Below are 1,153,433 nucleotides of genomic sequence, written 5' to 3' on the forward strand. Positions count from 1 at the left end.
TTTAGATTCTTTTCCATTATAGGTTATTACAAGATATTGAATATAGTTCCCTGTGGTAATCAGTAGGTTTTTGTTGCTTATTTTATATATAGTAGCACATATCTGTAAATCCCCAATTCCTAATTTATCCCTTCCCCTCTTTCCTCTTTGGTAACCGTAAGTTTGTTTTGTATGTCTGTGAGTCGATTTTTGTTTTGTAAATAGTTCATTTGCGTCTCTTTTTAAGACTCTGTATTTGTTTTTCCCTATCTGACTTACTTCACTTAGTATGGTAATCTTTAAGTCCATCCATCTTGCTGCAAATGGCATTATTTCATTCCTTTTTTAAGGCTTAGTAATATTCCATCATATATGCATTATAGGTACACACACACACCACACCTTCTTTATCCATTCATGTGTCAATGGACACTTAGGTTGCTTTCACATCCTGGCTATTGTAAACAGTGTTGCTATGAACATTGGAGTGTTTGTGTCTTTTTGAATTAGAGTTTTTGTCTTTTATGAATATATAGCCAGGAGTGGGATTGCTGGATCATATGGTATCTCCATGTTTAGTTTTTTAAGGGACCTCCATGCGATTTCCCATAGTGACTGTATGAATTTACATTCTCAACAACAGTATAGGAGGGTTCCCTTTTCTGGACAGGGGTTGGTTTATTTTCCCTTGAACTTTTTGTGTGGCTATAGTCTTCACATTTAACATTCTGAACTGAAACTGAAATCTTAGTCTCCCTCAGAACTGCATTTCTTAGCTGACATCTTATAACAAAAATATTTCATTTGGTCACTTTTTCCCCTGTCAAAATTGCTCTCAGAATGTGCTTCCCTTTATATATGTTATGTTTGCTTTACCTGTCTAAGAACAGCAACAATTTGTATTTTTTATGTCAAGTTTTCTTAGTTTTTACTTTTCTAGGAACTCTGTCTGATTTGTATTTGTACATTTAATAAAAAATGATACATTTAATTTGGCAATTAGAGCTTTTACTTAACAATTAGACAATAATATGGATTATTTTTATGTAATATTAGAAAGTCACTGTGATCTAACAAAGTCTTATCATCTCAGTTCTGTAGATTAACTCAGTTTATTCTAAAAACAGTATGTGGTAAATATATATTTATAGATAATATATATTTTTTATATATATAGTAAAAATATATATATATATATTTACTACTGCTTGAGTTTAAACTCCACAGAGGAAGGATTTTGGTTAGCTTTGTCCATTGTATATCTCAAGGTTGTAGAAAAACATCTGGCACATAGTAGGTGCTCAATAAATATTTGTTTAATACAGATGACCCTTGAACAACATTGGGAATGGGATACCGACCATCCAAGCCGTCAGAAATCCACATATAACCTTATAGTTGGCCCTCCAATTCATGGTTCATATCTGTGGACTCATCCAACTGCAGATCATATAAAACTATAGTATGTATTTAGTGAAAAAACATCCACATATAAGTGGACCTACACAGTCCAAACCCATGTTGTTCAAGGGTCCACTGTAATTGACAAGCGTGTGTGAGGAATACAGATAAAGGGGTCAGAGGAACAGCAGCATCTTTGCTCCATCTATTCTTCCAAATCGGTGAGCATCTTTATGACCATTACTTTGTTATGTGTGTGTGTGCATGTACTGTAACACCACTGGTTGTTTTATTTATTTATTTTTAACTTTTTGTTTTGTATTAGGGTATAGCCGATTAACAACGTTGTGATAGTTTCAGGCTGACAATGAAGGGACTCAGTCATACATGTACATATATACATCTTCCCCAAATTCTCCTCCCATCCAGGCTGCCACATAACATTGAGCAGAGTTCCCTGTGCTGCTCAGTAGGACCTTCTTGGTTATCCATTTTAAATATAGCGGAGTGTACATGTCAATCCCAACTCCCTATCTCTTTCCCCCATTCTTCCCTGCTGGCAATGATGAGTTATGACCATTACTTTGAACTCTCAGCCAGCACCTAGATCAGCACCTGACTGAATACCGGACTCTCACGTAGCAGTTCTTAAACTATGCAATAATAGACAGTTCTGTGGGACCACAAGCACAACCCACTTGGCTACCAGACCAGGTGGTTTGGAGGTGTCCCCTGGGTGATAGTTACAGAAATCAGTGCTCTGGAAGAGCATATAACCTCCTTTCTGGGAGACCCTGGTGAGCTGTTGTTCAGTTGTTAAGTGGTGTCTGATTCTTTGTGACCCCATGGACTGCAGCACCCTAGGCCTCCCTGTCCTTCACCATCTCCTGGAGAGTGCTCAAACTCCTGTCCATTGAGTCGGTGATGCTAACCATCTCATCTTCTGCTGCCCCCTTCTCCTCCTGTCCTCAGTCTTTCCCAGCATCAGGGTCTTTTCCAATGAGTTGGCTCTTTGCAGCAGGTGGTCAAAGTATTGGAGCTTCAGCACTGGAAGGCATCAGCCCTTCCAATGAATATTCAGAGTTGATTTCCCTTAGGATTGACTGGTTTGATCTCCTTGCAGTCCAAGGGACTCTCAAGAGTTTTCTCCAATACCACAGTTCAAAAGCATCAGTTCTTTGGTGTTCACCCTTCTTAATGGTCCAACTCTCACATCCACCTACTGGAAAAACCATAACTTTGACTATATGGACCTTTGCCGGCAAAGTGATGTCTCTGCTTTTTAATATGCTGTCTCATAGTGAGACAGATGGAGAGTGAAAAGATGGGGTCCCCCAGATTACATTCCTGAGCGCCCCTCTGTAGCCTCCAGGTGTGTGCCAACCTGAAACCCGCCTTTCAGGCTGAAGCTCCACAACAAGCAAATAGGTCTCTCACAGAGAGACTTGGGAGAGGGGATATATTTTGATCTGCTGTCTGTGTGGTGTCCTGGGTGGGCAGTCTGCCAAGAACCGTCTCTCTGATTGTTATAGTCCCATAGGATCATCGAGCACAGCCTCCCGGGTCACTAGAGTGAGGTGTTCCAGGGATTCCCCTGGATGGCAGCTGCAAAAATCGGGACACTTGGTGTAAAAGCTGGGACACTGGACATAAAAATCAGGGCACCAGACATGTGTAAAAGCTCCTCTCTGGGAGGCAGTGGTGCTGTGGAGTGGTGGAGAGTGCAAGAATGACACCCTTCAAGGAAAAAGAAAAATATCAATATGGCACCTGCTGGCTTTACCGAGAGGGAGAGTGCTGAAATGGTGCCCACCAGCACCTCTGTTCTGGCCCTAGAGAGGATCCCAACAGGCCCCAGCCCCGCAGGCTGATGCTATAAGATTTGCAAATGAATCTCTTTGACATAAAGTCTGCTTGCTTCTTGAATAGTTGCTTCTGCGCTAGACCCTGGTGAGTGAGTCTGTGCCCTTAGAGAGGCCTTTCTCAGTTCGCTATAGCCCTTCAAGTCTTATGGATGTGAGCGCCGTTGATTTTCAAAGCCAGATGTTTTGGAGGCTTCTCTCTCAGCAGTAGGTCTTAAATATGGGGTATGAACCCCTCTCTCGTCAGGGGGACGCTCTGGCTTTGTGAGTTCCCTCACGACTGCAGGTCGCTGCCCTGGGGTGGGGTTTATGGAAGTGCCACGGCTCAGCCTCTCCTGCTCACTTTGATGTGGCTCCTTTCTTGTTTGTAGACATGAAGCAGCTGCACAGCTGGTTTTAAGGTATTTTTTCCAGAGGAAATCGTTCTATATGTAGCTGTAGATTCAGTGTGTACAGCGGAGGAGGTAAGTTCACGATCTTCCTACGTCGCCGTCTTGGCTGGCCTCCCCTCCGTATTATACTTGCTTCAGTCAGGAAATTCTCCTTGCTGTGGCACTGGGGGACTAGTGTTGACTGACTTTTATACTTTTTTTTTTGTTGTTAAGAGTGTTTGGTTTGTTTTTGCTTTCTGATCCTTGTGGAGTTGCTACTCTATTGATTTATTTATTCAATTAGCCTGTCCTAAATTGCTTCAGTTGTGTCCGACTCTAGGTGACCCTATGGACTATAGCCCACCAGGTTCCTCTATCCATGGGATTCTCCAGGCAAGAATACTGGAGTGGGTTGCCATGCCCTCCTCCGGGGGTTCTTCCTGACTAAAGGAGCAGGTAGAAATCTCAGCCTAAAAATTTAGATATGTAAGAAATAATACATGTTTATTTTAAAAGTTGAATTAAATTTGACTTGCAGATCTCATCTTCTGAGTGCAATCTCAGTCATTCTTGAGGCTCCTTTCCTTCTCAGGGTTGCATTGGAACTGAGGAGGCTTATGGCTAAAGCACTTTGGAATACAGGCAGAAAGTATCTAATTATAAAACAGTGGAACCTGGACCTGGGTACAGGGTCCAGACTTCCAAGCTGTACTGTACATATGCTTAATCACATCCTCAGGGCATTGTCACCTGGGGGTAGCCAGGTCCTCCTCTCTCTGTGTCTCCCAGCCCTGCCTAACTTGTGTTAACCATGGTGGACAACTCTTGAAGCACCCAACCAGTGAACCTCAGTGCTTGACATAATAAATGGTTAGACTGGTTGGATCTCCTTGCAGTCCAAGGGACTCTCAAGAGTCTTCTCCAACACCACAGTTCAAAAGCATCAGTTCTTCAGTGCTCAGCTTTTTTTATAGTCCAACTCTCACATCCATACATGACCACTGGAAAAACCATAGCTTTGATTAGATGGACTTTTGTTGGTAAAGTAATGTCTCTGCTTTTTAATATGCTGTCTAGGTTGGCCATAGCTTTTCTTCCAAGGAGCAAGCATCTTTTAATTTCTTGGCTGCAGTCACCATCTGCAGTGAGTTTGGAGCCCCCCAAAATAAAGTCTCTCATTGTTTCCATTATTTCCGCATCTATTTGCCATGAACTGATGGGACCAGATAGCATGATTTTAGTTTTCTGAATGTTGACTTTTAAGCCAACTTTTTCACTCTTCTCTTTCACTTTCATCAAGAGGCTCTTTAGTTCTTCTTCACTTTCTGCCATAAGGGTGGTGTCATCTGCATATCTGAGGTTATTGATATTTCTTCCGGCAATCTTGATTCCAACTTGTGCTTCATCCAGCTTGGTATTTCTCTGTACTCTGCATATCAGTTAAATAAACAGGGTGACAGTATATAGCCTTGATGTAATCCTTTCCCAGTTTGGAACCAGTCTGTTGTTCCATGTCCAGTTCTAACTGTTGCTTCTTGACCTGCATATAGATTTCTGAGGAGGCAGGTAAGGTGGTCTGGTATTCCCATCTCTTTCAGAATTTTCCACAGTTTATTGTGATCCACACAGTCAAAGGCTTTGGCATAATCAATAACGCAGAAGTAGATGTTTTGCTGGAACTCTTGTGCTTTTTTTGATGATCCAATGGATATTGGCAATTTGATTTCTGGTCCCTCTGCCTTTTCTAAATCCAGCTTGAACATCTGGAAGTTCATGGTTCACGTACTGTTGAAGCCTGGCTTGGAGAATTTTGAGCATTACTTTACTAGCATGTGAGATGAGTGCAATTGTGCGGTAGTTTGAGCATTCTTTGGCATTGCCTTTCTTTGGGATTGGAGTGAAAACATTTTCTAGTCCTGTGGCCACTGCTGAGTTTTCCAAATTTGCTGGCATATTGAGTGCAGCCCTTTCACAGCATCATCTTTTAGGATTTGAAATAGCTCAACTGGAATTCCATCACCTCCACTAGCTTTGTTTGTAGTGATGCTTCTCAAGGCCCACTTGATTTCACACGCCAAGATATCTGGCTCTAAGTGAGTGATCACACCATTATGGTTATCTGGGTCATGAAGATCTTTTTTATATAGTTCTTCTGTGTATTCTTGCCACCTCTTCTTAATATCTTCTGCTTCTGTTAGGTCCATACCATTTCTGTCCTTTATTGAGCCCATCTTTGCATGAAATTTTCCCTTGGTATCTCTAATTTTCTTGAAGAGATCTCTAGTCTTTCCCATTCTATTGTTTCCCTCTATTTCTTTGCACTGATCGATGAGGAAGGCTTTCTTATCTCTCCTTGCTATTCTTTGTAACTCTGCATTCAAATGGGTATCTTTCCTTTTTTCCTTTGCCTTTTACTTCTCTGCTTGTCTCAGCTGTTTGTAAGGCCTCCTCAGACAACCATTTTTCCTTTTTTGCATTTCTTTTTCTTGGGGATGGTCTTGATCACTGCTTCCTGTGTAATGTCATGAACCTCTGTCCATGTTTCTTCAGGACTCTGTTTATCAGATCTAATCCCTTGAATCTATTTGTCTCTTCAACTGTAATCATAAGGGATTTGATGTAGGTCATACTTGAATGGTCTAGTGGTTTCCCCCACTTTCTTCAATTTAAGTCTGAATTTGGCAATAAGAAGTTCATGATCTGAGCCACAGTCAGCTCCCAGTCTTGTTTTTGCTTACTGTATAGAGCTTCTCCATCTTTGGCTGCAAAGAATATAATCAATCTGATTTTGGTTTGACCATCTGGTGATGTCCATGTGTAGAGTCTTCTCTTGTGTTGTTGGAAGAGGGTGTTTGATATGATCAGCGTGTTCTCTTGGCAGAACTCTTTTAACCTTTGCCCTGCTTTGTTTTGTATTCCAAGGCCAGATTTGCCTGTTATTCCAGGTATCTCTTGACTTCCTACTTTTGCATTCCAGTCCCCTATAATTAAAATGATATCTTTATTTGGGTGTTAGTTCTAGAAGGTCTTGTAGGTCTTCATAGAACCATTCAACTTCAGCCTCTTCAGCATTACTGGTCAGGGCATAGACTTGGATTACCATGATATTGAATGGTTTGCCTTGGAAACGAACAGAGATCATTCTGTCGTTTTTGAGGCTGCATCCAAGTACTGCATTTCGGACTCTTTTGTGGACTATGATGGCTACTCCATTTCTTCTAAGGGATTCCTGCCCACAGTAGTAGATATAATGGTCATCTGAATTAAATTCACCCATTCCAGTCTGTTTTAGTTCACTAATTCCTAAAATGTTGATGTTCACTCTTGCCATCTCCTGTTTGACCACTTCCAATTTGCCTTGATTCATGGACCTAATATTCCAGGTTCCAATGCAGTAATGCTCTTTACAGCATCGGACTTTACTTCCATCACCAGTCACATCCATAACTGGGTGTTGTTTTTGCTTTGGCTCTGTCTCTTCATTCTTTCTGGAGTTATTTCTCCACTGATCTCCAGTAGCATATTGGGCACCTACCAACCTGGGGAATTTATCTTTCAGTGTCCTATCTTTTTGCCTTCTCATACTGTTCATGGGGTACATGGTAGACCACAAAATTAGTTCCCAGGTGAGTCTGTGGGTAAAACTGGAAGATAACGCCAATTGTGTAGAACAAGAGTGATAATACTGGAAGACTGGAAATGTAACTGTAATTCAAAAGAATGGAGCAAATGTGGAGCATGCGATGAAAAGGATTCTGGCATTGGGAAGCCAGATGGAAAACAGTGTTATTAGACGATGAAAGATAGAAGGAAAAACAGGCCTCATGTAATATGAAAGGGGACGTCTGTTTGCTAGCCGTGATTTGGTTCTGTTCTCTATTCTGTGCTCCCTCTTTCATTGGGCCCCTGCTTCCTGCTGCGGGATTGTGAGGAGTCGTAAGACAACAATATCTGGAAGGAGGTCTTGAGCTACAAAGTTCTCAATAAAGAGAATGTACAACTGATACTGCCTAGTTTGCTTAAAAGGTGCATGTTTAACTTTTTGAATATGGTTTGTATTATTTCAAAATTGAAAAATATCCGTGTTCTGTGGTATCAGGAGGCAGTTGTGATGATTTAGAAAGATAACCCCTACTGGTACTTTACTAGATTCTCTTCCTGGAAATTATGTCAAGGTCATAAACGGACAATTGGTATCTGTGTGTGTGTGTTTGAGTTGATTTAGTATCACTTAAAAGTACACAGTTGAAGGATAAGAAAAAGTCATAGTAGAGTTAAATGTTTGAATTCCATGATATTTTTCTTTCAGTGATACCTGATATGAATTTATCCTGACATGGTCTGCAGATTTAGATTTAGATTTATTTTTTGTTTTAAAATGGCTTCATGTGTTTTCCTGTCATTTTAGGTGCCCCAGAATCAGTGTGCTGGAAAGAAGCAGAAATAGAAATAGGTAATGACCCAGGGTTTGCACAGTTGAGGGGAAAACACGGGGTGAGCTCATTTCTTGATGTGGGTTAGGACCGGGCAGCAGTTTGGGGGAGGTTTGATGGGTTCAGAAAACAATATCATTTTATCATTTTAGTTTCTAGAATCAGAAAGATTTCTTTCAGTCACAAAAGTCCTCCTTTAAAATGCAAGTAATGCAGAGCCAGGCCATGACCACCCAATACGTACATTGTAGGTTAGCTTTTCCTTGCCTGGCAAATCCCATGGATGGAGGAGCCTGGTAGGCTGTAGTCCATGGGGTCGCTAAGAGTTGGACACGACTGAGTGACTTCACTTTCACTTTTCACTTTCCTGCGTTGGAGAAGGAAATGGCAACCCGCTCCAGTGTTCTTGCCTGGAGAATCCCAGGGACGGGGGAGCCTGGTGGGCTGCTGTCTATGGGGTCGCACAGAGTTGGACACGACTGAAGCGACTTAGCAGCAGTAGCAGGTTAGCTTTTCTGCTGGAACTAGTGGAAGTGGGCTAAAGGGTGGGTGTCCAGGGGCAGATGGACGGGGGTAAGGCTTGCAGGAGGTCTGAGCGGGATGGGACACGGTGCTGACAGGACTGAGGGAAGGACATCAAAGACAAGCATTAGGCCGAATGCCTGCTTGATAACTTGACTTCCTTTGTGAAATGTTGTGCTTCGGTTGAAGAATTTCCTCCACTGTTTTAACATAAATTTGTGTGTTTTGCACTGGTGACTTGGGGTGCAAAAGCTCATGTTGCTTTCTCAGAGTCTGAGAAAAAAATGAGGTGGCAGATTGCTTTTCAGAGATGGCCCACGTCTGAGGTTAACCTGTGGACATCTGCCTTTCTCAATGCTGTTTTTGCCTCTTCTCCCTAACCATTTCTTGAAAGGAAGTGGTGTTTTGTTCAAACTATTTCACACTTGCAATGAAATGGCTATTTATGTAATTAATGGCTGCCTCCTAGGCTGTGCCCCAGGCCTCACAAGCCAGACCTCTGTCTTGTTTGTGGTGTGTCCTGCAGGTCCAGCACCACGCCACTCACAGAGTAGGGGCACCATGAAGGTTCTGGAGCCACTGAACAAAGCTCTGATTAGCTGCGAAGTGTTAGTAGAGACACAAAATTTCTCTTACCTTAGGTAGAAAATTTCAATTGGTCTTTTTTTTTTTTTTTAAAGTATTTATTTATTTGACTGCATTGGGTCTTAGTTGCGGAATGTGGGGTCTTTAGTTGTGGCATATGAACTCTCAGTTGCAGCATGTGGGATCTAGTTCCCTGACCAGGGATGGAACCTGGGCTCTCTGCATTGGGTGCACAGAGTCTTAGCCACTGGACCACCAGGGAACTTTCTGCTTCGATTGATCTTCTAAATAAATAAGGTCCTAGGAATCAAGAATCCAATACATAAAATACATTTTAGGAAGAGTAAGTGAAGAGGGAGCTGTCCTTGGGGGGAGAATTTTTTCTGGTTCAGTGTCTTCATGATACTCTAATTCCAGGACACATAAGCTGCCATGTTTTGGACTTCTGTGGGCAGCCTGCATTTTAATCATTTCAGTATTTATTGTCTTCATGGTCAGAGGGAAAGGAAGTGTGAAGAAAACCGACTCATTTTACTACTTGTTAGCAACTGTATGTTGGGTCAGGAACGTGAAACTAAGAGCTCAAAGAATTTGGGTGGGTTTTTGAAGGACATGTTTGTCTTCTCTTAAATTATTGAAAGTCATGTGTAGTTATAAAATTGTATATAGTTATGAAATTGTTATTAAAAACTGCCAAGAAAACTCCCCAAATCCTAGTTATGAAATTGTTATTAAAAACTGCCAAGAAAACTCCCCAAATCCTATCTGTTTAGAAATGTGTTAGGGTATAAATGTGCTAGATTTTTGAGGGGGTCGGGAGGGCAGTGGTGATATTCATATTAGTGCTACCATAGGTAATTCCCATAGCGCAAGAAGAGTTTAATGTTGGAGATTAGGTCCTGGAAGGGAAGATGCAGGTGATGGGTGTAAAAAGCTGAACATTACTGGTAGGACTATAAATTGGAACAGCCACTTTGGAGAACACTATGGAGGTTCCCTAAAAAACTAAAAATAGAGCTACCATGTGATCAAGCCATGCCACTCCGGGGCATATACCTGGAGAAAACCGTAATTGAAAACATGCATGCACCCTAATATTCATTGCAGCACTATTTACTATAGCCAGGACATGGAAACAATCTAAATGTTCCTCAACAGAGGAATGGATAAAGAAGATTTGATACATATGTACAATGGAATACTACTCAGCCCTAAATAAAGAATAAAAGAATGCTATTTGAAGCAACATAGATGGACCTGGAGATTGTCATATTGAATGAAGCAAGTCAGACAGAGAAGGACAAATATCATGTGATATCGCTTATACATGGAATCTAAAAAAACAATGGTGCAAATGAACTTATTTATCAACAAAATAGAGTCACAGGTGTAGAAAACAATCTTATGGCTATCAAGGGGGAAGAGGAGGAGGGATAAATTGGGAGACTGTGATTGACATGGGCACGCAACTAAAATAGATAACTTTAAAATAAATAACTAATAAGGACCTACTATATAGCATAAGGGTACTCTACTCAGTACTCTGTAATGACCTATATGGAAAAAGAAAAGGGGTGTATATACAGTATATGTATAATTGATTCACTTTGTGTACATCAGAAAGTAAAACAACATTGTAAATCAACTACACGCCAATAAAAATGTTAAAAACCCCAAAACAAAATACGAAAGGCTCATTGCCTCTGCCTTTGGCGCTACCCTTTTGATGGCAGTAAAGGCCTCAGTTTTATATTTATGCCTTTGAAATGGAGGAGTAGCCTCTCAAAGGTTTGATGGGAACATTCCTCGGGGATCTGCCAGTAGCTGGAACAGGGGCTTGAGTGGTTCCTGGAACCGTTCACATCCCCACCCCACCCACCGTCACTCTGTCCCTACTCCCTCACGTCCCGGAGGAAATAGGAAGCTGCAGATGGGCTTTCTGGGAGGTGGTGCCTGTGGATGGGGCGGTGGAAATACAGGGACGGATATGAAAAAAAAAAAAAAAAAAAGCCTCACTGATTCACATCAGGACAAAGTAATGTGACTTTTCAGATTAGCAGATTGAAATCTGTTGCCTCTGCTCAGCATTTCTATTTTGGGTCTGGAGTACATCTTTCCAACTGTTTCTTTCTTCTTTTTCCACTCCCCCTTTCAGGCCTCAAAGCCCCTTCTGCTTTTTAGCTTTTTCATTTTTCCAGTGCTGTGGAGTTTCTTGCCTGGGGTTTCTCAGTTGCCTGGGATGAGAAGAATGGTTGAATCTGATATATATATATATATATTTTTTTTTTTTTTTTGAATCTGATATTTTATCATAGGCTGGACTCCATTACAGGAATCTCAAATTGGAGCAGGCTGGGTTCTCCATATCGAGTGAATGCAAGACTAGATAAGGATACACATACCAAAAAGAACAAAGCACCAAAGAATAAAGCATGAAATTCTATTAAGAGACTAATTCCGTTGTGGGCACTTTGCGAGAGCACCTCCCACTGACACCACATAACTTTGCACATTGGCTCAAACATCCATGACAGGAAGTTTGTGTTCCCATGTGGTATATAATTTTTGTGCATTTCATATCATCAATACAGCAGAAACTCAGTTTAGTTGCTATAGACAATGATTATCTGTATCATATATATACATGTATATATATGCACACACATATATGTATATCACATGTGTGATATACATACATACATAAATACATGTATACACACACATATGTACATACATACACACACACATTCATAAATATATTTTCCACTCTCTGTGCCTCTGCTGGCTTGAGCAGCTGTGCAGATGTTTGGCAATTTACTGGGATGGGACAACTGAGAGAAATGAAATCCAAGAATTGTTGAATTGTATCTCATGATCAATGAAGTATTGGCTCTTTCTAGTATTTCAAGTAAGGGGTAAAGAAATTGGATATTTAGAATTGTTTTTAATTTTGATATTTTATTTCTAAGGAACACTAATATTTACAAAACTTCTTATCTTTTCCTTTTCTTTCCTTTTGCCCTTAAGGGACAACTTTGCTAACTTTGCCAAGTTAAAATACTGTAGGGTTAATCTCTTAAATATCTCTGTTTATTAACTTGTACTGAGTGCTTTTTGATTTAGTTTTTCCTTTAATTGGTTAGTTACAGTATTACTGACTTAAGCAATGTTGAAGTTTCTATTTCAGTTCCCATCTTTAAGTCACAATTAATGAAAAGCCTTTTCTCTTCAAATGCATCATGATCTAGTAGGAGGGTGTTTATACATTCTCCCTTTTATCTATTTTTAGACATAAAATTGAAAATAATAAATATTCTCATGTCATCCAGAAGTAAGAAGGTAACTTCAGTGTTGTCTTAATATCTATTACATTTTATTGTGTCTCTCAGTGATAGATTCTTGGAACAGTACTTGGCACAGAGGAGTTGCTATATCAATGTTTGTGGTGGTGATGATGATGATATTCCAGAAGTGTCTGTGTATATCCTGGGATTGATCGAGTAATTGATTCAAACATCTAGCATCATGAACAGGTTCACTGAGCAAGTACTACATGTAGGCACTGTGCTTGACCCAGAGGTTTTGGAGGTCAATAAGATTTAGTCCCTATCCCGAAGTGTTAGTTGCACAGTTGTGTCCGACTCTTTGTGACCCCGTGGACTTTAGCCCACCAGGCTCCTCTATCCATGGGATTCTCCAGGCAAGCATACTGTGTGGGCAGCCATTCTCTTCTCCAGGGGATCTTCCTGACCCAGGGATTGAACCCGGGTCTCCTGCACTGAAGGCAGATTCTTTGCCACCAGGGAAGTCCATCCATATCCCGAAGGGGCCCTCTGTTGGTGGAATGCTGTTTTTGACCTGCATCAACTGTAGAAGTAGAAATGGCTTGACAGATGAAGAGAGAACAGTGTTCACAGAAAGAGTGGAAGAATATAAGTGGTTCAGCAGATGTTATTTGTATTTGGAAGACTTGAACCTAGTTGTTCCATGGAGACGTGGGAGCCGTTCACTGGTTCTCCCTCCTTGTCCTCCTTGTCCCAGGGGCACATGTTTGAGGGGTCTGGGTTTGGGTTAAAGGAACATAAGCCTGTCTCATATGAGCATCTAGGGATTTGCCCTGCATCCTGGCAGTGTGGGGGAGTGACCTTCGTTAGTCTCCTTTCCTCTTGATTTGAGATGCTCAGAGCTCTGGAGTTGGAGGTTGGAAGAGGAAGGGTTAACCCCGGGATTGCAGCAGCTGAATATACAGCATAAAAGCATTTGAGGATGAGATCACTTCTGTTTTGGGAACCTAAAGGCAAACACAGTTGCATTTGTTCTTGTAATCATGGCCTTGTTTGAGATTGTTTATGTTTAGAAAGTCATGTTGGAATATTTATCAGTTGGGGTACAGAAACGAACTCTGGCTACTTTGGCCAGAAAGGATTCCACTGGAAGGCTATTGGGCAGCTCTTAGAATTGAAGGAAAGGGATGAATCGTACGTGACCTGGCCTCGGAAAGGAAGTTGGACAGTTCTGAGGTTCTAAATATTGGGGAACTAAGGGATGGTCTTTTCAGGACTTGCATTGGGATGAATCAGCAGCAGTCATTTTCCATCCTGACATTCTTTCCCTGGAGATTCAAATTCCTGGAAGAGCGAGTTGGCTGGGTCATTCTGCCCGTCCATTTACCAGAAGGTTGAGACTGCAAGGAGCTAGGGGGGTCATCTTGGTGGATGCAGGGAAGGCAGACACTGACAGATATCCACTCCTGCCATGAAACGATGGCATATTTCTCAGGCCTCCCAATTCCCAATATTTCTGGCCTATTTAGTCATAGGTAGTCTATCAAGAAAACTTTTGATCTTTTAGTGCATGGCTTGGGCATGCTGGTAACTCTGAATGAGCAACAGGAGGTGAAGGGTGGACCCACTCAAGTGGCTTCATGATGCACTATGGTTCAGAAGCCATAGAGGGGAGACGGTGGGCAGGCTCAGTGTTTCTCTAATGGAGGTCTGCATTTCTCTGGAGAACTCTCAAAGAGAACTTCAAAAATGAGAAGTTTCATTTCAATAATAATTTTAAAAATTGGTCCCTTTATCTACTTATTCTGGATCAGCTGGTGATACTTAACACCACAAGTGCTGAGTTCCTTCTGTATTCATTTTTGGGGCATTGGGTTTTCTGAAACTCTGGCTCTGGTAGAAATTCATTAACTGTCATGGTCTAACGAGAGAAAAATAGAAGCAGGCTTAATATAAAAATAATCTTTGCGTCAAGTGCAGACCAAATGATACCACAGAATGCTGTTTTTAGAAGAGAGAGAAATGTTTGGGGAATGGTGTTTTCATACGGCAAGTAGCAGCACAGGCATGATGAATGCAAGGGAAATTGGGCCGTAGCCGTTAGCACCGTGGGCAAATTGAAAGCAACAATTTAGTTTCAACAAAACAACATAATCCTTTACATGCACTAATGGTATTTTGAATTTTATTGCCTTCGCAGTTTTGTCTGAGTTTAATTTGTCCATTTATTTTTATAGTGGTATGAGACTACCAGCCCAAGATATAGATCTACACATATAAATGTAAAGTCCTTTTATATATTTAAGTTTATCTATTTAAGTGAATTAAAGTAAAAAATAGCTTTGGTCAACTCTGGAGGTCCTAGAGGAATTTCATTTCTTTAAAAGGAAAAGTCTCTTATTCAGGTTTTGGAAATACTGGTCTGTGGGGGACACTTGCCCCCCAACCCATCCCATCTCCATGGGAGATGTACACTTCCCCACCCCAGGGGTGCTGGGTGTGGTCATGTCCCTTGCTTTAGCCAGAAAGCAGAGTCTTGAAAGGAGCGGATGGTTCAGTTTGGCCTCTCCTTTTCCTATTGTTCTCTGGGAGAAGATAAGGACTTAGGTGCTGTCGGTCCGAAGAGAATGGAAGACATGTGGAGCTGACCGGAATTCAGCTGAGCCCAGCCTAGATTAGCTGAACTCTAGCCAACCAACAGATGTGTAAGCAAAAGAGAAATTGCTGCTTATTGCTTATTGAGAGAATAATTGCTTATTACTGTATGATATTCCGAGGTGGTTTGCGACACAATTTTATAGTAGTAATAACTGATTGATATGGTCTAGCACATTAGTTAGTTAGCACTAGAGTGTATATATTTGGATTTTTAAAAGAATTATTTATTTGTTTTAATTGGAGGATAATTATTTCACAATATTGTGATGGTCTCTGCCATACATCAACATGAATTGGCCACAGGCATACACGTGTCCCCTCCCCTCTACGCCCCTCTCTCACCTCCCTCCCCGTTGTCACAGAGCACTGGCTTTGGGTTCCCTGCATCATACATCAAACTCTAACTGGCTATCTATTTTACACATGGTAATGTATATGTTTCAATGCTATTGTTTCAAATCATCCCACCCTCTCCTTCTCCCACTGTGTCCAAAAGTCTGTTCTTTATGTCTGTGTCTCCTTTGCTGCCCTGCACGTAGGATTGTTGTCAGTACTGTCTTTCTAGATTCCATATATATAATACTCTTGGATTTTAATGAACAGTATGTGCCAGTTATTGCCGTGGGTACTGTGGCTATGGAAGTCTTCAAAACAGACCAAGTCTCAGCCCTTAGGGAGTGCATATTCTAGTGGATGTTCAATCATTTTTCTCAACGATTTATGGATCTGATAAATGCTTTGTTTTTTCCCTTTTCCAGCAAGGCAAACTAACATTGCACTGACACGTTTGCAAAGTGACCATTATCTGGATAGAGAGGATTTTGTCTACACGTGTGGTCTTATTTGCATATGTATGTCATATACTGAACAGAAAAGTCAGGGAATAACTTGACTACTTGATGTTGCCACCATTATCATCAAAACTGCCTGTGTTAAGGCATTTAGTTCTCTTGACTCATGGCCAGAAATGTCTAGAAAAGAATATAAAAATAGATAGAAAAATAAGAGCATCATCACTTTGTCTACCAATTTTGCTCTTGCTTGATTTTGCTTCATACAGTTTTGACTGGGTTCCATAACTAAAAATAATCTCCCTGCGTACGTGAAATTTCACCAGGGTAAATGGCTGTGTGTGCTTATATTTATGCATGTCTGAAAATTCTGCCGACTGCGGAGGTCTGTGGTGACTGGTCTGGAATGAAAACATCATCCTGGGAAGGGAATTTGAATGTAATGTTGAATACATTTAAAAATATTATTCAAATGATGGAAAAGTTCAGTTTTATGACTTTGGAGACTATTGGGAATCAGTAGCAAAAATTCACATTTCTTGTTTCATGGAGAGCAGAGCTGAAATGCAGCTGTATGTATTAAATTCGCAGAGGCCTTAAAGCTGAAAGGCCTGTTTCGGGTGGGTTTAACTCTAGAAATGTAAAGCTTGTCTGTCCAGGTTAGTCCTTGATTTTGTTGTTGCTGTTGTTCAGTTGCTAAGTCATGTCCAACTCTTTTGTGACCCCATGGACTGCAGCACACCATGTCTCCCTGTCCTCCGCTATCTCCTGGACTTTGCTCAAGTTCGTGTCCATTAAGTCGGTGATGCTATCTAACTATCTCATCCTCTGCCACCTAGATAGATAGTAGCAAATACCAGGCAGTTTGAAAAATAATTTATTCCACTTGGAATGTGGTGAAGTTTGATATTTTTTGCTTTGATGTCCAGTTCACTCTTGTGTAGGTCTCAAATGTCAGTTGTCTAGGGTGGGGTAACCCTATTGACAGACATGGAGTACTTGGATGTCCATCAGAGCATAAAAGGTCTTTCTCCCTCCATCCTGGGGATCCATTGGTAGGTGAAAGTCTAGTTTACTGAGAGAAGCTGGCTTCCCTCCCTGTCCATTCTATAGGTAGTCATACACTTGGCTAAACTTAACTCACCATAATCTTTGGGGTGATGTTCCTTGCACTTTCTTAGAACCTCTGTTTTGTCTTTCTGGAGGAAGTGAGGAGGGAATGGTTTGCAAGCATGTGGGGTATATTACTGGGATATTTTTTTCAGCCACTTAGATATAATGCTTTATTTCTAGGTAAAGACATGAATGATTTCCTCCTGATTGAGTTAAGCCAAGTACTCAGGACATAGATGTCTAATTGTAACATGATCTCATAGGATCTGCTCTCAAGGCTGTTGAGTTTCCCTGGCTCTCTGGCAACCTGCTGCTTCCCAGGGCCTTGGACACTTTGACTGGTTTGTGTTAATGATCAGGCTCTGGATTTCCATCAAGGTGTTGCAATGACTGGAGGAAAGAATTAAGTGCTAAAGTAACTGAACCTGAATTGAGAGTCTGCTTTCCTAAGAATGACCTCCATGTGCTTGGCTGGGAGGATAATTATTTACCTAAACTCCCCTCCGACAAGGCCTAGGCCAAGTGATACTAGCCAGTGCCTGGACTTGGAAGTGAGGTCTCCTAAGACTGACTGTCAGAGAAAGGGTTGGAGCCAGAGGTCTGGGGTGAGCCTTGGCCTAGAGCAGTGGTTCTCAAGGTGTGTTCTCTGACCAGCATCTTCTGTATTGCTGGGAACTTATTAGCAACATCATGGCCCAACTCCAGACCTGCTGATTCAGACACCCTGGGGATGGAGCTCCAGACAGATTGTTCTAACAAGCCCTCTGGGGATCCTAAATTGAAGAATCACAGCCCTGAAAAGAGCATCGGGGATCCCAAATCTGTCACCCAGGGTTGGAGGGTGGCCATCCAGGGCTCATCATGAAAAAGATTTCCTCTGATATCAGTTAACACATTTAGCAGAATAGTCACTTTTTAAAATATGGAAATTTTATTTTTTTTAAATATGGAAATTTAAAAAAAGTTACTTCTCTATTGGCTGTGCTGGGTTTTCATTGCTTTGCGCAATGAAGGCTTTCTCTAGGTGTGGTGCATGGGCTTCTCATTGTGGTGACTCCTCTTGTTCCAGAGCATGGGCTCTAGGGAGCATGGGCTTCAGTAGTTGTGGCTTGCGGGTTCTAGAGTGCAGGCTCAGGAGTTGTGGAGCACATGCTTAGTTGCTGTGAGGCATGTGGCAGACCAGGGATTGAACCCATGTCTCCTGCATTGGCAGGTAGATTCGTAGCCAATGGATCATCAGGGAAGTCCCAGAATGGTCACTTCTTTTTTTTTTTTTTTTAGTTCTACCAGTTTATTGCTACCAACCCATCTCCCTCCACCCTCGTGCACACATGCTCCGTCATGTAATCCCATGGACTTCAGCCCACCAGACTCCTCTGTCCATGGGTTTTTCCAGGCAAGAATACTGGAGTGGGTTGCCATTTCCTTCTCCATAGAATGGTCACTTCTAAGAGATCACTTAATACTCATTCATTTATTTCCCCAAGTGTTACACTAGCATGTCAGTGATTCATGGCACATTGCAAACTTAGAAAAATTGGTGCTTAGACCATATTTTTATATTTTACTTGTAGTTTTACACATTTTTGTAGCCTGATTTCTTTTCATGTTTGCCCTAAATTCTTTTAGAACTCAAGTCTATGACTTCAGTTTTTTAAACACTTGTTCAATCATTCATCCATTCATTCAAATATCATGAAGCACCTGTTATATACTTGAACTCATGTTCTGTTGTTGAGAATAGGTGATGTGGGGATGTGATGTCTAACATAAATCACAACATGCCCAGTTGAGGTGAATATGAAGAAACTCGGGAGCAAAGGATGGAGTGGCCCACAGGATCTGAAGGGAGGATGGCCTTTGGGAAGTTCAGGGAAATACAGGGAAAGCAGTATTTGAACAGAGACCTAAAGGAACAAAACATTTACCAGGGAGTCAAGACAGGTAAGAATATTCTGGGTGGAGAGAATACACATGGGTCTGTGTCTGCTATAAGAAATTACCAGAAAGTTGGTAGCTTAAGCCATGCAAAATGGTTTATTATGCTGTAGATCAGAAGTCTGACATGGGCTAAAATCAAGGTATTGGCAGTGTCCACTTCCCTCTGGAGGCTCCTAGGGGACAATGTGTATCTGTGTCTTCTCTGCTTGTATTTACTGGGGTGTGGCATCCTTCTTCCATCTTCAGAGACAGGTATGGTAGATGGTATCCTTCCCATGTTGCCACCTATCTGTGTGTTTGCACTCATATAATTAAATTGGACCTGCCTGAAAAATCTAGGATCAGATACCCAGCTCAAGGTCACTAACCTTATCACATCTGCAAGATCCCTTTGCCATGTCAAGTAACATAGTCTCATGTCTCTAGGATTAGAGCATCTTCAGAGTCCATTATTCTGCCTACCTAGTGGACAGCATGGATGCCTGAGTGTGGAGGCTATTTTAGAAAGAATAAGAAAACCCAGTGTAGCTGCTCTATGTCCAGGAGTGAGGGAGAAAGTGCTATTGAGAATGGAAATGGAAATATGTATATGGCAGGATGAACCAGAGATGCTTTCAGCAGAGGTTCGAGTTTAAAAAGTTTTAGTGACTGAGTTAATTCAGTCACTACTATTTTACAAAAAGAATTCCTTTCTTTGTAAAAGAAAAAATGGATATTGGCTACACGATCAAAAAGAAGTAGGTAGACAAATTCCATTTCTTCTTTTTCTAATTTTTCTTACTTATCTGTCTCACCCACTAGAAATTTATTAGGTAAGCCACTGTGAATCTCAGGAGTTTTGGTACAATATATTTGCTCTCCAGTGAAAACTCGCATTATGTTGCTGGCTATAGTTTTTAAAAAAATCAAATTTTATATTCACAGTTCCTGAGGGGTACATCCAGACTGGACAGAGTGTCCCTCTGCAGTGAAGTAACAGTAAATCTTGCTCTCCTTGCTTTCTAGCCACATTTGACCTGTGTCCTTTTTCTTTTAGCTGCTTTCCTGGGTTAAGATGGTACATCACAAAAGGAGACCTTGCTGACTGTATTAAAGTCCCTAATACTTAAGTCCCTTAGCTAGGAAATCCTCTTCCTTAGTTTGCTCTAGATTGCATTTTCAGGTCATCATTGCCAATATTTATTGAATACTTAGGAGCAATAATGGACGTTAGGTTGGCCATAAACTCCACACGCTCTTCCATTCCAGTCTCCATCAAATGTTTTATTGTATTAAAACTCAGATTTTAAAAGCTTGGTCTTCAAGTTCTTCATGTGGCAAAACTGTCCTGAATGTAAGTCACTTATTATTATTAAAATTTTTTCCCTTAATACTTCACCATTGGGAAGAGATAAAAGAGAATAAAATCTGACAGGGAATGTTAAATCTGAGAAATAAATGTAGATGGTGTGGATTCAGAAGAAATAATTTTCACCCAAACTGAGAAGAATAGTTGGTCAGGGTAGGGAGAAACTCATTACTACAAGAGTGTGGGCTTGGAGACTTGAATTTAAATCCTGGCTCATCAAGACATGTGGAAATGTAAAATGTAACAGCTACTTTTTTTTTTTAAACAACTGCTTTAATAACCCGAGTTTGAAAATTTTAGCAATACATGTTTCTAACAGGAAAACCTTAACATATAGTCAAACTTACTTACACAGAGATAACTTTTATTAAATATCTAGTTGTACTTTCTTGCAAACCTTCTTCAGTGTACTCACAGCCACTGAGGTCTGAAATTGAGGAATTCTATAAATAGCATTCTTTCCTGCTTGAGTTTGGAGATAATTAAGAGAGAGACACAGGAGGCAGACAGATGAAAATAATTAGCCTCACATCTAAACCAGCTTAACCTCAAGTCTAAAGCCAGATTCTTCAATCTAATTTTTGCATGCTCAGTTGCTGAGTCGTGTCCTAACTCTTTGCGACCCCATGGACTGTAGCTCGCCAGGCTCCTCTGTGCATGGAATTTTCCAGGCAAGAATACTGGAGTGGGTTGCATTTCCTTCTCTAGAGGATCTTCCTGACACAGGTATCAAACCTGGGCCTCAGTTGGCAGGAGGATTCTTTACCACTGAGCCCCCAGGGAAACTCGCTACACTTTCATCAGGCTTTAAACATGAGGCTCTGCGGGTTTGTGGATTCCTTCTTCTGAATCCATCTCAGGCAGAGCTAGAATATGAGATGTGTCCACCTCACGGGCAGAGGAAAGAGGACCAGGGAACACACACTGTCTGAGGATACAGGCACATCGGTGGAGACGAGAGAGCAGAGACTGCTGCCCGCCACTGGCGAGCTATCAGTCAGATACTTCACCGCTTTTTTCAGCAAAGAAGAAACCGTTCCTGCTGGGATCCCAGGGCTGGCCCCGTCTTGTCTCATGCCACCCGTGAAGCTAGCCTTGGCATGTCTTTGCATTACCTCCACAGAGCCCACTTAGATTTTATTGAAGATTTCATGATGCAGTCCAGGGATGGGGTGGGAAATTACATCACATACCCTGTAGTTTTTTTTTTCCATTAAAAAAAAAAATCCTCTTAGTACACCTTAGTCTCAGATTTTAGCACATCAGTAACTAAATCTCAGAGCTTCCCTGGTGGCTCAGTGGTAAAGAAACCTGCCTGCCAATGCAGGAGATGAAAGAGATGCAGGTTTGATCCCTTGGTTGTGAAGATTCCCTGGAGGAGGGCATGGCAACCCACTCTAGTATTCTTGTCTGGAGAATCTGCGTGGACAGAGGAGCCTGGAGGGCTATAGTCCATGAAGTCGCAAAGAGTCAGACATGACTCAGCACACAGGCATTTATAAACAACAAATAACTTTTTCATATGCGTGATTGTGGAATATTGAACTTTTAAGGAAAAAGCATAAAATTAAAGCTTTTAAAGCTTAGTCTTCATTTTGCTGTGGTTTGGATAAAACTGGCAAAGGAGTCACAAAGTTCTATACACTGTAGAATTGCCCAGCATCACCTGGGTTCATGCTTTGTTTCATCTTAAGAAAAATGGTCTCTGGGGTTGTCTTGACTAAATGCAGATGCTCATGGATCCTGGAGTGGCTTAAATACTGCCCAGATGATGCTTCATATCTCGGACAATCCTTATTTGTTTCTTATTTTACATGTAATCAGGAGGGGTGACTTACATATAGTAAGTGACTTACTTTTGGAAGAAGAAATTGATGTACCAGGCTGCCGTGTACCAGGCACGTTTGACAGGCGTTTCCACGCTGAGTGTTTTGAGCCATGTTGTACCTCCCTCTTTGAGGCCGAGGAGATTTCTGTGAGCTCCCGAGCTGCTGAAGGTCTCAGAGCTCTTATGTGCTGTTTCTTTCTCTTGTTTGCAGCAGGTTACCGTGTTCTATTCTTTCAACAAGTGCTTCATTTCCGTTACTATGTGTGGAGGGTCGACCCTGTGCCAGGCAGGATGCTGTGAGAGGCATCGGGGGCCAGTATGAAAGAGCCTCCATCACTTCGCTGCTGCCTGTGGCAACTGCCTCCGAATGATCTGCCCGCTTTCACCCTAGCCTTCTTCCAGGCTGTCCCTTGCATTGCTGCCACAAGGATGCTCTTGTCCCCCGTGACCCATGCAGCCCCAGCCCTCGCCACTGCTCCCACCGCTTTTAGGGGCAGTTAGGTTCCTGAACACGGTCTACAGATGACAGCCCATGTTCACCCCAGGTGCTTCCTCCTGCCTCTTCTCCCGCCGTGACCCTCTCCCGGGGCTTCTGTTCTCCTTCCCATGGTCGCCCTTCAGTTTGTCCAATGCGGCCTTTCCCCTCCATCTCAGAACTTGGGGTATGCGGTTTTTCTGCTGGGAGGATGAGGGGGCTCCTTCCTGCCTCTCCTTTTCCTCTGGGTAACTGCTACAGTTTCCACTTCAGCCTCATTCAAAGTGATCACCTCTCAGGACTCTTACTGGGAAAAATGCATCACAAAGCCTGTGTGTGCAGTTGTAGTTTTATTCATTTGAGAGATGCTTATCTCCTCTACTAGGCTGTGAGCTGTCCAAAGATGGAGTTTTGACTATGGTCGTCATTGTATTCCCAGTGCTCAGTACAGTGTAGGCTCTCAATAAACCCTTGTCAAATGGTTGGATGAATATAGACAGATTCTTACCCTCTAGGAATTTACAGTCTGGTGGAAGAAAGAATGACTAAAACAGAAAATTAAAATATGATGTAAGTGCTGTCTATGACAGAGGAACTCTAGGATCACATGGCTACTACCGTAGACAGGGATGGGAAAGAAGAGGTGGAAGAATATATATAGTGTGGTGGTTAAAAAGCACTGGCTCTGGACTCAGGCAAAGTTATGTTCAAATCCTAGTTTTATCCTTCTTAGTTGGGTAGCCATTAGGAAGGTCATTTGACCTCATTGTACCTCAGTGTCATTATCTGTAAGATGGGTCCAATAATAATACTGAAGTCTGAAGACTTGTTCTACTTGTAATGGTATATTAGTTATCTATTGCTGTGTAACAAATTATCCCAGGAATTAGAAGCTTCATACAACAAATACTTATCTTACACAGTTTCTGAGGTCAAGAATCCAGGAGTGGCTTAGTTGGGTGCTCCTGGCTCAGAATCCCTCATGAGGTTGTTATACTGTTGGGTAGGGCTGAAGTCTTGAGTGGGGTTGCAGGACCCACTTCCAAGCTCACTTACATGTCTACAAATAGGTGGCTTCAGTTCCTTCCCTGATGAGCCTTTTCACAGGGCTGCTTATGACATGGCTTCCTCCAGAATGAATCCAAGAGAAGACAGGTCCAAATGGAAGGTGCAGTCCTTCATAATCTAACCCCAGAAGGGAGATAGCATCACTTCTGCATATCCTAGTGGTCACAGAGGCAGCCCTGGACTAATGTGGTAGAGAACTTCACAGAGGCAGGAATATGAGGAGATGGGGGCCATCTTAGAGGCTGGTTACCCAGATGGTCAGATCTTAAGGACATGTGGGTTTGGTCTTTGCTTTGACCTGCTGAGGTTGCCCTGAAATGTAAGTGCTCAGGCTCATGCTCACTGGTGAATATTTTCAAGATAAGGTGCACTGACAACTCTCTGATGGTGTTGATTTAGAGTTTTGACAGTTTTCACTATTCCCTATTGATCTGTCCTCACTAGCACTGACCAGCCCCACGTAGAGCCTCTGGGATTGTTTGTTCAGTTGTTCACTCACTCATCCATCCCTTCTTTCAAAAGTACACATACTGCATTTATTGATAGTGAAATGTAGGTGTGTGAGGCTCTATAAGGAACTTTATCTCTCTGGACTGATGCAAAATCCTTTTTGAGGGAGGTGTACATTATCCCTGTTTTCACAGATCTCCAGGCTGGCACTCAAGAAGCTAGGTGACTTCGTGAAGGTCGTGGAGCTATTAAGGGGGCAGTTTCCGAGTCTGACTCAGGGCTATTTCATCCCAAAACTTATCCTCTTAAAAACAAGCATAAACCCCACTGTTCTCACTAGGGGAGTAACACAAAGTCTTTGTAAAAATTTCAGAAGATGAACAGCATAGTTACATCTTTTCACATATCTTATGATGTTATTTTTCCTTTTGGATAATTTCTGAGAAGTGTAAGTGCTTAAAAGGTGTACACAATGTTAAGGCTTTAAAGATGTATCTGGCGTACGGAGCTCCTGGAAGAGTGCTGAGCTACTCCACCAAATATATGTTCTTTATACAAATCTGTATCTAAAGATAATTAAGGATATAATGAAGCTTATATCTGAGTGTTTGTCTTGTCTCCCATGTGCTCAGGCGCTCTGTTTCGTTCTGCAACAAGAGGAGGTGGGGAAAATGAGGTTCTAATAAGAGTTTGGTTTACCAAGATCTATCCAGAAATAAAAAAAAGAGCAGCAAAAAGGTGAGAGTGATTAGATTTAGGTTTACTTTTGTTCTATCAGCTGTTTATTGTGAAATTTCAGACAATGGTGTGTTGTGTGTTTAAGAGTAAAGTGGTGTTGTTCAGACCAGCTGACTGACAGATGACTAATCATTTCCTGATCTTCGTTAATTTACTGAAAAGAGAATCAATCCAGCCATATCTTCAGTTCAGTTCAGTTCAGTCGCTCAGTTGTGTCCAACTCTTTGCGACTCCATGGACTGCAGCACGCCAGGCCTCCCTGTCCATCACCAACTCCCGGAGTTTACTAAAACTCATGTCCATTGAGTCAGTGATGCCATCCAACCATCTCATCCTCTGTTATCCCCTTCTCCTCCTGCCTTCAATCTTTCCCAGCATCAGGGTCTTTTCCAATGAGTCAGCTCTTTGCATCAGGTGGCCAAAGTATTGGAGTTTCAGCTTCAGCATCAGTCCTTCCAATGAATATTCAGGACTGATTTCCTTTAGGATGGACTGGTTGGATCTCCTTGCTGTCCAAGGGATTCTCAATCTTCTTCAACACCACAGTTCAAAAGCATCAATTCTTAGGCACTCAGCTTTCTTTATAGTCCACCTCTCACATCCATACATGACTATTGGAAAACCCATAGCCTTGACTAGATGGACCTTTGTTGGTAAAGTAATGTCTCTGCTTTTTAATATGCTGTCTAGGTTAGTCATAACTTTCCTTCCAAGGAGTAAGCGTCTTTTAATTTCATGGCTGCAATCACCATCTGCAGTGATTTTGGAGCCCCCCCAAATAAAGTCTGCCACTAGTAAACTGATTATTCAACAGAAAGGGATGATTCTATCAACAGGGTTTATCTGGTACCACCATATACAGAGTAGGGCTTCCCAGGTGGCGCTAGTGGAAAAGAATCCACCTGCAATGCAGGAGATGCAGGAGACATGGGTTTGATCCCTGGGTTGGGGGACTCCCCTGGAGGAGGGCATGGCAACCCACTCCAGTATTCTTGCCTGGAGATCCCCATGGACAGAGGAGCCTGGAGGGCTACAGTCCACAGAGTTGCAAAGAATTGGACATGACTGAAGTGACTGAGTACGCATATACAGAGTTGAAGTGCCAGGGAGAAGGCAGGCATTTTGTTTAGCAAGTCACCTAAAGGAAAACAAGTAAATGTGTATTTTTATATCCTTAATATTGGCTAATGTTTAGCAAGCGCTTGTTATATGCAGACACTGCTCCAGGGCCTTCTCTTTCTGTCATTAATACAGGCTTTTCACTTTGGGGTATGGGAACAACAGGCCATTTGTAGATGGCTGGTAAGTGTGAGAAGCTGCTACTACTGTTTGGGAAGCGTGTGGGGTCCAAATGTGTTAGACATGGTTCCACTGACTTTCTTTTTTTCATTTATTTTTATTAGTTGGAGGCTAATTACTTTACAATATTGTAGTGGTTTTTGCCATACATTGACATGAATCAGCCATGGATTTACATGTGTTCCCCATCCCGATCCCCCTTCCCTCTCCCTCTCTATCCCATCCCTCTGGGTCTTCCCAGTACACCAGCCCTGAGCACTTGTCTCATGCATCCAACCTGGGCTGGTGGTCTGTTTCACCCTTGATAGTATACTTGTTTCAATGCTGTTCTCTCAGAACATCCCACCCTCGCCTTCTCCCACAGAGTCCAAAAGTCTGTTCTGTACATCTGTGTCTCTTTTTCTGTTTTGCATATTGGGTTATCATTACCATCTTTTTAAATTCCATATATATGTGTTAGTATACTGTACTGGTCTTTATCTTTCCGGCTTACTTCACTCTGTATAATGGGCTCCAGTTTCATCCATCTCATTAGAACTGATTCAAATGAATTCTTTTTAATGGCTGAGTAATATTCCATTGTGTATATGTACCATAGCTTCCTTATCCATTCGTCTGCTGATGGGCATCTAGGTTGCTTCCATGTCCTGGCTATTATAAACAGTGCTGCGATGAACACTGGGGTGCACGTGTCTCTTTCAGATCTGGTTTCCTCGGTGTGTATGCCCAGAAGTGGGATTGCTGGGTCATATGGCAGTTCTATTTCCAGTTTTTTAAGGAATCTCCACACTGTTCTCCATAGTGGCTGTACTAGTTTGCATTCCCACCAACAGTGTAAGAGGGTTCCCTTTTCTCCACACCCTCTCCAGCATTTATTGCTTGTAGACTTTTGGATAGCAGCCATCCTGACTGGTGTGTAATGGTACCTTGTTGTGGTTTTGATTTGCATTTCTCTGATAATGAGTGATGTTGAGAATCTTTTCATGTGTTTGTTAGCCATCTGTATGTCTTCTTTGGAGAAATGTCTGTTTAGTTCTCTGGCCCATTTTTTGATTGGGTCATTTATTTTTCTGGAATTGAGCTTCAGGAGTTGCTTGTATATTTTTGAGATTAATCCTTTGTCTGTTGCTTCATTTGCTATTATTTTCTCCCATTCTGAGGGCTGTCTTTTCACCTTGCTTATAGTTTCCTTTGTTGTGCAAAAGCTTTCAAGTTTCATTAGGTCCCATTTGTTTATTTTTGCTTTTATTTCCAATATTCTGGGAGGTGGGTCATAGAGGATCTTGCTGTGATTTATGTCGGAGAGTGTTTTGCCTATGTTCTCCTCTAGGAGTTTTATAGTTTCTGGTCTTTATTTAGATCTTTAATCCATTTTGAGTTTATTTTTGTGTATGGTGTTAGAAGGTGTTCTAGTTTCATTCTTTTGCAAATGGTTGACCAGTTTTCCCAGCACCACTTGTTAAAGAGGTTGTCCATTGACTTTTTTCAGCTTATTGTGGATGAATGTGACTTAGGTTTCTCTTCAATGATTTGAGATAGTTTCGAAACTATCACACTAAGTACAGTTTTTCTTTATAAACTTGACAGTTATTTTAGTCAACTAAGCAATGATCCCAGGGAGCCTGGGTGGCGATGCTACATGGTTGTTCTTCTGGGGCTGGGTCATAGGATGAGGGCACCTTTATCCTTGCTAGATGCAACTGACTGTACCCCACTGTGGTCATACAGTTTATACTCCCATTAGCAGCATGGGAGGGCTCCCTTTGTCCACAGATCATCAACTCTTGGTGAACTTTTGTTTCTGCCCCCTCCCCCTACCCCCGTTTGATGGATCTAAGGGGATGTGTATTAACCAGGGTTCTCTAGAGAAATGGAACCAATAGGATGTTTATATACATATACATTTACATAGTATATAAATTCATGCTATATAGATAGATATAGATACACATTGATATATATATATATAACTATCAGTCTCAGTTCAGTTCAGTTCAGTCGCTCAGTCATGTCTGACTCTTTGCAACCCCATGTACTGCAGCACGCCAGGCCTCCCTGTCCATCACCAACTCCCAGAGTCCACCCAAACCCATGTCCATTGAGTCGATGATGCCATCCAACCCTCTCATCCTCTGTTGTCCCCTTTCTCCTCCTGCCCCCAATCCCTCCCAGCATCAGGGTCTTTTCCAATGAGTCAGCTCTTCACATGAGGTGGCCAAAGTATTGGAGGTTCAGCTTCAGCCATCAGTCCTTCCAATGAACACCCAGGACTCATCTCCTTTAGGATGGACTGGTTGGATCTCCTTGCAGTCCAAGGGACTCTCAAGAGTCTTCTCCAACACCACAGTTCAAAAGCATCAATTCTTCAGTGCTCAGCTTTCTTCACAGTCCAACTCTCATATCCATACATGACTATTGGGAAAACCATAGCCTTGACTAGATGGACCTTTGTTGGCAAAGTAATGTCTCTGCTTTTTAATATGCTGTCTAGGTTGGTCATAACTTTCCTTCCAAGGAGTAAGCGTCTTTTAATTTCGTGGCTGCAATCACCATTTGCAGTGATTTTGGAGCCCAGAAAAATAAAGTCAGCCACTGTTTCTACTGTTTCCCCATCTATCTGCCATGAAGTGATGGGACCGGATGCCATGATCTTAGTTTTCTGAATGTTGAGCTTTAAGGCAAATTTTCACTCTCTTTCACTTTCATCAAGAGGCTCTTTACTTCCTCTTCACTTTCTGCCCTAAGGGTGGTGTCATCTGCATATCTGTCTAGCATCTATCTATCTATCTATTGAGCTTGATTTATTTTATGGAACCAGCTCAATTTGTGGAGCTGGCAAGTCTGAAAATTTGCATGGCTGGTTGGCAGACTAGAGACCCATAGCAATGTTGGTATTGCAATTGGAGTCCAAAGGCAGTCTGAAAGCAGAATGCTTCCTGTTTCTGGGAGGATCTCAATTTGTTTCTCTTAAGGCCTTCAACTGATTAGATGAGACACACCCTCAAAGGAGGGTAATCTGCTTTGCTTAAAGTCTACTGATTGAAATGTTAATCTCATCTAAAAATGCCTTCACAGTGACCTCTAGACTGATGTTTGACCAAATATATGAGTGCTGTGCCCTAACCAAATTGACACATAAAATTAGCCATTACCAGATGTTTTTAAACATCTCTGTTCCTGGGACAATGCCTTGCACATAGTAAGCATGTTCAGTGGAAGTGTTTCTGAATGAATGTTTGAAGGAATGACTGAAAGAAAGATGTATCAGTTCATTATCTATAGGAGATGCCATAAAGATGGATGAGAAAATGATAGTTACCATGTTCTAATATCTTTGAAAGCAAGATGTTAAAGAATCTCAATTTGTGTAATAATTGCATACTGATAGAACTTGAAAGAATACAATTTTTATGTGGATTGATAGTTAAACTTCTGTGAATGCTTGGGTGGAGTTCTTATCTATATTTTTTCTTCATTGGTGAATCCACGACTTTACAATTGAGGGGCCTTTAAAAATAGGCATTTATGTATCAGTGAAAGTAAAACATAAATGCCTAAAAGAATGAGAAGCCATTTAAACCCTAAGATATTACTGAATCAAAGTGAAATAACATCTAACCAACCTGACATGTGTTAGTATTTCCAGGCATTCAGTGATGCCATCTTCAGAGTTAGACTGCCTTGGTTTGGATCCTGGCTCCACTGTTATTAATTTTGTGCCTCAGTTTTCCCCACTATAAAATGGAATAACAGTGATCAATCTCTACAGTTTCTGTGAAGATTAAATGAATTACATATGGAAAATAGTTAATCTAGAGCCTGGTGTAGGGTAAGAGGTCAAGCAGCTTTACTTATTAGCACTTTCTTCATATTTATCTTTTAATATCCTGCTTTAAATAGCCAGTTAAGGGTAGAGATAATATGTTTAAATATCCCAGTTTTAAGTGTTTAATATTTAAAATCAATATTTAAAAAATTAATGTTCCTTATTAGTATTTAAATACTTACTATTTTACCAACTTTTAAATAAGGAGGATGTTGTAAATTAGATTTTAAAGAAATCAAGATTTCTTCATTGGATTTGAATTTTGTAGCACATACGAAATGAGATTATAGCATCTATGATGACTTTTTAAAATGTACATATCCCAAATTTCTGAGGCATATTGATCTATATATTGTCATTTGGAAGCTTGTCTCCTCATAGGATTCCTCAGGTTGTTCTAATATAAGGGCCTGGCTCCTGTTTGTTTTGTGGCTATCATATTTTCTGAGATTTCTTTTAAGGCAAATTATGACTTGTGAGCTAAATCTGGCCTGATGCTTGTTTTTGTATAACCTTTGAGCTGAGAATGGTTTTTACATTTGGAAATCAAAAGAAGCGTAATATTTCATGACATGTGAAAATTATATTAAATTCCAATTTCAGTGTCCGTGGATAGAGTTTTATTGAAATAAAATCCACAGCTACATGGATTCCTTTTCAGCTTGGCCATGGCTGCTTTTGTGGTGCAGCTACAGAACTGAGGAATAGCAACAGGGACTGTATGGCCCATGAAACCTAAAAGATTAACTACCTAACCCTTTATGAGAAAAGTTTGCTGGCACCTGTCCAGTTCCAAATGTAGTAAAACAGAGAGGTCAGATTCAGCTTTGCCAATTTTGGAGCTTGTTAGCAGGTGAGGCCAGAGGCAGAAGCTGTTAGGTTAAATAAGCTTCCTGAATTATATGTGGATTTAACTCCTTTAAGCTGTCCTTACCTTCTGAGGTAGTGCCAAGTGAGAATGTTTAGAGTCAGCAGAGTGCTGGATGAGAGAAAGGTAAATGCCTTCAGGGCTGAAATCAGAAGGTTGTTGTGGCAGGTGGGCCCAATCCTTAGGCAATCAAGAGAGAGCCTGTGAATAGAGGTCTGTAATTTGTAATTTTTTTAGGTCCAAATGCATTAGATAAAAAGGGCACAACCCAGTGGGAGTGTTTTTCCTTTTCTGTCCTGATATTCTTAGGCTATAATCTTCTCAACTGCTTCATCAGGGTTTATCTGCTGTAATTACTGAGATCTGTGGTACATGTTATCAGCATGTCAAAAGAACTAAGAAATTTTTCCCTTAAAAATATGAAAAATTATCTTAAGCTGCCAACCATGAAATGCTTGAGACTTACTTCTTTGTAGAACTTCACAAAAGTGCTTCTGAGTGATTCTTCCTGTTTACCTTGCTGCTGATAAAAATCCAAAGAACATTAAATTCGGTTACTTTCTAGACAGAAAAATTCTGGTAGATATTCATTCTCTGTGGCAAGTTAGAAAGTTTATTCTTCTACCCTTTTGAAGACCTTCTTTAATTAAATTTTTGTTGAAATTTCTTTTTTGACATAGCTCCTCATTATTGTTTGGAATGAACTCACTAGAGTAATGATACCTTCAGGATGTCTCATGTTTTAAAAATACTGAAATAATGGAGCATTGTGTTAACCTAACACACTGCAGTTTGGATTCTGCGTGGTGCATTGTGGTTTTTGACCCCTTTGTTCTGATGGCTTGGTCATGGGCTGAGACTGTTCAAGGCATTGTTGAGATGATTCCCTTATTTCTTCCAGTTGTCCTATCCCTGTAGCCCTGTGGAGTACAGGGTGTTGAATAAGAGTTTTAACTCTGATGTTGACATAGAACTTGGTGACATTGGAAAAGCAGCAGTTAAGATCCAGGATCTAGTTGACAAAATCAAGAAGAAAATTATAGAGCAGAGAGCAAGGCTTTATGTTTTTTAACAGTGAAAAATGATCGTAAGTTCTTAAAACTCAACAATAAGAAAACAAAGAAGTAAAAAATGGATAGAAGAGCTAACAGACACTTCAACCAAGAAGAGATACAGATGACAGTAGGCTTTGGAAAGTATGTTCAACATCATATGCCATAAGAGATTGCAAGCGAAAATACAGTGAGATACCACTACACACCTAAAATCCAAAACCCTAACAATATCAAATGTTGGTAAGAATGTGAACCAATAGGACTTCCTGTTCATTGCTCTTGGGATACAAAATGGTACAGGTATTTGGGAAAACAGTTTGGCATGTTTAACATATTCTTACCATACAATCCAACAATCACGTTCCTTATTATTTATCCAAATAAATTAGAAACATATGTCCCTCCAAATGTTTATAGCAGCTTTATTTTATAGTTGTCCAAACTTGAAAGTAACCAAAATGTTCTTCAGTAGGTGAATGGATAAACTGGTACATTCATACAATGGAATAGTATTCAACAATAAGTGCATATTCCTAAATGGAAGAAGCCAATCTGAAAGAGCTATCTACTGTATGATACCAACTATATTGACATTCTGGAAAATTGTCTCCCAACTATGGAGACAATAAAATGGTCAGTGATTTTCAGGGGTTAAGATAGAGGGAAGGGTGAATAGGTGGAGCACAGAGGATTTTCTGGGCAGTGAAGCTATTCTGTTTGATACTGTGGTGCTGGATATATATCATTATACATTTGTCAAAACCCATAGAATGTATAACACAGACAGTGAACCCTAATGGAAACCATGTGATCTTGTGAAGTCATTCAGTCGTGTCTGACTCTTTGCGACCCCATGGACTGTAGCCTACCAGGCTCCACCCTCCATGGGATTCTCCAGGCAAGATACTGGAGTGGGTTGCCATTTCTTTCTCCAGGGGATCTTCCCGACCCAGGGATCGAACCCGGGTCTCCCACATTGTGGGCAGATGCTTTAACCTCTTGAGCCACCAGGGAAGAGCTTTAGTTAAAAATAATTTATCAAAAAAAATAATAATTTATCAGTATCAACCCATCAATTGTAATAAATGCACAACATCAACACTGGATTTAATAATAGGGGAAATTGATTGTGTGGAGTGGAGCAGGAGAGAAGTATATGGGAATTTCTTACAATTTATCAGTAAACCTAAAGCTACTCTGAGAAAGTCTATTAATTAAAAACAAATAGGTAGTGTATGATTGCAACATCTAGGCCTTAATCTATTTCCATTCTTGTTAACATTCATTAATTTTTTGAAACTCAGTCCTGTTTTTGGAAGAACAGTATTTCGGCCACTTTTATATAACCTAGAGACATAATTCTTAGAATGTATATTCCCGTGATTGCTTACATTGTACTGAAATATTTGTTGACTGGATAAAAATAGTATAGAAGAATGAATAGATTGATGGATCCCTTTATCCTTAGAATAAAGAAGACTCTTGAAAGGAGGAAGTGAAAAAAAAAAAAAAAGAAAGGAGGAAGTGATAGTTTAGCAATAATTGGAAGATTTTTTGGAATTTCTATTCCTTTCAAGTTACCAATTTAGAGCGCAGCTGTGATGTAACCAAACAGAAGCAGGGGTAAGGAACACTCAGCTGGTCAGTCTGCCAGTAGTGGCTGAATGCTACTGCGTGCTGGGCCCAGTACACAGGTGTTCAATGTAGTCAGGGTCCCTTCTGTCAGGGACTAACAGTTTAAAGACTTTGATCATATTTGGGATGGACCATCTTGGTTTTGATTCTAGCTGCGACACATATACGCTGTGAAATCTTGGGTGATTTACCTGTGTTTTTCATTTCTAATATGGCAATAAGGATCATACCTACCATTGAGAGACTCGTGAGGATTAAATTTAGCCATATAAAGCACAACAGAAATTATAGATGAAGTTTTCCTTTTACTTCTCTATGGAATTGAGAGTACAGTGAAGCTGTCAAAGGCTTTGCATTTCTTTTTTTTAATTTTTAGTTTTTCAGGCTTTGCATTTCTTTATCCTCTTTAACTTAATTCTCTATGACCAGCTCAAGGAAAATAGGAAGGAAAAAGTGGGTTAGAGGCAGCTGTGAACTGAGGGGTCAGAGACAACCAACTTCTTTAACTGTTTGATCTGATAAAGACAAATCATCACTCTTTAGAAAATCCCCATAGATGTTATGGTTTCAAATTAGACAGTGTTTGTGTGTGATTATTATGATTATTTTTCTTCTTCAAATAATGAGACAAAACCACAAATTCAAAACACTTAAACCTTTACACACACACACACACATGCACAAATTCAGTTCAACTGCAAGTAAGTGACAACAGGCAGTTCTTCATTTATAAAGATTTCCCATGTTGACATGAAAGAACGTATTTGTAGAGCCAAGTGGCCACATTTCTCATCCTTTATGGCAGTGGAGGGGCCTATTAACCCTCAGTCCAGTTTTAAGTGGTCATCAGCAACAATGGATAGAAGAGGCCATTCAGAGAGGACCCGGCAGGCAAGCCATGTCTGGGTCAGTGCTGGATGGGCAGAGCAGAAGGACACTCACGTACTCTCAAACAATGAGCTTCTGAGCTATGTGGCTTCTCTCCTCAGAGAACTGCCTTTATTGAGTTATATTTTCCTGCAATATTATCTATTTTTTTGTTTGTTTGTTTTGAGAAAGAGAGGTGAAAATTGCATGAGCAACCTGTGTCTTTAATGAAAACCATACACCAATTTGATTGATTTCATTGTCTGGAAAAAAACAAAGAACAACAGGTCCTGTGCATAACCTAATGCCTCCACATTTTTATTAAGTAGTTGTTAATAATAATATAAATTAACTGCCTTAGCTGGAAAGCTTTTGTCAATCCTCTGTCTCAGAAATCAGGTGCTTAAAATCTTTAGCCCACTAATTTTTTTTCAAGTGACCTCTGCTCTTTATGATCTTCGAATGTCTTAATCTATAATCCTCCTCAAATCCTCTCAGAAGCAGGCAAGTAAAAAGCCTAAAGTAATTGTAAAAATAGTGTCATAGCTTCAGATGGGCCACAGAGACATTTGCTTTTAAAACTGGAGGAGCCCTCACTCAGAATTTTTCTTTTTTTAGATGCCAGTCTGGGGCACTAAGCAGAGGAAATTTTTTAAAAGCTAGAGAAAAAGTCATTTATTCTCAAGTCTTTCACACAGCTCTTTTTCCTACCCACTGAAATTAAAAACAGACACACACACACATTGCCGGTGGATATTGTTGTGGGAAGGAATACAGTTCAGCTTTGTGCTCTGGGGGCAGACCTGGGTTTGAACCTCAACTTCATGACGTACTAGCTGTGATCTCAGTTTCTTCAATCAAAAACAGGAAAGAATAATGGTACTTCCCAGGTTGAATTGTCATGAGAAGTAAATCACATAATGCATATAAAAAGGGCTTAGACTAATGCCTGACCCCTGATAAATGTTCAAGTAATGGCACCTTTTATTATCATTTTCTTTACATTAAAGTCATTAAGATGGACATTGATAAGTTCTCAGTATACACTAGTAGAGTAGCTACTTTCCACATGTGACTTTTAATTTAATTAAAATAAAAGTCAACATTCAATTCTTTAGTTGCATTAGCCACATTTCAGGGGCTCAGTACCACATGTGGCTAGTATTTTTTTTCCCTCCACGGGTTTTGATGAGAGGAAATTGAAAAGTCAGTGGTGTAGAGGAAATTCAAGTATCAGTTGGGTAGCTGAACCCTGTCGTTGATGATGATGACAAGATCAGGTAAAATCTGAAGGTTTACCATGTGCTTTTATTTTTCTACACAAATCACACTTTATTTGTTAAGCATTACATATAATTCAGTTACATAACAAAGAATAAAATGTAAGAATTTTTAATGTTAGTCTCACATGCACTCATTCAGGTGGGCACATAATACTCCTAGGCCATGTTTCAGGGAGGTTAAAGTGCCTTTTCAGGGTCACAGGGCTGCCATAGAAATTGAGCTGAGATTTGAGCCAAGACTCTCTGTCTCCAGGGTCAGTGGACTAGAATCACTGTGTTTTCTTTCACGATGCCTTTGAATGAGGCAGTTCTCAACATTTTGGTCATTACTCAATGACCTTCCCTCAGAGTATAGCCCATAGAAGCAAAAGGAGGTGAAGCTAGACTTGATCGCTTTTAGTTATGGTGCTGGACAATAAAGAAGGCAGAGCACCAAAGAACTGATGCTTTCAAACTGTGGTGCTGGAGAAGACACTTCAGAGTCCCTTGGAGAGCAAGGAGATCAAACCAGTCAATCCTATAGCAAATCAATCCTGAACATTCATTGGAAGCACAGATGCTGAAGCTGAAGCTCCAATACTTGGGCCACCCAATGCAAAGAGCCAACTCATTGGAAAAGACCCTGATGCTGGGAAAGATTGAGGGCAAGAGGAAAAGGGGGCAACAGAGGATGAGATGGTTGGATGGCATCACTGACTCAATGGACATGGGTTTGGGTGGACTCCGGGAGATAGTGAAGGACAGGGAAGCCTCGTGTGCTGCAGACCATGGGGTCGCAGAGTCGGACATGACTGAGCGACTGAACGGCAGCAACCACCTTGCTTTCATGGCAGCAGTGCATTATGGTGGGAAGCCCTGAGTTTAGAAATAGAGACTCAAGAGTTAAGTTTGATCTTAAACAGTTGCTAACCTTTGTGAGCCTTGGTTTTCTCCTCTGTTTTCTTCATCCATTTTTTGGTAGAGCTGTTGTCTCCTGAAACTTGTTCACTTCAGTGCACCCACTCTGTGCAAGGCCTTGTTCTAAGCACTGCTCATGTACTAATACATTGACATCTCACAGCACCTTACCTAGTAGATTCTGTTAGCATCTCTCTTTTACTAGTATCAAAATTGAAGGCCTGAGAAGACCAGTAACTTGCCTAGACTCACACAGCTACTAACTGACATTGCGACAATCCAACTCATGTAGACTTGCTCCAAGGCTAGGCACTTGATAGTAAAGATCCTCTCCAAATGCTAAAGGAATCCATCTTAAATTTCCCCCATTCAACTCTTTGGGTGCCTTTGGAGTCCCTTCTGATTGGTCACAAAAATTCTTTCTAATTTATAGAGACGTGTTCAATATGTCAACCATCCCTCTTCTCCCTGCTAACTCCATTTGTGGGATGAGGTGTGGTCCTTTCCTTCCCATGCCTGTAGAAGTTATGCTAAGCTTTTTCCTCAGCCCAGGGGAGCAGTTTCCCAAGTGTTCTTCTCTTCCTGAACCCACTTCTCTGAGTCCTCAAATTCCCTAGCAAGGATTAACTCCTTTTTGGGGGGGTCACTTTATTCATTATTTAAAGTTGTAAATAACAACTCTCCAGCCTCTCCAGCTATCTTCCCAAATTCCTCTTCTCGCTCTCTTCTAGTATTTTGTCAGACTTAATTAGACTTAAATTCCTTAAAAAAAGAATTACTTTAAAATAACTCACATAGCAATTTTCCATATGTTGTTTTAACATGTTCTGCTTAAAATGAAGGCCATAGCTGACTGCAAGTAACTGAAAATATATTGCGATTCTAACATACTTCTGAGTGTTAACTCAGAGATTCTGGTAGTATTTTACCATCAGTCATTTGAGGCAAATTAGAGTCCTTGCACCAGTGATAGAATAATTTTTCCTCCCAGTAGAGATGCAGCCAGAATCTTAGAATTTAGGAGTAGCAGCTGGGTGTCGTCTTTCTAGCTTGGCCTTTCAGGAAGGGACAAGGAAGCAAAGAAAATGAGCAGCTACAAAACATTCCCCTTCCAACCCCTCCTTCTACCTCCAACCTGATTTAGTACAACATAGGTAACTGCATTTTTTTTTTTATTAAAAAAAAGAATTCTATCTGTGATAGAAATGGAGAACAGCTGCTTGCTAACCTCCTGACATTTTGCCTTTTACACTTTAATTCCAATTTCAGGTCACTTAATTTTCCACACTTATTTGACTTTTCCTTGTCCAAGCCTCCAATCCTTGGACTTTAATTATTTTTACAGCAATTTGCTCACACCCAGGTTTTCAATCTATGATAGCCTAGGAATGTTGAATCAATAGTACAGATACTTGCTGCTAGATTAAGGATGAGATAACTGTCAACTCTATGGGAACAATTAGAAATATAGAAAAGAAGCAGGAAGAACATCAAAAAACAAAACTAAACCCACCAACCAAACAAGCCCACCAAACCCTCTAAATTCTTTCTCATTAAAGATTTTCCAAAGCTTAAACTTCAGCAAAATATTATCCTCAAATGGAAATGAGTAAAGGACTCACATGGGTCGTATGCTAATTGAGGAATCCAGTTCAGCTCAGTTCAGTTCAGTTCAGTCGCTCAGTCGTGTCCGACTCTTTGTGTCCCTGTGAATTGCAGCACGCCAGGCCTCCCTGTCCGTCACCAACTCCTGGAGTTTACTCAAACTCATGTCCATCGAGTCGGTGATGCCATCCAGCCATCTGATCCTCTGTCATCCCCTTCTCCTCCTTCCCCCAATCCCTCCCAGCATCAGGGTCTTTTCCAATGAGTCAGCTCTTCATATGAGGTGGCCAAAGTATTGGAGTTTCAGCTTCAGCATCAGTCCTTCCAATGAACACCCAGGACTGATCTCCTTTAGGATGGACTGGCTGGATCTCTGTGCAGTCCAAGGGACTCTCAAGAATCTTCTCCAACACCACAGTTCAAAAGCATCAATTTTTTGGCACTCAGCTTTCTTCACAGTCCAATTCTCACAACCATACATGACCACTGGAAAAACCATAGCCTTGACCAGATGGACCTTTGTCAGCAAAGTAATGTCTCTGCTTTTTAATATGCTGTCTAGGTTGGTCATAACTTTCCTTCCAAGGAGTAAGTGTCTTTTAATTTCATGGCTGCAATCACCATCTGCAGTGATTTTGCAGCCCCCCAAAATAAAGTCTGTTTCCCCATCTATTTGCCATGAAGTGATGGGACCGGATGCCATGATCTTAGTTTTCTGAATGTTGAGCTTTAAGCCAACTTATTCACTCTCCTCTTCCACTTTCATCAAGAGGCTTTTTAGTTCCTCTTCACTTTCTGCCATAAGGGTGGTGTCATTTGCATATCTGAGGTTATTGATATTTCTCCCGGCGATCTTGATCCCAGCTTGTGCTTCTTCCAGCCCAGCGTTTCTCATGATGTACTCTGCATGTAAGTTAAATAAGCAGGGTGACAATATACAACCTTGATGTACTCCTTTTCCTATTTGGAACCAGTCTGTTGTTCCATGTCCAGTTCTGTTGCTTCCTGACCTGCAAACAGGTTTCTCAAGAGGCAGGTCAGGTGGTCTGGTATTCCCATCTCTTTCAGAATTTTCCACAGTTTATTGTGATCCACACAGTCAAAGGCTTTGGCCTAGTCAAGAAAGCAGAAATAGATGTTTTTCTGGAACTCTCTTGCTTTTTCGATGATCCAGTGGATGTTGCCAATTTGATCTCTGGTTCCTCTGACTTTTCTAAATCCAGCTTGAACATCTGCAAGTTCACGGTTCACGCATTGCTGAAGCCTGGCTTGGAGAATTTTGAGCATTACTTTACTAGCATGTGAGATGAGTGCAATTGTGTAGTAGTTTGAGCATTCTTTGAGGTTGCCTTTCTTAGGGATTGGAATGAATGCGGACCTTTTCCAGTCCTGTGGCCACTGCTGAGTTTTCCAAATTTGCTGGCATATTGAGTGCAGCACTTTCACAGCATCATCTTTCAGGATTTGAAACAGCTCAACTGGAATTCCATCACCTCCACTAGCTTTGTTCATAGTGATGCTTTCTAAGGCCCACCTGACTTCACATTCTAGGATGTCTGGCTCTAGGTGAGTGATCACACCATTGTGATTATCTGGGTCATGAAGATCTTTTTTGTACAGTTCTTCTGTGTATTCTTGCCACCTCTTCTTAATATCTTCTGCTTCTGTTAGGTCCATACCATTTCTGTCCTTTATCGAACCCATCTTTGTGTGAAATGTTCCCTTGGTATCTCTAATTTTCTTGAAGAGATCTCTAGTCTTTCCCATTCTGTTGTTTTCCTCTGTTTCTTTGCACTGATCGATGAGGAAGGCTTTCTTATCTCTCCTTGCTATTCTTTGGAACTCTGCATTCAAACGGGAATATCTTTCCTTTTCTCCTTTGCTTTTCACTTCTCATCTTTTCACAGCTATTTGTAAGGCCTCCTCAGACAACCATTTTTCCTTTTTGCATTTCTTTTCCATGGGGATGGTCTTGATCCCTGTCTCCTGTACAATGTCACGAACTTCTGTCCATAGTTCATCAGGCTCTCTGTCTATCAGATCTAGTCCCTCAAATCTATTTCTCACTTCCACTGTATAGTCATAAGGGATTTGATTTAGGTCATACCTGAATGGTCTAGTGGTTTACCCTACTTTCTTCAGTTTAAGTCTGAATTTGGCAATAAGGAGGAATCCAGTTAGATGCCCATAATTATGTAATGAAAAGTTTAAACAAGAATAAGCAGGTGTGACCAAAATGACTTCCTTGTGTGAGAGGTGAGTTTATACTTCGCTTTTAATACCTTGATGACAGTGAATCTAAGACAAGTCTCAGGGGATCTCTTCGTTGGCAGGGCATTTTGCCGTGGTGGGGCCTCTCCTGGCACACACAGAGAAGGGGTGTTCTTCATTCCTTCACATGTGTTCCCTTTTTCCTCCCTTCCCAGCGGCTGCTCAAATCCTCCTTGTCAGAATGGAAAGATAAGGGGAGCCAGAAAGTTCTGACTTGACGTCATTGCTGTCACACAGCTTTATAGTCTCTGGACCTGGCAGGTATTTAAGGCTGACGTTTTTCCTTCTGGGTGTTTATTATAGACTTTTCAGAGACGACCCACTTCCCCAACCCCACATTCCCACCTCCACCCCTGCTTGCGGCTCTAATCACTGGCGCCCTTTCCCCAGTGTAGTTCTCTTTATGCAGATGATGCACTGTCTCTTCTTTGGTTCTTCATTTACTCCCTCTTCATCCCAAGGAATCTACAGTCACCTCTAGCTTTCATCAAGCATCTAGGAGACCCTACTAGAAGGCCCTCACGTGACCTCACACCAGCCCTCACACAACCCCATGTCCACTTTATCACCGGAAATATGCAAGCATTCTTTGCGCTGATGAGCTCTGGGAGTGCAGGCCCATCTGATTCCAATACGTCCTTGAACTCAGGCCGGCCACTCAAGTCCACTTCCCACCTTGTAGGATTTTCAATCCAAGGTGACTTCTGTAATGCAGGGGTAAACTGCCCTTCATCAGGCTTGAAGTGGAAATAGCCTTGAAGTGGAAATAGCCTTGAAGTAGAAAAATGGGCTTCACCTCTTTCCCAGGAGTTAAAAGTACAGCTCTCTCCAAATGAATCCTTCTCACAAATTCTTTTCTCAAGTGTCTCCCTCTCATCTTTCTCTTTGATATTCTTGTTGAAGGTGAGGGGTCTGCTTTCTGTCACTAGTTATTGGACACTAAAAGTTTGCCATGGGTTTATCATCTCTAAACTGAGAGAAAAGTTTTCACTTTGACACGTTGCCACACACGTAATCCGCAGACTACACTCACTGACTGTGTGTACTGTTAGGCCTAGACCAAGCTCTGCTAGGGCGAAATGTGCTCTCAAAGGGACTTTAGCAGGGAGTTCTTCCCAGGAAAAAGACCTCTACTCAATGGGTAATGCCCTGATTAGAGGAGCTAAATGGCTTGAAACCCACTCTACCATAGTAGTGATTGGATTTTTTTTTTTTTTTTTATTAGAAAGAGGAAATGTTTTTCTTTGATCAAAATCTCAAGGGTAATTGGGTTCCAGCAGGGAGGCATTTGCTCTTGATTGCGGCCCTCTGTGTTTAGACTGGCGTGTCATTGCAGCCTGCCCCTAGGCTTCCAGGCCATGCCAAGTGGAGAATTCTGAGTTCGCCCATCAGCTGGGCTGGCAGTTTTCAGAGAGCAGTTCCAGTTGCTTTGACTTTCTCTTTTGAGCTCCTCCTGTCTTTGCTTGGGGGTCTGCATTCCTCGTGTCAAACTGGCTTTTGAAAGAACTTCCCACTGTCTAGTTCAGGGGCCGTTACAAAAGTGGCCCCAAGCCGCCCGTGGCCCACTGGTGAGATTTTTGTTTGGTTGTAGGTCTGCACAGTGTTTTAAAAGCCGAGTCATCTAGGCTTGTTCCTTTCAACCTAGATCACACAGTTGCTGTCGGCTAACTGTGCATACCTGCGGGCATTGAAGCTTTACTACCTCCTTTTGGATCTTTTGGGAGAGCTTCCTGTGTGAATTAAGGTAAATGCTCTGAAACAAATCAATATGTCTTCGAGTGATTAGGAGGTAAGGTAAAGTTCCTTTTTGTAGTTTTCCATTTCCTTTGTCCTTGACTGATTGTTTAGTGGGAAGAGGCGTGGTGCGTGCTAAGTCGCTTCAGTCTTGTCCGACACTTTGCGACCCCCGTTTGCAACCCCATGGGCTGTAGCCCACCAGGCTCCTCTGTCCATGGGTTTCTGCAGGCAAGAATACTGGAGTGGATTGTCATGCTCCTCCAGGGGATCTTCCCGACCCAGGGTTGGAACCTGTGTCTCTTACGTCTCCTGCATTGGCAGGCGGGTTCTTTACCACTAGCGCCACCTGGGAAGCCCTGAGAGGAGTGATGGGAAAGTATCAGAAAGAAGGGGCCTCGTCTCTGTGGCATGAAGGCTGCTCAGGTGAGGACTGTGCATAGGTAGAGACAAAAGAGGGGCGTTTATTACACACACAGAAGGATACACTCACATTCCCGCTCCACACTGACAAGAGTTCTTTAACGCTTAAATCAAGAAGATGAGGGATGACTCAGTAGGCCTTTGGTCAGTGATACTTTAATGGGACCAAAACACATTGGGAAAATCAGCCTTTATCCCTTAAACTTCTCCAGAGTGTAACCAAAGCGGTGCCCACAAACAAAGCACCCTCTTGTCCACAGCAGCCCTGACCTGTGGCACAGCTTGGCGGGGTACTCTTTGAACTAGAAAGTGGCCTGTCTCCATATTATGAAGGTGGATACTCTGGCAGCTCGCCTTGTACAATCCCAGTGACAAGACCACTGTTGTCTTTGTCACATATGGATTTGGCAGCCCCTTGGGAGGCGTTGCCAACCCTCCCCCAGCTGGTTGTGTAATGGATTTGCTGTGACTGCGTTTACCTGGGAGGAATGCCTATTGCAGCTAGTCCACATGGCAGCCTGTCTGTGCTCCAGAGTGTGTGTGATGTGGGCTGGGTGAGTCTAATTATAGCATCATGAACCCACTTGCACCTGTCGTTTCATCTCAAATCCAGAATTCTGTTGGAACCAGGGTTTGATTTACCTGGTCACACTCCTGCTTGCTCCTGGAGCTGTGGTCTTTTCTAGGGAGTGCAGAAAGCTCATTCTTTCTTGCCTGTGATCATCACCCCCAGCCCCCACCCCCCAATTTTACTCAGGACAACAGGTAAATGGTGGAAATCTATTCTTTCCCTGCTGTGCGTTACTTTTCTCCAGGAAAACGCACTCCAGTATTCTGGAGTTCATTCAGAATACTCCAGGATTCTGGCCTGGAGAATTCCGTGGACTGTATAGTTCATGGACTCGCAAAGAGTCAGACACAACTGAGTGACTTTCACTCAGTTTGTAGAACCTGCTAAAACCAAAGGCTTTAATTCTTGCAACATAGTATAGTGGGAAACCAACACAGTTAGCTGTGGTTTTGTGGTATATTTAGATTCCAGCATTGATTCCAAGAACAATAAATACTGGTCCAGTGCTTAATAGGAGCTAGGCTTTTATCATATTGTTGTTTTACAGGTGAGGAAACTGAGGCACAGAGAAGTCAAGGAATTGGCTTGAGCTCATCTGGTGAGTAAGTGGGGGAGAAGAGGGAGTCGAATTCAGGCAGTGTGGCTCCTGAATCTTTGTTCCTAATCATCACTGCCTGGACTCCTTCAGATTAATGATGAAAAATTCAAATGAGATTGCATGTGAAGGTTCAATGAGTTCCGAAGTATTAAACAGATATCGATTATCCCTCTCTGTGTTCCTTAGGGGTGAGTGTTATGGACAGGCATTCCTTCTGAAGAGAGTAGAAGTATGAGAAAGAACTTCAGCAGCACATGTACTGATAATGTCACCAGCATGGTCATTGCATTAGTTTTCTATTGCTGGGGGCTTGGACTTCAAATAACACAAGTTTATTATCTACTAGTTCCTGGGGGTCAGGAGTCCAGCATAGGCCAGCTGGATCCTGCTCAAGGTCATCTCAGGCTGAAATCCAGTGGCAGCTGGGGCTGTCATCTGAGGCTCAGGGTTGTCTTCCAAGATCACTGCTTGTTGGCTAGATTCATTTCCTTGAGGTTGTAGGACTGACATCCCTTTCTCCTTGCTAGCCTTTGGCAGGGACCACCCTCAGCTCTCGAGGACTCCTGAGGTTCCTTGCCAGTTGTATCTCCCATAGGCAGTTTGCAGCACAGATGTCTGCTTTCTTCCAGGCCAGGAGGAGCTCGCCTCTCTCTAGCTGGCTGGGATGGAGTGGCTGTCCCATCACTATTTGTCATATGAAAGGAAGTGAAAGTGTTAGTCGCTCAGTCATGTCCAGCTCTTTGCAACCCCTAGGACTGTAGCCTGCCAGGCTCCTCTGTCCTTGGGATTCTTCAGGCAAGAATACTGGAGTGGGTAGCCATTCCCTTCTCCAGGGGATCTTCCTGACCCAGTGGTCGAACCTGCGTCTCCCACATTGCAGGCAGATTCTTCACCATCTGAGCCACCGGGGAAGCATATAATGTAACCTAATTGAGGAAGTGGCCATCCCACCACAGTTCCAGATTCTACCCCCACTTGACTGGAGGGATTATACAGGTGGATACAACCTGGGCTATGGAGTCTTGGGGGTATCTTAGAATTCTACCCACTCGGTTGCAGTTTTGGAGCCCAGAGGGATCTCAGCAACACTGCCAAAGTGGGTGTTAGAAAATGGTGAAATGGGTTACTAGTGCACAAGGATACGTCTCCTAAACATATTTATGTGCTATTCTGGTTAATGCTGTAGAATCTTGAGCCTTCTGCTTAGGTCTTCTAGGGGCTTTTCTGCCACGGGAATAATCAAGGCCACCAAAGGCCAGGTGGGGAGAATTGCCAGGGAGTTTGTGGACTTGATTCTGATGAAAGTTGATGCAGCAACCTTTGCAGGCGCGCAGGCTCACCCTGTTTCTTACATGCTTTGCAAACCCTGTGTGTAGTACTATGTGATGGGCGTCCAGAGCAAGGATTGCTCTTTGACAGAATGTAATGATTGCCTCTGTCCCACTGGCCCACAGGCAATTGTTTTCTTTCCACATGGTGTGGACAGAGTCTGTGTGGGTGGTGCTGGTTTGGTTTCTGTCATATTTTATTTGCCCATTTCCTGAAGGCAATTTAAATCCCCAAATTGGTTCAGTTGAGAATTACCATGGAGGAGCCCCAGGATCAGTTTAGTACTGTAAAGCAATGGCCATTAGGAAATTTCAAGGAGTCAGAGACCTTAGGAGACCCCATAAGAAGCACCAGTATCCTCACCAGCTGGAAACTGTGTTGCTAAAGTTAAGTATATGCACACTGGTAAACTCAGATGGCTCAGGGGTGAAGGCAGGGCATAGAGAGACTTTATCTGGGCACAGGTTGAGTGCTTTGAAACTTCAGGTGTTGAAATCATGAAAATATTTATTGGTAAAAGATGTATATACAAAGTGCTATCAGTTCAGGTCAAGATCCTTTGTTGGTTTTCTTGAAGATTTAAAAACAACAGCATGGTCAAGAAAGAAGGAGGTAAACTGATGTGAAGCACTTCAGCTTGTTCCAATGGTCATGCTAAGAACCGGGTCCCTTCCAGTTGTAGGCTGAGGGCAGTGGCCATCAGGAACATCTCAGTGATGCTACTGAGAGCATTCTTTTATTTTGAAAATTATGAACGTAACACAGTCATCCCTTGGCATCTGTGGGAGATTGGTTCCAAAATCCAGAGATGTTCAAGTCCCTTGTATAAAATTGCCTAGAATAGCAGGCTCTTGTATCTGTGGGTTTCACCGATGGGTTTTTGTGGATGGGTAGGTTTCTGTGGGTCTGCGGTTGGTTGAATCCATGGATGTGGAACCCGTGGCTACAGAAGGCCAACTGCGTGTGTTCATGGCAAACAAATAAAATTAGAAAAATAGAAGAAAGAAAAAAGTTTAAAAAATTGTGTATAATTTCAATAACAGTTGATATTTTGCCACACATGTGGATATATGTTATACACATATGAGAGGGAAACAGGTGGGAAGGCCAGAGGTCCCCAGGCGGTAGGAGGAAATAAACTGCAAGTGGCGGATGTCTTTTTTTCTTCTCTACACTAAATTAAAAGAGGCTTCTTTTAATTCTGTGTTGACGACACCTGGCTCTGCCTTGAGCTAACCAATGTGTTTTTTCTTAGGTTAATGAAACTGTGTATTTGCTTTGGAATTTGCCTTTCCTCAAAATGGTTCTGCCTAAGACTAACTTTTCTTTTCTCAAACCTTGGGCTGATAATGGCTCAACAAACCAGTCTTCCTGTCAATTGTTTTATGGCTGGGGGATGACACACCTCGAGCCATCCTATCTCAAAAGTGCATGTTGTGGGAGAGGGGCCTGGTGAAACTCCCTCAGCCTTGAGGTGCCTCTCTTATCTGGTTAATAGCTTTCTGACAGACAAAATACCTTGCTGCAAACTAACTCTCTCTGTCCCCTTCTGATATCTATGTCAGAAGTTTTCCCTGTCTCTGTTATACTTTAGTAAAACTTTGCTACACAAAAAGCTCCAAGCCTCGTCTCTGACCCCAGATCAAAATCCTCTCCTCTGGAGGTCACAAATTCTGGTGTAGGACTTGGCTCACAGCAGCAACCTTTCACACACACACACCCAATATAATTTCATTTAAAACATTTTTACAAGTATATTTTGAGATTTTTAACATGAAATTAGATATTCTTCTATAGTATAATGGTGTGATGGTTAAGAGTACAGAATTCTGGAATCAGAACAGACTTCCTGAGTTTGAATAGCTCAGCACCATCTAATTCAGTGTTCTTGGGCAAGTTACTTAACTTCGTTGCCTTAGTTTTCTCTGTAAAATGGGGGCAATAATAGTACTTACATCATAGAATTATAGTAAAGATTAAATGTGTTATATATTTACAAATTGCTTAGAATAGAACCTGCTGCATGCTAAGTGCTATGTAATGTTTGTTTTTATTAATGGTTGCATAGAATTCCATCTTCTGAGTGAGTCATAACTTATTTATCATCCATTGCTTGCTATTTGGATGTTTTTGATTTTTGATGATTACAAATTGTGAAACCCAGGTACACATTTTTTGTGTGCCCATTTAAAAAGTTATTTCCTTATTTCAGGAAATAAAGTTTCTGGATGAAGATATATTAATATTTTTAAGGTTTCTGTTACATATTAGCAAATTAATCCTCTGAAACATACCAGTTTTCATGTCTACAGTACTGTCTGTTGTTCTCAGTGTTGAGACAAAAACAGTATCTTATATTGTTTCCATTGGCATTTCTTTAATTACAAGAGATTTTCCCATGTGTTTATTTGCAATTTACATTTATACTTTATAAATTATTGCTTCCTGGCCTTTACCGATTTTTACCTTTCTCTCTTAAACTGACATTAAGTGCTTCTAGTACATACAAGGCATACTGAGTGCATTTAACAGTAATGATGATGAAGATGATGAAGACAGTTGCCCAAGGCATACATCACATCTCAGAGGCAGTAACCTCCTGTGGTCAACTTCTCATGCAAGGATCACCCAACTCCTGATCTTCCATCAGAGGCATTTCATTATAGCCTCCGTGTTCTTCAAATTTGTTATTATTATTATTTGGTTATATTTCTATGGGGCTTCCCAGGTGGTGCTAGTGCTAAAGGATCCGTCTACCAGTGCAGGAGACTCAAGAGGCCCAGGTTCGATCTCTGGGTCAGGAAGATCCCCTGGAGAAGGGAATGGCCACCCACTCCAGTGTTCCTGCCTGCAGAATCCCATGGACAGAGGAGCCTGGCGGGCTACAGTCCATGGGGTCGCAAAGAGTTGGGCACAACTAGCGACTGAGCACACACAGCAACAGTATAAATTTGTGGTATAAAGAGCCTATGGTTCGGTTATTTGAGGAAGAGGTTGCCATGAATGTTGCTTGAAACACTGCAAGAACAGGATCATATCCTGCCTCTGTAACTTCAGAAATCATCTTGAGGTGGTGGACTTTTCTGAATGAGATTTCATTAGCGACAGTTTTCGTCTTTGCATCGCAGTAAATATTGTGACTACCTGGGAGAGAATCTCTTGGTTTACTAAAGAGCTAAGTAGGCATTGAATGAGAAACTGTCAGTAATTCTGTGAACATGTGGAGGAAGATTTATTTTTAAAGGCCTGGGTGTGCAGTGGGTCTCAGGAACAAGAATTTATTCATTGTTTAAATTAGCTCCTGAATTTTGCCTTCCCTTTGGCTATGGAGACCTCTGGCTACATAGTATGCTGTTACTGAGTGTTGAATATCAGCAGCAGTTGATGGTCTTAACTTGGGTTCCTGATTTTCTCCGTGCAAATCTTGCAGGCTAAAACACATGATAAAATCATGTTTTTAAAATACCATGAAAACATGTAAACTTCAGTGAAGTGAAACTTGTTCTGTTCTGGAAAATAGACCACGATCAATGGGGACAAATTCAACATTTCCTGTTAATGTAAGAAAGAACTGTTTTTTGTTTTGTTGTTGTTGTTTTTTTTAATCTCAGGAAGTGTCTCCTCATAGTATGGCTCACTTTTTTGAAGCAGTCACTGGGATTTTTCCAGCATAGATCAGATGATTAAAAAGTAATACTTACTGGATTTAAGATGGAAAAGGAGGGACCCATGCACTAGGTAACTTCTAGACTAGATTACTTCTAAGGTTTTTTTCCAACTCGGAGATTCTACAATTATGTTAATTAAAAGAAATCATCTGCCTATTTTTCTAAAGTGGTAAAACTAATAGAAACTGAAGGTGGAGTGGTTGGAAGGAGGAGGAAAGGGGACTTGTTATTTAACGGGTATAGAGATGTGCTAGGTGAAAAGTTCTGGACATCTGTTTCAACAAAGTGAGCATACTTAACATGACTGTACAGCTAAAAATGGTCCAGAAGGTAATTTTTATGTATATTTGTTTTACCAAAATAAAAACAGAATAAAACAGCCATGAGACTGCTATGAGTTTTGCTCTAGGCCAGGCACTGGAGGGGACCTGTAAGTCCAAGACAGTCCCTGCCCTCAGCTGGTTCACTTCTCCGTTTCTGTGAGAAGTGAGGTGCCTGGGCAGGAGCCCAGGGTCCTCAATAGCCAGTTATGATGGCATCACTGCCCTTGCTCCTGTGGGCACCGCCAGTAATCCAAAGAAACAGAACGCCTTCTCCCTTCTGCTGTCTTCCAATTTCCTGCTAGTGCCCCAGATGATAGAACCCAATAGGAAGCCAGCTGGTGAGTTAGTCTGAAAAAGGTGGTGTGCATAGAATGTCCATAGAAAGGAAGAATGTACGTAGAACACAGTGTGGGGTTGGGCGAGGAAGGCGCTGTTAGGCACAGTCCACCTCTTTGTCTCTTCTGCATCCACTCACAGCCTTCTACCCACACATAAACTTGATGAAACAACCCCAGCAGCATTGCAGTGCTTCTCTTGACACAACTATCCCTTTAACAAATGAAGGCATGCTCCCCTTTTCCCCAATAAGGGAGATAACAAAGCTTCATCAGTCAGTATTTCCATGTTTGAATGATCTTAGTGACTCTCACAGGTTAGTCAAAATCCCACTGTATAACCCACAAGACTAAATTGGAAAGTTAAACTATCAACCAGCATCGCTTATATGACAGAGCAGGGGAAAGGAAAAAGGAGGAAGTGATTTCTATATACAAATATGTACATGAAAAAAACAAAGGAAGAAAATACACATAGTTGCTGCAATTCTCACTTCTCTAGCTGATCACAAGGCCATAACTGATATATAGTGATAGGTAGATAGATATAGGATCTGCATATGAACATGAATTTGGGCAAACTCCAGGAGATGGTGAAGGAGAGGGAGGCCTGGTGTGCTGCAGTCCACGGGGTTGCAGAGTTAACACAACTTATCGACTGAACAACAACAACAATATCTGAAACTGAATCTATAGCTATATGCTTTCCTCCTTCTCTTATCCACTTTGATGTTCGTCTTCCTTTTAAGTAGTCCTTTGGTTTGTGAGGATTCTTTCTCTGCTGGGTTGTGGCTTCATTCCTGAAGAGTCTGTGTCCCTAGTTGTTCTTTCTTTACTGGGCTGGTGAAATCCTCTATCAACTTTACTACTGACCATGGAAGTTATAAACAGAACCCCAGAGAATCCTCTGAATTACAGATGTCCCTCTTCAGGCCGCTATTGTTCAGCAGCAGCCCTATTTTCATCTTTACATTTGGGACCAATCAACTTAACATGGACAGCAAAACCTTTCTTTGTCCATTAGTTTAATGGCACAAGGAGTCTAAAATGACAAGGAGGAAGCCTCAAATTTGAGTATGGTAGAACCATTTTTTTGTGCCCATAATGGAACCAGCAGAGCCCCAAATCTCAGGAGTGGGAAGCAAAATTTTTGTTTAAGTGTAATAACAAAAGCAGACCCTGTAACTTTAATCCTTGGTTTCCAGATCCAAGTGTCCTAGTTATGGAAGAAATAACACTCTATATGGGTTGTTGACTCAAAGCATATACCTCACTCTATAAGATAGTGCCATACATTTTCAAGGTGTTATCTCCCAGTGGGTGATATTACTGAGCCTTCAATTGGTGATTCCACCATTATGTCAGGCCAGCTGCTTCTGGATGATGGAGTGTGTGGCAAGACCAGAGAATTTCATGGTCATAAGCCAGTTGCTATACTTCTTTTGCTGAGAAATTAGTGCCTTGGTCAGAAGAAATGTTGTGATGGGTACTATGATGATCAATAAGTATGTGGATGGTGGTGTTTGCAAAAGGCAAATCCATATCCAGAATGTATTTATTCCAGGGAGGACAAATCTTTGCCTCCTTCTTTCTGGAAGGAGATCAAGGTAATCAACCCAAGGTAATCAGATTGGCTAGCTGGTTTGCCAGGGCTCATTGTTGGCTCCTACTGTTGGGAAGTTGAGAACTCAGCAATGGTGATAGCAAGATTTGCCTTGGTGGGCCTTTGCACAACCAGCTTGATGCTGCCATAGATACTCTGAAGACAAGTCTTTGGAGAAAGCACTGGAAAAGACAAAAGCACAGGGAAGGCACTGGGGAAAAAGAGCTGACTGTCATCTGACATCCTCAGAATGTTATCTTGTCCACATTATCATTGAGAGCCTCTGCAGTGGTGCTCTTTTGTGGGTATTCACATGGGATACAAATATTTCATGGAGCTTCCCTGATGGCTCAGTGGTAAAGAAACTGCTTGCAATGCAGGAGGCATAGGAGATGCAAGTTTGATCCTTGGGTAGGGAAGATCCCCTGGAGGAGAAAATGGCAACCCACTCCAGTATTCTTGCCTAGAAAATCCCATGGATAGAGGAGCCTGGTGGGCTACAGTCCACGGGGTCGCAAAGAGTAGGACACGACTGAGTGACTGAGTGCAAACACACACCCACAAATATTTCATACCCTTTCCCCATTCCAAAAGATCATCCATTTACCTGTTTCACAGCCCTCCTTTTAACCAAATTTCCAATTCCATCCTTTCTAATTCTTTGACCATCTGGTTAAATCATTCGTTACTACTTATGAGTTGGTATAGATTTGTACTTCTGACTATTTTTCAGCCTAGACAAAGTGGATATTCAGATGTACTGTAAAGTTCTACCAACAGGGAGGATTTTCTTTCTCCACTATTTTTCAGGGCCACTCTGAATGAATATGCACCAGTCTGTTTCCAGCTACTGCTGGTAATATAATGAACATACCCGAGTCTTTTTTTGACCATTAACTGGTTACAGGGAGCTCCTTATGGAGTCATGGGCATGGGCTGAGAAAGGGAAAGCAATGTAGCATAAGTAGTGGCCATAGGAAGCTGAGTCACCTAATTATATAACTTACTGTACCTTCCAGACCTGCTGTAGACCTATCATATATATATATCTTGGTGACAGAGTGTGACTGCACTTAACTGATTCTATGGTGTGGGGGATCAAATGACACAGTTAATTTATGGTGGGTAGCTTAGGTCATGTGGTCATCAAGTGTCCAAGGCCAGGAGTTCAAGAGCCTAGGAATGTACTTTCAAGGGGAAAAATCAGCAGCTGTTTCTCTGAGGGAGAAAATCAGTAGAAAAGCCTGGTGTTTTTACAAAACATTAGTATTCTAAGTTTTGATTTTTATATAGGGCTTGCCCCATGATTGTTAAATCATCCCCTTTTTTGGCGGGGGGTGGGCGGATGAGCTATAACACTTCTAGGGAGTCACGATGAGATTTATTGGGAATGGAGGCCATAGTCAGTCAGCATCTTTCCTTTCATGTTTTCTTCATTGAATTATATTTCTTCCTAGCTGACTTATTCTAGTATTGATTATAGAAGTGTATTGAATATATTTTAACTCTCCTTCCTGAAATATGAATCACTGTTGTGTTATTTACCTATCATGCTTCCCCTAAACTTGGAAAATATCAGAAGCTTCTTTAGATCCTTTTTCATGCTTCTAAGGAGTTGGCTAGAAGTATCTTCTTTTTTAAAAAATCAAGTTACTTTGTTGTAAAACAAAACACAGATCCCCTCTTCCAAGTGAAATACATAGCTTAGTCAATTAGAAAGTGAAAGTGAAAGTTGCTCAGTTGTGTCCGACTCTTTGCGACCCCATGGACTGTATAGTCCATGGAATTCTCCAGGCCAGAATACTGGAGTGGGTAGCCTTTCCCTTCTCCAGGGGATCTTCCCAAACCAGGGATAGAACGCAGGCCTCCTGCATTGCAGGCGGATTCTTTACCAGTTGAGCCACAAGGGAAGCCCAAGAATACTGGAGTGGGTAGCCTATCTCTTCTCCAGCAGATCTCCCCAACCCAGGAACTGAACCGGGGTCTCCTGCATTGCAGGCGGATTCTTTACCAACTGAGCTATGAGGGAAGTCCAGCTTAGTCAATTACCATAAGGCAGAAGCATTTGTAACTACAACCAAAGTTCAGCAAGTAAAAATTACCACCCACTCCAGAAGCCCCTTCCATGTACCCTGTATCAATCACAACCCTTTACTTCCCTTCGCAAGTAACCATTACCTACGCTTTAACAGTGATCACCCAAATATGCATCCTTAGGTCCTACAGTTTAGCAACTTTAAAAAAATGAGTGTGCTTATTTTTTAAAAAAATTGCTACAGCTTTCTTTTAATCTATAGGTTCCTGCTCCATCTCTTTCTTTTCCTTATAGTTTATCTCTGGATGAACCCAGTCTGCTGACCCGTAGAGTTTCTCACGGTCATGACACATTCCACTGTTCCTCTGTCTTCTGTAGCCCTGTAATGTGGTAGCTGGATTTGGAGTCTTGATCAGACTCAGATATAATTCCTTTGGCAACATTCTAAGAGTGTTCTTCCATCAGGAAGCATGTAATGTCTGTCTCGTCCTTTTTGTGATGTTAACTCTTGCTGATGCTCAGTGCTTAGATTCCTTTATTCATTGGGGCTGGCAGAATGGTTATATTCTATTTTAGTCTTATTTTTTCATTTATCAGATGGAATACGTTCATAAAGAATTGCTTCCCCTCATCTACTTTTTGATTACCCAGTGGTGCTATTCACATAGGAGAGACATGATAAATATTTGACTCTTTTATTTACCAAGCATCAAAATCATGAATCTGATTCCCTTTCATCTTCCAATAGTATGCATATATATATATATATATATATATATATATATATATATAGACTTAAGCATATTTGATGTGTTCCATTTAATTGCAGTTATCTTTTTGAAACCTTAAAGACTGATAGAAGCCTCTTAAAGTTGTCTCCTGTTTATTTTTCCCGGATGTCCTTTGTAGATATAAACTCCATGGACTGAAAACTCAAGAACCACTTCTCTATCTCAGCCTTTTCTCCATTCATTTATGGCCTTAACTGACCGGGGAATATGTTTGAAGAGCGGGCACACCCTCTATAGAAAGAGAATATGTGCTTTCTGTTTACAAATATTCCTGGCTTTGTATTGAGAGCCTAGAGCACTGGCTTCCTGTTGGGCCATTCTCCTCTGAAAAGGAGATTGCTTTGCCAGTGTTGTCCACCTTTTCCGGAAAGATTTGATATTTATAGTTTTTCTCCAGAATGACTTGTTCTTCTATGAGGCATGTGCTCTTGCCTAGTCACATTTACCTACCATAGAATTAAAAACAGCTGAAAAACTGTCTTTTACTATTCTCCCCCTGAAATTTCCTATGTAATCCAATAAATATCTGTAAATTAACCTTTGGGAAAGATAAATTAATCTTATTAAATGTGAGAGTGCCTCAGGCTTCTTGGTGTGGGGTAGAAGGACTTGCTTTCAAAATGTGCTGTGCCTTGAAAATGTAATTTCCCATGCCCAATGGAAATTTATCACATCCCTCGCCTCTGGGTAACTTGCTTTTTTCCTTTAGTTGAAATGCTGTGTTTTCTGTTTTCATCCTCTCAAGCTTGGACATTCTGAACTTTTTAATTCTCTCAGTTCTATTTCTGTGACAGTGGTTTTCGGGCAACAGAAGTGAGAAGTTGATGATGGAACATTGATGGAAGAAGTGATACTTGACCCAGCATACGAAACAGAACCTCCCATAGGAGAGAGCTAAGGTGGTTTTGAGAAGCTTATGGCATCAACACCTATGACAGTTTTCTTTTGGTTTATATCATTCATATTTTTAGGCTAGATAATAAGGATTTACAAAATGGGTATTTTTATTGTGTAAGACTCTTCTGGAAAATGTCTCTTCGCTTCAGTTCTGTCTGACTCTGTGTGACCCCAGGGACTGTAGCCCACCAGGCTCTTCTGTCCCTGGGATTCTCTAGGCAAGAATACTGGAGTGACTTGCCATTTCTTACTCCAGGGCATCTTCCTGACCCAGGGATCAAGCCCAAGTCTCTTATATCTCCTGCATTGGCAGGTGGGTTCTTTACCACTTTTGCTTTATATCATGTTTTTAGGCTAGAGAGTATGGATTTACACTTATGGGTATTTTTATTGTATAAGACTCTTCTGGAAAAGGTCTGTCTGATTCTCTGGGGTTAATTAAGTTCTTAGCCTGATAGTCAAGGCCATTCACAGTCTTACTACCATCTTCCCTCTGAACACTCAGTGACTCCCTATTGCCTGTTGGACAGAGCATGCAGTTTTCCTACAATTCCTATTCACCTCCCCAGGCTCATCTCCTTGGCTTTTCTGTGGGCACCTCTTTAGATCAGCTATTATTAGATGGTTCCCATTTCCCTAGCATACCCCATGCTTTCCTACTTTGGCTTTTGCTCACATAATTCCATTTGGAATGACCTTGCCTCCCATCTCTAACTGCAGAAATCTTACTATATCTTACCACCAACTTGAAATTCCTTCTTTCCCAGGATTCTCTTCCTGATTCCTCCCAAGGAATTACTTCATTCCTCCTTTGAATTCCCAAGCAATCTGTTTATGCAGTTGCTTCGTATTGTTTTGTTTTATGGTTAAAGGTTGCTATTGTCCTCCTTTACATATTTGCCTGATACATGTTCTTATGGGATATAAGTAGGATGAACATATACCCAAATGTTATTGAGAGTTCCAGTTTTCCTGGGATAGTCTCAGAGTATGCGCTGTCCCAGGACCCTGTCTGCTTAACTGCCTGTTGCCTTCTCCTTAGGCTTCCCAGGTGATACTAGTGGTAAAGAACCTGCCTGCCAATGCAGGAGACAGAAGAGGTTTGGGTTCGATCCGTGGGTTAGGAAGATCCTCTGGAGAAGGGAATGGCTACCCACTCCAGTATTCTTGTCTGGAGGATCCCATAGACAGAGGAGTCTGTCAGTCCACAGGGTTCCAAAGAGTCAGACATGAATGTATCTTGATGTGAATGATGAATTAAGTAGTCACCCATGGAATAAGTCACTGGGGGATTGGGGCTGCCTCATATTCTTTCTTGAATTGCTGGTCATTTATCAGGAGGGGTGATGGAACTCACATATGGTGGGCAAAGGGGCAACAAAGTTCACAGAAAGGAGACTGCCTTCTGCTGGGGCAGGGCCCACACTGCAGAGGCCATCAGGAAATGTTAAAGAGATCAGTTTTGACTCCTCCCAGAGCTAGTCCTCCTCATGGCACTGCCCGGAGCTATTACTTTCCCATCAGAAAGTTAGATTCCCCAAGGATTTAATAAACAATCTCTCCCAACATGAAAAGCTGTGGGCATTGTTTCCTCCTTGGGTCATTGCGGTTGGAGCTTCAAAGAATACTCGGGTATTGTGTGGAATATTGAATATGCACGTGAAAAGGACTTTGTTTATTTACTTATTATTTCTTTATTTTCCATTCCTTTTCATTTTTAAAATTAGCCTACAGAAAAGTCAACAGAACTGTACAAGTCCCTTCATTTTGCTACATACACTTTTCCTTTCTCGCTTAGTTCATATTTATACACGTTGGATTAAGTTTGTGTTTAAGTACGATGTATGTATAAATGTCCACATTCTCTTTTTGCGTCATTTGCATATGGTTTGAGTACATCATGGTACTTCACCCCTAAATACTTCCACATGTTTCTTCTAAGGATATGGACATTCTTCTAGGTAACTGCAATGTCATTATTACACCCAAGACAATTAACAGTAATTCTACAAAGTCATCTAATATACAGTCCGTACTCAAATGTCTTCAGACAAGTTTTGGATCTTGAATCCATTTGATCCATTATGTCTCTTTCGTCTCTTTTAATCTTCTATAGTCTCTGTGTGTAACTTGTTTTTGACATACAGTGTTTGAGATCCTTCCCCCCTCACCCTTTAAAGAACTTTGCCTAAAAACAAACAAACAAACAAACAAAAAACATGTAAATCCATGGCTGATTCATGTCAATGTATGGTAAAAACCACTACAATATTGTAAAGCAATTAGCCTCCAACTAATAAAAATAAATGAAAAAAAAAAAAAAGAGTTTTGCCTTTACTCAGATTCTTCCTCCTCCTCTCTCTTCTAAAGGAAGTTGCCAGATCTGTTCTCTGCTTTTTAGAATTCCCTGATGAAGACTTGAAAGATAGGCTAGTGGGCTGGAGTAAGTGAGAGGCGGAAGGAGTTTGGTCCTGAGGGTTTAGAAAGGCCCAAGCTCCTCTCCGATGGCCCACCCCCACCCTGTAGCCCTGAAGTGTGGGGCCTTGGAGAGGAGTGGAAGGAAATTGGAAGAAATATTGCTGTGAGCTATGTATCAGATTCTTTTTAGTATATTTCCAGAACCAGGAAAGATTATATTTATTAGTTGCTTTTGGACTATGTTTTCCTTGAATATGACATTCCCCTCAGAATGAGGCTTCAGGGGAAGTCAGTATTTATTCTGCTCATACACAATCTTTTCTCTTCAAAGGAGAAAGCATTAACACCCAGAGAGAGAGAAAGCTTTCTTATGGCTGTGGTCATAAGCCTTAGAATGTCTTAAGAGGATTTTAGCAGACTGCAGAGTTTTATCATCCAAATTGGGACATGTTTGAGAGTGAAACATTTATAGTGAATATGAAATAATTATTGATAATGAAAATATTTATTTCAGGCCATGTGCTTAAATCAGGTTGGTGTCGGGCAAACCAAAATATATGGCTAACCTGGTTATACACACCTGCTGTTTGCACCACAATTTATCTTGTCCAAATGGATAAGAGTTAAAAATAAGCATGGAAAAATGAAAAAATGAATGCAGGTACACTACTATGCATAAGTATTAGATTAAACCATATGAAACTCTTATAAAAGCAGCAATTTTATGAGATATCTATAATGATTTCAAGATTTGGGCATATCTGCTGTTTATTTCTTTAAGTAGTAAATTCTTTGAGGATAAGAATTGTTCATTTTTCATTCTGTTATTTGTTTTTTGTTCATTTTTCATCATTTATTAGTACCTACAGCATGCAAGCACTGCTAGATGCTGGGGATAGATCAATGACACTGAGTGGGATACCTGGTACCTAAGAGCAGTATAATATTTAGTTAGACTTCAGCATAAAGGAAAAGCATAGTAAGTTCACGTTTGTTATTTGGTGTTGCAAAAAAAATCAATTAAATGCCAATTGAAGTACGAAATTATCTTGATGCCATTCTTTTGGCACCCTCACAATTGATATCGGAAAACACATGTCCCCCCGTATACCCTCTTTATTCTGCCTTAAGGAAGAATTGCCTCAAAGACATGACACGATTTTTGCAAGGAGCACTACAAGGAGCTTGCAGTAGAAGAACGACGTGGAAGTGCATTAGGCATCATGGATGCTCTGACTTAAGTTTTTTCAGGGACCTGTCTGAGCTGCAAGAGAGGAAGTGATCCTTAACTGCTTGGTGGTAATGAGTGGAAAATTATTCATAGAAGCAATGAGGCCAGAGATACCATGCATTGGCTTAAAATTTTTATTGAGTGCTAGGCCTCTGGGGATTAACTTTGGATCTCAACTATTCCTAATTCACAGAGGTAAGTGTCCACTGAGGATGGTGAACTTTGAACTAACCTACCATAAAAATAAGCATACAGCTGTCAGTTGTGATAAATGCAATAAGGAAAAGGAATAGCAGGTTGCAAAGTACATCAGAGAGGGATAAAATTTTCTTTTAGGGGTCAAGGAAGATCTCTCTGAGGGAATCATCTTGAATTTGAGACCCAAAGAAGGGCAACAGACCCTACAGGGATCTGGCTGGAGCTAAGCAATGGAGGAGGAGGGTAGTACCGGGTGAGGTCAAGGAATTTTCATCTTGAAAGAAGTAGAATTGTTAGATGGGCCCTTTAGAAGATGAAATGAGAAGGTGTTGATCAGTTAGGACGTGGAGACCTGAATATCACAATGGAAACCAATCAGTGGAGAACTGTATACAGTTTGACAAGGCTGGAGTGTGGAGTGTGAAGCCAGACACCATCTTGAATATTGAGTCTTTCCTCTAAGTCACAGGGAGTCATTGAAGAGTGGTATGAGTAAGGGAATGACATATCAAGCGTGTATTTGAGAAAGAGAAATCTCAAGGAGGGATGAAATCATGGAAGACATCAAAGGCTGGAAAACCTTGCAGTTGTTCAGCAGATTGGGGATGAAGGTTTGATCTGAGATAGTGGTGGTAAAGAGAGAGTAAGAGATAAAGATACTCTGTAAGCACAGTCTGTAGGATTTGGTTATTGATGAGAAGAAAAAGTGGACTATGTTCAGGTTCCTCGTTTGTGTGATTAATAAAAAGGGATAGCAGGATGGCAGGAGAGGGACTGGTTTGGGTAACACATGATGAATTAGGTTTGTTCCTGACAAGTGCTGGGGCTTCCCAGGTGGTGCTAGTGGTAAAGAACCTGCCTGCCAATGCAGGCGATGTAGGAGACTCAGGTTCAGTCCCTGGGTTGGGAAGAGCCCCTGGAGAAGGGCATGGCAGCCCACTCCAGTATTCTTGCCTGGAGAATCCCATGGACAGAGGATCCTGGCGGGCAATAGTCCATAGAGTCACAAAGAGTCAGACGTGACTGAGCGACTTAGCATGCACTCTGATAAGGGCTAAGTACCTGTAGGAGATCCAGCCTGATGTTAACTAAGTAACTGTTTAGTTAATATTTTCTGAAGTTGATGGAATTCTCTGAATATTTTTCATATGTTAATATGGTATCTATTGAAGAGAGTTGGATGCATTCAAACTATTTATGAAAGGGTTCTTGAATTTTACAACTGACAGATTGCTTTATTTTGAATTACTCATGACAGGCTTTGTGTGTGTGTGTGTGTGTTTGTGTGTGTGTTTGAAAGACATTTGACTTTGTCACAGTTCTGAAAATATGTTACTTCTGGTATATTTAGATGGTGGGTTTTCAAAAACAGTTAAACATTACAACTAGGCTTGCTGCATTTTGTGTTTTTCCCCATTCAGTTTCTCATTAAATATACAAGCATAACATCTGGTACTCTTACTTTTAAGGACTCTGGGAAAAGAATAGCAGTATTAGACTGAGCACTTGACAATCATCCAGTTGTAATATTTTCGTCTAGAGTCGAGTTCGAGGCTGACTGAAATGTCCATGTCAGGAGCAACACTGTGTAATGTTGCAGAGAAGCCACTTAGCAGAATTCCTAATATGGTTGGGGCATTCTTGAGATGCATGGAATAGCCCATTTGTGCGGTATCATCTGAGATGGGAATGCAGCCCGAATGCATCCAGGCCGGAATGACAGAATCCGCAGAGCATGACTTTTCTGTTATTTGTCAGGCGACAGCCCTGTTGGCTGATGATAACAATTCTTCCTTCTTTGCTTCATTTGTCGATGGCAAATCCTTGGACCCTGAGCTGGAAAGTCCCTTTCCTAGTTTGAAAGTCGTGTATTGTACGAGATGGAAGGGGCCTCGATAATTATCTTCATGGCAACCCACTCCAGTATTCTTGCCTGGAAAATCCTGTGGATAAAGGAGTCTGGAGGGCTGTAGTTCATGGGGTTGCTAAGAGTCGGACATGATTGAGCATCTGAGCGGAGACCCCTGGCATTTTTACAGATGAGAAAAACGAGACGCAGAGAGGTTAAGCAATTTGGCTGCAGCCGTCCAGCTCACTGGGCTTCCCCAGGGGCTCAGCAGTAAAGAATCTGCCTGCAAAGCAGGAGACGCAGGAGGTGTGGGTTTGATCCCCGGGTCGGGAAGATCCCCTGGAGAAGGAAATGACAAACCACTCCAGTATTCTTGCCTAGAGAATCCGTGGACAGAGGAGCCCGGTGGGCTACAACCCATCGGGTTGCAAAGAGTCAGACACGAGTTAACAACTGAGCACATCCAGGTAATTACTGAACCCTCCGCTCAGCTCCACTCCTCGTTCAGAATGGGCGGGAGGGCAGCCTCACTATTGCTTTTAGTTTGTTATTTGCCAGAACTTTGAGTCTTCCTTCACTTTATAAAGCCTCCGGGAAATAGTCTTAACTCCTTTGAAAGAGGAAAAAATATGTTTACTCAGAAAGCTTATTTTTGTTTTTCTCCAAATGGATGTTTGTTCCAAGGCAGTGTGACACCCCTGTATTCTGAGAGAGCTTTCACCACACCGCGTGACATCTCTCTAATGGCCAGGGCTGCCCAGCTGGACATCTGTGCAACAGTTGCAGCAAAAGCTCGTACATTTTGGGGACATGGCAGTGTCTCTAAACTCTGGAAAGGACGGATGCTACAATATGGTTAGCCCGTGGCCTGGATCTTTAGGCTGAGTGATCTTGGGAACTTCCTTAGAAGCAACTGTTTATCAAGCCTTCAAAGGGATCCTTGATTCTTAAAATTAAAAATCTCAGCGCGCCATCCTGGGACTGAGCACCCCCGGGAGTCCTGAGCACCCCTGGGACTTGGCTGCCGCTGCAGGGCAGATGGGCGGTACTTGGAGCTCAGTGCAGCCAAGGGAGGGGGGACGGGAGGTTTGAAGATGAGTTGTGAGTGAGGAGAGGAAAAGAGCTCGTGCGGTGCTGACCATCTACTGTCTCAGCGTGGTGGGGGAAGGACTCGCGGGCCCTTTCCTCAGGCGCATCAACGTCTGCTCGGTCCCAGCTCTCTCTCCAGACTTTCAGGCCTGGGTGTGGTGGGGTGGTGGGCGGGAGCAGGTGGTCAGCATTGCTGTGGCTCGTTCGTGTTGTGTGTGCTCTGAGATGCCAGGTGCTTAGGTTTCTAAAGCCTTTATTTTGCTCCTGCTGGAATGTCTCTTCTGTGAGGCAGTGGACGTTGCGGGGGCCTCCTTCTGGAAAGAAGGAAGGATCTCAGGGGATAAGACAAGGAGGGAGAAAGATCAATTACTAGCTCAAAACACAATTCAACCACGTTTGTAAGAGCTCAGTGAAAGAGAAACAGAGGCCATTGAGTGTGACCTTCTCAACCTGAGCTGTTTCCAAAAGTGGCAAATGAGTGCTGCTCTCTGAGCTAAGAGAATGATGAGAAAATGCATCCTGGTGGATTTCTATCCAATCTTTAGAGTAAATAGAATTTTTCTTGCTATGGCAAACTTAATTCTGTAAGAAAAAGACCATAGGATACTGCAGCTCTGTGGGAACTCAGAGATGATCCGAGATGGACATGCTCTGTCCTTCCAGATCCCTTCTCCCCTCCTCTCCACGCTGTTCTGGGTCCTGGTAGGCTAGTGTCCATGGACCACATCAATCATGTATTTGACCAGTAAGAGGTCTTGCTTTACCATCGCTTGGTGGTTTCTTGAATCCTGTCTACATCTTTTAAATAATCCCCTTCATAAAAGCTCCCATTTGAGTATGTGATCTCTTTCTTGCTAGGACCCTGAACGGCTATATTGTTTAATCCTATGTGACCATTTACAGATGAGGAAACTGAGGCGCAGAGAGGCCGACTGGCTTTTCACATGGTGTCCCTTTCCTTATCCTTTTCCCAGCCATGACTGAGTATTCACAAGCTGAGATCCTGAGGCCCTGGAATGCTGGGCTGAGGATGAGAAAACCTCTGACACCAGAGTCTGCTCTGCTCTAATGTGATGACACTTTTCTAAGAAACTTCCATTTATTTAAATCTATGTCCTTTTAAGTGTTATTTTATGTGGTATATGGGGCTTCCCAGGTGGCTCAGTGGGGAAAAAGTTCGCCTGCAATACAGTAAACATGGGCGATGTTCATTTGATCCCCAGGTTGGGAAGATACCCTTGAGGAGGGCATGGCAACCCACTCCAGTATTCATGCCTGAAGAATCCCATGGACAGAGGAGCCTGGCGAGTTATAGTTCATAGGACTGCAAGCTGCTGCTGCTAAGTCGCTTCAGTCGTGTCCGACTCTGTGCCACCCCATAGATGGCAGCCCACCAGGCTCCCCCATCCCTGGGATTTTCCAGGCAAGAACACTGGAGTGGATTGCCATTTCCTTCTCCAATGCATGAAAGTGAAAAGTGAAAGTGAAGTCGCTCAGTCGTGTCCGACTCTTAGCGACCTCATGAACTGCAGCCTACCAGGCTCCTCTGTCCATGGGATTTTCCAGGCACGAGTACTGGAGTGGGGTGCCATTGCCTTCTCCATAGGATCGCAAGAGGCAGACATAACTGAAGTGACTGAGCATGCACGCACACATGTGGTGTACACACATAATGGGACATTATTCAGCCTTCAAAAAAAGGTGATCCTGTCAGATGCGATAGCATGGATGATCCTTGAGGATGTTATGCCAAGTGAAATCAGCCAGTACTGCATGATTCTACTTACCCAAGCTATCAAAACGTTCAAACTCATAGAAGCAGAAGGCAGAGTGCTGGGTACCAGGGGCTGGGGGAGAAGGAAAAGGGGAGCTGCTCTTCAATGGGCATGAGATTTCAGTTATGCAAGATGAATGAGCTCTAGAGATCTCTGTACGGCATCATGCCAGTGATTAACCAGACTATATTACACAGTTAAAATTGTAAGAAGGTCGATTTCATGTTATTATTTTTTTAACCAGAAAAAATAAGCACGAAAGGTATTTGAATAGGTTAAAAAGTAGTTAGAGAACGGAGTCCCTCTGGGAGGACACTGTCCATGGGGGCGCAGCTGGGTTGGCAGAAAGGAAGGAAACACCTCCTTCCTCCAGCAGGGAAGCACCTGCTTCAGGGCGGGGCTGGGGGTGAGGGTGGGCTCCGCCCGACCCTCTGTCGGCTCATGCCTTCTGCACCCTCCCCGCCCCAGCAGGCGAGGAATCAGAGCTGCTGGTCGTGCCTCTGACCATGAGTGAGTGTTGAGTGGTGTGTGTGAGAGAGAGAGAGAGAGGGAAGGAGAGGGAAAGAATGAATTCACATTCTTCCTTTTAGTAACTTTCCCAGGTTCTCTTGAAGAGTTTTTTTTTGACCTCTCATATTTCATTGCTTCTAAGACATGCTTTATTTTTCTCACATTTTAATACTCTGATGCCCGGATGTCTCTGACACCAAAAGCATCTTTTATTGCAACTGGTCAGGCGATGGCTGTGCTGCAGCTGCATTTCCCGTGCGTGCGCGAACTTGGTAGTTCTGGGGGCACAAGATGAGTGAAACCGCTCATTGTTTCAGTCCACGGTTTGTTCTGTGATCACCGGAGAGAGGAATGTGGTCCTAGGTGCTGACTGAAGTCTTCTGCTGGCACTTCTTAGTAAGATTTTCTTGCCAGCATCAACACTGTGGAAAGGCATCAGAAACTTAGAAGGAAATTCCAAATGCTATACTCTTTTAAGACATGCTGCATCACTAAGTTCCCTGGTGGCAAAGAAGACAATACTGTGTGGAAAGACACAGTCATTGGACCCTGTGACAAAAGTGATTCAGGAGGATGGGTTTTGAATGTGATGTCTAAATCAAATTAAATTGGAGCACCTAACCGATTTATTTCACTAACATTTTTACATTTTCCTTTTTTTATGAGTATAATAAAACCCACTTACTCTATTAGTAAGCCTAATAGAACCTTTTCAGTAAATACAAGATAAAAATTCTTAATCTTACTTTTGTATCACAGTTTAATTTGCAACCATTTTTTTCTTTCCTAATGTTACATAAAATAGCATTGTCTCTCATAACCAGTGAATCTTAATCAATGAAATATGGTAAGGAAGTAGGAAGTTGATTAAATTATCATTATGAATCAAAAGATGAATTGGAAAGCTAAGAACTGAGGAATAAGTTTAGTAATTCTTTGACTCAGTAAATATTTATTAAATGTCTACTGTGAGACCAGTACTGGGATTGGCATGAGGGCACAGCCGTGAACAAAGCAGATATGATCGCTGGGCTCACAGGGAAGACAAGATATATTGAATAAGTAGTTGCATGTATGATATGATAGAGAAGACTTGCAGGTTTCTTTGAAAGTATAAATGGAGGAGCTTAACATGGTCAAGGGGAGCAGATGGCCCGAGCGAGGAAGTGACACTTAAGCGGAGGATGGAAAGATGAGTAGGAGTTAGCCAGGTGGAGGTGAGCTGGGGAAGGGGAGGGTAGTCCTGGCAGAGGGAACCATCTGTGAAAGCTGGGACCTGGCAAGGAGAGGCTGAAGCAAGTCCAGCGTAGCAGGAGCCCAGACCATGGGATGGGGGTGAGAGACAGGCTAGAGAAGTAGGCAGGCCTCAGACGACCAAGGGCCAAGTCATGCCAGGGGACGTGGGCTTCATCCCATGGATAAGAGGGGCTTATGGGAGGGGTTTCAGGAGGGGTGTGGTGTGTCCTGCTCAAGTTTTAGAACTTCACTCTGGTTGCTTCAAAATGGAGTGCTGTAGATCAAGGGCAGATGAAGGGAATGTGGTAGTAGTCATCTTCACTGGATAAGAGATGTCGTAGCTGGGAGGGGGAGAAGATATCAAATGATGCAAGAGAATCCTGTACCAAACAGTAGTCCCCATCACTGACAGCCTTCCTCAGATATTATATCCTCAGTTGCTGATAACCTATAACAATAACTTTCTTTCTTTTTGACAGAGTGACTTCTGACTTGAGCTTGCAGTGTGCTTTGAGAGATCCTCTGCCAGGTAAATGCAGAACAGATTTCCTCAGATTTATAAACCATGACTTTCCCCAAGATTTCCTGAGACCAAAATCCAACATCTTATTTAATCCCTGCAACAACCCTGTAAGTTAGGTTAATTTCTGTGTTATATAGGAGGAAATTGAAACATAGAGAAGTTAGACAACTTGTACAGAAAAGTTAGATCAACATGCACAAAGGTGTTCATCACACCATAAACTATACTTGCCAGATAAAGCAAAACGAGAGAGAACTGAAATGTCCAACAGTAGGCAAACTGTTAAATTATTTGATGAAGTTACTTTAACAATAGTCTATATGAGTTTAAGAAGTTTTTTTTCTATTCCTCATTTGCTAAAAGCAAATTAATTATTTCAGGTATTGAATTTTATTGAATGCTTTTCTAATCCACTAAGCTGATAAAATGATTTTTATTCTTTATCTGTTCATGGTAATTTCTATTAATTGACTTTCTAATATCAAATACCTTGCATTGCTAAGATAAAACCAACTTGGTCATGATGCATTATCCTTTCTATATTTAGCTAAGATTTAGTTTTAGTCCTGAGATTGGATACAATTTTCTTTTCTGGTTTTTCCTTGCCAGGAATAGTTTTCAAAATGGTGATAAAGGGAGTAAAACATTTGAGTCCTGTTGTTTTCTTTGAAAGGAGAATTTTTACCTGCTCATTTAATTTCTGACTTATTTACGTTTTCTGATTTCTTCTTGAGTCAGTTTTGACAAATTTTGTTTTTGGTTATATATTCACTCTCTGTTGGATATGTACACAGCAACGGAATCTCTGGATTGGGGGGTAAGTATACATTCTGTTTTAGCAGATAATATCAGTTTTTCAAAATGATTGTATTAATTTAAAAATTTATACACTAACCGGGAGTATATGAGAGTTCTGATTGCTCTGTATCCTTTTCAATACAAGGTATTTTCTGTTTTGTTTGATTATTTAGTTTGTACTAATGGGTGTGAAGTATTACAGTGTCATTGTAGTTCTGTATTTGCTTGTAGACTAATGAAGTTGGGTACTTTCTCATATGTTAATTGACTATTTGAATGTCTTGTTTTGTGAAAAGCCCTTCCTAGTCTTAAAAAGGAGAAGTGCTTATTCAGGTCTTCTGAAAAAAAAAAATTGGGTTGCTTTGTTGATGTATCTTATTGAATTACAGATATTTTTAATAATATGTGTTCTGGATTTGAGGTCTTGGTAGAATATATATGTTGTAAATATCTTACTTTTTTTTCCCTGTGGTTTACCTTTTCACTCTTTTTCTGGATAGAAATTCCTTTAAAATAGTGTAAATTATCCATTTTTCCCCTTTGTGGTTGGCACTATTGTACTTATTTAAGAAACCTTGGCCTTATTCTAAAATCACAAAAAAGTTGTATGTTTTCATCTGAAAGTTATATTATTTTTCTTTTACATTTGAGCCACAGTACATCTGGAATTGGTTTTATTGTGTGTGCGATGAAAGGTAGAGGGTCAAGATTGATTTTTTCCATATGAACATGAACTTGATCAGGAGCCATCCTTTGGTCATAGCTCTGTTTATCTATTTGTTTATTTTGGTTAAGCCTACTAAGGTACAATGAACACACAGTAAAATTCATTCTTTTGAAATTGATGCTTTGATAAGCTTGAACAGTTCTATAACCACCATCACAATCAAGATGCAGAACATACCCAACCTCTGAGAGTAACAATCACTCATCTGGTTTTTGTCCCTAGATTTTTTTCTTTTTTTAGAATATATAAATGAAGCCATAGAGTATGTAGACTTTTGTTTCAGATTTCTTTTTAAAAAAATCTGAAAGAATCTCAAAAATTCATCCCTGTGTTGCAGTACCAGTTGTTTGTTCTTTTTTTTAGAGTAGAATTCCATTGTGTGGATGGACCACAATTTGTTTATCCATTCACCAATTGATGAACATTTGGATTATTTATAGTTTTTGGCTCTTATGAATAAAGTTATTATAATTGCTCACTTTGTAAGTCTTTGTATGGGTATATGTTTTTATTTTTCTTGGGTAAATTACTAGGTGTAGGTTTATTGGGTCATATACTGTGTAGCAAGTATATGTTTAACATTATACAAAAAAAGCCCTCCAGCTATTCCCAAAGTGATTGTGCCATTTTGCATTCCATTCAGCAATATATGATATTTTAGTTGCCCCATGGCCTATCCCCAGATGGCGCTAGTGGTAAAGAACTATGCAGAAGATACAAGAGACTCGTGTTCTATCCCTGGGTTGGGAAGATCCTCAGAGGAGGAAATGGCACTCCACTCCAGTATTCTTGCCTGGAGAATCCCATGAACAGAGGAGCCTGGCAGGCTATAGTCCATAGAGTTGCAAAGAGTCAAACACAACTGAGTGACTTAGTACACACACTGTCTCTCCAGAACTTGTTATAATCAGTCTCCATAATTTGGGCAATATGAATTGATGTGTAGTTTTATCTCATAACTCTAGTTCTTGTTTCCCTAATCATTAATGATGTTGAACATCTTTTCATGTGCTTCTTTGCCATCTGCATGTCTTTTTTGGTGGAGTGTCTGCTCAAATCAGTCACCCAGTTTAAAAATTAAGTCATCTAACTTTTCATTTTTGAGCTATAATAAAATACATTCCAGGTACAAATCCTTTATCAAATGTGTGCTTTTCAAATACTTTTCCCCAGCCTGTGGATTGCATCATTCAAAGAGCAGAATTTTTTAATTTTCATGAAGTTCAGCTTATCAATTTTTTTCTTTGCAGGACAGCAGTTTTGTGTCCTAAGGAATCCTTGCTAAACCAAAAATACAAAGATGTTCTTTTTTTTTTTTTCTAGAAATTTTATAGCTTTTAAAAAAGCTTTCAGTTAATTTTCAATTGGAGGATAATTGCTTTACAATCCCCAGGTGACGCTAGTGGTAAAGAACCTCAGCCAATGCAAGAGATGTTAAGACATGCAGGTTTGATCCCTGGGTTGGGAAAATCCCCTGGAGGAGGAACTAGCAACCTACTCCAGTATTCTTGCTTGGAGAATCCCATGGACAGAGGAGCCTGCTGGGCTATAGTCCATAGGGTCGCAAACAGCTGGATATGACTGAACTGACTTAGCACAGCACATTGTGTTGGTTTCTGGCACGTATCAACATGAATCAGCCATAGATGTATGCATGTCCCCTCCCTCTTGAACCTCCCTCCTACCTCCCACCCCTTCCCACCACTCTAGGTTGTCACAGAGCACCGGATCTGAGTTCTCTGTGTCATATAGCAAATTTCCACTGGCTATCTAATCTTACCTATGATAATGTTTATGTTTCAATGCTACTCTTTCAATTCATCCCACCCTCTCCTTCCCACACTGTGTCCACAAGTCTGTGTCTCCATTGCTGTCCTACAGATAGGTTCATCAGTACCATCTAGATTTCATATATATGCATTAATATATGATATTTGTTTTTCCCTTTCTGACTTCCTTCACTCTGTATAATAGGCTAGGTTCATCTACTGTATTAGAACTGAGTCAAATGGTTGAGTAATATTCTGCTGTGTATATGTACATTTTTATGGCTGAGTAATATTCCATTGTGTATAGGTACCACAACTTCCTTATCTACTCTTCTGTCTATGGACATCTAGATTGCTTCCATGTCCTCAGTTCAGTTCAGTCACTCAGTCATGTCCGACTCTTTGCGACCCCACGGATTACAGCACGCCAGGTTTCCATGTCCTAGCTATTGTAAATGATGTAGTGATAAACACTGGCGTACGTGTGTTTTTTCATCATGGTTTCCTCAGGGCATGTGCCCAGTAGTGGGACTGTCGGGTCATATGGTCGTTTTATTCCTCGGTTTTAAGGAATCTCCATACTGTTCTCCATAGTGATTGCATCAGTTTGCATTCCCACCAACAGTGCGAGAGGGGAATGCAAATTTCTCCATACCTTCTCCAGCATTTATTCTTTGTAGATTTTTTGATGATGGCCATTCACACCAGTGTGAGGTGATACCTCAATGTAGTTTTGATTTGCATTTCTCTAGTACTGAGGGATGCTGAGATCTTTTCATGGGTTTATTGGCCATCTGTGTATCTTTTTTGGAGAAGACATTTTTATTTTATTTTTTATTTTTTGGCCCTGGCATGCAGAATCTTAGCTCCCTGACCAGGGGTCAAGCCCCCTGCAGTGGAAGCTCAGAGTCTTAACCACTGGACCACCAGAGAAGTCCCAATCAAAGCTATTTTAAAGTCTCTGATTATTCTAGTATCTGGGTCATCTCTCTGTCTAGTTCCATTGATGGCTTTATTTTAACAAAGGGTTGCTTTATCTTGGTCTTTTGAATGTCTTCTTAATTTTGATTGGGTGTTGTTGGAAGAAGAGCAGTAGGTAATAAAATTTATAATATTGCCACCCAGAAATGGGCACACTTCTTTTGCAAGATGGTTAATGTAACAATGGTTTAGTCCTTTGTTGGCAGTTGATAAGATTAGTAGTAGGGAATTTGGGTGCGGTTGGACTCCTGATTGTTGTCACTTTCTCTCGCCCACCAGACTGCAAAGTTTTCCAGTCATGGACTGAAGTCACCTCATGCTTAGTGTGTGGCCTGGTGTGCCAGAGAGTTTTTCTCACTGTCTAGACTCTGTCCTCAGCTTTCAGCGGACCCTCCACACTCAGGGCAAAGCTCAGGGCAAAGCTGTGGCCATGTTGGGGGCTCCCCTGTTCTTCTGGCGCAGCCTCAGTCTTGGGCAGGCCTTGGGGCTCTGCCCGTGTTCCTGTTCCTCTTCGTGGCCTTCAGTTCCTGCTGCTTCTGTAGGTGGCTTGGCTGGGAGCGCTCCCTGCAGTGGTAGCAGAGTTCTTCTTCGTGTCAGCGCAGGATGTTAGGCCCGAGAGTCCCTTGTTCTGCCATCAGAGCAGGACCAGCAGCTCCAGTATCACCTAAGAGCTTGTTAGAAGTGCAGAATCGCAGGTCCCACGCTCAGACCTAATGAATCAGAATCTGCATTTTGACGAGATCCCTGAGAGAATCATGTGCACTTTGAGAAGGGGTGTTTCACACAATCACTGTTTCTTTACTTTCTTTCTGCTGCTTCTTTTTTTTGGCCAATTGTGTTTTTCATAATGAGATTAAGATCCTTCAAAGTCAAAATAAATATTGTGAAAGTAACCCTACTTTAAGAATATACCGGGTTATGGCACATACATATTTAAATTAGAACATATAAATTTTTTTTTCTAGTTAAATTATTGAATTTAATTGAACAATTACCACTGATATGCATATTTAAAGCTTCTTAGTTTCAAATACTTTTTTGAGCTTTGCGTTGCTAGCACTCAGCAACCTTGAGTCTTTCTTGTAGCAGGGATTTTTCTGTTGCTTCCTCTTAAAAAAAAGGGGTTTCTTAGATTTTTGAAGCCTGCCTCCTCGGGTCAGTTCTGTCTTCCTCTCCACCTTGGGTTCAGCTCAAACAACAGGTTGCTCCATGAAATTTCTATTGATGCTTCACAGCCTGGCCTAAAGGGTTCTAGCAAGGACCCAGCCCTCTGACAAAGTTCTTGCCAAGAGACCCTTAGCTTTTGAATCTTTCCAACTTTGAGTATTTTATTGAGGCAGTGATGGGGCTGTGCTGCCAGAATTTTAGTTTTCTCTATTTTTTTCTTAACTTGCAATAAAATTTGCATTTAATTGATTTAAACTTAATTAAATGTAAATTTAAAATTTACATTTAATTTATCCTATTTCTTAATTTGTTGTCTTTCCTTTGATTTCATCAGGAATATTGACCAAAATGACCAGATTATACCATCTGCTTTCCTTTTGTCTTTACCTTTGCTTTTGTATCCCAGTATTTTGAGGCCTTCCCCTTCCCCTCCCCTTGCCTCTTCCCTACGACCCCAACCCCACATGCCTTCGTGAGAGACATAAAGTCAAAGAGTTCTGGCTATATTATTAACTTCTTTTAACATATCTCGGAAGTATTCCAAGCAGATGGACAGAGAGGGGCCCAAGGTCATGCCTCTTAGCTGAGTGAGCCCAAGTGAAGAGTTGCCGGGGTTTCCCAGGACCAGTGAATTATGCTTTAATCTCAGTGGTCACCCTTAGCTGCAGGGAAGCCTAGGAAATATGTCTTAGAGTTGAGCATACTGTTGGTGCAAAAGAAATCAGGGCTGGGTTTGCTATGGGTAGAGAACTAGATGCAGATATCAGACAGGGAGCTAAATATCAGCTTCATTTCCGATGATCCTAGATTGGAGGATGAGCTTAAATTATGGACAAGATCAACTAGAACCAGGTATCCTATTACTTTTATTGCTGAAGATTTCTTTCATGGGAAAGAAAAATACATGCTGCTGAGGCCAGAAATAGAGAGATGGGAAGACGTCCAGACCTCCATGCACTTTCCCTCACTCAGTCTGAGCAATTCAAGGAGTCACTCCCTTGAGGAGGAGTGAAGGGATGTTGTGAAGGGTAGAGGTTACCTTCCAACAGTTTTAAGAAGACAAATGATTTTGTTTTATGTGCCCAGGCAGGAATGCTGGGATGGAGAGAGTGATGCCCCTCCTAATAATTGTTAAATATACATGTGTGTCACACACACACACACACACACACACAATGTCTTATTGAATATTATGACAATTGTGTTATATTTATTTCTTTATATATTGGGTTGGTCAAAAGGTTTGTTTGGGTTTTTCCATAAGATGTTATGGATACATCTTATGGAAACACCTTTTTTCATAACATGTTTTCCACAAGATGGTCTGAACCCAAACGAACCTTTTGTCCAACCCAGTATTTCCCCCAACTTCTATTTCTAATGACCTTGTAAAATCGATAGTAATCTCTTGCAATAGTTGAGAAAAGGGAGAATTCACATGTGTTGAAGTTGTGAAACTCTTGAAAAGGAGATGGGGTGAACCTCTTATAGATCTGAAAGGTTTTTAGAATTGTTTCAGGTTGAGAAGATGAAGGGTGATTCAGGGCAAGTAAACAGCATCGGGCTGCAGCCAGCAGACTTCTAGCTGCTTGGGCAGCTTGCTGCAGGATTCTTTATGATGGCCCCTTTACTGCTGCACAAAAACCAACCAACAAATTGCTGCCTCCACCCCCACACCCCTCGCCCCACCTCTGCTCCCAGCGTGAGGGTTTTGCCGCAGAAGCCCTCAGCGTGCAGCAGGGTCCCTTCGGGCCTCTCTTCTCGAAACCACCAGCCCTGCTCCCTCCGCAAAGCTCAGCTCAGGACTGCGCTGACGGCTAATTGTTGCTGCTGATTGCTTTGCTGACAGTGCTTTGTGGCTATTTTGGTTTTTCTCGAGTGTTCCTTAATTAGAGGAAGTGACATCGTGTGCTGTCCAATCAGCCTCTTGCCAGATATTATTACATCTGTGGGATCATCGGGTGACATTAGGGCTTGGTCCTGCCAAGCAGGTGTGAGGATTGTGGCCTGTGGTGCAGCTGGCTTGGTAGAGCAATGGTCCCCGCTAGGCTCTGAGACAGCGCTGCTGCTGGTGGGAGGGAAGGGCGTTCTGCATTCCAGTGAGGCCTCAGAGACCCCGGGGTTCACGTTCAGGCAGCAACATCCCACTGAAATCTGACACCTCACAGGGAACCTCATAGGATGCTGTCTTCTCTTTGAAACATGCTGTTTCGGGATTCCTTTGATATTTGCCTTTCTGGCTAATGTGGAGACACCCTTTCATTTTCCCCTGGGAAAAATACAGATACGACCTGAGGAAGGCTGCTGCTTGGTGAAGTTTAGAGGTGGTTTGCCATGCAGTGTAGTGAGATCTCACTATGTTGCTTTAATTACCAGAAAGAACCATCTTCAGTTGTAACAATTCTGAATTATAAAAGAGGTTTGAAGAGATTTACAGCTCTGAACTCCACCAGATTTAACTTTTGGCAGCTATTTTTTTAAGGCTCTTTGGTTGAATGCTTTATTTTGGAATAACTGTGTTTATTTGCACATAAACCATGTGCGAAAGTTTAAAAAACTCTATTTGTGTGAGTATGAGTACGGACCCTTCTTTTCTGATTTTTTTGTTTTTGGTATCAATTCATTGCAGCAAGGATTTATTGAGCCTGCTGAGGTGTTCTTGAACTTAACAAAGCAGCGTGAGACACAGTCCCTCCTTCAAGGAACTTACATTCTAATTAAGGAATCAACATTCTCCAGTGGTCCTTTCATCATTGTTTCATTGAAGGCATCTTCACGGTTACATGGCTTTTCTCTAAGAGTGTTAGAGCACAGAACACGGAATACAGGATTATCCAGGAGTGGGATGGAAAGAGAACAGAGATATTGAGGGGTCTATGGAGAGAGCATAATCATTTCCTGTTGGGTACAGGAGGAAGGGAGGCCAAGGTGTGTCCGTGGGGTCGGACAGGGGTATCATGAAGATGGAGAAAGTGGTTCATGGACATGATGGGTGGAAGCTGAGGCCAAGAGGACTCCATTAGGCCAATAAAGAAATGGGGAGTGGCTAAGAGGCAAGAGAAAGAGAACAAAATGCTACCTGACTCTTTCCAGTGAGTCTGTCTTGTCTCCTCCACCAGAGGGTATAAAAGGGCAGGTATGACGTTTCTTTTGTTTCTCCTTCAGTTCCTGGTTCACCATGTTTCTCAGAGCATGTGTTTCCTAAATATTTCCTGAAGAAGTCCAGCTTACTCATGGGCTTTCTTTGGAGTCATAGATCAAATTTCTTTCACATATATAGAAATGATTTGGGGGGGGGGTGTAGTCATTGGTTCATGCAAATGGCAAGCTCCAAAGTGACTCCTGATACAATCTGACAACAGTGTAAACACGCACGTGTATACTAACCACAGTGAAGGGGAAGTCTACGTCATCTGACACTTGTTCAGTACTTCCGGGTGAAGGGAAAGGATCATCTTTAGGGAGATGGCCTGAGGAGACTTTCGAGAGTCCTCTGTGCTGGATGTGATTCTGCCTTACCCAGAAAGCCAAACGCTCCTCCTTCTCATAGGCCGACAGTTCTCTTTTCACTCTTCGTGATTTCGCAGGTGATGTACATTTGAAGACCCAAACGAACAGCTTAAACTTCTTTCTGATCCCATTACTGTCCCCATGGTCAACTGTCGACTTTTTCTTGTATCTATATTTAGCTGAAGTAATCTTTGTGAAGGACTTCCACACTTGAAGTCACAATATAAACTAGATGATAAAATTTAAATTTTGAAATAAAAACTAAAACTTCCATGTTACTCTCTCCATTTGTCCCACCCTCTCTTTCCTACCCAGCCCCACCCGCCCGTGTCCATAAGTCTGTTCTCTATATCTGCGTCTCCACTGTTGCCTGTAAGGAGGTACATCAGTACCATCTTTCTAGATTCCGTATATATGCGTTAATATGTGATATTTGATTTTCTCTTTCTGACTTACTTCACTCTGGGTAATAGGTCTAGGGTCATCCGCCTCATTAGAACTGGCTCAAGTTGATGTACGGCAGAGGCTAACACAATATTGTGAAGCAATTTTCCTTCAATTAAAAATAAGTTTTAAAAAAACAAAGCTAAAACTTGCCTATATCACTCCTATATAGTCTTGTGGCTCCCTGGGCATCGCACCCACTGAGAGTTGTTGGCAATGTGTCTTCTAGTCACTCGGTTGCCCCAGTACTGTCCCGGTCAAGGCTTGCAAGGGTGTGTGTCCCTGAAGAGCTTGTGTTGTGCGTCCAGTTCAAGCATACCAACAGGGCTCTCCTGCGAATGTTCTTAGGCAGCATTTTGAAGCTCCTTAAGCTGTACCCCAGACACAATAGACTTGTCCAGAATTGTGCCGTTACCATGGCATCTGAAGAGAGCCCTTAGAAGGCCATCGACTTCTCCAGACAGGAAGATGGTGAAACTGCTCCAGGAGGCCATTTTCTACCTAGAAACTCAGAATAGACACTGTGTGTATCTGAAACAGCAAATCTCATTTCCAAAACTTCTCTCCAAGCATCATCTTCTCAAAGACATTCACGGAAAACTCTTCACCGGTTTATATGCTCTAGCACTGAGTTGGAGAAGCTTTTCTTTCATCTCTGATCTGGAAGCTTCTCTTCGAATAAAATAGAAATGTTGAATGGCTCTGGCTAAGAAATCCCTTTGAATTTCAGACGAGAGTTGCAGTAACTGAGTCCAGTTTATTCAAGAAGAGTGGAGCCAGAATGGGTCTGCTGTGAATAAAATGACAGGCCTGCTTTCTTCATAGGCGACTTCTTCCCTCTGACCGAGTTATTTGATGTTAATGTAATTCTGATTAATTGCTAACACCAAAGCAACAGAGCTTCGTTCTTTGAAAGGACTGCCTTTTATAAATTCTTATTGTCTGAGATTTCTGCTTAATGGAAAGACCACTGAACCACTAGCTTTTTGCTTCAGAGTTAGTAAGCAGGGACTGTTTAAGTCATTACTTTCTATTGCTTGACATTTGTATAACACTTTACAGTCTTCAAAACACTTTCACATCCATTGTTATTTGAGTGTTTTAATGACCCCCGGAAGGTAGTTTTTTTTTTTTTTAATTACCATTTTTTGAAATGAGTGTATTGAAGGTCAGAAAGATGTAAGTTGTGTGTGCTAAGTCACTTCAGTCGTGTCCGACTCTTTGCCACCCTATGGACCATAGCCCACCAGGCAACTCTGTCCGTGCAATTCTCCAGGCAAGAATACTGGAGTGGGTCCACATGCCCTCCTCCAGGGGACCTTCCCAACCAGGGGATTGAACCCGGGTCTCCTGAATTGCAGGCAGATTCTTTACCATTGGAGCTACCAAGGAAGCCCCCAGAAAGATGTGTGCCTCCTTTAAAATCAGTTCTTACGAGAGGTAGACCAGGAACTAGAAGCTACCCTCCTCTTCCTAGTTCCTCTTCAGGTTGCTATCGTGATAAGCGAAGTGTGAGGATGGCAAGGGAAAACTGATAGCTTGTCTGGCAATTATCTGCTTAATAGTCTATCTCCCTGGTCTGACTTTAAGCTGCCTAAAGTGGAGATTAAAAAAAATTTTTTTTTTAGCTAAGCTGCATGGTATGTGAGATCTTAGTTTGCCAATCAGGAATCAGACCCATGCCCTGTGAGTTGGAAGTGTGGGGTCTTAACCACTGGACCACTAGGGCAGTCCTGAGATCATTTTATTCACTGCTAGATCCCCAGTGCCTAGAATAGTGCCTAGCATGTAGTAGATTCTCAGTAAACATTTTTGTTGAGTAGGCAGATAATAATAATGGCTTCCCAGGTGGCACTAGTGGTAAAGAATCTACCTGCCAATGCAGGAGATGGGGGTTCTATTCCTGGGCCCAGAAAATCCCCTGGAGAAGGAAATGGCAACCCACTCCAGTATTTTTTTCCTGGAGAATCCCATGGACAGAGGAGCCTGGCAGTCTATAGTCCATGGGGTTGCAAAGAGTTGGACATGACTGAAGAGACTTAGCATGCAATAATGCCAACATTTTCATTTCCACCCATCCCCTTCTTATACGTTCCAATGGCATAATAATAATTATATCTAAAATAATTAGGCAAAGATACGAGAACAGTGGGGAAGTGCAGCTTGTCAATCCATCAAACAGTGGATGAAGAACCCTCAGTAGAGCTGTAGAGAAACACAGAAGAAACTGAAAATAGAGTCCCTGCCTTCAGGGAGCTTAAAGCTTAGAGAAACAGAGTAACCCACTGTGAAAAAGATGCAGAAAATCACCATCCAGCAGTCTATTTGGTTGGCCCTGCTCTTTTGGAAACCCAAAGTTGGGGAAAATAGAAAGGATGCACACTGCCAAAAAAAAAAACACACACCACAATCTCAGAGGGAGGAGGAAGTGAAAGGGCTTTACTGTCACACTTTTTGTTTGGTCCTATAAATTACCTGTACCTTTTCAAGTGTTTTTAAGCAGGAAACTAAACAGGGAGACTGGTCGAGGGATGAATCATTCTAATTAACAGGAATAGAAGGTGAACTTTGACAAAGCTTTGATTGGCTCTTTTCTTTAAATAGTCAAGTAATTATGCTGCAATTTGGCATCGTAAACAATTGTTTCCATCCTTATCTCAACCTGAGATAATAGTTTCCAAGTCTTTTTGGGGCAGTGATTTTCAAAGTTTAGTCCTCAAGCCATCTGGTTTAAATATCCACTGCCAAAATTCTGATTCATGGGGTCTGGGGCAGGGTCTGGAAGTCTACTTTTTTTTTTTTTTTTTTAAATAAGCATTTTATTGATATTTTGGAATAATTTTATATGTATAGAAAAGTAAAATAGTACAGAAACTTCCTGTGTTTCTTGCACCTGGCTTCCCCGAATGTTAACTCCTTACATAACCAGAACATATTTGATAAATTAACAACAAAGCTACAGACTTTTTTCAAATTTCATCAGTTTTGTCATTGTTGTCCTTTTTCTCTTTAATCCAGGATATCACATTACATGTAGTTATCCGGTCTTCTTAATCCTGTCTTATCTGTGGTGGTTTCTTAGTCTTTCCTGCGTTTTTAATAAGCTCCCAGGTGGTTCTCAGACACTAGAAAGTGAAACCCACTGTTCTTCTAAAGCCAGGGATGAACCCTAGGCACACCTAACAAGTGCTCAGAAACCTGGGGAACCTCCCCTTGCCTGAGGGGGGACCTTGTGCTTTTCATCCTGTCAGTCAGGGACAGAGCCCAAAGCCGAAGGCACATTCTGGAGGAGCCTGGGAAGAATTTAGCCAAAGTGCTATTTACGGAGATGTGGGAAGGGTGAAGGAAACAAATAAGAGATATTAAGGCAGCCGGGAGCTTTTGGCAGTGAAAAGCTGTCCTCTCTTTGGGACGGGTGAGCTGGTGCAGTAGTAATCATGGATGTGTAGCTGGAAAACCAGTCACTGCCAGAACGTTAGCCCCCAGTGTGCGGAGGACATGTGTCTTTGTCTTCGCCTTGGAGCTCCTGATGGTTGCCTCCCATTGGCGAGACTTCACCGGAAGCCAGAGGGCAGGGGATGGACAATACAGTTGCTGGGCAGAGAAGTGAAGGATGCAGAATGGATCTGGAGAATGGATATAGTGAGGGGGTGAGGTGAGAATAACCAGTCCTGTGTTAAAGCAAAATGCAGGAGAGAGAGTCTGATTAGTTAATTATGCCTGGGTTAGAACATGTGCTCTGCTTATTATTTCACAGCTCCTACGTTAGTAGGGCCCTGTAGCTTAATAAATTAAAAAAAAAAAAAGGATGCAACAAAGACATTGCGTTTAGACTCAGAAACTGTACAATTGATCAATATGTTGCAAATTCCACAAACATTCTTTAGGTAGGTTAATGAAAATAAAAGAACTGTAGCCTCCAGCTAAATAAATAAATATCTAGACTAAAGAAAAAGAACTACCATCTGAGATATAGCCTTCTACAATTTGGATAAGACAGTGCTTTTATTCCACCCCACCCATTTTGTTATACTTGGCTCTAGTTTGTGAAAGGCCATATCATCACCCTTTCTGCAGTACAGAGAATTAAATTCTGGGCACCAAAGAAAAAGACTCAGAAAATGGTCCTCTTCTTTTTGCAATTGCAAAAGGATAAGAATGGGAAAAAAAAACCTCATCTTTCTTAAGCATCCATGGGACTTCTGGAGAATCACTAGTCTTTAGGAGGAGGCTTTCCTGGGGTTTATCCAGTGGAGGTTGTTTTTGATGATGGAAGTGAATGGGTGAGATTTTTTTCTCCCTTCATTTCAGAAAAGGAGTATAAGTTAGCATGGAGGAATAAGTCAAATTGTGTTGTTTTTGACATTAAGTGTGACATTAAATACATCAAGTTTGCCAAAACAGAAAGCTTGGTGGAGGTTTGTTTTGCTTATGTGCTTTTCTCATACATACTGGTCTTTGGTGTTTGCTCACCATCTTCAGTGAGAAAACAAGCACTTCTGTATTTATTTTGCAGAGTGGGATTTATTTTGCATTGGGATCTTGGCAGGAAACAGAATTCATCTCAGAGGGTTTGGATGAAGAGAGTTTAATGAAGGGACTATTGCAAACCCATGGGCAGGGTTATAACAGACAAGGGGTGGCCTAGCTTCCAGGAACCAGTAGCAATGGGAAGCCCTTGCCATCTCCAGGGCAAGATTCAAAAGGGGCAACCAGTGGAGTGGTGAGGGTTGGCAACAGGGTCTTTAGACGGGAAACCCAGCTGTAAAGACACTGAAGTGAAACCGGCAGAGAGAAGGGAAAACGACACCTCATTGCTCTCGCTGCAGCTCTCCCATCTTTGTCTGGTGCCCCCATTAGTTAAACCCAACAGGAAGACAACAGTATAGATGACACGGGGGCAGGAGGGGGGGGGGTAGGGTTGTGGGTGTTTAAAGGGGGCTGGGGAATAACTGGCAAGTGTTTTTTTGCTATTTGAGCCCCTGAAATGATTACTTGTGCATTATATTCAGAGGAAATTCAATGTAGGTACATGAAATTTATGAGCAAATCCATTTTCTATAGAGCCATATTTTTAATTAAAAATTTATTTTATATTGGAGTATAGTTGTTTATGTCATGTTAGTTTCAGGGGTACAGCAAAGGGATTCAGTTATACATAGACATGTATCTCTTTTTCACATTCTTTTCCCATTTAGGTTATTACAGTGTATTGAGCAGAGCCGATTTTATTGTTTTAAAAACTTGCTACTCCCTTAGCCTGTTCTGAAGTTTCTTAGTGCATAGACCCAGATTTTCTCCAGTTCTCTTAGCCTCACTGTGTGGTGAGCAAGGCATTGCCTTTACCATGACATGAGGCCTGAATTTGACCTCCGCAGCTTGAAGGAGGACAGTGGCCAGCATAGCCTGCCTTGTTGATTGTCCAAACTGGCATTTTCAGAGTTAAAGATGGCCACCATAATGTGTATGCTCTTATTGTCTTAACAGGCTGTTTCTGTTGGAGCTAAATGTAATTACTAAACAATCATTTCCAGTTGTTCATTGATTATTTGTGTATGATTATTTAATGAAAATAGACCCAGATGACCAAGAGGTAGTGAGGCCTGCTTCTGGGAAAGAATTCACTCTGGCTGGGTACCCTCAGTTGCAGATTATTTGAAAATGAAAGCAAAGCAACAAGACCATCTTAAATGCACCTGGCAACTTTTAACCAGACTTGGCCCCCGGATCATTTCAGAGTTTCTGCTGTGAGACTCAGAGGAACAGAGCTGAAAATAGATCGGTTGCAGCAATTTCAGCAAAGGGACCTGAAAATGTTTTCTTTGGCTGAGGGCTTTTAGTGAGTGATGAATTGGCAGTGCCCAGAAGATTGCATTCTTGGTAAAATAAATTCATATTTGATTTTTCCTGTTCCTGGTGGACTATCTCTGTGAAACACTTTATATCAAATCTTTAAATGTGATGCAGTGGAGGCTGTCAGTCTCCTGTTTGCTGTGATCTTTTGTCCTATTTCATTAGCTCCCCTTTTCCTCTCCATATTTGTGATGGATTCTTGGGCAAAGTTACCTTCATCTAAAAGGCTCCAGAAAAAAATAAAATAAAATCATGCTCTTTAAAGGTTTTATTTATATCAGTTAATTAGTTTTCCCTGTTATCAGCCTCGACTGTATTCCCTTTTTCCCTAGCTTGGAAAAATGTCTGGCCTGGCTTTGTCTTCAGTCACATTGGCTGTTCTCTTTATAATCGTGAAAATGCTAAATAAAAAAGTAAAAAACAAAAAACAAACAAACAAAATGATCCTAAGCTATTCATTCTGTGACCAGTTGGCTTAAAGTTCAAAAGTCTTTGACTCTCCTAGCGTAAATGAGTTTTGTTGCAATTTTGAGCAAAGCTAGAGGAAAAAAAAATCTGTTGATTATGCCTTATGAAGTAATGTCATGGCTTTGAGAAGCTAGGATCTATAAGCTGCTTTCAATCAGTGACTTTCAGTGGATACAAAGACCTTTTTGCCCTACTGATCTAACTTGTGCACAGTGTGAGGGCAGGTAGGTAGTGGTTAATGCAACACTATGCTAGCTTGCTTTAACCTAAGAACCTGGACCCTGTGCTAATAGGCATTAACACTGATGGAAAGATCATCTCTGTCCTTGGCAGCTATTCTTGTCTGTGTCAGGATTATCTTCCAAACGGCTATGGTGGTGAACATGGCTGCATCCTTAACTCTGGGGCCCTCCACACTCCCTAAAGTTCAATTAGTCAACGGCTCTGCAAGATAGATCTGTTTCCTTTCCCGCTGTCACCCCCATAGGCAAGGACCTTTCTAATGGTCTGGTTATTGAGACAGCCTCGCACAAGCCTGCCTGCTCAGAAAGGAGCAGGAAAGCAAAGAGCTTTCCTTGCTCTTGCCACGTGAGCTTCTTAGATTCTCACATTTATCAGGATCTGCCTCTGCTCAAAAACCCTCAGCCAGTTATTACCGACAGAGTAAAACTTCTATCACTAACCAGTGATTAAGTTTCTGTGAGCAACTGCTGTGGGTAAGACTGTCTAGTACATCTAGTGCAGAGGCAGTCTGGACACGTGTTAGGACCATATGAGATCTTCTCAGTTGCCCCTCACATTTGACTGGAAGGATGCTTTTCTTCGTGACACTGTGCTTGGCTCTGAATGATCATTCTGGTCATAATGTATCCCCAAACAAAGAGATTGGTCATCACCAAAGATGCTCCTGCTGGAGGCAGTTCCCAAGGGAATCGCCAGAAACGTACTAAGCAAAGGAAGCTGTAGGGGAAAAAATGCTGCCTAGACATATTCTTAAGGTAATTACTTTGGAGAGCCTAATGCACATTCCTTGTAAACTAAAGAAAAAACTATGTCACCACTTTCAATCAATCCAGAGTCTTGGATAGCAGCTTTCATTTATGGAAGTTCTGGAAGCTGACGTGCTTCTAATCTTTGATCAGTCCCATTAGATAGATATTATTTATGTTCCAAATATATAGATGAGGAAACCGAGGCTCAGAAGACTCTTGGGGTGTGGCAGGTCACAGAGTGGCAGGTGGTAGAGCCAAGATTTCAACCCAGTTGGACTGATTCCAAGCCCATTTGCATCCTCAAGAAGTCTGTCCTTTTAGCCGTCAAAGTGCAGCTTGTCCCCGGTGCCACAGGCAGCCAAATGCCGTGAAGAGCTGGTAGTCAGGAGAGGGAAGGACCGAGGTGAGACCAAGAGCGCTGTTGGCACTTCATCCATGCCTCCTCCACTCTGAACTGTCAGCCCTGCTTCTCTTTGATTGCATCACTGGAACTTGCTGGTTTAAAATAGCATCCTCACTGGTGTTGCTTCTTGGACAGCAAGAGTCCAAAAAGCTGACACCTGAAATTGTCATCTTCCTTGTGCAGTGAAATTGCCTCCAGTTTGCTGGGACAGAGGCATATCAGCCGACTAGCAGATATAATTGTGTTGACCTTTCTATTATTATCAACATAATGGTCTGCTTATTTAACTAACGGCATGTGCCCTTGTTAGGAGCTGTGGACAGAGAAAAATCTTTGTCATTTCTGGACAAGTGATGATCTTTGTTAATTTCGGGTATGTCCGTCCAATCCATAGCATGGGGAAAAGGTGGTGGCAGGAGCTAATGTTGCCTGGACTGCACATTCTGGAGATGAAGGGAGTAGCACATTTCCTCTATAGAGTATGTTTGTGGAGGATGCATAAACTAGCTGATTTAATCTAAGAACGACCTGACCCCTTCCCTGCCTCGTCAGGAGGTGTAGTCAGAGAGCCTGAGTTCTAGTTAGTCCCCTAGGATTTGAATCCTGGTATCTTTAGCTTATGGGCTTCCCTGTTGGCTCAGATGGTAAAAAAACCTGCCTTCAATGCGGGTGACCTGGGTTCGATCCCTGGGTCAGGAAGAACCCCTAGAGAGAGCATGGCAACCCACTCCAGTATTATTACCTGGAGAATCCCATGGACAGAGAAGCCTGGTGGGCTACAGTCCATAGGGTTGCAAAGAGTCAGACACGACTGCATAACTAACACACAAACACCTTAGTTTATGGGGTTCCCTGGTAACTCAGCGGTAAAGAATCTGCCTGCAATGCAGGAGACGCAGTAGACTTGGGTTCGATCCCTGGGTCAGGAAGATCCCCTGGAATAGGAAATGGCAACACACTCCAGGATTCTTGCCTGGAAAATTTCCTGGACAGAGGAGCCTAGCAGGATGTAGTCCACAGGGTCACAAAGAGTCAGATAGGACTTGGCAACTGAGCACACCTTATAGGGTTATTCTGAAGACTAAGCAAGAAAATCCTTGAAAATTGCTTGGCACATTATTCAGTACATAGTGAAAACCCAGTAATGAGAAGAATAGCAAATACTGAATGAGCAGTTGTTCTGTGCCAGGCCTGGGCATGGGCTGTGCATTGCACAGCTCCTAGGGGCACCTGCCTCACAGACAGCCCCGTGAATGTTACCTAGGTGTGCAAGGTGTGTAAGGCAGCGACCCTGTGCCAGGAGCTGCTCCAAAGGCTTCATGTGTTTTAACTCTTTAATCCTCCCAACAATCTATTGTTACTCCTGCTCACAACTTAGACACAATTGTTAGTTACATTGCCTAAGTTGCACCAGCTGGCAAGTGGCAAGGCTAGGATGTTGGCCATTTGTTTTCTTATGGTGTAGAGTCTTTCCTGTCAATCACAAGATGGAGGGAAGATCTCCTTGAGAGTTTGATGTTCTTTATCAACCCATAATGCATTCAGTGTCCTTACCTATTTTAATATTTTTGAAGCACTTTATATTTTCTTCCTTTATAGATAGTATGTGTTAGCTTAATAATGGAAATTCATGAATTCGGTTGACCTTGGGAGAAAGTGACATACACTCTCTTATTATAATTGAGTTCTCTGTGATTAGGATCGAGGGAAGGAGGGAAGGAGGAAGAGGGGGAGAAAGAGGATAAGCCCACTGGACATTTGAATAACACCAGCACTTTTGGACCTCCCTGATGGTATAGTGTATAAGAATCCATCTGCCAGTGCAGGGGACCTGGGTTCGATCTCAGGTTCAGGAGGATTCCACCTGGTCTAGGCCTTAGTTGCCTTGGAACAGCTAAGCCCATGTACCACAACTACCGAGCCTGATGCTCTAGGGCCTGTGAGCTGCATCTTCTGGAGTCTCTGAGCCTAGAGCCCATGCACCAAAACAAGAGAAGCCACTGCAATGAGAAGCCACGCACACTGCAACTAGAGAGTAGCCCTTGCTTCCTAGAGAAAGCCTGTGCACAGAAACAAAGACCCAGCACAAACAGAAAGCAAATAAATAAGCAAATAACTTTAAAAAATTCCCCAAATAACACCAGCACTTCTCCCAGCCCTTTCATCAGGGGGTCCTCACCCACTTTCTTTGCTCAGATGGCTTCGCCGCTCACATGACTTACACGATGTGAGCATCTTGCCTCGTGGAGGTTTAATAACACACTTTTTCATCCCACATGGCTCATAAATGAGGCCACTAGTTCAGTTGGTGCTCAAGCAAAGATTTACTCCACATCAGAGCCCAAACTAGCGCTGCTGGAATTGTTGACAAAAGTGACACAACAAGACCCCAGTGAGACATCTTCCTGAGGGACTTTTCCTGAGGGACTGCCTCTTCAAGAGACCTTTTTGCCCTGGATGGTGGGCAGTGAGCTGTCGGGAGGAGCTTAGCAAGGGTTTTAGTTGTATTGCCTGTGCCTTCTGAGATGGCTCTGGGTCCTCCCCGGCTCCTGCCTGCCTCACAGACACCCTGTAATGCGCGTCTCCAGGTTTGCGCCCTTCTCCTTCGTTCTCTCTTATTCTCTACCTGCACCTCCCTTTTATCGAGCTCTTTGCGTCTGATGGTTGGCTGGATTCTTTCTTTTTTCTTTGATTTTTAAGTGAGTGATGATTGCTTTACAATGTTGTGTTAAGTTTCTGCTGCATAACAGTGTGAATCAGCTATAAGTGTATATAAATATATCCCCTCGCTCTTGAGCCTCCTTCCAGCCCCCCCTCCACCATCCCACCCCTCTGGGTCATCACAGATCACCAAGCAGAGCAACCTGTGCTCCATAGCACTTTCCCACTAGCCATCTGGCTTACACACGGTAGTGTATATGCCAGGGCTACTCCCTTAATTTGTCCCACTCTTTTCTTCCCCCATTGTGTCCACATGTTCATTATGTCTACATCTCCATTCCTACCCTGCAAATAGGCTCATCAGTACCAGTTTTCTATGACTGGATTCTTTCTTTCCCTGTCTCCTCAGTCGTGTCTTTTCTCTCTGTTGCCCATCTTGAAAGTGAACGTGAAGTCGCTCAGTCGTGTCCGGCTCTTTGCAACCCTGTGGACTATAGCCTATCAGGCTCCTCCCTCCATGGGATTCTCCAGGCCAGAATACTGGAGTGGGTTGCCATTTCCTTCTCCAGGGGAATCTTCCCGACCCAGGGATTGAACCCGGGTCTCCTGCATTGTGGCAGATGCTTTACCCTCTGAGTCACCAAGGAAGCCTGTCTTGGGCCTCCCTAAACTCCCCCTGTACCCCCTCTGCCTGGGGGTAGAATTCAGGCACACGAGTTGGTACTATTTATGTGACGTAGATAATTTTACAAACTTCTGCATGTTTCAGAATTGCTTTTTTCTCCTGAAATTTTATTGGAGAGGCTAAAGTCAGATTTCAAGGCTATGGTTTTTGTATTAATGGGATGACGATGGAGGTGGATTAGCGCTGACTCCCTTTCTTCTCAAATTCCCATCCTCCACGAAGCTGGAAGCGCCTCAGCCTCAGGAGAACAAACAGCATTGGTGGGTTTCTCCAGGCGAGGTGAGGGGCACCTGATAATTTATTGTGTGACACAGACAAGCCTGTGTCAGTGTGTGGTGTCTCAGACTGTCACACCCAGGCTGCTCAGGACACCATCAGGATTAGAGAAGATGAATCTTTTCTGTAAAAATAGCATGTTGTCTATATGATGCCAGGCAAAAGAAGATGATTCAGCGTGCCCTTTGCCACTCTTAAAAAACAACAAAATATGTCTTCCTTTCTACTTAAGACCAGAATAAACTACTTCCTTCCACCGTCATTCATGGAGCTAAATTAAAACCGTACCAGAAAGGAGAGAGGGAATATTTTCATCCAGGACAGAGAAGATCAAAATGGCAGGACTGGCTGTTGGATGAGGGCCTGGCCCATGGTGGGCTGTAGATATTAGCTCACCTGCTGTTTGCTGAGGAGAATTTGCTCTTCAGATTATTCATGGCGTCTGCTTTCGAAGGGAGAGTTGGAGGCAGTGTTCAGGAGGATGTTACTTGCCCTAAGGACAGGACAATGTGAAAAAACATGGCTTAGAAACAGTCTAAATATTGAATAGAGAGTCTGAATGTTGGGTCTGTTTCCTCATTTTTTCCCCACATGATTGATTTGAAAGCTTCAGGATTGAATTAAGGGAGGATGTTATTGTCACTTGCCTATCTTCCTGTAGCTGGGTTAGTTGTGTCTCCTCAGTCTCCCTTGAGAGTCTCCCTCCTCTCAAGGCCCCCATCACATTTTATGAGAATTCTCTGTTCTGTGCATCTTCTGCAACTTGGGACTGGGACATAATCTGTACCCCCGATGGTGTCTGGCAGGCACGTTGTTGATGCTCATTTGTGGAAAGAAACAGTGAAAGAATGAATGGCGTTCATATGTTATGTTTCTCTTCTTTTCTGCAAGTTCCTTAAATAAAAAACCAGGTCTGATTCTCCAGGTAATATGGCAGAGATCACAGGTTCTCAGCAAGAGCCTTCTTCCCAGGACACTACTTACTGTTCCAGGCATGCTGGGACTGTTATTTAAAGCAATGTGTTATCGGAGGCTTTATTAACCCTCTGAATCCAATCATCAGAGAATGTGAAACCTGAAAAGCTTCAAAGTCAGAAGAATAAATGCAAAAGCTTTTGCTTGTTATTCTTGTTCTAGAACTAAAGAGAATGAGAGGGGGGCCACGTCCAGGTCTCTTTAAACTGGAAGGGCAGTTGCAGATGCTGTGTTCGTTCCGTGAGGGATAATCTCCTAAAGTCATTTCATCTGAGGAAAATAAAGGAGTTTTGAAAGCCTGGAGAAGCCTGAGTTAGCCAGAAAGAATCACCAAACAGGGCTCTAGCCCATAATTCAAAGGACAGTGCTATGTTCTGTGTCCTTAAAGCTGGAAGCAGACAGTTCCAGGATCAGCATTAGTATTCCGGGTTTTTAAAAAATTTTCTAAGTTTCAACATTATCATAATTTTTTTTTTATTAGTTGGAGGCTAATTACTTCACAACATTTCAGTGGGTTTTGTCATACATTGATATGAATCAGCCATAGAGAACATTATCATTTTAAATCAAGACATATTATTCTATTAAATCAATGCACTCTATTTTGGTGGATTGTTTCCTTTTTTTTTTTTTACCTATTATAAATAATGTTGCCATGAGCATCTTGGGTACAACATTTGTTTCCCTTTAGGATGGATTAGTACTATACTGAGGGGGATGCATGCTTTTATGGCTCTGGATACCTATGGCAAAAATATTCTCTAAAGGGCTGTAATGAATACATCTAGAGAGTGTTTTAGCTTCTTTTGAAAGCTGTGTGCTCTGCTCAGTGATGTTTACCACTCTGTGATAGGCTGTCCTTGTAAATGTGAAACTGTGGGCTGCACATGTCTCTGTCTAACTCATCTACACCCATGTATCGTGGAGGCTCAGTCTCAGGATAGCCTCACCTTCAAGGGAACAACGTCCAACAGTCCAAGGCAATTACAAAAATATTGAAAATTGTTGTGGAAGTGAAAGTGTTTAGTTGCTCAGTCATATCTGACTCTTGGCAACCCCATGGACTGTAGCCCGCCAGATTCCTCTGTCCATGGCATTCTCCAGGCAAGAATACTGGAGTGGATAGCCATTCTCCAGGGAATCTTTCCGACCTAGGGATCAAACCCGGGTATCCCGCCTTGCAGACAGATTCTTTACCATCTGAGCTACTAATTCCTATCTTTATAGTAATTCTCAAAGAACACGATATGAACATGTTCATGTTCTTAAATCTACCTCTTCTTTTTAATACTATTTCATGCTGCAGTTGCTTGGTGTCCTCTGTCTTCATATTGCCATCTCATTTCTAAATGGCTGTTCTATTTCTTTTCTGCTGACACATACTGTCAAACTCATACATTTAGCCATCTTCCCTCAAGCCCACACACTGGACCCATGACTCTTTTCGTATATAGAACCTCCCCTGGGAGATATGGTCTGAATGTTTTCTGGTGAATTTTCTTACACCCAGACTCAGACTTAATGCAACAAGACAAAACCCTGGAGCTGACCTGACAAGCTGGAGGGGATGAGGAAAGACCATGCCTAGTTACATATTAATATTTTTGTCCCTGTCCCAGGTAATAATAACAGCTAACATTTACAAGTGTTTACTAAGTACTTTTCTAAGTGCCTTGCATGTATTGTCATTGATTCCTCATTAGAACCTTTTGAATCAACTAATAATATCAAAGCCATGTTTTAGATCAAGACACTGAACTAGAAAATGTTTTAAGTGACTTTCTCAGTGTCACAAAGGAAGTAACAGAGCTAGAATTTGAAATAGCTGGTTGGCTTTAAAGGGTTGGAGAAGGAAATGGCAGCATTCTTGCCTGGAGAATCCAATGGACAGAGGAGCCTGGCGGGCTACAGTCCATGGGGTTGCAAAGAGTCGGACATGACTGAGTGGCTGAGTACACATGCATGCTTTAGAGAGTGGAATCTTATCTACTGTGCTATATTCCTTAAATTTCTATTTTAACATATATATAGACAAATATGTAAACTATACATATATATATAGTTATAGATAAATTATGTTTCCTTATTTAATCAAAATATAGAGCTAGAATTTGAAAACAAAGTGGAGTATTCATTTCTTATGAGTTAGTTTTTTTAAATTAAAAACCACTTGGGGACTTTATGCTGCTGTCTCAATCTACCTGTCTGATCTTATTGATCCGGGCCATGGTGTTGCTTTTATTACTTCTTATGAGAAAGGCCTATTTTGACAAGGTCAGTGGAAAGATTTAATCCATCTTAGAATCTGGAAGATAAATCTAGTTAAAAAAAAGGATTTGCTAGTATACCAACAGGGAGTGATTGCTGAGCCTCTTAAAGAAAAGGGTTTGTAATTTAAGTTGCTTTTTATAAATTTCTCAAGTAAATGCGTGCATCCTGCCTATGTTCTGGGTTTGCTTTTAATGCATCAGCTTTCATCTTTTATATTTTCCTCTTATCCATGCCAATTACCTGGTCTGGTTCACTGTTTTCATCCCAGAGATGCTGTATGTTGCAGTGCTCAGATAAGAGTCCCCTTCTCCTTTGGAAAAAATTGCTTGCAAGTTAGATGCATGAATGTATCTTTCTCAGTCAGAGGAATAAAAAAGCGGATTTTTTTTTCTTGAGAAGAAAATGTTTAGCAATTTAGGTCACTCTTTACGGTCAAAATTGACTTTAAAAAGATCATTCAAATGTTCAATTTGAAACTGTCTATAGTCTGCTCTTCAAAGAGGAGTGTTCACTGAGAAACACAACAGTCCTCCAGTTTTCTGGACTGGAAAGAATGCTGGAACATTCAGGAGACTTGAAATCAATGTCAATTCTGCTGATAACCAGCTGCTTTGAGACTTATTACTTATCCTCTCTGCATCTTACTGTCTTCATCTGTAAATTGAAGGTTATACTAGATAATTTTTGCACCTTTCTTCATGCATAAATTTCCCTGGTCAGCTCTAACACAGGCAGCCACCTCCACATCTGAGTGTTTCCCAACCCCTCTCCCCCAAATGCTTACCAACCCTCATTGGCTGGCTGAGGCTCAAAATTGCCCAGTTAAAGCTTCATTCCTTAAGATTGCATGCATACATGCTAAGCTGCTTCAGTCATGTCTTTGTGACGCTATGGACTGTAGCCCGCCATGGACGCTCCTCTGTCCATGGGATTCTCCAGGTAAGAATACTGGAGTGGGTTGCCACTTCCTTTTAAGATTAGGCACTAGTTGAAATAAAAGTATTATTAAATGGAACTTTGTAACCTATTTGCCATATTATTTAGTTCATTTAACTAGTCCAATAAGCAATAAGTGAGCACGTAAGATATTCAAGATACTGAGTGGGGCACTGGGTGTGTTTGGAATGATGGAGAGGAATGTAAAGATGAATAACATATGGTCTTGGAGTTGAAGGGCTCAAAGTGAGTGGCGAGGAATGGGAAGATCTGTATAAATATCAGATGAGGCCTGTGGCTTTTGAGTGCTGTAAGATTTCAAATGGAGAGAGAGATTGCTTTCAGCTGCATTGCTGTCATTTTTTTAAAAATTAAGATTAGGCTTGAGTATGACTTTGGAAGACAATAGACTGGTTAAAAAAAGACAAAGATAGGGGGCTATGACTTGGCGTGAATCAAAGTTTTGAGGTGGGAATAACCGAGGCAGACTGGGAAATACAGTTCAATATATGAGGTGAAGCCATGATACTGGTAAAAGATAGGCAAAGAACATGAGACTTAATACAGTAAGTCAAAGGGAGCAGTCGTCATTCTTGAATGGGAGAGTGACAAGCTGCTGGGCAAATTTCAGGAACTTCATGTGATGGAGTGTGCAGGAAAGTTTTCAGGAAAAAAAACACACCCTAAGGCTTCAGAGCTTCAACCCTCACCCCGTGAATGTTATTGAATGAGTGTTTTTGGAATTTGATTTGATGTCCTTCTAGGAAGAAGGGTTGACTATAAATAATCTTGCCAGCAAAAATAAACAGCTTGGGAAGAAAAAGGAAGTATATGAGGGATTTTAAAGTGAAGGGACAGAGATTGGCATGCCCACTCACCTCTGGTTCTGCAGCCCCAGCATCATTAGCATTTATCCTCTTTCCTCTTCTAATTATTCTACCCCTTAAAAGTGAGTAAAATGTCAACTGTAAAAAGTCAGAGGTGCCTTTTGGGGGACGTTATATTTAGCTTCTCACAGTTTTTAAGAAATATTGAAGCTATAGAACCTGCCTTTTCTCTCACTTCTCTGTCTTCTCACTGGAGGACATATTTAATAGGTTCTATATTGGAATTGGGCTTCCCTCATAGCTCAGTTGGTAAAGAATCCACCTGCAAGGCAGGAGACCCCGGTTCGATTCCTGGGTCGGGAAGATCCACTGGAGAAGGAATAGGTTACCCACTCCAGTATTCTTGGGCTTCCTTTGTGTTGTGGCTCAGCTGGTAAAGAATCCGCCTACAATGCGGGATACCTGGGTTTGATCCCTGTGTTGGGAAGACCCCTTGGAGAAGGGAAAGGCTACCCACTCCAGTAAAAGTTTTAGAGTCTTAGCATCTATTCTGATATTGCTGCATAACAAGTCACCCCCAAACCTAGGGGCCCAGCAATCATTGACATGCATCACTGATCTAATCTGAGCTGGGCTGGTGGGGAAGGTGTGTCTCTGCTCCATGGCATCAGCTGGGACAGATCAAGGGGAGGTGGGAGGACTCACTGCTAAGATGGCACTCTCTCCTGGCCGCAGGTTGGCTCTGGTTTTTGGCTTGGAGCTTGAGGCGAGGGGTTTGCCAGAAGGCTGGGATGGAGAACCCTGGCTGCTTGGCTCTCATGTGGCTTGATGGCCGAATTCCAAAAGTAAAAATCCTGAATGAGAAAAAGAGAGAGAGAGACAGACAGACAGACAGACAGACAGAAGCTCTTTTGCTCTTTTGACCTAGAGTTGCAAGTTACCAGCACAGCTCTCACCACATTTTGTTTGGTAGGTGGGAGTAAGTCATCCCAAATTCAAGAGGAGGGGAATTTGACTCCACCTCTGAGAAATATCCCAGGATTTGCCAACAACAGTTAAAACCACTGCAGTATCCATAGGATTCTCCCTCCCTACCCCACTACCCCCACCAGTTCATCTTCCCCTCTCTTTAACTGTATCTTAAAAAAATTGTTTTTATTTTTTAAATTTTTGGCTGTGCTGGGTCTTCATTGCTCTGTGGGCTTTTTCTCTAGTTACGGTGAGCAGGGGCTACTCTAGTTGGAGTGCGTGAGTTTCTCATTGTGTTGGCTTCCCTTGCTGTGGAGCAAGGCTCTGAGTGCAGGCTCAGTAGTTGTGGTACTCAGGCTTAGTTGCTCCGTGACATGTGGGATCTTCCGGGACCAGGGATTGAACCCGTGTCTCCCGCTTTGGGAGGCAGATTCTTTGCCAATGAGCCAGCAGGAAAGCCCTAACTATATCTTGAAATGTTCAAAGGAGTGAGCCTTGGACACATCTACGACAGGGCCAGATAGGCCATGTTTGTGAGCGAGGCAGCGTATGGGGTTGGTGATGTAAAGGAGAGAAATTTCCTCCCGTAAAGCAGACAAACCCACCCTCCCAAGCCACCAGTCTGGAACTTCTGGCTGGATGGAGAGGCAGAAGTAAACTTCATTCTGTCCTGCTAGACTCTTTTTTGTTGTTGTTCAGTGAGTCTTCTTGATTGTTTCTTAAGGGCAGGAAAGGGGATGATATAACACATATGGGTCAGAAGTAGAAACATGCCTTTAGAGGGATGTCCTTCATCCTTGAAGTTGGTGTTTCAATGACAGTTCTCAACGTGGAGCAGGTGCTGGCTTAAAGGAACATTAGACTAACCTTGTTTAGGTATTTTATGCTCTAACAGAGGAGATAATCTTTGGATAGGCCCTTCAGCTACATGGTTCCATAGAATCCATGTCCCTGACTCTGGGCTCTGCTCCCACAGGGTACTTAGAAAGCTGGAGTCTCTGTGTAACTCCAGCCCCCAAAGTACGTGGGATGCCTAAACTCCCAGAACAGATGAGAAACCGAGCCCCAAAGACCTGATTCGAGGTGGAAACTCTCTGGGTAGAGTTATCTTAGCAAGTCACAGATTCAGTCTTGAAATACCATTCCCCATGATTTGAAAAAGTGGTGGTTTTTCACCATTCCTTTAACCTTGTTCTTAAAGAAACAAAGGAGAGTGTTAACTGTATTCTCTTTTCTTTAGATGGGTTCTGCATGGCTAAAGTTACACTCAATAGCTTCTGGCTTGTCTTTGGTTTCAAATACAGGAGAGAGTGGATGTTATTTGGAGAGTCCTTTAAGCCCTTTCCACTGATGGAAAGAGCATGCTTCGGTGCTTGTTGATCTCCTAGGTTTCCAAGAGTTGTTTTTGAGTCATTTCGAAATAGCTGAGCAATTTTGGTATTAAATTGCAAACTCCTTTCACTTAAGAGCTCCAACATTTATTAGTCAGCTGTCCTACAGAGCAGATTTTTCACTCTTATTCTTAAAGGCTCTGCCCATTTCTCCTATAAATAATGCCATCTGATGTCATAATCATATATTTTGTTGTACTGATATTTATTAAAGTTCTTTGAGTCATGGAAAACCATATGCTGGAAGAGGGCTGTGTCTATACCATTGATTTTGGAAGCAGAAATTTGTTCCATTGGATGCAGAGCCTGGAATGATGGTAGAAGATGTTTTAATTAAGCAAAGCTTTTTGTTTCTTTTGTTTTGCTTGCTTTAAAACCTTTAGAAAGGTTAAAAGACTTCGAGAACTGTCCAAAGAATGAGTCATTTTTATAAACAATGTGTAATTAGCTGGTTTCTTTCCTCATTATTTCTTAGATGTTCATGGTTTAGAAACTGCAGGTGGAGGCATTTCTGGAGAATGTGAAATTAAAATACTGCTAGAGTCCAGGTGGAAAACAGAGGCACACTCAACCAAGTGGTTCCAAAGAGTTTGGGAGCAGCTCAACTGGTAAAAAATCCGCCTGCAACGCAGGAGACCCCGGTTCAATTCCTGGGTGGGAAAGATCCGCTGGAGAAGAGATAGGCTACCCACTCCAGTATTCTTGGGCATCCCTTGTGGCTCAGCTGGTCAAGAATCCACCTGCAATGCGGGAAACCTGGGTTCGATCCCTGGGTTGGGAAGATCCCCTGGAGAAGCGATAGGCTACCCACTCCAGTATTCTAGCCTGGAGAATTCCACGGACTGTAAAGTCCACGGGGTCGCAGAGAGTTGGACACGACTGAGATCTATTTCCAGAAGTGTAGCCATGGTGAAGGGGAACCAGTAAAGAACAGTGAAAGCACCCTGAGGGGCCATCACCACACCTGGGATGGAGCGGGCAGAAAGGGGGAACGAACTGCAGGCGGGAGAGGCCGCTGGGTGGCGCTGTGCTTTGGGAAGAGGAGCACATCCACCCCGACTCCCAAACCCTCCTCCCCGCAGAAGACTGAACAGCAAACCCTCCAGCCTCTCTCCCTTCTGCCCACCGACTGAGGCCTTCCATTGCGGACCCCAGCCCGAACCCAGGGAGACAGCAAGAAGCCCAGGGCTGCATTCCGTAAAAGGTCGCCTCCTGGGGTTCCGAGCAGGGTGAAGGATAGAGAGTGAACTTGAAGGGGCCAATGGAAAGTGGCCATCACAGCAGATAAACGCAACCCTGCAGCTCTGGTTTGTCAGATGTGTTTACAAAAATATGCTCATCGGGTGGGCCTGGTTGCCTAATGAATTTAATACAATTCAATATTAATACAATATAATATATGAATATACAATAATATGAACTTAATACAATGCAATTATTTCCCTCTAATAGGATAAGGGTGAAAATTCAGATGCATAAACCCCTCCCCCCACCCCCCCCCATCCCCATTTCATTAGCTTGGGGCCATGGGGAAATTTGAGGCTTGCTATTTCTGGTTTTCTTCAGACCCTGTTGTGGAGGTGGAGTTCTGAGGGTCGTTAGCAGAGGTGGGCTAAGGTATTTGGAACTAAACTTTCTCAAAGAAAAGGAGATTCTGGTTCTGGACTAGTGCGATAACTCCTTGGCAGAGCCCCTGAGAGGACTAGGGATGGGGAATTAGAAAACGAGTCGGTCGGTTAGATTTGCAAACCCCTGACTGCCTGCTGGCAGAGGCGCGGGACCTCAGAGGTGGGGGGATGTCTGTGGTAAATGTGCTCAGAAGGGACAGCAAGTTCCAAGAAGGTTCAGCCTCTGTCTCAGAGATGTATTTATCTGGTAGCATCTGGCCATTTGGGGGTTTAGAACTGTTCACACTATGGTTTATTTCTCTTTCAAAAATAGAATTGTCTAACTCTGCAAACCCAGCGGAGTCTTGTCTGTTAGTGTGGAAACTGGCCGGAAGTAGAAGGGCAGAGAGACCTTGACAGTTTCCAGTGTATGTTAATTTATGTGATGTTGTGGAAAATCCATTACATGAAAACATGTGCAACTTTTTATGTAGAGGACATCATAGGGGTTTTCAAGGCTATAACCTTTTACAAGAAGCCTAACTGCATGCACAGTGGCTCTCAACATAGAAAGTGGGTCTGTGATGTTTCTCAATCTGCCCCAGTCTCAAAGTATCAAAGGGCTTGGTGTAAGGCAAACTCACAGTGCTTACTCAAAAGCAGCATCTTGGGGTTGATTTCAGCTTCTGAGGCTTTGGCTTCTTCTCCAAAGAAAAGTTCATTCCAAGATATTGATGTGAACTACCCTCAGATCCTGGAAACATGTATACATCAAAGGCTGTGTTTAAAAAAAACAGAAATGATCCACTAAATAGGTTATGGAAGGAGCTACATTCAGCAGCAGGGTAGCCGGGTAAAGACTCAAAGGGGCGGAAAAGTTCCTGCAGTCATTAAGTTCAAAAGTCACCTTAATTTGTTAATTGATCTTTTTGTTTGTTTGTGGTATGAGTTGGTAATCTACCTCTTTTCCAATGGATACCCCAGTTGTCTCAACATCATTTATGAAGGAGTCATTTTTTTCCCCATTGGTTTTATTGATTGATTTTTGACTGTGCCCTGTGGAATCTTAGTTCCCCAACCAGGGATTGAATCTGTTCCCCCAGCAATGGAAGTGTGAAGTCCTAACCACCGGACTGCCAGGGAATTCCCTGCTATTGTTCTCAAATTCAAATACTCACAAAGACAACCTCTGTGTGGGAGAATAAATCAGTAGTGTTAATTGTTCTTGTTTAATTCAACCATGAGAAAAATTAAGCTTTTCATAATTGGCTGGTTTTCTGGATGACATTTTCTGCTTCAAAACCATTCCTTTTATTTTGTGATGGAAAGAAAAGTTTAAAATGTTTTCAATTAGAAGTTTCATTCTTTTTCTCCCTGTTCTCTAAAAATATGCTCTGGAAGAATATTGTTTTAATTGGAAGAAATATTTAGTTCAATAAAATTAAAATATAACTGAGTATAATTAGGAAATGAAATAATCAGGATCAGACATTTGAAAGAACCTACACATTTTCTTGTATGGATGCACATAAGAAATTTATCCTGAGACCTGAATTTTTACATGGTAGGCACTGAGGAGTCTTGGTAATAGACCAACAGGCTGGGCATTTGCTATGTGCAAGGTTCAAGACTTGTTCTGTAAATATAAGATGAGAGTATTGCCTTCCAGAAGCTGTTGTCTAATTGCAGAGATAAAACCCATAAAAACTAACTGATATACAAGAAATACATAACTGTTTAGTTGAAGCAATGCCATAAAGCTGTACATGCTTATTTCCCAGATAAATGGTACAAGTAATAAGTGTCTTACTCAGAAAAGTGAAAGATGATTAGGGAAAGGCCTGGAGTGACTTGGAGATGGAACTTGAGTTGGGTTTTTCAGGGCAGCTTTGAATCGATAGACTTAGAATGGCCTTGGGCATTGAAGGAGGAAATCATGAAATAATAGAGCATAAAATGGACAGAGATCTTCATGGTCACATAGCCTGGACTCTACTTGAACACCACCGGTGAGTCATAGCCTTCAAGGGTAATCTGCTCTATTTTTGCTTAGCATTAGTCATCAGAAAGTTCTTCTGTTTGGTTTCAGGTGGAATCTATATCCCTTCCACATTCCAACTCTTCAACTTCCATTAGAGTTCTTTCAGGGAACTCTGAATCCCTCTTCCATATGAGAGTCTTTATAAGTATTAAGGATTCTTTTATATCCACTAGGTCTTCCCCCTCCCCGCCTCCTCAGGTTCTCATTTATCATCATTTCCAGATACTTTGTCATCCTGGTCATTTTTCTCTAGGCTTCTTGAGACGCTTCCTTCACCAATCCATCTTTCTCCTGTAGACCATGGATCTACAGGAGATCTACATGGATCACTCCACTGTTGAAAACCTTCAGTGACTGTCCAGTCTGCACAGAATGAAAATACCAGCTCCTGGTTTATCCAGCAGCTGTGACATAGTTTCCCACTGGGAGCCCAAAATGTTTGTACCTTGCTCCTCCTCCTGTAAAATGCCTCCTTAACCAGAAGACACAGCATCTGATGTGTTCCCACCTCCACTTCTCCTGGGAGTGGATTCCGCTAAGCCCCGTTGAGGTTCCTGGTGCAGGAAGTGAGGGAGGGGGGTAAGGTTTTGTCCTTGGAGTATTTCTCCTTTGGTGAAGGATCGAGGCCATTGGCTGAGAACTGTAAGATCTTGGCATCACATATGGCTTCCAGGGATGCCAAAGCTGACTTGCAGTTGCCAGGTCTTCCTTTTGCTCTGGCCTCATTCCAGTGCTGTGTGTTGCTCCTCATGACTACCAAGCCTTTGACCAAGCCGTTGCCACCACCACCCCTGTCCTGAGCGTGAGCTTGTGAGGGCTCTCAGGCCCTGGTATAACACAAAGGCTATGCTGGCTGAGTTTCTGATTTTCACCGCTCTGTGAAGCTAGCAGGTCTTTTGTGGCATTTACACTGGCTGGGAAAGGAGGTTAGTTCCCAGAAAGAAAGATAAACTGGGGCTTGCAAAATCCATCCCTTCCTCTCTATGGACTGAGTTCCATTTACTTCTTTCTATTTGCTGTTCTCGCTCTGTCTAAGTAATGATTTGAGCTGTTATGGTCCAACTCACTACCCTTATCCCAGTATCTTGGAAGAAAAAGTCTGTTTAGAAATTCAGAGAGGAGTAGGTGTAGCTCTTGACTTTATTGAGAAAACTCAGAATGACTTCGTGTTTCCATTCTGTGTCATTTTAAAGTTGATCGCATGGTTTCTCTGCAAGAGCCCTTATCCTGTACTGATATTTCTCATAGTCAGCTGCTGACTTGTGGTAAGCACCGTTAACATCCTCCAGCATCCATTGTAGTTCTCTGCAGAGCACTTATCACTTCCTAGTACTTCTCTTGTAAGCTGCAGGACAGTAGTTTATTAGCAAAAAGAGGAAAATTTTCCAGAATGAGTGCTATCTGAAAGACACCCTCCTGGTTACTTACCGTTCCCTTATGGCTGCTCCTAGTGTCTCACGGTCAGCTGTCATCTGCCCGTCCCCACTGGAATCTTCAGGAATGAAAAGCTGCCCACTGCATTGTACTTCTCTGGGGTTTTGCTCTCTGAGTAGTTTTTTTGCACATTCATATGTGGCTTAAGCCAATTGGTCTGAGTGCCTTATTTATCGTATGACAAATGTTTTGCTGCCAGTCTTTGTTCATTCCTCTTCTATCTCCCTGAACACCTGGAAAACTATCTCCTTATTTCTCAAGGGGCCATGGCATTCTGATCCAGAAACTGAGCTACAGACCCTTATACGTTTCTATCTACTTTACCAAACACATGCTGTTTTCTTTGAGAGTCAACCCTTCTTCTTTCCGACCTTTCTTCCTTCCTTCCTTCACTTCCTCCCACCTTCCCCCTCTACCTCCATCCCTTCTTTTCTTCAACCGGCTTTTGTTGTCAACCTTGTATGTGCCAAGTCTTATACTAGGTTCTGAAATACCATGGAAAATAAGACAAACAGGAAGTCTGCCCTCTCAGAGTGTACAGTCATGAAGGTTTATGAGAATTAGCCAATAAAATCAATGCTCCTCTTACCCCCCTGCTCCATCACACACACAGAAGACATGCTTCAGTCGAAGGGTTAAGTTCTATTTTAACAAAGATCATTATGAAATAGAGACTGGATTGTGGAATTAGGTAAGTCTGGGTTGACCTCCTATTTATTACTTGGGTGACTTTGCCCAAAACACTTAATCTGTCTTTAGCTTCCTCATTGGTAAAATGGGGAGTATACTATTATTCACTTTACAGAATTCGTGGAAGGTGAAATGAAATACAGCTGATTTAAAGCACTTCGGACAGGATCTAACTCTTAATAAATGATAGTCATGAGAATGAAGAGGGTGATTATAGCTGGAGCCTGGATGGAGCATTTGGAAATAGTTTGACATTGGCTCTGATACATATGCTCTTTTTTAAAGATTTTTTTATATGAACAATTTTTTTAAAGTCTTTATTGAATTTGCTACAATATTGTTTCTATTTTTTATGTTTTGTTTTTTTTGGCCGTGAGGCACACAGCTCCCGGACCAGGGATCGAACCTGCACTCCTTGCTTTGGAAGGTGAAGGCTTAACCACCAGGAAGTCCCCTGATACACATACTCTTAATCTCTATCTTCTTGACCAAGATAACAGGATCCATTTAAATTAACAGAAAGGAAAATGAGGTTAGCATAATTGGGATATATATGAGTATAGTAATCATGTTTTCTGAGCTCAAAAGATCAGCCCATGTTGATTGACAAGCATGCATATGCTTTTCTCTGGGGAGGGGGCGGCATATTCGTTTCTGGGTCACTGGTCACTGTGTATGTGGCTGCCATCTCCTATAACAAAAAGGCTCCTGAGAAAAGACAAGGGGCTTGTTGGGGAGGGGCTGTGGAGAAGAGGGAGAAGGAAGAGAGGACAAAGCCCAGGGGCTTTCTCATTTCCTGCTCTATTTACTGTGACTTGCCTGTAGCTTTTCTAGCCTGGTCTTTAAATAATTGAAGACCATCTTAAGCACCAGAACCTTCCATAAATGACATGAAAGTAAGTAACATGCCCTTTGGCTCTCTGTGCTGGACTGGGAAGGAAATTCTACGTATCTCACTCTGAGAGGACCTCAGTCAGTGACAGAGAGGGAGTTCATGGCCAGAAAGGAAGGCCAGGGTCTGCCTGTGAGAAGCCCCAGAGGGAAGGCACCTGCTGTGAAATTGGTGTCTAAGGGGCTATATTGCAATCCTCCCATTAACACCAAGTTTGTTGCTTGAAAAATTCAGCTTCTGTGAAAATTCGTTCATTATTCTTTTAGTGCCTTTTAGCATTTTGAGCACTTGGAATGAATGACTCTTTGGGAAACCACAATTCTGACAAGAATAAAAGCCTCCTAATTCTCTTAGAATACTTGTTTTTCAGCAGAGGTATCTAAACATAGTAGAGTGTGAATATTGAATAAAAATAGTTAGAGACAAAAATAGAAAATAGAGACTTGTTCTCCTGGTGTGAAAACACGTGTAAATCCCAACATTTTTGTTGTTTTCCATCTTAACCGTTTCTGAGTACATGTCACGCTGGGCAAACAGTTGTTTCTCCTTTTTGCCATCTTCTAATTCCCTCCCTCAGCTCTTCAAGGGACTTTTGTGTGTCTTTGTTTCTTCTTTCATTGTATATTTCCATTAGGAGAAGACTCAGAAAAGACTGTAGTGAAATGAGGTATATCTATGTAAACCTGTTATTTCCTCAGCTTGGTCAGGCTGCTGCTGCTGCTGCTAAGTCGCCTCAGTCGTGTCCAACTCTGTGCGACCCCTTAGATGGCAGCCCACCACGCTCCCCCATCCCTGGGATTCTCCAGGCAAGCACACTGGAGTGGGTTGCCATTTTCTTCTCCAGTGCCTGAAAGTGAAAAGTGAGAGTGAAGTCGCTCAGTCATGCCTGACTCTTAGCGACCCCATGGACTGCAGCCCACCAGGCTCCTCCATCCATGGGATTTTCCAGGCACGAGTACTGGAGTGGGGTGCCATTGCCTTCCCTCAATTTGCCAACCCTCCCCTCCCCCACAATCCCCTCCCCTATCCTGCACCTTTGCCTCCTATACTGTTAGCATTGGCATTTCTCCTGCATAGCATTTATCATAGTAATAATCTAAGAATAAATATTGTAATTCGTTTTAGAGTAGCTCCCTTTTTTGCTAGACAGGAATCTCCATGAAGGCAAGAGAGGAGACTGCCCTGTTCCCCTTGGTGTTCACTGGGCCTGGCCCAGTGACTGGCATATTGCAGAAGCTCAGTTTATATTCTGAGTGGTAGCTAACATTTACTGAATAATTGTCTTCCTGCTAATGAAAGAATCAACCTCAAAATACTTGTAACTATTAAATAGCATTGCTCCTTGGAAGGAAACTATGACATACCTAGACAATGTATTAACAAGCAGAGCCATCACTTTGCCGACAAAAGGTGTATATAGTCAAAGCTGTGGTTTTTCCAGTAGTCATGTACATCTCTGAGAGCTGGACCATAAAGAAGTCTGAGCAATGAAGAATTGATGCTATTGAACTGTGGTGCTGGAGAAGACTCTTGAGAATCCCTTGGACAGCAAGCCAATCAAACCAGTCAATCCTAAAGGAAATCAACCCTGCACATTCATTAGAAGAATTGATGCTGCAGCTGAAACTCCAATACTTTGGCCACCTGATGCAAAGAACTGACTCATTGGAAAAGACCCAGATGCTGGAAAAGATTGAGGGCAGGAGGAGAAGGGGATGACAGAGGATGAGATTGTTGGATGGCATCACTGACTCAATGGACATGAGTTTGGGCAGACTCTGGGAGATAGTGAAGGACAGGTAAACCTGGCATGCTGCAGTCCATGGGGTCACAAAGAGTCAGACACAATTTAGCAACTGAACAACAAGAAAAACAGCGAAGTCTAAAAAATTCATGTGAGACTTATGTTGTATATGGCTTTGAATTTTTAAGCCATGATGTATATCAAATGCTACAACTAAGTTGGACATGAACATTTGAGTTTCTGAAAGTCTGCATTGATTTCAAATAAATTATTGTATCTTCTCATCCCTACGTGAGACAGACAAGGGGTAGATAGTTTTACTGAATTACAACCAGCAAGTCATGGATGAGGGTGGGGCCCCAAGTCCTGGTCTTCCATGACAGCAGTCAAAGAAACATCATTATATACTAGTCGGGGTCCCATCAGGATGTGAAGGCAACTTTGACCTGGCAATTTGAGCAGAATTTAACAAAATGAAAGTAAGGTGAGAGCTTTTTAGAAACTATTCAGAGATAGGGCAGTATGTCCAGGATGAGCTATAACTCAGAGACTTTACTCCCACTAGTCCTTCAAGGTCAGGACCCACAGAGGGTGTCTGGAAGGAGAGGGACCCCCAACAGGAGCTGTGCCCTTTGTGGGAGCACTGCCAGCCCGTGGCATCTTGGCAGGAAGGAAGCTGGGGCAAACAACATCCTCATCTTCTCCCACTTCCTAACCTCCTGCCAGCGCCATCTATGGATATAACCCAACAGGAAGTCAAGGGATAAAGGAGTCAGTCCATAAGGATCAGGTGAAGCAGGTTGGAGAATGAATGTGAGGTGCAAAGAGAAGATAAAAGGTAAAGGAGATGGAAGACACAGCTGCATTCTCTTCACTGAAACCCGCCAGAGGAGACAGAAACCCTGAAATGAAATGAGGTTACTTATGTGAGGTCTTTGGAGTGTCATCCTGTTCCAATGAGAAGAAGTGTTATATCCAGTGCCATGGAACTGTTCAGTACAGCAACTGACTTTACACCCTAGCCATCTCACTGGCTGGTCATCCGTTCAGCAAGTATTCACAAGCACCTTGTTGTATTGTACATAAGAGCTTGTAAGGGAGGTTTTAGGTGCCTTCGTTTTCCAATAGTGCAAGGCTGTATCTGTGGGCTGTCCTTGAATGCAGGTACTCAAGATGAGGTTCCCAGACCAGCAGCAATAGCAGCACTTTGAGAATGGTTAGAAAGGCAAATCCAATTTACATTCCCACTACGGGCAATAGTGTGGAGAGTCCTTAGAAAACTAAAAACAGAGCTACCATACAACCTTGCAATCCCAGGCATATATCCTAAGAAAATCATGATTTGAAAGGGTACATGCACCCCAATGCTCACTGCAGCACTGTTTATGATACCCAAGACATGGAAGCAACCTAATGTCCATGGACAGAGGAATGGATAAAGAAGATGAGGTACATATATACAATGGAATGTTACCCAGCCATTGAAAAGAATGAAATAACGCCATTTGCAGCAACATGGATGGACCCAGAGATTGTCATACTGAGTCAGAGAAGGAGAATTAATCGTATGACGTCCCTTGTATGTGGAATCTAAAAAGAAATGATACAAATGAACTTACAAAACAGAAAGAGACTCACAGACTTGGAGAACAAACTTATGGTTGCTGGGGTGATGGATGGGGGCAAGGGATAGGTGGGGAGTTGGGATGGCCTTGTACATACTGCTATTTTAAAATGGGTAACCGACAAGGACCTACTGTATAGCGCTTGGAACTCTGCTCAATGTTGTGTGGTGGCCTGAATGGGAGGGGAGTTTGGGGAAGAATGGATACACATGTATATGTCTGGGTCCCTTCACTGTTCACCTGAAGCTATCATAACATTGTTTGTTAATTGACTATATCCCAGTACAAAATGAAAATTAAAAAAAAAAATAAAGAAATGCAAATCCATGACCACACCCTGATCTTTGGAATCAGTGTCTCTGGGTTAGGTTTCAGAAAGCTGTGTTTTAGCAACTCTCCAGGTGATTCCTAGCAGGCTTAAGCTTGAGAAACTTTGGCAGGTATGTATTGTAAACTTTTGGGACATGAAGAAATAAGCTCAGGGCTGTGAGTAAGATACACACATGCATAAAAATACACACACCCATGCATACTCACTACTGCAGTTCACATAGTTTTATCTTAATCTCGGCATATTTTCAAACAGCCCTGTAAAATAAGGAAATTGGATTAAAGAAGCTTTTTTCAAGCACTGTTTATCTGATCCTCTTCAGAGCCAAGAGTGTCAGAGGGCCAATCCATTCAACTAAAATATTTATTTTTATAATATTTCATTTGAACACAGAGTTCTAAGACTAAAGAAGCACCAAAAACCCCTATTTGAGATAATCTAAGATTATTCCCTCTTGTTCAAATGTACCGTGATGCTGTGTATCAATGCAATGTCTATTGCATTGATGTTGTGTGGAATCTATATTTATAACTTATATAGATGCATATTTTATTTCAAAATATTAGCATTGACTTATGACTAGAGGTGCTTCTTTCCATTTCCTGCCCTTTGTGGTTCAGCTACAGGGGTGTGCCCATATGCCTTGCTACCCTGAATGCATGTGTGATTTCCAGAATGGCGGTTACTTCTTGGCAACCCGTCCTTCGCTGTTTTGTTGCATATTGCTGTTTTGAAAACAAAGAATTTGCAGAAGGTGTTACTGCACTTCTGCTTGCATCAACTCTTGTGTCTGAGCTGTCCATGTTAGCTTCAGGCTATTAAATATTTAAAAATGGAAAGTGGTATGTTTCAGCAGGCAGGCTCAGAGTTGTTCTAATCTTGGTTCTGTATTTGGCCTACAGATGCAAAAGATTGGGCAATCATCCATCATTTCTATGCTTGCATTTTCTTATTTGTCAAAAAGCCATAATAATATATATTGCCTGCCTATATTACATGTGGTGGGTCCAGAATTTCTATGTAGAAGAGTTGGGGCAGTAACCATATTGCTGGGAGTAGGGAGTAGAATAAGGACTTATTTTTCTTGAGGACAAATTTGTAAAGCAAGCACACACTATTTTCTTAGTTTGTATATCAAAATTCATAAAATGAAAAAATGTCCCCAAATGCTGTTATTTACACTATGTGGAAAAATTAGTAAAATGGCAATTAGTTATATCAAACAACACTCTTTAAAATTAGATTGACTTTTTTTGTATTTAAACTTTTTGTTGATATTGCAAATTGTTGTCCAAGCTTGTTGCAGTAATTTATACTCTCACCCACTGTACTTAAGAGAGTGTATTCAGTTCAGTTCAGTCGCTCAGAGAGTGTATTGCACACCTCCTATTACCAAACTTTTTCGTCTTTACCAGTATAAATTATCTTGTTTTTATTTTTAATTTTGTGTGGGGTATTTAGCATTTTTCTAGATTGACTTTTGAGGAGAAATTATTGGGGCAGAAAGGACTAAAATTTTGCCCCCAGCCATTTTATTAATTGAATATAGTTTATGTACAATATTCTATTAGTTTCGGGTGAACAGTGTAGTGATTTGACATTTAAATACATTACAAAATGATCGCCATGATAAGTCTAATAGCCATCTGTCTCCATACAAAGTTATTTTTGAACATATTCCTTATGTTGTATGCTATTTATTTTAAAACCAGAAGTTCAGTTCAGTTCAGTTCAGTCGCTCAGTTGGGTCTGACTCTTTGCGACCCCATGAATTGCAGCACGCCAGGCCTCCCTATCCATCACCAACTCCCGGAGCTTACTCAAACTCATGTCCATTGAGTCAGTGATGCCATCCAGCCATCTCATCCTCTTTTGTCCCCTTCTCCTCCTTCCCCCAATCCCTCCCAGCATCAGAGTCTTTTCCAATGAGTCAACTCTTCGCATGAGGTGGCCAGAGCATTGGAGTTTCAGCGTCAGCATCAGTCCTTCTGATGAACACCCAGGACTGATCTCCTTTAGGATGGACTGGTTGGATCTCCTTGCAGTCCAAGGGACCCTCAAGAGTCTTCTCCAACACCACAGTTCAAAAGCATCAATTCTTTGGTGCTCAGCTTTCTTCACAGTCCAACTCTCACATCCATACATGACCAGTGGAGAAACCATAGCCTTGACTAGACGGACCTTTGTTGGCAAAGTAATGTCTCTGCTTTTTTTTAATTTAATTTTATTTTTTTTATTAGTTGGAGGCTAATTACTTCACAACATTTCAGTGGGTTTTGTCATACATTGATATGAATCAGCCATAGATTTACACGTATTCCCCATCCCGATCCCCCCTCCCACCTCCCTCTCCACCCGATTCCTCTGGGTCTTCCCAGTGCACCAGGCCCGAGCACTTGTCTCATGCATCCAACCTGGGCTGGTGGTCTGTTTCACCATAGATAGTATACATGCTGTTCTTTTGAAACATCCCACCCTCACCTTCTCCCACAGAGTTCAAAAGTCTGTTCTGTATTTCTGTGTCTCTTTTTCTGTTTTGCATATAGGGTTATCGTTACCATCTTTCTAAATTCCATATATATGTGTTAGTATGCTGTAATGGTCTTTATCTTTCTGGCTTACTTCACTCTGTATAATGGGCTCCAGTTTCATCCATCTCATTAGGACTGATTCAAATGAATTCTTTTTAACGGCTGAGTAATATTCCATGGTGTATATGTACCACAGCTTCCTTATCCATTCATCTGCTGATGGGCATCTAGGTTGCTTCCATGTCCTGGCTATTATAAACAGTGCTGCGATGAACATTGGGGTGCACGTGTCTCTTTCAGATCTGGTTTCCTCAGTGTGTATGCCCAGGAGTGGGATTGCTGGGTCATATGGCAGTTCTATTTCCAGTTTTTTAAGAAATCTCCACACTGTTTTCCATAGTGGCTGTACTAGTTTGCATTCCCACCAACAGTGTAAGAGGGTTCCCTTTTCTCCACACCCTCTCCAGCATTTATTGCTTGTAGACTTTTGGATAGCAGCCATCCTGACTGGCGTGTACCTCATTGTGGTTTTGATTTGCATTTCTCTAATAATGAGTGATGTTGAGCATCTTTTCATGTGTTTGTTAGCCATCTGTATGTCTTCTTTGGAGAAATGTCTGTTTAGTTCTTTGGCCCATTTTTTGATTGGGTCATTTATTTTTCTGGAATTGAGCTTCAGGAGTTGCTTGTATATTTTTGAGATTAATCCTTTGTCTGTTTCTTCATTTGCTATTATTTTCTCCCAATCTGAGGGCTGTCTTTTCATCTGTCTCTGCTTTTTAATATGCTATCTAGGTTGGTCATAACTTTCCTTCCAAGGAGTAAGTGTTTTTTAATTTCATGGCTGCAGTCACCATCTGCAGTGATTTTTGGTTAGTACGTCTTAATCCCCTTCACCTGTTCCACCCAACTCCCCACTCCCCACCCCTTTGGCAGCCACTCATTATTTTTGTATCTATGTTTGTCTTTGTTCACTTGTTCTGGGTTTTCTTTTTTTTTTGGCCATGCCCCGCAGCATGTGGAATCTTAATTCCCCGACCAGTGACTGAACTGATGACCCTTGCAGTGGAAGCATGGAGTCTTAACCACTGGACTGCCAGGGAAGTCCCTGCTTCCTGTTCTGTTTTTCAGGTTGCACATATAAACGAGATCATACAGTATTTGTGTTGTTCTCGCTGACTTTTTTCACTTAGCATGATACTCTCTGGATCCATCCATGCTGTTATAAATGGCAAAATTTCATTTTTTATGGTTGAGTAATAGTACATTGTTTATATATACCACATTTTCTTATCCATTCATTTACTGATGGACCCTTAGGTTGCTCTCAATCTTGGCTATTGTAAAAGTGCTGCAATGATCATAGAGATACACATATCTTTTCAAATAAGTGTTTTGTTTTCATTGGGTGAACACTCAGAAATAAAATTGCTGGATCATAGTGTAATTCTGTTTTTAATTTTTTTGAGGAAATTTTATGCTGTTTTCCATAGTGACTATACCAACAAACAATCCCACAAACAGTATACTAGGATTCCCTTTTCTCCACATCTCTGTGCCAACACTTGTTATTGGTTGTCTTTTTGATTATAGCTATTCTTACAGGTATGAGGTGGTTTCTCATTGTGGTTTTGATTTGCATTTCTGCAATGATTAGTGATGTTGAGCATCTTTCATGTGTCTATTGATAATTTGTATATCTTCTTTGGATAAATGTCTATTCAGGTCCTCTACCCCTTTTAAAATTGATTTGTTTCTTTGATACTGAGTTGTATGAGTTCTTGATTTTTTTTGAATATTAAACCCTTATTGGATACACTGTTTGCAAATATCTTCTTCTATTCAGTAGACTGCCTTTTTGTTTTGTTGATGGTTTCCTTCAGTTTGCAAAAGGTTTTAGCTTTATGTGGTCCAATTTATTTATTTTTGCTTTTGTTTCCCCTGCAAAAAGAAAAGATAGATCCCCTAAAATATTGCTAAGACCAATGTTAAGGAGCAAATACTTCCTAGGTTTTCTTCTGTGAGGTTTTATGGTTTCAAGTCGGAAAGTCTTTAATCCATTTTGAGTTTATTTTTGTGTGTGGTGTGAGAAAGTGGTTCAGCATCACTCTTTTGCATGTAGCTGTCCAGTTTTCCTGTTACCATACATCAAAAAGGCTGTATATTCCCCACTGTATGTTCTTGGCTACTATGTCATGGATTAATTGGCCACATAAGCACTGGTTTATTTCTGGGATCTCTATTTTGTTTCACTGATCTTTGTGTCTGTTTTTATGCCAGTGCCATACTTTTTTGATGACTGTAGCTTTGTTTCAACATCAGGGAGTTTAAATCAGGGAGCATGATATCTCCAGTTTTGTTCTTCATTCTTTCTGAAGATTGCTTTGGCTAATTGGAGTCTTTTGTGATTTCATACAAATTTTAAAATTATTTGTTCTAGTTCTGTGGAAAATGCCAGTGGTATTTTGAGAGAGACTGCATTGAATCTGTAGATTGCCTTGAGTCATAAGATCATTCTAATTCTTCTGATCCATAAGCATGGCATATCTTTCCATCTGTTAATGTCATCTTCAGTTTCTTTCACCAGTGTCTCATGGTTTTCAAAATATAGTTTCTTACCTCCTTGGTGAGACTTACTCTTAGGTGTTTTATTCTTTTAGACAATTGTGAATGGGATTGTTTTCTTTTTTCTCTTCCTGATAATATACATTACTAGTATATAGAAAAACAATAGATTTCTGTATGTTAATTTTGTATGCTGCAACTTTATACATTCATTTATTGGTTCTAATAAATTTTTAGTGGAGTCTTTGGGTTTCTATATATAGTATCATGTCATCTGTAAACAGATGTAAAACAGAAGTTTTACTCCTTCCTTTTCAATTTGGATTACATATATGTGTGTGAATGTGTGCCTGATTGCTGTGGCTAGGACTTCCAACACTATGTTGAATTAAATTTGTGAGAGTGAGCGTTCTTGTTTTGTTCCTGATCATAGAGGAAATGCTTTCAGTTTTTCACCACTGAGTATGATGTTGGTTATATATTTGTCATATATGGCCTTTATTATGTTGACTATGTCGGCCCTGGGGTGGGCAGTGGCAGCGGAGAGGCTGGGGTGCCCTCCTCTCCTGGGTGTCCTCTGATACCAGCTCCAGCCTTCCCCAGACCCCCTTCCTGGCACCTCCAGCAGGGCCTCTGCCTTGGCCCCTGGGCGGCATGTTGACCAACATCCAATGGCCAGTGAAGGTTTACACATTCAATGAGGACCAGCAGTGGGACAACCAGGGTGCCGGGCATCTCATCCAGCTATGTGGAGTGGCTGAAGGGCATGTCTCTGCTAGTCAGGGCCTGACAAAACATGGTCTACTGGAGAAAGGAATGGCAAACCACTTCAGTATTATTGCCTTGAGAACCCCATGAACAGTATGAAAAGGCAAAAAGATATGACACTGAAAGATGAGACCCCCTGGTTGGTAGGTGTCCAATATGCTACTGGGGAAGAGCAGAGAAATAGCTCCAGAAAGAATGAAGAGGCTGAGCCAAAGCAGAAAGGATGCCCAGTTGTGGATGTGCCTGGTGGTGACAGTAAAGTCTGATGCTGTAAAGAACAATACTGCATAGGAACCGGAAATGTTAGGTCCATGAATCAAAGTAAATTGGATGTGGTTACACAGGAGATGGTAAGAGTGAACATCGACATCTTAGGAATCTGTGAACTAAAATGGATGAGAATGGACAAATTTAATTCAAATGATGATTATATCTACTGTGGGCAAGAATCCCTTAGAAGGAGTGCAGTAGCCATCATAATCAATGAAAGAGTCTGAAATGCAGTACTTGGGTTCAATCTCAAAAATGACAGGATGATCTCTGTTCGTTTCCAAGGCAAACCATTCACTATCACAATATTCAATATCTTTGGGTTCATCTTGTTTAGGACTCTTTGTGCTTCCTGGACCTGGATGTCTGATTCCTTTTTCAGGCTAGGGGAGTTTTTAGCTGTTTTTTCTTCAAAGACATCCTCTCTCTCTTTTCTCCTTCTGGGACTCATAGTGCAGCTGTTAGTGCACTTAATATTGTCCCAGAGGTCTCTTAAACTATCCTCATTTTTTAAATTCTTTTTTTTTCTTTCCTGTTCAGTGTGGGTGATTTCCCCTACTCCGTCTTCCAGATGGACAATCCATTTCTGTGTATCATCTAATTTACTGTTGATTCCTTCTAGGGTATTTTTCATTTCAGTTATTATATTCTTCATCTCTCATTGATTCTTTCTTTTAAAAAATATTTTAACTTTTCATTGAAATCCTCACTGTATTCATTTGTTCTTCTCCTGAGTTCAGCAAGCACCTTTATTACCATTACCTTAAACTATTCACTGGGTAGATTGCATACTTCCATTTTGCTTAGCTCTTTTTCTGAGGTTCTGGTCTTGTTCCTTTGGAATGTATTCTTTGGTCTCTTGAGAGAAAGTGAAAAGAAATCTCTTTGTTTGTTTCTGTCCATTAGGTAGGCCTGTTACATCTCCCATCTTGGGGAAATGACCTACATAGGAGATGTCCTATGGGGCCCAGCAGTGTTCTCCCCTCTGGCCGCCAGAGCTTGAGGCTCTAGGGGTGTCCCTTTTGTGGGCTGCATCGTGCTTCTGTTGTGAGGGGGCTGATTACTGTGAGTGTGCGGGTAAGCTGGCTGGCTGAGAAGCTGTCTCATGCAGTTGTTGTCGTCTGTGCCCTGGTAGGCAGGACAGGCCTCCAGCATGACTTGTTTGGATGCCTGGTGAGGTGCCACTGCTGAGGGCCTGAAGGCAGGCGCTGCTGGGGGCAACGCCCTAGTGCTAATTGGCTAGAAGCAGGATTCCAAAATGGCGCATGCCAGCCCCGTTGCTAGCTCGGTCGATCGAGATCCTCAAAATGGCTGCTGCCACTCTCTCTGTGGCCAGGGAGAGTCCCAGCTGCCTTCTGCCTCTTTGGGAACGTCTCCAAAGGCAACAGGAGGTTTGTCAAACTACCTGCTTTGTCAAAGAACTGCTACTGAACTGGGAGTCAGAGCACGTGAGATTTTGTGCATGACCTTTAAGAGCAGAGTCTCTGTTCCCTATAGCCTTCCAGCTCTGTTGAACAACAAGCCCACTGGTTTCCAAGCCAAGCCTCCTGGGGGCCCATCTTCACAGTGGCAGACCCTTGGGCTGAGAAGCCTGATGTGGAATGGGGACCCCTTCACTCCTCAGGAAGGGCTTCTGTGTTTGTGATATCCCTCCTGTTTGTGGGTCGCTGGCTCAGGTGGACCAGACTAGACCAAGTTTCCTTCATCCTTCCTACTTGTCTCATGGAGGCTCATGGAAGATGTTTTCCTCTAGGCTTCAGGTCATTCTCATAGGTGGTCACCCCATAAGTAGTTGTAGTTTTCTTGTGCCTGTGGGAGGAGGTGAGCCCAGGGTCTTCTTTCTATTCCACCATCTCAAACTGTCTCCCCTACCCATTTCTGGGTGTAGCTCTTGGGATATTGTCAAGGTAAAAAACAAACAAACAAACAAACAAAAAAACAATGAAAGGACTGAGCACATACAAGGATGTAAGGATTATCAAGTTAATAGTATTTAAATGTCCTGAAGTTTCTTTAAAGAAGAAACAGTGTTCAGTTCATCTTGGTGTCTTCCCCTAGCAAGTCTGTACCTAGTACAATGCCCGCCTTTTAGTGTAGATAAATGTGTAACTCAGCTTTTACCTTGGTCACCTGGTTCTGTGAAATGTATATAAAATGGACTTGAACTCCACCCTAGGTGCGCTGAAGTCCTGGTGGTTTATAGTCTCAGGGCCCTGTTTTGCTCTGGTTTTTGGTTGCTTCTGAGCTCTTGGTCACATATGTGGCTCATCTGTGACTGTTTTGTCTCTGCCCCGTGTGGACCCACATGTAGCTACCAGCCCCCTCTTCTTGGTTTCCCCTAAGTAAGTTTCATAGCTGGCATTGGTGTGCTGCAGACTTCTAACTATTCAGAAATACTAGTTGGGGGAGAGCAGCACATAGATAATTTAGGATTAAATATTAGTTTTGTTCTAAAAAGTTCTCCTGGGGTGCATCACTTCTACTTTCTTAATTTCATGTTGTGACTTCTTTCTAAAAAGGACAGTATGGCAAATGTGGGGAGAGGATGACTACAGTGGAGAAATCTGACAAGTGATCAAGGTCAACATTAACAGCCAAACCTCCCCAAATCTCATAACCCCATTCTAATCATGGGGAAAACATCATACAAATCCTAATAGAGGGGCATCCTATAATACGCCTGATCAGTCCTCCTCAAAACTCTCAAGGTCATCAAAGACAAGGAAAGTCCAGAATATCATCAAAGCCAAGAACGGTCTATGGAAACATAACACCTAAATGTAACAAGGTACCTGGAACAGAAAAAGGACATTAGGTGAAAACTATGGAAATCTAAATAATCTATGGACTTTATTTAATAACAATGTATTAATACTGGTTTATTAACTGTAACAAAGGTACCCTATTAATGTAATTAATATGTTAATAATGGAAAACTATATGGGGATGGGATGTGGTACATGGAACTCTCTTTACCATTTGCTCAATTTTTCCAAAAATCTAAAATTGTTCTAAAAAGTAAAGTCTGGTAGTCAAAAAAAGTTCACTTGGTCGTTTACCTGGAACAGAAGATTTCTCTCTGCCAATCTTCCCCCTTGCATTCCTTATCAAGGCACTGCCCCCAGCATCCTTCGTATCCACATCCATGCCTTTCTCCTCCTCACGCCCTTCCTGGTTTGTGGCATCTCTAAATGCCTCCCTCACTGATCCCCACTCATCCTTTCACAGAGCATATTGGGGGTTCTTTGTCTCACTGTAGTTCCTCCAGATGCTCTTGCATTTATAATTAGTTTCTTTTTGCTGCAAATGAACAAACAAACTGACTCGGTTGAGTGCTGTCCCCCAGCCCAGATCCTGCTCACTCTACACAGTCCTTGGGGGTTCTGGGGTCCCAGTCTGTCAATGGGACCTAGCTCAGGACAGATAAATTGCACCCAGGGGAGCAATGTTCATGTGGAGAGATGGGTTTGCTTTTTTCAAAATGTTATCTCAGTATTAATTACATGATTCCCTCAGCAAAGCTCTCATTGAAATGTTTCTGAACTATTTTAGCAGGTTGGGAAAAAGTAATTTTCCATGCAGTCAGACACTGAGGATACTTTAAAAATGTGCTTGTTGCTGAACTCTCTGGGTTTAAGGTACAATCACTGAATGACAGATTTCCCTTTAGCTTCCAGGCGTCATTGTTTTTGTAGAGATTCTCCTCAGATTGCGAAGTAGATTTTGTTAGCTTCCTCATGGCCATTCTAAGAAAAATAAGGGGGGAAAAGGGAAATGATACTTACCCACATTTTACTGGAGCAGAGCTCAGATGATCTCTTTCCATCTCTACATTTTGAACTAAGTATTTTTTAGCCCGGGAAGCTGAGATGAGTGAACTTGTGTGATGGTGCAACCTGTGAGTGGCCCAGCCAAGTCTGGAGCCCAGAACTGCCTGCCCTCCAAGCCAACGTTCTTCTCATGGGGCCGCCTCCTTACCCAGTCCCCCCAGAGGTGCTGCCTAGGCCACTGGAAGCCCTGGATTTTGTCCACGTGCTTGGCTTGAGCTTTAACTCGTTGCCAGTGCTATCCGGAGGTAGAAACTTTTATTTGCACACCAGTCTTCACCCTCATCAGCATTATCATTCTCTCCCTCCTCACATACCCCTACTGAATTGGTTGACTCCTGCTGGGGATTTTGTAAAAATACATAGAAAGACTATTTGGACATGATTCTCTTCCCACCCAAGACAAATTTAAGAGTCCATTTTCTCAGCTGCAGAAGATGGCCAGGCTTTCTTTTGATCCATTAAATATTTTTTTCACACCTTTTCCAGCTTTCTCATGTGTAGTCACTATAAGATGAAGGGTGAAGGGAGCATGACTGGGATCAGGTGGGAAAAAATCGAGTCGGGGGCCAGGTGAGTCCTTCCTGGGCCTCCATCTGTTATTAAGCCATTTCAGTAAACAGCAGAGGCAAAACTGATCGGTGGCCACGTGGGTCCAGTTCCACTTTGGACTATCGCCTAACCTTGGGACTCTGACGGAAAGGGTGATGCTGCAAAGACAGGAGAAATTAAGTTGAAAACCATGAAGAACACTGAAGCCTTATGCTTCCTTCCTTTAGAAACCTTCAGGGAAATGATCTCAGCAGTTGGGAAAAATTTAAACAACGTTGAAACAGGCACAGATGGGTTTATGGACTTCTTCTGAATTATTATTATTTTTTTTTTAAAGCAAGCCTGATACAACCCTGGTAGAAATTGAATTCTATAATATGCTTTCTTAAAAACTGCCTAGTTTTTCTTAAACCATATGTCAAGTTTGAGCCCTGAAACTTAACAAGTATATAGAGGAACAAGCTGCTAGAATATGGTTATTTCACACAGCTTGTAAAACTATTTGGGGGGCAGATAGAGCTTTATTGGTTGGGGTCCCACAAGTTCTGCAAAATGTCCAGACTCTGAGTGGTAGAAGTCTGTCTTGTGGGAAGAGGTAAGCGGTAGCAGTGATGGGAAATTAGCATGGAGTGATTTTATTATTACAACACTATTACAATGTAATACATAATACAATTAAAATGTCCAAGAGGTTGTAAGGAAAAGTAGAAATCAGCAGTTTAAGTGAATAAGCCTCCATAGTTTTCTTGTTAAGAATAAGAAATAAAAGGCCTAAAGGAAGTTATTATTTATTGCATTCTGAGTATCTGGTGGTGGGCTTGGAAATGGTTTGTGTTAGCTAAGTACCTGTAGGGATAAGTCCTTGATTAGAAAAATGGATTTAGTAAGAGGCAAGTTTGAGGTGGGCTGAATGAAGCACAAGCTGGAATCAAGATTGCTGGGAGAAATATCAATAACCTCAGATATGCAGATGACACCACTCTTATGGCAGCAAGTGAAGAAGAACTAAAGAGCCTCTTGATAAAAAAGTGAAAGAGGAGAGTGAAAAAGTTGGCTTAAAGCTCAACATTCAGAAAACAAAGATCATGGCATCCGGTCCCATCACTTCATGGCAAATAGATGGGGAACTGTGGAAACAGTGTCAGACTTTATTTTTTTGGGCTCCAAAATCACTGCAGATGGTGACTGCAGCTGTGAAATTAAAAGACGCTTACTCCTTGGAAGGAAAGTTATGACCAAGCTTGACAGCATATTAAAAAGCAGAGACGTTACTTTGCCAACAAACGTCCATCTAGTCAAGGCTATGGTTTTTCCAGTGGTCATGTATGGATGTGAGAGTTGGACTGTGAAGAAAGCTGAGCACCGAAGAATTGATGCTTTTGAACTGTGGTGTTGGAGAAGACTCTTGAGAGTCCTTTGGACTGCAAGGAGATCCAACCAGTCCATCCTAAAGGAGATCAATCCTGAATATTCATTGGAAGGACTGACGTTGAAGCTGAAGCTCCAATACTTTGGCCACCTGATGCAAAGAGCTGACTCAATGGAAAAGACCCTGATGCTGGGAAAGATTGAGGGCAGGAGGAGAAGGGGACGGCAGAGGATAAGGTGGTTGGATGGCATCACCGACTCAATGGATATGCGTTTGGGTAAACTCTGGGAGTTGGTGATGGACAGGGAGGCCTGGTGTGCTGCAGTTCATGGAGTTGCAAAGAGTCAGACATGACTGAGCGACTGAACTGAACTGAACTGAAGTTTGAGGTAAGGTACTTAATATTTATAGTTTCTTATTTATTTATATTCTGAGAGCACTTTGGAAATTATACCTAAATGGCCAAGTCAAATGATTTATGCTTTATTATCTATAAACACACACATATAATTAGATTGACTCCTGGTGTTTACATTTCCCAGACCTGAAATAAAACTAACAGCTTGGACCTATTTATGCTACAGAAGATTGAAAGTTGTAAAGTACTAGGTCAAATCATATGGAATTGCTTTTATAAATCAAAAACACCCAAATATTGGCAGTTTCACATGACTCAATCTAATATGCAAAAGTGATCGGTAAATTCTAGGTGGGTCACAAAATGTAATGAAATATCATCCATTTTCTGATGGTAGCTATGAAGGATGAAACTGCATATTGGAAGAAATCTAGAAGTCCTCCCAAGGTTTGTCCTGACGCTTTCTTTGCCAGCAGAAGCCATCCTGATCTCTCATAGCAAGTCAGCCCACCTAGGAGTTGGCAAACCTCAGCTCTTCTTGTATCTTTGTTAAAAGAGATGATAATTAATGTAATTAAAACCTTCCCCAGCCTGTCTTTTTCATATTTCTTTTGGGGCCAAAGGAAATAAGCATTGAAGGGCTTTGAAAAGTTAAAAATTATATTGGATAACATAGTATCATTATCATCATGGCTAATTGTCGGGGAATCCGACTGAGACAGTTCAAACAGGAGAATGTAATCTTGAATAAGACAAACCACCCAGACTCCTCTGTCTATTCTGGGCAGTATATCCATCAGCTCATGCAGGCGGGAGATTTCTCCCCTTAATGTGATAATGGGTTAGAAGAGCTAGGTTTAGATAAAATGGAGACATCGTTTGGATGGCATCTTATTTTTTTTAATTAAAAATATCTTCAGCTGTGTGCTGAGAACAGCAAGGAACAAATGGTTCTGTATGTCACCAGAGCTAGCGAGACAGGTGGTGTATTCCGCTTCACCCTGGGTGCTTTTTCTCACGTGCAGAGAAAGCCCATGTTGGCAGATTCCAAGGTGGTTAAGTGAATGAGCCAATGGAGCCTCCAACCTGCTGTCCCGCCTGTGAACACAATAGAAATCAGTCACAGTTCATCCAGGACTGTATTCCCAAGAAAGCTGGGGGCCCAGAGATGCTTCAGTTGCATGTTGCTATCAGGTCTTTTTCATCAGGTTGTAGAGCATCAAGCCAGCTGCTTCAGGAACATGTTCACCAGTTCTCTCTGTTTACACTTTGGGGGTTTGCTGAAATTTTACGTGGTGGGGAAAATCACTGATTTCTACCATGTAGAAAGAATGTGTCGGTTGGGCCTTTTTGGTTGGTTGTTTTACATAAAAGTGTGTGGAGGGTTTGGGGGTGAATCTTCACAGCATCCCATGATGCAGGTTGCCTTATGACTCACCTCACAGATAAAGAGACTGAGCCTCAACAGCACAGCAGTGTTTTGGTCCCAACTACTGACGTCAAAGAGATGACCTTCAATTACCATGATTTAGTCCTAGGTGGCTAAAACTCTTGCATGGAAAATTCTATTTCTCCCCAAAATTATGTATTGATCTCCTTGCTATATCCAGAAGAGTTTGCTTTAAGCAACAGGGGGCCTGCTGAAGGGGGAACTCAAATCTATTCTTCTTCTTTTAAGCAAGACAAACTTGTCCTTTAAAGTTGCTGGCTGTTTCTGTTCCCAGGTTTTGTGATTCTTCACCTGGAAAGAAAACTTTCTGATTCTGCAAAGACTCACTTGAGTAGCCCCCTTCAGCTGTGTAGCTATAAACCAAATACCAACCTACTCTTCTGAGACTGTAGCAGGAGAGTTTGGGGCTTGGAGAAAAACTGGAGTCAGATGAAAAGAGGTGGTCATAGATTCTCCAAAACTCATTGTCATGTGGAGCAGAGAGGTTTCTGGGTGGAGTGATGGGCAGATTTGCATAAAGCCTCTTAAAGAGTCACCGTCTATATTCTAGTTCCTTTTGAGGATCTAGGGCTTCCCTGGTAGCTCAGATGGTAAAAGAATATGCCGGCAATGCGGGAGACCTGGGTTTGATCCCTGGGTTGGGAAGAAACCCTGGAGAGGGGCATGACAACCCACTCCAGTATTCCTGCTTAAAGAATTCCATGGACAGAGGCACCCGGCAGGCTACAGTCCATGGGGTCGCAAAGAGTCAGACAAGACTGAGCAACTAACCCTTTCACTTTGAGGATTTAACTTGTTTTCTCGGCTAGCAATCTGGATTCCATACTAATCTGGAGTTGTTAGAGGGGAGTTTCTGATGCTAGAACCTGAAAATGGTTCTCTGTGTGTGTGTGTATAAATTGCAAGAGCTCTATCAATAAGCTGCAGTAATACTGGGAGATCAGGCCTGCTTTGGAGGGGAGTATCTAAGAAAGTGACGCTGGGAGAGAATCCTCACCCTCAGCTGTCTTACTGGCCTCAGTTCCCATGGCTGTTACTTGCATAGCTGAACTCTTAGGCCCTTAGGTTCCCAGCCACTTTCTGGTCGACAGGCCCTAGCAAGGGCACTAGATTCTGCTTTAGCAATGGGTTGTCTACAGTGGCAGAGACTGGGCATTTCAACCAATGGATCCAACTGTCTATCTCCTCCTTCACAAAGGAACAGTAACTACATCTGACTGCATGGATTGAATAGGCGTCCTCAGGATTCTTGTCCTGTCCAGATGAGGGTTCCCCAGGGAGAAAGACCTCCTTACCATAATAAGAATGATCCTGGAATTGTTTTGTTTTCACACCAATATGTGGTGAAGAAGCACTTTCAGTGTTCCCCAATAAACGCCTTTCAATTCCTTGATTCTATATGCTCCCCTCTTGGAGAAAGGAGAATTCAGCACACATCCTTAGCACCTTCTGTTGTGGTTTATAACACTGTTGAAGGCCCAGTGGTAAAATTTTAAGATTTTAAGATCAAAGTAAGCACTGTTATCACTAATAGGTAAGAAGTGGAAATAATTAGAATTTAGTTTGTTCCAGAAAATTTCAGCAGTTATTTTTGAAAGCACTAGTTCTTTCTCTTCATCAAGCATTCCAACTACTTGTTATATAGATGTTATCATATACTACTGACCATACTCATATATTCCATAAAATTAGGATCCTGCAATGTATATTATTTTGCTTCCTAATTTATTTTTTCTGCATAACAGTATCTTGTGTTATTAAATATTTTTCAGAAGTACAACCTTTAATGGGTGCTTTTATTTTTCTTATATAGATGTCCCATAATTTATTTCAGCAATGGATATTTTCATTTTCACTACTAGAAATAATGCTATGATGAATATCCCAACAGAGAGAATTCTGTGATTTTCTCTGATTATCCCTTTAAACTAGACTCCCAAATACGAACTTTGTGGATCAGAAAGCGATTTTAAGCTTGTTCATGCCTGTGGTAAACAGTTCTAGATGAGAATGCTAGGTTTAGAACATTGTTGTCAACACAGATACTAATCTTTAAAAAATCAGTTAAAAATGAGTAACTTTTTCCAGTTTTTTTGGTTTAATTGCTATTCAGTCATATATATTATAATGATAGCTCATATTTTGTGAATTGTCTAATCATGTTCTTTATTTCGTTTGTTTAAATACATCAAAGTAATACTTTTCTTTATTTCCTTATTTGCAAGAATTCTTTATATTTTAGGAATGTTAGCTCTTTGTCACAATTACTGCACATATTTTCTTAATTTTAAACTGTTTGTTGATATACCAAAGGTTAATTTTTACATAGCCATATCTATCAATTTACTCTTTATGATTTTCTACTTCATATTGTTAATTAATGAAAAAATATGAATAATGTTGTGAGAATAACATAGCACTGCATTGTTGTTCCTTATAAGTAATTCAGGCAACAGAAAATATTTTCTAAAAATAATATAAATGTTTTTACTTCTGATTTGCTACTGTTCCTTTATTATGCTTTGGAGGAAATGAGTTTCCCTAATGCACTCTTTAGGAAGCCTTTGGGAAGCACTCTTTTTAAGATGTTTCCCATTCCATGCCAAAATATTTTCTATTTTTATGAAATAAGCAGAATATGCTGTCATACCTATTTTCCTGTGGGACTCCACTTTTTGTCTTTCCGAGTTAGGCAAATCCTTGTCTGTCTCTATGGATAATTTGGATTTCTGTAAATATTTAGACATGTAGACAGATGTTTTCATATGGTATTTGTGGCAGAAATTGACAGGCTGTTTACTAAGTTTGTGTCCTCTTCCTCCTGGTCACATAGCTAAATATGTTTTTCAGGCCTGTGTTTTGAGTGACATGTGGCATCTCACTGGGTTATGGCCAGTGGAATGTGAGTAGAAATTACATACACCACTTCCAGACTTGGACATAACCACACCTTTTACTGCATCCTCTTTGCTCTTTCTGCTTCCACTTTTGCTTTGGAAGCTGGTGTTGAGGTTGGTGGAGCCACAAGAGATAAAGATCCTGAGACTCTGAATCCTGAAGAGATCAGTGAGAACTTTGCTTTTGAGTTTTTGTGAAGGAGAAATAAACTTGTATTGGAGTAAGCCACTGTAATCTAGTTACACCGACTGGTGTAACCTTGGCTAATACTATATTCTTGTAGTCAAGTTAGAGAGAATTCAGATTTGTTATGGACTGAAGCATCATATGCAAAGAAAATAGATTGCTGTGGGATGATGTCAGTGTGTAGGGATCTGTCTAGAGGCATGCCATTGGACTCTGTCCTACCATGGATAAGGGGTGGTGAGAGGTCTGAAAAGTGGAGAATAAAGATACTTAGAAGAGATAAGCCATACTCAATAGCCTCATATATCTCAAGGTCTTTTTGTGTGTGATTCAAGAGATGAGAATTGTGGCTAGTGACTAGAAATTACAGCAAGGCATATTTTAGCTTGTCACACAGAATTTAGAATAATAAATAGAATAAATAATAAAAATAGAATATACTGCCTTGGAAGAATATGAACCCACATTCATTTTAAAAGGGTGATACTATGGAATATTACTCAGCCATTAAAAAGAATTCATTTGAATCAGTTCTAATGAGATGGATGAAACTGGAGCCCGTTATACAGAGTGAAGTCAGCCAGAAAGATAAAGACCAATACAGTATACTAACACATATATATATGGAATTTAAAAAGATGGTAACGATAACCCTATATGCAAAACAGAAAAAGAGACACAGATGTACAGAACAGACTTTGGGACTCTGTGGGAGAAGGCAAGGGTGGGATGTTCAGAGAGAAGAGCATTGAAACAAGTATACTATCAAGGGTGAAACAGATCACCAGCCCAGGTTGGATGCATGAGACAAGTGCTCAGGGCTGGTGCACTGGGAAGACCCAGAGGGATGGGATGGGGAGGGAGGTGGGAGGGGGGATCGGGATGAGGAACACATGTAAATCTATGGCTGATTCATGTCAATGTATGGCAAAAACCACTACAATATTGTTAAGTAATTAGCCTCCAACTAATAAAAATAAATGAAAAATAAATAAATAAATAAAAGGGTGATAATAGCCTGTCATGGATTCCTTTGGTGGGGAGAAAAATTATAAAACCTTTAAGATCCTTTCCATATCTAAGATTCGGTGAGATTGTGAACTGCTCTAACATGTTGTTGTCATGATCAGCTCCTCACTGGTATATTTCAGATAGTTTCTCTCTTCCTCAGATCACAACGCTGGCAGGAACCACTGCAGGCTGTGTTGGTGACGGCCTCAATTTGGGTTCATAGTGATGTGGCTTGTTATTCAGTCAATGAGCTTTATCTCTCAGCACACTGTTAGGTTTGCTTTCAGTTGCAGGTGTAGAATCTAGATGTTTATTCATTCCTGTAACGGAAAGTCTGTAAGAAGGGTGAGTTCAGGGAAACTTGATTCAGCAGCTCAAAGATGTTATCAACACTCAGATCCTTCCACTTCTCCATCTGCCATTTGCTGTGCTAGTTCCACCCTGTTGCAGTCCTGCCCCTCGTTGTTGGAAGTTAGATGCTGACAATAGCTGGGGTTATGTGCTTCCTCAATCATGACCTCAAAAACTGATGGGTTGAAGGAAACAGAAGTGGGAAGTATGTAGTATGTTCAAGAGAACTAGAAAACGAAGTGGGATAAATAGAGTATGAGGAATGAGAAGGGGTTTTTGAAAAACAGAAAAAGAGGTTAGATGTGTGCACTCAGTGAACGATAGGGAACCTTCTTCAGTTCTGGAGCAGGGGCATGAATGATGTAAGGAAGAGGATGTTTAGGAAGTCTAGCCTGACATCATCTCATAGGTTCAGGCAAGGAGTGGCCATAATTTGAAAAGAGATTTCCATTTCGAGGATCTTTCAGTTGTATTGGAGTAGTTCATAACAATTTGTAAAAGCCAATTATTAAATTTTCTAGAATTTTGTGTGGCAGTTGTTAAAATCATTGGTAGCTTTAGATTGATCATAAATGAGCAATTTACACCATGGAAATTGACAAATGGTACAAATCAGGGATTTTCCCTCCAGAAAACCAGTTTACTAGCACACCTCGGGGTATTGCTTAATACATCTGGTTTTCTTACCCTGCTCCAGGATTATGAGAAATCCTATTACATAAAAAGGGAAAACAAATTCTAAGACCAAAATAATATTACAAAAAGCCCCCATAGTGTGAGTTATCAGTTATTGCTGTAAGGCAAACAAGCCTAATAATTTATTCCACTTCTTCCCAAATGAATGGGGACTGATTGGGAATGTTTATTCCATTTGAAATAAATATCTCAAATACCATTATTCTAACTTAATGGTTCTCAGACTTTAATGTGCATGTCAATTACCTGGGGATCCTGTGGATGTAAATTCTAATTCAATACCTCTGGATAAGTGTCTAAGATTTCAATTTTCTAATAAGTTCAAAGGTATTGGTCTAGGGTAACAAGTCCTCAACCCTTAACTTTTATAATATGATACAAGAGAAAAGGTGACAGTGGGACTGGTAGTATGCAACAGAAGTGTTAAATCAGAGAGATCCTTTCTCCTGATGACATTTTGACAGGGAGACATGCTTTTCAAGAGAAGGAAATGGCAGCCCACTCCAGTGTTCTTGCCTGGAGAACCCCACGGACTGGGGAGCCTGGTGGGCTGCCGTCTATGGGGTCGCACAGAGTCGGACACGACTGAAGCGACTTAGCAGCAGCAGCAGCAGCATGTTTCATGTCTGGTCTTGCTGGGGAAACTGACTTTGGTTAAGTCAGTTAAATGGAAGGTTTTCCAGGTGCTAACCATAGAGGCAAACTACTGGAAGCACTAAAAGTGATTTGATTGAAGCCAGTTACCAAACAGAACAGCAGCCAAACTGGCTTGATTGACATAAGCAATCAAGGAATGAGAGCAAGCTGAATGGAAAGAGATATTTATCCTTTTTCTTTTGGGTCCATTGTTTGCAGAGAAATCATATATTCTATTGAGCTTCTCAGGTGGCATGAGTGGTAAAGAACACGCCTACCAATGTAGGAGAGATGAGACTCAGGTTCTCTGGGATGGGAAGGTCCCCAGGAGAAGGGAATGGCTACCCACTCCAGTATTCTTGCCTGGAGAATCCCATGGACAGAGGAGCCTGGCAGGCTGTGGTCCACAGGGACACAAAGAGTCAGACACAACCGAAGCAACTTAGCAGCACACACACATGTATTCTATCAGACTATGAAGGTAAAAGATGAATGTGGCTGCAAACTTAGTGACTCTGACAGGACACAGCTTTGTCTATGAGACACATTGCTTTGTTTTTAGCCTGTTGCCCAGGAATCATTTTTCAAGGGTGGATGAACTAAATTACTTAGTTCAGAGTCACTGAGGAGATCATCATGGACTTTTGAGTAGGTAGTAAAGGCTACCGCATTTTTTCTTGGAAATAACAAAATGAATGATTCACAGTTGGTTTTTGGCTTTAATAATGCTTCTAGGCGCTCTCTCTTTGGATATAAACTGATGTCTCCAAGACTGTTAATTTCTTCCCAGAGTCCAGAAATTCCACTAGAAATATCTGGATGAAACACCAGCATTTACTACTCTTTTTGAAAATTTCCAGAGTTCTGTTTTGATAAATCTTTCATTATAGTCCAGGTCAGATGACTGTTAAACTAAAGCCATCTTCTGTTTAGTGCCTGGAAGTTAGGATAGGAAAAAAAGTTGAGGTGCAGTGGAAAATGCAAGAACTTTGCAGAGTTGCCTAGAAACTCCTTGTAAACTTGAGCTAAAAGTAATGTTAGCAAATGGAAACTGAAATACTAAAGCAATGCCACAATTAGCCTTTTTGAGTTGCTATTAAGGCAATAGTAGTTCAGTTACCATTGAGCAAGGCTGGAAACTTTGACCATTAGAAATTCAGTGCTGTGGAACTTTAAATTCTGGAAGAGACCTCAGAGATGCTCTAATCCATCACACAAGATTTAAGATGAGAAGCTAAGGTTCAGAGAATGTATGGCTTGCCCCAAATCATCCTGATAGTTGAAGAAAGAGCTGAGACTAGAACTTGGGGCCCCTGATAGCTTAATTATACCACAGATTATTGATTTAGTATATACCAGATTCTATGATAAATATTTTATTTTTATTTCATTTAATACTCATAAAGTCATATAAAAAGCTGCCATTCACTCATTTATGTCATCCATATTTATTAAACACCTACTATGTGTCAGCCACTGTCCTAGATGCAGGGGTTTCTATTCCTGTTCAATCACTAAGTCGTGTCCAACTCTTTGAGACACCATGGGTTGCATGCAGCTTGCCAGGCTTCCTTCACTATCTCTGGGAGTTTGCTCAAATTCATGTCCACTGAGTTGGTGATGCTATCTAACCATCTCATCCTCTGCCACCCCCTTCTCCTCTCGCCTTCAATCTTTCCCAGCATCAGGGTCTTTTCCAATGAGTCAGCTCTTTGCATCAGGTGGCCAAAGTACTGGAGCTCCAGCTTCAGCATCAGTCCTTCCAAAGAAAATTCAGGGTTGATTTCCTTTAGGATTGACTTGTTTTATCTCCTTACAGTCCAGTGGACTCTCAAGAGTCTTCTCCAGCACCATAGTTTGAATGCATCAATTCTTCTGTGCTCAGCCTTCTTTTTGGTCCAACGCTCACATCCATACATGACTACTGGAAAAACCATAGCTTTGACTATATGGACCTTTGTTGGCCAAGTAATGTCTCTGCTTTTTAATACACTGTCAATGTTTATCATAATTTTGCTTCCATAGAGCAAGTGCCTTTAATTTTATGATTGCAGTCACCATCCACAGTGATTTTGGAGCCCAAGAAAATAATGTTTGTCACTGTTTCCATTTTTTCTCCATCTATTTGCCATGAAGTGATAGGACTGGATGCCATGATCTTAGTTTTTTGAATGTTGAGTTTGAAGCCAGCTTTTTCACTCTCCTCTTTCACCTTTATCAAGAGACTTTCTGCCATTAGGGTGGTATCATCTGCATATCTGAGGTTATTGGTATTTCTCTTGACAATCTTGATTCCAGCTTGTAAGTCATTTAGCCTGGCATTTCCCATGATGTACTCTGCATATAAGTTAAATAAGCAGGGTGACAATATACAGCCTTGATGCACTCCTTTCCTGATTTTGAACCAGTCAGGTGTTCCATGTCTGCTTCTAATTGTTGCTTCTTGACCTTCATACAGGTTTCTCAGGAGGCAGATAAGGTGGTCTGGTATTCCCATCTCTTTAAGAATTTTCCACAGTTTATTGTGATCCACACACTCAAAGGTTTTAGTGTTGTCAATAAAGCAGAGGTAGATGTTTTTCTGGAACTCACTTGCTTTTTCTATGATCCAATAGATCATTTTGAAATCTTGTTCCTCTGCCTTTTCTAAACCTAGCTTGAACATCTGGAAGTTCTCGGTTCACGTATGGTTGAAGCCTAGCTCGAACAGGTCCTAGCATAAGGTAAACAGTCAACAAATGCTAGCTACTGTTCTTATTATTCCTTAAGGTGTTAAGGTATCTATGTAATTTATTCTTCTCAATCCTTTGTAATATAACTTCCTTGAATAAGCTTCAAGAAGGTCCTTTTTTGTACTGAACTGCTCCCTGTGTTCAGTGGTGTCATAAGTGAACCCCAGTTTTTATGACCAATTAAGCTCTAAAAGTAAATATCCACAAGCATTCTGAGATTGTGGTGACAGGGTTATAGCTCCCTCAGAGCTGTTGGGGAGACTTATGGCGCATCTTTGGCCAACAGGGCATACTTGGGAGATTTGGCCAGATAAAAATAGGTTGATTGCTAGCACCCACATCCAAGACTGTGGAGGGTCCCAAATTAATTTCTCTGGGTTTGAAATTTAGAATGGAACATTGTAACTCCATTTTTAGAACTGCAATGGCCTTTGAAGATCATTGGACCCAACCCTCTCATTGTATAGGTGAGTGGTCGGAGGTCCAGAAAAGTGACATTTGCCCCATGTAGGATCACATCACTGGAGCTTGGTGATGCCCTGACAGAGAGGTTAACATAGTTTGGGCAATGGTGGGATCCCATGACAGAAGGAAGAAAGTGTTTCTGGTGGAAAAAGGCGCATCTTTCAAGTGACAGTGGAGGAATTTGCCAGATTCTAAGTGGGACCTCTCCTGGGAGGATGCCCTGACCTAGTAGATTCCAGGCTGGGGGATCCATTCTGACAACCTAGTAAGGTATTAGCTCTGGAACCCCAACTTTTTCTCAGTATAACGTATCATGTGCCTTACAGACCATGAGACAAAGGGCGGCCTCGTTGTCTGATTGTCAGCACTGTGGCCAGCAGGTTTCTCTAAGGAGTCAGGCTCTCAGCGTTGAACCCCTGGCCGATCTTTCTGATTCAATGGTTGAGACAGATTCCTCAAGTGCTCTGATCACTTTATGTCCATTCCGCAGTTTAGGAGACTCCAACTATTTTTGGTAGGAAAACTAATATCCTCCAGCTGCTAGTGAGTTTTCCAAGATACATCTTGTTTCATACAACCACCAAGATACAAAGCATTAAAAACAGGGAACTTGCTTTAATGTTTTGTTTGGCATCAGAATACTAAGTTCATGTTAACTGCAGTCAGTATTGAGACTGATTTCACTTGATTTCCTGGGTAGGATGCTCTTTGGCTGTGAAGGGCAGCTTCTTGTTTATCTTTATCTCTGCTTGGCTTCAGATTAAGGCTTTTTGCATAAAAAAAAAACTTTTCTTTTCACCACCCATCTGTTTAATAATTATTTTGCCTTCTCTTTTTTTAACTTGCTTGTTATGCTAGCATTATTGTGTCTAAATAGAATGTCTATATCTGATTGCATTGTTCATTTTAGAACTTTTTTCCCTTGTTTGTTTAATTAGAATTTAGAGTATGCCAGAACTAGATCCCTTTCAATAATTCAAGAATCAAAATTACTTTCACAAATCCCAGTGGGTTAGTGATAGTGTCTATGTTTATCTCTGAGACTCTTTAAGGAGGAAATCTTTCCTGTTTTCATTTCTTTCTTTGGGGGAAAAGAGCACTGAATTTATATTTAAATATGGCTTGTTCAGAATTTAGCTTTTCCCCAATTGGTATTTCTTTATTTTATTAAGCTGCACAATGAATTCTGGGTAAATTGTATTTTGAGAATGAAGTGTAATTGTTACATGTTACATGATTATATCCTCCCAGATGGGGATGAAGGAGTGGGTTAGGTAAAAAGGTTTTCAACCTTATGAAGAATGTTCTTCAGCTGTTTTTCTCGTTCAGTCCTATGAAGTAGAAGCCTACAAAGTTTAACTGTTTGTCTATATTATTTCTTGGCTGTCATCTAAGTAAGCATTATCTTATAGTCCATAGTAGTAGGTGTTTCTTTCTCTCTCCCCCTCTCTTTTTCTCTCTTTCCCTCCTCCCCACAACCTGTATATTCTATGTATGCATATACATACCCACATTGCTATAATATTTCAAAGACGATGCATTTAGTGTATGTTTGCTGCAGTAGCTGTAGCTTAAGGACAATCGGGGGTTAACAATTTCTGTGACTTGGACAGTCCCCCTCTGATTAAGGTGTCTCTTTCTACCTGTTCTGTTTGGATACACTCTTTGAAAAGTAGGTTTGAGTTGGTTCATTTAAACATAGTCACTTAACTATGTTCTAAAACATGTCACCTATCCATGTTTGAGTGCAACCAGCCTGAGACTTCCCTGTGTTTTTGTTGCACAAGATGGAAAAACCGTGTTTCAGGCCTAGCACTGGCCAGAAGGAGCCTCTTTGGTGTTAGGTGATGCTCCATCAGTATCTGTGGTTTATCCAGTCATTTTCAAGGATAGTATGTATGTGTGTGTGTGTGTGTGTGTGTGTGTGCATGTGCACCCAGTTGTGTTTGACCCTTTGCAACCCCATGAACTGTAGCCTGCCAGGTTCCTTTGTCCATGGAATTTTCCAGGCAAGGATACTAGAGCAGATTGCCATTTTCTTCTCCAAGGAATCTACCAGATCCAGTGATTGAACTCACGTCTCTTCCATCTACTGCATTGGCAGGCAGATTATTCACCAGCTGAACCATTTTTCAGCCCAAGTATAGTACAAGTAATTGTAATTCTATTACATATTTTCTACATATTTTTTTTCTTTCTTGTTTTTTTTTTTTCACATATGTTTACATTTTGGATTGTTGGCTTTGTCTCTTTCTCTTCCCATTTTCCGTACGTGTGTGTGTGTGTGTGTGTGTGTGTATTTTTCTCTGAACTGTTTGACAGTAACTGGGAAACATCACACCCCATTACCCTTAAATACTTGAGTGTGTATTTTCTAAGATTAAACACAGTCTCTTTCATAACCACATTACAAAAGTAGGAAATTTAACATTAATACAGGACTACTATCTAATCCACAGTCTAGATATAAATTTTGTCAGTTGTCTCAACATCTTCTCTAATTATTTTAAAAATCAATTGTGTTTTAAAACACAGACTTTTGATTTTGCTACCTCTGTATTTGACCATTTCTCTCTCATTATCATATTTAATTAAATTGAAACTATAATAAGACTTGTTTGATTTCTAAAGCATAGCTTTACATTTTACTAGAAATTTTTATAAGTATGTGAGCCCAAGTTTCTTAAGGGCAGAGCCTATTGTGTTATTAAACTTTATATTGCCTAGACCCTTAACTCATTGCCTGTATCTGCTAAATGAACAAATGGATAAAGTCCAATTTTAGATCCTAGATGTCTCAGCTTTCTAATTATTGATCACTGTGACTATTTTTTTCATGAAGGTAACTTCTTGTGCCTCAGTTTACCTCTTGTTCTGTGTGGCCTCTGACGTAGTCCCAATAAGTCTAAACTTTTTGTGAGGCTGTATGTACTCAATTTGCCTTCTCTACAAAAGGGAATAGGTTGGGGATCCATGGAAAGCATTTCCCTAATATTTCCCCAAATCCATATCTTCTTTTCCATTAAAAACATGAAAGTAGGTCTGGGGATTGTATTGGTCCATCTCTAAATTCCCATTTAGCTAACTATATGAGGCATCTGGGCCACCTTTTCTTTAAAGTTTTTCTTCTCTCTCATGACACTTATTGTTCCTGCCATTTAGCCACTTGGCAAAAGACAGCAGTGATTCGAAAGAGGGCAGAGGGAGCTGCAGCGTGGATGAGAGGTGTCTGGGTTCAGAGTCACAGGACCTCAGCCACGTCCTGGCTCCTTCTCTGGCTGTGTGATCTTGGAACATGGGTCTAAGCTCCATTTTGCTGATAAAGAACTGAGGCTCAGCGGGGATCAGGACTTGGATGAAGCTGTAGACAGGCTATTTCAGAGACAGGCCTTCTTGTCCTAGCTTTGCCACTTACTGGGGCAAGGGTTAATCTTTCTGGAATAATCATTTATGAAAACGTTAATTGTTACTCTAGAACCATGCCTAGCATTCAGTTGAGACTCGCTGTTTAGATTTATGGTGATGATGACGAGTCTAATTTCTACACTATCCATAGTACAACTTCCAGTCTACATATACCACCAGAAGTGGTGAAGGCGGGCTTCATTTCGGGTGCTACAGGGGTCACTTTGCAGAGCTTGCCTGGAGGACTATGTGGGGAGAATACTGGTCCCTGTTCTCTCTTCTCTTCCTATCACTATGATTGTTAGTGCAGAACAATGTAGCCATTCCTGAGACTGAAGGAGGTGGAGAATTGCTGCTCCTCTAAGTGAGATTGTTTTCTCTGATCAAAGAGCCAGAGCAAGACAGTGACACACACACAGAGAGTGAGAATGAATGAAGGAAAAGGGGAAGTGGGGGGGATGGGTTGAGAAGGAAAAGGAAAACAGAGGGCAGGGAATTCCCTGGTGGTCCAGTGGTTAGGGCTTGATGCTTTCTTTGCTGGGGCCTGGGCTTGATCCCTGGTCAGGGAACTAAGATTCCACAAGTTGTGTGATGTGGCCAAATTAAAAAAGAAAGAAAGAAAAATAGAGGGCAGACAAGCCAAGAGAAATCAGGAAAAACAAGGAGGCTGTCAGGGGTGGGGATATTTTTGTGTGGCATGATCCATCTGGGCAAGTGAGAAAGGGGTCACTCACCTAAGAGTTTTCTAAGTAGAAACTGTTCTATCCTGAACAAAATGTTGCGTTATTACATTGATGTTAGGAATAATTCATTGAATACCTGTGAAGGCCAAGTCATCTTTCTAATTTTTACAAACTGTAAATGAATAAGAGACAGTTCCACTGCTATGTACCAAGGTAGGTGCCAGGGGCTCCTTCTGCCACAGACCCCACCATGCTCTATAATTTGCTTCAAACAAGGTTTCCCCACATGAGTTGCTTATTCTATGTCTGGCATCTTGGCTAGGCTGTGAGCCCCATGAGGGCCAGAGTCTGTGCCTGTCTTTCTTAAAATGTGTCTACAGAGTTGCAATGTAATTCTGACATAATTACCTGGGGCTATATCAAATATCACAGGTGAAGGGTTTAGTCTTCCACGAGACTCCCCTCACTTCAGACACTAGCCATAAGCTCTGCAGTTCCCAGGCCACCTGCACTTTTGACCAACTGGTTGCGAATTCTGGGCTTTGCACCATGCCCTGAAGTTCAGGAATAAGCTTGAATGACTCAGAGGCCTCAGGAAAGCTCTACATTTATGATCATGGTTTACTTATAAAAGACATAGATCAGGACAAGCTCAGTACAGAGATGCATCAAGTAGGGTCTGGGAAGGTCCCCCAAACAGAGCTTTCTCATCCTCAGGATGCATCACCCTCTTGGCACATCAGTGTGCATCACCAACCAGGAAACTCAGCCAAGCTTTGGTGTCCAGAGTTTTTACTGGACATCAGTATGCAAGATGATTGATTAAATTGTTGGTCATGTGATTAAGCTCTTTTTCCGACTTCCTTTTCCTCCCTGGAGGTCACGTGAAAATTGTGTGGCTCAAAGGCCGAAACTTCCAATCACATAGTTGGTTTTCCAGCCTGGCCCATCCCTTCCTAAAACCACCCAGGGGCCCACCATGAGCCACCTCATCAGCATAAACTCAGGCATGGTCTGAGAAGCCATCAAAAGTGACATAATCAAAGTTTCAGGTGAGCATGAGAGTCGATTATGTGAATCCAAGTCTCAAACAAAAGCTAAGTTTGAAATGATACAAATGAAACCCTGCCTTAACCTCTATCAGTAAGCACAAGTATCTTAAGAGCAGATAGATACGAGGGTCTCGTGGTTGTGATGTACAATACTGAACTGAAAGCCGCAGTTAATTTTCTCTGTCTGGTCAGTTTGGGGAGCCCGTTCTTCTTTCTTTGCTTTTATAAACCACTTTGTTGAGCTCTGATAGACATACAAAAAAGCTGTGCATTTTTAATGTATTCAGAATTTAGAGTGGATACTTTTCCTACATGTATTTAGTAAATGAGGACATGAATCAATTTCCTATTAATACGAGCTCTTTAGCCCCTTCCTTTATGTTTTAGTCCATATGTCAACTGACACTTCTCCCTTCCTCTGGTCTCCAAAATTCTACCTCCACAGCTTGTAGCAACCTGGAAGCAACAGAGGGTGGACAGAAAAGGCAGAACAAGTTGGTGTTGGACATGGAGACTAGAGGAGTCTAGACCTGGACCTGACTCCATTATGTACTATTGTGTGACCTTGGACAAGCCACTCAACCCTTCTGTGCCTCAGTTTCTTCATCAGTAAAGTGGGGATAACGATAGTATTTATCTGATATGTTTGTTATGTGAATCAAACAAGTTTATATAGACAGATCACAACACTGCCTTGGCACATAGTCTACGTCATATAGTGTTACCTGGTGTCATCGTTACTCACCATTTCAAAGAGGAGCAGGAGGGACAAATTTAAATCCTTCAACTTGAAATTGCTTGGCTGTTCCCTCAAGCCTTGCTTCTCCACCTTGCAGCTGCTGAGTTACCTCTCCATTTTCCCCTCCCACATGCAGCCTTCCCCTTTCCTACCTTCCCTTCTCAGATCTTCCTTCCCCAGGCCTCTCAGTCTTTTGCTCCAAGCTTGTAGACCTCCAGTCTCTGCCGTGTCCTGTCTTGTCGAACGCCAAGGCTTTTTACGAAGAGTGAAGACATTGCATGGATTCATTTACATTCTTTTGTGTACCTTTTACAGACTGGATATGTAGCTGACCTGCCCCTTAATATAGCTCTGAGCATGGGAGAGAAAAGGGAACATAAGGAGATAGACAGCCAAGAGCCAATGGAGTCAATGGATTATGGAACACTTGAGTTGACAGTACTTAATCCCTACTTTCTTTGGCAGTAGGGAGCCATGGAAAGGTTTTGACCAGAAGTGCAGGCACAAAGCAAGTATTTCACAAACCTTCTTCCAGGTGTGATTATTCCAAAACCCTCTGCATCCTAACAAAAGGTAAATCAACCACAAGGCTAGAAGACAAAGAGGCTGTGCCCTCCAAAATTCACATGGTCATTTCATAAAAAGCACCACAACCTGAGTTACCCTCCTTCCATCTCATCGAATGCAGCGTGTGTCTTTCATGCAAAAGGCGCTGGACCAGGCCTGTTTCTCCGCGTGAATGGTTCCTTGAAACTGTTTTTATTGTAGGAACTCCTTGAGGCCTCTGATCCTTCATTTCAAAACAGCAAGATGTCTTCAGCTCTTGAAGAGAGCAGAGTGTTAACTGCCCTGATGTCTTTATTTTACAAACCGCTTAGCACAAAGCAGATTTTTACCCGATTCTCAATAGATGCTGACAGAGGTGGTTGGATTAAGGCCGGGTTCCTAATAGCCACCAGTGGACCCTTAGTGTCTTTGATGAAAACTTCAGAGGGTCTGCCGTAACCTTGCACTTCCTCTGATGTTCTTCAAGTTGGGGCAAGAGCCCAGCAGCCAGATACACCCACATGCCCATCAGCAGAGGCTGTTCCTCTCCAGTGACAGATGAAGTGGGTGACAGAGGGGCAGCCGTGGCCCCACGCCTCCCTCAGGTTGGAGGAGACGCTGCAGCTCTTTCAAACATGAACACGTGATTGTCCTGACAGCTCCTCTCCCCTTAGTGAGAAGTCGGTGTCCTGGGCCAGCAGCAGAAGGCTTCCTGAGAGAAATCCAGGCTCATTAGAGAGATCTGGCACTGTGCAGTCACCCAAGTCACCCCACGGAAACCATGGGGATGGAGGAGAGAAGGAAGGCAGAAGGGAAGTTGGGAAAGACCAGGTGTGACTTCTAGAGAGAAGAGTCTCGCTGCTGTCTGCTGACAGCCGGCTCTGTCAGACACATCTGCCTGAGTGGTGGGTGCAGCCTGTGTGGAGACCTGGTTTGATATGGTGGAGATCTCTTTGCTCCCTGGGGAAGACTTGGCCCTAGGAAACTTCTCCGGGCCATCCACACTGAAATCTCTCTTATCATCGCAGCACGCATGCCCAGCGTGTCCCTGCCTTCCTGCCTGCCTCCCCTCCTCCTGTGAGGTCCCACACTATACCTGCAGCCTCCACGTGCTTCTGGAGCTCGTGAGGAGCCAGTCAGGAACCCACTGATAACACGTGGGCTTGCAGCTGTGCTCAGAGATGGGCCATGGGAGGTGGCACCGGGGAGTGGACGTTTGGAACGTTTCCCCTGGAATGAGGGCCGAAGGGTGCCTAGTCAGTGCCGCCTGCAAGGCCTTGCCTGGTGTCTGTGGCCGGGAGACCAGTGGGCCAGAGGAGGTGTGGTCCTGCCAGCACTGGCCTTGTGGAAGATGAGGTCCTGGGGCGAGGGAGATGTTAGAGGAGAAGGAGGTACCTGAGCTTGGCAGAGAGAGGCAGTGGGTAAGCCTGATCGACTTTCAGTTGTTTCACTGTGAGGTGAGCCTTTGAAGATGTGAGCTGTGTAGTGGTTTTCTCGAGTCTCAAAGAACTGACATTTGCACTCTTTGCACGGGCAACACCTGACTCTCTCAGTTGCCTGAGGAACAGAGGACGGTGAGGGGTGACTTTCTCCCAGATCCATGCAGCGACTGGTTCTCACTTGCCTCCTGCCCAGATCTTCCAGAGATGCTAAAAAGTGCTTTGGTCCAACACTGCCCTCTGAAGAACTTGCTCCTTTTTTAAATGAAATGACCAAAAATATTCTCGGTAGCTGGAATAGACCCGAGGCCTTTAATAACACATAATTATCCTTCTCTCTCTCTTAGTCAAGCTTGGCTGTGGTGCCCTGACTTTAGTAGAAGCAGAGGCCCAGCATGGAGGGGATTGACTGCTTGGTTCCTGCCAGCAAATGCCTGAGGGCCCGTCAAAAGCCAACCAATGGCTCCCAGCAGTCCCCAGGCCTCCCTATAGCTTGAGGATTAGAAGAAATATCCATTGTGGGATCTTAGCACTGGAAGAAACCAAGGAAACTAAAGGTGGGGTGGGGGGTGTTCATGACTTTTGAAGAGCATTTATTTGTTCAAGAAACATGTGTTGAATACTAGGCACTGGCAGGGGTGTTCAGATATGATACCCATAGAGTGTTTTGGAGACAGCAGTTCCAGCATGTTCTGGTCATGCTCAGTGGCTGGCACAGGAGTCTTTTCAAACAAGATGCTTCTGTTGAGAGCTGGAAACATCATCGAAGCCCCAAGCAAGGGAAGTGGGAGTTTGGGGTCTGCACTGTCTTATTCCTTGAGTCCAGCCCTCCTCTGCCCCACTGTGTCACCTGCCACACATCCACGGACCTGCCCACCTGCAAATCCTTGCATGCTTGTCTGCTCCTTCTGTGCTTTGGCCCAACATTGCTGAGGATGCTCCAGTCACCTCTGTCAACATTCTGCCTAGAAGCCTCCTTGCTCGAGACTTTGAGTTCGTTACGTATTTTTTGTCTTCCAAGCTACTTTGCTGTTGTTCAGTCACTTAGTTGTGTCCAACTTTCTGTGATGCCGTGGTCTGTAACCCGCCAGGCTCCTCTGTCCATGGGATTTTCCAGTTGGAGTGGGTAAACGTTCCCTTCTCCAGGGGTTCTTTCTGGATCAGGGATTGAATCTATATCTCCTCCATTGGCAGGTGGCTTCTTTACCATTGAACCACCAGGGAAACCCCTTCCAAGTTACTTTAGGTAACAATTATACCAGTGTTTTGCCTTTACAGAACATGGGGCACCATTTTCCCAGTTCCTACAATATTTTCCTTATTAATTTTTAGCTCTCAAAATATATATATTGCAATATATAAAAACATATTGCAATATATAAAATACATGTATTGCAATGTATTTTATATATATTAGATATATATTATCTAATATATATCTAATAATATATATAATATATATTATATATCTTACCTATATCTAATATATATAAAATATATATATTATATGTATTATAAAATATATATATGTGTGTGTGTGTGTATATATATATCTATCTATCTCACACCACCTGTGACCTGTCCCCAAAGCCAATACCTCATACTTTAGTTTTACTATCACACATCTGCTTGCATGGAGCTATCATGGATTCAGCCAACTGTGTTGAGGAACAGATCACTGCTGAGTATCGGTGGCGTGTTACAGCAACAAGCACTGTCTCTACTCCCATGACTGCAGGTTATCTGGCTTGACTGGCCTGGGATCCAGGCTGAGCGCTTACATCAGCTCTGTTCCGATCCATGCCTCTTGTTTTTCTTGGACCAGCAGGCTCCTGGGGACGTAGCCTCTCACGGCCACCACCAAACTAGGGACAAGCAGAAACGCACAGTGCTGTGGGCTCGGCTCAGCGCTCGTTCACAGTCACCTCTGCCCACCCTCCGTTGGCCAACACAACATCAGTGAGGCGGAGATCCATGCTCTCTTTCTAGCAGCAGCAACTACACAATCACGGGGCAGAGGGAGGAAGGAAGACTCGAGGAGATAAACCTGCTCCAGCTAACCTGCTGTGTAGGAGGGATGTCTGGGCATCTGACCGCCTCTTGAGAAGACTTTCAGTTAATCCTCTTGCTTTTAGCCCCAGCATCATCCCCTTCTTCCAGAAACCCCTGGTCCTGCCAATTCCTGAGCCATGTGCAGGTTACATGATGTAAATCTGGCTGCTTCTTCCCTTTCCCACCACCTCCTTAGGAGTCATATTTTCAGATTTGTTAAGTCAGCTACCACTTGCCCATCTGCTTTCCAGCTTCCAAAATTTCATTGCTTTTGTCTCTTTTCGTGTTTTCTTTGTCCTTGTGGGTTTATGCCTGTAATAAAATCCTTTTACTGTCATTTTCATGGGGTTTGGGGAGAGAGTAAGGCTAAATGTGTGTTTTCAATCCATCATTCCCACCTGGCTCCTTCTTGACACGTTAATGATCAACCTTCCCTCCTCTTCAGCTCCTCTGGCTTTAATTATGTGCAGCTCAGAGCCCCTTGTTTCCCGGAGACAACCTAGCAGAGGAACTTTGATGGAGTGTCTGATGGGGCGATGACTCACTTCTCAGTCTGGCTGGTTGTTGGAACACAATGTCAGCTCTGGAGTAACCCTTTCTGACTCAATGTTATGTCTGTAAACACAGATACATTTCAAGAAATCATCTAACTTTGAAGAGTCCTTAAATATATAGCAGCACTATTTTTGGTCTGAACCAGAGGTACAGATGGACCTGTTTGCAGGACAGGAATAGGGATTAAGATGTTGAGAGTGGATATGTGGACACAGTGGGTTAAGGCAGGGTAGGATGAACTGGGAGACTGGGATTAGCATACATATGCTGCATATGTGTGAATATACATTACCATCTGTAAAATGGATAGCTAGTGTGAAGCTGCTGTATAGTGGAGGGAGCTCAGCTTGGTGCCCTGTGATGACCCAGAAGGGTGGGACGTGGGCATGGGAGGGAAGGAGGTCGAAGAGAGAGGGGATATATGTATACACATAGCTGATTCACTTCCTTGTATAGCAGAAGCCAACACCACATCATAAAGCAACTATGTGTGTCTGCATATGTATGTTAGTCGCTCAGTCATGTCTGATTCTTTGTGACCCCATGAACTGTAGCCTGCCAGGCTCCTCTGTCCATGGAATTCTCCAGGCAGGAATACTGGAGTGGGTAACTGTTGCCTTCTCCAAGGGATCTTCCCAACCCAGAGATTGAACCCAGGTCTCCTGCATCACTGAAGAACTGATGCGTTTGAACTGTGGTGTTGGAGAAGACGCTTGAGAGTCCCTTGGACTGCAAGGAGATCAAACCAGTCCATTCTGAAGGAAATCAGTCCTGAATGTTCACTGGAAGGACTGATGTTGAAGCTGAAACTCCAATACTTTGTCCACCTGATGCGAAGAACCGACTCAGTGGAAAAGACCCTGATGCTGGGAAAGATTGAAGGTGGGAGGAGAAGGGGATGACAGAGGATGAGATGGTTGGATGGCATCACCAACTCAATGGACATGAGTTTGAGTAAACTCCGGGAGTTGGTGATGGACAGGGAGGCCTGGCGTGCTGCAGTCCATGGGGGTGCAAAGAGTCGGACACGACCGAGCAACTGAACTGAACCGAACTCCTGCATTGCAGGCAGATTCTTTACTGTCTGAGCCACCAAAAGCAACTATATGTCATTAAAAAAAAAAAAAAGAATCATTCAATTGAACATGCACACAAACATACACACACCAGTGCGTATATAACACATAGTAGCAAGCTGGATTTTCTTATACTAAGTTACAGTGCAAAAGAGTACCTAATACAACTACCTGGTCTATTTTTACTGCTTTCATTCTTTTCCTATCTGTTGCTGGGAAATAGTAGGGGTGGGAAAGATACTCTGTAACTCATGGTTTGATTAACTCTTTCATGTTTTCCAAATGTTGGTTTACCGTTAGCGCTTCCCAGCAGATGGATGGGAGGACGAAAGACAAGAGTGCTCTGACAGTCACAACATTTACATCCTAAACTGTTAGCCCACAACCTCTCTGCCAGCACTGGGTGTGGACATCCAGAGTTGCAGAAAAACTTATCGCAGGTGAAAATCATCTCAAAACTGAAAGGAAATACTTTGGAGTACTATCCAGATATGGATCTACAAATGCATTTCCAAGCAGGGGAAGAAGGGAGAAAAATGATCTGTAACAATTAGCAAACCTTAAATCAGAAAACTGGAGTTCAACTCCTGATCCCACTTCTTACATTCTGTGTGTGCATTCATGCTAAGTTGCTACAGTCCTGTCCGACTCTGTGTGACCCTATGCCAGGCTCCTCTGTCCGTGGGATTCTCCAGGCAAGAATACTGGAGTGGGTTGCCCTGCTCTCCTCCAGGGGATCTTCCCCATCCAGGGATCAAACCTGAGTCTCTTCTCTCTCCTACATTGGCAGGTGGGTTCTTTACAACTAACACCACCTAGGAAGCCTTACATTCTATATAACCTTAGAAAACTTTCTGGATCTCTTGGATGAGAAAACAAGTCTCCTTGCTCTTGGAATTGTTAGAATAATGACAGGAGACAATGAAAGCTCTTTGCTAAATAAAGGTTCTATTCAATACAAGTTTTGTTTGGGGATAGTTATGAATATAAGTAGTTTGCACAGGGTGAATGGGTAATAAGAAATCTATTTCTACGTATCTTTCATTACTTGGAACACATTAGTCCTGAAAAGCTGGATGAACTCTGCAAATGTTCACTATAGGGTACACTTGATGAAAATTAACACCTGATGGGTACTTGGTAAATACCATGCTCTGTTCTAAGCACTTTACATATAGGTCATCTAATCCTCAGAACAACTCAATGAAGTCTATTCTATAGATGTTATTATCACCCACTTAAAATAGGAGAAACTGAGGCCCAGAGAAGTTAAGCAAGTTGCTTCAGATCATGTCATTTGCTGGGGGAGCCGGGACCCACCCACGGACAGCTTGGTTCTATGGTCTGCAGGGTAAGAGCTGCACTACATTTGGGGTGGGGGTGGAATGGCCTCAGGCACACTGCCCATTCTCTCTAGCCTTTCCTTTTTGGGGTCTTCTTCCTCTGGTGGCCCACAAAATGTTCTTCAGACTTCTCTCTCAGGCTGTATTATTATCTCACTCATTACTCTCTCCCTGAACCATCTCTATGTGTCCATGGCCTTAATTTCTATCTGTATGCTAAAGACTTCCATCTCTGTGTCCAATCAGATCTCTCTCGGCACCCAGAAAGATTTATTCAACTGCTTACAAAGTGTCTTCCCTTGAATACCTTGAAATGACCACCAACTCTCCATGCCAGAAGTTTTACCGATGATTTTTCCTTCTTATCCACAAGTCTGTTTCTTCTCAGTCGGGCAGGTCTATTCACCAGGGTGGGCAATCACCCTAGGCAAACCGTGAGATGATGAGGAGAGGCATGGCATCATCCTTGCGTTTCCTCATTCACCCTCCATATCCATCTATACCATCACAAAGCCCTGCCAACTCAGCCATATAGATAGCGCATCCATGTGTGTGACTTACTGGGTGGATCATTACCTTCATTGAGGTCAGCATCATCTTTCATCTAGATTATTTTGTAACATCCTCCCTAAATATTCTCCCTGCTTTTAGTCTTCCATCCTCCAGTCCTAATCTCACGTCAACAGTCCTCGTGGTCTTTCTGAAACATATATTATTCCCCTTAGAACTCTTCAAGGGACTCCTGGTGATCTTAAGATAAAGGCCAGCATCCTTAACTTGGTTCCCAAGGCTAGTCATTCCTGTGATTCCAGTGCCAGTCCCCATCTCTCTTTTTCTTGTGTCCTTTCCTACAGCTGAACATCCTTCAGCATCTCTACACACCTCTTGCTCACCATGGTGCCTTTGTACGTGAAGTATCTTCTGCCTAGGTCAGTCTCAATCCATTACCCACTATACTTTTCTGCCCAGCTCCTATTCATCTTTTGGGTACTAACTTAAAGTAAGAACATTATCTGGGAAGCCTTTCTTGACTTTTCTAGTCTATATTAAATGCCTTCTAAGTATCCTGTGTAACACTGTGATTTATTGCAATTGCTTGTTTATTTGTCTGTCTCTCTGGCTACACCAGAAATCCCTTAAGTGCAAGGGTCATGTAGGTCTAGCTCATAAACTGTATCCCCTGAGATTAGTATAATGACTGGCACACAATAGGAACTCAGTTATTATTCATTAAATATCAGCAAATATTATATAAAACATCAAAGATTATAAATTACTCCACTCCCAAAATAGGACTGCCTCCCCACCAGTTTAATGCTCCTTTGTCCCTCATGGATCACCATGTAGGAAGGCAGACTGAAGACATATCTTTGCTCCTAGTTGTTCAAGACGTTGGGGGATAAATGAAAGTAAGACTTTCCTTCTCTTTTTTTTCCCTAGAAATTCTGTTGCCTTTTTAACTCAGATTACTTCTCCCCCGGGGAAGCTGTGAGATGATGAGGAGAAAATAGTGGGTGAGGTAGGAGGGGTTCTGGAGAGTGTTTCTAAATGCTTTGTGCCCTCAGAGAAAGGAGAATGAACTTTTCCCCAAACTGAATAAAGGAAGCTTGAATAAACTGAATAAACTAGGCTTTGCCCTGGTTCACGCTTCTTCAATTACTAAATTCCTTTCCTCTTCAGAGACAGGTTCTCTGGAAACAGGAAGGTTTGAAAGCAGGAATTGGGGACAGTGCCTGGACTAACCTCGACCATCATAAAACCTGTCCTAAAACAAAACAAAACAAAAGAAAAACCTGTCCTCCATGGAGCATAGTTATCAAGCCCCAGCATCATCTGTTTTCAGGAACAGAAGATACGCTCACGGAGCTGAGGTGGCTTTGTAGAATCAGCCCAGGCATTTTTACCTAAGCATGCCATCTCATACTCCTCTCCATATTCCCGTGGCTAGATTTCCTTTTTATCAATCTCTTCATCCATAAGATGGCCAATTTGGCCAATAGCAATGTCAGTCATTAAACAGAGTCCAGGTTCTAAATGAGATCCCCTGTTAATCTCTTAGCTCCTTCCAGTTTTTCTCTGAATCACTACTCAGGGTTAGTAATTCTCTGCTTATCTGCATGGTTGTATGTTTGCTGTCTGCTCCCTTCCCTACTTCAGCCCCTATCCATCCCCCAACCATCATGAGGTTCATGGGGGCAGAGACTGTTTGTCACCTGGGTCCCCCAGCCCAGCATGCTGCCTAGCAAACACTAGGGCTCAGCAAGTGAGTGAGTGAGATTGCTCGGTCATGCCTGACTCTTTGCAACCCCATGGACTATAGCCTGCTGGGCTGCTCTGTCCATGGAATTCTCCAGGCAAGATTCCTGGAGTGGGTTGCCATTTCAGTGAATGCTTGTGTAAAACTTCACTGGTTGAGTGACCATCGTAACAAGAGAGGCCTGTGGGCAACCCCTTGACTTCCCCAAAGGAACACGAGGCTCAGCAGGGGAATCTGCTCTGCTTATCTCAGGTGAAGAGGTTTCTCAAATCAGAAGAGCGGGGAGAGTTCGAAGGCCTCTGAGCAGAACTGGTGGAAAGCAGGAACCTCGCCCGAGAGTCCCACGGTCATTTCACTCGTTTTGGGTTCCGTTGTCCTCTGCTGTGTGTTCTCTCACACCTCAGCCCCAACTGAAAGAAGAGGCTCCAAGGCTTGGATTTGAAAGATTTTCTGAAAAGGATTGTTTATAGGTGTGCGCAGGAGCAGGGGGACCAATAGGCGTCTGGAGCTTCTGAGGACCAGTGACAGCGGGAGGCTGTTACCATCCTTGACCTGGAGATAAAAGCTAGAGCTGGTGAGGCCCAGGGTGTAGCCATGGCTGGAGGCACGCTTGTAGAAGAAGGCTGAGGTCACTATCTGGAGACAATGTGAGACGGGAGGGGAAGAAGATGAGACGTCTAAACTCTCCTCCTTCCCTTTCGGCTACTGCTGGGTCTCCACGGGGCATAGCCCCATGGAGAGCCAGGAAGCAAGGGACCTGTGGAACCAGCCTCCTGCAGCTCAGAAGGCAGGGGATGGACTGGGGGCAGGAGAAAAGCTAGTGCACACGTTATTTTTGGTGAGTGATTCCCTTTAAATAGAGAGTGGTTGCTTATAACGAGCTTTATTCTGCACGCCCCCTTGCTAGTCTATTACACACCCGATGTTTCTTGACTTCGGTTTATGGCATCTGTCTGTCTGCTTCTCTGCTACTCTGTGGCCTACACTTCTTTTATTAGTCTTGCACTTAAACTCCTCCAGAGAATATCTAATGGTGTTACCCTCTAATATTGGACAGGGCACTCACAGGGCAGCCTGTGAAGGTTGTGCTTGGGTCACACACATGCCTCTGGTTCAGTTAGCTGCAAAGCAGGAGGGCTTGTGATGAAAAATCTCTCAAAACTGGTTATGGGGTGCAGATCCCTCAGAAGACACAGTCTGACTGGAGCCCAACTTGCACATCTAGTACTTTGTCACCCCTAAGATGACCATCCTCACTTGTAGTGTGTGTGTGTGTTAGTTGCTCAGTCGTGTCTGACTCTTTGCAACCCATGGACTGTAGCCCACCAGATTCCTCTGTCTATAGAATTTTCCAGGCAAGAATCCTGGAGTAGGTTGCCATTCCCTTCTCCAGGGGATCTCCCCAACCCAGGGATCAAACCCAGGTCTCCTGCATTGCAGGCAGAGTCTTTACCATCTGAGCCACCTATGAAGGCTAATAATATCAGTGTTGGGCTGCTGGGTGGGACCAGCTCATGCTCACTGTAGAGTCTGTGAACAGGGGACCAGTTGCCTGTGTCAGCTGGGTCCATCATGTGTGCCTCGGCCCCTCTTGGTGATGAAGCTTCAGCTCCCTCCATGGCTCTGGGATTGTCCTGCCCTAGATGTTGTGCTCAGAGTCCAGTTCTTGTTCTGCTTCTAATCAAAATAACCATATTCATCTGTCTTCATAAAGAGTAAATGACTCTGTCAATGAGGTTCCTGATAAAAGAAACAGGGCATGATGCCTTTTAGTCATAATCAGCTCTGCAAAACCTCCTGCAAATAGGAAATGAGTGTTTTCTGGCATTTTGGATTACGTTGAAAGTCACATTTATGAAAAATGACAGCAACTGTTTGTTGGTAAAGTTCCAGGAGGGCAGCCTTGATTGGCGGCCAGGACGCTGTTCTCTTTGAATGCTCATGTCTCCCCAGTGTGGATTGTCTTCTGAGCTGCCCTGTTGAAGAAGAGAACCAGCTGGGCACCCTGGTTACTTATTGAGCCATTCCAGACCATCTATCAATGCCAGGACTCTCCACGCTGCTTGCTTCTCTGCACACACTCTTCCCTGTCCCTGAGAACACCCTTGCCCTTGACCTCCATCTAGTGAAAATCTTGTCTTTCAAGTTTCTGCTCCAGCGCCTCTTAGGGTGGCATAGTAGTGCCCACGAAGGGAGACTCTGCAGTCAGACCACTTGTAGTTTGTATCTAGTCAGTCTCTCATCAGGGCCCTGATTTCTTCTTTCATAAACATGGGATGGTAAATGGGTGAGGCTGCCTATTACAGTGGTTCAGCATAAAGGCATCAGAGCCAGACTGCCTGGCTTCAAATGCTGGGTCAACCCCTTACCAGCTCTATAACTTTGAGAAAGTTAATGGACCACTCAGTACCTCCGTTTCTTCATCTGTAAAATGGAGATGATCAGATCTGTATCGATATGTTGTAAGGATTAAATGAGTTCATTAAAGAAAAAGTCCTTAGAACATTGCCTCATTTGTGGCAACCCTTAATGACTGTTGTAGTTTATTATTTTTCTATCTTGTTTTTAAGGATAAAGATTAATTGTGGTGAATTATTCTTATTATTCTCAAACATGTCAGGGAGAGACTGTCCATTTCTTGTGTTCCCACAGTACACTGTTCAGTTCAGTTCAGTCACTCAGTCATGTCTGACTCTCTGCAACCCCATGGACTGCAGCAGCCAGGCTTCCCTGTCCACCACCAACTCCTGGAGCTCGCTCAAACTCATGTCCATCAAGTCAGTGATGCCATCCAACCATCTCATCCTCTGTTGTCCCCTTCTCCTCCTGCCTTCAATTTTTCCCAGCATCAGGGTCTTTCCCAACGAGTCAGCTCTTTGCATCAGGTGGCCAAAGTATTGGAGATTCAGCTTCAACATCAGTCCTTCCAATGAATGTTCAGGACCGATTTCCTTCAGGATGGACTGGTTGGATCTCCTTGCAGTCCAAGAGATTTTCAAGAGTCTTCTCCAACACCACAGTTCACAAGCATCAATTTTTTGGTGTGGGTCATACCTCTATTAGAATTTTTTGCACTGTGTTCTCATTGTTTGCATTCTATCTTATCTTTTGGGCTTTGAGGTTCTTACAGGCTAGAGCAGGTAATTGATAAATGTTTGAGATTGGTTAAAAGGAAAAATGACCAGAGTTTGGTGAGGGTTTTTGGCTCAAGATTGATGCGAATAGATTGTCAGTGAAGTTCTTTATTCAGTAAGAGGCCAGTCGCAGATGGGTTAAGGCTTCTGGTTGTGACTTCATCTGCCTCCCCTCACACAACTTACCAAGTGCAGAGTCAGAGCGTGAATTCTAGTGCTGAGACAGGTCTTCCCCTAGTCTGTAGGTGAGCTCTAGACAGTGTTTGAAATGAATGATATATAGTGAGACTTGGCACCTCTCCTGACGCCTCTCCCTTTCACTCGCCTTTATATAAAACATTTGCTTGGTTTCAAATGTGCTTTTATACCCTTGATTCAAACTGGAGTTCTACCACCATGAAGAAGTGTTTGCTGTGAAAGCAGCCACGTCCAAAAGATGACTCATTCCGATGATGGCTAACTACGTTCCCTACCCAAGCTGATGACTTGAGATGTTGGGGAATAAAAGAAAAAGACAAGACATAACAATTTACTGCTTCCTGTTTTTGGCTTCCCCTAAGTGAAAAGAAGTAGATCTTTTTTCTAACTTGACATTGCTTCATCTATGCTTGTGATATATTAATGACTGTAAAAGAATTGACATCAAACAATGATTTACTGCAGAAATCGCTGCAGCTGAGGCTTAGCGTGTGCGATCAGTCAACACCCCATGTCAGCCTGTCATCCTGCCCCTTCGTAAGCATCTTTGCAGGTGCAGGTTCACACGCTTGACAAGTGCACCACAGACACCCAATGTGAGTTCCTGCTTGTCACATGAATTGGAAAGATGCTCGGATGTTACTTTTGCAGTGTGATTCAGAAGTTTATGTTGTGGCGCTAGTGGTAAAGAATCCACCTGCCAATGCAGGAGACAGGAGAGATGCAGGTTTGATCCCTGGGTCAGGAAGATCCCCGAGAGGAGGGTAGGGCAACACACTCCAGTATTCTTGCTTGGAGAATCCCATGGACAGAGGAGCCTGGTGGACTGCAGTCCATGGGGTCATAAACAGTCTTTAGACATGACTGAGGAGACTTAGAACACAATCATAAATGTTAGCTTGTATAGATAGGGAATGAATGAATGTTATGTTAGATTTCCGATTAAAGAAGCCTAGACTGCTTTTGCGGTTTAAAATGTTATATAACTTAGACTGCAGAGCGAAATTTATCTAATAGAGTTTCTCCATTTTATTTGTTATCTGAGACTAAATTAAACTCTTAAATGTGTTTGTCTTGTTTGTTGGCGTAAAGTTGGCATTGCCCCTCTTTAAAAAAAAAAATTGGTAAGCTCTTGTAAATAAGTGTTGTAATATTTTCTCTCCAAATACTTTATAGGTTTGGAGGTGGGTTCTGTGCAGAAACCTCTGGATCTGTCCCGATGTATTCTCTGGCCGTGAGGATTTGGCTGTTTTGCATGGTGTGCCTTTAGCCGACAGACCTTTCAGCTTCCGTCTGTGTTTTCCTTCCTGCAGCCAACTGATTAGTTTCAGTGAAGTTTATCCAATGTATTGTAATGCTTGAGAGTATCTTTTGTCCAAGCCTGGAGCTTGTCTCATTCAGGATTTGGATTGTCTGTTGGTTTAACAGCTGTGTTCATCACACAGTGTTTGCCCTCCGAGTTCCCCAAACCAGCTGTGCCTACTGCTGTTTGCACAGGCTCAGTGGGGGAGGCGGAGGCTGTCACACGGAAGGTTAAGCAGATCCTGGAGCTCTATCCAGATTCAAACATCGAGTGCTTTTTGGTATATTTGTGTATGGTTTATATTTTTATTTTCTGTATCTTATGATGGTTTTACACCTTAAATCCTTTCTGACTGGGGAGTGGCTGCCTCTCCCTGGACCAGCCAATTCTTAGAGATAGCAAAGGGCTCTGTGGGATCATACTTTTGATATGAAAACTAACCAGTCAGAAGTGGCAACCCACTCCAGTATTCTTGCCTGGAAAATTCCACGGACAGAGGAGCCTGGCAGGCTACAGTCCATGGGGTTGCAAAGAGTCAGACACGACTGAGCACAAACACACACACACAACTTATCCAACGTCTTACTTCCTCCAACAGTCAAAATCACCCCAGGTCCTGAAAGAGACCACCTCTATACAGAGCTAAAGCCCAGCCTGCAGGAATTATTCAAACTAGCCAGTCTTAAAACTGTTTACTCTGCCCTGCCTTGACTTTCTGTGGAAACCCCTATAAAGGTTCTGGCCAAATGTCCTTCTTTCTCTTGCTTTCTGCCTCCTGACCACCCCGAGACTTCCCCATGCGGCCCTTGTGACCTGGTCTGCCTCCTGTTTTTAGGGCCTGTGAATATAATACACTTTTGTTTTCCTCGGCCTCCACTATGTCTCCTCTTGTGGCCACACCTGACTGACCGTCACATAAAAGAACACAGGACAATTTGTATTTTAACTGTTAGTGTCAACATTTGATAAGGGCACGTAGGGGTCATTTCAAATGGATCATCCTTTTGCTCCCATACACATTTCCTCTGACAGATGATGGATCACTGATTGTTTCATATTTTCATCCAGGCGCGTCACTAAATTTCTCAGCGTTTATCTTGTCTTATTGTCAGGAAGAGCTCCTTGATATCCAACCCAATATTTTCCTACTGCTACCCAAGGCAACCGATTGTCCCTGGATCTCTGCCTTAATAATGAATTTTCTAAAAGTATTTGAGGTTCGTCTCAACATGTCAAGTCCAGAATATTCTTCCAGGTACTCCTCTCAAAATTGCAAATGAAAGGAAATCCAGTGCCCTTAAGATATGTGTTAAGAGTTCAGAGTACAACTTCAACTTTGAAAAGAATGTTGTGATGAAAAATAGCAATAAATGCATGCTGACTGCCACTCTCCTAAGCCCCTTTTATACACTGAGTCAGCTCCCAGAGAATCAGATCTTATTTTACAATGTGATGAGGAATGCATGCATGCTAAGTTGCTTCAGTCATGTTTGACTCTTTGTGACCCCATGGACTGTAGCCCACCAGGCTCCTCCATCCATGGGTTCTCCAGGCAAAAATAGTGGAGTGGATTGCCAGGTCCTCCTCTATGGCTCTTCCTGACCCAGGGATTGAACCCTGGTCTCTTACATCTTATGCATTGACAGGAGGGTTCTTTACCACTACTGCCACCTGGAATGAACCCCATAGAGTTTGAAGTAAGACTGACTTAGAGTCATGTTGGTTGCTGCCACTTACTAGCTGTCTCATCATAAGGCTATCATTTCAAGACTCTAAATCTCAATTTCAGCATCAGTAAAATGGGGATAATAGGTGCCTCATGGAATTGTCATGAGGATCAAATTACATCATCAAGTGGAAACTACCTTGAAAATGGCAGGCATTCCACGATGTTAATTTCTCTTGACCATGTTTGTTGATACAATGAAACTGCCAGGTTACATGTTGATAAGCATACAAAATTTGATCATTACAAAAAATCATTAAGTGAATCAGAATGTGTAGCTGTTTAGACAAGGCTAAGCAGAATTTATTTATTTATTTTTCTTTTTTACTAAGAAGAGGGGATTTGCTAAGTAATTTTTCTTTGAACCAGAATGGTGATGAGGGAAAAAGTCAAGCTACTTAAAACTTTTAGAAACTCTTATTTGCAAATAAAGGGAAAGAATTAATTAAAAACAATCATTATCTAAGTCATTTGAAAGGGTTGGGGAGACAACCTACTTAGTAATGCTTGCCACTGGTTCCTGTGCAATTACCTTCTGCATGATTTACAAATGCATACCTCCTTTAAAACTTATCTGCATTTCAGACATCTCATCAATTAAGATGTGCTTTCCTTTCAATTAATCTGAATCTATACATTTCTCTAACACTGAAAAAGTGGAACATTAAGTAAAGTGCTGTCCATCTTCACCAAGATTGTAGGAAAGCCCTTTATTGGCTTATACTAACATGTGCTATGGTTGCATTGCTCTTTCCTATGCCTTCATTAATTCACTGAATAATTATTAACAGCCAGTCAATGACCTGGTTTGCAATTACAGCAGAATTTTTTTTCTGGGATCAGGGTACAAACTTGTCTAGTGGTGAAAATGCGCTTTCTCCTTTTACTTGGGAATCCTGTCAGATCCCAGCACTGGTAGATACCAGATTTAACCAGGTGTATAATGATGTCATCACCTGCATGTTGTACTCCATCCTTTGAGTGAGTAAGGAAAAGGCAAGAGTTAATTATTGCACACTGGTCAGGATGGCCATCATCAAATGGCCTGCAAATAATAAATGCTAGAGAGGGTGTGGAGAAAAGGGAACTGTTGGTGGGAATGTAAATTGGTGCACCCACTATGGGAAACAGGGTAGCGGTTTTTTTAAATACATGTAACTCCATGGCTGATTCATGTCAATGTATGACAAAACCCACTGCAATGTTGTGAAGTAATTAGCCTCCAACTAATAAAAATAAATGAAAAAAAAAAATAAAACCAAAAACTTTGACTAAAAAAAAAAACAAACTAAAGCTAGAGTTACCATATGATCTGACCCAACAATCCCACCTGTGGACATATATTCTGATTTGAAAAGGCACATGCACATCAGTGTTCATAGCAGCACTGTTTAAAATAGCCACAACATGGAAGCAACCTACTTGTCCATTAGCGGATGAATGGGTAAAGAAGATATGTGGCGGTTTAGTCTCTAAGTTGTGTCTGACTCTTTGTAACCCCACAGATTGTAGCCTCCAGGCTCCTCTGTCTCTGGGATTTCCCAGGCAAGAATCCTGGAGTGGGTTGCCATTTCCTCCTCTAGGACATCTGCATTGCAGGCAGTAAAGAATCTGCCTGCAATGCATGGGACCTGGGTTTGAGAGATAATAAAGAATATTAATCTTTATTATAAGTTATAAAAATATTATTCAACCATAAAAAAAATGAAATAGTGCCATTTGCAGCAACATGGATGGGCTTAGAGATTATCAGACTAAGTGAAGTAAGTCAGAGAAAGATGAATAGCATATGATATCACTTATATGTTGGATTCTACATATACAAATGAACTTATTTAGAAAGCAGAAATAGACTCACAGACTTGCAAAACAAACTTATCAAAGGAGGAGGGGGAGACAGGGAGGGGTAAATTAGGAGTTTGAGATGAACAGATGTATACTACTACATATGAAAATCTACAAGGACCTACTGTATAGCACAGGGAGCTATGTTTAGTATCTTGTAACAACTTATAATGGAAACGAATCTGAAAAAGTATACATACGTATACATTGGTAACAGAATCACTTTGCTGTACATCGAAAAATAACACAGCATTATAAATCAACTCTACTTCAGTAAAAAATAAATTTTTGAAGAAGATTTATTTATTTGACTTTCAGTAGTGAATACAAGGATGACCCAGCCCTTTAGCAAGGCCAGACAGACATGGGCGATCACAGGTAATTACCAGGGATCGGTGGGGTCATGTGCCTATGCTCAGCCCAAGTTGAAGGTCTGACCTCCATGTCAGGCTTGAGGATACACCGTGGGTCATTATCATTATTTAGACATTTTCATGATGCAGTTACTTGTTGCATGTTTCTATTGCCACTTGCAAATTTGACTATTATTTCTTTGTTATTTGGCCAAGAAATTACTATCAGGAAATGATTAGAAATGACAAGACTGAGTTGGATCATTCTGTTTGCCTGCACATCCTGATGCTATAAATTTGATGTTTTCGTCCCAAGATTTTCCAAATATGTGTAGCCAGAAAGCTACCAAAACCTTTTGTCAAGGTCCCCAGCAACCTCTGTCCTACTCACTGAGATGGTTAGTTCTCAGTGTTCATTGTACTGGGCTTGTCAACAGCATTTGACACCACAAATGACTCCTTTCCTCTTGTTCTTTATTTTCCTTGACCATTTTAGTCACTTGTTTTCTGTTGTGGATTTTAAACTCTTTACTTTTATACTAGATCCATCAACATCTTATCAGGCCACTTAGTTGCATGAAGAGAGCATTTTAACATCCTTAAATTCAATTTTCCATTCTTTGTTTATTGCTATTAAGTTACATTATTATATAAATGTTATTCTGTCCTAGGTCAGTCCTTAGGAAATGCTTGCTAAATGTGAAAGTGTGCTAAGAAATTGTGCTAAGTTGCTTCAGTCATGTCTCTTTGTGACCCCATGGACTGTAGCTTGCCAGGCTCCTCTGTTTATGGGATTCTCCAAGCAAGAATATTGGAGTGGGTTGTCATGCCTTCCTCCGGGAGATCTTCCCAGCACAGGGATCAAACCTGTGTCTCTTATGTCTCCGGCATTGGCAGAAAGATTGTTTACCGTTAGGGATTTTTAAAAATATTCCTCTGTCTTCTGCACTGTCATTGTGTCTTAATTCTTCAGAACTAAGAACCTTAGTAAGTCACCACTGCTGTGTGATTTATAAAAGCGTGCCTCGTTAAAACTAGTCTGCATTCCAGACATATTATCAATTAAGATGTGATTTTCTTCTATTACTTTTATATTTTTTACCCTGTAGTTTTCATAATATTTTGTTTAACTTATCAATTTCCCCCCTTTGATGTAGAATCCACTTCTTTGTCTTCACCTTCCTAACCTAGTCCCACTTTTTTCTCTAGTTCATCTACTTCCAGATCTCCTTATTTCTTCTTGGGATCTTTAATTTGAGGCTTCTTTGACAGGTTTTTAAATATATAGTCTCATACTAAATGTTTTTCTTCTCCCCAGCCAGCTTGTCCCACTGTTCTTGTGGTGATATTTCCACTTATTTTAGCTTTGCCCAAACCTGAGGAGGATCATCCAAGTTGATTCTTATCTTCTCATTGTGTATTTAAATCTTATCTGTTCTTTTTTAGCGGCAGCTTATAAAGCCTATTTTGGTCTCCAAAGTTTAAAACTCTGACAAGTGGGCATAGTTCTCATTCCTGTCTCAACCAAGATACTGGAAATTGTAGGCTGAGCATGCTGCGTCGACTTCTACTTTGTTACTTCCATTTACCCAAAAGCCCCCTTGCAATCTGGTGTTTACACTCAGCATCTAATGAACCTGCTCTCCTGGCCTCCTCTGGTCCCTTTAGCACTCATCTTCCTCAACTCCCGCCCACCCAGAGCTCTCTATCCTCAGCAATTTCCCCCCAGACTTCCCTCCTACCCCTCTTTTTCTTTTTCAACTAATTCGTGGGCTTCTTTTCCTCTGCCTTCCCTCTAACCCTTCCTCCTCTCCAAGGCTCTGTCTTTGCTTCTTTTTTTTTTTTTTTTTGGTCATTGTGCAGTATCTTCCTGGGGGATCTCACCTACTCATTTAACTACCTTCACATCACTTCCACTCTTTTGTGCTGTTTCCTCCACCCTGAATGTCCCCCTCTTTCTCCCTGTCCTTTTCATCCTTCAAAATTCCTCTTAGTTATTACTTCCTCCAGTAGGGTGTTCTTCAGTCTGTACATTGGACCAACTGTGCCCCCCGCTGCCATAACACTTGGTGACACCATTGTCATGTCATTAATTACATTATAATGAAATGATCTCTGATCTCCTTGACGGTAGGAACTATGACCGCACTTTTATCTTTGTGACCGCTACAGAACTCAAGAGCTTTCTTTGAGGCTTGCTTTTCTCCAAATGAGACATAATCCTCTTCATTAGCTATCTGAGATTGCATTTTAGCTCAAGAAAAATTTGCGAAAATTATACTCCAGACCACATTTTCTCTTGTTAACTTTCTGTGGATCTCTGGTAGACATTTGCAGACTAAACCTCCAACCCACTTCCTGTTTCTACCAAGGACACTATCATATGTTTATATGGTCCAGCTGTGGTTTGACTTCAGTCATCATCTATGTGCCCATGACGCCTAAATCCTTTTTTGTAGCCCCTACTGCTATCCTAGGGCTTCCCTGATGGCTCAGCGGGTAAAGAATCCACCTGCAATTCAGGAGACATGGGTTCAATCTCTGGGTTGGGAAGATTCCCCTAGAGAAGGAAATGGCAACCTACTTCAGTATAAGAATGCCTGGGAAATCTCATGGACAGAGGAGGCTGGCAGGCTACAGTGCTTGGGGTCACAAAGAGTCAGACACAACTTAGCAACTAAACAACAATTGCTGTCCTAACTGAATTGTTCCTGTATATCTTAGCCTCTGTATGCAAGTGTTTCTTGTCCTCATAGTGCAGGGTTAGGTCTCCAACACCCAGGACATGTCTTTCAGGGTTGACTGAGGAAGAAATACTCTCTAATTCCTCACTTGGATGTAGTATGCAGGTTAAGGGAGGGGAGCAAAAGGATACTGGTGAGGTCGGTATAGAAAAGCAGTGGCAGAATGAAAAGGCAGTTCTATCATTTTCCTGTGGCTGCTATAACAAAACACCACCATCTTGGAGACTCAAAACAACACGTTGATTCTTTGCTAGTTCTGGAGGTCAGAAGTCTGAAATCAGGATCAGTGGGCTGAAGTCAAAATGTCAGCAGGGTCAGTTTCTTCTGGAGACTCTGAGTGGGGAATCCATTTCCTTGCTGTTTTCGGCTCCTGGAGACAGCTGGCTTTCTCTTGGCTCCTGACAGCATCACTCCAGTCTCTGCTTTCACTGCCTTCTCCCTTGACTCTGACCCTCCTGCTTCCTCTTATAAGGACCCTTGTAATTACACGGGGCCCATCTGGATGATGCAGGCTAATCTCCCCATCTTTAGAACCTTAGTTTACTCTTATCAACAATGCTCCTTCTGCCATAAAAGGTGACACGGGTGCTGGAATTAGGACCTATTTGAAGGGACATTGGGCTTCCCCAGTGGCTCAGTGGTAAAGAATCTGCCTGCAGTGCAGCAACTGCAGGAGATGTGGGTTCCATCCCTGGGTGGGGAGGATCCCCTGGAGGAGGGCATGGCAACCCACTCCAGTATTCTTGCCTGGAGATGCCATGGACAAGCAGCCTGGCGGGCTACAGTCCAGAGGGTCGCGCAGAGTTGGACATGACTAAAGCAACTTAGCACACATGAAGGGTCGTTATTCAGTCGACAACAGTGGTTCAGGATCAGAGGGGAGACACAAACAAAAGTCTCTCCACTTTAATGGGAGGAGCTCCAGAATCATTGAGTTTCAGCAGGTATGAAGGTCGGGTGTGTGTGTGTGTGTGTGTGTGTGTGTGTGTGTGTGATGGAAGGAAAACTGGTGCTATTGATGCTGTTTCTAAGTAACAGAAAATTAACAATGCCAAAGGGGAACATTCTAAAGTTTTTTTTTTTAATGTGTAAAAGCAATAAATCTTAGAAGAGTCATTTATATGAACTGCCTCTGATTTATGCCTAAATATCTGAGAGCAAAATTATATTTTCTAAGTAATTAACTTGTCAGATTATCATCATTTAAGTTTTGTTTTATTACTGTATGTTCAGGTGTCTGCTTCCCACCTGGACAGAGCAGAAGGTATTGTCAGTAGCTCTGATGAGCTCTGCTCCTAATGGGACTTTGAGACTGGGCTTCAGGACTCTGAAAGGAAGAGAGAAATGTTACGACGTGCTTGTTTCTCTTGCATCCTTTTTTTTCAGAGGATTTGTGGTTAAGGGAAATGACTGGTTAATGAAAAAAAATGGGAAGAAATGCCTTCATTTGAGAAGCTTGACAGCCATATAAAATGCATGTATATTGAATCAGAGGGTCTGCTAACAAGGCAAATGTAATTAAGAGGATCACTGGAAGATATCTTAGTTTGGTTTTGCCCCAGGAGCAAATTTTGAGGCAGGATTTTGAGCAGGCAAGTGGGGATGTGATTACTGTAGAATGTCTCCCAGGGTTGTATAAAGAGGACCGCAGGGGGTTCAGCCACCCACTCTTACTCTTCCCTAGCTGAGAACTGTCCTGGGGCGGGGGGCTCCTCTCCAGTGCTTCCTGGCTGCACCTACAGATTGTAGGTCCCCAGCACCAGGAAAGGACTGGAGACAGAAAGTCAGCAGATGCCCAGGGAGAAGCCTGGGAGGGCACTGCTAGCCCTAGAAGAGCCTGCATCTCTACCACTTGCCCTCCAGCTACGGCTGAAAGCAGAGGGGTGGGCAGGATGTGATGCATGGTTGCCAAGGAAAGACCCTCCACTCCATCCTGTGATGCCTCTGTCTATCAAGAAAAAGATGCCAAATGTTCTATAAAGAACAGGCCTGGGCTGTGGTGAGTAAGGCAGGTATGGGGTCATCCTCGTCAATACAGCTGTCAGCTCCCAAAGCCTCTGTTCCCTAATGTGTAAAATAAGAACACCGGTTCCTCCTTTTTAGGACTTTGTGAAAGTCACTCAGTCATGTCCAACTCTTTGCGACCCCATGGACTATACAGTCCATGGAATTCTCCAGGCCAGAATACTGGAGTGGGTAGCGTTTCCCTTCTCCAGGGGATCTTCCCAACCCAAGGATGGAAGCCAGATCCTCCTGCATTGCGGGTGATTCTTTACTAGCTGAGCCACAAGGGAAGCCCTAGTGACTTTTAGGACTTTATGTGAAGTAAAAGAGACAGTGTATTGATATGTGAGGTACTCTGCAAGTTGTTGGTGTTGTTCAGTAGCTCACTCGTGCCCGACTCTTTGTGACCCCATGGACTACAGCATGCCAGGCTTCCCTGTACTTCACCATCTCCCAGAGTTTGCTCAGACTCATGTCCAGCGAGTCGATGATGCCATCCAACCATTTCATCCTCTGTTACCCCCTTCTCCTCCTGCCCTCAATCTCTCCCAGCATCAGGGTCTTTTCCAATGAGCTGGCTCTTCACATCACATGGCCAAAATACTGGAGCTGTAGTTTCAGCATCAGTCCTTCCAATGAGTATTTAGGGGTGATTTCCCTTAGGATTGACTGGTTTGATTTCCTTGCTGCCCAAGGGACTCTCAAGGGTCTTCTCCAGCACCACAATTCTAAAGCATCAATTCTTTGGTGCTCTGCCTTCTTTATGGCCCAACTCTCACATCTGTACATGACTACTGGAAAAACCATAGCTTTGGGGTCATGCCTATATCCACAAATGAGAGGAGTTGTACTAAAAAGGAAAAAGAGAGAGTGAGCAAAAACCAATCAAGCCAACAAAAATAGAAGAGAAGAGAAATAGGAAGAAAAGGAAGGTTATGGTCATGTGAGGCATCTGTTATGAGATACAGTCATGCATATTCCTGTTTCTTGCCAAATAATGTTTGTGACTATTTCACAGCTCAGGATATGTAGTCACACACATTTCACTCAAGTCCCTGACCCAAAGTTCTTTCTGCTCCCTGACCCCACTTCCTTGGTATTTCTCTGGTAGAGGTTCTGACTTTAGATGCACACAGGGTGCTTTAACCAGCATGACCTGACCAGCCTAAGAGAGGAGTCCTGGCTTCTTAGCCAGACCTCAGACACTCCAGGTCATCAACCAGGTTCTCATGTAAAATCCAAATCACCACTGGAGAGTTAATGGCCTTTTCACCTTGGGGTGGACATTCGCTTGTTCACTGATCCTTGGAATACAGATAATACCGAATCTGCTGTGGGCCGGCTAACCCCTGAGGCCCATAAAGAAAGTCGATGGAATGGCCCAGGCTGGTTTCAGGTTCAGTGATGCCAGAAACAGTGATGCTGGGGACACAGCCTGCTCCTGATTATATGACACTGAGAAGGAGCTTCTAGTTCAGAAGGCAAAGTCATGGGCGAAACCCCCCAAAAAGGAGTTGCACAAGCTTTGCAGTAGAAACAAATAGAGGCTGCCAGAGTAGCCCTGTCACCACTTCCCAGGAACAGGAAAAGTTGAAGTCACGGCCAGAGCGCTTGATGTCCTGGTTGTGGAGGGATACTCACCCGCACCCCCCGCAGGCACACACTGGTGCTGAGAAAGATGATTCAGTGGTGGCTATGTTGATGACTATCTCAGAGAAGTGACGTCGAGTCCAGGCTCCAGAAAACTCCAGCGGGATCCACGTTGCTAACCATCCTAAAGCATGGCTTCCCATGTGTGTCTTGTGGGAGGTGGCAGTTTTGATGAGTCTGGATCAGGGGACCCGAGCACTTCTGACTTATTAAACCAGGAACATGGGCTCTTTTCTGCTTCCTCTTTGTGCTGATGCGGGAGGCAGAGGACCCTCTGATCACTGGAATAGGGCAGACTTGGAGGAGGGCAAACGCGGCAGGATCCACCCTGAACTCAGATGCTTGAGGTACGCTTGCACTGGGCTCGCGTAGTTGTATGTTTCTGTAAGACTTTTCCAGAAGAAAGAGATTTTGACTACAGCAGTTAGTTAGGAACACTGCCTCTTTCCACTGAGATTGCCTTTACTCTCACTTGAAGAGGTGCTGGCATAGCCAGAGGCATTTTGGGGATCAGTCTAAGGGGAAACTGAGTTAGGGATACATTTTGTTTGGGCTTAGTCAGAATTATTTGTGTGATTTACAGTCACTTCCATATATAAATGTGTCTGGTAGTTGCTTCCTAAACATATATTATGTACTAAGCAATTTTTCAGTTATTAAAATTTGTAACTTCCATAAAGACTTTTCTCATTCTAAAAAATATTCCCGATTATGTTTAATTTTATATTCATCATTTGTATTTTTTTAAAAAGGGCTTCTAACACCACAAACCCGGATCTACCTTCCTTTCCTTCCCCTCCATCTTTGCTTTCCTCCCCCATCCCTTTCCTTCCTTCCTCCTTGCCTCCTTCCCTTCTTTCCTCCTGTTTCTTTTTCTCCTCCTCCTCCTCCTTCTTTTAGAGGCTATGACTTTACAATATATACCTGACTTTCTTATTTCTTGCTCCTGTTTCACTTCCTCAGGTAATCAAGGGGGAAATATTTCATGTATGTAATAGATTGTTAGATTTTATAGAATGGTTTGACAACCAAACCACCATGTAAAATGCTATCCCCATAGAAGATTGTGCCCTGAGTTAAAAACTACCATCTTGGAAAGACCTTCTGGATAATCTGTGTCCTACACGGCCTGGCCTCTACTCACAGTTATAGCTCTTTCTGTGGCCTCCTCTGAGGATACCCTTTACACCTGCCTTTTGAAGTCAGGCCCCCAGGACACATCATCTTCCACAGTGCTGTGTTTTTGAGTTTAATATTCCTCCCTTGGCTTCTCTTTACTCTTCTTTTACTAAGAATTAAGTTGTCAGGTTTCTGAATCCCAAGTAAGTAACAAATAGCATGTTAATATTCAGGGAAAAGTTTCAAGAGGCAGCCACACTGAAAATTGCAAGAAATAAAGTCTCAAAAGTGAATAAAGAGAGGAAAATAATAAAACACAGAAAACTAAAATAATAACACAGAGTCCTGAAACTGTAATACAAGCCCATTTCCTGTAGGAGCAAATAGGTGTTTGCATTTCAAAGTGCATGAGAGCAGCAACATGAAATCACTGATGTTCACGTGGTTAACATGAGCATTTGATAATACAAAGTACAGAAAATGTGAAAAATTCTCACCCAACAAAATATGTATTTTAAGTTGTTTTTGTTTTTAACAGAATCTGGTAAAAATCTCCTGTGGTACAGGAGGCTTACATCATTCTTCAGTATTGTTGATCAAACATCATGGTATTTTATTAAAGTGATGGAATTTGGAGGAAGTGTGACACGATGGTTAAGACTGAAGTTGGGGACCAGACAAGCCTGGTCATACATCCTGGTTCTTCCACCTAATTAGCTATCAGACCCTTCTGAGCTTCATTTGCCTCATATAAAATGAGGAAATATGTGAGGACGTGAAGGTAGATCCAAGATCTACCTCGTAAGATCTTGGCGAGGTTGTCTATTTCTTAATTCATTTCTGTTAAGGATTCCTAGAGCAGCTGCTATGTGAGGCTTTTTCAGGGTCATTTTCCAGTCGGTTTCAGGCTTCGATTTGCAGCCCAGTGTCGCAGGAGTGCAGCAGTTTGCCAGCTGCTTTGGCATTAAGTAGACAAGAAAATATTTATTAAAATATTTCCCTCTTTTAAAGGTTTATTTTCTTTGATATATTTTCTTATGGGGGGATCCATTACTTGTGGGAGTGGTCGGAGAATAAGTTGCACTCAGAATAAAATCCAGGCTTCCATCGAGCCCTGATTCCCTCAGTTGGCTCCCCTATGCCCCTCTGCCTCTTACTCACTGCTCAGACCCTGGAACGTGCCAACCCTTGCCCAACTCTGGGCCTGTGCATGAGCTGTTCCTCTGCTTAGACTGCCCCTGTTCTAACCCTTGGTCCGGTTGTCTCCTTTCTAGCCTTTGCTTCTCCATTCAGCAGACACGTCCTCTGATGTTGGCCCTTCTCTGTGAGACTCTGACTACAGAGACCCAGCGTCTCTGCCCGTCACACTTACACAGTGCACTTGTTAGATGATGCTTATGTTAGCTCACGTCTGTCCATTTCCCCCTCTAACTGGGTGTTCCATGAGGGGCTCTGTCTTACTTATTGGACACTCTCTGTGTCTGGTAAAGAGCCTGAAGACTTAAGATCCTCACATATTTTCTGAATGACTGATGATAAATTGGTAAAAAGGCAAAATGATGTGGGAGGCAGAGCACGGGTGGGTGACAGAGGTTGGCAGGGTGAGAACCGACAGTTGGGGGTAAATACACTGGCTAGGATCTGACCCTTGGTGGGCAAGGACTGAAAACCAGCAATGGCTGGAAGGGAAGGGGAAGCCAGAGGGGAGAAGAGGGCCAGTGTCTGTTATGTGAAGAGAGAGTGGAACCACCTGTTCCAGGCGCCTGTTTTAGCAGCTCTCGGTGGGAAACCAGCTGTTCTGATTTCCTTGCATGATAAGGATAAAAAACCCATAGCATGATTTGGAATGTGGAGGAGAGCGGCCCAGCATCACAACTGTGGAAACCAGTCATACTTTCCTTAAGTCCATGCCTTCCCTGAGAACACCCACCACCACCCGATCCCGGGCCCTGGTCCTCCCCAAACCATCATGAATCACTGGGCATCTCCAGTTCTTTCTCACGCACTGAAATCTGTGTTTCTCAGGAGGACAGAGGGAGGAATGATTAAGGTTTTAGTCTTTGGAGTCAAATGATGGCTCTGTCATTGGTAGAGTAGGAGCTAAGACACTACTTGACATCTGTAAACCTCGTGTGTGCTAAGTTGCTTCAGTCATGTCCAACTGTTTGAGACTGTACGGACTATAGCCCGCCAGACTCCTCTGTCCAAGGGATTCTCCAGGCAGGAATACTGGAGTGGGTTGCCATGCCCTCCTCCAGGCGATCTTCCCAACCCAGGGATCGAACTCAAGTCTCTTATGTCTCCTGCACTGGCAGGTGGGTTCTTTAGCGCTCATGCCACCTAGAAAGCCTGTAAACCTCAGTGTTCCCACTTTTAAAATGGGAATAGGCATTCATAGAGATATGTCTAGTGATTAAGTTGGATAACTCCTATAAAGAGCTCAGCTCAATGCCTGCACTGGATGACTGTTCAATGAAAATTCTTTACTGAGAAGCCTGCAAACCACATTTATCTTTAATCAGACCCTGTGGTCATAGAGAGTTTTGGATGTAATCAACAGAAATAAACAGAGATTACTGGAGCCTGAAAAAAAAAAGTTTATTGGAAGGATATAAATAGCTGATAGAATTTAGGGAAGAGGCCTTGGGGAATGCAGGAACCAGGGCAACGGAGGGTCTTCAAAACAAAAACAAGTAAACCATCTTTCGAGGTGCTGCTTCTAGTGGCACAGCCTCTGAATGCCCAGGAAGGGGGAATCCAGTGGCCCTGCTTGGGTCTAGCCCTCCCCTGGGGTAAGAAGAGTGGAAGTCTGGGGGTGGGCTGCCCCATCAAAGCCATGAAGACAGGACACGGGGCAGACAAAACTCCTGTTCTCCTTAGATCTATTATGGGTATTTCTGAGGACCTGCTAAGCCAATTTCTCCCAACTGACTTTTCAACTTCTTATTTGCCAAAATTTAATTGCCTTTTATAAGAACTCAACCTCATTTCCTCTCATCTTTCTAGACAATCATTCCCTGTTCTTTTTTTTTTTTTTTTGAGTTAACTTCTGCAGTGTTTATTCACTCATACATTCATTTAGTAAACAAATATTTATTGAATACCTGCTGGTGTCAGGTTTTGTTCTGGGGGCTGCTTTACTTCATTAAGCCACAGAAATCCCACGCCCTCAAGGCCTTATTTGAACTGGCTTGGGGGGAGGCAGACAACCAAACATAAGCAGCAGATAGATGACATCAGTGGCAATAGAGCTAGCAACAAATCACTAATGAGAACAACCGTAAGACAGGGAAAGGAAGGAGTGAGGTGTGTGCCAAAGCGTGGCTCTGATGGGTTAGCCAAGTTTATACGAGTCTGTCATTCTGCTCACATCTTGACTATTTTATTTGCTTACTTGTCTGTCATAAGTGACTAGCTGGCTTCGCCACCTAGCAGCAAGCACCTCAGGGGTGAAGGCATGTCATTCATTTATAGGGCTAGCCTCAGCCTCACTGTAGGTGCTGAGTTAGAGCTTGTTGAATGAATGGATAAGCACATCCCTTATAGTGTGGCTGTCTGATGACTGTGTGTGTCTGCTGTGACCCAGCCAACCAGCCAGCCATCCTCCCAAGTGGGGCATTGCAGGTGACCTGGAATTCCTGTTCTTGTCAGTTCTCTGTTGTTGACTGACCAAACTTTTCTTTTTTTTTTTTGGCTGTTCCGGGTCTTTGTTGCTGTGTGTGGCCTTAGTTGCATGTGGGATCTTAGTTCCCCAACCAGGGATTGAACCCACATCCCCAGCACTGGAAGGGAGGTTCTCAACCGTTGGACCACCAGGGAAGTCCCTGAATAAGACATTTCTTTCATCCCTATTTTGTGGATCTCTCTTCTTTGGAATCAGGTTGGTTTCTTTGTGTTATAGTTTTTATTTTCTCAAAACATGCTTTCTGAATGTAAGACCCGGTCTGAGAACGAAAGGAGAGAAACATCCGTTCCTCACAACTCGAGTCCCAGAGTCATGGCGTCCGAGTGAAGCGTGGTGTTTGAAGGCAGCTCAGGAGAGCAGCCAGTCCAAGGGAGGCTGTGCCGTGAGACACAGGGGTGATGGCAATGGTCCTCTAGGGGAAACTGGATTCCTATTAAATCTGCTCCTTCCGTACTTAATGTCCTAACATGGAAAGAACTAAATTAATCCTCAGTTAAGTACCCGGTCTAAAAGCAGAGGACAAGGCAATGAAGTGCTTTAAAATATTTTTATTAAACATTTGTATGAAGTAGAGCAGTGTTAATGCAAGATGTTCCGACGTGGCCTCCACTCTAGCAGGGTTCATGCCTTTGTACTCTGGACCAGTGGATGGACTGCCACTTACAGCTCACTGGTTGCGATGGTAGCTGTGTTTATAAACGGTCAGCTGTGCTGTGAATATATTTAGCTTATGCTAAATGCCCCTGAGAGGATGAATATCATCTGTTTCCAGTTTAATTATGTTTTGGAGCATGGTACGCTTTTTTCCAGATGAATAAATACTAAGTCTTTGTCACGTCCAGAGGAAAGTCAGGGTTGGATTCTGAAATTCAAGTTACCAGACTTATTAAGTCAAATTAAAATGAAATATAAAAAGCTGTTTGATTCTATTTATAAATACTTGTCAGAATACCACTCAATGAAAATGTGATGTCTTGGGTAAAAAATTAGATACAAAAACTGACACCAGAAACCATATCTTTCATCATTCGCATGGATAGATGGTATGATCAGGTAGTTAGAAATAATGCTTAAATGGTGTTGGTAACTGTATTTATATAACATTAAAAACTTTCAAAGCATTTTTTATCCAAATGTTCTCAGACTTTTCATATCATAGACCTTGAAGTTTGTGTATGCATGCCAAAATATATACAGTGACTATTTTAAGCACTATCACCATTAAAAAAAGATTCACTTTGGCCTTCCGAAAAAGCTAATTTGGCTGGCTCTATTTATTTGTTCATAAGCCATAAACTTCCTGATAGAGATCTTGAAGGAAAAGAACCAACTTGAAATGGATATCAAAAGGGATTTTATTGTGATTATACAAATTCCCCAAGTATCGTGATCTCGTGATAGCAGATGAGTGCTCCAAAGTTAGCCCCCTGCTAACTAACGGTCACACTGGGGTTAGACCCTAGTATTCCTGACTCCTACACCTGTGTTCTTTCTACCTTCTCCCCTTGTCTCCCTGACATGATCATTTGAATTAGCAAGATATGCATGTAATCTACAAACTTTCTCTTCCGTCTCAGTTTCAATGAAAGTAGCTGTTATATAAATAACAGTGTGTGTGTATATATATATATCCTGTGGATTATTTACACCTGCTTCCCCATGTGTCCTCCCTCCTCCCCCCACCTCCATCTATTTTTTTTTTTTATTAAATAAATCTCTGAGAAAAGGTAGGTGAGGTAGGCTGTTTCAGTATGCTTCTGTGAGCAGATCAGTGAAACTGGTCCAGGGGCACAGAGAACAGACAGAGCTTTGATGCCTCTCGGGTGCTGTGCTCCTATCCTGGCCTCATCCCCTTGCCTTGGATGCCAGCGATAGGCTTGGTTTTCAAAGGCCTGTCCACTCTGAGACTAGAGAGAGCCTTAGGGGTCCTATTTCTGGGGCAAGCTGCTTATTTATTCATCTTGCTACTTTAACTCAGCATCTGTGTTTTGTTTCGTTTGCAGTAAAAGTTAAAGCTTTGAAAGAGAGTTAGCTATGTATTGGGTTGGCCAAAAAGTTTGTTTCAGTAAAACCCAAACAAACTCTTTGGCCAACCCGATATATTTTAACATGTAAAAACCCTGTGAATTCACTTGACTTAATTCCACATCTTAACAACGAAAAAGCCAAAAATATCACTTCTCAAATTGTAATGTGCTTATATGTCAACAAAATAACTGTGAGATAAAGGAAAATATACAGAAACCATTTCATAGATTTTTTTTTGTTTCAGTTTTCAAAAAGTCATGCTTGGAAAAATTGCATGATATTAAGTCAAAGTATCTTTTGTGCTGTGTTTAGTCTTCAGTCATGTCCAACTCTTTGCGACCCCATGGACTGTAGCCCGCCAGGCTTCTCTGTCCATGGGGATTCTCCAGGCAAGAGTACTGGAGTGGGTAGCCATTCCCTTCTCCAGGGGATCTTCCCAACTCAGGGACAGAACCCAGGTCTGCTGCATTGCAGGCAGATTCTTTACCGTCTGAGCCACCAGGGAATCCCATCTTTTATATAATAATTTGTATTGTTAAAATGTACAGGTTATTATGGGTAAGAAAAAAATTAAGAATCTGTCTTAGATCAGAATTCTTATATTGCCAGAACTAAGAATAGCATAATAACTATTGTTTGTGTGATATCCAGAGGTTCAGTATTTCCTTACCAGTGAAATATATTGCTTCTACCTGTATTCAAAGGGGCAAATCTATTAATTCTTTGGTAAAGTTCCTAGTTCTGCTCTAACTGTATTCAGTTCCCTGGTAAATGCTTAGAAGAATATGCGTCCTTGGTTTATTGACTGAGATACCTTTTGAGATGATTAGTACATCATCAGATACACAGAAGTCAGTGAAATATTACATTTTTTCCTAACATGTCCATTGGAACACCTTTTCTTCTTGAATTACTACAATTGTTTTTTTTTTAATAAAAAGGAGGATTCTTAAAACCCCAAAATTGTGCATTTCTTAGTATTTATTTCTAATGAAAGTAGCATTCTGATATTTAAGAATTAAATGATTTGAGTTGGGATATTTTTTTCTTTCTTTTGACCCTGTTGATCATTTTGAAACTGTAGTAGTAGGCTAATTAGATTGTTTGGACCATTGCTCACAGAGGTTCTAAAATCTACTTTTTCTCAAAGAGAGGCTATATATGTGAGAAACAAAATCTGAGAGCCCACCCCTCTCTTGTGTCCATTGGCGACGGGGTTCACTAGACCACACACCACCACCCCCCCTTACTCCAAGCCTTCTCAATCAGGCTCTTTCTGCTTCAATCTCCTCCAGGCTAACTAACACCTTTGGTCATTCCTTCTTCTGAACTATGAATCTAACCAATACACTATTGGTTAGATAGTTGGGACAATAGTCTGAATTGTTGTCTACTTATTGTGATTTCTTTTTGTTACATGATGACACTGTGTCTGCTAATTCTTTTTGGAATGTCCCTGAACTTTGGTACCTCTAAAAGGAGGCTCATTTGGTGCTTGCTCTGAACTGAATGAAAAGGGAAGACCCATGTCCCTGACTGTCCCTTCCCTTGGATTTGTATTCTCTGCCAAGGGGCTTATAAATGTCAAGGGGTCAGTGACAGACTCCCCATTGTGTTAGCCTCTGCTGCCTTTTCTAGGCAAGTCCCTTCTGGAGATCCCCACCTCTACGTGCACTCCCTTCCCCATGGACCGTAGCCCACCAGGCTCCTCTGTCCACGGGATTCTCCAGGCAAGGATACTGGAGCCGTTTGCCATTTCCTTCTCCAAGGGATCTTCCCCACCCAGGATTCAAACTGGAGTCTCCTGCTTTGGCGGGTGATTCTTTACCACTGAGCCACCTGGGAAGCCTCTTCTACTAAATACATGGGGATAAACCACCTTTAAAAAAAATCCTTTAAGGTTTTTTTTTCAATCAACCTAGTTATTTTGTGTGTTTTCTTTTTGATCACCTCAAGCTTTGGTCCCCTGGAACCACCCATTAGTGACAGTCATAAAGTAAGTGTACATTTTAAACTGTGTTTCAATCAGTTGTTGATGGAAATATCAGTTTTGTTCAGTGGTTTTCACCAGAAACAGTTTCATTCAAATGTTTTATCAGTGAATAGTAGTATAATAAATGGGAGTTTCATATATAGGAAAGATAATAAACCTCCTCTGTAAACTTTGTGAGTAGGATAGAAATGGATAGAAATTAAATTACAAAAAGTATTGCTTATCACCCTTGACTATTGCCTGTAGCATAATAAAGAATATTTGCAGCCACCAAGTGGAGTGGTTTTTATGTACCATCTTCATCACAGGCAGCTGCCAGAATCCTCTCAAGGGGCACATTACAACAGCCTCTTCTTCCTTTTTAAATTGGGCCATAGCCCAAGAAGTGTCTCAAATGGTTTTCAGCACCAATTAACATCTAGCAGAGAGTTTAGCACCTAATGGGCACATGATAGAAACTGGCAGGAGAATGGACTGATGGATTAATTAATTCATCACCTTTTATGCTCTGTGAGGTCCTCGGTGGTGTGAGGCAGTGTGGTGCACTGGTTAGTGCCTTAAAGCTGGAGCCAGATGCTGGGTTCGGATCCTGTCCCTGCTGCTTGCTAGCTGTGTGACGTTGGGCACAAGTCCAAACTGTTCAGGGCCTGGGGTTTTCCATTCTCAAAGTGGGGTTTATAATACGACCTCTTTTGTTGTTGTTATGAGGTTATTACAAGAACCTCAAGGTTTTTATAAATATTACAAGGTTTTTATAAATATTTATAAAGTGCTTAAATTAATACCTGGCATAATAGTAATCTTTATAAAATGTTTGTTGAATAAATTAAAATATATTAAGCATATAGGGATATTCCGAGGTTCCAGATTTAGAGACTGAAAAACTGATTTGACCTTAGAAGCAATGATGCCCTAGGAGCAATAAATATACCTGCCACTCAAATCTTTGTTTCAGTATTATTTTCCCATAAAAATAATCAGAGAAATGACTGAGGGCTGGGGCAAGAAATATGCAAAAAGAGCCTGGGTTGTCTTATAATGCCAGAAAGTAAGGAAGTGCTAAAAGAAAAAAGATAAGAACAAAACCAAAATCTCATAAAGGTGACTGTGACACAGTGTGTGTGGGAAGGTTATAGGAGCCAACTTGAAGCACTTCCATCGGCCAAAACGGGAACAGTCTGAACCAGAAAATAAATAAGCAGTGTTGAGGTATAACCCAACTCGGATAACTATCTATTCTGGTATAAATAAATGATTGGATAAATATATGAGGAAAATAGACAAATCTCTCCAAATAGTGTATGTAGATACTCTGTTTTCTAAATAACTCGGAATGGAGCTACACATAGTTTTTTCCTTCCAAAGAGTACAGTATAGAAACAGTAAGTTTCTTAAAAAAGAGTAACTTACAGTAGAGGCTTCCCAGGTAGCTCAGGGTAAAGAATCTGCCTACCAGTGCAGGAGACACAAGAGATGCAGGTTCAGTCCCTGGGTTGGGAAGATCCCCTGGGTAGGATATGGCAACCCACACCAGTATTTTTGCCTGGGAAGTCTCATGGACAGAGAAACCTGGAAGGCTACAAGTTCATGGGGTCACAAAAGAGTCAGACATGACTTAGCAACTAAACAACAACAACAGTTTACAATAGAGAAACTTGACAAACACTACCTCAAGCCAGGAAATCAAGGTAACATTAACAGTGATATAGTATATTAACAGGAGGTATCCTTCACATGATGTGATGTGAATGGCACTTGACCTCTGTGATCTTCCTCTCAAGACATATTACCCCCCAGTCTAATCATGAGAAAAACACAAGACAATTTTCAATAGAGGTGCATCCTACAAAACATTTGGCCAGTCTCCTTCAAAATTGCCAAGCTCATCAAAAACAAACAAAGTCTGAGAAACTGTCACAGCCAAGTCTAAGGAAACTGGAAAGCTAACTTAAGATGGTATCTTAGATGGAATCCAGGAACAGAGAAAGAACATTAGGCAAAGACTAAGGAAATGTGAATAAAGTTTAGTTAATAATGAAAGTGGAAGAAGGTGAAGTTGCTCAGTCATGTCCGACTCTTTGTGACCCCATGGACTGTAGCCTACCAGGCTTCTCTCTCCATGGGATTTTCCAGGCAAGAGTACTGAAGTGGGTTGCCATTTCCTTCTCCAGGGCATCTTCCCAACCCAGGGATCAAACCTGGGTCTCCCGCATTGCAGGCAGATGCTTTACCATCTGAGCCACCAGGGAAGCTATTATTAGTTAATAATAATTTTCAATATTTATTCACTAATTGTGAAAAATGTACCATCCCAATATAAGATATAATAACAGTGGAAACTAGGAGTGGGGTATACAGTAATTCTCTATTAGCTTCACAATAATTTTGCACTTCTGAACTTTTAAAAATAAAATCTTTATTAAAAAAAATAATGAAGTGATTTGGGAGGGCATACTCTTCAATTTTCAAGTACCAAGATAATGGTATTTTTTTAAATGTTGAATTCAACTAATTTATGTTTTGAGACTCATACATGGAGAATTATTTTCTGCATTAAAGTTCTGAATTAAAATAGAGATGTACACATCTATAAGGCATTCAGTTATATTTTCTCCTCTAATGGAGAAAGAAAATAGCACTAGCAACACAAACCTTTTTTGCGAGATTATTGGAGTTTGAAGTAGATTATCATGTGCCTTAGTTATATATTGTAGCATGAGAAATTACCATAAATGTAGTGGTTTGAAACAATATATAATTCTTATACCACAGTATCTATGGATCTAGAATCCGAGTGTATCTTAGCTGGGTCATCTGCTTAGGGTCTCCTATGGTTACAATCAAGATGTTGGCCATGAGACAAGAAGGGGGCAGGGCGCAACCATTAAAGGAACGACATAACCCAAGAACACAGCATAAGCTGATTAGAACCAAATAGATCCAAGATGGCGGACGAGTCAACTTCCACTGTTAACACGTCAGCGGGCTAGATGACCCACTCGCAGGCGCCATGCTCATTCCAAGGCCCACCATAAAGGTAAAAAAGTGGGCAGTGGCCCAATTTTTGGAAAGCCCCACCCCTTCCCCCAAATAGCTGGAATACTCCTCCCACCCATTAGCCTAAGAAATACCCGCCCCTATAGAAACAGATAACCCCACACCTTGCCATCTCTTGCCTTATGAGATGGCCTGCGTGAAGCCAAGAACTCACACTTGGCAGCCCTCCCGGGGACTCAGATGTGACCTGGGAAGTGACCATCCTCTCGTACCCTACTCTCTTTCCCGCAACAAGTAGGCTGTGTTCCTTTTAGAAGCTTTTTTTTTTTCTTTTCTTTTCTTCTTTCTTCTTGGTTCATGTGGTTGTTGGTGGGATTCACTTGAGGTTGTAGGATTGAGGTCCCTTGTTTTCTTGCTGGCTGGCACCTGGGGTGCTTTCATCTCCCAGGTATTGCTCAAGGTTCCTGGCCATGTGGCCATTTGCCTCTCACTGGCCCTGTCACAACAGGGCTACTCACTTCAAAACCTGCAGGAGGATCTTGGACTCCAGTCTGCTAGGACAGAGGTTTGCATAATGTAACCTAATCAGGGGGTGACTAGCCCCTGTGGCTTTGCAGCGTTCTATTGGCTGGGAGCAAGTCAGGCTGGGAGTATAGGTTGTGCCTGTACTCAAGGGAAAAGGATTATCCTAGTGACTGCACTCACTGGGCCGTCACTTTAGGGTGTGTCCACTACAACAGGAGAGTTCTGAAACAGACACAGGCAGCTGGGCATATATGACCAAACTAAATAAGAGAACAAATCAGAAATGCTTGCTTCTTGCCTTCAAGTAAACTACAACTTGAGGTAACTAAATAAATTTCGCTTCCCCCCACAAATACACATTATGTTTAACTTGGAGGAATATTTCTAAGTTTTGAGAAGTATTTGGAGATGAAGGAGTCAGAGAAAAATATTTGGAGATAGCTCATAAATACATCACTATTTTCCTAATTGGGGTAGTTTTTTTTTTTTTTTTCTCCTTAGCAGTGAAGAAATTTGCATTAAAATATGTTCTCAGTGGCAACAACATTTATGTACTTTGAGAACTCTCATTATGAAAGTCCAAAAATATGATCTCATTTTCAACATTTCATGACTTAATTTTCTTCATTTTTGTGACTATTTAGTTTCTTAATACTTACATTTTTAAGTTCTGCCTACTAATAATTATTAATAGGATTGTACTGTATAATTTACCATATGAAAAAATGAAAACTATCCCAATCAGGAGAAGAGGAGAAGGACATCAGAGGATAAGATGGTTGGATGGCATCACTGATGCAATGGGCATGAACTTGGGCAAACTTTGGGAGATGGTGAGGGACAGGGAGGCCTGGTGTGTTGCAGTTCATGGGGTTGCAAAAAGTTGGACACCACTGAGTGACTGAACAGCAACTCTTTAATTTATAGTTTTTACATTTTACATGATGCTTAAACATTTGTATATTTTAAATGTATTAAATATCCATTTTCACTGATTTCTTTTTATGGGTTCTGAATCCTTCTCTTATAAAACATTAAATACAGAAATTCTGCTATTGTCATTTGGCTTCAGCTTTTTAATCACCACCCAGATTTTCAGGAACTCAATTTTTTTTTTCCCCCTGATGTCTCCTTGTAACACCAAAATGTCCCAGAAATCCTAACATTTAGCCATTGGAACTACATTGGCCAAGCTGCTGCTTGCATCTGGAAATAAAACACAAGCATCCTTTGTTAGACCCTGCATCCAAATTGTGGGTTTGGATAATAGGATGACTGTGCACCTCCACTGAGGTTAATGCAAATCTATTAGCGGACTGAACCAGAGACCTTTGCTGTTTATGTCTTAGATATGCAGCTACCTTGAAGAAAACAGGCAACGAAGCTCATTAGCAGCCAAGTTGACATGAAAATATGTATTGCAATAATTTAGCTAAGAAACTCAAAAGAGAAATGATTTCCTGTAACCCCTCCCCCACCTTTCACCTCCTTTTCAAGTCTTTTTCTGCCTGTGTTTTTTTCTGCTCACTCACAACCACGCCTTAGGCTGTAGCTGTTGGTTCTCCTATGCCAAGGTGTACAAAGAGTTGTTATTCAGAATGATGAGAACAAAATCACTTGTAGCTATTGGGAAAATAACCCGTTCAGCAAATAAAGGTCAAAGTGTGCTTGCCTTCTTCCTTCTTTTCTCCCTTGGAGTTGTTTTCTTTGTAGGAATTAAATAAAGGGACCTTTTTAAAAAATACTATACAAAATAAGGAAGTATTAACGGAAAGCCCAGAAGAAGAACATTTGTCTTTGACTGGAAGGTCACAGGATAAAGCATTCTTATCAGAGCTGAAGCTAGGGGAAGGCCTTGGTATTTGCCAATGTTGTTAGCCTGTGGTGATCATCAGATCTCTTTCTCCCAGTTTTAGAGGGATTTAGTCTTGCCTTATGATTTCAGATTTATTCACCATTTATCATAACATAAATCTGGTACTTTCACCTATTACTGAAATTCTGGATTTTTTAGTAATATGATCGGAGCAACCATTAGATCTTTTTATCAAAGGACCTGAGTTTTGAAGTAGTATATTTTCTAAATAAGATCTCTGCACTTTATATCTGTTTTGTTTCTAGACCATCTTAACATCATTTTGCATTACAGTGATCAAATACAAGCTGGATTTCCTTGTTCGGGGGAACCGAGGTAGCAGTTGGTTATGGTCATCTGGGTCTTCTTTTGGCATCAGACAGGCATTCACCAGCTCATTCATTGTATCTCTTTATTTAGTACTGTCCTTGGGGCCTTGTGTGGTGCTCACATCACCCCTCCCACACCGAGCTCTCCTTTCCCTGAGTTTCTTATCACACGTGGATTCTGTTCTTGATCATTCTTGTCTTGTCTTATTTACCCATTCTTTGCTATGGATACTTTTTCTCTCCAAAAGAGACTGTTAGCTCTTTGAGGGCAAGGATTCTGCCTCCTTGTCTTTTGTGTCTCACAGTGCTCTGGGTCGTGAGTGCTTGATGACCACTTGCCACCATACCCCATGCCTCCACCTCTTACAGCTGCTCAGAACAGTGTTTCCTCAAATCAGGAGACTTAACCTATGTTCTATTTGCCTCTTTCTGTGCTAGGGGCTGCAGAGGTGGGGTCAACCAAGCAAAACAATAACCCCAAACTTTGGGACCCCTCATTCTCCTCTCAGGACCACTTTGCCATTCTCAGATCCCAGGCTCCTTTCTAGGCATCTTTCCTGTGGCTCATTTTCTGAGGCCCTGAGGTCTCAGCTGAATATGAGACTTCCTAGGGCCATCTTGCCTAATAGAGAAATCCTGAAAACCAGAAAGATGTCAAGACCCAAAGTAATGTATCTCCAGTGGTGAAATTCCAGGCACTGTGATAAGCAACAGTGAAGATATTTTTAACCCATCCTTATCTGGCCTCCCTTAAGTAACACCACACAGGGAGATGTCTACTCTGCTTGTTTATAGGTATACCCAGACTAGGGACTGTTAAAAGAACAGAAATGTTGATCTCTGTTCTTAAAGTGCAAACAACCTAGCAGGGCAGTTGGACCACATGTACCTATGGAGCACACCAGTGTATTGTTTAAGAGTCTTTCTGATCACACAGTCTGGCTTATAATCTCAGTTTTTCTACTTTTCAGGTGTGTAGCCTTGCACAAGTTTCTGAAATTTTCTGGAGATCATTTTCTTCATTTATAACTCCAGGATAACAAAGCCCAAGGAGGTCATGAAAATTCAATGAGTTAATGTATGGGCCATTTGGGGCACATAGTATATATGTATGGCATGGGTGACAGTAATAATAATAATTAAAGATAGGGAGGAGTGTAAGTCCAAGCAAGGCATCTGAGGCTGAGAAGAGGTATGTTGATCCAGGCAATGATGGAGGTGGAGGAGGATGGAGGAGAACTTCCTGGGAAGGACCTCCTTGCATCATAGGAGAACGTGAGTGTCTAGTATCTGTGCTTGCTTGGCCACTGATACCTAATCCACTGATCGGTTGGCCTGGAAGCAATGTGCTAGGGAGTAGACAAAAGTATGAGTGGAACCCAGGCCCAATATCATTATAGAGTGGAAGTGCAGGTGTCTTCACCCCTTCTCTTAACTGTCTGCTTCTGAGTCTCCCTCCTCCATCGGACTGTGTGGTCCTCAAAGCCAGGTTCCGACAGTTCATCCCTGTTATCCCCAGGTCACTGTTGAGCGCACATGCTTAGTCATTGGTAGAAAGATTAAAAGGCTAGGAGATGCTGGCGTTTTGCTATGCTACCTCGTCTAGCAACACAAGACTCAGTACAAGTGTGAGAATATATTTCCCCTGCATGTAAGGATGACTCGGTCAAATGAAAGATGGAAATATTGTGGTTTGTGGTTCTTTCTCTGAAGCAGCATTGTTTTTGGGGTCAGAGACCAAGAGAGATGTGACTTAGGAAAGTTGCAACAGCCTTAAAAATGATGGTTGTGGTGCAGGAAAGAAAGGGAAAAAACAAACAAACAAACAAAAAACCCAAGCATATAAAACTGGAAGGGAGTCTGTTACATCAAGTCTGCTGCCAAAAGGGTTGAGTCAGCAGATTGGAATGGATCATTGCGAGTTCCTGCAGCCACATAGCTTGTGATTTAACACTTCTCTGAGCTTTTATTCCAGATATCTGAGGCTGAATTTATTCCCATCTTATTGTCCTTGTCAAAAACAATTTAAAAAAAAAAAGCTCTATGTTTTCTTTTCCTTCTTATTTTTACCTTGCCGTCCCGCTGTTTACAAGATTAGTCTCTCACACTCTTTCTGGGGTGTTTTCTATTCCTGTGTAGTTAAAACTGCCAGAGGATTCTTAGAGCAGCTCTGTTTTGAAGAATGGGGAAGCCATGCTGCCCTGTGGAATCCCAGCGTGGTGTGGCGGCTCCCCAGTGAAAGAGGCACATAGCTGTTATGAACTTGTGACCAACTGTGAAGCTTTGCACATTCAAGCACTTTAAATGCTTGAAAGTGCCCATTGTACATCTCATTACAGAGATACAGTACCAGATGTGACTTTTCAGGAGGGTTGATGCCTCCCTGGAAGTTGCCTGGAGTAACATGAAATGTGATTTCTTTCCAAAATGGAGCTCCTGCTACTTTTCTCCCCAGCATTGGGTTGGAAATAATGTCCCTGTGTCTCCTGTTCTTCTCCTCTGCTCCTGCATCCTATCTTCACTTTGGTCCAATCCCTCTCTCCCATCTTAATGGTTTCCTTCGTGCCCTGTGTTCAGATGATGTTCCTTCTGATCACAAAATCATGTTGACACCTGTGACAAATGGGAACTGGAAGCTGTTCTTTTGCTTCCTTGATCCATGGAATCCAGAAAGGCTGGGGAGTTTGAGCAGAAGTTGCTTTAATTACAATTATAACAGTTTTTAGCACCAAGAGGATGACCCTTTGTGAAGTGGCAAAGCAGGCCAAAGTTGGCCTTGTCCTTTTGAGCCTTTTCTTGCCTCCATCTTCTGTTGTTGTTCAGTCACTAAGTTGTGTCTGACTCTCTGTGACTTCATGGACTGCAGTATGCCAGGCTTCCCCGTCCTTCACTATCTCCCAGAGTTTGCTCAAGTTCATGTCCATTGAGTCAGTGATGCCATCCAAATATCTCATCCTCTTTTTCCCCCCTTCTCCTCCTGCCTTCAGTCTTTCCAGCATCAGGGTCTTTTCCAGAGTCGGCTTTTTGCATTAAGCAGCCAAAGCATTGGAGCTTCAGCTTTGGTGGTAGTGGTTTAGTTGTTAAATCGTGTCCGACTCTTGAGACCCCATGGACTGTAGTCCACCGGGCTCCTCTGTCCATGGAATTCTCCAGGCAAGAATACTGGAGTGGGTTGCCATTTCCTTCTCCAGGGGATCTTCTTGACCCAGGGATTGAACCCAGGTCTCCTGCACTGCAGGCGGATTCTTTACCAACTGAGCTACCATCAGTCCTTCCAGTGAATATTCAAGGTTGATTTTCTTTAGGATGGACTGGTTTCATCTTCTTGTTGCCCAAGGGGCTCTCAAGAGTCTTCTCCAGCACCACAATTCAAAAGCATCATTTCTTCGGCGCTTAGCCTTCTTTATGGTCCACCTCTCACATCCGTACATGACTACTGGAAAAAGCATATCTTTTACTATATGCACCTTTGTTGACAAAGTGATGTGTCTGCTTTTTAACATGCTATCTATGTCAAGGCTTTTCTTCCAAGAGGCAATCATCTTTTAATTTTATGGCTGCAGTTACCATCCACAGTGATTTTGGAGCCCAAGAAAATAAAATCTGTCACTGCTTCCACTTTTTCCTCATCTATTTGCCATGAAGTGATGGGACCAGATGTCATGATCTTAGTTTTTTGAATGTTGAGTTTTAAGCCAGTTTTTTCATTCTCCTCTTTCACTTTCATCAAGAGGCTTTTTAGTTCTTTTTCACTTTCTGCCATTAGAGTGGCATCTCATATCTGAGGTTATTGATATTTCTCCCAGAAATCTTGATTCCAGCTTGTGATTGATCCAGCCCATCATTTCCCATGAGGTATTCTGTATAGAAGTTAAATAAACAGGGTGACAATACACAGCCTTGATGTACTCCTTTCCCAATTTTGAACCAGTCTGTTGTTCCATGTCTGGTTCTAGCTGTGGTTTCTTGATCTAATCCCCTATTTATCTCAGGACTTCCTTATCAGGGTAGATAGCACTCAACACTTAGGCTCCTTCCCTTACGTACAAGTTTCCTTCTATGAAAATTTCTAGTCCCAGATATTATTCCTTTTGGGTTCTCTCTGTGATATAAATACGGGTGGTATTGGGTCAAAGATACGTATACTGGATGTGCTTCTCTACAGTGGGGGAAATGTAATGAAACTCATGAGGCCTCAGATGACCTGAGTTTATAATTCTAGTTTTGCCACTTATTAGCTGGTGACCTTGGGTTATGTCACTTAACCTTTCTGAATATGCCCAATACAATACAATTGGTGAGTCTGTACTAGCATGTCTTAAATATGAAACTTTTACTTCCCAGGATTATCATGAAGCTCAAATGAGATGAAGCACGGGAACTCTCTCTATACATGAGAGAGGTTCTGTGCAAATGTAAGGCTGGAAGGCAAGAAAGTGCTTTAACCATGCCCACAGTGTTAGCGTCTTGATGAGACCCATGGGGTCTCAAGAGTCGGACATGACTTAAGCTTCCTACTGTAGCAGGAAGCTTCTACCTGGCTTTAATATTTTCAATAATCTCGGTTTATTGAACCTCCATTTCCTCACTCATACAAAAGAATGTCTACAAAACCACATTGACTTGCTATGAACAATTATAATGTTCCTTACGCTAGTGTCACTTGGGACTTAGTGTGTGTTTTATAAAACATCAATCCCCCTTTCACCTTAACATTTTCCTCAAGAAGTGACTCTAACAAGTCTCTCCATATGCTTCAAATCTGTATCTGAGGCAGGTCCAGTAACCAAAGTGGTGTCAAAGCTGCTCAGAGGAATGATCTGGTCCAAAGATAACATTGAATAGATGTACATTGTTCTCTGAAAGGAGGAGGGTGCTGATAATACATCCACAGGGTGACATGGAGCTGGTTCTAAGGCATGGGGAAGAAGATGAGTAGGGCACCCACTTTGGCACCAAATTAAAGAGGACATCATATACCCATGAAATTTCATAATTGAGATAAATAATGCCTAATACAATATATGTGTGTGTGTGTATTTTTTTTATCTGGCTGTGCCAGATCTTAGCTGCAGCATGTGGGATCTGGTTTCCTTACCAGGGATTGAACCCAGGCCCCTTGCATTGAGAGTGTGGAGTCTTAACCACTGGACCACCAGGGAAATCCCGATGCAATATTTTTAAAAAATCAAAACTAATGCAAAAAAAAGAAAAAAAATCTATGATAAACAAAACATCAATTGAAAATAATGTTGACTTTTTAAAATATTGCATTATAATATTTATTTTGATTACCAAGCTTTTTGGTGCCCCCTGAAAATTTGTGCCCAAGGAGAGTGAGTTCCTTAGTCCATTGGCCTTGTCCTGCCCCCACCCTGGGGTAGTGTCCACAGGGCTTGGGGGAGAGTCTCAAAGAGGGCTTCCAGCGCCCACTTCTTATGTCCCCTCACTCACTCAGGGTCCTGAATTTGGTGTAATTATAACCCTTGTGAAAAAAAGAAGACCATATCAAGTGAAATTCTTGCATTCTTTCTAATCAAGTGACCACAATGAAAGAGTTTGGAAAGAAAATATGAAGTCAGTTGTTCACCAGAAGCTTGATTTAGGTTGGGAGTTGGCAGACAATGACCCACATGCTGGCTGCCTGTTTTGGTAGGTAAAGTTTTATTGTGTTTTTGTGTGAACGAGGCTGCCTTTCTGACACAATAGCAAATTGAGTAGTTGCAGCAGAGACTGCAAAGCTGAAAATGTTTATTATCTGGCTCATAGAAGACCCCTGATTTAGATTATTAAAATGCTCAGATGTTTTTGAATCAGCATGTGGGGTTGGCAGCAATTTAGAATATATAGCTATTTGGAGATTTATGTATTAGAAGTCAAGGACGTTTACAGAGAATATTATAACTTTCCATGTGTAAAAAAAGAGAGAAATGGGGAAGAATTCAGTTTATAAAGTAAATCAAGAGAAGCTGCTGAGAGCGAGAGTGGGTGGGGTCTGTGTCAGTCTCTGCCCTTGGAGCCCTATCAAAATCCAGCTGTGACTTGACATCAAAGGATATGAGATGCTTATGAGATCTTGATATCACCCATATTTAGAGTAAGCAAGCAATGGGTTTGTGGGAAAGTACATCCACTCACATTATCATATAAGTGATTTGTAGATTTAATTACTTCATCCTGTTCATGTGTATAATTTAGAACTGACTTCACAAATTCAATGCAGGACACCCGGGTTCAATCCCTGGGTCAGGAAGATTCCCTGGAGAAGGGAATGGCTACCCACTCCAGTATCCTTGCCTGGAGAGTCCCATGGACAGAGGAGCCTGGCGGACTACAGTCCATGGTGTCGCAAAGAGTCAGACATGACAGAGTGACTAACACTTCACAAATTCAACAAGCAAGTGAGCATGTATTTATGCAGAAACTGCAAGAGTCACCCTCAAAGCAGTCTACAGTGTAAGCTAACTGATAGGAAGGCCCTAACAATGGGTTCTGATATGCCTTGAGCTCAGAGTGCATAGAGGTGACCATAGGAGGTAAAAGGAGAAAAGTCAACTCAGATGTCCCTAAATGCTGGCTAGGGAACTTGAACTTTAACCAGGAACCAGCAGGAAGCTTCCTTGACCAAGAAGGTGGCGTATTCATATTGGCACTTTAATTAGGGTGTTAACTGAGTGACAGTTTGTAGAGGGATGAAGGGTGGGGGAGAATAGAAATAGGGGGCTAATCTGAAGGTGATTTCAGTAACCTGGATGGCCTGGGTGATTTGTAGTCACACTGAAATGACGAAGACTTCAAGTTAGCAGTATCCATGGAAACGGGAAGAAAGATCTAAGAAAGCTGGTGAGGATAAAATTCTAAGATTTTAAAATTCTTAAAAAAACTAAGATTCATCCAGTTGATTAGGAAGGCTACTAGATTTAGGCCTGAGGTGATTAGAAGGCTGGAGAAGATATTACTGGAGATAGAGAAGCCAGGTAGAGAAGTAGATTTGAGGTCCAAAATAATAAGTTCAGTGTTATATATAATGAATTGAAAATGCTATATAATATCAAAGGCAAAACAGAGAAACATATCAGATGAAGAGAGAGAGAGGGAATCAGGGGAGGGGGGATTGGTGCTAGAGATGAAGGGTTAGAAATGATCTGAGATAAGATAATCATGAAGACAAGGGCATAGAAAGCATTAATGAGGGAGGAAGTTTGTGGAGACGAGCATTAAAGAAATACTGTGGAGTTGTCTGTAAAATACAGGATGCTTAGTTAAAGGAATAATGTTTTAGTATAAGACTATCCCATGAAATATTTAGGACATATTTATTCACTGCTGATCTGAAATTCATATTTAACTGGGCAGTCTATATTTTTATTTATTAAATCTGGCAACCTTAGACTATGGGAATTGCCCATGTTTATGGATGGTCAGGAGAGGAGATAGCGGAAGAGTCTAATAATGGACAGATGGGTCCTAGGAAAGCTAGGATGTTGTACCATCATGGCATCAGAGCACAGATTCCACAGAGTGGGATTCATGAGAGCTAAGCAGAAAGATCAAGGTCATTGCATTTGGCAACCTGGAAGTCATTAGGCACTTTGAAGAAGGCAGATGAAGGTCTGATTTTGTGGGCTAAGCAGTAAATAAAGGAGTGGATTTGGAAATAATCAGTGTAGACCCTTCTCTTAGGAAGCATGATAAAGAAGAGGAGGAGAGAAATGGGTTGATAGAGGGTAACAAACCAGAAGGCAGATTTATAGGATTAGAGAGGTTGAAGCTTTTTCAGCTTCAGAGAAGAAGATGAAGGAAGTAGCATCTTGAAGATATAAGAGGAGTGAAGGGGATTAAGGGATGGATCAAACTGTGGATGATGCTGGGAGGTGGGGAGAGAATGTGGACGTAAGTAGAGAGATCAACCTCTGCATGGAGGAGGCTCCTTCTCCATGCAAGTCATGACGGAAGGAGGGGTTGATGGATAAAGAGGTGGAAAATTTGAGAGCAGGGAAGAGAAAGAAACACTTTTTATTTCTTTTTTGCTGTCCAACTGTGCTATTGAGAGTGTGTGGTATGAAGGAGGGGTTAGGGGAGCAGTAGGGGAAAAACTCAGGCTTGAGATACTAACTTTTTTGCTGGCTGCACAGGACAGATATGATGCAGAGCTCAAAACTACATGTAATTCATCTAAGCAGGAACCATTTATTTCCCTCACATTGTGTTTTCCTCCAGCTCTAGTGATCCATATTGATTCATAACATAATTGAATTTCTCACTAGGGAAGGGAAAAATGACAGAAACAGAACTGAACGGACTTGCTCTCCTCTGTTTTGTTAAATCATGAGATCTTAGCCATGGAATGAATGATCAGGGTCATTTATCCATGGCACAGTCTTAGAAGTGACATTGGCTGCCATTTCTGGGGACACATAAAATTCCTAGTCTGTGATTTTCTGTCTCCACCATGCAGATTGTGTCATGTGGGGTTAATGACTTTGCCATGTCACACCTTGCATACCGGGACTTGCTGATATGTAGGCAACTCACTCTGATTCCAATCACCCTCTCCTCTCCAGGAGCCAAAGTCAAAAGATGGCCAGGATAGTCTGCAATTGGGAGATGGTGAGGCTGAGGAGCGAAGCAGCCTGCAATCTCTTAGCTGCTTTTCCTCTCTGCTGGCAAGAGCAAGGATGCTTGTTTGCTGCACAGGGAGGGAGCCATTTGCAGAGCTGCAGAAGCCTGAGAAAGCTGAGAAAGAGAAGGAACTATTTTGGGGAGAGGGTTGGGTAGTACTGTCTGCCTAAGGAAGCTCCTAGTGCCTCCTCCTCCAAAGCATTAATATCCCCAGCCCCTTTTCCACAGCACTGTCTCTCCCCCTCCTCCTCGCTCCCAACACAAAGGCACAAATGAAATTCCTAAAAGTAGACTACTTCTGCCTAGTTATTTTTAGTGTTTGCTGTTAGTATTTATCAAGCTTTTCAGTGTTAATTTGTCCTCCCACCCATTTCTCTTCCTGCCTCTAGTTGTGGGGCTTGGGATGGAACAGGCATGTATCAGAAGCAGCTGGTGATCTCATAGAACAATCTCCTAGAGAGAGGAGACTATGGGGTTTTAAAATCAGCCTCCATGTAAAGTAATTAGTCCCAACTAATAAAAATAAATGGTAATAATAATAATAATAATAATAATAAAAATTTAAAAATTAAGTCAGCCTCCTTTGCCCCCAACTTGAAGAGAAGAAAGAAAGATCCGGATTCCATTAGCTTTGGAGAGCAACATAAGTGCTGATAAAAGTAAACCCATTGAAATGTGTAGGTGGTGCTTAGCTAGGTCAAGAGCACCAGTCAAGGAGCTGGGTCAGGGAACCCACACATGCATGAAATGTCATAATGCAAGCAAAAGTGGATAAGAGGCCAGGTAAACAAGCAGATGCCAGAGGAAAAGTATGCCAGAGGAGAGAAAAGCATAAAAATCCACACAGAGTGTAGGATCTGAGGGAGCTGAAGACTGAAGTAACATGAGGTGGGGTTGGACTGAAAAGGTCAGAAGAAAACTTCAGAGCTCTGGCAAATACTGCTGAAATACTGCTTGTTCCTACCTCAGCTGCCTGTCCTGTCTCCTGGAGGTAGTCATGCCCAGAACAGCTACTTTGCTCTGGAGAGAAAACCCCAGAGCATGTTCTAACAGAGGGCTATTGAATGAAAGCAAGACCCCTTACCTACTGATCAAAGTGTTCACTACTTAGGAAGTGGAAGACAGCTGTTTCCTTTTGCAACTTCAAAAAAACAATTTTTGGGGGGCTTGATTTTTTCTGTTCTTTTTGAAACTTTATTATCATTTTCCAGTTTCCTAGAAACTGAAAAATGTAATAAATGAAGTAAAAAAAATTAAATTCATGGGCTTAACAGTAGACTGGAAGGGACAGAGGAAAGAGTCAGTGAATTTACAGATAAAATGTTGGAAATTATTTGGGGGGAACCCCCCCAAACAGAAAATTATTCAGCAAATGTACCATCAGAACCTGGAAGGAGAGAAAGAGAACAAGGCTAAAAATGTATTTTTTTAGGCTGAAAGTTTGCTCAATTTGGCAGAAAACACAGACCTATAGTGTCAAGAAGTTGAGTGAAATCCCACCAAGATTAACCCAAAGAAATCAACACTGAGATATTATAGCCAAACTTCTGAAAAATAAAGTCAAAGAAAAGATCTTGAAAATAGCGAGAGAGAAATGGAATCTTATCTATCGGGGGAAACAATTAGAAGGACAGTGGATTTGTCTTTAGAAATTATGAAGGCCAGAAGGAAGTGGCAGAATATTTTTCAAATGCTGAAAGAGAACTGTCAATCCAGAATTCTATATCCAGTGAAAATATCCTTCAGAAATGAAGAGGAAATTAAAACAGTCTTAGTTGAAGAAAAGTATAGAAATTTGTCACCAACAGGCTTATCTTTAAAAAATAGCTAAAGAAAATTCTCCAAACAAAGAGGAAGTGATAAAAGAGGGTCTCTTGGAATAAGAAGAAGGAAGAAAAAATAATACAAAGAATAAAAATAGGAATGAGTATAATAAACTTTCCTTCTCTTAAGTTTTTAAAATTAGGTTTGATGATTGAAGCAAAAATTATAACACTGCCTGATATGATTTTCAATGCAAGGAGATTTTTTTAAAAAATTATTTTAGAAAGAGGGAGAGTAAAGGGATGTAGAGGGAGGTAAGAGGTTTACTTGAACTGATATAACATCAACAATAATGCATTGTTCACTTATGTATATTTAATGTAATATGGAGAGCAATTTGTGTGTGTGTGTATGTGAATTTTATTTAAAATGCATTGGTTAGACTGGAGTGAAAATGGAACTGGGAAGGCAGTAGAAAGGGAAAGGTTAAAAGGCTTTTTTCCTCTTTTATGCTGGTATCTTAATTTCCTTGTTATATATCCATTTATCTTTTCTTTTTTTAATTTATTTTTAATTGGTGGATAATTGTTTTATAATGCTGTGTTGGCTTCTTCTGTACAACAACATGGATCAGCCAGAAGTATACATACCTCCCTTCCCTCCTGAACCTCTCTCCCACCCCTCTTGGTTGTCACAGAGCCCCAGGTTAAGCTGCCTGTGTTATACAGAAACTTCCCACTAGTTATCTGTTCAGCATATGGTAATGTATATGCTTCCATGCTACTCTCTCAGTTCGTCCCACCCTCTTCTTCCCCCACTGTGTCCACAAATCTTTTGGAGAGCAGCTATTAAATAAGCTATACAAAGAGTTATACTGAAAGAAACACTATGGTTGGAACTCTGGAAAATGTCCAAGTATCCACAATAATATTGGAAAATGAAAATAAAGAAAAAGAAAATAGAGAACAAACAGAAAACAAAAAATATAATGACATACTTTAGCTCAAGAATATCATTGAATATAGATAGTCTAAATAAATAATTTATTAGATGGAGATTAACACAGTTGACTAAAAAAAAGACTCAATTGTATGATATCTACAAGAAACTACCTTCAAATATAATAGTATAGAGGGTGAAAGTAAAATGATGGATATACCCTGCAAACATTAATCAAAAGAAAGAAGGAGTGATTATACTAAAATCAGATAAAGAAGATTTCAAAGCAAAGAAAATGACCAAGGACAGAGAGAGACATTACACAATGACAAAAGAGTCAAAATGACAGCAAAGATACATATTTTGTATGCAAATCCTAAACGTGTGCCAAACAACAGAACAAAATATGTAAAACAAAATTGCAAAAGCTGCTAGAACAGACAAATCCACAATTAGAATTGGAAGCCTCAATATACCCCTCTCAGCAATTAATAGAACAAATAGAAAACTAGCAGTCATGGAGATGAACACAACACTACCAATCAACTAGGTCTAATTTACATTTATAGAATCTAATCAACAACAGCAGAAAAGATGCTCTTTTCAAGCACCACAAAATATATGCCAAGATACACCATAAACCATAAAACAAACTTCAACAAATTTTAAAAACTAAGAGTGAAGAGTGTATTATTCTCTGAAAACAGTGGAATCAAAATGGAAATCAGTAACAGAGAGATGACAGGAAATTCTCTAAACAATGAGGAAAAAACCCCAACAAATTTCCAAGTAATCTGTGGGTCAAAGAGGAAATAGCAAAGAAATTTAAAAGCAAATACATTTGAAGTAAATGAAAATACAGTATATCAAAATTTGTGAGACTCAGCTAAAGCAGTTCTGAGAAGAAATCTATAGCACTAAATATTTACTTTAAAAAGAGGAAAGTCTCAAATCAGTACTCTAAGCTACCATTTCCAGAAATGAATTTTTTAAAGAAACTATAGGGGGAAAAAAGCAAAATGAACCCAAAACAAGCAAGATAAAACCAGAAATCAATGAAACTGAAAAGGGAAAAATAATAAGGAAAATATATCAAGCAAAAAACTGCTTCTTTGAAAAGGATGGCAAAATTGATCAATCTTTAGCAACACTATCAGAGAAAGAGAAGACACATTACCAGTATGCATGCTTGTGCGCTCAGTCATGTCCAGTTGTTTGCAACCCCATTGCAGCCCGCCAGGCTCTGCTGTCCATGGAATTCTCCAGGCAAGAATGCTGGAGTGGGTTGCCATTTTCTCCTTCAGGTGATCTTCCCAATCCATGGATAGAATCCTCTGAGTCTCCAGTGTCTCCTGCATTGGCAGGCAGATTCTTTACCACTGTACCATCTGGGAAGCCCCAAATTACCAATATCTGGTATCAAAAAGGAGATATCACCATAGACCTCCTGACATCGAAAGAATAGTAAAAGAATATTTCAGACAAATAAGTCTACACATACAAGTTTCATAACTTAGGTAAAATGGACCAATTCCTGAAATGCACAATCGCAAATTGTTACACAGTAGAAGATAGATAATTTAAATAGCCTTATAACTAAGGAAATTGAATTAGTTTAGAAACAGAAAGCTCCAGAAGATTTCACTGGAAAAAGTCTACCAAATATTTAAAGAACAAACATTAATTCTATAAATCTCTTCCAGAAAATGTCAGAGAAGGGAACACTTCTCAATTCATTATAAGAACAATTCTAATAAGTAAACTTGAAAAAAGACAGTACAACAAGACAACTAGAGACTAATGACTCTCATGAAGATGGATGCAAAATCCCTTAACAAAATATTGGCAAATAGCATTCAGCAGTATATAAAAATAATTACATATTGTGATCAAGTGATGTTTATTCTAGCAATGTAAAGATCATTCAGTATGAAAAGCAGTCAATGTAATCTACATTATAAACAGTCTTAAGAAAAAGTGTCACAATTACAACAAATGAAGCAGAAAAATCATTTGACAATATTCAGCACCCATTCATGATAAAAAAAAAGAAAATCTTTCAGAAAAATTTGAATAGAAGGAAACTTTCTAAAATTGATTTTTTTTAAATCTATGAAACACTTGCAGCTAACAGCACACTTAACAGTGGAAGACTAAATCCTTTTCTCCTAAGATTAGGAGCAAGGTAAGAATGCCCTCTTTCACAGCTCCTAATCAACATAGTACTAGAAGTTCTAAACAATGCGATAAAGAAAGAAGAGAAAATAAAAGTCTGATCAGAAAGGAAGAAAGAAAACCATTCATTCACCATTCATATTATTCTCTTCTGGGATCGTATGTCAGATCTGTTGATCATTTTCCTATTGTATTGTCTTTTTCTTACTGCTTTGTAACATGTCTTTATATAATCTGAATACTGGTCTTTTGTTGTTTTCATGTGTTGCAAACTTGTCTCATATACTGGCATGTCTTCTGCTTTCTTTATTATACCTTTAGATAAACAGAAAATCTTGATAGTAGAGCAGGCAAATTTATCAGTCTGTCCTTTGGTGATTAGCTCTTTTGTGCCTTAAGAACTCTTTCCCCGTTTGGAGGTCAGAAAGATGTTCTCCCGTATTTTCTTCTACAAGTTTTAACACTTTGCTTTTCACAGCTAAATCCTTAATCCCTCTGGAATTGATCTTTAAGTGTGGCTCCTCCTTGACTTTTGGCTCGGTAAATTATTCCAACCTTCGTGAGAGCTCTGTTATCTTTTAGTTCCAACTTCCTAGCCATGCTGGTTCTGATGCTCTGTCTCTAAAAATTGTGTGGGCTTTTTTTTTTTGGCAAGCCTTGTAATTTTTTCTTGATAGCCAGACATGTTGTAGTGAGTAAAAGAAACTGCTGTAGATAGATTTTCAGTAATGTGGTCATGAGTTTTCAGGAAAAAGAAGTATTCTATGCATCCTATGATTAGGTCTCAGTGTATTGGTGAGCCTGTGCCTTTAGACTGCGATCTTCATGAGTGTTTCTCAGCTTTTTCTCCTCACGTAGGTCGTACAGGATGGCTAGAGTGGGTTGCAATCAAGTAGTCCCTTCTCCCATAGTGGACGCCTGGAGGAGCCTGAAGCTGAGTATTTCCCTTCTCCAGGTCAGTTGGGCTCTGAGGATGCACTCGCAGGCTAGACTCTGGTTAACTAGTTTCCCCTGAGGGCAAGAACGGAGTGCTCTGGAATATTTCAAAATACTCTTTTCCCCGCTCTATTCCAGAAGCCCGAGCAGACTTTTCTCTTGTATTTACTGTGGGAATCTGGTAGAGCTCCTTGAAGTAAATCTCACAGCATTGTAAGGACTGCCCTCCATCATGACTGTGTCCCCCTGGAGTGTTGAACTCTCAGAGCTGTCCTCATGGAGACTCCAGCAGTTGGTCAGTTACAGTTTAGGTTTTCCCTTCCTGGTACGGGGCTTCCTGTGGCGATTTCTGCTGGCAAGTCTCTGAGACTTCCTGTATTCCCCTGCTGGTCTCTCCAGTCTTGGGTGCAGTGGTTTATGAATCCAAGAAGAGTTGTTGATTTCTATTTGTTGTTAAGAGAGAGCGGTGACTTCCGAGCTCCTTATACGTGGAGCCAGACACCAGAACGCTTCCGTTGTTTGTTAATAACTAAGTCAGTGAGAAAGTCTAGGGGAAAAACTCATCCATGGCTAAATCTGGGAGGATGGTCACCTCTCCCTTAGGTAGTCTTGAAAGAAATTTTGGTCAAATGACCCTAGACTTGTTTTTCTGCAGCCAAGGCATTCTCGTCTTAGAAATTTTGCAAGTGCTTGAGTGTTACATGTTAAAAAGCTAAAGAAATCAAAAACAGAAGGATGGTGAGAGAATCCCCTCTTGGCATCATAGCTATGACTCAAATCATTTAAATGAGCTATTTGTTAAAAAGAAACCATAAATTTAAAATGCCTGTTTGTACAGTATTCAGAGTATTGATTCTGCTTATGGAGAGGCAACACAGAGAGTCAAGAAACCTGAGGTTAAGCCTTGATCTGTCACAACCAGATTGTTAAGCCTTTTTGTATAAGGTGTATGTTTAGCTGCACGGAACAAGAATCGTTCTGTGGTGGCTTAACAATATAGAGGTTTTTCTCATCTAATAGCCCAGGAGGAGGCAGACAAGGCCCAGTATAGTGGCTTCTCCTTTCAATTTAGTCTTCCCAGCATGTGGTATACTTGTCACTCCATGGCTGCAAGATATGACTCCACCTCTGGCATTTTATTGGTGTTTCAGGCATTGGAAGGGGAAGGGCGAAAAGCAATCACCAGAGCCCGTTAATAGAGCTGTTCCAGACACTCTACCTAGTACCTTCAGCCTACACGTCCAGGGCCCAAAGTGTTCCACCTGCCCATCCTTAGCTGTAGTTTAAACAGGGCAAGTTGCTGCCCTGAGCAAAATCAAGTTCCGGTTAGAACAAAGAGTAGGCTGGGTGTTGGAGAGTCAAGAGCAGTATCTACCCTGCTCTCTAAGCTCCTGCCAAGGTTATCTATCTACCTAGCAGAGATGTTTGAATAACAAGGTGGAAGATCGTATGCAAGCACACTTTATACAGTATTTATGTGTTTCATAAACAAAGTGGAAAAATTCTGAACTATTTTCTTAGCAAACATAAAAACATAATGTTAATAGAAAATCTTACTAAATGCAAAGACTTGGGTAATCAATATCTCTTGAACCTCAGCTCATTCTCTTTCAGATATCTTTAGATAACCCATGATCCAGTATTTTCATAGATACACATCCTCAAATACCAGTCTTTGGATTATTGCCAAACATTGTCAGGGTGGACATTTGTTGATTTCCTCCAATATTCCTTTCCCCCTTGTCCCTTTCTCTTGGTAACCTGAATGCCCTTCCATGTGATTTTTCTCTGGGTTTCCCAGGTGGAACCACTGGTAAAGAACCTGCCTGTCAATGCAGGAGACTCAAGAGACTCAGGGGAAGATCCCCTGGAGTAGGATGGCTACCCACTCCAGTATTCTTGCTTGGAAAATTCCATGGACAGAAGAGTCTGGCCGGCTACAGTCCATGGGGTCAAAAAGAGTCAGACATGACTGAGTGACTGAGAGAGAGAGAGAGAGAGAAGCTGTCACCTCTCACAAGGATAAGGCTTGATTAAAGCCATTCAGCAAAGTACAGTGACTGATTCAGTGATGGGCAATCAGAATGACTTCAGAGCTTGAGACTGGCAGCACGCTAACACTGCCCTCTTGGAAGATGGATGTGTGATCTTGAACTGCTGAAGTTATTTGTTTGCACCAAGAGGAAAGGCAGACAGAAGGTGAAGTAACTCTACAGAAAATACCATGCTAACAGACTTGCAGAGAATCAAGAGATATACATAGTGAAACTCTGTTTTCCTAAAACCAGCCCTACATCCAGGTTTTTCTTCCCCAACTCAAAAAACCAAAATATTTTCTTGTCTTGTTATTTATTTGTTTAAGTGATTTTGAGCTGGATTTTCTGTTATGTGTAGACAAAAGATTCCTAAATGACAGTTTCCATATATATTCCAGGAAAAAAGAACTCTGTGGAAAATTATATATATTATTTTAATATGCTTATTGTTTTAAATAATCTATATTTAAATAATATATTGCTTAATGTTTTATATATGTATACTTATATATACACATATATGTGTTGATAGGTATATATTTATAAATATTATATATATATATATATTCTGAAATTTATAGTCCTTCCAGGATTAAGGTCGTAAGGCCTGAATGTTACTAGAATGCTTGTAATAAATTGCCCGCATGGCATCTGTCTAAAGGATTTTAAACTCTGCAATAGAAGGATCTGAGTATTTCTCTTTTAGGGACATATCATGTCTGTGGTACAAGACTCTCCACTGAGTACTTTGAGAAAAGACCAATTAGGCTGAGGTCTGTCAGTGTTCTTGTAGGTGTGTTTCCTGTTTCCTGTTTGCAAAGGCAACTACAGAAGAAGTAAAAGTAACAGCCTTACATAAACCACTTACTGAGCTGTCAAGCGTTTAAGTAAATTATTCATTAATTATGAGTGATCTCAGTTGCAGGGCCAGAGAACTGCCGGCGATCAATCTGTCCTTACAGCTGTGGAAGGCTCTGAGACCCAGGACGCCGTGTGACTGCATATTGTGAGTTACTTTTTTAACCTCTCAAATGCCTGGGTTTTGAACTGTGTAAATTATGATTCAGAACGCAAAGATGTTGCATCCTGGTTAAGTTGTTGTGTGTTAAATGTTTTTGGTATTTGGTAAATAGGAAATGCTAGCTTATATCTGCCATTAAAGCTTTGTCATGAAGTACGCATTTCCACTTTTAACTCTAGATAAATTTCTGTTACCAAAAACTATTCTACCGTTTTACTTTTAAAAAATTCTTTTCTGTAGTGACTCTGATTAAGTAGAAATTTACTTAATTAAAAAACAAACAAACAAACAAGTAGGAGAAGGGGTAATGAAATAAAAAACCTGACTTGCTTCCTGGAGAAAAGGACAATAAATATGTGCCCCTCCTTACTTTCCATATCTATCATTTAGTACGAAAGATTGAAGAAGATATTGTGCAGCAAATAGATGGAACATTTTTTAATTCAGAAAAGATTCTTTTGAAATTCTATTTTAGTATAACGAGGGCAGCAGTGCCCATAATCCTGAGTTTCCTGTTAAGATAGGAATACTATTACTTTCCTATTTAGTTGGTGTGGGTCTCAAAAGCCATCTCATTGAATGTTTAGGAAATTGGCTTTTCAGGAAGGGAAATCTATTGATTTATGAATTTCTTGGACAATTTTCAAAATATGTTAATTGCTCCAGATGTGAGCCAGCCAAGGTTTGTAGACAAGGTAATTTGGCTTAAGCCCTGGTAATACTTTCTGTAACTGTTTGTGAAGAAGGCATGAATACTTACTTGGCCAAATAGCTCTGTATGAAGACCAAATGGTAAAAATACTAAAGTGAACGTGGGCCAGAACAGAACCTTAGTTTGTATTTTGCTTATATTTCAGGGAAGGGAGATAAGTCAATATAAAATGAAACTTATATGTACTTAGCTCTTTTTCATCCCGCTTCCTTCATCCCCCATTAACTCTCTATGATTTAATTAATAGATGAGTAACATAGATCATCTGGATATAATGAGAAAGTGAAAGTGAAAAGCCTTTCACTTTCAATTTGTATTCCAAATTGAATAAAGCCAGTTCTTTTAATGAAAGACAGTAATAAAATATTTGAAGTCAAGCTAGTCAATATCTATTATTTTTTTTCTCATAACATTGATAACTAAGCCTCAATGTCAACACATTTCTCCTGAAGGCCAGGAAAGAATTATGCATTTAAGTTGGCAGTAATCAGGTGGCTTGAGATACTCTGAAGTACTTATGGATCACAACCCTAAACATGGCAGTACCCATTGCATTAATTCCTCGGATCTTTGTGATATCAAACTAAAGAATAGTAGAGAAATGTGTATTCTTGCCCCCAAAGACAGTAAAGCATGCATATGATCCAACATAAGGACCCTTCCCCTTAATGTGAAGGTGTGGAGAATCAATATGTCTGCTATTGGCCCTTCTCAAGCATCCAAGTCTCTCTCTCGTTTTTAAAAAATTTATTTATTTACTTATTTATGGCTGCACTGGGTCTTGGTTGCAGTGCTGGGGCTTTCTCTAATTGCAGCAAGTAGGGGTTCCTCTTTGGCTGTGGCGCATGGGCTTCTCATTGCAGTGGCTTCTCTTGTTGTGGAGCATGGTCTCTAGAGCTCCGGCTCAAGAGTTATGATACATGGGCTTAGTTGCCCCGTGGCATGTGGAATCTTCCCGGATCAGGGATCGAACTTGTGTCCTCTGCATTGCAAGGAGGATTCTTAACCACTGCACTGCCAGGGAAGTCCAAGTCTCTCTTCTGGGTCTGTGATCTTAGGGCCAGGTGATTTCTCACTGCACATTTCCTTCTTGAAAGGGCTAGTCACTCAGTCATGTCCAACTCTTTGTGACCCCATCGACTGTAGCCAGCAGGCTCCTCTGTCCATGAAATTCTCCAGACGAGAATACTGGAGTGGGTTGCCATTCCCTTCTCCAGAAGATCTTCCTGACCCAGGAATCGAACCCAGGTCTCCTGCATTGCAGGCAGATTCTTTACCATCTGAGCCACCAGGGAAGCCCTTTCCTTCTTGACTGATCCTCAAATATACTCTACTCCATCTCGGATTTTTGCCGAACAACGAGAGGCTGAGTGTGTGCCAGAGGTTTGAGGCATCTGCCAGACCCAAAGGAGGAGGATTTGAATAAGAAACTAACTGGAAAGTTCTTGAGGCAGTGAAGGAACCACTTCCCGCTCAACTACTGTTGGCTTGAGAGAAGGCAAGGCAAGGGTGAGGATGACCCTTGAACAGAGATTGAACTTTCTAGGCTTTCCGAAAGAATGGCCTAAAGTAGCAAACACTGCCCCAATTTCCTGGGGTTTCTGGAATTTTGTTCAAGAATTCCAGACTCTTGTAAAAGTCACCTAGTGACAGAGTTCCTGACAACAGTAGATAGGAAAGATAAATGTAAAAAACTGTCTGAAAGTGAAGCATATGAATAGACTCTAGGTTTACAGTCATTTTTGATTTGCTGTTGTCTGGGTATCTCTCTTTATCTCCCTTAGCTAGAATTATTTTGTCTGGATCCCCAAGAAGTTCATACTCTTCCCCAAGGCTTCCTATATGACTAACTTCTCAGTTACATGGATTTTTATTTTTCTACAGTTTTCTGCACTAAAGACCTCTTTTCTCTTCCTCTTAAAAAATGGTATTTTAATCCTCTTAGCCTAGGAGCTTACTACTTTTTATTTTCAATGTCTCAGAAATCCTCTTTTATTAAAAAAAAAAAACCTACTTCATCAATAGCATATCTTTTGTTCAGGAGTAGTAATGGGGAGAGATTATCTCAGAGCTGAGAGCACAGAATACCACATATCTAGGGGATAATTAAAGTATCCATCCAGATGTTTTCAAATAGAGACAAATACTGATCATTCAGATAATTGATTCCCTGCAATGACTTTCCATTCAGTCATGTTTTTAAGGCAAAAACATCTGATAAAGTCAATGCTTTTTTTTTTTTAAGAAAAAAGAATAGAGTGTAGATGACTTCTCGGCAATTTTGCAGTAAGTTCTTTGAGTATCATGTAGACTTCGGAGAATGTTGTTTGTAGTAGATAACTGATGATTCCAATTAACCAAGAAGTACAGGTGGCGCTAGTGGTAAAGAACATGCCTGCAATGCAGGAGATGTAAGAGACTTTGGTTCAATCCCTGGGTCAGGAGATCCCCTGGAGCAGGGCATGGCAACCCACTCCAGTATTCTTGCCTGGAGAATCCCATGGACAGAGGAGCCTGGCAGGCTACAGTCCATAGGATCTCAGAGTTGAACACGACAGAAGCAACTTAGAACGCACATATGCACGGATTAAGCATCTACTAACTTGAGCCCTGGGCTTCCCTGGTAGCTCAGATGGTAAAGCGTCTGCCTACAATGCGGGAGACCTGCGTTCGATCCCTGGGTCAGGAAGATCCCCTGGAGAAGGAAATAGCAACCCACTCCAGTGTTCTTGCCTGGAAAATCCCGTGGACTGAGGAGCCTGGTAGGCTACAGTCCATGGGGTTGCAAAGAGTCGGACACGACTGAGCGACTTCACCTCATCTGGGCCCTAGTGGAGAATGATATAGTATAACATAACTCATATATTTAATAAGAGATCATGCTCCTAGAAACCTAATTCATTTACCCATTCAGTAAATGTTGAGTGCTTGCTGTATTTTAATAATAGGCATTGTGTTAAATGATGAGGATTTGAATGGGGAACAAGGCAGGGATGGTTTCTGTCTCCAGCTGAGTGGTGTGGGGATGTTAATCAAATAATTATGGAAATATTCTTTACAAATGTAATCAATACCATGATGGGGGGAAAAGCACAAAGAAACATGGGCAATCAAGACTATAAAATAGAGGCACCACATCTAGTTGAAATGGTGATAGGGAAGGCTTCCCTGAAGAAATCTGAAGAGGTTGGCAGTGGGGAGGAGGGTATTCTAGGCCAAGGCCCTGAGGTAGGAGGGAGCTTGGAGCTTACTGGGAACTGAACCAAGGTCAGTGTTGCTAGAGAGCAGAGGGAGCAAGGTGTGAGGGAAAGCAGAGAGGTGGCAGGGGCAGATCATGAAAGACTTGGTAGAGAATGAATGAATGCATGCACAGACAAATGAACATACCATGAATTAGCCCTGTTGTCTCGTGTCATTAGAGTGAAAATAAAAAGGAGTTTGCAACTGTATAATGACTCTGCTCTTTGGGAGAAGGTATTCATTGATTCATTCACCCATTCGGCCAGTAAACACAAGACAAAATTCCGTGTTCACATGGATCTTAAATTCTAGTTGAACAAGCAGACAACATGCCAGGAAGCAAATATGTAGGTTTTATAGTGATGTTTTGTCTATGAATAAATGGTGTAGGTGGTCTTTAGATGGAACTTTAAAAATCATTTCAAATATATATTGAATTGCGTCTATGTATGGTTATTCCCCTGTTTAGTTAAATAAAGTTATGTCCTCTGGCAGAGCTCGGACCGTGCTCAGCACAGGTGTCCTTCACAGTACTCAATTCACAGTCAAAGACTTTGGAGAAATTCCAAGAAAATAAAATAAGAGAAGGAGGGCTTCCCTGGTGGCTCAGTAGTAAAGAATCAGTCTGCCAATGCAGGAGATATGGATTCAATCTCTGGTCTTTAGGAAGATCTCACACACTGTGGAGTAACTAAGTCTGTGCATCACAGCTACTGAGCCTGAGCTCTAGATTCCAGGAGCCACAGCTACTGAAGCCGGAGTGCCTTAGAGCCTGTGCTCCGCAACAAGAGAAACCACTGCAGTGAGAAGCCCAAGCACTGCAACTAGAGAGTGGCCCACACAGCAGTGAAGAGCCTGCACAGCCAAAAATAAATAAATAAAAATTAAAGACACCTCTGACTTAAAAAAAAAAATAAGAGAGGGAAGCTGAGAGATTTGTATTTGCTCTTGTTTCTGAGAAGCTAGTGATAGCACTGGCCACAGGCACCTTACCACCTCTTCCTGGAGTGGTAGGGGCAGGAGGAGGGGAACAAGGAAAAGATTTAAATAAAAATAACTGAATTGACACCAATGGGAAGGGATTTAAGAGGGAGAGTACTCCAGAGTCTATTTCTTTTTACAAAAAGAGAGCAACATATATCTTATTATACACTCAAAATACTTTGTAGATTTTGCACACATTATCTCAATAAAAGGTTCACAACATAAAATCAACGTACACATTTAAGGAGAGATGGTTCTTTGCCACATTCCTCAAAGCTGTTATTTAACTGATAGTGCATGTTACAATCATCAGTGACTTACATTCAGAAAATAATACTTTCCTGGAACCTTGTTTGCATTTTCAGTCATGCCTGTCTTTTCTGCTTGAAGATTTCCATGTGGTACTATTTGCATATCTGCATATAAATTATTACCATTGATGGAATTAATAAACCAGAGCACCGGTGGGGTCACCTTCAGGTCTTGCTTGCCAAGTAGTTCATGGATCAAAGGGAGGCATAATGCGTATCTGTTTTAATTTTCAGGAATTTCCTGCTTTCTGATTTCCAGGTTACATGAATCAAAGTGGTTATTTCTATATAAGACATGAGGAATAATAGAAATGTTGTTAGTGTGATCCTTTAGTACAGGATTTCTTAGCTGCAGCACTGTTAACATTTTGGACTAGATAATTCTTTTGTGACGGGCTGTTCTATGTAAGGTAGAAGGATGCTTAGTGGCCTCATGGTGCCAGTAGTATCTCCCAAGTATGACAACCACCTCTAGACATTGCCAGATGTCTTCTTGGGGGAGCAAAATCACTCTCATTGAGAGCCACTTCTTCGGTACATCATCATCAGGGGCTTGCAGTGCTGTTTTAGCTTTGTGTTGTATTGCAAACACATCCAACTCTAAGTGGATAGCTTTCAGTTTAACAGCATGGTTTCTTTCTAATTCTTTAGTTCTTACATCACAATTAAAAATTATATTATGAAACCAGAATTAGATTTTTATTCAGCTGAATGTGTGCAATCCTGACATGGTAATGTGTTTTGTAGGGAGGGAGAGGGGCGGGACTGGTTTACACTTCGAGGGCCTTGTTTCAATCATTAAAAGCCTTACAAAATTTTATCCTCAACTTAAAATACTTAGCCGCTCAACTATTTTTTTTAAAGAGACATATATGGGAATCTTAAGCTCTAGCATGTGAGATGAGTGAAACTGTGTGGTAGTTTGAGCATTCTTTGGCATTGCCTTTCTTTGGGATTAGAGTGAAAACTGACCTTTTCCAGTTCTGTGGCCACTGCTGAGTTTTCCAAATTTGCTGGCATATTGAGTACAGCACTTTCACAGCATCATCTTTTAGGATTTGAAATAGCTCAACTGGAATTCCATCACCTCCACTAGCTTTGTTCATAGTGACCTGCCTCCTGAGAAATCTGTACACAGGTCAGGAAGCAACAGTTACAACTGGACATGAAACAACTGGACATGGAACAAACAGACCTGGTTCCAAATCGGGAAATGAGTATGTCAGGGCTGTATATTGTCACCCTGCTTATTTAACTTATATGCAGAGTACATCATGAGAAACACTGGGCTGGATGAAGCACAAGCTGGAATCAAGATTGCTGGGAGAAATATCAATAACTTCAAATATGCAGATGGTACCACCCTTATGGCAGAAAGTGAAGAAAAACTAAAGAACTTTTTGATGAAAGTGAAAGAGGAAAGTGAAAAAGCTGGCTTAAAACTCAACATTCAGAAAACTAAGATCATGGTATTTGGTCCCATCACGTCATGGCAAATAGTTGGGGAAACAATGGAAACAGTGAGACTTTATTTTTTTGCACTCCAAAATCACTGCAGATGGTGACTGCAGCCAAGAAATGAAAAAACGCTTGCTCCTTGAAAGAAAAGTTATGACCAACCTAGACAGCATGTTAAATAGTAGAGACATTACTTTGCCAACAAAGGTCCACTAGTCAAAGCTATGGTTTTTCCAATGGTCATGTATGGATGTGAGAGTTGGACTATAAAGAAAGCTGAGCACCGTAAAATTGATGCTTTTGAACTATGGTGTTGGAGAAGACTCTTGAGATTCCCCTGGACTGCAAGGAGATCCAACCAGTCCATCCTAAAGGAAATCAGTCCTGAATATTCATTGAAAGGACTGATGCTGAAGCTGAAACTCCAGTACTTTGGCCACCTGATGCAAAGAGCTGACTCATTGGAAAAGACCCTGATGCTGGGAAAGATTGAAGGCGGGAGGAAAAGGGGACGACAGAGGATGAGATGGTTGGATGGCATCACCGACTCAATGGACAAGAGTTTGAGTAGGCTCCGGGAGTTGGTGATGGACAGGGAAGCCTGGTGTGCTGCAGTCCTTGGGGTCACAAAGAGTTGGACATGATTGAGCGACTGAACTCAACTGAACTGGTGATACATAGAACCTTACATGAGGCACATTCAACAAGTTCATTTCTGGGTTTATAGGAAGCTTAAAACAGCAGAGAGAAAAAAGATGCCACCCTGGTATCCTTTGGTGATGGTTCTTGACATTTTAGTGTAAGTTATTACAATAGTATATTGGTTTAATGTTCCCTTAACATCTGTGGTTTACTCAAAGTTTCTGAAAATGGGAAAAATGTGTGTTCTGTAGTTGTTCAGCTAAGAAATGGCATTTCCAGATCACTTTAATCATATATGATTGAATCTTCTAAAGTGGATTTTACTGTGCTGTGGTGCCTGGGGAGACATAGATTGCATAAATTCACTTAGATGTATGACTAATATATGACATCACTAAGAGAATTTTATTTTGAATTCCTTTTTACTGTTATTATTTACTTTGCCTAAAAGCGTGTTGACTCAAAGTGTTTCAGAGAGCTCAAATGAGACTCATGTTATTTTGTTAAATAGAACTTTCTTTCATGTTGCTGTTATGTTCAGGAATATTTAAGAGCTTCCAACTGTCAAAAATAAAGTTCTAACTCTTTTCCATGGCACTTAAAGCCTTTCCTAGCTGGGCGACAATCCATCTTTTCAGATTTGTCACCTTTACCTCCATTTGCTCATATCACACTTCAGCAGCAATGAACTCAGTTGCCCAGGGCATCCTTGCATTTTTCTGCCTTTACAGCTTTTCTCATGTTATGATCTCTACCTCCTCAGATTCCAGTCCTTGTTTCAGAATCATTTCTTCCATGAAATTTTCCCAAATTTTCTCAGTTGGAATTAATCTCTCTGTGTGTCCTATAATATTTGGAAAGCACTACACTAGTGCTTTTCAAACTATCTATGAGAAGGACTAGATTTTTTTAAATTTCTTATTTATTACAGGCCTGTATGTATCCTCCTGTCTATGACCAGTACTGGGATAGCACCATGTAAAATTCACATATCTGAGCTGTCTAGACCCCATTCAATGAGCCACGTCTGCTTGATCAAACATTTGAGTGGTGCAGCTATGTCCAATGCTGTAAATGTGTCTAAACAATTACTCGCAATCTCTGTACTGGTTCTTTTGCTATCTGATGAGAAATAGTTCATGAGGTGGTGCTGGTTCAGAGACTACACTTTAAATAGCTCTGCCCTAGATGATAAGCTCTGCAAGACAGGGCCCCGGTCTGCTTTCTTCATCGTTATTACCCTAGCACCTGGCATCGCCATCACGTGGTAAGCACACTTATTTCACATAGAAGTGTCATATTACAGATATAAGTACCAAAATAGCTTGGATCAGATCTTTATCACTCTTTAGCATTTACAGGATGATCATGTCTAACCTGTATCAATAATAAACATCAGACTGAATATAGAAATGAATGAGAATATCAGACTGTTTTCTTTTAAACATACATTCTCTTTAGTATAAAATCTATTGAAATGGAACACCCAACCTGCTAGTGCTGGTATAACATTTAAGAACGAAGCTCACTTAATGATTTCATTTTCTTTCCCTAAATAGTTGCAAAAACTCACTGTATTCAACTTAATTTAAGTGAAATAAATGGAGATAAAAGAAATCTAAAACACTTTGCCTGTTAAATAACAGTGTTGAAAACCTAAGAGAAATGTATTTATTGTAGGAAGAAAACCCACAAAAAGAAAATTATATTTGAAATCAAAATGGCACCTCAAGGGGATACTAAAAGTCCAAAATTTTAGTTTTGAAAATGAGAATCACATGGAGTTAGTTTATCTACCACTGTAATTTTCTACTGGGGAAAACACCTGGCATATGAGTCATATTTTCAAGATTTAAAACGTAAGAGATATAGAATACTTGACAATGATGTTTTTGAACGTAGATTTCTAACTTTTAGTAGTTCAAGAGTGTCTTTCTGAAGTGGTAAGTAGTTGTAATTGAATGTTCATATTTTTCATTGACTATTTCATTGTATTAAAACTGACAGTCAAGAAAAACAAGAACACTTACTATATGTTTTCCCCACCCTTGTTAGCCACCGAGTTTTTCATGGAGTGTTTCTTATTTCTGGGAAATATGTGGCATATGACCAGAACCATAATTAGTAACAATTTGATGTTATAGGAATTCAGATTTTGGCAATTTCTAACTTTTTCCTTTGAAATACAAAAGCAGTGAATACAGATCCTAAGGGTGCATTCTGGAGTCAGTTTTTCCCTCCTTTACAAACTGTGATATTGTTTTTTGAAGACTCACACTTTTATAGCTCCGCCCTAGACCCAGAAGGTGCCAGAAGGAGGTGCTATTCTAAGCACTTTACACACATCAACTTATCTAATCATTGCAGTAACGGGGGAGAAAACAACAGCGTGAAGACATTAATTTGCCAAAATCACTTCCATGAGAAATTGTGTAGTTGAGATTCACCTCAGGGAGTCTGGTTCCAGATTCTGTGCTCTGACTTTCATAGAGCAGTGTCTTGTGCTGCATTGCTCCTGTGAGTAGAGATTGCATTGGTAGAATCCTGCTGAAGAGTTTATTTTCCTGCTGACTGTCTCTGGGAAATGCTCGATGACTATGAATGATGGGTAACTGGGAATTCTGGGTAACCAAGGAATCCTGGGTGACCAGGGAATGCTGGGTAACTGGGGGAAAGGGGTGCAAAGCCCTTAGTTATCTGCTTACTCTGAGCAACTTTCCAGCATCTGAAAACCAAAGAATTGTCATCAATACAAGGTTGGGGACTGTCCTACAGAGTCTGTTACTCTCACATAGGATCCCTAAAAATAGTGTTATCTTTGAATCAGAAGGATGAATATTTGTAGTAATCACTTCTGCTTTATGTTGGAAGCCTTGGCTGCTGAGGCTAATTATTCATAGAAGTAAGGCATCCCGTGTTACTAATGGAGTAACTGAGGGCTGAAGCTGAGACATTGCTTAGCAACAGGCATCATAGTATTTACTCTTTTGAGCAGAAACAGCAAAAGCAACTGGTATATGTCTTATCAGTGTCCTGGCAGGTATTCTTATTTTCCTTTCCAACCAACACTGCTTGTATCCATTGTCCTGGTATTAGCAAAGTGCTTAGACTGCGGCTTGGTGGGGCTCAGTTTAGGAAAATTCGCTTAAGTACAGAGATCAACCCTGAAAGCTGGCGTTAAACCAATAGAACCAAAAAGAAATTAGGCTGCAGGTAAGAACAAGTAACAGAAGATTCCTACAACTCTGATGTTCTGAGTGCTGTCTCCCAGTCATGTCCAACTCTTTTGTGACCCCATGGATTCCAGGCTGTTCTGTCCATGGGATTTTCCAGGCAAGAATACTAGAGTGGGTTGCCATTTCCTACTCCAGGTTAATGTTCCATATAAGGCTCCTAATTTTTACTCCTGGCAAGTATGTGATGGTAAGTGATATCACTCCCGTAAGATGTGGGAACTTGCTGAAATACTCTTCTGGCTTATTGTTTTGTTGGCCTTGATCTTCCAGGCACTGACAGAATCCATATAACTAAAAGCAGACATAATCCACGTTTCCTCCTAATAAAAATGCAGTGCTTTCACTAATAACAGTGCTAGCACTCCCCTCTCATTTACCCAAGCCTTCCTTTTGTCTTCAAATTAAGAGTAACTATACATCTGAGAATCCTGGCATTCTTCTACTATCTTTTCTTTCTCTGCCCTCAAAGTCATCCTAGCTTGGTATCTTAAATTATGGTGTTCTAACTTGACTTCTGCTCTCTGATGATGAGCAAGAAATTCCATGGATTGAAGCCATCTTAAAGGAAAGACTCTCTAAAGTGGCTTGAACAGTTGTGGGAGGAAAGAGGAACTAATGTTACTACATGAAGACAGTGGGGAAAGAATCAGTTCACCCCTGGAACAGAAGCAGCTGTTCATCCCAGAGCGGGGAGATGTTCCACTTGGATTGTCATCCATTGATTAATGACTGCTTGGTCCCAAGATAGATGGAGAAGTTTGGAACTCGAGTGAGCATATTGTTCAATTCTCTGTCCCTCTTGGGGAAGGGTCCTGGAATGTGTAATTTTTCCTCTTGTTTCAGTTTGCAGGGCTTTCCACGCGCTTGGCCTTGCTTTTGTTATGTTGTGTCCTAGAATCACTAATTAATTATGGACCCACTTCCTTCTGTGCACTTTGCTAATTGGATGTCTTGAAAATTGCTCCATGCTGGCCTAAATAATGATGAGAGAATTAGAAGGCTGAGAGGTGCTGGGAAAGAGAGAGAGACCATGACCCCTGGAAATTCAGCGAGTATCACAGCTGATATCTGTTACCCCAGTGAACAGGGGAGACAGCACTGGGACCACGGGGCTGTAAAAAGTACAGACAATGAAGCGATGAAAGGTGACAGGGTCAGCAAGAACATCCATGGTTGAGAAAAACATTTTTGCGGATGGAAATCCTGTCTGAAGATTGTACGGTCTGTGTGGCTCTGGTCAGTTAATGCCTCCTGTTGGGTAAGTAGAAGGGAGAATGTTCCCTGAGAACAGGGAAAGAGCCAGGACTTCGGAGTCCAACATCCTGACATCTGTGTCTGTACTCTGCCATTTGCTAGCTGTGGGATTTGGAGCAAATGACTTTACCTCTCTAAGCATCCAGCTCTTCATCTGTGAAGTGAAAAATGATGGTACTTGTCTCAGAATTGTGGTGAGGAGTAAGTGGGAGCAAATTGGTTAGTGTCTAGACCACTTCCTGGCACACAGCAAACTCTCACTAGTGGCTTGCCATTATTATTATGCAGTTATGTTCTCAACATAATGATTTAATAACAGTAAAAATATTAATAACAGGTAAGGTGCTTAGCCTGGCACAGCTCAGGAAGGGTTGGCTTTAAAATGCATTATAGGAGAATCATTATTCCCATTCTGTCTTCTCCACTCTCCTTCTGGCCAGTTTGGTTTTCCCTCTTAGCCCCCGTCCCCACCTCACCCTCACCTCACTCTTCCTCTTAGGGAAGAAGAGGAATTTAAAAACTGGATGAGCAAAGTACAGCTGTTCAGATGTGGCCTTTGGTTATTGCAAAGGAGGCCCCCAGACCACAACTGGCCAAATAACCCCGAAACCACTCCCAAAGTACATTCTGTTAGCCTCTGCTACTACTTATGTTGTTTAGACATAGATGATTTGCAACTTTAGATTCCAGATTTTTCTTCCCCATTAGAATGAAAGTCTTCAAGATGGCAAGGATTTTTGGCTATTTTGTTCACTGCTATTTCCCTAGTGTTTTGTTTGGTGTTATTTCTCTAGTGTTTAGAACTATGCTAGGCACATGTACGTGTCCAGTGAATATTTGTTGGAGGGAGAAGGGAAGGAAGGAAGGAAAGAAGGAAGGACAGATAAACTTCACCCAGCAGATCTTGAAGCCAAAAATAAAATGCCTTAGAAAGGAGATCTCCTGGCTAGTCTAGTCTAATAGGTTGACAGAGAAGGCCTGTAGGTGTTCAAGTCAACAAACATTTAGTGAGCACCTACTCTATATCTGGCAATGCACCAGATAGTAGGGATACAACAAATAAGATACAGTCTTTGCCACCAATGACAGAGGTCTGGGAGGGATCCAGGCAGTCTTAAATGTGATGTGCCCGAGGCACCTTTTGGAGGAAAGTGGCTAATTTGTGTATTAGCAGTATATACAGGGTAAAAACAGAACAACTTGATAGGTGCTGTATTGGTGATGGACAGGGAGGCCTGGCGTGCTGCAGTTCATGGGGTCCCAAAGAGTCAGACATGACTGAGCGACTGAACTGAACTGCAGAGATGCCATAACAAAGTATCACAAACTGGCAGCTTAAAACAACAGAGAATTATTCTCTCACAGTTCTGGAGGCTAGAAGTTTGTAATCAAGGTGTTGTCGGGACCATATTCCCCCCAGAGGATCTAGAGAAGAAGCCTGCCCTGTTTCTTCCGAGTTCTGGTAGCCCAGGTACCAGGTGCTGGTTTGTGGCAGCATACCTCGAATCTCTGGTTCTGTCTTCACGTGGCAGTCTTCCTTTTGTGTCTCTGTCTTCTCTTAGGGGATTCCCACCATATTGGATTAAGAATTCATCCTGCTCCAGTATGACTTTATCTTAACTAATTAAATCTGCAGCTACCCTATTTTCAAATCAGGTCATTCTGAGATGCTGAGGATTAAGACTTCAGCATATCTTTTTGAGAAGACACAATGCTGACTAGGATTTTATTTATTCTCACTAGGATTTTAGACACAAGGTAGAGGCTTTAAGGTGACCCTGGGTGTCAACATTAGGCGAGTTGATTCAAAGTCGCTGAGTCATATCTGAGGATATCAGTAAATCTTATATTTATACTTATATATAGATTAATAGTCATATATGTATGTATATATACATAGCTATGTTCTTATATGTAGATATGTGTATATATATCACAAACATCTACATATACTTATATACATATTTATATACACATGCAGATAAATAGATACAGAAATTAATATTGATATGTGTGTATTGATGGGTTCATGTACATACACGTATTTTCTAGCTCTATCTACTGAACGAGTCTAGAAGCAATGATGCCCAGTAACAAGGAACACACCCAGGTCCCACATCTTGGTATCTAAATACCATTCTCCAATCAAAGACACCAAGGCTCTTTGAAGGAATGGCTGATTTTAGAGCTGAGGCAGGGAAAAATACAAGATGAATTTGGGGTACCCTGTAGTGCTAGAGGAGAAGGCAATGGCAACCCACTCCAGTACTCTTGCCTGGAAAATCCCATGGACGGAGGAGCCTGGTAGGCTGCTATCTATGGGGTCGCGCAGAGTCAGACACGACTGAGCAACTTCACTTTCACTTTTCACTTTCATGCATTGGAGAAGGAAATGGCAACCCACTCCAGTGTTCTTGCCTGGAGAATCCCAGGGACGGGGGAGCCTGGTGGGCTGTCAATGGGGTTGCACAGAGTCAGACACGACTGAAGTGACTTAGCAGCAGCAGCAGAAGTAGTGCTAGAATGTTTAAAAGTGATATTTTTTAAGGATAGAGCATGTCAAAAGGCACAGGAGTCAACCTGAAAGCTCCCTATAGCCAAAGCTGGATTGGTTTAAGAAAAAGAAGAAAAGTAGAAATTCCCTGATGGTCCAGTGGTTAGGATTCTGAGGTCCCACTGCAGGCGGCACAGTTCGATCCCTGGTTAGGGAACTAAGATCCTGCAAGCTGCATGGCATGGATGAAAAAAGGAAAGAAAGAAAGATAATGACAGTATTAGTATAGGTTATGGCCAAAAGAATGAAATATACCCATGTGTCTCTACTGGTATAAAGAAATGATAGAATGAACAGATAAATAAACAGAAGCAAATCTTTCTTAGAGAAGAATTCAAACTACAAATGTAGAAGATATGAGGGCAAAAAAAATTTATCCTTAGAACACTGAAGCAGACAATTTGCTGCAGACAAGATCCACTGATGAATCCTAAGATTAATGGGCAAATCTTTAGGAGAAAAAGGATGTTTGCATAGTCTCAGAGTCTCTCTCCCAAAAGATTTACTGTGGTAGTTTCCATCTAATGTCACAGATTATTTGATAGTTCTCCATCCAGGAGGTGGAGCTTATTTTTCTTTGGGTTTACACTGGACTTAGTGACATATTTCTAATATAGAGAGTATGAAAGAAGAACTTTCCAGTGGTAAACTTCACAGATATTACTTAAGCAAGGGGTCCAGATGAATATCACTGTTGACAAGCAATAGCATCTCATCCTTGAAATAAAGGGCACTTTACCTTGGTAGTATCCTTCCTCCAATTCCCTAAACCTAATCACGAGAAAATACCAGACAAACTCAAACTGACAGAAAGTACATAACACCTGACCTCTTCTAAACTGTTAAAGTCATGAAAAACAAGGAAAAGTCCAGAAACTGTCGCAGATTGGAGGAGACTAAGGAGACATGCTGACAGATGCACTGTGGTGTCCTCGGTTACATCCTGGAACAACAACAAAATAATGGGAAACTGGGGCAATCAAGAGAAAGCCTGTCATTTACTTAACAGTATTGTACCAATGTTAATGTCTTAGTTTTGATGAATATGCCATGACTATAAAAGGTGTTAGAAATAGGGGAAGCTGGGAAATTCTCTGTACTACCTTTGCAGCTTTTTTGTATGTCTAAAATTATTCAAAAATAAAAAGTTAAAAAAAGAAGACTCTAAGAGGAGGATCCCGTAGCAGTAATATCAGATTGTTCCAGGGACCATTCTCTGAGTGCTTACATCAATTACACCACTCTGGCTGTGTGGTCTAGGTGAGATGCAGCTATCAGCTCCCGCTTTGGGCTAGACCCCACAAAGTCCTCACACTGCCCTGAAGTCCTGACAGTGTCTCCCTCCCAATATTCATGTTATCTTTCTGATTTTATCTCCTACTACTCTCTTAAATGTTGTTGTGTTAGCCATTAAGTCATGTCCAACTCTCTGTGACACTGTCAACTGTAGCCTGCCAGGCTCCTCTGTCCGTGGGACTTCCCAGGCAAGAATACTGGAGTGGGTTTCCATTTCCTTCTCCAAGGGAACTTCCCAAACCAGGCATCAAATCCTTGTCTTCTGCATTGCAGGTAGATTCTTTACCACTGAGCCACCAGGGAAGCCCTATGTTTAATATAACTAGATACAGTTAGGAATAGATAAGACTTTCAGGGCATTGGAAAGACTCATCTAGCAGAAGTAATGTAGTAGAAGGATTTAGAATGAGCAAACTTTGGGGTTTGAGTTCTAATTCTGCTGCTTTTCACTGGGGGAAGATACCGACCAAGTCCTGTGATTTTTCTGGCTGTTTAGCCTCTAAACGGAAAGAGTTGAGCCAGAATGCTTCTAATTGTAAATTCAATGGCAATGTTATCCTTGGTTTCAGAAGGATATGAATTTGATTTATCCATTCAGAAAAAATTCTGCATAGTTTGGTCCCTAGCGTGAAATTGTGAATCCTCGCCTGGGTAACAGCTGTGTTCCCACTCTCTGCCCCAAGCTCAGGGCTTTGTAAGTAAGAAGGAAGCATATCCAGAAGCTGACTTCATGCCCCATTCTCTCTGGTTACAAGTCATTTTCATCAAATGGTTCTTCTCATGCTTTAATCATTCATGTTCCATCTTCATGATTTTTATTATATCCATATACACTACTATTTTTCACTTAATATCTTTTTAAACCACTTTATCTTTTAACTTACGTTTGCTTACATTTTAACTTGCATTCACAGTAATAGCTGTGAAATTGCAGACGATATGCCATCTATATTTTTTCTAATGTACATTTTATAATTACACAATACAAATCCACCCTAACTAGGCTCTACCCCAGATGCTCTCTCCACTTTGGGAAACCCCTCCATGAAGGGAAGGGAAGAGCCCTAGAGGTCTTAGTGCCATCTCTGACCTTCTTCCCAAGATCTTAGAACTTGGGAGGATTTAAAAAGCTTTTCCAGGAAATAAGAATTTTATTTCATCACAGCAAAAATCTCTTATGATCTGAACATATCAAATAAAGAAAATTAAAATTAAAAAAAAAAAGCTTTTCCGATCAGTGAGAATATTGGGGATCCCATTCTAGGACACTAGGGACTCCTCGTTTTATTTTGGTTTGGAATGAAATATAGGAGTGACTAAGCCTTCCCTTTGAGAGAAAAGTCCAAAAGGAGCTGGAAGGAGGGGAAAACGGGTATTTTTTTGGTTTAAAAAATAGAAGTCAATGGCAGAAGAAAGGGCTGGAGAGAAAGAGCAACTAACTGGAATAAGACAATGTAGCAGGGAAACAAGGGGATGGTGAGGGAAAACTCTGGAGGGAAAAGCAGTTGCTCAAAGAGTTGTTGTTCAGTTGCTAAGTTGTGTCCAATTCTTTGCAACCCCATGGACTGCAGCATGCCAGGCTTCCCTGTCCTTCACTATCTCCTGGAGTTTGCTCAGATTCATGTTAATTGAGTTGGTGACTCCATCCAACCGTCTCATTCTCTGTCTCCCTCTTCTCCTTTGCCTTCAATTTTTCCCAGCATCAGGGTCTTTTTCAATGGGTCAACTCTTCACATCAGGTGGCCAAAGTACTGGAGCTTCAGATTCAATACTTCAAAGAGGCAGAGTGTAAAATGAAAGATGAGAGACTTTGTAGAGGTCCTGACGTCTTTCATCCTTTTTAACTTTTAGACTGTCATTCATGGTGTGAGAACTGATTAGATACACCAGAGGGCCAGCTTGAAGGGCCAAAGGGATCATATTGTCCAAGAAACTTCCTGATAATGGAATCATGCTCTGTACAGGTTAGTTTCTCCTTGACATATGACCTTGGCATAAGAGATAGATTTAATACTGTCATACAGAAGGGGTTAGCAAAGAGTCTAGATTTTCCCTAGCATCCTTTCATACTTCAGAAAAAAAGGAGAGGACCTTAGCCTGTATCACAATACAGATCTGATTGATTCAAACACACACCTCTGGAAGGTCAGTTAGATTTAGAGTAAAATTTTTTTTTTTAATCTAAATTCCAGAGGATTAAAATATCTCTGTTTGGGAACACCTTCCCTGGCACACAGCTGAAGTGTCTTCAGATGGTCATAGCCCTGATAGGTGGAGGCATAGTACTGGGGTACAGCATGCATCGGACTGGACTCCAGTAGAAGCTGATGATCCTTGTAGCAGGGAATTTTAATTGAGGATGGAGCCGGGGGTCAGGGGTATGTTAGGAGCCAAGTCAGCTGCCCAAGGGCCAATTAGGAAAAATTTCCATGTTATTTTGTGTCTTTCCAGATTTTTTTGTTTTAGAATTGTGCTATCTGAGAGGGAGTGCTGATATGGTTTCCATCCTTTCCAAAAGAGGACAGGAACTGGGAGGCTCTGAGAAGACTGGGTATGGTCTATACATCCCAAAGAACAGATCCAGTTAAAAGACAAGACACTCTTTGTCAAGCTATGCCAAGAATGCTATTGATTACCCCTTCCATAGATGAATTTAGGAAAAGCCCCCAAATTAAATTGCACTCAAAACACACGACATGCAGTCTCATATACTGTCCTTCTAAAACCTCAGTTGGGATATTCATAATAAGGTTTCGGTTTCTTTCCAGACTTAGGAGAACATTCATCCAAAGTCACATTTTCAGGTCAATTTCTGCCAGATGTTATTAATACTTCAGATAATGTATGACAACTTTTTCCCCTTCCTTCCTCTTTTTTTTTTTTTTGCTCAGAATATTGTCCCTTGAAGGTCCCCTTGTCTCTTTCCCTTATTTTCTCTTCTCCATTTTATAGTGGGTTCTCCTTAGAGGTAGACCCATGGATATCATCTTACTTCTCCAGGACTTTCACCTCCAAAAAAAGAGAAAAAGAGAGGCCATTTTTGTATATACCTTGACAGCTCAGAATTTTCAAGACTGTGTCAATGTTTGGACAAGTCAAACCTTCCTCATGGGCTTCCCTGATAGCTCAGTTGGTAAAGAATCCACCTGCAATGCAGGAGACCCTGGTTGGATTCCTGGGTTGGGAAGATCCATTGGAGAAGGGATAGGCTACCCACTCCAGTATTCTTGGGTTTCCCTGGTGGCTCAGCTGGTAAAGAATCCACCTGCAATTCAGAAGGCCTGGGTTTGATCCCTGGGTTGGGAAGATCCCCTGGAGAAGGGAAAGGCTACCCACTCCAGTATTCTGGCTTGGAGAATTCCATGTATAGTCCATGGGATCCCAAAAAGTTGGACACAACTGAGCAACTTTAACTTCACAAACCTTCCTCAGCAACAGCCATGGTGAGTTGGCTTCTTCCAGAAGAACATTCAGCCTGTGGCATGGGCCTCTGAGTTCCTGTGCATCAGCTTAGCTCACTGCCCTTGGCTGGCTCTTGCAATGATTCAAGCAAAATAACAGCTTAGATTATTGGACCAGAAAACTAAAAGCAGATTCTTTCATGTGTTTTTGATTGTTTGTTTCGTATGAACTTTATGTGAACAAAGTGACTTGTGGTGATTATATATACAATCAAGTCAAAACTTAAGAGAATCCCCTAAGATAAAATAGAAACTGTGGGAAAATGTTTATTTTATTAGGTATTTGTTTTGCCTATCCTCCAAACACTCATTTCTAGCACTTCTTTCTGGTTGGGAAGAGTTATTGTTCTGTAGATCTAAGCCACTGTAGCAATCACATTTTTGATAGGGAAAATTTTTTAAGTGTATGAATTGAGGGGAGTTGTAGGAGTCTAAATTGAACATATCAGGACATTAATTTAGTCCTCCCTGCTTTTCATGGATTAGCATCATGCCCATGCCAACGGCATGTATTTTCTGTTTTTAATTTCCTCAATTTTTCAACTGTAGAATAATGTATCAAAGTGTCTTATTTCCTGGGAACAGAAAACACAAGTAAATATTTGAGAAATTTGATACAGGGAAATTTGTTTTGAAGCTTGTCAAAAAGATGCATGAAATCAAGCCCCAGTAAAATGCCATTCTTCCTCGCATCTGGTTTATTACGATTTGATGAAATTCTTCTTTGTAGCCCACTCCTGAATAATTTTATGACTAATATGTAAGTGGATGGATTACTTAAACACTGTGTGCTAACAATACCTGGCATTTTGGCTATTACGGAACAGATGAAACACAGAAAACTTAGATTGCGTTTATAGACTTCGGTTTAAGTCTTTCATTGAAACAATATCTTTTGACTCTATATTATTATAAATTAATATTTGAGGCTGCCTGAGACAAGAGTACAGATGGAAGCCTTAGCCTGCAGCCCTTCATCTTCTAGCCTCTCAGGAGAGGCCTTCCATGCAAGCAAACTGTATTAGTTTTCTGTGGCTGCTGACATGAATTGCCGGTAACTCAGTGGCTTAACACAGGTCAGTTAACTCTCTTGCCATTCTGAAGGTCAGAAATCTGAAGTCAAGTTCTCAGCAGGGCAGCATTTCTTCTTGGGACCTTGAAGGACTAATCCATTGCCTTACTTTTTTTAGTCTTCAGAAGCCACCTACATTCCTTGGCCCATGGCCCCTTTCTCTCAATCATTCCAACCTCTTGGTTTTGTCATTATTTTCTACTACTCTTATCTATCTGCCCCCCTCTTATAAGAGCTCTTGTGATTACAGTGGGCCCACCCAGCCAATCCAGCATAATCTTTCCAGCCTAATCCTTACCTTCATATGTCTGTCAAGTCCTTTAATCATGCAAGGCAGCATATTTACAGATTCTGGGGATCGGGAGGTGAAGACCTTTGGGAGGTCTACTACGCATGTGATCTCTCCAGTCCTGTGTTTCAGACTCTGTCCTCTAACTGCCTCTTCCACACACATGGACAAGGGATGCTCCTCCTGCGTTTGGAAAGGTCAACCTGGACAAGGGTTCACATTGGTCCTACAGGACGCTTGGGCGAGCTGGACAGGATAGTCTGGGATCCTGGGCAGTGGAAATGTGGTCTTGGTTAGGAGAAAGCCAGTACAGTGCTCTTGGTTGTCAGACTCCTTGATCCATAAGGGGGAATGTGGTCAAAAGAAGGCCAGAGTATGGCTCTCTAGGGCTAGAGGCTCAGAACAAGGCCCGTTGTTCAGATCCATAAGCAGCATTGCCTCTAGCAACCAGACAGGTGACAGAATGGGGTGCCTGGAGCTGGACTGTGGGAAAAGGGAGACTGTCTGCCCTTTAAAGGAGGCAGCACGTACACTGTCCCAGAGGAAGGGGACCCATTGCTGCTACCCCTTCTGAGTGTTTTGAACAAAACTAGAAATCTGTTTTTGTTTTAAACATGATGTGAGACCAAAAAAATGTGCACCAATGCCATTCAACTCTCCAATTTATGACTGACCTCTGGTTTAAAGGAAAAAGCACAGAATCCCTAGGAATAGATAACACTGTGTTGAATGAATGACCAATAAATGTCAGTGCTAAGTTCAGAGATGATGCTTTAATTAAATTACTCAAAAGCTAAAAACTTCATCCCTCATCATGCCACATTGTCCAATAGGCTCATCGGAAATTTGGCAGGGACTTTAAATGACATTATTAAGATAGATATTAATGAAGTGCCAACAGTAAGGTGATGACTTTTATTTGGTATAATCTTTTTGTTGTATTATGAATTTCATAGAAAAAAATTAAAATCTATAAATTAAAATGCAAAAACAAAGCCCCAAGGAATTAAGATCCAAAATCCAAATCTTTTACTCTTCTGAGTTAAAACCTCAAAGGAATCAAAGCCCTAATTATTAAGACAACATTTAAAATCACTTCAGAAACTTCTAAGAAATTGCTTCACAGACATTTAGTCAGACAACAAATAATAATTGAGCTGCTACTATGTGCCAGGCCCTGTATGAGATACTCAGGATAGAACAGTGAACAGAACACAAGAACATCTTGCTCTTATGGAGTTTATATTTAAGGTAACACAAGTAAGTAACATTCATAGCATTTTAGTGATGGTTGCTAAGGAGAAGACAAATTGGGAAACTGGGAGTAAGATCAGTTTAGGATTTTAGAGGAAGGCCAATGATGGTCTCATGGAGAAAGTGACTTTTAAGTAAAACTTGAAGGCTATGAGGGAGGTAGCCTGGCAGAAGTTTGGAGGAAGGTTGTGCGGGGTACAAGGAGAACAAAGACTGAGGCTCTGCAGCAGGTGTGGGTCTGGAGTGTTTGAGGAGCAGCGGATGTCCCGAGTGGCCAGAGCAGAGAGCAGAGGGGAACGCAGGAGGTGGTGGTCAGAGAGGAAATGGGGGCCAGGTCATGTAGGGCCCTGCAGAGGACCTGGGCACTTTCTCTCAGTGCGATGAGTGCTCCAGAAAATTTCGAGGGGAGAAGTGATATCATCTGACTTTAAGTGCAAGTCAGTCCCCTCTGCCCACTGTGTTATGAAGAGGCTAAAGGAGATTAAGGGCAGAAGCAGTGACACCAGTGAAGAGGCCATTGCAATATTCCTGGCAGTGATTTGCAGTTTAAACTCAGTGGTGAAGGGAGGCTTAGATTCTGGGTATATTTTGATGATCTAGATACCAGAATTTTCTAATTTGTCTGGAGTGTGAGATAAAGAGCTGAGGATGACACCATGGGTTTTGGTTTGAACAACTAGAGTGGAGCTGCCGTTAACAAACTGGGAAAGACTGGGAGGGAGGGAGGTTTCGAAGCAAAGATCAAGGGGTCGTTTTGTATATACTGGGTTTTGTATATACGAGGTGCCTATTAAACACACTCAAGAAGATGGGCAGGCATTTGAACATAGGTGTCTGGAGTTCAAGGAAGAAGGGCCAAGCTGGAGATAGAAATGTGGTGATTATCACTATATAGATTTTACTTAAAGCCATGAGGCTGCATGAAATCACCTGGAAGGTACATGTGGACAGAAAGGAGAAGAATTTTAGGACCTAAGCCTTGGGGACTCCAACACAGGGATCAGGAAAATGGCAGGGGTGGGGAAACGGCAAAGGAAAATGGGGACAAGCACCTGGGAAGGTATAAAGGAAACCTACCAAGTAAAGAAATTGTTTCAAGGAGAAAGGACTAAACAACTGTGTCCAATGCTGCTGGGAGGTTGGAGCGGGAGTACCAGGAACTGCCCATTGGGTGGAGCAACGTGGGAGTCAGCAGGGGCTTTGATCAGAGTAGCCTCCGCCAAACTGATGGGCACTGATGCCTGAGTGGTGCTGAAGTTTTCCTTCAGCAACCATAGGCTGGCTGTCTTCCATGGATGTTGCTTCTTCAAGTATTAATGTTCTGAGTAGTACAGTTAGACACAAAATCATCCAAGTGGTTGCTTTTTAGTAAATCTGAAGAGTTGATGGGACACTTGAAAGTATTATAGCAGTGGCCTCATATACATGAAATTAGAAAACAAGATAGTCCATGGTTCCTGAAAAAACTACATAAGGCACAAGGATATTCCCCAAACCAAGTGTTTAGTATTGCCAAATACCACAGCAGAAATCCAATGACATTCAGTGAAGGAGGTAGCTAGAGAAAAGCTTGATTTGTTTCACCAAAATCCAGTGAGTCAACAAAATGGAGACCAAGACTTGTGAACTCAAACTGAATGGGAGAAATACACACCATCAGAGAAATACCACTACCATCAGAAAGAGGAGAGAGAACACCTCACAGTGATAAGCTCTGCATCCCTAAGTGTATGCTGACAGCGTTCATGTTTCTGCAGGCAGTTGGTCCTACAAAGAGGAAGAAGAGAGTGAGAAAGGGCTGGAGCTACACCTGCCCAGTTCCTGTCCCCAGGTGTCTGATTGGAGAAAACACTGCTTCTCTCCAGGACAGTGAGGCCAGGAGGAGAGAGGCTGGGAATATCCCTCCAAGAGTTGCCACATAAATGCAAAAATCAGGAAAAAGGTTTTGACTTCCATAGCCCAAAGCCCCGCCAGGGAAGGAAATTCAAACTATTGTATTTGGTTAGTTCTTTGGTATCAGTGTGATTAGGCATGGGTGAGCTTTCATTATTCAAACTCTTATACTGGGAAATCAGGAAGTGGGTTTAGAGTATTTAAGCCACAATTTTAGATGCATATGTGTACAGGTCTGTGGATCAGGGAGAAACTAGAAGCCCCTGACTTCTTGTTTTTGAGTCCCTGAGTCCCACCTGCAGATGGGAGCAATTGAGTTAACTCACTCTGATTTTTGTGATTACCTGATGAACAATTCTGAATCCTGCATTCAAAGTAGATAAAGGTTACAAGTACTCTTTGTCCTTCCAGTAAATTAGAACAATCCTATATGGCACATGCAGACCTTTTTTGGTCAAATCTTTATAATAATCTGTTTTTTATTGCTTTAACATGTCTAGCTCACTCCCCTCCCTCTTCTGGTTGCTCCCCTTTTCTCCATCAGCATTGAAGAGTCCAGTCTTACACACAGGTGTCCATCATTCATCCCATAAGCCTCATTCAGCACTAGCATTCCAGCACCCTAGAGTGCAGGGGGGCTTCTGGTGGTCACAGTCCTATCTTCTCGTAGGTCATTGATATCCACGTGTAGCAAGTAGATGCATTTTACTCACTGTTAGCCTCTTAGAAAGAGGCTGGAGCTCAGCGTTGCCTTCGTGGGTGATCTGATGCAAAAAGCTTCCTGAAAATGTTTCCTGAACCACCATATGGCAGTAAGAAGTCTTGCTTCATGTGTCTTATAAGGTCGATTGATGTTCTAGGAAGTATGTGAAAACGCTTACAAAGTACACAGTCCTCTCTGATTGTCAGGCAGTGCTCTGATCACAGATTCGTGTAGTTCACGTCTCTGTCCCATTGCACATTAAAGTCACAGGTCTCCTCAGAGTGCTTTTGTGTTTTACAAAGCGCTTGATAGCTCCCCGTCATGACATTGATATTATGTGGAATGATAAGGAGTTGAATTCCATTTCCGTGGAGTAATGGACTCCTGCCCTCCAACGCATCATGCCTAAATTTCTAATGCCCCACTGTTTTTAAGAACCACAGAATAGAATGCTAGCCCAAACTCTCCTGGCTGCTGGGGTAAAGCAGATGATAGAGGAAGCTGGAGTTTTTTTTTTTTTAAGTGAGAAACATAGCTTTAAGACATTCCAAAAAGAAGAGAGAGGAGATCCAATCTTCTAAAAATTGAAAGCAGATCTTTGGCAGAAGTCAAGCTGACAAATGGCAGGAAGCCTCATCCCTGTAGTTACAGAACCTATATCCAGGTTGAGGGAATCAATCTGGCTGTTCAAGGAAAAACCTCAGAGTTGAGAAAAAATGGGCATAAGAGATGGAGATGCCACATTCACCCCTGCCACGTCTCACACCTGGTGAAAGGCAAGGAGAGTCTTCGGAGTGGACGGTCAGGGGCCTGGTGATGGCGCGAAGGAGGCAGTGTGGGAGGGCAGGGAGCGGGCTCCGGGTCTGTCTGTGTGGCCTCGAGCCCAGGCCCACCGCTGAGCCGCTGTGAGGACTTAACAGTCTTGACTTTCCTTCCTGAGCCTTCACTTCTTGTAAGGAGGGAATAACAAGAGCCCCGCCTCATCAGGGTATTGGAAAGTTAAATGAAAAATTATGGAAAGTTGGCAGCAGAGCACTTGGGAAACAGTAAATGCTTACAAGCATCTACTATAATTAATTCCTTTAAAAAAACTGAAGTATAATTGATGTGTTAATTTCTGACGTGTAGCAAAGTGATTCAGATATATATATATATATCTCTGAATATATATGTATATATGTACATTCTTTTTCATATTCGTTTCTATTATGGTCTATCATAGGATATTGGATATAGTTCTCTGTGCTATACAGTAGGAAATTGTTTTTCATTAGTGCTGTTTTAAAAGTACAAACTGCCAGAGAAAGCTGAAAAAGTTGGCTGTTAGTCACAGGAGCAAGACATGTGACCAGACTTTGACTCTTCCTAAATTACCGTAAGGGTTCTATTGCCCTCATGAGGGAAAACTAGTGTTAGATTTTGAGCTTCCCAGGTGGCACAGTAGTAAAGAATCTGCCTGCCAACTCAGGAGACATAAGAGACATGGGTTCGATCCCTGGGTCAGGAAGATCCCCTGAAGTAGGAAATGGCAACCCATTCCAGTATTCTTGCCTGGAGAATCCCATGGACAGAGGAGCCTGGCAGGCTACAGTCCATGGGGTTGCAAAGAGTCGAACATGATTGAGAACACACACAGTGTTAGATTTTAAACAGAAAGTGACAGTAGTCAAAGTTATGAGAAATGGGCAAAGCTGTTCGTGGGTATTTTTCATTTAAAAATTTTTATCCAAATTATGTTCCATCTTTATTATGTTATTAAAATTAATCACTAGTTAATATTTGCTTGTAATTAGAGTAGTTTACTTTTAGAAAAAGTGGATGCTAAACATTTTCTAACTTTTGTCTAAAACTTAGATGAAGCTGAGGAAAGGCTTCATGGGTCATGATTAAGAAAACATTACTTATCTGAAGCCAATCCCTATATGATAGACTTTGTGTCTATGGCCTCAAAGGGATAACTTGGTTAGGAGAAATGCAGTGTTTCCTAGAGTATGTCACAATTGCATAGTAGTTCATTAATTACTAATCAGATATACTTTAATTTATATGTAACAGTAATTTATATGTAACTTGTTTATTTATTTATTTTTAATTGAAGGATAATTGCTTTACAGTATTGCATTGGTTTCTACCAAACATCAACATGAATCAGCCATAGGTTTACCCATGTTCCCTCCCACTTGACTGTCCCTCCCACCTCCCTCCCCATTCCACCCCTCTAGGTTGTTATAGATCCCTGGTTTGAATTCCCACTGGCTATCTATTTTATATATGGTAATATATGTTTCCATGTTACTATAGTTAGCAGTAACTATGTTCCTATATAGCAGTGCCTGAAACAAATTTTTGTAATTTGATTCATTTAACTTATGTTATAATATTAACTTATAATATCTGTGAGATGTCTTGTTTCTGATTGGTTTTAATTCACAGGAGCTTCTAATTTTTTGTCAGTTGTAGTAATTAAAAACCTATAAGTGAATACTTAGTGGTATCAGAGAACACAATGGTCTTCTTTACTATTTAAGGCCAGTGTAGTAATGAACCCTTTTGCAAACTTGAGAGGGTTTGTTTTGTAATAACAACTCTGTAATTATGAGATAATAAGTGATTATAAGTTCTTTGAGGGCAAGAATTGTATCTTCTATCACAGTATCTTACAGTGAAAAACAAAAACACCTGTTCATGAAGCCATGCCATGGGTACACATGCAGCCTTAAGAACTAACTTGCTGCCTATATGGTTTCTATGTTGGTGAACACTAATTTTCTCACCTCTCTTTCTATCTCATGAAACCAGAGAATCTCAAATGGAGTCATATATGTGAGAAATGCAATCAAATATGTGAGAAGAAAGTGGGAGTCTAAAGTTGTCTTCATGGGATGAGGTTGTTGTTCAGTCACCAAGTCCTGTCTGACTCTTTGGACTCCATGGACGGCAGCACACCAAGCTTCCCTGTTCTTTATCGTCTCCTGGAGTTCACTTAGACTCATGTCCATTGAGTCGGTGATGCCATCCAACCATCTCATCCTCCATTGCCTCTTCTCCTGCCCTCAATCTTTCCCAGCATCAGGGTCTTTTCCAATGAGTTGGCTCTTTGCATCAGGTGGCCACAGTGGAGCTTCAGCTTCAGCATCAGTCCTTCAAATGAATAGTCAGGATTGATTTCCTTTAGGATTTTCAGCATTTATCCAATGATTCATTGCCATTTAATGTATCTGTCCTTTTACACTGCAATTTTCTTCAAGTAGACCACTTATATACTTCGATTAGTTGTTTTCTTCTTTAAAAATATAATCATACGTGTGGTCTTAAAATCCTGGATTTGCATTGCTCAGGCCGTGTCTTCAAGTTTCTTTGTGAGTTCTTTGTTCGTCTCCTCCTCCCATCCAGATGTTCAACCCATGCTTTTCTCATCTGTCTGTATTGTACTTTTCCAGAAAGAAGCATGGTGGGACTACCCAGTGGGGGCTGAAAACCCCAGTGACCCAGAGAGGGAGGGGCAAGAGTTTACCGAGCTCCTAAGTGAGTTTCCCTGAGGGCAAGCCTAGCCCAGTCTCTTGGCTCCTCAGCCTCTATAACTAACACAAGCCAAGAAAAGCACAGCCTCCTGTATTCGTTTCTTTTTGGTGCTGTAACAAATTACTACACACTTAATGACTTAACACAGATTTTCTTATCTTACAGTTCTGGAGGTTGGAAGTCCAAAGCGCATTTCACTGGGCTAAAATCGAGGTGCAGGCAGGACTGGTTCCCGCCAGAGGCTCTAGGGCAGAATCTGTGTCCTCATTTTTTCCACTTCTAGAGGCTCCCAGGTTCTTTGTCTCCCGGCTCTCTTCCACCATCTTCAGAATCACCGACAGTGGGTTGAGTCCTTTTCCTATGATACTGCTTGGACCTCTTCCTGATTTTTAACCCTGCCTCCCTCTTCCACATTTAAGGATGCTTGTGATTGCACTTCCCAGATAATCCAAAATATTTTTTCATTTTAAGGGAAGCTGATGAGCAAACTTAATTCCATATGTAACCTTAATTCCTCTTTGTCTGTGACCTAACCAGAAGTCCATCCCAGGTCAGGTTCTGGGGATTAGGAACTAGGCATTTGTGGGGAGGGGGCATTGTTCTGCCTCCATAGCTTCCCTTGAGCAGTCATTCCCAGTGTGTGACCCTCAGGACAGCTGTGTCGGAATCACTGGCTGGAGATAGAGGGAATTCAGTGCTGATTAAAATAAAAAACCCTGGGCTCTATGAAAGCCAGAGAATCAGAGTGTCTGGGAACAGAGCCCAGGACTACATCTTAACAAGTTTCTCTGCTGATTATTACAAACACTAGAGCTGAGAATCATTGTATTCAAGTATTTAGCCTACCTTAAAAAAAAGAACCAACTTGTTTTATTCAGTAAGTTCATTATAGATTATGCTGTTTCATTGTAGAAAAATTAAAATATTTACAAAAGGGGTTTTTTGGGATGTGCCTTTTTAGTATTAAAACTGGCAAACCAAAATGCATTAGTTCCCCTGCTAATTTCTTTAACTTAGTTAACTTATCATGATTTCTCCAACCTCTTTGAAGCAGAGATAGTTACTGACAATGGGAGAAAAAGAACTAAATCATGTCCTCCCTCTTTTACCTCTATTCCTTCCATGCCTCCATCTTCTCAGCAGACAACAGAGTTTAACTCACTACCCTATTCTGCATGTAAATCTCTTCCCCCTTTACTTTTGGAAATAGGGGACCAAATTAGAGATGCCATAAGAAGTGTAAAAGTCAGATGAATGACATTAGTGGAAAAATCTGAAGTCAGTGTGACATTATTTCTTCTGGACTTGTTCTTAGAGACTAGAACTCAGTGAAAAATCAGAATTCTATAGAAGAGAGAAGTCTTTGAATGTGTAGATACATGCATCTATTATCTTGGCTATGTCAGTGTTATATTGTGTTTGGGATGGAAGCCATGTTGGAAATTCAGTATGCCAAAGAGAAAATGAGTCTTATTATCCAGGTAAGTCTTACTAAAACTCTGTCATCTGAAAGAACTATGAATCAAAAAGGAGACAGAGTTTGAGGAGGAAGATGGACATTGTAGTTAAAATTAAATCACATCCTCTGACATCTTATCATTTATTCTGTATTTTGCTATGCTAGAACCATATGGTACCAGTGCTTGGCTCATAAGCAGTTTTGATATTGCCTTCATTTATCAAAACAAGTAGGCACTTGGACACAGAGTTGAAAGAGCTTGCAGCATGGTGGAGAAGAGAATCAAAAATATATAAAACAGGGACTTCCCTGGCAGTCCAGTGGTTAAGACTTCACCTTCCAATACATGGGGTGTGGATTTGATCCCTGATCAGGGAGCTAGGATCCCACGTGCCTAGTGGCTAAAAAACCAAAATGTAAAACAGAAGCAATATTGTTAAAAAATTCAATAAAGGCTTTAAAAATGATCTACATCAAAATAAATCTTTAAAGATATATATATGTGTGTATATGTGTGTGTGTGTATATATATATATTTAGTGTTAGTCAGTCATTTGTGTCTGACTCTTGGTGACCCTGTGGACCGCAGCTCTTCAGGCTTCTCTGCCCATGGAATTCTCCAGGCAAGAATACTTGAGAAGTAGCCATTCCCTTCTCCAGGGGATCTTCCCAATCCAGGGATTGAACCCAGGCCTCCTGCACTGCAGACAGATTCTTTACCATCTGAGCCACCAGGGAAGCCCAAAATCCTGCCAGTGGTGGCCTGTATGGGGATACGTATATATGTATATGTATATATATGTGTGTATATATACATATACATATAAAACAGAGTATGATGGTGAAGTGCTGTAATTTTTAGCTGACTGGAAGGAATAACTTATGTGAGAAGTGGGGAAGGATTTAAGGAAGTCATCACTAAAGGTAGACATTGAACTGACTTCTTAAAGAAAAGCAGGAACTTGCTTTTATTTCCAAATTTTCAAACTTAACTTGTCGAACACTGTATCTTCCTTTCTAAACTTGCGCATTCACAGGGCAGAGGAGGCAGGCAAAGTACCTACCTTCCAGTTTCTCCTTGGAGAGGTTTGATTGCACACTTCCCCACCTGCTCTCTGAGGGTTGGGTTTCTAATTAGCCTGGGTCCTGACTGCCATCCTTTCCTTTGGGACACTGATGGGTCTTGATGTACCCTCAACTGCTGGGAGCTATGAACAACAAAGAGAATAACAGACAATTGCAAAGGTTTGAGAGGCAATTAGGAGCTTGGGCCAGACTGCTTGATGAGGCTCATCTCCAACTCAAGATCAAAACTAGAAGAGGTGGCTGTTTACCTAATGTGCAGAAAAAAAACAGAATCAAGGAAAATAAAGAAACAAGGGAATGTATTCTAAACAAAAGAACAAGGGACATCTCCAGAAACCTATCAAAATAATGATCATAAAGATAGTCACTGAGATCAGGAAAACTATGCATGAATAAAATGATAATTTCAACAAAGAGAAAATGTTAAGAAGTACCAAACAGAAATCATAGAGTTGAAGTTCAGTAACTGAACTAAACTATTCAACAATGGGCTCAAAAGCAGGTTAAATCAAGCAGAAGAAGGGATCCACAAATGCTGTGGAATTCATCTAATCAGAGCAGTAGATTAAAAAAAAAAAAAAGGAGAAAGAGTCAAGATAATTTAAGGGACCTATAAAACATCACTAAGTGGACCAATATATGTATTTTAGGCATCCCAGAAGGAGAGGAGATAGAGAAAGGAGTAGAAAGCTAATTCAAAGAAATAATGTTTGAAAACTTCCCTAATCTGGGGAGACAGACATCTAGATCCAGGATGTCTACAAAGTACCAAATAAGATAAATTTAAAGAAAGCCACACCAAGACACACTATAATTAAACTGCCCAAAGGTAAAGACAAAGAGAAATTGTCTTAAAAGCAGCAAAAGCAATTTGTTATGTACAAGGGAACACCCATAAGACCATAAGTAGACCTCTCAGCAGAAACCTTACAGGCCAGAATAAAGTGGGATGAAACATTCAAAGTGCTGAAAGCAAGAAAAAAACTACCAACCAAGAATACTCTAACTGAAAAAATTATCCTTCAGAACTGAGGAAAAGATACAGCTTTCCAGACAAACAAAAGTTAAGAGACTGTCACAACTGGGCTGGTCTAACAAGAAATGTTAAAGGGAGTTCTTCAAGTTGAAATGAAAGGATGCTAATTAATAACATGAAAATATATGAAGATATAGCACACTGACAAAGTAAATATATAAATTCAGAATACCCTAATATTATAATGATAGTGGGTAAATCACTTATAATAACTCTAAAGTATAAAAGCAAAAGTATTCAAAATAGCTATAGCAACAATAATTTGTTAATGGATATACAGTATATAAAGATGTAAACTGTGACATCAAAAACATAAAATATGGCGGGGGGTAAAAATGTAAAGCTTTTGTGTTCATTCAAAGTTAATATCAGCATAAAATATATGGCTATAACTATAAGGTGCTTTATGAAATATGCACAGTAACCACAAAGCAAAAACCTGTAATATACACATAAAAGATAAAGACAAATGAATCAAAACATACCACTACAGAAAAATCATTAAATCAACAAAGGAAGAGAGCAGAGAAGAAGAAAGGAACAATAGGCGTTATAGTTGCTGATGAACAACATGGATGTTAGGGACACTGGCCCTGGGTAGTGGAAGTTCCACATATAACTTTATAGTCAGCGCTCTATTTCTGTGGTTTCTCCATGTCTGTGGGTGCACAACCATTGATTCGATCAACTGCAGATTGTGTAATATTGTAGTATTTATTGAAAAAAATATGCGTGTAAGTGGACCCACCTAGTTCAAACCCATGTTGTTCAAGGGTCACTGTACAAAACAGTTAGAAGGCAATTCAAAAAATGGCAGTAGTAATTCCATACTTGTCAATAATTGACTTTAAGTGGAAATGGGTTAGTTATTCTCCAAACAAAAGACATAGAATAGCATAATAGATTTTTTAAAAGACTCAACTGCATGCTGCATAGAAGAGATTTACTTCAGCTTTAAGTGCACCCTTAGACCGAAAGTAAAGGGGTGGAAAAAGTATTCCATGTAAGTGGAAATCTAAAGAGAACAAAGGTACTCCTATGTCACACAAAATAGATTTTAATCCAAAAACTTTAACAAGAAAAAAAAGTCATTATATAAAAATAATGGAGTCAATTCATCAAAAGGATATAACAATTTTAAATATTTATGTACTCAACACTGGAGCACTGAAATATATAAAGTAAATATTAACATCTCTGAAGGGGGAATTAGACAGCCGTACAATAATAGCAGACTCACAGACTTAGAAAGCAAACTTATGGTTGCTGGGGTGGAGTGGTGAGAAGGGATAGTTAGGGAGTTTGGAATGGTCATGTGCACCCTGCTATATTTAAAGTGGATAACCAACAAGGACCTATTGTACAGCACATGGAACTCTGCTCAATGTTCTGTGGCAGCCTGGATGGGAGAAGGGTTTGTATATGTATGGCTGAGTCCCTTCACTGTTTGCCTGAAACTGTCACAACATTGTTACACTGTTACTTGGCTGCACTCCATTACAAAAATTAAAAAAAAAAAAAAAGTCTTCTATACCCCACTTTCAACAACAGATAGATCGATAGATCTTCCAGACGAAAAATTAGTAAGGAAACATTGGATTTAAACAACACATTTAAGTCTGCACATTAGACCAATGGACTTAATAGATAAACATAAAACTTTCCTTCTAAAGCACACATGGAACATTCTTTAGGATAGATCATATGTTAGGCCACAAAACAAGCCTTAATAAATTTAAGAAAACTGAAGTCATATCAGCATGTTTTCAACTACAATGATATAAAACTAGAAATCAATTGCAAGAAGAAAACTGAAAAATTCACAAATTTGTAGCAATTAAACAACATGCTTCTGGACAACCAGTGGGTCAAAGAAGAAATAAAAAGGGAAATTTAAAAATACTATAAGACAAATAAAAATGGAAACAGAACATATTCAAGCTTATTATAGTAAAAGCAGTTCTAAGAGGGAAGTTTATAGTGATAAATGCCTGTATTAAGAAACAAGGAAGATCTCAAATTAACAACCTCACTTTACACCTCAGAGAGCTAGAAAAAGAAGAACAAACTGAGCCCAAAGTGATTAGAAGGAAGGGAAAAGATCAGGGTGGAAATGAAAAAAAAAAAAATAGAGACTAAAAAGATAATATAAAAGGTCAATGAAACTAAAAGCTAGTTTTAAAAGAGCTATACAAAATTGACACATGTTTAACTAGACTGGTGAATTCTACCAAACATGTAAAGAATAATAATACCAATCCTCCTCAAACTACTCCAAAAACTAGAAGAGGAGGAAACACTTCCAAACTCATTTTATGAGGCCAGAATTACCCTGATACCAAAGTCAGACAAGGACATTACAAGAAAAGAAAATTGCAGATCAACATCTCTGATGAATACAGATGCAAAAATCCTGAACAAAATATTAGTAGTGTATTAAAAAGGTCATCTGCATCATCTGAATAGATGCACAAAAACCATTTGACAAAATTTAACATTCAGTTTTAACATGATAAAAACTCAGTGAAGTGGGTATAGATGAATAAAGGCCATATGACAAACCTACATTCAACATTCTACTCAGTGGTGAAATGCTGAAAGCTTTTCCTCTAAGATCAGGAGTTGATGCTTTTGAACTGTAGTGTTGAAGAAGACTCTTGAGAGTCCTTTGGACTGCAAGGAGATCCAACCAGTGCATCCTAAAGGAAATCAGTCCTGAGTATTCATTGGAAGGACTGATGCTGAAGCTGAAGCTCCAATACCTTGGCCATCTAATGCGAAGAGCCGACTCATTGGAAAAGACCCTGATGCTGGGAAAGATTGAGGGGAGGAGGAGAAGGGGGTGACAGAGGACAGGATGGTTGCATGGCATCATTGACTCAGTGGACACGAGTTTGAGCAAGCTCCGGGAGATGGTGAAGGACAGGGAAGTCTGGCATGCTGCGGTCCATGGGATTGCAAAGAGTCAGACATGGCTGAGTGAACAACAACAAAGATCAGGAACCAGACAGGGATGCCCACCCTCACCACTTTTATTCAACATAGTACTGGAAGTTCTAGCCAGACCGGTCAGACGAGAACAAGAAATAAAAGTCATTTAAATTAGGAAGAAGTAGAATTTTCTCTGTTTGCAGATAACATGATGTTATATATAGAAATCCCTAAAGACTCCACCAAGAAACTGTTAGAACTAATGAATGAATTCAGTAAAGTTGCAGATTCAAAATTAATATACAAAAATTGCTATGTTTCTAGATGCTAGCAACCAACTATTGGAAAGAGAAATTAAGAAAATCCCATTTCCAACAGCAAAAAAAGAATAAATACTTGTATAAATAAGTATAAAAATAAATACTTAGAATAAAGACATATTTTGCCATGTTTTGAAATCATGCTTTGCGGAAGTAGGTCCTATTATCGTATACATTCTTATTCTGGTGAAATGGATGATGAATAACTTTAACCGATAATAAATTTAACCAATGAAGTGAAATAGCTATATACTGAAAACAATGAGATATTGATGAAAGAAATTGAAGAAGACACAAATGAAAGGAAATATGTCCTGTGCTCATGGATTGGAAGAATTAATATTCTTAATATGTCCATACTACCCAAAGCAGTCTACAGATTCAATGTTATCCCTGTCAAAAAACAAGTCAAACACAGAGAAACAGTAGTATGGTGACTGCCAGGGGCTGGAAGCTAGGGTAAACAGGTAAAAACTGGTTAAAATGCATAAGCTTTCAATTGTAAAATGAGTATAACCAAATGAGGAATATAAATGAATGAGGATTAGATGTATAACATAGTGTATAATGTAGTGCTTATGGTTGAAATTTGCTAAGAAAGTAAAACCCAAGTGTTCTCACCAAAAAAAAAAAGAAAAACAATAAATAAATATGTAAATATGTGAGATGATGGATGCATTAATTACCTTGAGAGTGGGAATCCTTTCACAATGTATATGTGTATTAAATCATCATGTACATTTTAAATATATTACAATGTTTTCAATTATGCCTTAATGAAACTCAAAAAATAAAGACGTATTTTGCAGTGTTTTGTGATCATGCTTTATGGAAGTAGGTCCTATTATCATATACATTCTTATTCTGGTGAAATGGATGATGAAGGATATTGGTGCTTTGAAAGTTATGTGATCATTCCCTTTCACCCACACAGACAGGAAAGCCTTCCTGGGAGAGAGCTTTGAGATAAGAGGATATAACTTAATGGATAAAACTGTGAGGGTTCTGAAGTGGACATTCAATCTCTGAGTAGCAGAAAGGAGCTAAGAGTGGCTGAGTTTTTGAGTGGCAATGTACAGGAAGGAACTGTACTTATCTTCGCGTTCATAAAAGTCAGCTGTTTCATGAGTGTTCCATACCAGTCAAAACTTGAAACAAATGTGAAATTAGAATAGAAATAATACCAAGAAATAAATCTTTTAAGCTAGAAAAGAGGTTAAAAGGTAAATACACTTGAGCCTCGATTTATTAAGTGCATCCATTTCTCTAAATATAGCTGTTTCTGCATGATGGACTATATTATGCTGCTATTAAAAAAAAAAGCACACAACCCTTCATATCTCTGGCTTAAGACAGCTAAAGTTTATTTCTCACCCACATATAATCCATTATGGGTCCAAATGACTCTCCAGGGTAGCTCATTCAGTGCGTAGGCTCAGCCTTGCAGGCTGCTTCTCATCTTGCAGAACCTTCTTATCAGCACGTTTCCAAGAAAAGATAAAACTGGAGCATTTTCCATTAGCAATCAAATGATCTGACTCAGAAATGTCACGTATCACTTCTGCTCAGAGTCCATTGACCAGACCTAGCCATGTAGTCCTACCCAACAGCAAGGGAATGGGGTATTGTCCTGCTACATGCCTGGAGAAGAGACCCAGACGTGGGAGAACAATAGAAGTTTCTACCATATTATCAAGTCACATAGCTAGTATCATCCTAAATTTCTCTTTCACTTGCTATGTATAATCAGTCACTTAGCCTGGTGTCATTGTTGCTCATTTCCTCTAAATATCTCCTCCAAAACATCTTTCTCGTCCATCCCCATTACCACTAACTTCATTTGGATCCTTATTATGTTTCACTTCCATCACAACAATAATTTCTTAACAAGTGACCTGTCTCCCCATCTGGTTCTCTTTCCATTCACCCTCTACCTGCCTCCAGAGAGATGTAGAGTGTTTGAGTGGCTCCCATCGCCTTCTTTAGAAACTCTTTTCCCTGACTGTGATCTTTCATGAGCTAACTTGTGAAGGCTTACCTGCACGGCTTCATTTCTCATCACTTTCCCACATGCTCCAGCCAGACTCAGTCCCTAGAAGATCTTGGAAGAAGCCATGAGTGCTCTCTGCTTCCAAGGCACTCTGTGTTTCCCTGTAACCCAGCCTGCTCCCTCTGCTCTACTTGCGTGGAACACGCAGGTCTCTGGGTTGGACGAGCTCAGTGGTGGTGTCATGAATCCCACCGTCTCCCTTACTGAGAGTGCTTGGTATATGTGAATATTCACCAAGGTTTGCTGTGTGCAATGAATGAACAAGTGTTGTAAATTCCTAAAAGAATGATTCAGGTATCCAGTCTTAATCTGTTATCTTACGAAATTTTTTTTAGAAAGCCATAGGATATTGTATCAGAAGCTGTTATTATATTCTAATAGCTGTGCTAACCCTGCATTGAAGCATGAGGCTCGTGTCTTCTTTCATGGCAGACTGGAAAAGCCATATGTTTATTATTCAGCAGTAAAATACAGTTTTGGATTTGGATAAACTGTTGGTCAATGGCTGGTCTTGTGCTATAAGGAATGAAGCACGGAGAATAAGAAAAGGCTTACCAGAGAGACCAGGGAAATTAGAAGCAGAATAGTAAAATGCAGGCCATTGGGGAGGGGGAGAGGAAAGACTGTGAAGGGGAGAAAAAAGTCCACAGGCAGTGGGACCATGAGTGTAGGGGCTTCCTGTCCTGTGCACTCGGGATTGCAGGTCTACCACCCCGGCCCACTCCCCCAAATTCTCTCCCATGTCTTAGGTTGCAAGTAACCAAATTGTTTGAGGCTGGTGGTTCAGTGGTAAAGCATATTCCTTCTAATGCAGGAGACACAGGTTCTATCCCTGGGTTGGGAAGATCCCCTGGAGGAGGGCATGGCAACCCACTCCTGTATTCCTGCCAGGATAATCCCATGGACAGAGAAGCTTAGTGGGCTACACTCGGTGGGGTTGCAGAGTCATACATGACTGAACACGCACACACATCCAAATTGTTTGAAAGCAGATTGGAAGTAGAGAGCCTCCAGCCTTGTCAGGAGAATCATTTGATCTGTTTAATGGAGTCTGCTTGTCTTCAGGCACCGACACTCCTCTTGGGGCCAACAGACAATGTTGCTCCAGGTCCAGACCCTCAGAAGGACGCCAGGCAGCACCTGCTGCCCTATTTCAGACCACTCACAGAGACCTCTTGGGCACAGGGAATGCTTTCATCTTTCTAAGTAAACAGTGTATAGCACTAGAGGATTTTTTTTTAGAGGTTTTATTTTCTAAGTGTACTTTATGTCCTTCGTCTTAGGTGGCTCAAGCTGGCTCTTGAGCAGATGTTAAGCCTCTGACTTATAATCCTCGAAACAGCAGTTGTTCCTGAATGTCCCCTTTTGCTTCTTGGCGTCTCCTATGGTGACCTGCAGGTCAGTCAGTCCTCTCCCATGACTTCTGATGTATAACGGTTTCCATTTCAGATGGGTTTGGTTTTCTTAGCTTCACACTGGTTGGTGGAAGGAGATTAAAAGGGGTATTGGAGCGGGGAGGTTTGAACAGATGGAAGTTAATTGTCTCTTGAGGAGAGAGGGAGCTGTTGAACTTTCACCCCACAGTCAGCGGCTTCCATTCTGCCTGCTAGCAGAGAACAAGCATCCATCACCCAACCACTGTGCCTCACCTTCCACTGCCCCCACCCAGAACCTAAAGGCCAACTTCGGTTCAGTTCAGTCTCACAGTCTAGTCTGACTCTTTGCAATTCCAAGGACTTCAGCATGCCAGGCCTCCCTGTCCATCACCAGCTCCCGGAGTTTACTCAAACTCATGTCCATTGAGTCAGTGATGCCATCCAACCATCTCATCCTCTGTCATCCCCTTCTCCTCCCACCTTCAATCTTTCCCAGCATCAGAGTCTTTTCCAATGAGTCAGTTCTTTGCAACAAGTGGCCAAAGTACTGGAGCTTCAGCTTCAGCATCAGTCCTTCCAGTGAATATTCAGGACTGATTTCCTTTAGGATCTCCTTGCAGTCCAAGGGACTCTCAAGATTCTTCTCCAGCACCACAATTCAAAAGCATCAATTCTTTGGTGCTCAGCTTTCTTTATAGTCCAATTTGCACATCCATACATGACTACTGGAAAAACCATAGCTTTGACTAGATGGACCTTTGTCAGCAATGTAATGTCTCTGCTTTTTAATATGCTGCCTAGATTGGTCATAGCTTTTTTTGGTGAATTCCACATCCAGAAATTAAATGAGTTTTCCATTCTTCCTGTGTATAGGAGGAACCATTTGCCTTCTGTCTTTCAAATTTGCCCGGGTCTTATGGAGGTTTGTTAAGTCCACAAAGAAATACATCTTAACTCATATCTCATTTTCATGTCAAGTAATCAGATTCTATTAAGTCCCTCCTTTTTTAGACCATGTCACCAGAAATGTTATTCTGCAGTTTCTTCACCTTTCCCCCATCTATTTCTGTAGCAACTTTGATCCGCAAATGTTTCTCCATCCTGGGGAGTTTAAGCCTGAGTGAGATATTTTAATATATCTGCCATCCAGGAAGTCCCAGCTTTTGGCTGGGCCCTTGGGATATATATATATTTTTTAGAACTTAAAAAAACAAAAACAAGCAAAAAGCCCTACTCATTAACATTTAAGTAAATGCCTGCTACCATTTAAAGCACTTTATTGATGTTCAGTTACTTAATGTTCATTAAACTTTATTAGTAGGTACTGCTATAATCTTCACTTTACAGATGAGGAAACTGAGGTGAGGTTACAGCCAGTAACAGCCAGTGAGTGATGGAGCCAAAACTCAGACATGGGCAGTTCAGCTCTAAAGTCCATGTTAACTACCATACTTTGCAGACTGTCAAGCAGCTTACCTTCCCAGTCAATAGTCTAGATCAGAGTGTGCAGACTGGTCCACAAATGTATTTTGCATAGCTCGTCCACAATCCAAAGTTTCAGAAAACATACATAGAAGGCTGGATCTTCTGATTTCTTCTGAAAATGGGGATACCAGGCATCATTAGGTTTACATTCCCAACTTACACAGAAGCTGAGAACAGTCAGGCAGGGCAGACAAGTCTCCACAGTTCAGCTTACCACTGTGTCCATCACAGTGGGGAGACCACAGTGTCCAGGGAAATGCCCTGTGTGACCCTCCAAGCCTGTGAGCTTGTGATCTCTAGTCGAGCTGCTGTGTGTATGGACACTGCTCCAACAGCAAGGGCCAGGTCCAAAATGAACTCCTTGATCTTCTAGACATCTAATTTCCTCACTTTTCCCAGTAAGTGGGTTTCTGGTAAGTTATGTCTAGTGGTTGATTTCATCCTAGTGATAAAAACTGAAAGGGAGTGAGTCACTCCCTCTGGCCTGGGGTCCCAAACTCCTACTGTTCTGGAGAAAGTCCTAGCCAAGTGTCTGATGGTGTGGGTTGATTTCCCACGGTGAGCTAGATAATAGGATATGTCAAACTTGTGGCTTCCCTGTAGTGGCTCAGCAGGTAAAGAATCCGCCTGCAATGCGGGAGACCTGGGTTTGATCCCTGGGTTGGGAAGATCCCCTGGAGAAGGAAAAGACTACTCACTCCAGCATTCTTTTTTTTTTTTTCCATTTGTTTTTATTAGTTGGAGGCTAATTACTTTACAATATTGTAGTGGTTTTTGCCATACATTGACATGAATCAGCCATGGATTTACATGTGTTCCCCATCCCGATCCCCCCTCCCGCCTCCCTCTCCATCCCATTCCTCTGGGTCTTCCCAGTGCACCAGCCCTGAGCACTTGTCTCATGCATCCAACCTGGGCTGGTGATCTGTTTCACCCTTGATAGTATACTTGTTTCAATGCTGTTCTCTCTGAACATCCCACCCTCACCTTCTCCCACAGAGTCTTAAAGTCTGTTCTGTACATCTGTGTCTCTTTTTCTGTTTTGCATATAGGGTTATCGTTACCATCTTTTTAAACTGGAGCCCGTTATACAGAGTGAAGTAAGCCAGAAAGATAAAGACCAATACAGTATACTAACACATATATATGGAATTTAAAAAGATGGTAATGATAACCACTCCAGCATTCTGACCTGGAGATGGGGTCGCAAAGAGTTCAACATGACTTTCACTTTCAAACTTGTGTCTAGTAAAGAAAGGCAAGGTTCCAAGGCCAAAATGAGTCCTATGTCTGGAGAACCGTGGGCATCACAGAGGCCAGAAGCTCTGAGCTGGTCACAGAAAGTGTTAGAAGAGTAAGGAAGAGAAGAACACAATACAATGTAACAACAGAGAGGGAACTCAATTCCGGCAGGAAGGACTCCTTGGAAAAGGTACTTATGTCGCTGAATCTACACTTCCTTCTCCATGTGAGGAAACCAGTGCCCCAGCCTCACAGAGCTGGTGTAGGAATTACATGGCGCAGTGTACCCTGAGTGCTTAGCTTGATGCCTGGTGTGATCCATGCTAATTCAAAGCACCCGGGAGCTCCCAGGTGACTACTGAGAATACTAATGGGTGTTTGCAGTTTGCTTCTGTGCAGAGCGGGTGCGTGGGTATGGATGGGTCCAGTCAGTTCTCAGGACAAGTCCAAGACAAAGATCAATTATTTATAACCTTAATAATGTGTTGCCATCATTTATTTTACTTTTATTTTAGTGTATTTATTTGTTTTCAGTTTATTTTTATTTTCAAAAGTAAATGGAACAGAAGGGAGAGCTAGAGTAGACCTGTGGGTGATGTCGCTAAGTGTTTTTTAATCACACATACTGTTTGGGTCATTTTTTTAAATGTTAGTTCAAATGGCACACACTTTCCTTTGTCTTCACATCTTGAAATATTGCATGGAAAATGATTCCATAAGATGCTGGTGACTTCAAATCAGTTAAGACTTTGCATTTTGTCATTTCTTTCCTCTCTTTCCACTCCCTTCTTTCTTTAGAGCAGCTCACAAGTTTGTTTCATTTATTGTAGTATTTCCCCAGATGTAAACCAAAGAACACTGGTCCCACCAAATTCTCCAGAAAAAAAGTTTTGTGGTCTAATAAATACGTTTTGGGAATGTTTCATATTTTATTTCCTGCTTTGAGATTTGCTGTGCATGTTAAAACACATACAATGCTTTCTGTTGCCTTGAAATTGAAAAAAATAATTAAATATTTCTCAAATGGATTGCACCATGGAACTTTTTGTCTCTTCGATAAATCCCATTAACACCCTACGGGATACATTTAGAGAAGTGTTGATCTAGGCCTACTCATTATATGACTTTCTAACCCTGAAACTGAACGAATTATTGCTATTGCTGTTTTCATTGAAGGTGTCGTAGTCTATATTTATAGATTTCTTTAACTCTCAAAGATTTAACTTCAAAAGGAGAATCAAAAGAGCATGTCTTTTACTCTCTGCTTCACACATATTTGAAGATGATATAAGGCTGTGTAATGGGAAAGCTCATGCACAACATACAGAAAAGTTGTTCTAAGACTTTCAACACTTTCTCTTGTGTCTTACTATGGTTCAAAATATTGTTTTGTTTTGTCCAAACATTTAAGAGACTACCAATAACTCACAAATCTGCACATTCCTTTTCTTCCTTAAGTGGGCTTTGCATTCAAGGAAAACATTAACCCAACACAAGTTCTTCCTTAAAAGAGGTGTTTAGCATGGTTTTCCCCTCAGAGGCTCCGCTCATTTTTGCACTCTCATTTATCTTTTACTTGCAGAAAATACGATCCATCAGAAAGCAACGTGTTCTATGTTAGATTCATTTACACAGCAACTCAGCTGGTACATCCTAACTGTATATGTGGGCAGCCATCTCCCTGTATCTTGGAAGTGCCTTGACTCAGGGTTTATCTGGGCGATGCTCCACGGAAGAAGTGCTTCGGAGTGTTAGACAGCCCAGAAGAGACAGGACTCTGGCTGTAGGAAGAGGCTTCCAGTGCAGGGCTGGGGGCTGATGCCAGGACCTGAGACACCCCTTTGACTCTTTCAAAGACTAGGGCTTCTTTAGTGACACGCACTCCAAGAGACCATACCCTGTCTCTCTGAGTGACATCTGAGCTGGATTATGTACGTGCTTGGTCCAGAGGCTGTGACAAGGCTACTTCCACAGTCAGTAGTGGAAAGTATTTTGAATTAATGTCATCTAAAAAGAAACTGTTTACATCTTTATTGAATTTGGAAGAATTTCCTGAATGATGTGAGCAGTTGGAGAGCCACAAGAAAGGGTGTCTGTCTTTAATGTGAATGTACCACATTGCCCTGCTCAGAGCCCTTCAAATTCCACGTCTGTCATATGAGCAAAGATGAAAGCTAGCACTTGCTTGTTTCTGCTCGCTTATAATTCTGTCCAAGACAGACTTAAGAAATGAATGATTCTTTCCATCGTAGTGGCTGCATTGGCTAATTTTAGAAAAATTAGGATGCAGGAAACTTCCGTTCTGGTGCAAGTGCAGCCAGGCAAGTCGCTACCATCACCCAGGTGTATAAGTGAATTTTACCTTGATGTGTTTTCTGGTTTCCTATCTGGAAAATGGGCAGAGAAATAAAGACCTTTTACAGTGTGAAATTATGAATAATTGACAAAAATTTATCTTAGGACACTTTACAGATTAACAGCTCCATATTCATGCTGCTTCTGCTAAGTCATTTCAGTCATGTCCAACTCTGCGAACCCATGGACTGTAGCCCATCAGGCTCCTCTGTCCATGGGATTCTCCAGGCAAGAATACTGGAGTGGGTTGCCATACCCTCCTTTAGTTGATCTTTCCGACCCAGGCATCAAACCCACATTTCCTGCACTGGCAGGCGGACACCACTAGCGCCATTCATGCTAAGTATCAACATAGAATTTTTATCTTATTTAAAGCAACAAGGTAGTCACAAATTCTCAGCAAACTTTGAATCTGATATCAAATTCTCTTCATTTAAAATTTATGGAAGCAGTGATGTAGAATAACATTTTTCCAGGCTGGATTTTATCTTTCTCTTTTATTTGTTACTATCTGATTCATGTAAAAATTCAAAGTTAATATCGTAGTTTTATTCCTTTAAAACAGAAAATAAAGAAGGGATTCAGTTAAAGAAACTTTAACTTTCAAGAGCAAAGAGTAACTGAACATTAAAAATCTTAGGACCATTTCAATGAAATTCTTTGTGTAAAATCTATAGTCTCTGAAAGACATGACCTCTTCTTTTCTAAATGTATTTTCTCCAAACTTAGGATGAAACGCTTTTAGGGCTGGAAACACCTTGAACAAGGAGCTTCTAAGAGGTCCAACAGCTTTCTTGTATCAGTCTGAGAGTTAATCATTCAGCACTTCTAAAACATGATCAAGAGATCTTGAACCCCAAACAATAGTCTTTTCAAGTTTTCTCTTGCCCCTTCTCCTCTGAATTATTTCATGGTATCTAAACCACTCCATTTTCCACCTGTACCTCAACTTCTTTCCCATAATTTGGTCCTTATAGCCCTTGGTGTTCTGTGGAGACCCCGAGATATAACAGGAAAAGAAAAGTTGATAACTAAGTTTCTCTTATGAGGTATATAATCAAAAGAGCTCCATTTTTGGCATTTTTCTTGTGATGCTTTCCTGAAATTAGGGGTCCAGGACTTGGAAATGTTTACAAACTCCTGCTCTCCCCCATCGGAACCACAGGCTTGTCTTGCTCAGTATTAGTCTCCCAACTTCCAAAGTCTCTTTATGTCAGCTTTGGATCATTTCCTTTTTTCCCTTGAGCCATTGCTTCTCTCAGCCTTTTGTAATGATTGTTCTTCCTCTATTCCCCTTTGCACCATGGACACAGTTCTTTACCATTCCCTGTCCTTGTGACAGACCCGAACATGTTCAAGAATCCTCTTTTCACAAGAGATCACTGTTTCTCAGGAGCCTGAAGCCTGGAGGTAAACTCTCTTATCTCAAGACCCCTAAATTCAACTTCAAACTTCACCCTGCACTGTACTCTCTGATCCAAATCTCTCTAAAACGGTTTTTCAGAAAGCATAGAGGTGTTCTGGCTGCTAACTCTCAAGCTCCTTGAGTCTCACATTCACCCAGGAGCAGTGCTGTTTTCAGTACAGTTTCATAGCTGTACTATAAACTCCTTGAGGGTAGAAAACACAGCTAATTTTTCCATCTCCACATGGAGCATTGGTCTTTAATATGAAAGGTGAATTAGTTAAGAATTCCATTGGCTCCAAATAACAATGGCTTGAATACATTAGGGGCTTTCCTTTTCTCACATAATTAGATCTGTAGAAGGGAGCACTCCAGAGCTGGCATGACTGCCCATTATGTCATCATGGACTCAGGCACCTTTGTCCGTTCAAGGATCCCTAGCATCTGCTTGTTGCCTGTGGTCCCCAGATGGCTGAAGCTCCTCCAGCATCAAGCCCACATTATAGGAAAGAAGAAAGGGAAGGAGAAAGGGCAATTTGTGATAGACGAAGTTGTTAGTGGAAGACTCCGATAAAGCAACAGTTGATCAACCTCCTTTGTTGGACTTCCCCAGAAGTGATATCCAGTGAGTCCATGTACATTTCATTGGTGAAACTAGATCATGTGGACACCTATACCTGAAAGGAGTCTGCAAATGCAGCGTTCTTGAACCTGGATATGTTGTTGTTAACAAAACTGGGGTTCAGCTGGGAAAAAAGAGATGATAGATATTTGGTAGGTGGCCTGATATCTCTGCCAGATTAAGTAGGCAAGGATGCTGCTTATGGATGGAAGGAGAGACTCCTCACCCCCAACGAATGGACTGTGCTGAGTCCCCAGAACAGTGGTTGTCCAGGTGTGGTCCCCAGACTAGCTGCCTCAGTGTCCCCCAGGACTTGTTAGAAATGCAGATTCTTAGGCCTTACCTGAGGCCTACTGAATTATAAGAAAATGCAGTCAGTGATCTGTTTTAAATGCCCCCAGGGGATTCTGATGTGTGCTGAGGCTGAGGCCCACTGGCCCAGAGTGACCATGAGTGGAGTCCCAGCCTCTCAGGCTCTTCCTGTCCTGACGTCACCAGTGTAGGCTGGATGGGTTAGTGGCCAAGTTAGGCCACTGGAAGTTTTTACAAAGCAATTCAGTATCACCCAAAAAGGGCCAGAACAATCCAGGGTCATGATGTTGCTGGTTTCAGGAAGAAATTGAAGAAAGTGCTGTGTGAAAGAACCAGGCTACTCATGGACTATAACATGCCAGCAAGCACCAAAGACCTCTTCCCATCAGATGGCCATGCTCCTTCCTGCTCAGTAGAAGGGCTTCTGTCCTGTGCATCAGCAAAGCATTACTCTAGGAGTTTGTAATTAAAGATTATTTGAACTGTACAGTTCTTAAGCTTCAGTGGAGCCACTAAAAAGTAGCTTGGGTCAGGGGGTTAGTCATCCTGTAATATCCATGTGTATCTCCTCCAAAAAACCCAAAGCTAACTAATGCAATTATGTAAAAAAAATGCTCACAGAGTACAGGCAGCTCTAAGTTGGATCTCGTGGTCTGGACCTCCCTAACTCATGGTTCACAGGGAGATCCAACCCAAGAACTGTCTGCTAGTGGTCTGAAACAAGGCGAAGAACTTGAACTCGAATGTAAATCAAGTACAGTCTCTCCCAGTATGGCAGGGTGCTGGTTCCAGGATCTCCTGCAGATAGCAAAACCCACAGATGCTCATAAGTCTCTTGTGTAAAATAGCCTAGGACAGTTAACCCTCCTTATCAACTGCTTCCCCATCTGTAGATTGAACTACCCACAGATGGAGCAGGGCCAACTGTATTGGCCTTGTTGGCCCCAAGCTCACTGTTTAGTTCAATTGACATTTTTTTCACACTAATTTTCTTAAAGAACAAATCAGTGCAGGAGAGAAATGATAAAGACCTGGTCCTTTGAGAAGCACTGTTCTAATAGCTCCCATCCAGCCAAACAGCCACCCTGGCTCCTTTCTGGAAATTCTTGATCTGCCATTCTAGGCATCTTTCTATCCATCATTTCTTTAACAAGCATTTAAAGTTGGTGCCCAAAGTGTACCAAGTACTTTGCTGGGTACTGGAGACACAGTGGGCAACCGGGCAGTCTATGAGGGTATCAGTTGTCATCAAATGGGCATGTGTGTGGATGTACTTTGTAAACCTAATTATATTACAAAATCAGGTAGTATTCTCTCCTCTCCATTAGCTAGAATAAAAGGTGCATAGGGAACAAGGAGATGATACTGGCTGAATTAAAACCCACCGCTCCCTGGCTTCCCTGCGGTGAGCAGAACTTGCTTCATTCTTTCTCTCTTTATGGTGGTCCTCTCTGAAAGAGTATTGCTGTTGAACTTAAGAAGAGGAAAGAGAATTTACAGTTACATTTTGAATGAGAAACTCATGATATTACCATTTCAGTTTGTGGCCAACCTCCCTCTTGGACATCTGAATATATAGCCAGTCTCAGTGTGTATCACTGGAACCTAAGTGAAGCTCCAGGTCATGAAAACTGCTGTTAACTCAGCCTCTGGGGGAGCATCAGTGAGAATATGTGCCTGCATCAGATGCTCTTGGTTTCTTAACGTAGGGATTTAGGAAGCAGCAGGAAGAGGCCAGGTTGCTTAGGAATAGACATGAGCTGTCAGAGAGGATTGGAAGGATGGGAGGGAACCATGCTGGGCCTAGCAACTTTAAAAAGACATTCAAGCAACTGTGGTAAATGTTAACATTTGATAAATCTTAGGAGTGTGTACCTGGTTGGTTTATACTTTTCTCTCCACTTCTCTTTACCTTTTAATATTTTGCAACTTAACTTTGATAAATCTAGGAGTATGTATCTGGTTGGTTTTTATTTTTCTCTCCATTCTCTTTACCTTTTAATATTTTGTGACTTAACATTTAAAAAGTTAAACAATATCCTGAGAACAGAATCGCATCTTCAGATGATCAATGAAACACAGAAGAGAAATTGCAATAAATTAAATATTCATGGCCCTAAAATTATGAAGGACACACAGCTTAGTTGTATGTGTGTGTGTATATATGTATTCAGAAGCTTTAGCATGCATCAGCATCCCCTGTAGGATGTTTTAAATACAAATTACTAACTTCTCCTACTTCTGATTCAGTATGTCTGGGGTGAAGCCTGAAAATTTGCATTTCTAACAACTTCCAAGCAAATCCTAATGATGTCTTGTTGAGTAGGCATTATATGCTTTTCCCACAATGATCTGCATTGGTTTGATTCATGTATTTGATAGATATTTAGTAAGTACCTACCATGTGCCAAGTATTATGCTGGAAATATGTAACTTACAACTCCTTATCAAGAAGCAATCATTCATTAAGTACATTTTATGTTTATACCAAAAGATGAGCAATCACTTAGACACTGAAGCAAGCTGTTGGATATTATAATAGCTAATCAGCAGGCTAGGGGAACACCCTAGGGAAGGCTGTGTATGAAAACTTTGCTTTTTTGTAGATGGTAATTGATAATGATTACAGATATTTTCCTTTTCTCTTTTTGTCTTCTCCCCAGTCTTCTCCTTTCCTTTTCTCTCTTTCCTCTCTCCCTCCCTTGGCTAAACATGGTTGATTGACTAATTTAATAGCTATCTCAACCCCCTTCTTCCTTGCTGTGTGCTACCAAACGTTCTGGAAAGCCAGATATTTGCTGTGCCAGATTCCCTGGCAGCCAGAGCTGGGCACATGACCCAGTTATAGCAAATCAGACATAAATGGAAATATGCTGGGTGGGATTGGGGGGAGCGGTCGCCTGAAAGGTTTTGCTTCTATATAAAGGGAACAGGAACAAGAGGAATATTACTGGTGTAGCCTATTTCTCTTTTTTTTTTTTTCACTTATTTTTATTAGTTAAAGGCTAATTACTTTACAATATTGTAGTGGTTTTTGTCATACATTGACATGAATCAGCCTATTTCCCTTTCTTGAAGGTGGACATGATGTCTGGGGTTACAGCAGCCATCTTGTGACCACGAGGCAATCAGGATGAAAAATCCAAAAGTGGCAGAGTAGAAATAGTGAAAGAGCCTGGTCTTCGATAATATTTTTGACCAGCTGAACCACTGTTAGCAAACCACTCATATTCAGACAATGTTAGTTATAAAAGCAAAACCTTATTTTAATGAACTGTTCATTTCTATCACCTTCAAAGGAAATCATTCCCAACAGATATATCCCCTTCTCTTCCCACCCCACCCCCTTTTTTGGTCTTCTCATCTGTCTTCCTTTTTCTTCTTTCCTTGTTATGGGATTAATTGTGGACCCCTCCCCAACCCCCATCAAATTCATAGATTTAAATTCTAACCTCTAGTACCTCAGAATGTGACTGTATTTGGAGATAAGTTCTTTAAAGATGTAACTAAATTAAAGTGTAATTGCTAGGGTTAATCTTAATCCAATATAACTGATGTCCTTAAAAGAAGAGGAAATGTGTTTACAAAGATGCACAGAGAGAAGACCATGTAAAGACATGGGGAGATGATGGCCATTTGTAAGCCAAGGATGGAGACCTCAGAAGAAACTGACCCTAATAACCCCTAATCTTGGACTTCTAGCCTCCAGAGCTGTGAGAGAATACATTTTTACTCTTATTTGCTTTAATTAGCTCTCAAACAGTAAACAGAATCCAATAGAAGTAATGTAAACAATCAAAGTAATACCAATAATAATAATAATAAACCACCAAATAGGAAATATATGGGCTTCCCTGGTGGCTCAGATGCTAAAGAATCTGCTTACAATGCGAGAGATCTTTGTTTGATCCCTGGGTCAGGAAGATCCCCTGGAGAAGGGAATAACTATTCACAGTGTTCTGGCCTGGAGACTTCCATGGACAGAGGAGCCTGGCAGGCTACAGTCCATGGGGCTGCAAAGAGTCTGACACGACTGAGCAACTTTCACTCACTCAAATAGGAAATATTAGGCACAGTGATCAAAAGAAAAGTATCATCCTTTATACTAGAATATGGGCATAGTCTTTCAGGAAGGAAATTTGAACATGATAAAATCAATGTATACCCGTCTAACATGCCATTTCTGTATAGAGAAATCTCACTTGCCTAGCTACTGAACACTAAACATGCTAGAAAATATTTTTAACTGTACTTTTAAATTCATAGCTGAGTTCATGGCAGATTAATAAAATCAACTGAAGGTAGGTTGGGAAAATGTGAAATTCTGTTGGATAATTTGGCTCTGGAATGGATGACTTCCTAGGTCCTCATCCCTTTGGCCTAGAAGGACCCTAGTCTAAGGACCCATGATGGTATAGGGGCAGGAATCACAGTCTGGGACTATGTTAGTCTCCTTATTTCTGTTTTTAAGCTACTTAATCTGTGCTACTTTGTAATAATTCAATTGCGGCCCCTCAGCAGCCTTCATATGCCCATGTGTAAACCAGTAGTTGAGAAGAGGAATGGGTCCACCAGAACTGATCTGGCCAGTCAAGATTCACCTCTTTGGGCTGGGAGTGGAAACTGCCTTTCTTACTTCATGGATGCTCATAGAATGATGGGGACCAGATTATTTGCAGGGTTCTATAAGAAAAATGGGTTATCATCCAGGTAAGATTTGCCCCCTGCCTCCAAACCAGGGGGCATTGGGTAATGTCTGGAGACACTTTTGGTTGCTGTAACTGCGGGGGGGAGTGTTGCTACTGGCATTTATTTTATAGAGACTAGGGATGAAATTAAACATTCTACCATGCACAGGACAGTCCCTACAGCAGAGAAGTGTCCATCCCAGATGTCAATAGCGCAAGACTGAAGAACCCTGTGATGGAGGAGGGGAGGGGACTGTGGGGCAGGAACAAGCAGTTGTCTTTAGACCTGCCACAGATGGAACTACTCTGGCGACGCCTCCCTGTTATCCAGCCAGCTGCAGGCAACAGTGCCCCGAGTGATGGAAGCTGATCTGATGACACTGGCCAGCCAGCACCCCTCAGCCCACAACTGTATATCGGAAACCCAAGTGAGTCGGAAAGATTTGTGTGGACTAAAATTAGAAGAGAGAAAACAAATGATGATTTGGAAATAAATTTAGGTATATCTATTTAGATCCTTTGAGACTGCAGTCTGACACACAAATAGGACTAAAAAGATAAAAATATGGTACCCTGTCACTCTAATCACTAGATTTCACAAGCTTTGAGTATAATAATGCCTTAGTTACCATGTGCAATTAATGTCTTTTAATATTTAAAATATGTTAATGACCTTATTTTGATATATTATTGGTGTATTCAAATTAATTTCATAATTTCTAGAAGTAGCTCTTTTAAGCATTATAATCAATAACTAGGTTTTTTATATCCATCCATCTTGACATTTTGTGGTAAATAAGAAATAATGTAACAAAATATATTTATGGTTTAAATAATAACAGTTTTTAAGCTTCTTTGCAAACTTTTCTTAAAGATAGTTTATATACTGAATGATAGGCGTACTTGTTTCTACAAAGGTGGCTAGATTTAAAAAAAATCAGTGCCATGACCTGCAATTTCCTTTATAAATAGAATTTGTTCTGTTTGCTTTATGGTTTCTGTTTGCAAGATGACATTTTCCCCTGAAATAAAAATGAAAGGAGTGACATAGAAGACTTTGGCCAAATTAGCTGTTTCATGGTGTCTGGTTTTGTTAAAAGTGACCATGCACCTACTTTTATCAGTTTATGTATCATAATGTAGCAGCTTTGGATATAGCAGAAAGTACAGTTAACTTAAACTGCAAAGCATTTTCTGCTTTATAGGTTATGGTTTACAGGGCTTCCCAAGCTGCACTTTTGCTTAAACATTCTTTCATCAGTTCACTAGGAGTTTGCCTTGGACTTCATTTCTAAAAGAATGACCACTAATATATTCACTTGGATATGCTCCTATGCATTCACATATAATTTTGCATTTACTTCTTTTTTAATTTTTTTTACAAGTTTCTAGAAGAAAGAACCATAATCCTTCAGTCAGCCCTATTATACACTTAGGGTCTTCATAGAAATATTCCTTCAGTTTGAGGATGATCTTGAGCTGTGTTTTTCTGTTTAGTTGCCTATGGATGACAGATAATGATGTTTTACACATTTAAGAGCACTCCAGTTCCCTATTACATGGCCATATTTCTAACTGGCTCCAGGCTCCTTGCTATTAATAGCTGTGGAAGATACACTGTACATCTAATTTAACACTGCCTGGAGCAACACAATTGGTTCTCAGTTATTTTACTGCCAATATGTACAGCTTATGCCACAGGGAGCCTGGACCTAATTGACGAGATCCCTGCTTGCCCTCAGAGACTGAATCCAAGACAAGCTTCCAGACAGTTTCCCTTCATTGACCTCAGTGTCCCTCATTAACCCAGGTATCTCTAGTTTGGTATCACAACTGAGTAAGCAAGGCAAGCCACCTTGTAGCTTCCACTTTATTCAAGACTCATTTAACTTGATCCAAACCCACCTATCGCTTCCCAGGTGGCTCAGTGGTAAAGAATCTGCCTGCCAAGCAGGAGATGTGGGTTCAATCCCTGAATCAGGAAGATCCCCTGGAGAAGGAAATGGCAACCCACTCCAGTGTTCTTGTCTGGAAAATCCCATGGACAGAGGAGCCTGGTGGGCTACAGTCCATGGGGTCATGAAAGAGTTAGATACGACTGAGTGACTAAACAAGAAACCCACCCTGATGGACTGTGGAAGCCCTCGGGAAAGCTCCCGAGTTTCTACATACTTGTTGTTACTGTCATTGTTCAGTCACAGAGTTGTGTCCAACTCTGTGACCCCATGGACTGCAGCATGAAGGCTCCTCTGTCCTCCACTATCTCCCAGAGTTTGCTCAAATTCATATCCATTGAGTCAGTGATACTATCTAACCATCTCATCTTCTGCCACCCTCTTCTCCTTTTACCTTCAGTCTTTCCCAGCATCAGGGTCTTTTCCAGTGAGTCGGCTCTTCGCATCAGGTGGCCAGAGTATTGGAGCTTCAACTTCAGTATCAGTCTTTCCAATGAATATTCAGGATTGATTTCCTTTAGGATTGAATGATTTAATCTCTTTGCTGTCCAGCGGGCTCTCAAGAGTCTTCTTCAGCACCGCAATTCAAAAGCATCAGTTCTTCTGCACTCAGTCTTCTTTATGGTCCATACATGACTCCTGGAAGAACCATAGCTTTTACTCTTTGGACCTTTGTCAGCAAAGTGATGTCTCTGCTTTTTAATACACTGTCTAGGTTTGTCATAGCTTTCCTTCCAAGGACCAAGCATCTTTTAATTTCATGGCTGCAGTCACTGTCTGCAGTGATTTTGAAACCCAAGAAAATAAAATCTGTCACTGCTTCCATTTTTTCCCCTTCTATTTGTCATGAAGTAATGGGACCTGATGCCATGATCTTAGTTTTTTAATGTTGAGTTTCAATTCATTTTTACTCTTGTCTTTCACCATCATCAAGAGACTTTTTAGTTCCTATTCACTTTCTGCCATTAGAGTGCTATCATCTGCATAACTGGGATTATTGATATTTCGCCTGGAAATCTTGATTCCAGCTTGTGATTCACCCAGCCTAGCATTTCCCATGATGTACTCTACATGTAAGTTAAGTAAGCAGGGTGATAATATACAGCCTTGACATACTCCTTTCCCAATTTTGAACAAGTCCATTGTTTCATGTCCAGTTCTAACTGTTGCTTCTTGACTTGCACACAGGCTTTTCAGGAGACAGGTAAGATGATCTGATACTACCCTCTCTTTAAGAATTTTCCATAGTTTGTTGTGATCCACACAGTCAAAGGATTTAGCACAATCAATGAAGGAGAAACAGATGTTTTTCTGGAACTCCTTTGCTTTATCTGTGATCCAATGAATGTTGGCAATTTGATCTCTGGTTCTTCTGCTTTTTTAAACCCAGCTTGTACATCTGAAAGTTCTTGATTCATGCACTGCTGAAGCGTAGCTTGAAGGAGTTTGAGCATTTCCTTGCTAGCATGTGAAATAAGCACAGTTGTGTGGTAGTGTGAATTGTATGGGCTTGTATGGTGTTTTGTATGACCAGCATGTTCTCTTGACAAAACTCTGTTAGTCTTTGCCCTGCTTCATTTTATACTCCAAGGCCAAACTTGTCTGTTATTCTGGCTATCTCTTGATTTCCTACTTTTGCATTCCAGTCCCCTATGATGAAAAGGACATCTTTTTTTTAGTGTTAGTTCTAGAAGGTGTTGTACGTCTTCATAGAATCAGTCAACTACAGCCTCTTAGACGTCAGTGGATGGGGCACAGATTTGGATTACTATGATGTTGAATGGTTTGCCTTGGAAATGAATGGAGATCATTCTGTTAATTTTGAGGTTGCACCCAAGTACTGCATTTCAAACTCTTCTGTTGACTATGAGGGCTACTCCATTTATTGCAAGGGATTCTTGCCCACAGTAGGAGATATATTGGTCATCCAAATTAAATTCGCCCATTCCTATCCATTTTAATTCACCGATTCCTAAGATATCGATGTTCAACCTTGCCATCTCCTAAGTGACCACATCCAATTTACTTTGATTCATGGACCTAACATCCCAGGTTCCTATGCAATATTATTCTTTATGGCAATGGACTTTACTTTCACCACCAGACACATCCACAGCTGAGCATCGTTTCTGCTTTGGCCCAGCCAGCTCATTCTTTCTGGAGCTGTTGGCAATTGCCCTCTACTCTTTCCCAGTAGCATATTAGGCACTTTTTGACCTAAGGGCCTCATCTTCCAGTGTCATATCTTTTTGCCTTTCCATACTGTTCGTGGGGTTCTCCTGGTAAGAATACTGGAATGGCTTGCCTTTTCCTCCTCAAGTGGACCACATTTTGTCAGAACTCTTCACCATGATCCGTCTGTCTTGGGTGGCCCCGCACGGCGTGGCTCATGGCTTCACTGAGTTACACAAGCCCCTTTGCCATGACGAGGCTATGACCCATGAAGGGGGTCTACATATTTAGGGGAGCAATATGGAAGAAGGCTAGGGGACTTGTCTTGAATGAACGTTTGCTGGGCAAATATGTCTTATATTTTACTGTGTCTTCTTCTTTTTGAGGCAGTGGTGCCTAGGTTGGGCGCTGTCTGGTGGGAGGCGAGTAAAGTTCCTTGAAGCACTGTTGGCAGAGCTGTCAGTCGTTCCCCTCCTAGAAAGCCCCTTTAAGTGGTTCCCCTGAGGACTGATTTCTTTGTGTGGCTCTTTTGAATGTAATATATAGCAGGTCCTGAGTTTGGGAGCAAGTCGCACAAAAATCAAATTTATTATAGATTTTTGAGATCAGAGTTGTTGCTTTGTCACTAAGTCATGTCCGACTCTTTTGCAACGCCATCGACTGTAGCTTGCTAGGCTTCTCTGTCCTTGGGATTCTCCAGGCAAGAATACTGGAGTCAGCTGCCATTTCCTAGTCCAGGGAATCTTCCCTACCCAGGGATCGAATCCATGTCTCCTGCATTGTCAGGCATATTCTTTACTACTGAGCCATCAGGGCAGCCCAAGATCAGAGTTACCTATATTGATATGTAAAAATTCAGTTTAACTAATAACTATTTAGAGTCTACCAAGATTCTGTTCAGGCCATGTGGGGTTTCACTGTGTATTCTTCTACATGAGGCTAACTTTAATATATACAGAAAACTAAAGGATTGGGCCAGGCTAATTTTGCCTTTTCAACGGTAATTTAAAATTTAGAAGGAAAAAAATTGATTTATTATGAGATGAATAGAACTTTTTACTGAGATTATCATATGAACTAATCATAGACTGTTAGAACTGGAAATAAGTGATGAGCTCTATCAGGGGTTTTCAAAAGCTGTAAACAGTATTTTACACGGATTTGTAGTATGTCAGACAGACAGGAGTGGAGTTGATCAGACAGACTGATCCCCATTGACTTGCTCTGATTATATCTCCAAGGGATTCCCCAGGACAGAGTTTGCAAATTGCTGCTCAGGGCCTGTCTCCATGTTTTGCTAAGGAGAGCACAGGGGCCCAGGAATGGCAGTGTCTCCCCCGTGGTACTGCTTGTCAGGAGCAGAAAGGTGTCAAGTTCGGATATTTTGACTTATTTCATTGAACTTTCTTCTCACAGTCTCCCTACCACAATTTGCATGTCTTCTCACTTGTGTTTCGAATGTCCATGCCCTTTGAAACTAGGTCACTGTCTGATTAGTGATAATAACTGGGGAAAGAATGGCTGCGGTGTCCTGGGCTGAGAAGCAAAGAGGTTAAGTCCACTGTGTCGTTTTTAATCCCCTTAGTGTATTTGACTGTGTTCATCTTTGCTCTTCAAATAGATAGCCTTCCGTGAAGCCCAGCGCCCTCCCTGCCATGGAAAAACACAGTTCCCCCGAAGATGGTGGGTTTCTACCTGCATCTTCTGTGTAATCCTGGCAGCCAGTTGGTTGGGTCTCATGTGCTTTTAATGAGCTCTGGGGTAGGGGTGGAGGTGGGGGGGATGGGGGATGTGTGTCCTTTGTAGACTCCCTGATGTTGCCACACTTTGGGGAGTGATGCCCCACCCGGTTCCGCTTTACCCCTGCGTATGGACTCTAGCCCCATCTAGTTGTTTATTATGAGGTGTGTTCACTGAGAAGGCTGGGCAGCACAGCTAGCTCTCCACCAGCTCTCCCTGCTCCCCTTGCGTGGCAAGGGTTTGTTTCTAGGGAGTAGCTTCTCAACCAGAAACCACATCTCTTCCCCTCCCCTGCCCCACCCTCCAACACACACCACTCGGGACATGAACTGAGAGTGGTCGTGACACGCGCCACTCCTCGGCCTGGCCCATCAGACTCATGCGGTGTTCCTATGTGCTCTTTCTGTATCTGTTGGTGGAATATACAGAATTTCAGAACCTAGATGAAGGCTCCTAAAGCTCAGCACTGTGAGCATTTGCAGTGCTTAGTTGCTCAGTTGTGTCCGACTCTTTGTGACCCCATGGACTGTAGCCCGGCAGGCTCCTCCGTCCATGGGATTCTCCAGGCAAGAATACTGGGGTGGGTTGCCATGCCCTCCTCCAGGGGATCTTCCCAACCCAGGGATCGAACCCAGGTCTCCCGCACCGCCGGCAGATTCTTTACCATCTGAGCCACCAGGGAAGCCCATCAGCATTTGGGCTGAATAATTCCTGCATGTGAGAGCCGACCTCGTTCATTGACGGCAGTTCAGCAGCATCTCTGGCCTCTGCTCGCCTGATGCCAGTGGTGCTTCCCCACTGCAGCGACCACAGTTGTCTCCAGACTTTCCCAAGTAAACGTCCCGTGCTTGGGGACAGAGCGCAGACAGGATAATCCCTACGGAGAACCACTGCCTGGAGCATTAAAACACACTGATGGAAGGAGCAGGGGTCCAAGCATCACTGTGAAGTAGAAAATAATTACTGCATCTGATTATCAACTGTGGAAAATGCAAGGTATATTTGTGACTGCATATGGTGATATCTAACCAGACGCAGTACTTCCATCTGCTTTGCGAATTGGACTTCTGCATAAGATTTCTTTTAAAGAAAGGTTTCAGGGACTTCCCTGGCGGTCCAGGGGCTAACACCCTGTGCTTCCACCACAGGGGGCCTGAGTTCAACCCCTGGTCAGGGAACTAGATCCCACACGCTGCAGTTAAGACCCAGTGCAGCCAAATTAATTAATTTTTTTTAAAGAAAGAAAGGTTTCCCTCAAAAAGAATAAACTGAACTAAATCCTTGAAAACTTTGGATCCAATTGAGCCTCTTCTCTTTATAGGAGTGGTTCTTGTAGAACCAGGTACAAAGATGTGTGGTAACTGCAGAGGCAGGCCCAGGACTCAAGCCTCCAGAGGCTGCATCCGGCGACTTAACCAGAAGTCACCTACCACCAACCCTTTCCCATCAAATCAGATGATCAAACCAGATACACTGAAAAATAGCATTCTCTCCAAAGCTTGGCCAGCCACAACTAGTATGTGCCCTGAGTAGGCAACAAGCCCACCTACTAATGGAAAAGACGTTTTTATGAGAAGTCTCTGGCTCAGGCCCTGGGCACGTTAAGCTTGCAGCCATGCCTGAGGTATCTGGGTGAGGCAGGTCCTAGCAGGAGGTGTTGGCACATCTTCCACGGGAGAGAGGTATCCTTTGGAGGAAGCTGTGGGGTGAGTGCACCAATTAATGCACCTGCACACACGTCTACACCCTCCTTCCTCTCTTCCATGTTCCTTTATCCCCTGAGCCAGTTCTGACTGTGTGTGCCCTGGTACTACTTCTGCATTCACAAATTACCCAGAAGACCCCCATGATATGGTCCCTTATTAGCTTTTTCTTACCCATTATAGATAGCAAGGAGATCAAACCAGTCAATCCTAAAGGAAATCAACCCTGAATATTTATTGGAAGGACTGATGCTGAAGATGAAGCTGAAGCTTCAATACTTTGGCCACCTATGTGAAGAGCCGACTCACTGGAAAAGACTCTGATGCTGGGAAAGAGGAGGAGGAGAGGTAGGAGGAGAAGGGGATAACAGAGGATGAGATGCTTGGATGTCATCACAGACTCAGTGGACATGAGTCTGAGCAAACTCTGGGAGATAGTGAAGGACAGGGAAGCCTGGTGTGCTGTAGTCTATGGATTTGCAAAGAGTCGGGCATGACTTAGAGACTAAACAACAACAAATGGAGAGAAGTATGGACTTACCTTCCCTGGGGTTTTTATACACAATGATCATCTGTCCCAGGTGGTTAAGTTTCTATAAATTCTCACAGGTAGCAGAAGGCAGACTCTCACCCACCAGGGAAGGCTGAGTTGTCTGCCTTACCACTGCCAATTCACTTGGAGCTGCTGTTTCTCTCTTCTCTGCTAACTAGTCTTTCCAGACAAGACTTAAATTGGAAGAAAAGAAGCAATTCTACTCACTCTTTGGGAATTACAAATTTTATTTTAATTTGGAAGACTCACCAATCTTAAATACTTCTCTCTCCCTTTTCTTCCAGTTTGGATAACAGTCTTGGAATTAAACTTCAGGCGTAAGGATGTCTAAGCTGGGGGTTAATTGTTGCATTATCCTGAGTCAACTGCATTGTAAAAAAAAAAGAAAAAGAAAAATTCATCTTAATTGCTCATGGGGAAAAAAAGTAAAGAAATGTGTACCCACATGCTTTGTCAAACTAAACCGTCTCGGCTGAAGTGTTTGGAGAGTCTGCTGAACTGGGTTAATGTTAAGACTTCAATCTTTAGATATTTAGCTTTTCTTTATTGTTATTATGATGCAACATTTGTGACTTAACCTTTTGGCATTATTTTGAATATGGAAGAAATGCAGTACGAAGAGTTTCTTTAGAAATCATCTAACATCTTGCTACTCAAAGTGTGCCCATGGACTGGTCAGCAGCATTGCCCTTCCCCTCCACCCCCAGAGCTTGCTAGATATGCAGGATTTTAGGCCCCTCCCAACCTATTGTATTAGTATCTGCAGTTCAACAAAGCCCCCAGGTGATTTGTGCACACATGAAAATTTGAGATGCACTTGTCTAGTCAGAGTCCTTCATTTGACATATGAGGAAACCGATGCCCAGGCAGGTTCTCAGCATCTCAAAGAACACGGGGAAGCCATAGCACAGACTGGGGACTGCATCGTTAAAGCAGGCTTCCACGAAGGTCTTCATCTCCCCAGATGCAGGCTTATGGGGTGACTGAAATCTCTGTGATATTCCCTTTCAGTCACACTTAAACATGGGCATGGAGAGAATGTTCTAGAACTGCTTCCGTGGTGGATGCTTTTCTAAAAATAACTGTGAAAGACACCCTGGTGTAATAGATATGAGATAACACGGCCATTTCAGGGGTCTTCCCAGGTGGCGCTAGTGATAAAGAACCTGCCTGCCAATGCAGGTAGACATAAGAGATGCAGGTTTGATCCCTGGATCAGTAAGATCTCCTGGAGGAGGGCACAGCAACCCACTCCAGGATTCTTGCCTGGAGAATCCCATGGGCAGAGGAGCCTGGTGGGCTATAGTTCATAGTGTCACAGAGTCGGACATGACCGAGGCAACTCAACACACACACATGCTTGGCCGTTTCAGACCTGACGGGTAAGTAGTTAAGTCTCCATCTATTCAGCCCCTGGCATGGCTGTATGCTCCACAAGGAAGCAGGAGGTCAGAACCCACAATATTTATGTTGGAATTTTCACTGTTTATATAAGGAAACATCCTCATTAATCCCAAGCATGTCTATTATTAAGCAGGTCCCTGAAGTCAGGTGCTCGTTTGAAACAATAAACATAACCTATGTCTCATGTTTCAGGTTTGACGTAATTACTACCTAAGGCAGCTTAGTTTTTTGGGACTACAGTTTTCACTGTAAACAGAGCTAGAAATTCAATAAAATTGGTCACCCATGTGTATAGATTCTAACATTTTGCTGTCATTATGAAAAATAAATAGTTCCTGATTATCCAATGTTGCTATGTGCTGGGAAGCAATGAAAAGAATTATTTTAGAAACCAAGATGGAGCAAATAGAATGTCATGTATTTCTGATGGGAGAGGAAGAAGTTAACATGCCCCATCACAGGTATAGGTCTGAACTCCGTGCCTTAAGCAGAGGATCAGGCTATTAGAGGTGACAACAGAAGACCCCATGGATTTGTGGATCTGGAGTGAGGAAGGGGGAGAAGGAGGGTTTCTCTTGTCTGGAGGAGGCACAGAAAGGAGGATTTGCATTCCTTGGTTTTTGGAAGGCTGTGCTGTGTGTGCCGTGCTCATTCACTTCATTGTGTCCGACTGTTTGTGATCCCATGGACCGAAGCCTGCCAGGCTCCTCTGTCTACAGGATCCTCCAGGCAAGAATACCAGAGTGGGTTGCCATGCCCTTCTCCAGGGGATCTTCATGACCCAGGGATTGAACCTCCATCTCTTTTGAAGGCTGGATGTATTAAATGAGCTATCAGTTTAGTTCAGTTGCTCAGTCACGTCCAACTCTTTGCAACCTCATAGACTGCAGCATGCCAGGCCTCCCTGTCCATCACCAACTCCCAGAGCTTGCTCAGACTCATGTCCATTGAGTCGGTGATGCCATCCAACCATCTCATCCTCTTCTGTTCCCTTCTCCTGCCTTCAATCTTTCCCAGCATCAGGGTCTTTTCCAATGAGTCAGCTCTTTGCATCAGGTGGCCAAAGTATTGGAGCTTCAGCATCAGTCCTTCCAATGAATATTCAGGACTGATTTCCTTTAGGATGGACTGGTTGGATCTCCTTGCAGTCCAAGGGACTCTCAAGAGTCTTCTCCAGCACCCCAGTTCAAAAGCATCAATGAGCTATAATCAAATGAGCTATAACAAATAATCAAATGAGTTATAACAAATAATCAAATGAGCTGTAACACACCTGAATAACACAGACCAGATCACCAAGTCTGGTGTCCAGGAGCCAGTCAATGTACATTCTCTCTTCAAACCCTCCCCTTTTTCCTACAGAGTCGCATTGATGACACAGCCCCGGTAAGACCCAGAGGTAGATTGGGTTTGCTCAAGACGGCTTTATCTGTAGTGGCCAAACATAAAGGACAACGTCTCCAGTGTTATTAATAAAAGAACAGCTGTGTGAATCACGGCTGCTTCGTGAGAACGGTAGCAGCGAATGCAGAGTCTCCGTGCCTCTAGGGTCAGGGGAAATTTGGATTTCCTGACAGGGACTAGGCTGTCTGCGGGTTTAATGTAAACTGATGGGAGTGGAGCCAACCACAATCCACGCTTGGCTGTCTAGATCTGGAATATTCCAGATGAAGTCAGAGAGGGCACATGGCATTTCTGACCCAGCTGCTGTGCTGAGATGCTCGGGGCAGGAGAAAAGAAGCTAGGGAGAGGCAGAGCAACCTCAGGAGGGGATTCTCAGGGTTCACGGGAAAGGGGACAACGAGCCCAGAACGTTTAAGGGGAAAAGAAGTTTGTCTAATGCATCCCAGTTTTCTTTCAAGGAAAATATACAGTTACAGTTACAAAAATTGGGAAGGGCCAGAAGGGCAATTATCTTAGAGTTTCAAATACCCTTTCATCAGGCTCTTCTATCGGATTATGGCAATTCTGTTTTGCCAGGGAATGGAAGATGACTTTGAGAGTGGGTTCGTGCAAGGCAATGAACTTAGGTTAAGAAAATACAGATGACACAAGTAGGCCTTCCTGGGTAGTAGTAGTCATTTTTTTAAAAAATTTGTTGAGATATAGTTGATTTACAATGTTGTATTAATTTTTGCTGTACAGCTAAGTCATTCACTTATAATTCTTTTTTTTTTTAATATTCTTTTCCATTTTGGTTTATCACAGGATATTGAATACAGTTCCCTTTGTTCTACATTGAGACCTTGTTGTTTATCCATCCTATATATACTAGTTTGCATCTGCTAGTTCTAAACTCCCAATTCTTCCCTTCCTCACCCACCCTCACCCTTGGCACCCACAAGTCTGTTCTCTATGTTTGTGAGTCTGTTTCTGTTTTGCAGATATGTTCATTTGTGTCATAGTTTAGATTCCACATGTGAGTGATATTATATGGTATTTGTCTTTCTCTTTCTGGCTTACTTCACTTGGTATGATAATCTCGAGGTCCATCCGTGTTGATGAAAATGGCATTGTTTCATTCTTTCTGAGGCTGAGTAATATTCCATTACATATATGTACCACATTTTCTTTATCCATTCATCCATTGATGGACATTTAAGTGTTTCCATGTTTTGGCTATTGTAAATAGTGCTGCTTTGAGCATAAGGTTGCATGTATTCAAATTATAGTTTTGTCTGTGTATATGCCCAGGAGTGGGATTGCTGGATCATATGGCATCTCTATTTTTAGTTTTTCGTGGAAGCTCCGTACTATTTTCCATAGTGGCTACACCAATTTACATTCCTACCAACACTATAGGAGGGGTCCCTTTTCTCCATACCCTCTCCAACATTTATTTGTAGACTTTAAATGATGGACATTCTGACCTGTATGAGGTAGTACATTATAGCAGTTTTGATTTGCATTTCTCTAATAATTAGCAATGATGAGCACCTTTTCATCTACCTACTGGCCATCTCTATATCTCCTATCGGTGCTTTCTAGGTGGCGCTAGTGGTAAAGAACCTGCCTGCCAATGTAGGAGACCTTAGAGGCATGGGTTCAATACCTGGGTTGGGAAGATCCCCTGAAGAGGGCATGGCAACCCACTCCCGTAACCTTGCCTAGAGAATCCCATGGACAGAGGAGCCTGGTGGGCTACAGTCCATAGCATTGCAAAGAGTCAGAAGCAACATAACACATATCTTCTATGCAGAAATGTCTGTCTTCTTCCCATTTTTCAGTTGGTTTGGTTTTTTGTTATTGAGTTATATGAGCTATTTGTATGTTTTACAAATTAAGCTCTTGTCAGTTACATCATTTGCAAATATTTTCTCCAAGTCCATAAGTTCTCTTTTCATTTTGTTTATGGTTTCCTTTGCTGTGCAAAAGTTCTTAAGTTTGATTAGGTCCTGTTTCTTTAAGTAATAATCATTTCTTACTGCTAGCATGTATTTTCAGTCTATAGACCATTCTCATGACAGTGGTGTGAGGAATTTCCCTCTGAGGCTAGTGCTTCTTCTACTAGACCAGTGGCCTGTAAAATGGACAGCCTACCACATCCTGGAGGGTACACGTGATAAATCTATTACTTGCAAAAATAAACTGTTTAGAGTTTCTGCCCCTAAAAGTCAGAAAGAAATTCAGCTTTATCAGTGTCAAAAATACGGATTGAGCTTGGCACTTTTTGTTAGTTTTAATGTCAGACAGCCTCACATTACATTGTTCAAGTGTGGTCTCCCGAGGATTGAGGGCTTTCCCACATCTTGGGTCAGAATGACACCCCGCATCCTTGTTCACTTTCAGCACGTTGCCTGATGTTGCCCCTTATTCACCTATAGTGAGGTGAATTTACAGATTCAGTTTCTTCCTTCCTCTGACAGAGAGGACAAGCAACTTAGAATGAATCCTGCCAAGAGAAAACAAGTGGGGTAATACTTATGATGCAAGCACACGCCGAGGCAAGAAAACAGCAGAGGCAGTGTTTCTGTTATTCTTGATATGCTCTCATTCTCAGCCACAATATGGTACTGAAAACAACAGTCTCATCTGAGCTAACAAGTTGCAAAATATTTTCAAGATGAATTGAAATGTGAATTACACTCACTGTCCTTGAAGATGAATGTCACCCAGGTATCCTTTGTACCTTAATGTAAGTGCAAGGACATTAGGAAGCCATCATGATTAGCAATTCATTTAAATGCTATATATCTAAGACTTAAAAACAAACTCTGTAATCCCCTCCCTCCCCCAGAAGTGGTTAAAGAAATGTAATTCTCAACAGTACGTCAAATTTTTCCAACTTTACTGATAGATATTTAAAAATCTCTTTTGAGATTTCTTACTTATTAGTGAAAGAGCCACATATGACTGGGTAAATACCTGTTCTTCTTAACTGCTGTTAAAAAATGGTCAAAATAATGCCTAAAATATATTTAGGGACAAACAAAATGCCTTTCTTGTCAGCTGACACTGTTGAAATAGAAATAGAAAATATTATTGAATGTCTGAAGAAGCAAGGGTTAGAACAGGTGTTGCAGTGCAGGGTGTTTGCTATGTAGTCGTATAAAAGGGTTTATTTTGTCAATGTGTTTCAGCTTAGAGTATTTGCTAGATTCTGTTTCAATAATTTAGAACCTAAAAGACTACTTTAAGTGTGTGTGTGTGTGTTGGGCCAGTGTGCATACCACATATGAGAAAATATACTGGAAATGATATATCTTCAACAATTATTTCTTTAATTAAAAATATTTCATGGAAAACCTGGGTAAATATGACTGCTGAGACAGAGATAGGGCCAGATGAAAGTCATTCCCTGCATCATACACAGGAAAGCTTTTATAACTAAGTAGTTAACGACAGAGCCACACAGAATGTTACAGGATGTCATCCATATAGAGAACATTATAAACACAAGACCTTTCCAATATTGTGGGGTCTTTAAGCACTGTGTAGTGAGATGGATGTGCGTGTGTGCACGTGCTGAGTCATTTCAGTGGTGTCTGACTCTCTGGGACGCTATGGACTGTAGCCTGCCAGGCTCCTCAGTCCATGAAATTCTCCAGGCAAGAGTACTAGAGTGGCTTGCCATGCCCTCCTTCAGGGGATCTTCCCAACCCAGGGATCGAACCCAGGTCTCCTACACTGCAGGTGGATTCTTTACCGTGCAGCCACCTGGGAAGCCCAATGAGGTGGATAGTGACTCTGAAATCTTCTGTAATACATAGAGTTTCCTTGTAAGTTACCTTCTGTCAAAATGTTAAAGGAATTGTTGAACTTAAGATGTGTTCACTTATTTTTCTTTTATAAGAAGATGAGACCCAAAGAGGTTGATCTTTTTTTGTGATGACAATTATGCTATCTAGATAATAGTTTTTGAGAAAATAAAAATTAACCCTATAAAACCATCATGAAGAATGAAGGTGGGAAGGAGACGTATTCGTTGACTAATTGATCCATGAATGGTATGACCAGGTCAACTTAAGTTTTGCCTTTCCAATGCCCATCACCTCAGGCTAAATTAAGAACACTTCTCTTCTTTGCATTCCCTTAATACCCTGTGTACACATCTACCCGCCTATCCACCCACCTTTCCATCTACCTATCCATCCATTCATCCATCCATCCATTACCCATCCATCCCTTACCCATCCATCCCACAAATATGTATTAATCAACTACTAGATGTCAGCATTCTAGATGGTGTATATTACAAAACAATTAACGAAGCTATCAATACTCCCAACTGTCATGAAACTTACATCTCAAGGAGGGAAAAACAGATCATTTGAAAAATGAATAAGATACATAAGTTAGATAATGATCAATATTATGGGGAAAAACAGAGGAGAAAAGGAAATTAAATTGTGCCAGGGAAAACACTTCAATTTTTAATTCAATAATCAGAGAAAGCATCACTGAGAATATCACATTAAGTAAAGACCCAAAGGAAGTGAGCAGCAGAGTCCTACAGATTCCTGGGCAGTTTACTGAGTGGAGGGAACAGTAAGCACAAAAACTCCAAAGGAGGGTTGTGCTTCAGGTTTTAGTTGGAGCTGAATGAGTGAGGGGGGAGGAAGCTCTGAGGTCAGAGAGAGGTGACAAGTTAAAGGAAAGGGGCAGTGGCAGGCTGTGCAGAGCCTTGCAAGTATTTCAGCTTTATTCCAAGTGAAGACCCTGGAGGGCTCTGTGTGGAGGACATGACTTGGTCTGACTTATGTTTTAACAGGATTGTTTTGGCTGTGTAATAGAGACTAGACTGAATGGGGGCGTCTTAGTCTGTTCAGTCTGTTCTGACAAAGTACCATAGACTTGGTGGCTTATAAACAGCAGACATTTATTTCTCACCATTCTGCTGGAAGTGTGAGTTGAGGGTGCCAGCATGGTTGGGCTCTGATGAGAGCTCTTTTCCAGTTTGCATCAGTGCTGTATCCTGACTCAGAGAGCAGAGGGAGGAAGCAAGTGCTCTTCTAAGGACACTAATCCCATCGAGGGGGCCCCACCCACATGACCTCATCTCATCCTAATTACCACCCCCAGCCCCCACCTCCCATTACCATCACATCATGGGTAGGGTTTCAATATAGCCATCAGGGGGTGGGGAGACCCAAGTATTCAGTCCATAACATGAGACAAGCACGGAAGTAGAGCCCTGTTAGGAGATACTACAGTAATCAAGGGCAGAAGTGATCCAAGGTGGCTTGGATCAGAGGAGGGATAGTGAGAGGTGATTGGATTCTCAGCCATCACACTATATTGAAGTTATCTACTTTTCTTTTTCTGTCTCCTCCACCTGTAGAGTGCATTTTCAGCACCAGTAACGATGCCTCACTCATAAAAATCATGAAGTAGCTCCTTTTGGGGAATGAACTATTCCCATTTTGAGGGTTGTATAAAGCTAATTACTGCAACCTGTGGATAAGAGGGGAGAGGGGTAGAAAAGGTAATTTATTTAAGGATTAAAAGAAAAGTAAGTGGTTGATACTGGGTTATTATGAAAAAGAGGATGTTTGTGGGGAGAATATTGGTCATAGAGGCTGATTTTAAGGAAATCCTTTCTTTCCCAATACAAGTCTGGGAGTTTGGGTCAGACTCAAAACTGTTTCAGTCTGATGTAGTACTTGGAATCACAGCATTGTGCAATTCCTGTACACACTTCTCCCACAAAATGCAGCATGGATCCTTGAAGTGGTATGATGTGCTGATTCATGGATATGTCTCTGTATTTTTGAGAAATCTTTAGCCATTGTTGGGAGGGCATGTCATAAATTCACATAATCATTGAAGCAAAGCAGAAGCCATGATCTTAAATACTATTTTTTCATTTTATCACCTATAAAATGGGGGTACTATTTTTGGCTCACAGTGTTCATGTCAAGATTAAGTAAAAGAGTTAATACAAAGATTTCTACACTGCTAGGCAAATAGTCACTCAGTCGTGTCCAACTCTTGCTACCCCATTGACTGTAGTTCACCCAGCTCCTCTGTCCACAGAATCCTGCAGACAAGAACACTGGCGTGGGTAGCCCTTCTCTTCTCCGGGGGATCTTCCCGACTTAGTGATCATACTTGTGTCTCCTGCATTGAAGGCAGATTCTTTACCGTGTGAGCCACGAAAGGAAGCTTCCCAGGTGGTCCTGTGGTACAGAAAGTACCCATCTGCCAGTGCAGGAGACACAAGAGATGCAGGTTCAGTCTCCGTGTTGGGAAGATCCTCTGGAGGAGGTAATAGCAGCCCACTCCAGTATTCTTGCCTGGATAATCCCCCGGACAGAGGAGGCTGGTGGGCTCCAGTGGATGGGGTCTCAAGAGTCAAACACGACTCAAGCAACTTAGCACAGGCAAATAGTAGTCACTCAAATCTTTGCCTGTTTCAGCTGGTGTTATTGTTGAGCGAAAGAAAATCCACGGGGAGAGTATCAGCCCTACTTCAGTTTATTGTGTTTTGCTTTATTACACTTCACAGATATGGCATCTTTTTGCAAACTGAAGGTTTGTGGCAACTCTGCTTCCAGCAAGTCTACTGGCACTATTCCAAAAGCATTTGCTCACTTCGTGTCTCTGTATCACATTTTGTAATTCTCAAAATATTTCAAATGCTTTCATCATTATTGTCTTTGTTATGGTGATTTGTGATCAGTGATCTTTGATGTTACTATTGTAATTGTTTGGGGGCCTCACAAACTGTGCCCCTATAAGATGGCAAACTTCAATTGATAAATTGTATGCTCTGACTGTTCCACTGATCTATTGTTCCCCCATCTCTCTCCCTTTCCTTGGGCCCCCCTGTTCCCTGAGATACAGCAATGTTGACATAGGCCAATGAATAAACCTAACGGTGGCCTGTAAGTGTTCAGGTGAAAGGACAGGACACACATCTCTCACTTTTAATAAAAAAAACTAGAAATGAGGAAGACATGTCAAAAGCCAAGATAGGCCAAAAGCTAGGCATCTTGCTCCAAACAGTTAGCCAAATTGTGAATGCAAAGTTCTTGAAGGAAATTTAAAGTGCTATTCAAGTGAACACATGAATGATAAGAAACCAAAACAACTTAATGCTGACATGGAGAAAGTTTTACTGGTTTGGATAGAAAATCAAACCAGTGACAGCATTTCTTTAAGCCAAACCCCAATCCAGAGCAAGGCCCTGACTCTCTGTCATTCTGTGAAGGCTGAGAGAGGTGAAGAAGCTAGGGTGTAAGAGTCTGAAGCTAGCAGAGTAGGTTCATGAGGTTTAAGGAAAGATGCCATCTTCATAACATCAAAGTGCAAGGTGAATACTGCAGCAGGTACTGATGTAGAAACTGCAGCAAATTATATAGAAGATCTAGCTGAGATAATTAACGAAGGTGGCTGCACTAAACAACAGATTTTTAGTTTAGCTGAAGCAGCCTTATATTGAAATAAGATATCATCTAAGACTTTCATAGTTATCGAGGAGAAGTCAATCCCTGGCTCCAAGCTTCGAAGGACAGGCTGACTCTCTTGTTAGGGACTAATGTACCTAGTAACTTGAATTTGAGGCCGATGCTCATTTACCATTCTAAAACTCCTAGGATCTTTAAGAATTATGCTAAGTCAACTCTGACTGTGCCGTATAAATGGAGCAAAGACTGGATGGCAGCACGTCTGTTTACAGCATGGTTTCCTCAATATTTTAAACCCACTCTGGATAACTAATTTTAGGGAAAAAAATCCTTTCAAAATATTACTGCTCATTGACAATGCACCTGGTCATCCTAGAGCTCTGATGGAGCTATACAATTAGATGAATGTTGTTTTCATGTCTGCTAACACAATATCCATTCTGCAGCCCAGTGATCAAGGAGTAATTTCAAGTCTTAAAATTTAAGAAATAAAGGCTGTAGCTGCCATAGATATGTAATTCTTTTGATGGATATGTGAAAGTCACACAGTTGTGTCCGACTCTTTGTGATCCCATGGACTGTAACTCTCCAGACTTCTCTGTCCATGGATATCTCCAGGCAAGAATATTGGAGTGGGTTGCCATTCCCTTCTCCAAGGGAACTTCCCAATCCAGGGATTGAACCCAGGTCTCCAGCATTGCAGGCTGATTCTTTACCATCTAAGCAACCAGGGAAGCCCTTGATGGATATGGACAAGGTCAACTAATAAAATTCTAGAAAAGATTCACCATTCTAGATACCTAAAGGACATTTAGGTATCTGAATGATTCATAGGAAAAAGTCAAAAATATCAATACTAATAAGAATTTGGAAGAAGTTGATTCATGGATGATTTTGAGAGGCTCAAAACTTCAGTGAAGGAAGTAACTCCATATGTGGTGGAAATAGCAAGAGGACTAGAATTAGAAGTGGAGCCTGAAGATAGGTCTGAAGTGCAGTAATTTCAGATAAAACCTGAGTGGATGAGAAGTTACTTCTTATGGATGAGCAAAGAAAGTAGTTTCTTGAGATGGAATCTGCTCCTGGTGAGGATGCTGCCAAGATTGTTGAAGTAACAACAAAGGATTTCAAATATAACATAAACTTTGTTGATAAAGCAACAGCAGATTGACTCTAATTTTGAAAGAAGTTCTATTTTGGTTAAATGCCATCAAACAGCATTGCAAGCTACAGAGAAATTTTTGTGAAAGGAAGAGCCGATTGATGTGGCAGACTTTGTTGTCATCTTATTTTAAGAGACTGTCACCACCCCAAACTTCAGCAGCTATCATTCCGATCAGTCAGCAGCCATCAACCTTAAGGCAATACCCTCCACCAGCAAAAAAGTTACAACTTTCTGAAGGCTCAGATGATGGGTAGCATTTTTGGCAATAAACTATTTTTAATTATGGTATGTACATTTTTTTAGACATCATGCTATTGCACATTTAATAGACCACAGTATAGCATGAACATAGCTCTTATATGCCTTGGGAAAAAAAAAATCCATATAACTTGATTGGTAACAGTATTCCCCTTATTGTGATGGTCTGGAACTGAACATACAATATCTTATGCTTGTGGTAAATTTAATGAGCTTACCATGTAAAGTGCTGGTGAGAGCAGTGGTTCAGCCAAAAAAAAAAAATGTAAGAGCTTATATAAAAATATAAGTTTTATATATAGATATATACATATATCTATAGTGAGTTATTAAGGGAAATTGGGGTCTGCAGTTATTTGTACCCCAGTATGGTGGTTTTATTTGTAATTTGAAAGCGGTTGTAAGAACAGCAGTAGTCTATGGGAGCAGCTTTGGGTCCCCTCGGGACCGGGGTACAGAAGGCCAGTAGAAATTGATGGGGAGCGCCTCAGTAGACAGGGAGGTTGATGCTGATCAGTACAAGTACTGCCAATAATGATAACGTGTTCCAGCTTCTATATAGAGACTGGGAATGGGGCAAAGTGACAGTTAGAATAGAGCACAGGTCCTGTGTTCTACTTACAGAGACTATTTTTTTCTTTCCTTGTTCTTTGAGATGAGAACAAAGAAACAATTGACTGGATATAGAAGTTTCATGACAATTAAATGACATTTTGTTCAGAATAATTATAGGGTTTACATGTTTCCTTTTGACAGTTGATCAAAAGGAAATGAAAATTTGCAATGCAGACTGCCCCCATGTAGATCAATAAGTAAGCTGCTGCATTTAATTTTCTTCCTAGGACTTTGGAAGGCAAACCGAGGGGGTCTTTCCAGAATTTTCCTTTTCTACTGCCTCAACTGGAGCTGCCCTATATAATTGCCCCACCGACGCTGCCAGCGGGTTATTGTCAACTTCCATCATACTCAGAGAATTTTATGGCTTCTCACTAGGGCTTTCCTGTATTCTGAGCCTCAACTCTAGTCAAAGAACAATATATTTGAGTACAGTCTTTAATTTCCTAGTATTTTGAGAACCCATTAACCTGGAAACATTCATGGACTCCTTCCCTTTTTCTGGAAATGTTTTCCCCCATGCTGTTGACCTTAAGAAGCCTGGATGCTAATGGTTTTTACATTTTTATTTCCTGAAAGTCTCATCAGGTTTGGCCAAAAATACTATTTTAGTACCTTTGTCTTAAAGAGTGCTGTGAAATTCCAAGGCAGGCCAAACTCAGGACACTGGTGGGAGTGATTTTCACCAGTGGGGAGACCTTATGTACAGAAACTTAAACTTGAAGGATCCCTCTTATCTCTCATGTGGGTGCCTCTTAGAATTGCAGCCTTTTAAAAAGAGGTTTCCAGGACCTAGTTTTTCAGCCAGTACTAAGAGCCCTTTCTCTTCTCTTTTTATTAACCAGAACATTTCATGGCCTTGCTAACAGCAGGGAAAAAGTTTTTTCACATTCTACATGCACACTATATTTTTAATTTTCTAAAACTGTAACTAGCTGCCAAAACTATTCTGGCATCCTATGAAGCAATGCCATTTGTCATCAGAAAACTTTTGAACTCTGCATAAATGCAAAATATCAAAGGACATTTTTATATCCTGACAAGGCTTAGAAAAACAATTTGACTGCATTTTATGGGTTTTGTTTGGGTTGAATATGATTCTGGTTGTCAGAAAAGGACTTTTCTTTTTTTTTTTTTTTGACTAATTATATCAGTAAAGGTTTAATCAGGAAAATAGAAACCACATTAGGTATGTCAAAAAAGGAGGTTTAAGATAGGGGACTGCTTTCAAAAGTAAGGGCTGAGGAACAAAAAACGGAAGGTGGGTTAACACAGCCGCTACCACTGGAAGAATAAAGAACCGAGGTGGTGTCCCAGAGCTGTGCTCTCCTTGGAATTGTCCATGTCTGCATCTGCTCTTGGACCTTCCATTGCTGCCGCTGGAACTACAAAGGCTCCTGGAGCCACGGAAACTCAAGGCTGCAGCTCCCGGAACGGTCAGCACCCTTGCAGCCCAGAGCCGCCTGCTGCCTCCACTGCTGGGCATGGCGCTGGAAGCAGAGAGAGGATGCACAATGGCCTCTCTCCTCCTCCCATCTTCCAGACACATGCCAGTGTGCCCCTCTGCCGGGATCTAATAGATAGTCAGTGGGCAGGATTCTGGGGAGTGTAGCTGGCAAAGTCCAGCTCCCTGCAAAACAGAGCTGAGCTGAGGAAGGGAAGGAATAGAATTGAGAGCGAACAGGCAAATGACAGCTCATGTCTGTCCTTCACACAAAAGAGAAACGTGTTCTAGACACATCTGACATGCAACAGCACAGCATCACGTCCCCCTTTCCAGCTTCATGAATCAATAAATGTTCACTTGGCTTTCTTTCCACTTCCCCAAATATTTTAAATAGCTTCCATTTTTTAATATTTAAAGATGGAATATGAATGAAAAAACTCAAACAATGCATCCTGTAGTTTATCTTTGGAAATTTGTTTTTTAGCCTGTTTTGGAGGAAGGCAGCTTTGGCTTATGTTTTCAGAAAATGCTCATTGGTCTACAAATATTTCTCATTTAATACTCCAGAGCACAAGAACTCTGCCTGACGCTTTCCAGACAGCACATGGGAGCCTTGTAGCCTGGGGGAGAAACAGTGATTTTTTTACTTGCAACCCAAGAGAGATCTTGAGAAACAGAATTTGTAAATAGGTTGCTGAAATATTTTTTTTCTACTGTAATGCTACTGTGGGCTCAAAGAAACAGTGTATATGCCAGTGCATACTGGTGCCTGTCTTGAATTTCCAGAGCTCTTTGCTTGAATCTCTTTATAACACGGGTTTCAGTATGTTTTGTATCATATTCATTTGCTTTTCTGTCATTCCCTCCCAGTAGATTGTAAGCACCTTAAGGACCACTATGGTGGTCACATTCATCTCTGGACCCCAGACCTGGTGGAGGCCTACCACTTAGGAAGAGGTCAAGAAATGTGTGGCTGTGGAACTGTGGGTTTGGAAGGTCCCGCCCTCTTCATGGGCTGTGTAGGACCAAGCCACAGGAATCACAATCTTCAGAGACTTGATTCATATTCTTCTGCACTACTTACTAGCTACATGACCTGAGAAGGTTACTAATTTTTCTATACTGTCTTCCATGTGTGTGTTAGTTGCTTAGTTGTATCTGACTCTTTGTGACCCCGTGGATTGTAACTTGCCAGGTTCTCTGTCCATGGGATTTCCCAGGCAAGAATACTGGAGTGGGTTGCCATTCCCTTCTCCAGCAGCTTTTCCCAACCCAAGGATCAAACCCAAGTCTCCTGCATTGCAGGCAGATTCTTTCCTGTCTGAGCCACCAGGGAAGACCCCCTACACCTCAAAGATCATTGTAAAAATATGTTGGTTCATGTATGTAAAGTTTCTGACACTGTAGTTACCATTTGCTAAGTACTTAATAAATACCAGTTTGCTATTGTATACTTTTTATTGGTTAAAAAGCATAATAGTCAGGACTTCCCTGGTGGTCCAGTGGTTGAGAATCTGCCTTGCAATGCGAGTGGACAAAGGTTTGATCTCTGATTGGGGAACTAGGATCCTACCTGCTGCTGGGTGACTAAGCCCACCCACTGCAGTTACTGAACCTGCGCACTCTGGGGCCCACAGAGCCACAATTAGAGAGCTCACCTGCTGCAACTAAGACCCCTCACAGTCAAATAAAAGTGGAACTGAAAGTGTTAGTCGCTCAGTTGCTTCCAACTCTTTGCAACACCGTGGACTGTAGCCCACCAAGTTCCTCTGTCCATGGGATTATCCATGCAAGAATACTGAAGTGGGTTGCATTCCCTTCTCCAGGGGATCTTCCCGATCCAGGAATCCAACCCAGGTCTCCCACATTGCAGGCAGATTCTTTACCATCTAAATAAATAAATAAATATTAAAAAATAGCCATCAGTTTCATCAGATTGCAATAAAAATACATTTAAATGACTTTTTAAAAGATTTGTAAATGAGAAATCAGAAAGACTTAGCTCATTTATGTGTTGAATATTTAGAAGCTTTCTGGGGGGAAAAGCAATTGTTTGAATTGAAGTGATCTGAGTTTTCAAGCACAAATTTAGATGTCTCAGTCCATTTAAGCTGCTATAACAGACAATTCAGTCTGTTCAGTTCAGTTCGGTTCAGTCGCTCAGTCATGTCCTACTCTTTGCGACCCCATGGACTGCAACATGCCAGGCTTCCCTGTCCATCATCAACTCCCAGAGCTTGCTCAAACTCGTGTCCGTTGAGTCGGTGATACCATCCAGCCATCTCATCCTCTGTTGTCCCCTTCTCCTTCTGCCCCCAATCCCTCCCAGCATCAGGGTCTTCTCCAACGAGTCAGTTCTTCGCATCAGGTTCCCAAAATATAACAGACTACCATAGCTTAAAAATAACAAAATGTATTCCTCCAAGACTAGTGCCTAGAAAATCTAAGATCAGGGTGCTGGCATATTGGTGTCTAGTGCAGGTCGACTTCCTGGTTCACAGATGGTTGTCTTCTTGGATTGTCACATAGTAGAAGCGAGGAGGAGCTCTTCAGAACACAGTAGAGCTCTAATCCTATTCTTGAGGGCTCTGCCCTCATAATCTTTTCACTTCCCCAAATTTCCACCTCCTAACACTATCCATTGGGGGTTAGAACTTCAACATATGAATTTCAGGGGGACACCAGTGTATGATAGTGAATAAATCACTTCGTGTGTGTGTATGCGCATGTTCGATTACTTGCACATGTGTTATTCACTTCCTCTATAAACTCTCCTTGGGAATTTCACATGCAGGTTTACTTACTATGAATTTTCTATACACTTGAGGATTAAAATGTCCCTGTTTGGTTTTGTTCCCCTGTTGCTTTTCCAGGTATCTGGGTGTTCGCCACTTCCTGCTATGAAAGCATTAGAAAGCTGGTGCCAATGTAGATAATTCAAATACTGGCTGCATATTTTCAAGTGTATTGTTTTGGAGAAGTCCAAAGGTCAAGGGTTAGTATATGCTAACATTTGTGACCCTGTGGACCGTAGCCCGCCAGGCTCCTCCGTCCATGGGATTCTCCGGGCAAGAATACTGGAGTGGATTGCCATGACCTCCTCCAGGAGATCTTCCCCACGCAGGAATCAAACCCACGTCTTAGATGTTTATATGTTGCTATTTATAGTAGAGAAGATCTAGAAGCAAGCAAACTGTAGCAATCAGAGAATTAACATTAAATATACTATGGTACATCATTTCATTAGATTTATATAGCAACTGAAAAGGATAAATATGGAGGCTTTGAAGGCTTTAAAAAGTATGAATCAGCCCACAATTAATGAAAAAAAGGGAAAATCTTTGGCTTCTGGATTTGAGTGCCAGCTCTTGTGTGAATTATCTGACTCCATGGATTAAGTCAGGCATCTCAGGCACAGGATGGTCACTCTTCTAAAACTCAGTGTCCTCATGGCTATAATAATGGTACTTACCTCATGGGGCTATTGTGAAAAATCAAATGAGGTAATTCACATGAAGCGCTCAGCACACTGCCAAATGCAAAACAAGCCCCCCCCAAAAGAATCATACCTAAATATTATCATTGTAACTATGGTCATTTTTTTCCTGTCAGCATTAAAGGTTGGAAGAGAGCATGAGAAAAAAATGGGGGTAAAGGTATTAAGCCCGATAATGGAATGAGTGAATATGTAATTTTGGAGCATTTCCCTTTATAATGTTTATATATGTTGACATTTTAGAAAATGTATTTCTCAGTCCCGATGCCTCCCAGGGGTGAAGTCCTCCTATTAGGGGTCCTCCTCTTTCCATCAGCTAGAAAGCCGCATTTCTCAACCCTGCCACAGCTCTCAGAATGCAAGCATTAAGCCTGGGAATCCACCGCACAGATTCTAAATGGACCAATTGTATCTTCATCCTTTCCGCAGCTGTTTTTGGAGAAGCTGCAGTTCTTAGATGCCTGATTATCCCACACCTGTGAGGATAAGAGATTGCTCCCTGAGAACCAAATCATGGTTGAAATTTCTGGTGTCAGAGGGTCTTTTTAAAAATGGGATGGCTTAGCATTTCCTCAGAATGCCGCATTCACGCGAGGGGTCTTCCACCTGACCTGTCAGGAACAATGTGTCTTTCAGGCTGCGGCTGCTGTGAATGGGACGCTCTGAACCTCCTCTCTTTAGGGTTATTATTCCGAAATCCTCATTGTAGGCAGTGCCCTCTTGGCAGCTGGACAGTAAAATGCATCTTTCTATCAATTCAGTTTCTTAATTTTTTTTTTTTTTGATAGCTGATTGGCTAAAGAAGTAAAAGCCAGCAGAGCTACATTTTATTTCAGTGCACCTGCATTATTTATGCTGTCAGAAACTCAAGGCAAGAGGCTGAAACTGTGATTATTATTAGGCTTGGGAACTGCAAAGGTAGGCAAAAGAAACTTTTCTTTTAATGTGGGTGGCAGGGAAATAAAATGACAATCCAGAAGGTACAAATTCTAAGGCTTGAACTCTGAAAAACAATCTGCCAATTAATTGCGAAGAGGATGGCATCTTAATTAAGCACTGCCCAGGCTTCGCGGGGCTCGTCCTCTTGCCACTCCAGCTTGGAGGGAAAGGTTGCTTCCTCAGAGCCTCCTTGCAGAGCCTTCCCAGGAGGAAGAACAAGATGCTGCCATCCGGGTTGTTGTTTAGTCACTAAGTCATGTCCGACTCTTTTGCAACTCCATGGACTGTGGCCCACCAGGCTTCTCTGTCCACGGAATTTTCCAGGCAAGAATACTGGGTTGCCATTTCCTTCTCCAGGGCATCTTCCCAACCCAGGGATCGAATCCGGGTCTCCTGCATTGGCAGGAGGATTCTTTACCACTGAACCACTCGGCAAGTTCTTCTATCCTGGTATATGAATGCTGATGAGAAGTGCTATTTGAGCTTGACCAAGGAATTGGAGCTGCTGGCAGTGGGGAGAGAGGCAGGGACATTCTAAGAGCTTCTATGGTTGAATGATGAAAACAGCATCTTCTGATTTTGAAATGGACAGAGACTTTCTGGAGACCAGGCCACGAAGAGACCAGGAATGTGAAGATATAGTTTATCAAATATTTTCCCAAGTGTAGTCACTTGATTATCTTCAAGTCTACATTTTCATGCAGTAAAAACGGGCCAGCAGCTGAAATATGGGCAAGCATGTGGGGTCCTCTGTGTAACGGACAGATTTTTACCCTGAAGCCTAATCCTGAGACTTTTCTGGGGCTCAATCTGGACAAATCCTATCATTAAAGGCATTCTAAAGCTGTCTAGTGTCTGCAGATTAACAGATCTGTTGAAGATGATTGTTTGATGATACGTAACTTGGGGGCCATTTGCATAGGGCTTTTTGTGCCAATAGAAGATACATACTCTGTGTAATCACCATGTCTTACCTTCAGAATCAGGAATTTAAAAAAAAAAAAACCCAAAACATAACTTTAAAAACATTTAATCGCTGGGAAGACCCAGAGGAATCGGGTGGAGAGGGAGGTGGGAGGGGGGATCGGGATTGGGAATATATGTAAATCCATGGCTGATTCATATCAATGTATGACAAAACCCACTGGAAAAAAATAAATAAATAAAATAAAAAAAAAAAAAAGAAAATAAAGTAACAAAAAAAAAAAAAAAAACGAAACAAAAAAAAAACATTTAATCGGTCTTTGTATTAGAGCTCAGATGAACCTAGGATCCAGTCTGCCACCTGATAACCGTTACCTGGTTACATAGGTTTACAAAGCCCCCCATAAGCTGCCCACGACCGGCTCGCTCATCATGTGCCACTTGCTTTTCTTAGTGCTCTGCATCCTGGCCTCTTTTTCAATTCCTGAAACACGCTGTGCACCCTCTCATCTCAGAGGTTTTAAGCCCATTTTTTTCTTTGCTCAGTGAACTGACTTGCTCCCAGCTCCTCAACTGACTCACTCTTTCTTCTGCACTCAAGGGTCATATCTTCTGAGACCTTTTCTGTGGACTCCCAGACTGTGGACTCCTCCATGGTGGGCACCGGGTAGCTCTCCTTCTGTGCTAAAGGTTGTAATTATTCAATCACTATAAACTCCATGAGACCAAAGTCCAAGTCTTTCTTATTCATTGCTATTCCCCTGACACACATGGAAAGCACTCGTTGAAGATTATTAGGTGAATAAGTGAGTGAAAGTGAAAGAGCGAATGAATGCAAATATCATCGATATCTAGGTCAGATATCAATAAATCTAGATAAAATTCTCTTCCATTTTGAGGAATCAGTGACACTAATTCTGTGAAGGACAAAGATGGGCCAATGATGTTTATATTAGAGCTCAGTGGCTTCAAATGATGGAAAATCCACTCAAGCTGGCAAGGCAAAAAGAGAAGTTACTCATTCGCTATTGAGGTGCTCATAGACCCCAAGGAATCTGGAGGAACTGGAGAGGCCTGCGGAGCTCAGACACTCAGCTGGGGACTCGGGATGTAGGACTCAGACTCCAAGCCCCTCATCCTTGTTTAAAAGGTTCCTCTGTTACTCATTCCCAAGCGAACAGCCTCAATGAGTCAGGAGTCTTCTTTTCATCTTGACTTCATGATTCTCCTCCTTTGGGGAGGGTCGCCTCAATCTCCCCGCCCTCTACCAAATTGCTTCTCTACTCCCATTCCTGTTTAAGCTCTCTATACTGGCAATTGAGTGTTGCATGGTGAAATTCCTCATAACAAAATTTCTTGGCGAAAAGGCCAATGTCAAATCTTGCTGCTCTGGAAAGTTCTCTGAGTCCCTCCAGCCCTGGCACAAGTTTACCCAGCACTGGGGGCTCTCACTTCTATTTCGTGAGGTTACTGATCTCATGACTGAGCCCTGAGGATGCCAACAACCTTACACTATGGGAAAGTCAATCATTGAACATCTCATTTTACATGTTAAAAAAAAAAAAATCAAGGCCCTAAAAGCTCTGGCAATCAGCTTAACTCTCAGGCTGTCTTGGTCCTGGTGGTCTGGAGCCATATCCCAGGGGTCTCCATGCAGCACCATTTCAGTGATCACACTGCCTCTTCAGAGAGATCTTGCTTTTGGTTCTCTGGTTGGCATCAATATGAAAAATGTTGTTGCTTTCCACAGATAAGATACAGGAAATTAAAACATCCTCAAGGCAGGTTTAACAGGACAGACCTCCAGGATCGCTTTGGGTATAAAACACCCCATTCCAATTGGCAGGTCCACACTGCTCTATCTAAAATGGATAACCAACAAGGGCCTGCTGCATAGCACAGATATTTCTGCTCAATGTCATGCGGCAGTCTGGAGGGGAGGGGGGTGTGGGGGAGAATGGATACATGTGTATGTATGGCTGAGTCCCTTCACCCGTTCCCCTGAAACTATCACAACATTGTTATCAGCTATATCCCAATATGAAATAAAAAGTTTTTATAAAAACCAAAACATCCCATTCCACCCAGCCAGAGAATACACTCTTTCCTGCAATACTGAGTTACATCTTACTCGTAGATGACAGCGAGAGAGCAGTGTGGTCCCTCGGTTTCTTTTCTTGCTCGCTGTTTAGCACATTCTTTGACTTGAACGTCAGCCCAGTCCTTGAAAATATTGTTATTGCAATTGAAGTCCTTTTATAGATGGAAATTCTGGAATCAGAGGACTTGATGGAAGGGCAGTCCTTGGCCTTCTGGAATGTATGATGTGAAGATATTGCTGTAGATTTTCTGGTAATGCATTTGCTCCCAGCTGAGAAGGACAGTTCCCCCCACTGAAGCTCTGTAGTACTTTGCTGTGCTTCTCGTGGGATATTTGCTGTCTCCCTTCCTCTGCCCTGCTAGTTGCTTGAGGCTGAGTTCATCTTCATTTCTCCCGCAAAGTTGCACTTGGGAGACGTGCCCAGGACACACCTGTTGCTGCGTTAGTTTACTATTGCTGCCATGGCAAATTATCCCCATCTTAGTGGCTAAAGCAATACACGTTTATTATCTATCAGTTCTGGAGGCCAGAAACCTAAATGGGTCTCACTAGGCTCTACTCAAGATGTAGGCAGGGCTGTGTCCCCTTTCACAGGCTTTAGGAGTGGATTCACTTCTTAGTCCATTCAGGCTGCTATAACAAAAATACCATAAACCAGCTGGCTAATAAACAACAGAAATGTATTGCTCACAGTTCTGGAGCCTGAAAGTCCAAGATCAGGGTGCTCTCATGATCAGGTGAAGGTCCTTTTCTAGGTCGTAGATTTCTCATTGTGTCCTCATGTGGTGGAAGGGCCAAGCAAGCTCTCTGGGGCCTCTTTTATAAGCACCTCATACCATTCATGAGGGCTCTACTCTCAAGACCTAAGCAATCCCCAAAGACCCTACTTCCTAATACTATTACATTAATGGTTAGGTTCTCAACATACAGATTTTAGGAGGATGCAAACGCTCAGGAGTAGCAATTTCCTTTCCTTTCCCAGCTCCTAGAGGAAGACTGATTGATTCATGGCCCTTTGTCCATCTTCACAGCCAGCAACATCAGGCCAAGAACTTTCCACGCAGCCATCTTTCTACCTTTCTCTTCCACTTTTAAGGACCTTCATAATCACATTGGTGTCACTAGATATTCCAGAATAATCTCCCTATTTTAAAGTGAGCTAATAGACAACCTTAATTCACCTCTGACACATAGGATAACAAGTTCACAATTTCCTGGGTTTAAAGCAGGGACACCTCAGGAGCAGGGAAGAAGAGCATTAATCGTGTTGCCTAAACATGGTAACTGAACTCAGTAGCCTATTAGAGCAATAGTCAAGAAGATGGCAATCTCCTTTAGGACAAATGTCTTTTTGAAAAGTTGTAATAAATTGTTTTTTTGTCTGACTCTTTGTGACCCCACGGACTGTAGTCTGCCAGGCTTCTCTGTCCTCCAGGCAAGAATACTGGAGTGGATAGCCATTCCCTTCTTCAGGGGTTCTTCCCGACCCAGGGATTGAACCTGGGTCTCCTGCATTGCAAGCGGATTCTTAACTGTCTGAACCACCAGGGAAGCCCCCTTTCTATAACTGAATTGCATTTTATATTCACCAGGGAAGGTAGTTATGCTTTAAATGTCCTAGTTAATTATTTTGTACATTAGGATTTATATACATTGATTTTATTAAAGCAAGATTCACATCTTTTGCATTGTTAACACATTTGTTTTCTATAAGTCTGTGTGAGGGTTATTATGGAAGAGTTTTCACATTAATAAAAGAACTAGGAATTTGCCATTTTTGAAGTATGTGATGCAGGCATTTTTAGGGATGGATTTTTTAGAAGAGAAGCTAATGCAAGTTTAATCCTGTTTTCCCTCTTTTATGTAAAATGAATAACTTAATAGGCTAACTATGATTCTATGCTGTGGTTTTAACTATCACTAAATGCTATAAAGTGGAAATATAGGCTATGAAAATGCAAATTCATTATAAATGCAAATTCATAGTTCTCTTGATGTTAAGAGTTATTGTAATTTACTTACTAAGGAATTCCATGAAAATCAGAAATCACTTCATGTAAGTTTATTCTTTAGACAGCATAAACTTAGGGTAAAATGGACCCTAATTAGCACATTTCTTAATTATCCTTCCTAATTGTGAAGTTTAGCTCTCTGTTTAGCTATTTCAGAGGCACTACTAAACTTGAGCATCACTCTTTATCACCGCCCTGCAAGGTCATTAGTTATCGCTGTTTCACAGATAATCAAATGAAGATTCAGAAAGGTTAAGTAAGTTGTCCAAAGTCACAGAGATGAAAAGTCATGATTGGGGAGCCCACAATTAAATCTGAGTGTACCTGATTCCAAAATTCAAACACTTTTGATTGCAATGCAGCAGGAATCCTTGATGTTCACATTTTGGACAAAAACTCAGCAAAATGTTTGACTTGTGGTTGCAGATAAATTTCAGGACTGATGCCATAATCTTGTTTATAGGAATTGCATTTCAACACAAGCACCACAAGAAAGTATCTAGATTCCTCATGTTTTAGAGTCTATTTCTTTATCTCTTGGCAGTAAGACGGAATATAATCCTTAATCCTTGATGATTTGTAAAAGTCAGGTTTATTAATGTGCAAGAGTGTCTGACAGTAAAAGACAGTTATGGTTCTGAGAGAGAGAGTGTTGATCACTCAGTTGTGTCCGACTCTTTGCGACCCCATGGACTGTAGCCCACCAGGCTCCTCTGTTCATGGGGTTTCCTAGGCAAGAATACTAAAGTGGGTTGCCATGCCCTTCTCCAGGGAATCTTCTTGACCCAGAGAGCAAACCTAGGTCTCTTGCATTGCAGGCAGATTCTTTACCATCTGAGCCCCAGGGAAATAGTGCTTTAGGTGCATGTAAATTTTGGTATATTACATTTTTGTTGTTCGGTTCAAAATATTTCTACACTGGAATGTAAATCTTTTTTTCATGGGTTATTTAGAAATGTATTACTTGGTTTCCATTTAGAGATTTTCTATTTGTCTTTTTAATATTGAGTCCTAGCTTTGTTCCCCTGTGTACAAAGAGTATACTCTGTGGTTTTGATAATTTATAATGTGTTGGAAAAAACTTCTGTGGCCATGAACACTAATTAGGATTTTGACCAGAATATAAGAATTTTAGAAAACTTTGATTCTCATCTTCTCTTACCTTTTGTGCTAATGTTGCCCTATATTTTGAATCTATATACATGTTAGCTCCTATAATACATTGGGGTTTATAAAGGTAGTATTCATCTAAATTCATATATCTGCCCTTTCTATATCTCTATATTTCCATCTAGGATCATTTTTCTTCTGCTTAAACAATTCTTCAGAAATGTATGTAACTCTATTGAAACAATACCCTCAATTTTTGACTGAAATGTCATATGTCACTTTCATTTAAAATTTTTAATTAAACTTTTATTTTGAGATAAGTGTAGATTCTCATGCAGTTGTGAGCAACAATACAGAAAGAACCCACATGCTCTCCCTTCGCTTTCTCCCTAAAAGTAACATCTTGCAAAGCTGTAGTAGAGTGTTATAACCAGGATATTGACATTAATACAATCCAGATACACAAAGTTTGTCTCTCCAGTTTTGAGAATGCTAGGAGTCCCGTACCACTTGGGAATTATCAAGTAGTTTGAGGGAAAACATAACAGATAATGTGGAGATTGTTGGGCTTATATCAATATATTTTCTTTTTATCTGAGATCTTGGTACTTAAAGATTGCTGCCCTTTCTACTCTTTGATGCCTTCCAGTCACTTAAAAAAAAAAATCTACCCATTATTATCTCAGTGAGAATATTAGTTTGAACACAAAAAAACTCCATTATACTGTGAAACAAAAATTACTGAAGCATGTGAGACCCAAATATTTGCTTCGGTTAAGACTATAATAATTTGGGTGGCTTTATTAGGATATTTTCAGTATTTTACTTTACCCATTTTTCTTGATTCAAGTGTTCTGGATTACGCTTTCTTGGCATCTTACTCCTTGTGTGTGTGTGTTAGTCACTCAGCTGTGTCCAGCTCTTTGTGACCCCGTGGACTGTAGGCTGCCAGGCTCCTCTGTCCATGGGATTCTCCAGGCAAGAATACTGGAGTGGGTAGCCATTCCCTCCTCCAGGAGATCTTCCCCACCCAGGGATTGAACCTGTGTTTCCTGCATTGCAGGCAGATTCTTTACTGTCTGAACCACCAGGAAAGCCCATGCTACTCCTTAGGCCAAAGCTAAGTTAAGATGAGCAGAGTTCTCAAGCGCAAAAAAGATCAGCTGGGCTTCCCCCACTCATTAGAAATTAAAAATAAAACAACCCCCAAGTATAAAATAGCCATAAGAAATAATCCAGTGCTTTTCACAAATATATCAAATGTAAATTATCTCCAAAATCTGTGGAGCTAGGTTTCCTGGGTGTAAATACTGACTCTGCCATGTACTAGACAGGCAAGTTATTTAACTTCTCTATGCTTAAGTTTCTTTAGTTTTGAAATGTGGAAAAAAATACCTCCTACCTCATAGTTATTATAGTGAATGATTTAATACACCTATAGCACTTAAAAAGATGCTCCAGAAAAAAAAAAAAAAAAAGATGCTCCAGATATAGTGGGTGCTCAACTGATCAGTTAATGTAAAAGATTACCCAATATCAATAGCAATAGCCATAAAATACATCAGTATATAACTTACGTACACTTATAATAGACATGATTTCGTAGGGATAAGTTTGATTTACCTGACAAATTTACTTAAATTCATTCATTGCTAGAAAATTTTGTGATTACTCAGTATTTTTTCTTCCTTCTTTGGCCTTTTTGGGGGGTTAAAGGGAGGCTCTCCTTTGTTAGCAGAAAGAAAAAACCATTTCCTTCTCTGCATTTATTTCCCAGTCTACTGGTCTAGCGGGTAGCTCTAGTCTACTAGTCTACGGGTAGCTCAGCTGGTAAAGAATTCGCTTGCAATGCAGGAGACCTGGATTTGATCCCTGGGTTGGGGAGATCCCCTGGAGGAGGGCATGACAACCCACTCCAGTATTCTTCCCTGGAGAATCCCCATGGACAGAGGACCCTGGCGGACTACAGTCCATGAGGTCTCAAAGAGTCCAACATGACTAAGCACAGAGGCGTCACCAACATTTATTGAGCACGCATTGTGTTCTGGGCCTTGTGCTAACCACAGAGTTGTAGAGACGAGTAAGATTCATCTTTTTCCTGAAGCTCTTTGTAAACTTATCAGAATCAGACAGATAAGTAAGAATTGACATATACCTTGAGCCACTTACCCTGTGGCAGGGTGTCAGAATTTTAGAAAACCTTAACTTTATAATCCTCATAACCACCTTAGGATGTAGGCATTGAGTAACTTGCCCAGATGAGGTTTGAACCCAGTGCTTCTAAAAACTTCTGTAAGTGGGAAGGTCTATGGCCTTCCCACTAATGTTGAGATAGTGACACAGCAACATTTCTACCTAGAAATAAAAGGCTAATTATAGCTGTCTACTCATGGTCTAAACCACCTGTTAATTCAAGTGTGTGAACCCAAGTTAGACTGCTTGTTTAGTGGCATTTACCAGTTATTTCCGGCAAAGTGGTCAAACTAATAATAGGCAACCTTGACATTCATACAGCAAGTGAAAACTATAGTGCAGTACTATTTTGGACGGAGTATTTTTAAATTCAGTGAATCATTTTCACCTAAAAAGTGAGTTTTTATTTTAAAAAGAAAATGACTCGTATTCTCTTCAACATGGTGGGTTGTGTTAGAGAAGGCCCTCATGTGTATTTCCTATGATATTTCCAACTACATTTGGATTAATTAGCCAGACTGGTAGCAACCTGGGGTTTCCCAAGTGGCACTAGTGGTAAAAGACCCACCTGCCAATGCAAGAGACATAAGAATGTAGGTTTGATCCTTGGGTCAGGAAGATTCCCCTGGAGGAGGGCATGGCAACCCACTGCAGTACTCTTTCCTGGAGAATCCCATGGACAGAGGAGCCTGCCAGGCTAGAGTCCATAGGGTCACAAAGAGTCTGACATGACTGAAGCGACTTAGCATGCACGCATGACGCTTTTAGACTTTCTGGTGGCCTCGATGATAAAGAAACTGCCTGCAATGCAGGAGATCCGGGTTCTATCCTTGGGTCAGGAAGATCCCCTGGAGAAGAAAATTTACTCCAGTATTCTTGCCTGGGGAATTCAATGGACAGAGGACCCCGGCAGGCTACAGTCCACGGGGTCACAAAGAATCAGACACAACTAAATGAACAATACTTTCACTGAGCTCCAAAGAGATCATTACCACAATTTCAACCCTGCAGAAGATCAGTAACTTCCTTTGTTGGAAGAGGAATCTCTAATTCTAGGTGACCTGCAAAGGTAAATCAGTGACGGCAGGTTGGAAGCACGCTACAGAGAAAAGAATTACAACTATCCACTTTTCATTTTGAAGGTCAGTCCACTGATAATTTTAACTTACATTGAGTGCCTAAGTCAGTATACAATAAAGTATGCTTAGTCTTAAAAGTGATAGAAAATTCAAAATGAAAAAGTGTGGGTATTGGTTAAATCTTCAACTAATTAAAGGCCAGAATTTTAGGAATTTTTAGAACTGGTAACTTCTTGTTTCAGAGGACATCACCTATAGGCAAACTGTGGTACTGCAGTCTCTCTGCATAAAGAGGAAGTGCTGATCAGGCAGCTGTGGATTTAGAGTCAAAGAGATGGTAAAGCAGACAGTTCAGAGCACATGGGTCCCTGGAAGTCTAGAAGGAAATGCTCTCTCTCCTCTCCTCCATCGCTGTGATGTGCATTTCTGACAGAAAACCAGAGCTATCCACTGGAACAAAGCACAAATCTGTGAATTGTGATTGCGGCCGAAATCTGCCATCGGTGCAGCATCTTGAGGCATTGAGATAGACCTTGAATTCAATGAGCTTGCGCTAATAGGTAAATTCCTAGCTATCATTAATCTGAAATGAAAGGGGGAGTGTTCCTTATAGCCTTACACTTTAATGTTACTTTTGCAGTGCTACAGCTAATAATAGCATCAGGAAGCTATCTTTTCAAATAAAAGTGTATCTTTTCTCCCAGTTGGGGCTGGGACAGAAGTAAAGAAAGAGGGAGATGGGATAGGAGGATTCTATGGTCAGACAATTTGAACATTAGTCTTATTGTTCTAGAAGCAATTCCTGACTCGAACCAAAGAAATTTCATTCTTTTGCAGTGACATAAATATAATCTTCTCAGCTGGCTTAGCTTCCACTTGTATTTTGTAGCACCCTAGACTTTTTATTTTTTTTCCTGTTTAAAGAATCCAGATTAGACATCCCGATAACTCCAGCATGGGAAGATCCTTAAGGTTTTGAGAGCAATCTTTTCTCCTCGCCTGTTAATCTCTTTCCTCTTTGAATGTGTATACATTTTCTGAATGTATTTTTCAGAAGACCTTCCTCTGGGTTTCATTTCATTTTATTGAATGGACTTCCTGTTAATTAAGAGGGAGAAGGAACTGGGAAATAAGCCCTTGTGTGTGGTATTAGCAGTAAGTGAGGCTGGTCCTAAGGGAAACGAAGCTGAAGTTAGAAAATAGGCAGGGCTGTCCTTTTCTTCTGCTGCCCTAGACTTTCACTGAGGTTTGTGTTTGGGGACACTTACCCATTTTTCTCCATGCTGAGTCCCAAGGGGATGTGGACAAGAGTATTTTGAAGGGGAGAATTTAGCACTTGTATGGTGACCCCTAAAGTAAAAGCCCAAGAAACTTTTCAGTGTCAAGTATTTTAAAGCAGCAGTGCTTTGAAGCTCTTTCAGTCGTTCATTCCTGCATAGACAGTTCACAATATACAGATCCCAAATTCATCTCACCTGATTCCCCATCCTACTTCATACGAGGCTCATCAGACTCGGATCTGACTCGGGGCCACCACACCCCTTCTTCTCTGTCTTGCCATTACTAGCGTGGACTCAGTACAAGGATGCGGATTCTTAGATCATTTTAAAAATATCTTTTCTTCCAGCTCCCTTTTGAGCTTCAGTTTTTATTCCATTTACTTACAAACAGATTTAATTAGCTTGGAATACTACTCCCAGAATTTCTCAGTTCTTTCCTTCTGTTCTACACAGAGAGAGAGAGAGCCACGAGCTTCATGCTGGTGGCAGTGGGACCAGTGGGACTTGAGAGGGGCATGCCTTTTCCTGCCAGTAACTGTGCGGAGCAGACCTCCGCAGCCCTGAAGAGGAAAGTTGTTGGCAGTTTGCAGTCATCACTTCAAGGGCTGAGGTTGTCGGGGAGCTGTCCGTGATGGGTGGTGGGGTGTGCACACAGACACACACACGCACTCACACACACATACACACCACAGTGACAGATGACCTATTGAAATAATTTCAGAGCTGTTCTGTGGTTGCTACGACAACCAATGCTCTCTTGGCTTTCATCTGGCCATGTGACAGGGACTTTGACGTCAGCTAGAGGCAGAGCCTGTGGCTGAGTCCACACGGTCAAAGGCCTGCGAGAGGCTGGGTGGGTGCTGGCTGCCGCCACTGCTCTCCACGCTGCTGCTTCTGCGTCCCAGGGGCTGCGGAGCATGGACTGTTAAATCTTGCACTTCTGCTGTGTGAGGTAATCAGCTTGCTTTATATACAATAGTAAGACGTGTTTATAAATCACAGTGGCTTTCCCCTCTCTCTCACCTCTTACAAGTTTGTCTTCATGAGCAATTATTGTTGTACCCGGAGGCAAAAATGTGAAGCAGCTTTGAGTTGTTCATTTGGGGTGGAATCTCTGGCATTTGGTTAAATTTGGATTCATGTTCTGGGAAGTAGGTTAAAATATAATCGCCTCCCTTGTTCGGCACTTGCTAACGTGACATAGTTTAGAGATACAGACTTTGCAGCTTGAGCCAGATATTCCCCGTTGAATTCCAGGAATCTCCTCTTCAGTATTGTTTCGGGTTTAAAGACGCCAGCACAGCTTGGCAATATGTGGCTAAGTTTGCCTTTATATATATATATATGTATGTATGTATTTGCTACCGTATTCTGAATCAGCCTAAAATAGTTCAGAATTTGGTCTCTGTCTTGTTTGTAGCATTCATAAGGAGCAACAATAGGCACAGTGGTAAAGAACGTTATAGTTTGAAACAAAAGTTGGGGGTTTTCTAGTAAATCAAGTATTCTGAAAATACCAGTGAAAACTGTCAACAGCTTCCTGTTTAGAGAAAAATAATCTGGACTATGCCAAGGAAGTTGGGGTGGAACCCCTGACATGTGCGCATGCAGTTGCTTTTTGGTTGTTTGAGCAAATGTGCACATTTGCAGTATCTTCCTCTGAAAATTCAGCTGTGAAAAGGAAAGCGTTGGATGGTCTTCACTAAGGCATCATGTAAGCTATTTTTGTGTTTCAAAATTGAAATAATTACCTAGAGAGGAAAGCAATAGCCCTAAAACTAAATTATCACAGGTAGATCTACTTTAATTCAAACACAGATAAAAATAGTCACTAAAAATTGTTCTAATTCTTGAAGGAGTAATTTGATAACTGTGATTAAGAAGGCTTTTTATCTCTATTCCTATAACAATATGTACTGCAAATTGGAGGAGGGGGGATTTGCATTGCTGTAGTTCATTTCTTTCCCAGGTTGAGTAATTTTGAATTTTCTGTCATTGCATACAAGTTGGGTGATGTTTGTGGCTTGTAATTCAAAGAAAACCTCTGGTATTCAAGTTAATTGAAGCCTAGATTTATAACCAAACTAGCTAAATCTTACCAATGTAACTGGAAAAAAAGAAAATTTTAGAGCAGCACATTTAATATACCTACTGATGAATAGAAAATAATCATTTGACTATTTAAATGAAGAATACATATTTTATAGTATGTAAGCTATATATAAATTTAATGCAAGAATAATATTGTTCTTTTCTGTATTCTTTGTTAGTTTCTGAATTCTGATCACCTTTATTTTACTCTTGGAGATGAACACTTTGAACAGTAGCTTCAAAAATAAGTTGTGAATGCACAAATAATTTCTCAATACCTTTCAATGAATGAATATTCATTTGACTTGCTGGCATTTGATATGTCTATTTTTGGCCAGAGTCTCCATGGAGGATTTTCCAAAAAATCTAATGTGCTTACACTCCAGGCACAACTACTGAGGCATTATCTCATTGTTTAATTTCTCTCATAATAACTCAGAGGTCATATTCTTAACACTTCTAGAAATATGTTCATTGATTTGCAATATTTCCAGTAAGTATGAATAGGACCAATAGCGAGTAGCACTGTCATTTAAAAACAGTATCTTTGATGGGGGTATTTTGATGTTTGCTTCTTTTACTCAAAATTAGGAATTATCATTATAGTTTTTCCAGGTAGCAATGGTTTTCTTGATGCTCTCTATATGCTTTAGAGTTATAAAATAATTGTATTCAATTCCTTAATAAAACAGACTGGATTTTAGCAACACAGAATAAGTAAACAATTCAATGTTGATTGGCAAAATGTCAATGACAAAGTTTATCATTAGAAGAAAGCAGCCTAAGCTATAATAGCGGAGCTACTTCAGAATCTACAGGTCTTTCCTTATGGCAAAATAAGGGGGAAAAAGGACTCTCATCAGAATCATCTATTTACAGCATTGAGACTGTTGATTTCAAGGTTAAGTTTGCTTCAACTTCAAAAGATACTAACAAGAAATGATTTACTCTAGAAACCTGGATGTTGCATATCAAATGCTTTCAGTTTCAGGGACTGTAACCTTTTGGATGTCATAGACCTTTTGTCAGTCTGACAAAGCCTATAGGTTCTTTTTAGAGTGATGTTTTTAAATGCATAATAAGGTATGCAGGATTACAAAGGAAACTACTTTTATTGAAATACATTTGCCAGATTTTTAAAAATTGTGAAATGTGTGTTGTTAATAATTCATTATTAAATAAACCAAATTGGCAGCAGTTATAATAACTACCATAATTGTGAAGTAATGAGTGTAAAGGTATTTTGAGATGGCTACAGTGACTGTAATAGGATGTGAGAATATCTGTGACTTCTCTTGGCAACAAAATCACAGGAAAGGTGGTAGGTGGTTTGTGGCCTACATTTTAATTGAAAGATACTAAATTTCAGTTTGAGGTTAGTGAAACTAAAGATATAATATTTTTCCCATCCAAGTTCCTGGATCCTGTGAAGTCTGTCCACCTCTGAGTTAAATGATATGTAAGCTGGTGATGCTGAAAGGTCTTGGAACCGCACTGGACAAAACCCACACCACTGTTTCCATATCAGTTCCACCACATCGGATTTTATTCTCTGAGTGTGTGAATTTCACAATATTCTCTAATTTCCCTATGAAAGGGATGGTATCCACAGAGTTACCAAACTGTAAATTTCTTTTGTTTTTCTCCTTAATCCTTAAGTAGTCTTCTATATGACCTCCTGCCTGGTTAAATAGGGGTTAAGAGGAAAAACTCACAGTGTTAATACAATTTATACAAGTTAAAGCCATGGACCAAAGAAGTAAGACTATAACTGTTTACAAAGGGACTTTTATCCAGTCAAAGAAACAAGCAATAGTACTCAGATGAAGAATGCAGGATGTTATATGAAATCGTTCGTAACTGCAGGAATATTCTAGAAGATAGTTTGTGTGCTCATGACAATTGAAATGAGCATTAGAGAACTTATGTCACTTTTCAGTTTGATGTAAAGCACACAAATGTGTAAATTGATCAATTGTAATATAGATCTCAGTTACGCTGGATAGAGCCTACAGGTTCACCTATCAGAGGTTCTTAGAGCAGGACACATTGAAAATGAAATGGGGAATGCTGACACTTCCCAAGTAATCTGAATGCAAAATCTTATTTGATTTATTGGATATTCAAGAACAATATAGGAGATATTAATATTATTGTTTAGAGTGACTTATGTAAGAATTGCCTCATTTCCATGTCACTCTTAATTTGCAGAAGATACTGCCTAATTTTCCTCCCCAACTAACCAGGTGCCTTTGCAGTTAGCTGGCTGATGTCATCTATTATTGCGTTTCCAACCCTGTGTTTAGTCCCAGCCATCCTTTCTGTTACATCAGCACTGTCACCCTGGCCTAAGAAAATTGGAGCTATGACATTATGCACAAGCTGGTGTTTAAACTCAATCCAAATCCCTAACATTTGAAATGGATGCTTAGCAATGTTTCTTCATGTATTCTCAGGGGAATTACAAAAGAGGATTTTCTCAAACATTCCTTATTCTTTGGACTAGGAAAGAACACCTGCTTTGGGGGCTTTGAGTCTCTGTGGCAACTTGATAAAGAAACTTGGAAAAAAGTTGAAAATCTCTGACTCCAGGCTGTATTGTTTGCTTCTTTCATGGCTGGTGTTTGAAATTTCAAGTTTAGAAAGAAATGTGCCATTATTTTTCATGAAATCAACCATTATTTTAACGGTGCCCTGTGATGGAAATCCAACCAGAAATAGCATTCCAAAATATAGAATTTTTTATTGTTTCCAGAAGTGATGCCATGAAAGTTAATGTTCATTAACACATTGATATAAAAATTATATGATAAATATTTAAATTCACTGGAGCCACATTCTCTAAACCAAAAGCAGTCTGTGCTTATTATTTCTATGGTGAGCTTTAGGGATTTGGGGGACATATTTTTATAAATGCCTTTAATTAGAGACATAGCATCCCTTTAAAATTTAGTTGGCACTAATGGAAAACATAGTATACTTACATTAAAGTTCAATATTTGATTTTCAAGAAAAGAAACCTGTAGTCTGCAAGATATCCCAGCTGCTGCCTGTCCTAATGGGAGAATTGTCCATATTTTCTGAATTCTGTCCCAATGAGTGCATGCTTAGTCACTCAGTCCTGTCGAATTCCTTGTGACCCCATAGATTGAGGCCTGCCATGCTCCTCTGTCCATGAGATTTCCCAGGCAAGAATACTGGAGTGGGTTGTCATTTCCTTCTCCAGAACTCAATGAGCGCAAGAAAACCAGACTGCATATTGCTTTTACTCAAAGATGAATTCTTTGAAGATTTGTCCTAGAATTTTTTTACTTTGATGAATTTAAACCCCATCCATTAGAGGTAAATGCTGAGAAGAGTGTTGTATTCTTTGGCTCACTGCTCTGCTGACTCCCACAGACTTTCATCTGATTCATACAACTAAAACCACGACGAATTTTGTGACGGCCATGTTTACGACATCCTTGGAGATAAATTAAAAAATAGCAGCCCACAGTGGTTATCCGATCCTATGCCTTCCCACATTTTACCATGCATCAGGTTCAGCCTGAGGCAGCATCACTCAATCAGCAAGCATTTTATTAAGTGGCTACTGAACCCATAGTTCATAGCAGGCATTTTGGGCTTCTCCCTCAATGGTCCTTGAGTAATAGCTGCCACTGGCATGAAGAGCCCAAGTTACTTTATGGACTTCTGACTATTGTTTGCTTGAGCTTTTTATTCAAGCCTGTAGTCTTTCATGCATTCAATAAGTTTTGAGCACCTGCTGTGTGCCAGGCATTAGACTAGACACTATGAATACTGTGGTGAACAAGACAGACAAGGTCTCCACCATCATGGAACTTACAGTCTACTTATATAGGGGACCTGCCCAGAGACCTAAGTGTTGACAGCAACCAAGGTTTCTCCTTCACAGCCATGCTGGCCAGTGTAGTCAAAAAGAGAATCTTCTCTGTATGGTAAAAAAACAACAACAACAAAAAACAAAAAACAAAAGAAAAGAGACAAGTGAACAACCTAGGAACCACTGAATTTTACACCAGAGTCAAACCTTAGAAGAAGCATTCCTCAGTTGGTGATCACCCAGCCTAATTTGCGGGCACTTGTTCATATCAGTGTCAATGATTCCACATCAGTATGCCCAGCCCTATTCCCAAAGGCTACTTGTCCTCCTAGTTGAGAAGATATATGAGACTGGCAGGGACTGACCTCGAGAATAATTTTCCTTTATGCACATACCCTGCCTTATGCAAATAGCAAGAGCCATTTCATCTTCTGAAAGGAAATCCTTAAGTTAGTTGTGCTCAAGTGTATCAATCCTGTCTTCCCTGTACTAACCCAGTCAAGATAGGTTCACTGCTCCAATAAATAGCCCCAAATTCCAATGGCATAATGCAGGATTGTTCCTTTTTAAGTCACCCATGAATTAGATTTGGGAGAAGGGCTCCACTCCACACAGTAATCCAGGGATTCAGGCTCCTTCCATCTAGTTAAACTGATCTAGAGGTAAATCCTGTCTCTACCACTTGCAGCTGTCACTTTGGGCAAATTACCAAAGTCACAGTTTCTCACCTGGATAATATAATAGTAATTAGTACCTACCTTATGTGGCTTCCCTGGTGGCTCAGTAAAGAATCTGCCTGCGATGCAGGAGACCCAGGTTTGATCCCTGGGTTAGGAAGATCCCCTGGAGAAGAAAATGGCAACCCACTGCAGTATTCTTGCCTGGAAAATCCCATGGACAGAGGAGCATGGCGGGATACAGCCAATGGGGACGCAAGAGTCAGACATGACCTAGCGACTAAACTACCACTTACCTTACAGATTCTGAAGTCAACTTATTTGGCATGGTAACTGACAAGTATTAGGTAACAACAATGTGAACTGTTATTCATTTTCTATCCCTGCCACCACCAGTGTCCCCCCAGGACCCGGGAAGTACCGGTACCAAATCTGGAGAAGGTGTATCCTGATGTCATGGTAACAGCTGACACTTAGAAAGGTAGACAGTCTTCTAAGCTCCGGTACCTGAAAAAAATGCACAACATGAGAGTTTTGAGTTGTTTTTTTTGGGGCAAAATGAGGACTGCAGCCCAGGAGACAGCACCTCAGCTAGCTCTCAAGAGGTTGGGGTGTGGGTGGGTAGGTCAATATATGTGATTTTGGTGAAGGGAGAGTACATGCAATGAAGTCCATATTTTTCCAGAAGATTTCTGTTAGTCTCATGATGCTTTTTTCTAGTCACAAGAACAGTTGTCACCAAGAAGGATTTTAGTGCTTTGCTAGATATGAGGAGATACAACAATTGGGCTCATAAAATCAGCTCCTGAAAATATCTAACTATCTAAAGACCTGTTCTGCCAATTTTCCCCCAAAAGAAAAGAGTGCTTCATCTCTGAAGCACCACCCTGAACTCCTTTCAGGGATGTTGAAGGTCAGCAACTGGGGCAGCATGTGATTTAAACCTTGTAGAGGTAGATGGAAAGTGCCAATTTGTAGTTGACAGCTCTTTTCAAAATAACTATTTTTTCCCTTCACAACATCCTGGTTTTATAAATGAGGAAAACTGAGGAAAGGAGAGCTTGAGCCAGTTGCCCAACATAACACACAGTATATAACAGAGCTTGAGGTATTTGGCTCTAGAGTCACTACGCTATATTACCTTTTAAGCTGAAATATATTGTATTTTGGACTTCCCCGGTGGCTCAGATAGTAAAGAATCTGTCTGCAGTGTGGGAGACCCATGTTCAATCCCTGGGTTGGGAAGGTCCCTGGAGGAGGTCATGGAAACACACTCCAGTATCCTTGCCTGGAGAATCCCCATGGACAGAGGAGCCCCAATGGGCTACTGTCCCTAGGGTTGCAAAGAGTCAAAGAAGACTGAAGCGACTGAGCATGCACGCAAGCATATTGTATTTTTTCCTAGAAGTAATGTTACATGTTGTGACACATTGTACTCTCTAAAAATGGCCCTGTAATTATATCTACCCCGTCCCCCAAGCTTTTCTGGAGTATTGCTGCTCTTCCTCAAGAGGTAGAGTCTATCGCCTTCCTCTTGAACCCACACAGGCTTTGTGATTGGTCCAACTGATACAGCACAATGGAAACAATGCCAGATGACCTCCAAGGCTGGATTATAAAAAGAATTCAACATACTTTTTCTCTCAGCTATTCTTTGTTTCTCTTACACATGGCATTTGCCCTTGGAAAGGAACCACCATATTGCGAGGAAGTCCAGACCAATTAGAGGGGCCACGTGTAGGTTTCAGCTAACACCTCCAGCTAAGATTTCAGCCAGACAAGGAGCATCAGCAACCAGATGTGTGAGTGGGCAGGCCTTCTAAGGATTCCAGGCCCCAGCCCCAGGTCCCCCTTATCCTTCCTTATGCCAAGTGAACCAGAGATAAACTGTCCCTGCTGAGTTGTGTTGCGTGTTCAGTCTCTCAGTTATATCTGACTCTTTTGAGACCCCATGGACTGTAGACCACCAGCCTCTTCTGTCCATGTAATTTTTCAGGCAAGAATAATGGAGTGAGTTGCCATTTCCTACTCCAGGAGATCTTCCCCATCCAGGGATTGAACCTGTGTCTCCTGTGTCTTCTGCATTGGTAGAAAGATTCTTTACCACTGTGATCCCTGCGGAATCCTGCCCTAAATGACAAATTCATGTGCAAAATAAAAATTGCTCTTGCTTTAAGTCCATACATTTTAGAATTATTTCTTAGGCAACCAGAGTAACTGGAATGTATGGGGTAATTGGAAATTACTGAAATATCTGTACCTATGTGGACTTTGGGTACATACAGATTAAATAGGTTTGGGGGATTTGGCATAAGTGTCTAACCTAATTAAAATAATTTCTGGAGAAAAATATATTTCAGTTCAGTTCAGTTCAGTCACTCAGTCATGTTTGACTCATTGTGACCCCATGGACTGCAGCACGCAAGGCTTCTCTGTCCATCAGCAACTCCCGGGGCTTACTCAAACTCATGTCAGTGATGCCATCCAACCATCTCATCCTCTGTTGTCCCCTTCTCCTCCCACCTTCAACCTTTCCCAACATCAGGTCTTTTCAAATGAGTCAGTTCTTCGCATCAAGTGGCCAAAGTATTGGAGTTTCATCTTCAGCATCAGTCCTTCCAATGAATATTCAGGACTGATTTCCTTTAAGATGGACTGGTTGGACCTCCTTGCAGTCCAAGGGACTCTCAAGAGTCTTCTCCAACACCACAGTTCAAAAGCATCAATTCTTTGGCGCTCAGCTTTCTTTATAGTCCAACTCTCACATCCATAGATGACCACTGGAAAAACCATAGCTTTGGCTAGATGGACCTCTGTTGGCCAGTTAAATTGTAAATGGGCTTTAGGAACATATCCTGTTCACAAATTTGGAAGAGCGACCCTGCATAGTAATGCTACTGCTGGTTCTAGGGGATCTGGGCTCCACTGAGATGGTCTGTATGCATTAGTGGGATCTCCCTTGTTGCCTCCTGCTGGCTGGGCCCGTCTCTATAGGAGAGTCTCATGCGGACAGCAGTACTTGAGCCACTTTCCCTTGGTCACTGCCCAGTCTATCTGCTTTTGTCTCTTTCTCACACCTACTCTGTCTAATGCACTGCCTACTTTTCTATTGTTAGATCCTGCTGTCTCCTTGACTCTCCTTTTTGGCCTGTTTTCAATGCTTCTAAACCTAGTTTTTCTGCTCTAATGGTTTATAGTAAAGCTGGGGAATTTCTCTGGGCCAGGTAAGATTTAGCTCATTTAGCCGTCTTTTTTTCTCTTGACAAAGCTGCCAAAATGGCAGCCTTCCCACTGGCTTGCAGCTCCATGTGTTCGTCAAACTCAGTACTTGAAATCATCAGAAGTGTAGTCCTTAGGTCCTGACTCAAAGAAGCAATCTCTGTCTCTTCTACCGCAGAGAAATCATTACCTCTGACTTTCTTCCTGCTTACTTAAACATCACTCATCCTGAGGGTCTTCCCTCTAGAAGGCTAATCGATATATTCACCTTGATGTATTCATTCAATATATATTCACTGCATATAGTGGCCCCTGTTGTTGAGCACCTAAGTATAAAGATTTCTTTTGTGTTCAAGGTCTTGGTAAGGTTCCTCCAGTTGTCTCTCATTTGCTCTCCACTAACACCAGGCAGATGTGGTCCAGTCACCTAGACCTTTCAATGACCGGCGCACGTCCCACCTCACCCAGGATGTCCCAGCTAAGTAGGATCCTACAAGGGTAACACAGGAGCAGCTAGTCTTTGAAGGGGTTACCGTCCAGCTGGGGAGGCTGGACAGTATAGGCAGCTGAGATCTAGAACTGTATCTTCCATGTTGGGTACTCATTCTCATAGTGCCTAGTGTGGTGCTGGACACATGATAACCACTCATTAAATCTCTGGTAGGTGACTAATGAATAAATTAGCTATAGGTATGTGGCATTGAGATGACTTCGGAGGGGAAGTGAACTTTGAGTTGGGCTTCAAAGGATATATAATATTTAGCATGACCCAGGAGTGAAAGGATTGCTCGTGAATAAGAAACATCATAGATACATTCCTAGTAACTGAAGTAGACACTCACTTATCTGAGATCAAGAAAATAGCTGGGAAAAGGAAAAATGTACAACCCATAAGGTAGGTCTGTAGAGGACCTAGAGTTTATCAATTTAAAACAAACTGGATTTGATCTGACAAGAAGCTAGTGAAATTTTGGGAGCAGGTAAGTGATACATGTGTCAAGTGATATTACAGTAGTTTAATAACCCTGTTTTCCCTTTGCTTTAGACAACTTATTTTGATTATGAATATATGTTAAGTGTTTCCTTTTCCTCCATTTTTCTCATAGAAAAGTTCTAACTTTTTAAATGAAAAAAAAAAAATGTGAGGGATTTCGTTGGTGGTCCAGTGGCTAAGACTCTTGCTCCTAATGCAGGGGGCCAGGGTTCAATCCCTAGTGAAGGAACTAGATGCCACATGCCACAACTAAGACCTAACGCTAACCCGATGCAGTCAAATAAATTAAATGTTTTTTTAAAATGTGAATTCTGTTTTGTCCTCAATACTATGTAAATGGCTCTTTTAACTTTAGTTGAGTGATATCTGTCGGGGGGGGGAGCTTTGTTAACTTCATATTTTAAAAAATATATAATCTACTATTTACCAAAGTCATATCTACATAAAACCCAAACCAAGTGAAAATTCAAACCGTCATAACTTTTTCTATAGAAGAAGAGATCTCGTTGAAGTCATGTTGAATCATCTCTGATTTAAGAAACAGGGACTTTTTATTGTGATAAAATATACACAATGTAAAATTAGTCATGTTAACCATATTAAGTGTATGATTCAGTGGCATTAAGTACATTCTTGCAACCATTACTAGCATATGCCTCCAGAACTCTTTCCATCTTCCCAAACTGAAACTCTGTGTCCATGAAACACTAACTCTCCCTTCTTACCCCCCACTCCCGCCCCCACTTCAGCCCCTGGCAACCATCACTGTACTTTCTCTTAACAGATACCTTTTAAGGAAGTTTAAAACAAACCTACAATTCCTCTTTCTCTTACATGAAGTCTTCACTTAATAAAGTCCTTGTTCAAAGTCCCCAAATGGGTGTTTTCCTGGTAGCTCGGGGGCACAGAATTCACCTGCCAATGCAGGAGACACGGGTTCGATCCCTGATCCAGGAGGATCCCACGTGCTGCAGACCTAAGCCCGCCTGCGCTCCAGTCCCGCCGCTGCGCCTACTGAAGCCCTGTGCGCTGGAGCCGGCGCTCCGCGACACGAGGGGCCGCCGCAGTGAGACGCCCGAGCGCTGCAGCCAGAGAGTGGCCTTCGCTCTTCACAACTAGAGAAAAGCCCCTGCGGCAGCAGAGACCCAGCACAGACAAAAATAAAGAAAGAAAATTATATTTTAAAATGTCCCCAAATAACTGGAAATTTCTTAGGTTGATACAAGTGGGCAAAGTTTACGCAGAGTTCCATGATGTAGAGATTTCAGACATAAAACAGAGACGATGAGTTGAAACGTGCTCAACTCACCTACTTAAACCGTAGTCAATGCAATTTTTGTATTATCACTCAGCTTTGCCATCTCCCTTGTCAAAAAGAAAGCCATGGAACCTGAGATTTTCTGGTCCCAGGAGAATCCTGTGGACAGGGGAGCCTGGTGGGCTGCTGTCCATGGGGTCACACAGAGTCGGACACAACTGAAGTGACTTAGCATGCATGCATGCATTGGAGAAGGAAATGGCAACCCACTCCAGTATTCTTGCCTGGAGAACCCTAGGGACAGAAGAGCCTGGTGGGCTGCCGTCTATGGGGTCGCTCAGAGTTGGACACGACTGAAGTGACTTAGCAGCAGCAGCAATATACTCAAATAGTCCTATATTAGTGTTCTGTTCTAAGAAATGTAAGTATAGAATCAGTACATGTTTATGAGAAAACATTCAGAAAAATAAAGAATATAAAGAAAATAGAACTAATTTGTAATATTCTACTGCCTAAATAATCACTATTAATATTTTAAAGTTAAAAAGCAGTATATCTCATTTTACTTTGTATTTCATCTTACTTTACTTCAATAGAAGAAAAAAAAACAAACTCTGAAATGAACTCAAGCATGTGAACTTCAGTTAACTGTTTCTTTAAAACAGGAATTAATGATTTTTAACTAAATTGAACTGCCAATTAAAAATTGAAATTCAATCAAGCAATAAGAGATTGAGGAATCAATGTTTGTTGAAAACTAATTATTTCTTAATGCGTATGGATTTGGGCTTCCCTGGTGGCTCAGTTGGTCAATAATCCACCTGCAACGTGTGAGACCGGGGTTCAATCCCTGGATTGGGAAGATCCCCTGGAGGAGGGCGTGGCAACCCATTCCAGTATTTTTGCCTGGAGAAGCCTCACTAAGAGAGGAGCCTGGTGGGCTACGGTCCATGGGGTCACAAAAAGTCAGAGAAGACCGAGAAACTAAGTATAGCACGGCAGCTTAGGTTTATATTTTCAGTTAGTAAAGCTTAGTTAACTATCTTATAAAGATCAGAAAAGATCAGGAATAATCAAGCAAAAATGCCTTTGGGGAAAATAAAAGGTTTTTAACCAGAAGTCACCTTCTGGAGGGGAAAAAAATGGAGATAAAAGGGATAATATGTAAGGAAAACAGTCCATAAAGTCAAAACCACTTTCAAAAAGAAAAATAGAGTCATACAATAGAGAAGCAGATATTTTACCCAGTGGCCTGGAACTCACAGAGAATTCAGAGGAATTCACTGTATTTATTGACTCTGTCCCTTGACCATAAAAGTTTGACTTTGTTTGCTTCATACATCAATGGTTTTATATTCCATTAATTGTTTAAATGCAAACTATATTTTAGTTTGGTTCACATTTAGACCATAATTGTCTTTTATGTATATTTATCTTTCTAGAGTTTCTAACTATCTTTTTCTCCTCTGGAGAAACTTGAATCTTCAGTATTATGTGGCATGTCATGGTTTACTTCTTGATTCTTAAGCATCCAGTTTGGTCATGATAACCTTTGGCTCTATTGAAGATGTTCTTCACCAGGCACTCTATTCTATTATTCCAGTTTGGATTAAATATAGGCTGTCCCACTAGGGTCTCTTTTCATCTGAACTGGATTATTTCCATTGTTTCAAGGTTTCCCTGTTTCTTGGATTCATTTTCAATTTTGCTGGAGTATATTTTTTAATTATTTTTTCAAAATGGCAGAAGAAGAGCTAAATCCTTATAGCTCTTCATTTTGCCTTCATAATTGAAAAATAGAGATAGGATAGGTAAACTTCCAAGGTTAGTCTGCTATTTTTTTTCCATTTATTTTTATTAGTTGGAGGCTAATTACTTTACAATATTGTAGTGGTTTTTGCCATACATTGACATGAATCAGCCATGGATTTACATGTGTTCCTCATCCCGATTCCCCCTCCCACCTCCCTCTCTACCCGACCCCTCTGGGTCTTCCCAGTGCACCAGGCCCAAGCACTTGTCTCATGCATCCAACCTGGGCTGGTGATCTGTTTTACTCTTGATAACATACATGTTTCAATGCTGTTCTCTCGAAACATCCCACCCTCGCCTTCTCCCACAGAGTCCAAAAGTCTGTTCTATACATCTGTGTCTCTTTTTCTGTTTTGCATATAGGGTCATCGTTACCATCTTTCTAAATTCCATCTATATGCATTAGTATACTGTATTGGTCTTTATCTTTCTGGCTTACTTCACTCTGTGTAATGGGCTCCAGTTTCATCCATCTCATTAAAGTGAGACTGTATTCCCATTCCGAGTGGTTGTCCCAGTGTGTTAGTCCATGATCAACATGAGGCTGTGGCACACATCTTACTCAGCACAAAGCCATTTCTTTTTCTTTTATGGCCCTGGATAGCACTCCCAATACTGGTTGACCATATGATCAACATGGATCATTTTTACAAAGAAGTCAGTAGAGTCACAAGAGTCCCACATGGCTGAACGACTAAACCACCACCAAAGAGTAAAAGGATGGATTACATGAGCCAATTCCATCACCAGACCCATACCTGCCTCGAACATGTACTGCCTCATCCTTCAGGACACCACTCAGGCCCCACCCCCTTCTCTAAGAAGCCTTCTTAAGTTCCCCAGTACTCCTGCATCATACAAACCCCAATTGTACCACTAACCACATATGTGCATGCTAAGTCACTTCAGTCGTGTCCGACTCTTTGTGACCCCATGGACTGTAGCCCTCCAGGCTCCTCTGTCCATGGAATTCTCCAGGCAAGATTACAGGAGTGGGTAGCTATTCCTTTCTCCAAGAGGATCTTCCCAACCCAGGGATCAAACCTGAGACTCCTGCATTGCAGGAGGATTTTTTACTGTCTAAGCCACCAAGAAGTCTAAAAGAGTTGTACATGTGTGCTAAATCACTTCAGTTGTGTCAGACTCTTTATGATCTAATGGACTGTAGCCTGCAAGGCTCTTCTGTCCACAAGCTTCTCCAGGCAAGAATACTGGAGTGGGTTGCCATGCTCTCCTCTAGCGGATCTTCCCGACCCGGGAATTGAACATGCATCTCTTATGTCTCCTGCATTGGCAGGCATGTTCTTTACCACTAGTGCCACCTGAGAAATCCAACACTAACCACACCTCTCTACAATTTCCTTTGTCTCTTCTGCTAAACTCTAAGCTCCCTGAAGGTAACCGAAGTGACATTTCAGGTCTGCATCCTCACCGTACTCCACAGGGGCTGACATGCATTAAGTATCCAATACAGGTCGAATAACCAAGTAACTGAATGCATAAACAAGGGAATGAGCAAGCTTGATGTTGACCTTGGGAACAGGTGTGTCATCTTTCCTTGCTGAAAATGAGGCCACTGACCTACTCATTCGGCAGGAGAAGCTCTGGAAGGTTGTTTCAGGCAGAAAGAGCAGTATGGGGGAAAGGCTTGAAGGCAAGCTGGGACATGACTTTTGGGGGGAATGATGGAGGTTGTTCCCAGAGGGCTGTAGATGTTAGGTTCATCCACATTCAATCTCTTATCTCTCCCGTGTCCTTTTGTTCTGATTACAGTCTGATTCCAGGGTTCTTCAACTTTCGCCAGTTCAGGGAGTACAGGTCTCATGAAAACTGTTGTGTTTTAGCAGAAATACTGGTGCCTCAGTTCCTTAGGTGTCAATAAAGGCTCCTTCCTGGTGCTTCACAATCATGACTTAGAAACTGCACCAATGGGGTCTTCCCTCATTTACACTAAAGGATCTGCTTACATTTGTGTTAAGTATCATGAATTGTATGGTGCCTTCACTTCACCGGAACAAAATGAAACCCCAGGTGGCTTATAATGAAGCTTTCCCATCATCCTCAGACTCTTGAAGTCTGCTGGAAACTGGTGCGGCACAGAACTGAAGTTACAGATCTCTGCCGCTTCCGTGATTTCCTGGCAGAACTTCCTTGCTCTAATGCCTCTGACTCCAGTCGCCACCTGAAAGTCCTCCCCAGAGGTCTGAGGGCCTCACCTCCTACGTCTGGTACTTAATTAAAAACTACTAGTTGTCAGAAGCTACTAGGCTCTCAATTCCTGCTTAGTTAACGTGAACCTTTCCGTTTTGAGATGTATTATTCTACCCACATAGCAGGTGCTCCTTAACTATTTGTCAACGGGGAGAAAGAATGAATGAAACAGTCAAGGAGCGATGGGGTTTGCCTTTTATGAAATTAGAGTGAAGGAGCGCATTTGCTGGAAACCGTCCCCGGTAAGTGACGGGATCTGCTTTTGGTTGTAGGCCACTCATTCTTTCCATTTCAGCCATCATGTATTGTGTACACCATCCATCTCTCATCTTGGGAGATAATTCGTTCCAGGATTTAGAATGTCACCAAAGACATCTCAGCAGGGACCTTTTATTTGTCCATAACACAGGATCATCTAGGGGATGTGCTGTGACCCGTGGCAGAGACCCTGATTCAAAGGCCAATCTATCACACACCTGCTTCTCAGCATCAAGAGGAGTGAAGCAAGTCAGAAAGGCATTTGGGTTTGTTGTTAAGAGTGAAGCTGGGCAGCCCCTCGGCAGTCCAGGGTTGGACGTGAAGTGTATAGAGCAGGATGTTCCCAGTGGTCTGACTCAGGAGCTGCCTTGGCAATCATCACTGAAATGCCAGGCCGAGCTCATAGGAAAAGGAGGTCCGGGGAATGCTAACAGTGTAAGGTGATTGGCAAAAAGGGACACATTTTTGGCAGCCCTTGCCGTAGTGAGGGCTGGAAACATCAGGAGAGAAGTGACTGCCTGAAGATCACACAGAAAGCGCAGCTCAAGTCTTCTCACTATTCAAAGTTCCAGCTGGATCTGAGCTGCTGGGCCAGTGGAGAGGAATAGCAGCCCAAACTGACCCCCAAGGGCACTCGGCTAGAATCATCCCAGGAGCCTGAGGGGAGAGACACAAGGTCTAAACACAGATTCCCGGCCTCTGGGGGTAGAATCACAGATGTAGATCCTGAGACTGAACTCAGAACTTGGGAATATAGAGGGCTGGGGCTTAGGGTCTTCCTCTTTACACAACTTTCTAGGTGATTCTTAACTCACACCAGCTAAACCGTGAGAGCTACCTGCACTTCCTAATCCTCTCATTCTCCAGGAATCTCTTGGAGACTGCCCAACATCAGAAACTGCAGCCACACATGTGGCTGGTCAGTACATAACTTGAAGAGGCAAGCTCTGTGTCCTTGTGTTTAACAAGTGATTCTAGAACATATGCACCACTTCAGACCTTGAAGACAAGTCTTACTTTTAGGAGTTAGTAAGTTGTGAAGTCATCATCTGCACCCTCAATGCAGTAGGACCACCTAGTATCACTGAAGACTCCTTTTGTGACTGCATGCCATTGGTCACAAAGAGATCTGATGCAAATAGGAAGTCACAGCCCAGGGATGACTACCACAGCTGGAAAACAACGCCAGCTTGCCAATTTGTGAGGAGCAACCTAAGAGTGTGACTGATTCACAAACTTCACAAGAGACCCTACAGAAATTTAGCAAATAAAAATACAAGTGTGTGTGTTCAGGCGTGTCTCACTCTTTGCGACCCTGGGACTGTAGCCCTCCAGGCTCCTCTGTCCATGGGATTCTCCAGGCAAGAATACTGGAGTGAATTGCCATTTCCTCCTCCAGGGGATCTTCCCGATCCAGGGATCAAACCCACGTCTCTTATGTCTCCTGAATTGACAGGTGGGTTCTTTGCCACTAGTGCCACCTGGAGAGCCTTATTTGGGACAAACTTGTGCTAAAACACTATTGGTTGTTTATACAAAATTCAGATTTGACTAAGCATCTTATATTTTAGCTATCAGTCCTACCTCTAAGCTTATTTAGGGATACTTCTTAAAAGATCACGGCTAGCAGTGGTCACCGTAAGTAGTTATGGGTAGTTGGTCACCATAAGTTGATGAGTCGAGGGGCAGGGAGCTTGCCGTATTATTTTCACCTTCCTTAGCAAGCCTCGAATAACACTCAGCTTATAATAGACACATGGCAAGGGGGTGGGGTGTCAGTGTTAAATGATTCTTGTTCAGTGGAGGCTAACCTCGGTGCTGTAGGAGGGGAGAGTTGTAGGAGAGGAGAGCCTGCCTAGTAGGATTGGCATGCCATGGTAGAACTCCTCACAGTGGTGACTGCCTCTACCCTGACCTACTGACCAAGCTCTCCATCACTCCATCCCTTATGAGACAAGCTGGTGATTGGAAAAGGCTGAACACTGTATGTATAAATAGGTCTTTTACCTCTTACAGCTCTTTGTAGCTTCATGGCAATAAGATTCACTTTAAATATCATGAGTTACTGTAAAGGTTTTGTAAATTAAAGCACATTTCCCCACTGGTTAACATGGTCATTTCAGTGTTATATCTCCATTTTGAATTGATTTTTTTTCTTCCAAGCCTAATAATTTAATGAATTATGTACAAGGCAGATTCCTAGTGCAAGAAAGCTTTCTAAAGTGGAAGAACACTTTGGTTATTTCTTTCATTGTAGATCCACTTTCTCTAAGTTGAGGCACACTTGTTTCTAGGAAACAGTTTGTCAGCAGGACAGCATTGGCTTTGTGAGACTGTGTCGAAGAAGCTTCAAGATGTTACGTTCTTTACTTTTGATTTATTGTCAAATTGCTATCCAGAGGGAAGATGTTACTAGGAGAAAGAAAAGCAACCGTCAGCAAGCCCATGCCGCCTGCTTCATTGCACTTCACTCTGGTTTTTTATTTATAATTATTGGGCTGTCTTGACAATATTTAAGGGGCAAATCACTGAGATCCCCTTGCTTGTCGCAAAAGCATTTTAACTTTGCCTAAGTCATACCTCATGGCCGCCTGAGTTAGTCATTTCTCATTATTCACCTTTGAGGCAAGTTAGCGTTAACCCCTCATTACTGGATCAGAAAACCAAACCCTAAAGAAGTTGATTCTGGCCCAGGAACACGTGGTAATCAGCATCAGGCCCGTGATTCTAAAACCTCTTCCCTCCTCTGAGAAAACACATTTGTCATCTTTCACCAGCCTCCGTGGGAGGTACAAAGACCAAAATTTAGACACAGTGTTTCTGTTTACATGGCTGGTTCCATATTTAAAATAGGAGTATTCAACTCCAGTCTGTTATAAAATCGCCCAGAGCTTTTTAAGAACATGCCAGGGCTAGGGTTCCACTCCTGGAGATTTTGAGTCATTTGGTTTGTGGTGTGACCTAGACATAAGTTTTTTTGTCAGATAGATAATTAGATAAATAGATGAAAAGTTTCCACGATGCTCCTGTGCAGGGCGGATTGAGAAGGCTGGTCCAAGCAAAGTGAGCTAAGTTCCACTCCTGACTCCACAGTCGCCCCATGTAGGTCTCCACCATCTTACCATTAAAGTCTACATTTAGCCTGGGTTAAAGCATGTTGTCACCAGAAAAGAAACATTAGCACAGGGTTAGCTCTAGTAGAAATGCATTGCTCTGACAGAGGGACGGGGAGAGGAGCACAAAGCCAGGGTATGGTGTGCTGACCAGACTGGTGAGGGAGGGGTCGTGCTGGGCACTGAGGCCTTCTCCAGGATCCCGATCCCATAGGAATGCCATGCTCCTGAGCAGTGGTTCTGGAAGATGAACAGGTATGTTTGTAAGAGGTAAGGATCAAGGGAGGTTTGTTGGCTCAGACCAGCATGTTCTCTGAGGGCTGACTCTTGTTATTTATTCACTCAGTTGTGTCCAACTCTTTGCGACCCCATGGACTGCAGCACGCCAGGCCTCTCTGTCCTTCACCATCTCCTGGAGCTTGCTCAGACTCATGTCCATTGAGTCAGTGATGCCATCCAACCATCTCATCCTCCTTGTCCTCCTGCCTTCAATCTTTCCCAGCATCAGGGTCTATTCCAATGAGTTGGCTCTTTGCATCAAGTGGCCAAAGTATTGGAGCTTCAGCTTCAGCATCAGTCCTGCCAATGAATATTTAGGGTTGATTTCCTTTGGGATTGACTGGTTTGATCTCCTTGCTGTCCAAGACACTCTCAAGAGTCTTCTCCAGTACCACAGTTCAAAAGCATCAATTCTTCGGCACGCAGCCTTCTTTATGGTCCAGTTCTCACATCCATACATGATTATGGGAAAAATCATGGCTTTGACTATGTAGGTTCAAATCCTGGCTCTGATACTTTAGCTCTGTGATGTGGGAAAGTTGCTACCTCTCAAAGGATCAGTTTCCTAATTTAGAAAACAGAGGTAGAAATTGCAACTACCTCATCATTTGTTGGGGTAATGAAATGAGATAATTTGTGATACAGTTATCTGAGGCCCCTGGCTTTTCAAGGGTCAGTGGATCACTGTTAAGTTCTCTTGGTTTAAATGGAGATGGACCATTACCCTCTCCTTCAAGGTAACTGATTCTCACAAGGCAATGCAAGGTTAGATTTACGGTTGTGCCTTAATATGTTGACTCTGAAGTGACAGTAGACAAGACCTAACAAGGGAAGCCCTTGCCTCAGAGTTGTCGGGTCAGGCAATATCCTTGGGCTAAAGAAGAGGACTTCCCTGGTGGCTCAGACAGTAAAGAATCAACCTGCAGTGCAGGAGACCTGGGTTCGATCTCTGGGTCGGGAAGATCCCCTGGAGAAGGAAATGGCAACCCACCCCAACGTTCTTGCCTGGAGAATTCCATGAACAGAGGAGACCGGTGGGCTGCAGTCCATGGGGTCACAAAGAGTCAGATGTGACTGAGTGACTAACACACACAAAGAATTAGAACAGGTACCAGGAAGCTGAATGGGATTGTGATGGGACTCAGCTCAAAGGGCACAGAGAGTTTCAAGTCAGAGGTTACAGAGGCTGTGAGGTCAAGAAAATACTTGACCTGGAAACCAGGGAAGGTGTCCAAGGCTGAAGGAAGCCATCTCCGAAATAGCCTTCCAGAGTTCACTGTTGGGAACCAGCAGGGCCTTGTTCTCTGCCTGCCTTAAGAGTTGTTTAAGCCTAAGAGGTCCCAGAAGTGAGTGTCTTCACAGGTCATATGGACAAGTATGGGTGCAACTGGGAAAATATGTTTTCTAAATCAGAACCTGCTGACTCCTTTCTAAGACTGTGAGCATGTCCCACAGCGGGGCGTGCAGAAGGCTGGTTCCAGGGCTGTCCCATGTTAGACAGACTTGCTGGGTAAGTGAAAGTTGGTATGCTTCTTAATTGGAGAACTTTATTTTTAATTTGCTTGTGTATTTCTAAGAGAAAATACAGTAAGATTGGTTTCCCAAACTGGTTTTGTCATGGACCCCTTTCTCCTTGGGAAGCAGTCCCAGCTCCTATGGCTCTTTGCCTGCTTTACTCCTGGAGCTTCTGCCGTGAACCCTGTCCTCACTTCTCAGGGGTGTGCAGAGCCCTCTGTGGCACGTGGCCTCATTCCTGGGCCCCTACTGCTCAGGTAGGGGCCTAAGATGAGGCTGTAAACTGTATGAAGGCAGGGCCCCTGCTTCTCCACTCTCTGGCACACAGTGGGGCCCCAAACACTGTCTGTTTGTGAGTGACTGTTCTTCGAGTGAATGCACGAATCTAGTTATGCCAAACTGCACAGATAGCACCTTGGGTGTTCAGAATTAAATATTCAACTGACACAAAGTGATTGCTGAGGTGATTTTTGTGTAGGAGTAAGAATCAGGAGATGTGAGTACTTGTCCTAACTTGGTACTTTTTTTTTTTTCACCTATCCAAACTTGTAATAATCCTGCCCATCGTACTTCAAAACAGTCATGGAAATAGTCTGCAAAAATTAAACTCTCCACAAATATAAAATACATTCTTAATATTTTCCTTTGGAATTAGTCTCAGCTATTTTATTATGCATTTCTTTGGCTGCAGCAGGTTTTTGTTGCAGCGCACAGGGTCGAGTTCCCTGACCAGGGATCAGACCCAGGCCCCCTGCACTGGGAGTGTGGAGTCTTAGCCACTGGACCCCAGGGAAGTCTCAGTTCCAGCTCTTAAAGGTCTGCTGGGCCCTTCAGTGGGGCTTCCTGGTGGTTCAGTGGTCTACCTGCCAATACAGGAGACTAAGACATGGGTTCAGTTCCTGGGTTGGGAAGATTCCCTGGAGGAGGGCATGGCAACCCACTCCAGCATTCTTGCCTGGAGAATCCCATGGTCAGAGGAGCCTGGTGGGCAACAGTCCATGGGGTCACAAAGAGTCGGACATGACTGAAACAACTGAGCACACACACAGGCCCTTCAGTGTCTAGTCTGATCCTTTTGGAAGATGTAGGCATATGGCAGCAGAGGCTGCCCCCAAGTATGTTTTGTAACCACAGGCTTTGCAAGCTTAAAGGGAAAAGGGAGATGGAACAAGAATGGGCTATTTTCTTTTTCAGCTCTTTTATAGTGGGTAGTGTTTATTTTAAGCAGTTTCCCAAATCAGTTGTGTTTCTTTTATGCTGCTGCACCCGGGGAATGATGCATTTTTATGAAAATTTTCACCTGCCCCAACCCACCCCCTACCCTGAACTTGCTTATCTGGAGGTGCCATGATGCTCACATGGTTCCTGAGAAAACTCTGCAGAGGCCACATCAGGTAGAGCCGAATGAAAGCACCACCAGGAAAAGAGTAGGGGCTTGTTATTGCTTGTGCATCTCGTCCATCTGCACCTATCCTATCCTTCGTTTTTATTTTTATATTTTGGAAAGGCTGCATAGAAGGAAAGCAAGCTACTTTGATGGGGGAGGAATTGGGACTTAGATCAGACCCGCAACTGCAGTGACTAAGAAAAAGAGCTCATTTGTCCAAACTCTGCATTGTAAGTTACATTTGATTGGGAGGGTTAAATTTAAATGTCATGACTTCACATAATGTATGAACACATAGTGACCTTATTTTCTTAACCCTGAGTCATAGAACAGTCTAAAGATTTTATCTATTTCTTAAGCATTTACGTGAACACTCTCCAACCAGCATGAGGATTAAACCACATGTAGATTTCAACAAATTTCTGTGTTGGAAATGAAATTATTTGAAGCCAGTTCCTTGGGAAATCTGGACTGTGGCCATGTCTGCCCTGTGCCCTGGGAGAGAAAAAGGGACTTGGAAGATCGTGCTGTTTGCCAAGTGGGTCAAGAGGACCCTCTGTCCCAGACGATAGCTGGCACACACAGGCATGCTGCTCTCTCTAACTTTATTTTTTCTTGGTAAAGAAATAGCAACTATATTTGCCAGCCTACTTCTCTTCAGGAAGGTAGCAAAGCATTTGCATAGTGATTCTGGCATTTTTAATCATTTCTTCAGTGTAAATGGTTACTCTCAGAGAGTCAGAAAGAGCCTGTTTATAGGAGGCCATAGGTAATGGGGAAAATCCAGGAAACAAATAATAATCATGACAAATTTTTTATGCATATAACACCAGCTCTAGATGGATTCCTTAAAGGGAGTTAGTCTAGTATGCTGTGCGTGCTCAGCTGTTTGGAGCACTCTGTGGGAGAAATGAATAATACAGGAGAATCAATGAATGAGTTCTTTTGGCTATTCCAAAGCAGTCTGGTACCTGCACAGAAACATCAGTGCTTGTGGTGTCCGGTTGGAGAGCACATGGCTACACAGTTGGCTTCCCAAACCCAAAGCTTTCTCTCTGAAACATCTGGTCACAAAGGATGCCTCTCTGGGACCTGCTGTCTCCTGGCTTATTCAAATAACGATGACGTTAGGAACCTTCCAGGGCTCCAGGACGCTTCTTCACGCTCGGTGACAAGGACAACAGAAGCCTCATCAGTCGGCCAATGGCTTTCCCTCCTGTTGTTTGGATTCTGTTCCTGGGCCTCTGGCTCTTCATCCGTGCTTGTCTACCCTCCCTTAGCCCAGCTGGCCCGCATTACCCTGGGTCCTGTGAGTGAGTGTACGTGGCTCAGCCTTGGTTAATTAAGTTATCTGATTTTTTTCTTTTTCTTTCTCCTGGGTGGCTAATTTTGTTTGAGATTTCACAGTGCTTCTAAATTTATATATGTAAACCAACAAGGACATGCCTTTCTTCAGGTCATTTATTAGAATCAAAATTAGGAAGAGTTTTCTAACCTTTGTACAATTGAGCCGATGGAAGTCGCTGTTGGAGGTGGGTGTTGAAGATGTTCTCAAGTGTCTCTGCAGAAGAGAGAATCCGCATTCCCTTCCTGTCATGCCTGCCTGTTTCAGATTTGACATGCTGAGGGTCAGCAAGCAAACGTGTGTCAGTCAGAGGAGAGCATGTCTAGGTCATTTTCCAAGGGAAAGCAAAATGGCCTTCCTCTTTTAGGTTTTGGAAATCTCTAGAGGGTATTCAATGCAGTGTTCACTTCAAAGCTCCCAGGTTCGATATTAGAATTCACTTTCTCTATGTAAAGGGAGCATCAGATCAATCAGAGCATCGTTAATGAAGTGTTTGAAATATCAGGAAACATTAACCTTAGGAACTTAGATGAATGGCACGTAGGACTTTACGTTTAATAGAGCATCTCTTCAATAGGCCATAAATCCACCACTATTTTTGAATGGAAACAAGAATAGGACAATATTTGTTATGACATACTTGGGATGTGGACACTGTATTAGTGTCCTATTGCTGCTATAACAAGTCACCACAAATTTGAGTGCCTGAAACAACAAATTCGTTATTATAGAGTTCCGGAAGTCAGAAGTCTAAAGTCGGTCAGCAAGGAAGACGTCCCTTATGGAGACTTTGGGGGAGAACCTATTTCCTCACATTTTCTTATTTTTTTAAAATTTTTTGGCCATACCACCTGGCATGTGGGATCCTAGTTCCCTGACCAGGGATCAAACCGATGTCCCCTGTATTGGAAGCACTGAGTCTTAACCACTGGGCCATCTCACATTTTCTAGCTACCAGAGGTTACCCACATCACTCCAGCAGTCCTGCCTCCCTCTTGTGATGGGACTGGGCTCACCTGGATCATTCAGGATAACCTTCCCATCTCAAGATTCTTAAATTTTGTCATATCTGCAATATCACATTGCCATGTAAGGTGACGTATCGCACGTTTCAGGGATCAGGATGTGGACACCTTTGCGGGCTGTTATTCTACCTTGTTGTTGTTGTTTAGTCACTCAGTCGTGTCCAATTCTTGAGACCCCGGGACTGTCACCCACCAGGCACCTCTGTGGGATTTTTCAGCCAAGAATACTGGAGTGGGTTGCCATTTCCTCCTCTAGGGGATTTTCCCAGCCAGGGGTTGAACCCACGTCTCCTGCATTGCAGGTGGATTCTTCACCCACTGAGCCACATAAATGATTCCCAACTCTAATTACATGAGAATAGACGGTTTGATGTGAAGTTATCCTCACTAAAATCCCTCAGGCTATTGCCTGAATGCAGAAGAAAGATACCCGGAAGGATGCCGGACTCCATGCTCCTGATTCAACAGGCCTTCCTCTTGAAGGAGGAGAGCACCGCCTTTCCCACAAGTCCCAACAGGACTTAGGAGGATTCCTGTTTCTTCTGGAATCCACGGGCTCTCCTTTTGCTGCAGTAGTTTCTGTGTCTCTAGAGCACCAACGTCACTTGTCCCCAGCACACGGTGACACCCCCGCACACATGCAGAAACTGCCAAGACACCACCTCCTTCAGCTGTCTCTGAGCTGGTGACCTCCTGCCTGTTCTCAGAGAAACACTTTTAGGAAAGGATTATTGTCAGTCCTAAGGTAGAGCCCCAAAGTAAGCAGGGATCCTTGGACTAGTGAACTTTCTAGGGGAGCTTCTTGTCCTCTGAAATTCCAAGGCCACTCACTGTGTCTGCAGCGAGAATACTGTGGAGCTGGCCTTATCAGGGCAAACTTTCTGAAGCCTCTAGCACTTGGCTTGAAACAAGGAACAAGCAGGCTCTGTCTCCCTCCCGTGAGGATGGAGAATACTGCTGTCTTGAAGAACCCGCTGCCAAAGTCAAAGAACCCTTTTAAGTCAGATCCTTGGCAAGATAAAGGGACACCTCGCTTTATAACAGGAGAGTCTGGGGTCAGACTGACGCATGAGCAGAGGTTCTGCACTCACTGTTCAAAACCATGCAGATATTAGGGGGCGGGTGTCTCAGCCGCAGCACCTTCACTCCCAACACTTTTAATTGTTGGCATGATCGGTGCATCTTACCATCTTCCCCAAGAGGTATAGAGTCATACCCGAAGCTTCCACAAAGTCTTAGTGGCTGCCTGCTGCTGTAACTCAGGTGTACCACATGGTAGTTATTCTGCCTACCACAGATAATTTACCCTTTCTGATCGGTTTTCTCACTGATCCTCCAACAAAACTGCAGAAGTTCAGCTTAGCTTGTTCTTTTAGTCTCTTAGGTCACGTCCGACTCTTTTGCAACTCTATGGACTGCAGCCTGCCAGGTCCCTCTTTCCCTGGGATTCTCCAGGCAAGAATACTGGAGCAGGTTGCCATTTTCTTCTCCAAAGCTTAGCTAAGATCTGCAGATGCGGACTGGGAATTTGACTGTGCCGTCCTGCTGCAGAACTTCCTACCAGGAAGGCCTGCTGGTGCTTAGGAATCTGCTGTGTCTGAGGGAAACTCCCAATGGGTACCAAGCTGATTTTTTTTTCCGTTTTCACCAAAGTCTTCCAAGTGTAACATGTAGTTCACTACACAGAACCAAAAACTGTTGTGGTCGCTTTTAGCAGTGCCAGGACTGTGGAATAAAGCAATTCAAATACCAAACCTGTTCCTTACTAAGTGTGTAATGTTGCACAAACATCTTATTTTAATGAACCTTAATTTCTGTACTAAAAGAGATGACTTCTAGAACTGTTGTGATATAATGAAAATAAAATGCGCAGGTGTGCACATGCCTGGCATATGGTTGTTTCCCCAGGAGTGGTGGCCGTAGTAGGACCTCACACCAGGCCTGGGCTCGCTCGGGGTTGCCCAGGACCCCAGAGGTAAAGGATGAACACAGCCAGGCAGGGAGCTCTGCCGAAGAGAGAGCTGCACGTCCAGCCTGAGACCACAGCCATTCCTGTGTTAATAAATGAGGCAGACCACCAGCATCCTCAAGGGAAATCCACTGATGGGACTTGCACCATTTGCAGATGCAAAGTCTTAGAGCTTCGTAATAAGACCCAGAAAGGGAAGGCAGACCCAGCAAAGAATGGCACGGATCATGACCTTCTCAGTATCATAGAAAAGGAGGACTGGGATTTAAGAGAAATGCAGTTTCCTTGGTCATGCTGGTTAGGACTGACACCCGATCCTTCATAACATTTGCAGCTGTATAAATCATCGTTTGCTTGCTGACTTACTCTTAAGTAATGGATAATGCCATCTTATCCCAGAGTGTGGCTTCAGCTTTATTCTCAATAATCCACTTGATTGTCATACTAAAACCTGATTTTAGAACCCTTCTCCAGATGCTGTCATATATGTGAATTTGGTTCAAGTGCATTCTATCTAGAAAAAGCACTAATATTTATTGGATATTTGCTCTATACCAGTCATTGTAAGTGCCAACCACCTAGAATATATTTTACTATTCACTCCTTGCAATAACTCTATTATAATTCTAGTCAGTTTTACAGATGACAAAGCAGACTTCTAAAGTCTGAGTAGCTTGCTACACTTATACCCAGATGTTTCTGTCTCCAAGCCTGGATTCTGGAATTTAAAGGGAGAAAAACCAAGTGATAATAAAATAATATCAAGAACAAAAAGTATTTCTAAAATTGAAAATGTCCATAAATGGAAAAAAGTGAGTTGCCGAATTATAGGTAGATCATTAGATTTTTGTAAACTACATAGGGAAAAAAAATATATATAGCTACATGGGAATCTATATAGTTATATAAGTATGTTATACTTTATGTTATATGTAGCTCTCTGCATATGTATATATATACATATTTTTTTTTAAGTTTTTTGGAAACTGATGAAATTTATGATTCCTGTTCCTTTAAAGTATATATACATATATGCACACAAAATTTCACACACAATTTCAAGAAGTTTAGGCTAAGGATCTCTAAAATATATATATATATAAAATATATATTTGGGCTTCCCTGGTGGCTCAGATGGTACAGAATCCACCTGAAATCCAGGGGACCCAGGTTCAATCCCTGGGTCAGGAAGATCCCCTCGAGGAGGGAATGGCTACCCACTCTAGTATTCTTGCCTGGAGAATCCTATGGACAGAGGAGCCTGGCAGGCTACAGTATATTTTAAAAATATGGAAGGATATACACCAAAGTGTTAATCATTCGCTGACAGATGGGATGGTAAGATACCTTTCATGTTATCCTTTATGATTTTCTGTTTAGGTTGAATTTGTTTTCAGTGACTATGCATTATTTCTATAATCAAGAAAAAAAATTAAGATTATAAATGAAGTTGAACTGTTTCCAATTTGAAATGGAATTTGCTATTTGTTTCTCTCTTGATGACCAGGCTTTTAATGTTTTCCCATGTCATAACCCAGAGATGATTGATAGACCTCTGAAAAAATTCAAAGAAAGCCTTTGTGAAAGCACTCAGTATGGGCTATTTTGTCCAAAAAGAAACTTTTTGTAAAAAGTTACGAATGACTGAAAATAAAGAGCTATGAGAAGAGGAGCCGTAGAGAGCATTTCTGACAGAGTTATTCACGCTCTCCGCTGTGAATGAGGGAGACCTGTGCGTGAGCCATAGGTGGGGTGCTTTATGTGAGAACTCACTGGATCTTTAGGACTAGTGATGTGTGCTCTGTGAGACCTGTGAGGATAATGCTACCTTGCAGAGAAGCGGAGCGAATGATACTGTAGGAGAGATCTGTATGCTAAGCAAATTATCCTTCAGCATCGTTTGAAGTGACCTCTTAATCTGTATTTCAAGTCAGTCTGGCACTAATTGAAATGGCTATTTCCAGGGCGCCCCGTGCTTAACCGAGGGAATTTTCTTTAAGCTCTTTGCTGCTCACTCTAGCTGTTCCTTCGCATTGGGGTGACAGCCTCACCACCTTCCACAGTGACATTGAGTTTGGAAGATACTTTCTCTCCTCATTCCTACCCTTTCCCCACATGTATGCCCCGTGTCTCCTCAGAGCAGGGAATTTCCATACAGCTTTACAATCAAATTGTATTCCAAGCATGAACAAAGATACGGGGAGCCTCTTACTTTCCAGTAAGGGAAAAAAAAAAATTCATCATGCATTTTGGTAAGGAATCTGTAATATGCAGCATGATGAGGTCTTGGTGCAATAAGGTTTTTTTTTGTTTGTTTCTTTGTTTTTACATGTTGGGATTTGACATGGCTGGACACCCCACTTATCCTCACTGCCAAGGACAGCCGTGAGCCTCTTCCCATCCCATCTCCAGAACCGTGTGTCCTTCCGTTTAATGTAGCAGTTGCAAGAGCAGCTAATATTAAATGAAGCTATTTGCATCCATACCAGTGTGCTAAGTAACAAAGGACTTTAGACCCTGCCTGATCTGAATATAGAATTTGCAAGTTGCTGTTTGTTCCTCCCCTTGGATAGGATGTAAATACCACTTGCATGGAGCAGTCAGTGTAAAGGTATCGTTCTTACACCTCCTTCCTAAAGGTTGCAACCAGTTGTTGCATGAAGGTGGTACAGATCTGTCTGCCACACTGTTCTGCCCAATTAAATGCTTCATATGCACCCTGACGAGAACCTGACAGTTACCATTGGTCCATGCCTTCGCAGGCCTGCTCGCCCATGGGAGGCTGTATTACAGGAGGCTGTGAATCTCAGCAGGAGAGTCTCTGCTTTCAAGTTTGAACATCCTGGGTTTAAATCTTGACACAGCCACTTACTAACTGTGGTTCTGTGAAGTTTCTCACTTTTTCTTAACAACTGTTTTTTTGCATGAAAGATAGAGGTAGTGATACCTACACTACAAAACCAGTGGGAGGGTTAAATAGTCACATAGGAAGCACCCGGCATCACAGTGCAGCGCTCCACAGACAGCAGCTGACAATACTATCAGCATGCCGTTGCTGTTGTTCCGTCTCGAAGTCGTGTCTGACTCTCTGCCACCCCATGAACTGCAGCACGCCAGGCTTCCCTGTCCTTCACTATCTCCCAGAGTTTGCTCAAACTCATGTCCTTTGAGTCAGTGATGCCATCCAACCATCTCATCCTCTGTCATCCCCTTCTCCTCCTGCCTTCAATCTTTCCTGTTAGCTCACCCATTAAAAATATCCTTCCTTTGCCCTCTCTTCCCCTGCCAACAACTACCCCATGTTCTTGCACACCTTTTGAGCAGCTCTTCCAACAAGGGCTCATGTTCAATGGCTCTAACCTCCCTCCTTACCTCTGTTCCTAAGCCCACTCTAGCAGGGTTGGCCCACTTCTCCAAGGCTACTCTTCTTGTCCGGTCACCAGTGGCCAGAGCATTTACCAGACCCATCAGCAGCATTTGATAGATGAGATCCTTCCTTCCTCCATGATGTGATTTCCCCCTTGGCTTCGGGACAACACACTTCCTTGGTTTCCTCCTGTCTCAATGGCTGCTCCTTCTGTCTCTGTGGCTGAGTTTCTGATCCTTAGACATTGTGGGGACCCAGGACTCAGTACCTGTTCCTCTTTTCTATCAATATCTGTTCCCTTGATGATCCCATCCAGTCTTCTGGTTTTGAATACCATCTTAGCCAGTGATTCCCAAATATATGTTACCAGCCCCAGATTCCTCATATCCAGCTGCCTCCTTGACTTTCCTCTTGAAATCTAGTCAGCATCCCAAGCACTGTGTGGTAGTCAGAGTTCTCCAGAGAAACAGAACCAATAGAATGCATGTATGTATGTGGGCTTCCCAACAGGCTCAGTGGGTAAAGAATCTGCCTGCAGCACAGGAGATGCAGGAGGGGCAGGTTCGATTCCTGGGTCAGGAAGATCCCTTGGAGGAGGGCATAGCAACTCACTCCAATATTTTTGCATGGAGAATCCCATGAGTAGAGGAGCCTGGCAGGCTTACATAGTCCATGGGGTTGCAAAGAGTTGGACATGACTGAATGAACACGCACTCACATGTATTATGCATTATAAGGATTATGGATGCAGACAAGTCCCAAGATGTCTGCAAAATGAATCAGCAAACTGGAGACCCAGGAGAGCTGATGGCATGGCTCTAACCTGAGGCCAAAGGCATGAGAACCAGGAAAACCAATGGTTTCATTCTTGTCTGGAGGCCAGTAGGTTTAAGACCCTAGGAAGAGCTGATGTTTCAATCTGAGTCTAAAGGCAGAAAAAAAAGGCCACGTCCAAGTGTGAACATAGTCAAGCAGGAAGAACAGAAGCCCATTCTCTCTTGTTTGTGGGCAAGTCAGACTTTCTGTTCTGTTCAGGCCATCAAGGGATTGGATGAGGCCCACCCACACTGGGAGGGCAGTCTGCTCTACTCAGCCTGACAATTCAAATGTTAGTTTAATCCCAAAGCACCCAGTGAGTAATGTTTGACCAAATACCTGGCACTTGATGTACCAGCCAAACTGATACATAAAATTAACCATCACACACAGCATGTCCAACAATTGGACTCCTGATCTTTTGGACAAAAATTAACTCCACACACCTTGCCCTGTCACTGGTTGTCAGCTGCATCCTTCCAGTTTGTCTCAAGTCCAAAACCTCGGAGCATCCTTGACTCTTCTCCTCCTCTCACACTTCACAGACAACCTGTCAGAAAATTCCGTTTACCTACAAAACACATTCAGAATTCAACCATAGCTGGTCCCTTTCATTGCTAATAGCCTAATGGGAGCTACCATCGTTGCTCATGGGGATTTATGCAGACATCACATTTAAGATGGCTGACACCAGCACTCTTGCTCGCCTTTGCTCCAATTTTACCCATACGTACCTCTCACCTTTTATATACCGTATAATTTCCTTATTTATTCTGCCTGTCATTTTTCTGTCTGCTGCTGATAGAATGCCTAGAGCAGTGCCTGAAATGTAGTATACTTGTAATAAATGTTTTCGGTTGAATTTCCACTGTAGAGATGAGGAAACTGAGGCTTAAAAGAACTGAGTAATTTGCCAGGGGGACACAATTAATAAGTAGTAAAGCTGGTCTAAAACAGTACTTAACAGACTCACAGGCAAGAAGCCCTGAGGTTAAGTAAGTTTCTGCAAATGGTTGTTAGACATCTATTTTTCATTTTTTATTAAAAACAGACCTTATCTAGATAGCAATGCTTATTAGTCAGTCCTAATTTAAATGATCATGCTTGACCATAGGAAAAGGTTTATTCTCTATTCTTATCTCATTGCCTTTCATTCATCTGATAAAATCTTCTTGCTGTGAAATATTTCCACCTTTCAGTCACTAATAGATTAATATTATGTCACACTATGGCTTTCTTTTTTCTTTTTGACCCTTAAGAAGCCAAGCCAGGCATTGCTTTGAGCTTTCCTTATAAGTTAATCTTTTTATCTTATAATACTTATAATGGTATCAAATTATTTCACAAGAGCAAAATTGAGTTTTTACTCTATATATCTTTGTATCATCATCTGCAAATATGAGGTGAGCTCTTACTCTATGTGGCTCCATGATTGGGCTGGAGAACTAAAGACGGTTCCAGAAAATTCTGGTCTGTTAGGGGAAATGTGTGTGTATTATTGGAATATTAATTCTGCTTCTTAACAGAGACTAAATAACAGTGCCTTAAACAAGACAGAAGGATTGCCTTTCACCACCACCCCCAGCCCATCTCTGTCTCCTCCTTCAGCTGATAAACAACTGAGAGAAAAGATTGTCTCCCAAGGTCACTTGGGGCCCAGCTCCTTCCGTATTGCTGTCCCACCATCACCTGTTGTACTGCTCTCCTGATGGCAGAATTTAGCTCACACCCCCACATACACGTTTCAGGCCTTGGGAAGGGGGGAGTAGGAAATATGAGCCAAGGGATTCTTTTTAAGGATATGATTCAGAAGTTGCACAGCTCACTTCTACTCATATTCCATTGGACAGAACTTAGTCACATCACCATACTTAAGATAAGTCAAGAAGCATAGTCTGTAGGGGAGCCGTATGTCCAGCTTGAGGGATTCTGTTACCAAGAGGAAGGAGAGTTGGAGTACTGGAAGACAAATAAAAGTCCCCACTCAGACAAATCTGTAAATATTTCTGTCACCGACTATATAATAAGGTCTTAAAGGGCAGGGCTGAATCTTACATTCTCAGCACCTGGCACATGGTGAGTATTCAATAAATATTTGTTGATTGGATGATTTGGTTCATGCACTTTCATCCAAGAGACTTTTGCAGAGAGCTTTTATTATAATGCCCAGAACAAACACTATTCAATCCCAGAGTAAATACTGCAGGAAAATAAATGTCAGAAGGCAACATGGTCATAGATTGGCTCTCTGTACACTTAAACACCCCTTCAAGTTAAGCTATAGAAGCCGCCTGTTGTAAAACAGACGCAGAAGATAGACTCGGACTAAACAGGATTCGTGTTCCAGCTGAGAGGCTGCTTCATTAATGCACCCGGAGATCAAGCTACTGCTCCAGCAAATTTGCTGACCTAATTTTGGGAACAAAAAACCAGAGGTAAATGTGGTTTCATGGCAGACTGCATTCCTTTCTTAATTCATCATGCTTCATGGGAACCAGAATCCCAGGCTTCCCCTCCCCCAGGTAGCAGTTAAGCTGGTAGAATTGTTCTCTCTGGTCCATAAGGAAGTGAAAACGGATCCTCCTGGAGGAAGTAAATAGAGCAGCAATAAAGCGTTCCCTCCCCCTGAATCTGAACATCTGTTCAAACTTTTCACTGCTCCCATGAGGAAGGGGACAGAACCCAAGGCTCCCAGCAATCAAGGAAAAACCTCATCTACTAGTACTCTGCTAACAACCTGTGCTCATTCGACCTGAACTGGGCTGGGTTTATCTCTATGTGCCTTTGAAGGAAGGCCAAGCTGGGTATATAAATAGTAAACAGGAGTGTAAGGGGTGATGTTTATCATATTCGTGAGAGCAAAGCTTTGCAGGACTTAACTTCATGAATGACTGAATTTAAATGACTGCTGCTTATGCCAAATGAGCTGCCAATTCAGTAGCAGAGGGCTCCACCACACCTTAGTTTGAAACTTAGGGTTAAAATAAAAGTTCAGTTGCTCTATGGACTTGAAAAAAAAAAATCCTCTGCTCTATGGTTTTGGAATTTCACTAATGCACACAGGCCTTTCTTCATTTATCTGAATTAGCAAGAAGTTGACTGTATCTGGCTAAGTTAGCCAGACCCTCTCCTGGAACCTCAGTCATCCTTAACCTAGATGTCAGTTTGCGTTTGCTTTAGGATGAATGGGGGTTCCTTCCCCCTTGTTTCGTCATCTATTCTTCCCAGAGTATTTAGCAGTATGGCCTTTGGCCAGTTCCTTCCTTCTGCCAGTGTAGAAGGTTCCAAGTCGCTGGCTGCTCAGCTGGGCCCACAGCTGGCTCTTGTTTCCAGCTACTTCAGAGCCCACTGGTGAGGGGGAAAGCCACAGTGATAAGCATTGTAAAAACAAAGTCCATTGCTGGCCAGGCCAGCCAAACCGCATAGGAGGAGTGGAAAATCCAGGCTACATGTTCTTGGCATGACAGATTATCAGGATCTGAGGTGTTCCACTGGGAGAGATGGGATGAGCTGTCCTCTAAGCAAGCCTAATCTGTGTATTATCAGTCAGTAGCTCCTGGAGACTCACTTCAGGACTGCGCTAATGGGACCTTGTTTACAGACCATCGCCTTCTTTACAGACCACCATCTTGACTGGGGTCTGGTCTGGCCTTGGAAATTCAGTCAGATGGCAGGAGTGGTTGCCTTTTCTTGAATTTATAAGGGAGAGTAAGTATTGGGAACTGTTTAATCAGGGACCAGGTCAGTCTCTCTCCTTCGATGTGGCCTATTGATGATTCATTTTTATCCAATGGCTTCCCCAGTGGCTCAGCAGTAAAGAATCTGCCAGCAATGCAAAAGACTCAGGAGGCCTTGGGTTCGATCCCTGGGTTGGGAAGATCCCCTGGAGGAGGGCATGGTAACTCACTCCAATGTTCCTGCTTGTAGAATCCTATGGACAGAGGAGCCTGGCGGGCTACAGTCCACGGGGTCGCAAAGAGTTGGACACAACTGAAGCGACTGAGCGTGCATGCACACACACTAAGCATCATATGCTACTGCCCACGTCACACTTTGAGGGTGCCTACACGTTTTCACATTTTTCCAGACAGAGGAAAGAAAGAATAGTGGCTGTAGCCCCTGGAAATTCAACTGGGCGGCCTGAAACTTTGAGGACTTTTTCTGGTCTTGTTGGGAATGTATATTTAGCACCCTGCTGCTTGCTTTCCAGAACTCTTTGTTTCATGGTTGAATGAAAATAAGAGTAGAAAAGAAGACATTGCTGTCCCTCACTGAGATGAGGCAGGTACCTGGTATTTTCTCAAGACCTACCTGAAATTCAGATGAGAGCTCCTAAAAGGAAAATAAATGGTGCATTGTCTTCATTTTACTGCTTACAATTTCCCTATGTAGCAGGGGATTAAAGGCAAGTCTTTCCCACTGCTGCTCCCTCACTTCCTCCTTCCTCTCTTGTCCTCTCCTCTCTCCCTCAGTTTTCTTGTCTTTAAAAACTCTGACAACCTCTCTGGCATGTTGCCTATGCTTTCCAGAGAGAATCTTTGTAAAAATTTCTTCTAGCCATTGGCATGGAAGCACTGTGTAAGTCAGCAAGACATTTTGTTGTAAAACTTTCTCATTATCAGCATTCACTACTGTTTCATTTTATGAATGCTTCTTTGTCTTCCAAAAAGCACTTCAGATTAAGCAATGCTGTTATTGAAAGTGTGGGCAGTTTCTGCTTGCCTGCTTGGTTGAATTGCAGATGGTTGCCATGAATGTTACAATGCCAAGTTCCTGTAGGTGAGTTAATATATTTATGAAATAGGTTACAGATGAGAGTGGAGATTCAGCTTCCTTATTATCCAGTTGAGTGACTGGATTATTCTTTCTAGGTAAAAGAGCTCTGAGAACTATATTTGGTTCAGTTACCCTATTCAGCTGGGACAGAGCTTTTTCCTATTATTGGATGCATAGATTCAAATTCAGTTACCAAAATAAAAAATGTGTTCTGCACACCCTTTGTGCCAGCAGTATGCTAAGCACTAGAGATATGCAGATTTATAAGGACCAGCCTTGCTGTTGAGGTGTTCATAATTCCTCCAGAGAACGTTCACCAGTCAACAGCAGCTCTCTTTGTCATCTGGTAAGCGCTATTGCAAAGATATGTGCTAGAGACACATGGTAGGGGAGGCGGTGGGACAGGGTGGGTGGGATATCATATACCTGCAGAGTATGAGCACCTGACCTTTGACACCAGATGTCATTATCAACTGGGTAAACACGTTAGTGAATGAATTAAAGCCTAACTTATTGTTACTATTGGGATTCAAAGGAATGGTATGTAATGTGTTCACAATAGTGTTTGACACCTAGAACAAGCTCCAGGAATGATCATTTGTAGCTTAAGAGTAAGCAGTTGATTCAAGCTTTATTGGTCGGTGGCTGGGCAGTATGAGGAAGTGTCGTAGACCATGCAGGAGACACCTGTGGGGAGATGAGAGCACAGAACACATAAAAAGAGCCTGCTCCTTTCGGTGGTTGGGGCAGGAGTGAGTGGAAGAGAGGGTCAAGAGCTTTAGAAAAGACAGGTTGGGGCCAGATTGCACAGCGATTTGTAATGTCAGACTAAGGGATTAGACTTGACATTAAAGACAGTGGGGTGTCACTGGTATTTGCAAGCAAGAAGGCAGCATAGAGATGTGAGTTTTAGCTGATAGCTGATAGCTATCTGATAGCTGCAGGGGGAATAGTCTGGAGGGGAAGTGCATTAGGAAATGAATACACTAGTGCAAGCAAGATATGTTCACATTCACTGTTTGTACTTGGTGAAAGCCTATGCATCTGGGCATTTCTCTGAGAACAAATAAAGCCAGAGTAGCTAAAAGATGGAGAAAGAGGAAACAATGCCATACATTTCACACATTTTTCTGAGATAGAGTTGATAAAAACTGATGACTATCTGGAACAAGAGGTGATGGAGAATGACAAGTGAGAAATAATTTCATGGGAAAATCAGATCTTTCAGACCCTTGGAATTCAAAATACTTCATCATCACTAGGAAAGAAAGAGAGCCATTTCTCTCCTAGCCTTTCTCCTCCCCTCCATCTTACTCTTTCAGGGGGAAGAAATCGCAGGGGCCAGTAGTGGCAAGCACTCTCTGAGCAGCTGGTCCAGCAGCCTTTGGGAGTGAAGTCATGTTCTGTATTGTCTCCCAAAGAGATCATGAAAACTGAGTGACCTGTGAAAAAGCAATAAACAGCTTTGGACCATATTCTCATGGCAGCTTGAATGCTTAACTAATTTTCTTTTTAAAACAGAGACCAGCTCTTGACGTTGGAAGGTTGTTTTTCCCGTCAAGGTGGAAATGATATGAGAGGCGATATCAGATAACGGAAAACATGAAGTTATCTGATGAGATGTTGAGGATGGGATCTGAAGGCTATGTTAGGTAAACAGTTGGAGCGAGTGGTGATGTGTAAATATTTACATGGAACCTAAGAGGAAACAAGGAGAGGAAAAAGACTTAGAGCATGAGATAGTTTCTGCTCATTGGAAACATGTTCATGGAAGAATAACAAAATCTTAAAAAGAAGACAGAGATATATGAGTCTATTGTCTGTGACTTCGTGAGTTCTTCCAGAAGTTACTAGCAACACTCTTATTGGAAAGATGGCTATGTGGCATAATTTATTGCTGTGGGTGAATAAGAGTCAATATAACTTACATATTAAACAGTAGAGTTTCTAGTGGAATACATTCAATAATCATGAAAGAAAACACACTTTGTAGAGTGTATGTTTGAGCCAATTTCTTACCAGGATAATCTCATCCAGCCAGATTCTCATCAGATGCATTTGTAACCAGTGAGAATTATTCTACAAACTGGGGTGTAAGTGAAGCTGCATTCCTCCTGATTTTTACTTAAATCTTTGGAACTCTCATATACCCTATTAGCAGGCAAATCAGTGTAGCTCTCTTGGTCTGACCCCTTGCCTTAACTCTTCAACATTCTCCGAGGCTCATTCAGTTCCGCGGCAGTGCTAATCTTCCACGTGCCTCACCTAGGTTGCTGAGGTCTTGTTGGTCTCACTGGCCTGCCGTGTTCTCGCTTCTCACCGTCACACAGAGGTGATGTTGAACACTGGTCCCATGCAGTCTGACAGTCACTACTTGTCCATTGCTGTGGGGAATCCACCACTCAGGCCAAGAGAGTATCCCAACCAAGAAGGTGCACCTATGCAAACCCTTCAGAACACAGATCAGCCCCAGTTATGCTGAGTCAAAGCCTCTAAGCATCTATAACCTCATGGCATCTTTTTCTCAAGTCTTTCACCCAAGTAGAGTACCTGCTTTTCTATTAAATCCTCAGCATGAAGGATCTTGAAATACTTCTTTCCATAGACAATACGGCCACTAGCTCTCCATTTATACTACAAATGAGGCCACTTCTGATCTGATTTTTCCATTTGCCTTAATAAAAATGAGGCAGGAGAGAGACTTCCCTGGTGGTCCGGTGGTTAAGACTCCACGCTCCCAATGCAGAGAGCATGGCTTTGATCCCTGGTTGGGGAATGAAGATCCTGCATGATGCATGGGATAGCCCAAAAAGACTGGAATAAAAAGAAAAGATTGAAAAAAATAACTGACAGAAACTCCTCTTTAAAAAAAAAGAGGGGGAACAAACATTTAATCTCCAACAGATCTCCTCTGTAAGACACCTCAGTTTGTATAGTGCATTTAAGAAAGTTTGCTTCTTACTCTCTGCACATCAGTCATAATTCCAGAATTCAAAGTATTCATAGTTCAAACTTAGCCCATAATGGCATTAACCCACTGGGAATCTCTTATTGCTACTACCGTACATTTCACTGGTTAAAACAACAACCACAACAACTCTGGTTTGCCACATAGCCCCACATTCCCAAATATAACAATCTTGCATAGGACACAGAGGCCAAAAGGTTAGCCATAAAAGGTTTGCTTTTTCCTGTTCTGCTATTTACAAGGGAATGTTGATCCTTAGTTGAAGAGGATTTCAGCCAAAAATAGAAGCTAGACAGTAGTGTATTTCCCTAGCTTTTCAAAACCTATTACCTCATTTCTGCCAGCAAGACTTACGATGTGAGATGCAGGCTGGTAGGAGGCTGCTGGAAAACAAACCAGTAAAATAAAGAAAAAGAGATTTTTCAGAGAAAGGAGAGAATGGGATGAATGGTAGACAGAAGAGGTGGTAAAGTGTGATAGGTGCTGTGCTTGAAATGTCTCTGTTAAATATGAACCTTGATGGCTGTTGGATCCACCTTTATCCAAAGGCAGGTGTGCTGGGTGTGGTTGACAAAACATAGCTAAACAGGCCAAACCAAGCTCATATTTACCACAGTTAAGGTAGCCATTCAATTTATTGTCCAAACAGGACTATTTTGGAGGGTATTAATATTACTCTATTACTAATAAAGCTAGGGTGACAGGTGTAAACCAGAACATTGTAGGCACACCAGGAGTTATGGTTATCCTAAGCAGGACAGATCTATATTTTGAAGATGCTATATTTAAATCCCCTGGAGAAGGGAATGGGAACCCACTTCAGTATTCTTGCCTGGAGAATCCCCATGGACAGAGGAGCCTGGCAGGCTACAGACCATGGGGCCGCAAAGAGCCGGACATGACTGAGTGACCAACATTACAACACTAACACTACATTTAAAAATTGAGCTATTAACTGTGAAAAATGCATTGTTCTGATATTTGTGGGAGCTGTAAAAAAAAAAAAAAAACTGTGCCACCTCAAGGAACTGACAATTTGGCCATAGAGAAAAGACTCATACACAAAGAAATTGCCAGGAATCATTTCACATAGTGTCTAACCAAGTACCAAGTAAATAATAGTCATGGTTTGTCAATGACACCTCAACAAAGCTGGGAAAAATGATAGTCATAGGATATGGTAGAAAGAGCAATGGCCTTGAGGGCAGAATACTGGTGTTAAGTCATGGATTTGTCTTCAACTGGATGACATTATGCAAGGCATTTAATCTCTTTGGGCACCCATTTATTTTGTTCAATTGAGTCATTCATTCATTCAGTAAACTCAAGGATTTGCTCTGTGCCATTGTATCCTGGGGGTAAAGAACAAAACCTTTACAGAGACATCAGTTCAGTTCAGTTCAGTTGCTCAGTCATGTCCGACTCTTTGCGACCCCATGAACCGCAGCATGCCAGGCCTCCCTGTCCATCACCAACTCCCGGAGCTTACTCAAACTCATGTCCATCGAGTCAGCAATGCCAACCAGCCATCTCATCCTCTGTCATCCCCTTCTCCTCCTGCCCCCAATCCCTCCCAGCATCAGGGTCTTTTCCAATGAGTCAAATCTTCGCATGAGGTGGCCAAAGTACTGGAGTTTCAGCTTCAGCATCAGTCCTTCCAATGAACACCCAGGACTGATCTCCTTTAGAATGGACTGGTTGGATCTCCTTGCAGCTCAGGGACTCTCAAGAGTCTTCTCCAACACCATAGTTCAAAAGCATCAATTTTACGGTGCTCAGCTTTCTTCACAGTCCAACTCTCACACCCATACATGACCACTGGAAAAACCATAACCTTGACTAGACGGACCTTTGTTGGCAAAGTAATGTCTATACTTGGGGTCAAGTTGCCGCTCTGTCACTAACTTTGAGACTTGAACTTATCACTTAAACTCTCTGAGCTTCAGTTTTCTCATCTGTTATGTGGTAATAATAACCCAACTTATAGAGCTGTGGTAAGCTCTTGTAAATGAGGAAATAAAGTCAGATTTTGTATATAAAATATTGAACCATTTCAAATACATACAAGAAGTTTGAGAAATAATAGCAATTATTATTATTATTCCAGGTACTGTACTAGTTGCTGGGAATGCAAAGGAGAATGGGGGAGAAAGATACAGGTGGAAGTAGACCATGGTATCTGCCCAAAGACCTCCTGGGCTGTTAGAGGGATTCCATGAAGACATTAGGTTAAAGAACTCCATGTACTATATATCCTGCTGAACAAAGGAAAGATATTATGGCTGTTACTAGTGGTTGGGGCATTGTCTAGCTTCTTCCCTTATCTGTTAGAAAACTGTCACCTACAAGTAAGAGATAACACCACAGTTCTTGAATAATCAGTAAAAATATTCTCTCACAAAATGACAAGTCCAGAAGTGGAGTGTTTCCAGGATTGCTTTGATGATGTCATCAAAAGTCCATATTTCCTCTCTGCCAGTCTCAGATGTCAGTGGACTCACTTCAGGATGACAGACATTACCTCCTCATCTCATCACACACGAGAGGCAGAAAGAGATGATCTCTTCCTTGTATTTTTTCTTAATATCTAAGAAGCCCTTCTCAGAGTCCCTCCTTGAAGTCTAACCAGTAAGTCTCAACTGGCCAAAACAGGATTCCATGGCTGTTTCTAAGCCAATCAATGATAAGATAAAGTTACTATAATTGGCTTATGCTAAGCAAGATCTGGGCTTCCATGGTGGCCCAGTGGTAGAGAATCCACCTGCCAGTGCATGAGATACAGGTTCCATCCCTGGGTGAAGAAGATCCCCTGGAGAAGGAAATGGCAACCCACTCCAGTATTCTTGCCTGGGAAATCCCATGGACAGAGGAGTCCATGGGGTCACAAGAGTTGGACATGACTTAGTGAACAAATAACAACCTCAAGATCCACTCTCCTGGGGCTGGGAATCCTATCCTCTTCTCCCCTCTCATTGCCCCCCACCTCCCTGCAAATAGCAAGGTATTGCAGACGATGCAGAGCACCTGAACAGAATCAATCTCTTGATAACAGGGAAGAAAAAAGAAATGGCTGCTGGGTAACCACCTACAGTGTCTTTTACTCTATTTCTAGTCCTAATTCCAGCTCCTAAAGATCCCCTAAATCCACTGTGGTCTTTGTCCTGGTTCCCAACTTTCTTGCCTAGACTCTCACATCCTTCTATCCTTTCCCCAACTATCCAGTCAGCTGCCAGTCAGCTCTTCATATAATGCCTGTCTGAGTATAGCATTTCCTAACTTAAAAATTCTCAAGGGTCAATTCAGATGCAACCACCTCTTTTAAATGCCCGATGTTTTATGTATGGTTCTTTATATCCCTGCTGAGGGGCAGTCTTGCTTTTGAACTATTTGTATATTTTCTATACCTCTCACTCTCCTCTCTGTCCAAAATATAGTAGTAGCATTAGCCACATGTGACCACCTGAAACATGGCTGGCCCAAACTGAAATGTGTTCTTAGTACAAAATATACTTTGAATTTCAAAGATTTAGGACAAATAAAAGGAGGAATGTAAAATATTTAATTAATAATTTTAAAATCAATTACATATTGAAATGATCATTTCAAATGTGTTGGATATATTTTGGTTAAATGACAACCCACTCCAGTATTCTTGTCTGGAAAATCCCTTGGATAGAGGAGACTGGTGGGCTACAGTCCAAAGGATCACAAAAAGTCAGACTGGACTGAAGTGACTTAGCATGCATGCACACATGCATATTTTTATCATTTGTTGTATTCTTAGCAAGTATTATTTAGAAGGCCAAGAAATTAACATATTCCAGAAAATATTTAGCAGGAAATCTGTTTATAATGGAACAGTGAAGTCAGAAACCTTTTATATTTCTTGAGCAAAAATGAGGGAATTGAATTTTACAGTTACGGTAGCTGAAAAATGCCATTGTTTGAAGACAATCTTCTTTTCAAGAAATGGCTGGAGAACTTAACAGTTATAACTTGGAAATAAATAGTATCTATGTTCACGAATCATATGCTGAAAATGACAATAGGCTCACTTGGTTACTATCTGGTCGAATGGCTTTGGGGCCTTTGGAAGGGGAGTCCTGTTGCCCCACCCCCCACCTCTGGGGCAGGCTGACCCCCCACACAAAGGAACAGAAACAATTGCAGAGTCCATTATTTTGTCAGGAGCACTGCTTTAATAAGTGCCCTTTGCCAGATCTTGTAAAGAGCAGTGTTTCCTCTGGCTTTGATTTTTCTCGTGGTCACTCAGAAGAGCACTGTGCCTGTGACATCTGGAAGCAGGGCTGGGATTCTGGGACCCTGGGATGCTCCCTTTCTAAGGACTTGTTATCCCAGGCCTGCTTGATGGTCCTTTCTTTCCCTTTCCTTCTTTCTTCCTTTCTTTTTCATTCTTTCTTTCTGTTTCTTTCTTCCTCCCTTCTTTCCTCCCTCCCTGACTTCCCACCTTCCTTTCTCTATCTCTTTCTATTGTAGAAAAATATGCGTAACATCAAATTTACCACTTTAACCATTCTTAGCTGTACAATTCAGTGCATTAAGTATACTGATAATATGGTGGAACCATGGCTACTGTCCATCCAGAACTTCTTCATTGCCCCAAACAGGAACGCTATGCCCAGTAAGCACTAATTCCTCACTCACCTCCTTCCTCCTAGCCTAGTAACCTCTATACCACTTTCTATCTCTGGAAATTCACCTATTCTGTGTACTCGTATAAGTAGAATCATGCAGTATTTGTCCTTTTGTGTCTGGCTTCATTCATTTAGCATCATGTCTTTAAGATTCATCCATGGAATAGCAGACCGAATAATATTCCGTTGCATTTATACAGCACGTCTTATTTATCCACGGATCTGATGGTGGACGTTTATGTTGTTTCTACCTTTGGGTTATGTATAGTTTTCAATAGAGCATAGAAACATGTGATGACACTCTGGCCATTTCTGCATTTGGATCTGTTTCTAATGCAATAAAGAAACCTAGATGTTATCACCAAAAAAAAAAAGTTTGACTGCCTTGCTGAAAAAGAGAGCCTGCTAGCATGGGAGGGTGCCATTGAGTGGAGACCTCTTTACAGTCGGTATTTATTTCTCAGAGTCAAGTGCAGACACCTCCCAGGAAAGACAGCCCTGCCTCATCGCCTGGCAAAGACCAGATGCAGGGGCTGCCCTCTTCCCACCAGGCACTCCCAGGCAAGAAGGGCTTCTGAGTGTCTTGTCAGAAAACTCCAGCCAAGGGCTGTCTGCTCACTATTAGGAAAGGGGACTTTTAAAAGGAGAGTGGAAGTATCCCTGTCTCTGGAACTGAAGCAACTCGGAGGAGAATTTCACATAGTCTTTGTTCAGGAGAGTGGGCGTCTTTTTGGTGTGTGCTGACTGCCATTGTATTCCGAGAGGTAATGCTCACTGACGTTGTAGCCAGGGACGTGAAAGTCTCCGAATCCTGTTCTTCCAGTCCTTTCTCCTCCCCCTTGGGGTTTCCCTGGGAGCTAGAAATACATGTGCCTCCATGCTAAGTCTTCAGTTGTGTCCAACTCTTTGTGACCCTATGGACTGTAGCCTGCCAGCTCCTCTGTCCATGGGATTCTCCAGGCAAGAATACTGGAGTGGGTTTCCATGCCCTCCTCCAAGGGATCTTCCCAACCAGGGATTGACCTCGCATCTCTTCTGTCTCCTGCATTGGCAGATGAGCTCTTTACCACTAGCGCCACCTGGGAAGACCTATAAATACACAGACCTCAGGAAATCACAATGCCTCTTATCACTAGCCAGACACACGGGCAGGTCTCTCTGGTGATCGGGTTGGAGTAGATGGTTTGAGATCAAGGCCCAAGTGAGGCCTCCTCTACCCTCTCAGCTCCTGAGTTGGGGGGAGTAGCCACTGTACTATGAGTAAGCAGAGGGATGAGGAAGAAAGTGCTGGAGGTTTCTGCTTATCTCTGGAGCCAGGGCAAAGCAAGGAGCAGAGGGCGTGCATTGAGCTTCTGCAAACTGCTCCTGGCTTTTGGCAAATTAGTAGCTGGAAACTTAACCAGCGACATTAGTGTTTCCTGGGGAGGGATCCGAATAGAGGCAGAGAGAGGGCAAACTTTGCTCCGTCCTCTGTGTATGTAGAGTCCTTTGTGCACGTTTCTTTTATAACAACGTGTGTCCCGCACTGCACGCTCGTTATCAGCGCTCTTCTGCAGAGATGATACCGAGGCTCTGAGATTGTACATCAATGACCTGCCGTACACCTGAGTGCCAAAGCACGATTTGGACCTAGATCTGTTGGACACCGCAGTCTGCAGTCAGACAGTTATTCTATAATATTCCTTTTGTCAATATTGGCCCCAGAGAGAGTACCACAGGCCCTACAGCACTTGTCCTCATCCGCCCTCTTCCTGATCCTATTCATCGAGGAGAATGCCACTCCTGTGACCTGTCAGTTCCAGTAATTCACTTTGGTTCTTTGGGGAAGCATTTCTGACTATGGAGACCATCCGTTCTGCAGAACCATTTATGAGTCCTAATTTAGAAACAATTGAAGTGATTATAACATGAAAATTGTTTTAAAAGAAAAAGACAAATGACCTTATTTCAGGATAATATAATTATTTTAAGGGTTTCTTTCTATTCCACAGTCAAAGCCTGGTTAGAAATAATTGCTAGAGAGCAAAACAGTGGCTTTGAAAAGTTTCACTGAGGAGATTGTAAGAGCCTAGGGAGTTAAACCCACGTAGTTGACAACTGCTGCTACACAATTCCACTGATGATGCCTGAAAATCACACAGGAAAACACACGGAAGCACATACATGTATGCACACACTCCAGGGCGAAAGGAGCAGAGGAGACCACATCCACCATGAGACGTGAAAGTGAAATTCACTCAGTCACGTCTGGCTGTTTGTGAGGCCATGGACTATACAGTCCATGGAATTCTCCAGGCCAAAATACTGGAGTGGGTAGCCTTTCCCTTCTTCAGGGGATCTTCCCGACCCAGGGATCGAACACAGGTCTCCCGCATTGCAGGTGGATTCTTTACCAGCGGAGCCATAACACCCACCTTCCACAGTGATTATACTGTGAGATTAACAAGGCTCACTTGCTGTCCGGCACTGAGAGAGCCTTACCCAGGTCTGCCCTCCAGATTCACTTCTCTTAACCCCCGTGGTTTTTTGGTTGGATCAGCACAGAGACTGCATAACAGACTGGTTAAGAATATGAATTCTGGAGCTGTGGCCCTGCCCCTTAATCCCGTCCACGTCTTAGCTGTGTGGTCTTGAACAACTCACTCAGCCTCTCTGTGCTTCAGTTTCCCCGCCTGTACAATGAGGGTGATGGTAGGACCTCCTGCGGAGGGGTGTTCTGAGGACCAGAAGAGCTAGTGGGTGTACAGCACTGATCCATAGGAAGTGCTCTATGGAAATGTGAAAGTTGCTCAGTCATGTCCACTCTGTGACCCCGTGGACGATATAGTCCATGGAATTCTCCAGGCCAGAATACTGGAGTGGGTAGCCTTTCCCTTCTCCAGGGGATCTTCCCGACCCAGGAATTGAACCAGGGTCTCCTGCATTGCAGGCAGATTCTTTACCAATTGAGCTATCAGGGAAGCCCCTATAGAAATATGGTGAGTAACAGAATATCACAGCAGCCAACCAGAGCCTACCATGGGTGAGAGAGGAGACAGATGGGGAAAGGTGTTTTGTTTTGTTTCTATAATCTGGGCCTCATATTTACAGAGGATCATACACTCAGATTCTTGTCATAATTTATCCCCACTCCAGTTTACACATTAAGTCACAGAGTTAGACTGATGAGATTGATGGATGGGAAGTTCATAATGCCACTTTAATGGGGTCCCTGGACCACAGCATCTGTGGTGCCCTATGACTTAACATTCTTTATGAATCCTATAACTCACTTCTAAATATGGGCTTCCTTGGTGGCTCAGTGGGTAAAGAAACCACCTGCAATGCAGGAGACCTGAGTTCAATCCCTGGGTCAGGAAGATCCCCTGGAGAAGGAAATGGTAACCCACTCCAGTATTCTTGCCTGGAAAATCCCATGGACAGAGGAGTCTGGCGGGCTACAGTCCATGGGGTCACAAGAATTGGACACAACTTAGCAACTAAACCAAGCAACCAACCAACCAACTCACTTCTAAACAGTATAATTAAAGAACTTTGAATTTTTACAAGTATTGTAAAAGCATAAATTTGCTAAACATCAGTACATGGAGTACATCACAATTTTTGGAAGTCTGTTTTGGCGTGTCTTCACTTTCTTACAAGCCACTGGGACATACTGCAAACTGAAAAGGAAGCTAGCCAGACCTCCTTCACAATCTGGGATCAAGCCCATGCCTTTGGGGTGTTGCATGAAGTGAACATATCTCATTTCATTAGAGGAGGAAGGTCTGAGTTGCTGGTGGCAAGTTCTTCAAATCCAATCTTTTTTTTCATACAACTCTTAGTGTATAACCATTTCCCCCCAAGCTCAGTGGGAAAGGGGGCTCCTGGAGAATAGACTTTAGGAGGAAACCATCTGGGCTTCTCAGGTGGCTCAGTGGTAAAGAATCTGCCTGCCAAGCAGGAGATGCAGGTTCAATCCCTGATCAGGAAGATCCCTTGGAGAAGGAAAAGGCCACCCACTCCAGTATTCTTGCCTGGAAAATCCCATGGACAGAGGATCCTGGAGGGCTACAGTCCAAAGAGTCCCAAAGAGTCAGACACAACTGAGCAACTGAACCACAGCAGTAGCAGGAAACCACCTGCAGGGACGTAGAACTGTGATTGTTTTCCTGGTGCCCCAGTTAGGACACTTCCAGCCGTGAGTCTCAAAAGCGCCAACCCTGGCTGCCATAGGTGAAATTTATCTCACTCCACTGAAAGTTATGGGCAACAACCCAGTGAGTGGCTCAATAATGTCCTCAAGGATTTTTCTCTTTTCTCATGTCCTCAGTATCACATTATCTTCATGTTTTGTGGTCACAGGATGACAACAACAGGTTCAGCCATCACATGAAGCTGCGGGAGAAGACTGTTTCTTTTCCCATACCCCAATTTTATCAGGTTTTCCATGTGGTGCCAGTGGTAAATGCCAATGCAGGAGACATCAGAGATTTGGGTTTGATCCCTGGGTTGGGAAGATCCCCTGGAGGGAGGGCATGGCAACCCTCTCCAGTATTCTTGCCAGGAGAATCCCATGGACAGAGAAACCTGATGGGCTACAGTCCATAGAGTCACAAAGAGTTGGACAGGACTGAAGCAACTTAGCATGCACCCGTTTTATCAGCAAGGAAAGCCTGTCCCCAAAGCTTCTAGCAGCCTTCCACTAATGTTTCACTGGCCAAAACTGAGGCTCATGCCTTCCCCAAATCTATTCTGTGCATGAGGAATACAACCACCGTCACTGACTTAGACTAATCAGAATTTGCTCAGGTTACAATGGGGAAGAGGAGGAGGCATCAGAACCGTAGCAAGGCTGTGCTGGCATGGAACTAGACAGAGCTGCTAGGTATGCATCCGACAGTATATGCCTCAGTGACTTGTAAAAGTCGAGGTGTCTAAATGGGGCTTCTTGCCGGATCCTGTTGAAACAACTTTAGTTGGATATTGTGGGGTCAGATGCTTTGGGTGATATATTGTATTAACTTCATTGAGATTGAGTCGTATCTGTTACTCAGCACATATTCATTGTCTTCAAATGAATCTCTTATCCCATTAACACCCACAGGAATAACAGGCGCTATTCTAGAACCAGGTTGAAATTCCAGTAAGGGGTCATAGCATCTCAGATTTGGCATGCTCACAGCTACCTAAGAGCAGTCAGCAAGATTGCACAGATTTGACCTCAAAGTCCATGTTCATACCTTACCATCATGCAATCTCATTGTTGCAAAATGATATCACAGTATTAACCTCAATGTCATTATTTCTGAATTTCGTCTTGTCATGGGAGACCTGAAATTTCTCTGGATTTCTGGCTCAATGATTCCCTCTCTGAGCCTCAACTTTCTTATCTATAAAGTGGGGATAACAATAGTTTGCAGGGTTATTTAAGTAAGATAATGGATGTGAAACTCATCTGTAAAACTGTTAAATATTACACAAGTGAGGGTTATGATAAAATCCCCTGAGAGTTTGGGGATTCTAACTAAGCTCCACCACCTATTTTCTGCCTGAACTGGGAGAACTTATTCTCCTTAAACCTCAATCTGCTCATCTGTGGAATGGGTGGGTTGTTCTCCTAAGATTGCTGTTCATGTGTGTATGCTAAGTCACTTCAGTTGCATACAACTCTGAGACCCCGTGAACTGTAGCCCGCCAGGCTCCTCTGTCCATGGGACTCTCCAGGCAGGAATGCTGGATGGGTTGCCATGCCCTCCTCCAGAGGATCTTCCCAACCTAGGGATCAAACCCTCATCTCTTAGCTCTCCTGCATTGGCAGGCAGATTCATTATCACGAACACCACCTAGAAAGCCCCATAAGATTGCCATCGAGATTAAATGAGGTAATATGCTTTTACACATTGTGGACATCTAGCCTAATGATGTGGAGGGATCATTGTCCTGGGGACACTAAAAGGTCCTTGATGAGTTGGAGACTGATTGCACAGCAAGTGATTATGATAATACCAAAGAACCAGGAAAGGACAAATTTATGGGAACAGGAGCGTCTCACTAACTACACGTGATATCACTTTGTAATTAGGTCTTTCCCCACAAAAGAATTGTTTTGACTGAGTCCTAGCTATAATGGATTCTAATTAACTCTAGCCACTGCACAGTGCATAGAAAGACTGCTGGGCTATATTCCCTGGTTTCCATAGATCTGATTTTGTATATTGAAAGAAAACTTGACTCATATGAGTCAGGCTGTGAGACAAAAAGAAAATATTCTGTTGACTGATTGTCTTCCTCTAAATTTCGGTGACCAAATTTCAAAGCCCATTTCTATCCAATTTGCTAGCGCATGATGAGTAAGCATGAGTCTGGGTGTATATGCATTTTGAACAGTAAGGGACAACAGCCTGACATGGGGAAGTGTATCTCATCAGAAGAAAAACAACCCAGTTCTGAGTCAGTGGTGAGGCATTCGTAATGGAGTCATGAGATGTCCTCTTTCCTACAATTAGTAAATTTTACTTTGATCGTCTAAGTCAGGACTTCTCAGCCCAGGAGTGGGGCCCATGGGTGAGCTGTGGGTGGTGTGGTATTGATTCCTCAGTGTTCCTGGTGGCACAAGCATCCATCCAGCACCCTCATCTACCATCCCCAGGGTGCTGCATAAATAGTGTCCTCTCCCAGGGTGCTAAGAGACACTCATGCCTCCACAACAGGAACACATGATGAGTAGAACTTCTCACAGGTATTTCTTTACTGAGCTTGACCCTAACAATGAAAATATGTGGTAAATAAACTAGTAATGAAACAGGATCCCTGCTCAGCCTGAAACTTTGACCCTAAGATTTTTTTAAACCTTGATAGGGAAAAGCTTTTATTTTTCAAGTGAGAGTGAGAGTCACTCAGTCGTGTCCGACTCTGCAACCTCATGGGCTCTACAGTCCATGGAATTCTCCAGGCCAGAATGCTGGAGTGGGTAGCCTTTCCCTTCTCTGGGGGATCTTCCCAACCCAGGGATCGAACCCAGGTCTCCCACATTGCAGGCAGATTTTTTTAAAGTTACTTAAAAATCTGCAACTATAACCTATCTTTCTAGAAGTGGAGCTCCTCTGTTACTTTGGGGTTGTTTCTTTGACTATGAAAAACACCCAAGTGAAGTCTGAATTATGCAAATATAAAGCCATGATTCTCTTTGGAAATGCAATTGTTTAAAATGCTCTAGTTTCAAAAAGCCAACTTTTTTTTTTTTTTTTTTGCTTTGGGGAGAAGTGGGGGTAAGGGATAGTCTGTTGCTGAAGCAGAGCTAGGATTCCATTTGAGGTCTATCCAAAAAGATGAGGTTCACAGCTGCCAGGCTACACGGCCTCCAGCTGTGAACAGGGGTGGGATGAGGTGAGCATGGCAGAAAGAAGGCTGGGTGGAGGAGTGGGCGTTGGGAGAATGATCATGAGGAACCTTAACACCAGGGAAGGTAGGAGTTGAGGAAAAGAGAAAGGGGAGATGAAAACAAAGTGGTGATTCACGGACTGAGCCTTGATGGGTCTCTGATCCTTCCATCAACAAACTGTATTCTCCTTGCGAGGCATATGGGTCCCTCTTCCAAGTCAATGCCACGTGCTCTCTGCATTTCAGTGTTTTTCTACCTTCTTTCAGGAGTTAAGTGAGGACTCACACTCCTCTGTGATTTCCCATCCAGCATCCCTGTCCGAAGGATCCTTTCCCACTTCCTGTTGTTATTCCAGGTATTCACCCTATTTGCATTCCCAGCCAGGCAGAGAGGAACAGATTTCACACTAAATTTGGTCTTGTGATGCTGTGTCCAGAGCTTTACCTTTTAGCTTCATCCTCAGGGCATGTTTATAATTTGAATCTGATATGATGTCTTCGTAAATCTAAGAAGAAATTAGTTTATTGTCATCCTATTTCTTCTGGTGTCTAAGACTAATGGAAATAGCCTTAGAATTTGTAGTGTCCCTTATAGCACAGAGCTTCTAGAGGGAGTCAGAAGAATGAAGGGCAGGGAAGGTTCAAGAGAAAAGCATCACTTTCTCTTTGTCTCACCTATATCTACTTCCCATGTGACCATAAAATCACCTTTCCTTCTTTTAACAGATAGGGTTATAGGCAAAATTCAGTCTTTCTAAATACTTCTTAACCCAACCACACAGTGAAAAGAACACCTATCCTCATTGTTTATGTGTAAAGTGTTGTTACGGTGCTTAGATTATGCTCCTTGAGTATAGAGACCATGTCTTTTATGTGGAATAATAGTCTATCTGGTTTACCAGCTGATGAGTCTTTCTGCCATTTCATCCTATATTAGTCTTTGAATCCACTGTCATGTCTTCCACGGTCCTAGGCACAAGGACTTCACTTCTTGTGAAGTAATTCACAAGGAATAGGACCTTCTTGAATGAAGACATTACTCTAAGCTTTTCCTAGATACCCAACTCACAGTTTTATTCTAGCAATAGTGCTTGTTCTAAGTTTTCAGTTGCATTATTTGATCTACTGGGGATAAATTTAAACATTTAAAAATATACCTTTTAATGCATATTTAAAATTCTTATAATCTAAATGAAAGAAATGATTTAAACTACATGCCGATCACTGTTGAAATTTAGATGCTTGTCTTTATTTTTGGCTTTTATTTAAAACCGGATCCAACTCAGTTTTGATTACTGAAGTGTGTTAATTCTGGTGCTTTTACTTCACTTCTATGTTCTTTTATTATCACTTCCTGTATGAATACAATCAAATTCTAATTTTGCATAATTTTCTTATAATAGGAAATGTTACTCTTAAAGAAACAAGCAATTGGCTCGGAGGATTGAAATAATGTTCTCTATCATTTTATACACTGCTGCACATCATAATTTGTTAATGAAGGGAAAGAGGAGTACTGGCAAATTTATCTTCATCATTATTCAAATAGAATAGTTACATACAGTACAACACTCTTCCGTTATTGCATTCTCCTTCAGTGAAATTATTTGGGTAAATTTCAGATTTTCATTAATTTTTTTTTTTACTATAATCATTTTTGTTCCAACCCCATCCACAAAGTCCAAATTTTATGTAGGAGTAAGCATATTTGAATCTCTGAATCTGTCATCAACGAGAAAAATTTAAGTTGTCAGATCCAGCCATTTGTTATGTATTGATACTTCTGAATCCATGCTGTTTGGATTCAGAAACATGTTTGTTTCTGAATAAATAAACGTGCCTGTTTCATAAATATAAGGTGTTTTGCTAGTGACCCATAATGCATAGCCCGAAAGTCTCCTCTCTAGTTCATCTCTGCAGCTTCACACTGAGACTGTATTTGCTGTCGCCATAATTACTAAGCTATGTGTACCAGTAAGCCCTTTGGTGCTGCAAGAATAAGTAGGAAAGGCCAGAAGTCACATCATTCAGGAAAAGGCAGAAGGTAATTATCTTTACAGCGTCTTCTGATGAAGTCAGGACCCTTTGTGGTTTGGTGGCCCCGGTACCATGAAGTGGGCTTCTGTGCGTATGCAAGGCGTGGGATGCAGATGCCACCTCTGCTGTCCTTGCCACGTTAATCACCTTGGGGTGAACCCAATACTGCTTCCACTGACCCTCTCGCAGGAAGTGACCCGCCAGGAATATGCTGCCAGCTTCTTTGAACAACTTTAGGATATTTTGAGAATGTTTTTTACACTGATTCTGCACTGGTCTTAAGTGTTTGCTGTAATATAAGAGAATACAGAGAGAATAAGTTGGTTCAATAGAAGTGAGCCACTCTGATCAGAATTTAGACATACAGAAGGGATGTCCCTGGTAGTCTGGTAACTGAGACTTCATGCTCCCAATGCAGGGGGCCCGGGTTCAATCTCTGATCGGGGAACTAGATCCCCCATAATGCATCTAAGACCCTGTGCAGCCAAATAAATAAAAACATTTTTTAAAAAAGAAATAGGGAGAAGGTTAGGAGGGTCCCCACTGGCAAAGGGGTAGGATGTGCAGGATAAGTTAGAAAACCCACCCAGGCACACACAGTCTAAACGAGGCGGTGTGTGTGCTTGGCCATTCAGTCATGTCCAACTCTCTGTGGCCCACGGACTGTAGCCCACCAGGCTCCCCTGTCCACGGGATTTCCCAGGCAAGAATACTGGAGTGGGTTGCTATTTCCTGCACCAGGAGATCTTCCCAACCCAGGGAACTTAGGTCGTAGCTTTTGTCTCCTGCATTGGCAGGTGGGTTCTTTACCACTAGTGCCACCTGGGAAGCCCAGACAAGGAGGGGACTCACCTGGGTGGACACAGAACCTCTCTCAGAGCTGGTGTGGATCCTCTGTTTGAATTTATTGCATTGTTGTCACTTTGTGGATATATTTTCACCTTCCCTTTTTTCAGATTACGCTTCCATTTTCATTGTCTCTGAGCAAGAAAAGGAAATAGTAACCGGAGTGTAAATAGCTAGATGGGAAGGCTTTTCTTAAGCAACAGACATGCACACGGCCTGCCACCCTTGGCAGCATCCTCCCTGAGGCTCTGCTGAGTCTTCCACCATGAGGTGCTGCGCTGAGTGGACAGAGGACAAAGCCCTGTGTCCTGCTTCCGTCTTTGAAACTTATCACCCATGGAACCTTAGGGAAATCCTTACATCGTCGCCCTCAATTTCTTTATTGTAAGTAAGTGATCTTGCCTCTTCCTTTCTTAGCAGTATTTCAGGGATCTCCTGAAACATTATACTGAAAGCCCCATAAACCTGCAAAGGGTTGGGGGGCTGTGCTTTATTTAGTTTGTGGCATTGGGCTGCTGGTGTAGTGGCCAGCATACACCTGGAGTTCTGTAAATATTAGTGGCATTCTTTAAAGTTACACAAGCAATGCAATACCCTCTAGGATTGACAGAACATACGTTCAACAGAACAGAGCCATTGTTTCTTAGGCAGCTACCACATGCCAACATCGTTCTCAGAGCTGTAAAGAGAGGCCCCGACAAAACTCCACAGATATGCCTCACACTCACTTAGAAGCGAAAGGGCAGCTGAGTGTAGGAAGTATTACAGTAATCTCCACCTGACACCAAGTGAGATGTCAACAAGTAGAGGAGAGAGTCATAGTAGTGACTACTTGGAAATACTTCAGTGTTTACAAAGGGTTTTGAGTTTTATTCTCTCGTAAGCTTCATTCCCTGGACCACTGTGAGGACTGGAGTGGAAAGAAAAGTATGTGTCAAGTTCAGGGTTAGAATGACGATTTCTGTGGTTCTGATGAGGTTGGGGTGCAACCTTAAGGCCCCCGAGGACCAAGCAATGGGCTTTCGCCTCTAATCTGTCATCAGTATGGAACATGGAAGACTTTTGAGAAATGACATAATCATATGCAGAGTCTTAAGACTGGAAAACAGTTAATATTTCTGAATTCAGATGAGAGATAAGGTCTGCATTAAGAAATAGTGGCAGTAATTGGAAATAACTTGAGAGACAAGGATTTTCCTATGGCTGTTTTTTTTTCTGCCCTAATGATAAATGGAGTTTTTTTTTTTAACCAATTTATTTCTCTTCTTCACCTCTGATCTTAGAAAAGATGGTTTAAAAAAAAAAAGTAATAAAGCAACAGAGAATCATTTCTTCCCCCTGGTAAAGAAGAATTGATTCAATCAGTCATTGATATCCTGTTTTTTCAGTGGTATCCAGTTCTGAAAATTGCATTCTTGTCTTGCCAGACCCTGAGGACAGGTTACAAGTCCCGCTTGCAGCAGCCAGACCATCCCACTGCAGGAAGGCTGACCATCCCATTGCCATGGGGCTCCTCTGAAGAGGATTCTGCCCAGTCGTACGTCCCAACCTCAGGAAGGAAACCAGAGAAAAAAAGAGTGTCCTACTCACCATCAGCTGCTTCTCCAATCAGACTTCTTTGCTTAATTTCTGGTTAGAATAATGACTGCTATGCAGAGAAAAACATTCAGCCAGGGGTCTGGCAGGAGTCCTCTCTGGGTGCAGACCCCAAATGTCTTTCCTATCTGGCAAGTGATCCAAGGGGAAAGTCAGGCCGGAAGCTAGCAGTGGTTCTCTTTTTTCATTCTCTCATGTCACATTCTTGCTTTTGTTCTAATTCTTCATGAAGCTAAAGCAAGGGGGACAATGTCCCCAGCTCTGGACGGCTCCTGTTTGTAAACAGCCAACCAAGCTGAATCCTTCTCTCTCTCAGATTAATAGTCGATGTTTTCTGAACACCTGCTAGATGCCAGACACAACACTGAGTTTTCCCTCACTCATCAGGATTTCTTTTTCTCATTTCGTATTTCCACCAAACAGCCACATGAAGAGGTATCACTATGTCTATTTTACTGTAGAAGAATGAGACCTTAGGGAGGTCAGATGACTTTTCCAAAGTCACATAACACTGGACTACAATAAGGACTTCAATTCACTTCCTCTGCTACCAAGTCCAATTCTCTTTCCACACATCTTGCTGGGGGACGCAAAAGTTGCAAGAAGTGAAGAAAAGGTACTTCATAGTCTCTCCTTGCCTGTGAGTTATTGGACTTCTAACCTGTACATAAATGTGATGGACGAGCATTAATATTTTAGCCACATTGGCCAGGATACAGACTGATTGATCAGTACCTTCCAACAGAAGCATTCAAATACCAAAAGTGACCCAGCCAGAGACGAGAAAGGGATGGAAGTGGGGAGGGTGGTTCCCACGCTACTCCCCTGGGGCTACCAGCTGCATGAATTTGTCACTATGGTTAGCTTCTCAAAGCCCCTCTTAGCCCCTTAGAGTAAAACCAAGATATAACATCCCTCTCATCAACTCCACAGAAAAATTGTAAAGATGAAGTATTAATGAAATGCTCTGAGCTGCAACTGGAATCCCAGACTCCCTCGCTTCCTTTCCCTATCTTACGTAGGATGCTATTTTTGTAGGAATATTCATTTCAAGCCAGGAAGCAGTAGATGTTAAACACATGTTTGCTGAATAAATAAAAAAGAATTATGAACTATTCTTAGACTCTGTGGAGGTGCTTGCATCAATTAGCTAAATGCATTTGTGGCCCCTTGAGGAAGTCTCCAAATGGGCACTGGAGCTCCTTGTGTGCCTCTGGCTGCAGGTCATGTGAGGAGGCCTGATCCCTATAGCTGATCTGTTTGGCCTCCGGAGTCCTTGCTGGCTCAGTCTTCTGTTTTATGGTCTTATCAAAACTCAAAGTAGTCATTCTTATCTTTTAAATAAGAGACTATTGGACTTCCCTGGAAGTCCAGTGGTTGAGACTCCACACTACCACTGCAGGAGGCACAGGTTCCATCTTGGTTGGGGAATGAAGATCCCACCTGCCATGCTGCATGGCCAATAGCTAGACAGATGAATAAATAAATAAGAGAATATTTAGTACATCTAGCTAAGCAGAAATTTATCACTATAGGAATTCCATGGAAGTCAGCCAAGGTAGGGTCTTAGCCTGTGCAGCCCTGGAGCATGCATGGGGCCCTCAGAGCTTCCCCCTCTTTTCCTCCCTGCAGCTGGCACTGAGCTGGCATCTGGCCTGAGGTGGCCCAGACAGGCAGTCCTGATGCAGTGGTCTGCTGGCTAGGTGTGTCGATGGCACGGGAGCCCATGCGCTTCATCTGAAGCCCTTGACTTCAGGCACTCCGACAATGTCTTTCATTGGATCAGCTTTGTAGTTTCTGCATGTGGTTTAGTATGGCCCCTGTCCATTTACTCAAGGCCACTTACCTAAGGGCACTTTAAGCTTGCAATGTAAGTTCATCTCCAATTGCTGGCGATCTGAGAGGGGTGTCGGGGGAGTCAGCCATTAGCTGGTTTGAAGTAAGGAGGAAGGAGTGGGCATGAAAAGTCAGGAGATGAGTATTGAACAAGGGAGGATTTAGAGTGCTGTGTGCATAAAATAGTCTTTAGGCTAAAAGGGGGCATTTACATGGTGACAGTAGTGCGCTATTTAAAGACCAGGGTGAACGTGGCCTTGGCCTCTTAGGTACAAGAATAACAAATGTCAAACTTGCATGTGTTTGCCTGTAACACAGGCTGAGGGGGTGGGGTGAAATTCCAAGCCCAATTCCAAATCAGATTCAATTCTAATCCTAGCTGGTGTATAAACCCTTACAAAATGCATGGTTGCCATGTAAAGGCTTGTTTGATGAATCTATAAGGGAGAGTCTAGAGATCATGGTACTTGTCAATGAATCAAGAACTTGTTTGTAATAAATACTGCCCAAGGAATCCAGGAACCATGACCAAGGTAAATGCTGAGGGAATCAAAGTGGGATCAACCGGAATGGCCATCAAGGGGGCTTTGTTGAGTAAATGTCATGCAATGAACTGTGAGCCTCATGTTACTAAGTATCCTGTCAGCTATCCAGTTCAATGCTTGGCCCTAGGTCAGTGTTCAATACCATCTTGAATCAATTAATCAAGATTCAACAATTTTAAAAGATGAGATACATCCACATGGAAGAATATCCACAATATTCTTTTAAGTGAAAACAATCCCATTTATGGTTAGCATGTACAGAGTTCATATTGTTTAGGCTCTAAGCTGTGTCTGACTCTTTTGTGACCCCATGGACTGTAGCCCACCAGACTCCTCAGTCCATGGGATTTTCCAGGCAAGAATACTGGAGTGGGTTGCTGTTTCCTTCTTCAGGGGATCTTCCTGACCCAGAGATTAAACCTGCATTTTCTGCATTGCCCGCAAATTCTTTACTACTGACCCACCAGGGAAGCGCCACGGATTTCATATATATGCATTTAAATGTATAATATTATATATATATATATAAAACTGTTATATATACATTAAACTGTTAGTAATGGTTATTTCTTATGGAGTACTATTGGATCAGAGTGAGGTGTTCACATTCTAGTTTTGATATCCCTTTATTACTTACATTTTTTGCAATAGTAATGTAGTACTTTAGCAGTCAGCAAAACTAAAAATATTTCCATTTTGGGAGATGAGGGAAAGGGTTGTTGTTGGATAATGTTCTACTCAGAGTCTATCAGAAATATATGTTTTATTGGCAGTAATGTGGGTTGTACTTTATTTTTTATGGAAAATAAAACTTGGAAAAAAAGCCCAAGGCCAGGCCCTGTCTAGTCTGAAATTCAGGCTCTGTAGAACCAGGGCCCAGATATTTCAGAGTCCGTGAGCGCTGCTCACCCTGGGAAGACTGGAGAGGTTTTGTGGGCTTTATCTCAGAGCCTGCGGAAGGCGGGAGGCCGTGTGAATTTGTTTCTAGAGAGCCTCCTGCTCACGGTCTCCTTTGAACCGGTTAAGTGCTCATCTCACGCCCATTATCTCTCTGCGGGGGGAGTGAGTACAGGTGTGTGACCAGGCGTTGCAGGTATGACCAGGCAATCAGGAGGCGTGGGTAAAAATACCCCATTGTCATCGGGAAGAAGGCCTCCCTACAGGCAGTGGCTTCGTGACAGATTTCAGGCAGTTCCAACAAAGCCATTTTGTGATCCAGATGAAGTACGTCTTGCTTCCTTATATGAGCCCATCTCACCAAAGACTGGCAGGCAGAGCGTTCTCTGGTCAAGGCAACTAAGCTAGCGAGAGTGTTGGTTTTTTTGTTTTTAAGTTGCTAAGTCGTGTCCGACTCTCTGCGGCCCCATGGACTGTAGCCTGGTAGTCTCCTCTGTCCATAGGATTTTCCAGGCAAGAATACTGGAATGGGTGTTACATAACTTCAATTCTCCCTCTGTAATATTTTAATTTTTTTTTCTCTTTCTGCCCCACTGCATTTCATTTCCTAATTTGCTCACTATATATAAATATGTCAGTTTATATATACGGTCTCCTTTCAAACTCCCACTGAGAGGCAAGTTCCACTGAAGAGAAATTTCTGAAGCAGTGTGTTCTTCAGGTTTTTATTTAGTCATTTTTTTTCCCCAGTGAGAAGTAAGGACAACTGACCTTGAAATGAATTTGCTGGATTTTAGCTGCCTGTAAAATTCAGATGGCCAAAACAATGATGTCTCGGTCATGGTAAATGAATGCTTCCTCCCATTAACCTATAACTTTTATCATTTCCTTCCTTACATTTTGGGAGCCTTTTTTTAGTTATGTTTTCATAATTTAGACATTCCATTGGTTGGAAATTCAAAGCAACTCTTTAGAGGACAAGGTTACATGTTCCAAAGAGGCAAACATTTTAATTAACCTGGCCTCTTTCGGAAACCACTGTGAGCTCTATGTTCCTTGCTGCAGCTAAATGTGACTTTAGCTGCTCATTTCTTGTAAATTCCGTTTTAGAAGAACTCAGTGCAGTTTGCATTGCAACTTCCTCTGAGGTTAACCAGACTGTCCAGGGTAAGTTATGGACTTTTTCCCTGGAAAATCTAACTCTGGGCGTTGAGGATTAACTCACCGACTTTTGGAACCTTGTGAGGAATGGCAGAAATGAAATGCTGCAGCTCTTTCCACTCCACAGATACAAAATATATAGAAGGGAGCATGTGCATGTAGAAAGGTTGTTCTTCCTCGCCGTTTCCTTTCCCTGCGGCATCATTTTTAGGGGTTATTCCTTTTTTAATTCTTTTTAGATGGAAAGTTAACTTCATAGTTTAGATTCCTGCGTGTGGTTCTTTGTTAGTGGTTTGGTGTCTTGTATATTTTTCCTTTGTCATCTGTGGTCAATATTAACCCCAGATTTATTTTTTGGACACTGGATGGCTGGATGTGTCCCAAAATACGTTGGGAAATTTCACATTGCCCATCTCAGGTTAAACTACTGAGTAACAGAATGCTGGCGTCTAATAGAATACATGTGTGTTTCATTTAATTAAATGCAGTTGAGATTCAACAAAAATGAATATATATTATATATGTATCTTATAGTAGATAGGTACATAGATTGATCTTACAAGGTATATGAACTTGAAAGGGCTGAGGACCCAATTGCTACATAAAAGTATTTTTCAAGGGACTTCCCTGGTGGTCCAGTGATTAAGACTCTGGTCTTCCAGTGTTGGGGGCCACAGATTCAATCCCTGGTTGGTGAACTGTGATCCCACGTGAGATGGGGAAGATGAAAAGAAGATGGCCATGATATGAAGTCAAGAAAGTGTAAAAAGTAAAAAAATATATATATACACATATATATATATTACTTTATACACACATATATATGTATTCTTCAAGGCTCTGAAGCAAAAGTCTTTATAGAGGTCAAAGCTGGAGCATGCAGGAGGTCAGAGTACCTGGGCAAGGGGGGCTGAAAGGACGTCAGGGATGGCCAGGGTAGCTCAGAGTCTCTGAGCCACAGGAGGGAGTCTGGGTTGTTGTCCTCCATGTGTTAGGGAAGCCCTGTAAAGCTTTAAGCAGAGGAGGGACCTGGTCTGTTTTGTGTTTTTAGAAACTCACTCTGGGGATCTCAGTGGAGAGCCAGGCAGGGAGAAGGAGGGTAAGAGTGGAGAGTGAGGATCCAGCGAGGAGGGGGTTACAGATGTTCAGGACGGAGGGGATGGAGGCTCAGGCTGAGGCGTGACAGTGGAGATGTGCCAGTGAATGGATCTGGGACAAATTTCAGAGACAGAGGCAAGGTTGGACAGCTCCTGCTTATGGAACAAAAGTGAAAGGAATCACGGGTGAGTCCTTGGGGTTGGGAGTGAATAACTGGGCAGAAGATGACAACCTTTAGGGAGACAGGACAGGCTGGGGTTGGGGAGAGAGCACAAGGTCCAGAGAGGAAACCAAGAGCCTGGCCCTCCCGTGCGGCTGCCTGGAGCACGTTCATGTGCCCCCTTGAGCTGGCGCAAAGGACCCAATGCGGAGACTGTGGTCTCAGCCTCTGTGTCTCCCTAAGTCCTTCTCCTTCTCCCTTGCTGGTTCCTTCTTCTCTTTCTATTGGCAAAGATTCTAAATGGCAGGGTGACCAAGGGCTCAGTCCTTATCCCCATTTCTTTTCCATCCTCATTCACTTCCAGTCTTTGGCTGTAAATACGATCTATGTGCTGACGACTCCCAAATTTAAATCGCCTCCTGGACCACCTTCTCTAACTGTAGACACATCCAACTACCTGCTCAACATGTTCAGTCAGCATATAATCAAGCATCTTAGAATTAACATACGCACACAACAAAGTCCCCTACCTCATCCCAAAGCCCTGCTTCTCCTGCATTTTTCTTATTTCAGTAAATGTCAGCTTCCACCTTACCATTCTCTTTCTTCACACCCTACAGTTGGACCATCAACGATCCTGTTGAGTCTACCTTCAAGCTGTGTCCCAAATCCCACCAATTCTCACCTCCTCTGCTGTTCCCCGAGCTTCACCCACCATTATCTCTGGCCTGGGTCATTGCAGTGGTCTTTTCACTGCTGCCCTTATCCTTCTTTAGCTTCCTGTCCACACAACAGCAAGATCCTGTTAGAATATAAATCTCTCCTATCACTTCTCTGCTAAGAATCCTGCAATGGCTGCATCTCACTCAGAGTCCAAGCCAGAGCGCACATGGTTCCCTCCTGGTCCCACATCATCGGGTCCTCATTGCTCTTCTGATCTCATATCCTTTGTTTCCTCCCACCCTTGTTCCAGCCCTGACCTTGAGTGTGCTAAGCACACTCCCGTGGAGACTTTCTCATCTGCTGTTTTCTCTGCCTGGAATAGTCTTCTCCCAGTCATCTCCATGGCTACCTCCCTACCTCCCTGGTCTTTTTCACACATCTCACTTTCTTAATGGGGCCTTCCCTGGCTTTTTATTTAAAGTGTTAACACCTACCCACCCACTCCTGGCATTCCCCACCCACTCTGCTATTCTCCATGGCATGTCTCCTTCTCATATTTCACTTATTTACTGTGTATCTCTTCCCAAGAGGCTGTAAGCTCCACAAGGACAGGAGCTTGGCCTGGCTCTTCTGGTTGAATCCTCAGTGCCCTGAGCCATGCCTCCGTCCTGATAGACACTTTGCCCACATTTGTGGAATGGATGCGTTCTAGCAGGAAGTCATTTCTTTCCTGTTGGGCTTCCCTGGTGGCCTGTGTGCTAAACCGCTTCAGTCATGTCCCACTCTTTGCACCCCCATGGACTGTAGCCCGCCAGGCTTCTCTGTCCATGGGATTCTCCAGGCAAGGATACTGGAGTGTGTTGCCATACACACTTGGGAAGATGCCAGGGGATCTTCCTAACCCGGGGATCGAACTCACGTCTCTTATGTCTCCTGCATTGGCATGCAGGTTCTCTCAGACCTTAAAGAATCTGCCTGCAATGCAGGAGACCCCGGTTCAATCCCTGGGTCAGGAACATCTCCTGGAGAAGGGAATGGCTCCCTATTCCAGTATTCTTGCCTGGAGAATCCCAGGGACAGAGGAGTCTGGCAGGCTATACAGTCCATGGGGTCACAAAGAGACAGACACGACTGAGCAACTAACACTTTCTTCCTTCTTTACTACTGCTTTCTGGCATTTTATAAAGCTTTTGTCTTAATTTCTATATTTGCTTGTCTCTGAAGCTAGTCAGACACAATTAAAAAAAAAAAAAAAGACAGTTGACAGTCACATGCAAATTCAGCTTCCTATCTGGCTCCCTCACTCACAAGCTGTGGGACCCAGGACAAGTCACTTTGCCTCTCTGGGTTTTCTTTCTTCCTTTTCTTCTTTCTTTCTCTTTCTTATAAAATGGTGAAAGCTGCCCTGCCTATCCCTCAGAGTTGCTGTGAAGGCTCAGTAGAATAATGTATGAGGCGCCATCAAAGATAGAATACAGCATATGTATAGCTGAGCTCCTTTGCTGTCCCCCTGAAACTATCACAGCACTGTTAATCAGCTATACTACAATACAAAATACTAAGTTTAATAATAAAATAAAATAAAAATGTTGTCCTCTTAACAGAGAAAAAAAACAAATTCTAGTTTCACACCACTTTACTTTTAATATTAAAATTCACTCGTTAAAAAAAAAAAAAAGGAGTAAGATGTAGTTTTCACTGACCAGAGCATCTGTCCCTGACTCAACGCCAGATGTTTACATTTATGACGGTCTCATTTAATTCTCACATCGAATCAGTGAGATATGAACTCAGACAACTGACCTCATTTCACAGATGAGAAAACTGAAGTGCGGTAAGAATTGAAGTGAATTACCCAAGAGCTGGTCAACAATAGAGCCAGTCTTTGAGCCCGAGCATTTTTATTCCATGCCCTGTTCTACTGGCACAAAATAAACATTTTAATGACTGAATGGAGCAATTAAAAGGATTTGACCTGAGGAGCAACTTCTTGTCTCAGGATGATTTGTTTTCTTTAGACTGCTAATTAATGTAGCATTTCCCTTAAGGTCCCCTCCCCGACCCTTCAACTCCAACAAAATTCCTGTCTTCCAAGAGAAAAAAGTATTGTCAGGCATTTTCTATCTTTCCCTCTCTCCCTTAAAGGAAGAAATGGTATCATACATCCCCGGAGATTTTTGTTGTACAGCCTAACCATGTCCAGATGGTTTTCTCAAGTTCGGACATCATAGTTAGTAAAGTGTTTGTAGTTATCTACTGAAACAAATTCTGGCCTAAATTGCAAACTCCCGCTTCCCAGATAACTTATTCCATGCTCTTCTGCCTTGTTTGTGTTATGGCCTTTCTGTGCTAATGAATTTGTAAATGCGGTTTAATTACTGTTTACGGGAAAAATAGCTGCACACAGATCAGTCTCAGTGGGAGCCTTAGCCAAAATGTTGAAGCAATTTGTTTCTAGTGCAAAAACAGCTAATAAATGAGACATACTTTTTAAACATTGGGAAAGGAACTCAAGTTTGGTTTTGAAGAAACAGTGCTTTCTACATCCTGGGAAATAAATCATTCTTTAAGAGAGCAGATTTTAATATCAAAGTGGCATTTTTTCCCAAGGCCTTGCACTCAGTGATTTGCACAGAACCAAAGGATTCTCACAGTGATTTGACTGAACTCCACACCAAAGGGTTCTTTTCTAAAGCACTCCCCAAAAGGAAAACTCAACATTACTTGTAAATTCCATAAAATGTTTGGGAACTCTGTAAATCCATGTATTATGTATTACCTTGTATTTCTGAATTCTTGCCTCTGGCAAATTGCCAACTTAGCAACTAAATGAGTTTTGAAATTCTAATACAAACCATTCTCTCCTACTTCACTTTTTTTCTCAAGGGAAAAAAAAAAGAAAGACACAAGAGGGAAGTGAAAGTTATTGAAAGGTTCAGTTTATAAATTCTGTTTGTATCGTGCTTGGAGCTGTGGTTTAATTTTGCTCTTACGTAAAATGGTATTGGTCTGATTCTGTAGTTTAGTTTTGCTCTTACGTAAAATGGTATTGGTCTGATTCTCTGTAGAGCGTCTCCTCTGAAAGTGAGCTCCTTCAGGCAGCTGTTGGTCGTGCTGATGGGAAGAGAATTGTTGTTCCACCCTTCCCGGGGCACCTACCTCAGAGACAGAGTGGGGCTGATTCTGCTCTGTGCAGAACTCAGGGAGCAAAATCAACCAGCTCGGCAAGTCACAAGGATTGTTTGTCATTTCCTGAACTGTGCATATAATGAAAGAAGTTTGAGCAGTGTAAGATTCAAACCCTGCCTTCAAGGAATTTATTTATAGTGGTGGCAACACATAGGTACACAGGCAATTCAGTTTTAACAGATCCCAAGGGTGGGAGGAGGGGGAGTTCAGTGAAGGTGGTCAAGTAGAAGCTTCAGATAAGTTCTGGGCATTCATCGTACAGCATAGTAACTATAGTTAACAATTTGTTGTTGTTCAGTCACTAAGTTGTGTCCAACTCTTTGCAACCCTATGGACTGCAGCATGCCAGGCTTCCTTGTCTTTCACTATCTCCTGGAGTTAGCTCAAACTCATGTCCATTGAGTCGGTGATGCTATTCAACCATCTCATCCTCTGTCATCCCCTTCTCCTCCTGCCTTCAGTCCTTCCCAGCATCAGGGTCTTTTCCAATGAGTCAGTTCTTCGCATCAGGTGGCCAAAGTATTGGAGTTTCAGCTTCAGCACCAGCATCATTAACAGTACTGTATTGTGTATTTGAAAGATGCTAAGAGAGTATATCTTAAAAGTTCTCAACAGAAGAAAAATTTCTGTAACCATGTGAGGTTATGGGTATTAATTAGACTTACTGGGGTGAGCATTTCCCAGTATAAATGTATATCAGGTCTTATGTCAGATACCTTAAACTTATGCAATGCTCTATGTCAATTATATCTCAGTAAAACTAGTGGCAAAGTGGAGAAAAGAGATCCCAAGAGCGAGTCTTAACTACCAAATAGCTTTAGTGTCTCAAATAATGTTCTGAAAGCCAAGGCCTCATCTTTGGGGCAAAAAGACTCCTTTTCCAAGAAAATTATTCCATATTTCCATGTTGTAATTATATATCTGAGTCATTTCTTCATTCACCTAAGTTACATGTGGTGGGCCCTAGCGAGACAGAGTAACCTCAACAAGACTCCATCTCATGGGGCTCACCCTGCATTGGGAGGGAGGCAGACATAAACAAGCACCACAAAGTGAAAATCTCAAAGAAATTGGGAACTGTTATTAAAATGGGGGTTAAAATCTTTTATATATTCTGTAAGTTTCCAATACAAGAAAAATGTAAAATACAAGTTGTAGAGCCCCTTTATTAGAAGGGAGTTATCTTTACCATGCTTATATCACAAGACTTTGGACATGGGAACTAAGCTCACCTCCTCCAAGAAGGCTTCCCTGATAGCACCCAGGTCCCCTTTTGGCTTGGGTGTCCTGTCCATGTACTCTCACTACACCATATCCGTTCCCCTGATACCATCTTTTGAAAGTTTATTGTGTTGTCCTCTCACTGCCACACCGCCCCCCAATATATAGGCAACTGGATGTCCCTTAAGGAGGAGGGGTCGCATCTTACTTTTTGCATCCACAGTGCCAGAAATATGCCTGATATATGGCACGTGGTTAATGTTGACTGGCTCTGTGAATGGGAAGGTGGTAATTGCAAGTTTTTTTCCATCTTAATAAAAGTTGCCTTTATTCCCCACATTATATTAAGTTTTAAAATAAGTAACAAAGGGTATATTTTCTTGTTTCTTGAAATGTAAACATATTAAAACATTTATTAATAGCATTTTAGATAAGGGTGCATATGAAAAATCTAGAAGGGCACACACCAAATTGTGGGCAGTGTTTGTTAAGATTTGAAATGATACTGACTTTCCTATATGTATTGCTGTGTTGTTTGCTATTTTACTATGGATGTGCTATTACCGTGATAAGAAAATATGAAGTTTTTTGTATCTTAAAAAGGAAAATTTGACCAGTTTCATAAGCCACAATCATAGGACATAACTTTATGAAACATCACCTTTACCATCTAAACACAATGTTGACAGTGATTTGACATTTTGGTTTTAAATAACTGACCAAGCTTGGTAGCATTTAATGGAATTACATGAGTTTCTACTTCCCTTACTCATGTCTGTCTTTATAACATTCAGAAGATACCCAAGCATTTTATTTGCAAATACTCTAAATCATGTGACATTACCTCTTTTGCTCTCTCTTTTTGATCCTTTCCTTTAATTCTCCCTACTAATACTTGGATTGGGTGTTAGAACCCTGGTCTTTCTAAAACCAGGCTCAACCTCTTGCAAATAGATAAGGCAGCACTAAGTAATCATTTCTGTGTGTGCGTATGTGTGTAGTGTCTTCCTTTTTCATTATAAATCTCCTGTCTTTCATTTGGCTCTGCGTCAGAGAAGTATCAGTTTTCACTGATATTTCTGCTCTGCATCTTCTGCCTGCCCCTCTTTCTACATTTTGTTGGGCTGAGCACAAGGTTGGCAAGCCCTAGACAATGTTATTGAAGTCACACTTTCTTTTCTTTTTCCCAAAGGAATAATCACAGATTGTAAAATGTGCCTCTGAAGAACAGGTTAGGAAACTCTCTATATTGTATTCTTTTCTGTCTGCAGCTGAATTCTTGCTGTCAAGATGGGAAAACAGAACAGCAAGCTGCGCCCAGAGGTCATGCAAGACTTGTTGGAAAGCACGGACTTCACGGAGCACGAGATCCAGGAATGGTACAAAGGCTTCTTGAGAGACTGCCCCAGCGGACACTTGTCAATGGAGGAGTTTAAGAAAATTTACGGGAACTTTTTCCCTTACGGGGATGCTTCCAAGTTTGCAGAGCACGTCTTCCGCACCTTCGATGCCAACGGAGATGGGACGATAGACTTTAGAGAATTCATCATAGCCCTGAGCGTAACGTCAAGGGGGAAGCTGGAGCAGAAGCTGAAATGGGCCTTCAGCATGTATGACCTAGACGGAAATGGCTACATCAGCAAGGCAGAGATGCTGGAGATTGTGCAGGTATGTAGCCCCTGCCCTTTACAAAGGGGAGCGTGCGAATCCCAGGAAGCACTGGAACGCCCACAGTATGGCTTATTGGAGAGATTGCAAGCTGGTGGCCTGCCTGGGCACTAATTTGGGCTAGCCAGGGTCTTTGAAAATGTGGAACCCATATATGAAACAGGGAGATTACACATAGCAATGCAGACTGGTTAGCATCTCTTGGGAACTCAGGAGCTCTGCCAACACTAGACCCACATTCTTGCCTGGACTAGGTCACCAGGGGCTTTGCGGTGACTCTCCCCTACTGAGGGACATGCACTGCTCAGGTGGTCCTGCTCACTGGGGCCACCCCATCCACTCATCGCAATGACCTGCTTGGACCCAGCAGAGTAATGTTTTTGACCAAACTCTGACCTGGGTTCAAATCCTACCTCTTTCAGTCACTATGTCTGTGACTTTAACCAAGTTAGTTCACCTAAGTAAGCCTCAGTGTCCTTATCTGTAAAATGGAACCACAACAGTGCCCACTGCTGTGGGATTATTTTTAGATTGATTCTCCTTGTTCAGTGCTAAGCATAGTGCCAGTTATATATATATATATACACATACATATAACTCATTGTCATTATCAGAATTAATTTCCAACTTCATTAGGCTTTTTTTTCCTGGTCACAAGGCATAGTTCCCTGACCAGGCATCTTAGTTCCTGGAACTAAGGGAACAAGGCATCTTAGTTCCCTGACCAGGGATCAAACCCGAGCCCCTGCAGTGAAAGTGCCAAGTCCTAACCTCTGGACTATCAGGGAATTCCCTAGACTCTTGAATAAAAGTGGGGATCTCTAGTCTAGTTTCTGTCTCATTAGAGAGATGAACAGTGCAGAATCAAGGCCTCCATCACTTTAATAGGAAGTACTCCATTTTATTTCCTCAAATCACTCACCCAGAGTGAATCTCCTCAAAGAACAGGAAGAGGGGCCCTCGCGTTGGCCACATTTTCCTGTGGGCTCCCAGCAAGCTTTGCGGAGGAGGAAAGGCTGAAGGAGCTGCAGTCATGGCAACGACAGCTTCGTCAGCAGAGGGCGGGGCCTGGGGACCAGCCTTAGGGGACTGAAACACAGCGCGGGGGCGGGGGGGAGGAGGTCAGAAGGGCCTTGGGGACAGTAGAAACACGTACGCGGGCGAGCAGCCCCAGGGAGGGTGCACCATCTTGGCAGGTGCGTGGGACACAGGAAGGAAGTATCTGGCAGCAAATAGCAGGTACAAGAAAGTGGTCATCTGGCTTCCTGGAAGGCTCATCTTGGAGGCTTCATCCAGGACAGGCTGGGTTCAGAGGCAGAGCTGTGGGCCCCGGGAGACCTAGTGGGGTGCTGGAACGGTGGCAGAGGGTGTAATACAAAGAGACAGGAGACAGAAAGAACTCGGATACAGGTAAGCAGGGGATGAGGGTGGAGGTGTGTGACACCTGCTTTTAAGGATCCATGGAAGACCTGGTTACAGGAGCTGAGGGCTGAGCCTGGGGGAGAGCAGCACGACTCACCTGCTGTTGAGCCTGTGGCCGAGGCTGGGGCCTGCTCCTGGGAGTGGGACTGAGACCCCCCCGGCAGTCAGAGTGACAGCTACAGCCGTCGCAGGAAAACAGATGAGCTTTCCCAGATCCTCCAGCCCCTTCTCCTTTCTGCCTGGGCCACCGGTGCTTTCCCTGGCCCCCACACAGTAACTATCTGAATAAATTGTGTAGAATGAATGCCCCAGAGACAAGAATCATAAAACAAAAATAAAGGACTTCTCCCTTCCCCCAAGGATAAATATATGAAAAATATAATGTCTACTATAAAAATATAGGGCTTGCCTGGTGGCTCAGACAGTAGAGTCTGCCTTCAATGCAGGAGACCTGGGTTCAATCCCTAGCCCGGGAAGATCCCCTCGAGAAGGGAATGGCAACCCACTCCAATATTCTTTCCTGGAGAATTCCATGCACAGAGGAGCCTGCCTGGCTATGTACAGTCCATGGGGTCACAAAGAGTCGGACATGACTGAGCGACCAACACACACACACACACACACACAAATACAGGGAGTATACAAGAAAAGAAAAAGAAAAATTCTCCGTAACCCCACTTCACCTACAAAGGGAATCATTGCTAATAATTTTCTAATACATCTTCCTGGTCCTATTTCCATATATTTAAAAATATCTAATTGATTTCATAATGCATGTGAAATCCTGTACCTTGCCATTTTTCATTTAACATAATCAAAACATAAGCATTTCTCATACTACTGAAACTTTCAACACAAACATTTTAATGGCTGCATAATATTCATACAACATATCATAATATACCTAATTTTCCCTTATTGGATATTTAAGTTGTATCCAGTCTTTGTTATACATAACACTATAACTTTAAAAATGAAATAACAAATACGTGATTCTTATGCATGAAGCTTTTTCTATATTTAGGATTATTTCCTAAGAATGGATTCCCAGAAGTACAATTACTGGGCCAAAGGGAATAAGCATTTCTTTCTAAGACTCTTGAGATAGTCTGCCAAATTGTTTTTCCAAATGTACCTCTGAAGTGAGTGGAGGGTGCCCCCTGTCTTTGCACCTCTCCAATTGTTCTGAGCCTTTGCTACTTAAATAAAACTTCAAATTTAAAACGTGGTTTTTAATTTTAATTTGAGCTTCCCAGGTGACTCAGTGTTAAAGAAGCCACATGCCAGGGCAGGAGAAGCAGGTTCTATCCCTGGGTCTAGGAGATCTCCTAGTGAAGGAAATGGCTATCCACTGCAGTATTCTTGCCTGGAAAATTCCATGAACAGAGAAGCCTGGTGGACTGCTGTCCATGGAGTCGCAAAGAGTCAGACACGACTGATTGAATGAGCATGCGATTTTAATTAGCTTTCTTTGTCTCTCCTTTTTACCTAGGAGGGTGGTGCTCTGCCCTCGTTCCCTGCCTCCCTGCAGTGAATGGCATGGGTACCTTCTTTTTGTAGAGAATTGCTTCCTGATTGAGATCTAAGGAAAAAAAAAATTTTCCATCAACCATCATGTTTTTGCCTGCTTAACACTTTTTGCACAGTTCTCCTGGCTGCAATGGTGTGGTGGCCAGTACTGAAGATGTAGATTCCCAGTCAGGGAGGACAGTCCCCATTATGTGGGTTTATAGATTTTCAAGAATTATTCACAAGCTCCTTCCACACCTGTGGTAAAACACCTACTAAGTAGCTGGCACCGGGAAAAAATAATATGAGGAAGAAAATAGACACTCTTCCTGTGCTATCGAATCCACTCTACAAGGGAGGGTGGAACGTTGCTGAAAAGGTGCAAAGGGTGCTGGTAAACACTTGCTGAGCCCTTGCTGGCTCTGTGTTCAGAAAGTGATCGCAAAAATGAAGGGGCATTCCCCCTAACAATGTACTTTCTCTACTATAAAGCAGCTTCATCCACTCACAGGACCACAGTAAGTTTGCAGGTCATAATTGGAAGGACACAGATTCCTTAATAAAGTTTTCATACTTAGGGTTCTTCAGTTCAGTCCAGTTCAGTCGCTCAGTCATGTCCGACTCTTTGCAACCCCATGGACCGCAGCACGCCAGGCCTCCCTGTCCATCACAAACTCCCGGAGCTTACTCAAACTCATGCCCATCGAGTCAGTGATGCCATCCAGCCATCTCATCCTCTGTCCTCCCCTTCTCCTCCTGCCCCCAATCCCTCCCAGCATCAGGGTCTTTTCCAATGAGTCAACTCTTCGCATGAGATGGCCAAAGTATTGGAGTTTCAGCTTCAGCATCAGTCCTTCCAATGAACACCCAGGACTGATCTCCTTTAGAATGGACTGGTTGGATCTCCTTGCAGTCCAAGGGACTCTCAAGAGTCTTCTCCAACACCACAGTTCAAAAGCATCAATTTTTTGGCGCTCAGCTTTCTTCATAGTCCAACTCTCACATCCATACATGACCACTGGAAAAACCATAGCCTTGACTAGACGGACCTTTGTTGGCAAAGTAATGTCTCTGCTTTTTAATATGCTGTCTAGGTTGGTCATAACTTTCCTTCCAAGGAGCAAGCGTCTTTTAATTTCATGGCTGCAATCACCATCTGCAGTGATTTTGGAGCCCCACAAAATAAAGTCTGACACTGTTTCCACTGTTTCCCCATCTAATTCCCATGAAGTGATGGGACCAGATGCCATGATCTTAGTTTTCTGAATGTTGAGCTTTAAACCAACTTTTTCACTCTCCTCTTTCACTTTCATCAAGAGGCTTTTTAGTTCCTCTTCACTTTCTGCCATCAGCAGCCTGCAAATGGAAGGTTCAGATTTCCAGAATTGTTTTCCATAGTAATGCACCCTGATGATTAATATTCATGACTGTGGAGAGGAAACCTTGCAGCACCCTGAGGCACCTTCCAAATTGTCAGTGAGATTAAATTAAATTTAAAACCATTTTCCTATTAAGGGCTATTTTATCCCATTCTGCTGCATTGCAAACTGATCATTCTTGTATTCTATCTTATTCTTATGCTAATCCCCCGGTTTTCATTGTTTCTGGATGAATTGGAATTTGCTGTAGGATATTACTAAACTCCCCACTCTCCTTTCTCCACCCCCTCTTCTGTGACAGTCTACACTCCAGGCCTTGTCACCATCCCAAGAAGCCCTGTGGGGATGCTCGTTATTTGGTTCTAGTTGGTCCGCACCGTTTAGGGAAATGCATGTTTGCAGATGCTACAGTTGCTTTAGGTATCCTTTCAGTTCAGTCCAGTCGCTCAGTCATGTTCGACTCTTTGCAACCCCACGGACTGCAGCACACAAGGCTTCCCTGTCCATCACCAACTCCCAGAGCTTACTCAAACTCGTGTCCATCGCATCAGTGATGCCATCCAACCATCTCATCCTCTGTCGTCCCCTTCTCCTCCCACCTTCAACTTTCCCAGCATCAGGGTCTTTTCCAATGAGTCACTTCTTCGCATCAGGTAGCCAAAGTATTGGAGTTTCAGCTTCAGCATCAGTCCTTCCAATGAATATTCAGGACTGATTTCCTTTAGGATAGACTGGTTGGATCTCCTTGTAGTCCAAGGGACTCTCACGAGTCTTCTCCAGTACCACAGTTCAAAAGCATGAATTCTTCAGCACTCAGCTTTCTTTAGAGTCCAACTCTCACATCCATACATGACTACTGGAAAAACCATAGCTTTGACTAGATGGACCTTTGTTGGTAAAGTAATGTCTCTGCTTTTTAGTATGCTGTCTAGGTTGATCATAGCTTTTCTTCCAAGGAACAAGCGTCTTTTAATTTCATGGCTGCAGTCACCATCTGCAGTGATTTTGGAGCCCCCAAAAATAAAGTCTGTCACTGTTTCCACTGTTTCCCATATATTTGTCATGAAATGATGGGACCGGATGCCATGATCTTGGTTTTCATCAAGAGGCTCTTTAGTTCTTCTTCACTTTCTGTCATAAGGATGGTGTCAACTGTGTATCTGAGGTTATTGATATTTATCCTGGCAATCTTGATTACAGCTTGTGCTTCATCCAATACAGCATTTCTCATGATGTACTCTGTGTATAAGTTAAGTAAGCAAGGTGACAATATACAGCCTTGACATACTCCTTTCCCTATTTGGAACCAGTCTGTTGTTCCATGTCCAGTTCTAACTGTTGCTTCTTGACCTGCATACAGATTTCTCAGGAGGCAGGTCAGGTGGTCTGATAATCCCATCTCTTTAAGAATTTTCTACAGTTTGTTGTGATCCACACAGTCAGAGCCTTTGACATAGTCAAATAAAGCAAAAGTAGATGTTTTTCTGGAACTCTCTCGCTTTTTTGATGATCCAGCAGATGTTGGCAATTTGATCTCTGGTTCCTCTGCCTTTTCTAAATCCAGCTTGAACATCTGGAAGTTCACATTTCACATACTGTAGGTATCCTTTAGGGGTCCCGGAAAATATCTATTTGAAAGTGATGAGACGAAGGCAAGCTGTGGGCCAGCAGAATCATACAGAAATTAAGGCTATATTTGTTCAAGTAAGTGAAACTGCAGCTCAGCTACAAGTGTTAGTCCATAAATTCCTGACTGAATTTTTGTCCCTCCAAGACTCAAAAATTCAAGCCATTTAAGGGAAGCCCCAGTGGCTCAATGGTAAAGAATCCGCCTGTCAATGCAGAAGACATGGGCTCCACCCCTGGGTCAGAAAGATCCCCTGGAGAAGGAAATGGCAACCTATTCCAGTATTCTTGCCTGGGAAATCCCATGGACAAAGGAACCTGGTAGGTTCTAGTCCAAGGGGACACAAAAAGTTGGACATGACTTAGCAGCTAAACAACAGCAATGTAAAATGCAAATTCATGATGTTCACCTTCAAATACTAATAATTAGAGTGAAGATTGGTGTCCAAACAAGTTTATAATAGGCTTGTCAATTAATGAGGGTAGTTGTTTTTCAGTCACCAAGTCATGTCCAGTTCTTTTCGACCCCATGGACTGCAGCACACCAGGCTTCCTTGTCCCTCACTATCTCCTGGAGTTTGCCCAAGTTCATGTCCATTGAATCGGTGATGCCATCCAACCATCTCATCCTCTGCCGCACTCTTCTCCTTCTGCCTTCAGTCTTTCCCAGCATCAGGGTTTTTTCCAACGACCTTTTCTTTTGCATCAGGTAGCCAAAGTATTGAAGCTTCAGCATCAGTTCTTCCAATGATTATTCAGGGTAGATTTCCTTTAAGATTGACTGGTTTGATCTCCTTGCTGTCCAAGGGAATGGAGATTGGGACCCCATAAATTTTCTAGTTTTTCTTCCCTAATGTTGTTCTCCATGGTTTAACTTTGGTTAAACTGGAGGTTTGGTTAAACTGGAGGTCAGAGATCTGAAATCAGTTTCACTGGGCTAAACTCAAGGTGTAGGACAACTTGCATTCTGTCTGGAGGTTTTGGAAGAAAGTCTGTTCCCTTGCCTTTCCTATTTTCTGAAACATTCCTTGACTTGTAGCCCTTTATACCTATCTTGAAAGCCAGCAGCAATGGATTGAGTTCTTCTCATGTTGCCATTCCTCTGGGTATCTCATTCTGCTTCTCCCTTCCACTCATAATTCAGAATAATCCTCCCCCCACCCCTGCCCCAGCTCAAGTTCCTTTTATTCTGGAAGATAACGTATCTACAGGTTTTGGGGATTGAGACAAGAACATCTCTGAGGAGGCTGTTATTCAGTCTACTGCATATGTCCAAATGCAGTTATGTTCCTTTTTCCAAAAAAGTAATTTTGTGCTATATCAACATCTCGGCAAAAAAGCAAAAGCCATATACAGATTTATTTTTAGAATCTTACATAAACACTTTCCTGTTTATTTTTTTAAGTGACAAACTTAGGGACATGATTTAGACCCAATATTTTATTATTGCATCAAAACCGTCTCTCATGAGTCGTAAGCCAGATCACAGTTCTGAAGTTTCCCCCTGTGACAGCAGATCCTCTCCTCAGGGGGGCGCTGGTGTCAGCTCATCGCTGCAAGAAGGAGAAGCCTTCCTGCCTCACATATTTCTCTGTCCCTGAGCCCAGCCAGAGGCAGGTCTGAACACCTACACCCAGCCCAGCACAGGCTGTGTTTGAGGAAGGGGCCAGGGAGCATGTGCGGCGCATTGCCAGTTGACATGAATGCTCAGATGCTTTCTGGATCTTGGGGGTGAAGGAACTTGAACTTAGGGATTCATCGACAGGACCACAGCCCTCCCTGGGTGCAGGGGAGAATGCAGGAAGAACAGGGAGTGAAACTGACCCCCTTCTGTTCTCAGAAAGTAACTAGGACCCTTGAAGGAACCAATTCAATCCAAATTCAAACGAATCCAATAACTACAGGACTGTCACTGGGTAGGAGTACACAGCTGTGTTTCTTTACTCTTTATCTGAATGAAAATGACAAGCTTAGACAAAAATTGATCAACATGTATCCCAAATAAAGATGAAGGAAGGGAAGAATTGGCATGTGAGAGTCGGTGTCTTGGGCAAGGTGGGTCAGTATCATCTTGCCTCTCTCTCTTTTTTTTTTCTATCTCCTTTTCCTTCTTTTCCTCAGGTAAGTTATATAACCTTTCTGAACATTGTTCTCATGATGTGTGAACTGGAACTAATCATAGCACCCGCCTCAAGAGTAATCATAAGGGTTAAACGGTTCTGACACGTGGAGTACCTAGAACAGTGCCTCTCTTGGGGTTGTTGTTGCTGATCAGTCGCTCAGTCGTGTCCGACTCTTTGTGACCCCGTGGACTGCAGCACACCAGGCTTCCCTGTCTGTCCCCACCTCCTGGAGTTTGCCTAAGTTCATGTCCATTGAATCGGAGATGCCATCCAACCATCTCATCCTCTGTCGTCCTCTTCTCCTTCAGCCTTCAATCTTTCCCAGCATAGGGTCTTTTCCAATGAGTCAGCTGTTTGTATCAGGTGACCAAAGTATTGGAGCTTCAGCTTCAGCATCAGTCCTTCCAAAGAGCATTCAGGGCTGATTTCCTTAAGGATTGACTGGTTTGATCTCCTTGCTGTCCAGGGACTCTCAAGAGTCTTCTCCAACACCACAGTTCGAAAGCATCAATTCTTCGGTGCTCTGCTTTCTTTACTATCTAGCTCTCACATCCGTAAGTGACTACTGGAAAAACCACAGCCTTGACTGTATGGACCTTTGTCGGCAAAGTGATGTCTTTGCTTTTTAACACACTGTTTAGGTTTGTCATAGCTTTCCTGCAAGAAGCAATCATCTTCTAATTTCATGCAGTCACCATCCGCAGTAATTTTAGAGCCCAAGAAGAGGAAATCTGTCACTGCTTCCACCTCTTCCCCTGCTATTTGCCATGAAGTGATAGGACTGGATGCCATGATCTTAGTTTTTAATACTGAGTTTTAAGTCGACTTTCTCACTCTCCTCCTTCACCTTCATCAAGGCTCTTTAGTTCCTCTTCTCTTTCTGCCATTAGAGTGGTGTCATCCACATATCTGAGGTTGTGGATATTTCTCCTAGCAATCTTTATTCCAGCTTATAACTCATCCAACCCAGCATTTCGCAAAATGTGCTCTGCATATAACTTAAATAAACAGAGTAACCATAATAATAATATCTCTCATGGAGTATTACTCAGTAAACGCTGGCTACTGCTATTCTATAGAAGTTTCTAGAGCTGGGACAGGATGTTCGCCTGCAAAATAAAGGGAGGTCATTTCCCATTCAAAGGACAAAGTAACAGTCTTCCATTGAGTTTTATGTTAAGTTTACCTCATCATAAAATGTATGTTCACAAACCCAACTAAACCTCTGAATGGTGGAACCCACAGAAGAGATGTGCTTGTACAGATAGCTTTAGGAGTACCCAGGCTGCTTCAGCTGTTGTCTTTCCCACCAAACACCAGCCCAGCTGGGAAGAAACTAAAATTTCTGGGCTGCCCTGATGCTTATGGGATTTAAGTAACAGGAAGAGCTACCTTTCCAGGAGACAGTGTGATTGGCACCAGGAATTCCCCAAATCTCAGCTGTTGCCCTGAGTCCATGGGTGCACCTCATGCATTCAGACTATTGGGGCACAGATTGTCTGGATTTGTTCTCGAGTTCCAACTAGAGGCTTTCCCAGAGGAATACAGAGGCTAACACCATGTTACCCTTAGCAGTTCTCGGGGAACTCACTTTAATGACCAGGTTGAAATAATCTCTAGTTAGCATATTCATTCCTTGGATGGTAATGATTGCTTTACACTACTTGGTGTTCAAATACGTGTTGTCATAGAATCAGACTCTCCCTCCTAGTTGTGATTCAAGGTTGACTGGCTCTTTTGATGAAGGCGAGTGAGCTTCATAACACCCTAGTCTACAGCTTCACATCTTTTGAATGGATGAAGACTAAAGGAAGGAAGAGGGCTTATGCTGGCAGTCTGTCCCAGAAGAGTGCACTGTTTTCTTTCTTTCCGCAACATGGGGATTTTTTTTTTCCTGATGCACTCATCAGAATAAGTTATATGTTTCTATGCAGCAATGAGATGAAGAGGAAGGGAGATTGTGGTGTTGGTCATACAAAGGGTTGCTGCCCCCAAACACCAAACAGACTCACAAATTAATCTGACCTAGTCTCAAGAGCACCAACTGTGACCAGTTCAGACAAACCAGATCGTGTGTATTTGTGTCACAACAGATCTAAATCAGGGCCAGAAAGATTTGGTTACTTTTTTTCTAGAACCACTTCCTGAGTAGTTATTTTTCTCCCAAAGATCTTTCTAAATTTGTGTCATAGACACTATGTCACTTGTAATATGTGCCTTGAAGACCTGAAACACTGTTCTTTTCTGATTGTGAAAAAGAAAAAAAAAATGGAAGTGGGGGTGGTAGTGAGAGCTTCTAGTCCATCTTGACATGGCCCTTGGGGATTCAGCTCCAAACTCTTGCCTCAATTACAAGTGTGGGCCACAGATGTTACACTGAATTCAACTTCAGTTTCTTTCCTGGAGAAAATTCTTTAAAGCATTTGTCCAGGCTAATGACTTTCTCTAAGAACTAACCCTAGTGTTTGTTTATCAGTTATATTTGGCTTATCCCTTTCTTATTAGGGGATTAATATATCATGACAAGCCACATTATAGTTTAAGAGTTGAAGTTATACATCTGGCAAGACAAATGAATGCCTACTACCCAAAGGCCCCCTCTGGGCTGTGCCCTCCAGGTCTCCTTTGTGGACTCTGCTTCCTTCTTCTGTTCCCTAAACAAGGATATTCCCAAGCAGAGTTCCAGCCTTAGCCCTCTTCCCGCCCCCCCCCACCCCGCCCCTTCTGGGATGTCTCATCTTCTCAGTGCTTGTTATGGGCCAAGCATTGTGTTAAGTATTTTTCCTGTGTTAGTTTCCTGGGGTTACTGTAACAAATTACCATCAACTGGGCAGTTTCAAACAACAAAACATTTATTCTATCATAGTTCCAGAGGTCAGAAGTGCAACATCAAGGCGTGGGCAAGGTTGGTTCCTTCCAGATACTCCTGGCGGGAGGGCAGGGGATCTGCTCCATGCCTCTCTCCTAGCTTCTGGCGGTGGCTGGCAATCCTTGGTGTTTTGGAGTTGTGTTTCTCTCATCATCACATGACATTTTCCCTGTGTGTCTGTGTATAAATTTCTTCTTCCTATAAGGATACATCATTGAATTGGGGCCCACCCTCATCCAGTAGAATCTCATTTTAACTTGATTACATCTACAAAGACCCTATTTCCAAATAAAGTCACATTTACAGGTTTTGAGTGGACGTAAATTTTTGTAGGACATTGGTCCACCTGGTACCTGTATTATCTCATTTAATCCTCACAATAACCTTCTTAGCCCCATTTTATGGATGAAGAAACAGTGTCCTTCCAGGCCTTCACCTCTACTATGTCCAGCTGTTAATGGACATCTCTCTCCACTAAGACATTGCAGTGGTACCTCACAATCAAACATTCCAGAAACAATCTTGTATCATCCCCCAAAATGTGAAGTCCTAAAGTGCGGCAGCTCCAGAATGTCTTTTTAGGGGAGTAAATGGGATCTTTGGAAGGGGTTGTTTGAAGCAGCCTTTGCAGAGCATTTAATGTAAGACTGAAACAAGTAGTAATTGCCCAGATCTAAAAATGATGGGTACCACCATTGACTTGAAACAAGACAGTGGTGGGAGGAATGGGCAAGAATGATAAATTAAGAAAAATATTAAGGAAGCAGGTTTGATAGGTCTGGTTGGCCACCTGCATGTGGAGATACATGGTAGAGAGGTATTAAAGATGTCTTTGAGTTGATTACAGAATAGTGGATGGTAGGACTATTTACCAAGAAACAAACGGGTGGTGGCAGGGGGACTGGGTAGTAATGAGTTTCAAGTATTAGTGAAATCTTATGTGAAAACTAATATAAGAATGGAGCTGCTTTGGTGGAAAGAAGGGGTAGGGCCCTTATTCTCCCCTGATCCCCTCCCTGTCTGTGAAAGGCAGGGAGCACTTTGGTAAACATTATGGATATACTGACTTTCTTGTATTCTTCTAGCTCTAAACAAGAAAATGCTGATGCTGTTCTAGATACATGGATACTGATACCATTTTAAGAGCTTTCACAAGAAAGATCCTCCTGGCCTCTTTCTACCCTCCTTTCCTGCTATGAGGTGTCCTTCTAAGGAGGGTGCTCTTCTTTACTGATCATCTAGAAACAGCCCTGTACCACTTAACTTCTTTTGCCCTTGGTGGGTTGTTGTGGGGCTTGGGTGTCCTGTTAGAAAACCCTATGTCTTCTGATGAAAAGTCAGCCTGGTTTCCTTCAGAGAGAGGAGTGAACTTTAGCTCTTGGAATCGTGCCTGCCCTCAGTTAATTCCAAACCTTTATCAGTTCAGACTTGAGTCCTTCCTTTCCAACATTCTGAGAGGTGGTTCATTCAGAGGGAAAAAGAAAAAAACAAAAAACATAGGCCCTGAGGAAGCTGGTAAGACCCCAAGCCTCAGGTTGTGCTGTCCTGAGTCTGCCTAGGGCCAAGCCAGAGCTGGGTTCCTGGGTGTCCCAAGCTTTGTATTTACACAGAGACAAGAATAGGGCTCTTCAAGTTTAATTAAAAACAGGATGTCCCTGCTGGGCCTCTCACTGACATTGCTAAAAATAAAGTAGGGAAATAGCCTGGCCTCTTCATGGTTTAATCCCATTAAATTGTTGGGGTGGTGTGGGGAGTGGTGAACAGAAACTGGAGCTAATAAGACACGATTTGTTTCAAAGTGCTGTCTGGGCTGTGCCTTCTCTCCCTGCTCTGTGGAGTCCTAGATCCAACACAGTCAATGCTGACTCGTTGAGACCATGGAAGAACACTTACCCTAATCCCACTGAGGTTTTGCAGGGATGTCACCCACTCACTCACTCACAAGACCCCTGGGACTTTCACCTCGTCTCTTTGTTCCCTGCTCTAGTACACCCACGTTCATAGACCTGGTATTCTGAATAACCTGTTAATCCTTTTCTGTGAGTTGATGCACACACACAAAAATGCCGGGGGCGGGGAGGGGTGGGCAGAAATCTAGTCTGAACACAATGAAAGAGCCACTCAGCCCCTCTGTACATTCAGACGTTATAATTCTTTTTGCTTATGGGTTCTTCTTCGTACTAACCGCATCTTCATTTCTTGGCCCCAACCCTACTTCTTTAGACTGACAGCTAAAGACTAAACTATTGAAGACTTTCTGTTGGGTACAAGAACCTTTATTTCAAACACATAGTCATCTGTTATCTTGGTTCTTCATTCACTTGTTCAACCAGAGTATTAAGAGAATGATCTCTAGATTATCATACCATTGACTTCCCTTCAGGATCCCAAGAAAGAATTTCATTAGCCTCAAGTCTTAGAGGCTGAGAGCTCCAAGGAGTATTCCAAACCACTGGGTTTTCATTGCTACTATGGGACCTTACTGAGGCCCAAACAGACCAGGGGAAGGAACAACGCAGCCCCAAAGAAGGTTAATTAGGAAGGTTAATTAAGAAGGAAGCATCCTTAATGCTTCTATTAATACTCACTGGAAGGACTGATGGTGAAACTGGAGCTCCCATACTTTGGCCGCCTGAAGCGAAGAGCTGCCTCATTGGGAAAGACCCTGATGCTGGGAAAAATTGAGGGCAGGAGGAGAAGGGGACGACAGAGGAGGAAATGGTTGGATGGCATCATTGACTCAGTGGACAGGAGTTTGAGCAAACTCTGGGAGATAGTGAAGTACAGGGAAGCCTGGCATGCTGCAGTCCATGGAGTTGTAAAGAGCTGGACACAACTGAGTCCCTGTGGGGTGGGATCATCAGCCCAAGAGTCGGCACACTGGGTATGCCATTTTTCATTCCTGTTTTAGCAACTGAGATTGTAATATTTATCACCATTTCTCCAGAATATTTCAGGAACTTGAGGCAGGTTGACCTGGACAAGACTAAAGCAGCGAGGCTTTATCTCTTTCTACGACCTGTTTTGTTTCCACATTTTCCCTTTGGAGACTACTGTCCCTCAGCTGCCTTCCTTTCTCTCCTCCCTCTGTATTCCAAGTTCCAGAACTTTCCAGATTTCTAACCTCCCCCCCCTCTGGAAAAATCTACTTTTTCTAAAACTCCTTCCCAGGGCCAAAGTTCCCAAAGTGAATCTGAGTAGCAAAACCATGGTCTGGGGATAAAAACAATGACTTTAAATTATTCTTCCAAAATAAAAATATCTGATAGCTGAGGCCTTCCAGGCCCTGAGCATCTGGGGTTGGGGGGTGGAGCCACAGGTGGTAGGGGAGATAGTTTCAGTACTGCTCAAAAACCTCTTCAGTTTTTCAGGATTTCAGTCAAAAACTCTTTTGATCATCAGATTTCAGACATACTCAGTTTATCTCAAGCAGAGATTGTACACTTGTTCAGTTGCTAAGTCGTGTGCCTCTTCACAACCCCATGAACTGCAGCCCACCAGGCTTTCCCATTCTTTACTATCTCCCGGAGCTTGCATAAACTTGTGTCCATTGAGTCAATGATGCCATCCAACCATCTCATGCTTTGTCTTCCCCTTCTCCTCTTGCCTTCAATCTTTCCCAGCATCAGGGTCTTTTCCAATGACTTGGCTCTTCTGAACAGATGGCCAAAGTATTGACTCTTCAGCTTCAGTATTAGATCGTCCAGTGAATATTCAGGGTTGATGTCCTTTAGGATTGACTGTTTTGATCTACTTGCAGTCCAAGGGACTCTCAAGAGTCTTCTCCAGCACCACAGTTCGAAAGCATCAATTCTTCGGGGCTCAGACTTCTTTAAGGTCCAGCCTTCTTTACTTTTATCGTGCACTTATTTCATCCAGTACTCAAGTGGCAGATGGTCCCCATCCTGGGGGATGACTGACAGTGTGCTGACAAGGAATGCAAGACGATTGCCACACACAAGTGGAGAGGGCATTGGGATGGATTGGTAATGTCTGGAGGAGGGCAGGCCCTTACAAACAGTGTTTATCATCCTCAAGGGAACCAGGGAGTAGACTCTGACCTGTCTCTCTGGCCTGAGGAATGTCATCTACAGCCTGAGAGTGGGAACCCCAAAATCAGCAGCAGCATCACATGGGATCACTGTTAGAAGTGTAGAATCTTATGACCTCCATTTCCCAACCCACCCTACTCAATCAGCTTCTGCCTTCTCGTAAGATTCCCAGGGGTTCATATGCACAATAAGATTAGAGACATGGAGTGAGGGGTGGGTCTGGTGGATCTTCTGGTCAGCTGTCGTTCCTGAAGGTCCTTACCGCTGGACAAGCTCTGCTGGCCTGGCTGCTCTCACAGCCACGGCACATCTGTTTTCTGCAACAAGTGAGAAGCAAGAACAGAGCCTGCTCTCTGTGTGAAGGGAATGCCTTCCCTTCACCCCTGCATTTGGGAGGTTTAATAATAGGGCCATTGTGTACAAAACCAAACCATGTCTCTGTCTCCCCACCGTGTTACTTCTTGTCCCCAGGCGATCTATAAGATGGTTTCCTCTGTAATGAAAATGCCTGAAGATGAGTCGACCCCAGAGAAGAGGACAGAAAAGATCTTCCGCCAGATGGACACCAATAGAGATGGTAGGAGGCCACGGCCACTTTGCTTGATTTTGCTCAGAGTGGGGGCTGCTGGAGGGTCTAGAGCATCCAGGCATGGAAATGCCACTCGAGGACAATTTATTGGCCATAGGATCTGGCTCAGAGTCCTTTGTGAAAATAGCTCTTGCTACATGCTCCCTGCATGGGGAGGACAGAGGAGGACCTGAGTGGTTCGCAGTAGGCTGGATCCTGCAGGCTAGCTAATCAGAAAGTGGGAAGGGGCTTGGTATCCACTCAGACCCTAGAAGCTTCCCTCCCAGCCGCCCAGGGGTTCCCTGCACATGCTCCAAAGTGTAGGGTTTCCCAGAACCGAGTGGGGCCCCTCAGCTTTTGAGGGGTTAGGTAGAAAGCAGATTCCACCCCAAGGGAGCCACCCACAATTCAAACCCAACAAGGGGGTGCAAAGCAAACCGAAAGGAGAGATGGATTTAACTCAAAAACGGGACTTTTAGATGTTGCATTGCTAGCTAGAATAGAGGTAAAATTAAATTTGATTTTTGGATATATAACAAATGAATTTTTAGTATAAGTAGGCCCTATGCAATATTTGGAACATACTAAAAAATTATTGTTTATTTGAAATTGAAAGCTAACTGGGCTTCATGTATTTTATTTGCCAATTCTGGTAACCCTCTGTGTGTGTATGTGTGAATTGCTCAGTCTTGTCTGACTCATAGCAACCCCATGGATGGTAGCCCACCTGGCTCCTCTGTCCATGGAATTCTCCAGGCAAGAATACTGGAATGGGTAGCCATTCCCTTCTCCAGGGGATCTTCCCAACCCAGGGTTTGAACCCAGGTCTCCTGCATTGCAGGCAGATTCTTTACCATCTGAGCCACCAGGGAAGCCCCTCTGACAACCCTACTTAGATGTAATACCTGAGTTTAAAGTTTTGACACAGACCCTGACCCATAAAAAGCCCTGAGTCATCCATAGCTGTCATTTCCTGAGTGATCTATAGCAAGTCATCTCTTATTCCCGGCTTGCCTGTTCTGCTGGGCATCCCAGCAATTCTTGTCAAATATATGAGCAAAGTTACTCATATAGCCCTGACAAAGGCTTTGTGTCAGAGCAAGGCTCAATTTCTATACCTGTGCCCTCTGGGGCACCAGCAGCCTGAGAATCTGGGTTTGCAGGGTACAAGCCAGTCTGTTTGTTTGCTTGTTCCTTCACAAAGTTGCCATTACATCCTGTTTCTTTGTGTCTTGATTCACAGTGAATAGTTTGTCTTGCAAAGACTAAACAAACAGGATTCTTTTAATAGGATAGTAAAGGCCCTGACATTAAACTGCACATTTTCCTGATATTCCAGGAGAGCACAGGGGGGCTTGTGTCCTGCCTGTGACCCTGCCTCCTCTTTAGAACAGGGGTGAAGGATGGGAGAAGATCCAGACACGCAGGATCAAATCCTCCCTGCCAGAAATGAGAGCTTCGGCCAGGGAACTTGGCCACAGTGGGCTCACAGAGCCCCAACAGGGTCTGCATTTCTCAAATGCATCTCGTTGCTTTAGCCCTGTGTTTCCTAATGGAAAGCCTTGATTAAGAAAAAGATGGGGAGGGGAAGTTAGAGCCATACAGGGAGGCGTTTATGACCCCTCTCCTCTGCAGGGGGTCAGACTCTGCCCAACCAGGAGACCTGGTGCTTCTGCTCTGGGCTTCTAGATCCAAAGGCTGGAGCCCAGGGGCAGAGGCCTCATCTAGAGTCTCCTGGGGTTAGATTCCTCCTGAAGAAGTTCTTTGCATCTAACACCGGGCCTGTAACTTGAAAAGTCTGGCCCCCTACCAAGTTAGCTCCGAAGCCAATTCGGAAGCACGCAGGTTACTGGAGGAAGCAAGACTTCTTCGCTGAATGTAGGCTTCGCTCCGCCCCACCCCCAGCCCCAGAAATGGGGGAGGAGCTTTGCCTCCCCTCTGACAGTATGAGGAAACTTCTGGAAGGGAACTTAATACATACTCTAGCCTAGGTAGAAAGGAAAAGGACCTGGAGTAGGAGTGGAATCTCAGACAGCCAGTCTTCCTCCCGCAGTCCATCGGGGTAGAAGAGCCCTGACTGAGGGGTCGTCTCTCTGCTTCGGAATTCCCTCACCCCGGGTGGGAACGGCAGCCCTCCTCACAGCTTGTCCAAAAGAAGTGGCCCTACCCCCAGGTCCCTTCCTAGGTGTACCCGGGTGACCCGAAGGAGCCCGAGGGCCCAGTACCCCGTGGGATGTACAGCAGGAACCCGGCTCACTCTCTGAAAGGCCCGAGCACCATCTCTTCCGTGGACACGGTGGCCTGTAGCCGGAAGGGCCACGAGGGCAGGGACCACGTGGGGGACACCCAGCACCCGCCCACCCCACCGCCTCCCGGAGCCAGGGCCGGGCACACAGTGCACTCAGTAAGCCCCGTGCCGGGCTGTGCGACGCTGAACGAACGTCGGGTAGGGGATTTCAGCTCGGAAAGACAGAAGGTGGGGCTCACGGCTGGTGTGAGACCCCGGGAAAGGGTGTGCTGCGCCGCCGCCCCCGAGATGCATCGGGAAGAGCCCGTTCATGCGGCTGCTTTGGCCAACACTCACCAGTCCCCTTGCTTTTCAGGAAAACTCTCCCTGGAAGAGTTCATCCGAGGGGCCAAGAGCGACCCGTCCATTGTGCGCCTCCTGCAGTGTGACCCCAGCAGCGCCGGCCAGTTCTGAGCCCGGCGCCCCACCAACTGTAGAGCTGCCTGTGTTCCCTTTGGATTTTTTTTTTTTTTTTTTTGGCCAAACAATATTGACAGTGATGCTGTTCCCCCTGTGGTCGGATGCGCCTCCTTCCGTGCCGCCTTCAGCTTCTCTGTCGTGGATGCTTCGTGGGATTGTCTAGACCCCCCCGCGCTTGTGGAAGCATGGACAGCGCTGTCGTGCACAGACTTTGGTGTTTGCTGTTCTGACGATTTTGCATCGTTATTATTATTATTTTTCCTTTGATTCGAAAGTCTGTGTTCTAAAACTGAAGACTCGGGGAGGCGAGGGGGAAGGGAAAACAATCCAGTCCAGTGATTCTGTTGCAAACTTGAGGGGCCCGTTGGAAAAACAAAACTCGCCACCTGGGTCTGGAGTCATACAAGCCCTAGGGGTGGTGGCACCACTTGCTGGATTCCCCGGGGACGGAATCCTCTGGGGCCAGACTCTTAAAGGGACCTGGGGGATCCTCCCAGAGGCCCACCCCACCCTCTTCCCAAATAGGCTGTAGTTTCCTAAGCTGTGAACATTTCAAGGTAAATTCATAGAGAAGAAGAAAAAGATGGCTCAGCTATTTCTTGCCAGGTTTACACTAGTTGAGCTGAGTTTCTTTGGAAATTGAATGCAAATGGTAACTTATATTCCAAAACCAGACCCATCTTGTTGCCTATTGTGATAAAAAAAAAAAAAAAGATTGCTGTATATAAAATATTGGGTATTGCAGACCAAATTAAGTGTTTTGCCTTGTTTAAATGAAATGCATGTTTAGTGAGCACTAATACAATCTTATTACAGAAGACTGTTTTTAGTAGCTTATTGTAAAGTAAGCCAGCTGTAATGAATGTCTGTGTCTTGTTTTAAAGTCATATCTTTCTTTGCACAAATGCACCCATCAGCAGGTATATTTTATATACTCCAGAAAAGTACAAAGTAACCATGACCAGGGCCCAACTTTACTTTTGAGTGATTTTCCAGTGGTACTGCCAAGGGAATAGAAGTGGGGCAGGTTTGAGTGGGATGTGTCAAGTGGAGCACCGGAAGGTTCATATTTATTAGAGATGCGGGTTTGCCCACCAGCCCAGCAGCTCACTGATGGATTGGAGGTGTGCTGCTTTTCTGAGCAGACCATGTTCTGTAGATTTTCCCACCCTCCCCCACCCCAAATAGCATAAATTCTGGGCGTTTCCCGATGCTTTAACCCACACGTACAGTTAGGAAGCCATAGCTGGAATGTTGACTTTTCCATGGCCCCAGTGACCCTTAAGAGAGTCAGAGGTTAGGCAGTCATCTGGTTCATCTTGAAGAAGGCATAAGCAACTGTGATTTCCAAGGCCCACTATAGATAATCCAAAAAATATTTTCCCCATTATTGTGTTCTCCAAAAAAAAAATTTGTATTTCCAGAAGTGAAAACACAAATTTGAGTTGTTGTTTGGTCTGATGACCTTTGTATTGAAAGGTAAGAGTCAAAGTCGCTGGTCACAGGTAAGTCATATTTTCACAAGCAGTAGGCAAGGGGAAACCCAAACACTCAAGGATGTAGATGAGGAGATCTTGCCCCAAGAGAAGGCAGACAGGTTCCCTGGGTTGCAGCCAAGCTACTTCCTAGAGACCATGAACCTCAAAAAGATAAACTTATAAGGGAAATGATGCTGAGCCTATTCTAACCTCCAGATTCCTGGGTATTACTCAATTCCATTTAAACTGATAGTAAAAATCTGTATTTGTGTGGTTGACCAAAACGAACGAAATTTTCAAGGTGAAATTTTGAGACCTGGACTCAGTAAAATAATCCTCTTGCTCTGAGTGTCAGCCTTTTTTATAGTGGTTTTACACCTTGAGACTTGCGGAGTTCCTCCATTGGCCGGGTGGTAAAATCTGGTTTTGAAAACTAGGGAATTAACCTAGTGGCATGCACAATGGCATGGGGACCCAGCACCTCTACAGGTAAAGTTCACGAGCTGCATCTCATTTTCTCCTGCTCTTGATTGAAGACCTAATTCCTCCTTTAGCTTTCCTTGATGGTGGAGTTGGTTAATGTTGGGGAAAGCCCACCTGGGCTCCATCCTCAGTCATGACATCTTACTGAGCCAGACTCACTGCTCGCTAGAGCCTAGAGCTGGGGTAAGAAGCAGGGGAGTGCATCTCCAGCTGTAAAAAAAAAAAGAGCAGACAGACACAGGGCTGATCAATGCTGATATGCCCAGGATGGACGGAAAGTAGTCCTTGTCCTGGCCTGCCATTGACCCTGTCTGTGTTTTCTTGAGGGTTGTTTTTCTCATTCTTTGCCTTCCCAAGCAGGCCTTTGTATATCTGATCCAATGCACTGTGTGGCCAAGGGACTCAGCAGCACCCAGAAGGCTGAATGCCTCAAAGCTTATGTCACTTGTGAGCTGGGCTGTTCATTGTCATTGCTGTGTTGAGGGACCTCTGGAAATGGGAGTCTGTTCTGTCTGAAAGCAGCTCCGCCTGTGATGCTCAAGGGACTGGAATAAAGTTGCTTACGACTTGAAGGATGATAGACTGGTCGACTGTTCATATCCTTGTTTAGGGTGGGGAAGGGGTGCTGAGGGTGCAGTCCCATCCCATTGATACACCCCAGGGGCACTTTCCACAGGGGAATTTAATAATATAGATCTATATATTTATACCTATATATATTGATATATTTATGAATCCTTTCCTATGGAGTGGGTCCTGCATCGGTTGACTGTGGGTCACTCTAGCTTGGCATTCAAGCATGTTGATTGTTTAATATGATTGTCTGGGACCTGAGCTTTCTGTGCCTAAACTGCTGCTCCCCTGAATCTGTGCCTGAGAGAGGGCCCAGATGCTGTGTTGGCTTCCTTCTGGGTATGGTTTCAGCCCTGGCACAAGGAAACAGGGTTTGTGAAAGAGGGATGAGAGGGTCTGTGGGCCCAAAGCATTGTCCAAGAGTATCCTTGATCTCTGTGTGGGCTTCTTTGCTTCCGTCCACTCATGGCCTTCACTTTCTTCTCACCTCCTCTCCTTCCTCACAACTGACCAGAGCTATAAACTCTAGTCTCAACATTAGGTGCAATGGAAGGAGAAACAGAGGCACTTTCCTCTTTAGGGGGGAAATTAGCATCCTCCCCTCCCCTCCCTGGACCTCTCAGTCTGGAGAAGAATCTACAGAAGAGATGACATGATACAGAGCCCACAGCCTCAAAGCCAATTCCAATCAAGGTGTTATTGCTGTCACTGTCTCTGCCTCCAGCACAGGGGTCATGAATGTAGGAAAAAGAGGCTGAAAGTCAGCTGTGGTAGGCGTCTCATGGGCCAACCAGACCTCATGCTGGAGTGAGTTGGCCTGGAGGGGAGTCCTTTTGTACCTCAGTTTCTCTCTATGGTTCAGCAGTGGCCCTGAAGCCTATGGGGACTGAGCATGAGGAACACCACGTCATTCATGGCAGTGATGGTGAGCAGGTGGCTGGGACCCTCCAACCTGATCAGCAGTCTTCACTCCCACACCTGTTGGGAGGTTAACCGGTTAATTTCCAGCAAATTTTCAAGTCTTAGACTCCTGTCTTCAGGGTACTGTCCCAACACCCCAACCCAACCCTGGATTCCCTGACAGTCTAGTTCAGGTGTGGGGAGGGGGCCACCGGCCAGGTGAGGAGGAGTCTGTATGTTCCCTCAGTCAAGGTAAGGGGAAATCACGAGTGCTTTCTTTAGGAAAAATGGAGATGCTTCAACAAGCCTCTCATCTTTGTCAGGCGTATGCTTGCATTCTCCTGAAATATTCTGGTTTTTCAGGTGGCTGAAGAAACAAGAGAAAGAATGTTGTATCTGCCAAGACAGCAGACTACCAGTCAAATTCACCTACAATAGAAATATTATTGTAGAGTGAAAAGATTTCCAAGCCAAGAGCCAATGATATATTTTATATCTAACCAATGATACATGCATTGCAGATTTCTCTACACTTGAATGATGACCATGTGTCCAGGACTTAGGTCCTGGGCACTTGCTGCCCTGGCTGCTAATACGCCATTTGTCCTCAGACACAGGAGTGCAGACACGTGAGTGGGCAGCCTTCCCAAGGCGAGGTTAGAGTCTGGTGACCTCTCATCACGTTGTGAAAGTCTAAGGGTGAGGGGCTTGTACGCCCTGGGACTGGGGTGACTGCCGAGCCCTGCCTCTCTGAGTGAACCACTGTCCTGGCACTGATGATGCCAGGCTGTCATTACTTGGCATATCATGGTCTCTGAGGATGGACTTGCATCTAACCTGCCTCTCCATCCCCAGCACCAGGCACAGTGCCCGGCTCATGGTAACTGAGCTGAGTTGGTATAGAGATGAAGATGAGGGCAAGTTCTGGTCCTGGACCCTGAGGCCCTGGTAGTTGGTCATCTTCACCCCCCCAGAGTCCGAGTACAGGGAGGTGAGGGGTGGGATGGCACATGTGGGGAGCCAAGTTCACAGCAGCACCAGAGCTGCCATGAGTCCAGGGAGGACTGCCTCCGGAGAGGAGGCCAGACTAGTGAATGCCCAGGAGGACCTCCTCGGGCAGGGGTGGGGGTGCGGGGAGCACATTCAGACCTCCTACCGATACTGGGGAACACAGATCATGGCAAAGGGGCCTTTGGCCCATTTCTGATCCATGATCTCTCCAGAAGCCTCCTCAACAAGCACTTCTCCCAGCCTCCTCTTTAACGCCCACTGGTCCAGGAATGGAGGCTGCCGAGGACGCCAACAGGGTTGAAGTTGGTCAGAGAAAGCTTTCCCAAGGTGGATTTTTAGCCAAGATTTGAAAGCTGTGGACATAGATGAGAAGGTGAGATGTGGAAGAACACAGAAGCCGCTACTTGTTTGGAACAGAGAGGCTCTTGGGAGATAATCATGGAGGACAGTTGAAGGAGTGGGTGGGTGGTCACTGAGGAAATGCCGAGAAACACTGGGATTTGAGCTGGCGGATACTAGCGAGGCTGTGGCTTCCAGGACAAGAGACTGTCATGACGAGTTTGGTGTTTCAGCCACATGGTTTTAGCATCTGTGGAAAGGTGGGTGAAGATGAACTAAAGGACATGAAAGGCTCTTGTGGTAATTAGTGGAGAGTGAGGAAGACGAACATGGACGGACAGAGCTTACTCCCCACCCCAAGGAACTGGAAGAATAGCCATCCTGGTGGCCTTCTGTGGTCACACTGAAGGCCTGGTGATGTCTTCAGCCTCTTCTCACTTAACCTTGGGGTGGAGGCACAATGGGGCAACCGGAAGAGGAAACGCCTGCTGTGTTGGAGCCCAGGACCTGAGGAGTCCACGGGGAGCCCAGAACCTTCCCAGCGCACACAGAGGCTTCTTCCCAATCAGCCAAAGGGCCCCAACACCCACCTCAGAGAAAACACAGGACACTTGAACTTTACTCTTACATTATGAATATTTATTTTTTTCTTCTTAAAAATGTACAAAAAATAAAATAACTGTATTTATAGTTTATAGATTCCCCCTCTCCCATTTACAAAACTATTAAGTTACATTTGCCTTTAAAAAAAAACAAAACATGAGCACGAATTGTCCATCTAGCAATCTCCTTTGCTTGTCTTTGAGAAAGGGCTGTTCATAGAATTTGGCACAAACCCCCTGCTTCTGTTGCATTTTCATAATTTTAAATAAGAAGGAAAATAAACGTTTGATTCAGTTCATGCTTATTAAGTTTCTGGGTTGGGACATGTCTTAGTCTTTTAGGATCCAATTCCAAGATGACATCTGACTGCATTTTTTTGTTGGACCCAATTTCCCAGAAAGTCTAAGCATTTGGGGTAAGTTTAAGAAAAATACTTGTTGCATATGTCCCTCATCTTACATGGAATTTTTAAAGCTTATTTATTTGAGTCTGATTAAGAAACAAAAAAAATAGAGGAGGCAAGTTTTCCCATTTCTCTGGAGTGTTTTTTTCCCCCCTTGGACAATTTTGCTCATCAAAGCTCTGCTCAGACACAGTGAAGGCCACATCGAAGCTAGGCCACGGGCACGCTGAGAATGCAGAGAGGATGCGGTAAGATGGGGACAGATTGGATGGGAGGGCACACTATGCCACCCTTTGCTGGCACTGACCGCATATGCTTTGTTCTGGCAGTTGCCACCACAATGATTGCCCAGGGCCCTGGGACAAAGGCAAAAGTATCTTGGATTCATCTTCTGCCTAGGGCAGGACCAGAAACATTTTGTACACAGAGACTGGGGAGAGAAGATCAGGTAACCCATGTCCGATTGAAGATTTTCTCTTTTCCCTACCCTGGAGTCCTATGCCCTGGCCCGATAGTATTCACCGTTGTGCCTGCCCATCATGTCTGAAATCACCCCTTAGGCAGGGAGCATGGTGGCACATTATACATCATGCATTTCCAATACTGAGTCCCATTAGTACCACATGCTGGCCCAGGATGTGACAGTCACAGAGTGGAGGAGGAGGGGACAGACTGGCGCAGAGCTAAATCCAGGATGCAACCTTTGGCACCGCAAGGAGGGGTAACGCGTCCAGAAGACACACAGAAAGGTGCCCCCTCACCACACCCAGAGATCTTCCTGGGCACGCACCTGCCCTCCAGCCCATTCGAATCCTCTGCAGTCTCAAGGACAGAGAGCTGGGCTGAAAGCAGCCCTTCCATCCTGCTCTGGGCCTCGGGGGCAGATGGGGTGGGAGGCAGGGAGCCCTTGGAGAGAAAGCCCCCAGGTAAGACATCAAAGTGCTTTACAAACAAATCTGGGCCCTTCCATAGAACCTGCCCTAGGTCCGGGACCTCCTAGGGAGTGCGGCTACCAGAAACCTAGTGCTTCAGCCCATAAGGCTGAACAGGAGCCCCTAGACCGTGTATCTGTCCCCTCAAAGAGAACTGTGGCCCGGATGGTTCATGATGTTGCAACTGTTTGGGGAAGCATTTCACCTCCTCTTCATCTGCCAGGATACCCGGTAAGAGGACAAGCCTTCTCTCTCCATTTTCCAGACGCTGGTTTCAGAAGCGCCAGGGCTCCCGGGGTCTTCTCGCTCCGCACCCCCATCCAGCATCCAGCAGCCCGGCCTGCCCAAGCCGGCTGAGCCCGGGAGGCAGCCCACGCCTGGCAGTCCAGAGCTGAGCTGTAGGCACCACTCTCAGGACTGCAGCTGGGCCTCCAGGAGCCACTTGAGATGAGGACGTGCTTGTAAACTGTGAGACACTGCAGAGTGGCCGGATCCTCACGAAAGCCTAGGAGTTCTGCGGCAGACCCAGTGATGGAACCCTGATGGCAAGTCCCTGCGGCTTCTCCAGAAAGTTCAGGCGGCCCCGACACCAAAGCTGGAGGAGCTGGGACCTCAGACAATCTGACCTTTCCCACAGACAGCTCAGAGGGAGACTCAGGTGAAGCTCATTGCCATAAGACAAACTCTGGGCCTCCGGGGCAGGTAGTGCCATAGAGAGGGAATGGGGCTGTCGGGGGGTGCCTCAGGCATGCCCACGGGGGCAACCATCTTGGCACCCACTGCCCGACACCCTGAAGGCCGTGTCCCTTGTCCAGCATGTCTCCTGAACAGCACAGAGGCAGAAACCTCTTGGAGAAAGCGGGGTCTCCAGGTATGCGCCTCCCCCAGGCCTGCGGCAGTAAACATGCCCACATACCACAGGTAAAATATATTATTGCGATATTATAAACACTATGTACATGATAGCCAGGCACACTTCCGGGGTTACTTACTAATTACACGGTGGCCGAATGTCTTCCTGTACACGGCCTGGTGGCCTGGTGGGAACCCCTGGGGGTGCCCGCCATTGACCTTCCTCAGAGCAGACTGAAGGCTTCTGACCAGGAAGGAGTGTCCACCTCTCCCCCCACCTCGGACAAAGGAAGCGGCTCGCTCTGTCCAGCCGCTCAGGAGACGTCGGGGGTGAGGTGGCAGGAGGGAGCTCCCTCAGGCTCTTCAGGATCAACGGACTGAAAGGGAAAGCTCCGGCCCTTGTCAGCTGGAGCCAGCAGTGACCTGCAGAGTCCTGGCAGGTCCTGGGCCCCGGGCTCCGGAAAAATGGTGGACAATAAATAAGGATGTGACAGGCTCAAGGCCCCGTCCCGAGGGGCCTGGGCCGCGGCTCCAGGGCAGGAACCGGTGGGTGGCCCAAACGCAGGGATCCCAGCGCGGGTCTCAGGGCCTCACCCCGCTCCCCAGCGCAGTCGCGTAACAGCAGTCGTTGGATGGGTGAGGTGGGTCTGCGGGTCCTGGGGGCCGGGGCCTCTGACTTCCCCGGGGGAGGAAGGCCCTGAGGGCTGCAGCCCAGAGTGGGGCTCAGATTTCCATGAGTGTGATCTTGAAGCCTTCCACCATGCTCTCCATGTTGAGGATGAAGGTGTCCTCATTCGAGTAGTGCTCAATGATGTTGTCGTCCATATTCACCAGGATGCTGCAGGGGTGAGTGCGGGGGTGGGGGGGGGACAAAGATGCCATGAACGAGGTGCTCAGTGAAGGGCAGGCTCCAGGATGGGGGTTCCCTCAGCCATTCTTTCACAAGGGAGGCCAGGGAGGTGGGTGGGGGGTGGAAGGGAGAGGAGACAGGCAGGGAGAGAGGCCCTCACTGTATTTCTTTCCCCAGACATCAGTTAGAGGGAAGCAAAACCTTGATTTCTCAGAACTAACTTCTTATGAGCCAGGATGTCAGAGATCATTCAACCCGAACCTTTGGCTCTCTAGACTGGTAAACTGAAGCCCAGAAAAAGTTAACAGAGTCTGAAATCACAGAGCTAACTATTGACAGAGACTGGATCTAAAGAGTTAGGTCTCCTAACTCTTTTCATTAAACCATATTGCCTCTTGAAAACACCTTTTTAAAAAGTACTCTGCACTTACAAGAGGAAAATAAACCAGAGCTGCGGCTACCCTTCCTCGAGCATGGAGTCTGTTCCGCAAACGTGTGTTCAGTCCTCAGGGCAACCTTGGAGGCAGGTGCGAGCACCACCATCTTGCTCTTGAGTAGCCTGAATTCAGCAAGGTTAGATCGTGTCCCCAGGCTCACTCAGTCATTTCAAGGCTGAGCTCGATTTGGGTACTAGCTTTGCCTCACTCTAAGTTCATACTCTATCACATGTAACCTAGTCCTTCGTTCACCATCTGAGTTGGGTTTTGTTTTAAGAAAACCAACAACTTCCAGGGCCTGTCCATGAGACAAGTCCTTGAGCCCATCCCCTTCTTTGAAGGCAGACAGACCTTCGTTTGAGAAGTGACTATCATTTTACAGCTATGTGTCATCAGGCAAGTTGTTTAGCCTTTCAGAGTCTCGGTTTATTCTTCCACAAAAATAAGAATAACAACCCTGCTTTAGAGGGTTGTGGTTAGGATTAAAGGATTTAGCCCAGGGCCTGACACCAGACCCCGTGGAAGTGAAATGCTACCATCGGCATGCACATCAGCACTCAGGGCTTCTGCTCAGCATGAGACGCTGAGACACCACTCAGATCTCACCATCAAAGGAATACACTCAGCCTCTTGCCCTGACTTTGGAAAGAACATGCGTTTTAGTGAGCTTTTCAACCAGGGCTCAAATGGAAAGGGTTTCCCGCTTGACTCCAAATTAACTGAGAGACCCCATCACTTGGAAGTTCCCAATATCCCAGATCATCAATTTCTTCTATGAAAGAGGCTCAGAGAAGAGTTTAAAGATCAACTTTCTGCTTTTTGTAAGAAAATGGCTCCAGAAGCTGACTCAGTGGAGACCCTCTTCCAGCACTAAATTCTGTTCTGAGGACACTATGCTTACAGCTTCAGTCACAGGAGGCCCCGAGAGGGCTGGAGGCAGCAGACAGTAGAATGTGCAAGCTAAATACTTGGGCTTTGGGGCCATGGAAGTCTACTTGGGTTAAATCTGCATTTCACTTACTGAACACGAGACTTTGGGCAAAATGTTTAGCCTCCATCTGGCTCGATTTCCTTGGTAGTAAATTAGGGATAAGACTCTACCTCACTGAGTGATGAGGAATAATAGAACAATGCTCATAACCCACTTAGCAGGGGACCCAGAACCTACTGAAGACCAGATAAATGAAAGCTATTGTTCTTAACTGAGAACAAGAAGGTCCAGTAATCACTTCAATCATTCTGTTAATAATGACCCCAGAAGAATCCTTGATGTCCTAAATCCTTTGTATTCCTACTGTGCTGCCCTGAGACCAAACCTAAGAGCAGCACTTGAGTCCCAACAAACTTGGCTCTCTGCCTAAGGGCGACGTTGCCACTCTCCCCCTTCCAGACCCCTCTATTCTACCCACTAATCCTGTCATGGAGGGGGACATCTCAGCTGATACCATGACAATGCACTCTCACCCTTCTCTTTCTCTCATTAAAGGTCTTCAAAATGCATGGCACGGGTAAGCTGCTCAGCACTCCTTCGGGAAGATGACACACAATTTTTATAAAAGGCCGACAACAGAACTAACAAAAGATGGGCGCCATCTTGTTTTCATAAAGGCACTGTGTAGACATATCTGATTTGGAAGTCAATTGCAATTCGGTTTCTTTCTTACCCTTTTTTGCTTTTCTTGTAAAGCTTTGCTATCTTCTCCACGGGCAGCCCATATTTCTCAGAAATCTGCAACCAGTAACAAAAAGGCAGATGAGTGTGGAAGGGGAACCAAGCAGAGGCAAGAGAGAAAGCTCCAACGTCACTGTCCGGGAGATGTTTCTGGGTGCCAGTGGCCTTCACTCACGAGTTAAGCTTTCAGAAATACTCATTTGCAAGGCTCTCCCTTTGGACACACCATAAATCAATCAGCAAAAGATTCAGTCACACGAGAATCTGATCTATGATAAAGGTGTCATTTCAGATCAGTCAGAAAAAGATGGACTGTAGTCATGATGTTGGATTAAATAGATAGAAAAAAATTAACAAGTTACGCTGGATCCTTTCTCCACGCTTTCCATCAGAATAAACATCATCAAAGATTTACATGTGAAAGATGAAACCATGCAAGAAGAAAGCATGAATCAATTCTTTGTATGGATATTATAGATACAGATATTAATTATGGATATTAAAGATAAGGATGATCTTTCCAAGCAAGTATGAAACCTAAAGAAAAAAGGCCAAAATGTTGCTAACGTAGCATAAAATTTAAAATACCAGTATAGCAAAAACTACCATAAAAAGTTGAGGACAGACAATACACTGGGAAACACTTCTGTGGGCAACACAAATGACAGATATGGAACTAATTTCCTTAAGTTAGAAAGAACATCTGTGGGGGCTCGCCTGATGGTCCAGTGGCTAAGACTCCACATTCCCAATGCAGGGGGCCCAGGTTTGATCCCTGATCGGGGAACTAGATCCACATGCAGCAACTAAGACCTGGTGTAGTCAAATAAATAAATAAGAATATATATTATTAAAAAAAAAAAAAAGAACATCTATGAATACAAATAAAAGGCTAGGGCTTCCTTGGTGGCTCAGTGGTGCGAAGTCTGCTTACCAATGCAGGAGACACAGGTTTCATCTCTGATCTGGGAAGATTCCATATGCCACAGAGCAACTAAGCCAGTGAACTACAACTACCGAGCCTGTGTTGTAGAGTCCAGGAACCACAAGTACTGAGCCCATGAACCGCAACTACTGAAGCTTGAGCGCCCTACAGCCTGTGCCCCGAAACAAAGGAAGTCACTGCAATGAGAAGCCGGTGCACTACAAGAAGAGTAGGCTCCCGTGTCACTGCAACTGGAGAAAAGCCCGTGCAGCAATGAAGACCGAGCACAGGCAAACAATAAATAAATAAAAGACTAATGTGCTCACTTTAGGGCTTCCCAGGTGGCGCTAGTGGTAAAAAAAAAAAACAAAAACCCATCTGCCAATGCAGGAGACGCAAGAGACTCAGGTTCAATCCCTGGGTTGGGAAGATCCCCTACAGGAGAGCTTGGCAACCCACTCCAGTATTCTTGACTGGAGAATCCCCATGGAGCCTGGCAGGCTACACTCTGGGGTCTCAAGAGTCGGACACGACTTAGCAACTAAACCACCACCACACTAAAACTGATACAGAGAAGATGAACACGGCCCCTGCACAAGGATGATACGCAGCCTCCTGAGTCAGTCCATATTCTTTAATACAAATGAATTTATTTGCAAGACAGAAACAGGCTCCAAGACACAGAAAACAAACAGATGGTTACCAGAGGAAGGGGGGAGGGGAGAGGGAGGGATAAATTAGGAGTCTAGGATTAACAAATATATATAAAATAAATAGGACATACTGTATAGCACAGGAAACTATATTCAATACATCTTATAACAACTTATAGTGGAAAAGAATCTGAAAACATATATATCTGAACCACTTTACTGTACACCTAAAACAAACACAATATCGTAAATCAATCATACTTCAATTAAAAAAAAACAATTCAGTGAAAAAAGGAAGAAAACAACATAAAGAAGTAATTTCAGAAAAATGCAATAGGACAATACACAAATGAAAAAATGCACCACTGCACTAATAACTTAAAAATTCAAATTAAAGCAACCAGAGGATACTATCTTTAATTTATCAGGGCAACAAAAACTAAAAGCTTGATAATACAGTGACAGCCAGAGGATAAGAAACAGCAACTCTCCTAGTCCATAAACAGGAGAGCAGCAAGCTCGACCTTTCTGGAGGGAAGTTTGGCAGAAGACATTGAAATTTAAAAGGCATATATCTCTTGACCCAGATAGTCCACATCTAGTAATCTGATCTACAGAAATACAGTCAGATGTATGTAAGTACGTACATCTTGAAAGTATCACTGTTCATAACACAGAAAACAACCATTAAGCACACTTTGATATTTGCTCAGTTAAATACCATGAAGTCATATAATCATTCAAAGAAATGCACAATGCCTATATGAAAAAAAAATGTCCTTAACATATGAAGTTCAGTTCAGTCACTCAGTTGTGTCCGACTCTTTGCGACCCCATGAAAACATATTAAGTGAAAAAACACAAATAGAAAAACAGTGTATATTGTGTGATCCTGCTTGTATATTTTAAAAAATATGTATGTAAGTAAATGGGCTTCCCAGGTGGCGCTAGTGGTAAAGAACCCACCTGCCAATGCAGGAAACATAAGAGACACGGGTTTGATCCCTGGATCAGGAAGATCCCCTGGAGAAGGGCATGGCAATCCACTCCAGTATTCTTGCCTGGAGAATCCCATGGACAGAGAACCCTGGAGGGCTACAGTCCACAGGGCTGCAGAGTCGGACCCGACTAAAGTGACTTAGCACGCATGCATACATGTAAGTAAATAGAAAATATCTGAAAGACCCATCAATCTATTAACAGTGGCTACCCTGGAAAAATGGACAAAAACAAGGAGATTATTTTTCTTTTCACTTTGCATAATTCTGTACTGTTTACTTTTACAGTGACTTATTTTCATAAATGTAAAGCAATATAACAGTAGTTTGGAGATACATTCTGGAGAGACCTACTCGAAATACTTTCTTTCTCCCAAATCCAATCCACCCACCTCTTGTGAGTCCAGTGGCTGGCGCAATGCACAAACATCGGGGGCTGGTGAGGTTTGAGACTGACTACCAGTGGTCTAGCAGGGCCTGGGGAAAGAGCCCGAATAGCTCCAGGGCAAAGGTGGGATAGCTTCATCTCCTGGGAAGAGCTTATTCTCCAGAGAACCAGAGATTCCCACCTGTCCATCCCTCAGACTACATAGGAAGACCTTCCCCACCTCTCCCCCAAGCCCCAAAGGAGCAGAACAGCTGGGCCGAGGGCTGAGACAGCAAAGGGAGACTGGGAAACAAACAGCCTGCCTGCCACCCACCACCGCTCCGTCACTGATGGGACTGCCCCATGGCCGCCCTGGAGCCCAAACGAGCCCAGCACATAAAAGAACCTGGCCTGTGGGGTAGCAAAGAAAATGTACAGAACTCGTGTGGAAGGCATCCACGTGAACAGAAGATAAAAGAGCACCTAGGAAGATTGTTGTACAGTACACACATACGTGCAAAACCCTGATCTAAAAATACGACTGAACTAAAAGATCCGCAAGTTCAGTAAATGAGTTGAAGGCCAGGTGGTTGATCCAGCAAACCAATCGAGTTAGGAAAGTTCAATCAGGAGCACCATTTCAAGTGCAAAGCAAAGACACATAGCATAGACAGAAATCAGGGAGGGAATAAAAGGAGAGAGAGAGGGAGGGAGATTTGAAAAATAGAGGCAACCATACCAGATGTAAGGAAATTCCCTAGGGGCTCAGATGGTAAATAATCTGCCTGCAACACAGGAAACCCAGGCTCAATCCCTGGGTCAAGAAGATCCCCTGGAGAGGGGAATAGCTACCCACTCCAGTATTCTTGCCTGGAGAATTCCATGAACAGAGGAGTGTGGTAGGCTACAGTCCATGGGATTGCAGAGTCAGACATGGCTGAAAAACTAACACTTTCAAACTTTCAAAGTCTCAGGCAGAGAAAAAGGAGCAAATGGAGAAGAGAAAACAATTAAATAATAGAAGACCACATTTTTAGACAGGAGAGGTATCCTGAATCCCAGAAGGGATCAGTGAGAAAACAGCCATGCATCTGGCCATTCTGAAAAGTGCCAGATCTCCAAAGGTAAGAATAAAAATAAAACATCCTGGAACCTCCCAGACAGAAAGTACAAGTTATTAACATTAATACTAATACTAAAAAAGAAAAGAAAAGGAATGAACCTGGCTTCAGTCTTATCTGCAAAACTGGAAACCAAAGTGGAACCACTACCGACTACTGAAAAAAGGGGTGTCAGCCCACGAATTCTGTACACTGACAAGCCCTCCCTCAATACTCAGGTTAAAGAATGGCATTTAACAAATGCATTTCATTCAAAAAATCCCATTTGAAGAAAATACTCATAAAAGATCTCTAGCTGAACAGAATATACAAAAGAACAAAGACTTCAGCGAAGCAAAGGGGGAAGAAACAAGTAACCAGTGTTATACCATTAAAAAAAAATATATATATATATACACATATACTCACATGGGGAGAGACACATATACTCTATATATCTATATACATTATTTATGGCTGTATAACTATAGTTCTCCATAATAACTCTTTATATACATATACATACAGTTCATATATAGATATAGAATTATATATATGTATATAATATATTCTGGAGAAGGAAATGGCAACCCACCCCAGTATTCTTGCCTGGAGAATTCTATGGACGGAGGAGCCTGGTGGGCTGTGGTCCATGGGGTCGCAAAGAGTCGGACATGACTGAGTGACTAACACACACATATAATATATATCTATTTATATCTATATATAGATATAGATATATAGGTAAATAGACTGGGGAAGTGAAATAAGTGTTAAATAAGGGTTCTTGAAGTGAAAAGAACACAATGGAAGGAAAAATCTAATCGTGTCCTAGAGAGAAAGTAACAAACTACTCTAGGAACATCCAGAAACCTGGAGCGTGTAGGGGCAGTGTGGGGTAAACATTTCAGCAGACTCGTCCTAATGAGTGGAGGAGGGAAGGAGGGGGAGAGACAAAGGCTCCAGAAGACTCCTCTCACCCAGTGGGTAGGGGGGCTAGAGAGCAGGGGTGCAGAAGACAGTTGAAAATTTATTTTTAAATCACAGCACAATAAGAAGAGACTGAAACAATTTAGAAAAAGTAAAGAATAACTTCCAAGAAAAGGTGAAAAACATCGACTTAATCCAGCTGCAAAACTAAATGGAAAGAGAAAGCCACAAAGTGAAATAAATAAAAAAAAACTTTTCGTTGTGAGTTGCTTGACCTGCCAGCGTTGGGTTTTGACCTTTGGTTGGTGTCATTCGGAACTTCTTTTTAAAATGAAATGGATAAATAAAGGAAAAGGTGTTCTATTTTCTCCTCAACATCAGCAAGCTCACATCTTTTCTGAAAGAGAAGTGGATCTGATTCTTGGATCTTCCCTTTTCAAGGGTCTGACTCCCAGTTTCCAAAGCATGAATGCATATACTCAGCTCACAAATCAGTGGATAACAGTCAGGAAATCTGCATAAATCTGCATTACTCCAGTTTCGATTTGGGTCTGCCTGGAACAGCAGCAGCAGCCTAAGTGCTTAGCATATGGGCATGGGGAGCTCTGCATCCATTAACTCGCTCAGTCCTTGAGTCACTGCCACAGAACAGGTGCTTTCATGAGACCTGTTTCTCAGGCGAGGAAACTCAAGCTTACAGTCATTAAGTAACTTGCCCAGGGTGCCTCAGCTAAGAAGTGACAGAGACAAGATTTAAAAGGTTAACAGTCTGGCAGTCTTGTTTTGGATTCCACACTTACGGAGAAAAGGGGCATATGTTGGGACTGTTTGGAGCAGGGCTCCAAGAAGAGACTGCCAAAGTGGCATCTCGGGCATCAGGCTGCCAAGGGCAACAGTCTCCAGGAGGGCAAAGCCCTGGCCTCCATGCAATCATCAAAGGCAAAGGCAACTGGATAAAATGCCACCTTCACACCACATCCTCTGCCTCCACGCCAGGCAAGGAAGTGTGCTTTGCCAAACCCAGAAGCCTGAAAAGAAGTGAGACCATGCCGGATAGCATGTGGAGGAAGCTGGCCATCTGTCGGGAGGTTACGGAAAGGAATCATTCTGCCCAGGAGCTGGGTGATCTCACCGCAGCCTCCCCCTTTCCGTGCGCGTGGAAAGCACGTGCTTTGTGGCAGTTCTCAGAGCGAGGCATTAGGAGTGCTTACTTTTTTCTCTGTGTTTTTCAAGTCGTCTGAACTGTCCAAACACGCCCATCATTTTTAAAAGCCCATGATGAATATTTTTAAGGACCCCTAAGACTTCCTTGGCAGGCTTCCCAGGTGGCGCTAGTGGTAAAGAAACCTCCTGCCAATGCAGGAGACGCAGGAGACGCAGATTTCTGACAGATGCAGGAGACTCAATCCCTGGGTTGGGAAGATCCCCCGGGGAGGGCATGGCAACCCACTCCAGTATTCTTGCCTAGAGAATTCCATGGACAGAGGAACCTGGCGGGCTACAGTCCATGGGGTCGCAAGGAGTCAGACACGACTGAGCACACATGCACACACACAATAGATTTCCTGAGCACCCAGGAGGATCCTAGGTCTTGGACATATCCCATCAGTGTGTACTGGCTATCTGATGATCTAGAACATTTAGACTTTTACTCCGTGGAGAGTTCTGTTTTCCCAGAAACCTCTGGCCTGTGACAGGCAGAACAAATTCCCATTGGTTTTCACCAATGCAGGACTCTGTCTGCCTGGTCTAGAGGCATCTAACACAACTGTCAGTTCTGGAAGCCGATGACTTTTCTGTGGAGTTATAAAGTTATAAAGTGTTCGGTGTGGGCTCTAAGGCGGCACTTTTTAAAAAATGGTGACTCTTGCTTGCAAATACTTCGTGGGTGACTGCATTTGATCTGTCAATAAAATCAGGGGGGACAGTCTTGTATCTCCATGCAGGAATGAGTCAGCTGCATAGAAGTGGGTGCTCCCAGGTTCATGAACCCTCCTTTCCTCGTGCACCCTAGCCAGCTTCACCATGAAAGAACACCCTTATTTTTAGCCCCTATGGTTAGAAGGACTCTGCCTCCCCACCCCATAGCACATACAGTCATCTACTATATATACATACTCACCTATACTCTATGTGCTGCTTTAAACATTTTGTCTATAAACTCACTTAATCCTCGCAACAACTCTACATCTCATTTTATCATTATCTTCATAATAATAGGCCATATTATCATTACTCTCATTTCAGAAATGATAAATCTAGGGTGTAGAGAGAGGCTGAGAAATTTGCCCACTACCCTGAAGTGTAGGAGCCAGGACTTGAACCCTGACTGTGCAGTTCAAAGCATTACACACACACTTCTTGCCGGATGGCTCACTATTGCCCAAACTTCTTTCCTTTAGTTGTTGTGAACTGTGGCTTGGAATGTTTGTTCTTCTTGTAATAACTTTTCATGTGTGGATGTCTCCCTAAGTGGACTTAAGTTGCTCAAGGGCTTAGGTTGGCTCTGCCACTCTGGAGCTATCAGAGCTCTCAGGGCACCCACATCTGTAAAGGATGGTGATGACATCTGACCTCCCAAGTTTCAGGGATATTGTGAGGATCAAATGAAACAATGCACGTGGAATACGTGCCACCCACAGCACTTGGCATGGTGGTACATACACAGCAGATACTCGATTCAGGCAATCGAGCACAATACTCATGCTTAAAGACCTGGGGATACACAGAAGACAGCCAAAGACAAAGTCCCTGTTCTCAAGAAGTTCACATTCCACTGGGGAAGAGAGGAACAAATAAACAGAGTTAGTCATAGTGCGGGTGGAAGTGAAGGTGATATCGAACCCCACTGTGATCCAGCGAGACCACAGCTGCCAAACACTTGTAGAACTGAACAGATGTCACAGACAGGAAAGGAAGACACCAAGCAAAGAGGTGTGATGAATCGTTTAGAATTGGTCTAGATCAGTGGTTCTCACAACTGGTTGATCTAAGAATTCCCTGAAGAACTGTTAAAAATATAGTTTCCTGCAGCTCCATCCCCACCCCACCTCCAATTAAGCAGAACTGGAATCTGGGCTGAGGTCTAGGTTTGTGCACTTGAAACAGCTAAGTCAGTTTCAATAATACTATCTTAAAGGCCAGATTAAGGGTATGAAGGGTTTCCCCGGTGGCACTAGTGGTAAAGAATCCTCCTGCCAATGCAGGAGACACAAGAGACTCAGGTTTGATCCCAGGGTCGGGAAGATCCCCTGGAGGAGGACCTGGCAACCCACTATTCTTGCCTGAAGGATCCCATGGACTGAGGAGCCTGATGGGCTACAGTCCATGGGTCGCAGGGAGTCGGACATGACTGAAGCAACTTAGCATGCAGGCACGCAGGGCATGAAGGGAATGAACTCTATCCAAAGGGCTCCTCCAGCTCATAAATCAATCTTCCAGTGATTTTAGGGTCATTTAAAAAAACCTTGGTTCTTTTGAAGACGTAGAGCTCCCACTTTTTGTTGTGTTCATTTCTGATTGTGTTTTCCCTTACAGGGGCAGATTCAGTAACGACAAACTCCATTCCAGTGGCAAATCCTAAGAACAGAAGAGATCACCAAGCCGGGCATTCACGTGTTCTCTGAGAGGGTGGTCCTCCATGCCCTGCCCTGTATTGCCTAACAATGCCGACCACAGGGGGCGCAGTGTGCATTGGTAACATTCTTATGCTTTTTTAAAAAAATTTCAGGTGAACAAATAATTTTTTTTTACATGTCATACAATTCCCCACTTAAATCATTTAAAGTGTGCAATTCAGTAGTATTTAGCGCATTCACGATGTTCTGTAAACATCAGGACTATGTAGTTTCAGAACAATTCATCAGCCCAGAAGGAAACTCACAAAATAGCCTTTCCTCATTCACCTTTCATTGAACTCCTGGCAACAACGAATCTGCTTTCTGTCTCTATGGATTTGTTTGTTCTTGATATTTCCTAAAAATTGAATCATACAATGTGATCTTTTGTGTCTGGCTAGCAATTCCACTTCTCATATACATCCAAAAATATTGAAAAAACAAGTATTCGAAAAAAAACTTGTACCCAGATGCTTATGGCAGCACTATTCACAATAGCTAAAAGGTGAAGGTGAAAATCCAACTGTCCATCAACTGGTGAATGGGAAAATGAAATGTGGTATATTCATACAATGGACTATTACTCAGCCATTAAAAAGAATGAAGTACTGGTTTATAGTACAACATAGATGAACCTCAAAAACATTATGCTAAGTGAAATAAGCCATTCACAAAAGACAACACAGTGCATGATTCCATTTATAGGCACTGTCTTATAATTTTGACATATTACTCCATAGCCCAAAATGCTGTTTCAATGTAGCAGTTTTCCAGACTAACAAAAGTTCTGGACTGGCCCTTGGCAATCCTATTGTCTCATCACTATGTGCTCTGCTTAGTCGCTCGGTTGTGTCCGACTCTTGTGACCCCATAGACTGTAGCCCGCCAGGCTCCTCTGTCCATGGGCTTCTCCAGGCAAGAATACTGGAGTGGGTTGCCATGTCCTTCTCCAGGGGATCTTCCCAATCCCAGGACTGAACCCTCATCTTTTATGTCTCCTGCATTGGCAGGTAGGTTCTTTATCATAGTGACACCTGGGAAGCCCATATTTGGAAATTAAACACATCTAATTTGGTTTCTTGCAAAGAGAGTGATAGAAACCCACAATTTAACCTTCCTCTATGGCATCTTTACTCTGATTAGCCTTAAACTGACAGGGAATTGGTAGTTTTTCAATTTCCTTCTCCTTAAGAGAATAAGCCATGACAGGATAGAAATCAGTGTCTCCATAAATCTCCACTTCTCCTTTTTCTTTTATAAAGCTCATTCCAGAGCCAACCTTGAAGGCTGCCTTTTAATAAATGGATTCCAGCCCGGGAGACTACATGCTGGTTTCTGGGAGGCTGAAGAGGGCTCATGCTTACCGCTTCCATCAGGCCCTTCACGGTGGGGGATTTCAACATCAAGGCATCAAACACGTCGTCCGTCTCCTTCCTCACGTACAGAAGCACTAGAAGAGAAGGGTGGGAAGCCGTGACCACGGAGCCCACGCAGCTACCCTCACACAGGAGTCAGAGGCTGCCATTATCCGACCCCTGACCCGACGACATCCCACCCGGGTGACGAGGCACCCGCAGCTAGGGACTGTTACCCAGGATTCGATGAAAGAAACTGACAGTAGGTGTAAGATGTTGTCAACATCCATCGCATTTGAATTCCTTAAGGTGGGCACACGATCTCTTTATGACCCATCTTTCTCTGACCTCTATCTTCTATTTATTTATTTGATTATTCAACAAATATTACTGGATATCTATGTGGGCCCAAGGCCCCAGGCCGTGTGATGGGAGCTGGGGTTGCAGCAATGAGTTAAGACACAGCCTGCCCTTCAGAAGTCCATAGTCCACTTAGAGAGGTGGGCATTCCTCAAAGGAGCAGACAGGGCATCAGAGTTATGAAGGAAAAAAACCACAAGTGGGGGCTTATAGGGGCCTGAGCTTTTCGAGGGGGTGGGGAGGGAGGGCTCCCAGAAGGCTACCCTGAAGGAGAGATCTGAGTTATGGAGGGTGTAGAGGTATCAGTGCAGGCAATGGGGGTGAGGAGGGTGGGAGAGAGGACAGGGAGAGCGACCCCCAGGTGGACAGACCAACAGGCCCGCAGGGAGACAGGGCAAGCCAGAGGCAAGCTGAGGGAGGAGCTGAGAACCTGATCTGGCTTTGAGCCCGGTTCAGCCTGCTGGGGGGCCCTGGTCGTTCAACCGCTCCAAGCTGAGGGCGATACCTCCCTCGTGGGGCTGCTGAGAGGGTTAAATGAAACAGCAGCCGTGGGTACCAGGCATGCAGGCGGCACCCCCAATTCCTCCATCCCTGGGGTCATCATGAAGCAACTGTAGTGACGGTGCTGGTTCCCTGGGCCAAGGCACATGCAGGTTTCTGCTCATTTCTCTATAACCTAACATACTGGATCCGGCAATGCACAACCAGGCAGGGACCCAGGGGTCCTCGGGGAGGCAAAGACACACTGTTCCTGCAGACCCACCCTTACAGCAACTGCGCCAGGCTTAGCTCCCGGGAAGAACTAGGAAGTGCTATTCAGATGCGATTCTCCAGGCCCAGTGAACTGCCTGCCCTTTCTCTCCCTCCTCCTGGTGATGACATGGCCTCTGGTTCTGCCTTCAGAGGGAAGGAAGCGGGCAGAGGCTGAAGCCCCATGCACCTGGCCGCGATAGGAAGAATGCACAGGTCAGAAGCCTGCTGAGCCTGGACCCTGACCGCCCTCAGATACCCACTGAGTCGCGGTCACCACCAGCCTGAAACAATGAAGCTGGAGCCGGGCAATGAAATCGGCTCTCACCCAAACTCCCACCCCTTCTTCCCCTCCTGCCCAGTCCCCAGGGACATCATTAAAGTTGCTGCTTTGTAATGGCGGCGTCTGTGGGTGCACACGGGCTCTGCCCACATTTTCCTTCTGCAGCCAGAGGTTCAGTTTATGTGTGATGCCCCGGAAAGAAAAAAATAAAACCTTAAGCATCGCAGTTTCTTCTCTTCATCAAGTATAAAAATAAAATACCAAGGAAATAGATGGGAGAATAGTATCTCCAATATTGGATAGCCCCCATTTCAGCTACAATGATCTAGTGACCTAATGGCACTGTATGAGGACTCAATGTTAGCAGCACAGTGAGAAATAATTAGACCACAGGGCCTCAATTACTACTAGATGGGGGAAATTAAAATAAAAAACAACAAAACAGAACAATACAAAAACCCCCACCGGTGCCTCTTACAGATGAATGTTCTGTAACTTCTTCCCATGGACCCCCAACAGAAAAATGTAATCTCCAGTACCCTAAGGAAACCCCAAACCATGTTCTATTAAAGTGAGTACCATTTCCACTGGATCTGAGATACTGCGGCTGCCACCCCTGCCACAGGAGTCCCCGGAAGGGGTTAATGGGGGCATGGCGGCAGGTTGATGGGCTGCAAACTGTGTCACCGTCTCCTGCTGGGCTTGTTGACAGCCACACTGGCAGTGCTGGGCTCCCAGCTCACCCCCATGGCTTGCCCAGAGAGACAGCTCTCATTAACTGTGCGTCTGTGGATAATAATCACTCCGCTAATGACAGCAATAACCATTATCACACGTCCAAGACCTCCTACAGAGAAAGGCAGCCAGCCACGGCGGGGGGGCCAGCCCCCGGTGACTCCAAGGGAGCCGCCCTGAGAAGTGGCTACAAAGACAAAGCAGCAAACACTGGCATTGGTGATATTATGGTCACTCCCTCTCCTGGAGAACTTCTAACAAACAGTGGGCACCATCGCTGATCCCGGCTCCTGTGCTCATCAAAGCCCAGTGCAGAGGAGGCGCTCCTGGCGGAGAGGCTCAGGAACTCCACAGTCCTTCTCCAAAGAAAAGCCACTCCTGGGAGTTCTCTATTGCTGGAAGGTTGCAGCGCCCTCGTGTGTCCCTACGATTGAGATGTTTCAAAGGCCATAACCGTGTCTCGTCACAGCCCAATACAAATTCTGATGGCAATTTTTGTGCTAACTTCACCACCTCAAAATAATCTGAAAAACACAAACTTTAGACCAGCCACACTCACTAACTATGGATCTAAGCTGCAATTATACTTTGGCCTGTGTGATTCTTCATTTCCATACAACACTGCCCTCCTTTCAAAGGATAAGACATAAAAGGCATGCAGGAACAGAGCTCAAAATGGACTCAAATATTTGATGGTGAGCCTGGGAAATCTGAAAAGCCTTTAAAGGTTTAAATATTATTACTGCAATCAACACTACTCAGGTATTTATGCTCTTTGAATTCTGAAATGCTCATTACTCAATCATAATTATGATAATATGCCTTAACTAGATCCAGGCCTAAAAATAAAACAAATAATTAAAATAGTGAAGATGGAGTGCTTACTATGCGTTGGGCACTTGAGTTTGGTGCTTTACATACCTTAACTCATCAATCCTTACTCTGTGATGTGGGTATTCTTGTGGTCCCCATTTTACAAGTGAGGACTCCAACTCGCAGAGGACCTTCCCGAGGTCAAACAATGTGACGAGGCTGAGGGACACTGCAGAAGGGATATTCTTACCACTACGCAAACCCATTTCAACAAATAGGGGAAACCAATTCTCAGTAACAAAAACCTCCAGCCTGTGTTAATGTGCAACCTGCCTCATTAACAGTCCAGTGCTGCATAAGCCGAAAGTCCTGGAAGCTCTTGGTGTTGGCTACAGGAGAGTGTGTGGGGTACGCCCCCTCTTCACCCCTTCTTCTTACTCCCAGGAAGGACTGTGGATCAGCAAAGCACTGAGATGCTGAACAAGACACGAACATGCCCGTGCTTCCTTTCTTAACCTCTTGGGGAAGTGGAATAATATCCTTGAGCGAGAGAAAATGAGTTAAGTTGTGATGTCACAGGAAATAGGTTCATTTTCTTGTACCATGATCAGTCGCTGGCGTCTATTGAACAAGTCTCAGCTCTTAGTGCTTATGAGAGGCTATTGTCAAACACAGCGCGGGTTTCTTTTTAACCTTCTAACTCACTGCTGGATGAGTCAGTATATTCATTACATTTCCCTCAAGGTAAAGGAAAGAACCAGCGCCCAGAAAGAATAAATGTTTGCTTAGGTTGTTTAAAGAGACAAGGTTGAAAAGCAAAGGAGGACACTGTGGACTTCTGTGTCAATAAGAGCACCTCCAGGCCAGCACGGAACTGCGGGGACGGAATGTGAGCTCTTCTGGGTGAACCGTCCCCCACTCTTCCTCATGAGAGCAAGGCCAAGGAGGGCAGGGCCCCAGGGGGAGCGGTACCTCGCTTCATCCCTTCTTCTTTCATCTGCTTGGAGGGTGCTGGACCAAACTCCTCTTCCATGGGCCTGAACATCCGTTTCACAAGGACACTGCTGCTAGAAAAGATGAGAAAGTGTTCATTCATTCAAGTATGTGGGGTGCATACAAAAATCTTTTCCCATTGTGTATACCATCCCTCATCACAACTGGATCCGTGCACCAACCTCCTGCCTTCGGGTTGCAGGTCCCAAGTGGGCGTGTGGGGCAGAACACACACGCCAATATCTTTACCACGTGGCCCCGAGACATCCTCTTTGTCCTGAATACGGATCTGCCAGGGGAGACCCCTGGGTCTCACCCATTCTGTCCTGCACCTCACCCCCTTCCTGCTCAACTGTCTAGGGCTAGGGAGGTGATGTGAGCCCTGTGTCTGTGTGGTCTCCAAGTTACCCAGCCCCTCCCATCTAGCTAGCGTCTGGGTGTCCTGCACCCTCTCGCCAGCCCTGAGGGCACAGCATGACCTCTGTCTGGAAAGGGCACAGGCCTGCCTTGTGCGTGCGTGCTAAGTCGCTTCAGTCGTGTCCGACTCTTTGCAACCCCGCCAGGCTCCCGGGTCCATGGGATTCTCCAGGCAAGAATACTGGAGTGCATTGCCATGTCCTACTCCAGGGGATCTTCCCGACCCAGGGATCGAACCCACATTTCTTATGTCTCCTGCCTTGGCAGGCGGGCTCTTTACCTCTGGCGCCACCTGGGAAGCCCCCAGGCCTGCCTCACTGGGTCTCAATTATGAGTGAGGTTGCCTTCAGATCCTGATGTTCCATGGCTTTGTCAGTTTGTGACAGAGGAGACTGCAGTGGTGGAGGGTCCTTAGACCCAGCCCTTCCTTCCTCCAGGAGGGGGTTTCAGTCCCCCTTCCTGAGGGCCCACACGTCCCCAACCAGCCAGTCCTGGTAGCTCTGCATTTCCTCCCAAAGTCCCTGTCCATAGGGGGCACTCTAAGGAAGGGAGTTGTTGAGGAGAAAGAACCCAGAAGAACAGTAGTCATCGTTGCTGAGAGTCGCAGCTGTGTGTCCCCTCAGACTCAGAGGCTGAAACCCGAGCCTCCAAGAGAAGGAGAAGGGTATTCAGAGGTAGGGGCATTGAGAGATAATTAGACCCTCTGGGTGGAGCTCCCCATGATGAGAGTGTCTTTTAAGGAGTGGATGCTCTCTCTCTGCCATGTGGGGACACAGTGAGAGGGTAGTGGTCTGCAGGCCAGGAGAGGGTCCTCACCAGACGGCAGCCACTCTGGCACTCTGATCTCTTCCAGTCTATCCTTTTAGAGACTTCCAGCCTCTCAAATAGTGAGACATATGCTCTGCTATCTGAGCCACCTAGCTCATGGTATCTTGTTATAACAACCCAAACTGACCAAAACACCGAGCAAATGGTCCTGCATGGAGTTTTACTGTCCTTTAAGTCCTCAAGAGAGCAGGTGTAGGTTTTCAGAAAACTTTAACCTCTCTGGGGATTCCTGGACCCAGGCACATGAAGCAATGATAGATAGGCAGCTCAGCAGCATTGTTAAGACATGAACTCTGGGTACAGACCACCGTGGTTTAAACCCCTGCTTTGCAGACTCACAGACATAGAAAACAAGCTTATGGCCACCAAAGGGGGAAGGGGGGAGCAATAAATTAGGAGTTTGGGATTAAAATCTAAAATAGATAACCAACAAGGACCTACTGTATAGCACAGGGAACTCTACTCAATATCTTGTAATAACCTATAATGGAAAAGATTCTGAAAAATTATATATATAACTAAATCACTTTGCTGGACACTTGAAACTAACACAACACAATAAATCAACCATATTGCAATAAAAATTAAAAAAATAATAACCCCATGCTTTGCAATCTACGAGCTATGGAAACAGGGACAAGTCCTTCACCTGCCCTGAGACTCAGCCTGCTTGTCTTTAAAAGGAGGCTGTTAAAAAAAAAAAACAATAATAATAAAAGGAGGCTGTTGAGAGAAGTAAGTGAATTCAACATATGTGAAGCACTCACAGAGTTGCCTGATACACTGCAAGAACAGCTGAAGTGTTATTAGAGATGTGTCATGATGATCATGAAAATGAACGAGGGAGAGATCTGAGGAAGAGAGATACGGGGAAAGAGTACAGAAGGCAGACAGTTTGAAAGAGCTCAGAGTTCCCATTTACCATCATATAGCAAATAGTCCAAACTACCTCTCTGGTCCAAATTAAGGGCTAAAGTTGGAAAAACTTCCTGCATTGGAGACTAACATTATATCAATCCCAAGCTTCCAAGATATTAATAATATAAAACTCTGTTCCAAAGCCAGACCTCTACTGGCATCACTGTCATTAAGAAGTTTTTATTTCATCAATTCTCAAGTTGAGCTAATGGTGGGATCCAGTGGTAGAAAGAGCACATGGGATAAAACTGTCCAAAGAGCATTTCTATTAATTCTAATGGTTTAAATTATTAAACCAACAAGGCTTTAATTTACCATCTCACATCTATATCTGTGACTGTGAAAGTCGTTCAGTCATGTCTGACTCTTTGCAATCCCATGTAGCCCGCCAGGCTCCTCTATCCATGGAACTCTCCAGGGAAGAATACTGGAGTGGGTAGCCTATACCTTCTGCAGGGGATCTTCCCAATCCAGGGATCAAGCTGGGGTCTCCTGCATTTCAGGTGGATTCTTTACCAACTGAGCTATCAGGGAAGCCAACTAGATCACACTCTAGATCAGGGGTCCCCAAACTCCTGAATCTAATGGCTGATGATCTGATGTGGAGCCAATGTAATAATAACAGAAACAAAGTGCACAATAGGTATAATGCGCTTGAGCTATCCTGGAACCATTCCCCCCTCCTCCAAGGTGCATAGAAAATTGTCTTCCATAAAACCAGTCCCTGGGGCCAAAAAGGTTGGGGATTACTGCTCTAGATAGTCCAAAATTATGTTTACCAGCCCTTAAGAAGACCACGTTTTATAAAGCACTTTTCATCTCCTTGGTAAATTAAGTCTCTTGAACACTCTGAGCCAGCAGGGTGAGAACTAATCTTATCCCTATTCAGTGATGACCAAACTAAGGCACAGCTGTCGTGTCTTATGCCGGGCAATGCAGCTAAACAGTGAATCAGGCTGTTAAGAGAACCCAGCTCTGAGGGACAAGCTCATGATAAACTGAGATGACGATGAGTGAGAGTATGAGAAATGATATTAAAGAGTCAGCATCCTATTTTATCCTATGGTAATCAAACCATGGAAACAGCCAGAGGAAGGACTCAAGCTCAAGTCCCAGTTGAAGGTGGTAGTAAGTTTTTAGAGCACTGTTCACTCTATCTTCCCCTCACTTTTCTTTAAACTCATAAAAGTGGGTCATATTATTCTGTCATGTCTTGAATCTGGACTGACCATGACCTTGGGAGCAGAAGATTAAAAATTCATTGACTTGGCAGTCAGTGACCAGGAGGTTAATAATGGGTAAACAGCCTGAAATATCACCAGACACTCATGCTGTGTCAGGGTTCCTTAACTACTGATTTCCTTTTTCTCGCCAAGAAAGATTTATTTATATTTTTCCAGTTCTGTTGACTTTTGACAGCACCCCACTCTGAGCCATGACAAACTTTGTCATTAAAATAACATCTTGGATAAACCACATTTCTCTTAGGAGTTCAGAAATGCTTTTTCACACTTCCAAATCTATAAACCCAGTGGGAGTCAATAGCTTGTGCGGTCTGAATTCAATGGTGTCATTTCTTTTCAAGGCGAGGTGAGAAAAGAAGGGCAGAAATGACTGCCCAGTTGATAGATGGAAAAAGCACAGATTTCAGGTCTCCTGGTGTCCTCTTCAATTACAGTAGATTGCACCACAAAAGGATGAGGACAAGGAGAAGGTGCTTTCTCTGACACCAATCTTCACCCTCCAACCCACACCTTTTGGGCACAGTGTGTTAGGTTAACGTGTGGAGGGACTCCAGACCCAGCAACATATGAAGCCATTGTTTGATGGGGTCAAATTCAGGGAGAGCAAGTCCCTGGGGTATAAACAAAGGCTAGCTGTTTCATCAGAAAAAAACTGGGAAAGTGCCTGGGTCTGAAGCCTGCGTCTCTGGACACACTTGGCCATGTTGAGCCCTACCTGTCAGGCTGAGTCACACTAGGCATCAGTACCTAGTGAGGAGGTGCCAGTACCTAGGAAGGAGCTGCCGGCCCCATGGAGACATAGTTTGTCTAGTTCACAACTCTGCTTATGGCCTGGGTAGGCTGACGACCACATCCACCCTAAATAAATGAATGTCCCTACCTTTTGTTGGTTTCCCGGTGGCTCAGATCGTAAAGAACCTGCCTGCAATGTGGGAGACCCAGGTTCAATCCCTGGGTCGGGAAGATCCCCAGGAGAAGGGAATGGCAACCCACCGCAAAATTCTCACCTGGAGAATCCCATGGACAGAGGAGCCTTGTGGGTTACAGTCCATGGAGTCACAAAGAGTCGGACACAACTGAGCGACTAACACCACCGCAGCCCTTTATTAGCCTCAGAAAAGTAGAGGTCCTCTTATGTTCAAGTCCTCACAAAGGCTCTCACATAATGGAGTAGAATCTCAGTTTATTTGCAACAATAAATCACTCTTTGGGGAAGAATCTATCAGCTCCAAATGACTTTAATCAATGCTAGTTCAGGGTCTTGGCCGAATTCATCTGACACAGTCAGTAAAAACAAACCGAAGTCAAAAAGCGAACAAACCCCACATATATTTAGTAACAATTACCGTAGTTAAGAGCTTACCATTGAAAACAGTAAATAATCAGGTCAGTAGGCCCTAGAAGGATCATTTTAAGAGGAAATAGAGATATTTCTGTTTGTGGCTAAGATGTTGCAGCTTGTGGCAAACCGAGCAATGTTCCAGCCAAGAACAATGTAAGTAACTCTGTGTGTGTGTGTGTTAATATTTAATCTTATTGAAGGTATTGGAGACTACTGTTGAGTCAGCCAGAACCTGAGCGCTAAGATCCCAGAGGAGAAAACTGCAGAGAGGTGGGTTGATAGTCAGTGAGCTGCTTTCCCCTGAAGCATTTGCCATTTCTCAACTGGGAGCAGAGGATGGTGATCCCAGCAGAGGCACATACTTAAGGGCAAAGAAGCCTGCACAGCTTTGGGCAATCTCATGGTGTTAGAGACACAGAAATTGGTGTTTAGGGCTGCAAAGGTATTCAAGACTAATGGGAAAACTTGCAGAGAGTAGAGAAGCAAGAGAAGTGAGTCAGACACAGCAGTACTCCTTCCTAGGTCTTCGTCAGATTCTTAAGCCGCACAAAACAAGGACAATAAAACAGAAATACTCTAGAAAAATGATGACCAAATAAAAATGCTTGCACAAATAAACAAATATGAAAGAATTCTTTGCCAAAAGTTCCACAACGAAAGAACAATTAAACAGAATTCTTCTGGCAACAGGAAAAGGAGCCCATGTGTACCTGAATCACTTTGCCAAATACCAGAAACTAATTCAACACTGTAAACCAACTACATTTCAGTTTTTAAAAAATGGTGGGGGAGAGTTCCATGTGCTATGCAGTAGGTCTAGTTGGTTATCCATTTTAATATAGCAGCGTGTACAACATTATATGCCAGCTTGAATGTGAGGGAAGGTTTGGGGAGAGTGAATATACATATATGTATGGCTGAATCTGTTTGATGTTCACCTGAAACTATCACAACATTGTTAATCTGCTATACCCCAATATAAAATAAAAAGTTTAAAAGTAAATAAAATTTAAAAAATGGTGAGGGAATTCCCTGGTGGTCCAGTTGGTTAAGAAACTGCACTTCCAACTCAGGGGCCCCAGGTTGATTGCTGGTGAGGGAACTAAGCTCTCCCATGTAATGTAGCCAAATAAATAAACAAATAATGGAAAAGCTCTTTCGTATTCTTAGGTAGGTTTATTCTTAAGTATTTTATTCTTTTTGTTGCAATGGTAAATGGGATTGATTCCTTCATTTCTCTGATTTTTCATTGCTAGTGTATAAGAATGCAAGTGATTTTTGTGTATTGATTTTGTATCCTGCCACTTTACCAAATTCACTGATTAGCTCTGGTAATTTTCTAATAGTATCTTCAGGGTTTTCTATGTAGCGTATCATGTCATCTGCAAACAGTGAGAGTTCTACTTCTTTTCCATTCTGGATTCCTTTAATTTCTTTTTCTGCTTTAACTGCTGTGGCTAGGGCTTCCAAAGCCATGTTGAATAACAGTGGCAAGAGTGAGCACCCTTGTCTTGTTCCTGAACTTAGAGGAAATGCTTTCAGTTTTTCACCATTGAGAATAATGTTTGCTAAAGGTTTATCATATATGGCTTTTATTATGTTGAAGTAGGTTCCTTCTATGCCCATTTTTTGAAGAGTTTTTATCATAAATGTGTGCTGAATTTTGTCAAAAGTTTTTTCTGCATCTATTGAGATTATCATATGATTTTATCTTTTACTTTGTTAATATGGTGCATCACGTTGATTGATTTCCATCAACAGATGAATTGATAATAAAGTCGTGGTACATATATACAATGGAATATTATTTAGCCATGAAAAGGAATGCATTTGAGTCAGTTCTAATGAGGTGAATGAACCTAGAGCCTATTACACAGAGTAAAGTAAGTCAGAAAAACAAATATCGTATATTAACACATATATATGGAATCTAGAAAGGTGGTACTGATGAAGCTATTTGCAGGGCTGCAGAGGAGACACAGACACAGAGAACAGACTTGCAGACACAGTGAGGGGAAGGAGAGGGGGGACGAATTGAGAAAGCCACATGGAAACATATACATTATCATACATAAAACAGACAGCCAGTGGGAATTTGTGTATAAATCAGGGAGCTCACACCCGTACTTTGTGACAACCTAGAGGGGTGGGATGGGCTGGGAGATGGGAGGGAGGTTCAAGACGGAGGGGACACATGTACACCTATGGCTGATTCCTGTTACTATATGGCAGAAACCAACACAACATTGGAAAGCAATTACTCCCCAATTAAAAATAAATAAAGAAAAAAGAAATCAAACACAATAAAAAAATAATGGGAAAGGGTCTCAAAAAAAAAGAGAAATAAAAGAATGAAGAGCTACAGCAAGGGTAAATGTAGGTTAAATTTATAAAAGGAGGTAAAGCTCAGTTTTATGAGCATTTAGTTCAAATCTTCCAATTTGCAAAATGGCTAACTAGTATACAAGAATAACTGGAACTAATAATATAAGAAACTGATAAAAATCTGCTACTCTAAGGGATGGTAAAGATGATTTTCATTTTCTTAAATATTTTCTAAAAATCTCCCTTGCGTATCCGATGCAGATTTAAATATTAGTGGGTGGGTATTTTTAACTGCAATATCTAACAGTAAAAATAAAAATATATCAGTTGAAAAGGAGGTGGTCCTGGGAATTCTCTGGTGGTTCAGTGGTTCAGACTTGGCGCTTTCACGGCTATTGGCCTGGGTTCAATCCCTGTTGGGGAGACTAAGATCCTACAGGCTGTGCAGTGTGGCAAAAAAAAGAAAAGGGGGTGGGTTTCTTATAGCTGCATGTGAATCAACAATTATCTTGAAATAAAAGGGTTTAATTAAAAACAAAATTTAAAAATAAGAGGCAACATGGTGGCAGTCACTTATATAACTGTAATATTACAAGAATCAATATTTGTGGCTTAGGATAGAATTTCTTAAGACAATCCTGTATATATGGATTTAAAAGTTCTGTATCTCAACTTTGAAAGTAGCAAAGAATTGCTTTGATAAATAGTATGAGATGACATAAAAAGTAACTTGAAGGATGAGAAAGATACTGATGTTATGAATTGTGAAGAATTCAAATAAAAGTTTCACAAAACATGACAGATATGTCTAAATTATATGTTACTTTTTAAATGCATGTTAAACAAAGTAAATTAACAAAAAAAATATCAACAGATCGTTGATTCTTTTGGCTATATTCAAAAAAAGTTTACCTATTCAAGGTGGCCCAAAAGCTTTAGTTTATGCTTTCATATTCTCCTGGGGAAATTGTCCTATATTGTAATCACCTGGTATCCATGTATATGTGGTTAAGACATAGCCCACCACATCCTACATCTCGTGGTTTGCTTAGCATCCCTGAGGACCTTATCAAAGAAGTGCTTGGTCCTCCAGGAAATTGCTCCTTTAAGAGAAATAGGGCAGAATTCTAGAAGAACTTTATTTCGTGCTGATGAACACAGGGTGATGAATACTTAGGTTTAATATTATGTTGATTAATGTACTCACTGGTGATTGGTTAACAGTCTCTAACTTCTCCAAAGTGCACTGAATTTTGGCCAAAGTGTTCTGGGTAGAAGATGACCACCCAGAACTGCCTCTTGCTCAGCAACACTGTAAGCAAGCTCAGGGTTTGGTCTGGCAGCATCTATGAGAGGAAAGGCAAGGCTCTCTGCTCCAGTCATTCAGAGGCTGATGAGTGAAGTCACTTTGGAGGGCTGACTCTCTGAGCTGCGATGGAATCAAATTCAGACTTGCGGGGCTCTATATTTGTCTTCTGGCTTTTATTTTCCTAAAGACTCTGCCTTTAAGGCTTCCCTGGTGGCTTGTTGGTAAAGAGTCTGCCTGCAATGCAGGAGACCCGGGTTCCATCCCTGGTTGAGGAAGATCCCCTGGAGAAAGAAATGGCAACCCACTCTAGTATTCTTGCCTGGAGAAGCCCATGGACAAAGGAGCCTAGTGGGCTACAGTCCATGGGGTTGCAAGAGTCGGACGCGACTTAGGGACTAAACCTACCTACCAGCCTTTGAGGAGATTACACAAGGTGGCCCCAAAGGACATAGTGGTATGCCTTTGAGAAGAAGCAAAAATAAGAGAAATTCTTAGAGAGGATTGCGGGCTGAGTGCCCCATGCAGCATCAGGCAATGTCAAGTTCTTGAAGGGAAATCACTGTTTTTCCAGACCTAAGGAAGCCCAAATTCGCCAAGAAACCCTGTGCCCTAAATGCAGTGTGTAAGCCACAGAAAAGAAAGACTTGAGGGGACCTCACGGAAGGCTGGAATGTGGGCATCCCGGTGAGGATGAGTGTGGACAGAGGATCAAGGCAAGAAGGGTTTTCCAGGAACTAGGGGTCAGATGGAGACAGAGACCAGATCCCCCGATCCTCAGTTCCCTCATGAGAGATCGCACAGATCCTCTTCTGCAAAATCCTCCTTTACAATGGAGAACACCAAAACCCAGAGGTCAGGGACGCGGCCCCAGGCTTCCCACGGGGGAGCAGCAGCCCAGGAGAACGGGGGCTTCCCCGGCTGACAGTCATCATTCCTTCCATGACACCACCCTGTCCTTTGGGAACCATGTGAACAACAGATTAGAACTGATTGGCGCTAATTGTTTCTGTTCATTCCTGTCACTAGAATATATGACCTCTGTACCAAGATAAAAAGAACAATCTAACTAGGTATTTAGAAAATTTGGAACTCAGAATTTGGAGGTCAGATCCCGGACAAGGCTCTGCTCCTGACCAACTAGGGAATTATTAGGCTCTTCTGAGATTCTCTCTCCTTTAGGACAGAGGGTGGCACACTTCTGCTGGAAAGTAAATAGTTAGGCTTTCCAGGCTAGACAGTCTCTGTTGCAACTACAACAGCGTCTCTCTACTGAGCTCTGCTGAAGCTCTGCTATTGAAGCACCAAGGCAGCCAGAGACAAGACTTGGAGGCGTTCATATGGCTGCATGCCAATTAAATGTGACTGTGTGCACTTGAATCTCATAATTTTCAAGTGTTATGCAATATTATTCTTCTTTTGGACTTTTTCAACCATTTGAAAATATGCAGACAGTACAAAAAGAAGTGGCATGTTGCGGTGGGCCGGGGGCGGTGGGGGTGGGGGGGAGCTCAATTTGGCCCTTAGGCTACAGTTTGCCAAGGTCTGTTTTGGAAAAGAACTTGAGACTATCTGCTTCATTTGACTTCATTTCGAAATGTTGCACAAGGAAATATTGCCTAAGAATAGGGAAGCCCTGGTTTGACCATAGTTTGAAAAACAGTGATCTAGAGAGTTTAGTTATACACATGTAATTAATGCAAACCAAGATTTTAGCTGTAAGTGGTGTGACATGATGAAAAAAGAATGTAGTTCTAAATTGCTTTAAAGAGACAAACAGCATCCAGGGGACAAGAAGAAATGATCTCAATATAATCTCCAACTCATGTGCACGTGTACTTCTGAGAGCCAATTTTAACGAGACCAATAACAAATCTGGTGGTACCCCCTGGCGGGGGAATTAAGATGTTGAGAGGTAAAATGACATTTGAAAGAGGAGGAAAGGTTGAGACTTATGCAGAAAGAACTAGAGCCAATGCATATCAGTCAAAAGAAGGCAACATCAGTTCAACAAAGTAACTTTCTGGAGCTGGAATTGTCCAACAGTGTCATGAGCTGTCTCCTACAGTGAGAATATTCAGAATATTCCCATCACTGGGAACATTCAAGTAGAAGCTGGCTGACCACCTATCAAGGATGTGGCATATTGTGCTATATGGCCTGGGAATATGATCAGCTAAACAACCTTGAAGGTTCCTTTCTGGCTCCAAAATTCTAGGAGTCTACACAATGAGTCAATGAACAGAAAAGCACTATGCAGTGACTTGATGCCCAAGACACTGGGAGCCACAGCGCCCCTGTGTAAACCCTCTCGTCCCTACAGTCCTGAAGACAGCGACAAGGTTCTCAGTCTCCTAGCTCCCATCTAAACCAGCCTCGCCACTAGCCCAGGCAGCTCACTCCCCAGCACGATGGATGTGCGGGGGGTAGGGAGGGGTCCAGGTAGCACTGAAAGGAGGCCAGGCTGTCTCCTTGGTTCCTTCCTGGAGCTCAACTCCATCTTGTGTTGGGGACAAAGATTTCAGTAACTGGATTAGCAGTGAAAGGGTGGAATCAAAGAGATGTACCACTTCAAAGGCAGATCATAGGAAGGAGAGAGGGGTAAAGAGAAACTTGGGGACTTCCCTGGCAGCCCCCAAGACTCCGTGCTTCCAAAGCAAGGGCCGCAGGTTTGATCCCTGGTTGGGGAAGATCCCACATGCTATGAGGTGAGGCCAAAAATAAAAATAAAAAAGAGACGAGAAACTTGGAAGGAGAATGGTACTCCCCAGCCTTCTCCCAAACAATCCTTGGAGTCAACCCTTTCCTAGCTCTGAGTCTGGGGCTGAAAGAACGTTCCCACTCCCTGTCCCATTACCCTGTGCTTGGAAACCCATTTCTACTGACAGGAACTGACTTTGGGTGTTGAAGTGAAAAGCCTGAGTGTCTTACCCTTCTCGTTCATCATCCGTGTTGTAATACACCTGTGGAACAAAACAGCAGACTTACTGTAGGTCAGGCACAAGAAATGGAAATATATCACATGATGCACAGACTTTCCTAAGACATTACACTGTCTCTTAAAAAAGACAAATCTGTTTAATCATTTGTGTGTGTCTCATACAAATCTGTGTGTGCCCAATACAAATTTAACCTTTTCAACAGTCTCCTTGGGTTAATTCTTAGACATTAATGAACTGAAATTAGAAATCTAACTGTTTCTAGCTCAAATCATTCTGATCAAATTACCTATAGCCCAAAGCCAAACCTTGCTTTAGACATTAAGGAAATATTTTAGCAAGATCTAAAAATCATTGCTTAGAAAGGCCTTGGCACAGGGCCTGTAAGTAACCAATCCCATCCAGTCCACAGAGGAGCTGATTCCAGACCAGTATTCTTTGGTAAACAGAGGGAAGCAAGTTCCAGAAAGTAAGCCCAGGCCTTTGTTTATTTCCGAAAGGGACTTGGGCTACCCTGATCCCACGACCACAAAAATCTAGGAGTCAACTATCTTCAGGCCAGGAAATGTCACCTAGCCCTAGGAGGTGTTTCTGGCTATAGGAGGAGTTCTGGCCAGAAGGGAAAGAGACTTCTTTAGGTGGTCAGCATGGCAACGGGCCTAATCAGATTTAAAGACATTATGAAGCATCCCTGTTATTTTATGCAGCTCTGGAAATCCAGAGGGGGAGCTGCTGTGTATGTTAAGTCCTCTTCACCCAGTTATTTATGGCAATTAATTGTGGGCCTTTCAAGAGCTTTAACTATGTGCTTCAGGATCATTTTCATTTGGGTGAAGAATGACACTGGTTAGTATGCAACATTCACACACTGAACTTCAAAAATCACCTCTGGGTTCCCGTCCATTTCATCAACGGCCCTGCCACAGCCACCTGGGTGAGAAACAGCCGTGTGGAGACCAACACCCTCCGCGTAAACTTTCTCAAAGGCTTGTGCCAGTTTCCAGGCTGCCACCAAGCCCGGACTTAGTTATACAACAGAGATCGTTGCCTGGAACTCTCCGGGAATGAGCCATGCTAGTCATTAGCTGAGGTTTCCATGGGGAACGTTTTCCTCTGAAACTTTTTAATGTCTATGGTTGCATTGTATCCTTTCTTCTTAAACACAAGGCAATGAAGGTAAGACGTTTCCTCCCCACGCCCCAAGTTTCAGGGGCATCGGAGCACTGGTTATGCTCATAATGGACCGTTTATTTAGATGAATCCAGGGGGACCCACATAAGCCGGGGAGCCTGGGCCATAGCACTGGACTCAAGACTAGATTCGGGGGAAAGTGCCTGATGCTGACTTGGTATTTCGCTGCTTTCTTGAAATGTGGCATAATACATCCGCCCTGCTTCACCAACCGGGTCGGGTAATGGACAGCCCTCTGCGAAGCGGACTGGTGATGCAGAACCAGAAGCAGCCTTCTCCTGAGTGTCCTCCTGGCTTCCTGAGCAGCTCTGCTGCACTGTCCCCGTCACCGCCCCGCACTGCCACTTTTCCTCCTCCTCGCACAGGCTGACCCACCGTTTCCTCCTGGTCGGCCACAGTGCTTAACGCACAAATTCACTTTTTACACAGTGTTCTCAAACTTCAGAATACATAAAAACCATCCGGAGAACTTCTCATAAACGCAAATTCCCAGGCTCCCCGTTGGAGATTTTAATTTAAAAGACCTGGAATGAACCTTGGGAACCTGAATTCTTATCAAGGACGCCTGTGATTTGGGCGGAGGTGGTTCACACAAGCCACAAGTCAGGGAGACGGTTCTCGAAGGTGTGAGGGAGAAGGGATGTCCTCCCTGGGTTCGGGTGCCTTGAGGAAGGCTGATAGCTGCCAAGTACAGATGGTCCAGAGGAATGATGCCTCTGCATCCCACAATTTCTCCCAAGCTCCTCTGTCACTTCTCTTCAAGGGTTCTTGACAAAAGGCACCATGCATATCTGGGCTTTAATGCGGGGAGAGGGAAACTAAAGACCTCCACTGTGCCTGCACGCTGGGTTCATGCTATTTCAGGGGAGAACAGAATCTGACTCCATAGCGGATCTGTTTCTTTAACTTTTGCTTTCCCGTTGCTTTTGTTTACTAAAAGTCCTGCCTGGGGAACCCTGCCCCTCTGTCTGAATTTTACAAAAAAAGAAGATATTAACACAACCTGTCCCCATCCCACCTCCCCACCATCTTCCTCAGGCTGGCCATTCCAGGAGATACTTGCAAGACTTATGACCTTTTTATTTTACTTCCTCACCTCCTCCCCATCTCTGTTCTATAAAAGAAACTGGCATCCAGGCCCAGAGAAGACGGTCATTTGGAGATACTAGTCTGCCACCTTGTTGGTCTGCTCACTTTCTGAATAATGTCGTATTCCTTGCCTCCGCATTCCTTGTCTCTGATTTACTGGCCTGTCGTGCGGGGAGCAGAGTGAGCATGGACTCGGTAACAATGCCCTCCTATGAGTTTTTGATAACGATCTGGTGAATATTTCAACTCACAAGTGAATCAATGAGACAGTGAGGGACTGGGGGACATGTGGGCTGACAGTGAAAGCTAGCCGGCTGCTTGTTCTGCAGCTGAAGGGCTGCCATGCGGCTGACTTTGCCAGGTCCATAGCAGTAGCGGATACTGAGCATCACACCATCACCTGCCTTCCTCCCTTCCATCCCTGCTCCCTCATGGGGGAACCGAGCCAGCTTGCGAGCGGCCACAGCTGGCTCTCGTTTGACCTGTCGAAGCTTGCCAAGCCCTGTCCCTTGCCCACTTCCAACATCACAGCACTGCCCTCTGCCCTCCTGCCTCTGGACTCATCCCCCAAGACTCCTAACTTTTCTAAGAACAGGCAGCCTTTTCTGACCGGCTACTGCGGGTGCTCTTTTCCTTCAGCCAAGCACGTTGATCAGCCACGGGATATTCACGCACTGACCCAGTGCACAGAAGAGTGTGTTCCTTTGTCACCCGGGGCTCAGCAGGCTCCCTCACTGAACCCTACATTCTGACTCCAAAGCCACAGGGAAAGCCTGAGGCTCTTCAAGGACAGCAGGACTTAAACTTTGCTGATGCCCCAGGGGACGCTGATTGGGCTGCTTTGCAAACTGCTGAAACCAACAAATGGCAAAGACTACACTTTCCTTCTGCTCAGCCACAGGCTAGGAGTCCTGCTCAGGACACAGAGGGGGCAAGTGAGGCCAGAGACAGTCACGAGCGGTCACATTTGGTCAGTTTTCCTCTTAAGATTCATTTACAGCTTTGCGTATTTTAGGGAAATCTTGCCAAGAGAACAGGTCAGCTTGTCAGCTTTGACATAGGGTTAAAGCCAGAACCATAATAGTAAACAGTGAGAGCAGTTTAACTCAATCATCCCCTCTCTCCTAAAGGTGTGACTACCTAGCTTCAAAATATATCATGTATTTACAAAGACTGTAAATACACAAATCACCATGTTCTTGGGAATTAAAAAATAAAATTAGGGGCTGGCACTCATGTCTTAATAAATCATAATGTTCTTCCTTTCATCTTTGTGTCTTTTTCCTATCAGACAAGTAAGACAAGATGAGAATGTTAAACTTGAATGTAAGGCACTCTAAGGAAAAAACTAGGGGATATTCTGCTACCCATATTTAGTTGGTGTTAAAAACACCAACTAAAAAGTTCTGGTTGTATTACTGTTTTGTCTCATACACAAAATAAAATGGCATGGGGACAAAATATTCTCAAGAAAGTTAAGCCAATAATGATTTCTGCTCCTAGACTAAGGTCAATTCCAATGAATATCTTAACACTAGAACGGAAGAAAAACTTGAATGTGTCACTATACACCTCTTTCTCAACAGAAAGACAATTCTGGCTAATGCTAGGGAAGTAACTTTTTTTAACCAATTTTAATTTATCACATAAAATAGACAATACTAAGGACATTACAAAAAGAAAAAAATACACATCCACCTCTTAATACTCATCAACTATTGCAATTTTTCTTGTAACATCTTGCAAAAACTCCAAATGAACTTTCAGGCCAACCCAGTATTTGGAATCACAATGTAGACACAAATGAATATTCTACCTTTTCCCCACTGAACATTATCATAACTAGTTCCTATGTTGCTACATAGTTTTCCTAATTATAATTTTAGTGGCTGCATAACATATCATTAACATGAGCTACCATAAGGAGCTAATTATTGGATGTTTATGTATTATAATATTATCTCTATAATTTCACTTGTAACTAGAACTAGAAGACAGGAATTATCTTTTAAAAGGCTTGTCTACAATCTCATTTTTATTTTGGTTTAAAATAATTTATCTATTCAACAGTAACTGTCAATTTACTAAGAAAAAGTTTTTAACAGTTTTATTTAATCAAAGAATTTTCCTCTGAAGCCACTTTCCAATGGGTGCAGTTCAATTTCCCACCATTAGATGGAGCCCTATCGCATCATGAGGATCCCACAGAACAAAACTAACAAAACTTGCCTTACAGGTTATCAGCCTTCTTACTTTCTTCCTCTTTCATTGCTTTGTCAACACTTCACTATTATCAGCTCACTCTCACCTTCCCCTTAGTAAGTTGGTTTCCTCTCCTGAGACATTCCTTTCTATAAAATTACATTTTCTGTAGGAACTGGCTGACTCTTGGTCGAATGCATGGGTTTTATTTTTCAGGTCAATGGTGCCGGAAGTGATGCTCTCTTAAGGCTCTACCTGTGCAGGGGATGGATGGCAGGTAGATGTGAGCAGGTCAGCCATACCTGTCCTGTCCTCTGCAGGTTTGCAAAGTGAACATCAGGTATGAAGAGGACGGGCTGGGAGTGCAGATCAGGCATCGTCTTGAAGTAGGTGATGTCGCTCTTCTTCTGTAACGGTATCGCTGCCACCTTCCCATCAGAGGCTGGACACGATCACAAAACCCGTAAGTGCGAGGGCTGTAGATGACTTAAGAACTCTCACTTGTAAGCTCTAGTCTTGGCTAAAGTTCACGATTTTCTCCTATGAAGCATCCCAAATGCCATATGTGTGAACACACTTTAAAAGCCTCCCCTCTCCCATCACCAGACCAGCGGAAAGTGTGGACTTGGGAGTGAGCACTCCTGAGGGGGTGCTCTCTTGCTCCTCTCTGCACCCTAGATTTCTTGTCTGGAGAAGGAGGATGCTGGTCTCTGGACTATTAGAACCTCGCTCCTAGCTCTAGTGTGATCACATGATTCTATTTCCCTTTCACAGGGATGGTGCACCCCATCGCCTTGGCTAGCCATAACTTGTGCTGCGCTTAGTCACTCAGTCGTGTCTGACTCTTTGCAACCGCATGGACTGTAGCCCGCCAGGCTTCTCTGTCCATGGAGATTCTCTAGGCAAGAATACTGGAGTGGATTGCCATGCCCTCTTCCAGGGGAACTTCCCAACCCAGGGGTCGAACCCAGGGGTCGAACCCAGGTCTCCCTCATTGCAGGCAGATCCATTACTGTCTGAGCCATGAGGGCCCAGCCGTAACTCGGACGTGCATATTTTACCTGCAACCCACTTCTTTCCACCCATTCCTCGGGGGACCTGGCCTGGCTGAAGCCCACCCCCCTTCGCAGCCACACTCACAGTTGTTGCACTGGGTTTGGGAGGCCTGGCCTTTCCCCTTCTTCCTGTTCTGCTTCCTCTCTTCATCTCGGATTTTTCTTTCTGCTCCCTGACAGGGAAAAACAAATGCAGACAATGCCAGGCATGTTACCAGGGCGTGCAAAACAGCTGTCTACACACAAGTCACAGGGATAAGAAATAAAACGTGGGGAGGAGAGGCAGGCAGCCGCGGTTCCATCCTCCAGCGAGGTCTACCGCCCCTTAGTCTACCCGATGTTGCTGACCTCCTTGGAGAGGGAGGGATCCCACTCCTCCCAAAGTCTCCCCTTTTTTGGTATCTTGCCTATTTAAACAACTCCAATTTTGAATTCCTACAGAAAAGCCAGACTCAGTTCCCCATCCCAGTGAAGCCGGTTAAGTAATTTTAGTGATATTTATTTAAAATAAAATGCCGTAGGATGAAGCATTGGCCTGTTATCTTTCCTAATCATGGAGTGGGCATGAAACTTGAGTGTGAATTTCCTATAAAACTTTTCCTTGGCTCCTTGGTATGGAACTTTAAAAAATTTCTACAGAAGGGAAAATGAGGTAGGGCTGAAGCAAACTACACAGGGAGTAAGATTTTGTATATACAAGTACGATCTGGGGTTTTGTCTTAATATGTTCATATGCTCTTGGAAATAGCATTCAATTTGCCTTTTTGCTCCTCTGTTCCTTGTAATTTGACTTTTTCATTGGCTTCTCTTGCCAACTCCATCCAAATTAACCAGTTGACCGTGACCTATGTCTCTTGCCCTCTTGGTCTTCCACGATTCTTTGATCAACCTCTTCTCTTTTTGGTCACCCTTGATGTCAGCTTTGCTGACTCAATTTCCTCTTCTCACACCCCAAATACAGACATTTCAACACAGTTTCCTTTTCCTTTCCCTCTCTCCATTCTTTTGGCAGAGAAGTTCATCTATACCCATATTTCCAAGGTGCTCTAGACAGGTGACAGATAGACTCTCCCAGCCTAAACTCTTCCCCTAGATTTCAAATCCACATTTACTATTTCTGCCCTTTGTGGCAGCACATTTAAAAAATAGCAAAGTATGGACTGGTCAGCAACCTCTACCCCTAGAAAATCCCCAAGTTATCACACACAAAAGAGATAGATCTGAGAATATACAATTTAATCCTTCTGTTAAATACACACAGATCAATTAAAAAGCAAGGGACAAGCTGGTGGAAATACTTGCTATATAAATCTCATGTGCTGTGCTGGGCTTCATCACTCAGTTGTGTCTGACCTTTTGTGACCCCACAGACTGTAGCCCACCAGGTGCCTCTGTCCATGGGGATTCTCCAGGCCAGAATACTGGAGTGGGTTGCCCTGCCCTCCTCCAGGGGATCTTCCCAACCCAGGGATCGAACCCAGGTCTCCCACATTGTAGGCAGATTCTTTACGGCCTGAGAAACCAGGGAAGCCCATAAAATCTCATATAAAGTGTTAAATCAATAACATATAAATAATGATTCAAATTTAAAAAGAAAACAACAACTAACATACCAGTTAAAAAATGGACAAGAGTCACGAAGTCAGTTCACAGAAAGGGATATGTTAATGGCTTAGAAGTAAAACATTGAAATATAAATTTTGCTTATCAAACTGTCTTTAAAAAAAAAAAAAAACATATTCCCGATTCTGGCCAAAGTAAGGCCATGACACATGGAGACATGTGGCCAATGGAGGCATCCACCATAAAGGACACGGCTTTAGAGCTAATTCTTGATGAACAAGTGATGACAGCTAATCAGATGTGGCACTTCCTTTGTGCCAGGAAAGTTCTAAGAACTTTATGTTGGTAAGATTTGGATGCTTATAATAGTTTAAACAGATGTTATAAATGTGCATTTTTATGTCAAAAAGCTTTTTACTCCAAAAAGAGACTAATCATTTACAGTGGTCTATTTTTAAGTTTTAAATTGTCACTGATGTTTATAAACCATAGAAATTCATAGAAAGAAGGAGATAAAATATAAAAATATTTCCTTGGAAAATCTCTTCAAGATATAGTAAAAGTTTTGTAGAGATTTTTGTCTAGATAAGGTATAATATTTTCAGAAAAAAAATAGAGTGCTAAATGAACAAAGATGACTTTGTTCAGATGGGTATGAAACATAAGCAAAAGGCCCTTATTATTCATTTTTGGTTGTGTACATGTAGGACTTTTTTCTCTGTATTTGAAGTTCTGTACAATATAGTATTGCATGTAAGTCAAAATATAGAAATTTACCTACATAAATTATAACTCACTCAAGACACATCCCAAAGTTTGTTGAGCAATTTTATTTTAAAATTAGTCTTTTGTCTTGTACAACAATTTATGTGAAGAAAAGTTCTGAAATTACCGTTTCAAGATTTATACATGTTCAGTGTTAATTTTTAGGAAATAAAGTCACCTGCTATTATTTTACAGGTATTCTTTGATACGCCAAACCTGCAGGATTAACATAAAACATGGAGTAGTTCTCCATAGCGCCTAGTCTGGGTACCACATCTATGTAAGAAACTCCCTGCCCAGAAGGCCCAGATGTCAGCACACCAAAGCAATTCTGATAGTATCCAAACTTAGGAGGGCCACCATCCTCATATTTAAAATAACACTTTGATTCACAGTGACCCAGGGCAGCTTTGATACATTCAATTAAGATGAAGAATGCATCCTTGACTGTGACCTTCCAAGAATTCCTTTCCTTCTGATTATTTGTGACCCAAAGCTTCTGGAAAATATTTTCACTCTCATTAAAATGTAAAAAAGTCTGGTTCTTCCAGAAGGGTATAATTTGCTACAAACACCAAATTTATCATTTGAAAATAATTTCCCCCACTTAGATGTTCATTATAGAGTGTTAAATTTGGAGAAAGGAAAAAAAGATGCCAGAGATTTCCTGATTATACTGATTATACCTTTGCCACCTCTTGAGAGGTGATGGCTATCTTTATATTTATATTTGATACTTAAGCTGTTTCTCTTAAGTTTGTCTCAATAATGTGTCCTTAACCTATTTAAAGTTGGCCAAGGTACCAAGAAGGTACTTTGGAGGAATATCTTTAGTTTTTTATAATCTCCAAGATAATTCTAAGCAGGAATTAAAAAAGAAGGGGAAAATTCTTACGAGAAGGTGGCTTTTTTTTTAAGTTGTGAACAATATATAGTTGCTCTTTGCAGTAATATGATTCTGGTTTTTCATGAAAGATAACTGAATTAAATACAGATATAAAGATATCTGCTTCCCAGGTGGCATAGTAGTAAAGAATCCATTTGCCAACACAGGAGACACAAGAGACGCAGGTTCAAACTCTGGGTTGGGAAGATCCCCTGGAGTAGGAAATGGCAAGTCACTCTAGTATTCTTGCCTGGAAAATTCCATTGACAGAGAAGCCTATCGGGCTACAGTTCATGGGATCACAAAGAGTTGGACACGATTGAGTGACTAAGCCCATAAAAATACAGACAAAAGTACTGATAAAGATATAGCCATATAGCAGATCCTGAATTTTTAAGTCATAAACATATGTATTTCAATAAAAGAAATTCTAATATCAAAAAAGGGAGAGAAGTCCTTTATTTTCATCTGCAATCTTACAGGTGCATTAATTAGAAATCAACCTGGGGAACTATAAATAGTACAAAATTCCATCTGTTTAAAACTCTAATCTGTGGGAAATTTACAGTTTTAAAATAGAATAGCTCTTAATTCTTTTGCTTTAGAGGATGATTCAAATTAATCTTTTGCATTTACACACCCATTTGAAACATGCAAGAGTTAAAATGTCCCAGGAGTGAGTTTTGCCTATATTTTGAATTCATGGCTACAAATATAATGACTAAACATAGCAAAAGATTTTGCATCTAGCTTATCAGAATAATTAAGAGCAGTTAAGATTAACATAATCTGCTTATCCCATGAGATTCCTTCCCTATGAGTTTCCTGATCCTCATCATCATGTTAACTAAAAAAAGACCCACTAGAGACTCTTTGCATCACTAGTTCCTTGGAGTCCCTCTCATTCTAGGGCATAGTGAACAATAATACGGCATTCTGTTTATTCTGCATTTTATGGTTTATTTTGATTTTTAGTATTTATTACATCAACACTCGAAACAAATAATTATACGAGCATCCCTTAAGCCTTCTCTTTCATCCTTTTAATTCTAGCTGTGACATAAAGGTAAATGAATTGCCCAGGGCCTCCATTCCACCCTTCCTTCCTTTTCTCCTTGCTCCTAATCTTCCTCCTTCCTTCCAAGAAGGAGATTCAGGGACGGGGATTCTACTATTCCCCTTGAAACTTCTGGAATAAAAGAAGGGAATTCAAATCATTTAATTGTTCTCCCACACGTACTTTAAAAATTCCACCTTGTACATCATTTGAAAATGCTTTCTTAAAAAAAAAAAAAAAAAAGAAAATGCTTTCTTAACGTTTAATATGCTGAATTAAAGATACAAGGAAAAAAAGGGGGAAAAAAAAGGAATATGAGTTTGGGATCAGACATGGATTTACATGCAGCTACTCTGCTTTTTCACCACATGACTGGCAAGTTACCTGTGGCCCTGGCAATTTTCTCATCTACATAACTGTGTCTACCGACCTAACTGTGCCTCCTCTATATCATGGAAGCTGCCTAACTGGGCCTGAGAGGGCTGTGCTGCTCTGACGATAGGCACTAATTAAAATCATCACAACTTGAAACGCTATCGAGATTTTAGAGACATTTTCCATTATGCCACATGTCTCTAAACTCAGTGCAGTTCGAGTTAGTTTGCTTCCTTCTCTCGTCTCATGACCATCTCTGCCTTCTGTTCAGAGATGCCCACTTCTTCCTCCTCTCCAACTCTGCTAAACGACAATTCGGACGTTTTAATGGCCCTATAGCTCTTTGATCTACATCTGACTGCAGCACCGTTAAGAGTGCTGGCAATTCTGAATTAGCCACTAACCTCTTTTTCCCCTTTCTCTCCTCTCCCCAGGATCTAACTGAACTCATACTCTTTTACATCCAGCCAACTCCCTGGTGGCTCAGTAGTAAAGAATCTGCCTGCAATGCAGGAGACTTGGGTTCGATCCCTGGGTTGGGAAGATCCCCTGGAGAAGGAAATGACAACCCACTCTAGTATTCTTGTCTGGGAAATCCCATGAACAGAGGAGTCTGGCAGGCTACAGTCTATGGGGTCACAAAAGAATTGGACATGACTTAGAAACCAAAATAATAGCAACATCTATAAGCAATTGCCAGTTTAATCTATTTTTCATATTCTCTCCCACCCTACCCAATTACTAAATAATTATGTCTTAATTATTGTCAGAACACATCATATTGCCATTCCTATCTCTCCCATCATTTTAGCATTAGATCCAAGATAAAAAGACGTGGAATGTTCACCATCAGTCCTTTTATCAATGTCTTTACAGTCATATTGGTGTCTAAACAGAGTTTTTTACTAGATTCCTCGAGGAGAAATATTCCCTGGAATTTTGCCCATTTGGTTGTTTGTTCACTGGTGGTTTTGTTTCCGTGTTTTATTTTGTCTTGAATTTGCCTGTTTTCTTTATACTTGAAAATCAGCTTGGCTAGATGTAAAATCCTTGGCTCACATTTTCTTTACTTGATTACTTTAAATATCATTGTCTTCTGACAAGGCATTGCTGTTGAAAGGCTTGATAATAAAAGTTTCCTTATAAATGATTCCTTGTCTACCATATATAAAGGAGATGGCTAATAGGGACCTACTGCGTAGCACAGGGAACTCAGCTCAACCCTCTATGGTGGCCTATATGGGAGGAAAGTCTGGAAAAGAGTGGATATATGTGTGTGTGTGGCTGATTCACTTTTCTGTGCATCTGGAACCAACACAACACTGTAAATCAACTATACTCCAGTAAAAATTAATGAAAAAAATTAATGACCCATTGTCTATTTTATTTTTCTTAGATGCCCAAAGAATATTTTTAAAGTCCAATGGCTTTTGATATTGGCTATCCTCGATCAACTTTACCAAGTGCCTGGTAACTCACTTAAAAATGTGTAACTTTTAAGTTTTCCTGATTTATTCTTTTTTAGCTTTTCTTCTGTTCCATTGTTTATGTTTTCTCCCACAGAGATACATATTATATGTCCTTGTATCTTCTTTCTCTGTCTTCTGTATCTATTATTTTCTCTTGTTTCCTCATTTTTTCAAGTTCTTAAAATTTTGCCATTTTATACCTGTATTTTTCTTAAGGAATTATCTTTTACATTCATTTACTCCCATGTTACTTGTAGTAGTCTTTACTTCGAAACATTTTACTCTTCCACTTCTAAATTCTTTCCTGAATTCTACTATATCTCTTTTCAAGTCATTCTGTTCTCCAAACATCTCATGTCTGAGTTTTTCAAATTGTGGTTTATGTTGTTCTTCATAATTTCCATGATTTTGTTAATTTTGTATTTTAAAAATTTGTAAATTCTAAGCCCATCTGGAACAATAGGCTATAGATACAAGGTGATATAATACGTATCACCTGTTTTGGGGGCATGCATCCATTGTCCACAAGAAGTTAGTCTAACCTTAATTATATTTTTCATGCAACACTGTATGGGATTCAACACTTTTTCTTTTCTGTTGGTCATTTCTAAGTGAAATGAGTAAGCTAGGATAATCCTTCTAGCTTGATAGTCCTCATGCTCCTACATTAATTGTGTTCACAAAGTGATAACAGAAAATCGTCCTGTGTTTCCTGAGATCTGACTACTCTGTTTTCTTTTGCCTCTTCCTTTTTGATTGGAACTTCTTGTTCCTCTGAACCTTTTTGTTTTTGTCTAACTCAACTTGGATTCTACTCCCAGCAGCTTTTTCTCAGAGTAGGATTTTTATCCTAGAAGGGAACTTCAATTTATAACTTTCCCAAGTTTATAGAGCCCCAAACACTTCAATGTTTTCTCCCCTTGCACCCACCCACCAGTAAACTCAAGTCTGCACAATCCATCCCCTTCTACCCCAGTTTCACCAGATGTCCTCCAAAGGCCCACTTCACCCTCTGCTATTACGGATCCACTTGGTAGTATCCCGTTCTTTGGTCATCAAGTGAGTCCATTACTTCCCCTCATGATGCTGACATCATACAGGTTCTGAAACTGTTGATGCTTGGTCCCATTCACATTTGGGATTTGCAAGGGTCTCTCACCACATAATCATGGGATTTTAATCTTTGCTATTCTAATTGATCTATCTCATACAGGGGGATTCAAGAAGATTCAAAAACTACATCTCCTCCTGAAGCATGTTTGCTAGTGAACATATTTAAAAGGAGCTGTGTCCATTCCAAAAGGTTCTAGAAGAGACCCATTTAACCCATAAAATAAAAGAGGTTATATTAGTATGTTCTGGGACAGGATCTACCTACCCACTAAAAACTATCCATCTATTAGATCAGTTATATCTATGTGAATCAGACTCATAGCACAGTACAATGTCAGTCATTAAATTAGTGGTAGAATAATTGACTGAAAAAAAAAAATACAGTTGATGCCTCCCTAGATAGCTAATAAGAGCTGAGAATGAAAAATTACCACTCCCACTGTGATGAAAGTGATTATTTGGACACCAGTAGACAAGCAAAGGTGACAAGGGGGAAATGTCATCGAAAGTAATATCTAATAACAAAAATACCTTTATGACAAACTGTCATCTTTACTCACTTTGTCGCAGAAGACCTTGATCTGGCAATAAGCTCTATGAATGGGTTTATTGCTACGATTATTATAACTGTATGTATCAATCTGAATCATCAAAGGAAGTCCTTTCACCCCTTTCTGGGAGGAGAAATCTGTACTCAGGCAATTCACGGTGATGAAAATCTGAGGGAGGAAGAAAGAAAGGAAAAAGTTCACAAGTCACCATAAAAAAGATCTATTAAAAAATGCATAAGCCTTAGACTTAAAATTAGAATATTAAACAAACCTAAAAGGACAACTAAAGAATATGTGGATATTCTCACATAAAACTTATTAAATACATGAAACTGATTTATTATAATTTCTAGTTATAAATACATAAAATTTTTGCTTTTATATTTAAACTTGAAACAGACAATTTAAATTTATCTTTATATCAGCAATGCCTTATTTTCCAAATATGCATAAGTTAGTTGGGTGAAACACTATCTCCTCAACATATTAAAACTGTAACTTTTAATAATTACATCGATTTCTATAATCTCTGACCTGTGGGGTTAAAAAAAAAAGGCTACACAACATCTTCCTTTGCATCTTATTGCGTCAAAACATAGTTATTTGTTTATACATCTATTTTTCTTATTTTCATGAGAGTATAAGGTTTGAGACAATTTTTTATTATTTTTGTATTGCTGGTACTTAATGTAGTGCCTAGCAGAGAATAAGCATTCAATAAACATCTGATGAATGAGGTCAATGAACGTATCTAGAAAGCCCACTAGACTAAGAGTCAAAAGCCCTAGGGTTTAGTCCCAGTTCTAACATTAACCAGATCTCAGTCAAGTAATTTCTAGTCTTTGGTTTTCAATTTTCCTGTTAAATCATTCTTAAACCCTCCCCAAAGAATAGAATATAAATGCTAAGATGCTTTCAACTTAGTGAAAAAGTAAAAGAGCTGACAAAGTAAGACATGGAACAGGGGAGGGATGGGTAGTAAAGACATCAGCATTCTCATTCTTACAACATGAGGTATCAAGAGAGACAAGCAAAATGACATGAATCTGAAAAAATGGAACTGCCCAACAGAAGTAAAGATAATAATCTCATTATAAAATACTGAGAGGAATAGAAGGAGGAATACAAATGACTAAATTTATCATCCTTTTCTACAGTATATAGATATCAATATATACCACTTTATTTGTCAAGGACTAGGGATATAAGGGGGCTTTCCAGGTGGTGGTAGTGGTAAAGAACTCGCCTGCCAAAGGAGGGAACACAAGAGACTCGGGTTTGACCCCTGGGTCAGAAAGATCCCCTGGAGGAGGGCAGAGCAACCCACTCTAGTATTCTTGCCTAGAGAATCCTATGGGTGGAGGAGCCTGGTGGGCTACAATCTATCAGGTCGCAGAGTCAGTCATGACTGAGTGACGGCATGCACGCAGGGATATAAGGTCAGCACCTAGATTTATCTGGTGACTACATGAATAGAAGAGGCAGTCTCCGGGGAAAAACAGGCACAATAGATTACATCCTTGATGCTATTTTCCATTAATACTACATGTATTATTTGTATTCAACAGAAAACTTTAAACTCACTGTTTTAAAATTGTACAGTTATGTATTCTGAAAACCATCTCATTAAATGTATTATCTGACTCTTGTTTTATTTGGTCCCTTTGAAATCTTTATTCACCTTCAAACCCTTGTCCTAAAACCTTTCATATCATAGCAACACCCCCAGAAAACACCCTGCAGAAAGCAAAGAGCCACTTCCAGGAGCTGCATTTTAAAGGCTATTCAAATTTTTTATCTAATTCATTTCAGGCCATATCCCTGGTCGGCCTTTGGAAATTCATACAACCAAATCTCTCATTTTTAGTGCTATGTCTATATAAAGATCGCCTTTTTCTGAGCCCCTTGCTTAGCAATAGAGACCCATTAGCAAGGCAGCACACCACATCAACAGCAGTCAAGCCCAGATGACACGTCTTAGTGACCCGCTAATTACAACTATGGACACCATGACACAGGATACTTCTCTAGCTGCATCCGGAAACAAGTGCCTAAAGATGATCGAACCATAAATATGGGCATTCCATTCATTCATTCCTCTTTCATTCATTCATTCTATAAAGATCAACACAAGTTCACAGTACTCTGAACACGTTAGACACTGGGGATACAGAAGAAAGCAGATCCCAGTCTCGTGGAGCTAACAGTCCAAGGGGAAGACAGATGAGTAATCCAGCAATGATCAATACAGAGTGGTCAGGGCTCCCCAGAGAGAGATGTGTACAGAGGCCATGAGAACCCAGAATACTGAACTTGAAAGATACAAGTGAAATACACAACCCACAGAGACACTGGGCTAAGATTAGGGATTCCATAAACGCTTGTTTATTATTTAGGAAGATAAAGAGAAACTAGAGATACAAATGTCAAGTGATTTAGGAGAGCTAAGTGATGAAGACCACTCAGAAGGAAGATGCCATGCTGGTTTTTCCTACTGAATTTCCAGGGTAAAAGTAGACAGAAGATGTCCTGACTGCAGAGAACATTCACTCACGCCACAGATATTTTTAGGTATTTACCATGTCTCTGAGACTGTGCTGGGTACTAGCACAGGTACAACAACGGTCCCTGCAATCACAGAAGTTGGAGGCTAGCTTCCTGGGTGGCTCAGCGGTAAAGAATCCGCCTGCAATGCAGGAGATGCAGGTTCAATCCCTGGGTTGGGAAGATCCCCTGAAGGAGGAAATGGCAACCCACTCCAGTATTCTTGCCCAGAGAATCTCCTGGACAGAGGAGCCTGGCGGGCTTAAGTCCATATGGTCACAAAGAGTTGAACACGACTGAGTGACTATACACACACACCGCACGAAAGATTACAATAACTTCATCAAACACCAATCTTTAGGTCAGAAAGTAAAAGCATACTTTTCTAGGAACACTTGACTTCTTTAATTGTGATTGTCTTATTGGTGATGGGGTTTTTCTTGGCCAGAATGTATAAATAAACACAGCTTTATGTCAGCAAATTAATGATCACTCTGGTGAGCTATGCAGTTGTTCCCATCTGGGGCTGTGTATTTCATGTAGAAATCTTCCTGTTGGTGACTGTAATCGACAGAGTCCTCAACCAGGCTGTTTTTTTTCCCTTTTCCTCATAAAGCCTCCCGAGTCCTGCAGGAGCCAGAAGAGAAAACTGTTCTGTATTTCCCAAGCTAAAAGGATTCATGGTTGGCTCACTGATTGATCCATATGCTTACTTACCATAGACATATACCCAGACAGGCAGGAAGCAGTATTAATTGTGGCCTTGTCAGCCCAAGGTCTCAGCTAAGAAAGCTTAGCTGATAAAATATGTATATTTATAAGGGCCACTTGAATAGGACAGATCTATGGAAATAATAGATGCTTACTGGCAATATTCTGCGATACATGCACTAAATCATCCTTGGAGCAGCTGTAACAATGAGCCATCCAGTAGAGAAGGTCTTAATGGTGAAATGAGCTATAGCACACTGGACCCTACCAGGAGACAGTCAGACTTAGGTCCTCTTCATGGAGAAAGGTCCTTAGTAGAAGATCCAGTGGGCCCTCTTTGATTCATGGCAGCCTGATTCTACAACAAGTAAACAACACAAGACTCTACCTTCTTTTTCTGCTCTGTTATGTTACCAGAGTTATCCTAACAAGTAGGGATTTTATAATAGGGTTGGCACTGCTTTCTTCTTGCCTGGCTGTCTGACCCGCTAGCAAAGCACGGTCTATGTGCCTGATGGTATCAGTTGTGGTCTCGCTGTGCTGCACTTAAAACCCAAATGGTTGAACTTTAACTGCAATGGGTGGTAGGATGGGGGAGGGGGGCATGGAAGGACATTAACAAAGACCTAGGCTGGGGCTGATAAGCATTCATTTGTTTCATCTTGCAAACCCAACCATGTCCCAGCTGTATACACAGCAGGAAAATGTGACAATGAACTTCTTGGAAGTTTATCTACAAAGCACTGTTTGTAAACGTGCATTACAGAAACTCGGGGAAAAGGTACACTTTCCCTCACCAAATGTTAATCCAGATGTCAAGCACAGGAAGTTCTTTTTAACTTTAGTAGAAGCCCTAATTATGTAAAGAAATGCTGTGAACAATTAGTCTGTCAACCAAGAGCTGTAAATGTTGTTTTCCTATAATTCTTACAGCATGTAATTTATTTTTTAGAAAAATTTTAACTGAATCAAGTGTATCCAAACAGATAATAGATACAATTTTAATTTTGTCATTGGTTCAAAGATTGATTCCAACAGAGAGATCATTTGTAAAAGTACCAAGACCTTTTCAGAAACAGAAGCAGTCTCATGACAATTGATAATTTTTAATAAAATCACTTTTTGACACATGGATTACAACTCTCATTTTGTAGTTCCTACACAAGAAAAGTGACTTTATCTGGGTTATAATACCTCTCAGTTGTGTATTATGGGTATAGTAAGATTTATTAAAATAAATGCAGAATTAGTGTGCTTTAGAAGTGCTACATTAACTTGATTATTAACTTCCAAGATTTTTCCAAGAGCTTGCCATTAAAATAAATAGGCCAATCTTGATCTACAAAGCAATTCGGGACTTAAAAAATCATAAAGTCTATGGTTTGATGGAAAGTGTTTATTTTCCTCTTTAAACAATTGTATTTTGTGTTTTCACGATCCCCTGATTAGAGACTAAGAAAGCTACTTATTTCCTAAGGTTGAGACTCTAAAGAGCTCTTTTACAAGAAATTGCACACATTAGCCTCCAAATTACAGGGACACGACATACATCAAGAAATCCATATTTTCACCGTAAAACACAAAGAATATATAAACGTGTTAACTGTACTCTTGCCAGTTTCTCTACTCTGTTTTCTTCTTGGTTCTTAGAATTATTAAAGGCCTTATAGATGGTTTTCTTACATCTTAGCATTTTTTTCCCATTTATATGATTACATTTGGTGCAAATGCAATGCCAAATTGAGACAGAAAGATAAAATAAAAGCAAATAATATTAACATGTGAAATCTCAGTCTTAGGCAATTATTTGTTTCCTCTATGCATTCATTCACCAAATATTTACTCTCTGTGTCTGCCATTATGCTACAAGATGGGACATAAGAATGCCGAGACAGACTCCCTGCTCTCAGAGAGCCTGCAATTTTGTTGAGAATATACAAAACTCCTAGATTTCCTGACGCCTCCATTTATATAACACCTTTAGGAAATGATTACAACCTGAATAAATATTTCTTTATTTTCTCCTACAGATACCATGAGTAGGCACAGATACATTTTTTGTTTACTCACATATTCTACCACATTTCCCATATTCCTTTAGTATTCAAAATTCTTAATATACCAGGCTTGTTTCCAGTTGCCAGACTTTGCTATGGGAAGTGCCCTCTACCCCCAAAGCTTTCCCCATAGATTATCACACTGCCTGTCCTTCTCATTTAGATTTTGGTCCAATGTCAACTTTTCAGAAATCTCCGCCCTGGCCATCTAGAGTTGTCTTCCTTCTCCTTCTCCCACAACGAGTAGCTCACCTTACGATTCTGCTCTTTCTTGGTTTCTTCACAGCACTGAACATTATCTGGGTTTATCTTGTCGTTTATCTGTTTAGTACCTAATTACCTGTCTGCCCGATGCAGCTCTAAACCCATAAGAGGAGGGGCCTTGTCTGCCTCAAGCTCCTTCTGTTCCCAATGCCAGGCTCATGGAAGATACTCAACAAATATTTGTCTAACAAATTAAGAGAAAATTACTTTTCTAAATGCACAGTTCCTCCTTTATCAGTGTTTTTGCTTTTAGAAGCAAAATGTTCTAAGAGCCAAGAAGGCTCTGAGTAGCTGAAGTTGTCAAGATAATACAGCAGAGTTAGTTGTTCTGACCAGATTTATCCTCAAAAAAATGTTATCTAGCTATATATCAACAAACCCAAATTAAGCCCCAGCTATATAATCAAGTATGAATGTATATATGTATGTGTCATGTAGGCCCATGCATATAAGCTAATGAAGATGAGAGACAGAAATCTAAGGTAAGGCATTGCCCTTGAGGAAAAGGGGAGTTACAACATCTCTCACTGTGGTCGGGTATATAAAAATAGGAACTGAGGTGAATATCTCAGGGTGTACATACTGTGAGAACCTGAAAAAAAAGGAGAGAGCTCAACCAGGGAGGATTTCCTATAGGAGTGCTGAGCTAGAAGGAAGAGAGATGGAGAAGAAAGTGCATGCTGTTCTCAAAAGAGGAAAGAGGCCAGGCTAATGGGAGAGGAGGGTTCGTGCTGAGGAGGTTCAGAAGGAGCCTGAGAAAAGGCAGTTGGGGAGGGGAGATACCAGGCAAGATGCTTGTATCCCTGTGATCGAGTCACAGACCCTTGATGAGGTCCAGTGTGTTTCACTGAGGCCAAGGGCAGATAGACCTGTGGCCACAGTATCCAACACCCAAGTCCCCGAGAGGACTGAGTGAAGGCTGAGAAAAGACCAGGAGGATCAGAAGTCGAGGGTCTGTACCCCTTCCAGAGGCCAGACTCCTGGAGGGAAGGAAGGAAGCTAGGTTACTGGGGCGAGGGAGCCAGGACATGAAGATGGGGAGGGAGCACCTAGCTGGGGCGTCTGGCAGAAGCAGGAGGATGGGCAGGAGGGCGCGCAGTGGGGCCGTGCAGAGGTGTTCTTCCAGGACGGCCGGGTGGTCACACCGCCAGAGAAGAGGAACAGAAGGCTGCAAGGAGGCCCCGTGGGAGCCGAGAGCCCTGGCAGCAGGGATTAAATGGGATCAGCTCACAGGTGCAGTTCTGTTAAGAAGAAGGAGCTTTCTACGAAGCTGGAGGGCAAAATGAGAGGAAATCAAAGCAAGAAAAAAAAAATGTACAAGAGGCTCAAAATTATGTCCCTGGTGGCCTTGGACTAACTATTGAACCTTTCTGGGTCTCATTTGCCTTTTCTTTTAAATAGGTATAATAATCTCTAGCTCAATACTGTGATACTTTAAGATCACGTTTGTTAAAATTTATTGTCTTTTGAATTAATTTTTATCCGCGTATAGCTGCTTTATAAGGTTGTGCTAGTTTCTACCATATACAATCTCAGTCAGATAGAGACAGAGATTTCATTTTTCAACTATAAGGTGCCATGAGAATCTTCGGCAGCTTCCGATGACCACCACAGTCGCCATCTTCTCAGATACCTGGTCACCCTGCCAGTCCTGCTCTGAGACTCCAAGCTCCTCCTCACCCCCACAGCACAGTCCACAAAGCCTGCAACTGCCCCACGAGGCTGGCTCCCTCAGCATCTCCCCGGTCCCCAGTTCAAGCCCTCCTTCTGACCAGACGACTCCAAGAGCTCCCTGTCCAGACTCTCTCAAGACATTTGATTCCAAATGATTCCAAATATTCACGTTAACTTGAACAGAGAGATATTTTATGAAGCTGAATTGAAATGAAAAGCTCACACTCTATCTCTGTGTGACCCTTTCAGAGGGGTGGAGTCGCAGGCTTCAGTGGGGAGAGAGCAAAGGCGAACCCTCTCGGGCAGAACCCTCGTGGCTCTGCAGACCGGCCAGTCTCGGCCACTCGCCTCTGTCACCCGAACAGGTCTTGTGAAGCAGCACCTCAGGACAAGGAAGAATCTGGATATTGTGTAACAACGGGTGGGGCTGTTTCATAAATAATGAGCCTCCCCTCTCAGTGGGAGGAAGAAGTGAAGCAGAGACTAAAAGAGCCACTCACTCAGATTTCTGGTTATCGGTTATGACTTTAAGCCTCTTCTATTCGTGTTTAAAACTGAAAACTTGTTTTGAGTTTGTCACAGCTGAATCTGGCACAAAATTCAAAAGAGTAAATGTGGAAACCACACCCCCCTCCCCCGCCAGCACTGCTCCCCAACCAACACTTTCTTGGGTATCTGTCAGTTTCTAGGGTATCCGTCACAGTTTCTAGTGTATCCTTCCAGAAACCTGCTATGCAAATTCATATCCTTTTCTTTCCAACACAATTGGTAGCATAGTAAACACGGTTCTGCAGCCTGCTTTTTTTTTCACTTGACAGGACACTCTGAAGAGAGTCCTTTCTTTTTCTTTTTTTTTTAAAAAAACCCATGAATATGGAGTAACAATTTCTTTAACATGAGGCTGTTTCCAGCCTCTTCATCTTGTAAACCACGCTGCAATGCCAGCTTTCAACATGAGCACGTATAAGTTAGGGACCGTAAGTAAAGGCCCTGTCCCCCCCAGTTTTAATCTGACCTCTGACTTCACTGAGATTGCTTTCCTCCAGGTAGCATCCTTACAAGCATGGGTATGCTGTTCAAATGTGTCATGACTCTGCCCTCTGGGTTCCAGGTGGGAGGTCCAGGTATCTGCATTTCTAACCATCTCCCAACTTGCTGCTGCTTTCAGAGGTTCAGGCTGTGAGACCACCGCCTGCATCACCCACTTCACCGGTCACTTCCTCCTTCTGTCCTGCTCATCCATCCTTCTGTCCTCTCTTTACTGACCAGCCCTTCTCTTTCTGGTTCCTCCTCCTCCAAGTCCCCTTAATGGGTGGGTCTAAAGTTCCCACCCTGACCCTCTTTCACCCACCCTCCAGCCCTCCCCGCGGCATTTCAGCCCATCTTGCAATGTCTCCGTCCCCTCTTCACTCTAACTTCTCTCCGGCGCCCCCGACTCCAGGTTCTGCCTGCGCTGCCCGGCCTCCGCACCTCTGAGTGTCCCGTCCTGCTACCTGGAGCCCCTTGCCAGCTCCCACTCAGATGCAGCTCAAGGGCCACGCCATCCCTTGGGTCTTCCCTGGTCCCACACCCTTGGCACCCTCTCTACCTGCTGAAGTGCAGGGTATGTGGTCAGAACTGTATTAATCTTTCAACTCTTCACTTGCAAGTTCAAATAAGACATTGGGGGAATATTTAAATAAAAAAACTTTAATAGAAATGCTTTTATAAAAATAAAATGAATTAAAAGATGAAACTTGTTTACAAAGCAGAAATAGACTCATGGACATAGAAAACAATCTTCTGGTTACCAAAGGGGAAGGAGGAAGGTATAAATTAGGAGTTTGGGATTAACATATACACACTACAATATATAAAACAGATAATCAACAGGACCCTACTGTATAATACAGGGGATTATATTCACTATTTTCTAATAACCTTACTGAAGCTGAAACTCCAATACTTTGGCCACCTCATGCGAAGAGCTGACTCATTGGAAAAGACCCTGATGCTGGGAGGGATTGGGGGCAGGAGGAGAAGGGGACGACAGAGGATGAGATGGCTGGATGGCATCACTGACTCGATGGACATGGGTTTGGGTAAACTCCAGGAGTTGGTGATGGACAGGGAGGCCTGGTGTGCTGTCATTCATGGAGTCACAAAGAGTCAGACACCACTGAGTGACTGAACTGAACTGAACTGAACTGATAATGGTTATTAGAAAGAATTAGAAAGTTATTAGAAAGAATTAGAAAAGAATCTGAAAAGAATCACAACATATACAACTGTATCACTTTGCTATACACCTGAAATTAACACAACATTGTAAATCAACTATACTTCAGTTTTAAAAAATGCTTTGAAAACATTAAGTTACCAAAAAGTTCCTGGCTACTAACCATAAACAAGACAGAAAGACAACCCTCAGAATGGGAAAGAATACTTGCAAACCAGGCTACTAATCTAGTAGGTGGATGCTTATTTGTGCTCAAGAAAATTTTTTTATTTTGTGATAAAAAATAAAAAAACCAGGGCTACCGTCCTCTCCAGAACTGTCCTCAACCTTTAATTCTGTTTTCATTGGAGGCTCTGTTGCTTTCTTCCTCATTTTACAGTCATGTACAGAGGTTGTCTGAGTTCTCAGCCCAGCCAGGATGGCCTCTGAGAGCAGCAGACACCCTGCTTGGCTTTCTGTCTGTAAATGCCCGCTGCCTGGCCCAGCACGTGATGCACAGCAAGCAGGCTGCTTCGAGGGGACGCCAGCCCCTTTGCCAGAGACAAGGTAGAAGACACTATGACCACCTCCTCCCAAGACAAAAAGGCAGTATGGAAAGAATACGTGCTTCAGACATTCCCAGGGCGGGAGCCTCCGCTCTACTGTGCGTTCACTGTGTAAGCTCTTTGGACTTCAATCTCTTCATTGTTTAAATGAAAAATAATAGCCACTTAAAATATGAATATTGCATAAGGTATATAAACAACTGGCAGACTGCCTGGTATATATCAATAAGTAAGCACCGAATAAATACTAACCATGGTGCATACACACACACACACACACACACACACACACACACACACACACACACACACACACACACACACACACACACACACACACACCAGTCTATGAAATCTAAGTCTGCAGTCTCACTCTCCGCATGCACACAATAGTTCATGCATGTGAGTTATAAGAGCCCTCAGCAGAATTCAGGCCAAAAACCATGGCTACTCCACATTCTAACAACAGATCAAGCGTTGATAGCTCCGGTGAGATGCTTTCCAAAGATTATTCCTTCTATATGTGACTTAACTCCAGCTTTATAGCTTTTTCTGCCATCCATTACCATATAAAACTGGAACAAAGGTATGGCTTTGTTTAAGTTCAATAACAAAGACTCCAGCAAATGTTTACCTTTCCCTTTTAAAGTTTCCTTCATCCACACCACGCCCCAGCAAACACATAAAAATGCCATTTGCCCTGCTCTGTGGCATGTATCTCAGCCCCTCAAGACTCCTCCCAGGAGCCTCTCAATACTTCGTTTACTTTGGAGACCAAGGAAGATGCCCTATAATATTTCTCTTCTTCCATAGGATGACCTGTTGAAACCTGGGCTCTACTTAGGCAAAACATTAGGACATAAGGGGCTTTACCAGTGGTAAAGAACCCGCCTGCCAAAGCGGGAAACGCAAGAGACCTGGTTTCAGTCCCCGGGTTGGGAGGATCCCCTGGAGGAGGAAACAGCAACTCACCTCCAGTATTCTTGCCTGGAGAGGAGCCTGCAAGTTAGTCCATGGGGTCACAAAGAATCAGACTCAATTGAGCACACATGCACACACATTAGGATGCAACTTTTTCTGAATTAGTAATATCCATCAACTCCACTTCATACTGGACTGTCTCATATGCAGAAACAGGACTCCCTGGACTGCTGATGGGAGGTCGGGGTCAGGGAAGCAAACTAGATCATGAACCCATGGACACTCAGGAGTGTGGTTTCCTTTGATCAGTTCTTTGGGTTCTCTTTTAATCCCCCAAATCAGTATTTACACATCTCCCCTTCTCCCTGGTGTCCAGCACTGGAGTTTGGTAGGAAGGGAACACAATTCATTCAGAAGCATCCTCTTGGAAGACATGATTCATCAAGACTATCAAAATTGTAACTTTCCAAAGTACTTTGTTTGACACACAGTGGAGCCCCATAAAAACTGATTATATCTTTTAGACCAAAAAGAAGTGTTGAGAGAAAGAGAAAAGGAAGAGGGTGAAACAAACTGGGGACAATTTTAATGGTTCTGCCATGATTTGGTGCTCAAAGTCTTTCAATAAACTTATTTTCAACAAAGAGAGACTGAATAATTCGCAGGGTTCAAGAAGGTTAGAATACTTGTATTTTCTCCAGTTTACTGCCTTTCCATAGGCTGTGATCAAAGCACTGCCATTGGCACCATCCTGTCTCTGATGCTACCAACACCGAGATCTGAGGATCTCAACGGAGGGGCTGGTTTCCTACCCATCAGGAGCAGATGGAGTAGAGCCACGCTTGGCTAGCGGACCACTGGCTGTACCTTGAAAAGACAGTGCTGGAAAGAGAAAGGGCTGATCCACACAGGAAGGAACGGAAGAAACCCGGACTTCACGGGACAAAAGCAAATCACCCAATATGAGAGCTTTATTTATGTCTCAGAACATGAAGCAGTTCATGAGACGGACCACATCCAACGGCCTTATGTCCTATAAAGTAATGCTCAAAATTCTCCAAGCCAGCCTTTAGCAATACGTGAACCGTGAACTTTCAAATGTTCAAGCTGGTTTTAGAAAAGGCAGAGGAACCAGAGATCAAATTGGCAACATCTGCTGGATCATCAAAAAAGCAAAAGAGTTCCAGAAAAACATCTATTTCTGCTTTATTGACTATGTCAAAGCCTTTGACTGTGTGGATTACAATAAACTGTGGAAAATTCTGAAAGAGATGGGAATACCAGACCACCTGACCTGCCTCTTGAGAAACCTGTATGCAGGTCAGGAAGCAACAGTTAGAACTGGACATGGAACAACAGACTGGTTCCAAATATGAAAAGGAGTCTGTCAAGGCTGCATATTGTCTCCCTACTTATTTAACTTATATGCAGAGTACACCATGAGAAACGCTGGGCTGGAGGAAGCACAAGCTGGAATCAAGATTGCTGGGAGAAATATCAAGAACCTCTGATATGCAGATGACACCACCCTTATGGTAGAAAGTGAAGAAGAACTAAAGAGCCTCCTGATGAAAGTGAAAGAGGAGAGTGAAAAAATTGGCTTAAAGCTCAACATTCAGAAAACTAAGATCATGGCATTCGGTCCCATCACTTCATGGCAAATAGATGGGAAAACAGTGGAAACGGTGGTTGACTTTATCTTTTTGGGCTGCAAAATCACTGCAGATGGTGACTGCAGCCATGAAATTAAAAGACGCTTACTCCTTGGAAGGAAAGTTATGACCAACCTAGACAGCATATTAAAGAGCAGAGACATCACTTTGTCAACAAAGGCCCATCTAGTAGTCAAGGCTATGGTTTTTCCAATAGTCATGTATGGATGTGAGAGTTGGACTCTAAAGAAAGCTGAGCGCCAAAGAATTGATGCTTTTGAACTGTGGTGTTGGAGAAGACTATTGAGAGTCCCCCGGACTGCAAGGAGATCCAACCAGCCCATCCTAAAGGAGATCAGTCCTGGGTGTTCATTGGAAGGACTGATGTTGAAGCTGAAACTCCAATACTTTGGCCACCTCATGCGAAGAGCTGACTCATTTGAAAAGACCCTGATGTTGGGAAAGATTGAGGGCAGGAGGAGAAGGGAATGACAGAGGATGAGATGGTTGGATGGTATCACTGACTCAATGGACATGAGTTTGGGTAAACTCCAGGAGTTGACGATGGATAGGGAGGCCTGGCGTGCTGTGGTTCATGGGGTGGCAAAGAGTCAGACACGACTGAACAACTGAACTGAACTGATTCCAGTGAAAAGACCAAAATAGAAACCTGTTCCTCTGAGCACTAAGTAGCATCTTAACGTTCAGGTAATTCTCTGTGGTCACATGAGAGATGCCTTTGTAGCGCATAGAGATTGGTTTCAATTTGAAATCACTGTGAACCGAGAAAAGGGCTGCGCGCAAAACTAAGGGGCCTGGTTTCAAGAATCTCCTTAGAAATTGGGGAGAAAGGAAAGCCTGTAATTAGGGTTTGTGAGCTCCAGCTCTGGGATGATGTCATCACCGGCGTTCGGTGCCAGGAATCAGAGCTCACTGCTCTTTAATAATTCAATAGGGGTTTGCCTGGGAATTTCTCATCTTGGGAATTAACGAGCAACAAATCTACTTTGTAGGTACCGGATTGGCTGTGGGGAGAAGGAAACATTAAAATGACCTTGTAAGTGGGAGTCATGCAAAGAAACCTAGCCCTGTAGTCCTCCACTAGAATGATAAGGATGGGACCTTAATACTTTGTCAATCCTGCCCGGGTCCCCTTCCTGCCATTTTCCAGCTGAGAAACTGAAGCTAAGAAGGGGAAGACACAAAAGCGGCTATTCCTTTGCCCGGAGACCTGGCAGCCTAAGCCCCATTTCAGGGCTTTATCTTCTTTATTATCCTGTGCCCCACCCCCATCAACTTCCAAACTGTGACTGCAAGGATGCTCAGAACCTCACCTACCTAGATGCCACCTAAGTCATTCCCAGGGACCCCGGGACACCCGTTCACATTACAAGAGCTTCTAGACAGTGCAGAATCTGCGGGGAAAGGAATGGCCATCCAGAGACGCTTTCTGGGCTACAGGTGTCATTGTGCAGAGACACCGTAGCAAAACCAGCAGAACCGGTTCTGGGAGGAAAAACTGGAGGAGTTCTGCCAGAACCACACTGCCCTTGAGACTGGCAACCTGGAGTCAGTCCCACAGCCTCATTTTAGCGAACAGTGTTAACACCTTCCCTGGCCAAATTTTCTCCTGTAATTAAATTAAACTAGGTGGTTACAGTTTCACGTTCTTTCTTTACTTCTGTTCCCACTAAAGGAGAGGTAAGAATAGAATGTAGGTCAGCAACAAAAGACAAGAGTAGTGTTCTGGAAAAAAATCCATAAATCTTGTCATCAGGTCTTGATGATGCATACGTGGGGAGACTACCAAATATGAGACTGTTTTATTCTATGTTTTTAGTAAATGCACCAAAACCAAAAGTGAAAGTGAAAGCCAGTCAGTCGTGTCCGACTCTTTGTGAACTCGTGGACTGTGGTCCACCAGGCTTCTCTGTTCAGGAGTTTCTCCAAGCAAGAACACTGGAGTAGGTAGCCATTCCCTTCTCTAGGGGATCTTCCTGACCTAGGGATTGAACCTCGGTCTCTAGCATTGCAGGCAGATTCTTTACTATCTGAACCACCAGGGAAGCCAAATGTCCAAATAAAAGCTATCTTGGGAAGACACATGGTTTTCTCAAATGATGCTTACATGACTCAAAGAACATTCGTAGCATTTTTTCAGATATTGCCTACTTCAAAGTTGGTCTTGTGCAAATATATATATATTTGTATGCATGTATGTTTATATTTGTATATGTACATATAAATTTATATATGTATATATTTATGTATATGTGTGTACATTTGTATACATATATTTGTATATACATGTATAAATATATATGTATATTTTATATATGTATGTATATGTTTGTATATGTATATGTATTTGTATATATAAATTTATATAGGCATATATAAATTTAATAAATTATATATATATAATTTTTACCCTTGAAATGGTATGATTTAAATTGTTGGTATATATTTACATTTGGACCCAATGATTCTGATTTTTTAAAAAATATCTTCAAAGATCATGACTTATTACCACTGTGTGTGTTCCAAAGGAAGGCACTGCAACTGTTTATGGGCACCAACTCATCCTCTGCAACCTGCTGCCAAAGGAACCAGCGGAGGGTGATGGCGTTGCTGACTGCCCCCTTCCTCCCGGTGTTAACCTCCCTTGTGTCACTACTTTCCCTAACACTGAAAGCCAGCAAAGAGGTAAAATGCATATTTGGTTGCTTGAGAGGGTGTGACGCAGGCATGAAAACTCAATGTCCATGAGGACCAGGCAAGGGAAGGTCCAGGAGGGAGAAGGGCAGAGAAAGCATTCAAGAGAACAGTTGGTGCCTCACAAGAGCCACTCACAGCCCTGCAAACACTCGGGCTAATGTTGCCAGAGTCCAAAAGAATCTGGAAACTTGGATTAAAAAAAAAAAATCTGATTATTAAATGCAGGCAAGATATTTTAAAATTTGGAATAAAAGGACTTAAAGTGCATTAAACACACATATATTTATGTTCTGTGGACCATATGAAGGTGGTGGGTCACAAATTTGTGTCCTCTGGCCACACCAAAACTGAAACAACAGGTGCCATTGAATGGGGCCCCAATCCTGAAGCCTCCAATGGATTTCTGTGTGGCTATTACCCACAGGAACCTGTAGGCCAATGCAACTGCTCCCGAGAAGTCCACAATATGAAAATTATAAACAATTCCACCGTGAGAGGGACACCTTTCATGCCTTGCTTTGTTGTTTCATTACTAAGTCATGTCCAACTCTTTTGGGACCCCATGGACTGCCAGGCTCCTCTGTCCATGGGATTTCCCAGGCAAGAATACTGGAGTGGGTTGCCGTTTCCTTCTCCAGGGGATCTTCTGAACCAGGGATCAAACCTACGTCTCCTGCCTCTCCTGCATTGGCAGGTAAATTCCTTACCACTGAGCCACCTGGGAAGCCCTTTATACGCCTTGCTTTGTTGAAAACTTTTTCCCAATTGTGTAATTGTGGGGTTATTTTTGCAGCCTGCTTATTATAAAATCGATTATATTTAAAGAAAAACCTTATGTCCTGCAGCCTGAAAAAAAAAAAAAATCTTCTCAGCCTACCTAATGAAACGAATTTAACTTTTATGGATTTTCTTTAAAGTTCTTTCAGTAGTTCAGCAAAATTCTTTGGAACTATTTCTATTACTTATCCAGACTGTACACGATTACAACTACCAAATAATAGCTACTAAAAATATGTATTAAAGAAACAAGTTGTGCTACAACAAGCAAGTACTGCCATTTGTCAAAGCACATGTGAGTGTAAAATGTGTCAGCCTGGAACAATACACATGTGCAAATACACATATTTAAACAAGACAAGTGAGCCCTGCCTATGGGAAATGAAAGAAAAGTCAACTCAACCCCAAATTAACTATCTCGTTGGTTGACCAGAGAGCCACCATCATTCAAGATGTCCCTTCCGGTTTCGGCATTTTCTTTCAAAGGTCCTATTGACTGGTGACAGTTAACACATTCACATTCTATCAGATTCCATGAAAAGGAAAATGAGGGCTGCAGTTTCAGCTCGCTTTACCATGACAAGGTATTCCAAAGGGAGGATCCCATTGTCTTCACAGTGGATGGCTGTGCTTGGACCTGCCTCTCACTCCTCACACACTGCTGTGCCCTACCTCCCTCGGAGGCTGAGTTTTCACACATCAAACCCCCCAAGCACATGCTTGGTACAGCAGAGACAATCGGAAAAGTTGTTTTGTTTTTGCTTTGTGTGAGGGAACCGAAGCCCAGAGAGGTCAGATGACTTGCCAAGGATTCCAAGTCCGGGCCCTGACACCACCAGGCTGCCTCTCCCTTACCCAACCCAGTAATCTCGCCTCTGGGAGAAGCAAAGGGTCATGAGGAGAAAGCCCCAGGCTCGGGTGAGAAACTCGAAGCGAAAACAGAGGAAAGCCTTGAGCAAAAGCTCTTCCTGCCCTTCTGTGCGGTCCCTGAGTTCCCATTGCATCGCAAGGCCTCCCTCCTTCCCGCGGACGCACCGAGCCCCCGAACGTTCCCTCGGCCGCTCCGGACCTCTGTCTCTGCTTGCCCATTTAGGTCACCTTTCTTGGGCCTAACGCCAGTTTCATTTACTTTGTTTTATACCTGAGTGAAATGAGACACTGAGCAATTCATCTTCATCTCTAAATCATGCCCACGAACTCCCATCCAGTTTCCTTTCTCACCCGGCTCCCCCTGCTCGCAGACAATGAAGCATTGAAAGTGGTTGTTTACGTTGACCTTTTCATTAATTCGAAGACAAAGTCTTCTAACGCCCGCCTAGATGGTACATAACCGAAGCAGAAAACAAGCTTAGGGTTCATCTGAAACCTTCCCTCTGGTGCAAAATGAAGCTCGAGAATCAGAAGGTACAGAACCCAGGATGAAGAGTGGGCACAGCCACAAAGTTCAGTTTCCATACACTCAGAGACTCGTGGCTCTGAGTATCCACAAGACTTGCTTCTTTTTTACCCAAATCCATGCAACGGTGGATGTCTTTCCTCAGGATGCACCTGGCCAGAGATTTTTACCTTTGCCCTTTTTAACTGTGCTGGCACCAGACAGAAATAAGAAAAGCCTAAGGTCAACAGGAAAGAAATGGCTCAAGGTCACAGTGGTGGCTTTTCCTCAGGGAGTGAAGTTGAGAGACCTGCAGCCCTGCTTCCTGATCCCTCTTTGACCAGGTGAAGCCTGGAAGGGGCAGGAGTCGGGGCGGGGTGGCCCAGCTGCTTACCTGTGCAGACAGAAGCTCTGAACACTATCCTGCCTCTGAAGAAGGAGGCAGTTGCAGAGGTGTTTGGGGAAACTTCAGTACAGGAAGAAAAGGATTTTAGGCCCGGTCCTGTCAGCCCCAAGTGATAAAATGGAGCTTGGGGGCCTGGAGGAATCAGGAGGGACAAGGGGCCTGGCCCTTTCAGCAGGAGGCCCCAGAGAAACAGGTACACCCCTTTGCCTGTCAAAAGGCAATTGATTTAGCTTCTCAGTAACTGAATGTGTGTGACTTCTAGAGAAACCCAATAGGTTCATTTCCCGTTTTTCTGGCTCAAGTTAACAGATCTTTCTCTACTCACAGAGGCTTTTGTCAAAGAATCCACTGCAGAGAAAGGATGTGATACTTAAAAGGTATGACCAATGAATCAATGCTACTTTCTCACTCACTTTTGCTTCTTCATTCACGTCCCAGGTGAAGGAAACAGCATTATAGGCAATCTCTTCGATGTTGCCAATCGTATTAAAGCTCTCCTTGTAATCAGCTGTGACATGAAAAAAAAAATTAAGAGTCAGTGTTACTGGTGACATGTATTGAACTATCATTTTCCAATGGGGAAACTGCAACTTTGCCTATTCGGCTGGCTGTTGCCATGGCAACAGTTAGGATTTGTGCTTATGGATAATCTTTTACTACTATTTACTCTATAAGAATGTGGGCCCATTCCTCTATTAAAACAGTAAATCTAGGAGAAGCAGTGTTCCTAACTGATTTGTTCATTAGTTTCATTTTTCACTCGGTTTATAAATTTCTTCCCCCTGAGTCCCTTGTCACCTACCCACTCCCTCTCCTACTCTTTTCTGCTTAATTTTGCCAGCAGTGCCGTACTATTTCATAGGGATCGTTCTGTAGGGCAGAATAATCTATCAGCCAGGCAGTGTCTTCAGGGCTTCAGTAAAGAAATACAGGAGAGTGCAGAAAAATTTATTTTTTTTAATTTCTTTTTGGATTTAGGTACAGAGAATTGAGCCAATCTGATTCAGTTCATTACCATCCAACTGTCAACTTAAGGACCTCTCATTTACTTATATAATATTTATTTATTCCTTTTTATCTCCTCTATCCCCCTGCCCCTGCAATAGCTATTGACATGTTTGCTCTATACCCTTATGAAATAAGTTGGGTTGATTTGCCTGTGTACATAGCTTTCATTTTCACAAATTGTGCCATGCTATGACCAGGGAAATTTCTGAAAATTCTGAAAGAGATGGGAATACCAGACCACCTGACCTGCCTCTTGAGAAACCTATATGCAGGTCAGGAAGCAACAGTTAGAACTGGACATGGAACAACAGACTGGTTCCAAATAGGAAAAGGAGTCTGTCAAGGCTGCATATTGTCACCTTGCTTATTTAACTTACATGCAGAGTATATCATGAGAAACGCTGGGCTGGAAGAAGCACAAGCTGGAATCAAGATTGCCAGGAGAAATATCAAGAACCTCTGATATGCAGATGACACCACCCTTGTGGCAGAAAGTGAAGAAGAACTAAAAAGCCTCTTGATGAAAGTGAAAGAGGAGAGTGAAAAAATTGGCTTAAAACTCAACATTCAGAATACTAAGATCATGGCATCTGGTCCCATCACTTCATGGGAATTAGATGGGGAAACAGTGGAAATAGTGTCAGACTTCATTTTTGGGGGCTCCAAAATAACTGCAGATGGTGACTGCAGCCATGAAATTAAAAGACACTCCTTGGAAGGAAAGTTATGACCAACCTAGAGAGCATATTAAAAAGTAGAGATATTACTTTGCCAACAAAGGTCCGTCTAGTCAAGGCTATGGTTTTTCCAGTGGTCATGTATGGATGTGAGAGTTGGACTGTGAAGAAAGCTGAAAAAATTGATGCTTTTGAACTATGGTGTTGGAGAAGACTCTTGAGAGTCCCTTGGACTGCAAGGAGATCCAACCAGTCCATCCTAAAGGAGATCAGTCCTGGGCGTTCATTGGAAGGACTGATGTTGAAGCTGAAACTCCAATACTTCGGCCACCTGATGTGAACAGCTGACTCACTGGAAAAGACCCTGATGCTGGGAGGGATTGGGGGCAAGAGGAGAAGGGGATGACAGAGGATGAGATGGCTGGATGGCGTCACCGACTCCATGGACATGAGTTTGAGTAAACTCTGGGAGTTGGTGATGGACAGGGAGGCCTGGCGTACGGCAATTCATGGGGTTGCAAAAAGTCGGACACGACTGAGCAACTGAACTGAACTGATGACCAGGGTTGCCAGATTTAGCAAATATTGGGACCATACTCTGAAAAAGTATTTGCTGTTTGTCCGAAATTCAAATTTAACTCTCTATTTTATCTGGCAACCCTCGCTATGGACCTTTTCAGATGTAACCACTTTACTGGTTGCGTGCCTAATCCTGGCTGTGGCTGCACAGAATTCCGTGGTGACCATCAACCACAATTTACTCATCCCCTCTCCCCAGAGATGGAGGCTTCCGTAGTCTCCAGCTCTCTGGTATCACAGACAACACGGTGAAAAAAATCCTTGGTCTTCTGTCTGCACTGTCACTGCCTGAGTTGGTCTTCAGGGGTAGACATGATGTTCTTACTCTTAATCCTCACTACTACTTCCTAAGGTTTTAGCTTATGCTCACCATCTGGATTTTCCCTCTACTCTTGGCCTCCTTGGATATGACAACCTACCTTCACTCCAGCTCTTGTGTATGAAATAAACGACCACGTCGTGCTTGGCTGGCATCAAGGTAAGGCCATCTGCTTTTCTTTGAGGTCTGTTTCATTCACAGCTTGATCACCTAATCACATATGTTCTTTTTATCTAAATTTCTATAACTATTTTCTAAAATGAAAACTCTAAATATGTGCTTCTAATAATTTTTTAAAGTGAAAACATACACCATGACCTACAATGTCCTTCACAACTGGGCCCTGCATACTTCTCTGTGCTCAAACTCCAGCCCCACAGTGGGGGTCAGAGGAAGGTACAATGCTGATGGTATTGGAATCTTTTTTGTTTATAAAATCTTTTTGAATATTTTTCTAAGTTGGGAGTGAGTTATGATGACTGACTTTCAGGGTGCATAAAGCATTCATTGTCTACAATATCTGACATGTTTCTAGTCAAATTCTCATTTCCTCACCCTGTGTCCTAAGTGGCCCTGTGACTCCAGGGTCGGTGGTTTCTTGAGGTTTCAGCAAGTTCTTTCTCTACGTGAATGCTGTAAATTCTTGTAAATTGAAAAGTGAATAAATGAATTTTGTAAATTCATATATCTGATCATTTTAGCCATTTTCCCCTCATTTATCACAAAATCTAAATTCATGTGATCATTTACCAAAATTTTTCTTACTTTTTCTTATTCATACAACACACTTTATGTGAATTACACTGAAAGAAGTAGGACTCCTATTTGTTTTTTCTATCCATAGTATAAATAATAAAACAAAGTTCATAATACTAATGAGCTCATAATAATCCATAATAAAACAAAGTCAGTTTGATTTTGTGTTTAAAAGAAAAAAATTCTTATTATTACTGGACCTGGATTGACGGTTAACTGCAGAAAAACCTACCTCAATGTGCTCTCAGAATGGCCTTGGATGCATTTCCTGAAAAGGGTAATGTTGGTCTAGACCCTGACCAGAATTCTAGTTCCCCTCTTTCTCACCAAATTTCTACTTTGGGGGCCAATTCAGTGGGTACAAAGTGGTATCTCAATGACATTACAATTGCATTTCTTCCATCACCTATGAGTTCAAGCATCTCTTCACATCCAGGATAGCCAAGCAGGTGTTTCCTTACAAAAGCTGCCTATTCATGCCCTTTGTCCATAATTTTATTCATTTCTCCAGGGAAACTTTAAGGCAAGACTATGGATCTTTACATTTTAAATAAAGCACACAGACTTTAACATAGATGCTTGTGTGATCACCATAGGAAAGTCACAGACCATGAACAAATAAGAAAAATATTGAAAAGCAGGCACAATTTTCTCACGCACTACAAACACATCTGTGTAGCCTTCATTTTTCCTACCTCAGTCTCTGTCTCCCTTTCTCCAAAATATGTAAATATTTTATACAATATTGTAACAATTATTTTTTAACTTGCTTCTTGTCCCCTGTAATACATCTTTAGTATCTTCCCACGTCACTAAATAAAATTGTGGAAAATAGTCTTAATGTCTAAGTGCTATTATATTGGATTAAGATAAAATGCTATAAACTTTATTTTGCTCTTATTGATCCTATAAATGATGTCTGATACTTTGCTACCTTAAATAGCACTTCATCTAATTATCTTTATGGCAAAATAGCCATACATACTTCACTTTTTCATTAATATATATTCTCAGAAGTGAAATTAACAGGTCAAAGCCAAAATATTTTCGAAGCTTTTAATTCCATTTGTCAAATTGCTCCTGGAAAGGTTAAAACAGTTTATATTCACAATAACTGTATAACTTCCTGTTTCCTCAAACTGTCTCTTTCCAAGTTGGTATGCAAAGCAGGTTACATTATTTTATTTGCAGTTCCTTGATTGCTAAAGAAGAGAACAGTCTTCCATTTGGCTTCTGGTTCTTTGTGTTTCTTTATATTCTTTCTCTTTGTTTTTAAAATTTATTCATTTATTGTAACAGTTTATTGTTCTGTCTTTTGCTCATTTTTCTCTAAAGGAATTCAAATTTTCTTGACTTAAAGTAAATATTTAAAGTTAAGAGATAAAACAGAAAGCAAAGGAAAACCATTTTATATCCTAAGATTTTAGAAGTCTTTATGACTATATTTCAGAAGATTTTAAGTGAAAACATGTTGTTTTCAGCAAGCCAATTTCTTAAATTTTGAAATGAGATAAGATCACTGAACTTAAACAAATTGGTCCCCTGATTCTTCATGCTATGTGTTTTAAAAAATAGTCTTACAATTTGTTTTGAAATTTTAATAAGCCTTTTAAAAATAATCAATCATAAATTTAAAAAACAAATATCATATCTAGCAATAAAGAGAAATAAATAAAAGTTGTTTGGTCAAGCACTTATTCTAGATCTTACAAGTTTTTACTTTTCCATACCTTCTCTACCTGAAAAATTTCTCCCCTAAAAAAATGTTAGCTTAGAAAAGTAAAGAATTTTAAAAACAAATGCAATACAAATACAGATAAAATGCTTTCTGGGTCCCCTAGTTTTGCACAGGGGATCTGTCAGTGTCTCTCCATCATGTTCCCTTGTTGTTGCTGTGGAGTCACTAAGTCCTGTCCAACTCTTCTGCAACCCCATGGCCCAGCAGGCTCCTCTGTCCATGGGATTCTCTGGGTAAGAATACTAGAGTGGGCTGCCATTTCCTTCTCCAGGGGATCTTCCCAACCCAGGGATCAAACCTGAGTCTCCTGCATTGCAGGTGAACTCTTTACCACTGAGCTGCCTGGGAAGTCAATTTCCCTTACTCAGTCCACAAATACACTGAATAAATATTTGCTGTGTGTTCCCTATATACCAGGCAGCATCCTTACACTTGAGATCAGCAGAAAACAAGATGAGGTCCCTGATCTCATGGTGCTTGCAGTTCAGAAGGAGACAGAATATAATTAAGTAGATGAATAAATAAATCAATGACACAATTAGGTTTAATATGCTTCAAAAAAGGGGGGGCTTCCTTGTGGCTCAGACAGTAAAGAATCTGCCTGCAATGCAGTAGACCCAGGTTTGATCCCTGGATTGGGAAGATCTCCCCTGGAGAATGGAATGGCTACCCACTTCAGTATTCTGACCTGGAGAATTCCATGGACTACAGTCCATGGGGTCGCAAAGAGTCGGACATGACTGTGCGACTTTCACTTTCACTTTATGCCAAAAACAAGACTGGCGAGGTTACTTTTTACTAGGTGGTTATATTATTTACTCATTTCCTTCATACCACACATCAATATTTTGTTTGTTTATTTATCACCATCATTTCTCATTAGCTACACATGTATATGAAGGCAAGGAACTTGCCATTAATACTGCTGCCTTCTCGGTGTTTGACATTATTCAGATAATATTCATTCCATAAATTTGTTGGATAAATAAATGAATAATGGTTCCATGAGCAGTCTAACAAAAAACAAAACTAAGACACTAGCATCACACACTCCTATTTGACCTTATACAAGAAATATCTGTTCTTCATGATTCCCTTTGTTGTTAGTCTCCAAGCCATTCACCTATAGATGGCAAAACAGCCCTGCTATCACATGGTGACTGTCAAAGTTTTCTACATGACTTATACACACTGATATTGCTTTGTCCACATGCATGTTAGTCCAATAAACAGAATGCTAATAGATGTGTCTCCTGTTTCTGAAAACTGTCTTAATGTCCTCTGATGAGTGTTGCTGGCTTAAGGGTTCATGATCCTTAGTGTAGGAATAAAACCTCAGCAACCTGTTGTTAGGGGGGCTGCCCAGGTCGCTCAGTGGTAAAGAATCCGCCTGCCAATGCAGGAGACACAGGTTCAATCCCTGGGTCAGGAAGATCCCCTGGAGAAGGAAATGGCAACCTACTCCAGTATTCTTGCCTGGAAAATCCCATGGACAGAGTAACCTGGCGGGCTACAGTCCATGGGGTCACAAAAAGTCAGACACGACTTAGTGACTAAACGACAACAAACCTATTGTTACATCTTCCTGAATTTATTTCCTCAAGAAAGTTTCCCGAACCTAAGTTTTGTAAATGTTGGTAGCTGCAAACAGTAAAAGGCAGTGTCATGAGCTGGTGTCATGAGTTTATACTCCTAGAGCTGCCATAACAAATACCACAAACTTGGAAGTTTAAAACCACAGGAACATATTCTCTCATAGTTCTAGGGCCAGACATTCCAAGTGAAGGTGTTGGCAGGGTTGGTACCTTCTGAAGGTTCCCAGCTTCCCCGGCTTCTGGTGGTTGCTGGCAATGCTTGGCTTCCCTGGACTTGCAGACCCAGCATTCTAACCTGCCTCCATCTGCAATGGTGTTCTCTTCTGTGGTTCTGTGTCTTTCCCCCTTTTTCTTCTCTTCTAAGAATTTGTCATTGGATTTAAGGCCCACCATAATCCAGGATGATGTCATCTAGAGATACTTAACTTACTATACCTGCAAAGACCTTTTTCCCCAACAAGGTCATATTTACAGGATCTAGTACTTAGGGTATGAACATATAATTTTTGAGAGAGTTATCATCAACCCATGTATCTGCGATTCCCTCCTATGATTGGAAGTCCTATGATTTGAATGCATGGCTTGTTCTCGTATGACAGCCACTGTAGCTAAAAAGTCATCACACTTTCTTTTAAAGCATTTCATGGTGAACATATAGGCATGTCTCAGAGATTTTGTGGGGTTTGCCTCCAGACAACCTCAATAGAGCAAACACTGAAATAAAGGGAATCACAGCAACATTTTGGTTTCCTAGTGTATATAAAAATTACGTTTACTGTAGTCTATTAAACACACAATAGCATTATGCCTAAAAAACAATGTACATACCTTAATTCAAAAAACCTTATTGCTAAAAATGCTAACCATCATCTGGCCTTTCAGTGAGTCATAATCTTTTTTTTTTCATCTTTTTTGCAGGTGGAACATCTTGCCTGGAGTTGATGGCTGCTGACTGATCAGAGTGGTGGTTGCTGAAGGGTGGGGTGGTTGTGGCCATTTCTTAAAATGAGACAATTCCTTAAAATGAGCCGAATTGACTGTTTTTCAAGAATGATGTCTCTGTAGCATGCAACACTGTGCTACAGAGCACAATGCTCTGTGCCATTTTACCCACAACAGAATTTCTTCAGAGACTGGAGTCAGTCCTCTCAAACCCTCCTGCCGCTTCATCAACTGAGTTTTTAGGATAGTCTAAATCTTTATTATCATTTCAACAATCGTCACAACATCGTAACCAGAAGCAGATTCCATCTCAAGAAACCACATCCTTTGCTCATCCATAAGAAGCAACTACACATTCATGAAAGTTTTATCATGAGGCTGTGGCAATTCAGTCACATCTTCAGGCTCCACTTCTAGTTCTCTTGCAATTTTCACTACATCTGCAGTTACTTCCTCCACTGAATCCTGAACCCCTCAAAGTATCCCATGAAGGTAATGTTGATATTTTGACCTCTTTCCACAAACCACATTCTTAAAGCATCTAGAATGGTGAATCCTTTCCAGAAGGTCTTCAATCTTGCCCAAATTCATGAAAAGAATCACTATCTATGGCAGCTATAGCCTTAAAAATGTATTTATTAAATAATAAGACTGGAAAGTTGAAACTACTCTTTGATACATGGATTGCAGGCATGAAAATAGCAATAATCTTGTGGTATCTCTCAATCCTTGCTCTTGGGTGACCACATGCATCATCGATGGACAAAATAACATTTTGAAAGGAGTCTTTTTCTGAACAGTAGGTTCCAATAGTGGGCTTAAAATATTCAATAAACCATGTCATAAACACATGTGCTGTCATCCAGGCTTCGTTGTTGCATTTACAGCTATGCAGGTCCTAGATGGCATTTTCTTCTGATCTACATTGATAATTGGGGGCTTCCCTAATAGCTCAGTTGGCAAAGAAGCCGCCTGCAATGCAGGAGACCCTGGTTCGATTCCTAGGTCGGGAAGATTCACTGGAGAAGGGATAGGCTACCCACTCCACTATTCTTGGGCTTCCCTTGTGGCTCAGCTGATAAAGAATCCACCTGCAATGCGGGAGACCTGGGTTCGATCCCTGGGTTGGGATGATCCCCTGGAGAAGGGAAAGGCTATCCAATCCAGTATTCTGGCCTGGAGAATTCCATGGACTATAAAGTCCATGGGGTTGCAAAGAGTCGGACACCACTGAGCCACTTTCACTTAGCGTAGCCACCTTCATGAATTATCTTAGTAAGATCTTATGCGTAACTTGCTGCAGCTTCTACGTCAGCACTGGCTGCTTCACCTTGCACTTTTATAAGTAAATGAGATGACACTTTTTCTTAAACCTCATACACTGACTTCTGCTAGCTTCAAACTCTTACTCCCTAGCTTTCTCACCTTTCTCGGCTGTCATAGAAAGGAAGAGAGTCAGGGCTTTGCTCTGGATCGGGTTCTGGCTTACAGAAATGTTGTGGCTGGTTTGATTTTCTACCCAGAGCCCTAAAACTCTCTCCATGTCGGCAACAGGCTGTTTTGTTTTCTTATCATTTGTGTGGCCACTGGATTAGCACTTTTAATTTCCGTCAAGAGCTTTTCCTTTGCATTCACAACCTGGCTACCTGCTTGGAGCAAGAGACCTAGCTTTTGGCCTCTCTTGGCTTTTGACATGCCTTCCTCACTAGGCTTAACGATTTCTAGCTGTTGATTTAAAGTGAGAGATGTGATTCTCTTGGTAAATGTCATATTGCACTTGAAAATGTGTGGGTTATTTTCAAATATCTAACATAGTTGTCTTTTGATAATTCTAACACAGTGATAAGAGAACAGACTCTGTATGCTTTCAATACCTTTAAACCATGAAAATTTTGTACCCTGTTTTATGTCCCTGGATATGTTCCAGGGTCTCCTAGTTTACAGTTTATGAAAACTTGGATAGAATGTATATCCCACTGTTGTGTGAAAATTGTGTAAGTCTAACTATATTGACTTGGTTCATGGTGGTTTTCAGGTCTACTATATCCTTCTACTTTTCTGTATATTCATTCCATTAATTTTTGAGAGTTTGATATTGAAACTCCAACTAAAATTTTAATTTACTACTTAAAAATAATTGTAATATATAGTGGAACTACATGTAATTTTGTTCTGTATTTTCTGTAAATGTATTATCATACTTTCATAATTTAAAAAATAAAGAGAATTTTGAAAAAAGAAAGTGAGAGAGGTAAGACTTATCCTTTCACTTGAACACTTAGAGACCATTGTTGGGGTTATCAATTGGCCTAATTTCAATATTGTGTCTCCAGGCAGAGGGGGGCCTGAGGAGAGGGAGAGAGATGGGGGAACGGCTTGTTGGTGGAGAAATTATAACACATAAATTTATCAGTTAAGCTTGCCATCATATATGGATGTGGTTTGTGATGTCCCAAAACAATTACAATAGCAGCGTCAAATATCACTGATCACAGACCACCATATCAAACACAACAATAGTGAAGAAGTTTGAAATATGGAGAAAATTACCAAAATGTGACACAGGCAGATGCTATTGGAAAAATGATGCCAACAGGCTTGTTCCACGCAGGGTTGCCACAAACATCCAATTTTTTTAAAAGCATCTGTAAAGCACCATAAACTGAAGCTCAGTAAAACATTTTGTATTACATTTTGAATGGACTTTCTTTCCTAAAAAAAAAATGATGAGGCAACACACAAGCTACATATTTTGTACTCTAGTTTGTAAATATCTATAGAATATAAACATCTACTTGATAAGCATGGAGATATAAATAGAAATATGGTTTAGACACTTCCTGAAACTGGCATGATGGAACAAAACTACAAGTGGCTAAAACAGGTTTCTAAAAAACAAAAAGAAAATATGTGTCAATGGCATCTGAGTTAAGAAGGTACTTCTTATTAATCTCAGTGATCTACACACAAAGGGATAACCCCAAAGTACACAACCAGCTCAAAGCATCAAAAAGAACAAAACCATGGAAAGAAGAAATGAGAATCTAATGAAATAAGAGTGAGGTTGATTTCACTGTTAATGTCATGTCTAGTGATAGAGTCAAACTTTCCAGGGTCTATTCTCAGGCTGGGTGTGTCCTTGAAATGTCAAAGTGAAGCGTATGGGAACGCACAGCCATGAAGACTCTCCAGGGCCTGTTAGGATAGCCTCCAAAGACGCAGACTGATGGTTTCTGGATTCTCATGGTTTATAGCCTTGTGCAGATGTTCCATTGTAGTGACTCTCAAGTGCCGGGGTGCATCAGAATCACCAGGAGAACTTTGGTAAAATGGAGATGACCGAGCCAACTCCCAGGGATTTTCATTCAGTAGGTCTGGGATGTGGCAAAGAATCTGCCTTTTTAAGAAGGTCCCAGGCAGGGCTGATGCTGCTGGTCTGGAGACCAGACTGGGTAGCATGGATCTATGGCAAATTGAAATGACTGAACCCTTTTTGTGCGTTTGATTTATTTCACATATAGACTTAGAAAGCACTACGTCTACAGTGATGCCCCACATCAATTATCCATGATGTCCATGAGACAGACTGTCTTCATCCTCAAGTCTCCCCTCTTAGGTAGATGTCAACACCACATACAGGTGGACCAGGCAGCTACCTACATGGTAAGACTTGAGGACCACCTGCTCCAAGACCTCTACTTATTCTCTGGGCTGGAATTCCATCCTAGGACTCTCTTTGGGAACAGACACTGTCATCTCCTGACATGAAAATGCAAGTGCTCTAGGGACACTAATACCTGCCGTAAAATGAGCTCTTACCAAATGCCAAACCTTCTACTGACACAACCTCCTCTAATCCTCACCACGGCTCCAGGAGGCAGGTATCAGCATCCCCTTCTAAAGAGAAGTTAAGCTGCTTGTGAAAAGCAACATGGCTGGTGACAGAACAACCTGTGATTTGAATCTAGGTCTGTTTAATGCCAAAGGCCATGCTTTTAACCACTACCTATATTTATCTTGTAAGTTTATCTTGCAAAGTAAACAATAAATGGCCACCAGACATTAACATCTTACAGAGAAAAATCATAGCATAGCCTATGTGGAAAACTAGCTGGTAGAGAAGTGCTGGAGGAATGGAAGCTTGATGAGGTGGAGAGTCTGGACATTTTTGGACCATTGCAAACACCTGGGCAAACCAGGGCAAAGTTAGGGGTGTTGCAGTGAAGAGGAAGCAAAGAATACATCTCCATACCCTGCAGACACTGGGAGGATAGAAAGAAAGCAATGGAGGTGTGTGTGCTTAGTCGTTCAGTTGTGTCCGACTCTTTGTGACTGCAGGGACTGTAGCCCACCAGGCTCCTCTGTCCACAGGGATTCTCCAGCAAGAATACTGGAGTGGGTTGCCATGCCCTGCTCCAGGGGATCTTCCCAACCCAGGGGTTGAACCCAGGTATCCCACATTGCAGGTGGATTCTTTACCATCTGAGCCACCAGGGGGGAGATGACAAACTTCACAGTGTTATCAGCAAAGAACTGCTAGACAAACATGGATATGCAATACTTTCCATATGTTTTTGGCAAGTTATATTCTGTGCTGATATTATAGGATCCAACTCTATTTTAACTGCAATGGAAAGCAGGACAGTGAATTCGTTTGTTTCCCTTTTTATTTTTTTGCGTATAAATATTTGTCTGTTAAAAGGTCTTTATTTTTTCATTTTAAAAAATATTTGTTTTTTCACTTATTCATTTGATTGCTCTGGGTCTTCAGTCGTAGCAGCAGGATCCTTCAGCTATGGCAGGCAAACTCATAGTTGTGGAACGTGGGCTCTAGTTCCCTGACGAGGGATTGAACGTGGGTCCCCTGCTTTGGGAGCAAGAAGTCTTAACCACTGGACCACCAGGGACATCCCAAAAGGTCTTTAAATTCAGACTTTTGTTTTCTTCAAACTGATTGTATGTGTAAATGTGATTCTGGAATGCTGTCAAAGGAACTAGTAATTCCTTTACCTTAATTAAGTTCACTTGCTTGGTAAATTATAACTACTCCTTTTAATTATTTTTGTATATATTGTTGGAGATTAAAAGAAGTGGTATAATTAATGCAAAAATTGCTTCTCTTTTGAAAGGTGTGGATTCTGCCTGGACTAGTGTAATAATGAAGCCAGAATGCTGAAAATGGCTCAAGGCACTAGTACCAACTCAGTGTGCAATACACCACAGCCCAAGAAGATGCTTCTTTTGAAAAGCCAAGAACCTGTGGTAGTTTATGCATTTTATGCATTTGGGGTCAGGATGCTACAAGGAGTCCATTTATACAGTGGTGTTCAAAGCACAGAAAGAAAAAACACTGGCAGGGGAGACACCTAGACCTGAATTAAATTTATCCTCCTCTCACCAAAGCCTGAGACCGCCAGTGAATTACTGCACTTGTATTTCCTCAGCCATTAAAGACAGACAATGTCTAACAGAACAGACCTCACTGGTCCTGTAGTCGGTGACAGAAACAACGCTGGTCCCCACTGTCCCCCATCCCTTTTGTCCTCAAACATCTGTGTCCCTCTGTCTGCAATGACAAATGGGATCAGTTCAAATTCCGGAAACAATCAAGGGTCATTCTAAGAGTATTCTTCCTGACTTGAAATATGAAAAATAAATAAACCCTAGTCGAAGTAGGTTCTGAGATTTTTTTTTTTTTCTGTTTTCAAAACTAAAGAATCAGCTTCTTAAAATCTGAATGACTCACAAGAACTCTGAGTTCATGATTTCCTTTATATATTTTTACCAAGTCAGAGGTGACCTGGGTTTCCTTACAGGTGTTGACACTTGAGCTGATTTTTAGAGGCACTAAATGAATTTCCATCACTGGGTCCTGGGCCCTGAGCAAACAGTTAAGAACAGCCACCAGTTTTTGAGAGTTGAGTGTGTGCTAAATACACATACTTCATGAACACAATCTCAGATAATTCTGATTAGTAGCTTTTTAAAATTATTCCTACTTGGTATAATGGGCAAACGCGTCGAGTACCTCCCCTCCCTGGTAGTCACTTAGTTCTGAAAGGGACAAGCTGGGATTGAAACTTAGGAAGTTCTGTGATATACAGCCTTTACAATGAGCACCTTTCCATACATAATCCAGAACAAAAGAGGCTGACATTATGAAAACAAAATTTGTGACTCACAGAATTGTGACTGGTGTAGAGTGACTCTTTGGCACTATTAAAGCTGGAGTTATCACTATTGTTATGATATTTACTCTCCATATATCATTTAAGATGAACTCTTTCTTGGAGCTTTCCCATTAGGAGAAATCTAACATTCTATTTGTTTGACTCACCCTTCTGTTTCTAGAGAAAGAATTATACAGCCCTGTGAGATAGCTTTCAAGTGCACTTACCATAAACTTAGAATAAGAAAAGCATTGACACTGTAACCCGTTACTGCATTCCAGATATGCTAGTACTGAGTTGGCGAAAAAGTTCGCTCAGGTTTACATCATCCAGAAAAACCTGAACGTACGATGGTACGGAAAAACCCGAACGAACTTTTTGGCCAACCGAATATTTTTATTCTGTTTGATTTTGTTGCTTAAGAATGCTGGTCCTGAAGACCTAAATATCTGTTTCTCCAGAGAAGACATACAGATTGCCGACAGACACATGAAAAGATGCTCAGTATCACTAATTATTCAAGAAATGCAAATCAAAACTACAAGGAGGTATCACACCAGTCAGAATACCCATCATTAAAAAGTCTACAAATAACAAATACTGGAGAGGATGTGGTGAAAAGGGACATATGATCCACCAATCTCACTTCTAGGCATATATCCAGGCAAAACTATAATTCAAAATGATACATATACCCCTATGTTCAGTGTAGCACTATTTACAACAGCCAGAACATGGAAATCACCTAACTATCCATCAGTGGATGAAGGGGTAAAGAAAATGTGATGTTTATACATACAATGGAGTATTACTCAGTCATAAAAAAGAATGAAATAATGCCATTTACAGTTACATGTATGGACTTAGAGATGATCATACTAATCGAGGTAAGTCAGAAAGAGAAAGACAAATACTATGTGATATTACTTATATGTATCTGAAATATGACACAAATGAACTTATCTACAAAACAAAAATGGACTCACAGATATAGAGAACAAACTTATGATTCCCAAGGCGGAGGGGGTTGGGGAAGGGATGGGTTGGAAGTTTGGGATTAGCAGATGCAAACTAGTATATATAAAACAGATAAACAACAAGGTCTACTGTACAGCACAGGGAACCATATTCAATATCCTGGGTAGCCATTCCCTTCTCCAGGGAATCTTCCCAACCCAAGGACCAAACCTAGGTCTCCTGCATTGCAGGCAGATTCTTTACCATCTGAGCCACCAGGGAAGCCCAGCAAACCATAATGGGAAAACAGTGAAAAAGAATGCTGGTCCTGACCCATAAACTTGATTTCAGATTGAAAGTAGGTCATATTCTCTTTGTAGACACACATACACATATGTCCTAGAGAAGGGAATGACAACCCACTCCAGTATTCTTGCCTGAGAAATCCCACGTAGAGGAGCCTGGCAGGTTATAGTCCAAGGGTTTACAAAGAGTCAGACACAGTTGAGTGAGTAATACTTTCACTTTCCCATAGCCCACAGACACATACAACATGACTTCTAGCTCTGAATTTAAATCAACTTGGATGGGCTTAAAATTAAACTCTTCTCATTAGTCTGCTATTTAGTGAGATTTAAATTCAATCTACCTATTATGTCTTTTTAAACTATATGACTTTTAAATCTGTGAAAACACAAAAGTGCCTAACACATCCTGACAGTTCACTGAATGAATGAAGACAGGGGTAGTGCTTCAGTAAATAATTTATTTGTGTATACTGCAGGAACTATTCATGTTTTATTTCAATTTTCCATTCTTTATTTTGTTACTTAATACACTAACACTCTACGGGGGAGGCAGAGGACAAGATTTATAGACATCTAGGGTTAGAAGTTATTGCCCAGTGTGGTTATTCAGCCAAAACTAGGTCAGACCTACACACAAGGCTCCCTTCCTCTAGCACAAGTCCCCAAGCTTTCCCCACTACATTGACATTTCCGGAAACTGTGACCCTTCCCAGTTAAACAAGCCTAATTTATGAAAGACAATGGAATTCTTTCTCAAACGATGGTACTTTATTATTAGCAACAGTCTTTAGAATTGCTATTCCGTCCTAAGACATTCCAGTCTCTCTCAAAGTCTCATTCTAGTATCTACTAGCCTTCAATGTCAGAAATGATTTTCCAACACTTATAACTGCCCTTTTGAGTTGAATAGATTCAAACAAAAGAAATGACTTTTTGGTAACTGGGGGTGCAGGACACAGACACACTACAAGAACTGTAAACCTTCACGTGGATTACCCTTTGATCAACCGGAAATTACAAACCCAATTCTTTCAATAGTTCAAGATCCTCCACTTTCAACCTTCCCATTAGCCCCTGGCTGCCCAGTCACTCACCAAACTGGTCTACAGATAAAGGAAGGTAAGTTTGTTATGTAGACGATGGAGGTGGGGGGTGTTTGTTATATGAGGGATTTTTACATTAACTGCTATTAGAATTACTCACGTTGTTATTCCTGTTTACTTATTTTTCAACAATTATTAGAGGATTTACATATTATTTCAAAATGGAAATTCCAATTCTCTCCCATATACTTCTTCAAGAAGATAAATGTGTCCTTCATAGGAGGGAGGCAGTTCCTGCTGTTACCATTCTCCTTGGAGATGCTGAATCACAGCATCTGAGGACTGTAGGTGTGCATCCAGAGGAAATCAACAGCCACCTTAGAAAAGCTGGCTCCTTGATCTATGAAACGAAGATAACACAGGGCTGGCCTCACAGCATAAAAAACTTTCTGTTTTTTTCTGTTGTACAGAAAAAGCCTTCTCTTGGCAAGTTTTAGATTTTGTAAACAGGGAAGAAAAACTTTACATTTGCCTAACTCCACACTCGCGGGTAGTGCAAAGACAAAGAAGACATACATTTGTTCCCGCTGAAAGGCAGGGTGAGAGAGAGGTTTCCAGTCCCTGCTGGAGCGCAGCTGAAAAGACCAGCTCTGTAGTTCTGTTCAGCAATTAGATGAATCTCGTGACACTATCAGACTGTCTTGCCAGGGTTGTTGTTTTTTTCCCCTAATTCTTAAGTCAACCAAGTAACACTAAAAAATGTGAGACTGTTAGGCTGAGATTTCACTAAATGCATCACTAAAGAAAGAAAATAATTAGGCCCCAAGCAAAAAACATGAAATCAGGGACTTCCCTGGTGGTCCAGCGGTTAAGAATCCGCCTTCCCGGGCAAGGGACATGGGTTTGAGCCCTGGTCGGGGAACTAAGATCCCACATTCCAGAGACAACTAAGCCCACAGGTTGCAACTTGAGAGGTCTGCGTGCTGCAACGAAGATCCTGGGTGCTTCAACTAAGACCCAACGCGGCCAAATAAATAAATATTTTTTAAAGACACAAAATCAAATAGAGAGCATAGATTACATGTTTGAGATGAAGGCATGGTCAAATATAGCTAAAGATACAGGAAAGGTCCCACCAAGCAGGAGAAAGCAATGTGGCATCCAGTAAATGTGAAAAAGAAAATGGTGGAAGACAGGAAATTAAGGTATTTTACAGTATTAAATATGATAGGTCTATTGAGTGGTTTTAGTTATGTGTGTGTGTGTGTTCATTTTGAAAGCTCATCATGTAAGCCATGATCTCTTTATGAGAAAGTTTCAGCCGTTCACTGAAACAGGTTCTCAGAGCATCCATTCAGTGGATGCCCTTCAAGCACCCATTCTGTAACATTCCTTTAACTTTAAACCTCTCTGTAACATTCCTTCTGTCTAACCACTCAGGGTTTTAAAATTGCCAGCAGTGGGGAAGTACTTCTCCAGAAAAGGTTTTTTAAACAATAATGCCTACAACCAGGCAAACACACTTCCCAGGAGCAGTGAAGAAAAATTAACCCAAATTAAAGACTAGATTAACTACAATTTTTAATTTCCAAATCTTTTCTTGGTAAAGCTTGCTTTAAAACAAATTTCTGTTTGTTTCAGGGAAATAACAATTTCCAGTGAAGTTAAAAAGGAGAAATTTCCCCTTGGTTTATTAATGAAGCCCCCAAGTTGAAAAGAACTTTGCCCTTGGTTTATTAATGTAGGTATTATATTTCTATGTTAGCAATTAAGTCTTGGGGTTGCTAACCATGGTTCATCAAAAAGTCTATAGTATAATGCAACAATTTTTAAAATAGAAGAAATTAAAGTACCACATGCACATTTAGCTGGCATCCAGAAAAATACCACCAAAATTGATTCTTTCATCATAGAAGAGGACAGAGCCCAACCCCACCCTGATTTCCCTGTTAACAAGGCACATATTCCCTTACCATGGTGTTACCTACATACACAGAACTATCCATGGAAGTTTGTTCATCAACTAGTCAGCACTAGTTGAGCATCTTTTCTGTGCCAGGCACCATACCAGGTGCTGGTCATACAAAGTTACAGAAGAAAATTTTCTCTCCCCTTGAGAAGCTTGGCATCTAGTGGAATGGACAGAATGTAAACTGATAAACCAAGTGAAACCCAGCAATGTTACGGTCTAAGTACAAACTAAAATCTGTGGAGGGAGCAGCTGATGTCTGAAAGATTAGGAAGGTCTCACCTAAGTGGGTCGTGGAACAAGGTGTTAGGAGTGAGATGACTGCCAGGTAAAGGAGGGAGGAAGGGCCATTCTAGGCAAGGAGAGCCCTAGAGGAGAAATGAAGGGGAGGGTGGAAGTAACTAGGAAAACTAGGGGTGAAACAGACCTACAGATATGGCACTAAGAAATGTGACTATTAAAAAAGATACACACACCCCAAAGTTCATTGCAGTGCTATTTACAATAGGCATGGAAGGCAACTTAAATGTCCATCAATGGAGGAGTGGATAAAGAAGATGTGGCATATATATATATACACACATATATGTATACACACACACATATACATACATATATGTATACGGACACATATACAATGGAATATTACTCAGCCATTAAAAGGGATGGAATTCTGCCCTTTGCAGAGGTCTGGATGGACTTAGTGACTGTCACAGAGTGGAGTCAGAGAGAGAAAAATAAATATATAACACATATTTTGGGCTTCCCTCGTGGCTCATCTGGTAAAGAATCTGCCTGCAATGTGGGACACCTGGTTTCGATCCCTGGGTTGGGAAGCTCCCCTGGAGAAGGGAAAGGCTACCCACTCCAGTATTCTGGCCTGGAGAATTCCAAGGAGTGTATAATCCATGGGGTCGCAAAGAGTCGGACACCACGGAGCGACTTTCACTTTCATATATGGAACCTAGAAAAATGGTACAGATGCAGAGGCAGATGCAGAGAACAAACATTAGGATACCAAGGAAGGAAGAGAGGCCATAGGATGGAGTGACAGACAGGACCTGACATACGTACTCCACGCGTGTAAAATGGATAACTAACGAGGACGCACAGGACAGGGAGCCCCCTCAGTGCCCTCTGGTGCCTAAATGTGAAGGAAACGCAAAAAAGAGGGCATGTGTGTATACATACAGCTGATTCGCTTTGTTGTAGAGCAGAACACAATATTGTAAAGCAACTATACTCCAATTTAAAAAAAATAGAAATTTTAATAAAAGGCAGATTATCCTGGATTCAGACATGAGTAAGATGTGAGGTCAGAAGTGACGCCTCTTTTAAGAAACATGGATTATAAGGAAAAAGGAAGGAAAAAGGAAAAGCAATAGTTTGGAAGGAAATCTGCCTGGCTATATGGACAGTTGGTGAACTCTGGCCCTGTCCCGGGGGAAGGCTGGGGGAGCCCTCCATCACCCTAGGCACACACGCCAAGGAGGAAATGATTCTCCCCAGAGGTGCTGTCCCCAACACAAGTAGCTCCTAAAACTCATACGGAGACATGCACGCAATAAATAAAAACTCACAGTGGTTCAATTTTTATTGAAAATGAGTATGTTCTGCCTGAACTAAGATTAAAGAATATTTGCAGTGTATCATCTTTTAAATATAGAGCACTAACAGCCTATCATTTTTATCACGGCCATGATTTCTAACCAAAGTTGATGATGAAAACAGTTGTCCAATAGCTGTGGCTACAGCGCTTCTCTGTAAATCAGAGGGTGCCTCACACTGCCTGTAACTGTAGCAACAGCCAGAGCACACGATCGAACAGCAGGCGGGGAGGGCCGGGGCCACACCGCCTCCCCGCCTCCCCGCCCCCCACCCATGCAGGAGGCAGGGTCAAGGCCGCTCCACTATCTCAGCTCTGACTCACTCACTGCCCGGACTCTCACCAACCAGCCCTGGGGTGGGTTATTATTTATTTATTTTTTAAGTTGAGGGCTCTCAAGGGGGTTTGAGTCAAATTTACTTTTCATATCTATTCAGAAGTGTGGAAAGAGTCTAGGAAATATCAAAAATCAAAATTCCATTTCCTTGAGTTATTTTTAAAGGAGGGAAGTCCCACACTTTCCCAACTGCAGGGAGAGAGCAGGTTTGTTCAGTGCTGGGGGAGTGGGGCTCACCAATGAACAAAACTCAGTGGCAGAGTGGGCAACCCCAGGGAAGAGAGAGGCAAGCTACAGGGTTCCCCCAGGCTTTCCCCCAGGGAAGGGGCCAGGACAGGGCCAGAGTTCACTAGATGACCACACATCCAGGCCCTGGTCCTGGCAGATTTCCTTCCAAACTATTGCTAGGTCTTCCTCTTTCCATCCATCTATGTTTCTTAAAAGAGGAGTCACTTCCTTCCCCACATCTTACTCATGTCTGAATCTAGGCCCATTTGGGCCACAGATCCACGCTGACTACTTGGCTACCTGACCTCTTGAAAGCCAGCAGGTGCCTCCCCCAGCCCACCAATCTCTACACCACCACCACCCCACTTTTTTGCACAGCTTTGAGTTCACCCAAGCCAGCATTTGACTATAAAAACTGCAAGAAAGCACATTTGTAAGGCACATCCAAAACCAGGCTCCTGTAGAAAACTCAAAGGAAAAAATAAAGCTGTAACTTCATTTTATTCGCAATTCCTATTTGAAAGTGGAGTACAACTCCACACAGAAGAGAGCTCCCAGCCCTGGACAGATGAGCCAAGCTGAGTAAGTCACAGTGGTCGATGAAATTCTGTATTCAAGAATCTCCCGAAAGGCTTCTCTTTGACCCTCAAAGAAAACTATCTAGAACTAAACTTGAAAAAATGTTCTGATTTCATCGGAACTTAAGGATTCATGAAAAACTTTATCTTAATATAAGATTGCTATCAATAGCACAATTTTAAAATAAAGAAATACATTTGTATTAGGGGACAGATGAAAATCCTATAATCATATGCTGATAACCAAAGACAGACTATAACTGCCTGTCAGTTACCATGGAAAACAATGGGATTAATATTAACAATATAACACATAACTAATACAGGGAAAGATTACTTTCTGGGAACCAAAATCAAAGACAGATTGAATGAAGAGCAAATGGTTGGTTTCACAATTAACTGCAAAATGATATCAATACTGATTATGTTGGATGTGACTATCAAGTAATTTTGCTCATTCGGATGTGCTTAGGGAATTAGTCTCATTATATTACCATACATACCACCCTTTCGGAAAGCGCAAAAACTGTGATGCTCATTATCTTGAAAAAGCTGCATTGTAAAGCAAGCAAGTAATTCTTAATTCTATTCGGAAGAGAGAAGCTATATTTGAATGTGTTTCAATGTATCTGCTGTAGCTTCTGATTTTTCATTCTATAAATCAATGTTAGTTGTTGAATGTCTTATAATTTTCCTTCCTTGCTTGTAACAGAAAAACATTCCTTCCCAAGAAAGTGGTTGGGTAATGATTCATGCTTTGAGTAGACTTGGTATGCATTCTGGTTCATTTTATGATTGGTAGTTCCTTTCAAATATTTTTTAAATGGCTTACATGGGGCAAAACTGGATCTCTCCACTGTGCAAATGAGTCCCGGGGAACTCCCAGCCTGTTTGATGTGTAGACGGTGCCTAAAAGTCATTGTGCCCCTGGCTGGACTCAGCATCAGCCAGCCCCCACCCCCTGGCACATGGGGCACCATGCTTGCTGCCCCTCCCAACCCCTACCTCGTTGGCAAAGCTGCACTTTCTTTCTGTGACCTTTTTCTTCTCCTTTATCCCTATAGCCAGTCAGTTCTGAGAGTCTACCAGTTCTAGAATTCATCTCTCATTCCTGAGTTAACTTTGCATCTCTCCTTTATAGCTCACTCCTCCAGGCCTCTCCCCAGCTATAACCAGTCTCTCCCTCACTTCATCCCACCTGGACTCTGGCCCAGAACCACCTCTCTGAAATACAGATACCCCTGTCCTGCTAAAAATCCTTAGCGGTTGAGCAAAGTCTCCCAAATCAAACCCTGCAACTCAATAAAAAGAAATGTCGCCTCATCACAGTATTCCATTTGCTTGTATTTCTGCCCAGTCTCCCCCTTGTCAGAGTTCTGGGAGGACTGATGGGCGAATGGGACACACCCCTGGATGAGTGACATCTTTTATGGCCCTCACTTACATATTCCTGCATCTCTAAAGCCCACTCCGTTCAACAAGAGAAAAACATGGATTCATGAAAAACAACACATGCATGTTACACCTCGATATAAAAAAATTATAAGCACACACATTTCGAAAATCTCCCCAACGAAACTGCAAAGCAAGGTTCTGTGGAGCCAAGCTAGTGTCAAAGCGGCAGAAGACGAGAAACTCTAGACGAGAAACTCTGAGCTCAGTCCCCCTCAGTATCTGGTGTGGTGATGCTCCTCTGCAAAGACGCACCCAACGGTCTGAGAGAGCATTTCCCCAGCATTCCGCCTGCAGCTCTGAGCTGACCACCAGGATACGTGTGGTCGGAGTCAAGAGCCTTCTCACACCAGGAACTTTCTGGGCTTTGGACCCCAAACCACCCTGCTGGGCTCATTCAACCTCCACAGGAGACCCAGAGCTTCAGCCTGTACCTCATGGAAACAGCTTTACATGGGGCTCCTCTTACAGCTTGAGACCAGCAAATCCCATCTATACCTCCTACCCCTGCCACTCTATGAAAGTGTTAGTCACTCAGTCATGTCCGACTCAATGACCCCATGGACTGCAGCCCACCAGGCTCCTCCATCCATGGGATTCTCCAGGCAAGGATACCGGAGTGGGTAGCCATTCCCTCCTCCACCAGATCTTCCCGACCCAGGCATCGAACCCAGGTCTCCTGCATTGCAGGCAGATTCTTCACTGTCTGAGCCACCAGGTCACTCTAAAATTCCCCTTAAAAAAGCAAGCCTCTCCACAACTCCCACAGCCTTCCCGCTCATTTTCTCAGCCCAGTTTACTCCCAGTTTACTCGTCTCCCCACCCACTGTGTAAGTTGAATCAATGATACTCCCAACAGCATGCATGAGAGTTTCCACCTCTCCCATCTTTGCCAACAGTTTTATCAGATTTTATAAAGTCACGTGCCAATCTCACTTTGGTTTTACTGTCTTGATTCCCATACCTCTGCATGGGCTGTTTCCTTGGCTCACAGCACCTTCCCTCACCTTTTTGAACTCACATGTTCTTGTTATCTTTTCAGAGGGGACTTAGAAACATCTCCTGCAAGTGTTCCTCCCATCTGCCTCTCACCATGTGATAACCTCAGCCAGTCATCTTCTTGCCTCCAGTCTGGAGCAGTTTGAGGATGGGGCTCTGCCTTATTTATTTATCTCTGAATCACCAGTTCCTACCAAAGGGTCGGTTTGCTGAGTGAATGTGGAATCACTCTGCCTTTGTGCAAGCTGGTGGTAACTAAGACAGGATCAGCACTGACTCCCTGTCCTTTGAGAAAGGGGCTTTCACACTCGGAGACGAGCAAAGGACAGATACCATCGAAGTGGTGATTCCATACAGTTGGTACAATCAGTGCAGGAACACTCTTTGGGCTGCAGAATATGAACATATTGACGACCTGGAGTAACTGTTGTTATCCGACGAGCTCACAAGAAAGAACTTGTGAAACTTGGAGAACTCTACTTATGTGCTTTGCAGAGCAGCAGAGTGCACTTGGGCTAGGGTTTGTTTGTTTTACTTATATCCAGCAAGAGCTAATTGCTAATGTTTCCTTCCCCACCAACATAGTTTATGGTCTAATGTACAAGAGCCACACATCTGAACTGGCTTTTAGAAATGTCAGAACTAACAGCAGCCAAGTCCTACCACCCAGAGTGCAAAATGTTCTCAGCGTCTGGAAAGGAAGGTGCAGAGGGGAGAGGCAGGACCTCAATGCAAGGTCAATTCATGAAAGCTTGCAGTTTCTCTGCATGTGATTAGGGGCTGGTGGGGGGTCAAGACGACCGGCTGCTGCTGCTGCTAAGTCGCTTCAGTCGTGTTCGACTCTGTGTGACCCCATAGACCGCAGCCCACCAGGCTCTGCCATCCCTGGGATTCTCCAGGCAAGATCACTGGAGTGGGTTGCCATTTCCTTCTCCAATGCATGAAAGTAAAAAGTGAAAGTGAAGTCACTCAGTCGTGTCCGACTCTTAGCAACCCCATGGACTGCAGCCTACCAGGCTCCTCCATCCATGGGATTTTGCAGGCAAGAGTACTAGAGTGGGGTGCCATTGCCTTCTCCAAGAACTACCTAGAGGTCAAGATACAAAGATGAGAGGCAGTGGAGTGAAGACACACAATAATTTAAAAAACAAGAGTTGCACACTCTAGCAATCCTGAATTTCAATCTTCACCACTTACCAGGGGTTCGATCCTGGGTCAAATTCTTCGCACCTCACCCTCTCAGCTTTTCAGCGATAAAATAAGTTGTTTTCAGGATGAAGGACAAAATGCTTATGTCTGATGTATAGAAAGAGCCTGGTACACAAAAGGCAACAGACGCATGGGAGCTGTTACTAAGACACAGTTCACTCCTTTGAAAGCCAGCTTCCTATCACTGCAATAAGAGTTTCATCCTTACGTGTGTTCATTCATTCATTCATACATTCATTCATTCCTTCAGGAAATATTTATCAAATGCTCACGGTGACTCAGGCTCTGTGAGAGGCATTGGGCCTGGAGCAGAAAAGAAAACAGACAAGTGCCTGCTCTTATGGGGCTTAGTGTGGCATGAGGGGGGATGCAAGAAGAAACAGAAACATGTATTCATGACATGCTTGATGGTGACAGGGCTCTGCAGCAGAGCAGAGTTAAGGGAGCTTGACAGCGACAAGGGCCTGATGTTTGGGTGAGGTGAGAGGGGAGGTCTCTCCGATACGGTGGCGACAAGCAAAGGCCTCCAAGAAGCGAGGGAACAAGTCAGGCAACATGTGAGTATCCACCCAGAGAGGGATGTGACTGATGTGAGGCAGGAGGGGCCTCACCAGGAACTCCACTCAGCACACAGGAAGCTGGCAGCTGAGGTGCCTCATGATCTGAGGAGCAGCTCTCTTCCCTGACCCTCCACTTTCCGTGGATGGTCTTTCCACAGATGGGGACTCCAACAGGGACACCGAGGGTCCTCTCCCATCAGGCAGCCAGCACACATGGGCTACTCAGAGGATCAGGAGTACGTGGGAGATGAGGCGGGGCCACAAAGAACAACCAACAGTTAGTCCAAAGGAGACAGATTTATGTAAGGAAAGATGGAGAATGTTCTCCAAGCATGATTATATCAGGGCCCAGAGGTGACAGGATGATCCTCGAGCGTGAGTGCTGAGTTCCCTGGAGAAGGAAATGGCAACCCACTCCAGTATGCTTGCCTGGGAAATCCCATGGACAGAGGAGCCTGGTGGGCTACAGTCCATGGCGTTGCAAGAGTCAATTGAGCACATTTGTTCTGAGGGGATGTTGAAGAAGGAAAGACACAGAGGTGAGAGCTCCACTGGGCGCTGCTTGGAAGGGAAGCAGGGAGACGGAGTGAGGGAGGGAGGGCTGGCTGTCCCAGGCAACCCTGGCAAGAAGGTGAAAGGACCTGCACATCCACACACAGAGTGGTACTGCACATAATTGGAGGACTGGAGGTTCCCCAAAGCCCACCCACAGACCTCAAGGACCCAGGTTACGAATGCTCATTTTAGCAAAAAGGGCCTCATCTCAGTCTCTGATGCCAGCTTCAAAGTCACTACCTACAGGCTTCAGCTGGACTTGCTGACCACAGTGGCTGGGAGAGGCTTGGGAACTGCAGCCTGGGAGCCCCGACTGTAATCTCCAGTTCATAAAGCTAAAGAAAAATAATACAGTAAACACTTCTGGACTTGTTCTCTTCTCTTGCAGGCCACTAGAAGGTTCTCCACCCGAAGTGACAAAGGTATAGCACAAACGCACTCTTGGGCCTCCCTTCCCCTCAGCAGGCACTGGTGACCCCCTGGCTGAGCCCAGGTGCAGCCTCACAGACATTCTCAACCCCGCCCTGCAGTTACCACGGGGAGGGCTCACAGCACGTGGGTGGAGTCGCCACAGCAACCCCACCCCCACCCTTTCTATTGGAAATGGTGTTAACCGCCCACTGACAGAGCAACAAGTTGTTTGATCTGGTACAAGAATGAAGTAGAGGAAATTCTTCCATCTTTCCTCATCCGGTCAGGCTGAGGTGAGGGGTTGAGACTGTGGTCAGAAAACTGATTTTTCATTTGAACCTAAGAGCCTGATTCAATGCCTTAATCTCAGAGCCAGCAAATAGCCCAGGAAGCCATGAAGCTACTGAGTCAAAGTCACAAATCTCAATGATAAATGTGTATGTGTTTGTGTGCACACACACGTGTGCAAAAGGTTACGTGAGGAAGAAAAAGCAGCCAGGAGGTGATAAAAAAGAGAGATAAGATCTGAAATCCTATGAGACCTGAGAGATCATTCTGGGCTAAGAAAAGTAAACCCTGTAACAACATCAAAGTTGAACCCACAGGTATGCCAGTAAAACGTGTTTATTATTTGCCTTATTTGGACCTAGGCCACATTTCCACTTAATTGCTCCTTTCTTGGGCAATAATTATAAGGCTAACTTTTCAAATAAAATAAAATTGTTCCTCTGCTCTGGGCAGACTGCCTCCAAAGCAGGTTACAGCAAGTATTCCCAAACCCTTCTTCCCAGCTGGTCGATCTTGGGGGTTCAGGGTGTGACCTGGGTGAGGAAGATTGCTTTTATCCCAGCATTTGCACTAATTCTTGCACTAATTATCAGAGGAAAGGAATGGCGGGTCAGTAAGCCTTGGTTTCCTTGTTTATTAAATAAATTCGTTTGACTAGTTGAAAGGAGATGTGTGTGTGTGTGTGTGTGTGTGTGTGTGTATCTGTGGTAGAGATAAGGAGTGGCGTAGCCATTTTGCAAGAAAAACCAGCAAATTAGTTTCCATATGTTCTACAGTGAGTCTCCAACCCTATCTTAGTTCCTCTACCGTTGGTGAAAGGGTCCCAGCAAGTGTGAGATAAAAGGTCTGAAAAAATCCTTTGTTGTGAAAGAAAGCAAAGTAAACATCCTTCTAGTGGTTCATTATTGACCCTGGTGTCCAACACAGCAGAAACCTTCCTCACTGGACTTGGCCTGTCCTCACTGGGCCTGTGCCTCTAGGTCTGGGAAACGTGAAAATAAAGCCTATAAATGAGAAATGATTTCTGATGGAAGCAGGATGTAGATGAACTGTTAAAATTACTTAGAAACATATATAATTACTGTGGTCTTATTTCTAGACACTTTAATATCAATCCCTGACACCCCCTGCCTTGCTCTGTGTCTAGACGTTGATTCCTGCAAAGTGCATGTGCCAGGGGGGTGTGCCCTCCTCTTCAGGCCAATGGGGCCAATGGAAAGCGCCAGGGGAGGCTGAGGGGCAGGGCATCCCGTCTCCTCCTGGCTCTACACTGAGGGGTGTCTCTGGCAGATTCTCTGCGGTTCTCACTGCTCTAAGACAGCTGCTCCCTCCACGGTCCCAGCTTTGGCTCCGGCCGATCCTGTCCCTGCCTGGCGGCTCTCACAACTCCCACCCCCCTCTCTCTTTGATCCTCTGGCCCTCCAGCAAATAGCAGCCAGTTCCTGCGGTGGCTCCTCTCTCATGGCCTCAGGGGGCCTTCCGCCCTCCCAACCTCTCCATGGAACCACTTGGTATGGGCTCTGTTCTCTTGACTGGACTCTGAGTCCCACCCAGGGGGCTCCGAATCTCTAAAGAACAAGCATAATGTTTAGGAATATACAGACTCCAGGAAATGCACTGGGCAGATCATTCCTTCTCTATTGCCAAGAACGCTCTCTCGAACCCTGCGTTAGTCTGATCACCTAGTACTCTGCCCTAGACGTGGGTTTGGATGGAAGGAACACAAGATGGAAAATTAGAGAACTAGAATGCTCTATCTAGTCCGTGACCTTCGTGAGTACCTTAGAACCAAATGAGCCCAGGTTACTCATGTTATAGGAGGGAATAAGAGTTCCTCTGGCCTGTCGGCCAGTTATTAGGCTTAATCACAAGAGGGCATGGAAGTATGTTTCAGAAACTGGCATGGCCATGGCAAATCTAAATCTGTTTCTATATAAGACACCGTTGACTTCTGGGGGACACAAAGTGTTTTGCCCTCAGCTTAGCCGGATCTTGACTTCTCAACCTAATTTGTACTAAATGTAGTGAAATATTGGAAAGTTGCACAGACTAGTACCGGGCACATCACGGGAGTGATGTAGGTCTCAGCTGTGATTTCTGGGCTCTTCTTTGCATCAAGGCAACATGGAGGTTTACCAAAGTCCATGCAAGAAGGCCAAGGTCAAGGTCAACTTACCAATGTCGAGGACCCTCTGCTTTGCAGTGTGCTGCCGGGAGTGCCAGTACTTCCAGTATTTCAGCTGCTCATCCCGGTTTTTGTCTTCACTGAAGACCACCATCACCACACTCTGTAGGGTAGGGAGAACCACACAGCTTACTTTCCATTCAGTCCCTCCTGCTTCACAGTCTCCAGTTCTGGAAATCCTACCAGAGGTGTGTTGCCTCAATTTCTGTAAATTTGCTTTTCTTGCTTTAGATAAGCTCAGTTGTAGGGTTTGTTTTGTTTCAAAATAGGCCTACTTTTTAGAAAACGAATGGGAAATGAGAATAGCACAGAGTAAAAAAGAATGCTACCTCATCTTTACCATGACTAACACACAATTGGATTAACCAATTTACCAGCAAATGGATTATTTTGTGAGGTGAGTGGGAATACCAAAAAATATTTTTTTCTTACGGTGGATACAAGGCCATTTTGAAATGTCATATCCTTAAACATAGAATTTGGTGCTTTTGTTAAAGAGCAAATATGTGTTTCTGGCCTAATTCAGCGCCTCTGACTGGATCAGTGATGGTACTGAGAGAAATACTAAAAGATGAGCTCACACTGATGAACAGTGATATAAAATACAGATATATCACAGTCCAAAAGATACAAAGTCAACCATATGATTTCCTTAAATATGTGGATATACTTTTAAATGAGCCCATGAAACTAATTATATCTGTAGAAATAAGAATCCCAAACGACTTCCACTTCTAAGTTACAAACTGTCTTGCTAAACTAAATATATGTTAATTCATTGTCATTTATGAGATGGAGAAGGTACCCAAAATCACCAAACAAACCAAAAAAAAAAAAACACACAAAAAACCCCAACTTACAACCCTTTAATTACAGCATGAGGAATACAGTATCCAGGAATATACTCCCCATCTCATTCCATATCCAAAATACCTCTTAGACATTTTCCTGCTATTTCAAGAGAATAGTTCATCGACTCTCATTCCTTAATGCCTTGCCCTCTGTAGCATTTGACACATATCTACCTAATTTCTTACAGTCACTCAGTCCATGGCAGTGTCTTATGTTAATAAGGGCGGGAATACCGTGTCACTCACCACGTGTTCCTAGTCCCTGACAAACAAGAGATACCAAATGCATGATAGTAGCGTAGTTTCAAGTCAAGATCTGGCTTATTCCCAGTGGTATGTAAACATTTGTTGCACAAAAAAAGCAGAAGTTTGTTAGAAAAGCTGGTTTAGAGATAACACATCCGTATTATTCAAATCCACAAGCAGCTTGACTCACAAAGGCATGCAGGAGAGCTGATGAGAGAGGGACCCTCCAGCTGTGCTGCTGGAACCCGGGGCTCAGCCTCCCTCCATCCTTCCCTCTTCCCCTTCCTCAGGTCTTTCTATTTCTATGTCAACATTCACTGCACAGCCTCCTGCTGTTCATTTCAGTCTGTTCCGAAATAAAAATAACATTTTTCCTAGTGAATGACTAAATCAGCATAAGTAATGGCATATTCTTGGTATGGAAATGTATTTTTTCAGTAATAAAAAAAAAGGCAGTTTGAAACTGCTATTACCAAGGCTACATGCTCTGACTTGGGATTGTTCGCAGAAATCAGTGCTCAGAGATTCTAAGTGCATCCCTTGTTCCTCCAGGTGTCTCGCTCACCAGAGCTGAGGAGTATGAAAGACCCACTCCGAGAAGGGCCATCCTGCTCTCCAAGGCTATTAGATTGAAGACCTTAAGAGAAGGAAGGCTCTTTGTTTCAGGCAAAATGGAACAAAAGGAGATAAAATAAACTACATTACTTTCATGATTTCAATGAAAGAAAATTCTTGGAAAAGTCGCTATACTCCAAACTGCTGTCATGGCCTTAGATTACTAACATCATCTTTTCAGGGTGATGATAATGGTGTTATTACCAAGGTGTATATGAGTTATACACTACCTTGTAATTGGCAAGATTTTTTTTTTTTTTTAAAGAAGAGGTATCTGGTGTCTTCTCACCAGGCATTCATATATGATGGCATAGGGTGCACTAGGGTCAACTTCTGGAGGTGAATCCTATGCCTTTCAGGCCTCCATGCTACTCAGCACTGTACACTCGGGTGTTTAGGAGTAGGTTAGAAGTCTGGCTGTCTGGGATATAACCTGGCTCCCTTACATTTGAGCTGTGTGACCTTGGCTGGTCGCTGACTTCTGAAAGGTCAAGTTTCCTCATCTGGAACATTATAAAGGTAATGCCTATGGGACAGGGTTGTTGCTACTTTCAGAGAGTTACTCGATGTACGGTGTTTAACATACACACACTCAATAAATACTAGCTCTTCTATTGTGGTTGTTGGGAGCAGGGGGACAATGGGGATGAAGACAGCATCCCTCCACCACAGGCCTGACCACAGGCTGGGGACGTCCTAAGCCCCCTGGAGGGCACTCAGCACACAGAGCACCTTTGCACCTACCCTGGAGCTCAGCCTCAGGTAGGACATTAGTCCCAGAGCCTCCCTCCCCATCTTTCCCTTCACCCTCAACCGCCCTGCTCCCTGAAGCTCCAATCTGGAACAGGGACAGCCTTGAAGAGAAGAAGGCCTGTTGGACAAAGGAGGAGCAGTCTTCCTTGTCTTTCTCATGGAAACAATGCCATAAAACCTGGTTGATTCAAGAGCACGCCACTGTAATGATTTTACCTAAAGCTAGTAACAGGCAAGTCAGCCAGCAGGTGCCCGGATACGCTTTTCTCTGCGACCTCGTGTGGTACCCTTTGCGTGGGAATTTGAGATGGGGTGAACTGGGCCCGGCAGAGCACAGCGTTCCTTTCTCAATGTGCTGAAGAAACAGCTTAGGAGGAGGCAGTTATGATAAAATAAGGAGGCACGCACACACACAGCAGCATAAATCATTTTACAACAGGGCAGGAAACTCCTTCAACCTCTTTTCAGAGCTCTTGTATATATAATTTTCCTTTTCAGTAGAGAAGCACTACCAGTTCCCGCCCTTCTTGGCAGAGTTGAGAATGCCAGAAGCTGGCGAACTTCCAAGACAGTTTCATTTCCCACAAATAGAACTAACCCTCATGGATGTGAAAATTCTTTCAAGTCACTCCAGGTAGGGATCATATCATGCCCACCCCTTGACTTTTCATGCTATTCATGGGGTTCTCAAGGCAAGAATACTGAAGTGGTTTGCCATTCCCTTCCCCAGTGGACCACGTTTTATCAGAACTCTCCACCATGAACCATCCATCTTGGGTGGCCCTACACGGCATGGCTCATAGTTTCATTGAGTTAGACAAGGCTGTGGTCCATGTGATCAGATTGATTACTTTTCTGTGATTGTGGTTTTCATTCTGTCTGTCCTCTGAGGGATAAGGATAAGAGGTTTATGGAAGTTTCCCGATGGAAGAGACTGACCCTATGGGAAACTGGGTTTTGTTCTGATGGGCGGGGCCATGCTCAGTAAATCTTTAATCCAATTTTCTGTTGATGGGCGGGGCTGTGTTCCCTCCTTATTGTTTGACCTGAGACCAAACTATGGTGGACTTGATGAAAGAGAGTGAAAAAGTTGGCTTAAAACTCAACATTCAGAAAACTAAGATCAGGGTATCCAGTTCCATCACTTCATGGCAAATAGATGGGGAAACACTGGAAACAGTGACAGACTTTATTTTGGGGGGCTCCAAAATCACTGCAGATGGTGACTGTAGCCATGAAATTAAAAGACGCTTGCTCCTTGGAAGGAAAGTCATGACCAACCTAGACAGCATATTAAAAAGCAGAGACATCACTTTGCCAACAAAGGTCCATCTAGTCAAAGCTATGGTTTTTCCAGTAGTCACACAGGATGTGAGAGTTGGACTATAAAGAAAGCTGAGCGTTGAAGAATTGATGCTTTTGAACTGTGGTGTTGGAGAAGACTCTTGAGAGTCCCTTGGACTGCAAGGAGATCCAACCAGTCCATCCTGAAGGAAATCAGTCCTGAATATTCAATGGACGGACTGATGCTGAAGCTGAAACTCCAATACTTTGGCCACCTGATGAGAAGAACTGCCTCATTTGAAAAAACCCTGATGCTGGGAAAGATTGAAGGCAGGAGGAGAAGGGGACAACGGAGGATGAGATGGCTGGATGGCATCACTGACTCGACGGACATGAGTTTGAGCAGGTTTCAGGAGTTGGTGATGAACAGGAAAGCCTGGTGTGCTGCAGTCAATGGAGTCACAAAGAGTCGGACACGACTGAGTGACTGAACTGACCCTCTTGATTCCTTAGTAAGCACTGGGCTGCAGAAGGCTTTTAAGCAGAGCTGCAAAGGGCCCAGGGACATGTATGAATTGCACCCTCCTTTACAGAAGAAAGCCCAGCTCTTTCCCACCCACAGATATGCTCTGACTTATAGCTACTTACTGGAAAAAATGAATATCATTTGATTGAAAACAATGATGATAATAACTAGATACCACGTAGGCAATGAGTGAAGCTGGGGAAATTCCTTGGATACAGTCAGAAAGCATGTTCCCACATGTCTGTTCCCTGGGGTTTATTGGTTACTGATTAAAATGATAAACTGCAAGCCAATAAGTTCCTGTGCCCCAATTCTGACATTTGTTCTAGAATTATTTACTTTGGAATTTTTTTCCATGCCCTTCCACAAGGCTGGTAAGTAACCAGGCTTTCACCTGCTCCCTCCATGCTTTATTTGAGAAATGAGACTCCTACCCTGACTTTGCTGATGGGGTGTCGGAAGCACTTGTTGTCCCCCGTCTCGCTGAGCGTGATGGCATAGAACTGTCCCTTGTTGAGGTAGGTCATCGGGCCCTCCCCTTGCTTCTGACGGAGAGATTTGGTGGCTTCCAGGGTGTACTGAAACGTGCCACTGTGAACAGAAAGCAAACAGTGGTCAGATTCACTCAGACATTTCTGCCTTTGGGATCAATTTCACATCAATAACATTTTGTATGAACATTAACCAACATTTACTCCATTTCACAGACAAAACACAGCATATGGCAAAAGAGATGAGACTATACCAAAGGTCACTGTTAGTACAGTGCACATAGCATTTCTGTTAGTGGCCCATAAACCAGATGGTTAAGAAAGGGAGAAAGTCCACGACATGCCCATCCCACTGAGCCAGGCAGGGCCAGAGGAGCCTCTGTTAGGTTTTAGCTGGCACTTTGCAATGCCTGAACTTAGACAGGACTTGCTTCTGTCATGCTAGCAATAAGCCAAAGGCATGAGTGCTTTTGTTCAATTGATCCATATACTTAACCTTCTTTTGTCTAACTGAGGTGTTGCACATAGCTACATCCCACTTTAAAACACCTCAGAACATAAAAATCTAGAACTCAACACTCATTATTGAAATCTCTAGGGAATCTAGTTTCATAAGAGGGATTATTTTTTTATAGGGGGTCTTGTTTTCTAAGCCTGCAGAAGAACTCATGACACGGTTACTACTCTAAAGCAGGAGCTTGCAAACAATGGTCCCTGGGCCAGAGCCAGTTGGCTGGCTGTTTTCGTAAATTAAGTTTTACTGGCCCACAGCTACACTCATCTATTTTCATCTTCTCATGGCCGCTTTTGCACTGCCACGGCTGGGCTGAGTAGTTATGACAGAGACTGTGTAATTCGCTAAAACTAAAATACTTAATATCTAGCCTATTACAGAAAAAAAGTTTGCAGATCCCGGATCTTAATAATTTCTCTAATATTTGACAAATATAATTTAATGTGTAAAATGAAAACACTAATTTTTCCCAACTTTGAAAAACAGCCATTGTTTAAAATGAGCAACGAATATGAACCACCATCTTTTTTATTTAAGATGCTCATTCAGAATATTTATTTCTGCTACCCTGCAGGATGGCACAGATGATGATCCAATTGCAAATGCTTTGTCTGTTTTCTGGATCATCAGAAACTCTTCACTGTGTCCATCTATGTTTTTAGCCCTTTAAATTTCACAGTCTGTGAAAGACTGGGTACAAAAAGATTCAAAGTTTGCTTCCTAAAATGATCTACCTATAAGATTACGGGGGACTCTTGCTTTCTATGTTGAACATTTCTGCAGTGTTTCATATCTTTTAGCTTATATAATGAGAGAGAAATCTGAAGGCCAAAATAATATTTCTCTTATATGATAAAAAATCTTAGGTTAAAGCTGATAAACAAAGCAAATTCCAGAATATGCATCTTAGAATAAGGTGGGAAATAAATAATTCAAGATAGAATCGACTCCACTGTCATTTTGCCTGGAAAAAGCAATTTCAAGATAACCACTGAATCAGAAAATTTGAGACCTGGACAGGATATTAGGAATTACCTAGATCAGAGCTTGCAACTTGTCTAGGGCACAGACTGCTTGAAAAACATGAAGAAAGCTGTGAACTTTCTCCCCAGATAAAAGCACATATGAACACAAATGATTTGTAATATAATTTCAGGGGATCCACGTCCCCCAGGCTGATCCACAGCACAAGATAAGAACCACCTTCCTCATTTCACAGCTGAGAAGAGGCTGAGAAACTCGCTCACTCCAGGGGACAATAACAGCAGCAGAAAGCGAAAACAGGGCATGAAAATGGTAGGTCAATGCTCTTTTTAATGGCCCAATAGCTGGTTGCATGGTTATCTGGACGGATAGCATGTAAATTATCCATGCATTTCCAAATTTCAGAAGTTGATTCAAAACTTTCTTCTCTGCATTTTCCCTACCCTTCGCCACCACTGCACAGCCAAATTCTGTCTGGAACAATCTGGAGAGGATGATTGGGGAGCCTGAGGTTGGAACAAGACCCTGAAGGAGCAGAAGGACTTTAAGAGAAAACAGACAGAAGAAAAGAGGGTCATACACATAAAAGTAAAGGGGCAAGAAACACAGTGGGAGAGGAGGTTTACAATGCATGGAGGGCTCTAACCACCCTCATAAGGAATTTGTGTTTTATTCTATCTGAAATGGTGAAATCACTGGTAAGATTTGCAAATGGGAGAGATTCATTCATTCATGTCCTTCTCTCCTGTCTTCAGGCACCTCTGGAGGATGGCTACATCATTACACATAACAAGAAATGAAAGCGGGACTTCCCTGGTGGTCCAGTGGTTAAGAATCTGCCTGCCAGTGCAGAAGACCTGGGCTCTATCCCTGGTCCAAGAAGATCCCACATGCCGTAGGGCAAGTAAGCCTGTGCCCTGCAACTACTGAAGCCCCTGCACCTAGAACCTGTGTTCCACAACAAGAGAAGACACCACAATGAGAAGTCCAGGTACCGAAACTAGAGAGCAGTCCCTGCTCACCACAACTAGAGAAAGACTGCACGCGGCAAGGAAGACCTAGCACAGCCAAAAAAATATGATTAATTAATTGATTAATTTTTAAAAAGAAGGAATACAAGTGGAAGAAAATGTGAAAGATGTCAAGAAGGAAGGGAAAAAGGGGAGAAAGAAAGAAAGTTCCGTTATGTACATGTTGTGTTGGAGGCCAAAGTGTCTGAGATTCAGAGGAACACCTGAGAAGGGATATCTAGCCAACAAAAGGACAAAGAAAGAGTATGGGCCTCAGAAACTGATCCAGACTGGAAATAATAATTTAGAAGTCACTGTGCAGAGAAGAAGATTTTATTGTAAAGGTGCAGAAGTATAACTTGAAGATACATTTAAACAGTTAATCAGTGCATCAGTGTCTAAAGGCATCTCCTGTAAACCTACCTTGATGTCTGATCGTACATGTACTCCTCAGCCCCGACCGAAGCACTCCGAAATTTCTGCAAAATATAAAAAGTCATCAAAATTAAAACAAACAGGTGAGTCATTATGCTCCCTCCCACCAAAGTGGCAAAGGTATCCATTGTCTTATCCTTGTTTTAGAAAGGAAAATTACACACTTTTTTGGTATTGTGTTTTCAACTACAGTGAAAATAGTTACCATTTGTGTGCAGAACTGGCATAGTACTTGCACATTAAGAATTATATTCAATATAAAATGTATTTGTGCTTTTATTCACATGTTCACAGGTGCTCCTAAGGTGTTTCCAGGTACTAGAAACTGTTTCCTCAAACGTTTAAACATCTCTTCTATTTTCTTATCTCCGGCACTATTCCAAGAGTCTCGAATTCTGAGTTAATGGAACACTGAATACAGGGAGGCCACACAGCATATCATAAGCCCCATTGAGAGTGTTAGGAGCATAGTTTCGGGAGCAAGACTGTCTATAGTCGAGTTCTAGTTCTTTTACCTGCTGCCTGTGTAGACTGGGGCAAGTGCTGTATTTTCTTCAGCTGTAAAATGCATAGTTAAAGAGATGAGAAGAATTAACTGCATTATTTGCCGTGAACTACTAAGGACAGTTCCTGGAATGTGGCGAGTTCTATCTACGTGTATTAAATTCTGTTCTATAGTGACCACTTGATCATATTCAGTGCCCTTCTCTAAGATCTTCACTATCGCAACATTGTTAAGAGTGAGTTTGGAGAGGAAACTCTAAGTCATATTACACATGAGGAGGTTTGGGTTCACAGACATCCAGTTGTTCTATATTTAGTGCAAGTAGGATGCAATTTTACTACATTTTAGAACCTTTTCAAGTAGATGCACAAAAGCGCTAACTCTTGATCTTCAAGTGAATATAACAGAACACTGATGAAAAAGCACTTGGTGGATCACATACACCTGGACCTTCCACTGTGGCGTTTTTTCTAGTCTCTCTAAGAAACAACCGTCTTGCTTCTCCTTTCTCTGCCATAAATGTCCATTCTTTGAAAAGTAATTCAAAGATTTCCTTCTCAGGAAAGGGTTTGTTGTTGTTGTTGTTCAGTTGCTAAGTTGTGTCCAACACTTTCCAACCCCATGATCTACAGCCTGCCAGGCTTCTCTATTCTTCACTATCCCTGGGAGTTGGCTCCTACTCATGTCCATTGACTCAGTGATGCCATCCACCCATCTCATCCTCTGTCATCCCCAGGAAAGGGTTACTCCCAGCTATTTTCCAGTGACCATCTCTAACCACTATCACTAGGATGGTGGTTTATTTTCCAACCACCATCTCTAGACCGCAGTGTATCCTTACATCACAGTTTATATGTACATCAGATATAGCTAAATAATTCCATGTCTTTAATCAGTCACCAATTTTTAAGTCTTATTAATGTATTCATTCATCTACTCCTTCAACAAATATTTGCTGAGCATCTACTTTGTATCAGACACCATGCTAGGTGCTATGGATACCACAGTGAACAAGAAGATGCAGGCCCTGCTCTCATGAAGCTTCTGGTCTAATAGATGAAAAACATTAGCCAAATAATCATTCACTTAAAAGTTTATAAACCATGTGCAAGCACTCTGAGGAACAGCCGCAGAGGTCTAGGACAGCACATCACAACTGAGAAAGTAAAAATCAGTCCCACCGACAACCAGCCTTGACGGTTCCAACAGGATGCACTGTGTCCAGTGGCACAACAGGGAAGACCAACAGGAGCCCAGAAGACAGCAACACAGCTACACAAGGGACTGACGCTTTCCTAGCAAAGATATCCTCAGCCTCGCTTTGTTCATCACCTCTTCTGAGCAATGACAACCGAGACACCCAGTTTCTAGACCGCCCCCAACATCTCGATATACCCAATCCAGAGCTGGTTGTCACTTCATGACCCCTTCTTAGACTCATCCAACACAAGCCCAAACACTATCAAGAGATCCTCCCAACTCTCTCTTATGAGCTGTCCCTAAGGATCCCCTGCAGAAACAGACTAAATAAACACAACTTTGACTACAAATATGGTAGTGGTAGTCTTTGGTTGGTGGACTTAGATACAAAGAAAATTGATTTTACTAGAAACTGAAAGGGGAGGACAAGGAGGTCTTCCCTAAGAACCTCACACAGGAGGAAGGGTGTGGAAGTTCATAAAGAATATTCTAGAATAACACTGTCCAATAGAACTTTATGCAAAGATGGAAATGTCCTATATCTTCACTGTCTAATACAGTAGCCACTAGCCACATGTGTCTACTGAGCACTTAGAATGGAAATAATGGGACTGAGGAATTAAATTTTAAATTTTATCCAGTTTTAATAGCCACATGTGGCTAGTGACTACAGTACCTACCACACAGCACAGATCTGAAACATGGAGCAACATTCACAGGGGTCTTGAGGCAAGAGGAGCATATTAGGTTCACAGAACTGAATGAAGCTCAGAGCAGAGGGCACCAGGGGGAAAGATGTGCAAGATGAGGTGGGAAAGGCAGAGGAGAAATGGAATATACAAGGACCTGAAAACCAGTTACAGATTTAGATATTGATCCTAGAAACAATGAGATTTCAATAAGAAGGTGTCATGATCAGATTATAATTTTGAAAAGACCATCCTAGGTACAGTGTACAAAAGTGGACTGTTTTACAGACCAGAGATAATGATAGCTTGAGTCAGTAAGGTGGAAGCAGAATGGAGACAAGGGAAGGATTTCAGAGAGATTTAAGAAAGGGAAGTTGGGGTCTTTCCCTGGTGGTCCAGTGGCTAAGACTATGCACCCCCAATGCAGGGGGTATGAGTTTAATCCCCTGGTCAGGGAACTAGATCCCACATGCTGCAACTAAGAGTTCAGATGACGCACCTGCAAGACCCTGCTAGATGCAACTAAAAAGGGTCCACGTGCAACTAAGACCTGGCACAGCCAAATAAGTGTATTAAAATAAATATTTAAAAAAAAGAAAAAGAAGTTGATAGAACTGATAATGACTTAAACCAGGATGATAAGAGAGCAGAGTATGCAGAAAAAAAATTCCTAGTTTCTTCAGAAACCAGAAAGATGGTGGTGTCACTCCACTAGGGTGGAGAACAATTTGTAAACCAGGTTTTGTATACGTGGAAAGTCAAACAGGGGGTTCCCTGGTGGCTCAGATGGTAAAGAATCCACTTGCAATGCGGGAAACCTGGGTTTGATCCCTAGGCTGGGAAGATCCCCTGGAGAAGGAAACGGCTACCCACTCCAGTATTCTGGCCTGAAGAATTCCATGGACAGAGCCTGGTAGGCTATTATCCATAGGGTCGCAAAGAGCTGGACACGACTGAGCGGCTTTCACTTTTACTTTTCAAAGTCAAACAGGCAGTTGGGCACAAAGGTATAGGGTGTAGAGAGAACTGGGCTAGAGAAAAAAATGTGCAAAGTATTGAGGGCATAAATGGTAACTGAGCTATGGACATAAAGCCAAGAACTTCTTCAAGAGGCAAGAGTATCAAAGTATCAAATGGTGCTGCCAAGTAACAGCTTTAACAGAAAGGGGATTTCCAGATCCATTCTGGGCAAGAGTTGGATAGAGGGCTCCTAGGAGCCTGAATAATGGGACATCCAATTCTCACCAACTTTGACCACAAATAGAGAAAACAAAGGGTTTCCCAGGTGGCACTAGTGGTAAACAACCTGCCTGCTAATAGGGGAGATGTAAGAGACACAGATTCAAGCCCTGGGTTGGGAAGATCCCCCAGAGGAGGGCATGGTCACCAGTTCCAGTATTCTTGCCTAGAGAATCCCAGGGACAGAGGAGCCAGGCGGGTTACAGTCCGTAGGGTCGCAAAGAGTTGGACACAGCTGCAGTGACTCAGCACAGCACAGCACATGCAGAGAAACCTAAGTCTTCCCAAAGTATAAAATTTGTATTCTAAGGATTTTCCAAAATTTTTCTTGGTTCAAGAACAAAATAATAAATGATAGAAGTTTTAGTGGTACTACATGCACTATTTTGAGTATTTGAAATAAAAAAATAATAAAATTGGTTGCACTAATCAAAAGCAAAGTCATGATCCATTTTAGTAACTAAATCAACATTTTCAAGGTTTTATTCTTTATGTTAGGGGAGGAAATGAACTATCATTTAAAAATTAATCACATTGGACAGTGTTTAGACCCAGGGTAACTTTCCATATCAGTCTACAGATGAATAGGACATCAATGGACATAATCATCATAAGTCTGTTGGGTATGACAAATAATAATTCCTTGATTTCATTCCAGGATTCTCTGCAAACTACATTAATTTGACAATTAACATACCAGGGGCTAAATAATGAAACACATGGTAGAGATATCTCATCTTCCCTATAAATATTGGGTTGGCCAAAAAGTTCATTAGGTTTTTCCATAAGATATTTATATACATGTATATAATATAATATAATATATATATTTCCATATTTATATATTTTCAGATGTTATGGGAAAATCTGAATATATATTATATATATCAATTATATACATTGATATAATTATCAATTATTATTTCTATTACATGAAATGTTTATTATATGAAATATATTTTTTCATATTTTATATTTTCAGATATTATGGGAAAACTTGAATAAACTTTTTGGCCAACCCAATAGTTCTCATTCCTGAGCAAATTAGAGGACTAAATGGGAAAATCGATTTCTCAGCCTCTTCCAATTAGTTGAGACCATGTGACTAGTTCTAGCCAATGAAACAGGGGGAATAGCCCCACTTTCAGATCAAAGTATTTATAAGTCGTGTGCCACTCCATGGTCTCTCTTCCCCAGCTAGGGTGACTCTGAAGTCACATACAGAGACGGTAATGTCACAAGATGGATTCCTGATCAGAAGACGGGTCTATAGACTTGCATCAAGATTATTAGCAAGAAATAAACTTTTACTGTATCGTATCACTGAGATCTGGAGTTTCTTCATTCCTACAGCTAGTTAGACGTCTATTAACTGACTTATACAAAATTGTAGAATAGAATAAGCCAATTCTTTCTTCTAATTTGATTTTTATAACGACAATACACATGATTTTTCTATAAAAACTCTTTCTTCCCTCTCTCAAGTTTTACATGTTTCCTAGAAACCTGATGGGGCTTCCCTTGTGGTTCAGCTAGTAGAGAATTGCCTGCAATGCAGGAGACCTGGGTTCGACCCCTGGGTTGGGAAGATCCCCTGGAGAAGGGAAAGCCTACCGACTCCAGTATTCTGTCCTGGAGAATTCCATGGACTACACAGTCCATGGGGTTGCAATGAGTCGGACACGATTGAGCGACTTTCACTTTCACTTTAGAAACCTGATAGGTGTTAATACTACCCTGATTTATATTTATCAACTCGACTCTGCTTATTAGCTGTGTGACATTTTGGCACATTCATAAGCTCTCTGGATCTGTTTTTCTCATCTGTAAAGTGGGAAAAAATAATACCTTCCTTGCAGAATTGTGGTATAGTAAATATTAAATAAAATGTGCAAGCCACAGTGCCTAGCACACAGCAGTACTCAATAAACAGCAACTATTGTTATGTCTCTTCACAAATTATATAGTTACCTTCTAGAGCACAGAAACCAAGACACACCCCCTTCTCTCTACTCCCACATTTAGCAAAATGCCTAACACCCAGTATAAACAAATATTTACCAAATGTTACTACAAAGAGGATACAGAATAAAATATAAATCAAATTAGCTAAATAAATTCATTAAAGAACTTTTTAATGCTACTGGCTTGAATTGAGCCAAACTACTCCCTTCCTTGGTATCAGTACACACACACACTCACCCACACACACACACTCACACACATACACATACATATACAGAGAGGAGAAGTCATCTGTAATAGCAAATGAAACTTGCTAACTCAACAACTAGTAGGGATTTTAATAGTTTGCTTAAAGGAAGTACTAGGTTTTTCAGACAAATTTTCCTTAGTGAAATTTACTAGGTGAAATCACTCTGAAATCACCTAATCTTATAACCTGTTGACCATGCCATGGCTGAAGACCTCGATAGATCATTTAAATTAATTTACATCACATTGAAATACCTTATGCAATGTAAACACTGATTTCCAAGACTAGGAGAGCACCTAAACTAAATTCAATGGAAATAATTTTCACATTTAGTTTCTGGTAAATTGCTTTCTCATTCACTTCAAAATAAAACCCCGAATACAATAGCTTCCTTTCATAAGCCTCTTTATCTACAACACAAGCACAACTGATAACACATTCCCCCAAATAGGGTGACAGTTCCGTTGACACTGGACCACATCCACGGACTCTTCTGTGACTAATGGAATATTTCTGCTCTGTGTGAGAAAAACATTAGTAGCAACGCTTTAGTGAAAAAGTATGCACCTCACATTCCCATGTGGAGTGATTTGCTTTTCCCTACAGAAGCATGCCTGGCTGCTTGAGGGCAAATAAAATATTCCACAGTACCAAAACCCTACAAGATCCCTCGCTCAGTTTGAAAAAAAAAAGAAAGAAGAAGGAGCAGGGGGACTTCCCTGGTGGTCCAGTGGTTAACAGTCCACCTGCCAATGCAGGGGACACAGGTTCAATCCCTGGTCTGGGAAGATCCCACAAACCTCGGAGCAACTAAGCCCACGCACAACTTCTAAGCCTGCGTGCTGCAACTACTGAAGCCTGTGCGCCTATAGCCTGTGTTCCGCAGCAAGAGAAGATGCTTTTCAATGAGAAGCCCATGCACGACAACCAGGAAGTAGCCCCTGCTCACTTCAGGAATAACAGGAAAAAAAGGAGAGGGGAGCGGGGAGAAAAAGAAGCAGCTTGTGGATGATTTTAAGCCACACAGGAAGCTAAGGAAGCAAACCTGAAGATAACATTGTCACTGCAAGAATATTGAACTCTTGATGTAAAGCTACCAGAACCCCCACAATATGGAACCCTGATGAGCACGGTGAATTTATCCTGTCTCCATCTGCTCTTTCCTCAAGTTCAGAGAAAACAGCAGGCATTCAGGAATGACGAGTCAGGAAAGGAAGGGCTGCCAGAGCGACTTGTCTACTGTGAGCCCCTACCAACGCTGCAGGGAGCTGGTCCCTTTTGTCCCTCTTATTGTCACATGAAAGATGAGAAACAGCTAATGACATGAAGAACACTCACATTAAAAAAACATCTGGGTAAGGCACTATGTTCAGCAATGGAATTCCCGAGAACCAGAAGGCCCCACATTGTCTCTGAATATAGAGGTAATGGTCAAGGATGTTGACCCTGGAGACCAACAGCCGGTGGCAAGTCCCATCTCTGCCACTTACTGTGGTATGTTCACAGCTGCCCTTATGCATCTCATCTGGAAAATAGAGATGACAATAATAGTATCTACCATGGGATCTCATGGTATCTACCCATAGTATCTCATGGGAGTTTTGGGAGGATTACATGAATCCACATTACATAGAATGATGCCCAACACAGAGTAAGTACTCATCAAATGCTTATTATTTTAAGGTATTATTATTCAAGGTTACCATTTCAGCCTCACGTGGCTGAAGTTTGTCCTATTGGCAACTAAATGAGCAGCAGGCTGCAAGTATTTGGTATGCTGCCACCACACTCCTCTTTAAGAAAGAAAAAACCACAAGTTTTCTCCTTCTGCCATTGTCTTTAACTGGCCCAGGTGGACTGCAAAATGAGATGTCAGTGACCACTGACTCAAACGCAGAGTCACTGCTCTGAAATGTGGAAGAAGCTGACACAACCTAAAAAAAGAAAAAAAGCATGACATGTGCCAAGTCAAAAATTGGAGTGGTGATTCACAATTATATTAGCAATTGATGTTCTACAAAGATCTCAAGGCAATTAAATGAAGAGAATACTGCCTTTCCAACAAGTGGTTCTGGAACCCTGGATGTCAACATAGAAAAAAATGGGACAACACTTCTCTGGTATCCTATATGAAAATTATCTCATAGATCATAAACCCACAAGCAAGAGGTAAAAACTATTAAATGTTTAGAAAAAAAAACAGAAAATATTTCTGACATTAGGTTAGGCCAAGATTTCTTAAACAATACATCAAAAGCATAAACTCTAAGAGAAAAACGTTGATCAATTGGACTTTATCAAGATTAAATATTGTTGCTGTTAAATACAGTTAAATATAGCTAAATAAAGCCCAATAGCCCAATTTAAAAATTGGGCGAATTATTTGAAACAGACATTTCACAAAAGGAGTTATAGGAGTGGTCAAATAAACACACAGAATAATATTCAACATCACTAGACATCAGAGAAATGCAGGTTTAAACCATAACGAGATAATATCACATATACACTAAAGTAAAGCTAAAAAGATTGGTGGTATCAAACTTGGGCAAGAATGTGGAAAGGGGGCATCCTCATGCAATGCTGGTAAGAATGAAAATATTACAGCTACCTTGAAACACTGTACAACAGTGTTTCACATTCATTTACCACATGACCCATATAAAGCTACATATACATTTACCAGATGACCCACCAAGTCCAGCCATAGTTATGTACCCAAGAGAAATGAAAACATACATCCACATTAAAACCTGAATGTCCATAGCAGCATTATTTATAATAGCCAAAAACTAGAAGCAACAAATATCCACCAACTGGTGAATAAATTGTGATATATGCTTACCATGGATACTACTCAGCAATTTAAGAAACAAACTATTAATACAACCAATAACATGGATGAAATGCAAAACTATTATATTAAATGAAAGAAAACAACAATCAAGATTGCATACGCTATCATTCCATTTATATGAAATTTTAGATAAAGCGAAGCTATAATGACCAAAGGCAGGTGAGTGTTTGCCATGACCAAGGGGGGAGGGGAGGGCTTCAACTTCAGACTTTTAGGATGAGGAAGCTGTCTGTTGATTCTGATGTTGGTTACACAACTGGATACATTTAACAAAATTTTCAAACTGTGCCCTTAAAACATGTGAATTTAAAACAAACGAGCAAGCAAAGATAACTGCTTCTGCAAATTCTTTGGGCACATGAGAAGAATACATAGAATCTATCTGTAAGGTGCAAAGTACACATACATATACATACTTTATTACTGATAATACCAATTCTTCCTTGAGTTTTCATCAGACGAGGTCTTTAAAGAGTTATATTGTTTTAATCTATAAACAATAAATGCTGGAGAGGGTGTGGAGAAAATGGAACCCTCTTTCACTGTTGGTGGGAATATCAAATGATACAACTACTATGGAGGAGCATATGGTTGAAGCATATGGAGATTCCTTAAAAAACTAGAATTAAAACTACCATAAGACCCAAGAATCCCACTACTGGGCATATACACTGAGAAAACCATAATTGAGAAAGACACATGTACCCCAGTGTTCACTGCAGCACTATTTCCAACAGCTAAGACATGGAAGCAACCTATGGATGGCCATCAACAGATGAATGGATAAAGAAGCTGTGGTACATATGTACGATGGAATGTTACACAGCCATAAAAAGAACACATTTGAGTCAGTTTTAATGTGGTAGATAAACCTAGAGCCTATTATACAGAGTGAAGTAAGTCAGAAAGAGAAAAAAATAATGTATATTAACACTTATATATGGAATCTAGAAAGATGGTACTGATGAACCTATTTGCAGGGCAGGATTGGAGATGCAGACACAGAGAAGACTTGTGGACACAGTGGGGGAAGGAGAAGGTGGCGCGAATGGAGAGCAGCATGGAAACATATACACTACCATATGTAAAATAACCAACGGGAATCAGCTCAAAGCTGGTGCTCTGTGATGACCTAGTTGGGTGGGAGGGAGGTTCAAGAGGGAAGGAACACATGCATACCGATGGCAGATTCATGCTGCTGTGTGGCAGGAACCAACACAATATTGTAAAGCAATTATCCTTCAATTAAGAATAAATAAGTTTTAAAAGAAGAGTTGCTTTGTTTTTAAAAAATGATGAGCAGGCAACACCTTTGGCTGCCATTCGGAAGGTCACAAACCAGAAGAAGTCAAGGTGAAAACTTTATAAAGTAGGAAACTTCCACACAGACAGCTCTTTGTTCTTCACAAATATTTGATTTTAAGACTAACACTACATTTTAAGACTAATTCCTCCAATAGAGGAATCTGTCATCTCCGAGTCAGGAAAATGGGAATACTCCTCCACACAACCAAACCAATGTTTTAATAAAATCTGTTTATAAAGAAAGAAGCAAACATGTTTTTAAAAAAAAAAAGAAAAACCTGAACTCACAGTTGAATTCACTCATTCCACATAAAAAGCAAATAAAGGGCTTCTCTGGGGACTCAGTGGTAAAGAATCCACCTGCCAATGCTGGAGACAGGAGTTCTATTCCCGGTCCAGGAAGATCCCACGCATTATGCAGCAGCTAAGCCCGTGGGCCACAACTATTAAGCCTGTGCTGTAGAACCCATTTGCTGCAACTACTGAACCCCTAAAGCCCGTGCTCTGCAAGAAGAGAAGCCACCGCAATGAGAAGCCAATGCACCACATCTAGAGAGGAGCCCCCACTCACCACAACTAGAGAAAGCCAGCATGCAGCAATGAAGACCCAGTGCAGTCAAAAATCAATAAATAAATAAATAAAAATTTTTTAAAGCAAATAGAGTAGAAAAGTTAGGTGTGGGTCCTGGGTTTCGGCTTGGGCTCCTGAGGTAACAGCCAGGGACTCACCTCCGTGTTTCCGTCTTTGAAACTCTCGCTGTAAGTGCTGTCCGGGGTGCTGCGCTGGTCGTCCTTGAGGTAGGTGCCGTGGCCGGCCATGGACGGCACGGGGTACTGACTCTGTTCAAAGATAACCACGCGTTGCTCCTCCCCTTCTCCCCGGGGATAGTGCACCGTTGGGGTCATGAAAACCGGTGTGAAATCTTCAGCCTTCACCACTGTGATTCCTGACACGGGGATGATGGCTGGGCTCTCGGGGACGTTCGCGCTGTACTGCTCCCGCTTGGAATTCTCCAGGTGGTCTTGATTTAGGGAAAGGTTCACTGGAACAGTCTTCAGGACCTGCACTCGATTTTCTCCTCCACTCAAATTACTCTGGGCTTCACTTGTGCCAAGACAGTTTCTGTGTATTGAAACCCGCCCCCCAGCAACAGGATAGAATTAGAAAAATCATCATTCTGCAACTCTTAATAACTGATGCAAGCAAGAATCAGTGGATGCTAATGCATTAGGGGGAAAAAATTGATGGTGAACTTTACGATGGAATGCAATGGATCTTTCCATCACTAGAAGTAGGACAACCACCCCCATGTACCTTCTGGTAGCATGCAATCAGCCCCACCTAGAAAATGCTCAACAAAAAACAAATGTTGACTCTAAATCAAACCAAGCTTTATATCTAGCTTCCAGTTCTTAGGATATACGGGAGCTGGAAGAATAATTTAAACAACACTGAAAAGAAACAATCATACAAACCAGAATATCACACATCTTACTGACCTGGTTTCCTCAATAAGTCAGAGGCATGAAAAAAGAAAGAAAGGTGGGAGACTTGTTCTAGGTTAAGAGATTTAAAAGGCATGACAACCAAATGGGACAAGCAGATCTTGTTTGGATCCCGATCTAAAAAGCCAAAGAGGTATTTATGAGGCAATGGGATTTTTGAGGCGATCAAATATGAACTGAAAGTTAGCTGATGCTAAGGAAGTATTATTCATTCACTTAGATGTGATAATGATTTTGAGGTTATGTAATAAAAAGTCCTTGTTTATTTAGAGATCCATATCAAATGGATATGGATCTCAAAATATGTCATGTTACAGGTGAAATGACATAAAGTAAGCCAAGAACTTACTTTAAATACTACTGCAATAATATCTTTTAAAAAAAGAAAGAAAGAAAGAAAAGAAGGGAAAGAAAGAAATGGTGAAGAATAAATAGGTGTAAGAAAAAATTATCAAGTACTGAATCTGGAGGATGGAATGGGTCTTTGGGGGTTCATTATACCACCATCTTTATTTATGAATATGTTTGAAAGCTTTCAAAAGAAAAAAATTTAAATAGTCTTTTTTAAAAACACAGGGATTTGGTAGAAACCAATACAATACTGGTTTTGTGGTACTGATAAACATTGGTAAAGCAATTATCTTTCAATTAAAAATAAATTTAAAATAAATAAATAAATAAATTTTAAAAATTCACAGTAATTTAAAAAATAGGGGCAGAACATAGGTTGAAGGAGAAGATTGGGAAGAATAGTTTTCACTGTTCTGCAGGCTAAACCCTTTGCAGATAAAAATAAGATAATGAGAGCCTGTCATTAAAATATTTCACTAAACTGAGAAAAACCATGAGCTCATTGATATCCTTAGCATTGAATTACTATCAGGACTTAAGGAAGTGGTATAACTGGGCTTAGGTAAGACAAGCGCTGTCAGATCTCACACCTCCTGACTGGTACAAAGAGAAAGGAAAGGATTTCGAAAATTAACTCTTACCAGGATAGGATGAACTGTTTGCATCTACACTGCAGGATTTTGAGTGAGAGCAGAAGGAAGGAGGAACTTCTTACTAAATGAGCACTGTTATAGCAAAATGATTTTTCTAACAAATCTTATCAGTAAGATTTGTGGCCATCTCTTACTTATTTATAGATTACCCTGAATGACAGAAAGAAAATGCATGTTTTGTATGCAGCTCTGTCCCCGGTGTTTTGTCTTTTTTAAACCAGCAGGTGCTTTCTGGGGTTTATAGGCATCTTTCATCAGGAGAAATATTTGAACAAAATTGGTTCTTCCAAGAATTGAGCTCTCCTGGCTCCTCTCTGTAAAGGAAGTCAACTGGCCTCTGAACTTGCCTAACTCTCAAACAGGGCTTGGTATTTTTAGCTTTGATTTTTCAGATAAAACTTCAAAGTGAAGCTTGAGGAGAAAACGGCTCCTCATGAGCAAAGCCAACAGAAAAATACCTGAACCTCTCTGAGTCAGTCACAGACCTAAAGAAACCACTCTAGAAAGGAATCCTTTAAAGAATAAAATCACGAGTCTATAAACATTCTGGCTTTCAGTAATAACCTGCTTTCGTGGCCAAATCAATACAACAAATCTGTGTCTAAGGCACAGTGAAAATTAGATATTACGTTTAATCTGAATCCAGTGAGTGGATGATGCCAAAACCCAGACCACCCATTTATATCAATATTTCCTAAACCTTGTGTGTTTAGAATATCACATGGCATGTTAATACATGTTCCTCAAAGAAAGGAGTCCATGATAAAATCAATATTTTAAAAAAAAGATGCTATTGCCAAAACAAGACCACCCTGGTGGGTCACAGCCGTGAACACAGTAAAGGCCCCAAGGGGTTCTTCCAAATGTTTCATTGTAACCCAGAATCTCCCAAACTCATTTTAGGCAGTACCTTTTGGATAATATCCTGCAAGTTGAGTGTAGAAGGGTTGGTCTATGTTCAATAGCTACCAAAGCAATTATCTACTTTTTTCACACTTCTGGGTTTTGCACAAGCATGGTCTTACTGGTTTGGCCAAAATATTCTAAATTAATCAATTCCTCTACAGTCAGAGTCCATTTCAGTCCAAATTTCTTAAGTCTGTATTTCATGCAAAACACTTGGATTCTAAACAAGAAACATAAGTCAAAATATTTTGGGCCTTCTTATAAACAAACAGATAAGCAAGTGAATACAGTCGTGCAAATATAGTTGAATCTTCATTACCACGAGACAAGGAAATAATAGACTCAGCACTGTGCTATAATGTGTAACAGTGCTTCTACAGAATAGCACTGACTTTAAAAGCTGATGTCAGAGAACTTTGAAAGTCATCCCTCAAAATGGGTGATCTGAACAAAGTTAAGAGCTATTGTGAGATACTGACTCATTTGCAATAGAATTTAAAATTGAACCAAACATTATAACATGAGGAAAAAATGCAATGCTAGGAATGGTGCATGAAAATATACTCTTAAAAAAAAAATTGGAGTCATGTCCTTGAGATTACTTTTCAAAGTGGCGACTTCTGTATACAAACATTTGTAATGATATCATGCCAGCCCATGGCAACTTAATTCATGAGTACACTGCAGACCAAATGATATCCTTCCAAATTACATTTAACCAGAAGTCTACAAAGTCATAATTAGCCTATACAAGGTGATTTGTCTATACCTCACTGCCAGTTTTTTTAAGGCACTCCGTAGATATAAAAACGGCCTTTAAAATACAATGGGCAGCTGTCAGTCTTTAAGGCTGCTCTAAAAGATACTTTACCAAAACATGGCCTATTGTATCTATTATGATACATACAGAGCACACATTTTAGATTCATTTCTCTCCCCATCTCCACCCCCTGCATGCGTTCCTAATCTTTCTGTGATTATGGGTGTAGGACTTACACTTCTTTAACTTATTAAATACGGACTGGATGGAGGAAAAGTCACTGGACCTGAAGACTATCAGCCTCTTTCTCCCTGTCATCACTGCTACTAACTAGTGCCCGGGTCCCCAAAGCAGCATAAAGTCCCAGAAGATCCCCTTGGAAGAGCAAATCACACACAGACAGCCTTGACCTTCTGCTGGGGGTGTGCCCTGGAGCTGACACACAGCATAACACTGCTGACTGGCGGTCCCCACTGCTAGTCGTATGACAAGATCACAAAGTCACAAGCTGTTCCTATCAAGGGCAGGAAAGATTCTGACATCTGTTTTAGTAGGAGACTTCATTTCTCTTGGCTTCATGTTTCCAAGTGGAAAACCCTTCAAGAGAAAAGCACTGTGGCTTCTCCATTCCTCTGCAGGGGAAGAGATTTATTTGATTGGTTGTGTTTGGGAGCTACTTTGGGAGAAGTAGCTGAGCAAGGTGGTTCAGACCTTTATGGGTCCTTCTTTATATCTGGATCATCTTGGCCAAAGAAAGGAGACAGACACTCCAATCACCTTGGCCAGGCCATATGTGGTCTGTCCCTTCAGGGAGGCCTGAAGTCCTGCCTGGGACTGGATGAGAAGCCATATCTAAGTCAGTACTGATACATTATAAATTGCCCGTTCAAAATCACATTGTCTGATTATGCTTCATTAGAAATAAAATTGATTTTTTTTTCTTTTTAATTTCAATCTGTGTCTTGTTTTTCACCTGGTCCTTAATTCAGGACTGAAGGAAAAGAGTGTTACCTATGGTCTCCTAACATCTTTCCTGCCCCTGCACCCTGACAGTATCCTCTGCCACCCATGGCTCCCTACCAGCTCCTCCCTAGACTGAGATCAGCCTGGCCTCCTTCCTCTCCCCCTTACCAAAGGTCATCTTCAAATGTCTCACTCCCTTAAGAGCCTCATCGCAGTTACACAGCCACTGAATTAACAGAAAAGTTCACACTAGCAGTGGGCTATCTTGCCAATATATCACCTCTGTCTCTTGGGATTTGCAGCCTTTTTGGAAGACACTGATGACCCTCTGCAAATTGCAAAACCAAAAATTGCAATTTGCTCTCCCAACTGAGAAATCCAGTTTGGTCCAGGCTCCAAAAGACAGGGAGCAGACGTCAGGCTTCTTGACTCCCACATCCTCTCAAGAACAAAAGTTATAGTTTAATACTATCATTGTCAAAAACATAAAAAAGGAGTTATCTGGAGAGTCAGGCATATTCCTGTATATATTATCATACCTCTTATCCTGGTCTTCTTGGCTCTCGCTTGCTTTGCTTACAGACAGTAGCCTCTTGTCTCGAGGAACCTGAAATCATGACCAACCATTAGTCAGACTTACATAGATGCAACTGTGACCTTGTGCAGAGCTTGCCACCAGCATAAACAAAGAAAATGAAATGGAGCATTCTCTGGGGAAAGGTGGCAAATTTGCAACGGCCAGGAGATGGCTAAAGGTGAGAAGTCTGAGTGGCAACGACAGTGGACCAGACACAAAACGGTGATGATCGGTGTAAAGTCACAGCAACCCTGATTTTGCTGTGCTTTGCTGACACAGGCAGTCATCGCTGGACCTGAGCACCTCTTGAACCCTCCCTACCTTGGTTGGGCATAGATGAGGGGAATCTATGCTCTGGAGCAGACAGAAAGCATCCCATTAAGGAACAGAGACTGACCCTCCATTGTGATGAGGGACTCCAGGCTGACATGGAGAGCCCACGGTAGTGGGCTGCACTGTCAGTGGCGAGGCAACATCCAGTACCTGGGCCACCTTTACCCACCCTCCCTACATAGCTCACCGCTTGCCTCCCACCCTTCTTCTTCTAATGCACTTTTATTATGGACTTCACAACTACAGTGCCAACACATTACCTGAAAGATTATTGAAAAAGCGCTACTTGAGAGAAGGGACACCCCGACCAGCTGTGTTTCTGACCATCATCTAATCACCCAACGGCACTAAGGATCACTTACCTATCTCTACCACAGTTCTCAAATACATGAATAGTGGGTTTAGATTTGTTTGGCTGGTTGGATGTTTTGGATTTTTTTTTGTTTTTCAATTTTGTTTTTTCCCTAAATCCCCAGATCTTCCTTCTAGCCACACACCTTTGCACTAAAAATGCATCCTGCACTATTTTGACATAAAAGAGGGTTTATGAGAAGTCTCTCTTTTCTGGACTCCTCTTGCAATCCTCATGGATGGCTTCCACTCACCCAAATGTGTCTGCAAGCCCAGCCAGCTGGGTGAGGGAGGCGACACAGCGGGGTGGCTAAGAGTCCAGACCTCGACCTGATCGTTTGGGTTCAAATCTCAGCTGTACTACGAACTAACTCTGCCTCAGTTTCCTCAGCTGTAAAAAAAGGAATCGTGGTAGTTCTATACCTCACAGGGTGTTTAGTAAAATTAGAAGAGACAATTTTTAAAAAGCACTTAGCGTGGAAATTTATACACATTTGTTAAATAAAAATAAAGTAAATCAATTTTAAGCCCTTCATGCACATGTCAATGTTGAGGGTCTACAGAGTAGCAGCATTACTACATGTTAAACAAGAAATGAAATGAATAAAACAAAACTCCTATCATCTCCTGAAGATGACAGATAATCACAAAATTTTAATATCAAGCACATCCATGTTCATAGCAGCATTATTCACAATAACCAAAAGGTGGAAATGACTCAAACGTCCATCTAACAGATGAATGAATAAACAAAATGTATTTTATATGTATATATATGTACACACACACAATGAAATATTATTCAGTCTTAAAGATGAAATTCTGATACATGCTGTAATATGAATGAGTCTTAAAGACATCACACTAAATCCCACGTGACTCAGATCCATCCTCTTCCCTGTGCAGGCCCGCCCCCTGGCTCAGCCCCCCACCTCTTGTCTGGGCTACTGCATCGGCTTAGCTGGTCTCTCCTCTCCCGCACTTGGTCCCTGCAAATCCATTCTGGCTCCATTAAGAAGAACCAGAGTGATCTTTCAGTCTGACCCCACCGTGCCTGCAGATTTGCTCCCATCTGGGCCACCCTGACCCATGTTTACTCTTGGCTTCCCAAAGACTGTCCTGCTTAGAGAAGCTGAGATCTCTGAACTCAGGCCCCTTCTTTGAGTCTAGGCTCACCACCATACATCCCTACCTGAACATCCTACAAGCACTTCAAACTCAACATACAATTATCCTTTTCCCCAAAGCCCTTCTTCTGTACTCCGCCTTGGTTAATCTGAGAATCAACTGAACTATTGTGATCCTAGTTATAGGGTTATCTCATCAAATCTCTCTCTCTCACACACAGACACACACACACACAAACAGAATCAGTTGCCAACTTTTATTCAAACAAATACTCAACGATCTCTTGAACATACTGCTTTCTTTCTGCATTGCGTGACTGACTAAATAGAGTGGCTGATTTAGGAAGAACCTCACAAATGCTGACCCAGGGAACAGTTACCATTAGATCTTACTTTAGGGTTTCATTCTTTTTTATCTGGACAATCGCAACAACCTGTTCACTGGATTCTCTGCTCATAATCCATCTCCCTGCTGCTGCTGTTGCTGCAACATGTGTAAATCATTTCTTCAATCTGCCAGGCCAATGTTCAAAATCCTTCAGTAATACAGAAAATGATGTCAAAGAATAATAGAAAAATTACAGGAAATTTCATTTTCTTTACGCTTCTATCCATTTTCTTTAATGTATATAAACTGAAAACAAAAGGCTTTATTTTTAAATTAAAAATAAAAAGATTTCTTTCAAAAATTTCTACAGCTTATGAATATTTATTAAATCATTTATTCACTCATTCATCTAGCAAAAAACAAGGCCATGTGCCTAGCCCTGCACTCCCTCTTGGGGGAATAAAGCCCAGCCCACCAGCCTGGTCACTTCCAGAAGGAGTCGCTGCCTTCCTAACCAACCTTGCCTGCCCTCCCCCTCGCTCACTCCCACAGTTCAGCAAGGCTGATTCCTTGGATTTCACTGAATGCATCCTGGAGTTTGACCTCCCACGTTTTCTCATATCCTGTTTGCTTTGCCTAAAATGCTCCTTCTCCGTATGGCTACCTGAAAAACTCTCCTCTGCTTCCCCGTAGAATAGGCACTGCTTCCCATCTCTTATGTCTCCTGCATTGGCAGGCAGGTTCTTTACCGCTAGCACCACCAGCTGCAGTCCATGGGGTCGCAAAGAGTCGGACATGACTGAGCGACTGAGCACGATTCTGGAAAACCTGAGCTCTCTGGAAGGCTGGCACACCCTCCTCACTGCACCTGGGGCACAGCACTTTCATAGTATTTACTGCCATGCACTGTGGTTACAGGTTTACGGGACTGTCACAGACATCCTGGACCGTGACCTCACTAAGGTCTTAAACTGGGTCCCATCTGCCTTTGGATACTCAACCCACCCCCCTAATATCTACACCATTGCTGGAAGGTCATGGTGAATTAGCATTTGTTGGATGGATGGATGAATAAATGGATGACCAAATGGTTAGACAAACAAACAAACATCTTGGTTTCCAGCAGCACCAGGTCAACAGAATAGAGAGGAACCAACTGGCCAGGAAAGAATATTTTCACCAGAGCTAGAATCAGAAGATTACAAATCACCAGCTTCTTCAGGGGAAAAGTAAAGTAAGCTAAAGTAAATCAAACCACATAAAATTAACAAATGAAACTGTCATATTTTTCTGTCATGGCTGAAATTAATCAAAAGGTCACAATTGACTTCAGAGCTGTTGTTGGTGAGTAGCTTGAACCGAATAGAGAACTAGGCTAGTATCTGAGTCTTTAAATTACAACAAATTCTAGCATTTTGGTTAATTTTATAGATTTCATTTAGCTCCAAATACATATCTTAAAGTTTTAAGCCTATTTTCAAATGGATTCCATTAAAGCATTTTTTAAACAGGGTTGAGTGTTATGGACTGAATTGTATGCCTCCAATGTTTGTATGTTAAAACCCTAATCTCCAATGTGACTATACTTGGAGACAGGGCCTTTAAGGAGGTGGTTAAGATTTAAATGGGGCTTCCCAGGTGGCACTACTGGTAAAGAACCCACCTGCCAATGCAGGGGACACAAGAGACATGGGTTTGATCCCTGTGTCAGGAAGATCCCCTGGGGCAGGAAATGACAAACTGCTCCAGTATTCTTGCCTGGGAAATCCCATGGACAGAGGAGCCCGGGGGGCTACAGTCCACGGGGCTGCTTAGTTGGACACAACTGAGAGACTAAGCATCTAAGGTTAAATGAGTTTCTAAAGATGGGGCGCTAATCGAAGAGGACTGACACCCTTCTAGGAAGAAGAAGAGATGCCAGGAGCGTGTGTGCACAGAGGAAATGCCACGTGAGGCCACAGCAAGAAGGGAGCCATCTGCAAGATGGGAAGGAAGCGAGGCCTTGCCAGAAACCAACGCTGTCCACACCTTGGTCTTGGACTTCAGTCTCCGGAATGGTAAGAAAGTAAATCTCTGTTGTTTAAGGCCCCCAGTCTGTGATAATCTGTCACAGCAGCCCAAGAAAACTAACTGAGACAGCCTCATGACATAGATATTGGGCATGTACAGGATTGCCCTGGGACCTCTGTAAATTCCACTTAGTTGCCTGAGCTGAAAATAAAAGACCTGATTGGATTCACTCCAGTGATCCTGTGAGGACAGGTTTAAAATACAGGTGGAAAGACTTTGTAGCAGATGAAGTATTACACCAAGGTACACTCGTGCAGTTTCCAAGGACAGGGACCACCATTGCTTTTGAGTGTCTGCTGCGCGTCACACACATTCCTCTCTCTACTGTCCAGAGAGGTGATGTACTCCAACCTCAGCAGTGAGGGGAAAATGGTATGCTTTACAAAAAGAATCGATTTTTATTTCCAAAGAGGTATAAAAATTCTACAGAATTTAAATGATACTGCTGTAGCAATTGCTACAGTAATCTGACTTCCCCAAGTTTATATTCAAAAAAAATAGAATCTCTGATTTTTTTTCCATTAACATTTTACTTTACTACAGAAAGAAAGTCCATTCTCAAAGTAGATTTAACTTTGTTATAACTTTACTACCAGCATACACAACCTGTAAACAACAGAGGGCTGACTGAGGCCTGAAAATGATCATTTGCACATGGAGTTTTTAAAAACAAGGCTAATTCTTTAATGTTTAAAGTTTCAAGCAAAAATATAGTGAAGCTTGTGGGAAATAAATGAGCTATGTAACTCTGCTAAGCCACACAGTCTTAGAAAACATTTTATTGGAATATTTTATATCCTAAATTAATAAATTAATCTTGGAAAATACAAATTCAACAGTAGGAGTTTAGACTTGTTTATAGATTGAGGGTTTTTTGGGGGGGGGTGGGAGCAAGTAGTGATGACTATTTGCTTATTTATTTGAGGTCTGGTTGATGTACAATAAGTTTCAGGTGTACAACACAGTAATTTCCAGTTTCTAAAGATTATATCACATTTAGTTATTATAAAATATTGGTGATACGCCCTGTGTTGTACAATTTATCTTTGTAGCTTATTTATTTTATACATAGTAGTTTGTAACTTTTAATCCCCACCCCAAACTTGCCCCTCCTCTCTTCCATCTCCCCACTGACAACTACCAATTTGTTCTCTATATCTGAATATGTTTCTTTTTATTATATTCACTGGTGTGTTTTTATTTTTTAGATTTCACATGTAAGTTACATTATATAGCATTTGTCTTTCTCTGACATTTCACTAAACATAATATCCTCTGAGTCCATCCACGTTGTTACAAATGGCAAGTTTTCATTTTTTATGACTGACTAGTATTCCACTGTGTATGTGTGTGTGCCCACACACACACATACACACCATATCTTTATCCACCCATTGATGGAAACTTAGGTTGCTTCTATATCTTAGCAATTGTCAGTAATGTTGCTATGAACAGTGAGGTACACATATCTTTGTGAATTAGTGTTTTGGGTTTTTTCTAATATATATCTGAGAGTGGAATTGCAGGGTCATAGAGTAGTTCTACTTTTAGTTTTTTGAGACACCTCTGTTTTCCAGTTGTTGAAACAATTTACATTCCCACCACCAGCATAGGAGGGTTCCATTTTCTCCATATCTTCAAATTGAGTTTTATGTAAACTCCCTACTCTGTATCTTAAAATATTTATGAAAGCAGAATTTCAACTATTAATAATGTACAAAAGGAGAGGTAATCTAGGTACCATATTTACTAATACTTTATCCTTTGAACCTATGGGAAATTAAATTCTTTTCTAAATTACTAATGAGTTTTGTTTCAAGGTATATTTCTCTTTTTCATTAATATGAAAGAACTGTCATCTAATAAAGATACCTGAAATTATGTCCACTTCACAGTAATGGAATAAAATCTGTTTTTAAAAATAAGAACAATATGTTTCTTCAAAATTATCTTAATGTATTTCTTCATAGCCTTATAAAACTATTACTAACATATTTGCTTAATGAAGTTATAAAGCTTACCAAAAAGTTTTAATGACCCAAATGATTAAATCATAGTCACTTTAATGATATGTTACCAGATTTTAAAGATTAATGAGTGTCAAGCTTAACTATTTTTTATAATAAATAAAAATTGCTTTGCGATTTCTTTCTAGGGATGAGATCATTTCCAAACATTAAGTATTAACACAAAAGTCTAATAAATCTAAACCCTCAAGAAATAGCCTAGAACATGAAACAGTCTAACATGATAAGTTCTATACCATCCTCAATACATTCTGAAAATGTTCACCCCAAAACGTTTAGAAATCATCCTTGTGTTTTTCAACTTAGCTTCTCAATCAAAAAGGATTCAAATATATAAAACAACCACAAACAAAAGAAGAAAAGAAAGCCTGCCAAGAAACCATCTTTGTTTTCCAGGCTCAGTTCTTTTCAGGTGCTTCCTGTTCATTGTAGGAAACTGTCCTACTTGCATGAAATGGAGATTAGACCCTACATCCTTTCATGTGGACCCCAGGTCCCAAAGTTAAAGCCCCTTTTTGCTAGGTCAGAAGTCATGTTGGGAATTGTACACCTTCACAAGAGAGCTGTGAAATCTGCCAATTCCAGTTCTCTTAGTAAGGGGGAAAAGTCAACCTAGACTGCAAGGGTACAAGTGGAATGCCTTTCCATTATTTCTCCGACACTTTCTAACCATAAGATACATTTATTTGAGTCAATAACATCCTCATTTAAAATAGCCTGGACGGGCCAACCTCTCAGTTACTCATGCCTTGTATCAGGTTGACCAAAATGTTTATTCGTACCAGCTTATGGAAAAACTCGAACCAACTTTTTGGCCAACCCAATATCTCATCTTTGATAAGCACAACTTGGGGCTTCCCTGGTGTCTCAGATGGTAAACAATCTGCCTGCGGTGTAGGAGACCCACCCGGATTCAATCCCTGGGTCGGGAAGATCCCCTGGAGAAGGGAATGGCAACCCATTCTAGTATTCTTGCCTGGAAAATTCCATGAACAGCAGAGCCTGGCAGCTTACAGTCCATAAGGTCGCATAGAGTCAGACACCACTGAGAGACTAACAATTGCAACTGGGCTTGGCTTTACTTTCTCTCCCCACAGAGGGAGCCCTCCTTAGCGTTTTACTAGAGAAAGTTAGAGGAAGCTGAAAAGGCAATGAATAATTTTAGAGAACGTGGGTCAAAGAGTAGGCTTGGGGGTGGTCGGTCAGTGCCAGAGTTGGTACTGGTGTTGGTGTTGGTGGGAGATCCTTGGAAAGCATGAAAACTCTGGTTTAGAAGAGACACAGGAGACAGCACATCTTGCACTGGTGAAGACTGCTGGAAGGAAACAGGAACTGGGAGGCAGGAAGGAAGTAGGAAACCGAGACTGACACTCAACTCAAGCAAAAACTCCTCTTGTGTGATTTTCTCATGGTGGAGGGAGCCGGCAAGAGGAGGATTTAGTTCTTATTCTAAAGAGTTGCGCCCAACCAGCAAAATAAACACAGCCATTTTCACCTTTGTGCCAATCCCAGCATAAGCCCAGGTGTTTACAATCAAATCAGGCAATAAATATCCTCAATCAGTAAATACTTGTTGACTTTTTCCACTTCACTGGTTCTAAGGAAGCAGGTCATACCAGATATAGTCCTTTACAGAAGAGACAGACCAATGTTTGTTGTTTGATTTCCTGAAATACTCCTGTTTCGAAGGTACCTGTGACAAGTATTTTTGTAATGCAAGTGAATTACATTCATTTTGTTTTAAGGGTTTTTCAAAATAAATACTGAGTGCCCAGTGAAACAAAGGGAGACAGATTTTGGAATTGCTGCAAAAGTCTACCATAAAAGCATTCATTGGTATATTTCTTACTAAAGTGAAAAATCTAGAAATCCTGATGTTTCTTATAAAATAGAATATCTAGAAGCAAACTAGGGAGTTCCCTGGCACCCCAGCTGTTAGGACTTGGCACTTTTACTGCTGCGTTCACTGCCATGGGACTGGCTTCAGTCCCTGGTTGGGGAACTAAGATCCTGCACATCACAGGATTTGGCCAAAAAATAAATAAATAAAAACATAAAGGGTCTCATTATTTCATTTATCTATTTCATTTTATTAATTTATTTATTTTTGGTTGCACCATGCAGCATGTGGGATCTTAATTCCCCAACCAGGCATGGAACCCACGCCCCCTGCAATGGAAGCACAGAGTCTTAACCACTGATCACCAGGGAAGTCCCATATTACTTAATTTTAAAATAATAATAAAATAAAATAAGAAATAAAAGCAACTTCAATGCCCCCAAACAGCAATGACTAAAATACGGTACAGCCACACAATGCAATATTCCTTATTCACCAAAAATCATCAAGTAAAAATGGCAGCAAAGAAGTACTGCAATATGATATGAAGTAGGAATTAAATGTGAAAGTGAAAGTCCCTCAGCTGTGTCCGACTCTTTGCAACCCATGGACTATACAGTTCATGGAATTCTCCAAGCCAGAATACTTAAGTGGGTAGCCGTTCCCTTCTGCAGGGGATCTTCCCAACCCAGGGATCGAACCCATGTCTCCTGCATTGCAGGAGCATTCTTTACCAGTTGAGTCACAAGGGCAGCCCAAGAACACTGGAGTGGGTAGCCTATCCCTTCTCCAGTGGATCTTCCCCAGCCAGGAATCAAACCCAGGTCTCCGGCCTTGCAGGCATTAAACATAGATATTATGTACGCTTGTAAACAGCGGGCACAGAAGTAAGTATCCGAAAAGGAAAACTCCCTCTGGGCAGGGGTGAAGTTGGGCTTCACAGACGGGAAAGCAGGGAAGCAATGAGACAAGAAGAGGGTGAGTTCCACGGTGAGTGTGGAAATACCCTCAGTTCTCTGGCCGGGGACGGAGCGCTTGTGCTCTCTGCCCAGAGAGGGGCGGCCCTGGGGGCCGAGCGCGGAGGGGGCGGGGCTGCGCGGTCTACCTTGTAGTAGTCATACAGAAGGCCAAGCGCGGCCGCGCTGTCCTCGTCGCCGTTGATGCTCATCATTGCCTTGGTGGCCGCCGTCAGGGGGTTCTCCAAATACGACTTCCAGGCCTCATCCTCACTGGTGTAGGCTCTTCGGGTATTAAATGGAGGGTCACTGGGCATGGGCACTAAGGCCACCAGTCGTTTATTACTGCGAAAGCAAGAGAAATGCGAGGTTCATGATCAGAGAAGTGTTCTTTTCCCACTAAATATGCACATGGAATAAAAATATGCACGTGATTTGGTTCACTCGTACTTCCCCAGAGTGGAAAAGAAGGAAGATTAATACTAAAGTGATGGCCACGTCACATTGATAAAGCCACTGATTTATTTCTTGACCGTCCAGGAGAGGTAATAATGACCTTTAAAAGGTAGTGTAGAAGTAGTTTAAGTTGACTCCCTTCACACTTAGCTTTTCATAACCAATCAGTTCAGGAGCCAAATCATTTTATTTGATTATCCTTCATTAATATATATTAGAATGAAACCCTGGGAGGGAACAGGCTTCATTTAATTCTGTAAGTTCTAGTGTATAAATATGTGCAACACATTAAAAGTAATCGGCATGTCAATGGCGGTTAAAAAACAGTTTTATCTAGTGTAATTTACACTGTAACTGCTAGCGAATTATAGACCAGTCCAAGTCCTTTAATTTAAAAGGCAATAGAAGCTAGAGAAACAAGGCACAAGGCGTTCTGCAGATATGATGCATCATACGGATGCGAAGCAACAGGAAAGAGATGAACTCTGTACATGAGTCCTGTGTTCCATGGGATCCTACTATATTTAAAGGACATCGAAGCTACAGATCATAAAAGATCATCACGGAGGGTGAGGAGGGCACCGGAAGAATCTTCAGCAGACAAGAGGGGCTGGAGTTGTTTGTCAGTCCTAACCAAGCCAAACTCAGGTAAAGCAGCAAATGACCATCACAGCAATTTCTTAAGGATTCAATCAATAATAGCTCAAGTACCTGGTGGCTCCGATGGTAAAGAATCCGCCTGCAGTGCAGGTGACTCACCTGGGGTTGATCCCTAGGTCGGGAAGATCCCCTGGAGAAGGGAATGGCTACCCACTCCAGTATTCTTGCCTGGATAATTCCATGGATAGAGGAGCCTGGCGGGCTATAGTCCACAGGGTCACAAAGAGTTGAGCACAACTGAGTGACTTTCACTTTCACCCCTAAACCACCGCAGTCCTCAACAGCACACCCCAGACTTGTTCATTGAAATGAAATCAGAAAGTAACAATGAGACACTGTATTTCAGTAACACCTGGGTCTACTCCGGGTAACGTGACTCAGACAAGGGGCACGATTGCAAAGGCAGCATGTATGCCGATCAGTGGAAAGTCATCCAGCAAGAAGAGCCTTCCGATGATCATTCAGTAAAGACAAACCTTTTTGCTGATATTCCTGCAGGGCCCTCTAACGGTAGATGGTCTCCCAACTCACTTTGTGGTGGAAAACTGGTGTGAACTCACAACAAAGGCTGTGTTGAGGGCCCTTTGTGGAGGCATGGTGATCAGCGGAGGGTCAGAAAATGCCATTGGTGACATATATAGGTGGGGGTCGGCGGGGGCGGGAAGCTGCATTGAGCAGAGTGGAATTTTAGGTGGTCTCCAAATTTTAGATGGTTTGAACTCTTAGTGCCAGTGGCTTGGTAGAACTGATTGGGAGGAAAGAGAAAATAATGACCAAACTGTACATGAATTGAATTAGAAGGGTAAAAACCAAGTTTCTGGAAGTAAACGGGAAAACCCTGGTGGAAGGCCTTTCTAACCATTCGGCTGTGTGGTGACACGGAGCAGCACAGGCTCTGGAAGTGAGTCTCTGTTCACTGTTTACAGAGGAGGAACACTGCTTGAGGTTTCTTCGTGCCTTACATAAAGGCAGCACCATTTTTAGTTTCTTAAGGAAACTCCATACTGTTTTTTCCTTAGTCAAGTGGGTGAGTGAAAGTCACTCAGACGTGTCTGACTCTTTGTGACCCCAAGGACTGTACAATCCATGCAATTCTCCAGATGAGAATACCGGAGTGGGCAGCCTTTCCCTTCTCCAGGGCATCTTCCCAACCCAGGGATCAAATCCAGGTCTTCCACATTGCAGGAGGATTCTTTACCATCTGAGCCACCAGGGAAGCCCAAGAATACTGGAGTGGGTAGCCTATCCCTTCTCCAGGGGATCTTCCCGACCCAGGAATCGAACCGGGATCTCCTGCATTGCAGGTGGATTCTTTACCAACTGAGCTACCTGGAAGCCCTTTTTCCTTATTAGCTGCACCAATTTACATTCTCACCAAGGGTGTAGGAGGGTTCCCTTCTCTCCACACCCTCTCCAGCATCTATTGCTTCTGGCTTTTTTGATGACAGCCATTCTGACTGATGTGAATGGATAACCAACAAGGACCTACTGTATAGCACATGGAACTCTGCTTAATATCGCGAAACAACCTAATTGGGGAAAGAATTTGAAAAAGGATACATGGATAAGTGAATCACTTTGTGGTACAGCTGACACTAACACAACATTGTTAATCAACTCTACTCCAGTAAAAAACAAAGAGTTAAAACACAAAGCAGTACAATGCCCACCCTACTAACCTCACAGTATGACTGTGAGAACTCAAGAAGATAGTGGATAAAACGATTGTAAAGTGAACAACAATGACAAGTATTAGTCTCACGACACAGTTCTATATTCCTAGAAAGTTTGAGGGCATAGCGACTTTTGGTTATAACGTAGAAGTGCTAAAGGTAGTCATTAATTAAGGGAGTCTGTAATTGTTCACTTAGCTATTTTCCATAAGAGCCCAACAGACACCAAATTATCATGCTATATGTGGAGGGTGTGATGGCAAAGGACATGGGCATGCCCTGGAGCCCACATAGCCTGAAATCCAGGAAGGGAAAGCAAGCACTGGTGTTACATGCGTGATGAGCATGAGAAATGAACAGTGTCATGAGTGAGGGTTTATGACAGAGGGGACTAACCTAGCCAGAGGATCCAGGAGGAAGCAAAGTTCCCACAAAGACCCGAAGGAAAGGCAGGAGAGTGCTGGTCAGTGGTGAAATGGGCAGATGTGGGAAATATTTTTTTAAGTGAAGAATGTATTGGTAATGCAAAACAAATGGGATTTTCTGACAAAAGGAGCACATTTGTATTCATTTTGGAAAGTCCAAGAAATTTACATATTTTATATACAATGGTGTATTAGTCATTAAAAAAAAGAATGAAAAAAAATGAAAAATAAAAAAGAATGAAATAATGCCATCTGCAGCAACATAGATGGACCTAGAGACGGTCATACTAAGTGAAGTAGATCAGAGAAAGACAAATACCATATGATATCCCTTATGTGTGGAATCTAAATTATGACACAAATGAACTTATCTACAAAAGCAGAAACAGACTCACAGACATAGAGAACAGACTTGTGATTGCTAATGGCAGGTGAGGTGGGGGAGGGATGGGGTGGGAGTTTGGGGTTAGCAATCCAAACTAGTACATCAGTTCAGTTCAGTTCAGTCGCTCAGTCGTGTCCGACTCTTTGCGACCCCATGAACCGCAGCACGCCAGGCCTCCCTGTCCATCACCAACTCCCGGAGCCCACCCAAACCCCTATCCATTGAGTCAGTGATGCCATCCAACCATCTCATCCTCTGTCATCCCCTTCTCCTTCTGCCCTCAATCTTTCCCAGCATCAGGGTCTTTTCAAGAAAGTCAGCTCTTCGCATCAGGTGACCAAAGTATTGGAGTTTCAGCTTCAACATCAGTCCTTCTAATGAACACCCAGGACTGATCTCCTTTAGGATGGCCTGGTTGGATCTCCTTGCAGTCCAAGGGACTCTCAAGAGTCTTCTCCAACACCACAATTCAAAAGCATCAATTCTTTGGCACCCAGCTTTCTTCACGGTCCAACTCTCACATCCATACATGACCACCGGAAAACCATAGCCTTGACTAGACGAACCTTTGTTGGCAAAGTAATGTCTCTGCTTTTTAATACGCTGTCTAGGTTGGTCATAACTTTCCTTCCAAGGAGTAAGCGTCTTTTAATTTCATGGCTGCAATCACCATCTGCAGTGACTTTGGAGCCCAGAAAAATAAAGTCAGCCACTGTTTCCACTGTTTTCCCATCTATTTGCCATGAAGTGATGGGACCGGATGCCATGATCTTAGTTTTCTGAATGTTGAGCTTTAAGCCAACTTTTTCACTCTCCTCTTTCACTTTCATCAGGAGGCTCTTTAGTTCTTCACTTTCTGCCATAAGGGTGGTGTTATCTGCATATCTGAGGTTACTGATATTTCTCCCGACACACAGAGAACGGCTAAACACCAAAGCCCTACTAGATAGCACAGGGACCTATACTCAATATCTTGTGATAAACCATAATGGGAAAGGATATAAAAAAAGAATGTATACATATATGTATAATTGAATCTCTTCACTGTGCAGCAGAAATTAATACATCATAAATCAACTACTCTTCAATGTAAAAAAAAAAATTACAGATTTTGATTTAACAGTAAAACAGCATTTCCATGTTGTGGACATTACTAATCACAGTGGATAGAGTTGGATTTAGAGACAGAATTTCGGTGGACTCCTAAGGGTCTGTAAGTGGGAGAAATGAAGTCTCTGGGAGGACCAAGAAGACAGTGCTAGTGGGCCACATGGGGCGGTGCCATGACCACCCCTCCCAGCCACTTAGTAGAAGCCACCCTGGGGGCCTGGTCTACAGCCTTCACTTAGAGGGCAAAATAGAGGAATCTGAACCCTAATTTCTGCCCAGGAGTGCCCACATATCATGTATACTTCCTAAAATCATCCGGCAGGAAGGAGGAGCTTTAGGTTATTCGTAGTGACCTCACCATTGGAAAAGATGGGGATTTGACTCTCCTTACTTAACAAAAGCTGGGAGGCGGGGTGGGGGTGGGTTGGGGGTGGAGTGTTAATTACAACACTGGCTAATTTCCAAAATTCAGCAGGAAGCGCCAGGGTGAAGGATAAGAGCCAACTCTTAATTTACACTAAGTTGTGTCCTCATTCACTGGAGAGATTTTTTCCTTGAGTCTTCCTTCTTCTCCCTCCTGCTGAGTCTCCTGGATTGCTGATTTCATATGTTCCCAGCACAAATGTTCACTTGTAAATCTAGATTCATCAGCTTTTCTATGAAGAAATGCTTGATGAATCCTTACATGATCAATAGAAAAAAATATTCTGGGAAAATACAACCTTGCTAGTTGTTTCTGTTCACATTTTTTGATGGCCAAAGGAGTTTTATGCTCTTCCCTTTAACTGCATAATGACTTTGTTTTGTTTTGTTTTTTTCCATAGATTATAATCTCTCTGGTACAGAGCACTGTTGAATAAAGCTTGGTTTAATAAAAACAGAACAATCTCTCTGGTACATTGAGCAAAAATGTAGACCTGTAAAGAAAGGAAAGTTTCCACAGAACAGCTTTTACCAAAGTTTGGAACACTTTCTGGACGTGAGTTTCATCATTACTCTTTTGGAATGGTAGTTCTAATCATGCGCTGGTCAGCTTTTTAAATATCCTTTCAGTAGCTTTAGGTGTGCAATTTTCTGAGTTGCTTTGAACACAGGATACATCAACTATAAACCTGATCCCTGTTCTTCCTTGGAGGAAAGTTTACATTAGCACCTAAGTATTCCCAGCAAGGCTAAAGGTCTTGTTAGATCATAGATTATTTTTTTTTGTCTTTCATTTGTTTCTTTAATCCACTACTTCATTTTGTTGATGCTGGGAGAAAAACTAACAGATGAGTGATTCATCAACTGAAATAGTGAAAGAGGTGGAGCTTTCATGAGACTGAGATCATAACCAACAGGTCAAGAAAAACTCCAGATCACTCTACCACAACCTATTGTGCCCTGGGGCATTAGTAAGAGTCTAACAGAGAGAATGCTTTGCTGGGGAGAAGCATACAGAACTTAACACATAATGCCTTCACCTCCTAAAAATATGTGCAGTAATAATCAACAAATTCAGACATAAATTCATTTCACTTGGGACCACAGAAAACCAGGACAGTGAAGTTTCACATCAAATTATCACTTTCAATTCATTTCTTACCATTCTTTAAAAAAAAAAATTCCTAGAAGAGCTTTAGTCTTTCTTTGTGGGGAGGGTTGTTTGGGAGCTTTTTGCCTTAATTTAGGGGGAGAATGGTTAAACTTCAGTTTTAATCTCAGCTCTGTCAATTTCTGAATTTGGATGAGGTACTTTACTTCTTCAAGCCTCTGTTTCTTCCTCTGTATCATATCAGACTGACAGTGTTGTTCTAAAGGTAAACTGAGATATTCACATACAATGAGCCTGGTACATTACAGATCTTCAATAAATAATAGTTAGAAGTATTCTCTTTAGAACTGATTCTATTAATGACCTCCACTCAAAATCCAACAGACGGTTCTCCGTTCTTAATCTCCTTGGATTTTCTTGGCCATTTCTCACTTCTGTAAAATCTTGCCTGGCCTGGCTTCGAAGATACTGTACAAGGGCAGTTCTCCTCTGTAGCCAAACATTCTTTTCCAGTTGCTACTCTGCGTGCATGCGAAGTCGCTTCAGTCACTCCTGACTCTTTGCAACCCTATGGACGGTAGCTCACCAGGCTCTTCTGTCCATGGGATTCTCCAGGCAAGAATACTAGAGTGGGCTGCCATGCACTTCTCCAGGGGATCTTCCCAACTTAGGGATCAAATCCCCATCTCTTCCATCTCCTGTGTTGGCCAGCGGGTTCTTTACCACGAGCACCACCTGCAAAGCCTAAGTTCTACTCTCCTCTTCCTGTTCTAACTCTCATCATTCCTGGGCCCTTGGTTCTTTTCTCTCCATTGTTGATTCACATGGCTTTCATTCATCCTCTACTTTCATGTCTAACAGACATGTATCACCTAAGAGCCGGTTCTGCCTTCTCTCTCAGATGTCCTGTTGTCAACTTAAACTCAATCCAGAACTAAGGTAACCATCATTTCTCAGTTGAGCACACCTCATCATCACCTGTTCCTAGTTATCCAGAGCCAAATCTTATGTACTGGTTTAAAATATAGACTCTGTGGGCAGGGAGGTGGGAGGGGACACCCACAGCTGATTCATGTCACTGTATGGCAAAAACCACCACAATATGGTAAAGTAATTAGCCTCTAATTAAAATAAATAAATTTAAAATAAAATAAAATATAGACTCTGGAGCCAGATGGCCTGGGTATAAATTCTGGCTGCACCGCTTATTGGCTGTGTAACCTTGGCTGAGTTAGTTAACCTTTCTGGGCACCAGTTTCCTCACCTGAAAAACTGAGATGTACTCCCAAATGAAGCAGAATAATATCCACTCTCTCGGATTTTCTCAGAATTAAAATTGACACAGTATAAAAGTATCATGTGTGTTAGCTATTATACTTTCTCTTGTCCCTTATATGGAGTCAGTCACCACATCCACCATCACAGTCTTATCTCTTCATGCCTCCAAGTGGTCTCGTTATCCTTCAGCTTTCCCTGCCTTCAACCCCTATTGAACCCCTGTGGAATCACCTTCGTAGCTAATTACTTGCAAGAGTGTTCTATGTTTCTTCACCACCTGTAATATCGAGTCCAAAATCCTCCATCTGATACTTAGGATTCTCCATTATCGGGCCCCTACCTACTTCTCAAAATTTATCCCTACTTGCTTAGCATACGGAGTTGAACCATTTAGCTCAAGTTCCGCAAAGAAGCCCCATTTCTATATCCATGCTTTTGCTCAGACTGTTCCCTGGCCCGAAATTCCCTTCCTGCTTCTCTCCATCTAAATTCTACTCTTAGCAAAGTCCAGCTCCAACATCCCATCTTGCAGAAAATACTCCCTGATTGTTCCTATTTGAGTTTTTAAGGGCTTTCCTGTACTACAAACTCCTATAGTGTGTAATACACATGTGTATTATTTACTACCTGTGCTGGACTGTGCTTAGTCTCTCGGTCATGTCCAGCTCTTTGCGACCCCATGGACTGTAACCCACCAGGCTCCTCTGTCCATGGGGATTCTCCAGGCAAGAATACTGGAGTGGGTTGCCATGCCCTCCTCCAGGGGATCTTCCCAACCCAGAGATCAAACCCAGGTCTCCCGTGTCACAGGCGGATTCTCTACCGTCTGAGCCACCAGGGAAGCCCAAGAATAATGGAGTGGGTAGCCTATCCCTTCTCCAGGGGCTCTTCCCGACCCAGGAATCGAACTGGGGTCTCCTGCATTGCAGGCAGATTCTTTACCAGCTGAGCTACCAGGGAAGCCCATTTACTATATATTCTACCATTTAATTTTTACTATGCAAAGAATACCAACTATGGAAAGAAAATTGTTATTCAGCTGTTAGATCCACCAGCTACACCAAAAAAGTGGCACTCGTTAATCAAAAAGCCAGCAGTTCCCGTACATGGTTCAGTCTATCCTACACCACGTCCCTGACCTGCCTTGGATTCCCAATCTGTCTGACTTCACTCAAAGATCTGTGAATCCCTCTTCTCCAACTTTGCACTGGCTTTCTTCTAAAAGCATTAGTCCCCACTCTATGACACATACACACACACACACACACACACACCTCCCTGAGTCAAGTAGCACACCTAGATACTTGGACTGGCCCCAGGCATTTATCTCTTAAAAGGCAGCTAACACAGAGTCATCCATGAACCTTCATTTTCTTCCATCCACTTCATTTAAAAATCCTATAGATATTACCTTCAAAATATACCTAGACTGTGACCTCTTCTCACCTTTCCACTGCAAGTATGCTGCTGCAAGCCACCATCATCTTCTACTTGGATTACCACAATGGTCTCTGAGGTAGGCAACCTCCACTACGGGCTCCCAACAATCCGTGCCTCCTAGAACTCACAGCTTTGTGGAGTGCCCACCTACACTGTACCAGACTTTGACATGATCAATAGCAGATGGCAAAAGTGACTGTATGGCACTCCTAGAATTAGATAATGAAAGTCTTCCATTTTGATAAGTCTCTGTCTTTCTCTCTCTTGCTCCTCTCTTATTCTGGGGAAACTAAACTGCCATATTACAGTGAGGAACTGAAGCCTTGACTAACAATTAATGAGAAACTGAAGACCACCACCAACCTTTGAGGGAGCTTAGTACATCCTGCAGGCAAAGTCAAGTATGAAATTAATTATAGCCCCAGATGACAGCCTGAGTGCAGCCTTACAGAGACCCTGAGCCACGGCCATCTCCAGCTAAGCTACTCTTAGACTCCTGACCATCAGAAACTGTGTAAGATAATGTTTGCTATTTTAGCTGCCAAGTCTTTAGATACTATGTTACCCAGCAACAGAGAGCTAATACTGTTTCTGAATAAACCTCCCTGCTTTCACCATTGTCCCCCTCCTCCCTCCAGTCTATTCTCAACAAAGCAGCATCTAGAGAAATCCCATTAAGACATAAATCAGATCAGGCTACTCCCATCCTCAGTCCTATATTATCCCCATTTTCCTTAGAGGTCAAGGTCCTTCCGGCGGTCTTCCAGGTCCTACAGACCTCTCCTCCCTTACTTCTCCCAGCTTCCCTCCTGGTACTCACTCCACTTGTCATTCTCCGCCCACATTCTGATCCTCTTTCTTGGTCTCCATGTCTCTACCCTCAGGTCTTGACTCCAGCTGTTTTTCATCTTTCTGGAATGCTCTTTCCTGCAATATCCCCACATGACTCTCTCGCCCCCTCTAAACTTCTGCCCAGATCTCACCACAGTGAGGCATAATCCTGACTACCTTTATTAATGCAGTGACCTGCCTCCACCCACCCTCGTTGTTCAGTCACTAAGTCATGTCCGACTCTGTGACCCCAAAGACTGCAGTACATCAGGCTTCCCTGTCCTTCACCGTCTCCTGGAGTTTGCTCAAATTCATGTCCACTGAGTCAGTGATACTGCCTACCCTAAAAATCTCAATTCCTCCAAACTTTACATCTCCCTTACACAGCTTCTATTCTTTTTTTAAAAGTATTTATTTATTTGGTTGTGCTGGGTCTTAGTTGCAGCATGTGGGATCCCCAGGTGTAGCAAGTGAGATTTAGCTCTCCAACGAAGAATCAAATCATCATCACCCCCTTTCCAGCATTGGGCACAGGGTCTGAGCCACTGAACTACCAGGGAAGCCCCTTCTCCTTTCTTCCCTGGTAGGCACCATCTGCTCATCCAATGTAGCCTACTTACTATGTTCTGTGTTCATGGTCTATCTACCCCCACGAGAATGTAAGCTCCACGGGATGGAGATTCTTTTTTTTTCCCCTTACGGATGTATCACAAGCACTGAACGATGCCTGCCACTCAATTAAATTTGTTGAATGAGTGAATAAAAGTTCAGTTGAAGAATTGAAGTGTAAGTTGGAGTTTAAAGGACTAGGAAGATCACAACATTGTAAATCAACGAAACTCCAATAAAAATTAATGTTTTGAAAAGGTTAAAAAATAAAAGAGTCAAGTACTATGAAGGGATTGGGGGAGCTATTTTTTTCCATTTTGATAAAATCAGTTTATAGTATATTTGTAAATTGGTTGTGAACTGTAAAGGGCTACACAAATGCAAGTTGCCTTAATTGTAAGAAGCAGAATTATAAAATAAATTTAACAAGTGTTGATCCTAAAGTGTCCTTCTCTCAACTCTTAAACAAAATGCGGATTCATTCTTCTCTTCTCCTGAAATAAGAGCTGTGAGTGCATGCTAAGTCGCTTCAGTCATGTACAACTCTTTTGGTATGGACTGTAGCCCACCAGGCTCCTCTGTCCAAGGGATTCTCCAGGCAAGAATACTAGAGAGGGTTGTCGTGCCCTCCTCCAGGGGATCTTCCCAACCCAGGAATTGAACCCACATGTCTTATGTCTCCTGCATTGGCAGGCAGGATCTTTACCACTAGTGCCACCTGGGAAGCCCCAAAATATGAGCTACACACGAGGAAATCAAGCAGACTTATGTGGAGACCAGAGACAAAACTAGAGGAAAACTGAGCCCTGCTCAGCAAAGCACTGCGATTCGTGACCCTTCCTCCCACCTGTTGTCTATCATCCCCAACACGGACTTGAGTTGGCGACAAAAGAATTTCTGCACCTCTCTTTAAGAAGTGAAGTTTGGGGACTTCCCAGATGGTCCAGTGATTAAGACTCTGCTTCTACTGTGTGTGTTGGGGGTGGGAGGGGGCAGGTTCCATCCCTGGGAAGATCCTGCATGTCTTGTAACACAGCCAAAAGGAAGAAAAAATGAAGTTTTACCTAGAGATTATCCTCCTAAGTGGAGTAAGTCAGATAGACAAAGACAAATACCATATGATGTCACTTACATTATGGAATCTAAAAAAATGATACAGATGAACTTACTTACAAAACAGAAATAAACTCACAGACATAGAAAACAAACTTAGGGTAACCAGAAGAGAAACGTGGGAGGAGAGGAATAAATTAGAAGTATGGAATTAACAGATACACATTACTATATATAAAATAGATAAATAAGGACCTACTGCATAGCACAGTAATAATATATAACAAAAAAGAATCTGAAAAAGAATATCTATATATATGTATATATATTATACACACACACATATATATATATAACTGAAACACTTTGCTGTACATCAGAAATAGTGTAAATCAACTATACTTCAATTAAAAAAAGAAGTGACATTTTAAAATGATTCTCAGGATTTCATGCTATGTTCTTTGTCTCAATATCCCCCTCCTTCTCTCTGTCCGTTTCTCTCTCTCTCTATCACACACACACAACCTTTATCTCGAGATTATATGAATTCTATTTTCCAAATAGAATGCCTCTTCTTATACTGAGTCTTCAACACTTGGAATTTAATCTTCATCCACTTCAATTTCTCGTAGCTGATTTAACGTAACTGCTTACTGACAGATAATCACTTCAGCTTCTCAGCCAAAAAGACAAAAAAAACGACCATATTCAGATCCTAAATTTAAGGGCAAGATTTAAGAACTGACAATCACTCTTTCTTTGGAAATCCTGGCATTTTCTCCAGTAACAGAATAAGAGTTTCAAATGGAAACTAATGAACCAACCATCCTGACCAGGGCTAATGTCACAATTTAAATGCCAAAAATGTTAGTCATTTCACTAGTAGCTACTTTCAATAACATCCCCCCTTTTGGTGCTTGCTAGAGGCAAATCACAAGAGATAACAGATACTTTCCATGTTGGAACAAGGGTTGAAATTGATTAGGAAGTTTCTACACTGAGCATTTGTCCTTAATGACTCTAACTTTTTGCCCTTGACCAAATCCATATATAAGTCAAAGGAAATAAAATGAATCCAAAAGTCTGGGGTCACATCGATAGTCTTATGTTGAAGATGGTTGTATTTGACAAAGAGAATTTTGATTAATTCAGTGAAAATATTATAATGCTCTCATAGAAAATGCATATAAACCATATAAAACACAGTTCTTAAAAATAAGTGGATTTTAAAACAAAACTTGTTTATTAAAATTAAGATAGTTCCATTTAAAACATATTAACTGCAGAATACACTGATCCATTGACTGAAGGTCTCTCTCACCCAGGCCCTAGGTTTGCTGGTACCCATGGGCTACAGTCTGTGGGGTCACAGAGACTCAGACACGACTGAGCAGCTGAGTATGCACAGACACAAGCATCCTTCATCCACCTACTAATCAATCAAGGACTCAGAGGATTAGGGATATAATTAAGAAGCAGCTGGAAAGGCACATCATCAAGCAGTAGAAACAAACAGGAGGAAAAAGAAACAAAAATGGAAAGTAAAAGAAAGAGGACAAGAAAATAATTTTTAAAATGGAGAGAATTTGTAGAGTTTGCAATCTATGAAATAATTAAAAGTGGTTAAAATTGTGTGTATGTAAATCAAAATCCAAAATATTAACAGGGATTATGGGTGAATTTTTCTTTTTCACTTTTCAAATAGTCTTTAATAAGTAACATATACTTACAACCCACTCCAGTGTTCTTGCCTGGAATCCCAGGGATGGGGGAGCCTGGTGGGCTGCTGTCTGTGAGGTCGCACAGAGTCGGACACGACTGATGCAACTTAGCAGCAGCAGCAGATATACTTATTGAGCCCCTATTATATGCCAGATATTATATGCGCTAAGCCCCTGACATGAGTTAATACGTTTATTCTTTACTCAAGCCATAAAGTCGGACAAGGTAACCAAGCCCTTTACACAGACAGGGACGTTGAACAAAGTGCTAAGTTACATGCCTAGGGTCACGTAGCAATCATCTTAGACTAGGATGGCATCCCAGAGCCTGAGCTCTTAAGCATTCTTCTTCCTTGTTGTCAATTCTTGACTACGCTCTACTTTCATAACCCAAAAAGTTACTTGAAAAGAAGGAACTAGAAAACAGACCAGATACAAGAGAATAATATGACAGGGGATTTTCTTACATGGAAGTAAATGAAACAATATCTAAATCCAAAGTTCTAAAATTATTGCACAAAATGGAAGTCTATAAGCTCCTTGAAGACAAAGATTAAGTGTTTTAATTATTTGTAGAATTTCAAGGTGCTGAACTTTCTGTGGGGTACATATTAGGCAGGTAACACAAATAAACTACATATGGAAAAGAATAGCTACTACACTTTATCCATCTTTAGTTTGACATAGTTAGAGGCCATCTGTTTTTAAATAGCCTGTAGAAAATATTAAGTAATTGACATAACAAAAACATACATTAAATAATTAGGAAATATTAGAAACATTATATTTCAATAGTGACCAAAATTCAATTTTTAAAGAAAAAAAAATCATCTTAAAGCCAAATCAGCTTCAGAAATTAAAAAGAGAATCAATTCTTTAGAGAAACTTGCCATGCTCAAATCTCCAGCAGGAAAAAAATAAAAAATAAAAAAATAAGAGCCTCTTAAAAGGCTGCAGGACAGATTTCTATCTCGTGACCATTTCATGTGTTTACTTTTCCTTCAAAGATTTCCCTGAACTGAGACATGTAATAATGTGTAGTCAATGTGAAAACAGAAATTTTGTGCAATTCTAGAAGACAGAGAGCAGAAGACTGGAATAGAGGAGAAACCAAAGTCAAGAGCACTGCACCCCCACTTACTGCATAAGTGAGAACTGGATTTCCCACTGAGCCTGGAAAACTCTTAACTCAGAGTCTTCAGCATCTATAACCAAGTCAGTCATAGCAACTAGCTACATGTTCACTTCCTGAATACCGAAGGGGTCAGTCTTTGGGAGGGTCCTAGAACCAGAGAGAAAAACAACTGGGGAAAATGCCTAGAGTAATTTCAAACTACCAAATGAAACAAACGGGTTGTGGAAGGAGCACAAAGGGAAATTCAGCTTTAAAACACTCCACTGTGTCCTACCCTGAGTTTGTCCCATTGGGCTTCACCTGTACATATGCAAAGGAAACGTCCAGATACCCTCTGCACCCTTGAGCACTCCTCACATTTAAGAGAACGGCCCACCCTAGGAATGAGCCCACCTGCCAAGTTTTGATGCAATATCCAAGTATCTACAATTATCTGCAAAGGCTTTAAAGATACGTCTTTCTTTTCCAACTATCAGTGTGAAGCAGGATTTTCTTCACATATACTTCAACCAAAATAACATTTTGCAACACACTGAATGAAGCAGATATGAGAATCTAACTGTCATCTATGAAACCAGACATTAAAGAGAATTGAAAAAATATAAATCAATACCACTCTTCTCTCTAAGGGGCTTCCCTGGTGGCTCAGATGGTAAAGAATCTGCCTGCAATGCAGGAAACCTGGGCTCGATCCCTGGGTTGGGAAGATCCCCTGGAGGAGGGCATGACAACCCACTCCAGTATTCTTGTCTGGAGAATCCCCATGGACAAAGAAGGCAGGCAGGCTATAGTCCATGGGGTTGCAAAGAGTCAGACAAGACTGAGCGACTAAGCACAACACAGAACTTCTCACTAAATTCCTCGTTTTGGAAATTTTAATTAGTTTTGATTTTTGAAATGCTATGTTAATATGAAATGGGTTTATAATCATTATTTTAATTGAATAATAAAATATATTTTTTCTTTCTCATCTTTAATTTCTGGATTGGTAAACTGTAATATATACATACACACACATATATATATGGTGGCACTAGTGGTAAAGAACCTGCTTGCCAATACAGGAGGCATAATGAGATGGCAGGTTAAATCCCTGGGTTGGGAAGATCCCCTGGAGGAGGACATGGCAACCCACTCCAGTATTTCTGCCTGGAGAATCCCATGGACAGAGGAGCCCAGCAGACTATGGTCCATATAAAACCCACATATATAAAACCCATATAAAACTCATGTTTTAGGGACTTCAACAATTTAAGAGTGTAAGGAGATTCTGAGAACAAACAGTCTGAAGATCACTCTACTAGAAAATCACTAGGGGAAAATAATGGAAAAAAAGAAACACTGATCAATGAAACAGAAGCAAGCAAAAATAAAAATGACAAAATCACCTGTGAAAAATAAGACCTTACAGTTCAGCACTGCAATACGTGAAAATGAGTTAACTCTACTTTGAAGAGATTTTCTTCAAACTGAATTTTAAAAAGACAGGAGTATTCTTTTTAAGCACCCATGGTACATAAGAAGATTGATTCTGTATCAAGCCATTAAGCAAGACCACCCATTTCAAAGAATTCATTTCAAAGAAACAGACTAAATTCTCTGACCACATTATAATTTAATTGTAAGCCAATAACAAAAAGATGAATGTTAAACACCGCATGTTTAGAAATTATAAGATACTCTTCTAAATACTCACAGGTCAAAAAAAAAAATCAAGGAAAATTTTCAAATTAAAACTTAATAAAAAATACATCACACATGCTGTGCGATGTGATGTGCTTTTAGTTGCTCAGTCGTGTCCGACTCTTTGCGACCCCATGGACTGTAGCCCACCAGGCTCCTCTGTCCATGGGGATTCTCCAGGTAAGAATACTCGAGTGGTTTGCCATGTCCTCCTTTGGGGGATCTTTCCAACCCAGGAAGTGAACTGGAGTCTCCTGCATTGCAGGAGGATTCTTTACCAGCTGAGCTACCAGGGAAGCCCAAATTCTTGCCAACTTAATCCCATCGTGGAGTCTTTAGCTTGGAGAGCCCAGACTAACACAGGTCTAATTTAGATAGAGATGGGGCTGCATAAGAGTGGATTATAGGGGAAGTGACAAACTTAGACTTGAAGGAGGAGGAATTACTCAGGTAGAAAAAAAAGAAATGGAGAGGTGAAGCAGTGAATGAATAAACAGCAAGTGCAAGGTCCCTGAGGCAGTGTGGAGTTTTGTCCAACTGAGGAATTAAACGAGGGGTAGTGTAGCTGGACCATAATGTTTTAAGAAGGAAGACGGCAGTGTCTGATGAAACTTAAGAGATAGGCAGAGGCCGGATTATGCAAGGATTTGTAATTCACTTTAAGGATTTTAAATTTTATTCTAATGCATTGGAAAGGCAGGCAAGATCCTTAGCAACAGACCAACTTGGTTAAATGTGTGTTTTAAAAAGGGCACTGTGGCTGCAGTGGATGGATTGGAACAGTCGGGGGGAAATACTAGGAGATTAGGAAACAGGCTTAAAAAAATCATTTTCATAGTTCTTCACTTGAGAGTACATAGCCCATTTCTTTATCTGAAGGCATTAGTATTCTATGCCTTACTCTTTATTCAGCTACAAGTTTTAACTTCTACTATCTTTATGCAAATGGCTATTATGTCTTACTCAATTTGTAATTACACACAGTATGTGAGTTAGTCTATTTTCTGCAATATTAGCAGAAATATTCATTGATAAACATTAGAATCCAACTTCAGTAAATAAGGAAGTAAATCTCCAGTATACAAGGAAATAAATCAGAAAGCCACAAAGGTTACACAATGAAGTAATGGAAAAGCCCATACAGAATCCACACTAAAAGTAATGATTGAGTAAGAAGTTCCTTCTACAAAACAAAACAGGGCATATGAATGGGCTCTGCTCTATAACAAACTTGATCTAAAACAAAAGTGCTGGAAATAACCAAAACAGTTAAGTTTTAGTCTGCCTTATTAGAAGTTAGATGGGCTTCTGAGAACACTATCAGGAAAATAAGAATCAATTATATATTTGTTTCTCCTCTTCTAGAAAATAATCAAAAGCACTCAAAGTTATTCCTTTGGCCTTAGATCTGTGCTTGAAGTTAAAAATTAATCTTAAACTTGTACCTGCTATGTAAGTGTATACGAACGTAAGAATGTATATATACATAAATCTTTATATATACATACTTAGGGTTGGGGTGGTAGAATGTGTGAAGTGGATGACAGGGAGTAGGAGTGGAGAGAAGAGGAAAGAAAAGGAAAGAGCAAAGCACAAAAACACACTGTGCATAATATGATCACATTCATGCACTTATATAAATTATGAATTTATATAATTTATATAAGGTGTGTGTGTGTGCAAAATTAGGTACATGTAACGAAATTTTACGGGAAGAAGAAAGGACAAAAAGGAGAGAGGGATGATGGGAGGGAAGAAGGAAAGAAGGGAATCGAAAGAATTTCTCTTCCAATAAATGATATTGGAGCAAGTAGTTGACGTGTTGGGTTTCATTTGTGCGCTTACTTATTTAAATAAGATTCTTACCTGAAACTATTACAAGAAATCCCAAGCAACTCTTTACTTATGTTTAATATTCAACCACATATACAAAGACAGCTTGAATAATGGTTTAGGAAAACCCTTTGAGAAAAATCATTACCTCCCCCATCAGACTTCAGGAGAAACAGCAAGAACTTGGGATCTTTCTAGTCTGAGAGAAAAGAGCGGAGACACAAAATGATCTCAACCATGTAGAGGCAGCTGTCACTGGCTACGAGTGCATCATTCTGTATTGAAGGGACACTGATAGAAGGGTAACATGTTGTCTTGGTGACTAGCAAGGAGGCACTGGCAGAAACATCCTAAAAAGAACCAGGAGCCTGCAGAAGGGTTCCCGTGACCAAACAGAGGAGGAAAGACAGAACCAAGTGAAGAGGAGACGCTGTGTGGGCATCACTTATAAAACCATATTTTTAGTTGCATAAAGGGAAAAGTCACACATAAGTATAATAAGTAATAATTAAGAGGAGGGCAATATGGGATGTGGGTGTCCCCACGATAGCGTAAGGCGTGCAATACAGTTCAGAGGGGGCCAGGCCGTACTCTGGACACAGCACAACATCACAGGGGATGAGCCTGTGTTGTAAGTAAAGAGGACTATCCTGAGCCTGAAAGGTCTAGAACATTTAGGATTCTATAGCACGTCGACCTTCCTGCTGACCATGTGACAGGGTCACATGGAACCCAAGTTGTTGCCTTGCCTCTTCTAGCTGGTTTCACCACATGAAAACATGCAGCTCTATTTCCCAACCTCAGCCACACCAAGCGGACACTAACCAAACTTGTGCTTAAACCTGTTAGAAAGAAAGGTGGGATTACAAGAGGCAGAAAATTTCCCAGGAATTAGAGTCATTTAATTGCAATGCTTTGAAGTTTGTATCCGACTGCTGCAAATGTTCTTGGGACTCTTAAGAAGAAACAAGTATCGGTGTTGTACTTTTTACAGTATTTGACTTTTTTGACCTTTGTCTGCTTTGTCTCTGATGAAAGTGAGCATTTTTTTAAAATTACAGACTCCCCAACAAATGTTAGAATATTGCCCAATAAAAGTGTCCTGCAGAGCCCAATCTAACACAGTGAGCAGCCTGATTTCTTTGACAGAGAGTGCCAGCCATGAGGGACAGCATAACCCTTGGTCTCGGTGGTTTCTGAGACTCGGTGGGGTTATAGGAGCAGCTGTCTGGACACTCCCTATCATCTTTACCTTGACTGCTCTGGTCCAGCCAGAGAGGGGAGGGTGAGTGGAAGAAGGAGCTGGCACTAAAAATCCTCAGTAGTGAAGAAAAATAGAACTGATGATAGATACAAAGTGATAGATAAACACGGTAAGACCCTTTAGAGGAGGGAAAACTTGGGAAGGGGCAGGCAGAAGCTTGTCAAAAGCTCCAGACGAACTTTCCAGTGTGAACGACAACTTTCCAACACTCTCAGGCACCCTTTCTTTCAACCGTAGTGACTGATGGGAGTGAGAAAGGAAAGGAGAGACGTGATCAACCAAGGAGACTGTCTCCAGCAGACGTGGAAGCCCCACGACCCCAAGGTCAGCTAGGGGACAGACCTAAAACCCAAAGGCAGGAAAGAGAATGCCCTCCTTCAGATGGGGCGTGAATTCGATACAGGACATTTAACCAAGTCACTCAGAGGTTACACAAGGCCAGGCTGAGCCTTCTCATGCTGCCCCATCTTCAAATGCCCAGGCTCCAAGCCAACCTTGAAAGGGCAAGCAAACACGACTCAGATGGCAGAAAAATGGTAAAGAAATCATTCGCTTTGACTGCAGCATAACAAAAGGAGGTTTGACTAGAACACATCAAGCACGAACAAGTCAAGAAGAAATGGCATAGCAACAGAGCAAAAAATACTACAGGAAATCAGATGAACAATAAAAGAACACAGCACACAAGAAAATTAAATTAATCAAAATCAATTAACTATGATTAATTAAATTAACCCCCCCACCAAATCCCAGAATTTGCTTTATACTCTAAAACATAAAAACATGAATTCAAGAAAACAAAAAGTGCAAAGTTGAGGGCACAACAGAATTAGGTAAAAAAGGAAAATTGCAGAGCTAAGAAAACAAAGACTGAAACAACAGCATACCAGAACTGAAAACAGAGTTAATGACAAAGGAAAGGCTTGAGACAATCACAGTGACTGCAGAAGAGAAAGAGAGAAATTACAAGCATTAGACAATAGATAATCAGGGACAAAAAGGAACAAATATGGAGATAAATGTCACTGAGGTAGCTGCTGCTGCTGCTAAGTCGCTCCAGTCGTGTCCGACTCTGTGCGACCCCACAGACGGCAGCCCACCAGGCTCCCCCGTCCCTGGGATTCTCCAGGCAAGAACACTGGAGTGGGCTGCCATTTCCTTCTCCAATGCATGAAAGTGAAAAGTGAAAGTGAGGTCGCTCAGTCATGTCCAACTCTTCGCGACCCCATGGACTGCAGCCCACCAGGCTCCTCCGTCCGTGGGATTTTCCAGGCAAGAGTACTGGAGTGGGGTGCCATTGCCTTCTCCGGACTGAAGTAGAACACCAAACAAAAAAAAAGACCAACACTACTCACAGTTACAGTACACAGACATTTCTGGTTAAATGTGGCAGGCTGAACATCTTTTCTGAAACTCCATTAAAGTGATGGTTATTAATAGAAAAACCTGTAATCACTTTTAAAAATCCAGATGCATATCAAAATTATCTTGGAATTTTTTGAAAAATACAAATGCCCAGGTATTTGCTTTTTTCTCCAAAGCTCCAGATACGTTTCTAATGAGCAGCCATGTTTAAAAACAACTGGACTATATGATGATCTTTTACTTTTTATCTAGCTTGTTTCACTTTTTCTATTTCATATTCACTGCTGCCATTTCATTTAGCTTATGTTTTCCAATTTCTCCATCTCTTCTTTTTTTGATGTTCTTTCTCAAGCCTTTATTAGGCATAGGAGAAAAAACTTTTCTATACATAAATATAAATAACATGTATAACGTATATGTTTTAGAAAGCTTATGAATTTTTCCCTAACTAAAAAATTTATGACATTCTAATTCTCTTTGTTAAATGCTACTTGTAAATGCCTGAATAAAATGCTAGATTTCTAATTATAAAAATATATATATGCAACAAGCAACAAAAGTTTACTGTATAGCACAGGGAACTACAGTCAATGTCTTATGATAACCTATAAGGAAAATAATCTCAAAAATAATGCATATGTACAAGTGAATCACCTTGCTGTGCACCTAAAACATAAGTTAACTACAATAAAATATATACATATTAAAAACTAAAAAAAAAAATGATGGGAGCTCAGCCCAGTGTTCTGTGACCACCTAGAGGGGTGGGATGGGGGAGAGGGTAGGAGGGAGGTTTCAGATGGAGGGGATATATGTATACTTATGGCTGATTCACACTGTTGTGCCGCAGAAACCAACATAACACTGTAAAGCAATTATCCTCCAATTAAAAATAAATTTTTAGAAAATGAAAAAAAAAAGAAAAAGAAGGTTTAAGAGGCCAAAGGATTTGGGAGAGGGCCTGACTTGGCCTCTGGGCCTCTACTGCCTTCAGGGTCAATCAGCCCCTTGACCTGAATCACGGCCTGAAATGTGAGAAGGGCAGTTTCCTTTTTCTCTTTTCTCCCTTTTTTTCCCATGCTTCAGAGATACAAGAATTAATAACCGTTTTGTTTTGTTTTAATTTTGGTTAGCAAAAGAAAAAGATCTTTATCTTCATGAAGTCAGTATCTAAGGTCTTAAACGGGCAGATGGAGAAATGACAGTATTTAGTATCGAGACGTGGGAATAAGAACAAAAGAGAGGAGCACAGCCGCCTCTGAGACCAGAGGGGACCAAAACCAGGGAGCAGAGCGGTCTCGGGAAACCACTATTTTTCATAAGTCTTCTTTGTATTATTTGACATTTTAAGCTAGATATAATTCTTTGCTAAAAAGACAAAATAAATGTTAAGAAAATATTGATACTATGTGGGTGCTATGAAATGTATCTGAGCCCAGATGCAGCCTATGATAGCCAGCTTCACCCACTAAACCACCAAGCTTCTGGCAAGAAAAAGTAGGTGAGGAATCTCCCGAGAAGGAGGTCAGGCAAGAAAGCATGATGACTAAATTCAGACGGTGACGTCTCACCACAGGGCTTCCAACCCCAGCCCTGTGCCTGTCAGTTCTAGCACTCTCGTTGCTGTTCTTCAGTTGCTCGGTTGTGTCCGACTCTTTGCGACCCCATGGACTGCAGCACGTCAGGCTTCCCTCTTCCTTCACCATCTCCCGGAGCTTACTCAACCCATGACCATCGAGTCGGTGATGCCGTCCAACCATCTCGTCCTCTTGTCATCCCCTCTCCTCCTGCCCTCAATCTTTCCCAGCATCAGGGTCTTTTCTAATGAGTCGGCTCTTCGCATCAGGTGGCTAAAGTATTGGAGTTTCAGCTTCAGCATCAATCCTTCCAATGAATATCTAGGACCCTCGAAGATCACTTAACCTATCTGTGCCCCCACTTTTTCACCAACCCTCAGAGGTCTGATTGAGAAATAACTGAGTTAATACCTGTAAAGTGCTTAGACTAGTATCCTGGCACACTAAGGACAATGCCTATATTAGCTAGTAAAGCTATTTTAAGGTTCAATAGTATTAAGCCATTTCTGGTAGACTAAAGTGGTCCCAAGGCCAGGCAGCTGGCGAGAGATACCAGATTTCTAATGCAAGATAGAAATACCAGATACCAGATAGATTTCTAGTGGGAGCCTCACCCAAAGGACAGAGGTGGTTCAGGCCAATGCCTTGGATGCAGTCCCTGGGTTTTCCTGAGCACCCTACCAACCAGATGCTGGAAATTCTCATGGCCCAGCCTCTAGCACTATGGGCACGCCCAGGGAAAAAGAGGTTATAACAGAATACAAACTGCCTCTCATGTAACCTGGACATCTAGTGACCAGCAAACAACAGGCCTTGGTTTTCAACAGCAAACCCAAAGGCCCACAAAAGCAGAAAGCACCGGAGAGGCTGGCCTGATCTCACAGGATCATTTTCCTGTGAAAATAATATTTCCTATTATTTTTCTTATGACCAAGACTGAAACCTTGACCTAAGTAAGACGCTATATGCATGAACTTAATAAAGAGACAGGACCCTGGGAAAGGGACCGGGAGGGGGAGGAGGGAAGGGTGTTGGGCTGCTGAATTTCAAGATTGAAAGGAGATTTTTGATTTGCAAGTAAAGCTCATGAAGTAGGAAGGATGATGACACACCAATTACATGTGTGTGTGTGTGTGTGCGCGTGGAGAGACAGAGGGAGGAAAGCACAGAGGAGGAGAGAGTGGGAAGGATAAGTAGCAGGGGTGGAGAAGGAGAGAGCAGGTGAGAGGAGAGGAGGGGGTGAGGAGGAGGGGGAGAGGGGCAGAAAGGATCCTCGAAGGTTGGGACTTGCTGCCTCAGATGTAAATGCCTCTCTGAGCCCAGCATCCTCCCGCCTAAAGTCACTTCCCTGCAAAGCTATTCATTCCACCAGTAGAACGCTCTCACTCAAGCGTGTCCTGCAGATCTCCAGCAGGATGCAGAGAGCGGACAACGATCCAGCAGCCACTGAAGCCAGGCCTCTCTACACCACCCCCAAGCCGATGACTGAACTCAGCCTGCAGACAGAGGCAGGCAGAGCTCCTCTGGTGGTGCAGGGGAGAGCACCCCAGGGCTCTGAGGAGCTTCCTTACCCTGCGGGCAGGCAAGAGATTTCCACCCAGGCTCACCTCCTATCTCCTGCCCTCGGGTCAGACTGGCCTCCAGGCCTGGGGCTGCTCACCTTACTCAGCCCCCTGTCCGCACTCCCTCACACAGACATTCCCCAGCAGAACTCTCACTTGTTTAACCTCATCTTGGTGACTGTTTCTTAGAGGCTTTGAACTAACAATACTCTTCCGTGCGTACATGCTCTGTCGCTTCGTCGTGTCCGACTCTTTGCGACCCCATAGACTGTAGTCCTCCAGGCTCCTCTATCCATGAGATTCTCCACACAAGAATACTGGAGAGGGTGGCCATTCCCTTCTCCAGGGGATCTTCCCAACCCAGGGATCAAACCCGAGTCTCCTGCATCTCCTGTATTGCAGGCAGAGTCTTTACCACTGAGCCACTGGGGAAGCCCAACACACAGTCTTATGTATATTTAATACCTAAACTGAGACAAAAGCTCATTTTCACCTATTGGTTCCAGCTGCGTCCACATCTGTTCATTGTGGTCCAGTTTTTCTAGTGATATCTTCATAAAGGTAGTGAGTGATGAGCTGTCCTCAGTGTGTGAGAATCTGCACAAATGTGTGTGTGCGTGTGTGTGTGTGTGAAAGGGTGGGACTGGAGTGAAGGTGATGGTAGGAAAGGTTAAATCAGATAAAGAAAGAGTGAGAAGACATAATCAGTTCAGTTCAGTCACTCAGTTGTGTCCAACTCTTTGCAACCCAATGGCCTGCAGCACACCAGGCCTCCCTGCCCATCACCAACTCTCAAAGTTTATTCAAACTCATGTCCATTGAGTCGGTGATGCCATCCAACCATCTCATTCTCTGTCATCCCCTTCTCCTCCCACCTTCAATCTTTCCCAACATCAGGGTCTTTTCAAATGAGTCAGTTCTTCGCATCAGGTGGCCAAAGTATTGGAGTTTCAGCTTCAGCATCAGTCCTTCCAATGAATATTCAGGACTGATTACCTTTAGGATGGACTGGTTGGACCTCCTTGCAGTCCAAGGGACTCTCAAGAGTCTTCTCCAGCAACACAGTTCAAAAGCATCAATTCTTCGGTGCTTAGCTTTCTTTATAATCCAACCCTCACATCCATACATGACCACTGGAAAAACCATAGCTTTGACTGGATGAACCTTTGTTGGCAAAGTATTGTCTCTGCTTTCTAATACGCTATTTAGGTTGGTCATAACTTTTCTTCTAAGGAGCAAGCATAATAAACACAGATAAAAGAGGAAATCTGAAACTGATGATTTCCTGGAAAATATAAATGCTCAAACTTGCCTGGAGTAGAAAGAATAAAGAGACAAAGGAAGCATAGAAGCAATGGAAAGGTTAGTCTTGACTAACCTTCACCGAGCCCAGGCAACCTTCAAGGAAAAGATCATTCCAACATTGTTTGAATTACTGCAGAGCATAATAAGCCATGGAAAGTTTCCCAACTCATTTTAATCAGCTAGCATAACATGGATATCAAAACACAACACAGATAGCAAGCATCCACGTACATACACCCGTACACAAATAGCAACAACGATGACAGCTAACATTTATTGGGTGTTTTCTGTGTACCACAGACTGTTCTGTACAAGTTATCAACCTCACCCCCATGCTAGGAAACAAGATCTCTTACCATTATCTCTGTTTTATAGAGGGAAACTGAGGGCACAGAGGGGTTAAGTAACTTACCCAAGGTCACTGTCACCAGTAAGCAGGTGGGACTGGGATGAATACAGATATAAAATTCCTCAAAATAATACTGATGAACTGAATCTATTGATATGTTTTTACATCATGACCACACAAGGCTTATCCCGGGAATACAAGACTGCTCTGAAAAAAATTAGGAAATTTACTTATGAATATCATTACATCAAGAGAATAAAAAATCCAATATTCTTGATAGCCAAGAAACCTACAATACTATCATTTTTAAATGTGAGACATTAATACCACTTCCTTCACAGAAGGTCCTCTGCCATCCTACTTTCCAACATTTACTTGACATCCTGAGCTATATAATAAAAGAGAACAATCTAATAAATCCAAATACTAGAAAGGAGAAAAAATAATCATTATTTGTAGATAATCTAATTACTGGACAATTTGAGATTCAATAAAAGAGAAAGAGGGGAAAGGGAGATGAATGGCTAGATAGATATTAGAACAGAGGAGTTCAGCTGGGTGGTCAGATAGAAGATCATATAAACCCAAAAGCTTTTCAAAGACTAGATCATATTTAATGCTGAAATCCTAAGGACATTAGACAAGAAGGTCTACTCTCACACCTATTAGTATTAACTAACATTTTCTATAGTCATAGGTTGATACACTTAGAGATGAGAATGAAATAAAAAGTATAAAAACTGGAAGAGATGAATAAAAAGCATTTGTACACAATATAGCAGCAAGACTGATCCCCAAGAGTCAGCTGAACAACTATAACCTCCAAAAAAGAAATACAGTAAGGTGGCTGGATACAAAATAATATTTTAAAGTCAATACCTTTCTTACTCAAAAAGAATTAGCTAAAACATATTTTTTTAAATACCCCACTTAAAACAGTACCAAAAAGATAACATATTTTTGAGTAACAAACTTTTTTAACAAACTTAACAATAAAAGTACATGATCTATGTGAAGAAACTGTTTTAACGATATTAAGGAACATCAAAGATTTAGATAATAGAGCAAAACACACCCTGTTCTTAAATAGGAAGATACAATAGTAATATGATATCAACTCTATACCAAAGTTACCCATAAAATTTAATGTATTCTCTCTCTTCTTCCCCACCCTCAAATCAGGATTTCTTAAGAACTACAGAAGCTGATTCTAAAATTTATACTTTAAAAAAGGAAAAATACCTCCAACTAATAAAAAAATTAAAAAAAAAAAATTAAAAAAAAAAAAAGGAAAAATAACCAGGAATATTCTTTAAAAGAAGAGTAATGAGATGGCATAGCACTTTCAGATATTAAAACATTTTATAAAGATAAATAAATTAGGTAGATATCTGCTTTTGAAACATAAATAGGTAGATCAATGTAATGTAATAAAGAGCTAGGAAATAGTCCCAAATATACACAGATATTTAATATATGATACGGGCTGGATTTCAAACAAGTGTGGGAAATATTATTATAGTAGGAACAGTATTATTCAATAAACACTATGGACAAAATAGGGGAACCATCTAGAAAAATAACTAAGGATCCTACCTCATTTCTTCATCAAATAAATTCCAGATGGATCAAAGTTTTCAATGGTAACGTGAACTCTTAAGTCATAGAAAGACAGAATACAATTTGAGGGAAGTTAATATTGGGGTCTGGAGAAGGAGCTTCCCTAGTAGCTCAAACAGTGAAGCATCTGCCTGCAATTCAGGAGACTCAGGTTTGATCCATGGATTGGGAAGATTCCCTGGAGGAGGAAATGGCAGCCCACTCCAGTATTCTTGCCTGGAGAATTCTATGGACAGAGGAGCCTGGCAGGCTACAGTCCGTGGAGTCGCAAAGAGTCAGACACAACTAAGTGACTAACAGACAATATTGGGGTAGGGGTTGTTTGTAACTTTAGAACAGAGAAGCCTTAAGCAAGACATAAAACCTAGAAGCCATTTAAGAAAACAGATGAATTTAGTTACCTAAAATTTTAAAACCTCTACAGAGCAAAAATACAACATAGTCAAATGACAACAAACTGGTAGACAACAGGCTAATTAATCTCTCGGTACAACTGCATCTCTTAAAAATCATCAAGGAAAGGCCAAGAACACCACATGATCTAGCAACTCCACTTCTGGGTAACCAAAAGAATAGAAATCAGGACCCTAAAAGGATATCTGCACTCCTGTGTCCACTGCAGCACTATTTACAATAGCCAGGATATGAAAACAGCCCAAGTGTCCATTGACAGATGAATAGATAACATGTGGCATATATATAATGTGGAATATTATTCAGCCTTTAAAAAGGAAATCCTGCCAATTCCAATAACGTGGGGGAGGACATTATGTTAAGTGAAAAAAGCCAGATGCAGAAGGACAAATACCACATGAGTCCACTTCTATGAGGTATTTGAAGTAGTCAAACTGATTCACACAGGAGAGCATTCAATAGTGGCTGCCAGCAACTGCAGAGAGAGTGAAATGAGTTGTTACACAGTGGGTTTAAGCTCTCAGTTATGCTGGATGAATACGTTCTGCAGTTAACAGTATAGTACTATACATTTCAAAACTTGCTAAGAAGGTAAATCTCATGCTAGGTGTCCTTAGCACACACATACACACAAACACACACACATGGGGATACCAGGAAACTCTGGGAGGTGCTGAACATGTCTATTATCTTTATTGTGATGATAGAATCACAGGTGTTTGCATAAGTACGAACTCTGCATACACATTAAACATATGCAACTCTTTGTGTGTTAATTATACCTCAATCAAACTTCTCTTTAAAAAGGCCAACAACAGAGACTTCCCAGGTGGCTCAGTGGCAAAGAATCCGCCTGCCAATGCAGGAGACATGGGTTTGATCCTTGGTCTGGGAGGATCGCACATGCTGCGGAGCAACTAAGCCCCTGCAGCACAACTATTAAGCCTGTGCTCTACAGCCGGGGAGCCACAACCACCACGTGCCCCAACTACTGAAGCTTGCGCTTCCTAGAGCCCGTGCTCCGCAACAAGAGAAGCCGCCACAGTAAGAAACCCGCCAGGCCACTAGCGTAGCCACGACTCACAGCAGCTAGAGGAAAGCCCGTGCAGCGACAAAGACCCAGCACCGCGAAAAACAAATAAATAGATAAAATTTTTCATAAATAAATTAAAAGGCCAACAACAAAACAGAGAAAGAGACAAAGAACATTAACAGTCCACACTGTGGAAAAATACAAGCAGCTTTTAAATATGTGGAAAGAATTCAAGAAATGTAAATTATGTGAATAATTTTTCATGTAGGCAAAAATGTGGGGTAAACTGATAAAATCACTGACTGAGGGTCGGCAGAAATAAGCATATGCTAACATTTTTGACTGGAGTATAAATAAAAGTAGCATTTTTGGAGAACAATCGAAGATTTCAATATGCAAAATCTTTGCCCCAGAAGTTCCACTTCTATAAATATATCCTTTCGTCACTGTATATTCACACTGTGCAATACTGTGCAACCAAAAAGATGATTTGGTATTACCGGCATAGAACAATCAAAATCATAAAACAAGATATATAAAATAATCTGTGAAATTTTTTTAGATTCTCAACTACATCACATTCATATGGGATATAATATCTAGAGACACGTGTAGAAGGCTATCTAGTAAACTGTCAAAATTCTGTTGAAAATAATAGAAGACAAAGAATTATAAAAGAGCTGTTTATTTTTTCTCCATAAATTTAAACTTATTATTTAACAAATTTTCTGAATATTTGTGACTTTTAATCCAGAAATTTCCACCTGTAGAAACTTGTTCTAGGAAATGATCTAAAACCTTGAAAGGTTTTATGTCTGAAGATGTTCAAGAAAGTATGATTTGGGGACCTCCCTTGTGGTCCAGTGGTTAAGACTCCACGCTGCCAATGCAGGGGGCATGGGTTTGATCCCTGGTTGGGGAACAAAGATCCCACATGCTGTGCAGCCAAAAGATTAAAAAAAAATTTCAAGTATGATTTTATAATAGTGAAAACTATGGCAACCAACTACATGAAACCTAAATGGAAGTCAATGATAGTAAATCCACAGCACATCATGTTCTGCAGCTATTCAATTATTTAGAAAAATGTCATAAAATCATGGCCAAATATTTATATTATAAAATTCGTTTGGGGAAAAAGAGAAAAATATGCAATATGACCAATTACTTAAAAATTTCCCTTCATTGGCATTGTGCTTTATAGGTTTCATAAGGAAGGTCATTTTATATAGCTTGCAAATTCCAGAATTCCTAATCAAACAATCCTTAAATTTACAGCTCCAAGAATATTTGAAAAAACAGGAGAAGGTGTAACATGTATCACATGAAATTTTAGATAATCCAAGAATTTATTTAAAATAATGAGTTCAAACTTCTACTGGAATTAGATACTTTTTTTTCCCTTTTAATCAGTAGCCAAACTAATTAAGTTGAATTTTCCTCCTCACGCCCTCTCTGTTAGATCTGTAGAGAGAAAAAAAATTGTATATCTAAAAGGTTAACCGTAAGAGGAAGACTGAAGAAAACAGCCTGGATAATTCACAGACCAGATAATGAGTTCTTGATTAATGCAGCTGGCTCTAATGTCACCACCATTTTTAAAATAAATTTCTAATTGTCCTAGATGTTTTAATTTTATATCTCAGTTTAGAAAAGTACCAAATTACTTTTCATAAATTGCCAGTTTCCACAGATGTTACCTTTTAATGCTACAAGCAATATATATATATATGAGAAGGAATATAAACAGATGTTTGAATCCATAGCTCTAGAAAAGTTTTTTAATACAAAGTTTAATTACAGAGTGCTGGAGATTTATCTTTGAAAAGTAAGGCCACTTTAAATAGCCCTACTATTTAGATAAATGACCAGTGTTTCTTAACTGCTAATAATAGACCAAAAAAGGAGTGGGGTGGGGGGGTGGGAGGTGGGTAGAGGAAATGGATACAAGCCTGACCAAACCTGAGAAATGAAAAACAGTGAAAGATTTTTTCAAATCAACATAAAGTAGAAAATTTGAAGACTCACAGGATTTTGTCTTATTTTGGACCTGCCTGCCTCTATTTCTCCCACAACTAATTACCTCAGAAATGAAAGATAGATGTGCATTTTCAAAAGTAAATTGTGTTTTACCTAATTATATTGTTCAAGGATCTCAGACCTTAAACTAGTAGTCTGCCTAACCTTTGTGGTCTCTGCGCCTGGCATGGTGCCCGGCCTGCTCTGGACCAGGCCTGTAGGCACTCAGTAAAGAAGTGGAACAGATTTGTGTGGTGACCACTCATTTGCTGTTTGGACATACTCATCCTGAGTTTAGTCATCACCAGGCAGCTTGGACGTACCGGCCCAGAGTTTTACATTGAATGGAAATGTACAGATTAATTTAACCAGTTCTCTGTTGAACATTTGAATTTTTCATGTCAGTATTTGGATGACTAAGTTCCCTGAACTTGTGGCCTTTGATTAGGGAGCTTGACTGAAGGCCTGGGTCACTGCACTCACTGGCAAAGAATGGAAGGTGTGAACTAAGGACAGTTCTCAGAACCAATGACTTGTACCAAGAGAAGAGACCATGGCTGGACCTCTTGTTGATATTCTTTTTACTAACACTGAACTCTATAAAACCTCAAGAACAGCTTTTAAGATATCAAAATACTATATATATATATATATATATATATAATATATATAAAGTTCTCCTGAAATAGAAAATACAATTTAAGTAAATAGGAAGTAAATTCAAAACAAGTTACTATTTCATTTATCAAACTGGCAAAAACTAAAAAGAAGAACATAAACACACTCCTATATACAAATAGATAACCAACAAGGACCTAGTGTATAGCACAGAGAACTACACTCAATATTTGGTAACAATCTATACAGAAAAAGAGTCTTTTAAAAAAAGTATATATATATATATATAACTGAATCATTTTGCTGCACACTTGAAACTAATACAACATTGCAAATCAACTATACTTCAATTTAAAAAATAAAGAGGATACTACGGATTGCTAGGAAAGGAAGGTGAAATCCTCCTTCAAATACATTGTTTATGGGAGTATTAATGAAGAGAGGAGTTTTGGGTGGAAATTTGGAAATACGAACCAGATAATTTTAAAAAGAGGATGCCTTTTGATTAGGGATGTCTATTCATTGGACTGTATTACAAAGACATAACTAAGAAGTGTGTTAAGATTTAGATATGTCACCCAAATGTTGACTTTAATAGTAAAAACATGAAAAATTTAAATATTCAACAGGGAACTCATTAAATCAATCTGGACACTTCCATTCAATGTAAAACTCGGGGCCATTAAAAACATTTACCACCATGAAAAGCTCTTTGTGATCAATATTAACTTAAAAACTAAGTTACTAAACAGTATATAAATTACTCTCATTTCTGTATATACAGTATGTACAAGCACAGAAAAAAGTGAAAATATAGATATCAAATTGTTAGCAGTGTTACTATTAACATTTTTGAGTGGTAGTCTGGAGAGTAGTTGCATTCTCTAATGTTTTTGAAAATTAAGTATGAATTAATCATCTTTAAAGGGTCTTTTGAAAAAACCTTAAAAATAAGGCTAAAATAAAAGAAAAAAATTTAATGAGCTAAATCCATAAAGGTTGATCTCAAACTTTCCACATCTGAAAGCAGTGAAAGCACTCTCACACATAAGAATATATTTGAAAAAACAAGAATAATATATTTGACATCAAAAAATGTAAAGCTTTGAACATTTTTTAAATCATGAAATTAAATGAAAACCAAAAATTTGAGAAAAATATAAGCAGAATTTTGACGAAAGAGTTAATCATTTTAGCTACGTAAAAGTGGCTCAGTGATAAGGAATCCGCCTGGCAATGCAAGAGTCAACGGTTTGATCACTGGGTGGGGAAGATCTCCTGGAGAAGGAAATGGCAACCCACTCCAGTTTTCATGCCTGGACAATCCATGGACAGAGGAGCTTGACGGGCTACAAAACACCCATATGTAGCAGCCAAGGCAGGAGCAGGAACTTTGGTAAAAGGAGAAATGTAAATGATCAACAAACATCTGAGAAAATGTTTCACCTCATTAATTATCAGACTAAAACAAAACAAAACTATATCTAAAACAAAACACAATCTAAAACAAAACTGTATCTTTTTTTTGCTTTTCAAGTTGACCAAAAAAAATTATAATTATCATATACTGGTGACAAGATGTGAGAAAGACACGCTCAAACACTGTTGACAGAAAACATAAATGTTGACAACCTATCTACAAGTCATTTTCAAAGTACGCATCAAGAACCTAAAAATGATTATCTTTTGTTCTTGTATTTTCAGAAGACTATTCTAAAGTAATAACCAGAGATACAAAGATTTATGTAGAATCATGATTTATAATAATGAAAAAGCAAAACAACCTAAATATAAAAAAACAGATGATAAATTTCATCTTTAAATGATATAGAGAAGAATACTTCAGAGACAAATAAAACACCAATAATACAGCATTAAGTAGAAAACGCAGAACAGCATGAATGATATAAAAATGGGAGATCATAATTTGTATACTTTTATAATCATATTCACGTGTTAGATACTACAAGAAAATATATGAAGTGTTGCTGTTGGTTAGTCGCTAAGTCACATCTGACTCTTGCAACCCCATGGACTGTAGCCCACCAGGCTTCTCTGTCCATGGGATTTTCCAGGCAAGAATACTGGAGTGGGTTGCCATTTCCTTCTCCAAGGGATCTTCGCAATTCAGGAATCGAACCCACAACTCATCAACCACAGACTAGCAGGCAGATTCTTTACCACAGAGCAGCTAGGGAAGCCCATATGAAGTGTCAGGGCCCAGGAATTATGAGTGGCTTGTCTTCTCTATACCTTTCTCTAGTTTCCAGTTTTTTTACTTGTGAACTTATATTATCTTCATAATCATTAAAAAAAAGGCCTCAAGATATGATGCTTTAAAAAGAAAACACACTACAAATACAAAACTGTACCATAAAATAGTTGCAGCAAAAGTCAGCCTGCACCATAGCGTTGAAAGCAGGCCATTCAGAAATGCTTCAAAACAATGATTTATAAAATAATCCATCAAATACTAAGTACAATGAAAAAGAAATCTGAGAATCATAAAAACATTATAATGTCATCCATATTCCAGGAATACCTGGCACAAAAATGGCAAAATCTGGTTAGTCCTGAAAGCTCAGCATAGCATGTTCAATTCGGTTCACCTGGCTAACCATGGGTTATGCTGCAAGAGGAAAACTCCCAATTTGCAATTAAATGTGTCCTGGGTATTGACCACATAGGCATTTTATTGTTTAAGAAGGACCAGGAAACCAAAAAATAGCATGTGAGTGGGTAATTTAAATGTGGAAAAGAGAAGAGAAACAGCTACAATCACTAGTCAATTCAACTTCAGGACACCAGAAATGATAAATGAACTGTGTCCCAAGATTTGTGGGCAAGCTCAACAAGCAAATTTGTGGTTTTGTGTGGCTGAATACAAACCACACCTTTTACGATGTTTACTGAAAACTGAAGATAAACACAGGATAAAAAGTGGCCTTTCCTTATCTCCCCCTCACAAGACCTACAAGGATGTGCACCTTTAGACTTCCAACGTCCAAAGAAGATAATGATTTTTGAAAATGTAAGGTACAGTATTTAAGTCCTGATGAATTTCTGCGATATGAGAAGAAAAGCATGGGCAAGGGGAAGCCAGGTTGGGGTGGAAGAGAAAGGAACAACTGCATATTTCACTGTGGAATCCACAACCAAGAAGTATATATTTTAGAGTTCCTGTGTCATAAACCGTGTTGATTCCCACCAGCGAACGTTGCTTAGGTTTTGTTCACGAAGGCAAAGTTTCTTATTTTTTTTAAATCTCGCCCTCTCCAACCCCCACCGCCGCTTTTTTCCTGACATATTTTTGGCAACTTGAGTGATTCTGTGAGGCCACTTTCTGCCTCAAGTTCACCTCCTGTACTTTTTGTTCCCTGCTGTGGATGCTCCTTGGATATGTTAAGTAAATAACTTCACATTCGCGACAAAACCACCCTGAAAGACGCCTGCAGGAAATCCAGTGATGCAATCTCTCCACAGCTTAACTAACAGACTCCAGCTCGCAGTCTGGCATGATCTATGAACCAGCTTGTAGAAGCAGGTAGATGAGTCACAGGCTCGGCCCTCCAGGGTAAGTTGCTGTTTAAAAAAAAAATTTAATAAAAACTCAACCGTGCCTACATCTACCTTTTGTTTTCAAAGGAAGTCATATTCCGGGTTCTCCTTATTCCTGCAAAAGATTAAATACAACTGGACCCACCACCGAGTCGCTCCCAAGAACAGGCACTCAGGTAAGGTCTGAGAAGGCCTGGGAGGCAGCCCCGCCCACAGAGAATTTTCTCCAAGGGAAACTGCGCAGGCGCGCAGGACAGAGTAGATGAGAACGTTTCTCTTCTGCTTAGTCACCCTCGACCCCCCCAGCTCCAAGTTACACAGAGGTTGTAAACTCCCACACCTATTTGTGTTGTTTTGAAAAATAGTTGGACTTGATAATTGGGCCAACCCAAAGAGACAGGGTTGTTGAGACCAACCCGTGTCCCGGTGAGTGAGGCATAGTGCAAAAGACACAGTGTTGTACCCGCAGTGATGAGTGGAGTGGCACGCTTGGATAGGAGGGAGGGACCTGGAACAACTAAGCAAGCTGACTCTCTCTCCCCTTTTATTTAGGGTATGTGTGTGCTATTTTTGCACGTCTCCATGGCCACATGACTATTCTTTAGAAAGAACCTTTAAATGGTTCTCTTTAATTACAAAAACAGTACAAGCTCACTTCTGCAAACTAGAAAAATACAGAGAAGCGCAAATAAGACACGAAAGTGTCTGTAATTTCTCCATGCAGAGAGCAAACCACTGTTAACCTATTGTGGTTTTATTACTATACTTTTTTGTTTTCTATGCCTGTAAACATTCTAACATAATACACCATGACATTTTTTCCTGTTATTAAATATTTTTCCATAATATGATTTATAATGCTTGCAGAGTTCCCCATCATCTCACTGAACAGTGATTTACCAGAGGATTTAAACCAATCCTCTGTAGCTGGACACTTAGTGCTTTCCTGATTTTTCAGGAAAATATTTCTTTTAAATATTTCTACAATTAATATCCTTGATTATTTCTTTAAAATAAAGCCCTAAAACTGGAATTGAGATGTCAAAAGGTAGGCCCATTTCAACCACTTTAACCAAACTGTCTTCTAGAAAGTTTGTAATAATTTATAATCCTCCTAGAAATGTATTTTACTCAAACCCAATTTTGTTAATCTTGGCCCATTTGACAGGGAAACCTCGAGCTTCCCTGTTCTATCATCTGTATTTCTTTTGGATTATTAATAAACTAAATATTATTCCATCTGCTTATTAACTACTTGTAGCTTTTGTGAACTGTCTACTCATGGTTATGGACCATATTTCCATTGCAACATGTGTCCTTTTGAAAAATGTTTTCGAAACTATGTATAAGATAGACATAGTTTTAAAACTAGCCACCAAGATGCCAAAGCAGCTAAAAACCGTGGTCTGTACAAGAAGCATAAATGTATTTACAGGGCCTTGTAACCTATCAGAAGTCCTCCACCCTGAGAACCTTCCAGGGGCTATGGTCCATTTTGTCTTGGTACCAATACTGGCCACAGAGAAAATGAACTTCAGAGACTTTTAAATCTTATAACACAATAGGATACCAGAAAAGGAGATTTTATTCCTGACCTAAATGAATAGTCACTTGTGTGCCCTGGAGCAAAATAATATATTGTCTTATAATCGAGGAGAAACTGCAGGTGCTATTCTTGTCCTTATATTATTTAATACCTTTTCTGAACTCTTATTAAACCACTTGTTTGGCAATCCGGTTGACAATGGGTTTCCCTGAATTATGTCTTATTAAGAGGAGGAGGAATCAGGAAGCTGGGGGGAGGGAGAAGGGGGAGGAGGAGTGAAGGAGGAGGAGGATGGGGAGGAGAGGAAAGGGCAGGAAGAGCAAAGAGGAGAACCCTTTGTCCTTTTTGCTGCTGTTTGCCATTTACTAAATTTTATTCAGTGTCCCGTGCATTCCAACATTGCCTCTCACTCCGCGAGCCTGTGCAGAATAAACCACTTCCTGGGCGCTCTCTGGCAAGAGAGTTCTCTGAGAAACTACCAGCGCTTTTTATCTAATTTTCTTGTATCTTTATCTACCAGCCCAGGGAGGCTGTTCAGGGGTCCACTCGGTAAACCATTGATCTCATAGCCTAGATGCCCTTCTGAATTCCGCATGGCCCTCTGAATGTCTCCTGCCTGCCAGAAGTCTGTTTGTCATCTTAAACCACCTTTTATTTTGCTAAAATAAAATGATTGAGTGGGGGAGGGCATGGGAGCAGAAGCAGGTCCCACCGTGCTGAGTCCTCTTTTGGTAACGTCATCTTTCTGTGAGCTGCCAGCAGCCCAGACCCCTCTGGAAGGGAGAAAATGAAACTCGCAGAATGTTGGAGTAAGTGATTATCCTCAGAGATCATTTAGTTCAACTTCATTTTACAGGTGAAAAATAATGAAAGAAGAACCCTCTGATCTTATGTTAATTATCTTACTGGCAATACAGGAAAGAGGCTAAAGCTACCTTTGTTCCTTGCTTCTTTGAAAAGTTAGATCCAAGAAGTACAGAAAGCAGTTATTTTCTGAGGCTCACTGAACTGAGAACCAAAACCAATGATTTCGGGTGAGCGTGGGAAGGAAAGTGTTCTAACTGAAACGCTGTCTGAATCTTAACCAGGTATTTCATACAGTCATGTTCATATTTTAAGAAGCAAATAGGCAATGCCTCCCCTGTTCTCAATCTCCCTACCCATAAAAAGCAGTGTATTCTTTAATTTATCAAAACCTCAGATTTTCAATTCATACAACGCTGGTGTGCAACATACAAGAAAGAATTAAGGCACTTTTTTTTTTTTTTTAATTTTTTTATTAGTTGGAGGCTAATTACTTCACAACATTTCAGTGGGTTTTGTCATACATTGATATGAATCAGCCATAGATTTACACTTATTCCCCATCCCGATCCCCCCTCCCACCTCCCTCTCCACCCGATTAGCTCCAAATCCTACACTTGGGTACTCATAGACCTGGAAGGTCTGGAAGGTTCATCCTAGAAAGTCTGGAAAGTTCACCTGTAAGATCTGGAAGGTTCATCCTAGATCTCAGATTCAAGGCGTCAAGTAAGAATCAGTTGCCCAGGAAGACAAACAGCACTTGGTCATCTCCTAGACCCCAGCTCTGCAGGCTGAGCCAGGCAACTCTTCTCTACTGAGAAAAGCCTGCAGCTCAATAGCGGCTAAAACACAGTTTCTTTCTGCTCCTTTTTTCTTCCTCTCTTTTCTCCATTCTTCTCCCCTTCACTTCAACCTTTCCCCCTTTTCTAAAATCTCGATCTAAACTCAGGAGTCTTAAAAAAAGAGACTCTGGGGGAGGAGGGTTGTTATACAGATAGTTTCAGCATCGGGAAGAAAGGCGGGCACCAAAATAAAAAGAAGCAACAGGCAAATCTAGCTTTCCTTTTCTGCTCCAGAGGGTGTCTGCATTCACACTTGTAAAGGAAGCATTTCCTTGGGAGTGAATGTGAAGTCAGATCACTTTAAAAGTGCACCCCACAAAGTTCACTGCCCTGTTCATTACAAAGTAAAATAAGGGCTCTTCATCGCCACAGGCAGCGATGGCTTTCTGCTGAATGCCCATTTCAAATACATGGTCAATCTCCATAACCCCGACTGACTGTCAAAATGTACATCAAAATCCGCTGAAATGCACCAGCTCTTTTAGTGCCTTCCATAGCACTCAAAAAATGTTTGTTTGATGGGTATTTTATGTAACAAATCAAAATACACTGTTTTTTAAAATAATATTACTTTAATTCTGCCACTCCCCAGAACACATCAAGCTAAAACACTTAATTCTCTTCCCAGTATAAACGGGGGTGGGACGTGGGGGTAAATTCCTAAGGTGGTACTTTCTGTTTCTATCCAACCTGCCCCTTTATAGTCCAGTCCTTTTTACCATAGACCATTAAAAGACATGGCACAAAATGTAATTTTCTGGTGATGGATGGATATAGGATGGGTGGATGGACAGATAAATAAATAAAATGGAACTAAGGACTGCTTTAGTGGATGAAAATACACAGGGCATGTGGAGGGTAGAATGAATCTGAATTTTGGAGGCCTAAATTTGAAGACTTGTGAAGCTGTCTGAGGGACTCCCAGGTATATGTTGTTGTTACTAAGCAACCCACTCATCCTCGTGGCCCGAAGCAGAAATTCCTATTCAGCCTGTTGCTGCTCGCTAAGGAATTTTTCCTGGACACGTTTGCCAAACCAATCACTACCCTGTTTCAGCTTAGACCTAATGTTTTTATAATTGAGCAGGAATCCTTGAATACCTTTTGAAAAGGAAGAGTGTACACACCCCAAAGTGAATGGCAGGGCTCATGAGTGAGGACTCTAGGACAAGGCTTGCCTTAAACTAAGAAGAAGTTAAAAGGAAACATTTCCCAAGGTTAAACTCAGTTGACTTGAACTAGGTAGGGTGGCATCATCTACAGCCATCATCTTAACTCTTGGCTCAGGTAACAAGGATGGTCTGCCGATGCTTACAAGGCTAAAAGAACACAGCAAAGTTCACTGACTAAATTAGCAACATCTAAAATCAGATTCATATTTATCTCTCTGCCCAGAAGATATGCATGTGTCAATTCCTATCAAGTAATATGGGAGGGAAAAAAAAATCAGGAAAGTGGCATCAGGAGACAGACCAAGAAGGGAAGGGAGGGAGGGAAGGAGGGGAAAATGGGGGAAAAAATATTGTGTCAGACTAAGGATGAAATAAGAGAGGGAAAATACCATTTAACCAAACTGTTTATTTTTTAACCTGAAATGTATGCCTAGTTGTATCAAAGTCACAAAGAGGAACCAAAGCATTTGTTTGAGTTACCTAAGACTTTTTAACAACTAGTTTTAATAACCTAACATCAAAATAATAATCTTGTTTAAAGTATCTGTAGATTTTAAACAAATACTTCGTGGGGTTCTTTGATCGTGTTTTTGCATAAATGTTTCTATGTATGTTTGACTTACTTGACTATATGTTTAAATTCTCTTTTTCACTTTGCAGAATATAGTACAAATTGCTAGATACAGCTCTTCAGCACTGCTCTAGCACTGACTTTTAATCCTCCTTTAAATCAGATGGCACCGGGTGCATTTGAGTGACCTAGTCTCTGCAGTCAGTTTAAAATAGGATCTAATTACAGATCAACAGAGGGCCTAGTGCCATCTTATCAAGGTAATACTTAGAGCTACCATCTTAAAGCAGCCTACTTAAATACTTAAAGCAGCCCTAGAAATGAAACGGCAACCACCATCCCATTAAATATTTCACCAAGGACCAACATCAGATCATACAGATCAGAATTTGTTATCTTTGATTTTGTGCTATAAAATAGAACCTAATTTTAATGAAATAACTGTGCCCAGAAAAATGAACACCAATTTTGTGCTCTAATGTGAAATTATGGAAGGATGAGGTTGGCCCTCTAACGCCAACTCAGTTCCCTAGTGAATGGGATCCAGCCTAAAATCTGAGCTTGACCTTTTAGCTCTGGGTCTGGCAGAAGCCCCCTGTGGTGACATCACTCCAAATCAGGTGTTTAGCAGATCTGGAAATTTATGACCTGTCCAAAGGATCCCATTCTTCCAGAAGGGACAGTTCAGCAAAACAATGAAAGTAAATGACATTGAGAGAAGGCCTAAGAACTCTTAGCGAAGAACTCTTAGAAAAGAGAAAGTAAGAGAAGTCGCTCAGTCATGTCCAGCTGTGGCCTACACAGGCTCCTCCGTCCATGGGATTTTCCAGGCAAGAATACTGGAGTGGGTTGCCATTTCCTTCTCCGAAAAACTCTTAAACCTAAGTTAAAAATGTCAGAAGCTAATCATTTAGAAGCAGTAATACTGAAGGTAAAACAAAGCCCACAGACTTCATTTCACATAAACGAATATACACCTGAAAAGTTGCTTATGAATTGAATTTATTAAAGTATTCACTTAAAGCATGAGTTTGCTAAATAATCCATTGTAGATGCCCTGGCCCCTCTCCCCACAGCTCTGAGGTGGGGCACATGGAATGTAGTTTTACCAAGTGCCTCAGGTGATATTTTTGTAATCAGATGAGTTTGCAGTGATTTAAAGAATTCCTACTGACATTCCTATTACTAAGCACATACATGATTATCTTCAACCTTTTTTCCCCAATCAATCTAGACTTTCGTATTATTGTCTAGCAGTTTCTTATTTTTCAGGTAGGTTAATTTTGCCTGTATATTGGTTTATTTCACTGAAGATGCAAAACTAAGGAAAGCACAGTTTGCAGTGTCTCAAGTTAGAACACAGTGGACCAGTCTGTTTTCTGACAGATACAGGTTTGCAGAAATTGAATGAGGGCAAGAGAAAGGGCAAGCCTTATTTTGCTGGAGATTAATTTAGGATTGGGACTTCTCTATAGCGCAGATGGTAAAGAATCTGCCTGCAGTGCAGGAGACCAGGGTTCAATTCTTGGCTCAGGAAGATTCCTGGAGAAGGAAATGGCAATCCACTCCAGTACTCTTGCCTGGAGAATCCCATGGACAGAGGAGCCTGGCGGGCTACAGTCCATGGGGTCACAAGGAGTTGGACACAAATAAATGACTAACACACACACACACAATTTAGGATTGAGACAGCCAGGAAGGGTGGCAGCTTAAAATAAGAGGTTTAGACAGGAGTGTCAGAGCAATACCTTGCATGTCCCTCTCCTTCAGTTCTAATTCCCCAGGGTCATCCAGAATGTGTACATTTGTTTCATCCCTAAATTAAGACATGTGCAAGATTTAATCCATTGCAGGGAAGATTAACACTGGACTCTAGCCATTAAACTAGTGATGTCTGAGGAAAGAAACAAGACTGACACTATTGGCTAATTCTTTATTTACTACCCTCTTGACTGCCAAGACCATTTATAAGTATAGTATTGTCTGGTTTTGAGTGTACAAGTGTCTGGACTATTAAGTAGAGAGCTGATTATGTTAGTTTACTTAATGGGACCACTGTCTGTCTACATCTCTGATTCACCCACACTGGGCTCCTTTCTGATCCTAGAATATGCTAAGCATTCTCCCACTTCAGGGCCTTTGCACTTGCTCTCCCATCTGCCTATAACATTCTTATCCCAAGAATCTTCAGTGCTTGAGCCCTCACTTCAGTTGTCTGCTCAAAAGTCATCTCATCAGAAAGGCCATCCCTGACCATCTTATATAACATAATTCCCATTATTTGTAATCCCTTTAGCCTGCTTTGCTTTCCTTTGTAGCATTTATCATCATCTAACTTGTTATGCATTTACTTCTTTATAGATTTCCTCTGTTTCCTGACACTACAATGGTAGCACCATGATGGCAGGGAGTTTGTTCTATTTGCTAATGAATCTTAATGCCAGGATCAATGGCATTGTTCAGGATATAGTGGCACTCAAGATATATTTGTTGAATAAATGAATGGGTATTTTTAGTGCTTTGAGGAAGACATGGTTAACTGGTGTTTGTGATCTTAAAAGATATTTTTGGGAATTCCCTGGCAATCCAGTCGTTAGGACTCTGCATTGTCATGGCCCTTGCCCAGGTTCTATCCCTAGTCAGGGAACTAAGATCCTGCAAGCCTTGTGGCATGGTAAAAAAAAAAAAGTATATAGCCAAATAGAAACATATACATTTATAAAACCAAGGAGTAAAAAGATTAATTAAAATGTTTCACCCCATTAATTGAAAGATTACCCACATAAGGCATCTATAAATTTGTTTATTTTTCTTTCTAGAATTATGACTGGACTCCCTAGATAAAATGCACCAAATGACTAAAGGTAATTGCCCTAAGGCTAAAGTGGGGTGGGTAGGGAGAAGGGGGACTTATATAATATCTGTTCAAGTCTCATCTTCTGCTGTATTGTGTAAGTCCCTTGAGGACATAGCCCACATTATATATCTTTTTATTCTCCTATATACCTATCTGAATGTGTTGCAAATGGTAAGTAATCAGAAAACACATAAAGGTAATGAAAAACACCTGTGGGTTTCAAATAAATCATATATATTATGAATATTTTGGCAGTAATGTAAGAGTTTCTAAATCCGTCACTGTGCTGCTAGAACATACATGCTTGTTGACAAAGACCATAAATCTTCATAAAATGTTAGAAAGGGGGAGTAGAAAAATTTTAAATATGTACAAAGACAAACTGTCCTAAAAATACTTTGTTTTAAATAGCGATAGCATCAACATTGCAGAACATAAAAAGCAGATCGTTTCCATCTGAAAAGTTCACAGCTATAAAAAAGATGATGCTACTTCAGTCCAGACTTGCTAACTGGAATTATCTTCATGTGCTATCCAAAAGCTTACCTACACTTTGATGGGTTTATAGAAAAGAAAAGAAAAAAAAAAATCCTGTGTGTATTCTTTTAGGTTAGTTCCAGAAAATACAGACAGGCCTCCTACACAGATTTACAGTGAAGCTGATAAAGTTCAAGCTTCAGGATCCCGGTTTGTTCTGGCAGGAAGCTCCAGAAAACAGGCTCATTGGTGTGGGTATTTTTTTGTGTTTGTTTGTTTTTTTCTTTTGAGACCTCACCCCTACTCTAACTAACACACACAATTGCATAAGCTTCAAGCTCATAAAAACCTGGACCCATCCTGACAGCCCTCCATTAGAATATTAACATTAAGAAAACTAGGCTAGAATCTGCAAAAACGATCCAAAAATCACTTTTTAATGTCAAGCATTTCTCCATAGTCCCAGCAAAGAGAGGCAAATGGGGTTCAACAGTCTCTTTGGGGTATTGTTAGTATTTCTTTTCCCTGGAAACAAAATGAAGTCTTGGAAACCATGACTAGATAAAAGTTACTTTCACTAAATGTAAGTATACATAACCCCAGATAGTTTTAGCTATAGAAATTTGGTAATGTATCACACTGAACTAGATTGCTAGTGTTCTGAACTTATCATCTTTCTTTAAATTTATTTTTAATTGATGCATAATTCACAGTCAATATGGTATTAGTTTCAAGCACACAACATAGTGATTTGATGTCTATATACTGCACGCTCAGTGGCTAAGTTGTGTCTTTGCTACTCCATGGACTGTAGCCCATCAGGCTCCTCTGTCCATAGAATTTTACAGGCAAGAAAATTGGAGGGAGTTACCATTTCCTCCTTCAGAGGATCTTCCGTACCTAGGGATTGAACCCATGTCTCCTGAGTCTCCTGCATTGGCACCCTGACTCTTTACCACTGAGCCACCTGGGAAGCCTGTGGACTAATACATTACAAAATTATCCACACAATAAATGTAGTTACTGTCCATCACCAAGGTTAACAGAACATTATTGACTATATTAGAACTTATCTTCAGTACTAAATAAATTATCTTTATTGGTGCTAAGTACAACCAGTTAAAATATAAGCCCATCTGATTTCACCCTAAATTCATGAGTATCACAATTCATGAGTATGAGTATTCATTGTATCACAAAACGAAGGGGTGCGACCAACGTTATATGGTTTAATTAAGGAATTACAGTAAGTCTTATCCAATATTGACTAGATTTGCGACCATTTTTGACAAGAAGATGAAAACAAAACAAAACAAAACAACCCTACTGCTATCTCGGCTTTTGGTTACTGAAGCTTTCAAACTCGAAGTAGTGAGTTCTTAAAGGTTAAAGAGAATTTAGGGGGAGGAAACAAGGATACACTCAATCACTTCCCCAGTCCTACCCTTCTCCCGCCCTCTTCTCGTCGTTTGCAACTAGGTCCATCCCTCCGGTGTATATAGTCGCAGCAGCTCATTTTTCACTAGTGAGTAAAGTGGTACTAATACCTAGTTGGTTGTTTTTTTTTTTTAATATGCTAGCCTGTGATGTTAACTACGCCTACCCTGCTGCTGCTAAGTCGCTTCAGTCGTGTCCTACGCCTACCCTACCCGGGGCTTAACTTTCGTGACTGTCCCTTCCATTCCTGGATCGGTCCGAGAGGCATTCGCGCTCCCCCCTCAAGGTCCCTCAATCCGAGAAGGTCCAGGGCCACCTGGCCAGGAGAAGCGCCCTGAGGAAGTTCTCCTTGGAGTGGCCACACCGCCGAGATAAAGCGACCGGGCAAGGCGGGAAGGTGGCCCCTACGCACTCCAATAGGACGCAGCCCGTTCCCAGCCCGGGACGCGCCCGACAGGAGGGGGAAGGGAGTGTCGCCACCGAATCCCAGGAAAGGCCGCGGGACCCACCTCCGGCTCCCCCTCGCTCCCGCCCTCGGCCCCACCTCCCCCAGCCTGCACAAAGCCGGCCCGGAGGCGGGGGCCAGGCCTGCTGGGAGGCCGCCCGGACGAGACTGGACCCGGGCCCGGCGCCCCGCGGCTCCGGCCGCCGTGCCCCGGCGCGTCTCGAGTTCCCGTCCCGGACGGGGCGGACGCGCCCCCCCCCACCCCCGGCTGGCCTTAGGAGACGCGGGAAGCCGGGCTCCCCTCCTTTTCAGGCGACAGTCCCCCGGGGAGGCCAGGCGCACCCGCGCCGTCCCGCTAGCCACGCCCGAGGTGGCGGCCTCCAGCGCGCGGCGCCCGGGCCGTCGGGGCGGCGGAGGCCGGCCGGGCGGAGGGGTGACTCCATAAGTCGCACGCGCCCCTTCGCGCCCAACCGTGTCACAAACCCTGGCGTCAAATCGATCCCCCTCATTTCCGAAAGGCCCCCGTCCTCCCGCACCTGCGTAAGGTGGCCAAACAATGCGGGGGTGTGCAGGAGGCGCGGGGAGGCCCGGAAACGGGGGTGGGTTCGGCGCCGGTGGCCCCCGAGGCCCCGGCCGGCCGGCGCCTGGCCTCCCGTCGGGGGCGCACACACGCACACCGTCCGGCCCGGTGCGGGAAGATGGCCGTTTCTGCTTTCAGGATAAAGGCTCTTTGTTGCGCTCACACAAAAGCCGCCAAGACCCGCTTTTCCAGCAGGCCCTTTGGGCAAATGGAAGGAACGCAGCTGAATTTTCCAAATGGCCCTCGGAGCCCGAAGCGGTGGGAGCAACTAAAAGAGAGGGGGAATAAGAGGCCTCCCGCCCTCTTCTATCGAAACCTCTGCCAATATCCAAGGATTCGTCCTGGGAGACCGGGGCTGAGATCTTTCATAAAGGGAGGAAGGAAAGAGGAAAACCTACTTTTACTATCAAGGCCCAAAGGGGATATTAAACATTCACATTCTTGCAGGGTTTCTCCCCTTAACCAGGGTAGAAACATAATCTGGAAAAGTCTGGATACATCAAAAAGAAAAAGAAAGGGGAAAAAAAAATACCAACAATAGCAACTTAAAAAAAAAAAAATAACAAACCAGTTGCCATCAGCCCAAAGTGGTAGTAGCAGCAGCCGGCGCGTGTGATCCACTTACTTGTCCGACTCTTGTGACATGTTTGATCCAATGAACTCGCTCCCCTTTTCCTGGAGCCTCAGCCTCTGGTGAAACTGGACTTTCAAGTCTGTGCAGGTGAAGGTGTGTGAGAGCGCCCGAGATGGCAGAACAAGAGCTACAGGTAATTCTGCTTTTCCGTCCCCCCTCACCACTCTCGCTCGCTCGCCCGCTCGCGCCCTCACCTAGCCGGAAAGGTGGGATAAGGGGGGGGCCCCCTCACATGGGGCCCGAGCTCGGAGGCGGCCGGGCGGCGCGGAGTCCCTCCCGGATCGTGGCAATGGGCAGCCACACAGCAGAAAGTGGCGGACTTGGGCGGCCACAGGTAACTTTCTCGCAAGGAGCTGAATTCTTTCACTAAAGGGTACGAGCCCGAGGGACGAGCTGCGCGGTGATTGGCTGCGGAGCTCCCTCAGGTGAGCTGCCATTGGCAGAGGCGCGCTCAGGTAAGGCCCTTCTCCAAGTGCAGGTAACTCACTCCGAAGTTTACCTGAGTGGAGCGGCGGCACGCTTGCAGCCCAGCGGCGGGCCATGGGAGCTGAGGGTCGGTGCTTGGAGCAGACTTCGTGCTCCGTTTCCCTTCTTCCCGGAGGCCGGCCTGGGGTGAGGGGTTGGGGGACCTTGAAGGAGAGAAGTTAACCAGGAAAAAAAAAAAAAAAACCCAACACCTGCAACCACTAGGGATTGTGGGTCGAACGGAAGGACTAAGGAGAGCTGAACTCGGTGTCCCAAGCCAACCGGAATCAAATGCGCAGCACAACCACGAGGCTTTTAATACCCACATTAAGAGGACACTGTTGGACAGTGTCAGAAGAGTACGGGACTCAAGTTTACGTTGTGCTCCGAGGGGGCGAAAAGCACGAAGATCGCCAAGTCTGTTACGTAATTGCATTTTTAACATTCTTATCCACAACAAACAACATGTCATGTCCCAATGTGCAAAAGATACGGTAGACGGCTAGACTTATAAATAGATAAGCAGACACGACTTAGCTACTGAACAGCAGCAGCATCCTTTCTTGACCTCGGCGGATAGGGAGTGGCTGGTTTTGATGGGATGAAGAAATTTGGTTGAGCAGACACTCAAATGGCTCAGGAGCACCTCTTCCATCTCAATTCTGCAGCCCAGGATTGCAGAGCTGCAAACCACTGAATCCCTTCCATAAACCTTTTGTCATTTGACGTTTCCAGGCAGGCTTCAACATTTACATTGTAATTCAATAGAAGCAGCAACTACAAAGGTGCTTTATCCTTCCAGCTTAATATGGTTGCTACGGAAACAATTCAGGATGAAACTGACTTTTTGCAGTTTTGTTGCCCCTGGTTGAGAGCAGCGAATTTGCAAACCTGTAATTTATAACAATGAGTACTTGTGTAAATTCTGACAGTAATCTAGCCCATGCATATTAATTGTAGAAATAGAGAGGGCATGGAAATTTTATCATAATTTATTTCGAGTTAATACTACGTTGGCAGAGATGAAATAACTTCCGTTTTAATCTGTATGGATCATATATTTCCTGCACATGACATTGTGAGGCAAGGTTTGGCTGCTCCATGTTTCATTCTCAACAAATGAATTTCAGGATTTTTTTCTTTTTAAATACAGTATAAGCACGCACACTGTCGTTTGTAAGATAATACAATACTTTAAGGTAATGCAATACCTACTTTCATGTACCTTCTTAACCTCCTGTCTAGAGGCTACCAAATTCCACTTTTAGCAGTCCATTCTGTCATTACCTCCCTATTTCTAATAATTTACGCAGGCATAGCAAGTAGTCAAGTAAGTGTAAGTGTTAGTTGCTTAATCATGCCCGACTCTTTGCAACCCCATGGACTGCAGCCCACCAGGCTCCTCTATCCATGAGATTTTCCAGGCAAGGATACTGGGGTGGGTTGCCATTTCCTTCTCCTGGGGATCTTCCCAACCCAGGGATCAAACCCAGGTCTCCTGCACTGCAGGCAGATTCTTTACCCACTGAGCTACAAGGGAAGTCCAGTGACTGTGCAAATACTAGTGACAACAGAACCAACTACTGTACTATGCTTGTTTTCTTATTTTTTTTAAAAAAAGCTTTTATCTATTTACTTAGTTTGTGATGTTTCCCATCTGATATTTTTTTTCTACAAGTCTATCAAATGACTGTCACATTTATTTTTCAAATGATCAATCAATCCTACCCCCCACACCCCCAAATATCCTTCCAAAAGTCCACTACGTTTCTGTTCCAGTGGAGATGAGCTCCTCTCTGGACCTGCTACTCAGTTGTCATCTTGGGACAATCCTTGATCTCTAGAGTAAGAGCCCCATTTCTCTGTCCTGTGACTTTTTGCTTGGTTTGCTGCTTCATTTTTCCCATGGCATACGTTCCAGTAGTAGCCCAAGAATGGGTTCAGAAGGTAAAACTTATTCAACTTTCTTTTTTTTTTCCAACTCTTTCTTTTGAAAGAGTTTGACCAAGTGTCAAATTCTAAGTTGAAGTTTTTCATTCATAAGTTCATAAAAACTTCTCTTTTATCTTCTAGCAGCCAATGTTGCAATTTAGAATTCTGATGCCATCCTGAGTCCCATTCCTTTGTGACCTAGAATTTTTCTTCCTAAAAACTCATAGAATAATCTCTCTATCTCTGATATTCTGAGATTTCATAATTATGTTACCTAATATTCTGAAATTTCAGTATGTTGGAAGCTTTCATCAAATGTTTGCAAACCTTTGACTGTCGCTTCATACTTAAGAATGAGATCTTAAAACCCCTCTGGAAACTACACATAGGGGTGGGAGGAAGGGTTATTGCTCACTGATGGGCTTGCTGTGTGGTGATCGTGTTCATCTTTTCTTAGGAAGATTCCCCAAATATCAGAAACTAGATGTCCTTTTTTCTGGGCTCTTCAGCATCTCAAGAGAAAAATCTGCCATCCCTTGGCTGAGGGCACATTCTCCTGGCTGCTGATATTCTCAGAACAGGTCAGAAGAGATCCAGAGCAGTCACTACTCAGTATGCAGTTTCTTTCTTTCCTATAGGTGCTTTAGTCCTGCCCTTCTTTCTGCCGGATGCACAAGCCTCTCCTGTATTTCCTGAAGTGAAGTGAAGTGAAGTCGCTCAGTCGTGGCCGACTCTTTGCAACCCCATAGACTGTAGCCTACCAAGATTCAGTCCATGGGATTTTCCAGGCAAGAATACTGGAGTGGGTTGCCATTTCCTTCTCCAGGGGATCTTCCTGACCCAGGGATGGAACCCGGGGCTCCCGCATTGCAGGCAGACGCTTTACCATCTGAGCTACCAGGGAAGCCCCTGTCATTGTAATCACCTGGCTGCAGGAAGTGGGACAGGGGACCTGAGGATCTAACAAGTCCAAATATCCACATTCACTCAGCTCTCAGCCTCTCACCTCTCTCTCACTTCTGATATCCTGTGACCTCTCCTCAGCATCTCTCTCATGATCTCTGGCATCTCCAAGACATGGTCCAATCTGGTGTTTTATAGAATAATCTCTTGGGCTGTTTCTATACTTACCTCTAGGATGTCATTAGGGTAGCTTCTGATGTTCTGTTAAGCCAGTTTCCGCTCTTCCATTCATCCCCATCTTCCAGAATTGTGCTGAGATATATCTTATGCAGATGACTCCAGCCCCATCCTCTTTGTCCCTGTGAATTTATCCTCTTACTTTCCTTTACTGTCCTTTTCAGGAGACAATGAACCTAAACAAGTAGGGGTCAATCTGCCATCTTTAATCTGAAGCCATTTCCAAAACCATCCAAAAACTTTTACCCAACTGTCCCAAATTTGTTTGTGCAAACAAAACTAGGGTTTATGAGCAAACCTTGCCTTTTTTTGGTCAATGGTGCCCAAGATTCCCTTCTTTCTCACCAATATCTAATAACTCAGCCTTGACTGCCTTGCTTAGTATGCCCTGTTTGACTACCTACTGCTATATTGTTTGGCTAGATTCATGAAAGAGAAGGTCCTCGTGAACAATTTAAAATCATCAACCATGAAGTTTACTCTGTTACCGAATTGAAGTTTTTTTTTTAATTTTTATTTATTTTAAACTTTTTATTTTGTATTAATATTGGGGTATAGACAGTTAATAATGTTGTGATAGTTTTAGGTGAACAGTGAAGGGACTCAGCCATATGTATACTATTTATTTATTTACTTATTTTTGACTGTGCTGGGTCTTCATTGCTGCACGGGATTTTCTCTAGTTGCAGGGGTTGGGCTGGGGGCTACCTACTCTTCGTTGCAGTGTTCAGACTTCTCACTGCAGTGGCTTCTCTTGTTGAGGAACACAGGCTCTAGGGCACACGGGCTTCAGTAATTCCCATGTGCGGGCTCAGTAGCTGCGGCTCCTGGGCTCTGGAGTACAGGCTCAAGTTGTGGTGCTTGAGCTTAGTTGCTTCAAGGCATGTGGAATCTTCGAGACCAGGGACCAAACCCGTGTCTCCTGCATTGGCAGGCAGATTCTTTGCAGTGAGCCACCAGGGAAGCCCCAGGTTACCCAACTGTTTTGATTCTGTTGGCAAAATAGTTCTAAGTGACTAGAAACCTTGCCACACCCAACATGAGAATGTACTTCTCTCTCTTTCTCAAACATCTTTCTCCATAAACTCTTAAGTGCAGCAGTTGTTCCCAATGTGTGGTCCCAGGACAGACCATCAACATCAGATTACCTGGGAGCTTGTGAGAAATGCAAATTCGCCAACTCACCCCAGGCCTCAAGAAACTCATCTGTGTGTCTAGCAAGTCCTCCAGGTGATTCTGATGTAGGTTAGAGTTTGAAACGCATCAGTACTGAATGCTGATGGGAGGAAGTAGCCCCTCACTAGCCATTGAAAACCATCATTGTAAATTATGCTGTATGAGTTTTCCAGCAACTTGCAGCAACCATGGGGTAGGCAGTCGATTTTGCCTGTCTGGATTATTTTATTCCTAATCTAATGACTGTTTATATAATGGTTGACTATTATTCTCAATTGGAGCAGTTAGTGCATTTTTTAAAACAGCCTGTGATCTGCTACATTATTTGTCACACCTTTAGGAATTTCAGCACAGGTTAGTGTTTGATGTCTTTTTATGTGGCAGCAACAAAGCAAATTCTCATGTAAAAAGCTAGTGATAAGAAAAAGCTAGTGTTTTTAAACTAAATTATTTCATTTATGAGATTAAAGTTTTAGTTAAATTTCTAGGGGAGAAAAACCTCTATTATCATTTTAATGTTTACTTCTATTATCATTTTAATGGTGATTTTTAGCATCTATTATAATGGCCAATGCCATTTTCATAAATTAAAACTTTAGTATCTGATACCAAATTGTCACTTTATTATGTCTTTTTTTTCCCCTCAGTTGTTTTGACTCTGCAAAAATCAGTAGGTGCTACCCCATAACCAACTCATCCCTATAGTGCCCTGAGTGAAGACAAGTCAGTTTAGATATATGATGTATTAAAATCCCACTACCTAAGGCTCCAGGCAGTGAGAAGAACAGCCATCAAATGTTCAATCTCTTATAATGAGATGTGGGGAGAAGAATGCTGCTTCTGTGGCATCTGGGCAGAAATACCAAGTTTGTTTATAAATCGTTTGTATATACATATGTATAATTTATATATATATATTAATATATGTATTATATTTATCTATTTGGCTGCATCAGGTCTTAGTTGCAGCACATGGACTTAGTTGCCCCGCAGTATGTAGGATCTTAGTTCCCAGACCAGGGATCGAACCTGTGTCCCCTGCATGGAAGGTGGTTTTTAATCACTGGACCACCAGAGAAGATCCTAGAAATACCAAGTTTCTAGGAACCCATCAATTGAATCTGCTTGCTACTTTTCACCCAATGCATGTCATATACAGAGCCACTAAAGCACATTGAATCTACTATGGTAGGTGACTGGTGGTATCTCTTAGGTTGCTTCACACTGTAAAAATACTGGTTTTTTTGTTTGGCTTTTATCCCCAAGAAGTAACCTTGTAAAGAATGAAATGTACCTGGGTGTCTGTATTTGAAATCGACATAGAAATATATAACTTAACCAACTAAGCCTTAAATGGTACTTTTCTTACTGTTAGGGGCCACTTTTATTTTTCATAGTTGTATGGATATGTATATTTGCATTGACACTTACTGTTTCCATGAATGCTCTGGAACTAGCAGTGTGGACTTCAGTTAGTAGTCTGAAGTAGCACATCTCCTTCAGGGTAATGAAGGTTTCTGTTTCTTAGACTTTCATCAGTAACTCTTCAACAGAAAGCGTGATCCTATTAAAACATACTTCATTGAATACATATCTTTATCTCTACTTCTTCCTGAAGTCCCACTGATGGAAGAATAAGAGAGGAGATGAGATGGTTCAAGATAACAACAAAATTTGGAAGGTGGAAAAAATGCTGAAAGTGACTGAAGGAGTAGAAACTGATTTAGCTGAACTGAGAAAGATGAACCAGAGCATCTGTAGACAGGATCAAGAAAGTTTAGGCTGTAGAACCTCATAAAGACATAGAAAATCAAATTTCTAATTGTCATTAAAAGTGGGAGCAAGTGGAAGGACTGAAACCAGAGGAATAGATTAACATTTTAAATTCAAAGCTGTTAGGCCCTCTAGGTCCCATTGCCCCCCTACCCCACCCCCATTATAATCTAGCTTCTACCTGTATTAATTTGCTTGTCATTCAGTCGCTAAGTCGTGTGCGACCCCATGGACTATAGTATGCCAGGCTCCCCTGTCCTTCACCATCTCCCGGAGTTTGCTCAAACTCATGTCCATTGAATCGGTGATGCCATCCAACCAGCTCATCCTCTGTCGTCACCCCCATCATCGTTGTGTCCTCAGTCTTTCCCAGCATCAGGGTCTTTCCCAGTGAGTGAGCCCTTAGCATCAGGTGGCCAAAGTATTAGAGCTTCAACTTCAGCATCAGTCCTTCCAGTGAATATTCAGGGTTGATTTCTTTTAGGATTGATTGGCTTGATCTTGCAGTTCAAGGGATTCTCAAGCATCTTTTCCAGCACCATAATTTGAAAGCATCAATTTTTTGGCACTCAGCCTTCTTTACAGTCCCAACTCTCACATCTGTACCTGACTACTAGAAAAACCATAGCTTTGATTATATGGACCTTTGTTGGCAAAGCTAGGGCTACCGTAAAAAATACCACACATCATGTGGATTAAACAAGAGAAATATATTTTCTCACGGTTCTGGAGGCTAGAAGTCCAAGGTTAATGTTTCAGCAGGGTTGGTTTCATTCTGAAGCCTCTCTGCTTGACTTACAGGTGGCCATCACTGGCTCTGTCCTCACAGAGCCTGTTCACTGTGAACGTGCACATGTCCTAATCGTCTCTTCTTATAAGGACAGTGGTGATGTTGAATTAGGGCCCACGCATATGACCCCATTTTACCTTAATTGCCTTTTTAGAAGCTCTGTCTCCAAATACAGTCACATTCAGAAGTAAGGCCACAGCTCGGAGTTATTGAAGGTTTAGTTCCAGAGCACCTCAGTAAAGTGAATATTGCAATAATTCAAGTCACATGAATTCTTTGGTTTCCCAGTACATACAAAAGCTCTGTTTACACTATATTGTAATCTATTAATTGTGCAATGGCATTATGTCTAAGAAAACAATATGCATACTTTTAAGTGAAAAATACTTCATTGAAGTCATCCCCTGCTCAACAGCATAGGACTAAATAATGGGTTGCCTTTTCTTTTCTTATTTTTTCTTCCAACATATCTATCCTTTTCCCAGATCAAGACATACTCCAGAAAAAATAGTTTTTATGTTGAAATAAGACGTTTTGTACCTTTTATTTTCATGTAGGATACCACAATTTATTGCTTAAAAAAATACTTTATTGTTAAAATGCTAGCCATCATCTGAGCCTTCATTAAGTATTCTTTTTGTTGGTGGAGAGTCTAGCCTAGGTATTGATGGCTGCTGACTGATCAGAGTGGTGGTTGCTGAACAGTGGCTGTGACGACTTAAAATAAGACAACAGTGAAGTTTGCTGCATCAACTGACTTCCTTTCACAAAGAAATTGCTTGGTAGCATGCAGTACTGTTTAATAGCAAGAACTTCCTTTAAAACTGGAGTCAGTCCTCTCAAGTCCTGCTATTGCTTTACCAGCTAAGTTTTTGTCATATTTTAAATCCTTGTCATCTCAACAGTCTTCATAGCATCTTCACCAGGAGTAGATTCCACCTCAAGAAATCACTTTCTTTGCTCAACTGTAAGAAGCAACTCGGCATTCATGAAAGTTTTATCATGAGATTGTAGCAACTCAGTCACATCTTCAGGCTCTACTTCTGTTTCTGATTCTCTTGCTATTTCCACCACATCTGCAGTTATTTCCTTCACTGAAATCTTTTTGCTTTGTTTTGTTTTTGATTAGAGGATAATTGCTTTACAATGTTGTGTTGGTTTCTGCCATATAACAACGTGAATCAGCTAAAAGTATACATATATCCCCTCCCTCTTGAGCCGCCCTCCCACCCATCCCCATCCCACCCCTCTAGGTTGTCACAGAGCACCAGGTTGAGCTCCCTGTGTTTTATGGCAGCTTCCCACTGGCTCTCTGTTTTACATGTGGGAATGTATATGTTTCAATGCTATTGTCTCAATTCGTCCCACCCGCTCCTTCCCCCACTGTGTACACACGTCTGTTCTCTATGTCTGCATCTCCATTACTGCCCTCCACATAGGTTCATCAGTACCATTTTTCTAGATTCCATACATATGCATTAATCTGTGATATTTGTTTTTCTGACTTCACTCTGTAACAGGCTCTAGGTTCATCCATCTCAATTCAACTGGCTGAAATTTATTCCTTTTTATGGCTGAGTAACTTTGTATTATATATATGTACCACAACTTCTTTATCCATTCATCTGTCAATGAACATCTAAGTTACTTCAATGCACTAGCCATGCTACAATGAATGTTGGGGTACATGTGTGTTTTTGAATAATGGTTCTTCTCAGGGTATATGCTCAGTAGTAGGAGTTCTGGGTCATATGGTAGTTTTATTCCTTGTTTTTGAAGGATTCTCCATACTGTTCTTCATAGTGGCTGCATCAATTTACATTCTCACCAACAGTGTTAGAGGGTTCCATTTTCTCCACATCCTTTCCAGGATTTATTGTTTGTAGATTTTTTGATAATGGCCATTCTGACCATGTGAGGTGATACCTCATGTAGTTTTGACTTGACTATATTTGCCTTTCTCTAATAATGAGTGATGTTGAGCATCTGTATGTAGTTTTGACTTGACTATATTTGCATTTCCCTAATAATGAGTGATGTTGAGCATCTGTATGTCTTCTTTAGAGAAATGTCTGTTTAGGTTTTCTGCCCATTTTTTCATTGGGGATGTTTGTTTTTCTGATATTGAGCTGCGTGAGCCACTTGTATATTTTGGAGATTAATCCTTTGTCAGTTGCTTCATTTGCAATTATTTTCTTCCATTCTGAGGGTTGTCTTTTCATTTTGTTTATAGTTTCCTTTGCTGTGCAGAAGCTTTTAAGGTTATTTAAGTCCCATTTGTTTAGTTTTGTTTTTATTTCCATTACTCTAGGAGGTGGGTCAAAGAGGATCTTGCTGTGATTTATGTCAAAGAGTCTTCTCTGAAATCTTGAACGCCTCAAAGTCATTCATGAGGGTTGGAACCCACCTTTACCCAACTCCTGTTTTGTTTTGTTTTGTTTTATTAATTAATTTTGTTTTTTGACTGCACTGGGTCTTTGTTGCTGCTCACAGGCTTTTGTCCAGTTGTGGTGGGCAGGGCGTAGTCTTCCCTGTGGTGTGCAGACTTTTCATGGTGGCTTCTCTTATTGCGGAGCACAGCCTCTAGGTGTGTGGGCTTCTGTAGTCATGGCACACAGGGTTAGTTGCTTCATAGCATGTGGAATCTTCCCTGACCAATGATCAAACCTATGTCCCTCCCCTGCATTGGCAGGCGGATTCTTAACCACTGGGTCATCAGAGAAGCCCTTCCTAACTCCTGTTAATATTGATATTTTGAACTTTTTTCCATGAGTCACCTCATCTTAATGTTCTTAATGACTGTTTTTAATGGCATCTAGAAGGACAAATCCTTTCCTGAAGGTTTTTCATTTACTTTGTCCAGATTCATCAGAAGAATCATTGTCTATGGCAGCTTTAGTCTTACACAGTGTATTTCTTAATTAGCAAGACTTGAAGGTTGAAATGACTCCTTGATCCATGGGCTGCAAAATGGATATTGTATTAGGAGGCATGAAACATTCATCTCCTGTACACCTCCGTCAGAGCTCTTAGGTAATCAGGTGCATTTTCAGTGAGCATCAGTATGTTGAAATTAATCTCTTTTTTTCTGAGCAGTAGGTCTCAACAGTGGCTTAGAACATTCGATTAGCCATGTTGTAAACACATATGCAATCATACAGGCTCTTTGTTCCATTTATTGAGCACAATCAAAGTAGATTTAGGATCGTTCTTAAGGGCCTGAGGATTTTCAGAGTGGTTGATGAGCATTGACTTCAACGTCAAGTCACCAGCTGTGACTTTTAACCTCTTTTATGAGAGTTTGCCTGTCCTTTGAAGCTTTGAAGCCAGTTGTAGACTTCTCTCTAGCTGTGAAAGTTCTAGATGGCATCTTCTTCCCATAGAAGGGTTTTTCATCTACATTGAAAGTTTGATGTTTAGTGTGGCCATCTTGGTTAATTATCTTCGCTAGATGATCTGTATAACTTGCTGTAGATTCTGCATCAGCACTTGTTGCTTTATCTTGCCCTTTAATGTAACAGAGACAGCTTCTTTCCTTAAAGCTCACACACCAGCTCTGCTGGCTTCACACTTTTCTTCTGCAGCTTCCCCACCTCCATCAGCCTTCACAGAGTTGAAGAGAATTAGAGCCTTGCTCTGGATGCGTCTTTGGCTTAAGACAGTGTGGTGGCTGGTTTGATCTATCTAGACCACTGAAACTTGCTTCATATCAGCAATAAGTTTTTCACTTTCTTATCATTTCTGTGTTCACTGCAGTAGCACTTTTAATTTCCTTCAGGAACTTTTTTTTTTTTTTGCATTTACAACTTAGCTAATTATTTGGCACAAGAGGCCTAGCTTTTGGCTTGACTCAGCATTCTATACACCTTTCTCACTGAACTTAATAATTTTCAGTTTTAATTTAAAATGAGACACATGTGATTTGTCCTTTCATTTGGACACTTAGAGGGCACTGTAGGATTATTAACTGGCCTGATAACAATATTGTTGTGTCTCAGGGAATAGGGGGGCCTGAGAGAGATGGGGGAATGGCCTGTCAATGGAGAAATTAGCACACACACAACATTTATTAATTAAGTTGGCCATCTTATATGGGCACAGTTCATGGTGCCACCAAAACAATTACAATAATAGCATTGAAGCTCACTTATTGGGCTTCCCTGATGATTCAGTGGTAAAGAATCCACTTTCCAATGCAGGAAGCATGGATTCAGTCCTGATCTGGGAAGATCCCACATGCCACAGAGCAATCAAGCCCAAGCACCCAACTATTGAACCTGTGCTCCAGAGCCCAGGAACTGCAGCTACTGAGCCACATACCACAGCTACTGAAGCCCAGGTGCCTGGAGCCCGTGCTTTGCAATAAGAGAAGCCACTGCCGTGAGAAGCCCATGCACCGCAAGGAAGAGTAGCCCTGGCTTGCTGCAACTAGAGAAAAGCCCACACAGCACCGAAGACCCAGCACAGTCAAAAATAAATAAATAAATAAAATTTTTAAAAGAGAACATCACATATCACTGTAACAAATATAATAATGATTTAAAAGTTTGAAATATTGCAAAAATTGTGAAAATGTGACACAGAGACGCAAAGTGGCCAAATGCCATTGGAAAGATAGTGCTAACAGACTTGCTTGATGCAGGCTTGCCACAAACCTTCAGTTTGTTTAAAAAAGCAAAAAACAATGCACACAAAGCACCATAAAGTGAAATGCAATGAAATGGAGTATGCCATTGCTAAGGGTTAGGATCTCAACCTGTGAATTTAGGTGGGGGGCACAATTCAGCCCATAATACCATCCCTCCTCCATTCTGGCAGGAGACAGCAGTGTATTCTAGACAAACTGAACCAGGAAGGCTGCAGACTTGGGTATATCGAGGGACTCATCAGGAGTGAGGCACTGGACCTATAACAAGGAGAGTCTGTGAAGGCCATATGCTAATCAGTGAGATACCATCTCCTAGCTTCCTCCACCCAGCCCAGTGAGCCAGGAACCAAGCTTATCCCACCAGCAGCCACGCCTCTCCTCAAAGTAGGAGATCAGAAGATCTTTCTTTGGATTAACTGTAAGGTCTTAGAGAAAAGATCTGCAGATACTGATGTGGGTGTTTCCCAATCAGGAAGAGAGAGAGAGTGGGGGAAGAGAGAAGAAAGAAAAGAGAGGGAGAAAGGAAGGAAGGAAGAAATGAAAAAAAGAAAGAAAGAAAAAAGTGGGCTATTCTCTAATACATCTCCTTTCAGCAAAGGCCATCAGTCAACAAGTCCTACCTTCATACAGAGAGTTTCTAAGGCGCTCTTTCTGCCACACTCTTAAATATAGATAAGAGGTTAGGGGTCAGACATTTGAGAAAAGCCTCCAAAATGCAGACTTGACCAAAATGTAACTAAAAGAGTGATTTTAAGGAAAACAGGTGGTACAAAGATGGAATAAAGATTGTATAATTAAAATATGAGAAAACATTGCATCCATGAAATAAGAACAGCATACTACTTATTTTTTTTTAATTTTTTATGGAATGCTTCATGAATTTGCTTGTCATCCTTGCACACTTGCCATGCTCATCTTCTCTATATTGTTCCAATTTTAGTATATGTGCTGCCGAAGTGAGCACCAGCATACTATTTAAAAGCAATGAAACAACCATCAGGGAGTCAAAAATGGCTCATAGACATTAAAATATCAATGTGAAAGCCTAAAAAGAGCCTTCCATGGTATATTTGAAGATAGAATCTAGGAAATCTCCCAGGAAGTAGAACAAAAAAAAAAAAAAAAACAAAATAGAGAGTAAACAAGAAAAAAAATTAGCAATTGTAAGATCAGGCAGATAGATCTAACACATGACTAAGAGGTATTTCAGAAAAAGAGAATGGAAAAATGTTGGGAAGAAAATTATCAGAGAAAAGATAAAATATGATTTTTAAACAGCTCAAGTATTTTAAGTCTTCTAATTGGTATGACCCACACAGTGGTCAGCACAGTGGGTTCTAAATGATGTAAATTGAAGCAATTATCATAAAATGTCTGGGCTGATCTTTCTAGCCCAAAGAAATGAAATGAAAATAAAATGAAGCAAGCGAAGAGGAGACTGCTCAGACACAAAGGATCAAGAATAAGAAAAAAAGAAAGGGGAAGAAATGGAAGTCCCTGGTGGTCTAGTGGTTAGGATTTGGGGCTTTCACAGCCTGCCATGATCCTAGTTGGTGAACTAGATCCCACAAGCTGTGGGGCGTGGCCAAAAAAAAAAGAAGAATCAGAATATGTTAGCTCATTCAACAATACTGCCAGCTTCAAGATATTAGGGGGGACAAAAACCTTTAAATGCTTAATTATATACCTCCACAAGTTATCAGTGAAGTATGAAAGTAGAATAAAATTCAATTCCAGAAGCTCAAGTTCTAAAACCTTGTATCCTTTCTCAAAAAGATACTAGACAATGCGCTCTATTAAAACATGGGAGAACAGAAAGAACCAAGAAAGAAATAGTCTTAAGATTCAGAAAAGAGGGGAGGTAACAGAGGAGAAAGTTAGAGGGATGGCAGAGAATGATAATGGCTTAGCAGGCTTAGAGAGCAACTAAATTCTCTCATCCAACAGAGGTCTTGGGGTCGGGGGTGAAGGGTTGAACCCAACAGTTAAGTTTAACATTATGGAAAATTATATTGAGATGCTGTTTAAAGGTATGAAAAGTATTAGGAATAGGTACAGAGAAAACTAAACAAATATTTAGCATTCAGTAACTGGGGGAAAATTATACAAGACTGGAAATATAATCAAATTAATCTTACTACATACTTGGTTTGACAGTGAATAATATTCATATGATCTTTATAATAGAATTACTGAATGATAATTTACTAGTGATAAACCTCACCTGGGAAGATAAAAGGAGGAAGACACTGGTATTAGGTGGGTGATGAGGATGTGGAAGATGGTGAGAGTTAAATTACCATCTGCGCGTGTGCGTGTCAGTCATGACTGACTCATTGAGATCCCATGGACTGCAGCCCACCAGGCTCTACTGTCTGTGGGATTTTCCAGGCAAGAATACTGGAGTAGGTTGCCATGCCCTCCTCCAGGGGATCTTCCCAACCCAGGGATTGAACCCATTTCTCTTACATCTTCTGCAGTGGCAGGTGGGTTCTTTACCACTAGTGTCACCTGGGAAGCTCAAAATGGGCATCTTCTATAACAGAAAGTCAATACCTACTGCCCAAAATTCATAAATCAGAAACTAGCAACTACACATCAATTAGAAATGCTTTTGGCTGCTAGTAATATCAAGGCTGATTAACAGTAGTTTAGAAAGATGGGATTTAGTTTTTCTCATTTGAAAAAAAAAAAAAGTTCTGAAAGTTAGCATTGGTCCCAACACTAAGTTGTGGTATCTCTGAGAGTCTCTTGACCTTTTTCATGTGGGCACAAGATGACCTCTTCAACATTAGCCGTTACATCTATGCTTAAGACAGTAAGGAGGGGGAGAGGGTGGCACTTACCTCAACTAAGTCATTTATGAAGAAAGAAATGCCAGCACAGACACTAGAAGCCTCCTATATGCCTGTATCTCATTGGCCAGACCTGGGTCACAGAACTGTGTTCTGGTTTTACCAGTGAGCATACTACTTAGAAATATAGAAGCAAATGCTAGAATTTGAAAAAGAAAGCTCAAATAATGAAAAAGGGTTGCCCCTGAGGAGTGGGATTGGAAAGTGGGGAGGAGTGAGGCATGGATTGATATTTTTTGATGATATTAACCTATATCATTTTCAATATTATTACTCAAGGTAATTATTTGACTTTTAAAATTACATATAGCTTACACACATTGTAGTTTACATCCATAAATATACAACTTTGATCAAATTAAATTAAAAAATAAAAGTACAATTGCAAATTTATCATGTTCCCTCTTACCCAATATCTTTGCATTTGCTGTTCTGTATCCCTAAATCACTTGGTCTCTTTAATCCCCCATCCAACTAGCTCCTAACCTTCATTCAGATTGTGCTCCATTGTCTCATCCCCAGAGAAGTATCATCTACTCTCCCAGATCATGTATAGGTATATTGGGAAGATACATTTCTCCATGATTTATTAATCCAGGAACATGTTCCTCTTCTTGAAAACACTTGTCACAGTTGTGATTTCATATTTACTTGCACAGTGTCTGATTGCTGGCCATCGCCTTCCTCTAGACTCAGCTCCAGTGGGGCAGAGGTAATATCTGTTCCTGGCTCTTCATTGTCTCCCCAGCACTTAACACCATCACTGGCATTTGGTCAGCAGTTTCATAACTCAGAGTTCTGAGTCAGTGTCTTGGCACTCATCCGCCTCTCACAGTAGAAACTTCCATGTTCTTACACAACCAAGTTTAAAAGCAGGAAGAAGGCAGACAGAGCACGTACTGTAGGGATGAAAATCTTTCCCAGAAGCCCCCATCAGGCTTCACCTTGTATCTCATTGGCCAGAATTGGGTCACATGGTCCATACAAATCAAGACCTGGATCCATCTCTCATGAGATCAAGGAATCTCCACCCAATATTTGAATAGATCTGGGTTATCTTAACAAGAAAGTAGTGGGAGACTGCCACTGAGTCAAAAATAAGTGTTAATAGAGATAACACAGAACTGATAGCTTCATAATACAGATGATAAATTTGACCTTCATTTTGGATAATGTAAGTAACAGATCTGGGATTCAAATCTTTATCTGCCTTATTCTAAAGTCTGTATCATGATACCTCCTAGCTTTAAATGTAAAGTTCTTCCTGATTCAAGATGTGGTAGACGTAGTCAGGAATAGCTTCATAGGAGAAAAATACTTTAGGCATGGTCTTGAAAGAAATAACACAAATTGGGTTGATGGAGTAAATGAGAGGGAAGTTATTACTTATATTAAAACCACTCTCTTGGACTTGCTTGGAGGTGCAGTGGTTAAGAATCCACCGTCCAATGCAGGAGACATGGGTTTGATCCCTCATCAGGGAACTAAGATCTCACATGCCACAGGGCAGCTAAGTCAGCGCTCCCCGACTACTGAACCCATGCAGCAATGAAGACCTAGTGCAGCCAAAAAAAAAAACACCCTTTTCATTTTCACTCTTATATTCTTATATTAAAATACTTTTCATGTATGCCATTGATCATCAGAGCATCAATCTCTATTTTGAGAATTGTTATTGCTTTGATGGTCTAAATGAACTATAAATAAACTGAGACGAGATGACATTTACCCCGGGGGAAAATGTCACAGTGAGAACCCAGAGACCATGGCTGGGCTACAGGAGGACAGAATGTTCTGAGATTTTTAATGAGGCATGTTCGTTGTTGATGCCTCAAAATACTCTTAAAAATGTCTCAACCTGGAAAACTTATTCAAATAACCTAATCTCCTGGAACTGCTGCTTTCCTGCTTGATAATCTTCAGCAGTTCCTCAGTGCACACAGGGCAACCTCATCTAGGAATTAAGATGTTTCCCAATCTAACTCCAGTTGCTCAGATTCATCCCAACTGGTCTTCTGCATACAGAGACCTGAGTTGAATGTGGCTGGATGTGGGGTGTGCAGGGCTACATGTAGGAGGGAGCTGTCTTTGTCCAAGGCTTGGGACCATCCCCCCACCATAATCACAAGTGTAAGCAGAGCCATAAAGCATGCATGAAATTGGAAGATGGATCCAAAAATACCAGAAGGATATTTGGAAGGACCTTAAAGCTTAAGTGAGAGAGCCAAGGTGTAAAGTGTTAGTGACTCAGTCGTGTTGGACTCTTTGTAACCTGGTTGACTGTAGTCCACCAGGCTCCTCTGTCCATGGAATTCTCCAGGCAAGAATGCTGAAGGGGGTAGCCATTCCCTTCTTCGGGGGATCTTCCTGACTCAGGGATCGAACATGGGTCTCCCCCATTACAGGCAGTTTCTATACCATCTGAACCACCAGGGAAGCCTTGCTGCTGCTAAGTTACTTCAGTAGTGTCTGACTCTGTGTGACCCCATAGACAGCAGCCCACCAGGCTCTGCCGTCCCTGGGATTCTCCAGGCAAGAACACTGGAGTGGGTTGCCATTTCCTTCTCCAATGCATGAAAGTGAAAAGTGAAAGTGAGGTCGCTCAGTTGTGTCCGACTCTTAGCGACCTCATGGACTGCAGCCTACCAGGCTCCTCCATCCATGGGATTTTCCAGGCAAGAGTACTGGAGTGGGGTGCCATTGCCTTCTCAGAGGGAAACCTTAGGAGATCTGAAAACTAGTACATGATCTAGGACATCAAGCCAAGAGATATGAGTGAGTGGATGCCAATTGGGAGCACTGAGATTTGGACAGCAAAAACTCTAGGGCAGTCATCTGTGGGGACAGATGACTTTCGCTGCTGGGGACAATTTGCTTTTATTGCCCTGGTCTTGGTACAGCCCCTTCCCTCCCCTGCATCACATGTTGTCAGTTCTTCCAGGGGGTCTGGCCAAAAGCCCTGACCTTTTCCAAGGTACTCTGAAGATAGCAGAGAGTCCTCTATGGCACATACTGGTCCACGTACTTCCCAGTATACCAAGTTCTGGAGACAACCAGAGCACAGAACATTTTTCACTGTACTTTTTCCATCTCTTGTTGCAGAACTTAACAAGCAGAAATATGCACAAGGAGAGGAGAAGGAGGAGGCTAAATCTAAGTGGTCCAGCCCAGTGAGAAGGGTCTCCTCATGGGCTCGGGCATTGCATGCAGAAGCCATATGAAGAGGCTATGATTGGTCTCTAAGTAGTAGTTTTCCAGATTGGAAGACAGAAGATTCACCAGAAAGACAGCCTATAGTGTTGCCCAATTTAGATGTACTCCCTGATTCTCAGGGCCAGATTCTTAAAAATCTCCAAGTCGCCATACATAGCTGCTTCTGGTTCCTGTGGGATTTTAGTTATTAGAGATGCCCTAGGGCCTTGCTCAGTAAAGTATAGCTACAGATCAGCAATATTGGAATAGCCCGGAAGCTGGTTAGAAATATAGAACCTCAAGCCTCCTAAATTAGACCTATATATTTTAATAGGATTTATATGCACATTAAAGGTTTAAGAAGCAGTTTTCTAGAGTTTGGCGATACAGTCACGAAAGGAAGCCGTATCACCTGGAGGTTCAGAGCAAAGAAGTACAATGGATGACTGTAGGTAAATTTAACCAGTGGATCAGTTGTGCTGTTGTAGCAGAAATTCTTCAGAACTCACTTGGGATTGTCAGTGGATGAAACTAATGTGATGAACCGGTACTAGGAAACTTAAGAATGAGCTATCAGGTTGGTCACCCCCCTAAAGCCACTGAACAATCTTAGCATCAATAAAAGCAAAACAACCAGATACTACAGGCTTTCTGAGATATTCCATGAAAAAGCCTGTGGCATCACCTATTGCTTAAAAAACTGAAGCAACCTAATCAAGCCTCTGGAAATAAGGAAGAGCGGGAAGCAAGTTGAATGACTCCAAAGGAGCCACACAGACACATGTAGAATATTGGGAAAGCTATGGGAAACAGACTTAGTTACTGCAATAAGTCAGTGGCTTGTGGGGTGGGGAAAAATCTACATTAAAATGGGTATAAAAGACAAACCACTAAACATAATTTGTGGACCTGGTTTGGATCTTGATTTAGACAAGAAACATGCTTAAGAAATGTATGTGATAATACGGAGATGCACATTGACATGATGGGCTTGGGCATTGGATGCAGAAGCCATATGAAGGAGGCCATGACTGGTCTGTAAATAGTAGTTTTCCAGACAGGGAGACAGAAGATTTACCAGAAGGACAGCCTCATAGTATTGCCCAATTTAGATATCTGAAATGTCTGAAGCTGGCTTGAAAGAAAAGAATGCAACAGAAGGGAGAAAAAGAGTAGATAAAGTAAATGTGGAAAATTTTTTCATAATTACTGAATTTGGATGAATGGGTCTATGAGGATTCATTGTATTGTTCTCTCTACTTGCTGTGTGAGTTTAATTTTTTTATACCCCCAAAAATGTTTTTGAAAGCAACAAAATCCAGAGCTCAGTGTCCACATTCATTTGACCGTGATGCTACAGGGGAGTGGATGTATGGAATTGAGTATGGAGACAAGGCTTTCAAGAACCCGAATGTGGAACCAGCTGGATTCTCCATCCTCCACTGGCCCCTGCCTGGGTGGGAGAGAGCGTGGGAAGTATGTGTGTTTTGTGTGTTTATGTGTGTGTGTGTGCGCATGCGTGCGTGTGTGCCTGTATGCACGCATGTGTGTGCGCTGAGGGAGGCACTCTGTTTTAAAGTATGACATTTAAGCAAAATGATATGACTCTTCCCTGGAAGCTGGTGAGGACCAAGCTGAGCGTGAAGTTCCCAAGGACCAAGTTTGGAGCAGGGAATTTCTTTCCCAAAATATCAGGTGATGCGCAAACCAAGAAAGCAAAAGGAGCAGAAACTGTATAAGAAACAAGGTCCCCTAAAGCCATGTAGGTCCCCATAAACAAAAGAGTCTCAGAAATTATCAAGGACAGTTTTACGATGAGGCTCTGGATTGAGAGATAGAATGAGCACGTAATACTTGGAGGTAACAGAGCCTGCCCACCGAGAATCTCTTAGAACTCGGTCTCAAACCTGGATGTCTGTAGAATCTCCATAAGAGGCTGTCATGAATGCACATTTCCTGACCCGACCTCTAACTTAATGACTTAGAATCCCCAGGGGTGAGGCTCAGGAATCTGTATTTGTAACATGCCCTTCCGTATGCCCAGGGATTTTTTTTTAAAACAGGCAAGCAGTGGTACCAAGACCACAGACCTGAGGAACTATCAGGTTGCCTTTAGGAATCTGGCACTTCATTGGGCCAGCTGGTGCCTGGCTCCTGTATGGCTCATCCCAGCTCTAATGGCCAAGAGCAAAAAGACATCAATTTACCAAAAAGACATCAGCTTACTCAGTCTTGCCTCCTGAGACTTCCTTTCATTGACTATGTGCCCCAGGCAAAGTGCTCTGCACATTGTATCTTAAATACTCATTGCATTTTCCAGCTGGTATTTAAAGCAATTTAATAACTTAAGACTGCTGTAGGAATGAAGAGAGATGAAGTAAGGTGACCAGTCTTTATCTTAAGGATTTTAGAGAAATAGAGTTCTTTGGCTTCTACCAGAATCATAAATTGTCCAGAAGGAGGGACCCACAGAAATTACCCTGGAATCCCAGATTTAATCTTGCATTTCTTATTCTATCTCTGGCTGCCGCATACTTTTTGTAGCACTGGTGGCTTGAAGTCAGAACTGCCTGTGATTTTGTGACATGGAAGGCATTCAGAGTTCAGTTCAGTGGCTCAGTCATGTCCGACTCTTGGAGACCCCATGGACTGCAGCAGACCAGACTTCCCTGTCTGTCACCAACTTCCAGAGCTCACTCAAACTCATGTCCATCAAGTCAGTGATGCCATCCAATGATCTCATCCTCTGTCATCCCCTTCTCCTCCTACCTTCAATCTTTGCCAGCATCAGGGTCTTTTCCAGTGAGTCAGTTTTTCACATCAGGTGGCCAAATTATTGGAGTTTTAGCTTCAGTATCAGTCCTTCCAATGAATATTCAGGACTGATTTCCTTTAGGATGGACTGGTTGGATCTCCTTGCAGTCCAAGGGACTCTCAAGAGTTTTCTCCAACACCACAGTTCAAAAGCATCAGTTCTTCAGGGCTCAGCTTTCTTTATGGTCCAACTCTCACATCCATATATGACTAATGAAAAACCCATAGCTTTGACTATATGGACCTTTGTTGGCAAAGTAATGTCTCTGCTTTTTAATATGCTGTCTAGTTTGTTTTAACTTTTCTTCCAAGGAGCAAAAGTCTTTTAATTTCATGGCTGCAGTCACTATCTGCAGTAATTTTGGTGTCCAAGAAAATGAAGTCTGTCACTGTTTCCATTGTTACCCCATCCTTTGGCATGAACTGATGGGACCAGATGACGTGATCTTAGTTTTTTGAATGTTGAGTTTTAAGCCAGCTTTTTTATTCTCCTCTTTCACTTTCATCAAGAGGCTCTTTAGTTCCTCCTCAGTTTCTGCCTTAAGGGTGGTGTCATCTGTATATCTGGGATTATTGATATTTCTCCCAGAAATCTTGATTCCAGCTTGTGCTTCATCCAGCCTGGTATTTCGCATGATGTACTCTGCATACAGGTTAAATAAGCAGGGTAACAATATACAGCCTTGACATACTCCTTTTCCTATTTGGAACCAGTCTGTTGTTCCATGTCTGGTTCTAGTTATTACTTCTTAACCTGCATACGGATTTCTCAGGAGGAAGGTAAGGTGGTCTGGTATTTTATACTCCAAAAATCTTGAAGAATTTTCCACAGTTTGTTGTGATCCATGGAGTCAAAGGCTTCAGCATAGTCAGTGAAGCAGAAGGGTAATACGGCATTAGATGTTAAGTAATTCTCTGCTTTACAAGTGCCTTTATCATTTCAACGACTCATAATAAAGTGAAAATTTTAGGAGCTCTGCTTGTATTTTTGAATATGCAAACATTTTTTTAAATGGAATAATGATATATTTGTTATCTAGTGCTGTGTAATAGGGTTTCCCCAGTGGTTCAGCAGGTAAGAATCTGCCTGCAATGAAGGAGTTACAGGAGACGTAGAGTTGATCCCTGGGTCCGGAAGATCCCGTGGAGGAGGGCATGGCAACCCACTCCAGTATTCTTGCCAGGAAAATTCTATGGACAGAGGAACCTGGGAGGGGGCTACAGTTCATAGGGGTCACCAAGAGTCGGACACAACTGAAGCGACTTAGCACGCATGCACGCTGTGTAACAATCTACCCCAAAATTTATCGACTTGAAACAACAAAACCATTGGCTCACTTGGTTTCTGAGAGTCAGGAATGTGGCAGCAGCTCTGCTGGGTGGTCCTGGCTGTGGTCTCTTATGAGGTTGTGGTCAAGCCATCAGCCAGGTCCGCAGTCACCTGAAGGCCAGAGGATCTCTTCCCGAGTTCACTCACATACTTGTTTCATGGGCTGTTGGACGAAGGGCTCAATTACTTGCCATGTGAATCTCTCCACAAGGATGTGTGAGTATCCTTCAGAAATGACTGCTGGCTTCCCCAAGACCAAGTGAGAAAGAGAGAGAGAGGGAGATCATGGTATCTTTTATAACTTAATTTTGGTGGTGACATTCCATCTTTTCTGCTGTATTCTATGAGTCACACAAACCGATCTTGGTGCAATGTGGGAGGGAACTATGCCAGGGTGTAAATATCAGGAGGCGAGAGCTCTTGGAGCCATCTCAGAGACTGTCTACTGCATCTGGGTGGTTTTTAAAGCTTACAAAAAATTAAAAATTAAAAAAGAAAAACTTGAAAAGTCAATAGAATAGACTCACACATCTTCATTTATGTCAAAGTTTTATACAGTGTAGTGGGAACAGGACAGCCTTTTTAGTAAGGGACTGTAGGCCAATAGGATGGCCAGATGAAGGAGGAAGGGAAGTGGAAAGGAAAGTAAGCAAAGAAGGACTTGGCCCCTACCTCATACAAAAGAAGTTAATTCCAAGTGGATTATAATTTTAAATATTAAATGTAAAACAATAAACCTTCCAGAAGCAGATAACAGAAAAATATCGGCATGACCTTGGAGTGTGTGTGTTAGTCACTCAGTTGTGTCTGACTCCTCGCGACCCCATGGACTGTAACCCAGCAGATTCCTCTGTCTATGGAATTCTCCAGGCAAGAATACTGGAGTGGGTTTCCATGTGCTTTTCCAGGGGACCTTCCTGACCCAGGGATGGAATCTGCCTCTCCAGCACTGCAGGTGGATAATTTACCATCTGAGACACCAGGGAAGCCTGACCTTGGAGTAGGCCACAAAAAAAAAAAAAAAAAAGAGAGAGAGAGGGAGAGAGAAAGAAAGAAAGAATACAGACTTCTACAAATCCATAAGAAAAGATAATCCAGTTGGATATGACCCAGTAAACTTGGATAAGCCATTTTTCAAAAGTGGATATCCAAATAATCACTTAACAGAAATGTACTCATAAACTTATTTTTAATACAATTTATTAAAACAAGAGTCTTATAAAACAAGTATACCTGTGTGAAAACAAGTAACGTGTAGGTGTGTATTATGTGTACACATCCTCTCAGAAAGGCCACTCAGTTTTAGAGGAGAGCATAACATGTTCTACATGTTTCTCATAAAAAGTAGTTTTCAGGCTTTCCCTGTCAGTCCAGTGGTTAAGAGTCTGTGCTGCCGATGCTGGGGGTGTGGGTTCCATCCCTGGTTTGGGAACTAAGATCCCACATGCCACACAAAGTGGACAAAAGTTTAAAAAAAAAAAAAAAACAGTAGTAGTCTTCATTTGGGGTTCTTTAATGATTATATCTTCTCCACAGCAAATGAAATGCTGTTTTGTTTTTTCCGGCTGCTGTATTTTATCCCAGATATTCTGCCTTTCTGGTTAGTTACTGCTGTCCTTGGTTCAGCTGTTTAGCCATGGTCCACAGTGACTAGAATTTACCAAGTACCCACCAACCTCCAGATCCTGAAACTGCAGCTGAACTTCTCTGGTTTTCAGTGGAAGCAGTGAGAGTGGGCAGGTTGGAAGGAAAGAAAAGTTAAGGGAAAGGAAGCCTGAGAGTGGACGTGGTCAGCTTGGAATCTCAGAGAAGACACTGGGGAGTCACCTGCAGCTTCGGCTGCCCCAGGCTAAAAGCAAACTCGCTGCTTAGCCAGAATCAACCCACCATCCCCACCTGCTCTGTCCCCCGTTCCAAGCGTCTCAACCCTTGCAAAGGAAGACAGACCGTTCCTAAGAGGGGCCCAGTATACCCCAAGCAGATCTCAGAGCACAGGTAGTCGGCTATGTCCAACCACCTTAGAAGCTCCCTGTGGCTTCTGATGATAAACAAACTGGCAGCCCCTGATATGATTATGGAGGATTCTGTGAAAAAATGTACTTTGTGGATATGCTCAGTGATTTTTTTTTAATTGAGGTAATAGTTTTTTTTTAAGTGAAATTTAATGTAAAAATCTGATTTCAGCTTCTTTTTGGAAATCAGATGACCTGGCAGCTCTGGGCCCACGTGCATTAATGGCCCTAAGCAAAGATCGTTGCCTCTTGTTTACTCATGTTTTGCATCTCTACAATCCTCGGGCTGAGTGTCAGCTGCCATTTCTAATCATTCTTCCACTATTTTTCTCATATAGTTTTGTTCCTATGCCTTTATCATAAGTTGGGGGAAAATTTAGACTGAGAAGACCACCGATTTTCAGAAAAGTATGAGTCTATTTCTCTATGGAAATAAAAAATATTGTCTATTATGTAAAGAAAGACTGGGACTTCCCTGGCTGTACAATGTTTAAAACTCCATGCTTCCAATGCAGGGGACACCGGGTTCAATCCCAGATTGGGGAACTAAGATCCCACAGCAATAATAATAATAATAATAATAATAATAATAATAATAATAATAATGACTATATCTGTGAGAGGGTTTCCCTGCTGGTAGCTCAGCTGATAAAGAATCCGCCTGCAATGCGGGAGATCTGGGTTCGATCCCTAGGTTGGGAAGAGCCCCTGGAGAAGGAAAAGGCTACCCACTCCAGTATTCTGGCCTGGAGAATTCTATATAGTCCATGGGGCTGCACAGAGTTGGACACAAATGAGCGACTTTCACTTTCATGTCTTTGAGAACAAAGAGGCGGTTGTCAGAGAGGAGAGGTGGGGGGGGAGAGGAATTAGGTGAGAAAGATTAAGGCATACAAACTCCCAGTTGCAAAATAAATTAGCCATGGGTATGAAATGTACACTATGGATTATATAGTCAATGATTATATACTATCTTTGAATGATGGCAGGTGACAACTAGACTTATCATGGTGATCATTTTGAAATGTATAGAAATATTCAATCACTGTTCTGTGCCAGAAACTAACATAATATAGGTCAATTATACTTCAACAAACAAACTCATAAAAAGAAATCAGATTTGAGGTTACCAGATGTGGGGTTGGAGGAGAGGGAATTGATGAAGGCAATCCAAAGGTACACATTTCCAGTTATAGGATAAATACATACTAGGGGTATAATGTACATGACAAATACAATTAACACTGCTTCATGCGTGCGTGCTAAGTCACTTCAGTTGTGTCCGACTCTGCAACCCTATGGACTGTAGCCTGCCAGGCTCCTCTTCCATGGGATTCTCCAGGCAAGAATACAGGAGTGGGTTTCCGTGCCATCCTCTAACACTGCTATACATTACATATAAAAATTGTTGAGAAGAAATCTTGAGTTCTCATCACAGGAATATTTTTCTATTTCTTTAATGTTGTATCTATATGAGATGATGGACACTCACTAAACTTATTCTGATAATCATTTCATGGGGTATGTAAATCAAATCATTATGCTGTACACCTTAAACTTAGTGTTATATGACAATTATATCTCAATAAAACTGGAAGAAAAAAAAGAATGACACTATCTGAAAAACAAATTAATAATTATCATGAAAAAGACATAAGAGCTAGAATAAATGAGATGATAAAGGATGAAAATGCCATCAAACTGAAAAAGAAGATAAACATGTCAAAGAGTTTGTTTTTACATGTGAACGAAGTCAGTGAAGTTGCTGCAAAAAGCTATTATGAATTTGATGTCAGGACTTTTAAACCTTTTACAGATAATGGTTTTATAAAAGCATCTCTTGAACATAGCAAACTATGTCTTCCCTTACTAGCAATTGGGGAACACTGGAACTCAGCATGTATAAGATAGGACTGGGAAAATGGGAGGAACAGTTTGTTCAGGTCTCCAAAGGGGCCACATTAAATTACACTCTTTTTTTTCATCTAGGTTCTAAACAAGATGAGACACAAAATAAATATTAAAGATGAAGGCTGAATGTCATCCCTCCTACTGAGAGAGGTACACACAAGCTTGTGACCTAGTGGAAGAATGAAATTGGGCCTGCAACTTGAATTGAGTTCTAGTCCCCACCTGGTCCCAGGCCTGCAAAATGCCCTGTGGAAGAGCAAAGAAAGCCAGTGCTGCCCATAGGTGGGTACTGTTCAAGGGGATGAAAGACATCAAGAAGCTGAAATAACATGTTTAGTTAATCTCCCCAAATTTTCAAATCAGGTAAGTCACTCTAAAATCACTCAAGGTGTGTCCTAGGGCATAGAGCACGGGTCTAAACAATGCCTCTCAATTAGCTCTACTAATGCATGACATTAGTGAGATTTTAGATGGGACCCTAGAATTCTTAGACATGGCAACAGAGCGGTCTTTGGTTTGGTTTGTTTTTTTCTTTTTTCTTTGGCCTCATAACCTGGCATGCAGGATCATAGTTCCTCAACCGGGAATGGAACCCTGGTCACCTGCATTGGAAGCACAGAGTCTTAACCACTGGACCACCAGCGGAGTCCCAGACATGGCAACTCTGACAGGAAAAGACTTTGTCCAGTGTTAAGTCTACACCAGTAAAACTCATTAAGTGTGACCTCTGATGGTGCTTGTGTGAGGGACAGGACAATGTCAGGCTTGCTTCATATCTTCCTCTGTGATGGTAGCATATTCTCCGTTCATGGAATACACTGATGGAAGCTGTTGAACTGCAACACGATGTGACTACCAAAGCGTCATGTGCCAATATTAGAATATCTATTTCTGTGAGTCTCTCTGGAGTAGTTATCCTAAATATAAAAATAGGCACCTATATTTGTATATAGTTGTTTCCTGTTATGAAATAGAATTCAACTAATCTCCCTTAGAAGATTCAGTGGAGATACAGACTCTTGAGAAATCTATATGCAGGTCAGGATGCAACAGTTAGAACTGGACATGGAACAATAGACTGGTTCCAAATAGGGAAAGGAGTACATCAAGGCTGTATATTGTCACCCTGCTTATTTAACTTATGTGCAGATTACATCATGAGAAACGCTGGGCTGGATGAAGCACAAGCTGAAATCAAGATTGCCAGGAGAAATATCAATAACCTCAGATATGCAGATGACACCAACCTTATGGCAGAAAGCGAAGAAGAACTAAAAAGCCTCTTGATGAAAGTGAAAGAGGAGAATGAAAAAACTGGCTTAAAACTCAACATTCAGAAAACTAAGATCATGGCATCTTGTCCCATCACTTCATGGCAAATAGATGGGGAAACAGTGGAAACAGTGGCTGACTTTATTTTCTTGGGCTCCAAAATCACTGCAGATGGTGACTGCAGCCATGAAATTAGATGCTTGCTCCTCGGAAGAAAAGCTATGATCAACCTAGACAGCATATTAAAAAGCAAAGACAAAAAAAAAAAGAAAAGCAGAGACATCACTTTGCCAACAAAGGTCGGTCTAGTCAAGGCTATGGTTTTTCCAGTAATCACGTATGGATGTGAGAATTGGACTATAAAGAAAGCTGAGTGCCAAAGAATTGATGATTTTGAACTGTGGTGTTGGAGAAGACTCTTGAGAGCCCCTTGGACTGCAAGGAGATGCAACCAGTCCATCCTTAAGGAAATCAGTCCTGAATATTCATTGGAAGGACTGATGCTGAAGCTGAAACTCCAGTACTTTGGCCACCTGATGCGAAGAACTGATTCTTTGAAAAGACCCTGATGCTGGGAAATATTGAAGGCAGGAGGAAAAGGGGATGACAGAGGATGAAATGGTTGGATGGCATCACCAACTCAATGGACATGAGTTTGAGTAAACTCTGGGAGTTGGTGATGGACAGGGAGGCCTGGTGTGCTACTGTCCATGGGGTTGCAAAGAGTCAGACACGACTGAGCAACTGAATTGAACTGAACTGAACAGACCTGAGACAAGCATCTTGGTGCATAAGGAATGGTGAGCCTTCTGTGGTTCTATAGAAAGAGGAATGAAATGCCTCTTCTGTGCAGGTGGCCTTGGAACCTCTCCTTACTCCTTGAGAAGGTCGTTCTGTAGGTTGGGTTCCCACAGCCTGTGGAATTTATGCTTGTATTGATTGGATTCTGAGTTGCAAGCACAGAGACCCGCCTGAGCTGGTTATTCCCATAGGAATACATTATCAGGACCCAAGGCTCTCACAGAATCCCAAGACAGGGACACAGCTGGGTACCAAAAGAGAGCTGTGGCCAGCAGCTGGGTGGGTGGCTACCTCTCTGGTTTCTCTCTGGCAGTTCCTTCATTCTTCCTTAACAAACTACATGGTTTGGTTACTTGTCCCCTGGTGGGCAGAAGACAGCTTCCCACCCCACTCAAGTGTTCATGGTTGAACACCTGGAGGAAACCGACTCTTTCCACCTCTCTCTCTGTCTTTCTCTCTTCCTCTCTCCAGCCCTGCCCTCCTCTCTGGCCCCATCCCCATTCTGAGTGCCATGGAGAGAAAATATGATTGGCCTAGATTAGATCAGCGTTGACCCTGTGGAACAATCTCTTGTTTGCTGGTGGGCAGGGGCATGCAGGAGAAACAGTCATACTCCCTACCCAGCCCCTCACCAACAACCACCACCCCCACCGATGTGGAAGGATGTTGCTCATAATCCAGTAGGTGTCCACAAGATGTGGTGTAATATATTGGTGGGATTTTTCTCCTGGCTAAGTGTAAACACATACACACCATAGCCTTGAAACAAACTATTGAATTTTATTCCCTTTTTTTGTTCTCTATACTAGCTCAATGGCCTAGATATTAGTGACAGAAATATATGTGATAAACTGAATATATGTGTGTTGCATGATTGGCTCTGAAAATGCAAACCCAGGCTATGCTTCCAGGGCAGAACACACACATGTGTTTGCATAGATACACACACACACACACCCCACTATGAGTTATGTCCCTCAGGATTCTTTGGTTCCAGTCAGAAGTATTTAGCTCTGGCTACCCTAACACAAACACATCTCAGTGGAACCCATGGGTAGCTGACAGAATCAAAGAGAAATCTGAACCTCCAGGCTCAGCAGGGACAGGAACTGGGGCTCGGGTTCTCAGCAGGAATGAGGTGATGGTCTCCCTCGGATGCTATCCCACCATTTTCTGCCCTTAGCTCAAACTTCAGATCCCAGGAGAAGGCATCTCACTGGCCTCACTCTGGTCAAATGGCTCCCTGCCCCCCACGCCCACACCTTGATTGACCGTCCCACCAAAGGGCATCCAATGGGATGAGGACTGGTTTCCCACAGCAATACTGGGAAGAGTCCAGACAGGCAAGGACAACAGAGCCCACAGTGAGAGCCCTCTGTACGGTCAGGGCAGTGATGCCAGTGTTGAGGTGGATGGTAAATGAGATGGCCTCTGCCTGGGCCATTCATCTTGCCCAAAAGTTTCTAGGAAGCTCCCTACGCAGGGACCCAGGACAGACAGAGGCCTCTCCAGCTGTGGGACCGAGCTGGGACTCCATCCAGAAATGTTTCCTGCTCTCCGACCTTCTTAAACAGCGCATCTAGATGGGAATCTGAACCAACACAGCTTTGGTTGAATTTGACTGATCCCTAAATATCCTGGGGCACATTCCAAATCACGGAAAGCAGAAGGAAAAGCAAGGTCCTTTCCTTGGGACAGCAGGAGGAATCTTGAGCTGGTGCCTAGTTAAAGCTATAACCAATTTATCCCGTGAGTCACTGACCTGAGGCCCCAGATGGAGGAGAGCCTCACGGTGTATGGAACTCACAGGTCTCCTTGAGAGTCTCCAGTCTTTTAGCTCTGGAGATTTCCAGTCCAGTGCTCCTGTCTCAAAGGGAGAGAACACAAGGTCAGTCACACAGTGTTCATTTCCGGATCCTCATTTAGTGGACGGAAGCAGCCAGCCTGTGATGAGCCACGTGGCTGCCTCCACCCCTCTGCCCACCCTGCCCAGCATGGTCCTAGAAGGTGGAATGCAGCACCGAGGACAGCGCCACTCATGGCCGACCCTTGCAAGGCCTCCGGAGTGCAGAATCCTTCTATTTAAAAAATCTTGTCTTATGGCATCTTTCCAATCTAGTTTGCAGAGAAACAACTCTCTTAAAAAAAAGAAAAGAAAAGAAACAACTCTCTTTGTTTTCTCACTCAGATTTCCTTAATTTATGTGGTGTTCAAGTAAATCACTTCCATTTTAAGGGTCACAAGCAGTATGGTGACAAACACTGCTCACCCTAGTACATGCTTGCCACTCAGCTGAGGGGGCCCAAGTCTTCTGGGAAGGAACCCCCAGCAGCGGTGGCTTCCTGCCTATTACACAGAAATATGGACAAAGGTTGATTCCAATTGGTAGGTTTGGGGTGATTTATTTTTAGATTCTATTTTATAGTTTCCAGCATTTACAAGGGCTTATATTACTTTCTTTTTTTTTTTTTTTTTTTCCAGCTTCACCATGTGCCTTGCAGATTTTAGTTCTCCAACCAGGGATTGAACCTGGCCCTCAGCAATGTAAGCACCAAATCCTAACCACTGGACCACTAGGGAATTCCTTGTATTACTTTTTATAATTAAGGGGGAAATGTATGTTTTCAAGGTTTATTTGCATGCTATTTACCCTCTATATATTTTTGGTATTTGTTAAGAATGTATTGGAGAGAATATTCAAGGATTTTGTTAATAAAAGAGGTTTAGAAAAGGGGAAAAGTTTATTTTCTTATAATGGCTGATAGAAGAGATGTTTTGTAGATTTTGGGGGTACCTTTATGGGTCTGCCACGCATTATGCAAGTTTCTATAAACAAATGGAAATAGAAATAGAATTAACCATTATGAAAGTGAAAGTAAAAGTGAAAGTCGCTCAGTAGTGTCCGACTCTTTGCGACACCATGGACTGTATAGTCCATGGAATTCTCCAGGCCAAAATACTGGAGTGGGTAGCCTTTCCCTTCTCCAAGGGATCTTCCCAACCCAGGGATCGAACCCAGGTCTCCCACATTGCAGGCAGATTCTTTACCAGCTGAACCACAAGGGAAGTCCATTAACCATTATAAAACCCCCCTTGAGTGGGCTGACTAACCCAAGATTTTTTTTAAAGTTACCTTATGTAGCATTATATATTTTTCTAATTTCCTATTTGTACTACAAAAGTAATGAAATTCATTTCAATAGTCTGTTGAGAGAAAGAAATACAATAATCACTCATAATCTAGCCACTTAATTGTTGGCATTTTTGTCTCAAGTTATTTTCTGTCCTAGGTCTTCAAACCATTTCATAAGTTTTGCCCTGCTTTAGCCTCAAAACAGGGTTTGGGAGTTCTCTGGTGGCCTAGTGGTTAGGATTCCAGGCTTTCACTGCCTTGGCCTAAGTTTAGTTCCTGGTTGGGGAATTGAGATTCTGTGACATAGCCACACAAAAAATAAAATTATGACTTTTGGAATTCCCTGATGGTGCAATGGTTAGGATTCTTCAGTTACACTGCCAAGGGAATGGGTTCGGGCCCTAGTTGGGGAACTAATATCCCACAAGCCATGCAGTACAGCCAGAAATAAATAAACCAAAGAAAAAAACAAACAAACAACACCCCCCCCCGCCCCCCGCCCAACACACACACCAAACCAAAACAGAGTTTGGAAGAGGCTAGGGAGTTTTCTTGTTTCCGTAATCCGGGCCTGGAGCCCACATCTGACTGCTTGGCTGGCAGTTTCTCCAGACACAAGTTCAGATTGTCACGTAAGGGACACCTGGACACTGGGAACAATTCACACAGCTTACACAGGTAAGTCACCTTACTAACTGAACTCCTCTAAGTGGATCACTAAGGGCCACAAAGAAAGACTGAGGTCAGTTATTTAGGTGATTTTGTTTCCTTGTGTTTTTTGTTTGTGTTCTTGTGTGTTTTTAAGTCCTTAATATTTGTTTTATCTCATCTTTCAGAAACTTTTATACTGATTACTTTAAGTTCTTATATCAGAATTTGATATGAGCATGTGAAATATTTAATCTACCATCTGGGGTTCTGTTTTCAATGACTTGGATACTCATTTGGCTAGTGTTGATTTCATTTAGCACAAATTTTTTGTTTAGCTTCTATGAAAATACACAGCAATTGGAAATAGGCTGAACAGTTTACCCGCACCACTATCTTTTTAATTGTAAAACCTCTGGAATTTTTTGCTGTTGCTGTTGTTGTCCTATAACATTTTTGTGAAACTATTATCATATCACAGGACAATTCTGGCACTTTTGTGTGTTTCAGTCCAGAGAAACTAAGGGTAGAATCCAAACAAAACCTTGTTTACTTTTTCCACACTTCAGGAACCAGAGTTAATTCAGAGCAAAGAAGCCTAGGGGAAAAGAGAAAAAAAGGGGGAAATAAAAACGGCTGTTCATTGTACACAACTGAAATTAGTGAAGATTTTATTTATACTGGATAAAGTTAGTCACTCAGTCATGTCTGACTCTTGGTGACCCCATGGACTGTAGCCCACCAGGCTCCTCTGTCCATGGAATTCTCCAGGCAAGAACACTAGAATGGGTTGCCATTCCCTTTTCCAGGGGCTCTTCCCAACCCAGGGATCGAACCCAGATCTCCCACATTGCAGGCAGACTCTTTACCGACTGAGCCACCAGGGAAGCCATTTATGCTGGATATCATCATACTAATCAACAAGAGTAAGGCATCGATAACGATACGCGATTGTCCTCAAGAGCCCCTAGTAATGAGATGAGATAGTCAGATGGTTGTTCAGAGGCATTCAGATGTTTTGGGGTTGAATTCCTTGAGCTGCCCAATCCTTGCAAAGGGATCATTACTTTGGGGCAGAGAACACTTTTTCTGGGTGTCCCCCTTGATGGCAGTGCTTTGCCCGAGTTCCAACTGGGAGGATTTTCTCCTGGGGGCTTGTGTCTTGGTTGGATTGACTTCAGGAAGAGAGAGCGCATGCCCCTGCCCGGAGGTGGGAGGGGAGACAGAAAGGCTGGTGGCCGCCATCGGTCTGTCCGCGGGCAGCCTCCTCGCCAGCCCGCTCCGCGCTCTCGCGTGCCCAGCCATTGACTCCCAGTGAGGGGCACTGCCCCGGGCTCTGGTTTTCTACCTCGGTGAGCATTCCACAGCCTGCTTTAATGCTTTGCTTTTAGAACTGCGTTAACAAGGTAAGGAATGGAATTGCCTTCCTGGGAAGTCAAGGGAAACGAGCCCACTAGAGCCTCCACTGGGAGGTTGCTGCTCCTGCCGTAACCCAGGCAGGCTGCCTCCCTTCTGGGTTCTGTGGGATCACATGCAACCGCCGCTTTTGAACCATTTTTTGTTCCAAAAATGCCCATTTTATGGGATTCAATGGAATAGTTGAACACTGTGGAGCCCAATGGGATGAATTAGGGCTCCCTCAGGAGCAGGGAACTGACATTTATTGAAGACACACTATGTGCTGGGCACGCTGACCACCCCCACCCCCACCCCCGCATACCTCAAATTACTGCCGGAATACAAGTCCCATTCTTCACTTAGCATATCACTGTTCCCAGCACAGTTGTGGCTTCATTTGTTTATTTAGTTGCAAGCTGTGTCCAACTCTTTTGCGACCCCAGGGACAGACTATAGTCTGCCAGGCTCCTCTGTCCAGGGGATTTTCCAGGCAAGAATACTAGAGTGAGTTGCCATTTCCTTCTCCAGGGGATCTTCCCCACCCAGGGATCAAACCCAAGTCTCCTGCATTGCAGGCGGATTCTTTACTGCTGAGCCACCAGGGAAACCCTATACATGGCTTCATAGATATTTGCTAAACAGGGAGATAAGAATCACAAGAGTGAAATAGGCTGGGATGCTAATAACACCTTACAGAGTGCATGTGAATACCCTCTTATATAGTCTACAAGATACATATGTATATTTATATATTCAACAAAGTGCCTGGCATATAGTGGCTGCTCAATAAACATTAGGATGAAGAGACAGATTGAGAAAGGTGAATAATGTGCCCAAAGACAAATAGCTCATAAGCATTGGAGGCAAACTCAAGCATATTTAGTTAGATTCAAAGCCCACATTATTTTTATTGTGCTCAGACTGTTGTATTTTACATAAGCTCCAATTGCGGTAGCCGCGTCTGCTCTGCTTCTTCCAGCCGTCCAATCTCCACCCTCAGTTCTTACTCCTGTTACCAGTGAGATCTCTGGAGACAGAAAAAAAAAAGGGCAAAACCAAGATGGCTTGCCTCTGCTGACCCCTGCTTAGCTTCCCTGAGAGCCTGCTGGTGGCCGAGACCTGCCAGGCCCAGGTTGTGGATTCCTGGCAGACCGGACATACAATTGTGCCACCCTGCTCTGCCTCCAGTTTCTAGGGGGAGTAGTTACAATAGTAAAGAGAAGGAGGAGGAGGGAAGTGAGAATGAGGACAAATATTGCAGAGGCACCCTTTATGTGCCAGTCACTTCTCTAAGCTCTTTGCATTATTTCACATACTGCTCACAAAAATGGGTGATTATCTGGTGGCTCAGACAGTACAGAATCCGCCTGCAATTCAGGAGACCTAAGTTCGATCCCTGGTTTGGGAAGATCCCTTGGAGAAGGGAATGGCTACCCTCTCCAGTATTCTTGGGGCTTCCCTGGTGGCTCAGACTGTAAAGAGAGACCCAGGTTTGATCCCTGGTTTTGGAAGATCCCTTGGAGATGGCCATGGCAACCCACTCCAGTATTCTTGCCTGGAAAATTGTCAGAGGAGTCTGGCAGGCTACAGTCCATAGGGTCACAAAGAGTCGGACACGACTGAGTGATTAACAGACACAAACCCTCACTTTACACCCTGAAATCACTTACACAAAGCCACCCATGGCATTTTACCTTAGCTCTCTCTTATTCCAGAGCCCAGGCTTTAAACCTGTTTGTACTAAGATGGAAAAGAAATGTCATCCCAACATCAAGGAGCATAAGAATAGCTAGAAAAAGGCAAGGCGGAAATGTCAGAAGAGAGTCTATTGTTGATTTTTTTGGTCATAAAACGTCACAAAAAATTGTTCAGAAATTCCCACACTCTTAGCAATGTCCTCTGGGGAGCTGAGTCAGAGGCACCTGCCCTGTCTTTAGGAATAAGAAGAGTGTGGGGGAAGATTCTGTTGGTAAAACCATCCTTCAGCACTGGAGGTAGAATTAGAGGAAGATAATGATGGGCCAAGAGAAAATGGCAGGAGGAAGGCTGCCTAGCATTGAGAACAGGAGTGAGGATCCTGGAGCCTGGGATACTTAGGCTTGAATCCCAGCTCCACTGTGGGTTTACTGTATGACCTTAGAAAAGTTACCTCCCCTCTCTGAGCTTTAGTTTTGGATAAGTATAAAAGGCAACAAGTAAAACTGACTCATTGGGTAGTTACAGGATTTAAAATGAGGGTGTTTTTGTGGGACTTGGCTTACATTAAGCATTTAATAAATATTGATTCTCCTCCTTCTTCCTGGGGATTAGAGGAAGCAAATTCACTCTGTTTAAATGCATGCAAAAGGTTTCAGACTTCTTCGTAACACTGAGGATCTTTGTTGGTGAATATGCAAACCAAAAAGAAAAGAAAAGTTAAGAAACCTTGGTCAGTGGCATCCCTATCTCGTTTAAGATCAGCCTTATCTCCAGGGTTTTCCATCTTAGGAAAAAGGCAGAGGCTCCTGTTTGAGATGCTCTGTCTCTAGTGGAGGTGACCCCCCTCCTTCCGACTGCAGCCCATGCTGGGCAACCAGGGAGCTTGGCCTGAACATTCCTCCTTCTGGGGGCTCCCTTTGTCATTAGCACAGAAGCCAAAACTGAAAGGGAAGGAGGAAGGTTGGGGAGTGGGGAATGGCAGGATTGTAGCTTGGTCTTCCAGCATGCTGTGAAATGTGCGAAAAAGAGGGAAATTCTTAAAAATTCACCCTGATTTCAGAAGCCAGAAGCATTCTCTTCAAGAATCCAAGCAAGATCAATAACATATTGCTGCTGTTGTTTGGTCGCTAAGTCATGTCTGACTCTTTGCGACCCCATGGACTGCAGCACACCAGTCTCCCCTGTTCCTCACTACCTCCCAAAGTTTGCTCAGATTCATGTCTGTTGAGTCAGTGATGCTATCTAACCATCTCATCCTCTGCTGCCCCTCTTCTCCTTTTTCCCAGCATCAAGGTCTTTCCCAATGAGTTGGCTCTTCACATCAGGTGGCCAAAACATTGGAGCTTTAGCTTCAGCATCAATCCTTCCAATGAATATTCAGGGTTGATTTCCTTTAGGATAGACTGGTTTGATCTCCTTGCTGTCCAAGGAACTCTCAAGAGTCTTCTCCAACACCACAGTTGAAAAGCATCAATTCTTCAGTGCTCAGCCTTCTTTTACTGTGATCATTTTATTAATACCCTCTCTCATCAATACAAGCTGATTACAGGTACAGCTCCTTAAGGTATTTACATTCTTAGCACATACCTTGCTTTTATTTGCCAGTTTAGGAAGCAATTTTGGCTACATTTTTCAATTCCAATTGTTTCTTTGAACCCTGATGCTTTAGTCCCTGCTCATCAAAGAGCTTTCATTAATTCGAATCTTCTGGCTGTTTCCATCTTAGAACACAGCACTGGAACACTCTTTCTTGAGTCCTCATTGGTGTTAACCTGGTGCCTCTCTCTGCCACAAGGTGCTGCAGGGGCTGGGGGAGCCCTCCCCGTGGTTCATGTTCTGCTTTCCTTCTTTTCCCTCTCATATCACCCAAGGCAAACATCTCAAATGGACCATTTAACGCCCGCCCCCTCCCCGCCCCGTCTTTCCTTCACCTCTGTTTGATCTCAGGCTTTAAAACAAAAACTGAGTCATTCAAATTGACTTATTTAAACTAACAAAATGCCAATCTCTAGAGTTGGTTCTCAATCGCTAAGTCATGTGCGACTCTGCGACCCCATGGACCCCATGCCAGTCCTTCACTGTCTGCTGGAGTTGGCTCAAACTCACATCTATTGAGTTGGTATAGAGATGGTCTTTATTACTGGGCAGAATAGAAAGAAGTAAAGTAATTCAAATGGATGTTTGTTTATTTAGTGCAGGAGGACTGACAGGTGGGGGATGGGAGTGGGGGTGATTGAGGGGGGCAGGTTTGGGCTTTGGCTTTCTGTCCCCACCCACTTCACTCCTCTGCTCCTGGACCTTAGGACTTGCTCTCTGGGCAGGCAAGCTGATTATTTCTGTGGGAAGACAGTCTGCCACTTATTTGATCTACAGTTTACTTCTTTTCTTTCCCCTCCCTCCTTTTTTTAAATTAATTAAATATCTTTACATTTTATCCTGATTTTAGCTTGGGGCTAGAGAGTTGGTCTGGGACCCTCAGGCATTCGCATACCAAAGTTGGGTTGTGCGTGGATACCTATCAGACAGAAAGGCATCAGATGATGCTTTTCTAGATTAGACAAATACACACCAACCTACTTCAAAAAGCTTGTGTTTTCTCCAGCACACTCATCTCCTTAAACTTAACACCAGGCTTATGGAATACTGGGAATTTCATAGCATGTGCTGGGCTGTTCTTAGTCATTCAGTCATGTCCGACTCTTTGCAACCCTAGGGTCTGTAGCCGCCCCCCGCCCCCCCCCCCCCCGCCCCCGCCTCTCCTGTACATGGGGATTCTCCAGGCAAGGATACTGAAGTGGGTTGCTATGCCCTCCTCCAGGGGACCTTCCCAACCCAGGGATCGGACCTGGGTCTCCCACATTGCAGGAGGATTCTTTACCATCTGAGCCACCGGGGAAGCCCATTTCATAGCATAGTTACATGCTATAAAGTGATTCACTTTTTATTTTTTTATTTGTTTAGTTTTGGATATGCTTGGTCTTCGTTGCTATGCACAGGCTTTCTCTAGTTGTGGTGCGCAGGCTTTGCATTGCAATGGCTCCTCTTGTTGCAGAGCATGGGCTCTAGGCATGCAGGCTTCAGTAGTTTCGACGCATAGGCTTAGTTGCCTCCACAGCATGTGGGATCTTCCCGGACAAGGGATTGAACCTGTGTCCTCTGCATTGGCAGGTAGATTCTTAACCACTGGACCACCAAGGAAGTCCTGAAAGTGATTCTTGACCCACAGGAAGAACTCAGAAATGAACAGCCACACTGTCTTTGCCTTTCTAAGATGCCCAGACTGCTGTAGGAAGAACTCCCTATGGAATGAAAAACGATTCCACCATCACCAAGAATACATCAATTGTTGACTAAATAAATGATTTTCTTCCCTTACTATGCATGGGGTTCACCTGGGGTAATTATAGAAACACACAATTGTCCAAACTCTGCCCCAGGTGTTCTGATTCAAGGGACCCACGCTTAAGTATGTGTAAAAAGTGTTTCAGGTGATTCTAATGAGTGGGCTGGTCTAGACCTCTTGGGCAGTCTTTCTGTTTTCCCAAGAAGATCCAGAATTACTTTAGAAGAAGCTAAAAAATAAATTTGTTGTTCAGTGGTCTCCACTGAAACTAGAACTATGTGATTGTGCTTTAACTAAATAATTATTTTATCATTAATGCTGTGTGAAATTCTGGACCTCAGTCTCCTCAACTGTACAATAGAGTCTTAGATTATGTCTAAATTATGTATTTTCAAAGGTCTCTCCCAGTTTTGATTTTCTAGCATATTATGACCCTGAATTTGTTCATCACTCAAATTCCTGAAGAGGATTACTGCTGGAAGAATTATGTAGGAATTTGAAAAAGGCTGAATAAATAGATAAATAATAAATAACAGCACTTTGTAGATCCAAATCTTAAAGCTGACTCCCTGAAGGGGCTGGTTAAGAATACAGACTTAATGGAGCTCAGCCTCTTGTGACCTTGGGCGGGTTACCTAACTTTTCTGCCTCGATTTTCTTACCTGTAAAATGGAGTCAGTAATAGTACCAGCATCACAAAATTTTTGAGATTGAGTTAATCCATGTGAAGTACTTTGAACACTACTTGGCTACAAGTGCTAAATAACTATTATCTGTTATTATGATTTCAAGACTTTTCCCTTTTACTTCAGTTCATTTAACTACAACCAAAAACACCTCTCTACCTTCAGGTTCTACTATCCTATTAACTGCATAAAATTTATAACAAAGAGAAGAGCAAGCTCAACTGGTGTCGTGAAGGCATGTCTGTTGCTGGAATCCTGTGAGAAAATCTTGAAGAGGGCAAAATCTAGGTGTGTGAGTTACCATGCCCCCACATAGGACTGCCATAAACTGCTTGCTCAAGAAAGAGAACATTGGGGACTTCCCTGATGGTCCAGTGTGCTAAGTCTCTGAGCTCCCAATGCAGGGGACCCAGGTTCAATCCCCATTCAGGGAACTAGATCCCACATGCCGCCATGGAAGATCCCTCATGCTACAGTGAAGATCAAAGATTCTGTGTTCTGCAACCAAGATCTGGTACAATCAAATAAATAAATATTTTTTAAAAAGAAAGAAAGAAAACAAGGTCAGGCTCCCCACAAGACTGTTATCCTAAGATTTTAATTGTGTTCTTAGACTCATCTTTCCCTGAGAGAATCAAGCATTCTCTCTAAAATCACAGAGAACAGGATCACCTCAGGTTCTGCCACACACTCAGCGCTTCTACAATGCTGCAAGAGACACAGGGCATGGTCTGGGGATCCTGATTCCAAGACCGGGACCATGTTCTCTAATGCAGTGCATGCCCTGACTCTTCCACCTCTCATTTGTCTTCCTATTCAGGATTATAATTCTGAAAGAGTCACCATGACTGTTTATAGAAGCAAGATTTCACTTCTCTCCTGCCACATCTATTATAGCTGTGGATTTTTCTTCTGAAACCAGAGAAAACAAGTCCAATGCTTGGAGTAATCCCTCTTCAAGTGAGTCAAAATAGGACCCTTTTTGATTCATGCAGGAAGACAAAGCAGGAGGCAATGATAGACTCACACAAGGGTTTCTTATTTTAAGACATAGTACAGTTCTCTTCTTTGGCTTTCCTATTGTCTTCCAAATGTGGGTTGGTATGTGAGCATTCATTTGGCAAGCAGCAGAAGCCCCAGGCTGGGTCAGCCTATTGGTTTCCAGTCTTGCCTCTGCCTTGTCCTTACCACCCACTCTTAAGGCCTTGCTTCTTTGGCCGTTTTACAGGATGGGTGGTGGTCTGAGGGCTCCCTCCTCAGCAAAGTCTGTTTAAACATGACTTTTGGTCAATCTACTAAACATGTGTCTGTTTCTTAAAGTTAATTATTTTTTAATTTATGTTTTTAGCTGCACTGGGTCTTTGTTGCTGCTCGCAGGCTTTCTCTAGTTGCAGCAAGCTTCCTCTAGTTGCAGCAAGCTTCTCCTAGTTGCAACAAGCTTCCTCTAGTTACAGCAAGCTTCCTCTAGTTGCAACAAGCTTCTCCTAGTTGCAACAAGCTTCCTCTAGTTGCAGCAAGCTTCCTCTAGTTGCAACAAGCTTCTTCTAGTTGCAACAAGCTTCCTCTAGTTGCAGCAAGTTTCTCTAGTTGCAACAAGCTTCCTCTAGTTGCAACAAGCATTCTCTAGTTGCAGCAAGCTTCCTCTAGTTGCAACAAGCTGCTTCTAGTTGCAACAAGCTTTCTCTAGTTGCAGCAAGCTTCCTCTAGTTCCAACAAGCTTTCTCTAGTTGCAACAAGCTTTCTCTAGCTGTGGTGTGAGGGCTTCTCATTGCAGCAGCTTCTCATTGCCGAGCCCAGACTCTTAAGCATGTGGTCTTCAGTAGTCATGACTCATGAGCTTAATTGCCCCGAGACAGGTGGGATCATCCCGGACCAGGAATCGAACCTATGTCCTCTGCATTGGCAGGCAGATTCTTAGCTACTGGACCACCAGGGAAGTCCAGTATTTGTCTATTTTTGTTGGTCTTTTGGTACCAGCTTTTGGTTTCATTGATTTTTCTCTATGATCTTTCTTGTCTCTATTTCATTGAATTTTGATGCTAGTCTTTATTATATCCTACCTTCTGCTTGTTTAGACTTGTTCTTCTTGTTCCAGTGTCTTATTGTAGAAGTTCCGGTTACTGACTTGAGATCTTTCTCCTTTCTTAATATAAGTGTTCATCACTATACATCTCCCTTTAAGGAGGGCTTTAACTGAATTCTATACATTTCAATGCATTGTGTGTTCATTTGCATTCATCCCAAAGGATTTTCTGATTTCTTTTGATTTTTCCTTTGACCCATTGGTTATTTAGGAGTATTCTGTTTAAATTCCACATATTTCTTGAGTTTCCCCAATTTTTCACTGCTGATGATTTCTAATATCATTTCATTGTAGTCAGCGGCCTCACTTTGTATGATTTCTCTCCTTTTAAGTTTATTGAGGTTTGTTTAGTTTGTTCTATGACTGCCATAACAAAATAGTATAGACTGGGTAGCTTAAAACAAAATGAATTTGTTTCCTCAGTTCTGGATCCTGGGAAATCTACATTCAAGGTGTTGGCCTGTTTAGTTCCTGATGAGAACCATCTTCCTGGCTTGTAGATGGCTTCCTTTTCACTGTGTCCTCACATAATAGAGAGAGAGAGAGAGAGAGAGAGCACCAGCTCTCAGGCATTTCTTTTGATTTTACTTCTAGTTTCATTGAGATATAATTGACAAACAGCACTATAACTTTAAGGTGCATAGTATGATGATTTGAATTACATACATCATGAAATGATGACCACTATATGTTTAATGAACATCCATCATCTCATATAGATACAATATTAAAAAAATAGAAAAAATTTTTCTTATGGTGAGAACTCTTAAGATTTAATACTCTTAACAACTTTTTGGAGAAGGAAATGGCAACCCACTCCAGTACTCTTGCCTGGAAAATCCCATGGACGGAGGAGCCAGGTAGGCTACAGTTCATGGGGTCGCAAAGAGTCGGACACGACTGAGAGAAAAAAAAAAAAGATTTACTCTTAACAACTTTTATAGATAACATATAGCAGTATTAATTATATTTATCATGTACATTACATCCCTAGTACTTATTTATCTTATAGCTGGAAGTTTCTACCTCTTGACCACTTTCATCCAATTTCCCCTCCCCCCATGCCCTGCCTCTCAAAACCACAAATCTGATCTCTTTTTCTATGAGTTTGTTTTTTCTGTTGTTTTTGAAGTATAACATTATGTTAGTTCCTGCCACAGGACACAGTGATTCGATACTTCTGTACATTTCAAAAGGATCATGTAATAAGTCTAGTTACGATCTGTCACCATACAAAGATATTACATAGTTACTGACTACATACCCCACACTGTACATATCATTCCCATGACTCATTTATTTTGCAACTGGAAGTTTTTACCTCTTAGTCTCACTCACTCATCTGTTTTTTTCTCTTTCCACCTTCCTCTCCTCTGGGAACCAGCTGTTTTTCCTCTGTATCTATAACTGTTTCTGTTTTATAATGTTTGTCCATTTGTTTTGCTTTGTTAGATTCTACATATAAGTGAAATCAATACAGTATTTGTCTAAATTATTTCACTTAACATAATACCCTCTGGGTCCATCCATGTTGTTCCAAGATTTCATTGTTTTTTATGGCTGAGTAATACTCTATTGTGGGCTTCCCTGGTGGGTCAGATGGTAAAGAATCTGCCTGCAACTCAGGGGACTCGGGTTCAATCCCTGGGTTGGGAAGGTCCCCTGGAGAAGGGCATGGCAACCCATTCCAGTATTCTGGCCTGGAGAATCCCCATGGACAGGAGAGCCTAGCAGGCTACAGTCCCTGGGGTCACAAAGAATCAGACATGACTGAGCAAAGTAACACCACATCTTCTTTATCCATTCATCTATCAATAAGCCCTTAGGTTGCTCTCCTATCTTGGCTACTGTAAATAATGCTGGAGTGAACATAGGGCTGCTTATATCTTTTCAAACTTGTATTTTCATTTTCTTTGGATGGAGCTGCTGGATCATACAGCAGTTCTATTTTAATTTTTTGAGGAGTCTTCAGACTGTTTTCCATAGTGACTGCACCAATTTACATTCCCACCAATAGTGTTCGAGAGTTCCCTTTTCTCCACATTCTCACTGACTTGTTATTTGTTGTCTTTTGGATACTAGCCATTATGACAGAAGTGGGGTGATACCTCATTGTGGTTTTGATTTGTGTTTCCCTGATGATTAATGATAGTAAGCATCTTTTCATGTGCCTGTTGGGAAAAATGTTCAACAAAGTGGATATAGAGGGAATATATTACAACACGGTAAAGGCCAAATATGACAAGCCCATGGCCGGCATTATACTTAACAGTGAAAAGTGGAAAGCATTTTTTTCTAAGATCAGGAAGAAGACACGGATGCACTGTCACCACTTTTATTCAACACAGTATTGGAAGTCCTCGCCGCTTCTAATACCATCAGTGAGAAAAAGAAATAAAAAGACTCCAAATTGAAAAGGGAGAAGTGAAACTGGTCACTGTTTACAGATGACATGATACTATACACAGAAAATCCTAAAGACACCACCAAAAAAAAAAAAAAAAAACACCAAAACACTAGAATTCATCAATGAATTCAATAAAGTTGAAGGACACAAAATTAATATACAGAAACCTGTTGCACTTCTATACACTAACAGCAAACTGTCAGAAACAAATTAAGAATACAGTGCTACTTACAATCACATCAAAAAGAACAGAATACCTAGGAATATATCTAACTAAGCAGGTTAAAAACCTGTATGTTGATGAAAGAAGACAACACAGTTGGAAAGACATACCATAATCATGCATTGGAAGAATTAATATCTTTAAAATGGTCATACTACCCAAGGCAATCTACAGATTTAATGCAATCTATCAAAAATACCAATGCCATTTTTCATAGAACTGGAAGAAATAATTCTAAAATTTGTATGAAACCATGAAAGACAATATCCACAACAATCCTGAGAAAGAACAAAGCTAGAGGTATCATGCTTCCTGCTTATAAACTGTACTACAAAGCTATAGTAATCAAAACAATATGGTATTGGTACAAAAATATACTCAGATCAATGGAACCAAATAGAGAATCCAGAAATGAACCCACACTTATATAAGCAAACTATCTGTGACATAGGAAGCAAAACTATACAATGGACAAAAGACAGCCTCTTTAATAAATGGTGCTGGGAAAAGTGGACATTTGCATGCACATGATTCAAATTGAGTTATTCTATCACAACATATACAACAATAAATTCAAAATGGATTAAAGACTTAAGTATAAGACCTCAAACCATAAAACTTCTAAAAAAAAAATAGTAGGCAATATGCTCTTTGACATTGGTATTTCTTCTTATAAACATACTAATCCTATCGGATCAGGGTCCCACCTATGACCTCATTTAACCTTAATTGCTTCCTGACTTCAAAATAGTCCTACCTTGGGGGGTTAGACATTTAACGTATGAATTTGGGGTTGGACATAATTCAGCCCATAGCAGTGACCTAGCATATGGTTTATCCTGGAGAATGTTCCATGTGCATTTGGAACACTTGTTGAGTAGAGTGCTCTCTAGATGTCTGTTAGGTCTAATTGGTTTATAGAGTTGTTAAGGTCTTCTACTTCCTTGTGATCTCTATAGGATATTGAATCCTTAAGTCAGCTCTGAAGAATACTTCAGCTGTGTGAAGCCTACAGTAGTTCAGCTTCTAAAAGATTGTTTATATCTGTGTAATCATAGCATCTCTGTAAAGCAGATAGCCAGTGATGTTCGTAAAATACTTTTTATAAGTGGACAAGTGGAGGCCTGGAGTGATTAACTGATGGACCCAGGATCACAGTGAGTGAATAGCTGAGCAGAGACAATGTCAAGTCTTTTGGCTGCTCCTACTGTTGCCTTTCCATCAGGCTAAACTGCATTCCTTATGAACCAGTTATAAGGTAGCAGATATGCATTGTGTGTGTGTGTGTGTGTTTGTGCGTGTGCGTGTGTGAGTACATGAGCAACGGAGAGAGACAAAGTACACTAAGCAGCCTTAAATTTCTGTTTATCCTAGAGCCACAGTCGAGTTTAATCATTCTTGGAATTCTTGTACATGAACAGGGTGTAGTATGCACTCATTATTTACACAACATTCTCCTCTCCCTCTTGCCCGAGGGAGAAAGGGGCTTTCTCTGGAGCCAGTAGAGACCCTCCCCCACTCCCTTATCTTTCCTAGCTGGAAGCCCGCACACGTCTGCTGCCTTCTTGGGCGATGCTATGGACGTGACCTGGGTGTCAGACTGACCGTCAATAAGGTAGATAAGCTGCACACAGCTTCTCTGTTCTGTGCTTCCTGCCTTTGCTCGTTCTCACCTGACTGTCGACATAGTAGGCACTCAATCAATATTTATTGATTTGGTTTGCAATGAGGCGGGGCTGAGTTGTACCCTAGTTAATGAACTAGTGATTCAGTGAGAGGAGGAGCTGACAGAGACTCAGGGAGACTCCTGGAGAAGAGTGGTAGATGAAGCCCGAGAGGAAATGAGAAGCAGCACAGGATCGCAGCAGGAGTGGGACACCTGGACTCCCGTCCTGCCGCTGAGTTTCATCACCTCCCAAGCAGCCTCTGTTTCCTTGACTGTTATTTTATGTAGGTGCTCCGTCAAATGGGCTCCAGGGTTTATTTTGCCTCAACATCTTTCTCATTCTGTGAAATGCTTTATTCTTTTGTTCACTTACTTTCGTGCTCTGGTCCAACAAATACTTATAAAGCACCTATTTACAAATATTTATAAATACAATATTTATAAAGCACTTAGGTGGTGAGCACCAAGTAGACCTGGGCTGAGAGATGAGGCGGGAGATGCAGAAATAAATAATGAATCACTGCAGCCTTTGAACCCACTTTGATGAGTGGAGGGAGAGGACGGAAGATAGACATCCACATGGAAAACAAATACTGGGCAAGATGAGGTTGATGGCTCTTGAGGTAAGTCCCAAGCACATTCCTGATTAGATGGTGCACTCCTCAGGAGCCTGGGAAACTGAGGCCATGCCAAGGGGGAGCTAGGAGGTAGAGAGCATGGTTCTTGACGGGTAGAAGGGCTCAATGGGATTCTCTTGAGCATTGATTACTATTTGAGGAGATCATGAAGCCCCTCTCACCTGCCCACTGGAGACACGAAGAGTGGATGCATTCTGTATCTTGGGTTGAGGGGAGAACCCACATGGAGGTGTTTCAGCCATTGGCCCCGTCCATCAAATAGGTCAGCAGCAGTCTCTGAGACCAGCTGCCCCAAGGGGACCCGTGGTCCTCCACAGCCCTGGCATAGTCCCAGTGCAGCCTGACCTGCAACTGAGCACACGGCTTCTCTGCAGCTCAGCTCAGCTCCATGCCTGCTGATCACAGAGCCCACAGGCCAAACAGCTCATGCAAATATCCAACAGAGCTTGCAAACAAAACCAAAACTGTGAAAGGAAATGAAAGAAATACTGAGTCATGCAGTCTCCCATGCAGCCTGAAGAACCTCGCTGCCATGGGTGACAGCGGGCCATGCACAGCTCCCGCTTCCTGGGCTCTGAATGACAGGAGTGCAGAGTACATTCACCGCATTGCTGTTAGCATCAGACCAGGGAGCGGAAAGTCTCCCCTCGATCTGGCATGCAGCCCAAAAGAGATGCAATGAGGGCGTGAGTGAAACCCTACAGTGTCAGTGAAAATGACAACAACATGGATTCCACTTATACGAGGTACCTAGAGTAGTGAAATTCATAGAGTCAGAAAGTGCACTGGTAAATGCCAGAAGTGTGGGAGACAGAGGGGAAATGGGGAGTCTGTGTTTAATGGGGACATAGTTTCAGTTTAAGAAAGTGAAAAATTCAGGAGACGGATGACGGTGAGAGCTGCACAACAATGGGAATGTACTTAGCGCCTCTGAACTGTACAGTTAAATATGGTTAAAATAGTATACTGTATATTATATGACTTTTACCACAATAAAAAGAGTTTTAAAAAAGAAAATGACAACAGCACCACTAGATGTATTGCTGGCTGCGTGCCAGGCAGTGTATTAAGCACTTAATGTACGTTATCTTACTTTGTTCTCAATCCTATGAGGTGGGGCTGTTGTCCCTGTTTTTAGTGATGGGAAGAGTGAGACCTGGAGAATTTAAGCAAACAGCACAATATTTAAAATCCAGACAGAGTAAAACTCCTAAAGATACCTTCCTAACTATTTCTCAGGATTGTACTTCTCATGACTCTGTTTTACCACACGTGAAAAATTAAGTCATGGAACCCACACGTTGGAACATCTTTCCCTTCCTATGGCTTGAGTTTTGTTCTGAAGTTTTGGGTGTTTCTGAAACACGTCTGTTGGATGTGTGTTTTTTAATATTGTAAGCCTCCGCAAATCCTTGATGGAAGCAGGCACACCATAAAGCACAATTAAATGAAAAGGCAGCAGAACACACAGAGCGATCATGGGAATGACTCCGATCTCTGTCTGGGGTGGGGGCTGTGGGCGTTGTCTTCATGGCTGGCAGACAGAAGGTTGTCTGAACTTGGTTATGAGAGCCAGCAGAGTGAGCTTGAAGAGAAAGATAAACATACAACAACTGTTCAAAGCTGCAGATGTTATGATTGCTAATTGGGAAAGACTCTACATGATACCCGCTGGTGTGTAGGAATTTCATTCCCAGTGTAAGTGACTCAGGTAACTCTGGGGCTCTGTTCCTTCAGATTTTCCCGTAATGAAAATTCATAAGAATTGTAGTGTCCCCGCTCGTCAGGAGCGGGCGTGCCTCAGAGTTGTAACCCAGGACAACTAAAACAGCTCTATCTCTAAACATCTTCAGGAGGACTCTTCATACAAGCAACCTCTCTCTCACTCTCTCTCTCTCTCTCACACACAGTCTCAGACATTTCACACACAGCCTACATTCTCACGTGCCCCCAGACACATACACCCTTGAACACGTTCTGGCTGATGACACGCTTGCTGCCTACGTGCAAAAACACACAGCGGCTCACGTGACACTCACACATCCACATGCACTCATACTTTCCCTCTCTCTCTCTCTCTCTGTCTTTCTCTCTCACACACACACTCAGTCTCTCACCTGCGCAACATGCTTCTGGCAGAGCACCCGCAGCTGTGCTAACCTGCCCGCCTTTGTCTCCAGGCCCGGCCCCAGCAGCATTTTCCCAGGCCCATGCTTCCTTCAGCCGCTGCCTCCCCATTTCCCCCTGAGGTGGTCACTGGGCCCTGACTCAACGCCTGTGTGTATCTGGGCCTGGGGGCTGCCCAGCGAACATTGGTTGAGATGAAAGGCGGGAGCCTGGGGCTGACCCCTCCCAGCCGTGTCCCTCCCCCGCCAGCCCCCGACATTGTGGGCCCCCTTCTGGTTTCTCCCTGTTGTGGAGAAGCGCGCTGTGGTGGGCCAGCCTTTGGGAAACACACGGCCTGGGTCCAGCCACAGCTCCCGGCGCTAGGGTGAGCCGGGTGAGCCGCTCTATTGCAGGTCCGTGTAAGGAGTCGTCCAGTGTCACAGCCCCTGCTGGATGTGAACACGCTGTCCCGACAGCGTCTTACCAGTTGTAAGATGCCTCTCCCACTGACTCCTCATTCCTGCTGGCAACCTTTACTTCCAAGTGAGTCAGCTTCGTGTCCTTGTTGCTCCAAAAATTTTTTAAAAACAAAAGAGGCGCCAAGATACCACGCAGATTACCCTCACAAGAAAGCACCTTTATGCTGCTTCTAATAAACGAATGCCCGAGGAGAAAATGCTTTTCAAACCTTTGTTTTTATGTGTAAGAAATTCAAGAGTGAGTGGACGTTGTGAATGACAGTGTAGGCTACCAGTGTTCTCAGAGGTTGTTGCCACAAAGAGCCGTTCTGAAGACCCTGAAACAATACCCTCCTCCCCCAATTCTGCTCACTTCTTCCTGGAGCTATTTAATGATGCTAGGTAAGTACTGACTTTGATATGAAAAACTTGAAATACCAGAATTTCTCAGGAGAGGAAAACAGCAGAAATAGGAAAGCTGTGGATACTGAATATAAAATATCTCTTCACAATTTTGTTGTGCGTGGTCCCTTTAAATATCTTCCCAGAAATATCATTTCTTCAGCATCTACTATGTCCCAGGTATGACATATTTAGTATCTAACATGCCTCATCTTTCTTCTCCCTTCTAGCAATTGTAGATTTGTAATTCATGTAATAATCTACTTGATGTTTATCTCCAGGAGGCAAAGGGCCGTGTCTGCGCTGTTTGCTCTTGTACCACCATGTCTTGCATTGTATCTGACTCATGATTAAATACTGATTGAATAAATGAATGAATGAGCCACAGTCCTTGGAGCAAAGCAGCAAATGAGGCACTATTATCTCATTTTACAGATAAGGAGATAGATGCTTAGAAATCTGAAATGGGGACTTCCCTGGTGGTACAGTGAATAGAAATCTGCTTGCCAACGCAGGGGACACAGGTTTGATTCCTGGTCTGGGAAGATTCCACATCCCTTGTAGCAACTAAAGCCTATGTGCCCCAACTGCCGACCCTGTGCTCTGAAAGCCCGTGCTCTTCAACAAGGGGAACCACAGCAACGAGAAGCCCAAGTACCGCAACGAAGAGTAGCCTCAGCTTACTGCAACTAGGGAGAGCCTCAGTGCAGCAGTGAAGACCCAGCGCAACCAACAATAAATAAATTAATTAGAAAGAGAAAACTGAAATGATTTTCCAAGGAGATACTCCTCTGTGGTGCTGGGAACCAAACCCAAATCCATTGGTTCCAAACACCTTTGCTCTCGTAGCTACAAAAGCCACTGTTAAGACTATCCAATGGAGTGTCTCCCCTCTGTTGCCTCCTGTGGGTTGTACGACCAGAGGGTTCTTGTTGAACGAACAGTGGGCTGAGTTTTGCTCCTTCAGCTGGTCCCTAGGCTCCCTGGGAGGTAGTTTCTTTTCCTTTTAGCTTCTCACTCATTTACATTGTCCTGTCTTACTCTTCCTTGCCTTTGTCTCCTCAGTCCTTTTCTTTTTGCTCTGAGCAGAGGGCCCACTTCAAGACAACTCCATCTGCTCCTCCTGGGTCCTTCTGCATTCTAGCTCCTTCCTCTGTTCCAGGAGCCTCCGCTGAGAAGCAGTCAGGGATGAACACCACCAGGGCTGTTTCATATCATTCACAGTCACTCTGTGAATGATTGTAAATTTGGGGGCAGTAGGTGTTCTCACCCTACTTGAATTCAGTCTGAATCTGCCCCTAGTGACCACTCCCACCAGAAACCCCTTGTGCTCCCGATTCCCCCCTCAGCCCATCTCCTTCACAGCCTCTTCTGCCCAAACGGTAGTGATCCAGGGCTCTCATTTCATCCTCAGGAGTCTCCCTGGACACCTCAGCCCCTCAGCCACTGTCTGGTGGTTTGGCCTCATCTTTATCCAGAGCCTCTTGATGTTAGCAGGCAGGAGGCTGGGCTGCGGGAGCCTGGTGATGACCCAGACTCCTGATTCTGTTCAGGGCAGGGGATGCATTCTGATTCAGTGCAGGCTGTCCCGGGTCTCACACCCGCAGGATGGGGCACTGTGTCATAGACTGATATCCCCCAATACCGAGCGCTTCCAAGCTCCAGACTGGAACAGCCAACTGCCCACCATGGAAGCGGCTTCTGTTCCTTTGACTGCAGCCATCACCTGGCATGCCGCCCAGAACTCCCTTCGGGGTAGGCCTTTCTGCTCCAGTAGCAGGAATGCTATCTGCCTCCAGCTCTCAGCTATCAGCCCCTTCCAGGATGGCCTCAGCTGGAGAGAACCTCCTTGTCCAAGTTCACGTAGCTTCTTGAGGCGGCCTGCGTTCAATCACTGATCAGAGTGGGAATATAAAGGCTCAGCTTCCTGGCCCTATTTGGAACAGCTCTGAAAGGCCATCCAAGTTCTGGGACTCCCAGAGGGGTGAGCTAATGTACCCTTTATCCCTTGCTGCATCACAAACCACCCCAGAATGGAATATGGCTTCAAACAACGACATCCACTTCGCTGATGCATCTGGGCCAGGTTCCATGTAGGGGATGGACAAAGAGGTTCGTCTGTGCTCCACTCGGTGTCTGCTGGCCTGGCTTGGAGCTGGGCCTGGGCACACTGCAAAGTTCACTGCCTCACGCACGTGTCTGGCATGTGGACTGTGCATACTCACATTGCTGGGGGCCGGAACCCCTGGCTTCCTGAGCATCTCATTCTCCATATGATCTCTCCATGTGCCTTCTCCGGCACAAAGGCACCAGGGAAGCCAGACTTCTTACTTGGTGACTCAGGGCTCCTAAAGTACATACCCCAAGAGAAGAAGCCAGGAAGAAGCCATATTACCTTTTGTGACCTAGCCCCCGAAGCCATGTAGCATTACTCTGATTGAGCAGTTACAGGAGTCCACCCAGGTTCAAGAGTGTGGCCTGTGGACCCCACCTCTCCACGGAGGAGCATCAGCGTCACACTATAAGAAGGACACGTAGACTGGGGTGCAAGTTGGTGCAGCCAAGAGTATAACCTGCCTCGGCCACAGCCGTGTCTAGGTGGGCCCTGCATCTCTATCTTTCCCTCTGCCTGTTGCTGTCTTCTTCCCCTCCCATCTGTGACGTAGTCATCAAAAGCACACCTGCAAAACTATCCTGCCCACTAAACTGTGTCTCAGAGCCTGCTTCCCAGGAACTCGACCTGTAAGACTAGTTCCCCAAAGCCAACATGTTCAAGGCAGAGTTGTCATCTTCCTGACCCTTCTGCTTCATGCCTGACCTCAGTGGATGACACCTCCATGCCCTCAGGCACTCTCCACATTCTGTCTCTCCCAGACATCTTTCGTACATGTCCGTTCATCTTTCATATGTGTCCCTCCTTCCCCAGGCCACCCTCAACCAGCTGCCCCCATCAGTACAGTATTCTGTGACGGGTCCTCCGTACTCCCTGCAGCCTCAACTCCACTTGTGGCCAGGATGCTCTAAGTCTCATATTTGATGACTCCTTCGCCGTTGCCCATGTCATAAAGCTAGACTTCTTAAGTTGACCCGCAGCATTCTTTGTAACTAGACTTTGCCTTCCTTGGAAGTCCGCATTTTCTTCTTTCTTTTTTTAAAAGGAATTTTTATTAATTTATTGGCTGTGTTGGGTCTTCATGGCTAAGTGGGTTTTTCTATAGTTTCAGGGAGCAGAGGTTACTCTCTAATTCTGGTGCATGGGCTTCTTGTTGCCATGGCTTCTCTGGCTGTGGAGCCTGGGCTCTAGGACACAGGCTCAAAAGCTGTGATTACAGGGGCTTTCGCTGCTCCACAGCATATGGGAATCTTCCTGGATTAGGGATCAAACCCATGTCTCCTGCATTGGCAGGCGGATTCTGAGCCACCAGGGAAGTCCTGAAGTCCGCATTTCTTAACCCTGCCCATCACACCCCTTCTGAGTTTCTTTCAGCTCTGTTATGAGCACGGTAAAATTTCTCTGCCCTTTCTGGGATGTTCTTTCTGGGCAGACAGCAACCTCCTTCTACCATACCTCCAGACCTCCCTACATTCTTATTCTCGGGTTTGGGCTCAAGTTTCTTCTAGCAAGTCCTGCCTGACCCCTAGACTGTGTGAGGGGCCCTGACCTGAGATCCTGAAGTGCCCCTCCCACCCTAGCACAGCCACACCTCATGGAAATCTCGTGTGTGACCATCTTCCCTGAAGTATAGATGTTCCACCAGGTCTGTGACCATGTCATCTTGTCACCAGTGTAGCCAAGACACAGCCCAGCGCACAGGGTGGGACTGGAACAGCCTGCTGTGTACATAGAACAGGTCGTGCACAGATCAGCTCCAAGGGGCTCCATCTACATAAGCTACACTGTGGACACAGGTCTAGTGGCCAGGATTCTAGTGGCTAGGAACCCTTCCACTGCTGCAGCCAGGGTTCGATTCCCGATCAGGAAAGGGATATTTTGGGGGGCTTCCCTGGTGGCTCAGATGGTAAAGAATCTGCCTGCAATGAAGGAGCCCTGGGTTCAATCCCTGGGTTGGGAAGATCCCCTGGAGGAGGGCATGGCAACTCACTCCAGTATTCTTGCCTGGAGAATCCCCATGGACAGAGAAGACTGGCTACAGTCCATGGGGTTGCAAAGAGTCAGACACGACTGAGCGACTAAGCACAGATTTATGCAGTGCCCACCAAAACATACATGTGGCTCAGCTGAAAGCTTTAATTGTATGATCCAGTGAGTAGATATATATACTCTCTTTGGTCCTCTCTGCTAATCAGTGAATTTATATTTGGCAAAAGGAAAATAATCTGATTTTGTGGGGTTTTTTAAAATGCCAAAGAATGCAACATTTGCAACTAGAATAAAAAATGCAAAAACCTAATGTAACAGTTCTCAATCCTGGATGCCCAGTAAAATCACCTGAGGAGCTCTGGAAAAATACTGATGCCTGGGCCTCACCAGGTTTCTGAAAAGGAATCTCTGGGTTGGGGCCCAGCAGTGGGATGTTTTTACTTTGCCCCAGCTGTCTTTCAGGTGCAGCCAAGGTTGAGAGACTCTGGCCTAAGGAGCATCCAAGCACATCCAAGGAGCTTAAGACACCCACCTGGTAATCATTAACCTCACTCTTTAAACACCTCATTCAGGAGCCACAGAGCTGAGCACGTATGATGAAAACCTTGTTGGGCTGAATGTCTGTCTTTGCTAGTTTCTGGACCTCAGATGCAGAGTTGAGTTTGTCAGACCCATCAGTTACAGCACATTGCCTTTGTTGGCCCAGGCAAGGCCCTCTTGTCTAAGCATCTCCCCATCACTACAGCTGCTGCTGCTGCTGCTAAGTCGCTTCAGTCGTGTCCGACTCTGCGCGACCCCATAGGCGGCAGCCCCCCAGGCTCCTCTGTCCATGGGATTCTCCAGGCAAGAATACTGGAGTGGGTCCCTGACTGCAGACGACCATCTTAATACATTGGATATATATACAATATTTGCTTGTGTTTATGTACATTTTTGTAAAAATGTGTTTCACTGGTTTTTACACCTGTACTTTTGTTTTATGTAAATGTATTGTGCTCTTGACTCATTCTGACTGTTCATTTTTTTCACTCTATCCATGTTGCTTTGAATCTTCCCTGTAGCTCAGACAGTAAAGAATCTGCCTGCAATGCAGTAGACCCAGGTTCTATCCCTGGGTTGAGAAGATCTTCTGGAGAAGGGAATGGCAATCCACTCCAGTATTCTTGCCTGGAAAATCCCACGGACAGAGGAGGACCCTGGCGGGCCAGTCCATGGGGTCATAAAGAGTTGGACATGACTAGGTGACTAACACTACCACTACTGCTATATTGCTTTGGGTACATCATGTCTGGTGTTCCTAACTCCTGTAGAGGCTGCCAGTCTGTGCTTGCGCCACATTTTCCCATCCACACCCCCAGTGCTATTCACCCACATTGCTCCCAGCTCCCCAGCACCCCCACACTGCAGGATCCATCCTTGTGAATGTCTCCTTGTGTGGCCTGTGTGAGAACTTATCTGAGACAAGCATCGTCTCTGATCTATTAGCTGTATCCTTCAGGTCTTATTGTTGTTGTTGTTTAGTCATTAAGTCGTGTCTGACTCTTTGTGACCCTATGGACTGTAGCTAGGCTCCTCGGTCCATGAGGTTTACAAGGCAAGAATACTAGAGCTGGTTGCCGTTTCCTTCTCCAGGGAAACTTCCTGACACAGAGATGGAACCCACATCTTCAACTTGTCAGACAGATTATCACTGACCCACCAGGGAAGCCCCTAATGTCTCATTGCTCATGTGTTCTTACATGACGGGTACTTTCACACTAATACATACCAAAAAGAAAAATCCAAGTGATTCATAATACATTGACTTTAATAATGTTGCCCAAGTCACATGTTTAAGTGGCTATAAGCAAACAACCTAATATACCCCTAATGCCTCTGAAAGAGTTAGGAATCTTGGGATCTCAATGTCATTTAACCCCTATACTGTATCAGGCTGAGTTTTTTTTCCTTTGCTGTTCCATGAGGCTTACAGGTTCTTAGTTCCGTGGTCAGGGATTGAACCCGGGCCCTCAACAGTGAAAGGGTGAATCCTAACCATCAGACTGCCAGGGAATTCCTTATCAGGTTAAATTTTAACAGGTGAAGTGGTCTCCAGCGGGGACCATCAGATCACCCTGAATGAAACCTCAGTGAAATATAAGTCTTGGTTTGTCCCAAAATGCCTTTGGGTAAGACATTCAATTCTGTGGATCTTAGCTGAACCTCTCATGAGTTCAAAAGGGGCAAACACTAAATTTGGTTCAAGAAACCAGGCTGTATGCGTTAAGCCTAACTTCTGTTGACAAAACCAGGCAGAATCAGATGTCCTGGTTTGGGAAAGAACGAAATTTTGTTGAAACTCTGCTTTTTATCATCAGCATTGTAAGTCAAATGGAATGTTTAGAGAAAACTTCAATATTTAATTGACAAATATCCTGAGAGGTAGCAGATCACGGAAAATCCTTTGTACAATAGCTATGTTGTGTGATGCACTGATATCCATGAGATTTCCAAGCCAAATTTCTTGTTTTAAAGCAATTGTTACTTTAGCAGAAGTATTGAGGTTAAACCTAACACTTGCAATAGTTTTTCTGCCTGACCAGAAGCCTCCATATTTATTGAGCATTTGCTGTCCAGCTAGTAGAGAGCAGTGATTCATATTGCAGGCTCCTTACTAGTTCTGTCACTTCAGGCAGGGTGATTATCCTCCCTGTGCTTCTATTTCCTCATCTGAAAAACCGGGATGGTGTTTGAACCTGCCTTTTGGCAGCTGTGTGGGAATTAAGTGGGATGACACCCATAAAGTACCTTGCATATGGTAAGTCCTACAATGTAGTAAGCCCTGGAGATACGCAGCAAGTATCCTCGTGATGATTTACTTGAACATCCTGGTCAGAACTGGGATATGTCAAGTCCAAGTAGTGTCCTGAGATTCACTTACTTTATGGAACCCATCTGGCTAGTCCCACACAGGCTCTTCTGCTGACTCTGCGTCCCCAGGCAACCCAACTTCCCCAAACTTCCTTCACTTACCCATTGTTTTAATGTGTCTTTCTTCTGTCTACCCAATTAGATTAAAAATTGGAGGGAACTGATGCTCTCTTCTATTTCCTTTATCTCAGAAAGTCCTTGGCAAGTTCAGGGATACACAACAGACAGGTAGGAATGTTTTTTTCTGCTTGAATTTATAAAATCTCTTTGAAATTTTGCTAACCTAAGAATTGTACTTTTTAGTATGTTCTATAGATGCATTAATGATAACCTGGGCAGGGTAACATTTCCTTCCCTAGAGAAGTTAGACTAGTGTTTCTCTATAACCGGCTTTAGCCAATTACTCCATGATATGGTTCATTTCTCTCCAAAGGTCCCATTGAGGTCACCATTGATTTGCCTTGGACACAATTGGGTCTTTGGTCCTATTATTTTTTCCATGGAGGGACTTCCTGTTGAAGTAATTGAATTGCACAAACCCTTATGGGTGTGTGTGAGAGAGTGTGTGTGGCTATATGTGTTTATTTTAAAAAAACAACAACAGATAGCACTTCTCTTTGACACTGGCCCGTATATTCTCATACCATCACAGGTTATTAACCTTCATTATTATGAGACATTATTGCCTTTTCCAAGTAGGAAGTTGGATGCATTTCAATTGCTTCATTCAGCCACTAATTGATTCACCTAGCTTGTTGACATTCAAGTTTGGACGTATAGCTTCCATAAACAGGAGCAATACCTTCCTCTTGGGGATGTGGCCCACACGTTCCTGCATGATGCTTGCTCTTAAAGCACAAACTGATTTTTGCAGATCCTCATCGTTTTTCCTGTAAAGAATGTTTCCCCTTTTGTTGATAACTAATGAGAAGCTACTTATAGCACAGGGAGCTCTACTCAGTACTCTGTGGTGACCTAAACTGGAAGGAAATCCAAAAAAGAGGGGATCCATGTATATATATAGCTGATTCACTTTGCTGTACGTTAGAAACTAACATAGCATTGTAAAGCAAATATACTCCCAATAAAAATAGACTGTTTCCCCTTCTGACGTGTATTTTTTTTTTGGCTGTGCTAGGTCTTAGCTGAAGCCTGCAGGATCTTTAGTTGCAGTGTGTGCAATCTAGTTCCCTGACCAAGGATCAAACCTGGGACCCCTGCCCTGGGAGCTGGGAGTCTCAGTCACCGGACCACCAGAGAAGTCCCATGATTCTTTTCTTTAGCTAGCCAATGGGTACTACTGATGACTTGGTGGATTCTAGTTCTATGTTCACATACTCAAGGAACTTTTATAAACGCCATCCTCACCCTCCCTTTTTACTTCCAATATTAAGTTTTATTTTTATTTCACTGTTTTGTATCTTAGCTTGTCTTGGAAAGGACTCAGGATGGCTAGTTGAAGAAAAATGTTCTTTTCTCTCACATCTGGCTGCATTCTGTAAGTTTCTAATTTATAATCTTATCCATGGCTCAGGGTCTTGAATGCTCACCTCCCCTGAGCAGAACCAGAGGTCAGGCAGGTGATGGCTGGGGGACAAAGAGGCAGGAGGGAAGGAGCTGGAGCACCTGGGTGTGGCTCCCTTTGCGCTCAGCCTTAACCATCCGCTGCTGGTCACACTTACTTCTAACCAAACGTGAGCCCAGACACTTCAGTGTCCAGCTCTTTGCCACCCTATGAACTGTAACCTGCCAGGCTTCTCTGTTCATGGGATTTTCCTGGTAAGAATACTGGAGTAGGTTACCATGCCCTGATCTTCCTGGCCCAGGGATCAAACCCACATCTCCTTCACTGCAGGCAGATTCTTTTCTGACTGAGCCACTGGGGAAGCCCCTTCTAACTAAAGCCCTTGGCCAAATACTGTTGACTCTCCTTCTCTTCAAGGGTAGAAAGTGACAGCAGTTGATGTCCTCCTGTCCTTCATGACTCTTAACTCAGACATTTAATCCTAATACTCTCTCAGGAGTACCTGGGTGAGACCTAGGAAGCCCTTGCTTCATACTCCTTCGGTGTCCTTTCCAAACTGGTTAAAACTCCCCCATCCCAGCTCCCCCTGCTATCTCTCTAACCATCACCTGTCTGGGACTGTCTTGTTTTCTTTGCACCAAGTTTAGTGTCTCTCCTCTGAAGTCGGGAGCTCTGAGGGTTTCTGGAGGCTGTTTGCATTCCTGCATCCTCTAAGCACCGCCCAGGGCTCTTCCACTGTCACCTCCTTCCCTAGGGCTGTCTCTTCCCTGAGGCCACTCCAGGCCACCCCCGCCCCCCCCAATATTTCTGCATTTGGAGACCTCCCCTTCAGACCTCATCCTTTCATAAAACTAGCTTACTGCTCAGGGTCTAAGCGGAAGACAAAAATGTGCATCCGCATTCAAACTTCTTTTTCCACCATCGTAAAAACATTTTTCAGAATCTGGCCCTAAAAGAGTCTCTTAAACACACCTGAGGGTAAAAATGGCTCCGTCTCAAACAGCCGCTGCTCCCAGGGTGCCGCACACCTTCCCCTGAGAGGTCACTGGTTTGCTTGAATTTGCATTTCAGGGGAGCTGGCACCTTTTGATTCCCTTCATTACTGACTCAGAACCTCATTAGCTAAACTATTTGACCCCTGACTTGTTTAATTATGGAGTGAGCAGAGTATTCATGGGGCAGCTTCTTGTAGAAGCTAAAAGCAGAGGACTGGATTAAAACAAAGAGTCTGCCTCTCTCCTAGTTGGGTGACCGCAGGTGAGTTAGTTCTCATCTTGAAACCTCGGTTTCTTCATCTGTTGAATAGGCGTGTTCCTAGGTGTGTTCTAGGGCGGTCGTGCAGATTAGATGAGAGAACACACACACACACACTGAACTGTTGAACAGGCTGCCGTGGGGACTGGTGTGGAAGGCGTGCCTGTCATCGTGATGCTTAGGGCTTGGGAGGGGGCTACAGACAGGCTGTGGTAGCCAGTCATTGCTGTAGAAATGGGTGTTTAAGCAGATCCCTGAAGGCTGGGGAGGGCTGGGCAGGGAGCGGGTTCCAGGCAGAGGGAACAGCAGGTGTGCACCATGCCCTGGAGCACCGAGGGGGCGAGGCCCAGAGCCGGCTGGAGAGAGAAATCAAAGGCCTCCGTGAACCATTCTTGGCAGACCAGTTAGAAGGCTGCTTCATTAATTCAAATGCAAAGCCCGAGTGCTCTAAAGGGGAAACAAAGCAATGAGGATGTGAAGCGGTCAATGGATTTAAGCGAGATTTAGGAGGTAGAGTTGACAGGATTTGGTGACTCATTGGACATCCTGGGTTTAGTCAGCAAGGATTCAACCACTGTTTGTTGAGGACACTATATGTTCCTTTGCAGAAGCCTGACTGATTTAGTTTCTTTTCAACCTCTAGGCCAAATGTCCAGCAAGCCTCTCTCTCGAAGGGTCCATCCTCATCCATCCCCAGGGCCCAGGTTGCTTTTGCTGGGGGCAGGCCCTGGGGAGTGTGTTTGCGGTGGCCCTGGGCTATTCCTGTTTTAGAAAAGCCAGGACTTTGAAGACAGCTGTCAACACCTGAGGATTTTGGAGTTAATTAGCTGATGAGTGGATTCTCTCTGTATTTAGACTCTTCTTTCTTTGAAAGCCTGCGTTGTAATCAGTGACCTAAAGAAATGGTTGGAGAGAGATAGTTACCAACATCATAACTACTGCCATGCATTTGAATGAGCTGAGCCAGTGGAGGGGGATTAATAATCCAATAGTACCCACTCCTTCACAGTGCCTGTCCTAATCTTTTTTTTTCCCCCTTGAGCTTCTTGGGTGTGCAGATTTTTATCACATTTGGTGAGTTTCAGCTATTTTTTTTTTCCTTAAATATTTTTCTCTGGTACTTTCTTCTCATAATCACATTGTGTCTGTTGATGTTCTCTTTAAAATATTTATTTGAGTGCGCTGGGTCTTAGTGGCAGCACGCAGGATCTTCGTTGCCTCATGCGGGATCTTTCACTGTGGCACATGGATGCTCTAGTTGCGGCGTGGGGCCTCAGGAGCTGTGGCATATGGACCTGGCTGCTCTGCGGCATGTGAAATCTTCCCAGACAAGGGGTCGGACCATGTCACCTGCACTGCAAGCTGGATTCTTAAACACTGGACCACCAGAGAAGCCCCCTGCCTGTTCTAATCTTGCTGTGGATTCTTTGATGCTAAAATCTGTTTTAAACCCCTGAATCTTTACCAACAAATGGCAAATAGAGGCAGTTAGAAGTATGAGGAATGGCAGGGGAAGGAGCCTCAAATTTAATGTAGTACTTGACCAGAGAGGGCTTTCCCAGTGGCTCAGTGGTAAAGAATCTGCCTGCAATGCAGGAGACATGGGTTCAATCCCTGGGTTGGGAAGATACCCTGGAGAAGGAAATGGCAACCCACTCCAGTATTCTTGCCTGGCAAATCCCATGGACCAAGGAACTTGGGAGGCTACAGTCCATGGGGTCACAAAGAGTCAGGTACGACTTAGTGACTAAACAACAACAAAACAAAGAATAGGCAACAGCTATGCTGTGTGAAGAACCAGAACCACTTCCCCCACAGTGCTGGAGAAAATGAATAAAGAACCCTGAGTTATTCTGAAGTTACTTTTAATCATCAGAATACCATTCTGAAATTGGGTCACATGAGTCACTATTTTAATAAGCTTTTTTAAAAATCAACAATAGCAACCAAAATAGTTGATGTTAAATGTATCTTATCTGTGAGGCCCCAGAGCAGGTCAGGAACTTTATTTCACTTATTCTACAAATGGTGTCTCGAGGAAAATAGGACAAATGTTCCCATTTTGCAGGTAAGAAAGTTGAGGTTTGGAAAGCCAATGTAACTTACTCCACAGCCAATGCGTGGTGGAATGGACCAAGAGAAGAGCATGAAAATTAGGATGTTTGCATTGAATAGATACTGATAGCTATAAACAACTTATTGTTTGTCAAAGATTTTGTGTTTGATAATGAGAAAATAATGCTAATCAGGTATGTTGTGTAAATACTGTTTGGTATCTGTTTTAAAGTAACCACACTGTGATCTCCATGTTCCCAGAGGGCTTTATGAGAGGATGTGCCTGTTTATCCAGTTTGCCCTCTGAAGGCCCCTCCAGGACATCCAGCCCCTCGGTGGGGGGGTCATGGCCCCCCACAGCCTAGGCCAGCCCTCGTAAGTTAATGGCATCCCAGAGAACAAGCCAGGCAGGCTTCTGGTTGAGTTTCTTCTCTGTGAGCCCAGGCACTCTACATTTTGTTCTCCCTAAAGTGAATAGTCCATGAGAGGGATGCTCAGCAGGCCTGCAGACTGCCTGACTCCACGGTCCCACACCCCCGAGGAAGTTTCTCTCCCTGAGCCCAGCCCCAGTGGTTTGACTCTGGTGGACAAGTCTGAGCTGGATGAACGAGCAGGAAGTGCCAGTTCCTGCTCTCCAAGCGGTGATCCTGAGCTCTTTGTAGAATAACCTGTCCAGCCCAGGACGAGAAACCCCTCCTCCAGCAAACTGGCCTGACAGCACCGCCCATCTCAGAAACCTGCTCCAGAGCTCGGCTTCTTGGCCTAGAGTTTTGAAATTCCTTCACTGGAGCAGCCTTTGGGAGCATCTTCCGATGTCACTGCGCTGGCAACAGTTTGGGGAGTCCACAGTGTTCCCCAATTCCCATGGTCGCTTAAGCGAGGAGCCTGACTCCTTGCAGGATATATATGGCAACTCACACCCACTCCCTGGGGGCTCTTGATCTGTAAAATGCAGTGGTTGGATTCAGTGAGCCTGTAGCTTGGATTCTGTATTCCTCATCAGTAGAATACAAAGGGTAGTCTATGCTACCCAGACACAGAAAATAATCACATCTCCCAATAAAAATGATTGAACTCACTGGATGAGATACAGAAGGGGACCTGAGGTTAAGATGGATATTCTGTATTCTATCCAGATGTCCCCAGAGGAGAAGCCCAGGGTTTTTCCACACTTGAGGGAAGTCTTTAGACCTGGGTAGCTAATCAGAAGGGGCCCTCAGTTCAACCAGGGCCCTTCCATCAGTGATCAAGCACCCCACCCAGCCCTAGACATCAAGGGTGAAGAAGCGTCAGCATTCCTGTTACATGATCCCCTACTTTGAGTGGCAGTATTGAAAGGAAAGAAAACAGAAATGGTGCTGGAAGAAGCCTTACAGTCTGTGTAGTTCCCCTTCTTCTCTTTGCTGGGGGTGGGGGAAGGGGGGGCGATGCTGAGGCCCACATAGGTCACGTGACTTCTCATGGTCTTACCCGTAAGTAGGTTTGAGGCTGAGCCCACCGGCCCCGGTCAGTGCCAGACAGGAGACTAAGGGGGTCTGCCCCTGTGAGTCACCTCGGTTTCTATCCACTCAAGGGGACTCACTCTCCATTCGGTTAGGATGGACAGCCTGCAATTTCCATGAGTGATTTAGGACTCGTGGATTTCATTTCAGGAGCCCTAGCTACCCCGACCTTATGCCTTCCGGGGTCATCTTGAGTGACCCCACTGTGCTAGTCCAGAAGCCCCAAACAGTGTGTGATCAGTTTTACCATCCCCAGTGAGGGAGAAAAAAAGAACCTGTGTGCCCGTTAAAAAGTCATCATTCACATTTACATCAGCCCTGGTTGAAATCATCAGGGGAACTTGGGAACGACGGAAAGGTCAAAGGTTGGCAGGGTTAGGGTTTCGTGGGAACATGCGCGTGTTTGGACCAAACCCAAGTGCCTGGTTGACCTGTTTGACAGGTAACAATTAGAGAGTAGGAGCTTGCCTGGCTGGAATGCGGCTGCAGAGGCCGGTTAGAGGATCTGGTTTACCTGCTCAGCAGGTGGGGCCTGCTGAGTCCGACAGGCATGTGCACGCACAGCATTCCAACGGATCGCTTTTCTTTTAAAGACGCAGCGTTGACTGCAGGGCACAAAAGGGTTGGGTTGAGCCCTGGCTGGAAGCCGTTAGCTATTTGCAAGGTAAAGAAGCAAAATAAATAGTTCCCTCTAGACAGCTCAAGGAAGAAACTGCAAAGGCATTCAGAACTTCTTCTTTTTTTTAAATGTCTAAAACAAATATGTGCTTCTTGTCTCCAGATTTGAGAAACCCCAGACTGGTACAAAATACCAAAGATAATAGAATGAAGAGTCACGCCCCCTTGTCCCGACCTTTTCTCTTGAAAGAGATCATAATATTATTGGGAGCAAAAGATGGGCTCCTAGAAGGGTAGTGTCTGGCTTAAGGCAGTCTAGAAATGTTTGCTGGGTTTTTTTATACGGCTGCGGAAGACACTCAGGAGGGCAAAGTTCCGAGGTTTTTTTTTCCTCCATAAATTGCACGCAGTCTGTATATTTTTTGAAAGTTAAAAGTGTCAATACATATAATTAAAGAAGGTAATCTGGTGTTTAAAATAATAGGAGACTTAGAATAATATCATATACATAATATACAGTATAATGGAGCATCTACTTGGGCACAGATCCACATACATAAAGTGACTTCTTTTTGACTGAAAGGGATTTGGGGTAGATCACTTCAACTTTCTGTATCATATTCATCATTGATGAGAAGGGGGAAACCAAACCCAGGGAGACGGAGACCTGAAAATTTTGATGCTATAGGGAGCATTGCTCAAACTCAAAATTCTTTGAAAATTTCCAGTTTTTAAAAATTTACTAAGTTAGTTTTTTTTGTTGTTGTTGTTGTTCCTTTTTGGCTGTGCCATATGGTTTGTGGAATCTTAGTTCCCCAACTAGGGATCGAACCTAGGCCTCCAGCAGTGGCAGTGTGGAGTCCTAATCATTGGACCGCCAGGGAACTCCCAAGGTTTTTTGTTTTATTTCAGACGGCAGAGAATCTGCCTGCAATCCAGGAGACCTGGGTTCGATCCCTGGGTTGGGAAGATCCTCTGGAGAAGGGAATAACAACCCACTCCAGTATTCTTGCCTGGAGAATTCCGTGGACAGAGGAGCCTGGCGGGTTACAGTCCATGGGGTCACAAAGACTGGGACACGACTGAGCGACTTGACACTTTCTGAGCGACTCACACTGTCACAGTTTTGTTCTGTTTTGCTTTTACCAAGTTAGTTTTCTAAAAAATGAACTCTCTTTCTCCTTGTCTCTTTTGGGTGCAGAAATTATTCGAGTCCCTCCAAATCAAAGATAAGTATCTCCCACTGCTCTGTCTCCTCTCAGCACTCTGACGTCCCAGGCAGAGCCAAGGGTGCCATCACTGAGGCCCTGGGAATGCAGTGAGGGAGGCAGGCAAGGCTCCGGCAGCTGGTGATTACCCTGCAAGCACCTTGCCAGTTCAGAGAGCTAATTATAGGGAAGCTGGAGATCTTAAAATTCAATTGCCAGGAACAAACAAGCAAACAAAAGCTTAGGTGTCTCATTGTTGACTATTGGTGGTGGTAAGACAGCTGCTAATATGGCAATTTAACTCTTTGGATATTTATGTAAATGTGAAGGTTATTGTGTACAGATCTTTTATCAGAATTAATCAATGGTCGGTTATAATAATAATAATGAAAAGTCAGAACAAAAACAACTTAGTTATTGAGCTCCTACTATATGCTCTATGCTGTACTCGACTGGCTACGTTTTCTCATTTCATCTCCGCAGCCATCCTGAGACAACAAGTATCATGCTCTCCTTTCTCTAGTCAAGGAGATGAAGGCACAGAAAGGTTCCAGAACTTGCCTCAGGTCACGCTAGGATCTGAACCCAGGTACTCCACTCATTCATTCCCAGTTCTGAACGCCCACTCCGAGACAGGCACAGTGCCAGGGGTTCACTAGACCAAGATGAACTCTTAGGGTTGGTCCTTCATGGACAAATTGGACTAAACAGAGTCTGATTACAGAGGGTCCCTGACTTATGATGGTTCAGTGCTTGATTTTTTTACTTTATGATGGTGCAAAGGCAATACTTATTCAGTAGAAACCACACTTTGAATTTTGATCTTTCCTTGGGCTTATGGTGTGATCCTCCCTGGTGATGTCAGGCAGTGACCTTGAAACTTGGCTCCTGGTCAGCCACGCAATCCATGAGGGTCAACGGCCGATATACTGACAACCATCCTGTCCCCAGACAATCATTGTTTCTCATTTTTAGTACAATACTAAGTGAATTATATAAGATATCCAATACTTTATTATGAAATAAACTTTATGTTAGATGATTTTGCTCAACTGTAGACTCATGTAAGTGTTCTGCTCACATTTAAGGGAGGCGAGGATGAGCTGTGATGTCCTGTAGGTTAGTGTGTTAAACACATTTTTGACCTATGTGATTTTCAACTTACAATGGATTTATTGGGATATAACCTATCAAAGCCTAGGAAGATCTGTATTGTTTCTGACTGCAATACCAGTTCTCTTAACTATCATACAGCCTCTCCATGGTGCACATACTTTGAAGTCTGTCATTGTCTCTGATGCCACTGAGTACCATGCCAGAGGCCATGACCTTCACCTCTGCCATGCCCCAGCCAGGCTGAGACACTCTCAGTAGAAGAGTCTTGGTGCTGCAAAGGACAATGGCCATATTCTAGGCCATATGTATATTCCAGGCCTGCATTGTCTCATTTGCCTAATTAGCGTGGGAGCAGCAAGTTCAAGTTCAAAAGCCCCCATGAGCAGAGCTTACCATGGGTGTGAGAAGCCGCGCTGATTACCAAGTATCTTATCAATAGCAAATATTTGTGTGTTGGTTTTCACCCCTTGATAACTGCACTGATCTTCACAGATTCAGACATAACGACTGCTTCCTTCAGATCCTGAAAAAAAAAAAAGCAAAATTAGCTTGCACTTTACCTACTCGAAGGGAAGTCCCTCAAAGCGGTCTCCTTCCCCGGCAGCACTACACTTACCTGCAAGATCATTCTTATTTCCCAAGTGATAATACTTCCTTCTGACGTTGTGTGCAAATCCCGAACTCTGTGCTCTTCGACGAGGCCACTCCTCGTGTGCCTTTGAGCAAACTCTAAAGGACAGATACGACTTCTCTGGCAGTGACCCCACTTCAGTGGCCATGGAAAGACTGAATGGCCACTTACTTGGGGTAGAGTAATAATAGTGACACATGGCAATGGTGATAACTGTACTGAGGGCCTACTACAGGCCAGAAACAATGCCACACATTCTACATGTGTTCTCTCCTCTAATAATTACAGTGGCTGTGTGTGTGTGTGTGTGTGTGTGTGTGTGTGTGTGCGCGCACGCGTGCGTATGTGTGTGTGTGTGTGCTCAATTGCTTTAGTCGTGTCTGATTCTTTGTGACCCCATGGACTGTGGCCTACCAGGCTTCTCTGTATTTTCCCAGGACATTTACCTGTAAGTACATTTTATGATTATAGGTAACAGTGAAGAAGCCTGTTCACAAAGCATCGATGAAGCTGACAAATGGCAATGTTAAGGTGCAGAACTAGACCCATCAGGTGCTAGAGCCTGCCTCAGGCAGGAGGTGGAAGCAAATTTCCACTTAGTCTTTAAGGTTTTCTGATTCCAAGATGCTCTGTTCGACTCTGCTTTGAACAAAGCATATCAGGAGTGTCATGCTGGGCTCCTCTGATCACTGTGCTTTAAGTTGGAAAAGAAACAATCTGAAGCAGGTTTTAAAAAGAAGAACTAGAGGACTTCCCTAGTGGTCCAGTGGCTAAGATTCCGGGCTCCCGTTGCAGGGGGCTTGGGTTCCATCCCTAATCAGGGAACTAGATCTCACATGCCGCAACTAAGACCCAGCATAACCAAATAAATAAATATGAAAAAAAAAAAAGAACAAGCAGGGTGGAAAAGACACTCAAGCCATGTCATGTGAAGAAAAGTTTACGGAACCAGAAACACTTATAGCCAGGAGTGAATAGAACTAGGGACTGGGGGAGGAGAGTATGCTAATTGCTTTCAAATAATTGGAGGGCTGTCAAAATACACTGATGCTGTGTAGCTCCAAGTTGTAAAACCAGGACCAATAAGGGGAATTTGAAAAGAAACAGATTTTGATCCATATAAGATGAGTTTGTTACCCCTTTAACTGGAGCGCAGTGGAAAGACGGTTGAAATGCCAGTCCCATTACTGCAGTAAGCATTTGTTGTTTTTGCTTTCCAGAGTCCTTTCCTCTTTATTTGGAAAGCAATGGCCTGCTTTTCTTTGGGGAAATAACATTTCCCCATTGCAAGCTGTCTTGGTGGGATAATCCTTCAAGTTGTTCTATTCACTCCTCCCCCAGGAGTTGAACATGTGACCCAAGTTGGCCCAGTCAGATTCTTTTTCCCAGGATGCTCTATCTTGAATAGAGTCACATGAGGGTGGTAAAATGACTGAAGCGGATTCTTCCCTGAATAGTGCCCTGACCAATGAAGATACCAAATACAAGATGCATTCTTATATATTAAACATCTCCTACAAGCTCAATTTCCACACCATTTTCATCCAGTCTTTAAAGAGAATCTCCAAGGATTATACCTCCAATCTAAATTCCTTACAATGTAGTTTGCCCTTGAAGAATAGAGTTATTATCCTCCCTGATCCTGTTCTTCAACATCCTCTCAATTTCTTTAGCTTCCTCTGTCTCCCTAGTCAATTCTATTTTTAAGTTAATGGACATACTTTCCTATTGTGAACAAAATGTCCTAACTGATACAGCCATAAACTAGATCCATGGCTATGGTTGTGGGAAACAATTTGACCCCTCTGAGCCCCAGTTCCTTCATTTGAAAATAATCCCAGTAGGTTTTAGAGTATAACATGAGATAGCATTTGTGAAGAGAAATATACATAGTAGGTGCTCAATCAATGGTAGCTGTGGAAATGATTTGATTATAATTTCCTGTCTCTGGAAGTGTTCAAGTATGGACTTGAAAATCACAGTCCAGGGATTTACAGGGATGATTCAACCATGGAGAGACTGGTTGGATATGACGCCCTCATTTCTTTCCCAAGTTGAGAGTTTATGATTCTATACGAGAGAGATTTAAGGATGTGCAATCCTTCAGCTGAGCACCGAAGAATTGGTGCTTTTGGACTGTGGTACTGGAGAAGATTCTAGAGAGTCCCTTGGCCTGCAAGGAGATCCAACCAGTCCACCCTAAAAGAAATCAGTCCTGAATATTCATTGGAAGGACTGATGCTGAAGCTGAAACTCCAGTACATTGCCCACCTGATGCGAAGAGCTGACTCATTTGAAAAGACCCTGATGCTGGGAAAGATTGAAGGTGGGAGGAGAAGGGGATGGCAGAGAATGAGATGGTTGGATAACATCACCAACTCAATGGACATGAGTTTGAGTAAACTCTGGGAGTTGGTGATGGACAGGGAGACCTGGCGTGCTGCAGTCCATGGGGTCACAAGGAGTCGGACACAGCTGAGTGACTGAACTGAACTGAACTGAGATCCTTTAAAGCAAAATGGCAGAGGCAAGAGTCTTGGTGTGAGGGCTGAACATGGATGGGTTCCATTCCCTGGGCTGGTGTCCAAGTCAACACTTACCTAGAGTCACTAACCAACCTGCCCTTGAAAAGAGCTCTGGTGGTCACCCAGGTTAGTGTCCATCAAGGCTAATTCACTCAGTGCTTTCACCATGGTTTTGTCACTATCAGAAATAGAGACTCATTCAAGTTGTTCCAGAAATAATGGGATTTATTGGAAGGACATGTATGTATGGGAGTCTTGGAAGAACCAAAAAACCAAGTCTCAGGAAAGGCAAGTATCAAGGCAGCTCTGTGATATGCTTTTTTCACATTTTCAACTCTGTTCTCACAGCAAAGTCTTGCTCTATATATCACCTCCTTTATCTTCTTCCTTGCCAGCTGGCTATTTCTGGTTATTTGTCTACACATGGCCCCAGCTGGCCATTGCAGTCTCCAAATATGCATGATCTTCTAGGTTCAACAACCATAACTAAACTTCCTTCTGGACATCTTTACCTAAATCCTCAGAGAAGAATTCGACTGACTTAGCCGTTGAGCCAGGCTATGTCACAGGCTACCACTGGGCTATCCCCGAAATCTGGGTCCTAACCCAGGTATAAACAGCTAGCTGAGTCTAGGGACAGGCTTACCTGGTTTATTGCCTACTCAGCAGGCGATGGAGACTGGTCAGGAAACTAGCAAAATCTGGTAGGATACATTTTATCTGTGATGATACAAAAATATAAGATATATCCTTATAGATTAAACATCTCCTTCAAAGTATGTTTTCTCACCATTTTCTTCCAGTCCTTAAAGAGAATATCCAAGGATTGTACATCAGGCTTCCCTGGTTGCTTAGACGGTAAAGAATCTGCCTGCAATGCAGTAGACCCAGGTTCAATCCCTGGATCTGGAAGATCCCCTGGGGAAGGAAATGCAACCTACTCCAGTATTCCTGCCTGGGAAACCCCATGGGCCGAGGAGCATGTTGGGCCACAGTCAATGGGGTCACAAAGAGTCAGACATGACTGGACAACTAACACGCACACAAACAAGAGTTGTATTTCCAAACCAAATTCTTTAGGTTGTGGTTTTCCCATGAAGATCTCCTATGAGAACATGGAAATTCCCCTTCTGAATGTTGACTTGAAGCAACTGGGTCTTCTGATGTGTTGTGTAAAATTCCTGAAAGCGTAAAGTGTTAGTCGCTTCAGTTGTGTCCAACTCCTTGTGACGCCATGGACTGTAGCCTGCCAAGCTCCTCTGTCCATGGAATTCTCTAGGCAAGAATACTGGAGTGGGTAGCCATTCCCTTCTCCAGGGGATCTTTCCGACCCAGGGATTGAACTCAGGTCTCCTGTATTGCAGGCAGACTCTTTACCATCTGAGCCACCAGGGAAGCCCTTGAATTCAGTTTGAAAACTTATAAATTCTTAGCCTCTATATTCTCATGACTTCTGACTAAAGGGAGGTTCAGGAGAAAGAAGGAGAATGTGTTTCAAAGACTAGGAAAGTGTCTTAAGCCATATTTAACACACAGGAGAGTGGAACATTCTAGAAAGGCCTTGGAAATAATGTTTCTGGGAAGTATTGAAAGGCAACCCGGGGATTTCCCCATGATTTGTTGTAATCTTGCATCCATTCACATGCCAGTGAGATCCAACCCCAGGACTGAACTAGAATCTTTCTAGTTTGAGTAGTGTCTCCAAGAAAACATTAGCACAAATCTCTCTTCCGGAGGAGGAGGTTTAATGGCTTACCCAGGAGCCTCCAGGGACTGCATTATGAAGAAGATTCTGGGCCCAGAGTTTCAGGCCCACACATTTCACAGCTGAGAATTAATGATTGATCCTTCTCTGAAGGAGGGTTAAGCCTCTGCTGGTTGATTACAGATACAGATATCTGAAGTGAGAACTTTGTGAATAACAGAAACAAGCGCAGAAAAACTCCGCAGAAAGTCTTACCTTAATTCATTGCTCAACTTGTGAATTTTGAGGATTTAATGAGGCATTTTAAATAAAGAAAGGAATTACTTCAAGGTGAAGGAGATCTGGGGCCAGCTTAAATTGAGCGATGAGAAACCTAAGTTGCTCTTTCAGGATATTATTCACCCTATAAAAACAAAATGTATTTGTTCGCAGTAAACATGTCAGAGCAGCAGCTATAGAGGACAAGCGTAGACTGGTTGCTGTCCAATCTGCCAATTTTCAGATGAAAGACGGGGATCTGATAAGTGACAGCTTACCATGAGAACATTTGCATCGAGATCTTTTCTGGTTCATTATTTCATCCCCAACCATATGAGTGTATCAATAAAAGTTCAAGACAACTGCTGTTCTTACAACATATTTATATTTGTCTAAAGCAAGGGAGCTCTGTTTGATGGCAATCATCATGACCCATCAAACATAAATGAGCCGTCCTAGTACTTGCTTGTGGGCTTCCTTCCTTGCATCAGCTTAGATGGTAAAGAATCTGCCTGCAATGCAGGAGACAGAGGTTTAATCCCTGGGTGGAGAAGATCCCCTTGAGAAGGAAATGGCTACCCACTCCAGTATTCTTGCCTGGAGAATCCCATGGACAGAGGAGTCTGGTGGGCTACAGTTCATGGGGTCCATACAGTCAAAAGAGGAGAACAACAGAATGGGAAAGACTAGAGCTCTCTTCAAGAAAATTAGAGATATCAAGGGAACATTTCATGCAAAGATGAGTTCCATAAAGGAATAGAAATGGTATGGACCTAACAGAAGCAGAAGATATTTAGAAGAGGTGGCAAGAATACACAGAACTGTACAAAAAAGATCTTCACAACCCAGATAATCATGATGATGTGATCATTCACCTAGAGCCAGACATCCTGGAATGTGAAGTCAGGTGGGTCTTAGAAAGCATCACTATGAAGAAAGCTAGTGGAGGTGATGGAATTCCAGTTGAGCTATTTCAAATCCTCAAAGATGATGCTGTGAAAGTGCTGCACTCAATATGCCAGCAAATTTGGAAAACTCAGCAGTGGCCACAGGACTGGAAAAGGTCAGTTTTCATTCTAATCCCAAAGAAAGGCAATCCCAAAGAATGCTCAAACTACTGCACAATTGCACTCATCTCACACGCTAGTTAAGTAATGCTCAAAATTCTCCAAGCCAGGCTTCAGCAATACATGAACCGTGAACTTCCAGATGTTCAAGCTGGTTTTAGAAAAGGCAGAGGAACCAAAGATCAAATTGCCAACATCCACTGGATCATCAAAGAAGCAAGAGAGTTCCAGAAAAACATCTATTTCTGCTTTATTGACTATGCCAAAGCCTTTGACTGTGTGGATCGCAATAAACTGGAAAATTCTGAAAGAGATGGGAATACCAGACCACCTGACCCAACTCTTGAGAAACCTAATATGCAGGTCAGGAAGCAACAGTTAGAACTGGATGTAGACCAACAGACTGGTTCCAAATAGGAAAAGGAGTACATCAAGTCTGTATATTGTCACCCTGCTTATTTAACTTATATGCAGGGTACATCATGAGAAACGCTGGGCTGGATGAAGCACAAGCTGGAATCAAGATTGCCAGGAGAAATATCAAGAACCTCAGCTATGCAGATGACACCACCCTTATGGCAGAAAGTGAAGAGAAACTAAAAAGCCTCTTGATGAAAGTGAAAGAGGAGAGTGAAAAAGTTGGCTTAAAGCTCAACATTCAGAAAACTAAGATCGTGGCATCTGGTCCCATCACTTCATGGCAAATAGATGGGGAAACAGTGGAAACAGTGGCAGACTTTATTTTTTTGGGCTCCAAAATCACTGCAGATGGTGATTGCAGCCATGAAATTAAAAGACGCTTACTCCTTGGAAGGAAAGTTATGACCAACCTAGATAGCATATTAAAAAGCAGAGACATTACATTGTCAACAAAGGTCCATCTAGTCAAGGCTATGGTTTTTCCAGTGGTCATGTATGGATGTGAGAGTTGGACTGTGAAGACAGCTGAGCGCTGAAAAATTGATGCTTTTGAACCGTGGTGTTGGAGAAGACTCTTGAGAGTCCCTTGGACTGCAAGGAGATCCAACCAGTCCATCCTAAAGGAGATCAGTCCTGAGTGTTCATTGGAAGGACTGATGTTGAAGCTGAAACTCCAATACTTTGGCCACCTCATGCAAAGAGTTGACTCATTGGAAAAGACCCTGATGCTGGGAGGGATGGTGGGCAGGAGGAGAAGGGGACGACAGAGGATGAGATGGCTGGATGGCATCACCGACTGGATGGACATGAGTCTGAGTAAACTCGGGGAGTTTGTGATAGACAGGGAGGCCTGGCGTGCTGCGATTCATGGGATTGCAAAGAGTCGGACACAACTGAGCGACTGAACTGAACTGAACTGAACATGGTCAAAGGCTTTGGCATAGTCAATAAAGCAGAAATAGATGTTTTTCTGGAACTCTCTTGCTTTTTCAATAATCCAGCAGATGTTGGCAATTTGATCTCTGGTTTCTCTGCCTTTTCTAAAATGAGCTTGAACATCTGGAAGTTCACGGTTCACGTACTGTTGAAGCCTGGCTTGGAGAATTTTGAGCATTACTTTATTAGTGTGTGAGATGGGTGCAATTGTGCGGTAGTTTGAGCATTCTTTGGCATTGCCTTTCTTTGAGGCATCTCTCAACTGTAAGTAAAAGTATTTTTGTCCTAGTCATGAGCAGATCCTCTCTCTTCTCCACACATGAGTTAATACATCGATAGAAAGAGAATTATCTTAGTTTAGTGTGTCCCACGACTTGCGCACTGCCTCACAATTTTTGCTATATTATCATTCCAGCTGTAGTATTCTTTACTGATTTATTTTCTTTGTCAAATTACTTTTTATTTTAATCTAAATAGAGTATTTTTTAGTAACATTGTCAGTATCTTCAAAATCTGTTTTGTCTGTGAATTTGTAGCTTCTATGGGCTATTTTTTCTGATATCAATTGAAAAAATACATCGCTAATATAAACACAAAACAATGTTGGTCCATTTTAAAACAAAAAAATAACTAAAAACTTCTTTTGTAACCATGACTGGCATGCAGACTGCATTTTGGGAAATCCTACTCCGTGATAAGGAAGATGCTAAATGTGAGTGAAATGTTATGCCCAGTTCATTCCTGGAAGAAGCCAATTGGCTCCAACACTCTCCTTAATTGGCTGATCCATCTTGGGTTCGGCACTCACCTCCTACAACTTCATTTCCTCATCAGAATAAGTTGGACTCAACAGGCTCTGAGTTCCTCTCTAATGATCTTTAAATTTTCTAAGATTCCGTTGCCAGGCCCAGACGCAGTGTAGCCTTGAGCTCCAGGTGATTCTCTAGCACCAGTTGATACACGTGCTTAATCTGGGAGCTTTGCAGGCCTTTGCTGCTCCTTTCATGAGCAATGCTTAGGGAATATGCCTCCCAGCCAGTATCTGAATGCAAAAACCCCCTTTCTGTAGTTTGGATGAATTGCGGTGGAAGAAAAGGCAACTGGGCAAAAGGAATTTGGAAGGTGGCTTTGAAAGATTGCTTATTTCACCCGTTCTATTTTGCCTCCTCCCAGGTCTGACACCCCAACTACTCTGGAGAGATCCTGAGAAAAGGAAAAGCTGATTTGATTACCCCACACCTTAGAGTGCTGCTGCTGCTAAGTCGCTTCAGTCATGCCTGACTCTGTGCGACCCCATAGACGGCAGCCCACCAGGCTCCCCCTGTCCCTGGGATTCTCCAGGCAAGAACACTGGAGTGGGTTGCCATTTCCTTCTCCAATGCATGAAAGTCAAAAGTGAAAGTGAAGTTGCTCAGTCATGTCCGACTCTTAGTGACCCCATGGACTGCAGTCTACCAGGCTCCTCCGTCCATGGGATTTTCTAGGCAAGAGTACTGGAGTGGGGTGCCATTGCCTTCTCCACCTTAGAGTGCAGTGATGATAAATAATGGCAATGGTACATAATTAATAATGTGCGTGTGTGCATGCTCAGTCTCTCAGTAGTATCTGATTCTTGAGTCAGACACGACTGAGCAACTAACACTAACACACTTTGACACTAACAACTTTGGCCGTGTGGGTCTTCGTTGCTGTGCGGACTTCTCTCAAGTTGTGGCTAGTGGGGGCTACTGTTTAGTTGTGGTGTACAGGCTTCTAATTGCAGTGGTTTCTCCTAGGTGGCACAGTGATAAAGAATTCGCCTGCAATGCAAGAGACATGGCAGATTCTCTATCGCTAATAATATGCTGTCAGTCTAATAAAATAATGGCAACTCAGCTAATCTCGGGGCTTCCCAGCTGGCACTAGTGGTAATGAATCTACCTGCCAGTGCAGGAGACACATGGGACACCAGTTCGACCCCTGGGTCAGGAAGATCACCTTGGAGTAGGAAATGGCAACCCACTTCAGTATTCTTGCCTGGAAAATCCCATGGACCGAGGAGCCTGGTAGGCTGCAGTCCATGGGGTAGCAAAAGAGTCGGACATGACTGAGTGACTTAACACAGGATCAGGTCAGCTAATCTCACTGAGCCTTTAATTTCTCATTTGGAAAAGACAGAATTTGAACTGGATATTTTGTGAAAATTCTGCCACCTCTGAAGTTCTTTGACTATATGACTTGTTTTCATTTTTTAAACAAAAACAGTGCTAAATTTAAATTTGATTGAAACCCTTTAAAAATCTGGCATTAGAAGACAAGAATAAAGTTACCTTTGGGATAATCATCTATGTGTAATTATTGTAAATTTTCTGAAAACTATGGTATGGTTTATGGTACACCTGAATTGAAATGTCACTTGCCCATTTGAATCAATTTTAAAATGATTATTTATTTATTTAGTGGCATAGGTGGTAAAAAAGTCTGCCTGCAATGCAGGAGACCTGGGTTCAATCCCTGGGTTAGGAAGGTCCCCTGGAGAAGGAAACGGCAACCCACTCCAGTATTCTTACATGGAGAATCCCAGGGACAGAGGAGGCTGGCAGGCTACAGTCCATGGGGTTACAAAGAGTCAGATACGACTGAGCGACTGAGCATGCAGACTTCTCTTGTTGCAGAGCATGGGCTCTAGGCACATGGCTTCAGCAGTCGTGGCTCCCAGGCTCTAGAACACAGGCTCAGTAGTTGTGGCACATGGGCTTAGCTACTCCACAGCATGTGGAGACTTTCTGGACCAGAGATTGAACCCATGTCTCCTGCACTGGCAGGTGGATTTTTTACCACTGAGTCCCCAGGGAAACCCCATATTAGGCACTTTTTCATTCATTTACCTGGCCAGTTTTTTCTTCAGAAATGCACTGTATACCTATTATGTACCAGGTAGTAGAACATGATTGAATGTAATTCTGCAGGCAAAACAATTTGGGACTGAATCCTGTTTTCACTGCACATTAGCTCTATGACCCTGGCTAAGTGACTTATCTCTATAAGCTTTGGCTCCTTTATCTATAAACCAGGAACGACAGTATATCATAATTATAGGGCTATTGACAATTGAAAGAGATAACAGGTGGAAGGTCAATAACAGAATACAGTAAGCATCCAATAAATTGTAACTGTTATCATCCTCTTCATAACCATTGTTACGGACTGAATTGTGTCCCCCGCCAAATTTATATGTTGACGTCTCAACCCTCAGTGGGTCAGGATATGGCTGTATTTGGAAATAGTCCCTTTAAACATGTGCTTAAGATAACAATGAAGCCATACAGGTGGGTGCTGATCCAATATGACTAGTATCCTTATAGGAAGAGGTGATGAGGACACAGAAATACATGGGGGAAGATGTGTGAAGATACAGGGAGAAGACAGCCGTCTACAAGCCAAGGAGACAAGCCCCTGAATGAAATTAACCCTGCTGATATCTTCATCCTGGATTTCTAGCCTCTGAATTGCAGGGGAATACATTTCTGTTTTTTAAGCCACTCAGTCTGTGGTGTTTGTTACAGCAGCCCTAAGAGACTAATACAATCATCTTCAACATCATCAGTATCATCATTACCATCTCCTTGTGCTGGGCTTCAAAGATGATTATGCTGTTAACTCTTTTTCAGTGACTTCACAATCTGAGGGAGACAAGCATATAGACAAATATATTTTTTAATACAGTCATGTCCGACTCTTTGCAACCCCATGGACTGTAGCCCACCAGGCTTCTCTGTCCGTGGGAATTTTCCAGGCAAGAATATTGGAATCAGTTGTCATGCCCTCCTCCAGGAGATCTTCCCAACCCAGGGATCAAACCCAGGTCTCCCGCGTTGCAGGGGGATTCGCTACCATCTGAGCCACCAGGAAAGCCCCACTTTATAATTCAAGCTAAGGACAAAAATAAAGGTCTGCACCATACCCATAAGAGCACAAGAAAAGGAATGATTTACCATATGGGAGAGGGTACTTAACGAGACATAAAGGAGAAAATGGGGAGGGGCTATAAAGTGTACTAGTCCTGAAAAGACCAAGGAAGATCAATTACTTCATAAGTAAGGTGGGACAGGGCATCTTAGGCAAGGGGATAGCACTTACAGTGGAATTTGTGGGTGACAAAGACATTCTTCAGGGTTTGTTTTCCAGGAGTCATTTGTTCTGTAACACCGGACCTGACCTGGGTCGTGATGGAGAGAAAGTAAGTTCCTAACCAAAACAAAGTGAGACGCCATTAATCAGCTTGATAAGCTAGTGCCTGGACATTCATTCCTACTGTCTGGATAACAGAAGGATAAAACACAAAAAGAGAAATTCCCATTTTGGCCCACCAGAAGCATTTAGCAGGCCTAGTGTTTTGTGTTTAGGAGCTAAGGTAACATGACACTTGAGCCTAAGCTCAGAATGGATAAGAGTACAAAGAGAGTGGGGAAGACATAACCTAGTTCCAAAGTGGTGGTTAAAATATAATCCATTCTTTCTGGTGCGTACATCTGCGGGGATTTATAACATGTAAAAATATGATTATAACTTGCCTCACATAAAGCCCTCATTATAAATTCAAAACAATTATACCTTTAAATGAACCAGAATAAGCAAGGTGGGGGAGGTAATATTATTCCCTGGCTGCTTGGTGGATTGTTGAGGATTAATGAGCTAATGTCTGTAAAGCTCTCTAGCAAATCAGAAGTAAAGAAGTGGAACGCTAGCAGGTGTTAGTATCTCCCCCATCGCACCACATGCAAAGCTAAATAAAAGACCAAACACGGAACAGTCTGTCTCAGGTGTTTATCTGTTTTACTATAACAACAACAACAAAAAGATTAAAGAACATTTTGTTAAAAAAAACAAAAAAAAATTCTCCAATTTGCTAATATGGCATCTTAAGTGCTCCATGGTTTCTTCATCTTTATCCTCATCCATCCATGGTTATGATCATTTACCTACTTTGTATTTTAAATATTGATTCTTATGTATTTTGCAATAGCTTGTTTGTGTTTCCTTAAGGTATCTATCATATAAGGTGTTCATGTTGGTACATAATCTTCACAACAGTTTTTAAAGTATTGTTGTTGTTAAGTCTTTAAGTTGTGTCCGACTCTTTGTGACCCCATGGACTGCAGCATGCCAGGTTTCCCTGTCCTTCACCATCTCCCAGAGTTTGCTCAAACTCATGTTTAAAATATTATAGTCATGTAAATTTATATAGCATAAAATTGACCCATTTTAGTGTTAATTTAGTGACCCAAAGACTTTTAGTAAATTTATAAAGTTGCTGAAAATCCAGTTTTATAATATTTCCATCACCTCCCTGCCACATTTTCTTGTGCCCATTTGCAGTTTGTGGGTTTTCATTCCCCATCCTAGGAAACTGCTTTCTGCCATAGCTTTGTATTTCCTAGAAATTTTATGTAAATTTGTGTGTGGTTTGGCTTACTGCACTTAGCAAAGTGTTTTTGAGGATCATCCATATTGTAGTATGTATCAATAGTTTGCTCCTTTTTATTGCTGAATAATATTCTATTGAATGGTTATACCACACACAACTCACCAAGTGATCGACACTTGGATTGTTTCCAGTTTGGGGCTGTTATGAATACTGCAGCTATGAATGGCATGTCTGTGGGAACGTATGTTTTCATATTTTTTGACCAGATGACTGGGAATGGAATCGCTGAGTCATATGGTAACTCTATGTTTAACTTTCTAAAGAAACAACTAAACTGTTCCAAAGTGGCTGTACTACTTTATATTCCTGCCAGTAATGTGTAAAGTTTCCAATTTCTCCGCATCCTTGCCAATACTTGCTATTGTCTCTCTTTTTGATTATTGCCTTCAAAGTGGGTGGGAAATGGTATTTCATTGATTTCAACTTGAATTTTCCTAACTAATAATGTAGAACATCTTTTCATGTGTAGTAGCCTTTTTTATATCTTCTATGCTGAAAAGTGAAGTCGCTCAGTCATGTCTGACTCTTTGCGACCCCATGGACTGTGGCCCACCAGGCTCCTCCATTCATGGGATTTTCCAGGCATTTCCTTCTCCAGGTGATCTTCCCAACCCAGGGATCGAACCCAGGTCTCCCGCATTGTAGGCAGACGCTTTACCATCTGAGCCACCAGGGAAGTCTTCGCTGAAATAATTATTCAAATCTTTTGCTCATTTTAAAATTAGGTTGTTTGTCTTGTTACTGAGTTATAAGAGTTTTTGATAAAGCCTGAACTTATGTTCTTTGTTAGATATGATTTGCAAGTACTTTCTCCCAATCTGTGACTTTTATTTTCATTGTTGTTGTTTAGTCACTCAGTTGTGTCCGACTCTTTGCAGCCCCATGGACTGCAGCACACCAGGTTTCCCTGTCCTTCACCATCTCCCAGAGCTTGCTCAAACTCATGTCCATTGAGTCAGTGATGCCATCCAACCATCTCATCCTTTGCCGCCCACTTCTCCTACTGCCTTCAACCTTTCCCAGCATCAGGTCTTTTCTAATGAGTCGGCTCTTCGCATCAGGTGGCCAAAGTATTGGAGCTTCAGCTTCAGCATCAGTCCTTCCAATGAATATTCAAGGTTGATATCCTTTAGGATTGACTGGTATGATCTCCTTGCAGTCCAAGGGACTCTCAAAAGTCTTCTTCAGCACCGAAGTTCAAAAGCATCAGTACTTCAATGCTCAGCCTTCTTTATGGTCCAACTCTCACATTTTTTTGAAGAGGAAAAGTTTTTCATTTTGATGAAGTCAAATTTATTAAAAATTTTTTCTCTTATAGATCATGCTTTTAGCATCACACTTAAGAAATCTTTGCCTAATCCAAAGTCACAAAGATTTTTTTCCCCTGTGATATCCTACAGTTTTGTTCTTATACTGAGGCCTGTGATCCATATTAAGTTAATTTTTGTGTCTAGTGTACTATAAGGTCTATGTTCTTGTTCTATTCTTTTATTTATTTATTTTTGCATATGGATTGCCAATGTCTCACCACCATTTGTTGAAAAGACTGTCTTTTCCCTCATTGAATTGCCTTCACACTTTTGTATGTTGAAAGAGAAAAACAAATACCATATATTAATGCATATATGTGCAATCTAGAAAAAATGGTACAGATGGTACCTATTTGCAGGACAAGAGTAGAGACTCAGACAAAGAGAATGGATGTGTGGACTTGCGGAGGAGAGGGTAGAATGAAATGGAGACTGGAGATTGGGATGACATAGTGTAAAATAGATAGCCAGTGGGAACCTGCCAGACAGCACAGGGAGCTCAGCTCAGCACTCTGTGACGACCTAGAGGGTGGGGTTGGGGTGGACAGGGGCGGCCAGGAAGGAAAGGATGTATATACACACATGGCTGGTTCATTTTGTTGTACAATACGGTAAAGTAGTTATACCCCAATTTTAAAAAGTCAGCTGATAAATGTAACAGTTTACTTTCGGACTCCCAGTTTTGACTCATTCATGTCTGTCCTTATGCTAACAGTGTGCTGGCTTGATTTCTGTAGCCTTAAAATAAGTCTTAAAATCAGGCTGTGCAGATCCTCCAATGTTTTTCTTCTTAAAGATTGTTTTGGCTATTCTTTGTGAGATAGATAGATGTCATGCCTCACGGCTTGTAGGATTTTAATTCCCCAACCAGGGATTTAAACCCCCACAGCTGGGCAGTGAAAGTGTCAAGTCCTAACCACTGGACCACCAGAGAATTCCCTCTTTGTGACAATTTTTAACGGTTGCAGGATAGCTCATAAAATGGATGCTTTACAATAAAGGCACTTCATCATTTCACTGTTCCAGTCTATTTTGTGTTGTTATTAAGTTTGTAAGGAATAAAATTATGCCTGTATCTCATTTCCTCTTGGTCGTAGAGTTCCTTAAGGTGAATTCTTGGGAGAGGAATTACAGGATCGAGGTCTGTGAATGCGTGTTCCATCTGTTTTGTGTAGAGACAGCTCTGATGTGGAGGGGAGGGACTGTCACACTGAGTGAGTAATGGTTCTCAAGCACTTCTCAGATGCCAGGCTTCATACCCTTTATTTCACTGACTCTTCACAACTACTCTTAAAGTAGATGTGATTATCTCCATTTAAATAAAGAGGATACTCTGTTAAGTACTGATGCTTTGACCTAGCTTGACCAGCAGGTAGATGGCAGGGCCAAGGCTGCAGCCCAGAGAGTCTCCCTGATTTCCTGCTGAAGTAACCTGCTGCTTATCTCTAGCAAGCAGTTGCGATTCACTCCCTGGGAGGATCAAGTAGGATGGAGGAATTAGCTCATCTGTTTCACAGTCTTCACCAGACATCCTCATTCTCTCAGTGTCTTTATTAACACTTTCTTTATTTGTCACAATAGCTGCATGAGGACTTGTGGACCGAGGTGACCCATTTTATAGGCAGGAAAAACTGTTAGGAGCTTAACAGAAGTACCAAGAAATTAAAGGTCAGCCACCAGAGAAAGCCAGAAAATGATTCTGACTCTAATTAAGACCTCCTAGCCTTCTTTGGTCTCTCATAAAGTGACTGTTGAACTTTCCTTTCTGTTGTTGTTGTTTTCTATTTTTGTTTCATGTTTAATTATGAATGTGAAGCTTCAGTGGAAGTCTTTCCAGAAGGCTCGGGCCTGGGCTTTTGCCCAATTTATCCACGTTCTCACTCCATTTTTTTTTTTCCTGCACTCTCTTCCCACCCAAGAACTCACAAGCCTTTTAAACTGAGGACACAGTGTCTCCTGCTCCCTTGGCCTGGAGCGTGGACCAGGAGGAAGACTTGGGGACATGACAGCGCACAGCGGCGAGGCTGCCGGCTAAACAAAGTGAGAGTCTGGGAGGAGATAGAGCATCGCTGTCCTCGCTCGGAGGAGCTGCCGTGAACAAAGCGGCTGGGGCCCTGCCTGGGAGACTGCAACATGGAGTAATGGAGACTCTGAGCTCAACTGAGCAAGTCCCACGCAGGTGGCCCAGGCCAGGAGAGTCTGGGTGCCCGCTTTGTCCAGGTGGGAATTCGGGCTGCCTGGCCCAGGTCTCGGCCACTCTCAGTCAAAAGCCAGCATTGATGAGGGAGCTGGGTCTGGTTTCATTCCAGAGCTTGTGCCCTGAAACAACACAAGGCTGAAAGTAGCTCTCCCTTCCCTGGGGAGCTGCTGAGAACGTGCAGAGCTAACGCTTTACCCCTTCTCCCCCTTTCTAACCACCTGGAGCAGAGCTAACCTCACAGCAGGCTGTTGATTGTTCAAATATTGTCCTCTGCCCAAAATGACCTTCCCACCTCTGTAGCTGCCACTCTTTCAAGTGCAGCTCAAATCGAACTTACATTATTGGTTCTGCAGAAACACATTCTGCTTGCTTGGCACCCCTCCCGATCTGGGGGTTGTCCTGGGGTCCCTGGTATGAATCATCTCTCTTTCCCCAGGGCTTGCTCAGCACTGTCTCTATCGCTGTGATAGTTTTATGGGGTTTTTTTTTGGGGGGGGTGGGCATGTGACATGTGGGATCTTAGTTCTCTGACCAGGGATTGAACTCGAACTTCTTTGCAGTGGGAGCGCAGAGCCTGAAACCCTGGACCACCAGGGAAGTCCCAATCACTGTTATAGTTTCTACCCAGCAGGGCTGTCTTGCTGCCCCACTGGCCGACCCCCAGCTCTGGACCTTCTTCTGTTTCTCTTGATTCTGAGCTTCTCCCTCCCAGTCTCTGGCTCAGCAAGTTGATTCTCACCTCCTGGTTCTTAATATTTAACCATGAGGTTCTTTTGTTGTTGTTTTTCTCATCATCTCCCTATTACAAGGGAGGCCAGTCTTGGCATCGACTTGGAAACATTGCTCTATTTGTAACACCAGCCTGGAGGACTGGCTCAGATTCTGACTGCTCGCTTGACTCATAGTTTGATTTTGACCTTGTTATCCCAGGACAGACCTAAGCTATGCCTATCCAGGCATAAATCCTCTACGGCAAGAGCTGTCTTATTTATATATTAGTGGTAAGTGGCTTTTGCTATAGACAAAATTACTTTATAGCAAAGGAGGTATAGTTGTGATGGTAGATGAAGCTGGGTGCTGAGAATAGATTCCTCTGATCTTTCAGAAAATGGTCGTTTTGCAGAGGGGATTGAGAGTGAGGATTGGGGTTCAGTTCCGTGGGTCCCCTATAATTCTAGAGACTTGTCAAGGCAACCCTTTTGACCTCCTTGTATCTTTCATGTGCTGACCATGTCTTCCTTCTGAAGCTCTCCCCTGCCTCAGTTCTCTTCCAAATTTTGCATTCCTGCTCAGTCGCCCTTGCTGGGGCCTCTTTTTTTTTTTCCCCATTTCTTAAGTGTGGGTGTTCCCTAGAGCTCCCTTTTCTTCTTCTCTCCACTGACCCACTCTGTGACCTCAATTGATCCATCACGTCAATTGAACTTTCACATGTTTGTTGAGGATTCTCAAATGCACCTCCAGCTCAGCTGTCTTCTGGAGCCACAGACCTGTAGATAATCAGCTGTGTCCTGTCCCGCCTCTCCTTTTCCCCTTGGGACACAAATAGACCCAAACGATCTACTCCTTAGTCCTTAGAGATGTGCTGTAGGAGCTGAGGACGGAATGATGCATTGGCTCATGCATCTACTCATCCATTCCCCAAGCAGCATGCTCCTGCTGGATGCCAAGCACGGGGTTAGGCACCAGGAAACCAAAGAGGAGTAACACACGGTGCCCACCATCAACAGCCCAGATCTGTCCAGCATACAGAAAGAGAACATATACACAATGTGGTAAACCCAGTACTCGGCATATACAAACAAAGTGGAATGGGCAGCAGAGGTGGGAATTACTAATTCTACCTGTAGAAGATGTCAAGGGCAGGTCTCCTGGAGGTCTCTTTTATGCATGTGAGCATTCAAGGACTTATAGACAAGTGTGTTAGCTGCTCAGTTGTGTCTGACTCTTCAGGGCCCCATGGGCTGTAACCCATCAGGCTCCTTGGTCCGTGGGATTCTCCAGGCAAGAATACTGGAGTGGGTGGCTATCCCCTTCTCCAGGCGATCTTCCTGACCCAGGCATTGAACCATGGTCTCCTGCCTTGCGGGCAGATTCTTTACTGTCTGATCCACCAGGGAAGCCCCCACTTATAGACAGGTGCTTAGTAAATAGTTAGCACCTGTGATGGGATAGGAAGCAGTAACTGGTGCTGGAACTTCCCTGGGTATCCAATTGCTAAGACTCCGAGCTTCCAATGCAGCGGGGCTGGGTTCTATCCCTGGTCAGGGAACTGGTTCCCACATGCCGCAAATAATGATCCTGCATGCTGCAATAAAGATCGAAGATCCGGCATGCCACAACTGAGACCCATCACAGGCAAGTAAATAAACATTTTTTAAAATAGCCAGTGCAAAGAATGGTGGAGCAGGAAGAATGAAGGTCAATACTGATGTTGTGGAGCAACCATCCTGACCCTGAAATCCATTCTTCATATGACAGGAAAGTGGACAACCCCCTCTCTCTTTAAAGTCCCTGTAACCATTTACCTTGCTATCAAACAAAATTCTTAAGTAATATGGAAAGAATCTTTGAGATCAACTAGTCTGTATAGAGCAGAACTCTTCCCTGGTGGCTTAGACAGTACAGTAAAGAATCTGCCTGCAATGCAGGAGACCTGGGTTCCATCCTTGGGTAGGAAAGATTCCTAAGAAAAATGGCTACCCACTCCAGTATTCTTGCCTGGAGAGTTCCAAGGACAAAGGAGCCTGGTGGGCTACAGTCCATGGGGTTGCAAAGAGTCGGACACAACTGAGCAACTAAATCTTATGCCTCCCGGTAAACCTGAAGTTGGAGTTGAGGCTGGTCCCCTCCATCAGCCTTCCTACCCTGTAGGAAGTGCCCCTGATGCACTTTGGCTGACCCCTAAGACTCCAAGCTGCAGATCCCCATGTTCCTCCTTTTTCTTTTCTTTTATGGTTAAGGAAACAAAAGCCCTGAGAAATCCAGGAATTTGCCCAAGATCACACAACTAGATTTCGCTAAAGCCAAAACTAGATTAACATGTTAGTACACTGCCCACTGTCTTGCTTCAGTTTTTTTTTTTTTCCCCTTTATAACTCTGACTTGGGGAGCTTGGAAGGGATAAAGTAGAAATGCTAATGAAGAATGGAAGGGTAGACTCTGAAACATAGGAAGTAAAAAGAGAGGAAAAGGAGGAATAAGAAAGAGAAAGGAGAAAACCCGGGGACTGAGTCTTGAGACTGTTCCTCTATTAACTGGCTGTTTGTCCCGTGTTACTTGGGGAGGCTGAGAAATCTTGACCCCCTAATACTGCCTTGTCACTGCTGTGGTAGGTTTTCTTTCCAGTGTAAAAATGTTACAGTAATTAATCAATCGGTCTGCAGCTTCCACAAATCACATGTGTGCTCAGCACTGTATGAAATGCTATGTAGATACAAAGGAATGGCAGAGATGGCCCTGCTCAGGATAGACTACTCTGGGGAGTTTTGCCCAAGTTCAATGTCCCCTTAACTCCCCCTTAACTTCACACATTCACAGAAAGCTGGCTCCTTACAGAAAGGCTCAGTCAAGGGATTTCCCTGGTGGTCCAATGGTTGAGAATCTGCCTTCCAGTGCAGGAGACTCTGGTTCAATTCCTGGTCAGGGAACTAAGAGCCCGCATGTGGCAGGGCAACTAAGCTTGCATGCTGCAACTACTGGAGCTTGAGCTCTGCAACAAGAGAAATTCGAGCTCCACAACTAGAGAAGCCTGTGCGCTGCAACGAAGACCCAGAGCAGCCAAAATAAAAAGTTTTTTAAAATATATATTTATTCAAATAAATAAAAGAAATGTTTAGTCAACATGATTGTGCATGCTGGGCCCCATCGATTGGACCGGAGATGTCCATTTGACACACATAGAACCAATCAGAGCCTCTTCACAGTAAATGTGGGGTTGCTCGCTCAGTCAATCAGTTGTGTCCCACTCTGCGACCCCATGAACTGCAGCACGCCAGGTTTCCCTGTCCTTCACCATCTCCCGGAGCTTGCTCAGACTCAAGTCTGTTGAGTCGGTGATGCCAGTGTGGAGGCAAGGAGAAGTAAGAGAGAGAGAGAGAGAAAAAAGAAGGAAGAGGAGGGAAAAAAGAGAAAGGGAAAATGAGGAAAGGTAGAAGGAGAAAAGAAGCGGCAAGAGAGGTGGCCAGGGGACTTCCCTGGTGGTCCAGCAGCCAAGACTCCAAGCTCCCAAGGAAGGGAACACGGGTTCAATCCTTGGTCAGGGAGTTATAACCTGTGTGCCATAAGACCGAGTGTAGCCAAATAAATAATTTTAAAAGAGAGAGAGATGCCCAGATAAAGGGACAAAAAGCTGTGCAAAAGCTGTGCTTTTATCTTTCAATCTTTTGCCACCAACATGCAGCACATGCCAGAGAAAACAGATGCTGGGTGAGAAGAAGGTAATGAACACTTACAGAGAACCAGAGAGAGAAACAGATTATCTGTGATGTTCCTGAAGGCAGATTCCAAATCTTGCTCCAGGACAGGACTAGAGAGTTGGAAGCTAGCAGCACTCGGGAAGGAGGTGACAGCTCCTTTGGACTTCAGGGACTGCAGGTGAGACCTAGATGGATTTGACGTGCCTTGGCTTATCCCCCACAGGGATTCAAACACGTCACGTCACAGTGGGAATGAAAGCTTCTGCCTTTAACCTGAAAGTCAGAGCCACCATGAGGCCGAGGACTGGCATGAAGAAGAGTCAGCGGTGCCCCTGCAGATAGCCCTGCCCAAGCAGCAGTGCCTATTTTCAGAGGCAGAGGCTGTGGTCAAGGCTGGCTGCTCCAGAATTCCCATAGGAGCTGGAATACTGTAGGAAGGCCATCACTAAGGGGCTTTTCAAATGCTGCATTTGCATGGTGCACCCATTGTTTTCACTTAGATTGCTTGTTTTGGTGTGACTTGGGCAAGAGGGGACTAATTCTCCCAACCACCTCTTGGCACTGTTACTGGTTATACCATTGGGCTATTGCCACATAACATTGTACAACAAACCGCTGCAAATCTCAGGGCTTGCAGGGCCAGCACTTGTTCTCATGCTCGCCAGTCTGCAGGGCTCCTGTGGATCACGTGACTGCAGGAGCTCTGGCTGGGATGGGCTGGGCTCCTTGGTGAGGGTTGGATTTTGGTCTGTGTGTTCACTCTGCGGCCCAGGTTGAAGGCAAGCTGCTATCCAGGGAAAGCTCTGTTCATGGCCAAGACCGAGGAGCAGGAGGACAATCCCACTGCCTGGGTCTGCATGACGTCTGTTCACAATCCACTGACCACAGCGTCTCACAGCTGAGCCCAAAGCCAAGGGACAGGGAAACGGGTGCTCAGCATGGAGATAGAAGGAGTGAATAGTCTCGAACAACCAGCCATCTCAGTTCAGCCACTCAGTCTTGTGCAACTCTTTGCAGCCCCATGGATTGCAGCACACAAGGCTTCCCTGTCCATCACCAACTCCCGGAATTTACTCAAACTCATGTCCATCACGTTGGTGATCCATCCAACCATCTCATCCTCTGTCGTTCCCTTCTCCTCTTACCTTCAATCTTTCCCATCATCAGGGTCTTTTCCAATGAGTCAGTTCTCATCAGGTGGCCAAAGTATTGGAGTTTCAGCTTCAGCATCAGTCCTCCCAATGAATATTCAGGACTGATTTCCTTTAGGATGGACTGGTTAGATCTCCTTGGAGTCCAAGGGACTCTCAAGAGTCTTCTCCAACACCACAGTTCAAAAGCATCAGTTCTTCCCTCACCACCCCTCACCACCAGCCATTTAATCTATTGCCTAATGTTCATGAACATTGTCCTTCCCAGACACCTGCCTAAGAACAGCCTGGGAACTCCAACTCCATCTATCCTACCTACATTCCCCCAGACCCCCAGGGTCCAAACACTGTCTTCTCAGGTCACTTTCTGTTTCATCCAAGGCAATCTCTCTTAGCACAAACTGTCACTTACTTATGATTGCTCAGTCAGCTGAGCTGGTTCTGACAAAACTGTCTTTTCAAGCAAGACTTGTAGGGTACCTCACACCCTTCACCACAAGGCCTCCCAATGATCGTGACTTGAATGGATGACTCCTGATGTCTGATACCACTGTCTCTCCAGAGCAATGATTATAATCCACAGTTTTATAATTTGGATTTGTTTATTATCTAGGTCCTCTTTTCCAGACCATAATTTTTTTTTAAAGACTGTTTTTATTGGTTGTTTTTTTGTTTTTGTTTTTTGCTGCATTTTGTCTTAGCTGTGGCACTCGGGATCTTCAATCTTCATAGGTTGTAGCATGCTTAGAGTCTTAGTCACAGGACTACCAGGGAAGACTCCAGACTATAACTTAAAAAAAATTTTTTTACTGGCGTTTAGTTGATTTTCAATCTTATGTTAAGTGTCAGGTGTATAGCAAAGTGAATCAGTTATACATATACATAAGTCCACTCTTTTTTTAGATTCTTTTCCCACAGAGGCCATTAAAGAGTATTGAGTTCCCTCTTCTACACAGTAGGTTCTTATTAGTTACCTATTTTATGTATACATGTGTGCTCAGTCATGTCTGACTCTTCTCGAGTGCATGGACTGTAGCCCATCAGGCTCCCCTGACCATGTAATTTTCCAGGCAAGAATACTGGAGTGGGTTGCCATTTCCTTCTCCAGGGGATCTTCCCGACCCAAGAACTGGACCCATGTCTCTTGTATCTCCTGTCATCCCTCATTCATCTATTTCTTTCCACTAATATTTTCAAAACAACCAGGTTAGAGTAAATTTCACACCAGCCTAGCAGAAGAAACTGGGTTAACTTGCAAGGTCTGGATTCTTTTACCACCAGTGGCACATTAGTGTGTATGTGTCAATCCAAATCTTTCTCCTCCAAATTGTCAATCCAAATTATTCCTCCCCCACTTCTCCCCTGGTAGCCATAGGTCTGTTTTCTAATCTGTGACTCTTCTTCTGTTTTGTAAATAAACACATTTGTACCCTTTTTTTTTTAGGTTCCATCAATAAGTGATATCATATGATACTAATATTTGTCTTTCTGTGTCTGATCTCCCTTACTAAGTATAATAGTCTCTAGGTCCATGTATGTTGCCAAAATGGCATTATTCTTTCTTTTCATGGCTGAGTAATATTCCACTGTATTTATGTACTGATCTTCTGTATCCATTCCCAGATTATAAATTTGGCAAAGGCAAAAGCCTATGTCTGTTTTGCTTACCTCTAGTGGTCTCAGTGCCAGCCATAAATGGACACTCAAAAAATGTTTGTTAAAGAAAAGAGTGATGGGATTAACAGATAGACACTCTCTAGAAAAAATAGATAAAAGACAAGGTCTTACTGTATAGCACAGGGAACTACGTTCTATATCTTGTAATAACCTATAATGGAAAAGAATTAGAAAAAGAATATTTATATATATATATATATGAATTGCTGTACAGTAGAAACTAACACAACATTGCAAATCTGCTATACTTCAATAAACAAACAATAGAAAAAGGAATGAAAGGAAAGAAAAGAAATGAGTAAATAGGCTCCACAGTGACAGTTTCTATTGTCCTTGTCCGGGTTTTCAACATATCTGCAAATGCTGGCCACGTGCCTCATTTTAGTTCCTCTGAAAACCCCTCCCTCCCCTACTATTTCATCCAGTGAAGGCAGCTGGATCTTTGTGGTGGTGGCAGAGCCTCCCTGACTGCTCCCTGGGGCCCCTCCCAGCTCCTCGAGCAACTTCTGCTAGCTGGTCACCTGCCTGGACCGGTCACCTTTGCTCCAATCTGGATGCCCTCTGTAGGTCTCCTGGCCTGATGACAATCACAGTGTCCTGCTAGGCTGGGCACTAAACATGTCAGGTTTCACTGACTTTCTCTCTTTCCCTCTCCTCCTCTTTCTTGGAGTGTATTAGAATAATCTAATGGTGGAGGGGTTGGGGAGAGGATTCCCTTCAGGTGACCTCTCAAATCAAGATCCTGTAAGCCCAAAGCACAGATCTCTTTAGATCTGGGACTTACTTATGGGACCTGAGGCAAATGGCAGAGGGGAAATCAGAATGTATGGTGGCCCTTTCCAAGGGCTTTACAACTGGACAGATTAGGGTTCAAATCTCATTTCTACTACTTTCCTGACCACAAGACTGAGGTCAAGTTGCTCTGCTCCTTGGTCCTGGCTTTGTAAGACTTAATGGTGCCTCCCAGCAGGGCACTTGTGAAAACTAATGAAAGAGTCTATTTCAAGTACCCAGCACAGTGCCTGCCAACCGTCAAGCCCTTGAAGAAGGCGTCCTTCCCCATCCCTGTCATTAACCATTCATCTATTTCTTTCTGCTAACATTTTCAATAAAACCAGGTTAGAGTCAATTTCACACAAGCCTAGCAGAAGAAACTGGAGTTAACTTGCAAGGTTTGGATTTTGGAGGAAAGGAAAGAATAACCTCAACTTTTTATTTCCCAACCTTATTAGACTATGGGTCTGATGAAGCCTATGAAGTATAGATTTAATTATTTAAAATATCTTCTCATCTTTTGTAGTTTCCATGAAAATTCGATATTTGAATTTTATAAAAAGCAAAATTAGGGGACACTGAAGCTTGTTGCAGGGTGTTGAGTGATGTCAAGGATGCATTGATAGAGATGATTCTAGGGAGTAGAGGCAGGGGTAGCAGGCACATCTCAAAGTCCCCGTATATCATCAGTGACAGTCACCAGGGTGCACTTCAAAACTGAGTATGACAGGTATTTCTATATGGATGTGTTCTGGAATACTCAATAGGCTGGCAGAGGTATAGTCATGTCAGAAAGCTCTTTCAACATCACATAATAGCACTCCCTCTCTCTCGCCCTCCAGATGGCTATACCCTCAGGGTGTCAGGGTCTGGTCTCAGGTTCAGGTCCAGGGTGGATCTCTCTCCAGAAACTCGTCTATGATGGGCCACCAGCTGTGCTGGAGACCAGTTCGATCCCTGGGTCAGGAAGATTCCCCTGGAGAAGAGAATGGTTACTCACTCCAATATTCTTGCTTGGAGAATTCCATGGACAGAGGAGCCTGGTGGGAGTCCATGGGGTGGCAAAGAGTCAGACATGCCTACCTACTAGACGTCCCTTAAGCCCCTAACACCCAACGCCTTGGAAGCAGAAGTTGTCATCACCCCAGCCTTGCCTTCCTCCCAAGTTCCCTCCATTTCAGCCTTGGGCATCACCATCCACCCAGCTAAACAAGCAGGAATCACTAACCGGCCCCTCTGTCTCGCACTTCCATGTTTAATCAGTCCATTCATTCATCCACAGGCTGCACTGGTCATCGGCTGCACCGGGCACCTGGATTCCAGGGTCAATACAACAAGCTCTTCAGCTTCTGGAGCCTTGCCACCCATGTGTGTCTTTCCTTTGCCCTCTGCACCCTGCCCTTCCCGTCATGCCCTGGCTCAGCCTCTGCCACACTTTGGCTGCAGCTCCAGGCTCCTCATCTCCCAGCCACCGCCCCACTCTCCTGACATTATCCTCACACCCTGATCGATTTTCACTCCAAAATGCACATCTGTGTCTCTCTCTGGCTAAAGGCCTTTCCTCTACCCAGGACTCCATAGGGTGATTTAAAAGAAATAAACTGATGAAATGAAATGAAACAAAATATACGTTAAACAGAATAATATTGGTGCTGCCAAATTTTTCTTTTGCCAAATAAGTCATTCGAAAGCAACAATCATTTAATGATCACTATCTTTTCATGAAAGAAAGGTCATTGTAACCAAACAGTAAAAAAAAAAAAAAGAAGAGGAAGAAGACTATATTTTAGGGGGGATGAGAAGTCCTTTGAATGAGACAGATGTCCATGTTTTTCTCATTTCAGCAGGACCTGTGAAAACTCCATTCATGGCAGACTGGGAACCATGGGCCTGTGGATGGACCCAACCTTCCGGCCCTGACCTCTTCTACTGACCACCCCTCCCACCTCCCACCCAGCCTACCTGGAACCAGGGGCTCTTCCACTTCTCCTGCAGGCCTTGCTCTTCTTGCCCACTGCCTTATTCTCTCTCTTCCATTTTGCCTGAAATGCTTATACCGCTTTACTCTACCGGGCAACTCACTTGTCCCCAAGGTCCAGCCTAGGCGTGATCTCATCCAGGAAGAGCTTGGCTGTGAAACCTTCCTGCCCTGCCTCCCAGCCCCCACTTCCACATAGGTTCTGGGCTCCACGCCTTCGTGCGTGCTAAGTTGTTTCAGTTGTGTCTGACTCTATGTTACCCTGTGGACTGTAGCCTCCCAGGCTCCTCTGTCCATGGGATTCTCCAGGCAAGAATACTGGAGTGTGTTGCCATGCCCTTCAGGGGATCTTCCCAACCCGGGGATTGAACCTGGGTCTCTTATGTCTCTTGCCTGGAAAATCTCTTTTTAGCTCTTACTGTATGCACTGGCCCAAAGTCCTTAATGTGTAGCCCAAATGGCCTCCCCTCATCCCCAGGGTAGTAGGGTCTGCAAAGTCACCCCAGTCAACTGGACTTCAGAAGTACTTCCACCTCAGCAGCTGAGTCCACTCTCCCAGCTCCCCTGACTCTGGATCCTCACCACGGCCTCCGTGTCTATTGCAGACCCACAAGTCCAACTCCTCACCCAGAGTTTCTGAGCCTATCTGGGCACTGCTGGTCCCACACTCAGCCAGCATCCAGCTTCCCTGCTGCCTCTGAGGTCCTCAGAGCAGCTCTTCCCTCTCCTTCCCACAGGTAACAGCAGAATACCAGACTTTTACCGAAGGTTTCAGGGAGAGAAGGACTAGACATCCTTCTCTCAAGCATCATATGAGCTTCCCTGGTGGCTCAGATGGTAAAGAATCTGCCTGCGAGGCAGGAGACCTGGGTTCAGCCCCTGGGTTGGAAAGATCCCATGGAAGGGAATGGCTCCCCACTGCAGTATTCTTGCCTGGAGAATCCCATGGACAGAGGAGTCTGGCGGGCTACTGTCTGTGGGGTCCCAAAGAGTCAGACGTGGCTGAGTGACTAGCACTTTCATGCTTTCACTTTTAAGCATCATATAGACAGCCACTTAAAAGCATGTATGAAATAGCAGTGTTCCATAATTCTACCAGCCATTCCTTGGCTTCAGCTATAGCCCACAGAGAGCTCCCTTAGATGTCTGCCCTGGGATGGGGCTTATCTTACCCTAAGGCGTATCAATATTTGCGTATCTTCTTTTCACCCACCAGCCCCACCTCCGCCATTCCCATCATATCCCTGTGTTTGAGTCTGCGTTTTCTCCCCTCACTAAGACCTGGGTTTGTCTTTGGATATCCAAGCCTCACGAATGAATAAAAGAGTGCTGCCTCCCACAGATCCACCTGCCTTGACAGCACACAGGAGCAGCAGGTGCTCTGAAACCAGCTTCCTGCGTCCTCAGGCAGGAGCGAGCGCCCTGTGTAGCCAGGGTGAATGGAGTGGGGCTGGTCCAGAAAGCAAGCTCCCGGGGTCGTTGGGGGTTGGTTTATTTGTTTGGGTTAGTGAATTTTTTTTTTTCTTAGCAATTTGTCAACACAACTTCTCTGCTAAACAGGAGCTTCTGGGGACAGGGACTTATTTATCTTTATCTCTTCAAGATGAAGCATTCAGTAAATGTTTGCTGAACGAATTAAAGAGCTCATGAGTGGAACTAGCTGAGCTTAACAAATAGTGAGCATGCAAGAAATATTTGTTGAAGAATTGAATGAATCAATGGCTTGATGAATACATTCTGAATTACTGTAGCCTTGGGCTTCCTAGGAGGCTCCCTGGCATAGAATCCAACTGCCAAAGCAGAGGACACAGGTTCCATCCCTGGGTTGGGAAGACCCCCCTGGAGTAGGAAATGGCAACCCACTGCAGTATTCTTGCCTGGGAAATTCCATGGAAAGAGGAGCCTGGCGAGCAACAGTCCATGGAGTTCCCAAAGAGTCAGACACAACTGAGCGCGTAGGCTCACTCCTCTTCCTTCTTAGCTGATTCATCTTTCTGTCTCTGACTCAGGCAGTTCCCCTGAACCCAACGTTCAGCTCGGCTTGACATTGGGCTGCATACAGTCTAGTGGTTAAAGATCCAGCCTCTGCAATCAGGTAGATGAAGATTTAAATATCTGTCACTTAGGAATTCTGCATGACCTTAAGCAGGGCACACAGTTTAAATCTGAGTTTCCTCCTTTTAACATTCAGAATGATAACAGTACTGACTCAGAAGGTTTGAGGAAGGATCAATGGGGATAATCCATCTATGGAGCTTAGCATAACACCTTAATGCCTAGCACAGAGCAAACACTCAATAAATGTGGGGATTGTTATTAATCATTGCCACTGTCTCCTGCTTTTCATTATCATCCCAGGAGTCTGGGCTCAGTGAGAAGGCTCTAGGCCCTTCCTAGGACAAAGGTTCAACCTCTCTGCAGATTACAATTACCTCTTTGCCAGGTACAGCAGCACGATAGAGATGCTCTGATTACTCTAAGTGGGTGGTCTTTAAGCCTGGTTTGGAGAGTGGGTAGTTTGTTATAACAACCTAATCCGTTTTTTTCTCTTTTAAAAAAACTTTCCAAGAAATGCCAACACAGGATCGTATCAAAGAAAAGTGTTTATGAATGCAGCTTCTAGAGTCTTCTCCTCAGTTGCATTTCTGACTCTTTCAGTTACTAGCAAGTGAGACTGTGCAAATTATCTAAGCCTCGATTTTTGAATCTTCAAAATGGACATAATAGTGATGCACATATGACAAAATAGCTGCATGAGCTAATGAGTATAACGGAGTCACCTACTGTGTGCTCAAAGGTTAGCAGTTGTTGTATGAGTGTCTGATGGTAGGAGAAAGGATAAATCAACTCTCAACCATGTTTCAGGCATCTCCCCTGGAACCGTGTTTCAAAACTCCAGATCTGACTAGTTACACTGTTCTGATCGTATATCTGTCTAGACTGGTTCCACTCAGGAACATTTCAGAGTGCCTCTTACACGTCCTTTATCCATGACTTTATGAGTTGTATTTATAGATAGGAAGGGAATTGCATCTAAGTCATGCGGGCCCTGCCTGTGTCACGTTCAGTTTAATTGGACTCACTCTGAGAAGGATGTTCCTGCCTTTTATTAGTTGATCAAAAAACAGAAGCAATCCTGTGGTCCAGGATGCATCCTGAGCCCTTTTCAAGGTCAGTAATAACATGTCCTGAATCAGTTTGAACTGTTTTGATCTAAAAAATATTGTAACTTTTTATGTGTTATTTTTGCAGACATATTTTTTCCCGGTTATATAAAGACCACAGATGAATCTCATGTCATTTGTAAATCCAAAAGGAACTAGATTATGGAGTGAGAGATATGTGAAATTAAAACAGCAATTATAAACACCACACCAGGATTCTCTCCAGGAAAAAGAAAAGATAATTTTCAAAATCAGGGAAAATAAATAAATATAAGCACTATTTCCTAGACTTTCAGTCCAAATAATCAAAGTAGTAAGATATAGCTCTAATTGAGTCAAGTGGATCCTTGATTAGCTGGGACTCTTTGGGAATAGCATGTTTTGTTTAACTGGATTTTCTCCAGCTTGTAAGGAATTTTTCTAGAACATATTTATATCCTTCCCTTCCTCCTTTATTCCTTTCTCCCTCCTATTTTCTCTCTTTCCTTTCTTAAAAATGAATATAAGGAATAGAGTTTAATCTTTCATATCTTCTGGACAATCATTCTAGACATGAAATTTCACTGTTCAGTCTTGAAATAAGGAAATTGACTTGATTAATTCTCTGGAAAAATCAAACAGCAAAGAAGACTATGGTTATTTGACAAATCCCTGGCCTTTCTCTGTGACATAGTCTTCATTTATTTTCTTTATGACCTGTAATACAATCTGAAAATAAACAAGTCACTTTTATGTATTTCCTATCGGCCTGGCCCTCTCAAATGTAATCACCATGGGCAGGGACCCCATCTAGTTCTTAACAGAATCTTCAGCATCTAGAGGCGCCTGGTACGAGATAGCCACTTTGTAAATGTTTGTTGGATAATGAATATCTCAGTTTCTTATTCTTCACCTATCACCAAAAACTGAAGTCTAAACATTTCTTGGTTCAATGATGCCTGGCCAAAATGCCATCAAAAGAAGTCTTTGCTTTTTATCATATAATGTCCTAGCAAACTGTATCATAAAGTTGATGGATACAAAACAAATTATCTTTTCTGAGAAGGAAGGTGATCTTCTTTTGAGGTGAATGAATGTGAATGTGAAAGTCGCTCAGTCATGTCCGACTCTTTGCAACCCCATGGACTTTCCATGGAATTCTCTAAACCAGGATACTGGAGTGGGTAGCCTTTCCCTTCTCCAAGGGATCTTCCCAACCCAGGGACCGAACCCAGGTCTCCCGCATTGCAGGCAAATTCTTTACCAGCTGAGCCACAAGGGAAGCCCAAGAATACTAGAGTGGGTAGCCTATCCCTTTTCCAGCGGATCTTCCCAACCCCGGGGTCAAACTGGGGTATCCTGCATTGCAGGCGGATTCTTTACCAACTGAGCTATCTTTTGAGGTAAAGGTATTCAGTTGGAGAATATCTTAACAGAACTCATATGCAGACCCAAAATGATAGCTAAAGGACCAAAAGTTCTCTAAACCATCAGCAGCAGCTACAACAATAAAATGATCTGCTGGATCACTGGCCTTTATTTGTGCTGCTTAGATGACTGCATGTTCAGCCACAGTATGTCAGGGACTCCTTTGAAGATCAGGAAGAGAGTCCCAAGAATGGGCCCCCAATTCCTCAATGATCCCTCCCCCTTCAACCCTCTGTTTTCACTTAAAGACTTCCTAGATTAAGGAAGGCTTGAAGTCCAGAGTTTTAGATCTAGATTACCACCATACCTCACTATACTCCACAGCGCCCCAACTCAGTTCTTTCATTTTATGTTTTTGGCTGTGCTATGTGGTTTGTGGGATCTTAGTTCCCTGATCAGGGATCGAACCCAGGTCCCAGCAGTGAGAGCACTGAATCCTAAGCACTGGATCACTGGGGAATTCCCTCCTAATTATTAATAATTTCTATTCTCTCAGCCATTCAAAAGCATTTACCGAGTGCCTCCAGTCCCTGTGTCTGGAAATGCACCAGCAAGTCAAAAAGACAAAGCTTCTGACTTCTCTGAGCTAGCCTTCCATTGGGTGAGCCTGCCAACACCAAACCATTAAATACATGAGCCAGATAGTAGGTGGAAAGAGAACAAGAAAGCTGGGTAAGTGTTGGCAGGGGATGAGGAGGGAAGACTCTCCAGATAAGGCAACCTTATCAGTAGAGGCAGGAAGGAGGTGGGGATGGGGCTGATCAATTTCTGAGGGAGAGAACAAGGACAAAGGTTTTGAGGCAGAAGTGTGTTGATGCCCTTGAGAAGCGGGAAGGAGGCCGTGAGGCACTGGGAGCGTTTGTAGCAAAGGAGCGCTGCACACTGGTAGCCAAGGGCCCCGCTGACTGCTCTGCTGAAACTAGATCGCTGAAGGGCAAGAGTGGAAGCCAGGAGACCTGTTAGGAGCCTTCTGCAAAAGCCTCAGTGAGGGATGATGGTGACTTGGATGAGGGGCAGTGATACATGGATGGAGAGAGGTGGTCACTTTGAAGGTAGAACCAAAATGCTTTGCTGATGGATTGAAACTATGATGTGAGAGGAGAGAAATCATCATGAACACCTCAAGGTTTTAGCCTGAGCAACTGGGAGGATGGAGTTGCCATTTAGGAGATGCTCAGCTTTTGTATAGAACACTCTTGAAGAAATGCCCTGGTGTCTTCTTAGAGGATTCTAGTACAGGTGTTGAGGAGAGGGTCAGTTGTAATCCAGTAGGTCTTAGGGGCAGGAGGTCATAGAAATATTATGTAGTGAAATAGGACAGCCTACTTTGCAAGGAACCTTCCTGAGAGGATTCTCCCTGCAGAAAAGTGGAGGAGGCCAGCTGTGCCTCAACGAACCCCACCTTCTCAGCCCAGGGAACCACGGTGGCCAAAACCTAGAACTCCCTGAACCAGAATGTCCTTCTGTGTGTGTTGGTCGTACAGTCATGTCCAACTCTTTTCGACCTCATGGACTGTAGCCCGCCAGGCTCCTCTGTCCATGGGATCCTCCAGACAAGAATACTGGAGTGGGTTGCCATGCCCTCCTCCAGGGGATCTTCCTGACCAGGGATCGAACCAGCATCTCATGTCTCTTGCATTGGCAGGTGGGTTCTTTATGTCTAGCGCCACCAGGGAAGCCCAGGACATCCCTCTAGGAAGTTCAAATAATGGCTTCAGATTAGGGGGAGTTCCAGGGACCTTACTAGTCATGAAAGAACCCTTCACTTGTTTCCTACACTGAGGCTGCTGAGAGAGCTCTGTGGAGGAGATCCTGTTCTAGGCGCTGGTTCCAATGACCACCTGCAGCCTTTGTCCCTGATGAATGAGGGTGGATCACAGGGGACTGAGAGGACTCTTTTTCGCAGAATAGGCAGACACTATTGACCAACCCTAAACCAGGCTAATGGCTTTCTTGGTCCCTGATCTTAGCCTTCTGGGTCTTATCACTCTTAGGTTGAAAAGGTCAGGAATGGTTAATCCAAAGAAAAGTCCATCTACAGAAAGATGATTTCTCCTTAAGGCTCAGAGCAGAGCTGGCCTGAGCAATGCACCACCACCTTGGAGATGGAGAGTAATGGCAGCCCCAGAAGCATCTACTCTGCCAGCCTCACGGGGGCTTCTGGGAGGAGAAAGAATACAGAGACGTGATGACACAAAGTCAGGCCAAGACCACAAAGATGCTGGAGCTTCTAAACTCTTAACTCCTCAACTCATAAGTTTCAACCTGATTGCTTGGGCTTAAGAAGGTCATTGACTGGACCCATCTTGTGCTCAGAGACAGAACAGAGTGGGAGCCTCAAAGTGCTGCAACTGGCAGGGTGATCTGAGAAGCAGGATCCAATCTCAGTCAGACGTGCATCCATTACCTCCCAGAAACCCTCGTATCCACTGAGGGCCAGGCTTTTGCTGTTTCATAAAGGGTCTCTTACAGAATCGTCACGGCAACCTTTGCAGGGTACCTATCACTGTTCTCATTTGATAGGCAGAGAAACCAAGACTCAGAAAGATGAAGGAACAGTGTGAGATGTGGACCCCAACGCTCATATTCTTCCTCCTCCACTGCATTTCTTCCTGGGGAAGAGGGTATGCAGACGGAGATGAGCAGGAATTCTAAAAAATCTTTCCTACCTAAGCCAAAAATAAATTCAGCCCTTATTTGTCACCCAAGAACATCACTACGAACGCCCTCCGTTGAAATGCATTATAACCCCGTCACACTCCATGACGTGCCTGCTTCTGTTTGCCTCTACATCGTGTCCCCAACCAGGTATGTCCCCAAGTGTATTCATAGTTCTCCTTCTAGCACTACTTGCCACAGTCTGGATGGCTTGGCAGCTTCTGGTCTTGTCAGTATCTTCATGCTCAACTGCTCTGAGCAGGCCTGAGGGGGACTCTGCCTTTCCTAAGAGTTCCTGAGAACTTTGAGCTGCTCAAAGACCTTTTGTCTGACTTCAGTGTTCAGAGCTATACTCTGAATGACTGGCATGATCAAATACCCAGTTTCAGCATACAGAGGTTCTTCTCCATGGCTTGCTAATCAAATTGGGCTAACATATTAAACTGTGTACTATTTAAGCTTTTAATTTGAGATTTACAGAAAAGTTGCAGAGCCAGGGCAGGGGGCTCTCCTGTACTCTCCTAATATTAAAGTCTTACATAACCAGAGTTCAGGTGTCAAAACTAAGAGGTCAGCATTGGTTGTGGAGGTGCCTTTAATATATGAACACTATGTTAGGTAATGAATATTTTCTGGTTTTCTAGATGATCTCATCTGTACATAGTAGTCTGGATTATATACAACAACCAGCTCTGTGGCTTGACCCAGTGTATATGTGCTGAATCGTGTCTGATTCTTTGCGACCCCATGGACTGTAGCCCGCAAGGCTCCTCTGTCCATTGGATTTCCCAGGCAAGAATACAGGAGTGGGTTGCCATTTCCTTTTTCAGAGGATCTTCCTGACCCAGGATGTGCCTCCTGCATTGGTGGGCAGATTCTTTACCACTGCACCTAGGAATTCAACTGCTTCTTGGTTCTTCAGCTTGTGAAACCCTTGTGAAAAGTGTTCAGTTCCCTTTTGCCCCGCTGGGAAGTTTACAGCTGTTGCAAACCCAAACTTTTGGTCATTTTGTTATTTTAGAGCTGAATTAAGAGAAATTATAAAATATACTTACAACAAAATAGCACCTAAGTACCTAATTCCACCTCACTGGTTTGATTTGATTTGATCTGCCAGTTTTCCAGAGTATAGAATGCCTCGTTCTTGATCGTGAACTTCCTTCAGGGGGTATTGAAGATTGGCAGCTGCAGCAGCACTTGATCTAACCCTTGGAGAGACAGACGGCAAGTGCCCTTGGCAAGTGCCCATCTGTGGTTGACAGGAGACAGGGTATAGACCATTCGTTTGAGAATCTTATCAGTCAATAGAAGCACGTGCGAGAGGAGAACTAGGTGACCACTTGAGCAGGGTCAGATCCGGCAGTCTGTTCCCACTGCAGAAATAACACCATGAAACAGCTGCAAAGCCCACAGTGAGGCTAGGCCGTGTCCTCCCAGTGATGGCAAATGGCCGGCTGCCCAGCACTGACCTCCTCAGTAGGGCCCTGAAGCTCCTCACCCTTCCTCAGCAGCTTTTTTCCTAAAAACTCCAAGACGTTTATTAGGAGCCACGCTGAGCACTGACCCTGAACTTCAACTCTGCTAAGTGTCTGCAAGTTGTCTTAATGAGGATTCCATTCCGGGGCTGGTTGGCTCTTCTTGTAGCCAAGGTGCAATGGTCACTAAGCAGTTGCTCAGATGCCTCCTGGGAGGAGACCTGCAATCAGAACTTTGTGTTCCTGGGCTCTGAATGCTTCTTAGTTCACCAGGCCCAGCTGATGCTTCAGGTGAGCGAAGACTGAGAAGAATAAGTCGAAAGGAGATGAGAACTGGGGAGCCAAGTTCTACCCCAGCGAGCAGTCACGCTTCTAAGCCTCCTATTGTTGCAAATCCTTGAAGCCATGCGTGTTCCTCCAGCTTAATCTTCCAGCTGTGCAAACACAGGCCAGGAAGTCCAGGGGCTGCTGAAGCAAGTGTAACAGAGACCAGGAAGGAAGAACTGCTATGGGTTTCAGTTCATCAAAGTATTGAGACATCCAACCCAGAGGCTGAAATGTAAATTAGCAATTGGCCTTGTGTTGGTGGATAGTTAAAAAAAAAAAACCTGATGCTGGGAAAGATTGAGGGCAGGAGAAGAAGGGGATGACAGAGGAGGAGATGGTTGGATGGCATCACCAACTCAATGGACATGAGTTTGAGCAAGCTCCAGGAGATGGTGAAGGACAGGGATGCCTGGCATGCTGCAGTTCATGGAGTCGCAAAGAGTCGGACTTGACTGAGTGACTAAACAACAATAACAACAACAACAAGACGATTATAGAAGATAGAAGCAAGCTAGCACTAGTTGTCCCCAGAGGGCAAAGGAATGTGAGAATAAGGTGAGAGGAGACCCCCAACCACAGAAGAGTGGAGCTAGCTATTAAAGAAATGGAAATTCTTTACTTTATATGAAATACTAATATTCAGTGAATGATTACTAGGGGCAGGCCCTGTGCAAGGCGGTGAGCAAAGCTGAAGCAATTGGATGGTCCACGCGTCAGACACCCACTGTCAGGGACCTCGGGGTGGTCCCAGGGGAAGGCTTGGATTAGTCCGAGTGGTTCCCTGGCAAGAAGACCAGGTACAAGCAAAAGGCCAGGGCATCACACCTGCTCCTGGGTAGATGGCAGAGAAGCCAGGCAAGTTAGCTGGGCTTCAGGTCTCTGCTTGGACACCACTGCCTCCCAGCAGCCACCCCTGACTACCCTATTATATCCTGAGATTGTAACTGTAGCACTTATGAGTGCGATTGTGAGATTAATGGTCTATTTCCGTGAAAACAGGCAGGGGGTGTCTCTTGATGATCACCATTGTGCCCTCAGCCTGGCATGAGCAGCTCCCTATAAATATTTAGTGAGCAAATATCCTTCACAGTGCTCACCACACAGTAAGGCTGCCGATACTTAGGTAATTATTTCTCGACTACCCTGTTCATTGCCGAATCTCAAGTCGCAGGCACACAGAGACCTCCTTTATCTTGTCTCCACCAGCTCTGGCACAGTGCCTGCACATGGCCGCACCCAATACTGGCAGGAATAAATAATTTAATTAATTATAGTGAATTAATTAATTAGTGTGTATAAAAGATCTAGAGATAGGTAAGGAAAGGGGGATAAAACAGAGAGGTCGGGATTCAAACATGCCCAAGAATGGGCCAGGTGAGCAGAAAATGAGAATGTACAGGACTTCTACCTGAGTGGAGGTGGGATGCCCAAATCCGCCTTCAGGTGTTAACTGCGTGTTGTGTGTGGTTAAGGAAACAGGAGGAGACGATAAACCAAGGTCGAGGCCTCTTTACCCACAGAGGGAACGCTAAGCCACTCACTTCCTCCTCTGCAAAGTAAAAAGCCCAGCTCCTTTTCTTTCGTGAGATGGAGACTTGAACTCCTGAAAGCTCCAGGGAGAGGAAGAAATGGTTTGGCACCACATGGGGGGGACCCCAGCGTGCTGGCTGGAAGCATTCGTGCATCTGGCTGACCAGGGTGGAGGTCAGCTTTGTGTCTAGCAGGTAGAGACCCGAGCTTGCATCACTGGTGATGCCCCTGCCAGAGGCAGTTCTGTTTCTTCCCAGACGTGCGTGCAACAGGCTCAGGGAAGAGTTCGGGAAGGTGGATGAGCCAGCAGCCCACAGCAGGGTGACGAGGCGAACTTGTGAGCCATCCGGAAAGCTACTCGCGGTCTCTCTCCCCTCTCTTGGCTGTAGTGTCTCTCCCTGGATCGCTTGCCAGAGTTGGCTGCCAAGGCAGGGACTCTCCTGCAAGTTGAGAAACTGCAGAAATAGTGTGAAGATTCAGGAAGCATAAACCGAGTTCCAGATGGGAATCCTGGAAGAGTCTTCTTTCTGGGCCACCTTCTTCTCTTTCTACTACCATTCTAAAACTCATCATCATGGGCTACTTTAAATGAAATTCCTTCTTATCCTAGCTTCTGCTTCCTGCCTTCCTGGGCACCAAAAAGGGAAGGAGAAGCACTGAATTTTTTTTTTTTCACTATTGAAAGGTTTAATGTCTCTGAGCATCTTCCTCTTTTTTTTTTTAATTTTAAATTTATTTATTTTTTAATTGAAGGATACTTGTTTTGCAGAATTGTGTTGTTTTCTGACAAACATCAACATGAATCAGCTATAGGTTTACATATGTCCCCTCCCTCTTGAACCTCCTCCACACCTCCCCACCCATCCCACCCCTCTAGGTTGTTACAGAACCCTGGTTTGAGTTCCCTGAGTCATAGAGCAAATTCCCATGGGCTATCTATTTTACATATGGAAATAGAACCACTGAATTTTTAAAGCAGTTGCCCAGTTCCCACCTGAACACAAACACACACACACACATACACCCTTCTAAAACCCTTAGCCCATTGTTAACAGATAAACAGGGGAAGGAAAATACAGGTGTTTCGATAACCTATATACATTTTTAAACAATTTTATTTATTTATTGGTCTTCATTGTGGCTTGAGAGCCACTCTAGTTGTGGTGAGTGGGCTTAGTTGCCAAGTGGAATCTTAGTTCCCTGACCAGGGCTTGAACCCACGTCCCCTGCATTGAAAGGCAGATTCTTTACTACTGAACCATCAGGGAAGTCCCTTGATAACCTATCTTATTGCCTGGTCAATCCATTTGGATGAAGACTGATAGATTTTTTAAAAGGGCTTCATAATTTAAGCTGGCTGCTCTGTGATTGACTCAATCTTGCGTCAAAATCAGGCTCTTATCACATATACTCTGTAGGTCTTCTTGGAGGATAGAAGTGGCATACTCTGTACGCAGCTTATCTAGGGGCAGTTTCTAACTTGTTTGTGCTAATTTTACCTGTCTTTTAGGAGACGTACCAATTTTTTTTTCCTTTTGTGTGCTTATATATATGTGGGATTATTCTTCTATTTAGTACTTCCATCCAATTCATCCAAGAAAGTTTGCTAGGTACATTGACTTTACTTACTTTTTTTTTTCATTCAAGTGTCACAAATTGAGAATATCTGTCAATTACTCTGAGTTGATTTAAGCCATTGTCTAAATTGACCTTAATCATAACAACACCAAAAAAAGCAAACTCTTCAGTGTTTTATAGATGCAAGTAGTTTATATGTTCATTCAAATAAAGCATTCGCAGTCACGTTTTTATTTAAATGTTGAGGTATAAAATTTCCAGGCAAGAGCAAGGAGTGTTCCCCAAACTTGTAATTGTTTAAAATTATCTCATTCTGGACTTCCCTGTTCCAGTGACTAAGACTACATACTCCCAACACAGGGGGCTAGGGTTCGATCACTGGTCTGGGAACAAGAGCCCATATACCACAACTAAAGATTCCGAGTGCCACAACAAAGATCTGGAGCAACCAAATATAATTTTCCCCCCCGTTGGTGGACTTTTAAAAAAACAAAACAAAATAAAATGATCTCATTTTGCCAATAAATGGAAACCAGTGTATCTGTTTAAGTCCTGGGGTAGGGGGGTGGTGCCCAGGGATGGTGGTGACCCAGACTGTGAGCCAAGAGACTCACACTGTGGTCCTGAGTCGTGTGAATGGGGGTCAGTCACTTTGTCTTTCTGGGCCACTCTTTCCTTCTGTGGTACCCAGGGCATTTGGATTTGATAGCTTCTAAGCTCCCCCACTCGCCAATTCTGAAATATCATGATGCTAAGATTAAGGAGGAAATAGAATCATCCAGTCTGAGGACAACCTGGCCCACTGCTTGATTTTATACATCCCACAGCTGGGGTGACTTCTACATTTTATATGGTTGGCAAAAGAGTATCTCATGAAAGGTGAAAACTGTATGCAATTTTAATCTCAGTGACCACACATAAAGTTTTATTGAGACACTGCCATGCTCACTTGTTTCTGTACAGTCTATGGCTGCTTTCCTATTACAATGGCAGACTTGAGTAGTTGCCATAGAGACCTCAACCCTGAATATTCATTGGAAGGACTGATGCTGAAGCTGAAGCTCCAGTACTTTGGCCCCCTGATGTGAAGAGCCAACTCATTGGAAAATACCCTGATGATGCGGGGAAAGACTGAAGGCAGGAGGAGAAAGGGACTGCAGAGGATGAGATGGTTGGATGGCATCACCAACTCAATGGACATGAGTTTGAGAACACTCTGGGAAATGGTGAAGGACAGGAAAGCCTGGTGTGCTGCAGTTCATGGGGTCGCAAAGAGTGAGACATGACTGAGTGACTGAAAAACAACAATAGAGACCTCCTGGCCCACAAGCCGAAAATAGTATTTGACCCTTGGCAGAAAAAGGTTTCTGGCCCTGACCTAGTCCAACTCCTTAACAGATGAGAAACTTAAAGCTTGGCCAAGTCCTGGTTCAAAAAGAAAAAACATTGTTATAGAAAGAAAGTAAATTGCCACTTGGAAGCATCCAAAGGGACAAAAACAATGAAAAATAAACAAAAGATTAAGGATGAAAAAGGAATTTCTTCCTCAAATGGCAGAGGATAATGCATTATACAAAAGACAAGGACAAAAAAATTGTGACACCCTTGGGGCATGCTGCCTTCATCTGTATGGCAAAATTGCTATTTTCTTAATCTGGAATCAGATTATGAGGGCTTGAGGAGGATTTGGGAGGCAGGCAGAGAACACCAGAAAAGACTTGAGATTCTTACGCTGATAAGACTCCAGGATACTCACATTCAAACACTCTGCAGGAAATGGAGGCAGACATTAGAAATGCTTTAGGGGCTTTTTCAGTAGTAGGAGGTCTGGGAAGGGTGAGGCAATGCTGTGACTGGGGAAAGGGAACCTGGGAGAGATGGGAACTTTAAGACAAATGGAGGCCAGGTGTCAGAAAATCTCAATGCCTTTTAGAACAGTCTTGACTTAGAATAGCCAGGATTTGGACTTCTCTGGTGGTCCAGTGGTTAAGAATCTGTCTTCCAGTGCAGGGGACATGGGTGTGATCCCCAGTCAGGGAACTGACTACATGTACAAATGTGAGAATTGGACCATAAAGAAGGTTGAACACCCAAGAATTGATGCTTTTGAATTGTGGTGAATACTCCTGAATATTCATGGGAAGGGTTGATGCTGAAACTGAAGCTCTAATACTTTAGCCACCTAATACAAAGAGCTGACTCATTGGAAAAGAATCTTTCCCTTAGGCTGGGAAAGATTGAGGGGAGGAGGAGAAGGAGTGACAGAGGATGAGATGGTTGGAGGGCATCACCAACTCAATGGACATGAGTTTGAGCAAACTTCAGGAGATAGGGAAGGACAGGGAAGCCTGGCATGCTATAGTTCATAGAGTCGCAAACAGTTGGACACGACTGAAAAGCAACAACAGGGAACCGAGATCCCACGTGCCTCGGGGAAGCTAAGCCAACTACTGCATCTAAGATGGCACAGTCAAAAATAAAAATAAAAAACTAGCATTGTTCTGAGAACTTGGCCCTTACTAGTGACAGGCTCACACCCTGACAGGGTAGTAAATAGGAGCAAAGTATGCAGTTGGCCACAGAATGATTTCAGGAAGGTTTAAACAAAGTTTCATGGGGGCAGGAGTGGGAGGGTGTTAAGCTCATTATCCTTTAATTCACACAGGACTAACACTTGGGACGTTACTGGGGATGGGTAGAAAATATTTCAAACCCAAGAGAGGAGAAACTGCAAGATCTATACTATTGGTGATCAGCAGGTGCCAAGCATTACTCATGTGGGAAAGGCTCTAGGCAGTTAAAACATAAAACTGAACTTGCCAAACAGATAGAATTTACCCTGGAAATTCCACTTACTGGCAACACAGCGCGTGTTCCACTGGGTCCGTGAGTCAGGGCATGTTCTAAATGTGACTCGGTGTTACAGTGTGAGCCTGGAAGTCAGGCTGCCCAGGGTTGCATCCAAAATCTACTGTTTGAATTTCCCAGGCAAGTTGCGGAACTTCTCAAGTCTCACTTCTTTCTTCTGTAATAATAACAATAATTTTAAAAAGAATGACAATAATAATATAGCTATGGGTTGCTGTGGGCATTTAATATTTTGGGGGGGCCTTGCTGAGGGGCCTATGGGATCTTAGTTCCTGAACCAGAGATCCAACCCATGGCGCCCTACACTGGAAGCACAGAGTCTTGACCACTGGACCACAAGGGAAGTCCCCAATATGAGCATTTAGAACCAGAGATCAAATTGTCAACATTCACTGGATCATAGAGAAAGCAAGAGAATTCCAGAAAAACATCTACTTCTGCTTCACTGACTAAGCTAAAGCTTAGTGTGGATCCTTTGTGTGGATCAGAACAAACTGGAAAATTCTTAAAGAGATGGGAATACCAGACCACCTTACCTGTCTCCTGAGAAACCTGTATGCAGGTCAAGAAGAAATAGCTAGAGCCAGATATGGAACAACTGACTGGTTCAAAATTGGGAAAGGAGTACAACAGGGCTGTATATTGTCACCTTGCTTATTTAACTTATAATAAGAGTACATCATGTGAAACACCAGGCTGGATGAAGCACAAGCTGAAATCAAGATTGCCAAAAGAAATATCAACAACCTCAGATACACAGATCAGTTCAGTTCAGTTCAGTCGCTCAGTCGTGTCTGACTCTCTGTGACCCCATGGACTGCAGCACACTAGGCCTCCCTGTCCATCACCAACTACTGGAGTTCACCCAAACCCATGTCCATTGAGTCGATAATGCCATCCAACCATCTCATCCTCTGTCATCCCCTTCTCCTCCTGCCCTCAATCTTTCCCAGCATCAGGGTCTTTACAAATGAATCAGCTCTTCACATCAGGTGGCTGAAGTATTAGAGTTTCAGCTTCAACATCAGTCCTTCCAATGAACACCCAGGACTGATCTCCTTTAGGGTGGACTGGTTGGATCTCCTTGCAGTCCAAGGGACTCTCAAGAGTCTTCTCCAACACCACGGTTCAAAAGCATCAATTCTTCTGTGCTCAGCTTTCTTTATAGCCCAACTCTCACATCCATACATGACCACTGGAAAAACCATAGCCTTGACTAGACGAACCTTTGTTGACAAAGTAATGTCTCCGCTTTTTAATACGCTGTCTAGGTTGGTCATAACTTTCCTTCCAAGGAGTAAGCGTCTTTTAATTTCAATGGCTGCAGTCACCATCTGCAGTGATTTTGGAGCCCAGAAAAATAAAGTCAGCCACTGTTTCCCCATCTATCTGCCATGAAGTGATGGGACCAGATGCCATGATCTTAGTTTTCTGATACCATTCTAATGGCAGAAAGAGAAGAGGAAGTAAAAAGCCCCTTGATGAGGGTCAAAGAGAAGAGTGAAAAATCTGGCTTAAAATTCAACATTCAAAAAGCTAGGATCATGGTATCCAGTTCCATCACTTCAAGGCAAATAGAAGGGGAAAAAGTGGAAGCAGTGAGAGATTTAATTTTGGGGGGCTCCAAAATCACTGTGAATGGTGACTGCCGCCATGAAATTAGAAGGCTCTTGCTCCTTGGAAGGAAAGTTATGACCAACCTAGAGAGTGTATTAAAAAGCAGAGACATCACTTTACTGACAAAAGTCCATCTAGTCAATGCTATGGTTTTTCCAGTAGTCATGTACGGATGTGAGAGTTGGACCATAAAGAAGGTTGAGTGCCAAAGAACTGATGTTTTTGGATTGTGGTGCTGGAGAAGACTCTTGAGAGTCCCTTGGACTGCAAAGAGATCAAACCAGTCAGTCCTAAAGGAAATCAACCTTGAATATTCATTGGAAGGACTGATGCTGAAGCTGAAGCTACAATACTTTGGCCACCTGATGTGAAGAGCCGCCTCACTGGAAAACAACCGTGACGCTGGGTAAAATTGAAGGCAAAAGGAGAAGGGGACAACAGAGGATGAGATGGTTGGATGGCATCACTGACTCAATGGACATGAATTTTGGCATCCTCCAGGGGGTAGTGAAGGACAGGGAAGCTTGGGGTGCTATAGTTCATGGGGTTACAAAGAGTCAGACACGACTGTGTGACCAAACAGCAACAACAAATTGAGATTCAGTGCTGGAGAGAGCTGAGCATTCGTGGTGGTGTTGTTGTTCAGTCACTAAGTTGTGTCTGACTCCTTGCAACACCATGGACTGCTGCAGACAAATGTTTATTACATGTTCCTGCTGGCCATTGGCTATGTCTTCAAGCATTTTAACTGAGAGTATGGATTTGAGTGCAAGCAGTTCTAGATTTGACTTCTAGCTTCACCACTAAGTAGCCTTGAAACCTTGAGCAAATTTCCTTCAGCTGTAAGCTTCTGTTTCTTACTTATAAAATAGTGAGAATAATACCATTTTACTAAGGGGGCAGTTGTGAAGATTTAGTGAGAAAATATATTTAAAGTGCTTGGGAGAGTTTTCAGTATTTAGCTGTTATCATCACCATCTTGGAAGGACTGATGCTGAAGTTGAAACTCCAATACTTTGGCCACGTTATGTGAAGAACTGACTCATTTGAAGAGACCCTGATGCTGGGAAAGACTGAAGATGGGACGAGAATGGGATGACAGAGGATGAGATGGTTGGATGGCATCACTGACTCAATGGATATGAGTTTGAGTAAACTCTGGGAGTTGGTGATGAACAGGGAGGCCTGCCTTGCTGCAGTCCATGGGGGTGCAAAGAGTTAGTTGGCCACGACTGAGTGACTGAACTGAACTGATCATCATCTTCTTCATTATTATTATTCATTGGTTCCCTAACATCCAAAAATATTCTGAAGACAGGCCTGAAACAGTAAGCCTGATAAGATGCATACTTGGCATAGACATATATAAAGAATTCTCACATAAGCGATTTGATCAAATGATGGTGAAATGAGTTTGGATTGTGGTGAAATGAGTTTGGATTTTTATGAAATTCCTCCACTGAGGAGAGACCAGGTGCAGGCTGGAGGGAGACTATGGAGATGCTCCCCATGGGCCCTTCCCACTGGCCGGGACCCCGTCCTGCCCGAAAGCCCACCGAGCTAAGCCCAGAGGCAGCGTATGTTTGGCTCCTTTGATTCTCTCCCTGAATCCCTGGGATTCTTGCTTCTTGTCTTCCCACCTCCTTTCTGCCAAATTCCATGATTCTGGTTTCCTGTCAGGCTTCTCCACATTTGAAACATATGGTTGAAATACCGCATCCTCTTCCAGGTAGAATTAAACGCCTGATTCATCCTCTTTATCAGCAAGAAGATAGAAACGATGGCCTCTGGAGAGGAAAGGGCTCTTTAATAGCTGCCCAATCTCTCTTCTTGGTTTGCTGAGTCCAGACTTCGTTTCCTCCCATTAAGAGATTTGTTTGCTTATCTGATATTCTGCAGATTAAATTACCAGGCGTCCACGGTGATGGTGCTTGACAAACCTGCTTTTCTGAAGGCTTGCTACCCACACCCTTTCACTCCTGCTAACACCTTCACAATAAACAGAAGGTGTTCCTATCCACTGAGATCAGGAATTACGAGAACTTGTGTAATAGATATCAGCGAGGTACTGGTTAGCATCAAGTGTGATAAGGCATCAAATGTGATAAATGTTGCTTCCAGTCGAGTTCTTAGGAACTGAGGGTCTCTTCTCCAAATAAGCCCGATTGGAAGCCTTATCTTTCCTTCCGCTTTCCCACGTGCCCATATGGGGGCTGCTGGGGAGTAAATGCCACACGTGACTCAAGCTCTTTCCTATGAACCTATGGGATCTTTTTATCAAAGCTTTTCTTTTTGCTGATGAGGAAACCATGAAGTATGGTGACAGCTGGATTCTACCCAAGCTGAGATCAGAGCCCCGGTCTCCTGTTCTCAGGCCACTACCCGCCTCCTCTTATAGCTCTTGTTGCTCTCCCTGCTCGTGGCTGTAGTGAATTCTCTGCGGTGCCGTTTCCGATTGTCCTGGGCAGCCAGGACTCATGTGGGGAGCCTGACCTGTCTGCTTACCCTTGTGTCCTGGCCATTGTTTGACCTCCCCCCTGCATGCCGTCCTCTGCAGACCTAAAGACAGCCCACAGTGGCTTGTGGTCAGGACAGGAGCTTCCTTGGCTGAGGAACTGGGCTGCTCAAATCTGACTGGCAGAAGGCTTTATGGTGAAGCGCGAGGAGTCACTGCAGGCTTTTCCAGCTTGAATCATGCCCAGAACCCAAGTCCCAGTAGAAAGGGTGACTCTGAGCCAGATCAGAAGCCAAGCAAGCCTTAGGGCCTGGAGCCTACCTGCCATTACACCCCCGTCCCCCAACTACCCCCAGCAGCCTGAGTCCTGAAAGGCCAGTCTGAGGAGTGACCTGATATCTTGGACCTGTGGTTGTGTAGGTTGAGTCAAGGGGTGACTGTCAGCATTGGGTCCCAGGAAACACTGATACTGGGGCTCAGTGTTTATTCCAAGTTGGTGACCAAAGTTGGAGGCCTGGGGGCAGTGCTGGGAATCAAAGCACAAAGGGCCATCAGAAAACCAGACAAGAGCTCCTGGAGAAAGTTTGTGTGAGCAGGACTGCCCTTTCTAGACCAAGACAACCCAGCTGGCCCTTCCTTCTCCATACAGTTCTTGGAGGGGGTAATGTTATTCTCCCCATTGTAAAGACCAGAAAACTGAGACCTGGAGAAGTTATTTGCCGAAGTCACAAAGCTAGTAAGTCAAGACTAGAACCCAGGGCTTCTGACTCCAAAGCTCTGGCTCTGGTCAGGTCACCTTGTAGAGAAGTCTGTCTGCCATCACCAGAGAATTCTGACTGCCACGTGTGGTGTGGCATTCCTAATCACACAGTCAAACATGCAGTCCTGGATGTGTGTTCCAAATCACCCAGTCCAACTCAAAATACACTGATTTCCTTTGTCACAGTGGTACCAAACCAGATGTCTGGTGCCCGGGGAAGGTCCACTCACGGGGACTTCAGTGAGGACAGAAAAGGAGGATGGGCACGGGCCACCTGCTGTCTGCGCTCAGCCCCCAGTCTGCTCCCCACCATCCCTTCGATCAGAGCTGCTCCCTTTCTACAGGTTAGAACCCCATGCTCGAAAAAGACTGCAACAACTTCGGCTCTGCTAGATGGTCCAACTTCTTGTTTAACACCTTGCATGAGAGGAAACTCACAAACTGGGTGGCCTTCAGGGTCTTCTAGAGCTGAGCAAATGAAGATGCCTGGGAGGTGCCCATGACATTTGTCTTTTGGATTGGAGACATTAACAGAACTGTGATGCTCCAAGGAACTCTGCTCAGTGTTATATGGCAGCCTGGATGGGAGGGGAGTTTGGGGGAGATTGGATTCATGTATATATATGGCTGAGCCCCTTTGCTGCTCACCTGAAACTATCACAGCATTGCTAACTGGCTATACCCCAATACAAAAAAAAAAAAAAAGTGTGATGCTCTGAAGGGAGCACAAGTGAAAGTGATGTCGCTCAGTCGTGTCTGACTCTTTGCGACCCCATGGACTGTAGTCTACTGGGCTCCCCTGTCCATGGGATTTTCCGGGCAAGGGTACTGGAGTGGGTTGCCATTTCCACAACCACAGCAGTAAACAGCTGCCTTAGAATTCCCTCACATTCATTCATTCATTCACTTGAGAATATTGAAGTTAGAACCATCATATGTCTGATCCAGCAATCTGGCTTTTGCAGAGGCCCCTGTTTGAGAGACAAACAGGACAATCTCTTCAATGTCACCCTCAAAGGATCAGAGAATGGCACCCTCAACTCCCAGCTAGTGATCTGTCAGGCATGAATTTAGCTAAGGTTTCTAACAGAGATGCTATTCGTGTTTTTGGTTGTCATCACCTCTCGACAGAACAAGTTCAGTAAGTCACTCCCACTTTCTTTTCCTGTCCTGTATTTACATCTCACACTTTCCGGGGTCACCCTAGATGTTGCAAGTTGGGAGACAAGCTCAACCTGATGCGCCTGAAGCACCAGTTGAACAAATCATTCTTGACCTGATGGTCCCTGACCTGTGATGTCGCTCCAGATGCACGCTGGTTCAGGTTTCCAGTCCCTTAAAGCCCTTCCGCTCACCTTTGCTCTGAAATCTCTGGCACGCAAGCAGTTTTTCCTATGCCTTAGATAGCCGGGCAGCTGGAGTGGGGGGTCTTGGCTGTGCCCCCTCTTTTACTTGGGTTCCTTCACATATTCTCTCCTTTATCAGTCTAGCTAACTCCATACCCATTTAAAGAAATGCAAACAATCTGTTATCTTTCCATATTCTGAGACTAAAAAAAAAAAAAAAATCTCATTTTGACCATCATTGCACAGGTTGTTGACAATTCCAGCACCTCTCTAGGACCCTTTTTATAGTGCCCTCCACTATAGAGGTGCCTCAGTTTCAGATAAAGGAGCCCAGAAAACTAAGTATAACTCTTGAACCCCCCAGAAGAGTTTTGCACTTTGTAACCATTGCAACCCAAATTTCTCCATGTAGATAAATCAGCCTGGGGTTAAAATCTGGGGTTAAAAATATGATTTCACAGACTGTAACAAATGATATTTCTCTATGCTGGCCTCATCAGCTGGTACAGAGCTGTGGTAACCATGAAGATGAACTGCTTAGACCTCTATCCATGGAAGGATGAATGTCCGAAGACTCCAACATTGTCCCTTTGTGTCTACTGTCATGTATATATCCTGGCTGTGTTTCCCATGGGTACTCCCAGCCAGTGTATGAACATGATGGGGTTCTTAGCATGGTGTGACATGGGACTCTCCAACCATCCAACCAGCAGATGTTGACCCCAGGACGCCCCCTTGGCTGGCTGAAGCCACCTGAGACCTGACCTGAAGTCTGAGACTTTTCTTACTTCACAAGGGTCAGACATGTCCATGTGAAGGCTTTCCCCATCTTCCCTGACTCTCTCTTTTTTTCCTTCATTGGAGGGCATTGCCCTCAATCAATTCCTTGCAGGTTTAGTTTTGACAGGATGTCTGCTTCTTGAAAGGACTTCCTAGGTGGCGCTAGTGGTAAAGAACCTGCCTGCTGATGCAGGAGACAATAAGAGACGTGGGTTTGATCCCTGGGTCAGGAAGATTCCCCTGGAGGAGGGTATGGCAACCCACTCTAGTATTCTTGCCTGGAGAATCCTCTGGACAGAGGAGCTGGGCAGGCTATGGTCCATAGAGCCTCAAAGAGTCCAGAGACACAACTGAAGCAACTTAGCACGCACACACTGCTTCTTGAATAGCATGCACACACTGCTTCTAGAATACCTGATCTAACAAAGGAATCCACTCTCAGGTGTTTCCAGGAGGTGTCTCACAGATGGGTGGCTGAGGGTTACAGACAGCAGCATTTTGAGAGCCTTGTGGAGCTAAAGGAACAAATATTGGAGTATAAGAATAATTGAAAAGGAAAGCCTCTAGTTACGTGCTAATATTGGGTTGGCCAAAAAGTCCATTCCATTTTTCCACAAGATGGCTCTAGTAGCACCTAGCTGTCTTTAAATAATTTAGTTAGATTGTATTCTGACGGCTGTCATATCAGCATGCACTTTTAAAAACTTATCAAAATGGGTGAATTTTTGTGTAGCCATTTTAATACTAAAGGTGGAAGGAAAAAAAGCAACATTTTCAGCATATTATGCCTTGTTATTTCAAGAAAGGTAAAAAAAACAACCAAAATGTAAAGAAAGATTTGTGAAGTGAATACAGAAGGTGCCGTGACTGCTCAAATGTGTAAAAAGTGGTTTACAAAGTTTCATCCTGGAGATTTATCATTGGATAATGCTACATGGTTGGGTAGACCTGTTGAAATTGACAGAGTTCAAACTGAGACATTAGCTAAGAACAATCAACATTATGCCACATGGGAGAGAGCCAATATACTCAAAATATTCAAATCAAGTGTTGAAAGTCATCTGCACCAGCTTGGTTACGTTCATCACTTCGATGTTTGGATTCCACATAAGTTAAGTGAGAAAACCTTATTGACTATATTTCTGAAAGTGCTTCTCTACTTAGACGTAATGAAAACATTCCATTTTAAAAACAAATTGTGACAGGCAATGAAAAGTGAGTACTGTACGATAATGTGGAATGGAAGAGATCATGGGCAAGTGAAACGAACCACCTCCAACTGTACCAAAGGCCGGTTCCACCCAAGGAAGGTGATGTTGAGTGTCTGGTGGGATTAGAAGGGAATCCTCTATTATCAGTTCCTTCTGGAAAACCAAACAATTAATTTCAACAAAAATTGCTCCTAATTAGGCCAACTGAAAGCAGCATTTGACAAAAAGTGTCGGGGATTAGTCAACAGAAAACACATATTCTATCAGGATAATGCAAGACCGAATGTTTCTTTGATGACTAAGCAAAAACTGTTACAGCTTGGCTGGGTGGTTCTGATTCATCCACTGTATTCACCAGACATGCACCTTCCATTTATTTTAATCTTTATGAAATTCTCTTAATGGAAAAAAAAATTTCAGTTTCCTGGAAGACTGTAAAAGGCACCTGGAAAAAAGATAAAAAGATCTTGGCTCAAAAAGATAAAACGTTTGGGAAAGGTGGAACTATGAAGTTGCTTGAAAAACGGCAGAAGGTAGTGGAACAAAGGAAATGGCAAGCCACTCCGGTATTCTTGCCTGGAAAATCCCATGGATAGAGGAGCCTCATGGGCTGCAGTCCATGGAGTCGTAAAGAGCTGGGCATGACTGAGTAACTAATTCAACTCAGTGGAACAAAACAGTGAATATGTTGTTCAATAAAGTTCTTGATGAAAATGAAAAATGTGCCTTTTATTTTTACTTTAAAGAAGAAGGAACTTTTTGGCCAACCCAGTGCATTAGTTTCAGATCCTGGAGGGGCTGAACTTGCACAGTAAGTGTGGAGATGGATGAGTCTTCACACAGAGCACAGCTTCCAATCATCTCCAACCCTAAAACCAGATTAGGTTGATCCTTGATTGGTACAACTTTAAACTCCCTCGAAGAAACAAATATAAATTCTCTCTGAGAAAAGATGGCATCCTTATAGTCCTTAAATTATCCTATAATTGTGCATATACAATGTCTGAAACTTAACAAAAAATGATCACGCACACAATGAGGCCAGATTATATTACTAAAATCCATGAGACACATGAGACACTAGAAACAGAATCAGAAGAGGTACAGAAAATGAAGTTATTGCAGATTTTAAGATAAGTGTTCTGACTGTATTCAAATAGATCAGACATATGACTCAGAATTTTGTAGAGCAATAGAAGCAGGATGGCGGCCATAACACTCACACTGGGAAAGACATAGACCAGGTAGACTCCCACCTACCTTCGTAGATTCTTCCCTGATAACCCAAGTAATCAAGACACTCCTTTTTCCCTCTGGCTCATATATGGGAATGTTTTTTGTTTGCTTTATTGTACTGTGTTATATTGTTAGTCATTCAGTCGTGTCCAACTCTTTGTGATCCCAAGGACTGTAGCCACCAGGCTCCTCTGTCCATGGGATTCTCCAGGCAAGAATACTGGAGTGGGTTTCCATTCCCTTCTCCAGGGGATCTTCCCTATCCAGGGATCAAACCCACATTGCCCACATTGCAGGCAGATTCTTTACTGTCTGAGCTACAGGGAAGTGCTCCCCTTAATCCACTTCCTATTTTTGGTTGTTGTTGTTTAGTCGCTAAGTCATGTCTGACTCTTTCGTGATCACGTGGACTGTAGCCAGCCAGACTCCTCTGTCCAGGAGATTTCCCAGGCAAGAATACTGGAGCTGATTGCCATTTCTTTCTCAGCCCTTCAGGATCTGAAACTAATGTATTGGGTTGACCAAAAAGTTCCTTCCGTTTTAAAGTAAAAATAAAAGACATACTTTTCATTTTCACCAAGAATTTTCAATTTCACCCAGGGATTGAATCTCCATCCCCTGCATTGGCAGGGAGATTCTTTACCACCAAGCCAACAGGGAAGTCCTCATATCTTCCAGTTCAGTTCAGTCGCTCAGTCATGTCGGACTATTTGCGACCCCATGAACTGCAGCACACCAGGCCTCCCTGTCCATCACCAATTACCGGAGTCCACCAAACCCATGTCCATCGAGTCAGTGATGCCATCCAAACAACTCATTCTCTTTTTGTCCCCTTTCTCATTGTCCCCTTTTCCTCCTGCCCTCAATCTTTCCCAGCATCAGGGTCTTTTCAAATGAGTCAGCTCTTTGCATCAGGTGGCCAAAATATTGGAGTTCCAGCTTCAACATCAGTCCTTCCAATGAACACCCAGGACTCATCTCCTTTAGGATGGACTGGTTGGATCTCCTTGCAGTCCAAGGGACTCTCAAGAGTCTTCTCCAATACCACAGTTCAAAAGCATCAATTCTTCTGCACTCAGCTTTCTTTATAGTCCAACTCTCACATCCATACATGACTACTGGAAAAACCATAACCTTGACTAGACAGACCTTTGTTGACAATGTAATGTCTCTGCTTTTTAATACACTGTCTAGGTTGGTCATAACTTTCCTTCCAAGGAGTAAGCGTCTTTTAATTTCAATGGCTGCAGTCACCATCTGCAGTGATTTTGGAGCCCAGAAAAATAAAGTCAGCCACTGTTTCCACTGTTTTCCCATCTATTTGCCATGAAGTGATGGGGCTAGATGCCATGATCTTAGTTTTCTGAATGTTGAGCCTTAAGCCAACATTTTCACTCTCCTCTTTCATCAAGAGGCTTTTTAGTTCCTCTTCACTTTCTGCCATAAGGGTGGTGTCATCTGCATATCTGAGGTTATCGATATTTCTCCTGGCAATCTTGATTCCACCTGGTGCTTCCTCCAGCCCAGCTTTTCTAATGATGTACTCTGCATATAAGTTAAATAAGCAGGGTAACAATATACAGACTTGACGTACTCCTTTTCCTATTTGGAATCAGTTTGTTGTTCCATGTCCAGTTCTAACTGTTGCTTCCTGACCTGTATACAGGTTTCTCAAGAGGCAGGTCAGTTGGTCTGGTATTTCCATCTCTTTCAGAGTTTTCCACAGTTTATTTTAATCCACACAGTCAAAGGCTTTGGCATAGTCAATAAAGCAGAAATATCTTTAGTCTCCTCCAATTTTCTTTTGGATATAGTTTGGTGGGAGTTTTGTCAGTTGTCCCCTTCCAGCCAGGGGAACAGCATATGAGCCAGATTGAACCAAGTAGACCCTTACTCTCCCAGTGGAAATTGACTCTTGAACTGAATGGCAAAGATCAAAAATGGTTGCTTTGTCCAGCAGCTCCTGCCTCATGACCACTCCTTCCCACTCTGTCCCTAATCCCTCACTCTCAGAACTGATGGTGTTCCCTATTTTCACCCCTGGTCTCTATGTGGGGCTCCCATTTTCTTTCCATAGTCCCTTTGTTTGTTTTTTGCTTAATTGTGCCAGTGTCAGTTTCTGTTGCTTACAAAGAAACCTGATGTGTCCCCTCTTTCATTTTGATTAAAACCATTTATTGAGTGTTTATTGAGCATATACTATGTGTCAGGCACCCCCACTAGATATGGGGAATTACATAGTGAAAAAAAAAAAAAAGACTATCTGCCTTGATGAGGGTTTCAGTAATACAGGAAAGGAAACATTGAATAAATAGTTCCCCAACAGGCCATAGAGTGAGTTGGCCATAGGTCAAGTTCAGAATAGTGTGACAAAGATCAAGTTCAGGATATTAAGCAAGTCCATCTCCAGGTTCTTTATTTAGCTTGGGCCCAAGGAGACAGCATAAAGGATGACAAATGTATCAGAGATCTGAGGACTGAGTGAAGAACATTCCAGGCAGATGGGAAAGCCCCTGTAGAGGAAGACCTGAGGCAAGAAATAGAGTTGCCTGTCTTGACATGACCTTGGCGTTTGTTCAATTGTCTGGTGGGACTTGACCAAGTTCATTCCACCCTCTTTCTGCTCTGCCATCACCTGGGGCAAAGGTCCTGGTTGCAGGAACTTGGCTCTTTCTCCAGGAGGTCTCATCCCTTTATTCTAAGGCTCAAGCCAGTAAATCAAGTCAGTCACCTCCAGTGAACATTAGCAATGAGAGGTGTGGTGAACACTGGAATGCCCCCACCTTGACCCTCACTTCATGACTGCAGAATTCACCAATTCCCCCTCTCCCCACCCTGATATGAATGCTACAGTCAGACAACCTTTAGCTATCAGTCTTACTTCAAAAGCAGGCAGTTCTGGAATGCTATCCCATGTTCAGAACTCTTAAGATTTCTGTTGAAACTGCAATGTCATTCAACTTCTTCTTCTGCCCAATCCTGCTTCCTTCCCTCCTCTTCTACAGGCTCTAGTCCCAAGAGTGCTCCTGCACACTAATGGGCATCTCAGGGTATGCCTCCTAGGGACCCACCTTGCAAGAGCTGGAAGGAACCAGGGTCAAGGATGAGAAGACCATGTTTGAGCCTGTCCCATCCTGGTTGTGGAGAAGGCAATGGCACCTCACTTCAGTACCCTTGCCTGGAAAATCCCATGGACGGAGGAGCCTGGTGGGCTGCCCTCCATGGGGTCGCTAAGCGTTGGACACGACTGAAGTGACTTAGCAGCATCCTGGTTGTGTTATCTGGGACCAGCCTCAGCACGTACAGCTGGGGTTGGTACTAGGCACCATGCCTATCACATGGAAGGAAGGTAAGCATTTAAGTGTTTGTTGATTCAGACAATGGATGAAACTTTCTATGTATATGTTTCTAAAACCCACATTATTGTTAATTATTATTGTTTAAAGCTGGAAAGGAAAAAAAAACACATAACTCTAGTGAAAAAGTGAAAGATGAACTTAGATGTAGAATCTAAAAAAATTACAAATTAATCTACACACCAGGCTTCCCTGGTGACTCAGATAATAAAGAATCTGCCTGCAGTGCAAGAGACCCAGGTTCAGTCCCTGGGTTGGAAGGATCCCCTGGATGAGGAAATGGCAACCCACTCCAGGATTCTTGCCTGAAGAATTCCATGGACAGAGGAGCCTGGCAGGGCTACAGTCCATGGGATCACAAAGAGTCAGACACAACTAACACTTTCACTTTCACTTTAATCTACACACAAAAGAGAAAAAGACTCACAGACATAGAAATCAAACTGATAGTTACCAAAGGAGAAAGATAGGTAGGTGGGAGGGTTAAATTAGGAGTATGAGATAACAAATACAAAGTACTATACATAAAATAGGTGAGCAACAAGGGTATACTATATTGCACAGGGAGCTATATTCAATATCTTACATTAACCTATAATGGAAGATCTGAAAAAATATATGTACATATTACTGAATCACTTTTATGTGCACCTGAAACTAATACAATATTATAAATCAAGAATGTTGTTGCTGGGTTGCTAAGTCATGCCTTCATGACTCCTGGTGACACCATGGACTGCAGCACGCCAGGCCTCCCTGTTCCTCACCATCTCCCATAGTTTGTGAAAGTTCATGTCCGTTGAATCGGTGATGCCATCCAACCATCTCATCCTCTGCCACCCACTTCTCCTGCTGCCTTCAATCTTTCCCAGCATCAGGTCTTTTCCAATGAGTCAGTTCTTTGCATCAGGTGACCAAAGTATTGGTGGCTTCAGCTTCAGCCTCGGTCCTTCCAATGAACATTCAGGATCGATTTCCTTTAGGATTGACTGGTTTGATCTCCCTGCAGTCCAAGGGACTTTCAAGAGTCTTCTCCAGAACCACAGTTTGAAAGCATTGGTTCTTTGACCTTCAGGCTTCTTTATGGTCCAACTCTCACATCTGTACATGTCTACTAGAAAGACCATAACTTTGACGATATAGACTATTTCAATTTTTTTTAAAACGTGAAAGAGAGTACTTAATTATAAGTTAGAGATCCTGGAGCAGGGAGAGAGGGGAAGAGGAAGCCACAGTTGTCGAGAGGAGACATAATGAAGACAAGAAGGAGACCAAGCACTCAGAAAAATGAGAACTGGCACAGAACCAAAGGGCAAACAAGTGCACAAAATGTGCACTGCTTCAGAAATGTCGAGTGGATTAAATGATGATATAAAGCAGCATATTCCAGAGCAATGCTAGCATTCACTCTTCCAGAAATGATCCATGGGTCATCAGCAGTCTACTCAGAAATCGGGGAGCATGGGCAGGAATGTAATCTGCCTCCTCCGTCACTGTGATCCTGGGCTTAAGAAGGCGTTGGTACCCACTGGGCACCTGACACTCATTTATTATTTTTTTAAGGGAATTTAAAAAAATAATTTATTTTCATTTATTATTTATTCTTAATTTTTGTTTTTGGCTGTGCTGGGTCTTTGTTGCCGCACGCGGGCTTCTCAGGGGGTGACTTCTCTTGTTGGAGCACAAGCTCTAGGGGACACGGGCGTCAGTAGTTGTGGCTCATGGGCTCTAGGGCAAACATGCTCAGTCATTGTGGTGAACGGCCTTAGTTGCCCCTTGGCATGGGGGATCCTCCCGGACCAGGAATCGAACTGGTCCCCTGCATTTCAAGGCAGACTCCCAACCACTGGGCCATCAGGGAAGCCCTGCTATTGTTGAATAAGTCTCGTGCGGTGCGCTGTGCTCAGCTGCTTCAGGCGTGTCTGATTCTTTGCGACCCCATGGACTGTAGCCCACCAGGCTCCTCTGTCCATGGGGTTTTCCAGGCAAGAACACTGGAGTGGATTGCCATGCCCTCCTCCAGGGACTCTTCCAGACTCAGGGATTGAACCCACGTCTCCTGCTCTCCTGCATTGCAGGTGGATTCTTTACCCACTGAACCACCTGGGAAGCCCGCTGAATGTCTTAGGTGTTTGAAGATAAAGTCAGTAATTTATTGTCACTAATGAAATAGTGTGTTAAAGAAATCTGTCTGCCACCAACCTCGGCCACACACACGTGAATACACCTACCCTACCTACCCCATTCTATCTAATCCAGTTGCTGAATATAAACAAAGCTGTTTCCTGGTAAGGAGCTGTTTTCCCTATGCACCAACCCAGGAAGGGAATCCCCTGGGTCCCTCCCTGCACTTATTTAAGGCCTCTGTACCTCTTTTGATGATTCTTTAAAGACTATATAAATGAACCACTAGTTAGACAGCTTACTTCTCAATTTAGTCAGGAAAAAGTAAACACATGTGATAGAATGTAGATGAGAGATCTGAAGACACATTTTGAAGGGGTGCTAACAAATACTGGAGGCCGTGGGGCTTGTTTGAAAACAAAACAGCCCCCCATTGAACTGAGAATACATCAGAGAAGTTCTTGCCTTTAAGGATTTGGACCTTCTGTCTGAGTGGAGACTCTGAACCAACATCCCAGTTGGATCTCCCCTCCCCACTTCAACCTGATTGTGGTGATCTGTTATTTGACTACATGTGACTGTGATATTAGGTGCATCACTGCATAATCATTGGTCTAATCTCTCCACTGGAATGGGAACTTTTTGAGGGTAAAGACTTTTCCTTCTATCTCTGATTGCCTAGTATACTTCATATTACCTGTTGAGTGGAAGACATTAAAAGCATAAAGGCAGGACTTCCCTGGTGGACCAGTAGCTAAAACTCTGCACTTCCAATGCTGGGGGCCCAGGTTCCATCCTTGGTCAGGAAGTAGATTTCATATGCTACAAGGAAGATTGAAGACTCCTTGTGTGGCAACTAAGAACCATCACAACCAAATAAGTAAATAAATAAGTAAAAAAAAAATTAAAAAGCACAATGAAGGAAAGCAGAATAGGAAAGGGAGGAGGGAAGGGGTCCAATAAGACTCCTGGACCTTATTCAGAGTTGTTGAAACATTTAACTCTTGTTGACCTTCAGGTAGCTTCCTGACTCCTGGAGTCCTGGGACATAATGAGAAATACATGTAACTGGAAGCAGGAAGCTTGGGTTTGCCAACTAGCTCTCCCATTTAATTGGGGATTATTATTTCTACCTTAAAGAAATCTTAAGTGAAATAATAAATGTGATACCATTCAACAATCAAGTACCACATAATCACTACTGTATGTATTATCACCAGGGAATCAGAGCCATCTTCATCAGAATACTTTATCTGTTTCATTTGGCAAAACATTACACTTAGAGAGAATATTTTTGGAGTAGGGGAAAAGTCTGATTTTTTACTCATTTTTTCCTTCTTATTTTCAGGATTTTGCTATTGTAGTTGCATTTGTATGGCTGTCATTTTAAAAGTTGATTTAGGCGCAACAGTGATTCCAAAGACTGACCAGTGATCTGCAATTGAATCAGAATCACTTAAGAACTTTAAAATATACAGAATTCCAAGTCCCAACACCAAGCAAATCAATCCAATTATTCTAGAGTGGGAATATGTGCATGTCTGCTAAGTCACCTCAGCCGTGTCCGACTCTTTGCGACCCTATGGACTGCAGCCTGCCAGGCTCCTCTGTCCATGGGATTCTCCAGGCACGAATACTGAGTGGTTTCCATGCCTTCCTCCAGGGGATCTCCTGACCCACGGATCAAACCTGTGTCTCTTATTTCTCCTGCACTGGCAGGCAGGTTCTTTACCACTAGCGCCACCTGGGAAGCCCAGAGTGGGGGGTGGGAATTTTGTATTTTGAAAAGCGGCCCAGGTGAATCTGAGAAGCAGCCAAGCCAGGATATATGGACAGGCTTCTTTTTTGCATTATAAAATGGTCAAAAGACCTTCAAGGTCTGGCCTGAGAGCTTATGAATATGCCCCTTTTTGCTGGATGACTGCCTGGAAAATTCTATGAAGGTTCATGGCATTAGGTTTTGTTATTTGAAACTAATAATGTAGAAACGCTAGCATGAGCGTGACATTTCTGTAACAAATTCACGAGTAGGCATTTGAACCTAAAATCTAAGCTCTAAGGCTAGAGTAGATGATATGGAGCTTAGTAGGGTTTAGAAAAAGCATTTCAGTTGTTTCTGTATATTTTCTTAGCTTCAGGAGAAAATGGCATAACACATATCTATTGCCCAGGGATGTTTTGCTCTGAAAACTGATGTGAAAAATGAATGGCGCCTTGGACTTCTTGGAAAGACTCATGTGCATTAGCATCTGTTTGTTCAAGTAAATATTTATCTCCAGGGTCATCATCCATCACAAATCTTGAAAAAAGAAAAAAAAAAAACCTGTTTAAATTCTCATACTTCTTGTTGGGAATACAAACTGGTATAACTATTTTGGAAAACTATTTAGTAGTACCTAGTAAAGCTGAATATTTCCATATCCTATTTCCTATACACAAACAAAACTGAAAAGCAAACATATGTTTATCAAAAGACATGTACTAGAATTGTGATAGTCTCATGGATTGTAATAGCTCAACACAGGCAACTACCCAAATGACCACCCACAATGGAACAGATGAGTAAATCATTGTATGTTCACACTAAAGAATCCTATGTACCACAGAAAGTGAATGATCTACACTTACATGCAAAATTCGACGAATTTCAGATTCATGAGTTTAAATGAAAGAAACTAGATTTCAGTGTAAAGTTAAAATCAACTCCAAGGATGGGTATACAAAATATATATGATGATGTTCACTAAGGGAGATGGACATTTATTTCCCAAACAACTCCCCTTTCTTATCGGGCTTCCCTTGGGGCTTAGCTGATAAAGAACATGCCTGCAGTGAAGGAGACCTGGGTTCAAGCCCTGGGTTGGGAAGATCCCCTGGAGAAAGGAAAGGCTACCCACTCCTGGAGAATTCCATGGACTATACAATCCATGCAGTCGAAAGGAGTTGGACCTACTGAGCGAGTTTCACTTCACTTCACTTCCCTTTCTTATCAGAGATGCCCACACACCGGAAAGAGTCCACACACTGCAACCTCTGAACACTCTTTTCCCAATGGACCATTTTGGTTGTCTTTAAAGACATGTGATCAATAAAATGTCTAAAAAAAGATAAGCCCATAAGACACATTTTACAGAAGCTTTATGAGTTGATAATTCAACAGTGCCATCCAAAATGAAGGAAAGTGTTGGCTCCATGTTCAGAGTAACTTTTTTTGCAACTCAAAACCCCCCTTCAACAGAGCTTAGAAAGAGATGCTGTTTAACTGGGCAGCTGAGCAGCGTGTTCAGAAACTACCATGGGGAAAAAAAACACCACATTTCAAAACATTTGAAAAAATAGCATTGTCATAATTGTTCTGTATGTTTTTAAAACCTCTCAAAATGCCTTTTCTTTTCACAAAAATGATGTGTGTTCAATTTTAAGTCAATTGATACAGAACAGTACAGAGTGAAAGTCAATATATTAAATAAAAATCACCCCCATCTCACCTCCCCAAGCAACTGTTACGAGCATGTGTGCATGCTAAGTCGCTTCAGTCGTATCTGACTCTTTTTCAACTCCATGGACTGTAGTCCACCAGGCTCCTCTGTCCATAGGATTCTCCAGACAAGACTCCTGGAGTGGGTTGCCATGCCTTCCTCCAGGGGATCTTCCCTACCCAGGGATCCAACCCAAGTTTCCTGCAGCTCCTGCAGCTCCTGCATTGGCAGGCAGATTCTTTTCCGCTGAGCCACCTGGGAAGCCCGTTATGAGCATTAAGTAACTATCATTCCAACACATCTCTAGGCAGGGGTAGGAATTATTTTGTAAACACGGGTGCAAACTTGAAAAACAAATGACAAAGGAACATGTCCGGGAGATCTCTGTTCATCTCTGTGGTGGAGGAGAGAGAGGAACTTGTGCTCTCAAGAGATTGTAAAAGAGCCTTTTTCTGGTCCTTCCCCTGATGAGATGAGTGCTCTGATAACAAAATAGTTGGAATTCTAAGGCAAATAGTGCCTTTTGGATCAAACAGTAGGCCTAACTCAGAGGTGGGAGTTGGGATGGGAAGGAGGGGGACAGCTTCTAGTTCCCCTCAGGGACTTTCTTAAGGAAAGAAAGAGCGAAGATGTAGACCATCACAGAGCAGAGAAGGGAAGAGGAATTATGCCTCTGCATTACTGCCAAAGCAATAAACTGCTAGGGGGCCTGAGGGAAAAGTAAGATGACTGGGAGAATGAATTCTTGGAGGTTTTGAAAAATGATCCTGGATGTGACCAAAGAAAAGAACTAAAATAAAATAGTGCGTCATTGGTCTAACTGCTTTTACTTAACATGATTTCAACTTCTATCATGTTAAAGAAATGTCTTGGAACCACAGATTAAATGTGCTAATTCTTAAACTTTACCTGTTTACAAGTAAACTGAGCATAAAAATAAAATTCTGATTTGTTGCATGGCTCCTTCTCCAATTGGGTTGAGCAAAATTTTCACAAGATGAGGATCAGTTTAACTGAGAGGACCGGGGACAGTAAGGTACAGACCTGGCCTTGTAGCAATCTGAGATGTTGCCCATCTAATCCAGGGGACTGAATTTATCACCTGCTGACCTAAGGAGTCAAGGACACTCTGAGACTGAGAAAGAAAAAGGATAGCTGTCCCCTGCCTGGAAGGGTTGTCAAGTGTAAGGGCTTATAAATTGCAGCCATTTCGGCAAAAAAGGACTCAAAACTTAGTAAATCTCTCCTTGGATCCCATTTTGATGTCAAAATCCCGAACTGATGTCCACCTTTGGTCACCTTCTCACTTGTTTTTGATGAGCCAACCCAAGCCATTAAGGACCCGCTGTCCCTGAATACATATGTGCCCTAACTGGTTTATGAGCTTCATATGTTTTAGTCCAGGTAATGCATAACTCCCTAAGACAGGCACTATTATTATTCTCATTTTACAGATGAGGAAATGGAGGCAAACAGAAGTTAAGTTACTTACCCAAGGTCACAGAGCTTGTGTGTGAGGCTCCAAAGTAGATGATCTGAACAAAGGGCCTGATGCCAAAAATCTGACTCATGAACACTGAGGGTAATCAAAGATAGGCTAGAGCCTACGGTTCCTTAGGACAGACCCTTTGTCACTGCTGTAAGCCCTCCAGTTATTTCAAGTGGCTTTGGAGTCATCAAATCCCACTGCATACTTCTCGCCACCCCCGGGGTTTATTGTCTTGGGTGTTGGCCTTCTGACCTCGCACCACAGAGTGTTCTCAGCTCCTCCAGAGGAAGTGAGAGGAGTACGTGTGTGTGAGTGTGAGAGTGTGCATTGTGTGTGTGTGTGAGGCATATGCACGCGTGTGTGAGTGCATGTGAGCATGTGGTATGAAGTTACCTAAGTGGAGGTGTTGTGACCCCATGAATGCATGTGTGAGCACGTGTGGGTGATGGATGTGAAGGTGTGCATTTGCATGTGTGTCTGTGTAGGTGAGAGTGTGAATGAGTGTATGAGTGAAAGTATTGACAGTAAATGTTTGTGGATGTGTGTCTGAATGAATGTGGATGTGTGTGCACATAAATGCATGTGGGGATGTGAGTGCACCTATGTGTGTCTTACTGAATACATGTACACGAGTGAACGTGTGAGTTTGTGTGCTGCTCCCAACTTCCTTTACCGGCAGCCAGATCAAGTGACACCTGAGCTCTGCCCTCTGACGAGAAAGCTTAAGGAAGCTGTCCAAGGACAGCGCTGGCCACAGAGAGGGAGGAGGTCAGCTCTGTGCCAAGAGGACTCTGACGGGAGGGAGCAGAGCAAACCCACTGGGGCCACCACCCACCTGGCTTCCTGGACCACTCCCATGAGTGACGCCCCTCCCTGGGGTCGTGGGATTTCCTTCTTTTCTAGTCTGAGGGAGGTGAAGAGGGAAGTGGTCAGGCGGAGAGAGGGAGCAGTCTTGGAGTCAGACTGGGGCTGAAATTCCTGCTTTGCCTCCAGACAATAAGAGCTGTGGGTGAGCTCCTTAATGGATCCATCCTTGGCTTCCCCATCTGATAAAGGAATGTGCTATGATACCAAGCACAAAAACTTATGGGGAATATCAAAAGGATCAATGCATTAAAAAAAAAAAACAAAAACCTATATATAGCACTCTGTACAAAGTGTGTGCTCAATCGTTGATATTATTGTTCCACTGAAAGAGTAGGATCACCATTTCTTTCTTCCAGGTTGCCACTTTGGGTCAGATTCAGAGCTCTCACAGTGGAGACAAGGCACTACTGAAGGTTTGTAGAAGCTCTTTGGTTCAACTTGATTAGATATTAGGGCACTTGGGAAGCCCTTAGCAAGAGGCCCCAGGGTTGGGAAGAGTTAATGTACCAGAACAATGACAACTGTTGTCACCAGGAAATCAGCTCTTTGCTTTCCAAGAGGAAAGCAGAAAAGTCCCTCTTACCCAACAAACCCAATTCAACACTGAAAATTCTGACTGCAGTCAAATATGCCTCTTTTAAAATGAAACACTACACCTGCAAGCATGAACTGATTGCCTGGCTTTTCAAGGGCCAGAGAGTGGAATAAAGAAAGGAACTCTCAATAGGGAGGCCACCCCCGTTACTGAGGAGAACTGAGTCAGAACAATGACTGAGTGGCTGGGAGGCCACCTGCCTTGGAGGCGGGAATTGAGTCAACACAGGCCTTAAGCAAACAGTCAGGCTTTAGTGTTCCAAATCAGTTTGAACAGTGGTTAAAGCCTGTGGGCCGAGGAGCCCTGAAAGCCTGCACACATCCTCTATTAAGTCCGAGCCAATCTCCCAGGGCCGACGCTGTGTTTACTCAGCGTCTTTCATTGCAAAATGGCCGCCCCATTAGCTGGGTGGGGCGGGGGACCGAGAAAGCTGAGGAGAGGGGCGGTGCCTGCATCCGCAGGGCTGCTGGCCGCCCTGCCTGCAGAGAAAGCGTGGACTGCAGGTCCCTCACAGACAGGGGTTGGGGTTCTATAACCCCAATAAAGTGGAGACCTGAGGTGAAGAGAACACAATGGAAGGACAAAAGGCATAAAACACACCCTGTCAGCGAGAGGCCTTGTAAATAGCTTTTGAGATTCTCGTTCCAAGGTGGGGAAGGACCTGAGAAAAAAAGAGTGGTGTGCTCAGGTTCCCGGTTGCTCTGGAAAGCAGGTCTCACCCTCGGCCAGCAATGCCTCTCCGTCTGCCACTTCCACAACACAGAGGCCTTTAGAGTTTGGGCAGATGAGAACTAAAGAACTTTGGGAATGTGTCCTAAGGTCTCTAAGGTGAAAAAGGACACGATGTTGTGTCCATGCGTGAACCATATTTATGGCATTCATAAGAGGCAGCTTTGTCATCGTGAAAAGCTGGAAATATTTTCTTCAGGGTTAGGGGGCGGGGAAGGGTGGATTCCATGATAAACCCTAATCGCACAACATTTCATGTTTTGCAGCAGGAAGGAATTGAGGAGACAACAGGGCACCAGAGGAGGCAGAGAGCCCATGCAGGTGCAAGGTGCTATTCCACACAGACAGGCTTGGTCTTCAGTGCATACCTGTGTCTCCTGGTGACCTGACTCCCACCCTGGAACCGTGAGGAGGGTTTACTGGGGCTGAGATATAAGTGGATCATGAGAAGTAAGAGGGTATTAACACCCACCCCCAAACTTCCCCAGGCCTGGCCTCCTCCTTCCTGTGTTGCAAAATATCTTCCTCCCTTCTTTCATCAAAACCCCATTCCTTCAGTACAGTGATTCTCAGCTAGAAGGGATTTTGCATCCATGGGACATTTGTCAATATCTGGAGACATTCGTAGTGATTCTAACCAGGGACTGGAGTGCAACCAGCGTCTCCTGTGAGGAGAGGTCGGAGGTATTGCTAAACCCAACAAGGCACAGGACAGCTCGCCGCATCAGAGAATTATCCAGCCCCAAATGTCACGAGGACTGAAACTGAAAACCTTGCTGGCATGTACTGACATCACAGTTGTATGATTGAAAAGCATCTATTTGAACTGATTCACAATATGGTTTGAATGGCTGACATCACAGTTGTATGATTGAAAAGCATCTATTTGAACTGATTCACAATATGGTTTGAATGGCTGATAATCTACATATAACCTTCCAGGGTCAGTTGGTTTTTAAAAGAGGTTTTCACTTTTTGGCAAGCACTCATATGGGTTAAATACAAATGCAAAAGGAAGAGAAGACTTTTGAGAAGCTACGGGGAGCAATGTTTTATATGTATGTGTTGGGGAGGCCCTCCTGGCTATTCCTTCATTCTTATCATGAAGGCGTCTACCTACTTGTTCCAGGGGTAGAAAGACCAGTCTTGCGCACTCATCCTGGCAAGAGTTGAAATACGGACCACGTCACAAAAATACAGTGTTAACAGTTCCACTCAGGTACCTAGAGTAGTCAAATTTGTACATATAGAAAGTAGAGCAGTGGTTGCCAGGGACTGAGGGGCGGGGTAGAGGAGGAGTTATTGTTTAATGGGTATAGAATTTCAGTTTTGTAAGATGAAAAGAGTTCTGGAAATTGGTTGCACAACAATGTGAAAGTACTTACACTAATGAAGTGTATAGTTAAGTATCATTAAGACAGTAAATTTTATGTTATGTGTATTGTCCCACAATTTTTAAAAAGTGTATATGTATATATATACATAAAAAAATTAAAACTTGATGAATTTTTACAAAGTGAACACCCTTGTATAACCAGAACCCATGTGAAGAAATGAAATATTACCAGCCCTTTGTAAGCTCTCTTTATTCCTCCTATATGCCTCCTCCCGGTTCTAGCCCTACCTCAAGGGTAATGGTATCCTGACTTCCAAATGGTAACATAAGTATAATCCTTAATGGAGCTCCAATAGTTTATGACTGTATCATATTTAATTTAATCAATCCCCACCCCTACCCTCCATCCTTTAACTGAACTTGGAAGATTCTTTAAAAAAAACACACATGAGATGATTTGGGCATATATTTTTGTCTACATCTCTACTGTCTGAAATAGATGGATTCTTAGAGGTGGAATTTCCAAGTCACACGTTGTGAAAAATTTAGAGTCTTGATTCATACAGGCATCAGTATTTTTAGAAGCTTCCAGTGGATCATGATGTGTGGCCATGATAGAGAATCACTTTATTAATTTATGGATTGCCCATGATTAGTTCTCTAAGGAATATACTCAGACCTCCACTGACACTCCGTTATTGAAAAGAATGAAATAGACTGCATACCACAACTCTGAAGTCTGTAAGCTCTTCAACAAGAGAAGCTACTGCAATGAGAAGCCCATGCAACTAGAGAGTAGTCCCCAGTCGCCACAACTAGAGAAACCCTGAATGTAGCAATGAAGACCCAGTGTAGGGGAAAAAAAAACGAATAGGGATTTTCCTGGGGTGTCCAATGGTTAAGAATTCACCTCATAATGCAAGGGATACTGATTTGATCCCTGGTCCCCTGGTCAGGAAACTAAGATCCCACATGCTGTGGAGCAGCTAAGCCTGTGCACCGCAGCTACTAAAGCCCACGTGCCTCGGAGCCCGAGAGCCATAACTGGAGAGTCCGGGTGTCTCAAAGAAAGATCCCACGTGATGCAACGACACTCTTGCATGCCACCACCAAGACCTTACACATCCAAATAAATATTTTTAGAAAAAGAAAACAAAAAGAATGGAATAAAGCCATTTGCAGCCACGTGGATGGACCTAGATATTGTAATACTGAGTGAAGTAAGTCAGAGAAGGAGAAATATGTGATAATACTTATATGTGAAATCTAAAAACAAAAAAAATACAACTGAACTTATTTACAAAACAGAAACAGACTCACAGACTTAGAGAACAAACTTACGCTTCTGATGGGATGGAGGAAAGGGATTGGGGGAAGAGGGAGGGACAGACTGAGAGTTGGGGATGGACATATACACACTGCTCTACTTAAAATGGGTAGCCAACAAGGATCTACTGTATAGCACAGGGAACTCTGCTCAGTGTTTTGTGGAAGCCTGGATGGGCGGGGAGTTTGGGGGAAAATGGATGGATGTATATGTATGGCTGAGTCCTTTTGCTGTCCATCTGAAACTATTATAACATTGTTCATCTATCACAACATTGATCAGCTATATGCCAATACAAAATAAAAAGTTTTTAAAAATGGGAAAAGAATTTGAAAAAGAATAAATACATGTATATGTATAACTGAATCACTCTGCTATACATCTGAAACACAACATTGCCTTTTTTTAAAATTTAATTTTATTTATTTTTGGCTGTGCTGGGTCTTCATTCCTGTGTGCAGGCTTTCTCTGGGGTTACCGTTTGTTGTGGTGAGCGGGCTTCCCATAGTATTGGCTTCAGCTCACAAGCTTCAATAGTTGAGGCTCATGGACTCTAGAGCAAGGGCTCAGCAGTTTTGGTGCTCCGGCTTAGTTGCCCAGTGGCATGTGGGATCTTCCCAGACCAGGGATCGAACCCATGTCCTCTGCATTGGCAGGCAGATTCTTAACCACTGGACCACCAGGGAAGTCCACTAACACTGCATTGTTCATCAACTGCACTCCAATATAAAATAAAAAGTTAAAAAACAAGCAAACCACCACCCCACCACTGGTAATTGCTTGGACTTGATCCCAGTAGAAATGCTTTATGGGTTCAAAGAATGCAGAAGTAGCAGTTCAGATGTCTTTAGGTGTAAGGAGTGTTAGCCAGTCAAACATAATTTTAACAACATTTTGTTGTTGTTCTTCTTCTTCCCAAACAAGAAATCCTAGGTTGGCAGGTAAACAAAAAATTTGAAGATAAGAAGAGAAAGAAGCAAAAACAATGTATAAAGCATTCCCTTTAAAATCCTTTTAGAACAGTATGTATATCTAGCCAGGCAGAACGGGGCATGGAGTGGGAATGGGAGGAAGTCTAAGTGAGTATATCATAATGTTTTAGGCCAGATACCTGATTAACTATTTAGAATTCGTTATTTCACTGAATTTCACACACACACACATATGGAATAGGTATCACTATCTCTATCTCACATGAAATCTAAGTTAGAGATTTCAATGATGGATCCAGAGTCATAGTTAACCAGCAAGGCCCGAGGAACCAACAAAGCCCCAGTCCTGGTGACTTAGGCACTTAACCTGACCAGGTCAATTTAGAGATACTTGCATCAAATTATCTCAAAGGTTTCTTTTATTCAATTATTTTATTTATTTGTCTTGGCTCTGCTGGGTCTCTGCTGTGACTCATAGGTTTCTCTAGTTGTGGCATGCAGGCTTAGTTGCTGTGAAGCAGGTGGGATCTTAGTTTCCCGACCTGGGATTGAACCTGCATCGCCTGCATTGGAAGGCAGATTCTTTTTTTTTTTTTTTTAATATTTATTTATTTATTTGGTTACACTGGGTCTTAGTTGCAGCATGTGAACTCTTAGTTGAGGTATGTGGGATCTAGTTCCCTGTCCAGGGATCAAACCTGGGCTTCCTTCATTGGAAGCACAGACTCTTAGCCACTGGACCACCAGGGAAGTCCCTGGAAGGTTAATTTTAGGTTTAGCCATTGACTTGAGTGCCATTTTCAGCAGTTTTATATTAATGGTCAACTGGAAGCAGGACAGAGGAATAGATCTGAAACCAATGGCATTAGCCATAGTTTAGGAGTGAGTTAAGGATTAAAGCTCATTGAACAAAACTTTGCAAATAAATCCACTAAAGCAGACTCTGGGCTGTGGGATTCCAAGCCCCACAGAGTGCCAAGGACACTTACTTCCCTGTGGGTGGTGCAGGCATAAAATTCCGTTGCCATTGACTTGCTTCATGATACATGACTGCCATGGCAGTCATGGCCCTCGTGAGGTCAGAGCCTTTCCAGGAGCATTTCTGTCTTCTGGATGCTTCTATAGATGTCCACCCAGTTCAACTTCTTGTTTTGTCACACCAATAAAGTCTTTTCTGAGTCGAGCCAGGTAATGGAGGAAGCCGGTAGTTTAATTAAAGTGAGCTTACCCAGAAAGTTGTGGTACATATACACAATGGAACATTACTCAGCTATTAAAAAGAATGCATTTGAATCAGTTCTAGTAAGGTGGATGAAACTGGAGCCTGTTATACAGAGTGAAGTAAGTCAGAAAGAAAAACACCAATACAATATATTAACACATATATATTGAATTTAGAAAGATGGTAATGATGACCCTATATTCAAGACAGCAAAAGAGACACAGATATCAAGAACAGATTTTTGGACTCTGTGGGAGAAGGTGAAGGTCGGATGATTTGAAAGAATAGCATTGAAACATGTATATTACCATATGTGAAATAGATGGCCTGTCAAAGTTAGATGCATGAAACAGGGCACTCAAAGCCAGTGCACTGGGACAACCCAGAGGGATGGCAGGGGAGGGAGGTGGGAGGGGTGTTCAGGATGGGGGAAACGCACACCCATGGCTCATTCATGTCAATGTATGGCAAAAACTGCCACAATATTGTAATGTAAATTAGCCTCCAAATAAAATAAATAAATAAATATTTTATTAAAAAGATGAGCTTATCCAATACCACTCAGAGGGAGCTTCCTCATCCCAGTCTGTTAGCAGCAACTTTCACTAATGTTAAAATGCTAATGAAAGAGCAAATTAACATTACCATGAGGACTCCAGAATTTTATGATTTTGGAATTGACATTCTGAGCCTCCATCTTTCCTCAGCATGGTATTTAGCATTTAATAAGTTCTGAGAAATGCAAATCAAAGCCACAATGAGGTACCATTACACGCCAGTCAGGATGGCTGCTATCCAAAAGTCTACAAGCAATAAATGCTGGAGAGGGTGTGGAGAAAAGGGAACCCTCTTACACTGTTGGTGGGAATGCAAACTAGTACAGCCGCTATGGAAAACAGTGTGGAGATTTCTTAAAAAACTGGAAATAGAACTGCCATATGACCCAGCAATCCCACTTCTGGGCATACACACTGAGGAAACCAGATCTGAAAGAGACACGTGCACCCCAATGTTCATCACAGCACTGTTTATAATAGCCAGGACAGGGAAGCAACCTAGATGCCCACCAGCAGATGAATGGATAAGGAAGCTGTGGTACATATACACCATGGAATATTACTCAGCCATTAAAAAGAATTCATTTGAATCAGTCCTAATGAGACGGATGAAACTGGAGCCCATTATACAGAGTGAAGTAAGCCAGAAAGATAAAGAACATTACAGCATACTAACACATATATATGGAATTTAGAAAGATGGTAACGATAACCCTATATGCAAAACAGAAAAAGAGACACAGAAATACAGAACAGACTTTTGAACTCTGTGGGAGAAGGTGAGGGTGGGATGTTTCAAAAGAACAGCATGTATACTATCTATGGTGAAACAGATCACCAGCCCAGGTGGGATGCATGAGACAAGTCCTCGGGCCTGGTGCACTGGGAAGACCCAGAGGAATCGGGTGGAGAGGGAGGTGGGAGGGGGGATCGGGATGGGGAATACGTGTAAATCTATGGCTGATTCATATCAATGTATGACAAAACCCACTGAAATGTTGTGAAGTAATTAGCCTCCAACTAATAAAAAAATAATAATAATAATAAGTTCTGAGATTAGGGGCTTTCTTCTCCAGAGAGCGTTTGCTGTAGGCTGCAAAGATGGCCACTGTGGAAATACTGAATAAATCCAGAATGTTTTCTCCAACCACCCAGAAAACACTTAGTTAAATGCTATCTAATTCTCACATTCTTATACCTATTAGCCCAGACACTTCTCCATATATATTCAGACCGAAAATTTTTTAAAAATCTCCAGACATTTCTGAAGGGGGAGTTTTATGTGGCTTTTTTCAACATTAACAGTTTTAAATGTGAACAAAATTGATGTGACTGGTGATCCCAGTTTTGGATTAAAAAATGATAGTTTAATGAGTCTGGAAACCAGATATTAGTTTTGAAAGAAAAAAATAATTCTTTCATTTTTTTCAGACAAAGCTATTTAAAACTACACATTTCTGGGTATCACTTTGTCTATGTCATTTTGCTAAGTGGGTTCAATCCATCGTCTTCTCTGTTTGGTTCCGATAATGTCAGCTGGAATGGGAGCAGCACATTTAGATTTCAAATCAGCGGAGGTAATAACGGCAAGGACAGATTATCCAATAAATATTTAACACAGGACTTTTCAACATTTATTTAACCAGCACATATTCATCCATCCAAACCCACCAAGAGTGACAGTGCTTGTAACATTCATAACCATTTTCATTTATACCTTCTGCTGGGATATACAAACACATGCAAAGGCAAAGCGAAAATTAAGGACACAGCTTCATAACATAATAAAGACATAATAAATGTTTGATTCAGGCTTTTTCCTACTTTTTTCAAGTAAAATTTGGTTCCTCACTTAATCTTTTTCCTTTCATTGTTTAGACATGGAAGAATCAAAAATGATAGTTAATATCAAAAGGGATCATATGATTTTTGTAAAAAAAACAGGGATCTATTTTCACTATAGGATGCCCACTGACACCTTTTTAGTCCTCATGAGGGCCAGGTCTGCTCCTTGATGAACAAGTGCTTCTGTTCTCCCCCAAACAGCTGGGTGGGAAATGAAAGGCATATTTAACAAATCTAGTTCAACCTTAGCCTGTAAGGATCAGCCAAGCTGCTGATTTGGGCTCTCCGGAACTGTCCTGCCAGTTCAGTCCTTACACTGGATTTTTTCCTGCGGTGGAACCACATAAGTCATGGCTGAAGGGATGTCAGCCCAGCCTTTTCAAGGTCCGCCACCCCCTCCTTTCCTAACAGGCTGTGGTCTCAGCTCCGAAGACTTCAGCCAGTGCTGTGCTGGTTAATGTTTAATATCAGTCTCTTCAAAAAGAAAATTCCCTCAGTGTAAGTACACCCACTATGGCCAATTTTCAAGCTATCAACGTGAGATCACCAAACACAGAATTGGGAAGAGATGTGTGTGATTGGGTCTAACCAGCCGGCACAATCTGGCTTCAGCGCACCTCTGGCGGTAGCCCTGGAGACGGTACCAGTTTCACACCTTCTCTTCCTACTGAGCCGGGAGGTGGAGGGCCCAGGCCCTCCACCTCCTGCTGACTTAGCCAAGCACAAAAGTACTTGAGACAGAAGGTGAATCTCATGGACGTGGTGCCTTATAACCCCAGAGAAAATAAGAAACCAGTATCATGGAAAACGTAGCCCATGAATATTATTAGCATGTAATTATGCCCACTGTGTTACCATTACTGGAAGTCATTACCCAGAGCATGGTTTGTGGGTTGAATGTGGTAGAAATCACATTCAAATTCAGACATGATGGGAACTGGCTTGTCCATATTTTTAAAAAGTAATTCAGTTATGCTATATATCCCTTTTCAGATTCCTTCCCATTATAGATTAGTACAACATACTGAATATATTTCCCTGTGCTATACTGGTTTGTCCCTTTTGATCTAAATTCATAAGCAAAAATGATTAAACTGTCACAGAAAAGAAAGAAAAAAATCTAGAGTCCTACCAAGAGTCAAGCAGAGCAGAGGTAAGGTTTTGAACAGTTAAAAGTAGAAAATTTTATCTTCAAACTTTATCTCAAATCTATAGATGAACTATGGTGTAGATTTGACACCCTGTACATCATGTATTCATGTTTTCTGCATGCATTATAACCAAATAATAAATATATCTTTTTCATCAGTAAAAGATACATATATGCTGCCTAGCACTGTCAATTTTCTCTGAATTGTTTGGAAGAACAAATTGTGAAATAAATCTGTAATTGTGCTTTCACAGTGTTGGAAGACTGGGTGGGGAAATGACTTAAAAGTAGTTTGCCTAATATCTTTTTTTAAAATTGAAGTATAACAGATTTACAATATTATATTAGTTTCAAGTATACAACATGGTGATTCAGTATTTTTGCAGATTATAATGATTACAAGATAATGGTTATAATTCCCTATGCTCTACAATCTATCCTTGTTGCTTATCTATTTTATACAACAGAGTTTGTATCTCTTAACTTCATAACCCATCTTGCCCCTCCCCCTTCATTCTCTTCTTTGATAACCACACTTCGTTTTCTATATCTGTGAGTCTGTTTCTGTTTTGCATATACATTCATTTCTATCACTATTAAAATTCCACATATAAGTGATATCATGCAGTATTTGTCTTTCTGGGTCTGACTTATTTCACTAAGCATAATAATTTCTAGGTCCATCCATGTTGCTGCAAATGGCATTATTTCACTCTTTTTTATTAGTTCACTTCATTTCTTTTTTTTACATATTTTTTTTTCATTTAAGTGTGCTTGATTTATAGTATATGTTAGTTTCAGGGGTACACTACAGTAATTTGGTTATATACATACACACACACACACACACATGTGTGTGTATATATATATATATATATATACACACACACACATATATAGATTCTTTTTCAGATTCTTTTCTCTTATAGGTTGCTATAAAATGTTGAGTATAGTTCTCTGTGCTATACAGTAGGTCTTTGTTGGCTATCTATTTTATATATATCAGTGTGTATATGTTAATCTCAAACTCCTTCTTTATTCCTCCCCTGACCCTTTCCTCTTTGGTAATCATATGTTTATTTTCTATGTCTCTGATTCTCCATTTCATAAATAAGTTCATTTGTGTCATTTTTTTTCAAATTCTACAAATAAGTGATACATGATATTTATCTTTGTCTGGCTTACTTCATTTAGTATGACAATCTCTTGGTGTATCTATGTTGCTGAAAATGCCATTGTTTCATTCTTTTTTAAGGCTGAGTACTAGTTCATTATATATATATATATATGTACATAATTTATATATATATAAAACATCTTTATCCATTCATCTGTTGGTGGACATTTAGGTTGCTTCCATGTCTTGGCTATTGTAAACAGTGCTGCAGTGAACATTAGGGTGCATGTATCTTTTTGAATTATGGTTTTCTGTTTACACAGGCACAGAGTAGGATTGCAGGGGATCATCCAGTAGCTCTGCTTTTTAGTTTTTTAAGGAACTTCCAGGCAGTTCTCCACAGTGACTGTACCAGTTTACATTCCCACCAATAGTGTAGGAGGGTTCCGTTTTCTTCATACTCTCTCCAGCATTAATTATTTACAGACTTTTTGATGATGGCCCTTCTGACCAAAATGAGATGATACCTCACTGTAATTTTGATTTGCATTTCTCTAATAACTGGTGTTGAGCATTTTTTCAAGTGTCTACTGGCTATCTGTATGTCTTCTTTGGAAAAATATCTGTTTAGATCTTCTACCCATTTTTGGATTGGGTTTCTGTTTGGTTTTTTTTTTTTAATATCAAGCTGTATGAGCCATTTGTTTATTTTGGAAATTAATCTCTTGTTAGTCACATCTTTTGCAAATATTTTCCCCTATTCTGTACACTATCTTTTCATTTGTCTATGGTTTCCTTTGCTGTGCAAAAGCTTTTAAACTTAATCAGGTCCCATTTGTTTATTTATTTATTTTTTAACCTCCATTACTCTAAGAGAGGACCCAAAAAGATATTGTTGAGATAAATGTCAAAGAGGGTTGTGCCTATATTTTCCTCTAGGAGTTTTATCATATCCAGTCTTATATTTAGGTCTTTAATCCACTTTGAGTTTATTTTTGTATGTGGTGTTAAAGAATGCCATTTTTAAGTTTTTTATTTATTTTTATTTTATTTTTGGATGTGCTGGGTCTTCATTGCTGCATTCAGGCTTCCTCTATTTACAGTGAGTGGGGGCTTACACTCCAGTTGCAGCTTGTAGGTTCTAGAGCACAGGCTTAACTGTCCCACAGCATGTGGAATCTTTCTGGATCAAAGATTGAATCCATGTCCCCTTCCTTGGCAGGCAGATTCTTAACCACTGGACCACTAGGTAAGTCCTAAAGAATGCTCTAATTTCATTTACAGGTAGCTGTCCAGGTTTCCCAGCACCACTTATTGAAGAGACCATCTTTTCCTCGTTGTATATTCTTGCCTCCTTTGTGGTAGATTAATTGACTATAGGCACAAGGGTTTGTTTCTGGGCTTTTTCTCCTATTCCATTGGTCTATATGTCTGTTTTTGTGCCAGTATGATACTGTTTTGATTAATGTTGCTTTGCAGTATAGTCTGAAGTCAGGGAGTCTGATTCCTGTTTTTCTTTCTCAAGATTACTTTGCCTTTTCAGGGCTCCCCTGGTGGGTCAGTGATAAAGAATCTGCCTGTCAGTGCAGGAGAAGCAGGTTCCATCCTCGATCCAGGAAGATCCCACATACGACTAGGTAACTAAGCCCAGGGCCACAGCTATTACGCTTGTGCTCTAGAGCCCAGGAGCAGCAGCTGTTCAGTGCTTGTGCCCTAGAGCTCATGCTCTGCAACAAGAGAAGCCACTATAGCGAGAATCCTGCACATTGCAACTAGAGAGTAGCCCCCACTAGCCGCAATTAGTGGGCAGCAATGAAGACCCAACACAGCCAAAAATAAATACATAAATAAGTGAAATTATATATAAAAAAGATTGCTTTGGCTATTCAGGGTCTTCTGTGTTCCCACACAAGTTTTTAAAATAAACCAATTGAAATTAAAATACCCAACAATAGCAAAGGTTGGTGAAGATATAACCCAATGGTTTTGCTCAAACACTTCTGGTGAGCCTGTAAACTGATAGTACACTTTGGGAAATAGTTTGGCATTATCTACTAATGTTAAATATATGCATACTGTATGACATAGCAAGTCTATTCTCATAGATATTTCAGAGGGAAATGTATGTCCATGTGCACCAAAATCCATGGGCAATAATGTTCACAGGCAGTATTATTCACAACAGCCCCAACCCAGGAAGAACCCAGATCTCTATCAGTAGAAAATTAAATAAACATGGTATAATCATACAATGAACTTCTACACAGCAGTGAAAATGAACAAACTACTGCTAATATACCAGAACATACTGAAACTTCCCAAATGTGAAATTAAGCAAAAGAAGCCAGACACAAAAGGATCATACTGTATTATTCCACTTATTGTTGTTGTTCAGTCACTGAGTCACATCTGACTCTTTGTGGCCCCATGGACTATAGCACACTAGTCTCCTCTGTCCTCCACCATCTCCCAGAGTTTGCTGAGATTCATGTCCACTGAGTTGGTGATGATATGTAACCATCTCATTGTCTGCTGCCCCCTTCTCCTTTGCCTTCAGTCTTTCCCAGCATCAGGGTCTTTCCCAGGGAATTGGACCTTTGTATCAGGTGGCCAAATTATTGGAACTTCAGTTTCAGTTTTAGCAACAGTCCTTCCAATGAATATTCAGCATTGATTTCTTTTAGGATTGACAGGTTTGATGTCCCTGCAGTCCAAGGGACTCTCAAGAATCTTCCCCAACACCACAGTTCAAAAACATCAATTCTTCAGCACTCAGCCTTCTTTATGGACCAGTGCTCACATCCGTACATGACTACTGGAGAAACAGTAGCTTTGACTATATGGACCTTTGTCAGTAAAGTGATGTCTCTGCTTTTTAATATGCTGAAGAACTAAAGAGCCTCTTGATGAAAGTGAAAGAGGAGAGTGAAAAAGTTGGCTTAAAGCTCAACATTCAGAAAACTAAGATCATGGCATCCAGTCCCATCACTTCATGGCAAACAGCTGGGGAAACAGTAGAAACAGTGGCTGACTTTATTTTGGGGGGCTGCAAAATCACTGCAGATGGTGATTGCAGCCATGAAATTAAAAGACACTTACTCCTTGGAAGGATAGTTATGACCAGCCTAGATAGCATATTGAAAAGCAGAGACATTACTTTGTCAACAAAGGTCCGTCTAGTCAAAGCTGTGGTTTTTCCAGTAGTCATATCTGGATGTAAGAGTTGGACTATAAATAAAGCTGAGTGCCGAAGAATTGATGCTTTTGAACTGTGGTGTTGGAGAAGACTCTTGAGAGTCCCTTGGACTGCAAGGAGATCCAACCAGTCCATTCTAAAGGAAATCAGTCCTGGGTGTTCATTGGAAGGACTGATGTTGAAGCTGAAACTCCAATATTTTGGCCACCTGATGTAACGAGCTGACTCATTTGAAAAGATTCTGATGTTGAGAAAGATTGAAGGCAGGAGGAGAAGGGGAGGACAGAGGATGAGATGGTTGGGTGGTATCACCGACTCAATGAACATGAGTTTGGGTAAACTCCGGGAGTTGGTGACGGACAGGGAGGCCTGGCGTGCTGCAGTTCATGGAGTCGCAAAGAGTCGGACATGACTGAGCGACTGAACTGAACTAGATCTGTCACAACTTTCCTTCCAAGGAGCAAGGGTCTTTTAATTTCATGGCTTCAGTCACCATCCACAGTGATTTTGGAGAAAACAAGAAGAGAAAATCTGTCACTGCTTCCACTTTCTCCCCATCTGTTTGTCATGAAGTGATGGGACCAGATGCCAAGATCTTTGTTATTTGAATGTTGAGTTTGAAGTCAGCTTTTTCACTCTCTTTCACCCTCATCAAGAGACTCTATAGTTCCTCTTCACTTTCTGCCATTAGAGTGGTATTATCTGCATATTAAGGTTGCTGATATTTCTCCCGGCAATCTTGATTCCATCTTGTGATTTATCCAGCCCAGCATTTCACATGATGTATTCTGCATTTAAGTTAAATAAGCACGGTGACAATTTACAGCCTTAATGTACTCCTTTCCCAATTTTTAACCAGTCAGTCATTCCATGTAAGGTTCTGTTGCTTCTTGACCTGCATACAGGTTTCTCATGAGACAGGAAAAGAAAGAAAGAAAGTGAAGTCGCTCAGTCGTGTCTGACTCTATGACCCCATGGACTGTAGCCCACCAGGCTCCTCCATCCAAGGAATTTTCCAGGCAAGAGTACTGGAGTGGGTTGTCATTTCCTTCTCCAGGGGATCTTCCCGACCCAGGGATCGAACCCAGGTCTCCCACATTGCAGGCAGACGCTTTACTATCTGAGCCACCAGGAAAGCCCCAGGAGACAGGTAAGGTGATCTGGTATTCCCATCTCTTTAAGAACCTTCCACAATTTGTTGTGACCCACAGTCAAAGGCTTTCCCATAGTCAGTGAAACAGGAGATGTTTTTCTGGAATTCCCTTGCTTTCTCTATGATCCAACAAATCCTGGCAATTTGATCTCTAGTTCCTCTGCCTCTTTGAAACTCAGCTTGTACATCTGAAAGTTCTCAGTTCACATACTGCTGCAGCTGAGCTTGAAGTATTTTGAGTATAACCTTGATAACATGTGAAATGTATGCAATTGTGCAGTAGTTTGAACATTCTTTGACATTGCCCTTCTTTGGGGTTGGAATGAAAGCTGGCCTTTTCCAATCCTGTTGCCACTGCTGAGTTTTCTAAATTTTCTGACATATTAACAACATCCTCTTTTAGTATTTTCAGTAGCTCAGCTGGAATTCCATCACTTCCACTACCTTTGTTTGTAGTAATGCTTCCTCAGGCCCACTTGACTTCACACTATAGCTCTAGGTGAGTGACCACACCACTGCGGTTATCTGGGTCATTAAAACCTTTTTTGTATAGTTCTGTGTATTCTTGCCACCTCTTCTTAATCTCTTCTGCTTCTGTTAGGTCCTTACTGTTTCTGTCCTTTATTGTGCCCATCCTTGCATGAAATAGTCCCTTGATATCTCAAATTTTCTTGAAGAGATTTCTGGTCTTTCCCATTCTATGGTTTTCCTCTATTTCTTTGCATTGTTTGTTTAAGAAGGCCTTCTTATCTCTCCTTGCTGTTCTCTGGAACTCTGCATTCACTTGAGTATATCTTTCCTTTTCTCCCTTGCCTTTTGCTTCTTTTCTTTCCTCAGCTATTTGTAAAGCCTCCTCAGGCAACCACTTTGCCTTCTTGCATTTCTTTCCCTCTGAAATGGTTTTGGTCACCGCCTCCTGTGCTGTGCTCAGTTATTCCGTTGTGACTGACTCTTTGAGACCCCATGGACTGCAGCCCACTAGGATATTCTGTCCTTGGAACTTTTCGGGCAAGAATACTGGAGTGGGTTGCCATTTCCTACTCCAGCGGATCTTTCCAACCCAGGGATCAAAACTGTGTCTCTTAGGTCTCCTGCATGGGCAGGCGGATTCTTCACCACTGTGCCACGTGGGAAGCCCCACACCACGTCGTCCTGTACAATGTGACAAACCTCCCTCCTAGTTCTTCAGGCACTCTGTCTACCGGATCTATTCCCTTGAATCTATTTTTCATCTCTGCTGTATAATCATAAGGGATTTGATTTAGGTCATACCTGAATGGCCTAGTGGTTTTCCCTACTTTCTTCAATTTAATTGAATTTTGCATTAAAGACCTCATGATCTGAGCCACAGTCAGCTCCAGGTTTTGTTTTTACTGACTGTATAGAGCTTCTTCATCTTTGGCTGAAAAGAAGACAATCAATCTGATTTTGGTATTGACCATCTGGTGATGTCCATGTGTAGAATCACCTCTTGTGTTGTTGGAAGAGGGTGTTTGCTATGAGCAGTGTGTTCTCTTAACAAAACTCTGCTAGTCTTTGCCCTGCTTCATTTCATACTCCAAAGCCAAACTTGCCTGTTATTCTGGATATCTCTTGACTTCCTACTTTTGCATTCTAATCCACTATGATGAAAAGGGCATCCTTTTTTGGTGTTAGTTCTAGAAGATGTTGTAGGTCTTCATTTGTGTGTGTTCAGTCACTCAGTTGTGTCTGACTCTTTGCAATCCCATGGACCATAGCCCATCAGGCTCCCTCGTCCATTTCCCAGGCAAACATACTGGAATGACTTGCCATTTCTTAACTCCATAGATCTTCTTAGAACTGGTCAACTTTAACTTCAGCATCAGTGGTTGGGGCATAGACTTGGATTACTGTGATGTTGATTGGTTTGCCCTGGAAACAAACCGAGATCATTCTGTTGTTTATGGATCGCACCCAAATACTGCATTTCAGACTCTTTTGTTGGCTATGAGGTCTACTGCATTTCTTCTAAGGGATTCCTGCCCACAGTGGTAGATAAAATAGTCATCTGAATTAAAGTCGCCCATTCCCGTCCATTTTAGTTTACTGATTCTTAAGATGTTGATGTTCAATCTTGCCATCTCCTGCTTGACCATGTCCAGTTTACCTTGATTCATGGACCTAACATTCCATGTTCCTACACAATGTTATTCTTTTCAGCATTGGACTTTACTTTTACCACCAGACACGTCCACAATTGAGCATCATTTTCACTTTGGTCCAGCAGTTTCATTCTTTCTGGAGCTATTAGTAATTGCCCTCCATGCTTCTCCAGTAGCATATTGGACACCTTCTGACCTGGGCGGGGGGGGTGGGGGGTCTCATCTTTCAGTGTCATATCTTTTTGCCTTTTCATACTGCCCTTGGGGTTTTCTAGGCAAGATACTGGAGTGGGTTGCCATTTCCTTCTGCAGTGGACCACGTTTTGTCAGAATGCTTCACTATGACCTGTCCATCTCGGGTGGCCCTGCACAGCTTGACTCATAGCTTCATTGAGTTATGCAAGCCCCTTCACCACAACAAAGCTTTGATCCATTAAAGGTATTATTCCACTTACAGAAAGATAAAAAAAACTGGCAAAACAAATCTATGGTTAAGTTGGGAAATTGGTTACTTTTGGAGAGGAGGGGATAGGCAATAGCTGAGACAGAGCATAAAGAAGGCTTTTGAGTACTGGCCTAGTTTTATTTCTTGACATGAGTGGTAGTTAAATAAGTGTTCACTTTGTCAGAATTTTGTGTTGTATACTTATAACCTGTGCATTTTTCTGTATACATGTGTATTTAACATGGAAGAATTCAAGTAATAAAATATGTCATCCATTGGTCTATTCACAGATTCATCAGTAAACCTTTGTTGAGGGTTACCTGCAATACAATCAGTGGATCTAGCTCTAGTGGGTTGCAGTGTAAGTTTCTTATGGAAAAAATTTTTTATTGTTTTTCTTTTAATCTCATGATGCTGTGAAGAGGCCTTAATAAAAAGCAAGTGACCCAGAACCATTTACTCATTGCGCTAGGTTTAGTCTTCACTCTGCCAATGGTTGGTAGTAAGGGTAACCAAGACATTTTGTCACTCTGGACCTGCGATCATCTGGAGGAGCTGATGTTTCCTTCAGCTTTGAAATTCACATCAGCTTGAGTGGAGCTCATATTCTTTATGCTAGCCGCTTTGCTAAGAATTGGGGTCACAAGAGCAAGCAATCAAACAAAAACAGGATCCTGCCCTCTAGAAGTGCATAACCTTGCCAGTAGCAAAGGGATCATCGTGACACAGTGAGACAGGTGGTGCTTGGATGGTTTGTCTGTCCAGGTTGCTAAGGCAGCACAGTGAGGAGCAGCTCACCCAGACTCCCAGAGGAAGGCCGCCCAAAGCTGGGACGCCTGGTCCTGCTTCCACCGTGCAGGAAGTGCTGCCGTCTGGGGCAGAGTCTTAGCCAGGCTGGGCCAGCAAGGTCTGTCTGAGGCCTGGAAGTGGGAGGAAGCTTCTGCCAGGCTGAAAAGCAGGGGAAAGAGAATCCAGAAGACTCAAAGGAACAATATAGAGTTTTTTTTAATCTTTAATTTTCAGCTTACTATGGAAAATGTAAAGGTCTGTGAGATAGAATGGTGGGGGGCAGTGTGCAGAAGGGGGTCCTGCCTGTGGCAGGCCAGGACAAGAGAGGCCTTGATGGCCAGGATATCAAACCACAAATCAATATTTACCCAGCGGAAAGAGCTCTGGCTTCCCCCTTGTTTACAGCTTCTGGGTATCTGGCTGGCTGAGCAAGGCTGAGTGAAATCAGGCTCCTGGGAGCAAGTCTGGGTCACCTGGTTGCTGGTAGCTTGATAATCTTGCTCCAAAGAGTGAAAATTCTAAGAGCTCTTCCAAACCCTAAGGGTACACAGGCCCACTGAGAATTTAGGTCATTAGTGATGCACATGTGAAGTTCCTTGCTCTTTGAAAAGCACAGTAAACAAAGCTATGGACCTCGCTGGAAGGTCCCCACCAGACATCTTGATCTGTGGAGTTAGAAATCTGAGAGCACCCAGCAGTTCTCCCTGAGGCAAAGATCTTTGGATTTTGCTTATCCAACTCTCTCAGAGCCTCCCCCAAGCCTTTGAAAGATCCAAACAGTTGTTTTGCATTTGGGCTCAGCAGATGTGGCCATTTGCATACAGGTAAATTTCCATATGTATAAACATAAAGACCTAGCAGACCTTCAGATTATTGTCAGATTGAAACCTAAAGACTATTTGGGGCTTCCCAGGTGGTGCAGTAGTAAAGAATCCTCCTGCCAATGCAGGAGATACCAGAGAGGGTTCGATCTCTAAGTCAGGAAGATCCCCTTGATTAGGAAACGGCAAGCCACTCCAGTGTTCTTGCCTGGGAAATCCTATAGACAGAGGAGCCCGGTGGGCTACAGTCCATGGGGTCGCAGAGTCGAGCATGACTAAGCACAAGCACCAAGGACTATTTAGCACCCTTCAGCATCACCAACGAACAGACATCAAGATTTACATCAGAGAACCGAGGTCTGCAGTTATTTAAACGGTACGGAGTCCTCTTAGAAATGGTACTTAGGAAAAAAACTCAGAGAAACCAACACAAGCCCTGGGAAGTTCTGGGAACTCGGTCCCGACAGCTGCACACAGGATGTCTCACCTGCTCCCTCGGAGGGAAGGGGCTCATTCCTGGGCCCACTGCCTGTCTCACTGTGCTCATAGAGGTGCCCTTGGCTGTCACTCATCACTGGGGCGGGGCTGCTGGTGTGTGAGTGGGGGAGGGGCAGAGACATTCTACAGGGTGTGCGCCAGTCCAGAGAACTGTCTCTTCTCCTGCAAGACTTTAAAAAAAATTTTTTTTTTATTTGGCCGCACCAGGTCTTCATTGTGGCATACAGGATCTTTAGTAGCAGCATGTGGGATCTAGTTCTCTGACCAGGGATTGAACCCAGGCCCCCTGCATTGGGAGCTCGGGGTTATAGCCACTGGGCCACGAGGGAAGTCCCTCCTCCTGAAAGACTTTTGACTGCTCACTTTAATTTTTTTTCCTTCATTTTTATTAGTTGGAGGCTAATTACTTTACAATATTGTAGTGGTTTTTGCCATACATTGACATGAATCAGCCATGGATTTACATGTGTTCCCCATTCCGATCCCCCCTCCCGCCTCCCTCCCTATCCGATCCCTCTGGGTCTTCCCAGGTCACCAGCCCTGAGCACTTTGACTGTTCACTTTAATACGTAGTCACACCTTGAGTTGCACAGAAACTTAAATTATGAGAAAAGTAATGAGACAAGATCATCACTAAAATATTGAAAATCCACAGGAAAATAGAAAAATCAGTCTCTGATTTGGATATACTCTTTCAGAATCAGTTCAGTTCAATCATCCAGTCGTGTCCAGCTCTTTGCGACCCCATGGACTGCAGCACTCCAGGCCTCCCTGTCCATCACCAACTCCTAGAGTTTACTCAAACTCATGTCCATCAAGTCGGTGATGCCATCCAGCCGTCTCATCCTCTGTCATCGCTTTCTCCTCCTGCCTTCAATCTTTCCCAGCAAAATACCTATGGGCATTAACAGTGCTACATTCCAATTTGAGTCATTGAGGGATGTGTGTGTGTGTGTAAGTGTGTGTGTGTGTGTGTGACGGGTACACTTTAGGTGCTGAAGGACTTTTGATACAACTGAAACGAGTGGAGCTGGTTTGATAACAGAGGCTGAGGAGCAGCAGCTGGATGTTCACAGTGTGACATCAATAGCCAAGGAAGGGCCCTGGGGCCTCAGCCCAGCCTCACAGGTTCAGGGTAAAGGCGTTGCAGGGTGAGGCGGGGGGCTTTCCTAGAGGAACTCACAGGGCCCTGGTTTGGGGAAATCGTGTGGGATGAGGGTGGCTGCAGAGCATCTCCCACGGGCAGACCTTAAGATACTAAAGATCTTTCCTTTTTCTTTTCTACGTATGATAGAGTATGTTTCCAGGCTCCTCCCTCCATGCATCCCACGCTCTCCTTGCCGCCCCACTCCATGTCCATAAGTCTGTCCTCCATGTCAGTTCTCATACCGCGGCTCTGCAACAACCTAGAGGGGTGGGATGGGCAGGGAGGTGGCAGGGAGGTTTAAGAGGGAGGGGACATAGGTATACCTGTGGCTGATTCATGTTGATGTTTGGCAGAAACCAACACAACACTGTAAAGCAATTATCCTTCAATTAAAAATAAATAATTTTTATTTAAAAAAGAACTTTCCTTTTCCTTTTTTGGCTGCAGTCTGTGGCCTGCCGGATCTTAGTTCCCCAACCATGGATAGAAATCATGCCCTCTGGATTGGAAGTTCAAGGTCTTAACCACTGGACCACCATGGAAGTCCCCTAAAGATCTTTCCAATCAGTTCTTAGTGTGTGTGAAGATAGGACACTAGGAGTGAGGAGAAAGAGGGAGGTGGGGTGGCACAAGGCTGAGTAGATGCCTCCAATGGATTCATGTGAAAGCCTGGGGAAATCATCCAAAACCAGAAACTTCAGAGCCACCCTATAGGGCTCTCCATCACCTTCAGAGGTCATCAAGGCAATGTGCGTGTAGTGGGCTGAATGGTGGCATCAAGGCATTGCGTGTATAGTGTATTGAATGACGGCCCTGACACAGTGCATCCATTTGTCCTGGAACCTATGGATGTGACCTTATTTGGAAAATGGGTTTTGCAGATGTAATTAAGTTCAGGTTCTAGAGTTGAGGTCACCCTGAATTGCCCTGGGGGGCCCTAAATCCAGTCGCCAGTGTTCATATAAGAGACAGAAGAGGAGAGGATGTGGACACACACGAGAAGGTCGTATGGAGACGGGGGCAGGGATGAGCCACAAGACAAGGGATGCATGGAGTCCCCAGAAATCTAGGAAGAGGAAAAAAAAAAAAAGAGAGAGACATTCTCCCCTAGAGACTTCAGAGATAGCATGGTCCTGCCGACACCTTGACTCTGGACTTCTGGCTCCAGAGCTGAGAGAATAAAATTCTGTTGTTTTCAGCCACCAAACTTGTGGGAATCTGTTATACCACAGATTTGGGAGGAACCGGGCACCCCCAGGGTTGTACATACAGTATGGGGGCCCTGAGCTGTCATCAAAGCCACCAGGTGCTAAATACTTTCCTGGGGGAAGCAGGGAGGAGGGATGTGGGGGATGAAGGATCACAGAAGGAAGGGGACAAGCCCAGCCTGGGCGGGGAGCACTCATCCTGAGGTCAGCGTGGTCCATGAGGCTGGGCTGCATCTTGTGATCCTGCGCTGCTGAGCCCCTGCTGGACGCTGGAAGCACGGGGCTCTGTGACGCGGGATCTTGGTGAGGACCCTGCTGGTGGGCTGGAATGGCAGGATCCAGTCACAAGGTGGAGACGGCACTCAGAGAGGCCTCGGGGGGGGGGGGGGGTCAGAATGACCAGGGATGTGGGAGGCGAGGAGACTGGCTGTGTGGCCAGGGATTCTCGACTACAGAGGAGGGGCAGGACCCCTGGTCAGGCTTTGAGGCAAGCGCAGTGTGCTGTGGGTTACAGCTAGAACCCTGCACCTAGAGCTGGCACCCAGAGAGAAAGCCAAGATGTGTCTGTGGTCCTGGGATCCCAGCAGAGGTAGAAGTTATGACCACACATTTACCCTCTGGCTTCCCTGGTGGCTCAGATGGTGAAGAATCTGCCTGCAATGCAAGAGACCCCAGTTTTATCTCTGGGTCGGAAAGATCCCCTGGAGAAGGAAATGGCAACCCACTTCAGTATTCTTGCCTGGAGAATTCCGTGGAGAGAGGGTCGCAAAGAGTCGGACACAACTGAGGGACTAACACTTTCACTTTTCACTTTTTGTTGTTGTTGTTCAGTTAGTTGTGTTCGGCTCTTGCCAATTCCGTGGACTGCAGCACGCCAGGCCTCCCTGTCCTTCACTGTCTCCCAGAGTTCACTCAAACTCATGTCCATTGAGTCGGTGATCACATCCCACCATCTATTCTTCTGTCATCCCCTTCTCCTTTTGCCTTCAATCTTTTCCAGCACTGGGATCTTTTCTAATGAGTTGGCTCTTCGCATCAGGTGGCCAAAGTACTAGAGCTTCAGCTTCAGGATCAGTCCTTCCAATGAAAATTCAGGACTGATTTCCTTTAGGATGGGCTGGTTGGATCTCCTTGCAGTCCAAGGGACTCTCAAGAGTCTTCTCCAACACCACAGTTCAAAAGCATCAATTCTTCAGCACTCAGCTTTCTTTATAGTCCAACTCTCACATCCATACATGACTACTGGAAAAACCATTCCATTTTCACTTTATCTAGAATAAAAAATGTTACCAGGGATTGACGTGTGTCTGGCCTGGGCTCAGCGCTGTGCGTCCTCACCCAAACCCTCATTTAATCCCCATTTTACAGATGAGGAAACTGAGCCTCAGGGAGCTTGAGTAACCTGCTGATGCTCCTGTAACAGGTCAGCTGGTATCTGCATTCAGGTCTGTCTGCCTCCAGAGCCCAAGAGCTCATAACTGCTCTTCGGTGGGCCAGGAGTTCATTTTCCCAGTCACTGGAACTGTGCTCGCAGCAAACCATCTTTTTGTACTCCCTCCACTGGGAGAAACCTCTTCATCTTCATCTCGTTACACACCTGCTTACTTTATGGACGATGTGTTACAAACGTAACTCACATCAAGGCTCCAGGTCTCCTTTACAAGCAGGCTGAGCGTTGCCACAATGACGCCCCCGGGCGCTCTCTGTCCCCCGAACTGCAGTCCCAGGCCTTCAAGTCCTTATTTTCTGTTCTTTTCATGTTTCTGTGCTCCGTCTTACTACCCAGAGTTTTGAACTCAAGTTCATTTTCGTATTATATTTTAACAATTTCCCCCCTCTTCCAAACAGCTGATTTTCAATCCATATAAACCAGAAAATTAAGTAGCCTGATTAGAATTACGTCCAAAATGATAACAGCCCCTAATTATAAAAAGAAAAAAAAGCTTTGTGTCTCTTTCAAGCATAAGTTACACGAATTTGCCTCTGCAGTTCAGAGGCTAAAAACTCTGCCTACAATGTGAGAGACACAGGTTCGATCCCTGGGTGGGGAAGATCCCCTGGAGAAGGGAATGACTACCCACTCCAGTATTCCTGCCTGGAGAATCCCATGGACAGGGGAGCCTGGGGGGGCTACAGTCCACAGGGTCGCAGAGAGTCGGACATGACTGAACGACTAACAGTTTCCATCAATTCTGCAACCATTTTTTGCTTTTTTCCCTTCACCTTATTCCACTTTTTGAATGGGGTCTCAAGAGCTGAAATGATTGCTTTGGGGATCTCCAAAGTGAGAAGTGGCTATAATATTCATTGTCGTTAGAAGAACCTACCCTTCTCCTAGCTGACTCAGAACGCTGTGTCTAGCACCTGCTTTCAGGAGGCAGGAAGTCGCCCTCAGAGCACAGAGGACCTGAGGCTGATAATGCAGGTCCCATTTCTCACCGCCGGCGGCTCCTAATGTCTGAACACCGCCCCCAAAGAACTGCTTGAAATATCTGTGTTGCTTTGTTCTTGTGGAGAGACAGGATTCCAGCTATCAGACCGTAGCTCATTGTTTTATTTAAAGATAGAGCTATTGATACGGAAATAAAATCACCATTTACCTCATCAGCAAAGAACGTTGGATGTCCCCTGTGACACAACATCGCCACCTGCTGACCAAAACATCACAGTGCAACTGGGTGCATAAAACACTGTGTACAGAACATGTATTAGCTACCACCTTGAAACTAAACACAGATTATTGCACTGTGTCTTCCAATCCAAAATAACCCTGGCAGTTCGCAACATCACCCAGGAAAGCATCAATTTCTGATTACATTTCCTTTATAGAATTCTTCAGAAAGATACATACTTCTATTTAAAATAAGAGACCACGAAGTTGTCCTTTATTGTTTAATTTGCTTTGACTTCTACAGTTGATAAATAAGAATTGTAGAAAGAAAATAACAGATTTGTTATCTAGTGGTAAACACAGCTAGAGAAATCATGAGAGATGCCTGGCACCACAATCCCCCCTTCCCATTAGCTGTGTAAATCTGAGCCTCAGTTTCTTCATCTGTTCAATGGAAACAAGAATACCAATGGTGAAGCCCTGCAAAATAAATAGATTACAGATGGTGCATAGCACAAGTAATTTACTACATCGCTGATTTAGTCTCCTTTCATTAAAAGAACAATCATTCCGTTAACTAAATATACACTCATTCACCAAAATTCCTCTATAACTATCATCATCTCTTGGTCAGAAATCATTAGAACTCTTCACCTATTTTCTCTCCAGGCTCTCTCTCTCCATATGCATATTTTTCCTGGCCACACCACTCGGCATACAGGATCCTAGTTCCCTGACTGGGGATCGAACCCAAGGCCCCTGCATTAGAAGCACTAAGTCTTCACCACTGGCCCAGCAGGGAAGTCTGTCTCAGTCTATTTTTATGGATTTTTTTCCTTGAGTTCTTAAGGCATGCTTTCTGAGGTTCAGTGCCTGGGTACTTGCAATTCCATACCTTTTTATCCCCAAGGTATTCTCATTACCAAATATTTTGATAGCTTTTTTTTTAAATTGAAGTAGATTTACAAAATGATATTCATTTCTTGTGTACTGTATAGTGATTATTTTTACAGAATAGACTCCATTATAGATTATTACAGGCTAATGACTATAATTACGTATACCTATATAATTACCTATACACTTATATAATGTATATATGATACTATACAATGTATCTTTGCACGTATCTATTATATACATAGTAGTTTGTATCTCTTAATCCCACACCCCTAATTTAACTCTCCCCCTTTCCCTCTCTTCTTTGGTAACCACAAATTTGTTTTCTGTATCTGTGAGGGTTTAATTTTGCATATACATTGATAATTTATTCTGAAACTCAGTTGGCTTTTTTTCTTTTCTCCAAATTTTTGCTGGGTCTTCTCTTGTCTGAGGTAAAATTCCACTTGATGCCCTGTATCTCCCAGCACCTTGCAGTTAGATGGTGTCACGACTAGTTCTGGCCATGAGATGTAAGTAAAAGTGTTGAGTGTCACTTCCCTGCCCATGTGCAACCCCCCATGTCTTCTCTTCTGCTGTGGTTACCTAGGAACACATGCACCCAGATGGTGCAGCTACAAGACCATAGCATCTCTGAATCCCTGAGTGACTGTGTGGAACAGAGACCTTCACTAATGCTCACTGGATATGTAGCATGAGTTAGAAATAAACCATAGTTGTGTTAAACCACTGAGGTTTTTGAAGCTGTTTGTTACTGTAGGGTAGTCTAACCTGTACTGTCTTATAAAACAGGATGATACTCTTGTAAACTGATTAAGGAAGTACCAAGAGCACAGTGAGATTCTTGAAGGGAAAAGAAAAGAAAAAACATGCAAACTTTGGTTGCTATTACAAACTACTATCCTATTACCAGAGATCAAATTGCCAACATCCGCTGGATCATCAAAAAAGTGAGAGAGTTCCAGAAAAACATCTATTTCTGCTTTATTGACTATGCCAAAGCCTTTGACTGTGTAGGTCACAATAAACTCTGGAAAATTCTGAAAGAGATGGGAATACCAGACCACCTGACCTGCCTCTTGAGAAACCTGTATACAGGTCAGAAAGCAACAGTTAGAACTGGACATGGAACAACAGACCGGTTCCAAATAGGAAAAGGAGTACATCAAGGCTGTACATTGTCACCCTGTTTATTTAACTTATGTGCAAAGTACATCATGAGAAATGCTGGGCTGGATGAAGCACAAGCTGGAGTCAAGATTGCCTGAAGAAATATCAATAACCTCAGAAATGCAGACGACACCACCCTTATGGCAGAAAGTGAAGAAGAACTAAAGAGCCTCTTGAAGAAAGTGAAAGAGGAGAGTGAAAAAGCTGGCTTAAAGCTCAACATTCAGAAAACTAAGATCATGGCATCCAGTCCCATCACTTCATGGCAAATAGACAGAGAAACAGTGGAAACAGTGGCAGACTTTATTTTTGGGGGCTCCAAAATCACTGTAGATGGTGATTGCAGCCATGAAATAAAAAGATGCTTACTCCTTGGGAGAAAAGTTATGACCAACCTAGACAGCATATTAAAAAGCAGAGACATTACTTTGTCAACAAAGGTCCATCTAGTCAATGCTATGGTTTTTCCAATAGTCATGTATGGATGTGAGAGTTGGACTATAAAGAAAGCTGAGCACAGAAGAACTGATGCTTTTGAACTGTGGTGTTAGAGAAGATGCTTGAGAGTCCCTTGGACTGCAAAGATATACAACCAGTCCATCCTAAAGGAAACCAGTCCTGAATATTCATTGGAAGGACTGATGTTGAAGTTGAAACTCCAATATTTTGGCCACCTGATACGAAGAGCTGACTCATTTGTAAAGACCCTGATGCTGGGAAAGATTGAAGGTGGGAGGAAAAGGGGATGACAGAGGATGAGCTGGTTGGATGGCATCACCGACTCAATGGAGATGAGTTTGAGTAAACTCCGGGAGTTGGTGATGGACAGGGAGGCCTGGCGTGCTGCAGTCCATGGGGTCACAAAGAGTCGGACACGACTGAGAGACTGGACTGAACTGAACTGATGTGATCCTATTACAAATGTATAAGGCAAGGATGTTACTCAAAATATTTAACAACTATGTCATGAGCCCAACTAATCAAAACATATATCCCATCAATGAGAAAGGCTATTAGCTGATCGGCCATGCAGGGATGTCAGCTGAAGATTCCAGACATAGTATCAGAACAATGTTAGCATTAACTATTTGTAGAAGACAGAATAAATAAATGGGTAGCCAGGATAATTATAAGCTGACCTCATAGTCTCTGTACTTAAAATTTTCAGAAAACAATGAGGGTGGACTCCAGAGTTTAGATGGCTAACTGGCTGCACTTCTTCCTGCCTTCCATTCTAAAAAAGGAAAAATAAAGGAATTCGATCTAATCATCTGTAACTCTTTCTCTATTATAAGGACAAATCATTCCTTATCTGTTAACATTTAACCTGTTTAATATGTGGTTATTTAAACATCAACACATTTACTGATATGTTTTAGAATGAACTTCTAGTCATCCAGAATGCTAACTTCTAAGAAGCTCAACTAATTGAGATACTACTTCCAGTGTGGATAATCAGCAGAATGTACCTTGAGTAATGCACTGGAAAACTGAGAAGACTTTTTGAATCATCAAAGAAAGATCCAAGAATGTTCTGGGTGGTTCTAGGGTTATGTATTACACATTTGCTATGGGCTTGTTTGGACATTGATCATCATTGATACCATTTTGGCAACTTTCACATAACTCAGAGAAACAACTCATTAGGAACTCCATTTATTAATTGTTGAAAGAAATGAGAGTTTCCATGGTATAATGAATGAAAGTTAAAGCAGAGTGAAAAACCACAAACCTGTAAATAGTTGGATGGTGGAAATTACACGCAAAAGTTCTGTGGTTCTGTATTTACTAGCTGAGCATATCATGCATGTATTTATAGTTTTCTATGTGTCCCAAGAATATTTTTAGAAGACGACTAGCCCCCAAATTATAAAGATAATTTCCTTACAAGGAAAGAGCTTTGTCTGACTAATCCAAATGGCAAAACAAAAACAGGAGACAGGAAGATTAGTCTTTGAATCCTGAGTAGCCTTGAAGTACAGTTAAATCAAAGCCTCAGATGGTGAAACTGTAAAGCATTTAAATGAAAATTAAAATGAAGAAGAAAGCACTTTTTTAAAACTAAAAAGAAAGCAATAAATATTCCTTCTCTGGATTTGCTTCCTGCAGCTTGAGTGGGGGGTCAGAGGAGGGAGTAGATGGCCTCTTGGAGACATTTCTCCACTTCTGAGCCCCTGGGCTTGAAGAGGAGTGTGGCAGGAATATGACCCTGAGAGGGAGAGTAAAAATGGGTTCCAACCAGGAAAATCACAGGAGGCAAGGAAGGCGAGTTCCCTGAGATGGAGATGCCTTAACTTGGAGGAGAGGTGCCTCCATTCAAAGATCCAACTGCTCTTTCATTCATTTTAGAAGAAATTAGAAGAAATAAAGGAAGATACTGAAACCTGAAGAGTTTGAGGACTGAGTAGGAAACCCAGACTGAAATCACAGAATAGAGACCACGAAATAGCCACTAGCAATTTATTTCAGAGGGAGGCTGTAGTACTGGAAACAAATTCTTTTCTTTTTCCAGCACAGGGCAGATTGAAGGAAGAAAGTCTAGGTGGAGGCTTTAGGAGAACCCTGGGAATTCATATTCCTTTGCAGTTTCAATATCTCCATTTTAAAGCTACTAAAAAATCTGCCGTGAACACCAGGCCTGGATGATTCAGCTGGGCTGCATTGTGTATGGAACAAACTCAGGTCCGTGGGTCATTCTCATGATGAAACAAACTTGCCCTATTACCTCTCACATGCATAAAGTTTAGGATTGTAAAATAAACTTGAACCAGCATTTGTGGAATGGGTCTGAAGACTGGCGGTTAGGTCACACGTTATGGCTGCAAAGACTCATTCCTCTCTGCTCTTGGAAACCACCCCTGTTTCCACCACCCACCACATCCTTCCTCCTTCCTCCTGCCTTCTCAGAGCCCCATCTCAAGGCTCCCTCTCTGCCCCAGGGACACAGAAAAGCTGAGAAAACTCTTCCTGGGAAGAAGGGGAGACGGGAGCTTGGGGAACAAATGGCTATCTGCCAGTCACTCCACTTTCCCTTCTGTGTTTCAGCTTCTGTGTTTGCAGATGTGCGACTCCTTCATCCCTTTTGTATTCTCAGAATCTAGCCCAGTGCCCAGAACACAGTAGGTGCTCAGTGAGTGAAGTGTAAGTCGCTCGGTTGTGTCTGACTCTTTGCAACCCCATGGACTATACAGTCTGGATTTCTCCAGGCCAGAATACTGGAGTGGGTAGCCTATCCCTTCGCCAGTGGATCTTCCTGACCCAGGGATTGAACAAGGGTCTCCTGCATTGCAGGTGGATTCTTTACCAACTGAGCTATCATGGAAGCCCAGGTGCTCAGTAAATGCCTGCAAAGTAAATGATCATTGTGTCAGAGAGTCATAGGAGACAAACTTTTCAGTGTAACTCTGAGAGTATAAAAATAAAATGCCTTAAAAAATTTAATAACTTGTTTTACTGTTAATATCATAACTCACTTAACTAATTCCCTATGAAAAGATTTTTCAGTTTCTTGACTATAACATGACTATGAATATGCTTATGTATCTATATATCTGTCCAATTTCTTCCCTATACATGGAGTATATGAGTCAGAGACTCAAGTGCCTTTTATATGAGTAGAACATTGAGGATACTGATCACCTGCATTCTAAACCAGAGACTTCTAAGTCAGGAAACTTCTCATTTCTTTAAGGACGGAGACCTTTACATTAAAACAGTAGACAAAAGGTAGAAAGTGAAAGACGAGTAAGCTACAGTTGAGCTTGATCTCACCTTCTTGAGCTCTGATTGCAACCCTTTTGCTCACCCAAAAAGGCAGCTGTAATCCTGAGGCTGTAGAAAGAAGCTTGTCTTTCCTTTGGCAGCAGAGAACAGTGGGCACAATTGTTGGCCTGTTGCAAGCAAAGGGTGGCACCAGTAGGGGGAAGGAGAGGGGCCTGGGGATGAGATGGATTCTAGACTTGTGATATTTAGAAAGGTTATGTCAAAGAAAACTCTGGACTTCCTGGATGGTCCAGTGGTTAATCCACCTGCCAATGCAGGGGACATGGGTTCCGTCCCTGGTCCAGAAGATCTCACATGCTGCAAAGCAACTGAGCCTGTGTTCCATAACTACTGAGCCCGAGAGCTGCAACTGACTGAGTCCTAGGGCCCGTGCTCTGCAACAAGAGAACCACCACAATGAGAAGCCTGTGCACCGCAACTAGGGAGTAGCCTCCACTTGCCACAACTAGAGAAAAGCCGGCACAGCCATAAAGACCCAGTGCAACCAAAAATAAGTTTAAAAATGAAATTACTTTTTAAAAAGAAAACACGAGCTTGGGTTATCTTTCAAGCAAATGTGTGGCACTCTCACAGAATTCAGGCTTCTCCCAGGAGGTTTTCAAGCCAACAGTAAAAGCAGGTCTTAGAAAGGTTTCCCGGAGGCTCCACTCAGCCCCCTCGCTTTGACTCAGCGTTTTCTCCTCTGCTCCTCACAGGGCTCACCATCCGGTGGGTAGAGAAATACAGCCTGGAGTGGTGGGCACCATCCTGGAGTGCAGCCAAGGCATCCACACACAGGAGTTGGGTGTAGAGTGTGGGAAGTTCCATGGAGCAGGTTGAGCTGCTGGAGAGATCTGGAGGGCCAGTGAGAGTTAAGGAACCAGGGGGTGAAAGGGAAGGGCTCCTAGACTTGAGAACGAGTGTAGAGCAGGAGGCAGGCAGGGGAGAGCACAGCTACGGCCTGGGAAAGTGCTGGTGGTTCAGGGAGGCCCATGAGGAAGGCACCGTGTGGGGCAGGGAACGTGGAGTTTGTCCTGCCGTGGAGTTTGGATGTCATCTTCGGGGCATAGGGCGCTATTGATGAGTTTTAAGAGGAAGAGTCTCATGGTTCAATTGTGTCATGGAAAAATTCTTGAGGGGGACAGAAGAGAGAAGGCTGGGGAGAGAAGATGAATGTAATCATTCAAGAGCGACAACTAAGGTGGAGTCTTCATCCCCACTGCCAGCAACTAGGAAAGGAGTGGGAAGCACGAACTTGGGGGCTAAGGGGAAACCGACAGACTTTGAACAATGACAGGTGTCAGGAGAGGGAGAGAGGAGAAGGAGGCAAGGGGAGTTGTTGGATTTCTGACATGAGCCATGTGAAGCTTGAAGGTAACATTACACCTTCAAGGAGCAAGGTTGCAGAATGTGGAGACATTAGAAGTGATGAGTCTGACTTTGTCACCTTGAATTTAAAATATCTTAGAGCTAGGACTTCACTGGCTGACCAGTGGTTAAGATTTCACCTTCCAATTCAGGGAGTGTGGGCTGGATCGAGGAGGTCACAGTTGTCAAGGAGCTGGGATCCCATATGTCTTGTGGCCAAAAAACCAGAACACAAAACAGAGGCAGTACTGTAACAAATTGAATAAAGGCTTTAAAAGTGGTCCACATTAAAAAAAAAAAAAAAGTGGTCCACATAAAAACAAAAACAAAAACAACGTTAGGACTTCCCTGGTGGTCCAGTGGTTAGGAATCTGGTTGCCAGTGCAGGGGACATGGGTTCGATTCCTGGTCCAGGAAGATTCCACGTGGGCTTCTAGGCCAGTGCATCACAACTACTGAGCCCAAGCTCTAGAGTGTGAGATCCACAGCTGCTGAAGCCTGTGCACCCTAGACTCCATGCTCTGCAACAAGAAAAGCCATCGAAATGAGACACTGCAGACCACACCTAGACAGTAGCCCCTGCTCACCTCAACTAGAAAAGGCCCACAGGCAGCAGCAAAGACAAAGCGTGGTTAAAAATAATCCATCATTTTTAAAACCTCTAAAAAATGTAAAGACAATGAGATGGTTGGATGGCATCATCAACGCAGTGGACACGAGTCTGAGCAAACTCCAAGAGACAGTGAAGGACAGGGAAGCCTGGTGGTCTGTTGTCCATGGGGTCACAAAGAGTCAGACACCCCTGAATGACTGAACAAAGAACAACAAAAAACTTCAAAATAAAATATCTGACGCGTATCCAGATGGAGGGGTTCAGTGGGCAGCCAGCTCTGCAGTCTGCAGAGAGATCCAGCCTGGTGAGGGATGTATGACTTCTGTCTCATATCTGTCCAAGGTTCCCAGGAAGTAGGTGCTGAGAGAAGGACTCACATGTAAGTGGTTCACCATGGCAACACTCCCAGGGGAGACCAGAAGGGAGTGGGAAGTGGAACAGGGAGGGATGAGAAGCAAGTAGATTTGTTTCCCAGGACTGCCATAACAAAGCACTGCCATCTTTGTAGCAGGTGGCTTAAGCAACAAAAATGTATTGCATCACAAGTCTGGAGGCTAGGAGTCCAAGGTCCAGGTAGCTCTTTCTTAGCTTCTGCTGGTTTGCTGGCAGTGTTTGGTGTTCCTTGGCTTATAGATGCATCACCCCAATCTCTGACTTAACATTCACATGGCATTCTCTGTGTGTGAGTTCAGTTCAGTTCAGTTGCTCAATCGTGTCTGAATCTTTGTGATCCCATGGGCTGCAGCAGACTGGGCTCCCCTGTTCTTCACTGTCTCCTGGAGTTTGCTCAAACTCATGTCCACTGAGTCGGTGATGCCATCCAACCATCTCATCCTCTGTTGTCCCCTTCGCCTCCTGCCTTCAACCTTTCATAGCATCAAGATCTTTTCCAATGAGTCAGTTCTTTGCACTAGGTGGCCAAAGTTTTGGAGTTTCACCTTCAGCATCAGTCCTTCCAATGAATATTCAGGACTGATTTCCTTTAGGATTGACTGGCTGGATCTCCTTGCAGTCCAAGGGACTCTCAAGAGTCCCCTCCAGCACTACAATTCAAAAGCATCAATTTTTTGGCACTCAGTTTTCTTTATGGTCCAACTCTCTCATCCATACATGACTACTGTTATAGTTTTGACTATGTGAACCTTTGTCAGTAAAGCAATGTCTCTGCTTTTTAATAGGCTCTCTAGGTTTGTCATAGTTTTTCTTCCAAGGAGCAAGCATCTTTTAATTTCATGGCTACAGTCACCATTGGCAGTGATTTTAGAGCCCAAGAAAATAGTTTCCCACTGTTTCCATTGCTCCCCCATCTATTTGCCATAAAATGATGTGACCGGATGCCATGATCTTAGTCTTTTGAATGTTGAGTTTTAAGCCAGCTTTTTCACTCTCCTCTTTCACCTTCATCAAGAGGCTCTAGCTCTTCTTTGCTTTCTACCATAATGGTGGAGTCATCTGCATATCTGAGGTTATTGATATTTCTCCCAGCAATCTTGATTCCAGCTTGTGCTTCATCCAGCCTGGCATTTCACATGATGTACTCTTCATATAAGTTAAAAAAGCAGGGTGACAATATACAGCCTTGACACACTTCTTTCCCAATTTGGAAACAGTCCGTTGTTCCATGTCTGGTTCTAAGTGTTGCTTCTTGACCTGCATACAGATTTCTCAGGAGGCAGGTAAGGCAGTCTGGTATTCCTATCTCTTAAAGAATTTTCCACAGTTTGTTGTGATCTACACAGTCAAAGGCTTTGGCATAATCAATAAGCAAAAGTAGATGTTTTTCTGGAATTCTCTTGCTTTTTTGATGATCCAACAGATGTTGGCAATTTGATTTCTGGTTCCTCTGCCTTTTCTAAATCCAGCTTGAATGTCTGAAAGTTCTTGGTTCACGTACTCTGTGTGTGTGTATGTGTGTGTGTAGTTTTGTCCAACTTTCCAAATTTGTGTTCAAACTTTTTATAAGGGCACCAGTCATATTGGATCAGGGCTTGCCTGATTCCAGTAAAACCTCATCTTTGTTAATTATGTCTGTAATGAGCCTATTTCCAAATAAACATTCTGAGATACCAGAGATTAGGATTTCAACATGTGAATTTTGTAGGGACAAAATTCAACCCACTACACCGAGCAAGGGCTCCTGCAGCCTCACCCCTTGGGGGACCTGTGAGCATAAGGATCACCTCAGAGCTGTCCCAGGCCGAGCTGGGCTCTCATGTTCCCACACTTTCAGTCTAATGACCTTGGGGGTGTGGAGGAGGGGACAGATACTCTGTGGCACTTCCAGCGTTGTATATATCTTTGTGTGATTAAAAGCACACCAAAATAACTTATTTAAGAGACCCAGGGTGATGCAGGAAAAGTATGGCATTTCCCATTACAATGCTCATCAAGATAGAAAGTCATTGGTTTGCCAAAAGAAGGGCTCAAAGTCAAAAAACCCACACTCCAGAAGCAGGAAGAGCAAGAAAGACCCAAGAAGAAGAAGGAGAGGTTGGATGGGGGAGCCAGGAATCTGGGTGATGAAACCAAGTGTCTCTTACAGTGAAAACTTTAGATCCCAATCCCAAACATCAAGGCAGCTGGTTGACCAAATATGGTTGGTGACAAAGGGGCGTTTTTAAAATCAGGACTGAAACACCTGAAATTGTCTAAGGTCATCATTTCTGGGCTTCACATGTGCTGAGAACCAAGATGAAGAAGATGAAGGCTCTGGGTCCAGTCAGCTGGTGTCACCCCACGGTGGTGGGCAGTGTGGGGACACTCATACTTTCCGAGCGTTGGATTCCAGCTGCTGGGGAGTTTGAATGGTAAGCACTCTGGTGGTGACTGCAGCTTGAGTCATGTTAAAGGAAAGATCAAATAAAAGCAAAAAAAAGCTCTGGTTAGAAAAACATCATCTGAGACAAGAAGTCTGATGTCTGAACACACTCATCCTGTTCCCAGACCTGACCAGAAGACCTCCAATCAAACCACAATGGATAACAAAAATATTTTCTCTGTTTTTTTTTAAGACTCTTCAAAGATAGGACCATCTAGGAGATCAAAGTTGCAAGAACAAACATTACTGTTACATATTTCTTTTAGAAGGGGATGTGCTTCTTAGAACAGTTCTCTAAATAAGTAATTATCCAAAGGGTACCATCCTCACCCAAACCAAGTGGTCTGAGATTGGGAGGGGACCCAAGGAAAGTCAGGGAGTTGCTGCCTAAGGAAGGGGTACTGGGTGCTCGACCGGCAGAAACAAAGGATGTGTGAGCATTGGCTCATCAGCCTAGATCTCCCTTTAGAGACAAAAGGGAAGGGTATATGGGTCCAGAGGAGCAGACAACTCCAACAGTGGTAGAGGTCCTTCAAAGCTCTTGCACCTAGTAAGACATTTTAAAAGCTGAAATATCGCTAGCAGTAATAATCCTTACTATTTAAGGATTTACTTGTTAAGTTGCTAAGGAAGTTACAGAAACAGATGGACCATACTACTTAGGAGCTGAAATCTCAAGAGTTCCTGAGGGTTATGGGGCCCCTTTTCCATCCCTCCCTCACTCCATCTGGACTTTGATGTGGGCTGTGGCAAAAAATACCACCACTTGCCAGCAGAACTGCAGAGTTTAAAATATGATAACTTCACATTGCTTACTGATGACATATCTCAGTTACCATCTTAGATGTCGGCTCTGTCTGAGACTCTTGCCTTTCAATTCCTTTTATGGTGCCGGGCAAGTAGACACTTACCAAATGAATAGAAGACGACATGAACTTGTAAGCAAGCAATGGACATCTATTATGCATCTGTATACACCACACTCAGGGCTGGTTAGTTTCACATGTAATTTAATTTAATCTGTATAATATTCCCAAACTGATTATCAGAGTAGTATCTTCAAGGAATTTAGGCTCTAGTTTGGAATATAAAGCATTTATGGAAAAAAGTTAAATGGAAAAATAATAAATGGTGGCATTGGTATAAAGATAGTTATATAGATGAATGGAACAGATTAGAGAGTTCAGAAATTGTCCCACACATATACGACCCCTTGCTTTTTGAAAAGAAGCCAAGGAAATATAATGGGAAAAGAACAATCTTTTCCACAAATGGTACTGGAACAGTTGGTTATCCTACATAAGAAAAGGAATCTTAACCCTTATTGCATACTGTATATAAAGCGTAAACCCAAGTGGATCATAGACCTAAGTGTAGGAGCTAAAGCTATAAAAGCTTTAGAAGAGAACACAGGAAAATATCTTAGTGACTTGAGTTGGGGAAAGATTTCTTAAATTGGGCACAAGAAACATGAGATGCACAAGAAAAAAAAAATAAACTGGAGAATTCATCAAAATTGACAAGGACTGACTATAGGCCTTTCCAGGTGGTGCTAGTGGTAAAGAACCCTCCTGCCAAAGCAGGAGACATAGAGATGTCGGTTGGATCCCTGGGTTGGGGAGATCCTCTGGAGAAGTGCATGGCAACTCACTCCAGAATTCTTGCCTAGAAAATCCCATGCACAGAGGAGCCTGGTGGGCCATAGTCCATAGGGTCACAAAGAGTCAGACATGACTGAAGTGACTTAGTGTGCGCACGCACGCGCGCGCACACACACACACACCCACACATGACTACAGGCCATGAAGAATTTAGGAGGAAGGTTAAAGCATTCAACACCTTTCTTGTGGTGTTTACACAATAACAAACAGTGTAAAACTCTTCTAATTGAATACTTAAAGTTGGTGAATGTTTATTGTATGCAAGTGATAGCTCAGTAAAACTGACCTGACCCCAAAATGAAGCCTGTATCATCCTCAATTCGCAGATGAGAAAACTGGGACTTCATAAAAGGTAAGCAACGTGACTAAAAAACTAGCAAGTAGTGGAAGTAGGCTTCAAACCCAGGTGTTTGAGTCCACAATTCATCTTTCTTTAGCATCTTGTTTGCTTCCTTGCTGTTCATTCTATAAACAATTACTAAAAGGCCTATATTAAAGGAATCTAACAGCTAGCAGAATAAGACATGTCTCACGACAGTCCCAGGCCAAAGAATGTATGGGTTAGTCTTCCCCTTCTAATGCTTACTTCGAAGCCCTGCCTTCCCTCTGGCTCCTCTCATGGGTTACTGACTTGCCCAGGGCGTGCGTGTCCTGCCTCTGAGACACATATTTCTCCAAGGCCATCCTTAACGCAGAATCCCACTGGCCCTGCCTTCACCACCTGTCTTTGCTTCCCTCATCTCCACACTCAGATTGGCCCCATCTCACCTTCAGTACTTTTGCCTGGTATTGCTCGGCCCTACTCGATTTTGTGCTTATTTAACTTGTTATTTCACTTCTTGCGAGCCTTGTCACCTACAGACATAAGAAGTCCCTAATGCGTCCACCGTCAGCTTCACAGAATGCTATTATTCAGCCTGCGTGCTCTTCAAGGGACCCGAGACAGCATCTGTTACACACGAGGAGCTCCAGGTTGCATGCGAATCTTCTCAGCATGACCTAGTTCAGGTGAACAACATTTGTAAGGTGCCTGCTCTGTCTCCCGTTTTGCTGGGGCTTACGAACACGAAATGAAGAAGATGTGGTCCTTGTCTTCAGGAGCTGACAGCACAGTGGGGAGACAGGTGTGTAAAGACGTAACTTCTCACCAGTGCAATGGATACAGTGGTAGGAATAGGAGTGAAGCCCAGGCTGTTACCATGAATGACACACCCACTCCGCCTGAGGTTTGGGGCAACGTGGGCGGTGTGTCGTGATGGAGGGTGATGTGGACAGCCCTGCCCATGGGGACGATGACCTCTGCTGTATTGGAAGGACAGAGAGGAGACGTGAAAGTCCTAGGAAGACATGTGCAAACAATGGAAGTATGAAAGAGTGCACGTGTCTAGGGAAGCAGAGTTTGGTAACACCAAGTGTGGACTATAAAGGGAGAGGTGGGACCTGAGGTCTAGGAGGTGCAGGAGCCTGGCGAGAGAGGACTTTGTGACAAGAATCAGAGCCCCAAGCCGGTTCGGAGCCAGGAATGATGTTAACAGAGACAGGCTGACTCTGACCCAAGGACAGGAAGTAAAATCATGGAAAAAGCATTTATGGGGCTTTGACTCTGTGTGAGGCAATGTTATAATCACTTTATGCATGTTTATCACTTTTCAGGTAGTAGTACCATTATTATGCCCATGTTACAGATGAGATAACCTAGACTTAGAGATCATTACGTAATATGCCCATAATATGTTTTTTAAGATGTGAACGCAGGAAGTATTAGTCACTCAGTTGTGTCCAACTCTGCAACACCATGGACTGTAGCCCACCAGGCTCCTCTGTCCATGGGATTCTCCAGGCAAGACTACTAGAGTAGGTAGCCATTCCCTTCTTCAGGGGATCTTCCCGACCCAGAGATCAAACCTGGATCTCCTGCATTCCAGACAAATTCTTTACCACTGAGCCACCAGGGAAGTCCTGTGAACACAGGAAGCCTGACTCAAAAGCCCAGCTTTAACCACTTTGTCACTCTTACCCCAGAAACACTGAAATGACTTCAGTTTTTTAGATGTCTCCAAAAAGCACCAGGTCTATCAGAGGGAGCTGATACAATAGGTGGAAATCTCAAATAAGGGAGATAACGTTGAATGTTGAATGTGAAAGTCACTCAGTGGTGTCTAACTCTGCTACCCCATGGACTATACAGTCCATGGAACTCTCCAGGCCAGAATACTGGAGTGGGTAGCCTTTCCCAAAATACCAAAGGGAAGTATTCCACCTAGAAAAATGGTCAGAGGTTTGTAGATCTCTTAGTCTCTAGGATAGCAGGTCTATTATCTGGGTTAGATTGTAATTTACAAACATAATAAAGTAGAAATAAGTTTATGACACTTTCATGCAATGCTGATTAGGTTATGCCTTCTGAGCTGGTTTCAGGCGTGCTTAGTGGATCACGCCTCTTCCTGTGTCCCGGGGGCCGTGTCTTCTGAAGAAGGTGCCAGTCAGCTCCCCTATGTGCTAGGACATAAAAAGGACCCCTGGGAGACCCAACATCCTGCAGAATAAAATACAGACTCAGAACATGTGGGTCATACTGTCCCTTGGTATCTTGAAGGCCAGAACAAACATCTTGCTGCTCACAGAACAAAGTTCAAATTCCTTAGTTTGACCTTCGAGGCCACCCGCAGCGACCTTTCCCAACTCGTGTGTCACTGCCTCTTGCCACACAGCTCATCTCCAGCCCAAATGACCTAGCAACCATCCTTTCAAGCTGACTTGGGTATTCCTCAGTCTGGATCTGTAATCTCAGCATCGCCTTGGCCTGTGTGCACCTGCCCCGCCTTGCTCCCAGCTGTCCTTCCAGGCTCAAGTCAAGGACAAGCTGGTCACTCTCCTGAGGCGTCTGTTTAGCACTTATTTGCATCATTCCTCACTACCTTGCCCACACTCACCCCCAAGGGGGCAAGACCAGTCCAGAGCAAGCTTGCATCCCCCCAGGGACCAGGACTGGGCCTGATAGACACCAGGTACTCATTAAATATTTGCTAAATGACTGTAGAGTTTACTTAATTTTTTATCACCTCCAACTCCCAAGAACCATAGAAAACTGTATTTCACAGCTCTGCTTCATGACTTGGTCTGGAATCTGCTAACTCACTGGTTAGGAAGGGATGTTAGTAAGACATTTTCCTGATGTCTAACTTAGCTCCTCCTGCCACTTTATAAGCTTACTTTGTTATTGGTGTTGCCACCTCCGTACTTTGGAGAACAGCGGGTGCCCACATTTGGTGCAACAACTCTTGGTAGAACTCAGAACTTTGTCACAAGACAACTTGCTATCACATGTAGCAGGATGACTCCTAAACAGAACCCCACAAAGTGGGCGCCCCCGTGGTGTAACTAGCCCCTCGCCTTTCAGCCCTATTTCTACCTAATCAAGGCCTGCTCTTCATCTGAAGTTTCAATTAAATCTGTTTTCTCCCCTCTGGGTTGAATCTCACCCAGTTGTCCCAGGGATTATTTCTGGCCTTATCCAGTATTTTCAAGTTGAAATAGAAAACAATACTCATGTAAGGGTCTAGGACTTCCCTGCTGGCACAGTGGAGAAGAATCCGCCTGCCAATGCAGGGGACAGGGGTTCACCCCCTGGTCTGAGAAGATTCCACATGCCTCGGAGCAGCTGAGCTCGTGGGCCACAACTACTGAACTCACAAGCTGCAACTACTGAAGCCTGTGCGCCTAGAGCCTATGCTTGGCAACAAGAGACGCCACTGCAATGAGAAACCTGGGCACCACAATGAAGAGTAGCCCCCGCTCACCGCAACTAGAGAAAACCTGACTGAAGTGATCATGACCCAGTGCAACCAAAAAAAAAAAATTATTGTAAAGGTCTAAGAGAAATTTCTAAATATATTAAATCCTGTGTGTGTATAAGAGAGAGGGTGAGATAGAGGGATTGTGGAGTTTCCATTTTTATGGAGGTTCCATTCTAAAGATCAGGTTACAGTATTAAAAAAAAAAAACAAAAACCAAAACCAAAGTAGTCTAAAATTTAATGAACATAAGGTAAGCATTTGGAAACCCACTTAAATACTTGGAATAGCTCTTCTCACAGCTGGGCCCTCTGTCATTTCAGCTCTAGGGAACTGATCAAAGACCGAAAATAAGCCTTTATGTGGTTACCTCAGTCTGGCCTCAGAGTAATAGATGTTGAGAGAGACATAGAGAGTGCGGTGCCTCCCACAGAGTTCAAGGCTTGCCATTTTTTAGTTTTTAGAATTATTTGATGATTTTTTAAGTTTGTATTTTTCTGGCGCAGCCCCAGAGATTCTTCACTGCCTGGATCAATCCTAAATAATAGTGAGGTTTGTGGCTTTGCTTTTGGGCATTAGGTAAAAAATCTCAATTATTGTCTCCATCTACATAAACACACACACACACTCACACTCACATCCACAATGGCGTGCAACCAAACTCGTGAACGTGTCCAGGATGAGACTTGCCTGCTGCTCTTTCCCGAGAAGAGCGGCTTGAAAGTAACCCTCCCGGCTTAGAAAAATAAGCCCAGTTTTACACTTTATCCAGCAGATGGCGCTGTGCACCACGCTCTGCAGAGCAATGTGCTTGCGTGCTAAGTCGCTTCTGTCTTGGCCAGGTCTTTGCGACCCTACGGACTGTAGCCCACCAGGCTCCTCTGTCCATGGGACTCTCCAGGCAAGAATACTGGAGTGGGTTGTCATGCCCGCCTCCAGGGGATCTTCCTGACTGAGGGACCGAACCCGTGTCTCTAATGTCTTCTACATTGGCAGGTGGGTTCTTTACACTAGCGCCACTTGGAAAGCCCATCCCTGGTATCTCAGGCAGTGAAGAATCTGTCAGCAATGCAGGAGACCTGGATTCAATCCCTGGGTCAGGAAGATGCCCTGGAGTAGGAAATGGCAAGTCATTCCAGTATTCTTGCCTGGAGAATCCCATGGACAAAGGAGCCTGGTGGGCTACAGTCCACGGGACTGCAAAAGTGGGATACTACTTAGAGACTAAACAACAACTCAACACCAACCCCCAAACAGAAGAGTGTGACCCCCAAAGCCTGGAGTTAGGACCAGTCTCCACTCTGATTCATTCTCCCCTGCAACCTACAAGATATTATGCATCGACCGCAAGCCTAGGCGTAGATCATAAATGGATAAAACTGCTTCCCGCTGAGGAATTCTTTCATTCAGCACCAGCTCAGTGGTGCTTCCCATGCGCCTGGCACAATTCTCAGAGCTGGGGAGAGAGAGCTGAGCGAAACAGATGATTAGATGAAGTCCAATAAAAACACAGATAACTCTGTCATGTAATGGCTGTTACTAACACGTGCTCAGAAGGAAAACTAAGCCGGCTCTTTCAGCGGGCAGGTCTGAGAGCCTTTCTGGGGAGGTGACCCGTGAGCAGAGGCCTGAATGATTCTAAGTAGGTGACTGCAGCCTCAGGTGCACCTTGAAATCACCTGGGACACCTTAACCACACTGGAGCCTGAGCCCTCCCGGATCCTGCTGACGTAACTGATCAGGGTGGGGTCCGGGCACTGGGGGTTTTAAGTCTCTCATATGATCCTGGTGCCTAGCCAGGGTTGATAGCCCTTAATTCCAAATAGCTAAGCAAAAAAGCATGCCCCTTGGTAGGGAATTATCCCAAAGCTTAATGAAAAGGGACTCTTTCCGGTGCTGATGGAGGCCCTGTCCCAGGCTGCTACCTGGAACCCAGGTGAGCTGGGCAGCAGAACCCACTGAGCCAGCCAGAAAACATTTGGTGCTGTGCCAGCCATCTGGGCGGGGGAACCGCCCTGCTTCTCCGGGGATCAGGGGAAATGTGACCACTGCCCCGTCCTGCCGCTGCGGGGGTTCACCAGCGTGCCCTGCCCAGAAGTAGGAGTGGTCCTCCCATTTCTGTGCCTCAGTGTAGGGAGCACCCTTTGTCTCCCCAGGGTGACCCCCTTGAGCTGCTTCTCCAGCACTCCCATCTCTTCTGACCTTGAACCTCAGCTGCCTGCCTCTCCCCTTCTCCTCTGGAACTCATCAAAGAATTTTTAAAGAGGTGGGGTCTTCAGATTAGATCTGGGACGTGATGAGTGGTCACAGGGGAGCCTGAGAGATTCCAGCCCTCAGCTGCTAACCCAACCTCTGCCTTCCCGGGGACCCGGATGGGCCATTTCCATGGGCGCCTGACAGGGAGCAGGGGACAGAGAATGCTTGGCGGCCCGTGAGCATTTCCTTCTTTTTTTTTAGACAAGCTGGACATTGCCCTCCCCCGTCTTTGAAATGCCAACTGGGAGTGGCTCACCCCCACTACTTTCCTCAGGCTCCTGGCCCAGGTAAGGTCTTTGCTCTCAGGCGCCGAAACGTTGAAGGAGGCCGGTCTGAGGATCCCAGCTGAAACAGACAAGCTAAGAGGAGAGACTGTGTAACAGGATCTCCATCGTACTCGTCTTGGGACCCAGGGCCACGGTTCTCTCTTTCTCTTTACTTTTAATCATGGAAAATTCAACTCATATACAAAAATAGAAAGAATAGTAAAGTGAAGCCCCATGGGCCCCCTCACCAGGTTGTGACAAGTTGCCAATCTTATGTCACCTCTTGTCATTAATTCTGAAGGGCAGGGGTGGTGAATTTAAAGCACATTTCAAACAACTTATCATTTTACACATAAATGTGTCAGAGGGATATCTTAAACTTTTAGAACTTTCAAATATAGCCAGCATAAAAGTCCTTTCTTTTTTTTTTTTTTGGCCACATGCATAGCTTGCAGGATCTTAGTTTCCCGACCAGGGATTGATCCCGGGCCCCGAAAGTGAAGCACCAAGTCCTAACCACTAGACCACCAGGGAATTCCCAACCACCAGTTCTTTATCATCTAATACCACATTTCCAGTAGTCATGTATGGATGTGACAGTTGGACCATAAAGAAGGCTGAGCACTGAAGAATTGATGCTTTTGAACTGTCGTGTTGGAGAAGACTCTTGAGAGTCCCTTGGACAGCATAGAAATCAAACTAGTCAATCCTAAAGGAAATCAACCTTGAATATTCATTGGAAGGACTGATGCTGAAGTTGAATCAGCTCCAATACTTTGGCCACCTGATGTGAAGAACTGACTCATTGAAAAAAACCCTGATGCTGGGAAAGATTGAAGGCAGGAGGAGAAGGGGATGACAGAGGATGAGATGGTTGGATGGCATCACCGACTCAATGGACATGAGTTTGATCAGGCTCCAGGTATTGGTGATGGACAGAGAAGCCTGACATGCTGCAGTCCATGGGGTCACTAAGACATGACTGAACAACCCAACAACAACAAATACCTCATTAGTTCATACTCATATTTCTGTATCTCAGACGTCAGTTCTCTTAAACTGAGATCAGATTGTTACTTGATACACACTTTATTGATTTTCCATTTAACCCACTTCAATTCCCCAACCTTTCTTGTTGGAAGCTGGGCAGGGAGGTAGCTGAGAAGGTTTCCCTTTGACATTGACCTGAGAGGTTTAGTGGAAGGCGTGTGGGTCTCAGGCTCAGACTCAACCCAGATCTGCTCCTCTGTGACTTTGTCTGGGGTTTGGATGAGCGTCTCTTAGGAGAAGGCAAGCTTGCTTGTTAGGAGCCTCAAAATTCACAGATAGAGGTCTGTGAAAATACTTGCCAAAAGTAAATAAACATTATTACACAAACCTCCAGTATTTCCCCTGTAAAAAAAGTTATTAGTTGAGCTTGGTTCTCTGATATGAAGTCAACTGAACCACCCAGATCTTTCTGAAGAAACGCGTTGCATGTTTAATGGCCTTGTTCTTAAAAGAGAACAATGTCTGTTGTCCCCCTCCGCCCCCCAAAATGCATTAAACTGCTCTTTTGAATTTAGAAGTCTAAAGAAAAGCAAAATTCACTCTTCCCCCTCCCTCGTCATTAGAGGAGGGTCTTTAGCTCTTGCTTAGTTTTCTTTTGATTTTGCTTGTGTGTTTGCTGGGACTTCTCTTGTTGCTTCGCATAGGCTCCAAAGTACGTGGGCTCGGTAGTTGTGACAAGGGGACTCAGTAGCTCCCTGGCATGTGGGATCTTAGTTCCCTGACCAGGGCTCGAACCCACGTCCCCTGCAACTGGAAGGCGAATTCTTCGCCCCTGGACCACCAGCGAAGTCCCCAGCGCTTGGTTAGTTTTGATTCTTTTTCCATGGAAGCTGTTCACTTCAGAAGAAAAGAGGAGAGAAAAAGGAGAGCAAAAAACCAAAGTGTGTTCACAGGGATGTCGTCAGAGGCAGGATGCTGTATTGTAATTTATCTCTGAGCAGAAAGAGAGTTCACTGCCCTGTATTATTTACCAGGTCAAGCCCTTTGTTGATGTAAAACCCACAGGGTGTTGGAGGTGATTTCTTAGCGATGCTTTAGGGCAGTGCATTAGGTTTCTATTGCTACTATAACAAAGCCCCACAAACGTGGTGGTAGAAAGCAACACAGCTTTATTGTCTAACAGGTCTAGAGATCAGAAGTCCAAAATGAGTCTTACAGGACTAAAACTGAGATGTTGGCAGGCCTGGTTCCTTCCGGAGGCTCCAGCTGAGAACTTCTCCCCACCTTCTCCAGCTTCTAGAGGCTGCCCTCATTCCTTGGCTCGTGGCCCCTCCTCACGTCCCTCAGACCTCTTGCCCTGTCATTGCAGCTCTACTGTCCACTCTGATCACCTGTGTCTCTGACAGGAAGACCCTTGTGATTATATTGGACTCCAGCATAGTCTCCTCATCTTAACATCTTTACCCTAAACACATCTACAGGTTTCTCCTGCCATGAGTGCTGACATGCACAGATTCAGGGAACTAGGACTCAGACATTTTTCAGAGGTTGAAAAATTCTGAATTCCTTCCCTGGGAAGGAAGGAATGAACTACTGGAAATCAAGGCCTCACAAACTGCCTCAGAACTGTCTCCTCTTTTAAAGTCCTCCTGTTGTTGCTATTTAGACGCTAACCTGTGTCTGACTCTTTGCAACCCCATAGACTGTAGTCAGCCAGGCTCCTCTGTCCATGGGATTTCCCAGGCAAGAATACTGGAGTGGGTTGCCATTCCCTTCTCCAGGGGATCTTCTCAAACCAGGGATCGAACCCACATCTCCTGCCTTGGTAGGTGGATTCTTTACCACTGAGCCACCAGGGAAGCCCCTTTAACGTCCTCCTGGGGATGATCAATGGACATTTACATACACTGTGCCCCAGCAAAATCCAGAGCTGGTCATTTGTCAAAGGGCAGGAATTTGTGGGCCCCAAAGCAAATAACATGTATTCTTCCCTTCCCTGAGAGTAGAAATGCTTTCAAACTGTGAGCATCCATTTCTTGATGGGTATTCCATCTGCTCTTATCATCAGGTGGTATCCATTTGGGTCCTCCCTGGCTTCATGGGGCTATGCAGACACCGGATACATTTGCCATCCCTCAGGCCCAGTCCTCAAGAGTCAGGCAGCGTTCACTTCCCGTCTCTCAGAACATTGGCCCTGGGGGCTCTGATCTTCCACACAAGAAGTCCAACTGCCTTGCTGGAGAGACCCCTTACAGAGGCCCAGAGATAACTGAGAGGAGAAGAAAAGCAGAACTGTGTACAGCCAGGGAGCTGTCCTGACCGACGCACTGGGTATGTGGGCAAGCTGCCTCGGACCTTCTAGACCAGCCCAGTGGCCAACCAAACACCGCTCATGACCCAGTCCACTCCACGGGCAGCAGCAGAATCACCCGGTCAAGTCCTCCCTGAATTCCTGCTCCACAGGCTGTGGGAGAGGAGACAGTGACTGCAGTGTTGGAGCTCTGGCTTTCAGGGTAGTCTGTGACACAGCAGGAGACAATTTGGCCACTGTGCCCACATCCTCTGTGCACGAGCCGCTTTCCGGCAGGTCTGAGGGTGGAAGTGGGCACCATCCATACATCCCAGTCCAGAGCGTCATCCGAGAGCATGGACTGGGACCGCCCCGCTCTCCATAGTGATACAGAGGTGACTCATCTCTGAAGTTGGGACAATGGAAATGAGGACTTCCAGGGCTGTTTGTGGTGACACATGGAATAAGACAAGCCTTGTAATCTGAGAACGCCTATTCCAATGTAACAGTTTCTAGCGGTAGTTATAGTAACGGTACTACGGGAGGAATCAGATGGAGGATACTCATTCCCTGCTTGTTTGAACACTGTCTCCAAGTGTGGGTGTTGATTACCAGGTTTGAAGTAATTTGATTTTTTCATCCTAACTTGTTTTCAGATTTAAGAGGGGAAAAAATGACAAGGGAGAAGGAAAACAAATTACTTTTTTCCTTCCCAAGAGTTTGGGATCTCATGTGGTCCTTCTAATATATTATGTAATTGTGGATTATGTAATCTGGGGACCGGTGTATTATTCTCTTCCTGTCCTGAGCTGACCCTCCACTCTTGCCTTCTCTGAGCCACTCACAGTTTTACGTGAGCTCACCCACAGCAGTGGGGTAAGTGTGTTTCATAGACTTCACTTGAGCCTATGGCTAATTTAAAATCAATTGCCCTTCAGAAAGTTTGATCAAGCCTAATACAAATAGTGATGAAATAGCTGGAGTGGGATAAGTCTGCTTCTCTAGGGAGGACAGTTCACGCAATCAAGCAGTTAATTTGAGTCTAGAAAACAGCCAGCCCATGCAATGTTACAACACTGCCTTTGAAGACATCTTGAGTGTAGTCTGTCCACAGTGAGGCCTGTAATAGATCAGAAGCTGAAATCCAAGGGTTGTCAGGAGCCAGACCAGTGCAGCCTCTGGGATCCGAGGCCTTTGGCTCCAAGATCTGGGCGTCTGTTCTCAAGTACTGAGACAGGTACACATTGCACATGTTATTGTCTTGTAGAGTGAGATTTCTGGGCCGACTGTCCAATGTTGAATTTTAAAAACTGGTTGGGCATTTGCATACATTTTTAGCCAGGTGAGACTTTGCTCATGGTTGACTAGCCTGCTCTGACTGAAAACAGATGAAGCTCGGGCATTTGACAGCAATACGCATCAGTCCTGCTGTGGCTCCACCTCCGCAGGACCACCACCACGCTGGGGGGAGGGGAGGTCAGTGGCACCCAGGCTCTGGCTTTCCCGCGTCTGAGGTCTTTTCACTTGTGGGAGTCGCTGTAAGTGGGGTCACAGGCTCTTCCAAGGTCAGGGCGTGATTCCCTAGAAGGGGCCCTGGTTATGCGAGGAATCAGCTGTGCCCCGGGCCTGATGCTGAAGGCCTGGGCTAGGAGTTGAAACCAGAGCCCGAGCTCCAAGCGAGTCCCATGGCCTGGAGAGAAAGGGAAACGGCCAATACTGTGAACCCCGGCCATGATCTTTGTTTATTTCAGCTGAGAAAAGATGGAAGGATTCCTTTCTCCGACAAAGGTGAAATATCTCAAGGCCAAATGGACAGGGACCCTGTGATTATGCTCCCAAAACGTCCAAGCCACAGGACACAGGAGGCCACAGTGAAGCGCCCTGGAGGGTGTGAACCTGCAAACCAGCCCTGAGCCCGGGTGGGCAGGGGGTGGTGGGGCTGAGACGCGCATGTGGTTGGGGCGGGGGGCAACAGAAGCCTGGGGGAGGAGGACGGCAAGCATCTCAAGGGAGGGACTGGGGACAAGCGTGCTTGCATCAACCACTTGGGTGGGCCTTTGGCAAGTCCTCAGACCTCTTGAAGTTAGGGTTCCTTCATTGAGACAATGGGGATGCCGTTATCTCCCTCGGGGGTTGCTGACGAGTCTTTGTGGAGGATGCCTGTGGAAGGTCATGGGAATGGCGGGGGCAAGCTGGCCGGAGCTGGGGTTAAGGGTGGGAGTGGTGGGGTGAACCTCATGAGAAACCGTGGGGGGACTTCCCTGGTGGTCCAGTGGTTAAGCATCCCCCTTCCAATGCAGGGGACAGGGCTGTGATCCCTAGTCGGCAAACTAAGTTTCCACGTGCCTTGGGGCAACTAAGGTGGCATGCCACAGCTAGAGAAGCCAGTGCTCCGCTACTACTGAACCCCTGCCCTTGAGAGCCCAAGCACCAAAACTAGAGAAAAGCCCACGTGCCCGAACAAAGACCAGTGCGGCAAAAAAAAAACAGAAGAGACACTGGGGCTGAAGTCAGCCATTGTCCTCCCATCCTAGCGTGGGGATGGGGGATGGATTCTGCACGGGGCTTAGGGCCTCCGTCAGGACTGCTCTGGGAGCCAAGGAGGGGATGGGGAGCGTGGCCCTGGCCTCTGCAGCATCGTTCCTGTCCTGAGCTGTGCCACAGGCAGGAGGGGCCTGGAACTCCCACCCCAGGCTGGGCTGACCCTCAGCTCCTACCCAGTCTTGTACATATCCAGGAGCTCCAGATTCCAGGTTCTCTGCTTTCCCTGTCTTCTTGGCCCCATCTGGCAAGATTTCGCCCATTAAGACCAATCAAATTTGATCAAAGATGGACTTTGAATGACTATTTAGAAAGAAGATTAAGTAGCAGTTCTTTATCTTCCCCCCTCCCTTTTCTTTTGCAGCTCTTATTCTAAGCCATCCATCCCCAAAATAAACTTGCTTTCTTGCTTTGAACCGAAAATTTTCCTTGCCAGACAGATGATGTACACACGGTGACTGCTCTGGATTTGCAGAATTCTTTAGATACATTATTTATTAGCTCACAGGTGCCATGTCTAGTTCTGAGATAGATGTCAGGAAGACTGGAGAAGAAAATGCTAAAGGAAATTTCTGTTCATGAGCGTGGTGTCTTTGAAACCATCTCTCCATCGACTGCATATCACATCTAATGTGTGTGGGTGTGTGTGTTCGTGACATCAGGAGTAGGATTTCAAAACATGTTGTGAAACCTATATTCCAGCCTCAGATTTTGCTGCATAATGGCTTTGCCTGTTAGAGTAAACAAGTAAACAACTTGATCTCACTTTTATTGTTTTGATGAAGTTTTTTTTTTTTTTTTTTTTTGAAAACAAAGGCTATGATGCCTTTTTCCGTTCTTCTAGTTCCAGGGCAGGAAAAGAAATGCAGATGTAAAGAACAGATGTGTGAATACAGAGCAGGAAGGGGAGGATGAACTGGGAGGTTAGGTTTAACATATATGCACTACAGTGTGTAAAGTTGTGGGAAGCTGCCGTGTAGGAGAGGGAGCTCGGCCCAGTGCCCTGTGATGACCTAGGGGGCTCGGATGGGGTGGGGTGGAAGGGAGGCCCAAGAGGGAGGGGATATATGTATTAATATAGCTGATTCACCTTGTGTACAGCAGAAACTAACAGTGTTGGAAAGCACTTTTAAAAAATGATGCCTTCGCAGCACTGTTTATAATAGCCAGGACATGGAAGCAACCTAGATGCCCATCAGCAGACGAATGGATAAGGAAGCTGTGGTACATATACACCATGGAAAATTACTCAGCCGTTAAAAAGAATTCATTTGAATCAGTTCTAATGAGATGGATGAAACTGGAGCCCATTATACAGAGTGAAGTAAGCCAGAAAGATAAAGAACATTACAGCATACTAACACACATATATGGAATTTAGAAAGATGGTAATGATAACCCTATATGCAAAACAGAAAAAGAGACACAGATGTACAGAACAGACTTTTGGACTCTGTGGGAGAAGGTGAGGGTGGGATGTTTCAAGAGAACAGCATAGAAACATGTATATTATCTAGGGTGAAACAGATCACCAGCCCAGGTTGGATGCATGAGACAAGTGCTCGGGGCTGGTGCACTGGGAAGACCCAGAGGGATTGGGTGGAGAGGGAGGTGGGAGGGGGGATCGGGATGGGGAATACATGTAACTCCATGGCTGATTGATGTCAATGTATGACAAAACCCACTACAATACTGTAAAGTAATTAGCCTCCAACTAATAAAAATAAATGAAAAAAAAAATGATGCCTTTTCCCAAATGCTTTGCATCCGCTCACTCACGAGATAAGCACAGCAGTCTTGTGAGGCAGCACATAAATGTTGGCATTTGTGGAAACAAAGCCACAGAGCCATCTAGAGTCCTGGCAGATGTCACCCGCGGAGAGTGACACAGGAAGGTTGGAGCCCAGGTTTACCGTTTTCTGGTCTCTTACTGATGAAAATTTTAAAAATAACAATTTAAAAATTTTACTATAAAAATAATGCAAACACGTTGGGGGGGGGGGGAAGGAAATGGAGAAAATTAGGGAACAAAAATGACCCTGAGTCCCACCACCCAAATACAATTATTTTTAACATCATGTTACTGTTTTCCAGATCCAAAGGGACATTTTTGACCCAGAAAATAAACCACCGCTCTAAGAACATGTTGTGGGGGTACTCGCACTTTTTAGGTACTTGCTTTAGCCGCACTGGTACACAGATCCTCGTCCGCGTCTGGGGAGACAGGTGGCAGCCCCCACGATGTGAACTGTCACCAGAGGAGAGCCACTGGGGCCCGCTGTCGTCTTCTGGGGCCGTGGTGAAGTCACCTTCCAGGCGACGTGGTCGTGTCTCTCCCTGTTAACTACCAACATGTCTCCTGGGATGAGGAACCCATTCCCAGTCACGAGTTCCTCAGATTAACCGGCTCAGAACAAGGCTGTGATGGAAAGAGACAGGATGAGCCGCTGTTAAAACTAGCCTTGGGGCTCTTTCCCAGACTGTAACAGGGGTGGGTAGTCTCTGGTAGATGTGGGAAGGACGGTCAGGGCGCCATTATTTCCACAGCGGCCACAGCCTGAACGATGCGCAGACCTTACATTTCAAAGATGGAGCTATCTATCTCCCCCACAGGCCTCTGACTGGTGCCCCCGCCCACTGAGAGGCGGGCCTATTTTTCCTCCCCTTGGGTCTAGGCGCTAGCCTAGGTCTGCTCTGACCACTGGAGAAATGTAGAGAGTGATGCGATAGGCCTTCAGAAGCCACAGCAGAAGAAGGTTATAATTTCCACCTGACGTTCACATTTCTCCCCACCACTTTCTCAAAGCTCACCTTGGGAAACCAGCCTCTGTGTACTGAGGAAGCCCAAACTAGTTCAGGTGGAGAGCCGGCCTAGAGAAAAGCCAAGAGAGGCCTTCAGCCAAGAGCCAGCATCCACCACCAGTCGTGTGAAAGAACAAGCCTTCAGAAGGGGCATCTTCAAGGCTTCAAGGCTTCCAGCTGAGGCTCAGTCTCTATGGAGCGGACGCAAGCAAGCCATCCTCACTCTGCCCTGAGTGGACTCCTGACCCACAGAACCCATGAGTATGACACATGGTTGTTTAATGCTACTAAATTTAGGGGGAAATGGTCACACAGCCCGAGTTGCTGGAACATGTGCACCCAATGTCATCTAATGAAGAAAGCCATCTAACCCAGAAAGTCACATGTTCATTTTGTAAAAACATCACCAACCCTGAGTCTTGTACTGTAAGTCCTGTAATCTAGGAGCCACGATAAACCCCCTGCCTGAACTTGCCTCCCTGTCTTTACTTGACTGTTTTCTCTCTCCTTTCCTCCAAGTCAGAGGTGTTGTAGCTAAGGTTACCCAGGGACCACATGAGGGCCCCAAACTCTTACTGCAGAATCCACCCTCCATGTCTCCCAGCCTCTGGTGAGTGGGGAGAGGGGTGGAGGTTTGTGAGCATGAGACACGGAGGCTTTCATGAGGAATAGCACGTCGGAGGTTTGAATAGTCTTTAGACACACACTCCCAAGAGTGCATGCTGGCTGTCACATCTAATACTAATATTCGGCAAAAAGTAGTACAGATTCAACGTTTAAAACTCTAAATCATGCAGGCTGAGAGGCAAACACCCCCTCATCCACTCCTTCCATGCCCAGCAGTGAGCACTGTTGACCCGGGGAGGCCCTTGCTGACACAAACCCTGGAAACAGACTGTCTGGCATTGAGTCCCAGCTTTGCTGGGGCACCCGCTATGAGACTCTGGCCTTAGTTCCCTCATCTGTGAAATAAGGATAACTTACCTCATGTTTGTCGTGAGAGTTAATGAGTTAATAAATGTAAAGCATTTAGAACAGCATCTAGGGGCTTCCCTGGTGGTCCAGTGGTTAAGAATCCACCTTCCGACCCAGGAGACACAGGTTCAAGCCCTGGTCTGGGAACTAAGATTCCATATGCCTTGGGGCAACTAAGCCCACACATCAAAACTACTGAGCCCATGAGCTCTGGAGCCCATACCACGACCAGAGAAAGTCCATGTACTGCAACAAAGACCCAGTGCAGCCAGAAAAAAGAAAGAACAGTGTCTGACACAAAGGCTCAATGTGGGTTGGCCACTACCACTACTACTAGTATAATCATCATCATTATTATGAATCATGTTTGCTGTAGCCTTGATGGGCTTAAGAAATAGAATGTGCTGGAAGAAACCCAGAATTGGAGAAGAGGCTCCCAGGCCAGGGGACGCACCTCTGGGCACAGTGGCCCCTGGGAATGTAGTGAACACCCTCAACTTCATCTCACTGTACAGCCTTCAAGGGTGTCTGAGTCCCTGGGGCCTCTGCGGGTGTCACAAATCATGTTTCCCAGCATCTTGTCCCTGGTGGCTCAAATGGTAAAGAGTCTGCCTGTAATGCCACAGACCCAGGTGCGATCCCTGGGTCAGGAAGATCCCCTGGAGAAGGAAATGGCACCCCACTCCAGTACTCTTGCCTGGAAAATCCCATGGACAGAGGAGCCTGGTGGGCTACAGTCCAGGGGGTCACAAAGAGTCGGACATGACTGAGTGATTTCACTTTCTTTCTTTCTTTGTGGAGTAAGAGGGTCAAATAGAGCTGAAATGTTGATGCAAGAAAGAAAACAAGCAAAAAAAAAAAAAATGGACAAATCCTGACAGCTCAGGAATCCTGCCTGACAGGTTATGAGATGGAAATGTGACCTTTTCCACCATCACTCCCTTCAGCTTTCATCTCTGGAGTTCTGTGAGGCTGTCACTAAACACAACGTAGCTTGCAGCCATAAGGTGGTTAGAGATGAAGGTTACCCTTGTGGGTACTGAGTAGACGTTATGGAATAAAGATGTCTGTGACCTGTTTCCACCACTGGCAGCAACAAGAGAGGACAAGAGGCTTCAGTTTGGTCTTACATATATGTATGCATACATATATATGTGTGTACATGTATGTAAGTATACATATATGTATATATATAAGTATACATATATGATTATTAAGCAAATGAGGTTTTTAAAAAAGATTTATTTATATTTATTTTTTGGCTGTGACGCATCTTCGTTACTGTGTGTGAGCTTTCTCTAGTTGCAGCGAGCAGGGACTACTCATCATGGCGGTGCTCAGGCGTCTCGCCCGGGTGGCTTCTCTTGTCGCAGAGCACCGGCTCCAGGCGCATGGGCTTCAGTAGTTGTGATGCACAGGCTTAGTTGCTCTGCAGCATGTGGGATCCTCCTGGACCAGGGATTGAACCCATATACCCGGCACCAGCAGGCAAACTCTTAACCACTGGACCACCAGGGAAGCCCTTCAAGTTGGTCTTGATAGAATGGCCCTCAAGAGGGGCAGCCAGCCATACCTGCTGATAGGTGAATAGTCTGATCTCATGAGTGGAGCATAGTTAAGAGACCCAGAAGTCTTCTCTTTTCTATCAGTTCGAGCAATTTTGACTACAAACAACAGAAGCACCAGACTAAAATTAACTTGAATAAGAAGGAAAATTAATTATCTCACCTATCCAGGGGCAGAGGCAGGGGGGCCCAGGATTCTAGGTCTGAGACTCAAGATGGCATCAAGATTCAGGATCTTTTCCATCAAGGAAAACTTTTCCAGAGTGCACACCCCTGCCCCAGACTTTATCTTACATCTCATTGGCAAGAGTTATGTCACATGACCATGCCTAACCCAGTGTAAGTTATGTCACATGACCATCCAAGGGGCGTGGAATTACCATGATTGTCTTAGACTAATCAGCATTCCCCTGAAGACTAGTTCAAACAAATAGACCTGGAAGTACAGGGGAAAAGGCCTGCTGCAGATAAGCAATTGATGACTTCCCTTTCCTATTCCAAAAGGCTCCCTTTTGGGGGGGCTTCCCCAGCAATCCAGTGGTGAAGACCTGTCATGGGGGGTATGGGTTCAATCCTTGGTCAGGGAACTAAGATCCTACGTGCTGAATAACACAGCCGGGAAAAAAAAAAAAAAAAGACAAAAACCCCCCCTTCCGTGACAGGTGCAATTTAACAAGATTATATTTAATAGGATTAAGTGATGAGGATGGAGCAAAACAAAAACAAAAAACCAAGGACACACAAAAGGAAGCTCAAAATATGATCAAGTACAAAAAATGCACAGCCTGACCTCCTCTAGGCTTGTGAAGGTAGTCACCAACATGGGTTTAGTAGTCAGGGCAAGAAGGTCTGGGATTCCCGGGTGGGGCTAGTGGTAAAGAACCTGACTGCCAATGCAGGAGACATAAGAGACTCAGGTTCCGATCCCTGGGTAGGGAAGATCCTCTGGAGAAGGAAATGGCAATTTGTCTCAGTATTCTTGCCTAGAGAATCCTATGGACAGAGAGCCTGGCGGGATACAGTCCATAGGGTTGCAAAGAGTCAGACACGACTGAGGTAACTTGGCAAGGAAGTCTTGCCAGAAGTTGCAAATGGTGGCTTGTGGGCCAAATGCAGCCCATGAATAAATTCTACCTGGGCCTTTCCAGGATTGTTTATTTTTCAACTGGTTGAAAAATATTTTTCAGTTGGTTCAATTGGTTTCAAGATTGGTTGCTTGCCAATCATAAAAAAAAGGGGGGTGGATATTTGAAAGTTGTTCAAAAGTATTTCTGGCTTCCCACTAAAAAATTCAGAAGATAGAACAGCACTGGGCCTGCTCTCCCACCTGGCAGTGGTCAGCTGGAACTGACATGCTCACCAGCCCTCTCAGCCCACGCTCCTCACCTGTTACCTTTTCTGTTTGTTTGTTTTTGTTTAAAAATCTCCTTTAATTATATTTTCATGAATTCCAAGAAGAACATCATTGCAGTTAACATTACAAAAAAGCAGAAAGGGACATCTGAACATGCAATAAAATGGATTCCCAGTGAAAATAATGTACGTTTGGTACTAAAATAGGGTTACTTGGCTCCCTGAAGGGAAAAGTTTTCTTCTCATAGACCTTTGAGTCTGTGACCCTGGAGTGAGTTTACAGGGTCCTGAGGAAAGAAGCCAATGAGTTCCTCGGGAGAACATGGGTGTCCCAAGACATCCTAAACCTAGACCTCACAAAGTGGCCACTGTGGGTGTGATGGACACCCCGACTCTGATGCATCTCATCCTCACTGCCCACCTGGAAAACCCTCACAGGCTCAGTTCTTATTCAGCCTTTCTACACAAACCAGAGGGGCGAGGATGAAGGGAGCGGTCACAGGGGCAGCTGGGAGAAGGGCCAGTGACATCTGTCACTTCAGGATAACCTCCGACAGTAAGTTTCCTGTTGGAAGAGGGCTGGAGCGGGTATCGAAGGGGACTCTCCCAACAGTTGCGAGGTCAAACGGAGAAGGACTGGGTTTGGAATGAAGACTAGATTTGGAGAACAAGTCTCTCTCCGAGAATAATTTTACAGCCAGTGACTAGTTTAACCCTCTGATGTTTCACTCCAGTTAAAGAGGTCTTGGATTGAAGCTTTCTGCCTTCTGATTGATTCAGCCTTTCGCAGCAGCCCTGTGTCTCCCAGTCCAGAAACGTCCGCTGACTCCAGCGAGGGATTTAGAAATTCAGGCAAGAATTTTTCGGTCATATTGCTTGAAATGCAAAGCTCTTTTCCCAGAATCAGGTAAAGAGGTCCCCGAGCAGATGTGCACACAGCTGGGCCTCATCCAATTTCCTGTCCATCTGCGCCCACACGTGGCTGGCTCCCTGGGAAGGTTAGATAATGACAGTGACTCAGGAAGCCAAAATGAGAATTATGTGACCTGCATGCAGGCAGGACCTAGTCCATGGGTGGTTCTTGTTCAACCCACCGTAGCAAGCCTGGAAATAGCAGCCATCTTGCTTTAAAAAAAAGGGGGGGGTGGATATTGCAACACATGTGTTCATGAAATCACAGGTGTTTGTTAGGAGAAGCACGCTGACTGAAACTGCCCATGCTGGCCAGGGACCATGGTAACCTTGTGAGTTATTTTACAACGGGAGATCCTGGTAAGAAACACAGAACTCATAAGCCACCACCCACCAGAAGAATTCAGGAAAGGTCAAAAGGAGACACCACATATCCCACCACCCCCCAGAATCCTTCTCGCTGGCATCCGTCTTGGCTGAGCAATGCAGGCACCACCAAGAGGGACCCCGACTCAGAATGATTGGCCAGAGACAACCTGGAAGCTCATTCCATCACCATAAAACCCAAGACTGTGAGCCACATGGCTGAGCAGTTCTCCTGGGTTCTCTTACCCTCCTGTTCTCAGCCCAGGCACCCCTTTCCAATAAAGTCTCTTGCTTTGTCAGCTCGTGTGTCTCCTTGGACAATTCATTTCTGAGTGTTATACAAGAGCCCACTCTCAGGCCCTGGAAGGGGCCCCACTTCCTGCCACATGTTCACTGTGCTGGAGAGAGAAACCAAGAGAAGGACAGAGAGACAGACTAGACCCACCAGCACCCTTACTTTTGACCCCCTGCCTCACGCACAGCACTCCCCCTGCCTTCCCACCTACTCACCCATCTTCACCCACCTGGTCTTCATCACAGTGGCAAAGGCCTGCAGTGGAACCAGAACCAGGAAATCAATTTACCAAGATGTTACTAAAGCAACTGAAAATCCATTATCACATTATACGCTTTACTGAGCCCTGAACTGCAGAAAAGCAAGCACAGGCGCTGTCCCCATGGGGTGGCAAGTGGGGACAGCTGCCATCCGCCTAGACCTTGAGGGGAGGGAGGCCTGGCGCCTGAACTGCTGCTGGGACCCTGCTGTTCAAGGAGAAGAAAGAGCGAAGGAACTCAAAGGAGGGCTGAGACTGGCCTGGCCAAGGGGAGGCCTCGCTCAGACCCTGGATTGACCCTGGGCAGGGAACTCTACGCACCTCCACTCACCCTCCTCGGTCTGGCCAGGGCCGTTTGATGTTTGTTTTTGAGACTCGTTTTGACAAAATTTTGACAGAGTAGAGATCCTTGAGGAAGAGAGAAAAGTGTAGGGAGTTAGCAGACTGATGAAGGAAGTGCTGGGAGCCTAAAGGGAGACAGCCTGGCTCAGCAACTTGCCTTGGCCTTGTGTGACCTCCAGCTCTTTGCCTCAGTTTCTCTATCTGTGAAATGGGTGTGATAATAGCCTCTTAGAGGAATAACAAAGGATTGCTGTGAAGATAAAACAAATCTGGACCCAGTGCTGGACACAAGATGCTCAAATAGTGTTTGTTTATTCCTCGTCCAGACTCCTCATCCCTGAAATGGAAATGAGTATGCACCAAATATGAGTGAAATTAACATACACAATTTATCCCTGATACTACAGTCAGTAAAAACAATAAGTCAGGACTTCCCTGGTGGTCCAGTGGTTAAGACTCTGCCTTGCAGTGCAGGAGACATGGGTTCAATCCCCGGTCAGGGAAGATTCCACATGCTGAGGAGCAACTAAGCTCATGGGCCACAGCTACTGAGCCCGAGAGCTGCAACTACTGAGCCCACGTGCCTGAGAAAGCCCGTACTCCACAACAAAAGAAGGCACCTCGATGAGAAACCCACGCACCTCGAGGAAGAGTAGGCCCTGCTCTCTGCAAATCGAGAAAGGCCAAGCACAGCCAAGACCCAGCACAGCAAAAAGTAAATAAGTATTTTTTAAAAAGTCAAATGAGAGCATATCCCTGACATATCTTCACAGAACACTGCACACATTTCAGAGTCCACTAAAGTGATTTCAAAGAGGCCTGGTATTTTTCAACAGAGAGGAAGAAAACCTAAGTCTGGAAGTATTCGTTATATTCTTCAAACGTGAACATCACTAGAGGGAAAAATAGTTATAATAATAATAGACATAATTAGTACTTTTTGCATACCAGGTACTGCCTGTGATTATTTTTATTTCTTACAGTCCTTCCAGGTCAATAATATTTTCAGCGTAAAAGTGAGGAAATTCTGACACAGATTAAGCAATTTGGCCAAGGTCGCTCAATTAGTAAATGACTGAGCTGGGTATGGAACTTGGATCTGTCGGTGACAAAGTGAAGACAACAGTATCTGCTGAGGGCCGGGTATGTGCTGGCCGGTCCCTCTGCCGCGTCATCTACCCTTGACACCACTGCTACAGGGCACGTGGGCTGTGGGGCTCAGTCGCTCAGTCACGTCTGACTCTGGGACTCCATGGATGTAGCTCACCAGGCTCCTCTGTCCACGGGATTCTCTGGGCAAGAACACTGGAATGGGTTGCCATGCCCTCCTCCACGGGATCTTCCTGACCTAGGGATTGAACTTGTGTCTCTTATGTCTCCTGCATTGGCAGGTAGGTTCTTTTCCACTAGTGCCTCCTGGGAAGCCCATGGAGCAGGTACTAGATGTTACTTTTTTAACCTTTTTAAAAATTTATTTTTAAAATATTAATTAATTTATTTATGCCAACATGGAAAATTCTTAAAGAGATAGGAACACCAAACCCCCTGACCTGCCTCCTAAGAAATCCGCATGCAGTCAAGAAGCAACAGTTAGAACCGGATATGGAACAACAAACTGGTTCCAAATTGGGAAAGGAGTACATCAAGGCTGTATGTTGTCACCCTGCTTATTTAACTTATATGCAGAGTACATCATGAGAAATGCTAGGCTGGATGAAGCACAAGCTGGAATCAAGATTGCTGGGAGAAATATAAATAACGTCAGATATTCAGATAACACCACTCTTATGGCAGAAAGTAAAGAAGAACTAAAGAGCCTTTTGATGAAAGTGAAAGAGGAGAGTGAAAAAGTTGGCTTAAAACTCAACATTCAGAAAACTAAGATCATGGCGTCTGGTCCCATCACTTCATGGCAAATAGATGGGGAAACAATGGAAACAGTGAGAAACTTTATTTTGGGGGGCTGCAAAATCACTCGAGATGGTGACTGCAAACATGATGCTTACTTCTTGGAAGGAAAGCTATGATCAACCTAGACAGCATATTAAAAAGCAGAGACATTACTTTGCCAACAAAGGCAAACCTATGGTCTGTCTAGTCAAACCTATGGTTTTTCCAGTAGTAATGTATAGATGTGAGAGTTGGACCATAAAGAAAGGTGAGTGCCGAAGAATTAATGCTTTTAAACTGTGGTATTGGAAAAGACTCTTGAGAGTCCTTTGACCTGCAAGGAGATGCAACCAGTCTATTCTAAAGGAGATCAGTCCTGAATATTCATTGGAAAGACTGATGCTAAAGCTGAAACTCTAATACTTAGGCCACCTGATATGAAGAACTGACTCACTAGAAAAGACCCTGATGCTGGGAAAGATTGAAGGCAGGAGGAGGAGGGGATGACAGAGGATGAGATGGTTGGATGGCATCACCGACTCGATGGACATGAGTTTGAGTAAGCTCTGGGAGTTAGTTGGTGATGGACAGGGAAGCCTAGCATGCTGCAGTGCATGGGGTCACAGAGTCGGACACGACTGAGAGACTGAACTGAACCGAACTGAACTGATGCCAGCCCTGGGTCTTTTTTGCTGCCCTCAGGCTTCCTCTAGTTGCAGAGAGCAGGGATGTCTTCTCTCCAGCTGTGGTGCAGGGTCTCTCATCGTGGTGGTTTCTCTTGCTGGGAGCACAGGCTTGCAGACTCAGCAGCTGTGGCTCTCAGGCTTAGTTTCTCCATGGCATGTGGGATCTTCCCCGACCAGGGATGGAATACATGTCCCCTGCACTGCCAGGTGGATTCTTAACTGCTGAACACCAGGGAAGTCCTTAGATATTAATATTATGCCTATTTTATTCATGGGAAAAGATCAACTCATGAACCCAAAGTCTCACAGCCACATAGTGGAAGACACAGGCATCCATTCCAGGTCAAGGTGGCCTCAAAGCCCAAGCTCTTATCTGTCACCAGCCTGCACCCTTTGTCTCAACAACAGTAGAAAAACTGCATAATAACAAGAGCCCTCCATCCATGTGGTCCGCTTGACTTAATCCTTCATGCAGAAGAGACTGTGATTTCTTTCCCTACACCACAAATAGTTCTTAGCCAACGTTCTCTCCTAGGGGAGTGTGTTCAATGTCCCCTCCAAAGAACACGGTTCTCAACCTCTCATGATGACCTCATAAACTCAAGGTTAAGGGAAACAGTGTCTCTATGAACATGTGGATAAAAGAAGAGCAAAGGGTATTAAAGTAGCTTGGATTTAGAAGGACATTACTAAAAAAAAAAACTGGAATAATTTTTTTTTCTTTTTTCAAAAAAAAATTTAAAAAAAATTATAAAAAAAAAAAGGGCTGACAACTGGAATAATTTTATCTGGACTTATTACAAGATCTCTGAGCAATGTGAATGGCACAAGTCTTGTAAGTCTGTGATTTGTGAGTCCTGCAGGTGGGACTCTTTTATGAATAGCATCTGCTTTGAGTCATGGTCCTCCAACCTCGTGATTTCTTCCAGAGAAACAGGTGAAAGGGAATTGTCAAAAGTCCGGGGTTTCACCCTACCGTGTTTCCTGATTAGCCCTCAGCCTTTGGTTTATGGCTTCCCCTGGTGGCTCACAGTAAGGAATCCACCTGCAACGCAGGAGACAGGAGACAGGAGACGCCTCGATCCCTGGGTCAGGAAGATCCCTTGCAGGAGGGCATGGCAACCCACTCCAGGATTCTTGCCTGGAGAATCCCACGGACAGAGGAACCTGGCGGGCTACAGTCCATGGGGTCGCAAAGGGTCGGACACAGTTGAAAGAACTTCCATGCATACACGCTTCGGTTTATAACAAGTCAGAGTGCGTTTTTAAGTCTATGAAGAGGAGACAACAAAAGGGTAAAATTGTCCTCTAGACCAAGGGTCCCCAACCTCCAGGCCACAGACCAGTACCTCCTGTCAGATCAGTGACAGTATTAGATTGTTAATAGAAATAAAGTGCCCAGTATATGTAATGGGCTTGAATCATCCCAAAACCATCCCCTGCCCCCTCACGGTCCATGGGAAAACTGTCTTCCACAAAATCAGTCCCTCGTGCTAAAAAGGCTGCCCTAAACACATGCTGATACAACGGTCACAGACCAGATGTGGCTATTCAAATATAAATTAAAATTAAGCAAAAATTAAAACTTCAGCCTGTCAGTCACACGAGCTACATTTCAAGTGCTTTCAAGAGCTTCATAGCCACCCATGGCTAAGTGGTATCAACAGGCACAGCACAGATCCGGAACATCTCCATCATCACGGGAAGTTCCGTTAGACAGTCTTAGCCTTCACACCTGCATCCCCCCTTGCCAGCCCCCAGTCCTGCAGAGCAGCCCCCGCTCACACATAGAGCAGGCTTCCTCCATCCAAGCACCAGTCCTGCTGTCCTGCCTTTAGCTGGCGCCCAGGCTCCCCGCCTTCTTCAGCCTCTTTTCAAGAACATCCTTGGCTCCTCCTTCATCCTATATTTTAATCTAATCGGTGAACAGATCAATGTCCTTTACACCCCCCCCCCCCCACTCCGCTTCAGAAAGCAGAGTTCTTTTTGTTAGAGAGCTAGGTGTTGTGTTACATTCTGACTTGGGTTGGGAGTTAGGACACATGGGCTTGATGAACACACAGCGTTGTCTTTTACTGCGTATTTCTGGCTGCCTTTTTTTTTTTTTTTTTTTTTAGCCAAACCATATGGCATGGGAGATCTTAGTTCTCAGACCAGGATGGAACCCGTGCTCCCTGCAGTAGACGTGCACAGTCCTAAGCACTGGACCACCAGGGAAGTCTCCCTCCTGCTCCACTTCTTTGGGTCTCCCTGGCTTCCCACACCTCAAAAACAAGACGTTTGAATATATTTATATGTGCAACTGATTCACTTGGCTGTACAGCTGAAACTAACACAGTATTATAAATCAGCTATACTCCAATAAAAAAATTTTTTTAAATGAGATGTTGACTTGATCAGTGATTTTCAACATAGACAAAAGTGTATCAGAATCATGGGATGTAGGAAATTCAGGATTTTTTTCCAACTGTGTGGTCACAGTTGGAAATTCTTGATCACCTTTATTAAAAGGCACATGTCCTATGTCACGCTGCCTTCTAGATGACAGAAAACAAACTTGACAGGCCCCCCCCTCCCCCACCTCCTGAGATCCCAGGTGTGACCTCCTGATCCCATCTGGGCTCGAATCACTGCTACAGGTCTCCTGCTGACAGAAGTGCATCTCATCCCCATAGATTATTGGGTGGAGAGAAGACTGGCAATGACCCAGGTGACCTCCCAGATCCGTGGCAGTGCTTACATTCCGTGAGACTATGATTTCTACAAAATGCCGGTGTGAACAGCTCAGCCTCCTCCCTGTGATTCATGCTGCCAAGCAAAGGAAAAGATAATTAGCCTTAAAAATGGGGGAAGGTGGGGGACTGGGGGTGGAGGAGATATGTTGGGTGGTTCTGTCATGAGTCACAGAAATGTTTTGCGTAATAGTCATTGGGAGATGCCCTGAGTTGCTTGGGGGAGGAGGGGGTGGTCACTTTCCCAGCCCCTCTAGAGTGATGTCTGCAGACTCACGAGATGTCCCAAAGCTCCTCTTGTCCCGGGAGCTCTATGCACATGTGTTCCCTGCAGAGGAGGCTGTCTGTGTGCCTGACTCCCTTCACAGCTCTGCTGAGACCTTCTTCCCTCGTCTCCAGGGCGGTGGGGAAAGTCAACAGAAGTATTAATATTTATCAAGCATCCACTGAGCCTAGAATGGGGGCTGGATGAGGAATAGGGAAAGAGGGTGCAAAAGCCAAGTAACTCAGACCCTGGTCTCCAGAACCTCTGTGTCCAGCCTCCTCCCCCAGTATCACTCTTCAGGGGAGAAAGAGAGAGGATGGAGATGAACAGAAAGCAAGGCCCTGTGTTTAATTATTCTTTTTTTTTTTTAGCCACACCTAGTGGCATGTAGTATCTTTGTTCCCTGATCAGGAATCAAACCCATACCCCTGCAGTGGAAACACTGAGTCTTAACCACTGGACCACTAGGGAAGTCCCCCACTTACCCCCCCCCCCCGCCCCCCACCCAATCTCAGTTCTCATTTATTCACTTGTAAAGATTTCTCAGGTGCAGAGGTAGGTGATGAGCGCATCCAGAGGCTGACAGTTTACTGAGAGGAGTGTCTAAGCTGTTTCTGCTTCACCCTGGTCTGACAGTCCATTCTGGTCCAGTGGCCCAGATGATGACCTATGAGGGTTAGACAGCTCTGTTCAGACCAGATTTCTTCCAACTCCCCTGGAAACTCAGGATCCAGATTCCAATTCCCACAAAAAGATAAACACACCAGTTTCACGCTTCTTCCTAAATTATATTTCTACAAAATTTCTAACCCAACAGGGATTTTTTATTACCATAGCAACCCCTGCGTGTGAACAGCAGACTCCAGAGAGAAGGGGATGAAAATGCAGAAGAAGTCCATGCTTCAGAGCTGTGCATGGAGAGAGGGGCTTGGTTGGCCAGGCTGGCTGGCCACAGGGCTGGCCCTGCCAGGAGGGTCTGATCTGGATCCCCAGGGTGTGGCGGTCTGTGGGTTTTTTTGCAGCTGTATTTGCCCATAAGTTACACAGCCTGGAGGTCCAAAAACAGTGACATTGCCCTGGTTTTCACTTGACTGACACAAGCACTTTCTACCTCTTTCCTTTGTTCTTCTGTTTCAGGAGATCTAGGGAAAGACTCATTTGTTTTCAGATGATGTCATTTGGTGGCATTGTTTGAAAGAGACAGGAAGCAACAAAGCAGAATACGATACAGGGATGAAATCAAAGAGTTGGATAAGAATAGCTGTAGCATCCTGAGGCTAACAGCATCCTGTCCCCTTCACTGGGGCAAACAGTCCTTTGGTCACTGTCCCTTCCAGGTCACAAGGCCATGGCTACAAAAAGCCTCCACTCAAGAGGCTTCAGAAACAACAAGAGCAATAAACAGGCAGCATCCCTGGCAGCCAAATCAGGCACGCTCTTCCCCGAGAAATGGTCTGTGTCCCCAGGAAAGGAAATGGCCCACAGATAGCATTAAGGGAAAACGGATAGACAATAGCATAGCTGACATCACGCAGGTAAAGTGCTGTCTACAGGGCCTGAATGTTGGGTTTGCTACTTTAAAATGCAGCGGAAGTTTTGTTCCCAAGGGTAGCTGCATAAAAGAGGCAGTGGGATTGCTTTCTCTGGGTCCCTGTCTGTAAAATAGGTTGATTCCTGCGACTGGACTCATCACTGAACTTCTGGAGAACGTTCCCTTGATTGTGTGTGTTAGTCGCTCAGTCGTGTCCGACTCTTTGCGACCCTATGATCTGCAGCCCGCCAGGCTCCTCTGTCCACGGAATTCTCCAGGCGAGAACACTGGAGTGGGTAGCCATTCCCTTCTTCAGGGGATCTTCATGACCCAGGGATCGAACATGGGTCTCCTGCATTGCAGGAAGATTCTTTACTGTCTGAGCCACTGACGTAATCATATTTAACTGTGTGTATGTGCGTGTCTCACTCACATACACATAAAATTTTCCAAACACCCAGATCTCTAAGTGATATAGATGGTGATATTTGCACATGTTTTAGACTCCTACACACATTCTTCTGACATCAGGGCAGGTAAACACAGAGACTTAAGTCCCGGCAATAACAAAGCACAGAGCATGACGGATGTACCATGACTCACTGCCGGATCTTTGCTCCTGCTGCTGCTTCTCCCTGGAGCCCACTCTCTTCTGCTGCTGACTCCTGTGCATGCAGCTGTGTATCTCTGAGCCTCCTCTAACACTAAGTTTCTTTGACACCCCCAGGCTTGGTTAGGAGTTTCACCTAAAAGGTTTCTTAGACAATGTGACATTTCCTGCTTGCAATCTGACTAAGCTGCCACTGGGGCATTGGAAGTAGGTTTGCTAGAATTTTGCAGACAGTGCAGAGCAGGAAAACAGGGCAGCAAAAGCAAAATAACAAACATTGTCCCTTATCAAACAACTACTGTGAGCAGGGGCAGTGCAGAGGGCTAAGGGATTTAATATCTCATGTAAATTCCCTCCAAGGCAGGTATTCCTGTGCCCAGCTTACAGATAAGAAAACTGAGGCTTAAAGAGAGTAAAAAAAAATTCCCTAAATGGGGATGAATGTAAAGCACAGTGACTCTAGTTAATATTGTGTGTGTGTTCTTAATCACTCAGTCGTGTCCGACTCTTTGCAACTCCATGGACTGTAGTCCACCAGGCCTCTCTGTTCATGGGATTTTTACCAGCAAGAATACTGGAGTGGGTTGCCATGCCCTCCTCCAGGGGATCTTCCTGACCCAGAGATCAAACCAGAGTCTCTTCCTTTTCCTGCACTGGCAGGTGGGTTCTTTATCACTGTGCCATCTGGGAAGCCCCATAGTTAATATTACTATATTGGATATTTGACAGTTGGTAAAAAGGGGTGTTTGATATATGTTGCAAAGACTTATCATGATAAGTCTTGTTAACATCCACAACATACAAAGTAACAGATTTTTTTTTTTAATCTTGATGAGAAGTTTTAAAACTTTGTTTAGCAACTGTCAATATAAATATATATTTATAAATATATATTTATACTGTATATGTGATAGGTGCTAAAAAAAAAAGTCATAAAAGTTCTTGTCAAAAAAAAAATCTGTTTCTCTGTATGTGAGGGATGTTAACAGGACTTACCATGATGATCTACTGTGGTGATCACTTTGCAACACATTTAAACACCCAGTCCCTGTGTTGAAACTAATATAAAGTTATATGTCAATTATATGTCCATAAAAAAAATATCAGTACTCACTTTATATTTATATCAAAGCAGTATAACAGTGAATGAAATAAAGTTCGAGCATGTAAAAAAAATACTTCCCTAACTCAAACAATTATCAGATAGGAAAGCTGGTATTTAAACACAGAAGCTGGGCCAATATCTTTGGTCTTAACCACTGTGCTAAGTTGCTTCCCATGGTGTTCTCTTGGTCCAGGAGTGTAGACAAAGATTCTAAAACAAAGTGATGTGGCCGTTTTGTGCCAGTAGCTTCCTGCCTCCTTTGTAAGCTTTGGTCAAAATCCCGGCCACAACCAATCACAAGCTGGATTCTAAGGAAGCGATGCCAGGCATCGCTGGCCAGTGCAGAGACCTGGGCAGTCAGCCCCTGGAAGGGGTGCACTTTGCTTGGAGGTCACTCAGCATTTTTACTTCACGCTCCATTGATTTCTAGCCAGAATGTATACAAGTCCTGAAAGCTGGAAGCTCTGCCTCGGGTTTAATCCACACACAGTCTCTTTTCTTTTTTTGTTGTTGTTTTTTAAAATATTTATTTGGCTGCACCAGGTCTTAGATGCAGAAGATGGGATCTTGGTGCTTTGTGGCATTCGGGATCTAGTTCCCTAACCAGGGATCAAACCACCTGGGTCCCCTGCATTGGGAGCTTGTTGTTTTAGCCACTGGACCACCAGGGAAGTCCCTTTGTTCTGATTCTTGAGGTTTCAGATTATTCTTCCCTTATTCAAAGTTGTGCTTCTAATGAAAATGCCTGAAGGCTAATTGGAAAATGTCAGACCCCATCAGTCATGAAAAGAGAGGCCAAAGCGGGCTGTCTGATGCCCCAGACGTGTATGGCTTTGCAAGTGGTACAGTCTCCTCCTCAGTGCAAGGAGCTATGTCACTCTGAGAGGGGTCTTGTTGTTCCTCACCCCACCCTCTCCACGTGGCCCCTGGCGAGGTGACGGCCAGAGGCGACATGAACAGGCTTGCCTCCTCTGCTCGCTACCCGGGGGAGCCTGAGTGAGTCCATTATGAGTCTTGGGTTCTTCGTCCATAAAATGAGGGCAGCAATGTTCCCTCATACAGATGTTGGGGGGATTCAATAAAATCACATCTGTATACACACAGCATTTGACGGCAATACCTAGAACACGGTGAGTACCCCAGATCAGTAAATAAATCTGGTGGTAGACTTCGGATCGGCCAACAAGGGAGGTTCAGTTCTATTGGAAATCCTTTGATTTGCTTCAAACACCCTTCTGTCAATGAATTTCCTATCCTAGACTATGACTCACATGTTTGTAGAGGCAGGAAGTACATAGAGATGAAGTCCCAAGAGAGTGTGGAGATCAGGGGGAAGGGGAGGGTGGGAGAGGACAGTGGGAGAGGAATCAGAATTCTCTGTGGCCTCCCAAGCTTCCACCCTGGTATGCGTGTTCCATCTCATCCCCTCAAAGAGGGAAGCACGCTGCCGTGTACAGGGCTGCCTATGGGGCCAGGGGTCTAGGACCTGAGGGAGGCCACCAGGAGCTGAGAGACACTCTAGATAGCCGCGGGCAAGAAGGCAGAAACCTCAGTCCTACACCCCCAAGAACTCAATTCTGCCAACAAGCTGGATGAGCACGGGAGAGGACGCCAGCTCCAGGTGAGACCACGGCCCCAGCTGATGTCTTGGTTTCAGCCTGGTGAGCCCCTGAGCAGAGAGCTCGGCTACACAGTGTCCTGACCCACAGAAGCTCCATCCGAGATGATAAACAGGTGAAGCTTTATACTGCTGTGTCTGTGTGTTTTGTTAGTCAAAAAGTTTGTTCGGATTTTTCTGTACCATTTTATGGAAAAACCCACACACGCTTTTTTTGGTCAGTCCAATAGTTTGTTAGGCAGCCTAGAAGCTACCTCAGTGAGAAAGGGCAGCAGTTAGAATTTCTTATTGGCCCTTTCCTGCTTCCCCTGCCTGCAGAGACGGCACTTAGAGAAGGCAAGGAGGAGGCCCGGAGGTTAAGAATCTTCCAGCTTCGTGCACACCAGCTCTCCACACCTCTGGCTCCACCAGGGGCTAAAACCTGGGCTGGCTCTTCACAGGCAAGTCCAGTCCACACAATCACATCCCTCGCTACCCTGATGGGTCTGGGAGACCTGGAGGGCATACACATTGAGGGGGGAACAGTGTATGGAATTATTCAGAGCAGGAAATTCTACCACCTTCCAGTGTCTCCTATAGCCTCTCTAATAAAATAAACAAACATTTGGTGGACAGCCCAAGGCCTTGAAAAGACATGGATGCACCGTCACCTGTGAGGAGAGGCCAGTTGGGAGGGAGGTGGTTATAAGAATCGGACTCAAGAACTGAGTCATGAGGAGTTCGCTGGTGGTCCAGTGGTTAAGACTCTGTGCTTCCCACTGCAGAGGGCACGGGTTTGATTCCCGGTTGGGAAATCTAAGAAACTGTGTGCCACGTGGTACTCCCTAGATTAAACTAAGTTCAAAAAAAGAAAAAGAACTGAGTCATGGAGTTGACTGTGAAGATGTGAAGATGGCCAGGTGGTGATGGAGAGAGGGCAGGACCTGAGGCCCGACTCAGTGACACGTTGTCTTCTAAGCAAGGATGCGCTGGTTCTGGACCTTTCAAATCCGCCCCCTACCCCCACTACCTTTCATAGAAGGGAAGTTCTGTAGATTTGTGTCAAGCCCCTCTCTCTCCTCCCCTTCCCCAGCTAGTAGATAAGAGATTAAAGGGTAGCCCCTCCAAAGGTATTAGAACATCAGTACGGACCTATGGAAAGTCTTAAGGTCTTCAGGACTCAGAGGAAGGAAATGACCATTGGTGGTCTGCAGGCCCCAGGACATAGAGGACACTGTCTGGGGACAGTCAAACAGTGGAGCCACCTCCCAGCCCAGCAGTCATCTGTCTGCCTGCTTGATGTCCCCGGATTAGAGACCATTAGAGTAGCACTCGATCCTCCAGTTCTATACCCTGATCGTAGAGTGACAGAGCCCAGCCTGGGACTTCCTTGGTGTCTGGTGGCTAAGATCCTGCCCTCCCAACGCAGGGGGCCCCAGTTTCGTCCCTGGTCAGGAAATCAGATCCCACATGCCACAACTAAGACCCAGCACCGCCAAATGGTAAATAAACAAGCAAAACGCACTCAGGCTGCAGAGTAGCCTGTGGGAGGCTCCTCAGCACAATGAAGTCAGGGCCTGGGCTGGAATCCAGCCCCCTGGCCTCCTAGCAGGACCTTCTGCTCCACAGTCCCCAGAGCGGGTGGATGTGGCGGAAGGCGGGAAGGGTCAGTGGGCCCAGAGGGGAGAGGAGAGCAGCCCCCGCCTCCTTCCTGGCGGACCGCAGGGGATCCCAAGGGAGTGCAGAGAGCGGGAAGCCGGAGGGGACGGGCCCACAGGACTGCGAGAGGCTCCTCTCGAGCCCCCGACCTTGAGCTCAGCTGATCAGGTGAGGCAACCTCCTCCCGGGCCTCCCTGCCTCCAGCCTCTAATCCAGCTCCGTATTTTTGCCAGAGGGATTTCTCTAAAACAAAAAGTCCCTTATTATCGCTTCAGCGGTTCCCCCCACCCACAGGTCAGAGCAGCCCAGGGAGATCTGCAAGGGGACGCTGACTCTAGGACTCAGGAATCGTTGGCACTTCTCGAACATCTGACTCGCAGAGGCTGAAGGACATCTCCTACCTTAAGTAGGAGTGGTCTGGGCTTCCCTGGTGGCTCAGACGGTAAAGAATCCACCTGCAATGAGGGAGACCTAGGTTCGATCCCTGGGTTGGGAAGATCCCCTGGAGGAGGGCATGGCAACCCACTCCAGTATTCTTGCCTGGAGAATCCCCATGGCCAGAGGAGCCTGGCGGGCCACAGTCCCTGGGGTCACAAAGAGTCGGACACGACTGAGCAACTAAGCACGGGAGTGGTCTGGATGGAGGCGACTGGAGCTGGACCAGCGGCTCACCCTCGAGACTCCTTCTCCTCCCCGCTTCCCACTCCCCTCCCTGCAGGTGAGTTTACTGCCTCAAGGCTGCAAGCTGTTTGCTGCAGCTCCACATCACGACTGTATTCGAGGAACACAGGACAAGAATACAGGAATACGAGTTCCCTACCAGCAGCCACGACTGTCTTCTTCGTTTGGAGAATAAAGCGCATTTCTGCTGCAAACCCCAGGCAGCTATAAGCATCCATGTCATTGGCCAGAACTGTGTGTCACCTGGTCACTCCCACCTGCAAAGGACACGGTTAAGATGGGGGTCTCGCCTGTCCAGTCATGGTTAAGATGTGAGGGGAGGAGGATTCCGGTCATACTGGGACCGCTAAGGCCATGGGAGGCCCCTTGCTCGCTGCCCAGCATGGTGGGGTTCACCCAGGGCTCCCGGAGCTGCCTGCCCCTCTGTGGGGTTTCGGCTTGGATTCCCCTCCGCACCTCGCCAGCCCAGCTCACCTTTGCTCCTGCCTCATAGCTCAGCTCAGCGCCTACTCTGCACCCTCTCCAGCATCCTACACAACCTCTCCCTCAGCACACGAGGCCCTCGTTAGACTATGGGCTCTTCTGGAGCAGGTATCGTATCCCAGTTTTATTTCTCAGCTTTCAGGCCGAGCAGCTGCTCATACCTGCTCTCTTTTCTCCCATATCCCATGTCTGATCCATAGCAAATGCCACCAAAACCATGGTTGCTAAGTAAAGATCAGTGACCTATCTTTAAGGTACCCTGGTCAAACAAATGGCAACAACCAACGCTTCACAAAAGCAAAAAGGCCAGTGGGAGCATCCATCCTCCCACAAGCAGTAAGGGATGCATTGTTTTCCTAGAGAATTTAAAGGCAACAATAAAACTGACTTAAATTAAAAAAAAAAAAAAAAAAGCAAATCCCACCAGGTCTCTCCTCAAAATCGACCCAGACTTGGGATGCTTGTATCGCATCAGCTCTCCTTTGTATCACTGCTCCAGTCCTGTTTCTACCCTTCCCCCCACCCCAACCAGCCGATTGTCACCACAGCAAATCTGTCCCTCCTCGGCCCTGAACCCCCAGAAGGCCCCCATTTCACTCGATGGTGAAGTCAAAGTTTTTTCCATATCTTGTAAGATCTATGTGACCTACTCCCACCCCTTATCTCTCTGATCTCATCTACGAATGCCCCCCTCACAATCAAAGCCCCTGCCACGTTACGGACTCCTGAGTGATCTCACCAAGCACATTCTGCCTCAGGGCCTTTGCACGGCTCTCCCTATGCCTAGACAGCTCTGCCCCAGATATCTACATGGCATGCTCCCTCATCCCCCACAGGTCTTTATTTAAGTCATCATTGCAGTGTGGCCTTCTGGATACCCCACCAATCACAACCCGTATGATTGTATGTCTCCCAGCTGTATTTCTCTTCAGGCATTTCTCTAACATTATCTATATTTATGTGTGTAATTTGGTCCTCTGTCTCCACCACCTTCCCTGTAGATTATAAACTCCACGAAGGGTGTTTGGTTTTCTGCTGTGTAACTGGCACCTAGATCACCTAAGAGTCATTTAACAAACAGGGATAAGTGGTTGATTAATCCCCTGGTGGCTCAGATGGTAAAGAATCTGCCTGCAATGCAAGAGGCCTGGGTTCAATCCCTGGGTTGGGAAAATCCCCTGGAGGAGGGCATGGCAACCCACTCCAGTATTCTTGCTGGAGAATCCCCATGGACAGAGGAGCCTGGCGGGCTACAGTCTATGGGGTTGCAAAGAGTCTGACATGACAGTGACTAAGCACAGCACACTCCCACCTTCTCTGTAGATTGTAAACTCCATGAAGGCTGTTTGGTTTTCTGCTGTGTGGCACTTAGATTACCTAAGAGTCATTTAACAAAGATAAACAATTGATTAGATGAATGCATCCCCAGTGAAATGCCTGGTCTATAGGAAAACCCAGGGAAAGTATTGAACTCACAAATGACTGACGGAACTGGCAAGTGTGGACTGGAGAGAATGGACGTGCTGTGCAGAGGCTCTGGAGAGAAGCAGCTGGCATTAGGACTGTGTGTCTGGAGCCAGGCGTCCCAGCCTTGGGGACAGAGCGTGGGGCGGGAGGGGGCTGGGGTGGGGAAGAGGAGAGCGATGACATTCAAGCCATTCATCCCATCCAGGATTAATTTCAATTAACCTCCCGAAAGACAACTCAATTCTGTTTTCTCTTTCATCCTTCAAGTTCAAGTTCTATTAGCAAAAGCTGCTGCCCACGGCATGAATCTTGATTTAGAGGCTAGGAGGAGGGCTGTTTCTGTGCAGATGGAGGAAAAACACAAGAGTTGGCAGCCCCACTGACTTTGCTGGGTGGGCAGCCAAACAAAGGCCCAGTTGTGCTGGTGTGGAGACTTTGCTGTGGCCAAGAGATAAAGCAAGGAGCAGAAAAGGGAAAAGGAAGACGCTGGTGCAGTGCCCAAGCCTGGCCGCTTCTGTAACACAAGCTGTGTCTGTGACCCATTTTAACTGCAGCTGGTTGTGTGTGTCAGAGTCAAATCCGGGCAAATGCGGTGGCTGTTTTTAGAATCCAGTTCCACTTGGATATGTTTGGTACCAGGTTTCTCTCTGTAGCTGTTGTTCAGTCGCCAAGTAATGTCCGACTCTTTGCGATCCCACGGACTGCAGCACGCCAGGCTTCCCTGTCCCTCACCATCTCTCGGAGTTTGCCCACGTGCATCCGTTGAATCGGTGATGCCGTTCAACCGTCTCATTCTCTGTCAGTTTCTCTCTGGCGCATGGTTACTAAAGCTTCATTACCCCCAACCTGGAAGAGACCATGTGTCTCTCCTGTTCAGAGTCAGAACAGGTAACATCAGTCAGATGCAAGGAAGGATTGACTTTCTTTGTAAAACGTAGCCACAGGCACCTTGTGAGTCCTGAACATGGATGTAAATACACTCCACACAAGGTATCTCCAAAGTGAAAGAAAATTAAGCTCCTGGACACGTGGCCGTGAGTGATACTGGACATGGCTGTTGGTAATTTACAATTGTAAAGGTTAAACAAGAACAAGTGAGGGTGGGAAAACACCGAACAGCTTTAGCAACTATAACATTTGCTATGGTTCCAGGTTTTCTTTTGTTTTTATAGTCACCTGCAGAGAGAGAATGCAAATCTTATTTTAAAAACTTATCATGTGACTCTATTTACTTAGATTTCCTTTAAACTGTAAAACACTCACTAAATCTTAAGAATGGCTTCCTGCAAAATATTCTAGGTTAAAACAAACAGGGAGCTTAATTTTATTGATGTTGTTTAAATAGGCAATTTAAAAGTGCTTACTGTTATAGTGGAGGATAAATGGTTCCAAGAGCGGCATAAAATGGGAAGACTCAACTAATGAAGCCTATTCCCATATTTATATAATTATAATTTTATAAGCAAGGTAGAAATGTCAGCAAATTGTACTGCAATTAGGTCTTTATTAATTTTAAAACTTGTAAGAAATATGTGGCTGCTGGTGTTTCTGGAGCAGAGCTTAATCAAATTAGTACTAAAATCTCACTCTTTCTAATTGCCATAAAATAAAGTTGTTGGCACACTGCCATTGCCAGAAGGAGAGCTCTGGTAGCAAACAGTTTACAGTCTCATTCTTAGAAATTCCAGGCAGGGGGCTTCCCTGGTGGTCCAGCAGCTAAGACTCTGCACTCCCAATTCAGGGGGCCCACGTTCAGTCCCTGGTCAGGGACCTAGATCCCACACGCCACAACTAAGAGTTCACAAGCCACATCTAAAGATCTTTCATGCTGCAGTTAAGCCCTGGTGCAGCCAAATAAATAAATGTTTAAAAAGAAAGGAAGAAATTCCAGGCATTTACCTGACCTAGATGTTTACCAAATCCTTCAGAAACTTCCTTGGGAGGAAACCGGCATGGGGGGTGGGCGGGGTGGGGACAGGGACTGAAAAGTAGAATAAAATTTCCTTTAGAACATGTGAAAATGGATCATGACGTAAATCAAAGGTCACATTTGTTTTCAAGTTTGCACAGTTGACTTTATTAATTTCCTAATCTAAATTTTTTTAAAAAAGTAGAATTAACCATCAGAATCCTACAGTTCCTCTTCAATATTATTTCTGCCAGACTTCTTTGAAGAAGCCTAGTAAGTAACCAATTTCTATTGAACTGAATTTCCATATTCACAAAAGAATTACTAGAAGTTGTTTATAAATCACTTTAGCCTTCCACAGAGAATTTTTTATTAATAAAATAGTAAGCATGGCTATATACCACATAGCATCATAAATACAGCCACAATTGTCCCAGAGTTTTGGGGATAATCCTGATTCAAGTCATTTTATCTTTTCCACTGCGATTGGTTAAATGTGTAGCTCAATGAGATTTAAATTTATGAGCTTTCTTTTTCATTAAAACCAAATTTAGAGAAATTAGCAGGAATACTTGGTGAGAACACGTGTTATTTTTGAGTCTAGAAATACTGTCATGGTGGCTACAAACTTTTTATTGAGAACTATACTACTAGAGCTGACGGGATCATTTTAATTTCTCCCAGTTTCTCTGAAAGAAAAGTTCTACCCAAGGTAGAAGGAACACGCCAAAGTCTCCTTTGCAACTGGATGGCAAATATGACTTGAGCAGGATCGCATTCCGAGATCATGGGATAAAGCCCCGGAGACAGGAGATGCCCAGGCTAAAGGACCCAAGGCACCAAGGTCCAGCTGAGGCTCCAAGCTGACCAGTGGGCTGCCCTGTCACCTCACCTGCCCAATGAGCCTGAAAATACCTTCCCCCCTTGAATTTTTGCAAGATCATATATGATGTCTGTGAAGCTGTTCTGTTGTGAACTGAGCTGGGAGCCAGATGCCCTGAACCGGAGGGCCCGAGAACCTGGGCAGGAGCCTGGCTGAGACGCCTGTGTAGCTGAGCTGGGCTGAGAGGCCACAGGCACAGCCGAGGCGCAGGGGGCCCCTTGGCTGCAGGGGAATCTGGGAGGGCAGTGCAGGGCCGAGCATCACAGATCCGTGGCTGAGTGCCTGCTGCCTCCACTCAGATCCCAAGGTCTGGAGTGAGCTGTGTGTCCCTTGAACTACAAACTTGACCTTGGCTATCCTGGGGGAGATGCTCTGTGGGACCCGTAGGAAAAGCACCCGTGGCTATGAACTATAAGGTACTAAGGTGCCCCCTCCTCTTCTTTTGTAAGTTCACATTAATGAATTTAAAAAGTAACTAATAACATTCTTCCTCTCTCTCCATCCACCCTCTCCCCAGTTCTCATCCCTGCCTTTAAGAACCCACTTCCCATCCTCCTAGGGAGAAAGCTCTCTCTGTTGACTGAGGAAGATCACATGAAACATGGCAAAATGTTCCCAGTTAACACCCTGAGCTCCCTTTATAAAGGAAAGGAAATTTCGTGATCAGGCCCAGATTCGATGAGTCACCACCATACACCTGTGTACAGTTAGAACTTCCTCTCATCCACCCAACTGTGGATCCATACTTATGTGTAGTATGTAGCAGTTGGCTGAACACAGTGTAGCCTTGGATACCAGGAAACCCAATTTTCTCAGTCTCGTTGCTAAGGCAACGGGATGGTGTGGGTGCGAGTTGCCCTGAGTATGTGTCTCCATGCCATGTTGCCAGCAGGGGGACCCGGGACGGGGGTCGGGGAGAGACGTGCCCATCTCTCCAAGGCTTCATCTGAAAAGGCCACAGGAACAACACAATACCCTGTGTCACCAATGGCCAGGAAGACTCTAAGGGGGACCCTATGACACACTCCTAGAGGGTGCAGGGCAGTCAGGAGGAAGGTTGGGGGGAGGCACAGATGGTGAGCCTACGTGAGATGAAGGACAGGGATGCTGGTGAACTGGGGAGTCTGGGGTAGTGGGGGACAGGAGCTATCTTGTGAGATGAAGGCTGGATCCAGAATATCACCGGCACAGAATGAGAACATCCGGAATGTAGTCCCAACCACAAAATTCACGCCAGCCATAATGCATGTTAGCCTGGTTAATCCTAAAATGAGCCCCCAGCGTGTGGTTGAAAGGTAAAACTGAAGGTTTTTCTCAAGATCAGAGAGAAGACAAATGTACTAAAAGGAGAAAGCGCCCGCCTCTACTCCACTACTAGTTTGATCAGAGATCCTATATTTACTCTGTTTGCATCAGAGTTGACCCGCAGAGCCCAACATCCCCTGCAGGTGCGGGAAGGGTCCAGCCCTTCCTCTCCTTCAGGGCCTGGTGTGTAGAGTCACTCTCACGTGCCTTCAAACCAGACAGTGTCTCTGGTCTTCACGGCCTTGAATCATCTGTCTCCAACCTGTTATTTACAACTGGTATTATTTTGTTCAGATCTCTAACTTTTTCTAAGATATAGGAAGTTCACTAGTGGCACAGTGGATAAGAAACCACTTGCCAATGCAGGGGACACAGGTTCGATCCCTGTTCTGGGAAGATTCCACATGCAGGGGAGCAACTAAGCCCATGCCCCACAACTACTGAGCCCATGCCCTAGAGCCTGAGAGCCCCATCGGCTGAGCCTGTGTGCTGCAACTACTGAAGCCTGAGGGCCTAGAGCGTGTGCCCTGAAACAAGAGGAGCCGCTGCAATGAGAAGCCCGTGCATTTCAACAGAGAAAGGCCACCACCACTGCTTGCTGCAACTAGAGAAAACCCACCCAAAGCAGCAAAGACCTAGCACAGCCAAACATAAATAAATTTTAAAAATCGAATCTAAAAATTAAAAAAAAAATTAAGATATAGGAAGTTCACAAAGACACACAGGCAATTGGGTCATTAAAGTAATCACTAAGGAAAAATTCATAAAATTTTGGATAGAGTGGTAGGTCACCCAAGGAACAGATAAGAAGGCTTGTATAGGAAAAATCTAAACTGAAGATGTGTGCACTTGTGTGCTTATTTGCTCAGTCATGTCCAACTCTTTGTGACCCCATGGACTGTAGCCCGCCAGGCTCTTCTGTTCATGGGATTCTCCAGGCAAGTATACTGGAGTGGGTAGCCATGCCCTCCTCCCGAGGATCTTCCCGACTCATGGATCGAATCCAGGTCTCCTGCATTGCAGGTGGATTTTTTACCGTCTGAGCCACCAGGGAAGCCCAAACTGAAGATAGTTGCTAAAATTACACCCAAAATCTAGATCTGAGCTTTATAGCTACCAAGACTAAGCCAGCAACCCAGTGATGTTGTAATGATCTCACTGACGTTAAAGACGTCCATCACTGTGCCTTATGCCTACTGACTCTGCAGAGGATGCTATCTGTGTCCGGGGCCCTTACTGCCCTCTTGAGTCCACTGTCACTCATGTCCACAGCCGACAAGATGAAGGGAATCCTTCCACAAACTGGCATCCTTTCAGGTAGCCATTACCTTTTGAGGCCCAACCACGTGCCAAGCTCTGTGTTCTGGGGACACAGTGGTGAACGAGAGCATCAAGTCTCTTCCTTTTTGACGTTGATAATCCACAGGGAAGAAAACTGTGAAAAAGAATTTCCTTTTGACCTAGCAGGATTGGATGAACTGGACCAATCAGAGTCTTCTCTCAGAATCAGGGGTTAGTCACTGACCAGGGGAGCCAGGCCCCTGAGAGAGCATGGAGGCCTAGACCTGAGAAGGTGCCACCATTGTAAAGTCAAAAAACCCTAAGTCAAGTCATCATACGTTGGGGACCACCTGTACACTAAACGTCTTAGTCCATTTGGGCAGCTATACCAAAATACTACAGACCAGGTGGCTTATGAGCAGCAGAAATTTACTCCTCGAAGTTCAAGGTCACGGTGCTGGCATGGTTGTATGTGGCAGAGGAAAGCCCCCTTCTTGGGTTGCAGATTGCCTACTTCTCACTGTGTCCTCGCATGGTGGGAGTGCTAGGGGTCTCTCTGAAGACTCTTATGAAAGCACTAATCCCCTTCAGTAGAGCTCTGCCCTCCTGAACTAAGCAGGACCTACCTTCTAATACCATCATCTTTGGGAGCTAGGATTGCGCTATATGAATTTGGGGGTGGGTGGTGGACACAAACAGTCAGACTGTAGCACCATATCACCTCTCAAGCCTAACAGGGTGAATGTCCCTCATTTGGGCCCTCCAGCAGTCATTTGTTCTCCCCCAGTACTTAAACAGAGCACTGATTTTCCTCTGGGAAATCAGTTCCTTCTCCAGTCTCATTGGGTGCTCTGGGTGGAATGGTGGAGCGTATGACCTAGGTCTAGACCAATCAGAGCACTCCATTCCCTAAGCCCAGAGACCAGACCCAATCAGAGTCCATGAGATTCAATGGTGACCATTGCAGGAACTTCTGGGTAAGAGACCACTCTATCTGCTGGACTTGGATTTGGAGGAGTGTGAGGAGCAAGTGCAGCCATCTCGTGGTGCTGTGGAGCTAAAGGATAAAGTCACCATGTAGGGCAGTAGAGCTAAAAGATGGGGAGAATACCTGGGCCCTGATCACCTTGTTTGAGGTCCTCTCAAAGCCGTGCTTGAAACCAAACTCTTCTGAACTTAAGGTGATCCAAAAAATTTCCTTTTTGTTCAAGATAGTCTTTGTTTTTAATTTTCTTTTTTTTTTTCTTTTTTCTTTTTTTTATTAGTTGGAGGCTAATTACTTTACAACATTTCAGTGGGTTTTGTCATACATTGATATGAATCAGCCATAGATTTACACGTATTTCCCATCCCGATTCCCCCTCCCACCTCCCTCTCCACCCGATTCCTCTGGGTCTTCCCAGTGCACCAGGCCCGAGCACTTGTCTCATGCATCCCACCTGGGCTGGTGATCTGTTTCACCATAGATAGTATACATGCTGTTCTTTTGAAACATCCCACCCTCACATTCTCCCACAGAGTTCAAAAGTCTGTTCTGTATTTCTGTGTCTCTTTTTCTGTTTTGCGTATAGGGTTATCGTTACCATCTTTCTAAATTCCATATATATGTGTTAGTATGCTGTAATGTTCTTTATCTTTCTGGCTTACTTCACTCTGTATAAGGGGCTCCAGTTTCATCCATCTCATTAGGACTGGTTCAAATGAATTCTTTTTAACGGCTGAGTAATATTCCATGGTGTATATGTGCCACAGCTTCCTTATCCATTCATCTGCTGATGGGCATCTAGGTTGCTTCCATGTCCTGGCTATTATAAACAGTGCTGCGATGAACATTGGGGTGCACGTGTCTCTTTCAGATCTGGTTTCCTCAGTGTGTACGCCCAGAAGTGGGATTGCTGGGTCATATGGCAGTTCTATTTCCAGTTTTTTAAGAAATCTCCACACTGTTTTCCATAGCGTGTTTTTAATTTTCATTCTGTTTGTGTTTGCCATAGGCAAATGAAATACTCCTAAATAAAATGATATAGCTTATCTGAGGTTGGGATGAGACACAGAAGTGAAGATAAATATAGGTGAGCAAGTAACAAGGTTACACGTGTTGGGATAGCCTGATTGAAATGTGGAGGGGCTTGGGCGAGAGGTATGTTAGGTGGATTTAGTAGTGATCAATCAAAATAAGGCATAAGTGAAGTGCTCATAGCTTTCTTTTTTGTTTTCCACGTGGTTAAACATTTTGTGATTTTTGTATACTATTGCAGAAATACACAATTGGACTTTTTATTTAATAATTTATGGCACTGGCTTAATTTCTTTGCACAGTTCTATCATATTTCCAAAAATCTAAAGAGAGAAATATACCACTCATACACACACACACCACTTTACCTGCTCCCCCATGTTGCGTTTAGGTGGTGTAGATTCTCTTTAGGCACATTTTATCCTCCCTCTCCATGTCAAGCACCCACAGGAGAAAAGTTCTCTATATGTGTGCTGCTATGTACCCAAACCTGCCCCCATTTGACTGGCTGGCCCATCACTAACCACTATCCTCTCCTCCCTCTTAAGGATTCTCCTGGCAACAGAAGGACAGATCCTCTGACTGTCCCCAACTATGTCATTCCCAACTTTACTTCCCTTTTCCATTTTATAGAACCACTGTAAATGTGGTTTCATCTTCCTTGGGTTTATATCTGTTTTTCAAAGTGGATTTAGAAGAACACAAGTCCTAGGAGATGTTTCTCATAAACAGAGCTTGAAAACTAATTTGGAAAATAATGCACGCCACAACCTCCCTTAGAGATTTGCAGTATACACTTTTCATTTCAATGCTCTGAGAGGTCCTACAATTTAAATTTTATGGAGCCCACCTTCCCTCCTATTTTACTAGCAAGGGATTTTTTAAATGTTGTGTTAACTCCCAACAGTCTTCAGAAAAGGTATTGCACAGAGCATGGTTTGAGAAATGCTGATTTAAAATAGAGTAGAACATGATCAGTGAATTATAAGCAAATCTATTGACTCTATTATTATGGTAAGAGTGGAACTTCAAATAATTTGAAGCAGGTTAGAAATGTTCTCTTACGTTCTGCTTTGATAAAAGCAGATGCTTTATATGTGCAAATGATATTAATTCATCATTTTCATTCTTTTTCTTGAATCCCACAGCTCCAAGTGGTCTTCATGCAATAACCATTCTTCTTGCCAAGGAAGATGAAGACTAAGAAATGTCTCTGGATTTGCTCTTAGGGAATATGCATGCTGCAAAGAGGAATGGGGGTAATAGCTAAAAATATGCAGCTGAGGTAGGGCACAGGTGGGAAACTGTGGTTAAACCAACAACAAAGGCGGGGACACAGCTAACAGAGGTGCTGTGGTCTCCTCTGTTATCGCTTCCCCCTCCCCAGAGGTCAGAGGAATGTAGAGCTGAGCGACTGGGAGACAGAGGTGGTGGAGTTTTCAAGATGGCGGTCACAACCGACATCTTTTCTTGTTCCCAGTGAGAAACCACAAAACATAGGCATTATATTTTGAGTACTGTGTATGCAAGGTTATAGTGCTAAGAGTTTTTTTTAAGGGGCCAAGAGTTTAATATGGGCTTCCCAGGTGGCGTTAGTGGTAAGGAACCCACCTGCCAACGCAGGAGACTTTGTCTATAAAAGAGAAAGCGTACATCACTAAAGAGAACAAATTGTCTTCAAACTCTCCTGGAGTTTAGAAGTACTCTCTACATAAAACTGAGGTACTAGTTGGAAGTGGTCTCTTATTTACTTCTTGAGGTGAACCACCAGGGGACTCGCCTGTTTCCCATGCTGGGTCTCCGTTGGGTGATTGATGGTTCAGAGGTCTTTCTAACCTAGATTCACTGGTTGTCTCCTCCACGAGTTGGAACAGAGGAGATCTTACTACTGACTCTACTGGGTACTTTCTGCTTTGTCTCTCCATCCTGCTCTGAGCCCTGGCGGGTTGACTCACACAAGCTGTAAAAACGGGTTTGTTTCTAGTTGGGTTCAGCCACAAGGAGGTACTGGCAGGATATTGAGGGAGAGGGAAGGGAAGTGATGGAAGAGCATTTATTGCCCAGGGTCTGATGCTCCCTCCCTTCCGATCTTGTGGACTAGTTGTGTTCTTCCAACCCGGCCACAGCTTCTGTGAGGGTGGCCTCCCCACACAGCCCCCCACCCCACCCGCTTTCTGGGTTCTGTAAACCACTTCCATGTTATACTGTCAGTAGCCCCATCCTGCTGCTATCTCCCTTGTCCTTAACCCTTCAACCCTGCCAATAGCTTTGTAAACACCTGTCGAGGGACTTCCCTGGAGGTCCAGTAAGACTTTGCCTTCCAACGCAGGGGATGCAGATTCAATCCCTGGTCAATCAGCTACGATCCTATGTGACTCATGGCCATAAACCCAAAATAGACACAATATAATAGCAAATTGGAGAAGACTCTTGAGAGTCCCTTGGACTGCAAGGAGATCCAACCAGTCCATCCTAAAGGAAATCAGTCCTGAATATTCATTAGAAGGATTGATTTTGAAGCTGAAACTCCAATTCTTTGGCCACCTGATGTGAAGAACTGACTCCTTTGAAAAGACCCTGATGCTGGGAAATATTGAAGGTGGGAGGAGAAAGGGACGACAGAGGGTGAGATGGTTGGATGGCATCACTGACTCAATGGACATGAGTTTGAGTAAACTCCCAGATGGACAGGGAGGCCTGGCGTGCTGCAGTCCGTGGGGTCGCAAGGAGTTGGATACGACTGAGTGACTGAACTGAACTGAATAACAAATTCAATAAAGACTTTAAAAACGGCCCTCTGAATTTAATGCATTAATGGTTCTCCATACATCCTGATGCCCCAGATAGTCTCATAAATATTTATTTCCCTTGTCATCATTCTTGGGCTTCCCAGGTGGCACTAGTGGTAAAGAACCCACCTGTCAATGACGATGTGGACTCCATCCCTGGGTTGGGAAGATCCCCTGGAGGAGGGCATGGCAACCCACTCCAGTATTCTTGCCTGGAGAACCCCACAGACAGAGGAGCCTGGCGGGCTACAGTCCATTAGGGTCTCAGAGTTAGACACAGCTGAAATGACTGAGCACGTACGTTATCATTCTTCACCCAGGGTTTAAGGAATGAGCCATCGGTCTGGTGCTGTCAGAGATTTTATGTGCAAGATTCCTTAGTGAGAAGCAATCAGACGGGTTCCCTCTAACCAGGATCCTGAAACTCTTTTTTTTTTTTTGGATCCTGAAACTCTTAAAGCATCATTATTAGTTCAGAGGATTTTAAGAATAGTATCATATTTTCATTTTATTTGATTCTTCCTTACATCTTCAAGTTAAGAAATCCCCCTAACCTACCCCTGGTGGATGCTAGTGTAATTGCCAAGCCTGAGCCCCCAGAGGTTCCCGGCAGTTAAAGCAGAATGATTCAGGCTCCACAGCAGAAAAGAAATTCAAAGGTCAAATCCATGCACCACCTTCCACCCATGGGTCTGTGGGTGAGCAGAATGACAAAAGCTTCTCATGCCCTGGCCCCACCCCTCTTTGTCCTGGTCCCCAGGTCAGGGCTAACATCCTGAAATCAAAGCCAAGTGTCCCTTCTGAGACAGGGGCTAGGATAGGCTTTCACAGTCTGAGATCTCATGGGTTGTGGCTTGTGCCCCAAACCTTGCTTGTCTAAACAAAAAGAAGCCTTCTTTGTTGCTTTACGTTCTGCTGTTGAAATGAGTGATAGTAACACACGAGCCTTACAGGGCAGTGCTGTCTCAGAATAGCTGGTTCTCTCTAACAGACTTAAACTTTGAGAGGAATACAGGTAACACCTGTATGGGAAAATGGATCAGAGAGTTATGGGTCATTGGAGCTGAGCAGAGCTAAAATTCCTATCTTTTAGGAGACAAGAAGTGAAATGATTTGCCCCTAAATCATACAGCCTTGTTTCATGGAAAAATGGAAACTAGAACTCTGGATTTCAAGCCCAGGACTCTTTCACAACAGTTACCAAACAAATAGTGAGATACATGGGGAATCCATTGACAACATCACTTGAAGTTCCAGGGTTAGCTCTTTTATTCTTGCAGCTCATTCATAATCTAACTCTGACCATTCGATTAATATGCATGTCTCTCAATAGCATTGAATCATATATATTACCATATGCAAAATAGCCAGTGGGAGTTTGATGTATGATGCAGGGAACCCAAAGCCAGTGCTCTGTGACAACGTGAAGAGACGGGGTGGGGAGGGGGTCAGGAAGGAGGGGACACGTATGCCCATGGGCGATTCATGTTTATGTTTGGCAAAAGCCATCACACTATTGCAATTATCCTCCAATTAAAATAAATAAATTTAAATATATATATATATACATGTCTCTCTATCAAAGAGTTTAGCCAGAAAAAGAACTAAGTTTTAGGAGTGTGTCAGATAGGGTTCCCCTGGTAGTTCAGCTGGTAAAGAATTTGCCTGAGATGCAGGAGACCTGGGTTCGGGAAGATCCACTGGAGAAGGGAAAGGCTACCTGCTTCAGTATTCTTGGGCTTCTCTTCCCTGGTGGCTCAGCTGGTAAAGAATCCACCTGCAATGAGGGAGAACTGGATTCAATCCCTGGTTTGGGAAGATCACCCAGAGAAGAGAAAGGCTACCCACTTCAGCATTCTGGCCTGGAGAATTCCATGGACTGTACAGTCCTGGGGCCACAAAGAGTTGGACACAACTGAGCAACTTTCACTTTCAGATAATTTAACAAAATATACAAATTTCAATTATGCAAAATAGACAAATAATGCAATATAAACCACACTTTCATGGCCCCAGATATCTTGACCAGGTGCTGTTAATATTTAGATGGAATCCAGTTCAAGAGGGCAGGGATTATATTGGTCTTTTCCATGTCTTCCTGGTGTCAGATAGCATGCCTATAATATAATTAGCACTCAGTAAATATTTGTTGTGTAGAGGAATATTGACACAAAATTTAGAAATAGTTTTTATTATACAAAAGACATAAGAATATTCTTGGTATTACACAATAATTATCTGACTTTTTTCACCTTCAAATGCCTTTATATCTCATAGCTGACCTCAGGAGATATTTTCTTCTGACTTTAACTATTACTGTGTTTACATTCTATTACAAATTCCGTAAGGTTAAGGACTTTTTCTGTATTATTCACTTCTGTATCCCCATGAGCGAGCCCAAGGCTTTGTGAAGAGTAAGCACTCCATAAATATTAGCTGTTGTGTTTCTTTTTTACAACCCAATGAGAGCATTTGCCGACTGGCAATTTTGTGATTGTCAAAAAGATTTGCAGCTCTTACCTGCTTTCAAGACTCTGTAACTAGCTTAATTCTTAAGATGCCTATGAAATACAACAAGTTGCCTAACTTTGGGCCAGACATGCACTTATAGCTTTTATAAATACAATAATAAAGTGCCAGTGAGAGTACCATAGTCCTTGGCTATGGGGCCTAGGAAACAAGAGTTCCATAAGTACTCAGCGGACATGAATCTGAGCAAACTCCGGGAGACAGTGAAGGACAGGGAGGCCTGGCGTGCTGCAGTCAATGGGGTCGCAAAGAGTCAGACACAACTTAGTGACTGAACAACAACAACAAAGCACTTAAAAAGTCGATAAATCTGCCTCTCAATAACAGAAAAAAATAACTGGCAGCTCTCTCACCAATTCTACTTTCTTGTCTAAGAGAAAGTGTTTTCTAAGTATTTGTTCTTTTGAGAGCCTACAGATGGCAATGCCTTAAAAACCTTTTTAATACTAGTAACACACCACATGATCCTAACCAAATTCCAAATGCAATCAATTGACTAGACTTGGAAGCTTGGATGCTCAACAAAGTACATGCCAAGTGCTTGTCAATTACATTACGAAATAGGAGGCAAAGATGTGAATGGAAAGGGCTCTCCAAATAAAGCAATCACATGGAGGAAGGTACAGTGTCAGGAAGGAACAAGGTTTGCTTGGGTGGCATGAAATAGACCAGTATAAATACAACAGTTCTTAAACAAAAGATGGGTGTGTGGCTTGGGCTCATGAATTCCTATCAAAGACCTTAAATGACATATAATTTAGCTAGCTATTGTTGTGTAACAAATCACCATAAAACTCTGTGACTTAAAACAATAAGCACTTACTTTTGCCCATGATAATAATTGTGCCGTGAAGTGTTTTTTGTCTTGGCTGAGCTCACTCATAGTGGATAGGGTGAGCAGCTCCGCTAATCTTGGCTAGTTTCTCACATCTGTTTGGTAAGTGGCTGGCTATTGGCTTCTATAAGCAAGAGTTAACGTTGTAGGCTTGATATTTCTGTTTAGAAGGACCGACTCACAGAGCTGCCCCTTGGCTGGGAACTTGGCTTGTGGAGGGCCCCTTGTGCTATTAACTGTATTCATTTTCTATCGCAGATGCAGTGTTAGTGTTAGCGGCTCCATTGTGTCTGACTCTTGCGACCCCATGGGCTATAGCCCACCAGGTTCCTCTGTCCATGGAATTCTGGTATGGGTTGCCATCCCCTTCTCTAGAGGATCTTCCCAACCCAGAGATTAAACCTGGGTCTCCTGAATTGCAGGCAGATTCTTTACCATCTGAGTCATCAGGGAAGCCCCAGATGTAACAAATTGCAAAAATATAGTGGCTCAACACAACACGTTTTTCTTATCTTACAGTTCTGGAGGTCAGAAGTCTAAAACAGGTCAGCAGTACTGTATTATTTCAGAGGCTCTAGACAGTAATCCATGTCCTTGCCTTTTCAAACTTCAGAAGCCATCTGCATTCCTTGGCTCATGACTGCTTCTCCTCCATCTTCAAAGCAACTTCAAATCTCTTTCTCTGTCTAGTTTTGCTCTGTCATCACATTTCTTTTGACTCTGATACTAGATAATCTGGGAAAATCTTCCCATCTCAAGGTTTTTCATCACATAAGCAATATCCCTTTTGCTATGTGTGGCACCAGAATAACAGGTTCTGGGCATTAGGACGTAAACATATTCAGGTGCTTCAGGTTCATTTACTGATGAGGGAGAATATGATGAATGAATGAGCACGAAATTCTAGAGATACAGTTAGAAAGCTATGGGCAATTGTTCAGGGATATGACAATCAGTGACTGGTGTATCAGACAGAAAAACAAGTTATCTATTTGTAACTGATGAAACACTGAGTTAACCAAGACCAGTTTGGTAGAGCTTGTGGTATTTATACTTACTCAAATACCTATTGAATGTGTACTATGTGGTAGGAGTACAACAGTGAATAAATAGACATGTCTCAGTACCATGGAGATTACCTTCCGGTTGGGTATTTCTAAGAAGGGAACATTTAAGCTGAGCCCTAAAGAATTAGGAAGAGGCAGTCTTACACAAGAGCGGGGGTATGGGGGGGGCAGTGTTCCATGGAGAGGAAATGGTGTGCACAAACCCCTGGGGTTGGGATGAATGTGGTCCTCTGTAAGTGCAGGCAAAGTCCAGTGTGACTGAGATTCCCCTGGTGGTCCAGTGGCTAAGACTCCACACTCCCAATGCAGGGGGTCTGGGTTCAATCCCCAGTCAGGGACCGAGATCCCACATGCAGCAACTAAGAGCTCGCTTGCTACAACTAAAGATCCTGCATACCACAACTGAGATCCAGCTCGGCCAAATAAACAAATAAAAATTCCATTGTAACTGCAGTGTAGAGACTGAGGGGAAGGGTGCATCTAATATTGCGGGGAAGAGTGCATCTAATAAGGCAAGGAAGGTAAACATGCTAGTCCACAGGGCAAGATTTTTCTGATCACAATAACAAGTCTGGATTTCATCCCAAGTATAACAAGAATTCACTGAAAGGTTTTATGTTTTCAAAATGATAACCCTAGTGTTGAGAGGAAAGGGTGGAAATGAGAAAATAGAGACTTGTTACTCATGTGGTCCACAGATCAGCAGCACAAATTGACTTAGAAGTTGGTTGGGAATGCAGAATATTGGTTCCTCTCCAAGCCTGGAATCAGAATCTGCATTCTAACAAGATTCCCAAGTGATTCATTTGCACATTAAAGTTTCAGAAGCTCTAAGTTGGAAGACCATGGTAGCTTGGCCTAACATAGTGGCTGGAAGATGAAAAAGTAGAGGGGATATCTTACACATAGTCACAGGCATGTAGAATTTGCACTAGAATTAAAAGCTGGTATCAGGAGGACAGGGCTTCCCAGGTGGCGCTGGTGGTAAGGAACCTACCTGCCAAGACAGGAGATATAAGAGACATGGGTTCAGTCCCTGGGTTGGGAAGATCCCCTGGAGGAGGGCATGGCCATCCACTCCGTTATTCTTGCCTGGAGAATCCCATGGACAGAGGAGCCTGGCGGGCTACAGGCTGTAAGGTCACAACGAGTCAGACACAACTGAAGTGACTTACACACACACGTGCACGCACGCACACATAAGGAGTACAATGTTCAAAACAAAGAGAAATATTAGTTATACACAGGCGTGGAACCTTAAGTCTCCTGTGTCAGAGATGTTTTCAGGCAAAAGTCCAGTACCCTGGAGAGCTCCTATAAACCAACAGTTTTCTAAAGATGAAAGTCTAAGGGTTTATACAGAGAGCCTTTTAAACTCAAAACCTTGAAGTCATCCTTGACTGTATTTTCATGGTGAAGCTCTGATGATAACTGGATTAAGTTATCTGATTCCTGGAACTCAACTTCAATACCCAAAAAACTCTCTGTTCCACAAGATAGAACAACTGTGTGTCTGCTCTGTCTTGTGTATTCCAGTGAGGTTATAGTCCTGAAGGAGGCCAACAGCCTGCGATGAGGTGGAGCTGAGAGGGAGGCACGTTTCTGAATATCATCTTCCCTCAAGGACCCCCTCTCTCCTGGACAAGAGCTGGAGTTTGGCCTGGGTTCAGGGATTTAACTCCAAAATAGAAACCATTAGAGCACTAACTGTAGTGATAATTCTGAAAATGGAAAAAGGCCAGATTTGGGGAACCTATGAAGGAAAAATTAGTGGAACTTGATGAAGGGCAGGGATAAAGTGAGTGTAAAGTACCAGGACCCTTGATTACTGCCAGGGTCCTCCTATCACTCTCATCTGTCCTGCCTTGAATTGTGTGTAGCAATATACAAAATTCCACTAAAACCCCACTGACCCAAAGAGATACCAATCATGTTACTTCCACTAAAATGATTAAAGTGAAAGACAAGTATAAGTGAGGATGTGGAACAACTGTAGCTTCATATAGTGCTGGTAGGAATGTAAAAGGGCTTCCCAGGTGGTAAAGAACCCGCCTGCCAATGCAGGAGACATAAGAGATGTGGGTTCGATCCCTGGGTCAGGAAGATTCCCTGGAGGAGGGCATGGCAACCCACTCCAGTATCCTTGCCTGAAAAATCCCATGGACAGAGGAGCCTAGAGGGTTACAGTCCGTGGGGTCCCAAGAGTCGCACATGACTGAAGTGGCTTAGCACAACACACAGGAATGTAAAGTGATACAACCGTGATTTAAAGAGGTCAGACAGTTTCTTCTGAAGTTAAACAGACACTGTGTAATCCAGCAATTCTACTCTTAGGTAAAAGATACTTCCTCAAAAAGACTTTTACAGGGATCTTTAAAGCAGCTTTATTTATAAATAAAGCCAAAAACTAGAAACCACTCAAGATGTCCCTCAACAAGGGAAGAGACACACAAATTACATCACATTTGCACAATGGAATATTACTCAGCAATAAAAAATAGCAGAAGGTTGATACACACAAAAACAAGAATAAATCTCAAAAACATTATGGATAAACAAATAGTGGTACATTTATATAATGAAATGTTAGTCAGCAATTAAAATAAGCTATGGATACATGCAACAACAAGGATAAATCTCAAAAACAAGAATCCACACACACAAAAAAGTAGACCAAAAAGGGGCACACTGCATGATTCCATTTATATGAAGTTCCAGAAAACAAACAAAAAAACCCTAACTGATGGTTTCAGAAGATAAGAAAAATGCTGCCTCTTGAGTGGGGAAGGAATTGAAGGGAACAGAAGACAACTTTTGGGGTGACAGAAATGTCCTATATGTATTTGGGGAGCTGGTTAGGTATATGTGTATATGTATTAGTTGCTCAGTCGTGTCCAACTCTTTGCAACCCCATGGACTGTAGCCCGCCAGGCTCCTCTGTCCGTGGAACTCTCTAGGCCAGAATACTGGAGTGGGTTGCCATTTCCTTTTCCAGGGGATATTCCCGACCCAGGGATTGAACCCAGGTGTCCTGCATTGCAGGCAGCTACTTTACTGTCTGGTTAGGTATACACATTTGAAAGAGCTCATCCAGTTGTACACTGAAGATCTCTGAGTATTATTGTATAAAAATTTTATGTGGATGAAACTAAAATTTTAATTAGCAACAAAAATTCCACTATCCTCAGTTCAAGGGCACATATACCTCTATCTGCTGGGTTGTTTCACTAGAGAAAAATCTGTGAGGGATACTCAACAATCTTTGTGGTCTGGAAAGAATGTGGCAGAGGGGCTGGCAGTTTGCCCAAACGGCTGATGCAAAGCTCAAGACAACTGGGCTTAACGAAATCTTTCATGCCGGCTTAGAACGATGCCTGCAATGTGTGACCATGAAATCGTAACATCACCACTGGAGCCTGTGTGTCATTAGAAATCCCATGCAGAGTGGACCAGCAGCTCCCTCTAAGCCGCAAGAGCCTGAGGAATTGTCCAGTTGTTCTTTTAGGCAGTTCTGATTTCAATGGCAACTGGGTGAGGGGAAAAAAGCTCAGGTTTTCAATGGGGCAAAAACTCAGTCCAGTATAAAGGGTCCCGAAAGAGGAGCCCACAGACAAAACGACAGAATAATAAAGCCCATGTTCCCAGATCTGCTCTTCAGTATCTATCACCAGTTTAGTCCCAGTTCTAGTTGAGCTTTGGGACAGCTCTCATCCGAAGTGATTAATTCAGCCAACATGTGGTGAGTGTTTGCCGTGAACCAGGTGTCGCGCCACATACTTACAATGCAGGTAAAAGACAAATCTGATCCTTTAAAACTTAGAATGGGTACCTGTATGGCCATAACTGGGCTTCCCAGGTGGCACTAGTGGTAAAGAACCAGCCTGCCAATGCAGGAGATGTAAGAGACACGGGTTCAATCCCTGGGTCAGGAAGATTCCCTGGAGAAGGGCATGACAACCCACTCCAGTATTCACGCTATGGGCATAACTGAATCACTTTGCTGTACATCTGTAACCAACATGTCATTGTTAATCCACTATACTCCAATACAAACTGAAAAAATTTTAAAAAGAATAAAGAAACTCAGTCTGATGCAGTTAGCTGCTGTCACATCCCTCATCTAATTTGATCCTTACAACCTCTCTGAAAGGTAAGGAAAGCAGGAAAAATTACCACTCCTATTTCACAAGTAAGAAAGTTGAGGTTCAAGAAAAATTTCAATGATTTGCCCAAAGACACATAGCAAGTAGTAAAGTTGAGATTTGAATTCAGGTGTTCTCATGCTGTGGAGAAGGGAATGGCAACTCACTCCAGTATTCTTGTCTGGCGGATCCCATGGACAGAGGAGCCCGGTGCGCTACAGTCCATGGGGTCGCAAAGAGCTGGACATGACTGAGTGACCAACAGGGTACCAGCGCTCTTGGGCTGGGTCCCATGTTCTTTCCAATGCATGATGAAGATGTATATAAAACAGGTATGCATTCTTTCTCTACTATAAATGTATTGACGTCTTGGGTCTGAAGAATGTTGGGACTCATAAGCACAGAACTGGTGGGGAAGGAAAGGAATTGCGGCCAGGCTGTACTTAGTTCTCAAGGAGACACCCAGTTTGTTACCTTACACTATCTGACTGAACACAGGGGGCAGGCTTGGCCCAGAAAGGTGACCTATGTGCACAGTGATGTGATCTGATGGATAGATCTGATGGATGGATGCTGGATGTTTTGCCAGGTAGGTAGTTGGAAGTTAATTAACTTCCATCCACTGTCCATCGACAGTGTCATTCATAAGTCCCTGATCTACAGATGAGAGTCACAGGAGTCCCAACAAGAAAGGGAGAGCATCAGAGCCCCAGCCAATTAGGAGCATGTTCAGAGCAGTTCCCACATCTCTGTCCAAGTTCTTGGTCAAAAGCAACAGATTCCGATTCTAGCTCCCTTAAGCAAAAAATAATTTATTAAAAACACAGGTGGTTCACAAGTCTATGGAAAACATGAGAACATTCAGCCCTCAGAAGGGAGAGGAATTGGGGCAATTCTGAGAATTCAGGTGGCAAGAACAAAGGGCAAAATCTCTTGCCAGTGTCAACTTCAACAGTTTTCTCTCCTTTTCTCTTCTCAACCAAGATTCAATTTCCAAGGAGAGACAGAGAGACTGATGACGTAGCTTGGGCCACTCACCTTCACTTTGGAAGATGATGGACAGAGTGCCTTGAATAATAGTCCCCAGAAAAACGCATGCATGGAGTGAAGAGTTGGTTTCTCAAAGGAAAATCAGAATGCTGCTAATCTGTTTCTAGAAGCAGCAATGTGGATGCTTAGTAGGCAAAAAAAGCTTGGGTGACCACTGCTGGATTCATAGGAAACTGATGAGTTAGACAGGAAACCAACAAGCAGACAGAGTCAGAGAACGTAACAGCAAGTAGAGCTCTTTAAAGCCCAGAACTCACCACAATGCACAACTCCATGTAAATCGCAGCTAATATCTTTCTATTATAGACCCCACTGGATTCTAAGCTAAGTTCATGAGCTATTTATTGCCTTACTCCAAATGAGGCTCAGGAATTGGAAGAATTTGAGAGATGCAGATAGAATGGTAATAACATTAGCCATAACATCTTGAAGAAGCTGAGAAAAACAGGAGCTGACCAGAAGGAAGTAAATGTAGTCTTTAGCTCACCCTATTTTGTAGAAGGTAGATAATAAGAATTAAATTACTTGGACTTAAATAATTAGGCTGCTTATGTTACAGAAACACATGATGAAATACCTTTGAAGAACACAGAAAGCAAAAATAGATGAAAATATTTAGTATCAGGTACAATGTCATCAGAGAAAAATAATCTATTGATTTAAAATATGTACAATGCTGTATCATTTAGAATGCTTTAGACTGTAAGCAATAGGAAATCTTCACTTACTCTGGAAACAAAAAAAAAAGTTAATATGATTCTAAACAAGATAAACAGAACTAGGGCAAGCTCCAGGAATAGTAAAATTACTGATTGAATGATACCATTATGGCTTAAACCAGCAGTTCCTAAAACTTTGGTCTTAGGATCCCTTTACACTGGTTATGTGGGTTATATTTACTAATATTTGTTGTAGTAGAAACTAACACTGAGGAATATTCAGTGTTGTTTTGGAAGAAGTACATGGGAGACATTTGGTCTTAAACAGATACTTTGTTACAAAAGGGAAAAGTATTTTAATGGCCTTTTCATAAAATTGCTGATGTTCTTTGATAGTACACTCAAATTCAAGACCAATTTCCTGAAGATTAGTTACAATGTGGGTCTGAAACAATATCAAAAGCTTTTTATATTCCATCATATAGTATTAATACCCATTGGTCTATATCTTACATCTTGAATGGATCTTTGCATGCTAAGTAGCTTGAGCCATGTTCAACTCTTCGCAACCCCATGGACTGTAGTCTGCCAGGCTCCTCTGTCTGTGGGATTCTCCAGGCAAGAATACTGGAGTGGGTTGCCATGCCCTCTCCAGGGAATCTTCCTGACCCAGAGATTGAACCCACATCTCTTATGTCTCCTGCATTGGCAGGTGGGTTCTTTACCACTAGCACCACCTGTGAATCCCAAGTGGATCTTTATCCCATGTATAATTTTGTAAAGTCATTGGTCATTTCAAAAATATTAGTTCACTGAGTTATGTACATCTTTGAAATATTGACACATTTCATTATACCGTGTCAAAATCATCAGATTAGTTAATATCTCCACCGGTCTTAGAAAAGTCTTTAACTGTTGGGAAACTATGAGTAAATATTGGGAAGCTGTCAAGTACATAAGCAAATTTTCCAAAATTCTAATTTTGTTCAAAAGCTTGACCTTACCACTGATAACAAATACTATCCTTTGCTTCCCCTGAAGTGGTTCAGTTTGTTCAAATTCCAGATAATATCTACCAAATACTCAAGTATAAGTAACCATAGTTTATTAATCATTTTTTCAAGTAAAAATGAGCTGAAATAACTCACAATAACCCAACAATCACACAAGTGCTTTCCCTCAAGGTGATCATCTATGCAGAAAAGGGATTTATGAATACTTGTCAGTTTTTTCATACAGATATCAAAAAATGTGTATTCAAGGATCAATTTTTTTAACTTTTTATTTTATATTGGAGTATAGCCGATTAACAGTCTTGTGATAGTTGCAGATGAACAACAAAGGGACTCAGCCATACATATACATGTATCCATTCCCCCTCAAACTCCCCTCCCCTGCAGGCTGAGACATAACATTGAGCAGAGTTCCATGTGCTATATAGGAGGTTCAAGGAGCAAATTTTAATAGGATTAAAATTCTTTGACTTCATTAAGGACATTAAGGGAATTCCCTGGTGGTCCAAGTGGCTAGTACTTGGCACTATGCCGATGGCCCAGGGTTCCATCCCTGGTAGATGAACTCAGATCCCATAAGCTGTGCCTCATGGCAAAAAGAAAGACATTAATGCAACTAGTCGGGGTTTTTTTGTTGCTTTTTCTCTCCCCTGCAACTAAACGGTGCAACGCAAGATTACATCCATACCACTATGGTGTATATAGTAAGTGCCACTGACTTGAGTGGTGCTAAAGCACTAGCAGTTGTTTTTTTTTTTTAGCACCAGCAGTTTTATCCTTCAATGTTTATGCATCATCCCTGAAAATGTCAGCTACAATGAAAAGAGCAGATAATGCCTTGTATAGTTATGAAAATGGTTTTGATCTCATGAAATGTCTTAAGGGGTCCTGGGGATAATACTATGAGAACATCAGGATCTGGAGCACAGGGTGGGATCACTTTACCCTGAATCACGTGGGAGAGAAATAGATACCTAACCCAAACTAGGATTCCATTAGAAAGAAAGAAGGAATAATACTAATAGGAAACCAATAGTGTTCACTACACATGGGCACATATATGTAAATCATAACACAGTTAATATGGTCAGCTGCTGTGGAATTAAACCAATAGTGTAAATACTTTCCATGTGTTGCCAAGGCAACTACATGTACACACAGAAAATATGAAGTTGGGCCACTGCCTCAGACCATACACAAAAGTTAACTCAAAATAGATAAAAGACCTAAATATAAAACCTAAAAGTATAAAACTCTTAGGAGAAAACAAAGAGGTAAATTTTCATGGCTTTGGATTTGGCAGTGATTTCTTCGATATGACACCAAAAACACAAGCAACAAAGGAAAATAGATAATGTTCATCAAAATTAAAAACTTTTGTGCATCAAAGGACACCATTAGGTAAATGAAAAGACTATCAGCAGAACTGGAGAGATATATGCAAATCATTTATCTAATAAGGGTTAATATTCAGAATATATAAAGAACTCTTACAACTGAACAACAGAAAGACAAGCAATTCAATGAAAAAAAATGGGCAAAAGATCTCAATAGACAGATATACAAATGACTGAAAAGCACATGAAAAGATAATCAATATCATTAGTCACTGGGAAAGTGCAAATCCAAACCCAAATGAGGTACTACTTCACGCCCTGAAGGATGGCTATAATCAAAAAATTGGAAAATAATAAGTATTAGTGAGAATATAAAGACACTAGAACCCTCCCACCCACTCCAGTGTTCTTGCCTGGAGAATCCCAGGGATGGCGGAGCCCGGTGGGCTGCTGTCTATGGGGTCGCACAGAGTCGGACACGACTGAAGCGACTTAGCAGCAGCAGCAGAACCCTCCCACATTGCTGGTAGAATGGTAGGTTAGTGATTGGTTTCTAGGTAAAGTGGGGTGGGGCGAGTCATCCCAGATAAGCCAGCACTCTAACTTGGCTGTGACAGAAACCATTTAGAGCACAAAGAGAAAAATGGTATATATGTAAAATGGTTCAACTGCTGTGGAAAAGTTTGGCAGTTCTTCAAAAAGTTAAAGATAGAATTACCACATGACCCAGAAATTCCATTCCCAATTGTATTCCTCAAAGAACTGAAGAAAACAGGTGTTCAAACAAAAACTTGTACACAGATATTCACAACCGCACTATTCACAGTTGCCAAAAGGTGGGCGCCACTCAAATGTCCACCAACCAATGCATGGATAAATGACATATGGCAAGTCCATGCAATGGAATATTATTCAGCCACAAAAAGGAATGAAGTTCTGATACATATTACAACATAAGTGAACACTGAAAACATGTTAAAGTGAAAGAAGCCAGACACAAAAGGACACATATTGCATGAATTCCATTCGTATAAAATGTCCAGAATAGACAAACAGAAACAGAAGGCAGATGAGTGATGGTCAGGGGCTGGGGGAGGGGGAAATGGAGGCTGGCTGCTTAACAAGGATGTGATTTCCTTTGGGGATGATAAAACCTTCTGAAACTAGATAATGATGATGACTGCACAACACTGTGAATGTATCAAAAGCCACTGAACTGTACACTTTAAAATGGTTAAATGGTGAATTTCATGTTATATGATGTTGTGTTTTTTTTAACCACAATTCAAAGAAAGAAAAAAATCCTTCCTAAGGTTGTATAATAACAAGTGAGTCCCAGAGACAGTTTAACAAGTGAACTAGCATAGGGCCGTGCGTAGGGCCGTAAGTCTATAGTCCTGTCACTATTTTAGAAAGTAACATGTCAACTACAAGTAGGCACTTACCAAGAGCATTGCCAATGACTGAACAACAAAGGCGCTTGGCAACTGCTTCTATGGAAATCGAACCCCATGCTGTTATAGCTGCTGACCTTCAACAACCCCTGAAGGAGTTTAGGCTGGAGTGAGGCACTCTGTGCTCCAGGGAATCTGGTGGGACTGGTCTTCAGATAGGAACAGACTGTATGATCTCAATCCTTGCATGCCTCATATCTAGAGAACCACTAAATCCCTTCATGGTGATATCAGATCCTCATGACTAACAAAAAGCCTTTTACAAAATGAGTGCTTTGTGGTATTGAACTCCCCTTTCATTAACTCCCCTTTCAAAACCTTATATATTTTCTTTCCCCCACTGCTGCTTTGGAGCAGTCTCTCAGAGCTATCTGAGATGCTGCCTCCCGGGCTGCAGTCCTCATTTTGCCCCAAATAAAACTTAACTCACAACTCTCAAGTTGTACATCTTTTTTTAGTCAACAAACAAAATCCTAAAGACACTATCAGAAGTCTACTAGAGCTCATCAAAGAATTTGCAAAAGTTGCAGGATACAAAATTAATATACAGAAATCTGTAGCATTTCTCTACACTAACAATGAAGTATCAGAAAGAGAAATTACAAAAATGAAAAGAAACAAAATGCACTAGATTTGATCCCTACCAGGAAAGCAGTATACTGACAGAGCCACAAGGCTTCTAATAAACTTGACTGAGAAATCCATGAGACAGATTGACACAGCTGTCTTTGTATGCACAAACACATTGACTGAAAAAAATAGGCAAGAACACCACTCTGGAAAAGGAGATGGAGCAAATCAAAGCACATCAAAGCATATAGATATCACAGTTAAAACACACTTTGAAAATACTCTCATTTTAGACACTTTTTAAAAAATGGAAGTTCCAGAAAAGTTATGACCTGCTTAAGGGAACATGGCTGGTTAGTGGCCCAAGAGAACAAATGTCCTGTGTCTTCCCACCTCCTGATCTTCACAGTCAGGGTAATTCTTTAAATATCTTTTAGAACTGCTGTGATCTGAAAGCTTGTTAAACCAGGGATGACGTATTTTCCCTGCATGTCCCCTCAAACCCACATACAAAGAGAAGCCTGCTATCTACACTTTTACAGGAGCTCTTATCTTTGTGCTTTAAATGCTGGTTTGTGTCATAGACGAGTTAGATTGCTGGCTTATCTGGGACAACTCGCCCCACCCCACTTTACCCAGAAACCAGTCACCAAACCTACCAGTCCTCACTTTGGAATGTCTGGTGAACCTGGGTACACCTCTCTTCCCATCATGATTCCCTAACCTTCCACTTGGACTACTTCGGGTATCTCCTAAGTACCCAGAGTTACCTGTGGCTGCATCCGACACTGACTCCAAAGGCTCGTGAGACTTAGATGGGAACAGAGATTGTTCCCTTGCAAAGGGCGAAGAATCTGGGCCTGGTTCCAAATTTACAGTGACCATGAAAATAAGCTGTAAATTAGCTTAAAAGACTCTGACCCCAACAATGGCAACTGTGACAAAGTCTTGATACTTTATTCCTTCAGATGCACAGAGAACAATTTCGACTTCGTGTTACAAACAACACTGAATTCTCTGGTTTCCTTGGCAACCTGCAGTTCTGCCCTCAGTAACAGTCAAAGACTAGAGGCTCCCATTTGCTTCTAGCTCTAAAAATTCTCATTCTATGAATATCTGGAGGTTTAGAGAGCCTACTAAAGGGAGACTAATGCAAAAGTCTTAAACTTAACTCTTAAGCTATTGAGCTTAAACTACTAAACTTAAACGACTAAAATAGAAGCAGGGACAAAGATGGCTGCTGCTTTGACTGGTGGAGGTAATCTCATGGAATTCAGGGAAATGACTGTGTTTCTCCACAGGCAGAACAGGATATCAACAGCAATCCTAAATTAACTGAACTTCAAATATGCTTCACTCATTCTGTTAACTAAGGCAGAGTAATGAGTACATATTGTTGAAAATTTTTCTCTCTAGACTGGCTGCAAACTATAAATTTCAGGAATTTGTCATGTTTCAGAGAAAACCTCCCTTTCTAGCACCATTCTCCACTAATGATTGATGAGCTGTTACTGTCTGCACCGTTAGGGGCACCAGTTTGAAGCACAGACATTCAGACCACAGAGCAGTGGTTCACACTGGATCTGATCTAGCCCCATCTGGAGGGACAAGGGGAGAAGCGGGAAAAAGGTCAATGAGCAGCCTGAAGCTCCTAGCATCTACAATGTCACAGATCGTCGTTCTTATAGAAACAAAGAGCACAGTAGACTATGACCAACATTCTTGAGCAAGAAAAACTAAGTGTGCTGTTCTCTCGTCTACTAGATATTTGTGGTTTGCACTGAGGGAATACAGATGACATCCACCAATCCCTTGCTTAGGGCCCCTTTGGTTTTCTATTCCTGTTATTTTCTCTTTTGATCCCATTATCTCCCCACAGAGCTCAGGAGAAACTTGTGTGTGTATGTCACAAATGAGAAACTTGTGTGTGTATGTCACAAATAAGAAACTTGTGTGTGTATGTCACAAATGAGAAACTTGTGTGTATCACAAATAAGCCAAGAAGACAGTGTCAGTGGATCTCACCACCATCCCTGAGAGAGTAACAAAGTCACTAAGGGAGACAAGATATCTTCTGCCAGAGGCTAAGTCTTGCCTATATGTAGCCTTCTCCAGGTCCTCCCAGGCCCAAAAAGAGCAAGTACCCAAGTTCTGGACTGGAGAAGGGCAGACAGCAAACCAAATCCACCTTTGCTGCTGATACAAGCTAGGTTAGGGAGCATAGCTCCGGGCCTGCTAACTCCAGTTCAAGGTCCGCACCCCCCACTCCCACCCCCGGAGAAAGTTAGCATCTGCAAATAGACTTCCGGGTGGCAGCTTCCCACCGATCTGGAAAGAAAATGAAAACCAAGAACAAATTCTATCCATGCACACTCCTGAGCTGTGGGAGATCGTTCCTCCCAGTAAATGAACACAGACCAACCACTGCCACCCACTCTCCAAGGACTCGCTCACCTCAGACGGCAGAGGAAGGGCTGGGCTAAGAGACCAGCCGTATTGAGGGAAATTCTCCCCAGCACTGTCTGGCTCAGAGAGGCAAGGCAGCCCCCATGTTTGTCAACCCCTAAAGTTATGACAAACCTAGACAGCATATTAAAAGCAGAGACATTACTTTGTCAACAAAGGTCCGTCTAGTCAAGGCTATGGTTTTTCCAGTGGTCATGTATGGATGTGAGAGCTGGACTGTGAAGAAAGCTGAGCACCGAATAATTGATGCTTTTGAAATGTGGTGTTGGAGAAGACTCTTGAGAGTTCCTTGGACTGCAAGGAGATCCAATCAGTCCATCCTAAAGGAGATCAGTCCTGGGTTTTCATTGGTAGGACTGATGTTGAAGCTGAAACTCCAATACTTTGGCCACCTCATGCAAAGAACTGACTCGTTGGAAAAGACCCTGATGCTGGGAAAGATTGAAGGCAGGAGGAGAAGGGGATGACAGAGGATGAGATGGTTGGATGGCATCATCGACTCAATGGACATGGGTTTGGGTGGACTCCGGAAGTTGGTGATGGGCAGGGAGGCCTGGCGAGCTGCACTTCATGGGGTCGCAAAGAGTTGGACATGACTGAGCAACTAAACTGAACTGAAAACAAATTAATACTCATGAAGGTTAGGAAACCGTACTAAATCTTGCCAGTTTAGGAAACAGGAATACCTCAGACTTCCCCGGTGTTCCAGTGGGTTAAGACTCTGCACTCCCAATGGAGGGGGCAAAGGTTCGAACCCTGGTCAGCGAATTAGATCCCACTTGCCACACAGCATGGCAAAAAAAAAAAAAAAAAGAAATGAAAAGGAAAGAAAATAGGCATATCTCAAATATTGGGTTCCCCTGCCTGCCAAGCTTCAGGTTTTAAAGGCGGTTCACCTCAACATCTGCTTCTCCCACGCCCTGAGCCAGAAAGTCTGGGTGGACTCCTGCACCGTCATGAGCCCTGGGGACAGGGTGGCCGCCCCCTCCCCCGCTGCTGCCAGAGTTTGCAGGATCCTTGAGCTGCTGACGTTCTATTAAGCAGCACTTGGACGTGCCCGGGCTTCCCTGGTGGCTCAGACGGTAAAGCTTCTGCCTGCAGTGTGGGAGACCTGGGTTCGATCCCTGGGTTGGGAAGATCCCCTGGAGAAGGAAATGACAACCCACTCCAGTACTCTTGCCTGGAAAATTCTACGAACTGAGAAGCCTGGTAGGCTACAGTCCACGGGGTCGCAAAGAGTGAGACACAACTGAGCGACTTCACTTCTTCACTTGGACGTGCCCAGGACGTTGGTCATCTGCCCTGAGCCCTGGTGCACGGCTCCCATTCCAGCTCCCTTGGGGAAAGGACTTGGCCGGAGACTCTCTCCCCTCAGCCTGCTTCCTGCCCCCTCTTCTTCTGCCTGCATTTCCCTCCCCCCACGTTGCCCGGCTGCTCCTTGGACACCCAGGAGACCCTGAGAACCACCGTGCAGCCCTTCTGTCCGTCCTCCGCCACCTCCCCGCTCCTCCCTCCTTGGATCAATTACTGAAGCCAGACTTCTCGCCTTGAGCGATTCTGGCACTTCACCCACAGCGGCAAAGAGAGCTGGCAGGGAATGTGTCCCCGCCGCTGGCACCGGCCTGGCCTGGCTCAGCGAGGACCCCCGACAGAACCCCTTGCCACCCCCCTCCCCCCGCCGCCCTGTGGGTCCCTGCCTCAGCTCTTCTCAGCATCCTCCCCTTTTATACTTTGCCTTCATCTTTCCCTGACTGGCTTCTTTGTTCTGTCTCACGGTCTACTTTCCTTCCTCTTCCTCTCTCTCTGTCTAGGTGTTTGGGGGTTGGGGTCTTTTTTTCTGCCTTGTTTTTCCCTCCCTTCTTTCAGCTTTTTCCCTCTCTCCACACGTAACTGTAGTCTGGTTGCTGGGTTTTGTACAACAGCTTCCTAAAAATCCCTCATGTGGCAACGTCCAGCCCTGATTCCCCCTCCACCTTCAGCAAAGTGACCGCTTTATGTCATTCCCTGACTCAAGACCCTGTAGGCTCTCCCAGTGCCTGCAGAATGGAGTCCAAACTGGTCACCTGCCAGTCCGTTCAATTGTAGATTGGTTCAACCAATGAATCAATTTAGTTACTGAGCACCTACCCTGAGCAGATACTGTACCGGGAGCCGGAGAAGAAGCAATACAGGAAAAAAAAAAAAAAAAGAATATTTACAAATGAAATAATATCTGAGTTTGTTTCAAATAACCCCAGGGGTGGAGGAAGGGGCAAGTTGGTAAAGCAGAAGATGTTTTGAGAACATGACTGATCATGAGCTGATAATTACTGAAGCTGCATGCTGAGTTTAGGGGTTTATTATGTCATTCTCTCTACTTCAGCATATGTTGGAAATTTTTTCTGTTAAAAATTCTCTAGTGGCTCAATGGTTAAGGTTCTGCCTTCCAACACAGGGGACACAGGTTCAATCTCTGGTCGGGGAACTAAGATCTCACATGTTAAGGAGTAACTAAGTCTAGTGGAGGTAAGTAGAGAATCCAGAGTACCCCCAACGAAAACCCAGTGCAGCAAAAGATGTGTGTGTGTGTAAGGGGTGAAGAGAACTGAGAAGTCCCTGGCTTCCCTTGTCTCTCCACTCTCCACGGCTCCACGCTCCAGCCATAGGAACGGTTCAGCCCCTCAGAGCCCCATACTGAATACCCAGGCAGTCACGTGCTCGAACTTCCACTCAGAATCCCATCTTCTCCATCCTCTCTTCCTTATCTTAGCTGCCTCCCACTCAACCTTTGAGCCCAGCTGGGCTTAAATAAACAGCATTTGCTCTGGGAGGCCTTCCCTGACACCTCTAGACCAAGCCCAGGCCCTGTTTGGGGACCCCCACGGCACCTTATCGTAGCACTGTTACAATCTGTTATAATTGCTGTTCTTGTTAATTGTCTGACTTTCCCAGCTAAGCTGCAAGCTCTGTTCACAGGAGTGTTTCTGTCTGTTTCTCTGTTTTATCTCCAGAGTCCAGCACATATTAGACACTCAGTAAACATTCCCAGAATGAGTGAATAAAAAAGTTCTGCAGTCTCTAACAGAGCAGCTGGCACAAACCTGGCCTCACGTAGGGTTTCACGGGGCTTCCCTGGTGTCTCAGGTGGTAAAGAATCTGCCTGAAATGCAGGAGACCTGGGTTCAATCCCTGGGTTGGGAAGATCCCCCGGAGGAGGGCATGGCAGCGCAATCTAGTGTTCTTGCCTGGAGAATCCCCATGGACAGAGGAGCCTGGCGGGCTACAGTCCACGGGGTCGCAGAGTTGGACACGACTGAGCGACTAAGCCCAGCACAGGGTCTAACGAGGGGAGGGGGAGAGGGAGCGGGAGGTATTAAAATATTTTAATACCGTTAAATAAATGAGGGAAAGAAAGACCCTTCTTATCCCATGAGCTTACTCTGCAAGCAAAAGTTCTGAGTAATATAGGTAGCTTCAGATATAAAATGTTGGCAGCATAATCTCCTTTGATTTGTTCAGAGGAGTACTAACCTATCTAACCAAGGAATTGTTATTGTATATATAAAAATGGAAACATCTTTACACACATGCCTTTGCAAATTCTTCCACAACAGCATTTAAAAATTTGTTTCTTTCTTTACTTTTGGCTGCGCTGGTTCTCGTTGCCCTGTGAAGGCTTTCCCTAGGTGTGGCGAGTCGGGGGCTCCTGCTTGTTGCAGTGCGCAGTCTTCCCACTGCGATGGTTTCTGTCGTTGCGGAGCACCGGCTCTGCTGCGCTCACTTCAGTAGCTGCGGCTCCCAGGCTCTAGAATGAGTGCTCAGCAGTTGTGGCACACGGGTGGTTGCTCCAAGGCATGTAGGATCTTCCCACACCAGGGATCGAACCAGCGTCCCCAGCGTTGGCAGGCAGATTCTTATCCACTGTGCCACCAGGGAGGTCCCCAAACAGCATTTTTACAGCTATTTTGCTGGATGAATATCCTTGTTTTTGAGCATTTAAGTTAATCATATTTTTTTATTATTTTAGCCACTGTTGTTATAAAAATGTCTGTATTACTAGTTATATCTTTATGCTAAAGAGTTACTTTCTTGGAATAAATTGCTTATCAATAAATTTCTATATTAAAGAATATAATTACTATCAAGGCTTCTGATAGCTTTCTCAGACACTCTAGTTTCGTGCTCTTGATCTGTGAAACTGAGTAAATCCTTAACTCTGTCCTGGAATTGGGGTCCTGCTCTGTGCCTCTCCCGGTAGGTGGGACCTTGCCCTTCATATGTAAGCCTTCCGGGTGTCTACTTCCTGCCTGCCTTTATCTGTCAGGGCTAGAGGTCATATAGCCTGTCTGTCTGCCTGTCATGGCTCCCTTTCCAGATTACTTGCCCACTACCCTGAGCCCTGGGGCAGACCGTTTTTTGGAGCCATATTAGACATTAGACATTGATATTAGACATTAGACATTGATATTAGACATTAGACATTGATATTAGACATTGCCCAGGATCACCACTAGACTGTCTTTCCCTACTGCCCTCTTTATGAGTGAACACACACAATAGCCCCAAGTCATGACAATCCTTGTAGTGTTATAGCTGTTATGGAAAATTTCTGGCTGTCTCTGCAGCTTACATAATACTACTTCCTTGGTCATATGCACTGAAATGTAATTTTCAATTATAAAGTTGTTCCTTTAATAAAACGTGATCTTCTTTATAATGATCAACTATGTGGCATGTGTTCTAGGATGCCCTGTAGAAAAACTGCACGAAACTACTAAAAACCCATTTAAAAATTAGCATCTCTAATTATCCTAATCACAAAAAGAATGGTGTTTAACCTGCTTTTATTAATGGTTTTTAAAAATTTATTTTTTAATTGAAGGATAACTGCTTTACAGAATTTTGGTGTTTTCTGTCAAACGTCATCATAAATCAGCCATAGGTACACATATATCCCCTCCCTTTTGAACCTCCCTCCCATCTCCTTCCCCACCCCACCCCACTAGGTTGATACAGAGCCCCTGTTTGAGTTTCCTGAGACATATAGCAAATTGCCGTTGGCCATCTATTTTACATATGGTAATGTAAGTTTCCATACTCTCAACATACATCTCACCCTCTCCTCCACTCTCCCACGTCCATAGATCTATTCTCTATGTCTTTTTCTCCATTGCTGCCCTGCAAATAAATTCTTCAGTACCATTTTTCTGGATTCTGTATATACGATAGTATATACAATAGTATATGATATTTATCTTTCTCTTCCTGAGTTACTTCACTCTGTATAATCCGCTCTAGGTTCATCTACCTCATTAGAACTGACTCAGATGCATTCCTTTTATGGCTCAGTAATATCCCATTGTGTATGTGTACCACAACTTCTTTATCCATTCATCTGTCGATGGACATCTAGGTTTCTTCCATGTTCTAGCTATTGTAAATAATGCTGCAATGAACAATGGGATGCATGTGCCTTTTTCAATTTTGTTAACCTGCTTTTTTTAAACAGTTGTTTATTTTTTAATGTTTTGGTTTTTTGGCCCTGGGGCATGTGGGTTCGTAGCTCCCCAACTGGGGATCAAACCCACACCCCCTGCATTAGAAAGTGAAGTCTTAACCACTGGACCACAGGGAAGTCCCTAAAAAACTTATATGTGGTAAAATAGATATAAAACGAGGTTCACTCAATCACTTTTAAATGTTTAATTCAGTGATTAAGTACATTCACAATGTTGTGTAACCACGACCACTATCTATTTCCAAAACTCATCACTCCAAACAGAAACCCTGTAAATATTACACAGTAACTACCCATTCCCTTCTCCCAGCCCTGATAACGTCTACTTGCTGTTTCTATGAACTTGTCTATTCTAGATACTTCATGTAAGTGGCATCATACAATACTTGCTTTTTTGTGTCTGACTTCTTTTACTCAGTATATTTTCAAGACTCATCCATGTTGTGTCATGTATTAGAATTTCATTTTTATGGCTGAATAATATTCCACCATATGTATATGCCACAGTTTATCCATTCACCTGTTCCTGAGCAGTTAGGCTGTTTTCACATTTTCGCTATTGTGAGTAATGCTGCTACTATTGAAATGCCGAGCAACTGTGTGCTGTGTGTGCTTAGTCACTCACTCATGTCTGACTCTTTGCGACCCCACGGACTGTAGCCCGCCAGGCTCCTCTGTCCATGGGGATTCTCCAGGCAAGGATACTGAAGTGGGTTGCCATGCCCTCCTCCAGGGGATCTTCCCAACCCAGGGATCAAACCCAGGTCTCCCACATTACAGGCGGATTCGTTACTGTCTGAGCCACCAGGAAAGTTCCTAGCAACTCTAATTGTCTTAACTACAAAAGAATGGTATTTAATCTGCTCTTATAATTCACTTTTGTTACAAACATTCCAATTTCTTATAAATATGTACATAGAAATTACTACACTCTTTTTGAATAATCAGCTTTAAACAGAATATCAAGCTAGCCTAACTTTATTTTAATATTAGTCCAGGATTTATTTGAGGAAGTTTACAAAATACAGAAGTATCAAAATAGGTTTATTTAGAAAATAGGAGATTTAGAGAAAACAAGGATGGCATTGTAAAACAAAGCCAGGGGTAACACACAAAAATATAATATGCCAGAGATTATTGCAAAGTTGATAGGCCACAATTCCTAAGCTTCCCAGTGACCAAAGAACCAGTCAAAAGAGTCATAGGGTCTATAAGATAAGCCAGCATTCATTAATGAGGTGCATTTCAGGGCAAGTATACTGATGTCTACAACTTAACTTAAAATTCATTTAAAAAGTAAGGATAGGCTAGGACTTCCCTGGTGGTCCAGTGGCTAAGACTCCACTCTCCTGATGCAGGGGCTGTGGGTTCAATCCTGGTCAGGGAATTAGAGCCCACGTGTGGCAACTAAGGGTTCATATGCAACTAAAGACCCTGAATGCCAAAACGAAGATCACAGATCCCGTGTAGCGAAACTAAGACCCAGTTCAGGCAAAATAAACAAATAAATAAGTACTTAAAACATAAGGATGGACAGAGGGTTAGGGGTATGCATGACATGTGACAAAGCAAGTAAAGTAACATGGGAATGGTGGAATCTCCATGGGAATAGACGGTGATGGACTGTAAAAGTCTTTCAGCTTTCCTGGCTGATTGAAAGCTTTTGCCCTTAAAAAATCCCAAAGAAGCCAGAGACTTTAACCAGGACTCTTATCCAAAGTTACGACCACCCTATTTCTGCTTAGAAACAGGCCAAAGTAAAAAAAAAATAATAATAATCTAATGATAATAATTCTTTTAAAAAGACTCTTAAAAGAGATCTAGGTATCCTTGGGATGGATTTTTATTAATAACCTATGATGGGTTCTAAAAGTGTTTATTAACAGTGTTTGTCAGTCATTTGGAAAAATTCAAATGAGATAAATCATAAAACATAAACATCAGTGGACATGTTCATACTTGACAAAACTACTGCAGTGTTAAGGAAAATCCACCAGGGGGCAGAGAAATGGAATCATGGAAAATGTGCACATTTCTAATTTAAGTGAATAAGGGAAAATATCTCCTTACTTCTGTTAACAGAAAAGCTTTGCAGGCTTTTAACATGAAATTCATTATACAAGACACAGAACTAAATGTGCAGTCTAAATCCGAACTCCAGCCTATGCCTGAGGATGTTTGCTTTTTAAAAAAATTGTGCTTATTCTAATTTGCTATGCTCATTGGCACAATTTCCCTCTCTTTCAGAGGTTATCTTTTATTTATGTGTGATAGAATGACTATGCAGTTATCCTTTCTCACTGCTCACATGAGGAGCCAAGCGCATCCATCACCCTCATTGGTCTCACAGCACTTTCAGCCTCCCTTCTATCGCCAGAACTTCGGAGCTACGGAGCTTCTAAATTCTTTACCACTGTTAACAGATCTTTAAATACTCCGCCTCCCAAATGCTTAACCTGCTGTGATGATGATTTCAAAGTGCCTATATAAAGAGAAAAAGAAAAAATACTCCCCTTGGGGGAAGGGATAGCTAGGGAGTTTGGGATGACATGTACATTTAAAATGGATAACAAACAAGGACCTACCTTGTAGACCTCTACTAAGTGTTACGTGGCAACTTGGATGGGAGGGGAGTTGGGAAGAGAATGGATATATGTATATATGTGTATATAAATATATATATATGTGGCTGAGTCACTCTTTGTGCACCTGAAACCATCACAACATTGTTAATCAGCTATACTCCAATATAAAATAAAAAGTTAAAAAAAAAATACTCTCTACATGTACTTGCAAAGAGGCTAATATGTAGACTAGACAATTTGAATTATTCATAGAAACCAGCTTGCATTTTATACATAAAATCAAGCTCCTGATTCCATTTGAGCAGGCCTTGATTTGTCTTCTGTAATTTTCCAGAGAGATTTTTAATTGGTCTGCACACTGAATTAAGACAATCCCTCTCTATTTCCCTCCTCTTATATGACTTAAGATGGCAACGAAGCAATGATGAGTTAAGAAAATATCAACAGTTGCCTAACTTATTTTTTGTCTGAAAGGAAGAAGAGAATGAATAAGAAAACAGAAATAAGATTGGGGAGCCAAGAATTCTGTTTAGCAAATAGACTTATCCTCTTTTTGGAGGATGAAAAATGACTCTTAGTAACTTTGCTGATGCATCACGCTACCAGGATGCTCAAGAGATTTTTGACATAAAGGAGTCAGTGACACGGCCTGTGGAGTATTCAGCTGTGCATGCATGCTCAGTCACTCAGCCGTGTCCAACTCTTTGTGACCCCGTGGACTGTAGCCTGCCAGGCTCCTCTGTCTGTGGAATTTTCCAGGCAAGAATGCTGGAATGGATTGCCGTTTTCTCCTCCAGGGATTGAACCCGATCCAGGGATTGAACCCACATCTCCTGCATTGCAGGCAGATTCTTTACCGCTGAGCCACTGGGAAAGCCCCTGGAGTATTCAGTTATAAAATGCAAAATATCAACCAACTGCTCTCTAAAACTAACTGCACTGATACTACCAAAACTCTGCTTTAACATTAAAATCCTATAGCCTGTTTAATGTTTTGTTGAAGGTACAGCACAGGCTTTTTTTTTTTCACCTGACAAATGCCATCCTCTGGGAACAGAAGGTGAAAACATTCTCACCATCTCAGGGCTTTTGAGTCTTCGTTTGACTCGTCTAGCAAGTCGACTCATTCCTTTCCTAACTAGGCGGGAACCAGACATATTGGTGTTATTTAGAATCACACCCTGCTTCAAATGCTTATTCAGCTGCATTTCTAATATTTTGGACTTGCTACTGTCAGTCACATTTCAATATGTGTCTATGATCTGCAGTTTTAACTCTGCCACTTCTTGGTCACAGTTGAGGCTGGAAATGCTGTGCCAGCTGAAAAATACACTGTAATTACAATAATAATATAATAGCAAAAGATAGCTTGTCTGACAATTTTAAAACTTAGGATCATCATGTTACAGCAAATTTTATTGAATGGCAAGAAAAATCAGGGATTAGAATATATAGATTTCCTCAAAAACTTTTGATCTCAAAATATGAAAAACTATCTTCCTATTTCTCTCAATTTTCTTTCTCTTTCTTTCCCCATATCTTTTTTCCCCAAACTTAAAATATTCCTTTTCTTTTTTTTTTTGAGGCCAATTTTCAACTTTGTTATAATTAGGTTTTATTCCATACAACTGTTTTTTAACATTGCACACTGTCTTTCCCTCCAGTTAATTGGGTTATTTTGTAAACCAGTCAACTACTTGCAGTGAATATATACCATCAGACAAAATATTGGCTTCTGCTAAGTATCACAGAGATATTATTATACATACAAAAAAATGTAGTAACTGAGACTTTCCTGGTGATCCAGTAGCTAAGACTCTGAGCTCCAAAGCTGGGGGCCTAGGTTTGATCCCTGTTCAGGGTACTAGATCCCACATGCCACAATTAAGAGTTCAACTAAAGATCCTGCATGACTCAACGAAGACCCGGCACAGTCAAATAAATTTTTAAAAAAATTTTAGATCTAATGACAGAGCATAATAAGGTAGCATGACTTGCCCAGCTGATGAAAAAAATATTATATCTCCTAAACAGAGTGATAAGTAAGGATAATTGAGTAGATTCTAAGGCTAAGGGGACAAGGTCTTGCATCTAGTCCCCTGGAGGGCCAGATAATCATGCACTATGATGATCAGTTTCTAGTGAGCCAAGCATCTGACACGCGTAAGCCATAACTCAAAAGATGGATGAGGGAAGAGAAGGATCTGTGTATATCCATCCATCCCCACTGACAGCAAGACAGCTGAAAACACAAGTCCTACTGAGGCCAATTGGTGGTGAAAGAACACACTAAGGGTGGCTGATATGAACACACATGTACCTTGGAAATTTCAACTATGCCAAGTATGATGAAGTGTCCTGATGACTACACTGGATGAACCCACACATCATGTTGCATTTGTCCCAAATGACGCATCATTTGTTTATTAAAGACATCCTTCTCTTATTTGTACTTAAAATTCCAAGCCACTAAAGATAGCTCTCTTTAAGGTTAACCAATTCATGTTCCTTGTTGCCTTTCTGAAATTATAAGAAGAAAAAAAAAATTAAATGTCAGCTAAATAAAACTAACAGTTAAGTATTTGGGTACTCCAAATCTACTTTGGGAAAAAGAAGCGTATAAAATATAAATTTTCTCATACATCATACTTAAAGTTATAATCATATTTTTAAAATCCAACTGTTACTCCAAGTCCCTCATTTTTTTCAAATTAAGACATAAGAGCCAGAGATGATAAGCGATTTCCCTATGCAACCCCAGATGAGTAACCAGGGTATGGTCATGACAACAGAAAGAACCGTGGTGCCCATGTTAGCCATTGTAAGTCTGAGGCCTGGTATCAGCGGTTCTCAGCCGAATGGAAGAGGAATTCTCCACCCTGGAATCCATTCCTGAGTCGGTATGGTGTGGGGAGGCAAGGCCAAGTTTGGAATCAGATAGTTCTGGATTCTCAATCTTAGCTCTTTTACTTACTAGTTCTCCTTCTATGTGATGATAAGAAAATTAATTTCTTGGAGTCTCAGGTTCTTCATCAATAAATTGGGACAATCAAGGACTTCCCTGGTGGTCCAGTGGTTAAGAATCCACCTTCCAATGTAGGGGACATGGGTTCAGTCCTTAGTCGGGGAAGTAAGATCCCTCATGCTGCAAAGCAACTAAGCCCGAGGGATGCAAACCACAGAGTCCACGCGCTCTGGTCCCATGTGCCATAACTAGAGAGAAGCCCGTGCACCACGACAAAGAGCCCACATGCCACAATTAAGACCTAAGGCAGCCAACAATAAATTTTTTTAAAAAAATTGGACAATCAGACATACTGTGAAGGTCTGATTTGAGGATTAGAGCCACACAGCATGAGCCCAAATTATAGCTGTTGTTATTTATTATCACTAAGAGGCTTTGAGCAATAACAAATTTTATGTGGGAAGATAATACTGGGAACCCAGCTTCAGTAGGGCTTGTTCTATGGCTATTTGTTCCAGGAGAAACATGTCAGAGCTGCAGTGATTACCTGTCCTTCTCCTCCCTATCTCCACACGCCTTTGTAACCCAGTACCATGAGTCATTTGCTTTGAGCATTTGGTCTAGTCTAGGAGTCTGCTGTGTGATCATGAAGCAAAGCTACATGGCCCACATGGGCACTGAGCTAGAAGTCTGGGTGATCCTTTGTAAGTGTCCTAAGCTAGTGATCCAACCAACCAACTAGTGCTCTATGGAGCATGTGTAATAAGGAAGAACATTTTGTATTCTATTGCAAACATTTTGTATTCTATTACAAGTTAATCACTAAAGGGATGTTGCCTGTAAGCTTAAATCATACATAATGGCCCATCTCTGGGAACTCTGCTTCCGAGGTAATAAGCATTAAGCTAAAACACCTTCCTTTAGCTCACATGAAACATCCTGACCAGGCCCACCTGTGGATGATGGCAGGCAGGAAGAAATTAACACACCTTCTGGAGGCTGTGGAAGTGTGGAAAGTGTTGGAAACCAGGAAGTGTTTGACTTTACTCCCTCCCTTTTTAGTATGAAAGAAGACTGATTTCTAATTCAGGTAAGACGATTCTTTGAGGGTCATGAGCCCATCATCTTCTCAGTTTTCCTGCTTCCTTAATAAAGTCCTTATTCGTTGCACCAACAACTGATTCAATTATTCCCTGGTGGCGCAGTGGAAAAGAATATGCCTGCTAATGCAGGGGACCCAGGTTCGATCCCTTGTCAGGGAAGATTCCACATGCTACCACGGAGCAACTAAGCCCATGAGCCACTATATAGCCCACACTCTAGGGCCCATGAGCCTCAACTGCTGAGGCCTGCACGCCTAGAGCCTGTGCTCCTCGATGAGAGAAGCCGCTGCAAAGAGAAGCCCACGTGCTGCGACAAAGAATAGTCCCCTCTGGCTGCAACCGGAGAAAGCTGGTGCAAAGCAAGGAAGACCCACCACAGCCAAAAATAAAAAAGTAAATAATTAAAGCAGGACAAGCTTAGACTCGGTAGCACGTGGAGGACGTGGGCCACCTCCCTCTTCCCAGTTCACACAGACAACAAAACTGAATGTATCTCACCATCTCATTTGTACCCGTGGGATTTTTTTTTTTTTTTAGAATTTATATGTGAGGTTTCTTTAAATCACATAACATTAAATTCTTTTGGATTTTTTAATGTTTTTTGATATATTCATTTCCACCTCTGACCTAAGCGAATTCTATGTTTATAAATCCATTGACTAACTTAGAACAACTGTAGTTTAATTTTTTTGAGCAAAAATACAAGAAAATCTCAGCCATTATGAAACTACAGGGAATGTCACACTGAATACATACTTTCATTAGCAATCAACAGTTATTACTTCAAACACTAGAGTTTTTTCCATGGGATTGTAATTTATAGAGGTGACGGAATGAAGAACAGAGAGGTCAAGGCCATCGAAAGAATTGATTCCTCGTGTCTCCAGAGAGGACAGGGCATGCCATGGCACATGGGGTACTTGGGGATCACTTGATTTTGGTCAGGAGGCAGAGCGGAGCAAGGGGTGGGGGATAGGGGAAAGCCTAGGCCAGAGCCCTCACTCGGGGGAATGGCAAGTCAGGGCAGAGGGGACATTTTGGAATTAGCCAGTATGAATGATTCTAGCAGACTTTGGGTGAGAGGATTGGTCTCTAGTTGCCTGGTCCTGGCCCTGGGATGACTTAGGTTGGGGAAATATTGGTTTGGTGTGTAATTTAGGTAAGAGAGTGGTTGAGGGTGTTGCATCCAAAAGGCATTTTCCTAGGCAAGTTGTTACTATCTTTGGGAATTAGTTAGCCCTGGGATGTGCAGTCTCTAGCTGAGGCTAAAAGGCCCCCCAAATATTAAAGCTCGATAATATACATCAAATAAAACATGATTAATACAGTCATGGAAGTTTCAAGCAAGTATTTTCCCTTTCATGCTACTTTTTACTCATCACTTAGTGCTCTCCTATGGTATTTAGAAATTACATTTTCATTTTGTATGTCAATAGCAAGCAGCCTTGCTTTCAAATTTTCATCTGGATAGAATTTGCAGTGATTTTTATGTTGCCTTTCATAAAGAGTTCTTTTAAAAGACCCTGAAGCTCATGTTGAGTCCTTAAGTTCAAAAGCTAGAAGGAGTCTTGGACGTCACTCAGATGAGCTCTTTCATTTTATATCTGGGGAATCAGTCATTAAAAATTTTTCCGAGTCTTAATGGCTTTACTACTATAAAATCAAATTTAGACTATAATTAAGCATGTAATTAAAAGCATTAGTAACCATTCTCAGCCAAAAAGTGGTTAAATTTCAGAGCGTAAGTAAACTTTTTTTTTCTTTTTCTTTTCTTGTCTTCTCCAAAGTGATAGTTCAAAGTGGAGACATTACAAAAAAGTATCTGCAGATCATTAGAAGTTAGGAGAAAACTACAAAAGTTATTCTTAGGACAGATTTCTCTCTATGGGATCATCCCAACATCACTAGGGCACTCAGCAGACTTCAGACAACTTCAAGACCATTGACCATACAAAGAGAGCTTTACAGCTGAAACCAAAGCAAAGGCCCCCCAATCAATAGGTAGTGAATCTGTGTCTGGAGAAGGACTCACTCCATTCTTTTTTTTTTTTTTCAGTGGGTTTTGTCATACATTGACATGAATCAGCAATAGATTTACACGTATTCCCCATCCCGATCCCCCCCCCACTCCATTCTTGACTTCTTGATTTATTTTGGTTTTCCCCCTTCGTAAGAGTAATAATGGAAAGACTGCAGGCCAGGCACATTAAATTCGGATACTCTCTTCTCCTTTTCTCATTCAGCTGTTCTGCCTCATTCAGAGTCTCGTGATAAGGATGGCATGCAGAGAACTAGAAAAATGAAGTGGGGCAACCTGGGGCATGTCCTCACGGGGAGAGAAAAGCAGAGACTAACTGCAGGAGATGCCAAGGGTGCTTCACATTCGTTTCTTTTTCTGAAGCACTGTGATGACAAACATACTGCCTGAAAACAAATGTGGATAGGAAAATATTTGAAATAAAAATCATTTCATTAATAGAGTTTTTGTTTTATCACAGTAATATATGCACACAGTTTAAAAATTCCACCAGTCCTATAAGACCGGTTACGAAAAACAGCACTTTCCTATCTGCCAAATTGTCTTTTCAGCCACAGCTACTTGTAATTCTTTCAGTTGATTCTTTTGGTATTTATCTCTATATCTCTGAATAGCATTCTTATACTACTATTTCTTGAAAGTTTTTTTTCCCACTTTTGGGCATCATCTAGGGACTTGAGAATTTCATTCTCTTTCAGCCCGCCCCGCTACATGGCCTCACTACATAGAGCTTTCTCATTCTTCCCAGGAAAGTTACATATGCATCAACAGTCGTGACTGTGATTAGATCCATATTTACATTATTACTGTTTTTATATAAATGCTATTCATAGTACTCTCTCTGATACTTAAGAGGGCTCCTAACAGAGTTTGGAGGGATCACTCAGGGATAGATTCATTCAACAAGTATTTATTGGATGCCTACAGCATGCCAGACATTATGTGCAATGCTGGCTACACGTGAGGTGAGGGCGGTTGGGGGGATGGGGGTGAAAACGACTCGTGGAAAACCTGCCCGTGTGGTGCAGGTCCGTGGCCCACTCTGTGTGAGGAATGGCAGGAGTCACAATCGAGCTTTTCTACTTCCTAGCTATGTAATCTTGGGTCATTTACTTAACTATTTTGAACCTTAATTACCTAAGAGTTGTTGGCAGGATTAAATGAACCAAAATACATAAAGCCCGTGTAACACTGCCTGGCAGATAGTAGGAACTATTGAATATGTAAGTATGGAATGTTTTTATTATTTTAGGAGTCACATGGAAAGGAGATATTTTACATATATTATATATATATATATATACACCCACACATATTCACATGTGCTTGTATAGATGTATATACATGTATATATTCACAATATATCGCACAGTGTAAGTCCTAAGGATGAAATGTACAGGGTGTTATGAGGGCACTAAACAAGAGGAATCCTCATTTAGATGGGGGCTCAAGGAAGGACATGAGACCACGACATTTCTGCTGGGAATCAAAGAGTGACTAGAAAGTAGATAGAGCACGTAGAATTGTATTACAAATATCACAAGAGGGTAGAGCAGATCTCAAGTCCCCAAGGTCAGGAAGAACTTGGTCGGGTCGAGGAACTGAAAGACCACTGAGGCCGGAGCACAGCAAGAGAGGAGTAGCAAGAGCCCAGACACAGTTTTGTGCGCTGTGATGAGAGCTCCAGCTCATCCTGTGTGCCGTGGACAGCCAGTGAAGAGTTTTAAGCACAGAAGTATCCTGAGCACTTCATGGCAAATAGATGGGGAAACAATGGAAACGGTCACAGATTTCATTTTCTTGGGCTCCAAAATCACTGCAGATGGTGACTGCAGCCACAAAATTAAAAGACATTTGCTCCTTGGAAGAAAAGCTATGACAAACCTAGATAGCGTATTAAAAAGCAGAGACATTCTTAGCCGACAAAGGTCTGTCTAGTCAAATCTACAGTTTTTCCAGTAGTCATGTATGGATATGAGAACTGGACTATAAAGAAGTCTGAGCACTGAAGAACTGATGCTTTTGAACTGTGATGTTGGAGAAGACTCTTGAGAGTCTCTTGGACTGCAAAGGAGATCAAACCAGTCAATCCAGAAGGAAATCAACCCTGAATGTTCATCGGAAGGACTGATGCTGAAGCTGAAATTCCAATACTGGGGCCACCTGATGCAAAGAGCCAACTCATTGAAAAAGACCTTGATGCTAGGAAAGATTGAGGGCAAGAGAAGGGGTGACAGAGGATGAGATGGTTGGATGGCATCACCGACTCAATGGACATGAGTTTGAGCAAGCCCCAGGAGAAGGTGAAGGACAGGAGCGCCTGCTGTGCTGCAGTCCATGGGGTCACAGAGAATCGGACACAACCGAGCAACAAATCCTGAGCAGATCTTAACTTTAGAAAGATCATTCTGATTCCATAGAAGTGACTGTATTAAAGGGGAGCTGGAGGGGATTTCTTGGCAGTCCAGTGGTTAGGACTCAGCGCTTTCACCACTGTGGGCCTGGGTTCAATCCCTGGTCAGGGAAGTAAGATCGCACAAGCCACCTAGCATGGCCTTTAAACAAACAAACAAACAAAAATGGGGCGGGGGGGGGCCTGTAGCTGGAGAAGTTCTCAATTTCCTGGTAGGTTCAAGCCCCAGACAAACCAGATGAAGGACAGTGATTTGAATCAGAAGAGCGGCAGTAGAGGCAGTGAACAGAGGACAGAGTCAGTGTATATTCTGGAGTAGGAGCAACATGACTTGGTGACAGATTGGAAGTGAGGGCTTAGGGACTGAGAAATATCAACACTAAAAATGAGCTTTCGAAATGATCATCCCAGTGGATGGCAGTGCCTTTAATTGAGGTAGGATAGATAGATGAGAAGGAGATTTAGGCATGGCAATGGAAAGAATATTGGACTTTATGCTCTTTATTATTCTAAAGCAAGTGGATTTTAAATATATAACAACTTTACTGAGATATAATTCATATACAAACAACTCAAAGTGTACAATCCAACAGTTTTCAGTATATTCACAGAAGTGTGCAGTCATCATTATCTGATGGTCCAAGATTCAGTGCTCTTACTACCATGGCCTGACTTCAATCTCTGGCTGGGGAACTGAGATCCTGCTTCAAACCACTGCAGATTGAGGCCACCCGAGATAACTAACCACTGAACTGCCAGGGAATTTCCAGTCATAGCCTTTTTAGTAGGTGTGAAGTATTATCTCAGTGTTTTGATTTGCCCTTCTCTGATGGCTAATGATGGAGAGAATCTTTTCTTATACAATTTGGCCATTTGTTTATCTTCTTTAAGGAAATACTTAACCTGTTCTATTGCTCATTTTTTAACTGGGTTATGTCTGTTGTCATCAGTGCTTTAAGTGTCACATCTAAGAGGGTTTTGCTTTACCCAAGATCGCGCAGACTTACTCCTATGTATTTTGCTAAGAATTCTAGAGTTAGCATACACGGTTGGGTTTGTGATCCATTTTTTATTCACTTTTGTATATGGTACAAGGTAGTGAAGCCATGCACCTATGACTGGGATTTGAACTCATGGTCTTTTAACTAAGATCACACACCTGGTTTCAGCACTTAATGAAGCTCAAGTTCTTGAGGTCTCTTTGCAGAAAGAATTCAGTGAAAGACACACGATAGGTAAGAAGGGGATTTATTTAGAGAGAAATGCACTCCACAGAGTGTGGACCATCTCAGAAGACCACAGCCTCAAAATTCGGTGTGGTTAGTTTTTATGGGCTGGGTTATTTAAAAGGTTAATGAGTGGGAGGATGATCCCAATTATTTTGAGGAAGGGGTGGGGATTTCCAGGAATTGAGCCACTGCTCAGTTTTGGCTTTTGATGGTTGGCCTCAGAACAGCTGAAGTGACTTACATGCATGCACCCCCGCACCAGATACGTAGGTTTGACAAACATGAAGAAATTTTGCTACACCAGATAGGTATCCTATGTGCTAAGTTTTCAGTCATGTCTGACTGTTTGCGACTCTATGAACTATAACCCACCAGGCTCCTCTGTCCATGGGGTTCTCCAGGCAAGAACACTGGAGTGGGTTGCCATGCTCTACTCCAGGGGCCTTCCTGACCCAGTGATCAAGCCCACATCTCTTATGTCTCCTGCATTGGCAGGTGGGTTCTTTACCACTAGCACCACCTGGGAAGCCCAACGTATCCTACAATGTAACTCAACTGACACTATCTACCTGTTTGTTATTGTTCCGTCACTCAGCTGTGTCTGACTCTTTGCGACCACATGGACTGCAGCACGCCAGGCTTCCTTGTCCTTTACTGTCTCCCAGAGTTTGCTCAGATTCATGTCCATTAAGCTGATGATATCATCCAACCATCTCATCCTCAGCCTATTAAAAAGCAGAAATGTCACTTAGCCAGCAAAGGTCCGTATAGTCAAAGCTATGGTTTTTTCAATAGTCTCATACAGATATGAGAGTTGGACCATAAAGAAGATTGAGCCCCAAAGGATCGATGCGTTCATATTTTGGTGCTGGAAAAGGCTCTTGAGAGTCCCTTGGACTGCAAGGAGATCAAACTAGTCAATCCTAAGGAAATCAACCCTGAATATTCATTGGAAGGACTGATGCTGAAGCTGAAAGTCCCAATAATTTGGCCACCTGATTTGAACAGCCGACTCATTGGAAAAGACCCTGATGCTGAGAAAGATTGAGGGCAGGAGAAGGGGGTGACAGGATGAGATGATTGGATGGCATCACTGACTCAATGGCATGAGTTTGAGCAAACTTCACGAGTTAATGAAGAACATGGAAGCCTGGCACGCTGCAGTCCATGGTGTTGTGGAGAGTCCTATTGGACTCAGAGAAGGAACAACAAAATTAGCCAGGTTAATAGTTATTAGCCAGGTTAACCATAATAACTATTAACAACTATTATGGTGACTACTAATAAGCTACATATTCATGATATGTCAATAAAAGTCCTTTCAATTCCTACCATGTTTTATGTGCTGCTAAGCATTGGGTCTGAAGGGGACTTACAAATAGCTGTGAAAAGAAGAAAAGCAAAAAGCAAAGGAGAAAAGGAAAGATATACCGATTTGAATGTAGAGTTCCAAGGAATAGCAAGGGGAGCTAAGAAAGCCTACCTCGGCGCTCAGTGCAAAGAAATAGAGGAAAACAATAGAACAGGAAAGACTAGAGATCTCTTCAAGAAAATTAGAGATACCAAGGGAACGTTTCATGCAAAGATGGGCTCAATAAAGGACAGAAATGGTAGGGACCTAACAGAAGCAGAAGATATTAAGAAGGGGTGGCAAGAATACACAGAAGAACTGTACAAAAAAGATCTTCACAATCCAGATAATCACGATAGTGTGAGCACTCACCTAGAGCCAGACATCCTGGAATGTGAAGTCAAGTGGGCCTTAGGAAGCATCACTATGAACAAAGCTAGTGGAGGTGATGGAATTCCAGTTAAGCTATTTCAAATCCTGAAAGATGATGCTGTAAAAGTGCTGCACTAAATATACCAGCAAATTTGGAAAACTCAGCAGTGGCCACAGGACTGGAAAAGGTCAGTTTTCACTCCAATCCTAAAGAAAGGCAATGCCAAAGAATGCTCAAACTACCGCACAATTGCACTCATCTCACACGCTAGTAAAGTAATGCTCAAAATTTTCCAGGCCAGGGTTCAGCAATACGTGAACTGTGAACTTCCAGATGTTCAAGCTGGTTTTAGAAAAGGCAGAGGAACCAGAGATCAAATTGCCAACATCCACCGGATCATCAAAAAAGCAAGAGAGTTCCAGAAAAACATCTATTTCTGCTTTATTGACTATGCCAAAGCCTTCGACTGTGTGGATCACAATAAACTGTGGAAAATTCTGAGAGATGGGAATACCAGACCACCTGACCCACCTCTTGAGAAACCTATATGCAGGTCAGAAAGCAACAGTTAGAACTGGACATGGAACAACAGACTGGTTCCAAATCATGAAAGGAGTAGGTCAAGGCTGTATATTGTCACCTGTTTATTTAGCTTATATGCAGAGTACATCATGAGAAATGCTGGGCTGGAAGAAGCACAAGCTGGAATCAAGATTGCCAGGAGAAATATCAATAACCTCAGCTATTGCAGATGACACCACCCTTTTGGCAGAAAGTGAAGAGGAACTAAAGAGCCTCTTGATGAACGTGAAAGAGGAGAGTGAAAAAGTTGGCTTAAAGCTCAACATTCAGAAAACTAAGATAATGGCATCCGGTCCCATCACTTCTTGGCAAATAGATGGGGAAACAGCGGCTGACTTTATTTTTCTGGGCTCCAAAATCACCGCACTGCTGCCATGAAATTAAAAGATGCTTACTCCTTGGAAGGAAAATCATGACCAACCTAGACAGCATATTAAAAAGCAGAGACATTACTTTGTCAACAAAGGTCCCTATAGTCAAGGCTATGGTTTTTACAGTGGTCATGTATGGATGTGAGAGTTGGACTATAAAGAAATCTGAGCACCGAAAAATTGATGCTTTTGAACTGTGGCGTTGGAGAAGGCTCTTGAGAGTCCCTTGGACAGCAAGGAGATCCAACGAGTCCATCCTAAAGATCAGTCCTGGGTGTTCATTGGGAGGACTGATGTTGAAGCTGAAACTCCAGTACTTTGGCCACCTGATGCAAAGAGCTGACTCATTTGAAAAGACCCTGATGCTGGGAAAGATTGAGGGCAGGAGAAGGGGATGACAGAGGATGAGATGGTTGGATGGCATCACCGACTCAATGGACATGGGTTTGGGTGGACTCCAGGAGTTGGTGATGGACAGGGAGGCCTGGCGTGCTGCGGTTCATGGGGTCACAAAGAGTCAGACACGACTGAGCGACTGAACTGAACTGCACTGAACTGAAGCATTGGGTATATAGAGGCACAAATGAGCTTACAATTGAATATTGGAGAAATATTGATTTGAACACGTGACTTTAAAACTGCAACATGGGAGGGCATGAAAAGGCAAGAGGAACTGAAATGAGGATGAAAAGTAAGGACTGAACAACCAGATCCATGTCTTATGCCACCCAAATGCAATCAGCAGTTAACTCCTCCCTGGCTAAACAATTGTGTGACTATACATTTCCCAGTCCAGGTAACTTGCGTTGTATTATGTTCAACTAACATTCTCCTGCGCACTGACAAATTTGGGTAAGCGGAGACTATGGGCAAGGTGGGAACATCAAACCCAAGAGCCTTCTTTGTTGTTTTATCTGTAGTTCTAACTAGAAACCAATGTGTGTTGGGGGTGCGGAGGGCGAGGGGGAAAAAAAAGCCAATGTCTAGCAAGTATTTTCCAGATAAACTTTAATAATCGTTACAGTCGCCATCTCTCTTGATTCAGCTATTAGAAATTACCAGTTGTGGCCTGTAAATCAAGACTCCCGGCTCCCCTCCCCGCCCCCCGCCCCAAATCATCTCAACCATTCCCTTAAATGTTAACAACTCAGAATATTGTTAAGTAGTCAGCCTGAACAGTCAGGGAGGTCTAGCCGGCAGTTCTCAGTGAGACAGTCAGGCGTGAATCGTGAACTCACTAAAACCCTCAGATTGGTCAAACAACCGGGGTTTCCGTGGGAACGAGGTAAAAGGCAGCTTGTGAGAGAACAAAGGCTGCGCGTCCCAGGCAAGGCCCTCCCGGCCCGCTGGCCTCACTGGGGGCGGGGGCGGCGGCGGCGGCGGTGCACCCGGGTGGCTGGCTCCCGGGTCGGTGACCCACGCCGCCGCGGCGCTAGCGCGCCTCTCTGGAACCCGCCCCCAACCACCACCAACACCACGCTTCCACCAGGCCGAGGCACAGGAGGACGCCGCCGAGACTGGAGACTCGTGAGAAGGAACGGGCGCGGGGGCTGAGGCCGGGCCGCCGCCTGAGTCAGTGAGCAAGCGACCTGTGAATCACACTGCAGGCCGTCACCCAACAGGACAGAGATCACGCGGCTCCCGGGGCCGGCTGAAGCCGCCTAGAAAGGAGCACGCCGGAGGGGTGGGGCGCCGGGGACAGAGCGCGACGTCCCCTGCCGTTCCTGCCTCTGAGAGGCCGCCTTCCCGGCCAGGCCCCGCCCCTCGCGCTTATGTAATAGGGGCGCGCTGCCATTGGCCCGCGAAACCGGAAGAGGCGCAGGCGCGCGTGCGGGTGGGGAGGTGGGGAGGCGGGGCGGGAGGCCGGGGCAGGAAGGCGAGTGGGCGGGGGCTGCGCGGAACAGGCGGCGCTGGGGCGACTGGGAGAAGTGCGCGGCGTGCGCGAGCACGAGGCGTAGTGGCCTCCCTCAAGGCAGAGGCGGCGGGCGCGCGCGGCGGCGGCGGCGGCGGCGGGTGCGAGGCGCGGGCTGTTGTGCTGCCGGCTCTCGCTTTTCCCCTCCTCGGCGGGTGGAGGAGGCTGAAGCGGTGCTGGGCGCGCTCCCCTTCTTCTCCCTCCGGCCACCTCCCCCCGCAAGCCCTCTCGCGCTGCGCGGTCTCTCCGACGCAAGACTGTCCCGGCCCGGGTGAGCGGCTGTGGGGGTGGCGCTGACGCCGCAGGACGCCCGGGAGCTGGGATGGGGGGCCTGCCGGCTGGGTCGGCGGGGGGCGTGAGGAGGCGGGCAGGTCAGCGCGGGTCGCGAGGGGCCGCCGGCCTGCCCCGCCTCCTTGAGGGGCCGCCGGGCCTGCCCTGTCCCGGCGCGGGCCGCCGGGAAGGAGGGGAATCTCGGGCGCCCGCCAGGCCCTGCAGGTGGCCGGCTCGCAGGCCGGCCGCGGCGGCGGCGGAGCGGTAGCCTTATCCGCTGGCGGCAGCAGCTGGTCGGTTTCCCTCAGCTGGGCTCCGGGTGGCCGAAGGGGCCGGGTTTCGGGCAGCGGAGGCCCCCGGGAGGCGCGTCTCGGGCCGGGGTCCGTGAGGAGGGGCCAGTAGGTAGAGGTTTCGGTGGCCGAGAAAGAGGAGGAATTCTCTCCCAGGCGGGAGAGGCCGGTCTGGGAAGGAAGGTGTGCCGAGCTTAACAGCCGGGCTCAGCGAAGTGCTGGGTAAGATAGACCTAACTGCCGGCCCTTTCATCCTCCCTCCTCTCTGAAAGGGACTTAGTTCATTAAAAAAGCCAGAGTCAAGTTGTTGTTCACTGCCCGGGCCTCTTCGTTTTCAGATACTTAATGGAAAATGATCCTACTTCCTGGATTCAAAAATTTTTTCTCTTACTCGTTTGTTTTGGTTTTAGGAGGCTCTTTGGGGGCAAGGCTTATATTCGGTACCTCCTGTAAGAGCCCCTCATATTGGAAGAACTCGTTATTCGCTTTACTTCCCTCTTTACAGCCCCCCTCGGAAGACCATACAAAATAAAGTTATAAGCCAGCTTCTAGGTATTTGTAAATGACTTCTTGCCTCTCAGTTCGCTGCATTTAATCAAAGAGAAGTTATGCTTAGTTACGCTTAAGATTTTGTAGAAAACTCAGTTGGCTTGCGAGCAAGCCCTGAGTTGAGCTGTCCAAAAGCAGGTGGTTTGTTCGTTTGCATTTCTGCTTTCAGAAAGGAAATCAATGCAAGCGTGTCGCTAGAACTTAGGGGCCTGTCTTACGCATTTAGACTGATTTCAATTTCCTTTACCTAGTGTTTTCTGTTTTAAAAATAAGAACAGCAACCACAATCTTTTCTTTATTGAAGCTGTTATGGTTTTTTTGTTACTTTTGTGAGATGACAGTGAGAATGGGAAAATGTATTGTTAATGTTGTATTTTATCCGCAATGGTAACTGCAAAAGTTGCTTTTTTCAGATCACTGCATGAATATTTTTGCAGAATAGCTAATAAAGTTTAGATATCAAAGAAACTTCTAGAATTAGTAGCTTACCATTTTAAAAGGTTTTTTCCCCCAGTGTAAAACAGTTAAGAGGTTACATACATAATCTGTGTATTAACATACATAGCATACATCAAGTGGAATACTTCAGATCCATGTGAAGCCTGAAGTATTCTGACTTAAGGTACTGATGCTAAGGCATTGAGATACTAAGAATGTTATAAACATTGAGATGTCATAAAGATTGAATACCTATCATTCAAATAATGCAGAAGTGTCCAAATCTGTTTCCATGGGAATAGGTTTGTAAACTTGCCATAAATATACTTTTTAAAAAAGCATTTCATTTGACTTGGAATTAATAAGGATTTGGTTTTTTTTTTAAATAACAAAAATGGAAGTTTAGCCTTCAGTGGCTAACACATCTGATTGTATATACCATTATTTGATGGGAATGGGGTTCTTATATTAGGCTAGCCATACTGAAAAATTCTGTAATTTGTTGAAATGCTAAGCTGGCTTCCTAGAAAAGGATTGACCTTCCTTTGTATTTTGACTTTTAGGTTCGATGTTTAATGCTAGTGGGAACTTGTCCTATGGACGTGCTTTTTGTTGTTGTTGTTCCCCATTTTCTTTTTGGGAGTAACTGGGGTGTTTCAGTGACTATTTTGACCTCTTATCTAGTTAAGGTTCCAGTCAGAACAAGCTAACACTCTTTCCTGGTGAAGTTAATAGATGTATTGTGCGTTCATGTCCTGAAATGACTTAAAAGTTTAAAATTTAATTGCAGTGCTAGTCAAAACTATACATAGGGATTCTACTTAAATCCTATTTTAAAGATCTTATTTTGAAGTATTTAAAAACCAGCTGCAACTCATTATACACCTTTTATGAACAGATTTAACTCGTCTTAAAGAAGTCTTTATTGAAAAAATAAAAATTTTTCCCCTAATTTTTAACCATGTTAATTTCAGATTGCCAGTAGTAAAAAAGGGTATCTTTCATTTTTGTGAAAGTACCCTTAATGTTAATGGATATGAATTTGAGCAAGTGCTGGGAGATGGTGAAGGACAGGGAGGCCTGGCGAGCTGCGGTCCACGGGGTCGCAGAGACGGACATGACTGAACAACAACAGCAACCCTTAATCTCACTTAATAATTTGTCCAGCAGTCATATGAAGGGCAGTTGTTTTTTTTTTTTTAAAGAATAGCACAGTAATTTTATGAAACCTAAGTATTGAAGAGGATGGTTCCCACTGCTCCTGTGAACTTCTTTAGAGGCACTGGATGACAGCTTTCATTTCTCTTAAAGTTGTAAGAATCTCAGGTCAAAGGGGAAAGTACTTTTGCAAAATGATTAAGTGATTGAGGAAGGGGCTAAACTGTCTTAGGTAAACTTTTGAAGATTACATACAGGAAAGTGTACAGTTCTTAGGTGTATAGTTCAGTGAATTTTTACAAGTGAATGCTTGTATAACCATTACCTGAATCAAGACACGGAACATTATTGGCACCCCAAAAATCTCCGTCATGTCCTTTTTTCCCATTGTTACTTCCTGGATTAGTTTTGACGGTTTTAAACTTTATACAACACAGGTTCTTTGTATCTGGCTTCTTTTCCTTTAACACTGAGATATAACCATGTTGTTGCTTGTAATAATAGTTCCTTCCCTTTGAGTGCTGCATAGTAGTCCATTATAGAAGTCTGCCACACATTATGTATCTACTTTACTATTAATAAGCATTTGGATTCTTTCCAGTTTTGGAAACAGGTGCACTGAGCATTCTTGAACTGTACCTTTTGCTGTACAAAAATGTATTTGCATTTCTATTAATATATACTAAGAGTGGAATTGTGAGATTATAGTGTAGGTGACTAGTTTTCTACAGTGGTTATAGCAGTTTATCCTCTAGTAGCATTATGTGTGAGAATTTGAAAATCCATACATTTTGATTGACTGGTATTTCTATAAAACAGCTGTCCAGTTCTTGGGGTGTTATCATACTAAGATTTCACTCTAATGTCTGAACTTCTGTTTTCAGATATGGCTCGTGGACAGCAGAAGATTCAGTCTCAGCAGAAAAATGCCAAAAAGCAAGCTGGACAAAAGAAGAAACAAGGACATGATCAGAAGGCTGCTGCCAAAGCTGCCTTAATATATACCTGCACTGTCTGTAGGGTAAGGGGAATTGAAAGATATAGCTTCCTACAGCCATACCACCCTGAATGTGCCCAGTCTTATCTGAAAGACATAGCTCTCTCATGGACAGTTCTTTCATTAGAGATTGGTTTGTATAGGTTAAAATTTTGCAAACATTGCAAGATAAATGCTTTACTTGAAATAGGAGATTTGAGAGGTGGTTGTGTTAGGAACCCATCTTCATTCTTCTATTCAATGATTTTATATATGTGTGTGTGTATGTGTGTGTGTGTGTGTTTTGTCTTTGCCTTGAGGCACATAAGAATCTTAGTTCCCTGACTAGGTTTTGAATCTGTGACCCCCCAGTAGAGGCACAGAGTCCTCTAACCACTGAACCGCCTTAGCTGCTGCTGCTGCTAAGTCACTTCAGTCGTGTCCGACTCTGTGCGACCCCATAGATGGCAGCTCACCAGGCTTCCCTGTCCCTGGGATTCTCCAGGCAAGAACACTGGAGTGGGTTGCCATTTCCTTCTCCAGCGAATGAAAGTGAAAAGTGAAAGTGAAGTTGCTCAGTCGTGTCCGACTCTTGGTGACCCCATGGACTGCAGCCTACCAGTCTTCTCCGTCCATGGGATTCTCCAGGCAAGAGGACTGGAGTGGGGTGCCATTGCCATCTCCGAACTGCCTTAGAACTCCCAACAATTATATTTTTGGAATAGCTCCTTTGGCCAGACACAGTTCTCTTGGTGTTATTGAGAAGGAATGAACAAAGCAAAAATCCTTTCCTCACGGAGAAAAAAGATGTCTTCTTAAGGGCAAATAATATACTTTGAACTTCGTAAGAAAAGTCAGATTTACATTCTTAATTTAGAGCTATATAAGACACCTCTGGTTATATACTTGGCTTTTTTTTTTCCTTTGCTAAATTTGTAGTTATGTCTACAAAACTAGAGTATATTCACGTTGAGGACTTTCACTAGCATTAATGTGTTTTATTAGATTGAAGAATAATCATAACAGCTGCTATTGAGTGCTTATGAGGTGCCAGACACTGAGCCACATGTTTTACATGTATGCGCCCATTAATCACACAACTCCTCTATGGCATAAAGTACTTTTATTTTACAGAAGAGTAAATTGAGTCATGGGGAGTTAAATAACTTGTGCTGGGTCACCCAGCTAGTATGTTGGAGAGCTGGGATCTGAACCCTGGAGGTCCACCTCCGGTCCACCACCTTCTGAACCACTATACCACACTGCCACGAAGTTTTTCTTAAATACCAGGCCAGGGTGGTTTTTTTTTTTTTCTTTTTTTGCCTGTTTAAGCTCACCACTCTTTTTTTTCTTCATAGTATTTTTATTTTTGGCTGCGAGGGGTCTTTGCTGCTGCTAGTGGACTTTCTCTAGTTGGGGCAACTGGGGGCTACTCTGCAGGCTCTCATCGTGGTGGCTTTTCTTGTTGGGGAGCATGGGTTCTAGGGCACAGGGGCTTCAGTAGTTGCAGCACTCAGGCTTAGGAGTTGTGGGTTGCAGGCTCTTGCGTGTGCGTGTTCAGTACTTGAGACTCATGGGCTCTAGAGCTTGGACTTAGTTGCTCCACAGCATGTGGAATTTTCCCAGACCAGGGGTTAAACCTGTGTCCCCTGTATTGGCAGGTGGTTTCTTATCCACTGTGCCACCAGGGAAGTCCCCTAAGGTCACCACCCTTGAAGCTAGTGAATAAAAGTGCCAAAGAAAAAGTGCATGGTGAGGTGGTTCCAGTTACAACAGACTTTTTTTCCTTCTGTATGTCTGGATAGAATTGGTAGTATGGATGGGAAGTGGCTCAGATGCTCAGTCGTATCTGACTGTTCATGACGCGATGGACTGTAGCCTGCTAGTCCTCTGTGTCCATGAGATTCTGCAGGCAAGAATACTGGAGAGGGGGTGCCATTTCATCCACCAGGGGACTTTCACAACCTGGGATCAAACCCATGTCTGTTACATCTCCTGCGTTGACAGGCAGATTATTTACCACTGCGCCACCTGGGAAGCCCATGGTTGGAAGGGATATTGATAAGACTTGATTGATTCCTGGACTAAAGTTAATCTTTTATTGAAGTCATTACCGATGAAAGAATTCCTAACTCCTTAAAAGTTCTCATTAAGAGAAGAAATCTGTTACATTAAATAACTTGTTTTTATTGAGCTTTGATATGCACAAAATAATGAGATTGAGCATGCTTCAGATTCTGTTTGTAAAGAGACAAGGTAAAAAGTAAATTTCACTAAATTACTAACGAAAAAATACTTTGACCTAAAAATACTAGAGTATCTCAGATAGAACGCAAAACAACAAAAAATGTTTATTTAATGTTTTATCTAATGTAAGGTACTTAAAGAATAAATAATTGAATGTCCTTGCCAGGTAAGTCAGTATAGTGTAGTATTTGAGGTCTGAAGTACCTAGTACTAAGTTAAACACAGGTACTGGACAAATTAAACTGTCGGTTTTAGTTTCTTCAGCACATAAAATGTGGATAGTAGAAACTGATTTAAGATTACGAGAAGATTCTGTGAAAAGTTTGGTAACAATGCTTAACATATGTCCAGTAAATGTTATCTATTGTTTGTTGTTAATCAGGTAATACTCTATGTGACCCATCCCTTTTTATATGTGAAATGTGGGATATGCTACGAGTTTCTATGCTACAAAGTCCTTTTTCATGTGTCAGCCAGTAAGTTAAAGGAGTTTAAAAGTGTTTTGCAATAGTTGTTGATCATGAGCAGGCTTAGGATTTTAAAAACACACTTTTATTTCATGAATCAGATCTAACTCTTCTTTTTTGCACAATTTTTAAAATTAGACACAAATGCCAGACCCTAAGACCTTCAAGCAGCACTTTGAGAGCAAGCATCCTAAGACTCCACTTCCTCCAGAATTAGCTGATGTTCAGGCATAACGTTGTTTACAGGTAATTGACATTTTCTTTTGCTAATGTCAGGTTGTATACAAGAACAGAATTATCTTCTATGATTGTAAAATTGATTTCTGTCTTCTAGCTGAGACTTCATTACTGCCCTCTTTTAAGTTAACATTTAACTTTGCAATTGTTAGAAGTCCATTTTCCCAGACCATATCCTTTCAATGCCTTTGAAACATCCAAGTTTTTACCACTGTGGCCAAAAATGGGATGAGGCTGGCCAACTCTGGTCCAAGAATGGAAGAGTTTTCAGCTTAAAGAAAATAACCATTATAAAGGTATTTGGGGATCTTGCTCCCAGAAATGATGCAGACCATAGTCAGTGAGTGCTTTTTTCTTGTTATTTACTTAGAGTGCTTAGCAGAGTACATTAAAATATAAGGTAGGATGTAGGCATTCACTATAAACTGGACAGTTACTTGAAAATAATCAGTTTGTACTTTCTGTGTGGTTGGATTTTTTCCTAAATGGTGGTGATGGTATATGTATGAGAATTATTTCTTTTTATATTCATCAAAGATCTGTTTATAAAACTTAGTTGACAGATCTATCAGGCTAACTTCATAGCTTAGGCATGTTTTGCTTTTTTTAAAGACACTTGAAATACATATAAATTGTGTTTATGTAATGCTTACATTCACTGAACATCTTATGTTTTATAGGTGAATACGTGACACCTTTGATTCTTCTACTGTCTCAGACCTTAGGTAACAAACCTGCAGCTGCTTTTCTAACAAACTGTTGATCAGCAAAAATAAAGGGGCTACAGAAACACTCATTTTTATGCTGTTCCCTTTTGGGCTTCATGCAAAGACAATTCTGTGTAAATGTACAGTTGACTCTGATTTGGAAATCTGAAAATCAGTCCATCCTTGTTATAAAAAATTTTTTTACAATTGTAATTATATTGATGTTCATATTGTGTAAAATAACTCATTTAATAAAGTAGTACTTTGATTTTACAACATCACAGGATAAATGATTTTAGAAATTCTGTTCTTTCTACATTATTTGCCTTATAAAAATCTAATTAATTCATCAGCTGAAATTGCAAGCACAGTTCTTAGGTCCTTTTCTCAGTTCAGGGGCAGGTTCATAGTTAAACCAGGGCAGACTCATTCACTGACTTGTGCACAGGATTTTATTGGCAGTTGCTGACCTGGGTGAAGAATGACTTACCTGCTGCCTTAGTATATTGCAATCGTGTCATTTTTCCCTCTTCCTGTGATTGAGGTTGGACTATTTCAGCTTGCTGTGTGACCTGATTATACCTGCCAGCCAGGTATAGCCTGTAGATAACTGATATATTCTTCAGATTGGTAGGATTGTCAGTGAGCCCTCCTGAAAAATTATGTTCTAAAGTATATGCCACAATGAAATAAGCAGCCTGTTGTATGATATAAAATATGATGGAACATATGTGAACTGGTAAAGCGCTTTTATAAATTATACTTGATTCTTTGAAAATTGTTTAAGTTCTTTGATTTGAAATTGAAGTTCGTAATTTTGGAAGGGGTTTTTGGAAGTTAATAATAATTTGGCCAATTTATGAATGGATTTTGCAGTAACGGAAGGATTGGAATGACTTGTGGCTGGGTTAACTCCCAGAACCGTCTCCTTTCTTTCCTTTTTAAGTGAATAGTTGATTTTAGGAGTTTACTTTGTTCTGGTTCCTAAAATCAAAGACTGTGTATAGTATGACTTGCATGTGAACTAGAAAAGTACTAAAATAGGCCAATATCCACATTTTTTTTTGACTCTTAAGGATGGGGAAGTGGGTTGGTTCAGATGAATGCGGTAAATCCTACCCAATTAAAAAAGACTAATTTTAGATTTCTTCTAATTTGCTTTTGCCAACTGTTAATACTGAGTAAAACCGCTGTAACTCAGTTTAAATTTTAAAGTTGATTTAATAGGAAGAACATGCAAATATTTACTGGTATAGCTTAAAGCCACAAATCTGATCCTGTGGATTGATTACAAAATGCATTCCCTCTTTCTGCTGTAACTCATCACTGCATTTGTTTTATAGTTGTGCATTTTCTGCCCGCCTTGTTTGTCTTCAGTGTAAGTTTAAAATAAGATATTTCCAAGGAAAAGCTTCAGTGGTGATAGTTTCTTAGCAATTCCTATTTTTATACTCTTACTTTAAAATAGTAATTTTTTCCATGTACTTAATTTCCTCAGTTTCAGATTTATTATCTGTTAGTTCCAAATATGTTGGTTACCAGAACATTAGAATTTGCCTAATTGCTTACAGTGGGTATTACAGAAGTTATGGTTAAATTACAATTTAAAAGTTTTTAAAAGTGCTTTGAGCATATGTATGTTTATGTTAGTAACGGATCATTTACAAACCTTTTACAAGTTTTGGGTTTTTTTTTTTTTTTTTGCTTTATTGACTGTAATTCAGAATAAAAGCTTTATGTTCTTGTGTTTAACCCTTTTTTATAAGCAGCTGAAGACACCATATTTAACTAGACCTCAGTGATAGGGAAATGGCTCCACTGATGTTGAATAAGACATTTTTACACTTCATGTGAGGGTTATTAGTGCAGTCCCTTTTTTGTGTGTTTGGCTTAAATCTACTAGCAAGGGAAAATTTTAAACATCTTCATTATTTAATTTGAAGATTCTTTAACAGATGACAGCTTAGTTCGTTGTAAAACTCTTATGGTGTCTTTGAAGACTTGATAAAATACACAGAATTGCTCCTATTGTATTCTGTATTACCATTAGTTGCCAAAAGGAATGGGGTTAGAATTAGACTTATTTCCATTCTCTTTCTTATGGCTCTGCATCCCCATGTTTAACTGATACATTGGGGGCTCAGTTGTGTGCTGTAATGTCTTATTAAAGAAGATATTTAAACTAAACTAGTCTAATTTCTTCTACATTTTAGGAGGTTTTTATATTGCCTCTTCCCAGTTAAAAAAATTTTTTTTTTCAATTCAGAATTGTCTCTTGAGTGTAGAATTGGTAGTTCTAAGGGTGACAAATTTCTTTCATTTCTCAGTGTTTTCCCTTTATCTATTTGGGATCTGTAGGATACTTAAGAAAAAAAGAAAAAAACCCTTGTTTAGAACCTAGCTATATTAGTGGAGGAAATAATCGACTATTAATACAAAAATAATACTAACAAAATGCTTAGATCAGTTAATTAAATTGGATAAGTCCTTAAAGACATAGACTCAAATTTGAGAGAACACGTTTTGTTTTGTATTAAGCTACTGTATACCGGATAATCACATCATAATTAAAACCTGAGATGTGTGTATCATGAATAAGGTAGACTTTACTACCAGCATTACTATTTTACCCCTCCAGAACCTTTGTTTTTCATTTTTTAAATATGTGGATTGTACTGTACCTCTTCTAAAATGTGGTTAATATAGAGACCTTTTTCTATAATACAGTGACCCACCCACCACAGTCCAAACTATTAACTGAAATATATTTAAACCTCTGTTTCTACATTAACTCATTTGTGCTAGAATTTTCATTTTGGGGGCAATTTTTGGTATGGTTTAGTTTTGGTCAGAGAATATACTTTTTAGAATGTATCACAATGAGGATCAACACTAGGGGGTTGTATTTACTGTGACTTTACATTCTGAGATCTTTCAAGCTAGCTTAATTTTTATCTGTTAAAGTTTTCGAAAACTCTTTACTCCCAGTGTGAAGATTTAATAAAACATCTATCTATTTGGCTGAGAAAATAGATGTTTTATTAATGAAAGTACAACTTGTCTTTATTAATTGTGGATTACCATATTAAACTGAAAATTAAATGTCTTCTATTTTAAATGCTCTTTGGCTACACTGTTTACTAAGTTACCATCTTTGGGGAGTTTTTTAACCATTGTTTAGCTCCAGTTTTTTTTATATAATACAGCTCCAAATTTAAAATCTACTCATAGACAGACTTCAGGCATTTATTTATATCCATAAGGGTATACCTGTATTGTGAAGTAATTCTGTTAAAATCATATTCCTTTCTAGTCATTTTTTAATTTATACAGTATCATTGTTTCTTACATGATATTAATAACAGCTTAGGGTTTGGTAGACAGAAGTATTTCACTTTATCACCACTTGTGTTATAAAATTCAGAATGGGACCTGCATTTTGGATTCTAATATATTAAAATTTTAATTAGGAAATAAGGCCATCATAATATTTCCTCTAACAATGTTAAGTGTTTCTCAAAATGAGATCTATAGCTAAGATGACCATCTCTGGATTGCCAGAGACACCCTTTGGCTTAAATTTTGATTTTATATTAATTGATATTTAATATCAAAGTAATTATATGTAATCTACTTCAAAATCTCAATATTGCCTCCTTCACTCATATCAGTTTATAAGGTCAGTGTGTAAGACAACTGAAGTACTTTTTTTGGCCACGCCTCCACAGCTTGTGGTATCTTGGTTACCTGACCAGGCATTGAGCCTGCGCCCACAGCAGTGGAAGCACTGAGTCCTCACCACTGGACCACCAGGGAATTCCTTGAAGTGCTTTTTGTAAATGTTAAGTTTATTTTATTTTTTAAATGACTATGGTACCCAGAAATTCTTACTTGTTAAATGGGAATGTGGGATACTAGCAAGGTGCGTCTTTCAAAGGCTTTGAATCTATTTTATTTAATTATTTTAATATATCCTACTGAGACTTAAATATCTGGTAAAATTAGCTTTTAAAACTCCAAAATGCCCTTATTCACAGATATTCATATAAACTTTATATTGTTCGTACCATATTATTCAGACTTTTGACTCCTGCTCATCTTTTATTCAAAGGACCTAGGGGAAATGGCCAGATGGGTTAAGAGGTACTGCCTCTTAGTATAGAACACTTGTACTGAGGAAGGAAGGGAAGTCTGTAGCATTGGCTACAAGTCAGACATCCTCTGGGCTAAACATATTGAAAACTTCTGATTTTGATATAGGATGCTTCTACATGGTATTTGATCTGTATCTCTGAATTTTTTTTTTTTTTCTTCGTAGTGAAAGTGAAGTCGCTCAGTCCTGTCCAACTCTTTGCGACCCCCTGGACTGTAGCCTACCAGGCCCCTCAGTCCATGGAATTTTCCAGGCAAGAGTACTGGAGTGGGTTGCCATTTCCAGGAAGGTTTATTCAGGGAAGAAACACTCCATGCACAGAATGTGGGCTATCTCAGAAGGCAGGAGAGCCAAGAGCAGTCTCTGAAATTTTTTATAAACTCTTAATTTGGGAATACTTTAAAAGTTATAAAGGTAGTACTGGAAAGTTGTTCTGTCCCTTCACCCAATTTCACTTTACCCTAATATTATATAATCTTACATTATTTTCTCTGTCAGAACTAAGAAACCATCACTGGTATGTTATCAGCTGCAGTTTATCTGTAATATCCTTTTTGTGTTCCAAGATCCAGTCCAGAATACCACACTGTGTTTAGTTATTTCGTCTTGGTCTCTTGTGGCCTCTGATTGTTTCTCAGTCTGCTGTATTCTTTATGACCTTCACAGTTTTGAGGTGCATGCAGTTATATTGTAGAATGCCTCTCAGGTTGAATTTGTCTTTTTTCTCATGGTTACATTGGGGTAACAGGTGTTTGGGGAGGAAAACCACAAAGGTAAAGTGCCCTTCACCTATCATCACGGAGATGAATGATCCCCATGTGACATCACTGGTGATGTTAACCTCTGTCCCTTGGTTAAGGTGCTCTGGGTCAGGTTTCTCCACGGAAAATCACTATTTTTTTCTTTGCATATGCTGTCTTTTTAAAGTACTGGGATGTCCAGCCCTTACTCAAGGGGCATGAGGATTTAGCTCCACCTGCTGGAGGGGAAAATAATGTACATTATTTGAAATTCTTCTATAAGGAGAATTTGTTCTCCACATTTGTTTATTCAGTCATTTATTTATATCCATATGGACTCAGTACTCTTATTTTGTTATTCAGATTATTCTGGCTTTGGCCATCTTTCACATTGTCTCACATATCCCTTTGATATGCCCCATTTGTTTTTGAGCATTTCTTTATTACCGTAGGAAGCTCCGGGCTAATCTTGTGTGTTCCCTGCACCAGCCCTGGAAGGAACTATTTCTCCAAAGAGACCTGATTCCTCTTATTGGAGAATGGTATTTAGAAACCAAGATCTGGGCGCTGGGCATGAGGGTTTTGTTTTATTTATGAAATGTTGGCCTGTTTCCTACCATTAATATATTATCTGTGGGTTGTGGGGGAGAAAAGTATTGTTCTCCCAGATCTTTAGGCAGTGGACTGTGAATGAAGAGTTTTCACAATTGCACATCATTACTGAAGCGTGCTCTGTAAAAAAAAGTTTTGTCATTTTATTTTTTTGTTTTTGTTTCTTAAAGCATTCTGTTATATTTGTTGAGAATAATATATGTGAAGTTGTTTTATAAACTGTAAAGTGTTAGTCACTCAGTCATGTCCAACTCTTTGTGACCCCATGGACTGTAGCCCCCCAGGCTCCTCTGTCATGGTATTCTCCAGGCAAGAATACTGTAGTGGGTTGTCATTCCCTTCTCCGTATAAATTGTAAAGCATTATATAAAAGCGATGAATTATTATAGAAAATGTAACAAAGTTTCCTAATCTTTAGAAATTAAAATTTTAAGGGATATCATATTTATATAATTGTAGGCTATATTAAGTGCTTTGCATGTCTTAGAGACAGTAATGTCTTGCAGGCATATATAGGAAGGAGATGCTGTGTGGGTTGGAGAGGTTGGTCTGTGCTGGGGAGGAGGAGTGAATGGGGAAGCAAAGTGAGGGTGGCTGAGTGAGCTCAGGCAAGCACATAAAGTTTCTTTGACAGAAAGTGAGTAGGCAACCAGAGCACGAGGCTTGTGAATGAGAGCCTTTGAGTCCACGGCTCAGAGCAGGGAGCAGGCATTCGAAGGGGAGCAGATTGTGCGATGCGCATACTCTTCAGTGAATAGTTCATTTTACTCCCAACACCACGGGGCCCCTTTCAGGGTTTGGGGACAGGGAAGTGACATGTTACTAGGATTAATATTCAACAGTGAGATATGGTGTTGGTACTGTTTTGACAGAGATCTTTTTACAACCTCTTGCACTTTCCCTGTCCATAATTGAATTTGGGATTATTCAGTGTCATTAAGAATGCAGATTTACAGGTAGAATTTTGCTCTGCTATAGTGCAGTGGTACTGTGAGGGTCCAAAACCTTGTGTTTAGGGAGATTTGCCTCTGCTCTAAATGGTCCCAGACTACAGCAAGTCTGTGATATTTGTTGTCTTCTTCACTATAAAAGTAATACATTTTCATTATCTATTGAATTCTGGGGACTAGTAGTAAAGTTGAATATTAAAACATCGTAACAGAGACTTTTTGGTGAATATTCTGTCTCACATACACACATATGTACCTGTGCATACATGGCAAATATATTTTTATAAGTTAATACACACTTTCATGTCATTCTTTGCATATTATGTTTTTGTACTGTGCCATTTCACTAACGTTATGACAAGTGGAGTTTTCTTCATATAAAGTTTGTAAGTGAATTTTTGTGGAGTCAGTCCCACGGTTCGAAAGATCCCCTGGAGGAGGGCATGGCAACCCACCCCAGTATTCTTGCCTGGATAGTACCATGGGCAGAGGAGCCTGGCAGGCTATACAGCCCATGGGGTCACAAAGAGTCGGACTTGACTGAGTGACTGAGCACGCAGCATAATGATCCATAGGGTAGATTTGCTGTAGGTTTTCTTTGTCGTATAATAATTCCCTTGTTGTTGATCATTTAGATTTTCTCAAATTTATGCAGAAGGCTTTGTTTCCACATATAGAATTCATCATAAACTTTAAAGCTCATGCAAGGAGATAGGTCATGAGATTCTGAAGAATGTGTTGTATTTTATTAAAATAGAAGATGAGAAAGAACCTGAGCAGAAGCCTGGTAGCATAGGGGAGGTGGGAGCATGCTATACTTGACCTTGAATATTATTGCATCACCTTTTTGAATACTAGCACTCTTCCTTACATTTGGTAGCTTAAGCATAGTGTATTTCCTTAATTTGTAGTGGAGCTTGAGCATCTTAATTATATTAGTACAAAAGTTATAGGATCTGTCTATACTACTTGCTGGACTTCTTAACAGATTTTTATTCAAGGGTGATGAAATTTGCTTGATTTATTGATATCTGCCTGTTACAAAGAAAAGGACAGTAATTTTTATTATGTGAGTTCAATTTACAGTAACAAAATAGGCTTTTGTGTTTCTAGATCTTTTTAGATTTCTCATAAAAAAAGAGAAATAGATTTCTCAACCAAATAGATTATATTTAAGCCTGGCTTTGAGTAGCCAGTATTTCTGATAGGAACGGAGTTCCTTAAATAGAATAGAAGGTTGTTTAAAGCTGTACTTGAATGACCCAGTGAGAAAAAGGACAACATTCAGTTTCAAATTTGACTCTGCTTTTCCGTAGCTGAGTGAACTTGGACAGGTCACTTCACTTTCTGAGCTGTGGAATCTTCAGTCTCCTTACAAAATGTAGAAACCTAATAACTGACCTCAGAGGATTGTTCTGACTTAAGGAGTGAGTGATATCCCCTTCCAGTCCATGGTGCTGAGCACTGGTGCTCGGTAACTTAGCTTTCCTCCCCTTCTCTCCCTTCCCCCTGCCCTTCTGCTGAAATGCAGCACATTATGTGTCTCACACATACCCTTCTTATTTTTTTCCTGTTTCTTCCTGTGCTTTTTCTGAATGAAATGCTTTCTCTCCTCTTCATCAAGCCCAGGCTCATGTGGATGTAATACCCATTCTTCAGGACTCAACTCAGATGCTAATTTTTTTTTTTTCCCTTGAAGATCAGCATTTTTTTTTAATGGGCTAAATGTGGGAAAGAGGAATACACAATAAACATGAAACATGCCTACAAACTATTAAAAATAATGTTAAGGAGACTAAATTTTAGAAGGGCAAAGTTCCTGAAAAGCAGTAAATAAAAATAATTGTTTCAGTTAAGTCACAATAACAAGGAATGGGTGTTGGATAGTGCTGCCTTAGCAAGTCCTATTGATACGCCATGTATTTTGTGAAAGTCACTAGAAATGAAACGAACCCATGGTAATGAAATACCAAAGGGACATGTGATCTCATTGAGTGTTCAATTTGGCCTTGATTATAATCACAACTCAGCTGTAGAAATTCACAGCATTTGATACTCTTAAATCTGAACTACTGTCGTTCTAGGATGAGATACTACCCAGATGAGAAGCTGCCTGGAGGCTAGAGATAGATAATTTGTGTCTTGATTTTCAGAAAACACAAGAGAGAATGTTAAAGAAAGTGCAGGATGGGAAATGTGCTCTTAGTCTCTAGGTAAATGTGTACATTATCTTTTTACTGTGAACCTCCCTTTTCCTCGCTTGGACTAATGTCCTGTGTAGTTCCAGTCACATCCCCTTCTTCTGAAGCTGTTAGGTAGGGTCTCCATTGCCCAGCAGGTGCGCACACACCTGGGCTGACTGAGTCCTGCACCTGAGGCTACAGCGCGTGCTCAGAGCCGGCCCCTTCCACTGCTGTATTTGATGGCATGCTCCTGTGTGAGTTACTCCAGCGCGTGCTCAGAGCCGGCCCCTTCCACTGCTGTATTTGACGGCATGCTCCTGTGTGAGTTACTCCAGCGCGTGCTCAGAGCCGGCCCCTTCCACTGCTGTATTTGACGGCATGCTCCTGTGTGAGTTACTCCAGCGCGTGCTCAGAGCCGGCCCCTTCCACTGCTGTATTTGACGGCATGCTCCTGTGTGAGTTACTCGCTGTTCCTGAGTAACTCTCACGACCCCTTTCTTGCCTCCACAGTTTTTTCTGCCTTGCAATTAGGGGTCAGCTTTCTTCTTATCTGTTTTTTGAGGCCTAGCTCTAACATCCTGGTGCGTTCCAATTCTCTCCTAGCCACCTGGAGTAGTCTTTTACTGTTCCAGCATTATGTATACTACTCTTCTAGGATTCTTAAGAAATTGGCTTATTTTTGTGTCTACTTGAATGTTAATGGCAGAGCATGCTGCTGTTTTCCAATGGAGCATTCCCTAAATTGCCAGAAGCCATTCTCATTGCTTTTGTAGATTATTTTTTTAAAAACTTCTTTGGATTTACCTTTTTTTGGTGACTTAGCCTATAAAGAGTACTTGTTACAGGCAATGCTGTACATGTAGAATACTTTATAATTTACAAAATATTTGTCCTTTTATGAGATGCATGTACAAATATACTTGAGATCAAGGGGCAGCTTGATACTATGTCTTAATTTCAACAAGGCAGAGTAATTTATTGTAACCAAGGTAGCAAGATTTCATACAGGTAGTAGTACGTTTGAGTGGACTTTAATTGTGAACTTTTGTGTTGATGGGATTAATAGATATGTGTCAACATGTCAAATTCCATACAGCTCTGTGCTGTCCAGTGTAAACTGTGTCTGTGTGTTACATGCAGATGAATATGCATGTGGTCAGTTTACAGAGGACACATAGTTTGGAGGGAAACATAAAGAGAGGTCTTAGGCTGAAACACAAGTCAAACCAAGAAGAGGCAGTTTAAGTGGGAGACATGTACATCTAGTTAGGATTTATAGAAATTGCGTTTGCAAGTCCAAAATTTGCACAGGAGTCTGTCTTGGCATTTTTTTCTTTTTCATGTGAGAACCAGTGTGCCAGTTTATTGTAGGTTTTTTAGGAGTCAAGCGTGATTTATCTGTTTTAAAAGATAGGAATGCAGCTTTTTTGTTGTTGAGTCGCTCAGTCATGTTCCACTCTTTGCGACCCCATGCACCGTAGCCAGCCAGGCTCCCCTCTGTTCATGGGGATTTCCCGGAGGAGCCTGTTGGCATGCAGTCCATGGGGTTTCCTAGGCAAGAATGATGGAGTGGGTTGCCATTCCCTTCTCCAGGGGATCTTCCCGACCCAGGGATCGAACCTGCATCTCCTACATTGCAGGTGGATTCTGCAGGATGGATGCCGAGCCATCAGGGAAGTCTGAACACATTAATCACGCAAAGCCATCTTCATTCATTGACAGCCGGTTGTCACTTTTAAATTATTTTTGGCCGTGCTGGGTCTTCATTGCTGCATATAGGCTTTCTCTAGTGGCAGCGATCCGGGGCTCCCCTCAGGTGAGGTATACAAGCTTCTCACTGCAGTGGCTTCTCTCGTCGCAGAGTGCGGACTCGGTGGTTGTGGCTTGCAGGCTCTGTAGCTGGTGGGCTTCAGTAGTTTTGGCACACAGGCTCAGTAGTTGCAGCTCCTGGGCTCAGTAATTGTGGCCCATGGCTGTATTTGCACTGTGGCATGGGTAATCTTCCCAGATCAGGGATCGAACCCATGTCTCCTGCATTAGCAGGCAGATTCTTCATCTGCTGCACCACCAGAGAAGTCCAGGAAGGTTATCTTCTAAGGCATTGGGACCCTGGTCTCAGGATTTAATGAAGGTCAGGTTCTTGATGTCTCATTGCAGAAATAATTGAGTGAGAGACAAAGTGATCGGTAAGAAGTGAATTTATTTAGAGAGAAACGCTCTCCACAGAGAGAGAATGGCCCATCTCAGAAGGTGAGAGGCTTTTTTGTTTTTAAGTGAAGCATTGCTTAGCTAGATTCCATTCAGTGAAAGAAGAGGTCTGGGATGGAGAGTAGACAGTTGACTGCGTTAGCAACCTTCCAGGGGTCTCCCTTGCAGTGAGGGGGTAGATGTGAAGCCACTTGTGAGATGACCTCATTGTAAGAACAATCATTGCAGTGCCTGGATCTATACAGTAGATTATGGCTTAGATAATGGATAAGATAATGGCTTGCTTTCTGGAATGCCATGGAATGAGCATCTCTTCCCCAAAGTTCTTAGCAAAGAGGTTGCCCAGTCATGTCTGGCAGTGCAACAAGATTTTCCAGCACTTGGAAAATCTGTCTACTTTCCCTCTTGCTCTTGTATTTTGATCAAATTTCGTCACGAGGAAAACAGAAAACATAGTGGAAAGAATTGCTCTTGTTATTTTAATATACGAACTGCTTGATCTTTAGTTGTCCTCATCTTTCTCAGATGCAAGTTTTAAATAGGGAGTAGTATTGAGTCAGGATAGGAGACAGAATACCTTGATCACATTTGGATTTGAGAATACCTTGATCACATCTGACAACAGGATGTATTTATGGTCAGTATTCTGATAGTTTCCTAGATGTCACACTTAGTGCTTCTTTTTATCACAAATAGTATTGTAATACTGTAAATATTGTCAATAACATTCTTCTTGTCAGTGGACTCCACATTTAAATTTCAAGTTCTCTTAAATCTATATGCTACTAAAGTATTTATAGATCACATGCATGTACTTAGTAAATTATCTTACATTAGCACCTGAAATATACATACCTCACTTTGGAAACCATTGCTCTTTGGCATAGAAGTTGGGATCTTGAGTTCATATTTGTTCTTAAGCTGGAGTTTCTGGCAACTTTCAGGTGCATAGATCTATGTAAATTTGTAAAAGGATATGAAATGTAAAAAGGGGCCAAGCCATGTATAAAATGTTTTGCAAACCATGTGAAAGAGTGTTAGATACTTGCCCTTGAAAAGTGGACCGGTAAGGGGTGGATGGCACCTTCTTTTGAGTATTTAGCACATGTAGTCTGGAACATGATGCTGGACTTAGAGAAGTCAGACTGGAGAGAGAGATTTGTGTTAATATGTATAAAGGTGATCTTTGAAACCTTAGAAATAGATCATATCTTTGAGGCAGTGTATAGTCAGAAGAGCAAGCAGCTGGGTGTAAGACTTGGGAGAGTTTAGAGGATGGGTAGAGAAGGAGCTGGAAACAGTAACTGAAAGAGTAGTCGAAGGGGTCCTAGGAGATACAGGCTGGAGGAAGAGAAGACGAGCGAAGGCTGGGTGGTCATGAGTGCCCCTTTGCGCCAGTATGGAGTCAGCTCGTTCTTAACCTTGGAATTCATCTTCCAGATGCTCCCCTGGGGTTGAAGGAGTGCGGTTTCAAGACCTGGAAGGGATGGAAGCTGAGTGGCAAAGAAGGGGCAGGTGTAGATCACCGACTGGGAAAGCGAGGCAGTGCCACATGGCCGGTGCCCACCCAGGCCATCAGGGCCCTTCTCTGAGCGGCCTAAAGCCCTGCCGCCTGGGAAACCTGTTTGTAGCTGACGGAGAGAAGTGCCAACAGTTTAAAAGGAACTGTGAGGACATTCAGTTTTTAAGCCTAATCAGCTTAATTTGTAATTAAAATGTTAATGTAAAATATTTAGAAATAGCCTCTGAACACATGCTCTTGGATGTTTCTGCCTTTGGGGATGTGTACACTGTACTAGCCTTCATTGGTGGCGTGAAAATAGAGTAACCTCGAGGCAGCCAGGCCTTGTTGGTTGAACAAGGAGATGCAGACCTTGTGATTCCTCTCTGGCCACAGTTTAACCCCTGAGATCCAGTTTACTCTTTTATTTACTTTTGGCTGCACTGGTGCTTGGTTGCTGCACACGGCCTTTCTGTAGTTGCGGTGCCTGGGCTTCTCATTGCAGTGGCTTCTCTTGTTGGGGAGCGTGGGCTCTAGGCACACGGGCTTAAGTAGTTGTGACTTGCTGGCTCTCAGGCACGTGGGCTTCGGTAGTTGTGGCTTGCTGGCTGTCAGGCACGCGGGCTTCAGTAGTTATGGCTTTCTGGCTCTTGGGCACGCGGGCTTCAGTAGTTGTGGCTTGCTGGCTCTTGGGCACTCGGTTTTCGGTAGTTGTGGCTTGCTGGCTCTTGGGCACTCGGTTTTCAGTAGTTGTGACTTGGGGCTCTCGGGCACTCGGTTTTCAGTAGTTGTGACTTGGGGCTCTCGGGCACTCGGTTTTCGGTAGTTGTGGCTTGCTGGCTCTTGGGCACTCGGTTTTCGGTAGTTGTGACTTGGGGCTCTCGGGCACTCGGTTTTCAGTAGTTGTGACTTGGGGCTCTCGGGCACGCAGGCTTCAGTAGTTGTGACTTGGGGCTCTCGGGCACTCGGTTTTCAGTAGTTGTGACTTGGGGCTCTCGGGCACGCAGGCTTCAGTAGTTGCAGCACAAGGGCTCATTAGTTGTGGCCTAAGGGCTCTAGAGCACAGGTTCAGTGGTTGTGGCACTCGGGCTTGGCTGCTCCACAGCATGTGGAATCTTCCCGGACCAAGGATTGAACCTGTGTCCCCTGCATTGGCAGGTGGATTCTTATCCACTGCTCCACCAGGGAAGTCCCCGTTTTACTCTCATAAGTTAAAAAATGTAGCAGTGGTTATTTTCTTGAAAAATTCCTGGAAGTAGAATTTTCAAAGTATACACACTAGCTCTCCATCAACATCTGTTACAAGGTCATGTGTCCACAATGTTTGCCTGGGGAAGTGGTGGAGGGGCCGTGGGGAAGCTCTGGGCAGCACTGGGAAGAGTTTTTAAGTAGATTGAAGTGCTTTTGTTCAGGTGTAGAGGCCTTTGAAGGGTGGGTGGTGTGCAGTGTACTAGTGTGTGATGAGAAGCTAGTTAACTAGTGATCCTCTTATGTACCAAAATTTGTAGACTGTTTATGAATTAGGATGGGTTCAATCAGGACCATCCCCCACAAGAACCCCACTTAGTTGTATTTCAGTGTGCTCTCTCCAGAAGAAAGGAAAGCCACCAAGTCAAGAGTCATGTGTCAGACAGGTGAGTGGCAAACGGCATGTGTCTAGTAGCAGGAAGGAAATACTTTGGAGTCACTGATCTCAGCCTCGAGGTAAACCTGGGTTAGAATCCATCACTGTCATTTAGAATCTAAGTGTCTTTAGTAAACTCAAGTCATATCCCTGAATCTCACAGTCCACCTCTAAAATGAGGGTGAGTTGGGTAGTGAGCACTGAACATGGTAGAGATGAAAACAAAAGCGTTTCTTTTTAGCTACCCACAAGGTGGCACTCCCTGGGAAGGCAGTTGTGCAAGTGCATTGCTGGACGAGGCCATCCAGTCTGGATGGGTGTGGGTGTTGCAGATATTTGAAGATTGTAATATTTTGAATGAATAGCAGTGGGAAAATTCCTTAGCTCTTAAATGCTTTGGAATTTTTCTTCAAAGTCATCTAATTTTTTATTACTCTTGTTGGGGATAATTTTTAGTTCTTTATGATAAACAGGTCAACCAATACATACAGATATAAAAATAAGTAAAATTCCTTATTTTTTAATTTATACAAATTATGTAAATGGTTTACCTTTTGTTCTGGTTTTGTTGACTGGTGGGTTGATTTGCTTGTGTTTTGATTTTCAAATTCAAAATGGTACTATTGTTTTTAATGATTGTTTGCGTTGTGTATAGCTAGAAATGACCAGTGGTCAACTTACTGACGAAGATGGCAAAGCCTGCTTCTAAACGAATCTGGGTCACTGTGACGTAAAACACCTTGCAAGCTCTAACTAGGAAGCCCACCAGCCACATATAAAACCAGATTTGGCTTGTTTTAAAAGGTTCTAATAAGAGAGACTTCCACGTTAACACCAACTGCTGGTATGAGCAAAGCTCCAGTGTGAGGGAGACCTGCAGCATGATGTCACAGCCCAGCTTTCAGCGCCATTTCTGTAAGAATGTCAGCATGGCCATAGAAGGCAAAATTCACTAGCATTTTTCATTTGGTTCTTGAAAGTCTTTTAAGTATAGGCCTAAGAGAATAAATCTTGTTGTGGGCTCTTGTGACTATCATCAGATTCCTGGGAGAAGACAAATTAAAAGGAAAAATGCATTTCAAAGACTTCTATGCATCAAGACAATGAAGTGACCTTTAAGTCCAAATACAGATGTTTTGTGCACTCATATTCTAAGCTGGTTCTTCATTAAAATAATTTTAACTAAAATAAAGAAAAAGTCCAGTATCAGACATTGCCTCTTAAAGGGTTGAAACTAGTTGGTGCCCAATTAACCTCTGTCCAGAACTGATTTTTAGCTATACCAACCAGTACGGCCCTGCCAATTAACCAGTTAGGATAACCACTGGCCTGTGATGCCCACCGCTTCAGCCATCCTGTCCCTCAGCCCGCAGCAGCCTCCTCACGATGCTGCAGTTGGAGGGGTGGCACCTACACAGAGAGGGCTTGTGGGACCGCATACCAGCACCAGCCGGGATCTGGTCTGATGAGCTGTTACATACCCTGCTAGTTGTTACATACCCTACTTGGAATGTTCGTCCCTTTCTGTGTCAAGGATGCCTGAATGGCACAGCAGTGGATAATCCAAAACCCTCCGTTTGGCAGATTTTTTGTTAGTACTGAATACAGTAATGTGATGTATGATTGGAATGGTCAAGTGCAAAACTGCTGGGCACACCGAACCTCAGTCAAAACATCACATGCTTGCTTAACTGTTAACTCTTCTCTCCTACCTTTTTCTCTCCTAAACACACACATTTTTGTTTTTTCAATGCATCCTTAGAGGACACTGCTCATTTTGTTTTGCTTTTTATCATTAGATCTTGACGTGGGTACCTTAAGTCATGTAGTGTCAGTGTCAACAGAATACTGTCAATGAAAGGATCACTGTCAGTTTTGACCTTCCCAAGCTGCTGTTTTAACACTGACATCCATTTACTTTTAAGGAAAGGTAAAATGTAACTCTGCCCTGTGGTTTACTGCTTCTGTCAAACCTTTTTCATTGGTCTCCCAAAGATGCAGCAATCTATTTTTTTAAATTCTGATCATTTGGGCGGGGCAGAGACTGTTGTCATTTGGAATGAAGCAGTATGGTGTGAGTTTATAACACGGGCTCTGCACCCATCTGTGTTTGAGTTTCAGCCTGCCCCTTTCCTGTGTGACCTTAGGTAGGTCTCTCAACCTAGCCATAAAATAAGGACGATAATATTGTACTGAGTTAATTACCTCTTAAAATGTTATAGAAATGTTAAATGCTTAAGGGCAGTGTGTGCGCCCTCAGTCATGCCCAGCTCTGCGACCCCATGGACTGTAGCCCTCCGGGGTCCTCTGTCCATGGGCTTCTTCAGGCAAGAATACTAGAGTGGGTTGCCATTTCCTGCTCCAGGGGATCTTCCCAATCCACAGACCGAATCTGTGAATCCTGCATTTGCAGGCAGATATTTTTACCACAGAACCACCTGGGGAGCCCGTAGAGCAGAGTATTTGATAAACGTGAGGCCAAGCACAATAAGCAACCTAATTATCTGACTCCACATAAACTGTTTGAATATTTGGTATCTGAATTGTTGGAGAGTACTGGGTGACTTTGGGACCTCTTGCTCCTTCTGAGTTTCAGTAAAATGCAGATAATACCTACCTGTCAGTGTTGTTTTGAGGCTTAAATGGGATAATGCGAAAGAACCTATAGGACAGTTTACTTAACAAATAATTACTGAGTGCCTTTATGGGGTACAACATTGAAGCAAATAGTTTTGGTATCCATGGAGTTTGCACAGAGTAAGACTAAATCTTGATTTTTCAATCAGTGAAGGCAGAGAAATGCCACTTAGACACTTGTATATACTTGAAAGTGAAAGTGTTAGTCACTTCGTCACATCCGACTGTGACCCAGTGGACTGCAGCCTGCGAGGCTCCTCTGTCCCTGGGATTCTCCAGGCATGAGTACTGGAGTGGGTGGCCATACAGGTTATAAAATCACATGTGCTTCTCCTTCCTGAGGAGAGCAGGTTTCATTCTCACAAAATCACTGAAGCTTTCAGTCACCAGCTGCTACAAAGATTATGTTAGCAGAACCAAAACAAGGGGCAAGAGTGGTGACTGAGGGACTCAGATGCCTGAGCAAGGGCCTGAGTTGTGCCAGTCGATGACGTCTGCAACTTCCGTGGAGACAAATGTCAAATGAAATCCAGACTGTGCAGCTAGTGATCCGGAGCCCTGGGCGGCGGTAAACCAAAGCTCCAGGGCACAGCTGATATTTTTTAATCTCTCCCAGTTGAAGGTCGTGCCTGGAAGGGGTATGGGAAGTGAACAGATGGTTTTATACATATTGTCAAATAAGAGTGTTTTTTTTCTGGACCATGGTTTATAGTATCAACAGTTCAGGGTTCTGAAGGGCCCCTGGGAAACCGTTGCCAAAACAGGATTGGAACTTTTGTAACAGGTCAGGATGAGAGCCTGTGAAGAATAAAAGGAGGAGGATGGGAACAGGTTATGAAAGCCTTCAGACCATGGTGCGGTTCTCGTACCCATGAGGGGAGGAAGGGGAAGAATTAGGTAGAAAGCTCCTCAGATTGCAGTGCAGTTCAGAGAAAGCTTCTCCCAGCCTGGTTGGGTGCCCTCAGAAATTGCCCAGGAGAGGAACTGTGTGCAGGCAGGGGTGACCCAGCATTGTACTCTTGTTGAGCTATCAGTGGCGGGGGTCGAGGCGGGGATAGCCTCAGTGTGAAGACAGTAGTGTGGGTCTGAGCAGTCTGTGGCTGGGGCTGTCACTCAGCTGGACTTCCCCATAGCTGGTTGGTTGTCTTGAAGGAGAGTTTAGCAGCACATTTGAAGGGATGCTACAGACCCTAAGTTGCATACCTTTTTTGGGGAACTGTGGCAGATGAAGTTTGGCCCTTAAGAATCCTATAGGTGAAAGGACCCACATCTAGATCATTGTTAAATTTTGATCGCCTGCATATCAGGCACTGGGGGTGCCACCCTGAGCGTGAGAGCAGGGCCCCTACCTTTATGCCATTTCTAGTCTGCTGGGCAGGCAGGTCGGGGGATGCCATGCGGGTATCACAGGTATGTGCTCCTCTCCATAGGGTGGTCACCAGGTTTCTCTCTGGAGGCAAGCACAGGGGCCCTGAGGCAGGGAAAACCATATTCTAGAAATGGGAAGAGGTTTAGGCTGGAGTGAAGCGAATGCTCCACGGATGGGATGGCATGGGCTGGGGCAAAGAAGCAATTAGGAGGCAAGGCTTTTGTGGACTATGGTGAGGCTTTGGGACTTTATTTTAAATGGAAATGGAAGAACTGAAGATGTTCAGAGAGGGAGAGTGACATGTTACAACTTACATCTTCTCAAGAGCATTCTTCTTGCCATGTGGACAATCATTTGGAAGGTGGCCAGTGTGATCGTGGAGACAGATTAGAGCCTATGACTGTAAACCAGACGAGTTGTTGGAGACTTGGACCTGAGTGTGGGCACTAGAGAAGGGGACCAGTGTAAAAAGGTATTCTAGAGGTAGGACCATCTGGGCCTGCTGATGGCTTCTCTGGACGGAAGAAAAGGAAGAATCCAAGATGACTGTCAGATTCCTGGCTTAATCAGCTGAATAGATAGTGATGCCATGTACTAAGATGGTAGAGAATATGAAAGAAGGAACAGATCTGGGAGGAGTTTCCCAGAAAATTAGCAACTCAGCTTGGGGTACATTTGGCTGATACACATAAGCCAAGTGGGACCGTCACATATATTATACTTGAAGCTTAATATGTTCAGGTGGCCATATGGTTCTGGGAGAGAAGTTGGGCTGGAGACATAAATTCCAGAGCTGTCAACCTGTGGAAGGTGTTTAAAACTATAGGATTGGATGAAGTCACTGAGGGAAAAAGGTCATAGGCCCAAGCCCTGGGGAACCCCAACATTCAGAGGTTAGGTAGAGGAATTAGAACCAGGAAAGGAGAGAAGAACCAGGGGGAGGGGGTCCAGCAGCTCCGAGAGGAGGGTCCTTCAAGGAGGGGACACAAGGAGGCCTCAGAGGCCAAGGCCTGCAAGATGACACGTGAAACCTCCTGGCAACACCAGTGCATGTCGGCGATCTTAACACGTTCTTCACACAGGCATTTTCAAGTGAGTGGTGAGGACAGAAGCAGCTAAGAGTCTTCGCCCCACTTGCTGGGATTAGGTTCTCAAACAAAAAGAACAAAAGCCGCCCCCAGCCACGGGGGTGCTGGGGCAGGTCTGCAGGGGCTCCGCTGGCTCAGGGCAGTCAGGGTTGGCTGGGCTCCGAGGGACTGGGCGGCAGGTTTCCTGCCAGCAGGGAACCAGTGTCCAGGAGTCCTAGGACGTTGGTCTGAGCGGTGCCCTCAGCTGTGCCTGACCAGCTCCAAGGTGGTGCATCTGAGGCCCTCAGAATGTTGACTAATAGTCTGGCTTCTGAGGACTGGAATAACGGAGGAGCAAGAGGCCTCCTCCCACTTAGCAAACGTGAGCAGCAGCTGCAGGAAGGACACAGCCAGTACTGGGGCCTTGGGAACGTTAAGACTGGCGCTGAAACCAGCAGCAAGTTCTGGCCCTGAGATCAGCTACCCCAAGGGCCTCCTGGCCGCGGGGCGGAAAGCTCCACCGCAGCTCAGCACAGTGAGGCGTGAGCCCAGGCCATCGCTTGTCATCTCTTTTGTAAGGGTTTCCCAAACTCTTGATTGCCTTTGGCAAGGAGATAACCTGGGGAACAAGTGTCATGCCAGAATGGCATGGACTCCTGGCAGGGACCAGGATTCTCCCTGTGAAGGTCAGAAAAGACGTGCTTGTCAGAGATGCAGTAACTTCACCAAGAAGACTTAAGCTGAAATTTGAGAAGGTGGGAAAACCACTCAGATGAAGCCATAGCCTTGGCTATTTGTTCATCAGAAAAGAGGCGTGACATAGCGAGCAACCCCTTAATTTGCATGGAAAAAGGGGGGAAAGGACGATTTCAAGTTAGGAGATTGTATATTAAGCAAAGGGAACTTGGGATGCTAACACCTGGAAGAAATCAGTATTTCCCAAATACTGAAACAGAGGGCTCAGACTGGAATATGGAAGCCCTGAAATAAAGGGAGTCAGAGGGGCAGGGAATGTCAAGAAATGCTAAAAGTACCGAGAAAGCCAGAACCCTGCCTGAAGAAGTGCGCTGGGGAGTATTTGGGTGGAGATGAAAAGAGAGAGGATCAGGAGTGATCTCACCATGGGGGCTCTATAAAACTCACACCACAGGCCGGTTCCAGTGTCTGTAGGCCCTGGCTTCCTCCTCCTGAATCTGAAGGGGGTCCAAGATGTGGTAAAAATAAAAATGTATTTCAGCTCTTGAAACCCTTACTAGAATGTTCAACAGAGTGCATTTGCTAGATTTTTGACATGTTGGTTTCATCTTTGAGAAGAGTGAAAAATGAGGGTCAACTATCTAGATACGCTTCTCATCAAGAAGAAAAAAAGGCATCATTGCCTAATTCACAGTGACATGTAGAAAGGTACTGGGACCACAGTTTGAAAATTTCTGTTTTTTGAAAAACAAACAAAAAGAACAAAAGCTGTGCCCAGCTTCTTCGGGGGAGAGCCGGGATACACCAAGACCAAGCTCTAGCACAAGGTGGCATCCAGCTCTGCGGTCTAGAAGCTTGCCTTTCACGGGGTGTCAGTTACAAAGCATTTGCAAAGCTAGAGGTGGGACTTCATAGCCCAGAATGAAAAGGGTGCCAGAGAGATGGAGCCCTTAAGAAGGCAGTTCTGTCACACAAGCACATGACTGAGAAGAGGAGGAAGTGACTCAGGTGCCTCGAAGGCCCTGGGGCAGTGATGGAGCTTCCAGCAGACAGGGGGAACCGGCTGGAAGGCCTAAGCCAGTGAGGCTGAGACTTCCCTGGCGGTCCAGTGACTAAGACTCTGCGCTCCCAGTGTGGGCTGGGGGTGGGGGGGTGGCGGTTGATCCTGGTCAGGGAACTAAATCACACATACCTCAGCTAAAAGATCCCGCATTACACAGCAGATATCCAAGATCTCGTGTGCTGCAGCTAAGACCCGGTGCAGCTAAATAAAGAACATAACCATCCAGCTGCCCAAAAGGTTAACTCATGGGCAACACAAGCCAACGAGTTTGCATCTGTTCCCTGGAAAAAATTGCAGAACGCTTAACTGAAGAGACAATTTATGAAACTTTAAAAAGAAATCAGTAAGGAAGGGTAGACCATTCCTATTTGGGTCCGTTGGGGGGTGCTGGTGTTGGAGGTTATCCCTACATCTGACAAGGTTATTCAGAATATCCTCACTATGGGATGGAGAAATGCAGATTGAATCAGTATGCGCTTTGTGTGAATTCACTGCTGCCTGAACAACCATATCCAAAGGGGCCAGTCATCCTTCTAAGACTCTTTGAAAGCTATATAGTTGTTAAACTCTTTATTATGTAAATAAATTTTAATGTGAAGAATATTGTCCAAAGTGATATACCCTAAACTGAAATACATACATATATGTATGTGTGATTGCTAAGTTGTTTTAATTGTGTCCAACTCTTTGTAACCCCATGGACTGTAACCAGCCAGGCTCCTCTGTCCATGGAATTCTCCAGGTAAGAATACTGGAATGGGTAGCCATTCCCTTCTCCAGGGTATATTTCCCACCCAGGAATTGAACCTGGGTCTCCTGCATTACAGGCAGATTCTTTACCATCTGAGCCACCAGGAAGCCCCATATATATGTATGTGTTTATGCATGCTAAGTCGCTTTAGTCATGTCTGACTCTGTGACCCTATGGACTGTAGCCCACCAGGCTCCTCTGTGCATGGGATTCTCCAGGCAAAAATGCTGGAGTAGGTAGTCATTCCCTTCTCCAGGGGATCTTTCCCACCTAGGGATCAAACTCGAGTCTCCTGCATTGCAGGCAGATTCTTTACTGTCTGAACCACCAGGAAGCCCCATATATATGTATATGTATGTCTATATGTATATAGTCATGCATATATATACACATTTGTATACATATACATATATAATACATGCACACACACACACGCACACGTATATATACGAATATGGTGGGGGCTTAGCCCAACACCTGTTCTTCTACTTTGCTCCTTTCCAAAACCTCTCCCTCTCTAACACTGTGAAATAATATATAACAGACTTGGCTTTGGCTTATTAGTCCAACCTCAGCTGTTGTTTTTCAGCTTTAACTTTTGATGTCTCACTTGTGCTCAGTTCTATCCAGATACTATGGAGAGCCATTTCACCTCCACCGAGTTGAACTCTCTTCCCCTACGAGTGTTCAGGGCTCAGCCGACTATCATGCGTGTGCTTCCACATTCTCCATCTCTGCACAGGCTCACCAACTCGTCACTGAGCGGACAGGCTCTAAGGGCATTCTGCAGATGTGTGTAGCTGAGATGTTTTAGAGATGTTTGCTTCCCAGTCTCCAGTGAAAAACACCATTTTTATCCCCTCTTAAGTAGCCCAATTTTCCAATCACGTGAATTTGCTGGAATATTTTTGGAGGAAACCAGATTTATTGATGAGCTGCTGGGTTCTTTAAAAATGTCTTTACCCCAGATGTACACAAAGTTAAGTGAATTCTCTGAATATAAATCATCAGAGTAAGAAGGTGAAGCTGAAGAAGGTGCATTTGTTAGACTATTGGTTCAGCTGCCTTGAACAGAGACCTACTGTTTCAATGGCTTAAACAATATGGAGGTTTACTGCTGTCTTATTAATAGTCTGAAGATTGGCCGCCTAGGACTCACGTGGTGGCTCCAGATGTCAGAGACCTAGGCTCCCCTTGTCTTACTGCTTCATCATTCTAGGGGATGGCCCTCACCTGCTTGGTCCAGATGGTCACATCCTCGTCCTCGGGCAGGAGAGAGGCAGGGCGTACCCCTCCCCAGATGTGCACTTCCGCACGAGCCTCCCAGGAAAGCTGGGAGATGTTGCCTTTATTTTGGGCAACCAGTAAAAAGAGATCCTATTAAGAGGGAGAAAGAGAACAGACATTGGGGAACAACAAGTAGTCTCTCCAGCATATTCCTGGAAAATAGAGCATTTCAGAAGAGGGAGTGGGCGGGCCAGGGAGGGAGGAATCATTACCTCATCCAAGGAATGACATCTGGCTTCCAGTATCTAAGTCACCATCAGAAAGGCTGTGCGCCCTTGCTCTTCCTTTTGAGGGGGAACTCTTCCCTATCACAGGAGCTCTTCCTCCTGGGGACTCTGGTCCAGTTACTGACCCACCCCCGATCAGCCAACCCAAGGGCCCCCCTCGGACGTGGCAAGGACCACAAATAAGGTTTTGCTGGGTGAATGATCAGGAGCTTGAAAGAGGAGATTCTCCCAGCAGCAAAGCTAATTAAAAAGAGAAGCCTGTTTTCGATGAGCGCGTCTTCATTATGCATGCATTCTGCCCTCTTGTTGTCATTACCTGCCTCACGTGTCACCAAGGCGTTTGCAACCCATCCCTGGGGGTTTTGCTTCCACCCTTAGACGCTGCACATCCTTTCCTTGATGCTCCTCCCTTTATTCCTCCAGCTGCTTAAACCGCCTTCTCAAGCATTTGAACAAACCTACATACACTCCCCTTCCCTCACTATTCTTTTTTAAACAAAGAGAATTCTGCTTTCTGTTACCAAAAAATAAAAAAAGAAAGAAAGCCAACGCGAGAAACAGTTCTGTCCTTTAGGTCCACGTGGCGAATGTTTTTCTACCTGTGTGGAACTTTAATTAGTTTGGGTGGGAGGTCTGTGCCAGGAAGTGGCACCATATCACTGTTGCAATGGGCAGAGCAGATTTTTTTTTTCCTCTTAATACTTCTGTTTCAAACTGAATCCTGATTGCAGTTTTGACACTGACAACATGTGTTACTAGACAATAGCTCCTAGTCCTTTCTAGGCTGGTAGCAAGACGGTGAGCTGACGGATTCCGCCCACACCGGGACAACCCTGTATGTGAAGTGCTGTGTGGTTTACAGAGCATTTCATATGCATGGTCTCATGCCAGCCTCATGCTCACCCTGGCAGTGAATAAGTAACATCACCCCCATTTTGGTGATGGAAAAAGACTGAGGCTGGGAACAGTTAAGTGGCTGAGAATGAACTAAAACTGGGTCCAATCTCTCTGTGTTGCTAGTGTAAGATGTTGCAGAACTGCCTGTGGTTAAAAGAGAAGGAATATCTATTTTTAACAATGTTCTGTTCTTCTTGCCACAGTTCAAGATTGTCCCAAACTTTGATTTGATAGAAGCATTTTCCACAATCCTCTAAGTCAGGCTTTGAAATTCTTTTCTGCCTCTGGGTCTTGTTTTGCTTTGAGGTGAGAATGGCAAGCTCGGCTCTCTCTTATATAATCTCTAGGCCTTATATTGTAGTTCTCTACCTGAAAATTTGTAATGCCACTTTGATTCTACCACAAAAAGAAAAGCAACCTCTTATTTCTGCTATTTAAAAATTAGATATCTAAGATTAAAGGAACTATGTATAAACATGGCTTATCTAAAAGCTTTTTGAATATATCCTGTCTAATGGAAATGCTGGATGTTTTTAAGCAACATTATCTCTTATGAAACAATTTGAAAAGGAAAAAAACCACACGAGGATAACAAAGACTATTTTTTATTAAAAGCCAGTTTTCACAAAACGTATTGCTGTCAGTTTTTAAGGCTGCTAGAAAATGGATTTTGTATTAAAAATAGCTAAGAGCATAGTCATTGTTTTGAAGACGTGTTAGGATGGGAGTAAATGTTCAGTATTTTTTTTTAACATGTATTGACATGTATCTTGATGAGCTTTTTAAAAGAAAAATCACGTTTTATAAAATCTAAGAAATTTTAAAACTGTGTCATTTATAATGTAAAATTAATGTGGTTGAAATTCACTGGTTGACTCATAGCTCCCACATTCATCTTCAGTTCTCTTTAGCTCATATGGTTTTCTTTAAAAATTAGTGATATCAGCTAAATGGGACTATTTTCCATTCCTACCCACAGAGAAAAGTGCTTTTGTGAACATGTCAGCTCTTTCCCATCATTACATACCATCGTGGAGTGCAACAGAAGCAGGCTGGCTGTTCTCATCACCAATATTAGTACAGGTTCAGGAGCAAAATCCAAATAAGATAACCTTAAAGTTTGCATTTGTTTATTTTATGCACGTATGCCACATTTTTAATACCAAGAAATTTTCTATCTAGACTGTATCTCTCAAGTCTTCCAATCTAGCTTCTTCATTTTGGATCTGAGGAAACTAAGGCACAGAGAGGCTCAGCAACTTGCCCAAGCTCACCCAGCTCGCAGCTGAGCCTAGAACCGAGGTCTGTGTGACTGCAAAGACTTTGCTCCTGCTACAGTGCTTTACGGAGAGGATTTGCCCCAATCATTTGGCCCATGCCCTTTCCACAGCCCACACCCTTGCCCCTCAACAGCGCCCCCCCCCCCATTGGTTTCATGCTAATTAAGAGGCAATTTCACAAGTGTTCTGTAAAAGCCTTCAAGATCTGTGAAGATGTGAAGACGGCCACCTGTCTCCCCAGAAATCTGCTCAACTCTGCTCCTTGCAACCAGTTCAGGTTTCTCCAGACTAAGCAGTTCTATTGGGCTTCCCTTATAGCTCAGTTGGGAAAGAATCTGCCTGCAATGCAGGAGACCTGGGGTTGATTCCTGGGTCAGAAAGATCCCCTGGAGAAGGAAATGGCAACCCACTTCAGTATTCTTGCTGGAGAATCTCATGGACAAAGGAGCCTGGCAGGCTACAATCCATGGGGTCACAAGAGTCGGACACGACTTAGCAACTAAACTACCACCACCACCAAGCAGTTCTATCATACCTTCCTGAGATTCTCTTTCTAGTTACTATCTTCTGGACACATTCCAGTTTTATTAAGATGAAAGTGTTAGTCCCTCACTCGTGTCCAACTCTTTGCAACCCCATGGACTGTAGCCCACCAGGCTCATTTGTCCATGGAATTCTCCAGGCAAGAATACTGGAGTGGGTTGCCATTCCCTTCTCCAGGGGATCTTCCTGACCCAGGGATCCAACCTGGGTTTCCTGCATTGCAGGCAGATTATTTACTGTCTGAACCACCAGGGAAGCCCTTTATTAAGGTGGGATCCACCCAAAATGGGACTCCTCCAACTTGTTCCTCCTCGTGTTTCCAACGTCCATGAATCCCACTGCTGTCATCCCTGTGTCCCTGTCCTTAAAATGCAGTAGCTTTGCCTCTCCTCCTTCCCTCCCAACCCCCAACATCCAAGAAATTTCTCCCCCTCCTGGATTCTGGCTCTGCAGTCCCTGTGTGGCTTTGGGTTCATGACTTAAACCTTTGGCCTCCATTTCTCCACCATAAAATGAAGATGTTGAACAAGACAGGCTCTAAAGAGATGCCTCCCTTTCTTATTTGCTGTGTGTCTCCCCACTCCAATCTGCTTAACAGACTGCTTTAAAGAAATCTTCCTAAAATACTAATCTTTTCTTTTTTCCCTGCAAAATCCTTCAGTTGCCACCTCCTTTCACATAAATTCCAATCTCCTTAGCCTGGCACAGAGGGAATATTGCAGATTGGTACCCAGCTCCTCCCTTGGCGCTCCGTGCTCTTCATGAGCCCACACTCAAGCTAAACTCAGCTACTCCCCTTTCGTCAAACTTGCACCAGCTCCCACCTCTTTGCTCCCGCAGCAGCAAATGCTTTCTACCTAGCGGTGTGGGTGGGACACGTGCCACGTCTCTGGAAGCTCCTCACAAGCAGGGGCCACCCCTTCCCCATCCTCATCTCCCACACAGCACCTTGTGCCTAGTAGGCAGTCAGTAAGTGCCTACTAAGTTCTTGAGTAAATTTATTCAGCCCACAATTGCACTAAAAATTTTTGGCCATCACATCGTATTCTTGACTCATACTGGGCTTCCAGTCAAATAAAATCCTTAAGCCTTTAAAAAAATATAATCTTTAATTAAGCTAGTTTTCTCCCATTCTTCCCTTTTACCCATTTTCAAACTGATAATTCAGAACTTCATATATTAAAGTTTAATTTTCATCCATTGTTCTTGTCTGCACAAATCTTTTTGATTCTTGATTCCTTTATCTACTTTATTGGCTTCCCATTGTGTTATCCACAGGTGTGATGGGTATGCTGACTGTTTCATTGCAGTTGTTGATACAAATGTTGGACGGGATGAAGACCAGTAGGTTGCCAGCTTGGCACCTCATTCTCCAGCATAACAGTGACATCTTATCACACTGTCTTTGGATATGGTTATTAAATCTCTCTATATAAGTATGACTATATTTAGTTGTAATACATCATGCACACAGACACTGAAGAACAATCTATGCATTCATTTGATTCATTTTTTGACAACCAGTCAGGTGAAGGCAGTGTGCTAGGCTTTGTGTAATACAAAGTGATGATTAAGATTTGGCCCTTTGTCCTCTTTGAGCTTCATAGAGCAAATAAAACTCGTGCAGAGACCGGTGCAGTACAAGGTAGAGTGTAAGGCCCAACACAAGAGATAAATCAAAAGGCTTTGGAGTCAAAGGATGCACAGGCACATTCCTGTCTGAGAAATGAGTAGGTTTGTCTTAAATGGAGATGAGGAGATTAAGGCATGGCTTGTTCAGTTGCTCAGTCATATCCGACTCTTTGCAACTCCACGAACTACAGCACGCCAGGCTTCCCTGTCCTTCACCATCCCCTAGAGTTTGCTCAGATTCATGTCCATTGAGTCAATGATGCTCTCTAACCATCTTATCCTCTGCTGCCGCCTTCTTCTTCTGCCTTCAGTTGTTCCCAGCTTCAGGGTCTTTTCCAGTGAGTCTGCTCTTTGAATCAGGTGGCCAAAGTATTGGAGCTTCAGCATCAGTCCTTCCAATGAATATTCAGGCTTGATTTCCTTTAGGATTGACTGTTTTGATCTCCTTGCAGTCCAAGGGACTCTCAAGAGTCTTCTCCAGCACCACAGTTCGAAAGCATCAATTCTTCGGCACTCAGCCTTCTTTATGGTCCAACTCTTACATCCGTACATGACTACTAGAAAACCATAGCTGTGACTATATGGACCTTTTTTGGCAAAGATGTCTTTTTAATATGTTGTCTAGGTTTATCATAGCTTTTCTTCCAAGGAGCAAGCGTCTTTTAATTTTGTGGCTTCAGTCACTATCTGCATGATTTTAGAGCCCAAGATAATAAAATTTGTCACTGTTTCCACTTTTTCCCCATCTATTTGTCATGAAGTGATGGGACCAGATGCCATGATCTTAGTTTTTTGAATGTTGAGTACAGGCTAAGCTGCTGTAACTGAGTCCAGAATACAGAGGATTTACCACAGTGATAGTTCATTTCTCTCTCTGTACTTGAGGTGGCAAGCGGTTCAACCCACGTCACACTGTCCTCAATAGGAGACTTCCACTTGTAGGTCCATGGTGACTGCCCCAGCCTCACCATTCCCAGCCAAAAGGAAGGAGACAGAGACCAAGATATACCAGTCAGTCACTTTAAGGACTTTACAGGAAGTTGCTTATATGGCTTCTGTTCATATCACTCTGGTCTGCACTCAGTCACATGACCACACCCAGCTTAAAGGAGGCTGAGAAATGTAGTCTTTCACTGGCTGCCTCATGCCCAGCTAAGACCATTATTTTTGAAGGAGAAAATAGATATTGGGAAGACAACAATCAGCTACAAGAGAAAAAGAAGAATTCCATATGAGAAGAAAAACTCTAAAAGAGGAAGTCGATTGATTAATTCTATCTCAGCTGATTGGAAGTTATCAGAAACATCGATTTGGATTTAAAAGAAAAAACTAGAACTCTTAAAGAAGGAACAGGCCGTCTTGCGAGAATTCTCCACCTCTGAAAATGGTCAAGAAAAACGGTCAGAAGAATTAACACGGTGGAGGATGGATAAAAGGTCAGCCTTTAAGACTCAGTAGCTGTGTCATTATAGCCAGGATGGAGAGGAAAGTTTCCTATAAACTGTCAGAAAACAGCAACACTAGCCCCGGCGTGGGAAAAGAAGGGTGGGAGCAGTGAGAATGCGCTGGAAGGAACAGATGTTAAGAGAGAACAGAGCTTGGCTGTACACGTGTGCGCCTCTCGGAAGGCGGCTGGGGGCAAGGATGGACAGATGTGGGGAGCACATTAGCTCGGCCACCTTAGGCATGCAGAAGGGTGGGCTCCAGAAAGCCCTTGCTTTGCCTGCCAGGCACGGGTAGCGCTGCCTCTTCCCAAGCCCAGGAAATAGAGCCCGGTTCTTCCTCCATGAAACAATGAGCATCACCATAGGCTCTGCTCCCAAGAAGGCATTTTCTTCATGAACGTGTTTTTCTTTTCTTCCTCATTCTGTCCTAATTTTCATTTCTGTTTAAATTCCGTAAAAGCACTACCCTATTCTAAAATAATGTGCTTTGTTTTCCCCAGTCACCCACCCCAGCTCCACTCATTTCATCAAAGTTATCTAATCTGTTTGTTTTGAAAACACAACTGTTCTCTGGATTTATATGTGCTCAGATAGAAAATGATTTGTGTAACAATAAAAAGCATTCCCTTTGGTGGACACCTGTTGTTGCTTTGTGTTCTGCCAGAGAAAGACATTTCACATCTGCTAAATTACTAGCATTTCCCCCAACTAAGCAGAGTCCACTGGTGGCCAATTAGTATTGCAAACCAAGGGAGTCCACACCTTTGTTCTCTATGTCTGTGTCTCTATTTCTCCTTTGCAAATAAGTTCATCTGTATGGTTTTTCTTTCTTTTTTTAAACAATTTTTATTTATGTATTTATTGGCTGCACTGGCTCTTTGTTGCTGTGTACAGAATTTCTCTAGTTATGGTGAGCTGGGACTACTCTCTAGTTGCAGAGCTCGGTTCTCATTGCAGCGGCTTCTCTTGTTGCAGAGCAAAGGCTCTAGGGCACTCAGGACTCAGTGGTTGTAGCACTCAGGCTAAGTAGTTGTGGCGTGTGGGCTTAGTTGCTCTGCGGCGTGTGGAATCCTCCCATACCAGGGATCGACCCCATGTTCCCTGCATTGGCAGGCAGATTCTTAACCACTGGACCATAAGGGACATCCTACATCATTTTTCTGGATTCTACATATAAACAATATGATGCAATATTTGTTTTTCTCTTTCTGATTTGCTTAACTCTGTGTGGCAGACTCTGGGTCTATCCACATCTCTGCAAACGGCACGGTTTTGTTCCTTTTTATGACTGAGTAATAGTCCATTGAATATATGTACCACATCTTTCTTTATCCAGTCCTCTGTTGATGGACATTTAGGTTGCTTCCATGTACTGAACCTAATCTTAACCCATACAACATGAAAAACAAAGGGATGTCTGGTGCATAATAAGTGTTGTGTTACGTATTATTATTATTATTTTGTGTTAAATAATGGATGAGGTGAGGCCACATTATAGCAGGGCTTAAAAAATCAAGGAGAGAAATTTGGCCTTAATGTGAAGAGAAGTTTATATTTGTTACTTCTAAAAAATGACTTGAGAAGAATTAAACTAAAATGACCCATGATCCCTGGGACCATCCCATAAAGATAAAAGATAAAAGCTATGGAAAGCAGGGGAGAGAACTGTCCCAGAGCCCTAGGTTAAACCTGGTTATTAAAACACCACCAAGTTTAGCTCAGAGTTGCCGGACTGCCTCAGCTCTGAAAAAAACAAGCCTCTGCAGGAAGCCAAGGATTAAGTGATGAAGGATAGTGGAGTGAAAATCTGAAAACAAATCTGGAAGATGACTCAAAGAAGCCTACAAGGGCTTGGCAAGGCACAACTGTGAGGATAAAGGAAATACAAATGTGGGAGATGACTAAAGTTACACATCTGAGCCTGTAGAGCAGTCAGGTGTCTGCTGCTAAAACGCTGTGTAACAAATGGCCCCGTAATCTCAGTGCAATTCAACAAAAAGCATTTATCTATTGCTTATGGATGTGAAGACTGGCTGTGACTCTCTGGAATGGCTGGAACTGAATAAACTCGGCTCCAAACTGCCAGTTGGGTGCAGGTCTGTTCCAAGTATCTCCTCATTCTGGGATCAGAGGCTAAGTAGGCAAATTTGTCTTGCGGCAGATGGCAGAAGTACTGGAGACCAAGCCAAGCCATAAAAGCATGTTTAAAGTCCCTGCTCATATTACCCCCACTAATGTTTCTGTTAACCCAGGCGTGTCATGTGGCCAAGTCCAAAAACAATGGGGCATGGAAGTAGGCCAGCTCTACCAGGAGGCCCTGCAGCATCACACAGCAGTGCCTTAGGTTGTGCCTCAGTGGGGAAGGTTGGATTCTTCTTCCAGCCTACCACAGCAACTGAAATACAAGTGATGCCCCAGACACGGAAATTGGGAGTGGGACGTTGGGTTTCTTAAAGCAAGACACACCTGGGATGCAAGAGCAATGTGTCTGGTGCAGAGGGGTTCTGACAACTGCCATTAGGAGATCTGGGTTCCAGATCCATCTCTGGTGCATCCTCAGCCTTTCTCTCTTGCTATGCTCTGCCATAGATGTTAACACTAGACCATTTTTCCCCTTGCATCTATCATCCTTTTCCCTTCCCAGGTGGCACTATTGGTGAAGAACTCACCTGCCAACACAGGAGACCTAAGAGACATAGGTTCAATCCCTGGGTTGGGAAGATCTCCTGGAGGAGGGCTTGGCAACCCACTCCAGTATTCTTGCCTGGAGAATTTCATAGATGGAGGAGCCTGGTGGGCTTCAGTCCCTAGGGTCACAAACAGTCGGACACAACTGAAGTGACTTAGCACACACACATTGTGGGTAGGATCCTGTTGTACAGTTACTCCAGAAACAGCCTAGCAACTGACATTAGTGGATTGTCCATAAATACAGCTCTCAAAAACTGGCCCTGCTCCTAGATACAGAGACTACAAAGAAGTATTCCAAGATGGTCCTCCTGGGGATGAGGCTTCAGGCTGTTTTAGCTCTTTCTGTATTTTCCAAAGGTTCTCCAATGAGCATATATAAATTTTATGATAGCAAGGAATTTTATAATGATTTTTTAAAATCTCTTGTCATTGGCTCAACTCTATTTCATTCATTCTTTACCCATAAAAGTCTACCTGAAGCATTAGCACAGAGGACCTGCCAAGCTGTGCTTCTTTGAGGAACATACTCCTCAGCTAACACAGGGCAGTGACTATCCCTCTAATATAAGTTCATTTCCCAGGCATGGTTTGGGTTGTGTTTTTTTCCCCTGAATTTGGTGGGGTGGGGGTGGGGGGGCGTGTTGAGGGATGGGGGTTGGGGGAGTGAGTTCAGAGGGGATTTTAAATTTGAATATACAAGAGCAAATTGAGTTTTCCCCCTTTTTCTTCACTTAGTTATTGTTTTGGTTTGGGGCCTACCTAGAACCAAGTCAGGCCGGAAGTAGGCACAAGAAATCCACCAGCTTTTGTCCTTTTGTCAGCTTTCCAAACGTCCTCAGCCCCTCGTGCTCAGAGGGGCATCTGATTGCAGGCAGAAGCACCAACCTGAAAAGAATATTCTTTGTGCTGGGGCTCTCCTCACCAGGCAGACCCCCATTCTCTCTGAGCACAGGAAAGCAGATTTTGGTTGGTTTGCTTTTAAATATTTATTTATTTATTTGGCTGCACCGGGTCTGAGCTGGGCATGTGGGATCTAGTTCCCTGACCAGGGGTGGAACCCAGGCCCCCTGCTTTGGGAGCACAGTGTCTTAGCCACTGGACCACCAGGAAGTCCCAAAAAGACAGATTTTAAAGCAAGCATAGTCTCTGGGTCGGCCAATCCTGATTAAAGCTACTAAAATCACCCTTCCCTTGACCCTGCCCCTCGTATCTAGTTTCCAGATCTAGTTTCTCATTTAAAACCTCCCAGAGCACCGCCTCCTCTCCCTCAGCCCCTGGTGCTCTGCACCCTCACACGTCTGGCTTCTGTCTTACCCTCCCTCCAAGGATGCTACCCCGTAGATCATCAACAGTCCACTGGTCAAGTCAAAGTTCAGCCCCTTGTTTCCTTTGGTCCCTTGCTTACATGTGAAATCTTCAAGTATTCATTCTTTAAATTCGTATTCCTTTGGTCTCTGTGAAATCACACTCTCCTGGGCTCTCTCTGACCATTTACATTCTTGTTTCTTCCTCTCCCAGCCTTTATTCTTGTTCTGGCTGCTGCCCTCTGCCCACCTGTATTCTCGCTCCCACACTCTCTCAGTGGTCTGATTCATTCCTAGTCTCAATCCCGATTCATACGCTGATAACCCCAGCCCAGAACTTTCCCTTCTGATTCATGTTTCCTGGAGGTGCTGGTCTTCACGTGGCAGTCACATGGGCCTAAAACCCACGGTGTCCAGAACTGAATTGATCTCTCCTTAGTGCTCTTTGGTTATAAGCAACAGGGAGTGATCCCTACTAGCCTATGCACAGAAAAGATTAACTGGAAGCATTGCAAGATAACTCCTAGAGTCAGAGGAATCACTGAACAACCCAGTGTCTGGAGGCGAGAACCAGGTTGCTGCATAGGCTCAAGTTTCCAGGAATGAACTTGACGCAGCTAGCTTAGATCATGGCTCTCTACTTCTTGGATCTGTTATTGCATTAACGTGGAGCAAGAAATACAAAGGGGCCAGACAAATAAAACAATAGCGATCATGTCTCTGCCTCCCAAATCTGCTTTTTTTCCTGCATTCTCCATGTCAATTGGTAGCCCAGCCATCCATCCACCGACCACCTAGACTGGGAAGAAGCCCCCCTCTCCCTCCTTTGTATCATAAAACCAATCGCTCACTGCATTCTGTCTGACACTTTACCTTTTAAACAAGTTCTCCAAACCGTTGCCTCCTCCCCATGGCTTGGACCTTTGACCTCCTTTGGGTCTTACCATGTCTTGCCTTGATGACAATTAAGCTTCTTGAAAAGTCTCTCTCTGTCTACTCCCATTCCTGTTCACCTCAAATTTGTCCTCTACTTAATAGCCAGAGTGATCTAGCTAACACCCAGATCTGACCATGTACTCCTTTGTTTGAACTCTTTACCTGGAAGGTAAGGTATAGGACTTGCAGTCCACGTTTCTTGATACAAAATAAAATTCCACCAGAGCCTTGGCCTTGCCCACAACTCTCCATCTATAGTCCTTGCTCTGTAGTCTGTTTTTCTTTTTTTTTTTTTTTAATGGCACCCCTTCTGCCTGAGAGCTCCTGTTCTCTCTTACATCCAGCTTGGCTATTAGCAACTCTAGAACTCAGTTGAGGCCTTCCCTTCCCGAAGTCTTTCCCAACATCTCTTGTGAGGTTGAAGTTCTCCCCCATCCCGTGCTCCCTTTTTGCCCTGAATACACTACTGTCACCATACCTGACCCAGTGTTTGATAAATAGCTATCTGCATACCTCTCTCTCCCACTATCTGTAAATTCTTAAAAAGTAGGGATAGGGGCAGGCAGGTGCTTTTTGCGAATGGTTGTTGACCTTGGTAAATCAAATAAACTCTGGGTTTCAGCTTCCTTATTGCAGAAAAAGGATAACTCTACCCTTTGTTGTGTAATTAAATGAGATGATGTGAATGAAATGCCTCACCCAGGCCCTGGCACAGTATTCAACTGACAGTCCCTTCCCTCATCACCATTCCTCCTCCTACCACAAAAGTTTTTTGTTTTCTGGGTTTTTTTGGTTTTGTGTTTTTTTTTTTTTTTGGTCACACTACGTGGCAAACAGGATCTTAATACCCCAGCCAGCTCTCTTATAGTGGAAGTGCAGCACCCTAACCACTGCGCCACCAGCAAAGTCCCCACAATTTCAACTTAAAGGGAAAGATGTTTCAGTAGCCTTTGTTAGCTGTATCTCTCCCCTCCTGGAGCACAAGCTCTGTGAGAAAATGGGGCCAAGTCTGTATTATTTATTGCTACATCTTTTGCATATGGCAGGTGCTTAATAAATATTTTTAGGATAAATGAATAACCACTCTATATGCTTATTTGACTTTTCATTTTCACCTTCAGTGAGCATAATCCTCTTGTTTCCTTTTTCCCATCATATAAATCATCGAGTTCTGCTTATTTAGTGTCCACTGTTTGCAACTGCAAACCAGTGACCGCTTAAGAAAAATGGAGGCTGAGCTCCTGGACAGCCAGGCATCAGGCCAGTTGGGGTGGTTGCTGGCCACTCTGCCCCCTGGAGAGGACGCCCAGGGAAGGAGTTTATCCCTTTTTTCACCGGCTGACCCTTTCAGAGCACACAGCTCACTCATTTACATGCACTGGCTCATTTCATTCCCATTGCAGTCCCAGGAGGGAGGAACTGTTTTCCTACTGTGTCGGGCAGGGGCCCAGAAGGGAAGAGATTAGCTCCCTCAAGCTGAGGAATGGAGGCATGTCTAATAAAGGGATTTTATAAAACTGTGAGCAGAGTTGAAAGAACCCTCCAAGGAATCGTGCAGTCCCTGGAGCTGGTGGCAGCTGGGAGTCCTAATACCTCCTAAAGGGAAGAGAGGAGCAGCCAACCTGCAGTCACCAGGAGCAGAACAAACACCTGGCCTCACTCTTCTCCTGCAGGGGCTTCCCAGTGTGTAGCCGCAACCACGTGGTCCACAGGGGTGAGGCTTCGGGCCACAAGCAGGATAAGAAAAGTCAAGGATGACTCTGGAAGACCAAACATGGCCAAGCCAGATGGTCACCCAGTACCAGGCAATGGGTCCCAGGAGGTCAGTTTTTAGCTACTGGAGTTTTCCATGAGGAGCCAAGAGATGGTCATGTCAGCATGTGACAAATGAGTACCCCCCAGATGAGAAAGGAAGGCAGACCGCCCCCTTTATAAACAGCCCCCCCCAACCATGCTGCTCTGTGAACGGACAAGCACCTCTTAACTTAATTCCAATAGTGTGGAGAATGTTTCAGTGAACTTACTCCAGCACAAGGCCCCAGCAGTGGGTGAGACCCTAAACTCGGACATCAGACAGGCCAGGACGTGAATCCCAGCTCTGTCAGGGGCTATGTGAATTTGGGCCTCATCTGTAAAGTGGAAACTGTCATACCGGGGGAGGTGGGGTAGTTCCTTAGGATGACATGCAACGTGCAATTTGCTTTGTAGTCATGAAACATTAGTGAAAAACCCTATCTTGAAAAACCCTACAAAGCTACATCTATAGCTTTGTACTACTGTAATTTTTTGACCTGATGAGTTACTCATTCCAACTTTCAGAATCCTTTAAGAATGGACATTTCCACCAATGAAGATGATAATGATACTAGATAGAGATATCTAGTTTTTTAAACTGTTTTCCCTTTAGATTAGCCAAGGAGATTATTAAAAACAAACAAACAAAACCCAGTGAGAAAGGCTACAGAAATATTACTCTGCCTCTTTTAAAGATGGAGAAACTGACACCGGAGAGGCGAAGTGCCTTGTTCAAGGTCACTGAAAAGGCAGCGCCCGCAAGCCGGCCTCCTAAAGGCAGACGGAAGCTGCAACTCAGAGGGGGCACCGGGTGCGCTCCGATCACCGGGCAGCCCTCTTTCGGCTGCTGGATGCTGCGTCATCGAACAGTGCGTGTTCCCCAAATGATGATTGTGTCCTTCGTTTGCAACAAAGATGAACAGAACCACCTACTCCCGTAAGCCTGCGAGTGGGGGGCGTGGCGAGTGCCCGCGGTGGGGTCGGCTCACCCCGCCCACTGCCGCTTAGGCTTCCCCAGCACCGACCACCCCTCCCGCCTCTCCTGGCAGAGAGCAGTGTGTTCGCTCTCCCGGCCTTTTCAGTGCTCTTTCTGCGGCCAGGGTAGCGAGCGGAACTGCCTCCAGGCTTCACGTACTGGAGGTGCACGCTTTACAGAGAGAAGCCCATCTCTGAAAGCGCAGCATGCATTAGCATCCTCTCCTTCAGAGAGTGCTATTTTTGTCTTTCGTTTTCCGAGACTGTTTCAAAGTAGGGGATGCAAGTATCAGGATGAGAAGGAAAACGAGCCAGTGTCTCCCGCTCAGAAGAGAGCGGATCACTGTCGTTTCCTCAACAACATAACAACAACTGCGGCAGCAGTAATGGAGAACAACCTGAGTTGGAGTGGAGCTGCCCTTGGGCACAGGACAACCAGCCTGCCCAGATCTCTTTCTGTGGGATTTCTTTCCCTACACTTCACAGGAATGAGGTTCGTTGCCATGGTTACTAGCAAATCACATGGTATATCGCTCCCTAGAAGTGCAGGAAAACAGCAGGCTCAGATTGTGATGGGGAGAGAAGATGCTTTCCTCCCCAGCATGGTTGCTTTTCCTGAGCAAACCTGCGCAGCGGTTTCTCCATTCTGACCTGCCCACTTAGGGGTCAGGGCCAGCTGTTCTTTGGGGCTCCAATTCACCCCTTTCCTAATGAGATCAGCAGCGCAAGTTTCCTCACGCACTTTTCCTTCTGGTTTCAGGAACCCCTCTCCAGTCCCTCCCTTCTCTACACACACACACACACACACACACACACACACATACGGGTGCTGTACTGAATTGCTGAGTTGATTGCGGGGTGGAGTGTACAGCCTACACCACTTGAATAAGCTCGTTTAAAATCCGAGGATGGCATGAGTCAGGGAATTTTGAAGCTGTGATACAATCAGGACACTGATGCCTCAAGGGGGTGGAGGGAGGGAGTATGGACTCGCCCAGATCCTAAAGAGACCCGGTAGGGCCGCCTTTCCCAGGCCCAGCCTTGATGGGGATTTGTGACCCTCAAGCCTCAGAGTTTTGGAATTGGGTTCACTCTGACCATGTCTGGTGGGGTGGGGTGGGCGTGCTCCCACAACTGTCGCCTTCCAGGGAAGAGAAAGCCGTGCCCTCAGAGAAAGCTCTAGAACAACAAAGCTCTTTACCTCTGCACTTCCCCCCTCCTTCCCTGCAGAACCAGGCCAGTTAGCTCAAATTCTGCGGTGCAGGAGCAGGCTAGAAGGGCACGTCTTTTTCCCTGACAATTACAGATTCCCTACTTCTTTGTGTTCAGATTGTATCTCATCTTGTCAATTCCATCAGATTTTCTGGTCTGCTTTCCCCATTGCAAAAGCAAACTCTGGATGATAGAAGCACACACAGAAGAGTCAGCAGGTAGCAAAAGCAGGGCTGGGAAGGGACTCTGCCCAAGTTGAGCAAGGTGGTGCAGAGGGCTTGCTCAGGGCTCCTGCCTCAAAGAGGTAAGTGTATTCAGGGAGAGGAGGCAAATAGCCTCCCAAAGGCACCTAACCCCAGGGGCACCATGAGACCAGGGCCAGGGCCAAGGGGACCAGAGGGTTCTAAAATGAAGGGGGGCAGGATGCACCCTAGAGATATGTGAAACTCTGTCCCGTGGGGTACAAGGAATATTAGAACTTCCATTTATTTTATCTCTTCTTTGCTATATACATTTTGGTATGTGTATTATAACATAAAATTTTATCATGTAGGATCAGATTTGACTGAGATTAAGAAAGAAGAAAATATCCAAAACACCATGGCTTAAACAAGAAAGAAGTTTATTTCTCTCTCATGCACTTGGAGTCTGGCGGTGAGCCACCCAGAACTGGTAAAGTATCTTTTCTGATTGCTCCACATCTTCAGTGTGTGGCTTCCACTCCATTGTCCAAGGCTGTTGATTATGGTCAAGCCATCCTGTTCCCGTTCTAGAGAGCAGGAAGGAGAAAAAAAGGAAAGAAGTGCATGTTTCTCTCATGGAGGACACTTCCTGTAAATTGCACCTGACACCTCTGACAATTCATTGGCTAGAATTTAGTCATGTGATCACATCTAGTTGCAAAGGATCCTGGGACATGTAGTCTACTGTAGGATGCCATGTGCCCATTAGGAAATGCTACACTAAGAAAGTGGGGAAGGATGGACATCGGGTGCCACTATCAGTGTTTACCATAGTAATATGTTAGTAGTCAAATAGCACATATGTATACTTACAAAGAAATACATGTACTAGTTGGGTGCATAATCAGGATTGGGGTTTGGGGGGTAAAGTTAAAAGATCACTGATGTAGATTATAGCACTCTAGAAGTGCATCCTATTAATTGAAAGAAGGAATAGAGGTTTTTTCTTCTTTCAACCAACTAAATTTGAAGATCAGTTGTCTTCATGTTGCTGGCCAAAATCTTGGCCCTCTCTACCCACTGAAGCCTAATGAAAAAATACGGAGACAGAATTTGGAGGAAGTAGAAAGTTGGCTTTAATTCTCAGCCAATGGAGAGGGGGACACAGTAGGGCTCATGCCTCAAGAACTGTGCCCCCCCCCAACCCCCATGAGGAGTCTAGGAGATTATAAGATGATGAGGAACAAAGGTATTAGGATTTTGATTTCTTCCTCTTGCATTGTTTCAAAGACAATCATAGACTGGTGTCAGTAACCCAGTGATTGAGAATGGCAGTTCGGTGGCTCTGTGAACTTTCTGATATGTAACTACATGGGGAAGGGTGTTGTAAGGGTAAACACCAGATATGGGATGTATTTAGCACAGAGTCAAAGGAAAAGAGGTGCAAAATGTAGTTCCTGCGGAGGTACGGGGCAGAAAAGTAAACTTAGTTACAGACATTCGGAGTTAGGAGCAGTTAAAGTAAAAAAACCTAGGAGTGTTCAGGCCAGCTCACTGTTCTCTTTATTTTCTTTGTTCTCAGGAAAGGGAAAGAGAAAAACTCATTCCTCTTTTTTTCTTTCCACTGCAACATTCAGTTAATAATCCATGAGTCAAACAGCATCCCATTTAGAAACTAGAAAGACATTCCCGAGGGATTTTTTTTTTTTTTTCCCCAACCGCCTGGCATCCATTCATCCTTCTCCTGGTAAAATGGAGAATTTTATGTAGGGACTCATCACTCCCCCACTTTAAGTGATGCCATTGTGACGAGGCCCTTGTCAACTCCTCCCATCCACTTGACCACTGGGATTAGTGCAGGTCACCAACTTGACTCTTAAAAGGGAGACACTGGACAGAAAGCTAAGAGCACATGGAGTCAGGAGCTGCCCAAATCCTCCTGCGGCCATGATGGGAGAGCTTATGTGGGACCGAAACCAACGTCCAGAGGAGATGGGAGCTGTGCTGAGAGGATCGGGTCCTGGTGAGAGCACTTAAGTTCCTGTATCAAGCTACACCTGAACACAGCATGCATTGTGATGAGGAGCCATTTTGGACCAGAAAGCTGAGGTCAGCACCCTAGACCTGACAGAGCATCTAAGTGGAAAGAGCCTGAGATGGGATGACTTCCTGGAGCAGAGCCTGGCTCAAGATGTACGTGAAAGAGAAATCCATTTCCATCTTGGATAAGTGACTGCCTATTTAAGTCTTTGCTTGAGTAGTCAGGCTATAACCTAACTAGTACATATGTTATGATTTCATTTCATTTTTTTCTTGTTATGTATTTATTTATTTTCTTTCCAGTTGTGCTGGGTCTTCATTATTGCACTCAGGCTTTCTCTGCTTGTGGTAAGCCAAAGCTACTCTCTAGTTGTGGTACTCAGGCTTCTCATTGTAGTGGTTTCTTGTGTTGCAGAGCACGGGCTCTAGGCACTCAGCTTCCATAGCTGTGGCCCATGGACTTCGTTGCTCCCCAACAGGTGAAATCTTCCTGGACCAGAGATCGAACCCATGTTCCCTGCATTGGCATCAGATTCTTGTCCACTGTACCACCAGAGAAACTCTCATTTCATTTATTTTTAACGATTTCATGTGTGTGTGTGTGTGTGTGTGTGTGTGTTGTATGTGACTTGGCAAATGCAGCTGCTTGACTGTTTACTAAGGAGCAAATCCATTGCTCACTTGAAGCTACAGAAAGTCATTGACCCCCACTCTTCTGCTCTTAGAAGATTGTAGGAGAAGTCATAAAAAGGCAAGATGTGCACATTTAAGGACCTCACTTAATTACCCAAGGTGGGTGCAGCAAGTGCGTGCAGAGCAAGGATTTGAACCCAAGCCTGCCTGACCCAGGAGTCCATGGTGTTGCCACAACTTCAGCACTCCACTCCTGAGTCCCCTCGGCTAAGCCTCTTTCCTGCTTCGGGTTGAGTGGAGTCATGGCACTTTACAATGTGCCCTCATTGCAGCTTTGCACTTACGTGCTTTGGGGCCAGAGGCTGTGTTCTTCCCCCTTGCATCACCCAGGTCTGGCTGAAGCTTGGCCCTCCATAAACGTAGACCAAATAAATGAATACTAAATGGTCTTGCTGAGTCTCAGAATATCTAGCAGGCTACTGGAGGGTCAAATGAGATAATGTTTGAGAAGATGTTTTGAAAACTACAAGCTAACATATACACGGGTTAGTCCACTGTCTCCTTAGGAAATCCTGTGTGTTTACGGCAGGAGTAAGACTGTTTCCATGCTCTAGTCTGGTTCTGTCTCTTGGTGTTTCCTCGAGAAACAGTCCTCCCAGTCACGTCTCTCTCAGTGTTGGAGGACACCTGGACACCACTCAGATCCCCCTCCTGGTGCCTTCCCACCCTGACCCCCAGCAGGGTCCACTCTGTGACGCTTCCACTGAAAGGTCAGTCGGTCAGAAGCTCTTCTAACAACTGGGCCCTGTGATCAAAATGTGACTCAGCGGTGCAGCACAGGAGACAGGGGCTGTGCTGTCCCTGATGGACTGTGAGCCCTCCTCCACAATTCAGAGTCCTCTTACAAGGTCAGGTTCAAAGTCATTTGCTCTGCAGATGTCTTCCGAGTCCAGCAGAAACACTAAGGTCCCTTTCTTTCCTGTTGTGTCATTTTATACTTTATTCTAAGCCATATCACATTATAATGTTATTGGTACTTTTTTATAAACCTCACTTAATCACTCCTCCAAACTATCACCTCCACCCCTCATAAGGGAGCTTTTTCAAGGACAGAGACTGTCTTACTCTTTTGATGCTTCATCACCTACCTCAGTGCCTGACATTTACTGATAAATGTAATAATGCTTGTTGAAAGGATAAGTGAGTAAATGCATGAGCAGAGGGGCTAAAACTTTTATTTTTGTCATTAGACAAACTCATGTCTAAATCCCACTGACTGACTACACTCATTGATTTATGCATGCACTCATTCATTCAATCACATTTGTGTTGAGTACTTGTTATATTCCAGACACCCTGCCAGACACTAGCATGGGACAATCAGGAGGACAGGGTCCCTGCCCTCCCAAGCTTATATCTGAATGCTGCTAAGTCACTTCAGTCGTGTCCAACTCTGTGCAACCCCATAGACGTCAGCCCACCAGGCTTCCCCGTCCCTGGGATTCTCCAGGCAAGAACACTGGAGTGGGTTGCCATTTCCTTCTCCAATGCAAGAAAGTGAAAAGTGAAAGTGAAGTCGCTCACTCGTGTCCGACTCTGAGTGACCCCATGGACTGCAGCCCACCAGTCTCCTCCGTCCATGGGATTTTCCAGGCAAGAGTACTGGAGTGGGGTGCCATTGCCTTCTCCGTATATCTGAATAGTAGAGACTAAATAGAGAGGCACATCAGTAAGTAAACAAGCTCTCTACAGACTCTAACACATCCTGTGAATGAAATGAACAGGGGAGCATGACAGAGGAAGTGAGGTTGACAGTGGAGCACTTTAGATGACAGAGATGAGGCAGGGAGAGACTCACTGGGAACCTTGGCACTGGGTCCTGAAGAATGAGTCTTTTCAAGAACAGGAGGGACTTTCCTGGCAGTCTAGTGGTTAAGACTCTGAGCTTCCACTGCAAGGGTCACAGGTTTGATTCCCTGGTTGGGGAAATAAGATCCCACACACTGCAGTTCAGTTCATTCGCTCAGTTGTATCTGACTCTTTGTGACCCCATGGATTGCAGCATGCCAGGCTTCCCTGTCCATCACCAGCTCCCGGAGCTTACTTAATCTCATATCAATCATCATGAGTCGGTGATGCCATCCAACCATCTCATCCTCTGTCGTCCCCTTCTCCTCCCGTCTTCACACTGCAGTGCAGGGGGGGGGGGGCGGGGAAACAGGAGGAAAAGTGGGATAGCCATAACCAGAAAAAATTTGCTTCTTTCTCTAAGGCTTAGTTTCCTTATCTGTAAATTTAATAGCACCCACTCCATGATTTTTTGTGTGTGATGCTTAAGTGCGTTGAAAAACTTAGCACAGTGCAAGGCACCTAGAAAGCATTCAGTACATCTTGGCTCTTATCAGGTACGGGGTAATGCTGTCAAAAGGAAATGAGGGTGCAGTCCTGTGGGTCTGTGTACTTGCCACTTCCTTTCCAAGTTCTCCCAAGCCATCTGTTAAATAACACATTTAAGAATGTGCCTGGGAGGGACTTCCTTGGCGGTCGGGTGGTTAGGACTCCTTGCTTGCACTGCAGGGGGCACAGGTTCCACCCCTGGGTGGGGACCTAAGATCTCACAAGCCAGTCAAAATAATAATAATAATAATTAACTTAAAAAAAAAAAAAGAATGTGCCTGGGCACCAACCTTAATCTCTATGGTCTATGGTCTCTAGAATCTCATTTAAAATGAGTGTAAATACCTTATAAGGTTGATAGAGGGAGTAAATAAAATGAGATAACGTATGTGAAAGCCCTATGTGATGGTACTTGTTTCTATGGTCGTATCTTTAGCGTTTCTCTGTAGTTTCTGGACATCTCATGTTCTGGCTGCAAGCACACCACTCAGTTTGCCAGCCAAGGACTTTCCTGAAACTGAGTGTGGAACTTCTAGTGAGCTCGGGCTGAGCAGGACGAGCACCCACAGCCCCAGTGCAACCTGACAGCCAGGTAACAGGACTTCTCTGGTGATTCAGGTTAAGAATCCACCTGCCAAAGCAGGGGACACGGGTTTGAGCCCTGGTCCAGGAAGATTCCACATGCCATGGAGCAGCTAAGTCTGTGTACCTAGAGTCTGTGCTCCGCAACAAGAGAAGCCACTGCAATGAGAAGCCTGCGCGTGGCAACTAGAGATTAGCTCCTGCTTACTGAAACTAGAGAAAGACTGTGTGCAGCAATGAAGATCCAGCACAGCCATAAATAAATAAATACTTCCCTAAAAAAAGAAAAAACAACTAGATGACCAGTTAGTAGCAGAGCCAAGACTAGAACCCATGTCTACTGCCCCCAGGCCAAGATGCACTCATAGCATCTGTGGCCCAGCAGATGAGAAAAGATTTGCTATGCTACTCCAGAATATAAGGCCTCCATTTTTTCTTGCCTTTTTTTAAAAATTGATGTATAGTTGATTTACAATATTGTGTTAATTTCAAGTGTACTTTTTTTTTTTTCAAGTGTACTTTTTAAGGAGTTGCAAGGCAACTCACAAGGCTAGTCTTATTTACTGGACAGGTGGGAGAATCATGCAGTTATAATAGGAACAAAGAAAGATTCTAACCATCTCAGAGACAAAAGCCTTCTGCAGTCCAAAGTCCCCTGAAACTGTGGTTTGATGTGTGTGTGTGTGTGTGTGTGTGTATGTACACATATGTGTGCATGCAAGACAGGAGGAAAAGCAAAACTGGCTCCATGCTCTAAGACACTGACTCTTACAGAGGGAATTATTTTATGCATTCAGATTTTCAAGTCTGGCCTTAAATGGCAATATAAGCAGAAAGATGCCAAGGAGAGTGGTGGAACAAGGGCTTAATTACAGGGACCTTTGTACAACTCACACGCCAATAATTTGCCTAGCCGAGTGATTCAGCAGTAACCCTGCCAGGTTCCCAAAGAAAGCCCATATCTGGGATGACGTAATGTCTCTCCACCCCATACAGCCGTCTCTCTACACCCACCGTCACACGCTTACCGTCTCCTCCAGAGAGCCACAATTCCATCTGTGGGATCTTCAGTTGCCATCTGCATGGTGACAAATATGTGTTTTATTATTTAAATGGTATTACAAAGTACCGTGCTGCTAGTCTGGCCCTTTGTGTTTAAAAATTCAGTAGAAAAATTAAGACAGAGAAAACCCCTAGCCTCGGGTGAGTTATATATTGGCAAATCATGTCTACAGAATGCCTCTGGTATCTCAGATTGGATATTTGATCTATGTAGCCCATGAATATTTATACCTTGAGGCAAAGTGATTGATTTAATTTACCACTGGAAATTGAGGTGACTGTCTAGACTTACTGCGTGGCAAGCCTTGCAGAGAATATGAAGAGAAAGGGACCCTGGTCTGACCCTGAAGTACCTTGTGTGGGACTGGTAGATTCTTTGCTTGCCTACCACAGATTCATTAGTCTTCCCCATATTTCTGATCAGACAAGTGCTGATCAGGAAGGTGCTCTGATCCTCTTTGAAACTAATTTTTATTTTCCTTGCCACACTTGGCTAGGCATACCATTCATTTTATTTCAATTTATTTCAAAGAGAAACAGAAGGAGATCTACTAAGAGTTAGGGGAAGTTCTGGGGAAAAGTTTTTTTTTCTGATAAAAAGAGATCCAAAGAATAAGCTCCTTTTTTTCTGCCTTTAGAGGTTGTTGTGATGCAAGGAACCCCTGCAGCCATCTTACAAACATGAGGGTAGATAGCTGGAAGGATTAGTGAGATGGCAAAAATCTGGGTCCTTGATGTTGATAAGTTACTGATAAACTAACCTAGAGCTGCCCCTACGTCCAGATTTCTCATTATATAAGTTGATAAATCCTTTGTTATTTAAACTGGTTGGATGCTTTCTGTACATAGAAGCTGAAAACATTACTAAGTGAGGCAGTGACTTCCAAGTTTTTTTTTTTACCAAAAAACCAAAGTGAGAATTATTTTTTACAAGTGCACTCTAAAATCTTCTGTTTTATTCTATTTCATTTTCTAAAATTCAGGTGATGACTCAGTAAAAGTGATTTCAAAACTCACTGGTGGGTCCTGACCCACATTTTGAAGAACATTAAAGTCATAGGGGACATAAACTACTATGATATAAAGGAAAGCATGATGTGGTAAGTGTCATAAAAGACATACTGATAAAGTGCTATCATAGGAGAGAATGATAACTTTGAGTTTGGGAAAATAGGGATGCTTTCATGGAAGGGCTGGACCTTGAGAAAATAGCTACATTTTTAGCAAGAGAAGGAGATTTAAGGAATGACAGGAGGAAAGGCAAGAAGTGAGGTAAATGCAGAAGCCAGTGGGTAACCCTGGGCAGAGGTTGATGTTTGTGGTTTGCAGAGTAGTGAGAGTGAGGTGTGACCCAGGTTAGGTCATGTGCAGCTTTGACTGGCAGGCAGTTGGGAGGCCTCATGAAGCCTTTTGGGAAGGGTTGGGCCTAAGGCAGTCTACATGGTGACGGTTACAGGTTGGGTTGAGTCTGAGTCATATCAGAAGCTGAAACTGGTAGTTTAGACTGGAAGCTCTGCTCTGGGAGCTCAGCTTCTGCTCTGTCACGTCATCCTGCCTGCAGTCACTGCAAGCCCATTTTACACAGAGGTTCCTCTATCTGTGAGCTGCGTTTTAGTGGTGAACAGAGAGTAAGCTGGTCTTTCTAAAAGTTCTGCTTGACAGCCCCCAGTTTAAACCAACACTGCTGATGTGGTTGTTGTTCAGTCATTCCATCATTTTTGACTCTATGGACTGCAGCAGGCCAGACTTCCCTGTCCTTCACAATCTCCCAGAGCTTGCTCAGATCCATATCCATTCAGTTGGTGATGCCATCCAACCATCTCATCCTCTGTCGTCCCTTTCTTCTCCTGCCTTCTATCTTTCCCAGCATCCGGGTCTTTTCCAATGAATCAGCTCTACGCATCAGGTAGCCAAAGTATTAGAGCTTCAGCTTCAGCATCAGTCCTTCCAATGAATATTCAGGGTTGATTTCCTTTAGGATGGACTGGTTGGATCTCCTTGCAGTCCAATCTGGTGCTGCTTCTAAATGAAACCAACAGAGTGAGGAAGAGTGGTCAACGTGCAATTTCAGAAAGGCCAACAATCCCCAGTTCTCACTGTTTCTCTTGCACCCACTTGACTGCCTTCTGATGAGTTCACATATTGTTAGATCCAGCCCTAAAAGGTGGGCTGAGCCTTGCTACCTCTGATGAAAAAAGAAAAAAAAAATTTAGTGGAGGAGGATTTGAAATTGCTGGTTAAATTGGGTGTTTGTGCTATCTGTGGGTTTTCATCACCTAAGTCACTCCTCTCCTACTCTCACCCTGAAAGCCAAGACTTGACTCTCATGATGAAAATTAATCAGAACCTATATGCAACTTCTCTTTTATTATAGACCTGAGAGATGGGCAAATTAAAGGGGACTTTTACAGAGAACCTAAAGACTGGAGAATAGAACCACATTTTGATAAATCTTAAGTGGCCTCAAGTTTATTCTTACTGTCTCTCCTCAAATTAGTGATAGTTTCTTAATATCTGAGATGTAATGATAAGATTCATGGAATGCTGTTTCTGTCCTGACAGTTGATCCTCTTTGTGGTCTGGGCAGAGGCCTCTACATTTCTGCCCCCACCAGCTCCATATGGGAAATTACAAAGAATAGTCTACCCTTTGGGAACACAAAGAAAGCTAATTACTCGGTTTGAGGTAGGGGACTTTGTCATGATGGAAAGGCACCAGCTAGCTACATTTGGCCCTAACGCCAAATTAAGCATTAAGTTTGCATGATAACATCAATTCTGCCTTGATATCTTCTTCAAGTGGTTTATTTGGGCTTTTCTTTGTAGAATTTTTCCAACCCTCATGTGTTAGGCCCTAAGAATGGAGTCAATCATGTGAACAAAGATAGGTGTGAGGGAAAGAGCAGACAAGTGGGTACCACTGCTCTAAGATAAAATGATGGTCAGATGGACACAGGGCCTGCCTTCCTCTGGAGTGCCCACTGGCCCCTTTCACAAATTCTCCTGTGGCCCCTTTTACATCTGTAACTGTTCACATATCTGCTCCTCAATAGGAATGCGGGATCCTTAAGGGCAGGAGTGATTTACTCATCTCTGTATTCCCAAGTGAAAGTGAAGTCGCTCAGTCGTGTCTGACTCTTTGTGACCCCATGGACTGTAGCCCACCAGGCTCCTCTGTCCATGGGATTCTCCAGGCAAGAATACTGGAGTGGGTTGCCATTTCCTTCTCCAGGGAATCTTCTCAACCCAGGGCTCAAACCCAGGTCTCCTGCATTGCAGACAGGCACTTTAACGTCTGAGCCAGCAGGGAAGCCCCTGTATTCCCAAAATCTAGTACAAAAAAGCACTTCTTGAATGAACAGTTTAAGTGAATGAGTGAAATATCACCAGCGTAACTAACAGCAAAGTTTCTTCTCTTAGGATTTCTCTGACAATAACAGCTCAGAATCAACTCCTCCAGAACCATCTGGTGTTGACTTTCTGACCACACCTCCTAAGGCCTCCTCAGGGTCCAAAGTCTACTGTTCATGCAGATGTTTCATTACCTGGTATATCCTTTTTACATTTTTATTTCCTTCATGGGCATTTATTCAAAAACAATTTCTTCTAACTTACTTTGATAACCTTTTCCCCTACATTGTTGTATGGCAGAAACCAACATAACATTTTAAAGCAGAATTATCCTTCAATTAAAAAATTAAATAAAAAATAAAAGTAACACAAAGCCCATTCATATATAGAAAAGGAAGAGCATAAAGGAAAAAAATATCACACCCCTAAGAGGAACTTTCTGAGGTCCATCGCGTTCACTTCAATGACAGTGAACACCTGTCTCAGGGGCTGGGAACAGTGGCTCTCATCCTACCAAAGCCAATGTCCTCTTTTCATAACAAGTATTTTTATAATGTCCCTTTTACAACACTGAAATGAATTTTATAGATAATATATTATGTACATATCTTTTCAAAATATTCAGTAACCATATTACAAAGTGTTATTGACTAAAGGTTTGTATCCCCCCCAAATTCATATGTTGAAATTCCAACCTCCAAAGTGATGGTTTTAGGAGGTGGGAGTATTTGGGAGGTGCTTAGGTCCTAAGGGTGGAGCCCTCATGGATGGGATTAGTGCCCTTATAACAGAGACCCCAGGGAGCTCTCTATCCCTCTATACCAGGATTTCCAGCCTCTAGAATTGTGAGAAATAAATTTCTCATGTTGATAAGTCAACTACCTGAACTGACTAAAGCACAAGGAATTAAAAAGAAAATAATGTACAATAAAAAAGCAAGTCTTTCAACTGTGCAAATGCTCAGTGGGAATACAGTAGAAGAAATGAGTAACACTGTAGGTGCCCGATACCCGGAATCACTGTGACTGTAGCAGTTAGCAGTGCAGGCCCATACAGGTCTGCTGTAGTGGAGATGAAAATTCCATAAGTGGTGCTGACATTGCTAATGTGATTTTCCAGAATGGAGAACAAACTCTCAGGAAAGTTCTAAACAAAACAAAGCTCAGTGTTCCTTTGATGTATCCAGTAATTGCTTTCCTAGAAAATACACTGTGTTTTTAAAAATGCTTTGGGTTTATAAATAAAAAAGAGTTAGGCTTTAGCTCTGGTATTTTGAACAGTTTCTTCACCTGTATGAATGTTCAAAACTCACCAAGGTCACAACAATAGGTGTCTCATGCATTGTAGGTCATTAACCATCTCCTGTCTTTACATCTCTAACCACTACTGGTCACGGCCCTCCTTGAATCATCGAAACAATAGACCGCACCCGTTCCCATATTGCTCCAGTGTCCCAGTTGATAAGCACAGACCCCAGTGAACCCTGATGCTCCCATCCCCCTGTCCTGTGATAAAACACCAGGGGAATGCTACTGAGTGGACTTTGGCACTAGATGTTCCTATTACCTGATAATAAGAAACACAGTGCATAAATAGTACCTTTCTCTACCTGAGAAAGGTTGTTCTGTGATGATATGATGCCTGGGGATGGCTACCATCTTGTCATCCAGAGAACCAGCCAGAGGAAGAGGCCAATGCACTGAGCAAGCAGAACAGAAAGGTGGGAAGAAGTGGGGTACCCAGTGACTTAAAATGAGCCCCTGAATCAGCCAACCCCAGAACTGCTCCACTTCCTTTCCTCTTGATGTGTTAAATAATTGTGCAAGTCAATGGGGCTGGGGTTTTCCATTATAGCCCAAAGCATCTTCCTGATAAAAGCACTCATATTCTCACCGGAGACCCCCTTTCTGGGCTTCTTGCAGAGAACTGGCCTCCTTTCTCGGTTCTACTTTGAGGTGAGGTGGTTAAGAAAGTTTCTGGGTTCACAATCCAGTCTGATTTTACAAGCTGTGTGTGTGTGTGTGTGTGTGCTAAGTTGCTTCAGTCCTGTCTGCCTCTTTGCAACTCTGTGGACCATAGCCCGCCAGGCTCCTCTGTCCATGGGATTCTCTAGGCAAGGCGACTGGAGTGGGTGCCGCGTCCTCCTCCAGGGGGTCTTACTGACACAGGGATTGAACCTGGGTCATATCCCCTGCATTGGCAGGCGGATTCTTTACCACTAGTGTCACCTGGGAAACCCTTACAAGCTGTGTAAATATAGGCAGATCTCTTCATCTTTTGATGCCTCATTTCCTCATCTGTAAAATGGGAACAGTAATAGTTTTCTAACTCCAGGGATGTCGTAACCATTAAGTTAAATGAGTTACTACAAGGCAAGCACTTGGAACAGTGCCTAACCTATCACTCGTGCTGAATCAATGAGAACTTGGATGACAGAGTCTTTATAGCTTTTTGGTAAGATTCCTTGTAAGAAAAGCTATGACAAACTTAGACAGCACATTAAAAAGCAGAGACATTACTTTGCCAACAAAGGTCCGTATAGTCAAAGCTATAGTTTTTCCAGTAGTCGTGTATGGATGTGAGAGTTGGACCATAAAGAAGGTTAAGTGCTGAAGAATTAATGCTTTTGAAACGTGGTGCTTGAGCAGACTCTTGAGAGTCCCTTGGATAGCAAGGAGATCAAACCAGTCAATTCTAAAGGAAATCAACCCGGAATTTTCATGGGAAGGACTAATGCTGAAGCTGAAGCCCCAATACTTTGGCCACCTGATGCAAAGAGCCAACTCATTGGAAAAGACCCTGATGCTGGGAAAGGTTGAAGGCAGGAGGAGAAGGGGACAACAGAGGATGAGATGGTTGGATGACATCACTGATTCAGTGGACATGAGTTTGAGCAAACTCTGGGAGATAGTGAAGGATAGAGAAACCTGGTGTGCTGTAGTCCATGGGGTCGCAAAGAGTTGGACATGACCGAGCGACTGAACAATGACAAAATTTCTTTTGGCCACAAATGACAGAAATGCCATTCAGACTAAATGAAGCAAGACAAGGAAAGTCACTGGCAGTTGGGGACCAGGAAGAGCTACCCGGATCGAGGCCTCAGGGATCAGATGTGGTCCTTCTAAACCAGCAGTTGCTATCCTTGGCCTTCCCAGTTAAGAACTCCTGCCTAGATCTCGATTCAGCAGCCTCTAGCCTTTGGTGCTCTCAAGTCATTCTATAGAAAGCTATTCCTACCACGGCTTCTACATCGGTCCTCTCATACCAATCTCAACAGAAAAAAATTTTTTAAGTAAAAATGTTTTCTCCCAGCATCCGCATAGCAATGAATCTGTCCTGCTTGGGTCTCCTTATCCATTTATTCTGATCCCTGTTGCTAAAGGCTGGGGTACAAACCCACCCCTGTGGCCAGGAATCTTGATTGACAACTCATTAGAAACACATAGCCCTGGTAACAGAGACAGAGACAAAGCAAGTCCCTCAAAGATCTAAAAGAACTGAGCAGGAAAAGTCTGTAAACGTCATCTAATTCAATAAGACCAGTTACATCTCAGTCAGTCAGTTCAGTCGCTCAGTCATGTCCGACTCTTTGCGACCCCATGGACTTCAGCACATCAGGCTTCCCTGTCCATCACCAACTCCCAGAACTTGCTCAAACTCATGTCCATCGAACTGGTGATACCATTCAACCATTTCATCCTCGTCCCCTTCTCCTGGGAGGAGTTACACTTCATTTTGATGTAATTTATCATCAGTGTGATTTGTTTCAGCCAATTTTTGTAACCAATAAGATTTGAACTTGGGACTTCCCTGGTGATCCAGTGGTTAAGAATCTGCCTTTTGATGCATGGAAAGCAGGTTCAATCACTGAAGAGGGAACTAAGATCCCCTCTGCCGCGGGGCAGCTGAGCCCAGGCTCCACGACTAGAGACACCTGAGACAGTCCGCAACTGCGAGCCCTTGCACTTTGGAGCCTGCAGGACACAACGAAAGGCCCCACATGACACAATGAAGATCCTGCGTGCTGCAACTAAGACCCAGTGCAGCCAAATAAAAAATAAATTTTTTTTTAAAAAACTTATTTTAAAAAAAGATTTGGGCTTGCTGGGCTCTTGCCTTCAAGTCTTTTAACCACTGCAAGTGAAGAAGTGTGGCTTGGCTGGGATGATGTCTGGTCTGTCCCTTGGTTGCCTGGACAAATTTTCAGGTTCTTCATTCCCTGGAGCCGCTTATTCACTGACTCTTTGTCATGCCCGCAGATGACTGATCTGCTAGGCTACCCTCTTGATTTCACTCCAGCATCATTTTCTAACAATAGTCAGTCTTCAGAACTGACTACACAGTATTTGAATTCGAATTGAAATCCAAGTTTCCCTTTCCTCGAACTTTTGACCTCTCATCTCTTTACTTGTTTATCTTCAGGTTGGAGGGGCTCTTGTAGGAATGCATTTTTTCCTTTTTATTAACCAAAAGATGATTGGAATTACACATGGAATCCTAGAGTATGCTCATCCACACGTCGTGAATAGCACTCACCAAATTCCCTTTTTTAACCCGGACACTCTTGAGAACAATAAAACACATTTCCAATCCTCCAGAAAGTAAAGAATTTTTAAAGCAGCTAGAGCAAAGAATATTTGAGGAGACAAATCACAGTAAATACCTGTGTGTAATGAACCAGAATGAGCAGCATAATCAAACAGCCGCTCCCCTGCCTATCGGCATCCCCAAGGATGTCCTTCTCTGGGGTGTATTTCTGGGGCTCTGTCGTCACATGGTTTCTGAATTCAGTTTACCTTAGGTTTCACAAGGTTCTGATGACACACTGAGCAGTAAATTTTGATCTCAGAGTTTCCCAACCCGCTGAAGCCATTGCGGCAACATGACAGATGAGTGATGGGGAATGGGGAAGGGCCGCAAGATAGATGCTGGGGGAGGTAGGGAAAGAGGGCCCTTGTCGTTGTGTGTGCTGCCTCCGGGGGCTTTATTACAGAGGAAATCTCCATCTCCTGGTGATGAAGTAGACACCTTACAGTCTCTTCCTGTTTTGCTCACACGTTGCATAGTTTCAGTTGAGGCGAAAGGGGCCCCAGAGGGACTTTGCTCCACTGCGAGATGAAGGAACACCTTCTCCCAGGGACAGCCCTGGAGACCCGGGCCGGGAAAAGGATCCGCTGCTCTCCCACCCGTGTCCACAGTCCCCTCCCCCCGGGCTGGGCAGGAAGCCACCTGCCGCAGCAAAGGTCACAGCTGAGGTCACCCTCATCGTGCGCTTTACATCTTGAGAGCCGATTCCTGCGTGAAGCCGCAGCATGCTCTCTGGTGTTCTTTGAAAGTTCTCTGTTTTCCCAGCTGTTCTACAAACCTCTGTTGGCCAGGGCGGCCTTGCACATAGCTTTCTAAAATTACCACGGCCTCGGCATTCTTTCCACCCACAGGATCTGCTGCTGACCCTCCACCTTCTCGAATGCAAATCTTTCCCCTGCTTCATACTGAGTTTGTCTCACTTCCTCCTCCCACCCCCACCCCCCCCCCCCCCAAAAAAAAAAAAAGCTGCCTGCGTCAGTCTGGCCGTGCGCAGTGCTGGAAACGGGTCACTGGGCACATCCAGGATTGATTTCCTCTGTTCTTGAATTTCATATAAGTAGAATCATACAGCACGTCCTTTTCGTGTGTGGCTTCTTTTGGTCAGTGTTTCGTCTGTGAGATTAATCCATGGCCAGCCCTTCTTATTCCCTTGTAAGACCACAATTTGTCAGTTCCATTATTGATGGACATTCAAGTTACTTCTGGTTCAGACTCCTGTAAATAAGGCTGCTGTGAACATCCTTGCACAAGGTGTTTTCTGGACGTATGTACCCAAGTCTCTGATGTCTATTCCTCGAGGGCAAATCACTGGTTCTTGTAAGTGTATCCTCAGAAATGGCCAGCTTTCCAAAGCAGTTGTTTTAGCATATGTTTAATCCTCACAACAGGCTTCCTAGGTGGCACCAGGGGTAAAGAACCTGCCTGCCAATGCAGGAGACATAAGAGACGTGGGTTCGATCCCTGGGTCGGGAAGATCCCCTGGAGGAGGGCACGGCCACTCACTCCAGTATTCTTACCTGGAGAATCCCATGGACAGAGGAGCCTGGCGGGCTACAGTCCATAGGATCCCAAAGAGTCGGACATGGCTGAAGAGGCTTAGTATGCACACATGCAATCCTCACAACAACCTTATGTGTTCCTCACTCAGTTCACAACTGAGCACCTACTATGTGCCCCGTGGTGATGTCTGGTTCTGGGATGGAGCAGCGAATAGGCAGACAAGGTCCCTGTCGCTGAGATACATTCTTATGGGGGAGACAGGCAAGAAAAACTAAGTAAACAGAGAAGTCATTTCAGCTGCTGACACGGGCTGTGACGAGAGCATGTCACAGGATGGAGCGCGATGGAGGAGGATGCTGCCTCACCCCGCTGCTGCTGCTGCTGCTAAGTCACTTCAGTCGTGTCCGACTCTATGCGACCCCATAGACGGCAGCCCACCAGGCTCCCCCGTCCCTGGGATTCTCGAGGCAAGAACACTGGGGTGGATTGCCATTTCCTTCTCCAATGCATGAAAGTGAAAAGTGAAAGCGAAGTCGCTCAGTCTGTCCGACTCCTAGCAACCCCACGGACTGCAGCCTACCAGGCTCCTCCGTCCGTGGGACTTTCCAGGCAAGAGAACTGGAGTGGGGTGCCATTGCCTTCTCCAGAGCCACCAGGGAAGCCCATAATAAACTGGTAAGCATTAGTAAATGTTTCTCTGAGTTGTGTGAGTTGTTCTACCAAATTACTCAAATCCAAGGACCAAATTGTGGGGACCTCTGATTTATGGCTGTTTGGTCAAAAGCATGGGTGACAACCTAGATTTATAATTGGCTTCTGAAGTGGGGGGCCGTCTGGTGGGACTGAGCCCTTAAACTGTGGGATCTGATGCGATCTCCGGGCAGATAGTATCAGAATCAAGTGGAATTGCAGGATACCAGTCAGTGTCCGCTGAGAACTAGAGACTGATAGTGCTGGAAAACACACATCAGATCATGGCTCAGAATCCCTTCAGTCAGCACCTATGCTGTAAAATCTGAGTCTGAAGAAAATAGAAGAGAGAGGTCTAGTAAGCATTGAAGATATTTCATGCACACAGGGCAAGTACCGGTCTGTATGTCTGTATATGTGTGTGTGAACACAGTGTCCCTAGTCCTCTATCTTTGAAATGGCATGCCCTCCCTTCCTTGGGATCACTGTCCCATCCCCACCCCCATGTCATTCACAGGCCCCATGCCCATGTGCTCAGCGCTTGCCCAAAGAGTGGATGCATGACCAGTCAGAAATTTCCCTTCGACTTTACAGATATTGGGAGAACATCCTTTCTTGCTTCAGGGGTTGCTAAGCTGTGTTGCCATAAGGAAGGGACTGTCTGCATCCGTACCTCCCTTTGTCCATCAGCTGTGGGGAGAGAAAAGTCAACAGAGAGAGAGGTAAATAAGGTAAACCAGACAGCTCTGGGGGGCTTTGTTTGGCCTGAGCCCACCACCCCCCCACCGCTGCCCTGCTTAGTGATAGGTATCGACACAGCCCCGCAGCGTGCTCAAGCTAGTTGGGCTTGGGGTCCCTCACAACCTTACAGGACTCGCTGATTCATGGTGAGTTTGACTAGTGCTGATTTCCACAGCCTTGGCTGAGATTGTCCTGAAAGTAATTCAGATTTGTCATTCAGTTTCATGAATGATGGACCTAGCAGGTTAAGAGTTCCAGCCCACGAGCTCATGGCATTTTAATGAACTGACCACCAGAGCTTATGTGGTCTATTTTTACTTCCTCACACAGACTGACCAGCCTGCCCACGTGGGCTCTGAAATCCTTGGGGGCCCCTCAAAAAGGAGCCCCCAGCTCATGTGATCAGTGTTTGGAGACAAGGGGACACGAAATTAGGCAGTGCTTTGCTGAGGGACCTAGGACATCTCTAGACCAGGAGACTGGGGTAAAGGAGTCCAGTGACTCTGGATTGAAATTATACTGGATTGGATCAAAGCGTTAGGTAGTTAGAATAGGAAAAAGGAGTCCAAAATGGCAGTGGCCAAAAGATAAAGAAGGGAAAAGCACGCGAAAATAGAAGAAAGGATGGTCAGGGGACCGGAGTGCAGACCTCAGATAAAACAAACAGCACTCCTGGCTAGCCCAATTTACGTAGGGCAGGCCTAGGGGGAGGAGAAAAAACACATACAAAGAGGAGTCAAAGGGCGGAGGGTCTCTCTCTTCTTTTCATGTCTGTTGGGTCTGCATTCCCTCATGCCTCGAGGATGTATTTTCCTTTAATCCCTAAATAAAACTGAGCTGTAACACGGAGCTGTAACACTGGTCCATTCGAGGGATGTAACACTGGCCAATCTGAGGGCTGTAACACTGGTCCGTCACTTCAAATTTTTGTTGTGACGACACAGAACTAAGGAAATTACAAACTCCTGGACAAAAGTGACCCTTTGGACTTGAGTTTCTCTAATTCTGGCCCCCAGTAAAAGAGTCTGGTTGAATCAGAAGTTCCTGAAAGGTTTAGTGGATTTCTGGAATCTCATGGATTCCAGTCTTCATAGAAAGAGTAAATCACTAGGTGGTATTTGCTCCATTCATGTGTGTGCACGCACACGTGTGTGTGTGTGCGCGCATGTGTATATGTGTATGGATGTGTGTGTGTGTGTGTGTGTGTGTGTGTGTGTGTGTGTGTGTGTAGACAGCATCACAATGGACATGATGTTTTAGCAAACTCCAGGAGATAGTGAAGGACAGGGAAGCCTGGTGTACTACAGTCCATGGGGTTGCAAAGAATCACACATGACTGAGCAACTGAACACCACCACACCCAGGTTCCAGCCTTACATACTGCTTCAGAGAAAGAATTAGAAAGATAGTGGGGGAAAAAGCCCAGCATTCCTTAAAACTTCCTTAGGAATCATCTCCTGGACTTGGCCTCCTTTCCTCCCGTGACATGTTTCATCTCAAAGCTCTAAATTCTTTTCACAGCCGCTAAGTAGGTGAAAGCCCTTCGAGAACAGTCTCCTATTGTCTGACTTTCCTTTGGGAAGTAAGATGGGAAGGTGATTTGAGGAGCTGGGGAGGGGAGGACATTCTCCTTGCACCTCCAATCTGGCAGACCCAGGTTGAAAAAGCTCCAGAAAATGCAGCACTTGAAAATGTAGCCAGGAGACTGGAGACCCAGGAGGCCCAGAACGAGAAGCAAATGTGGGTTTGCGGTGTTATTCTTGTCTTCGCTAGGCCAATCACTCCTCCTCACTGTGCTTGCTCCCGGAGCAGAATTTTTTAAAGGGTAACTCTGTCCTTGCTGAACCGGAGCTTGTGCAGGCCTGCAGAGTTCCTGTGTACAAGGGAGGGGGTTGGGAGGGAAGACCAAGTCCCTCTCTGGCCACCTCACAGCCAGAGCAGGCAGGCTGTGTGAGAGGGTGTGCTGCGTGGGTGTGAGTGTCCCTTTCCCATCACTGTTGTGCTGGTGGCACAACCAGCCTCTTAGAAGATGCTAATGAGATTCTTGTAGAGCCACAGAATCCGCTGTGGCAGATGGTAGAAGGTTAGGCTTTCATTTCTCTGGTTTCACTGTTGTTTTTCTCTAAAAATGTGCTAACCAGCATGCCGCTTTCTTGTGCTTTATTTTCGACAAAGCCACAGATTAATTTTTAAAATCCTTTTCATCCGACCTTCCTCTCTAATCATAAACTCAGTGGGCAATATCTTTTTAGAAACAAAAGCAAATTGTTACCCAGTACCTTCATTTCTTTCCAGAGATGAAATCATTTGCATTTTTTCTAAACCTCCAGAGATAGTATTCACCAATGCTGTGAGTGCCCCTGGTAATGTATAATTTCATTTTCTTATTGGCTGGGGCAGGGTTATTGTGATTTGGTTAATGTGCAGTCCCTCTACAGATAGATATGAGTAAAAGCATTGTTGTTGTTCAGCCGCTTAGTTGTGTCTGACTCTGCAACCACATGGACTGCGGCATGCCAGGCTTCCCTGTCCTTCAATATCTCCCGCAGTTTGCTCAAACTCATGTCCACTGAATCGATGATGTCATCCAACCATCTCATCCTCTGTTGCCATTACTTGAGCCAATAAGGAGAATAGCTACCATTTATTGAATACCATCAATATCCAGGTACCATGCTAAGCAATGGACGGATGTTATTTCATTTAACCTTCAGATTAATCCTATAAGTAGGTAATATTAATATCACTATCCTCACTTTATAAATGTGGAGACTGAGACTTGGAGAAAGAAGTTCATCCAAGATCAGATGGCCAGGAAGTGGCAGAACTGGAATTCAAAGCCAGGGATTCCTACTCCAAAATCACTGCTTTGAGGTGATATGTTCATTTGCTTCCTTTGATGAATTTCAGTTGCATTAGTGCTGTAGTCTCTAGGATTCAGGGGTATTTTTCGTGACTTCAAGCCCTTGAATGAGGCCCAGATATCAGACGACTTATTTATGGTGAGGGGTTCTGACCCCAGCTACAGCAGCATCAGCTTGGCCTCAAAGATGCAAGGTAGACCCATCATTCTTCAAATGCAAAAATTAGGACCCAGAGAGTATGATGCTTCAGCTAGTTATTGCTGTGTAACAAATGCACCTAAAACTTAGTGGCTTAACCCACAAAAGCATTTTCTCAGCTCAGCAGTGCTGTTTCGGGACTATTCCATGTGGTATTGGCCAGACTGGTGGGACAAGGGCCTCTCTCACACACGTGGGGATTTGAGGTCAGTTGCTGGCTTTCTGCTCAGGACAGCCTGGACTTTACATTGTGGCTCAGGATGGCAAGAGAGCAAAGGACCTCAGCCCAGAACTGGAACAGTGCACCCTGTCTGTCTCCCTCTATTGGTCCAAGCCAGTCTTAAGGCCCCTGATACAAGGGGAGGGAAACATTAGTATTGTATTAATTTAATTTTCAAGTGTCCATAATGAAGTTGTATAACACGTTAAACTTGGAAGAAACTGGATATAGGATATACGGAAATTCCTTGTACTGTATTTGCTTCTCTTGTACATCTGAATTTATTTCAAAATTAAAACTTAAACAAATGTTTAAAAAAGGCAGGGAGGGGAACAGACCCCACCTTCTGTAAAATATACACACATATATATATTTATTTATTTGGGGCTGTGTCGGGTCTTAGTTGCAACACATGGGATCTTTGTTGAGATGCACGAGTTTCCTTCTAGCTGAGGTGCTCAGACTCAATAGTTACAGTGCGAGGGCTTAGTTGCCCTGAGGCATGTGGAATCTTAGTTCCCCGACCTGGGATCGAACCGGTGTCCTATTGGGAGGCAGATTATTATCCACTGGACCACCAGGGAAGTCCCCAGACCCCACCTTTTGATAAGAGGAACAGCACATGTTCAAATAGGGGCAGCCAGTACATGGCCATCTTTGTAGACAGCACCATACCTGGTGACTTGTTCATGGCAGGTATCCAAGCATTAGGCCAATATTACAGAAAATTCAACTGTGGCAGCTTTCCTGAAAGATAAAAGACACTCCCCCCCTCCCCCCAACAAAAAAAATAGAAACTACATTCTATTTGAACTCTTTCAGCTCTAACAGGTAAATGTGAGAGGTATTTTAGAGGAGATGGGGACTGTCACACATCTCTTCCAGTGGATAATGACATTTTCGGGGACTGTGTGACCAGCTGGGTCCAGTGCCCGCATCACACACCAGGAGGAGGGGGTGGCACCTCCCTTGGTCTGGGCAGTCTGCACATTCTCTCTGCCAAAGGGAACCCCAGGCAAATGAAAGGAGACAGGGGGTGTTGGCTCCATTGAGGCCAGAGGGGATATGCCCAAGGATTGTTGCAGAAGCTGGCAAGGTGAACACAAAAGACAGAACTAGCTCCATTAGCCTAAAATGATCAGCCAAACCTGCCTCTTACAAAACCCAGACAGATGGTCTAAGCAAGAAGTTGGTGAGAAAAGAACGGAATTTCAGGCCTTAACTGGCAGGGCATTTATAAAGCCCATCTTTGATCCCTGAGGAAGGATTAAATAAAAAACCAAGGCCAAGTGTAGGAATGTGTACCTGGGAAGAAAAAATAATGTGGATGACAACCAGATGAAGAGCAACGCTAACTCACCCACTGTTAAGAGCCAGGGGGAGCCTGAGAGATCAAATTTAGTTGGAACCCTACTTTATACATAAAAGAGCAGAGGCCCAAGAAACAGAGAAGTGAGTACTTGCCTCAAGCCCTACAGCTCGGTTATTCTTGTGTTGCTAGTGAGCATTTAGTCAGCACCCATTAGGTGTCTGGCATTTTGATGGGTGATGGGAACTCAAGATGGACTAAGACACAGCCTTTACCTTCACAAAGCTGACTGTCAGAGAAGGAGAAGGACATGAAACAATGAATATACAACAGTGTGGGAACACAAGGCCAGCCGTGTTCAGAGAGGCTGCAGGAGTCCAGAACAGGCAGCCAGATGACCAGAGCTCCAAGACTCAGCTGCAGGTCCCTTGCTGTCAGAGTCCATGGGCTCTGTGCAGAAGAAAGCAAAAAAAATCCTGCTCACTGAGCTGCCCATTAGAGCAACACTGGAGGAAAGAAGGTAGTCTTACAATCGCGTGTATTAAGAAGAGAAAATCCTAAATGTGCATTTGGGCAGAGCCTAACAGAACACCCATATACCTCACTACACGCACAATCTCATTGCAACATGGTCCCCACCACTTGTCTCACCCAAGGCAGTGAGCTTTAGTGCAGAGCCTCTGACTTCCAACCCCTTCACCGCACCATCAAATGAGACATATTCTGGCCAAAAGTCTCAGGTAAACCAGGCCCAGAGTGGAGTCCACCACCAACATGAATGGTGCCACTACCTTTCTCGGGGCTCTCGTGTGGAGCCTCCTTGCCACCTCCCCTCCTCCCGCTCCCATGAGCTAAGTCACCCTAATACTGCTGACCTTTGCTGAGTCCAGGTGCCTTCATACACCCTCTCAGGTCATCTGCACCAGAAACTTGCAAGGTAAGTATCAAGCCCCCATTTTACATACAAAGAGCCAATCCAATTTCACCAAGCTAGGAAGTGACAGAGGTGGGATTCAAACCCCTGTCCATCTGCTCCAAAGCCCATGTTTTCTCTATCACTACACGAGACAAAAGGTAAAAGGATAAGGCGCAGTTAATGTCACATACCTCCAGATGTAGCCTCCCATCCCCGACCAGCGGCTTCAGCACTGCCTGGGAGCCTGATAGAACTGCAGTCTCTCAGGCCCCTCCCCAGACCTACTATGAGGGAATCTGCACTTGAACAAGATTCCAGGTGATTTTGATGCTTATGAAAGTCTGGGGAGCCCGCGTCTTGTCCGCGGTTAGAAGCCCAGGCTGAACACTGGATCACCTGGGGAGCTAGGCAAAACGCTGATGCTGGAGAGTCCCACATCCGGGGCTCTGATTTTAGTTGGTCAGAGTTATTTTAAAAAGCTCCCCGGGTGATTTCAACGGGTAGTAACCTTTGAGAACCAGTGGCAGAAGGGGAGAGCTGCAGGCTCTGGAGGGTGGGTGCCCCTGGCGACTCGCCCTGTCTTCCCAGGCAGAGGCACGCGGTGGGGATGGGCCAGCATTAGGGAGGCCCAGTGACAGGACAGTGACAGTCTGGGTTTCCTGCCCGTCTTGTGGTTCAGCTGGTAAAGAATGTGCCTGCAATTCGGGAGACCTGGGTTCGATCCCTGGGTTGGGAAGATCCCCTGGAGAAGGGAAAGGCTACCCACTTCAGTATTCTAGCCTGGAGAATTCCATGGACTGACTATACTGTCCATGGGGTCGCAAAAAGTCGGACACGACTGAGCGACTTTCACTTCACTAGTGCGCGCGGCTGGATAGACAGAGGCTGCGGAAGGACGCAAGGTAGCTGGTTTCTTCCGAAGAAAGAACCCCATTGGTCCGGGTGCCAGGAACGCCGGGCAGGTGAGTTTTCCGGGTCCAGCCCGCGCTGGGAGCCCAGCCAAGCGAAGTAGCGCGGCGCGCAGGCGCAGAGGCGAGGCGGGGGCGGGGCGACTCCGAGGGCGGGGGCCGCCCGAGAGCCGCAGCCCCCGCCCCGGGGCCCAGCAGGCCCAGCAAGCCTCCAGGGCCGCCTCCGGGAGGGGCGGGGCCGCGCGGCGCGGCAGGTGCGGGCGGCCCCGGGAGGGCGGGTTCGAACGCTTCCTTTGTTGCTCGTCTGCCCCGCCCCAGGCTGGGGCGCGAGCTGAGTCACGCCCGACGGCTGGGTGCATGGCCGCGTGGCCCCAAGCAGAGCGTTCCTTTGCTGAGGCTGGCTTGTCTCACGAGGCCGCTAAAGGGACAAAAGCCAGGGGACGGCGGCTGCTATTCTACAGAGCCCTTTACAGGGTCACCCCAGCGCTCACTCAGCCCTGAGCAGGAGCCACTGTCCACATCCCTCCCCCTAGGATGCCCCTCCAAGGGGATCCTGATTTTGAGGTTTGAGATAGAACTTGGAGTGACAGGGTCCAGGAAGGTTCCTCTAGAGCTGTACCCACACCTGCCTGAAATATGCGGTGCTGGCTGAGAGGGCGGGCCTGGGGTTACCAGGAGGATTTGTGAAAATGCACGTTCCCTGGACTTGTTCACTGAGCATGGGAGCCAACCGAATCGGGTAAAGCCGTGGAATCTGCATTTTAACAAGGGCTCTGATGTTTTCTCAGCATCCCTTTGAGTGTCTCTGCTTTTGAGGACGTTCCCCTGAGCATAGATGCCGCTGAATGATCTTGAGTTTGCAAGGAGGCACAACTAGAAGCTGGTAGAAAAGGGAGCCAAGCGATGGTCACCAGGTCCCCACGCCTGTGTTTAATTTATGAGCACAGGCCAGACTTGCGTTGCAGCCTTCCTTAGGGAGCTTCTAAACCCTTCGTTTCTACTTTGGTGGTATTGAGTATGTCCGGAAATAAGCAGCATCAGCTGGCACTGTCAGACAGCTTGATTTTCTTAGGATGACACTCCAGCATGGCATGTGGATTTGGGTATATGCACTGTAGCTTAAGCCTATCCACCACTAATGAGCCTGAGCCCCCAGAAGAGTTTGTTATGACTAATGTCAACTCGAATGGATTTTTATATAATCTCTGCTTTAAAGGCTGCAAGTCTGTCAAAAGAAGATACAGAAAAAATTCACTGGAAATTAGGTTTAAGAACAAATTTATCTCTTTGCTTGGCAAATGTCATCTTATCCTGTTAACTGCTCCTAATGAAAAAAATGAGTGGATATTGTATTTTCAACAATTGGTTTGAAGTGAGTACACAAGACTCTGAGTTCAGATGGCCTTGGCTTAAATCTCAGCTTTCCCACTTACTGGCTGGTGACCGTAGGGAAGTTCTTACCTCTTTGTGCCTCAGTTTATCTGAAAAATGTAGGTGTAAATATTTATTTTACTTTGACTATAAGCAGCTATTGTAAGAAGAGATTTGCACGTGTTATTCATGCAATTTCCACTTTACCAATGAGGAAACTGAGGCTCAGGGCGACTAGGTACCAATATGGCCCTATCTCCATCTAGGCCTGTTCCCAGCAGCCCCTGCTCTTGACCATGCCTCCTCCTGCCTCCTCACTCCTGGTTGGCTGTCAGATGTTAGCCAGGCGCATTGTCTTGGGTGCATCATCATAACTGTCAGTGTTTTGAGCAGTTCCTATGTACCACAGACTAATGTAAACACGTTTCTAGAATTAATTCTTGGAGAAGGGAATTAGTATTATCATCTCCAGTTCTCAGGGGAAGAAAATGAAACAGAGATACTGAAAGAGTTAACCCAGGGTCACAGTGCTAGGAAGGGGCAAAGTCAGAACTTAAAACATGGTACTCTGGCTCCCAGGTCTGGGTACCAACCCGCTGCACTGTGCTGCCCATGTATGGACTACCTAAAAGAAAGGGGGAGGCCCCCCATTCTCCTGACCCATCAGTGCAGTGATGCTGGGATTTTTTTTCTTCCCATCAGCACCCTACCTCTGGGAGCAGAGGCTCCCTTCTATTGGAGAGCTTGTGACTCTTCTGGGCCTTGGAAAATTGGTGTGTATGTGGGGCATTTAGAGGGGCTTTGCAAAAGACCTGAATACAAGCAAGCGTCTGATTGATCCACTGGTGACGTGCAGGCAGCTTTCAGCAGAGGCGTGGACGCTGACGTGGCTCCCCGCCCAGGTGCTGGCAGGGCTGCCTGCAAGGAAATGGTTTGCAAGCTCACCCTCACCTGCAGCTGGGCACTCACCGCTGCATAAGGGGCCTCTCTTGTCACAGTGAGCTGGAAACATGGATGTTAAAGGCATGAAGTCTAACTCGTCAACGAGGGGCTTTGTGTTGGAAACTGGAGGAAAGGCCGTCCTCCTTACAAAGTGGCAGAGAACTTGGTTGAACTGTGTTCTCGTATTTTGTGAAGGCAGCACGTGGGAGCCATGTATTTGTGTGTTTAGCTGTGGAGATTTCTAAGCAAAGTGTTGAAGGAGCAGCTTGTCTTTTCCTGAATCCTGGGAGTAAAATGCAAAAGGAGAGAGATGAAGAAAGAGTTGTTAAGCAGAAAGGAATCCGAACTTGGAGATTTGGAAAATTCTGTCTGCTATATTGCAAAAAAAAAATGAGAAAGCTTGCTCTGAATAGAACACCAAGAGTGTGGCTGAGCAGCCGCTTCATAGAGATCCTGGGTGTGACCACAGAGCTAATCAGTCCTCAAGGGAAGCCAGGAGATGGGATTGCACCAGCAGAGATGCTGCTGGTTTGAACTAAAGTGAACAGAGAAAGCAAGACTTGTTTCAGTTTTTCTATTTCATATTCAGTGCTCCCGTTTCATTTAGTTTGTTTTCCAATTTCTCCATCTCTTCTCAAGCCTTTGTCAAGCATAGTAGAAAAACTTTTGAATACATATATATATATATATATGAATACATATATGAATATATATATATATAGTATAGGGCTTCCCTGGTGGCTCAGACGGTAAAGAACCCGCCTGCAATGCAGGAGACCTGGGTTTGATCCCTGCGTTGGGAAAATCCCCTGGAGGAGGACATGGCAACCCCCTCCAATATTCTTGCCTGGAGAATTCCATGGACAGAGGAACCTTGTGGGCTACAGTCCATGGGGTCGCAAAGAGTCAGATATGACTGAGCAACTAAGCATGACTAAACACACATATATAGAATGTATAATATATATATCTTTTTAGAAAGCTTATGAACTTTTGCCTAACTAAAATTTTTCTGACATTTTGATTTCACTTGTTTGACCTAGTATGAGTAGGATGCTAGATTTCTAATTAAGAAAAAAATAGATATGCAATAAGCAACAAAGGTTTACTGTATAACACAGGGAGCTATAGTCAATATCTTGTAGTAACCTATAATGGAAAGTAGTTTTAAATTAATATATGTGCATATGTATAGCTGAATCACCTTGCTGTGCACCTGAAATATTGTAAGTCAGCCAAGCTTCAATAAATAAATATATATATACACACATATATATATAAAGAAAAAAAAAGAGAAAGCAAGACAGAAGCAAAGAAGATGGTCAGACTTCTTGGGTTCTATAAACACTGACGATAGAGCTCTTTGGTTGCACATTTCCACTGCTCTTCAAGGAAAGGGAAGAAATACCCTGATGGCAATTTGGAGATTATCAGACCACCACCTAGGGTTTATGAGGGCAGAAAGCCTGAGAGAGACCCCACCTCCACTTGGCAGAGCTGCAGAGGTGGGACCACTGTCCCAGGGAGTCTGGAAAGGCAGAGCATTGAGCCAAAGAGGACTACTCTTGAGCCTTAAGATCTGATGGTATTTGCCTTGCTTGGTTTGGCGCTTGCTTGGAACCTATCACCCCTTTCTTCTTTTCTGTTCTCCTTTTTGGAACAGGAATGCCTATCCTGTGCCTGTCTCACTGTTGTATTCTGGAAACATGAAACTTTTCTGGTTTCCAGGTTCACAGCTGGAGAGGAATTTGCCCCAGGATTAATTCTATCTCAAGGCTCACTAATATCTGATTTAGATGATATTTAGGTGAGACTGGACCTTAGAGTTGATGCTGGATGAAGTTAAGACTGTTGGGATTTAGGATGGAATATATTTTGCATGTGAGGAAGTGAATTTGGGAGGATAAGGATGGAATGCTATGGAGTGAACTGCATCCCTCCAGTATGATGGTATGGACCTGGGGCCTTTGAGAGGTAGTTAGGTTTAGATGAGGTCATGAGTTAGTGTCCTTAATGGAAGAGACCAGAGAGCTCACTTTCTCTCTCTGCCATGTGAGGGCACAGTGAGAAGGTGCCATCTGCAAGCCAGGAAGGTCTGTCACCAGACGCCAAGCCTGCTGGCACCTTGATTTTGAGCTTCAAGCCTCTAAAAGTGCAAGGAAATAAATTTCTGTTCGTCTAAGCCACTTGGTGGTCTATGGTATTTTGTCGTGATGGCCCAAGCTCATCAAGACGCTTCTCAAATAAAAACCCTGATCTCCCTGAGGCAGCAAAGATGGCTCCAACAGCCTTGGAGAAAAGTCTTGCACAAAAAACTGGGGCAGGGGGTGTGTGTATTTGGTGGGGGCGGGCTGTGAAAGGGGAAGAAACGCACAAAGGATCCCAGTTCGAGGCACAGAACACCCGGGGCTTCCCTGGTAGCTCAGCTGGTAAAGAATCTGCCCACATAAAGTAATTAGCCTCCAATTAAAATAAATAAATTTATATTTAAAAAAAAAAAAAGAATCTGCCTACAACGCAGGAGACTCCAGTTCAATTTCTGAGTCAGGAAGTTCCCCTGGAAAAGGGATAGGCTACCCTCTCTAGTGATCCACACAATAAACTGTGAAAAATTCTTAAAGAGATGGGAATACCAGACCATTTGACCTGTCTCTTGAGAAACCTATATGCAGGTCAGGAAGCAACAGTTAGAACTGGACATGGAACAACAGACTGGTTCCAAATAGGAAAAGGAGTATGTCAAGGCTGTATATTGTCACCCTGCTTATTTAACTTATATGCAGAGTACATCATGAGAAACGCTGGGCTGGATGAAGCACAAGCTGGAATCAAGATTGCCAGGAGAAATATCAATAACCTCAGATATGCAGATGACACCACCCTTATGGCAGAAAGTGAAGAGGAAGTAGAAAGCCTCTTGATGAAAGTGAAGGAGAATGAAAAAGTTGGCTTAAAGCTCAACATTTGGAAAACTAAGATCATGGCATATGGTCCCATCACTTCACAGGAAATAGGTGGGGAAACAGTGTCAGACTTTATTTTGGGGGGCTCCAAAATCACTGCAGATGGTGATTGCAGCTATGAAATTAAAAGACGCATACTCCTTGGAAGGAAAGTTATGACCAACCTGCATAGCATATTTAAAAGCAGAAACATTATTTTGCCAACAAGGGTCCATCTAGTCAAGGCTATGGTTTTTCCAGTGGTCATGTATGGATGTGAGAGTTGGACGGTGAAGAAAGCTGAGCGCCGAAGAATTGATGCTTTTGAACTATGGTGTTGGAGGAGACTCTTGAGAGTCCCTTGGACTGCAAAGAGATCCAACCAGTCCATCCTAAAGGAGATCAGTCCTGGGTTTTCATTGGAAGGGCTGATGTTGAAGTTGAAAGTCCAATACTTTGGCCACCTCATGTGAAGAGTTGACTCATTGGAAAAGACCCTGATGCTGGGAGGGATTGGGGCAGGAGGAGAAAGGGACGACAGAGGATGAGATGGCTGGATGGCATCACCGGCTCGATGGACATGGGTTTGGGTAGACTCCGGGAGTTGGTGATGGACAGGGAGGCCTGGCGTGCTGCGATTCATGGGGTTGCAAAGAGTCGGACACGACTGAGCGACTGAACTGAGCTGACCCCCTCTAGTATTCTTGAGCTTCCCTGGTGGCTCAGATGGTAAAACATCCGCCTACAATGAGGGAGCCCTGGGTTCAATCCCTGGGTGGGGAAGATCCCCTGTAGGTGGACATGACAACCCACTCCAGTACTCTTGCCTGGAGAACCCCCGTGGACAGAGGAGCCTGGCGGGCTGCAGTCCATGGGGTCGAAAGGAGTCCGACACGACTGAGTGACTAAGCTCACTACCTCACCCCAGGCACCACTGAGCAGAACTCCGTCCTGGAGTCACACTGCCCTCGGCCCACAGATAACCAGGGAAACTGTTGTTCTGGCTGCCTGTTGACAGCCTTGCTTCTCAAACCTACCTGCAAGGACCGAGGATGACTACTGCCCCCACCCTATTAAGGAGGCAGCTGTGCCCGTGAGTTGGCAGGCTGTGTGCCCAGAGCAGACTGTTTCCTTCACTTAAGTCTCCAGGCCTGGACTTGGGCCAAGCATGGGGATGCATCTGCCAGTCCCAGACTCCAGTCGCCTCTCCAAGCCTCTCCCTGCCCCTTTCCAAAGTCCACCCAGCCTCCAGGCAGCACTGCCATGAAGAGGGAGAACTGATCTGGGTTTCACTTCCACTGGAGGAGATGTGAATAAACAGAAGCTGATCAGCTCCCAGGCCAGCAGCATCCACTGCGGATGCCCAACCACCCAGTCCACCTTTCTCTTCCTTGCTGCCCTTGCAGTGGGCCCCACAGCGTTGGAAAGAACACTGATATCCAGGCCCAGCCCTGAGTTCCTCATTTCATTGCCTGGGATTCCATCTGGGCTTTGGCTTTTGTAGATTCCCAGCTGATTCCAACATTCAGCCAGGCCTGAGCTCCACCACCCTTGGGATCTGCATTGCCTTCATCTGTGAAATGGAGTTCATGGTACCTTCGAAAGAGGGTGTTGTGAGGCTAAGTGGAAGAGGGCCTGGGTGGGGAGGCCCAGAGAGGGAAGGGGATCGCTCATCAAGGGTAAGGGCACCCGTGGTTTGTGCCAGGCACCATGCTAGACGTGAGCTCCTCTGCAAGACCACTCGGCCAGCTCCCCAAGGGGGCGGTTACCCACCCCAGCTCACATCTGCTCAGTTCCTTACTGCTTACGGAGCCCTTCACTCCATGAGACCAAGGCTGGCACATGGTGGCCCCCAGCAAATGTCTATTAGATAAACTCATGGACGATACCCTTTGCTTTCATATCAACTTTGAAAGGTAAATCAGAAAGAGATTCTTATCTTCCCTGATCCCATAGGAAAATGGAGAGCTCAGAGTCAAGGTTCTATCACTAGCTGTGTGTCCCAGAGACACAATTGAGAGAATTTCTCAAAGCCTTTGTTTCTTCATTTGTAAAGTAGGGCTTTCTAATAATTCCTTTGTTGTAAGGCAATTCTGAAGAGCTGCTGAGACAATATGTGAGGGAAATGTTTATAGAAACGATTATTCAGTGAGGGAACTGGGATTCAGAAGGGTTAAGTGACTTGCCCACAGTCACAGAGGTAGTAAACAGTGAAGCCAGGGCCAAAGAGTTTCTGGGCTTTTTCTGCTCCCCATGTAGAAACACAGGTCCATGTATACTTAAAAAACAAAAACAAACACCAGAATAAGTACCTGGTTGTAGAGAGAAAGAGTCAGATATTTAGAGAACAAACCCTGGGCCTTGTTTGGCCCCCAGGGCTCACCCAAGGCGGGAGAGTGTTGCAGTGAATTTTGCAGAAAGGAAAAATGAGGCTTTGGGTAAACTTGTGTTTTTTTCTTTAAGCAAGACTTTGGTGGTGGTGATTTAGTAGCTAAGTCATATCCGATTCTTGAGACCCCCTGGACTGTAGCCTGCCCATAGGATTTGCCCATAGCTTTGCCCATAGGATTCTCCAGGCAAGAATACTGGAGTGGGTTACCATCTCCTTCTCCTGGGGATCTTCCCGACCCAGGTATCAAACCTGGGTCTCCTGCATTGCAGGGGATTTCTTTACCTGATAAGACCCATCTGGAAGAAAATTTAGATAAATGAATAAGCAAAGGGTTTTGTTTGTCCAAGATGGAGAGGTTGAGAGAAAACCAAGGTGAAGAAGCGGCAGCTATGTGGGAAAAGCCTTTGCCATCTCTGGAGGGCCTGATGGCCTGAGGGTGGGGCCCTGTGCGGCTAAAGAGCTCAGCTCCCACCCAGGACCACCTGAGGGGGGGCGCCCTAGCAGGTCATCACAATCAAGCCCCGTTCCCTGGGGGCTTCTCACCCAGCGCTGGCTCCTCTGGTGAAACTCTGTCCTGAAGTCCCACTGGAGAAAGGAGGAAGGTCTCTGGAGTTACTGACCACCTGTCCTGGCACCTGTGCTCACGGTGGGCTTAGGCTAGGGGCTCCTCCCCACCCCATCACACAGGTGGGGCTCAGAGATGCGAGGTCACTGGCCACTTCGCAGGGTCCCACCATCCTGCCGACGTCCCTGCCACCCCTCTAATGCACGGCTGTGTGCCTCCGGCCCTGGAGCCCACGTGTCCGCTCTCGGCGGGCTCACAGTGGACTCTGGGGACAGGCTCCATGTGGGGCTGCCCGGCAGGCAGGCTGGAATTACCTAACTGCCGGCCGGCTTCTTTTGTCACCTCATTTCTCCAAGCCGCCTGTCTCCAAAAGCCTCCATCTCTGACAGACAAATGAGACTCCCGCCTTGTTCTGCCGGAGCTCTAGCAAAAGGAGGAGATTGGAGGCTGTGGTGTTGACAGAGCCGCAGCCAGGATCTGAGGCACAAACCACGGGGGCACAGTGCGCGTCTTTAGCCGGCGACAGAGCCCCGGCCAGTGCCCTACTTTTGGCTGTTAACTTCCCTTGTCGGGCTCTGCCTTCTGCTGTGAGGTGCCCGGGGTCAGCGTCTGAGCACTGAGAATCTCTCTTCATCAATCAGCCACCCTAGGGAGATGAGCCCTTGTTAGAGCCAGCGCCTGGCATCCTAAAAGCCTCTCCTCTCTCCACCAGGCAGCTGAGTCTGTGCGCAGAGAAGAAGAAAGTGAGCAGCAGAATGCACGCTGGGGCACAGCCTCAAACAGGCGTGCACGCCTGGGGGTTGGAGCCAATTCCCAGCGGCAGGGCTGGTGGGGGCCCAGCTCAAAAGCAGCCTTCTGCCCCTCTGGGCCCTGGCCTGAGTCTGCAGCACCTGCCTCTGAGGGAAAGGCCCTTGGAGAGGCTGACGGGTGACCCATGGCATCTGGTCTCACCCCGCCCCATCCTGGCCGATAGGTGGAGTGGACAGAGCTGCCCTGACGCCCACCCTGGGCTGTGAGCGTCCCCAGGGCAGGAACTGTGTCCTACTGGACTTGGTATTTCCTGGTTAACCTCAGGTTATCCAGATCAGGGCCAAGCAAGGTTCTAACTCACTGACCCTCGCCTCCACCCGAGGAGGTGCTGTGCCCATTTTTCAGGTAGAAAAACTGACACACACAAAGATGAGGTTTATAAAGCTCAGGAACGGGGAGTGAGGACTGGAACCAGGCAGTCCGAGACCGTGATGCTGGGAAAGATTGAGGGCAGGAAGAGAAGGGGGAGACAGAGGATGAGATGATTGGATGGCTTCATCGACTCAATGGATGTGATTTTGTGCAAACTCCGAGAGATGGCGAAGGACAGGGAAGCCTGGTGTGCTGTAGTCCATGGGGTTGCAAAGAGTCAGACATGACTGAGCGACTAAACAACAACAGCAAGTCTGATTCCAGAGTCCAAGTTGTTGACCATTGTACTGCAGTGACTCAATGAATAAATGATGAATGGATGCATGGAGCAATCAGTAAATGGCTTATACAGAGAAAGACACAAAAATCCCCTGTTCAGAATTCTTTCCTCTATGAACAATTTCAGGGACTTTCCTGGAGGGCCGCTGCAGGGGGCCAGGTTCAGTCCCTGATCAGGGAACTAAGATCCTGTATGCCCAAAAAAATAAAGTTTCAGGGCCTAGGGATCTGCTACTGGAACGGGTCCCTTTGAGTTCTAGTCTGTGATAGCCTCGGGAAGTGGGGTGGTGGCAGTGATTGAGTGCTGTGGCCACTAGGATGACTAGGTGAGGCCGGTGGCCTGGAAGCAAGTCACCCCAGTGTGGGAGGAGGGAGGAACAGGGGGTTGGGAGTTTTGTTGGTGGCTCAGGGGCTGGGACTCGGGCTCTGTGCTCTGAGCAGAGTTCACGTGGCTGTTCCTTGTACTGCTGTGTGACCCGGGGCGTCACGTGGCCACTGAGAGTCCCAGTTTCCTCATCGGTCAGTGGGGATACTAAAAGCCACCTGGTAGCTATCGGTTAAATAAGCTGCTCCCGGTAATGTGTCTGGCATAGGGTGCGTGCCCCGCAAATGGAGCCGTTATTGTTATTACACACATAATCACCAAAAAATAAGTCAGTGACAATGACTACCCCGCTGTTCCCTCTGACACGGGTTCCCGCTCTGGCGACCCTATTCCCGGTGTCCTAGGCACCCCTCTCTCCCCAGCTCTGCCATCCTTGCCCCTCTGGGGCCTTCCGGTTGTCTCCAGCCCTTGCTCCTCCCACCTCTGTCCCAGCCTGGCCCCTGCTTCCTGTCACCCAGCCTTGTCCAGTCAGAGAGAGCACATGGCGAAACTGTGTGGGTGAAGCCCCTGGAACACCCACCCATCCCCGTTTCCCACATTTGTCTGGTGCCAGCTCTGTGCCATCTTGGATCTCCAGCTGCTTCTGACTCCTCACCGCCACCCCCGCTTTCCTTCCTTTTCTCTCTCTCCCCATCCTGTGGCTCCCTTCGGCTCTCGTTAAGCTCTAATTAAATGAGGCAGCGGGTGGCAATGACAATACCCTCTCCCTTCCAGTGTGTGAGTGTTAGTCGCTCAGTCATGTCCGACTCTTTGCAAGCCCACGAACTGTAGCCCTCCAGGCTTCTCAGTCTGTGGGATTCTCCAGGCAAGAATACTGGAGTGGGTTGCCATTCCCTTCTCCAGAGGATCTTCCCGACCCAGGGATCGAACCTGGGTCTCCTGCATTGCAGGCAGATTCTTTACCGTCTGAGCCACCAAGGGGTCATCACAGGGTAGTGCACCGCACCCCGGAGGCACGGGGTGAGAGGCCTGGGCCCTGGGGGCGGGATCACACCAGGAGGATTCCTTATGTGACTGCAGCCTGACACCAGAGACAGATGGAAGGTCTGGGTGCTGGCTGTGTGTCCTGAGATAATTCCATTTGTCTATCTGTTACACTGGGACAGAAATCCTCAGCTGTGTCCATCCACAAAGTGGAGGAGGGTACGAGGTTAAGTATCTTCATCAAGATACTTAACAAAGATGAAAGTCCTGGTCACCATCCACTCCATCGAGGACTGGGGATAAAGCCTAATGTTCAGGGAAGGAGTCCTAGTGGACAAAGCCTCTCATAAACTCTGTCACTCGAAACTTACAACTGCCCTGTGAGGGGACAGAGAAAACTGGCAACATTAACCCCCTTTGTACAGATGAGGAAACTGAGGTCTTGAGAGTTTCAATGACTTGCCCAAGGCCTAGGCCACAGGGCTGATCCCCAAACCGTTCTCCCATCGCTTCTCTGAGTTCCTTTATCATTTTGCACACGCAGCCTCTGACCCACCCATGAGTCACCCAGGGCACTTTCCCGGGTCTGCCCTGGGTGCTGGCATCTCGGAATCACTCAATAAGGACTGTGGCCACCACAGAACTCAGCCTCAGGCAGCTCTCACCTGCTTTACAAGCCTTTCTCCACACCAGGTATCCTCTCTTCATTCCCCTTAACACCCTTCCAGAGTAGCCCTTCCTCTCTCGTCATCCCCTCCCACGTCCCGTGGACACCCTGGCCTCCTGGCCTCCAGCTCTGGGGCCCCATGCCTGCAGGCACACCTGCCTTCACCCCTTCTTTGTTTTCTCCTCTTCAGTCTTAAGACTGCAGGAGGTGTTCCCTCTGCTCACTTTTGACCTGTCTCCCTCCTGGCTCTCTAAGCTCCCCTTCTCCGTCAACCATCAAACTTCTCCTCAAAATTTCTAGCTCTTTCCTCTGCCCTGGCTCCCCCAGCCCAGCAGCATGTTGTCTCTCCCTCATTCTTTGCCACCATGTTTTTCCGTCCAACCTGACTTCTTAAAACGATAGCCTACACCAGGGTTTGTCAACCTCAGCACAATTGCCATTGGGAGCCAGATATTTCTTTGTTGTGGAGGCAGTTCTGTGTGTTTGCCTTAGTTTTCTTGGGCTGCTATCAAAACACTACAAAACACTACTACTACAAAACACTATGGACTGGTTCTGGAGGCTTCAAGACCGAGGTCAAAGTCCGGCAATTGAGTTTCTATTGAGGGCACTCCTCCTGGAGTGCAGAGGGCCATCTTCTCTTTGAGCCCTCATGGCCTTTCCTCTGAGTGTAAGGAGAGAGATAGAAAGCTCTCTGATGTCTCTTCTATTAAGGGCACTAATCTCATCAGACCAGGGCCCCACCCTCATGACCTCACCTAAGGCTAAGCCCAAAAGCTCTCACCCAAATACTGTCACACTGGAGGTTAGGGCTTCAACACATGAATTTCAGAGGGGACCACGTTTAGTCCTTTGCAGACAGAGCTGTGGGATGTTTAGCAGCATTCCTGGCATCTACCCATTAGAGATGCATTCCTTCAGCTTGAAAAGATGGCAAAGGACGTTAGAAGTCTGTAGTGACAGTTATGGCATCCCCCTCCCCATGAAGCAGGATAGTTGTTGACCATCCCCAGTTTTTGCCACATGGTCCCTGGAGGACAAAATCTCCCCATGTTGAGAACCACTACGTGTAGGTTGCAGCATGTGTGCATGCTCGGTTGTGTCTGACTGTCCATGACCCCATGGACTGTAGCCTGCCAGGCTCCTCTGTCCATGTGATTTCCCAAGCAAGAATCCTAGAATGGGTTGCCATTTCCTTCTCTAGGAGACCTTTCTGACCCAGGGATTGAACCCGTGTCTCCTGCATCTTCCTGCACTGGCAGGCGGATTTTTACCGCTGATCCACAGGGGAAGACTATTGACTTTCTTATCCCAAATCACTCCTCAGTTCACTTGTTTTTCAGTTTCTACTCCTCCCCCACTCTACTGCTTTAGTTAAAATTCCCTCTATCCTGTGTCGTAAAATCATTGGTGTTCCTGGCACTGAGTCACACTGCTCTAGTGGAATATTTACCACTCCCTACTTTGGAACCTCTCTGGCTCCAGAGGCAGGCCCTGTTAATTCCCCCTCCTAATTGCCAGCCTTTATCCTGCCTTCTTCCTGCAGTGAGAGCTGTTTCTACGGTGACTGAAACACTAGTTATTCATCTGAACAGCTTCCTTGCAGCTAGGACTGGCTAGTGGGATTTGAGGGAGATTCTACCTGGGAGTGCTTCTGGGAAAGGTTTACTTTCTGAGATAGTGGAAGGAGGGACACAAAAAGAAAGCCACATTACTGGTTAAACACAAAATAAAGAAATAAAAAAGGAAAAAGAAACTGATGTTAGAGAAGCTGCAGCCATCTTGCAAACATGAGGAAAAGCCCAAGAGAAGTCTGACTTATGAGCCACTGAGCCAATCCTGGAATTGCCTATTCCTGGACTTCTTGTGAGAGAATTAATGTTCCTATTACGTAAATCAATTTTAGTCAGCTAATCAAGGAAATTAACCCTGAATATTCATTGGAAGGACTGATGTTGAAGCTGAAGCTGTAAACACTTTAGCCGCCTGATGCAAAGAGCTAACTCATTGGAAGAGACCCTGATGCTGAGAAAGATTGAGGGCAGGAGGAGAAGGGGATGACAGAGGATGAGATGGTTGGATGCCATCACCGACTCAATGGACATGAGTTTGAGCAAACTCTGGGAGATAGTGGAGGACAAGGAAGCCTGGCGTGTGGCAGTTCATGGGGTCACAAAGGGTCAGACATGACTTAGTGACTGAATAACAGCAAATCTATTACTTGTAGCCAAGAGTATCCTGACTGATACAGCTTCTAAGACCCTACTTTGTCTTTGTTTTCTGGATGATCCTTTTCATCTTTATCTAAGTCTTCTCTCTCTCCCCATCAGCAGCAAGTTGATGTTGCAGGTCTCTGTTCTCAGTCGCATCATCTCCCAATGTTCCACTGACATCCTAGGTGCTGATGACTCACAAATCTGAACCCAGTGCTTTCCTTAAGCTTCACACTAAAACCCAGCTGCCCACTAACCCACAGCCACTTTCTTGTTTCTTTGATCAGTTCCAGTTTCTCCTCTGCCCCTTTAATTTTGGGGCTTCTCAGGGCTCATTCTTGGGCCCTTTTCTAACTATATTTTCCCTCTGGTGATTTCACCCATTCATATAACTTTAAAGACATTTCTGTATTGAAAATCCAAGTTGACACCTAGAGCCCTGAGCTCTTCACTGAGATCTGGACTTGAAAATACAGCTGCCAATTTACCACTTACCCTTGGAATGTCACACAGGGCGGTTACACCCACGTGCCCAGTAATCATCTCATCCATCTTCCTTAGAAATCTCTCTGTTGTATGTGCTCCAACTCAGCGACGCCACACCGTCTTCCCAGACCTGAACCACAGTTGTGCAAGATGCCTCTTTTCCTGTCTTGTGTACTGCAGGAGCCACCAAATCTCTCTGATTTTACCTCCAGAATGCCTGTCTCCTCTGCCTCTTCACTCACTGCTGCCTTGGTTTTGATTGCCATCGATACTGCAGTCACCCTCATTGTCTTAGCACCTCCACACTCACTTCCCTCCAATTCCATCCTCCACCTTCAAGCAGAGTGATACTTCTAAAGTGCAAATCTTACCATGTCACTTTTCTGCTCAAAATTTCTCATTAACTCACCATTCCCCTCTAGCAGTGATTTTGCAAACTGTTTTTTAACATAATGCATCCAATAGATAACAAATTAATGATTGAATGATTTGGGAGGGACATCGAGAGCCTAACCCTCCCTTCCCCCAATCCAAAACACACAGATACATGCACACGCAAGTGCCCACCAGCACACACACACCAGTTCTTACGTTAATTTTGTTTAGACTATAGTCTGCCCTACCTGGATGTCCAATATGTTCAGGAAGCACCTCTGCCATAGCTCTGGCAACATTCAGCACTGATTGGATAGTCTCAATAACATGCAGCTCACATCTTTACAGGATCCATTTCAGGATCCTACTTTGAAAGTCAAAAATCACTTAAGTCATTTTGTGACTGCGTGCAATTTAGGGCCCAAATTACCTGTGACTTAGCACTAGCAAGGTTTGTCTTACCTGTCTCACTAGGACTTGGGGGTTTCTAGCACTTGAGTGTAGACAAAAAAGAGAATTCTTCTGAGCACCCATTACCTCACCCCCCAGTGCTGGCTCAGCAATCGCTGCTGGCTGAACTGGCTAAAGCCAGTCGGGGCTGAGCTGCTGGACTGTAGTGGCAGGCTGGTATGGATAATAGAAACAATGCCTCTTTTCAGGGTTCTGCTCACCAGAGAGGCTCAGGGCACTCTGCACCTATGGAGGGGATGATATTGTCACTGAGCCATGTAGGTCCAGGTTCAAACCCCGGGTCAGCCACTTAAGAGGCATATGACCAAGGCTAGATGACGGTTCTGAGCCTCAGTTTCCTCATCTGTGAAATAGGTTGTCAGTAGGACAAGGGCCATGTCTATCAAGAGCCAGGTGCTTTCTAGTTTCTCAGTCAATGGTGGTGACAAGGGGACGCCATTCACCAGCCCTTTCCTCATTCTTATCTGGGCTCAGAAATAGGTGCTTCTGGATTTTAGAACTAATGAATGGGGTGACTTGATTAATTAACGTCTCTGCACATCTGTGCGGCAGCGCCTGTAGATTGCCTGTGTCAGACACCCTCGCCCTTGAGGTCAGTTGTCCAGTTGGTCAGAGCCCCCACAAGGGTAGAAAAGTTTGCTATCTGGAGGGTAGCTTGCTTAAATGTGACATCAGAGAAAGTGAACCTGGCACACTCCCTCTAACACCTCAGGAGCTAAAAACTGCCCCCGACTCCACAATAAGAACCTACTGTAGAGCACAGTGATCTATATTCAATATCCTGTAATGACCTATAATGGAAAAGAATCTGAAAAAGAATATATGAAAGTGAAAGTCGCTCAGTCGTGTCCGACTCTTTGTGACCCCATCAATTATACAGTCCATGGATTCTCCAGATGAGAATACTGGAGTGGGTAACCTTTCCCTTCTCCAGGGGATCTTCCCAACCCAGAGATCTAACCCAGGTCTCCCGCATTGCAGGCAGATTCTTTACCAGCTGAGCCACAAGGGAAGCCTGAAAAAGAATATATATGTATAACTGAATCACTGTGCTGTTTACCTGAAACATTGTAAATCAATTGTACTTCAATGACAATGATAAAGAAACTATAATTAAAATCCAAAAACAGGGACTTCTCTGGCAGTCCAGTGGCTCAGACTCTGCAATCCCAATGCAGGGGACCTGGGTTAGATTCCTGGTAGGGGGACTAGATCCTGCATGCCCCAGCAAAGAGTTGCATGCAGCGACGAAGATGAAGGATCCCATGTGCTGTAAACTAACACCTGGTCAGCCAAATAAATAAATAAATAAATAAAAATTTAAAGTAAACAAATAAAAATTAAAAACAGCCCCTCACTCATTGAGGGAAGAGACCTGGAATGGGCTAGGGACAAAACAGGGCCCTGGCATCCTCCTGGACACGCTGTCCTCCTGGACACGCCCCCGGAGGAGGGAGCTGATTCAGGTAGAGAACTCAGCACACGGCCCCACACAGGCTAAGCAGCGTTGGCCTGTGAAACTTGCTGTGTTTGGTGGAGCTTCTCTTGGAAAGAATAAAGGGGTTGCAAGGAGAACTGAAGCCCGCCCACAGTGTAACACTCATTATGGCACCCCAGGGCCAGCGCCCCCAGGGGCCTCTTATCCTCTGAGGGTAGAGACAGACCTCAAGCCCAGCCTGAAAGCCCCCACAGGCAACCCACTTGGCTCCCTGGCCCCCATGGCTCATTCAGTGCCAGTACATGGCCTTGTTTCAGTTCTTCAAGGGCCCCTTCCTTCTGCTGGGAAGTGACCTCTGACCTTCCCTGGTTCCCTGGAGGCAAGAGGGAGCAGTCCCAGCAGGGGACCGTCCAGTCTGCTCCCAGGGTAGAGACATTATGGGACACAGCCCAGGGGAAGAGGAGAAGCTGTAAGAAGGGCTGAGGTCTGGGTTTTTCCACCTGCCCAGTGGCTCCTGGGAGCCTACACCTAATCCTCCTTATAGCCCTGTCCTGGTTATCACCTGCCTGGGGAGAGGGGTGGGCAGGTAGCAGCCAGGGCACAGCACTCTTCCCCAAAGAGGAAAGGAAAGTTGTGTTTTTAAAGCCCAAATGTCGCACTGCCAGGGGTCAGCAAGGGCAGCCAGGCAGTGTGTGCACCTGTGTTTGAGATTAACCTCTCAAGGCCAGAGCTGGCGCCCGAGCTGCCCGCCTTTGTAGCTTGTCCGTGGTTGGCTGCTGGAGAAGGAAATGGCAACCCACTCCAGTATTCTTGCCTGGGAAATCCCATGGACAGAGGAGCCTGTCGGGCTACAGTCCATGGGGTCCCACAAGAGCTGGACAGACTGAGAGACTAAGCAAGAACATGCCTGGTGCGCCCAGAGGCCTGGCTCAGTCCGTCTCTCCAGTTGGGAAGGAGCTGTGCAGTTGTCACAAGGGCAGGGGCAGGTGCTAATGAGATGATGCCTGAGAAATGCTTTGGAAACACTTGTGTATTACGCAACTATACTTCTGTTGCCATTGGAAACAGACAATCTGGGAGGATTTCCCTGAGACCTACGAGTAGGGAGAAAAGAAATGGTCTAGGATGTCACTGTCAGAGAAAGGCTTGCATAGTCCAAAGGCTTTCTGCGCTCACACGATTAGGTAAAAAAAGAAAAGAGCATTTTTTTTCCAAGTGATGATGATAATTAGTATTTATAGTAATTAACAGCAATGATAACCAGTTATGTTAACCACTTGGCATGCCGGATCTTATAAATGCTCACTACACACTGCGAGAGAGGATGGTTGTTACCTTCTCCATTGTAGAGATGAAGAAACCAGGTTCTTCCAGGGCTGCTGGAGGACCTGCCCAAGGTCACCCTTAGCCCGAAGTGGCAAAGCCAGGATGCAAACCTTTCTCCTGAGTATGAGCACATGCGTGACTCCTCCAAGGATGACATGACAGGAAAGGGTTAACTCAGCAGCCCCCGGGTCACCCTTCTCTCTGCACTTGGTTACCCTGAAGGAGAGCTTTTTTAATGGTACCGACGACAGGATGAGGTCCCAGCCTAGACCTTTGGGAAGTGGGATATGGTAGGGGGTGGGGGCTGGGTATGATTCTTTTCCAGAAGCATCTCAGGTGGTTCCTCGGCCAGCCTCGGTCAGGAAGGGCCCCAGAGGTCTCACGGGGGCAGGACCTTGTCCATTCTCGTCCGCTCCCTCCCCGTCGTGTACCAGCCCCCGGCCCCACAGGGTGGCAGAGTAGAGGCCAGGGAGTCTTTTTGCCCTGACCTTGGCTTAGAAGTGCCTCCCTGGACAGCTCTGAGGGTCCCTCCCACACGCTCTCTGACTGACACAATCCACCCTCAGCCAGGCTAACTAGCACAACCCCTGGGCCCAAGAGGAAAAAGAGCAAAAAGCCTCCTTTTTTTTTTTTTTTTTTAATTGGGTCAAGAGAAAAACTGCAAGTCATGGTTAGCACTGCCGTCATTTCTCGGGACGCTGCTGTGCCCTGCGTCTCCCACGTGTGAGAGCGGGTTCCGCGGTGTGAGGGGGTGGGGAACAGCACCGCCAGACGGGCCCCTGGAAGCGTGAGGGTGGGGAGGGTGCCCGGCCCCAAGGGGCGAGGCTCCTGCTTGCTCTCAGCCTGGCCCGTGGACACCCGTGAGGGGGGCGGTGTCAGGGCCACCTTGTCAGGCGCGCGGGCTGAAGTGAAATGACCGTGGCAGAGGACGCACAGGCATGTGAGGCGAGACTGGCACCTGCTTTGCCAACTCTGGGGGCAGACGGAGTGGCTCTGCTTGGCGGCGACTCCAGGGCAGTCAGGAGCCACCAGGCCCCACCTGCCCCCCTCGCTGTTGGCTGCCCTCCCCGGGCTCGCGACGCGGGCTCAGGGGGCCCCGGCCCCAGAGATCTGGGGAGATCTGGGGAGATGTGGGGAGGTCAGAGGGCCCTGGCCACCCACAGAGCCGCTTCCCTCAAGGGAAGTGCTGGTTCGCCCTGTGTTTTCGAGAAAACAAGAGAGGATAGTTCAGGGACTCCCCCAGTGGTCCAGTGGTTAAGACTTCGCCTTCCAGTGTGAGGGGTACAGGTTTGAACCCTGGTCGTGAAGCTGAGATCCCACATGCCTCGTGGCCCAAAACCCAAAACATAAAACAGAAGCAATATTGGAAAAAATTCAATAAAGTCTTTAGAAATGGTTCACATGTTTTAAAAAATCTTTGAAAAAGAGGACAGTTCCATCTCCTGGGGGTTACACACCTAAGGGGCTACACAGAGTGGAGAGGAGGAAGGCCCAGGGCCTGGGTGGAAATCTCTGTGGATTCTCCAGGTACCAGACACAGCTGGAGCTCAACCTCTCCCCTCAGACAACATTTAGGGAGAGCTCCCCGGCCCTGACCTGTCTGCCTTTCTGACCAGCTCTCCCTCTCCTTCCACAGGCAGATGCAAACCTGTCAAGGTGAGAAGCGTGGGGCCAGAGGCTTCCCCGGTGGCTCAGATGGTAAAGAATCTGCCTGCAATGCAGGAGACTAGGGTTTAATCCCTGGGTGGGAAGATCCCCTGGAGAAGGGAATGGCAACCCACTCCAGTATTCTTGCCTGGAGAAGTCCGTGAAGAGAGGAGCGTGGCAGGCTACAGCCCATGGGGTTGCAAAGAGTCGGACACGACTGAGCGTCTAACACACACACACAGTGGGAGCTGGGGAGACCCACTGCCATTTGTCACTTTCCTCCTCGCATGAAGCAGTACTCACTCATTCAGCTCACATTCTTGAGCCCTTAGGCTGCGTTGGGTGCTGGAACTGCCAAAATACACAGCCCAGGAGCTGGTGGACTCACGGTTTAGTGGGGCAAACACGAACCATCACCAACTGCCACCCCATACGATGGCTGCAGCTCGAGAAGCAAATGCAAAATGCAGCGTCGGCCCAGAGGAAAGTGTGAGGGACTTTGTGGTGAGTGAGGAGTGCCACGTCTAGGCGGCCCAGGAGGGCAGTTTTAAAGCAGGACGTTGACTCCGAGCACACAGGCCAGGTTCCACCTCCTCCCTGCAGCCTGATCTGTCCATTCCCCCCTTCCCTGGTCTCCCTGACTCAGGATGCAAACCTCACATCTCCCTGCACCTCACCACTGCTCTCTTAATTCTGCTTCACTCATGATAGTTTTTTTGTCAGTGGCCTTCTCTCTCAACTGGATTTTGTGCTCAGCTGTGTCCGACTCTTTACAACCCCATTGGATTGTAGCCTGCCAGGCTCCTCTGTCCATGGGACCCTCCAGGTAAGAATACTCCTCCAGGGGGTCTTGCCAAACCAGGGATTGAACCCACGTCTCTTATGTCTCCTGCATTGGCAGGCAGGTTCTTTACCAGTAGTGCCACCTGGGGAGCCTGAACTGGATTTTATGTTTCTCCAAGTCAGGGACTGGTTCTGGCATTTCCTCTCCCATCATAGGACCAAGACAGTGCTGAACTTCCTGGAATGCTTCATGAGTTAGTGACTGAAAGTCCAGTGGAGGGTTAGGACCTCTGAATTCAACAGCCAGTTCCAGGCAATGCGTGGGAACATGAGTGAGGGCAAAGTGAACCCTCATTGCTACTTTCCCTCAGAGAAACAGCCAAGCAGACCTTTACCCAGAGGGGAGGCAGGTGGAAAGGTGGCCAGCTTTTTTAATGTTTCATGAGCTGGCTTTTTGCAGTGTTCTTTATGACCTAAGTATAATCAAATATAATGGTAAAATTAATTTCAAAGTCAAATATTGGGTTGAGGATTATGTGCTGTTTGGAGTGATTAAAATTGCTGCTCTGTTCTGTTCTAACAGAAAAGGAAGGAGCAAGACATTGTATTCTGTTCAAAGAGCAAAAATGCCCAGAGAGGTGACATTTTCCCACTCTAACTTCTAATTTTATGATGGAAAAAGAAAGGCAAGTAAATAGCTGATAATGAAATTACCTGTTACTACTAATTTTGACCAGGGTAACAAATATACTTTGTTTAAACATCAAAAGGTACTACTACCGTGCTTATAATATAAAGCATGGATTCCCTGAAAATTCCTGCTTTTCAGAGGAAAGCACTTAAGACTCTTTCTTTTGCTTCCTTTTTTTTTTTTTTTAATTAAGAGCGGGTGTGAGGGGGCTCTGAGTGAGGAAGAGTGAGAGGGAGATCGGGCTAGGGGAATTTCAACTCTTTTAGACATTTTTCTGGTATTTTCCTCCACAGTTTCAAGTAACATATTTCTCAGTTTTTCCTCCATTAGGGACATGTATTAAATTCTCATTGCAGCAAAGGAAAATTTATACTTTTTTTTGCATTTTATTCACACGTACACATTCATAGTCATTTTTCAATCTGATATTTCACCTCTTTTGGATTAATGAGTACTCAGAATTTATGTCAACATGCCCCTGTAAACACTGTTAAATATTGTTGATGGTTAAGCCTCAGAGTTTTCTATAATTGCATTTTCCCTCAGGTACATTTCTTTTTCCTGGAGTTAATCACCATGTAACATTTGCTCAGATTTTAAAATGCCGCTCACTAATTTCTCCAGCTTCTTGCTAAACTTTTCTCAGTGTGGGCATACACATGAAGTAAGCTCAGATCGTTTCTCCTTGTTACGGCGTGAATGCAGATATCCAGTGCCCTCCAGCTGGCTGCTCCAATCTGAATGGAGAGCTCTCTAGACCTGCGGTACCATGTTGCCCTGTGACTTCCTTCACTGCTGCTAGTGTTAAACTAGATATTTCTTGGGCCACTGTTTGTTGGTTTACTCCCTTGTTTTGTTGAATTGCATCCTTTAGTAGTTTCCTGACAAACGGTCCGTGGAAAGTTACTTTGTTGAGATTTTGCCTGACTGAAAAATGTATTCAGTTTATCTTCACATTCAATTAGCCCTTTGGAAGTTGTTTTCCTTCTGAATTTTGAAAGCCCTGCTCCACTGTCTCCTAGTTTCCAATGGTGATAGTGAGAAATCTGAGTAATATTCTGCTTTCTGATATTTTAATATTTTCCTCTAGAAGTTTTTATGATGATCTGTCTATCCTTGGTGTTCTCAAATTTTACAGTAATTTGTCTATTTTTTATTTAATGCTCCCTGGCACTTGGTCCAAATTCTCTTCTATTATTTACTTAATAATTTCCTCCTCTGCACTTTTTGCTCTCTTTTCTTTATGGAACTCTTATAAGCTTGTTGTTGGACTTCTTGGGTTGATTTTCTGTTTTATCTTTTCTCTCCCATTCTTCATCTTTTTGCCTTATTCTGTTTCCTGGGAAACTTCTTCAACCTTCCAATTCAATTCTTCTATTGAAATCAATGAAAGATTCACTTCTCTTATGAGCTTATTTTCTGCAAGTGTTTTCTTATTCTCTGAATGTTTCTCTTTTATCTTGTTCTTACTTCATGGAAACAATGTTTTCTAAGTCTTCAAGGATATAATCTTCAGGTTTGGCTGAAATTTTCTTCTGCTTCCTGTATTATTTCAACTTTAGGTCCTAGGCAAGTGACCTACCCTCTGTGAGCCTCATTTCCTTAGATGGTAAAATGAAGATGGAGATTATGGTAATGACCAGGGCTGGGAACACTGAGGGATTCTCAGGTGTTGATGCTGCACTTGTGGGACTCTCAGAGTGAGCACCCCTTGAATCTCATGCCCTGCGTTGTCCAGCTTGCCTCATGCTAGTCCCAGCTCTCCTAAAGACCTCACATGGCAACTCTGAAGATTTGGTGAGATAACGCATTGCAGGAGCTTAGCTCAGAGCTGACATATGGTAAATGCTCAGTAAATATGAGCTGTTACTGCAGATCAAGTGATATAATACTTATTAAAAGGAAACTTGTATTTAATATCCACCATGCATTTGGTGCTGTGACTATGAAATTAGAGGATTAGAAAAGAGAGGGGGGAAATAGAGAGGATGATAATAATAAAAAGAAAGGACTATGATAATAAAAGTAGAAAATAAGAAAGGAAAAAATAAATAGCCATGGGAGACAGAAAACTGTACAAAGCAAATTTATATTGACCTTGAAGCTGCAGCTGGGAAGATTTTCTGGGTGAAGAGAAACTCCTTCATCATAATGCGGGATGAGATAATAAAAAAAATCTAGAATATCTTTTGCTTCAGAAAAGCAGAATTGATTGATTCTCTGAAGCCTGCCCAAAAGAAGAGAAGCAGCCTCAGGCCCGAGAGAAAATGATCTTTGGCAATTGGGGTCCCTTGATTTTCATATATTCCAGTCAATACACAGCTTCTTCACATTTTAATTGATCATTCCTCTTCTGGGCGTGGGCCTCAAGGTGATCAGAGTCAGGAGGAGGGCAAGTTTGTCAGTCTCAGAAACACATAAACGGACACTGGAGGCTCCATATACCATGAAAAGTATGAGAAATAAAATCTTTACAAAATAAAACCGTCTCTCCCTAACTCTCTGTCTCTAAATACCAGAATGAAATGGAAAAGTAAGAGAAATTTAGAAAATTAGAAAAGACTCCAAGGACATTGTTATCTTCTCCAGACTTAACTTTGAGTCCAACTTAAGAACTCTGAGTTTCTGGGCTCAGTTGGACTTTTGTACCGGATATGGTTACTGGTAAACTTTTATGTTGCCCCAATGCTCTTTTCCCCTTTGGGCCTGAATGCCTTATCCGGCCTTCCCGGACAGGACTGTGGAACAGAGGCCATGAGCATCTAAAGTCAGGAAGGTGGGACTTCCGTGGTGGTCAGTGGCTAAGACTCCATGCTCCCAATGCAGGGGACCCAAGTTTGATCCCTGGTCAGGGAACTAGATCCCATGCACCGCAACTGAGAGTTTGCAGGCCACAACTAAGACCCAGAGCAGCTAAATAAATAAAGCAAGCCAAGGAGGCCGAGGCATGGTAGAGAGGTGAAGAACACATCAGCCACCTCCCAGGCCTCAGGAGGCACCAGGGGTAGGAGGGTCCACTGTGGAACTTCCACCACAAGACGCCAAGGAAATGTTTGATCAAAAACCTTTGACCTTCCTGGAATCCCAATGTTTCTTTGTTTTGCTAACATTTAGGGAAGTGACTAAAAAATCAGATCTGTTTGAAAGTAAAATAAAGCACTAGTTCAAGGGGTGAGGAGTTTGCACTGGCCCTCCAGCCTTCACTGAGGGGCTTGGGCTTCCCGGGTGGAGCTAGAGCTGCTGGGAGGAGGTGGCTCTGCCTCAGATGAGCAGCCCGATTCCAACAGGACTGATGTCCTTGTAAGAAAAGGCAGGGGGACTTCCCTGGTGGTCCGGTGGCTAAGACTGAAGTGAAGTGAAAGTCGCTCAGTCATGTCCGATTCTTTGCAACCCCATGGACTCTATAGTCCATGGAATTCTCCAGGTCAGAATACTAGAGTGGGTAGCCTATCCCTTCCCCAGCAGATCTGCCTGACCCAGGAATCAAACCGGGGTCGCCTGCATTGCAGGCAGATTATTTACCAGCTGAGTCACAAGGGAAGCCCAAGAATACTGGAGTGGGTAGCCTATCCCTTCCCCAGCAGATTTTCCCAACCCAGGAATCAAACCAGGGTCTCCTGCATTGCAGGCGGATTCTTTACCAACTGAGCTATGAGGGAAGCTGTGGCTAAGACTTCACTCTCCCAATACAGGGGGCCTGGGTTCTGTGCCTGGTTGGGGAACTAGACCCCACATGCCACAACTAAGAGTTCACATGCCACAGCAAAAATCAAAGCTCCTAAGATGTACCATAACTAAGACTTGGTGCAGCCAAATAAATAGAATTTTTTTTAAAAAAAAGATTCTTAAAAAACAAAATAAAAAAAACAACAATAAATAAATAAATAAAATAAATGCAGATTTTAAAAGTTGAAAAAAGAAGAAAGAGAAGAGCAAGGGACTCCAGGGGTGGGAACACACAGAGGAAAGGCCATGTAAGAATGCAGGGGGCAGGCGGCCATCTGCAAGACAAGAAGCGAGGCCTCAGGAGAAACCAAACCTGCTGATACCTCGATCTTAGACTTCCGGCCTGCAGAACTGGGAGAAAATACATATCTGTTAAGCCACCCAGTTTACCATACTTTATTATGGGAGCTCTAGCAAATTAATAAAGATGGGATTATAGGAGTCTCTTAAATTTCTCTTCCAATTTCACTATTTCCTAAGTGAAATCAGAAGCAATGTCACCTCCTGGAAGTGAGGATGGAGATGTTGGAGTTTAAAGGACAGAAGTGAAAAGCCATTATCCAGGAATGTGGGAGAATGGAGGGACCAGGGAACACAGCTGGGTTCAGGAAGCACTGAGGGCTCACCTAGATTAAAACAACACAGATCAGACTGCTTATCATCTGTCTCCTATCCACGTCCAGCGGTAAAGATGGGTAGCTGAGGTGGGAGGTGGGACAGATGTGGAGTTGAGGAAATGTTGAATTCCACCAGGGCTGCAGTTTTGTGAGGACCAGGAGGCGAGAGAAGGGTGAGGATGTCAATGCGTGTGAGGGAATCCAGATGTCATCATGTGTACTTGGGAGTTATTATCGTGAGTGGCTGTGGAATTTCAGTTGGATAAAGAGGCAATAGAGCAGAAGAGGACAGTTGTGGTGGGATCAGTGATTTGAGGTCCTGATCCAGTGGAGGAGTGGTGGGAACTGGGGTTCTGGAAGAAAGAAGCAGAGCTGAGAAGTTAAGAGGTGGTTGAAGAAGAGGTGGCAGAGGCTTTGCAGGTCTTAATAATGGGAAGGTCCAGCATCTGCGAGGGAGAGGAGAGCAAGGAACAAAAGGACAGGATGTTGAAAGAGCCAACTCTGGAGACTTCAGTGGTGGTCCAGTGGTCAAGAGTCCTCCTGCCAATGCAGGGGACACGGGTTCAATCCCTGGTCCGGGAAGATTCCACATGCCAAGGGGACAACTAAGCCCATGCATCACAGCTAGAGCCCATACACCCTCAAGCCCACATTCTACAACTAGAGAAGCCACCATAAGGAGAAGCCAGAGCACTGTAGCTGGATAGTAGCCCCCATTAACAGCAACTAGAGAAAGTCTGTGTGCAATCAAAAATAGATAAATTAATTAAATTTTTTTGTTTAAAAGAACCAACTCTATGGATACTGAAATCACCAAGAATTGTAGTCAAGGAAGTTGAGAGGGTGGCAGAGAGGCAGGTGCTTGGTCTCGAAGAAGCAAGGGGAGTGACCCTGGCTGCACCGTGTGTGGTCTGAGGACATGAGTTTCAACCCTGGGGGTCTAAGGTCAACAAATCTTGTAGGTGACCCTGATGGATACAGCCCAGGGGTCAGAAAGTCAGAGGTGACAGAACAGAGTCACACAGCTGCCGCCAAAGCTTGCTGTGGCCCCAGACATGGACACATCCACTACTCATCCAGACTTTTGCTGAGTTCCTCCTTCACCAGCGCCTCCTGAGGGCCCAGGATGTGCCCTGCCCAGCACTGGATGCTCTGGTGCTCAGAGATGAAGATGGAGACTGGGCCCCAGAGGAGCATGGGAGATTCCGGGACCACACTGCCTGGCTCCTCCCTGCCCAAGGGGCACGATCTTCCAGATTTGAGCCCACCCCAGCCCAGAGGGCAAAGCAGAAGCAGATCCCTGGCCAACCCCCCCACCACACACACACATACACACACACACATATAATGCATTCAAGCAGTCTAAAAAGAGAAGTCTGTGTAGATGTTGTGCTTGAAATTATCCCCTCTGATTTTTGGGAGGATAGAATTGCTCATACAATAAAGAGTGATTTTCTCCCCACGCTAGGGTTTTGATTATGTGAGTGTATCGTGCACTTCACTCAAACACCCAACAAAAGCTTCATTTGACTGAAAAACAAGAAGGGCTGTCAGCGTGGTGACAAATTACAACCATGAGTCAGGCCGATGAGAAGAAACCTACTCCCTTCCCCTCACCTTCCGGACCACCTTGTGGGATTCTAGGAAGCTCTCGAAAATAGTTCAGGCCTCCTGTCAGGCTTCTAGATGTGACGAGTTCAGAGGAGAAGCGGTACCTCTGAGCCAGAAAAGCCCAAGACCACCGCCCGGTCTCCAAGCCACTGGACGTTCTCTTTCCTGCATCTTTTCTGCCATCTGGAGACCCTGGCAGGAGCCTTTCTGCCATCCTGCCCCAATCCACTCCCACATACACATTCACACACATAGCACACCCACTCACACAATTTACTTCGTAATTACCATCAGGGAGGTAAGTGGACCCAGAGGGTGAGCTGGAAGGGCGAAGATTTCCCCCTCAACCCCCAAGTCACCAAAAGGCAACCACCAACCCAGAGAGTGGAAATACTCGGCTTAATGGGGCCAAGATACTTGAAAACTGTTTAGCGACAATACATGGTGGTCTGAGTATATAGCCTGGGTCACTGAGGCTTGAGAAGTTTGGTGCTTTTTCTCCTTCTTCTTTCTTTTTTTTTGCTACAAAGTATCTGAAGCAACTGGTCAGACTCTTCATTTGACAGCCGTGAATGTGGCCCTCAGAGAAATGAAATGATTCGCAAGTGGCCTGGCCAGGACTTGACCCAGGTCCAAATGACTTCCAAACTCCCAAAGCAGTGCTCTTGCTCGTCCTGAGCAGTGACCACACATTACTTGGGTGCATGTCTACATGCACGTGTGTGCGTACTTCGCTCCTCCTAGCTGGACTCTGGGCCAGCTTGGTGGAGACCCCCACAGCCCCTAACTGCAGAATGAGGAGCTGAGGCCCGGCTGGCACACAGGGCACAGGGAGCTCTCCAGAGCCCAGGCCTCACTGCGTCAGGCATCCTGTGAGCTGTAGTCAGGCTCTTGCCGGGGTGGCAGCTGCGTGAACAGTGGTCAGCCACTGGCCAAAGGACTCCCCCAGTTCCGAAGCTTCAGAAGAACTTCCACTGAATTCTGTCCTTGGATTTAGCCAGCGTTATCTATGAGAGGAGACAGAGGGCTCATCATCAAGCTCTTCATAATGGCTGTAGATTTGACAGAGGTTTGGAGGAGGTCATCTTTGGCATGGCAGCCTCTACCCCAGTAAGATGCCTCCTGCAAGCCAGCGACAGGCCCTCCTAGGGCCCTGGTCATCTCCTGCTCTCTTGGGCCCCAGGACACATAGAAAGGTGAGGACAGAAGCAAGATAGTTTGAAGGCAGGATTTTGAGGCATCCGTGATGGAGCTGATGTGGGAGCCAAGAAGAGATAGTGTCCAACTTGGTGGTGATAGAATTGGAACCCCTGAAGTTCCTAGCTCAGCGCTGCTGTACAGTGTGGTGAGAGACAGACTGTGAGGAAGCTTTCTTACCACACAGGGCCTGGGAACAGAGTCTAGCTGAAATTAATTAAGGATTTGCCTCCCTCTTTGCTTTCAGGGAATGCCCTCCCCAAACCATGCAATCACTCAATCCGGAATTATTCTTGGTTCATCCACCACTCCCCCATCCACATCCCAGCAGGATCCTCTTCTCCATCCCCATTGGTCCAAAGTACACTCGGCTCCTTCATTCCAGCAACAACTTCCTAGCTGGTTCCCCATGATCTGTCTGTCATGTCACTAGCGGAGATCACATTCTATGAGGCAAACCATGTCATGCCATTCTTAGGCTTAAGCCCTTTGCGGCATCTTAACCAAATACTATGAGCCATGCCTTGGCACTTGCTTCTCTCCTCCTGGGAATGCTCTTGCATCTTCTTGTCACCTGAAAATGGCCAGTTATCCTTTTCAGAAGCTGACAGTATCTCACGGGGAAAGGATAGAGCAGGAAGTCTAAACTCCAGACTCACAGTTGTGTCTCTGGTGCCACAGCCCCAATCAGATGACTCTTGGGCACTTCCAACTTGATGTTGTCCAAAGCCAGATCCTACACCCTACCCAAGCCTGCCCCTCCTCCAGGTAAATAGCACTCCCATCCAGGAAGTCAGACGAGAAAGCTCATTCCTCGTTTCTTCCTTCACATCCCTATATCCAGTCCAGCTTTCCCATTTCACATTTGCCCACTTCTCCTCATCTCCGATGCCCCCAGGATCTGAGGCAGCATCTCTAGCCTGGTACCAAGGTGGCTTCCGACCTGTCCCCCTGCTTCCACTCACCTCTGTTCTCACCTGTCATCCACACACCAACCAAAGATACTTTTCTTTATTTACAGTTTTAATTTTATGTCTCTCTTGAAAAGGTCCATATTTGTATGGATTGAAATTCAAATGGCGATAAGCTTCTGGCATCCAGTTTACATAATGACCTCTATCAACAAAAAGACCTAATTTTAAAATGGGCAAAGAACTTGAATTGACATTTCTCCAAAGAAGATATCTGAATGATCGATTAGTACATGAAAACATGATCATTGTCACGAAATTAGGTGACATTAGGGAAATGCAAATCAATGCAAATCAAAATTAGGTAACATTCAGTTCAGTTCAGTTGCTCAGTCATGTCCGACTCTTTGCGATCCCATGAATCGCAGCACGCCAGGCCTCCCTGTCCATCACAAACTCCCGGAGTTTACTCAAACTCATGCCCATCGAGTCGGTGATGCTATCCAGCTATCTCATCCTCTGTCATCCCCTTCTCCTCCTGCCCCCAATCCCTCCCAACATCAGGGTCTTTTCAAATGAGTCAACTCTTCACATGAGGTGGCCAAAGTATTGGAGTTTCAGCTTTAGCATCAGTTCTTCCAATGAACACCCACGACTGATCTCCTTTAGGATGGACTGGTAGGATCTCCTTGCAGTCCAAGGGACTCTCAAGAGTCTTCTCCAACACCATAGTTCAAAAGCATCAATTTTTCAGCGCTCAGCTTTCTTCACAGTCCAACTCTCACATCCATACATGACCACTGGAAAAACCATAGCCTTGACTAGACGGACCTTTGTTGGCAAAGTAATGTCTCTGCTTTTTAATATGCTATCTAGGTTAGTCATAACTTTCCTTCCAAGGAGTAAGCGTCTTTTAATTTCATGGCTGCAGTCACCATCTTCAGTGATAACATTAAGGAAATGCAAATCAGTGCAAATCAAAATGCAAATCAAAAGGACAATGAGATACCACCTCCTGCCGGTAGGAGCATACTATCAAAAAAAGAAAGTAGCAAGTGTTGGCAAGGATGTGGGAAAATTGGAACCCTTGTGCACTGCTGTTGGGAATGTAAAATGGTGCACCTGCTAAGGAAAATGATTTAGCATTTCCTCAAAAAGTTGAACATAAAATTATCGTATGTGTGTGCTCAGTTGCTCAGTCATGTCCGACTTTTGGCAATCCCATGGACTGTAGCCCACCAGGCCCCTCTGTCCATGGAATTTTTCAGGCAAGAATACTGGAGCAGGTTGCCACTGCCTTCTCCAGGGAATCTTCCCAACTCAAGAGATCAAAACTGTATCTCCTTTTTCTTAATTTATTCATTTTTAATTGAAGGATACTTGCTTTACAAGAGTGTGCTGGTTCCTGCCATACATCAACATGAATCAGCCATGGGTATACATATGTCTCCTTCTTCTTGAACCTCCCTCACACCTCTCACTCCATCCCACCCCTCTAGGTTGTCACAGAGCACCTACTTGAGCTCCCCGAGTCAGACAGCAGATTCTCACTGGCTATCTATTTTACACATGGTATTGTCTATGTCTCCATGCTACTCTCTCCATTCATCCCACCCTCTCCTTCCCTCTCTGCGTCCACAAGTCCGTTCTCTATGCCTGTGTCTCCATTGCTGCTCTGCACATAGGTTCATCAGTACCATCTTTCTAGATTCCATATATATGCATTAATATACTGTTTATTTTCATCTTTCTGACTTACTTCACTCTGTTTAATAGGCTCTAGAATCCACATCTCTTGAGTCTCCTGCATTGGCAGGTGGATTCTTTACCACTAGGCCACCTGGGAAGCCCCTATACTATACGATGATGATGAAAATGTTAGTCACTCAGTGGTGTTTGACTCTTTGTGACCCCATGGACTATAGCCCACCAGGTTCCTCTGTCCATGGGATTCTCCAGGCAAGAATACAGGAATGGGTTGCCATTCCCTTCTCCAACCCGGATGGAATCCAGGGATTCCTGACCCAGGATGGAACCCAGGTTTCCCACATTGCATGCAGATCCTTTACTACATATGACCCACAATTCTACTCCTAGGTTTTGTACCCCAAAAAACTGAAAATTCAATTCAAGCGGACACATGTTCATGCATGTTTATAGCAACACTAACCACAATAGCTGAAAAGTGGAGAGAATCTAAATATCCATCAACAGGTGAATGGATAAACAAATTGTGGCATATCCATATGATGGAATATTACTCAGCCATAGAAAGCAGTGAAGTATTGACACATGCTACAACATAGATGAACCTCAGAAACATTACACTGAGTAAAAGAAGCCAGGCATCAAGGGTCATGTACTGTATGATTCCATTTATGTGAAATATCCAAAATAGGTAAATCTATAGAGATGGGAAGCAGATTGGTGGTTATCAGGGGCTGGAGGTGGGGGATGGGGAGGACAGAGGGAGAAGAGGAAGGGGGAGCAACTGCTTAACAGGTGAAGGGTTTCCCTTCAGCCTGATGACACATTTTAGAACTAGATAGAGGTGGTGGTTGCACAACATTGTGAATACACTATGTGCCACTGAATTAAACATTAAAAAAGAAAATAATTCAAATGATGCAAAAGACTATGTGGTGAAAAGTCTGCACAGTCCCACTCCTGTGCTCTGGCCATCAGGTCCTTCTCCCCAGGGATAACCAGTGTTGCACAGTTCTTTACCTCCTTCTTGAATATTCCACACATATAAATCCATGGTAGCCATGAATCCATGCACAGCTCAGACCCATCACCCCTACTGTGTGTGTGTTGGGCGGGGTGTGGTCAGCCACCCACAGCCTCGAGATGCTGAGCTTGAGGGTGAACCCTCCCCATTGCTCCCCGTCAATGATGCAGCTAGCGGGGCTCATCATTGTCAGAGGGGCCTGACACACACTCCAATAATTTGGTCTTTGCTCCACAGCTGTGACTTTCTCAGAGCTGCACCTCCTTCCTTCCCCCTCTTCCTTCACAAGCGTCAGATCCCTGCCCTGGGATCTGAAAGCTCTTCCCACCTCACTCCTGCTTTTTCTCCCCTTTATCCTCCAACATGGTTTCCCCCAACAAACCTCTTGCACTTGTAATTCCATTTTGGTTTCTTCTTCCTGGAGGACCCAAACTCACAGAAACATATCCTTTTCTTGCACAAATAACGTCCATGTACACTGGGACTTCCCTAGCGGTCTGGAGGTTAAGACTGCATGGCAGGGGGAACCAAGATCCTTGTCGTTCATTGCCATTAAACACTGTTTGCTTCATACCATTTACCACAACCAGTAATTGCTTGTATGTTTACTGTTCTTCTCCACTAGATTTTAAGTGTCGCAGTGTCTGGCTCATGTTACTAAGAACTCATTGAAAGAATGTTTGAATAAATAACTAAATACCCCTCCCTGGACTCCAATGACCCGAGTTTCCTCATATTCTTTCACATTGCACATTGTGCTCCCAAAGCTGGAAGGCTCCTCACCTCCCAGGAGGCTACATTTCCCAGGTGTTGTCAGCCAGCGAATATCTTTCTCTGGGATCCTTCTGAAGGCAAAATATGACTCACACCTTGGTCACAGGCGTGTCCACAGAAGATTAGAAGCCCCACTGAAGACTTTTGGCAGTTGCCAAAGCAGACCTTAGCCTGAAACTTGCTGTCTCAGAAAAAGAGACTGTCATGTGGCCTCCTAAGATTTTTCAAATGAATTCACTGCGTTGTCCAGTTTTAAACCAAGAGTCAAAGCAAGATGCAAACTTAGGAAATCTAAGGTGACACTTCACGTGGGAAACAGAAAGCATGTGAGTTCACAGAACAACTTTTTTACAGATTGGATTTTATTCTCCCTGCCTTTCCCACCAAACTCATGTGTTGACCCCCCTGTACCTCATAACGTGACCAGATTTGAGGAGTCCTTGCAGAATTAAGTTAAAATGAAGTTATACTGACATAAGGTGGGCCCTAATCCAAGATGACTCCAATCTTTATAAAAAGGAGAAATTTGGACACAGATGTACACAGGGAGAATGCTTGTGAAGATAAAGCCAGGGGAACCCAAAGGACAGCCAGCAAGCCAGTAGAAGTTGGAGGAGAACACGGCCCTCAGAAAGAGCTCACCCCACTGACACCTTAATCATGAAACTCTAGCCTCCAGAAGAGTGAGACCGTCAGTCTCTGTGAAGTCATGTAGTATGTGGTCCTTAGTTATGGCAGCCCTGTTATAAACCAGCAATCGTGTTAAGCTGACTTGGACTGCTGAATTCTCATGCCAAATTAAATGTGCCTCTTCTAATTTCTACATAACTCCAATCACAACTTTTTCCTTGTTTGAGGAGTAGAAAGAACACAAGGCTTGGAACAGCAGGTTCTGGGTGCCCACCCTCCTTTCTGGGTCTAGTAGGCAGTCAGGTGAGAGAGTGGACCCGGGATCTCTTGATCCCTGCCCAGATCAATGTTCTTTGGGTCTGTCATTCCCACACTGTTTCCCACTCTGGGCATACTACCAAAACAGTCTCTGCAAGGCTTATGGAGGCCAGGGCCAGAAAGGTCTCAACCAGCAACTCAGACGACAGAGCTAGGACAGTGGAGACCTTGTATTTGGACCTGGTAATAATACAAGTCCTGTGTGTTTTCCCATTCTGTCCTTTTCTGCTAACAGATCTGCCCCAGCTTTTCCATTTGCATGTGTGCAATTCAGTCTTAAACAATCTCAAGGTGGCTCTGTGTCCCTGTATTACAAGGAAGGGCTTCCCAGGTGGCGGTAGTGGTGAAGAACCTGCCTGCCAGTGCAGGAGACTTGAGAGACATGGGTTCAATCCCTGGGTTGGGATCCCAGATCCCCTGGAGAAGGAAGTGGCAACCTGCTCCAGTATTCTTGCCTGGGAAATCCTATGGACAAAGGAGCCTGGCAGGCTACAGTACTTGGGGTTGCAAAGAGTCAGACTCGACTGAGCACACACACACACATTAGAAGGAAGGACTGACTCCCTGTTGGATTTGTTCCTTTTACTTTAACCTTTGCTTTCCGTTGCCTTTGTTCACTAAATGGATACTGTCCATACATAATGGGCTGCCTTGGGGAACCTCACCTCTCTGCCTAAATGTTAAACCAAAATGCCTTTGTTCAGGATTCTCTCTACCTCTGGATGGCTATAGTAAGGAAGAAATTAACCCTTTTCTTCCCTGAGGCTGGCCATTCCAGGAGATATTTGCAAGATTAATGGTCTTTTTACTTTACTTCCTCACCTCACCCCCATCTGTTCTATAAAAGATCCTGGGTTGGATCTTTTATTTTTTATTTTATTTTTTTTTATTTTTTTGACCATTTGAACTTTAATTTATTTTTATTTGACAAGTGTATTTGCTTGGCATGGAACATAGCAATGAACACCTTTATATATGAGGATTTTGCATCTTTTATATCAGTGTTTCAACGTATTTTTTAAAGCATTCTAAGTCAAAGAACAGGAATAATCTTTATGGCTATCTATGCACTGTGATATTACTCTTCAAAAGGCTTATGTCCATTTATAATTCCACCTGTAGCATCTGATCATATCTGTTTTACCATGATCTCACACACCCTGTGTGCTAATCCTTACTTTCTGATTTTCCTTTAAACATTTTACTTGACATGAAATATATAGTAAGGTTGATTTTTGACACATTCCCACTTCAGATATTTCTAAAGCAATCAGAAAAGAATCATCCAGTGCCCTGTCTATGGATATTTCATTAGCTTCTTTTTTCCCCCATAACAGGAAACATCTAAGTCAATTTCTAATTATGTATGAAAGTAATAAATGTTTACTGTAAAATAATTACACAACAAATGGTATAATGAAAAAAAGCAAATATTATATAATCCCATCAGCCTGAAATAACCACCATTAAGATTTCGTTGTTTATCTTTATAGCTATTTTCTTACAGACATAGATACAAATTGATTTTATTCTATTACCACATTACAGTAGCTTTATACACACTTATGTAACCTGCTTTTTATCACTTAACAACAGTTTATGGATATCTTCCAAGCTAACAAATAGTTATCTACATTATGTACAAAACTAAGTTCAATGGCTACATTTGTTCATCGGAGCCCATAAAAAGCTTGTGCTAATCTATAGGCAATGTATTTTATCATTTTTAGATGCATATCTTGAACTTCTATGGAAACCAAAGGTTTAAAATAGATTATTTGTAGTTTTGTTAGTTCCTGTCCACTGTCCTTTTTTTTGCTTGTTTTTGGAAGAGCTCTTTTCTTCTCCTATTGATTGGTAAGAGTTCTCTGTTTTTGAAGAACATTAAACTCTGTAAATTAGGACAGCAGTATCACCTCTCAGCAATATCCAGTGCTGGCTTTAGCAGGTGCAGGAACACTCACGGTACCCCTGCTGGCATCTCGGGTGATGGCAGAACGGAGGAGCCTGTGGGCTCCTTCTCTCTGCTTTTCCCACAGCCATTGCCGGGCCATACTAAGTCACTTCAGTCATGTCTGACTCTTTGCGGCTCCATGGACTGCAGCCCACCAGGCTCCGCAGGGTTATCAACCCTGATGGGCATTACTTGTTACTAATTTTCTCCTCGGAGATTGAGCTTCTCAGGCAGGACAAGCATTTCTCGGGTGCTCTCTGGAGAGTGGTCCATGAAAAGCATCCTCTTAGAATCCTGAGTCATCAAAGTTCAGTGCTAAACACGAAGACCCCGAAAAGCAGGGCTCGGACCCCGATCTCGATGGCCAGTTCTCGCATGGTGCGGCCGGAACGGCTCCCGCGGCGGCGGCGGCGGCTGGTGCTCTCGGTGGCTCCCGCAGCTCGGCGGGTGCCTGCTCGCCAGACCCGGAGCCGCGAGGGAGGCGCGCTCCAGGCCGCGGGCGGGGGCCTGGGTTGGATCTTTTATAGATCCAGACTTCAATAAGATTTTGAGACATGAGTCTGCCCTCTTCTTGGCCAGCCAGCTTATTCCTTGCCTCAACATCTCATCTGTAGACTTATAGGCCCATTGTGTGGCCAGCAGAGTGAACTTGGACTCGTTAACACCTGGAGATCTCACTTGGGGATATTATTCTTAGGAGTTATTTGCAGAAATGTGAAGGCATTTTTAGTCATCACCAAGGTATGGGAGAAGTGTTATCAGATTCACGGGCAAGGACTAGTGGTGCTCAGGGTCCTATAGTGTGCACGGAAGTTCTGAGAAATACAAAAATTCTCCTACCCAAATTCCAATAATGACCCTGCTGAGAAACACTTATAAGTGGTGTGGAGAAAAGAATATGAACCTTGGTATCAGATGATGTTCCCATTACCTATTACCATGTAACAAATCACTCCCCAAATTTAATCATTTAAAATTAAACTCATTATTCTCTCTCACAGTTCTGTGGGTTGACATGACCTACCCAGGTGGGTAGGTCCACTTAGGATTTCTTTTGTGCTTGTGGTCACATAGTTACTGGGGCTGGAGTTAGCTGAAGGCTTACCTGGGCTGGATGTCCAAGATGGCAGCTCACTCACAAGGTCGGCAGTTGATGCTGGTTAATCAGAGATGCAGACAAAGGTGCCTGCATGACTCTTACACATGGTTTAGGCTTCACCCAGGATGGCGGCTGCTTTTCAAGGGGGATGTTCCAGAAGAGATGTCTCATAAGAGCAAAGAAAAGCTTCAAGTCTTAGGACCTTGGAAGCCACCCAGCATCACTCACACTCTTTCATGTTGATCACAGCTATCACCAAACCTTCCCAGGTTCAACTAAGTGGAGAAAGAGACTTCATCTTTTGATGGAGTAGTGGAAGAAGACCATGAGGAATTAGTCCATCACAGAAAATAAAATCTACCACAGAGGACTTGGCTCTACCACTCACTATATCAAAGGCTTCTATTAAATTTTGACTCTCTCTGAGTTTGGGTATTTTCCTTGAAAACAGGTACCATGTTACTTAAATTGCTAGGGTGCCTTGAGAACCTATGGCAACCATTGCTAATTGTTCAGTTCAGTTCAGTCGCTCAGTCGTGTCTGACTCTTTGAGACCCCATGGACTGTGGCACGCCAGGCTTCCCTGTCCATCACCAGCTCCCAGAGCCTGTTCAAACTCATGTCCATCAAGTCAGTGATGCCATCCAATCATCTCACCCGCTGTTAGTTGTTCCTGTTGGTGTTTTCCTTAAATAGTCTGGAATTGGAACTTCTATTAGCTGGAATGTGTTCAATCGCTCAGTCGTGTCTGACTCTTTGTGACCTCATGGACTGTAGCCCACCAGGCTCCTGAGTCCATGGGATTTCCCATGCAAGAATACTGGAGTGGGTAGCTATTTCTTCCTCCAAGGGATCTTCCTGACCCAGAGATCAAACCTGCATCTCCTGCATTGCAGACAGATACTTTACCTCTGAGCCATACGGGAAGCCCATTAGCAGGAAAGGCAGTCTCATTCCAGAAATTCTCCTAATGCTATGTATGTGTCTCCCACATTGACTTTGCTATCAGAAGGATCTGAAAAGCACCCTCAGTGATGTTGGCGAAGGTAAGGGCAACATTTGACCAATGCAGATTCAATCTTATTTTTTTTACTGGATTTTTGATTGATTTTTGTTTATATTTAATTGAAATATATCATCTGTGTGAGTACTTTGACCTCCTTCCTACCTTATCTTCCTTCTGTTCCCCAGAGGCAACCATTTGCAACATTCATAGATGCTTCTTCTTCTTCCTTTCCACCTCCCCCTCCTCCTCTTCCTTTTTTTTTTTTTTTTGTATTTACATTCATATTTTTAGATAATAGGCATTTGTAGCTCTCTCTCAAGTCACTTAAATTAAATGTTTTCCACTACAGTAAGTGAATATTTCAGATCAAGCCTCCTCCCATTCCTGTGCTTTGTATCCTTCCAATGTAATTGTTTATCAATTTTGGGTTAGATCCACACAGGGTGTTTTCATCATTATGATTATGTACAATAAACATTGTTCACTACTGAGCCAAGCAGTGAATCGAGATTACATTTCTTTTTCTCAATATTTCCTTCTTCCTGGAGTTGGTCATTCCTTCCTATTTTGCATTTGCTTTGTTTTCTATAAACACCTAAGTCTTTTCATATTTCCAACAGCTCTGCAAGCCAAATTATTCAGTTGTTTTTATTTCTTTTAAACATCTCAAACCTGTTGATAATCATAACTTCCTGGAGAAATTCTTCCTGGAGTCCTGGAAGCTCTGCTCTAACTTGGACCAGTTGGTTCCTAGGCCTACCTTTTATCTGGCCTCCTGGGACTGCCCTTTACCCGTACCATGGAAATTCTCTTTTCCTCTGTCTTTCATAGGATCAGAATGCTTCCTTTTTCTTGTTTACTCCCTCATGATGGTGGAGCATCCTCCAGTGGTTTCCCAAGAGAGGATATAATTGATAGAATTTTTTCTTTTGTATTTTGAATGTTTAAAAATGTCTTTATTTTACCCTCATACTTGATTGATAGCATAGGTAGGAATAGAAATTTATGCTGAAAATAAGTTTCTTTTGGAATAGTGAAAGCATTTTTCCAATGTCTTCTAACTTCCAATATCGCTACTAAGAAGTCCAGTGCCATTCTGATTCTTGATCCTTTATATGTAAACTTTATAGTTTTCTCTTTGGAAATTCTAAAGGGCTCCTTTTTACTCTTAGAGTTCTATAATGTCTCAATAATGTATCTTGGTCTGGGTCCATTTTCAACTATTGTGCTGGATATTTTCACCAAGAATTTTGTCCTTCGGTTCAAGGGTATCTTCATATTATTTCTTTCATAATTTCCCTAGCATTATTTTCCTCTGTTTTCTCTAAAACTACTTACTGGATGATGAATCTCCTGAATTACACCTCTGATTTTCTTATCTTTTATTCTCCTCTTGTCTTTCTCTCTCTTTGCTGTCAGGGAAATTTCCTTAACTATATCTTCCAACACTGCTACAGAGTTTTTGAAATTTTTTGTTAGTTTTTTGATTCCCAAGACTTCTTTTTTGCTCTGCTTGTTTCTTTTTCTTCACATCGTACAGTTACGGTGTCTTCTCTTATGGCTCTCAAGATACCAGATAGAATTTACTTTCAGTGTCTGCCACTCATTCTTTGTTTCTGCTTTCTTCATGCTTTTGTTTTCCTGCTTGATTATTTTACTCTCTGTCATGTCAGATGCTTTCCTCAGCTGGGATCCTTGACTGCCCCTCAAGGATGAGGCCTTAAAGAGCTGACTAGAAGTTCGATAAACACGAATGGGATTTATTCCAGGAAGACCAGGTCGACAATGGGATTTTTCACCAAGAGCCTCCAAATGTCAATACGTGTAGGTCTTTTTCCTGGTGTGGGTCAGTTTCTGCAGAAAAGAATCTTTCCATCTCCTGGTCTGTTATTCTGAAGCTAGGTTGGGGAGGAGGCAGGCAGAGGGACTCATTTAGAGTGCAGACTTTCACCCCACTCTGCCTCCCTATGTATCTGATGTCACAAAGTCTCTCTGGTTTACTTTTTATAGAAAATAAACCTCCTGGGACTTCCCTGGTAGCCCAATGGTTGGGACTCTGTGCTTCTACTCCAGGCAGCATGGGTTCAATCCCTGGTCAGGGAACTAGGATCCCACAAGCTATGCAGTATGCACCCCCACCCCCAAATAATAATAAAAAAGAAAAAATAAAGAAAATAAACTTCCTCTCTCCTGCAAAACATGGAGTCAGAGTTGGGACCTGCAAAAGTCTGTGTGCCTCTTACAAGTACTTCTAAAGAACCCCTCTGTCTTCAGTCCCCACATCTTTCCTTTCATAGCACCCGGTGCCCCAATTCTCGAGGCTCAGCAAGGTTCCAGGGGCCATAGCTTTCACTCAGGTGTATGCCACCCTGTCCCCAGGCCCTCAACTTGGACTTTCCTTCCTGCTGATCCCTTCACCTTTCCACTGTCTTCATGTACTGCAGTTCAGGGTTACTTATGTCTCCAACACCTAAGAAACTTCAGAGGAAGGGGTAGAAAATGCTTTATCCATTATCTTAAAACTCATGGTCTCAGCAGCCTTTAAATTAACGTTGGCCTTTTGTCTTACCTTCAAATCAACAAATACAAGTGGACCATCTCAAAGGGCTCAGAACACTGTCGTGATAACAGCAGCAACAGTAACCACTGTTAGCACCTACTATGTGCCAAACACTTTGCACAAATTAATCCTCACCACCACCGACAAGATAGGTACTGTTACCCCCATGTTACAGATGAGGAAACTGAGGTCCAGCAAGTTTCAATAACTTGAGCCAGTTCAACACCTTGATAAGTGGCAGGGTTGGGATTTGAATGCAGATCTGTCTGGCCCCAGATAGCCTCTAATCACCGAAGCCTCATAAACCGACCTCAAGTCACACAGCAGGTGGGTCTCAAATCTCAGGTAATCAGTCATGTCCAACACTCTATTACGCATCAGGGCTTAATAGGGAAGCTGCCGTGCCTTCATTCATGGTGCACAGAAGCCCCCTGGGTATATATAGTCTCTTCGGTTATGCGTTTGTTCTCATCCTGCGTTAGTCTGAAGTGAGCCCGCCAGGTGAGCAGCTAGGACCTGAATGTGCAGTGTGCAGCCCCAAGACAGGTTTAGAAGAATTCAGTTCAATAGGAAGACTAATGAGCCCAGCCGCCCTCCCCCTGCCCTGACTCCTGCTGATTCTGGAGCTGCGAGCTGGAGCAGGCGTAGCCATGGTGATGGTGGCAGTCTGCTGACAGCCAGCCCAGGGAGGAGGGTGGGGGCGAGGGGAGAGGGAAACCAGGGAGAGGCATCCTGCAGGGGATGGGACCCAAGGGTTCTCTGCAGAGGCTTCTGGGGGGAGGGCCACGGGGGAGGGGCTGTCCCCCCCACTCCCAACTCTGAGAGGCTGGGCCTCTGCCAAGCGCCCACCTGCTTTCCCAGCCTCCCCAGCACTCACGTTCTCACCTCTTCCCCTGACTCACCACGCAGGTGGGTGACTCACAGCACCTGCCGTGTAACCAGGGCAGAGGCAGCCACGGAAGCCTCCTGCTAGGATGTTCGGGGGTTGGGGGGGCGTGCAGAATCTGGAGAAGGCAGACCTGGGGGGCCTAAGCTGCACGCGGAGAGGGTTGAGAAGGTGGTGCTGAGAGCGCTCTCTCCAACCATCTGTCCCTGCCCTGCCCCCAGCTCCACCATTTCCTGGTTCACTTTCCTGCTTGACAGCTGTGCCTGGAGATGTCCCTACGCATCTATGCTGCTTGACGGGGAGGGTGGAGAGGCTCTGGGCCCCTCCGGGTGCCCCCATATACATCCAGTGTTCCCCGAATGTCACTTCCAGCCCCATCCCTTTGAAGACTTCCCTGGGCTCTGAGCATCAAGGCTCTGAAAGTGTCTGTGCTCTGCCCTGCCCTTCCCCTCCAGCCCCGCCTCCTTCCCGGGTCCCCTCACTCACCTGTCCATGCTCTGCTGTCTTCCCATTGGGCCCTTGCATAATCCCTGCTCTCCACCTGGGATGCCCCCACCCCCCTCCTCACCTTTTACCCCTCCAAAATACCAGCTCAAGCATCACCTCCTCCGGAATGCTCATCTCGGCCTCCCGGATCAATCACTTCACCCTGACACCCCCATGAACCATTTTTTGCAGTCTTCCTCACAGCTGTTGTGTCTGCTTGCCACATCACTCTCCCTGCATTGGGACTCGGAAGCCTACAGGACCTCTGTTCCCACTGTATTCCCAAACACCTTGCTCAGTGTTTGGCAGATGGTCCCCAACTCAACAGGAAGGAAGGAAGAGAGGGAGGGAAGGAGGAAGGAAGGAAGACCAGGAGGGAGAGAGGGATGGAGGGACCCATTAATTTGTTCTGACCGACCAGGCAGCTGATGCAGCTTGCTGCCCTGTGCCTGCCCCAGCTGGGAGGCAGAAACCAACCTGACCTTGATGATGATGAAAACACCATGTGTATTTGGGGCTTTGGGCTCTTTAACCAAGCAATCATTTGTCTTACTCTCAAAAATGTTATTTCTTGAAGGTGGGAACAGCTAATACTTCTCACTTGAAAGGAAGTGTTCCTTGGGTACCCTGCCTCTGGCGGGGGTGGTTAGGACCTGCCATCTGGCTTACCTTTCAGAGCGTTTGCTCTCTTTCCCACACCCACCAGTCCTGCTTCCCATGTGCCCTGAGCTGTAGGATTTCCTGGGGAGTGTGTGCCCCTAAAGGCCAGGATAAGGGAAGAGGTTTATGAGAAAGGCAGGGACCAACTTTTGGAGTCAGCTTCCCTAAACATGGATGGCTGAGCTCCTGGCATTGGCTGGGGGGTGGAAGGGGTTCGGGGGGAGGGGGCAGAGGGAAGCGGGGGAAGGGGGGAAATGGAGAAGAAGGAAAGTTTAAGATGTCCTTCACTGAAGAGGGTGGAGAAGCTGGTTCCTGCTCAGCCTTGCCATTTAGCCGGTGCTTGCAAAGGGCTCTGGGGAGTGAGTCACCTCCGATAAACCCAGGCAGGAGGGATTTTGATAAGATAGAAGGAAGGGTGTTTACACAGGGCCCTTTAATACCGGGCGGGTCCACTGGTGTAGAGGCCAAAGAACATCCTTTGGAAAAGTAGACGAAGTCACTCAGGAACCAGAGGGAAGGCAGAGTAACCGACTGCCTCCAGCTTCCATTTTCCTGAGCTTATTTTTAAAGGGCTCTGAGTCAGCCCCACTAGAGAAAAATGTCTTGACGTATAATGCAAATCAAAGGCACTCTCTGGCTGGATGACTCTGAGTAAATCATTTTACTTCTCTACTTGAGAACCTGCCTTGAAGCCAGTTCAGATGATTGATCGAGGTCCTTTCACTCTAATAAATATTTATGGAATTCATTAATGTCTCCTCTACCATGAACTTGAGTTTGAGTTTTTGTTCTAGCATTGGCTGACTTTCCACCTCTATGAAACAAAGCTGGTGCATCAGGTTTGGTTGTTGTGTGGGTCTCCAGCCCAATGCCCAGTTCCTGGAAGCTGGCTAGATGTTCATCACTGCCCCACCCCCGTACCCTCACTGTCCCTCATCTTCCAAAGAGTGTGAGATGGCTGTTGTGAGTGTTTAGAGACTGATACATTGCCTTTTGGTGCTGTTAAAGCACTGCACTCATTATGACAGCAAATTTGGAAAACTCAACAGTGGCCACAGGACTGGAAAAGGGTCGTTTTCATTCCAATCCCAAAGAAAAGCAATGTCAAAGAAAGTTCAAATTACCATACAATTGCACTTATTTCATATGCCAGCAAGATTTTGCTCAAAATCTTTCAAACCAGGCTTCGGCAGTACATGAACCAAGAATTTCCAGATGTACGAGCTAGATTTAGAAAAGGCAGAGGAACCAGAGATCAAATTGCCAACATCTATTGGGACATAGAAAAAGCAAGGGAATTTTCAAAAAAAATCTACTTCTGCTTCATTGACCTTGCTAAAGCCTTTGACTATGTGGATCACAACAAACTGTGGAATATTCTTAAAGGGATTGGACCACTTTACCTGCCTCCTGAGAAGCCCGTATGCAGGACAAGAAGCAACAGGTAGAACCCGACATGGAACAATGGACTGGTTCAAAATTGGGAAAGGAGTGTTTCAAGGCTGTATATTTTCACCTGCTTACTTAATTTATATGCAGAGTACATTATGCAAAATGCTGGGCTAGATGGATCACAAGCTGGAATCAAGATTGCTGGGAGAAATACCAACAATCTCAGATATACAGATGATACCACTTTAATGGCAGAAAGTGAAGAGGAACTAAGGAGCTTCTTGATGAAAGTGAAAGAGAAGAGTGAAAAACCTGGCTTGAAACTCAACATTCAAAAAACTAAGATTGTGGCATCTGGTCCTATCAGTTCAGTTCAGTTGCTCAGTCGTGTCCAACTCTTTGTGACCGCATGAACCGCAGCATGCCAAGCCTCCTTGTCCATCACCAACTCCCGGAGTTCACCCTATCACTTCATGGCAAATAAATGGGGAAAATGTGGAAACAGTGTCAGATTTCATTTTCCTGGGCTCCAAAATCACTGCAGATGGTGACCATAGCCACGAAATTAAAAAAGGGTTGCTCCTTGAAAGAACAGCTATGTCAAACCTAAACAGTGTTTTAAAAAGCAGAGACATCACTTTGCCAGCAAAGGTCCATATAGTCAAAGCTATGGTTTTTCAAGTAGTCATGTATGGATATGAGAGTTGGACCATAAAGAAGGTTGAACACTGAAGAATTGACACTTTTGAAATGTGGTGCTAGATAAGACTCTTGAGAGTCCCTTGGCCAGCAAGGAGATCAAACCAGTCAATCCTAAAGGAAACTAACCCTGAATATTCACTGGGAGGACTGATGCTGAAGTTGAAGCTCCAATAATTTGGCCAACTGAAGCAAAGAGCTGACTCATTGAAAAAAAACCCTGAGGCTGGGAAAAATTGGGGGCAAGAGGAGAAGCAGGCAGCAGAGGATGAGCTGGTTGGATGGTTTCACTCACTCAATGCACATGAGTTTGAGCAAACTCAGGGAGATAGTGATGGACAGAGAAGCCTGGCATGCTGCAGTTCATGGGGTTGCAAAGAGTTGGACACAACTTAGCCACTGAACAGCAAGAACAATAATACCCTTCAGGTTTCCCAGGTGGCTCAGTGGTAAAGAATCCACCTGCCAATGCAGGAGATTCGGGTTCAGGAAGATCCCCTGGAGGAGGAAATGGCAACCCACTCCAGTACTCTTGCCTGGAGAATCCCATGGACTGAGGAGCCTGGTGGGCTATAGCCCACGGGGTCACAAAGAGTTGGTCATGACTTAGCGGCTGAGCACAGACATACATGCACATTGCTGTTCTGAAGGGAAACTCTGGGCTTATTAGGAATGATCTAGGAAGCCAAAGATTTCATTCTCTTTCCCTACAGTTCCTGGGCCCAGAGTGCTCAACCTCTGAGCCACAGAGGGCTTCCAGGTGAAACCCTGTTTCAGACAAATCTTCAAGAAGAGGCAGAGGGACTAGGGAGCCAGTAAGAGTAGAGGAAAGGGAAACAGACTGAGGGTGGGAGTGCCCTGCTCACAGGTCAGCCCTACAGAGGATCACAAAGTCCAAAAACCCACAGTCAAGACTGAAAGGGCTCCTAGGAGTGACCTGGTCCCAAGAAGCATTCACAGAGGTGAGGTGACCCACCCAGGGTCATCCAGAGAGCAGCTGGAGCTCAGACAAGAGCCCAGTACTTCTGCCAACCAGAAAGAGGTTGCCTTTAGACCTTCTTCATCCACTGGAAATTCTTCCTGAATCTTAGGGCACTGCTCATTCCCACCAAGGGTTAACAGGGAATTGAGGTCTAAAGTCCGGTTGGTTGGAGCTAACTTTCTGAGCAGTCATTTCCTGTGAGCTTATGAGCTTACGCACACACACGCTACAGCAAAATGTAGTATTTGGTCAACAGTGAAGAATGTCTTAGCAATCATGAAAGGTCATTTCTAACTCATAATATTTGATTAGTTTATTTGTTTTTACTATTAGCCAAAGATAATAATTCATCCATCGACCTCTTGAGACTTAGCCAGTGTGTTAAAGGTCTCACTGAGTTGCCCATAGATACTGTGATCAGAGGGATTCCCTGGAGGCTCAGATGGTAAAGAGTCTGCCCATAACGCGGGAGGCCCGAGTTTGATCCCTGGGGCTGGAAGGTCCCCTGGAGGAGGAAATGGCAACCCACTCCAGTATTCTTGCCTGGAAAATCCCATGGATGGAAGAGCCTGGCAGGCTACAGTCCATAGGGTAGCAAAGAGTCAGACACGATTGAGCGACTTCACTTTCACTTTCACTGTGATCACAAGGAATATTACTGTCACTTAGGTCCGAGCGTGTGATAACCCAGACATCTGCACCCCTGCCTCCCTGCAAAGGCCCAGAGAGGGGCTATCTCTGGTGATATCCCAAGAATGGCCTGCAATAAGCCACTGCCCAGTTAAAACTGTGGAGGAAGCAGAGTCAGGCTGGGAGGAGTTCCAGTTTTTCATCAGAGACTAGGGAAGGACTTGTAAAGAGTTCTTCACCCCCTGGAGTGGAAGCAGGACCATCTGGGTTCTCCCAGGCCCATGTTTTTACATAAGTAAATATAAAAACTACTTTTGTTGGGTCCTGATGAATAGGATGTAGTCTCCATGGAAACAACTTCTAGGCCAGGGCAAGAGAAAGGTTGCCATTATCCCCTCCTAAGAGTAGCAACACTAACCTTGACTTCCAAGACCACAGGTGGTGCAGGGCAAGGGGTGGCAAGGAGATGAAGATCCGGAGGCGGTGGTGTGGGTGACCACCGCTAGCAAGAGGGACGAGCTTCAGGTAGGTGGCACAGTCCAGCAGAATTAACTGAGTGTCAAGAGTGACATTCCGTTGGAAAATGTACCAGTCTCCTTCCATGAAGACTGGGTAACCAACAGACCTCAGGGGAAATGGAGCAGGGCAGAGAGGCAGCAGGCATGGGCCAAACCGTAACCTCACAGGGACTCCTCGCAGAATATACGGTGTCAGAGTTAAGCGCACAACCCAGGAGTAAGGCAGCCTGGGTTTGAATCCCAACTCCTCCACTTCCTCAACAGGTAACAGGCAGGTGTCCTAAACATTAGTTTTCTCAGCTGAGAAAAGTTGGGATAATAATACCCATGCAATATTGTTGATGAAGTGACATCACACACATGAGGCACTTTTTAGTGTCTGGCACATTAGACTAAGTGATTGTATTATTTACCTATTGCTGTATAACAAATTACTTTCAGGCTTAGTGGCTTAAGACAACAAACATCATCTCCCAGCTTCTGCAGCTCAGGAACCTGGGCACAGCTTAGCTGGATCCACCTACCTCAATGACGCTCAAGGGATGCCTTCAAGCAGTTGATCAGGATGTCCCTGAAAGCTTGACTGGACGTGGGAGGGGACCTTCCATGCAAGTCCGCTGCATGGTTGCTGGCAGGCCTCAGCCCCTCACTACAACTCACAACATTGGCCGCTGGCTTTCTTCAGGGCATACAATCCAAGAGAAAGGAAGAGCAGGAGAGAGGGCCCAAGAAAGAAGCCACAGTCCTTTTATAACTAATCTCAGAAAGGAACCCATGGTGGCTCAGCTGGTAAAGAATCCACCTGCCTTCTTTCGATCCGAGTTCGATCCCTGGGTTGGGAAGATCTCCTGGAGAAGGGACAGGTTACCCACTCCAGTATTCTTGGGCTTCCCTGGTGCTCAGCTAGTAAAGAATCCGCCCGGCCCTGGAGAAGTGAAAGGCTACCCACTCCAGTGTTCTGGCCTGGAGAATTCCATGGGGTTGCAAAGAGTTGGACACGACTGAGAGACTTTCACATTCTATGCATTAGAAGTGAGTCAGTAAATCCAGCCCACATTCCAGGAGAGAGAGTACACAGAGTGTAAAGATTCGGAGGCGGGAATCATTGGGGGCCATTTGAGAGAATGCTTACCAGAGCATCGTCAATGTTACCTGTTTTTATTATTCCTTTTATGTATGTTATTCCCCACATTATTTTCAATTAATGCCACTATAGGTTTCCAGTTCTGTCTTTTACTGTTCTGTTCTTACTGCCAGGAATGCCTGCTTCAAAATACTTATTTATTTACAAAGTATTTGAATTTTTCATTGCGTTATAGTTGTTAACAATATTATATTAGTTTCAGGTGTGCAACATAGTGTTCAATATTTTTATAGATTATATTATATTTAAAGTTATAATAAATTATTGCTTATGTTCCCTGTGCTGTATAATATATTCTTGCAGCTTATTTATTTTACACATAGTTGCTTGTACCTGTTAATCCCCTACTCCTATCTTACCTTTCCCCCTTCCCTCTTCCCATTGAGAACCACTAGTTTGTTCTGTTTATCTGTGAGTCTGTTTCTATTTTGTTATATTCATTTGTTTGCTTCATTTTTAGATTCCACATATAAGTGATATCATACAATATTTGTCTTTCTCCATCTGACATATTTCACTGAGCATAGTACCCTCCCAGGTCCATCCTTGTTGCTGAAAATGGAAGAATTTTATTCTCTTTTATGGCTAGGTAGAGTGTTCCCATATATATATTTACAGTTGCTCAGTCTTGTCTGACTCTTTGTGACCCCATGGACCACAGCACACCAGGCTCCTCTGTCCTCCACTATCTCCCAGAGTTTGCTCAAGTTCATGTCCATTGAGTCAGCAGTGCTATCTAGCCATCTTATCTTCTGCTGCCACCTTCTCCTTTTGCCTTCAGTCTTTCCCAGCATCAGGGTCTTTTCCAGTGAGTCAGTTCTTCATATCAGATGGCCAAAGTATTGGAGCTTCAGCTTCAGCATCAGTCCTTCCAATGAATATTCAGGGTTGATTTCCTTTAGAATTGACTGGTTTGATCTCTTTGCTGTCCAAGGGACTTTCAAGAGTTCTCCAGCACCACAATTCGAAAGCACCAATTCTTCGATGCTCAGCCTTCTTTATGGTTCATCGCTTACATCCGTATGTGACTACTGGAAAAATCATAGCTTTGACTATACGGATCTTTGTTGACAAAGTAATATCTCTGCTTTCTCATATGCCATATAGGTTTGTCACAGCTTTCCTTTGAAGGAGCAAGCATCTTTTAATTTCATACCTGCAGTCACTGTCAGCAGTGATTTTGGAGCCCAAGAAAATAATCTCTCTCACCGCTTCCACTTTTCCCCTTCTGTGTGCATGAAGTGATGGAATCGGATGCCATTTTACTTTTTTGAATATATATATATGTGTGTGTGTGTGTGTGTGTGTTGAATATATATTTGTGTGCGTGTATATATATATACATATATATATCTGTTGATGGATACTTAGTTTGCTTCCATATCTTATCTATTATAAATAATGCTGCTATGAACATTGAATGTATCTTTTCAAATTAGTGTTTTTATTTTCTTTGAATATATACCCAGGAGTGAAATTGCTGGATCATATGGTAGTTCTATTATGAGTTTTTTGAGGAAACTCCATACTGTTTTTCGTTGTGGCTATACCAGTTTACATTCCCCAGTGTACTAGGGTTCCCTTTTCTCCACATCCTTGCCAACATTTGTTGTGGTCTTTTTGATGATAGACATTCTGACAGGAATGAGGTGATATCTTGTTGTGATTTTGATTTTCATTTCCCTGCTGATTAGCAACATTGAGCATTTTTTATATGCTTGTTGGCCATCTATGTCTTCTTTGAAAAAATGTCCCTTCAGGTGTTCTGCCCACTTTTTAATTGGGTTGTTTTTTTTTAATTGAGTTGTATGAGCTGTTTATATATTTTGGATATTAACCCCTTATCGGTCATATCATTTGCAAATATTTTCTTCCGTTCACTAGGTTATCTTTTTTGTTTTGCTGTTGATTTCCTTTACTGTGTGAAAGTTAAGCCGAATTAGATCTCATTCATTTATTTTTTGGTTTTGTTCCCTTTGCCTTAAGAGATAGAGCCACAAAAACATTGCTTACAATTTATGTTCTGCCTATGTGCTTCCAAATATATACACTGTCCGATCCTACTCATCTTTTAAGGCTAAACTCAAAAACCACATCCATAAAACCTTGGCAAATCACCCCCTTATAGGAAGTAATCATTTCCTTCTGTGAACTCCCAGGGAGACGTGAATAAGGGAAAGGATGGCTACTGTGAGCTCAAGAAGATAAATCAATGACACTTAGATGAGTAGAAGCCAAGTAACTCAAAATACATTTCATGTAGTTTTTCTCTCAATAACAGGCTAGTGAGTTTGGCTTCCTGGGTCAATGAGGGCATCAGCTCTATTACACTATTATAGAAACAGCTTTGATATTTCTGCTTGTCCTGGGACGTCTGAGCGCCTACCCATTTGCTGACCCTTAGGACTAGTTTTCTCTAATAAAGGTAATACTAGTCCTAAAATGAAGGCCCCTCTGAAGGGTAGGCTTCAACACTTCTCTACAACACAGAGTCCAATGCCCATGTAGGGATAAATGGTTCGGGAGAGAAATTGAACTGTGGTAACTTGTTCTTCTATGAATGCTCTTGTGGGCTTGAAAATTCCATTTCCAACAAGACTCTGTTAGGCCTAAACAGAGCCCTATTTCACACTATAATGGGTCCATGTGTGCTAAGTCACTTCAGTCATGTCTGACTCTTTGCCACCCCATGCACTGTAGCCCACCAGACTCCTCTGTCCATGGGACTCTCCAGGCAAGAATACTGGAGTGGGTTGCCATGCCCTCCTCCAGGGGATCTTCCCAACCCTGGGATCAAACCCATGTCTCTTACATCTCCTGCAATGGCAGTCAGGTTCTTTGCCATTAGTGCCACCTGGGAAACCCATAATGAGTCCAGGTATCCCAAAGGAGTGAACTGCCACGTAAACTGCCACGGGATTTCCAAGGTGGCTGGGGATGGCTGAAGAAGAGAACAAGTGAAGTGAATGTGCCTGATATGGAGCCATGGAGCCAAATGGAGTCAATTCAGCCTCAGCTGAGTTAAAGGACATTTGGTCATGTCAGGAGAAGAGAAGGAAATTCACATCTGTTATCCTCCTGCAGTGTGTCAGACTGAACACTCAATATCCACAGTCCTATTGAATCCTTAGGAAATCCTGGTGAGGAAAAGCGTATTTTCCTCATTTTACAGATAAGAAAACTGAGGTCCAGTGAGGTAAACTGGCCTCCCCAGGGTCACCCCACAAGTAGAACACAGGGCTGCTTGACCCAACATCTGGGTTCCTTCCATGATCCCCTCTTATAAAGGACTGTAGAAACAACGGGATAAGCAGAGTTCTAAGACAAGCTAACTAAAGCAACTCCAAAAATAGCTATTACAGACCAAGCAAGAAGTTTGACTTAGTTCTCCAAGTTCTCAAATTAAGTTTCAGCAAGGCTTCCCTTATTGGACCTGAGTTGTAAGATCAGCACATTTTCTAGAGTGACAACTTGGGGAAGGGGGTGGGAAAGAATGTTTGGGACAATTAATAAGAACCCCCCCCCACCATGCCTTGCCCCGCATTACCACCTTACCTTTTTCAGAAGATGAGTATTAAAAGTGATGACACACCAGAAAGTTTACAGGATGGGAAACCTAACTCAAAACCTCAGTTTCAATTCTATGTGACCCATCGGCTCGCTCTCTTTACTGTTTCCATCTGGCTTTCTGGTCTTTCATGATTGGGTCTGCTTTCCTGTCCTGAAGGAAATAACTCCCGAAAGGAAGTAGAAGGCTCACATCAAGGGAAGATGCAGGGCTGAATGAAAGCTGCAGGGGAAGAAGATGAGCCCTGAACTGCTGGTGCCAACTCCTTCCTCTCACGTCAACTTGATGAAGTAGATTGGGTTAAACTGCTGTTGAGTCTTGTTGGGGGTGTGTGGTTATGGACATGGAGAGAAGAGAGGAGTTAGGTGGTTATGGAGGGAAGAGCTCCCTCAAAGCAATATGGCAGCATAGTTCCCTTGATCTCAGCAAATACTCTGTAAGGACAAACTCTCAGCCATGCGCTGAGCAATTAGGTGTGGTGAAACTCATTGGGGACAGACACAGAACCTGCCCTCGAAAAATCTAGGATTCTGTAAGGGAGATACAAAGTGCACACAGAGCTGAAAAATAAGACAGCATGTTACAACTGCATTAGAAAAATCAAATGACTATTCCTTAAAAAAGAAGGAAATTCTGACACATGCTATAATGTGAGTGAACTTTGAGGACATTAAATGAAATAAACCAGTTACAAAAAGACAAATACTGTCTGATTCCACTTATACAATGTACCTAGAGCAGTCAAATTCATCGAGGCAGAAAGTAGAAAGGTGGTTGCCAGTCAGGGAAGGGAAAATAGGGGGCTGACGTTGAATGAATATAGAGCTTCAGTTTTGCAAGATAAAAAAGCTCTGAAGGTTGGGTGCTCAATAAGATGAATACACTTAAAACTACTCAACTTCCCTGGTGGTCCAGTGGTTGGAAATCTGCCTGCCAATGCAGGGGACACAAGTTCAAGCCCTGGTCTGAGATGATCTCACATGCCGAGGGGCAACTAAGCCCATGGGCCACAACTATTGAGCCCCCATACCTACAGCCCATGCTCCACAGTAAGAGGAGTCATCACAATGAGAAGCCAGCACACCACAACTAGAAAAAGTCCAAGTGCAGCAATGAAGATCCAGCACAGCCAATAATAAACAAGTAAATAAATAGATAAATAAACATTAAAAAAAAACTATTCAACTGTACACTTAAAATGTTTAAGATGACAACATTTATGTTATGTGAACTTTACCATCATTTTTTAAAATTTAAATGGAAAAAAAAATTACTATCAACTTGCAGAAGGTGAAGCAATGATATATCTAACTGGAGCTGTCAAAAAAGGCTTCATGGAGAAGGGGACATTTGAAATGAGCCTTTTAAAGCAGACGGGCTAAAGATGGACAGAAAAGGGGCATTCCAGGTGAACAGAGCCACAGGAGCAAAGGCATATTGAAAAAGAAAAAAACCCAGACTTCTCTCTCTTCCATTGCACCAACCCTTAACAAACATTTTTCCAGCGATCAAACCACTGGAGCCTGTGTGTGTAATCTTCTACTGTGACATCTCTGTGAGGCACGGCTCTCCTGCCTCCCTCCCTTCATCTCTTCCCAGCCTGCCTCTTCCTGCCTCCTGTTCTCACGCTGTCTCTCCAGTGTCTTTTCAACCTTCTAAAATGAACTCCTCGTCAAAGGCTTGCTTTCAGCCCGGAAGAGGAGTTCCTGCAGGTATCTTTAATAACAGCAAACACCCAGAGACTCTCACACCTTTATTAACAGACCTTGTTTTGTTGTTCTTTTTCCTCCTTGGATACCAGAAGCTTAAGAAGAAATTACCTCAAGAAAAAAAGAAAAGAAATTACCTCATCACCCACACAGGCAGATCTTGACTGTAAAAGCAGTCTTTCTGACAGACACTTCCAGTGCCCAGTGTCCCTGATCAAGGTCAGTTTTACACACCAGGACCCTGATGGGGGAGGTGAGGGGAGAGGCTTGGAGGATAGGTTCCAGGGAGAATTTTTTCATAATCTTCAGAAGGATTATTAAAGTTGGAACTTATGCTTCCCCATGTTAATCATTGAGATTGAAGGGAAGAGTCCTTCTGTTTCTGATGAGAATGCGTGCATGTGTGGGTGCTAAGTCGCTTCAGTCACGTCCGACTCTTTGAGACCCCATGGACTGTAGCCCACCAGGCTCCTCTGTCCATGGGGATTCTCCAGGAAAGACTACTGGAGTGGGTTACCATGCCCTCCTCCAGGGGATCTTCCCGACCCAGGGACCGAACCTGTGGTTCTTATGACTCCTGCAATGGCAGGCGGGTTCTTTACTGCTGGCGCCACCCGGGAAGCCCTTTGATGAGAATGGTGACCAGGCAAACGGAAGTCATTTCAGACTCTAGGAAGAAAGCCTGCCTTCTGCCTGCCCTCGTGGCGTCACGTCCACTGATCTGGGTGGACAACGCCAAGCTTTCCCGAATGTCCTCAAAGTGCAGATTCAGGTAGCAGGGATGTTCAAAATGTGTCTGTTAGAGCAAATCCACTGACCTTCCCTGGAGACCCTGCTGTTTCACACTGCCCAGTGTGACTGGGAGAGACTCCTGGATCTCCAGTTAGAAACCTGCCCGGTTTCCAGTTATTTGTCTTTTTGTTCTGTCCTTCATTTTTGATTCTTACCTTTAGATCTGAGTGAGGACTCCTATGCTTTTTGGGTTGAATCATGCCATGTCCTGGAAGACCACTGGCCCTGATCCTCTTCACAAAGTCTGTCTCTGCTCTAGGGAACTGACACTGTCCTTTTCTCCACACCTTCAGCTGAGTCTAGACAAATTTCAAATGCTGGAGTAATCAAATGCTGGAGGGTAGGCAGAACTCAGGGTGAAGTGGGGAGTCAGCCTAACGATTTCTTTGTTGGAACGATCCCTTGGGAGCTGATGGGAGTGGAAATCCAATTTAGGAACCACAGTCCTTCCTTGGTATCTATTCAATTCCATTAGAAATTATCACAGCAAAATCATGGCATCTCAGCATTGAGAGGAGCTGGAGGTGTTATCTCAGCCAAGCTCAGCATCGCACAGGAATCCTCCAGAAGCATCCCAGCTGGCTACTGCCACTCAAATAATCAGACATGTTCTCTGATGGAGTAAAATTAATTAGAGAAGTCTTCCGCAGACTAAGTGAAAACTAAAAATCTGCTTATGTTGTAGCTTACATGCACGGATACTAATGCCTGGCATACGTGCCCATAACATTTGTGTGGACTGACCAACTGACTGACTGATTGAATGAATTATAAAATGGAGTAAATTGGCAAAGAGGCAGAAAGGGGAAAGAAGCAAAGTAATTGCAGTGATGAGAAGCAGTGGGAAGGGGTGGGGGAAACCTGTTCCTCTAAGGATTCTTTTCCAGGTTTCATGGAGGGGAGGGGAGGGAGAGGGCTTCCCAAGTAGCACTAGAAGTAAAAAGCCTGCTTGCCAATGCAAGGAGGTGTAAGAGATGAGGGTTTGATCCCTGGGTCGGGAAGATTCCCCTGGAGGAGTGCATGGCAACCCACTCCAGTATCTTTGCCTGGAGAATCCCATGGACAGAGGAGCCTGGCGGCCTATAGTCCACAGGGTCACACAGAGTTGGACACAGCTGAAGAGACTTAGCACCCACACAAGGCAGGGAGGGTGGCCTGATTGTCTCAGCGGATGTTTTTCATTCCCTTACAACAGCTCTTCGACTGACCAGCAAAACCCCCAATAATCTAATATATAAGTAATTGCATCAGATTTTACAAAGAAATCCATTTGTGAATTGAATTCAATTACTTATAATTACTATAAAAGTTACTGAAGATAAATATTGCCTATTTTCTGACTTGCTTTCTTAAGACTTTCTCCCACCCTCCCTCCCTCTCCCTCTCTCTCTCACGCACACACACACACACACACACACACACACACACACCCCAGTGCTTACAAATCATTGCTCTTTGGCCTCCTCAGAGGGAGCTAGCTAGACAAACCCGCTAACAGCTACCTTTGCTCTAGCTTAGGCACCCTCCAGCTTTAACTCTCACCCACAAACAGCTGACCCCAGACCCATTAGGGTGGCCAAGGCCCTCCCCCACCCATCCCCATTCCCACACACCCATCCCTGCTCAGCTAGAACAGCCTGCTCCCTGGCCACAGACAGGCGGCAAACAGGTGCTCCATCCTCTTTGCAGTGTGGGAGGGTTGGGGAGAATTCCCAGGGGTGCAGACTGCAAGCACTCCCTGAAATCTCAAGGTGACGACAGCTCACGCAGCCTTGCAGGACTGCACGAGGTGGCCCTGGACACCACGGGCTCAAATGAGCCGGTGTCTTCCCTGCCCTCTCTCCTTCCCACCCCTTCACATGCCCTGGAAACAGTTCCCACCCAACGGGCACCACAGCAAACTCTCTCCCCTGCGTGTGCCAAGGTGCCTGGTGTCTGAGTCTTCCCTGCAAGACTTCACCCTCCAGCACAGTCCCTTCTGGAGGGCACGGGGATGCGGTGAGGACGGCAGCAAAGGCTGCAGATGCTGGTGCCGAAAATGCTCCTTGTGTTCTGGATCCTTCCGAGATAGGTAAACTCTCCCAGTGGGGACCCCACCCTCCCCCAGGATCTGGGATTGGGAAACCAGGGGGCATTAGCGCCAAGGGAGAGCGATAGAAGGAAACCACATACTGTTTTTTTGGCAGGAAGGACAGCCAATTCAGGTAGCACCAGCCAGATCCTCCCGGCGTTCAGTAATTCAGCTACAAAAAGGCCCTTGGCTTTTTGCTTTTCATTTTGCAGATAATTGTAGCTGTAACTCATCAAACATCTACTAGCTATCCTCTGGTACTTAGACACAGAATTCTCAATGTGGAAAGGACCTTAGACAGGAATCAAGGTTTACGGAGCTCCTCTGCTGCATCTGACCCTCTGCCAGAAGATTTACATCATTCATCAAATGCGGGCTGTCATTCCCAACCCTGTGAATCAAAATTGATCATTCCTCCTCATCCTCTCTAGGCATTTCTTTGGCCCAAAGATTGCTGGGTATTTTTCACACAGCTCTGTTCTGCAGTGATTGGGTGTCCTGTCTGTTTCTCCACTCAGGCTGGGAGCTCTCTGAGGGCAGGTCATCATCTTCCCAGGCCCCTCTCAGCTCTGAGCATAGACTCAGATACACAGGGACTCAACAAAGATGCATGCAGTGGGATTCCTGCCGTCTGCTTTCTATCCCAAGAAATAGCAATTTATCCTCAGCAAAGGGAGTCTGGCCCTCCATGGGAATGGCTCCCACATATGGGTGCATGCTAAATCACTACAGTTGTATCTGATTCTGTGTAATCCTATGAATGGTAGCCTGCCAGGCTCCTCTGTCCATGGGATTCTCCAGGCAAGAATACTGGAGTGGGTTGTCATGCCCTCCTCCAGGGAATCTTCCCCACTCAGGGATTGAAATTGCATCTCTTACATCTTCTGCATTGGCAGGCAGGTTCTTTACCACTGGCGCCACCTGGGAAGTCCTAGATGGGTTGTATTCAAAGATCTGGTGATACACAGAGACAAGAGTTAGGTTGTGTTCCATGTGTCCTGCAAGGGCCAGCACCAACAGTGTGCAGGGGCCTAAGCCCAAGTCTTATAGGATTGTCCTTCTCTGCCCAACCTGGCCTCAAGACAGGAAGTCACTTGCTTCCTTTGGCTTTAGGGGCCTGGAGTTGCATCTCTACCTGAGCCACACACCTCCCACATGCTGAGTCCAGGAGGCCTTTCCAGGTCTGTGTGGATCTGATGTCAATGTTCAGTGTCTTCAGGTCAGTTTCAGCAATGCTGTGCTGGGCTAGTGCTGTGGGGAGCTGGAGCTGGCCTCTACTCACAAGAGCCCAGTGTTAATATTGCAGAATTTTGCAAGCCAAGTTGCCATTATGTTGTGAGTTTGAAATCAGTCACGCTGGCAGTATTTACACCACAGAAATTGGCAAATGATACAAAACCAGGACTTCTGCCCATTAAGAACCAGTGATTAAACATGAAACATACACATCTTGGAAGTTCGTTTTCCTCTCTGGGCCCAAAGGGGACATTCTCAGTAGCACCCTTAGAATAAGGGTGCATCCAGTGCTCACTGGATGTCTGAGCCCCCAAAAGATGACCCCCAAAAGTCACACCGTACTTGGTTGGGTCCTCCTCACCCTCATCCAAGGCCTCTGGGGCTCCACTTCTCTGCCTGGAGTCCCTGTGAGCAAGAACCAAGTCCCTTCTGCCTTTGATCTCACACAGCTCAGCTGAGCTGAAGACTCACAGCGAGTGTGTATGCTCCCTGACTCGGCCATGAGGCAATTCCTGTCTGCACATCTGTCTCATCCAGGAAAAGGAAGAAGAGTTTTAGGGCACCTCAGGATTCACCACCCTGATTTACTCATGGTGTTCCCCACAAAGAGGCGAGTCTGTTCCCATGGGATGAGTGGCGAGCCAGGAGGTCATAGCCATGAGCACCCCTTCCTTGGGGCCCATCCTCGTCACCCTTGAGCCGAGGTGACTGAGGCCTTATTTCTGACACAAAATCTTCTTGTGTTACATTTGATTGTGACCATTGAAGACAAGTCAATGACACCTTTTTAAGATACAGAACTGACCTGTCAATATCCAAACCCAGATATCCTACCCCATGTGTGGGATTTTGTGTGGTTGAGTTTTGTTTGTTGTTATCCCCGGACTTGGGAGAGACCTCCAGAAAAGCAAAGATGGGGGACTTCAGTGGGCTCCAACCAGAGACCAGGACAAAAGCAAATCCAAAGGAACAGAGGGATCTCCAGGCTCAGAGGAGCTTCGGGAGAGGGATTAATTCCTGCAGGGCAAGACTTCCTTCCAGCAGGAACAGCTTCCAAAGCTAACAACATTTCCCCGAACGCCTGCCTGACAGCGTGACCTAAGTCCAGTTCAAAAATGCATCTGAAGAATTGAAGGCAACAACTTTGATAATTTTATTCAGAACTGGAAAAAAGTGACCTTGGGCTAAGACTCCTCCAGCCCAAAGGAACGATTTAAGTGCACGTGTTATTGCTGTTATTTAATCTGCTATACCAGCACCCAAGAGAATAGAACAATTCCTCCTTTCAAACTTCCTCAGACTCCTCCCATCACAGAACCTTCTGGGATGGAGCGATTTGGACTTAAAAATGCTAGCTATTCTTGCTCATTATGTTCCAGTAGAATGCTACTTTTCAGAGCCCAAGTCCCATCTCCTGCTTTTTGCTCTGACAGCCGTGGATCGCGCAGATCACATGGACAAAGCAGGGTTGCATAAGTTCTTCTTGGTGTTACAGTTGAAAATAAAAATGATTGGGCACCACTCTGCCTTTGACTCAGCTCAAAGAATAAGAGTCAGATGCTTTCTTTAATTTTCAGGTGCACTCAGGCTGCAAGCGCCCTGCAGGTATGTTTGAAAAACCCTTTTGAAAGGATCTGGGACTCCCCTGGTAGCCCAGTGGTTAATGATCCACCTGCCAATTCAGGGGACACGAGTTCAATCCCTGGCTGGGGAACTAAGATTCCACATTCTACGGAGCAACTAACCCCATGTGCTGCAACTACTGAAGGCTGGGACCCACAACAAGAGAAGCTACTGCAATAAGAAGCCCAAACATGGCAGCTAGAGAATTGCCCCTGATCGTCACAACTAGAGGAATCCTATGTGCAGCAGTGAAGACAGAGCAAAGCCAAAAATAAACAAATAAATAAATTTAAAAATAAAATAAAAATGGCAAGAAAGTTAAACTTAAAAAAAGAGAGGATTACATGCCCCGCGGTGTCTCTTGGGTACATCTAAGCCACGGCTCTCCAGCTCTGGTAAAGCATCCTTGATATATGCTTTCCCCTTATCTGTGCACACACCTGACATGCGTGCCTAAACTGTCCTCACGACACCTGCAAGAGTGATAAACCATCCACTCTCAGAGACATGTTCAATATTTGTCACATTTCTCAACCTACCTTTGGTTCGAAGCTTTCAGAGGGGTTGTTCAGCTTCCTCACATAAGTGGACACAAGGTTTATACCTTCCAGGCTGATTTGTTGCCCTCTGCAAGATTTTCCATCACAATGCAAATTTTTGGACATTTGAATCAATTTTTTGACTATTTTTTCCTAATATAATGTTTCCATTTCTAGTCATTGACTTGAAAAAGTAACACTGCATTTTTACTGTTAAGTTTTACTCTATATACAATACATATATATTTGCTATTATGTATGCTTCTCCTTAATTTAAACCTTTAATAACTTAAATCAACTTGCTTATTCATGTGTACAATGTGTTCAGGCTGTGTACCAGACAGGGAATTCAGGAAAATATAAATTGCATTATTTGGGCTCAAGGAATGCCCAACTGTGTTCAATGAATAATACAAAATAGCATAAAATACAGTCCTAAGAAACCTGTATGCAGGTCAAGAAACAACAGTTAGAATCGGACATGGAACAATGGACTGGTTCAAAATTGGGAAAGAAGTACGTCAAGGCTGTATATTGTCACCCTGCTTATTTAACTTATGTGCAGAGAACATCATATGAAATGCTGGGCTGGGTGAATCACAAGCGGGAATCAAGATTGCTGGGAGAAATATCAGTAACCTTAGACATGCAGATGATAATACTTTAATGGCAGAAAGCAAAAAGGAACTAAAGAGCTTCTTGACAAAGGTGAAAGAGGAGAGTGAAAAAGCTGGCTTAAAACTCAACATTCAAAAAACTAAGATCATGACATCCAGTCCTAATACTTCATGACAAATAGATGGGGAAAAAGTAGAAACAGTGACAGATTTTATTTTCTTGGGCTCCAAAACATTGTGAACAGTGACTGCAGCCATGAAATTAAGGAATCTTCTTGCTCCTTGGAAGAAAAACTATGACAAACCTAGACAGCATGTTAAAAAGTCATCACTTTGCTGACATATGTTCATATAGTCAAAGCTATGGTTTTTCCAGTAGTCATGTACAGATGTGAGAGTTGGACCATAAAGAAGGCTGAGTACCTAAGAATTTGTGCTTTCGAATTGTGGTGTTGGAGATGACTCTTGAGAGTCCCTTGGACTGCAAGGCAATCAAACCAGTCAATCCTAAAGGAAATCAATCCTGAATATTCATTGGAAGGACTGATGCTGAAGCTGAAGCTCCAAATATTGGCCACCTGATGCAAAGAACTGACTCACTGAAGAAGATGAGATCACTCTGATGCTGAGAAAGATTGAGGTCAGGAGAGGATGAGACGGTTGGATGGCATCACCGACTCAATGTACATGAGTTTGAGCAAATTCCAGGGGATACTGAAGGACAGGGAAGCCTGGTGTGCTGCAGTCACAGAGTCAGACACAACCGGGGGACTGAACAGCAGCAACAGTACTAGATCAGCAGGATACATGAGCCAGCCGCTCAGGAACCATGTTTATAGCCTTCAAATCTCCAGAAAAACAGGATTCCCACCACAAAGCTGGCCCAACATAGAGGATGGATGACAGCCAGATTCTTAACTAGCAACTGTTTCATAAGAGAACTGGAATGACCTCTTGCAGGACAAGTCAAAAAACTTCATATAAAGAACCTTGTGGAAAACATAAACTGATCCTTTTACCAGCCCTAACGTGGAGAGGCTCTGTCCTGGGCATTTCTAGGATAAGATGGAGGAGAGAGACCCATCTGACTCATAAAAAAGAAGAGCCTTCACTCACCTTGGGTGCACCCAGTCCCAGAGCAATGGGCCTTGGCTCTGTCTCACCTAGTTCCAAGGGGTTCATTTCACAAAAACTTGCAATAGTCCTCAGACTGTATCAGCCTGCCACTCTCATCCCAGTACCATAGCCATCCACATCTCCTGAGAGTTGACAGGCACATTATCAGGAAGAAAGGGAAGAGCAAGCCTTGACCCCAATTCAACCTTGGAGATCATCCTCCCAAGAGTTCTCAGCATCTTTTGACAAATGGCACCATCCAGAGCCCTGGAGATGTAACGATGGCTCCAGGCCAGCTTTCCTTGCTCTTTTAGCAGCAGACACTTTCACTTAGATCTTCCCCTATGAGCAGATTCGGTCAAACAGGTGAATCCCAAATTACATAAATCCAGTAGGTGCAATTTAAGGAATGTGGGAGGGGAAGCAAACATTTTACAGTAAGAGAGAGGACACATTATAATCGTGATTAATACAGGATAAAATTTAGAGTATCTGATACTGGGGGGGATGGGGGAAATTATTTAAAATAATTTGAAATTCATATCCCTTCTTCTAAGTGAGGTTGTTGTTGTTAAGTCGCTAAGTCATTTTCAACTCTTTGCAACTCCATAGACTCCATAGTTAGGCCTTCCCAGGTGGTGCTACTGGTAAAGAACCCGCCTGCCAATGCAGGAGACATAAGAGACATGGGTTTGATCCCTGGGTTGGGAAGATCCCCTGGAGAAGGGAAAGGCAACCCATTCCAGTATTCTTGCCTGGAGAATCCCATGGACAGAGGAACCTGGCAAGATACAGTTTGTGGGATTGCAAAGAGCCAGACATGACTGAAGTAACTTAGCACGCACTCACACACGGACTACATAGTGAGCTCCCAATTCCATTTAAAGTCAACCTCAATTCATTGACTTAGGTGTCAAGTCTTGACAGTAGTCTCCACAAGGTTGTCGTATCTGTGTCTGTAAGCTGAAAGACTTTGCCCAAATTACTTAACCTCTCTGGTACTGTTTCCTTCACCCTAAAGATGAAGCTGTGATTTTTAGGTTCTCTTCCAACTCTCAAAATTTTAAATTCTATGACTACACTACACAGGAATAGCCTTACCCTTAAATAACTGTTCTTTATATAGGGAATAACTTCTGTAGGTAGTAACCTCCAGCATCCCAAGAAATGCACAGAGCAATGTGCAGTAGGCCGGGACAGACTCCTCCAGGGAACTTAAAAGGAGTCTTCCAGAACAGCCAGGGTGATCCACTCACACCAGCCTTATAGTCATGCTTGACCCAAAAAGAGCCACACTGTCTGCAGGGATGAGGAACTCTGAAAAAGTAGGGCAGTGATGGAAACTATACGATGTTTAGACACAGCTGGATGGGATTTCAGGAAGCGAAGAGTTAAATGACAAGGTGACTGGCATGCTGTCAGCACATTATTCTTGCAATGCTTGGGTTTCTGGACACCAAGTGTTCAAATTGCCCCAAGGATTTGGAAGATGGGGTTGGGAGGAGAAGCAGAAGAGGGAGGGAAGGGTGAGGTGCCTGCGTGTGGAGTGACAAGTTACCCTGACACTCACCTGAGCCCCTGAATGAGGCATTGTTTGTGCTCCTGGTAACCGGAGCTTCTCTGATGTGTCATGTACAGTAAGGGCTTCTCCACCCTTCCCGCTGGGCCTGCAGGGCGTGTAGGATGTGTTGAAACAATTCTAGGCTCAAGAAAATGGCTCACTAGCCACCGAAGTCAGTGCCCAGACACTGCCCTGGGCCTCAGGCAGCTCGGGAGTTCTGCTGTGTCAGGGACCCAGCGCTATGGTCTTCTTGTCTTCCAAAAAGGCTGTGAGAAGCTGGCTGCTGTGAAATGGAGGAGCTCTAGGTGGCACGGACCTTTTGCCTTTATCCCTGAGGGATGGACGCAGAAGATGCTCTGGGAGCTCCAGCTTCGGGACCTGACACCTGTGGACATTGCCTAATGCAGAAAGCAAAGGAACTACATTTGTTCAGCAGGGGAAGTGACCTCTGCTCATCTTGGGTGTAGAGATTGCCTGTTGCATCCATCTGAACACAGTGGCACCTAGGGGGCCATGTGCATGCACACACAGACACACACAAGTGCCCACCCCTCAGCCATCCCCTCTGCTGTGACCAAAGTGCCCCGGGCTCCCAGAGAATGTGAGAATGTGCTCTGCTTTCTGCCAGGGTGACAGTGGGTGGAACCAGATGGATCAAGTGCTGCAGAAAGGGTCCCAGTTTGACACGAAAGTTGCTGAATGTGCTACTAGTACCAACGCAGGGTGGAGGCTTCCCTAGTGGCTCAGCAGTAAAGAATCCACCTGCCGTGCAGGAGCCCCAGGCGATGCGGGTTCGATCCCCGGTGGGGAAGATCCCCTGGAGGAGGGCATGGAAACCCACTCCAGTATTCTTGCCTGGAGAATCCTAAGGACAGAGGAACCTGGCGGGCTACAGTCCATAGGGTTGCAAAGAGATATGACTCAGCAACTCAGCACTCATGCCCTGAAGCAGGGGATTTCAGCCTCCGTTCCAGTGGCCAGAGCACAAACCCCACCCCTGGATCCAAATCCTTGTGGGGTCTCTGAGCACAGGTCCCCGATAACTCCACCCTGAACAGAAATGAAGCCCATGCCTGTCTCTGGGCTCTGGTCACCCCTGCAGGTAAAGGCAGGTTGGGTGGGGCCCCTTGGAGGAGGCTCCCTGAAGAACACCTGTTCTGAGAAATGGTTAGGATGACTCACCACATGGCACTCTTCCCTTGGACTCAGCCCTGACTCTGTGCCTGGCCGGCTCAGAGCAATCAAGAGGGTGGCTCTTGGGTGAGTCATAAAGCAAGAGGCTGACCATTTATACTCCTGGGGGGGACCCAAGACCTTTCCAGAAGGAAGCAGGCAGAACCAATTTCTATTCACTCTTTCTCCTTCTGGATTCTGTTTGCCTGTGGTGATGACGGCAAGTGCCACGAGAAGTACTAATACGCTTTTCACTGCTTCTAAAACTATTGTTGAAAGTTTCTGAGCCATGTTCAATGAGAAGAGTTAAACTAAGAAGGCCACACAGTTTGTTTTTCAACATAAATGATCAGATTATGCAACCGACAATCTAAATCTGTACCATTCAATATGGCAGCCACTAGCCACACGTGACCCTTTAGGTAGGTAAGTAGGTTTAGTTGCTCGGTCGTTTCCACCTCCCTGTAACCCCATGGACTGTAGCCCGCCAGGCTCCTCTGTCCATGGGATTTCCCAGGCAAGAATACTGGAATGGGTTGCCATTTCCCTCTCCAGGAGATCTTCCTGGCTCAGGGATTGAACCCAGGTCTCCTGTATGGCAGGCAGACTCTTTACTGACCCCATTTCAATCAAATTCATTGAAATCTAAAATGCAGTTCCCCAGTCACACCAGCCGTATTTCAAGTGCTCACATGTGGCTAGTGGCTGCAGTAATAGACAGCAAGCTACAGAGCAGCTCCACCACCACGGAAATTCCTGTTGGATAAGACCTGATCTGAACACACGGCAAGTGTTAGATTCAGTTAGCCACTCATTCATCTGTTTATTCAACAAATATTTATGGAGGGTTGGCTTTGCTTCAGGAGAACCAAGAGAAAGACCAGGTGGTGTCTGTGCCCCAGGACTTTGATGGGCACACATACGGGTAATCATAGCCATGTACCTTTTTCATCCCGGGAATAAAACAAGCCTCAGACAAGTGAAGAGAACTCTTAAAAAGGTCAGCTTTAGGGCAGAAGAGCGGGGGAGGGAGTCAACTGGGTGAGCTTATAAATCTTTCATTCAACACCTGCTTGCAGGTGTGTGGGTGGTAAGTTAGCTTAGACTTGAGTAACAGGTGTCATAGCCACAGAGCGAGAAAACCAAGGAAAGACAGCCCAGACCCAGAATTCTCCTAGGAGAACTCCTGACTGTGCCTTTTAAAGAGGGCAGCTTTGTGAATGAGCTGGCGGGGGAGACGGCCATTTTTCACGCCATTTTATCCTAACCAAAGGGCACGGGTAAGCTAAGTTTGCCATACACCTCCTGGAATTCCTGAACACCCAACTTCCCTCCACACTGCTGAGAAAGTGGTGAGCAACCAGCTGGCTTTTTCTCCAGCACAGCTGCTCCTTGTTTGAAGGATTTTCACTGAGTGATTTTAAATGTTTTTACAAGGTGTTCAAATTGGGCAACCGCATTTGATATGCAGAGTCTGGGAAAGCGATCACAAGGCACCAAGAGTGACTGGTTCCCACAGAACTTTTCAGGGAGGGGACGTCTGAGGAAGAAAGACACCGGAGTAAAGGGCAGACCCTAGCTTTAGTCATTCGAAATACCACCTGAAAAGGATGACTTGAGCAGGAAAAAGCACATGGAAAAATGCAGGAAGCTGAATCAGAGCTCCCAGGAAGATGAGGAGGTTATTTTTCAACCCTGAGGGAGTTGTATTGAGTTACAGTTGGGTGATATGGTGCAGCCGTCCTCCAAAGACACTTTTGAATTTGTTTGGGGAGAATGTCTTTTCACACTTGGGGATCACTAGAGATGGTTTGTGAGTCACAAGTCCAGGTGCTAGGTTTCTCTGGGCAGCCATGCTACAGAATAACTATTATGAAAGATTATGGAAACAGGAATTCTATTTTTTTATTATTATTATGTTTTGAGTAAGGTATGTATTCTCATGATTCAAAATTCAGCAAAAGTATGAAAAGGTTCAGGGTGAGAAGTCTCTCCTCACCCCTACCCCCTGCCTGCCTGGTCCTTACACCTCTCCTACCTCCACCTGGACAGCCATTTGGAATCCATCCCAAGCTCCTTTCTGTTTTGACAGGAAAATACAAATTATGTTTTAATTTCTCCCTCTCCCTCATCACCATTTCACACAAAACGTACCAACTATATACACTGGTCTCGCCCGCTCCCTTCAGTCATGTCTGACTCTGTGCGACCCTATGGACTATGGCCTGCCGGGCTCTTCTGTCCATGGGATTCTCCAGGCAAGAATACTGGAGTGGGTTGCCACACCCTCCTCCAGGGAATCTTCCCAACCCAGGATTGAACCTGGGTCTCTTACATCTCCTGCATTGGCAGGTGTGTTCTTTACCACCAGTACCACTGGGAAAAGCCTATACACGGGTCTATCTTTTGCTTAACCATTTAATAACTGTCTTGGATGTCTTGGAATTCTTCTCTGTTGGGGTAGAGAGCACAGGTCATTCTTTTTCACAGTTGCATGGTTCAATGGTTGCAGGAAGGGGAAACCCCCTTCCAGGGCCCCAAGAGTGGGCTTTTATCAAACACTCAGAAATGAATTGTCCAAGGAGATATATGTGCTGAAAAAGCAAAAGACTCTATTGGCAAGGAGTGGCCAGGTGGGAAGCAGCAGGATAAGGGAACCCAGGAAAACTGCTCAGACGTGTGACTTGCAGTCTTGGGCTTTATGGTGATGGGGTTAGTTTCTGGGTTGTCTCTGGCCAATCATTCTGACTCAGGGTCCTTCCTGGTGGTGCTCGCATCACTTAACCAAGTTGGATTCCAGCATGAGGGTTTCTGGGAAGTTGGCAGGATGTATGGTCTGCTCCTTCCTCCTTTTGGCCGCTCCAAGTTCTCCAGGTTAGTTTTTGGTGGCAGCACTGCATTCTTCATCAGGCCCTCCTGCTGTGAGACAACTCAGATAAGTGGTTATTATCATGCCTGACCAAGGAGTACAATTTTGTCAATGGTTCCCTAACAAGACATCATCAATTTAATGGTACCCTATTGATGGACACTTAGCTGCTTCCCGTATGTACCATTTCAACAATGCTGTAGTTAGTTACCCTGAATATACATTATTTCACATGTATGTAGTACATTTCTATAGTAAAATCCCAGAATCGGAGGTCGAAGGGTATAAGCATTTATAATTTAGGTGGATATAGCCAAATTGCCCTCCATGGAGTTTTGCAAATTTACACTTATACCAGCAAGGATCCTGGGTGCCAACAGAATGAATTATCAAATTCTGGGATTTCTGCCAATACAATAGGTGAAAATGGAATCTCAGTAAGAATTAATTTGCATTTCTCCTATTATGAGTGAGCTCAAACATCTTTTATGTGTTTAAGAGACATTTGTGTTTGCTTTTCTATGAACTGTCTGAGATTCTCTGGAATTATTGGTTATTTTTAAAAGTCAATTACTTATTAATTTTTCTCATCAACTGTATTATCAATTTCAAACTCTTTACTTCTCAAGGACACTAGCCCTTTGTGATAGGAGAAACAAAGAACATAAACACAGAGCTAATCAGGAACGCTCTTGCCCACAGGTGTTTTCATGATTTCCCATAAAATTCTCATCAAGGCAAGGCCTTCCCTGCCCACCCCTATACTCCTCCCCGCTATGCCCGGCCCTGTCTCCTCAGGTCACAGCAGGTTTCTGACTGTCCCTTGCTCATTGATTTTCTTCCTTGAGGCCTTTGTACTAGCTGTTTCCTCTTCCTGGAATGACATTTTCCCCTTGTCCTCCTGGTAAATTCTTCCTCACGTACTCAAGGCCTGTGGCAACTTCTCCCACAAAGAGCGAGTGGGGAGAGGGGAGAGTGACAATGTGAGGCTCTGAGGTTCTTCCTCCAGCTCAGAGTGACTGAGGGGGGGTGGGGGCAGGCTGGGCAAACACCTGGAGAGCAATGTGAGTCAAGACATGGGGTCAGTGGGAGGCCCTGTGAGCGGCAGAGACTTATGAGGCCTGAGGACGGACCATCAGGAGGTGTCTGCAGGGCAGGGCTCGTGGAGGGGGAGCCTGGCGGTCATAAATCCTCATGGGGCGTGAGGCCTGGGCCTATGCGTTCAGTGGGTTATGCTTTCTGAAGAGACCAGAGGACAGAGAGCAGAGAACTGGGAAGGTCGGGGTATGAACACCAGGAATTCAGGACAAGGCTACAGAATCTCTCAGGGGATTGTAAGTAGAGCAATTTCAACTGGAAACCTAGGCACCCTGACCTAACCTGGAAGTCCCCACACTTCCAGGAACCCACAAGGAGAAAAGGAATGAGTGATAGCTCAGCCTCTGGCAAGATGAGTAACTAAAGGAAAATATTAAGAAAGACAGAAAGTTCTGCAAGTGCAGACTCGGGGCAGCCAGGGATTGTGAGAGAGGTGGGAGAGCCTGGGAGGAGACTCAGGAAATACTTTAACCCTAAACCACACAGCGCAAGTCCCAGCCGCTGCCCGTCCCATCCAATGTGTGTCCAGATTCACCACAGTCTGAAAGAAGAGTTTCCTGGCTGCTAAATCGGCCTCCTGGCTGAGCTGTGGTTCAGGGCAGACAACTGGGGGATTGGCGGGTACCACGAAGAAAGGAAAGGGGTCAGATGAAAAATCCTGGGACTCAGCCTTTGCAGGGCCTCCCTGGTATCTCAGACGGTAAAGAATCTGCCTGCAAGGCAGGAGATGTGGTATCAATCTCTGGGTTGGGAAGATCCCCTGGAGGAGGGCATGGCAACCCACTTTTGTATCCTTGCCTGGAGAATCCTATGGACAGAGGGGCCTGGCAGGCTACAGTCCATGGAGTCGCAAAGAGTCGGACACGACTGAGCGACTAAGCACAGCACAGCATAGCCTTTGCAAGAGAAGAGCTCCTAGCTAATCTCCTGGGGAGTGCCCTCAATCAGCCAGGAGAAGTCATAGCAAGAGCTCAGACGCACCGTCTCATTGGAGGCTGCCCTAGGAGCAGCTGTTCAGTACAGCCCACTCTGAGGCTCCCCCATACACTTCCTCATGTATTCACTTGATCTATTTGTTTCGGGGGCATCTACTTCATGTCGAGGGCTTCCCTCTTTACCTCAGTGGTAAGGAATCTGCCTGCCAATGCAGGAGATGCAGTAGGCTCAGGTTTGATCCCTGTGTCAAAGATCTTCCCTGGATCTTCTCCAGGGAAGGTCCCCTGGAGAAACAAATGGCAACCCCCTCCAATATTCTTGCCGGGATAACCCCGTGGACAGAATAGCCTGGTGGGCTACAGTCCATGGGGTCGCAAAGAGTCAGACACAACTGAGTGACTGAGCATAAGGGAGCTCTTTATATTGAGGACTTTGCCAAGAGACATAAGGATGAGTGAAGCACCACCTGCCCCATCACTGTGGTCCAGTGGGAGAGATGGACGCATATACCAGCCAGGGTCATGTGTGCTCAGATGAAAATGACCAGTGGGGCTTGCAGAGGTGCAGAGAGCAGGGCCAGGCCAAGATTTGGGGTGTTTGGAAGGCTTCCTAGCAAAAAAAGGACTCTTCAACTGATTAGGGTCCCTCAGAGAATGACCTATCTGTGAGAGTTCCCTGGGTGCATGTGTCCCGGGGTGGAGTGGAACACTTTCCTACAGTACAGAAGGAGCCTTGAGTTAACATGCTGGTGTGTGTTCAGTCGCTCAGTCATGTCCAACCATTTTGCGACCCTATAGACTGTAGCCCACCAGGCTACTCCGTCCATGGGCTTCTCTGGGCAAGAATACTGGAGTGGGTTGCCACTCCCTCCTCCAGGGGATTGTCCCAACCCAGGGATTGAACGAGTCTCCTGTGTCTCCTGCATTGTAGGTGGATTCTTTACCCACTGAGACACCAGGTAAAGGAAGAGACTTTAGGAAACCAGAGAGATCAAGGCTTTCTTCCTCCTGATTATTCTGACCCAGCAGTCAAATTCCTACACAACTATACCTCGGAAGGAACGCATGTGCAAATTCTAAGCCCAGGATAGAAGCCCTGCCTAATAGAATCCATGCTCACTCTTTTATTACTGACTTTTGTATCAGCTCTTAGCTGAGGGTCAGCATTTTCAGCTACAATCTTCTGCATTGAACTCCTCTTCCCCTGTCTAAACCTTTAAGGATCTCAAATCTTCCAAGAAGCCTTATTCAATATTTATATGGTCTGGATACAGTGAGGCTGCTTTGGTCTGCAGTGAGTGAGAACTGGAGATCATCAGAGCCCGGCCCTCAGCGGCTTTCTCTTAGCTGCTGTTCCCAAGTGGCCCCTTCCCCAGGGGCCCCCAGGAGCCCTGCAGGTAAAAGGACATCTCTCTGTTCAGTCTTTGCTTCCACCTGGCACAAGTAGAGATCCTCCTTTCCCTTTCAGGGCGGAGGAAAGTGTTCTACGGTATTCTTATTTTAAACCCGGAAATTCAGACTTCATTTTCTTTTTCCTGCCTTCATTTTTTATTGTAAGCAATTAGCAGAAGCTAGAGGTCAATAAACCCTCGACGGACAGCACAAGAAGGAAAGTGGATACGGGTTGTGGTGGTTTAGTCGCTAAGTCGTGTCCAACTATTTGCTATCCATGGACTACAGCACGCCAGGCCTCCCTGTCCTTCACCAACTCCCGGAACTTGCTAAAACTCATGTCCATCAAGTTGGTGATGCCATCCAACCAGCTCAGCCTCCGTCCTCCCCTTCTCCTCCTGTCTTCAATCTTTCCCAGTACCAGGGTCTTTTCTAAAGAGTTGGCTCTTCGCATCAGCTGGCCAAACTATTGGTGGATACCGGTTGGAACTGCTCTTTTCCCTTTGCAACTTAGAATTCCCGAGGCCAGGCTGCCTGTTTTCTTTCATCGGAGGAATAGATGAGATGGTGGAACCCGTGATGTTTATTCTCTCCTCCATCAGGATGCTAAGTAATGAAAGCACATCTGGACTTGCTGCCTGGGTCTTCAGTGAGCAGTGAAGGCCGGTGCAGACATCTGTGCTGATTGGCCTCCAGCACAAGCATCTGGGGTAAAGTTACTCTAACCCCATTGCTGTTGTTTTAGCTTCCCAGTCTAGCTACAGAAAGGATACAGCTATTGCAGCCACATCCGGGAGAGCCCTTCTAGGTCAGCTAGCTGTGGGACAGCATCAGCAGCTGGGCCTCCTAGAAGGATGGGAGGCTTTTTGCCAGTGAAGGGCCTGCTTCTCTAACATCTTGGAGTAGTAACAGGGTAGCATCAAAAGTATAGGTCAGAGTTGGTAAATAGAGCAGAGCTATATTTACTCTCTCCTCTCTCAGGCAGACAGCACTACTAATCAATCATAATACTGTTCCTTCTGAAAATATGTACCATCCCGGGAGCCATAGTTACTGACACAGATCCTTGGGCTGCAGAGAAACTGAACGCATTGATCTCCTTTCCCAGGAAGTTTGTATGCTATGCTCAGTCACTTCAGTTGTGTCCGACTCTTAGAGACCCCTGGACCCTAGCCCACCAGGCTCCTCTGTCCACGGGATTCTCCAGGCAAGAATTACTGGAGTGCTTTGCTGTGTCCTCCTCTAGGGCATCTTCCCAACACAGGGATCGAACCCACATCTCTTACTTCTCCTGCATTGGTAGATGGGTTCTTTACCTCTATTCCAACTAGGAAACACTCCCAGGAAGTTTAGAGTTTATCGCTAACATCTGAAACGGTCCTTTGCTGACACTTTTATAATTAAGAGTTCAAGAGAATGCATTCTTTTCTCCTTGGGAGAAAATCATTGAACTGCTGGTTTATGGGGTGACTCATGGCAGGCAAAAGCCTGGATGGGGGGGCCTTCTTTCCAGGGAAGAGCCCAGAAGGTACAAACCTTGTCCAGGAGGACCTGAGATCAGATGGCAGGATTTCCCACATCCTCTAGCATACAGAGACAACCAAGTATTTCCCACAACCAACTCGGGCATGGAAGCAGCTAAGAGAAACAGGACCTGGGAGGTATGAGGCCCCCAGAATTGACTGTGTATGTTACTTTCAGAAAGATGCCCAAAATAGATATTAGAATCTGCCTGCAATGCAGGAGACTGCCTGCAATAAAGGAGATGTGGGTTCCATCCCTGGGTCAGGAAGATCCCCTGGAGAAGGGAATGGCAACCCACTCCAGTATTCTTGCCTGGAGAATCTCATGGACAGAGGATCCTGGAGGGCTACATTCCATGGGATCAAAAGAGACGGGCATGACTTAATGGCTAAACCACCATAACAAATAGAGAATTTTAGATTACTGATATCTTTAAGCTTGTATCCTTAGAACTCAGCTAAACGAAGCATGAATTCATCAAGCCCCTGTTCTCAAGGGCCCACAGTTATCTGGGGGACAGAGAAGCAAACAAGCCATTAGGATGTGATGTTTTCAGTGGAAAGGGTTTAAATGATGCAGAAGCTCTTTGTGCAGAAAACCATTTTGTGAGAGTTCTGCCATCTCTCTCTCTCCAATCTCACCTTTGGGACATGTGCTAGTTATCTGTTGCTGTGTAACAGATTACCTCAAAATTCAATGGCTTAAAACAATAAACACTTATGATCTCAAAAAGTTGCCATGAGATAGGAATTTGGGTATGGCTTGGCTGGGTGGTTCTGGCTCAAGGCCTCTCAGAATGTTGTAGTCAAAACATTGCCAAGACAGGAGGCCTCCCTGGTGGACCAGTGGCTAAGACTTTGAGCTCCCACTGCAGCAGGCCTGGGTTTGATCCCTGGTCAGGGAACAAGATCCCACATGCCAGGGAACAAGACCCCACATGCCACAATGAAGATCAAAAATCCTGTGTGTCACAACTAAGATGTGGCGTGGCCAAATAATAACTAAAGATATTTAAAACAGCAACATCGCCAGGGCTGAGGTCTGTTAGAGGTTTGACTTGGGTGGGAGCATCCCGGTGGCTCACTCACAGAACTGTCACATGCCGGTTGTCAGCAGGAGGCCCGAGTTTCTCAGTGTGTGGACATCTCCACAGGGCTACTTGAGTGTACTCATAGCATGGCTGCTGGCTGCCTCCAGAGTAAAGGAAGAGAAAGGAAAGAAACCACATTCTGTTCATCAGGAGACACTTACTAAGTCCAGGCCACAATCTAGAGGAGAGAATTAAACTCTAGCTCTGGAAAGGAAGAGTATAAAGCAATTCATGGACGTATTTTAAAGTCACCAAAGGCCATGAAGGAAATTAGATTCCTGAACTGCTGCCACGGTCCTGTTCCCCCAAATGTGGTGGGTGATTATGGGCTCAGTGATAATCCCATCACAGGAGGAAGATCCACTTGACATGACTGGAACTGGGAACCAGACGCAGTCAGGAAAGGTTAGGGGTACCTAAACGGAAGAGCAAAGGCAAAGTTGTGTCACTCCTGGGATGGGGCTCTCGGGACACCAGCACAGGGGAAGGGGCAGGAGCCAGGTATAAGCTGCTGCTGCTGCTGCTAAGTCCCTTCAGTCGTGTCTGACTCTGTGCGACCCCATAGACGGCAGCCCACCAGGCTCCCACATCCCTGGGATTCTCCAGGCAAGAACACTGGAATGGGTTGCCATTTCCTTCTCCAATGCATGAAAGTGAAAAGTGAAAGTGAAGTCGCTCAGTCGTGTCCGACTCCTGGCGACCCCATGGACTGCAGCCTACCAGGCTCCTCCGCCCATGGGATTTTCCAGGCAAGAGTACTGGAGTGGGGTGCCATTGCCTTCTCCGCAGGTATAAGCAGGGTTCACCAAAGTCCAAGGGGCCTCTTTAACAGGAGGATCCAGGAGGGACAGGGAAGTATCCAGAGGTCTAGCCACAGGGGCTGAGACCCAGGCCCGTGGCAGAGCTGGACTGCCCCCTGGGCACCCCAAGCATGAGCTTAGAGACCCAGCCCACCAGGGGCCTCTCACAAAACAAGAAGACGTTCTGCTTCAGTCAGAGCTGAATCAAAATTTGGCAATCCAAACACCCCAAGTCATTAAAATTTCAACACTTGTGTAAGTCTGTGTTTTAAGAGCTGGTATATTTTTTTTCCTATTTTTTATTTAAAATTTAAAAAAAAATGTTTTTAAAGTGTTGTGTTGGTTTCTGCCATGCAACAAGACAAATCAGCCATAAATATATATAGATCCCTTCCCTCCCCAGCCTCCCTCCCCTCTCCTCATCTCATCTCTCCAGGCCATCACAGAGGGCTAGACTGGGCTCTTTGTGCTATATAGCAACTTCTCGCCAGCTATCCATCTTACACTCGATAGTGTATATCTGTTGAAATTCCTTTCTCCATTCATCCCACTCTCTCCCTCCCCCACTGTGTCTGCAAGTCCATTTTCTACATCTGTGTCTCCGTTCCTTCCCTGAAAATAAGTTCATCGATATCATTTTTCTACATTCCATATATATGCGTTAATATAATAAATTTGTTTTTCTCTTTCTGACTTACTTCACTCTATGTAACAGGAAGATCTGGTATATTTTTAGATTTGAAATATATAGTCAATCCTAAAGGAAATCAGTCCTGAATATTCATTGGAAGGACTGATGCTGAAGTTGAAACTCCAATACTTTGGCCACCTGATGGGAAGAACTGACTTATTGGAAAAGACCCTGATGCTGGGAAAGATTGAAGGCAGGAGAAGGGGATGACAGAGGATGAGATGATTGGATGGCATCACCAACTTAATGGACACGAATTTGAGTAAGTTCCGGGAGTTGGTGATGGACAGGGAAGCCTGGTGTGCTGCAGTCCATGGGGTTGCAAAGAGTCGGACACGACTGAGCAACTGAACTCAACTGAAATGAATGGGGATGGGGATGGGGATGCTCCAGAGGGGTCTCTAAAACAAGATTGACCAATCAGCATGTCATAGTGCACTGAGGGACTTTTCACTGGAGGGCAGGGCCCTCACCAGGGATATGCCACTGGTGACCAGCACAAAGAACCTGGCACAGGGAGCAGGTGGGGGCTGGAATCCAGCCTGCGTCCTGTCCACCGAGCCGGGCATCCAGCCGGCAGGAGAGGACACATTTGTGTATTTTCTAGTTTCTGCTAGCTGTTGACTCCACTAGTGGGTTATGGACCAGTTGAAATACAGATGCCTTTGGCCTTTAGGGAGGCCAGGAAGGCTAGGACAGTGGTCTGGGGCAACTAGCACAAATGCCTCTTGCTGGGAGCAACCTTGTGGTTAACTCAAAAGAAAAGAAAAGAAAATGAATGCCTGGATCCAGCCCTAACCAGGTGGCTAACCAGTCAACAAGCATCAGTACCAGACCTTAGGAAGGTCCATGTATGTCCAGTACAGGCCTCCTGCTTAGTAACTGATCCCTAGTATGGGTAGCACAGGTCCAGGACTGATCAAGGTGGCACAGAAGCAGAGCCAGGGAAAACAAGGGGATAGGTAGCCCACACACGGGGCTTGTCCTCATGGCCAGCTGGGAGGCAGCCTGCCAGGAAAGTGGGTCCTTCCAGACTTTGCAAGCTGGCTGCTGGTACGGAAGAGCCATGCTGGGGCCCTCCTCTGAAATGCAACCATCTCCCACCCCCACCTCCACTCAGAAGAGCTCTATTCTGGCCAGACGGACGGGCTGTGATCGGGCCCAGAGCAGCATACAGGTGATGGATAGGAGGCTGGACCCCTGTGTCTGATAACGCTTGAATCTGGTGGAGGTTGTGTTGCACAGATCCCCGAGATGACAGATTTGGAGCCGGGGCTGGCGGACTGGGCTGTGCTGAAGGGTGTGACATATGCAGATGACTCACGAGCCTGCTCCTGGGGGTGGGGGTGGGGGGGCTGATTGACAGCTTCATCTTGCAGCATCCGCAGCTCTCAGGGCCTGTTCATAAAGAGGCCTGGACTCTTCTCTTGTCTTCTGGCAACCGGCCAGTGCGCTCAGGCATGACTTAGCCCAGAAATTGGGTTTGACTTTAAAATGCTCCTTGTGATGGTTAACCCTGCAGCCAAGACAGGCTCTGGGTTGAATTATTGAACGGCGCGAATGCTTGCCTGCCCCAGCCAGACCCTTTCTTCTCCGCAGCTCCCTTGTCTGACAAGTAATTTTAAATATGCAGCAACGCACCACTCTGCGCTCACCCAGCCTAGCGCTGAGCCGCATTCCAGCCATGCTTGACCAGCTGCCAAGACACCCAGGGCACCAGGCCTCGCTCCAGGGTCATGGGGACTACAGATTGGGGCCAATAGATATCTTGATGATCTCCACGCTATTGTTCTGAAGGAATCAAATCTTGACACATCTAAAACTGAAATCATTCATTAACCCCAAACCAGCTGTTGTCTCTACTTTCATGAATGGAGCCACCATCTATGCAGCTGCCCAAGCCCACGTCTTGGCTTCACCCTTGCTTCCTCAGGCCTCCTCATTCTACAACCTGGGATCATCTCCAGGCTTTGTCTGTAGAGCCTCTAAAACATTTCTCAGATACAGCCAATCCTCTCCCTTCTCACTGCCCCTGATCTGTCGGGCTGTAAGCATCTCTCCTCTGGCCTCCTCATGAGTCCTTCCAGTCAAGCTCTCTTTCTCCAACCCTCTGACCACAACCATCGAATCATACTACTGTCCAACCTTCCTGGGTTCTTCATTTGAAGATAAAGCCTAAACCCGTTAGCATGTTAGAGACAGCTCACTTTGAGTATGAGTTCTGCCACTTGCAACTCAACCTGCAAAATAAGAGTAATAATGACAATGAGGATTTTAAATGAAAAGATGTATAGAAGTGGCATGAATCGGGATCCGGTTATTGAAAGTACCAGAAAACTCACTTTTATAATTATTGCTACTATTCACACCCTGCTCCCCTCTCCCTTTCCATCTGTATCTCCTGACCAGAGGGTCATATTCTAGGCAACCACATACATCCACTAAGTGTGTCCTCCCATCTCACGTGTTTATGATTTACCGATACTATTCTCCTGCCTGGAATGACGTTTATCTCCTTTTCTAGCTGATGAATTGCTACTCCTTCAAGGCCTATCTCAAATGTTATCTTCCTTGAGATGGTCCTAATGTTCCCATCTTTGCATTTTCATGACCTTTTAACTCTATTATAACCCATTGCCTTGAAATATTGTTCTCACACGTGCCTCCTTCATCCTACAGTAACCACTCTAAGAACAGAGGAAAGGTATCCTTTCAAACAGTCATTCAATAACAGGGCACATGGCATCTTTCATGAGACAGGCACTGTCCTAGGCACTGCAGGCACAAAGATGCTTTAGACACCATTTACATTAATCAGGGTGCTTTCTTGCAGACAACAGCATCCATTCTAGCTAGTTTAAACAGAAAGACTTTTATTACAGAAAATTGAGTAGCTCACAGAATCTTGGGGAGGGTCGGGGCCAGGCTTGGTGTCTCTACAGGCAACAGCAATGCTGCTGGAACAGTGCAGATTAAGAAAAATGGCCAAAGACATCAAGGCAATGTCCATGTGCTAGAGGCTGCAGCCTAAAGACTCCAGAAGAACCACTATAACCACCAAGGTTGCCAGAAGTTTCGAATCTTCATTGTTGGCTTCTGTGGAGGTCTCCTATGGGCATACTTGCTTGACGGAACTTAGGTCACATTTCCTACACCCTCAGCTGTAAGGAAGTCTAGTTAGGAAGGGCTTGGAATGGGTGTTGAGGGAGGCACGCTACATCATCCTTGCTCTTAAAGAGCTCTAGCCTTGGGAGAAAGTCAGGCAAGGAAACGGACCTTGCAGTATTATCAGTGTGGTACCTGGGGAGGCAGTGAGAGCAAGAGGGGCAATTCCCAGGCCAGGTGAGGGGGCTTTGTATGAAAGGCAAAGATCTGGATGCCAAGTGTTAAGAGCTGGTATTTTATCCTGAAGGCACTGCGTAGTCAGTACATGACTTAAAACAGGTAAGTGACATAGTCACATTTGAGTTCTGGAAAGGTCAACCTGGATTGGAGAGGGGCAGTTAGGAGGCTACTGCCATCATCTGGATAAGGTAATGATGGTCTTAAGCAGAGGTGGCAGCAGGGCTAGAGAAAGACAGAGACAGGAAATATTTTAGACCCAGAGGCAGGTTGACGATAGGGATGAGAGATTGAGGCTTGTAAATCAACGGCCAGGTTTTGGTTTGGGTGGTTGAGTAGACTGTGATATGTTTTGCCAAGACGAGGTCACCGGGGAAGGTATAAATTTGTGGGGAAGGATGATGAGTCCTTTTGTACCTCTGCTACTGAATGGTTTTCTAGATAGTGCATGTGAGCAATCCGAGTGTGGGTGTTGAGTAAGCGCTTAGATAAGCCAGGTCAGGTACCTATGAGGGAGGTTTGGATGGACAGTTGTTATTTGCTGCCTTTTTTTTTTCTGACCATCATATCTTGTTTTGGATGAGTTACACTTTGGGGCTTCCCTGGTGGCTCAGACAGTAAAAAATCCACCTGCAATGCAGGAGACCTGGGTTGGATCCCTTGATCAGGAAGATCCCCTGGAGAAGGGAATGGCAACCCACTCCAGTACTCTTGTCTGGAGAATCCCATCGACAGAGGAGCCTGGTGGGTGGGCTAGAGTCCCTGGGGTCGCAGTCAGGACTGAGTGACTCAGCACACACACACACTTTGGGGCAAACATGTGGTTATGGGGAATGGCCCTCCTCACCTGTATGAGCATTCAGTCAGGCTGTCTCAGCAGAGCACGCTAGCCTCAACCACAGAGACTGGTTCAGGTGTGGTCGCGTGATCCGAACTGGGCAGCTCGATGGGAAACATACCCAGGCTTTTGCTGAACCCATCAGAGGTCCAGCAAAAGACCATCAGATGGTCTGTTTCCACGAGGCTGACAAGTTGATAAATGAAACCCGAGAATGTCCAGGGGCCACGCTTCCGTCAGGTCTCTCTGATTGAATATCAAGGTGCTGGATGGTACCGAGAGGCTGACAGGCTAAAGAAGAGGGGAAGTGCGTCACCCAGGGTGACATGACTTTGCGTCCCCTGCACTAATAGCACTACCTGCATATGCTAAGCATGTAATATACATGTAATGGATGAGGAAGTGAAGGAAGCCTTTAAAACATATACTTAGGATATGGTACTATATCATGTCATTTAAATTATTCATACCTTGAGATTGAAAAATAGATCACAATGGATCTAACAGATATGCAGAAATTTCTGGATTTTTCCAGACATGCTGTATGATTTTGCACAGCCATTTCACTTTAACGTTTGAAGACATTTGTGAGTAATACTACACACATCACAATATGAAACACTGCACAGAGATCAGCCATTCCTTTCCCTTCAAATGGTTGACGCCATGAAAATAATCACAGGGTTACAGCAGGACTCACTTTCAAAGTCTCAGAGGTGATTTTCTAGGGGCTGGCTCAGCAAGGCAGCAGATCTGATTAAGTTGCACAGTCAACAAAGGCAGTATAAATTAAATTGTCATTTTAATCAAGTAGGGATCCAACATATAAAAGCTATGTAATACTTCTTGCTTAACATCATGGACCGCACTTAATCCATAACTTTGTTTCGTAGGTATGCTATAAAACAGTTAAAAATCTAGTCATGATTCTCCATTTTGCTCCTTTCTTTGGCTAACAAAGGGTACAAGAAACCAGGGGAGCCTACGGATCTGGCTGTGGGCAATTAATTCACCTGACCTCTCATTTTCTTTCCATTTTTCCACCTGTAACCAGAAACCAACATATGCCCTGAGCTTTAATGAAACAAATTACCCAGAGGGCATTTGGAATATTTTCCCCAGTTACGAGGAAGATGAAGGCACTGCGGGTGGTTAGAATTTGTTTAGGGCTGTTGGGGAATTGACGGAGAAGAATGCTGAAGAAAAAGAGCAGAAAAATTGAGCAGGCAAGGTTTGGGCCATAAAAGAATGGTCTGCACATTCCTTCTTCCTAAGCTGTAATAATAAACAAGCCTGGCAGGAAGACACGACTCTCCTCCCTCCGGTTTGTCTTTTCCTTTGCCGGGTGCCTCCCAGATCCTGCCCCTTGAGTCAGGCTGTGCCACCCCTCTCTGGAGTCCCCTGAGCCTGACTGAGAGAGTGTTTTGTGTAGACAGGAAGCCTGAGAGTAATGGAGCTAAATAGAAACATTTCTGCTATCAGGGGATGGAGAAACATTGCAACACACATACATAGGCACATGCAAGCAAGCATGCAATTTTCTAATCCCTTGGGCAGGTCTGGCCAAGATTGTTCACCTAGACTGCCCTGCTTTTGCTTGCCTGCATGGCACAGCCACCCCAGGGGTAATTTGCAGCAGCACATGCTTGGCAAGGGGTGGGGGGTGGGGAAGGGGAGGCTGGGGCAGTAGGCATTTTTGCTAGACAGATGCCAGCCCCCTACTCCCCACCCTTTCCAGAACCTGTCTGTCTTCTTCCTCTCAAACACCTTCTTTATTCACACCTCACACACCCCATCCTCTTCTTAGGGAGAAAATAGTGTATTATCTTACAGTGACTTTTCTAAGGCAGCAAGTAGGAAGGAAGTAGGAAGGCATGTGCAGGGAGGGACTGAGCTATCGGGCGGTCACAGAACGGCTGCTCAGTTAAATTAGCATTTGTTGAATGACTGATAAACGGAAATGTATTCGGATAACTCATAGAACCAAAAGAAATTTAAATGCAATCTAGGAAAAAGCAGAGTATTCTTTCCTCACTCTTCTATCCTACTCGACCCACTCAGTGGCTTCTCTGAACTTTGTCCCCCACCCAGGAGTCACGGGCCTTGGGACTTCCCTGATGGTCCATTGGCTAAGACTCTGTGCTCCCAATGCAGGAGGCTGGGGTTTGACCCCGGGGTTGGGGAACTAGATCCTACATGCTGCAACTAAGACCCAGCATAGCCAAATAAGTAAGTAAATAAATATTTTTTTTTTAAAAGAATCGTGGGCCTAAAAATGCTACTTTAACCTGGCTAAGCCCCCAGATGATGAAATAAACCACATGTCTGAATGAGTGGAGGGGCCAGTACTGTAGATAAGAATCCCTACAATACCAGGAGGTCTAGAGACTCTACCACCTCTGACGTCACAGAAACCACTGCTTGTAAGACTAAAAAGGCCCCAAATCATCTGATCCTTTTGGGCCAACTCAAACTGAAGGCAACTGTTAGTACTAAAAATGAAAATAAAATAAAATAATAATGCTGTCGTCTTTGAGCTCCTGTTACGTGTCAAGTACTTCCCTAAATTATTTTATTCAATAAGTATATTACCTCTGGTTCTACCACCCCACTCCACAGTTCAATATGCTGAGGTTTCAGGAGATCAAAGGACATGTCCAAATAACACACGGAACAGAGAACTCTGGCAGAGGTGGGATTTGAACTCAGATCTGTCCACTTCCTAGGTGCACACTGTTAACCTCCCTGGAAGGGAGGGGAGAGTGGCTTCATCTGCACTTACTTTCAGCAAACAGTCCCCTTACTTGGCTACTGCATTTAGAGTTCTAGCCTGATCATTTTTCCTGCAGGCCAGCTTTTCTCTTAAGAGAATCCCATTTTCCCTGTTACAGAGATAGCTGTCCCTGCAGAAAACCCTGGTGACCCATTAAAACGTTCTCCTGAAAAGTGCCTCTGGCCAGACCAATAGGAACCAAGATGAGGATGCATACTCCAGCCTCTGGTGATTTAAGGATCTGTTGGCTTCATAGCCTATGGGGCTGGAACAGCTACAAATGCTATTAAGGCAAAGCCGCAGAAATAACAGGCCAAATTAAGCTTTAATCTCCGAACCATTGTAAAGATAATGAGTGCACTTTATAATAATTGCTGGAAGTGAAGGCAGTGAGGAATACCTTGGAAAAGGCCTCAACTTCAGTTTCTTCTTGTGGAAACCTGGAATTGCAGTGCCAGCCAAGGCTCTGAGCTCAGAGAAGGCTAGGACAGTTGGTGAGGTGGGAACAGATTCAGAAACAGGCCTGCTTTTACCAAGGGGTCTGCCAGCCTTGGGCTCATTACTAGTAGCAACCAGGATGACCACAGCAATCCCCACCCACCTTGAGGCGGGTTCTCCTGCATGTCTTTCCCTTAGGCTAGAAATCCAGCTCACTTATATAACAAGCTTCAAGGCAACACTTAATCTCCAAGCAGGAGGGACTTTGACTTTATTCCCCTGTCTGTGGCTTCCACGGTGGTGGCGGCCACTCCCAGCCTCCTGTGAATTTGGTGAACCAGCTGACCATGTCTGCCAAGCCTCCCTTTTCTGGGTACGTTTGAGTCATCATTGTCCAGCATCCTCGGTGGGGCGGGTTCACGCATCACATTGGGCTGTCAAGGCCCGGGGAGCAGAGGACCTAGGGGCAGTAACTGGGAGCAGCTCCCATCTATCTGTCTCCTATTCCTGTCCTCATTTTGGCTTTTACCTGTTCAGTTTAGATGAGGGAACGTTTGCCCACAGAGCTTCAAGGAAGCAGGTAGAGAGGGCCCAGGGAAGACTTAATAGTACAGCGGTGATGAACGCTTGTGTGCAAGTCTCTGCTCTTGGATCCTTGAGGTATATATGTAGGAGTGGATTTGCTGGGTCATATGGAATGGTTCTATTTACATAAGGTCGGTAAGAAGATTGGTGATTGCCAGGAGCTGGGGTAGGAGCAAGGAATAGGGAGTGACTACTTAATGCGTACAGGGTTCCTTATGGGGTGATTGAAAATGTTTGAGAATTTCATAGAAGTGGTAGTTGCATAACATTGCAACTGCATTGAATACCACTGAATTGTACATCTTTTAATGGTTGATCTTATGTAAATTTCACTTCAAGAATAAAGTTAAAAGTTAATAAATAAAAAACAATAAAGTTTAAAGCTAGGGTCCCAATTCCCAGGGAAATGCAATGTGAGATCAAAGTAACTGACAGCATAAGGGGCCCGTGCTGATAAATGCAATTCCCAGAGAATCATATTTTGTGGGGAGGAAGAGGTAGTCTGAGAGTTTCACAAAAATCTTCCTGCTGTAAATACTATCATAGGTACTCCTTAGAATACAGTTAAGTCCTTTAAATCTCTTTCATGAACAGTATTCACAGTCCAGGTACAGATCTCTATACATCTTATTCTCCAAGTTCAGAATCACTGCCCTAGAATGAAAGAAGGAGAAAAGAACCAGATGTTTATGTGCGTGTCTGGTCCTTGAAAGATTCTGCTTTGAAGATAAAGGAGGGAGAGGCACAGCACGGTGACAATAGTTATTGCATGTTGCATGGTGACAACACGATATTGCATATTTCAAAATTGCTGTGAGAGTGAATCTTAGGTTCTCATCACACACACATGAAATTGTATCTGTGTGTGGGGATGGATGCTAACTAGACTTACTGTGGGGATCATTTTGCAGCATCAGTTCAGTTCAGTTCAGTCGCTCAGTCGTGTCCAACTCTTTTCGACCTCATGAAGCGCCACACGCCAGGCTTCCTATCCATCAGCAACTCCCAGAGCTTACTCAAATTCATGTCCATTGAGTTGGTGATGCCATCCAACCATCTCATCCTCTCTCATCCCCTTCTCCTCCCATCTTCAATCTTTCCCAGCATCAGGGTCTTTTCCAATGAGTCAGTTCTTCATGTCAGGTGGCCAAAGTATTGGAGTTTCAGCTTCAACGTCAGTCCTTCCAATGAATATTCAGGACTGATCTCCTTTAGGATGGACTGGTTTGATCTCCTTGCAGTCCAAGGGACTCTCAAGAGTCTTCTCCAACACCACAGTTCAAAAGCATCTATTCTTTGGCACTCAGCTTTCTTTATAGTACAACTCTTACATCCATACATGACTACTGGAAAAACGATAGCTTTGACTAGATGGACCTTTGTTGGCAAAGTAATGTCTCTGCTTTTTAATATGCTGTCTAGGTTGGTCACAACTTATCTTCCAAGGAGCAAGCGTCTTTTATTTCATGGCTGCAGTCACCATCTGCAGTGATTTTGGAGGCCCCCAAAAATAAAGTCTGTCACTGTTTCCATTGTTTCCCCCATCTATTTGCCATGAAGGAAAGTTATGACCAACCTAGACAGCATATTAAAAAGCAGAGACATTACTTTGTCAACAAAGGTCCGTCTAGTCAAGGCTATGGCTTTTTCAGTAGTCGTGTATGGATGTGAGAGTTGGACTATAAAGAAAGCTGAGTGCTGAAGAATTGATGCTTTTGAACTGTTGGAGAAGACTCTTGAGAGTCCCTTGGACTGCAAGGAGATCCAACCTGTCCATCCTAAAGGAGATCAGTCCTGGGTGTTCATTGGAAGGACTGATATTGAAGTTGAAACTCCAATACTTTGACCACCTGATGCAAAGAGCTGACTCATTTGAAAAGACCCTGATGCTGGAAAAGATTGAAGATGGGAGGAGAAGGGGACGAGAGAGGATGAGATGGTTGGATGGCATCACTGACTCAATGGACATGAGTTTGGGTAAACTCCAGGAGTTGGTGATGGACAGGGAGACCTGGCGTGCTGCTATTCATGGGTTTGCAAAGAGTTGAACACGACTGTGCGACTGAACTGAACTGACTGATGGGACCAGATGCCATGATCTTAGTTTTCTGAATGTTGAATTTTAAGCCAACTTTTTCACTTCCTCTTTCACTGTCATCAAGAGGCTCTTTAGTTCTCCTTCACTTTCCTCCGTAAGTGTGGTGTCATCTGCATATCTGAGGTTTTGCAGCATATACAACTATCAAATCATTATGTTATATTTGTTTAGTCACTAAATCATGTCTAACACTTTTGCAGCCCCATGGACTGTGGCCCAGCAGGCTCCTCTGTCCATGGGATTTCCCACGCAAGAATACTGGAGTTGGTTTGCCATTCCCTTCTCCAGGGGATTTTTTCCAACTCAGGGATGGAAACCACGTCTCCTGCATCAGCAGACCAGTTCTTTACCATGGAAGCTGCCATTATGTTGTATACCTGAAACTAATACATTGTTGTATGTCAATTATACTGCAATAAACAAACACAAAACATTCCCACAGGACACAGCAGAACACATAAACAAATTGGACAACATGCCATATTTTCTAACAAGATGACTCAATGTCATTTTCCTTTCTTCTATCAAGAGTATGTGGATCTTCTTAATATGATGTTTGTTTAGCATAATCTCAACAAACCCATAAATAGGAAAAATGAGAAGCATGGGAAATCTTGCAAATATTTCTACTTGTTTGTAAGCTTTAGTCTAATTCTGTGTACATATTATTCCTTTTTTTTTTTTTTTTTCTGTCCCACTACATGGTTTACAGGATGTTAGTTCCCTGAGCAGGGATTAAACCCTTGCCCTTGGGAGTGAAAGGGCCAAGTCCTAACCACTGGACACCAGGGAATTCCCCCATTCTGTGTACATATTAAATCTCTATAACATAACCTTATTCCATGTTAGTGGATTTATTTGTCTGGAATGCAGTCAAATAAGATGATGTCATCTCATTTGGGGGAGGCTTGAAAGAGGTTGAGGTCTATTAAAAGATACTTTTTTAAAAAATAAAAAAGGTAAAATCATGACTTTCATGCAAATATAAAATCATCACCTGTCAAATATTTTATTTAACTCATTAATCAATAAGGGAACCTGAAGGTATCATGAAAGAAAGGTCAAAGGGAGTCCCACACATTTCTGGTTAGATGAAGAATACTAAAATGAATAGACAAGTGAATGCAAACTGTTCAGTATCTACAGAGAGATTATCAGTGGTATTCCAGAGGACATAATTTGCATTCCTATGACTAGAGATTGTTACAATTAATTTCATACAAGCAAACATCTACCTCTGCAGAGTTGTAAAATAGCCTCTTCAAAGACAGATGGTTGAGCTGGCCCACTAAGCTTCAAAATCTTTCACAATTTTTTCCTACAATTCTCTAAAAAATTTCTTTTTAACTTGAGGTACAGCTCACAGCAGCACTATTTACAATAACCAAGACATGGAAATAACCTAAATGTCCATCAACAGATGAGTGGATGAAGACAATGTGGTACATGACTACAATGGAATACTACTTAGCCATGAAAATGAATGAAATCATGCCATTTGCAGCAACATAAATGGACCTAGAGATTATCATACTAAGCAAAATAAACCAGAAAGAGAGAGACAAATACCATATGATATCACATTTATGTGGAATCTAAAATATGGCACAGATGATCTTATCTATGAAACAGAAACAAACTCACAGACAGAGAGAGAGCAGTCTTGCGGCCACATTTCTGAAGTCTGGGTGTGCTTTAACTGCCTGACAGAAGACCCTTGGTATTGTCCTGGATCTCTCTCCCTCCAGCCCTTTAGGAAGGGCAATGTTCCTCCAGGGTCATAGAGAGGAGAACTCCCAATCAGCCCACAGGCTAGAAAGACAATTTCTCCCATTTCCTAGACTGTCAAAGCGCTGAGGGCACATTTTCTTCAACTAAATGGTTTCCCTGTGAAAGAACATGGAAGTTTTATACACGTTCTTTACCAAGTGGCAAAAACAGGAGTGAAGATGGCTGAAACAATTCCCCTTGTCAGCACGACTCCTCAGGCCCATCCCTCCTGTCTCCTCACATAGCCTGGTCCGTGGGCTGTCTCTGCTCCTTGGCATTTGCTTTCAGATCATGCCAGGTGAGTGATTACCCACATGGCCCCGATTCCAGGTCCTCCTTGCCTGTTGATGGTGGTGGTTTAGTTGCTAAGTCGTGTCCGACTCCTGCAACCCACCAGGCTCCTCTGTCCATGAGATTTTCCAGGCAAGAATAGTGGAGTGAGTTGCCATTTCCTTCTCCAGGGAGTCTTCCTGACCCAGGAAGCAAGGGGATCTTTCTTGCTTGTTGGGAAACCTTGATTAGCTGACACGCAGGCTGCATTCTCTATTTTCTCTTGCATTGGTGCTGCCCTTCTCAGACTGACTGGCACCGCCGGAGCCCTAGCTGGGTCAATATAGTTATTCTGTTCCTGACATTTCTTGTATTCAGATGTCCCCCTCCATGAATTCTTCCTGGCTGGAGTCAAATTGTATTGAGCAGTTTGAAACAAAGAGAGCTATACTACAGACCCAAGATGAGTTCTCATCCATGTTCAAAGTCAGTTTTTCTCTGAGATAGAAACTTTAGGGTCTGGATATAGACCAGAGGGAGGGAGAAGACGCATAGCGCTGAGCACAGAACATAGAGAAGACCCTAGTCCCACCCTTGAGAAAGTTGCTATCTAGGTGGGAAAGGGAGAGACTTTCTGTATTATTCAGGATTTTCCAGAAAAATAGAACCCATAGAATGCGCATACATGTAGAGAGGAGAGAGAGATTTATTTTAAGGAATTGGATCATGTGATTTGGGATACTTGGCCAGTCTAAAATCTGCAGGATGATCTTAGATGCAGGTTAGAGACCCAGGGATAAGCCATTGTTGCAGTTCAAGTTCAAAGGCCATATGCTACAGAATTCACTCTTCAACTTCGGAAAACTCAGCCTTTTCTTCTATTCAGACCTTATCTGTTTGCATGAGGCTCACCTACATTGCTTCCCTGGTGGCTCAGTTGGTAAAGAATCTGCCTGCAATGCGGGAGACCCAGGTTCAATCCCTGGTTTGGGAAGATCCCTGGGAGAAGGAAATGGCAACCCACTCCAGTATTCTTGCCTGGGAAATCCTCTGGACAGAGGAGCCTGGCAGGCTACAGTCCATGCGGTTGCAAGAGTTGGACACAGCTTAGCAACTAAACCACCACCACCTACATTGTGAAGGGCAATCTGCTTTACTCAAAGTCTACTGATTTAAATGTAAAGCTCATCTAAAAATTTCCTTATGGAAACATCTAGAATAATATTTGACCAAATATCTGGACAAGTTGACCCACCTAAGCTGTTACATAAAATTAGCCATTACAGGGACTTCCCCTGGTGGTCCAGTGGTTAAGACTCCATACTTCCACTGTAGGGGGCACAGGTTTGATCCCTGGTGGGGGAACTAAGAATCCCACATTCTATGTGGCTGAGAAAAAAAAAAAAAATTGGCCATCACACTTTCCCAGGTCCACAGCTTGGGTGAGCCAGTGGGTCAGTAGTCCAGATGCTGAAGACTCTGCCAAAATATGAGGCTGGTGCTAGGAGAGGGGAAATATGGCTTCAGAGTGGCCAAACAGGAGGTTAGGGAAAACTAAATCCACCTTATTACACTCTGTCCATCTCTCTAACTACCCGCCCCTCCCCATCTCCCCCACCCCACCCTACCCGCTGCGGACAGCTGCTCCCTATGATGAAACAGAGGGAAAAGTTCAGCCCCACTAGAACCAATGGTTTCTCTTTACGTCTGTCTGGGGCGTTGGGCCCTGAACAGTAGGTTGAATGGTGCCCCCCCCGCAAAAGACATGCCCGTGCCCTAATACTTGGAACCTGTGAAGATGACCTTGTGTGGAAAGGGGGTCATTTCTGGTGTAATTAAATTTACAACCTTGAGATGAGATCATTCAGATTATCTAAGTAGGTCTAAATCCGGTAACAAGGTTGCTTGTAAGAGGAAGGCAGAGGGACACTGAATAAGAAGGTCATGTGACGATGGAGGCCATCACAAGCCAAGGAATGCCTGGAGCTCCCAGAAGCTGGAAGAGGCAGGAAAGGATTCATCCCAGAGCCTTAAGACACCTATTCCAAATTACAGGCCTCTAGAACCGGGAGGCAGTTGATTTCTGTTGTTTTAGGCCACGAGGCTTGCAATCACTTGTTACAGCAACCCCAGGAGACTAGCACCCCTTATTAGTGGCCTTGGACGTTGTCTCAGGCACTATGGATCCAAATGACAAAATAAACAGTGTCACACTGCCTGAGGGGAGGCAATGCAATGTCCTAGCTACAGAGACACTGTAATGATACACACGTATGTGTCCATTCATCCCCCTCCACAGACTATCCAGTGCCAGCCATGAGCCCCAAACATCATGGTAGGAGCTGATTCTACAAGGATGGTCGAGACATCCTGGGGAGTTGTTGCTCCAAGCCAATTGTGACAGATGTCTCTTGGTCTAGTCTTCCCTTATTAACGAACACATCATCCCATGATGAGCTGTGCTGTGTCCAGGGCTCGGTGTAAGGACCAGTTCTGATCCGGAAGCACTCCTTCCTGAATCCCTTTTGCGCCCGTCAGTTGGCTGCTGCTCTGATCCAGCCACATCCTCCCTCTCCCAGCTCCCGGTCAGCATCACTCATATGGTCCCCAGAACCTATTTCCAGCCAAAATCCTTTCTTCCCTGGCCCACCTAGCAGAAAGTCCCTTGTGAGAGTTGAGATTAAGAGTTCCGGCGCAGGGTCACGCTGCCTGAGTTTGATCCCCAACCTTGCTGTTTACTAGCTGAGTAAATTTAAGAAACTACTTGTGATTTGCTAGCTTCAATTCCCTCATCTGTAAAATGGTGATAATAGTGCCTGCCTCACAGGGCTATTGAATGGATTAAATAAGAACGCTGTCTCATCCCCAGGTAATGCTCAGTAAGTAGCAGCTAATCATTATTTTTGCAGAACTGGCCCCCTTTTCCAGTTGTCCTCTGTCTCTCATCAGGAGGCCTGGGGTTCCCTGAGTTCTAACTTGGGAAGTTCTGTTTGCCTAACAAAGTCCTGAAGGCATCTCTAGAGTGTGTGAGGGCAAATGGCCTTGAGCCAATCGAACAGAGCAGCAATGAAGAGAACAACCTGGTAGGCTGTGCATCACATCACACAGAGAGGAAATGGGCTTCAGCCTCAGTTAACACTGTGCCTGCCTGGATTTTCAAAGAAAGGAAGTGGCCAAAGCAAGAAAGGAGGTGGGGGTCCATGCTTCAGCATTCTCCTTCACACTCAGAACCACGCTTACACAACTCTGGGGGCCATTAGAACTGAGCTTGTGCAATGTGGCACGCCTAGAGGCATGCACCTCTGACTTGTTGAAAGGTAGGGAGTTAGTGGACTTAAAGATACTCCTAATTCTCTTTTAACTGAGTCTTAAGATTTACTTTCATTAAAAATGGCAGTCAGAGCTCAAACATTTTTATGTACATGTTTAGAGCAGCACTGTTCACAATAGCCCAAAGGTAGACACAATTCACATGTCCATCAACAAATGCAAGGATAAACAAAATGTTGGATGTCCGTGCAATGGAATATTATTCAGCCATAAAAATGAATGAAGCACCGATACATGTTGCAACACAGATGAACCTTGAAACATTAAGCTAAGTGAAAAAGGCCAGACACCAAAGGTCACATGTTGCATGATTCCGTGTATGTGAAATATCCAAAATAGGCAAATCCTAGAGACAAAAAGAAGATTGATGATTGCCAGGGACTGGGCGAGAGAAGAATGAAGAGTAATTGCTGAGTGGGACAGTGAAAGTGCTTTGGAACTAGATAGGTGCATACAACATAATGAATGTGCTGAATGACAGTAAGTGGTTTGCTTTAGAATTTTATGCTATGTTAATTTTATGTTATGTGAAGTTCACCTCAATTGTTTTAGAAGTTAACATGTAACCCTTTAACGGGCTTCCAGGTGGCGCCAGTGGTGAAAAATCTGCCTGCCAATGCAGGGGACATAAGAGACATGAATTCAATAGCTGGAGGATTGAATCAGGAGGATCCCCTGGAGGAGGGCATGGCAACCCACTCTAGTATTCTTGCCTGGAGAATCCCATGGACAGAGGATTCTGGCAGACTACATGGAGTCGCAAAAAGCTAGACACAACTGAAGCGACTTAACGGGCAGGCGGGCAACCCTTTAACATGAAAGAATTCAGAATCTGAAAACCATCAGTGCTACCCCTCCTCCCCAAGTCTGGTTTTAGGATCTCTGCTTATTGCTCTTCCAGGGAAGAGAAGGATGGTGCAAATTTGGAGCCAGTGCAATGACTCATCCTTTCATGGGGATTATTTTGAAAAGAGCCAACCAAAAAGTCGGGTCAGATCATCTGCAAAAGACGGCTTTGATTTCAAAGGCCATTTGTTCTAAGTTATGTTATCTTTCTTGCACTCAACTAAAGCTTCCATTCCAGAAATATTAGTGTTTTTTAATACCTCCCCCACACCAACTGTAAGATCTCACAGCAGCTTTCTGGATTTGCAGCGAACTCCACATTCCTTCAGAGCATGCTTGGCCAAAATCTTGAATGTCCCTGCTTGACATATGGAGAGAAAATTTGCTCTTCCCACTGCTGTACCCATTCTCTAAAAGGTCTTCCCAAAAGATACTCCTGATAACAATTATGCAAATGTGTGGCTAAGGCAGGCTTGCATTTCTGCTTCAGGTAGAACAAATGCCAGGATCCCCATTCAGTGCTCTGGGTACCTGAGAGCAATGGCTCCCCTATGCTTCTCAGATGGAATCCTTCCTCTCATTTATCACTTAGAGTAGGCTCTCCAGGGCTGGCATGGCGGTTTATCAATCTTGAGAATTTAGACTTCTTCCGGATTATTTATCTGCTACTTCTGGGATGCTCCCCTTATCCACTCAGTCCAAAAGGGCTCAACCCTCACATCCACACTTCAGCCTGCAGGACAAGAGACAGAGGATAGGATATTTGCTCAGTCATGTCCAACCCTTTGTGACCCCACGGACTGTATAGTCTGCCAGGCTCCCCGTCCATGGAATTCTACAGGCAAGAATGCTCAAGTGGGTTGCCATTCCCTTCTGCAGGGGATCTTTCCAACCCAGGGATCGAACCTGGGTCTCCTGCATTGCAGACAGATTCTTTACAAGTGCCAGGGAAGTTTCTGAGAGAGAGGAGCAATGGAATATAAACTTACTTCCTTTCTGGAACATGACCTGGAAATTTCACTCTTCACTTCTGCTGATGCCCCATTAGCCAGAATCTAGTTACACTGTCACAGGTAGCCACAAGGGAGACTGGCCAAGTGCCCAGCTTAAACTTCTATTACAATAAGAAAGGGGGAGAAGGGACATGGGGAAGTACAACTAGGACTCAGCCCCAAGTGACTCTGAGCATCAGTTGATGATCAATCGCCCTTCTGGGGTGCGCATGTCGTGTGCATGCCCCCCGGGGGTCACGTTGCTGGGGGTGTCCAAGCCAACTTAACATTCCTTCTCTTACCAATAACCCCAGTCTCTTCACTGTCATTCAAAACAGGGAGTCATGCCCCACCTCCCAGCTTTTGCTTATGCTCTTCCCTAACTAGGAATATTTCATCCCCTTCTCCACATGCATATTGACTTTACCATCAAGTCTCATCTCCTCCCCAAAATATTCCCTGACAAGCCCAGCCCACTCTGACTTCCCATAGCATTTCTTGATCTTTATATTTTCATACTCTGTTCCCTGTAGCTAAGTCTTAGCTTCAGAACTAGACAACAGGTTTCTTGAGAAGAGAGTCCCCATCATACAGTTTTCTTATATCCTCTATGGAATCTTGCTTAGTGCTATGCACCCACATCTGTTTAGTAATTATGCTCTGAAATAAAGTGAATTTGATTAAAGTGACATACTAAATAATTTAGGACAATATTATTATTTCCCTTTAATTACAGTACTTTTTTAACCTAAGTTTTCTACATAATTAAAATCACTGTAAATAAGCAAATGCACAAGTATATAAGTATCTTCATAATTAAAGAAACAGGTTTTATTCTTATTTAGTTTTCTAATTCAATTGTAGGCTGGACAACTTTGCATCAGCAGTACCTGCGCTGTTTCAAAAATTAAGTAAGATAAGAATAGCCTAAGTGTCTAGCACAGGATCTGACACATAGGTGGTGCTGAGTAAATGCTACAAGAAAAAGTCAAGGGCAGAGTTTAAAGGTAAATTGAGTTCAACTGTTTACAACTTACTGCACAAACAAGGATTCTGGTGTTAGACTGGTTTGAACTTCGGTTCTTCCACTTATTCACAGTTTTGCCGAGCATTCAATGAATTGACTAGTATGTTTGCCATCTTCCATTATCTCTCATTTCCATGTACACCCTTTTGTATTTTAATTTTAATACTGTCAGTCTGCAAATTATATTTCCCAGATTCCCTTGCTAGCTGATTTCCAGTTGGGGTATGCGATGGAAGGCACAAGGGGGACATCGGAAAGCAGGAGGAAAGAGGAAGAAACACTCTTCTTCCTCACACCATTTTTTTAAATTATTATTTATTTATTTGGCTGCCCTGGGTCTCAGTTGCAGCACTTGAGATCTTCAATCTTAGTTGTGGCATGTAGGATCTAGTCTACTTACCAGGGATCAAACCCAGGCCCCCTGCATTGGAAGCAAGGAATCTTAGCCACTGAACCACAAGACCCATTGCACCTTCTTTTAGACCCCTGCGACTTTTGACACCCCTAGCACCGTTGTCAAACCACTTTCTCAGAGGTCCTAGCCACACAGCGACACCTCGGCCGTCCTGCTACCAGGTCATGGTGGCCCCGCAGCAGCCCAACTCCTAAAGTGGTGGCCTTCCTTCTGCATTCCTAGGTTCTCGTTATACCTCTATCCTTTTGTTCGCCCGACCTTCAAGTTGCTCCCTGTGTTTACTCACCTCACTGCTCCCTTTTGGATGTTCCAACACCTGTGAAATTCATTCACTCTGTTAAATACCCTCTAGTTCAAATACTTTGTATAATTTCTGTTTTCCTGACTACCTTTTGACCAATACAGTATGTAATGTACTTAATGCATTTCATCTTCTCAACAAATGTGAGTTCTCTCCTAGGTGATTTCACTCTGCTGTGTTGAAAGTGAATGTGTAATGCAAGTAAAGATATATTGATTTTATTTTTTAAATTCTCATTTCCTTTTTTTGAATGGTTCGTCTTTCTCCACAGATTCCCAAGAACTCCACAAAGACCATGGTTCTCAGCCTTAGGTATGAACTATAATCAGCTACAGAATCCTCAAAAATACAGGTCCCTTCTAGGACCTTAGAAGGGACAGGGCTGAGTTAGTGCATTTTGAGGAAGTTCTCTAGGTAGTTATTGGTGCTAGTTTGAGGACCCCCAGTTTAGATACTCACAATATAGTACATTAAGTATGATCTTTTAATGCTTCATTGTTGGTAAAATGTTACCTGCTTACCAGTGTCTCGATACATGTTTTTTGATAATGATGCTGACACTTTACTCAATAACCAGTTGAATAATCTCTTGTTTCAGTGGCATTAAGATCAGACCAACCTTGAACTGGTTTACCAACATGATACTAGGTGTTTCTTGGCTCCATTACAGGCGTGAGGGGTAGAGCAAACTCACATGGATGGTAAGTGGTAGAATCAAGGCTTGATCTGTTGAAATTAGGGGCAGCACCAAGAAAAATTATATTCTCAACATCCTAGGCCTATACCACACATGCACGCCCAGTCATGTCTGACTCTTTGCGACCCTGTGGACTATAGCTCAGCAGGCTCCTCTGTCCATGAAATTTTCTAGGCAAGAATACTAGAGTGGGTTGTCATTTCCTATTTCAGGAGATCTTCCCGACCCAGGGATCAAACCTACCTCTCCTGCATCACTTGCATTGGCAAGCAAATTCTTTTACCACTGCACCACCTGGGAATCCCCAGATCTATACCACTCAGAGATAACTCAAGCCCAAGATGAGGGAATCTTAGGAAGAACAAAAGAGGATGCCACAAATATTGATCAAATCACCTGTTCTCTGGATACTCTTACCTCTTTCTTTTCTACTGTTCTTTTCATACTGACCTTATTAAGGAAAACCTCAAACCCATTACAGTCTTACTCCTTTAAACCTATGTTTCTCTCACCCATCCCCCATACCAGATTTGCTAGATCCAAATCAGAAGCCCTCAAAATGCCCCTTGGGTAAAGAGTGATCCTATGAATGCTTTGCCCTCACAAGAAAATCATGGCACTAGACTCCCATCAAATGCTGTGCTTAGGCATTCAGTCACGTCAGACTTTTTGTGACCCCATGGACTGTAGCCTGACAGGCCCCTCTCTGTCCATGGAATTCTCCAGGCAGGAATACTGGAGTGGGTTGCCATTTCCTTCTCCACATCAAATCTATCCCTTCTAATTATTAACGTACCAAATGATGTCTCATTGGTGGGCTTCCAAATTCTACCTCAGCTGAGAACCCAGTGGCAGTCAACAAAGTATAATGAAAGAAGCCAGGAAAGGGTTAGTGTAACATGCTGGGTGACAGCAAACTATGTGTCTTTTTTTTTCTTTTTTTACCACACCCCACAGCATATGGAACTTCCTAGACCAGGGATCAAACCCATGCCCCCTGAGTTAGAAGCATGGAGTCTGAACCACCGGACCACTAGGGAAGTTCAAGGACAACTTTAATTATTATTCTAACAAGTAAATCAGAGCTTATACATCCAAATGGCAAATGTTTTTCAAACCACGTTGCCATAGCTCACTGTATTTTAAAACTCTCCCTAGAGCCTTGCTGTAGATTTTTATGAAAAGTTCTCCATAGCCTCAAATGGGTGTATTTGATTATTTGGAAACAACTGGAGTCATTTGAAAGTAAGCCTGGTGAACAAGGTATATGTGATCAAGCTGGGAGACATCATTATGTAGCCAACCGAAACCAGGAAGGAAGGAGAGTGTGAACAAGTTGTGAACACAATTTGCAGATGGAATGGAAAGCATTTTAGATAGTATTTGGAAGGAATTACAGTCTCCCAAGATGATGATTTTAAAAGATCCCTCTCATTATGAATAAACTGATCATATACATATACGTGGATCTTTTTCTTTTTTTAAATCAACCTGTTTTATTACAACCTATTATAATATTGTTGGAGAAAGCAATGGCACCCCACTCCAGTACTCTTGCCTGGAAAATCCCATGGACGGAGGAGCCTGGTAGGCTGCGGTCCATGGGGTAGCTAAGAGTCGGACACAACTGAGCGACTTCACCTTCACTTTTCACTTTCCTGCTTTGGAGAAGGAAATGGCAACCCACTCCAGTGTTCTTGCCTGGAGAAAACAGAAGTTGTTCTCAGTTCTGTCTCCATGTATGAAGATCCCAAGCTGTCCAGGGTATTTTCTCTGCCCATCACAACTCAAGGCAATGAGATTGTCTGAAAAAGACAGGGATTTTGGAAAAAGATTGGTATGCAAATTTGGGCCTCAACTACTTACTCTCTCTGTGATCTTAAGCAAGTTATTCGAGCTCACCGTACTTTGGTTTTCTTATCTGTAAAATAAGTATAATAATACTTATCCCATGGGGAAAATAAGAGAATTAAAGAAAATAATGTATGCAAGTGCCTAGCGCAGTGTCTTGGCCCAAAGCAGACACATGCAAACATTACTATTATCAATGTGTGGATGCAGTGTGGACCATTTTTCGTGTGTGTGTCTATATGAACCAGAGAGCCAAGCCCAGGACAGCCTATGATGAGTTCTAAGCAGGGCAGGGAAGAGTGATTGATAGCACGCTGAAACAGTTTTCCTCTTCTCTTGATCCGCCAATGTCTTGTGCTGTACTTAGTAGCTCAGTCGTGTTGACTGTTTGCAACCCCATGGACTATAGCCCACCAGGCTCTTCTATCCATGGGGATTCTCCAGGCAAGAATACTGGAGTGGGTTGCCATGCCCTCCTCCAGTGGATCTTCCCAACCCAAGGATCAAACTCAGGTCTCCTTCATTGCAGGTGGATTCTTTACCATCTGATCCACCTATGGGATCCTGCAAAACTGGAGTCTTATCATCTCAAAATGCATCAGTATGTTAGAATATTAATACAAAGATATCTCATTGACCCAGTGGTATTGAGGATGCAGCTTTCTGCATACCCCAGATAATAAGCATTTCCCTTTGACAACCAACACTTTCAATGTTAACCATTTGGGAGAAAATCATTCAAAAACATGTATTCACCATTGACTTTTTGAAGCAAGGGTCATGACTTAACGTTTTCGTTTTAACCCACTGTCATCACTAGGAGCAAGCATTGCAACCTGGAGTGGGGCTCAGGCTTAGGCCTGCTGTCTGGGTTTTCTGACTTCTCCTTCCTTGATGTCAGTCATTGTCCAGATGTGACAGGCTTGAGAGGAAATAAGTTCACCAACCTTGGAAACAGGCAGACACTCAGAAATCCCCAATGTTTGGGAGAGTGGCCACCAACTACTTAGGGCCATGGGTTCTTTGGTAGGGGCTTTGGAGTGAGACCCTCCTTCAGCCATGTCAGCTTGAGCAATTACTGTACTGAATCTGTTTCTTCCTCTGTTCAATGAGAATAAAAATAGTAGCTACATCGTAGGGGAGTCATGAGTGTTAAGCGGGGACACTTAGACATAAAGTTTTTCACATAAAGGAGAAACAGCAAATGCTCAATAAACATTACCTACTGTTCTTACTGTTACTGTGATAAAGCAAGATGAGCAGAGCCCTTCGCACACAGCCATTGCTGTGTCTCGATACGCCACACCCTGTTACTAGGCAACAGGGCTTAGCCATTGATTGGTGCCTCAGATGGCCCCACCCACAAGCAACCAACTGTCAATGAACAACCGTTACTTGTCCTGCTCAGCTATTGGTCAGCACTGCAGTGGACCCTGCTCACAAGTAACTGTCAGTGAGGAACCATTGGGGAAGTGATTGAGGAAAAGGTCACTGGTATGGTGGTCGTCAGGTGGAGCTTGAAGTAAGAGGCAGATTCAGGGCTTCTCCTGGAGACCCTCCAGCTCACCCAGCCTTTGACCAGCAGGTCAGCTGGAGGGCCCAGGGAACAGACTGGGAACTACACCCTGAGGGCTCCAGAGCCCTCACCAAGGCCCTCCGCTAGCCATGGCCCAGGACTTGAGAAGCAGTGAACCTCTCCCCCCATCCCGATCTCTGTGACCTAATAGCAGTGGCCATCTGCCTGACCTGTGAGACCTGGTCTCCCCATTTGGGCCACCTGAGGAGACTGAGGACCAGCTGGGTTGGGTGCCTGGCTCCCTCAGGGATGACAGCTGGGAAGAGTGTGGGAACCTGGCCCTGAAGGAGCTGCCAACTGAGATCTGCCTCCTCTTAGCCAGGACGGGGACGTTGGAGGGTGAGAGTTGTGCTTTGGGATCTTGCCCTTTCTGGTCAGGACAGAGAATAACATTCATCTGGTAGAGATTTACAGGAACATCCTCACCTGACTATGACCAGACCTCAAGAACGAAGGAGCTGACACCAAGACGTTTGCAACAACTCACCACGCCCATCCCTCACCTTTTGCTTTTAAAGGGACTTCCTGAAAGCTTTCAGTAACTTTGGGGTTCTTAGAGCATAAGTCACCCATCTTCTTGTATGAATCTGTAACAAACCTTTCTCTGTTCCAAACTCTAATGTTTTAGCATTGATGATCCCCACTGGGTGTCCGGCACACAGACTTGCAATTTCGGTAACTACTAGCAAGTAAGGTCTCACGGACACTGACTGCTCTCCTGTGACACTCATAAACACCCACGCTTTGTACGTCTTTTCTTCCATCCACTAAAGACTGTGGAAGGAGTAGCCTAATGGCCAGTGACTAGAGTGCTCTTTGTTTTCCCCCATAATCTGGTAAAACTACCAGATAAGAGAATTTCAACCAATGAGAACCTCCAATCATTCTATCAAAGCCAATCCAAGCCTTCTCGTTAAGGACCACATTTCTTACACTGATGGCCAGCCAGACCAGCCATCTGCACCTCTGTGAGCCCTGCAGGCAGACACCCTGAGAGTGGGAGGGGACCCCAGGGGACCAAACGCCTCTGTCAGATGAAGTCCTCAAACCCTGGCTGGTGATCCCTGGTGGCAGAAGGGCAGGGAGGCTGGAAGCCCCCAGAGCCTCTCATTTGGCACCATTCCTGGCGTTGAAAAGAAATGTGCCCAGAGCGATGGCAGCTGCATTGATCTGATGCGGATTAGGGAGACTGTGCAGCTCTCCAAGTGGTTATTTTCTACCTTGTGTATCCTGTAGGGGGTTAATTAACATCCTCAACGGTGTGCTAGTCTGGCTGTTCCACCACTGGGGGATGTAATTTCAGGTCACTCTGAAGTTAAGTGAAGACAACAACAACAGCTGCAGCCTTTGTTGAGGTCCAGACTGCCAGCCGCTGAGCAGGCCCCAGCCCCGCACTTCATTCTGTGTGAGCACCATTAATAACCGACAGCGGGCACTCAAATCAGGGGACCAGAGGTTTCACTGAGCATGCGCCCCTGGGCTAGGGTCTTTGTACTAGCTTCCTGGTGACATGCCTCCCGCAGGGACTCACTGCCTCAAACTGAGATTCCCAATACAAGTGCCAGACAGGAGCCTATCTGACAATTTTCTGTATTTTATGTCCCCAGGACTGTTCTTTCTCCATGAACCTCTGCAAGTTCCATTTACACCTCAGCAGCTGTAGCCCACTTCATCCAGCATTTTTATATATATATATATAAAGTTGGAGGTCTATGGAATTTTTATAAAGCAAGTCACAGTTTAGATGTACTAGATGACCTTGAAACTGCACTAGTTCTCTACTGCTGCCTAACAGATTACCCCCAAAACTTAGTGGATAACACAATAATGAATATTTATTAGCCTCACAATGCCTGTTTGTCGGGAATTCAAGTGTGTCTTATCCGTGCAGTTTCTGCCTGGGGTGAATCATGAGGTGACTGTCATGATGTCAACTAGACCTGCTTGTCCCCTGGAGGGCCGGCTTCCAAGATGGTCTGCTCACACGGCAAGCAGGTTGATGCTCTTGTTGTTGGAGGCCTTACTTTCTCCAAACATGAGCCTGTCAGGCTATTAAATGTGCTCACGCTAAGGCCACAAACGACCCTTAGAGTGAGCATCCATGAGAGGGAGCCAGGTAAGAGACGTCCTTTTTATGACTCAACCTCAGAATTCATGTTCTATTCTCTAGAAGGCAGGCAATCACTCAGCTGGGGAGGGAATTCGTTCCACCTTTTTTTTAATTGAGGTGTAGTTGATGCCAGTATTATATAAGTTTCAGGTTTACAGCATAGTGATTCACAATATTTAAAGGTTATACTCTATGAATAGTTATTATAAAATATTGGCTATATTCCCTGTATTGCACAGTATAACCTTATAGCTTATTTTATACCTAATAGTTTTTACTTCTTAAGCCTCTACACCTATTTTGCCCCTTCCCCCTTCCCTCTCCCGACTGGTAACCAATAATTTGTTCTCTATATCTGTGAGTCTTGTTCTTTCCTGTTATATATTCACTAGTTTGTTTTCTTTTTTAGATTCCACATACAAGGGATATTATACAGCATTTTCTTTCTCTGACTTACTTCACTGAATAGAACACCCTCCAAGTCCATCAGTATTGTTGCAAATGGCCAACGTTCATTCATTTTTATGGCTGAGTAATATTGCTCTGTATATGCATATAGTACAGCTTCTTTATCCCCTCATGTGCTGATGGACACAGAGTGTTTCTATATCTCAGCTATTGTAAATAATGCTGCAATGAACATCGGAGTGCATGTATCTTTTCTTTCTCTTTTTGGTAGTTTTTAAAATACAATTCTATTTATTTTTGGCTGTGCTGCATCTTTGTTGCACTGTGGGCTTTCCTCTAGTTGTGGTACTCAGGCTTCTCGTTGCAGTGACTTCTCTTGTTGGGGAACATGAGCTCTGGGGCACAGACCCAACAGTTGTGGCACACGAGCTTAAGTGCTCTGAGGCGTGTGGGATCTTCCCAGGTCAGGGGTTGAACCCGTGACTCCTGCATAGGCAGGCAGACTCTTTACCACTGAGCCACCAGGGAAGCCATGTATCTTTTCAAATTAATGTTTCTATTTTCTCGGGATATATACCCAGGAGTAAAATTACTGGATCATACAGTAATTCTGTTTTTTGCTCTTTGAGGAACCTCCAGACTGTTTTCCACTGTGGCTATACCAACTGACATTCCCATTCACAGTATACAAGGGTGCCTTTTTCTCCACACCCTTGTCAACATTTGTTATTTGTGTTCTTTTTGATGATAGTCACTATGACCAATGTGAGCAGATACTTGAGTGTTGTTCTGATTTGAATTTCTCTGACAATGATGTTGAGCATCTTTTCCTGTGGATTAGCTCTACTTCTGAAGGGAGCAGTATCAGAATTAGTGAGCTTATTTTTATGCCATTACAGACACTAAGGGGTGCATAATTCATTCACGTAACAGATACTTATTGAGTACCTACTAAGTGTTCACATTGTTCTAGATGCTTGGAATACCTCCTAGACAATACAGACCAAAAGTCCCTGCCTGCCCTTGTCAAGTTAAATTCTAGTGGAGAGAGACAAAAAATGAACAATAGCAAAGTAAGTGCATTGTATAGCAACCCACTCCAGTATTCTTGCCTGGAGAGCTCTTTGGACAGAGTAGCCTGGTGGGCTACAGTCCAAGGGGTCGCAAAGAGTCAGACATAGTTGAGTGACTAACACTTCACTTCATAGTGTGCGGCAGTTTAAGTGTTGGGGTGTGGGACAGGAAGTAGTACTTTGGAATCCCAGAGTCAGGTTACATTTTAAATAAGGCCAACAGACTAGTCCTCACCGAGCAGGTGGAGTGGGACGTGCGAGTGTGCACAGTCGCTCAGTCGTGTCTGACTCTTTGTGACCCCATGGACTGTTGCCCGCCAGGTTCCTCTGTCCGTAGAATTTTCCAGGGTAAGAATACTGGAGTGAGTTGCCATTTCCTACTCCAGACCCAGGGATGGAACCTATGTCTCCTGCATCTCTTGCATTGGCAGGTGAATTCTTTACTACTGAGCCTCCTGGAAAGCCAGGAGTGGGACAGGCGGGGGTTTGGAAAGGTGGTGGGCCGTGTTGCGTGTGGCTGTGTGAGCCAGTGTGTGACCACAGAGCCCGGCTCCTATGAACCCTGGTCATTGTTACCACGGTCCCTCGTGGGTGCAGGTGGGGAGTGGTGTTTCCCTGCAGCTGGTGTTCCCACCCTAAACCCCCAAGGAGAAAATGCCCCAGCGGCCGTCCCCAGCTGCAGGTGGCCTTTGAGGCTGCTCAGACAGCACTTCCAGGCCTCGCTGAGACACGCGGCAGGCAGCCACACAGCGGATGTACAACACAGCGCACCCGAGGGGGAGAGACAGTGAGTCACTCAGTCCTGCAGCGATCTTGTTTGCAGGAGCAGCGCTTGGTCAATGCTGAGTGTGTAATTTTAGTGTTTAAATTCAATCATGGTGTTTCTACAACAGGAGGTGAGCTCCAAATGACCCCCGACAGGAGTTGCCCAACCCAGAGAACCACCAAACTCTGGAGGCTTCTGAATCGTGAAGGAGGGAGGTGGGAAAGAGAAGACATTCCAGACTTGAGTGTGGCTGAAGAAGGGTCAGTGCACAGGAGACCCTTGCCAATGGGCTGCCCGGAGCTGGAGGGGCAAGGGATGAAGCAGCTTTGGGTTGGTGCCAGAGAATTCCATGGGGTGCCCGGTTCTAATCCAGGCAGATTAGAGGGGTCCCAGAGCAAGTGGAAGGGTGAGAGGCATTTATACAGAGATCAGTTCAGTTTAGTTGAGTCGCTCAGTCATGTCCAACTCTTTGTAACCCCGTGGAGCGCAGCACGCCAGGCTTCCACAGTCCATGCGGCCGAAGAGATGTGTGAGCCGTATTCAAGGAGTGGTTACTGACCTGGAGGGTGTGGTGACTAACACCACGGGGGCGTCAGCCACCCCACAACCTCTCAGGCAGCCTATCTGATGGAGAAGGACCCCCTCCCAAGGGAAGAGAGTGTAGAGGTGCACAAGAGGGCCCAGGCGATGGTTCTGGGTCTGAGCATGTAGGAAGAGATGGTTCCCCGACAGGGTCAATGCCAGCCCAGGGGACCTTGCCCAAAGATGGCCGTGAGGAGAGAAGGAATGAGAAAGCTTGGTCCCTGAAGGTGCTGTAGTCACCAGGCACCTACCAGGAGAGCAGGCAACAAGCACCAGGATGAGGAGCCCCACGGGTACCAGAACAGTCATCTATAGCCACGTCCAAAGTCCACAGAGGCCAACAGTCAGGGCTGCAGGGCGCAGACACGGAGCTGCACCAAGGAAAACATTCATTCCTACTCAGAGGAAAGCATCCCTGAATGGTTAAAAGGCAGAGGCCGGGGAGATCCTCTGTGGGCCGGTGGCTAAGACTCTGCACTCCCAATACAGGGGACCCAGGTTCTAGCCCTGGTCAGGGACTTAGATCCCGCATGCCACGACTGAAGATCCCACCTGTGGCAACTAAAGATTCTGCTTGCCACAAAGAAGATGGAAGATTCCACGTGCTACAACTAAGACCCAGCACAGCCAAATAACTTTTTTTTTTTTTAAAGGCAGATACTGGGCAGGGATGGACATCCAGGTTTGTGTCCTGCTTATGCCACTTATTAGCTGTGTCAAACAAGTCTCTTAACCTCTCTTCAGCCTCAGCTTCCTCACCTGTCAACTTCACACAGCTGGTGAGACATAAATGAGATAAAACACTTAACACAGTTCCTGGCTATAGAAATAATCCATAAATAGCTGCTATTTTTATTGTGACTATTTTTGCAAATGTGGACAGCTGCTGCGGGGGGCTTTGTTTGGTTTTGTTGCCCAGCATCTCTTCCTTTGGAATTGCCCCTCCTACTCCCACCCACTTGGTTCTGGTGTCCAGCTAATCCTAGCACTTGGACCCCTGCTGACAGGAGATGGGCAACTGACCAATCAGATGCTCTCTCCGGGGGACTGGAACTCTTTAAGTGTCGTCATGCAGGAAGGCAGTTAGAGCTGAGTCATCCTGCGACCGGGGAATTTCCTGGAGCAACTCCTGCTTCATCCCTCCCGGGGTCTGGTATGAAACTCACACTTCAGTGTCTGAGCTTGGCCGGTCTCGCCCCATTGAGCCTCTCACTGCAGCCAAGTATTTCTCGTGACGAAACAGCCTCAGGGTGAGCCTTTGGAAATGGCCGTGTGAATGGCAGCGTGGGGACTGGAAGCTGGGAAAGAGGAAGCGACCTTCCCATCTCCTCCCTTCCCTCATCACTTAGGCCATCAGGAGGGCTTCTCTCCCGCCACCCCTGCTTTTTTAAAAACTTGTTTTTTCATGGTAATATTTGTGCTTAAATTCAGATAGTGAATAGAGTTGGGACAACTGGGTAGACATCTGGAAAAGATAAAGCTGGATCAATATATGAGGGTAAATTCTAAATGGATCAAAGATGTCAATGTAGAAAGTGAGAACTTAAAAGTCACTAAGAGAAAGCATAGATGAATTACTTTATTAGCTTTGAGGGGGAGAGTCTTTCTAATTATGACTCAGAATCCAGAATCTATCACAGAAAATATTTATAAATATGACTACACACCCATCAAAAACTTAGCAGGAAATTGTAGTGAAGACAAATGATGAACTAGAAAAAATGTACAATATAAATGATTAATTTCTCTAAAATATAAAGAGCTCTTAGAAATTAAGAAGGAAAAAATAATACAAAAGTGGGCAAAGAACATAATCAGAACATTCAGAGAAAAATATAAATGGCTCTTAAATATTTAGAAGATTCTTAATCTCACTTATAATAAGAGCAGCCGTATTGACACCTGACAGACTGACAAAAACTCAAAAGTTTGACAGTGTGTTCTTCTGATGAGGCTGTGAGAAAATAACCACTTTTACACAATTCTGGTGGGAGAATAAGATCTCACAACCCCTGTGGAGAGCAATTAGGCATTATCCATCAAAAGTACAAACATTTGCCCTTTTACCTCTGGAAATTTATTCTACAGCTATATCTGCACACAAATAAAATAACATATGTATGAGGTTTTTCATTCCAGCATTGTTGGTATTAATGTTAGAATAACACTGGGAACATCCCTAGTGACTAGGGCTTTTTAGGGGGGAGGTTTGAGCTAAAGGTTTTAAAAAAAAATCCATCTCCTGCTCTCTCTCCTCCGTTCCCATCCCCAGTTCTCAATTATTAATACCAAGTGCTTTAAATTTTTAGTTGATTTTTCAGGTATTTATTACTATACTTCTTTTTTAAATGCTTATATTATTTCTTGAGTTTCAGTTTAAGCATTATCTAATGACTACTAATGAAGGGAAGCATTTAACTTTGTTATGGATTTCCCATTCCTAATGCACACACATGGAGCTATTCACAATCCTCCTATTCTTCCAAAGATTACATTGCAACTTTCTGTTAACTTAATATTCATATCTGGAATATTATGACTATGCAAATATTGCTTACAGTGGAGACATAGGTATGGAACTATTAAAATTCCTTGAGCATTTGAAATGTTTTCCTGGAGTTAATAATTGGCCTTGTTTTTCATTTGACACTTGTTAGTGTATTTAACAATGCTTTGTCTCCCAAATATCCTATGTATTGTACATTTGCAATCCTCAATCAGTCCCATTGGTGATGGACAGGGAGGCCTGGCATGCTGCAGTCCACAAGCTTGCAAAGAGTCAGACATGACTGAGCAACTGAGCTGATCAGTTCCATTTTGTCCCCCAGGAGATGCCACTATGGTCGGCCTTCATGCTCTTGTTCTGTTCTCTGCTGGTTTCCCTCTAGGTCTGCCGCACAGCTGTCATCTTGAAGCCTATCTTTACTATCACCCTGAGAATTTCCTTTGCTCACTCCATCTCATATTTTGGATCCATTGTAGTCTGGATACCAAGTCCCCTATATTTGCTCATTTATTTTAGTAAAGTACATCTTCTAGTAGATTCCTAAGAAAGAGAAAATCAAAAGACGCTTGCTCCTTGGAAGAAAAGTTATGACAAACCTAATTCGCATATTAAATAACAAAGACATTCACTTTGCCGACAAAGGTCCATATAGTCAAAGCCGTGGTTTTTTCCAGTAGTCATGTACAGATGCAAGTGTTGGACCATAAAGAAGGCTGAGCACCAAAGAATTGATGTTTTTGAATTGTCGTGCTGAAGAAGACTCTTCAGAGTCCCTTGGACTGCAAGGAAATCAAACCAGTCAATCTAAAAGGAAATCAACTCTGAATATTCATTGGAAGGACTGATGTTGAAGCTGAAACTCCAATCCTTTGGCCACCTGACTCAAAGAGGCAACTCATTGGAAAAGACCTTGATGCTGGGAAAGATTGAAGGTGGGAGGAGAAGGGGATGACAGAGAATGAGATGGTTGGATGGCATCACTGACTCGACGGACATGAGTTTGAGTAAGCTCCGGGAGTTGGTGATGGACAGGGAAGCCTGGCGTGCTGCAGTCCACGGGGTCACAAAGAGTCAGACACGACTGAGAGACTGAACTGGAACTGGACTCCACAGTTAGGGCTTCTCTAACTGTAGGTGGTGCTACTGGTAAAGAATCCACCTTCCAGTGCAGGAGACATAAGAGATGTGAGTTCAATCCCTGGGTTGGGAAGATCCCCTGGAGAAGGGAATGCCAACCCACTCCAGTATTCTTGCCTGTAGAATCCCATGGACAGAGGAGCCTGGCAGGAGACAGTTCATGGAATCGCAATAGACATGAGTTTGAGTAAACTCCGGGAGATAATGAAGGACAGGGAAGCTTGGCGTGCTGCAGCCTATGGAGTCTCAAAGAGTTGGACGTGACTCAGAAACTGAACAACAACAAGAAAGAGCTGTCATGTCTCAGCTGGTAAAGAATTCGCCTGCAATGCAGGAAACCTGGGTTCAATCCCTGGGTTGGGAAGATTCCCCTGGAGAAGGGAAAGGCTACCCACTCCAGTATTCTGGCCTGGAGAATTCCATGGACTGTATATGTATACTCCATGAGGTCTCAAAGAGTTGGACACAACTGAGTGACTTTCACTTTCACACATAGGTTTAGTTTGCCTATACAGTTGGCGCTCCATATCCGTGGGTTCTGCATCCTAGAATTCAACCAACTGTGGATCGAAAATACTCAGGAAAAAAAAATCCAGAAAATTCCAAGATGCGAAACTTGAATTTGCCGCAAACCAGCAGCTATTTATATAGCATTTACATTGTATTTACAACTAACTAACTACAACTAACCATAAGTAATCTAGATATGATTTAAAATATACAGGAGGACGGGCATTGCTTATATACAAATATCACACCATTTTTTATAAGGGACTTGTGCATGAACAGATTTTGGTAACTGTAGGGGGGTCCTGTATGTCCCAGTTCAAAAATATTTTTTTTCAAATGTTTCATTTCCTGACAGCCCCCAGGATTGCTATTGAGAAGTTTGCTGTCATTCTTTTCCTGACCCTTTGTTGAGGTGTATTTCTTCTCTCAGGAACTCTCTCAGTAATCTTCTCTTGATTCCTAGTGTCCTGAAACTTCGTGATAATGTGCCTTGATGTGAGGTTTTGTTTTATGATTATTTCTTGTGTTTGGGCACTCCATGGGATTTCTTGTATTTTATTTCTATGGCAATTTCCTTTCCTCAGCTCTCTCCTCCTTTTCCAAATATGCTATCAGTTGAATGTGAAACTCCTAAATCAATCCTGTCAGTTTCATATTGTTTCTCTCCTACTTCCAAATCTGTAGCTTTTATTTCCTTTCTATGAAATTTCATCAACTCTATTCTCTTAACTTTTTTATTGAATGTTATTCTGGTATTGCACTTTTAACTTCAAAGAGCTCTTTCTTATTCTCTCATTTTTATAGGACCTTGTTTTTATTTCATAAACTGATAGCTCTTTTGATTTTTTTCCTGCTTCCTTAAAGTTTCTTTTTTTCCCTTTTGGTTTATGTCTTTCATGCAATCAATCTGCCATGATAAATGCAATTTTCTAGCCATTTTAAATGGTGGAAGCTTCCAACTTCTAAATCTGGTCTCTCTTGTATTCTTCAGATTGCTTTTTTTTTTTTTTTTAAATAACTACATGAGTGATGTATAAATGTATTTTCTTGCCCAAATTCAAACAATACAAAGTATACTGAGAAAAATGTAGAAGTTCCCACACACACCCACTCCTGTTCCCAATAATCAGTGACAGGAGTCTGGTGTGCCAAGATATTTCCTACCATACAATCTAAATCCATTTGAGTTAATGCAGACATAATAAACTGGCTTTCATGGAGGATCCAAATTGGGTGTTATGTGTTTTAATTTGTTTGTTTGGTCTATGAGAGTTATTTGATTTCTGACTCAACTACCCAACATTTCAATGTTAGGAGATAAAATAAAAATTCAGATTCCCAAACTCTCTCTAAAAAATTGGAAATTCTGACAACAATGGACCCATACATCCATATTATGAAGGGGTGTCTTTTCTCCTAGGCCCCACTCATCATGTGCTCACTCACAGTATTGATACTTGCCTGGCTCCGGTAAGCATTGCAGTTGGTGACACCAGCCTAAGGTGTTGGTGTGTGCTCTGGAAGGTATAACACATCCATCACTAACCGATAAACACTAGTGTACCCTATTATAGGTAGATTTGTCAGATGGGAAAACACAGTGGTGGAAGGCCTCCTTTACAAATGTATGAAAAAGGGTGGGTAGACTGGTCCCCAGGCCAATTGTTGGGTCTAGAAGTTAGGATAGTCCATTAATCCTGATCCCTGACTTCCCTGAGTAGTATTTTCCCCCCCACAGATCTTTTCCAATAGAGATTCCATGGCAGCAAAACACACTTTCTGACTTCTAAGCAGATGAGGTATAAAAAGAAGGGCAGTTGAGGCAGGAAGCAGCAGAGATGCTGACCTGCCAAGAGGAGAGGACACTTAGTATGAGCTGTCACCAAGGCCACCTGAGGATGAATGACTGAAACACACTCTCACATAGCTGATTCCCAAGACTGACTCCCTACAGTTTCTCCAATCACGGAAGCCACCCACAGTGCCATCTTCTAAGCAACCTCTCTGTGCATCAAATGCAAGTGAGTTTTTGCTGTGTGTGGCTCTGATCGCTCCATACAGTTCTTCTATCTTATTCAACTCGGTAAACAGCCCCACATCCACTCATCCAAGGCAAATCACGGTTTAATCCCAGATGAAAGGTAAAGAATACAGTGAGAGCATGGAGTCCTAACCTCTGGACCACCAGGGCGTTCCCAAGAATACAGCTGTTATAAATCTTTTCTATTTAAAAAGATTAGGAAGAATCTAGTAAAATCATTTCTGTAGGCAGATATTTAGCTATAAGAATATATTATGGATTTGTCAGTGGGAGAAAACATCCCTGGCCCGTTTTAATGCACTGCCATACAGAGGCATTTCAATGTCCCTTTTTTTAAAATTTCACAGGTGTGTGGGATGGAAGAGACTGGCTGGACCTCACCATGTGTCCACAGTACGCAGAGCAAAGAGCCTTCACTACTGCCAGGCTCCAGCCCAGTAAAGATCTCGTGGGACATTTTTCACAGCAGAAAAGCATGATCCCTGCTGTGGCCACTGTCGTCTCCTCACCTCACCTTCATCTTTCTCCCCCTTCCCCATCAGCCTCACTCCCAGGAGCCCAATAACCAGTCCCCAGTTGGCCCTTGGTGCTGAAACCTGTATAGAGATCATAGAAACAATATTATGGCCAATGCTAATGTTTATTTTCTTGCTCCTGGTGAGATACCAGCCTTTCCTCCACTAAATTGCTTCACTATGTTGTACTTGAGACATGAAATTTGTCTTTGGTCATATTTTCATCCAGAGAAAAAACAAACTGATTAGACCTACTATATAGCACAGGGAACTCTACTCAATATTCTGTAATGGCCTTTGCAGAAAAAGAATTTGAAAAAAAGAGTGGGTACATGTGTATGTATAACTTTGCCATATACCTGAAACTAACACAACATTGTATAGTTATACACCAATAAGAAATAAAAATTAAAAAAATTTTTAAATAAAAAGTAATTTTTAACTCAAAGCAAGGATTCTTTTTTTGCTATCTATTTTTTCCTTTAGTTTTTTTAAACTTTTTATTTTATATTGGAGTATAGCCAATTAATAACGTTGTGATAGTTTCAGATGCACAGCAGAGCGACCCAGCCATACATATGCATGTATCCAATCTCCCCCAAACTCCCCTCTCATCTAGGCTGCCACATAACACTGAGCAGAGTTCCACATGGATCCTTGTTGGTTATCTATTTTAAATATAGTAGTGTGTACACGTCCATCCCAAACTCCCTAACTATCCTAATTGCAAGGATATTGAACAAAATTCTGAAAAGTCAAAAAATAACATATAAAATAAAGGGGCATTTCATGAGCAATACAGATAAAAAGATCCAGGCTCCTTCCACAGATACTATTTTAGGATATAGACAAAGAAAAAAGAAAGAGGGGTATGGGAAGAAAACTACATGATATTTCCCTCTTGAATTCTGAATTAAATTTATGTCTGCCTGTGCTTTCATCTAATATTGCTATCATAATTTCTCTTATTCGCTTCCCATTCTTGCATAGAAAAATGGAATTCTGCACCATGATTGAATCTAAATGCTAAAATCATTTAAGATACCCTACCCCTGGGACTCAGAGCAAAATGTAATAAGTTTCTCAAAATGTGACCTAATTATAACTGTCCTTTTAAGTTTTATTTCCCACTGGGACCAAATGTCTGCAGTTAAAAATAATTCTTGAAACAGGTCCATGTAGCCACAAAAGTTTTCAGAGTCACTTAAATGTTATCCATATCCTCAATTTATTTTTCTCCTCTGTTCATGTGTGATAAAAGCCAGACAGCCAGAAGAGGCAGGAGGCCAGGCCACACTTCAGGCAGAGAACACGCTGGGCTGGAATTCTCACAGCCCAAGTCTTTCCTTCTGACCGGACAAGAGGTCAGCTTACCACCGGCTCACTGACATTCTATGCACCAGTGACCCAGTATCATTGCTGCTGTCGGTCCCCGGAGAAGCCTTGAATGCCTCATAGTCAGAACTTCTTGCTCTTCTCTTGCCAGGCCCCCATGAACAACAGACTCACGTGGTTTGAGCCCCATTCTCATTCACTCCCTCAAATGGCCTTTGAGATGCTCAGGCCTCCATCTCCCTGGCCCAGGGTTCACTCTCTCCTTCTAAAGCCATTTCAGTGCATCTCTTTTTAGAGGCAATTGTATGTTTCTGAACAGAAAAAAGCCCACTGAGGCTGGGCTGCATCTCCTGCCTGATTTGCCCTGATTCAAAGGGACCTGGCTCTTCACTGTGGGATTTTCTAATGTTACTGTCAGAAGCTGTTGCTTTTTCAAGTCTCCCTTTAACTCTGAACAGGAACAAAAGATGAGGGCTCTTCTGATCTAAGGCCACATGCCCTGAAGTTTCAATACGTGTGTCCTGAAGTTACACAGACCTAGGCTTGAACCCTAGCTTCGCCATTCATCTGACTCAAGACCCATGCTTGAACTCCCCAAGTCTCAGTTTCCTCATCTGTGAAATGGGGATGATAAAGGAGGGACTTTCTAAGGTTATCATAGAGATTAAAATGGATAAAGAATGCTAAACAGTTACCACAGAGCCTACATGTTGTAGGCACTCAGTAGATATGAGCTATTATTATTAGAGCATTCGAAAAACTCACTTCTTCCAGCTAAGATAACGTCTTTAGTGCAGACACAGAATGCTATTTTTGTTTGTCAAGGGTGCCAGAAGGACTTGAGCCAAAGATGGCTAGAAACTAAATTACCTTAGTCTTCTGGATGCTGTTCTCTCCTGAATCCAGCTCATAGAAGAAATAAACAACTAAGAAAAGAGAGAAGCCACAGCCAGGATCTTACCCAGGAGGCCCTGGCGAGAGCTTACAAGTAAAGACATGCCATTTCCAGGGCCTTCGCCATCCTGAAAAGGAGAAACAGAGTTTTGAAATGAGCAGATACATTTTAATTTTAGATATGCACATTTATTCTGTGTACAGTGGTATCCTTGAACTTCACTGGGAGCATGAGTGACCAGTTGACCAATGTTCGAAGCTGGATATGAAATACCAGGTCTGATGTTGGCAACTTTATATAGATGATATAGATAGTCACTGGGAGCTCCCCACCCAGTTTTGGCAAAAACCACTGTGGGCTTCTGCCCAGGGAGGCAAGAAGGAAAGGAACAAGAAAAGAACATTGCTGGCTAGAAGCAACAAGGAACAGACAAGGCAAAAATGAGAGGTGTGGAAAGCATGGCTTGGCAGTGACTTTGATGAGGACCAGAGGGCAAGGGGAGCGATCAGCAGGAGGAGTGAGAACCCTCAGAGCCTTTCCAGGTCACCTGCTGTGTTTCCATACTGTGCCAGGCACTGTGAGGTCCGGAGACATAGGAGAGCCAGTCTCCACACAAAGTCTCCATACAAAGCATCCGGCAGCATTTCTAGACTATTAATGCACAATGATAGAGCTCACATGTAAGACAAAGGTAATGGAAACGAGACCACGCATGCATACACAGTCACTCAGTCGTGTCCGCCTCTTTTGCAACCCCACAGACTGTAGCCCACCAGCCTCCTCTGTCCATGGAATTTCGCAGGCAAGAATACTGGAGTGGGTTGCCATGTCCTCCTCCAGGGGCTCTTCCCCACCCAGGGATCAAACCTGCATCTCTTGCATCTCCTGCATTGGCAGGCAGATTCTTTATCACTGAACCACCTGGGAAACCTGGAAACATGAGAACCTTCCATTGAATATTAATAAACAGGAGTTACCCTCAACCAGTGAGGAGTGGGTGGTGGATCTTCAAGCCTTCTGACTCCTTGACCATGAAGAAGGGTCCCCAAGGGAGAAATACACCCCTCCAAGTTCCCTTTATAGGCTGGCCTCCCGAGTCTCACTGATCCACTCCCTCACCTAGCATCACCTGTTATGTTCTTTCCCTAGGCTGCCATCACAAATGATGACAGACAGACTTCATGGCTTGAAATGACAGGAATTCCTTTTCTCCCTGAAGTCCACAATCAAAGTGGTGGCAGGACCGCATTCCCTCTGAAGGCTCTAGGGGAGAACCCCACCTCACCTCTTCCAGCTTCTGGTGACTCCAGGTGTCCTCAGCTGGTGATGACATCACTCTCATCTCTGCCTCCATCCTTCTCCTCTGCGTCTATGCCTTGTCCTTTTCTAAGCACACTTGTCATTGGATTTAGGACTCACCCACATAATCCAGGATAATTTCACATCTTGAGATCTTGAACTTAGTCACATTTGCAGAAACTCTTTTTCCAAATAAAGTCACATTTATAGGTTGTGAGGTTTAGGGCATAAGCACAGCTTTTTGAAGGCCACCCTTCGACCCACTATACCAGCCAAGTAAACCACTCACACTCATCTCAAACCTCGTTTTCGGTAGAACCAGAACAAAGCAAGCAGCCAAAGAAACACATTATCTAGTCCATCCCTCCACTACCAGGCAGGTCCCATAGACACCATACCAAACACATAGCTCCTAACATCTATCAAACCTCAGTGGCCATTTGATTCAGCGCTGTAGCCCTAGGGTTTAGCACACAATGCCTGCACAGAGTAGGCCTTAAAAAATCATGTGTAGAATGAACAAAACCTCACCATCAGATTCCCAGGTAGAGAAATAAGCTTTCTTCTTTCATTTTTTGTTTGTTTGTTTGTTTATTTATTTGGCTTAGTTGCTCCAGGGCATGTGGAATCTTAGTTTCCCAACTAGGGATCGAACTCACATCCTCTGCATTGCAAGGAGGATTCTAATCCCAATCCTTAACTTTTAACAGTTTTTTTGAGGCATAATTTACATACCACAAAATTCACCCACTGTAAATGTGCAATGTGATGATTTTTTTGTAAATTTACAGAGTTGTCCAATCATCACCACAAACCAGTCTTAGAACATTTCCATTAGCCCCCCAAACTCCCTTATACTTGTTTTCAGTCACTCCCCACTTTCACCCCCAGCCCTAGGCAACCACTGATCTGCTTTCTGTCTCTATAGATTTTTCCCTTTCTTGATGGTTCACATAAATGAAATTACACAATGTGTTGTCTTTTGTTCCTAGCTTCTTTCATATAGCATAGTATTTAAGGCTGATCCACATTGTAATATATATTAGTAACTTGTTCCTTAGTGTTGGGTTGTATTCCACTGTATGGATATCTGACATTTTCTCTATCCATTAACAATTGATGAGCATTTGGATTGGTTCCAATTTGGAGCTGTTATGAATAATGTTGCCGTAAACAGTCATATACAAGTCTACGTGTAATCATGTATTTTCATTTCTTTTGAGTAAACGCCTAAGAGTGAAATCTAACTTTTCATTTAGAAAATTTTCCAGTCTCTAGGAAAGCTGAGAGAACAAGATATTATATATTATTTAACTCTATTCTCAATAGGTAATGTCTTGCCATATTTACTTTTTCTATCTCTATAAAATATTTTTACGTGCCATTTGATAGAAAGTTGTAGACATCGTGACATATTTCCTCTACTTCAGCTCTTAATTATAAGGCAACTCTCCTACATAACCACCAAACCGTTATCACAACTAAGACTTTTCTCCCAACTTTATTTCGAATTTTTCAAACCTACCAAAAAGTTGAAAGAATAGCACACTGAAATGAGCCTTCACTTTACCATTTCCCATATTGATGCTCTGACCCTTCTTTCTCAAATCTCGCTGCCGCTGCTCCTAAAATATTTGTGGTGGGTAGTTCTTGGTGCAAATGCATGGAATATTCCTTATGTGTTACATTCTTATTCCTTCATTGTTTATTCCTGGAGTGTTCAGGGCTGGTTTCAGGAGACTCCAAGGTGCTTTTAGTGTTGTCCCTGAGGGATAGTGCAAAAGTCTCAAAAGTTCCTTTACCTCCTTCAAGACTTTGCTCAGATGTCAATTTTTGGATGACATCTACCCTTCCCCATGCTGTTAAAAGTTCCACCCCATCTTCTCCCGTCACCAGTATTCCCTAATCCCATTTACTCTGCTGTATTTTTCTCCAAAGCATGGATCATCTTCTAAGATAATGTGTAATTCACGTTATTTGTTCTATTTATTTATCAATTGTCTCCCCAAAACAGACCATAAGCACTATGAGGGCAGAGACGTTTATCTTTTGGTTCACTGCTGTATGCCCAGGCTCAATTTTAGTGCCCGGCACATGGAGCACTCAATAAATCCTCACAGAAGGACTGAATGAATGACGGCTGTAGGGCTATATGTGGGTGAGCATCCTGCAGCCCATCAGGGAAGCAGGAACTGACTGGCACTGAGCCAGGCATCCCCCCCACTGGCAGCAGGTGTGGGAAAGGATCCTGGGTTTAGCATCAATTAACATTCAGTTGACATTCTGAACCCTGAGTGGAACGCTTCAGGGTTAAAAGCCTTTAAAAACTGTAAACTGAACACCCTTCCCCCAGCTTCAGTAGAACAGACCGGAACTTTCCACAAAGGAAGTCTCCCAGTACTTTACTGAAGAAAGATATTTTTTGCCTCAGAGAGCAACCAAGAGCAAGTTAACTCTCCAAGGACCACAAGAGACTGGAACTGAGCCAGGCTTGGACTTCCTGGAGGAGGTGAAAACCACGCCCACGTATCCTTATAAGGCCCTCTTCCGGAACATCGCTGACCCTATGCTGGACCACTCCGTCCACAGTCCATCCCACTAACTGGGGGAACACCTGCCTTGAGTGGGAAGAAGCTGGCTGACGTGCTCTGGCTTGTGAGAGACGCCAGTCAGACTCTCGCCCTTGGAGCCTAAAGTAGGAATAGACGGGGTCCTGCAGGAAGCAGGTATGGGCAGGTGCTGACACAAGGGTTTTGAGTCAGAGGTGCTGGAGAGAGGCTGTGAGACAGAGGAAGTCATGAGGACGCCAGGGGGGTTGAAGCTATGAGACAGAGGAAAGCCCTTGGAAGAACAGCAAGCGGGTGAGGAATTCCCCCAAGCCCTACCGCGAGAGCTCTAGAGCCGCCCTGGATTCAGGATACATCTGGTTCCAGACCCTCCGAGGCCTGGCTAGTCTACCCATCCTGTTTTCCAGAAGTCTCCATCACCCTCACTGTTTTGCAGTTTCTTCCCCACAAACCTCATCACTTGAACTAGGTTGAGTGACAACCCCCCCAAATCTGAGTGAAATAGAGATCTGTTGATTCCACTTACAGGAGGTATCTAGAACAGTCAGATTTATCAGAGTCAGAAAGTACATTGACGGATGCCCAGGGTGGGGGAAGGGGGAATGGGGAGGAGAAGTGAGGAGTTAGTATTTAATGGGGACAGAGTTTCTGTTTATGAAGGTGAAAAATTCAGGAGACCAATGATGGTGAGAGTTGCACAACAATGTAAATATACTTAATGCCACTGAACTGTGCAGTTAAATGTGGTTAAAATAGTATGCTGTATATTATGTGACTTTTGCCACAATAAAAAAAATTAAGAAAAAAAAGCATAGCACCTGAGACCCTGTGTGTGCTTTAGTTGCTCAGTCACGTCCGATTCTTTGTGACCCCATGGACTGCAGCATTCCATGCTTTCCTGTCCTTCACCGTCCCACGATACCAATCACCTTTTCACTCCTGGGCTCCCATCTACCATTAATTTGATAGCCAGCCTCAGTAATTTTGTGGATATCAAAGCTTTCAGTAAAGCTCTCTGCATATAAAATGCAGTCTTCTTGAAGCTCTTTCTTTGCCCGTATCCTTCAGATGTCTTTCATTAGATTTTCTTTGTCAGGGTATTGTAAATGGTTATCTTTTTTTCAAAGGTTCATCCTGTTTTGGTAAAATCTACGGATAGAGGGAATATGTTTCTTTACCCTGTTCTTTACAATTGTAGATGATCCCTAATGAGCATTTTAACTACATTCTTTTGACATACCGTCATCCTTGAAAAGTATCTATAGTTTCAGGTTACAGCTTGTTTTCATCTCAAAACACCAAAAGAAAAAAAAAACCCATCAAGAGATGAAACACCAAGGAAAAACATGAGACCATTTTTCCAGGAGAGATTAAAATTTTAGGTTCCTAAACTGTATACCCTCTCATGGGTCAGTTGCTAGGCTGGAGGGTACTATGCCTTAAGGGCCAGCCACGCTCACTTAATTTGCAGGTCTGCCTGCAGATCCTCAGAAAGGGGATCTAGAACAGGATGAAGCTTCACATACACCACCCTCTGATTTTCCCCTCCTGTCCTTCCTCTAGCCCTCTACTCTCTTTGGGGGATTTTATTCATCTTTCCTTCCTCCCAGTAAGATGTTTTGAGGACTGACAATGGGCCACATACTGCACTGCTGTGCTGGGTGCTGGGATGCAGCGGTTAAAATGACCGGGTCCACCTTATGTTTTCTAGCAGCGGGGAGAACTAAAATTCATCATCAAATCACTTCAATTAGGAGTGCTACATAGGAGCACTGCAGGGTGACGGGACAGCGTATAAGGGGGCTGCCTTGGGGGCTGGTCTGGGGGCTGCCTTGAGAAAATGATATCTGAGCCAAGGGCCCAAAGGACGAGTAGTGGTGAGGCAGGCAAAGAAAGAAAGAGATCTCCTTGTTCCCCGAAGACCACCAGCAAATGAGGACCCCTGCTCCCACTTGGCACCTTTGGCTGTTGACTTCACACTGACCTTGCCAGGTGCCCTGTGTGCTGACAGCTCCGCAGCCCAGGCTTAGACACTTGTTTCCGTTCTTGTCTGTGTCTGACCTTGGCCTGGGCCATTTTCTGCCCCACTTCACCCACACTGGTGCTGGCAGCTCACAGGATCCCTCCCCAGCTGGGTAGCAAGATAAGTGATGGCAGCTTTTTCCCTCTCAGGGTATCAGAAAGCTCTTCTTTCCCAGTAGGATTCTTTTCTGCTCTCAAGACAGTAACTCCGGCTCATTGCAGGGTGTGTGTATGTGATATGGTCAGTGGTGTTGTGCAGGAAACTATTTCTAACACAGTTGCATCTTCTTGGCAGCATGTTCGCTGCAAGATCTCGGTGGCCGGAGAACCACGCGTGCTGGGTCAAGTCCGGCTGCGTCTTGCTCCTGTCCTCGTTCAGACTGACAGGACCTGGACTGAGTGATATTTCTCACATACTTCTCTCCAGGTTAGACAAGCAGCTGCTGAATTCCTCTCTTGCTCTGGATAAATTCAGTTGTTTTGCTAACTGGACCACAGCTTCTTTTTTCAGAACGTCACAGGCATATTTTGGGGTTTCTGTGAACAGGTGCTGTGTGCAGGAAGCACGATTCATTTGTTTATTAGGATGTTACCCTGTGTTTTGAAAAACAATTCGGAAAGGAAAAATGGCCTCACCGATGCCTTTTGCTTTTTCTCCTCAGGCTGTAAGCTGCGAACAACTGCTGTTACCTTTTGTTTACAGAATCCCCATCTGGTTAGGTACTTTGATTTATGTTGGCTGAAATCCAGAACGGCTGATTTGGTTTATTTTAAGGAGTTTTATTTTAAGAAACTTTTGACATTTAAGAATTTAATTGGAACAATCTGTACCCAGAAATTTTTTAATGCAGTCTAGGATTCAAAGAACTGACTCATTTTGAAAAGACCCTGATGCTGGGAAAGATTGAAGGCGGGAGGAGAAGGGGACAACAGAGGATGAGATGGTTGGATGGCATCACTGACTCGATGGACATGAGTTTGAGTAAACTTAGGGAGTTGGTGATGGACAGGGAGGCCTGGCGTGCTGCAGTCCACAGGGTCACAAAGAGTCAGACACAACTGAGCAACTGAATTGAACTGAGGATTCAGTTCAAACCCCAAAGATGCTCTTCAGCATGCGTGGGGTTTTAAAAGAAAGCAGGCTTTTCCACACCTGGCTGGTCTTGGTTCTTCAGGACTTTGTTGAAGATGTGGTGGGAGAATTCTGAGGATGGGACTCCCAGCAGTGATGAAAATGGACAGAATGGCTACTTCTGAGTCTCTGGCCCTCAGCCCATCCTTAAGCTCCGTTTACAAACTCTGCTGGATGGACTTGTCCACCACGAGCCAGTTACAGGGAGAGGAAGAGTGTGCCGATGCACCACTTCGCCCACTCCTGTCAGTTGGTCAGGCCTAAACTGAGTTGGCTTCAGGAAATCTGTCTCATTCCCTTGACCAAAGGTCAGGTTGCCCTCGTTCTAAGAGGCAGAAAGACCAGGTTGGATTAAAGCACCTCCATCAGAAAACTGAAAAGTGTTAGTCGCTCAGTCGTGTCCAACTCTGTGACCCCATGGACTGTAGCCCGCCAGGCTCCTCTGTCTTTGGGATTCTCCAGGCAAGGATACTGGAGTGGGCTGCCATGCCCTTCTCCAGGTGATCTTCCTAACCCAGGGATGGAATCTGGGTCTCCTGCATTGCAGGTGGATTCTTTACCATTTGAACCACCAAGGAAGCAAGGTCACAGCTAAAAGTTCAAGAGCCTATGGTGGGGTTTGATGCTCCCAAGAAGCACCCCAGTTTCCAGAGGCTGGCCTGAATCTCCAGGGATGTTACCCACAGTCTTCAGAATCCTTGGTGCTTTCCGGGAGCCTCAGCAGATCTGGCATCCCTGAAATTGCAGCTGATTGAAGCAAAGAGCTTCCCAGCCTCCAAGAGGGGATTGAGAGAAAGAAAACTCCTAGCTCATCAAGCCTAGTGGATCCTAAGAACTGGGAGAGGCTGGTGTTCATCAGGCCCTGGGTAGCAATCGGTGAACCACATGGCTAGTGCCTGCTCCTCTCTTCAGCTGCACCTTTGCTGCTGTTATTGCCATGTGTATGCACAACCAGTGCTTGGACTCAGAGGATTTCCTCTAATTCTCCCATTTCCCTACTTCTCCAGACCGCATCTCTGTTCTCCATTCTCCCGGTCATCTTAGAGTCATTATCTACCTCACTTTTCTGCCATAAGACTCAATCATTAACTGTATGTCCTTGGTCCAGTTCCTTAATCTCCCCGCACCTCAGTCTCATCTATTTAAAATATACCTACCCCATTTGCAGAGGGGTAATCTTGACTCTTTGATGTCAAGAGTTTGAACTTATTTGGGAAGTGAAGGGGAGATAAATGGTTTTAATGTTTTTTGAGCACCTACTGTGTGTCAGAGAGTTCCAGAAAAACATCTATTTCTGTTTTATTGACTATGCCAAAGCCTTTGACTGTATAGATCACAACAAACTGTGGAAAATTCTTAAAAGAGATGGGAATACCAGACCACCTGACTTGCCTCTTGAGAAATCTGTATGCAGGTCAAGAAATAAGTTAGAACTGGATATGGAACAACAGATCGGTTCCAAATAGGGAAAGGAGTACGTCAAAGCTGTATATTGTCACACTGCTTATTTAACTTATATGCAGAATACATCATGAGAAACGCTGGGCTGGATGAAGCACAAGCTGGAATCAAGATTGCCTGGAGAAATATCAATAACCTCAGATATGCAGATGACACCACCCTTATGTCAGAAAGTGAAGAAGAACTAAAGAGCCTCTTGATGAAAGTGAAAAAGTTGGCTTAAAACTCAAGATTCAGAAAACTAAGATCATGGAATCTGGTCCCATCACTTCATAGCAAATACGTGGGGAAACAGTGGCAGACTTTATTTTTAGGGGCTCTAAAATCACTGCAAATGGTGATTGCAGCCATGAAATTAAAAGACGCTTGCTCCTTGGAAGAAAAGTTATGACCAATCTAGACAGCATATTCAAAAGCAGAGACATTACTTTGTCAACAAAGGTCCATCTAGTCAAAGTTATGGTTTTTCCAATAGTCATGTATGGATGTGAGAGTTGGACTATAAAGAAAGCTGAGTGCCAAAGAATTGATGCTTTGGACTGTAGTGTTGGAGAAGACTCTTGAGAGTCCCTTGGACTGCAAGGAGATCCAACCAGTCCATCCTAGAGGAAATCAGTCCTGAATATTCATTAGAAGGACTGATGCTGAAGCTGAAACTCCAATACTTTGGCCACCTGATGCAAAGAAGTGACTCATTTGAAAAGACCCTGGGAAAAGATGCTGGGAAAAATTGAAGGCGGGAGGAAAAGGGGATGACAGAGGATAAGATGGTTGGATGGCATCACCAACTCAATGGACTTGAGTTTGAGTAAACTCTGGGAGTTGGTGATGGACAGGGAGACCTAGCGTGCTGCAGTCCATGGGGTCACAAAGATTCAGACATGACTGAGCAACTGAACTGAACCTGAACTGTGTGTCAGGCTCTATTAGATGTTTTACATTGACTCTTTAGACTTAATTAGCATACACCTCCCTCTGCCTTACAGCTGTAACTCCTGTTACTCACTTACTTGTATCTTGCTGTTGTTCAGTCACTCAGTCGTGTGACTCTGCAATCCTGTGGACTGCAGCATGCCAGATTTTCCTGTCCTTCACTATCTCCCAGAGTTTGTTCAAACTCATATCCATTGAGTCGGTGATGCCATCCAACCATCTCATCCTCTGTTGTCTCCTTCTCCTCTTGCCCTCAATCTTTCCCAGCATCAGGGTCTTTTCCATTGAGTTGACTCTTTGCATCAGGTGGCCAAAATGTTGGTGTTTCACCTTCAGCATCAGTTCTTTCAATGAACATTCAGGATTGATTTCCTTTGGGATTGACTGGTTTGATCTCCTTGCAGTCCAAGGGACTCTCAAGAGTCTTCTCCAGCACTACAATTCAAAAGCATCCGTTTTTCAGCTCTTAACCTTTTTTATGGTCCTACTCTCACATCCGTGCATGAATACTGGAAAAACCATAGCTTTCACTATATGCACCTTTGTCAGCAACGTGATGTCTCCGTTTTTTAATATGCTATCCAGGTTTGTCTTGGTCTTCCTTCCAAGGAGCAAGAATCTTTTAATTTCATGGCTTTGGTCACTGTCTGCAGTGATTTTGGAGCCCAAGAAAATAAAATCTTTTATCTTACTTGTATCTTACTCCTGGCAAACTAGATTACTCATTCTTTCTCACGTGAGCAATCTTGAAACTCTCCCAATACTTTGTTTTTTATCATACTTTTCTTTCTACCTGGCCTATCTCACCTCTCCAGAGTGAAATCCTATACCTCTTTTAAGATCCATCAGCAAATGCTGGTAAATATTTAACAAGCAGCTCTGCAGACAGAAAGAGCCCTGCTTTGCAGTGTTTGCCAATGTAAAAACTCCCACCGTGGCCAAGTTCAAGCTACCAGCCTGGTATCAACTGGCTCACAAAATTTCTGAAAATGCAGAGACTGGAAGGAGTTGCCTGTGGTGCACCACCGAACCCACAGTGTCACCTTTCTTGATACCCCCAAGCTGTAAGATTCCCTCCCTCCTTTGTCAGTAATTTCCACTTTCTCACAAAAAGTCTTCTTCATTATATTAGGGTTGTAATGAATCCCTGTTATCATTATGAGCTTTACAAGGACATGAACTGTGTCTTACTCATCTATGTATTCACAGTGCTGCCTAGAACAATAATGATGTTTCAATAAATATTTGCCACATTAGACCAATGATGAAGATTATCACTAGGGCTTGACACACGCTTACAGGGAGTGACATCATTAAAGCACTTCCCAGAATACTGGGCCCAGCAAGTAATTTGTGACAATTTTTCTGTCACTTGTGGCTTCTGGAATTAAGGGAGCACAAATTTTAACTCTAAAGGTGGTTCTCAATGACTCCCCCCAACCCAAAATATACATGCATTATAATCACCTGGGAAACGTTTACAAATCACCATGCCCAGGCCAATAAGTCAGACATCAGTATTTTTACATTTCCCCAAGTGATTCTGTTGTGCACCAAGTTTGAGAATCACCCTCCTATATGTATCCAGTCCTCTCCCTGGCTGATGAGTTGAGAATGTCAAAAAGGAAATAGAACTAACTACTCCTTTAAAAATTCTCCTGTTCACCAAACAATTCCAGTAAATAGAAGGAAAACGCACTCTCAGGATTGCCTTATATGGCAATCAAGTTGGGTGGAGTCACCTGGGCGGGGCAAAGCCAAGCATGAGTAATACAGCCTTCTGTAGGGGCAGGAAAGAAATCTCTCTTTGTCAGCAAACTCCTGTAAGTGAAGTTTTTTTCAAGCTGGAGAATTTTAGAGGCATCTCATTGAAACTAGATTTGGTCCTTGTGGTGACTTCGTGCAGATTAAACAAAAGTAAAATTTGTTTCAGTGAACATCAGTGTATTTGTCCCAATTCTTTTCTTCCACTAGAATTTTGTAGTATTGAAATTACTGAACTATGAAGGCTCAGAATGATTCTTATTCTCTTATTTGTGGTAATGAGGATGGACTTCCTTAAAGTCAAGACAGTATCGCATTTCTATCTTTGAGAAGCAGGTATTGCTTTCCCCATTAGAGTTGGTGAAACTGAAACAGTGTGAGATCTGACTGGTCCAGAGTGACATGGGGGGTGCCAAATAGGAAATCAAAAATTCTTGTCCTCACCATTTGACACTCGACATACTTTATATTTTATGGATATTTAGTTATTGTGGTCTTGTCATCTATTTCTCATGTTAAAGGTATTTACCAAAAAAAAAAAAAAAAGCTTTGAAAGGGTCTTATCTGAAAAGTAAATTAAGCAATTCTGCTTTAGTAGTTTACTCCCTTTGTTTTCTCTAATAAAATGATAGTCTGAGAGTTCACTTTAAAGAAGGGGGAATTGGGAGGAGGAGAAAGAGTCTATGTGTGCATGTATTACAAAACCACAATTTAGAGGTCTAATATGCTAAGTTTCTTTGATGTGTCACTATGGATGAGTCTTTAAAACCTGATTTTCTTTTTGGAGGCACTATTGAAGACGTGTATGGAAGTGTTAGGGGGCTGATGGTAATCCTTCAAGGAGCACTACTGGCTGTGTTGGATCCCACCAAATACTTTTGTAAAACCCATGTTAATTTTACACTTAGTCCAATTTGGAACTTTCTTATAGAGACTCTGGATTGTCTCTGAAATAAACATTTTTAGCTAAGCTATTCAGTGGATTATAATTTTTTCTCCTGTGGTATATGTATAGCAAGTCGTTAAAATATATGGAATTTTTTAAAACTCTAAAGTAAAACAAACTTTTAAAAGAAATCTTGGCAGAACCTCAGATTTTAGATCAAGGCTCTGTAATACCATAAACCCCTCAAATTCCCAGCATCATCAGAACTCTGGCTGCTCTATGAATCACAGCCCCCAAACCATGACTTCCCTTTCCATTACTTTTTCTCTGTTCTAATATTATTTGTAAAGGACAGATATTGTGATGCCAACTTCTATCATATCAGATTTACCCCAAAGCAGCACCAACAGGGACCACTGAACACCATTATGGGTAGAGCTTTGAATCAGGAATCAAATCTTTCATAAGATCTGGTATCCTCTCATGCTAAGTCACTTCAGTCGTGTCTAACTCTGCAACCGTATGGACTGTAGCCCGCTAGGCTCCTCTGTCTATGGGATTCTCCAGGCAAGAATACTGGAGTTGGTTGTCATGTCCTCCTCCAGGTGATCTTCCCAACCCAGGGGTTGAACCCTCGTCTCTTATGTCTCCTGCTTTGGCAGGCAGGTTCTTTACCACTAGCGCCTCCTGGGAAGGCACTCAGGGTTACAGTAAACAAGGATGGGACATTGTGTAAACAATGTCCATAGGTAAGAGAACTTTAACTGCTTCCAGCAAACAAATAACATTGGCTTATGTAAGACAGAAGTCTCTTTCCCATTCTGTAAATGTAGGTCTGGTATACCAATGGCATAGTTTCAGAGACCCGGGCTCTGCCATCCTTGGCACATAGTTTCCAGTTGATGGTTCAAGATGGCTGTTTGATGGACTTCCCTGGTGGTCCAATGGCTAAGACTCTGCTCCCAATGCAGGAGACCTGGGTTCAATCCCTGGTCAGGGAACTAGATCTTGCATGCTGCAACTAAGACCCAGTGCAGCCAAATAAATTAAAATAAATATTAAAAAAATATAAAAATAGCTGCTTGAGAAAGAGGAAGGAGAAAATATAGGAAAGCAGAGAAGCTGAGGGTACACATCAGCTGTTTTGTTGGCAAGTTTCCTTCCATTCATATTACATGGACACAATTATTCCAACTGACCATCTCTGGCTGCAAAGGTGCTTTTGAAATATGATGTTTGTAGCACATAATCATGGCCCAAGTGAAAACTGGAGCTCTGCTACAAGCAAGAAGAGAACAGATATTGAGGTTAGAATCCAGCAGAGTCTGCCACAACCTGAACAGTGTCTGTGCTGGTATTCAGATTTGAGAGGCTGCCATAGTTAAGTAGGAAGCCTAGAGTTCAGGAGAGCTGGATTGGCTCTCACTTCTATCCAAGTATCCAAGTGACTTAGTCATCTCATCTGTAAAATAGCTATTTCATGGTTAAAAAAGTAATTGTTGCAGAACATGATAGGATAAGCATATAAGATAACCCCAAGATAACCCACAAGAGACACAGGTTCGATCCCTGGGTCAGGAAGATGCCCTGGAGTAGGAAGTGGCAACCCACTCCAGTATTCTTGTCTGGAAATTTCCATGGACAGAGGAGCCTGGCAGGTTACAGTCCATGGAGCTGCAAAGAGTCGGATACAACTGAGCTACTGAACACACATGTAAGATAACCCCTTGTTTAAAATATCTCCTGAATACATTACCTGATCTAAAGCACATAGGATGGCCAGAACTTCGAGTTGAAAGGGACATTCAAGGATATTTAATTCAACCTCTCTCCGAATATACGAATGTCTGCCACAGTAACCCTGATAGATGGTCCCCTGTCTTGTGCTTGAGCACCCCTAGAGTGTGTTACTTTGCAGTTCCATGGGCGGACAGCTCTGGTTATCAGAGAGTTTATCTGGATGGTGATCTAAAAGCTGCCTCCCTTGAACCCCTGTCTCCTGAAACAGCAGAGAACATCATTCTCTCTTTTTCATGGCAGAGCTTCAGCTTTTGGAAGATAGCTCTTCTGTCATCACTTGTTCTTCTACCCTTCAAGCCAAGCATTCTGGATTGTTGCAACTATTCCTTAGGTAACCAGGTGTCCATCCTTCCCACCATCTGGGTATCTTTTTCTATATTAGTGTTTCTCAAACTCTGTTGACTATGACCCAGAAGAAGAAATCTATTTCATGTATCATCAGTATACATATACATGCATGTAAATGAATGTACATGCATGAAACAAGTTTCATAAAACAATATGTAGCCTTATTAGCAGACACAAACTTGTATATTTTCCAATTCAACTCTATTCTATTCAATCTATTGTGTTCTAATTTATCTTTTAAAGGCAGGTTTTTATTCACTCAGTGGATTTCATACTCACTCATGGGTGGCAACTCATAGTTTGAAAATCACTATTTCAGACGCATTCCAGCCTATAAATATTCTTAGAAGGTAGTACCTTGATGCTGCAGGCTGATTGCAATAAGCAAAAAGGGCTTTTACTTCCTGAGACCAGAATTGAATGTCTTTATCTTAAGGAAATCTGTTGTTCGCTAAGCCATGTCCATCTCTTTCTGACCCCATGGACTATAGCAAGCCAGGTTTCACTGTCTCCCAGAGTTTGCTCAGGCTCATGTCCATTGAGCTGGTGACGCCATCCAACTATCTCATCCTCTGTCACCCCCTTCTCCTCCTGCCCTCAATCTCAATCTAAATGCATTGAATTAGAAAGTAACACTTTCACATCACTTGGCTGAACATTTGAGTCTGTTATAACTGACTTTCTCTGTGTGAACAGCTTCTATATACGCCTGCTCTCCCCCACCTTCTCCTTGTGCAATTGATTTTTTTAAACCTAGATACAGAGCTTTAATTTAATCCTATTAAACTTCATCTTTTTCAAGTTTTGACTTTTTTCAATGTTTCAAAAACTTTTGGGACCATTTTTGTCATTAATCTTTCCAGCTTTATAGCATATGCATATTTTATCAGTATACTTTCCATGGAATAATAATTTTATGGTTTAGCCCTTAAAAGATGACTCTTGACCTAAAGTCTCTGCCCATATCATAGTCATTTACAAACAAATGGTTGAAAAAGAAGCAGGAAAGACAGAGATCTGTGGTACTAGACAAGAAAATAAAAGTTCTGAGAGGCTGGATTTGAAATGATTTATATATGCAGGTTTATATATATGTATATATAAATGATTATATATATGCATATATAAATATACATAGGTTTTCTCCTTAAACTCAAATTAGATAATGTTTACCCACCATGTGGCATGAAAATGTCAACATGTTTCAACCTTCATGGGCATTCAATTTGTGACAATCAAGCATATATGGCTTATATTGCTAAGGCCTGGGAATTTCCCCCAGAAATCCTGGAGGAATAGAGATCCCCTGATGAAATACCATCTCTTCCAGCTAGAAAGTAAAGGGGGGTAAGTGTGCACAGTTTTCATTCGTTTATTTATTCATCTGTTTATTCTAGAAATATCTGTTGTGCCAAACACTGAGAAGCAAAAACAGGGAGCCTTAAATTAGGCTGTGGGGGTGTGGAGGACAGAGGAAATGCAAAGCAGGGAGGCCTAAGCATCTCCTCCTACTCAGGGAGGAGGCAGTAATAATTTTCAGCCCTTAAGTGTCAGCTCAAGAAACAGAATGAAGTAAGTCAGAAAGAGAAAAATAAACATCGTATATTAACACATGTGTACGGATCTAGAAAAATGGTACAGATGAACCTAGTTCCAGGGCAGGAATAGAAGCGCAGACATAGAGAATGGACATGTGGACATGGGATGAGGGGTCGGGGAGGAAGGTGGGGACGGCATGAATGGGGAGATTGGGATTGACGTGTATATACTACCATCTTTACAACAGATAGCTAGTGGGAACCTGCCGTATAACGCAGGGAGCTCCTCTGTGATGACCTAGATGCATGGGCTGGGGGGAGGGGAGGGAAGGAGAGGAAGGTCCAAGAGGGAAGAGATATATGGACACGTATAGCTGATTCACTTCATTCTACAGCAGAAACTTTGTAAAGCAATTATACTCCAATTTTGAAAAAAAAAAAAAAAAAAAAGAACTTCACATTGTGGTGGTGGTGGTTTAGTCGCTAAGTCCTGTCCGACTCTTGCGCCCCGTGGACGCACCAGCCCACCAGGCTCCTCCGACCATAGGATTCTCCGGGCAAGAACACTGAAGTGGATTGCCATTTCCTTCTCCAGGGGATCTTCCCGGCCCAGGAGCTGAATCCGGGTCTCCTGCATTGCAGGCAGATTCTTTACCGACTGAGCTATGAGGCACGCGAGTGCGCGCGCGCGCACACACACACACACACACACACACACACACACACACACACACACACACACACACACACACACACACACACACACACACACACACACACACACACACACACACACGAAATGAGGCCTTAAGAGCTGGTAAGAGTTAGCTAGGCAAAGAGAGCCACGTGCCAGAAGGCTCAGAGGTGAGAAACATGGGTACTTAATGAACAGCAAAAAACAAGAACATTCCTAAAGTGCTTCAAGAACGACACGGTTTTGTACACACTGATTAAAAGGAATTTACTTGCCAAATGCACAAGGTAAGGCTGTGGGGCAGAAACCCGAGGAGGCGGCCTCCGTCCAGGAAGTACACCCATGTGTCTGCTTAGGATCCTGCAGAGTTTAAGGGCAGCTGGAGGATACTTAACAGTCTTCGCTACCTGTGGGTCCTTATTGGATCAATAGAAGCTAAAAAGGTCAGAGTGAAAGAAGAATGGAGATGGGGTTAGCAAGAAAGGGAGTCATTTTCATTTGATCTTCACGACAAATTCCAGACTCAGAACCAATAGGAAGTATTTTTTCCCCTTGATTTTTCTCTTCTTTTTTAAACTGTCTGGTTTGTTTTTGCTTTTTTGTGATTGGTTTTTTGTTTTGTTTTTCCCCTAATGAGTAACTTCATTCTACATGGTACAAAAACTCAAAAATTCAAGAAAGATGGGTGGTCAAATTTCCTTCCTTCCTCACCTGCTGCCACCTAATTTGTCTTCCAAAGACAAACAAGGGTTTTTTTTATAGGTCCAGAAATAGTCTGTGCACATACAAGTAATATGTACACATGTATAAACCTACACCTTAGTCTTTTCTATATGTCCAGAAATAATATATGCACATACAAGTAATACATATGCATATAGAAACCCATACCTTTTTTAAAAAGCCAAATGGCAGCATAATATACACACAGACAACAGATAGTATTTTTAAAGAATACCTTATCTTTCCTTTTACAGAATGGTCCAACCCAGAAGGGGAAAAACATTTTTCAGTGAAAGAGAAGGGACCAGTCTTCAAGGAATAAGAAAACTAGTAAATATCAAGAAGACAGTCAATATCTGTCTAAACTATATGTATCTCTTTTTCCCTAGTTTCAGCATTTACATATCTCAATTTTTCACGAAGAAACAAGAATTTGTAGGAAAAAATATAAAGGGAAATATTGTTGGTTCTTCTTGAAGATGTTTACTAAAATCCTTGAATTATAAAAAAGCTTACAATCTTTTGCTGTCAAATACAAGACACACGATAAAAAGAACACTGAGTAGTTATACTTTGTACTTAAAATTTTGTGCAAGCTTGAGAATTCAGAAAGCTACACATGACTCTGTATGCAAACTTCAGAAATATTAACAATCTGTACTGAAAAACAGGGCCATCTAATTTTCTCTTTCGTACTTCCAGATTTGATGCAGAAACTAGGGAAGGAATGTTCAGGGTGAAATGAAGAGAGGGAACATGATAAATGAGTAAGGAAATAATTAAAGCATGAAGCTTTCCACATCTCGAGATAATGGTAATGGCAAGTGTAGTTTTAGCTAATTAATTGGTTAATAACAATTTGCCTTGGTGACTATCTCACATTTGAATATGGAATGTTTTTTGCTTTGCTAGAAACTGAGAATAGAATTATCTTGGAGCTTGTAAAACAAATAGCTTTTGGCCACCAAAAGTGTAATTACAAGTCAGGAAACCCAATTTGAATTAGTCCTACAGAGACAATTTTCCCCTTCATGCTGTGTAATTCATTGAGACTCAAGAGAGGGTAAATTTCCCTTCCACTGAAACCTTGTTACTGAATGAGAAAATAAGTTGGTTGCAGTTTGGACTCAGTGTATTCTTAACCAAAAACAATACTGCTACTTGAGCAATCATGCACCTTATTCATCAGACCTGATAACTTTGGAAGTTTTTAAATATCAAACCCACCCTCAAAGTGGAAGAACTTGTCAATCTGATAGGGTTCAAAAGAAAGTACTATTGATGCAGAAGGTAATTCCATAGGAGGAATTCCAGAAACATTGTGAGCTAAACTGGCAGCATTAAAATAAATGTGTGGTGCTGTTCTGTCACTGTCTCCCAAATTGCCTTGAGGGGATTCGCTCATTTAGACGGTTAATTTCTGAGAGATTTGCTGAATCAGCATCTTCTTACCTTTCAGTCGAACTTTACAGACTTATTGCAGACGAAATCCAACCCTCCGGGCTTAGACTAGAACAATGACAGGAAGCAAATTCAAGAACTATCTTGTAACTTGAAATTGGTTTTCAAATTAGTTAATTTTCTTCTTTTTTAAAAAATATTTTTTTATCTTTTGGCTGCACTGCATGGCATGTGGGAATCTTAGTTTCCCGACCAGGAATCAAATCCTGTACATCACCTGCATGGGAAGTATGGAATCTTAACCACTGGACTGCCAGGAAAACCCTTTAAATTGGTTAATTTTCTAACCGAATCATATTTGTGCATACAATCACACATAAAAAAACAAAACTGGAAGAAATTTACCAGAACCTTAAGAGGGATCAACCTAAAGGGGATTTTATCCTCTATTCCTTTAAAATTTAACACAATGATTATGTGATACTTTGGTAATCGAGATTAAAGGGGATAATCTGAAACTGAAACTGTTTCTCTCTCTGCACCTGTATTCCTTCTCCCCTGTGTGGTGGGATATCCTCCTAAACATTTTTTAACTCCTCCAAGTTCCACTTTTATTATTCTCAGCAGCAATTTCCTTAATAGCCTAGAAAAAAATTGAGAAATAAAAAATACAAATCCCTTTTTGTAACAGATTTCCCTTTACCTCTACTAAAAACCAATGAAAATACTACAGCTTTATTCTCAACCTTTTTCCGGGCAAAGAGAATCCAGATGTTCCCTTTTGTTTGCCCTAAAGGGGGATATGCTAGTTCACCTTCCCTCCCTTCTTCCCCCTGCCCCCAAATAATTTAACCTCCTTCTAGCATATGTTGTGTATTCAAAGCTCTAAATGGTCCCCTGCTTTTTATCCAGGGAAATAAGTGCTGCATTTATAAACCAATCCTGCCAGGCAGTCAGGACAAACAGTCTTTTTAGAAGTTGGCCCCAGAGCTTTCCCTGTCTCCTTTGGGGCATCTTCCAGACAATGGCAGGGGAAGGGGGACTGGACGACCTGGGAGAGCTGCAGCTCTCTGACATCTGGACACTTGAAGAGGAGGAAGATGACTTGTTGGCCAGGTAAAAGGGCATCTGTGTTTAATCAAGATACATCCCAACCTCCAGAGGTCTGCTGTGGAAGGGAAGAGGTTGCCTGAATTCTTTCCTCCTTCTCCAAATGCAAGAGACCCAGTGCCAGGATGTGACCTTGAGAAGTCTCTATTCTAGGGCCTGGGGAGGGAGTTGAACTGGCTGATCCCCAAGGCCTTAAAAAAGCCTGTGATTCCAAATCCAGTTTATCCTTGTGGACTTCAGGGTATATGAGGACACATGGGAGAACCTTCTCTTTGGCCTCATTAGTAAAGAAAGCTGTGCTTTTCCCTGGGTTGGTTTGTTTTTTATCTGGGAATTGTAACTCTTGTAACAGTTCCTACTTCTTGCTGGGAGGCTTAGCAGCAGAGTTGTAGCCTCCCTGGGGCAAACACCCAGGGCTTTAAGACATGTGTTGTGTACACTAATTTCACTCTCTTCCCAACTTCCTTTACTACCTTTATTTTCCTTGTCCTTTCTCTTACTTGTTTTCATAGTACTGTTCGTACTTGTTTTATCTTGTTATAGTATGTGTCCCTTTTAAAGCTTCCTAACATCTTTTTTGGAACAAAGTAGAATAACATAAATAAAGTTAACTCAATTTTGAAAATACAGATATTAAGGACATTTGTTTCTCTCTTTACCTCTGTCTTATCAGTTTCTCTCTAAATCTAAAAGTAGATCCCAACTCCATCATTCTGATTATGTAAACATCTTAAGCTACACAAATTTGGTATAATTAAATGATACATTTCTAGTGAGTAGGGAGCAGGTCTGATGAGGGATAAAGCAGCTACAGTGGAAAGAAAGAGCTTGGGCTGGAGTTTTGTTTCCAGCTCTGTCACGTACCAGGTGTCTGACCTTGGGCAGGGCCCTTCTCTCTGGATCTTAATTTCCTTGTTTATAAAATGAAGGGGTTGGACCAGGTCACCTTTAAAATCCCTTCCAGCTCTGAAATTCATTGACTCTCCAACCCATTGTGGGCACTTAATAAATAAAAAGCACACTTCTAGAGAACCTCAAGAATGACGCATTTGGACACAGTGGTCAATGCATATTGACTTAGCATCCGTCCAGGATGTGGCCGCTTTGAGGGACAAACCAAACAGCCCTGGGGATCCTGTGGAGGCCCAAACCTAAAGGGGATACCTAGACACCTGTTTGTCCCCACTGCCTGAGGGTTCCAAGTTTTTACAAGATTACTAAAAGCCAAAACTCCTTGCCAATGTAAAGAACCAAAGGCACGGTGAGGAGTGGCATTCATGAGAAGGGGAGTCCATCCATAAGTCAAAATTAACCTATTTAAGATTAGTAAAGATAACACGTGCAATTTAGTTTTGCCATAAAATTATTGTGCTTGATATATTTTCCCTTTAAAATGAATCAGTTAATTATAAATGTGCTGATTGATTTTTGTTCTAAATTGTTTGCACATTTTAACACACACACATGGAGTTCTAAGCTGCTGATAACATCTTTTAGGGTTTGCCAGTTTATGAGGAATGGAGCCAAGTTAAGGATAAACCATCAACAGTATAAAAAAATTTGTGTATCTATTAAGTGTCCCATAATGACAAGAATCACCCACTCGTTTTCAGAAAAAGGCAAAGAAAGGAGGAAAAAGCCTTGCGGAATACATTTTTTGCCCCACACAAGTAACTTTCTCATATCCCTCATTTTTCTAAACTATTCCAGGAAGAGCCTTTATATGTATGCTTGATTTTAATCATCTCAGAGGATTTCTCCTGGGACACATATCTTTACTTTTCTAATGGCCAAGTTGTAGCGTTCTTCCTCTTAAATATTAATATCTACTGACACAGATTCCTCCTTGTGTTTTAGAGGGTAGACGTGAGCGGTGTTAGTGGTGGAGCTGCTCAAAGGACCCTCATCCCAAGGAAGGAGGGATGTGGTTTGCAGAATTTCAAACCAAACATCTGGACAAAGCACCTGAAAATCTTTTTTTGTTCTGCTCCATTGAAAACTATATCCTCAACATCAATTGCCAAGTGTACTTTGTATTAATAATTCCAACAAATGCAGGAGCATTATATTGGATCCTCACCCCTTCTTATCCCAGAGCTTGGCAGCGTTCTGACTACTTCTTGCTTCTTACTAAACATTTTGATTTGCTTCTTCCCATCCTCCCAGGTGGAAATGAACTTAATGTCTTTCTTGAAAAAATTGCTTTTATCAAGGTGATTGCCTGAAGGATAGCTGGCAAAGGGGCAGTTGGCTTGAGACAAGACTGGAGGTACTTCGATTCTTTGACGCTCCAGGTCTAATTGATTTCTCTTTTAAAGGACACAGGTGAAAACAGGGTAAAATTGGGGGTGTTTTTTTAAAAATACTTAGTTTTAACAAGCTGAAACTTGCACAACACATAAATGCAATGCAATAAGTGATAATAATATAATAAAAAATAATATAAAATAATGCAATAAAATAAGGCTAGCTCATTACAGAATTCATTAACAATTAATTCATACTGGTGTGGCATGTCATGGGAATCAAGTCAAAGTTGTATGAAGATCATTGTGTTTTGATCCCGTCAGGCATGTCTGTGACCATAGGTTTAACTTCATCTGAAGATAAAGGCAAAGCTCTTAAACACTTGAGACCCCAGCCCCCAGCTCTCCTCCTCCCATCTCTGGGTTCCCGTCTCTGGGTTTTGATGTGAAACTGACTTTAAAGTCTTTATGGTTACTTGTAGGCAATATCCTCATCAGGTACAGTGATCCTTAAAGCTAAAGAACTAAAAATTGGTCACTCATTCCTGTTTTCTTAAATAGCCTCTTTATTTTTTAGAAAACACTAAAGACAGAACCACACCTTTTTTTATCAGTTTCCTAGGGTTTTCATTGACACTGTTTTATCCCATGCATGCTTTTCTTTTGAAGACAGCAACTTTCCTATGAATAGCTTTTTATATTGCTTATCCCTTTCTTGGATCTCCTGGAGCTCTGGAAAGCACCCAACTCAATGATGTCACGAGGAAGCAAGTTTGGGCCACGCAAAGAGTATCCCATTGTAATCTACAACTCTCTCTCCTTCCCACTCTCCCCCACCGCACCCCTGTTTCCTGTAGAGTCAGCAAACCAGAGTCACTTCTCCCTGCTTTTTGTGGGGCCTCCCACATTGATAACTGATACCTGTGAACTCTCTGTTTTTCTACTCTCCATGAAACAAGCTAACCCAAACCTCATTAGGGTGTTGGTCTCATATAAGCCATGACCCCTCTATCTATTCATCTGTAAATATTTTGAAAGAACACTCCACTGATTGCTACTTAAGCAAATTCCCATTCCCATCATGGTCCGACTCTGAGAGCTTTCTCTGAGTGTGCTTGCAGGACAAACCACTATGCTGATCTTAATAATTAAAGCACTTCCTGCCAGGATGCATTTTCAGCTGTAGACTGTAACTGTTTCAAAAAATACAGATTGATCTAGTCATTACGCCTCCCCCACTCCCTGGGTCAGCAATGAAACCAGGAACGTTTTTTATTTGATAGCTTCCAATGTCGGATTTTTTGAGGCTAAGGATTAGATGCTCCCTTGCAATGATACTTTAAAAACGAAAACAAAGCAGCAGCAGCAGTGGGAGTTCTAGATCAAGTACACATGGAAGAGATAAACCAGGAGGTAAGGTATTACTCATTGTAAAGGTCTTTTAATCTCATTTAAAATTTTTATTTTGTTGAAGATACAGCTGAAAAGATTTATGAATGTTTCATCTTAAATTTACTTATTATTTTTAAAATACACCAATACAAAACATTTCCTTTTTTTTTTTTTGGAGAGGAGATCTTTTAAAAAAGAAAGAAAGAAAGGAACAATCACAATTGCCTCCCTGTGATGTCCTCACTCTTCACCCTCTCAATGCTCTGCAGTTGCCCTCCTGTGAACACCATGGAGTTGGAGTAGCCAGGTATAGTCAGAAGCACACAAACAGAAAGGCAGAGCTAGGTTCACAGTCTGACCCCAGCGTTATTAGCAGTGAGACCCAGAGTAAGGTACTCACCACTTCATGCCTCCATTTACTTCTAGAGCTTTTGTCAAAAGGCAAAGGCAGAAAAAGCATGGATTTACTGGAAAAAATTCATAGTAGACAGCACTAATCCCCATCCTCTAAGATGGTGAAGGTTCTGGAAATGTGAGGAGCTTCTTTAAGGGTCTAGGGTTCACAGGTCATGTATGGATGTGAGAGTTGGACTATGAAGAAAGCTGAGCGACAAAAAATTGATGCTGTTGAACTGCGGTGTTGGAGAAGACTCTTGAGAGTCCCTTGGACTTCAAGGAGATCCAACCAGTCCATCCTAAAGGAGATCAGTCCTGGGTGTTCATTGGAAGGACTGATGCTGAAGCTGAAACTCCAGTACTTTGGCCACCTCATGTGAAGAGTTGACTCATTGGAAAAGACCCTGATGCTGGAACGGATTGGGGGCAGGAGGAGAAGAAGACGACAGAGGATGAGATGGCTGGATGGCATCACCGACTCAATGGACTTGAGTTTGAGTAAACTCCGGGTCTTGGTGATGGACAGGGAGGCCTGGCATGCTGCGATTCATGGGGTCGCAAAGAGTCGGACACGACTAAGCGATTGAACTGAACTGAGCTGAAGGTTCACATACCATCAAAGGAGAGGACGCGGTACTGCCATGAGGAGGAGCCCTTGACATTTTGTGGTGGGTGACATGCAGTCCTTACCAGTGCCCCGACCCTCATTTCGGGTCCCTGGCTGCCAACTGCTTCCTCTGGACCACCTGAGTTCCAGTCACTGGACATCTCTTTTCCCCCTGCCTCTCCCCAGGATAACGAGGCATTAAAGAGCATATGTAGTTGGTGTGTAGTTGTAGAGATAGACAAGAATCCTCGACCCTGTAAGACAGACATGAAATTTATTCCAATTATCATGAAATGGTCTTTAAAAGAGACCTCATTCTAGCTTTTGATTATTTTTGAGGAGTATTTTTAAGTAGAATGAGCAAAGCTCTCCTTATAGACCTAATAAAATTTCACATTAGTTAACTGCTGGTTTTCTACCCCTAACATGCATGAAAGGGGACTTGCTATGATCTACCCAGAAGCCCCTCTACAAGCCCATGTTCACCATGCTGCCTGATTCTTCTGTCACATGAAAGATTCATGAGCTACCCCTTTTCAAACTTCATCCAGCTGATGTTAGGGATGGTGAAGATGAATTAGAACAGTTGTACTCCTGGGTGGGGGCTTCCCAGGTGGCTCTAGTGGTAGAGAACCCACCTCCTGATGCAGGGGATGCAAGTAACAGGGTTTGATCCCTGAGTCAGGAAGATGCCCCTGGAGGAGGGCATGGCAACCCATTCCAGCATTTGTGCCTGGAGAATCCCATGGACAGAGGAGCCTGATGGGCTACAGTCCATGCGATCACAAAGAGTCAGATGTGATTGAAGCGACTTAGCATGCATGCATGCAGTAGTGGGTGGAGATATAAGCTCTTACCAGACTTTCAGAACAAGCTCCAGTGGGTCAAGAATAGAAAGAAGTTGGGATTCTCTGCCTTGCATTTGCTACCAGATGCTTCCTGCCTCTCCCCCACCCCAGGCTCCCTCCTCCTTCCAAATCTCTGGGCTTCATCAGAGTTAACTTGTGGGTTTCTCTTATCATGGCTTTGGATTTTTCTACCAATTCATTCTCTTTTACCTTTCTCTCTTGCTTCTTCCTTGTTTCCGTTCATTGCTTTTTCTTGTCTCCTTTTCTGGCATTCTTTCTTGCCTTCTAATTTCTTGTTTCTCATCCCTTCCATAAAAGGAATAACCATCGATGCTGACCGAGTCTGTCTATTTTTTGTTCTCTGTGGGCTTATGCTGAAGCTCTGCTCAAAACTGCCAGTGTACACTGGGCCCTGATAAAACCATAGAAAGCGGAGAACCCACCCCAAAAATAAACAGTCACTTCCTTCTTGGAAGGGCCATTCATAGTCCAACCAATACATCTTTCATCTAAAGCTGTGAAAGGCAAACTACTTGCATATCAAATAAGCCCCATGAAACTGGCCTCTCGTGTTCAACCAACAAATATATCTTGAGCCTCACAAGGTCAGGGGTTGCAAAAGGTGAGGGCTCAAGACTCTGACAGGCTTGATTTCTCCTTTTGAGAAGACACAGGAGTAAACAAATAACAAAAGATCCATCAGTGCCACCCCTTGTCCCATCACCCCTGCCCTCTTCCCTGCGTCATTTTTCTCCACCATCTGTGTGCCCTATGTTTTACCATTTTATTATCAGTATCCCTCCAACTAGAATGCAGGCTCTGGGAGGGAGGTATTTGGGGTCGAGATGCGTGGCTGAATCCCCAGTTCTTGAACACTGCCAGTTATGTGAAGGGCTCAAACAGATATGCTGAATGAATGAAGCGCAACATGATGTCTGCAATATCAGAAATGTGGACGAAGAGCTATTGAATTCCAGGGATGCCCATGGAACTAAGGGTCATTGTGTGTGTGTGTGTGTGTGTGTGTGTGCACTTGTGTGCATAAAAATCAAATTCAAAGAGAAATTTGATGCTTTTGGAATGACGCAGGTAAGATATCAATACATTCAGAAACGGCTTGGTCATCTGGTGCTGGGTTGGAGAGTTACAAAGGAGGGAGAATTGTGACATTTCTCCCCCGCCAATTAAAAAAAAAAAACTTATTAAACTGCTTGTTGCTTTATTGAGTTGTGTTAGAAATGCTTACATTTCATTCCGAAGCGGGGAGTGGGAAGCATTCTCAGTGCTTCCTTAGAAAACAAAAGGAAACCTAGGTCATAGCTGTCAGGCAGGCAGGAGGGGTTTAAGAAATCAGGTAGGGCCAGTGTCTTTCCTGTCTCTGCTGTGTGCCCATGAGCATGTTGCCTGACCTCTCTGAGCCCCACTTCCTCAGAATATATAATAGTACCCTGTAGAGGTACTCTAATAATACCTTGTAGAGGTATCCTAAGTATTCAATGAGAACATGGATATAGTGTGTTTAACATGTCACTTGCCTGTTAAGTTCACAAGAAAAAGTAGCTATATTAGTAGGGTTTCCCTGGTGGCTCAGATGGTAAAGAATCTGTCTGCAGCGTGGGAGACCTGGGTTCGATTCCTGGATTGCGAAGATCCCCTGAAGTAGGAACTGGCAACCCACTCCAGTATTCTTGCTTGGAGAATCGCATGGCCAGAGAAGCCTGGTGGACCATGGGGATGCAAAGAGTCTGACAGAACTGAGCGACTAGATGATTCTTATAGTAAAGTCACAGCAGAAAAAACACAGCTGCTCTCCTCTTGCATCCATACTGCCAAGGAGTGGGCTGCATTGCTGAGGGTCTGTATGTAGTTTCAGGTAAGGTCTAACCAATTTTCTCCTGGATCTTTATTTTTACACGAAGTGGCACTGAATGCAATATAAACTAGATGCCAATAAAAATGAACATCCCCTCCTGTTCACAGCCCTTCCCAAACCTAGTAGGAAAGAGAAAGCGACCACGCTCCACTCTTTTCTCTCCTGCCACCGAGGAGCCGTGATGATGTTCGCTCAGAGTACGGTTACCTGGGTGACTGAGTCATTATCCTGTTCCTCCCTCCTCTTCACACTCACCCCTTTCTCACCCCCATTATTTCCAATGAAAAAAGCTTTTAGAAGAAAAACTTCATCCACAATTTTATAATAGTCATCAATTTAAAACATTTCTTTTCTTTCCTGAATGCAATATATTTTCTAATATTTTTAAGAAAACAACTTTTCTCTAAGGCAGAGAAAGGGAATAAAACGGCACATGATAAAAGAGAAAAAAGGAAGGCCTGGGGAAACAGGAAACCCAGCAGGATTCACTGGGCCTGGTTGGACTTCCTGGGGGTGAGTTTCTGAGGGTTGAGTGACTTTGTCTGGGTGGGGACTGACCTATTAAAAAAAAAAAAAAAAAGGGATCTGCTTGGCCAAGTTGGGCACTGGATGAAATTTTGGACCCATAAGGTACACTGTAGGACTCTTAGAGTCTTTGTGCCTGTGTCATCTGAATAGATGTTATCACATATAAAACTGAACCTTGTTATTGCTATTTTTAATAAGAATTACGTGTGTGTCTTATTACTTGGGTTGGGGAATTTTTACACATGGTAGATACACCATAATCCGGATTGAAGTATAGAATATTTTTTCAGTTCTCCAGAAAGTCTCTTCTTGCCCCTCTCAAGTGAATATCCCCAAGCCACACCACAAAGCCATTATTCTGATTTCTGTCACCATCAATTAGTTTTGCCTATTCCTTGAACTTCATATATATATGTGTGTGTGTGTGTGTGTGTATTGTTTTTTAGCCACACTGCACAGCATGTAGAACTTCCCCATCCAGGAATCAAACCTGTGCCCGTGCAATGGGAGCATGGAGTCTTAACCACTGAACCACTAGCAAAGTCCAGAACTTTTTAAAACTGTAATCATATAGCAGGTACTCGTTTGGGTCTGCTTTCACTCGATGTTATGTTTGTGAGATTCATGCATGTTGTAATGGTTCTTCTCATTTGCTTCTCATCTTCTCATTTGCATTTGTTCTGTAATTGTAATTGTTCTTCTCATTTGCTTTTTTCCATCACTGTGTAGGACTCCAGTTGTGTGACACAGATCACAATGTATGTATTCTCAGTTGCTGGCATTTGGATTGTTTCCAGTTTGGGATTACTATGGATAAAGATGCTACTTGTGTCTACATGTCTTGGGTAGATTTAAGCACTCATTCCTCTTGGATTCTTGGGTGATAAAGACACACATTCAGCCTTCAGGAAATCCTGCTGAACAAGTTTTCAAAGTGTTTGTCCCATTTTATACTTACATCAGGACTCTATACTACTTCCTACCTTAACTGAATAAGGGGTAACTGTTAGTTGGGGTCTCTCTGGTGGCTAAGTGGTAAAGAGTCCACCTGCAATGCAGGAGACAGAGGTTCAATTCCTGGGAAGATCCTCTGGAGAAAGAAATGGCAACCCACTCCAATATTCTTTCTTGGGAAATCCCATGGACAGTAGAGCCTGGCAGGCTACAGTCCATGGGGTCACAAAGAGTTGGACTCAAATTAGTGGCTAAATAGCAAGAGCAACTGTTAGTTATGAAACAAAATGTTCCTTTGGTTGCTCTGCATTCTCAGCTTCATGTACACAACAAGATTCCACCAGTTACTATTAATAATAGTTTGTACCTGCTATTCCCTCTGCCTGGAACACTCTGCCACATATTCCCTGGCCAGTTCCTCCTCATATTTGGGTTGTGGCCCAAAGGACGCCTCCCCAGTAAGGCCTTTGCCTGACTGCCCCATCCGTGTGAACACCTCTGCCTCCCCAACGGGTCACTCACTATTTTACCCTCTGCTTCATTTCTGGCACTTACCCCGTTTGTTCCTCAGTTTAATTATTGTCTATCTCCCCTCACTAGGAATGAAAGCTCTGTGAGGACTAGGTATTATCTAGTCCTCAGAGTTTACTACAACCAATACAACCTGTGAAAGTGAAAAGTGTTAGTTGCTCAGCTATGTATGACTCTTTGAGACCCCATGGACGGTAACCTGCCAGGCTCCTCTGTCCATGGAATTCTCCAGGCAAGAATACTGGAGTGGGTTGCCATGCCCTCTTCCAGGGGATCTTCCTGACCCAGGGATTGAACCCAGGTCTGCTGCATTGCAGGTGGAGTCTTAAACGTGTGAGCTACCAGGGAAGCCCAATTCAGCCTGTACAATCAATAAAATAAAATACTGTAGAAGTGAACATGTGTAACAGTCAAGATTAGGGAATAAAGATATGGCATCTGCCTAGCTCTCTGGGGTCACCGGCTGTGAGAGAAGTCATACTGTGAGGACATTCAAGCAGCCTGGAAAAGCCTTTGTCTCCTGCCAACAGCCTGCATCATGTGAGAGAACTTAGGAGTCAACACCTCTGGCCCCAGTCAAGCCTTCAGATGACTACATCTTGGTGGATATCATGAGAGACCTGAATCAGAGCCACCCAGATAAACCATTTCCAAATTCCTGACCCACAGAAATTGTGAACATGTTCATACTGTTGTGGCTTTAAGCTGCTAAGTTTTGAAGTAATTCTTACACGGTAATAATGAACAAATACCAGCACTCAGCAAGTATTTGTTGAACAAATGAATGAATAACTGAGTGAGTGAATTAGATTAAGAGCCACACATTATTAAGAGGCCACACATCAGTGACCTCACGCCATCTGCTATTTCCTGGTCAGAATGCACCTGTCATGGGCCTCTCCACTCTCCTTAAGTTTTAGTTTAAGCTCATGGTCTTAGAGCAAGGTTTCTCAACCTGGGCACTCTTTTTATTTGTAGCCAGAAAAGTTTTGTGTGAGGGGAAGTCCTGTTCATTGCTGTAAGTTTTTTAGCAGAATGAATCTCTAGTCTCCACCCATTAGAAACTCCTTCCTCCAATGCAAATGTCACAACTAAAAATGTGTCCAGACAATGCCAAATGTGCCCTGGGATGCAAAATCACCCCCATTTAGGAACCATTGCTCTGAAGTAATCAGTGAAGTGAGGTTAGAAGTACTCACAATACTGGTTGGGTTCAGGGTTGTACCAAATTTTACAATATTTTTAAGATATTTGATTGATAAAATCTAATCAATGCATAACTCATCTTTTTCCAAAAAAATAAATAAGAACTTAATTAAGCAAAGTACATCTATACATGAAACAATTCTTCATAAGTAAATGGCCCATTAATACATACTGTTGCTAGGTATGAAAAAAACACAACACCATGACCAAGCCAAGTTCAACCTCTGACTTTAAATAAAATATTGAGAAGGTGATTTGTCTCACGAATTTCCCTTTGGAAGAGGAATGGAAGTTACTCTTTCTCTCTCTCTCTGTTTTTTGTTTTGGAAGTATAATTGACTTACAATGTTATGTTAGTTTCAAGTATACAGCAAAGTGATTCAGATATATATATACATGTATATATGTGTACACAAATATACACACAAATATATGTGTATATATATATTCAGATGCTTTTCCCTTATAGATTATTACAAAATATTGGGTATTGTGTCCAGAAGTTACTCTTAAAGTAGAGCAGTACAGTATAAGAAACCAGTCTTCCTCAGATTCACCTATTTCCTGTTCCCTCTCACCTGGAAGCTTTCTCAAGAGAGCCAAGCAACTTGCCTGCCTACTTCCTTCAGGTATCTGCTTAACTATCTCCTTATCAGAAAGGACTTCTAAAAACCTCCCTCATGGTCCAGTGGTGAAGACTGCACTGCTCAAGGCATGTGTTCCATCTGGATGCGGGAAGCTCCACATGCTGCAAGGTGTGTCCAAAAAAAAAAGGCCTTCCAAGACCAATCTTTTTCAACAACACCTCTCACCCACCAAAATCCCACACTCTTCATCGTGCAGAGCCATTGCCACCATCAGGTACACTGTAGATTCTGTTTTTGTCTGCCTCTGCATTGGTAAAATATCAGGTCTCCTGTATCCTTATACCTGCAAGCGGTGCCTCACATCAGGTAGGTGCTCAATAACAATTTGTGGAAGGAATGGATGTGGTGGGTCAAAGGCCATGAAGGACTCAGAATGCTCCCCTGAGATGGGACTGGGTGAGGAGGAGCGCTGCCCACATACTTTGTGTTGTACATTTTGCATTTTGAGTCATGTGAAAATAATTACTTAAAACAATCAAAAAGTGAAAGAAAAAGGTGGCCAGTTCCCTTCTTTAACCAAATGGGACAAATCAACCTTGCTCCAATGTCTCAAAATTACTTTACATGACGGCCATGTGCAAAAGGTTTGTTCACCATTATCTCATTCACCCTCAGTGCAAAACTGGCTGTGCTGTCATTGTTTGCACAACAAAACCTGATGGATTGTTTTGGATTCTCATTCTTCATTTGAGAGCCTCTTGGCTTCTTTCAAGTCATGCTTTGGTGTTTCTTCAGTTCTTTCAAGTATTTTTAGCCATATAAAAGTAAAAATAAAAAGCAAACCTATCACTATGTGTCATCTACAATTTTGAAGGACAATTATTTCAAGCATATTATAGGTACTTAACTTAATAGCTACTTTCTGAGAAAAGAGAAGTAAAAATTCAAATTTTGTAAATCAATGAATTTAAATGCATCCTGCAGACATTCTAAGATGATCCCATGGTGAATATTATTATTGAAAAACTGAAAAGGAACCTGCAAAAAATGAATACAAGAACAGAAGAAAGAAAAAATTCCAATATTGAACCCAAACCTGGTGATTAGTTCCCATTTTCTTCACATGATGGTTATTCAAGTGTCAAGCCCATCTTCTGTGTTTTCCTTTACATATCTCCTCTCTAGATAAAAGTCAACAGTACTTTCCACTGTTCCCAGGGTGAAATAGCAGCATCACTGGTAGGTGAGGGATCTTAGGAGACTTTTGCAAACTCCATAGCAGATCTCACGGTGAGACCTGAAACACCTCAGGACTAGGGAAGGAAGACACGGTTATAGGTTATGTTTTCTGGGAAGCAGATGCTGAGAGAGTTGAAGGTATAAGAGGTTTATTGGAAGGTAAGATCTACAGTCCCTGGGTTGAGAAGATCCCCTGGGGAAGGGACTGGCTACCCACTCCAGTATGAATTTTTGGGGAGGGGGGAGCTGCCCAAGTGACGCTTGTGGTAAAGAACCCACCTACCAATGCAGGAGACAGAAGAGAGGCAAGTTCTATCCCTGGGTCAGGAAGATGCCCTGGAGAAGGAAATGGCAACCCACTCCAGTGTTCTTGCCTGGAGAATCCCATGGACAGAGGAGCCTGGCGGGTGACAGTTGGTAGGGTTGCAAAGAGATGGAAACGACTGAAGCAACTTCAGTTCAGTCCAGTCGCTCAGTCGTGTCCGACTCTTTGTGACCTCATGGACTGCAGCACGCCAGGCCTCCCTGTCCATCACCAACTCCCAGAGTTTACTCAGACTCATGTCTGTTGAGTCAGTGATGCCATCCAACCATCTCATCCTCTGTCATCCCCTTCTCCTTCCACCTTCAATCTTTCCCAGCATCAGGGTCTTTTCAAATGAGTCAGTTCTTCGCATCAGGTGGCCAAAGTATTGGGGTTTCAGCTTCAGCATCAGTCCTTCCAATGAACACTCAGGACTGATTTCCTTTAGGATGGACTGGTTGGATCTCCTTGCAATTCAAGGGACTCTCAAGACTCTTCTCCAAAACCACAGTTCACAAGCATCAGTACTTCGGCGCTCAGCTTTCTTTATAGTCCAACTCTTGCATCCATACATGACTACTGGAAAAACCATAGCTTTGACTAGATGGACCTTTGTTGGCAAAGTAAATATCTCTGCTTTTTAATAGGCTGTCTAGGTTGGTCATAACTTTTCTTCCAAGGAGCAAGCAGCTTTTAATTTCATGGCTGCAGTCACCATCTGCAGTGATTTTGGAGACAAAAAAAAATAAAGAAGCGTCTTAGCAGCAGTCAAGATCTATAAAAGGAAATGGGGAGAAAGCCGAATTGGGCAGGCAGAGCAGTCTGAAGGCCATCAGACTTGACTATGTCTGCCAACCCCACAAGGAGCTCAGTCACAGGGACTGCCTGCTAGAGGCGTCTCGAGTTGAGGGGACATGGCTAGGCTAGCACTGCCATCTTGCTCAGCCCTTGGCTGAGGAGCCCCCCAAGAGGACTGTGACCTTGACTCGAAGAGCTGAGGCAGGTCCTGAAGGAGCTGACAGCTGCAGGCTGTTGGACAATCACCCACCCCATGGCTGGTCAGTGAGTCATTTCTTGAAGAGGGCTCTAAGCAACACATGTCTCTGCCTCAGGAGGGAAGGGATGGGAGAATCTGACAGACGTTCTTCGAAAAGTCATGGCAACTCTTCGTGACCAGTCAGATCTACAGAGAGAGGTTAAAGAGAATCCTGACCACTAGGAGAGCATGGCCATCAACAGAGGTGGATTGGTTGGGATAAAACCTCTTCTCACCAGACCCACAGCAGCCTTTTACTGAAAGTAGCCCTCTTATTTTCTGCCTAAGTTGCCTGTGCCCTCTATACTGAGTGACCAGCCACGCTCCTTAGCGGCAACGTACAGGGCTCACCAGGGGACTGACCCACTGTCCCCGGAGGTTACATGCAGGGTGGAGGTGGCTTGATGTGAAACGGTCCCATGTTGAATGGGGACAAACTAACTCTAGTTAGTTTCAAGGAGGGGTTGAAGCAGGTGCTCAGGCTTCATCCTGAAGGACACCGAGTGTTTTTTTCTTCTCTCCCGCTGCATGGAGCTGACCAGAGGGCAGCGGACGTCCAACCTGTTGTTGCCTAAAGAGGCACTATGTCCTTCGCTACCCAGTGTCCTGGTGAGAAACTCTGTCATCACAGGCAATCTGGAGATGTCACTTCCTTAAAGAGTCTGTCCTTTGAACTGCAAAATGACAATGGTGATGGTTATTTCTTCTTTGTAAAAGAGTGAGTTTGAAAAGATGAGATTTGACCCTGAAATTCTAACAACTGTCCCTTAGGTTTGGGTTTGAGCAACTTTTGCAAACTTTGAGCTCATCCAACTTGCTCCTCACCTCCTGTGGTGGTTTTTCCCACAGCAGGAGCTATCACGTCTCTAAATTTTGAATGTCAGGCTGATCTGCCTGCCGCATTCTTTACTTGCTGTGGGTGATACGAACAACTGACACCAACAGTTCACCATCTAATAAGCAGGACATTATCTCAAGCAGACCTTATTTAAAGTCATTCTGTATACATAAAACTGTTTACAATACTATTTTTAATACCAAGTCTCTGTAACTTCCCTGTATGTAAAGCCTTAAAAGCCTGATTTCAAACTGGAATTGAGCTACATACACACACACACACACACAGACACACACACACACACAGACACACACACACACACACACACACACACACGGCACTTGTATGTACAGCTTAGAATCAGGCAGATGGGTTCCGGTTTGATAATTTCTCGCCTCTCCTATAGGTTTGCGATTCTTTGGCTTTCAGGTCATGGAATAAAAATCATCTATTCCCAGGCAGAAGCCAGATCAAAATGGAAAAGGGCACCCATTAAGAGGTTGTGTTATAGGGAATTTTAATTTTTAAAACAGTAATTGAGATTGTACTTTGAAAATTAAAGTTTTAAAGAGCTTAAAGGTGAAAAAGAAAAGAAGAAATAAGAAAAAGTTATGAGTACTACCTAAACTCATTCAATTTCTTTTCAATATGTTAGTTAAAAATCAGTTATACCAACAAATACCAATATTCATTCTCTACACTAGTTCTTGGGAATTTATTTTTAATTGAATGATATAATGACTTGGAAGAATCAAGCTTGTAGATTTTAGAGCCTGTCAGGGAGAAAACTTAGAAATGCTAAACAGATCACATTTTGTTCAAGTTTATACGTGCTACCACTCCAACAACTTAGATGAAAATATTTGCAATGATATCTGCAAACATAGATGAGGGGTTTAAAGCAAGGTGAGATATAAATTATGCAAAGCGTAGAATGCAAATAAAAATAATGATGGGACATAGGGGATTGTAGGGGTTAAAATACCAGTGTCAGAATCTGGCTTTGTGTCAGAAAGTCAGAATTCAAGCTTTGCCCCTTACTTAATTTAAGGATCTTATTTTAAGAAAGGCAAACAACTTCACCTTTGTGTATCTATACTTGCTATAAAATAAGAATAAGGAGAAGATACAAGATGTCAGCCTCCAGGACTGCTCATGTGGCTAAATGCTCCCCAATAAGTCTAAAACCAGTGCCTCTATTCCCAGGGTAAGCTGCATCTTTCATATCAGACAAGTGGATTACCTACAGCAAGAGGAAAACCAGGCTATTAAAATGTTCCTGGTATAAAAGCATCCTGCTCTGGTCATTTCTTCAGTCTCCATTTTCTTGTGAAGGCTCCCACGTATAAGTAAAAATTCAATAAAATTTGTTTCCTTTTCTCCCGTTTAAAAAAAAGAATAAGGAAACCTACCTCATGTTAGTTTTGTGAGAATTCATATATAAAGCACTTGGTGCACAATTTGGTACACAGTAACTGTCCAATTAATGAAAACAATCTACAATAAAACACAACCTAAAATTAAAGTCTTATTACAAGAGTCATTTCTGATTTTTAAGTGGTTAGCTTGTAGACTAAGATCACTGAAAAATGAGAATAAGAGTTGTTATTTATTGAACCTCTACTATCAGCCTAGGAGAGTGGCAGACATTATTTGACATATCGCTAATTTTCACATTATATCTGATATTATTATCTCTATTTATAGATGAAGAAACTGAGGATCAGAAGGTCAGAGAGGTTCTAAGTGACTCTATAACCTAATCCCTATTCACTCTGCCATACTGCCTCTGAGTTAGGATGCCACCAAATAGTCTATAAATAAAGTTAATTTATTTTTAACAATGTAACCAACTGCTGACATCATTCTTGTCAGATGTGCTTGGTGGACTCTGGCATCAAATCTACTACTGGTTTTCAATCCACTGGATGGAAACAAAAAGCAAGATGGAAGACTGCACTACTCTCCATCTGTCTCCAGTGGTCTCTACCCTACTGCCATTCCTAGGAGGGGCATGCCACAAGGCACATCTTGGCATCGTTGAGAGGCTTTTCAAAGTTAGAAGAAAGAATGATTACCTTTGAGAAGGGTCAGAAAAATTACTAAGAAGAGTTATTTGCTAACATGCAGGCTAGAAGAATTTAAGTCCTTCACATTCTGTTAGCAATATGTGCTTCATCGCTCAGTTGTGTCCAACTTTTTGCAACTCCATGGACTGTAGCCCACCAGCCTCCCCTGTCCATGGGATTCCCGAGAATACTGGAATCGATTGCCATTTTCTTCTCCAGGGTACCTTCCCAACCCAGGGATTGAACCCAAGTTTCCAGCATTTCCTGCATTGCAGGTGGATTCTTTACCGATGAGTCATCAGGGAAGCCCCTTCTGTTAGCAATATGATCACCAAAATATCATTTTCACTTTAATTCAACAAAAGATGAACAGTATATATTTTTAAATTATTTTGCTGTATGTGCTTACGCTGTGTGTGTGCAAAGTTGCTTCAGTTGCGTCCGACTCTGTGCAACACTATGGACTGCAGCCTCCCAGGCTCTCCTGTCTGTGTGATTCTCCAGGCAAGAATACTGGAGTGGGTTGCCAGGCCCTCGTCCCAAGAATCAAATCCGTGTCTCTTGCATCTCCTGCATTGGCAGCAGGTCCTTTACCACTAGCATCACCTGGGAAGCCCATTCTGTTGTATATCCTTCTTTAAATAACTCACTATTATACACAATAATCCAAATATATACACCAAATAAATTAGGAAAGTAGTTCTCTCTTTTTTTAAAAAAAAATGAGGAACAAATTTTGTTTTCTTAAAGACCTAATATACACTTTGAAGCTGGGAAGGACCACTTCAGCGTTCCTTTAAAGGTAACCTCCTTCAAAATACTTATTTGATTTTTTTAAATATGTACCTAAGAAGACCCAGCCTCTTAAGTCATTAGGGAAACGCATTTTAAAACTACTATGAGATAGCACTACCAGCCCACTAGGGTAGCTGTAATCAAAGAGACTGACAGTACTGTTTCCAAGGATGCAGAACAACTGAGATTTTCATACGCTGCTTGTGTATGAAAAGTTTGGCAGTTTCTTATAAAATTAAACATATACCTACCATAAGAGCCCTCAGTCCCACTCCTAGATATTAGCCCCCAAAAATGAAAGCAGATGTCCACACAAAAACTGATATATCAGTGTTCATAGAAGCTTTCTTCATAGGGGCCAAAAGCAAAAACACAACCAGATGTCAAACAATGGGTGAATGGATAAAGAGCCTGTGGACTATCCATACAATGGAATACTATTCAGTAATAACAAGGTATGAACTAAACTCTGTGTGTGTGTGTGTGTGTGTGTGTGTGTGTGTGTGTGTGTTAGTAGCTCAGTCCTGTCTGACTCTTTGCAACCCCGCAGACTGTACCTTGTCAGGCTCCTCTGTCTGTGGATTCTCCAGGCAAGTATACTGAAGTGGGTAGCCATTCCCTTCTCCAGAGGATCTTCTCAACCCAGGGATCAAACCCCAGGTTGGAGGCCCACACAAATGTGCCCAGCTGATTTTTTCACAAAGGTGCACAAGCAATTCAATGGAGGAAGGATATCTTTCCAAAAAAGAAAAAAATGATGCTAGAGCAATTGGACATCCAATGTTGTTGTTGCTCACTCACTAAGTTGTACCTGACTCTTTGCAACCTCATGGACTGCAGCACACCAAGCGTCCCTGTCCTTCACTATCTCCCAGAGTTTGCTCAAACTCATGTCCATCAAGTTGGTGATGCCATCCAGTCATCTCATCCTCTGTCAGCCTCTTCTCCTCCTGCCCTCAATCTTTCCTAGCATCAGTCTTTTCCAATGAATCAGCTCTTTGCATCAGGTGGCCAAAGTATTGGAGCTTCCGCTTCAGCATCAGTCCTTACAATTAATATTCAGGACTGATTTCCTTCAGGATGGACTGGTTTGATCTCCTCGCTGTCCAAGGGGACTCTCAAGAGTCTTCTTCAACACCACAATTCAAAAGCATTAATTCTTCGGTGCTAAGCCTTCTTTGTGATCTGTACACAACTACTGGAAAAACCGTAGCTAGGCAAAAAAGAGAAATGAATCTCAAACTAGTGTCATAGAATTCATGACAAGCATACAAAATAGGTAACAATTTTAGAACTATTTATGCCACTACTAGAGGAGAAGGAAATGGCAACCCACTCCTGTATTCTTGACTGACGAGTCCCGTGAACAGAGGAGCCTGGTGGGCTGCTGTCCATGGGTTCACACAGAGTCGGACAGGACTGAAGCTACTTAGCAGCAGCAGCAGCAGCATGCCACTACTGGCTAGGGTTACATCTGACTGTGTATGACAGACATGCTTAATCTTATTAACAAAAACAACAGAAATGCAGGTTAGGACTAGTACAGCAGTTCCAGGAAGCTGTGAGAACCCCAGGCCCCTTCTGCTTGGTTGCTCCACTTTCCTTGATATTCCACTTCGGTCCAGGCTGTCCCAGCCCTCACTGTGTCCACATTCTTGGCAGTGAGCATCCTTTCCCTTTCTGGACACTTCCCAGAACTCTCACATCAAACATCCCTTATATCTCTCAGGTGTCACTTATTTCCAAGGCCCACTTAACTGGGTGGGCAGTAAGAAATGTGGTCTTTTACTCCAGGGAGCATTGTGCCCAGGTGACTATCAGAAATTCTACTAAGTTTCTAGAAGAAAGGAAGAAGGTGTATAGGAGCAAACTTGCAAACTCTTCCACAGACCACATTTAAATTTGTTTCTTTGATGGTTCTCAAGCTTTTATCTTCTTAAAATATCTAAACAAAAAATATGATGATTTTTCTATGAAAATACAAAACACCCAATGCTCACTAACTGATTCATCACTCATTTAATACATATAACTTTACTTTCTCAAGAAACTCAAGGGGGAAAAAACCCCTAATTATTAGTAGAAAAAAAATTCTTACTTTGCCAACAAAGGTGCATATACTCAAAGCTATGGTTTTTCCAGTAGTCATGTATGAATGTGAGAACTGGACCATAAAGAAGGCTGAGCACCAAAGAATTGATGCTTCGAATTATGGTGCTGGAGAAGACTCTTGAGAGTTCCCTTGGACTGCAAGGAGATCCAACCAGTCTGTCCTAAAGGAAATCAGTCCTGAATATTCATTGGAAGTACTGATGCTGAAACTGAAGCTCCAGTATTTTGACCACCTGATGTGAACAGCCAACTCTTTGGAAAGGACCCTGATGCTGGGAAAGACAGAAGGCAAAAGGAGAAGGAGTCAGAGGATGAGACGGTTGGATGGCATCACTGACTCAGTGGACATGAGTTTGAGCAAACTCCAGGAGACAGTGAAGGACAGGGAAGCCTGGCATGCTGCAGGTGATATTTTAATTCTAATAGCCTCTTTTAAGCTTGTGTCTTGGGTCTGAATAAAGTAAATATTTCAAAAATGACAATGTCCATTTTATTTTCAATATTTATACATAAGTGGATTATCCAGGTCTTCTTTCTCTTCTCCTTTGACTCTCCTATCTCACTTTACCACTAACCAAATCTCTCTTGGGGTCCTTTGCAGAGAAATGAACATAAAGAAAATTTACTCAGTTTTTCTTAATAAAGAAATACTTCCTACTATTTCTAGGTTTAAATAAAGAGAATTTATCAGTGAATTTCATTTATTCAGGTTATTATTCATACATAGCAATATTACTAATCTCCAACATGCTATTCTCTTTAGAAACTCCATTTATTTATTTAGTTATTATTCCTCCATTCAACCAGTCTTTACCAATTACCTACAAAGAGTGGCTAATATATTTGTCTTTCCCACCAAAATGTGACTCTATTGAGGTCCAGCAGTGTCTTTTTTGTTTCCATCTTCCCCCTCTCAGCACCTGTTACATCTGGTATTTATTTAAGTAGCTACTCAACAAACATCTATTCAAGAATGAAAGAAAGAACAAATGTGGTCTTTCCAGAACCCAGATCCATTGGTGGTGCTCTGTTTTCCCAAAGACAATGAAGACCATCCATGATGATGTTGAGTGTTTCACTGACATTCCAGAATCCCCTGGTCCTTACAATATTTATTTGCCCTTCCAGAAAGGCCCTGAGATGTTTCAGCAAAGAACAGTAGGGTACCATACAAAAGCCTGTCTTAGAACTCACTCTCCATTCTCTGACTCTCTTCAATAGATATTGGGGCTTTCCCTGCATCTATCGGCCCCTCAGTTCTCAGTCAAGACCAACACCCACTTTTCCCTGACCTCTGCCACTCAACTTACTCTAATAAAGTAATCAAGTCTTCTTTGTCAGCAGCTCAGGGTTAATTGTTCTTTCTGAAGCTTGACCTTCGTACTGTTTCTAATCCCTACCCTCTCATATCTACAGCTGCTGCCTAGCAGAATATTTTGACTTATTTATGCTGCTTGCATGCATAAGCTATTGCTAGCTGCACTGCTATGATAGGAAAGTCACAAAAGGAAGGTGACCTCATCTTATATATCGCTTAGCTAGATCTTTTGGCCAATGGTGATTTAGAGAAACAATTCAACACATGTGTCCTTTCCTTCTACTGGTTACTTACCAATTTAAATATTCTTACAGTTGTTGCTTGGGCTTCTTACAGTTGTTGCTTATTCATTTTTTAATTGACCAAGTCTGAAGTCTTCTGACTATATTAGCCTTTTAAAAAAATCAATGTTTAACAAACAAGTGAGGCATTAACTGTACAGAAGTTAGTCATGTTAAAAACACACAACTGACTGACCCCAAACAACCATCTCCTGTCCCATAGAGTGGGTTTGGTTTAAATTTCCTGTCAAATTGCTGAAATATTAAAATGTTTCAGGGATTCTTTAGAATTTCATGGTTAAGAAAGTGTGTAAACTACTCCTAAAAATAATTTCAAGTTGAGAGAGATTGCCCCAGTCCAAGAAAACTAGAATATAGAAACTCTGCTCTTAGGTCCTGAAAAACTTTATATCAGGTCCTGGGAAAACTGCCAGAAATTCACATTGCCCTTGATTCCTTTTCCAGATGCCTAAAGATTCAGGGGCAGGCAGGGGGAGAGGAGGGAGGGAGAGGATTTTTAAGACTTCTAATATATATGCATTATTCTATTTTCAACCCTTAATGAATCCCAAATGTTCCCTTCACTTATTCTTGGGTCCTCAGGGCTGAAATACAGTCCAGAAAGGGACAAATTCTTCTTCTAACCTTTTCACTCTATGATTACTTTTGAATTGTAAATCATGCACTTTTGAAACTGTGAATTCCCAGCTGCTTTCACCTGCCTCAAATGATTGTCAAATGATGGAAAGCTCCAAGGGATAATCAGATATGGCAGTACCTGTACCATTTTTCATTTTGCTTTGTATGTATGAGGATCTCTCATACAAAATGATTTTTGAATTCAGATAATATTTCTGGTAAGCATCATAAACCAGTACCTTCATTTCTGCACCACTAATCTCAATGGTACCTTCCAAAAGTTATTTTAATGCTTAACAGCAAATTAAAGTTTTTACCTTTGCTTACAAAATATGAAAACATATTAAAAATATAATTGATCAAGAGGATGGGAAGACAAGCCACAGACTGGGAGAAAATAATTGCAACAGACTAACAAAGGACTGCTTTCCAAATTACACAAAGAACTCTTAAAACTCAGCAATAAGAAGACAACTGGATTAAAAAGTTGGTCAAAGACCTCAAAAGGCACCTCTTCAAAGAAGATATACAGATGGCAAATAAGCATATGAAAAATGCTCCACATCATTTGTCATTGGCAAAATGCAAGTTCAAACAACGAGATAACACTACTCATCTACTACAATGGCCAAAATCCAGAACACTGACAACATCAAATGCTGACAAGGATGTAGAACAATAGGAACTATCATTCACTGCTGGTAAGAAAGCAAAATGATACAGTCACTGTGAAAGACAGTTTTGTGGTTTCCTACAAAACTAAACATACTCTGACCATGCGATCCAGCAATGGCACTCCTTGGTGTTTGCTCAAAGGGGTTGAAGACTAATGTGCATATACAAAAACCTGCATGTGGATGTTTACAGCAGCATTACTCATAATTGCCCAAACTTGGATGCAACCAAAGATGTCCTATGGTAGATGAATGGGTGTATCATAGTTTTGTGGTACATCCAGACAATGGCATATTACTCAATCCTTAAAAAAAACCAAAACAACAAAACAACAAATCATGGAGGAATCTTAAATGCAAATTACTAAGTGAAACAAGCCAATGTGAACAGCTGCTATTTTATGATTCCAACTATATGGCATTCTGGAAAAGAGAAAATTATGGAGTCAGTAAAATGATCAGTGGTTACCATGGGTTAGGGGGAGAGACGAATAGGTGGACAAGAGAATTTTTAGCACAATTTTTAGGAAATTACCTTGTATGACACTATAATGATGGATATATGTTATAATTTGCTGTTGTTGTTTAGCTGCTAAGTCATATCTGACTCTTTTGTGACCCATGAATTGTAGCCTGCCAGTTTCCTATGTCCTTGGGATTTCCCAGGTGAGAAGAGTGGAATGGGTTGTCGTTTTCTTCTCCAGGGGATATTCCTGACCCAGGGATCCAACCCAGGTCTCCTGCATTGGCAAGCAGATTCTTTACCGTTGAGCCAGCGGAGAAGCCCATATGTCATCACACATTTGTCCAAACCTGTAGAATGTACAATACTCAGAGTGAACCTAAAGGTAAATGTTGAACTTTGGGTGATAATGACTGTAAATGTATTTTAAGAAAATACCACTCAATTTTATTAATTTTAACAAATATCCCACTCTGTGGGAGATGTCAAAAATAGGGGAAGCTATGCATAAGTGGGTGCTAGAACTATATGAAGCTCTGTATCTTCCTCTCAATTTTGCTACGAATCTAAAATAAATCCTATGATACTGGAGACTGCAACTGGAGACTTAAGGGTTAAGATATTAAAATAGTGCCAAGTTACAATCTTTGCTATAATCTTTCCCATTTTCCCATTAAAGTTTCATGAAAAAGTTTTTGAAAATTAAGAATCAATCATTTGCAAGAGGTATTTCCACTAATTACAGTACAGAGGGAACCAAATCAAGAAACTTTATCATGAAAACTTTATCCTCAAGAAAGAAGAGCAAAATTGGTAGGAAGAAGTTAAGCCTTCACACTGTTATTCAATCAGAATCTCCAGATCCCAGGAGAAGGCCCAGGAGAATTACAGAGAACCAGGGAGGCAGGGGTGGCTGGCTACAGAATGTGATGGATAGACCCCTGGCATAAGGAGCTGCAGATAAAGCATTGTGGGGAAGCACCCTGACAGCCCACAGTATTCAAGACTGCAGTTTTTCCATTTATCATAGCTGATTAAAGACAAACCCCAGATAGCCTCTGATTCTTGACAACATAAATTCCCCTCCTTGCAGACAACTGGACAATGGGTCAGGGGAAGATCCTGTCATGGAGGCTGCTCCACAAGTGATAAATGTAAATATCTGCTGGATTCCAGCATTTGGGTAGGTGAGTGTGTTCCTGTACTCTCCTACAACTTTAGATCTATCTATCTTTTCAAGAGGGTGGCAAAAAGAAGCAGAGGAAATTTCATCTGCCAGTTGGCCAACTCTGAGACTGGAAGGAATTTCTTTTGTTGATATGTAACAGGAAAACAATCACCACCTCAACACAGGAATGAAAAAAACTCTCTAGTGCAAGGAAATAGAGACCTATCTGAAGACTCCAAAGAAGAGCATACAACTGAAGATGATTTACTACAGGAAAAGAAGACTTTAGAAAATGTATCTCTGTACTTAATGGAAGGCGGGGGAGATAGTGTCTTTTGATTAGTAAATTAAAAATATAAGGCAACTAAAATTTCACTGTGGAATTAAAAATGCCATTGGAGGCAAAAAAGCAAAACTGACTCTGCTGATAGTCAAACAAGAAATTTGTAGGATGAATATGAGGTTTTGTTTTTCAGGGAACCTTTCTCACTCCTCCATGGACAGTGCTCACAGCTCAGATTTCTCAAAACACAATCTGCTTACCTTTATGAGCCCTTACTTCGCTGTGCTTCTCTGTAATTGCATTTGGTGTTTGGGTCTGTCCCTTGATCGTGTGTTGCTTCAGGGAGGGAGTATGACTCATGTATTTCTATCCCTCCAAAGCAGCATAATCTCTGACCAGTGGGCCCTCGTTAAGGGCCTGGTGAAGGTATGAAATGAGAGCTCACAGTCGACTTGGGGTTCTTATTGGTTTACATTTTTAATTTTTTAATCAGCATGAGAAAAACCCAGTCTACGACCAAAGTATCACAGGACACCGTTTAGAGACTGGGATGTCAGGATAGAGTTAAAAGATATGGATTGAAAAACAAGGTTTTTTTTTTTCTTTTTTTTTTAAGAAAAACAATGTTAAAACAGTAGATAAAAGAATAAGGATGGCATCAAGTAAATAGTAAATTAAAAAGCAGTTAGACTATTAGATTGACTAAATTGAGAAAACGTTACTTTCCTAAAGTCATTCTAGGAGTCAATAGATTAGTTGAGAATACATAAAATACATCTTATCACAAGAGCAGGGGCCCTTACTCTCACTTCTTTTCCCTCCCTGTGCCTTTTTTCTTTCACATTTCCTCTTAAAAAAAAAACAACAAACCTTTACCATGCTTTGGATTTGCCAATGACATCGACAGACATTACAGTGCGAGCTGTTATAACAGATAAAACCTAAAATTCAGTGGCTTAAAAAAGAAAAGGTATCCCTGGATAAAGTCCTAAAGGATCAAGGCTGACCTTTAAAGGCCTTCAGGGACTCAGACTGCTTTTATCTTATGTTCCCCCTCCTCTAAAGCCTTGGAATCCTCTCTATTTCAGCTGGCATATAGAGGTCCATTAACGGATAGAACAGAGGTTAAAACAAGGAGGATTTTACAGACCAAAACCACAAGTGGAGAACATGGCTTTGGATATGTCCTATTAGTGCCCAGTCACACGCATGCACGCTAAGTCGCTTCAGTCATGTCCAATTCTTTGCAACCCTATAGACTGTAGCCCTCCAGGCTCCTCTGTCCTTGGGATTCTCCAGGCAAGAATACTGGCGTGGGTTACCATGCCCTTCTTCAGGGGATCTTCCCAACTCAGGGATTGAACCTGCATCTCTTATGTCTCATATACATATATGTATATCTTCATTTAATCTTCAATATCATTTAATGAGTTAAGTGTTTTTATTACCAGTACTTTATTGACAGTAATGTCAAGACACAGAAGGTTAAGCAACTTGACTGAGCCAACAGGGTTGAACAGTGAAGAAAATAAAACAAATCAGACTACTAGTGTAGTGAAAGTTTCTAGTAAGTGTCCTGAAGTTCAAGTTCATAGGTTCTATTTCTTTGTTTTCAATTATCCTTGCCATATGTTATTCCTATTCCTCAAAGTACTTATCACTTGGGGCTTCCATGATATTCCCTATTCTTGCTTCCCTGCAACCTCATTACACTTTATTACATGAACACATTGATCTGAGTTTGTAAAACCTAATAGTTCCTGTCCTTTCACCACAAAAGCCTTGCTATTTAAAGCAGGAGGCAAAAATCTAATTTAGCTGTTTCCTAAGCTGTTTCCACAACTTATTTATGCAGCGAAATCCCTAAACTTCCTCTAAAACAAAGGGCATATTTTCTATCTATATATATACTTGAGATATTAAACAACCTCACTTTTTTTGATGGAGTGCGGATTATGAGAAATCTGTTTCATCCCACAGACAGAATCCAGGTCATGGCAGTGAAAGCCTGGAATCCTAACCATTAGGCCACCAGGGAACTCCCATCCCTTTCCTTTTAGGAAAGATTTTTTTAAACTTAGTATCTTCTGTCTTTCTGGTGCTGAAATCTGGTATAAAACAAGAATTTCTTTTAAAGAGACAAGAATTTCTTTTAAAGAAAGCTTTTCAAATATTAGTCATTTTAAGTGAGTCACTCCCTAAAAGAATTTGCTTGGGAGTCAAAGAAAGGTGACTTTAATATCCCAGAAACAAAACTCTGATCAATTCGTTCATCCATTTTGTCTACTATTAATCTGTTCCGACTGGGAAAATAAAACACTGAAATTGAACTGGTCAGTAGAAAACCCTCTTTCTGGTTTATATTTTACTATCTGCCAGTTGGAACTTCAGGCCAAATGTGGTTTGTAGAACAGTCTTGTGGCACAGACACTGTATCCATCATACAGAACAGACAAGGCGCTCTGAAGCGCCAGGCGCTGGAAGAGTGAGGAAACATTTTACGTGACAGTTACCGATAAATTCAATCCTCTAGGGAACTTGAGGCTGAACTCCTGGAAGGCTCTTTTGTCAGCTGTGCCTAAAGCAGGGCCCTAGTATGTGTTCAGGGTTGTAGGTCAGTTGGTAAAGAATCTGCCTACAATGCAGGAGACCCAGTTCGATTCCCCGGTCGGGAAGATCCCCTGGATAAGGAAACGGCAACCCACTCCAGTATTCTTGCCTGGAGGATGCCTTGGACAGAGGAGCCTGGCAGGCTACAATTCATGGGTCACAAAAGAGTCGGACACGACCCAGTGACCAAACCACCACAGTAGATGCTTAATAAAGTGATGTTGGAAAAGTCAATGAGGCCAAGATGGAGCTCACACATGGATAGCAGAAAGAGTTCTGAGTTCTAGAAACTCTCAATGACTTTTACAATTGGTTTGGTAGGTCAACCAGGCACTAATCTTTTCTAACACTTACCTAAAGGAAGACGGATCAAAGACATTTCACACAGTGAATGCATGTCTTTGAACTTCCTGAAGTTGACTGGGTGGAGGCCCTACCGTTTTAGGTTGGCACGTAAACGCGGCACCTGCAATTTCCGCCCTTCTCTTTCCGCTCTTCCTGGCTCCTGGTCCCTGCTCCTCGCCCCGCCCGCGGCCCACCGCCCGCTGAGTCAACCCGGGCCCTGGAAACAGCATGTCCCTCCCTCAGGAGAACAGGTAATCATCACGTTTTAAACCACGGAAGCATGAGGTCTCTAAGTGAAAGCTTTATTTTGGACAGAAAAAAATTCAACCTACGAAAAACGAGGGAATACAGTCAAACCTCTATGTCTCCTGTCTTGTTACGGCCTCCAGGGCCCCCTCAAAGCCTCCACCTAAGGACGCCGGCTTTCCTTCTCAGAGGCTGAAGGCCTTGTGAGAGCCTCCTCCCAGGCCTCACCTCCCGCCAGCTCCGCCCGCCACACCTCACTCCCACTTGGTGCCCACCCGTTGTCTCCTCGCAGCTGTCACTGCGCACTGATGTCCCAGCCCCGATTGGAAAAACCAACTGGTCGCTCAGTCCACATACTGGGACCGGACGCCTCCCTCTCTCCCGAGCCTTAAAAGGCCTCCGGCCGCCGTCCCTGAGGTAGCAGGTAAAGCGGCGGCAGCGGAAAGGAGAAAGGGAGGGGCCGCGCGCCCCGATCGCCCCGCCCGGCGTGTGTGTCAGGGGAAGCTGGGGGTCTAGCGCGCCACATCGCCCCTCCCCGACTCTTTGACCGTGCCCCGCACCCCCAAGTCCCAGATCATAATGCCCGCGCCGTGGAGCCGCTCAAGTAATCTAGCCCCCTCCCCGCCGCCCGGATGCCCCCGGGGGGCAGTTACCGCCGCGAAACACGGGGGGCGGGGCGGGCCAGGCGGATGGGAGGGGGCGGGGGTGCGAAAGGTCCCGGATGTTGCCGAAGGGGCGCCCCTTCTTGAGGGAGTAACTGGCGCAGGCGCAGAAGGGTCGCACGAACCCTAAGGTGGGGGTGGGGAAAAATTGCCTCCCGGCTGATTTTGGGGGAGCGAGCCGGAGAAGAGTTGCGGGGGATCCGAGGGAAACGGTGGGGATACTGGTGACCAGAGGAAGAAAAAAAGAGCTTTCTGTTCGGGCACCCTCAGGACAGGAGTAGAGAAGTTGGAAGCCGAGAGGGCTGGGGAGGAGAGTTGGGAGCCGAGGGGACGCGCGCGCTCCTCCGCTCGCCCTCTAGCGCGGGCGGGCAGGGCGGCCGCGAGCTGGGGAGCGGCGGTTGCTCTGGGCCCCCAGAGCTGTGGGCACCAATCAACGGTTGCCATAGCAGCGTTTGACGTCATCGTGCGTGTGGTGCCCCTGCTGCCGGAGCTGGTGATTGGAGGAAACCCCGTGTCTGCGGAGCGGCTGTAGCCTGTGAGCTGCGAGATCCAGGGACAGAGTCTCAGCCTCGCCGTTGCCGCCCAGAGACTGCTGATCCCCGTCCGTCCGTCGCCACCTACTCCGGACACAGGTAAGGGACCCAGCCGCCGCCGCCGCCTCGCCCCGCTCCTTCCTGTCCCAGGCCAAGCATTCGAAAGCGCGGGAGTAGTCCCCGCTCCGCATCCCCTCAAGCCCTGCTCGCCCGCGGTTGGGAGCGGCCCTGGGCTGAGGCGGAGTCTCCTCAGGCGGAGACGGGCGGCGGCTTCTCTTCCGCTGGGTTCTGGCGGGCGGCTCGCGGCCGCCTCCAGCTACTTGCTTCCGCATCGACGCTTCGGGCCGGAGGGGCGCCCGGTCTGACCCGGTCCCCGGGGATGGGGGGTGGTGGGTAGGGCGCCCGCACGCCAGGTTTCCCCCAGGGACCCGCCCGGTCGCAGGCCTCCCGAGGGTGACCGAGGCAGCGCCGGCCGCGATCCGTTCCTTTTTCGCGGCCCCCACCCACCCCCCCGGCAGCCCCCTCCTCCGCGCCGCCCCGCTGCTCGCTTCCGCCCGAGAGAGAATGACTCGGCGGTCGCGGGCATTGCAGTGGCGCAGGTGAGGCCGCCCCCTCCCCGCCGCCCCCCGTCCCCTCCCCCCGCCTCTCCCGCCCTCTCGGCGGCGCAGCCTCCGCGCCGGGCGCTGCGGCGGCACGCAGCCCTCCTCCCCAACCTGGGCGGCGGCGGCGGCGGGAGTGTCGGCCCTGGCCACGGGGCTGCGAGCTAAGGCGGTCCGGAAGCGCCCGCCAGGTAGAGCGGGGCGAGGCCGTGCTTCTGTCGAGCCGGTCCCGGGGTGGGGCTCGCCCGAGACCTCGAGCCGAATTTCCCGGGTTCCGCGGGGGTGGTGGTGGGGGGGCGGGGAGTACTTGAATATTCCCGGCGCGGTGGGGGGGGGGGGGGATGGGGCTGGCTTTCTGTCTCCGCGTGGGGGGGGGGGGCGGTGTTCGGAGCCCAGGTAGGGGATAGCGTTGAGGGTGGGAAAGACGGGGGACCACAGGACTCGCTCGTCCTCCCGGGGGTGGGGGGGCCTGGTAGACCTGAGGGTCCCTGCGTGGGTGTGTGTCGACCGGGACCCCGCTCGGCGGCGCGGGTGAGCCCGCGCGTAACAGCCGGCGGCGGCCGGGCTCGCCTGGGTGTGGCTCGCCCCCTCCCCCACCGGTTGCAGCTGTCGGGCCCCCGGAGACTAAAGGAGCACCCGCGGCGGCCGGTGGAGGACGGACGCCCGACTGGAGAGTGGGGTGTGTCCGCGGCCGGTCGCTCGTGGTTCCGCTTCTGCGGGCGGGCGGCCCCGGCGTCCGTGCCCCAGAGGCGAGCGGGCGGCTCCCGATTCCCAGCGCAGGCGGGGGCGCGCGTCTCTTCCCCGCGCCTCCCCCGCCCCGGCCCCGGTGGGGGAATTAACACTAGGCAGTAGGTTGGGCTCCTTGACACAGATCCGCCATGACAAAGAGGGAGAAGCGGGGACTCGCGCGGAGGCACCAGCCTGGGCGGAGCCAAGTAGGGGGGGTTGCGGCTGGCGCGGACGGAAGGGTTTGCCCTTTAAAGTCACAGACGGCCCGTTGTCGTTTAACCCACCTCGAAGTCTTCCGCCGGTGAAGGGTTAAATGGGTGCGGCGAGTCCTGGGAGCGCTGCTTATTCTTTGAGAAACCTAGTCCACTTCCCCTCGTTACCGAGGGGTTTGGGAGAGGAACCTTTGTACTGGTTGTAGATAATTTTCTTTTGAAGTAGCATTAGCCGGAGAGCCTTTTTTAATTTTTAGGGGGGGAGAATTGGTAATTGCAAGAAAGGGGTGGGGAGGTTATGCGATAATAGATTTGGGGTTTGACATTGAAAACAGTATACTTCCTATTTAAGCTAGCTAGCTAGTTGTTTAAATACAAAGGATTGGTTCCGATTTGGTTTTTTAAAAAGAATGTTTTGTGGGATTTCCCTGGGAAGGTAAAGAAAGGGAGTCAGTTCCCATAGTGAGTGACAGTGATTCCTGTTTTCATCGTAAGTCATGTACCCTTTGGGACCACTGTAGGGGCTAATATCTTTCTGTGCTGCCTTAGGATCTTTCTGAAGGATGTCTTAAGGAATAGCATAACGGGGGAAATTGAAAAGTCCAGAAATTTAAAATGAGAAAGAATTGGGAAGTCTTGATAAGGGCAGCTTGAGTGATAATGTATTCAATTAATTTTTGACTACTAGAAACGAGGCAGTAAGTCTGCATTTAAACAGAACAGTGACATCAGAAACATTGATCACACTGGGAAGCGTTTAGTATCTATCTTAGTGCTCATAGATAGTAAGAATTGAAGTTCCAAGACTCATGGATTTTTTTTTTTTTTTAAGCCCATGTGCGTATAACAAGGTACAGATGAATGAAGCCTTAGGGTTAGTTACTGGTCCTTGGTGGTGGTTTTACATTCACAACATTAAAATAAGCAATGTGGTCATTTCTCCCAGGAAATTTGCATGCTATGATCAGCTCTTGCGAAGATCAGTGGACTTGGGGTGGGAGTGTTTTCAGCTAAAATTTAAACACTTGACAAGAGCAGATATTAACAGTAATGGATATGAATTACATTAAACTGACAGGAGTCATGATTCTGAAAGTATGGTAGTATTCTTCATAGGTGTTATTTTCACTAAAGAAAAACTGCTTAATTTTGGATTACCCAGTGATATTTGAAACCAGAGTTGAGATTTTGACCAAGTAAGATAAGGGTTGGTTTTTAAGGCAGCCTTTTTGGTCAAGTGTGCTTCAATTTTATGTGAAATTAAGGATCTTGTGAACAAAGATGAGATAATGTAATTTTAGATTTTGCTAAACCGATTTTAATGGCTTTTAAGTGTACACTGTGCACGCTGAGTATGCTGTTTTTTTTTTTTCCACTTATTCTGAGCACCCTTTTGTGAAGTTTCATTGAATTCCACATGTAGAGAATCTTCCATCGGTAATTAGGTTTGAAGTGTTAACATGTTTACAAAGGGTATGATTTTTAGTCTGTTTGTTTTACTGGAAAAAATATCTAAATGCTGCTTTTTTCCCCCTGCAGAACATCCAGTCATGGATAAAAACGAGCTGGTACAGAAGGCCAAACTGGCTGAGCAGGCTGAGCGATATGATGACATGGCAGCCTGCATGAAGTCTGTAACTGAGCAAGGAGCTGAATTATCCAATGAGGAGAGGAATCTTCTCTCAGTTGCTTATAAAAATGTTGTAGGAGCCCGTAGGTCATCTTGGAGGGTCGTCTCCAGTATTGAGCAAAAGACAGAAGGTGCTGAGAAAAAACAGCAGATGGCTCGAGAATACAGAGAGAAAATAGAGACCGAGCTAAGAGATATCTGCAATGATGTACTGGTGAGAAACCGCTCAGTCTAGTGTCATTGTAATACAGGGTTTCTGTAATGATTATCAGTTCCATTACTCTCAACTTTTTATTTCTTTGCTTTCTCTTTTCCTTTTAAAAATAGGGTGTTCTAAATTTCCAAGTCTTTCAGGGTGTCATTACTAAAATGTTAGAACAATTGTGGTTAGATTTGTATAAAATGAATTTTGATGATTATCAGTCAGCTCAGATAGTATATTTTGTTCTAATTGAAAAGATAAAGGAATTGAATTATCATTTCAGTTGTGGTTAGAATATTTGTAGTAGTTCTAGAGCTGATTTTCTTAAAAGTATATAGATGCAGAAATTTTACTATCTTGCTTTATGTAAGATGTAGTAGAAATTGTAGACCTAGTAGCCTTCCCTGGGTTAGCCACTGAAATGTTAATGTAATGAGTCAGCCGTGCAGAAAACTGGCTTGACAGTTGTTTTTGCCTTTCTGCATTTAAGTATTGGAAGTCAACTTTGAACATTGACAACCACATTAAAAGATAATGAAAAACTCAAAGCTTGATTTTCCAGGTTCAGTCAAGAAGTATTTTAAGTATTCAGTGTCTACTCCGTTGAAGCACTGCTTCTCTAAATAGCTTAAAAGACTTGAACATTACATTTTGGTTAATTTGAAAATTTTCATACAAATGGTGACTTTCTGTGTCAGAAAAGTTGAAATAAAAGGACAAGTTGGCGAACAGTGCAACCTTTTAGCATAGAACAGCCTGTGTACTCTAGCACTTTCATTTTTTAATGAACTGGGAGTTCGTGGAATAATATTTAAAGTGGGTTTAACTAAATGATTACTCTTACATTGCAGATGGGTACTCTTAGATACACATGGGTCTCTGACAGGGCTCCGGTATATAGAGAGAGGCTGAATCCCACTTCCTCTGAAAATCCAGCTGCACTTACTATTTGAATCTTGTTCATGGAAGAACTACTGTAACAAGCTATATAGAATTATTTCTGATGGGGGTTTGGAGTTTTTGTTAAAATTGTAATGGTATTATGATTCCTTTACAGTAGTCTAACGCTAATGGAATAGCTTCAGTTCCTAAATTATGAGTATTTTTTTTCAAATGATAATTTACTTTAGATTGTCCTTTTAAAGGAGAATAACATTTTCTATCTTAATGTGGGCTATAGTCTTTTCATGTGGTATCTATCTTGTAGGTAGTTTGTTTTTGATTGCTTACTTGAAATCTTTATATTGATAGCTATCATTCATTTCTAAAATGAGAAGGGAGTTCCATGCTTTTCTTGAGACTAAATGACAAATGTTTATCTTATGCTTTGCTAATGTAATAAGAATATTTAAAATTTGGAAATATGTTTCCCTATAATAAAAAAAGTGCTGTTGGACTTTGTCCCCACCTTCTTTGCTCTGTTTACTGGTAAGAACCTGAGTGTGTAATTTTGTTCACTCTAATGTTTTTCCCCCAGTTATTATACCTGATAGATTAAATAATTAAGAGTTTTGTTATTTTCCTTAAGACAAAAGTCAGTTTTAGGAATAAGAGGGGAAATGGTAACATTCATCCTCTACTAACAGCTTATTTGCAATTCCAGGTAGGTATTTGCATGTTTTCCACACAAAAAGTATAAAAGCTCCCGTCATTGTGAGACTTTTCCTAGGAAAAGACTGTAGCAATTTTAGCTTTACTTTCCTTTGCTTTCTTTATCAAGGAAAAAAAATACTGCATTGGATCAGTGGGTGAGAATATCTGGATTAATCTCTGAATAGCTTCTCCTTTTGAAATGATTATTAAGAGAGTCTGATACTGGTTGCTGATCACTATGTTGTTCTCCTTCAGAATTGCACACTGGTTTTGCACCAAATCTAAATGAAATTTCCAGTTCGAAAGTAAAAATGAAGTTTCCACTTTGAAAGTATAGATAAATGAAAGTTTAAATCCTTTAATATATAAAAGGCTCAGAGAATTCTAAACAAGCTTTTGCTTCCAACCTTAAGTCTTTTCAGAAGTGAAGCTCCATTAGTGATCTTTGCATGGCTCATCCTTCCTAATATATAGTAGATACTCAAATTATTTGTTAAGTAAATGAGTTTTTGGCTTCTTTTGGAAAAGAGGTGGAACTAGGTCAGCAGTACGGCTAATTTTCCAAGGCCTTTTCTGTTTCAACTTGGGGAAACTTGGATATATACAGAGACTGTGATTCTTTACAGGCAAGCTTCTTTTCCCGATCACCTTTCTTCAAACAGGTCCTGTTGACTCAGGAAACATCTTGCATAAAATTCCTTTTCTCCTTTTAAGTAAAATGGAAGAATAAAATATAGCAGAACTGTTATTTCTCCTAGAGAAAAAATGATTTGACCTGATTTGCTTGATAATTAGTGAACGTGTGCCTAATTATATCTCAATATCTTATATAATAAAAATGTAACCAGTTGTAATTTTTATTGCTCTAGTTTTTTTTCTTTGACGTCTAATTTGAGAAAAATAAGCAGATAATTGCTTTTCAGAATTAATGTTATTGGCTGATAGCATCATTGATGAACCAGACTTCGTTGTTCTATACTGCCTAAGAAAATATTCTTTGTCATCCTATTAGTAGGAACTAACCTCCATGGTTCAAAGTTTCTCTGAAGAGTTCTTTACTCTTATTAGGTTACTGCCATTCTGGTTACATGTACTTATCAAGTGTTTGTTTAATTTATACTATTTACTAAGCAGTGAAAGGAGGGACCGTGGTACTTGGTACAGAGTTTTAGGGCATTGCTGTAGAACAGGCTCACTGACCTTATTCTTCACAACATGAACTTCTCTTTATGCGAAATTATGGTTCTTCTCTTCCTTGTGTTGTTAAATTGGAAATTATAGTATGTGAACTAATGCAGTCAGCCTTTTCTAGCAGATCTTAGACCAAATGTTCTTGTCCTAGTGGGGGAAGGGGTTGATACCTCTTCTGCCTAAACTCACAAGCCAAAAATTAGGTAGTTTTATCTTGAACATGATGAAATGTAAAATGAAATGAGCATGTGCATACTAGATTGTACCTAATTCAAACTCAATAATATAACAGCCTAAAAAGAGCAGGTTTTGAATCGTAACCAGTGTTCCCTTTAAATGGCTGGATGGCCTGAAGATATTGTTCATCAGAGAAAACTGAGCTCAGTTAAATGGGAGTAATACCTACCCCATAGGACTGCTGTGGAGTAAATCAGGTAGAGCTCTTAGTGCCCCATTTATCTCAGTTTGGGGCTTCTCTTTAAAGCTGCCTATAAGTTAATAGAGGTCTCTCTAACTTGGGAATCTAAGAATGAAATTTAAAAGGTCCAAGAAACTTTAAAAATTGTGTATCTTTCAAGGACAGAGGGCCTATACCGGCCAGCAAGTTTTCAAAGGTTTCATTTAAGAATTGAAAGCCACTGGAATAACTTAAAGAATGGCTTCCTTATTAGGACATGAATTAGTAAAGTCCTGAGTCTGTCATTTGTAACAGTTGGCAACAATATTTGTTGTGTGATTCAGTTAACTTGACTGAGTTCCATTTTATTATGCGTCTCTACATTTTTAAGGTGTGGTTGCTGGGCACTGGTTTTTATCTCCATAGAACTGCCATTAAGCAGGAGCAAGCTGGCAAGTGCCTTGGGCTTTAAAAACTGCTATATAAGAGTTTTAAGTTGAAAATCACAGACAGTTCATTTATTGGAATAAGGGCTTTTCAAAAGAATTGTGCAGTGTTATATTCATTTTCTTGACTGTATATTTACATGTTTTTGTCAAATAACTGCTTTTGGTATGTTTCAAAGTACAAAGACCTTATGTGACATAGGAGATAGCAGCAATCCTTCCAGGAAGAAGTACATTGGACAGTCTTGGTAATAAAATTCAGCAGTCTTTTTAAGAGTTTTCTTGATAACTGTTAACTATTGTACCTGGTGAGGTAGTTTGTATATTTGGGAAGTCTGAGGTGTATGAAATGTAAAGGAAAGAAACAGTGGAAAGATACGTGTTTACTATTTGGTGGGAAGGGGAAGACTAATAGCTTGGTCAAGAGCAACAGGTTACCTGTCCTTTTTCAGCATAGCAACACTTAATATAAGAATGAAGTCTTTCCTGCCTGTTCCAGAAAGAGATACAGATGACCTGGAGAAGTTTAGTGATTAGGTGAGCTGTGGAGATAGTTAAAAGTGAACTAAGGAATAGATTACAGGATTAAAAATTGAAATTCAAGCAGAAAAACCTAAGAAAGATCTTAAAGTATAGGAGGAACATGTATACTTTGAACTCTTCAACTCTTCTGACCTGTCGAAGAAAGAAGAAGAAATTGTATTCGACCCCAGCAGAGGCATTTGAATTAGACAGGTCGGGAGATAAAGATACTCTAGAGTATCTTTATAGTTTACCAAGAGTAATTTTGCTTTTCAGTTTTTCTTTTAAAAACACCCAATTTGGGGACTTCTCTGGTGGTCCAATGGTTAAGACTTGGCCCTTCCAATGCAGGGGGTGAAGGTTCACGCCCTTGTTGGGGAACTAAGATCCCACATGTTTTGCAGGATGTGGCCAAAAACTAAATGCCCAGCTTTGTGAGTAAAACTTATGGTAACATCTCAGTAGTAGTACAGTAGAAGATCCTAGTTAGTTGGTTAATTGAAAAGTAGTTCAAATGTGTCCTACATGTTCTAAACATTTTCAATTAAAACAAATGTGTATGTTCATTTGCCCATTTCTAGTTTGGAGCTAAGACCTTTTCTTTGAATGTGCATAGACCTACAGTTTGAAAATAACTTACTAGCCACCCCGAAAAGAGATGCAACCTTTATAAAATTGAGCTTACATGGTAGAGTAAGAACTTAGAAGCTAAAAGAAAATAATCAGAATTTTTCTAATCTTTCAGTTGGGTTATCTTTGAATAACCCAAGTGATAAGTGTGTGTGTCTCCTTTAAAAATGGTCATTTCAAAACTTTCAGTGTAATTGCATTAGAAATGCTTCTTTTCATACTTAAATTTGATAACAAAAATAGCATAGCATTTTAGTAATTATATCCAAGTATAATGCGTAGCTTGGGGAACAAATACAGGACTCAATAATGGTATAACCGCTGATAGAAACTAAATGGGGTTTCAGGGAGTAGCTGAAAAATGTATCTGAAGTTATTTAGCCCAAAGATAAAACGATGACATGGGCATTATTGGTGTTTGCCTAGGAATGAAAAAGGCCTGGTGTAAAGCCAGTCTGTTAAGTGAGGTTTGGTTAATCCAGCAAATTAAGTGATGGTTCATTCTATCAGAACATTAGGTGGGAAGAGTTGGTTTATTCAAAAGCGTTTTGCAGTAATTTCACAAGAGATGAGATTAGGAAGAGAGAGAGTGTGCTGGTTAGAGCATGAAGGGGTCAATTATGTTATTAATTAATGAATGTGGGACTTAATGGCCTTGTGAAAACTTTACCCAGAGGAAATGATGCCAGATTTTACCTCTTCCAAGAAATGCAAAAATAGTTCTGCTTTTATAAAGAAAATCAGAGGTAACTTTATCCCGCTAATATCAGAAGTATATTTTCAGTGCCCTCCATCATAGCTTATAATCATTTAAGTATTAACTTTGGGTTTTTTGGAATTGGGGCTTTAACCTATGAAAGACATGCCCCCCCGCCAGTGAATATAATTTGTTGTTGACTAGTCTTTCAGTTGTGTCCAACTATTTTGCGACCCATGGACTGTATAGCCTGCCAGGCTCCTTTATTGGATTTCTCAGGCAAGAATACTGGAGTGGGTTGCCATTTCCCCCTCAAGTGGATCTTCCCAACACAGGGATTGAACCCGCATTGCCTACATTGCAAGAGGAAATCAAAATTATGGGTGTTCTGATGTCAGCTAAGCTCCGAAAAACTTAATGTAGTCCTCTGAAATGCTAATAGGCCTTAGAATTTTTAAAAAAAAAATTTTTGAGATAATCCCTATTGTGATTTCATCCTGATTTCCATCCCTTTTTATTATGGTTGTGCATTGAATATAAACACTGCTCTTTAGGGATTTTTTGTCCTTTTTTTTTTTTAAAGTATTTATTTCCTGGGTTGCCTCAGGTTTTCAGTTGTGTGGGATCTTGGTTGCAGAGTGCAGGATATGTCATTGTGGCGTGTGGGCGACTCTCCAGCAGTGGTGTGCCGGCTTTAGAGTGTGGAGCTTAGTTGTCTGTTGAAAGGTGGGCTCTTAGTTCCCTGACTAGGGATCAAACCAACTTCCCCTGCATTGGAAGACAGGTTCTTAAGCGCTGAACTACTGCTGTCAGTCTCAGTGTGCTGCAAGCAGGAGTTCCTCCTCCTTTTGAAACTACCTATTCTTTCTAACCTCTTAAATTTTAGCACATTTTCTAGACTTAACTGACATCTTGGACTCAACTTGGAGTTCTTTTTCTAATTGTAAGTTAATTGCGGTGTTGGCTGCATCATTGGTTCTCAACTCTTTACATTCATGTTGATACTCATTTGTATGATATATTTCCTGTGGGTAGTACCCAGGATTATTTGCCACTCCCATTCTACTAGTAGTAGTTCTATCCCTTACTCTCCCACTCAGAAGCATATTGGCAAGAAAGTGATGTAAGAATAAACTTGACCTATTTTTAATGGAAAGACGCTAAGTTATAAACTTTATATTGCTAGTGGTGGTCCTTCACTTGGATTTGCTATCTTTACTGTTCTTTTCCCAGTTCTGTGCTGAATACAGATAGCTCTTAGTCTTATCTTTTTATAAAGCAATGCTTTCCTTCTGTGCCTTTGGCTCTTGTTTGGTCGTCGTCTTGTCCCTGATAACAAGCCATTGCCAATTTCCATCTTTATGGCCTGAGGGTTTCTTTACTCCGATTTATATTAGTTGGTACAAAAGTAATTGTGGTTTCAGACAGTGAATTTTAAATAACTATAACTAGGCTCAAACACATCTTTATTAATCAAAATAGTAACCATTACAATCAACACATTTTTGCCAACAGAGAAAAGTTTTTGTTTATTCCTGTAGCATAAAAATCTATGCTTCATTATTCGATGAACTCTTAGAAAGCATTTTCTGCCTCCTGTTGGGTGTGGAAATGTTTTGCCTGCAAAAAGTTGTCAAGATGCTTTGAAGAAATGATAGTTGGTGAGAGTTCAGGTGAATATGGTGGATGAGGCAAAACGTTGTAGTCATATCATAGCCCAGTGTGTTCAGCTTTTGAAGTGTTGGGTGTGTGACATACCCATTCTATTGATCAGTGCCGCTGCAGGCGTGGCAGTTTTTGATGCATCTCATCGATTTCCTGAGCATACTTCTCAGATATAATGGTTTTGCCGGGATTCAGAGAGCTGTAGTGGATCACACCAGTAGCAGACCACCAAACATTGACCATGATGTTTTTTGGTGCAAATTTGTCTTTGGAAGGTGCTTTGAAGCTTTTTCTCGCTCTAGCCACTGATCTGGTAGTCATTGGTTGTCATAAAAGCTACTTTTTGTCGCACGTCACAATCTGATTGAAAAATGATTCATTTAGAATAAGCGAAGACAACGCTTCAAAACAATGATTTTTTTATTTTCGGTCAGCTCATGAGGCACCCACTTACTGAGCTTTTCACCTTTCCAATTTGCTTCAAATACCGAACGACTGTAGAATGGTGAATGTTGAGTTCTTCAGCAACTTCCTGTGTAGTTGTGACGGGATCAGCACCAGTGGCTGGCCATTACCCTCCTCATCTTCAAGGCTCTCCCCTCTGTAAAGTTTCTTGAACCACCGATGCACTGTACCTTTGTTAGCAGTTTCTGGGCCAGATGCCTTGTGGGTTGTCTCTGCTCCTTTACCACCCATTTTGAACTTGAATTTAAAAATCGCTGTAATTTGCTTTTTGTCTTAACATTTCTGCAGTCTAAGATAAATAGCAAGTAATGTCATTAGCAAAAAAACATAAAGCAGGAAATGCACATTAAAATAATGTATAACATAACCACATTTACTTTAAGAATGTATTCCAATACCAAAAGCAAAGTTACAACAAGGCAAAGCTGCAACTATTTTTGCACCAATCTAATAACTTTCTTTAATCTTGATGTCTAAGTTGTTTTTGAGTTTAGGATTGGCTCTATTCCTACATTCCCCTTAAAAACAGGACCGTTGACATTTGTATTTAATCTGTAAAACACACTGCGGGAATATGATACGCTTAATATTTAGATGGCACAAGTTTGAATTTGGCTTGGGAAAAATGGCATGCTTAGCCACCACATTCCTATCAGTTACCATTGTACTAAGTACATTTCTTGCAACAAACAGGTCGTTCTCCATTTTATTCTGTAGTGAGCATTTCCCTATAATAATGAAAAACTTGTATCTATAAAAATTGCTATGCAATTGCAATTTGTCATTGATGACAGTTTTGCATTTTCTGTTAACATATAATATGACATAAGTAGTAGTGTGGTATAAAATAGCTTTATATCTTGGCAGATTTCACTAATTTTATTCTGTTGACATTCTTTTGCTATAATATGGGTCTTGGGGACAGCAGAGCATGGATGAATATAGCTGACTTGTTAGCAGTATGGTCCTGTTGATGACACATTCATGTTTGTTTTTATTGGAATAAGTTAGTAAAAGAGTTCAGCATATAATCTTTTTCTTAGTTTCTTGCAACAGAATTTGTGAGCTTTCTTCTGTTCTCCTCCAAATAAAAATATGGTTATAACAGATGACAAAGAACATAAAGATAGTCCAAATGTTAATTTATAGAGTTAAGTAAGTCAAGCTAAGACTTTGTCCAATGGATTGACTTGTATGCATGTTCATTCTTTTAAAACCAGGAGTCCCGGGAATGCCCCATTTTTGTAGTACAGGGATTTGACTGACTTGAATTGCTTAATAAGTTGGACAACATTAGAGAAGTTAGAAATGTTTTACTGGAAGTTAACTTCTGTCTTGCAAACGAGTTGGGGTATCTAGGAGTTCTTTCAAATTAGCAGTATTACCAAGGAACCCAGTGTTAAGTTGAATGTTTCTCATCCAAATGATTAAATATAAATGTGTTTCTGAGATAGATCTTTCTCTTGTTGATTCAAGACTTATGAATTGTCAGCTCATAGTTATTTTTGCTTCTTAAAACTTGCATTAAAAATCGTTGCCCAGAATTTCGAAGGCATACCTGAACTACATTTAACCCAGGGGCACTTGGTAAAAATCCTACTCAAAACACATTACCTTCAAAATGTTATTCTGGGAAATGGACAGTTGAGGACTTTGATTTATGTAGGTAAGTTGTAGTATACTTAGAACAAGCAAGTTCTCAAGTCAGTAATTTGATGAGTATTTTTCTGCTGTGTTTAGATAGAGGTTTATGACATCAGAAGAATCATGCTCTTATAATGACCTTTCCTTTCGGTTTCCTCTTTGATAGTTTCCACCTGATCAGAGAGTATTATCATCAGACTTAATTGGATTGTAGGGATAAGACTTGAAGAATAATCTTATGTAACATTTCTAAAAAAGTAAACTTTCACTTTAAAAGGGTGGCATAACCTAGCACAGTCTACGTAGACTTTAGTGGTTTGAATTTTCTTTGATTCATTTTTTATGACCTTGGGCAAGTATTTCATCTCTGACTCTTGTTTCCACATATTCAAAATGGAAATGGTAATAATAGCATCTACCTGTAGGGTATTTTATGTAGAGTTAATACATCTCTGTGTTGATATTAAATAGCAAATACACTGCTTACCGTCTTTGATATCACTTCTGTGCTTCTTTGATGTCACTGCACTGAGGCTTAGTTTATTGGATATTAAATTTAAGAAAATGTTAGCAAGTTTAATATTTACTGATTACCTGCTATTTTATAAGCTGTGTGCTATAAACAAAAGCATAATAAATATAAAAAGTATTCAACACTATCAGATAGTGGGATGTTGCTGTATGACACAGGGAGCCCAGCCCGCACTCTGCTGACCTGGGGGTGGGATGAGGGAGGGGATGTATGTATGGTTGTGGCTGATTGATGTCGCCCTGCGGCAGAAACCAACAAACATTGTAAAAAGTAAAATTAAAAAATAATAACTAACAGGGGAAGAAAGCCTCTGTTCATACAAAATCTCAGCAACCTAGAGGGGAAAGTGCTGTGTTGGTCAAATTCAAAAAAACTGGTCTTCAGCCTTCTATTTTAAAAGTGGCTGATAAAATCTGGTCCCACTGGGGAGCTGTACGTAATACGCAATGTGCTTGTGCAAGTTTTAAAAATGCTATTAAAAAATGAGGTTTTTTTTTAAACAAAACATCCTTTGATGGAAATACTGGGAAATGGAGCTTTGATTGGTGAGAAACTTCAGCCCACGTTAACATTAATGCCAGCTCTGAAAAGGCTTTTGGGGAATGGGAGAAGGAAAAACCCCCTAGTGTCAGTTTTAGCAGTTACCAATCAATACTAAGTTCTTTTTGGTATGTTTCACCATCTTAATTTTTAGGAGATACATTTTGAATCTTGGCTTTATCAGATTTCTTGTTGATAAAACTTACTTGGTGCAGATTTACCAGTTCTTACTAATGGAACATGCATTCAGTTAAGTGACTGGTCAGAGTCCTATATGATTCCATCCTTGAAGTTAAGCAACTCTGCCCATTTATAGCAATGTGACCTTAATCATTCATAGAACACCTAAAATCTTCCTCTGTGCCAACATTGCACAGAAAGTCAAAAAGTACAAATCCCAACCAAATCAGTTCATGTGTGTGCGTGTGTGTATATGTGTTAGTTGCTCCATCATATCTGACTCTCTGCAACTCCATGGTCTATCCAAGAATTCTCCAGGCAAGATTACTGGAGTGGGTTGCCATTCCCTTCTCCAGGGGAATCTTCCTGACCCAGAGATCAAATCTGGGTCTTCTGCATTGCAGGCACATTCTTTACCAGCTGAGCTACCAGGGGAGCCCAAAATCAGTTCTTGACACCACCTAATTCTCTAGCAGTTTTGGTGGAGCAGTTTTGGAAGCAACTGATGAAGTTGTAATTGAAGAGAAAGCAATCCAGCCACAAGAGGGAGTAAGAGAATAATTTCCAAACTGAGGAGCCTTTTATCTCAGCGAAAATAGCCACCTTCTTGTTACAGTTTTAGGGGCTGTGCAGAATACAGGGAAAATTGGGGGAAGGTCTCTGTGCAGGAGGGAGTCGTGCAGTACCGGCATTCTGACCGCTACGTTGTGCTGTTGAAATAGATTTCACATTGAGGACATGCAAAATGACGTTTGTGGGGCTTCTGAGTTTCTAAATTGAATAGTAAATTGGGAGGTGAATTTTATTTAATCAGTGGGTTTTAGGCTTAAAGGAGCATCTGCCCTACCTGGTTTTTTCATCTTCATGGATGAAGATGCTGAAGCACAACAAGATTTTGTCTAGTTGCTTGACTTGTGTTAATTGTGTCTTAATCTAGGAGAGATCTAATTTCATTTAATTTGCAAAGAGTGACCACTTTTAGTTATATTGGAATTTCATGTATTTGAATTGTTTGATAAGTTGGATATTAGAGAAGTCAGAAGTGTGTTTTTAGTGAAGGTTAAATCCCATCTTGCAAGCTGGGAAGAATAATACTTTCATTAAAAGTGATGGCTTTAGTTTTAGACTGTATTTTTAGAGTTTTATACTTGAAAATAACAGGAATCACACTTGAACGCCTTGTGCTTCAAGTTCTTGGCACCTTTTAACCATCGACATTTTTTATGCTTGATTGGTATAAACGTGTGATATCTATATCCTGACCTCTTTTTCTTTGTTACGTTCGTGGAAAGGGGCTGTGATAGTACAGTCTAAAAGAGGAATGGGTTGTGGAGGCTTGGTCTTTTCAATATACACATATCTAGTGAGGTCAAGTCAAAGGAGATGCTTCCCCAGCTGTTTTCAAATTGTAGTCCATAAATGTCTCATTAGTTTTGCTTTGATATTCTGGGACTATTTACTACTTGCTTAGTGATTTTTTTTTTTAAGGTATATTTACGTTAATGGAAATTAAAGTGTGACAAATTGGTGGAATATAGTCTGAAACAAAGTGGGAACCTCGTCTCCACGCCTCATATTTTTATTTACAAATACATCACTCGTTTTCATATTACCTCCTATACACAAGTTTTACCAATCTAATAAGGAAATTTGAAAAACCCAGATGAGCATGAAAACGGTCTAAGGTTGGAGAGCAGACAGAACTCAATGATAATGTTCCAGAAAAAGAATCCTAGTAGGAAGATTTCCTCTTTAAAACTTTTATGTAATAATTGTAATATTAAACAACCGAAAGGGAAAGTACCCTCTTCTACATACAGCGATTAAACGGTCTTTTCTAGCCTGTTATTTTTTGACTTTTTATTTTGAAATAATTTCAAATGTTCCCATATATCCTTTACCTGGTTCTCTAATGATCAAAATCAATAAATTAATAAAATAATGGATAAAATAAACTTATGTAACCCATAGCATTTACAAAGTGTACCACCATAATTGCCTAATTCTGGTCCAGAATTCAGTCCAGGATCACAGTTTGTCTTGTCTCCTTACTCTTCTTTAATATGGATTAGTTTTCCAGTTTTTGCCTTTTTACGTATTTGCCACTTTTTTCAAGAGTTCTGGCCAGTTTCTTTTTTTGGTAAACTGTTCCTCGGTTTAGATTAGTCTGGTGATTTCAGCAGTAAATTCAGATTGTGCATTTTGGGGAAAAATTCCTGGGAATGACACTGTGCCTTCCTTGGTGTATCATATTAGGATACACATGCTGTTGTTCTGTTACCAAACCATTATTTTTAGGACATTATATTTTAAAATTTAAACAGCAGTGAGACTTTATTCTAAAAACACCCTGTAGTATAAAAGTACCAGTTAAGATTTTTTTAAGATAGATGTGCCCCATAAGTATGATTTTCTTAATCAGTGAAGAATGAAAGTGAAGTTGCTCAGTTGTGTCCGACTCTTTGGGATCCCATGGACTGCAGCCTGCCAGGGTCCCCTGTCCATGGGGATTCTCCAGGCAAGAATACTGGAGTGGGTTGCCATTTCCTTCTCCGGGAGATCTTCCTGACCCGGGGATTGAACCCGGGTCTTCCGCATTGTAGGCAGATGCTTTTAGATAGAATTAAATATAGTTTGCCAAAGTGATAATGTCATTTTATAATGAATGAATTACTTTTTTGAAAGGGGAAGATATCCCAGCTCTGTAACTTGTAATTTGCCTTTGAAATTTATTTTCGGTAATTGGCTTCATGTATTCTAATTGACAGGCTTCCCTTGTGGCTAAGCTGGTAAATCCTCCTGCAGTGCAGGAGACCTGAGTTCAGTCCCTGGGTTGGGAAGCTCCCCTGGAGAAGGGAAAGACTACCCACTCCAGTATTCTGACCTGGAGAATTCCATGGACTGTATAGTCTATAGGGTCTCAACGAGTCGTACACGACTGAGCGACTTTCACTTCACTTCACTTCATTCCATTCTAATTGACAAGCCAAATCATAGCCTATAGCCCAGTGATGTGAGTGCATCATAGCAGGTGGTCATTGTTCAGAGCTGTAGTAAAAACTTCAAAAAATTAGTAAATACCCATTATAGTCTCTATAATGTCTGATTCTTATTTAATAAAGAAAGGAAGAATGGTGGGTTGGAAAGTGTTCAGTGCATTAGAGAAGCTTTCCTGGGATGAAATTTGGAAAGAAGGTTTTGAAAAGAATGCTGTTATAAAATACAGTAGATTGAATGAGGGGGTGTATCACGGTCTTCTACCTGAAACTCCTATTTGCTCTTGGTGGCAGAGTTTTACTACCAAAATCTAGGCGTTCTGGCTTCCAAACAGATTCACTTCACCTTACTGCCTCAGACTATTCTCCCACCCTTTCTCTGGTGAATTTTTGTTGTTTTGTCTTGGTTGCCCCCTCTAGAGTCATTACATAGGCCCTAGAGCTTATCCAAGGGTCCTGAAAGCATATTAGGATGTACCTAGCTTGCCCTTTGGCTGCTATTTATGAATATATATGCTTAGAACAGCAACCAGACACCTGTCATTTTTGAACAATTCTAGGTCTTTAATGGAAAAGGAAATGGCAGCCCACTCCAGTACTCTCGCTGGAAAATTCCATGGACTGAGGAGACTGATAGGCTACAGTCCGTGGGGTCGCAAAGAGTCGGACACAACTGAGCGACTTGACTTTTTTGGCTTTAGGTCTTTAAAGAAACAGAACGTTTTTCCTCTTGGAGCAAAATATTCATTATTTAATCTTCAATATCAACTTCAGTAATTTCCATCACATTTTGTGTAAACTATTTAGAAGTTTGGGAAGATAATGAGTTCTTGATAGTCAAGATTGTTCTAAGTTTCCTCTTATATTTAAATGAGGCTGTTAAAGTAGCATGTTAATTTGGCCTTGGGATTTGATATTTGAGTGCCTAATATGTGCAAAACATGCTTCTTTAAGGAGCCTATAAGCAGGTTAAGAATACATGCACGAAAAGTCGAAGGTGCAAAATCATAATTAAATTTTACTTTATATTATACTTGTTCTGAATAACAGATGTTGTAGAGCATAGGATATAAAGTTAAAAAATTAAGCTTTCCCTACATCATCCCAGTTCTTCAGGTAATCTCTTAACAGTCTCTCTCTCTTTTTTTTTTTTTTTTTGGTATCCTGGGAACTTACAGTGACTGTGCAAATAGTTCTGTCCTTGAAGAATATATACAAGTAGGATCATATAGAAACTGTTCTGTAAGTTGTATCCACACACCCAACACTTTCATTATGTTCTATGCTTCATTCCATATTGGCACACAACTTCTTTTTAATGTCAGTATAGTGTTTTATGAGTGTAACGTAATTTATTTAGCTAGTCCATTGTTGATATTGGCAGAAATTAGTGTATTGCTGAGAATTAGCTTGAGGGAGAACATACCTTTAGAGCTCGGTATATTGAAAGGTGGATGGTTCAGATTGCTTTAAGTCAGTCAGCAGTTCTTAAAAGTGATCTGTGGACCCTGGGAGTTCTGTTAGGGGAGATTCATGAAGTCGCACCTATTTTTCAGTATCTCTTTTACAGATGAGAAACCTGAGGTCCAAAGAAATTCCAGAACTTTGTCAAGTTGACATAGCTAGTAAGCAGTGTTTCTATAGCTTGTGCCCTTGACATATTTGCTGAAAAAGAATAAGTACTAATGGAAAATGTTTCTTTTATCTTTTGTACTTTGATATAATTTAATCCTGTGTTTTAAATGAAAGGTTTTTTTGTGCATTATTTCACCACTCTTACTAGATAAACTTTTGATGATTGAACCCAAAGTAGAGTACTAAAATTGAGAGTACAAGCACACTAAAGCAGATTTTTGAATGTCAGGGTCCCCAGGTCTTAAATTTACTTCTGAGTAGAGTGTGCCTACTCTGTCAGGAGCTGTGACTGGTGCTTTCCTGTTTATATTAATACTCATTTAGACCTCATAGCTGCTTTTTGAAGTAGATTTTCATTTTAATCAATTTGTATGTTTTTTTTATTAAAAGATAAATCATTGTATAAAATTAAATTTCATTTAATTCTTTTATAGATGAGAAAATTAAGGCTCTGAGAGATTAACTTGCCTGAGATCTCAAAATTAATGGTGAGACAGGGATATAAGTCTGCCTGAGTTTAGTTTATATTGTTTCTATTACCCCAAACTGTTGCTCCAAGAAATGCTTGAATGCCCAGAAATTAGGGCCTTGCCACCACCAGGTCAGCAGCAGTTTTGGTGTTTTAGGGTATTCTCTAGTCTTGATTGTTCCTAAAGAGTTGATATTTTACTCTTAATTTCAATCTGTCGTCAGATTGAAGGACAGTGAGAGAGAGAGGTATATCATTAGAATAGAGGTGGATTTTCAGTTTACAAACCTTTTATTAGAAATATTTGACCATGGTTAGGATTAAATGTTTATTGTAGTGGGGACAGGTTGAGCCTTAAGAAGGGCAGTCAAAACTAGATGACCTGTCAGTTTATGAGGTTCCTTAGTATTAATACACTCCCAAAGTCAAAGCATTGACCATCTTTTGATCAAGACTGTTAGAAACTATTGTTTATATATTCTGCCTTGGGTAGTTTAACTTGGGGGCAGAAATCATTACTTCGCCCCATATATCTTAAGTGTTTTTATAACCTAAGAAGTTAATTGTACTTGATGCTGTAAAGAAAAAATGTATATTTTAACTCTAAAATCTCAAATCCTACGTAATTTGTCTGTTGATGAGATTAAGGTTCAGCACCCTCTCCAGAATTACATCATGTATTTAGCTTGGATTATGAACCATTTACAGAGACATTTCAGATGTGGGTTTTATGCTTCCAATCCCGTTATTAAGATGACTTACTGCATAAAGTCAGAACATGCATTAACTCTAATTCAGCGAATTGATTTTAGATATTTTTTAAATGACCATGATTATCTTTAAAAGACAGTAGCTATCATCAAAAACAGATTTTTTTTAAGTGCTTGAGAAACTGCTGTGAATCTAAATCAAATTCTATTTCAGCAAGGTCCATATGTGTTAACAGGGTAGCCTCAGTTAAGTGTATGAGTGTACGATATTAAAGTGTGTGTTTGACATGAAAATCCTTTTCTGTTATAAATTAGATTTAGATTAGAAAGTCAGTGTACTGTGTTATATGGAGAATTTTACAAGTGAGAGGAGCATTAGCTGTCAGCCCGACCTTCGTCTTTATGAGTAGAGGTTGTGGCGCCTTGTTTGCTGTGTGATGCTGTGTCTCCTTTTAAATTCAGATTGTCACAGTGTCCTAGTTGTCATCACCTTCATTGCACTACTGTACATGAATGAAACACAGGAGGTTGTATTGTATACCTAGCACAGGGTATTCTGGTTTAGGTATGTTTTGAAAATAGCTGTTAGTTCTTTACTCTTTGTTTTCTGTTCTCCAATGCTTTCTAAGAAGTGCAGCTTCCTTTTTTTTCCCTTTCTGTTTTTATTCCCATCATGGTCTTGTCCCGTCCATCATGCCTTTCTCCTCTGGCTTTTAAATCTGGAAAATTGAACGTTTATTTCTCTTTGTTCAGTCTGATAAATTAACATACTTAAATCACCTCTAGTTAACTTAATTCAGTGAATTCTGCATCTTCCATATCTCAGAGTTGAATGAAACCACATCTGATTTATGAATCTCTGAAAAATAGTGATTTGCTTAAAATTTCTGTAAGAGGAGAACTTGCTATCTAATGAGGTGATCTATTCCAAATTTGTTTCATAAGTTTTCTCATACTGAGTAGAAATCTGTCTCTGCCTAAATTTAGTCTTGTCTTCCGGAGCTTTTCATGTCATATTTTTTTCAGTTTTCATGACACTTTTCTAGTTACTTCAACATTCTTGCTTGCTTTCCCGGATACCCTTCAGTTTGTCAAAGCCTGTCTAGATATTTTGAGGTGGAGCATTTGATATCTTAGTTCCCCCACCAAGGATCAAATCCTTGTCCCCTGCAGTGGAAGAGCGGAGTCTTAACCACTGGACTGGCAGTGAAGTCTCTATTTTTAAAAGGAGCAGTATACTCTAGATTTGGTCTCAGTGTAGAGCTAAAATATCATCCTTAACTTTGATTTCTAATTACTATCTCTGAATCATGTTCTGCTTTTTAGTAGGCAGAGAAAATGTGGAATAATGTAGAACGGGTCATATTGCCTAGCTGGAGTTGTACCTTTACAGTTGTAGTTTTGAGTGAGTACACTGCTGGGCCCTGTTTGTTGTATTCTATGAGATGGGGCTAACTGTAGTTTGTACCTCAGAGGTAAGGTTATGGAAGGATCAATTAGTCCATATAAAGTGCTTAATTTACATGTTAAAAATGACATTTATTACTGAAGTGTGATGTTTTTATTACATTTCTCAGTTGTCTCGCTGCATAACAAACCGATAAAAACTAAAAAACAGTGATTTAGTTCTTTTTCATGACTCTGTGGCTTGTCTGGATTCTTTTGGACATTTTTTCACATGGTGTTGGCTGTAGTCATTCATTGCTGTCTTCAGCTGGGTCTGAAGTACCCGTGTGGCTTCACTAAACATGTCTCATGACTGCGGCTGACTTGACCTTTGTAGGAGGATAATTTTTGTTGTTGTTTTTTTTTAACGCTGGCTTAGGGCTCAAAGAGAGCAATAGGGGAAACTGCTAGTCCTCATAAGGGTTAGGTCTGGAACTGGAATAGGAGTCCTCTTTATCACATTCTGTTTCGTTAAAGCTAATCAACAAAGTTAACCCTGACTCAGGAGCATGATGGAGGCCATCTCTGGAGTCAGTCTACCACAATTCTGTTCTTTCACAGTTAGCCTTTTGAACCAAATTTAATCTTTAATCCAGTCTGTCTTGCCTTTTTTTTTTGTTTAAATCTTAATTTTTTACCTTTATGTCATCAAAAGATTTTAAGTTTGTCATGTATCCCTTTCTCAACTTTTTATTTTGAACAGCTTTACTGAGGTATAGTTGACACAAAGAACTGCATGTATTTATTTAATGGGTACAGAGTGATGAGTTGCTTTTTCAACTTTTTGTAGTCAGCATTTTATCAGAAACATTGACCACTGTGTTGACACTTGGTCCTTTAGGTCTATCATTAGGCCAGTAATCAGCCTGACTTTTGCCTTTTGTTACTTGTAGGTTCCGGTTCAGTTCAGTTGCTCAGTCGAGTCCGACTCTTTGCGATCCCATGGACTGTGCAGCATGCCAGGCCTCCCTGTCCATCGCCAACTCCCAGAGTCTACCCAAACTCATGTCCATTGAGTCAGTGATACCATCCAACCATCTTTATCCTCTGTCGTCCCCTTCTCCTACCTTCGGTCTTTCCCAGCATCAGGGTCTTTTCAAATGAGTCAACTCTTCACATCAGGTGGCCAAAGTATTGGAGTTTCAGCTTCACCATCAGTCCTTCCAATAAACACTCAGGACTGATCTCCTTTAGGATGGACTGGTTGAATCTTCTTGCAATCCAAGGGACTCTCAAGAGTCTTCTCCAACAACACCACAGTTCAAAAGCATCAGTTCTTCTGTGCTCAGATTTCTTTATAATCCAGCTCTAACATCCACACATGACCACTGGAAAAACCATAGCCTTGACTCAATGGACCTTTGTTGGCAAAGTAATGTCTCTGCTTTTTTTTTTTTTTGGTCTCTGCTTTTTAATATGCTGTCTAGGTTGGTCATAACTTTTCTTCCAAGGAGTGAGTGTCTTTTAATTTCATGGCTGCAGTCACCATCTGCAGTGATTTTGGAGCCCCAAAAAATAAAGTCTGCCACTGTTGGCCATGAAGTGATGGGACTGGATGCCATGGTCTTAGTTTTCTGAATATTGAGTTTTAAACCAACTTTTTCACTCTCCTTTCACTTTCATCAAGAAACTCTTTAGTTTTTCACTTTCTGCCGTAAGGGTGGTGTCATCTGCATATCTGAGGTTATTGCTATTTCTCCCAGCAATCTTGATTGCAGCTTGTGCTTCATCCAGCCCAGCGTTTCTCATGATGTACTCTGCATATAAGTTAAATAAGCAGGGTGACAATATACAGCCTTGACGTACTCCTTTCCCTATTTGGAACCAGTCTGTTATTCCATGTCTAGTTCTAACTGTTGCTTCCTGACCTGCAAGTTTCTCAAGACGCAAGTCAGATGGTCTGGTATTCCCATCTCTTTCAGAATTTTCCACAGTTTATTATGATCCACACAGTCAAAGACTTTGGCATAGTCAATAAAACAAATAGATGTTTTTCTGGAACTCTCTTGCTTCTTCAGTGATCCAGCAGATGTTGGCAATTTGACCCCTGGTTCCTCTGCCTTTTCTAAAGCCTGCTTGAACATCTGGAATTTCATGGTTCACGTATTGTTGAAGCCTGGCTTGGAGAGTTTTGAGCATTACTTTATTAGTGTGTGAGATAAGTGCATCAGGTTAATAAATAGCTTTAAAAAGTAGTTTTTTTGTGATTATTTTAATCAGATATTATGGATAAATTCAGTGTTCACCTTGGAGGAAGAGGTACTTAATTGCTAATTGAAAAATTCTCAATGTGAGTTACCCTAATGTAAAACAGTAGTTTTTAGAGAGAGAGAAGCTACCACTCATAAAAGATGGGTTACAAATTCTCATGGCATTTATTGACACCCAGCCTAAGTAACTTCTCCAAGTTTGTATACTTATTTTAAATGATTTACCCTTAGCTAACTGCACATGTTTGTGCCCTTCATCTTTACAATGGGTTAGATAAAAGTCGTTGAAAAGTGGAAGGACATGACCAGGCTGTGTTAATCCTTAGTTTCTATAGTCCCTTCCCTGCTTGACATTTTTTCCTTGTTCTGTCTTGCTCACTGTTTTCAGTGCCTCACACAGTGACATTTATGTTTTGGAGAATAAGTCAGTGTTAAAAAAAAAAAAATACGTGAAGCAGTAAAATGTGACTTAGAAATACCTAGATAGGGAACTGATTTCATGGTTAGGCTTTTACGTGTCACTCTTTCATTTGGAGATATTCTTCGTATAATCTTAAATGTACATAAATGAGCCAAAGAGCAGTTTAATTAATCTAAAGTTATTTGTGAATTCTGGTTAATTGCAATACACTTTTTCTTTAGTTAGACTTCATAGCATAACCTTTAGCCTAGCCAGTCAAGTGGAATTGATCCTTCCAGGTATGGAGTGCCATAGTCTAAACCTCGACAGACTCCAAAGCCATGCTATACGGTCTCCTGGGTGTTCATTGGAAGGACTGATGCTGAAGCTGAAACTCCAATACTTTGGCCACCTGATGTGAAGAGCTGACTCATTTGAAAAGACCTTGATGCTGGGAAAGATTGAGGGCAGGAGGAAAAGGGGACGACAGAGGATGAGATGGTTGGATGGCATCACCGACTCAATGGACATGGGTTTGGGTGGACTCTGGGAGTTGGTGATGGACAGGGAGGCCTGGTGTGCTGCAGTTCATGGGATCGCAAAGAGTCAGACACAACCCAGCAACTGAACTGAACTCCCATAGTTGAATGAATAATGCATTTTGTGTTAAGATACAAAACTTGAAAAGGCCTGGGCATTTAATTTTAAAAACAAAACACTATATTAATTGGAACGCTCTTACACTGTTGAGGCAGATCCTCAAAGACCAACCCTAGTGTTCACAGTGTTCATGCCTCAAAAGAGGGTGATAGTGTCTAAGGGACAAAACGGCAGGAAGTTTGAATTCTGCTGAGTCTTCGGTTGTAGGCATTCCTCCTTCAGAGAAGGCAGTGGTGTTTCAAACCCAGAGGGTTACTTTATTTCTAGTCTGGTTGAGGTTCCACCCTTGTGTGTGTATGTGTGTTCGTTCGGTTGTGTCCAACTCTTTGTGGCTCCATGGGCTAAAGTCCGCCAGGCTTCTCTATCCTTGAGATTTTCCAGGGAAGAATACTGGAGTGGGTTGCTATTTCCTACTCCAGGGGATCTTCTCCACCCAAGGATCAAACCCACATCTCCTGCATTGATTGGCAGGTGCGTTCTTTACCGTTAGCACCACCTAGGAATCCTTAAAATTTAACTCAGTGAAGGAATGAATGACAGAACACTTTTGCAGCTGAAAGATGACAGCTTGGGTGTCATGTAATAAGAATTTTGTTACCTAACCAAAGTGCTCTTCTGATTTCAGGCCAGCTAATAATCACAGGAAACATTATTTCAGGTTGAATTCTGTCACCTCCAACCTTTTTCTGTAGTGCATTGCAACCTGTTCCTACTACCAACTTGGAACTAACCAGTTCATTTGAGTATATGTAGTTTTAAGTTGTAGGAAGGGGAGAGAAGCCAGATTAAAGCTTACTCACCCACTTACCATTTGGAACTTGATAATGGGATAAACAAAAAGTTAGAGTTACTGTTTAAAAGCATTTTTCAAACTGTTTGGCATATAAGTAAGTGCTGTATAGACTGAACTACTGGGCAACTACAAGAATAGAAACCAAGAATTAAATACCCTTTTTCCTTGTTAAAATTGAGACTTGTTTGGGACTAAGCCCAGTTGAAAATTGACTTTTGATTCATAGAGTATATTTAGTAGGAAGTGGAGAATTTTTTAAAACAGTAAACATTTTTCCTAATTGTACTAATGAAATACTACCTTTCTCTTCCTTAAAGAAAATCATTATTTTATTGTGCCTTAATCCCCCTAATACAGTGAAGTCATGTTTTTCTGAAATCATTTGTAGAATTTAATTATTAGCATGTTTGGATTTAATTAGATTGTTACAGTTTTGAACAGAATTACGTAGGGTGAAGTTTTACTTGTTGTTTGGGGTGATTGGTAAACATATATCTTATTAGCTGAGAATCACTTTAATGAACTAACAGTTTACTCTTCAGATCTTTAATTCTCATACTCCTACCAGTGTTTTAATTTAGATAGGAAAAATAGAACTTTTACTTTGAATAGCTTTTTACCTTAGAAGGTATTACTTTAATTGTAGTCTTATAGATGAAGTTTTGTTCTGCTTCCTCTGTCATGGACTGTGGTAGTGTCTATTATAGTAACGGTTTCTGCTTAAGTCATATACCGTCACAGTCTCAAAAGGTTAATGTCTACCTTCTTTCCATTTTAGTGTCATGACTACCTTGAAACTGAAAAGTTTGCCAGTTTGTTAAATATATATTAATAAAACATAATACATAATAACAAAGTTTTATCAACTTTCATGCTTTCACATTCATTGAAACATGCAGTCTTTATCAGCATGTAAATTAATACACACTATGATGGAAAGGCCAATATTCAAATTAGCCTTAAATAGTAAGCTGAACACTAATTTCAAATTTTAAGTATTGCTGTCCAAATTGCTTCTGCTTTTAAACTACAAATTTATGACCCTACTACATTAAAAAGTAATATTATTGGCAATGACTGAGTATTAAAATTTTATAACTTAAGTTGTGTGTGTTTTGGAAATGCAGATTCTTTCAATTTTGTAAGTATTTTAGTCTTAATTATGACTGTTTCTTTTCTCCCCAAGTCTCTTTTGGAAAAGTTCTTGATCCCCAATGCTTCACAAGCAGAGAGCAAAGTCTTCTATTTGAAAATGAAAGGAGACTACTACCGCTACTTGGCTGAGGTTGCGGCTGGTGATGACAAGAAAGGTATGCTGCCTCAGCCTGTTTGCTAGACGTTATAAAGTAACAGAGGCCGGAGGTGGTCTCTTCTGTAGTGTACACAATGGTTCTGTGATTTTTTAATTGCCTAGAAGGACAGATGAAGAGCAGCAAATGGACTCTGCTCACTCTTCCTTGCTCTATTTTCTCCCTCTCCCTCTCTGTTTCTCTCTCTTCCCCCAGTCCCTCTCCCTCCCTTCTTTTTTTCCTTTTTCCTGAGACTGTATAGTTGACTCTTGAAGAACACAGATTGAACTGCACAGATCCATTTACACAGATTTTTTTTTTCTGTAAATGTTATAGTACTATGTTATACAAGGTTGGACGTGAAGGGCCAGCTGTAAAATTATACTCAGATCGGCTGCATGAACAGTTGGCACCCATCCCTGAGCCCCATGGTGTTCAAGGGTCAGCTGTATACCTCCTGCCTAGTAATTGGTTTCGTAAAATGTATGATTGCTCACAAGTCAATTTTATGTATAGGAATGTTTCCTCACAATGTTAAGACATAGTAATTACAGCATAACTGTAGAGCAGTACAGACTAATTAAAAATTATACTGAGATGGTTACAGAGTTATTTTTGTCTTGACATTGATCAGTGACTAGGGTAGGTTTCTAGGAGAAGCTAATTTTTTTAAATTTAGGAGCCAGTTAAAGTTGCTGCAGCTTAGTATTTTAGAATTTATTACTGGATGAGTAAAGGTTTGGTTTGAGGGATGAAAGCAAAGTACTTTTCATTGATACATTTTGGTGCCTTTTATTATCCAGGGATTGTGGATCAGTCACAGCAAGCATACCAAGAAGCTTTTGAAATCAGCAAAAAGGAAATGCAACCAACACATCCTATCAGACTGGGTCTGGCCCTTAACTTCTCTGTGTTCTATTATGAGATTCTGAACTCCCCTGAGAAAGCCTGCTCTCTTGCAAAGACAGTATGTATTTTTTACCTGTTACGTGGAAATTGAATAGTTGTCATTATTTGAGCACTGAAATGTGACTTTTTTTGGTCATAGGCATTTGATGAAGCCATTGCTGAACTTGATACATTAAGTGAAGAGTCATACAAAGACAGCACGCTAATAATGCAGTTACTGAGAGATAATTTGACAGTAAGTAGCTAACAGCACTGTAAATGGTTAATTAATAATGAAGAGATTATAGGCGCATTTCTGTTTTATTGTACTTCCAGATATTGTGGTTTTTACAAATGAAGGCTTGTTGAAACTCTGTTGAGCAGGATTCTCGCAAAAGCATTTGCTCATCTCATGTCTCTGTCACATTTTGGTAATTTTCAGTGATTCAAATCCTCCAACAAAGATTTCAGTGGCTAAAGGCTCAATTGATGATAAACTTTTTTTTAGCAATAAAGTATTTTCTAATCTATGTACATTGGTTTTTTTAAACACATAATACATGCTTAATAGACTGCAGTATGGTATAAATATAAAAGATCCTATCTGCTTTAAAAACTGAAGAAAACCATCTTACAGAAGCTGAAATACTAGACCAAGGACTAAAAATGTGCCCTTTTACTAGTTACATATTTATTAAAATTCAGGTTTTTAGAATAATTTTGTAATTCATGATTTTGAACTTTCAGTTATATAGGCCATTTTATTTTTCATTTCAATGCAAATAATTCTGTTCTTCCATTTTAGTCACAGGAGAGTTTTGCTTTTAGTTTCAAAAGTATGCTTAAGTTGTCTTTGAAGTCTATTAAAAATGGTGACCATAAAGTTGCCTGTATATTCATGTAGGGCTTCTCGGGTGTGGATCAGAGGTAAAGAATCTGCCTGCCAGTGCAGGAGACTCACAGGTTCAATCCCTGGAGAAGGAAATGGCAACCCACTCCAGTATTCTTACATGGGAAATACCAAACTCATGTCCATTGAGTCAATGATGCCATCTAACCATCTCACCCTCTGTCGTCCCCTTCTCCTGCCTTCAGTCTTTCCCAACATCAGGGTCTTTTCAAATGAGTCAGTTCTTCGCATCAGGTGGCCAAAATATTGAAGTTTCAGCTTCAACATCAGTCCTTCCAATCAACACCCAGGACTGACTTCCTTTAGGATGGCCTGGTTGGATCTCCTTGCAGTCCAAGGGACTGAAGAGTCCTTTCCAACACCACAGTTCAAAAGCATCAATTCTTCTGCGCTCAGCTTTTTTTTAATAGTCCAACTCTCACATCCATACATGACTACTAGAAAAACCATAGCCTTGACTAGACGAACTTTTGTTGACAAAGTAATGTCTCAGCTTTTTAATATGCTGTCTAGATTCTCATAGGAGCGCAATAAATGTAATACACTTAAATCTTCCCCAGAACATCTCTTGCCCCTCGTCCATGGAGAAATTGTCTTCCACTAAACTTATCCTTGGTGCCAAAAAGGTTGAGGCCTGCTGCTCTAGACTGAAAAACATTAAAACCGCAATGCCAATATCACACTGAGAAAGTACACAGTTAATTCCTTAATAGTAAATTTCTTTCATTCAGTTATCACTTGTTTTTTTGTATTGTCTTTGTGTTGTATATTGTCTTTTTTTTTCCCCCAATAGTTTTTTTTTTTTTACTTGCATTGAGATCCAAATAGTCTATATATTGCAGTTGGTTGATACGTCTCTTTGGGCCCATGGGTTTTCACATTCTTCACATAGATAATAAATTTGAAGTTAGGAGGCTTGAGTGAGAAAAGTGTTTAAGTATCTGTTATGTGCCAGATAAAGAGTTAGGAGTGAAGATTATAGTTAAGTGCTACTTTTTTTTTTAATTAACTTTAGGTCCTTTTCCTTTGGGGACTGTACGTCATTTATATACATTTCACTTTTCTCAGCTTTATTTTATCTAGTCCATTGCCAATTTTCTGAACCAATTATATATTCTAGTGTTGAATGTTCTCAGCAGTTTTTTGAACAATATTGTATACTTGTTTGTTATTAAACACTGAAAATTATTTTAGAAAGTGTAATTGGGGGCTTCCTATACACTTGGAACATTATTGTTTTCAAGAGGGTATGGTATAGTCCATTATAAAGAGGGAGTAATTTTATGTACATTTAAATGAAAGAAGTACTTCAGTTTGTTAGCTCATTTTTCATATTTTTCTGGTTTGAAATGATGAGATACTTCTAAAAGGTAGAATTTGAGATCCAATCACTACTGAATTGCATTGTCCGCATTTTTTGAGAAGGCCTGATCTGAAATATATACTTGCTGAATTTTGATATCGGTATAGCTTGAAGAGCATACTACAACAGCTGAGTCAGAAGAAAACCCAAGGTTCAGATTCTGATTTTGTCACTATTATGTGCCTTCTCTGAGCCCTAGTTGTATCGCCTGTTATCATTATAGGGTTGATCGTCCAATCACTTATATGTCAAGCAAAGAAATTTTTTGTAGAAACTAATATTTGAGTCTGTGTCCAGTTGACAAATACTGTAAACACATAACCCTGGGAAGAGAAACACCTTTTATCCAGTTTTTCATGTTTATGTGGAAAATGCAAGGATCCTTGAAAGTTAAAAGTGGAAAGATAATGTTGAAGGATAATTTTATCTTGTCTTACAAGACTCCCAGTTTAATAAAAGCATACAGACTTTTAGAGATCATTCGGCTAACTGTATAATTGTTCAAAGAGTCTCCTTTCCAGGCCAGAAATATACTTGATTAATAAAACTAATGGGTAATTTGGGGGATAGAAAAACATTAATAAGGTTCCCCTTCCTTCATTTTCCAGTGTGAAGCAATGTAGAATTTCAAGGTCATCTTGAAATAGTCCTTCTATAATTACCTCTAAAAATCATTGTAGGGTGGTAAGACTTAGAAAAACTGTTAATATTTGAAGCAGCTGAGATAATTTTAAAAATCATCTTTTTAACCTGATGAAAAGCTGTAACATTAATCTAAAAATCAGTAGGATTTATAGTCCTGCCACTTTGAGACAGTTCACTTTTTACGTCTTGTAAGATTTGGTTCTGACCATACTGTTTTGTGTTTAACTATATATTTTGAATCAGACAAATTCATAAAAGGTATGTTTTCCTAAACTAAAAATGTTAGTAAAGTTAAACTGTATTTTAGTCCAGACTTGCTCCTGACTCTTGATTGAATGTCATAGACTGTGGTACTCTCTTTAGAATGGGAGTCTAAAGCTACGAGGTGGAAGTAGTCAGCCTGAGCTCCTTGAGCATGGGCCAAGTTGAGGGTTCTGGTTTAGTTGCACTGAACTTACACAGTGCAGCTTTTGAAGACAGTCTATATCTGATAGCTATTGATGTTTAGAATTGGCATTTCTATGATTTCATCTACTTATTCTTTACCTTCTATGAATAGCCAAGAATTTTCTTAATTTGATTTTGTTATTTAAAGACAACTCTGGTATGTAGTCACTGTGCTTACAGAATGATTAGGTAGGAAATAAATGTGTTATATTGAGGTGTTTTTAAAATTTATTATAGTTGATTTATGATGTGTCAATTTCTGCTGTACAGCAAAGTGATTCAGCTACACGTATGTACATTCTTTTTCATATTACTTTCCATTATGGTTTAATCACAGGATATTAGATAGTTTCCTGGAGGTGTTTTATATCTTCAGGCTATTTTCAGTGCTGCTATTTTTTAAGCCTTCCAATAATTGTGCTTACATTCTTGTACCTTGGCATATATAATAAAAAATTTTCAAGCTGAAATATACTAAAATTTCTTTGTTTCTCTTTTAACTAGTTGTGGACATCGGATACCCAAGGAGACGAAGCTGAAGCAGGAGAAGGAGGGGAAAATTAACCGGCCTTCCAACTTTTGTCTGCCTCATTCTAAAATTTACACAGTAGACCATTTGTCATCCATGCTGTCCCACAAATAGTTTTTTGTTTACGATTTATGACAGGTTTATGTTACTTCTATTTGAATTTCTATATTTCCCATGTGGTTTTTATGTTTAATATTAGGGGAGTAGAGCCAGTTAACATTTAGGGAGTTATCTGTTTTCATCTTGAGGTGGCCAATATGGGGATGTGGAATTTTTATACAAGTTATAAATGTTTGGCATAGTACTTTTGGTACATTGTGGCTTCACAAGGGCCAGTGTTAAAACTGCTTCCATGTCTAAGCAAAGAAAACTGCCTGCATATTGGTATGTCCTGGTGGGGAATAAAAGGGATAATTGGTTCCAGTCACAGGTGGTGTTGTGGGTACTTCTTAGGTTTGGAGCACTTACAAAGCTTGTAGTAGAAATGGATATCCCATGGATATTGCATGTTAAACCATGTGTTATCTGTGGAATACTCAGACGCAGTGTGCACACTGTTGACTGCAGCTACAGAAGTGTTCCTTTAGTTGTGACCCAATTTACTCTGGATAAGGGCAGAAACGGTTCACATTCCATTATTTGTAAAGTTACCTGCTGTTTGCTTTCATTATTTTTGCTACACTCATTTTATTTGTATTTAAATGTTTTAGGCAACCTAAGAACAAATGTACAAGTAAAGATGCAGTAAAAATGAATTGCTTGATATTCATTACTTCATGTATATCAAGCACAGCAGTAAAACAAAAACCCATGTATTTAACTTTTTTTAGTTTTTTTTTTTTTTTTGCTTTTGTGATTTTTTTTTTTTTTTTTTTTTTTGATACTTGCCTAACATGCATGTGCTGTAAAAAATAGTTAACAGGGAAATAACTTGAGATGATGGCTAGCTTTGTTTAATGTCTTATGAGATTTTCATGAACAATCCAAGCATAATTGTTAAGAACACGTGTATTAAGTTCATGTAAGTGGAATAAAAGTTTTATGAATGGACTTTTCAACTACTTTCTCTACAGCTTTTCATGTAAATTAGTCTTTTGGTTCTGAAACTTCTCTAAAGAAAATTGTACATTTTTGGAAATTTATTCCTTATTCCCTCTTGGCAGCTAATGGGCTTTTACCAAGTTTGAATACAAAGTTTATCATAACAGTAAAATACTACTAAGATAACTACTACTGTTCCCAACCATGTCCTGTACTCCCCCCTCCCCCTGAAAATTTTTTTCAGAGACGGGGAGTTGATTGAAAAAAGTAATGTTGTTCCATTTAAAATTTTGGTATATGGCATTTTCTAACTTAGGAAGCCACAATGTTCTTGGCCCATCATGACATTGGGTAGCATTAACTGTAAGTTTCGTGCTTCCAAATCACTTTTGTTTTTAAGAATTTCTTGATATTCTTAATAGCCTGCCTTCAATTTTGATCCTTTCTTCTATTTGTCAGGTGCACAGGATTACCTTTTTTAGCCTCTGTCTTGTCACCAACCATTCCTACTTGGTGGCCATGTACTTGGGGGAAAAGGCCGCATGATCTTTCTGGCTCCACTCGATGTCTAAGGACACCCTGCTTCCTTTGCTTGCATCCCACAGACTATTTCCCTCTTCCTGTTCACTGCAGCGAATCTCTCCTGAGTTGATGAGATTGTGTTATCTCCCTATACACCCTACCTATCCTGAATGGTCTGTCATTGTCTTTGCCTTTAAATTCCTTCCCCTTCCTCTCTTTAAATAATGATGGGGCTAAGTAATACCCAAAGCTCACCCTACCAACTATTTCCTCAGTACCTTGCAGAAAACACCAAACAAAAATAACCATTTTAAGAGGTGTATTTTTTTTTTTCTTCTAGAATGTAAGCTCCTCAAGAGCAGGGACAATGTTTTCTGTATGTTCTATTGTGCCTAGTACACTGTAAATGCTCAATAAATACTGATGATGGGAGGCAGTGAGTCTTGATGATAAGGGTGAGAAACTGAAATCCCAAATACTGTTTTGTTGTTTGTTTTATTATGACCTCAGATTAAATTGGGAATTAGCCCTCTGGGACAACTGTCCCAAATATTACATTCAAATAAAAGTGCAATGGAGGCCTTGGGGTCTTTCTTTCAAGGAGAAAAAGATTTCTTATGCATTTGGGACAACATGATAATGCATCTTCACTCACAGCTCTTTTCTTTTTCTGTTAATTTCTCCTGACCGCCAGGCCAAGGACATGAAATAATCTTTTTATAGCTACAGGGAATGAAGCTAGACTGAGGAGATGGATCTTATTCACGTAAATTACAAATAAAATCTAAAGCTTGTCTCATTTGCCTACTCACGTGCCTCAGTCATCTGCTAAGCTAGTTTGATTCTGAAATTGTGATAACATTTCATTAATATTAGCTGTTAATATGTTTCTGCATAGTAGTGCCCAGTAGATAAAGGAAGATTTCAACCTGAGATTTTTTTTTTTTTTTGCCTTGAGACCTGAATAATAAATTTTTTATAACATGTCTTAAATTGCCCCCAATTCAGGCTTCATGACTGTTCCTGTCAACAGTCCCAGAAATTTGGGAGACCTCAGCAGTGTAACTATAGGAGCTAAATTCTTTTTCCTTCTTGTCTTCCCTAAAAAGAGTCACCAATCTCGCCATGGCCCAGAGCATATTTTTTTTTTTTTTTTCTTTCAGAGCATATTTTAAAAACTAGTTAAAGCCAGTTTGTCATCTGCAAAGATTTACTTGTGGTCAGGTCTTAACTTTATTGGGCTTCCTTTGTGGCTCAGATGGTAAAGCGTCTGCCTGCGATGCGGGAGACCCCAGTTCGATCCCTGGATTGGAAAGATCCCCTGAAGAAGGAAATGGCAGCCCACTTCAGTATTCTTGCCTGGAGAATTCCATGGACTGAGGAGACTGGTAGGCTACAGTCCATGGGGTCTCAAAGAGTCGGACACGACTGAGTGACTTGGCTTTATTAATCGATGGTGAGGTTTAAAAGTATTTAGTTGACTGAGTGCAGCTTTAAGAATTTGAGACTTCTAGTGGTGGTGGTGTCATTTTAAGTGGTTTATATTGACAGTAGGAGAGGGTGGCATTTTATTTGGATGCAGGAACATGTAGTCTGTTCCCTGAGAGGAGAGCCTGAAATATGCAAGAACTTTAAGTGTCCCTATGTGCTCAGAGATACATTCCTGTAGAAAAAAAGTTCAAGAAATAAGCCACTTTGTCACATACCATATAGGAAATTATAGTGGTGGAATCAAAATATGTGCAGTCTTAAAATGGTGGCTTAGACGAGGTACCTGTGAAATGGCTGGACTTGGATCCTTTCCTGAGTGTGAAATTGCATCTATAAAGTACTTTTCTGTTAATCCTGATGTGACTGAGCAATCACAATCTTAATTCTAGCTCCTTTAAAAATACAAGAGACCTAAACATAGGATTTGCTTACTGGGTCTTCATAGGTCTGTTTTGTGTTTTTTTTTTTAAGTTTGGGAAACTACAACATGCCACTAAGGAAACTGATACTTTTGGTATCAAGAAATGGCATTCAAAAACCCATCACAGTGGTTAAGTCTGCTTTTTAAAAGTCTGAAAACTAAAAAAGTTGCTTGTGTACATCCAAGTCTGGTTATACTACTCACCTGGTCCTTTGACGTCTGTGTTTGACTGTCAACCCCCAAGTATCAAGGACATCTGCTTCTGACCTGTGTACCCATAGTATGAATATCCAACCATCGTGCTGGTCAAGCAAATATGTGTGTCCTTCGGATGCAGAAACCAAGATAAATGGATATACTTAGGCACAGCTGTTATCAATCCTAGGTGATGTCAGGGATTCAGTTGAGTATTTCATGTAAGTACTCATAAGTACCATAAAATTTCTGAAAACCCAAACTTACTAAAAATTGAGTCATTAGTAAAATTACTTCCAATTAAATTTCAAACATCATTTCAGTAGATACTTAAATTTTTTAATATTAGAGATTGGTTAGGGTCAGCCACTGTTCTGATTGTTTAAGGTGGACTTTAATTAGAGATTTTATGTCAGAGTCAGGCGTGGAGAATGGGTGGGGTATGATGGAGGTTACAGTTTGTACAAAGGCATCAAGATAGGAGAACTTAGACTTCCCTGCACTCGTGTGAGGAGCTCTGTGTGAGTGTAGGAAGAAATAGGCTCTGCTTTCTTAACACCTGTGACTTTTCCCTTGTAATGCTTTTGATCACATCAGGGGAGCTTGTCTAAAATGCTTATACCAGCACCCAGTCTCAGGGATTCTAATTTAAATTAAAACCCAGGGATATGTGTTTACTTCATGAGCTATAATAACTTGGTGTCCACATTGCTGAAGTCTAGGTGGAGAGGGAATATGTAATGTTTGGGTATTTGAGAAAACAAGGGTGTGTTAAACATTTCAGCAACCACCTCCCCTGAGATCAGCTTCAGTCTGCAAAGCAAAAGTCTGGGTCTGCTTAAGCAGATCATGTTTCCTAAGCAGAGATTAATGATGTTTTACCTGTCACAACAGGTTTTTCACCTTACTGTTTATGAATTAGTTTGGGAGCAGGTAGTTTAAAACTTCTGTCAGGAGAGAGGTAACACATAATTTTGTGTGTGTTTTTTAATGCAAGTTCTACTGGTTTTCCTAAGTCCTGTCATGCACAAAAATCAAATCCAGGGAGTACCCTAGCGGTCCAGTGTTCAGGACTTAACACTGACTGCAGAGGCTGCAGGTTCAATTGCTTGTTGGGGAATTAAGAGCCCGCAAGCCAGGCAGCAAAATTCAAACCAGAAGAATGAAAGGTTAAAAAGCAAATTTTGGAATGGTCATAAGATGTAAGTGAGTAACTTGCTGACCTTGAAGTTTGTAAGGAAAAATCTCTAGTAAAGGTGGACCCAAAGAACTTGAAACATACATTAAAGCACAGTGAATATATAAACATTAATATAAATTCAACTGTATAGGAATTTTTATATCTGAAAGTGGAAGGAAATAACTGAGGAAAGACAATGGGCAAAAAGCTAGTATAAATATGTAAAGGGTAATAAAACTAGGAAAATGGACAAAGATTCAGAACAGGCATTTTTATAGAAAAAAATATCATTAAATACGTGAAAAGAGGCTTAACACCGAGAAATGCAAACTAAGACCACAATTTAAATTACTACCATTTTACTCCATTTGATAACAGTTTGAAAGTCTGGCCATACCAGACATTGGAGATGATGTGGATGGAAATGTCTCATATGATGTTGATTGGAATTTAAATCACTGCATCCCTTTGGACAACAATTTGGCATTATCTTGTAAAGTTGAACATTAATATCCCTACAACTGAGCAATTCTCTCTCAAGCACATCTCTTAAAATACTTGCATGTGTGCCCCAGGAAATTGAAATAGAGTATTCAGAGCCAAACTATTCAAATTGGGGGGAAAAAGAAAAAGAGATGATCCAAACATTCATTGAAAGGAAATGGATAAATATTTTCCCAATGAGATAGTCTTCATTTGTGAAAATAAGTCAACTACAGTCCTGTCAATAACATGGTTGAATTTTAATAACATTGAGTGCAAAAAACAGCCTCAGTAAACTACATAATACAGTACAATATGAAGTTCAAAAATGAGCAGATCCTTGCCTGGGCATATGTGGTAAAACTTTATGTATCAAGGACTCGTATGACAAGTACAAAATATAAAACAGGTTAACTATGGGGAGGGATAGGCTAGGATGGGAAGACAAGGTTAATAGTTACTGGTTATCTGCTTGGGAGCAGGGCAGTGGGTTAACAAATAACTCAATAGAGATCCATTCAAGAACAGGGATGAAACAAGGATTATGATTAATCCAGTTATGGGCATTGAAAGTCAAAGAAGAACTAAACTGAAAGTACAGAGGGCCAACAAATGAGTTAAAATCTTGCTTGAATGGTAAAATGATTGGCACAGAGTTAAAAACACAGAAAATAGCAAGATTCGTGAAGCTGTCAATACTTCAAAAGCGCCACCCCATGCATTACACCCTAGAACTCTCCTACCATCCTTTCCATTTAATTGTGCAGGAGCAGCAAGCAAGAACCAGAGGTTGGTCAAAAGGGCATCTGAGCCGATAAGGTGTGTTAGGAAATGCTGAAACAAGTGAGAAATGAAGGGTCTCTTAACATGAAAGAGGAAAGTCTTCAGGAACTTTTGATAGCACATTCTGGGTCTATCCTGAAGAATTTGGAGTCTGAAGAATTTTGTCATACCAGCCAAACGACTTCAGCTAATTCAGCCTAAGGTTCCTCACTCCTTAACATTTAAAGGAAACATGTTGCATTCAGTCCTAAATCACTGAGGCGTCTTTCGCACCCTATGTATAGCCAAGTCTTAAATTTTTCAATATTTTTTCCTCATCTCTTGGATTCTTCAGGAGTTCTTAATTGGTTTCTGTAGGGAAAGTCTATTGACGAATTTAAAGTACAAAACCTACTTATTTGTGATCCGTACACAGAAGTACTTTGGTCAAATAGAAATACAGCTGTTGGTCGTTTGTTTTCTTTCCCAAGATTTGCAAGAGAGATATCCAGATAATCATTTTTGGAGACTTTAGTCCATACTTGGTCTTAACAAAGTTGAAGAGCCAGAAAAACTGAAAATGAGACAGTTTCTTCAGAGAATGCTTTAGTGTGCTGGGCATGTCCCTTCACCACCACCTGCCTGCTCAGTGGAAGAAAGGAGGGAGCACTTCATAAACTTCTGGAATCTCCTGTGTGATGCTCTGTGAAGCTAGGCTCACTGGAAATTCTCAAGTTGAGACAGTGTCCAGCTGGTGATGCTGATAGCAGGTGGGGAGAAGTAATGGCATTAGAAATGATCTGCACTCTCAGGATTTGTGAAGGCAAAGAATGTGAACATGCTTCCAGGAGGTCAGGATCAAGACCAGGAACTTGGTCTAAAAGGGTCGCATGACTGGGATCCCCTGAAGGGCAGAGCAGCAGCAGCCGATGGTGAGAGAGCTCAAGACTTAATCTGTGACTGGTCTCCAAAGAATCGATGAATGGCTGGGAAAGTTGGTTATAACGTGGCCTGGTCAGAGGAGAGCGCTGCCGCTTTTCTTCAGTCTCGTCCTGTGAAAGCTGCCCACACGGTCAGTGCAGCGGGCCGCCGAAGGAGGAGTGGGCCAGGTGAGGACGTGGAGAACGAAGCCGGCCACACGTCCCTCCCACCAGTGGACCACGGAGGAAAGAAACTAACCGGATGTGCAATTGCATCTTCATCTCCACTTTTAAAACAATCTCAGCTCAGTGAAAAATGACAAGGGTGAGACTGCAAAAGAATGGAAGGATTAGCACTCTAAAGAGCTTGAGTGAAAGAGCCATCTGAAAGAAACTGGGAAAAAATGGTTTTTGATATGATTAAGAAGGTGAAAAAGAATAGAAACCAAAATGAAAAAAAATAAGGAAGACACTGAAAAAAACTGAACAGGTAATTGAATAATCTGGCAGGTAATCTAAAGAAACTCAGCTCAGTAAACTGAGAAAGCGTGTTCCTACTTGATTATTTTTTCTTTCAAGGAATAAGCAAAAACACTTACCAGTGAGGAATTTTACTTTTCCCAGGAAATCAAATTTTTCTGCCTAATGACACAAAACTGCAACTACTTTTTCCTGACAAGAAAGCCTTATAATCTTATTATTAAAGTCTTTTATTAAGAAAAAACTGTTACATATTAATATAGTCTGTGTATCTTACTTTTAAAACTTTGATTAATATAGTCTGTGTATCTTACTTTTAAAACATATAGCAAAATTTGAGTGTCCTCTAATCAAAGAAATAGGTTCAACGTTGTGGAACTTTAGGTGATTTAGAGTTAAAAACCTTTTTTGATTGCATATTCTTAACAAGAGGAGCAAACATGAAATAGTCTTTTGTAAAATTTTAGACTTAGAGAAAAGTTGTAAAAATAGTATGAAGAATTTTTATGTACCTTTCCTAGCTCATTAGACTCTCCAGTCTCAAGCCTGGAAAAAAATACCTAGTCCAACAACTATCTGATGAAAGAATCACGTATTTATTTATTCATTGCTTTATCCACTGGTGAAATGTTTGATAGATTCATGCATGAATTCAGCATCTAGTGAGTAGCTGCTCTGGACCAGATAATGTGCCGGTCACTGGAGAAGCTGAAATAAAAGGCATAGGACCCACGTGTGGTCAATAATTCAAGCACAACTATTATTAAACAATATAAGGTGATTTAAATGGGAGCACAGAGGACAGGTCCTAAGCCTCTGCGTGAAACATTTCTCCTGGTAGACTTTGCCTGGAACCTCCAAGGCCTGTATCTCCCAGCCTTCAGAGGCTGTCCATTGATTCATAGGAAGTGCCCATCTTCAGACAGTCACAATACCTACAGACAGACACTGACCTCCCTGAGCCTCTGTCCCATAGGCCCTCAGTCTGGGCACCAGCAGGTGAGGCATCTCCCTGTTATTTAGTTGTTGGATCCTCACAGAATACACATCTTGTTGGATTGGGGGAAGGCATATCCATTTGGCTTCCCCTCATTGATTTACGTAAGAACATCTACAGCCTAATCCCTGGTCTTTAATCTTAAAGCTCCAGAGAATTTCACCTACAGAAATCGACACTTAGTTAACAGCTCCTAAAGTGAGCCATCAGCCTGGAGTTTCTCTTTCTTTTTTGTTACATCCTGGCTCCTAATTTCCTTCACAGTCTCTTGGAATCCTAGGAAGGGAATTAACTTCCTTCATCTTCTGTTGCAGAAGATTGACTGTAGAACTCCATGAAGCAAGAGATCCTATGGCCCAAAGGGAGCAGCCTCTTCTGGGTTGAGCGGGCAGCTCCATATCCATTTCCCAGCCTCCCAGCCTCTTGTCAAGAGATGACAAGAACAAGAGGAAGACTCAGAAGTACCCAGAAGTTTCCAAGAGTAAGCGGCTGACTTCCCCGGAGGGTGCTCTCAAGGAGGAGTTCAGAGAATGATGGCACATCCGTGACAAAAGGGACTGCAGAGAACTTCATCCCCTCCGCATTACAGACACATTACAGACTTCCCCAGAAGATGTTCCCAAGGAGGAGTTCAGAGGATGATGGCACATCAGTGACAAAAGGGACCACAGAGAACTTCATCCCCTCCACATTACAGACAGGAAACCGGGAAACCCAGGTGGCGCCAGCGGTAAAGAACCCGCCTGCCAATGCAGGAGACACAGGTTAGATTCCAGAGTCAGGAAGATCCCCTGAAGGAGGAAATGACAACCCACTCCACTGTTCTTGCCTGGAGAATCCCCATGGACAGAGGAACCTGGCGGGCTACAGTCCATAGGGTCGCAAAGAGTCAGACACAACTGAGGCGACTTAGCACGCACTCGTGAGAGAAACCCAAAAGAGAGGTGATTTTCTTCAGGTGGACCCAGCTGGTGGGTGGACAGGATGCTCATCCCAAAGGTGGGATGAGCATCTCCTGAGCCCTGGGGCACTCTCATCAGGTACAGCTCTACTCTGCCCCGGGGCCTCTGGTTGTCTTTGTAGACAATCGCCTTCCAGCTCACATGTGGACCCTGGATGTCTTGAGCTGACTTTATTTGTTGGTCATATTCCTTTACTTCTAAGTTTAGAGCCTAAACCTGCACTGTCCAATGTAAGATCCACTCGCGTGACTATTAGGAACTTGAAATGTGTCTGGTCCAGGCTGAGATGGGCCAGATTTCTGAGGGTTAGTATGAAAAAAAAATGTAAAATAAACTTGATAATGTTTTTATGTTGATTATAGGTAGAAAGGATAATATTTGGCACATACAGAATTAAAAGGTATATATATTTTTTAATTAATTTTTACTTTTTAATGTGACTACAAGAAAATTTTAAATGACATATATTACTCATTACATTAATAGCATAATTACATGCTATTAGTGATAGTCTAAAAAGTAAAAATCACTTATTTAAAAAAAACACTTTTAAAAAGTTAATAAAAAACTCTTAAATGTAAAATGAACATGTGTCAAGGAATTTTAAAAACTCATTAATTAATTAGGGAACCAACACGATGTTATGACCAGTACAAAGAACACATGAAAAGCCAAGATGTTAGGAATTAACAGTGATTGAATAATGAAATGTTAGGACACAATTGCTGGGTTAGATATAAAACCAATGAAATCTTAAGGGTTATTTGTTCCACTCAACAGAAATTATCTGCATCTCTACTGGAAAAAAAAAGTTTATAAATTAACAAGTAACTTCATTACATCTAGAACTTTTAATCAATAGGAAACAATGAGATGTACTAAGTACATTCCACTGGACCAGACCTCCCAATAGAAATAAAATGCAAATCACAGACATAATTTAAAATTTTTTATTAGCCATATTTAAAAAGGAGCTGAAATTAACTTTAGTAATAAATTTTTTATTTAACCCAATATATCTGAAATAGTATCACTTCAACATGGAATCAACATGAAAATTTTTAATAAGCTATGTTACAATTTTTTTCCATGCTGAGTCTATGAATCCAGTGTAGTTTCCACTTAACAGCACATCTCAATCCAGAGGCCACCATTCAAAAGCTCACAGGCAGAGTGGCTAGTGGGTACTGCATTGGGCAGGGCAATTCTAGACACTCTTGGGTGCTCTTTTACCTGCTGTGATATGAAAAGGATATGCCATTTTCACCTTCTCTGCCTTATATCCAAATGGTGGTTTTTACGGAGAGTACCCAGAGCTCCATATGAAATAGGTGGGCTCTGAGGATGTTTGGGATGGAAAAGCTTGTGCAGTGAATCTGAGCATGGACTATGGATGATTGAATACAATGATACATGTCATATTTATCTCAGTGCCTAGCACATAGGAGATGCCCCATAAGAACCAGTGGCCCCTCTGGCAAGGGAAGGAGTCATTCAGATGAGTCACCTGTACACAAAGCGTGGCAGAGACTCACCCCAGCCAGGGCTAAAGTACTGCTGGCTGAGAAACGCTTTTCAGAAACTTTCCCCATTTTTAGCTGCATCCAGAATTCTCTGCAGCCTCCATGGGGCTCAAACATGTTCAGCTCAGTCGCTCAGTCGTGTCCGACTCTTTGCGACCCCATGAACCGCAGCACGCCAGGCCTCCCTGTCCATCACCAACTCCTGGAGTTTACTCAAACTCATGTCCATTGAGTCGGTGATGCCATCCAACCACGTTAGCTTCCTCCTTCTCCTTATCCCCGAAAGGCTGAAAAGGGGAAATGCAGCTTCAAAACTCTTGCAGGCAAGTCAAGTCCCCTCAGACCCAAGAAGCAGCCAGGAGGAACAGTGTGCTGTGCACTCCACAGATGGCCTGGAGGTGAAAACCAGCCCGGACCCAGCCCACAGAGCCGGCTCTTATTCTCACTCTGAGAACCATTCACTTGGTAAAGGAGGAAGTGAGGGCAGGGGAGCCTGATCAGAGAGGGCCACAACCTTCAGTAAAAATGCAGATGCATGATAAGCTTTCATAATAGTTAAAGACAGGCGTGATATTCAGCCTTGAATGCAGGATTCAAGCATCAAATTCAAGCACCAGTCCAGCTGTTGACAGCCACTGCCTGTTCTAATAGGCTGGCAGCCAGGCCTTTCCAATTAAGATGCTATTATTCAAATAGTACCTCTGGATGGAGGCGCCCTTTACTGAACCTCTCAAGATACTTCATGATGCCAAAAGGAACTTACAGTCCTTTGCTCATACTACTTACTTCCTTGCCCTTTCCATCTCTCTTTTCCTCTCTTCTCCATGAGATTCAACATCAACAAACAAGCCAGCTACTCCCCTGTAGCTTGCCTGGCCCTTGGAAGAGAGACTTCCCAATACCATGCACTCTGTTGATTGGACCAGAGATGGTCAGCTGAGCCCCAAACAGTTGACCAGTGATTGGCTAGTGATCTGGGTGTCCTGGATTGGACAGCTGAGCTGGATCAATCATTCTAGAATTCAAATGAATTTCGTACCTTGTGGTCAGGTAGTGACAAAGCAAATAAAAACAAAGCAAATCAGAAACAGTAGTAGAAGTTTATCTGGATTCTGGGCTTGGAGCCTATGGCAGCAATTTGGGGAATCATTTACAGGCTGATGAGCTGACAGAGAAGCTGATCTACAGAGAAAAAGGAAGAGACGTGCAGAGGGAATCAGAAATGAGAGAGAGTGAGGAATGGAGAAAGGGAGGGAAGGTAGGAGTAGGAGAGAGAATGAAAAAGAGGCGGGCTTTTCTGGTGGTTCAGAGGGTGGTTTCTGGGTGGTTCCTGCCAATGCAGGAGACACGGGTTTGAAGGGAGGGAAAGGAGCATCTGTGTCTCCTCTGTTCTTTCCAGTGTCCTATTTCAGATCGGTGACTCTCAGCTACATAACTCATTTCCTGGCTTGGGTTCCAGGAGATCTCTCAACCCCTCCTTTGAAGAGATTTCTCTTCCTTGAAGTCAAATGTGCCTTGGATAGAACATTATTCTTTGAGACTCAGATTGAGTGCCACCTCATGCAAGGACCATCCCCCTCCCAACTCTCACTGTCCTTGAATGTTTTTTCTGCTCTAGGTCCTAGGCTCCTCCAGATCAGGGGCTTATTCTATGTTTCTTTGTATTCTCAGCACCCAGCACTGAGCTCACTAAATATCTGTTGCCCCATGGATGACTGAGAGAATTTAGCATATCTTAATGTTTCCCATCTCCAGTAAAAAATTCTTACCTTTGCATGGCTTTTGTAGCTTATAGAACCCATTCATCCCCAGGCTTCTAGCTCATAGATGACCTGGTCAACCTGACTGTTTGTATTCTCTAGAATGACGCAGACTTAGTTAGAGCTGACTGCTGGAGAGGGCTTCCAGGGCCCCTCTGGTGGGCAATGGAACAGCTCAGCGACCTGCCTGGCGTCACACAGCTGGTGACATGACTGCGACTGGAAGCCTGGTCTCCTGACCTCGAATCGAGGGATTTTCTGGACTTGTCATCTGAATCCTTGCATTTGTCTCCACCTTAATGAAATTTAGGCTGTGATGATGCCCCTGAAATGCTAGGACAATCCCTGAAGAAGGCTTTTTCACTCCCACCTCCGAGTGCTCTCACCTTGCTCTGAGGACACTGCTTAGCAAATCTAGGGCAAGGCTTTAAAGGACATCAGCTGTCTAGGAATAGGGCGGCTCTGCCCTCTCAAAGCAGCACTTGGCTCCCTGGTTGCTCTCCCCAGCTATAACCCCGCACAAAATCATAACAATCAGGCCTCTGAGCTCCACGCTCTCCCCATTCCCCAGAATCCCTCCTCAGCTCATCCACTTCAGTACCAAAGCAGTCCCCATGATTCCCACGTCTTGGTACCACAGAGAATGCTGAATGAAGCATCCAAGCTCCAGAAGCAAGCTTCATCCTTCCTTGCTTCTATTAGCCACTCCTCCTCACCTCCCAGCAGTAACACGTGGGATGTCAGTTCTCAAAATGTTACCCTTTAGTCAATATGCTCTTGATAAAAGAACAGTTCTCTACAGCATTTTAAGTGGAATCTCCAAATTCTAGATGCTTTACATTAGTGGATTTTCCCCTGCATAAAAGACATTTACAATACTAGGAATATATATACTAAACCAGTAGTCTGAGTACATCCCATTAACTGATGTGATTAAAACCATTTTAGCATTTTGGAAACACTATCAAGTTTGTCAAAGAAAATGGTTTATTCTCTTATTCTACACTCTGTCCTCCATGACAGGCCAGTATGTGTCATTTCTGACAAAGGCAAAATATTCTTTGAAGCTCTCTACAAGGGGAAAAAAAAAAATCCTCAAATTATGAGAAACACTTCTTTATGCTCCACAAAAACAACCACCTCTATCTTTTTCATTGATGTGAATTCATGTTACACAACGTTAATCATTTCAAAGTGAACAATTCACTGTCACTTAGCACATTCACAAGGCTGTCTAAATATCACCCCTGTCTAGTTCCAAACCATTTTCATCCCTCCAAAAGGAAATGGAATGTCCATTGAGCACCTGCTCCCTTCCGCCCCTGGCAACCACCAGTCTGCTTTCTGTCTCCATGGGTTTACCAATTCTGGACACTTCATATATTGAATCACAACACCTTCGATTGTATATCCCCCATCATTTCACAGAAGAGACCTGAGAGCTTAACGGACTGTCGGGCCAGGGAGCACCAACCGCCAAGCCCCTGGCTCCACCACCTTGCTCTGGCGCTTCTGAAGCTGACTCTCTTCTTGGCTCCCTCCTTTGTCCATTCAGGTTATAGAAACAAAATAGCAGAGCCTGGGTAGCGTATAAACAACAGGAGCTTATTTATCAGGGTCTGGACTGAGACCAGGTGCAGGCATGGCAGGGGAGGGCCCTCTTCCAGGATCAGGCTCCCATGTCCTCACGTGGCAGAAGGGGCCACAGAGCTGGTGGGGTCTCTTCTGGGTCAGTATCACTCCGGAGGGCTCCAGCCTCATACCCTAAGCACCTCTCAAAGCACCGCCTCCTGATACCACCATCTTAGGGGTTGCTGCTAATGCTGCTGCTGCTAAGTCACATCAGTCATGTCCGACTCTGTGTGACCCCATAGACGGCAGCCCACCAGGCTCCCCCATCCCTGGGATTCTCCAGGCAAGAACACTAGAGTAGGTTGCCATTTCCTTCTCCAGTGCATGAAAGTGAAAAGTGAAAGTGAAGTCGCTCAGTCATGTCCAACTCAGCGACCCCATGGACTGCAGCCCACCAAGCTCCTCAGTCCATGGGATTTTCCAGGCAAGAGTACTGGAGTGGGGTGCCATTGCCTTCTCTGACCTTAGGGGTTAGGAGTCAACAAATGAGTGTAGGGACACGCAAATATTCAAACCGTAGCAATGCCTCTTCCTGGTCACCTGACCTCAGGTCATGCTCTGGCTAGATCGAGGATCTCACAGGTCCATTCCTGTCTCCTCCTTCAGCACCTAAGCAACAGTTCCCAGCTTTCAGCCTGACCCTGCCTTCTGCTCCCTCCTACCTTGAGGTGTGCCCTCCAGCACAACTTAACTGCTTCTAGTGACAGAACATTCCAGCTCCCATCACTGCTTGGTGCCTTTACACATGCTGGTCCTTTGATGGGAACGCCCTCCTTGTTTTTCTCCTTGGCAAACACATATTCCTCCTTGGCTTCCCTTGTGGCTCAGATGGTAAAGAATCTGCCTACAATGCAGGAGACACAGGTTTGATCCTTGGGTCAGGAAGATCTCCTGGAGAAGGGAATGGCAACCCACTCCAGTATTATTGCCTGGAAAATCCCATGGAGAGAGGAGCTTGGCGGGCTACAGTCCATGGGGTCACAAAGAGTCAGACACAACTGCATGACTAGCAACACAACACAATATCTGTCTCAGTACCCAGATCTCAGCTCCTCCGCGAAGGCTCCCTGATGCCCCCATGTAAAATTAAGAGCTGGTTCCTGTGGGTCCCCGGGGTGCCTGCTGGTCCTCTGCTGTAGCCTTTGCCATCCCATCTGAGCATCTCCAAGACGCAGCCCCCATGCGTGCATGCGTGCTCAGTCATGTCCAACTCTTTGCGACTCCAGGGACTGTAGTCACCAGACTCCTCTGTTCATGGAGTTTTCCAGGCAAGAATACTGGAGTGGGTTGTGATTTAGATCTTCCTGACCTGGCCCTTAGCCTGCAGTACCTGCCCCAAGGCAGCTGCACCCTCACCCCAGCCCCTCGGTCCAGCTCCCCGGACAGTGTTCCAGATACGCAGCAAGTCATGGGGCCCCGGGCCAGAGGAGACGGTTCTGAAAGGCACGCTGTGCAGGGGGTTGATGGAGGGGGCTAGAGTTCTCCAGTCTCTCTTGCTGAGATGCTGGTAGTACAGTCTCCTTTCTCTGGTGAGGACCAAAGTCTCTCTGGAACTTTGTACATCCTTTTTCAGTCCATTCCTTTTCCTTTGCTCCTGTTTTCCCTGCATGTCTTTTCCTTCCCCTGGGTGGGGGAAGGGTCCAGATTAGAGTGAGGAAAGGGACAGTGAGATGAAGGGGCAGAAAGAGGAAAAAAATTGTGCACTTTTTATTTATTTATTTTGGTCGTGCTGGATCTTCATTGCTGCGCAGGCTTTCCTTGGTTGCAGAGAGCAGGGGCTCCTCGAATTGTGGTCCTCGGGCTTCTCACTGCAGTGGCTTCTCTTGTTGTAGGGCGCAGGACCTAGAGCGTGCGGGCTTCAGTAGTTGTGGCGCATGGCCTCACTTGCTCCGTGGTATGTGGAATCCTTCCATACCAGGGACTGAACTTGTGTCCCCTGCATTGGAAGGCAGATCCTTATCCGCGGTGCCACCAGGGAGGTCCGAAATTGTACATTTTTTTATGCTGAGGGAATTTTTGTTTGTTTTCTTGCATTCCCCTCGACAAACAAGTGCCCTGAAGCCACCATTTCTGTTTTGTTCAAAGCTTTCCCACTTTTCCAGAATTTTCCTGAGGTGGGGGCATTGGTTAAATGCCAGAGTTTCAGGTGGATAAGCTACTGAATCAATGCCAAATAAGACAGCAGGAGCTGAGGAAAGAATACTTTAGAAACTTGCAGACAAAATTTGTTTCAAAAAAGCCATTCACCACTGGTCTCTTTACTGGGGCTCCTGCTCCCTGTTAGGGGACCACTCAGCCCCTCTAATGCCAGAGCTGCTCTGATCTAGTTAGGGGACCCAAAATGACTTCAACAAGTCCTATTCCTCAAGCTTGTCTCAGACAAGATGAGAAGAATGGAGCTTCTGAAAAACATTGCATTTCTGTGGCATTCCTTCATTAACTGATTCTTACATTTATTCAACAAATATCAATTGAGCACCTTACCCACCCCAGAGAGTATGCTGGGCCCTAAAGTTTCACCAATGGACCACAGAGACTTTATCTGCCCTGTGTAGCTTCCAGGAAAAATAGATATCCCCATGTATCACATGTACTTCCTGCCAGATCTCCGCCTGTCCTCCTTGAATCACAGAGCTGAAGAACTTGGAAATACCTAGTTCAGTGCATGTCCATTCCAGGTGAGAGAAGAAAGTGCCAGAGAGCTAAGTGATTTGCTCAAAGCCACTCTGATGGTATGTGGGGGCTGGGCTGGTACACGGATTCTTTGAGAGCTAGTTTTGTGCTCTGGTGGTGACCCTAGAGACTGAGAAAATCCAGGGTTTTCTTTTTTTTCTCTTAACTTCTGAGATAACAAGAGCTTTGTAGCAAATATACTTTCTTGATGTTGATTATCCCCCTAATTGATGCTCTGTGCGATTCAGCAGTTTAGCTGGGCTGGTGCCTGTACACGCTAGAGGATCAGAAGTGATCTGGGCTGTGTAGAAGCTGATGAGACTAGCAACAGTGACCCAGGGCGCTATATTGTTCAAAAACCCTAGCTTTCAGGGTTGGGATGCCAACCTGAGAGTACTCTGGAGCCAGGTGGGATAGGCATGGAGCTCTGGGAATGAGCTGGGATGCCCCTGGGGTGGGCCAAGGAAGCAAACAGAATACAGAGTCTGCTATCTGAAGAGGGACCTGAGTCAGTGCAGAGATCTGGTGTAAAGGGTTCTGTTACAGGTTGAATTGTGTCCCTCAAGAACGTGTTGAAGTTACAAGCCCCCACCCCTGTGAATGGAGCCTTGTTTGGTAATAGAGTCTTTTTTTTTTTGGCTGCTTCCCTCCCCCCCCCCAGTTTTATTGAGATATAATTGACATATAACATTGTGTAAATTTAAGGTGTACAACAAACACAGACACTTTGCCGACAAAGGTCCATCTAGTCAAAGCTATGGTTTTTCCAGTAGTCATGTACGAATGTGGGAGTTGGACCTTAAAGAAGACTGAGCGCCAAAGACCTGATGCTTTTGAACTGTAGTGCTAGAGAAGACTCTTGAGAGGCCCTTGGACAGCAAGGAGATCCACCCAGTCCATCCTAAAGGAAATCAGTCCTGAATATTCATTGGAAGGACTGAAGCAGGAGTGGAAGCTCCAATACTTTGGCCACCTGCTGTGAAGAGCTTATTCATTGGAAATGATGCTGGGAAAGATTGAAGGCAGGAAGGATGAGATGGTTGGATGGCATCACTGATACAGTGGACTTGAGTTTGAGCAAACCCTGAGAGATGGTGTTAGACAGGGAAGCCTGGTGTGCCGCAGTCCACGGGGTCACAGAGAGTTGGACACGATTGAGCGACTGAACAACAAACACCAAGGTGTACAATGTGTCGATTTGATAGACTTCTATATTGCAAACTGAGGTAATAAGACATTTTTGACCCTTATTTGTACAATTATTTGGAAATAGAATCATCAAATGGATAATCAAGATGCATTCATTGCAGGACACCCAAATGACTGGTGTCCTTATAAAAAGGGGAAATCTGGGTGTGGAGAAAGACCCACTTCCACGGAGAACACCAGGTGAAATAAAGGTAGATATTGGGATGGCACGGGAAATGCCCAAGAGATGCCAAAGAATGCCAGCAAACCACCCCCAACAAGGAGAGCATCCTGCAACAGAGCCTCCCTCAGAATCCTCAGACAGAGCCACCTCCCTGACACCTTGATCATGGACTACTAGCCTCCAGAACTGAGGCAACAGACCTCTGTCATTTAAGTTACCCAGATTGTGGTACAGCTGACCCTTGAACAACACAGGTTTGAACTAGGTGGGACCCCTTATACGTGGATTTGTTTCAAGAGCAAATACGGTATGAAACGATCCCCGTTGGTTGATCTTTGGATACAAAATCGCATGTACAGGAGGTTGACTATAAGATTTTGGATCCTGGAACCAATCTCCTCTGGGAACTGAGGCTCGACTATATTTGTTACATCAACCCTAGCAAACTGGTGCAGGCTCCAGCGGGAACTGGCCAAGAGGGAACAGATTAGAGTGAGGGCTGCACACTGCTTGAGAAATACCCAGCGTCCTAGAGGCGTCCCTGGGTGTTCACACATAAATAAAGAACATTGCGAGGGAAGGGGTGGAGGGATAAATTGGGAGATTGGGATTGACACGTACACACAACTATATATAAAATAAATAACTAATAAGGACCTACTGTATAGCACAGGGAACTCTTCTCAATATTCTACATTGACCAATATGGGAAAACAACCTAAAAAAGAGGGGATATATGTATATGCATAACTGATTCACTTCACTGTATTGCGTAAACTAACACAATATTGTAAATCAAATATTCTCCAATTAAAAAAAAAATCAGTGGGCAAGCTCATGATTCTAGCCAAGTTCTCCTGCTGCTTCCAGATCTGGTCAGGGAGAGTCCCAGACCCTTTGAAAACCTGGATCTCCTCACCATCTCTGCCCACAGGGGCCTTGAACATCTCTGAAAATCAGAGATGTCTCCACTTTATTGGATTCAGAATCAATTCAAATTGCTGTCAGCTTGTCTTCCAGCTGTTAACTCCAGCCAGAGCATCATATATTTCCCATCAATAATTCAGTTATATCAGCGATGGAGGCTCCAGGGTGTCCCTGGAGCCAGCGAGCACCATTCATTATTAAGTTCCAGCCTGGATACCTTCTCCTTGACTCCTTCTCCCTTCCTCTCTCAGCCCTTCCTTTTTTTTTTTTTAATATAAATTTTTTATTTTAATTGGAGGCTAATTACTTTACAATATTGTAGTGGTTTTGCCATACACTGACATGAATCTGCCACGGGTGTACATGTGTCCCCCATCCTGAACCCCCATCCCATCCCTCTGGGTCATCCCAGTGCACCAGTCCCGAGCACCCTGTCTCATGCATCAAACCTGTCAGCCCTTCCTTTTCATCTTCTTTTTCTGTTCCTTTCTCTGAGGCTGGTCCCCATCATCTGGTGTGGATACCTTTCAGATTTTTAACAGTTTCCCACGTCTACATGCGGTCAAGCAACACAAACAGGGATGCAAAAGTCTAAGAGGAAAGATGTAGTTAAGAATTCTTTCAATTCTTCATCCCACTTAAAAAGGGTTTTGACTGTGTGTAGGAACATTTATAAGCGTTTGCTCATTTGTTGCTCTTCCCCCCACCCAAGATCCTGGTGAATTGTTCAAACAGGGCATCTTGGCAGGGAAGCTGGGAAAAAGGACCACGGGGTTCCTTATGATGGCTCCTTCGCACCCACTGATTGCCTGGGAGCCACTGGTTTGGGGAGTGGTGGAGGAGAAGAGCGAGTCAGGTGAGTGGGCTGTGTAGCAGCCAGGGGAGAGGAGCAGAGTCAGGAGAAAGGGACCAGTTGAGGACTAGCTGCTTCCCGCCTGGCTCCTTGAGCAGGACAGAGCCTTTGTTAGGGGGTGAGGAGAAGCAGTGAAGCAACTGGCTTCAGCAGAGACGGTGAGGTTCTGGGCTCACCTCACATCAGATCAGTGGCTGAGACAAGCCCTGGGACAGCATCGGTGACAAGGCCAGTCAGCAGTGGCAATGGCAAGACAGCTCTCAGTGGCAATGAACAAAAGTGAGAGGGATTTGGAACCTGAGGGGAGTAACACTGCACAGTTCATGGTGACTGCCGCCAGCAGACAGTCTGGTCTGAGGGCACATAAGGGCCCCTAGTAGAGAAGGGCATGGCAACCCACTCCAGTATCCTTGCCTGGAGAATCCCCATGGAGAGAGGAGCCTGGTGGGCTACAGTCCATGGGGTTTCAAAGAGTTGGACACAACTATGTGACTAACACCCCCCCCACACACACACACCCACACACACACCCCACCCCCCACACACACCACACACACACACACCTGGGTTCCTAGAAGTAACCGGGAGAGTGAAGCAGAGTGAGGGTCAGGGCAAGGCCTGTAGGCTTTCAGTCAGGCAGCTGGTGGTTCAGGGCCACTGCATTTTGGAGATGGATGTTAATCTGATCTCTTTGGAATTCACAGTCTGTGAAAGCCTGCAACGTGCAACTTAGAGCCTAAATACGGAGTGATTAAAAAAAAAAAAAACAATTGTTGGTCACTTTCAAATATTTATTATTCAGTGTTTGAGTGATCTGAGACTAGGAAACAAAATGACCCAAGCTTTAATGGCTTAAAGCAACCGTGTTTATTTTGCTCATGATTTTGCAGGTCAGGAGTTTGAGGGAGGGTTCATGATCTCTGTTCTGCACAATGTTGTCTGGGGCAGCTGGAGGACCCAGTCCCGAGAGAGCTTTTCACTCTTGTGTCTGGCCCATTCGGTGCCCCTTGGTCTCTCTCTCCCCATGTAGTGTCTCATCTTCCGGGTCCTGTGCACACAGCTTGACCTTACAGCTTGGGCATCTCAGGGTAGCAGCATTTCTTACAGGGAGACTGGTTTCTATTCCATCTTCCAATGTAGAAGATGCCAAGCCAGTTAAGGGCTACAACAAGGACTGGCACCAGGTCATTTCCACTGTGTGGCCTTGACCAAAACAGGCAAAGAGTCTTTCCAGGCAAAAGGAGTGGAGAAATAGACTCCACCATGTGATCAAGGACAGCAGGTTCTCATTGAAGAATAGCATGTGGATCAATCTGGCCAGTTTTGGAAAATTCAACATATACTATGTTGAAAATTCAACACAATAACTATGTTATGTGTGAACATATAGTTAAAATTAATTTGAGAAAAATCATAGCTATCTCTATAATCAATATGCACACCTCGTGTCACATAGTATGCATCAATTCAACAGTCTTATTCACCCCAGACACCTTGGAGCACATCACCATCAGTGGTGAAAAGTGGTGGAAACGACAGCCGGGATGCATTCTTTCATTTTCTAGAGGCCGTGAGGAAGAGGGTCACAGCTATGACATTCCTGATTGGTACCCCACTAGGGGCAAGTGAGCTCTCTGGGTTCTCTTTACTAAGCCACTAATCTCATTTGTGAGGGCTCCACCTACCTAATGACCTCCCAAGGCTCTACCTCCTAATACCATCACCTTGGGGGTTAGGACTTCAACATATGAATTTTTGAGAGGACACAAACATTCAGGCCATAACACATGTTCATTCTTAAAGAGTCAAGACCCATAAGTCAAAATTTGGGGGAGTGCAAAAATTTTGTCTGTGTGAAATGAGTAAACATAATGACTTCGGAAAACTCATGAAGTCTATCAAAGACTCTCCCCCTTTCCAACTGCAACCCCCAAAGCAAAACAATAACCCCCAAAAAAACACTGTTCTCTAGTGGGTAACACTAATAGTCACTCATACAAGGCTCTTTCCTAGTTTTTAGGGTCTTTGCACTGGCTGTCACCTGACTTTGATTTTCCCTAGGAAGGATGTCAGTTGGGACGAAGGCAGAGTCCCATCACATTAAGTTCTTAGGGTCCTAGAAAGGTCGTTTTGGAAACATGGAGAGGTTGTTTTCTACTCATGCTCCCCTTGGATAGATTTTAAACTGCTCATTATTTTCCAGGCCTGCATGATCTAATGGGGAGATAGCTGTGTACAGTTTTAAAATGTCTTCAGTGTTCTTAGGAAAGGCTACTTAATAATTATCCAACTACTTATTTTCCCTTTAATCTCTGTAATTACCTTTTTATACCAGAGGCAGCAGGAGGGCTGGTAGCCAAACAAGCCCAACAGGTGGAATAAATATTAGGATAAGAAGAAAAAATTAGCCAGTCAAAATGAGGCGGAGAGACAGGGTCAACACAGTGAGCTAAAAGTTGCCCCAGTCCGCAGAGGGAGGGGCCAGAGGGAAGCATCAGGGAGCAGAGAGGTTAAGAAGGAATCTGACCCTTTTAGCAAAAAGTTCTCCAGAAAATGTGTACTTTCCTATCTTAGTATGTGAACAGCACCGAAAATAATGGAATCACTGATGGTTGACTCATTCTTAGAAAACCTACACCAACCTGCAATTACACTCTCATTTGTGAACTCATTGGAAAAATGGCTTCCACCTCCACTGGTCTGAATATTGCATGAGACAAAATCTGGGTTAGGTTTGCTCACCATGGTAACCTCCGAGGCTAGCAAGATGCTCGGCACATCAAGCTCTTAGAATAGCTCCTGGTAAGTACCAATGAGTATAAAAATGTTGGCTATCATCATCATTATTGCTCATAGAAGCTAGAAAATGGTTTTGGATAAATCTTTGATCTGAGTTTGCGGTGCTTTGCTCTTTTTAAAAGAATTTAGCCTAAACTAACCAATAGCTTCTGAAAGCCATGCTATTTTTAAAAAAATAAACTTTTTATTTTGTATTGGGGTATAGCTTAATGATATAGATTAATGATGTTGTGATAGTTTCAGGTGAACAACAAAGGGACTCAGCCATACATATGCGTGCATCTCTTCTCCCCCAAACTCCCCTTCCATCCAAGTTGCCACTAACATTGAGCAGAGTTCCCTGTGCTATACACTACATATTTATCCATTTTAAATATAGCAATGTCCATCCCAAACTGTCTAATTATCCCTTCCCCTATCCTTCCCCCTCTCCCTGGCAATCATAAATTCATTCTCTAAGTCTGTGAGTCTCTTTCTGTTTCATAAGTTCATTTGTGCCCTTTCTTTTTAGATTCCACATATAAGGGATGTCATACAATATTTCTCCTTCTCTGTGAAAGTCTTGAGGCTTTAAATGCAGTGAAATTATGATGCATAATTGCTGGCAGGGTCCAGCTTATCCTCACTCTTCCTACATCTGTGACATTGATGCATAATTGCTGGCAGGGTCCAGCTTATCCTCACCCTTCCTACATCTGACATTGACCCTGCCTACTGACCAATAGCATCTGCAGGCTCAACCCCAGACACAGAGGTAGCAGCCTCCCATGGACTTCTCGACCAGCCACGTGTGGATCCTCCAACCACATACCTGGCTCCCCAGGTTCCCTGAAAGCACTGACTTGTCCATTCATGCCAGATCAGCTTTGGCTGATTTTCCAGCCCTTCCTTTTAAACCTGCCTTTCTCAGTTTCTTCCACAATTGTGTAAGGTCTTATTCATATAACAAACCTGATTTTGTACCCACAGGGGTTCTGCTTCCCTGATCAAATTCTGTTATGGTTATGGTAGGTAGCTGGTCTCCAGACCTGACCCCCAGTTAGCCACCGAGAACTCTGTGAAGTCTGGCTGGCCCTGTGGCTCTCTTAAATCAACAGAGACCACAGTGGAAGCAGCAAATAATCTCTTCTGGCCCTAGGATTCAAGAAGGCCTGGAGACTTTCACTTTGGCACTCACAGGACTCCCCCCCAGTCATATGTAAGAAGTCTTGCAGGACAGACCACGTGGGACAGTCTGGGGTGGGAGAAGCCCTGAGGCGATACGAGAGGGCGGCCCCCCATCTCAACACCCCTCTAGTCCAGCCTCCCGGTCACCCTCACCGAAACCGGGGATGAGAGAGGGAGATGTGAGTGGCACCATCTTGGATATTCCTGCCGCAGCCAACATCTGACTCTAGAGGCAAGAGAACCTGAGTAAGACCAGCAGAAGAACTGACCATCTGAGCCCCACAATCCACAGAAACAGGAAGAACAAGCAAATCATTGTTATAAAACTCTTTCTATTTTGACATAATTACAGACCTACAGATAAGATATGAAAACAGTATCAAAAAATCCCATATACCGTTCACCCAAATTGCCCAAATGTTAACATTCCATCTCCCTACCCTCCACCACTCTCAGCTGTTTGAAAGTAAAACGTGGTAACTCCTTGGGCTTGTGTTTAGTCGCTGTCGCGTCTGACTCTTTGCGACTGCATGGACTGTAGCCCACCAGGCCCCTTCATCCGTGGGGATTCCCCAGGCAAGAATACTGGAGTGGGTTGCCATTTCCGTCTCCATGGTAACTCCTTATCCCTGTGTAATTCAATGTGTATGTCTCTGAAAACAAGAAAATTCCTCTTTCATAAACAAGTTTAATTATTAAAACTGGAACATTGTATTTTATAATGCTATCTTATAATCTACAGACCTGGCTCAAATTTTTCCAATTGTCCAAAACATGTCATTTATGGTAAAAGAAAATCCTGGATCACATATTGTATTCATTTGTCACATCTCAATAATCCCCTTTAACTTGTACCAGTTCCTGTGGCTTTCTTTGCCTTCCATGGTATTGACACTTTTGAAGAGTACTAGCCAGTTAGCTTGTAGGCTATCCTTCAATATGGGTTTCTGCTGTTTCCTCATGATTAGATTTAGCTTATACATTTTTGACAGGAAATACTCCAGAAGAGATGTTTCTTTTTTAGTGCTTCAGATCAGGAGATATTCCTTGATGACTTGCCTCATTACCAGTCATGTTGAATTTGAACTTGGTTGTGATGGTGTCTGACAGTTTTCTCAAAGTTACAGTTTTTTTTCTTTTTTATTAATAGGTGTCTTATGTAGAGATTCTTTGATACCATGTGAATATCCTGTTTCTCACGACACTTTAATCCACTAGCTTTAGTATCCATTGATGAGTCAATTGATGAATCAGTTATTACCATTATGATTGTCAAATGATAATTTTCTATCTTCATCATTCCTTCTGCGTTTGATGTATTCCATCGTAAGAGAGCTCTTCTCTCCCATTTATTTATTTTTATCAGTTTTTACTAATTTATTTGTATTTGGTTTAGTGGGTTATCATTTGCTCCTATCACGATTTATTCCAATACTTGAGTTGTCCAAGATTTGGCCTTTAGGGGGCTCTTCGACTGGTTCTATATCCTTTCATATTTTCCATCATTCTTTGAGTACTTCTATACTTTTTTGGCATAAGATGTTCCAGGCTCACTTTGTCCTATCCCTGCCCCAGCCTTGAAATCAACCGTTTTCCTAAGAAGCCCTCTTGCTTTTTAGTGGGAAAGATTTAGAAACCAAGATCTGGATGCTAGGCATGCTTGCTGCTACTGGAGTGCCATTGCTTTTTGTCCTTCTTAGTGGAAAGAAGTAAGAAATATATATATATGTGTGTGAAAGTGAAAGTTGTTCAGTTGTCTCTGACTCTTTGTGACCCCATGGACTGTAGCCTGCCAGGCTCCTCTGTCCACGGAATTCTCTAGGCAAGAATGGGGAGTGATCCCCTTCTCCAAGGGATCTTCCTGACCCAGGGATCGAACCCAGGTCTCCTGCTTTGCAGGTGGATTCTTTACCATCTGAGCCACTAAGGAAGCCCATATATATGTATACACATGCACAAATATATATATATACCTGGGAAGCCAATTCAAACCATGATCTCATGCTGATACCTCTCATCCTCACACTTTCTATATTTATAATTTCCTTTTCCAACAGTGAAAATCTGGATCCTATTATCCATTACATACTGACTTATCTTCATAACCCTAGAATATATAATATATATATATAATATATATATAATATAATATATAATTTCAAAATTGTTAAACCACACCTCCTCCCAGCTTTGCTTGGGAACCCCTTCCAAACCTCTGTTAATCTTCCCAGGCTCTCAGTTTTGGGTCCTTGACAATTATTTTGATCCCCGGTTGGGGAACTAAGATCCCATATGATGTGCTGCATGGCCCAAAAAATAGAAATAAAAAAACAAAATATGCTGAAGAATGATGCTGGCCTTGCTGCCATCCCCGCAGGTGGGACATCAGTGACTTCTCAAATTAAGGAGTTTGAAGAAAACTCCTTATTGCTGACTTGCTCGGGGGCGTGGAGCGCTGTAACCACCACGGCAGCAGCCCCACCGGCTGGTGAGTGGGCTTCAGAAAGATTGATCACAGACCCAGTAACCATTTCTCAGCATTTCAGACATTATTTAGGGAAGGAGGTACTTATAATAAGAACAGAGTTTCCATCATAATCAGGATGAGGGCTGAGTCATTTTATTTGAATTTTCAAAGAGTCGGTACTCCAGACTGGCTAGGCAGGGCATAACTCCTTACATAACGCCATGTCCGGTGAGAAACGGGGCCTGCCCATCCAAATTGGCCTCTGTAGCTAATTTCACAAGTGTCTCACGGGCAGAGCATGATGAGTGGGCATAATGAATTTCAATATTACAGAGAGATTTCCATGGAGTTACATTACAAATTAATAAGCTGAGACTGAATTTGAAGGGAATGATTATTAAAGTGCCTGCCTGATCTATCTTCTGTGGCAGAGCTTTTTAACCTGAGGTTCAGGGATGCATTTCAGGGGATCCATGTTGCCCCAGATTTATGGTATTTTTATTCAGAGTTGTGCTTGTGCATTTCAAAACTGTTTATCTATTTTTGGCTGCCTCAGGTCTTCACTGGGGCACACAGGCTTCTCTCTAGCTGTGGCTCCAGGGTTCAGCGCTTGTGGCATAGGGGTTCAGTTGCCCTGTGGCACGTGGGATCTTGCTTCCCCGCCCAGGGATCGAACCCATGTCCCCTTCACTGGAAGGTGGATTCTTAACCACTGGACCACCAGGGAAGTCCCTTTTTAAAAAGAGAATATTTATTTATATATAGGGTTGTGCTTGTCCATTTTTATGAGGAAAGAGTCTACAGTTTTCTTTAGATTCACAGGGAGGCCCTTGACCCTCAAAGGTTAAGATTCTTGATCTCTTTCCACATCTCTGAGACTGGGCTTCCTGAGACAAGCCCTGTAGGAGCCCTCCAGCTGAAGGATGCCCTCCCATCGCATGTTCAGATTTTAACATCCCCCCACCTCCTCCTGGAGAAGGCAATGGCAACCCATTCCGGTACTCTTGCCTGGAAAATCCCATGGATGGAGGAGCCTGGTGGGCTGCAGTCCATGGGGTCGCTAAGAGTCAGACATGACTGAACGACTTCACTTTCACTTTTCACTTTCACGCATTGGAGAAGAAAATGGCAGCCCACTCCAGGGTTCTTGCCTGGAGAATCCCAGGGACGGGGGAGCCTGGTGGGCTGCCATCTGCGGGGTCGCACAGTCAGACACGACTGAAGCGACTTAGCAGCAGCAGCAGCCACCTCCTCCTCCCCAAATTCGGACAGGAAGCAGGACACTACCTGGCTGGAAAGTGCCATAACTATCCGAGCTCCCTCAATAGAAGTCTCTTGCCTCCTCACAAGGGAATATTTGAATGCAAGCAAGGGTGTATGAGGAGCTAAATGCCCTAATTTATTTCAAAGAGGAAATTAGTCCCAAATGAAATTATTTCCAACATTCCTCACACTCGGTTATGACAGACTTGAGAATCAATGCTCAGCTAAACAGTGAGATGTTCTTTGGAAGAACAATGAAAAATAAGAGTTTGAATTATGCAGTATTTGTGACCTGATGAGCCTGTGAGCCCCTGGGGCAGATTTCCTGGGAGCCAATTTTGGCTCTACTGCATTCCAGCAGGTACAGTCTTGGAAGATTACTTTACCTCCCTAGGTCTCAGTTTCCTCATCTGTAAAATGGGGATGATAATAATAGCACTGAATTTGTAGGGTTGCTTGTGAAGATTTAATAAGTTTATAGTTTCCAAATCCTTAGAACAGTATTCAACATTGAATAAAGAGCCCATAGACAACTACGGTTCTTATCTTCACCATCAGTTTGAGCACTGATGCCTTTTGATGCTCTTAATAGTCAAATTTATCAGCTAGAGTCAGTTGATTGCTTGTGTAGACCCAAACTTTGCATCTACTTTGCTTTCAATTGCTGTGTTAGAGTTTCATTAAATGGTCGATAGGTTTGATGAATCATTTCAGGAAGCATTTACGGCAGGGAGTGGATGGGCTTGCTTCTTTGGGAAACCCAGTTCAGTCCTGAAACTGTGCATTTCTGTGTGTGTGTGCTCAGTTATGGCAGATCTTTGTGACCCTATGAACTGTAGCCTGCCAGGCTCCTCTGTCCATGGAATTTTCCAGACAAGAAATACTGTAGTGTGTTGCCATTTCCTTCTCCAGGAGATCGTCCCAACCCAGGGATTGAACCTATGTCTCTTGCGTCTCCTGCATTGGCAGAGGGACTCTTTACCACTTGCACCACCTGGGAAGCCCTAGAGCATTTCTGCCTGCATGCAAAAATCCAGATCACATGATGGTGAAAAACAGTAATGATCCTGGTGACCGCTTACTGAGGGCCTTCTATTTTGTAAGGACTCTACAGATATCATTACACTTATTTTTCATCATAATTCTATATGATCAGCCTGATGTACCATTTTACAGATGAGAAAATTGAGACTCAGAAAGGTTGAATGCTTTTCACAAGGTCACACAGCTGATGGATACACACATGGACTGACTCCAAAGCCCACACTCTCCCTTCTAGATTTGGCTTCCTCCTGTTTTCACAATTACCAATCAACGAGATGAGAATAATTTCATGATGCCTCCTAATGCTCTTTTATTAGCAATGCAGCTTGCTTCAAAGGGGTCTGTCTGGGAAAAGGCCCAGCAGATGTGACCCATCGATTTCTTCATCCGGGCACCTCTCAAATTCAGTGTGTGTAAGCCTAGCTTTACTTCCCCACACTCCTTGTTCTATGCATGTCCTTCCTAATTCCTCCACCTTCTGTAGCCTTGGTCCTACTGACTAGCTCACTCTCTTCCTTATCCCACTGGCAGGAAAGCAAGGAACCTCTCGGCTCCTTTGTCCCCAGCCTCCACTTCTGATCAATCACCAAAGCCTATTGTTTCAATCCTTAAAATGCTTCTCCATTCTCATCACTTTTTCTTAATTTGGGCCTTGTTGTTTTGTGGCCTGATTATTTCAACACTTTCCCAAGCCTTGAGTCTCTCCCCCTTATAATCCACTTCCATGTTGTCTACAACATTTCTAAAGCCAAATGTGATCTTTTTCATTCCTCTCAGTCTCTCCAATTGCCCACAGGATAAAGTCCAAACCACTTATCGTGGCTTCCAAGGCCACAGGTGAGAATTTCTCGGGTATCCACCCAGTCCACGAGTGACAGGTTCCCTTTCTCTGGGAATTGTTCCTTCTCTCATCCAGGGTTGGGCTACCAGGCACCATATTCACAAAAATGTGACCTCGGCCTTTAGCAAGAGCTGATTGAACTAGGGGCGGTCCCATGATGGGAGCTGTACCAAGCAGAAACGTCACATCAAGAACTGGCACTGGGACCACAGAATTGTTTTCTCCAGGTGTCTGCATCTGTTCCACGCAAACTCTAGTGTTGTGAACAGGACAGGTGTCGCAGTGACTGGATTGACCAGAATTCCTGTCTGAAAAGAGAAAGAAGGAAACATTTCTGTCTCCAGAGAGAAGAGTTAAAAATTGAAGTGTGAACACTGCCTGGGCTCACCATGACCTGCATCCAAGTTTTAGTCCTTCTTGGCTCCGTGATGTGGTCTTGTCTTTGGGCTGTGAGAAATTTCCTATTTCTTAAGCAAATCCATCTTTTTAACCTCAGTCAGCTTCAGTGGGTTTTTACATAGCACCCATACATGCATGCTAAGTCACTTCAGTCGTGTCTGACTCTTTGCGACCCTGTGGACTATAGCCCACCAGGCTCCTCATGGGGAATCTCCAGGCAAGAATACTGGAGTGGGGTTGCCATGCCCTCCTCCAGGGATCTTCTCAACCCAGGGATCGAACCCGTGTCTCCTGTGGCTCCTACACGGCAGGTGGATGGATTCTTTTCTGCTGAGCCACTAGGGAAGCTCGCATACCGTCAAAGCCCAGGCTAATTTGATCCCTGCTTTTCTTCCTTACATTTCCTACTAACTCTTTCACCTTTCCTCTGTTCTTCCTGTGCCCTCATCTTTCACGTCAGCCATGAAACCATCCTTACCATCTTCCTTACCGTCTCCTCCACTCTCATCATTCTAGGCCTTAGGTCACTCTGTTCTTTCTGCCTGGAATCCTCTTCCCTCCCTTGTGGTTCAGTGAGACGCTAACCCTTTAGGACACTATTCATGTACCACTTCCCTTCTGAAGCTTTACATTAGTCCTTCCTTTGTGGCCTCAGAACTTCCCTTCCGTACTGTTGTAGAGTTTACCCTCCTGATTCTGTTTGTTTTTGTGTCATCTCAATGGATACTGAAGAGGCATTTGACAAAACTCAATAACCTTTCATGATAAAAACTCTCAACAAACTAGGATTATGAGGAAATTGCCTAAAAATAATAAGGAAAATATAGCATTGCCGAAGAATTGATGCTTTTGAACTGTGGTGTTGGAGAAGACTCTTGAGAGTCCCTTGGACTGCAAGGAGATCCAACCAGTCCATCCTAAAGGAGATCAGTCCTGTGTGTTCATTGGAAGGACTGATGCTGAAGCTGAAACTCCAATACTTTGGCCACCTGATGCAAAGAGCTGACTCATTGGAAAAGACCCTGCTGTTGAGAAGACTGAAGGCAGGAGGAGAAGGGGACGACAGAGGATGAGATGGTTGGATGGCACCACTGACTCAATGGACATGAGTTTGGGTGAACTCTGGGAGTTGGTGATGGACAGGGAGGCCTGGCGTGCTGCAGTTCATAGGGTCACAAAGAGTTGGACATGACTGAGCAACTGAACTGAACCGATAGAATCTGCATTTCTAACAAGTTACCAGGTGATGCTAATGCTGTTGGTCCAGGGACTACACTTTGGGAACCACTGATTCAGAGCCATGGTTCTCAACCTAGGTTGTGCATTAGAACTTTTTAAACACCCAATTCCTGAGTTGCACCCTGTGGAAATAAATGAAAAAGACCCAAAGCAAATAAAAAACTATTTATTCACAGTTTGCTCTAGCAAGAGAAACAGCCACCATCACCAGCATTTGGTAGACTCAGAGGCAGGCAAAAGAGTAAGAAAGCTTTAGGGTGGAAAAAAGGGAAGGCTCCAGGGGTGCCCTGATTGTGGTTGCTGCATGGGGAAACTGAAGTGGGAAAACGAGAAGAAGGGTTTCCTATGTAGTTGGTTAGGGGTGCATATTTGACTTTTCTTGGTTCTTCCTAAATTGGAAGCAGGAGCCAAAATTAGGGAAGCTGGCAGATATAGATTAAGTACTGTGTGTTTGGGGCCAATTGCTAAAGAGGTTGTAGTTTGGTTTACTGGGCTGGTTGCTGCAGACGGTGGGTCAGAGTTCTATTGTCATATGTGGTTTGGCTATTGTCAGTTTGTATATTCAAGTCTCTCAATCCAGACCAAATAAGTCAGAGTTGGCAGATCCAGGGGTTTGGGCTTAAATATTTTAAAAATAAACTCTCCAAATGATTCCCACAAGAGCCAAGGTTAAGAACTGCATTTTGAGACAGCCTGAGTTCTCTTCTGGGGGAGGTGGAGAGCCAGGAGGTACAAGGGAAGGGTTCTTCCTCTGCGCTCTTCCCCCAGGAACAAATGGCCTGGGTGCGGTGACCAGCTTTCCATCAAACTGGTTAGCAATCAGCTACCAGCTTATACCTTGAGGTACCTTTAGAGGAGGGGTCCCTAACCCCAGTGCAGAAACTTACGAAAAATATGACAGTGGGCAGGAATTGTCCTTTGTTTTAGCATCTCTTATAGATTTTTATTGAAATTAGCATAAAAATCCAAATTCACCAGGACTACAAAGCATTAGTTGCTCAGTCATGTCCAACTCTTTGTGAGCCTATGGACTGTAGCCCACCAGGCTCCTCCGTCCATGGAATTCTCCAGGCAAGAATACTGGAGTGGGTAGCCATTTCCTTCTCCAGGGGATCTTCTTGACCCAGGGATCAAACTGGGGTTTCCTCCCCCCATGCAGGCAGATTCTTTACCATCTGAACCACCAGGGAAGCTATAGGACCTACAAAGTCCCTGCCAATTCTCTGGTCCAGCTTCTGTCCCTGTCTCTCCCAGTCTCCACACTCCCGCTTTGCCATCCCCAGCCCAGCCTGGTGCTAAGGCAGGGTCTGTGGTCTTCTCCATCCACTGTGCTCTCTCCTCAGACCTTCCCATGATTTGCATTTATCATTCAGGATTTAGAAGACACTCACATCTCGGGGAAGCCTTCCCAAGCCCCCTTGCTAGGGCACTTCTCTCCTCTTCCAGTCCTTTTTTGGTCCTATTGGTCTATTTTATTTTCCTTATAGAATTTACCTATCTGAAATTAATCAGTTTATATATTTATTGCTCCTCTCCCCCAGCAGCAGTGTAAGCTTCCTGAAGGTAGAGACTTTTGTCTGTTAGCAAGACACAGCTGTATTCTTAGTGCTTGAAATATAATAGATGCTAATAATAAATCTTTATTGAGTGAATGAAGGGGGTCAGGACTATGCTCTCAATTTATCCCTCTGTCATTTACTAACTGTGACTTTGGGTCAGTCACTTCAGCCTCTCTGAACCTCAATTTTTTCATCTGTAAGTAGAAAAAAATGATACCCTCCTAGATGATCTTCCAGTACTGCTGTCATGGTCCAGTCATATTTTGTCAGATTTAGGTTAAAAGTGCTCTTGCAATCATCACATCTGCATTTCAATAGGGCCTTCAACCAACATAATGGCTTAAATGTCCAAGAGCAAGTCTAGTGAAAGTGGGGATATTTTGAGGAGACTGGGCACTTCCAGGGTCCTCAAATTCTGCCACCTAAGCAACTATCATCTCTGACTATACCCAGAGCCAGCCAATGGGCTACCTTCCAACACAGTCTGTATCACTCATGATGGGGGTGTTGCAATTCTTGGGGTCTTCGGGTGAAATCTATATCAGTTGGTTCAAGGGTGGAGGTGGCAGTCAAGGACGTGGTCCCCTCCCATCTCCTTTCAAGAGGACCTGCAGGAAGCAGAAGTAACTGACAACTTCCAGTTGTATGCCCTTTTCTCTGCCATGGCATTCACACCAAGACCATGCTTTCCTGGAAGCTACTTCCAGCTAATGTGTGAGCACAGTAGAGATTCTTGAGCTGGGCATTCCTGCCCAATGTGGGATCTCCAAATGGGCACCCTTTGGTTGGAGACTCTGCACTGTCCAGCTAAGACTTTCTCAAGCTGCACCACAGTCAGAAGTTATTCCTCTCTGGGGCTCCTCCTTCCCACCCTCCTTGCACAGGTGTCAGACCTGTGATATGAATCGAAGCCTCCCCCTGCTTACTCCTGAGTCCTCCATTTTATTCTTTGCTGTATTTCCCTCAATCTCTCTCTGGCATATCTAATCCCATTTTGGTATCTGTGTCTCAGAAGACTTGAACTAACATAGAAGAGTTGGAGACAACTCTCTTTTCTCCCCGTAGCCATAACCTCCTCATTTTGATCTATGCCCAGTAACAACTTGCTAGGTATAAAATTTTAATAAGTATCATCGATTAGGAAACACCCTGTCTCCTCCTCCTTTAATGGAGTCTGGAGCAAGCTTATCTGATGGAGAAGACATCGTTTTCCTAGCTCAGGGCTGAGTGAAGCAGCCCAAGGGCCCTGGTAGAGAAGAGTTATGGAAATCACAGGAATGCATACTTTGGGAAGTCCTCTCTTTTCTAGAATCCCCAGTGGACATGTGCTTCATTGCCCTCAAGTCCAGCTCATCCTATAAGGAAAGGAGAGCTGGGAAAAGAGGTTTGGAAATTAGGACAAACCTGCCAAGTAGAGCTAATCAATGATAAGATGCAAAGGAAGTCAGGGAGGAGGAAGTAGCAATGCACTTAGGGAGATGTGCCTGGTGGACAAGATCCAGGAACAATTCCCGCTCATCATGTGAATGCATTCAGTAAGCCCCTAGTGCAGAAAGTACTGCTTGAGATCTTGTCCAGGGTAAATGAGAGGCAGGACCACAGGACTTCAGAGCAGGGGTGCTGAGGGAACATCTTCCAGCCCAGTGCATTTCAAACAAGTCCCCAGGTATTACCTCTGACATTTTCTGGAAGGGGACATGGGGATACCTAAGGATGAGTCTTGTCTTCTCACTGCAATCAAAACACTTGAACCACGAGGGTTCTGTCTCTCAAAACCAAGCCTGGAAACCATTAAGGTCATCTCACTCTTTCCTGTTATGTGCAGAATAATGGAAGCCCCGAGAGGCTGTATGATTGCTCAACGTCACACAGCCAATTAACAGTGACGGTGAGGATTAGAACTTGGGACCTTTGACCTTAGTTCTTCCTGCTCTCTTTCTGTTTCACAATGCCACTCCTCTGAGGAATTATAATTTATACGTCAGCTTGGACATAGTCCATCAAACTGAATTGACACATTAAGCACATCGAGCAGATGTTCAGGCTGCATTGGGCAGATATGTCAATCTTCTGTTCAGAGAAGATCAGTCCAAAGGGATTTCCCTGCTTTTCCCTCAAGGTGTCATTTATACATGTGTTACTTGGATTTACTCATGGATATTTAAATCCATCATTTGACAAATGTTCTACTACAGAGGCAATGTAGAGAGGCAGCAACTGACAGGTCTGAGAGCTGAGCAAGTCTAGGGTTGAGCCCTGACTCCTACACCAGGACCTCAGAGAAGTTATGCCATCTTTTGCAGCCTCAGTTCTTCACCTGTAAACTGTTGAGGGCACTTACTCTCCAGGTTTCTTTGAAGATTAGAAATGATGTAAGTGAAGCACCTGGGGAGCCCTGGTCACTCAAACAGTAACGAATCTGCCTGCAATGCAGGAGACCTGGGTTTGATCCCTGGGTCGGGAGAAACCCCTGGAGAAGGGAATGGCAACCCACTCCAGTATTCTTGCCTGGGAAATTCCGTGGACAGAGGAGCCTGGTGAGCTACAGTTCATGGGGTTGCCAAAATTTGGACACGATGGAGCAAATAATAAGTGAAGCACCTAGCCATGCCTGGCACATAGTAGATGCTCTGTAACTGGCAGAGAGTGTAATAGAAAGATTAGACACATGTCCTGAAGACCCGTGCAGAGTCCCAGTGTTGTGGGGAAAACAAGGCTGGGGGAATGAAGGAACAATGAACTGCTCATTATCTCTGCTGATGGTAAGGGATTCAGAGGTGGGAGAAGTAGGAGAATACTTCCCAGAGATGATTTAGAGAAGGAACATGACTTGAAGCTTAAGGGTTGGGGAGGCAGAAGGTATTTGAGAAGAGCCTAATAACATGAGCAAAGTGCAGAGGAAGAAATCAGAGTCAGGGCCATGGAGCTCCTGGGAGTGGACTCGGCGAGCAGCAGCCAAATCACTGGAGGGCCAGGAGAAGCTCTGGAAACCCATGTCAGCAGGTAGATTCTTACTGCTCCAATAGGAAGGAGAATTCTGTGACGTTTCAGTCAGTGAGTTCTGGAAAGGGTTAACAGTTCCCAATGTGAATTCTGCTTCGGTTTAGGAGCTGAAGAAGGCATAAACCCTCGGTGTTCTCCTTTTCATGACTCTGAGCCCTTATCCCAGTTTTCCAGAGGTGAGGAAACTGAGAACCAAATGACCAAGTGCCTTCCTCAAAGTCACCCAGCTGGGAAGTGGCAGAGTTGGAGCTGGAGCCCAGACCTTCTGCCTCTCCAGGTCCATGGCCCCCTCCAGCTTCACAATTCCTTGGTTTCTCTGTGGTGTCAAACACAGGACTGGGCAGCTAGATGAATACTTGGGGGGGCGGGAAGCGATAAACCTTGACTGCAAGTTCAAATAAATTGCAAGCCTTACAGCAGTGCTCTTCAACTCTTAAATGCACATTGAAATCATCCAGGGAACTTTAAAAAAGAGAAATGCTGACCCCCTAGGCTCTGAGGCACCACTCACAGCCAAACCTCAGGGGCGGGGCCTGGGCATCAGCGTGTCTTAAGACCCTCAGGTGCTTCTGGTGGGCAGCCAGGACCGTGAGTCATCGAGCTGCTCTGTTTAACACGCTTGGGCCAACCTACGCTGGCATGTCTCAGCAGAGCTCTTGAATGACACGCCATCTGTGTGCTCCTCGGGCCCTTCTGTGCTCGCCTCATCCTCAGGCAAGGATCTCCCTCCCTCTCTGGTTCTCTGCCATGCTGCCTCTGGATTGGGTCTTCATACTCGCGGTGGTGACTAATTAATCTTCCCAGAACAATCAAAGAGGACCTCGTCGTGGGTGAGCCATCTGGAGATGCCTTGGGTTGACTTGGACTTCAGGGAGGCTGAGGGGAAGAAAATGGGAGATGACTCATCCATGAGATGAAACACAAAAATTGCACTTATTTAAGGAAGGTTGTGGTGCTTGGAGCGGTAACTTTTCCTCCTGCTTGTCAGTGGTTCCAGATGGTCCATTTCCCCCTTCCACACCCCAGAGTCCACACTCATCACCGTATACAGGGACAGTGTGCAAGCCCTGCTCGCATCCCCTTGCCTGGGTCAGGGTGCTCACCCTTCAGCTGCCACACACGGTGGCTGCAGACGGCTCCCAGCTGCCACCCTCTCTGAAGTGGTCTTGGCCATTAGGTGCCCCCTGGGCCCATCCAGGAAACCATGCCCATAGCCTATGACTGCCCAACAGGGAGTACAGGGTGCAAACCCTTTGCCTCAAATTGGGTGTGGTTTACGGTCCTCAAAATCATGGCTGTCGTAGATGTGAGCCACACACAGCCTTGCATAGCATTTTCCCTTCTCTATTCCCTGCTTCCCCTAATTGCTTACAAGACTCCCCTCAGGCCACTGCCTCCAAATGCCACAGACTCTGAGATCCATTCTCAGAATCCCTTCCAGGAAACTGTGCAGAGACAGGAAGTTCTCTAGGCGATGTGAAGAGCTGCAAAGACGTTTAAGTTGTAGTTGCTTAGTTGCTAACTTGTGTCCAGTTCTTTTGCCGCCCCTGGACTGTAGCCCACCAGGTTCCTCTGGTCCCTGGGATTCCCCAGGCAAGAACACTGGAGTGGGTTGCCATTCCCTTCTCCAGGGGATCTTCCTGACCCAGAGATCGAACCTGGGTCTCCTGCACTGCAGGCAGATTCTTTACCACTGAGCCACCTGGGAAGCCCAAAAGATGTTTAAAACCCAGTTCTTATTTATAAAATGCTTCTCAGTCCATTACAGAAACAACACATTAATGTGCAAAAAGTTAAAGAAGTTAACAACAATGAAGTTACTTTGGGACATGTCACAAGGTACTAGACCATATTCAAACAAACTTTAGAGGTTGAATGGCTCAAAGGAGGGTGGCAGAGACCCATGAGAAGCATGCAGGAGGAGGAAATAGGATGAACAAAAATATTAAGGAAAACCAAGGTGCAGGAGGCCCCACTGCAGTGCAGGGTTCCCGAACCTTTGCGTGCAGCAGAATTACCAGCAGGGACTGGGAAAACGTGGACTACCTGCCCCACGCAGTTTCTGATTCCATAGATGTATGTTAGGGTGCAAGAATTTGCCATTCTAACAATGCTGGTGCTGCTGGCCTGGGACCATACTTTGCAAACCACTGCTATCATGAGATGGGCTTCTCGGGTGGTGCTAGTGGGAAAGAATCCTCCTACCAGTGCAGGAGATGTAGGAGATGCTGGTTCAATTCCTGGGTCAGGAAGATCCTCCTGGAGGAAGGCATGGAAACCCACTCCAGTGTTCTTGCCTTGAGAATCCCATGAACAGAAGACCCTAGCAGGCTACAGTCCATAGGGTTACAGAGTCAGACATGACTGAAGTGACTTTGCACAAATACACATGCTATCATGAGATAAAGTTTGAGATATCAAGAATTTTCTTTCTCCTATGCATTATTCCAGGGTCCCCCCTGCTGCCACTCAGGTAGCAGATTTCAGGGGAGAGAGGGTAGAACCTTAAAGAACAGATTGTCAAGGTCCTGGTTTCAGACCTTTCAGGAGACTTTCCTAAATCACAGGCAGAGAAGCAAGGAGCTTAAAAGCCGTGATTTTCTAATGCAAGAACCAGGGCTCAGAGAGAAAAGGGTCTTGTGGGTTTTAAAAGCCTGGCTCTGAGTATCAAAAGCTAAAGTCGCCAAGACTGAGATCACAGAGTTTATACTACGAATCCAGGATCAGCAATCAGGGCCTGTCACCTGTTTTTGTGGATAAAGCTTTATTGGCACACAGTCACACCCTTTCATCCACATATTGAATAGGTGCTTTCCTGCTGCAGTGGCAGAGTTGAATTATCACCACAGAGACAGAATGTTCCACAGAACCAACAATATTTAATAAATGAAAAAGTTTGCCAGCCTCTGCCATCAACCACAGAGTAAGGAAAATGGGGGAAGAAGAGTTTGATGATGGGAGAGCAGTTTTCCCATCTCTGAGAAAGAAGATAAACCTGTTACTAGCTGAAGGGAAAGCAAGAAATCATTCGGGTTATGATGAATTTCTCTCTGAGCCACCAAATGAGGTTACAAGCAAAGTTAAATTCAGTTATAGGAAAAAAATCTTCCATTTTTGCATTTCTGAATGATCTATAAAATTCCTATCTGCATAGGAGTAATTTAGCAGGATCAGAATAGGAAGACAGGGAGAAAGTGAGAGAAAGGTACATGTGGGTCAAACTATAGAGCGCCCCTACGCTTGGAGGATGAGGACTGGGTGTCCAGCCCTGGCACAGAGCGGGGTCGCTGGCTGTGAAGAGCTGTAGAACCACCATCATTCCAAACTGTCCTCCCCCCACTCCTCCGAGGCCACACCTCATGCCTGACAAGCTGCTTTCAGGCCCGTCACCTCAACCTGGCCTCACATCACCTCTGGGGGGCACTTCCTGTCCCATCTTAGAGCAGAGGCTCTGGAAGCTCTGAAAGTCTCCAGAACTTGTCTTGGGATCAGAACCCAGGTTTCCAACTCCCTCTTCAGGGCTCCCCCAGTTCTGCCCAAGGAAGGGAGGGCTGGCCCATACCTCAGGAAGGTGACTGCCAGAACTTCCTCCTGAGCTGGGTACCTGGGTGTGAGAGAGCATAGGGCACACAAGGAGGCTGTGGAGGATGGTTCTGTTTATAACAAAGGGAATACAATCACTCATTCATCCACTCACTTATTCATCCACTCACTCATTCATTCACTCACTCATTCATTTTCTTTCCCTCTTGACTTCTGAAGAGAACGCATTTTGACCTTTGACCTTTAAAAAAAAATCCTGAAGACCTGTTGATCATCCTTCATGGTTGGCCGATCACATTGGTTTTATAAAGCAGCTCGGCAGCTGAAAAAAAAAGGGTGGGGGGAGGCATAAGGCTCTATAGTCAGGTAACTTTAGGTTTACATTCCAGCCTTACCCATTTACCTGCCAAGTGACTAAGCATCTGTGCCTCAGTTACCCAGTCTGTAAGTCAGGTTAATAAGACCTGCCTTCAAGCCCGCAGGGTAACAGCATTATGTGAAAAGAGACAGGATTTTCTGCTGAGTGACCAGGTGTGAACTCCAGGTTGCTGGGCGCTGAGCTGACTGAAATGGGGGCTCCCCCTCCTCCAGGAGGAGGGCTGTGCTCACCCCCCTGAGGGGTTCCTGGCTGCTATCAGCATCAGTGTGCACCTCCAAGAAGCCTTTCTCTGCCGTCCAGACCACTCTCAGGATTGCAGAAGCCTGCACTGTCATATGCTTACCTGGTGCTATTCTGTCCCCACCTAGAGTCCCTAAAAAAAAAAGAAAAAAAGGAAAGCACAGGGGCTGGGGTCCCTCTCCTGGAGTACAACCCGTGTATTGTTCAGCCAAGCTCAGACAGTGCCAAGCCAGGTGGGCCCCTTGGGCCCCCCTTTTTTTTCCCAGCAATAATTAAAATATTTATTTAAAGCAATACATTTACAGCCCAAATAGTTCTACACTGTACAATTCAGGTTTAACCAACTTCATAAAAAATCACTTGAGAACAGTTGTATCCACAGATTTAGACTACTAAATTATTTCTTTGCCCATTCTTGTCTCTCTTTTCTTTCCTGAATAACCTCTTTCAGATATAGCTCAAGGTAGAATTTATCCTCCCCATGCTCTGTCCACTGCTCTTTAGGCAGGATCTGCTGCCTCACGCCCGGGTCCAGTGGTCTCTTAATGGGAAACACTCTGTCATTACAAAGGTTCCCCGGAAGCCTTCTTATGGCTTCTTTTCCACCGTTATTCTCATATATTGTATCATCTCGCATTAAGCCCAGTTTATTGAACCTGTGCTGCACCAGGGGTTGGGATGAATTCCAACATCCACATGGCATGGATTAAAGAACATGTTCTATAGGCGAAAGGGGAAATTTGTAGAGGCCAGTGTAGAACCAGAGAAGAGAAGGAATCTTCCCTGGTCCAGTGCAGAACCAGAGAAGACTAATCTCCCTGCATTCTCCTTTCAGCCATAGAGAATTGTGCCCGGGGCTCAGACTCTGCTGACTGGCAGTTTGGTCTGTGTTCCACGACCAGACCCTCCCCCGTGGGCCTCCCTTTGTCTAGGGTAATTTTAGGACAGCAGCTTTGACGTGGAGACTATTTAGGGAGCTTGGACCAGTGGTCTGGATCAGGGGCAGTGGGAAAGGGAGCGGTTAGGCAGGATGCAAAGAATGTTTCCTAGCCTGAGCAGCCACAGCAGCTCCAGGCTAGCCCCGCCCCTTCCTCCAGGCTAGCCCCGCCCCTTTCTCCAGGCTAGCCCCGCCCCTTCCTCCAGGCTTGGGGAGCCTGGGAAGGGGACTTTGCATCTGGTCACGCTGCACAAACATCACCCACAGGACGTCTTGAACACTTGGGCCTGGACCCCAGCCTGTCTTCCCAAGTCAAGCTGACAACAATGCTTACAACCAAGCTTAGGGCTTCTGGAAACACTGAACAATTCACAAAGCAGAGCTGGCTTTTAGCAGAATCATGAGATCCATTTGGGGATCAAATAGTATCTCCCTCCCTGGGAAGTGAATTGAATCAGAAATGCTCTATTATGACTCAGTGACAGAGAGGCAAGTCTGGGTGAGACCAGATGACTAAAGGATGGCTCACAGAAGGGTTCTTATTTAATCCTATTCTTCCTACAGAGCAGAGGGTCCGTGCAGGCACTGGGCATTGATGCCACTGACAACCTTCCAGAAGGAGGGATGAATAATGCCTGCTGATGAGTCAGGCTGGCTGCAGGCACTGTGGTGAGCACCCACAAGCCCTGGGGCGAGTTGAGGTAAACTGTTGTATTCACTTTGGAATAAAATGACTAAACAGTAAGATCCAAGCCTTGTTCTGAAAGGAACAATTTGTTTAAAAATAAACTTTCCCCAGGAAACTAAAGAAAAGCAATCAGTTCACGTTTCCAGCAACACTTTCTACATAAAAACCTGTGTTCTCAGTGGAGGCTGGAGACACAGAATGGGCTGGTTGGGGAGGTGGTGGGGTCTCTTGCCTGGGAAGCCAGGAGTGTTAGGCTGAATTCTCACTGGCCTGAGATGATTTAAGTGTTGTTCTGCCTAAAAGCAAGTAACCGAACCGCAAAGGGAAAGCCTGTGTGGCAAATGATGGTGTCTTTAGCTGAGTATCTTGTTTGAGAAACCACTTATTAAGCACCAATATCCTCCTGATTAATCCTAGTAATAACTCCATGAAGTAGAAATTAATATGATTGTCATCATTTTACAGGTTAAAAAAATTGTGGCAATGTCCTGCAAAAGGTGAATGGATCACCTATCACATAGCCAGATGACTTAATATTAAAAAGAAATGAGCTATCAAGCCACAAAAAGACATGGAACTTAAATGCGTTTTGCTAAGTGAAAGCCAATCTGAAAAGACTACATACATGCTGCATGATTCCAACTATAGGACATTCTGGAAAAGGCAAAACTCTGGAGATGATAACAAGTCAGGGGTTATGGAAGAGTGACAGATGAATAGGTAGAGCTAGTATACTCTGTCTGACGTTATACAAGTGAATATACATCATTATGCATTTGTCAAAACCCATAGAATGTACAACACAAAGAATAAATTCCATTGTGAACTATGGATTTTGGTTGATTGGAAAAACAAAACAAGCAAGGGAGGGATAAATTTGAAATCTGGGGTTAACAGGTATGCACTACTGTACATAAAATAAACAATAAGGACCTACTTGTAGCACAGGGAACTATTAATATCTTGTAATAACCTATAATGTGAAAGAATCTGAAAGAGAATATATAAATATAACTGAATCACTTCGCTGTATACCTGCTGCTGCTGAGTCACTTCAGTCGTGTCTGATTCTGCGCGACCCCATAGATGGCAGCCCACCAGGCTCCGCCGTCCCTGGGATTCTCCAGGCAAGAATACTGGAGTGGGTTGCCATTTCCTTCTCCAATTGTTGTATACCTGAAACATTGTAAATCAACTACAATAAAAAACAAAAACATACTGTACAACACCAGGAAATAGAAAATATAATAATTATAAATGGAATATAACCTTTAAAAGTTGGTTACAATCACTGTATTGTATGCCCGAAACTCACAAATATTATATGCCAGCTACCCTTTAATAAAAAATAAATTAAAAACAGAACAAAACTGTGGTAGGTACTTACCCACCATTCATGTTCCCTGTGCCACGCCTCCACCATCCTTCATGCTGTGCCCAGCATGCAGTGCTCAATAAGTGTTTGTCAGATGAACAACTGAATAAGTGCCTGCTAACAGACCCAACTGTATTCAGTTAGCAGGTGGACATTTCTCTTATCCCTGGGAATGAATCAAGATTAGTTCAAATCAGTTGTGGCAACATGGCTTCCTTGTGCAGTGATTGGTCTAGGAGTGGGTGTACACCCAGTCTGGTCAATAAGACAGAGCAGAAATGATGTTTAATGGGAGCATGTCAGAATAGTGGTACTAGTTATTAAAATAGTGAAATACTTCTGTACCAGGTGGTAAATACTGTTCCCCTGATCTTCTCTTCCCTTGCATCTCTTCATAATCCAGCATCTACAAGGTTACTTCTGTCATTGAAGGGGCTTCCACAACTTTGCTCCAGGGCTATATCCAGCATTTGATCTGTTCTGATTATCCAAGGAAACTTTCTAAGGAAAATTTCCACTTGAATAAAAAAGCAAAGGCTCATATCTTTTTGCTCATATCCTTTCTTTCTGCTGTATCACTGTTGTTGGCACCATGGCAGCCATCTTGTAACCATGAGGCAATAAGATGATGATAAGACAAACAGGGCCTGAGTTCTTAACGATGCTGGTAAGCCACACTGCATCAAACCTGGAGCTGCCCTCCCTCTAGATGTGTTATTATGTGAAACAAATATCTTTCATAGAAGGTTTAAGTTGTTTTGTTATTATTCTAAACAATACAGACTCAGGCTCAAAGGGTTAAGTAATAATCATGTTGACACTGAGTGCTAACTATGTGTCAAGTGCTATGCTAAGCTACTTGTGCCCATCATCTCCTTTGCTCTTCTCAGTAAATTTTGAGAGGTACTATTGTTATCCTCACTTTTCAGATAAGGAAACTAAGGCTTGGAAGATTTAAAAACTTCCTGGAGCTCGTTAAACCAGCAAACTAGAACTTGCACCCAGCTCTGGGCTGTACTAGAATACAAATCGTCTTTGTATCCATTTTGACTGCACACAAAGAAGACCTTGTGGGGAGATTGTTGGGGGCAGGAAGGATTCGCTTTGGGAGGGCCACTGGCCCTCAGATGGGTCCCTGGCATGTGGCAGCTCCATGGCCTGGTCCCATATCCCAAGTCTGGCCCCTGATGTGCAGGTTAAGAAATTGAATTGTCAGTTACCCCAGGCTGAGTGGGTACCAGTTACCTGCCACACAAAAAACACGAGTAAGTGGGTGAAAAGAAGAGCTATCAAGCAGATCAGGTGCAGGTGAGCACTCGCTGGCATCTTCTCTTCCTTGAGGCTTGAAGATGCAAGCACATGGAAAATTAGATTACAACCAGGAAGCTGCCTGCTAGACATGGGATCCGAGATGATAGAGAGCTAGTGATCCTCACTGCAGATGTTCCCAGGCTCTGCAGCCCCTGCAGACAGATGGGGAACTCGCTGTGTGGTCCAAGGCACCCACCTGCAGACACTTACATCATTGGGCTTGCTTGGATTTTGCACATTTTTCACTTGGATGTGTGAATGCCTTCAGGCAGCTTGCCCCTGGCTTCCCAGCTGAAACCAAGTCATTCTCCTTCAGGGTGATTCTGCCTAGTTTGTATGCAGCCATTACAATCTTGCTTCATCATTAAACTCCCTGGAGGCAATCTTGTTTCTGACTCCTCCTTAGTCCAATACTCTACCTTAGGTCTATGTTTTGGTCCTACATTGGAGTTTCATTCAAAAAAGCACCCTCTGACTGTGATAGTAATTTAAAGAAATTCTGATCTTTACTTGGGTGGCTCAGGAACACTCAAGGGAATAATCCATAGCAATCCTGGGTTGGGATGATCCCCTGGAGGAGGGCATGGCAATCCACTCCAGTATTCTTGCCTGGAAAATCCCCATGGACAGAGGAGCCTGGCAAGCTACAGTCCATGGGGTTGCAGAAGAGTCGGATATGATTTAGTGACTAAACAACAATAACAGATGTGTCTCTGAGTTCCTCTGTTCCCTGGCTCTCATGGTCCCACACTTGCTCCAGAGTCTCCAGCAACTGCAACAAGACTCAAGCACAGGTGGCTTTTTTCTTCTTTTTCTGCTTCTTACTTTGCAGCTCTTTGTTCTATAAATTGACTCAGCCACTCTGCTAAGACCTTTGCTCTCTTCTTCCAGCTTGTCCTCTCTCTCCTGCTTCTGCATCACAAAAGCTACCCCATTAGGGGATGGGCAGGAACAGGTGTTAATAGGTTTGCATCCATCGAAATCTCCCCCAGCAGACACCAACCTGGACACTGACGACAAGATGGTGCCCATGGCAGGGTTCTGGCCTCCTCGGAGCTTCCAAGTTCTTGAAAGATACAGGTCGAGGCAACCTAGCCTAACTTGAGGGAGCTCTGATGGACAGGCGGGTGTGTGTATAGAGACAGAGGTTGGGTGCATACTGAGGACCGTGTGGACCTACTGCATGGATAATTATTGGCTGTATTGCTGCACCATCATTGGGAATTATGGCTGAGAATGTGGAGTCAGTGGAGAGAAAACCTCAAAGAGGAAAAGGGGCTATGTCTTGCCTTAAGAGAAGTTGAAGTGCTTTAGTGGAAGGAAAGTGGCCTTGCCCTGGTCGGAAAGAGATAGGCAAGATTATGCATCCTCCTTCCTGTCACACCAACAAAGGAAAGGGATCAGGGCAACAGAGAGGCCACTGCTACTGGCCACAAGGACAAACTGGAGAAGTTAGTTACCTGTGCCTCTCTGTCCTGTGGGGGTGGAATAGAGGAATGGAGAGATGTGGGCGCAGCCTAGAGGAAGGGTAGGTGCAAGCTCCCAGGGGCTGACCTGTGCAGTGATGCCCCAGGATTTGTTCTGCTTCATCCATTCTCACCTCCCAGCCTCCCAAGGTTTCTTCTATTGTAAATAATGTGGCTATAAACATCCTTGGACTTTAGCCTAGGTGCTTTAGCTTCTATGGGGTAGATTCGCAGGAATGAAATTGCTGAGTCAAAGCTTTCTTTTTTTTTTAAATTGTAATGGATGTTGTCAGATTGCTTTCCTAAATGCCTATAACTATTCGCCATTCCACAAACAATGCAAGAGAGTTCCTTTTTCTCTGCATGGTTCAGTCACTCAGTCGTGTCCAACTCTTGCCACCCAATGGACTGTAGCCTGCCAGCCTCCTCTGTCCGTGGGATTCTCCAGGGAGGAATACTGGAGTAGGTTGTCATTTCCTTCTCCAGTGGATCTTCCTGACCCAGGAATTGAACCTGGTCTCCTGCATTTTAGGGAGATTCTTTACTGACTGAGCTACGAGGGAAGCCCAATTTCTCTGCATCACTGCCATCAAAGGTGTTCCAGCTATTTTCATTTTATCCAGTGTGGTGGATATAAAATTACTTTAATCTGCATATCCCTGGTGAGTTTTGGGCATCTTTTCAGATGTTTATTGCTATTGAGATCTGCTTTCTCAATAATTGTTGAGAAACAATTGTTGTTAATTTTTCTTTTCTTTCCTTTATTTCTTTTCTCTTATTTTTTGGTACTTTCTTTTCAATTGTATATTACTTGTATATTATAAATATGTATGTATGTTATACATTAAATATTTCTTATTACAAATGTAATATTTATTATAAGTTTGTATATGTTATATATATATGTATATTTGCATAAGTACAAATAAATATTAATATTATAAATATTTCACTCTGAAGATCTATGCCCTTCAGCTTGAGAAAATTATTTTCTGCTATTTGATGATTTTCCACTCTTATTTTCCATGTTCACTGTTTCTGGAACTCATGAATCAGCTTGAAGTCCTGCGGGCAGGCAGTTGGGAAGGGAAGATGGGGGTGAAGCGGGAAGAGCAGGGACAAGGTGGAACCACAAGCACGAGCTGAGCCCCACGGTGAGGACAGAGTGACACCAGTGCCTGTTCTTGTCACCTGGACCCTTTGCTGTGACTTTGGGTGTCTGCCAAACACACACCTGGCCCCCAGGAGCCAGAGAGGCTAAACGTGGAGCAGGAGCTGCTCATCAGATGAAAGTGAAAGTGAAGTCGCTTAGTCCTGTCACTCACTGCGCCCCTTGGACTGTAGCCCACCAGGCTCCTCTGTCCATGGGATTATCCAGGCAAGAATACTGGAGTGCGTTGCCATTTCCTTCTCCAGGGTATCTTTTTGACCCAGGGATCGAACCCAGGTCTCCCACATTGCAGGCAGATGCTTTAACCTCTGAGCCACCAGGGAAGCCCACTCATCAGATAAGCGCACAGATAACTCAAGCTACAAATTGGTGGCCACTTCACTTCCACCCTCCAAATCACTCCAATCTCTCTTGTGGCCAACCCCAACCAAATATACAGGGAAGGGAATTCTGGGAAATGTAGTTCAGTCAAGCCAAGTGGGTTAGTCACAAAGCCACCACAGCTTTCTTTGAAATCTTACTTAACACTCATATACCACACTATAACTATATGCCAACTACTGTGCTAAACATTGTGTGTATATTAACTCATTTTCTTTTTATAATGCTCCTAACAAGTGGCTATTGTTATAAATATTCCCATTTTGCAGAGGGAGAAACTGAAAATAGAAAGGCTAAGTAAGCTGCCTAAGGCACACAGCAGGTAAGTGGGAGAGCTGGGCTATAAACCCAGAAAGTCTGACTCCAGGGTTTGCACACTATGCCACAGCACAAAGGCAGCACTGTGCCCTGGCCAAGTAGATATTTAAAAGTGAAAATTGGTGAGCTGTAGAGCTTTATATGGGGAGTTATTTGATTGGTTGTGTTTTTATTTTGGACTCTCCCACAAATTTGTTGAATTTTGTGTGTATTTACTCTAAGGAATGTGTGTTCTAGTAAACAGAGGGTCAAGATGAAATAGACTGCTCAAAAAAATCTGCATTTTGTCCTCTCTCGATTCCTGTGCCCTCACGTCTCGAGTGCAGGCAATGCCAGCAGAAGGATGAGGTGGGCTCTCAGGGGGCCACCTCAAGGCCCCTCCTGTCTCTCTGCAGACTCCAGGTTCCCAGGACTGAGATCGCCCCAGAGGTGCCTCTGCATCCTGAGCCTCTCTCTGTGAAGTAGAAAGGTGAGCTAACAGAGCCCACTTTGCCCCGGGTGCTATTCCCCTGGCATGGAGGAGAAAGCACAGGGTGCCTCTATGTTTAGGCATAGCCTGGCCTTCAACAAGGAACCTGAATCCCGCACAAAATGGCAAGCTACCTCCCCATGCCTTTTGCCTGGTGACTCAGCAGTAAAAAGTCCTCCTGAAATGCAGGAGAAGAGGGTTTGATCACTGGGTTGGAAGATCCCCTGGAGGAGGAAATCGCAACCCACTCCAGTATTCTTGTCTGGGAAATCTCAAGGACAGAAGAGCATGGCGGGCTACAGTCCATGGGGTCGCAGGAATCGGACACAACGTAGCGACTAAAACACCACCACCACCAAGTAGGTCATTAGAAGGGGTGGGGGTAGCAACCTTGGTTTCCGACATTTTATAACCCTGGCCTCCTGCTCTGAAGCTCCTCACCCATGTGTACATAACCCTGGTGTCCCCAGGGGTGAAGGTTGAGTGTGGGGTCACCTGGCCCCCTTAGCCCCGCTCAGGAGCCAGGGACCAGACCTCTCTCCGGGAACAAAACCTTCACTCCTGGGTCCTACCTGGGGCTGCTGTGGGCAGTGCAGGAGGTCACAGAGAACCTCCGGCCTGGCTTCCCCGCGCTGATACCCAAGCCTGAATTCAGGGGTAGATGCTGGAATGGATGTTGGGACTGGATGACTGGACCCTTGTCTGCTCAGTAGCTGCCCCGCCCCCTCCCCTGAGCCCCCACAGGGGGTGTGAGAAGGCAGGTTACAGTGGGTGTGAGAAGGCAGATTAGCGCGTGACGCAGTGATCCTCAAACTTGAGTACACAGCAGGATCCCCTGGAGGGTTTAGGCCACCGCCCCGCCCCCAGAGAGTCTGAGGCTTGCGACTGTGCATTTCTTACAAGTTCCCAGTCGCTGCAGCTACCTCTGCCAGGAGGATCCCGCTTGGAGAACCACTTCTGTGGAACACAACATTGTCCTCTGAGGCATGACGCCCTTCCAATTCGCACTGCTAAACCGCTGCTGCCAACCCAGCCCGGGGTTAGCGGGGGTGGGACGGGGGATCAGCCTGGAGGCCGGCTTTCCCTGCCCACTGGCTCCCAGCACGGAGTTGCACTGCATCAGCAAAAGCCGCCAGGGAGGCCCTGGCCCTCAGTTGAGCCAATCGCCTACACAAAGCGTCCTCTGTGGTGCAGACTTGCTGACAAGCACCACCCTGTGTTTTGGGGATGAACCAAATCTTCATGACATTAGACCAGTGGATTCCTGGCTCTGAAAACTGACACGAAAAGTTCCCCTGCTCTGCCAGCCCGCTCATCCGGGGCCCACCTCTGCAGGCCGGAAATGGAGTTTGGCCGGCCGGAAGTCTAAGAGTTACTTCCGGTGCCCAGACACCGCCACCCCAGTACAGCTGAGGTGAGAATACTGTACTTCACAATCCCCTCGGCCTCTGCCACTTTGGCCTTAAAGGGCCTGTGGCCGGACCCAGTGCTCAGAACCAGAGTCAGGGGCCGGGCTGGCAGCTGGGAGCTGCTCAGACCCGTCAAGGATGTCAGCTTTGCAGACAATCATGGAAGCGCAGGGCAGCCCCACTTGATTTAAGTGTCCCTCTCAGAGCTTCCGTGGACGCCTAATTGTTTCTTCCACTTTGGCTTTCAGAGTCTCGAGTCTCCTGACCTCTCTTCATTTTCCCATCACAATGAACTTCAGGTGAAGGGCGAGGTATTCGTGCCTACAAAGATCTACTAACGACCTTCTTGGTGTTTAAACGCAGACTGTCTGGTCCACGTGTCTTAACCTGCGCCCTGAACCCAAATACGGACAACGAGGTGAGTAGGTCAGCAGGTGCTGATATGTTGTTCATCTATCACGAGCCCCCAAGTGGAACTGGAGGGTTCGGAAAGATGGTTCCTGCTTCTGCAGGCAACACTTGCCTGACTAGAAACACTTCAACCGCCCTTGGTCTCAGACTCCAAAGAAAAAACAGAACATTCCTCAGTGGGGTTCTTTCTGTTGAGTGTTTTTGCATGGTGCCCAATCAGCAGACATTTGCAGTCGGTAGAATAAATAACAGAGTTGTGCTGGCTATCAGAAGTCATTTATTTCACTAACTTTCAAGGGAATTTAAGAAGTTCAGAAAACTGCATGTATGTGAGTAAATTCTAAACTCAAGCACAAAGAGGAGCAGTACTTTTATTAATATAAAATTTGTTTCTCTCTGCTACTGCTAATAAATATTAAATAAATGTTTGTTAAAAATGGATTTGAAGGGGATGCGAAATTATAACTTGTCACAGATCTCAGTATGACTCTGTGTAGGTATTACTGAATTAAGTCCTATGGCCCCTGCTCAGGCCCTAGGCTGACCAAGGCTCTCTGCCTCAGGTTTAAGTAGGCTAATAACCAAGATTGAGGCAGTACAAGCTTTATTCGGTGGCCAAAGAAAGGAGAAGCAGGAACTAAGTTTATAGCTCAACTTCTTGCCCATCTGGAAAAAGATAAAGGGAGGAGGAATGAGGCTAGTGATGGGGAGGCAGGTGCATTAGTCTACTGGGAAAGCGACGAGGCGTCTTCCCTTGTCGCTTCCCTCGTCCCTCGTCGCAGGCAGTGGATGCCGTCCTCTTTTTATCCCTTTTGGTCTTTACTGTCAGTCCCGGTCACTAATAGGTGTGCCATGTGTTTACTAATGAAGTAAAATGAATGAAGCGTATAATGAGACTCAGCATCTGTTGAAGGTCAGATTCCTGCCATCTTGGTCCTGGCTGGTTCCATTTGGTTTCTTTCTTTCTTTTTTTTTTTTTGGCCACACCATGTAGCACGCAGGATCTTAGTTCCCCAACCAGGTATCAGGGGACCCTGTGCATCCCCTGTTTTGGAAGTACAGCGTCTTAACCACTGGACTGCTAAGAAAGTCTCCATCTGATTATTGTTTGTTTGTAGCTTTCTTTCTAATATCTGGACCCTTTGACTTAAGATTTATGTTAATTCCTGCTAAAGGTGGGGTTGCAGGTTTTGAGCAAAGATCTAGAGCAGCTCTGGTAGCATAAAGTCTATGAAATGTAAGCTTGTCCAGTTTTCCCGGTGAGTATTCATAGCTTTAGTTGTATCACTAAAAGCATCACGAACAATATCACCAGCTGGAGAAGGACAGGAACCAATGGCTTAGATAAAGCTCACAAGCCACTCCCGACTACTCTCCCCAACCCCTCCTTCCCTCTGCCCGGATGTCTCCAATCCTGGCTTTCCCCTGTCGACCTGATGAGGCACTAGTTTGGAGTCACATGTTTCACGAATCACCACCCAACTGTGGGTTAAAGTGAGCTGAAGGGCTTTTATAAACCGAATGAAATAATATGTATAGAAATACTTTACAAAATTATCCAAAAGTAAGGAGTTGAAGAAAAGGTAGGGAGTTGCCAGTGTTGTGTTAGTGCAATGACCAATTCCCCATCTCCTGACCACCTATCCACGAGTGTTTACTTAATGCTGTAAGTGCTGAAGGGTACTGATGACCGCAGCTAAGGTGTGCTGGTAGCTTCCTGTTCCACTTATTCCCCACACTAATCCTATGGGGCAAGCAGTGTTATTATCACCACTTTACAGATGAAGAAACCAAGGCCTAAGACAGTTTAGGTAACCTGCCCGAGTTACTGGAGGATATTTGAACTGAAGGCATTCTTGCTTTGGCCCTTAGCTAGTAACCTCCCCTGAGCAGCTGCTGTTTACCAGGAGCTGTGCTAACCATGCTATGAGTATTAACCTCCGGAGTCTTTACAGTAAACCTATGAAATGAGTGCTATTAGTATTTCCATTTTACAGAAGCCCAAGCTGAGCTAGAGATTGCCTGTCTTTGGCCACAAGGTCCAAAACTAAAAATACTAGAGCTGACATTACTCCAATCTTACTCCAGAGTTCACACTCTTAACCCTCACACTGAAATTCTAGGCTTTAAAAAGCTGCTTAAACCAGCCTGCAAATAACTATGGGGTGAGGAATGGGTGGGGAGGTGCATTCTTTAAAGGCTATTTCTGTTTTTGGAGGATTTGAGCTATTAAGATTCAAAATCTCAGGAGTAAAGAATAATTTCATCAGTCTTCTCCCACCTCCATGATCCCACTTTGGTTTCAAGAGATACTCTGTACACCTACTGTGTAGAAGCACTGGGTGCAGGGTGTAGGGGCTGCAAAGTTGAAGAAGAGTGGTTCTCACTGGCTGGGGGTACTTGTCTAGGCTGACAGATGCGACCATGTAAACACCACAGAAAGCAGACTGATAAGATGGCCTGACAAAGTACTAGGGAATTTGGGGACCATTCTGGGGCTTTTGCTGACCCTTGGGTTCCCTGGTTGGGGGCTGGAGTGGGTGGGTGGGGGCTTAGCTGTGACAGGTGTCAGGGTTTTAAGAGGTGCCTACAGGCAGGGGAGACACACAGGGCTGAGATGCTACTCAGCCCACTAGCTCCTCTGCTGGTTCCAAACTGTAGGAAAAAGGAGGATTTGGCCTCGTCATCCATCTGGTCACATGCCTCAGCTGCTCTTTATTTCCGCTGCCCAATTTCTCTGTCTATGCCCAACACAGAGACACATTTCAGGGTTGTGGGGTTCTGTGTGGTCACACAGAAACAGACCCATCTCTCAACACTTCTGGCCTTGTGTTGGGGACATGGAGCCCTTGAGGCCCCCCCTGCCTGTTTCCTAACTGATGATTAACTGTAGCTGACAACCTTGCATTACATAAGAGGATTATGAAACTCTGTAACAGAGAGGTAGGTGATCCGTGTGTATAAATAGACAAAAGCCTCATGACTGTGCTACTTTAAGACTCAGAGACATCTAGTGGCAGAAAATTGTATCTGCAGCCCTAGCAAATCTCCAAATAAGTGACTTGAAAAAGTTCTAATTTGTACCAAAACTAGGAAACTTTAGGTTAAATTACTTTGAAAGAGAAGAAATGTACTGGTTTTCCACTTGTTAGGAGTACAGTATTGTCGTTTTTTTAAAAAAAATTGAAATATAGTTGATTTGCAATGTTTCAGGTGTACATCAAAGTGATTCAGATTATATTCAGATATTTTTCCATTAGGGTTATTACAAAATAATGAGTAGAGTTCCCTGTGCTATACAATAGGTCCTTATTATTTATTTTATATATAATAGTGTTGGCATGCTAAGTCGCTTCGGTCGTGTCTGACTCTGTGCAACCGTATGGACTGTAGCCCGCCAGGCTCCTCATTCTTTGGGATTCTCCAGGCAAGAATACTGCAGTGGGTGGCCATGCCCTCCTCCAGGGGATCTTCCTGACCCAGGGATCGAACCTGCCTCTCTTATGTCTCCTGCATTGACAGGCAGGTTCTTTGCCACAAGCACCACCTGGGTCGCCCCACATGTATTCCTTAATCCCAAATTCCTAATTTACCCCTCCCCACCCTTTCCCTTTTGATAACTGTAAGTTTGTTTTCTATGTCTGTGAATCTGTTTCTGTTTTGTAAACAAGTTCATTTGTATCATATTTTTAGGTTCCACATGGGATATTGCACTTATTTTCACACCCTTTCCAGCATTTATTATTTGTAGACTTTTTGATGATGGCCATCCTGACTGGTGTGAGGTGATACTCACTGCAGTTTTCATTTGAATTTCTCTGATAATTAGTAGTGTTGAGCATCTTTCTTATGGTATTGTCTTTAACAAAAAGTACCATAAGTCTGGGGCTTCTCAGGTGGCACTAGTGGTAAAGAATCCACCTGCCAATGTAGGAGACACAAGAGACGTGAGTTCCATCCCTGGGTCAGAAAGATCCCCTGGAGAAGGAGATGGCAAACCACTCCAGTACTCTTGCCTGGATAATTCCATGGACAGAGGAGCCTGGAAGTCTACAGTCCATGGGGTAGCAAAGAGTCAGACATGAGTGAGCGACTGAGCACATATGCCATAAATCTACTTTAAGCCTGTTCTTCCCAAAGTTTTAAATGCACACAATTGAATGGTGTGTGAAAGAGAAAATCAGAATATAAGAAATGACTCTATTAACCACCTCTATATACTCACCTGTCATGATACTGAACTTTTTTTGATGTGATTAGGTTTTGCACCAACTTCATAATTATCACTACCAAATTGGCCTTATAGGTGAACATACACAGATTGAGTGACTACTAAATGAAATATTTAGGAGAATATATGATGAGAAAGCTTCCCCACAGTCAGACTAGAAAATATGTTTCCCTGACTGGGGAGAAACAGAAGAGCTGCAGGGGGAACAATTTAAGGATGGGATCGGTGGGTCCTAGAGACCGAGGCCCTGTAGCCTGAACCACAGGCTGGGACCCAGGAAGATGGTAAGCTACATGGTGGAAGGGCAGAGTGAGAGCGGCGGTGGGACACGTGTCATGTGTCCCTGGCTGAGCCCTGAGGGGCCGGCTAGATCTAGAGAAGCAGTGGCTGTGATGTGATGGTGGGACTCGGGCAGCCTCCCGGTTTCTGATACCCCAGAATATCAGAGGAATAGCAGAACAATACCTGCATGCCTGTGGGCAGCATAGAAAGAGGAGAAGAAAACACTGAAGTTCTTGAATTGTTCATTGAGGACAGAAGAGCAATGGGGTGTCCGAGTGGTAACATCCGATGTCATCCCACTTGCCAATGCCTCGACACCAGGAGAGTGCCTATCGAAGGCACAAAACCAGGGAAAAGTACGTGGAGGAGTAAGTCCTGAACCGAGTGACCCTAAGTGTTGCCACTCCATTGAAATGGAGATGCAAAATAAAAATTAAATGGAGCTATAGAAAATGATGAAAGTATTATTTCTTTAGTACCTGTATTTGTGGCCTGAGATATATGCTACCTATCTGCTACATACTCACAGAACAAAGTGGGACTTTTTGATAAGATTATATACAAGATGTTTTGAAGAAAATTACCCCTCTTCATATTATACACACATACACACAACACACACACACACAACTTGTGTATTAGGATCCTAGCTGGAAAAAGACAGCACATCCAAAATGGGTAATTTACAAAGTCATGGGTAGAATTCCCAGAAAGTAACAAGACATCATGCAGTACCCTGGGGTAAGGAAAGCAGGAAAGTTTACCTCCACTAGACAGAGGAGGGGGCCCAAGGGGTTTGCTGGACATGGACAGAGCCTCCAGACAGGAGCTGGGGACTTTGCTAGAAGGATGCAGCCTGCGACATAGGGGAGGAGTGTGGGAAATAAGCGCTGTTCTCAAGGTTCAACTCCATAGTCTCTATTAGTGCACTTCCATTGGAAATCCCAATCGGAAGCCAAGAGGCAAGGAAATCATCCATGGCATATACCTGGGTCAGCCTCCTCACACAGAGAAGAAGGAAAAGAGGAGTTAGTGGGCAAGTGGGAGATATACAGCCCTGATAGCTTTGTTCAAACTTCATCGCCTTAAATATCTACTTCTATCTCACTCTACCACCTCCCTCTCATTGCCTCAGCTCCTGCCACCCATGCATATTCCAGCCACTCCTTCATTTTCAAAAACAGAAATTAAATGGATGGCTCAGTTGGTAAAGAATCCGCCTGCAATGCAGGAGACCCAGGTTCAATCCCTGGGTGGGGGAAATCCCTTGGAGGAAGAAATGGCAGCCCATTCCAGTATTCTTGCCTGGAAAATCCCATGGACAGAGGAGCCTGGTGGCTACCATCCATGGGGTCACACAAAGAGTTGGACATGACTTAGTGACTAAACCACCATAGAAAATGATGAAAGTATTATTTCTTTAGTACCTGTATTTGTGATCTGAAATGTATGCTACATGTCTGCTATATACTCATTGTAGCCTTTGTTATTCAAGGTACAACCAGATTTTTTTCTGATTATAAAGGTAAGATGAAGATGTCCTTGGTGATCCAGTGGCTAAGACTCCATGCCCCCAAAGCAGGGGCCTAGGTTCGATTCCTAGTGGGGGAGCTAGAACCCACATGCTGCAACTAAGACCCAGTGGAGCCAAATAAAATAAATATTTAAAAAAATTAATATGTATTCATTAAATATATATATACACACACACACACACACATATATATATATATATATATATATATATATATATATATATATATAAAGGTGTAAAGAAAGTAAAACTCATCTTAATTCCACTACACAGAGATGACCACTGTCAAGGCTTTGATCTATATCCCCTTATATACCTTTTCTATGCATATTTGGATATATATTTAAGAAATGACTCTTACCAACAAAAGATATTTTACAGCATATTCTCACTCAATAAATTGCATAGCTCTTTTAATGTCAGTGTAGTTACATGTCATCAGTAGTATACAAGCATAGTATCATATACTATTCATAAACCATAAGTCACTTTTTCGAGGGGCATGTAGGTGGTTTCTAATTTTTTGAAATTATAAGCAATGTTGTGATACACATCCTTGTGTTCTGAGGTCTTTGGTTGCTTGTCCAGTTCTTCCCCCAGGACAATGGTTCTCAAAATACATTTCATGGAGCCCATGGGAATGCCTCAGAGGCTCTTGCAGGGGTGAGGTGAAGGCTGCAGGACCCAGCCCTCACCTTCCTTCACAGGTTACCTTACCAATCATAGGTTCACTTCTCTCTGCTCTATTTGGTGAGAAGAAAGAGTTCATCCCTAACTGCAGCTGGAAATCCAGTGCTTTAGAACATAGTCAAGGAAAAATAAAATTGTTATGTCAGAGAGTAGGCATGTTTAAATATCTGATATGTACTGCCAGATGATTCCTGAAAGGGTAAGCTGATTTATATTCCTACCAAAAGCTTATGTGTGCCTGTGTTTCCCACACCAACACCTTTTATTTATACAGATCTAAAGATATTCTTTTAATTTATATTAATATAAATATATATAAATTTATATTTCTTTGATTAGTCATTATATTACTTTCTTATTGCTGCTGTAACTACACATTACTATAAACTTGGTAGCTTAAAACAGCATAAATATATTGGTTATAGACCTGGAAGTTAGAAATCCGGCACAGGTCTTACAGGACTAACACCAGTGTGCCAGCAGGGCTGCATTTCTTTCTAGAAGCTCTAGTGGAGAACCTGTTTCCTTGCCTTTTCCAGCCTCTATCAGCCCTGCATTCCTTGGCCTGTGGCCCCTTCCTCCATCATTATTCCAATCTCTGCTTCTTTCCTTAAGTCTCCTTTTCTGACTCTGACCCTCCTTCTTCTTCCCTCCTTTGGGACCACCCAGATAATCCAGAGTAATATAACAATATTATAAATATTATAATATTTCAGAATAATCTCAAAATCCTTAATCACTTTTTCAAAATCTCTTTTGTTACATGAGGTTAACATATTCACAGGTTCTGGAGATTACAACATGACATCTCTGGCGAGCCATTGTCCTACCTGTCACAGTGGTGATACAGAGCATATTTTCTTTTATTAATTGACAATCTGTAGTTCTTTGATAAATTATTTCTCTGTGACCTTTGCTTACTTTGCTATTAAGATATTTGTATTTTCCTGGTTGATTTGTTTAAATATATACATATATTTTGGAATTATAACTGTGTTGCCTATTACATATATTGCAAATCTTTTCCTTCACATTTCTGGCTTCTGAACTCTCTTTAGGTTGTGTCTTTGTCTGCTTGGGTTGCTTTGGGTTGCCGTAACAAAATAGAATATAGTCTTGATACCTTAAACAGCAGAAATATATTTTCTCACAGTTCTGGAGGTTAGAAGTCCAAGATCAAGGTGCCAACATGGTCAATTTCTAGAGAGAGTTTTCTTTCAAGCTCACCAAAGGCTGCCTTCTTGCTGTGTCCTCACATGGCAGGGAGAGAACAAGCTTTCTGGTGTCTCTTCTTATGAGATCACTAATCCCATCATCAAGACCCCACCTTCTTGACTTCATCTAACCCTAACTACCTTCCAAAGGCATCATCTCCAAATACCATCATGTTGAGGTTAAGGACTTTGACATATGACTTTTATAGGGACACAGACATTCAGTCCATAACAGGAAGAATTCGGATCTTCGTGTGGTCAGATCGATCAATCATACTTTTGATAATTTTGGCTTCAGTGATATGCTTAGCTTAGCAAGGCCACTTTTACCAGAGATTTGTAAACATGTACATACACTTTCTTCTTCAACTTTTATATATTTGCCTTATTTAACATTCAAATTTTAGCCATTCTGTAATATAATTTGGGGTAAGGTCTTACTCTATGTCTTGCCACCTTTGTTTACCATTTTATTCTTCAAATACAGCTTCAAAATAGTTTCTAAGGACATGAGCCTTTAACCAGACAGGAGTCCTGGATTTGCAATCATCTGGATACTGGCCTGATAAAACCAGTTTTTTTCCTTTGCTTTCTCTGCTAGCTGTAGAACACTATTTTCTGTCTTTCTGGAAAATCCATTCATTCAATAAAAGACCAACAGCTAAAGCCAACTTTTATTTTAAAAGGAAACAATGAGTTTCCTTAATATTTCAGGCTTGAACAGCATTCCATGTAGAACAGTTTACCATCAACTCATCTGAATGTATGCTTACAGTTTTCACATTCCTTTGAATCCTAAAGTTATTTGATTTTCAAAACCAATGGAAAAACCTATCCATGGAAGAAAATTATTTAGATATTTGAACTTCAAAAAACTTGGGCTGTATCTGTAGGGGCCATTCAGTGTTCTGCATGAGCCAACATGAAATGTTTGTGCCTGGGAATCAGTGATTGGGGTAAAGCTTCAGGCTGCAGAAAAGTGAGTTCTAAATTTTATGAAACTGACTGAATAACTTGTAGCCACATGCAATAATTATATATTATACATTAGTAATTGTGAGTCTAAAATAACATGATACAGTAAATAATAATACAAGTATAAAATGATCTCAACGATTAAATATTCAATTGTATTAAAATTCCCGTTTACTCCAACGCCTTTCCTAAGCTCCTATATGTGTCTTGGCCCTGTGTTTCCAGGGACTAAAAAAATGCATGACAACAAAATAAACATTTGTGATGCAAATAATTTTGAGATACAAACAACAAATACAAATTTGTTATATAAAATATATTAATGTATATAAATTTACATGTTGTATATATGGTGTGATATTGCATGTGATATGGTGTCATATTACATGGTACATTTTAAGTAATATAGTAAAAGCAATTTTTCTACTTCATAGTTAGACCTTGAAAATGAATAGTTTCTAATCCACAAATGTGTTGAATTTGAAAAATTTGTTTCTGAATCAGTTGTTCAAAACTCAGAAATTATGTAACAGTAATGATAAGATTCCAAGTGGTGGTGAGAGCCAGCCTGTGGGTGTGTGCATGCTTAGTTGCTCAGTTGTGTCCAGCTCTTTGTGACACCATGGACTGTAGCCCACTAGGCTCCTCTGTTCATGGAATTCTCTAGGCAAGAGTACTGGATTAGGTAACCATTCCCTTCTCCAGGGGACCTTCCCAACCCAGGGATCAAACCTGGGTCTCTTGCATTGAAAGTGGATTGTTTACTACTGAGAGCCAACCTAGTTATCGGTTTTTTATTTGGTTGAAATTATATGCATATTCTATGAGAGGTAGTTGAAATAATATACATTTATTACAAGGAATACTTTTCAGATAGGATACTAGTGATTAAAAGAAAAAAAAGCAATACCACTTAGTAAGACATGTTTTATCTAGAACGATAATCCTTAAGGAAGTTGAAAGCTTAGTGAATGCTTTTTGTGGACATTTCGGAAAGCGTTGGGATCTTCCTAAGGGGCTAGAGGTCAGTGGCGTGGGTCTAAATTATGTCACAGTTGCTCTTCTCCTTGTTTTTAATACAGTGTCTCGCCCTACTGTCCTTGCTTATCAGTCATATTCACTGCTCTATTTTAATTAATAAACGGGATGCTGAAAAGCCAGAAGAGCAGTAAGTTAATGAAGGAGAGGGCACAGCATTGTGAGATCCCTTGGGGGGGAAAAGGAAAGGTGGAGAAAAGGATGGTGGAGAAAAGAGTCAGGGGCTCTGTGAATTGGCCCTGAGGCCATTTTGGGGGAATCCTGCTAAAGATGCATAAGCTTCCTCAAATAATAATGATGATCTCTGTGGCCATGACTTCCTCACCCAACCTGGTATTGAACTTTGCCAGAATTAGGACTAAGACTATTGCTTCCCTAAGGGAGGGGAGATTTACAAAACTTGGGGGAGAATTTGGGGATTGATGATAATTAAAGAAACAAAAGCAACAAAGTTAATTATTAATTCAGGAGAAAATAAAAAACCAAGTGGGGAAAAAGAAGTGACTATAGTATACTACATGGTTCAGCTTTCAGTAAGATTTTTACAATTACAAAAGATAACTTGTACCAGTTACCAATTTGTTGCCTTTGGCCCCCAGATTCAAGCTTCATCTGACAAAAATTGATCTCGATCCTCAATTTCTCCTTTGCAGCCGACATGGTGTTAGAAACTATGTCAGTAGAGGGCACTGGAGGGACACTGGAGGAGGAAGGGGCTTCTCTTCCCAGTCTCACCGTTTTCTGTTTTCCTTCTTCTTCCTCCTGCTGTTTGGTTGCCAGCCGTGGATAGGTTGGGAGAGATGTCAGTGGCATTCACCTATATTAAGTTTCAATAGCACCTCATGGAGAGCTTCCTAATGAATTTTCATGGCACTCCAGTGAGTAGATTCCCACTGAGTCATGCTAGCACCCCAGTGGTTGGCTTTTCAGTCTTGACCTGTCAGCCCTCCTGAAAAGCTCCTTCTGCTTTCCAGTCTTGGCCATGGTTTTCTACCCACCGGGACCCTGGTGTTTTCTGCTTGTCCAGTGACTGTTGACTAGCTTTGACCTAGAGCAATCAGTACAGTTTTCTGCCAACTCAGCCTCAGGAAGGAATGTTTCTTCCTTGAGTAGGCTTACTTGTTTCTAGGGTTATTGTTCAGAGTTATGTTTCTACAATAAGATAGTCCTATATTGCTGTGAATAGTTGTTATACTAAACTTTCCCTTTACAAATTTCTGTGTGGTTTCTGTCTCCTCACTGGACCTTGATTAATTCAACACTGAAAACTAACCACAATTGATTTAACTATTTTGAGAAGATGGGGAGTTGGAAAGCATAAGTGTGTGTGTGAAAGAGACAGAGACAGAGAGAAAGAGAGAGAGACAGAGACAGAGAGAGAGATAAGGTGGTTAAATCTTCATCTTCTGGGCTTCCTGGTGGCTCAGTGGTAGAGTATCCACCTGACAATGCAGAGGGCACAGGTTCGACCATGATCCCTGATCCAGGAAGATCCTACATGCCATGGAGCCAGCTAAGTTCGTGCGCCACACCTATTGAGCCTGTGCTCTGGAGCCCAAGAGCCACAACTACTGAGCCCACATGCCCTAGAGCCCATGCTCTGTAGCAAGATAAGCCACTGCAGTGAGAAGCCCATACACTGCAAGTAGAGAAAAGCCTGTGCAGCAACAAAGACCCAGCATAGCCAAAAATAAATATAAAAATTAAAAAAAAATCTTTATCTTCTATAATAAGAAATTGATAAATAAAATCTAAAACTGAAAATTTATAGAATATAGTATAAGATTGACATTTGGATATTTGAAAGGGGTAATAATAAGAAATAGAATGTGAGGTATCTGCTCTTTTTGTAACAAGACTTACATTTGAATCTTTATGATCATAGACAACTTTGATAAGATTTTAAGTGATTAAAAGAAAATCACTGGGGTTGAAACAAACAAAAAAGAGAGGAAGGAAAGAAAGTAACAAAGTTTGTGTAATATCAAAAGATGTGTCACTGGGATAGTTTGGTGTTCTTTTTTTTTTTCATCAATACACATTCACACAATACATGATCAAACTAATAGTAAAGATAGTAGATCAATCACTTATAAAGCTTGTAGGAAGGTTAAGAGACAAAAGTAGTTAAATCATCTATATCCATAAGTGGTTAAGAGAGGCACATAACAACAAGATGTAAAATATGATGTCAAAACATTAAATGTGGGGTAGTGGTGGTAGTTTAGCTCCTAAGCCAATGGGTCTGACTCTTGGAACCCCATGGACTGTAGCCTGCCAGTCTCCTCTGTCCATGGGATTATCCAGGTAAGAATAGTGGAGTAGGTTGCCATTTCCTTCTCCAGGGGAACTTCCTGACCCAGGAATCAAACCAGGGTCTCCTGAATTGCAGGCAGATTCTTTACTGTCTGAGATATAAGGGAAGCTCTAAATGTAGGGTGGGGAAGTAAAAATGCAGGACTGTTTAAAGGTATTCAAGCTTAAAAATAATTACGTATGTAGAGAGGTTGCTGTATATAAACTTCATGGTTACTACAAAACAAAAATCTAAAAAGAGATCCATGCACAGAAAAAGAGAAAGAAATCCAAACATAACCCTGAAGATAGTCATCAAGTCATAAGGGAAGAGAGCAAAAGAAAAAGAAACAAAAAAGGACTCCAAAATCAACCCAAGAAAATTCACAAAATCTATAATATTGTAAAGTAAGTAGCCTCCAACTAATAAAAATAAATGGGAAAGAAGGAAAGAAAATTCACAAAATGACAATAAGTACATACCTACCAAGAATTATTTTAAATGTAAATGATTAAATGCTCCAATCAAAAGACATATAGTGGGTGGATAGATACAGAAGCAAGACTCATACATATGTGCTTCCTACAAGAGACTTAATTCAACATCTAAAGACACAGAGACTGAAGGTGAGGAGATGGAAAAAGGTATTGTATGCAAATGGAAATCAAAAGAAAGCCAGGGAGCTTCCCTGTTGATTTAGTGGTAAAGAGTCTGCCTGCCAGTGCAGGAGACACAGGTTCGATACCTGACATGGGAAGATCCCACATGTCACAGAGCAGCTAAGCCTGTGTGTCTCAACTACTGAGCCTGTGCTCTAGAGCCTGGGAGCGGCAACTGCTGAGCCCATGTGCCACAACTGCTGAAGCCCACACGCCCTAGAGCCTGTGTTGCACAAGAGAAGCCGCTGCGATGAGAAGCCTGTGCACCACAACTAGAGAGTAGCCTCCACTCACTGCAACTAGAGAAAAGCCAGTGCAGCCACAAAGACCTGGCACAGCCACAAATAAACAAATAGATAAAATTATATTTTAAAAAAGAAAGCCAGAGTAGCAATATTTACGTCAGGCAAAACAGACTTTAAAATAAAGACTGTTAGAAGAGACAAAGAAGGACATGACATAATGATAAAGGGATCAATCCAAGACAAAGATATAACCATTGTAAATATATACACCTAAATACACAAAGCAAATATTAATAAACACAGAAAGGAAGAAACTGGCAATAATGTGATACTAGTAATGGACATTAACACCCCATTTACATCAATGGACAGATCATCTAGAAAGAAAATCCACTGGGAAACACTGATCTTAAATGACACATGAGAATAGATGACTTAATAGATATCAATATAGAATGTTCCATCCAAAAGCAGCAGAACACACATTCTTCTCAAGTTTGCATGGAACATTATCCAGGATAGAGCACATGCTAGCACAGAGAACAAGTTTCAGTAAATTTAAGATTGGAATAATACAAGCATCTTTTCTGTCCACAACCCTATGGGCCTAGAAATCAGCTGTAAGAAAAAAACTACAGAAACACAAACACATGAGGGCTAAACAATATGCTACTAAAAACCCAGTGATTTATTGAAGAAACCAAAGAGGAAATAAAAAAATACCTAAAAACAAATAACAAAAATATAATGATCCAAAATCTATGGGAAAACAAAACAATGTACAGAGAATTTCCCGGTCCAGTGGTTAGGACTCCGTGCTTTCACTGCTGTGGGCCTGGATTTAATCCCTGCTCAGGGAACTAAGATCTTACAAGCCATACAGTGTGGGGACCAAAAAAAAAAAAAAAAAACAAACCTATGGAATTCAGCAAAAGCAGTTCAAAGAGAGAAGTTCATAGAGGTGCAAACCTACCTTAGGAAACAAGGAAAATCTCAAACAACCTAAATTTACACATAAAGGAAGTATAAAAAAGAACAAAGTCAGTAGAAGGAAAGAAATCATAAAGATCAGAGAAGAAATAAATGAAACAGAGGCTTAAAAACAATAGAAAATATCAATGAAACTAAGAGCTGTTTCCTTGAAAAGATAAACAAAACTGATAAATCTTTAGGCAGATTCATTAAAAAAAAAAAAAGAGGGCCCAAATAAAATCAGAAATGAAAAAGAAGTTACAACTGGCACCACAGAAAAAACAAAAATCATAGAGAGCACTATGAACAACTATATGCCAATAAAATGGATAACCTAGAATAAATGGACAAATTCTTAGAAATGTACAATCTCTCAAGACATAATCAGGAAGAAATACAAAATATGAACAGACCAGTTATCAGGAGTAAAATCCAATCAGTAACAAGAACAACAACAAAATTCCCAACAAACAAAAGTCCAGGACCAGATGGCTTCACAGTGAATTTCAGCTTTTAAAGAAGAGTTAACACCTATTCTTAACTATTCCAAAAAATTGCAGAGGAAATAATACTTCCAAACTCAATCTGTGAGGTTAGCATCACCCTGATACTAAAAGTAGGCAAAAATATGAAGAAAAAAAAAGAGACCAATATTACTGATGAACAAAGATACAAAAATCCTCAACAAAACAGTGGCAAACCAAATTCAACAATACATTAAAAAGGTCATACACCATACTCAAGTGGGATATTTCCCAGGCATGCAAGGATGTTTCAATATTTGCAAATCAATCAATGATATATCATGAATAGATCAAAATGATATACCACACGAACAAATTGAAGAATAAAAATCATATCCTAATCTCAATAAATGCAAGAAAAAGCTTTTGCCAAAATTCAGCATGCATTCATGATCAAAACTCTCAAGAAAGTGAGTACAGGGGGACTGTACCTCAACATAATAAAGACTATGTACAACAAGCCCACAGCTAAAATATACTTAATGGTAAAACGTTGAAAGCATTCTTTCTAAGATTAGGAACAACATAAGGATGCCCACTCTCATAGGTTTATTCAACATAGCATTGGAAGTCCTGAGTGAGTGAATGAGTGAGTGAAGTCGCTCAGTCGTGTCCAACTCTTTGCGACCTCATGGACTGTAGCCTATCAGGCTCCTCCATCTGTGGGATTTTCCAGGCAGAAGTGCTGGAGTGGATTGCCATTTCCTTCTCCAGGGGATCTTCCCGACCCAGGGATTGAACCCAGGTCTCCCGTGTTGCAGGCAGACGCTTTACCGTCTGAGCCACCAGGGAAGCCCCATTGGAAGTCCTAGCCACAGCAATTAGACACAGTCACAATTCAGATGGTTTCAGACACAGCCCAGGAAGGCAAATGAGTCAAGTGGGGCTGGTGGGGACTGTCGCCCATGAAGACAATCTAGTCAGAAAGCTTTCACTCTTGTCAACTAATGTTGAAGCTGAACTTCTGAGTATGACCTGCTGCAGGGTTGATGTGCTTAGTTGCTCAGTTGTGTCCAACTCTTTTCAACCCCAAGGACAGTAGCCCCAGGCTCCTCTGTCCATGGGGATTCTCCAGGCAAGAACACTGGAGGGGGTTGCCATGCCCTCCTCCAGGGCCGAAAGGAACTGTAGTTAGTGGTCCTCTCCTGTGCAGTGCTCTCAGCAGGGGTCCTCCATGACCCTCTTGGCTCAGGATAATCAGACCTTATCTAAGCCCTCTCCTCCCCATTTCGGGCCCTCATCTTCATTCCCCCTCCCAGGACCCTTTAAAGGCCTAGCTAAGGCAGTTTTTCACACTGCAGTGTTAATGAATTAACAACTCCCTGCTCACAGCGGGTGTCTACCTTTTCAAAGAGAATGCTGGAAAGGGAAATAGATCTGGTTACCAATGCAGGGATTTTTAGGGCCCTTCACACTTCAGAGGAGGGTCTTCCTTGGCTTTTCAGATCACACCAAGAGAGAAGAACAAAACTTGGTCTTTGTAGGAAGCTGGCTGAGTTCCAGCTTCTTCTGGGGCCTGGTTTAAAAGTCTTCAGGGATTCCCTGCTGTTGAATAGTCAGTTGACTTATTCAATGCCCATTGTCAAGTTAAGAGCCATTTGATATCTACCAGGTATTGGTCAAAAAATACGTCAAAAAAAGGTATACTAAACCAGAGAAGAGAATGATCACTATAAGTTGGTCTAGAATGATCAATCATTGTTTCTAGTTTAAAAGAAAGTATCAGGTTTTTTTTTTTTTTTTTGGTTGTAAGTACATTTCTTTGGTTTTCTCCATTCAGCCAAAGGATGTACCCCTGGCTCCTAAAAGCAGGCCTTGCAATTTACATGTGTGGTCACCAGGTGGTGGAAATGGGCCATGTCCATGGAATCTAATTGGTGGCCCGAGAAGCTGAGTTCACCTTGCCTCAAATTGCCTTAAACCTAGGACGAGCTAGGACTTCTTTGCCTTTCAGCCATATTCAACATGGAGTTCATCAAAAGATGTTTGCCTTTCTGGCAATTCCTGGCCGAAAATGTCTAGGTAGTAACCTACAGCCCTCTTGCTGAAAGATTTCACCCTTCTGTTCACTTCTGAGAAAGTCAAGAGTTCCTGTACTTAGTGTAGAAGCCTCAGAACCCCCTTTTTCAATCCGTGCATCCTTGTCATCTGACACTTTCTATTTCCCTTTTCCCTCTTGTTAGGTGGAAGAGCCCCTCCCCTCTCCTTCCATTCTTGGGGAGGACTGCACGCTCTGCTTGGGGACAAGCCTGGAGGCTTTACTGAGTTGTAGAGGCAGGCAGTAGGCTGGGAGGGACCTGTCCAGGCCGGAGGGGATGGTGGTGATGGAGAAAAGAAGGGCTGAATGTTTCCTCTCCTTCCACTGCCATATCTGACAAGTTGATCAGTAACACCCTTTGGATACTTTGCTCGCTGGGAATGGCCTCACCTAGGCCCTCTGCTCCTTTACTGGTTTCGCTTCCCCTCCAAGGACGAGAGATTCTCATTATTCATGGTTGTTATGTCCCATAGAGTTGCCACAAATAATCAACCATCACACCTATGAAATCACAACTTTAGGTTTCCATAAGCCTTGAACATTGCCAACCATTGACCAACATCTAATCTTGTTTCATGTATATTTCTATTTAAAGACACCTTACTTATCTCTTGTAGCTCAGTGGGTAAAGATTCTGCCTACAGTGCAGGAGCCCGGGTTTGATTCCTGGGTTGGGAAGATCGCCTGGAGAAGGAAATGGCAAGCCACTCCAGTATTCTTGTCTGGATAATCCCATGGACAGAGGAGCTAGACTTAGCGACTTCTACTACTTAACATATTGATTTACTTTATATATTATGTTATTTTTATATACTGATTTGATATATTGATATATTTGATATATTGATTAACCTTGAACTTATGGCCAATAGCAGTATAACTCATACCTGAATAGAGCTCATCTAACACAAGTATTTTCTCCATAAGGCACATCACAATCTTTCTGTACTTAGGGTAGGATCACAACTGCACTTAGGGGCCATTTCAACAGTTAAGTTACCAATAAAAGGCATAAAGGTATGATGTGTGATAAAAGGCATAAAGATGTGAAAACAAGTGGCAGCAAATGGACTGCAAAAAGTTTACAGTATAAAAGCTGAGACAAGAAAGACTTGTCTTGTGTGATCTCAGCTGGGAACAGATACATCAGGCAGCTCAAACTTTTTACTGATATACATCATGTATTGATTTGGGGTTTACAAGTGAAGTTTAGCGAGTAGGCAAATTTACAAAGACAGACCTTACAAATAATAAGGATCAGCTGTACACGTGCTCCTAAAGTTCAGGTCTCAGCTCTCGGAACTATTCATTTCTCCTTCCAACAAGAGTTCTTCTATTCTCACATTGTCAACTATCATCTCCAGGCAAACTGCTTCAAAACATTCATTCAAAGCCTTTCCAGGGAATTCCCTGGTAGTCCAGTGATTAGGACTCGACGCTTTCACTGCCATGGTCCCAGGTTCAATCCCTGGATGGGGAACACCAGTGAAACTTTCTAGCAGTGTCCCGCCATTTCTTAACCAGACTTTCATTCGTTCCTTGAGGAAGAAGGTGGCGGTGAGGATTTGGTGGCACATGGGAGATGGCTTGCTTCACTCCATATGCCAAATAGTTCTGCATCCCTGTCATAGTTCCGCCAGGACAGACCTTTGCAGGTAAAACAAGTATGAATATATTCTACTCACAAACTTATGTAACTACACAATTCACCCTCCCCTTTTCCTTCTCCCTAGGATTAGTGCTAAATCTCATGGCTTATGCAATAACCTGATATTGGTGTGGAAGGGCTAACACTTTTTGATTTTAGTCTGGCCTATGCTGGCCTCCTTTATGATATGAGAGAATCATACCATCGGGGAAGATCAGCTTCCTCAATGGCTCAGCCTCTCGCCTCTCCCTACATTCTTAGGGAGGACTGCACACTCTGCTTGGGGGCAAGTCTGGAGGCTTTACTGGGTAAAGAACCCACCTTCACAGGAGACACAGGAGACATGGGTTTGATCCCTGAGTCAGGAAGATCCCCTGGAGAAGGGAGAGGCTACCCACTCCATTATTCTTGCCTGGAGAATTCCATGGACAGAAGAGCCTGGCGAGCTACAGTCCGTGGGGTCTCAGAGTCGGACACGACTGAGCAACTAAGCATGCATATGCTGACCTCCTTTATGATGTGAGGGAATAGACTTGGGGAGGGGGTGTGAGGAGTCACCACTATGATTTCTAGTCCTGTCTCATTAGGGAGTCCCTTCCACAGCCTTTGTTTCCAGAAAGGCCCCCATGGTAGCCAAGGCACATAGATTGCTCCTCTCCTGGGAGCTAGTTACTGATGCTTGATAATAGTGAATGTTTATTGCACTCTTCCAATGGGACAGTCTCCGTATTGGAGGCTTTTTAGACTATCTCATTTAATTATCACAAGAATCCTATGAGATAAGTATTGATATTACCTCTACTTTATAGACACAGGCTCAGAGGACAAAAATAATTTGCCTCAATTAACAGCTAAGTAGCAGAACTGGGTCTTGCCCCCAAATCCATTTGAGTCCAGTGTCCATGCACTTAGCTACTCACAATAAAACGCTTCCTCCCCTGGAAGGCTCTGGAGCCCTCCCTACTCTCCACTTTGCTGCAGTGGCTCTTGTGTCCTGGCGCTGGTTGAGGGCTATAATTAGGTAGCTGTGTGTGCTCTGCTATACTGCAGTCAGCTGTTTATTCTATAAGCCAGGGTATAGGAGAGAACCAGACCCTGCCCTCTAGAAGCTCACACCAAGCTCTGCCAAGCAGTTTGCTCCAAATGCTGCCTCTGAAACCACTCATCTCTGATTGGAACTTGAACCCATGTGCCGGGACTCAAACCAGGCCAAAACCCTGCTTGGGACTTGAACCCACATGGCCAAGACTGAACCCCAGTCAAACTCCACAGTCTCCCAAATGAGATCACACACCTGGTTTCAGGATCTAACGGAGCTCAAATTCTTGATGTCTCATCACAGAAAGAATTCAGTGAGAGACAAAGTGATAGGCAAGAAGTGGACTTTAATAGAGAGAAACACCCTCCATAGACAGAGTGTTGAACATCTCAGAGGGTGAGTGTGGCCTTGAAATGTGGTGTGGTTAGCTTTTATGGGCAGGGTCATTTCATAGCTAATGAGTGGGAGGATTATTCTACCTATTTTGGGGAGGGGAGGGAGATTTCCAGGAATTGGGCCACTATCCACTTTTTTGGTGGGGAGGTGCTTCCCAGGTGGCCCTAGTGGTAAAGAACCCACCTGCCACTGCAAGAGACACAAGAGACACAGGTTCGATCTCTGAGTCAGGAAGATCACCTGGAGAAGAGCATGGCAACCCGCTCCAGTATTCTTTCCTGGAGAATCCCATGGAGAGAGGAGCCCGTGGGCTACAGTCCGTAGGCTTGCAAAGAGTCAGACATGACTGAAGTGGCGTAGAACCCACTTTCTGGTCTCTGATGATTAGCCTTAGAACTGTCATGGTGCCTGTGGTTGTCATTTAGCTTGCTGATGTGTTACAGCGAGCATACACTGAGTAGCAAGGTCTAGTCAAAGTTGACTTGTCTGCCATCTTGGACCCATTTGATTCTAACCAGTTTATGTTGGTGTCCTTGGGCTATGTCATTCCTTCAAAGGTTGTGCCCTGACCTCTTCCCTCCTGTTTTCACTTTTGCCTAACACAAGTCCACGTGTCCAATGCACAGTGAGGCCAAATATACTGAAACAAAGATCTAAGAGCTGAAGTCTTTTCCCCACAAGCAAGAAACAATGGAAAACTTTTATACCCTGGAGGCTCCACAGGGTCCTTCAGGATTGCCAGGGTAGAAGCTGTCCTACTATTAAAAACAAAAACCAACATCTTTGTTGCTTAAGGCCATCATGCCTATTAGTTAGGCCCATGAAGAGCCAAGGAGAAGGGCTAGTTGACTCTGACATGAGGCCTTTGAGGAGTCCCTGAGCCTTCCCCAGAGGCATTGCCCTGCAGAGGGAACCTCAGTCAGCCGAAGGTACAGAGAGGCAGAAACAGAGATTGGAAGAGGGAAGATAGCAAGAGGGAGGGGGGATGTGGCAGAGGGCTAGTCACAGACAAGACGCCTGATGTTCTCAAGGAATGCGTTCCAGGATGCTGCCTCACAAAGACTTGTTCTGTGCTGAAAATGTCATCCAGCAGGGAATCCTGTCTCCTGCCACTTTGTACCAACTTCACCCAAAGGTCACCTATTGTCAGAGGGAGCCCAGGTAGAAAGTAAGACGAGAAAGGGTCCAGTAGGCTGATTTCATTCTGATTTTGATGATTTCTGTTTTTGTTTTTTAATTGAAGTGTGGTTGATTGTTGACTAAGAAGGTGCACAATGTGAGAGTTGCGAGCTAAGTTTCATTTGGGGCAAAATGAGGACTGCAGCCCGGGAGACAGCACCTCAGACAGCTCTGGGAGGCTGCTCCGAAGAGGCAGTGGGGTAAGGTCAATATAGAAGATTTTGGTGAAGGGGGAGTTCAGCGCAATCAAGCGCTTACTTTACAAAAAGTTTTCTTCTAGTCACAAGGAGCTGATGTCACCATGAAGGGATTTAGTGCTTTTCTAGATAGGAGATGCAAGGATGCAAGGATTATGAAATCAGTTTCTGAAAATATCTCACTATCTAAAGACCTGTTCTACCAGTTGCCCTGGAGCACAGAGTCCTTCACTCTCCACCCTGAATTCCTTTCAGGGAGTGCTGAAGGTCAGAAGCTGCAGCAGCACGTGTGCGGGCTACCTCGTGTCTGACTCTGCGTGACCCCATGGACTGTAGCCCGCCAGGCTCCTCTGTCCATGGGCTTCTCCGGGCAATATTACTGGAGTGGATTGCCGTGCCCTCCTCCCGGGGATCTTCCCCACCCAGGGATCAAACCTATGTCTCTTATGTCTATGTGCATTGGCAAGTGGGTTCTTTACCCCTAGAGCCACGTGGGAAGCCCACAGACAGATGGCAAATCCCCTTGTTGTTGCTGGTCAGTCATTGGCAAATACTCTTGGCAAGTGTCAATTTGTAGTTGACATGATTTACAATGTTTCAGGTGTACAACGAAGTGATTCACTTGTACATTATATGTATAAATCTGTATTTTTAAAAATTCTTTTCCATTGTAAGTTATCACAAGATACTGAATATAGTTCCCTGTGCTCCACAGTAGGTCCTTGCTGTTTATTTTACATATAGTAGTGTGCATCTGTTAATCCCAAATTCCTAATTTATCCCCCTCTTTCCCCTTTTGGTAACCATACATTTATTTTCTATGTCTGTGAATCTATTTCTGTTTTGTTAAAAAGTCCATTTGTATCATTCTTTTAGATTCCACATAGAAGTGATATTGTCTGTCTTTTCCTGAGGTACTTTACTTAGTATGATAATCCTAGGTAGCTGGTTTCTGTTTAAGTAAATTAATAGGGGTAGAGTTCCAACTGGTTCCCAAATGGCAGTGAACTGTACCCTGTCACCCCAAAGTGATAGCTGATTTTAATATAAACAGGATTGTTCCACATTTTCTGAAGGCAATGGTGATCCAGGGAAGCAAAGACGGATGCCCAGTCACCTAGAGAAGCTTGGAGAAAGCAGCATTCAGAGAACAACTATCTGGTGGCCAAGGTTGAAGGTCCACACTGGTCCATGTGGCAGCAGAAGAGTCTTGGATAAACCACAAGAAAAAGACAGAAAAAGTTCTCAAATAATTGCAAGCACTTGTATTACTCAGGGCCCTTGGGTTGCAAACAACAGAAATAAATTCTGGATAACTGAAGGCAAAAAGAAGAGTATTTCTTTAAAACTTTTTATTTTGTATTGGAGTATAGACAATTAACAGTGTTGTGGTGGTTTCAGATGGACAGCTAAGGGACTCGGCCACACATACACTTGGATCCATTCTCCCCCAAACTCCCTTCCCACCCAGGCTGCCACACAACATTGACCAGAGTTCCATGTGCTATATAGTAGGTCCCTGTTGGTTATCCACTTTAAATATAACAGTATATACATGTGGATTCCAAACTCCTTAACGATCCCTCTCCCCCGGTGACAAGCTTGTTCTCTAAGTCTGTGAGTCTGTTTTGTAAATAAGGCAATTCGCATCATTTCTTTTTAGATTCCACAAATAAGGGATGTCATATGATATTTCTCTTTCTCTGTCTGACTTACTTTACTCGGTGTGACAATCTCTAGATCCAGCCATGTTGCTGCAAATGGCATTATTTCATTCCAACAGAAGAATTTGGGCAGCCCAAAGAACTGAGAAAAGGCCTCAATAGGGGCAGAAACTAGGGCAGCTCAGAGATCCAGGAAGCAGAAGTGATGGGCAACCCTGCTCTCGGGGATGAACCTGTTTTGCTACTTGGGGTCCTTGTGTTCCGAGGCCCAGGGTCTAATTTTTACAGGACCAGAGTCCCGTTTGCTTAGTTTGGAACATGTGCTCACATTTGGTTGGAAGTGGGGTGTCTTGCAGGACAGCCCCACCAGGCCTGCGTGCTGTGGATGGAACAGTGTCTGGATGGGAAATAGAGACACAAGGACCATGCAAGGAGGGTGCCCCTTTGTATTTACTCACCTGGGATTTCCCTGGAGACAAGCAGGTGGGCTCTCATTGGAGTGAATTTTAAAGCAGCTCTGCTGGATAGAATTGAGGTTGGAAATCATAGAAACAGCAATAGGGAAAGTACTATAGGAGGAAAGAAACAGGAGGCAATCTCAGAAAAGAGCACCATTCAGGGATGTATGTGAAGAGAGGTGGGACACTTCTCTTCCGGTTCCCCTCTCTTCAGAGCTGCCATGTACAGTTTGGGGAAAACGCCCCATTAGCTGTGCCTGCGGGAAGGCACTAATGCTAACCACAGATAGAAGACAAGTATGGAAGAAAGAAAAGGAAAAAAAATTCACAAACTTTGAACCAAAGCATAAGGGCTAGCCTACGTTCGGGTATCTAAAGACACAGTAAATGTCTTCAGTCAACATAGTCCCCTTAGACTTCTCTAGTGGTCCAGTAGTTAAGAATCTGCTTGCCAATGCAGCAGGGGACATGGGTTCTATCCTTGGTCCAGAGACACAGACAAGCCTAGAAGACTAAAAGGACTATGCTTAGAGAACACTTGAGGTCAAGACCAAAGGCCTACTGAGCAACAGACACAAGTATGTCCTTGAATAGAAGGCTGAGCAGCCTCTCTCTTGCTTCATTTACTCAACAAATGGACACTGAGCTTTGTTTGAGGTGCTGTGCCATGCCTTGAAAAGATACCACCACTGACTGAAGGGATCTATATTTACTACCACCTTACCCTCTCCTACTGAAATTCTGCTTTAAAGACCTAGTGACAAAAATAGGGCAATATAGGGACTTCCCTGACTTCTAGCAGTTAAGAATCTGCCTTGAAATGCGAGGGATGCGGGTTCAATCCCAAATTAGGGAACTAAGATCCCATATGCTGCAGGGGAACTAAGCCCTTGTGCCGCAGCTACTGAGCACACGAGCTATGACTAGAGAGAAGCCCACAGAACCAAAGTGAAGATCCTGAGTGTTGCAACTAAGACCCCATGCAACCAAAAATAAATAAATTTTAAAAATGTAAAATAGGGCAATATAATGGTCACCAAGCTTTACCATTTCATTTCTGTATATCTTCTTGAGGATTTCCCTGGTAGCTCAACTGGTTAAAGAATCTGCCGCAATGCAGGAGACCCTGGTTCGATTCCTGGGTCAGGAAGATCCCCTGGAGAAGGGATAGGCTACCCACTCCTGTATTCTTGGTCTTTCTTGGTGGTTCAGAGGGTAAAGAATCCAGCTGCAATGCAGAAGACTTGGTTTCAATCCCTGGATCCGGAAAATAGCCTGGAGGAAGGCGTGGCAACCCACTCAGTATTCTTGCCTGGAGAATCCCCGTGGACAGAGGAGCCTGGTGGACTACAGTCCATGGGGCGCAAACAGTCAGACATGACTGAGTGACTAAGCACACACATAGCTGCTTGAATCCATCATTTGAAAAAAGAAGCACAAAAATGGCAAATACAATATGGAGCTTCAAATCAAATTTTGTATCAGTTTTCAAAATTTTTCTAATTAAAAAAGAAACTCTTGAAGCTTACCAACTCATTTTGCTGTTCTTTGAAAAGCAAAGATAGAATCTTTGTTTAAAAGGTCATGCCTCTATTATAATACTAAAATAGCTTTTTAAAAAAATTATTTAACATATTACTCTACTCAGTTGGAAAAATACAGCAAAACATGAAGCAGGTTCAGAACTGAGAAAGATCTAGTCTAGTCTCGTAGGTTGTTTTTGGAGAGAAGAAATAGGGTAACAAAGTTTTTGGATTTTGTCCAGGTCAGATCCAGTTCAAACTTCAAAGAGGGAACAATATTGTTATTTGAGTTCAGTTTCAATTCAAATTAAAATATCACTTTCCTACTTTGGGTTTAGTTCAACTCCCTGCTCAGAGCTGAGAATGCCATTTAGTGGAAGGGAAGACCCCAGGGCAATTATTTTTTAACTCATTTTGTTGCTCCTGAAGGTAGTGAAAGTGTTAGTTGCTCAGTGGTGTCTGACTCCCATCCCCTGGACTGTAGCCCGTTAGTCTCCTCTGTCCATGGGATTGCCCAGTCAAGAATACTGGAGTGGGTAACCTTTCTCTTCTCCAGGGGATCTTCCTGACCCAGGGATCAAATCCCAATCTCCTGCATTGCAGGCAGATTCTTTACCATCAGAGCCACCAAGGAAGCCCTGATTACGTTACTCCACTGTAAATTGAGTATACCCTGAACCTTTCAGATCCACAGAGGACAGTGGAAATCCTTCAGTGCACAGAGTTCCTTGGGTTCTGGGATCCATATGGCCAGAGAGCCTTTTTGAGCTCATGCCCTACTCTGAGGTGAGGCAGGAGGGAGGCCAGGGTCTGATGGGTCCCTTGTGTTTGGGGGACCAGGGCTGAGGAAGTGGGAGGTAGACTCTGGGGAAGCTGGCACTTGGCATCGAGACGGAAAGCAGAGGTATGCAGTGAACCCCATCAGACACCAGGAGAAATGTCAAGACAGGTGCAAAGATACCTGTTTTCTGCTCTTCATACATTCCTAGAGACCCAGAGAGGGAAAAGGGAAGAATAGGGGAAGGCGATGATTCAGTTCCATTAGAAATGAATTGCATTTATCGATTTATTTGAGGGAAAATTGACATCTATACAATAACAAATTTCATTCAGCAGCTAGAATACCTTTCTACTCTTTTGGTCGTTTTTTAATGTCCTTCAGTAAACTTATGACTTTACTCCTATCTTGCATATTTCTTTTTTTTTTTTTTGGCTATGCTGGGTCTTCATTGCAATGCATGGGTTTTCTCTAGTTGTGGCTTGTGGAGCACAGACTCTAGAGCATGCAGGCTCAGTAATCGCAGTGCTCAGGCTTGGTTGCCCTGCAGCACACGGGATCCTAGTTCCCTGATCAGGGCTCAAACCTGCATCCCCTGCACTGGAAGGCAGATTCTTAATCACTGCACTACCAGGGAAGCCCCAGTATCTTGCATGTTTCTGATCATATTTTTGCCTCAATATTTTAGTATTTTTGTGTGTATGGCAATAATAAATAGAATCCTGGTGTGTTGCTTTTGTATTCTTATTACTCTCCTGTTATCTCATTTGACTATCTTGCATTTTCTGACTAGACAATGATATCGTTGACAAATAGTGACAATTGAATTCTCTCTCTTTTTTTTTTTGTTTTTTTGTGGTTTTTTTTGAATTCTCTCTTTAATTTTTTAAAAATGTATTTATTTGCTTATTTTTGGCTGTTCTGGGTCTTCGTTGCTGCTCGAGGGCTTCCTCTCACTGAAGCAAGTGGGGGCTACTGTTCGTTGTTCCTGGCATGAACTTGTTCGTGGCATGTTCATGGCCCTACTGTTCGTAGTGCTCATGGCATGTGGGATCTTCCCAGACCAGGGATCGAACCCGTGTCCCCTACATTGGCAGGTGGTTCTTAGCCACTGGACTACCAGGGACGTCCCCCTCCTTTTTTTTCAGTTGAGGTATAGTTGATTTGTAGTATCATGTTAGTTTCAGGCGTGCAGCACACTGATTCATTCATACATACGTATATGAAAATATATATATATGCTTTTTCAGATTCTTTTCCCTTAGAGGTTTTTACAAAATATTGAGTAAAGTTCCCTGTGCTATGTAGTAGATCCTTGTTAGTTATCTATTTTATATATAGTTGGCCGTATATGTTAATCCTAACCTCCTAATTCATCCCTCCTCCCACCCACATTTCCCCTTTGGTAACCCTAAGTTTGTTTTTCATGTCTGTGAGTCTCTTCTGTTTTGGAAACAAGTTCATTCGTACCTTTTTTTTTTTTTAAGATTCCACACATAAGGTGATATCATATGATATTTGTCTTTCTCTGGCTTTCTTCACTTAGTATGATAATTTCCTTTCAATCTTTATACTACTTTGAAAAAAAATTTTTATTTTTCATTTTATTTATTTTTTTGCCACACCATGAGGCTTCTGGAATATTAGTTCCCCGACCAGGGGTTGAACCCAGGAGTCTTAACTGCTGGATGGCCAGGAAATTTCCTTTATACTACTTTTCTTGTACTTATTTTATTGATTTAGTAAGACTTTTGGTAGATTCCAGTGAATAGTAGTAGATGTAGAAAATAATATTGTCATTTCCCTGGTTTTGTGGAAGTACTATATTTGCATCCGTAGGTATTGTGTTTATCGTGTGGTCCTAGTAGCTAAGTTTCCATCTAGTTTATCTTGTTGTTGTTTAGTTGCTGAGTCATGTCCAACTCCTTTGCAACCTCATGGACTGTAGCCCACCAGGCTCCTCTGTCCATAGGACCATGTTAGTTTCAGGTATACAGCCCAGTGACTCATGTATACATGTATATATATATATATACACTTTATCAGGTTCTTTTCCATTATAGGTTATTACAGAATATCGAGTAGAGTTCTCAGGCAAGAATACTGGAGTGGGTTGCCATTTCCTTCTCCATGGAATTTTCCTGACCCAGGGATCAAACCCACATCTCCTTTTTGGCAGGTGGAATTTTTTACCACTGAACCATCTGGAAAGCCCTCTGTTCCACCTACTGAGAGTTTCAGTAGCAATAGGTATTGAATTGAATGAAAAGTTTTTTGATATCTCTGAGATGTTCAATTGATTTTCCTCCTTCAATCTATTAACATAGTGAATTACGTTAATAGAGTTCCTGATATTGAACTGCTTCTGCAGCCCTAAAATTGAACTGCCTTGGTCATAGTGCATTACTTAAAATTTTTTTGTTTAGTATTTTTGCATCTATGTTCTATGAGAATAGGGCTTTAATTTTGAAGACTCTTGAATACCAGGCTAGGGAATCTGGATTTCTTTGCTGGAAACAATGAAGGTTTGATTAATATTTTTACCACCTTTAAACATCATTTTGTGATCAGTCCAGTGATAAGAATTTATCTTCAGTTAATTGTCTGGGTCTCTTCTCTGCACTCTGTTGTTGAATGTTTGTGACTCTTTTTCCAGACAGCATTATTTAGTGACGGTTGCAGAGACGTGACTATTAAATCCTTCCTCTTTGTATTGGAAGGGATGGATTCTATATACTGATTTGTAAGCATTTTAACTGGAAAGCAATGTATTTTAGGCAAGCATTGTTTCTTTCATGCTTTCATGCAACTACTCTTCAATAAAAACTAAAACAAACAAACAAACTGCACTTCCCTGGTGGTATGATAGATAGGGATCCGCCTGTGAGTGTAGGGGACACGGGTTCAGTCCCTGGTCCAGGAAGATCCCACATACCTTGGAGCAATGAAGCGCGTGTGCCACAGCTACTGAGCTTGTGCTCTAGAGCCTGGGAGCTGCAACTACTGAAGCCCGCAGGCCTGGAACCCATGGTCCAAAACAAGAGAAGCCACCGCAATGAGAAGCCTGCACACTGCAACTAGAGCGTACCCGGCTAGCCACAACTAGACAAAAGCCCCGTACAGCAACAAAGACTTTGCACAGCCAAAAATAAATCAATCAATAAAATTATTAAAAAGGAAAAAAGACCCAGGGGGCCACGCCTTTTAACCTCTTCCTGTACTTAGAGACATGCCTGCTGTGTGCATGTCGGTGAGAGACAGGCCCCACTTGCCACGGAGGAAGCCCTAAAGGCCTGTTGTTACTCACACAGGGAGAGAACAAAGCTTAGCCCACAGGTACGCCTGCCAGCTCAGATGTAGGAGGCCTGGAGATGCCAGGGCAGTTTAATATCAGTTGGAGGGATGAGTAATAATACTACAGTAGTTAAACATGTATTAATTCAAAACATGAAGAGTGGGAAATTAAGTAGCATTGTTATAGCAGATACAATCAGACATAATGAAATAAAATTCAGGGGAAAAATTTAAATCATAAACACAAGGGAACATTCTAATATCAAGCTAACTAGATAATTATAAAATATTTTAAGATTGCCACCAGGGCTTCTGCTTCTCTGCAAGGCAAATTAAGCAACATACTTTTAACTTTAAATTGCAACAAGCCAACTTAAATGTTGGTTAAAGCTCAGGGTGTATGACTCTTTGGGCTGGACACAGTGGCAAAAACCTCCAAGGAGAAATTATATTCAGAGGCACCAGCTGAAAATATAAATAAATGAAGCAAACCTGAAAATCAATGAAACAAATGCACTTTAAAAATAAATGTTCTTTTCAACAAATGGTGCTGGAACAACTGGATATCCATATTACAAAGATGAATCTAGACGCAGATCCTAACACCCTTCACAAAAGTTGGATCATAGACCTTATTGTAAAGTGCAAAACTATAAAATTCCTAGAAGGTAATATAAGAGAAAACCTAGATGATTTGGGGTATAGTGATGTCTTTTGTAGATACAACACCAAAGGCACAATTCATGAAATAAATAATTGACAAGCTGGATTTCATTAAAATAAAAAACAGAGGATTTCTGGGGACTCCCCTGGTGGTCCAGTGGTTAACACTCTGCTCTGCCAATGTGGGGGGCTTAGGTTCGATTCCTGGTCAGGGAACTAAGATCCCACAACACAGCCAAAAGATTTAGAAAAAAGAGAGAGGGGGGGATTTTTGGAAACTATAGTGGTGGACACGTGTCTTCATACATTTGTCCAAGCTCATAGAATACTCAACATCAAGAATGAGCCCTAAGGTAAGCCATGGACTTCGGGTAATAATTATGTGTCACTATATGTTCATCAGTTGCCACAAATGTCCCACTCTGGTGGCGGATGTTGGTAATGGGGGAGGCTAGGCATGGGATGGGGGAGGAGGTATATGGGACATCTCTGTACCTTCCTCTCATGGTTTCTGTAAACCTAAAGGGGCTTTAAAAAATGAAACAAACAAAACTGTTTTTAAAAAGGAATGTAAAGAACTAAAATGATTAGGACCAGGAATTCTTAGAAAACTAATTTAGCTGAAAGGGCAGGAGACGAGGACTCAAAGAATACATGTTCTCCAGGCCCACAAATCTTTCGGAGTCTTTGTAGCACTTAGCAAGACCTGCCGTTTTCTTATTCATTTGTTCCCATGTTCATTCTGTCTCATAGCACTGTGCACATAGGGATGGACTCTGTCTGCTTCTCACTGTAGAGACCCAGTACCTTAAGCACACAGGCCAGATGCTCAGCATAGATTTGTGGTGGGCTGATCCCCTTCCCCTTTCTTTGGGACGTATCAGAACCTCAGTTCTGCTCACTTCCCTGCCGACTCTCTCACCCTCTACTCTCTAAGCGGAGGAGTCCTCACTAGATCTGAGATGTGTTGGAGGGGGGCTGGGGAACCTTGCCCCATATCATTGCCCACAATTCTCCCAGATCTGGCTTTGCCAGAGTGCTTCCTTTGCCCCATAGGCCCAAATTATTGAATTGATGAAAGGCCATCAAAGACCCCGTTGCCTCTGAGCCCCTCCCTTCCTAAGGCAGTGAGCCAAGGACCACCAGGCTGAGAGGCCAGAGTCACCTGTAGCAGCGCTAACCAGTAAAAAGTTCATCTGAGCCACTGATGCAAGTCACATATCTATGTAATTTTCGATTTTCTAGTAGTCTTATTAAAAAATATTAAAAGAACATGAAAACTAATTTTATTACTACCTTAGTTTATTTAACTCAATATATCCAAAACATTATCATGTCACTATGCAATCAGTATGAGCTATTAATGAGATAATTTCCCTTTTATTGTACTGTCTTTGAATTTCCATGTATATTTTATGATCACAGCACTACCGTAGGTTTGCACTAACCACATTTCTTTTTTTTTAATTTCTAAAGAATATTTTCTGTAAACTCTTATTGAAATACAACACGAATAGAAAAGTGCACAAATCTCATGTATACAGTCTGATGAGTTCACTTGATGACAAGTGAACACCAAGCATTTTAAAGTGTTTGTTATATCTATATGTAACCCCTGAGAGGATTCCAGATAATACATTTTATTCTTGAAGAGGACATTGGTGAAGAGGATTCCCTTTCAACAAGGACCTTTTTCTTTTTTTTTTAGTTTATTTATTTTAATTGAAGAATAATTACTTTACAATATTGTGATGGTTTCTGCCATACATCAACGTGAACTGGCCCCAGGTATACACGTGTCCTGCCCCATTCTGAACCCCACTCCCATCTCCCTCCCCACCGTATCCCTCTAGGTTGTCCCAGAGCACCTGCTTTGTGTACCCTGCTTCATGCATCCAACTTGCACAGGTCTAATGTTTTACATATGGTAATGTACGTGTTTCAGTGCTGTTCTCAGAAGTCTGTTCTTTACCCGTCTGTGTCTCCTTTGCTGCCCTGCCTGTAGGATCTTAGGTACCGTCTTTCTCAATTCAGTATGTATGCATTAACATAGGGTATTTGTCTTTCTCTTTCTGAACCACATTTCAAGTGTTCAGTGACCACACGTGGTAGGTGGCTTCGCAGTCTGGAGCAAGGAAAAAAGGGGAGGAAAAAACCTCCATCGGTATTTTAAGATGTCCCCTCCGACCCTCGCGGTGGCATCTCCAGTATACATGGTGCGTCCAAGGAAAGGGGAAGGAAGTGGGGGATGGGTGGCAGGGGAGGGGCAGGGCGGAAGGAATTGGCCACGCACCCTGCCTTGGATCCCCTGACCGCCTCTAAGACACTTGCTCCTTCGGGGTGTCTGGCAGGCTGCTTGGGCTGTGCTGGGGAGTTGGAAGCGAGGTGTCAATCCCCACGAAAGCTCACAAAGAGTCAAGCGGAGGCGACCCGTGGTTCCACTTGGTCCTGGCCCAGGTGGTATGGAGGGCTGGCCGTGCAGAGTGGCAGGCGCAACTCCAGGCTTCTAGTGGGCTTCCCCTGTGTCTCGAGGTGTTAACAGCATTACTGCCAAACGCTAGCACCCTCGTGCTATTCTGTCCGCGTTCCAAATAAGTGCTTTTACAGCGTCTTGGCGCCAATTAGCCAAAAGCCTAATTGCCCTATTGTGAAGCCCGGTCTTCCTTTAGAACTTGCCATCAAAGGTCTCCGGGGCTCCCTACCAAGTACTCGTGAGCTTCTTCCCCGTTTTTACTGGAGGCGAAGCCGCCTGAGAAGCCAGCAGCTGCCTATAAACAGCCGGTGAGTCAGGCAGGAAGCCAACGCCTCGCCTCTCCATCCGCAGGAGGCGGAAGCTCGGGAAGCCTTGCTTGTTGAGCGAGGTCACTGTCCACCTAAGGAATGTTTCACATGCTTGCAGCTCACCCTTGTAACCACCTTTTGACCGATAACCTAGAAGGGATTACGTACGGAGCATAATGGACATGGTCTAACTTTTTCTTAATGAATCATGCTGATGGTTAGGACCAGTAATTCTTAAATTAAGCTTCAACAAATAGCTTTTGTCTCTTCTCCAACTATCACTTCTGTTATGAGCCCTGCTTGCCTCAATCGCTCTTTTTCAAATGGTCGGTGAAAGTCAGACACTATGCCCTGTAGGAATGTGTGCAAACTAAGAGATAGTTAGAAGCCCTGAAGAAGGATGGAGGGGGGGTCTCCCTCTTAGTGGTACTTAAGTGCTTGGGCTTTATCACAGCTATTTTAACTGTCAGAAGTTTGTTTTTGTTTTCTCTGAATGTGGTTCCCCCCCCCCCCAAAGTTACACTTATCTACAGAAAATTGAGAAATTCTTTGATTTGTTTGTAAACCTTACTTTCCCAGGTTATACCAAGTTTTATTTCATGTAGTCTTAAGATATTGGAGAAAATGATTCTACCTTAGGATCCAAGCTTAGAGAACTTCCGGGAGAGCACACAAAGCTGGCTTTATTTGCTATATTGAATGTTCTTATTTTTCACTAACCTCTGGGCACATTTACAAATATTCTTAAAGAAGGCATTCATAGCTTATTATCTATCCAAGAAAAAAAAATGGAACCAAACCTGTTTTCACTAACACCTACCTTTCAAAAACACATTCACACAGTTTCTTATTATGAAAAGGGAAAAGAATGATTGCCAGTTGGCAACAGATGAGGTTTGTTTTGGAATCTAGTGTCATGGTTGTTTTGATGGAATCAGAGTTCACTCTGTTTTTTTTAATCCTTGGGAGCATTTCTTCTTGCTCCTAACGCAATCAATCCTAATCTGTGAAATCTTGATAGGTGTAAGTTTCATTGTAAGGTAAGTCTCATTTGGTAGAGGAAGAAATGCCATTGCTGCAAATTCTCCCTTCGCAGAGTGAAGAGCTTTCCTGGGAAAGAGACCAGACGTGGAGCTGGTGGCAAGGTAGAAAGTGGAGGGGCAGAAAGTTTAGCAAAGCTCATCTTCATGGAAATGGGATCATATAACAGCAGGTGAAACAGATGGCCCCACCATCCCAAAGAGTTTTGTTCCTACACACTGGGGTAGGATTTGGGGCGGGGAAAGCAATGTGACCCCAGAGGACTTCTAAGTGGTAATTTGCTAAGGAATTGCTGAAAGGTATTGCAACACATCACAATAGGAGGAGGCGGGATTCTGAGGACTGCAGATAAACCTGCACAGGGAAACTGGTGTTGACCAAGGGGGCCCTCTGCTTCTCATTTCCTTCTCAGGGACACAGCCTCCTCCGACCCGGGAAATGTTTAAAAGCCCACAGCAATGCTTATTTGCCAGAGAAGCCATGAAGAAGCTACCCCTTTCCAGGAAGTCTGTGACAACAGGGGCTAAGCATAGGTGAGCAAGAAGGTGTAACCAGCCCAGCCGGCTCCATGTCTGACTCACATTTTGACTAGGCTTTTCTGGCTTCCCTGTGCCTCAGCTCCTCTGCCTGTCAAATGGGAGGAGGAGGGTGTGGGATTGTTTGATAAAATTCTCTGAAATCTTTTGCTGAAAGGTTCTTCAAAAGGGCAAGATAGTATAATTACCCCTTAGCTATCTGGTGTGAGGTTGCTATAAATAGGGTCTGGAATACAGTCACAATGTCATAGGTTTGTTTACAACAATATAAATGGGGCCATATAACAATCTATGGGAAGCTTAGCAGAATTTGATAGTACATGCATTCAGGAAAGCTGAGACTCAGTCCTCGCCAGGACCAAATAGCCCCTGTGCATGGGCTTTCAGCAAAGATTTTCCTCCCTCCCAAAGCCCTACTTCTCAGTGTGACCAGCCCAAGGCAGCTGTTGGGGAAGGTGGGTTCTGGTTGATCTAGGAGGCCGGTCCAAAATCTAATTTATACTGAAGTGATATGCAGGCAAGTGGGCACATGTGTGCACATCCAGGCATCTTCTTGCCAAATCTGAATATACCTTTAAAAATACAAAAATAAGGGGACTTCCCTGGTGGTCCAGTTGTTAAAGATCCACCTTGCAATGCAGGGGATGCAGGTTCAATCCCTGGTCAGGGAACTAAAATCCCACATGCTGTAGAGCAACTAAACCTCCATACCACAGCTAGAGAGTCTGTGTATCACAATGAAGTATCCCACATGACTCAGTGAAGATCCTGCATGCCACAACTGAGGCCCAATGCAGCTGAGTTAATTAATTTAAAAAAAGCTTTTCAGTAAGTATAAACATGTAGCCTAGACAACCCCGCTAAGTCAGTTCTAGGATGACGCCTGTCTCTGTGTTATAAACATGGTGGTGGCCAGCCTTTAGTTCTACTCGACTGAGGTGGGAAGCATTGAGCACAGAAACTGGCATATTCTGAAAGGGTGGGTCAAGGAACCCCTTTAGTTTGGAAAGAAGCAGGAGCAGAAACGTTGGCTGGGGCAGCATTTCAGTATTGTTAATATCCTCCTAACATAAGAGATGACTGGGGCGTGGCAAACACTGAAATGGGGTGTGTGACCCCATTGTCTGTTATCGCAGGACACTTTGATAGACATATATGGGACTCATTGATGCATGGGGAAGCCAAATGTTCAGCTTTAGCCAAGTAAAATGGTAAGGTTTCCATTCTACTTTCGCCTGGAGTGCAGAACTAAGGAAGGCGCTTCTTAAAAGAGATTTAATTATGGGCATGAGCATAAGAAACATATCAGAACTCGCTTTCGCCCTCCCCTGCTCCCTCAAACCTCTTATTTCCTCACATTTTTGTTGACCTAGGTGATTAAATTTATTGTTTTAGATGCCTGGTACAGAGTAGTTGTCCAACTGATATTCAATGATTGAATGAAAAATAGCATTTAAACTTTTCAGAAATAGACGGTGAAGCAGCCCGGTGAGGTTCATTCAGTCCATGACTGATCAGCAGATGGAAGGCAGTGGGGAGAGGTTCTACAGAGCAGAGACTCCCTGCCTGCCTGCCTTTCTGTCTCTGCTCTTTCATTTGGGCCTCACTCCGCCTGCCTCACCTGCCTGGAGCCTCTGACTTCTTGGAAAATGGATGTTGGTACTACACGACTGGTAATTATCCTGGACCCTGATGCCCTGGAAGGGCCAAAGCTAAATTTCCCAAGTCACTCCATGCCTGCCTGGAGTAACAGGGGGGACACTGAAGACTCAATGTCACATAGGAAGGACAGCCTGATGATGTATCCCCATGTCCCTGGTAGATCCCAAGTGAGCTTCCCAGACAGCCGAGTGAGGTGGTTTGGAGCTTGGGTTTGCATCCCAGCTCTTCCACTAGCTGTGTGTTCTTGTAAATGGGTTTAATTATTGCACTGACCTGTGTGATCAGGCCACCCAAGATGCCTGTTGTCTTGCTCTCTTATGCCCCCTACTCAATCAGGCCCTCTTTTATTTATTTATTTATATTTTTTGCTGCACTGGGTCTTCATTGCTTTGCATGGACTTTCTCTAGTTGCAGTGATCGGGGTCTGCTCTTCATTGCAGTGCACAGGCTTTTCATTGCTATGGCTCCTCTCGCTTCTGATCACAGGCTCTAGGCACGTGGGCTTCAGTGGCTGTAGCACGCAGGCTCGATAGCTGTGGCTCTCGGACTCTAGAGCACAGGCTCAGTAGTTGTGGCACATGGGCTTAGTTGCTCCACGGCATGTGGAATCTTCCCGGACCAGGGATCAAACCCATGTCCCCTGCCTTGGCAGGTGGATCCTTATCCTTATCCGCTGTGCCACCAGGGAAGTCCTATCAGTCCTTTCTTTACCTACACCTGCTCACATGGCTGACCTTCCCTCTTAATCACAGAGCTCCCAGCCCCAGCTAGTGATTGTTTTAATCTTTATATCAGAATGTCTCTACTACCATAGCTTATCAAAGGGGCTGTGAGGGGCATGCTCCTCTCCTGGTTTCCCTGGTAACCAGTGAGACAACTGATGTCCGTTCCCCCTGTAACTGGTAACCTCCACCTTCCCCCAGAGCAAAGACTACTTCCATGGTCTGCCTGCCATCTGCTGCACACAGTGGACTGTCACCCAGGACCTTGCTTCAGACATGTAAGATCCTCTATCCACTAAGCCACTGAGGGTCCCTATCACTGATGCTGGGTTCTTTCTTCCAGCTTGAGGCTGGGCAGGTACAGGGCCTGCAGGCCTGTGGGATGCAGCCCAACCAAACTTATCAAGCCGTTGTGAGAACTAGGGAAGAAAATCCATGTAAAGCCTCTTAGTGCAATGCCTGGAACATAGTAAGTATTCAACAATGGTTAGATTATTGTATTCCATGATTCCTGCCAAATGGTCTCCTACCCATGCTTCTGAGCCTCCATCACAGGTACATTGATTCAACCACCCATTCTTTCAGTAACCATTCCTGAGGATCTATAGTTTGTTAAGTAAGGTGTTAGGCACAAACCATAGGATACACATGTGAATCTGAATCTGACCTGAGTCCTGCTTTCAGACAACTTATACTAAGAGTAACCAAAGTGTAAGAAACAGAAAGTGTCTTAAAAGAGATAGGAATAAAGTGTGATATGGACACTCAGAAGAGAGAACACAATGGGGACTCCCCTGGTGGTCCAGTGGTTAAGATTCCACACTCCCAGTGCAGGGGTGCAGGTTTGATCCCTGGTCGGGAAACTAAGATCCCAAAACTAAGATTTTTTGGGGTGGCAAAAAATAAAGAAGAAAGAATGCAGTGGCTTCCAGGGGGGAAAAAGAATCTTCAGTTGGGCGTTGACAGTTGGGCAGCTTTTGGAAACGGTTGGAGGTAGGAGTGGGTTGAGAGCATTTAGGGTAGAAGGCAGAGGAGGAGAATCCACAGAATGGAGAAAGCAGCAGAAGCCGTGCTTGGCTTCAAGTGTAGTGAAAATGGTTTGGAAGGGGGTTGGAGCCAGTTAAGGGGCATGGGCCTCATGTGTTTACTCAGCCTCCTATCCAGAGCCTCTTCTAAGCCCCCAGGTCTGTTTTTTGGGACCAGGATACAAAGATATAGGTGAGGGTGTTGGGGTAGGCACCAGACCCAAATACAGGCAATAGACTGGCTAGTAATCTGTAGAACAAAATCAACCAGGCTAAGACTTCTTTCTCAAGAACTTCAATAAAAATGGTCCTGGTTACTATTGCTACATCACAGGTTATCCCAAAATATAGCTACTTTTGCTCTGCCAGGGCAGGACTGGGCCATCATCCATACAAGTGTTGTGCTCAGACTCTTTGTGACCCCATGGACTGTAGTCCTCCAGGCTCCTCTATCCATGGGATTTTCCAGGCAAGAATACTAGAGTGGGTTGCCATGTCCTTCTCCACAGGATCTTCCCAACCCAGAGTTAGAACCCGAGTATTCTGTGGTTCTGCATTGCAGGCAGATTCTTTACCTGCTGAGTCTCCTGGGAAGCCCTCCCTTCTCCAGGGGATCTTCCCGACCCAGGGATCGAACCCCGGTCTCCGACATTGCAGGCAGATTCTTTACTGTTGAGCCACCAGGGAAGCCCTGAGCCATCATAACACAAACCAAATAGCCCTCAAAGCGATACTTATCATCACCGAGCTTTTTAGAGAAAGTTTACCAGCTGTGCTCTAGGAAAACCAGTCCAGGAGCTGTGTGTAGGATGGGCTGGCAACGAAGAGAGTGGAGGCGAGGAGATACATTGAAGGCCACTGTCAGGACCTGGTAGTGGGAGGTGGAGAGGGAATGAAAAGAAGAAAGGGTGTGTCAAAGGTTAACCAACAGGTCTGGACGCTACTTGTGCAAGGAGAACCCGAGAACCTGAAGCCTGCATTTCCAGGTGGCTGTTGATTGTGTTCTTCACCGATATCTAGCAACAGGAAAAGCAGAAACCACCTGTCTTCATATTTCCCACCAGACCCAGGGGAAGGTAGGTATAAATGGATATGCAGCCATGACCCAGGACGCTTTTTTCTGAACTGATTCTGGGATCACGTAATAGCCAGTAACAAAAATGAGAAAACAGCCCATGCAAGTGAAGCTAATTTCAAAATTTTTCAGATCCTTTTCTTTCTTTTTAATTGAAATACAGTTGATTTATAGTGTTGTGCTAGTTTAAGGCATACAGCCAAGTGATTCAGTTATTTATATTCTTTTTCAGATTCTTTTCCATTATAGGTTATTATAAGATATTGGATATACTTTGCAATACAGTAAGTCCTTGTGTATCTATTTTATACATAGTAGCTTGTATCTGCTGACCCCAATCTCTTAATTTATCCCTCCCCTACTCCTTTTCCCTTTGATAACAGTAAGTTTTTTGTCTATGTCTGTGAGTCTGTTTCTGTTTTATAAATAAGCTCATCTGTACCCAGGTTTCTCAAATGCCGTGAAAGAGGGATAGGTTCCTGCTGTGCCCACCCACACCCCTGCTCTTGAGTGGCTCATGGTTCTCCTCCCAAAACAATCCAGTGTCTCTAACAGGCTTCTGGGTCCTCAGCCTCTTGTCCCACTTCTTCCTAGCTCCTCTCTGAAATCTCCATCAGGGAAGTCACATTGGCTTTGGCAAGGCCTCAGGGAAGATGGGGAACTGGGCCGAACCTGGCTGGAATTCTCTTTGGTGGACTGAAGAATGACCATAGGCTAACACATCTTAATCTCATCAAAACAGGATCCTGTACACACATGAACAACATCCTCCACCAGAGTGGTACTCTGAGTAGATATGATAAGGGGTCCATGGGAAAGAGAATCAGGAAAGGGGGGTCCACAGGGAAAGAGAACCAGGCATGACTTTCTTGACATAGGAGAAGCCATTTTGGTCTAAGCCATTTTGTCATCTAAGCCTGGCCAAAATGCATGTGCCAAAATGGGTCTCAGTGATTACTGATCTTAAGAGAACAAAAGAATGCAGGAACAAATAAACCGCTATTAGGCAAGAGAAGTAACAATAGTAAAAATAATGTATCAGTTGTAAAGATTCCTCAGTTCAGTTCAGTCACTCAGTCATGTCCCACTCTTTGCGACCCCATGGACTGCAGCACGCCAGGCCTCCCTGTCCATCACCAACTCCTGGAACTTGCTCAAACTAATGTGCATCGAGTCGGTGATTCCATCCAACCATCTCATCCTCTGTCATGCCCTTCTCCTCCTGTCTTCAATCTTTCTCAGCGTCAGGGTCTTTTCTAGGCTGTCAATTCTTCACATCAGGTGGCCAAATATTGGAGTTTCAGCTTCAGCATCAATCCTTCCAATGAATATTCAGGACTTATTTCCTTTAGGATTGACTGGTTGGATCTCCTTGTAGCCCAAGGGACTCTCTCAAGAGTCTTCTCTAACACCACAGTTCAAAAGCATCAATTCTTCAGTGCTCAGCTTTTTTGGTGGTCCAACTCTCACATCCATACATGACTACTGGGAAAACCATAGCCTTGACTAGATGGACCTTTGTTGGCAAAGTAATGTCTCTGCTTTTTAATATGCTGTCTAGGTTGGTCATAACTTTCCTTCCAAGGAGCAAGTGTCTTTTAATTTCATGGCTGCAGTCACCATCTGCAGTGAATTTGGAGCCAAAAAAAATAAAGTCAAACACTGTTTCAACTGTTTCCACTGTTGCCATGAAGTGATAAGACCAGATGCCGTGATCTTCGTTTTTTGAATGTTGAGTTTTAAACCAGCTTTTTCATTCTCCTCTTTCACTTTCATCAAGAGGCTCTTTTAGTTCTTCTTCGCTTTCTGCCATGAGGGTGGAATCATCTGCATATCTGAGGTTATTGATATTTCTCCCAGGGAAGTAAAGATTCCTGGTAGTAAAGTTTAGCCTGAAGACAACCACCAGATAGACTGGAGCCTAATGATATGGTTTTTTTCTGGCCTTTGTGACTTCAGCTAAAACTTGGACTCTGTTGACCTTTGCCCCAGTTCTATGCTGAATTCTCTGCCAAAGCTTTAATTAATATGCATGTACGCTTAGATTAAAACTTTCCCAATTTTGCTGTTCAGGGAGACACTAATTTGGGAAAGATCCTTGGTGTTTTCCTTACTTGTTGCAAGTAATAAATTCTTCCTTCTCCCAATCTTTGGCTTGGTTGTGTCTTTTGGATCAACACCCACCAAGAGGCAAACACAGTTTTTTGGGTAACAGTACTTTTGTTACAATTGATGAACCTACATTGACACATCATAATCACTTAAAGTCCATAGGCTTCTTTCTTGGTGTTGTACAATCTATGGTTTGGACAAATGTATAATAACATGTATCCTCCATTATAATATCACACAGAGTAGTTTCACAGCCCTAAAAGTCCTATGTGCTTTCTGTTCACCATCCCTCTACCCCTAGCCCTTGGCAACCACTGACCTTTTACTGTCCCTGTAGTTTTGCTTTTTCCACAGAATGTCATATAATTGGAATTATACATTATATAACTTCTCATGTCAGTTTTTTTCACTTGCTGATGTTTAGTCACTAAGTCATGTCTGGGTCTTTGCAACTCCATGGTCTGCAGCATGACAGTCTCCTCTGTCCTCCACTATCTCCCTGAGTTTGCTCAAACTCCTGTCCACTGAGTTTGTGATGCCATCCAACCATCTAATCCTCTGTCACCCCCTTCTCCTCTTGCCTTTAATCTTTCCCAGCATCAGGGTCTTTTCCAATGAGTCAGCTCTTTGCATCAGGTGGCCAAAGTGATGAAGCTTCAGCATCGGTCTGTCCAATGAATATTCAGGGTTGGTTTCCTTTAGGATTGACTGGTTTGATCTGCTTGTAGTCCAAGAGACTCTCAAGAGTCTTCTCCAGCACCACAGTTTGAAAGCATCAATTCTTCCGCACTCATTCTTAGTAATACACATTTATGGTTCCTCTGTGTCTTTCTTGTCTTGATAGTTCATTTCTTTTTAGCACTGAATCATAATGTACCACAGTTTATTGATCCATTCACTCACTTTCAAATAATTGTTGCTAATACAATTATGAAAACATTATTATCTATTATATCAATTAAGAACAACAACAACAAAAAGGTTTGGTTTTATCTTCAGTAATTCCTTCTTCTATGTGCCTCTTTTATGTAGCTCCAAGTTTCTAACCTACATCATTTTCCTTCTCTCTAAAGAACTTAACATGTCTTGCAATGCAGATTCATTGGCAAAAAAATTCCCTCAATCAATTTCTGTTTGTCTGAGTAAGTATTCCTCCTTTACTATTGAGGGTTAATTTCACAAAACTGTTGTTTTTTTTCTCTTATCGTTTTAAATATTTCACTACATTCTCTTCTTGCTTGCCTGAGTTCTGAGAAGTCAGATATAATTCTTATCTCCTCTCCCCTCTGACGTTTTTCAGGATTTTTTTTTTTAATCATCTATTTTCTCTAGCTTGAAAATTATAAGCTTAGGTGTAGGGTTTTTTTTTTGTTGTTGTTGTTTTGCTGTTATTCTGCTTGGTGTTGTCTGAGCTACTTGGATCTGTGTTTTGGTGTCTAACATTAACTTCTCAGTCATTATTGTTTCAAATTCCTCAGCCATGTCTATTAATAAGTCCATCAAAGGCATTCTTAATTTCTCCTGTGCTTTTGTTTCCATTTACAGTATTTTAGATCTCTAGCATTTATTTATTGTGTCTTAGAATTCTATCTCTCTGCTTCCATGCAAGTGTATGTGCATACTAAGTCACTTCAGTCGTGTCTGACTCTTTGTGACCCTACGGACTGTAGTTCACCAGGCTTTTCTGTTCATGGGATTCTCCAGGCAGGAATACTGGAATGGGTTGTCATGTTCTCCTCCAGAGGATCTTCCTGACCCAGGAACGGAACCTACGTCTCTTGTGGCGCCTACATTCCTGGCAGATTCCTTATTGCTGAGCCACTAGGGAAGCCCCTCTCTGCTTACCTTGCCCATCTATTCTTGCATGCTGACTACTTTGTCCATTAGAGCCCTTAGCATATCAATTATAAGTTGCTTTAAATTCCCAGTCTGATAATTCTAACATCTCTGCCATAACTGAGTCTGGTTCTGATGCTTGCTTGCTCTGACCCTTCAAAGTGTATTTTTAATTTTAAATTAAATAACATTTTTTTCTTGATAGCCAAATATAATGAATTGGCTAAGAGGAACTGCTGTAAATAGGCCTTTGGTGATGTAGTGAATTGCAGGGCAAGGGGAAGGATTTTATAGTCCTAAGATTAGGGCTCAGTCTTTTAGTGAGGCTATGCCTCTGAACTGTGAACTTCACAGGTACTTCTCAGCACTCCCCTCTCTTTAGGTGGGCAGGATGGCTGGAGGGAGCTGGAGTTGGGGACTTCCTTTCTCCTATGTGGAAGGCTACAGCCAGCTGAGGTCAGTTTGGATCTGATAAAGCTCCAGCACGTGAGGCTCTGGTTAAATAGTTTCTCTTGAGAGTGGATCTTGTTAAGAACAGAATGCTCAGAAGTATTTCAAAAATGGTTCCTCTTCCCCTTCCCTTACCAGAAGCATGGGGGAATTTTTCTCCAATATTCACTGTAAGAATCCAGTAGAGCTCCAGGAAGTAAAACTCACAAAAGTTTCAGGTGTCCTGATGACTGAATCCCTCTGGAATTTTTCACTTGCCCTCACTGAGCCTCCAGTAATTCATCAGTTACAGTTCAGGTTTCCCTAACATGGCACTGGTTCCCATGAAGGGTTCGTCCTTGGTAAGTCGTGATTCTCTGTATTTGCCTGTCACTCTCGCCAGTTTCAGGGACAGTGATTTGTCCTGTGACCTCACTTCCATATGGATCTAAAAAGAGTTGCTAACTTTGCAGTGTGTTCAGCCTTTTACTTGTTGCTAGGATGGAATGGTGACTCTCAAACTTCTTGCAATGCCAGACCAGAAACCAGAAGTTCCATCCATATATTTTGAAAAGTAGAAGGGCAACTGATATGTATCGAGCACCCTAAATCAGGTGCTTTACCTGATCCACTATTTCATTTTTTTCCTTTTAATAGTACTCTGTGGAAGATGTGATTCTCCCCAGGAGAATTACAGTTACAGGAGAAAAGTTACAGTTACAGGAGAAAGGCACTTGCTCAAATGTTCATGACAAGTACATGGTATCCTTCACTCCAGATCCCATCTGATTCCAACTATGTTCTTACATAGGAAATAAAGGAGGAATAAAGGGCAGAAGTAAGCAACAAAAATCATTTTCCACGATTATAAAAGCAGTTCATACTGTAACATTTATGAAGAAAATAACTTTTGTGTGATTAGATTCTACAGAGCTGAGTGTTGGTAAAGCCCCAGGGACTGAGTTTTTAGCATACTGCTCCTTAGACATAGTGCTAAGTCATTTCAGTCATGTCCAGCTCTTTGTGACCCCATGGACCATACATAGCTCACCAGGCTTCTCTGTCCATGGGATTCTCCAGGCAAGAATACTGGAGTAGGTTGCCATTTCCTCCTCCAGGGTGTCTTCCCAACCCAGGGATCGAACCTGCGTCCCTTATGCTTCCTGCATTGCAGACAGGTTCTTTACTACTAGCACCACCTGGGAAGCCAGACATAAATAGACTGGGCATTTAATAAATTATTGCCAAATGAATGAATGAGCATTCCATCCAGTGTGTTGTATGTCATTAAAGCATTCTTTCAGTGGGCCTGGCACTGTGCTAAGTACTTTGCATTCTTTATTTCATGTAATCCTTGTAAGAACACAAGGGAGGGGCAATTTTTTTCTCCATTTTTATTGTTGAGTAACCAGAGACTTAGAAAAAAATAACTTTGTGCAAGGTCATATAACTAACAATTGTAGAGGTGGGGCTTGGGCTAGGCCTGTACAGTTCATGCTCTAGACCTGGACTGTCCTTTTCCCTGAGAGGAGTAGGGGAGGGGCTTCCTCCACACACCCACCTCTGTAGGCAGGCATCCCTGCTGATGCTCCCACTAAATGCCTCACATCTACTGCACAGGACAGGCCCTTATCTCCCCCAGATGCCCTCCCTCAGGGTGCAGAGCTGAGAGTGTTTAAAGCTTCCCCTAGACTGTAGTTCATGACCTCACAGAACCAGCTAAGCTAGAGAATCAGACAGAGGACAAGCCCAAGTGCTGCTGCCTGAAAGACTTGCTGTGTGGCCCAGGAAAGTCAGCGTCTTGAGGAAAGGAGGCTCTTGAGGTCCCTGCTTGGGAATGGACACGATCCTTGCTCTGGCTTCTCTTTCCGACCCTAGGGCATCAGATGGATGGAGTACAGGATTAAAAGAAGGTCAGGCTACAGAGACCTGAGCCAGGCTGCCTGTGTCATCCTGGGAAAGACCCTTAACTTCACCCAAGGCTCCGTTTCCTTCTCTATTGCGTAATGATCAGAGTAAGAATAACGATTTCTATCTCTTGGGGCTATAGTGATAACTCAGTGAGACTGGGCAGAGGAAGGTTCTTTGTAACTGGGACGCACTCTACAAGTGACTCGGTTCCCAGAGCCCAGGACGGGGGCTTTTCTACTGCACCCTGCACATCTTCATAAGGGGATGGGAACACCTTTCATGAAGAAAAGATCTCCCAGGACCTGGTATTTTGCCTGTGTCTGGTTTCTGACTCGAGCATCTGGAAGAGCAGGCAGTGAAGGAGCTACAGCTTCTGGCCGTGGCCGTCCCTGTGGAGGAGTGGGGTGTGAGGTCTATCTAAGGTCCTTACATCTTTAGGAACCTAGAAAATTTAGCCTCTCCTTTCTCTCCCCTGATGACCACTGACACCTCTCTCTACTCCCTGCACAAGCCTGCTAGGTTCTGTCCTCCTGTAGAAGGTAAGGCTGAGCCATTGTAAGTGACATGGGGCTTTTTTCTCCCTCGGGACACTAATAATCATGCCAAGACCCTCTGTTATCGCCACTCCACCCTGGGACAGCCAGTGTCTGCTGCGAGCAGGCGTGGGTGAGTAGGAGTTGTTTAACCCTTTAATCTACATTCCTACCCACCCAGAAGCACAGAAATGACACAACACAGCACACACACACAAGTTAACTAGTCCCTCTTCCTGGACATCATTCTTCACAAACTGTTGCTCAAAGAGTATGGTTATCAGAGACTGCTTGGGGAACAGTCTTCTGCTCTGAACTGAAAAGCTTAACTTAGACAGAGTGGCCAAGATGGTGGAGTAGGAAGACCCTGAGCTCACGTCCTCCCATGGGCACACCAAAATCACAAGTATTTACAGCAAAATTATTGAGAACAAAGACCTGAAGCCTAGTGGAAGAGATTTCCTACAACTAAAGATATAAAGAAGAAACCACAACAAAATAAGTAGTAGGGCTGGAGACATGGTATAATCAAGACCCATATCCCCAGGTACGTGGTCCACAAATGGGAGGATAATTAAAATTGCACAGGTTCTCCTAAGGATCAAAGGGTACAAGCCCCACAGCAGGCTCCCCAGCCTTGTGGCTCTATACCAGGAAGACAAACCCCCAGAATGTTTGACCTTGAAGAACAGTGGGGCTTACTTTCAGGAGAGCCAGAGAACTGTGAGAAATAGAAACTCTACTCTTAAAGGGCACACACAAAATCTCACATACTCTGAGACGCAAAGAAGAAAGCTGTAAGTTGAAAGAATCCTGAATCAGACACACCTTCAGATCTTGGAGAGCCTCCCAGAGAAACAGAGGCAATTGAAGCTCACCCTGGGGACACAGACATGGGCAGCAGTCGCTTGGAGAAACTTATTCTACCAAGAGGACTCTGGAGCTACCAAGCACTATTTTGGAATCCCCTGTCTAACTTAGCACTAGGTCATGGACCCACCCACCAGCTTGTCAACACCAGTACTGGAACACTTCAGGTCAAGCAGCTAGCCAGGTGGGGACACAGCCCCACTCACCAGCAAACCAGCTGCCCTGGGACACAGTGCCATCCACCGGAGGACGCAGGACTTGGCCCCACTCAGCAGAAGACCAACACAAGCTTCTAGACCCTAGGCCCTGCCTCCAGGGACCCCAGGACCCACAACATGAAGTGTACTAACATTCATATCATAGGAGTCTCAGAAGGAGAAGAGAGAGATAAAGGGGCAGAGAACATATTTGAAGACATAATAACTGAAAAGTTTCTTAACTTGGGAAAGGGAACAGACATCCAGGTCCAAGAAGCATAGAAAATTCCAAACAGGGCTTCCCTGGTGGCTCAGTAGTAAAGAATCTGCCTGCAACACAGGAGACTTTGGAAAACCCCAAACAGAATCAACCCAAAGAAGGCCACACCAAGACACATTGTAATTAAAATCACAAAAATTAAAAATAAAGAGAGAATCTTAAAAGCATCAAAGGAAAAAGCAACAAGTTATGTACAAGGAAATGCCCATAAAGCTATCAGATGATTTTTCAGTAGAAACTCTGCAGGCCAGAAGGGAGTGGCCCAATATGGTTAAAGTGATAAAAGGGAAAAAACTACAACCAAGAATACTCTACCCAGCAAGGCTTTCATTCAGAAATGAGAGAGCTTTACAGAAAAGGAAAAGCTAAGAGAGTTCAGCACCACCAAACCAGCTTTATAAGAAATGTTAAAGGAACTGCTGTGAGCAGAAAATAAATGAGAAATATAAAAATTATGAAAGGAAAAATGTTGCTGGTAAAGGTAAATATACAGTAAAGAAGGTAAATCAACCAGGTGTAAACCTAGTAGGAAGGTTAAAAGACTAAAGTAGTAAAGTCACCTGTATCCACGATAAGTAGTTAAAAGAGATACAAAACAAAAAGATGTAAAATATGATGTTAAGAACAGTAAAAGGGAACTAGACCAAAGAATTTCACAATTTGTATGGAAATACAAAAAACCTCGAATAGCCAAAGTAATCTTGAGAAAGAAGAATGGAACTGGAGGAATCAACCTGCCTGACTTCAGACTCTACTACAAAGCCACAGTCATCAAGACAGTGTGGTACTGGCACAAAGACAGAAATATAGACCAATGGAACAGAATAGAAAGCCCAGAGATAAATCCACGAACCTATGGACACCTTATCTTTGACAAAGGAGGCAAGGATATACAATGGAAAAAAGACAACCTCTTTAACAAGTGGTGCTGGGAAAACTGGTCAACCACTTGTAAAAGAATGAAACTAGAACACTTTCTAACACCATACACAAAAATAAACTCAAAATGGATTAAAGATCTAAATGTCAGACCAGAAACTATAAAACTCCTAGAGGAGAACATAGGCAAAACACTCTCCGACATAAATCACAGCAAGATCCTCTATGACCCACCTCCCAGAATATTGGAAATAAAAGCAAAACTAAACAAATGGGATCTAATGAAACTTAAAAGCTTTTGCACTACAAAGGAAACTATAAGTAAGGTGAAAAGACAGCCGTCAGATTGGGAGAAAATAATAGCAAATGAAGAAACAGACAAAGGATTAATCTCAAAAATATACAAGCAACTCCTGCAGCTCAATTCCAGAAAAATAAATGACCCAATCAAAAAATGGGCCAGAGAACTAAACAGACATTTCTCCAAAGAAGACATACAGATGGCTAACAAACACATGAAAAGGTGCTCAACATCACTCATTATTAGAGAAATGCAAATCAAAACCACAATGAGGTACCATTACACGCCAGTCAGGATGGCTGCTATCCAAAAGTCTACAAGCAATAAATGCTGGAGAGGGTGTGGAGAAAAGGGAACCCTCTTATACTGTTGGTGGGAATGCAAACTAGTACAGCCGCTATGGAGAACAGTGTGGAGATTCCTTAAAAAACTGGAAATAGAACTGCCATATGACCCAGCAATACCACTTCTGGGCATACACACTGAGGAAACCAGATCTGAAAGAGACACGTGCACCCCAATGTTCATCGCAGCACTGTTTATAATAGCCAGGACATGGAAGCAACCTAGATGCCCATCAGCAGATGAATGGATAAGGAAGCTGTGGTACATATACACCATGGAATATTACTCAGCCGTCAAAAAGAATTCATTTGAACCAGTCCTAATGAGATGGATGAAACTGGAGCCCCTTATACAGAGTGAAGTAAGCCAGAAAGATAAAGAACATTACAGCATACTAACACATATATATGGAATTTAGAAAGATGGTAATGATAACCCTATATGCAAAACAGAAAAAGAGACACAGAAATACAGAACAGACTTTTGAACTCTGTGGGAGAATGTGAGGGTGGGATGTTTCAAAAGAACAGCATGTATACTATCTATGGTGAAACAGATCACCAGCCCAGGTGGGATGCATGAGACAAGTGCTCGGGCCTGGTGCACTGGGAAGACCCAGAGGAATCGGGTGGAGAGGGAGGTGGGAGGGGGGATCAGGATGGGGAATAAGTGTAAATCTATGGCTGATTCATATCAATGTATGACAAAACCCACTGAAATGTTGTGAAGTAATTAGCCTCCAACTAATAAAAAAATTAAAAAAAAAAAAAAAACAGTAAAAGGGGAGGGGAAGAGTAAAAATTCAAGGTTGTTAAAATACATTAAAAATTAAGAGATTAGCAATTTACAATTATATACATACATTATACACACACACACTATATATATATATATACATATATATATATATATATATAGCTATATATAGACTTCATGCTAATCACAAACCAAAAATCTATAATAGATAAACACAGGAAAAAGAGTGAAGAATACAAATGTAACATAAAGATTGTCATCAAATCATTAGAGAAGAGAGCAAAAGAAGAAAGGAACAAGAAAGAACTACAAAAACAACCTCAAATCAATTACCAAAATGGCAATAAGTACATTTCCCATCAATAGTTAACTCTTAAAGTGAAAGTGAAGTCGCTCAGTTGTGTTCAACTCTTTTGCAGCCCCATGAACTGTAGCCTACCAGGCTCCTCTGTTCATGGGATTTTCCAGGCAAGAATACTGGAGTGGGTTGCCATTTCCTTCTCCAGGGGATCTTCCCGACCCAGGGATTGAACCTGGGTCTCCGGCATTGCAGGCAGACGCTTTACCATCTGAGCCACCAGGGAAGTTCAACTCTTAAAGTAAATGGGCTAAATAGTCCAGTAAAAAACCTAGAGTGGTTGAATAGATACAAAAGAAAGACCCACATATAAACTGTCTACAAAAGACTCACTTTAAATCTAAAGACACACAAGTAGAAAGTGAGGGGATGGACAAAGGTATTCCATGTAAATGGAAGTGAAAAGAAAGCCAGAATAGCTTCATAAATATAAAACATTCCATCCAAAAGCAGCAGAATACACATTGTTCTCAAATGCCCATGGAAAATTCTTTAGGATAGATCACATGCTTGGCCACAGAACAATTCTCAGTAAATTTAAGAAACTGAAGTCATATTAAACAATCTTTTTGACCACAATGCTTTGAGACTAGAATTCAACCACAGAGGAGAAAAACTGCAGAACACAAACACATGGAGGCTAAACTGTATGCTACTCAATAACCATGGAACACTGAAGAAATCAAATGAACTAACAGAATAAGGAAACAAACAAAATACCTAAAGACAAATGAAAATGAAAATGCAATGATCCAAAATCTAGGGGACACAGCAAAAGCAGTTCTAAGAGTGAAGTTTACAGTGATACAAGCCTACATCAGGAAGCAAGAAAAATCTCAAATAAAAAAACCTAATCTTATACTTAGAGGAACCAGAGAAAGAATAAGCAACCAAAATCTGTAGAAGAAAAGAAATCATAAAGATCAGAGCAGGAATAAATGAGATAGAGACCAAAAAAAAAAAAAAGACCAATGAAGCTAAGCTGATTCTTTGAATGGATAAACAAAATGGACAAACCTTTACCAGAAGGTTTTATTTTCATCAAGAAAAAAAGATAAAGTCAGAAATGAAAACTTCACAGCCAATACCACAGAAATTCAAAGGATGTCATGATAACCCTATGAACAATTGTATGCCAATAAAATGGGCAACCTAGAAGAAATGCCTAGAAATGTATAATCCTCTAGGACTGAATCAAGAAGAAATAAAGAAGTATGAACAGAGCAATTACTAGTAATGAAATTTAGTTATAAAAAAGAAAAATTACCAACAAAAAAAAATCCAGAATCAGATGGTTTCACAGGTAAAATCCAGCAAACATTCAGAGAAGAATTGACACCTATCCTTCTCAAATTATTCCAAAAAATAGCAGAGGAAGAAATTCTTCCAAACTCATTCTCTTAATACAAGGCCAGCATCAATCACCCTGGCACCAAAACTAGACAAAGATAATGCAAAAAAAAGAAAGTTACTGACCAATATCACTGATGAACATAGACACAAAAATCCTTATCAAAATATTACCAAACAGAATTTAACAGTATATAAAAGGAGATCTTCCCCAGGTCAGGGAGATCCTCTGGAGAAAGGAAAGGCTACCCACACCAGTATTCTTGCCTGGAGGATTTCATGAACAGAGGAATCTGACTGGCTATAGTCCATGCAGTTGCAAAGAGCTGGACATGACTGAGTCACTAACACTTTCACTTTCAAAAGATCACACACCATGATTGAGTGGAATTTATTTCAGGGATGCAAGGATGTTTCAACACCCGTATATCAATCAGTGTGATACACTATGCTAACAAACTGAAAAATAAAAATCATATGATCATCTGAATAGATAAAGAAAAAGCCTTTGACAAAATTCAACATCCATTTATGATAAAAACTCTCATAAAAGTCACATATGACAAGCCCAAAACTAACATCACACACAATGGTGAAAAACTGGAAGTATTTCCTCTAAGATCAGGAAGAAGACAAGGATATTTCCACTTTTATTCAAGATTAGTTTTGGAAATCCTAGTCACAGTAATCAGAGAAGAAAAAGAAATAAAAGAAATCCAAATTTAAAAGGAAGAAGTAAAATTGTCACTGTTTGCAGATGACATGATGCTATTCATAGAAAATCCTAAAGATGTTACCAAAAACCTACTAGAACTCATCAATGCATTTGAGAGTTGTGGGATACAAAATTAATATACAGAATATGTTGCATTTCTATATACTAACAACAAACTATCAGAAGAAATTAAGGGACTTTGCTGGTGGCTTAGTGGGTAAAGAACCTGCCTGCCGATGAAGGAGACACGGGTTTGACCCCTGATCCAGGAAGATCCCACATGCCGTGGAGAAACTAAGCCCATGCACCACAGCTATTGAGCCTGTGCTCTTGAGCCTGGGAACCGCAACTACTGGGCCCACATGCCCTAGAGCCCATGCTCTGCAACAAGAGAAGCCACCACAGTGAGAAACCCACACGCTGCAACTAGAGAGCAGCCCTCGCTTGCCACTAGAGAAAAGCCAGCACAGCAATGAAGACCCAACATAGCCAAAAATAAAATAAATAAATAAAAGTAAATAATAAAAAAGAAGAAGAAATTAAGAAAACAATCTCATTTACAATTGCATCAAAAAGAATGAAACATCTAGGAATAAATGTAATGAATGAGGTAAAAGAGTGTTTTCAAAAAACTGTGAGACACTGGTAAGAAAAACTGAAGATGACACAAGCAGATGGGAGATATATCATGGATTGGAAGAAGTAATTTTATTCTAGTGACCACGCTACTCAAAGTAATCTAAAGATTCAATGCACTCTGTCAAAATACCAATGACATTTTTTACAGAACTGCTGCTGCTGCTAAGTTGCTTCAGTCATGTCCGACTCTGTGCAACCCCATAGACAGCAGCCCAGAAGGCTCCCCTGTCCCTGGGATTCTCCAGGAAGAACACTGGAGTGGGTTGCCATTTCCTTCTCCAATGCATGAAAGTGAAAAATGAAAGTAAAGTCACTCAGTTGTGTCCAACTCTTAGCAACCCCATGGACTGCAGCCCACCAGACTTCTCCATCCATGGGATTTTCCAGGCAAGAGTACTGGAGTGGGTTGTCATTGCCTTCTCCATTTTCACAGAGCTAGAAAAAGTAATTCTAAAAATTGTATGAAAACACAAAAGACTCGAAATAGCCAAAACAATCTTAATAAAGAATAAAACTGGTGGAAACACACACCCTCACTTCAAACTATACTGCAAAGCTACAGTAATAAAAGCAATATGATACTGGCACAAAAGCAGACACACAGATCAAAGGAACAGAATGGAGAGACCAGAAATAAACTCACTTTTGTGTGGGCAATTAACATACCACAGAGTAGGCAAGAATATATAAATGGAAAAAGACAGCCTCTTTAATAAATGGTGTTGGGAAAACTGGACAGGTACGTGCACAGGCATCAAACTAGACTATTCTCTCATACAAAAATAAATTCAAAATGAGTTAAAAACTTAAATGTAAGACTTTAAACTACATTAGACTTAGAAGAAAATGTAAGCATTACACTCTTTGACATCAGTCTTAGTAATATTTTTTGTATATGTCTCCTTAGGCAAGGGAAAGAAAAGTAAACAAATCGGACTACATTGAACTAAAAACTTTCACATGGTGGAGGAAACTCTCAACAAAACAAAAACACTATCTACTAAATTGGATAAGATATTTGCAAATGATATATCTGACAGGATTAATGTTCAAAATATACAAATAACTCATACAACTCAATTTCAAAAAAAAAAAAAAAGAAACAACTATACAATGTGATTAAAAATGAGCAGAAGATCTGAATAGACATTTTTCCAAAGAGGACATACAGTTGGCCAGCAGGCACATTAAAAGATGCTCAACATTACTAATCATTAGAGAAGTGCAAATCAAAACCACAATGAGATATTTCAAATCTGTCAAAATGGATATTATCAAAAAGACAAAAAATAGCATGTGTTGGTGAGGATATGGAGAAAACAGAATGCTTGTACACTGTAGATGGGCATATAAATTGGTACAGCCATTATGGAAAAGAGAATAGAGATTCCTCAAAAGAATTTAAAAAGAAAGTATCACATAATCCAGCAGTCCACTCCTGAATATTTATCTGAAGAAAATGAAATTTCTATTTAGAAAAAATACATGCACCCTTAGGTTAACAGCATTATTTATAATAGGCAAGATGTAGAAGCAATCTAAGTGTCTATCCAGAGATGAATGGATAAAGAAGATATGAGATATATATATATATATATATATACACACACACACATACACACACACATATATATACACATACACAGATACATACACATGAAATGTTACTCAGCCATAAAAAAGAATTATGTCTTGTCACTTGTAACAACATGGATAGACCTAGAGGGAGGTATCCTAAGTAAAATAATCAGAGAAAGACAAATCCTGTATGGTTTCACTTATAGGTGAAATCTCAGAAATAAAACAAATGAACAAACATAACAATACAGAGTTAAAGATGCAAAAAAAAAAAAAAAAAAAAAGATGCAGAGAACAAACAAGTGGTTGCCAGAGAGAAAAGGAGAAGGAGGAGGAGAGAATTAAATGAGAGAAACTAAGAACTACAAACTTCCACTTGCAAAATAAATGAATCATGGATATGAAATGTACAATGTGGGGAATATAGTTGATAATTATGTAGTATCTTTGGAAACATATCATACCTAAATTTATCATGGTGATTATTTTGAAGTGCATAGAAATATCAAATCACTGTGTTGTATCCCAAGAAGTAACATGATGTTATAGGTCAATTATATTTCAAAAACAAAGGAACAAACTTACAGAAAAAGAGATCATCTTTGCGGTTATCAGGGGCAGGAGGTTTGGGTAAGAGAACTGGATGAAGGCAGTCACAGACTTCCCATTTTAAGATAAATAAATACTAATATAACATGATAAATATAATTAATGCTGCTATATATTTAATATAAAAATTGTTACAAGTAAATCCTAAGAGTCCTCATCACAAGGAAAACTATATATATTTTTTATTTCTTTAACTTTGTATCTATATGAGATGATGAATGTTCACTAAACTTACTGTGGTAATCATTGCATGATGCATAAGCCAAATTATTATGCTATATGCCTTAAAGTTATACAGAGCTATTGGTCAATTATATCTCAATAAAACTTGAAGAAAAAGTTTAATGTAAGACTTATGACTCAGAATAGAGCTAGTGCTGTGTATCATATGGAATTCCTTATCATTTTCCACCAGAGGTTTGTTCCTGAAAGAAAGTTTTCTCCTATTTCCTCTTGTTAAAAGGCAAGATCAGCCAGGGACATCTCTTGAGGTTGAAACATAGCTAGGAGAATTAACATTCTACTAGATCCCTGGATAATAACCAAGGATCCCTCTCGAACCTTTGTCTAAAGACAGTTGCCAAATGTCCCAATGACAAGTCAGTATTGATGATCATACTTATAATTAAATACGTTATGTAAGTACAAACTATAGCAGCAACTGTTACAGCAGGATTCTTTTTAATCTCCCTTTGCCAATTATTAGTAACTGAGCCTCCCATACGATTTCCGAGCAGACCATAAGTAAAACAAAATCTCATCATCTGTTATATGTATGTACTTCCTTTATTTTTACTTATAAGTTCATAATATCCCTCCTATACTAGGAATTTGAATATGGTTGATTAAATAACTAAAGCAAGAATTCCAAATTTGTCTTTATCATTCTATCAAAAAGTATTTTGCAGGGAGCTCCCTGGTGGTCCAGTGGTTAAGAATCCACCTTGCAATGGAGGGGACGCGAGTTTCAACCCTAGTCGAGGAACTAGGATTCCACATGCTGCAGAGCAACTAAGCCTGTGCGCCACAACTAGAGAATCCTCATACCATAACTACAATCTGGACTAATACTATCAACCCTAAACACAGACATCTGTGTGTTAACACTTCATTGTGGTGAGAGACAGTGACTAGCTCAGGAGAGTGATCAGGAGAGGAGAATATTTTATTAGCAAACAACTCTTTTGGAGAACTCTTTAAGAATACTAATATTTTTGCAACTTTAAGATTGTGTTTCCAGAGCATTATCTAAGATTCATCAGCATCATAGAATTTGTCAAGGGTCAGGAATCTTGAGAGACCATTTTAGAATTCTGCCTACCGCACAGATGTCAGTGCCTACCTAGTCTTTAAACTACTCACTTCCTCTCTCCAAAGCTATGGGCATTGGTTCTGAGCCCAGGCAGACAAACAAAAGTGATATCACATACACACCATGAAAAATGTATACACAGAGCAGAAAGAAGAAGTGATCTACTATGCACAGGTGGTGGGGCTGCTGAGGGGATATTTAAAGGAAGTTTCAAGAAGTGATATTTCAACTGGACGGTTAGAGAAAGAACCATGCCTTCTCATTTTTGTTTTCACTATCTGGCACAGTCTTAACGTACATAATAGACCCCTGTTGATGTTTATTGAATGACCTTGTAGGTGTCTTCTAGTGGAGGAGGGGAAAGAGAATTCTAGGAGAGTGAATCTCATGTACCGAGACCCAAAGGGTTATTTTTGTTTTGTTTTTTGATAAGCATTTGTTTTTATTTTATTTTATTTTTTTAAAATTTTATGGCCTTGTCACATGGCATGTGGGATCTTAGTTCCCCAACCAGGGATTGAACCTGCAGCCCCTGCATTGAAAGTGTGGAGTCTTAACCACTGGACTGCCAGGGAAGTTCCCAGAGACCCAAAGATTTAAAGCCACTTGCTGTGTTCAAGGATCAGTGAGAAGTGTCAGATTATCTAAACATACAAGGCAAGATATGGCAAAAGAAGAGGCAGACAATGAGGCCAGAACATGTGAGGCCTGGAATATGGTGCTAAGGAGATAAGACTTTATTTTGTAAATGAAGAGGGATACTTAAAGAGCTTTAAGGAAGTGAAGATTTGTGTTTGATAAAATTACCTCCAGTGGAAAGCATGTATGAAGGCTACTTTGAGGTGAGGGTTAGGATGGATGGGAGTGAGGCTAACCCAGGGCTGTAGGAATTAGTGCCTCGTGGTCTTGGAGTACAAGTGAGGGAGGAGGGTCTACACCAAGACAATGGCAGTGGGATGGAGAAGGAAATGGCTCCCAAAGCTACTTGGGAAGTAGAGGGACTGAAGAGTATGGCTGGGAAGAAGAGTTGGTTGAATTTGAAGGATGACAAAGTCATGAAGGATGACCTGAAGATGACTCTGATTTAGGAGATGGATAAATGATGAGACCATCCATTGACCCTGAAGTCTAAGAAGAAGAACAGGTTTGAGGAGGAGGAGGAGGGTGTTGTCAGTGATGGAGAGAAGAAGGGCAGCTATGAATGACAAGTGCACTTTGGGGCATATTGAGTTTGAGATGCTTGTGGAACATCCTAACAGAATCCAAGAGGAGGCTCTTGAGTTCTGAGCTCTAGAGCTTAACAGGGATGGATACACATTGGATTCTCTAACTCCTAGGTGAGCAATCAAGTCATAGCGTTGGATAATCACAGAGGGATGGTGTACAGAGTAAGAAAACAAGGAAGCTGAATATAAAACCATGAGTCACCAAAAGTTTGCCATGTTGAGGGCCGAAAACATGAGCTGGAATCGAAGGTGGGAGAAGAGAGGCTTTGATGGGAACCAGTGAATCTGGGAATATGTAGTGACCACAGAAGGTAAACAAAGAAATGAGCTTCATGGTCAGAAGAAACTGTGCCTGGGAAAATATTTGCTGGTATTGACTTCACTGGCTTGAATTGGTAAAAAAAAAAAAAAAGCCTAGGGAGGGCAAGACCCACCAGACCATGTGTAATTTAAACACAAAACTCTAAGTAAATTAGCTTGTAGGACAGATTGTCACAGATTTCTTTACTGGGTTAGGAAATACTTGGTTGCACTGGGTTCTATTCTTCTGAGGAAAAAAAAAGAGCTTAGAGTGAAAATGTATGATCCTCCTTTGATCTCTGTGATTAATAGATTTGACCTAAGTATTCATCAGTCCTTAATGAAAATCAGTGGTGGTCCTGTTACTTTCCACAGTTTGTTTTCTCTTAAGTTGAAGA

At 43.1% G+C, this 1,153,433-nt stretch overlaps 6 protein-coding genes, 2 long non-coding RNA genes and 3 other non-coding genes across 19 annotated transcripts; 6 read left to right on the plus strand and 5 right to left on the minus strand.

Annotated features, from left to right (window-relative positions):
- The first annotated feature begins 42,178 nt into the window (after positions 1–42,178).
- NCALD (neurocalcin delta) lies at positions 42,179–364,741 on the plus strand. Of its 3 annotated transcripts, XM_043879831.1 has the most exons (8): positions 42,179–42,197; positions 43,729–43,779; positions 65,546–65,595; positions 188,748–188,834; positions 265,243–265,372; positions 343,554–343,950; positions 359,402–359,507; positions 362,102–364,741. In XM_043879831.1, the coding sequence occupies exons 6-8, from the start codon at positions 343,573–343,575 to the stop codon at positions 362,197–362,199; spliced, it is 582 nt and encodes a 193-aa protein (XP_043735766.1). In that variant the 5' UTR covers positions 42,179–42,197; positions 43,729–43,779; positions 65,546–65,595; positions 188,748–188,834; positions 265,243–265,372; positions 343,554–343,572; the 3' UTR covers positions 362,200–364,741. The 3 variants fall into 3 exon arrangements, with proteins under 3 accessions (XP_043735766.1, XP_043735764.1, XP_043735765.1); XM_043879829.1 differs by lacking the exon at positions 265,243–265,372; XM_043879830.1 differs by lacking the exons at positions 42,179–42,197; positions 43,729–43,779; positions 65,546–65,595; positions 188,748–188,834; positions 265,243–265,372 and adding an exon at positions 276,898–277,044.
- Positions 364,742–370,107: 5,366 nt separating this feature from the next.
- Positions 370,108–536,552, minus strand: GRHL2 (grainyhead like transcription factor 2). 4 transcript variants are annotated; one of them, XM_043879827.1, is made up of 16 exons: positions 536,425–536,552; positions 490,200–490,395; positions 480,981–481,048; positions 476,032–476,425; positions 465,281–465,336; positions 462,293–462,449; positions 457,575–457,686; positions 429,528–429,622; positions 411,262–411,420; positions 403,559–403,646; positions 402,721–402,860; positions 397,929–397,960; positions 386,597–386,691; positions 382,693–382,778; positions 372,731–372,795; positions 370,108–370,617 (listed from the first exon to the last, which is right to left on the minus strand). In XM_043879827.1, exons 2-16 carry the CDS (start codon positions 490,365–490,367, stop codon positions 370,503–370,505), a joined length of 1,830 nt encoding a protein of 609 aa, XP_043735762.1. In that variant the 5' UTR covers positions 490,368–490,395; positions 536,425–536,552; the 3' UTR covers positions 370,108–370,502. The 4 variants fall into 4 exon arrangements, with proteins under 4 accessions (XP_043735762.1, XP_043735761.1, XP_043735760.1 ...); XM_043879826.1 differs by lacking the exon at positions 536,425–536,552 and adding an exon at positions 535,917–536,330 and having other exon boundaries at positions 386,597–386,688; XM_043879825.1 differs by lacking the exon at positions 536,425–536,552 and adding an exon at positions 535,917–536,330.
- Positions 374,197–374,298, plus strand: LOC122679689. The gene has a single exon (XR_006336486.1). It is a non-coding gene; the product is annotated as a U6 spliceosomal RNA (small nuclear RNA).
- Positions 536,553–541,283: 4,731 nt separating the features above from the next.
- On the minus strand, positions 541,284–541,432 carry LOC122679712. The gene has a single exon (XR_006336502.1). It is a non-coding gene; the product is annotated as a small nucleolar RNA SNORA79 (small nucleolar RNA).
- A 7,274-nt stretch (positions 541,433–548,706) lies between these two features.
- On the minus strand, positions 548,707–548,813 carry LOC122679688. The gene has a single exon (XR_006336485.1). It is a non-coding gene; the product is annotated as a U6 spliceosomal RNA (small nuclear RNA).
- A 237,155-nt stretch (positions 548,814–785,968) lies between these two features.
- ZNF706 (zinc finger protein 706) lies at positions 785,969–793,611 on the plus strand. Of its 2 annotated transcripts, none has more exons than XM_043880034.1 (4): positions 785,969–786,257; positions 789,576–789,712; positions 792,520–792,627; positions 793,299–793,611. In XM_043880034.1, the coding sequence occupies exons 2-3, from the start codon at positions 789,578–789,580 to the stop codon at positions 792,613–792,615; spliced, it is 231 nt and encodes a 76-aa protein (XP_043735969.1). In that variant the 5' UTR covers positions 785,969–786,257; positions 789,576–789,577; the 3' UTR covers positions 792,616–792,627; positions 793,299–793,611. The 2 variants fall into 2 exon arrangements, with proteins under 2 accessions (XP_043735969.1, XP_043735970.1); XM_043880035.1 differs by lacking the exon at positions 785,969–786,257 and adding an exon at positions 786,408–786,768.
- Positions 793,612–1,005,788: 212,177 nt separating this feature from the next.
- On the minus strand, positions 1,005,789–1,009,158 carry LOC122679047. The gene is made up of 3 exons (XR_006336322.1): positions 1,009,009–1,009,158; positions 1,007,174–1,007,271; positions 1,005,789–1,005,833 (listed from the first exon to the last, which is right to left on the minus strand). It is a non-coding gene; the product is annotated as an uncharacterized LOC122679047 (long non-coding RNA).
- A 5,588-nt stretch (positions 1,009,159–1,014,746) lies between these two features.
- YWHAZ (tyrosine 3-monooxygenase/tryptophan 5-monooxygenase activation protein zeta) lies at positions 1,014,747–1,048,189 on the plus strand. Of its 3 annotated transcripts, none has more exons than XM_043879296.1 (6): positions 1,014,747–1,014,882; positions 1,017,863–1,018,167; positions 1,041,163–1,041,286; positions 1,042,069–1,042,232; positions 1,042,314–1,042,409; positions 1,046,023–1,048,189. In XM_043879296.1, the coding sequence occupies exons 2-6, from the start codon at positions 1,017,874–1,017,876 to the stop codon at positions 1,046,080–1,046,082; spliced, it is 738 nt and encodes a 245-aa protein (XP_043735231.1). In that variant the 5' UTR covers positions 1,014,747–1,014,882; positions 1,017,863–1,017,873; the 3' UTR covers positions 1,046,083–1,048,189. The 3 variants fall into 3 exon arrangements, with proteins under 3 accessions (XP_043735231.1, XP_043735232.1, XP_043735233.1); XM_043879297.1 differs by lacking the exon at positions 1,014,747–1,014,882 and adding an exon at positions 1,015,231–1,015,382; XM_043879298.1 differs by lacking the exon at positions 1,014,747–1,014,882 and adding an exon at positions 1,015,459–1,015,573.
- Positions 1,015,163–1,017,177, plus strand: LOC122679116 (translation initiation factor IF-2-like). The gene is made up of 4 exons (XM_043879348.1): positions 1,015,163–1,015,176; positions 1,015,226–1,015,520; positions 1,015,578–1,016,317; positions 1,017,156–1,017,177. Exons 1-3 carry the CDS (start codon positions 1,015,163–1,015,165, stop codon positions 1,016,232–1,016,234), a joined length of 966 nt encoding a protein of 321 aa, XP_043735283.1. The 3' UTR covers positions 1,016,235–1,016,317; positions 1,017,156–1,017,177.
- Positions 1,048,190–1,086,581: 38,392 nt separating the features above from the next.
- LOC122679389 (cytochrome b-c1 complex subunit 7-like) lies at positions 1,086,582–1,086,821 on the minus strand. The gene has a single exon (XM_043880036.1). The coding sequence runs from the start codon at positions 1,086,819–1,086,821 to the stop codon at positions 1,086,582–1,086,584; it is 240 nt and encodes a 79-aa protein (XP_043735971.1).
- An 8,575-nt stretch (positions 1,086,822–1,095,396) lies between these two features.
- LOC122679390 lies at positions 1,095,397–1,118,590 on the plus strand. The gene is made up of 4 exons (XR_006336381.1): positions 1,095,397–1,095,714; positions 1,095,958–1,096,127; positions 1,114,367–1,114,473; positions 1,118,354–1,118,590. It is a non-coding gene; the product is annotated as an uncharacterized LOC122679390 (long non-coding RNA).
- The last annotated feature ends 34,843 nt before the right edge of the window (positions 1,118,591–1,153,433 follow it).

Source organism: Cervus elaphus, chromosome 21, assembly GCF_910594005.1.
Source record: "Cervus elaphus chromosome 21, mCerEla1.1, whole genome shotgun sequence".
NCBI classification, from domain to species: domain Eukaryota; kingdom Metazoa; phylum Chordata; class Mammalia; order Artiodactyla; family Cervidae; genus Cervus; species Cervus elaphus.

Coding starts and splice junctions, on each gene's coding strand:
- NCALD (XM_043879831.1), top strand. CDS start 343,573: ATGGGAAAACAGAACAGCAAGCTGCGCCCAGAGGTCATGCAAGACTTG. Junction 343,951..359,401: donor AGATGCTGGAGATTGTGCAG/GTATGTAGCCCC, acceptor TCTTGTCCCCAG/GCGATCTATAAGATGGTTTC. Junction 359,508..362,101: donor GATGGACACCAATAGAGATG/GTAGGAGGCCAC, acceptor CTTGCTTTTCAG/GAAAACTCTCCCTGGAAGAG.
- GRHL2 (XM_043879825.1), bottom strand. CDS start 535,936: ATGTCACAAGAGTCGGACAA. Junction 465,337..476,031: donor TCAAAGACGGAAACACGGAG/GTGAGTCCCTGG, acceptor TATATTTTGCAG/AAATTTCGGAGTGCTTCGGT. Junction 462,450..465,280: donor ATGTACGATCAGACATCAAG/GTAGGTTTACAG, acceptor TTCTGTTCACAG/TGGCACGTTTCAGTACACCC.
- ZNF706 (XM_043880034.1), top strand. CDS start 789,578: ATGGCTCGTGGACAGCAGAAGATTCAGTCTCAGCAGAAAAATGCCAAA. Junction 789,713..792,519: donor ATACCTGCACTGTCTGTAGG/GTAAGGGGAATT, acceptor TTTTAAAATTAG/ACACAAATGCCAGACCCTAA.
- LOC122679116 (XM_043879348.1), top strand. Junction 1,015,521..1,015,577: donor GCGGCGGCGGCGGCGGGAGT/GTCGGCCCTGGC, acceptor CCCGCCAGGTAG/AGCGGGGCGAGGCCGTGCTT.
- YWHAZ (XM_043879296.1), top strand. CDS start 1,017,874: ATGGATAAAAACGAGCTGGTACAGAAGGCCAAACTGGCTGAGCAGGCT. Junction 1,018,168..1,041,162: donor ATATCTGCAATGATGTACTG/GTGAGAAACCGC, acceptor TTTCTCCCCAAG/TCTCTTTTGGAAAAGTTCTT. Junction 1,042,233..1,042,313: donor CCTGCTCTCTTGCAAAGACA/GTATGTATTTTT, acceptor TTTTGGTCATAG/GCATTTGATGAAGCCATTGC.
- LOC122679389 (XM_043880036.1), bottom strand. CDS start 1,086,821: ATGCGAGATGATACAATATATGAGAATAACGGTGGAAAAGAAGCCATA.